The sequence below is a fragment of the Lynx rufus genome, unplaced genomic scaffold (assembly GCF_022079265.1).
Source record: "Lynx rufus isolate CCGP_SWC_20201006 ecotype Redwood Valley unplaced genomic scaffold, mLynRuf1.p SCAF_4, whole genome shotgun sequence".
NCBI lineage: Eukaryota > Metazoa > Chordata > Mammalia > Carnivora > Felidae > Lynx > Lynx rufus.
The window spans coordinates 18,884,629-20,029,728 of NW_025814856.1; the positions used below are offsets into that span (position 1 = coordinate 18,884,629).

The 1,145,100-nt window shown below is 42.4% G+C and overlaps 16 protein-coding genes and 5 pseudogenes across 31 annotated transcripts; 11 read left to right on the forward strand and 10 right to left on the reverse strand.

The window, feature by feature from the left end:
- Nucleotides 1–49,210: 49,210 nt before the first annotated feature.
- On the reverse strand, nucleotides 49,211–56,407 carry CUNH3orf18 (chromosome unknown C3orf18 homolog). The gene is made up of 5 exons (XM_047097406.1): nucleotides 54,956–56,407; nucleotides 54,211–54,600; nucleotides 51,526–51,551; nucleotides 50,851–50,998; nucleotides 49,211–49,614 (listed from the first exon to the last, which is right to left on the reverse strand). Exons 2-5 carry the CDS (start codon nucleotides 54,442–54,444, stop codon nucleotides 49,534–49,536), a joined length of 489 nt encoding a protein of 162 aa, XP_046953362.1. The 5' UTR covers nucleotides 54,445–54,600; nucleotides 54,956–56,407; the 3' UTR covers nucleotides 49,211–49,533.
- A 1,508-nt stretch (nucleotides 56,408–57,915) lies between these two features.
- On the forward strand, nucleotides 57,916–67,867 carry HEMK1 (HemK methyltransferase family member 1). 5 transcript variants are annotated; one of them, XM_047096789.1, is made up of 11 exons: nucleotides 57,916–57,975; nucleotides 58,997–59,376; nucleotides 59,675–59,766; nucleotides 60,080–60,173; nucleotides 64,196–64,330; nucleotides 64,660–64,724; nucleotides 64,993–65,042; nucleotides 65,969–66,077; nucleotides 66,923–67,018; nucleotides 67,170–67,283; nucleotides 67,447–67,867. In XM_047096789.1, the coding sequence occupies exons 2-11, from the start codon at nucleotides 59,149–59,151 to the stop codon at nucleotides 67,505–67,507; spliced, it is 1,044 nt and encodes a 347-aa protein (XP_046952745.1). In that variant the 5' UTR covers nucleotides 57,916–57,975; nucleotides 58,997–59,148; the 3' UTR covers nucleotides 67,508–67,867. The 5 variants fall into 5 exon arrangements, with proteins under 5 accessions (XP_046952745.1, XP_046952748.1, XP_046952746.1 ...); XM_047096792.1 differs by lacking the exons at nucleotides 67,170–67,283; nucleotides 67,447–67,867 and adding an exon at nucleotides 66,412–66,505 and having other exon boundaries at nucleotides 65,969–66,084; nucleotides 66,923–67,028; XM_047096793.1 differs by lacking the exon at nucleotides 57,916–57,975 and having other exon boundaries at nucleotides 59,246–59,338; nucleotides 60,042–60,173.
- Nucleotides 67,868–90,707: 22,840 nt separating this feature from the next.
- Nucleotides 90,708–96,175, reverse strand: CISH (cytokine inducible SH2 containing protein). Its single transcript, XM_047094972.1, has 3 exons — nucleotides 95,863–96,175; nucleotides 92,565–92,785; nucleotides 90,708–92,324 (listed from the first exon to the last, which is right to left on the reverse strand). Exons 1-3 carry the CDS (start codon nucleotides 95,880–95,882, stop codon nucleotides 91,792–91,794), a joined length of 774 nt encoding a protein of 257 aa, XP_046950928.1. The 5' UTR covers nucleotides 95,883–96,175; the 3' UTR covers nucleotides 90,708–91,791.
- A 3,414-nt stretch (nucleotides 96,176–99,589) lies between these two features.
- On the forward strand, nucleotides 99,590–128,526 carry MAPKAPK3 (MAPK activated protein kinase 3). 4 transcript variants are annotated; one of them, XM_047094969.1, is made up of 11 exons: nucleotides 99,590–100,095; nucleotides 100,739–101,015; nucleotides 120,009–120,148; nucleotides 121,316–121,380; nucleotides 121,850–121,929; nucleotides 123,718–123,841; nucleotides 124,946–125,090; nucleotides 125,437–125,561; nucleotides 125,987–126,072; nucleotides 126,345–126,425; nucleotides 127,114–128,526. In XM_047094969.1, exons 2-11 carry the CDS (start codon nucleotides 100,791–100,793, stop codon nucleotides 127,264–127,266), a joined length of 1,224 nt encoding a protein of 407 aa, XP_046950925.1. In that variant the 5' UTR covers nucleotides 99,590–100,095; nucleotides 100,739–100,790; the 3' UTR covers nucleotides 127,267–128,526. The 4 variants fall into 4 exon arrangements, with proteins under 4 accessions (XP_046950925.1, XP_046950924.1, XP_046950927.1 ...); XM_047094968.1 differs by lacking the exon at nucleotides 99,590–100,095 and adding an exon at nucleotides 100,341–100,467; XM_047094971.1 differs by lacking the exon at nucleotides 99,590–100,095 and adding an exon at nucleotides 100,343–100,467 and having other exon boundaries at nucleotides 125,015–125,090.
- On the reverse strand, nucleotides 104,981–113,249 carry LOC124524987 (ubiquitin-conjugating enzyme E2 L3-like; annotated as a pseudogene).
- Nucleotides 128,527–198,884: 70,358 nt separating the features above from the next.
- On the reverse strand, nucleotides 198,885–201,294 carry LOC124523325 (eukaryotic initiation factor 4A-I-like; annotated as a pseudogene).
- A 3,986-nt stretch (nucleotides 201,295–205,280) lies between these two features.
- On the forward strand, nucleotides 205,281–745,204 carry DOCK3 (dedicator of cytokinesis 3). The gene is made up of 55 exons (XM_047095185.1): nucleotides 205,281–205,398; nucleotides 241,412–241,495; nucleotides 286,679–286,719; nucleotides 327,280–327,335; nucleotides 358,071–358,167; nucleotides 513,507–513,655; nucleotides 529,335–529,419; nucleotides 547,301–547,342; nucleotides 547,984–548,138; nucleotides 607,455–607,536; nucleotides 612,487–612,547; nucleotides 613,834–613,981; nucleotides 628,983–629,071; nucleotides 634,673–634,798; nucleotides 645,832–645,849; nucleotides 652,506–652,630; nucleotides 654,143–654,305; nucleotides 654,843–654,949; nucleotides 655,515–655,686; nucleotides 656,059–656,156; nucleotides 658,917–659,000; nucleotides 660,080–660,180; nucleotides 662,987–663,068; nucleotides 667,244–667,414; nucleotides 671,047–671,239; nucleotides 674,334–674,461; nucleotides 677,092–677,238; nucleotides 679,168–679,266; nucleotides 689,653–689,747; nucleotides 691,444–691,519; nucleotides 692,040–692,140; nucleotides 692,404–692,462; nucleotides 694,910–695,058; nucleotides 705,188–705,273; nucleotides 707,871–707,897; nucleotides 708,035–708,130; nucleotides 712,497–712,557; nucleotides 713,064–713,157; nucleotides 715,452–715,600; nucleotides 721,291–721,377; nucleotides 722,758–722,862; nucleotides 726,972–727,113; nucleotides 728,148–728,314; nucleotides 728,458–728,544; nucleotides 729,023–729,202; nucleotides 729,837–729,920; nucleotides 730,043–730,159; nucleotides 732,088–732,209; nucleotides 733,482–733,620; nucleotides 734,143–734,290; nucleotides 738,068–738,186; nucleotides 739,318–739,405; nucleotides 743,185–743,307; nucleotides 743,835–743,917; nucleotides 744,695–745,204. Exons 1-55 carry the CDS (start codon nucleotides 205,281–205,283, stop codon nucleotides 745,202–745,204), a joined length of 6,315 nt encoding a protein of 2,104 aa, XP_046951141.1.
- On the forward strand, nucleotides 592,485–593,376 carry LOC124524991 (60S ribosomal protein L39-like). Its single transcript, XM_047097441.1, has 2 exons — nucleotides 592,485–592,625; nucleotides 593,215–593,376. The coding sequence occupies exons 1-2, from the start codon at nucleotides 592,485–592,487 to the stop codon at nucleotides 593,374–593,376; spliced, it is 303 nt and encodes a 100-aa protein (XP_046953397.1).
- Nucleotides 745,205–748,855: 3,651 nt separating the features above from the next.
- Nucleotides 748,856–752,582, forward strand: MANF (mesencephalic astrocyte derived neurotrophic factor). The gene is made up of 4 exons (XM_047097656.1): nucleotides 748,856–748,961; nucleotides 749,704–749,831; nucleotides 750,820–750,961; nucleotides 752,149–752,582. Exons 1-4 carry the CDS (start codon nucleotides 748,877–748,879, stop codon nucleotides 752,331–752,333), a joined length of 540 nt encoding a protein of 179 aa, XP_046953612.1. The 5' UTR covers nucleotides 748,856–748,876; the 3' UTR covers nucleotides 752,334–752,582.
- A 2,269-nt stretch (nucleotides 752,583–754,851) lies between these two features.
- Nucleotides 754,852–757,919, forward strand: RBM15B (RNA binding motif protein 15B). Its single transcript, XM_047097655.1, has one exon. It carries the CDS (start codon nucleotides 754,906–754,908, stop codon nucleotides 757,597–757,599), a length of 2,694 nt encoding a protein of 897 aa, XP_046953611.1. The 5' UTR covers nucleotides 754,852–754,905; the 3' UTR covers nucleotides 757,600–757,919.
- Nucleotides 757,920–761,414: 3,495 nt separating this feature from the next.
- On the reverse strand, nucleotides 761,415–844,748 carry DCAF1 (DDB1 and CUL4 associated factor 1). 6 transcript variants are annotated; one of them, XM_047097653.1, is made up of 25 exons: nucleotides 844,570–844,748; nucleotides 834,063–834,180; nucleotides 829,103–829,179; nucleotides 826,907–826,980; nucleotides 824,384–824,497; nucleotides 813,714–813,851; nucleotides 811,330–811,842; nucleotides 810,912–811,013; nucleotides 806,207–806,365; nucleotides 804,307–804,486; nucleotides 803,277–803,486; nucleotides 802,452–802,621; nucleotides 797,767–797,891; nucleotides 795,355–796,618; nucleotides 794,529–794,727; nucleotides 793,269–793,351; nucleotides 792,610–792,694; nucleotides 789,391–789,624; nucleotides 788,240–788,333; nucleotides 787,620–787,724; nucleotides 787,338–787,411; nucleotides 786,710–786,811; nucleotides 772,503–772,508; nucleotides 766,645–766,897; nucleotides 761,415–762,387 (listed from the first exon to the last, which is right to left on the reverse strand). In XM_047097653.1, the coding sequence occupies exons 2-25, from the start codon at nucleotides 834,170–834,172 to the stop codon at nucleotides 762,329–762,331; spliced, it is 4,530 nt and encodes a 1,509-aa protein (XP_046953609.1). In that variant the 5' UTR covers nucleotides 834,173–834,180; nucleotides 844,570–844,748; the 3' UTR covers nucleotides 761,415–762,328. The 6 variants fall into 6 exon arrangements, 3 of the variants coding, with proteins under 3 accessions (XP_046953609.1, XP_046953607.1, XP_046953610.1); XM_047097651.1 differs by having other exon boundaries at nucleotides 772,503–772,511; XR_006965390.1 differs by lacking the exon at nucleotides 761,415–762,387 and adding an exon at nucleotides 767,163–767,803 and having other exon boundaries at nucleotides 766,805–766,897.
- A 28,468-nt stretch (nucleotides 844,749–873,216) lies between these two features.
- On the forward strand, nucleotides 873,217–984,562 carry RAD54L2 (RAD54 like 2). 2 transcript variants are annotated; one of them, XM_047096191.1, is made up of 23 exons: nucleotides 873,217–873,404; nucleotides 875,666–875,810; nucleotides 921,458–921,650; nucleotides 956,544–956,745; nucleotides 957,737–957,876; nucleotides 958,656–958,772; nucleotides 959,094–959,320; nucleotides 961,576–961,758; nucleotides 961,884–962,017; nucleotides 963,225–963,421; nucleotides 964,788–965,130; nucleotides 965,817–965,994; nucleotides 967,243–967,494; nucleotides 967,722–967,840; nucleotides 969,242–969,360; nucleotides 972,231–972,330; nucleotides 973,082–973,287; nucleotides 973,693–973,865; nucleotides 974,606–974,802; nucleotides 977,831–978,030; nucleotides 979,106–979,195; nucleotides 981,406–981,498; nucleotides 983,389–984,562. In XM_047096191.1, the coding sequence occupies exons 3-23, from the start codon at nucleotides 921,512–921,514 to the stop codon at nucleotides 984,381–984,383; spliced, it is 4,404 nt and encodes a 1,467-aa protein (XP_046952147.1). In that variant the 5' UTR covers nucleotides 873,217–873,404; nucleotides 875,666–875,810; nucleotides 921,458–921,511; the 3' UTR covers nucleotides 984,384–984,562. The 2 variants fall into 2 exon arrangements, with proteins under 2 accessions (XP_046952147.1, XP_046952148.1); XM_047096192.1 differs by lacking the exon at nucleotides 875,666–875,810.
- LOC124524126 (ATP synthase subunit g, mitochondrial-like) lies at nucleotides 943,711–944,022 on the reverse strand (annotated as a pseudogene).
- LOC124524127 (SNRPN upstream reading frame protein-like) lies at nucleotides 950,409–950,618 on the reverse strand (annotated as a pseudogene).
- Nucleotides 960,480–960,839, reverse strand: LOC124524992 (NHP2-like protein 1; annotated as a pseudogene).
- Nucleotides 984,563–991,845: 7,283 nt separating the features above from the next.
- TEX264 (testis expressed 264, ER-phagy receptor) lies at nucleotides 991,846–1,022,740 on the forward strand. Of its 3 annotated transcripts, none has more exons than XM_047095965.1 (6): nucleotides 991,846–992,638; nucleotides 992,760–992,835; nucleotides 995,345–995,637; nucleotides 1,005,173–1,005,394; nucleotides 1,018,544–1,018,712; nucleotides 1,022,146–1,022,740. In XM_047095965.1, the coding sequence occupies exons 3-6, from the start codon at nucleotides 995,380–995,382 to the stop codon at nucleotides 1,022,436–1,022,438; spliced, it is 942 nt and encodes a 313-aa protein (XP_046951921.1). In that variant the 5' UTR covers nucleotides 991,846–992,638; nucleotides 992,760–992,835; nucleotides 995,345–995,379; the 3' UTR covers nucleotides 1,022,439–1,022,740. The 3 variants fall into 3 exon arrangements, with proteins under 3 accessions (XP_046951921.1, XP_046951922.1, XP_046951923.1); XM_047095966.1 differs by having other exon boundaries at nucleotides 991,846–992,618; XM_047095967.1 differs by lacking the exon at nucleotides 995,345–995,637 and having other exon boundaries at nucleotides 991,848–992,625.
- A 2,849-nt stretch (nucleotides 1,022,741–1,025,589) lies between these two features.
- Nucleotides 1,025,590–1,036,636, forward strand: GRM2 (glutamate metabotropic receptor 2). Its single transcript, XM_047097302.1, has 5 exons — nucleotides 1,025,590–1,027,909; nucleotides 1,030,375–1,031,212; nucleotides 1,032,714–1,033,789; nucleotides 1,035,672–1,035,852; nucleotides 1,036,082–1,036,636. Exons 1-5 carry the CDS (start codon nucleotides 1,027,460–1,027,462, stop codon nucleotides 1,036,153–1,036,155), a joined length of 2,619 nt encoding a protein of 872 aa, XP_046953258.1. The 5' UTR covers nucleotides 1,025,590–1,027,459; the 3' UTR covers nucleotides 1,036,156–1,036,636.
- Nucleotides 1,036,637–1,064,617: 27,981 nt separating this feature from the next.
- IQCF6 (IQ motif containing F6) lies at nucleotides 1,064,618–1,065,211 on the reverse strand. Its single transcript, XM_047095183.1, has 2 exons — nucleotides 1,065,197–1,065,211; nucleotides 1,064,618–1,064,986 (listed from the first exon to the last, which is right to left on the reverse strand). The coding sequence occupies exons 1-2, from the start codon at nucleotides 1,065,209–1,065,211 to the stop codon at nucleotides 1,064,618–1,064,620; spliced, it is 384 nt and encodes a 127-aa protein (XP_046951139.1).
- A 39,703-nt stretch (nucleotides 1,065,212–1,104,914) lies between these two features.
- IQCF3 (IQ motif containing F3) lies at nucleotides 1,104,915–1,106,523 on the forward strand. The gene is made up of 3 exons (XM_047094708.1): nucleotides 1,104,915–1,104,932; nucleotides 1,105,335–1,105,379; nucleotides 1,106,128–1,106,523. Exons 1-3 carry the CDS (start codon nucleotides 1,104,915–1,104,917, stop codon nucleotides 1,106,521–1,106,523), a joined length of 459 nt encoding a protein of 152 aa, XP_046950664.1.
- A 13,302-nt stretch (nucleotides 1,106,524–1,119,825) lies between these two features.
- IQCF2 (IQ motif containing F2) lies at nucleotides 1,119,826–1,121,247 on the forward strand. Its single transcript, XM_047094912.1, has 3 exons — nucleotides 1,119,826–1,119,843; nucleotides 1,120,020–1,120,103; nucleotides 1,120,864–1,121,247. Exons 1-3 carry the CDS (start codon nucleotides 1,119,826–1,119,828, stop codon nucleotides 1,121,245–1,121,247), a joined length of 486 nt encoding a protein of 161 aa, XP_046950868.1.
- Nucleotides 1,121,248–1,133,372: 12,125 nt separating this feature from the next.
- IQCF5 (IQ motif containing F5) lies at nucleotides 1,133,373–1,136,402 on the reverse strand. Its single transcript, XM_047094698.1, has 2 exons — nucleotides 1,136,393–1,136,402; nucleotides 1,133,373–1,133,812 (listed from the first exon to the last, which is right to left on the reverse strand). Exons 1-2 carry the CDS (start codon nucleotides 1,136,400–1,136,402, stop codon nucleotides 1,133,373–1,133,375), a joined length of 450 nt encoding a protein of 149 aa, XP_046950654.1.
- Nucleotides 1,136,403–1,145,100: the final 8,698 nt, after the last annotated feature.

Below are 1,145,100 nucleotides of genomic sequence, written 5' to 3' on the forward strand. Positions count from 1 at the left end.
AATTGAGGCTGCTGGCGCAGAGGGAAAGGCGGGAGATTTTGGTTGACAGGCCGTTAAAGGAAGACAAATAAGGAGGGGAGGTAATTAAGAGTACACGGGTAGTAAGAGTTTACACATTCCAACTTCTGAGGCTCACAACATCCTCGGTCTCCTGGCGGCTGGCTCCAGCCTCAGGTTAAAATCATGGGAGGAAAAATCAAGCCTTCCCAGGAATAGGGGGGCTTCCATGGCAGGCACATTGGTATGTTTGGCAGTAAAGGTGTGGGGCTACCCACCTGGCCAGAGGTGCCTGTATTGAAAGACATAGGGTGGCAGGGGCACCTGCCTGTAGCCTGTAGAGAGGGGCCAGCCATGGCAAGGGACCTGGCAGGTGCCAGTTCTGCATGTGGGCTGAGGGGAGGTCACCTCAGCAGACCAGAAGAAACTGAGAGGTCTTTATGGAAACTCTCCTATGTGCCAAGCAAGTCTAGGCTTGTTTATGCCACATAAGGTAGGAGGAAGCCCATCAGGAATGTCTGTCCAGGACACCTGGGGCAGTAAGATCCTCACTCCAGCATGCTCACCTCCAGCCTCCGTCTCATCACCCTTTTTCACTCCATTAGCCAATGGGCTAGACGACTCTCTGTTTTCTTTCCTCCTATGGTTCCTTCTACTAGGAACACATTCCCTCATCCCTACCCCTTGAACCCAGGATATTTATGGGCCCATAAATGCCATTTATGCTAGGAAGCTCTCCTGGGCCCCACCTCAACTAGACAGTCCTCCCCATTCCAGTCCCCAGGGCTCTCCTATCACCACTTCCCAATACACACACACACACACACACACACACACACAGCCCTCAGCCTCCACCTTGGATTCAGGAAAATACTTGCATCCCAGACTCTTGTCACACTGGAACCTGAGTCTCCCTTGTCCCTGTCACTTCCTCCACACTTCCAGGGACCCACACAGAGCCTGGCCATTGGGAGAACACAAGCATTGTTGACATAAGGACCTCTGGGTGGCATGTCCAGGAGCATGAGGTAGAGCGGTCTAGTCTGGGCATGAGAAGTGAAAGCTTTGGCATCAGATATCACAGGTGATATAGGTAAGTCACTTTGCCTCTTCTGTTTCTTTGTCCATATAATGGGAGACATGATACCCACCTGGCAGGAGCAGTCTGAAGACCCAAAGTATGTAGCACCCCGATGGCAGGACTTGGTACTCAGCAAAGGCCTAATGAAGGGAAAACACAAAGAGACTCAGGCATTCCCAGGAAGAACAGGTCCTCCTTGCTGGCAGGCAGGGAAGATTTCCTAAAAAAGGAGGAGGGATTCCAGCTTGGCCTCTCAAGATGAGCAAGAATGGATTGGGCATATTAGAGAGGGAAGGAAGGGAGACTTCCCAGAGCTGAGCATGACCTGAACCAGGACCCACCCTTCTGAGCCCCATTGACCCAGCTCTTCCTCTGCTTGTCCTGGCAAGTGGCCTTCTATAACAGGAGGCTGCCCCACCTCATTTAGCCCCCTCTGATGTGCCTATTCTTTGCCCCCTTTAGGCTGGAGTCAAAGTTCCCTAAGGGCCCCCAGCCAGGACACCCTCCATGTATGGGCTGACTGCCAGTGCTCACACCTGCCAGTGGCTACTTTGGCTCACTCACTAGCTCCTTGGGGACATCTAGGGATGTGATGGTCCCACACGTGCCTCTCCCTGAACATGGTGCAGATGCAGCATGGCCTCCAGATGCAATCAGGCAAGGATCCCATTTCTAAAGGCATTAAGAATCCTTCAAGGATCCTCTGCACAGTTATGACCCTCAGTCTGCTTAGTGCCATTTATTGTAATAAATGGAAGGGGCTGGGGTTAAATCCATTCAGGCAGAGTAAGCTATCACTTCCTGCACATCAAAGTCAGGGCCAAGTCCTAGGTTACAGGCTATTGGAGCCTGTAGGACCCCCTTGTTAGACAGAAGGGGAAACAGAGACCCAGAGTTGGGAGGAGATTTGCCAGAGGCCAGTCAATGATCAGTGTAGATCAGGCATGGAGCTTCAAGTCTGGAGACCTAGGTTGTCATCCCATATTTGTCTCCCCAAGACCAAGAGTGACGCTAGTCACCTGGGCCTTGGTGTCCCCATCATGGCCTCTGGTATCAAGAACCCAGCACAGTTCTCCTGGGGAACCCAGGCCTCCTGGTACTGCAGTGGAAAGACCTCCATCATCACGAGGGACACTGAACTCAGATTATTTGACTGAAAGAGGACACTAGTTAATTGGATAGGTTCTGGCAGGTGTAGAGGCTTGATCCTTGGCCCATGGGAACTCCCCACTTAGTGGGGAAATATGACACAGGAAAAACACAAAGAATACCTCAAACCATGAATTATGTCCTGTGGGTGAAACAGAGCATGCGGTCACTCAGCAATGTAAGGCTTGGGTAGTCAGGGAAGGCTTGCTGGAGGAAGGGGTCGTGAAACTGGCACAGAAGAACTGGGAGGGTTGGATGGATGAGTAGCTGGAGGTGGAGGGAAGAGTGTCCCTGGCAGAGCATCTGAGCAAAGGGCTGAGGCAGGATGGAGCCAGACTTTTACATGTTGCCATGAGGAGACTATCTGCCCAAGCTCCAGCTTCTTTCTCCCTGGCCCTCTTCACCAGGGGGAGGTGGGACCACAGCCCCAGAGGGAGCTCCTGGCAGAGGCAGTGAGGCGGATGGCAGGATGGCACGCCCTCACAGGCGGCGTGGAACAAGCCTCGGCTCAGAGGTGACGATGAGCCAGGATGTCAGAACAGCCTGTTCGCCACTGCACTGAGATTCCAGCAGCCAAGGTGGCCTCATCCTTAGAGAACATCTTTGGTTGTGTGAGTACAGGGAAGCAGTGTCACCTTCACTGCCCAACTCCCCTTACAAAGCTCGAGTCCTCCCCACTTAGGCAGGATGGTGATGGACATGACTGCCCAGCCAGAGGGCCTGCTACCACCGGGAGTCCCTGTCTTGGTGGTTCCCATTCCCACCAGCAGCTGTTCTGGGCAGTCTGCAGTTTTCCTCAGAGAGATCTGGTCCAACCTGCTCCTTTTACAGATGAGGAAGTTGAGTCCCAGGAAGGGGCAGGACTTGTCTTAGGGTTGTGGTGGGCAAAGAGACTCGGGCTGCAGGCTAAGGCCTAGGTTCTGTCCTCCGTGCCCCTCCCAGGCCCTGGGGCCTTCTCAGAACCCCTCTTGGGAGGACCCTGACCTGAACATCTGCCCCGGGGGAGTGGAAGGCCCCTGGCACCGCCCCTGTGCCCCACATGCAGTGGTGTGTGTGGCACGTAGGCCCAGATACTGGGTTCGCCCCCTGGCCCTGGGGCCTTCATCCCATGGTGGCAAGAGAAAACGAGGACAAATAAAAGAGAGAAATTCTCTCCTCGGAAGAGCGTTAGGTGTCTGAATGGCTTCCAAATAAATAAAAATCTCCTCAGAGCCCCTGGCCAGCACTGACAGTGGCTCTAACTCTCCACGAGACATGTTTTTCTGCCTCCAGGTGGAAGTGAAGAGTGTCAGCGGTGGGCTAAGTCAGGCTCTGACGGAGGCTGCCTTCCATCACCGCCTAACGCCCCATCAGCAGAATGGCCACGGCAAATTGCCTCCTCTGATAGCCGCCCCTCCAGGCCCTCGGAGAGTGGAGACAAGTGGGTGCTGGCCTCCCCCACCAAGACTGGGAAAGAGAAACAACCTGTCTCTAACTTGCTCATTTGCAAATGAGGGAACTGAGGCACAAAGGGCTTTGGCAACTTGATGAATGAAACCAGCAGGCCAGGGATGTGTCTCCTGAACGAGTTAGCTCTGCTCAATGTGAGCACAGTGGGAAGCCCGTTTCCTAACTGGGGTCTCTCTGAGGGCAGGTCCACGCCTCATGCCACCCACCTTCCCCTTCCCAACAGCAGAAGGCACTTGAATGAGGGCAATAAGTACTGATGGTACATGAAGTGGCAGGAGAGATCAAGGCTAGACCCCAGGAAGTAACTCTTGGAGCAATGGGCTATGGAAACTCCCCGAGGAAAGTCCTTTTGCTTCTTCTGCTAAAAGCATCCCTTGGCTTTTGCCCTTCAACCTTTTAGTGGATTAGCTTCTGCTAGGTGGTTGACAGGAGGGCAGGACACAGCTCCACCATCACTTAATTTAACTGATGGCTGCTGTTCCTGCAAGGGGCACTTAGCACTTCATTTGTTGAGCCTGGAAGATGGATGAGGCTAGGTTTACTGAAAGAGGTTGACGCTGTGGGAGGTGGCAACATGGCCCGTAGGAGCAGTGTGTTGTGAGAGGCTGGAAGGCCCCAGAGAGGCTGCCTTGTCCAATTTCATGAGGCCCCTGCTTTCCGGAGCTGGTGCTGGCACTCAGGACCCTCCCCGTGAGTTCCTTGGACACCAGGCAGGGGGGAGAAGGGAGGCTTTCTGCCAAGAACTAGTCCAGCTTTTCCATTAGCACTGGGTATGGATCTCTCCACTCTCAGAAGCACGGTGCCATCTGCAGCCCTCGCCGTTCTCTCTGGGCTAGATCCTTCAGGACAACTGCCTGTTCCAGGGTCTGAGGTGAGGTGGAGCAGAGAGCAGAGAGTAGGAAGGCATGGACTTCTCTCCCTCGCAGATGGGAACAGCCTGGGGACATAGATCGCAGAGGAGCCATTCTCAGCCTGGATCTGGAATTAGCCTCAAGCATAAGTCAGGTGCACTTAGGATTCAGTAACTACCTAGGCCCTTGGAGGAGGGTATTTTCCAACCCAGTCCCCTATGAAATCTTCAGTGGCACTGACCCCAGGGGGAATGGGTGAGCCATTAGGATCTTCTGAGGAATGTTGTGTGGACTGGAGGCTACTCTGCTGTCTAGGGGGTGCAGTGGAAGCTGGTGGCACTGAAGACAGATGGGCCCAGGCTGGGAAGGCAGCAGGGCCAGAAGCTCCAGCTTCTCAGGCCACACAAAGGGGCAAACAGGCAGGGGTGTCCCTCTCCCTAGACTGGATAGAAACACTCTCCTCTCTTTCCTCTGCATGTAGTACTGGGTTAGGCAAATGAAGGGGGCACCTGGTCTTGATGGAAGGCACAGCTCGTGCCATGTGGCAGGAAAACAGGGGCAGGGATGGGAGTTGACTGGACAGGCAGGGCAGAGGCTGCCTTGGGATCATTGTACCCCAGGTAGACTAGCTGAGGGAGGGGCATCACAGTCCAGAAGGTGTGGGGTGGGGAAGGGGAGGTTGTCCAGGGCACAAGTGCCACAGCTGTACATGGCTTGCAAGGATTCTGGATCCCTTCCCAGCTGGGCCCGGGGTCTAGGCAGGTAGGAAACAACCTGGCTGTTCTGGAGATGACTGAGCCCCAGAATCTATTTCAAAGGATAGTAGGACCTCTGTGGACCCTTTACTCTATTTCATAAATGGGCGAATCAAATCTCAGAGATGCCATGGACTGGGACCAAAGTCACCTACTGAACAATGGCACCTCTGAGATCAGAACCCAGCCCTCTGGGTCCTTATTTGGGGCCATCCATGGTACTCTCTTGTGGTCAGAGCTGGCCCATGTTCCCATTTTGGGTGTCTGTTTTCCACTTGCTGATTAGGGTGCCAGACATCAGAGCAAGACAGGTGCCAGGGCAAATGCAGACAAGCAGGGGGTTCCTCAGTGGTCTAGAGACAGATCCTGGAGGTCTGGGAACCCCCAAGGCAGAGCGGAGCCCTGTCTCTGCAGAATAAGGACATCAGAGATCTTCGCTGGACTCCAGGCAGGCAGGAGGGGATGCTTAGGAAGCTGCACCCAGGTAGGCCAGCGAGAGTCGGTGGGAGGGCAAGGAGGCTTCTGTCTGTTTGTATCCCCCCAGCTGGAAGGACTCTTGCCTGCTCCCCACCCCCATACCTACCGCCACGGCCTCTCCGAGCCCAGTCTGGCAGCTCCAGAGCACCGTCTTGCTGAGGTCTTAATTTCTAAATGAGCGAGGAGGAGTTTTGGAGAGGCAGAGGCGGATGGAGAGACATGCTGAGAGAGACAGAGAGACCTCGGGGAGGATCAGGATGTGGACTCAGCATTTTGCAACAAGCCACTCAGGTCTTGCCTGAAGAGCTAAGCCAGCTGCCTTCGGGTGGCTGGGAGCAGGCCATGGACAGGAAAGACTGAAGATGAGTCAGGCATGGGGCAGGAGTGGGGGAGGGTGCTCAAACCTCGGGGTAGTAGGTATGCTGGGCATGCTTGGGCCCCTTAAAGGGAAGGGAATTATCAAGTGTTGACGAATGACTAAATACCTATATAATAATACATCACCTCCATTGTGCTGGGGTCTGGAGTCAGGCTTGCCATGTGACTCCTGCCAGTAATTTGGGAGTGAGGTGGACCCTGACTTCAGAACCCCATATAACCTCCTCCCAGGTTCCTGTGTTGTTCTCTACCAGCTACATGTCTCTGATTGGACTGAGGGCTCCCCATAGGCTCCAGCCGCTCAGTGCCCCCCCACCCCCATACTCACACTGCAGCAATTCTGCTGGACACTCCCGGGCAGGTGTTGCCCATTCAGGCTGGTCTCAGAACACTGGCCTAGCTGTTCTTTTTTTTTTTAATTTTTTTTCAACGTTTATTTATTTTTGGGACAGAGAGAGACAGAGCATGAACGGGGGAGGGGCAGAGAGAGAGGGAGACACAGAATCGGAAACAGGCTCCAGGCTCTGAGCCATCAGCCCAGAGCCTGACGCGGGGCTCGAACTCACGGACCGCGAGATCGTGACCTGAGGCTGAAGTCGGACGCTTAACCGACTGCGCCACCCAGGCGTCCCTGGCCTAGCTGTTCTTATAGAAAACTGGGCAAGTCTGGAATCTCCTCACCCCAGGCTCTGCTGACCCCCTCGCCCTCCAGACCTGCTCTTGGCAGAGCCTGGGGAACGTACTTGGACCTCACTAAGACTTGCTGCATCTTCCTGGTAAAGAGGCACTGAGGGAACTCAACCTACAACTGCAGTACACCTACTCCCAAATTTCCCTGGGGACTGAGAACCTTATGCTCCCCGTACAGAGGAAAAGGGCTTGCCCTGGATCACTCTGGCTTTCCTGTGATTTCTAAGGGAGAATTCTTGACATTTCCACTTGAAAGTGAATGAGGACCATAACCCCCATGATCATTCTCCTCCCTTTCTGTCCCTCCTTCCCCACTACATACCAGACTAGAAGGATGCCTCATTCCTGTAATAACTTTCCAAGTTGATAGCATTAGCCCCACTGAGTGGAGGAGGAAACTGAGGCTCCAGTGGTTCGGAGTGAGTTGTTCGATCTGGTCCGGAAATGGTAGAGATGGGATTGACTCCCAATCCAGTTCATCCTGGGTTGAGTCATGAGGAGTTCATTGTGATCTTTAAAAAAAAATTTTTTTTAATAAGATCTTATCTCAATATGCAAAGCTATGCACATGGAATGCAAATTAGCACTTCCTGTCCACTCCCAGGGTGGCAGTGTAGCCGTCAGGTTTGACCAACGTCTACCAGGCCTCCTCTCACTTGCTTGGGCTGAACTTCTCTGTTTGCCCCATCCAAGTCACCTCCAGGCAGGGCTTTTCAGGAAGCAGTTGGGGATCTGTTCCCACAAGGCCAGTGAGCAGACCTTGGATTCCATTGGTGAGGCTAGTGCCTCTGCCCCACCTCCTCCCCTTACCATCCATGGAGCCCCTGGCCCAGTGGAATTGAATACCTGAACTTTGGGATGTGTGAAGACAGTGACTGCTTTCTGGTGGGGAATATGGGAAGGCTTTCTGGAAATAGAGGAGAGGGCATTCCAGGTGAAGGGAACATTGGAGAACTAGTAAAAGGTGTAAAGGTAGAATCTGCTCCAGGGAAAGCCAGTGAAGCGTTTAAGGTCTGCTCTGTTTCGAGAAGTGAGCTCTCCATGATGAAAGAGCCCATTGCGCTGGAGCAGGCAAGCCAGGAGGCCAGGAGGCGGGTGGCAGAGCTGGATATCAGCTGTGGCTGCAAATCATAGGAGAAATGTCCCATGAGCACAGGGTGGAAAGGACAATCATCCCCCTGCTTAGCCTGATTCATGGCTGGGGAGGCAGCAGACATTCACTGGGCCCAGGTGACCTTGAGCTCATTACCTAATGTCACCGTGCCTCAGTCTCCTTGAAGGTAAAATGGGTTTAATAAACCCCCTCATCTTCATCTTAGAGCTGCTGGGAAGCGCTTGGGGGCTTGATCCATTGCTGAATCATAAGCATGCATGGAAGGGATGTACCCGGGGTGCCCTCCAGGCCCAGCACACCCTGAGACTGCTCCAGACAGCTTGAAACTGAGGCACAAGCCAGGGGCAGGACTGGGAGCACATTTCAGAGTGATGGGTCAGTGAGGTTGAGGCAACATGCAGAGACTTTTCCTGCAGCCACTGAGGTACACAGGGAGAGTAGAATGGCCTGTAGAGAAATGTGATAAATAGGAACAGAAGATGGGTGGCCCAGGTCAGCCTGGAAGCTTGCTTTTGTTAGAGACGGCCAGGGAAGGATCCCAGGGAATAAACAGATTTGTCCATTAAATGGGTCAGATGGGGGCAGCTGTTAAGCAGGATGGGGTCTGGAAATCTTGTCAACCTCTCCCAGGACACTGGATTTACAACTGTCTTTTTAAGAAAAACGGAATTCATTTTAAACTAAATTTGATGCAGATCCCCCATATGACAGATTAAAGTGGGGCTGCTTGGGGCGCCTGGGTGGCTCAGTCGGTTAAGCGTCCGACTTCAGCTCAGGTCACGATCTCGCGGTCCGTGAGTTCGAGTCCTGCGTCGGGCTCTGGGCTGATGGCTCACAGCCTGGAGCCTGCTTCCCATTCTGTGTCTCCCTCTCTCTCTGTCCCTCCCCCATTCATATTCTGTCTCTCTCTGTCTCAAAAATAAATAAACGTTAAAAAAAATTTTTTTTAAAGTGGGGCTGCTCTGATGAAGGATGGCAGAGGGGAGGGGGGTTCCAGAGGCTTTCAGAACAGAGTTGGGGGTACACCCCACACCAAAGGTGGGCACAAGGAGGGATGGGTGCTGGACAGAGGCCTTGGCTCCAAATAGGTCTGGACTTGTTTCAACCCTCCTTGGATGACCTTGGGAAAAGACTTTTACAGCCATGGGCCTCATGTTCCCATCTGCAGAATGGGTACCTTCTTAGTACCTTTGTCCTCAGTTGCTAGAATAGAGGCAGAGACTCCCGCCTCCCCCACCCCCCCATCACGGAGAGGGGTTATTTACTCATCTTCCTGAAGCACTGAGGTCTTGGGGAACTCATCTGCCTCCTGGCTCAGCTAATTGGAATTGCTTCCCCCCTCTCCCCTACCTCTCAGTAAATTATGTGAATTCCCCCAGTCAGAGGCCTGGGTGATGGACAGCCCTGTCACAGCAGCCTAAGTGTTTAGAGAGCAATTGTTCTGGGGAAGGCTGCCATTCCTCAAGCCTGTGCTGTGCAAGCCTCTGCGGGGAGAGCCAGCCTGGCCCTGCCCAGGCCCCAGCCCCTGCTCCACCCCTGCCCAGCCACCGGAGCCTGCTCCGCCTAGCCCACCAAGCACGGGCTTCCGGTACGTTATCCTTGTCATAACAATCAGAACAGCCGAGAGGTATTGCTCTTAAACCCTCAACACACATTTTTATAACCTTTCTGTTTAATAAGAAAGAGACAGCTCCAATTAGCTGGGAATATTCTGCAGAAATGGGATTATTTTAAAAGCTCCAGCAATATTATAAAATAGCTTCAGTAAGTGAACAGCTGTTGCTGGGCCCCGCCCGCCATGCACAATGCTCTTCCCACACCCTCTCACGGCGGGGCCGGGGTGGGGGGGCTCTCTCCCCTCTCCAGGCAGCCCAGAGTCCCCAAGAACTCTACTCTGGTTGACAGTCAGGGACCCCTCTACCCCTTACACCCAGCAGCAGGGTGTAAACTGTGGGGTGTGGGGCATGACGCCCCCTTGTCCTGGGCTGGGGGAGAGGGGTAGTTTGGACCTCCCCCGTGAGGTGGACCATGGCCTTTTAAGAGTCCTGCCTTCTCAAGGAAAGCCTACATAGGCACACCAACATCATCTCTAAAGGCCTCCAGCCCACCCTATTGCCCTGTGACCTGGACATATCCTCCACTATGAAAGGACTCTTATCCTGTCACAGGCCTCCCTGGCCTTTCTATCTATCCAATCAAGGGTGCAGAGCAGGGTTACCCAGGAACTTCGTTATGGTTACTGTGCATGTTCTGAGTCCACTCGGCCTACACCTGTCCCAGAGCCTGGTGAGCATTTTACCTCAGCCCCCCCACCTCCTCTTTCTTGGGGCCAATGGCCAACCCCTCTTTGGAGCCTCCTCTATTCCCACCCAGAGGCCCCTGCATTCCTTCTGTCCAGAAGCAATCTTCTCCATGTCGCGCCCACCACAGTTAGCAGCTTTATTGCAACTGTATCCAAAGTCAAGGTCCTGGGGGCCCTGTCCTTTCTCCCTCTTCCCATACCTGCAGGTAAAGCTCTGCAGAAGGGTTCTCAGCTCCCACCTCCCAAAACTCGGGCTGTATTTCATCTATAGCCCCTCCATTGGCAGCCAGCTTCACCTGGGCCACTTTGGGCAGTAGTCCCATGCCTCCTCCCTGGAGCCAGCTCAGCCTCTGTGAGGAGAAGCTGGGGGTCAGGGACTTTGGGAAGGTTGTAGGTCCTGTTTGGCATGCTTGGCAGAGGGGCAGAGAGATCTACCTTCCCATTCCCTCTGTCCACTTGCCCCTCAGCCCGCAGTGCTGACACCCTATAGTGCTGGGTTCCCCCAAGACTCAGGCTGAACAGCAGACAATATTTGAACATGCTTCAGGGAAGGATAGACTTGGAATGGGCCACAGAGTCTGGTTGTATGGTTGGATAACTGAGTCCAACTGAGAGGAAGCTCCAAGGCTATATTTCTAAGACAGGATGGGAGGCAGGACCCAGGCTGTCTGTGCCAGTTCTGGCATTTAACCTTTGTGGGTGCGAGCACAGTTGGTGGGATTTGAACTCTCAGCCCTGGTGTGGTGGGATACAATGAGTTCTGCCTCAGTTGCTCAGGTGACCCAATGTAACTCCCTCCCCTCTCTGAGTCAGGAGCCCTCTGAGGGCGGGACTCCTGGGGCTGAGGTGGGTGATGAGACACTGGGGCGAGCTTCCAGGGAGGGTGGCCTTCTGTGGGTACTCTGGCAGAGCCAGGGCAAGGGCTGGGCCACAGGCGGCTCTGAGGAATCAGGTCCCCTCCAGGCCTGGCCAGAGAGTGTGGGACCTCAAGGTCCCCCTCAAGGCTACTGGGTAGAGCAGCTCCATGGCCAAGGGACTACCCAAACAATGGACCCCTCCCAGCACCGTGGCTTTGGCCTCACCGGGTGCAAGTCTCAGGGACACTGCCTGGGGAATGGGAACAATTTCAGGGCATCCTTGGGAGGAGACCGCAGCCCAGGAACTGCAGCACGATGCAAATGCACCATGTGCTAAATGGGGAAAAATGAATTTTACACCCAGACAAAGTGACTTTTATCATGTTAACGACCATGGTTTGCTCATCATGTCTGCCGCAGTGAAATGGGGCCTGTGGATGTTTTTCTTTTAGTTCTGCTTTTAAATGGAGGCATTTTCCCCCCTCGTAGCAGACAAGCCAAGCCCCTTAGATTGGGATGACAGAAATGCCGATTCAGCAAAAACAAAATGGAGGAATTTTTTTTTAATCTTCATCTGTGCCTTCCAGCAAAAATAAGCTCAGAATGAGGAGCTGGGGTGGGTGTGAGGAGCCCTGACCTGGAGACAGGAATATAGCTCTGGCCCAGCTCACCCCCTAAGTTCCCTGTGTGACCTACCTCACCCATTCCTGACCTCAGTTTGCCCACTGGTACCAAGAAAGAGGTGGGCTGGAGCCGAGGCGCTTACAGCCAGAGAGCTACTCTCCCCTGGCCCTCGACCAGGGAACCAAGTCAAATCCATCACGCTGGGTGTGTCTGGGTCCAGAACCGCCTATTCCATTAGACCGACTCCCAGAGGGCAGGCCAGGGTGGAGTTATCACTGAGTCAGTGGTGCCTCCAGTGGCCAATACAAGGCTCTGCATGGAAGGGACACATGTTTGCTGCCAGAGCCAAGGCTACTTCCCTGACATCTGCAATAAGTGTCCAAGAGAAGACTCCCTTTAACCAAGTCCCCGAGAGTCCCTCCCAGCTGTGTACCCCGCGCATTTCATTGACACATGGCAACTCCATATTGTGCTCATCAAGAGTCAGGAAAACACCATCTGATGCTTTGTACAGCTGCCCAGCCCAGCACCCAGCTCCCCAGGAGGAGCCTCTGCTGTGCCCAGTGGGGAAGTGCTCAGCTAAGGCAAATGAAGAGGTCTTTGGGGCTGGCATATCTGGGAAACCTCTGCCCTGACACCATGCAGTACTGCTCTGGAAGGCTGTGTCCAGGTCAGGCAGGCAGGGCACTTGATGAGCAGAGATCAGCAGACAATTAGCCAGCCCCAGAGGAGGTAATTAATCAATGTCCGAAGCCTTCCGTCTGGGTCTGCTGTGATCTCTGCCAAGCCGGTGCCCTGGTGGAAGTCAGGGCCTAGGCTAGGGTGACAGGGCTGGACTCCGTTGCTGTCAGCACCCCCATTGCCAGCACAAACACCATCACCAACACTGCCTCCAGCAGCTCAGTGTTGCTCTCACCCTCATGATAGAATCAACAGCCAGCCAGGGACTTGCTGTTCCCATCCCCATCCATACTCACCAGTGCTTATGCCTCTGGACTCAAGATGCTTTCACACTGCCCCTTCATTTACTTCTCACCAGTCCCAAAAGATACACAGGTGGCTCGCTAGTGGGGAGACTGAGGCATAGAGAAGTGAAGGGCCAGGGTGTGAACCTGGCCTCCTGGCATACAGCCTACCATCACTGCCATCCCTCCCCTCCCCTCTCCCAGTTCCACCTGCTCTCAGAGCACATCCCTTCTTCCCATACTAGTCAGGATAGTCTCAGTTAGGCTACAGTAACAACTCTAAAATCTTAGTGGCTTCAAATAATCAATGTTTCTTTCTTTGTGCGGCTATGTGTCCTTCACAGGTAACCAAGGCTCTGCCCTATGTCATCCTCACACTGAGACCAGGCTGACCAAACAGCCAAAGTCTGGAAGAGGGGAACAGGGCCCTGAAAGGTCTCACACCAGCAATTAACTGCTCTGGCCTGGAAGTGTGGCCTCTGTTCATCATCACTTATTAGCCAGAACCAGACACGCAGCCCCACTTGACCACCAGGGGGCAGGGAGGGGCAACTCTACCTTTAGCCTGGAAGCAGGGAAAACTTGAATTTGCCAACTGCCAACAGTGGCTATGTGATTCCCCCTTCCTTTTCTCCCTCTCTTCACCTCCCAGACCCGTGCGCCCAAATTCTCCAGCTGCTGGCCCAGCAGGACTTCGAGGGTTGAGATGCAGTTTCCTCAGTTCCTCTGGGATCACACATTGGGCTTCCTGTTTCAGGAAAAGAAGCCCCCCCCTAGGGGATGAGGCTGGGTGAGCCAAGAGGTCCTGGGAACCTGTCCTGTCTTGGTGGAGGCTTGTGGAAAGGTGGGGAGGGTCTGTGCTGGGCTTCCGGCCGTGACTGGCCATTGGTGTGGTGACGGTTGGGATGCAAGAGGCTGAGGCAGAGATCAGCCAATAGAAGTCTCTTGGGGATTCTGAAAGGTAGAGGATGGGCCAGATATGGGTGGGATTCTCCGTATAGAGGCCACGACAGAGGAGAATGATGAATGAGGTGGCAGAGAGGTGTCCAGCAGTTCTGGGTGACCAGCCAGCTGGCTAGTTTTGGGCTGTGAGTCTCATGGTCTATGCAGGCATTTATAAGGCACCATCTGGGGCATCCCAGTTATACACACTGCTCCTCCAAACCTCTAACCTCAGCCACTTGCAAACTGTTAACCTTGGACAAGTCAGTTAATCTTGCTGCACCTGAGTTTCCACTCATGGAGAAAGGAGGTGTTTCTGCCTGTCTCCTCGCACAGGGAAAGGCTGGTCATAGGATCTGTCTGTCCCTCCTGGCCTCCCAAGGGGCCAGGCCGCAGGAGAAAATCTGAGATTAAAGATTGGAGGGGAAAGGGGCTGCTTGGGGGCTCTGGGTACTGGCTCTGAAATTCTGGGATTCAGCCCCAGGGCCCCACATTCCCAATTTAGTGTTCATTTTGCTCCACCACCACGGACCAGGGTCCGAGGTGAGTGATGAGGTGGCAGGATGGGGAAAGTCTGCATCCAGGTGAGGCCATATCTGGTTCTCCTGGTGCTAGGGTGCCTGTGCCAGGGCAAATGTGGCTCTTCCCACATCATCCATCGCTGGGCCACAGAAGGCTGGTTATGATCAATAAAACAAACAATTATCCTGTCATTACTGATTGTGAGCCTGGGGCAGAAGCAGCAGCTGAGGGGGGAGCACTTGGGGTGTGGGGGAGCTCCTGATGAGGACAGCCCACACCTGGGGTGTTGGCCAAGGTTGGGGGCTGCCGCGGATGAGAATAGTGGAGACTGCCAGGCAAGGCTGCCCAGGAATAGGGGGCAGGGCCCAACAAAGCAGGAAAGACTAAGCTTTGTCTGAAGGAGGTGGGAGGCAGGCCAGTCCCCACCCAGCTGGGGGAGGAGGCAGCTCTGAATGGGCTGGCTGGCCCCACCCTCTTACCCACTCCCCTCCTGCTGGTGTCTCTCCCCTCATCAGCAGCCTAAGCTTGGGGAAGGGGATACATCAGGGAAGGTAGTAATTATGAGCAATCCCAGCCACAAATTAATCCCATCCTCTGCCTGCCTATCCCACCTCCCACATCTTGGGATCCCCAAACACTCAGACAAAATAATCTTGTCACCGCTGCCCCTGAGGGCATGTCATCTTGGTTTCCCAGGCAGGGGAGTCTCTAAGGTAGTGGGTACAGGTCTGGCTGTGGGGAGGTGGGTGGGGGTAGGGAGCAACTGCCACTCTGGAACCTGGGTCCCAGTTCTGGAGAGTGAGAGCTGCTCAGCTCCTGGCCTGGAAACGGAGGACCTGCTCTCCGAGCCCCTTGGAGGGTGGGACCAGCCCAAGGCCTGCTGAGTCAGCCAGGGCTGCAGAGCCACAGCCACCACAACCCCTCAGTTCTGTTCCCTGTCCTATTCCAGCCCCACGGAGGGGAAATCTCTCTCTATCAGAGGGAAGGGACGAAAGGAGAAGTGATTTATTATTCTATTCCATTATGCCTGTTTCCAGAGAAACTAATTATGGTGCATTGTTGTATTAGATACTTTCAGAAAGATTACATTTTCTTACTTTGGCCGATAAAAAAATTAAATCCATCAGTTTTCCTAAACACATTACAGTAAAGACAGACTTGCTCCTTGTAATTATTAATCAGTCGGATTTGAGGATGCAAAGCGTTTGACTTAAGCTCAATACAGTCACGAACAATGTCCCAGGATCGCATTTGGTATTGAAACAATTTTTCAATTTATTAAAAAGTCATTAAGGCAGTTGAGGTGGGAGGTGCAGGGAGCTGGGCTAAGCCGCTGAGTCAGGGTTGTGGATCTGGCAGTGACAGTAGGCAAGGGGACCTCTGCAAGCAGGAGGAGACCCCAGGTCTGTCTCACTCTTAAGTCCAACTGTATCCAAGGGGCCTGTTCAAGGTGAAACGAGACCTTAAAAGTCAGTTCTTGCCCCCTCCCCAGCAATCCCACCCTATGCCTATCCAGCTGTCCAGAGTCTGCCCCATCCAGACTGAGCTCCATAGGACAGAGCAGTGGGAGTGAAAGGTCCCTCAGGGGACAATTTGACATACTGAGCCTGAGCCCACTTTGCAGTGGTCCTGCACAAACAGCTGAGAGTCCACCTGACTCCCCCACCTCTGGCAGGGAGACCAGCCCCTCCTCCCAGCTCAGGCTCTCAGAGCCCCCAGCTGAGGACATGTGGCTCTTTGGAAGGACACCTGGTGTGGCCGGGTGCCTTGTTCCAGTCACTGGCCCTGCTCACTCAATCATTTAATTACTCCTCTGACACTTCCTACTCCCACGAGGGATTTGCAGGGGTTTAAGAGGCTGGCAAGCTACAAGCCCAGCTTAGCCTGTGTCCTGGCTGGGATGGGAGCTGAGGGGCCTCAGTAGGACCTACGATCAAGTCACGGCTCAGCCACTTGCAAACTGTTAACCTTGGACAAGTCAGTTAATCTTGCTGCACCTGAGTTTCCACTCATGGAGAAAGGTGGTGTTTCTGCCTGTCTCCTCGCACAGGGAAAGGCTGGTCATAGGATCTGTCTGTCCCTCCTGGCCTAGAATTCTGCCATGTCACCACTCTGCCCCTCTGCCATCAAGGCAAAGTCCTGGCTACTCCCTCAGGGGCCACTTTACCTATGTTGTTCCCTCTGACTAGAATCCCTGCCCTCTCCCATGGGTCTTCCTTCTAGAGGAATTCCACCCACTCTTCTTTCAAGCCTCTGCTTTAAAGATATTCTCTAAATCTGAACGGGACCTTTAGATGTTCCCATGGCCTCTGGGCTGCTCCCTTTTATCGCATGGTGCTGACCAGAGTCTTTTCTGCCCCCATTAAGCATGGACCCCCAAAGAGTCAAATCCTGTTCCTGACCTCCACCAGCAAAGACCTTATGCCCTTCCTCCACCTGAGACTGACCCTAATCTGGCCTGAGACCTTGCTGGACTGAGCTGGCTATTCTTTCTGGGGCTGTATTGGGAGGGTCTAGGATCCCAGAGCCAGAGGATCAGACAGTGCTCGGCCCTCATATGCTCTCTTGATCCAGTGCTGAGAGACCCTATGCAGTAGCAAGACCTTTCAGCCCTACCCCACCCCAGTGCTCTACTCTGGATGTGTTGCCAGGGAAGGAAGACACAACCCCACTCGCAGGATGCCCCATACCCACCAAGAAACCCAGGATGAGGCAGGGGCTGGGACCAGAACTTACACTGCCACCGACTTCTGGGTTACCTTGATTAGTTCCGTCTCTATGTGCCTCAGTTTCCCCCCACCATGTTAGCTGAACAGGAATGGAACTGGGAATTAAATATCTGAATGGAGGGAAGACTCCAGGATAGCAAGGACCTGGGAGCAAGGACTGGGGGTTGAGCATTTGCATAATTGGGGGTGACCGGTGGGATTGAGGCTGGACCTGAGGCACAGGGCTGGATTCCAGGCTTGCCTGGCTCCCTACTGTCAGAGCTCACAAGGCCACAGAGAAGGATCTCTGGTGCCGGGCACCCTGCCCCCCTCCCTACACCTCTCACCTGCGGGCAGGTGGAATTGAGCGTGTTCCAGACACTCCATTTCCTGGGAATTTATGGAGGATTTTATCTTCCCTCTTTGATCACCGGTGAGGGGAAGGAGAGGGCACGTTTGGCTCCCTCCTCTCCAGAGGGGCAAGGAACAGTAGCCTGGCCACCCTCAAGCTTGGAAAATACTGTCTGAATCCCACCTCAGCAACCCCCCTTCCACCTATGGGGCCTTGTCAGGGCCCGGCGAGTATGGGGAGGGGATGGCAGCCATTTAAGCTGTCACTAGCTCCATCAGAGGATTTAAATCACTGACACAGAGTAACAGCGCTGTAGATTACAGCACGTGAGCCACGCGGGCACAGCATGGCAGAGGCAGAGGAGGGGTGAGAGGGGAGTAAGGAGGTATAGGCCAAGAGAGGCATAGCTCTGGCACTTCAGTGGTGGTGAGGGGGCTCTCTGCAGCTGAGGCTGCCTGCCCTTCCACTCAAACTAGCCCCCCACAGAAGCCTCCACACCTCTGGGCTGCTCCTGGGCCCCTCCCCAGGTGGAAGATCCATTCTTTGTTCCCTCCAGATAATGGCTGAGACCATGGCTCATGTCTCTCCCAGATTCTCCATGGACCTTGCATCCACAGCCATGGGCACCTCTGTGAGTGGGTGAGGACAGGAGGGGGGCTGGGGGCACCTGGCAGGGAGCCTGTCTGCTCCTGCTCACAGGCGCCCAGCCATTGTCTCTGATTGCATGGTATTAGCCGTAAATTACAGCCTTTGGGAGGCCGCATGTAAAAATAAAATAAAATAAGTGTCAAAAGACAGAGAAAATATTGATTCTTCAGGGAGAAGAAAAGATGGCTTGGTTAAATTAAAACTTTGAGAGGAAAGCGAGTGTGGGAAGATGGTCCCCAGGACTGGAGAGCAGCCTGGGGCATGGTGGAGGTAGCCAGGCAGACCATGATTCAGTTGGTCAACAAACACACTGGTCCTGAAATCCTGGCCTGTTCAGGCCAATGTGGAGGAGACACAGGAAGGATGTGACACCACTCACTGAGGAGACAACAGACCCATGAGACTCACCAGGAGGGACCCCAGACAGGGACTCACAGGCTGCAGTTTGGCTCTGGCTGGGGCCTGGGTGGGTTGTGGGAGCTCTCCATGGTGCTGATGGCCATATGCTAGGTGAGAGGACTCCCTGATCCTGCCCTCCCAGCCCAGGGAGAATTCCACACTCACCCCTTCTCTGCCTGAGTCTGGGACCTGGAGGGGGGCCCACATTAGAGCCCAGTTTTCCCGCCCATCTATTTCCCGCTCCACAAACACTCATCTTCTTGTCCCTCTTCCTTTCCTCTCCCACTGAGAAAGATGGGGAGATTTCCCAAGACTGACCCAATGGGGGCAGAAACAATGGAAAGACATTCTGGAGGACTGACAATGGCCCTCACTGCTTGGGACAGATGGACCATATCCACAATGATGTTTCCATACAGGTGGCATTTCCCATTGGGGTCTGATATAGATACCAGAACTACAGCATCTTGAGGCCAAGGTCAGGTATTCAGCATCCTTGCATTCCTCGGCCTGTGGGGTTGGGCTGAGGCAGAGAGGATGCTCAGAGCATGGAGAATGTCAGGCCCAAAGAGACAGACAGGAGCCCTTAGAAGTGTTGACTGACAAGGGCTGAAGTGATAGAAAGTGTCCCTCACTGCCTGCAGGTCGCCTAGAGCTCTACCGGGCCCCTTTGAAGGGACCAGGAGAATTCTGAGGCTGCAGCTATTTTTCTAGAGGCTCCTGGGCTTCAGATTGGGGGACTCATTTATTTCTTCAATAAGCAAAATGCATTAAAAGGACACTCCACTCCCAGCAATAGCCTCTGGGTCCTTCACTCACTCCCCATAGCCATGGGCGGAGGGAAGCTCTAAGTTAGCCCTGCCAGGCTCCCTTTCCTGTAATGAAGGAGGTCACAGCAGGGACATCTGTAAGGTGCTTGCCATGAAGGAACAATGATCTGAGCACAGCAAGGGCTGTGTAGCTGTCTCTTGCCAGAGATGGGGAAGGAATTCTTGGGCGTGAGACACCTTGTCACCAGGGGCACCTGCCTGAACCTCTCCCCTTTCCTTCACCTACAGGCTCTGGCCCCACTCACCTAGCTGTTCCCACTTTTCAAGCTTACTGCCCTCAAAGTGTGGCAGGAAGGGGCACTGGAACAGGTCGGCTGAATAGGTCCTGGCATGGCCTGCAGTGTAGTGCCTGCCCTTATCAGCAAGTGGGTCCTTGCTTGGGAACACCCTCTCTGATGAAGGTGCCCACATGATGCCAGGCATCTGGATGAAAGATGCCTGCCTTCCTGAAGTGGGGAGGTGGGTGGGGCCAGAGCCAGAGCAACCTCTGGTGCCAGGAACCTCTACTCACCTTCCTGCTCAGTAGCCCTGAGGCTGGTCATGTTTAATTCTCCACTGGCACTCAAGGCCAAAGTCTGGCCCTGGCTTCCTCTTGCCACTTGGGCTCCCTGACCCTGCAGCCCATGCACAGCTGCCCCGGATGCCCACATGGATGACAACTGCAGGACTCAGGAAGTACCTGGGGTGGGTGACTCTCTGAGGACCCTACAGGGATCTGACCTAAAAGCCCTCTCCTCAGTACCTAAATCTCCTTGACACATCCAGCCACCTCTGGTGTCTTTGAACCTATCCTCCCCTCCCCATAGTTTGGCCCCCAGGGTAGCCTTTCCCCTCATCCCTCCTTCCTCAGCTTCCCTCACTCCAGTGCCTCTTTGAGTCCCCTCCTGTTTACCTCCTCCCCACTCTGAACCCCTCCCCTGCCCAGCCTAGGGGCCATGCTGGCTGATTTCACCTTGAAGCTCCCTTATCACAGTCTCCATCTCCTGCTCAGCCTTAGCTAGAGCAAAATTGTTTTCTTTGTGCTTGCCCTCAGCAGTGGGGCCAGAGTGAGTGTGGGGGTGGGATTGGGCTATGGTGGGCGGAAATTCAAGTCCTAATATCCAAGGGTCTCCTCTGCCCCCTCTTCCGGCACGTGATCCTGTCCCTATTCCCCAACCCCTGGGCCAAGCACAGGCGTGGCTCACCCTAATTTGCTGTTCATGCCCACACTCACTCCTTTCATCCTGGGCTGAGCTGACTTAGCAGACACTTGGATTGCCCTCTTCCCTGTGTGAACATGCTTCCCCCACCCCATGGGTTAGGATGCACACAAGCACATGCTCACATTTCTTTGGACTCCCATTTTGCACTTGTGCTCCCCCTAGGCATGCACATATTCCCCCCGCCCAAACATGTACCCACGTGTGTGCATACGCCTAATAGAGACACCTCCAGATCAGAGCCCAGAGAAGCCCAAGAAAGTTCCATTTTCTTGACCCAGTCAAGACACCCTATTGTACAAATGGGAACGCAGAGGCCCACAAGGGTGAAATGGAAGCGGGCATCCTGGGTGGGAGGTAGGGCTGCAAAGTCCCAAGGAGAGGTTAGGGTTAGGAGCCCACCTGGTTTCCCTACTGCCTTCAAGACAGGCCTCTCTGCTGGGCTATTCACCTGGGCACATTCTCTCTCCAGCCTTTATTCCTCCCCAGAGCAATCAAGATCGCAGTGCTCTGCCCTAGGGTGTTTCAGTCCCCCATGTCCCTCCACCCCTACCATCCACCCTTTCCTCTCTATCCCTTCCTTTCTATCCCTCGCCACCTCCCCATCAGGAAAATCATCTCAGACCCAGCCATGGTCTGGAGTCCCAGCTCCAGGATCCTGCTATGTGACCTCAGGCAGGTCATCTCACCTCTCTGAGTTTCCATTTCTTCACAAATGGGGATGATAACAGAGCTGACCTCACAACCTCACAAGATCTTATGAAGCTGAAAGACTTACCTGGAAAGGACTTAGAACAGGGAACAGGTATATTACATTATACCAGCATAATAGTAACAGCAATGGTAATAATAAAGCTGCTGCCCTTCCTGCATCCCCATCCCTGGCCCCACCCTTAAGGATAATTTCTGTATCAAACGTCTTGCAAGAGTTGCCTGCACCCCAGCCACTACTTCTTCTCTACGCACATACTCCTACACGTGTGTGTCCACCCATGGGGGTGCGCCCCCCCAAATTCACATTCATATCTAGTACTCTCACATGCTCACACACACACACAAATGGTAAACAGAATATAATTCATTTGTAAAGGAGACTTCAGTCGTGCCATCCATCTTAAGCTAAAATCCAATATTTCCCGGCGCAGCCCGCCGGGTCTTGATGAATGGAGAGGACAAAGGCCCCGACCCACACTCCCTGCTCTCTGGCACATCTAAACGCCAGCCACGAGGGGCCAAGTGGGGCTGGAGGGGCAGTGCAGCAGTCCAGCCATCCTGAAAGGGGTCTTCTAACAGTCTAGCAGCCCAGGTAAGGCCAGAGCAGGAACTCCTCTGCATCTGTCTCCCATCTGTAGCCTCCCAGAGGTTCAGGTGGTTCCTCTCTGATGCTGTATTTTTTCTGGGCCTTTTGGGCCTGTGCATCCTGACTAGGGGATGGGCTGAGCCTCTCCAACTGCCTAGATGCCAGTCCCCACTCAATTCCATTTCTCTGTCCCCAGCCTCTTCACTCTCTCAGCTACCCCTTCTTCTTCTTCTTTTTTTTAAAATGTTTATTTATTTTTGAGAGAGAGAGAAGAGACAGAGTGCAAGTAGGAGAGGGGCAGAGAGAGAGGGAGACACAGAACCTGAAGTAGGCTCCAGGCCCTGAGCTGTCAGCACAGGGCCCGATGTGGGGCTCGAACCCATGGACCGTGAGATCATGACCTGAGCCGAAGTCAGATGCTTAACCAACTGAGCCACCCAGGTGCCCCTCTCAGCTACCCCTTCTGAAACAAGTTCCCCTGTCCCTGCCTGCACTCCACTCCCTTAGAGCCCGAGGCCACTTCTCGAGTACCCCTGGCCTCTGCTAAGATGTTCCACACCCTAGATCACCATTCCTTCCCTTCTTAACCTGAGGAGCTCCTCTGCACCATTCAAGGCCCAGTTCAAATGCCCTTCTCCCAGGAAGCCAGCCCTGACCCTCCTGGAAACAAACGAGTCCCAGTCAGTCAAGGTGACTACGGCCATGCGGCTGGACACGGTGAGGGAGGACAGAGCATCTGTCTGGGGCCCCACCACGTAGGCCCCTGCAGGCCAAGGAGGGGGCTAAGATGCAACCCAGGCAATGGGGATCCATGCAAGGGATTAAGGGGAAACAGCGTGGCCAACTGAAGCTCCTGGGTGTGGTCCTTTCCTGACGGTAAGCCTGGCTGAGGAGCCCCAGCGCGGGCTGTTGGCTGTCGGAGTGCTCGGCTCCCGGTTAGCGCTGGCGCCAGAGCTCTCTAAGTGCACATTCCTCCGCTTGGGGAGTTTGATGGCCCGCGGGGCTTCCTCCGCAATGGCCTGTGCTGTTTACGAACCCCTCTCTGGCTTGGAAATAGACTGTCTTTCCTGAACGATTTTCTCTTTTCCCATTTACTAAACATTGATTTCCCCCCTCCTGCGCCTCTAATAGAGCAGAAACCAATACGTCTTTGTTTGCTTTTCTCGCGCGTTTGGGACTCGGGCGGCGGCGGGGGGCGCTGCGGAGGCGGCGGGGCCAGGCGGCGGCTGCGCGCATGTGCATCGGTTCAGGTGGCAGTGCCCTCCGCTGAGCCACTCGAGCCCCGGCCGGGCTGCCCAGGCCCACATCTGGGACACCAGTACGGTGCCGGCACACCCAGTACTCTGGGCTGCCGCGGGGAGTGGTGGCAATGGTACCGGGAAGACAACCTTTTCTTAATCGTTTCCTAACTTTCCTACAGGCAATTTTATTAGCAGTGCCTCACCTCCAGATCCTTCTTTGAAGTCAAGGTACTTCTGGATGAGGGGTCCATTTAGTGCCTGGGCTGCATTCAGTAGTGGCCAAGTGAGGCTGGGGCATTCTTTTCTTCTTGCATTCAGTCACCAGACATGTCAGAACACTTGCTGTGAGCCAGGTCTGTTGCTGGCTTGGCATGGAGGAGGATGAGGCCCCTGCTCTAGGGGCTCTAACTACGGGTCCCACACTGCTTTCTCCTCAGGAGGCACTGGAGTAGAGAGAATTCCTAGACTGAGGCAGCTCTGGCAGGGGAGCGAGGAGCATCAGATTCCTAGGGGTAGGCCCTGGGCAGGCCACTGCTCCCTCTAAGCATCAGATTGTGTATCTGAAAACCCGGACTATAATAGTTCCCTGAACAGAGTGGCTTCAGGAATGAAGTGTTGCCCAGCATTGTGCCTGGCATGGTGTAGCTGCTCAAGAAAAGTTCCTTTCCATCCTGGCCCTGCCGTCCCCCTCAGCCCACTGAAGAAGCAAACAAACCAGGGCAGGGAGGAAGGATAACTGAGCATGAGAAGACCTCAGCCACCTGTGGCCATGGTGTTCCCCAGACCAGCCAGCTGTGCAAGCCTTCCCCTTGCAGAGTGGGGATTCAGCTCCCTGGTTGTCAGGAGGAGCTTGGCAGATGGAGTCACTGCTAGACCAGGATTCACATGTGACTTTGGCAAGTGTTTTCCCTCTCTGGACTCTGGTGTCGCTATCTGGAACATGAGTCTGGTGCTCAGGTGGGCTAGAACTGCTGACCGAGGCTGGTGCTGCCCATCCTGACCCTCAGGAGCACCCAGGCTTACCAGCACCCACTAACCCACCCCAAGAATAGCTGCCACAGCTCTGGGTCCAAATTTTACTTTGCTGTTATTCGCGGTGGGAGCTTAGGCATATCCCTTCTGTCTTTGTGCCGGCTGATGGCCCCTAGTTCATAGAGTTGTGCTGGGGATCAAATGTCATGAGAGTGTCCAGCTCCTGAAATGCAGTAAAGACTCCATTTGTGGAGAGGGTAGAGGGGCTCAGAGAAAAGAATGGTGGGCCTGGGTGAGATGCCCCAAAGTAGAAGTTAAAACAGGGCTCCTGGCCTCTCTGCCAACAAGTTATGTGGTTACATGTCCATCCAGAACCCCTAGGAGCTTCCCAAGAGCTCTGTGAGGGACCTTTTAGAAACTGTGGTTTGTTCCCATTTTACAGATGAAAACAACGGGAACTCAGAGAAGGGAAGGATCTTGCTGAAGTCACACAGCAAGAGAAAGGCAGACCCAGAAGAGGGCCCAGACCTACTGACTCTAGGTTGGGGTAGTCTGTAGTCATTGGATGTGTCAAGAGAAGAGAGGGCACATCTGGCAGGGATACCTGCTGGGAGCAAAGATCTAGAGGCAAGAATATGTATGATGCAGTCTGGAGGAAAGGAAGGTCAAGGTCAATTTTTAAACTTCCCAGGAATTTGGCTCTGGCTTGTTTGTGACTAAGTGAAATGTAGGAGGATACTTCATGGAGTTGTGCCTCATGGAGACAAAAACCAGAAGTCTCGGTGGGCAAATACCAAGGGAACAAGGCTAGGGCAGATGCAAAGAGGAGTTTGGGGAGACTGAAGGGCAAAAAATCAGACAGGGATACAGGCAGAGAGATGGAGAGATAGAGGGATGCACAGATAGATGGGTTAACAATGGATAGATGGATAGACAAATGGACAGACCAATGAACAGAATCACTGAGAGCACTGAGCGGGATCCAGCAGAGCCAAGAGGAAGAAGGGTATCCCCATATCCCAGGCAAGAGTACCTGTGTGAGCAAAAGCTCCGATGTGAGGCTGAGAATGACCTCAGGGCTTTGGGCAGTTGGGAAGGAGGCTGGTATCCATTACAGTAAACCTCAGAGGCCGAGGGCTATGAGGAAAGCAGGACTGGGGTGGCAAGTGGTTGGGAGGTGGGAGAGGAGGTAGTTATGTCCCCCTCCAGACTCCTGCCAACCCCAGAAAAGCCCACAACAGGACAAAGGTGATTCTAGGGTGGGTTGGGTCATTCACATCCTCTAAGGATCACTGTACCCGTAAGCCCGTACAGTTGGTGCCCAATGTCTATTTGGAGAAAGGACTCAGATGGAGATGACTTCACTGCACCAGGAGCCAGGTGTGAGGCTGACCTCCAGAGTAAGGCTGTGACCACCCAGGGCCAGCTAGGGCAGGTGGTGGGCAAGCGACAGACACCCTGAGGGAGCCAGCTGCAGCCACAGCACAGGGAGCCTCAGTAGGGGCCTGGACCAATTAGGAAGGAAGGGGAGGCAGCAATAATTAAAAATTAAAAGCCAACAAGACAGCAGTTTAAAAATGGAAGGAGTGAGTAAAACAATTAGCAGAGATGAGGCAACAGGGCAGGCATGATACAAATGGAGCTGATCACAAAGCACTAATGACATCGGGAAACCTAATTTTTACGGTGTCAGGACTGCGTGATGAAGCACTGGGCCTGCTCCCCTGAACCAGTCCCATGCTGTCTGAGGTCAGTGGCACTTGGTCTCCCTCCGCACACCGCAGAGGGGCCTGAACACGAGGCCTGGGGGCAAAGGGCACCTGCTGGTGGGGAAACTTGGAGGCGGAGAGGCCTAGGGACAGTGCTGGGGGGTGGGGGGGGGTGGAGGAGGACAGGACCCTAAGTCTGGGAAACCAAGGCACGAGTCGAGGGGGCCAGATATCACCCCCTCAGTGTCGACGCTGACAAGGCAGCGGTGGTGAAGTCACAGTCCTCCCCAGCACGCACCCCGTTGCCGCGGAGACCAGGGGACCCTCCCGCCAGAGGGAGGCTGAGTCAGTTTGAGTAATGGCGGAGAACGCCGCCGCTGATGGGGAAAAATACATCTTCATAACAGGGTGAACCTTTTGGAAAATGGAATAAGTAAAATAATTGAGAGAAAGAAAATTGAGTTTTTATTGCTTTTTAAGTGTTTAAGTGGAGGTTTCATTTAGGGAAATTATCGTTGCTTTTATTTTTAGCCACCCGGTAGGGTAGGGCGGGGCCTGGGAGAGCTTTGATTCGGGGCGGGGCTCTCCTGCCCCTCCTCCGAGGAGCCCCAGGGGCAGCCCATCCATCTCCCCAAGATAGGAAGGCGTCCAGGGCTCCTTCTGGATCGTGCCTTGCCTCATGGGGTGTCTTGGGTCCTGCATCAGGCTGGTTGTTTCACCACCTCTCTTGTCCTTCTCCTGTGTTGGAACGCCCCCCCTGTTCTGTCACAGCTCTTGCCCACACAGTCTGGGATGAGCTGGAGGCCTCCGCCAGGGCTCCTCTTTAGGCTGAGTCTCTGGATGCCCCGCTTTTAATTTCCTGGCTCCTCCTGACTGGTCCTGTGTCTTCTGTCCCCTGCTCTTGTTGAGGGACTCATCTGCTCCATCCCTGATGGAGTGGGGCGGGGGGAGGGATTCCTCAGTCTTTGGACCTGATGCCCAGAAAGTGCTTGTTGAGCCTCTCTGATGCCCTCTGCCAAGCCTGGGTGTCTACAGCCGCATCCACCATTCTTATCCCCATTCACTCCCCCGTCCCACTTCTGGCTGGAACACTTCCACCTCCTGGAAATGGTTCAGTCCAAGGCCACCAAAGACCCCACCAGGTAGATCACACACAGTGGACGAGGTGGCCTGCCTCTCCAGACCCCAGTGCCCTCCTCTGCCCCATGTCTGGCTGTTACTTGGGGTTCCATCTTAGGCCTACTCCAGTACTCCCTTTTCTGTCTCTGGGATTGGTATCTCCGAGGCTCCAGTCTTCCTAGGATCTTCCAGATTCTCTCCTGAGCCTCACATGGAAAGCTTTGCTGGCTAGTCTTCCTCACTCTTCACTGGACCCACCAACCCTTCTTGTGCAGTTCAACCCCTGATCGATTTATTCCACAGACCCCCTCAGCTCTCACCAACATGGCAGTTCCAGCAACTCCTTGGTGTCCTGCCTCCACTCTTGGGCTCCCTGCCCTGACAGCTTTTTTCAATTCTTCAATAGTGTCAAGCTTTTTTCAACCCCTTTGGGGCCTTTGCTCATGTTATTCTATTTGCTGAGAAACTCCCCCCTTCTTCACTTAGCCTTGCCCAGGCATAGGGGGTACTTTCATCCTTCACGTCGTGAATTGGGAGGCAGAAACCATGATTCATGTTATTGCAGTAACAAAATGGAATTTACTGGCACAAGTAACTGAAAAGTCCAGATCTATGAGCTTCAGGCATAGCTGGATACAGGTGCTCAAACATTATTACCAGAACACAGCCTCTCTATCTTATACTTCTCTGAGTGTGAACTCCATGCTTCTCCAAGACCTTCCATGTCCTTCCCCCTCAGAATACCTCATTCCTGTACCCCCGGCAGAAGCCTCAGCATCGAATTGGTCACATGCCCATCCCAGAAAGTCATTATGGTCCTGAAGCTGGAGGAAGCTGATTGGCCAGGCTTGCACCAAGTCAGGGAGATAGGGGGAGGACATGTGCTTGTCTCCAACCCATAGAGAGAGAATGATGGAGTCATGGATTCCCCAGGGACAACTGGGAGTGAGCACGGGAGCAGGCCCGGCCACTGCTGAGCCTTCATGCTGCTTTAAGCATCCCTTTCCTTGATTCATTCCTGGGGCGGGGTGGGTGGTGGGTGGGGGTGATTCTTTTCTTGTCTGGTCCCCTCTAGGCTGTGCCCCAGAGGCAGGGACCAGGCTGTCTTGTTCACCACAGGATCCCCAGTGCCAATGAGTTAAGGGGAGCCCCCTCGTGTTACAGATGGGGAAACTGAGACAGGGTCTTGGCTAAGATCACACATCTATGTTCATGCTAAGGTGCCCTATGTTCTGCTCGTCATGACATCTCCATTACTCTCCCACCAGCCCCTCCCCACCCTCTTCCCTGTGCTCCCACAGCCATCTCCCCCCTCCCAAATCACCCCCATTCCCACACATGCCTCCATCCGTCTGCCTGTCTGCTCATCTCTCCTACACTCCTCCCATGGTATCCACACTCTGATCTCTACTTCCTCAGTCCCAAAGCTGCCATATGCAGCTCCAAGGCCTTGGTGGCCCCCCACTGATTCTGACATGCACACAACAGCCCCTCACCAGCATGTGGCTTGTTGGCTTGTTAGCAACTGCTTTCCACACCACACACCTGCCTCCCCTCCTGCCCCTTAGCTACACTGTCTCAGTCCCTTCGGACATGTCTTCTTCCAGCTGTCCCTGGATCATGCCTGTCCCAGGGCTCTGTCCCCACTGATGGTCTCATACCTTCTCTCCAAGTCCATCCTTGCTTGTGGCCTCATTCTCATCCTTGGGCCATAGTATGCATGTTGTTCTCCTGGATCCTTTTTTTTTTTTATTTTTTTAATGTTTATTTATTTTTGAGAGAAAGAGAAACAGAGTGCGAGCAAGGGAGGGTCAGAGAGAGAGGGAGACACAGAATCTGAAGCAGGCTTCAGGCTCCGAGTTGTCAGTGCAGAGCCTGATGTGGGGCTCGAACCCACAAACCGTGAGATCGTGACCTGAGCTGAAGTCAGATGCTTAACTGACTGAGCCTCCCAGGTGCCTCTGTTCTCCTGGATCCTGACCTCTGACTCGAGTCACCTTATGAGACACCTCCCACACCGCACTTAGGATCTATTCCCAGACATGCTGCTCCCACCCACAACCAATCCATCCCTCCTCCCAGCCCTGCACGCCCTATAGAGCACAGGTTACAACACTCTGGTTTGGACAATCCAAACTCCAGATGGGCCTTCCCATCCCACCTCTGCTCAAAACCATCCCTGACTCCCTATTGTCCTCAGGATCAGCCTAAGCTCCTCCCTCCCACACCTACCACACTGACTGCTCCAACCCACGCCCATGTCCTGACCTGGCTGCTGGTCTCCACAGATAGACAAAGTGCCATCTCTGGAGGGTGTTTTCATTGGCTTTCTTCCCATGCCCCTGCTGTCCCCAATGCCTAAGTGCCTTCCCTGTCTTCTCCCTACACCTATTCCTTTCCTTGGTTAACTGCTCCTATTCTTCCACCTTAGATCAGAGATAACCCACTCTAGGGAGACTTCTGTGCCCTCCATCCTGAGCCAGACTCTTGTCCCTGTCTTCTCCCCTGCTGTAGGATGTTTACCCATGTGTGCACTGATTCCTCTCGGTGTCTGCCTGTGTCAAACCCTGAGCCTGGTGCACATTACTGAATGAATGAATGAATGAATGAATGACTTTCCAGTGCTAGGGACTTTCACACATTGGACCGGTTCTTCCCATGTAGGATGTAGGTCCGTCAAAAAGGCCTCCCAGGGCATGTTTGGCAGAGTCCAAGACCAGCATTGCCAATTGAACAGGTCCTAAAGCATCCTGAAATGTGGGTAATATGTCTGTATTATCACCACTGGCCCCTGCCCCACCAGGAGAGGACCCTTGGGAAGCTGAGAGGGCACAAGCTCATCCTCTGCCCACCTTGGGTCTCCTTTACATCCTTCTTATTCTCTCTGCCACCACTGAGTCCCGTCCTGGTCCCTTTGGTCAGTGACCTTGGTCATAGTTCCTTTCCCTTCCCCTTGCCTTCTGCTTTCCTCCCTGGGGTGTGTTCAGGAGCTGTCTCTGGCAGCCTCCCGCCTCACCCCCACACACACCTTGCCCTGCCAGCTCCCATCCGCTCCTTGTGCAGCCTCTCTCTGCTGAAGCCCTGCCCTCCCTCAGCTGAGTGCAGCTGCTTTCCTGTACGAAGTTAAGTTGAACTGATCTGCTGTTTAATTGCCTGATGTGTTCGTTGTCCATGTGGTCCATTGGCAGAGGTGGCTGAAGTGGTGGGCAGGCAGAGAGCTGGGATGTCTCAATGCCTAAGTGGGCACCTGCCTGCCCACCTGGGAGCATAGCAGTGCAGATGTGCTTCCCAGAGAGGCCAGGGCAGCAGGAGAGGACTGCATACACCCACCCACACATGCATTCACCAACACACAACACACACACACACACACACACACACACACTGGCAGACTCTACTTCTAGCTGCAGCCAACAGCTGTTATCACTGTCTCTCCTGGGCCTGGCATTCAAGGCCTCCATGATCAAGCTGTAATAGACCACGCCAGCCACACCTCCTCAAGGTATTCCTGGACACACTGGGGGCTGACCAGAGGAGGAGGCATTCTATCTTTGTCCATCAGTCTCTCAGTGTGTCTGTGGAGGCGTCAGTCACTCTGGGACTCCCCTCTACAGGCACTTCTCTCTGAGCCTGCCAGGGTGGGCAGGGGTAGGCCAGGCCTCCCACTCACATGCCATCTGCCTTCCTCTCTCAAATCTGCACTGGGAAGCTCCTGAATTCTGCCCAGCCCTGAGTTGACCCCAGGCACTAGGAAAGGAGGAGGGGTGGCAAGGAAGATACCTCCTGGAGGAGGCAGAAGTCAGAGGATGAGCCTTCACTGAGCACCTACCGTGTGAGGAGCTTTTCACACCACTGTAGTTGTTGGGTTTGGTTCGTATCACAATCCTGGCCTTCCTGTCCCCTGCCTGCACACCCTCCATGTCCCCCTCCCCTTCCAACAAGCAATGAGCTCCTCAGGGAGTGCCCTTCCCAAGTCACACCCCCCTGCTTGACCCTCTCCAGCATTCCTTGGTTATTTTTGCAAGGCCAAGGATAAATCCCAGTTGCATCTCCTCTCTGGGCCAACCAGGAACCCCGGGGTGGGCTTGATTGCCCCTTCTGCTCACTGCTAACCTAGGTCCATCTTGCCACATTCCACCATGATACTCTCCTCCTTGCCTCCTCACAATGTCCATGTGCCAGGCAACCCCTGAGGTCCTCACCGGCCCTGTGGCAGAGGTGTGCCTCTTGATCCCATTGTATAGGTGGGGAAAGTGAGACATTGAGAGTTTAAGAGACTTGCTGGGGAGCTCACGGTAGAAAGTGGCAGAGGCAGGAAAGGAACTGACCCTGGGTCATCATTGGGCTAGCTGATACGCAACTCCTTTGCACACCTTCCAGACAGATGGGAAGCCTGAAGCCCTGAGGCCAAGAAAGAAAGGTGCATGGTGGTCCCATGCACTGCAGCATGCTGATATTCAATGCATGGTATTCTTTCCAGAGGACAAAGTTTCCTCCTGAGGATTTCCTGCAGATTGGATTCCAGATTACAGAGAGCATATCTAGGCTGCTTGGGGATGGGATGCAAACCGTCCCAGGCCACAGCTCACATTTGCATCCGATGCCCATTACTAGACCCTCTTATCTCTACAGCCCCAGGGGCCTCTCTTTGTAGGGTGCCATTAGCTGTTCCTCCCCTTTGAAGGGAAGTGGTCAAAGGGGTCTTTGTCCAGCACCAGCCCTGGAAGGCTGACCTTGGATGAGTGAGTACAGTGACCACTGTCAGTAGCCCCCTTCAACTCCTTTCTCTCCCCGAGCGAGAGGGCATGTGTGGGGGGAGGGAGCAGAGGAGGAGGAGGGGAAGTGGTGGAGGAAGAGAAGAGGGAGAAGGGAGGGGAGAAAGGGAGAAGGGTGGGGAGACTGACTATGAGGGAGGGGGAGGGGAAAGGGAGGGAGGGAGGAGGAAGGTGAAGGGAGGAGAGGAAGAGGGAGGAGAGGAGAGGAAAAAGAAGGGGAGGGGAGGGGAGGAGGAAGCACAACCTGACCTGCAGTGAGGCTGGAGGGAGGGGAAGGCTGGCCGCAGGGGAGGCAGCGGTGGCTGCAGGAGACAGATAAGGTTGGGGAGAAAGACGTGGCTGATGGGAGCGGAGGGATTAGGGGCTCCAAGGGCCAGTCCTGGGCCTGTGAGTGGAAACTCAGGAAGAAGGCAGGCTGCCCTATCAGAAGGGATGAAAGAGAAGAGAGATCCCACTCCGGGGGACCCCTGTGCCCTTGGGGAGCAATGAGAAAAGCCCTGCCCCCATTCATCTCTGCTGCCTAGTGAGCTGTCCAAGCAGGCTCGGGCCTCTGGACCTGTGCCTGGTCAGAGGGACAGGGCAGTGTGGAAGACACCCTGAGCTCAGGGCCCTCCCCTGTAGGGGAGGAAAACTTCCTCCTCTTCCCGTCTGGGTTTTTTGGCTAGCCTAATAATTAAATTGACATAAGACAGATTAACAGGAGAAAAATATTTAATTTCATATGTACAGAAGCTCAAAAAATCTGAGACTCAAATAAGTGACCAGCTTTTATACCTTTTGGACAAAAGTGGCAGCTTTTATACCTTTTGGACAAAGAAATTATAAATTTGTGAAGAACTGACAAGGCAAAGTTTGGGGCAGGGGTAGTAAACAGGTGAGGTTCTCGGCCTTGAATTCCCATCTCTGGCGATAAGGGTGTCTCTCCACCTCCTGGTATAGGAAGGCTACTTTTCACCTGGGAGATGTATTTCCTGTTTTCAGGGGGACACAGAAGGGCCAAAGTGTCCTTCCTGCACCAGCTGCTTCTTAAGTAACTTTAATTCCCAAAAATCAGTATGCCAAAATGGCATGTTTTGGGGTGGCTTGCCCTGAGCCCTATCACCTCCAATCAAAGGAGATAACTCATGGCTATGGCAGTCCACCACATGCCAACCTGGCATGCTCACACCCTGGCAGGCATGTATGCCAGCCATGGAGGCAACAGGGACTGTCCCTGCCCTGGCGGAGATTGGCTACCCTTCACACATGTGTTCTATGCAGCTGTGTTCTTACTGAGGGCCACGCACAGTCTCTTGGATTCCCATACTCTCCTTGGTGCCTGTGGCCTCTCACCTGGGGCAGGGGGAGACATGCTCATGCCAATTGGGCTGGGCCCCAGTACCAGGTGGGGTAAGGGCCCTGCATAGCATGCTGTCATTCTCAGGGCTAGATTCTGAGGACATTCCTCTTCACCTCCTGAAACAGGATAAGGCAGGCTCCTTGGGGAGGCCTATGGGCCCCCTGGGCTCCAAGCTGGAGGAGCCCAGGCCTGAGGCTTCCTGAGTTTGCACTGATCATAAGGCTGAGCCTGGGAACTAAGTCTTTCCTGGCCAGAGGAACACGGCTCAGTGTGGGTGAGGGTGGGACCCCCACCTTGCTAACTGTGCTGTGCCCAGTACCCAACACATGTGGGCATGTTGTGGGCACTCATAGATGTCTGGAGCAGATGAATCTTGAGCTCTTAGAAGCTGAGTTTCCCAGGGGCTTGGTGGGAGGGGGTCACTTCTCCAGTCCCCTGCAGAACTGTGCAGGGACCTACCTGTGGTAGCTTCCTCCCTGGGGGAGTCCAGCTGATGAGACTGGGAGTTAGGGAAGGGCTACCCAGTATCAGCCCCATGGAATAGAGATAGGACCTGTTGGCCAAGAGCCTGGATGCTGGGAGCAGCTGATGGAGATAAATGTTCCCTATCTGGGTGGGGGTCAGGGCTGGCTAAGGTGGCCTTGGGCCTGATGGATGAGTCAGGGGTGGGCCAGGAAGTCGGGGAGGCCTCCTGCAGGGGATCTGTCCATGTAGCAGGGACCCAGCTGCCTGCAGCCTGCCCAGGCCACCTCCATGGGAGGGCTAAGAGTCTGGGGGAGGGGAGAGGCTTGCCCTACCCTGTCACGGGTGTGGATGCTGAGGCCCTGCTGGGCCCACAACTGCCCAGTGGGCCAAACTTCTGTCCAGGCAGGAAATGGTGGGTTTTCCTGGGTATATTTGTCAAGTAGACCAAGACTGTCCTCACAAAGACCTCAGTGTGAGGGCTGAGCTGCTGGAGGGCCTAGTCCCAGGCCTTATTTGTTTGTTTGTTCATTCATCTATTCATTTATTCCCACGTCTGCCCCTGGTGTCCTTTCCTGCCTGCTATAAACCCTTCTCCACCCAGTGAGGCCAGGCCCTTCCCACTCTGGCCTCTCCTTGCCCGTGCCACTCTCCTTCTGCCTCACTGGCTTCTTGGCTGTTTCTCTAAGAAACCTCTAGACCTTTGCTTTTGCTGCTGTTGTTTGTTCCCATCTGGAACCCTCTTACCCCTGATGCACGCATGGCTAACAACTCTTGACATTCGGGTGTCAGCCCGGTGCTTCAGGAGCTCCCCCTCCCTGAGTGCCCATCTGAAGCTCCCCCTCCACTTTTTATTTCCACACAGTCTTGTTTTGTCTCCTTCAGAGCCTAAAAATACCTTGTTTATTGGTTCTTTGTTTATCATCTGTCTTTCCCAGGCGTTGGGGAGCCCAAAGGAGCCATCACCTCACCAAAACCTTCCTAGGTTTCAGCTGCTTTCCCTAGTGGTCCACGAGTGCCCAGGACCCCGGGGAGGGGGGAGGACACACTCAGGTTGGAGTAAGATAGGCCTTGTTCATGGACCAGTAAAAAAAGGGTAGTTGCCAGGGCAATTGGCTGCCCATCTCTGAGGGTCTCACATAAAGGCTTAAGGCTTTGATCCAGCCTGTCAGAGGGGGCTCAAATGGTCATGACTCCAGGGACCCTACACACCTAGAAAGCAGGTTCCCCAAGCCCTGCTGTGGTTAAGCCCTATGGCTGGGGTGCAGAAAGGGTGCATGCCGAGATTGCCACCAAGTCTGGGCACCTCCTTATCCAGTATGATAGAGATAAACGAGAAGCATCTGGAGCTGGAGTGGATGACAAGGAGGCTGATGCAGTCTGAGTGATGCAGGGCTTGGGGAGGGGAACAAGACATTGGGAGGTGAGATGCTGGAAGAATCCAGGACACCATCCCTCCATGGCGAAGAAGAGAAATGTGCTGGGGAGTGGGGTGGAGGCAGTGGCTCCTGGGCCCAATTCAACCTCAACCCATGGATGGACAGTGCCAGAGTCTTTAATGCCATCCTGGTGCTGAGTTCTGGATGGGGAACCAAGTAGAGGGCAATGGGACCTTGCACAACAGTCCTGGCTCCTCTCCCCATCTACCCCCACCCTCTTCCTTCTTCCTCTACCTTCCCAGGGTCCTCAGTCTTCAGGAAGGGTCCTCTCTGGTTACCGGCTGGGAATCAGTGGGCATGGTCAGGGCTGTGGGTGTCTCAGGTAGCCAAGCTCCTAAGACCCACCCCAGGAACCCCCAGTCTCTGTTCTTCCCACCCAGCTACTATCCCAGCAGCCCCTACAAGTGCAGAGAGGAGTCAAGGCCAAATTTCCCTCATTCCTCTGAGATGGAAAGAGGTCCTGTACCTTGGAGGAACTATGGCCCCATCTTGCCTCAGCTTTGGAGGTCCAGGGCCACCAGATAACCTCAGGGTCCCTTTGGAGGTCAAGTTTACAGCTCCAAAGAGAAAGGACAGAACAAGGCACACTGTGGCTTCCACTGCTGCCACCTGGTGGCTGACAGAGGCAAAACACCTGCTATTCCAGTTTCCAGAAGCAGGTGGAGGGAAGACACTCCTCAGGGTTGGGGGCAGAGGCACAAGGGGGTAGGATATGCACTCCTCTCACCTCCACTAGTATTCTGGCCTGGAACCCAGGCCTTCACTTGCCTTGGCTCAGAGCAACCCCAGGTACCATCAGACATGTACCACTAGAACTTTCCAGAATGCCTTCAAAGCAGATCTGTCTTCAGAGATGACCCATCTGGCCTCTACTGTATTAAGGGAGGATTGGGGGCTAGAATGATATCCAAGATCATAGCTAATGGGTCTTGGTGGCAGAGAAGAGGGGGAGGAATAGGAGCCTAGAGGGAGGAGGGAGAAGGGGGAGCAGAGAGGTGGGTGGGTGTAGCCCAGCCAATCCCTGCTCTTCCTTGCCTTACTCTTCATTGAAGCTGGTTCTCTCTTTGCAGGACCTGAGTTAGGTGAGTCCCATGAAGTTCTCCTCAGCACTCTGAAGCTTCTCACGTGTGTTGTGATAGTCCCCCTCCCTGCTCCAGAATTGGGGAGGCTTGCTCAGGACCGTTAGGCCTTGGCCAACTGGCCCCTCAAAGTGTCCTCAGGAAGGAACAGATTTCCCTTCCCACTATCCCTTAATTCCCTGCCACTCTGCCTGTATCAAGGTTATGTCAAGGTCACAAAATTGACTGAAGGAATTATGGTGTGGTAGGCAAAATTAAAACTGGGTACCAGGAATGACTGTTTCTGGAGTCGAAGCAAAAATCAAATGCAGCACCTAATGTGGGCTTCCCTCTCCTTTTTCTTAACCTCCAAGGGACATATCCCACCTTGCCACCCTATCCTAACAGGGTTGGTCTCCTGACATTGTTTGTCCCTGTCCACTCACCAGGCCACAGGACATGCTATTTCCCCAGTGGCACATTTCCCAAGTCTCAATAACTCATTGAGAATAACCTCCAGGAAAAGATGATGCTGAAATGACTAGATGATAATATGAGGTGAAAATTAACTTGGATCCCTACCTCACACCTTAAAACAAACACCAATTTTAGTTGGATCAAAGCTAGAGGGACCAAAGAATGAAGAACACATTTCCAGGGAAACACAAGGGGTTTTTGTATAGTTTTAATCTCATATGGCCTTTTCTAACTATAACAACAACAACAACACAAAACGAAAACAAGAAAAGCCACAAGAGAAAAAAAAACAGACACATTTGACTGCATATAAAGCAAACATTTCCATGTGAAAAAAATAAGGTTTAAATATAAACAACAAATTGAGGAAAAGAGTCACAAACTTTGATACTCTATGAAGGGCTCCTACATTCTAGAGGGAAAAGACCAGCAATCCCACTGAAAAATGGGCAAAAGAGATGAACACACAGTTCACACAAAAGGGAATCCAGAAGACTCAACCACAGAAACCACGCTCAACCTTATTCCTCTGAGAGAAATGCAAATTCAATAGGCAAACTTGTGAAAGGTCAATGCACATTTCTCAGAGAGCAAGGGAGTAGCAGAAACTTGTAGCTGCTTAGTAGAGTGGAAATTGTATAACCTCCATGAGAGCAACTTGGCAATGTCTATCAAAAATTATGGGGTGCCTGGGTGGCGCAGTCGGTTGGGCGTCCGACTTCAGCCAGGTCACGATCTCGCGGTCCGTGAGTTCGAGCCCCGCGTCAGGCTCTGGGCTGATGGCTCGGAGCCTGGAGCCTGCTTCAGATTCTGTGTCTCCCTCTCTCTCTGCCTCTCCCCTGTTCATGCTCTGTCTCTCTCTGTCCCAAAAATAAATAAATGTTGAAAAAAAAAATTTTAAAAATTAAAATGCACAGATCCTTGGGCGCTTGTGTGGCTCAGTTAGTTAAGCATCCAACTTCGGCTCAGGTCATGATCTGACGGTTTGTGAGTTTGAGACCCGAGTTGGGCTCTGCCCCTGCCCTTCCCTTTTTCTCTCTCAAAAATAAATAAACATTTTTTTTTAAATGCACAGATTCTTTGATCTAGCACTGCTCACTTCTGGGAATTTATCCTATAGATACATTCACACGCATGTGAAATTATACCCCAGGACATTCACTGCGTGATTCTAAGAGTAATCGGTTGGAAACAGCCCACTCCGAAGAGGAGCCTGGCTGAGTGAATATGGAATAGCCTCCATATTCACTATGTACAGACTATGCAGCTATTAGAACAGAGGAGGGCGGGGCAGTGCCACATGTAGGGGTGTAAGAATGAGGTGTAGTATATGTTCAGGATGTTAACCTCGTGTTTTTTAAAAGAAGGGTAAGTGCTCTGGAACACTGTGGTACCCTCCAGATCTCTCAGCCCCTATCTTCCCTGCTCTGTCCAGCAAAGTTGAGTTGTATAGGGGGCATCTCCCTGGCTCTGCCCACTGGTGTTGGTTATGACCACGGGGATCCCACCAGAAATTTAGCAGGTGAGAGGAGGAGGCCATGTTTATTCCCTTGGTCCCTCCAAGTCCATCCTCCTTTTGGTTTTTCTAAACAGATATCTGGTCACATCCCTCCCTGTTCACACTCTGTGGCTCCCCATTTCTCTCTGGATAGAAGCCAATCCATCCCCACCTCTGACCATGGGGCCCCACCATGGCTTTTGAGGGTCTGCTCCTGCCAGCTTCCTGGCTGCCTGTTCTCTGTGTCTCCAAATCTCTCCTAGACTCCTGGCCTCTTCCTGCTACCTGCAACACTCCTCTTACCTGAGGGGACAGCCTCAAAGGAACTCCTTGTCCTCTCCTGGCTGCTGGGCTCCTGCCCTCACAGTGTCAGCCCCTATTGTAGTGCCTGCTGCTGGGCTGGGCTCTGCTAGGAGGCTGAAAGCAGGGGCGCTCTTCCCTGAGCCCCACCAGTGCTCCTGGAATGCAGAGTCTAGCCAAATGAACAGAGGTTCCGCGAGGCTCTTGGCCTCTGAATCCCTTCTGAGTCTGAGTTCTGCTGCAGGGCCCAGCTCTATTCCTTCCAGACTTTGGAGAGAAGGTGCCCTGCTTGGATCACCTATGGGAGACTGGACCAAAAGAGGCAACTGGACCAAAAGACTGGACCCAGGAGACTGGAGACCAAGACTCAGGCAAGAACCCTGGTAGAACAGGCTGCCTGTCAAGACGGGGTAGGAAAGGGGCTGTGTGCAGCCAGAAGCTATGTTTTTAAAAATAACTTTGCTGTCAGCAGCGGTGAAACAATGTAATAAATATGAGAAATAAATCTCGTTAACATGTAATGAGCTGCCTTATTAATGTGTTAAACTTGTAAGAAATGCTTAAGTGTTTAATTGGCACCTAATGAGGGTGCCAATTAGGAATCATTATACATTTCTTTAAAAAATCGTAATTGGCAGGGGGCCATTTCAATCAATGCCACAGGGCTGGTTTCATAGGGACCCCGTCCTGGTGGTGCATCTGGTAGTTCTACCTGCAGGGCCACGCATCTGGTGGCTAGCCCCACTGGAGCCCACAGCAAGGTCAAGGCCATCGGGGTTGGACCTGTCCTAAACCCCACCAAGCATCAAGACTCAGTTTCTTCCCAACCACCAAATCCTGCTACTGATTAAAGCCCACCTGAACTGGTGCCTTTGTCAGGAGGCCACCTTGTTCCTTCAGCCAGATGGGGGTAGGGGGAGATTTGGTCTGCTTGGAGGCTTCGAGAGGCTGGGAGCTCAGTGAGGATTAGGAGCGTGGCTATCCACCAGTGCCCAGCTCACAGAACCTCTGTGTCCCTTAATCAGCTCCCCCAGGAGCCCACAAGAGGAGGCTGAGAGAAGGCTGAGCTGGGGGAGGAGCTGCCACTGGGGTAGGGACCTCCCTGTGGCTGGAGACAGGCTGAGAAGCAGTGCTAAAGAGCATCCTAGGGCACCCTAAGGGCCTCCGAGGGGCAGAATCTGGGTCTCTCTTTCTCTCTCCCTCTCTCAGCTAAATATCATCTTGGTTACCTTTACAAGTAGCCCCTGTGTGTCTGGCAATGGCCAGGGAAGGGCAGGCAATGGACTCAGAGTGGATTCCATCCCTCCTGCCTTCAGGGATCAGCCCCCCTTCCCAGGAAAGTAAAGCCAAGCAGATCTATATTCCAGGCCAGGCCAGTGGAAGAGAAGCATCTTGAGCAGCCAGAGCATGATTAATTACCAAATTAATTACCAAATTAATCACTTGGGTAATTGCCAGAGAGCTGGGAGGAGGGCAGGGAGGGAGGTTGCTGCCCACCAGGGGCAAGGTCCAGCCAGGGGCAGGGTGGGTCGTGACCCTAGCCCACGCTTGGGGCTGGAGGGTTGAGGGCTGGCTGCAGGGGAGGCAGCAGGTTGAAGGCCTTGGGGGCCAGACTAGAGGGCTCCAGAGTTCAGTGAAAGCCTTGCTGGCCTGTGAGTGGAGGATGGAGGGGACATGGGGCAGTGTGGCAAGTAGGCATGGCTGGGAGCCTGGTTAAGGTGACAGGGAGGCTCAGGAAAGATGACCGGGTGGCCTGTGTGAGCATACTGTAAGACTTGGGCAGAGGTACTTGGTCTTCTGAGCTGGACAGAGAACATGGTGGGCAAGGGGCCAGCCCCTCCCCTGCAGCCTGTGGACCCCCAGGCCTCCTGGGCTCTGAGCCCCTCTGTGGCTCTTGTATTAGGAGTGACCAGGGAGTGGCAAAGCAGCCTCTGCCATCCTCTGGTTTTCAGGAACTGTCAGGAACCAGAGGGACCCCATCTGTCCCAGTGGAAAAATACTCAAGGTGGCCACTTAGAACCAGGCAGAGGGCTCTCTGGCCCCAGAGCTCAGGTTCCACCTTATCCTTCTTGCTTGCCGTACCTGCTACCACTTGTCCCACCCAGGCCAGATCCTAGAGGCTGAACTGTGTTCCTAGGAGCCCCCGAGTCAGGTCAAGTTTGGAGGAGGAAACTTCCCCATACTCCTGTCCCCATTTACCAGTGGGGGACCTGGTGGGGCCATTTGTACTGCAGGCAGAGGCAATGTTAGGACTTGAGCTGCTAACAGGGGGTTGGAGGGCAAGACCTTACTTAGAAGGTGTGGCCTGGGCCAGGTGGACCTGCAGCCCCCGTGGACCCCAGGGCTGCCGGAGGGCTGGGCCTATAGGTGACTCCTTCCACTCCTGCGAAGGCCCTATACTCCTTTGGGCCACCCCTTAGATCTTTAGTGTGTTATTTATTTACTTGGTGTGTACCATGTGTCAGGCACTGTTTGAGGCCCTCTACAAATATGAACTCTTAATTGTATCAAGTAGGGAGGACCTGTCCCAGTTTACAGGTGAAGAAATTGAGGCAAGAGGTACAGAGGCTTGTCTGGGGTTGCATAGTGGTTAAGCTGGGATTCAGACCAGCTGTTCATGCAGCAAGGGGCATACAGGTGAGTCCAGTTGTCCCAGGGTCCCTGGGCGGGGGTCTCTGGGACCCCTGTCCGAGATGTCTCTGGGACCCCTGTCCCATCGGGACCCCTGTCCCTGATGCCCATGGTGGAAGGTAGAGCCAACTTACCAGGAGTCATACCTCCTCCTGACAGCTGGAAGAGGGTTCCAGGCCAGTTGTACCACCACTTCCTCCTCGGAGTCAGTCTGCCTGCTGCACTTGACCACCAGTAATCACATTGCAGGAGCTGCGTGTTTCCTGCTATCTGCCTTGTTGGAGATGATATATGGGGAGGAGATGGGCAGCACCCGCCCTCCCCAGCCACACAGCTTGGCTGCTGCAGGCAGCGAACGCTCCATCTCATGTGTTCACTCATGGGGATACCGGGGCTAAAAGGAGGGGGCATCTCAGTGATATACCCAGGAACCAGCCTCAGCCCAGGACCAGAATGGGGCCTGCCATGAGGGATGCAGGAGTGAACCTGATCCATTCAGAGGCTGGCCACAGAACTGGGTTCAAACCCTGTGTGATCTAAGATAAGTCACACAATCTTACTGAAACTCGGGTGCAGGTGGGATAGCTGATTAATTTCAGAAGAGTTCAGTGTGGGGGGCGGGGGAAGGCTTCATGGTTGGGAGAGGGGAGAGACATTTATTGCATTTCTGTGTGATGCCTGTGTGGGCACTGCAAGGATTTGAGGTAAAGATGGGACAGGCATTTACAGTGGAGGTCAGGATAGACACAGGTGGCAGTGAGAAAGTTCCAGGAAGGAGTGATCTGCTGATTTGTGAGCTTGGGCCATGACCACCAAAGGGCATGTCCCCCAGCTTCACCCCTGCCCAACCTCCAGCCAGCTGAACCTTCCAGCTGGCCAGCCCTGTCAGGGGCAGGAGAAGGCTGGCTGTCTCTCCTCCCTATGGAAGACCCCTGGTGAAGGTGAGGGGGGCCCAGGCCCTCTGCCACCCTCAGTGCTTGGCACAATCCCCTGCTGGCCCCAAATATCCACAGGGTTGCTGCTGAAAGGTGAGACACTTTGGGGTTCAGTTTTTATCCCCTGCTGTCAAGGCTAATTAGATCCTGGGGTGGGGCCCGCTTAGACCCCCTAGGCCCAAGATGGGTGGGGTTTCTAGGGCCTGTGCTCTGGGAAGAGCCATCTTTCATAGTAGAAGTACAAATAACTACATACATTTATTGAAGACTCTCCATGTGCTTTTTATACATTAACTCATTTAATTTCCGTGATGCAAGACCCATTTATCGATCCTCTATTTAGTAAATAGCCCTGAGTACCTAGTATGCACAGGGCTCCGTTCTGGTGGCTCAGGCCACAGCCAAGAACAGTTGCCCTGACCCAGCTCCAGTCCAGACTTGCTCCTGGTGGGGACGAAGCGAACAGCTTCATTGCACCAGCCATCCAAGAGTCCTGAGAGACGCCCCAAGGCTAAATTTCACCCGGAGTCCCGCCCTTGCCCCCATCCCTCAGCCGGCCTCCACCTGCCTCCCCCGCCACCCTGCCCCACCAACCAACCCCCTAATCTGGGCGTGCACCGCCACCTGGTGGTCACATTGGGAAAGGGCTTAGAACTGAGTGCTCTTGTCTCCAGGAGGGAAACCGTGCTGGCTCCACCCACTCAAGCCCGGGAAGGTCAGCACTTGGGCCTCCTGGGGGCCTCTGGGGGTAGCGGAGGAGATGGGTGTGGTCTGTCTAGGGGAGCCTTGCAGCAGCACCACTCTCCTGACGATTCTTGCAGAGAAGCCTCTGATGCATCCCTTCTCCTACCTGCACCAGTGTAGAAGACAAGGGGTTACTTTGTAGAGAGGCAGTGTGGTCATGTCATGTAGGGCTGGTCTGGCACAATGTAGGCCTTCCACGTGTGCGGGGTTGCCAGGTGAGATCCCCATCCCCAGTGCCCTGGCTGTGAGAAATCCCATCATTCCTTATACCTTGCTCAGCCTGAAACATCTCCCACCACCTTGTGTCCAAACTCTGTGCAAGGTCCAACACAGTGAAAGCCTTGCCTTGCCCCCAGCCAGAAGTGATTGACCTCTTTCGAATTCTCCTGTCACCTGACCTGCATCTTTGTCACTTCCTGGGGAGGGGCATGTTGTTGCTGTCAGTATCACTGTTCTGGCTTGCACACCAGGTGGGACTCTCCCACAGCCAGCCCCTTCTGGATGCCCCCTCAGCTCTGGAATCCAGCAGAGGGCCTGGTGTGGGAGCTGGGACCGTTTGAAGGGAACGAGTGAGGGGCAAGAGGAGGGGGCAGCTCTGTCTTCAGAAAACATTCTTCCTTCTTTGGGAGTGTTGGGTGTGAGCTCTGGGGTTTGCCCTCTGGGGTCAGATCCAGGCCCTGCCTCATGCTGAGCAACCCTACTGTTCTGTGTCTCAGTTTCCCCATCTGTAATATGAACGCACACTTTGGGGCTGCTGGGGCATTATATGGGTTCTGATTCTGCCTGCAAGTGTCCCAGGAGGTTCCCCCACACAGATTCTGGGTCTGACCCACCTGCAGGGACTCACAGCAGAAGCCCTACCCTCCTCCTTCGCCCCAGACTTCATCTTATTGAGTGTCACCTTACTGACCCGTTATTGAGCTCCTGCTAAGTCCCTTAAGTCTGTCATAATCTGGTGTTCTCAGCCTTCTGCCAGTGAAGAGCATCTCCACGAGCTCCAGCCAGGGCAGGGGCCCTCCCTCTCACTGCATGGACTCCTGGGTCCTCCAACCTGCTGGCATGGGAGTGGGGGTGAGATGGGGGGTTAGTGTCTGCCTGCTGGGCGCTGACCAAGAGGGACCTCAGCAGCAGGGCCAGGACTAGGACGAGGCACATGAGGCACCCAGGGCACAAATTTAAGGAGGCACTCATGCTCAGGTTGGTGCATGTGCCATCTGAGTGAGTGGTTCCTTACGTTTGGAACCCTAGGCCCCTATTCACTTCACCCTAGTCTTGGCATCGCCAGATGAACCCTTGACGTGGGGCTTGCAGCGTGAGGGCTGCTCTCCACACCAAATGAGGGAGAGGCTGAGTGCAGGGAGGGATTCAAGGATGGGGCCTGAGGAGAACTGGCAGTGCGGGGTGGGGGTGGGGGTGCAGGGTGCGGGGAGCTCCAGACAAGTGACATGGCTGAGGCTGGGGGCAGGAAGGCCCCTTGCAGTGCCTGCAGCTACCAGCAGGTAGCAGCACAGGCTGGCATTGGAGTCTGAGAGGCAGCTTGGGAACCCAAGTAGGCAGTGCCTTCTGGTGCCCTCTCAGGCCCCATTACTGTTTCTAGGGTTTGTCTGAGACTCCTTTCTGGAACGGTGTAGAAGAAAAGCCAAGTGCCTGGCTCTGAGCCTGATGACCTCAGTCTCTGGGTGCTGATGTCTTCCCCTGTAAGATGAATGACGGTAGGCCCTCATAATGGACACTGGGAATAAAGCGAGATTGTGTAGGATGTGCTAATCAAGGGTAATTGTTACCAGGACCAGATTCTGGCCATTGTTCAGCCATGCATACCTTTGAGCTGAATGGCACTCCTGCTGGCAGTGGGGAAGGCTGACCTAACCCTCCTCCCTCCGTGAGTGATCCACTAGGTCTGGCACATGGCATGAGCTCAATAAATCATGCATCATTATGATTTATTATTGCTATTATTATTATTGGCATTGTTATTACCCTGAAGTCTTTTATCTCTTGTCATACCCCAGGAAGTAGAGCTGACTGCCCCTCCTAACCCAGGCCTCCAGGCCTCCAGACCTCCAAAGGAAGTGTACTAAGAGCTGGGCGAATGGGAATGGCCAGGGTGAACACCTTTCTCTCCTGTTCAACCAATGGGTAGAGGACAGGGGGCCCACCAGCCCCAATGGCTGGTACATCTGCCATTTTCCCCTCCCTACATTCTCCCAGGCCAGACCGCAGGTTGCAGCCGGGTATAGGAGAAGCTGAGGGGACTGGCTGGATCTCAGCCAGAAGACCCTGGGAAGCCCCAGCAAGTGGACACTTTCATCCAGGAAGCTGACATCCAGGAAGGCAGGAGCTGGACAAGTGTGAGACTGGGAGACTGGGCACTTCTTGACAGTCACCTGTGGGGCTGGGCAGCCCCAGGTAGGAGAGCTGGCACCTAGTGACAATGTTTCAGAACAGAGGGCTAGCAGACAAGGCATGGATCCTCCCATGCAATACCACACATATACTCCTGGATGATATGGGGCTAGGATCCAGGCTGCCATGAAGCCTCAGAAGTGACCTAGTCCTAGCCCTCACCTATGAAAGCTGGGCTGAACCTGTGGCCCTTTCTCCTGAGCTACCTATGTGTAAGAGGTCTGGAGACCAGATCTGCCAGGCTAAAGAGACCAGGAAGGTGGGGGCTTAGAGCATTTTGGGCCATCCTGGTGGGTGCAGGCAGATTTGTGCCCTGAGAGACTCCATGCAAAGGCCTGCCTGGGCCACATGGGTTGTGGGCCCTGGGCCCAGGCTGTACCAAGTTCGAATCTAGGCTCTGATGTGCCCACTGGCTGTACACAGGGCCCTGGGATGCTTGCCTCTGACTGCTCAGTTGCAAGGTCCTCACATATGAAATGGGAGTGAGAAAACCCTCCTTCTCCAGCCATTTGTGGGCATCAGACATGATGGATGTTGTTCCCCAGTGAGAGATACTCTGGTCCTCCCCGCCCTGCCCAGACCTCCAGCCCACACAGGAATTCATAGTCCATCCAGGCACCCAGAGAGTTACCTTTCAAGCTGAGCTGTGAGAAAGAAAGGGACCCTCCAAAGCTGAGGGGAAATCCTGCTCAGGGTGGCAGGGAGGTCTCTGACCCAGATTGCGTACCTCCAGCCAGAGGCTGGGAAAAGGAACCCCCTCCCCAGACAGGTCTCAGCCCCACCTAGCCCTCTGCTCCCCACACAAATGCCCTCCTGGGCTGAGCCTCTAGACCCAGGGTTTCCTCTGTGGTGGAGGAGACCATCCCTATTTTTTGTTCCTCCCCAGCCCCCTATGCCTGCTGACTTTCCTCTAGGTCCCACAGGTGTGTGGAGGTGGTCTCCCCCTGGGGAGAACAGACACCTACCCTGATCTTCTACTTGCAGAATCCAAGAGGCCAGAGTGATGAGTGGGGGTGAGCACCACTGCCAAGGGGCTCTGAGGTAGGGGTGAGAGAGGGCAGACCCAGGCGCAGATGGGACAGCATCCCAGCCTCACCCCTCTCCACTGTACCTGAAGTTCTCCACACTCTCCTCTTCCTCCCCCGCCTCCTCCTCCTCTCCCTGTACTTTCTGCTTACACAGTTCTTGTTCATTTCTCAGCTTCACTGGCCTTTCAAAAGAGGCCTCTGTACAACCATAGATACCTCTGCCTGCAGTTCCCCTTGTCCTGAGCCCACAGAGGCCAGGCTGGATGGGGTGCCAGACCAGCGGCTCCTGGGGTTCCCTCGGATACCCTCAGCCAAGATGCTCCACACTGAGGACCGCTGAGGGGTGCAGTTGGACAGGATAGGGTGGGTTATCTGCCCTCAGCCTCTGAATGCCCCCCCAGGCACACCTGGCCCTAATCCCTGCGTTCTTTTGCATATAGATGTAGATATAAAGATATACAGACATAGTGTATGTATGTATACACATCATACACACACACAGTCATCCTTTTTTCCTATTTGACACCTGCTTCCTCCCATCTCAAATGGAGGTGCAGACACCAACCAATGGAGCTGGTTCACTGACAGGATCACAGTGCTGGGCTCGGTAATGTTTCTGGAAGGAATCCATAACAAGGTTAAACTGCTACTGGTTTCTGAGCTCACCTCCACAAGAACGACCTTTACATTCTGAAGGTGTCCCTGATGTCTGCCTGCAGCCAGGCAGTGGGGTTACTGTATACACTTTGGCTGGAAGTTGACACTTCACTTCACTAAACAAGGTGGCTTCCTCTGAAGGTGCCCATCTACGTCCATGCTGATAGCACCCACTGCAAACTGCTGCAGCTTTTACCCTGAAGCCCTGGTTGCTATTCATTTATAGAGGATTCGCTTAGCGATGTATGTGTGTGTGTGGCAGGGGCATTTCACAAGGGCTTCCTTTAACAGACAAGTTCAGGAGCGATAGGTCAGGCAGGTGACTTTCTCACCCCATTGGCCTCCTTCTCTGGTGAAGAGAGTTCTGGTCAGCCCGCCAGGCCCATGGTCACAAGGACACATCAACTGAATCCTTCCACCATGATATTTATTGATCCCATGCTCTGTGGAAGACCTAGGAATGTGCAGGGAGTTTGGGTCTCCTCCAGGATTGGGAGAGAGAGCTAGCAAATAGAAGGTGGGTAGGAGGGATCTGCAAAGGGATAGGGATGAGGCAGTGGCCCTGTCACTCACAAAAAGTTGTACTGTCCACCTACCTGGGCCCACCCTTTGGAAAGGGCATGGAGCAGGCAGCAGGAGAGAATGGTGACAGGGTCCTCCTGAAGCCTCCATCCTGGCCCTAGTCCCTAGGTGCTAGCCTTACTCCATAGGCCTCATTCTTTTAGGGTCCCTTAGACACTGAGTCTTCTGTAGCTCCCACATTTTTGGATTGAGGGGTTATCCAGCAGGATGGGGGGCACACAGCCCATCCATCCCTCTCCTCTCACCCCATGACCCTTAAGAATCCTTCTGCTAGTCTGTGAGACCAGGGTCATCACTGACAGGCCCATCTGTGTGACCCCAATGAGGGTGGCCTATGGAATGCTTGGGGCATCACCTTTACCCAGGGCCCTGGCCTGCAATCCCGGCTCCCAGCCTAGCCCTCCGCCATGGAATTGCTGCTCACCCTGTCCTTGTTTCCTATGCTGGCCTGAAGGCTCAGGTCTTTAGGGGAGGATCTGGATATCACTTAGAGTCCTGGTTTGTGGGATTTTCAATGCTAAAATTGGGCAGTCCTGAGAAAACCAGGAGAGTTGGTCACCCTGGTGTCATTCTCCCCAAACCCTTCTGAACCCTGTAGGTGGTTTCCACACAGATGACCTCAAGGCTTCCCAACTCTACCCACTCCCTGCACCCTGTGATCTGGGAAAGACCACATTATTGTGTTCCCTTTTGTGTTTCAGACCCAGTTCCTATGGATCCTGAGGCACCACACCTCCCCCTAGTCCTTGGGGCTCAAGCCCCCTCCTTCCTCAGGTCCCACAAGGTCCTGTCCACTTTGCCTCTCCACCCAAGGGGATGGTAGGCATTGTGACTCCATCCCACAGTTGAGACACGAGGCCCCACAGCAGCCTGAACTCAGGGCCAGAGGCATTTCATCAGATAGTTCAAGGAAAACCAATGGAGCTGCCAGCTCATAGCTGGGCTCCAAGTGACTATGCCAGGCCCCCACACAGCCCTTCACCCATCCTGTCCCTCCTGGTGTTTCACACCCCAAGTGTCACAGACTCACACTCTTTTTGTGTAAACATCTTAATTACATCTTTAATGCTCTCACATGGAGATGCTGTGAGTTAAATTACAGCGTCTGTGCATCCTAAATTACCCACAGCCCTCCAGTTGGTTCAAGTGCTAATGTATTTATAGCATTAGAGGAGGGAATACATCCCAAATCTTCCCTACACGGGCCTCCTTGGCCCTCACATCCTGACACATGGTATTTGCCCAACAGAAGGTCTGTGCTGCTGCCCCCGCATCTCCTCCAGAAAGCGGAGGACAGCAATGGTGGCGCGGCTGGGCATGGGGGCATGCTTCTGTGCATGCTCACGTGCGCATGCATGCTCAGAGTAGAAAATTGCTCAGCTCCTGGGGTCTGGCTTAGCCCCATGCCTTGCTCACATGCCCCAGACTGGTAGAATTCCTGAGGGATGTGGGGTGGGTAGACAACGGGTGGGTGGGCTATGCTATCAAATGCTATCAAATAGGTGTTTCCCATGGGGCTACCCCCACCCCGTTTCAGGCAGTCAGAAGTCCCCAGATAGCCCATAGCCTGTGATCACTGCCCTCAGACCAGTAGCCTCTCCCACAACCCTAGATCCCCAATATACACCAGGACAGGGAACCATTTTCAGAAGCAGGTTACCTGGCTTGTAGAGTCCAGTGAAGAGATGAGATGGGCAGCAGGACCTTCACCTTGGCTTTCCTTTCCCTTCAGTCCCGAACACTGAAGGCAGAGAAGGTGGCCTATCCTGGTGCTCTCACACACATCAAGGGGTGGGGTGGACTTGGAGGGTGGGGCCCATGCAGAAGGTCTTCATCCTACCCTGTGCTGGGATACGCACATCCTACCCTGCACATGGGCACATTCACGCACATGTCTGAGGCCTTTCAGCAGGTCCAGGCACTGTGTCCCTCTACACCCGTTCCCCTACTTCCTTTGCTCTTTCCCAGCCAACAGCTGGCTGCCAGGGAGGGTGGCTGGGAGGCCTCATGGACCCTCCAAAATACAGATGGGCCTTGGGTAGGAGCAGCCCTCTTCCTGGCATCCTTGCCCACTTGGCAGTTCTTGCTTCATCCCTGGGCTTCTCCTGGGGCGACCCGGTTGGTTGCCTCTCCGCACTGTAGAGGAGGCTCCAGATTCTGAAGACAGGTCTCTCCCTGACAAAGGGGAAACCCTCCCTACTCCTCTCTCCTTTCCCCTCCCATCCCATGTCTCCCCCCCCCCCCCCCCATTTCCTCCACATTAGAGGAGCAGACCATGATGTAAGGAGTCTGGGGAGGACACAAGGAAGCTAGCATAGCTCTCAACCTTCCTGACATGAGGGATGCCCTCCATGCCAGGGCCCTCAGATCAGGGGACATCAGTAGCCAGATGTCCAGCCTGCCTGGCCAGGGCCTCTCTTAGAGCCTGGAGAGTCAGCAGGTGGGTCCTGGGAATAGCTGGGCCTTGGCAGGGCAGGTCCTGAGAGTAGGTCTTAACAATCACGGAGTGGGCAGCTCAATGGGCACTGTGGCAGGTGTCTTCATCAGAAGTCCAGGCCTGTCCCCGGGGCACTCATGCATGGATGGCATTGGCTACGTCGGTGAACACCAGCCGGCTGGGCCTCTGCAGTGGGCCCTGAGAGGGGAGAGTGGTCTGCAGAGAGACAGGGGCATCAGGGACCTTGACCAAGGCCATTCACCTCCACCCTTGCTTCCGGGTTTGTCTGTTTTCACTTGGCACCAGCTACGCCTTCCATTTGGAATGCTCTCCTTGCAAGTTCACCCTGGATATACCAACCGGCTCAGATGACCCCCCCCCCCCCACCAGTTTGCTAGCATGCACTTGCCCTGTGGGCCTAGAGGCTGGATTAATTATGCATGCACCACTTTCTCCCAGCAGAAGGGGGCCCACCTCTGTATCCTCTAGCTCTAGCACAGGGGCTGGACCAGAGGAGGCAGGGAGGCACACAGGAAAAAACTGTCAAATTGTCAGTAGTCCCATGGGCTGGGTGGACCAAGGTTCTCAGCCTGATTTCCCAAATATCCCAAGTGGGGAATGTGTCCTGATCAGTTGCCACAGAACTGGTGGCAAAATCAGGAGGTCTCTGGACTTCCAGTCTGGACTCTTCCTGAATCCAGTCTCCTAATTCTGCCCTGGCAGGGCCAGCGCCTCCCCCCCCAAGCAACCTGTGGGGCCAAGGCAAGGAGAAATGCAAAGGGGTTTCATGGGTCAGGGAGAGACCAGGCCTCCTCATGTTGCTCTGGCCCTTGGGAATTTTAGGGACTGGTGGCAAATGGCCATGCAGCCCAGTGGCTCTGACAGGGTGACCACACAGGTACCTAACCCTTTGGATGTAGGAGGCGAATTTGGCTGGGGTCTCCACACACCCAGTGTTTGTCAGTTGCTAGGAACCCCCTAGTGTAGTCAGAGGTGCCTCTGTTCCAGAATCTGACCCCAATCATGATGTGCTCAGGACCAGGGCCCTCAGGGGGCAGAGGCACCAGCCTCCCAGTTCCAACAATCTCTCCCATCAGTCCTCTCCTGCTTTCCTAACCAAGGCGTGGGGGCACAAAGGTCAAGAATTAGGACTTTCATTTGCAGACAAGAAAGCAGAGGCTCAGAGAGGCCAAGGGGCTGCCAAGATCACTACGTTAGCAGGGGTAGAGCTGGGCTGGATTCCAGGGCTGCCCTGGCCTCATGCAGTCAGTTTATAGGTGGCCACAGGGAAACTCTACCTGTTTCTAAACAAACCTGACAAAACCCATATACCCACTTGACTGTATGGCAGGTGCTGGAAAGCTGCATGAGAAAGGAGGGAGGGGTGGGGGCAGAGGACTCATGAGCAGCCTGCAGCCTGCAGCCTGGGTGGGGAGCCTGGTTAGTGCCCACCTTGCCCTGCATGGCCTGCATAGAGGCAGCAGCCTGCATGGAGGCAGCGTCCCGCCCGTGCTCCAGCAGCTCCTGCTCCAGTTCATCTTGTTCTTCCGTAGGGTCGAAGTTGTACATGGGCATGAGCTGGTGGCGGAGCTTCTCCAGCCTGGGGGTGGGGGGAGGCTGCTGGGGGCATGGCAGGTCCTTGCCCTCCCTCCAGCCTTCTGGGCCCTGCCTGATGCCCAGCTGAGCCATAGCACACAGCTATGCTTAGGGGGCCTGAGGTTTCCTCTGGGATTAAATGAAAGCTATTTTTGTACCTGCAGTACCACCTCCACCCCTCTGTTAGTTACCCACTCCTGGGACCAGATGGGGCCACGGCCCATGGAGGCATCATCTGTGGGGTCCATGGGGACTGCGTAGGCCAGGGCCTTGTGTGATCCACAGCCTCTGCGGGCCAGGCAGGGTAGGGGAGTCAGTGACCTGGAGCTCAGGGTATTGGGGCAAGGGTGGCTCAGCACTCCTGGAGGGAAAGTATTCATCCCCAGCCATGAGTGGGCAGAAGAGGACCTGACTCCCTGACCAGGGAGAGGGGCCCCAATGTTGGAGGGACTCTTTTCCCACCCATGTCTCCTAGAGTCCAGCCCAACACTGCCAACAGGCTGGAGTTTTGGGTGGCAACTGGGGAGTTACCTCTTCTTCTTCCTGATGTATAAAACCTGCAAGAGAAGGAGCAGTGTCAAATGGCTGGGAATGAAGTCCCTGACTAGTCAGCAGTCCCTTGGGACAGGGGACATCCTGAGGCTGATGATGGGGAGAAGTGTGGGTCCCCATGTCCTCAGGGGATTCCCTCCCAGGGACACACATATCCTGCATTTGTGCCTCCTTTTGACATTTATCAGCTGCTGACAGTGCCTGGGCTTGGAGGTGGGGAGCAGGCCAGTGCTTGAGGAGCCCAGCCTGGGAAGACCACGCAGTCAGGCCTGGCCTGCAGACAGGAGGACCCTATCTCTGCCAATATAGACTGTGGTTTCAGCGGCTCAGCACCTGCCTCAGACTCCTCAGGGCTGAGGGGGGAGGGAAGATTTCAGCACACCCTCTCCTCTCAACTCTCCCCAGGGAGTACATGGCTTCCCCAGAGCCATGGATGGGCAAAAAGAACAGGGGGCCAAACTCTGCAGGGCTGTGGCTCTAGGCAAGGCTCTGGGCTGGGCTTCTGAGGTTTCCATGGGAGGCTGATGGGCTTCAGTGGACGGGGCCTGGGGAGGAGAGCGTGAGCCCCTGAATAGCAGCCCAGACTGAACACCGGAGCTCAGATGCTGGAGGAACGTAGAAAGGCCTTGGGTCCTAATCCCCATGGTACAGACTGGAAGATAAAGGCCTAGGCAGCTTGAGGAAACGTGCAAGACCTAAGAGCTCCAGGTGGGAGCAGAACATCCTGATACAAAGCACTGAGAAGGGAAGAAGGGCTGGCCACCAGGGCAGGGACTCCAGGGACCTCTGCCACGACCTGGCTGTTCCCTAAACTGGTGGTTTCTGGCTGCCAGGAGAATGACCACTTCTGCCTGGGGAAAAGCCATGTCCCTAGAGTCTGTCCTCTGTGGCTCTCATATCCTTTGTGCCTCATTCACAGCTTGAATCTGGTTTGGTTTCCAGCCTGGCCCAGAGTTCCTCTTGCTGCTTGTTTCCTCGGAAACCCCAAAGGCCTGAAAAGAAACTGACTTGCCCCTTGCTTTCCATCCCCTCCAGGGGTCACACATGGATGATACCCTTGCTGTCCTGTGGAAAGGATGCTGGGGGAGCTCCAGGTCTCAGACCCAGCCCCCTATCTGCCCTGAACCAGCAGCTTCAGCCCAAGCACCTGGACTCCCTCTACTCCCTCTACTCTGGCCCTTCTCCAAACCCTCCTTACTGCCCTGTGGTCCTGTCCTACAGATGGGTCTTCACGAGAGTCCAAAACCTTTAACAAATCTCCATGCCATGGTCCTGCTCTTCCCTCTGCGCCAACTACTGACACCACCCTCCCACATACCTTCCTTCCAAATCTTCCCACCCCTCACCATCCAGCTGCAGTGCTGCCTTCTCCAGGAAGCCCTCCCATACCACTCCATCTGTGTGAGGCACACAACCTGGCACTGATTTGCCTCTCCTCATACCCAACATGGCCCTGCTGGGGGCTGGCATGAGAGGAGAGGAAGCAGCATTCAGGGAGCATCTCTGAACCTGTTCCCTAGTGCCCAAGAGCTATTTTCTGCCCTCCATTGCCTTTGTCCCACAATCTTCCTACCTCTCTGGTTTGGGCAAGAAGTTCCTCTATCCTGGCCCTCTGAACGTTCCTCCAGAATGAAACGTAAGGGAGTGCTCCCAAATTCCTGGGACAAAATCTTTTGCCTAGAGTCACAAGGGCAGATTCCAGACCCCACATTTTCCCTGAGGTAAGATTGTTTCAGTTTACTTAACTGCCACATTGGTGCCATGGGGAAACATTGGCGCTCTGCCTTGCTCCTGCCCAGGGAGCCCACTCACTCTGTGTGTTGCATCCTGGCCCTGCTTGCTGGCCAGGAGTTGTTCCCTGGCAGTGATCCGGAGCCTACAGGGCCCATATGGCAACCTTGGTTTAACAGTAGCTCCAGCCAGGTCATGGATGGACCATCCACAGCCTTATTTGCCAGAGCAACCTGGTCCTGAGCCTAAGGCTAGCCATCAGAGCCTGCAAGGGGCAGTGGCCAGGATGCCACCATTGTCAGCCCACCCAGGGGACCACAGGTGCACCCCAACTCAGTCCCTCTAGGCTGCCCTTGGCATCCTTGGTTTATCTGTCTCCTATTTCCCCAAAGAAACACAGGGCAGGACCTTGTCTCCCTAGTCCCTGGGGACCTGAAGGCTTGGTCCAGGGCAGATGCCCAGTAAATAACTGCCAAGTGAATGAACATTGCCAGCAGGCTGCCATGCCCAGAGCATCCCACCCCTACTCTGCAGCCCAGGTTCTATTCCCATCGCCTTCTGGCCTCTACTCCTATGGCACCCCTCCCCACACTTGCCTCACTGTCCTGCTTGCTGCTCACTGAAACCCCTGCCTGCCTCCCAACTTTTGCCCATCAGGACCCTCCACCTGGAACAACCCCCTCTCCAACTCCTACATGGCCCCCATGGCCCAGCTCAAGACACCATGTATCCTGAGAACCTTCTCTGGTTCTTCCAGTTGGAGGCAGCCTCTCTGGTCTCTGGGTCCCTAGTGGAAAAATACCTGGAGAAGGGGAAGATCGTGCTATCATTAACAGACAATTATCTTCTGATTAGAGTCTCTAAAATCTAAACACTGACCACCCTCCTCCAACTGACGGCCATCTGGGTCAGCCCCAGCCTGCCAGCTCTTACCATGGCCACAGCCAGGCCAATCACTGTGATGATCCCAAAGGACAGAAGCATTGTGCCCACACCAGCTGTGCCACCAGCCACATCAGGGATTCTGGTGTCATTAAAGCTGGCAGCTTCTGTGCTGAGGGTAGTGGTCTCAGAAGCTGGCCCATCTGTGGCAGGCTCCAGGTCAGGCTCAGAGGTGGGTGGGCGGCTGCTGAACCAGCCCCTGGCAGATGGGATCCTGGAGTTCATGCTGATGCTGAGAGGGCCCTGGCTGAGAGACTGCCTGTGGTCAGCCAACCTGCCAACTTGATTCTGACATCAGTAGTGTTCCAGACTGTGGCCCCCCCACTATACTTGCAGGTTGCCACCTCCTTGGATAAAGGGAGCTCCCTGGCTCCTTGGGTGCTGGAAAAGAAAGAATAAAAAACCATGAGGCTTAGAACAGGACTCAGTGGTAACATCAAGTACCCCTAAGTTCTGAAGGCACCGGGGAAATAAAAGTTTGAGGGCAAAGGCAAGTTCAAGGGACATCAGGACATGTGCTTTACTTATGTACAGTTCCCATGTGGATTTAGGAAGGTGAAAATGAAGCCCTTCCCCTTCTCTGAGGGTATGATAACCACAGTGATCGTACTTGGAAGATGTGAAAGGTGGCGGGGAGGTTTGAAAGAAAAAGTCTCTCCCCTGTGTAATAGCCACCTTCCCACCCCTACTCCCTGCATTTCCCATCTCCTCACTCCCTGCCCCCCATATCCCTCACCTCCTGCTTGCAGAAAAAAATACTGCAGCTTTTTCCTTTCCTGGAGGGAAACACTTGCCCAAGAGTCAGATGACCTTAGGCATGTCACTCCACTTCTGTGTCTCAGTTCTCCTGAGTCTGAGATAAAACAAAAACAAAAACAAAAACAAAAACAAAAACAAAAACAAAAACAAAAACAAAACCCCACCTCCCTCACAGGTTCGTTAAAATGGCAGAATGAACTGGTCCCTTGAAAAGACTTAGCTCAGCGCAACCCTTGCCCACAGTAAGCACCCAATGCATAGACCTTCCCCACTGGGCAGCCCACTTGGGAAAGAAGCCCCTGGACCCAGCCAATTTTGTGATCCAGGCTGTGTTTGCAGTGGGGCAGGGCAGGTGTGGAGAGCCCAGAAGGCAGGAAGGGGAGAGAGGCTAAGGTCAGGTCCTCTGGCACGACTTCTCTGCAGGCTCTTAGGGTCACAGGACCTCCATAGGGGAGCTAGGGGCTGCCGGAGACAAGGAAAAACCAGGTGAGCAGGGAGTGTGTCTTCATATGCAGGGATGGAGCACCCACCCTGAGATGATTCTTCTCCCCCCCCTCCTCCCTTGGGAGGAGAGGGTGGGAGATGTGGCAAGAGGGTGTGGCTTAGGTCTTCCCAGGCCAGAGGGCGCAGGGTAAGGCAAGGTGGGAAGGGGGCCCATTCAAGCTGCCTAAGGGCAGGTCTAGGGAGAAGGGGGAGATACACAGCTCATGGCTGCACACATACCTCCCTGTCCTAGCTCATGGGTGTACGTGGGGTGCCTCCCTGTGCAGGTGCATGGGTGTGTGTGTGAGGAGTGTACACACTAATGATGGCTCCTTAGGAAGGGGTAAGGTTGGCAGAGGGATATGAGGGCTCATCCCTCTCTGCCCTCTCCCTCCAGCTAGGCTGAACGCGTCAGCAGCCCCAGGTTCTTCCTTGGCTCTGCCTCTGACCCCAGACATGACCTTGGGCCAGACCCTTAACTCTTGCTCTGGGCTCTCTTTATTCCTCGATCCAAAGCAGAGAAAAGGCCCTGCCCATCACTGTCTGGGACTGCCTGAGGGTCCAAAGGGCAAGAGAATGAAACGGGTGAAATGGGTTGGCACCGCGACCTCCGAGAACCCGCATACCGTTCTCTACCAGGTTCTTCAGTCCTCCCTGCTCCAATCCCCATCCCCGCTCTGCGACTCTGTGATTTCTCCATTCTTGCACAGAAGCTGCGACCTCAGCACTTACTTAATCCTCTCTGGGACGCCGAGCTCAGCCGGAGAGGCTAGGGGTGATGGCGATCGGCAGGAGGCCAGGGCCGGGGACTGCGGGTCCGACCCCAGGTCCGCCCTCCCAGTGCGCTCCGAGCCGGGGCGGGGCCAGCTACAGCGCACCGCCGGCAGCCGTGAGTGCCGGCTCAGTCGGCTTGGGCCGGGACAAGCGGGGCCTGGACCCACCGCGGGGGTGGGGCCGAGGCGAGTAGCCCCAAGGGTCCCCCATGCTCCAGTGCCTCGCCTCTCTGCCCGCTCCGCGCTCTTGGCTCCCGATTGGCTGTTAGGCCCAGAGCCTGCCCGGCACTGGCCCGATTGCCTGTCGCTCTGATCTGGCTCCGCCCCCAGCAGGAGCCGGACACTGGGTGTCGGTTCTTGCAGATCACCCCTCGCTCCCCGTGGCCTTTGCTGAAGTAGGGTCGAGGACCTTGGATGGCTAAGCCCTTCTTGCACTAGAACTCGGGCGGAGCTCTACCTCCGCCGAGATAGACGCGTGCGCCCGAAACGCAGGCGGACGCTGAAGGCTCGGGGAGAGCACTGGACTGGGAGTCCTTGGACCTCCATTGAACTCTGGCTCGCCCCTCTATGGCTTTGTGACCTAGAGCAAGATGCTTCCCCTCCCTGGGGCTCGCTTCCTGCTCAGATGGGCTCTACTGAGAGGCCTCGTGGGTAAACGCCCACCCCAGGCTAGAAATGGGGTAGCTTAGTTCAGAGAAGTTGGGAGCAGGATCGTATTATTATTATTGGATTGGTATTATTATTGGGCAGCCTGACACAATCCTACATATATTCCTCACAATAGCCTCCATCCACAGCGCGATCATCTCAGGGGAGGGACCCTCGGATACCTTCTAATCTTCGGATTTTCAAGGGAGTTTACGAGGATTAAGGGTCTGGGATCGAGCCCAGGAAACTGCATGTTTAATAGTAGTTAACAGTGATCTAGTTAACAATAGATCCTGGTGGTAGGAGGGTGTCAGCAGATCACACTGGTGTGGGACAGGTCACACTTTTGTGGGACACTGCCGTGAGTTTTATAGAAGGAGCAACTGAGGCCCAGAGTGAGCTGGCAACAGCCAGAGTTCGAACCCAGGTCTCCAGCATCCAAACCCTAAAACCTGGGAGCAAGAGGGTCAAAAGCGGCCCTGGGGTCTAGTGACCCCTGGCCCCCAGCGCAGCTCGGACCACTCTCGGCCAGGTCTTGAACACTGGGTCCCGCCCTCAGATTGCTACCGTCCCCACCACTGGAATCCATCCAAGTGCTGCTAGGCCTGTGCAGAGGCTACGCTAGACCATGCCCCTGGACATCGCACTCCAATTCTCAAACCCTGGGCTGGCTGCTGACAGCCCCGTTGGGGCTGACCACGCACCACCGCGGCTGGGTACCCAAACGCCAGCTCGTAGTAGTCCCCGCGGGCTGGGGCCATGTCCCCTCCGTGACCTTCAGGAAGAATGGGGAGACCTGGTTCCTAGGACGCAACCTCCCACACATCCACGCACCCTGGCGCGGGTGGACTACCGGCGCACCCCGCGTGGCTTTCACAGCCTCCTCAACAGCCCGCAGCGCCTTCCCGGGTGGAACCCAGTAGCACTAGGAACTCTGGAGCTGAGCAACTGGGTCCGCCCGAGTCCTTTCTCAGAAGCACCGACACCGGAAGCAAGGCGTCCGAGGGTGCTCACGTCGGGTCTTGCATATCCGGGGGCCATGCCCCGGCAGTTTCTGCATCCGGGCGGGCGGGCGCGGTAATTCTTCAGGCCGGTACGTGCTAGAAATGGGAACCGGGACGGGTGCCCCTGGACTGCAGCACTCTCGAGACCCCCACTCCGCGTTATATAGATGAGGAAACAGGCTTGGGGAGAGGCGACCTTGCCTGGGTCATTAACGATGCTTTGCAGAGCTGAGAGGGAAGCTGCGTCCCGGACTTCAGGCCTTGGCTCCTCCTGGGGCAACGCTCAGGTGGACAGAGCTGCTCTGGAGACCGGAGGACGTGGGTTTGTGTCCTGCCTGGGACAGTGCTAGCGAGGTGATCTTAGGCAAGTCGCTTTCCCTCCCAGCTGGTCTCTGAAGGTGTGACACTTAGCAGGTGCTCAGTATGCTAGTTTGGACCTTAGTCCGTGCGATGGGAAAGGGGACCACTAATTTTAAATCTTCTGTTAAATCTTGTTTGTGATAACTTAAGTATAAAGTTAACAAATAATCGTCAATTTCTTTTTGGCTGGGGATTTATGCTGATGTTTAGGATTATGGGTTAAACGGGGCAGGGGGAGAATTTTAGCATACAAATCAGTCCATGCAAAATGTCAAAAGCAAAGCAAAGCTCCCAAGCAAAGGCAATCTCCTCTCTTCTTGCAATATTAGTTAAGAGCATGTAACATTGAGTCCCTCCCGTGTGTTGAGCTGACTCTCAGGCCCTTGACATTCATTGTCTGCTGCACTGCTCATGTGGAGTTGATGCTATTCTCCCCATTTTATGGAGGACACTGGAACTCAGAAATAATGACTTTCCCAAGTCGCACACACTAGATGATACAGATCTGTTCAGCCCTCAAGCCTGAGCCCCGACCCATCACCAGGGACTGAGCTCTGGGTTCAGCCCACTTCAGCTAAAAACATGATGAAAACATAATTGGCCAAGACAAGAAGAATCAAATAAGTGGGTGAGGTCTAAAATGGAGTTAAGGAGGTAGGAGAGCAAGAGCATGCCCTCTCTCAGGCAGCAGGTCAGGGAAGAGTGGGTCACACAAGACTCAGCTGCTCTCCTGGTTCTTCTCTCTTCCAGGTTGGCAGTCACATTTGGATCAGAGCCACCTTGAGGAGCCAGAGCCTGTGACCGTCTCTACCTGGTTGGAGCCAGTGACCCATCTTCAGCAGCTGACATCACTTGGAAGACTTAGGGACCTGGGAGCACTCAGGAAAGCCTTTCCCTGAGACATGGAGCTTGGGGACCGAATGCTCCGGGCCCTCCTGTCTGGCCTGGGAAGGAAGGGAGGCACCAGGGGCTGGGCCTTCAGCTCATGGCAACCCTATCTGCCCCTGGCTGGGTTGTTGAGTGCCACAGAGGTGGTGAGCCACTGGACTGCAGTCTTTGAGAAGAGGGGCATCCCTGAGGCCCAGGCATCCAGTGAGTACATCGTGGCTCATGTCCTTGGAGCCAAAACAGTTAAGTGCAGTGTTGTTAAGAGGGCAGAATATGGGGGAGGGAGAACCTTAGGGAAGAACATCCAGGCTTTTCTGCCCCACTGAGAATGCTAAGCTAAGAGTGATGGGGTTTTTCTGAAGGCGTGTCTTAGATGGATACTTATTCATTCACCCAGCTAACGTTTACAGTGTGTGCCAGGCAGTAGGGATCCAGGGATGACCAAGGTGGTCAGTGTTGGGCCCACAAGCATTGTCCACCTAAACCTGGGTCAGGCCCTTGGATCAGGGGAGGCAGCCACTCACATTCTCTGTGGGGCAGTTTCAGAGCCTGAGACCAGTACTTCGGACCCAGCCCCTGAGTCCTTGGCAGCTACAGCATGTGCAGAAGCTGAGTAGCTGCCGATTGCAAAGGTGAGCATCCATGGGCCAGACCTGAGGGGCTCTGTGTGGGGAACAGATGTCTGATTTCCTCCAGCCCAACTAGTTCGTGGTCAGGGAGGAGGAAAGTATCCAAGGACTAGGAAGGTGTTGGTCTGAGGGGTTGATGAGAGGGGAATCAGGCAAGTAGAAAGGGAGAAGGGAGGGAGGGAAGGCCTTGGCTCAGAGTCCTGGGGCAAGGAGGACGACCCTGACGCTTTTGGTATCCCACAAGTTCTCTCAAATCAGTCATGGTCCTATTGGTCCAGGCTCTAGCACTGATGTCACCCAGCTGCCTCCTCTGTAGGATGCCTGTGCAGTACATCCTTGGGGAGTGGGACTTTCAAGGGCTCAGTCTGAAGATGGCCCCCCCAGTGTTCATCCCTCGCCCGGAAACTGAGGTAGGTGTGGCACCAGGACAGGGCAGGATGGGGATGAGGGTGGGGTTTAGGGTACCTGTCTTGCTCCAGATTTCCTCCAGGGGGCGCTGGGACCCTGTAATTATTGTCCTCAGAGGCCTTGCTTTTCCATACTGGTGTCTCCTGGAAGGCTTGGTAGGTGGGGCCAAGAGTGTAGAGGTCTCCTTCTGGCCTCCTTGAGTGTCCTCACATCCCAGACCAATGTCCTAGCTCCCAGACATGGCCTATCCAATCCATGGGGGGAAAGTGCCTTCCTCCTATCTCAGGAGGCATGGGTGGAGTGGATAGGGCTCCAGCTGGACACCTGGAGGCCTGGTACAGCTATGTGACCTCAGGAAAGTCATTGACCCCTCTGGGCCCACATGATAAAAGGGTTGGGCCAGGGAATCTGTGACTTGGTGGTTCTCTTAGATCCACTGTCTGGTCAGGTAATTACCCGTGTCCCTCAAATTACTAGGACTAGGGATTGGGTGGCCCTAGATACTGTCTGTTGGTAAGGCACCCTTATTGTGGGAGAGATGCTTTCTGTAGCCCTTCTTGGGCTTCCCCTTGACCTTATAGGGAGCCAGAGAGAACAGAGCAGGTGGATGGGGCTGTGTGGGGCTGATGGGCAAGCTAGAGGGCACCAGGCTCTGAGAAGGAGTGTTTCTCAAAAGGTACCCAGGCATACAAACATTCCTAGGAAAGATCATACCTCATTCACCTGCCCAGACAGGTACCCAGAGTCCCACCTCATTTTCCTAGACTCTCTCCCCTGGCCAAGAAACCTTCTGACCCCATTCACTTCCACATCATGTGGTTCAGAGGCCAGGTCCTCACTTTACAGCCCAGTACTGGGAGGGACAGTAGGGAATCTGAGAACTACCTAAAGTCACAGGGCTGCCAGTGGAAGGAGCGTGGGGGCAGCACTCGGACTTTCTGACTCTGGGTCAGGGCCCCACATCTCCCATAGGGCTGTCCCATCTGGAATTGGATGAGCTGGGATGGAATGCGGAGATCCAGAGCAGGAAGTGGTGGTCTGCCACCTGTACGTTCTTGGGAGGCTACCCTGTGTCTTTCCCAAGCATGTGACCTCTGGCTGGGAGCTCACTTACTGTCTCCTGAGGCTGCCAAGGGTCAGGACATGGGAGGGAAGCTACCATGATGACCTTTCAGTCCCCTCAGAGCTGATCTGACACCAGCCATGTGCTCCAGGGTTCTGAATGTGGAATGTGGACTCTGGCTCACATGGGGGCCCCCCATTCCTGTGTGGGTCTGGGCCAGAGAGCAGCTCTGTTGCAAGGAGCAGGGGGAGGGGAGAATGGAGGGGGAGGCTGTGGTTGGGAGGTCAGGTCCTCACCTCACTGTGCAGACATTTCTGAGAACTTGCCAGGTTTGCCCCAATGTGAAGCCACATTGGGGGTGCTTTACCAAGAACTTGAGAGGACGTGGCCTGTGGCAGGGAGTAGGGAGAGTGGGTGCAGGGAACAGTTCATGGTGCCTGTGATCTTTCTATCCACTGGAGGACAGTTTCTGATGATGGGGGCAGAAGTCAGAAATGTGAAGCTGTAGGTGGCATGTGGCTCAATGAGTTGGGCTTTCCCTGTGGGTGGGAAGGTGGCTCAGTCCCCAGGCTGGCGGTGTGTACAGTGGGAAACCCAAGGCTGAGAGTGTGAGCCATTCATATCCAATTGGGCAAGATGAGGCTCTGCGGGGTATGGGAGGCTCAGTGCCTTATCTGTGATTAGCTTGAAAGAGGCAGTGCCACCTTCATGGGGCTGCTGTCTCAGAGCATCCGAATGGAGGGTACTCACAGCAGTCAGGTCCTGCTGAGGCCTTGGGCTGACTTCTTGACGGAAGCTGTCTGTTCCCCACATTCCCTTCTATCCCCACCCCATCATGTTTTTGGATTCTTCCCTTACTCACCTAGAAGAGGTGCCCTGAGTCTGAGGCCAGCTCAGCTTTCAGCCTCCTCTAAAGAGCCACCAATTTCAGGCTGATGGAGGCTGGAGGCTCTTCACTTGGTGAGGAGGAAAGTTTGTGGACTTCTTGCAGGTGGTCTCTACCCCTATAATTGTCCCATAGCCAAGTTGATCCTCAAGTGGTCTGGAGTGTAATAGAGGGTCCAGGGGACACTCAGCTTCATGCGCTCCCTGAGATGGCCGTTCATATATGTTGTATGTCTCTCTGAGGTCAGGGGTGTCTCTGTGAGGTGGCTGGCCAGTGTGGCTGTCCAAGGGGTCATTCTCCAACCAGGGTAGGTCTGTCTGTGGCCAGGAAACCAAGAGAAGTTCACACCCCTGACAAGCCTCAGCTGTCCTACCAGATGCTCAGTATGTGGCCTCAGTGCTGAGCCCGCAATCTCCCACCACAGCTCTAGACTTCTCGCGCTATGGTAGTCCCAGTGCTATGGGCCCAGGTTGCTGCAAGCACCCCTGCAATCTCCAGTAGTGCCTGGTACAGGACTAGTGGGAGCAAGTGAGGGAAACAGGAAGGGTTGAACCCATAGGCCAAGTCCTACCTGCCTTGAACTTGCTACCCTGGGCACAGGTGAGCTTTGCTCCTGGGATTGGGGGGCCTGGAAGGATAAAATGCCTTTTGGGACTCAGGACTGAGGAGCTTATATGGCAAATGGGTCTGAGTGATCTGGAGCTGTTGAGCTTGACTGTTGATATTGGGAGTTTGGGAGGACCTAGGGGAGTCTGAGACTTAGAGGGTAGCTTCCCACGACCACTGAGAGCTTGCCCAGCCCTTGGAAAGTGGCCAGGAGGCCCCTCTGAGGGTCAGGCTTTGCCTGTGGGACACACTGTGATGGGTTAGATTCCTGGTCTTCCCATCATGGAGCCTTCAGTCTGGTGGGAAAGGCAAACTGCATCCTGGACTTTAGACTCATGGTGAGGAGCCATGGTAGAGAGAGCCTGGTGGGGCGGTGGGGGTGAGGAAGCCTTTCTGGAGAGGTGGACCTGTTTATAGATGAAGGGAGCACCCACTTGCAGACCCCTTTGCCCATTCCTGAGCCAGCCCTGCCTAGGATTCCAGGAGTCCCAAGTAGAGAAATTCTCCTAAGGGTTGTCTTTGAGAAGGAAGCACACTGCCCTTTCCCAGTTCCATGCCTGGCTGCTTGGGCCCTCACTCCACTGCTCATTAGAAACAGTTGGCTACTGGGCAGCAGCAGCCCTCCACTCTCACCTCCACCCTGTATTGGTTTCCATGCACAGTCCCTGCAGGTAGCAGATGGGTGGACAAGACTTGAAAGCCTGTTGTTTCCAAAGTGATAGTGTCTATAAGTGTCCCCAGGCCCCCAAGGCAGGTGCAATCAGGCACCTCCCACCACACTATGCCCACTTATTCCCATGCCTTGTGTATGCATGCCACAGCCCTCTTCGGATATGGGGCTTAGGTGGGACTGTGTTCTCCCTACTATGCCCCACCTCCATGGAGGCAATTCCCTGTCCCTCCCTGGGGGCCTTCTAAGTTCAGCTCTATGAAGAAGCTGGGGCCACTCTGGCCCCTGATAATTGGCCATCATGAGCTGTGAACCAGGCTCCAGGAGGGGCCTTGACCCCTGGGCCTTAGCTTCCTCATGGACCATTTGTGAGGATCCAACAGATTAATGGAGGGAAAGTTCTGGAATCAGGGCCAGTCAAAGAGGAAGTGGTCGAGGAACATCAGGCATGGTTCTAGCATTGCCATGTGCACAAAACAGAGGCTGTCTATAAAAGGCCTAGCTAAGGTTTATTGAACTTTTACCATGTACCAGGAATGGGACTCATGTCTCACGAATGTGTTTCTGTTTAATGTCCCCAGCATCCTGATGAGGTGGGTTATCATCCACTCAGTTTCACAGGTGGGGAATCTGAGGCCTAGAGAGGCAGAGTGACCTGCCCATGGCCTGACATAAAGTTCAGTCTAGCTTTAGACACCCCCCTACATTGACCCCTCTAACCATGCTTGGGCCTCTGTGCCAGTACCCCCTGGAGGGCCGGGTTGTCACTAACTCTGATCCAGACCCCTTTGCCTCACAGGAGCTGGTTGAATGGGTGCTGAAAGAAGTGACCCAGAGTTCCTGTCCAATGGGAGCCCAAGGTGGCCCCCTCATCCTGGAAGTGGGCTGCGGATCGGGAGCCATCTCCCTCAGCCTGCTGAGTCAGCTTCCCCAGGTGAGCCCCCTCTGCGTCCCTGTGCCCCACCCTGAGTAGACTGGGATTACCACTCACTGTCCCACAGATCCTTTCCCCACCCATTTCTGCTAGAAGCACTTGAGAGGAGGTGGCCAGATATGGGAAGACAGGGCTGCCCTCAGCCTATCATGGTCATAGCCTCTAACTCTTTTCCCCTTTTTTCTGGCCAGACCCTGGCTACAGAGAGGGGAATGGCTGTTGGGTATTTCCCTCCTCTCTAGTAGGGGTTGGAGGAGAGCTCTGGTCCCCAGCCCTGGCCTCTCCAGGCACCCTGCCCACTACATACCCATCATTTATTCTTGGGGCAGAGTCGAGTCATTGCTGTGGATAAAGGAGAAGCTGCCATCTGCCTGACCCAGGAGAATGCTCAGAGGTAGGCGGGCTGGGGAGACAGAAGGTCAGGGTTGGGGAAGTCTGACTTTGGGACCTGGTCTCAGTCCCTATTCAGGTATTAAACTCACTGATGTCTGTTTTCTACTCCTAAGAAAGGGGAGGTCGGGTTGCCTGGCATGGGTCCCACAGGGTTATGAAGGACAGTGGGCACCAGATAACTGCCAGTCCAAGAAGAGTTTATTCTCATAGTCCTGGTAGCCAAAAGCAGGAGCCTCCCCTGTGCTCACCCTCACTTCCCATCTCTTCAGGCTTCGGTTGCTGGACAGAATTCAGATCGTTCCCCTGGATGTGACTTTAGGTATCTTCCCTACCCATCTTCCTTGGGGTGGGGATCCTCAGCACAGGTGCTGACTGGTGGAGAGATGGATGGAGGGCTTCCCCAACACACACACACACACACACACACACACACACACACACACACACACACACAGTATCGTAGACCAATCCTGCAAGTCCCTGCTGCCTCCTGGGCTGATTTGACCCATGCAGGGACCAGCCACAGGGTCTTTGTTATTTTCTGAACCCCTGTAACTAGTGAGATTAACTAGGGCTTGCTTGCTTGTTGTCAAGAGATGAGCAGAAGCTCAGGAGAAAAGCTTTAGGACCAGAATACTTTAATACTTTAGTGCCTACCCATGCTGCTCCTGCCTGGCCCAGGCACAGCACAGCTCAGCCACACCTTTGCAGAGTGTTCTTGGGTTCTGGCTGCAGTTCTGGCTTCATTACATATCCACAAGATCTTTGAGCCTCATATGCACCCTCCATAGAGTGTGATACACCTGGTGTGGCACCTGGCACCTGGATGGAATGGACAAGCAGAATTGCCAGGAATTGACTGACTAAAGCCAGGCATGCCCTCCACACACCGAGTCCATGTGCTGGCTATGGGGCAGCATATGGCAGGGCCAGTAGGGTTACAGAGAACAGAGGCTCTTGCATTGACCAAGCAGTCAGAGAGGTCTTCCTAAAGGTGGCACTTGAGCTGAGATTTGAGAGGAGGGAGAGAGGGCAAGGATATTCCATGTGAAAAGTTGCCATCTCAGAGTATACATGCTCCTGGCCAGGCTGCTGGCCGGGGACCCTGGGCACTAATTTGCAGGTCTGGGTTATCATATCCAGAGATAGGCCCATGGTGTGGCTTGGGGAGGGAGACTACCCAAGGGACATGGTGGCAGGTAGAGCTGCCACCTAGTCTCTGCTGTGTGTTCCCTTTGACCATAGAGGGGAGCTGGTCACACCTCCTGCCCTGGGGCCCCATGGACCTGGTCGTCAGCAACCCTCCCTACATCTTCCACCAAGACATGGAGCAGCTGGCCCCTGAGATCCGCAGGTACAGGGTATGATAGGAGGGAGCCAGGCCTGAGAAGGCCTTGGGGGATGTGTCTGCCCTGGGGGAACTACACCATTGGGAGGGCCAGGGAGGGAGAGGGGACTGAAAGGGACAGTGATGTTGAAAGAGAGGTTCACTTAGGAGCCCACAGACCTACTCGGTTCAGCTTCTGCCTTCCCACTTAAGACCACTGAACTTCTCTGAGCCTCATTTCCTGCCTTTGAAAGGGGAGTGATAGACCTTTGCAGGGCCATGAGGAGGACTTAGCAATGAATAACATTAGACATGGTATAGAATACATAGAAGGTGCTCAAATGGGTACATCATTTTACAGAAGAATGAGGCCCGGAGAGGGAAGATGCCTGGTCCAAGGTCATGTAGGGGCTTAGCAAGAAGGCTGGGACTAAGACTCTGCTCCAGGCTTTGCTGTGAGTCATCCTGTTCTCAAACAAGGGCTGAGAACTAGGGGTAGCCCAGGATCCCTTGGACGAGGCAGCAGTAATGTGGGTCAAGGTGCTGGCTCCCCCTTTCCAGGCTCTCAGGAATGGTCTAGCCAGTTCCAAGCTCCCCCCCCCCGCCCGCCCCGCTCCAGACTAAGCATAGGAACAGCCTTGCCTTGCTATCAGTCAGTGGGATTCGCTAAGCACTCCCAGCACTGCCTGGTGGGCTGCTGCCTATAGGAGGTAGGGGCATCAGAGCTGCTGTTTGGGGTCTCCTTCCTCTGTGTCCTCAGATTTTCCTCTCAGCCCAGAGTGTAAGTTCCATGGGGCCCCTTTGTGGAGGGCCCTGCTCAGTTTAAGATACCCCCTGTCCCAGACTCTCACCTTCCACTGTTTTCCCTTCAGCTATGAAGACCCAGTAGCCCTGGATGGTGGGGAGGAGGGCATGGACATCATTACCCGCATCTTGGCCCTGGCACCTTGGCTTCTGAAGGACTCTGGGTATGGATAAGGCAGGTCTCCTGTATCTGTCCCAGTGTGTACTAGGCCTGCCCTGACAGTCATTCTGCCCCCACGCCTCCCGGTCCAGGTAACCCAGAAGTGCAGGTCCTAGTTCTGCCTGGTTGAGCTGACCCATTTCTCCTCCATGTAGGAGCATCTTCTTAGAAGTGGACCCAAGACATCCAGAGCTTGTTGGCAGCTGGCTTCAGAGCCGGCCTGACCTGTCCCTTGATCTCGTGGCTGTGCGCAAGGATTTCTGTGGGAGGTGAGCTCTACCTACCCCACCCCTACCTCCATAGTCATAGCCACATTTGTTCTTCCACTCAGGCCATCCACAGCTCTGGCTGTGGGGAGAATGTGCTGTTCCCACACTCTGCTCATCCCCTGGGATTCAGGCAATGATTGGCCTCTTGTCCCTGTCTCCTTAGGCCCAGGTTCCTGCATATCCGGAGGTCTGGGCCACAGTGTGGCTGCCTTATAGAAGCCTGACCAGGGCCCCAGCCTACCAGAGTGCCTGGCTGATCCTTCTTCCTGGAATGCTACTTAGAGGGAGGTGATGGCACTTTCTAGAACCCAGATGCTTATGACATTTCCCATGGCTCTGTGATTCCCCAAGCTCCACATTTCTGGGAGACTTGGGGATAGAAGCAAGGGTGGGGATGTCCTTCTTGGGGTGGCAAAGAACAAGGACATCCATAGTTTGGCTCAGAGCTGAGCAGACCTAGGTTCCCATTCTGGCTTCCCATCACATCAGTGTGGCCAAGGGTAGGTTGCTCAGTGTCTCTGTGAGTGGAATTGCCTTGGGGATGTTGGGAGATATGGCCAATAAAGTGTCGAGAGACCAACAAATAGTCGTCTAATGTTTTGTTACTGTGATTTGTGGGTCCCCTGCCCCCTTGTCCCCAGGCAGTGCTGGGAGTAAGAGCTTCCTCCTGCTCCAGCAGGACTAGCCATCAGTCTCCCATCTGGTGGGAGTGTGAGAGTGCAGTGTGGAGAAAGGCACATGGGTGCTCCTTTTGGCCTTGGATGCCAGGGCCTTGGGACTGATCAACTCACTCCTAGGGTTCGACCTAGCCCTCAACTGCCCTAGGTACACTCCCACACACCCTGACTGGGTCTAGGCTCTGAGCACAGGAGTGTCATCTGAATTTCAACTCAGAGCTGACTGCCTGCTTTCTGGAGGGGATTGGGCGGAGGGTCTTTGGTGCACAGTTCTGGGGTCACCTATCCTCATTTATTTCACTAAAGGCTTGAGCCAGTAAGGAGTAAGCAGCGTTTACGTTTACTTTTTATTCTCATAGCTTTTGGCTAAAACATTCCTTCCAAGTTGACCTTGCAGTTTCAGGTAACCCATCTGTCCCTGGTTGGAGCTGGGGAGAGTGAGAAACCCAGACAGCGCAGGTAGCTGGTTGTGACCTCCACCCAAGCTCTGGTCTGTGCAGACTTGTGGCCACCAGGAGGCCCGAAAGCCCAGCCCTTCTGTCCACAGCGACAGGAAACCTCCCAGTTGGCAGGTGCTGGTGTGAATCTGCATCAGAGTGGGTCCTGAGGAACATGCCAGACCAGACTGGCTCATCCCACTGGCACTTTCAAGGGCCTGACCTGGTGGTACGGTGGCCAGAGGCAGTATGGTCTGGTGGTCAGTATCCTCTGCTAAAGCTAGGATGCTGGGCTCCAGGGCTGTGTCTTGCACTGGGACCTCGGGCAGCTCCTTTCCCTGCAAGAAGCTGGCTCTTCTGGCTCCAAGGCCAGTGTAAGGTGGCAGCCTCATTTTAGCCTCAGTCAGCCAGGTGGGGTGTGAGCTGGCATCTGAATCCTCACTCCTCCAGCAGGGACTCCCCAAGAGAAGATGTGGCCTGCCTGACATCCCATGGTGGGAAGTAGCCAAGTGGAGATGGGAAGTTAGGTCCCTGCCTTTGGGGAGTCTGTATTGCTGGGCTCATACCTGGCTTGAGTGACCCACTCCTTCCCCTACTGTGCTGAGGGTCACATCTGCCTTAGCAGGGGCCACACTGCAGCTCCTAAGGCTCCTGTGTCCTGCTCCTTGCCCAGTGCCAGCCACATGGACTCCAAGCTCCTCCTGACTTCGTTTGAGGAGGATCAGGGACTCCCCATCATGGCTGCCTAGAAGGAACCTGGGAGGGTGCTGTAGGGCACAGCCAGAGAGAGGTTCCTGGCTTTCTGAGCCCCCTTGTGCTCTCCAACCTCTGCCCACATAGGTCCTTACCAGTATCGCCCATCTCTTTTGCCTGTGCCCTTCAGCTCCTGCTGTCTTCAGCAGCATCTCAAGGCAACCTGCCCCATTGTTCCACAGCCTGGGCCACACCTCAGCCAGTACTGGCTTCCCTGATGGTTTCACTCTCCTGGCCTTGGACCTATCACCGAGGAAAGGTCTTGGCAAGCATGTGGATATGTCACCCCAAGAGACCATAATGATGGGAATTACAGTGTTGGGGCAGCTGGGGTCACAGAAGCAGGAGCAACCTTTGGAGACAACCTTCCTAGAAAACCATGAGGCTTGACTCCTCTGATAAAGAGATGCAGGCCAAGTGGACTGGCGGGCCGGGCCTCAAGCCTGCAGCTAGAGGGGTGGCCAGAGGCCCCTGTGGGGACCACATACAGCACTGGCTTGATTGGGCCTTGGACATTGAGCTCTGATGTTGAAGCCACACCACCCTGAGTTCAGATCTTGGCATCTGCCCCTCACCAGGATGTGACCTTGGCCAGATGACTTCACCTCCCTCAGCCTTGGCTTTCATACCTGATAAATGGGACCCTGTGCTTTATCTCATAGGATGGTTCTGAGGAGTCCGCGGGATGCACCTTTGACGGGGCATTGTGTTTTCACCACTTGCTCCAGAGAGCAGACATGTGGGGAGACACAGGGAGGGCCTGTACCCTTATGCGTCTGTCTGGTGCTTGACACCAAAACAAAGCAGGCAGAGAAATGGCAGTTTGGAAAGGAGGGAAGGCAGGGATTTCACTCTTGGGCTCTTGACGTCTACCTGCTCTCTGGAGATGGAGCCCCCAAGAGGCTGGTAGTCTGGCCGCCTAGATTTCCCTCAGCACCTTCTCTCTGCACTAGGACTTGAATGGCCTGAGGTCCAGGCCACAACATTCAGTGGCTCTGCCCAGGAAAGCCAGGCTCACCTGCCCTATCTCCTCCCTCCTTCCTGGGGCCAAAGCAGGAGATGAGTACCCCCCACCCCCGCCCCAGCATGTGTTATGGAGCTGATGGTAGAGTCCAGGCTCTTCAGACCCCTGAGATCTTGAGGGATGTGCCTACTGCCCTTCCAGCCTCCTTCAGCCAACCCTAAGCATGGGCAGGGGGTGTAGGAGTCCTTGACTGATGTACTCAGAAAGCAATTCCATCCTGTTTGCTGACAGTTGAGGAAACAGGCTTTGTCTCACAGTTGGGTGCTTGTCCTAACTGCCCTTAGGTTTCTCCATGGGGGCCCATCTAGCTGCCCTATTGAAATGTACCCCTAAACTCGTAAAGCCTTTTCTTTTTAATTTTTAAAGTTTTTTAAATGTTTATTTAAAATTTTTTTTCTTAATGTTTATTTATTTTTGAGAGACAGAGAGAGACAGAATGATCAGGGAGGGGCAGAGGGAGAGGGAGACACAGAATCCGAAGCAGGCTTCAGGCTCTGAGCTGTCAGCACAGCTGTCATGACAGCCCCCTGACATGGGGCTCAAACCCATGAACTGTGAGATCATGACCTGAGCCAAAGTTGGATGCTTAACTGATTGAACCACCCAGGTGTCCCAATGTTTATTTTTGAGAGAGAGAGAGAGAGAGAGAGTGCGAGCACAAGTGGGGGAGGGGCAGAGAGAGAGGGAGACAGAATCTGAAGCAGGCTCCAGGATCTGAGCTGTCAGCACAGAGCCCAACACGGGGCTTGAACTCACAGACTGTGAGATCATGACCTGAGTTGAAGTCAGACGCTTAACTGACTGAGACACCCAGGTACCTCGCCCCTAAACCCTTTTCTGCCACCACCCTGTACCTGGACCCTGGGCCATTGACTGCTGCCAATCCCTGCACTAAACCCTTGGCTGTCTCCTCATGACTTAAGTATGGTCACTGTGTCCTGCAGAGTCCAGGTCTGAAGAGGTGGGAGGGGGGTGGTGATGGCTGTGGGAAAGGCCCTGTGTGGACCCCTTTCAAAGCCCCATCAGTGCTCTGAGTAAGCTTCCATCAGAACAAAGTGTTCCACTGCTGACAGGCTTTGAGAGCTGCTTTAACCTTTTCGGGCCAGCATGTCCTTCCCTGTCCACCTTCGGATTCTTTTGTCCACCGCCCTGGACTGCAGCTTCCTCAAAGGACTCTCTATTCCCTAAACATACCTCCTTCCCTTTGCCCAGGCAGTGTCTCCCATCAGGAATGCCTTGCCCACCACTGCCATCCAAATGATCCCTCCCCTCCCTTCAAGCTCCAACATAGATGCTGCCTCCTCCAGAACACCCGCCCTGATCCCTCTGTCCTCCCTCCCTCCTACATACCATGCTCCTAGCCCAAACTTCTGCCAGCACTGATGACATTCTGCCCCATGCATTTGGAAACCTTCCTGTCTCCCTCATCTCTCTAGGGCCCCATGTGGGTCTGGCATACCCTAAGGTCAGTAATGTCCACTCATAAACCAACAATGTGTGTATTTTCTAGAATGGAGCTGGAACTTCCTGTGTGGCTCTTGTCTGATCTGACAGCAGCTTTTGCATATTCTGGTCAATAGGGAGAGAAGAAGCTATGAGGGCCCAGCCTCCCACCCAAACTAGGCAGCTGTCCGAGTTAAGCCATGGCTACTAATGGGCTCAAGTGCACCTGATCTGTGCACAGCGGCTGCGCCAGGAGTACAGGCTGTTCTTGGCGGCAACGGGGGCAGGTGCCAGGTTTCCTGGAGCTCTGGGCCCTGGCCAGCCCCCACCCAGAGTCTTGGCCAGAACAGCGGCCTGATCCCCTGTCAGGACTCCTCAGTCCTGGACGAGGCTTCTGGATGGGGCTTGGGATTGGCAAAGCAACCCTACCCCTCCTGTGGCAGACAGAAAAATGGCCCCTAAGATGTCTGTGTCCTAATCCCCCAAATCTGTGAATGTGTTACCTCACAAGGCAAAAGGAACTGCAGGTGTGATTAAGTTAAGGATCTTGAAATGGAAGGATTATCCTGGATTATTCAGATGAGTTCAGTATAATCAACAAGGGTCCTTATAAGATGGGGGTGGGGAAGGAGATTCGAGGGAAGCAGAGGTCACAGGGAGGCAGTGTGCTGGAGAAAAGGGCCATGAGCCAAGGAATGCAGACAGTCTCTAGACACTGGCAAGGGCGAGGAAATAGATTCTCCCCTAGAGCCTCAAGAAAGAATAGAATCCTGCCAGCGCCTTGATTTTCGCCTGGTGAAACTAATTTTGGACTTCTGACCTCCGGAGCTATAAAATGATAAATTTGTGTGGTTTTAAGCCACCAGATTTATAGTAATATGTTACAGCAGCAGTAGGAAACTAGTACAGATTTTGCTACTTGAAGTGTTGCTGTCACAAATACCTAAAAATGGAAGTGGCTTTGGAAATGGGCAGGAGCTGGAGGAAATTTGAGGTGCATGATAGATTGCCTTGAATACCTCTGCTCTGAGAAGGGGGGTGGCTGAGGTGGGGATGGGGAACACCCCTCCATCTGGAGACCTGAGCTGCCCAGGCTCCCTATCCACAGGTCTAATGTGGTAGAGAAGACTGGAAGACTGCTCGGGGTGGGCCCTGGAGAGGCTGGCCTGGCACCGGGGGCAGCTATGGAATAGGACTGCGATCAGGGGAAAGGAGGCAAGGCTGGCTTCCATGGCCCATCTCTGTGGCATGGGGGCCACCCAGGCCTTCAGAGAGGATGTCAGGGACTGGATCCAGCACCTCTTGAGTATATGAAGATCAGCAGGGGCCCTGCACTCTGGGTTGCTAGTACCACATCTGTGAAATGGGCACAAGAGTGCCTGACTTCAAGCTGATGGATCTGAACCCTCTGTGTGAGTTGTGAAGGGTTTGTCTCCTTCCAGTCATCAGCCAGTGCCCAGCTCCTGCTTCGGGTCTGGACTGGGCTTTGTGGCTCAGATAAAATTGAGTCATTCCTGGGATTCTCGGCCTGTGATAACCAAACCTGAAATGGCCAGCTAGAGTCCTTGATCCTGTCCCTGTTCAGGCTGGCCAAGTCCTGCGGCTCTTGAAGCCATGGTCCCATCTGAGGAGCCACAAGGAGAGCTACTGGGAGTCCAGGCATGGGCTGATGTGCCTCATGGCAGGTCTGGGAATCTGGATTCTCCTAATATGCTTTCGATGAAGCCAAGAGGGCCTGATCATATTGGGAGGGGTGGATTTTTAGCAAGACTAACGTCTACTCCTTGATCTCCCTCTTTCCAAACAGTTCCAAGGAAGGGGCTTACTAGGGGTCACATAGCACTTACCTCCTGACTTGTTGTGCAGTGCTCTCCACCTCCATTGCTGCCAAGGGCCTGTGGTCATTTACTTGGATGGTGTGGCTCTTTCATATGGCTCTTCAGGTAGCTCCTAAACAGAACTGACTTCAACCATTGCTGAGGGGTTGGGTGGAGGAGATGTCCGGGACAATGGGACCCATGACTCTGACTAGAGCCTGGGGCCACCCTAAATTGGAGAGTGGGATGTTAAGGATAGTCAGCTCGAGAGTGTGGGATGCCATCAGACATGCCAGAAGCAGTGTTGGACAATGGACAAGGGCGTCAGGAGATCCAGATGCGACCAGTGACGGCATAGGTCAGAGACAGCCCTTGAGGTAAAATTGGGAAGACCACCCTCCCAGGCCCAGTAACCAGGCATCTCCACATGCCAGGTGCCAGGTGCTGCACATGCTGGCATAAATCCTGTCTGCACATCAGGAATGGCTTTCTTGGCCACTAGACAGGTGAAGAGACTAAGACTTAAGTTGCCCAACATCACACAACCCCATGCTGGGGTTTGAACCAGTCCTCTGATGTCCCAGCTAGTGGGCGGGGACTTTGAGCAGGCCCCCTCTGGAGGCTGACTGCATCCCAGGGCCTCAGTTCCCGGAGAGGCTCAGATGCCTGGGGGTGGGGGGAGCGGCAGGGCTGACCTGAGTTTCCAAAGGGGAAAGTGGCAAGTCAAACAGAAGCACCAGACGTGGAGCAAGCTTCCTTCCTTCCCAGGTGCCCAGCTTTCACACTCCGCAGCAGAGGAACCAGATGCAGAGCCCCTGCATGCGGGGGAGGGGAGGGCAGTGAGAGTGGCTGCTACCAAAAGGAGACTGATGTCCCCTGGACGTGGGGTGGGACTGATAGACATCAGACTCTGCTTCTCAGCTGACAAGTGGGTGGGAAGGTGAGTCCTACCTCAGCATAAGGGGTATGAAGCCTGCCTGGTGGCGGAGGCGTTTTAGGTCCCCAGGCCCAGGAGATCCTGGGAGGAGGCGCTGGGTGGATGTGCCTAAAGCCCTCCTTGAAGCATTCCACAGCTCAAGAACTAACTACAGCTCCCTCTCTCTGCCTGCACAGAAGTGCGCCATCTCTTCCTCACTCTGCCCAGCCCTTTAGAGCCGTGGAGTTTGTTCTTTCAAAGCAAGCTTCAGGTGCAACTCCACCATGTAGTTTTACAAAGATAAAAGCAGTACCTTAAACATGAATGTATTTTTAAAGTTCAAATTCTCAACATTTTCTCAGCGTTAAGTCCATCAGGAGGACAGCAGTGAACACACGTTTGAACTGGGGGTTGGGATAGGAGTTGCAGTCTCAGGTCAGCTTTGGTGTCTAGCTTCTTTCAGGGTTTGATTTCAGTGGCACAGGACCAAGTGACCCCTGACTCCCACAAAGAGGTGGTTACAAGTGGTGGCAGTGTTTCTGAAGGCCACCTTGCAGTCTCTTTCATTCACAGGGACAGCAAGAGAAGCTTTATTTCAAGCTCAGCACAAACCCGGTTCTCTGGACACAAGGGGAGGAATCTAATGTGTCATAATTTGATGGTGTGCCCATTTGAGTCTGTGCGTGGTTTTTAAAATTGGGCTCCTTACGATAGCTAAAAATATGAAAAGAACAGAGAGGGAAAGCGAGAGGAAGGAAAGGAAAGGAGGAAGGGAAGAGAAGGGAATGAGGAAAGAGAAGGGAAGGGGGAGGAAACTCATGTGTGGCTCCTTTGGGTTCTTGGTGTCGGCAGCCTCTGCCTCTGCCTCTCCTGGGAAGCCCACCCTGGGCTGCTTTACCCCCACAACCTGGAGATTCCCAGTGCCTCCTTTCATTTAGTGTCTGTCTCAGCAGGTGAATCTGGGCCACATGCTCCTGAAAAGTCTCAGGAGTCCACAATCCCCTCTCGGCTCCAATGTGGACAGATTCAATCCCTGATTCTGGGGTATGGAAGAAGGCACCAAGCAGGAAACAGGGACTAGGGGCTTCCCCCCAGGGTGTATGGTTGTGCCTGCACGGGTGGGAGGACTGGGGAACCCAGTGCCCCTGAAAGCCTGGGGTTTCTGTAGTTCTGGGTACCTTCATTTCTGAGAATTTGCTTTGGAAAGAGAGAAATGAGAAGCAAAACCCTAGGGCCCAGCACCACCCCCCCCCCCCCCCCCCGCCTTCCTGCCTTCCTTCCGCTGAGTCACAGCCAAGAGCTCAGCACCTCAGCCTCCTCTTGGGGCCACTTGGGTGGGGTGGAATTCAGGGTCATGTGAGGATGCAGCATCTGGGACAAGTCTTCTTTTCCTGCCAACATCCTCTGTGAAGTTACTGAGGGCTGAGGCTACTTCCCAAGCTTGGGGAAGGGGTGGCTGAGGTCCTTATCTGTCCTGTCTCTCCTCCCATTGTCAGGCCCATTGTTCACCCACAAGCACTGAGCACCAGCTGTAAATCAAGCCAGCGTTGGGGTGGTTCAGGCAGGAGGTCCTGTCACTGAGGAACTTGTGGACTTGGACAGGAACTTCTCCTGACAGACCCCCAGTGAGTGGCTGTGTCCTTAGGTTTGCTCTAGTCAGCAATGGGGAGCCACAGGAGGCCCTAGGCTCTGGGGAAACCAGGCCACATCACACACGCACCTGTTAGAGACTTGCACACCCCTACACAGGTGCCCCTGTATACAGGCATGTGCACAGGTGTGGGACTTAAGCACTTGGGTCCATGTCCATGATCACAGGTGTCTGTGCAGGGCTCCCATGGTTGGAGGAGCTCTATGCTTCGGGAGCCAGGTCAGGACTTTGTGTGTGTTAGGGGGGTATCACCCCATCTGAGGCCCAACCACTGTCTCTGAGTCATGGGAGCCCATAGGAACTTGAGTACTATGCTCCCATTTCATGGGGAAAAAAGCTGAAGTCTGGAGAGGCCCCCCATCTCAGCCAGGCTCACACAGCAAGTTAGGGGAGATCTGAGAGGGGAGTGAGCCTGACCTGGGTGCCTTGCCCACATTCCTGACCTCTTTGACCTGGCATTTGGGGCTTGACACCCCCCTGATGACCACACTGCGTTAAACTCTGCGAGATAAGATTGGTGATTCTCCCAGCAAACTCACCTGAGGACCTACCACAGGGTCTTCCCAAGCTTTATGGACCATTCCCAGGGATTTCCCACATGCCACGTCTTCGGTTGGGCCATCCTAGATGCTTGGAATGCTGTCTCTTGCTCTCACTCTCAATCTTCCTCTCTCTCTCCCTATTAATCAAATGAAATCCAGCTTCCATATTCGACTTAAATGCTTACTCCATCTTTTCTGACCCCATGGAACTTTTCCTGTCTCTGGCCTCCTCTGAGCATCTCTTCCCCTTCCACCCACTGCTCACCCACCTACTAAACATAAAATTGATCTTTAGAGGCCAAGGCTGGCAGTGGAGGGTCCTTGAGTTAGAGATGGTGGGAGCCACATCCAGGCCAGCTCAGCCTTTCAGACTTTGTCAGTCACTGGGGTGGGCCTGGAGCTAAGACAGGAGACAGCACTACCGGCTGCCACCACCTGCCCCCAGTCCTGCCCCTTCTCTGAAGCGGCAGCAAAGTCCTGCTGTGTCCTCTGAGGGCGGAGGAGACTGCAGCTGACAGAGAAGGCCTGTAGCACTGCGCTCGAGGCAAGATTGGCCCCTCAGAGTTTGTCATTCCGGATTGTGTTTATTCCTCCACACCCCTGAGCACCCCTCAACTATGTGCCAGGTCTGTGCCTGTGTTTGGCAGGTGAAGGGTGAGGGCTGGACAAAGTGTAGAGAACCCTCAGGTTTGTTGGGTGCTGCTGTTTCATAAAATGGCCCCAGACTGAGTTCTCCGCTCCTTCACAGAGCTCTTCCCTTCCACCTGGTCTCGGAAAGGGGGCTTGGGGGCTGCCTTTGCCCCACGAGGCTCTAAGCCCCATCGCTACATGGCCATGCCCTCACCCCTAACAACTAAGAACTCTGTCCAGGGCTTTAGCTTCTGGCTTTGCTGTGTCTCAGGGAATGGACACAACTGACCTGCCCTCTGGAATGGCCAGCTTGTGTCCAGCCTCTAGTGCAGAGGGCCCAGCTTGGGGAAGGCCATCGGGATTTCACCTGTGCCCCTGGCTCAGGGCCCTGGAGAAAGTTTGGTGGCTTATGGGGGGCGGGGTAGGAGGGGAAAGCTCACAGCTGAGGGGAAGGTGGTTTTCAGTTGCTCATGCCTCATTTCCTCCCCTGGCTATCCCAGACCCATGCCCCTAATGAAAAGTCAGCTTTGCTGCTTATCTACTATACAGCTATACGGTGTTTGTTGTTGTTTATTATACAGGGAGATAGCCTAACTGGTTCTTGCTGGTGTACTGGAAAGCTGTTAATGTATGTGGTTTATCCTATAACTGGCCACTTCTTGGTTTCTCTTAGATCTGTTGGTCGTTGCTTCCCTTGGATTTTCTGTGCCGATATTTTACCACTGAAAATAATGATAAATTTGTTTTTTTCCTTTCTAATATTTATAGCTCTTATTTTTTTTCCTTGTCTCAGCTTGGCTAAGACCTTCAATATAATATTGAAAAATGGTGATGGCTAGAGTACTTGTATCGTGTTTCCCACACATGGAGTGATACCTCTGGTGCCTCCCTACCAAGTGCACTTGCTTTGATTTTGGGTAGACAGCCTTTCTCTAGTTAAGGATGGCTCAGTCTCATCCTGGCTGACTCTGTTTTGTTCATTTATTTTAGAAGCTTATTTATTTGCATTATTCATGTAATAAACCTTCAGTGAGTGTTTGTTGATTGTCAGGCCTACCCTTGGTACCAGAGTATGAAGGAAAAATGGACAAAGATGCTGCCCATAAGGAGTTCATGGCCTAATGGAGGATAGAGGGACGTAAACAGGCCTTTATCCTTGGACCACATGGCATGCACTTGATGGCGGTCTGCTCAGCACTGTGCAGGGCACTGGGGATGGGCAATATTCGGATAAGACCCTGCTCACACAGAACCCCTGGTGGGGTCACATCCTCTCCCACTGAAGTTCCCACATGGCAGTTGCAATGCTCAGCCTAAGGCTTTCTCTGATGCACAGGCCAGCTTGGTAAGTGCCTGAAAGGTCATCCCCCGGAGCAGCCCTAAACCAGTGAAGGTAGGAGTTGGTGGATATGCATCCCAACTCTCCCACTCCTTGGGTGGAACAACCATGAGGTGTGTTCTATTTCATCTCTCAGCTGAGGACTGAGCTTCGGTTGCCTGCAGAGGGAAACTGCTCATTAACACACCTGCCTAAGTTTCCTTTCTTTCCCTGTCTCGCTTCCCCTCTCCTCTATGTCAGAAACTGGGAAGGCTCTGTGATTTTGCCCCACTTGCAAGCTAACAAGTTAGCCCCTTATATTCCCAAGGATGCTGGCAGAAGGCACAAGACTCATGGTTCAGAAATAAAGATCAGTTTGTTACAGTAACAGTGGTAGACCCAGGATCAGCATTTTCTTGCACCACTCCCGTGAAGCTCAGTTTCCACAGGATGACCCAGTAAGTACCAGATGGTGCCTGCACATGCAGTGGTTTGCATTACAGGAGAGGAACCCTGGGGTCAGGGGGCCCAGATCTTTTATAATAGGCTGCAAGCAAACCTACCAACGTTGCCTCAGAGGGAGATACTATCTTTGTTATACTGGACAATAAACAAATCCTCCTTTTTCCCCTAGAGGGAGATACTGTCTCTGTCTTCTAAGGCTGTTTGGTATAATAATCACCCTTGAAAGGATTGCTTGGAACAAGGGAGTCATTGAGCCTATGGGCAAGTATACAGAAATATACTTTCAGAGGACCATGGAGAATTGTCTCCCAACACCCTACTGGTGATTCTTGGCATCAGCTCCCAAATAAGCTGTTTGTATTTGGATCCTTGTCTTAGGGCCTATTTCTAGGGGAAGCGCCCCCCACCCCCACCCCCTGTGCCTGAGACAGGGAGGTGACATTAAATGGGCATTAATGGATTTCTGACGTGACTCTCCTTGCCCCAGACTAACCTGTCCTGAAAATGATGCAGGGGAGCACATGAAAGAAGAAGAAGTTTCCTCACCCAGAATCGATATCGTTGTAACCCCTAGGGAGATGCTCTAAAGGGCTTATAGGGTTTTCTCTTTCATGTTTAAATATTTAACATTTATGATGGTTGGCTGCCTGTGTGAGGGAGACGTTGGACTTCCTTTTTTTCCCCCAAAGCTTTCCAATACCATCTATTGGAAGTTGTGCCTGATCTGTAACCACTCTCCTGTCATCTGCCTGGGGCCTGCTATTTAGAACATATCACAAAAACAAAAACAATCAATTCACAATAAATGGATTAAAAAACACGTGGGCATCACCATCACTGGGGATTTGACACTCAGTGCTGCCATAGTGTGAGACAAACCCAAACACCCACTCATGCCCCAGGGAAATTCAGGGAGGTTGGGACCCTGCCTCAGAGTTCACAGAGGATTTGAATGTGAATTGGGAAGGTTTATCTCTATAGAAATATAGAAATATTTAACAGTGAATAAAAGTTTTAAAAAGTTAAAGTTTTAGTTTCAAATCTTTTTTTATTTAAATGTTGACATCAGTTCGTTATAACTTATAATGTATATTTTGCCTTTTCATTTTTCTAATTTTGATTATTTTTAAAATAGCTTTTTGGAACATATTTTAAATAATTTTCAACTTTTTAATATATTTAGTTTAATTTATATTTTTGTGCTCTTTGAATATATCACTTTAGTCTTTTAAATCATTACTGCCAAGAGGATAGAAATTATATGAAAAATCTTGATTATAATAACATAACCAATAGTTTTAATGGAATAAAACAAGAACAGTGAATGTTACACAGTAAATATATAATACTCTGTGAATTAGGCGTGTCTTTATTTATTTCGTCTAACACCACTGAACACCTGGACGTGAGCGATAATCGTGAAACTCAATCATCTTTGATATCTGACTTTCTGATATTTAAAAAAAATTTTTTATAATGTTTATTTTTGAGAAAGAGAGAGATAGAGTGTGAGTGGGGGAGGGGCAGAGAGAGAGGGAGACACAAAGTCTGAAGCAGTCTCCAGGCTCTGAGCTGTCAGCACAGAGCTCAATGCAGTGCTCAAACTCATGAACCGTGAGATTATGTGACCTGAGCTGAAGTCGGACGCTCAACCAACTGAGCCACCCAGGTGCCTCTGACTTTCTGATATTTTTATGTGACTTCCAGACATAGAAAAACTACAGGTTTTCAGATTTTGTATTGTTACGAAAGTTTCTTTGTTGAGTAGGAGAATAGAACACATTTTATTAGCAGTTTATAGCTTGATTTAGGATTTTTAAGTATTTAGATTCTGTAACATGGGCTTCCATTTGTCCTTTTGCCTAGAGCACTGCAAGCATCAGGGCCTGTGCTCCAGTGGGAAAAGCAAATGTGTCCCTCTTGCTGCAACAAGGGCCAGAGAAAGAGCACTGCTGGGGCTCATGTCTACATGGGCTCATGTTACGGGGAAGCGGAGGGGTGGGGTGGGATTAGGGAGGAAAAACCCCAAAGAGAAAGAAAGCTACACATATACTCCTTGCCACGATAAAGGTAAGTGATAACATCGTCTCTGTTTTACAGACGATGGCTCACAGACGATTTGTGACTAGCTCAAGTCACGCAGGTGGCCTGGCTCTGAAACCATCTGCAGCAGGGCTCCAGTATCCCCTGAAAACCCAGTAGATGACACCGGCAGCTCTTCTCATTCCGGTTGAGTGGGCTCCGGGTCCAGTTCTCCCATGGTGGGTTCTTTCCAGCCAGCTTGACCTGGGTGCAGGTGCCCAGGCCTCTAGGTGGTGGAGAACTCAGCCTCCCCACCCACTGCCAGCTGCCTCAAGTAGCCTCTGAGAACCGGCACTTCTGAGAACCGGCACTCCCAAGCACAGGCACAGTGATGAACCGTGTCCCTAGGCTGCCCCACCATCCTCCTACAGGGGTCAAAGGACCTCTCTCATAGGCCTGCCTCACGGCTCCATCAGGGCACTGAACCTCAGCCCTTCTCAATCTCAGGACTGGCCCTGCAGGATGGGTTGGGGGCCCCATTCTCTGGGATGTGTTAGGGTTGGGTGGTAGCAGGCTTGGGGCTGTGCTCAGTGAGAGGCAAAGAGTGACCTGAGGGCATGAGGGGAGAGGCAAATCTCTGCCCACACTGCTATCCAGGCTTGGTTAGGGAGGGTTCTCCGTTTTTCTGAAGGCAAACATGCCCTGAGTGGTTAGAAGGCTGACCCAAGGCCACCTAGCCAGAGAGGGAGGTCCTTACTTGCCCTCTGTGCCCATCCTGACCTGCCCTCCAGCTCCCTCAGCCAAACTTCCAGGCTCCTGCTCTGATGATGCTGACCCCGCGACCCTGTAATGGGAACACTGAGCTACACCCTCGCAGTGTAGCTGGACGCTAACCCTGTCCCAGACCCAGGTCATAGCCCCCACAGCCTTCCTGGGGGCCCTGTAGCATCTCCCCCCCCCCCATTATCCAGGCAGGGAAGCTGAAACTCCAACTGGCCAGATGTGTGCTTCAGGCTGCACAGCTGGGCATTGGGCTGGGACTACTCTACATGGCCTGACTCTGAAGCCGGGGCCTGTACCCCAACCGTGGGACAAGGATCTGAGGGAAAGGCCATGTAGGAAAAGACTGGCCTATAGGAGTGATAGGAGATCTGGCCAGAAGCTGTCTGTCCATCAGGAAGGGGGACTCTCTGAGTCAGGCCTGGCATTGCTGACCCCACCTTGCTCTCCCTCCTAATCTCCTGAGCCCTTCACACCCTGGCTGCTCAGTGGTCTGGGCAATATACTCGTGCCCAATAACCCACCTTCACCTGTGTGCCCACACCTGCACAATGCCCCCCACTTCCCTACTGTTTCTGGTTGTCCACTCTGTGCCTATTCCTGGGCTAGATGTTGAGTACTGCAGAGGCCGTGCCAGACTTGGGCATCTCCTGAGGCCCAGCAGACTTAGTGCTGAAATGGGGGGAGTCCCAGGAGACCCCTGCAGTCAGGTAGGGCTTCCTGGAGGCAAGGACCAGAGCTGAGGCCTCAGCACCCTCTCCCCCTCACCGAGGTCACTGCCTGCCCTCTGAGCCTCTCTCCCTGGAGTGGCCAGCAGGTTCCAGGAAGCGTCCCCTCACCCTGCAGTGCTGATTCCAAGAACTGCAGCTCCTGGCAGCACTAGCTCAGGATCCTTTCCTAGAACACAGGCCTCACCCCGCCCGGCTGCTGGAGTCTCATTGGGCAGCTGGTGGAGATAATGGAGGAGGGGGTGCCCTGGGAGGAGCCTCTGTAGGAACCAGACACTGGGAGGGGGGCCCAGACTGTCAGCCCAGAGGGGGCCAGGAGGTCAATGAGTGTGAAGACGCTCTGACTCTCCCCTGCTTTCATTTGTTGGCTGTGGGGAGCGGGCTGGGGGGGGGGGCGAGCCCAGTGAATTCAGCTCAGAGCCTCCCTGCACACACAGGAGCCTTGCTCCTTGGATCCAGAAATTCTGCTGGCTGCTGCAACTTCACCCTCCATATCTGATTTTCTGCCACCAGCTTGGCATTCTAGGGTTCCATTCCATGAGCGAATGGCACAGGCCTTACTCTGGCCCCATAGCAGGCCTTCATCAGATAACCTCCAGAGGGACAGGCCAGGGGACAGAAGCATCAGGTTCTAAGCAAAGAGTGAGGGATGGGACAGTCTTAGGGCCCTTGGAAGGACATGACATCTATATTATTAATCCTGTTATAATTTCACCTAGCGTGGTTAGGACAGAGGAAGTCACCCCACCCCATACCCCGGCAAATCAGGTCAGGTAGGTGGGGATCTGGGGTGACAGCCCCGGATTCATGGACAAGGACAGGGCCCAACTTCCCTCAAGGTCACTGGGCCTCTCCTCTGGGGCGAGTCCTCCACCCCCACCACCTCTGAGCTGGCAGCAGGCCTGCCTGCCCGCCTGGGACCTGCCAGATCACGTTGAGCAACCAGTTCCTGAGAAGCGTTGAAGGCTGTTTGGTTTAAAATTAACTCCCCCGCTCCTCCCTCCCCTGCCTGTGGGCCTCCTCTGAGTTCTTGGAAGAGGCGCTCTGCTCTTTCTTCCTGGGAAGAGGCCTCCAGCCGCAGCTATGCTGCGATTCTAGTGAAAACACCTCACTCAGGGTGGGGGTGGGGGAGTGCCCACACCACGCCTTCTCTGCACTCTGAAAGACCCAGGGATCCTCCTGGAGTCTAGCATGCCCCAGTTTGCCCACTGAGACCCAGAGGAGAAAGGGGGTGATTGTCAAGGTGCTGATAGGGTGCTACTGCCCCCAGAGCCCACAGCCCCCAATCAGGGACACGGTGCGCTGGCTCTCAGCAAAGAGGTAAAGGGCTATAGAGACACAGTCTGGGCACCTCTGGGGTAAGGAGATCACACACGCTGGCAGTGAACTCAGGACTTTTGCTTCTTTGAGACGTATATGGATCAGAGAGATAAAGCAACCTGCACAGGGCCACCCAGCTTTACTGGCCAGGCTGACAACACTGACCAGGCAATGGCAATAATGCCTAGGGGCAGGCCCCACATGCACCTACATTGGGGTTAGAGTGCTCTCTGAGAGGAGACCGTTGTCTCTCACCCACACTCCTCTAACTGCTCTGGGAACCCATTTTCTTCCCTATAGGCCTTCATCTTCCAGTGTTTCCTTGAGCTCCATGTCTCTGGCGCTTTGGAAAAAAGGTTTTCTGAGAACCTGCTCTTCTAACAGCACCTCCTGCCATGGCCATCTACCCAAAAGAGCTGAGGAAAATAAAGGAATGTTGGCCAAGTGGAAAGGTCAACACACGCGCACGTGCACGCACACGCACACACACACACACACACACACTCATAATGATGTTGCTCAGAAGTGGGACTGGTGGGGGTAGGGAGCAGTGAAGTACTCTTTGGAAAGAGGCTGAAGGCCTAGAGGCACTTTCGAGAACAAAGCTTTGGCCCAACCCAGACTACAAGTAAAATTTTCACCTCTGATGGAGGAAGACCCCAGCTCTGGTGACATGAAAAGCCCTATCTGACTCATCTGATGTTGGATGAAGGGAGAATCCTTGGAACAGGGCTCCGCCTGGGGAGCATTTGCTGGGCATCATTCCCCTTCCAGCAATACCATCCCAGTGTGGGTCTTGCTAGTGGGGACTATACGTGGAACTATCCTAGCAGACTGCCTGGAGGAGTCATGGCAGTCCTGAGTTCCCTCAGGCCTCAGAGACCACTTCTAGTGCTCTGGGCCCTGCCTGCTTCAGCCAGGCCAGGGTCATGGAAGAAACTATCTTTCCATTAAGCATAAAGCTTTGGCCACACCAAAAAGGCTCCTCCTGCTCAAGGCCTGCCTCATCTCACGTTCATAGGTGAGCATCATCCCACTTACTCCTTGTTACCCCAAAGTCAGATCCAGTCACTCTCCAACCCCCTGGGGCATGGGCACTACCAGTATTTCTATTAGAGGGAGAAACTGAGGTTCTTAGAAGTTAAACTACTTGCCTGGAGTCCCAGAGTGATTTTGGAACTGAGATTTGAACCCTGCCTATCTATTGTTTTCAATTTGGCTGGTTTGCCATTTCAAAGATATCCCTAGGGGACTTTCATGGGAAGTATGGTGTGTGTGTGTGTGTGTGTGCGTGTGAGATATTTCATAAGAAGACAAAGAATGGCTGTTTTGAATCTATTATTGAAAGTGTTTTCTCCTCTCCAGGCTGGAGACAGTTGGGAAAACTCAGGCTCCAGGGAGATTCCCCAGGATGCAGTAGGTATCTAAAGTAGACAGGAATAAATGCTGGGGAATTTAGGGAAGGCTTCTCAGAAAAGGGGCATTTGAGTTGGGCTTTGAAGGGTGAGTAAGAGTTTGCCCTGGACATTCCCATATGAATGATACAGTGTGATGGGCTATTAAGAGGGAAGAGAATGGGGGCGCCTGGGTGGCGCAGTCGGTTAAGCGTCCGACTTCAGCTCAGGTCACGATCTCGCGGTCCGGGAGTTCGAGCCCCGCATCAGGCTCTGGGCTGATGGCTCAGAGCCTGGAGCCTGTTTCCGATTCTGTGTCTCCCTCTCTCTCTGCCCCTCCCCTGTTCATGCTTTGTCTCTCTCTGTCCCCCCCAAAAAAAAACGTTGAAAAAAAAAAAGAAAAAAAAAAGAGGGAAGAGAATGGAATGGATTGCCAGTTTTGGAAGCCATATCCTGGAACCTGGGGTAAGGCACAGGCAAGATATGGTGGGGGAGGGGGAGCCTGTGAATATCACTAAGTGGGGAAGGCAGGCCAAGGTCCGGTTTGTGAGCACCTCACTCAAGATGGTGGTAGGGCTGAGGAGGCCATCAGGATGGTCCAGCTGGGTGAGTGAATGAGGCTATATCTGGGCAAAGCAGCCATGGGGAGCAGCAGGAGGGCAGCTTGAGAGGGACAAGGGGCAAGATGGATGGACATGGGGATGTGAATGTGGGGGTTGTCTCCAAGATGGGGGGACAGTGAAGGTGTGTCTAGGGGCTAGTGAAGAGTCCAGGTCTGGACATGGGGAGTCTGAAAGGCCATGAACCCAGCTTTTTGAGTTGCCAGCTAGCAGGCAGCTGACTCCAGTTCAAGAGTTCTAGGGGGAGAGGGACAAGCCCTGGCCTGGGACTCAAAGTCCTGGGCTCTAACCCCATATGTCCACTTCCTCTCTTGGTGACTATGGACAAGCTACTTTGCCTCTCTAGGTTTCAGGCTTGCATCTTTGAAATGGGGTAGACCCAGAGGCACCTGCCCCACTCACCTCCATCACCTGTAGCTCACCTATGAGGTCACAGACCACTGAGGGCTGGGAGAGGAACAGGCCTGAGGGAGACCACCCCCTAGGTGTGGGGCAAGGGTGGCAGATGGCCTAATCTTTATTGTCACTGCGAGAGAAGTTGCTAGAAGGTTGGGCTGGCTTCGCCTCCCTCCTAGCCTTTGTAGAGACCAGGCCAAAGGGTCTGTTCACTAGGACCAGAACCCAAGGTCATTGGCAAATGATACATGAGAGTGGAGGGCTGGGCTTGGAGGACAGAGCTGACGGGGAGAGGGGCCACTTACAGCTCCAGGTGGTTCCAGCCCAGCTCCCCTGCAGCCCAGATGGGGACCTCAGCAGACATCAACACCTGCCCAGACCACCTCTCAAAAAAGATGAAAACAATGGACAGAAACAGTTACAATGACAGCTGAAGCAGGTGCCAGATTGAACCCTATCACACTCTCCTCAGCATTGCCTCATTAATCCTCCTGGGCTCCTCATGTCCCCTCTGAGGGAAGTGCTGTCACTCTCCTCACTTCACAGCCAGGAACCCTCTCAGGTTCTGTGAGGTTGAGGGAAATTCCCGAGAACCAAGTGGACAGCACAATCCAGACTGGAGGGGAGTTTGGGGTAAAACCAGGGTGTAGGGGTTGTGTTAGCCAGGATTAAACCTCCAGGGGTCTCTTCTTCTTGGGTCTCAGATGTGGGAGGCTCAGCCTGCCACCCAACGGTGACCATTGCAATGATCCCTCGGGCAGCTGGTTGCATGGCCTAAGCTGGGGAGGAAGGCCTACACCGTGTAGTCGGGGTGGTGAGAACTCACCATGAGAGGTTGTAGAGTTTCTGGCAAAGCTTGAGCCTGCTTTATATTAAAACTGGTCTAACAGGTTGGTATGAGGGGACTGCCCAGGCCTGCACAGGCTTTACTTATCCTGGAGTAAGAGAGCCTCGGCGGGGTCCCCAGAATCCTCTCCTGCTTTCTTGGTCGGGACTTCTTTCAAGCACCTGTCCCCCACTTGACCGTGGGCAGCTCTGCAGGGTGGGAGAGAGCAAGCAGCCCCTCTGAGATAGCAAGCAGCCCGGTCCAGCCCTCAGCCCTATTCAGACTGGCATTCAGCTTTGGCCCAGCGAGATTTGCTCAGTTGCAGATTAAAAGCTGAGCCCAGGTACAGGGGCACTGATGACCCAGGTGGTGTTAGGATACTTGGTGATCATGAGAGAAACATCCCAGCAAGACCTCACTGACAAGAGGAACCTGGCTGACCTAGTGGCAACTCTGTTCCAAAGTCATTCCAGAAGGCTGAGTCTAGCAAGGGGCACCATACAGAATCATCCTCCAAACCCACCTCCTCATGACCTGGTGGAATCCTCTGGGGGTGCAGCCTCCACCCCCTGCCTCTGATACCTCCTTCAGAAAGTGTTCCTGACCCCTTACTTCCTTTCTGTGTACCCTCAGCACCCTGCAGTTGCCAAGGCTTTAGTATGTCAGCCCCTGGTGGCAGAGCAGAACAGAGGTCATTCCAACAAGCTCTCAAATAAAGGTTTGAACCCTGGCTCTGCCCCTCACAAACTGTGCGACCCTGAGAAAAAACACCACCTCTTTCTGAGCCTTACTTCTTCTGCTGTAAATGGGGACAACCTCTGCCGGTATTCAAGGCTGCAGCACGAAGTCCTGGGGCACAAACTCCACCCAGGATCCCCAGGCTGCAGTCCTCGCCTCCTGCTCCCCACCATAACCACCCCTGCCATAGCCTGTACCTCTCAGCCTCCTTTCCAGCTTCCTGTCCCCAGGCCCTGTTGGAGGCCATCCCCCACCCAGCTGACAGGTTCGCCCCTGAGAAATGAACATTAGATAATAGCATTTCCCTGTTAAACTCTGAGGAGGCCCTCCACCACAGTAGAATAAAATTCATGTGCCCCCTCTGCTCTCTCCACCCTTCCTCTGTCTCCTCAGCCCTCCTAGACAGCCATTCTGGACTTCTTTCTCCTGATCATACCAAGTTTGTTGTTGCCTCAGGGCCTTGGGATTGGCGGTTTCTTCTCCCTGGATGTCTTTTTCCTATGTTGTCTGCATAGCCAGCTGCTGCTCTTTGCTCGGGTGTCCCAGCTCAGTGGCCCCAGAGCTTTCCCTGACCCTCTCATCTGCAGCAGTGTCCCCACACCCAAAAGCCACTCTCTGCCCTGTCCCTGCTTTGCTTTCTTTACACTCTTAAAACTTGTCCTGAGTATCTATTTGCTCATTTGTTTATTGTTTCCTGCTCACCAGCCCAGGAGTCCCATGAGGAGGGGGACTGTGTTCCTCCTGTGTCCCCAAGGCCCAGATGGAGTCTGGCCCAGCTGGTGCCTGAGGAGCATGTGTGCTAGTAAAGGACTTAACCAATGGGGGTTACCATCAGTTATTGTTTGTATATTGTGCAGGGTCCTCCACACCCAACCAGATGGCTCCTCTATTTCTCCCTGGCCAGTGCTGTCAGGGCTCCCATTACTAGCCCGGAACCACCCGGCAGTGAATGTACTGACCAGAGGGTTTTCAGTATCTGTTAGGCTGGGTCTCTGACTTGGGTTTGGGCCTGATGACCTGCCCTCTACTGTCCCTGTTCTGGGCAGGCACCACTCACTCCCCTGACAGGGAGACAAGAAAAGATTGAAGCAGAAAAATATCAGGTGTTGGAAGTATCTGGCAGCCCCAGGCAAGGTGACAAGTATCTCAGTCCCAGGCAAGAGCTGGACCCTGGCTTGGGCTGAGGCAAAGGTGAGGGGGACAGGACCCTGTTGATCAGACCAATGTCTGGTCCAGAGACCTTAGCAGGCAAGGACATAGGGGGATAAAACCAGCATCTAAGATCAACTTGCCTGCAAGCTGCCAACCCCAGATGCCTGTCCTTGCCATCTCACATAGCAGCGTGGGGACAGACAGGCAGGCGGGACCCCTCAAGGTAAGCTCTGCTCTGTACTTTACTTCCTCAGCCACTGCCTTGCCCACTCTGGGCCTCAGTTTCCTCATCTGTGGAGTATGGGTCATATTCAGGCCCACTCCCATGGTTGTGGTGAGCACTACAGGAGGTGCAAAGCCCTTGTCCATTGCCAGCACCTGGCAGGCACCCTGAGACACCTCCCCCTCCGAAGAGTTTGTGGGTTTCCTCTTGCTACGGCAGTTTTCTGTCCAGGCCATGGCACCAAGTGGGGAACACCCTGCCTTCAGCCCCTCTGTGTCTACTACTCACCCATTGGGTGACTCAGATTTGTAGGTGGAGCAGACAGCGGGGTCACCTCAGGCACTTTGGGAGTCACAAAGGGGCTGAGATCCAGGCTGAAGCAATGAGGAACAGCAGACATCCCTGGCAGGTCATGGTGACCTGGAGGAGGTGTGCCGTCGGGCCCTGCAGCCAGCAACAGAGAAGGTGCCAGGCTGGGCACCTGGGCCTGGGCACTAGTCCCAGTAAAGTCAGCCTTCGCTCACCTCTTATTCACTCACATCCAGTATCAGCTCTATTCTTTGCCATAACTATCTGCATGCCCATAACGTTTGGCTTTTTATCCATCCCTTCCTGCCTCCTCCGTGTCATCCACATACCAGTCCTTACACCTTCCTGCTCTCAGTCTTCCAGCATTTGTCTCTTCTAATCATCTAAGTCCCAAGAAAACAGGAAGGTTAGGATTATTTCTAAAATAAGGGTTAGAAGGTTATGAATGAGCTTCAGAGGATCTTTCCTATGAGTTATTCAAGTGAAGGTGCAGAAAATTTCAGGACACAGTGGAATTTACATTACAAAGTCAGACCATCAGATAATGGAGAGTTTTCATTTTAATTGCCCTTCCATCTACTTCTGGTGTGTAGGGCCCTGAAAGGAGAGGGTCCCCCAACCCCAACTGGCCTGTGCCAGAACCTCACCAGGTCCCACCTCAGGCCAGACCCTGCCAGCTTACTGGCCGCCATCCCCAACTCCATTGTTCTGTCCCACTGCACAGCATGACTACTTCCCCAGGCCTCCTTGTGGTTGGTAGGGAATATGAGCTTCCCAGTCATGCCCTGGTGCTTTTGTACTCCCTGTACTTTCTCACTGGAATGACTGGCCCTGACTTCTCTGTTGGCCTCCTCCTCTCAAAAGACACTGCCTCCAGGAGTGGGTGCCCCCACAGCACCCATCCCCCAGCATTCTCTACTTCCAGTCTTTGATATCTCCTGTTTACACGTCTCTCCAGTCTGGTGCTCCTCTGCCACCATCCCCCGCCTTGGCAGTCACCTGGTCAATGACCCTGCAGGCAGTCCAGCTGGCCTTCACCTCCTGCCTCCCATCCTCCAAGGGGAGCAAGAGGTAACGAGAGAGGAAGGCTGCTCCCTGTACCTCCCCGACTCTTCAAAGGGTCCCCTAGCAGGGCCTGCTTAGCCACAGGACACTGGGCCCCAGCTGACCCAGATGTAAAGTGGGGGAAAATAATATCAAAGGGGACAAATTGTGTAAGAACTCAAAAGAGGTCTCACTGAGGTCTCCTTAAATGAAAAGTACAACTTTATTGTCAATACAGAAAAATCAGTGGAAGAAAAAAGACTACCAAACTGGGTTTTGCTTGTTATAATACGTATTTTATAAAGTCTTATCAGATAGGTATTTCTTTCCCTCTCGTGTGCAGGCACCTTCCTGGGCAGGAAGCCGACCCAGCAGAGCTGGAGCAGCAGCTGTGGAGCCAACATGCTGCTTCCTGACACTGCACACATGCTCCCACAGGCTGGTGCCCCACCGAGACCAGCTCTGTGCAGACAGGGCTCTGCCCTGCGAGGGGGTGAGTGGCAGGCTCTGCTGGGCACTGACACTTTGGATTCATTTTCTTGTCTGCTTTCCCACCCTCCCAAAACAGGGCTGGGGGCAGAAGAGGGTGCACACATTCACAGGTGGGTGGGTCAGTGCCAGGATATCCAGAACTGCCTGGGATCCAGCAACATGTCTCAGGATGGGGCTCTCCACCAGGAGGAACCAGAGAAGTTGGGGCAGAGCTGGGGTCTCCAGAGCACTCAGGGCTCAGGGCAGAGAGGTGGGATTGGCTCACCTTGAGACAAACCCAAGGAGAATAAATAAATAAATACTGTATAACTTTGTAGTCCCTCAGCCTGGCCTGTTCCCCCATCAAGGGACTGTCACTGTCAACCTCAGTTCCTCTGGCCGCCATCCTTCCTGAGACAGGCTGGCTAGAAGGAGGGGGCCTGCCCCACCCTGTGGACTGAGACACCAGGGCTGGCAAAGTCTATACAGTTCAAGAGCCCACAATAGGCAAATGGGGGCCTGGGCCTCACCCACAAGGTGAGACAAGGTCCCGCCTGTCTCCCTCTCTTCTGACACATGGCTCACCACAACGGAGCCACATGGGAGCTGGGGGTGTTGACCTTCAAGTTGTGTGACACTTTTCTCTACCCCTCACCCCCAGCCTTGCTCCTGCTGACTCTTCCTGGTCCAGCTGTCAGGTGCTTGCAGTCACTAGGATAACTGGAGGAGGGACGATGGGAGCCCAAGTCCAGCTGGGGCCCATGTCCCTTCCAGGGTATGTCTGGGTGAGGCTAGGCGGATGCTCAGGTGGGTCAGAGCTGGAAGGGGTACTGTCGGAGGTAGTCAGCCATGCGCCGGGGCAGTGGCAGGCAGTCTACATCAGCCACCAGACGGTTGATGACAAGGCGGCACAGGTGCTGCAGGCTGCGGGCACTGCTTCTGCGCACAAAGGGCTGCACCAGTTTTAGGTGCACGGCGGTGACTGCAGGGGCAGGTAGTGCTGGGTCACCAGGTGCATCTTCCTTAGGGGTAGGCAGGGCTGGGGTGGGTGCAGGTTCAGGGCTGTCACTTCGGGTGTCAGCAGTACAGGAGGCCACATAGTGCTGCACGAGGCTGACCACGTCTGGGAAGGCCAGGATGCGTGGCCTGGACAGGCAGTTGGAGTCCAGGCGGAAGCTGGAGTCAGCGTACTCAATGCGTACGTTGGTGGGGCCTCGAGTGGTTTTGACAGACAGAGTGAATAGATAGCTGGGGTGGGTGCTGTCACGTACCAGGAACGTGCCCTCTGGCATCTTCTGCAGGTGTTGTCGGGCCTCGCTGGCCGTAATGGAACCCCAATACCAGCCTAGGCAAGTGGAGACGGGGCCAAGAGACTAGTCACAGTGGAATTTAGTTGGGGGCACCAACACAGGGCAGAGCAGGACTCTGCCTCCCCCTTTACACTTCCATGGGGAGGACTGTACACCCCCCCCCCATCAGACTCTCCTGGGCAGGGCCATGTCTCTCAAACCAGACTCAACAGACAGAGCTAAGCTTTCCCCATTGGACTTCCCAGGACAAGGCCTGCTTCCCTCCTCAAACTCACCAGATTCCCGAAGGTAAGAGAAAGTCTTGGCTATGCATAGCAGATCCTCCTCAGGGTCCAGCACCTTGGGTTCACTCTCTGGCTGGGCTGGGGTCTCCTCTGCCACCTCCTCCAGGAAGGACCCGGCAGGCAAAGGCTGCATAGCTGGTTCGGGCAGCTCCAGGGACTGGGTCCACAGGGGCCGCTGCCCGATCTGCTCCACAGCCAGCAAAGAACAGGGTCTAGAAGGGGGTGGATGGGCAGTGAGTGGAGGCCCTATGCCCTCCTGTTACCAGAGACCCTCTATACCCCAGACCGGCTATATGACTTCTGGCCAGTCCATCTCACTATGAGCCTCAGTTTCCCCTTTGCCCACTCATGGGCTCAATGAGATCAGTACCCCGCCTCCCAGCTGTCATCACAAAAGGCTCCTTGATAGCTTCCCCTACATGTTGATTCTCTTTTGAAAGAGACTTCTCCACCCTCCTGCATTTATTGAACATTAATTAGTCTATTTTGCACCAGCTGACAACACAGATCATGCCCTATAAGATTTCTAGCTCACAATGGACAACTGATGTCCCTGACAATGGTAGGATCCAGTGCAAAGAAGCCTCACATGGGTGCCCTGTTGGTTGCGGTGGGCTGATTAGATTAAATGGCGCTGGTTCTGCTTGAGCCATGGCCTGGGCCTTCATGGGGTGCTCCAGAGAGGTCCCAAAATTATGATAGGATGCCTAAGGTCATATGCTACCTCCCCACGGATAGGAGTATCTGTAGGAGGGACCGCGGTCCACACTGGCCAGGGCTTAGAGGCTGGAACAATCTCCCTAAACAGGTCAGACTCCCATCCTGTTTTCTTCTCCTCCCAGCTGAGGGTCTGGGGTGGACAGTGGCTTTAAAGGCACTGGCAAATCCCACTTCCCATAAACAGGACCTCCCACCAAAGAACAGGGTACTCATTCTACATTCCAGATCCCACCCTGGCAAGCCAGTCCTACGAGGCTCTATGACCTTATGTAAACCTTGCTGTTCACTAGGACTGTTCAGCTTCTCTACCCCCTCATAAGGGATGCTACCAGCCCAGATCCTGAGGGGGTTGGCAACACCATCTTGTCAGGTGACTAGAGTTGGGTTGCTGAGCCAGCCCCAATCTGAGCAGTAGCTTTTCTCTAGGGGAAGGCCACCCAGCATGGTGATCCTGGGACTTCCAGGGAGTGAGGGACAAGGATTGGCTCCCAGGAAGAGACTGCTGATCCTTCCTCACTCCTCAGAAAATACATCCTCAGGCCTCAGTTCTGGGTCTGGTCCCCTACTGGGCCGCAGGACACCAAGATAATAAAACCATGTGCCTTGCCTTCAAGGAGAACTTATAACCCAAAGTCACAAACACAAAGGGTATCATGGGGGAGTCAAGGTCTGCCTGTTCCTGAGCTGAGTCTGCCAGGCCAAAGGAAGGAGTAGGGGGAAGGCACTCCAGGCAGAGATGAGAGCATGGGTAAACTGTGCCAGAGATTGCTTATGAGGCAGGATGAGGTAGGCAGAAGCCTTGGCAGGACGCAGGCAGGGGAGCCAGATCTGACAGTGTAGGTTATAGGTGAGCATTAGAAGATGTTAACAAATTGGGAGAAGAGGCCACAAGACCCTGGCACACCACAGTTTGTTTAATACTTTTCCATACCCACTCTCGGTGTACTGTGGGAGCTCTGGAATCCTAGTGGGGGAGCCACGTTCAAAGGAACTAGCTGGTGGCCTGCCTGCTGGGACCCAAAGCTCAGCTCAGGCTAGCCAGTCAGGCCAGAGCGCCTGGGGGTGGCCATGTCCAGACAGCTTAGCAGGGCACTTGTGGGCATGGGCACCTCCAGGGTCAACAAGGTATCTGGGTGTGTAAGGAGCTGTATTGGTCCCCACAGTTCCTGGTGAGTGACTGTGTATCTTAGGAGGGGTGTGTCCACAGCTGTCGTCATGGCGGGGGCGATGGCTTGTGTGTTCCAGGTGTGGGTGGCCTGTACCTGTGTGTGCCTGTTGTGGAACCCAGCCTGTGCGTCCCGCCTGGGGATGCATGCCAGTGGGGCAAACTCAACCCTGAGGGTGGACCCCCTCAAGCAAAGCTGGGAGCCCAAACCTATATTTGGGAATCTCTGCCCCCTACCTTGGGAGGGCACCAGCTGGTTTGTGGCTGTGTGTGTGGAGGTCTTAAAAATCTTGCTCCCTGACACCCAACACTGGTCCTGAGGTTCCAAGGGACTTTTAGCTGGAACAAAGTAAAAAGAGAATGTGGGACTTCAGAACTGGGGGGATCTGGAGGACAGGGTGTGGGGGTGTTCAGGAGTCCCAAAATTCAGAGGAGGGGTATGCTGGAGACGGCCAGGGAGAAGTATAGTAGTATAGTTTTCCTGGCACCTCTGGGTTTCCTCCCTGGAAGCAGATCTGCTCAGAGCAAGGGGCACTTCAGCCTTGCCCCACCTTCCAACCTTCTTCACTTGGTACTATGCCAGTTTTGATAACAACAGCCACTGGGCCACCCAGCTCTTCCTGGGTGTGGAGTGCTCACTCATATCTTCTTTCTCACTCCCTGGAGCTTTCTGAGCTCCTGTCAGATCAGTCTGGAGAGTATCAGACCCATTGTTGAAGGGGATGTTGAGGTGGAAGGAATGCTGAGGAAGAATGCTCAGTTGAGGCCAGGACTCTGTCTTACCAGCCTCCACACCATCCTAGTCTTTGAGGAAAGTTGGAGAAGGGAGGCAGGAGTCAAGTCCTCACTGGGATCCCAGGCTGGACTGAGGAGGGGCAAGGCAATTGTGGGGGTGCCACGGGCAAAATTCAGGCTCTTCCAAGACCTGCTGCTTAGCCAACCTGGGGGGAGGCGAGGATCTCAGATTGGCTTCCCAAGAAAAGCCTAATTGCTAGCCCATGGCAGAACAGTGAAATCGGAGAGGGGCAGGGGCTAACCTAAGGTCAGCAGTAGGCCCTGCGGCCTGCAGGCTAGGGTAGAGCGCTCTGGGCCCAGAAGGGGGTCTGGGCAGGTGAGCCACGTCTTGGAGGATGAACTCCGCTGGCGTTCAGCTGCTCCAGCCAGAACCCAGGCTTAGGCTACCCGGTGCTCCTCCCGTCGCCAGCCGACCCCCAGTTTCACTACCCACAGTGCGAATAGGGTGGTGACGGTGTTGTCACCATTCCCTGTTGTCACCCTGAGGTCCTTCCGCACTCGGTCATTTCCGACCCGTCAAGCGCTCTCAATAGCCGGCAGCTAGCACGAGGCGGTACTCTCCCGAACGCCAGGAACCGTCGCCCGGCTGGGACGGCGAGCCGCGCTTACCCCTGAACGCAGAGGACCATGTCCCGGCAGCGGCAGCGGCAGCTCCGGAGCTGAGGCTCAGCCGGACGGTGGCGGCTGGAGGGAGCCCGTGGGCGCAGGTCTCGCTCGTAAGGCAGGCTCCCAGGGCGCACCGGCGACGGGATGGGAATGAGAGGCCAAGGCGCAGGCTGGCCGGGAGGGCGCTGGGGGCGGGCCGGGAGGGTGGGGCGGGGCGAGCCGCCTAATCTTTTGTCCTCTGTGTCCCAGCCCTTCCCGGAAGCGACGTCTTCCTAGAACCGCCGGCAGTGCTGCCGGGCCGGGGAGGGGCGCTGGCGGGGGCGCCGGCTCCTAGAGTAGGCTCAGGGCCGCTAAAGGAAACACCTTTGACAGATTTCCAAGAACTTTCCAGGAAAATGGGGCGGGGCCCCACGCGCCGACCAATCGCAGCTCGGGGGGGGCGGGCCAATTGCAGTTTTGAGATGCGAGGCAGACAAACTAGCCGGGTTGAGCGTGACCTAGGGACCACCAGGGAAAAACCGGGTTGAAGAAGGCCAGGGCGGGGCAGGGGTTCTCCGGGACAGGGGTTCTCCCCACCCGAGCGCAGACTTCTTTCGGGCATTCCGCTTCACTGGGGACAGGCCCCTGTATCTCTCTGTAGAACTGGTGGCAGCACGAGGCAGGGTCTTGGGTCTGTTCTCCCAGCTAGCGGCTCCCTCAAGGCGGTCTGTCTGGTGTCAAGCGCCCCCTGTGGGCCGCACTTGGATCTCCGGACTCTGTGTGCGGTGGTGGGGAAACTGGTGGCATGGGGTGGGGTTTGGAGAAGGACATGAGAGGAGGGGAGGGGTACAGAGGGGGGCCTCAGATCCGAGCAGGTCCGCGGGGGTCAAGGATCCATCACAGCCAAAAGGATCCAGGCGAGAATGTTTTCTCTGAAAGACGGGGGAGAAGGCACATCCCAATCTTGGGATGGGGGCAAGTGTGGAGACTTCATTACTCACTTGATGGCTTGGGCACTGGGAGACCACAGCATGGGGCACCTATGTAGGGTGCAGTCTCTTCAGTAGAAACTGTCTACCGCTCCATTATTATGAAGACAAAGGGGCTTCAAGCTGCCAAGCAACAACTAGGATTTGAACCTGGGTACCTGAGTCTCTATGGGGTCAAATCCCAAGTTCTCTACCTCAAGACTCTGTCTTTCCTCTAACTGTGAGTATTTTACAGAACACTTAGTATGTGCCAGGTGCTCTCAGCGATTTCCAGCCTCATTTCATTGTCTAACCATTATATATTGTGTCCTCTTTACAGGTGAGGAGATTGATGCACAGAGAAGTTAAAATGCACCCTAGATCTTACAGCTGACAAGTGGTTAGTTGGGGCTTGTAGCCCAGTTCCCCCCAGTGCCCCATCGTCTCTAAGTGCCTTGACCTAACAACTCCTGGGCATCCTTTAAGATCCAGCTTTAAGGTCCTCAGTGAAGCTTCCTGCCTCCAGGCCAGTCCATGTCAGAGTACCCCAATGGTGTCCCCTTGAAAGCTCCCTTACAGATGTCAGTGATTATGCAGTTCTGTATGTTAAATTAGAGGGCCCCAAGGGTTTTGCCCTCCAGCCACCTTTCGTGAATTTGACAGTTATGCACCTGTGTGCACAGTATGTGGCCTGCCCCTGTTTTGCCCCAGGTGTTGTGGGTCCCCTTGGCCAACTCTTTATCACCTTTCCTGCTGTCTGCTCCCTACACACTTTTGCTCTAACTGCTAGGCCCACATCGCCACCCAGTGGCGAGTCCTCTCATGGTTTCACTCAACAAATTTCCATATTCCAGGATAACCCCTCCTCCCACTCCAGGGATTGGCCTTGTCACAGGATCTCCTTGCTTCTTCCTACCCAAAACAGTCACAAGATGGGTCAGTCACAATAATACCAGCAGTGCCTTCCTCAAAGTCTGGCTTATGTGGTCTCTCTACTCTCATCATTTGCAGCCTCTCCTCCCCCTGAAGGACAGTTCACATGTGTATGTGTGTAGGGGATATATTTAGCCCTCTCCCCCTCTCCCCACACTCACTGGACCTCTTTGCCACTGTAAGCTATTCCAAAGGCCTCAGCCCTAGACTTCTTGGACATACAGCTATCATGGAGGACTGTGTGGCAAAGCCTGCCACCATGAACCCACCCCTGCCCAGCCATCCCAAATGCTGAATTCTCCCATCAGTGTGCAGGTGGTTGCTGGAAAATGAGCAGCTAAGGGAAACCACACCTTCTGACTCTTCTTGGATTAAATGAGCAGTTGCAAAACATTTGTCTATGATGTACGTACATGGGAAATGTGTGTGCTTTTGTAAGCACTGGCATTGGTTATGGAGACTGCAAGAGGACAGGCATCACCAGTGCTTACTTTTTACATTTCCCTATGGTTTGAATTTATTATAACAACCAAGTTTTACTTATGCAATTAAATTTTAATTAAAAAGAGATAAGTTAAAAAATACAATTATAAAATGTTTAGAATAATTGTAATCTAATTCCATTTTTAGAAAATAAGATATCTCAGCAACTACAGCATACACTGAGATAACTTTGGCTGGGACAAGGAGCCACCCTCAGCTGCCCAGCACTCTGCTTTTGAGTGGGACCCTGCTTGTCCAGAATGAGATCTTGCTCAGCTTTGGGCTCACCTGGCCCAAACCAATCACCTCCAGAGGGATGATCCTTCTCCAGTCTCCAAGCTGCAGAAGTTTCCAGATCACAGGGCTTCCTCCAAGGCTCTGAGATCTTGGATCAGATTCTTAAGTGGGACTCAGGGAGAGAGATTCTGGGTCCAGCTAGGCATAAATGTGTGTATGTGTGTGGTGTGCATGTGCATGCCCATGTGTCTGTACACATGTGTACATATTTGTGCATTTGTGTGCATACTTGAACATATGTGAGAGCATATTTGTACATGTGGATGTAGGAATGGGGCAGGGAGGCACAGGGGAGGAGAGCATCATTTGAGGGTAGGAGCTGGGCCCTGGAGTTGTTCTTCAGGGGTTGGGATGGAGACTCTGCCATGACAGCTACTGATCTTAGGCAGGTTGCTTGATCTCTAGGGCTTGTCTGTCTTGTAGGCTGTGTGGGATGTGTTTAGCCCTGCCTACTCTGGTTCCAGTGAGGTCATGGAGTGCCCAGGTAGAACACCCACACAGTGTCTAGTCCAAAAGAAGGGTTCAGTACGGTCAGTTGAGGTCATCATCAGGGCCTCTGCTTCACTGAACTCTGCTAGCTTGAAGAGTGTTTCAAGGAGACAGGGCAGAGCCCTGGGCACTTTCCTCCAGCACAGCAGGTTCCAGCTCTCCAGGAACTGCTCTGAAGAGCCTTGGACCTACAGGACCCCAGGAATCCACGTGCACCTACGTGCGTATTTGTGCTGGGGCATGCATGGGAGGTGGGTGAGAGCGCTAGTCCGGCCCAATCCCAAAGTCAGAAGGACTCAGAGACACCTACGGGTGGGACCTAGGCTGTGCCTGCAGTTATGCCAGCGGCCTGTAGATGGCAGCAGAGGCCCGCGCAGAGATCATGACCCAAGTCTCCCTTTCCCAGTACCAAGTGAACCACCTTGTTCCAGTCCCTCAGTCTGAGGGTTGGGGAGTGAGAGGGGTGTGCTGGTGTAGTGCAGATTTGTCCCAGGAGAGAACAACACCCACTGCGACTCTAGACAAGTTGTTTCCTCTCAGGGGTCCTCAGTTTCCTCATCTGTGAAATGAGGTGTTTAACAGCCTGTGATGGGAAAACTATCAAAATACCTAAGGTATAAAATGGGCTCAGAATAGAGACCTAAATGGGGAAGGGAGCACCACATAGCCAAAGAGTATCTGGGGTGGGAGGAGGCGATTTGTAAACACGATACCAAAAGCTCAAACCAGAAGGTGAAAAGTTGATGGATCTGACAAATGGGAATTTAGGATATCTGGTCTAAGGACGCTTCATCCCAAAGGGGGGGAAAAAAAAGCCACGGATATGAGCAGGAGATGCACAGAAGGCGAGAGACACCCAGAGCCCGCAGGGATGGGAAAAACGCGAATCACAACGAAATGCCATTTCACGTGGCTCCATGGCAAAAATTAAGACTTTAGGTACGCTGGCGGTGGGCCACCACTAAGGAAGTCGCAAGCCTTACAAGCCTTGCTAGAGGGCCGTCTGGCAGCGTGCAGAGAAAACGCCCGACTCAAGTGGCTTCCTGTGGCTCCAAGAGAAACTGCGCTTTCACTTCGTAGGTCGCTGGTAAGCTCCGGGGCTCTCACTGCCCTCGCGGTCCCGGGGCCCGGGAGCCTGGGAGGTTTCCGCTCTCCTTCGGGAAGCCACGCCCCCTATTTCCGTCGGGGCTCCGGGGCGGGGCCCGCCGGAGGCTCCCTCCACGCCCGGTCCTGCCAGGGCCCGCCTGGCCCTTTAAGGCTGACCAAGCCCGGCCTCAAGTCGGGGACGCGCGGGGCGGGAGGGGGGGGGGCGTGGAGGAAAGGAGGGGGGCGGTCACGTGGGCCGCCGGCGGCGCGACTCGGCTCTAGGCGCTCGCGGCCGCTGGCTCCCGGGACCGCGGTCCCTGCCCCTCGCCGGCGCCGCAGCCAGGTACTCTGCTGTCAGATACGCCCTTGCCAGGTACGCCCTCATAGGGCCCCCTCCACCTCCCTCTCCCAGAACCTCACGGTCACTTGGCGCCCGACCCTTTACCCTCTAGACAGGTGTCAGGCCGGACTCCCTAGTGCTTGGTTGTGCGACCACCCCTCCTGCCTCGCCTCTGTACTCTCCCGCAGTTCGTCCCGAACTCCCGGCCCCGTCCACGACCCGCAGCTCAGACAGGCTCTAGGGCTCCAATACTGGGGTGTATTGGAGGAGTCTGAGAGGAACTCATTCTTCCCTTCTCCCTCAGGTGGTCCTGGACGCGCCAGGCTGGGGTCGCCTCTGAGCGCCCCGCGGGGGCCATGGATGACGAGACAGCAGAGGAGCAGGGGGGCCCCGCGCCACCGCAGGGTGCACCCTGCGGACCCGGCTCAACTGGCGCTCCTGCCCTCGGGGGGCGGAGGGAGCCCAAGAAGTACGCAGTGACCGATGACTACCAGTTGTCCAAGCAGGTGCTGGGCCTGGGTGTGAACGGCAAGGTGCTGGAGTGCTTCCACAGGCGTTCTGGGCAGAAGTGTGCCCTGAAGGTCAGTGACCCCTCCTGGGTGACTCGGAGGGCCCAACAGCAGAGGCTTGTGGGTGCACATATGCCCAGGACCCCTGCTAAGCTTCTTATGATCAGTATCTCCTTTCATCTTTACACTACCTTGTAAGGTCAGGCTCCTGGTCCTCCTTGCTTTACAGGTGGGGAAGTCGAGGCTCAGCTTAGCTAAACTCAGGATGTCCCTGAGAGCAAGGGGTGGAGTCAGTGTGAGTAGAGTCTGCTCTACCCGGAAGCTGGGAAGGAGCGGTTCCTGACTCTGGGGTTATGGCTGGCTGGGCTTCTGTGTTCCGGCAGGGAGTGGGGGTGGGGGGTGGGGGCTTACTCAGCTTGGTTGTTCCTTCCATGAGAAACTCTTCTTCTCTTTCTCCTCCCCCCACCCTTCCTACTCCCCTCTCCTCTTCTTCTTTTTCATGAGAAGCTCTTCTGACTGGAATGAATCTGAGTTTCCTTCTGCCTGAGGCTGAGTCCCCACCAAGGTTTGGGGTGGGGCTGCTTTCTCCTATGGCCCCTGCCTGCCTGGGCTGGAGGGGTGGGAAACTCCCAGGGCTGGCTGGTGGGTAAGGATGGTGCCCATCACGTCTGTGAGCAGGAAGCTGCTGATGGGCTCCAGCTGAGTCACCGGCCCCATGTTGAAAGGGGCAGGCCCTGCTTCAAGCCTGACCCACCCTGGTTCCTGGGCAGAGGGTGGGCCAGCCATCTATTCATGTCACACCACAGCCTCCCCTGGAGGCCTGGCTAAGAACTCACTGATACAGATGGAATCCAGGGAGTTCTGGAGGTGGTTGATCTAGTCACATAGTTCTGGCTTAAGTCACTTAGTTCTTGGCCCAGGACCCTGCCTCATACCCAGAATGCCTTGAATCTGTCATCACTGGGAAGTTCACTCCATTGTGGTTTGTGCCACCTGGATGGGTAGATCATGGCAAGGAGAGCAGCTTTGGAGGTTAGAATACAGCAAAGGATCTTCTCATTTTACAGACATTGCAATTATGAGCTTGAGTGCAGGGTTCTGCAGACGTGGCTCTAATCTCTGGCCTGCATTTGCCAGCTCTGTGACCTTGGACTAGGTCCTGGACTCTGGAAACCAGGTTTCTGCCTCTGTTCAGGGGGAAAGATAAGGGGTTTATGTGAGCTTGGAATGTGATGGTGCCTGTAGAGTAATTGGTACTGGGTCTGGTGCAGGCCTGGAGAGGCTATGGGACTTATTTAGGGTACAGTGTCTGCAAGTAACTGAGCAGGGACCTGGGCCCAGCTCCTTGTGTCTTTCTTAGGGGCACTGGGGCTGATAGGATGGGTCTGGAGGTGGCTGGTCTGGGCTGGCAAGGCTGAGTCTCAGGCACAGCTTCTTCACCTACTAACCCAGTAGTGAAGTGGGGTTTGGGGTCCTCCTCTGAGTCCTTCGAGGGGGAAGTGGCTGTTCTCAGTGGGGAGTTTCCACCTCTTCCCTCAGCACCATCATAGCTCTCTCACCTCTTATGAGGTCAGGGGCAGTTTGGGTAGGCAAGGGGCCAAATGAGGCCAGAGAACCTCTTCTTAATACCAAGCCTTTGGCCCTGTGTGCCAAGGCTGAGTTCTGACCAGCCCCTATGGTGTTCCAGATGCTGTGAGCGAGGCAGGGATAGAGGGGGAGGCCAGAGATTGTGGGCCCAGGCAGCACCGCTTTAAGCAGAGCTGGGTCTAGGCCCTTCCCCATAGATGCTGTGTTTGACAAATGACTTATGGGGGAACTTCTGACTACAACAGTTTCCAAAGCACTTCCTCTTGAATCTAGGGCTTCAATGCTTTCTCTGTTCTGGACTGCGAACTAGGACAGGCCTAGAATAAATTCTCCTGCTGTACCCCTTTAGGCTTTATGGGTGAATATGGCTAGGGCTACTGCCTTGGAACCTTCAGGACCTGGCCCTAAGTTGGCCCTCAAGGGGTACATGGATTAGATGTGGGCCCCACTCCAACACTTTCCTTTTCTTGCCCCCAGCCCCCTTCCAGTGACCAAGTCTGGAAGTTTCTACCATCTGGCAGGTCTTTACCATCTTCCAAGATGGCACTAGTACAACCTCTGGCACATCGTACATGTACTGTGAGTGGTGGCTCTAACTTTGAGGAAGAGGGTGGCATTTTTCTGCTTAGCCTCTACCCCCTGCCATCTCTGCCCTTCTTGGTGGTCCAGGCCAAGTGCCCTGGCCTCTCTCCATGCCTGTCCTCTTGGCCTTGTTGTCCAAGATGGCAGATAGTGCTTACCCTGAAGCCTGGAATGTAGCAGGCCCTCATCAAACAGGAAGAGTTGTGGTCAATGTCCTGTAGCCGTTGCTATTCTCTGGGGGCCCTGGAGGAGCAGGCTCCTCCCCGGGGAGCTGGGCCTCTTCCCCTTTCCCTCAGCTCCTGACACTGCTGTGGTTTATCTTGGCTTCACTCACACTCAGCTATTCTCTCTTGAGGCCAGTTTCTGCTGCTGGCAGGTCCTTCCACTCTTCAGTCCCCCCTAAGCACTTGCTGCAGTCCTGTTGGCAGGACCTAGAGGACTGCCCGCCAAGCATGGGGGGCAGGGGACTGCCTCCTACTGACCTCCTGCCTATGCCTCCTTCTAGGCCTACCTAATGAAACAGTATGCCTCAGTTTCACTCCTAACTGGGCACAGCCTTGTATATCTGTCCCCCATTAGTCACCCCACCACATTTGAGACACAACCCCTCAATACTCATCGCATGTGTGAAAATTGTGACCTGGAGTCTGTGGTCAGAAATCATGTAGCTTGATTAAGATTATAGCAGAGGCCAGAATCTCTTCCCCTCCTGATTTCCTGCCCAGCCCACTTGTGGTCCTCTGCCTCAGGGCAGGCAGAAGTAGCCATGGCACTTAGATAAATAAAAACCTAAAAAGCTTTGAGAAGACAGAGGGGTTCTGCATGCGGAAGAAGTGGATTCTTCTTTCCTACCACTGCTCTCTGGGCTCTGGGGCTAGGGGCCCTCCTCTCTGACCACTGAGTATGTTGGAGGCCCCAGGGCTCCCAGTGCCCTCCTCTTCCCTTCTTCTTCAAATAGAATGGAGTGGTGGGGTGCTGGGTCCCCATGCTGGGGAGTTCCCCACATTGTTCCATGGGTGGGGCTGGCCTGTTGAAGCTGGTGCTGTGGAGCTGGATTTGAGGCTGGGTGGGGCCACCAGGCAGGCCGGTACTTTCTCATTTGGCAGCAGCCACCCCCTCACCTACCAACTCCAGACCGGTCAGATCAGCCTTGGCGGGGCCATTTGTTACCGAGTCAACAAGTCAGGAAGCGTGTGGAGGGGCCGGCAGTCCTGTGCAAAGGAGTCCCCAGTAGGGCTTTCACTGTGCCGAACCACCTCCCCCACCCCCACCCCAGGCCGTCCCTCTCCTGGAAGGAAAGAATTTGAGGAGCTCATGTGCTACCATGCTGGTAGAAAGTTCTGAACTGCCAGAGGTGGGCAATTTGCTGTTTAAACAAAGATTCTAGGAAAGGCATCAAACCCTAAAACCTGCAAATAGTGGAGTTTTTGGCAGAGATTGTTTGAATTGCTTCATACCTGCTCATGCATTTGCAAGCTGTGCTCAAAGCCTAAACTACTGCTGGGACTGCCAGGGTCTTCCCACCCTATCCAGGAGCTGACACAGTCTTCAGGCCTTGGTGCTGCAGATTCTAATATTCTCAAAAATGGCCAACAGTTTCCCAGACTGTTCTGATGGGTCCTATCCCCAATGCATGAGATGTGTTATGTTACCTAATTCTTGTCATTCCCATTTTATGGACAAAATTGTTGCTATTCAACAAGGCGAATGACTTGCCCAAGATGCACAGCTGACGAGTGGCAGGACTGTGACGTGAGCCCAGGCAGTTTGATGCCAGAGTCTTAGCATTTAAGTCACCCTGTGCCTCATGCTAGTTTATGGGGACAGGGGATGGTTTCTAAGACTTGGCCCCTGGAAGGGTGCTGTCATCATCTTCTGTGGTTCCACTGGGAGCCCTGATAGCCCCAGCTGGGCCCCAAGTGATGCTGCTGGTATTTGTCTCTATCTGCCCAGCTCTCCTCACTGTGTAAGACTGTCTGCTTGTGAGCAGACAAGTAGTCCTGCAGGCCAGCACACAAGGGCCATGACGGCTGTGGGACTGCCTCAGAAAGGTTGTGTGGTTTGTCTCAAGCCTTTTGAGTCTCAGACAAGCCCAGCCCAGCAGAGTCCAGGCTGCCACAGGCAGGAAGTCGGGTTGGTGAGTGGGCGAGAGGAAACTGTGTCAGGGCTGGGCCAGCCAGGGTAGACTTCCTGGAAGAGACCGCCAGCTTTAATCCAGGCCTCTGATCTGAGAAGGATGTGGATGACAGAGGAGGGCACGGGGTGTGTGTGACAGCATGCTGGTTTGGACAGCTCAACACCTACCAGCTCAACACACTACTCACAGTCGTGTGTCCTGGCAGGACGTGGCTGATCTCAGCAGGGCAGGTGTCCAGACCCCAATAAACCCTGGGGAGCCATAGAGGGACTGAGGGCTCTGTGGAAGAAGGGCCTTGAGAAAGGGCAGCCACTTTCCCTCTCCATTTGCCCACAACTCAGATTCATACCTCACCCCTAGGGGCCTCTGTCTATCTTTGGTATCCTTCCTCACAAAGTGGGCAAAAATCCTCCCTCCTTCCCCCAGAGCTTTCTTTCGAACATCATCAGAACCATTGTAGAGCACTGTTGCTCAGGGTGCTCGAGGAGCTTCTGGGTCACCTGGGCTGTCATTCAGTTCAGGCTGTGTGGGAAGCGCCCGGTGTCTGTAACGACAGAGGTCTGTCATGTCTCTGCTGAGGTTTGTACTTGGGGAAGTGAGTTCCCTGCATGGATCCCTCATCTTTCTCTCCAAGGGCCTCCTTGGGATATCATCATGGGATACCCCTGTGAGTGGGCAGCAGGTGGAGCATCTGGCTTTGCAGTCCCCCCACCTCCTTTGGTTCCAGCCTCGTGACTGGCTGCCATGTATGTGTCCAAAGGTGATGGTCACCAGGCAAGAGCTGAAGACTGCAGTCAGCCGTAGGTGTGGTAAGAGTGTGCACCAAGCCCTCCTGCATGGGTGGGTCTCCTGCTCTTAGGACAATAAGAACATGGCTTTCACTGGCTCCCGTGATTCTCTAGGAGAATTTTGGTTCTGCTGGCCTGCTCCTGTCTGTTCAAGATCTTATGTGTTCCCACATGAGAGGCTGCCTGGGGTTGAGAGAGAGCAAGGCTCTGGGCTTGAAATCCTTCCTGCCACCTTCTCCCTGAGTGACCCTGGACAAAAAGGCACTTTTGGAATCTTTTGCAAAATCATCATCTCTGTGGTGTACTTGAACCCTGGGTTTGAACATGTGGCCGGAAGGAAGATTCAGTCTTGGTGGCTGTACCTATCCCTGTGTTCCTGCTATGATACAGCACAGGCCAGTAGACACTCTTAGAGGGCAGAGCTCTCATTTGGGGCTGCTTGAGTGCATTTTTTGGTGGCGTGTTATCAGTCTTTATGAGGACTCCCTTGGGCTCATCTTGCACCTGGGGAAGCCAGCCCTTTGTGGGGTGAGAAAGAATAGTGTGAAAGGAACTTTGTATCCTGGACTCCCCCACCCCCTACCCTCCCACCCTTTTGGAATTAAGTGGATTAGGCCCTGTGTGATTGTGAATAAAGTCCTGCTGCTGGGAACCATGGGGGTTTTGCTTAGAGCAGGAGTATGAGAGGAGGCTGCTGCTTGGGGGAATAAGGAGCCTCAGGAGGCCTTTTTAGCACTGGACAGGCCAGAGATGCTGAGAATATTGATTTTGGTTTTTTTTTGTGTGTTTGGTATTAGGGTTGCCTTTTTTTTTTTAAGGCTAGGGCTTTGTCCTTGCTGCTTTCTCTTTATGGCACTTTCTGTTCTGTCTCGTCCATTTCTTCTTTCCCCTCTCTGTTTCTCCTGCTGTCACTTAGTCCTTCCCCTCTCTCACCTTGCCACTTTCTGTCTGAGGAGTTTCAGGCTTAGCTGGGCCTCTTCTCTGCAGCCCGCAGGCTGAGGGCAGGCATAGGACAGATGGGGCTGGCCAGGTGCTGGGAATTCATCCTAGTCACTCTGAAAGTCTCCCTCCAACAGGGTAGGGTAGGTGTAGGGCAGGAAAGAGGAGCATCTGGCTGTGCCCATGCCACTCACAATGTCCCCTCCTGCTGCTGGCCTTGACCAGTTGCTGGTGGCCTTGGCAGCCAGAGCAGTGGAGTCAGGAACATTTGGGCCAAGCTTGTAACCCGAGGTGTCTTCTGTGGAGTGTGAGAAGTTAGTTTCAACTGTGGCCTCCACCTTTGGGTCTTCTTTTATGGCTCAGTGGTTTGAGACTTTTGCTCAGGACAACAGTGTGAGACCAGGAGCACTGTGACTCCCAAAGATTCTCTGGCTGAGACTGAGGAGAGGAGCTGGGGTCTGAGCCAGGGCCTCAGAGCCAGTGGGAGGAACTTGTGGAGAGTCTGGGAGGGCTTGAATGTTAGATGCAACCTACCTCTACTCTAGAAGCCAATACTGTCTATGGGCTGCCCCATACTAGCTGGGATGAGCACCCCAGAACATCTGACTCTCTAGCCTGCACCCTGAACCTGACCCCCTCACCTCACTGACCCTCAGAGGCTATTTTCAGGGGTGTAATGGTCCAGGGCCTGGAGCTGCCACACTCATCACCCCATTCCTAAGGGTTCAGCCTCCAACAAGGGGCTCACAACTTGTTCTGTAGGTGTTCCCCCAACATAAAGTTTAATCCCCCTTCTCAGGCTGTGACAGAGGGACTGGCAAGTACTCTCCATGCTCTCTGGCAGGCAATGGCACACAGAGTAGGAGTTGGGGGTGGGGGATGGGATAAGAGCACCCACTTATCCCTTGAGTGCTTCCTACACACTAACCACAAACAGAAGAATCTAAGAATGGGTTGTATCACTCCAGTGTCATGGATGCAGAGACCGAGACTCAGAAAGGCAAAGTAACTCACTCAGAGTCACAGAGCAGGGGCATGCCCTGGCTGGGCTGGAACCCTGGCCTGTGGGCAGCCAACTTGTGGCTCGCAGCTATCCCTGGGGATCAGGAGCCAGACCTCTCTCCTAGGTCACAGTCTACCCATCTATAAGATGAGGAGCTGGCTGCTCTGCTTGACAAGGTCCCCCGCTTCTAGCAGTGAAGACTTTTTTGGTGGGCAGTGATCGTGGGCAGTGCTGGGGAAGCAGACAGGCAGGTAGTGGCACAAGTAGACAGGCAGCGTGGAGACTGGCTAGAGGGGGCCCCAAGGTGCCACTCCTGAGCTAGCTAGTAAATGTGCCAGGGGAACAGTCAGCTGTGTGACAGGGACAGGAGCTCTGGGGTTATGACTCAGCTTTGAAGAACTTTTTCCACTGTACTCCATTGCCCAGTTCAAGCCTTTAGTCAGGCTGAGCCTGTACCAGGGTGCATCTTTACCCTAGGGAGGCCTGAGAGAATGGGGATGAGTCACTGTTTGCCCATTCCTATGACAGGAGTGTCCCTCAGTGCTGCCAGGTTACTACCCTGGTCTCTCAGAGGACTTCCCCTTCCTCATGGCTATGGCTCCATGGCATTGTCAGAGACCAGGAAAATTTCCCAGAAGCTGGCTGGGTGTGGGAACCCTCAGAGCCCTCTAGCTGAACAGGAGCAGAAGAGAGAGGGGCTGGCGCGGGGGGGGGGGGGGGTGGTGGTGGTGCTGGGGGGCACCAATGGAGATTGGAAGCCACTTGCCCCTGCCTCTCCTGGGAGAAGACTGAGTAAGGTAATGGATGCCTGTGCTCACCCGAGCCTGTGTGGGGAGCTGCAGGGACATGGATGAAGCCAAGTGAATTGAGAGCGATGCCAGCAGATACAGTGTTGGCTGTTGGCTTCAGGAAGAGCAGGTCTGGGGGATGGAGTTAGAAGTTTCCCTAGGGTCTTTGCACTGTGCCTCTTGGAGTAGTCCAATATGTCCCCCCTCCTGTCTCCCACACACATTTATTCCTTTGTTATCTTTGTGACATCTCCAGGGGGACAGAATCTCAGGGGTTCTGAATCTCCTATCTCTAGGGCTGGCCAGGGGCATGGCCTGCTGGGTGCCCTGGTCATATCCTCACTTGCCTTGGTCACCTTTTGCTTAGGGAAGGTGGCCACTGCCCTCTGTAGCCCCAGCAGCTATGTAGGCATCACTGTGGCATAATGTGGGACACACACTGGCTGAGGTGGGAGTCTTCATGAGGAGGGACCATTGAAGGAACATTGCTTCTGAGGTTAGAATAAAACATTTGTATTTGCTGAAATCTTCCAGTCTTAGGGTGAAAATGTCTCATTTTTACACTGTCATAGGAGAAATAGAACCAGGGTAATGTTTCACTAATTATGTAGCTGATTTTGACAGAAAAATGCTTTTTTCCTCTAAGAAGTTAAAGGAGGATAATAGAACCTGTACCCTCTGAGTATGTACTCAGGGACCTCACAAGGCACCTCAGCTCCTCCCCCCAAACCCCCCACTGTCAGAAGGCTGTGGGGAGAATGCTGGGATCTGATACCTGCCTGGGGCAGAGGGAGTTCTTGTCCTGCCACTTCATGTGTAATCTTTGAGCGGGGTGTGTTTGTGTGAAGGTTGTAGCTCTCTCTGGGCCCCTATTTCCACCTGTGAAGTAGATGTTGGTAGTTCCAGACCAGCCTGTCCTCCTGTCCCCATTGCCATGTGTGAGGAGCCTGCACACCACAGATGGGGAACTGGGGCTCAGAGAAATTAAGGAATAAGCCCCAAGGTCACTGCACATTTTGCAGAAGGGGACTTTGCTCAAAAGGATGTATGGAGGACTTGAGGGTATAAAGGTGGCTTCCACTTGAGGGAGTGAAGATATGCCTCTCCTCTAGTCTGCCAAGCTGAGAGCTGGGTGAGTTCCCTGGCTTGGGTCCCCAGCTCTCCACCTTGCTTCCCCACCTGACCCCAGGGTCTCTCCCCTGAGATTAGCCTTCTCATCCTCTCACCACCAGGAACGGTCTTTCCCCTCCTCACTGAGCTTTTCACAGCAAAACAGAATCCATAGACTCTTGATTTTTCATTAATTTTTGCAAAGCCAGGTCTAATCCTGCCCCTCTCAGGATTTGAGACCATTTTCTGTGACCTGCTGGATTCCAGAGGCTGGGATCCCTCTGGGTGCCAGAGGCTGCATCTGGATTTCCCCAAGTTTTGAAGAACAGGGACATGAAGAGTGTGGGGCCACCTGAGGGCAGACCCAGGGGAATCCTGAAGCCAAGCAAACCTTGAAGCCCATATCCACTCAGTATGCACTTGGTACTGTGCTAATCTAAGCCCTCTGTGTATTCTCATTCCATCTTCATGGCCATCTGGGAACTTGCATACTGTCTCTGTTCCCATTTTCCAGATTGGACCAGTGAGGTTCAGAGAGGTTGAATGGTCTGCCCAAAGCTTATAGGCAAGTGGAGGATGGAAGCGACCTCTGCTTCTGGCATCCGGGTCTGTCTGACCTGGAGTCCCGTGCCCATAGCTAGTCTTTCATACTACATGGCTCCCAGCCTAGGGTACTGGGATCTCTGGGCTTGCCCAGCCCACACTTATGTTCCTGCTGTCTCTGTCCCTCCCTGCCATGGAGCCCAGCTCAGCTCTCTCTTTCTGGAAGCATTCTTCCCCTCTCCTACCCATCTCCACCTCTCCCCAGACCTGGCACTTCTGCCTTTGTTTCCAAGTTGTCTGTAGCTGGTGGGAAACAGATAAACTGAGGCCATCAAAATTTAGCAAATTGAAGGAGTCTTGCGTTCCTGACTCGACAATTTCCAAATGTGTGTCGGATCTCCTGTCTGCAGAGGTTCCTGGGAAGACAGCCAGCTTGGAGCCTCAGCCACCCTCTCCCATCCTAGGGAGATGGTCAGGGAAGCTCCCAGCTTATCAGCTGTCCTACCCTCGTCCCCGCACTTCACTCCCTGTGATCAGGTGCTCTGGCCTTGGCCTAGAAGGGGGTTATTTGGAGGCTCCCCTTATTCCTAGGCTCCCTTGGCTAGGCTTCCCCACCTTGCCTGCTCTGCCAGGTTCTGGATCTAGAAAGAAAAGAAACAGGAGAGAAGGAGCCAGGACTAGTTCCCTAGGGCTTATATCCTCACCAAGTACCCTAATTTGCAATAACTCATCAATAAAACCCAAAATCCTTGAGGACAGACTGCCTGTGGATGCATTCCCAGCCCTATCTCTGGGCCTAGCCCTCAGGCAGGGCCAGTAAATATTTGCAGAAGTAGGGAAGGGATTTGTAAAATGGGCAGGCCTCCCTGAGCATGAGGGTTGAATCTTGGTTCCCAAAAGACTCCTGGATGCCAGAGGTGGCTTACATATGTAAGCCATGAGACCCCGAGAAGCCCCAAAACCTCCCTGAGCCTGAGTCTCCTCGGCCACTGAGTACCCTCGGCCAGGGTATGGGGCCAAACCCCACATATGAAAGGAGCAAAACAGCTATCTGCGTGGTCCCCACTGCCTAGATACCAACAGGCAGGTTCAAGTCCTGACTGTCACTGCCCAGCTGTGTGACTTTGGGCAAGTCACCTAACCTCTCAGAATCACCGTTTCCCCACAGTTAAAAGGATGAAACTGGTTCTTCTCATGATATGGTGAGCACTGAATGAGGTGATGTCTTGATGTCTATGACCAAATGCTGTGGCCAACACACCGCTGGCCGAGCACCAGGGAGACAGTTGTCATGAAGGGGTTGCTAAAACTGATCTGACTCTATCAGTCCCCGAGCATCCAGCTGGGGCCTGGGCATTTGGGGTCTGTGGTGTCATGCAAGCTGACCTCCCTGGAACTTAGCCTCTGAGGAGGAGAGGTAAATGGACAGGGCAAGTGGAGGACAAGATATGGTCAGAACTTAATGAAGCGAGGTCTGATCTGGCATGAAGCCAACTAATGCATAGCTGCAGAATTGGTTCCATTAGTTCCTTTAATGAGCTACAAAAGCTGGGGAAATGAGTGTGTGAGAGAATAATGGCACACGTCTGATGCTCTAATTTGAAGCTGTGGCTAAAAAGTTAGATTTGACACTGCCGGCACCTCTCCAAACAGCACTAGTGTCCTTGGATGGGGATGGGAGTGGGGGAGTGGAGGCAGTGAGTGAGGGGAAGAGGGGCATGGCTCTGGCTTTATAAGAAGATACTGAGGCCTTAAGAAGGAAATTCCTGCTTCTGAATCCTGAACTTGAGGTCAATCCATCCCATCCCATCTCTGAGGCTATGGCTACCATTCTGAGTGGACAGAGCAGCTTGCAAGGGTCAGGGGCTAGCAGGGGTGGCCCTCATTGGTGTTAGCAGCACAAGGCAGGGGTGGTCTCAACAGCTGGCTATAAAATGAATCTTGCCATTCCAGTGGCATGTGTTTCTCATAAAATTAGAGATCTGTCACCTTGGGAAAAAAATAATACCAAATAATCAGACTGGGAGCCAGAAGGGATCTTAGATATGGCTGAGTTGAACATTCTTGTCAAAGAGGGAATGTGGTAAGTTCAAAGTGTGTGTGTGTGTGTGTGTGTGTGTGTGTGTGTGTGTGTGTATTTATTTATTTATTTATTTATTTATGAACAGCTTAAATTTTTAGTCCTTTCTTTACAGGTTACCTAGACCACTTTTGATTAAGAAAACTGTAGAAAGTTAGTAAGTGCCACAAGCAAATGCCAGGCGGTGGCACGTGTCAATTTTCCACAGAGTCCTGCTTTGCGGGGTGTCTGAATGTGCTGCTCGGGGTCTCCACTCACATTCGCTGGAGTCAGTTGCAGCAGAGTTAAGTCCACAGGTCGCTTCTCCCCATATTTATTTGTAAACTCTTCAGTGTTCTTACAGAATTTTTTACGGTCCTTAGAGTATTCTTCAGCTAGATCAGCCCGAAGTGGTACATGGGCTGGGGGTCGTTCACCAGTGCTCTGAGGGACTGGATTGCTTGGTCGGTTTTGGTTGCTGGCTTCCAGTTTTCAGCACTAATTACCGGCAGACAGACCTGCCCCTTTTCATTGATGTTTGGGTGATAGATCTTTGTTTTAAATATGATCTTTGGTGGTTTGAATGGGTACTCTGCTGGAAAGTTTATTTCGATTCTGAAGACCCCCTTATCATATGGAGGGTTGTCAGGAACAATAAGCCCTTGCCAAGTCAATAAATTAGCTTCATCAACCTGGATGTTCCAGAAGCTTTTCATTCCACATTTGCGGATTTCTTCAAGCTCCTTCATCAGCCTCCTGCCGGCCGCCATCTTGGATCTGGTGCTGCTTCAAAGTGCTTTTTCTTATCCATAGCCTCTCTCTGTAGAGAATAGAGGTTTCCCCACAGTGAACAAAATGTGATTTTAAAACCTGTATTTTCCTATAACATTCTGTCCAATTCTGCGGCCCGAGTGTTGGGTGTTGAACATGATGTAATCAATAGCCCAGAAATGCAGCTCTTCAGCATTCTGGTCTGCCCTTGCCTGAGGCTGGGACTAGACCCCCAAGTGGGAGAAGATGTGATAGGGGTTAGGGACATACCAGTCCTTCTACCTCTCTCTTTTCCATACTCTGGCACAGAACAAAGCTGAGATTCCCCAGAAAATAAAGGGTCTGGTGATGTTATCTCAGCCTCCTGGTGGATGTGCCAGGCTACAATGCCAAGTGCTGGCCTTAGTCTTTAGGAGGGAGTTTATTATCAGATAGTTTCATGCGAATCTTTCTGTATCTTGGAAAATTATTGTCAAAGGCGTTTTCAGAATGTCACACTTTCCCCTCATGTAAGGTCTGATGCAGAATCCCTTTAAGAATTTGGTCTTGGAGGGGTGCCTGGGTGACTCAGTTGGTTATGCATCTGACTTTGGCTCAGGTCATGATCTCACTATTTGTGAGTTCAAGCCCCACATTGGGCTCTGTGCTGACAGCTCAGAGCCTGGAGCTTGCTTTGGATTCTGTGTCTCCCTCTCTCTCTGCCCCTCCACCGCTCTTGCTCTGTCTCTGTCTCTCTCAAAAAAATAAACATTGAAAAAATAAAAAAGAAAAATCTTAAAAAAGAAAAAGAATTTCGTCTTGAAAAAAGTTCAAGGAATGTCTGTGCTTCTCTTCATGGGGTGATAAAAGCAGCAGAACCTATCTGGTTTTCTTCTTTGCCAAAACTCCCATCAGAATTAAATTGTATTTTCAGTTGTAGTTATGAGTTAGTTACATAGGTGTCTGGTATATTTAATTTTTCTCTTCATTCTAAAGAGAATCTGATGTTTTTTGTTTTATTTGTCATGCTTTAGGATTATAAAATGCCTGAAATCATGTTGTCAAATGAATAGAGGAGTGGAAATAATAGACTTCTAGTGGCTCACTGGACAGTGAGAACAACTGGATACCTGGCTTCCAGGAGATTCCCTTTGCTGTAAGAATGATGTCTCTCAAGCCGTGGGTTGTCAAGAACTCCAGAGTTAATATTTCTTAATTTGTTAGTGCCTCACTGATGGGAGAGATTGCAAGCCAGCTCTCTTTCCCCGGAAGGAGTGGGTGTTCCCCTAGAGGCCACACAGCAGCTTGGCCCAGGCTGCAGGTTAACTGGCTGGGAGCGTGGGGGGTGGGGTGGGGTGGGGGAGGCTGCCTGTCCAGGCTGGTGGCCTTGGGACTTCCTGTGTGTGAGACAGATGGAGATAGTGTGAACACTTTTACCTGAGAAGAGCCCAGCCCTGGGGTTAGCTGGATGTGGACACTAGATATGTGGGTGAGCATATGGGCCTGGGTGGATGGCCTTTCTGGGGCTGGGAGGTGGCGGTAGTAGGGTGTTGGGGCTTGTCCCAAAACTGCGTCTTCACAGAGCCACTGCAGACATCCCAGCTCTGTTTGATGCCCTAGGAAAGCAGACAGAGTGCTTTTACAGCTCTGGGCAACGTGAGGTGATGCAGAAGATGGGGCCTCAGTGAGAGAGGAGGTCTGAGCAGAGGGGTCTGGGCTTGGTCACCTGCTTGGGCAAGGCTGTCACAGGTTGAGTTGTGGTAGCAAGACCTCCAGTCTTTCTTGGGCACCTCTCTGTGTCCAGTACTCTGGTAGGCACTTCAGAGAGATAGAAAATGTTGGATGAATAGATGGACAGATGGGTGGTTCCCATCTCTGGGGGTTCAGAGTCACTATTGCAGGGAATGGAGACACATGCATACCCACAGCTCCTCACTTGCACACTTCCCCCACCCCCCATGCTCCCTATACCCATACACCCTCAGGGACACACCCCTATACATGCATGTACCCATGTTCCCGTGCACATCCTTACACACACCCCTGCTCTCGCACACACCTATGCACACGTTTATTTCAGAACAAGTTTCCCGAGTCTTGTAAGCAGTAGTTTTGGCCAGTGCCTCTTCAACTTGGTGTCACCCCCTCCTCCCATTTCCCCTAGGGGAGGGGTTGTCTGGACACTCTCTCAAAAGTCCCTTCTCCTCCTTGTTCAGCCTTGCCACACTCCAGCTTGGTGGCCCCAGGGCAGTGACTTCATCTTCCTGAACCTCTCTTTCCTCAGTCTATAAATTGGGGTTGCTGGTCCCGCCCTGCTTGCCTCATAGGGCGGCACCAGCATTCCCATGAGATAAGGGGAAAGAGAGCGTTTTGTCAACTACAAATTGTTTTCCAAACAGTCAAATGTTGCTATTGCTTTCCCAGCTCCTGAACTCAGGACCTCCTCCATCTACACGTGAAGCCTGTCCTTGGGTGGGATGGAACACAGCAGGGAGGGAGAGAGGGAGCCTGGCCAGTCCCAAGGCTCCCATTCCATCTGGTGCCGCTGGAGGGGCATGGGCCCTGCTGCCTCAACCTTTGTCAGGGTCTACTGTCTGCTGGGGTTGGCAGGGATCTTGGCCATTTGACTGTAGGGTCTGGGGACAATTTGGCAATGGAGAGTGAGGGAGAAGGGAGAGGTGGAAACTGCTTCATCAAAGCCTGAGTCTAGAGTGGTGTCATTTGTTCGAGGATATGTCATCTCAGATTTGATGCTCATCTACCTGTGGTGGGGGCCCTCACCTCAAGTACAGACAGGAGCCCACCCTTAGGAGAAAGCCAGGGTTCTGTCTCACAGGTATGTGGGTGCCTGCTGGGGATAGCTGGAGCTGCCCAGGAACCATCACTGACACTTAGTTTTGGTGGACCCCTGGGGGGTCCAGGGGACATGGGATGGGAGTGAGGCAAGGGTGGGGGATCTGATGAGGTGACTACCCCCTTCTTTTCTTCCTGGCTGTGACTAGGGACCAGGTGGCCCCCATGAGGTTCAGGTATTTGGATAGGTGTCCGTGGAGACTCAGGGGCCGCTCCATGAAGGCAGTGATGTGGGAGTGGGGCTATGGTAGTTACTTTGCAAGGAGCTTCTGACCTTTGCACCTCTGAACCCCTGAGAGATTCCCTTCTCCCAATCTAGCCCAAACCCCATAGTTTCTCTCTGTGAGAAACTGAGGCCCAGAGACGCAAAGGAACCACCCAAGGTCACACTGAGAGTAAGAGTAGAACCTGAGCCTCCTGTATCTTACCCCTGTGCTCATTTCTATGCCTGGGAAAAAGGGGCTCTTGCTTGGAGACATCTTTTATGAAGGATTGTATGGACTCATGTACCTGCATGACTGAAGCCAGTTTATAGCAATAGCCTGTGGGCTGGAGCAGTCAGGATGGGCTCCTTGGAAGAGGTGGTAAAATCTGGTTCACCATTTGTTGAGCTTTCCTGGGTCCTCCTCAATTTAATCTTATTCTGTCCTCATGGTGAGTTGTGAGGGTTTCATCCTCTTATCTCCACTTTCTAGGTTTACTTGTTCAATAAATATACAAGTATTATCTGAGCCAGTACTCTGTGCCAGGCCCAGAAACTGGGACCCACAGGTGACTAGGCAGATTGGCCATGCTCTTGTGGGCCCACAGTCTCATGAGGGAGGCAGCATGGTGCCAGCCTGGCTGGGGAATCAGCCGTGTGGCCTGGGACCAGTTACTTTCCCTCTCTGTGCCTCCATTTCTCAGCTAAAGAATGGTGATAACAAAACCCCTTGCTCCTAACATTTATAAAGTGCTCAGAACAGAGCCAGGCACATTGAAAGTGCAATATCTATATGTGTGTTTGTTTAAAGAGTTATCAAAGGAACAAGCTAATTGTAGGTTGTGAGCCAGTGCTGCACAGGAGGGAGGTAAAAAGGGTGATGACGTGGGAGCTTGCTGGGGAGCTGGAAGTGTTTCTATCTTGATGGGGGTGTGGGTCACGGGGGTGTGCAGCTGTCAAAACTCATTGAGCTGGGCTCTTGAGACCTGTGCAATTTACTGTATGTGAAGTATACCTTAATGAGCAAAACACATGTATAAAAAAAGAAAAAGGGTGAAGGGAGAATGAGGAACTCTTGAGGTCCTCTTTAGTCGGGGTGGTCAGGGAGGGCTTCTGAGAAGAGGTGACATTGGGGGGACTCCTGGAAGAGGAGAAGGCTCTGGCTATGGAGAAGAAAGATGAGGAAACTGAGGCTCTAAGAGGTTTGGGGCCACACTCAAAGCCAACCCAAGGGATTAAGAGTGACAGCCCAGGAGATTTCTTGATAGCTGGGCCTGGGTGGGACCAGGTCCACGGCTCTGGCCCCTGTGATCTCCCCTGCAGAGAAGTCAGTGGAGGCATTTATTGTGTCTTCTGGGGGCAGCCTTATCTCCACCCCTGTGCCTGTTCTCAGGGCCTTGGCACTCAGAAAAGGACTATTTTAATCCGTGTGGGAAATGGGTTCCTAAATATGGACTGAGTAGGGTGGGAGCCATTCAGAGGCTCCAACTCAGGGCAGCTCCACCTGCTCCTCCACCTCAGCAAAGCACAGGGTACAGTCTTAGGCCATGAGGCCCTCTGGCCCTCCTTGGCCATCCACTCCCTTCCCCCCACTCTCTCCCACACCTCCCTTCTAGCACTGTGCCCACCCGCCCGTCTTTTGTTTGTTCAGGAGCTCAGTGTTTTCTGTTGGCCCCAGCCAGGGACCTGCAGCTGGACCTGCCCTGCCTCTTCTCTAAAACTGCTTTCAGCCTGATTGGAGGTACAGAGGCAAAAACCACAGGGGGAGGTGCTGGGAGGTTTTTGCAGACAAGGAGACATCTGAGCTGAGCCCAGAAGTTTCCTCAAAAAGAGGGAGTTGGCCCAATGGGGAAGGAGAGGGGCAATGGTGCGTGTGGCATAGGCATAGAGTAAGGCTGTTTGGGCCTGGTAAGTACATTATTCTGACCAGAACAGGAAGGGTTAGGAGCCAAAGGTAGCAGGCAATGAGAGGAAGGCAAGCCCTGAATGGCAGGGGAGGTGGTGGCTATTATTTGGAGCCATGGGGGAGGGGATTTAAGGGGTTGGGGCAAGGATAGGTAGGGCCGAGGACCTCACTAGGAGTGTTCCAGCTGTGCGCTTGGGATTTTATGAGAGAAGAGAGAGGACTCTGGTGTAGGAGTGAGATGCTAGTAGCAGGGCAGAGTGAAGAGGGGGTCCTGGAGCCAGTCTGAAGACCCCTCCAGGACACAATCAAGTCAGACCAGACTGGGCAAGAGATAGCAAGGGGCAGGGAGAAGTGTAAGGAGGCCACACAGAAAAGAGGTGTAGAGGGAACAGAGCAGGGACGGAGGATGGTACATCCTGGGTCCTGTGGCTAAAACTGGGGTACCCCTGGCTACAGCCACCTCAGGTAGTGTGGTGAGTGGGAGTGACTGAGCCCCTGCCTCCAGCACTGCAAGCAAGAGTCTGGTACTCAGGAGCTGTGTGGGCAGAGAACTGAGGGATGTTCTGGGAGGCAAAGGCAGCGTGAGCAAAGGACCCATGGTTTCCAGGCTGGGAGTCTGCCTACAGCAGCCTCCATGCACACCCCCACCCTGGACTGGTTAATGGAGCAAGGACCCCAAAACTGGTGGAGGGGCTTGCCCAGCTCCCCGCACCCCCAGGCTAGGTCGTGGTTAGCTGCTGCAGAAATGGGGGAACAGCTATGGGGCAGCAGGCATGAGAGCCTACTGCCTTCCTCTGTGCTCCTGTCTACCTTAGCCTAGAGAGCTTGGTCCCAGAGCTGTTCTTCACAGTGCCCTGCAGAGGGGAAGGCAAGGCCAGGGATGGTACAGGGTCCTGCAGGTACTGAGCAAGATGAAACTGCTCTGAGCTGTAGGCTTGAATTCTGACCCTGGTCCTCAACCCTGATCAACTAGGAAACAAATGGGGCTGGGTCTCAGGTGAGCAGCCCTGTGGGGAGATGGTTTGTCCCTGTTCTCCACATTCTGGACCACCTCACCCCGCATGCTGACTTCTCCTCCTCCCCTATACCTCCTCTGAGCAGGACCACTCCGGGGGGCCTTGCTCATTTCCAGCAACTGGCATTATGGTTGGCAGCCATAGCCTAGGGCTGAGTTAACCTGAATGAGGATCCTGATGCCCGCCCACCCGCCACCTGCCCTGCTGTGATGCATCCTATAGGGATGACTCTGTTATTACTCCATTTTACTGAGTTGTGGGCTTTGACTTGGAGCTGTGAATGTTTGCCTGAGGTCACACTGAGTCACTGGGAGAATTCAGCCCCAAACTCAGGCCTCACCTGACCAGGATGTTACCTCCCTCAACTAGGGTGCCCCCTGCCCCCAGACACTACCTATGGGTCTACAACTCTTGTGCCATAACATTGCAAAAGTGCAGCTCGAGGGATATGTGGCCCCTGACCTGGGGTCTCATACCTGATGTGTGATTTGCTTACAAAGCCCACTCAACTCCCACTTCCCTGGCTGCCCTGGAGAAGGCATGCAGGGCTTCTCTAGCCTCTGAGTCTTTCTAAGCTGTCAGCTACCCCCAGGGCCTTCCTGTTGCCATTGGACCACAAATCAGAGAAACCTAGATTCAAATCCTCATTCTTCCCTTTATAAGGTGGGTGACTTTGGGCAGGTCACAGGCCTCTCTGAGCTTATGTATTCTTGTCTGTAAAGTGAGGGCAGTGGCACTATCTGGGTGGCTGCTGGAGAAGTGGGCTGTGAGCCTGACACTTTCTGTGCCTACCTGCCCTCAGCTCCTGTATGACAGCCCCAAGGCCCGGCAGGAGGTGGACCACCACTGGCAGGCCTCAGGAGGCCCCCACATCGTGCGCATCCTGGACGTGTATGAGAACATGCATCACAGCAAGCGCTGTCTCCTCATCGTCATGGAATGGTATGCTGGCCTCATTGGTACTCCTGTGGCCCCCAGGCTCCCACCATTCTTCTAGGGGCCCTCTCTGCTCTTCAGATAGCAGCTATGGGAGGCACTCCAGCCCTTGAGGAGTAATGGAGGGGCAGCTTCAGGCATTGCCCATAGAGCTGTGCAGCTGCCCACAAGGATGGGAAGGGAACCATGGGGGCTCCAATTTGGCTTCCCTGAGTGTGATTTCACTTTGGGAAGAGGGGCTGGAAGAGTTGTCAGAGAAAGCCGCCAAGTCCTGATTGTGGGTCAGGGGAGATTTGTGGGGGAAGCAGGACACACACAGTCACCTCCTCGGTTTGTACTCCTGTGGTCCCTCCAGATACTGGGAGCCAGTGGCCTCTTCTACCTTGGGCTTCTCCCAATAGCACTGTGGCTCAACCCTAGCCTTCCTTAGACCCTGGGCCTCGTGTCTACACCTGAAGCTCCTCCCCACCTACCTTTAAGTCCTCCCTCATCCTATAGGTTAACAGCTCTTGAGTCAGATTTGGGGTTCAGATCCTGGCTCTACTACCCACTGGCTGTGTGATTTTAGATAGCCCTTAACCTCTCTGAATTTTTGTAACTGCCGTGTAAAATGTGGAGGAAGATCTAAATGTAGTATTCACCCTGTACCTGACTCCATTCTAAATGCTCCATGTGTATTGCTTATTCAATCTGTGCAACTCTGTGACACTGGTGCTATAAATCCCATTTTACAAAAGAGGAAGCTGAGGCACAGAGAGGTAAAGGGACCAGCCCTGGGTCACATAGCAGTGCACGTGAAGGGTTTGCCCAGGGTACAACACCCTGTAGGTGTTCAGAAAGCTGTTGTCATGATGATGACAATTGACATCTCCTCCCTTATATGAAGAAGCTGAGGCTTGGATGGAGGGTTGGGCTGCCCAAGCCTCAACCAGATGGGGGCAGTGATCCTGGTGAGGATCCCTGGGGAGCCCACCCTATTTCTAAGAGTCCAGTTAAACCCACCCAAGCTGATGGCCCACTACGCACCAAGTTCTTCAAGGCACGAGGAGGCTGATGCTGACTGTTTCCAGGGGCAGAGCGGCAGGGCCTGAGGTCTGGGCCTGTGATTCAGAGCAGGGGCAGGCTGACACTTGATTAGCCCGCTCCCTGCTTACAGTCACTTTTTTCTTCTAGCATGGAAGGTGGTGAGCTATTCAGCCGGATTCAGGAGCGTGGTGACCAGGCTTTCACTGAGAGAGGTATGTGCATGCAGCTGGACCAGAGGGGGTGTTCCAACTGAGATGAGTCACAAAAAGTTGCTGTGTGATGCTGGGCAAGGCCCTGCTCCTCTCTGTGCCTCAGTCTATGCAGCTGAATAAGAGATGGTGGGATAGAGTGTTCATCCTCCCAAGGAGTTCCATGAATTCAAAATACCTTGTCAGAGATGGACTCTTCATGGCTTTGGGATGGAGGCCTCAAAGCCTCTTGGTGCCAATGAGCATCTCAGCTGGGAAGAGGTAGCCCAGGCCTGAGGAAGGAGGTAGAGGGGGACTGTGCTTTCTACCCCCAGAGGAAATTAGGATGAATGGGGGTGAGGGTATAGGATGGGTGTCCTGGGTGGCAGGACTGCTATCACCATCTTGTGCTATTCCAGGGAGGTGATAGGGTGGGGGCCCCAGGCTGCTCGACTTTTGACTGGCATCACTGCCCCCTCCTCTATGTCTGCAGAAGCTGCAGGAATCATGCGGGATATTGGCACTGCCATCCAGTTCCTGCACAGCCGGAACATCGCCCACCGAGACGTCAAGGTGAGGCTCTAGGACCCAGGTTGGGGGACCAGAGAAGGGAGTACACAACCCTCAATGGCTCCCAGTACCCACTAGATGGAGGCGAGTTTCCTTGATCAGCATTCAAAGCCTCTGCCCCCTGGCCCAGACTGCTCTTCTCAGCCACTTCTCCCATGGTTTCAGCATATTCCTTCTGCTCTAGCCAGATGGGTCTCCTTGTTTCTTTTAAACACTGTGTAATCCCAGTAGGCTTAAGCATAAATGAGTGCTTGCCTCAAGCCAGTAGACACTGACAAGCATCTTGTTTAATTCTCATATAACCCTGTGAGATAGGAGCCATTACCCATTTTACAGATGAGGAAGACAGGTCTCAGAGAGAGATTGTACCTTGCCTAAGCCTGCACAGATGCCACACTGGGATTCATTCATTCTTTCTTTCAGCAAGGACTTTTATGAACATGCAATGTACCAGGTCTCAGACAGGGACTGCCTGACACTGTTGTGGCTTCTGTGAAGTAACAGCCATAGTTTTGGTAGATTAGGCCCTCTAACGCCAGCATTTTAAGGGAAAGAAGCCATTTGCTGGGAGGCAAGGAGGAACCAGTTGAAGTAGTCCCAGCTCCTGGGTCTGTTTGCCCTTTCAGTGGATGGGATTCAGACACTTTCTAGAGGTTCAGCTCTCCAAATGTCCTATCTAGGGAGGACTGGGTCCTATAGGTCATCAGGATTGGATGCATAAAATGCAAACCGCATGAGGCAGTCCCACACACATATGTATACACGTGCCAGCCACCATCAGAGCAGAATCTGTGAGTCCTGAGCCCTCTACCCCAGGCTTAGAGCATCACCCTGAGGCTTACTTCCTCCTGAGACTGGGCAGAGAGGAGTGGAGGGCCCAGCTACAACATCAGGCTCCTCCTCTGGCTGAGTACTGCCAGTCCATTTATCTTTTGATTCTGGATACACATGGAGCCAGGAAAGACTCACCTTCTGAACCCTTGCTTTATTTTGGCCCTGGCTTCCTTTTTTTCCCAAGGAGAGAAAAACCTTCTTTAGAGGTGACTCCCTTGAATAAACTAAACATGCTTTCCTGCTTTCATCCCAATCCAAGATCAGATCATCTCAAATAGAACTGGAGAAAAAGCTTTCACTGGCTCCAAACTGGAACTCCATCCAATACCGTGTCCTTTTACCCCAGCTCTGCTTGAGGGTCTCTCCTTTCCTCCAGAGCCCTAGGTCCTACCTATTCATTAAAAACCAGCTTCAGGACTGCCTCCTCCATGCAGACCTCCCCGCTTCTCTTTTCCTCAGGCTCTCTGTGCTTTTCAACCAGGAAGAACAGCCTCTGTGCAGCTCCTGGGGCCTAAGTGGTGGGGGCTTTCTTCCTGAGCAACCTCGGGCAGGGCTGCCCTGCTCACTTGTTCCAGGTTGGGCACAGGACACGGGCTTGGCAACATGACAGCCTACCTTGCCCTAGAACCTTCATTTTGGTATTTCATGGCAGCATTACCAACACAGGCTTCAAAGTTCCTGCCCCTGGGCTCTGTGTGGCACTTGGCTTTTCACAGCTTTGGCTGAACACCTGCCTCTGTTTCCCTTCTGTGAAAGGAGGCGTTACCTCCCAGCCACCTTGGTCTTCTCCATATTTGGCCCACATTGTTGGTAACCAGGGCCCCGGTCTTTTTAGTGAGATGGAGCTGGTTCCTCCTGAATGGATTGGGGTGAAGGAAGTCTGCCTGAAGATCATTTTGGGACTCTGCCCCTGCTTGGTGCCTAACTCCAGACCAATGTTTTATCTTCCTGGCCCAGCCTGAAAACCTGCTGTACACGTCCAAGGAGAAAGATGCAGTACTCAAGCTCACTGACTTTGGCTTTGCCAAGGAGACCACCCAAAATGCCCTGCAGACACCCTGCTACACTCCCTATTATGTGGGTGAGTCCTTGGGATATGGTTTGTATGTCCCTACTCCCACTGGACCCTGCTGTGGTGTGGGGCAGTCTATGGGTTGCAGAAGCCAAAGGGTTAAAGCCCAGTAAGGAGGGAGGAAAGGATTCTATGGAGGCGGTGACGTGGGGGGCCGGAGGCTGCAAAAATATTCTCCCAAACTTCAGCTTCTGCTTTTGAAAATAGATCCAGGAAAATTCTGGCTGTGGCCTGTGAGCTGAATGACATCACAGCAGCTCTAAATATATACGTGATAAAAGGCTGCCATCAGCTCGGGACGGAGCCCAACCGAGGTTGTTTTTCTCCAGTTTTTATCTTCCTGGGATTCATATTCACAAAGTAGGCAGTCCTCCCCTATTACATTAGAAGGATACAGGGCACCAGCCACTTGTCTTGAGGGAGAGGGTCCCTTAGACGAGGGCATGGACGGGATTTGGGGGTGTCACATACTCATGCTTCCAGAGAAGCTCCCTGCTCCCTTGTGAGTGGGAAGCCCAGATCTGGAAAGTGTCCCTACTGTGAGAGAGGGGTGATGACTCTATTTACAGAGGGCTCTTTTCTCTCAGGGAGGCCTTCCAAGAGAGCTGCTGAAGGGGTGGGGAACCCTTGAGACAGCTGAAACGGTATCCTGTTTACCAGGATGTGTTTTGCAGTATTTTGGCTTGGAAATCTTCTGGCCTGCCCATCATTGCACAGGTGGGAAGAACAAGGCCCCATGGGATGGTAGCCAAGCTGAAAGTGGAAACCAGAGCCCTACCCTTGGCCCCTCCTTGCCCGTGATCTAGGCTGTACATTTAGGGAGACAAGGGACACAGAGCAGCTGGTGGCCTGAGGCCCTTCACCTGTGGCTGGACTCCACCAAATCCCAGACTGACCTTCTCTCCCTCTCCTCCCTCACCAAGGCTGATATTGGCCCGAAGAAGCTAGGAAGCTATCATTCTTTACAGCCCAGCCTAAAAGCGGGTTTATTTTTTCTGGGAGCCGTTTTTCCTCCCCCAACTTCACACACATGCTGCCTTCCCAGAAGGTGCCAGACACCAGTCTGCTCTGCCCCACCCCCCAGCCCAGGCACCTGCTCCCCACCTTTCTCAGGCTCCAGGCTCCTATCTGGTCTCCAAGACCTTTGGGCTAAGAGCCCTCCTGTGCCCTCTGCCCTGCTAGCTCCTGAAGTCTTGGGTCCAGAGAAGTATGACAAGTCGTGTGACATGTGGTCCCTGGGCGTCATCATGTACATCCTGTGAGTACCACCACCTTCACCCCTATACTACCTCCTCATATCCTCAGAACCACTTCTGCTCTGCCCCCCTCAAACCTTTGGTGAACCTTGAGTGGGTCATTCTTCATGCAGGCTGCCCTTCCCTTTTGGTCAGGGGACACCCCTCCTTCAGGCTGCCTGAAGGTCTCTCCTTGCCAAGGGCAGATGGCATTCCTAGCATGACCCCAGAGTCCAGAGGGCTGGTATTCTTGCCAAGGTGGCTGCCATAGTGGCTGCCTGTCTTCCCAGTCAGGGATTTGGGGAGGGGAATGGGTCCGCCCTGGTGCTGCCCTCACACCTGTGCTGAATGACCTCCACTCTCCTGCAGCCTGTGTGGCTTCCCGCCCTTCTACTCCAACACGGGTCAGGCCATCTCCCCAGGGATGAAGAGGAGAATCCGCCTGGGCCAGTATGGCTTCCCCAATCCTGAGTGGTCGGAGGTTTCTGAGGATGGTGAGCTTGCTCCACTGGACCCCATCAGCCTTCATTCTGGGAGATACCACTTTGGTGTCAAAGCAACCTACGTTCAGATCTTGTGTGTGTGACATCCCATATCCCACATCCCAGCTGTGTGGCCCTAGGAAGGTTACCCAAACTTTCTGAACCTCAGTTTCTATATCTACCAAATGGGCTCAAAACTCACCTCCTCAAAATTTCCTCTAACTCCTGTCCCTTATTAATATTTTCCCTTTGAGGACCCTGTATCCATTCTCTATGGCTACTTAATGAGCTCTTCCCAACACTTAGTAGCTTAAAACAAGAAACAGTTATTAGCTCACTGTTTCTATGGGTTAGGAATCTGGGGACACATGTAGAGCGGGGTGGGGGACTGACTCTGAGGGACTCTGTAACTTCCCCACTCCCCATTCTTCCTCTAGCCAAGCAGCTGATCCGCCTCCTGCTGAAGACAGACCCCACAGAGAGGCTGACCATCACACAGTTCATGAACCATCCCTGGATCAATGTGAGTGCCTCTGTGCCCTGTGGTGGGCAGAGTGGCAAGCTGGAGTGGGGCCGTAGGAGGAGGGTGATGTCTCTGGAGGTCCTGGGGCAGGCCACAGATGTGTGACAGGACCCCACCAACAGCCTGACTTTGCCACTGCTTCAGTCAGGCTCCTTTGCCTCCCTGAGCCTTGGATGTCCCATCTAAGACAGGAAGAAAGGGGGTGGGGTGGGGAGCCATTGCTGTCCCAGGTGCCTGCAGGTTCTAATCCATGGGCTTGGGGCTCCTTCCAGCAATCGATGGTGGTGCCACAGACCCCACTCCACACGGCCCGAGTGCTTCAGGAGGATAGAGACCACTGGGATGAGGTCAAGGTAGGTGGATGCTGCCTCAGTCTCCTTACAGCTTCCTGGGGTTTGGAAAAAGGGACTCCAGGGTGGTGGCTACCAAGATCCTGCGTCATCAGCCACTCCCCCATGCCTAGACACAGGACACCTGACTGCACTGGTGTCCAACTGTGGCACTCAGAGCACTGGGCTGTGTTATTGCATTCAGGATGGTGCTCCTGGCTCACAGGGACTTTGGGCCAGGGGCTTAGTGAAGGGGCTTTGGCCATAACCCCCCTACAGTTTCTATTTTGGAGAGTGGTCAGCCTGGTTTTAGACTTAGCGGAAGCCAGGTTTGAGCACATGGGACAGCAGCTCAGAGCCCCAGGATACCCTGGACACAATCTCCAAGCTTCATGTCCTGGGTGCCTTTCAAGATGATGTCCCCTGCAGGCCTATGGTTCTTAGCAGGTGACATTGGCCAAGGTCCCTCTCCTACTTACACTAGTGTGGTCCCAGGGAGTCACTATACTTTCTGTGCCTTAGTGGATAAGCTCAGGGTCCACCAGAAAGGACTGTAGTGAGGATTATGTGACACAAGGGGATGGCCCAGTGCTGGGCGCTTGGGCAATAAAGGCTGTCACTGCCCTCACTGACATTAGTAAGGGGCTAGAGGCAGGAGGGTGATGGTTCTTGAGGCCAGTATGTCCTGACCTCCGTGGGTATCTGTCCGCAGGAGGAGATGACCAGTGCCCTGGCAACCATGCGTGTGGACTATGACCAGGTGCAGATCAAGGACCTGAAGACCTCTAACAATCGACTGCTCAACAAGCGGAGAAAGAAGCAGGCAGGCAGCTCCTCAGCCTCACAGGGCTGCAACAACCAGTAGCTCATGGGGCCTTGGATGAGCTGGGCCTCTTGGTGTGGCGTATAGATCCGAGTGTGCTGTGGCCCTGACCCAGAGGGCCTGGGGTCATTATTTGTAACAAAAGGATCATTTTTTGTTGTGTTTTAATTTGTCACTTGGAACATCAGGATGGCAGACCTTGACTCCAAACCTCATTAGACAGGGCCCAGAGCCTGGGAGTTAGGGAGCCACCTGCCTCAGCTGCAGAGACTTTGGCCAGAGTGGCCCCAGTGAGACATAGGTCTGTTCTGCGCTGGGACATGGCCTTAGGCTTCTAGGCTACTGGGGGTTGTGGCAGGCTTCCCTCCTCCCATGGAGATACCCCCTCTGTAGGGTAGGCAGATGGGCCTGGCCTTGGGAAAGGCATCTGGCCATTGGTTGCTATGGTGACCAGGGACCGAGTTGCTGTCTCTGAATGCTGAGTAAGAGAGTAAGGGAGGGAGAAGGGCCAATGGAGGGTCCACCTCTGCCTCCTTGGAGAGGTTTGTCTCCCTCACACTACTTGCCCCTCTCAGGATTCCTCCCTTTGGTCTCCTCGAGGCACCAGGGTCAGTCTGCCTGCCTCGCTGGGGGGTCCAGCCCTATCTTGCTGCAACCCCATCCCACAGGCCCCTTGGAGCTCTCTCTCTGCAGAGTCCCTGGGCCTAGTGATCCTGTTACTACCCTTTACCCAAAGAGTGGCTTCTCATCTCAGGTGAGGGTGGGAGGTATTTTTAACCCTTTTCTACTTTGGAAACTGTCACTGTGACAAAAGCCAGCACAGTTCTCCTGCCCCCACCCGCTTACCGGATCCCAGGCAGGAAAGCTTCTCTCTGTAACAGTTCATCCTCCACCTTGTCCTGGTTGATGGCAGGGACTGTCTCTTGGTGTACTTTTTTGAGGGTGGATGGCTGAGGACAGGACCAAGAGGCTTCGCGTTAATCAGGAGTCTCTTTCTACACTCCAGGTCAGACCTGAGGCAGTAGAGGGCTGCTGAGTGATGTTAGAAGGTCTGGTTCTGGGTCCTGGCTTCAGCCTGAGTGGGACAAGAGAGGACCTTCCTTGCTGGTCCAGGTTTACCCAGGCCCACACTGCCCAGAGTAGCCTCAGGGTTCTCAGTGCCGGATATGGACCTGACAAGTGCCTGATACACATCCTGGTTCCTGACCCCTCTCTCTGGCTGGGAAGCCCTAGACCACATCAGATAGGAAAACACCACTGGGGTTTACATCTAGATATTAATAAACACCATTTTGGCATTTTCTCCTGGTTCCTAGGTTTCTCTGTCTACACGAGTGGACAAAAGTGGCCCAAGGGCAGTTGCTCACACCTACTAGTGACTGCACCCCCTTCAGGCTTGGTAAACATGCCAGGCTGACTCCAGGGCCACTGTGGCCTTGCCAGGCGTGGAAAGGTCAGAGGAGTGGAGGAATGGCAGCTGTCTCATGCCACCAGCTCTGGGGTGCCCAGTGCACTGTGTGTGTGACACCCACCCCCAGGCCCCGCGTGCACCAGCGTCTGCCCACAGTGGCCACCCCCAGCTGCATGCCAGCCTGCTGAAGGGCGGGCAGAGAGCCTGCTGCAGCACTGAGCTATTTTCAGAAGCTGCCAGATTTCATTTGGCAGCGAGAATGTCGGGGAGGGAAGGGGGTGGGACGCTGGAGACTGTCTTTTGACTATTCCGGCAGCAGAGCACCCTCTGCCCTCGGGAGCCCTTGCGGGCAGCCTGGGCGGGGGGGCCCTGACTCTGGCATATTCCCTCAGCTCCTATCTTGAAACCTCCCAGTTTTCCAAGAGCTCATCTGGCACCTGCAGCTCTCCCTCCTCCACCTCCCCTCCCCTCAGGGTATGGAGGAGGGGGGAAGATGGTAGAAGGCAGGGAGAAGCCAGCACTCCTGAGATATAGACTCCTTCCTAGCTTGGCGACCTTGGACAAGTCCCCAAGCTTTCCCGCCTCATTTCCTCAACTGCAGTGAGGAGGTAGTGCCCACTCTGGGGAGTCATCTGGGGGATCCGGGCCGATGCTGTGTGTGAAGTGCTTAGTGAGCTGCCTGGTGCATGGCTAGTGCCCAGCACTCATGTGCTACCCTAGCATACTTAGCCATCAGGAAGGAGAGAAATACTTGAAGTTGCCAGAGGGATAAGGAACCCAGCCCCAAATCTACCTCTGGGACTTCCCGCCCAGAAAATCAGGCTTTTGCTACCCATGGGGTTTCATTTCCAAGAGCCTGCTCTCCAGAGCAGCATCATATGGGCTTTCTGAATCGCAGTTCCAGTCCTGGGCTTCAAGAAGGGTGGCCCACCCTTTTGAAGGGCTCCTGGGCTCCCCAGATGAATTCTGGGGGCCTCACGGAACCTGTGGTTCAGACCAACCCTCCTCGTGTACTCTGCCCAGTGAAATGCCGGCCAGATGCAAAGGCAGATAGTCTTTCTAGTCACAAAGCTTAAGAGCTGCAGACAGACTCCTTTGCTTGGTTGCTGAGTATGCACTGTGCCTGAGCCCCTGTGCTGGGTGCAAGGAAAGCAGCAGTGAAAGCTGCACATAGGGCTCTCAGGAGATTTATACTCATCAGAAAGAAGGATAAGCTATCACACATATGTGCCGAATCACAGGCTCAGTATGATCTGTGAAGAAAGGACGTGGCTTGAGAAGGAGGTGTCATAGGGCCTTTTAAGCCAAAGAGATTAATGCACACCAGTGGCTAAGGAGGGTGCCTGATTAATTTATAGGATTGAAGTCAGAATTGCAGGGACCAGGGTCTTGGGGACAGAGGGACTCTGTGCCCCTCAGTTCTGCTTGTCTGTGCTTCTCCCTGGGTCTGGCCTTGATCTTCTGCCTGCATAGCTTTCTTGGCAGCTAAGACTGTGGTTTTAGCAGTCCCAGAGGGGAGGCATCTGCCAGGTGCCTACACTCCAGACCCAGGGAAGGATTTTTATTGGCCATATGTCACCCATCACTGTTGTGGGGAAGTGGCGGGGGGTGACTAGGCCAGGGGGGTGCAGCAGAGGTAGTTAGCAAAGGAGAGGGTGGAATGATTGTCCATGTCTACTTGGCCACTTTCAAGAGCCCAAGAGAAGCATGGCTCCTTGATCTCTGGTATCAGGTATAGCTCTCACAAGCCAGGGCTAGGAGGCTGGATGCCTGGCTAAGTCACACTCTTTGGGCCTCAGTGTGGCTATCTGTGAAATGGGAGCAAATGTCTAACAATCAGGTAGAATTAGGTGAACTAAAAAGCCAAGTGACCACATGTTCTCATCAGCCTGTTCAGATACAGGCATTTGCTTGGCCTGTGTGGTGGTTTTCCTGGGAGCTTTCAATAAAGAATCCATAGAGGTGTACTCACATGTGCGCATGAATGAATGCATGTGTGTGTGTGTGTGTGTGTGTGTGTGTGAGAGAGAGAGAGAGAGAGAGACAGAGAGAGACAGAGAGAGAGAGAGAGAGACAGAGAGAGAGAGAGGTTGAGAGAGAGAGAGAGAGATTGCTTCCCAGTGATGCTTCCCCTGACCCAGCTGACAGCAGAGTTCTCTGTCTTGCAAACCTGGTGCTGGCTGGCTTCCAGGAGGCTGGTTCATTGCTATTCCACACCAGCCCCTCTCCACCCTCGATTCAGCCCCTCCAGTGCAGCGTCAGAATTGAGCCTCAAATGCAGCCAGCCGCAACCTCTGCAGGGGACTCAGTGCTCCCAGGCCTGCTTGAAACTCTCTCTGGCAGGCATGGGGAGGAAGCATAGGCCCTGGGTAGCTGTCTCCAGACCTGACTGCCTTGGGCTGAGCCTTTGCATCTCTAGTGGGTCCTCACAGCTGCCCTCAAACCCAGCAGGGTAAAATTCTTCCCTTTGTCCCACTGGGCACTCAGCATGTTCACCCCTTGGAATTGAGGCCAGCAGCCAGGGAAGGGTCTGGGAAGTTCACTTCCTTCCCTTCGAGTGGGGTAGGGTGGGGTTGGGTTATTTAGTTTAGAGCCAGGACACCTGAGTTTTGGTTTACATGAGGCCTTGGGCAAGGCTGTTCCACTTTTTGAGGTTCCCCAACCTTATCAGTAAAATGAGACATTGATTAAGTAGGGCCAGATCCTTTCTGTACCCTTGGCACACATGCTGCCACCAGTTGATGGCAGATCACACACTTTGCTGGGTCTCAGTTTTCTTATCTTTTAAATGGGAGTAATCCTCACAAGGGTGGGCAACGTGTGGTGGAAAAGGGGAGAGGGACAGCAAGTCCAAAGGCCTTGGTCACCAATGTTGCCCAAATGTCTGCTAGGTGACATGTCAAGGTGCCAGGATTCTGCCAGTTCTGCCCTTTCTCTGTTTTCCATCACCAGGAGAAAGCAGCTAGAGAGTCAGAAAGTTGGAAACTCAGGGAACCAGTTTGCTGAGGCTCAGAGTAGTTGATCAGGGCAGGTTAATTGGGGTGTGGAGCCACCTGCTGGTCACCTGAGTGAGCATTCAGTAGATGCCTACTGTGTGCCAGAGCCTGAAGGAGCTGTGGTCCTGCCCTGGTGGAGGGGGAGGCTACAACATCACAGTGAACAGCTGCTGTTTATTGAGTGCCTACTGTGTGCCAGGCACACAGTGCTGGGACTTTACATGGACCATCTAAGTCCTCACATTCCCATCTTACAGGTGGAAAAACTGAGCCCCAAGCTCTTAGTCACTGCTCTTCATACTGGAGAAGGTCAGAGGAAGGAATACTACTTTTGGCTGGGGACAAACATGGAAGGATTCCCAGATGTGGTGACATGTGAATTTGGAGAGACAAAGATTTTGGAAAAGGGCATTCCAGCTGGCAGGTAGAGGGGGAGGCAAGGTGAGGCAGGAATGGGATGTGCTTGTGTGAAGGATGGAGAACAAGTAGGTTTAGTGGGTGAGAGGCAACCATGGCAAGGAGATCTTTCATTTTTTTAAACCCCATCTCCTACAGGAAGGCAGAGTGGGGGCCTCAGGGATGAGGCAGTGGGCACCTGGTAGCAGCTTCCCCCTCTTAGCACGCCCAGAGCAATCTCATGTATCCTCCCCTCCCCACATCCGCATGTGCTTCCCCTAGAGATACGCACAGCTTTTGATGCTAGTTTATCAAACAACCTGTCCACCTCCTCTTTCTGCTGTGGCATTTTCAGGTGGCTCCTGTGTTGCTTGTCAGGGGCCAGATCTTTTGACACCTGGTTCTTTGGGTCTTCAGGATGTGGTAGAGGGGTCCTAGGGCCCTCCACCCCTGCTTCCAACAGAGCTGATTTGTGTACTGGAGTTTCTCCTGAGATGTAATTTGAACAAGAGTTTACATGGTTAAAACATTTTTATTGACCACTGAACCAGAGACAAATAAAATGTATCTCAAATCCTGCAGATAGGCATTGCAATCCCATTTTACAGATGGGAAACCAAGGCTCAGAGTGGCTAAGTGGCTTGCCAAAGTCCACGACTGGGCTCTGAAATGGCAAACTATCTTCAAGATGGTCCTTGCTCCACTATCCCTGTCCTCATAGAGGCCAGACTCCATGAGGACAAGCAGGAAGCAGCTGCCTGCACTGTCTGGTGGGCTCCAGCCAAGTGCTAAGGGGGAAGCAGTGGTGACCTGTGATCATGGCTCTTATAGGCAGGCTTACTTTCCTCTTTCTTGTGGGGAGTTCAGAGAAAGTTAGGACAAAGAAGAGGTAATGGGGATGAGGTGGCATTGGGGAGACTTCCTTATCCCAAAAAACCTGCTTCTGCTGCAGGGACAGTGTGGATAAAGCGGATTACACCCCCATCCCCACCCCCAGGCTTCATCTGTGTTCACAGCAAACTGATCAGCCCTCAGACCTGGCCGTGATTCTCTGTGCAGGAACCTGGTGAATCCTTCAGCCACCCCCTGGAGCGGCTCCCCAGTGTCGAGACACTCCCCAGTACACCTTCACTTCCAGCTGATGAGACCTTGGTTCATGGGCCATGTCTCCCAACCTGGGCTGTTGGGGGTACATGGAAGGTCTCAGGGCCTGCCATGGAAAGGCCAAGTGAGTGAGGGGGCTGGGCTTCCCAGCTCTGGGCCTAGCCTTCCAGTCCCATTTTCAGCCCATGTTTTGAGCACCTAGAATGTGCCCGGAATGTCTCATATAAGATCTCCTTTAATTACTGTCTCTCCACTAGCCCTCTTGGGCAGAGGTTATGCTCATCTTGCAGGCAAAGTCACTGAAGTTTGAGGAGTACCAGCTTCCCATATGTGGTATGTGGCAGGGCCAGGTCAGAACCTGGAAGTATGGGGCTCTATAAAAACCTCCCTAAGAGGAAATCTGTCCTTGCCCAAAGAGTCCCAACCCTGGCTGATTCCTTCCCTGACCTGGCCTGGCTGAGGTGTCACAAGTCTGTCCTTTCCTTCTGCTGGTCTTCTGTGCCCCTGGCTGCCAGAGGAAGGGCTCTTGAGGATCACTTCCTATGCCCTCTAACCTCTGAACCTGGGAAGGGAGTGCCGGTCCCCTCTCAGGGTGGCTTAAGGTCAGGGCACTTTCCTGAGGATTAGATGGAAGTTGGGCCAGGTTGTGCAGCCTGGGGTATCCTCCCAGCTCTGCTCTGTGACCTTGGACAACTGTCTTAACTTCCCTGAACCCATGTGGACAAGTGACACTTGTCCCCTAGCCTATGAGACTGTGAAAGGGAAGGCACAGAGCCCTGTAGAGCTCTCAGCATGCTATAGGTCCTGAAAAATGTCACCTCACACAAGAGACTGTGGGGTATGATGGTGTACAGGAAAGTATTGAGTCTCAAGCTAAAAGCCTTTAGAAAGGAGGCTATCTTCCTGGGAAACGCTGCAGTCAGAGCTCCTGTCTGATTGAGCTGCCCACCTATCCTCGGGACATCTTTCTGTCTCTGAACATTCCTGCCAGGCCAGAGCCTAATGGGTTGTGCAGAGGGGCTGGCCAGGGCTGTGGGGGGGAGACACATGAGGTAGAGGAGGCTTTGTGCAATGGCAACCAGGCAGGTCCAGAGAACTCCTTCTCACAGGGTCATTAAGGATTCCTGTGGGGGCACAAGTCTGGTCACCGCACCAGCCAGATGAGGGGATGAGCTAACCCAGAATGCCTAATGTGGGCAAGCCCTCTGGACTATTGGCAGGAGCAAGCTAAGCAGATGGAACTCCTTCTTTAATGACAGAGCTCACAGCCAAAGTGGGGTGACAGGGATAGGGGAGTCAGGGAAGGTCTTTGAGAAGGGCACACTCAGCTAAGGAGGAATACAAGAAGTTGGCTATAAGAAGAGCAGGAGGAGGGGCACCTGGATGACTCGGTTGGTTAAACAACCAACTTTGGCTCAGGTCACAATCTCACAGTTTGTGAGTTCAAGCCCTGTGTTGGGCTCTGTGCTGACAGCTGAGAGCCTGGAGCCTGCTTCAGATTCTGTGTCTCCCTCTCTCTCTGCCCCTCCCCCTCTTGTGCTCTGTCTCTCTCAAAAATAAACAAAAAACAAATTAAAAAAAAAAGAGCAGGAGGAAAGGCATCCCAAAAAAGGGAGACTAGCAAGTGCAAAGGCCCTGGGGCTGAAAAGATCTTCAAGTATCTGAGGAGGAAAAATTAGCATAATGTGCCTGGAGAGTACTATTCTAGGTCAGCCTTCCTTGTACAGAAGTGAGTGTGTGGGCAGCCTTATGGAACACCAGGAAATTGGAATTTTGGAGGTGTCTTTCTCTAGGCTCTGCCAATGACCATCAAGAATAGGATCTGGCTCAGGACAGCTCAGACAGATGTGAATCAGCCCTCACCTTGCCTTTGACTCTACAAATAGAATATGAGCTCCTGAGACAGAGTTAATATCTAATTGTTGGCAATCATTTGGATCCACTAAACTGTGGACATAAAGCTTGCTGGTGTTGTTAACATCAGCAAAGTCAGTGCCCGTGTCTGTTTCTTTAAAGATAAGAAGCAGTAAGACAGCACTTAACTCTGGAGGCAGATTCTGTAGAGATAGGGTGCTGCCCTCTGGGCCCAGGAGAGAGGAGCTCGCTTCCAATCAGTGAGCTCCTGTAACCGGGGTTCACTCTTATTAGAGTTATGTGACTGCTCAGGTGTCAGATCCTGGGGTGAGGGGTTTGCAGAGATTCTCAGCAACAGTTACACACCATAATCTCAACCAGGAGAAGAGAAGGCCCTCCTCTCTCCAGCTCCTGAGTCAATGCAGGCCTCCAGCCTGGGCTGGGAACACTGCCAAGGGATGAGGGGACCCCAAGGTATTCTTCTCAGGACAGGTACCCCATCTCCTATGCCTAACCCTGGAAGATTTTCTTCTTTCTGTGGCTCTTGAAGTCAGGTGGGTTTTCTCAGCTAATTCTGTGGAATAAATCCTGCCCAAATGAAGCAGAGAGGGCTGCCTGGAGGAGGCAAAGATGCAGTGGGTGGGAGGAGGTTTAGGAGAAAGACAGGAGGCCAGGTTCTGTCCTCTGGGAGGAAGGAGGTCAGAGGTCAGCTGACTCATGCAATGCCACACAGAAGGTTAGTAGTGGAGCTGTGGACAAAGGAAGGCTCCCTGGAGATGGCCATAAAGTTGGGGGTGGGGAGGAGGGCATCAGGATGAGGGGGACCTAGAAGAGCTTGTGGGTTTAGGGCTTCTGATGTTTTCTCCTCAGAGTCCTATTACCTGGAGGGCAAGTGGTGCCTCTTGGGGCCCTGTACTTTCTCAGCTCCATGTGTGCCCTCCTGGATCGGCCAAACCTAGCCATCCTCCAAGGATGGGAGTGGATCCAGGAACAGTGAAAGTCCATACGCGTGTCGTTCAGACACAGCATTGGGAGCAGTTCTAGATAGGATCTGAGAAGGTCAGGGCTGGAAAGCGCCTTATTGTATTTCATTCCCATTTTATAAATGAGAAAGTTGAGGCTCATAAGCCAGCCTCTTAACTTAGACTGCCTGCTCCCACATGTGCAGCCTCCCAGTCCTCTGGTTTGCCAGCTTCGCTTCTCTGGCCTCAGAGTTCTCTCTCAGGTCCTCCTGGTGCCCACCTTCCTCTGCAGAGCTGTTTTCTCTTTTCGCTTGCTCTTAAATGGGACCTTGTCAGCAACTTGCCATGACTCTCATTTAGTCTTCATTTCCATAGGCCTTCACGTGAGAGGAGTATCAGTGCTCAGCACTGGGAGCAAGAGGTAAGGGGCTCTGCCGGGGGCATGCAGAGAAGGGCAGGTGTGCAGGAAGGCTGGTCCTAGGCATGCTGGGAGGCAGCGGCCTAAGCCTGGAGGCCTGAAGGGTGGGGCTTCCCTATGCAGGGGGCTTCTTTGAGTCTGAGACCTCCAGCTCCTGGGCTGGCTGCTGATGTCCCTCTCTCTGCCACGCCCAGGACTGGGACTGCCGGAAGGCTGGGCATATAAGGGATTTCCTGGTTGTGCCTTGAGGACAGAGAGGGCTGCAGCTGTGGAAATTTTGGAAGACATGCCTGTTTGATCTGGAGTCCTTGCTCTCCAGCTGAAGGCATGACTGCTCCCTGTAGCCTCCTTCAAGGTGGGAGCTCCAGAGAAGAGAAGCTGCCTCAGCCTGGCTGGCACCTACATTTACTACCAGCTCCTTGAGTGATACCACTACTTAGCTTGGTTTGGGGCTCTTAGCCTCAGCTGGCCATGCCTAGTGCTCTCTCACTGGCCAATGGTTGCCAATGTCAAGGGCCACTATCATTCTCCCTTCTTGGGGTTCTCTCTCCATCTAGACAAGATGTGGGCCACATCCTTGACCTGGATGGAGGTGGGAGAGGGGAAAGCCTCCCCTCCTGCCCTCTTCCCCCAGAGTATCTTCCACAGCCTCCAGTCTTCTCCCCATGGATGTCACAGTGCTTGGTCCAGGACTGCCTATTCCAGGTTCTACAGTAGGCCAGCCCCTGGAAGACTGGTCACTGCTCTTTCCTGGTATAGAGAAGGGGTTTTGGTGTCAGGAAACACCTGCAGCTCTGGGGCTGGCTGCTGCCTGTGATCTTGGACAAAGCTCTTCCCTGATTTGGAATCTTAGTTTCCTTGCCCATAAAGCAGCCACAAGGATGCTCACAGGGTTCTTGAGAGGATTCAATGTGAGAACATAAGAGAAAACACCATAACCAGGGAGTCTGCTGCCCCAAGAGTTGAGATAGTCTAGCTCAACTGGAGGGAGTGGGGGGCTCTGGACTATTTCTAGTGTGGGGAGAGGAGAAGGGTCTGGAGGGAAGGTGGCATCTGCTCTGAGAAGAGGACCTGCTCTGAGGCATCTGCTCTGAGAAGGGAAGTTAGGAATCCAGAGGCTCCCATGCTTTGCCAAGGCCTCTGACACTGAGGGTGGTGTGCCATTTACTCCCAAGGATTTCTAAGAGTCAAAGCTTGGGGCTCAGGGAGCCAGGGGAAAATAGTGTTGGGAGCCAGCCTGAAAGAAGGAGAGAGTAGAGGGAGGGAGCAGGAGATGGATTTCTCTTCTCCAAAGGCTACACATGAAATTAAGTCTTCCCTCAGGCCTTGGGTGTTGCATTCTCCCACCTCCTGCCCACAGGACCAGTTGGCAGGGATGAGAGAGCTTCATACTGGTGAGGGCCAAGGATCACCTCCCAAGCACAAGACAAACCCTGAGGTTACCACCTGGTTCTAGGCCCAAGGAGGGAAAGCATTCATCCCCCTGCTCCAGTCCATTCCCTGGCAGTCTTGGTCCAGCTCCCCAAGCACAGATCCATACCTACTCCTGCTCTCTAAGGCCAGATTTCTGAGCCCAGAAGTTAAGACCTGGCCTTGATCTGATGAATGAAGCAGGTCAAATACATGCTATATGCTCCCAGGCCTGATTTATCTAACCTTTCAGAGCATGTCTGAGATGCAGCTATGGAAACTGCACAAGGAGTAGCACTGGGTCTGTGATGGGCTCCAAGAACAGTCTGTAGGTTTGTCATTTGGCCACTGTTCTGGTCAAGCAAGTAGCTTCCAAAGTGTGTTTCTGCATTATAGTTTATATAAAGTGAAATCTTAAGTGTAAATCTAAGTCTTATTTTATTTTTAAAATATTTATTGAAATATTTATATTTTAATAAAATTTTAAAGACATACACATTTTTTTTCTATTTTTTAAGAGGTTTACTTTTTTATTTTTTATTTTTATTTATTTATTTATTTATTTATTTATTTTTATTTATTTTTTTAATATATCAAATTTATTGACAAATTGGTTTCCATACAACACCCAGTGCTCATCCCAAAAGGTGCCCTCCTCAATACCCATCACCCACCCTCCCCTCCCTCCCACCCCCCCATCAACCCTCAGTTTGTTCTCAGTTTTTAACAGTCTCTTATGCTTTGGCTCTCTCCCACTCTAGAGGTTTACTTTTTTAAATGTTTGTTTATTTTGAGGGGGAGGGGGGCAGGGAGGGGTAGAGACAGAGGAAGAGAGAATCTCCAGCTGGCTCTTTGCTGTTGGCATGGAGCCTGAAGTGGGGCTCGATCTCACCAACTGTGAGATCATGACCTGAGCTGAAATCAAGAGTTGGATGCTTAACCTGATGAGCCACCCACACACCCCCAAGAGGTTTAACTTTTTAAAAATAATTTTTAAACATTTGAATATAGTTTTGTGACGTACAATGTCACATTAGTTTCAGATGTACAACATAGTTATTCAACTTCGGTATACGTTATGCTATGCTCACCACTAGCAGAGTTACACTATGTCACCAGACATGCTAGTATGGTACCATCAACTATATTCTCTGTGATGTGACTTTTATTCTCATGACTTACTCATTCCATAACTGGAAGCCTGTATCTCCCACTCCCCTTCACCCATTTTGCCTGCCCCGTACCCTCTTCCTTCTGGCAACCATCAGTTTGTTTTCTGTATTTGTGGGTCTGAGCCTGCTAACTTAGATTATTTTAAACTAATGCATATACTCATGTAACCAGGGTTCTAGTCAGAATATAGAACATTTCCATCACTTCAGAAAGTGCCTAACAGTCCCCCATCACAGATGCTGACCTGATTTCTATCACCATAGGTAAGTTTTGCCTATTCTAGAAGTTCATTTAAGTGGGATTACACAAGTATGCGAGTATGTAGTTTTTCATGTCTGGCATCTTCTGCTTCTTTTCAAGATTTATCTGTGTTGTTGCATTAGTAGTTCTTTGCTTTTTATTGTTGAGTAATATCCCTTTTATGAATATACCACAATTTGATGGTTATTGGGCTGTTCCAGTTTTTGGTTATTATGAAAAAAAGCTGCTATGAACATTCACATATACATCTTTATATGGACATCTGCTTTCATTTCTTTTGGGTAGATATTTATTTATTTATTTATTTATTTATTTATTTATTTAAATGTTTATTTATTTGTGAGAGAGAGACAGAGAGCGAGCAGGGGAGGGGCAGAGAGAGAGGGAGACACAAAATCTGAAGCAGGCTCCAGGCTCTGAGCTGTCAGCACAGAGTCATACGCGGGGCTCAAACACCGTGAACCGTGAGATTATAACCTGAGTCGAAGTCAGGCACTTAACCAACTGGGCCACTCAGGCACTTCAGTTTTGGGTAAATATTTAGGACTGAAATGGCTAGTAAATAACTAGAAGTGAAATTTCTCGACATATATTAAGTATATATTTAACTTTTTAAGAAATGCCAGATTTCAAAAGTGGTTGTATCCTTTTAAGTTCCCCTGGCAATTTATGAGACTTCTGATGGCTCCACGACCTCATCAACATTTGGTGGTTATCAGTCCTTTTTATTGTAGCTATTCTGATGGATACATAGTATTTCATTGTGGTTTTTCGTTGTTTGCCTTTCTCTAATGATTGATGATGTTTTCATGTGATTATTGGTCAATTGTAAATCTGTTCAAGTAGTTACCCTATTCTCAAACACTGGGTTGTTTGCCTTTTTATTATTGAGTTACAGTAGTTCTTTATATATTCTGGATACACATCCATTGTCATATATAGATGTTGGAAGTGTTTTGGCTTATCTAATCCTGGCTTAGCTACTCATTTTCCTTTTTTAAAAAATGTTTATTTATTTTTGAGGGGGGTGCAGAGAGTGAGGGAGACACAGAATTGGGAGCAGGCTCCAGTCTCTGAGCTGCCAGCACAGAGCCCAACGCAGGGCTCGAACACATGAACCATGAGATCATGAACTGAGCCAAAGTTGGATGCTTAACTGACCGAGCCACCCAGGCACCCCTATCTACTCATTTTTTTAATGGGTGCTTAAAAATTTTTTTAAAAAATATTTATATATTTTTTCAGATATAGAGAGACAGAGTGCGAGAGGGGGAGGAGCAGAGAGAAAGGGAGACACAGAATCCGAAGTAGGCTCCAGACTCTGAGCTGTCAGCACAGAGCCAGATGTGAGGCTCGAACTTGCAGACCATGGGATCATGACCTGAGCTGAAGTTGGTTACTTAACCGACTGAGCCACCCAGGCACCCCAATGGGTGCTTTTGATGAGTGGGAACTTTTAGTTCTTTTGAAGTTCAAGATATCATTTTTTTCTTTTATGATTAGTGCTTTTTATGTCCTCTCTAAGAAATCTTCACTTACTCCAAGGTCATGAACATCCTTTTATGTTTTTCTCCCCCCCTTAATCTGTATAATTTTAGCTTTTACATTTGGGGCCATGATCCACCTGTTATTGATTTTTGAGTGTGGTAGGAGCTTAGAGTTGAGGTTTATATTTTTCTTGAAGAAAAATAAGCATTTCTTTCCCTGTCAAATTGCTATGGCACTCATCAAAAGCCACTTGACTATATATGTGTGGGTGTAGTTCTGGACTCAAATATCTTCTGTCCATCACCTGATTGTCTACATATCTGCCAATACCATATTGTCTTGATTACATTCAATCCATGAACATGGCATATCTTTCTATCTAGGTCTTTTACATTTTTTTTTCTCAGCAATATTTTATAGTCTTGCACATCTTGCATTACATTAACTGCTAGTATTTTCAGTTTTTTGATGTTATTATAAGTAGAATTAAAAAAATTTTTAATTTCCCAATAGTTGGTTACTAGTTTATGAAAACACAATTGATTTTTTATGTATTAATGTTATATTCTGTGGCATTGCTAAATTTACATATTAGCTCTAGTAGGTTTCTACATTTACAATAATGTTATCTGTGAATAAAGACAGCTTTACTTATTCCTTTCCAATCTTTATGCCTTTATATTTCTTGCCTGTACACTGTCTGGGACTTCTAATACAATGTAGAATAGCAGTAGCGAGAACAGAGTAGAGGCTTTGTTTCTCTGGAGGCCATTCTTTTGACTGGAGGAATGACATGCTGTGATTTACACTTAAAAAAAATCCTCTGGCTGCCTGAGAAGAATTGTAGGAGCAAAGTGAAAGCAGGGAGACCAACAAAAGGCTGTAGAATTCTGAGTGAGAAAGGGTGTGGTTTGGTCTGCGATGGGAGATCTGAGATATATTTGGAGTTAGAGTCATTGGACGTGAGACCACTCAATGGATGTGGGGGAAGGAAAGGGGCACCAAGAATGACAGCTAGCATTATTGTGAGCTGTTGGGGTGATGGATCTGCTGCCTCTTGAGAGGAGGAGACATTGGGTGTGCAGCTTTGGCCACTGTCATTTCAAGGTACTATTAAGACATCCAAGGTGTCAGGAGGTCTGCCCAAGTAATGGAGCTAGGGGGCACAGCTTTTGGGAGACATTAGACTTAGATTGGATCCAAAGCCACAAGACCAGACAAGAAAGGGGAGATTGTGGAGGAGGATGAAAGGGAGACAATCTTGGGGCAGAGACCCAGGAAACTTGAAAGAGCTGGGAAAGCAGTAAGGTAGGAGGAAAACCAAGAGTAAGGTTTTTGGAACCTTTTGCTTCTCTTGAAGCAAGTGTTCCAAGAAAGGGATGGTTACTGTGTTGGATGCTCCTAAGCAGGAAAAGTGGGACAAGGACAGAGAGAGAACATCACAGTTTCCACCACGGACATCTTTGGTGGCCTTCACCTGGGCACCTCAGTGGGGTGATACAGCTTGAAGCCCAGCTGGAGAGATGGGGGCTGTAGATAGGGGAAAAGGAGGCAGTGAGTGCAGTGAAGGGGGGTGGCAGCCTTGTCCAAGCAGTCAGTAAGGAGGATTGCAGGGCTCTAGGTGTCTGCTAAGAGACCAAAGCCTCACTGGCCAGGGGGAAAAAGAAAAATCGGCTCTGTGCTCTGGAAGTCAGGGGCCGGGCCAGCCAGTGTAGATGAGTAGACAAGACACCCTGGGGAGGGAAGAGAGGATGAAGCATAGGAATCTATGCTCAGTGCTGTCCCTGGCTCTCTGTCATGAAAGCCCAGCTTCAAGAACTCCTCCATGCTCATCACCAGGAGGGATGAGCTCTAAGGAGGGTGGAAAGTGGACCCTGGGGTGCAGGGCAGCAGTGTGGCCCAGTTCCATGTGCCGCATCTGTGTTTTGTTTTCTGAGAAAGCTGCACTGCTTTGTACAGGTAAGTTTGTCCTGAGAGCAACATATACTCTTTGGGGAATTGCAGAAAAGAGGGAAAGGTTTACTTCTGGATATATTTTACTCTGGTTTGTTTCTACATGCAGTTGTTCTTGCATAATTATAACTATGCTATGAACAGAATTTGGGGCCTGATTATTTTTCACTGAATGTTACGTAATAGATATTCTCCACGTGGATATATGGCTTTCATTGTTGTTAATGGTTGCATAAAACTGCAAGGGGGTAATGCCCCATGTTCAGTAAATTCATGCCCTACTTGTGGTCATTTGGGTTGCTTCCAATATAAAGATAGTATTGCAGTGAATATCTATGTGGATGAAGCTTTTCCTTGATCCATTTTCACAGAATTAATATTTGTGGGTTTGTGATACTCACTTGCCTTATTGGGGGGTCAACTAGAGCCACCCGAGTGAGAAATACTACATGAGGCAGACTGCTCTCACATACCTGACTGCCTGCGCACTGTCATTTAATTTTTTTTCTTGTTATTTGATGGACCAAAGAAGGGGCCTTGTAGCTTCAATCTGTCTTTCTTTGATGGTTAGAGAGGATGCTCATTTTTCCATTTGTTCATTTACTCAATTTCCATTTGTTCTATTTTCCCTCATTGGGAGAGGAGATCCTATCAAAGTGACCTAGTGTGGCTTTCCCAGTGGCTCAACGGGCCCTGCCAGGGCTTTCCTCACCCACTGTAGTGATCTAAGGTCAAAATTTTGTAGACACAAAGTTTTGTGTCTGTCTGTTTAGACTGTCTCCCCCTCACTCACCAGCCAGTTTTTGTGGTCACATTCTTTCTCCTGAAGGCCTCATGAGGCCCTGGCTGCCCAGTTTTCAGTGCCAATTCTCCAGGTTAGACCCACATCCTAATATCAGGGAACCGTGGAATAGTCACTGCAGCCTTTCAGCCTGCCCTGTACTTCCTCCTCTAAGCCATCCTCAACTCTGCCCCCAGCCACTTCCCCTGGATCTGGCAGAGCCTTTGGGCAACATGCCTTGACCGACTGACCAATCTAGTCTCTACTGACTGCTAGGAATTCTCTGTCATCTGCCTCCATCCACCTGCCACCTCTCCCAAGGAAATCTCAGACTCTGGTCACACTGGCTTCGTTGCTGCTTCCCCCACATCTTTACTACTGCTTCTCTCTCTGCCTTAGTTCATAAGATCTCCAGCAAGAGTGCCTCTTTACTCCTGAGCCATGTTCAACTAGATTCATCCTTGAAGACCTTGCCTCCTTAGTCAAGTCTTCCTGGATTTTTCCAGTTTACTTGGTCTCCCTGCCTTTGAACATCTGTAGCACTTGTCATCTACATGGACTCTCTGTAGATTACAATAAGTAGTCCCCTTTTCCCCATCCCACTTCTGAAGGAGTTGAGAAATAAAACCCAGATGGAGGGTAAAGCATCACCTTCTTCATTGATGAAAGCTGGTGGAAGGGGGCAGGAAGCAGCCTACTGTGAGACCAGTTGGACCTGTGAACTGAGCCCAAGATTCAGCCAACCTCCTCCCTCCTCCCATCCCTCTAGCATCACTGCTCTGGCGAGTGAGGCCCAGGGATCACAGCCAGTGGAGACCAGCATCAGGAAAGGAGCATCAGGAACGAGAAATCCACCCCTTTCCCCACAGTCCATACCTCAGGGAGAAGTACTAAATTCTGTCTTGAATTATTATTTAGTCACTTTCTGTGGGTCTGGTTGCTTCTACTCCACTGTGAGCTCCTTAAGGCGAAGTGTGCACAGCTTCTGATCCTCACAGTGCCTTCAAGTGAGTAAAGAGAACTGGCTCTCAGAAAGCCCCTCCTTCTTCATGCACACCCACCCCTGTGAGGTCTGCAGTTCTGTTCTGAGGGCTTCATTTCTCCATTGATGCTAGCGTGAGTAGATGGAAGTCCTATAGGTGTAGGCAGGGATGTAACCACTGCCATTCACTCAGGCTGCCTTTCCTCAGAGCAGGCGTCCATGAGGGTGCAGGGTGTGGGGACACAATTACTCCCGGTGCCCTTGTACTAGGAGTGAGAAGAGAAATAAATAAGCAGTTGGGGTGCTACATACATGCTTTGCTCAACCCACAATTGTGCTAAGAGCCTACTTTGGGCCTTTACCAGACTGATGAATGATTGGATCATCCAAGGCCTAGGGGATTAATTATTTTCGGCTGGGCAGGGGATTCCATGGACAGAGCCAGGTCACAAACTCCACTGCTCTGCTGGCTGCTGCTTTCTAGAGGAATCTGAGCCCTCACACAGTTTGGAGCCCACCTGGTAATGCCTGGATCCCAGAGCTGTGGGTGCACACACATCATTGCACCACGTAGAGTTAGAAAAAGATTTCTCTAAAAATAACCACCGAGGAATATTTAATTTGATAGAAAGACTGTGACTAATGCATGAAACAGAGAGAGTCTGTGTGACAAGACACAGTACAATAATGGGGAAAAATTCATGTTTGACCTTTAAACCAGTGGAAAATGAAATCGATCTAAGCCTTGGCAGCTGAAGACCCTGTGGCTCTAGGGAAACTGGCTATGAGCAGGGTATGGGATGATCATGGAGGAAAAGTGAAGGGAATATGTGGCTTTTAAAGGTGTTGCATCATGGAAATAGATCAGGGAAATCAATACCTTTTGGTGTTAGATAGAGAGAAGGTGGTGCTGAGCTAAGTGCTGGCTGGTGAGAGGCGGACGCGGGAGGCCAGCCCAGCTGGATGGGGGTGACTGAATCACAGGCTGGCTCTAAGGAGAAGCAGATTCCACAAAGGCAAGGAGACCCAGTGTTTCTGGGCAGCAATTGGAGCTGATGGGGCGGGGAGTGAGGTTCCAATGTTGAGCAAACACTTGCCCTGTGCTAGACTCTGTGTTGAGAGCTTCATAGGCATTATCCTCCTAATCATCTTGACACATAAGCTGTTATTATTCCCATTTGACAGAGGAAGAAACTGGGGTCAGAGAGATGAAGCTACTTGCCTGGGATCGCCCAGTTGGGAAATGTCTGGAGCTGGATGTGAACGCAGAGCCTTCAAGTTCTATTTGCTGCTACTAGGTCATTTAAACTTGAAAAAGCCCAAGAATGACAGGTTGGGTTTGGGGCAGGCTGAGTGTGTTGTGGTTTCAGTAGGGCCACATGGTGACGAGTTCTCATGGAAAATTGCCATGGATCCTGGCATGGCAGGTTTCTGGGTTGTGATCATTATCCTTCTCTTTCCATAATTCATGACTGCATTTTATAAACTCTGATCCATCAACCTCATTGCTAACTGGAGAAGAAAATAGTCTCCATTTCTTAGAGTTGCTCTTCCTCAGTGGCAACAGAGAGAGTGCTGGTCCTACAGGTCAGGGTCCTGCATGTTCCAAGTACACATCCAAGGTGTATTCTCTGGAGACAGTTCCTCAAACATTTTTTTTTTTCATCCTCTACTATATACATGTTCCTGGAGGAAGAGATTAGCAATGGTCCCTGATTAGATTTAGGGCCAGTTGTTTCTTGGGATGCTTGGTGATATTCTTTCTCTAAAAAACTTTAGCATGGGCAGGGCTGGGGGTGACGAGCAAGGTGTTGAGATCAAAGTTGAAGAAGGGGGGCAGAGACCCTCCTGGACTTTGGAGGGTTGGCTCTGACAGGAGGCAAGTTGCTTTTCCTCTCTGAGCCTAGAAATGAGGGCTGAAGCTAGGTTTGGTTGTGCCATCGTGAGAATCAAGGAAGGATTGGCTTGACCAGGAGAGAAGAAAGCCCAGCGTGGTCCTGGGTGAAGAGTAGTTCTCCATAGCCTCTGTTGGGTGATCCAAGAATTGGGGAGTGTGCCTTTGAGCCCAGTACTTAAGGGGATGGGTCTTTGCCTTGGTTGTTCTCCCAATAAGACCAGGATCTCCTTGAGGAGCCTGATCTTAGGGCTTGGTCTTACCTTTGTCTCTCATCTCTGCTTCTTATTCAAGGCCTGGTAATTGTTGGTACCCCCAATATCATGGGACCCAGCAAGGCCCCAGAACCTGGCCTGCTTCCCACACCAGCCACATCTCTCCCCATTCTCCTCTTGCTTGCACTTATCACATCCTGGTCCCATTTGCCTTTTCATTCCTCAGATACATCAAGTTCCTTCTTCAGCAGACCTCCCTCCCTAAATGCTGCTCCCTCTGCCTAGAACAATTTCCTTCTTTACTTGGCTGATTTGTCTGCATTGTCAGTTTCCAGTTTAAACACCACTTCCTCCAAGAAGTCTTCCCTGATTTACCAAACTAGGTCAGGCCCCTTGGCAGATGCTCCCTTTGTACACTGTACTCTTCTGTCCTAGTACTTATGTCTCTAATTAGAGATTCACTTGTGTGAATAATTGATTCAATTCTTCTACTCCCCAACAAGATGGCAAACTCTGTAATGGAAAAACTATCAACAACTTCTGTTCTGGACCTGGTCCATAACAGGTATTCAATAAATATTTGGTGAGTGATTAAGATTTTCCACACCTCAAGGTGAAAAGTATAAGGAACTGGTGGGAATGAAGGTTCCCTTTCTAGCTCTGGCCACATAGCAATTCAGAGATAAAGTAGGTGGTGCTACACCAAACAAACAGGCTTTGTTTTGCACTTAACTCAAGTGAATTAGTGAAGACATTGCAATTGGTTGCTTTTTATGTGTAGAGAAATTACCTCTGTCCTGATTTGCAATATCTATGCTATTTTGGGCTGTTTTTCTCTTTTGGGCCTATTTGTATTGGAGCAATAATTTCACCATTTGGCTACGCAGAGGCCCAATTAATATTACAAATATGGTCCCATAAAATTCACTTCTTGACATTAGAACGTTTTGTTGCTAATTACTCTCCAAGGTTTTTAATTTCAATTCCTCCTTGGTGACTGAGTGCAGAAATTCAAGGGCACAGTTATTTCCCCCGAAGGGAAAGGAGAACTAAGTAATGCCAAGTTTCTATCTACTTGCCCTTCCTTCCTGTGGGGTATTTGTTTTTCATGCCTTCTCCTCCCTTTTTCCTGGCCAGAAACAAACAACAAACAAACAAAACCCATTTTGGAACAATGCTATACATTTCTGGGAAAATAAAAACACTCATTTGCTAATGTATTCATTCAAGCAATATTTACTGAGCACCTACTGTGTGTTAAATCCTGTGTGCTAGGCACTAAGAACACCAAAAATAATATAGCATGGCACTGTCTTGGGGTAGCTCAAAGTCTTGAGTGGGCAGGGAGTCCTGAAGAGCCTGTGACATATCTGGGGGTACTTCTCATGGTAGAGCTTGATAGACACAGCCCATCCACGAGCACCACATCAGTCCCAGTGGTTGAAATCAGGGAGGTTTTGGGCATTTTTCATTTGAAAATCTTGGTTAATCACACGGAATCTGCATTTTAATAATATTTTGAATGGGTTGATAAAATAGGAACAGATGGTTAAAGTTTGTCATTTTAGGGAAAATAATGAAATATTGCACTGCTTAATCTGTCTTTTTCACACTCTTCCCTATCTCCTCCCCACCGCGAACATATTCAGATGTAGCAAAATTTAAAGCAAAATACTAATAATATCTTCTTAGTCTCTTAGGTCTCTTTCCTGAAAGGACCCCAACTTTGTCAGCCAGTTCTGTGTTAACCTACTCTGTTAGCCCTTTACTCCAATGTTGCCTCCTGAGAGGAGAGTTCCAAAAAGGTGTTTCTTTGGGGTGTTGCTTTTGGGGATGCTTGTGCATCTCTCTGCCATGAGGAAAACTAGCTTTGTAGATGCTCTATTAACCAGAGTAGACTCACTCCTAGAGGATCCCAGTGGGGCAGAGATGACTTGGGAAACAAATGTTTCTGAGCCTCCTATCCACCTGCCCCTGGGCTGTTTATGTGCATAAGTCCTAGTTGCAAGCACTGCCTGATCAAGAGAAGGCAGAGCTAAGTCTACCATCACCCGTACTTTGCTTAGATTTGCCACCATCATCTGTACTCTGCTTAAATTTGCCTCTATTACCACTGCATTTCTCTGAAAATTTCCCACCATTCTGCTTGGACAGAGTATCTGATGAGATCAACCATGAGAGAAGGAAGCGAATGCTGCTCTTGCACCATGGCCAGAAACTCTTGGGAGACTGAGCATTGTGTACCACTTGCCTACTGCTCACCGACTTCAGCAGCAAGAGCCTCCAGGATGCTCCTGGATAAACATCATCTTTGTGGCCACACATTGTTTTATGAGCTGAGTCATCAGACTGGCTGGCTCCTTAAATACTGGTATCTGATTCTCCAGGCAACAGAAAAAAAAAGGGGAGAAGATGTGAAGTGTAGCTCATTGAGCTTTGTAGAAGAGTGCCAGTCTCGTTGTCCGAAAGTGATGGGGGGATTTATCATTATGATGTTTGCTTATGTTAAAAAATTGATTAACTTAAGTTCTATTTAAGTGAAAAAGATGATGCTGTCTGCATTTCTTGTATGTTATATACAAAATGTTTGGTTATGGGCTATTTTTAATAGCCACCAATCTTGAAGAACTTCCTGTTGAAGACTTGATTCCTTCTTTAGTCAGCAAGTTGCAATTTATCATCTGAGGTAATGAGTTCAATCCAAAAGTAATAGTGACATGTTAAGTCAAACTGTTTGCACACTTGTTTCTTAAATAGCAAACCATGTTTATATTTTACATAGCTACTCAATAAGATGTCTCAATGAATTTTTTAAATTTAATTTAATTTTCTTAAATGTTTATTTATTATTGAGAGACAGAGAGACAGAGCATGAGCATGAGCATGGGAGGGGCAGAGAGAAGGGGAGACACAGAATCTGAAGCAGGCTCTAGGCTCCGAGCTGTCAGCACAGCCTGACACGGGGCTCGAATGCACAAATCGCGAGATCATGACCTAAGCTGAAGTCGGACGCTCAACTGACCATCCAGGCGCCCTGATTTTTTTTTTAAATTTTAGAGATAGCGACAGAGAGAGAGAGCGCAAGGGAGAGGGACAGAGGGAGAGAGAGAGAGAGAGCGCAAGGGAGAGGGACAGAGGGGGAGAGAGAGAGAGAGAGAGAGAGAGAGAGAGAGAGAGAGAGAGAGAATCTTAAGCAGTCTCCATGTTCAGCCTAGAGCCCAACACAGGGCTTGATCCCATGACCCTGGAATCATGACCTAGGCCGAAATTAGGAGTCAGACGCTCAACCAGCTGAGCCACACAGGTGTCCCATCAATGAATTTTTAATTAAAGCCTATATCAAGGAAATGTGCCTATATCAAGGAAATTTACTCTTTTTAACTCAAGTTTCTCAATTGGGAGATTTGTGACTTGCTGAAATAAATTTCTCAGTTTTCTTTTCCAACCTATTGCATTATGATCTCAGATAACATACAGGTAGATCATTCACCCAAGAGTATATGTTGAATTCCTGTTTGATGGTAGGCATTATGATAGTCTCTGTGTGGGGTAAAAATAAACAGAGCAATCTTTGCCACTTAAAAAGGAAACAGATGTTTGTCAATGTGCAAGGCAGACCCATCTGATCTCTTGGAGGAAAGTGGGGTGAGTAGGTGCTACAGGAAAGGCCCTCATGGGAGAGCAAAATCTCCTTTTGCCAAGGGCTGTTGGGAAGTTTAAGGGAAGAACAGCCCTTGGAGGGTGAGGAGGATCCATGAGTTTCAAGAGAGGAGAATACATGGGTTGAGTGCTACTGTATGCAAAGGCCCAGCCAGAGCCAGGGAAGAGTAGCTGCTTGCAGCTAGAGTTGGGACATCCCTGGGGACTTCTGGGAGAGCAGTTTCTGGAGGTGACAGGGTCAGAAACCAGATCATCTGAGAGACAAATGAATTGCATTAAAATAAAGGGATTTGGAGTGGTTGATTATTCTTCACAGTCATCTAGAGGAGGAAGAAAGAAGGAATGGAAGCTGAGGGTACCAACAGGGCAGATGTTGTTGGTACCACAGAAGGAGCCTATGGAACAGAACTGGGTGAAAATGGAGGGCAGAGAGCAACAATGGGGCGGTGAGTTCTGGGGATCCTAAGAAGGAGCAGGCAGTGAAGCTGGGTGGTGGTGAAAACATAAAGAAGTGGATGGAGAGGAGGGGAAGGCAGGGTGCCAAGGGTCCTGATTTTCAGAGGCAAGTCGAAGGTTGGCTCACATGTTGGGAGGGGTGTGTGTATGGGGCGGTGCAGTGAGAGTGGACTGACAGCATGAAGAAGGGCTCAGAACAGATGCTGTGGGTATATGAGAGCAGGTGTATATCTCTGCTGAAGCCTGATTCTCCATGACATGCTCTTTTGCTTCAAGAAAACAATCTAAATTTAGTACAAAGAGCAAGACTGTAGGAGTCTGAGATTTATCAGATGCCCCCTTCTCACCTTGGCCCGTTTTCTTTTCCCTTTACCATTTGGGATTAATGCATTCCCATCCCTGAGCTGAGGTGTGCAGTTGTTGATTGGGAGTGTCTTTGTCTGGGGAAGCTGTCATCTAAGATGAATCCAGACTGGGAACAAGAGAGTAAACTTCGGGAAAACCAGTCATTGGGCTCTGAGACTGTGATCATGTACATCAGCCAATGGAGTGGAACTAGGAGATGAAATAAGAGCTTTAAGTTTGTTCATTCAGAAGGTCTGTATAACTTGGCCCACTTGCTAGATAGCTCCCTTTTTGGGAATGTGGGCTTCATTACATGGTGACATTCCAGGGTGGTCATTGGGCAGGGGTCTTCTGGGAACACTTAGCTACATAAATAAAGATAACTCCTTTATTATGTTCTTGGACTCCCCCAACCCCTCAGTGTATCTAGCTCTTGAGAAACTGAATCATTTACAGAATATTTTCCTAATACAGGCGTGTGCAGCCTTCATTGGTGGAAGGAGTGAGTCTATAGGTCAGGATTTGGGGATCTGTGGCAATAATCCAGGTGAGCTTAGTCAGGCCTGGAATGAGTTATCATAAAGGGCATTATGAAGAAAGAACCAATAAGATCTGTTGATTACCAAGATATTCTTGTGCTAGTCTTGCTTCCTACTCAACAGGTGTGCATCAGGTGTTAGGTAGGTGCTGAGAGTGACCTTAGCCTGGAGCTTGCCTTTTGGGAGCAGTCTTAACGGGAGAAATAAGGCACAAATGCACACAGCTGGAATCCTAGGCAAAAGAAGGGGAGGATCCAGTCTGCTAGCTGCAGGATCTGGGAAGCTTTCCTGGAAGTGATGCACTGATCTGGGCTTGGAAGAGTGTTCAAGGATGTTCAGTCAAGTGAGGAGTGACACCAGGGTTTTGTCTGATGACAGATGCTGGTGACAGAGATGGATAAATATGCTGGGATTAGGGCTGGGACCACAACGTGGTCCAGATGCAGGTTAAAGAAGTCCTGCAGTTGCCAGGATTATCCTGATCTTTGGAGAATGGTTGACCTAGGGTCACAAGGTGATATTTGCAGAAGTAAGAGGGAACAGATTTTGGGCGGGGGGGGGGGGGGAGGAAACAAAGGAGGAAAGTTTTGGGACTGAGCCAAAAGTCCGAATAGCCTATAAGGCAGAGACCTAGGAGGAGCAGAGGCGGTGCCCAGGGCAGGATCCCAGATCCTAACAAGGAAGGGTTTCCTTACTAAGTAGGCTACTCTGATTGTTCACACTCCAAGAATTTACCGCATAGGACAACTCAGCGAAACAAGAACCAAGGAGGCGGTAGGGCTTCGGCCTAGAAGGCATCCCAGAGACGAAGAGCGAGGGGCAACAGTGCCCCACCTTGTTCTCCCGCGGCGACCCCACCTTTCGGGTCCGGCGATACGCAGGGTGGCTCCCAGGACCTTTCCGGGATGGGCAGTGTCCACACTGTGGGCGACACTGGGATGGGTCTGAAAACAGTATCCTTCCCTCCTCCCTTCTCGATCCTCCCTCTCGGACAGAGTCCCGCGGCAGTCTCGCTGTGCCAGGCAGGAAGCACCGGACGCGCAAGACTCTAGCGGCCTAGGGCCTCCCACCTGCCCAGCCCGCCTCTACCATCACTTGCTACCGCCGAGGGCGGGGGTCCACGGAGGAGCTAGGTCTGACCCCCGCGGGGCCGTCCAATCGCCTCTCGCGGATTTCCCTCCGCTGGCGCGCGGCGGCGGCGCGTGAGCTCGCGCGCGGGCTCGGGGGGCGCGAGCCCGGGCAGCGCGAGCCCCCGCGCGCCGGGAGTGGCGCATGCGCGGCCGTCCTGCGAGCCCGCTGAGGCGAGCCGAACCGCGGCGGCGCCGGGAGCAGAACAGCGGAGCTGTGAGGGACCGAGCGGCGGCGCGGGAGCAGCGGCGACGGACAGGTGGAGAGACCTCGCCCGCGCCTCCCGGGACTGCTGGGCCGCTCGCGGGAGCCTCGCGGTTCGGACGTGGCGGCGGCGGCATCCCGGACGGCCTGTGAGGGATGCGCCGCCCACTGCCCCGCGCCGCCTGACCGCCCCCGCTTCGGCTTGCGGTGCGCCACAGCCGGGCCCGCGGCCGTCCCCGCCGCGCTGTCGCCCGGCCGCCGCGCCCGCGGGGCCGCGCCCGGCCCGGCCATGTGGACCCCCACGGAGGAGGAGAAATACGGCGTAGGTAGGTGAGGCTCCGGCCTGGCCACAGCAGGGGTCCCAGGGACGCGCCCTTGCTCTGGGCCCCGTAGCGGCCCCGCCTCGATTCGCGCCCGCGCGCTCCCGCCCCTGCCCGCAGGCTGCGCGGCCTCGGCGCGGGGCGGGCGCGGCGGGGGCGGCGGGGGCGGCGGGGCGTGTGGCGGTGGGGTGGGAGCGGGCCTCCGGGAGTGGGGAGGGCGGCAGGGGGCGCTGGCGGTGCGGCCTCGGCAGGTGCGGCGGGCGGCGGGCACGGTGGGCTGGGCCCCTGTGGCTGCGTGAGGTTTCTGGTGTGGGGGTACAGGGCAGTTTTACCCAAGAAGCCAAATCTTGAGAGTCTTGTTTTCTCCGCACCCAATCTCAGTTTTAGCGAGTTTCCGCACCTGAGTTGCTGAGCCCGATGACTGTTTATTTTTTGGACTGGAACCTTTCAAATGGATAAAAAACGTTGACATCATTTTTCCAGTTCAAAATTTTGTAGACATTTGACTGCAAGTGTTTGGTCTGTTTTAATTTGTTCTGCATTCAGTATTAGAAATAATTACTTTACAGTGGGAAGTGTTTTTGGACATGTCTCAATGTTACGTTTAGTGTGTGTATATAGTACGGTGTCGTTAAAAACAAAAACACCAACAAACCTGTTTTCAGGTGAGACTGTTATTCATCTTAGAATCCTCTTTTTATCTTACAAGTGTTAAACTCCAGAAGCTAAATGATTCTTGTAACATTAAACTTCTTTAAAAAGAATGAATATTTAATAATACAAAGGGTTGAATGTTAGTTTTCCTTTTAATAATGCTAGTGTTTTGTGGCAATAACATGATAGAGCTCAGCCACAATGCATTATTGTAAGTCCTGTGCCATCTTATTGGGTTAAAAACAGATTTAAAAGGTTGAGTGTACAGGTTCCCCTACCTCCCAACTTGTAATGGAAAACTATGTATGGGGAAATCTCTCTAAACATAGATTTTTATTTCTCATGTTTTTTTTCACCTCAGTTCAATCAAGATTTAACTCACAATTCACTACGAAATAACTTAAAAAATTTTTAAGAAATTTATTGTCAAATTGGTTTCCATACAACACCCAGTGCTCATCCCAACAGGTGCCCTCCTCAAATGCCTATCACCCACCCTCCCCTCCCTCCCACCCCCCATCAACTCTCAGTTTATTCTCAGTTTTTAAGAGTCTCTTATGGGAGCGAAATAACTTTTTAAACTGGCAGTAGTAACAAACATTTAGGAATACAATCGGGCAAGTTATGTGAAAATTGAATTTATTGAAATTTAAGGACCTGCAGAGAGATCTTCTATGTTGGTATAAAATCCTGTTTTGAAAGGTAACTTTCTAAAGTTTTTAATTAGCTGTGCTACAATGGCATGATAGTATGCTAGGATGGAAGCGATAAAAGAAGCCCTAGTGCTTGAGTCTCTGTTGAGAAGGAATTGGGAAATGATGCAAAGAGCCGGGATTCGCCTCTGGGGACATTTTACCTTTTCTCTTAGTTCTCTAAATACTATATATATATATTCCATGAAATGAAGAGTTGATGGTTTATCTTCTCCATAACTTGCTTTCAGAACTGCTGAACTAGAATAACAAATAATTGATGTGAAAGTGGCACCTAAGTGATAATTCCTTCTGGGAAAGAATCCTTGAGTAGGAGAGTTAGCAGATTTCTGAGTCCTGGCTTCTCTTTACTGGTGTTGTGGGCAAGTTAACATCATTTTCTTAATGTGTAAATTGGGGATAATATTTACCTACAGGGTTGTGAAAATCAAATGAAAGCATACCAGATGCTTAATAAATGTTAATTTCTTCTTTTCCCTGTAGTACTCAGAGTAATAATAATACCAGGTATTTCCTCTGATGTGTTAGTTCTTAGAAGGACACAGTGCAGGGTAATCAAGATAGGCATATGTGAATCTCCAGGCACTAGGATTTGGTGTGTGATTTAATCAGGAAGATGGAATGAAATTCTTGCATTCTTAGGACTGTGGGGTTAGCTTTAGAAAAATGGTTATTTCCCGTGGAGAGACACAGCATTGGGCACAGGGAAGGACCTAAATGCTTTGTAAATGAGAGATGTTGTTATTCTGAAGATATTAACAGTTGTGATTTAGCGTACTTTAGATGCTTTTCCTGCCAAACAAGGCATCTCTTTTCCTACTTTCTCTCACAGCTTTGTTCTACTGTCCCTTCCTCAGTTATGGTCTGAAAGTTCTTGTAGAAATTGTTCAAAACTCAGGGCACATCTCTTTCCGTAAGCACGTTAGGATACACTCTTAGGCTTTTTATTTAGTAAAATCTGGTTCAGCCTATAAAGTAGCTTAAATGTTATACTTACAATAAGAAAAATAGTCAATCAAAAATAGTGTGTTAGCTGCATTATTTAATTGCTAGTTTGAAAATCTATTATCATTATTCCTAGGAGGTAGTATTTTGAGTTTCAGCTTTGATTTTTATGACCAACTTGGAGCATAGGTTTCTATCTCTGCTTGCTTTGCTAATCCATAATCCTTACAGCAAGGAGGGAAAACTTGTACCTACTCCCTACCAATTTGGAGAAACTGCTTGGATGTTAGTGAGGGGAAAAGTCCCCTGTTGTAGCATTGCAAAGGATTTTTTTTCCATTGCAGCTATTCATCTGTATTTGACATTGGTAAGGTGTTTGAGATTCTGTAGAAACATTTTACTTTAGCTTTTGTTTTTTTTTTTAATACAGGAATTCTATACAGGTTACAACATTTTCAAATTATTTGATTTATTCACCTAGAACTAGGTGATAAATGAGCTTCTATTCATTGTAATATTCTGTGGTTGACTTAAGAGGAAGGGGAGAAAACTGTTCTTTTTTGAGGTTTAGTCTTGGGTCAGTCACTGTGTTGCTAGGGATTCTTACTTAATGTTATACCATATAGAGTCCCAGAGCAGTTCTAATGTTATCTTCATCATACAGATGAAGAAACTGGATCTCAGAGGTGGTTAGTCCTTTTTTGTCCTTCAACAATTGAATATTCTCCTTATTTTTCTTCTTGGCAATGGGCAATATTTTATGATACACTTGGCTTTTTTGCTTTCCTTCTTTAGTATTAAAGGGCTGTTTTTTACTGAACCCGTTAGCCATGTTTTGACTCTTTATGTCTCTTTCCCTCTGAGATTCTGTTTTCCTTTCTGTTGCCATGAATGCTTAGAAAGCCCTGTATCTTTCCATTCTTTATTTTACATTTCTAAGAAGCTTCCTCTTCTAAAATGCATTAGGTGAGAACAATCCACCTATTTTTGTGAAATAGTTGTCTTTTCCCATGTTGATGGCACCCACACTACCCAATATAGAAACCAAAGATCAAGAAAATACTTTTCTCATCCTCTGACAGCAGCAGCAGCAAACACTGATAACAAAACAAGAATGTTTATAATTAACTTCTAAAATAGAATAGTAGCAAAAGTTTGAGTACATATGTACTAGTTTGTCATCTTAGGGCTGGAAGCTTGCCTCAGGTCATTATCTTGTTTATTCTGCTGTCATAAGGTAATTTTTTTTTTTAATAACTCAGGGCATTTGTTGTTTATTTCCTAATCCACACTTAGTAAATAAACCATAACAGTTTTTCCTCATCACCAACCAGAATACCTGATATTTTAGTTTTGTAATGTTATATTTATTTTTATCTTGTATAAAAAGTAATTCATATTTTCTGCCTTATTTTTACCAGATTTCCTTTTGCTTGATTTTTCCCAGATAGAACAAAAAAAAAAAACACTTTTTAAAAAAAGCCCTGGGTCCTTAAAAGAAATTTACCTTGTAAAGATCCTGTGGTGCAGAGGCATGTGAAGGTGGAGAAGGAATAGGTTGATGAAACCAGATTGGAAAGAACCAGTGATCACAAAATTTCAGTAAATCTGTTGGTAAATAGGCTAAAATAGGCTACGGTTCAGTGAAATAGTGCAAAGGCAGTGGGCTTTTTAGTTACTTGTTCCATGAGGGAATCCCAGTGTTTGAAACCTCTGTAAGGGCCCCATACCTCTCAGAGGTAAAGGCATCTACTAGGGATAGAGAATATATCATATACCCAGGACTTTATTTTGTTTTAAAAAATGAGGATGTGCTTGATGTTTTATGATTGGGGTTTAGTGTTTACAGGGAGCTTCCACATTATGATTCTACTTGAGCCTTACACCATAATATGTCCTCTCCTCTCTTTTTGAAACAGGTGGGAAAGAAACTTTAGCTGAGAGGAGTTAGGGACTGATCTAGGGAATTTAAGTCAGTTAGTGCTGAGTTGAGATTTGAATGTAGAACTTTGGGAGTCTAAGCCACAGCTTCTTTTATTACATCATGTTGCTTCTGAAAGGACTTTGTCAGTAGCGTATATCTGTGGCTCAAAAGATAAGGCATTCTTGTGGTGCCTGAGTGGCTCAGTCGGTTAAGTGTGACTTTGGCTCAGGTCATGATCTCACAGTTCGTGGGTTGGAGCCCATGTCGGGCTCTGTGCTCACAGCTCAGAGCCTGGAGCCTGCTTCAGATTCTGTGTCTCCCTCTCTCTGCCCCTCCCCTGCTTGCTCTCTCTCTCTCTCAAAAATAAATAAACATTAAAAAAAAAGACTACATAGTATTTATTGTTCTGCTTCTAATTGTAAAGATTTGCACTGGTAATGAATACACATTTAGGACATGACAAGTCAGAAGGCACGTTTTTAAAGAGCTCTGAAGGATATGTTCGCTTTTTTAAAGACACTGTTAGCTGAGAGGAAAGAAGTTGAGTTTGGCAAATATTTGAGTGCCTTTTCAAACCAAGAGGTCTTTTTTTTTTAATTTTTTAACGTTTATTTATTTTTGAGAGAGAGACAGAGTATGAACGGGGGAGGGTCAGAAAGAGAGGGAGACACAGAATCTGAAACAGGCTCCAGGCTCTGAGCTGTCAGCACAGAGCCCGACGTGGGCCTCGAACTCACAGACCGCGAGATCATGACCTGAGCTGAAGTCGGACACTTAACCGACTGAGCCACGCAGGTGCCCCAAGAGGTCTTTGTTTTGATCTGTAATTCTGTAAAGCAAACAGGAAATAGCCAACAGGAAATTGTCAACATTTTGTTTTAATGTTTATTTTATTTTATTTTAAAAAAAAAAATTTTTTTTTTCAACGTTTATTTATTTTTGGGACAGAGAGAGACAGAGCATGAACAGGGGAGGGGCAGAGAGAGAGGGAGACACAGAATCGGAAACAGGCTCCAGGCTCTGAGCCATCAGCCCAGAGCCCGACGCGGGGCTCGAACTCACGGACCGCGAGATCGTGACCTGGCTGAAGTCGGACGCTTAACCGACTGCGCCACCCAGGCGCCCCTTAATGTTTATTTTTGAGAGAGAGAGAGAGAGAGAGAGCGCGCGCGCGCGCGCGCACACACACACACACACACACACACACGGGGGAGGGGCAGAGAGAGAGGGAGACAGAATCCGAAGCAGGCTCCAGGCTCTGATCTGTCAGCACAGAGCCCGAAGCGGGGCTTGAACCCACAGACTGTGAGATAATGACCTGAGCTGAAGTCACACACTTAACTGACTGAGCCACCCAGGTGCCCCAACATTTAAAAAATACATTTTTTTAAATGCTTTATTTATTTTTGAGAGAGACAGAGTGCAAGCAAGGGAGGGGCAGAGAGAGAGGGAGACACAGAATTGGAAGTAGGCTCCAGGCTCCGAGCTGTCAGCATAGAGCCTGATGTGGGGCTTGAACTCACAGACCATGAGATCATGACATGAGCTGAAGTTGGATGCTTAACCGACTGAGCCACCCAGGTGCCCTACCGCTTAATAGAAAAGTCACTATGCAACAATATTCTGTAGTCTATTCAAATATTACAGTTCATTTTATCATGCAGTGTTAAGGGGCGCCTGTGTGGCTCAGTGGGTTGAGTGTCTGACTTCGGCTCAGGTCATGATCTCGCGGTTGATGAGTTCGAGCCCTGCCTTGGGCTCTGTGCTGACAGCTCAGAGCATGGAGCCTGCTTCGGATTCTGTGTCTCCTCTTTCTCAGCCACTCCCCTGCTCATGCTCTGTCTCTCTCTGTCGCAAAAATAAGTAAACATTAAACAAAAATTATCATGCAGTGTTAAAAGAGAATGTGCTTTAGAAACATTAAACTAAATTGTAAACATGACACCTTTTTCTGTTTAGCAATTTTAGACATATTTGGAAACATAACAGTCTCAAGATAATGGTCATTGAGGTTTGAGGTTGAAAGTACTTTATATATATTCATATCATATTTTTACATTGGTGCTAATTTTAATTTTTAATAGTTTGTATTTTGAATCTTTCTTTTGAAATCTGTGTCTTTATTCTTGATGATAAAAATGATCTGAAATTATTCCCAGTGTGTAAGCATTATTGGATATACTATATTAGGGTTTTAATTCTAACATTATGCTTTTACTCTAATGAACAAACCTGTTTATGATTTTGCTCTCGACTCTTGCATAACCCCTTTTGACACATTTTGTATGGAAAAGCAAGATTTTTTTTTCACATAAAGCCTCAAGGAACTTAAAAAAGTCTTCAAAAATACATTGCCATATTATTTTAGCTGTGGTCCAGGTACTTGCAGTTGATTTGCTATATCACACAGTAGGATACTCTAGTAGAAATAATTACTATGTTGGGAAATGTCATTCAGAAGCTTCCTGTTTTCCTACTTTTCTGCAGTGGAATAAAATCGCAGCCTCCTGCTTCCATCTGTTTCTCCTTCTCTCTTTGAAACTCATTCATGAGCTCTTACTCACTGGTGAGTGAGAACCAAAACTGATGGAAGAATTAGTGTATGATGAATGCAGAACTTTGTATTATAGACTTAGTAACATACCTCAGATAGATGTGCATTTGGCCTTTATTCAGATTCATCTAGTGAAAAGCTCTAACCACTTTTTGGGACAGCCCTATTTTATTGTTTAGAGAGCTGTAATTCGAACATTCTTCCTTACTGAATAGACTCCCTATAATTTCTTAGAAGTCTGTGTTCTGTGCCTATATTTAAATAATTTGCATCATAGCCCTTCAGTAGTTTATAACATTTTAGAATTGTAAGGCATTTTAGAGATACATGGGTTTCAGGTTCTAGAACTAAGTAAGTCTAGTTGGAATAGCTGACATTCATTAAGTGATTAAGTGTTTACCACATGCCTAGCACTTTCATGTTATGGCTCAAATTTGCTTTTCAGCCTCATCTGCTGACCTACTGGTACTTTATAATTTAGTGGAACTGAACTTTCACCAAGTTTTTCAATCTCGACTTAATTATACTAGTGCTGTCATGTGCCAGGACTATTTGTCACCCATTAAGTACTTGTTATTTACTGCATCATGTCTCATTCATATTATTCCTTTTATGTGGGGTCTTTTACCTCCTCCATCTCTCAGAGTTTTTCCTGCCTAGCTAGGCTCCTTTCATATATTGTTATCTTTGTAAATCTTTTTAGACCCTTGACCCTCTCTTTCTCCAATTAGATAGATTTTGTTCTTTTAAGTTCATAAAACTTTGTACCTTATAGTGGTATATTTATTTTGTCCTCTTCCACTAGACTAATGTGTTTCCAATTTTTTACTATGCCCTACAATAAGAAGTACATTTAAAGTTGCTATCTCTGGGGTGCCTGGGTGGCTGTAGGTTCGGCTAAGTATCAGACTTCAGTTCAGGTAATGATCTCGCTGCTCGTGGGTTTGAGCCCCACATCAGGCTCTGTGCTGACAGCTTTGAGTCTGGAGCCTGCTTTGGATTCTGTCTCCCTCTCTGTCCCCACACTTATGCTCTGTTTCTCTCTCAAAAATAAATAAACATTAAAAACAAAATTGCTGTCTCTTGTGTGTGTATCTACACATACATAGACTTGTATACATATATATGAAAAAGTTAAAAGTTTTATGATATAGTACTGTGTACTTTGTACAGTGTACTCAAATATTTTCTGTTAAGTGAGAAGTATTGGTGGCAGCTCACTCAATGGATCTTGTGACCCATAGTTAAAAAAAAAACCACTGCTTTAGGCTATAAACTCTTAAAAGTAGGGATTGTGCCAAATTTATCTTTGTATTCTTGGCAGATATAACTCAGTGCCAGGCATGTAGAAGGTTTTAAAGCTTGATTTTTGGACTTTTGAGCTACCATCTCACACTAATTACTCATACTGAAGTTACAGCAGTTAAACCCTAGATTTTATTTTACATGAACTCAAGTCAAGTCTCTTCCATCCTGAACTTGTACAATTGATAATAAATATAAATGTAAAATTATTAATTTTATTTAAAAAAGATTTTATATTTATTTCCATTACATTTCATCAAAGGGGAGCATATTTGATTTGCCCCTATTGGTCCTAAGTTGGTAGGGGGCTAAACGTATTTGGCTCAGCAGTACAGCCTGTCAGGTCTTTTTGAAGCTTGAATTTTCAATGTCACATATTTTTTTTTTGAACCTTTATCTACCCAATTGACAAATTTGTTTTCTTTTTCCAAGTGGTTGGTAAAAGGGTTGAACAGAATCAGAAAAAAATGTTATCTAGTGGGAAATGTCTAGTTTATAGACAAATATATTTTGCTATTTTGAACACAAATAATCTGAATGACTTATTGACATTTTATGAAATTGCCAGCTGTGCCACTTTTGTGAACCTATTCGTGTTTGGGATTAGGGTGGGCTCATAGCCAGATTGTGGTCCATAACCAAGGGGGAAAGATGTTGCTAAAGAGGTCTGTGTGGCCTTGTATTTAAGTGTGGAGAACAAAGAAATTATAGCACTAGGAAGATGTGAAGTCCATTTTCATCTTCTGTATGAAATTTCATGTACATTTCATGTACAGGAGGAAGGGTGGCCCCAAACTTTTCTTGAGTTTTGTTTTTGACATTCTCTTCACATTCCCTATACTCTAGATATGCTGGACAACTCATCCTTTTTCCAGACAGGTTTATAGCGGTCCTACCTTTGTCACTTTGCTTAGATTCTTATACTATGACAGGAACGCAATGATTATCTTTCTCTGCCTGGGAAATGCCAACTTAAAAAGCTCAAATGTCATCCCTTTGATGCCTTCCCAGCTCTGCTGGATATAAATAAGCACTGTTGCTTGCTCCTACAGCAGTTGGTACCAACCTTTGGTATGGAACTTATCCCTTTAGATGCTTAATTACATCTCTTTGCCTTGGGGAATTAAGCTTCTCTAGGACAAGGAACTTTATCTTCATGTTTGTAACCCCAGGACCTAGCAAATAGTGAGTGATCAATAAATGCTTAATTAGGATTCCAATCTAGTGAAGAATTTTATTTTGCTTTGTTAATCCTTATAGTATTTTATTTTTTCCCAGTAAAAACTTTTAGTTTTATTAAATAATAGTTAAGAAAATATATGCCAAATGGAGCTATGTTTTAAGTAGTGCTATGTTTTAAGTCAAATGCTATGAATCATTACCTTTCACTGATCAAGTGACCTTCAGGGTGTTTTACCTCTACAGAAGCCTTCTCCTTAGTTCTATAACAGTATGTCCAAGATTGTTTATATAAAACTAAACCTTAATGAAAAATAATTTCTTTCCTCTCTTAATATTCTTTTTTTAAAAATAATTTGCATCCAAATTAGCGTATAGTGCAACAATGATTTCAGGATTAGATTCCTTAGTGCCCCTTACCTATTTAGCCCATCCCCCTTCCCACAATCCCTCCAGTAACCCTCAGTTTGTTCTCCATATTTATGAGTCTCTTATGTTTTGTCCCCCTCCCTGTTTTTATATTATTTTTGTTTCCCTTTCCTTATGTTCATCTGTTTTGTCTCTTAAAGACCTCACATGAGTGAAATCATATGATATTTGTCTTTCTCTGACTAATTTCACTTAGCATAATACCTTCCAATTCCATCCACATAGTTGCAAATGGCAAGATTTCATTCTTTTTGATTGCCGAGTAATACTCCATTGTGTGTGTGTGTGTGTGTGTGTGTGTGTGTGTGTGTGTGTATACCATATCTTTATCCATTCATCCATCGATGGACATTTGGGCTCTTTCCATACTTTGGCTGTTGTTGATACTGCTGCTATAAACATGGGGGTGCATGTGTCCCTTCGAAACAGCACACCTGTATCCCTTGGATAAACACCTGGTAGTGCAATTGCTGGGTCTTAGGGTAGTTATATTTTTAGTTTTTTGAGGAACCTCCATACTGTTTTCCAGAGTGTCTGCACCAGCTTGCATTCCCAATCCTGATAGTATTTATTTTTATTTTTTTATTTTTATTTTTTTATTTTTTTTTCAATATATGAAATTTATTGTCAAATTGGTTTCCATACAACACCCAGTGCTCATCCCAAAAGGTGCCCTCCTCAATACCCATCACCCACCCTCCCCTCCCTCCCACCTCTCATCAACCCTCAGTTTGTTCTCAGTTTTTAAGAGTCTCTTATGCTTTGGCTCTCTCTCCCACTCTAACCTCTTTTTTTCTTTTTTTTTTTTTCCTTCCCCTCCCCCATAGGTTTCTGTTAAGTTTCTCAGGATCCACATAAGAGTGAAAACATATGGTATCTGTCTTTCTCTGTATGGCTTATTTCACTTAGCATTACACTCTCCAGTTCCATCCACGTTGCTACAAAGGGCCATATTTCATTCTTTCTCATTGCCACGTAGCACTCCATTGTGTATATAAACCACAATTTCTTTATCCATTCATTAGTTGATGGACATTTAGGCTCTTTCCATAATTTGGCTATTGTTGAGAGTGCTGCTATAAACATTGGGGTACAAGTGCCCCTATACATCCTGATAGTATTTTAAAAGTCAAGCTATAAATCTGATAATATTTAGTTGTTAGAATTTTGTGCCATCATGAATACACTTTTTTCCCCTCTTAGCCTTTCTATTTCATGAGCGTGTTAAGAAGGTTTACTGCTGAGTTCAAATGACTGACTTTGGGTGGCAGCCTTAGAATTCCAGTATGAATCCATTTCACCTAGAATTTCACAGTTATCACAACAATGATTCAGAAGTCTTGTAGCAGGTAATTGGGTGTAGTTTGAAATTACCCCAACAATTCTTCTTTCATTTGACATCTTTGGGGAAGCTGTGTTTTGGATGAGTGACTTTTCCAGAGAACTCAAGGTTAAACCTTTAAAAGCACCAAGAAAAGATTTTGTCTTTTTTTTGTTGTTGTTGTTGTTGGAATTTTTTCTGAAATGTAATGTATTCTTCCCTGTATTGTGAATTCAGTATGTGGAATACATTTAAGCTTTCTCTTTTTCTGTGTAATAATTTTCCTTTTGAGTACATTATATATGTATGTTCATTAGAGAAATGTCAGTATATATAGAAAAATACACACAAAAAGAAAATAAGGATGATATCTTACTTTTGGTACCCACACATAACCCCTCTCAACATATTAGTGTATCTTCCTAGTCTTTTTCTATAAACACATTTAAGTAGACATTTTTAAATAAATTTAAGGCCATACTGTATATATTGTCCTATAATCTTTTGTTTTAAATCTATTATACTGTGAATCTTTTCTTATGTCTGGCATGTTCATTGTTTTAATGACTGCTGTTCCATAATATGGATATACTATAATTTACCTAGCCTCCTACTTCTAAACAGTTGGTTGCTTGAAACTAACTATTGCCAGGACAGTGAGGGTTCTTATTTCTCTGTACCCTTGTCAGCTTAGGACATTATTTCCTCCACAGATTTGCATTTTTCAAAAATTAAAAATTGATACATGCTTGAAAGGAATAGATCTTTAAGCATTGCAAAAATAAAGTGTTCCCTATTGCCAGTTCAACTTCTTGGGCATCAGTTATTTAACTGAACTTTCTGAATATTTGATATTATTAATAGAAACAAATGATTATGATGCTAATACAGTGATACTTGTTTACTTCCTCACTGAAATCCCTAATTCCACTTAGTGATTCTCTTGTTTGCTCCTTTTCTCATCTGATTGTGATGCTCTTAGGGAATTTGGGGTGATATGTGGGACTCTGACTCACTATCAATGACTTGAAATATGTATTTAATTTTTTTTGTATCTCTGTACATTCCTTTTCTTGGTAGATACTTTGAGTATTATCCTTTTCTTTCTCTTACTGGTTAGCCATTCATTGTTGTTCTGTTTCTGTCCCCAGCTATACACTTGCAAGCTAGAACTGAATTGAACTTGTTCAAGGGAAATTGGGTGATCAACTGTGTGAAGAACTAAAGTGGCTTCTCTCTTTTTTGGAGTGAGATTCAGTGCCTTTATGATAGATTCAGTCCTGCTGAAAGAACTTTCTGACTCATGGTCAAGGTGGGGCTCTATAGGAAGGCTCATCTTTGGAACAGAGGCAATGCTGTGAGAGTGATAGAACCTGATGCATATTTGGTCTGTGCAGAGGGCACTTTCCCTGTGAATGGGTGTTATAGACATGACATGACCTGGTAGTGCTGCAACCATTTTGTTGTCATGAGGAGAGCCAGGAAGGAGGGGTTTTGTTTTACTTTTAGGTCTGGGAAAGGGATTAAAAAGCATTATGGTTTGAGGGAAGGAACCTTTGGAAAATAAAATCTTTTGATACATTTAAACATTGAAATATAAAACAATTTTTTAATGTTTATTTTTATTATTTTTTAATATGAAATTTATTGTCAAATTGGTTTCCATACAACACCCAGTGCTCATCCCAACAGGTGCCCTCCTCAGTGCCCATCACCCATCCCCCCTCCCTCCCACCCCCCATCAACCCTCAGTTTATTCTCAGTTTTTAAGAGTCTCTTATGGTTTATTTATTTTTGAGAGAGAGAGAAAGACAGCATGAGCAGGGGAGGGCAGAGAGGGAGGAAGACAAAGAATCCAGAACAGGCTCCAGGCTCTGAGCTGTTTGCACAGAGCCTGATGTGGGGCTCTGTACCATGAGATCATGACCTGAGTCGAAGTTGGATGCTCAACGGACTGAGCCACCCAGGTGCATATTGAACATATTGAAATATTTAAGCTCTAATGAGACAGTGGTATATGACTATAAGTAATGATACTGTGTTTGTCCCACAGAGCACTCATTGTTTTTATTGATTTGCTTTCTCAGATGCTGTAGCAGGTTTCTGTGTTAGTAATGATCTATTTTAATTGGTCAATTCTTTACCTCAATATTTAAAAATTATTTTTATTATGGTAAAATACATTTTACTCATTTTAAGTGTACAATTCAGTGTCATTAAATACATATAAGTTTTGTATAATCATCACTATTCTTTATTTCCAGAACTTTTTGATCATCTCAAACAGAAAGTCTATACCTCTCCCTACGTCTCTTGGAACGCTTTATTTTACTTTGTGTCTCCATGAATTGGACTATTCCAGAAACTTCATATAAATAGAATCATACAGTATTTGTCCTTTTGTTCCTGGCTTATGTTACTTATAGCATAAGGTTTTCAAGGTTCATTTGTGTTGTAGCATATTTCAGAATTTCATTTCTTTTTATGACTGAATAATATTCCATTTTATGTGTATATATGACTTTTTTTATCCATTCATCTGTTGATGTACAATCGTGTTGTTTCCATCTTTTGGCTCTTGTGAATAAAGCTGCTGTATGAACATTGGTGTGTAAGAACACTTAGTGTGCAGGAAGAGTCCTTTTCTTTTTTTTAAGGTTTGTTTTTGATAGCGAGAGAGAGAGTGCACACATGCATGTACACAAGTTGGGGAGGGGCAGGGAGAGAGGGAGGGAGACAAAGGATCTGAAGCAGGCTCTGCGCTGACAGCAGAGAGCTAGATGTGGGACTCAAACTCATGAACTGCTAGATCGTGACCTGAGCTGAAGTTGGATGCTTAACCCAGGTGCCCCTTGAATCCTTATTTTCAATTCCCTTGGGTATGTACCTAAGCTTGGAATTGCTGGATCAAATAGTAATTCCATGTTTAACTTTTTGAGAAATTGCCCAACTGTTTTCCACACCAGCTGTGCCATTTTACATTACTAGCAGCAGTGTGTGAGGGTTCCACATCTCTACCAACATTTCTTTTTTTAAAAAAATTTATTTATTTAAATTCAAGTCTGTTAGCCTTCAGTGTAGTCTTGGTTTCAGGAGTAGAACCCAGTGATTCATCACTTACATATAATACCCAGTGCTCATCTCAACAAGTGTCTTCCCTAATGTCCATCACCCACCTAGCCCATCCCCTCATCCAGCTCCCCTCCAGCAACCCTCAGTTTGTTCTCTGTGGTTAAGAGTCTCTTATGGTTTGCTTCCCTCTCTCTTTTTTTTTTTATCTTATTTTTCCTTCCCTTCCCCTATGTTCATCTGTTCTCTTTCTTAAATTCCACATATGAGTGAAATTATATGATATTTGTCTTTCTCTGACTTATTTTGCTTAGCATACTACACTCTGGTTCCATCAACATTGTTTCAAATGGCAGGGTTTCATTCTTTTTGATTGCTGAATAGTATCCCATTGTATATATATACCACGTCTTCCTTTTTTTAAAATTTTATTTTTTATTAAAAAATTTTAAAAATTTTTATTTATTTTTGAGAGAGAGACAGAATGCGAGTAGGTTAGGGGCAGAGAGAGAGGGAGACACAGAATCTGAAGCAGGCTCCAGGCTCTGAGCTGTCAGCACAGAGCCCGATTCGGGGCTCAAACCCACGAACCGTGAGATCATGACCTGAGCTGAAGTCAGGCGCTCAACCCACTGAGCCACCCAGGCGCCTCTATTTTTAAAAATTTACATCCAAATTAGTTAGCATATAATGCAACAATGATTTCAGGAGTAGATTCCTTAGTGCCCCTCACCCATTTAGCCCATCCCCCTTCCACAACCCCTCCAGCAACCCTCAGTTTGTTCTCCATATTTATGAGTCTCTTCTGTTTTGTCCTCCTCCCTATTTTTATATTATTTTTGTTTCCCTTTCCTTATGTTCATCTGTTTTGTCTCTTAAAGTTCTCATATGAGTGAAATCATGATTTTTGTCTTTCTCTAATTTCACTTAGCATAATACCCTCCAGTTCCATCGATGTAGTTGCAAATGGCAAGATTTCATTCTTTTTGATTGCCGAGTAATACTCCATTGTGTGTGTGTGTGTGTGTGTGTGTGTGTGTGTGTGTGTGTGTATGTATATATATATCTATATATTTTCTTTATCCATTCATCCATCAATGGACATTTGGGCTCTTTCCATACTTTGGCTATTGTTGATAGTGCTGCTATAAACATGGGGGTGCGTGTGTCCCTTCGAAACAGCACACCTGTCTCCTGTAGCACCTCTTCTGTATCCATTCATCAGTCAATGGACATCTGAACTCTTTCCATAATTTGGCTATTGTTGATAGTGCTGCTGTAAACATTGGGGTGCCTGTGTCCCTTCGAGTCAGCATTTTTGTATACTTTAAATAAATCTATTTTTTATTTTTTGAGGAACCTCCATACTGTTTTCTAGAGCAGCTACACCAGTTTGCATTCCCACCAACAGTGCAAAAGTGTTCCTTTTTCTCTGCATCCTTGCCAATATCTGTTGTTTCCTGAGTTGTTAATTTTAGCCATTCTGACAGGTGTGAGGTGGTATCTCATTGTGGTTTTGATGTGTATTTCCCTGATGATGAGTGATATTGAGAATCTTTTAATGTGTCTGTTAGCCATCTGGATGTCTTCTTTGGAAAAGTATTCATGTCTTCTACCATTTCTTGACTGCATTCTTTGTTTTCTTGGTGTTGAGTTTGATAATTTCTTTATAGATTTTGGATACTAACCCATTATCTGATATCTAATTTGTAAATATCTTCTCCCATTCTGTAGGCTGCCTTTCAGTTTTGTGGATTGTTCCTTTGCTGTGCAGAAGTTTTATCTTGATGAGGTCCCAGTAGTTCATTTTTGCTTTTATTTCCCTTGCCTCCAGAGACACGTCTAGTAAGAAGTTGCTGTGGCCAAGGTCAAAGAGGTTGTTGCCTGTTTTCTCCTCTAGGATTTTGATGGTGTCCTGTCTCACATTTAGGTCTTTCATCCATTTTGAGTTTATTTTTGTGAATGGTGTAAGAAAGTGGTCCAGTTTCATTCTTCTGGATGTTGCTGTCCAGTTTTCCCAGCATCATTTGCTGAAAAGACTGTCTTTTTTTCCATTGGATACTCTTTTTCTGCTTTGTAGAAGATTAGTTGGCCATACAGTTGTGGGTCCATTTCTAGGTTCTCTATTCTGTTCTGTTGACCTGTGTGTCTGTTTTTGTGCCAGTACTATACTGTCTTGATGATTACAGCTTTGTAATACAGCTTGAAGTCCAGAGTTGTGATGCCTCTAGCTTTGCTTTTCTTTTTCAGCATTATGTTGGCTTTTTGGGGTCTTTTCTGGTTCCTACAAATTTTAGGATTGTTTGTTCTAGCTCTGTGAAGAATGCTGGTGTTATTTTGATAGGGATTGCATTGAATTCATAGATTACTTTGGGTGGTATAGATATTTTAACAGTATTCTTCCAATCCATGAGCATGGAATGTTTTTCCATTTCTTTGTGTCTTCTTCAATTTCTTTTTTAAGCTTTCTGTAGTTTTCAGCATGCAGATCTTTAACCTCTTTTCACCAACATTTCTTACTTTTTTCATTTTTTGATAATAGCCATCTTAATGACTATGAAGTGGTATCTCATTGTGGTTTTGATTTGCATTTCCCTAATGATTAGTGATGTCGAGCATCTTTTCATGTGCTTATTGGCCATCTGTAGATGTTCTTTGGAGAAATATTCCATTGTATATATATGTCACATTTTGCTTATTCATTCTTTGTGTTTGGACATTTGGGTTGTTCATACCTTTTGGCTATTGCAAATAATGCTGTGGTGAACATTTGGCATATGAGTATCTGACTCCCTATTTCCAAATCTTTAGGGTATATACCTAGAAGTAGAATTCTTTATCATATGGTAATTCTGCGTTTAGTTTTTTGAGGAACCACTATACTGTTTTTCATAGCGCCTGCGCTATTTTACATTCCCACCATCCATGTTACATTCCCACCATCCATGTGCAAGGATTCCCAGTTTCTCTACGCCCTTTGCCGGTACATGTTACTTTCTGTTCTTAAAAAACATGTTTTTATTACAGCTATCCAGATGGCTGTGGAATGGGATCTCATTGTGGTTTTGATTTGCATTTCCCTAATAATAATGATGTTGAACTTCTTTTTATGTGATTATTGGCCATTTATAGGTTTTCTTTGGAGAAATGTCTATTCAAGTACCTAGCCCATTTTTTTTCTTTTCCAAATTTTTATTTAAATACAGCTAGGTAACATACAATGTAGTATTAGTTTCAGGTGTAGAATTTAGTAACTTATCACTTACATACAACACCCAGCGCTCATCACAAGTGCTCTCCTTAATGCCCATCATCTATTTAACCTATCCCTCCTCTTCCCACCTCTCCTCCAGTAACCCTCAGTTTGTTCTGTATAGTTAAGAGTTCTGTTTCCTGGTTTGCCTCTCTTTTTTTCCCTCTATGTTCATGTGTTTTGTTTCTTAAATTCCACATATGAGTGAAATTGTGGTATTTCTCTGACTTAATTTGCTTAGCATAGTACTCTATAGCTCCATCCATGTCATTGCAATGACAAATTTCATTCTTTTTTTTATTTCTTTGCCTGTTTTTAAATAGATCTTTTGTTGTTGTTGTGCTTCTTTTTATATTCTGGGTATTAACCCTTTATCAGATACGTGGTTTGCAAATTTTTTTCTGATTTCATGGTTTGCCTTTTCACTCTTTTATACTGTCCTTTGATAGTATAAGTCCTTTGATACACATAAGTTTTTGTTTCTGTTTTTAAAAAATTTTTTTTAATGTTTATTTATTTTTGACAGAGAGAGAGAGACAGAGCATGAGCGGGGGGAGGGGCAGAGAAAGAGGGAGACATAGCATCTGAAGTAGGCTCCAGGCTCCGAGCTGTCAGCACAGAGCCCGACGACGTGGGGCTCGAACTCACAGACTGTGAGATCATGACTTGAGCTGAAGTCGGATGCCCAATGAACTGAGCCACCCAGGTGCCCCGATACAACATAAGCTTTTAATTTTGACAAAGTCTAATTTATCTGTTTTCTTTTGCTGCCTGTATTTTTGGTGTCATAGCCAAAAAAAAAAAAAAAAAAAAATCATGACCAAATTCATCATGAAGCTTTTCTTTTGAGAGTTTTATAGTTTTAGCATTTACATGTAGATCTTTGATCCATTTTGAGTTAATTTTTGTATATGGTGTAATGTAGGGTTCCAGCTTCATATTTTGGCATGTGGATATCCAGTATCCCAGCACCACTCTTCACTTGTTGAAGAGTCCTTCCCCATTGAATGGACTTTTAGCATCTTTGCTTGAAAATCACTTGACTATATATGTGAATCTCTACTTCTTTTTTTAAAAAAATTTTTTTCTACATTTATTCATTTTTGAGAGACAGAGACAGACAGAGCACAAGTGGGGGAGGGGTAGAGAGAGAGGGAGACACAGAATCTGAAGCAGGCTCCAGGCTCTGAGCTGTCAGCACAGAGCCTGACGGAGGGCTCAACTCACAGACTGTGAGATCATGACCCGAGCTGAAGTGGGACGCCCAACCGGACTGAGCCACCCAGGCCCCCATGTGAGTGTTTACTTCTGAGCTCTGTTCAAGTATTTATCTGTCTTTATGCCAGTACCACATTGTTTGGATTACTGTAGTTGTGCAGTAGGTTTTGAAATCGGGAATTGAGTTCTCCAACTTTGTTTTTTCTCAAGATTGTTTTGGTTATTTGGGGTCCCTCAAGATTCTGTGTGAACTTTAGGATGAAATTTTCTGTTTTTGCAGAAAATGTCATTGGAATTTTGATGGAGATTGCACTGAATCTGTAGATTGCTTTGAGTAGTGTCATCTTAACAATATTCTTCCAATTAATGACCATAGATGTCTTCACATTTATTTTGGTTGTTTTTGTTTTCATATTGTTCATTGTTAGTACATGGAAATACAACTGATTTTTGCATGTCAGTTTTTTTTTTTTTAATTTTTTTTTCAACGTTTATTTATTTTTGGGACAGAGAGAGACAGAGCATCAACAGGGGAGGGGCAGAGAGAGAGGGAGACACAGAATCGGAAACAGGCTCCAGGCTCTGAGCCATCAGCCCAGAGCCTGACGCGGGGCTCGAACTCACAGACCGCGAGATCGTGACCTGGCTGAAGTCAGACGCTTAACCGACTGCGCCACCCAGGCGCCCCTGCATGTCAGTTTTATATCCTGCAATTTCTGATGAACTTCTGAGTTTATCTATTAAGTCTGATTTTTTTGGGGAGGGGTATAGATTCTATAAGGTTTTCTATGTATAAGACCGTATCATCTGCAAAGAGAGATAATTTTAGTTTTTCTTTTCTAATTTGGATGCCTTTTGTTTCTTTTTCTTGCCTAATTGTTGTTGTTGGGACTTCTAGCATTATGTGGAATAAGTGAAAGCAGGTATCTTTGTCTTGTTCCTGATCTTAGGGGCAAGAAAAGCTTTCAGTATTCATCTTTGAGTATGATGCTAGTTGTGGATTTTTCTTATTGGTTGTTTTTTCTTTAGCTTTATATTAATTTTCCATTTCACTTAGTCCAAACTATTACTTGTTAGTGGCCTTGCTTTGCATGTTTGTATCTATAAAAGTATGTATCATATGAATCTGGGCATTTAATCTCTTCCTTCTTCTCAGAATTCATGTTTCATTTTGCTGGTAGTTCTGTGTCCTTCCTCAGTCCCGATTCATTCTTTTCTTACCATATTAGTTAATATTTAAGGTGAATATACTAAGAACATTTATATAATTTTAAAGAATAATTTATTTTTTAAATTTTTATTTTTTAAAGAATAATTTAAATCTACACAAGTTAACATGTGGTTATTGTTGGAAAACTAGATGGTAGAGATGAATAAAACACAGTTTATTTGGCCCTAATCTTACTACTCAGAGATATTTATATTATGGTTCCCCCTAGATTCCTCTAATCAAATGAAAATGATTTGGAAGTTGAATTTGAAGATAAGCTATTTAAATCTTCTTGAGTCAGCACATAAGAGTGGTTCTCACATGTACTTTCACTTAGGGATATTCTAGCTAATTCTTCACTCCATAGAGACTGTGTAGTTTAAATCCCAGTGTTGAGAGAAAGGAACTCATGCAATTGTAATGGTTGGAGATTGGTGGAAGCATTTTAAACAGATTTAATATGAAGATATAAGTGGATAGAAATTGTTGAAGAATAATTCATCCCCAAAAATGTAGAATTTGAAATGATTTTAGTTATGATTTGGGGGTGGAAGATAAAGATGGTACTGAGATTAACATGATACAAAGATTGGCAAGATAGTATCAGCTTTAGTTGTTATATTGAGCCTTTGGTATTAAGAGGGAAAGTTTCTTGGCAAGAGTAGAAGAGGAAGAAGTTTTTTTTTTTGAGGTAATTAAAAACATAGGTAGTAACATGAAATTAAAAGTATAAGTCTAACTGGCAAGTCAAGATACCTCATTGAGTTTTTTTTTTAATTGATTCAGTATACATTTGTAGAAGATTTGGTACCTAGGCTCTGTGGAACAATGAAGGAAGAAGGCACAGGTCTATCTAAAAACCTTTAATCTGGAGGATTGTGAAAATTAGATTTGGGAAGTTATATTTTATGAAGGTAATAGTTGAAACAATGCCAGTAGACAGGAGTTTTTAGCTAAGAATTATATATTCATGTGGGTCTGGAAGAGACCACAATGATGTAGCTCAGTCTTTATGTTTTTCTGATGGAATCAGCAAGGTCAGAGATGTATAGTGACTTGCTCGTGGTCACCCACTTTGGCTGGCTATTTAGGTCTTGAATTCAGATCCTGATTACCTTTACAGGGTTTTTCTCCTGTATCACTCAATCTTGGGAAAAACAAAAAAAACCCACATGAGAAGATAGGAATCAGCCTAGAAATATTTATCAGATGCCTGCAATGTGGCATCAAACATTCCTGCTCTTGAGGAATTTATTCAAAGGATTCTTTTAATTATAATAGAAGTCCATCTCAAATTGAAGCAGAAGGGAGAATGTATTGGTTTATGGAACCAAAAAAGACATGAATGAATCTGGCCTCAGGATAGACTGGGATCAGGGCCTCAAGACATCAGAACCTCTCTGTCTCCCTCTTATATTTAGTATATGTCTATGTGTTAGATTCTTTTTTTGAGGTTATTAACTTTAAATTTACTCCTTTAATTATTGGGAAACATAGCTCCTGGAATCTCTGGGGTTACATCTTTACAGTGCATCATGGAATAGGAAGAGAGTTATTTCCTGTTGGAAAGACTTCAGGGAATGAATGTTATGGCCCAGTCTACTTCACATGCCAACCTTTGGTTGAAGGGAGTCTGACTGACAGTCCCAGTGAATGACACAGAGTGGGAAAACTTTTGTAAAGGGTGAGGATTAGGAATGCTGGGCACACAGAACAGGAAGAAGACTACCGGACACACATACACATCATGCACACACAAAACCATAGTAAATGTCAAATGTAGAAGTAGAATGTGCCACAGGAGTTCAGAGTCTGGGGACACCAGGAAATATTCCCAAGGGTGAAATAACTGAGTCTTGATGAGTGAATAGGATTTTTGTGAGCGAAGAGGAAGCATGAAGGGAGATTCAGCCAGTAGGAAACAGTGAGATATGACCTAGAGACTTGTGCAGGGTGTTTTTGGAGAACTATGAATAGATCCAACTCCTGTGACATTGGAGAAGATTGGGAAGATGCGTTTGGTTGATAGTGTGAAGGGCCTTGAATGCCAAGTTAAGGAGTTTGACCCTTATTCTGTGGCAGTAGGGAGCCATTGAAACATTTTGATCAAGGGAAAAGATATTTTGGGAAGGTAATCGGAGGAGCAGAAGAGTGATTTTAGATCAGAAAAACTAGATAAAGGAATAATGGAATTTATTTCCAGAGGAACTAAGCAATACTGTTCCTAACATAGAAAACCTATAATAATTGTGAACAATTCACTTAACTACTTCCTGTTTGCCTCATCAGTAAAATAAATATATCCATCTTTCCTTACTTGAGATCAGAGTTTATATATAATTTTAGTAAGAAAATATTGTGTGGTAGTAGGCATTATTGCTTTCTAAATGACTTTATTAACTTTGATACGTATGAGAGAGTGTTCTTCTCTATGGTATTTGGAGATTGTAAGTTGGAAATGATTATTTGTTGAGGAAATGACAGTTATGTTTTATTAGTTCATAAAGTAAATGGAGGGGCGCCTGGGTGGCGCAGTCGGTTAAGCGTCCGACTTCAGCCAGGTCACGATCTCGCGGTCCGTGAGTTCGAGCCCCGCGTCGGGCTCTGGGCTGATGGCTCAGAGCCTGGAGCCTGTTTCCGATTCTGTGTCTGCCTCTCTCTCTGCCCCTCCCCTGTTCATGCTCTGTCTCTCTCTGTCCCAAAAATAAATAAACGTTGAAAAAAAAAATTAAAAAAAAAAAAAAGTAAATGGAATTAATACCTTGGGCCTGATTTTCTTTTAGAATATTTCAATTAGTTAAATGACAGAAACAAGTTCTGAAATTAAACTTTAGTGTGATGTGTTAATATTCTTTTTTTCATTTTAGTCTTAAATTTTTTTATTACTAAGAATTCTCAAAACTGCCTTTGTAACTGGGATTTTTGACACCTGTACCCTTTAAAACAGTACTAGAACTGCTGTGTACACTGTTTGTGCTCTGGGGGTCTCGAATTCTTGGAGACAATGCTCTTTCAACTCTTCTGTCTGCATCTCTCCCTAGTAATTCATGGTCTCTGTGGCCAGGATGGGAGACAGACCCACTTGCTGTCCTTTTTTGTCTATCCTCCATGCCTCTACCCTTAGCTTCCCCCTTTCCCACTCTGAAGGCGTTTCTTTGAAATCTTTGTACTTCTCCTGACTCACCAGGCGTTACATGCTCACCTTCCCACCTCATAATTGAAACTCATTTGGGACTCTGAATAGCTAGTTTATCTCTTACATTAAGGCATTTTCACCCCCTTTAAAATTTCTCTTTGCCCAAAGTGTGTTTGAAAAACATTTTAAAAAGGTAGCCTCTAACTTAAAGTGCTTTCTCTAGAAATGGAAAAAGATTATCCAGTATCTCTAATTTATAAGCAGCTGGTTTTTAAAGTTGAGGCTCAGAATTTTGTTCTGAGGACTAGTGTTTGTATTAAAAGGTTTAGCAATGATTTTTTTTTTAAATTTCACATAGAGGAAAGTAAGATTTACTATTCTATGATATTTTTGTATTACTAGAATTATACTGAAAAGAGTACAACTTTAGAGACACTACGGAATGCTTATGTAGGTTCAGTATGCTTATACGTGGCATAAGCAAATACAGTGTACTTAATTCAGAAGAATCCTTATGGATTTAAAAAAGTTATGGAAGTAATGCTTGTGAGAGCCTCCTTTTAACTCATACCCCTACACCTTCCTCCCAGATATATCCCTGTTTCCCCCCTCAGGTAACTGCTGTTGGTGTTTCAGACTCTTTCTATGTGTAGATAAAAATGTACAGATGTACATATTTTTTCACAGTAAGCACTGGAATAATAATTTTAAACACATAGCATTTACTTTGTACTAGGCACTATTAAGTACTTTACATTTATTAACTCTTTTTTTTTTAATTTTTTTTTAACGTTTATTTACTTTTGAGACAGAGAGAGACAGAGCATGAACGGGGGGAGGGTCAGAGAGAGGGAGACACAGAATCTGAAGCAGCCTCCAGGCTCTGTGCCGTCAGTACAGAGCCCAACGCGGGGCTTGAACTCACGGACCGTGAGATCATGACCTGAGCCGAAGTCGGCCGCCCAACCGACTGAGCCACCCAGGTGCCCCTATTAACTCTTTTTTTTATGTTTATTTATTTTTGAGACAAGAGAGAGAGCATGAACAGGGGAGGGTCAGAGAGAGGGAGACACAGAATCTGAAGCAGTCTCCAGGCTCCGAGCTGTTGGCACAGAGCCTGACGCGGGGCTCGAACTCACAGACTGGGAAATCATGACCTGAGCCGAAGTCGGGTGCTTAACCGACTGAGCTACCCAGGTGCCCCAACATTTATTAACTCTTTAAATCCTCACTGTAATTCCATGAAGTATACATTATTATTAGCCCTGTTTTTAAAGATGAGGAAACGGAGACACGGGAAGGCTAAGCACCTTGCTCAAGGTTATACAACTGGTAAGTGGTAGAGCTAAGATTCGAACCCAGGCATTCTGGTTTTGGAGTCTGCTTCTTCAGCCACTAGCTTTAGTAGGAAGATGCCTATGTCTCTGTGGCCACTAAGTCAGAACAAACCTACTTTTGTCCCAGATCATTGACTTAAGGAAACAAATCTTGGTTTTGCTTTTAAAACCTTTGAGGTAAAAGTTTATTATGTATCATTCGTGTTTTATAGCTGTCATCTTTCCTCTATTCTCATGGTGCTTTTTTGAGGGGGAAAAGGGGTAAATGTCAGATTCCATTTTGAGAATCTGTTTAATGTTACGGACCATTTCTCTTCAGGAACATCCACATATGCAAATATAAAAGTTTACGAGACATATCAGAGTATTTATGGACTTTAAGCTCATCTTTGGGCTAAGCTGAAGAACCTCTACTTTAAACATTTCAATTTGTCTTTTCTCTCCATTGTATATACATTGTTTTTAGCCTGCTCTTTATGTTACTAATTTACTTCTTTATAGGGTTGTTTCTACTTCTTTTTGTTTCTTTCTACTTACTATTTTGCTATTTTTCTTCTTATTTTAGTATCATTATGTACTCATGGATTTTTATTTATTCCATATGATATAATTAGTAGTTTTGACTGTAATTCTCAAATTGTTTTAATGATTTTTTTAATGTTTATTTTAAAAAAAAATTTTTTTTCAACGTTTATTTATTTTTGGGACAGAGAGAGACAGAGCATGAACGGGGGAGGGGCAGAGAGAGAGGGAGACACAGAATCGGAAACAGGCTCCAGGCTCTGAGCCATCAGCCCAGAGCCCGACGCGGGGCTCGAACTCCCGGACCGCGAGATCGTGACCTGGCTGAAGTCGGACGCTTAACCGACTGCGCCACCCAGGCGCCCCTATGTTTGTTTATTTTTGAGAGAGTGCAAGTGGGGAAGGGGGAGAGAAGGGGGATAGAGGATCCAAAAGCAGGCTTAGCCCTGATAGCAGTGAGCCCAGTGTGGGGAGTTGAACTCACAAACTGCGAGATCATGGCCTGAGCCGAAGTTGGGCACTCAACTGACTGAACCACCCAGGTGCCCCAAATTGTTCTAATGCTTTTATTTTATTTTTTTAATTTTATTTTTATTTTTTCTTATTTATTTATTTATAATATGAAATTTATTGTCAAATTGGTTTCCATACAACACCCAGTGCTCATCCCAACAGGTGCCCTCCTCAGTACTCCTCACCCACCCTCCCCTCCCTCCCACCCCCATCAACCCTCAGTTTGTTCTCAGTTTTTAAGAGTCTCTTATGTTTTGGCTCCCTCCCTCTCTAACCTTTTTTTTTTTTTTTTCCCTCCTTCCCCTCTCCCATGGTCTTCAGTTAAGTTTCTCAGGATCCACATGAGTGAAAACATATGGTATCTGTCTTTCTCTGTATGACTTATTTCACTTAGCATAACAATCTCCAGTTCCATCCACATTGCTACAAAAGGCCATATTTCATTCTTTCTCATTGCCAAGTAGTATTCCATTGTATATATAAACCACAACTTCTTTATAGAAATGGATTATTTTATTATTTTTTTTTTTATGTTTTTTTCAACGTTTATTTATTTTTGGGACAGAGAGAGACAGAGCATGAATGGGGGAGGGGCAGAGAGAGAGGGAGACACAGAATCGGAAACAGGCACCAGGCTCTGAGCCATCAGCCCAGAGCCTGATGTGGGGCTCGAACTCACGCACCACAAGATCGTGACCTGGCTGAAGTCGGACGCTTAACCGACTGCGCCACCCAGGCGCCCCAAGAAATGGATTATTTTAAAAAACAATCTGTGACTCTATAACTTTTGGTAGGACTTTATCTGCCTCTAGAAGTGTGTGTATCTGAGGTTGAGGATTTTGAGGTGAAGAGTTAAGATTTATGATTTACTTTTGTATTCTTTGGGAAACTTCTGAAATTTTAGAGAATAAATGCGTTGTTTTAGTGAAATTAAATTATAATATGGGTAATGGAAATAAGAAATGAGTTATAGAGCTTATTTTGCGTTTCTACAGAAATTCACTTTCAGTTCATGAAAAACTTGTTGAGGGGCACCTGGGTGATTCATTTGGTTGGGTGTCCAACTTTGGCCCAGGTCATGATCTTGTGGTTCGTGAATTTAAGCCCCATACCGAGCTCGCTGCTGCCAGCCCAGAGCTCGCTTCAGACCCTCTGTTCCCCTCTCTCTGCCCCTCCCCTGCCTGCTGCACTCTCTCAAAAATAAATAAAACATTTAACAAAATAAAAAAAAAACTTGTTGAGAACTTATTTTGTGTTAGGATGAGCTCCTCTTCTTCAAGAATTCATGGTCACATTTAGCATGTTAAGTACAGTAATTCTGGTATGTCTTATATATTGTGGGTGATACAAGGAAAGTGTTACTATCTTTACTCTTATAAATAATATTCTTTTAATTTTTTAATTATTTTTTTACTTTTAGAGAAAGAAAGTGTGCATGAATGTGAGGGCAGAGGGGCAGAGGAAGAGGAGAGAGAGAATCTTAAGCAGGCTTCATGCCCAGGACAGGGCCCAATATTGGCCATGATCTCATGACTCTGAGATCATGACCTGAGCCGAAATCAAGAGTTGGACATTTAGGGGCGCCTGGGTGGCGCAGTCGGTTAAGCATCCGACTTGAGCCAGGTCACGATCTCGTGGTCCGGGAGTTCGAGCTCCGCGTCAGGCTCTGGGCTGATGGCTCAGAGCCTGGAGCCTGTTTCCGATTCTGTGTCTCCCTCTCTCTCTGCCCCTCCCCCGTTCATGCTCTGTCTCTCTCTGTCCCAAAAATAAATAAACGTTGAAAAAAAAATTAAAAAAAAAAAAGAGTTGGACATTTAACTGACTGAGCCATCCAGGCACCCTGATAAATAATATTCTTTATTTCAGTATGTATTTTGAGCTCCAGATGCAGAAATTCCAGTATTTATTAGGTATCTACATTTGGGTATCTCACCAGCACATCAGCTACTTGTCTAGATGACTTATCATCCTCCACAGTCTCTTTCAGCCTGTTCTTGTTTTAGTACTTTTTTGCCTCAATAAATGATACCAGTCATATGAAGCTAGAATTTTGCCAGTCCATATTCAGTTAGTCACCAAGTATTAAGGATTCTAAACATCTCTGGGGGTAAGGGTAGCAGGCCACCATTATCTCTTTTTGGATTGCTGGATCAGTGTTTTTATTGGCCTACCTGCATTCAATCTTGGTATTCTTCTCTACTCCCTTCTCTACACTGTAGCTGCCTGAGTGATTTCACTAAAAACAAATCAGATCTTTTACTCATTTGCTTAAACCCTTTTTATTGCTTCTCTTAGAGTAACATCCGGATTACTCAAAATGATTTAACAGCCCCTTGGACTTTTGGCTCCTGCTTACCTCTCTAGCTTCATTCTTTGTCACCAAGTCATTAATCTGCTATATCGAACTTTTAAGTTGCTTAAAATGTTGCGTGTTCTTTCTAGACTCTGGATCTTGGAGATTTGACCCTGGTTTATTTCTCTTAACTAGATAACTGCAAGTCTCACTCTCTCCAACTGTATTCAACCAATCTAACATTTGTTAGTTCTTAAGAAAGTTATGCTTTCTCCTGCTTCTTTGCTCTTTGTGCATGCTGTTCTAACACATTTTTTTTCCACCCATTTTTGTCTTATATTCATCCTTCAGTTTTCAGCTTGTTTCCTCAAGGAGGCCTTCCTTGTCCCTAGACCAGGTTCAGTTCCTCTGCTCAATGCACACATTGTACTTTTTATGTACTTTAACATAGCTCTCAACACATTGTATAGGGATTGCTTGTTTTTTCTTCTCCACTAAAGTGTGAGCTCTGAAAGGGTGGCAGTGAGGTATTTATTTTTTTACTACTGTATCCTCTGCACCTGGCATCTTGCCAGACATATGGAAAATGCTCAGTGTATGTATTGAATGTTGACCAGTGAGTGACATAATTAACTTTGCTTGGGTAGGTTAGGGAATATTTCAAAGAGAAGGAAATGCATGGGTTGAGGCTGAAAAATGAATAGAACTTTTCAGGAGGTTGGAGAGAGAGTGATGAGAGAAAGGGCATTTTGGAGAACATCATTTACAAAGGAGTAAAGGTATAAAAAAGCATGAAGCATAAGGGAACTGATTGCTCATAGTTCCAACCAGGTCAGGTACAAATTTGAGGAATTGTTGAAAGATGAAGAGATCAAGTCATAGAAGGCCTGATACGCCATATTCATCTGTTGGTATTGGGAACCATTCATGTTAAGGAGGGAATTTTATCATCTGCTAAACTCTTACTGTGTCATGGGATTTTTCTTAAAATATATTATCTCATTTAATGCTTACAACAATCTTCTTTCTGACAACTGAATTTCATCTGGGCTGACTGAAGGCTGCTATCTTATATATCCTGATATATTTGGTGTTTATAATTATATCCTAAGCAGAATCATATTCTTGGAAGTCAGGTTTTATGTATTATGCTTCTCTGTATCCCACAGAAAATTTAGGTCAGTGTTGTTATAGTTTTATCTCTTCCTCCAGTTTTGGTATAGTCTTGTCAGTGCTTCTTTTAAAATGCCTCTCAGTTGAGCACAGCATACCAGATGTAATGTGATCATTTATTTTACAGTAAACTAGAGCTTTTATTGTCTGTGTTCTGTGCCCTGAGCTCTTTGTTGAGGAAATTGACAACGACATTGACATTTTTTCTGGAGTAGCCATTTTGTATTGTTTGTTTGTGTTAGGTCACCAAATCTAACCAAGCTTTTCACATGAAGTACTTTTTTTTTTTTTTTTTTTTTTAACGTAAGCTCTATATCCAACATGGCGCTTGAATTCCAGACCCCGAGATCAAGAGTTTCATGCTGTATCGACTGAGCCAGCCAGGCATCCTGAAGTACTTTTAAGAACTTTTGTATTTGTTTAAGTGATGTTTTGGAGCATAAATTAGGGATTTCCATCTTTCTTCCTTTTAGGGATTTCCATCTTTATTCCTATTAAACTTCATTCTGTTGGTTTTAGCCTTGAATTCTGACTTATTTATCTATTTGGATATCTATCTATCCATCCGTCTATATCTACATACACACATGTTTATGTATTTATTTTGAGAGAGAGAGAGAGAAAGAGCAAGAGCAAGCAAGCATGCTCATGTCCACTAGCAGCGGGAGGGGCAGAGAGAGAGGGAAGAGAGAATCCCAAGCAGTCTCTGCCCTGTCAGCACAGAGCTGGATGTGGGGCTCGAACCCATGAACTGTGAGATCATGACCTGAGCCAAAATCAAGAGTCAGATGCTTAACCCACTGAGCCACCCAGGTACCCTGAGAGCCTCCTTTCTTTTTTCTCTTTTCTTTTTTCTTTTTTCTTTTCTTTTCTTTTCTTTTCTTTTCTTTTCTTTTCTTTTCTTTTCTTCTTTCTTTCTTTCTTTCTTTCTTTCTTTTCTTTCTTTCTCTTTTAACTTTTAATGTTTAAGAAAAAATTTTTTAATGTTTATTTTTGAGAGAGAGCGCGCGAGCACGTGTGCACGCACACATGAGTGGGGGAGGGGCAGAGAGGGAGGGAGACCCAGAATTTGAAGCAGGCTCCAGGCTCTAAGCTGTCAGCATAGAGCCCCACGTGGGGCCCGAACTCACGGACTGTGAGATCATGACCTGAGCCAAAGTCGGATGCTCAACCGACTGAGCCACCCAGGCGCCCCTAATGTTTATTTTTGAGAGAGAGAGAGAGAGAGAGAGAGAGAGAGCGAGAGCGCGCACAGGTGAAGGGCAGAGAGAAAGAGGGAGACACATCTGAAGCAGGCTTCAGGCTCTAAGCTGTCAGCAGCACAGAGCCTGACACAGGGCTCGAACCCATGAACCATGAGTTCATGACCTGAGCCAAAGTCAGACGTTTAACCAACCAAGCCACCCAGGTGTCCCTCTTTTTTTTTTTTTTTTTTAACGTATGGCATCTTTTTCTTTCTTTCTTTCTTTTTTTAAGTTTATTTTTGAGAGAGAGAGAGTGCATGAATGTGCAAGTTGGAGAGGGGTAGAGAGAGAGGGAGAGAGAGAGGATCCCAAGCAGGTTCTGCACTATCTATGCAGAGCCTGATGTGGGGCTCAAACTCACGAAGTGTGAGATCATGACCTGAACAGAAATCAAGAGTCAACTGAGCTACTAGGGTGCCCCAAAAGCTTTTGTATTTTTAAAATGTGCAGGGTATTCTAGTTTATGGATATGCCATAATCCATTAATCAGTCCTTTATTAACGGATATTTGAACTCTTTACATTTTTCACTAATCTGTGTTATAGGGATTGACCTTGAATGTACTTGTCAACCTTCATTTACACTTGTGCAAGTGTATCTGTAGGATAAGACCATAAATGTTAGAGATGTTAAGTCTGTGGGTAAATGCATTTGCCCTTCAGTGGTGGTTAACATTTTTTTCTATATAGATCTTGCATTATTTTCTAAGTTTTCTAAGTTTGTTCCTATTTATCCTTTTGTTTGCTGTTGTAAATGAGATCTTTTCTATTGTATTTCTATTGATTGTATATGTTTATTTATATTTGTGTATATATACACATGGACACAATTTTAGTCATATTTTCATTTTGTTTTTTCAGTTTATTTTGTTGGTTTTCTGAGTATGTAAAATCACTTACAGAATAGATTTTCTTGTTTTCCCACACCAAATTTTATTTTATTTTTTATTTATTTTTTTAAATTTGGGAGAGAGAGAGGGAGGGAGGGAGGGAGGGAGGGAGGAAGGAAGGAACAGAGAGAGAGGGAGAGAAAGAATCCCAAGCAGGCTCCACGCTTTTCACGCAGAGTGCAACGTATTTTATCCATATTTCTGCTTTATTAAATTTATTTAATGTTTATTGTCAGTTCTTTTTGTGAAGTTTTCTCAGAATTTCATCCTCTGATACTTTCCTCAGCAAAGAATCATGGACAAGAATTTTTGGTTGTTTAGAACACATTTGTAACTTTTATACTTTAACTTTGTACTTTAAGGACACCTTGGTGGCATAGAACATACTTTGCCTACACTTTATTTCCTTTAGTTTCTCTTTCTTTCTTTCTTTCTTTCTCTCTCTCTCTCTCTCTCTCTCTGTCTTGTTTTCTTTCTCTCTCTTTCTTTCTTTCTTTCTTTCTTTCTTTCTTTCTTTCTTTCTTTCTTTCTTTTTTCTGTGTAGTGGTGATTTTATTGGTATAGAATACATTTCCAAGGATGGAATGTCAGGTTCAAAGACTCTATGTATTTTTAATTTAATAGATGTTGTTACATGACTCTTCAAAAAGGCCATAACAATTTACATTTCTAGCACAATGTATAGAAGTGCTCATTTCTTGCATCCCAGCCAGCAATAAATATTATCTGTCCTTTGAATTTTTTTTCTTGTTTGAAAACTGGGAAGTGATTTCTCACTGCTATTTCAATTTGCATTTTCCTAATTAATTTGCATTTGGATTTGATCTTGTTTTTGTTGGATACTTGCATTTGTATTCTATGTGCGTGCATGTATTGATGCTTTTTCTCCCCCTTTTTCTTTTGGGTCTTTTGTTCCACTCTTGCCAATATTTAAGAGCTCTAGATACATTAGAATATTATTTCTTTGTCTTTCATTAGCCTTACAATTGTTTTTTAAACTGTCATTTCTCTATTAACTTTGTTTATGCCATTTGTTACAGCTATTCATATATAGTCAATACGATTTCTCACTGTCTCCAGAATATATGTGTAACCGCCTAAATTTATTTTTTCCCACAGTTTTATTATTTATTTATTTTTAAATTTACATCCAAGTTAGCATATAGTGCAACAATGATTTCAGGAGTAGATTCCTTAATTCCCCTTACCCAGTTAGCCCATCTCCCTTCCCACAACCCCTCCAGTAACCCTCTGTTTGTTCTCCGTATTTAAAAGTCTCTTAGGTTTTGTCCCCCTCCCTGTTTTTATATTATTTTTGCTTGCCTTCCCTTATGTTCATCTGTTTTGTATCTTCAAGTCCTCATATGAGTGAAGTCATATGATATTTGTCTTTCTCTGACTGACTAATTTCGCTTAGCATAATAGCCTCTAGTTCCATCCATGTAGGTGCAAATGGCAAGATTTCATTCTTTTTGATTGCCGAGTAGTACTTTGGCTATTGTTGATAGTGCTGCTATAAACTTTGGGGTGCATGTGCCCCTTCAAAACAGATAAATACCTAGTAGTGCAATTGCTGGGTTGTAGGGTAGTTCTATTTTTAATATTTTGGGGAACCTCCATACTGTATTCCAGAGTGGCTGCACCAGTTTGCATTCCCACCAGCATTGCCAAAGAGATCCTCTTTCTCCACATCCTTGCCAACATCTATTGTTGCCTGAGTTGTTAATGTTAGCCATTCTGACAGGTGTGAGGTGGTATCTTATTGTTTTTTTTTTTTAATATGAAGTTTATTGTCAAATTGGTTTCTATACAACACCCAGTGCTCATCCCAACAGGTGCCCTCCTCAGTACCCATCCCCCACCCCCCCATCCTCCCACCCCCCATCAACCTTCAGATTGTTCTCAGTTTTTTAAGAGTCTCTTATGGTTTGGCTCCCTCTCTCTCTAACTTTTTTTTTCCTTCCCCTCCCCCATGGTCTTCTGTTAAGTTTCTCAGGATCCACATAAGATGTTTATAGCAGCACTTTGAACAATAGCCAAATTGTGGAAAGAGCCTAAATGTCCATCAACTGATGAATGGATAAAGAAATTGTGGCTTATATACACAATGGAATACTGTGTGGCAATGAGAAAGAATGAAATCTGGCTATTTGTAGCAATGTGGATGGAACTGGAGAGTGTTATGCTAAGTGAAATAAGTCATACAGAGAAAGACAGATACCATATGTTTTCATTGTGGTTTTGATTTGTATTTCCCTGATGGTGAGTGATGTTGAGCATTTTTTCATGTGTTGGTTGGCCATCTGGATGTTTTCTTTGGAGAAATGTCTATTCATGTCTTCTGCCGGTTTCTTCACTGGATTTTTTGTTTTTTGGGTGTGGAGTTTGGTGAGTTCTTTATAGATTTTGGATACTAGCCCTTTGTCCGATATGTCATTTGCAAATATCTTTTCCCATTCCGTCAGTTGCCTTTTCATTTTGTTGTTTCCTTTGAAGTGCAGCAGCTTTTTATCTTGATGAGGTCCCAATAGTTCATTTTTGCTTTTAATTCCCTTGCCTTTGGAGATGTGTCAAATAAGAAATTGCTGTGGCTGAGGTCAGAGGTTTTTTCTTGCTTTCTCCTCTAGTGTTTTGATGGTTTCCTGTCTCACAGTCAGGTTCTTTATCCATTTTGAGTTTATTTTTGTGAATGGTGTAAGAAAGTGGTCTAGTTTCATTCTTCTGAATGTTGTTTTCCAGTTCTCCCAGCATCATTTGTTAAAGAGACTGTTTTTTTCTTTTTAAAGTTTTTGAAGTCCAGTAAAATTTCTAAGCTACATCTTACTCTGAGCATTCTGTAGTACTTTTTCTTGGCACAAAGTGTGTGTTTCAATATTTATCTTAAAAATCTTTATTGGGGCACCTGGGTGGCTCAGTCGGTTAAGCATCTGACTCTTGATTTTGGCTCAGGTCATGATCTCACAGTTCGTGCGTTCTAGCCCCACTGTCTGTGCTGACAGTGCAGAGCCTGCTTGAGATTCTCTCCCTCTTTCCCTCTCTGCCCCTCCTCTGCTCTCTCTCTCCAATCAATCTTTTTCACACCCCCCCCACAGGAAAACTTTCCCAAATTATATCTTTATAATTATATTCCTAAATTACATCTTTCTTTGTTTTGTGTTTGTTTAGTTATTTCAGTTAGGCATATATTGGATTCCTTTTGCTGTTTCTCTCGCTGTACTTTTCCCTTTAATTCTATTTCAAATTTGTGGGTTGATGTTTTTAATCAGTTTTAGAAAGATGTCAAGCGTTACCTTTTGAATATTACTATTTTTCCCTCTCTTTTAGTGGATACTAGTTGTCAGTTTCTTAGGCCTTTTGAATAAGTTCCACATGTCTATTACATACTTCTTGTTTCTTCCCCATTCTTTTCCTCTCTGTTTCAGTTTAGGTATTTTCTATTGATCTCTCTTCAGTTTAATTCTGTGTTCTGGTGTGTTCAGTCTTTTTTTTTTTTTTAAGGTTTAATTTTATTTTTGAGAGAGAGAGAAAGAGCGAGCGTGAGCAAGCTAGCTGGGGAGGGGCAGAGAGAGAGGGAGACACAGAATCTGAATCAGGCTCCAGGCTCTGAGCTGTCAGCACAGAGCCCAATGTGGGGCTTGAACTCACAAACCATGAGACCATGACCTCAGCCGAAGTCCGATGCTTAAGCGACTGAGCCACCCGGGCACCCCCTGTGTTCAATCTTCTTATAAACTCCTGTTGAGTGCTTTATTTCAGTTATAGAATTTTTCATTGTTAGAAATCATATTTGATTAGTTTTTATAGATTCTAGTCCTCGTTGAATATCTGAAACATTATTTATTTTATATATTTTTTCTGAATTTTCTTTTTATTTATTTAAAATATTTTTAATGTTTATTTTTGATAGACACAGAGCACGAATGGGGGAGGGGCAGAGAGGGGGAGACACAGAATCATAAGCAGGCTCTAGGCTCTGAGCTGTCAGGCCATGAGATCATGGCCTGAGCCGAAGTCAGTCGCTTAACCGACTGAGCCACCCAGGCACCCCTGAATTTTCTTTAAAAAAAAAAAGTTTATTTTTGAGAAAGTGCGAGAATGCACAAGCAGGAGAGGGGCAGTGAAAGAGGGGGACAGAAGATCTGAAGCGAGTTCTGTGCTGACAGCAGAGAGCCTGATGGCGCTTGAACTCACGAACCATGAGATCGTGACCTGAGCCAAAGTCAGATACTTACCCCACTGAGCCACCCAGGGGCCCCTCTTAATTTTCTTTAACCTACTAATCATAGTTTTTAAAAAAATCCTATTTGGTTAGTACAATATTTGGATCATCTGTGAATCTTCTATTATCTAGTTTTTCCTCTTGATTATTGGTTATATTTTTTGTCCCACTGCATGTCTAGTAAGTTTTTATTGTATAATGGACATTGCATATAAAAGAATAGTACAGACTCCAGATACAGTCTTCTACTGTAGAGTGTTTCTGTCAGTCCAGTCAGGGATTTCAGTAGTTAGATCTGTGTTGCGGTTTTAGTAAGAGTTGGGTCTAGCTCCCCCTTATGGTAAAATCTTCCTGAGCTTTTTTATTTGAGAGACTGGTAGATCATGGTCTTTGTGAGTCCTGAAATGCTGTAGAAGTTTAATTTATGTCATTGAGAGGTTTTGTCTTAGCACACCACTAAATTTGGCAAATTCCTTTGGGTAAGACTGGTTTTCTATTTGAAGCCTGTCCTTTACTTTGGCAAGTGTTTATTTCTAAAACACTGTGAAACTTCAGGAAATTTCATTCTCCCATAGAGACATTTCAGCACTTCTTTGTAATTCTCTATATATCTCCAGAATTTAGCAGATCCTGTGGGGTCATGTGTTTGAGCCCTGTCAAATTTCCAATTTATTACACCAGTCCCTTGTAACTACTAAATGCTTTGCTGGTTTCTTTTTGTTTTGTTTCAATAGCAACTCTTTGTCTGGAACAAACCCAAACTTCAACCTATGTACATAATTGGCACATGCTCTGAAGGAAGAAAAACAGCTGGCATTTGTCATCTTACCTTGGACTGTTTCTCTCTTCTTTGGAATTTTAGGTCATCTGGTGTTTGTTGTTTCCACAGTTTTCTAATGCCTTTGGAAATATGATATTTGTGATTTATTTAGCTTTTTCTAATTGTTATCATGGGAATGTTAGCCTGCTGTTACTACACATTAACTGTATTGCAATTTACATTTTGTGTTCACTTTTCTAATTTCTATCCTCTACCTTTTACTATGCATTCTGTAATTCTGTGGTGTTTATTTTTTCTTGTGCCTCTTTTAATTTTGTCTTCATTTCTGTTACTTTTTTTTCTTTTCTCTTTTCTTGAGCTGTGTAAATTTTTGTCTCATTTTTTTCTGTTGTCCTAACATCTCTTTCTTGAGTTCTTGTACTTATGCTTTGTGGTCCTTTTTCATAGAGGCTTTATTATGTTTTTTAATGGTGAAATGCTTGATCACAACTTTTATCTTCTCCAGTGTAAAATGATGGATATTCCTTGTCTGTTGGTAAATTTTGCTGCTCTTGTCTACTATTTTTCATTTCGTATTTTAATGGCAATGCTATTCTGGTTGTTTTTTAAACACACCTTTATTGAGGTATAATTCACACACAATAAATTGTATATATTTAGAGTGTGCCGTGTGATACATTTTGATATATGTATGTATAATATTTAACTGTAAATATATGTGTATTATGTTTCTAATTATAATATATATTTATAATTATGTTTCTAATTATGATATTATATTTATAATTATAAACTCATCACCACAGTCATGCTAATGAACATATCAGTTACTCTCAAAAGTTTCCTAGTTCCTTTTGTAATCCCTCTCTCTTGTCTTTCTCTCACCCATTCTTAGGCAACCCTGCTCTACTCTGTGTCATTATAGATTAATTTGCATTTCTAGAATTGTATATAAATGGAATCAAAAGCATGCATTTAACTTTTGGTATGACTTTTTTTGGTAAGTTTATTTATTTATTTTGAGAGAGAGAGAGAGAGAGTTTGCAGGAGGGAGAGAGAGAGAGGGAGAGAATCCCAAGCACCCTCTTCACTGTCAGCATAGAGCCTGATCAATGGCTTGAACTCATGAAATGGGAGATCATGACGTGAGCCAAAATCAAGAGCCATACACGTAACTGACTGAGCCACCCAGGTGCCTTGGTCTGACTTTTTTTAATCAGAATAATTATTTTGGGATTCATTCATGTTGCATATCTCAATAGTTTTTTTCCTTTTTATAACTGAGTAGTACTGTTAAACATTAAATTACAGAGAGACACAAATATTTTCTAAGACCAAATAGACTCATAACTGGCTGCTTTTATCCCAGGGGAATGGTGGGAGGAGGTGAGAAACTGTCACATATAGGATAGAAGTCAACTGAACTTTCAGAGAACTTTTGATGATTGATCAGAATCTTGAAGACCTCCAGTCACAGAGCAAGTTTGCACTCACCTGCTAGTCATTTTCCACTGTGTCTTCACTTAGTTTGGGGTGGGAGTGTGCCAGAGGCTGAGAAAAGGGCAGGGGGACTGTGAGGAAACCCCCAAGATTCATGGAGTCTTTACCAAGTGAATGGAAGTGATGTGCCAGTGGTTGGGAATAGGGCATGAAAGGTGAGAGAGATCTCCCTGAGATAAATGAGCACTTCATCGGGAGCATAGCAGCAGCTGCTGAAAACTGGGAGAAGGCAGGTGGGTACAAAGTGATTTCCCAAGATATAAAAACCAAGGTGCCTAAGAGGCTGGTAGCTTGGCTGTAAATCAGAGAGAGAGAAGCTGAATGAGATCGAGATCTTCTGTGGCATATGAAGCAGAGACATTTCTTGTGGTTCAGCTGGGCTGGAAAGTCATAGACCTTAAAAATCTTGCTGGTGCTCAAATCTCTAATCTTGCTGAAGAAAAAGTTATGATTCTCTATCCAAACATTTGTGAAACAGTGGTGAGCTAAATTAAAATAGTTGAAATAAATCAAAGGTGAAATAAAGCCAGACCCAGCCTAAGTACCCAGATTGACTCAGTCTTCTAGCCTAGTGGCTCCTATTATTGTCGGCATACAATAGAAAATTGTGAGACATGCAATGAAAGAAGATAAAAATGACTCATAATCAAAAGACAAAATAGTCAATAGAAGCAGCCTCATAGATGACCTAGATGTTGGCATTAACAGAGAGGGACTTTAAAGTAACTGTGATAAGTATGCTTTTCATACGTGTATGAAGAGGTGAAGAATTTCAGCAGGGAAATGGAAACTGTAAAAGAATGAGCCACATAGGAATTTTAGAACCAAAAAGTTCAGGATCAGAAATGAAGAATTCATTTGATGGGCTTAGCTGCAGGACAGGACATAGCAGTAGAAAGAATAAGGCAACTGATGGTGCCTTAGAAGTTATCCATGCTAAACTAAAGAAAAAGATGGATGATGATAAAACTGAACAAGTTTTGAGATCTGTAGGATACAATCAAATTAACATATGGGTGCTTGGAATCCCAAAAGGAGACTAGACAGAAAATGGAATAAAAAATAATTGAGAAAATAATGGCTGAGAATTTTCTAGTATTAATGAAAGATACCAGTGCACAGATCCAAAAAGTTCACAGAAACCCAAATAAGATTACCTAGGTAAATTCCATTCAAAGAAAATCTTAGAGATAAAAGGCACCTTAGTGGAGGAGAAACAACAGGAATAAGTAATAATGTCTCAGAGTTTATAGCATGTGTAGAGGCAAAATATGACAATAGGAACACAAATGATAGGAAAATAGAGATACTGAAGTCAGTTCTTACATTGTTTCTGAGGTATTACAATATTACTTAGGGAAAGACTATAGTAAATTAAGGATGCATATCGTAGTCTCTAAAGTACTAAAAATACCAAATAGTGTACCTAAAAAGCCAGTAGAAGAAACAAGTGAAATTGTAAAATATGTTCAATTAACCAGAAACAAGGGACATGAAGTTACCAGTAATAACAGAGTAGGGAGGTTTAAAGATTCACCCGTCTACTGAAGCAACAATTAAGCTGGTAAAAACTGTTATTATGAACTTTTTTTGAGCTCTGGAATCTAACAAAAACTATAAAACCAGGTGAATGCTTAATGAAGAAAGAGGCTTATAAATTTTGGTAAAAGGGTATTGTGGTCCTTTTACTTACCCACCTGCTATCCCCTACATTGCCCAGCTGGTAACAGCTGTGGGAGCAACAGCCCATGTACCTGGTATGGGTTTCTAGTGCCAGAGTGGGGCTATATGGATTTTATTCTGAAAGAATTGGGGTTGTGTACTTTGACCTGTCTAGTAGTGCCATGAGTGATTAGCTCAAGGTCTTACATTTGTTTTGACCCCTTCAGAACTCTCTCAGGCTGGAGTAGCCTTCTTGGACAATGTTCATTTAAATCACTTAAAGGCGTATGGTACCTGCAGCCACCTGTGGCAAAGGACAACAGATGGGACAAGCAGCAGAGACATTGAAAAGCCTAGGAAGGGATAGGGGGTGAAGGAAATAACATGGGGAAGTAATAGGCTTTACACAGTGTTTGCCAGGGAATCAAAAGTCTATGTGTATGCCAAGGGCTAGCCACATGCTCAGAAAGACCTGAACTTGCACTTCTGGCTTATTTTTAGGCTCTCTGTATGCAGAAATGAAGGTTAGGGCAGAATTGTAAATGGCCTGGCTAAGCATTGAAGGAGTGCCCTAATTCAGGCCAGTCTGCATAGACCAGGAGAGTACTTTTCCTCACCTCCTCATTTTGGCTCCAGGTCTTTAAGAAAATCTCTGTCAGATCTCAGGCTGAGCACTAAGCCAGTGAACAGAGACTTCAGTGGTCACATACCACAAAAAATACACTTTTACAAAGCTAGTTTAGGAAAATCACTAAACAAACAATTATAACCCACAGCAAGCAGAAACAACAAACTCTGGGGAGTGAGAAGAATCAAAATTGTCAGTTACTACATTATAATGTAGTGTCTAGTTTCCAAGAAAAAAAGATTATGAGACATGCAAAGAAACAAAATCTGTAGCCCATTTATAGAAAAAAAGAAATGAACAGAAACTGTGCCTGAGGATGCCTGGACACTGAACTTACTACACACGACTTTTTATCAGCTGCCTTAAATATACTCACAGAGCTAAAGGAAATCATGGGCATAGAACTAAGAAGTCCAGGAGAATGATTACCCACAAAAAACGAAGAACAGAGGAACAAAGAACAAATGGGACCAAAAAAGCCAAGATTATAGACTTAAACCATATAAATAATTATGTTAATTTTTAAATAGACTAAATTATCCATTTAAGAGACCAACATTATCAGACTGGATAAAAAAAGCAGTACATAACAATACACTGTTAACAGGAAATATACTTTAAAGATGAAGATATAGATAATAACTAAAATAGGTTAGAAAAAGATGCTGTACAAACATGCATAAGAAAGCTGGTTTTGCTGTATTACTATGAGACAGAGTAGACTTCAGGGAATACTACCAGAGACCAAGAACAGTTAATAATGATAAAAGTTTCAATTCACTGAAGATTTAAAAATCTTAAATGTGTATATACTAATAGAGGTTTAGCACACGTGAAACAACAGTTGACAGAACTAAAGGGAGAAATAGATGTATCTATAATAATTGGAGATTTATCTTTTAGTAAGTGATAGATGAAGCAGACAAAATGTCAGATTTTTGAAGATTTAAACTACACTACCAACCAAAACTTGACACAATTGAAATTTTAGATGACTATACCCAACAGAGGATACAGTTTTTTTTTTAATGAAGGTATTTATTTATTTATTTATTTATTTATTAAGTAAATAAACAGGACACAATTTTTTTAAAATGAAGGTATTTATTTTGTTTTGAAGTTTATTTACTTCATTTTATTTTTTAAATATAATTTATTGTCAAGTTAGCTAACATACAGTGTATACAGTGTGCTCTTGGCTTCGGGAGTAGATTCCCATGATTCGTTACTTACATACAGCACCCAGTGCTCATCCCAACAAGTGCCCTCTTTAAATTGCATATGTTATCACCAAGATAGACCATATGCTAACCCAAAAAACGTATCTTAAAAAAATTTCTTCTTTATTTTAGAAAGCGAGTGTGAACAGGGGATAGGGAGAGAGTGAATCTTAAGCAGGCTGCACGCTGAGTGTGGATCCCAGTGCGAGGCTTGAACCCATGACCCTGGGACCATGATCTGAGCTGAAATCAAGATCAGTTGCTCAACTGACTGAGCCACCCAGGTGCCACCAAAAAACATATCTTAATAAATTTTCGAGGATTGAAATAATAGAGTGTGTTCTCCAACTAGAATAAAATTAACTTAGAGATCAATGATAAGATAATCAGGAAACCCTCACATATTTGGAAATATTTCTAAATAACTCATCAGTCAATTATAAAAAAAAAACCACAAAGGAAATTAGAAAATGTTTTGAATTGAATAATGAAAACATACTATCAAAATTTGTGGATGCAATAAATATTGCAATGCTAGAGGAAATTTTATAGTTTAATTTTTTTATTTACTGAAAAAAATTTTTAAAGAGCTTTTTACTTTGGAGTGATTTTGGGTTTACAGAGAAGTTGCAGAGGTGGTGCAGAGGGATCCTGTACCCCTCATGCAGTTTCTCCTGATGCCAGCCTCTAAGGTTTCCATGTTGCTTTTGTCCAAACCATGGAAACAGTATTGGTCCATTGACTGATGGAAGGCTCTTTCCCCTGGGCATTACTCTCAGGCCTATTCTACCCAGGCCGCACCTCACACATAGCAATTCTGAGCCTGCTCTAGGCTGTGAGAGTGTCTCTGTGAGACTCATTCAGGGTCTATCTGACATAAGGTGAGGTTCTGGACTTTCAGGGGGAATTGCGCAGGGGTGACTGCTCTTCTTGTCACATCATAGCGGGGAAGTTTTATTTATTTTTTATTTTTTATTTTTTTTAATATGAAATTTATTGTCAAATTGGTTTCCATACAACACCCAGTGCTCATCCCAACAGGTGCCCTCTTCAGTGTCCATCATCCACTTTCATAGTGGGGAAGTTTTAAATGCTTATATTGGAAAGAAAGAAAGATTTTTTTTCTTTACAAGTTTTTATTTAAATTCTAATTAGGTAAAATTCAGTGTAGTATTAGTTTTAGGTGTCGAATTCAGTGATTCATCACCTACATACAGCACCCAGTGCTCATCACAACAAGTGCCCTCCTTAATAGCCATCACCTATTTAACACATTCCCACTCCCCTCCCATCTAGCAAGTATCAGTTCTCTATAGTTAAAAGTCTGTGGGTGCCTGGGTGGCTCAGTTGGTTAAGTGTCTGACTCTTGATTTTGGCTTGGGGAATGATCTCATGATTCATGGGATTGAGCCCCATGTCGGGCTCTACACTGACAGGGAGGAGCCTGCTTGGGATTCTCTCTCTCTCCTCCTCTCTCTGCCCCTCCCCTGCTCATGTTCACTTCCTCTCTCTCTCTCTCTCTCTCTCTCTCTCAAATAAATAAACTTAAAATAGTCTGTGTCTTGATTTGCCTCTTCTCCCCACCATGTTCATTTGTTTTGTTTCTTAAATTCCACATGAGTAAAATCATATGGTAATTGTCTTTCTGTGACTTATTTCACTTAGCATAATACTCTCTAGCTCCATCCACATTGTTGCAAATGGCAATATTTAATTTTTTTAAGTTTATTTATTTATTTTGAGAGAGAGAGGGTGTGTGAATTTTGCAAGTGGGGAGTGGCAGAAGGTGAGGGAGAGAGAGAATCTCAAGCAGGCTCTGCATTGTCAGCATGGAACCTGATGGGCTCAAATCCATGAACTGCAAGCTCATGACCTGAGCTGAAATCAAGAGTTGGATGCTTAACTGACCGAGCCACCCAAGCACCCCAAGATTTAATTCTTTTTTATGGCTGAGTAATATTCCATTGTATAGATATACCACATTTTCTTTATTCATTTATCAGTCGATGGAGATTTAGGCACTTTCCATAATTTGGATGTTGCTGCTGTAAACATTGGAGTGCACGTATCCCTTTGAATGAGTATTTTTGTATCCTTTGGGTAAATAGTAGTGTAATTGCTGGATCGTAGGATAGTTCTATTTTTAACTTTTTGAGGACCCTCCATACTGTTTTCCAGAGTGGTTGGAAGGCAAGAAAGATTTAAAGTGAATAATCCAAGGTACCTACTGGAGAAAATAGAAAAACAATAGCAAATTAAAATAGAATGAAATAAAAAAATCAGAGCAGAAATCAATTAAGTAGAAAATGGATGGAGACTAGAGAAAACTAGTAAAACTAAAAGTGATTTTTTAAAAGGATTAATAAAAATGATAAGTTCTTTAGTAAGACTAAATTAAATAAAACATTCATAATGAGAGAACATTAGAGAATATTATGAATCATTTTATTTAAATTCCTTGAGAGGCACATTTGAACAAAATTGACACAGGAAGAAATAGAGTGATACTAAATTAAATAAATTCAGTTTCTAATAAAATAATTTTACCACAAAGAAGACTCAAGTCCCAAATGGTTTCATGTGTGAATTCTGTGAAACATGCTTTTCAAAAGCAAAAGAGGGTGAAACATTTCCTAACTCATTATGAAGCCAGTGTAACTTTTATCTAAAACCCTAATAAGATTAAAAGAAAATTATAGACCAATATCCTTTATGATTATAGATGTAAAAACTTTTGATATAAGCAAATAATTTATATAGATTTATACAATGTATATATTTTATATAATGCTGGATTTACCAATCTAATAAAAGGCACATATGAAGAACCCACATCTAACATTATGCTTAATAATGAAACATAGAATGTTTCCCTTCAAACTTCAGGAACAAAATAAGAACATCTGCCTTATAAGTTTTATTTTTTTATTTCTTTAATGTTTATTTTTGAGAGAGAGAGACAGAGGTGAGTAGGGGAGGAGCAGAGCAAGAGGGAGACACAGAATCCAAAGCAGGGTCCAGGCTCCGAGCTGTGAGCACAGAGCCCAATGTGGGGTGCGAACCCACGAACTGTGAGATCGTGACCTGAGCCAAGTTGGATGCTCAACCAACTGAGCCACCCAGGCGCCCCTGTAAGTTTTATTTGACATTGCTTTGGGAGCTTTGTTCCATAATCAAGAAAAAAAGTACAAGCATACCTTGGAGATACTGCCGGTTTGGTTTCCAGACCACTGCAATAAACTGAATATCACAATAAAGTGAGTCAAATGAATTTTTTGGTTTCCTAGTGCATATAAAAGTTATGTTTACACTATAGTCTATTAAGTGTGTAGTAAAATTATGTGTATTAAACAGTGGACATCCCTTAAGTCAGAGAAAGACAAATACTGTATGATTTTACTTGTATGTGGAATTTAAGAAACAAATGAGCAAAGGAAAAAAAGAAAGTGAGAGGCAAAGCAAGAAACAGATTCTTAACTAGAGAGGACAAACTACCAGAGGGGAGGTAGTTGGGGGGATGGGTTAAATAGGTGATGGGGATTATGGAGTGCACTTGTTGTGATGACCACTGGGTGTCATATGGAGGTATTGAACCACTATATTGTACACCTGAAACTACTATTGCACTATATGTTAACTGGAATTGTAATAAAAACTTAAAAAAAATAAAAAGCATTTAGAGTCTCCCTCCAAAAATTAAAAGATACTGTATTGCTAAAAAAATGCTAACTATCATCTGAGCTTTCAGCAAATTATATTATTTTTGCTGGTGGAGGGTCTTGATGTTGACAGCTGCTGACTGATTAGAGTGGTGGCTGCTGAAGGTTGAGTGTCTGTGGCAATTTCTTTAAATAAGATAACAGTGAAGTTTGCTGCATTGACTCTTCTTTTTACGAATGATTTTTCTCTGTAGTATGGGATGCTGTTTGATAGCATTTTACCCACAGTAGAACTTCTTCCAGAATTGTAGTCAGTGTCTTAAATCCTGCTGCTGCTTTATCAATGAAGTTGATGTAATATTCTAAATTACTTTGTTGTCATTTCACCAGTCTTCACAGCATTGTCACTAGGAGAGGATTCCATCTCAAGAAACTAGTTTGTTAATCCATAAGAAGCAATTCCAATGTTAAAGTTTTATCATGAGGGGTGCCTAGGTGGCTCAGTCGGTTGAGTATCAGACTTTGGCTCAGGTCATGATTTCATGGTTCGTGGGTTCGAGCCCTGCTTTGGGCTCTGTGCTGACAGCTCGGAGCCTAAAACCTGCTTTGGATTTTGTGTCTCCCTCTCGCTCTCTGCCCCTCCCCCACTCATGCTCTGTCTCTGTCTCAAAAATAAATAAACGTTAAAAAAAAGTTTTATCATGAAATTGCAGCAATTCGATCACAGGTTCAGACTCTACTACTAATTTTGGCTCTCTTGCTATTTCCATCACATCTGTGGTTACTTTCTTCACAGAAGTCTTGAATCCTTCAAGGTCATCAATGATGGTTAGAATCAGCTGCTTTCAAACTCCTGTTCATATGGATATTTTGACCTCTTCCTGTGAATCACGAAAGTTCTTAATGACATCTAGAATTATGAATTCTTACCAGAAGGTTTTCAATTTACTTTGTCCAGATAAGGAACCACTATCTGTGGAAGCTGTAACCTTACAAAATTCTTTTTTTTTTTTTTGCCTCAAAAAGTGACGTTTATTCAAAGAAAAAAAGAAAAAAATGACAAGATGTCCATCCCTTGGTTCTCTTCCCTCCCCTCTCCTGCTCCTCTTTAGCCCCCCATGGACTGAACCCTCAGTAGGGCTAGGTAGCAGGACAGTTCCTTAGATGAGTTCAGGAACATTGAGGGGCATCTCCTCAATGGAGGTGTTATGGAGGGTTTCCCTATATTGAAGAATCCTCTTGTCTTTTTCTGTCACTATGTCAATAGCCACACCATTATGGCCAAATTGTCCACCAGGACTGATTCTGTCAATATAATTTTCCCTGTTGGTGGGAAGGTCATACTTGATGACTAAAGAAACCTGTGGCACATCAATGCCTCTGGCCAGCAGATCAGTAGTAATCAGTACTCTGCTAGAGCCAGAGTGAACTCCTTCATGATAACATCTCATTTAACATCTCATTCCATATCTCTGTGCATAGCAGACATGGTGGGGTCTTTGGTGTACATCTTTTCAGTGAGTCAATAAACCTTTCTTAGGGTGTTGATGAGTATGACTGCCTGCATGATGGTCAGGGTTTCATACAAGTCACACTATGTGTCCAGCTTCCACTCCTCTCCTTCCACATTGAAATAGAACCAGTGGATACCCTTCAGGGTCAACTCCTCCTTTTTGAACAGAATCTGAATGGGGTCCCTCATGAACTTCTTGGTCACCTCAAGCATGTTGGAAGGCATTGTAGCTGACAGCAATACCACCAGGGTGTTGCTGTTGAGCTTTTGGAATATGTCATAGATCTGGTCCTTGAATCCGCGGCTTAACATTTCATCAGCTGGATGGAACTAGAGGGTATTATACTAAGTGAAATTAGTCAAAGACAAATACCACATGACTTCACTCATATGAGGACTTAGACACCGAACAGATAAACATAAGGGAAGAGAAGCAAAAATAATATAAAAACAGGGAGGGGGACAAGACATAAGAGACTCTTGAATATGGAGAACAAACAGAGGGTTACTAGAGGAGTTGTGGGAGGGGGGATGGGCTAAATGGGTAAGGGGTATTAAGGAATCTACTCCTGAAATCATTGTTGCACTATATGCTAACTAACTTGGATGTAAATTAAAAAAATAAAAGAAAAAAAACATTTCGTCAACTTGTCCAGTACAAACTATTTGATGTATTTGGGAGACAGGTGTTTCTGGTTAAGCATATCAAACACATGTCCTGGGGTACCCATGATGTTATGGGGATCTTCCATCTGCAGCTTCTGCACTTCAGAATGTACATTGGTCCCCCCAATGCAGGCATGGCAGGGGGCACCCATGTAATATCCTAATACCATGACTACCTTCTGTATCTGCTGAGCTAACTCTCTAGTGGGTGCCAGGACCGAAGCCTGTGTAGTCTTTAGATTCAATTCCATCTTGTTGCAGAATCAATGTGGCAAAAGTGGCTGTTTCCTAGTCCCAGATTGGGCTTGAGCAATCATATCATAACCCTGATACAAGGAAGAATGCCTTGTTGCTGGATGGCAGAAGGCTTCTCAAAAACATAGGCATAGATGCCACAGAGAAGGGACTCACAGAGGTTCATGTCATTACAGCTCTCAACTTATTTCAGTTACTCTTGATGATACCTTCAGGTGCTACCCATCAGGCCATTGTCTCTGGATCAGGAATCCTGACCTCAGAGACATGATCCTTAGAAACTAGACAAAATATATTTCTTAAATAAAAATACTGACAGTTGAAATTATTCCATGAGCCATGGGATAAAATGGATGGTTAGCAGGCAGGAAAACAATATTAATCTTGCAGGATATCTCCATCAGAGGTTTTGGGTGATCAGCTGCATTGTCAATGAGAATAATATTTTGAAAGGAGAATCTTTTTCCTGAGTGGTAGGTATTAACAGTGGCCTTCAAATATTAGTAAACCATGTTGTAAACAGATGTGCTGTCTTTTAGGCTTTACAATTCCACTTACAGAGCACAGGAAGAGTAGATTTAGCATAATTCTTTTTTTTTTTTTTTTTTTTTTTAAATTTTTTTTTTCAACATTTATTTATTTTTGGGACAGAGAGAGACAGAGCATGAATGGGGGAGGGGCAGAGAGAGAGGGAGACACAGAATCGGAAACAGGCTCCAGGCTCTGAGCCATCAGCCCAGAGCCCGACGCGGGGCTCGAACTCCCGGACCGCGAGATCGTGACCTGGCTGAAGTCGGACGCTTAACCGACTGCGCCACCCAGGCGCCCCGAGATTTAGCATAATTCTTAAGGGCCCTAGAATTTTCAGAATGGTAAGTGAGCATTGGCTTTCATCTTAAAGTCATCAGCTGCATTAGCCCCTAACAGGAGAGTAGCCTATCCTTTGAAACTTTTAAGCCAGGCATTGACTTCTCTCTAGCTTTCTAATGAAAGTCCTAGATAGCATCTTCTTCCAATATAAGGCTGTTTTGTCTACATAGAAAATCTGTTGTTTAGTGTAGCCACCTTCATTAATTATCTTAGCTAGATCTTCTGGATAACTTGCTGCAGCTTTATGTCAGTACTTGCTGCTTCATCTTGTACTTTTATATTAGGGAGATGGATGTCTTCTTTCCTTAAACCTCATAAACCAATGTCTGCTAGCTTCAAACTTTTCTTCTGCAGTGCCCTCATCCCTCCCAGTCCTTTGTAGAAGTGGATTAATTTGGGGGCTTAAAGGAATGTTGTGGCTGGTTTGATCTTTTATCCAGCATATGTCATCCATATCAGCAGTAAGACTGTTTTGCTTTCTTATAATTTGTGGGTTCATCAATTTCCTTCCAAAACATTTCCTTTGCATTCACAACTTGGCTAAGTGTTTGGTGCCAGAGGCCTAGCTTTTGGCCTATTGGCTTTCGACATGCCTTCTTCACTAAGCTTAATTATTTCTAGCTTTTGATTTAAAGTGAGAGACTTGACTTTTCCTTTCAGTTGAATACTTAGAGGCCATTGTAGGGCTATTAATTGGCCTAATTTCAATATTTTCGTGTTTTGGAATAGGGAGGTCTGAGGAGAGGGAGAGAGACAGGGGAATGGCTGGTTGGTAGAACAGTCAGAACACACACAATATTTACTGGAGGAGTTAAGATGGCAGAGGATAGGGAGACCCTGAGCTTGCCTTGTCCCTTGAACACAACTAGATAAATGTCAAATTACTTTTTTTAATGTTTATTTATTTTTGAGAGAGAGAGAGAGAGAGAGAGAGAGAGAGTGTGTGTGAGTGGGAGAGGGGCAGAGAGAGAGAGGGAGACACAGAATCTGAAACAGGCTCCAGGCTCTGAGCTGTCAGCACAGAGCCTGACACGGGACTTGAACCCATGAACTGTGAGATCATGACCTGAGCTGAAGTCAGATGCTTAACTGACAGAGCCACCCAGGTGCCCCAATATCAAATTATTCTGAACACCCAAGAAATCGATCTGAGGACTGAGAGAACAAAACTGCACATCTGTAAGTAGGAAAACAACCCCCTCTTGGAGGTAGGAGCTTTGGAGAGTTGATTTGGTGGGCACTGTGGAGGGGAGGGAGCCCTGATCACGGGAAGAGGAGTGAGTGAGTGAGAGACGAAGAATGAAAACAGAGTGACATCATGTGCAGGGGATTTCACAAGAAAACTCTTCCCCCAAACCATTGACTGGGAAAAGAAGAGGAGCTAAGCACTATAAGCTTTTATAAGTGGCAGAGCACAAAGTGTGAAGTTGGAGGTCTGTGCCATTGCCATGGTCTCTCCTGGCAGACTTGGTGGTGCTCCAGTGGAGAAGGAGGGCAGAAACCCAGGAGTAAGTAGCATGGTCTGAGGATCCCCTGGGTTGCATGGGGAGAAACAGTTCCCCTTCTTGGTGTAGATTTGGGAGAGGTGGCATGGCTTCTCTGCGTACAAAAGACCCTGCAGATGCCATTGAGCTGCCCCATTCACCAGCAAAGAAACAGGGCCTCCCGCTGAGGGCCTTGGTGCTGGCTTTCTGCTGCACTTTACTATAAACTCTAAGCTGCTATGCACTTGCGTGATCATTTTCTGGGACAAACCAGCAATCGGCTACAATGCAACAAGACTCTCCCTTAGAAGATCAGCGCAAGTCTGTGTCATAGGGTCTCTGAAATTTGGAGTTTTGAAACCCAGCTACACCTGAGCTAAAACATGGGATGCTGTGCCACCTGGCAGACAGACGACTTGGACACACACCGGGTGAAGGCAGGGATCTGACAGAAGCTGGGGACACAGGAGGGTTGATTGTTTTGCTCTTCTGTGAGGGCTTCTTGCGTAGTGGCAGGCGGGAGCTCCTGTCTTAAGATGAGAGAGCGGGGAAACTCCCGTTTTCTCTCCCATTCATGAGCCCTGACCCATGTCAGTGAGTAAAACAGTGCCAGCAAGTAGAGGCTGGAGCCACTTACATCAAGCCCCGCCCCCCTGCATCCTGCAGGTGCATCTCCACTAGGACAAGACCTTCTGAGAATCAGTGCAGCAGGCCCCATTCCCAGAAGACCAGCACAAACCCCTGGCTTGTGCCAAGTCTACTGATCATTGAGTGCTGCAAAGGTTTGGCTGTAGCGGAAACAGGATCTAGTGTCCCTTGGGTTTTTTTTTTTTTTTAATGTTTATTCTTAAGAGAGACAGAGCATGAGTGGGGGAGGGTCAGAGAGAGACAAACACACACACAGAATCTGAAGCAGGATCTAGGCTCCAAGCTGTCAGCACAGAGCCCCACGGGGGCTTGAACTCACGGACTGCAAGATCATGACCTGAGCTGAAGTCAGACGCTCAACCAGCTGAGCCACCCAGGCGCTCCTGGGTTTTTTTCTTTTTAATGGGATACAGGAAAAGCATTTTTTTATTTTTAATGTATTTATTATTATTTTATTTATTTGATCTAGCTTCTTTTCATAAGCAGACTCAAATACACCTAGGATCTAATTTTGCTTTTAACAAGCAGACCAAAACACACAAAAGAACTAGCTTCCCTTTTAATTTCATTTGTTTGGTAGTTTTTGGTTCTCTTCTTAATATAGCCATTACTCTCAGGAGCAGGAATAAAACAGGCTTTACTAACAAAAAAACAGTGACCTTGATAATTTGACAAGATGGAGGAATTCACCTCAAAAGAAGGAATGGGAAGAAGTAACGGCTAGGGATTTAGTCAATGCAGAGGTAAGTAAGATGCTTGAATTAGAATTTAAAACAGTTAAAAGGATACTAAGTGGACTTGAGGAAAGCATAGAAGACACTAGAGAATCCCTTACTGCAGAGATAAAAGAAATAAAAACTGGTCAGGCTGAAATTAAAAATGCTATAACCAAAATGCAAACTAGAATGGATGCCATGACAATGAGGATGAATGAAGCAGAGAATGAGTCAGTGATATAGAAGATAGAATTATAGAAAATAATGAAGCTGAAAAGAAGAGGGAAGCAAAGGTATTGGGTCATGAATGTAGACTTAGGGAACTCAGTGACTCCTTAAAGTGTAGTAACATTCATATCATAGGAGTCCCAGAAGATGAAGAGACAGAAAAAGGGACAGAAGGTTTATTTGAGCAAATTATAGCTGAAAACTTCCCCAGTCTGGGAAAGGACACAGATATCAAATTCCAAGAAGCACAGAGAACTCCCATTAAATATAATAAAAGCCAGCCATTACCAAGACATATCATAGTCAAATTCACAAAATACATAGACAAGGAAGGAATTCTGAAAGTAGCAAGGGAAAGGAAAGCCCTTCACCTGTAAGGGAAAACAGATAAGGTTCTCAGTATATCTGTTCCAGAAATTTGGCAGGCCAGAAGGGAGTGGCAGGATATATTCAACATGCTGAATGGGAAACATATGTATCCAAGACTACTTTATCTAGCAAGACTGTCATTCAGAATAGAAGGAGAGATAAAGAGTTTACCAGACAAACAAAAACTAAAAGAGTTCATCATGACCACTAAACCAGCATTGTAAGAAATATATATATATTAAAATTTTTTTTAATGTTTATTTATTCTTGACAGAGAGGCAGAGCATAGGTGGGGGAGGGGCAGAGAGAGAGCGAGACACAGAATCCAAAGCAGGCTCCAGGCTCTGAGCTGTCAGCACAGAGCCTGATGCAGGGCTTGAACTCACAGACTGCAAGATCATGACCTGAGCCAAAGTCGGATGCTCAAGTGACTGAGCCACCGAGGCGCCCCAGAAATATATATATATATTTTAAATGTTCATTTATTTCCTTTGAGAGAGGGGCAGGGCAGAGAGAGAGGGGGTGACAGAGAATCCCAAGCAGCCTCTGTGCTGCCAGAACAGAGCCTGATGGGCCCAAACCCCCAAACTGTGAGATCATGACCTGAGCTGAAACCAAAAGTTGGACACTTAACTGACTGAGCCACCCAGATACCCCTATTAAAGGGACTCTTTGGGGGGGGGGGAAGGCCAAAAGCAACAAAGACTAAAAAGGAACAGGACATCACCAGAAATACCAACTTTACAGGTAATACAATGGCACTAAATTCATATCTGTGAATAATTACTCTGAATGTATATGGACTAAATGGCTCCAATCAAAAGACGTAAGATCTCAGAGTGGATGAAAGACAAAAACCACAAGGTACATGTATATGCTGCCTACAAGAGACTAATTTTGGATCTAAGTCACCTGCAGATTGAAAGTGAGAGGGTGGGTGGGGCGCCTGCTCAGTCGGTTGAGTGTCCGATTTTGGCTCAGGTCATGATCTCACAGTTTGTGGGTTCAAGCCCCACAACGGGCTCTGTGCTGATAGCTCAGAGCCTGGAGCCTGCTTCGGATTCTGTCTCTCCTTCTCTGTCTGCCCCTACCCCACTTGTGCTTTATCTCACTCTCAAAAAAAATGTAATAAAAAAAATAAAAAAAATTAAAAAAAAAGTAAGGTGATGGAGAACCATCTATCATGCTAATGGACATCAGAAGAAAGTCGGAGTAGCCATACTTAGACAAACTAGATTTTAAACCTAAGGTTGTAACAAGAGATTAAGAGGGCATTGTATCATAATTAAGGAGTTTTTCTATCAAGAAGATCTAACAGTTGTAAATATATGCCCCCCAACCTGAAGAAGCCAGATATATAAATCAGTTAATCACAAATGTAAAGAAACTCATTGATAATAATACCATAATAGTAGGGGACTTTAACACCCCACTTAGAGCAATGGACAGATCATCTATCTAAGCAGAAAATCAACAAGAAAACAATGGCTTTGAATGACACACTGGACTGAATGAACTTAACAGATATATTCAGAACATTTCATCCTAAAGCAGCCAAATACACATTCTTTTCGAGTGTACACAGAACATTCTCTAGAATATATCATATACTGGGTCACAGATCAGCCCTCAACAGGAACAAAAAGATGGAGATTATACCATGTATGTTTTCAGACCATGACGGTATAAAACTTGAAGTCAACCACAAGAAAAAATTTGGAAAGACCACAAATAACATGGAGGTTAAAGAACATCCTACTAAAGAATGAATGAGTTAACAAGGAAATTAAAGAAAATATAAAAAGTACATGGAAGCAAATGAAAATGAAAACATGGCAGTCCGAAACCTTTGGGATGCAGCAAAGGCAGTCCTAAGAGGGAAGTATATTGCAATACAGGCCTACCTCAAGAAGCAATAAAAGTCTCAAATACATAAAATAACCTTATACCTAAAGGAGCTAGAAAAGGAATGGTGGCGAATAAGGCCTTAAGCCAGCAGAGGAAGGGAAATAATAAAGATTAGAGCAGAAATAATGTAGAAACAAAAAAATCAGTAGAACAGATAAATGAAACTAAGAGCTGGTTCTTCAAAAGAATTAATACAATTGATAAACCCCTAGCTGGACTTATCAAAAAGAGAAAGGACCCAAATAAGTAAAATTATGAATGAAAGAGGAGAGATCACAACCAGCACCACAGAAATACAAACAGTTATAAGAGAATATTATGAAAGATTATATGTGAACAAACTGGCTGATCTGGAAGAAGTGGACAAATTCCTAGAAATCTACAAACTAAGAAAACTGAAACAGGAAGAAATAGAATATTTGAGCAGACCCATAATTAGCAAAGAAATTGAATCAGTAATCAAAAATCTCTTGACAGGGGCACCTGGGTGTCTGATTCAGCTAAGTATCTGCTTCTTGACTTCAGCTCTGGTCAAGATCTCAGGGTTCGGTTCGTAAGATCAAGCCCTGCATTGAGTTCCATGTTGACAGCACAGAGCCTGCTTCAGATTCCCTCTCTCCCTCTCTGTCTCTGACCCTCCCCCTGCTCGCTCTCTCCATCTCCCTCTTAAATAAATAAACATTAAAAAAAAAAATCTAAGAAACAAATGTCAAGGGCCAGATCGCTTCCCAGGGGAATTCTACCCGACATTTAAATAAGAGTTAATACCTATTCTTCTCAAATTGTCCTAAAAAATAGAAATGGAAGGAAAACTTCCAAACTCATTCTACAAGGTCATCATTACCTTGGTTCCAAAACCAGACATACCTCACTAAAAAGGAGAATTACAGGCCAGTATGCCTGATGAACATGGATGTAAAAATTCTCAACAAGATACCAGCAAATTGAATCCAACAGTACATTGGAAGAGTTATTCACCACGATCAAGTAGGATTTATTCCTAGGCTGCAGGGGTGGTTCATTATCTGCGTATCTATCAATGTGATATACACATTAATAAAAGAAAGGATAACCATATGATTTTGTCATTAGATGCAGAAAAGACATTTGACAAAACATATCATCTATTCTTGCTAAAAACCTCACATACCTCAACATCATGAAGGCCATATATGAAAAACCCACAGCTAATACCATCCTCAATGGGGAAAAACTGAGAGCTTTTCCTCTGCAGTTAGGAACAAGACCTGGATGTCCACTCTTACCATTACTATTTAACATAGTACTAGAAGTCTTAGCCTCAGCAATCAGACAACAAAAAGAAATAAAATGCATCCAAATAAGCAAAGAAGACAAACTTTCACTATTTGCAGATGACATGTATGTAGAAAACCTGAAAGACACTACCAAAAATTGCTAGAATAGGTGAATTCAGCAAAGTCACAGAATATAAAGTCAATGTACAGAAATCGATTGCATTCCTATACACCAATAATGAAGCAGCAGAAAAAAGAATCAAGGAATTGGTCCCATTGCAATCGTACCAAAAACAATTAGATACCTAGGAATAAACCTAACCAAAGAGGTAAAAGGCCTGTATTCTGAAAACTATGGAACACTTATGAAAGAAATTGAAGAGGGCACAAAGAAATGCATTCCATGCTTATAGATTGGAAGAACAAACATTGTTAAAATGTCTTTCTACCCAAAACAATCTACACATTTAATGCAACCCCCATCAACATACCAACAGCATATTTCACAGAGCAAGAACAATCTAAAATGTGTATTAAACCACAAAAGACCCTGAATAGCCAAAGCAATCCTGAAAAAGAAAAACAAAACTGGAGGCATCATGATTCCAGATTTCAAGCTATACTTTATAGCTGTAATCATCAAGACAGTATGGTACTGGCACCAGAACAGACACATAGGATTAATGGAACAGAATAGAATACCCAGAAATGGACCCACAACCATATGGTCAACTAATCTTTGACAAAGCAGGAAAGAATATCCAATGGAAAAAAGACAGACTTTTCAACAAATGGTGCTGGGAACATTGGACAGCGACATGGCAGAAGAATGAAACTGGACCATTTTCTTACAGCATACACAAAAATAAATTCAAAATGGATGAAAGACTTAAAGGTGAGACAGGAAGCCATCAAAATCCTAGAGGAGAACAGAGTCAGCAACCTCTTTGACCTGGCTGGAGCAACTTCTTACTAGACACATTGCCAGAGGCAAGGGAAACAAAAGCAAATGTGAACTTAACGTGGGACTTAATCAGGAAAAAATTTTGGGGTGCCTGGGTGGCTCAGTTAGTTGAGCCTCTGACTTCAGTTCAGGTCATGATATCACAGTTTGTGAGTTGAAGCCCTTCATCAGGCTCACTGCTGTCAGCACAAAGCCCACTTCAGATCCTCTGCTCCCCCCCGCCCCCGTCCCTCCTCCACTTGTGCTTTCTCAAAAATAAATAAAAAAAGATAAAAAGCTTCTGCTCAGTGAAAGAAACAATCAGCAAAACTAAAGGGCAGCCTAGAGAATGGGAGAAGATATTTGCAAATGATATATCTGATAAAGGATTAGTATCCAAAATTCATAAAGAACTTACTAAACTCAACACCTAAAAAACAAATAGTTCTGTTAAGAAATGGGCAGAAGGCATGAATAGACACTTTTCCAAAGAAGACATCCAAATGGCTAACAGACACATGAAAAGATGGTCAACATCACTCATCATTAGGGAAATACAAATGCAAACCTTGATGAGATACCACCTCACACCTGTCAAAATGGCTAAAATGACCAACACAAGAAACAACAGGTGTTGGTGAGGATGTGTAGAAAAGAGGAACACTCTTGCATTGTTGGTGGGAATGTAACCTGGTACAGCCACTCTGGAGAACAGTATGGAGCTTCCTCAGAAAGTTAAAAATAGGACTGTCCTATGCCCTAGCAATTGCATTACTAGGTATTTACCCAAAGGGTTAAAAAATACAGATTCATAGGGGTACATGGACCGTAATGTTTATAGGAGCATTATCAACAAAAGCCAAACTGTGGAAAGAGCCCAAGTGTCTATTGACTGATGAATGGACGAAGATGTGGTGTATCAATACAATGGAATATTACTCAGCCATCAGAAAGAATGAAATCTTTTCCATGTCACCATTTGTGACAACATGGATGCAGCTGGAGTGTATTATGCTAATCAAAATAAGTCAGAGAAAGACAAATACCGTATGATTTCAGTCATATGTGGAATTTAAGAAACAAAACAAATGAACACATTGGAGGGGGCAAAAAGAGAGAGGGAGCACACTATAAGAGACTCTTTAACAATAGAGAGCAAACTAAGGGTTGATGGTGGGAGATGGGTGTGAGGTAGGCTAGATGGGTGATGGGTATTAAGGAGCACTTGTTATGATACTCACTGGGTGTTGTATGTAAGTAATGAATCTCTGAATTCTCCTCCTGAAACTCATATTTCACTGTATGTTAACTAAGTAGAACTTAAATAAAAATTTTAAAAAAAGAATACGTACATTTATTCATGAAGTTTACCTGTCTTATATGGTCATGGTTCATTGCACCCAATATAGTTACAATAGTAATATTAAAGATCACTGGCCACAGATCAACATAACATAAAATAATGATGAAAAAGTTTAAAATATTGCAAGAATTACCAAGATGTGACAAAGAGACATGAACTGAGCTAATACTGTTGGCAAAATGACAGTAATAGACTTGCTCAAGGCAGGGTTGTAACAGACCTTCAGTTTGTAAAAAATGCAAAATCTGTGACGCACAATAAAGCAAAAGTGCAATAAAATGAGGTATGCCTGTAGCAAACTTGAATATTGGAATTAAAGAAAGAAAACCCTTAAACTTGTAGCTGACCATGATTATGTACACTGTAAAGAATCTAAAAGAAATTACTGGAATTAATTATGTAGTTGGCAAGGTCTCAGAACAAAGCCAATGTATGTAAAATCAGTTGCTTATTTTTGTTTTTCTAATGAGCAGTTTGTGCAATGAAAGAACATGCTTTACAATAACATCAGAAACATTGAATACCTAGGGATAAATACAACAAAATTTGTAGGATATGTAGGAGCTCTAATTTGAAAATAACAAAACATTGTTGAGAAATTAAAGATCTAGATAAGTTGAGAGATAACATGTTCATTGGTTGGAGGACTTATTATTATTATCCCAGTCAATATGCTACCAGACTTTATTCTGCAGAATTTGAGAAGCTAAAATTTATATAGCCACAACAGTTTTTAAAAAGAGTAGTGTTGGAGAGTGTATGCAGTCTGATTTCCGTACTTCTTTTGAAGGTACAGTAAGCAAGGTAGTATGGTTATTGGTGCAAAGATAGACATTTAGATTAGTGGAACAGAACAGAGTCCATATATACATAACTGACTTATGTACATATTGATTTATTTATGTGTTACATGGACTCATGGATGTGGGGATTTTTGACAAAGAGACTGTAATTGAGTGAATAATGAATGAACAATCTTTTAATCAAATGGTGCTAGAAGACCTTGATACTCATACGTAAAAATGAATCTTGACCTCCGCTCCACACCATATACAAAAACTAATTTGGAATGGTTCATAGACTGAAAAATCCTCTTTTTTTGCATTTATGAATCTATTTTAGAAGTCTTTTCTTTTGATATAAAGCATGTAGTTGGGTCTTGCTATGTGTGTCAAACTGAAAATGTCTTTTAATGGATGAATAAAGCCCATTGACATTTATAAATATGACTTAATTTTTGTGTTGACCCTGCCACATTTTAAAAAATAATTGATATATGAATTATACTTGTTATATTTTTTATAGTGTGATGTTCTCTACATCTTTCTGTGCCTTTGTTTTAATCTTTTAGGTATTTATTTTTTTTTTTTTTTTTTTTTTTTTTTTTTTTTTTTTTTTAAATTTTTTTTTTTCAACGTTTATTTATTTTTGAGACAGAGAGAGACAAAGCATGAACGGGGGAGGGGCAGAGAGAGAGGGAGACACAGAATCGGAAACAGGCTCCAGGCTCTGAGCCATCAGCCCAGAGCCCGACGCGGGGCTCGAACTCACGGACCGCGAGATCGTGACCTGGCTGAAGTCGGACGCTTAACCGACTGCGCCACCCAGGCGCCCCAAATCTTTTAGGTATTTAGCAACACTTCTGTTTTTATCCAAGTAATACTTTTTTTCAAATGCCCTTAATGTCCTGTTTTAGGTTTTTTTTTTTTGTTTTTTTTTTTTTTTTTTTTTTTTTACTATTTTTACTGTTTAGTTTGCCATTTTCCTGTGTTATCCTTTGACTCTTACCTTTATACAATAAACAGTAAGCTAATTTCACTTTTCTTCTTCCTTCTCTTCCTTCCTTTAATATTTAGTTGCATTATTTGTATGTTGTCGAAACATACAAAATTTATATATTATTTTAATCCTCACTTCTGCCTCTTTTATTAGATCTATAATTAAATATATCAAATCCACAGTAATTTCCCTTGTAGTTCTTTCTCCAGTCATCTCTTGTTTGGATAAGTCTCATTCTTTAGTAGTTTGTTCAAGAAAGGGAAATGGGTGTAGAATTTCTGGATTATTTAATGCCCAACACCCAAAAAAATGTCTTGAAGGACAGCTTGGTTTGATAGACAATTCTTTTTAAAAAAAATTGTTTTTAAACATTTATTTATTATTGAGAAACAGAGACAGAGTATGAGCATGGGAGAGGTAGAGAGATGGGGAGACACAGAATATGAAGCAGGCTCCAGGCTCCAAGCTGTCAGCACAGAGCTAGACACAGGGCTCGAACTCACAAACTGCGAGATCATGACCTGAGCCGAAGTTGGACGCTTAACCGACTGAGCCACCCAGGCACCCCAGTTTGATAGGCAATTCTTGATTCATACATGCCTTCCTATGGTTTCTTGAAAATGCTGCTTTATTGTTACCTTGTTTTTGAGATTTCTGATGTCAGTGTAGTTTTCTTATTTTCCTGATTTTTTTTTTGATGCCTTCAGGGATTTTTTTTCTTTAAAGTCTATTACCTTTTCTAGGGCATGTCTCAAAGTTTTTCATTATGGGTCAATTTCCCAAGTGCCTGATGGATGATTTCAATATGTAGGTTCAGGTTTTCTTTTGTTTTAAGAAACCTTTTTCAAATTACAGTTTTAATTATTAGGCACATTCCAGTGTTTCGCTTTTAGCTTTTAGGAATTCCATTTAAACTTTAAGTTTAAAATATTCACTTGTCTTCCATTTCAACTACTTTCACTTTCACTTATTTATCTCATTCATATTCTCATTTCCTTTATTTTTCTTCAATACACAGTATGAAGTTTTCATTCAAATCTGATCTTCATTTCTGATATGATTTTGACTTTTTCTTCTATTTTCACTGGATTTTTTTTTGAATCAACTTGTTTCTTTCCTTATTGTTTTCTGGCCCATTTTTAAAGAACGTTTTGTTTTATTTATTTCTGACAGAGAGATGGGGGGAGCAGAGAGAGGGAGAGAGGATCCCAAGCAGGCTCTGCTGTCAGAGTGAAGCCTGATGTGGGGCTCAAACTCACAAACCATGAGATCATGACCTGAGCTGAAACCAAGAGTTGGATGCTTAACTGACTGAGCCACCCAGGCACCTCCATTTCTGGTCTATTTTTGTTTTTATTTTTCAAACTTATAATTCAAGGTTTTTTTTTAATCCTCATATACTTAGATGCTACAAGTGTGTAGTTGTGAGTCACAGTTTTCTTCTGCTCCATAGTTAATTTTTTGGCGGGTTGTTGAGGGGGGAACTTAGGACTTTTATTAGTTGAAGTGTTTTCAGCTTTGCTTTTCTTTTTCCTCATAGTAATTTCATATAGATGAAGAATGTTTCTTCATCATTTCATGAGCACAGCTGGTTTTTGGCATGGTTTATAAGATTCCTGGTTCAGAAGTGATGTTTTCTGTTGTAGCAAAGTATAATCTCTTTACTGGTTCTCTTTTGAATGAGTGTTGGTGGTGAAGGTTATATGTCTTTTGACTTTTCTTTCTTTGTTTTTTTTTTTTTTAATTTCTTTTTTCAGGATCCTAAATTTCCCTCTTTTTTGTCCCTTCATTTTACCATTTAAGAAGATTGCCTTTCCCGGCACCTGGGTGGCTTAGTTAGGCGTCTGACTTTTGCTCAAGTCATGATCTTACGGGTTTCTGGGTTCGAGGGCTCTGAGCTGTCTGCTCAGAGCCTTGAACCTGCTTTGGATTCTGTGTCTCCTTCTCTCTCTGCTCCTCCTCTGCTTGTGCTCTGTCTCTCAAAAATAAATAAGATATTAAAAAAAAAAGATTGCCTCTCCATTATCCCCTGAATAAATCCCTTCCTAAGACAGTATTTTTAGTTCCATAGCCACTTTTAAGCACTTTCTCTAAGTTTACACTGATCTTCTAGAGTTCTTTTTTCAGTAGTTTTCCCCTTGGAATGGATTTTCTCTTTTTGGGGCTGATTTTTGTTCAATCTTATTTCATCCATTTTCCTCTCTTTTTTTCATTGTGGTACACCCCAACCACCCATTTGATCTCTACAAAGGGTTGGAGTGACAATTCTGAAAACATTTCTGCTGGAAATTGGTATTTATTCTACTTATAGGTAATTTGAAGTTTTTAGTGTTTTGTATCTTTTAGTTGTGTTGACAATGTGGAATTTTTGTGATTTTACTTCTTTTCCTTTGTGGTCTGTAGAGTTTGGGAGGATTTGTTGTGATTTGGATTTATGTAACTGCCATTACCCCAGTAGTGAAAGATGGAAGCTAATGACAGTCTTGAAGGTTTTATAAATCTCAAAATCGTGTAAGCAGCAGTAATTATTATGTAGCTGCTAGTGTTATGTAGCAAATTTTTAATAATTATAAAAGCATCCAGGTTGCAGTGGTATTCAGTTGGTTATCCTTCTGCATTGTTTTCATTTGAAGACTTACTGCCCTGACCACATGCTGTTCATTTCACAGTATGCCTTATAACTCTCCTTTGTAATGGGATCCTATTCTTGTCTTTCCCAAATGATATCATAAAGTATTTTCAAATCATGTATCTAATAAGAGGGTAATATCTAAAATATGTAGAGCACTCATACAGGTCAATAAAAAAATATGATTTAAAAATGGGCAGAGGAACTGAATGGACATTTTCCAAAGATGATCTACAAATGACCAAGAGGTACATGAAAAGATACTCAAAATCACTAATTATCAGAGAAATGAAAATCAGAACTACAGTGAAATATCACCTCACATCTGTTAGAATGGTCATCCTCAGGGGCCCTTGGCTGGTACAGTCAGTAGAGCATGTGACTCTTGATCTTGTGGTTGTGAGTTCAGGCCCCATGTTGGGTAGAGATTACTTAAAAATAAAATCCTTAAAAAATAATAAAATCTTGGGGCACCTGGGTGGCGCAGTCAGTTAAGCATCCGACTTCAGCCAGGTCACGATCTCGTGGTCCATGAGTTCGAGCCCCGCGTCGGGCTCTGGGCTGATGGCTCAGAGCCTGGAGCCTGTTTCCGATTCTGTGTCTCCCTCTCTCTCTGCCCCTCCCCCGTTCATGCTCTGTCTCTCTCTGTCCCAAAAATAAATAAACGTTGAAAAAAAAAATTAAAAACAAAAAAATAATAAAATCTTAAACAGAAGGAATGGTTATCACCAAAAAGGCAAGAGATGTGTTGATGAGGATGTGGGGAAAAGGGAACTCTGGTGCACTGTTAGTGGGAGTGTAAATTGGTGCATTTACTATGGATAATAGTATGGAGGTTCTTCCAAAAATTGAAAATAGAACTACCATATGATCCAGCAATTCCACTTATAGGTATATACATAAAGGAAATGAAATTACTATCAGGAAGAGATAACTTCATCTTCAAGTTCATTACAGCATTATTTACAATAGCCAAGAAATGGCTACATCCTAAGGGTCCATTGACAAATGAATGGATAAAAAAAAGTGGTGTACCTTGGAATGTTATTCAGCCATAAAAAAGAAGGAAATCTTGCCATTTGTAACACAGGTGGACCTTGAGAGCATTATGCTAAGTGAAATAAATCAGGCAGATAAAGAAAAATACTTTATGGGGCGCCTGGGTGGCGCAGTCGGTTAAGCGTCCGACTTCAGCCAGGTCACGATCTCGCGGTCCGTGAGTTCGAGCCCCGCGTCGGGCTCTGGGCTGATGGCTCAGAGCCTGGAGCCTGTTTCCAATTCTGTGTCTCCCTCTCTCTCTGCCCCTCCCCCGTTCATGCTCTGTCTCTCTCTGTCCCAAAAATAAATAAACGTTGAAAAAAAAAAAAAAAAAAAAAGAAAAATACTTTATGATATCTAAAACCTCAAATTCGTAGGAATAGAACACATTGGAGGTTGCTAGAGACGGGATGGAGAATGGGGAAAATGGGTGAAGATGGTCAAAAGGTACAAACTTCTTTTTATACGAAAAATAAGTTCTGGGGATGTAATGGACCATATGGTGACTATAGTTAACAATACTGTGTTTTACATTCGAAAGTTGCTAAGAGTAAGTCTTAAAAGTTCTCACCATGAGAAAAAAAACATTGTAACTGTGTGAGGTGATGAATATTAATTGAACTTATTGTGGTAATCATTTTGAAATATATATTAAATCATTAAGTTGTACACCTTAAATTAGTACAGTTATAGTTGTATCAGTAAAACTAGAAAAAAGAGATTAGAAAAGCTAAAATGCAGTTCTGTGAAATATTGACATAAGCAAGGCAGAAAAGGAGAAACAGAAGAACAAAAACCAGGGGCAGTAAATAGAAAAATAACTAAATAACAATCACAAACCCAGTTGTATAAAATAATCATGTTAAATGTGAGTGCACTAAATATTCCAGTTAAAAGGAGGGCTTAATTAAAAAAAAAACAAGACCCAACTATATATATGAAACTACCTATAAATGAAATTCATTTTATTTATTTATTTATTTATTTATTTATTTATAAATATATTTATTTATTTTGAGAGAGAGAGTGTACACACATGAGGGAGGGGCAGAGAGAAAAGGAGAAAGAGAATCTCAAGCAGATTCCACACTGTCAGCACAGAGCCCAACATGGGGCTTAATCTCATGAATTGTGAGATTGTGACCTGATCCAAAATCAAGAGTGGGATGCTTACTGACTGAACCACCCAGGCACTCCAAAACTCACTTTAAGTATAAATATATAAGTGGTCTGAAAGCAAATGAATGGCAAAAGATACATCATGGTAGCAGGAGGTATAAGGAGATGGAGTGGGTATATTAATACCATAGAAATGAAGTAAGGTTAACAGAAATAATGAGGAACATTTCATAATAATTAAGAGTCAATCCATCAGTTTCTCCTTTCAGTTACAGTTGACATAAAACTAAAAATCAGTAAATCAGTAAAAGCAAAGATCTGAACATTACCAACTTACCTTGACATTGATATATATAGGATACTACGCTCAACAACACAAATGCAGATTCAAATGCACAGATTCAAATTATGTTTACTAGGATATATCCTATTTTGGGTTTTAAAACAATATGTAATAAATTCAGAAAGATTGAAATCACAGAGTATGTTCTCTGAAAACAGAATTAAGTTAGACATCAGTAACAGCTGTGAAAATCTCAAAAATTTGGAAATTAAAACATTTCTCAATAATACTGTGATCCAGGATGAAATCATGGGGTGCCTGGGTTGCTTAGTTGGCTAAAGGTCTGACTCTTGATTTTGGCTTAGGTCATGATATCACAGTTTGTGGGATTGAGCCCCTCACTGGCAGCACGGAGCCTGCTTGGGATTCTCTCTCTGCCCGTTCCCGCACTCCCCTCCCTCCCCCCCCCCCACCGTCAGACTGTCTCTCTCTCTTTCTCAAAAATAAATAAACATTAAAAAAGGATGAAATCCCAAGTGAAATATGGGAATATTTGGAACTGAATAATGATTAATACAACATATCAAAATTTGTGGGTTGCAGCCAAAGCCATACTTAGTGGGTAACATGTAGCTTTAAATGCTTATATCAGCAAACGAGAGATCTAAAATCAATGATGTACAAAATAAAAATCAGTGATCTGAGTTCCCACCTTAGGTAATTAGAAAAAGGAAAAGCATATTAAGTCCAATTTAAGTAAAAGTAAAGAAGGATAGCATAAGTCAGTAAAATGAAAATAGAAAAACAATACAAGAAATCAATGGAAATGAAAGCTTGTATATTGAAAAGAGAAAGTCACTAAGCTTACAGACTGATAGAAAAAAGAGTGGAGACACCAATTACCAATATGAAGAAGAAAAGAGTGTACCACTACAGATCCTACAGATATTAAAAGGATAATAAGGGAATATTATACATTTTATGCTTATGAATTTTGCACCTACGGTGAAGTGGAAGATTCTTTGAAATATACAAATAACAAAAGTTATTCAAAGAGTAATAGGAAACTATAATAGCCATATATCCACTAAAGAAATAGAATTTGTAATTAAAAACTGTTCCACAAAAAAACTCCAGGCCCAGATGGCTTTAATGACAAATTATATAAAACATTTTAGGTAGAAATGATACCAATCCTAAACAAATTGTTTCAGAAAAGAGAGGAGAGAACAGTTCCCAATTTATTATTGGAACTGATATTAACTAATACCAAAATCAGACAAACATATTACAAGACAACTACAGACCAAAATTCATCATAAACGTTGGCACACAAATCTTTTTTAAAAATATTTATTTATTTACATCCAAGTTAATTAGCATGTAGTGCAACAATGATTTCAGGAGTAGATTCCAGTGATTCATCCCCTATGTATAACAGCCAGTGCTCATCCCAACAAGTGTCTTCCTTAATGTCCCTTAACCCATTTAGCCCATCTCTCCTCCCACGGGATATCCCCTCCAGGGACCCTCTGTTTGTTCTCCTTATTTAAGAGTCTCTTATGTTTTGTCTCCCTGTTTTTATGGCACAAAAATCTTTAATACAGTTTTAGTAAATTAAGTACAAAGGTATATAAAAATGATAATACATCATGAACAATTAGGGTTTATCAAGAGAATGTGAAGGTTGGTTTAATATTAGAAAATCATTCAGTTTAATTTGCTGTCTTAATAGGATAAATAAGAAAAATCATATAATTTTCATAAATGCAAAAAAGTATTTGACAAAATTAAACATTCATGACAAGAACTCTCAGTAAACTGAGAATAAAAATGGCTTTGCAGCTTCATTAAGGGGCATTTACAAAAATTCTATAGCTAACGTAACTCTGTTGTGACTAGTTCAGTGCTTTTCACTAAGATCATGATCTGTAAAAGTCTAAAGCTGACGTCATAAATAATGATGAAACCATACATTTTTTTCCTCTTAAGATTAGAAACAAGGCAAGGCTGTCCATTCTCGCTTTTTCTATTCAGTATTGTATGGTGGTACTAGTTATTGCAATACAACAGTAAAACACACACATACACACACACATTGTAAATATTGGAAAGGAAAAGCTAAAACTCTTTTACTTTTTACTTTTTATTATTTTTTAAAAGTATTTATTTTGGGGCGCCTGGGTGGCGCAGTCGGTTAAGCGTCCGACTTCAGCCAGGTCACGATCTCGCGGTCCGGGAGTTCGAGCCCCGCGTCAGGCTCTGGGCTGATGGCTCAGAGCCTGGAGCCTGTTTCCGATTCTGTGTCTCCCTCTCTCTCTGCCCCTCCCCCGTTCATGCTCTGTCTCTCTCTGTCTTAAAAATAAATAAACGTTGGAAAAAAAAAATTAAAAATAAAAAAAAAAAGTATTTATTTTGAGAGAGAGAGAGAGAGACCTGCGAGTGTGAGCTGGGGGAGGGGCAGAGAGAGAGGAGAGAGAATCCCATGCAGGCTCTGTGCTGTGAGTGTGGGAGCCTGATGTGTGGCTTGATCTCACAAACCCTGAAATCATGACCTGAGCTGAAATCAAGAGTTGGACACTGAACCAACTGAGCCACCCAAGCACTCTTAAAACTCTTTTATTTATTTTTTATTTTTATGTTTCTAAAATTCTTTTAAATGCACACATGATTGTGTATGTAGAATTCCCTAAGGAATCTAGGGAAAAAAGCTGTTAGAACTAATAATTGAATTTAGTAAGGTCACAGGCTGTAAAGTCAGTATACAAAGTATACTCAGTTTGTATAGCCAATAATATTTTTATGTTAGTGGGCAATTATAAATGGAATTATAAAACAACTTCTTTTGCTAAAGAGACTGTCTTTTTTCCATTGGATACTTTTTCCTGCTTTGTCAGACATTAGTTGGCCATACATTTGTGGGTCCAATTTTGGGTTCTCTGTTCTATTCCATTGGTCTGTCTGTTTTTGTGCCAATACCATACTGTCTTGACATACTGGAGAAAGGGCTAGTATACAAAATCTATAAAGAACTCACCAAACTCCACACCTGAAAAACAAATAATCCAGTGAAGAAATGGGCAGAAGACATGAATAGACACTTTTCCAAAGAAGGCATCCAGATGGCCAACAGACACATGAAATGAGGCTCAATGTCACTCATATCAGGGAAATACAAATCAAAGCCACAGAGAGATACCACCTTACACCGGTCAGAGTGGCTAAAGTGAACAAACAGATCAGGAAACTATAGATACTGAAGAGGATGTGGAGAAATGGGAACCTTCTTGCACTGCTGGTGGGAATGCAAACTGGTGCAGCTGCTCTGGAAAACAGTGTGGAGGTTCCTCAAAAAATTAAAAATAGAACTACCCCATGACCCAGCAATAGCACTGCTAGGAATTTACCCAAGGGATACAGGAGTGCTGATGCATAGGGGCACTTGGACCCCAATGTTTATAGCAGCACTTTCAACAATAGCCAAATTATGGAAAGAGCCTAAATGTCCATCAACTGACGAATGGAAAAGAAGATATGGTTTATATGTACAATGGAATACTACTTGGCAATGAGAAAGAATGATATCCTGCCATTTGCAGCAACGTGGATGGAACTGGAAGGTATTATGCTTAGTGAAATAAGTCATACAGAGAAAGACAGATACCATATGTTTTCACTCACATGTGAATCTTGAGAAACGTAACACAAGACTGTGGGGGAGGGGAAGGGGAAAAAAAGTTACAGAGAGGGAGGGAGGCAAACCATAAGAGACTCTTAAGGACTAAGAACAAACAGGGTGGATGAGGAGTGGGGGAGGGGAAAGTGGGTGATGGGCAGGAAGGAGGGCACCTGTTGGGATGAGCACTGGGTGTTGTATGGAAACCAATTTGACAATAAATTATATTTTAAAAAAACACTTCTTTTATGATAGCATTAAAAAATACTTAGGAAAAACAGAGTGCCTGGGTGGCTCAGTCAGTTAAGCATCCGACTTTGGCTCAGGTCATGATCTCATAGCTCATGAGTGCAAACCCCGTGTCATCACCCCTGTGATGATGGCTCGGAGCCTGGAGCCTGCTTCAGATTCTGTGTCTCCCTCTCTCTCTCTTCCCCTCCCCCACTCACACTCTGTCTCCCCCTCTCTCTCTCAAAAATGAGTAAACATTAAAAAAAATAAAAAAAATACTTAGGAACAAAATAGGGAATGATTTGCAAGACCTGCAAACTGAAAACTGCAAAATATTGCAAAGTGATATTAAAGGAAACTTTAATATATGCAGAGACAAATTATGTTTATTGGAAGTTTCAGTGTTGTTAAGATGGCAGTTCTTTTCAGACTGACGTATAGATTCATTACAAAGTCAAAGCTTAGGAGATTTTTTCTTGAATAAGTTGAGAAGCCGATTTTAAAATTTATATGGAAAGACACCATACAATAGTAAAAACAATCTTGAAAAGGAAGAATAATACTATACGATACACAATATCTGATTTTTTTCCTTTTTCTTTTTTTCTTTCTTTTTTTTAAAGTAGTCTCCACGCTGACCGTGGAGTCTATCACGGGCTCAAACTTACAACCCTCAGATCAAGACCCAAGCTGAAATTGAGTTGTACACTCAACCAACTGAACCAACCAGGTGCCCCTTACAATACCTGATTTTAAGACTGGGTGATGGGCATTGAGGAGGGCACTTGTTGGGAGGAGCACTGGGTGTTGTATGTAAGTGATGAATCATGGGAAGCTACCCCCAAAACCAAGAGCACACTGTATACACTGTGTTAGCTAACTTGACAATAAGTTATATATTTATATACTTACTTACATCAAGCTACTGTAATTAAGACAATGTGGTATTGTAGAACTATTGACATAGAGATCAATGAAATTAGATAGAATCCAGAAGTAGACCCATACTTATATGTTCAATTGATTTTGACAAATGAGCTAAGTCAGTTCAGTGGGGGAATGGATAGTCTTTTCAAGAAAGGGTATAGGAACAGTCGGATTTCTGTATGAAAAGTAACCTCAACCTTTTTCTTAAGGCAAAATTAACTTGAGATGTGTCACAAACTTAAGAGTCAAAACTATTAAATTTCTAGAGGAAAATGAAGAAGAATATCTTTGTGACTTTACGTTAGAGATTTCCTAAATAGGACACAAAGGGCATAGAGTATGAAAGGAAAAATTTTGATGACTTGCACTGAATCAAAATTAAAAATTTTGCTTTGCAAAGGACACAGTGAAGAAAGCAAAAAGGCATCCGCAGTCCTGGAGAAATTATTTGCAGAACATTTGTATGGCAGATGATTTGTAATCTCAAAACCCAGTAATAACAAAAGAATGGGCAAAAGGTTTGAACAGTCTTTACAAAAGAAAACAAAACCAATGGTCAATGAACTGAGCCATTGGTTCAGATGTGTCCACATCTGCATCACCCAGTGGTCATTTTGGCATTGGGTGAATAGACAAAGTGTGGTGTGTCTATAGAATAAAGTACTACTTAACAATTAAAAGGAATGAACTGTTGATACATGCAACAATTTGAGTGAGTTTCAGGGGGGTTAATGCTGAATGAAATAAGTCCATCAAAATGGTTACATAGTGTATGACTGTATTTTTATGGCATTCTCCAAAAGACAAAACTATAATGGATAGAAGACAGATCAGCAGTTGCCCTGAGTAGAGATGAGGGAAGGTGTGACTTGAAAGAGATAGTATAAGGGAGTTTCTTATGGTTTGTGGTTATAGTAGCACAAATCTATGGATGTGCTGATTCCTAGAACTATATACCAAAAGAAAAAGTTTCACCTTATAATTTTAAAAATAAAAAGTTAAGTCTAAGATTCATCAGTATTTTGTGTAGCTCTAGTATATTGTACTTCATTAATCCATTCTTCTGTCAGTTCATATTTTTTTCCCTTCTCTTTTGTTATTAGGGGCAGTGCTGCTATGAACCTTCTTGTGTTGCCTCCTGGCATACATGTATTTTTTTTTAGGGTATATGATTAGGAAAGGAATTGCTGAATTGTGGCATATGCAAGTTCCAATCTGAGAAGATAATGCCAAATTGTTTTCCAAAGTGCTCTCAGTTTACATTTTTTTCCTACAGCCTATAAACTTTTTGCATGTCTGAGAATATCTTCGTTTTTAAAAAATTTTTTTCTTAAAAACTGAGAATAAACTGAGGGTTGATGGGGAAATGGGAAGGAGGGGAGGGTAGGTGATGGGCATTGAGGAGGGCACCTGTTGGGAGGAGCACTGGGTGTTGTATGGAAACCAATTTGACAATAAATTTCATATTAAAATTTTTTTAAAAAATATTTATTTATATTTCAGAAAAGAGAGAGAGAGAGAGGGGCAGTACGCAAGTGGGGGAGGGGCAGAGAGAGACAGACAGAACTGGAAGCAGGCTCCAGGTTCCGAACTGTCAGTACAGAGCCTGACGCGGGGCTCGAACCCGTAAGCCATGAAATTATGACCTGAGCCAAAGTCAGACACTCAACCACATGGGCCTCCCAGGTGCCCCTAAAGATGTCTTCATTTTATCCTAACTCTTATCAATAGTGTAGATATAGAATGCTAAGTTAGAAATTATTTTCCTTCACCATATTTAAGGCAGTGTCTATTGTTTTCTGGCTTGCAGTGTTAGAAGTCTGTGACTCCTGATCTTTTAGGTACAATCTGTTTTTCCTATTTGGAAGCTTATTAATAGAATCATAATTCTCCCAGAATTCTGGGATTTCACAATACGTTCACAAATTTCACAGTTATGTTCTTTGGGTTGGGTTTATTTTTGTCCAATATGTTGGGTCCTTGGGGCCCCTTTTTATTAACTCTAAATAGATAGCATGATGCATGAAATAAGTCAGAGAAAGGTAAATACCAGATGATTTCTTCACTCATGTGGAATTTAAGAAACAAAACAGATGAACAAAGGGGAATGGGTGGAAAAAAAGAGGGAGGCAAACCACAAGAGACTCCTAACTGTAGAGAACAAAATGAAGGTTGCTTGAGGGAGGTGGGCCAGGGATGGGCTAAATGAGTGATGGGGATTAAGGAGGTCATTTGTGATGAGAACACTGGGTGTTATACATAAGTGATAAATCACTAAATTCTGCTCCTGAAACCAATATTGCAATATATGTTAACTAGAATTTAAATACAAATTTGAAACATAAATGGATAGCATGAGAATGCCTGAAGGGTAAAAAATGTTGGATACTAGAATTTGGAGAGCACGGTGTTAGAAAGGGGCTGGAGTTTTTTCTGTGTATGTTCACATAATCCTATTTTTTGCACTCATTGCTACTCCTAAGATGTGCCTGGTGTCACCCAATCTAGAATAAAAATGCATTTACTTTTCTGGAGAATAAACTTCCAGCCATTTTCCTGAGTGGAGGAAAGGGGATACACTGAGATAATGGATTGGAGGAGGTAAATCTAATGTTCTAAATGCTGCCTAGAAATTTTATATCAGTCTTTTCTTATTTTAGCATCTCCCTTGAACTCCTTCCTCCCTACCTCCTTCCCGCCACTTCCAGAGTTACCCGTTACTGCCAGTTCTTGAGCTTGTTAAGAATTTTGAGGTGTAAATTGGGTTGGTTCTTTTTACTATTGGTACGGGTTTGGTTTTCTCAGACTGGTCCATCTGTTTTTCAGCTCTTAAAATTACTTAAGTTTTGTTTCCTTTCCCATTTCTTCATCGTATGGGTTACAGGATTAAAAATAAATTTTTTTCTTAACTGTGGTTTTAGTTAGATTTTAGGAGGGAGTGAAATTAGATGTATTTGGCTAGCTTCCTTTACACTTTAAATTTAAAAATTTTATGGTTTCAGTATTTGGTGGAGCAGGGAAAATGATGATTTTTAAACTTTTACATCCTAACACACCTGGTAAATCATCAAGAAATTACTTCTCATGTATTAGGATACTTGGAGTATAGGGTCTGAAGAAGTTTTTCCTACAAAGAACCAGAAGTTCTGTTTTCTTGAATGCTTGACCCAGGAACTTAAGATTGAGTGCTGTATGCTTGCAAGGTTTTTAGAAATCTGTGGCTGTTTTTCCATGGATGTCAGTAAACTTAGGTGCATGTTCCTCAAAGAGTGGCCACAGCTTTCATCAATTCTCAGGCAAGTTTCATCAATTCTCAGGCAAGTTAGGTTTTAAAGTGAAGTGATATACGGGTTTTATCCTATTTTCTATCCTAGGTAAAGATTGGATCCACCCTTTGAATCCCAGCATTTTGTCAGTGTTGGCCTTTTATTCAGGCAGTTATAACGAGGGACTGTTTCCAAATCACAATAGAAAATTTTAAGGTGTTTTTTCTGCCTTGAATAAAATATCACTTTCTTTTTATTACCTGTTTTCAGTTTATCTGCTGTGTCTAATGAGCTGGTTTGTATTTTCTAGGTTTATGATTTTGCATCAGTAGTCTTAAAACGTTGATATTTCAGGTCTCAGTGTATGGTTGCTAGTAGGATTTTTTTAAATCAGTTTTTGAAAATCATTTTTTTGTATTTCTAGGCAGAAACAATTCTCTATAATTATGCTACTGCATAATGACAATTTTCCAGCTAAATAAACAGCATGTTGAGATTGTGTGCTATGGTTATTGTACTAACTTTTGGAGTCATGTTCTTCCACTTGAGTTTTTTAGAGTTTTATTTAGATTTAGGTGTACTTTAAAATATCTCTAGTCCAGTACTTTTCATCTCTTGTAGTTTTTTGTATTATCTTGCTGTCTTGTTTTCTCATTGACCTATAGTGGGGAATGGTTTAATTGTCCTTCAGGCAGGACAGGTATACACCAGTGTATTGCACTAAATTATGTTTTTGTTAGGTGAAGTCAGTCTACCTATGTGTCTTTCCCTTCTTAATTGTTTTTATTTTATTTTTAGACTAGCTGTCATTTTGTGACTATATATTTTGCATTGTCCTGCAGTATCTTCCTTCAAACATTTCTACTTAAAAAAAATTGAACTACCCATTCTTTAGCACTTCATTTTATTTTTCACTTTAGCATGCACTTGACCATCTGACATACCATATATTTTTGATTTTTTTTACAACCTGTTTATTTCCAGAATGTTTAAGCTTCACAGGCACAAGGGTTTTTGTATCTTTTGTTGACTGCTGTGTCTCCAGAGCCTAGAATAGTGCCTGACATATGATAAATACTTGTTGAATGGATTTCTACCCATTCATATGATTCTCTTTTTCAAAAGAAGTATAAAGAGAAAGGTTTTGATTAGGACACAGTCCTAGATTTGAATCCTAATTTGACTTCTTACTAGTTTTGTGACCCTGTTCACTAATTGAACAATTTGTTACCTTTTTCCTTCTCTATGAGACTTGGCAACTAAATTTGGATTTAAAGTGAGCCATCCCAGTTCACCTTGACTGCTTTAAAAAAAAACATTACCGAATTATAATTGAGATACAATAAGCTGCACCTACGTAAAGTGTCCAATTTGGGGGACACCTGGATGGCTCAGTAGGTTGTGTCTGACTTCAGCTCAAGTCATGATCTAATGGTTCATGAGTTTGAGCCCTGCGTTGGGCTCTGTGCTGACAGCTCAGAGCCTGGAGCCTGCTTTAGATTCTGTGTCTCCCTCCTTTCTCTTTGCCCCTCCCCTGCTCACGCCTGGAGCCTACTTTGGATTCTGTATTTCTTTCTCTCTCTGCCCTCCCCCACTGTACTCTGTTCCTGTCTCTTTCTCTCAAAAAGAAATAAACATTAAAAAAGTAAACTGTACAATTTGGTAAATTTTGACATATGTATTCACCCTTGAATCCATCACTATAATCACTCCCAAAAGTTTCTTTAATCCCTCCCTTTTATCCTTTATCCTTTCTTTCCCTTCTTGTCCCTTTCCTTATCTTCAGACAACTACTGATCTGCTTTTTGTCACTGTACATTAGTTTGCATTTTCTAAAATTTTATATAAATTAGTCATACTGCATGTACTCTTCTTTTGCCTGCTTGTTTTCATTTAGCCTAATTATTTTGAGATTTATCTATGCTTTGTTTATCTATTGCATGTATCAATAGTTCATTCCTTGCTGAATAGTATTCTATTGTATAGACATGCCACAGTTGTTTATTCATTCATTTGTTGATGGGTATGTGGGTTGATTCCATTTTTTTGCTAATTACACATAAAGCTTCAATGAGCACCCATGTATATAGGTCTTGGAATGGTTGTCTTTTTCCTTTCCTCTTGGGGAAATAAATACCTGGGAGAGGAATGGCTGGATTATGTGGTATGTGGTTTAACTTCTTTTAGAAACTGCCACACTTTTTCCCAAAATGATAGTGCTGTTTTATAATCCCAGTATATGAGAATTCCAATTTTTTCACATCCTTGCCAACATTTGGTATGGTCAGTCTTTTTAATTAAAGCTAACTATCTGTAGGTATGTAACAATATCTCATTGTGGCTTTAAGTTTGCATTTACCTAGTGACTAATGATGTTGAGCATCCTTTTATGTGCCATCTGTTTACTTTCTTTGGAGTGAATGTACAAATCTTTTTGCCCGTCTAAAAATTAGGCTTTTTTCATATCGTTGGGCTTTTTTAGTTCTCGTTGTTTTTGAAATTTTGGAATCATTTATTTAAGTCATGCTTTCCATGATCTTAAAATTTCATGCCCCATATCTCAGTTTTTCTTTTTATCATAATAGCTTTTAAAAATTGTGATCAATTGGGGCGCCTGGGTGGCGCAGTCGGTTAAGCGTCCGACTTCAGCCAGGTCACGATCTCGCGGTCCGGGAGTTCGAGCCCCGCGTCAGGCTCTGGGCTGATGGCTCAGAGCCTGGAGCCTGTTTCCGATTCTGTGTCTCCCTCTCTCTCTGCCCCTCCCCCGTTCATGCTCTGTCTCTCTCTGTCCCAAAAATAAATAAACGTTGAAAAAAAAATTGTGATCAACTATACATAACATAAAATTTACCATTTTAACCATTTTTGAGTACATTCACAATGTTGTGTAACCATTACCATTATCTATTTCCAGAACTTTTCATTATCCCAACAAAAAACTCTAAACTTAGGCCTCCTGGGTGTCTCAGTTGGTTAAGCATTCAACTCTTGTGCTCAACTGAGGTCTGGATCTCAGGGTGATGAATTCAAGCCCTGCATTGGGCTTCATGAACGTGTGAGCCTACTTAAACAAACAAACAAAGAAATCACACACAAAAAAAACCTCTTCTAAACTCGCTAAACAGTAACTCCTCATTCTGTCCTCCCCCTGGTCTAGATATTTTACATAACTGAAATCATGTAACCCTTGTCCTTTGTGTTTGGCTTATATCACTTAGTATAATGTTTTCAAGGCTCATCCACTTGTATCATGTATTAGAACTCAATTACTTTTTATTGTTGACAGTATTTTTTTTTTTTTTTGGCTGACAGTATTTCTGTGTGTGTGTGTGTGTGTGTGTGTGTGTGTGTGATGTCTGTGTGACATTTATTTACTAATTTGTTGAAGGACACTTAGATTGTTTCCATTTTTTGGCTATTGTGATTAATGCTGCTGTGAAAATTGATGCATATGACTGAGTCCCTGTTTTTAGTTCTTTTTGGTATACACGTAGGAGTGGAATTCTTGGATCATATGGTAGTTCTATGTTTAACTTTTTGAGGAACCACCAAACTGTTTTTCATAGCACCTGCACCATTTTACATTTTCACCAGCAATGTACAAGGGTTCCAATTTCTCCACATCCTTGCCAACACTTACTATTTTCTGTTTTTAAAGAGAAAACAGTAGCCATCCTAGTGGGTGTAAAGTAGGTTTCATTTGCATTTTTCTAATGACTGGTGAAATTGGACACCTTTTCATGTGCTTATTACAGCTGTTTGTGAAATGTCTATTAAATCCTTTGCCTGTTTTTGAGTTGGATATATTTTTTATTTCTGTTAAGTTGTAGGACTTTTTATAGATTCTGTACATTAAAGACATGGTTGTCTTTACATGGTTAGAGATATTTTCTACCATTCTGTGGACTGTCTTTTCACTCTGTTAATAGTGTACCTTGATGGACAAAAGCTTTTAATTTTGATGAAGTCCAATTTATTTTCTTTTGTTGTGCTTTTGGTGTCCTATCTGAGAAACCATTGTCAAATCTAATGTCATGAATTTGCCCATTTTCTTCTGTGAATTTGATAGCTTTAGCTCTTATATTTCGGTCTTTGATCCATTTTGAGTTAATTTTTGTATGTGTTTAAGGTTAAGATCCAACTTCATTTTTTTGCATGTGGATATTCAGTTTTCCCGGCACCCATTTCCCAAAGTCTTTTTTCCCCCATTTGATGGTCTTGGCACTCTTGTTAAAATCTGTTGACTATATGTGTCAGGATTCATTTCTGGCTTTTAATTATATTCCAGTGAATCTATGTGGCTGTCTTTATGCCAGTACCATATTGGCTTTTTTCTTTTTTTTTTTTTTTAATGTTTTCTTATTTTTAAGAAATCTCTACACCCAACGTGGGGCTTGCACTCACCACCCCGAGATTAAGAGTCATATGCTCTTCTGACTGAGCCAGCCAGGTACCTCCCATATTGTTTTGATCAGTGTAGTAATAAGTTTTGAAACTAGAATGTGTGAGTCATACAACTTTGTTCTTTTTTTTTGTTTTTTATTAGAGAGAATTCACGTGAGCAGGGAAGGGGGCAGAGAGAGAAAGAATCCTAAGCAGACTCAGTGCTCAGCATGGATCCCAATGAGGGACTTCATACCATGATCCTGGGATCACAACCTGAACCGAAATCAAGAGTCGGAACTCAACCAACTGAGCCACCCAGGCGCCCCAAACTTTGTTCTTTTTTTTTTTTTTAATTTTTTAATGTTTATCTTTGAGAGAGAGACAGAGTGTGAGCAGGGGAGGGGCAGAGAGAGACGGAGACACAGAATTCTAAGGAAGCTCCAGGTTCTGAGCTGTCAGCACACAGCCTGATGTGGGGCTCGAACTCACACATCATGAGATCATGACCTGAGCCAAAGTTGGAACGCCCACCCTGTTGCTTCACTCAGGCACCCCACTTTGTTCTTTTTTAAGATTATTTTGGCTACGTGGAGTCTCTTGAGATTCCCTATGAATTTTAGGGTGGGTTTTTCTATTTCTGCAAAAAATACTCTTGGGATTTTGATAGGAATTGCATTGGATCTGTAGATAGCTTTGGGTGGTATTGTCATCTTAACAGTATTAATTCTGTCAATCATGAACATGGGATATGTTTCCACTTATGTAGATTTTCAATTTCTTTCAGCATTGCTTTGTAGTTTTCACCATACAAGTCCCATGCGTCTTTGGTTAAATTTATTTCTAAGTGTTTTATTCTTTTTTGATGCTATTGTAAATGGAATTGGGTTACAACCAAGGAAAGTATCTGCACTGGTACATCAGGGATATATCCAAAATGTGTAACACTGAATTTTTGGTGGACAGGACTCACACTGCCTGCTCTGGCACCAGGCAGTTACTCCAGGAAAACCGGTTGCTATTCCCATTGCTGGACAGGGGCTGACGAATGGGTTGGGATAGCTGATTTGCATATATTGTTCTGCCCAGGATCAGCAACATCTCCCTTCATCCCTTCGTAGTGAGCACTCCTCTATAAGTGTCCAGTTAGGTTCCAGCATTCCAAGATAGTTGATTCTTGTCATTTTTTCCAGTTCACAGGTTCTTTCAGTGGAGGGACCAACTTGTAGAGCTCTCACTCTGCTGTTGTGTGTGACATCACACTTATTTTTGGATTTTAAGAGTTTTTAAAAATGTATTTAGGACACAAGTCCTTTATCAGATATATGATTTGTAAAGGTTTTCTTCTAGTCTGAGTCTTGTCTTTTCATTCTCTGAACAGTGTCTTTCAAGGAGCAAAAGTTTTAAATTTTGGTGATATGCAGTTTATCAATTTGTCCTTTTATGGATTATGCTTGTCAAAGAAATGTTTGCCTAGCCTGAGGTCACAATGATTTTCTCTGACATTGTCTTCTGGAAGTTTTATAGTTTTAGGTTTATATTTGGGTCTATTATCCATTTCATCCATTTCAAGTTGTTGTTGTTGTTTTTTTTAATACAGTACAAGGTATGGACGTAAGCTCTTTTTTTTTTTTTTTTTTTGTATAGATATCCAGTTGTTCTGGCACCATTTGTTGAATAGGCTATCCTTTTGACACTGCAGTTTCTTTGTGTCTTTTAAAAAAATTAGCTGTCTGTATATGTGTGGGTTTATTTCTGGAATCTTTATTTTGTTCCACTGATCTGTTAGTCTGTCTTTACATTAATACCATGATGTTTTGATTATTGTAGCTTTATAATAATTATTGAAATCAGGTAGTCTTATTTTTTGAGAGACAGTGCACATGCACATGTCCATGCATGAGCAGGGGAAGGGCCGAGAGAGAGGTAGAGGGAGAATCCCAAGCAGGCTCCATGTTGCTTTCAGCACAGAGCCCACCCTGGGGCTTGATCTCATGAACCACGAGACCATGACCTGAGCCAGCATCAAGAGTCAGATGCTTAACCGATGGAGTCACTCAGGTGCTGATGAAATCAGGTGGTCTTAATATTCTGTTTTCTTTTTTAAAGTGTTTTGGCTGTTCTGTCTTTCATTTCTATATAATTTAAAAAATCAGTTTGTCAGTTTCTACAGAAAACTGGGATTTTGATTGAGATTGCACTGAATCTGTAGATCAACTTGGAGAATATTGCCATTTTAACTGTATGAAGTCTTTCAACTAATAAACAGGGCATATCTATCCATTTATTTGGGTCTTCTATAATTTGTCTCAGGAATATTTTTCTGTGTGCAGATTTTTTCCACTTATTTTTGTCCTATTTACACCTATGTATTGCATATTTTGATGTTATTTTAAATGATAATATTTTTCAAAATCTCCTTTTCTGTTTTCTGCTATGATACAGAAATGTGATTGATTTTTGTGTAGTGATCTTGTAATAAATAAGTGTACTAAACTCACTTGCTAGTTCTAGTTACTTATTTGGTAGATTCCATTTGATTTTCTGTCATCTGGATAGTAGATAATAGATAATCCTGTCATCTGCAAATAGAGTTTTACTTCTTCTATTCCAATTTTGATGATGCTTTTTATTTCTTTTTCTTTCCTGACTGTGCTGGGTAGGATCTTCAATACAATCTTAAAGGTGGTGAGAGTGGGCATATTTTTTTTTTTCTGATCTTAGAGAGAAAGGATTCAGTCTTATAAAGTTGACTTCTGAAAATTAAACTAGTGAGCTCTGAAAATTAAACTAGTGGATGTCAGTAACCACTGTGGGGGAAAACCAGGAGGTTATGTAGGTTGCCAAAGAGTGTGAAATGTTCTCTGTAGAGAGCAAAGACTGCAGTGTGGTCATAACTGGGGAAGGAATGAATAAAGGGCATGAGAGTGGAAAAGAGAGTTCCAGAGAGCCAGATGTTGGTAGTATTTGTGTGCTCTTCAGAGAAGAGAGACATGAGGTTTTTTTGTTTTGTTTTGTTTTGTTTTTTTAACAAAGTACAGTTTCTGGAGGATAGTGCTTTACGGTGGGATAAGGTTGGTACTTTTAGGCTTTGTATGACTTGTATGAAATACCTCCTTTAAACTCTTCACCCCCTTTTACAATGGTTTTTTGCTTACCAAACTGCCTTCTAATACACTTGTGTATTCTCCTACCAGTAGTATTGCCTTGAAAAAGGCACATCAGTGTCTTGGATGATGGGAAAGAAAGTTCTACATTAAAAAGTTAATTATTTAGTAGATTAATTATTTGGGGGATTAATTATGAGGTGACTACTGTGAGTCAGATGAACTCTCTTGGAATGCCTTCTCATTTGTTGTAAGAAGTAATGCTGTCTTTTAGTTCTCTTAGAAGACTGTCATTTTGATTCCTCTTGCTGATAACTAACTTCCCTCTCCTCTTCCTCCCTCCTTTCCCCTCCGCTTCCTCCCCTCCCTTCCCCTCCCTTCCCCTCCCCTCCCCTTCCTTCTTAAGATTAAATGTGTTAATATGTGTGATATGCCTAGGAAAGTTCTGGAAATGGGAGTAGGCCTTAATCAGTTAGTCTATTTCTGTCAACATTCATCTCCTTCCTATAGCCTTTATAGGTATAGCTTTAAATAGCCTTCCTTTACTCCAAATATTTAATTAACATCTTATTCTGTTTCCACAGACTAGCACAATTTAACATTTAATGTTTGCATAGCTGTAGATGATATTCTTTTTGTCACTTATGTTGGAAGTACATTTCTAGTATGGTATGGCACAAGGGAGTGGGAATAGGGAAGGAAAGATTATATTTAGGGCAAAGGGAAGTTGAAAGGAAAGTAAAAGCTATGGTTTTCTTCTCTACCTGGCCTTTTAAATAGTTTCAGACAGTTTTCTTATTAGTACCTGTGTTTATCTGGTTTAAAGGCCTAGTGGCTTATTAAGGATAGATATTTTCATGAATCAATTTACAGTCAGTATCTCTTTCCAAACTTATTTTTATACCTATTTTTCTCAGTCCTGTCAGTGGACATCATGTTTGACTACCTCTATGGATTAAGCATGGCTCATAGAAAAATTCCATTGTAGGTGCTCCTTATCACTCAGTAACTATTCTAAAAAGGAAGGAAGGGAAGTATCTCTAGAAGCAAATTACAGTTACATTGTTATATTTACTTTCTAGTGAGACATTAAATAAAAACTTGGGCCCTTTCTGTAAATTTAATCATTACAGATGCACTGAGGTGGCATTTAACTGATATATATATATATATATATATATATATATATATATACATATTTTTTTTTTTTAGAAACTAGCTCCATAGTTAATACTCTTCTTTCCATCTCTGTTTTCAATTTGTTATACACACTAGATTTTTTCCAGTGTCCTACTAGCCCTTAAGGAATATATAGTATACTTTTTATTTTGTATTGCAATGTTTCACTTGCTTTGCATGAGGTAGTGCTAAAGTAATGGCTAATTACCAGTTGTGAAAGAGGTGTGGGTTACTTTGGCATTATTCATGGCCAATTTTTGTGTGCCTTAAGTCAGATTTTCTTTGCTATCCATGTTCTCCCAGGGTGTGCTGCTCCCTCAATCTAGCTCAAGGAACGCAAATTAACTTCATTATGGGCTCAAACAAAACTTAGTTAAGAGGACAAATCTGTTCGAAGAAAGCATATATTACCAAGCCAAACAAATTATTTTTGTTTGAAGCACATATTTTTCTTTTTATTTTCATTGGTATGGATAATACAGAAATGACTATTGTTGGGATTGTTTCTCATTTAATCTAATAATTATCCTGGTGTTAACAAATAACAATGCAATAATGCTTCAAATGCAAACTATTTTGTAGTTTTTTGACCTAGAAATAAGAAAAATAATCATAAAATATGTAAGAGACTGAAAATATTTTTGTGGGTTTCTTAAGCAGTTCTAAGGTGATAATGTGGTACACAGTCTGTATTAAAACTATTAAAAATTTTTTTAAATGTTTATTTATTTTTGAGTCAGACATTTAACCAAATGAGCCACCCGAGTACCCCTTAAATGGTCTCTTAACATTAATGTTCCCTATGATTAGAATCAGTCGCAAATCTTCATCTGTCAATGCTGATCTGTAATGAGATTTTATGTTTTTCATCTTTAAAAAAAATTTATTTTGAGAGAGAGAGCATGAGTGGGGATGGGCAGAGAAGAGAGAGAGAGAGAATCTCAAGGGGCTCGATGCTGTCAGCACAGATCCCAAAGCAGGGCTTGAACTCACAGTGAGATCATGACCTGAGTTGAAATCGAGTGTTGGATGTTTAACAACTGAGACACCCAGACGCCCCTCTGTTTTTCATCTTTATAAATACTTTTTAAGACAGATAGATATTACTAAATACTGATGTCAGTCTGTAGGCACATATTTAATTTGAGAATATTCATTATTTGGAAGGCATTTATGGAATTTATTAGCATCTTCTCTTGTTATTTGCCTTTTAGCCTGTCATTACATTTGAGATTAAAGTATTTCCAACCGATGGTTAGGTGGAAGTTCCTCAGTTGCACCGTTATATGGGTTTTGAAATACGAAAATTTCCTTTGCAGTTGCATTGAAGTTTAAAAAAAAAACTGCAGGAACTGTATTTTGAGCACAAAAATGTGTACGATCCAAGTTTGGGTTAGAATGGAGATACTGTTTCTTTTTTTTAACTTTTGAAAGTATGAGGAGTTTATAAAGCAGCTTAACATTAGTTGTGATTCACATTGGCATCAAAATATCTCTAATATAGTTATGTTTCACAAATAAGTGTGATTTTAATTGGATTCACTAATAAACATTATCAAGACTGGAAGCAAAAATTAATTTCCAAAGCCATTTATTATTTGATAATAGTGGATGAAGGAAGTTCTCATTCAGAAAAATTGCAGTCACAGCTTGAAATACAATAAAACTGCAATAAAACTTGACCACTACTAAGCCATCTTGCTGCTGGATACTTTAGCAAGTCAGTATACTTCCCTTATGTTTCTTATAAAAATTCACAGAGGTGAAGATGATCAAGTCCATGTGAGCAAATGAAGTTCATTGTTGGCTAATGGCAGACTAACACATGAGAGTCATATAATTTCTGTAGAGTACTTGCTGATGATCATACAATGAATAACCACAGGTTTTAAACATCTTACATTTTTATAAGCTTTGGAAATTGGTCTAATTAAGTTATTTTCAGCTCATGTATATATTTACTACCATTAATTATAGCACATCTTAGTAGCTTCCACTTCAGATGGTACCGAGTTAATGTCTCAACTTGTTCAGTCACTTCAGACTTGGAATTGACTTCTTGAATATAACCGAGCAGTATCAGTAATATATGTTGACTTATTAAGAGTCAAGGAAAGCCACTTGCATTTCTTTGCCTTTAAAAATTTTTTTTTTCAACGTTTATTTATTTTTTGGGACAGAGAGAGACAGAGCATGAACGGGGGAGGGGCAGAGAGAGAGGGAGACACAGAATCGGAAACAGGCTCCAGGCTCTGAGCCATCAGCCCAGAGCCCGACGCGGGGCTCGAACTCACGGACCGCGAGATCGTGACCTGGCTGAAGTCGGACGCTTAACCGACTGCGCCACCCAGGCGCCCCTTCTTTGCCTTTTAAAAAAGTTTATCATTCGGTGGTTTTAATGTATTTAAAAAGTTGTGTAATCATCATCACTATCTAATTCCAGAAAATTTTCATCTCCATAAAGAATCCCTGTATCCAATGACAGTCACTCCACATTCCTCTCTCCCCTCCAAGGATATAGAATTTACTAATCTCTCTGTATCCATGGATATGCCTATTCTGGACATTTCATATGAATGGAATCCTACAATATGTAGCCTTTTGTGTCTGGCTTCTTTAATTTAGCGTAAGTTTTCAAAGCTCATCATGGTAGTAGTATGTATCAGTACTTCATTCTTTTTTATGGATGATACTATTCCATTGAATGGATATACTGCATTTTGTTTATACCTTTATCCATTTGATGGATATATGGATTGTTTCTACTTTTTGACTATTACAATTGTGTTATGAACCTTTGTGTATAACTTTTTGTGTGAGCATATGTTTTCAAGTTTTCTTGGGGTGTATACGTAGGAGTGGAAATTCTGGATCATATGATAATTACACGTTTAACTTTTTGAGGAAGTGCCAAACTGTTTTCTACAGCAGCTGCACCATTTTATATTCCTACCAGCAATACATCCCTACATTTTTTAAATGTTTATTTGAGAGAGAGAGGGAGAGAGAAAGAAGGGAAGAGAAGAGAGAGAGGAGGAGGGGCCGAGAGAGAAGGAGACCCAGAATCTGAAGCACAGAGCTGTCAGCACAGAGCCTGATGTGGGGCTTGAACTCATGAATGTAGAGATCATGACTTGAACTGAAGTCAGACACTTAACTGACTGAGTCACCCAGGATCCCCAGCATCCCTATATTTTTATTGTCAAACTTTTTTTTTTAATTTGCTTTTTAAAAATTTTTTTATTTTTTTTAATTTATATCAAAGTTAGTTAGCATGTAGTGCAACAGTGATTTCAGGAATAGATTCTTTAATGCCCATTACCCATTTAGCTCATCCCCCTCTCCCACATCCCCACCAACAACTCTCTGTTCTCCATATTTAAGAGTCTCTTAAGGACTGAGAACAAACCAAGGGTAGATGGGGGGTGGGGGAGAGGGGAAAGTGGGTGATGGGCAGGGAGGAGGGCATTTGTTGGTATGAGCACTGGGTGTTGTATGGAAACCAATTTGACAATAAGTTATATTAAAAAAAAAAGAGTCTCTTATGTTTTTGTCCCCCTCCCTATTTTTATATTATTTTTGCTTCCCTTCCTTTATGTTCATCTGTTTTGTGTCTTAAAGTCCTCATATGAGTGAAGTCATATGATATTTGTCTTTCTCTGACTTATTTCGCTTAGCATAATACCCTCTAGTTCCATCCATGTAGCTGCAAATGGCAGGATTTCATCCTTTTTGATTGCTGAGTAATACTCCATTGTGTGTGTGTGTGTGTGTGTGTGTGTGTGTGTGTGTATACATATACATATACACATACATATACATATACACACACACCCACACACACACACACACCCACACCCCGTATCTTCTTTACCCGTTTACCTATCCATGGGTATTTGGGCTCTTTCCATACTTTGGCTATTGTTGATAGTGCTGCTGTAAACATTGGGGTGCATATGCCCCTTCGAAACAGCATACCCATATCCCTTGGATAAATACCTAGTAGTGTAATTGCTGGGTCGTAGGGTAGTTCTATTTTTAATTTTTTGAGGAACCTCCATACTGTTTTCCAGAGTGGCTGCACCAGTTTGCATTCACACCAGCAGTGCCAAAGAGATCCTCTTTCTCCACATCCACACCAACACCTGTTGTTGCCTAAGTTGTTAATGTTAACGATTCTGACAGGTGTGAGGTGGTATCTCATTGCGGTTTTGATGATGAGTGATGTTGAGCATTTTTTCATGTGTCGGTTGGCCATCTGGAGGTCTTCTTTGGAGAAGTGTCTATTTATGTCTTTTGCCCATTTCTTCACTGGATTATTTTTTTTTTTTTGGGGGTGTTGAGTCTGATGAGTTCTTTATAGATTTTGGATACTAACCCTTTATCTGATATGTCGTTTGCAAATATCTTCTCCCATTCCGTTGGTTGCCTTTTAGTTTTGCTGATTGTTTCCTTCACTGTGTAGAAGCTTTTTATTTTGATGAGATCCCAAAAGTTCATTTTTGCTTTTGTTTCCCTTGCCTCCGGAGATGTGTTGAGTAAGAAGTTGCTGTGGCCAAGCTCAAAGAGGTTTTTGCCTGCTTTCTCCTCAGGGATTTTGATGGTTTCCTGTCTTACATTTAGGTTTTTCATCCATTTTGAGCTTATTTTTGTGTATGATGTAAGAAAGTGGTCCAGGTTCATTTTTCTGCATGTCGCTGTCCAGTTTTCTCAGCACCACTTCCTGAAGAGACTGTCTTTATTCCATTGGATATTTTTTCCTGCTTTGTCAAGGATTAGTTGGCCATACATTTGTGGGTCCATTTCTGTTTTTTTTCTATTCCGTTGATATGAGTGTCTGTTTCTTTGCTAGTACCATACTGTCTTGATGATTACAGCTTTGTAATACAGCTTGAAGTCTGGGATTGTGATGCCTCCAGCTTCGGTTTTCATTTTCAAGATTGGTTATTCAGGATATTTTCTGGTTCCATACAAATTTTAGGATTGTTTGTTCTAGCTCTGTGAAAGAATGCTGGTGTTATTTTGATAGGGATTGCTTTGAGTATATGTAGATTGCTTTGGGTAGTAGCGACATTTTAACAATGTTTGTTCTTCTAATCCATGAGCATGGAATACTTTTCCATTTGCTTTGTGTCTTCTTCAGTTTCTTTCATAAGCTTTTTATAGTTTTCAGTGTATATTTTATCTATTCTTATCTTGATGAATAGTTGGGTTGTTTCCAGTTCTGGGCTATTGTGAATAAAGTTGCTGTGAACATTCTTGTGGAAGTTATTTGTTTTGAGTCACTTTGGTGAGGGGTTTATCAATTTTTCTGCATCTTTTTTTTTTTTTTACTGAAGTATAGTTGATGCACAGTGTTACATTAATTTTAGGTGAACAACATAGTGATTCAACAACTCTATAGGTTATGCTATGCTCATCACAAGTATAGTTACCATCTGTCACCATATAACATTATTATAGTAGCATTGATTAATATTCCCTATACTGTACCTTTCATCCCTGTGACGTTCATTCCATAAGTGAAACCTGTACCTTCCACTCTCCACCCATTTGCCCATTTCTTCAAATGCTGCCCCTCTGGCAACTACCAGTTAGTTCTGTGTAATAATGGGTCTTTTTCTGTGTTTTTTTTTGGTCTGTTTTGTTTTTAGATTCCACACATAAGTGAAATAATATGGTATTTTTCTTTTTCCTTCTAACTTACCTCACTTAGCATAATACCCTCTAGGTCCATCCATATTGCTGTGAATGGCAAGGTTTCTTTCTTTTTTATGAGCAATATTTCATTGTGTATATACACATATATATGTATACCACATCTTCTTTATTCATCTACTTACAGACACTTAGGTTGCTTCCATATCTTGGCTATTGTAAATAATGCTACAGTAAACATAGGGCTGCTTATATCTTTTTGAATTAGTGTTCTCATTTTCTTTGGGTAAATACCTAGTAGTGGAATTACCAGGTCATATGGCATTTCTGTTTTTAATTTTTTGAGGAGCCTCCATACTGTTTTCTGCAGTGTGGGTACCAATTTACATTCCCATGATGAGTGTTCCCTTTTCTCCACATTCTCACCAACACTTACTACTTTTTGTCTTTTTGATACTAGCGATTCAAAGAACTTACTTTATTTTTATTTTTTGTGAGCAAAATGTAGCTCTTTTTTGTTTCAGGAGTAGAATTTAATGATTCATCACTTACATATAATACCCAGTGTTCACCATAACAAGTGCCCTCCTTAATAGCCATCACCCATTTAGCCCATCTCCCTCTGTCAACCCTTAGTTTTCTATCATGAAGAGTCTTTTGTAGTTTCATTCCCTCCCTCTCTTTTTTCCTCCTTCCCATATGTTCATCGGTTTTGTTTCCTAAATTCCCACATATGATTGAAATCGTATGGTTTTTTTTTCTCTGACTTGTTTCGCTAGACATAATACACTTTAGCTCCATCCACATCATTGCAAATGGCAAGATTTCATTCTTTTTGATGGCTGAGTAATATTTCCCACATCTTCTGTATCCATGTCGTTGCAAATAGCAAGATTTCATTTTTTTATGGTTGAGTAATATTCCTGTTTGTGTGTGTGTGTGTGTGTGTGTGTGTGTGTATTCTTCTTTATTCATCTGTGGATGGACAGTTGGGTTGCTTCCATATCTTGGCTGTTGTAAATTATGATGCAATAAATATGGGATTCTGATTGGTATGACATATTTTCTCTGTTGTACATTTGCTTTTTATTTCATTAATTTCTGTTTATATTTTTATTATGAGTACTTTGTTTCTCAAAGTATATTCATATTTATTTGGTGATTCTGTTTTTCTCAATGTTTATTTTTGAGAGAGAGAGACAGAGCGCAAGTGGGGAAGGGGTAGAGAGAGAGGGAGACACAGAATCCGAAGCAGGCTTCAGGCTCTGGACTGTCAGCACAGAGCAGGGCTTGAACTCATGAACTGTGAGATCATGACTTGAGCCAAAGTCAGATACTTAACTGACTGAGCCACCCAGGTGTCCCTATTTAGTTATTCTTTGTAAAACTATCTGTTTTGGGGTGTCTGGGTGACTCAGTTAAGCATCTGACTCTTGATTTCATTCAGCTCAGGTTATGACCTCACAGTTGTGGTATCGAACCCTGTGTTGTGGTCGTGGGATCCACACCCAGTGTGGAGCCTGCCTGAGATTCTCTCTCTCCCTCTCCTCCTACTCCTCCCCTGTGCATACATGTGCTCTCTCTTTCTCAAAAAAAAAAAGCCTGTTATATTAGATCAGAAGCCTCCAGTGTTTATTTCTTCTTAAGTAATTGAAGTATATTTGCCCCAGAAGGACAGGTGAACGTAAGTCATGCTGATGGAGAGAGACACTCTGATTACAGAAGCATTTTCACACACATGCACATACCACTGAGGAACAGTAATTTTGCCAAAATATATTTCGGTATTCTGAGCTACTTAATATTACTGCTCAAAATACAGATTAAGTTGAAAGGGGCTTAGAAATTTGAAAGATGAATTAGCAAAGAAGGGAGAGTATATATTTAAGAAAAGTTAGGGCTTAATTTCAGTGACATTGACCTTGTCCCAGTATTTAAAAATGCTAACAGATGGGGTACCTGGGTGACTCAGACTTTAGCTCAGGTCATGATCTTGCAGTTCGTGAGTTTGAGCCCCACATCGAACCCCATATTGGGCTCTCTGCTGTCAGTGTGGAGCCTGCTTCAGATCTTTTGTCTCCCTCTCTCTGCCCCTCCCCTGCTCACGTGCATTCTCTCTGGTTCTCTCAAAAATAAATAAACATTAAAAAATCTTTAAAATGCTAATTGATGTGTTTCCCTTTGTTTTTCTAGTGATATGCAGCTTTCGAGGATCTGTCCCTCAAGGGTTGGTCTTAGAAATAGGAGAAACGGTCCAGATTTTTGAAAAATGTGAAGGTAAGTATGGATGTATACAGCACACAAATAGTGATGCTTTTGGGTAGCATTATATATATTTATTTTGTGGTAATAGATTATCAGCAATTGTTTTGAAACGATAAGCAACCACATTATGGTACATTGGGTAGCATTATATATATTTATTTTGTGGTAATAGATTATCAGCAATTGTTTTGAAACCATAACCAACCACATTATGGTACATTGTTATAAAATCCTTCCTGATCTATTTTTATCATAAAGGTATGAGCTATTTTGGCTCTAATAGCAACAATTAAATAACTAATTGTTAGCTCTCAGAATGTAATTTTTACATACTATGTCAAATGATTAATTTTGATTTTACAATCAAATAGATAATTTTCTACCCATGCTTAGCTGCATTTGAATAGAATTGAATTGTAATTAGTTCATCTGTGTGTTTCTGTTTGATTGGCTGGACATGGTGATCAGTTATAATTAAAACAAGGCAGTAAATATGTGCTCAAATGAAGTTTGGCTTGACTATTAGCCTCTTCTGTGACATATGTGAGTATTTCTGCTGTAACATTTATGTATTATTGAACATGTGATATTTTTCAAAATCATGTACTCAGGAGTACTCCTGTGTCCCTTGGGTAAATTCCTAGCAGTGCTATCGCTGGGTCATAGATAGGGTAGGTCTATTTTTAATTTTTTGAGGAACCTCCACGCTGTTTTCCAGAGTGGTTGCACCAGTTTGCATTCCCACCAACAGTGCAAGAGGGTTCCCGTTTCTCCACATCCTCTCCAGCATCTATAGTCTCCTGATTTGTTCATTTTGGCCATTTTGACTGGCGTGAGGTGATATCTGAGTGTGGTTTTGATTTGTATTTCCCTGATGAGGAGTGACGTTGAGCATCTTTTCATGTGCCTGTTGGCCATCCGGATGTCTTCTTTAGAGAAGTGTCTATTCATGTTTTCTGCCCATTTCTTCACTGGGTTGTTTTTCGGGTGTGGAGTTTGGTGAGCTCTTTATAGATTTTGTATACTAGCCCTTTGTCCAATATGTCATTTGCAAATATCTTTTCCCATTCCGTTGGTTGCCTTTTAGTTTTGTTGGTTGTTTCCTTTGCTGTGCAGAAGCTTTTTATCTTCATAAGGTCCCAGTAGTTCATTTTTGCTTTTAATTCCCTTGCCTTTGAAGCTGATTCTAACATTTATATGAAAATGCAGAAGGTTACAAATAGCTAAGATAATCATGAAGAAGGCAATAAACTGGAAATTTTATACTACTGGATATCAAGTTTTATTATAAATGAAGACATTGTGGTTTTGGGGTAAAGACAGAATAATGAAACAGAATAGGGAGTCCAGAGACAGACTATCATGTATATTGTCCAGTGATATATGAAAAAGGTGATAATTGCAGTGCATTGGGGGAAATGATGTCCTTTACTAGAGGTGATACTGGGCCACCTGGAATAAAAAAATGATAGCCTATTCAATAAATGGTATCGTGTCAGTATTGAAAGCAATGAATCTTGATCTCTACCTCATACCATTTGCCTTATATACAATTCCAGATGGAAGGTAGACCTAAATATGAAATGTAAAACCATGATGTACCTTGAAGAAAGTAGAGGCAAATATTCTTCTTGGCCTTTGGGTAGACAGACAATGATTTTTGATAAGGATCCAAAAACACTAAGCATAAAGAAAAGATTGGTAAGTTGTACTTTATTCAAATGAAGATCTGTTGTTCAGAAGACATCATTAAGGAGAGAAAAAAGGCAGGTTAGAGAGTGAGAGAGATGTTTGACAAGACTTGTATTTGAGTATATAAGGAACTACTACAAATCAAAATTAAGACATTCCAATAGAAAAATGAGCAGAAGGCTTGACTAGGCTTGGCTCTTCACAAAACAGATACTCCAGAGGCTCATAAACATATGGAAAGGTGTTTAATTTCAGTCAGCAGGTAAATACAAATTAAAACCACAGTGAGATACAACAGTACAGCCACTGGAATGACTAAAATCCAAAACACTGGCAATACCAAGTGCTGGTAAGGATATAAAACAACTGTTAACTTTTATACACTGCTGGTGGGAGAGGAAAAGGGATAACCAGTTTGGAAAAGTATTTGGCACTATTTACTAAAGTTGAATCAACGCATACTGATGATGTAGCAAATCTCTTTGTAGGTATATATCCAAGAGCCAAATACATGTATAAGATGTTAGTAATTGCTTTATTCATAATTGCTGCAAAGTAGGAAAAAACCACATGTTCATCAACAGTAGAATGAGTAAATAAATTGTGGTATATTGCTTCCAATGAATGTGATACGGAATGGAAAATGATATATTGTTACTACATACAACAATACGGATGAATATCACAGATACAATCTTGACAGAAGTCAGATGTAAAAGTTTATGTTATGGTTCTGTGCTCATAAAGTACAGAACCAGGTAAAACCAATAGCTGGTGATATTTGTCAGAATAGTGGTTAGAAAACCATCCTATCTCGCTTCTTTTTCTGAGAGTATATCTATGATATTGTTGTGTGTGGTAACAATCCATTTTCCTTTCTGTATCACATTCAACTTAAGGGTGTGTGTATGTGTCAAATGACTGGAAGAGACAGGAGTGACATTTGGGATGCTGATAACATTTTACTTATCTGAGTGGTGGACATACAGTTGTATATTCTTTGAAAGTTTACTTAGTTGTAGACTAATGATTTGTACACTTATGAATGTTACATATCAATAAAAAATTTACTTTAAAAAATAAAAGGACTTGGAAAAAATTTTTATAAAAGTTAAAAAATGTAACAACATGGAGGCATCTAAAAAAATGTGCTGAACAGGGGCGCCTGGGTGGCGCAGTCGGTTAAGCGTCCGACTTCAGCCAGGTCACGATCTCGCGCTCCGTGAGTTCGAGCCCCGCGTCAGGCTCTGGGCTGATGGCTCGGAGCCTGGAGCCTGTTTCCGATTCTGTGTCTCCCTCTCTCTCTGCCCCTCCCCCGTTCATGCTCTGTCTCTCTCTGTCCCAAAAATAAATAAAAACGTTGAAAAAAAATTAAAAAAAAAATGTGCTGAACAAAAGACCCAGATGTGAAAGTTCACATTCTATATGATTCCACTTATATGAACCTCAAGAACAAGGAACACTACAAATCTGTGGTGATAGAAGACAGAATAGTGATTTCCTGGGAGAGTATTGACTGGAAAGAGGCATGAAGGAACTTTCAGGGTGATTGAAAATTTCTCTCTTGATGAAATATGGGTAACATGGCTGTTACATTTGCCAAAGCTTATAGAATGGTACATTCACAATGTGCATTTCACTGTGTGTAAATTATGCATCAATGAAATGGATTTTTGCTAAAAAAGGACAAAAGTCAAATTACAGACTGGAAAAACTTTTTTGGTGATATAACTGACAAAGATAAATAGAATATGAAAGAACTCATAAACCAGTGAAAACAAATAACAGATGAATAGAAAAATGGAGAAAAATATGACCAGGGATTTCACAGCAGTCTTGTCAGCAGTCAAGGAATAGCAAGTTACAATCAGGATGATGAACAATTCCATACTCATTAGAAGATTAAAATGTCTCACATATTGAGTTGTTGGCACAGTTGTTTCAGTGGGCATGCTTATACACTGGGGATATCTTGTGATGGTATATGTGCATATCCTGTGATTTTGCAGTTTAACTTCTAAGTTTATACCTCAAAGAAGTGTTTTTAAGGTAGCCTAATAAAATCATAAGTGGGTTACAAATTCTATTTAGTGCTCACTATCAGCATTAATAAAAAATAGATTAAAGTGTCAAGAGTATATTGCTGTATCAGTTATGATCCAATTACAGTAATAATTTGAATAGGGAATATTTAATATAAATGTTAACTAGTAAAAAGTGGCTACCTATTTACTGAAAGGGGTAAAAAACATTCAAAGGGATATAGAAATAACAAATGCAGAAGTCAGCAACTACCTCAGCAACTGAGGTAGAGCCAGTAAGCAAGGAACTAAGAATTTAAAAGAATATTCCCTTGCCTCAAGGCAAAGATTCAGATCCTTTTGGAAAGGTCATGGCTGTCATAGGAACAAGTAGCCTGTCAATGGGGAAGAAACTTTCCAGAGGGCATGGATTGGAACTCATCTATAGGAATAATCTGCTGGGTAGCAGAAAAACTTACGGAATGACATGAGTGAGCCAGAGCTGTCCATAGGTGTAGCTCCTCAGACTTGCCAGAGCCTAAGAGCCATAGCTTGTCTGTGGAGGTGACTGAGGTAAGCACCACTGGGCCTCCAACATGCCAGTCACCTGGCTAGGCTGCTTACAATAAAACAACAGTGCACCAGAACCAAGAAAGGAAGCTCTCCTTTCTGCTCTGGCCTTGCATTGTCCCATTAGTACCCTCTATTGACAAAGCCTAATGCTGGACGTTTTGACAAAGAAGAAATGGTGATATGTCTATATTAGTCTGGGTTTTCCAGAGAAACAGAACCAGTAGGAGATATGTGTGTATTATATTATACACACATATATATGTGTGTGTATATATATATGTGTGTGTGTATATATATGTATACATATACACATATATATACATATACACGTATACACACACACACATATATACATATACACATATACATATACACATATACATACATATACACATACACATATATACATATACCCATATACATATATACATATATATGTATATATATTACAAGGAATTGGTTTGCATGGTAATGGAGGCTAACAAGTCTCAGCATCTTCAATTGGCAAGCTAGAGAACCAAGAGAACCAATGTTCTAGTCACAGTCAGAAGGCCTGAGAACCAGGAGAACTGATGGTGTTAAGTTCCAGTCTGATTCCAAGCCTGAATGCAGAAGACCAGAGTCCTAGCTTGAAAACAGGCAGAGAAAGTGAAATCTCTCTTACTCCATCTATTTTTTTGTATTCAGGCCTTCAGTAAATTGGATGAGGCCCGCCCACATTGGGGAAGACAATATGCTTTACTCAGTTTGCTAATAAAAAATGTCACAGTATGATCCAGAAATGCTCTCACAGACACACCCAGAATAATATTTAACCAACTATCTGGGCACTCGGGTGGCCCAGATAGTTGATACATAGGATTAAACATCATAGGGTTCACTTCCAGGATTAAAAAGCAGGTTAGAGAAAGGTAGATTTGATGCAGGGGTAGTCAGTTGGTATCTGGCTCAATTGCATGTAACATCATTAAATTTTTTTTCCTTGAGATTTGCTTCAATTTTATGTGTATGGGATTGTGATATAAAATATATTTCTAAATCTGGGCCATGGTAAAAAATATTTGAATGTATTGATCTGGAGAAATTTCTTTTTTTTTTTTTTTAAATTTTTTTTTCAACGTTTATTTATTTTTGGGACAGAGAGAGACAGAGCATGAATGGGGGAGGGGCAGAGACAGAGGGAGACACAGAATCAGAAACAGGCTCCAGGCTCTGAGCCATCAGCCCAGAGCCTGACGCGGGGCTCAAACTCACGGACCGCGAGATCGTGACCTGGCTGAAGTCGGACGCTTAACCGACTGCGCCACCCAGGCGCCCCTGGAGAAATTTCTATATATGTACACATAAAGACACCTACAGCATTGTGTGTAGTAGTAAAAAATTGATAACATCCTAAATGTCTACCAACAAGAGAAGGTTAGAGAAATAAATTATGGGATGTAACATACATCATGGTGATTATAGTTAATAATACTGTATTATATACTTGAAAGTTGCTAAGAGTAGATCTCAAATGTCACCATAAAAAAGAAATGGTAATTATGTGACTTGATGGAAGTGTCAGCTTGCTTTTATGGTTGTAATAATTTTGCAGTGTGTAAGTGTATCAAATCAACATGTTGTATACCCTAAATTTACACAATGTTGTATGTCAATTATAGCTCAATAAAGCTGGAAAAATTTTTAAAATAAAAGCAATAAAATAAATTAATAAAACAACATGAAAAATAACACACTTATATTTCTTTTTCTTATTTTTTTCTATTTTATTCTTATGTATTCACTCTGTAGTGGAACATAAGACTTTAGTTCAGTTATTCTTTCCTATCCCAAAGATATATAAACATGCTTCTTACATTCTTCCAATATACTTATCATCCTTGTTAAATTAGTATTTTTTATTACTGTAATTAATTCATGGCTGATCTATATAGCATATTGTCATTATATCTTGTATTACCGTTTTGTTCATCTAGAATTAATATTTGACATATATATTTAAAAATATATATTTATATACTTTATATATACATGTATCACCTTTGCTTTACCCATTCATCTACTGATGGACACTTACATTGTTTCTGTGTTTTGACTCTTGTGAATAATGCTGCAGTGAACCTGGAATACAGGTATCTAGTTTTAAGTTTTTCAGTAACTTCCATACTGTTTTCCTTAGTGGCTGTACCAATTTACATTCCCATCAACAGTGTACCAGGGTTCCTTTTTCTCTACACCCTTGTGAGCATTTGTTATCTCTTGTCTTTTTGATGGTACCCATCCTAACAGGTGTGAGGTGATATCTCTTTGTGGTTTTGATTTGGAATTTTGATTTAGAAATTGTTTTGTGACAGCAGTCAGGGGACCTCAGACTATTACTTGATTTTGGTTGGTTAGATAATGTTATTTTCCCTGTCATAAATAATGTCAGAATCTAATTGTTGAAAGAGCCAATTCAGGTGGGTACTCTGTCTTCATCACATCCCCTCTAAGCAAGAATTACATTTAAATTCACTTGCTGGGCTCATGCTTGTAAATGAAAGTATGTAAAAAAAAAATCTCTGGTTTCATTATTGAGACAGTGTTTGTTGCTTATAACATATGCTTTATGCTTGAAGATGCATGCCAATTATCCAGATTGTGTTTGTTTCCTGATTTGTTGTCTGTATAGCTCTCTGAAGACATCTTATTCATGCCCTGTTTTATTATCTAGATTCATGATCCATAGCCTGATTTGACTTTGAGTCTCCTGCTGTAGATTTCTCACTCAGTTCCAGTTTCCACTTTACCTTGAACATTTCTATCCCCTTCCTCATTATCTTAGTCTGATTTGCCTTAGGTGCCTATTCCTGTGCTGTCCTTAGCCCTAAAATTGATGCTTTCTTTTCTTTTCCCTTTTTAAAAAAGTTTATTTATTTATTTTGAGAGAGAAAAAGAGAGTGTAATTGGGGGAGGGTAGAGAGAGAAGGAGACAGAGAATCCCAAGCAGGCTCTGCATTGTCAGTGCAGAGTGCAATATGGGGCTAGAACTACTGAACCAAAACAAACTGTGACCTGAGTTGAAATCAAGAGTTGGTTAAGTTTATTCGTAGGGATTTTATGGTTCTTGGTATAGTTGTGAATGGGATAAGTTTCTTTATTTCTCTTTCTGTTGCTTCATTATTAGTGTATAAAAATGCAACCGATTTCTGTACATTAATTTTGTACCCTGCAACCTTGGTGAATTCACGTATCAGTTCTAGCAGACTTTTGGTGGAATATGTCAGGTTTTCCATGTAAAGTATCATGTTGTCTGTGAAAAGTAAAAGTTTGACTTCATCTTTGACAGTTTTGATGCCTTTTATTATATTTTGTTGTCTGATTGCTGATGCTAGGACTTACAATACTATGTTAAATAACAGTGGTGAGAGTGGACATCCTTGTCGTGTTCCTGATCTCAAGGGGGAAAGCTGTCAGTTATTCCCCATTGAGGATATTAGCTGTGGGCCTTTCATAAATGGCCTCTATGATGTTTAAGTATGTTCCTTCTATCCTGACTTTCTTGAGGGTTTTCATCAAGACAGGATGCTGTATTTTGTCAAATGCTTTCTCTGCATGTATTGACAGGACCATATGGTTCTTATCTTTTATTTAAAAGATCTGTATGCTGAAAACTGTAGAAAGCTTATGAAGGAAATTGAAGAAGATACAAAGAAATGGAAAAACATTCCATGCTCATGGATTGGAAGAATAAATATTGTTAAAATGTCAATACTACCCAAAGCAATTTATGCACTCAATGTAATACCAAGCAAAATTGCACCAGCATTCTTCTCAAAGCTAGACCAAACAATCCTAAAATTCGTATGGAACCACAAAAGACCCCGAATAGCCAAACTAATATTGAAGAAGAAAACCAAAATGGGAGTGATCACAATTCCATACTTTAGCCTCTACTGCAAAGCTGTAATCATCAAGACAGTATGGTATGGGCACTAAAACAGACACATAGACCAATCGAATAGAGTAGAGACCCCAGAATTGGACCCACAAATGTATGGCCAACTAAACTTTGACAAAACAGGAAAGAGTATCCAGTGGAAAAAATACAGTCTCTTTTTTTTTCATTTATTATTTATTATTTATTTATTTTTAATATGAAATTTATTGTCCAGTTGGTTTCCATACAACACCCAGTCCTCATCCCAAAAGGTGCCCTCCTCAATACCCATCACCCACCCTCCTCTCCCTCCCACCCCCCATCAACCCTCAGTTCTCAGTTTTAAAGGGTCTCTTATGCTTTGGCTCTCTCCCTCTCTAACCTCTTTTTTTTTTTTCCTTCCCCTCCCCTATGGTCTTCTGTTAAGTTTCTCAGGATCCACATAAGGGTGAAAACATATGGTATCTGAAAAGACAGTCTCTTTAACAAATGGTGCTGGGAGAGCTGGACAGCAACATGCAGAAGAATGAAACTAGATCACTTTCTTACACCATACACAAAAATAAACTCAAAATAGATGAAGGACCTGAATGTGAGACAGGAAACCATCAAAACCCTAGAGGAGAAAGCAGGAAAAAACCTCTTTGACTTCAGTGCAGCAATTTCTTACTCAACACATCTCCAAAGGGAAGGGAATTAAAAGCAAAAATGAACTATTGGGACCTCATGAAGATAAAACGCTTCTGCACTGCAAAGGAAACAATCAACAAAACGGAAAGGCAACTGATGGAATGGGAAAAGATATTTGCAAATGACATACCGAACAAAGGGCTAGTATCTAAAATCTATAAAGAACTCACCAAACTCCACACCCGAAAAACAAATAATCCAGTGAAGAAATGGGCAGAAGACATGAATAGACACTTTCCAGAGAAGACATCCAGATGGCCAACAGGCACATGAAAAGATGCTTAACATCACTCATTATCAGGGAAGTACAAATCAAAACTACAATGAGATATCACCTCACACTGGTCAGAGTGGCTAAAATGAACAAATCATGAAACTATAAATGCTGGCGAGGATGTGGAGAAATGGGAACCTTCTTACACTGTTGGTGGGAATGCAAATTGATGCAGCCTCTCTGGAAAACAGTGTAGAGGTTCCTCAAAAAATTAAAAATAGAACTACCCCATGACCCAGCAATAGCACTGCTAGGAATTTATCCAAAAGATACAGGAGTGCTGATGTGCCCCAATGTTTATAGCAGCACTTTCAACAATAGCCAAATTATGGAAAGAGCCTAAATGTCCATCAACTGATGAATGGGTAAAGAAGATGTGGTTTATACATATAATGGAATACTACTTGTCAATGAGAAAGAATGAAATCCTGCCATTTGCAGCAACATGGATGGAACTGGAGGGTATTATGCTAAGTGAAATAAGTCAGGCAGAGAATGGCAGATACCATATGTTTTCATTTATATGTGGATCTTGAGAAACTTAACAGAAGACCGTGGCTGAGGGGAAGGGGAAAAAAAAAGTTACAGAGAGGGAGGGAGGCAAACCATAAGAGACTCTTAAGGACTGAGAATAAACTGAGTGTTGATGGGGGTAGGGGAGAGGGAAAGTGGGTGATGAGCAGGAAGGAGGGCACCTGTTGGGATGAGCACTGGGTGTTGTATGGAAACCAATTTGACAATAAATTATATTAAAAAAAAGAGAGTTGGACACTTAAGTGAGCCACCAGGTGCCTCGATGCAGGCTTTTCTGTAAGAACATTTCCACTCTCAAGCTGAAGAGTGTAAATCTGATATTTCTTGAATTATATTATAGGTATAATATAGGTATATATTATGTTATATTACATTATATTAATTCATATGTATATAATTATATATTATAAGTATATAATATATAGGTATAATACACTGTATTATATATTTGAAAGTTGATATACTTACATACTGAAAAATTATAACAACCATAACAGCAAGCTGACACTTCCATCAAGTCACATAATTATAATTTCTTTTTTACAGTGGCATTTGAGATATACTCTTGGCAACTTTTAAGTTATATATAATATAATATAGGTATGTAATATATAGATATAATATATATATAACCTAGCTTCAGCAATCAGACAATAGAAAGAAATAAAAGTCATCCAAATCAGCAAGAAGGAAGTCAGACTTTGACTCTTCTCAGATGACATACTTTATATGGAAAACCCAAAAGATTCCACCAAAAAACTGCTAGAACTGATCCATGAATTCATCAAAATTGCAGGATATAAAATCAGTGCATAGAAATCGGTTGCATTTCTATACACCATTAATGAAACAACAGAAAGAGAAATCAAGGAATCGATCCCATTTACAGTTGCACCAAAAACCATAAAATACCTAGGAATAAACCTAACGAAAGAGGTGAAAAATCTGTACAGTGAAAACCATAGAAAGCTTATAAAAGAAATTGAAGAAGACACATAAAAGTGGAAAAATCTTCCATGCTCATGGATTGGAAGAACAAACACTGTTAAAATGTCAATATTACCCAAAGCAATCTACATATTCAATGCAATCTCTATCAAAATAATACCAGCATTTTTCACAGAGCTAGAACAAACAATCCTAAAATTTGTATGGAACCAGAAAAGACCCCGAATAGCCAAAGCAATCTTGAAAAAGAAAACTGAATGGCACAAAAACAGGCACTCAGATCAATGGAACAGAATAGAAAGCCCAGAAATGGGCCCACAAACATACGGCCAACTACTCTTTGACAAAGCAGGAAAAAATATCCAATGGAATAAAGACAGTCTCTTCAGGAAGTGGTGCTGAGACAACTGGACAGTGACATGCAGAAAAATGAATTTGGACCACTTACTTATATCATACACAAAAATGAGCTTAAAATGGATGAAAAATCTAAATGTAAGATAGGAAGCCATCAAAATCCTTGAGGAGAAAGCAGGCAAAAACCTCTTTGAGCTTGACCGCAGCAACTTCTTACTCAACACATCTCCGGAGGCAAGGGAAACAAAAGCAAAAATAAACTTTTGGGATCTCATCAAAATAAAAAGCTTCTACACAGTGAAGGAAACAATCAGCAAAACTAAAAGGCAACCAACAGAATGGGAGAAGATATTTGCAAACGACATATCAGATAAAGGGTTAGTATCCAAAATCTATAAAGAACTCATCAGACTCAACACCCCCAAAAAAAAAATCCAGTGAAGAAATGGGCAAAAGACATAAATAGACACTTCTCCAAAGAAGACCTCCAGATGGCCAACCGACACATGAAAAAATGCTCAACATCACTCATCATCAAAACCGCAATGAGATATCACCTCACACCTGTCAGAATCGTTAACATTAACAACTTAGGCAACAACAGGTGTTGGTGTGGATGTGGAGAAAGAGGATCTCTTTGGCACTGCTGGTGTGAATGCAAACTGGTGCAGCCACTCTGGAAAACAGTATGGAGGTTCCTCAAAAAATTAAAAATAGAACTACCCTACGACCCAGCAATTACACTACTAGGTATTTATCCAAGGGATATGGGTATGCTGTTTCGAAGGGGCATATGCACCCCGATGTTTATAGCAGCACTATCAACAATAGCCAAAGTATGGAAAGAGCCCAAATGTCCATCAATGGATGAATGGATAAAGAAGATGTGGTGTATATATACAATGGAATATTACTCGGCAATCAAAAAGAATGAAATCTTGCCATTTGTAGCTTAATGGATGGAACTAGCGGGTATTATGCTAACTGAAATTAGAGAAAGACAAATATCATATGACTTCACTCCTATGAGGACTTTAAGATACAAAACAGAACGTAAGAGAAGGGAAGCAAAAATAATATAAAAACAGGGAGGGGGACAAAACATAGGAGACTCTTAACTACAGAGAACAGAGGGTTACTGGAGAGGTTGTGGGAGGGGAGATGGGCTAAATGGGTAAGGGGCACTAAGGAATCTACTCCTGAAATCATTATTGCACTATATGATAACTAACTTGAATGTAAAAAAAAAATAATAAAAAAATATGTGCATTTCCAAAAAGAAAGTCTTGTGGGTGAGAGACTTATACAAAGAAAGCGACAATCATTCAGGGCTTATCAAAAAGAGTTTATGATGAGCAAATGTTTGGGAAATCATAGTAAAACAACATCTTAGTGTGTATCTTCCTGTAAGTGAAGGTGCTTTAAATTAAGTGTTATTAAATAATGTGTATATATAAGAAATGATAGTGAATATTGATGATTAACACATTAAAATTAGAATGACTATTAAGAGTTTATTTCTGAATTTTATCATTTGTTTAATTTGAAATAGCATTATAAAAAGGACTGCAAGAAAAAATATTCAACAAGATTTAAATAACTACTTTTTAAAAAAATTTTTTTTAACGTTTATTTATTTTTGAGACAGAGAGAGACAGAGCATGAATGGGGGAGGGTCAGAGAGAGAGGGAGACACAGAATCCGAAACAGGCTCCAGGCTCCGAGTGGTCAGCACAGAGCCCGATGCGGGGCTCGAACTCACAGACCGCGAGATCATGACCTGAGCTGAAGTCGGCCGCTTAACCGACTGAGCCACCCTGGTGCCCCATTAAATAACTACTTTTAGTAACTATTTGAGATCATTGATTTTTATGGAACACAGAAAACAGTTTGTAAGATAGGAAAGAGAAAAATGTCATCCAAAATTTTGAAACTAAAAGTGTACAAAAGAAAAAAAGTATAAGTCCTCAGTCTACGAAAACAAGAACTACAAACAAATCTTGATCTCTTCATACTGGGTTTGTTTTTCATAGTGAAATGTGTACATCAGTCCTGAAACTATTTTGGGTGTGTGTCATCTGATTGAATAACTGAGAAGGGAGCTGCAGACAAGGGAGATCATTGTGGGCTTAGAACCAAATCGGAGGTATCAGTATAAACTCATCATTTCTAATATAAATATAGTAGTTTGTCTCCAAATCTGGCTATCAACTTCTTCTCTCCCTGTACATGCACACCAATCTGCCTAAGAGAGGTGGTATCATTGTCTCCACCTGTTTGAATCCGAACTTGTCTGTGTCTACTTTTACCAGTAGAATATTCAGGAAAGGACATTGGGCAACTTTGAGACTTGCCTGCAAGAGCAAAGGCAGTTTTGCTTCCCCCTCATACTTGTGGGATACCTCCTCTCAGAATCTACCCATCATGCAGTGTAAGCCTAACCTACATGGAGAAGACACCTGGAAGTGCTCCAGTTGAAAGTCTTGGCTGAGCTTTCAACTGATGGCCAGCAGCAACTGCCAAGTCTTGGATGTCAATTCCAATCAAACCTCTAGACAACTCCAGCCCTGGCCACCATTTAACTACAACTGCTTAAAAGCCCCAGGTGAGAACTGCCTCGCTGAGCCCGGTCATAAGTGCGAGAGACGTTAATAAGCTGTTGTTTCAAGTCATTATGGCTTGGGGTGCTTTTTTATGCAGCAACAGACAGCCAAAAACTACTGAAAGACCTTGAGGGGGAAAAAAAACCACTCCCGAAGCAATGATCTTAATGCCCAGATCAGAGTTCAAATTTTTCTAAATATCATTCCTCATTAAGAGGAACCAATTTTTTGTTTGCTTTAGAAATGGATGATTCTGGGGGCACCTGGATGGCTCAGTCCATTAGGTGTCTGATTCTTAATCTTGGCTCAGGTCACAATCTCATGGTTCATGAGACTGAGCCCTGAGTTGAACTCTGCACTGACAGCACAGAGCCTGCTTGGGATTCTCTCTCTTCCCCTCTCTCTGCCCCTCTTCTGCTTGTGTTCACAGGCTCTCTGTCTCCCTCTCTCTCTAAAATAAAAAAAATAAAACATTAAAAAAAACCCCACAAAAACTGAAGCTGGAGGCATCACAGTCCCGGACTTTAAGATGTATTACAAAGTTGTAATCATCAAGACAGTATGGTACTGGCACAAAACAGACACTCAGGTCAATGGAACAGAATAGAGAACCCAGAAATGGACCCACAAACGTATGGCCAGCTAATCTTTGAAAAAGCAGAAAGAATACCAGTGGAAAAAAAAGACAAAGTATGGTGTTGGGAAAACTGGACAGTGACATGCAGAAGAATGAACGTGGCCCACTTTCTTACACCATACACAAAAATACTCTCAAAATGGATGAAAGATTAAACATAAGACAGGAAGCCATCAAAATCCTCGAGGAGAAGCAGGCAAAACCTCTTTGACCTTGGCTGCAGCAACTTCTTACTCAACAGGTGTCCGGAGGCAAGGGAAAGAGAAGCCAAAATGAACTGCTGGCACCTCATCAAGATAAAAACCTTCTGCATGGTGAAGGAAACAATCAACAAAAGTAAAAGGCAACTGATGGAATGGGAGAAGATATTTGCAAATGACATACCAGATAAAGGGTTAGTATCCTAAATCTATAAAGAACTTATCAAACTCAACACCCAAGAAACAAATAATACAGTGAAGAAATGGGCAGAAGACATGGATAGACACTTTTCCAAAGAAGACATCCAGATGACTAACAAACACATGAAAAGATGCTCAACGTTACTCATCATCAGGGAAATACAAGTGAAAACCATAATGAGATAGTACTTCACACCTATCAGAATGGCTAAAATGAGCATATCAGGAGACTATAGATGTTGGCAAGGGTGTGGAGAAATGGGAACCCTTTTGCACTGCTGGTGGGAATGCAAACTGGTGTGGCTACTCTGGAGAACAGTATGGAAGTTCCTCAAAAAATAAAAAGCAGAACTACCCTATGACCTGCAGCTGTACTGCTAGGGTATTTATCCAAAGGATACAAAAATGCTGATTTGAAGGGGCACATGCACCCCAATGTTTATAGCAGCACTATCAACAATAGCCAAATTATGGAAAGAGCCCAATGTCTACAGACTTTGAATGGATAAAGAAGATGTGGTGTGCACACAATGGAATACTACTTGGCATTCAAAAAGAATAAAATCTTGCCATTTGCAACACTATAGGTAGAACTGGAATGTATTATGCTAAGTGAAATAAATGAGTCAGACAAAGACAAATGCATGATTTCACTCATATGTGGAATTTGAGAAACACAACAGATGAACATAGGGGAAGGGAAGGAAAAATAAGATAAAAACAGAGAGGGAGGCAAACCATAAGAGACTTTTTTTTTTTTAATTTTTTTTCAACGTTTATTTATTTTTGGGACAGAGAGAGACAGAGCATGAACGGGGGAGGGGCAGAGAGAGAGGGAGACACAGAATCTGAAACAGGCTCCAGGCTCCGAGCCATCAGCCCAGAGCCTGACGCGGGGCTCGAACTCACGGACCGTGAGATCGTGACCTGGCTGAAGTCGGACGCTTAACCAACTGCGCCACCCAGGCGCCCCGAGACTTTTAACTACAAAGAATAAACTGAGGGTTGTTGGAGGGGAGGCAGGTGGGGGGATGGGCTAAATGGATAATGGGTACTAAGGAGGGCACTTGTTGGGTGAGCATGGGGTGTTAATTGTAAGTGGTGAATCACTAAATTCTACTCCTGAAACCATTATTATACTATATGTTAACTAACGTGGTTTTAAGTAAAACTTAAAAAAAAATATATTTAATAACAAGTTTCTCTTTTAAAGTAGTGTGAAGAATACAAACTAGTTGAAAAATTAGTTTAAAAAATAATATTTTATTCTAAGGGATCTAAGTAATATAAAAACTTATTATGTTAGTTTTTCTGTGATTAGGATAAATCCAAATATATATATATATATATTAAAAATTTTTTTTATATCTTTAGTTTTTAGAGAGAGAGAGCATGAGCTGGGGAGGGGCAGAGAGAGAGATGGAGACATAATCTGAAGCAAGCTCTAGGCTCTGAGCTGACAGCACAGAGCCCAACATGGGGCTCGAACTCACGAACAGTGAGATCATGACCTGAGCCAAAGTTAGAGGCTTAACTGACTGAGCCACCCAGGTGCCCCAGAATGAATCTAAATGTTGCCATAATTATTTTGTTTACAGAGGGAGGAAAGTAATTCAGTTCTCAAGTTGCTCAAGGTGAATCTCTCAGTGAGTCAGCAAGGTCAGCCAGGTGAAGTCATCTAGAAATCTCCTGATATCTTTTCTAATTTTTGATTTATGTATATTCCAACCAATAAGACTATTTTGTGCCAGTTTTCAATTTGTTTAAATTTGGTTTCCCTTTTCTTATCTTGTCTCTCTATAATATTCAGACTAAGAATCAATATCCGTATCAGTGCACTAGTTTTAACTTTCTGATACAGCTGTAGAAAGAAGATATTTCATTATAGCTTATATTGTTGAAAAGTTATATAATACCTTCCAAGGTTGGGTACCTGCCTTATTAGTGTACTTAGTGTACTACTGTACTTTGTTGGATAAACATTCCTGCCAATTTTTAGTGGCATTTTATTTATTTTATTTTTTATTTTTTAAAAAAATGTTAATGCTTATTTTTGACACACACACACACACACACACACACACACACACACACACACACACACACAGAATCGCAAGCACACTCCAAGCTCTGAGCTGTCAGCACAGAGCCCATCGTGGGGCTTGAACTCGTGGACTGAGAAATCATGACCTGAGTTGAAGTCGGACACTTAACCGACTGACCCAACCAGATGCCTGTTTAATGGCATTTTAAAAACTTCAATTTTAATGAGATTTTATGGATAGGAAAAATGTACATCTTTCTGATAAGAAAAATTCCCTTTTAATGATAATGATTTTATTTCTGTTCACTTTAGGAAATGATTTATGAGTGAAAATTGTTACAGATATTCAAATCAGATGACTTAGTGTACGTTAAGATAGTTCTGAACACTTAACCATGTTTTAAATGCCTTTGGCAGATTTTTCATTATGTTTGCAACTTAAGTTAATGTTTAAAATTGATAAGAAGGGAGCCTGGGTGACTCAGTCAGTTGAGTGTTCGACTTCAGCTCAGGTCTTGATCTCATGGTTTGTGAGTTCAAGCCCCACATCAGGCTCTCTGCTGTCAGCACGGAGCCTGCTTTGAATCCTCTGTCCCCTTCACTCTCTGCCCCTCCCCTGTTCATGGGCGCGCTCTCTCAAAAATAAATAAACCTTAAAAAAATAAAAGTAAGAGTTTCATAATAATCATTTGCTCTCTACCTACCATATTTTGGCAATAGGTAGATATTATACATTCATTTTTTTTCAGTTAATGCTCAAAATGACCTTTGAAACATTACTACTTCCATGTTTAGATGATGAAACTTAAGCTTAAGGAGAAGGGAACATAGGTGGTACGTGGCAGACAAGAGGATTCTGCTTGTCTGCTCTGAGTAAGCTATTTGGAATTCATTGAGACTCTAGTTTGGAAAAACTATTTCTTGAGATCCGTTTAAAATTTTTTTATTGTTGTATTTCTTTTTGAGAGAGAGAGAGAGAGCGCATGTGAGCATGAGCGGGGGAAGGGCAGAGAAAGACAGGGACAGAGGATCTGAAGCGGGCTCTGTGCTGACAGCAACACGCCTGTTGTGGTGCTCAAACTCAGGAGCTGTGAGAACATGACCTGAGCTGAAGTTAGATGCTCAACTGACTGAGTCACCCAGGTGCCCCTTGAGGTCCATTTCTAAAGTCTATTGGGTTTTGTGGAGCTTGGTGTTTCTCCAAATAGGTTACTTAAAAAGTGAACAAATGAACACTTAACAGATGTATTTATGAGATTTTCTATTTTTGGACATTTGAGCAATAGGGTTTTAAATTAATGGTTTTCTGGTCACCAGGAAGGTTTTCATTCATGGAGTGTTTTATGAGAGTTTGTTAAGTTAGTAATATACTTTGGACTATAGAAAGAAGACTCAAAGTTTGAAGTTTAAAGTCTTTAAAGATTTTTTTTTGAATGTCTAGTTTTGAGAGAGAGAGAGAGAGAGAGAGAGAGAGAAAGACAGAGTGCAAGCAGGGGAGGGGCAGAGAGAGAGGGAGACACAGAACATGAAGCAGATTCCAGACTCTGAGCTGTCAGCACAGAGCCCGATGTGGGGCTCAAACTCATGACCATGAGATCATGACCTGAGCCAAAGTTGGATGTTTAACTGACTGAGCCACCCAGGTGCCCTGAAGTTTAAATAGATATGTGCTTGTCTCCCTTGGATCTATGGTGGGCAGAGGAGGATTGTAAATTTTTTTGTAATTTTATGTATATACTTGAAATCAAATTTGTCAGAGGTTCAGAGTGATGCTGATAATCTAAGTCTCATGCGATCTTTGACAAGTGAATGGCCCAGGCATTTCAAACTTTAGTTTCTCTTCTCTTTGTATTCTCATTTCCTACATATTCACTGCTCTTTCCTAGTGTGCCTTCATCGGGATACACCATTGATTTTGTGGAGAGGATACATGAAACAGATCTTGGGAGATCAGAGTTCTGTTTCTAGTTCTGTTGTGGATGATTTATGACAGCATGACCTTGTGGTGCCTCAGGTTCCCCTCTATAAGATATGCAAGATAGCTATTTTTTTAATGGAAATTTTAGCTACATAGGTGAAGTTTGAGCTTTTGGAGGAAAATTACAGTTTATTTTAAGAAATTGCTCACAATTTTTTCTATCACAGTTTGGGTGCTACTACTAGGACTGAAAAAGATTATGCATCTTTGCATCAGATCTTTATTCTTTTTTGTGTCAGGTCTTTATTCTTTTTAATTGTATTTTTATTACTAAATATGACCATAAATTTACAAACACTTTAGTAACAATTTATTATGGCATATATATCTGGATGAATCTTAGAGAAGGCACGTTGGTAGATTATATAAGGATTCTAGTAGTATTGAGCTTTTTTCAAAAAATATTTGGAATGCCCCTCAAAGTAACCTTACAAACTCTAAAATGTTGAAAATTTGCTACTGTGTTGAAAATAATGGAACTTTTAAGTTACAATGGAGTATTGAATATTTGTACTTGATTTTGCTTCTTTCTGAAACACTATAGAATGCAAGTATAGGGATTTAAAAAATGCAATACACCCACTAGGACAAGCAAAGTTGGCAAGGCATTGGAAGAGTGGAAAACATGACTTAACACACCCAAGATAGCTGAACCCCAAGCATGTAGTAGGAATAGCTGGGAACCAACCTTATTTACACTGCAGATCCTTAAAAGGCATAGGAATTATAGCATCAGGTACTTTTAGAAATGAGGATGAAATCATACAGGTCTTCTCCCTTATTTCATCTCCTTTGGTGGCAGCTCTCCCTCATACTGATAAAAGTTTTGAGGTTTTTTTTTTTTTGATAGAGGATAGAGCATCTGTGGATTGGGAGACTTCCTGCACAGTTCCAAAGGAAATAGGCTTTGTATTTAAAATGGGATTAAGTGACAGCATTCATACTGAGTATTGAATATAGAAACTTCTAGCCTTCATCTCCCACTTGGCTCTCAAAATCCAAGAGATACTAGAGCTGGAGACTCAGCAAACCACATTTCTTCTCTGCCAGCTGAATCTTTATTAGGTTCTGCCAATAAGAAGGCACTGTAGGGAGACTACTAGGCTGGAGGATGAAGGGCTTGGTTCTTCCTGTTTTTATTTTATCCCTGTAGCAAACTGCTCTGCAGGCAGTTGGTCCCTATAGTATTCTCTATGGTAAGCAGTGGTCTTGGTTCTGATGAGTGGCCTCCAGCAGTTCTCACTGTAGCAGTTTCTGCAGTAGTCTACCATTTCATTAGAGATCAGTATCTTAGCTTTTTGGGACCCCTTCTGTAAGTTACTAAGCTTTTTTTCTTGTTTACTTTTAACTTAGCCTTAAAGGTGGCAATATCTTTTCATAGTTGCTGCCTTGGTTATATCTTAGAGTTCATTTTTACATTTTAGTCATTCACTGTCTTTTACCTATTTAATGATTTAAATTTTTTTTAATGTTTGTTTATGTTTTGAGAGAGAGAGAGAGAGAGTGAGTAGGGGAGGAGCAGAAAGAGAGGGAGACACAGAATTGGAAGCAGGCTCCAAGCTCTGAGCTGTCAGCACAGAGCCTGATGTGGGGCTTGAACCCACGGACCTCAAGATCATGACCTGAGCCAAAGTCGGACACTTAACTGACTGAGCCATCCAGTGCCCCAATGATTTTTTTAAATATTAAATTTTCCTGTTTGAAAGATTGGTTTTTGTGTTCTGACTAGACCCCAGTTGATACCCTGATGTCAGGGTTTTCACAACAAATGGTAGTCCCATCTCCATATAGTGAATCATAAGGTCAGCAAGATTCACCCATGCATTTAGAGTTTCCAGTTAGCTTTTTATTTCCTTTCTTTTGAATATGAACAGGCAATTAATGCTACAAGATATTTGAGGATGCCTCTAATATGAAAGATGGCTCCCTTCCTGTCCCCCCCCCCAAAAAAAAAGAAAAAAGAAAAAGAAACTCATGGGAAAGAGTCTACATAGGGTGAAGAAAACTTAAAAAAAAACCACATATAAAACTTCCGAATAATGTCTTCAGAGATAAAGGAAGATATTGCATCCATGAAACTAGAATAGTATACTATTAAAAAGGCAAATTAGACAACAGCAAAGAGCTCTTGGAAATTAAAAACATAACAAGAATGGAAAACCTCAGTAGAAGGATTTGAAGATAAAGTTGAGGAAATTCCCCAGAAAGTAGAGCAAAAATACAAGTCATAGAAGGTTAGAAAAGATAAGACAATTCAAGGTCAGCTTCAAGAGGTACATCATTTGTGGAGATTCAGTAACTTAGAGGAAAGAAACTGAAAGATAGAAATAAGCTATGAAATAATTCAGGAAAAATTTCCAGAATGTAAGGACATGGGTTTCCATACTAAAAGGATGCAGCAAGTACCTAACACAAATGAATGAAAATAGACCCATATCATTGTGAAATTTTAGAATATTGGGACTAAGAAGATTCAGCCAGCATTCAAAGATAGAAATGTATGTACCATACAAAAGATTGGACTTTAACTATGGAAGACAGTGGAGTGGTGTCTTCAAAACATTGACGGAAAATGATTTATAACCAAGAATTTTATAACCCGACCAAACTATGAATTGAATATGAGAATTTTACTAAATATATTTTCCGACATGTGAAGTTTCAGTTGTCCTCCCATATAACTTTACTCAAGAAGCTATGAAGGGATGTGTTTCTGTAGAACAAAGCAATAAGTTAAAGAATAGAAAGATGTGGGATTCAAGAATCAGGAGAACCCAGCACAGGAGAGAATCTTGAACACCAGTGCTCATCATAACAAGTGCCCTCCTTAATAACCATCACCCATCCAGCCCATCCCCTACTCACCTCCCTTTGTCAACCCTCAGTTTGTTCTCTGTTGTTAAGAGTCTATTGTAGTTTGTTTCCCTCTCTTCTCTTCCCCCCATCCCATATGTTCATCTGTTTTGTTTCTTAAATTCCACATGAGTGAAATCATGTGGTGTTTGTCTTTCTCTGATTGACTTATTCCACTTAGCATAATACTCTCTGACTCCATCCACATCATTGCACATGACAAAATTTCATTCATTTTGATGGCTGACTAATACTCCATTGTAGAGATTTATCACATACATCTTCTTTATCCATTCATCAGTCAATGGACATTTGGACTCTTTCCATAGTTTGGCTATTGTTGATAATGCTGCCAAAAACATCAGGGTGCATGGACTCCTTTGAGTCTATATTTTTGTATCCTTTGGATAAATATCTAATACTGCAATTGCTGGATCATAGGGTAGTTCTGTTTCCTTCCTTCCTTCCTTCCTTCCTTCCTTCCTTCCTTCCTTCCTTCCTTCCATACTTATTTATTTTTGAGAGAGAGGGAGAGTGTGAGTGGGGGAGGGGCAGAGAGAGAGGGAGACAGAGGATCCAAAGAGGGCTCTGTGCTGAAAGCAGAGAGGCTGATGTGGGGCTTGAACTCCCAAACTCTGAGAACGTGATCTGAGCTGAAGTTGGACACTTAACTGACTGAGCCACCCAGGTGCCCTTATATATTAAATCTGAAGACAGAATGACCAGTTGAGCTTGCCCTAGAATTTTATGTGTACTTGACTTATATAGACAAATTCCTACTCTGCTCCATACTCTGCTGCCTGTATAGCTGAGAATATTCATTCTGCCACTGTAACTCTGTGGATAGAGGGCAAGGAATAGTCTGAAGAGTTTTTGTGAAGAAAAGGGACATCTAGAGGGGAAATAGATGGGTAGAAGGGCGGCAACTTTTGGAGATGTGGCAGTGAAGAGCTGTCTAGTAGTGCAGAAGCTTTAGAATTAGCTCTGTTGTAACTTGGAGTTTTTCTCTGCAAAAATGTAATTTGAAGTCCATAGTATCCTCCGACACTTAGTAATGCTGAAGGCATAAATTTTATGTGGCTTTATTAGCCGTTTTTTTTTTTAATTTTTTTTCAACGTTTTTTAATTTATTTTTGGGACAGAGAGAGACAGAGCATGAGCGGGGGAGGGGCAGAGAGAGAGGGAGACACAGAATCGGTAACAGGCTCCAGGCTCCGAGCCATCAGCCCAGAGCCTGACGCGGGGCTCGAACTCACGGACCGCGAGATCGTGACCTGGCTGAAGTCAGACGCTTAACCGACTGCGCCACCCAGGCGCCCCTAGCCGTTTTTTTTTTAATATGTCTTTTTGGAGGTCGTGTGGAGAGATTTGATGCCTGCTGTTATTCTGGTGCCAAGTAGGAATCACCTATTCCTTTAACTTTTATGTGGGTTTTTTGTTTGTTTGTTTGTTTGTTTGTTTGTTTTTTTTGAGAGAGAGGGTACCAGTGAGTGAGGGGCAGAGAGAGAATCCCAGCAGGGACGCGGGGGGGGGGGCGGAGAGAGAGAAATAGCATATAATAGGGCTTTATTTTTATTTATTCTGACAATCTGGATTATTTAGTCTATATGCAGGTGATTTAATTATTTTTTTAATTAGGTTTAAGGCTGTCACCTTGGTCTTTGTGCCTTATTTTATTACTTGATTTATCATTTTTTGCATGCCTTAAATTAACTTAGCATTTTTATTGTTCTATTATTTTTCTCTATTAACTTGTTGGTTTTGAAATATTTTATTTGTAGGTGGTTATCCTAGAGTTTAAAACATGCATTATTGATTTATTAGAGTTTTTACTACTTTTTTTATATTTAACACATGAACTTCGCAGTGATTTCATTGCATTTACCGTCTCTTCCCTTTTGTTACCACTGTTGTCATATATGTTGCTTCTATCCATATTCATTTGTTTGTTCACATTTTTAGCCTTTCGAGTGCTTTTCCTTTCTCATTTTTCATGGTTCTACCTAGGATCATTTTCTTTTTACCACAAGTACTCCTTTTAGTAGTATTTCTTTTAGTTCAGGTTTGCTGCACATTCATTCAGCTTCAGTTTATGTGAATCTGTTTTTAATTTGTCGTCATTTTTGAAAGATGTTTCCCCTGGGTATAGAATTCAAGGTTCATGAAGATGTTCTTATAACATTTTAAAGATTTTACTATCGATTTTCAATTTCCATAGTTTCTGTTGAAAAGTTACTGTGTGTGTTTTATTGTTCCCTTAAAGGTAATGTGGTTCTTATCAGCTCTTTAGCTTCCTGGCTGCTGTTTTCTGCTGGGCTTCTTGGAGCCTTTCCCTGCATCCCAGTTAAGGAATTGGGCAATCCCAAGAGTGGAAATTTTATTGGTAGCTCTCAATGTTAACCTTTTCCTCTTTATATCAGTGGAACGGTCATTTTTGCTGGCATGCTTTTATGGAAAAAGTCAGGTGAATGAAGATCTCACTTTAATGTTCTCTTTTCTAAAGGATTATAGTACCTCAAGTCTTATCTGTGATAGTTGCTATCATGCTTTTCACAGTTGTTTCATGTATTCATTCAGGCTTATATTTGTCCAATATAAATGGTTTGTCAGGGCTAAAACCAAAAGTTTGTAAATGTATTTTATATATTTTTGAATTCTACAAGAGTTTTAAAAACATCTTAATCAATGGCAGTATTATTGAAATTTATGGCTCTCCAGAGTGACTAATAAAGGGAAGAAAAACTCATTTGAAAGTAAAGGATGTCAGTTTTTTTAAAAAAAGTTTATCTATTTCGAGAGAGAGAGACTGAGAGGGAGAGAGAGAAGCCCAAGCAAGCTCTGCCCTGTCAGTGCAGAGCCTGATGTGGGGCTCGAACTCAAGAACCATGAGATCATGACGTGAACTGAGACAGAGTCAGACGCTTAACCAACCGAGCCACCCAGGTGCACCAAAAGATCTTAGTTTTATTTTTATTTATTTACTTATTTTTTTCAGTATAGAATTTTTTTTCAATATATGAAGTTTATTGTCAAATTGGTTTCCATACTACACCCAGTGCTCATCCCAAAAGGTGCCCTCCTCAATACCCATCACCCACCCCCCCCCTCCCTCCCACCCCCCCATCAACCCCCAGTTTGTTTTCAGTTTTTAACAGTCTCTTATGCTTTGGCTGTCTTCCACTCTAACCTCTTTTTTTTTTTCCTTCCCCTCCCCCATGGGCTTCTGTTAAGTGTCTCAGGATCCACATAAGAGTGAAACCATATGGTATCTGTCTTTCTCTGTATGGCTTATTTCACTTAGCATAACACTCTCCAGTTCCATCCACGTTGCTACAAAGGGCCATCTTTCATTCTTTCTCATTGCCACGTAGTACTCCATTGTGTATATAAACCACAATTTCTTTATCCATTCATCAGTTGATGGACATTTAGGCTCTTTCCATAATTTGGCTATTGTTGAGAGTGCTGCTATAAACATTGGGGTACAAGTGCCCCTATGCATCAGTACTCCTGTATCCCTTGGGTAAATTCCTAGCAGTGCTATTGCTGGGTCATAGGGTAGGTCTATTTTTAATTTTGTGAGGAACCTCCACACTGTTTTCCAGAGTGGCTGCACCAATTTGCATTCTCACCAACAGTGCAAGAGGGTTTCCATTTCTCCACATCCTCTCCAGCATCTATAGTCTCCTGATTTGTTCATTTTGGCCACTCTGACTGGTGTGAGGTGATATCTGAGTGTGGTTTTGATTTGTATTTCCCTGATGAGGAGCGACGTTGAGCAAAAAGATCTTAGTTTTAAATGTGCCACTGATTTGTCACCCATTGTTATCTTTTATACTTAGTGCTGATAAATGAAGATTTAAAATAGCATGAAGTTAGTGCAGATAAGTACACTAGATCATTTGTTGACAGTTTTCAGTGAAAATAATGGAAAGATAATTTTTTTTCAATGTTTATTTATTTTTGGGACAGAGAGAGAGACAGAGCATGAATGGGGGAGGGGCAGAGAGAGAGGGAGACACAGAATTGGAAACGGGCTCCAGGCTCTGAGCCATCAGCCCAGAGCCCGACGCGGGGCTCGAACTCATGGACCGCGAGATCGTGACCTGGCTGAAGTCGGACGCTCAACCGACTGCGCCACCCAGGCGCCCTGAAAAATAATTTTTTATTATGAATATAATTTATTGTCAAGTTGGCTTACATACAACACTCTGCTTATCCCAATAAGTGCCCTCCTCAATGCCCATCACCCATTTTCCCTCTCCCCCACCCCCTTGTCCACCCTCAGTTTGTTCTCTGTATTTAATAGTCTCTTGTGATTTGCCTCCCTCCTTCTCTGTTTGTGTCTCTTTTTTCCCCCTTCCCTTCCCCCATGGTCTTCTGTTAAGTTTCTCAAGATCCACATATGAGTGAAAACATAAGATATCTGTCCTTCTCTGACTGACTTATTTCACTTAGCATAATACCCTCCAGTTCCATCCATGTTGCTGCAAATGGCATGACTTCATTCTTTCTCATTGCCAAGTAGTATTCCATTGTATATGTAAACCACATCTTCCTTATTCATTCGTCAGTTGATGGACTTTTAGGCTTTTTCCATAATTTGGCTATTGTTGAAACAACTGCTGTAAACATTGGGGTACATGTGCCCCTATTCATCAGCACTCCTGTATCCTTTGGGTAAATTCCTAGTAGTGCTATTGCTGGGTCATGGGGTAGTTCTATTTTTAATTTTTTGAGGAACCTCCACACTGTTTTCCAGAGTGGCTGCAGCAGTTTGCATTCCCACCAGCAGTGCCAAAGATATCCTCTTTCTCACGTCCTTGCCAGCATTTGTAGTTTCCTGATTTGCTCATTTTAGCCACTCTGGCCAGTGTGAGGTGGTATCATAGTGTAGCTTTGATTTGTATTTTCCTGATGATGAGTAACATTGAGCATCTTCTCATGTGTCTGTTGGCCATCTGGATATCTTCTTTGGAAAAGCATCTGTTCATGTCTTCTGCCCATTTCTTTACTGGATTATTTGTTTTTTGGGTGTTGACTTTGGTAAGTTCTTTATAGACTTTGGATACTGGCCCTTTATCCAATATGTCATTTGCAAATATCTTTTCCCATTCTGTTGGTTACCTTTTAGTTTTGTTGATTGTTTCCCTTGCAGTGCAGAAGCTTTTTATCTTGATGAGGTCCCAGTAGTTCAATTTTGCTTTTAATTCCCTTGCCTTTGGAGATGTGTTGAATAAGAAATTGTTGTGGCTGAGGTCAAAGAAGTTTTTGCCTACTTTCTCCTCTAGGATTTTGATGGTTTCCTGTCTCACATTTGTGTCTGGAAAGATTATTTTGAATGTAGACCTTTTGAATAAATTTCCACATTTTGAGGTTGAATTCTCTGTATAAATTTATGCAAGTGGTTGGCACTTTGTTTCTTGCCTGTTAGTTATATAATTGGAAAAAGGATACAGAATTGTGTGAGCTATGCATATTTTTTTTGATGTACCAAAGGAAAAAAATCAGTACTTTTAGATAATTATAGATTTTGGTTTTGGTCCTTGATTTTATAGTTGGTCATTTAAATGATTTCTAAAGTAGATCTACATGGAAGTCTGCCTTTCATAATGAACCATGACTTTTTATTAAACTATTTTTAATCATGACATGGAGTAGAAGAGAAGTTTTGGCTTGTCTCTACTTCTGTGCCACTACTATCCCAGGATGGCGGGTGGGGATAAATAAATTTCCATTTATTTCCTTTTGTCGATGAAGACTATGTTACACCTTTGAAATAAAAAAGTTTGAAACTTCTTGTTGAAGGGTACTTTTTGCTGAACTGCATTTGGTGCTTTTGATCTGACTTGATTGTTTTGTACCCAGAATCTTTGTAAAGAACTGCTGTTTGTTGACCATCACATGGCCTGATCTATACAGAGGCTTCATTCTTTTGGGTTAACACTGTTGACACTGTTCTGCAGCCTCTCTGTCAGTAGCCATTGTAGTGGTACTGTTGGCTCTTTTTGATAGTATAACATCACTTACATTGGGTGACTGGGAAGGACAGTTCACAACCTAAATAATAATGCATATTTAACAAGGCAGTAAAGTCAACAGTGTTTGAGATTATAAATGTGAAAACACCTAGCACAGAGCATAGCATAGGGACAGGTGACCACTATATTTTTTTTTAAAGGGAAAGTTTTCCCTGTCATTTTATTTATTTATTTATCTAAAAAGTAAACTCTACCCCCAACGAGGGGCTTGAACTCACAACCCTGAGATCAAGAGTTGGAAAAAATATATATATAAAAGGGAATGAAAAAAAAAAAAGTTGGATGCTCTAAGGACTGAGCCAACCTGTGCTCTGACTACTACTTTTTGTCTATATGTTTAAGTAATTGTAGCTTTCAGATGAATATATAGAGATATATATTTATATATCTATAAAATAAATAATATATATGTTAAATAAATAAATATATATATATATTCACACACAAGACTCAGAATATTTTTCTTTTTTAAAAATGTTTATTTCTGAGAGAGAGAGAGCACGTGAGCACATGTGCAGGGAGGAGCAGAGAGAGGGGGAGACAGAGAATCCCAAGCAGGCTCTGTGCTGTCAGCACAGAGCCCAATGCAGGGATTGAACTCATGAACCATGCGATCATGACCTGAGCTGAAATCAAGAGTTGGACACTTAACCAACTGAGCCATGCAGGCACCCCCAGGATATTTTTCTAAATAGACTTTTCTATTAATTAATTGGTATTTCCCTTTTTACTTATTGCTTTTCTAACCTGATGGGATTAAATTTTTAAAAAGTTTCTTTTAAAAAAATCAGAGTTTAAGTGACTTTTTTTTTTTTAATATACACAGAGGGTGTTTAACATGACTAATCATGGAAGATGTAATCCAAAGTTGACAAATGTTAATTTTTGCACTTATCTCATTTCCTTTTTTTTTAATGTTTATTTTTGAGAGAAGAGAAGAGAAGAGAAGAGAGAGAGAGAGAGGGCTCGAACGCACAAACCACGAGACCTGAGCCGAAGTTGGACGCTTAACTGACTGAGCCACCTAGGCACCCTTCTCATTTCCTTTTTTTTTTTTTAATGTTTATTTATTTCTGAGACAGAGACAGAGCATGAGTGGGGTAGGGGCAGAGAGAGAGGGAGACACAGAATCAGAAGCAGGCTCCAGGCTCTGAGCTGTCAGCACAGAGCTCGATGCGGGGCTCGAACTCACAAACTGTGAGATCATGACCTGAGCTGAAGTCGGTTGCTCAACTGACTGAGCTACCCAGGCACCCCTCTCGTTTCCTTTTTTAAAAATTATTTAAATTTCTTTATTTAAATTAAAGTTAGTTAACATACAGTATAGTATTGGTTTCAGGAGTAGAACCCGTCACTTAAACACCCAGTGCTCATTCCAACCAGTGTCCCCCCTTAATGCCCATCACCCATTTAGCCCTTCCCTCCATCTACCTCCCCTCCAACAACCCTCAGTTTCTCTTCTGTATTTAAGAGTTTTTATGGTTTGCCTCCCTCTCTGTTTTTATCTTATTTTTCCTTCCCTTCCCTTATGTTTATCTGTTGTGTTTCTTAAATTCCACATACGAGTGAAATAACATGATATTTGTTTTAACTCACTTATTTCTCTTAGCATAATACACTGTAGTTCTATCCGTGTTGTTGCAAATGGCAAGATTTCATTTTTTGATTGCTGAGTAGTATTCCATTATATATATATATACCACATCTTCTTTATCCACTCATCAGTCAATGGACATCTGGGCTCTTTTTATAATTTGGCTATTGTTGATAGTGCTGCTACAAACAACAGGGTGCATATGCATTTTTTGTAACCTTTGGATAAATATTTAGTAGTGCAATTGATGGATGTTAGGTTAGTTCTATTTTTAATTTTTTTGAGGAGCCTCCATACTGTTCTCCATAGTGGCTATACCAGTTAGCATTCCCACCAACAGTGCAAAAGGGTTCCCCTTTCTCTACATCCTCACCTACCTATATCTGTTGTTTCCTGAATTGTTAATTTTAGCCATTCTGACACACCTGTCTCATTTCATTCACATAGTAAGTACTTAGCACTTATTGGCAATAAGGACTCATACACAGTACTGTGCTTCTCCCCTACTTCTGTGACAATTATCTAGTATTCTCAGTTTCTTCTCTTTGTACAGTAATTACCTTTAAACAGTATAATGCTTTCCTGAGTTCTGTTGTTTTTGAATGTATAGTGAATCCTTAGCTGTCTTTCTAAAATTTATAATTTGCTTCTTGCTCTTCAGTCTAATGTGGTTATATTTTAAAAAAATCTATTTTCTATATTTTTTTCATCTCCTTTGTGGACCAATTGCTTAAGTAGACTACACTTTGAATACCTTTTAAATTCTAAAATCCCTAGTGATTTCAGTATGAAATAGGATGTAGCACTACATTTCTGCTAGAAATTTAGTTTCATTTGTTACCTTAATTTTTAATCACATTTTACAAAATGATATTGACATGACATTGGTATCATGGTATGGTATTTTTAATGTAAAAGTTTAGTTATACATTACTAAATTTTCTTTTTTTTTTTTTAATTTTTTTTCAATGTTTTTATTTATTTTTGGGACAGACAGAGACAGAGCATGAACGGGGGAGGGGCAGAGAGAGAGGGAGACACAGAATCTGAAACAGGCTCCAGGCTCCGAGCCATCAGCCCAGAGCCTGACACGGGGCTCGAACTCACGGACCGTGAGATCGTGACCTGGCTGAAGTCGGACGCTTAACCGACTGCGCCACCCAGGCGCTCCGAAATTTTCTAATTTCACTAGTATATAATTTTATAATTTATTTTACATGATTTTCCATTTTTAGTAAATATAGTCAGTGATGTTTAAGTTGATGAAATGCATATATGTCACTTTTTCAGTGATCTATACTAGGATTATGATATCTGGGTGAAAGAAGTTTACAGGTTGGGACTGTTTCTATATCAAATGAGGCCAAGTTTGGAGGAATGTGAACTCCATAAGCAAATAATTTTTTTAGATATTTGTGCCACAGTGTCACTACAAGCTTTCATCAGGTTACTAAAATCAAATCTGATTTTTCAGTGTCCACTTAATATCCTAGAGTCTTTCGTTTTAGTGTTATTTTTCCACTTTACTTTTCTATTGTTTGTCATTTTCCATCTTGTGGACCTTTATAAGTAAGTTTTTTTAAAATATGAGATTATGATTTGCATTGATTTTTTTTTAAGTGGGATTATAGCCTGCATTTTATTTTGTTTACTTGTTGTCAGTTCTTTTCCTGTCTCTTTCCAGCAGAGAACTTTTCTCAGTAGTGACTCTTATTTCTTGTGTTGATGAGGTTGATATAAAGACTTTTTAAAATATAATTTATTGTCAGATTGGCTTATATACAACACCCAGTGCTCATCCCAACAAGTGCCCTGCCTCACCCCCTTGTCCACCCTCAGTTTGTTCTCTGTATTAAGAGTCTCTTGTGATTTATCTCTCTCCCTCTCTGTTTGTAACTATTTTTTCCCCTTCCCTTCCCCCATGGTCTTCTGTTAAGTTTCTCAAGATCCACATATGAGTGAAAGCATATGATATCTGTCTTTCTCTGACTGACTTATTTCACTTAACATAATACCCTCCAGTTCCATCCATGTTGCTGCAAATGGCATGATTTCATTCTTTCTCATTGCCAAGTAGTATTTCATTGAATATATAAACCACATCTTCTTTATCCATTCATCAATTGATGGACATTTAGGCTCTTTCCATAATTTGGCTATTGTGATATAAAGACTTTTTGTAAATCTAGCTTAAGGAAACCTAGTTTGGCTTTTCATGGAAAACTACACATACACCTAGTAATAAATTATATATGAAAACTATATAATAAACTCTATAGACAAAGAAAATAAGCCTTTTCTCTTAGGCCAGTCTATGTTTTAGGATATTAAATCAAAAGAGACGTTTTGGTTTATTTTAGCTCTCATATTCCTAAAGTACTATCTTCATCTGGTGGATTTTGGTAGAAGTCTTAGTTTAAGTCACAAACAGGATGGCCATTAGATGGAAAGCTCTAGATAGTACTGTGTATGAATGTGAATTATGAGTGAAAGTTGAAACAGAGTTACAAGCATGAGAGACTCACTGGTGGCTTTTTAAAAAAAAGTTTATTTGGGGGGAGGGGCAAAGAGAGACAGGGGGAGACAGAGAATCCTAGGCAGACTCCACACTGGCAGTGCAGAGCCCGATGCAGGGCTCAAACTAATGAACCCTGAGATCAGGACCTGAGCCGAAGTTGGATGCTTAACCAACTGAGCCACAAACGCGCCCCTCACTGGTGGCTTTTTAATAATAAATAAATTGTGATTAAAGTCATATTTGTTAGGCAAATAGTTTAGATTCTATCAGTGATCACTAATTATGGACAGATTATATGGTAAAAAAAATTCTTATTTTGCTGGAAGAGTTACTCACTTTCCATGGGTTTGGAGGCTCTTTATACTCATTTACTCTGATTTTGTGTCCAGTGATTGTACTTTCTGTTGCAAGTAGTAAATCTTCTCTGTAAGAGTGTATCAACATTTTGTTGGTAAGAAGGGAAGATACAGATGTTAGCTTGTGCGCTAATTTGACCTTTGTTAATTGGGTAAGACTATTTTTTCTTTTAATTTACATCCCAACTTTTCCAAAAATGACTTACGAGAGCTGTTTAGGAGTTCGTATTTTTGGTCCCCTAATGTTTCTTAGAATGAGTAGCATTAAGAAACTTCAGGCTGCAGTTATTTTACTTCATAAGCCTAGTCTCCCCCATAAAGTCTCCACTTGATAGTACTTAGCAAACAGAGTTTTTTAGTGTATGTAATTTCTCTGTCACACCCTGCCCCCACCCCACAACTGAATTACTACAGTGTGTCAGACATTGTGCAAGGCACTTTACATGTATCAGTGCTAATTTTATCAACAAACTTGCCAGGTAGGTATTATCACCCCTTATATTACAGACTCACTCTTTCTTGTATTTCCCAAATATTTGAGTACCTAATGGAGGTGAAGCACACTTCTATCTCTTGGAGCTCAGCTGTAAAAGAATGAAATGAAGTCCCTGTTCTCATTGAGAAGAATAAAGAAGGATAAAATAGGAAGAAGGAAATAGACTATGTGCATTGGGGTGGGGTGGGAGGCTTCTGCTATGTATTTATATGGGATAATCATAGAAGGTCTTTCTGAGAAGATAACATTTGGACAGAGAATATGTGGAAGTGAGGAAGCAATCCTATGGTTTTCTGAGAGAAGAGCAGTCTAGGCATACATGCAAAAAGTATAAAGGACTGAAGTGTGAGAGCTTGCTTAGTGAGTTGAAGGAATTGCAGGGAGACTGGTGTGACTGTAGTAGAGAGGTTGGTTGGGAAGGAGCAGAGAGAGTGGTGGGAAATGAGGCCAGCAGAGGCTGTAGTAAGGACTTTGGATTTTACTTTGAGATGGGATGACATTAGACAGTTTGACAGAGGAATAACATGCTCAAAGAGTTATACTTTACTTTTGGGATTTAAAGACAGTACTCAAACTTTTCCTAGTAGTTCTTGCATTGTAAAGTTTCATCACCAGACATTTGGGTAAAGTGAAGAATTCTGTGTTTCTCGCAATAGTCCTGTGAATAACATGTCCCTACCTTAGAAATTAGAGAGTTGCAACCAGTTACTGAGGAAAGGAAGATCTGGGGTTTCTGAAGGCAATACTTGTTTAGCATTTCTTTAAATTCAATCATGATATTATGACTTAAGTCAAAGACATACATGATAATTGATTCTCTGAAAGCAGCAGTCTTTGTAGTAAATTGTAATATTGAATGTTGTAATAATGCCTTCCTTTCTTCATTCAATATTCCATAAAAATTTAAACCTGAAAGTGTTAGAGTATAAAAATATGTCTGAATCTTAAGTTCCTAATAGTGATCAAGCCATCAGACATTGACTTAAGATGGGAAAGACTCTGATATACTCTTCACTTAAATGCATATGATGACAGTGAGATTGATGAGGACTCAGGCAATATGACCAAGGGGGTTTTACTTTGTGTCTCAGCATTGTGAAATCTTGGTAGTCAAAGATAAATGAGGAAAACGAAAGGAAGGATTATAGCTAGATTGTCCAGGGTTCTTGTAGTAGAAAAACAGACATTTAAAATATGCTTTATTCTGTTAGCTAATTAAAAACATCTCTTTCCTGTTGATTCTTAATGGTTTTAGAAATATTTGAGTTGTTTTCTTTTTGATTCTTTATGAGAAGTTATGAACTTTTTTGTTCTATATGTAAAAGACAAAACGATTGAGTTCTCTTTCTTCTCTCTTTTCTTTCTTCTTATGCTTTCTTCACTCTCTTCAGTTCTAAATCTTGTATAGAATGGGCACATTTACCAAAATTTGTAGCAGTGTTTTGGTTTTAAGAAAAGGTGGTGCCTGAAATTCATTGAGCACGGTTCTCATGACCCTCACAATGGTAGCATCCCATGGAGGTGATAATGTATTTTTGAAGTTGCTTAGTATTCAGCAAAACTGGTCTAAATCTTCCTCTCTTCTTTCCTCCCCACCTCCCAATGAGAAGCAAGAGTTTGTATTGCAGTATAATATATATATTTAATTAATAAGGAAACCGCTTTTGATAAGCAATATTTTGAGGATTTACTGGATGAGAAATCATTGACCTTTGTAAACATGTTACCTGATCAAGTGTTTACTTGAAGTCTTGAGGTGGTGCTTTATCCTAATAATTCTCTCATTGTCATTTTATAAAAACCTTAAAAAAAGTGACATATAGTCATGTGCACCAAAACATCTGTGTAATTATATTGAAGCATTTGGATTCTGTAACTCCTTAATAGTTTTTCTTTGAGTAGTACAAGGGAGATGTTAACATGAATGGCATTGCAGTCAGATAAAAAATGACCTGTCATAAGATTTAACAAGGTAGCCTCAAGAATTTGTGAAATATGAGAAAGTATGGAAGGATGACCAGTACTTTGATACTGTGTGTAATATATTAAAGGCAACAGAGCATTCCTGTAAAAGTCTCCTAGTGCATATGTATAGAAAATTCTCTAAGGATATAATTCTCAACCTTTTCAGGCCTAGTACTAGCCTGCCTTTTTATCCCTTTATAATAGGTTTATTGAGATAGAATTCACATACCATAAAATTCACCCTTTAAAAATGTACAGTTCACAGGGCACCTGGTGGCTTAGTTGGTTGAGCATCTGACTGTGGATTTTGGCTCAGGCCATGAGCCAGGGTTGTGGGATTGAGCCCTGAGTTGGGCTCCATGCTGGGCATGGAGCCTGCTTAAGATTCATTCTCTCTCTCTCTCTCTCTCTCTCTCTCTCTCTCTCTCTCTCTCTCTCCCCCCCCTCTCTCCCCCCCCTCTCCCCTTCCAGCTCTCTCCCCCACTTGTGATCTCTTTGCGTCTAAAATAAAATTTAAAAAAATGTACAGTTCACTGTTTTCATGGTACAGAATTGTGCAGCTATCACCACTGACTAATTTTAGAATAGTTTTATCACTCGAGAAAGAAACCCCATTTCCATTAGCAGATACTCCCCCACCCCTTGGCAACCACTAATCTGCTTTGTGGATTAGCCTATTCTGGACATTACATATAAATGTAATTATTCAATTTGTGTGTTCATGGTTCATCTGTGTTGAAGCATGTATCAGAACTTGATTGCTTTTTTTTTTTTTTCAACGTTTATTTATTTTGGGGACAGAGAGAGACAGAGCATGAATGGGGGAGGGGCAGAGAGAGAGGGAGACACAGAATCGGTAACAGGCTCCAGGCTCTGAGCCATCAGCCCAGAGCCTGACGCGGGGCTCGAACTCACGGACCGCGAGATCGTGACCTGGCTGAAGTCGGACGCTTAACCGACTGCGCCACCCAGGCGCCTCCAGAACTTGATTGCTTTTTATGGTTAAGTAGTAATGCGTTGTATGCGTATGCCATATTTTATTTATCCATTCATCAGTTGACAGACATTTGGGTTATTTTTACCTTTTGGCTGTTATGAATACTGCTGCTGTGAACACTTGTGTGCAGATAGTTGAATACCCATTTAAAATTTATTTGAGTATATACTTAAGAGTGGAATTGTCAGATCATATGGTAGTTCTGTCTTAAATATTGTGAGGAACTAACAAACTGTTTTATTTCTTTCTTTATTATTTTTTAACCAATAATAATATTCCTATTTATTAATCTACCAAAGGAATTGCTACATTGTATGGTAGTTCTTATTTTGATTTTTTAAATATGAAATTTATTGTCACATTGGTTTCCATACAACACCCAGTGCTTATCCCCAAACTGTTTTCTTTAAAAAACTTTTTTTTTTTAACATTTATTTTTAAGAGACAGCATGAGCAGGGGAGGGGCAGAGAGAGAAAGAGACACAGAATCTGAAGCAGGCTCCAGGCTCTGAGCTGTCAGCACAGAACCCAACATGGGGCTTGAACCCATGAACTATGAGATCATGACCTGAGCTAAAGTCAGACACTTAACTGACTGAGCCACCCGATGCCCCTGGCAAACTGTTTTCTAAAGTATCTGCACCATTTTACAACCTATCAGTAATGTTTGAATGTTCCAATATCTCCATATCTTTGTCAATACTTGTTATTGTCTGTATTTGTTATTGTAGCCAGTTTATTGGGAGAGAAATGGTATCTATGGTTTTGATTTGTATTTCTTTAATAACTAATGATGTTGAACTTCTTTTGATTTTTTTATTAGTCATTTATGTGTCTTCTTTGGAGAAATGTTTATTTAAATCCTTTTGCCTGTTGAAAAAAATGATTTATCTTTTCATTTTTAAAAAAAGTGTTTATCTTGAGAGAGAGAGAAATAGAGAGTGAGCAGAGGAGGGGCAGAGAGAGAGAGAGGGAGAGAGAATCCAAAGGAGCCTCCAGGTGACAGTGTAGAGCCTGATGTGGGATCCGAATTCATGAACTGTGAGATCATGGCCTAAGCCGAAATCAAGAGTCGGACACTTAACCAACTGAGTCATGCAGACGCCCCTATCTTTTTATTTAGTTGCAAGAGTTCTTTGTATATTCTGGATACTGGTCTTTTATTAGGTATATGATATACAAATATTTTTGCCCATTCTGTGGATTGTATTTTTTTGATGTCCTTTGGGGAATAAAACTTTTAATTTTGATGTAGCTGAATTCATTTATTTTTTTTTTCTGTTGCTTGTGCATGAAACCAGTGTTTAACACAAGGTCATGAAGATTTTCATCTGTATTTTCTTCTAAGAATCTTTGAATTTGGAAAGCATAAATATTTTTAATGTCTTCTCTGGCAACTCAGACCCCCCTTGCCAATTTCTAGAAATTTCTCTAAAATGCAGTAATATCCCCATTTCAGTGGTAGTGTTTAAGGGATAATATACAGAAGTAGAATATCAGTGTCATACAGTATGCATATAACAAATACTGCATTGTTTTTGAAAGCGAGGACCATTTATTATCACCCTCGCTAGCAGGATCGATTTCTCTACATGCTCTTGCCAATATCTGCTTTTGTTAGATTTAAAATAAAGAGTTAACCAATGTGGTAGATGTGAAATGTTATCCTGGTGTGTGTGAGTGTGTGTGTGTATGTATGTATATATATTTATTTTAGTCAGGTTATTGTGGTATAACTTATGTGCAACAAATGTCACCCTTTTGGAGTACTTGTCTATGAATTTTGATAAATGTATAACCCTATAACCATCACCACAGTTAAGATACAGAATATTTTTGTCACCCGCATATGTAATATCAGGCTCCCTGTAGGCAACCTCCCTTCCAATGCCCTTCCCCCCAGCCCTGGCAGCCCTGATGTATTTTCTGGTCCTCTAGTTTTGTGTTTTCTAGAATGTTATATAACTGGAATCATATATTACATAGCCTGTTGTGCCTGGCTTTTTTTTTTCACTTAGCATAATGCATTCAAAATTCATTCATGTTGATCTGTGGCTTGCTTTTTCTGAGTAGTATTTCATTGTATAGATTCAAGCCACATTTTATTTATCCACATAGCAGTTGATAGATATTTTAATTGCTTTATTTTTGAAGATTATGAATAAGGTTGTTTTAAACATTGTATATAGATTTTAGTATGGACTTTTTCTTTTCATATTGGTGGGATTGGTGGGTCATATAGTAAGTGCATTAAAAATACTTTATTTTTTAGTGTAGTTTTAGGCTACCAACAAAACTGAGAAGAAAGTACTGAGAATTCCCATATACCCTCTGCTCTTACACACGCACAGCCTCTCACACTATCAGCATCCACACCAGAGTGGTGTACATTTGTTACAGTCAGTGAGCCTGCATCAACACATCATTATTACCCCAAATACATAGTTTACATCAGGGTTCACTCTTAGTGTTCATTCTGTTGGTTTGGATAAATGTATAAAATGACATGTACCCACCCTTATAGTATCACACAGAATAGTTTCACTGGCCTAAAAATTCTCTCCACCTATTTATCTATCCTTCCCTCCAACCCTTGGCAACCACTGATCTTTTTACTGTCTCTCCATGGTTTTGCTTTTTACAGGATGTCATGTAGTTGGACTCATATAGTATGCGAATTTTTCAGATTTCCTTTTCTCATTTAGTAGTATGCATTTAAAGTTCTTCCATTTCTTTTTGTGGTTTGATAGCACATTTCTTTTTATTGCTGAATAATATACCAGTGTCTGGATGTACCACAGTTTATTTATCCATTCATCTACTGAATGATAACTTGGTTGCTTCCACATTTTGGCAATTATGAATAAAGCTGCTATAAACATTTGGTGCAGGGTTTTTTTTGTGGACATAAATGTTCAACTCATTTGAGTAAATACCTTGGAGTCAGACTGATGAATCATATGGTAAGAGTGTATTTAGTTTTGTTAAGAAACTGCCACACTGCCTTACAAAATGGCTTTACCATTTTGGATTCCTACCGGCAATGAATGAGAGTTCCTATTGCTCCACATCCTTATCAGCATGTGGTGGTGTCAGTGTTTTGGATTTTGGCCATTAATAATATGTATGTGTAGTGGTATCTCATTTTAATTTATAATTCTCAAATCACATATAATGTTGAACATCTTTTCATATGCTTTTTTGATATCTGTAGATCTTCTTTGGTGACGTGTCCAGGTCTTTTGAACATTTTTTTTTAATATGAAATTTTTTGGCAAATTGGTTTCCATACAATACCCAGTGCTCAAACCAACAGGTGCCCTCCTCAGTGCCCATCACCCACTTTCCCCTCCCTCCCACCCCCTATCAACCCTCAGTTTATTCTCAGTTTTTAAGAGTCTCTTATGGTTTGGCTCCTTCCCTCTCTGTAACTTTCTTTCCCTCTCCCCTCCCCCCTGGTCTTCTGTTAAGTTTCTCAGGATCCATGTAAGAGTGAAAACATATGGTATCTGTCTTTTTTCTGTATGACTTATTTCACTTAGCATAACACTCTCCAGTTCCATCCACGTTGCTACAGAAGGCCATATTTCATTCTTTCTCATTGCCACATAGTACTCCATTGTATATATAAACCATAGCTTCTTTATCCATTCATCAGTTGATGGGCATTTAGGCTCTTTCCATAATTTGGCTGTTGTTGAAAGTGCTACTATAAACATTGGGGTACAAGTGCCCCTATGCATCAGTACTCCTGTATCCCTTGGGTAAATTCCTAGCAGTGCTATTGCTGGGCCATAGGGTAGGTCTATTTTTAATTTTTTGAGGAACCTCCATGCTGTTTTCCAGAGCAGCTGCACCAGTTTGCATTCCCACCAGCAGTGCAAGAGGGTTCCTGTTTCTCCACATCCTTGCCAGCATCTATAGTCTCCTGATTTGCTCATTTTAGCCACTCTGACTGGCGTGAAGTGATATCTGGGTGTGGTTTTGATTTGTATTTCCCTGATGAGGAGTGATGCTGAGCATCTTTTCATATGCCTGTTGGCCATCTGGATGTCTTCTTTGGAAAAATGTCTATTCATGTCTTCTGCCCATTTATTCACTGGATTATTTGTTTTTTGGGTGTGGAGTTTGGTGAGTTCTTTATAGATTTTGGATACTAGCCCTTTGTCTGATATGTCATTTGCAAATATCTTTTCCCATTCCATTGGTTGCCTTTTAGTTTCATTGATTGTTTCCTTTGCAGTGCAGAAGCTTTTTATCTTGATGAGGTCCCAGTAGTTCATTTTTGCTTTTAATTCCCTTGCCTTTGGAGATGTGTCAAATAAGAAATTGCTGTGGCTGAGGTCAGAGGGGTTTTTTTCCTGCTTTCCCCTCTAGGGTTTTGATGGTTTCCTGTCTCACACTCAGGTCCTTCATCCATTTTGAGTTTGTGTAAGAAAGTGGTCTAATTTCATTCTTCTGCATGTTGCTGTCCAGTTCTCCCTGCACCATCTTTTGAACATTTAAAAACAAATTATTTATTAATTTTGAGAGAGAGAGAGAGAGAGAGAGAGAGAGAGAGAGAGAGAGAGAGAGAATATGAATCCCAAGCAGGCTCCACACTGTCAGCACAGAGCCTGATGTGGGACTCTATCTCACAAACCATGAGATCATGACCTAAGCCAAAATCAAGAGCCAGAGGCTTAACTGACTGAGCTACCCAGGCACTTCTGCCCATTTTGTAATTGAGGGTTTTTTGTTAAGTTTTAAGAATTTTTTGAATATTTTAGTAACAGATTTATATCTGATATGTCTTTTATAAATATTTTCTCCTGGCCTGTGGCTTGTCTTCAAATTCCCTTGAGAGTGTTTTTTATAGAGCAGTAGTTTCATTTTAATGAAGTCTAGCTTGATTCTTTCTTTCATGGATCATGCATTGGGTGTAGAATCCAAAAGGTCATTGGCATACACAGGTAATTTAGATTTTCTCTTATGTTATCCAGAAAACTCTAGAGTTTTTAAATTTTATTTTGAGAGAGAGAGAGAGGGAGCACGCGTGAGAATCTCAAGCAGGCTCCACATTCAGCACAGAGCCTGACATGGGACTCCATTCCACAACCATGAGATCATGACCTGAGCCAAAATCAAGAGTTGGACACTCAAATACTGAGCCCCCTAGGGTGCCCCTCTGGAGTTTTAAGGATTGTATTTTACATTTAGATCTTTGATCTGTTTTGATTTAATTTTTGTGAAGGGTGTAAGGTCTGTGTCTAAATTTTTTTTTTTTATGATGATGTCCAGTTGTCCCAGCACTCTTTGTTGAAAAGGCTACCTTTTCTCCATTGTATCACCTTTGTTCCTTTGTCAAAGATCAGTTGATTATATTTATGTGGGTGTACTTTTGTGCTCTCTGTTCTGTTGATCTGTTTGTTCTTTCTCTAATACTGAACTGTCTTGATTACTGTAGCTTTATAATAGTTTTGAAGTCAGGTAGTGTCAGCTTCCATCTTTTTAACTCTCCTTACGTTAGATTATGTTACATGTTACCTATTCCAGGTCTGTTACCTTTTCATATAAACTTTGGAATCAGTTTGTCAATATCCAAAAACAATTTGCTGAGATGTTTACTGGCAGTAGGTTGTCTTATCATGCACAGAAGTTTTAAGTTTTGATGTAGTCCGGTTTATCTATTTTTACTTTGTTGCCTGTGCTTTTGGTGTAATATCCAAGAAATAATTTTCAAGTTTATATCATGAAGATTTTAACTGTTTTTTAAGAGTCTTTTTAACTCTTAGAAGAGCAAAAGCTTAAAACTTTTGTGAGGATTACATTATTAATTCTTTTATAGAGTATGCTTAAGAAATCTTTGTCTAACCCAAGGTCACAAAAATGTTGTCCTGTTGTACCAGTTTTACACTTTTACATCTAACTATATGATACATTTTGAGGTAATTTTGTTTATAGTACAAGGTATGGGTAGCAGATTTTTTTTGTTTTATTGTTTTTTTTTCCTTTGGTATACTTATGTCCAATTATTTCACCACCATTTGTTTAAAAAAACTTATTTTGGGGCGCCTGGGTGGCGCAGTCGGTTAAGCGTCCGACTTCAGCCAGGTCACGATCTCGCGGTCCGTGAGTTTGAGCCCCGCGTCGGGCTCTGGGCTGACGGCTCAGAGCCTGGAGCCTGTTTCCGATTCTGTGTCTCCCTCTCTCTCTGCCCCTCCCCCGTTCATGCTCTGTCTCTCTCTGTCCCAAAAAAATAAATAAACGTTGAAAAAAAAAACAACTTATTTCTCCATTGAAGTACTTTTGCACCTTTGTTGGAAATCAATTGTTCATTTATGTGTGCATTTATTTCTGGGTTTTCCAGTGTATTTCATTGATCTGTGTATCTATTCTTTAGCCAGTACCATACTATATTTATTAAGGTAGGTTTATCTTAAGTCTTGAAATTAGGCAGCATGAGTCATTCACATTTTTTATACCTTTTCAAAATTATTTTGGCTATGCTAGTGGTCAGTTTCCTAAATTTTAGAAGTAATAGCTATAAAAATTTTTGCTAGGATTTTGATTGGCATTGCATTGAATCTACAGACCAATTTAGGGTTAATTGGCACCTTAACAAAACTGAGTTTTACAATTCATAAACATGGTAAACCTCTTAATGTATTTTGGTCTTCTTGATTTCCCGTTTTGGTCCTTTTCAGGGCTGTTAGTTTTCTGATTTCCATCACTAATGTGGGGTTTTGGTTTTCTTTTTTTTTTTTTTCAGTATATGAAATTTGTCAAATTGGTTTCCATACAACACCCAGTGCTCATCCCAAAAGGTGCCCTCCTCAATACCCATCACCCACCCTCCCCAACTCCCACCCCCCATCAACCCTCAGTAGGGGTTTTGGTTTTCAAGCCTAACACAAGGCTGCAGGGAGGATATGGGATAGGGGAATTTTAAAAAGTCTTTGTTCTTACCAAGATTCAAGTTTCTTGAATAAATACTGTTTGGATTATTTCAAGTAAACTGTTAGATATGTGAATTCAACAAAGTCACAGGATATAAAATCAATGTACAGAAATCAGTTGCAATTCTATACACTAATAATGAAGCAGCAGAAAGAGAAATCAAGGAATTGATCACATTTACATTTGCACTAAAAACTGTAAGATACCTAGGAATAAACCTAACCAAAGAGGTAAAAGATCTGTATGCTGAAAACTATTGAAAGCCTATTGGGGCGCCTGGGTGGCGCAGTCGGTTAAGCGTCCGACTTCAGCCAGGTCACGATCTCGCGCTCCGTGAGTTCGAGCCCCGCGTCAGGCTCTGGGCTGATGGCTCGGAGCCTGGAGCCTGTTTCCGATTCTGTGTCTCCCTCTCTCTCTGCCCCTCCCCCGTTCATGCTCTGTCTCTCTCTGTCCCAAAAATAAATAAACGTTGGAAAAAAAAAAAAAAGAAAGCCTATGAAAGAAATTGAAGATGACACAAAGAAATGGAATAACATTCCATGCTCATGGTTTGGAAGAACAAATATTTTTAAAATGTCTGTACTATCCAAAGCAATCTATACATTTAATGCAGTCCCTATCCAGGATAACACCAGCATTCTTCATAGAGCTAGAACAAACAGTCCTAAAGTTTGTATGGAACCAGAAAAGACCCTGGATAGCCAATGTAACGTTGAAAAAGAAAACCAAAGCTGGAGGTATCACAATTCTGGACTTTAAACTGTATTTCAAAGCTGTAGTCATCAAGACAGTATGGTATTGGTACAAACACATACATATAAATCAATGGAATAGAATAGAGAACCCAGAAATGGACATACAAACGAATGGCCAACTAATCTTTGACAAAGCAGGGAAGAGTATCCAATGGTGGGGGATGAAGACAGTCTCTTCAGCAAATGGTGTTGGAAAAACTGGAATGTGACATGCAGAAGAATGAAACTGGACCCCTTTCTTACACCATACACAAAAATAAATTCAAAATGGATGAAAGACCTAAATGTGAGATGGGAAACCATCAAAATCCTAGAGGAGAAAACAGGCAGCAACCTCTTTGACCTCAGCTGCAGCAACTTCTTACTAGATATTTCTCCAGCGGCAAGGGAAATAAAAGCAAAAATGAACTATTGGGACCTCATCAATGTAAACCTTCTGAACAGCGAAGGTAACAGTCAACAAAACTAAATGTTTACTTCCAGAGTTCTATACAATTCGAATTAGAAAGTTTTTGCCAGGATTCTAACTGCTTTTATTGAGGAGAGGCTTTTTGGAGATCCTTACTCTGCCATTCTTGCTGATACCATTCTCTGTTCTGTTTCTTAAGATATTATAACAAGTATTAATAAAGATATTGAAACTCTCAAGGTATAAATTGAGTTTCCCAAATTTATTATCTCAGCTGTTGAACTAAACATAAACAAGGATATTTCTTCTTTTATTGTTTGTTAAGATTTCAGGAAAGTTGATTACTTTCCTCATAGCTTTGTTGTGAGATTTAAAGGTTAATACATGGAACAATCTCTCAATTACAGTACATGGAATTAAGAACAATAAACTCTCAATTATTATTAGCTATTATCAATAATTTCCTTTCCTTCATTTTCCTCCTTTAGATACCACTCATTGGAGATTCCCCCCCCACCTTTTTTTTGATGCAAAGCTGAGTTTTACTATTGCTTTTCAAGTCATTTGTTTTATACAGTACAAGAGAAAATTCATCACTTCTTGTCCAGTTCAAAAGGGCAATGGCATTGGTATATACAAGAAGAAAAGACTTGAACATTTTCTGCAATGATAGCTCAAAGCCTATGGAGAAATCATTCTCAAAAAGTTTTATTTGTATGTGAGATTTATCAATATGCTTAGTTCTCTAAAAAAAAGTTTTCATAAGTGCTTTTGATGTCTTTCAATTGTTATTTTTAAAGGACATACAATTATATGATCTGCTTTTTCCTCTGTCCCTGTATAATCATTCAGTTTCCATTTACTAGAAAATATTTTATAAGAGTACAATATTTGGGATAGCAAAGAGGAAAGGACGTTGATTTTTTGAGATTATAGATATCAAATATTGTTATTCTGAAGGCAAAGATAACTAATAAATATAAGTAGGAAATGAATATATATTACTAAAAAGAGACTGTTTATTAGGATCTAAATTGAAAGGATATTTCCCCAAGGAAATCAAAGAAACTCTATGCAGGCTTAGAAGCAAAAATCTTCAGAAAACATCTGCTTTTAAATAATGGAGATTTTCCTTTTTAAACCCAAGAAGAAAAACTATAACACAACTCTAAAATAATAGATTAGAATTGAGAAAATTTGGTAATATTTCCTTTCTCTGAAAATTGTTTTTATTGTGTAATGGAAACTTTCATTATTATTGCTGTGTATGAATGCTGAGAGGGAATAAATGAAGCACAGACGTCAACATCAGCATCTAGAAAACCAAGAAATGTTCATAGAGTTAAAGTACAGGTCCTTTGAGGTATTTTAAAATTTTTTGTGTTTTATTCAGTTGAAAGTTTTGCCTTTTGAAGAAAATTGGAAATGTGTTTATTGTAAGACTTTTCCTTTCAGAGTAAACTACTCCTAATAAATCCACCATACTTGTACCTATCTTGGCAAGTTTTGCATTAATTTTTTCCCTAAAAATTCTCATACGGTGTGTCTTATAGGAAATGACAACAATATGATGTTAATTTCCTTTGTATGCTTTGTTTTAGGTTGGTACAGAGGAGTTTCAACAAAGAAGCCAAATGTAAAGGTATGATAAGTTCATTGTTACTTTTTCTAATATAGGAACCTAACTAGTATGTTTGTTGGGTATAAAAACAATTCTTACCTGCGCATCTTTTCATCTTTTACAGTAGGCGCACTCATCCTTTCCTTTACAGAACTATATCAGATGCTGCTGTGTGTCAGCAGTATTAAAATGTTTCTCTTTCTTTTTTAATGTTTATTTATTTATTTATGAGAGAGTGAGAGAGCGCACATGCAAGCTGGGGAGGGACGGAGAGAGGGAGACAGAGAATCCCAAGCAGGCTCTGCACTATCAGCACAGAGCCTGATGTGGGGCTCGAACCCACAAACCATGAGATCATGACCTGAGCTGAAATCGAGAGTCATATGTTTAACCGACTGAGCCACTCAGGTGCCTTAAAATGTTTTATTTTTTTTTAAAGGACAGAAAATGCATGTATGATCATAGCTGCAAAGTTTATTTTGAAAAAGCCCATTAGGACACTTAATATTTTTTTCCTTCAAAAAGTAGAGACTTTTTGTAGAGATTTGACAAAAAGTAAAGACTTATTCATAGTCCTAGTCCTGTGGATCCATGGGATTATTTAGAGAAGTTTATTTCTAAAATACAAAATAGAAAAAACTTTCAAATAATGTTCAATTAGATGTCTTTGTTGATGATGATATTCTTGTTAAAATATAAATTTAAACAAGACTTTTTATGAATAGATTTTATGTATTCTGTTTCCAGTTAATTTAATCAAACAAAATATATTTTAATTGGCAGTTATAATACATTTAAGAACATTGTTCTTTAGGAATGTATTTGCAAAAACTGCTTTCTCCTCACTCTTTCATATCATGAATATTAGAAGCTTTTATATATTTCTGTAGCTTAATGTTTAACGTATTTTGCTATTTTCTTGTACAGATAAATAATCAAAATGATCATATACTGTTTTTATTAAGAAAGAAAATTGTTCAGAGTTCTAATCAGCAATTTTTCTAGTACGATCATTCATTTTATTAGTTTTTATTAGTTTTTAATGATTATAAGAAGACAGTATCTTCAAATTTTAATTCCTTGCAGCCAGGGCATCTTACCCTTGGCACTGTTCACATTTTGGGCCAGATAATTCTGCATTGTGGGGGGCGGTCTTGTGCATTATAATATACTTGGAAGCATATATGACTCCTACTCAATAAATGTCAGTAACATTTCCCCCCTTGAAGTTGTGGCAGTGAAAAATGTAGACATTGCCAAAATCCCTTCTCTACCACTACTCATCAGTAATGCTTTTGTGAAAATAATTTCTGTATTTTATGTATTTGTCTTGATTTAAAATTACCAAAAATTTAGAATTTGAATAGATGAGAAATCTCATAAATTATTGGAAAGTTGTAATTTGTGATATTACATACTTTTTATTTATTATAGGTAATATTTGTGACCTTGGGCACCCTATCACCTTGTTTCCAATACTAGTGTTTGAGGATCATTGTGGAGATGATAGTCATTCAAATTATAGTATGTTTGTAATTAAAACAACAATTGATGAACAGTGTATGGCTTTGAAACCTTGTTGAGTGAGACATGAACTATGACACCCTTAAAATATTATCTACTACTGTATAACAAAGTGTATCAAAATTTAGTGGATTAATTTAATCACCATTTTATCTCTCATTATTTTGTACCTTGACTGGGGCCACCTGGACACTTAGTTATATGGCTATAATCATCTGGAGGATCAGCTGGCTGTGGTGTCCAAGAGGGTCTAGTCACATGTCTGGCATCCTGACAAGGATGGCTGGAAGGCTCTCCTCAGCCAGATCACTGATACAGCTAGACTTTCCATATAGTCTCAAGGCTTCTCCATATGACTTGTCTAGCAGATAATCAGAATTCTGTTTTAGAGTTAAGGAAAGGTGCTCAGAATCTCATACCTATTTTCTAAATTTCCTGCAACAAAGGTGTTTAGAGACTGTAGGAGAGACTACCTTGTGATTAATCTTAGGAATGATTTCATAAGCCAATCAAAATGAAGAAACCAAATTAAACTAATCTTAAGCATTAGAGCTCATTTTTGTCTCATCAGACTCTCTTATTGTCTTTACTTTTGACTAATGACTTCTGAAATTGTGTATTTTGGTAATACCAACTTCATTCTAGCGTCTTAGATTATTGTAGCATTTATTAATAAAATAACTGTATGCCTTTGAATAGCGTGTGTTTGTATTCTTAAACTTTAAAAATTTAACAACTGGAGATAAAGATAGAGATAACCATTTCATGTGGCAATGATATTTTGTGGAACCATGGTGAAAATTCTTTATTATTTGTAAAATATAATCATTTAATGATTCTACACACTTTAAAGTGATAAAAATGCATTTCTATATATCTTTTATATATAATTCTGTTTAATTGTATATATAATTTTATTTTATATTAATTATATATGTAATTAATATAATCACAATAAGTAAAAATTTCAGTAGGTTTCTTATAGCTGTTCGTGTTTAAAGACAATTAAAAGGTGACTTATTAGTATGTCTTGAGTTGTGTTTGACTTATAATAAAACTCATAATAGCCTGAATAAAATAATATCTGAACTAGATAGCAAATAGAGCATTCAGAAGTATTAACAAGTGGTAAAACATTTCTTTCTATAAAACAGTTTATAAAACTCTCAAAGCTTAATTGTTTTGTTCTTCACGAATACTTTGTAGTAAAATACTACATTCTTAAAGAAAAACTGGGATGAGGAGCACCTGTGTGGCTCAGTGAATTAGGCGTCTGACTCTTGATTTCAGCCAGGTCATGATCTCATGGTTCATGAGATCGAGCCCTGTGTCGGACACTGTGCTGACAGCGCAGAGCCTCCTTGGGATTCTCTCTTTCTTTCTCTCTCTGCCCCTCTCCTGCTTGTGCATGCTTGCATGTTGTGCGCGCGTACACTCTCTCTCAAAAATAAATAAACATTAAAAAAAGGAAAATAAAAACTGGGATGATTATAAAATATGCTTTAAGTTACATATTTTTGTGACTATATATTGAAGTTTTACATTTTAAGAGGATACTATGTAGGAAAAATAAACTACTAAATTTTATGCCCAGTGATCTTAAGAATGATAGGTTTTTGTCTTTTGCATTTTTTGAAGGCTTTATTTTTGCATCATACATTCCAGGGTAAAACTTATTTAGGCTTTATAATTTTAGAAATCAAAAGTTTTTGAGACATAATATCTTTTGGTGAAATGTCATGTTACATAATTGTTAGGCTTGCCAAAATATTAGCTTTCTTAAGAGCATACATAAAGTATTAAAAAATAAGAGAGTTAGATAAAATTAAGAAAAGGACAACAGATATTTGATAATTTTGTGTTTTTAAATAAAATATATGCTCATGAGGAAAAGAATGAAATTCTAGAAAGTTTATATTTCCCATTTTGTAATTAGGTTTTATGTAATAACTGTCAACTAGATACCTAGAATTCTGCCAGATAGCTACAAGGCCTTATAGAATGTTTTACATCATAAAAGCAGAGGTATAGAGGCATGAAATTGCAAGGCATGTTCAAGGAATGTTAGATACTCCAAACTGGCAAGGGCATAGTACAGAAAAATGATGGATGCCAAAGTAGGAAAGGTAGGTTGGATCTATATTTGAAGACTCTTATATGCCAGAGAATATAAGGAATGCTAAAGAATTTGGATTTTGTCTCTCTGGCAACAGGGAATCTGCCATTTAACAGAGGAGTGTATCTACCATTGCCACACAGCATAATTATAAAATGGAGTTTATTGGAGAAACAGTAAGCACCTGTTAAAGATACATATTGAAGTATTTATGCATGAATTCTAAAATTCTCTCTAATGTACTGCATTAGGTAAAAATGTGTATGTGGGGATTAATGAATCAAGATTGACAAAATATTGGTACTTATCAAAGCTGAGTGATGTGTTCATGGAGGTTCATTATGTTATTCTGTCTAATTTTGTGTGTATTTGAAATAGGGATAACATTATTACTTCAAAGAATTGTTATGAGGAATCAGTGAACTTATATGAAGCTCATAACAAAGTGCTTATTAGCACATGATAACAGCGCAATAAATGTTTGCTTCTGTTGCTATAACAACTACTGCTATGGTAGTATAGGGCTGCAAGTGAGACTTGAGATCACCTTAGAGGACAAAAAAGAGGAACTAGCACAAAGAGACTGAGAAATGGAGGTTATAATTGGCTAAGGAGAAGGAAGTGTGTTTTTTGTTTTTTAGAACATGGTGATTAATGATTTCAAGTACTGTGGAGTAGTGTAGTAGAATGTACTGAGTAGGGGGTATTGTGTTTTACAATTAGAAGGCCATTGGTGATTTTTAAGAGACTCCCTTTATGTGGATCCTGAGAAACTTAACAGAAGACCATGGGGGAGGGGAAGGGAAAAAAAAAAGAGGTTAGAGAGGGAGGGGGCCAAAACATAAGAGACTCTTAAAAACTGAGAACAAACTGAGGGTTGATGGGGTGTGGGAGATGGGTATTGAGGAGGGCACCTGTTGGGATGAGCACTGGGTGTTGTATGGAAACCAATTTGACAATAAATTTCATATTAAAAATAAAAAGAGAATCCCATTTAATAGGATTGATAGTAGCAGAGAGCCAGAGTCTAGTGAGTAGGTAACGGGTGAAAGGAAGGAAGTAGATGTAGATTCTAGGGAGTATAAGGTTGTTGGTTTGGGGAGTAGAGAAGTCTGATGAACATTTTGCATTTGATTTATGTAAAATTCTGGAAAATGCTGATAATTTATAATGCCTTAAACCAGTTTAGTGGCTGCCTACTAATAATGTTGAAAAGAGGAATGGATTACAGAAAAGATAAGAGAAGACTTTTGGGGATGATGCAAATTTCTTTATTTTAATTGTGTATGGTTTCACTGTATATGTACTATATGCCCAAAGCATCAAATTCCACACATGTGTGCAGTTTATGGTATATCAGCAGTGTGTCATATATCAGCTATACCTCAATAAAGTTGTTTAAAAAAACCATTAAATGGTTTTTTACATCAGACCCTGAAGATGTGATTTCACATTCACTCTGAGAATTATCATTTCAGTTTCTCAATTTACTTCTACCTGTGGTGGTTAATTTTGAATCAGACTTGGTCAAATATGAAGTAATCCTGAGAACTTACCTGATGTTATTTTTAAATGAAGGGAAACTATGGTTGTCATCAGTAAGAGTTCTAACTGAAAATCTTTTTAAAATGACTTTTATCGTCGTTACTCAGCTTTGGAATTTTGTGTTTGTGATCTGGAATTTAGCTAACAGCCACATGTTAAGTATACTCCATCAATGGGCCTTAATTATTAGTGTGTTTGTATTGTTGTAGGTGGGGAGAAAGTGGTAGAAGTTGAAAAGAATGAAGGCTAGGTGGTATTTTGTGCAAGGCTTACTTGTGTTTGGAAGTCCTCAAGACCACCCTTAAGTTTGAAGATTTGCTATGAAGACACACCGGATTCATTATATAGTTGCTCTCAAAAGCTATGAATTACTTTTTGTATTCTATGAGGAATCTGCAAAGGGAAAAAGATGAATGCAGTAAAGTCTGGAGAAATCAGCTACAGGGTTCCAAGAGTCCTTTTCCAGTGGAGTCACACAGGACAAACCTAATTCCCCCAACAACACTGTAACAACACATGTGAAATGCTGCCAACCAGAGAAGCTTGTTTGAGACCTGGTGCCCAGAGTTTTTATTGTCACTGGTGATATAGGCACCTTCTACTTAGTACATAACAAAATTCCGCACTCCCAGAAGGAAAGCACGTATTTAACATAAACCATATTGTTTGTGCCAAATAGTTTAGGCACAGTGAGCAATTCTTACCAGTTAATGGTGAGAACTCTCCACAAATTTAAGTTTAAATATGAGAGTTTCAGTTGGTCCATGTTTCAGCAACAGTTTTCATTTTTAGTCTTTTAAATTTTAGCCATTCTAATGAATGGGCCAGCAGTATCTTGTTCTGATTTTAATTTTTATTTATCTGATGACTCAAGAGGTTAAAAACTTTTTCAAATGTTTATTGACCTGTTGCCTCATTTTTCTGTGTAGTATCTGTTTATGTCTTTCACTTACATTTTACTGGGTCTTTTTTTTTTTTTTATAGAGTTATGTGAATTCTTTATTCTGAATACAAGTCCTTGTAAATATTTCTTCTAGTTTGTGGCTTGCCTTTTTCTTTTTTTTTAAAGTTTATTTATTTTGAGAGAGAGAGAGAAAGCGAGCACGCAGGGGTGGGGTAGAGAGAGAGAGAGAAAGAAAGCTGGAACTCTGGAACCATGAGATCATGACCTGAGCTGAAATACTTAACTGTCTGAGCCACCCAGGTGCACCTGGCCTTTTTATTTTCTTACTGTTGTGTTCTGAAGAGTAGATTTTAATTTTGAGGAAGCTAATTTGTCATTTAAGTTTATTTTTGTTTTGGTAGAGCTAATGTTCTGTCTTTAGTATCTTTGTCTAATTCATTTTCTGTCAGTTAGGTTAGTTGTATTTTGTAGGAAATTTGTCAAAAATACTTTTGATTTTTTTGTTATAGTTATTCAAGCTATTTATTATTTTTTAATGTCTGTAAGATATTCAGTGGTAATCCCTCCTTCATTCCAGATTTTAGAAATTTGTGCCCTCTCTTTTTCTTGATCAAATCTACATAGATTTTTGTTGTTTTGTTGATCTTTTGAAAAAAATTAACAACTTTTTTGGTTGATTATTTCAAAGATCTCTGCTTTCTATTATCCTAGTCATTTTATTTACTTTCGGATTATTCACTTTTATTTTTAAAAGGTGTTTTTGGAAATGCCTGGGTGGCTCAGTTGGTTGAGCATGCAACTTCAACTCAGGTCATGATCTTAGGGTTCATTAGTTTGAGCCCTGTGTTGGGCTCTGTGCTGACAGCTCAGAGCCTGGAGCCTGCTTCAGATTCTGTGTCTCCCTCTCTTTCTGCCCCTCTTCTGCTCACACACACACACACACACACACACACACACACACACACACTGTCTCTCTCTCTCTCTCAAAAATAAATAAAAATAAAAACATTAAAAAAATAAAAGAATGAAATTTTGCCCTTTGCAATGATGTGGATAGAGCAATTATGCTAAGCAAAAATAAGTCAGAGAAAGACAAATACCATATGATTTCACTCACATGTGGAATTTAAGAAACAAAACAGATGGACACAGATGGGGAAAAACAGTAAGAGAGGCAAACCAGAAAACAGACTCAACTGTAGAGAACAAACTGAAGGTTGCTGGAGGGGAGGGGGGCAGGGGGATTGGTTAAATAGGTGATGGGTATTAAGGAGGGCACTTGTGATGAGTACTGGGTGTTGTATGTAAGTGATGAATCACTAAATTCTACATCTGAAACTTATATTACACTGTATGTTAGCTAACTGGAATTTAAATTGAAAAAAAATTTTTAAATGTTTTATTTATTTTTGAGAGTGAGAGTGCAAGCAGGGAGGGACAGAAAGACAGGGGAGCAGAAGATCAGAAGTGGGCTCTGCGCTGACAACAGCAACCCAATGTGGGGCTCGAACTCACAAACTGTGAGATCGTGACCTGAGCCTACATCAGATGTTCAACCAATTGAGCCACTCAGGCACCCCAGTTAACTGGAATTTAAATAAAAACTTACACTGTTTTATATTATCTCACAGTTTTTTTGTTTTTGTTTTTTTTTACTGCTGTTTAATTTTTTAGGCTTTCCCTCAACTATGTTCCTTTATTTGCGTGGTTTTAATACTAGGTCTTCAAGTGTGCTGCTCTTTCTTCCACAGTATTTAATCTTCCATTAAATACCTTGAATGAAGTTTTCACTTAGATGTGTTTTTCAGCTCTGTTATTTCCATTTTGTTCCATTTTGTATATTTATTCCGCTTTCATTATGTTCATGGTTTCTTTTAAATTCTTGAGGAAACTTTAATAGTTATTTTTAACTTCTTTTCTGCTAGTTACCATTGTATATCATTTTTGGTCTATTTTTATTGATTACTTTTTCTTCTGATTATGGTTTATATTTTCTCATACCTAGTAATTTTTTGTGTTTTCTTTTCCAGAATTTTGAAGTTGTGTTGTTGAATTTATTGATCTGAATTTTGTCATCTTCTTTTAAAGAAAGTTTAATTCTTTTCTTTTTTTAAGTAGGCTCCACGTCCAGTGTGGGGCTTGAACTCATGGACCCTGAGACCAAGAATTGCATGTTCTACCAACTGAACCAGCTAGGCACCCCAGAAGTTTAATTCATTTTTGCAGGCAATTAATTCACTTGTAATTCAGCTTGATCCTTAAGGTTTGTTGCAGTATGTCTACAGTAGCCTTTACTCTAGGATTGTTTGACCTTGCTCTTTACATGCAGTCTTACTGGGTCTTTATTGCAAGACCATGTGTTCACGGAGTTCTTTCATTCTGGTGGGTTAGCATTTAAATGTGTACCAATCTTATGTTTTTTCCAGGAATTGTTTAGTTTACAGATGTCCATTAATTGCTCTTTTCCTGGACTTGTATAGTCTCACTCTGTACGATTGCAGCTTAGTTTTCAGGCAAAGACTCAAGGAAATCTCTATGGGGAATCCTGTAATTCTTAGTCTTCATGATTCCCTTCTGTTCTGTCACACAGAATCCATCTCTTCCACTCTTCTTTACTGATGTGTACAGTGTTTACTAATGTTTATAAATGTTTACAGTGCTTTGCTCTGTGCTGTCCTGTTTTGATCTATAAAGGCCTCTAGACAAAAAGTGTTAGAAAATTGTATGACTCACTTCCTTTGTTTCCCTTCTCCTAGTGATCACACATTACTGTGCTACTGGTTGTCTAGTTTCTGAAAACAGTTGTTTCACATATTTGGTTCAGTTTTCTAGTTGTTTTTAACAGAAGACAGGTCCTGGTTTTCTTTGTTATACGTTATATTTTTGAGATAATTAAGGATTCATATGCAGTTATAATAAATATAAAGAGATCCAAGTCTTCCATTGATAACATCTTATAAAACTGTAGTACAATATAAAAACCAGGACAGTGACATTAATATAATCAAGAGGCAAAACATTTCCATCACCACAAGGATCTCTCATTTTGCCTTTTTGTAGCAATACCCACCTCCCCTCCACGTCTACTGCCGTGTGTTTTCTGGCAACCAGTAATCTGTTTTCTTTTTTTTAGAATTTCATCATTTAAAAATGTATGTAAGTGGAGCCATACAGTATGGCAACATTTTGGAAATGGGAATTTTCACTCAGCATAACTGTCTGGAAATTTGTCCATATTGTTGCATGTATCATTCCTTGGGGCATCTGGGTGGCTCTGTCAGTTTAGCATCTGAATTTGGCTCAGGTCATGATCTCATGGTTTGTGAGTTCAAGCCCTGCATTGAGCTCTGTACTGACAGTGTGGAGCCTGCCTGGTATTATCTCTCTTGCTCGCTCTCTCTGTCCCCCTCCTTGTGCGCACTCTCTCTCTCTCTCTCTCAAAATTAACAAATACACTTAAAAAATAGTGCATTCCTTTTTATTTTTGAGTTATATGTTATGGCATGGATATACCATTTGTTTAACCATTCATATTTTGAAGGTTATCCAAGTGTCCAGTTTTTTGCTATTAAAAGAGAACTGTTATAAACATTTATGTACAGGTTTTGTGCTTTCATGAATAAAAGTTTATATTTCCCTGGAGTAAATGCCCAGGCATGCACTTGTTGGTTTATAGGGTAGTTGCTGATGTAGTTTTTAAAGAAACGGTCAAACCAATTTCTAGAGAGGTGGTACCATTATATATTTCCACCTGCAGTGTAGGAGAGATCTAGTTTCTTGGCATTCTTACCAACATTTGATTTTGTCACTGTTTTCTATTTAGTCATTCTGATAGGTGTAGTAGTATCTCATTGTAATTTTAATTTGTATTTCCGTAATGGTTACTGATGTTGAACACATGTTTATTTGCCATCTGTATATGATCTTCACACCTTTTACCCATTTTCTAATTGGACTTTCTGTTTTTAACTATTATGTTTTGGAGTTCTCTATATATTTTAGATACTAGTTTTATATCAGATGTGTGGTTTGAAAATTTTTCTCTCCATCTGTATGCTCTTGAACAGAGTCTTTCACAGAGGAAGTTTTAAATTTTGGTGGAGTGTGACTTGAGAGTGTTTCCTCTCATGGATTGTGCATTTGGTGTAAAATCTAAGAGTTCTTTGCCTTCCCTTAGATTTCCTGTGTAGAAGATTTTCTCTTGTGTTTTTTCTTTTTTTTTTTTTTTTTTTTTAAATTTTTTTTTTTCAACGTTTATTTATTTTTGGGACAGAGAGAGACAGAGCATGAACGGGCGAGGGGCAGAGAGAGAGGGAGACACAGAATCGGAAACAGGCTCCAGGCTCTGAGCCATCAGCCCAGAGCCTGACGCGGGGCTCGAACTCACGGACCGCGAGATCGTGACCTGGCTGAAGTCGGACGCTTAACCGACTGCGCCACCCAGGCGCCCCCTCTTGTGTTTTTTCTAAAAGTTACATAGTTTTATCTTTTAAGTCTTTGATCTATTTGAAGTTAATTTTTAGAGCAGGTTTGATGGTGAGGTTGACTTATTCCATCTATACCTGATTTGTTGACACTATCAGGGATATTGTTTTGTGTATGCATGTCCGGTTGCTCCAGCTTCATTTGTTGAAAAGGTTATTTTTCCCCTATTAAATTGCTGTTGTAAAAACAGCAACAGTATATTTGTGTGGGTCTGTTTCTGGTTTCTCCGTTCTATTCCATTGATCTATTTGCCTGTCTCTCTGCCAGTACTGCAAGTCTTGATTTTTGTAGCTGTCTTGAAATCTGATAGACTGATTTTATTCTCACACTTTATTCTGTTTAAAAATTCTTTTATGTATTCTAGTTTATTTTTCATATAAACTTTAGAAGAATCTTGAGAATATGTAAAAAATCTTGCTAGGATTTTTTAGGGATCATATTAAACATGTGTACTGGTTTGGGGAGAAATGATAGGTTGAGTCTTCAAGTCCATGCACATAGTCTATCTCTTTGGTTATTCAGCGTTTTTGACATTTTCATATACAAGTTATGTATCTGTTTTGTTAGATTACACCTGAGTATATCCTATTTTTGAGTGATTATAAATGGTATTGTATTTTAATTTTTTTTTTAATTTTTTTTTTCAACGTTTATTTATTTTTGGGACAGAGAGAGACAGAGCATGAATGGGGGAGGGGCAGAGAGAGAGGGAGACACAGAATCGGAAACAGGCTCCAGGCTCTGAGCCATCAGCCCAGAGCCTGACGTGGGGCTCGAACTCACGGACCGCGAGATCGTGACCTGGCTGAAGTCGGACGCTTAACCGACTGCGCCACCCAGGCGCCCTATAAATGGTATTGTATTTTAAATTTCAGTGTGCTCAGGTTCATTGCTAGTATCTAGAAATACAATTGATTTGTGTATGTTTATTTGTGTCCTGTAACCTTTGTTTAACTCTCTTATCAGTTATAGGACTTTTTTTTTTTTAACTTCTTGGGATTTTCTACATAGATAATCATGTCATTTGCAAGCAGAGTCATTTTTATCTCTTCATTTCTGAACTGTATGCCTTTTATTTCCTTTTTAAAATTAGTGCTTTATTGGGGCACCTGGATGGCTCAGTCGGTTAAGCATCCGACTTCGGCTCAGGTCATGATCTCATGGTTTGTGAGTTTGAGCCCCAGGTCAGTCTCTGTGCTGACAGCTCAGAGCCTGGAGCCTGCTTTGGATTCTGTGTCTCCCTCTCTTTGCCCCTCCCCTCCTTGTGCTCTGTCTCTCTGTCTCTCAAAAATAAATAAATATTTAAAAAAATTTAAAATTAGTGCCTTATTTCACTGGCTAGAATTTCCAACACTATGGTGAATATGAATGGTGCCCTTGATCTTAGGGGGAAAATATTCATTCTTTCACCATTAAGTATAATGCTTCTTTGTAAGTGCTTTTCATCAAATTAGGAAGTTCTCCTCTATTCCTAGTATTAATTTTACTTAATATTATTTCAGCTTTATTGAGATATAATTGATAAAGTTGTATATGTCTAATGTGTACAAGATGATGACTTGATATATGTATACTTTGTGAAATGATTTACACAGTTAATTGATTAACACATCTGTCACTTCACATGATAACTTTTTTTTTTGCTGGTAGAAATGCATAAGATCTATTCTTATAGCAGATTTCTAGTACACGACCCACTTTTATTAGTCATAGTCAATATGTAATACATTAGATCCTCAGAGCTTTTCGTCAGCTTATATAAATTTATTATTCAGCTTATAGCAGAAAGGTTGTACTCTTTGACCAGCATGTTCACAATTTCCCCACTTCCTAGCCCCCGGTAGCAACCATTCTACTCTCTGTATGATTCAATATTTACTTATTTATTTATAAAACATACACTATTTGTCTTTCTATGTCTGGCTATTTTCATTTAGCATAATGTTGCAAATGGCAGAATTTCCTTCTTTCCTTTGGCTGAATAATATTCCATTGTGTGTATGTGTGTGTGTATCCCATCATCTATCTGCTTATCCACTGGTAGACACTTAGGTTGTTTCCATATCTCGGCTATTGTGAATAATGCTATAAGGAATATGGGAGTGCAGCTGTCTCTTTGAGACATGATTTATAGTTAAGATTATATCTTGCAGATACATAGCCAGAGGTGGAATTCCTTGATCATATGTTGGTTCTCTTTTTAATTTTTTGAGGAACCTAAATAGTGTTTTACATAATGGCCAGAGCGTTTACATACCACCAACAGTGTATGGGATTTCCTTTTTCCACACTCTCACTGAGACTTGTTATCTTTTTTTTTTTTTTTTTTTTTGATAATAGCCATTCTAACACATGTGAGGTGATATCTCATTTTGGTTTTGGTTTGTATTTCCTTGCTGATTAGTGATGTTGAACACTTTTTCTTATACCTTTTGGCTGTTTGTATGTCTTTGGACATACAATGAAATGTGTATTCAATTCCTTTGTCCATTTTTAAGTCAGTCAGATTATTTGTATTCTGCTTCTGAGTTGTAGGAGTTATAGGAGTTATCAGATTTATGGTTTGCAGATATTTTTGTTTCAGTATGTTTGTTGCCTTTTCATTTTGTTGAGTTTTCCTTTATTGTGCAGAGGCTTTTTGTTTTGATGTAATCCTAATTGTCTGTTTTAGGCTTTTTGTTGCTTGTGCTTTTGGTGTCATATTCAAAAAAGTCATTGTGAAGACCAATGTCAGGGAGCATTTTCCTTGACTTTTCTTCTAGGATTTTTATGGTTTTGGGTCTTATATTTAAATCTTTAATCTGTTCTCAGTTGATTTTTGAGTATGATGTGTAAGGGTGTATTTTTATTCTTTGCATGTTTGTATCCAGTTTTCCTATACAATTAATTGAAGGGAACTATCATTTCCTCATTGTGTATGCTCAGCACCTTAGTCATAAATTAATTGGTTGTATATGTATGGATTTATTTTTGAGCTCTCTATTCTGTTCCTTAGATTTATGTGTCTGTTTTTATGCTAGTGCCTTACTCTTTTGATTACTATAGCTTTTTAATATAGTTTGAAGTCAGGAAGTGTGATGCCTCCAGCTTTGCTCTTCTTGCTCAGGATTGCTTTAGCTCATTGGGGTCTACTGTGGTTCCAGATTAGTTTTAGTATGGTTTCTTCTGTTTTTGTGAAAAGTGCCATGGGAATTTTGGAAGAAATTGCATTGAATCTGTAGATGGTTTTGTGTAGTATGGCCATTTTAACAGTAGTAATTCTTCTAATCCATGAACATGGGATATTTTTTAATTTTTTGTGTCTTCTTCATTTTCTTTCATCTATGTCTTAACAGTTTTCAGTGTACAGATCTTTCACCTGCTTGGTTATATTTAACCCTAAATATTGTATTCTTTTCGATGCTATCGTAAGAGGATTTTATTAATTTTTCTGTCTGATAGCTCATTTTAGTTTAAGAAATGCAGCTTATTTTTTGTATATTAATTTTTTATCTTGAAACTTTAACAGCTTTATCAGTTCTGAAAGTTTTTTGGTGGAGGCTTTATGGTTTTCTATATGTAAGATCATGTCATAGGCAAAACAGAGACAATTTTAACTTCTTCCTTTCCAAATGGTTGTCTTCATTTATTCTCTTGCCTAGTTGCTCTGGCTAGGACTTCTGTGTTGAACAGAAGTGGTGAAAGTAGGCATCCTTGCCTTCTAACTGGTTGTAGAGGTAAAGCTTTCATCAAATATGTTTTCTGTGAGCTTGTCATATGTGGCCTTTATTATGGCAAAGTGTATTCTATCTATACCTCTCCATCTATACCTGAGAGTTTTTATCATAATAGGCTATTGAATTTTGTCAAATGCTTTTTCTGCATTTATTGAGATCATATTTTTATCCCTCATTCTGTTAATGTATGTATCACTTACTGATTTTCATATGTTGAACTATCCTTGCATTTGATGGATAAGTCCCACTTAATAACAGTATATGATTCTTTTAATGCGCTATTTTAAAATAAAATTTTAATGTCTATTTATTTTTGAGACAGAGACAGTGCACGTAGGGCAGGGGCAGAGAGGGGGAGAGAGGATCCAAAGCAGGCTCTGAGCTGACAGCTGCGAGCCCAGTGTGGGGCTTGAACCTATGAACTGCAAGATCATGACTTGAGCCAAAGTTGGATGCTCAACTGACTGAGCCACCCAGGTGCCCCTTTAATGTGCTGTTGAATTTGGCTTGCTAGTATTTTGTTGAGAATATTTTTGTATCTGCATTCATCAGGATATTGGCCTTTAATTTTCTTGTTTTGTTAAGTCAGCATTACCTTGATACATGACAAAGATGTCTGGCTTTGGTATCAACATAATGCAGACTTTGTAAAATGAGCTTTGAGGTGTTACTTCCTCTTCGGTTTTTTTGGAAGACCCTGAGAAAGATTTGTATTGATTTTTCTTTAAATCTTTGGTAGAATTCATCAGTTAAACCATCTGTTACTGGAGTTGTCTTTGTTCAGAGGTTTGAAACATCTGATTTAATCTTCTTAGTCATAATTGGTTTGTTCAGATTTTCTTTTTTTTAATGTTTATTTTATTTTTGAGAGAGAAAGAGAGCATGAGCAGAGGAGGGGCAGAGAGAGGGACACAGAGGATCTGAAGCAGGCTCTGCTCTTACAGCAGAGAGCCTGATCTGGTGCTTGAACTCACAGACCATGAGATCATGACCTGAGCCGAAATCAAGAGTTGGACACTTAACCAACTGAGCCACCCAGGTGCCCCTGTTCAGATTTTCTATTTATGATTCAGTCTTGTCAGGGTATATGTTTCTAGCAATCTGTCCATTTCTTTTAGGTTAACCAATTTGTTGGTGTATAATAGTTCATAGTAATCTCTTATAATCCTTGTATTTTTATGGTATCAGTTGTAGTGTCTCCTCTTTCATTTAAAAAAAAAACTATTTTTTTCCAGCGTGGCTGCACCAGTTTGCATTCCCACCAACAGTGCAAGAAGGTTCCCATTTCTCCACATCCTCTCCAGCATCTATAGTCTCCTGATTTGTTCATTTTAGCTACTCTGACTGGCATGAGGTGGTATCTCACTGTGGTTTTGATTTGTATTTCCCTGATGAGGAGTGATGTTGAGCATCTTTTCATATGCCTGTTGGCCATCTGGATGTCTTCTTTAGAGAAGTGTCTATTCATGTTTTTTGCCCATTTCTTCACTGGATTATTTGTTTTTCGGGTGTGGGGTTTGGTAAGTTCTTTATAGATGTTGGATACTAGCCCTTTGTCTGATATGTCATTTGCAAATATAACATTGTGGAGGTTCCTCAAAAATTAAAAATAGATCTACCCTATGACCCAGAAATAGCACTGCTAGGAATTTACCCAAGGGATACAGGAGTGCTGATGCATAGGGGCACTTGGACCCCAATGTTTATAGCAGCACTTTCAACAATAGCCAAATTATGGAAAGAGCCTAAATGTCCATCAACTGATGAATGGATAAAGAAATTGTGGTTTATATACACAATGGAATACTACTTGGCAATGAGAAAGAATGAAACATGGCCTTTTGTAGCAACGTGGATGGAACTGGAGAGTGTTATGCTAAGTGAAAGACAGAGAAAGACAGATACCATATCTTTTCACTCTTATGTGGATCCTGAGAAACTTAACAGAAGACCATGGGGCAGGGGAAGGAAAAAAAAGGTTAGAGAGGGTGGGAGCCAAACCATAAGAGACTCTTAAAAACTGAGAATAAACTGAGGGTTGATGGGGGGTGGGAGGGAGACGAGGGTGGGTGATGGGCATTGAGGAGAGCACCTGTTGGGATGAGCATTGGGTGTTGTATGGAAACCAATTTGGCAATAAATTTCATATTAAAAAAATAAAAAATAAAAAAAACAAAAAATAAAATAAAAACTATTTAACTTCAAGTTAGGTAATACACAGTGTTGTATTGGTTTCAGGAGTAGAACCCACTGACTCATCACTTACGTATAACACCCAGTGCTCATCCCAACAAGTGCCCTCCTTAATGCCTATCACCCATTTAACCCAAGCCCCCTGCCCACCTCCCTTCTAGTAACCCTCAGTTTGTTGTGTATGTTTAGGAGTCTCTTATGGTTTGCCTCCCTCTCTGTTTTTATCTTATTTTTCTTTCCCTTCTCCCATGTTCATCTGTTTTGTTTCTTATACTCCACACATGAAGTGAAATTAATATTATGTTTGTCTTTCTCTGACTTATTTCGCTTAGCATAATACGCTCTAGTTCCATCCATGTTGTCGCAAATGGCAAGATTTCATTCTTTTTGATTGCCAAGTAGTATTCCATTGTGTATATATATATTGTGTATGTATATACATACACATACATACATATTGTGTATATATATACATATATATATATATATATATATATATATATGCCACATACATACCATATCTTCTTAATCCATTCATCAGTCAGTGGACATTTGGGCTCTTTTTATAACTTGGCTATTGTTGATAGTGCTGCTGTTAACATTGGGAGGCATGTTCCCTTTTAAAATTTTTTTTTTTTTTTTTTTCAACGTTTATTTATTTTTGGGACAGAGAGAGACAGAGCATGAACAGGGGAGGGGCAGAGAGAGAGGGAGACACAGAATCGGAAGCAGGCTCCAGGCTCTGAGCCATCAGCCCAGAGCCCGACGCGGGGCTCGAACTCACGGACCGCGAGATCGTGACCTGGCTGAAGTCGGACGCTTAACCGACTGCGCCACCCAGGCGCCCCGGCATGTTCCCTTTTAAATCAGCATTTTTTTTTTTTTTTTTTTTTTTTTTTTTTTTTTTTTTTTTTTTTTTAGTGGTACAGATGTCTTTTTTTTTTTTTTTTTTTTTTTTTTATGAAGTTTATTGACAAATTGGTTTCCATACAACACCCAGTGCTCATCCCAAAAGGTGCCCTCCTCAATACCCATCACCCACCCGCCCCTCCCTCCCACCCCCCATCAACCCTCAGTTTGTTCTCAGTTTTTAACAGTCTCTTATGCTTTGGCTCTCTCCCACTCTAACGTCTTTTTTTTTTTTCTCCCTTCCCCTCCCCCATGGGTTCCTGTTGAGTTTCTCAGGATCCACATAAGAGTGAAACCATATGGTATCTGTCTTTCTCTGTATGGCTTATTTCACTTAGCATCACACTCTCCAGTTCCATCCACGTTGCTACAAAAGGCCATATTTCATTTTTTCTCATTGCCACGTAGTATTCCATTGTGTATATAAACCACAATTTCTTTATCCATTCATCAGTTGATGGACATTTAGGCTCTTTCCATAATTTGGCTATTGTTGAGAGTGCTGCTATGAACATTGGGGTACAAGTGCCCCTATGCATCAGTACTCCTGTATCCCTTGGGTAGATTCCTAGCAGTGCTATTGCTGGGTCATAGGGTAGGTCTATTTTTAATTTTCTGAGGAACCTCCACACTGTTTTCCAGAGCGGCTGCACCAATTTGCATTCCCACCAACAGTGCAAGAGGGTTCCCGTTTCTCCACATCCTCTCCAGCATCTATAGTCTCCTGATTTGTTCATTTTGGCCACTCTGACTGGCGTGAGGTGATACCTGAGTGTGGTTTTGATTTGTATTTCCCTGATAAGGAGCGACGCTGAACATCTTTTCATGTGCCTGTTGGCCATCTGGATGTCTTCTTTAGAGAAGTGTCTATTCATGTTTTCTGCCCATTTCTTCACTGGGTTATTTGTTTTTCGGGTGTGGAGTTTGGTGAGCTCTTTATAGATTTTAGATACTAGCCCTTTGTCCGATATGTCATTTGCAAATATCTTTTCCCATTCCGTTGGTTGTCTTTTAGTTTTGTTGGTTGTTTCCTTTGCTGTGCAGAAGCTTTTTATCTTCATAAGGTCCCAGTAATTCACTTTCGCTTTTAATTCCCTTGCCTTTGGGGATGTGTCGAGTAAGAGATTGCTACGGCTGAGGTCAGAGAGGTCTTTTCCTGCTTTCTCCTCTAAGGTTCTGATGGTTTCCTGTCTCACATTTAGGTCCTTTATCCATTTTGAGTTTATTTTTGTAAATGGTGTGAGAAAGTGGTCTAGTTTCAACCTTCTGCATGTTGCTGTCCAGTTCTCCCAGCACCATTTGTTAAAGAGGCTGTCTTTTTTCCATTGGATGTTCTTTCCTGCTTTGTCAAAGATGAGTTGGCCATATGTTTGTGGGTCTAGTTCTGGGGTTTCTATTCTATTCCATTGGTCTGTGTGTCTGTTTTTGTGCCATAAATCAGCATTTTTGTATCCTTTGGGTAAATACCTAGTAGTGCAATTGCTGGGTTGTAGGATAGCTCTATTTTTTTATTTTTTGAGGAACTTCCATACTGTATTCCAAAGTGGCATCCTTGCCACTTTGGAAATATCTGTTGTTTCCTGAGTTGTTAATTTTAGCTATTCTGATAGATGTGAGGTGGTATCTCATTGTGGTTTTGATTTGTATTTCCCTGATGATGAGTGATACTGAGCATCTTTTCATGTGTCTGTTAGCCAACTGGATGTCTTCTTTGGAAAAGTGTCTATTCATGTCTTCTGCCCATTTCTTCACTGGATTATTTGTTCATTCTCTTTCATTTTTGATTTTATATATTTGATTCTTTCTCTTATTTTCTATGTTAGTCTGGCTAAAGGTTTTTCAATTTTTTTTTATCTTTTCAAACAACTAGATCTTAATTTCATTGATGTTTACTAGGCTCTATTTTATTAATTTCGTCTCTAATCATTATATAAACTTCCTTTTCCTAATTTTAGGCTTACTTCATTATTTTTAAAAAATATTTATTTATGTTGAGAGAGAGAGAGTGCACATTCATGTGCAAGCTGAGAGAGAGGCAGGGAGAGAGGGAGAGAAGAATCTCAAGCAGGCTCCATGCTGTCAGCTCAGAGCCCGGGCAGGGCTAGATCTCATTAACCATGAGATCATGACCTGAGCCAAAATCAAGAGTTGGATACTTAATGACCCAGTCACCCAGGTGCCCCCTAAGTCATTATTTTTATAGTTCCTTGAGGTATAAAGTTAGGTTGCTCTTTGAGTATTGTTTCCTTATTTTAGGCATTTATCACTATAAACCTTCATCTTAGAGCTGCTTTTTCTGTATCCTGTAAGTTTTGGTATGTTGTGTTTCCATTTCTATTTGTTTCAGTTATTTTTTGACTTCTCTTTTGATTTCTTCTTTGGCCAATTTGCTGTTCAGGAGTGTGTTGTTTAATTTCCACATATTTGTGAATTCTTGTTATCAATTTCTAGTTTCATACCATTGTGGTTAGAAAAGATAATTGGTATGCTTTTAGTCTTCTTGAGTTGAAGACTTCTTTTTAAAAAAAATTTTTTTTTAACATTTATTTATTCTTAGAGACAGAGTGCAGGCAGGGGAGGGGCAGAGAGAGGGGGAGACACAGAATCTGAAGCAGGTTCCAGGCTCTGAGTTGTCAGAACAGAGCCTGACATGGGGCCTGAGCCCACGAACTGTGAGATCATGGCCTGAGCTGAAGTCGGACGCTTAACCAACTGAGCCATCCAGGCACCCTGAGTTAAAGACTTATTTTGTGGCCTAGCATGTTCTCTACCCTGAGACTAGTCTGTGTGTGTTTGAGAAGAGTGTGTATTATGCTGCTGTTAAATTGAATATTCTTTATATGTCTGTTAGGTCCATTTGTTTAAAGTGTAATTTAAGTCTAATAATTTCTTACTAATACTCTGGATCTAACCTTTGTTGAAAGAGGGTATTGATATTCCTTACTTTTTTTGGTAATGTTGTCTGCTCTCCCTTCAGATCTGTTAGTATTTAATATATTTAGGTGTTCTGTTTTTTTGGGGTATATACGTATTTGCAATTGTTTTATCAGGATGAATTAACCCCTTTGTCATTATATAATCAACTTCTTTGACTCTTGTTTGTGACTTGAAATCTAATTTGTCTGACATAAGTATAGCTAACTCTGCTTTCTTTTGGTTTACATCTGCATAGACTATATTTTTTTTAATTTCTTTTGAGCCTTTGTTTATCCTTAAAGGTAAAGTGAGTTTCTTATAGGCAGCATGTGATTGGGTTATATTTTTAGTCCATTCAGCAACTATATTGCCTTTTAATTGGAGAACTTAACCTATTTAAATTTAATTATTAGTAGGTTAAGGACTTAATAATGTTATCTTGTTAATTGTTTTCTGGCTCTTTTAGTTCACTTGTCTTTCCTTTTTCTCTTCATTTGCGAATTGGTGATTTTTCATCATGGTATGGTTTGATTACCTTTTCTTTACCTTTAAAAAAATTTTTTTTTAAGTTTATTTATTTTTGAGACAGAGAGAGACAGAGCATGAACAGGGGAGGGTCAGAGAGAGAGGGAGACACAGAATCGGAAGCAGGCTCCAGGCTCTGAGCCATCAGCCCAGAGCCCGACGCGGGGCTCGAATTCATGGACCGCGAGATCGTGACCTGAGCTGAAGTCGGACGCTTAACCGACTGAGCCACCCAGGCGCCCCTACCTTTTGAATATCTGTTGTAGGGTTTTTTTCAGCAGTTTCTTTTATTTTATTTAATTTTTAATTTTTTAAATTTTTTTAACGTTTATTTATTTTTGAGACAGAGAGACAGAGCATGCATGGGGGAGGGGCAGAGAGAGAGGGAAACACAGAATCGGAAGCAGGCTCCAGGCTCTGAGCCATCAGTCCATAGCCCGACTCGGGGCTCGAACTCATGGACCGTGAGATCGTGACCTGAGTCAAAGTCGGACGCTTAACCGACTGAGCCACCCAGGCGCCCCAGTTTCTTTTATTTTTTAAAAACAAAACAATTTCCAATTGTTCATGGCTAGTATATAGAAATACAGTTTATTTTAGCATATGGACCTTATATCTTGCAACCTTGCTAAACACATTTAGTTCTATTATTTAGGGGGCAAGAAGATTCTGTTGGGTTTTTCCCACAGATATTATGTCATTAGGACTAATGAAAATTTTACTTCTTCCTTTCCAATCTGGATGCCTTTAATTACTTTTCTTACCTTTTTGTACTAGCTAGAATGTTGTAGGTTTTTCTTTGTGGTTGCAATGAGGCTTATATGAAACACCTTTTAACAGTCTGTTTTATGCTGATAATATTTTGGACTTCAATCTTATATACAAATTGTACCCTTTTACTCCTACCCACATTTTATATTTTTCATGTTGCAGTTTACATTTTCATATATTATGTATTCTTTAACAAATTACTGTAGCTGTAGTTATTTTTAATACTTTTGTTTTTTACTCCGTACTAGAGTTAATTGATTAATATGCCACTATATAACAGTTCTAGAGAATTCTGAATTTATAAACTTACCTTTACCAGTGTGTTTTATATTTTTATATGTTTTATATTACTGATTTGTTAGTGTCCTTTCATTTTTGCATGAAGAGCTTCTTTCAGCATTTCTTATAAGGCAGATTTAGTTGTGATGAACCCTCTCAGTTTTTGTTTGCCTTGGGAAATCTTTCTCTGTCCTTTATTTTTGAAGGACATCTTTGCCAGGTAAAGTATTCTTAGCTGGCAATTTTTTTCTTTCAGTACTTTGAATGTATCATCCTACTCTCTTCTGGCCTGCAAGGTTTCTGCTGAATTCTGCTGATAGCCTTATGGGGGTTACCTTGTAAGTTACAAACTTTTTTTTCTCTTGTTGCTTTTGAAATTCTTTTTGTCTTTGATTTTAGTCAGTTTTATTACAATGTGTCTTTGAATTGATCTTTTTGGGTTGGATATTTTTAGGAGACTTAGCTTCATGAACTTGGATATTCAGATCTTTCCCCAGATTTGGGGACTTCTCAGCCATTATTTCTTTGAATCAGATTTCTGTTCCTTTTTTCTCCTTTCTCCTTCTGGAACTGCAGTAATGCATGGATTGTTTCCCTTGATGGCATCCCATAATTCACATAGACTTTCTTTACTCTTTCTCATTCTTTTTTCTTTGTTCTCTTCTGGCTAGATAATTTCAGACTTCCTATCTTTAATCTCGCTGATTCTTTCTTCTGCTGATGTAGTCTGCTTTTGGCACTTTCTTTTACATTTTTCATTTAATTTATTGTAATCTTCTGCTCCAAAATTGTTTTCTTTTTATGATTTCTGTGTATCTGTTGAACTTCTCATTTTGTTTGTGTATTGTTTTCCTTATTTTGTTTAATGGTCTTTCTGAAGTGTTTTCTTGTAAGTCCCTGAGCTTTTTATTTTATTTTATTTAAAAAAATTTTTTTAAACATTTATTTAATTTTGAGAGACAGAGAGAGGCAGAATATGAGCAGGGGAGGGGCAGAGAGAGAGGGAGACACAGAATTGGAAGCAGGCTGCAGGCTCTGAGCTGTCAGCACAGAGCCTGACGTGAGGCCCGAACTCACAAATCGTGAGATCATGACCTGAGCTGAAGTCGGACGCTCAACCGACTGAGCCACCCAGGCGCCCCAGTCCCTGAGCTTTTTAAAAACAACTACTTTGAATTATTTGTTGGGCAAATTGCATATCTGCTTCTTTGGGCTTGGTTACTGGAAAAAAATGTGTTCTTTTGGTGTATCATGGTTCTTTTATTTTTCATGTTCCTTGAAGTCTTGCATTTCTTTTTTTGCGTTTGAAGAAGCAGTCACTTCCTCCATTTTTACTCACTGTCTTTGGTAGAGAAATACCTTTTGTCATCCTGGATGGGTATTCTGAAGCTATCTTAGACCTTTCTTTTGAAGGTACCTGCTCCACACTGCATACTCCTTTTTGGAATGGATTTCTCAAGATTGTGTGCATTCTCTCAATCCTGTAAAATCAGGCCAGTTGCTAACAGTCTCTTGTTTGCTTTACCTAAAGTGGTGCTGAATGTTCAAGTTTCTGTGCTTTTTTCAAGTCCTAAGGAGTTGGGTGACTTTCTGCATGTGTTCAGAAACCATCTACAAAGGGTTACATTTGTTGTTGCCCTTGGTGGTACACACAAGGAGCTGGCCATGGAGTTGGGGAGTTGGGAGGTGCACAGCATGTTGAAGGTGCCATTGCACCAGTTGGGAAGGTTTACAGGTGAGGTGTCCCCATTGGCTCATGGATAGACTTCCTGATGGAGCCTGTAAAGTGATTAGTAGGATCCTTTTATGTCTTTTGGGAGCCCTGACTGCTCTCCTAGCCCCTTCTTGCCCTACAGTTGTGTAGTACACCTCAGTATTCTGGATAGGGTGAGAAAGAAATGAGCCTCTTCAGCAGCATCCCACAAAGTTGAGGAAGCCAGGTGCTCACTCAGATGCTCTCATATTCCCCCATGGGAGAAATCACAGATCTAGAAGTTCTATCTTGGCAGTGATCTGGGCTGCCTCGTGAGGGATAATGCAGGTAAAGTGAAATTGTTCTTCTTACCCTCTTCAGTGCATCTAGTCTCAGATTTGCTTTTTTTTCTCCAACAGTGTGCTGGAACTTCTGAACTTCCACAAGGTCGTTCTTGTCTGTGGTTGATTATTAAAAGTAGTTTATTGGTGGGAAAATGATAGAGAACTCCTTCACCATTTTGCTTATGGTACTTCTCTGATGTTTTTTGCTTTTTTCCTGAGAGTTTTCTTTTTGTCATGAATTGGTGTTGAAGTTTGTCATATGCTTTTTATGCATTAATATTATTATGTGGTTTTTTTCATTAGATTTAATTTGGTAGATTACATTGATTGGTTTTTGAATATTGAAAATAACTTGCATCTCTAAAATAAACCTCATGCATAACTCTTCTTATATATTGGATGTTCTATTTGATAACATTTTAAGAATTTTTATATCTATATTCATGAGGGATATGAGGCTATAGTTTTTTTTTTAATTTTTTTTCAACGTTTATTTATTTTTGGGACAGAGAGAGACAGAGCATGAATGGGGGAGGGGCAGAGAGAGAGGGAGACACAGAATCGGAAACAGGCTCCAGGCTCTGAGCCATCAGCCCAGAGCCCGACGCGGGGCTCGAACTCACGGACCGCGAGATCGTGACCTGGCTGAAGTCGGACGCTTAACCGACTGCGCCACCCAGGCGCCCCAAGGCTATAGTTTTCTTATACTATCTTTGATTTTGGTATCAGAGTAATACTGGTTTCATAAAATGAATTGCAAAATGTTTTTATTTTTCTCTTTTGTGATTGTGTAGTAGTGTTCACTCTTCAATCATTTAATAGAATGAAGCAGTGAAGCCATCTAGGTCTGAAGATCTTTTTCTTAGGAGTTTTAAAATATGAATTCAGTTTCCTTAATAGTTATAGGTCTAGTCAAGCTAGTCAAATTATGTTAACCCTTGAATAACATGGATTTGAACTGCCTGGGTCCACTTCTATGTGAATTTTTGATAAATACAATACAGTACTGTAAATTTGTTTCCTCTTCCTTCTGATTTCCTTAATAATATTCTTCTCTAGCTTACTTTATTGTAAGAATACACTCTATAATATAACATACAATATATGTGTTAATTGACTGTTCATATTGTCAGTAATGCTTCTGGTCAACAGTAGGCTAATAATAGTTAAATTTTTGAGAGGTCATCGTTATATATCGGGTTTTGACTGTGTGGGGGATTGGTGCCCCAGCCCTGTGTTATTCAATGACTAACTGTGTGTGTGTGTATATATATATATATATATATATATATATATATATATATATATTTTTTTTTTTTTTATATTGATTGAGTTATGGTAGTTTGCATTTTAAAAGGAATTGATCCATTTCATGTATGTCATCTTATTTATGTATGTAGAGTTTTTGAAGTATTCCTCTATTATCCTTTTAATGTATGTGTAATATCCCATTTCATTCCTGATATTGATAACTTGTGTCTTATATGTTTTTTTCTTTGTTAGTCTTGGTAGAAATTAGTTATGGGGCGCCTGGGTGGCTCAGTTGGTTAAGCATCCAACTTCAGCTCGGGTCATGATCTCACAGTTTGTGGGTTCGAGCCAGCTGTTCTGACAGCTCAGAGCCTGGAGCTTGCTTCGGATTCTGTGTCTGCCTCTCTCTGTCCCTCCCCTTCTCGCACTCTGTCTTTCTCTCAAAAATAAATGCTAAAAAATAAAAAAAATAAATTAGTCCTGTTGATCTTTCCAAAGACCAGCTTTATATCTCCTCGATTTTTCTATTGTTTTTCTGTTTAAATTTTGTTGATTTTTGCTCTCTTGTTCTTTTTGCTCACTTTCGTTTTATTTTGCTCTTTTCCTTCTAATTTCTTTTTTTTCATTTTTATTTATTTTAGGGAGAGAGTGTGAATGGGGGAGAGGGCCAGAAAAAGAGAGAGAGAATCCTAGGCAGGCTCAGTGCTCAGTATGGAGCCCAAAGTGGGGCTTGATCCCACAATTCTGAGATCATGACCTGAGCCAATCAGGAGTAGGATGCTCAATCTCCTGAGCCACTGAGGTACCTGTCCTTCTAATTTCTTGAGGAGAGAGCTTAGATTATTGATTTGCAATTTTCCTTTTTATTTTAATTTTTGAAAAAATTTTTAAAAATTCTATTTACTTATTTTTTTTAAGTAGGCTCTGTGGTTAACATGGGGCTTGAACTCAAGCCTGAGATCAAGGGTCTCATGCTCTACTGACTGAGCTGGCCAGGCACCCCATGCATTTTCCTTTTTTTTTTTTTTTAATGTTTATTTTGCACAAGAGAGGAAGTGTATGCATGCATGTATGGGGGTGGGACAGAGAAAGAGGGGGAGAGAGAATCTGACAGCACAGAGCCCAAAGTGGGGCTCAATCCCACGAACGAGCTGAAATCAAGAGTTGGATGTTTAAATGACTGAGCCACCCAGGAGCCTCTCCTTTTTTAAAAAAAATTTAATGTTTTATTTAGTTTTGAGAGAGACAGAGAGACAAAATATGAGTGGGAGAGGGGCAGAGAGAGAGGAGACACAGAATCCGCAGCTCATGACACAGAATTGAAAGTCATGAACCACGAGATCATGACCTGAGCCAATATATACATTTGTATTTCTCTAACTTATTTCACTTAGCATAATTCACTCTAGCTCCATCCATGCCATTGCAAATGGAAATATTTCAGTTTTTTATGACTAATACTCTATTATACACACACACACACACACACACACACACATACACACACACACACACACAAGCACACACACACATACCACAGCTTTATTCATTCATCAGTTGATAGACTTTTGGGCTCTTTACATAATTTGGCTATTTTTGGTAATGTTGCTGTCAACACTGGGGTGCACGTGACACTTTGAATCAGTAGTTTTGTATCTTTTGGGTAAATCCCTAGTAGTGCAATTGCTGGGTCATAGAGTAGTTCTATTTTTAACTTTTGGAGGAAGCTCCATACTGTTTTCCAGAGTGGCAGCACCAGTTTGCATTCCCACCAACAGTGTAAGAGGGTTCACCTTTCTCCACATCCTCACTGATATTTGTTGTTTCCTGAGTTGTTAATTTTAGTCATTCTGACTCCTGTGGAATTTAATAAACAGATGAACATGGGGAAGGGGAAAAAAAAAAAGAGAGGGAGGCAAACCATGAGAGACTCTTAACTATAGAGACCAAACTGAGGGTTGTTGGAGGGGAGGTGGGCAAGGAATGGGCTAAATGGGTGATGGGTTTTAAGGAGGACACTTATGATGAGCCTGAAGTTTCTCCTGAAACCAATATTACATTACATGTTAACTAATTACAATGTAAATAAAAAGTTGAAACAAACAACAAAATAATAATATATGCATTTAATGCCAATAAATTTCCTTTCAGCATTTCTCTACCTGTGTCCCAAAAGTTTGATATATTATATTGTCATTTTAATTCAGTTCAGTGTAATTTTTATTTGCTCTGAAAAGTTCTCTTTGATGTGTATGGACTATTTAAATGTTTATTTATTTTGAGAGAGAGAGAAAGGGGTAGAGAGAGAGAATCCCAAGCCACTCTGCACTCTCAGCACAGAGCACAACTCAGGGCTTTCTCTCATGAACTGTGAGATCATTACCAGAGCCAGAATCAAGAATCAGATGCTCAATGAACTGAGCCACCCACGTGCCCCTGATGCATGGATTATTTAGAAAAATTTTTTTTATATCTAAGCATTTGAAGATTTTTCTGTTATCCTTCTGTTATTTATTTCCAGTTTGATTTTATTGTGGTTGAAGGAAACATTCTGTGTATGATTTTGATTGTTTTAAATTTGTGACATTTGTGTTTTTGCCCATGATATATCTTGGTTATGAGTCATATGTGCACTTGAAAAGAATGTGTATCTGCTTTTGTTGAGTGGATTATTCTGTGAATGCCACTAGATCCTATTGGTCAGTGGTAGTGTTGAGTTCTTTATCATTGCTCTTTTTCTGTTTAGTTCTGTAGGTCTCTGACTATAATTGTAGAGTTGTCTATTTTTATTTATGTCAGTTTTGCTTCACACATTGTGTAGCTCTGTTATTTAGTGCATATACATTTATGATTGCTGTGTTTTCTTGGTAATTGACTTTGTATCATTATATAATGTTCCATTTTTTGTGTCAGAAGAAAAAAATTATTCTGGCATCTACTTTAATATTAATTATTGCTTTTTTCATTAACTTTTGCATGTTTTTTCATGCTTATATTTCTAATTTGCCTAGGATGTTGTATTTATAGTTACATTTGTAGTTAGTTTTTTGTAAACAACATATTATTAGGTCATGTTTTATAATTTCTCTGGCTGTGTGTCTTTTAACTAATTTATTGAGATTATCTACATTTAATGTCATTATTGATTTGTTATTAAGTCTTCCATTTTATTTTTTGATTTAAAAAAATTTTTTAAAAATATTTATGTATTTTTGAGAGAGAGGCAGAATGTGAGGAGGGGAGGGCAGAGAGAGAGAAGGAGACACAGAACTCAAAGCAGGCTCCAGGCTCTGTGCTGACAGCACAGAGCCTAACACGGGGCTCAAACTCACGAACTGTGAGATCATAACCTGAGCTGAAGTTGGACACTTAACTAACTGAGCCATCCAAGGGCCCCTTTATTTTTTTTATTTCTATTATTCTTTTCTCTGCTTTCTTTTTCCTCCTCCTCGTGGGTTACTTGAACATTAAGATTTTTAAAAATGTTTTTATTTATTTTTGAGAGAGACAGAGAGTGGGGGGTGGGGAGGACAGAGAGAGAGAGGGAGACAGAGAATCTGAAGCAGCTTCAGGCTCTGAGCTGTCTGAACAAAGCCTGATGCAGATTGAACCCATGAACCATGAGATCATGACCTGAGCCGAAGCCAAATGATTAACCGACTGAGCCACCCTGGCACCCCAGAGCATTTTTTGAGAATTCCATTTTAATGTATTTGTAGTGTTTTTGAGTATATGTCTTTGTAGATCTTTTTAGTGGTTATTCCTAGGTATTATATTGTAAATGAGGAACTCATTACAGTGTATTGGAATTGCCATTTTTCTGGTTGTGTGAATTGTAGAAAACTTGTCTCTCTTTATATTTGTTTACTTTTCTCTTTACAAGTGTGTCAAATATTTTTTCTCATACATGAACCACAACAGATACTGTTATAATTTTTAATTTTTCAAACCATCATACATAATCTTAAAAATTCAAGAGGATGAAAGTCAATCATATTTCCACACGTTTTTGCTTACCTTCTTTTTTCTTTCTCCCTGATGTTTCAAGATTATTTTGTTTTACCATTTTTCTTATGTTTAGATAATTTTCTCTTCTTTTAGGATAGATCTGCTGGTAACAAATTCTTTTAGTTTTCTTTCATCTGAAAATCTCCTGACTTCTCTTTCATTCCCAAAGAATATTTCCAGGGGGTATAGGATTCTAAGTTAACAGTTATTTTTTTTTTAATTTATAACATTTATTTATTATTGAGAGACAGAGACAGAGCATGAACATGGGAGGGGCAGAGAGAGGAGGAGACACACAATCCGAAGCAGGCTCCAGGCTCTGAGCTGTTAGCGCAGAGCCTGACTCAGGACTCGAACTCCCAAACCGCTAGATCATGACCTGACCTGAAGTTGGACACCCAACCGACTGAGCCACCCAGCCACCCCAATAGTTATTTTCTTTCAGCAGTGAGAACTTTTTGCCACTTCCTTTTGTTCCTTATGTTTTATTAATAAAAATTTAAAAATATTTCTGATTATAAAATTTAAAATTTTACAGTTATATTATAAAATTTAAAAAATAGTGGTAAGATTCACATAAGACAGTATCTTCCGTGTTGACATTTAGTACATTCCTAGTGTTTTACAACCATTACCACTATCTAATTCCAAAATCTTCTTGTCACCCCAAATATGAACCCTTATACCAATTCCCCTTTCCCCCCAGCCCTTGACAACTACTGTCTTTGTGGGTTTGCCTATTCTGGATACTTTCGTGGCCTTTTGTGCCTGACTTCTGTTACTCAGTATGATGTTTTCAAGATTATTTATTGATGTGACATATATTTGTACTTAATTGCTTTTATGTCCGAATAACATTCCATTTTATGACTATACCACAGTATGTTTGTCTGCTTATCAGTTGATGGAGATTTGAATTGTTTCCATGTTTGGCTACTGTGAGTAGTGATGCTCATCCTCTCTCGTTCTGGTGAAAAATTCACTGTCATTTGAATTTTTTTTCCACTTGAGGTTAGGTATTGTTTCTCTCTTGCTACTTTTTTTTCTTTTCTCTTCTCTTCTCTTCTCTTCTCTTCTCTTCTCTTCTCTTCTCTTCTTTTCTTTTCTTTTCTTTTCTTTCTTTTCCCTATAGTATTCAGAAATGTAACTATGTTGTGTCTTGGTATGTGTTTCTTTTGGTTTATTCTGTTTGGGGTTTGGTCAGCTTCTTCAATATGGAGGTTTTGTCTTTTGCTAAATTTGGGAAGTTTTCTGTCATTTTTAAAAATTTTAAGTTTTATTAGACTTTATTTTTTAGAACAGTTTTAGGTTTACAGAAAAATTGTACAGAAAGTACATGGAGCCCTCCTTCCTCTTTCAGCTTCTCCTCTTATTCACATTCTGCATTAGTGTGGTATATTTATTACATTTAATGAACCAGTATTTATACACTCCTAATATTATTTATAGTTTACATCAAGGTTCACTCTTTGTGTTTTATGGTTTTGACAAATGCATAATGTCATGTATCTATCATTACAGTCTCATAAGAATAGTTTCATTGCCCTAAAAATACCTTATCCTTATCCTCCAGGACTTTTGGCAACCACTGATCTTTTTACTGCCTCTGTAATTTGCCTGTTAAAGAATGTTACTTAGGATCATATAGACTGTAGACTTTTCAGATTGACTTCTTTCGCTGTGCAACATGCAGTTAAGATTCCTCCATGTCTTCTGGTGGCTTGATAGGTCATTTATTTATTTTTGATTTTTTTAAAGGTGTTATTTTTTTTAAGTGGTCTCCACACCCACATGGAGCTTGAACCCACAGCCCTGAGATAAGAGTTACACACTTCACTGACTGAGCCAGCCAGGCACCCCAGTAGCTCATTTCTTTGTATTGCTGAATAATATTTTATTGTCTGGATAGAGTATAGGTTGTTTCTTCATTCACCTATTGAAGGATATCTTGATTGCTTCCAAGTTTGGGCATTTACAAATTAAGCAGCTATAAACATTTGTGTACAGATTTTTGTGTGGACATAAGTTTTCAATTCACTGGGTAATTACCAATGCATGCAGTTGTTAGATTGTATGGTAAGAGTATATTAATTTTATAAGAAACTTCCAGACTGTCTTCCAACGTGGCTGTACCATTTTGCATTCTCACCAGCAATGGGTGAGAGTTCTTATTGCTTCATATTGTCACTAGGATTTGTTCTGTTCGTGTACATTCTAAGTCTTGCCTTTTTTCTTTCTTCTCTCCTCCTAGGACCTGATAATAAGAATGTTAGATTCTGTTTTGTTTTTGCCATAGTCATACAGGTCCCTGAGTCTCTTTTTCTTTTTTGTTTTTTTTTAAGTCTGTTTTCTCTTTATTGTTTAGTCTCCCAACACTTCTAAAATAAAAAGTTGCAGGGTTTTCCACACCAACAACCAATTCTACAGATGTCTGGATACCCGCTGGGTGTCCAAAATTCAGTCCATTTCTGGCACTAACTCTGGGTCAGATCCCACATGTTAAGTGCTCAGTCCCACAAGACCATCTTCACTTCAGATGCCAATCTCAAGTCCTGGACTTCTATACTTCTGATCAACTAGTATAAATTGAGGGTTCCTATGATCCCCTTCTCATGTTTGATTATTTGCTAGAACAGCTCACAGAACTCAGGAAGACAACTTAATTACTATTATCAGTTTATTATAAAGGATCCAACTTAGGAACAGGCAAATAGAAAAGATGCTTACGGCAAGGTATGTAGACTGGGACATGGAGCTTCTATGTCCTTCTTGACATAGTAACTTGATGTGTTCATTAGCCTGGAAGCTTTCCAAACCCTATTGTTTGTTTTTATCAGAATTCCATTATGAAGGCATGATGTATGACATCACTGGCCCTTGGTGATTAACTCAGTCTCCAGCTCCTCTTCCCTCCCTGTGGGTTGGAGAGTGGAGCTGAAAGTACCGACCCTCTAATTGCATGATTCCTCTGGCATCTCCCATTCTGAAGCTATCTGGGGGCCCACCAAGGGTCACCTCATTAGTATAATCCCCAGTAGGGTTGAAAGGGACTCATCATGAATAACAAAAGATGCTTCTATCCTTCAAAGAGTTTTAGAAACTTTTGTGTTAGGGACTGGAGATGAAGAAATATATATTTCTTATTACATCATAATATCACATTCCAAGTGTTATTTCAAATTTTTCTGACTATGGCTCACTGCTTCTTTCCCATGCCTCCTCCATTCTACTGTTTAGACCATTCAACATTTTTGTTTCTTTGTTGAAATGTTTTTGTTTCTTTGCTGAGACTCTTTAGTTTTTTTCTTCCCATTGGTTTCATGCATATTTGTAATTGCTCACTGAAATATTTTTATGATGGCTCCTTTAAAATATTTTCAGATAATTCTAATATCTTTGTTTTCTTTGTGTTGGTATGTATTGCTTTTTTTTTCCCATTCAATTTCAGATCTTCCTGGTTCTTGGTATGGACCTGGAACTTTGGACATTATGTTATGAGATATTGCTTCTTATTTAAGCCTTTTGTTTTATTTGGCTTTTCTTGACAATGCTGCTGTAGGAGAAGGAGAGGGTTTGCCTCATTATTGCTAAGTGGGGGCTGAGGGCCATGTTACCCACTCAGCCTCCATTGACACTGAAGGGTGCACACTCCTGTTATTGTTGATTAGGTGTAGGATTTGTACCTTCCTAGTAGTCTTCCACTGATTATTTAGTGGCTGGAAAGCATTGCCTTCTGTTCCCCATGTGGTCTCTGATGACACCAGGAGGAGGGTGGTAGTCTTGTTACTGCTTAGCAGTGGTGAAAGCTCCTACTCTGTCTTAGGCCTCTTTGGACACCACAGTGGAATGATGGAGGAGTCTCATTAATGCTGATTAGGGGCAGAAGTTCAGGTGGGCTCCACTGCCACTTGGGTAGAAAGTCTTGACTCCTAACTTGGCCTTCTCAGACACTATTCCATTGCAAGGTCCAGGTGTGTTACTATAGCCCAATAAAGGTAGAAGTCCATTCTTTCCAGTTGACCTTCCTTGTTTGGGTGGGAGTTGGGCCACAGCTTTTTTGGGGGAGAGGGTTGATGTTTGGAAGCAATGTAGTAGTTATTATTGAAAAGTTTTCTTTGTTGACATGCTGACTCTTTCCTGGTTCTTTTTTTTTATTTTTAAAAAAATTTTTTTTTTCAACGTTTTTTATTTATTTTTGGGACAGAGAGAGACAGAGCATGAACGGGGGAGGGGCAGAGAGAGAGGGAGACACAGAATCGGAAACAGGCTCCAGGCTCCGAGCGATCAGCCCAGAGCCTGACGCGGGGCTCGAACTCACGGACCGTGAGATCGTGACCTGGCTGAAGTCAGACGCTTAACCGACTGCGCCACCCAGGCGCCCCTCTTTCCTGGTTCTTAAGGCTAGAGAGAACATTCTTTTTTTTTGTCTGTGCCTATTGGTGTTTCTAGGTTTCTAGCTTTATCAGATTCAAATAGCAGATGTATAAGGTAAAAGAAAATCTAGGGAATTCACCACTGTATTCTTTCTTGCATCCCAAGGTCCCTAGTTGGTCCACCTTTCCCCTCTACTTTTCAGACTCTTCTTGTTTTCACAAGATGTATTTATGTCTAGAGTTTTTAATATATGATATATATCATATGCTTTGTATATGTTATACATGTTATATGTGTGAAATATCTATATATTTACATATATATTACATATATGTCTCTGTTATATTTATAATGCCCGGAGTTTTTCATTGTACTTAGGAGGAATGGTGAAAACTATGTCTTATTCATCTTCCTGGAAGCACATGCTAATCCTGTATCTTTTTAACTTTTTATTATTCTTCCTTTATAGATAATGGGCTGTCATCATTTAGTTTTGGTTACATGCAGTTATGTGTTTTATCCGTTTTAAGTCCATATTTTCCTGTATTAGGATTTCCTGTTGGTACAGGTTATCTTTTATTATGGGCTGAAATATAAAATGCATTACTGGTAGACTTGATGTCAGCATCATGGTGCTATAAGATGTCCCTAGTTTTTGTCCTCACCCTCAACAACAAATATTCTGTACACAGGGGACCCAGAGAAGTCTCACCCAACTGTGCATTGAGTAATATACAGACCTCAGTCAGCTGTGTACCGTGAGGTGACTGTGTTGTCATCTGGGAGCTTCTGAAGGCCCTTGGGTTCTTCAGACCCTTGGTTACCCTTGGGTAACCGTTGGATGAGGAAACATTTGTTGATGTATAGGTTTCTATAGGTGAAGACCCAGCACTCTTTTGGAGCAGAAAATAAGAGTTTGACATTGGAGTGGGTAATAGGAATAATTTCACTTTACCTGCGTCAACTTTACCAAAAGGTAGCAATAGATAAAGACCAAAGGAGATCTTTTTAGACCCGTGATTTCTCCCTGAGGTCAAGAGAGAGCATGAAAGTAAGCATCCAACTTTTCCAGCTTTGTAGATGCTGCCAGAGAGGCTCATTTCTGTCTTGCCATATTCAGAGTCCTAAATTGGGAGTTCCATGATTGAGAGGTGGAAAGAGTTTGGGAAAGTGGCACATAGAATTTTTGGGTGGCATTAAATAGACGCAGAGCCTGCTGTGCAGCAGACTCTATCAAGAAGCCCACCCATTAACTGCTGGGAAAGCCCCCCACTCCGGATTCCCCCATAGGCCCATAGACATCCTCAGTGCTTTGTGTGCCTCACCTACACACACACCCCCCCACACTGTAGCTGGCTTACTGTGCATACTCTTTAAGGTGGTGGCAAGAGCCAGCTTTGGAACACTGCTCATGAGTATATACAGAAAGCACACAGAATCTGTAGTCCAGAGACCACAAACTTGAGCTTTAGTGCCACTCTTGGGAAAACATGAGAGAGGCTGTCAGCACTCAACCTGGTGCATTATAGGATCAATAAAGGCATACGTGCTGAAGAATTCTGCCACAAAAGTGAGCAAGAAGCTTGGAGCAGGTTCGTGGAAGGTCTGAGAATTTTGCAGAGTCTCTAGGAGGGACATTGGAAGGTATTTCTACCCTGATGGGAATTAGTAAAAACTGGAGGGGGTGACTGCTACTTCAAATGTGAACACCATAACACAGAACTCCCAAGAAACATGAAAAACCAAGGAAATAAACACCACGAAAGGATCATAAAAAATTTTCCAGTAACTGAATCCAAAGACATGGAGATGTACAATTTTTCTGATAAAGAATTCAAAGAGCTGTATTAAGGAAATTTGATGAGTTAAAGAAAACCCAGAGAGACAGTTCATTGAAATCAGGAAAATAATACACTAACAAAATGAAAAATTTATCAAAGAATTAGAAATAATGAAAAAGAACCAAACAGAAATTCTGGGGTTGAAGTATTCAATGAATGAAATGGTAAAAAAAAATGCAGTAGAGCACATCAACAGCAGGCTTGATGAAGCAGAAGAAAAAAATAAGTGAAATTAAAGATAGGAACTTTAAAATTATCCAGTCAGAGGAGAACTGACTAGAAAAGAAGAAAAAAAAATGAGGAAGAGTGAAGAAAGCCTTTATGATCATTGGCAGCTATCAGTAGGACCAATTTGTGAATCATTAAAGTTCTAAAAGAAGAAGAAGAAGAGGGCAGAAAGCATATTAATGGCTGATAACTTCCCAAATCTAGGGAGAAATTTGGACATCCAAGTTCATGAAGTTAATAGGCCACCAGATAAACTGAACGTGAAGAAATCCCTTCTAAGAGACATTATAATAAAACTGTCAAAGTTACAGACAAGGAGAGATCTTAAAAGCAGCAAGAAAAACAAAATTTGTAACTTACAAAGTACTCCCACCCCTGATTAGGCTGTCAGTGGATTTCTCAGCAGAAATATTACAGGCCAGAAGAGAGAGAGATAATTATTCCAAGTGGTGAAAGAAAAAAGAACCACACCAACCAAGAATACTTTACCTAGCAGAGCTGTCCTTCAGAAATTAAGGAGAGATATAAACTTCCCAGCTAAACAAAAGCTGAGGGAATTTATCATCACTAGACCTGCCTTACAAGCAATGCTGAAAGGAGTTCTTCAAGCTGAAATGAAAGGACCCTAATTAGTAACATGAAAAAATGAAAATATAAAACTCTGGTAAAGGTAAGTATATACTCAAATTCAAAATACTCTAATACTATAATATGGTGATATATTAGCTCTAGTGTTAAAAGAGGAGAGTGTTTAAAAAACTATAGCTATAATAATTCAAAGTATAGGTAAATTGTGACATCGAAAACAGTAAGAGCAGGGGAGAGTAAAAGACTAGAGTTTTTGTATATGATCAAAATTAAGTTGTTACTGGCTTAAAATAGACTGTTACAAGTTGTGTTACATAAATACTATGATAACCACAAAGCAAAAACCTATAGTAGAATCACAGAAGATACAGGGAATCAAAGCATACCACCATGGAAAATCATCAGTTCATAAAGGAAGGCAGCCAAGAGATGGAAAAAGGAACAAGGCAGCTATAGAACAACTGGAAACAACAAGATGGTAATTCTTTACCTATCAATAATTACTCTAAATGTAAATGAATTGAATTCCCTAATCAACAGGCCTAAAGTAGCTAGAATGATTAAAAGACAAGGCCCCATTAATTACATACCACCTTTAAGAGACTTACTTCACCTTTAGGGACATACATAAGTTGAAAGTAAAGGGATAGGAAATGATATTTTGTGCAAGTGGAAACCAGAAGAGAGCATAGGTAGTTATATTTACTCCAGGTAAAATAGACTTTAAGATAAAAATTGTTGACTAGAGACCAAGAAGGTCATTGTATAATGATAAAGGAATCAGCTCATCAGGAAGATATAGCAATCATATCTATAGGTGCATCAAAAACTAATATATTAGTATGTAATAAATATATTAAACAGATACAGATTTGAAGGGAAAATTAGATGATAATACAATAGTAAAAGGACACTTCATTACTTCCGTTTCAGCAATAGATTATTCAGACAAAATCAACAAGGAAACACTTGACTTGAACTGAACTTTAGACCAAATGTATCTCACAGACATAGATACAACACTTCATTCACCAGCATCAGGATATACATTCTTCTCAACTGAAGATGGAACATTCTTCAGAATAGATCATATGATAGGCCACATAACAAGACTTAGCAAATTTAAGAAGATTGAAATTATACTATGTATCTTTTCAGACCACAATGGTATAAAAGTAGAAATCAATAATGGGAAGAAAACTGGAAAATTCACAAGTATGTGCAAATTAAACAACACAGTTCTGAACAAGCAGTGGGTCAGAAAATCAAAAAGGAAATTAAAAAATATCTTGATATAAATGAAAATGGAAACAGCATACCAAAGCCTATGGGTTGCTCCAGTGTTAAGAGACAATTTTATAATAATCAATGCCTTACAATAAGAAAAAAGAAAATGTCAAATAACCCAACTTTACACCTCAGTGAACTAGAAAAAGAACCAACTATGCTCAAATTCAGCAGATGGAAAGAAATAAAGATCAGAGTGGGAAAAGTGAAATAGAGACCAGAAAACTATAAAAGGATTAACAGGGGTGCCTGGGTGGCTCAGTTGGTTGGGCGTCTCACTTTGGCTCAGGTCATGATCTCGCGGTCTGTGAGTTCGAGCCCCACATCAGGCTCTGGGCTGATGGCTCAGAGCCTGGAGCCTGCTTCGGATTCTGTGTCTCCCTCTCTCTCTGCCACTCCCCTGCTCACACTCTGTCTCTCTCTCTGTCAAAAATAAATAAATACTAAAAAAAAAAAGGATTAACAAAACTGAGAGCTGTCTTTTTTTTTTTTTAAAGATAAAAATTGACAAATGCTTAGATTAAAGGAAAAAAAAGGAAAGACTCAAAATGAGACATAAAATAGGAAGCATTAAAAATGATACCACAGAAGGGTGGCTTAGTTGGTTAAACATCCGACTCTTGAATTTTGGTTCAGGTCATGATTGCATGGTCCTGAGATAGAGACCCACGTGGGGCTCTGCACTGGGTGTGGAGCCTGCCTAACATTTTCTCTTGGGGTGCCTGGGTGGCTTAGTTGGTTGAGTGTCTGACTTCGGCTCAGGTCATGATCTTGCAGTTCGTGGTTTGAGCTTCGATTCAGGCTTTGTACTGACAGCTCCAAGCCTGGAGCCTGCTTTGGATTCTGTGTCTCCCTCTCTCTCAGCCCCTCCCCTGCTCACACTCCCACCTCTTTCTCTCTCTGTCTCAAAAATAAAACATTAAAAAAAAATTCTCTCTCCCTTGGGCACTTGGGTGGCTCAGTCATTTGAGCCACTTCGGCTCAGGTCATGATCTTGCGGGTTCATTAGTTCGAGTCCTGCATTAGGCTTGCTGCTGTTGGCCTGTCAGCGCAGAACCTGCTTTAGATCCTCCCTCTGCCCCTCCCCCGCTTGTGCGCTCCCCCAAATAAATAAATATTTTAAAAACCTTAAAGATTCTCCCCTTCTACCCCTCTGCCCTCCCTTGCTTGCCCTCTCTCTCTCTCACCAAAAAAAAAAAAAAAAAAAAGGTACTACAGAAATACAAGGGATTATAAGAGAATGCCATGAACAATTATTTGCCAGCGAATTGGATAATATAGAGGAAATGGATGAATTCCTAGAAACATGTAACCTACTAAGGATAAATCAGGAAAAAATAAAAAAAATATATTAATGATCCAGTAATGAGTAAGGAGATTGCATCAGCAATCAGATTCTTCCAACAAAGAAAGTTCAGGACCTGATGACTTTACTGGTGAATTCTACCAAACTTTAAAAAATTAATACCAATTCTTCTCTAACTCTTGCAGAAAATTGAAGAGGAGGAAACACTTCCAGGCTCAGTTCATGAGGCCAGTAATACCCTGATACCCAAGCCAGATAAGAATGCTAAATGAAAAAGAAAACCAAAGACAGTATCCCTGATGAATACAGATGCAAAAATTCTCAAAAAACTTTAACAATCCAAACTTAATAGTACATTTAAAGGCTTTTATGCCATGATAAAATGGGATTTATCCAAGGAATGAAAGGATGGTTCAACATTACCAAACTAATTAATATGATACACCTCATTGATAGAATGAAAGATAAAAATCATGTAATCATTTCAGTAGGTGCAGAAAAACCATTTTGACAAAATACAAAATCCTTTCATGAATAGAATTCTCAGAAAAGTGGGTTTAGAAGGAACATATCTCAACATAAAAAAGGCCATCATATGACAAACCCACAGCTGATGTCATACTCAATGGTAAACGGGTTTGAAATGAAAGTTTTTCCTCTAAGATGAGAAACAAGACAAGAATCCTCATTTTCACCACTCCTGTCCAACATAGTACTGGAAGTCCTAGCCAGAGCAGTCAGGTGAGAAAAGGAAACAGAAGGCATCTAAATCAGAAAGGAAGAAGTAAAATTGTATTTGTTTGCAGATGATTTGATTATATGTAGAAAATCCTAAAGACTCCACCAAAAACCTGCTGAAACTAATCAGCAAATTCAGTAAAATTGCAGGATATAAAATTAACACACAGAATTTAGTTGTGTTTCTTACTCTCTAACAATGAAATATTTGAAAAAGAAATACAGACAACAGTGCTATTCAAAATAGGATTGAAAACAAGCAGATGGTTAGGAATAAATTTAACCAAGGAGGTGAAATATCTGTATACTGAAAACTATAAAATGAATTACTGTAGTCTAGTTGCTGATGGACTTGTGTGGTATAGATTTATTTTTGGTAGTGATGTGGGCCAAAGAGTATACATAAAAGAATTGAGACCATTTGTGTTGTATTTGAAGGGTTTCATACATCAGGGAAAAATAACGAAACACTGATTGCAAAACTTCATTTTTTTTTAAAACAATACATCTTTTTGTACCTTAGGAATTGAAATCAAATTATGGCAAATATCAAAATGGAAACTATTTAGAAAGAGTAAAAAGAGAAATATTTATGGAAACTTCCAAATTGGTTCATTCTGGTGAATATAAATGTTTGTCAGAGTCCGAGAATTGTTTCTCTAGCTCAGAGCTGGGTAATGTATAAGTTGTTGGTTAGGGGATAGTTTTGTAGATACATGCCAAGCTTTGTATATAAGTCTATATCCTGAGAGTGATTAGGTGGAATATTTCCAATCTGTAACTTAAAATAATCTTTTTGGTTGTTGCTTAAGATCACAGTTTTCACCTGAAGATAGACTCTGAGTGCAAATGACAATGAAATTCCTATCTAATGTGTATAGTTTGTGCAATTTTGCATTGTTAATATGCAAAGTGGTTGCTACATTAAGAGTTCTACTGTATTGTTGATTTCCATGCTGAAATCTGGCTGCTATTTTAGTATATATGTGATGTTAATCAGAAATTGCTTTTTCTAATGGGAAATCTTTTCTCTTTTACAGGGTATCTTTCCTGTAAATTATATTCACTTGAAAAAGGCAATTGTCAGTAATAGGGGGTGAGTAGTTGGCCTTACTAAATTTATTCATAATTTTTATAGATTGTGGATGAAGGCTTTTTTTCATTTTGGTTTGTAGTATAAAATATGCTATTAACATGTTTTCCTGCCAAAAATAAGTTTGCTTTATCATATATAATATAATATATAATTCTGAGAATATAACTATTTCTTAAAATACTGACAACTTTAATATCTTTTCTTCTGTACCTGAAAGGTAACCTGGGTTGTGAATTTTCTAAAAACATAATGCATGCAGTATGTTTTTAATAATTTATTTATTACTTTGAGAATAGGTTCTGATAGGATAACAAGTACAATCTCTGAATAGAAGAGAGCAAGATGTAAATACATCAGTGTTAACATTTGTTGTTTTTGCACATTCACATTGTGAGTGACTTTTAGAAATTCTTTACTGTCATGCTCTAATTTTAAAAGTAATAAATATGTGTTATTATAAAATTGTGATTTTATTTTCCAGAATTTATCATTTTAAAATATAAAATTTAAGGTACTATATAAGTGTGATAGCTTTTGGTACTAGAAATAATGTTTTTGAACAGAGGTTGAGTAAGCATCAGAGTTTAGTTAGGGCTTAATCAGGAAACAAGAACTTATGAGTTGCTTTACAAGGTAGAATTTTTTTTTTTTTTTTAATTTTTTTTTCAACGTTTATTTATTTTTGGGACAGAGAGAGACAGAGCATGAACGGGGGAGGGGCAGAGAGAGAGGGAGACACAGAATCGGAAACAGGCTCCAGGCTCCGAGCCATCAGCCCAGAGCCTGACACGGGGCTCGAACTCACGGACCGTGAGATCGTGACCTGGCTGAAGTCGGATGCTTAACTGACTGTGCCACCCAGGCGCCCCTACAAGGTAGAATTTAATATGGGTTATTGTTTACATACGTGTTTGAAAATGAAAAAAAAGAGGAAATACTGATGTAACCAAAAATAATAACTACAGAAAGAAGTCTATACTCTGTAGGCTGGGGATACAAAAGATAATGGGCTGGGGATACTAGAACTCAGGATCTGGGAAGATGGGTCTTGAGATACCGGAGCTCAAACATCTGAGGAGTAAGAACATCACATGGCTGTTGCTGGTATATATGAAGAAGGGCAGTGAGGCTGTTTCTGGGAATGCCAATAACAACTGGAGGCTGGGACCTATTTTCTCTGGTTAGGAACTGTGTATAGGAACAGCAAGAAACACTTCTTATCTCCTTTCCCCAGTATCTTTCAGGTGCCCCCAGTAGACAGAGGAGCTTGTGAGGCAAAGTTGGCAAATCCCAGCCTCAGAGTCAGTGCCTAGAAGGGTGGATTTAGAGATGAGAGGTATTATTAGGTGACTGGTATGCATTCTAAGATAAAATTTGTTATTGAGGAATAGTAAGCCTGTAAGAAGATTCTGATATGAATGCACGATCAGCATACCTTTTTTTTATTCTCCTTCTTCTTTTATAAAATATCAAAGACAAACGGATATAGAGAAAGGAAACTTGAAAATCCTCTTTTAGTGAACGTTTGCAACAAATAGTCTATCTCAAATTTATAGGAAAGGATTGCCAAAATCATCAAGACTGTATAGAAGTTGTGTGGAAAAAGGAAGAGAGAGTGTCTAGACCTGGACCAGGAAGGCATATATTTCTGGAAGTACTAATAATGTGAATAATAATTTCTGAATGTGAATAGCTCACCTCAAAATGCAAAATATAATGCAAAAATACAAAATTCAAAAATAATGCCCCTGATTTGTAACACTTAGTTCAGTAATAAGACTGATAAGAGCTGAAATTGACAGAAACTGCATGGAAGTGAGATGAGACAAGGAGATAGAATGTTTAGGGATCTAGAAATAGAGTACCTCAGAAAATGCTAGCAAAATAATACACTTCCTGATTGATAACCAGGGACTCATCTTAAATCCAAGAGCAGTGTTCCCTGTTTATAATAGTTGTAAAGGAAATTAACGACCACTTTGTTAGCAGAAAAATCTCTACCTCGATTCAGTTTGTTTCTGGAAGGCAAAGGAGATATGGCTTAAATAATTATACAGAGCAGCCATATTTGTTTTTCTTTTTTTTTAATGTGTAAGAGAATTGGTTTGATTTCTTTTTTTAAATTTTTTTATTATGAAATTTATTGTCAGATTGGTTTGCATACAACACCCAGTGCTCATCCCAACAGGTGCCCTCAATACCCATCACCCACCCACCCCTTCCTCCCACCCCCCATAAACCCTCAGTTTGTTCTCAGTTTTTAGGAGTCAGAGCAGCCATATTTGTTGGAAGCACACTTTCTCTAAGGAAGCAGAGAAATCGTTTTTTTGATGTAAATTTTAGAAAGCTATGTAGAATCAATTCAGTAGGCAAACCTCCCACAGTTTGGTGGTCCTAAATAATATTTCTGAAATCTGAAGAAAGTATTAAAAAATTGTCTTTAGGTGCTGAAATGCAATCAATGTAGGGAGGATCTTTTTTCCCCCAAGTTTTTATTTAAATTCCACTTAGTTAACATATAGTGTAATATTAGTTGCAGGTGTAGAATGTAGTGATTCATCACAAGTGCCCTCCTTAATCCCCGTCACCTATTTGACCCCTCCCCGCATCCACCTCCCCTCAGGTAACCATCAGTTAATTCTCTATAGTTAAGTGTCTGTTTCTTGGTCTCTCTCTTTCTGTCGGTCTCTCTCTTTCTCTCTTTAAAATTTTGGAGGATCTTGGGGAATTTTGATCCTTGAAGGAAGGGATTCATACAGGAAGAGTTCATGTTTATTTTGGCTTTTTTTCCACAGAGAATTTTTCAGTTTGCTGTCAACTGGTGGAGCAGATTCCAAACAGAAAGTGGTAGTCTTTCAGGGATGAGGAAACAGGCTGGAGTTTGGAACTCTCAGGGAGATTGGAAAGTAAGAGGTTAAAACCTGGAGAGAAGAGAACCTCAGAGAATTAGGGTCTTAATCTGTTTGCAAATTCCCCCTAAGTAATTGAGTTAGTTCTAGCTTCTTTTGAGCTATGTAAGAGTTGAGGAATCTTAGAGAGTACAGCTAGCAAACTGAATAGACTTCACCAGCCACTTAATATTGGTGAAAAAAATATTAGAGTTCAAGGACTGGCAAGTTATAGGGGCCTTGGGAAAGTATTTTGGACTTTTTGTTGAGATTGCTAAAGGTTGTAAATATATGCCCTTGGATAAAGGACCAAACTAAAGATATATAGGGCAAAAGTGAGATAGTCTAGCCATAACAAAGCGTAAACATCTGAAAACAAGGGATGTTAGAAGAATACTGTCATTCAGAAATAGCCAGTATAATATGTTAATGTGATTTCCCATTTTTTTAATACATGGTATTTTTACTCTGTTCCCTGTTATGAGTTAATTCTCCTTTATCATTTTTTCTCCCCCACTCTTATAAATATTACATTGATGATATATCTCTTTTTGGTATCCTTTTTCTTCCTTAATTTCTATGGCTATTCTTGTTCCATTCTTCCTCTTGGGCCTCCCTTCATCATTCTTCTCTGACTCCTATTCCAAGCCCTTAATCCATGAGCTTTATCTCTACTCTAATCCTTTATGTGCAAAATGTGCCTTTTTTGTTCAGGTAGAGTAAGGTAGACAGTTTCACTACAGTGTGTGAAGGTGACGTCAGTAAAAGGAGATGAGTCCAGAGTGGCAGCAAAGGAATAAATATTGTAGGGCCTTGTAGGCTATGTCAGGGGTGTTATCTTTTATTGAATGATCCTGGAAGTCACTAAAAACTTTCAGAAAGAGAAGGGACATGTTTTTAATTTTAAAAGTGTTATTCTGGGCTGCTTTGTTGAAACTAGAACTATAGTGGGGAAAGGTAGAAGCAAGGAGACTTGGTAGAATACTATAGAGGTCCATGGAAGACAGAATGATAGCTTGGATTCACATGTTCCCTGGTGTGACGAGAAGTGGTAAGGTGCCGTATATTTTGAAGTTAGAGCTGACAGTATTTGTTGAGCATGTAGAGTAGACAAAAAAGGAATTGAAGATGACTTCAGGGTTTTTTGTCTTAATAACTCTGGAGATGTGGTTGCCATTCACAGAAATGTGGAAGCTTGGGAAGGGATATATTTTGGGGAGGAAATCAAAGGATTCAATTTTGGACATGTTAAGTTTAAAATGACTCTTAGACTCAAGTGGAGATATTAGGTAAGCAGTTGACTATGAATGTGGAGTTCTGAGGAGTTTGGCGCTTCAAACATAGATTTGGAAGTCATCAGCATTCAAATGGTATTTAAAACTACGGGGCTGGATGAAAACAGTAAAGGAATTTCTATAGATGGAGAAGTGAGGCGAAGACAGAATACTGGGGAACTGTAATGTTTAAAGATAAAGTGAAGAAGAGAATCAGAAGAATCTAAAAAGTTGTGGCCAGTGAGGTACGTAGAGAAATGAAACAGTAGTGTCTTGGAGACCAAGCAAAGAAAGTATTTAGAGGATGGACTAATCAAATATGTCTGGTGTTGTTGTGTAAGATTGAAGATCTAGTTAGGAGCGGTTGGGGTAGACTAGTAAGAATGAAAACCCAATAAGAAGAAATTTTAGAGAGAATGAAAGAAGAGGAAGTAGAATACAGGAAAGACTCACGGGCCAAAGACTTAAGACTCTTATAACCATAACTGAAGGGCAGATGGCAACATAATTTGGTTTTGGGATAAATTCTTCTATGTAATCCTTTTTTAAAAATCATCAGACTCTTCTTACCTAATTTTTTATTTTGAAAAATTTCAAATCTATACACAGATTACAAGAATAATATAAATAACACCTATATCCTTTCCCCTGAATTTAGTAGTTACGAGCATTTTGCCATATTAAGCTCATGTTCTCTCCCCAGCCTTGGCTTTTAACATGAGAGTAAGTTTTAGACATTCTAATACTTTACTGTTAAATATTTGAGTATGTGTCTTCTAAGAAAAAGGATGATCATGATCACAATATAATTATTACACTCAAGAAATTTACCATTGATACTAGTACTATAATATATCTAGTTCATATTCAAATATCCCTAATTTTCCCAAGAATGTCCTTTTTATAGCTGTTTTTGTTTGATTGCTTTTTTTGGTGGGGGTATGGTCTAGGAGTCAAAAAATTAAGTATTTTCAGGCTTTCAGTTATGAGGTGAATAAGTCATGGGGGGAAAAGGTACAGCATAAAGAATATAGTCAATGCTTTTGTAATAGTGTTGTTTGGTGACAGATGATAGCTACACTTGTGGTGAGCATAGTGTAATACATAGAGAAATTGAATCACTGTGTAGTTCACCTGAAACTAATGTAACATTCTGTGTCAACTATACTGAAATGAAAAAAAATTTAAATCTTCATAATCGGTGTATAGAAATGAGACAGATTTCTGTATATTCATTTTGTATACTAAGATTTTACTGAATTTGTGTATCAGTTCCAGCAGTTTTTTGGTGGTGTCTTTTGAGTTTTCTATATAGAGTATCATGTCATCTACACATAGTGAAAGTTTGACTTCTTTGCCAATTTGGATGCCTATTATTTCTTTTTGTTGTCTGATTGCTGAGGCTAGGACTTCCAGTATTGTGTTAAATAACAGTGGTGAGAATGGACATCCCTGTCTTGTTCCTGACCCTAGAGGAAAAGCTTTCAGTTTTTCCCCGTTGAAGATGATATTAGCTGTGGGTTTTTCATATATGGACTTTATTATGTTGAGGTATGTTCCCGCTAAACCTACTTTGTTGAGGGTCTTTATCATGAATGGATGTTGTACTTTGTCAAGTGCTTTTTCTGCATCTTGAGAGGATCATATGGTTCTTACCTGTTTTATTTCATGTTATGTTATGTTATGTTATGTTATGTTATGTTATGTTATGTTATGTTATGTTATGTTATGTTAGAGAACATTAGCAGGGGAGAGGGACAGAGGGAGAGAGAAAGAGGGAGGGAGAGATGGAGGGAGGGAGGGAGATAGAGATGGAGACAATCTTCAGACTCCATGCGCAGTGTATCATGCTCAATTTGTATCAAGCTGCTTGATTTGCGAATATTGAACCACCCTGGCAAACCAGGAGTAAATCCCACTTGATCATGGTGAATGGTTCTTTTAATGTACTGTTGGATTCAGTTTGCTAATATTTTGTTGCAAAAAGTCTCTTTTTCAGTGTTGTCTTTATCTGGTTTGGAATTGGTAATGCTGGCCTCATGGAATGAGTTTGGAAGTTTTCCTTCCATTTGTATTTTTTGGAACAGTTTGAGAGGAATAGGTATTAACTCGTCTTTAAATGTTTGGTAGAATCCCTCTGTGAAGTCATCTGGCCCTGGACTTTTGTTTGTTTGGAGATGTTTGATTACTGATTCAGTTTTTTTTTCTAGATATCAATCTGTTCAAGTTTTCTGTTTCTTCTTGTTTCAGTTTTGGTAGTTTATATGTTTCTAGGATTTTATATCCATTTCTTCCAGATTTTCTGGTTTGTTGACATACAATTTTTCATAATATTCTCATAATTGTTTGTATTTATCTGGTGTTGGTTGTGATTTCTCCTCTCTCACACGTGATTTATTTATTTGGGTCCATTCTGTTTTTGATAAGTGTATTCTTTTTTCCTTTTATGATGTTTACATAAAATCTCTGGGTCAAAGAGCACCATAGAAATGCCCAGGTCAGTTGTTTTGCAAAATGTCCCTCAGTTTGTATTTGCCTAAATGTTTTTTCCTAAGTGGGTGATGGGCATTGAGGAGTGCACGTGTTGGGATGAGCACTGGTTGTTGTATGGAAACCAATTTGACAATAAATTTCATATTAAATAAATGAATAAACAAACAAATAAATAAATGTTTTTTTTCCTGGTTAGACTCAGCTTAAGCATTTTAGATTGCAATACTACATAGGTGGTGTTGTGGATTAAAACGATCATATTTCTCCTGCAGGTCCTCCCAGCGCATGATATGATTAGCAAGACCAGGGCTTGGGGCTCTACCTTAGTAAATAGTAGCCGAGAACAAAGGCCTCAATCAGTGAACATGCATTGTGTTTCTATCATGTGCCTTATTCATTGTATCCTGCCATACCTGTGGAAAAGATGACCCTGTACTCTCAATGCTTCTTAGGATATATCATCTGCTTCTTGGAAAACTTGTACCATTTGTGCTGAAGTGCTTTTGTTTTTGTTTTTTATTTGGTTGACAGGGAATGAAATTACTTGAATAGGCTATGGAAATTTTCTTGTGGGGACTTTTAAAATTTACATAGTTTTCAGTTAGCTTTTAAAGTTTTTCTTCACATCTGGCTTTTCTCATTCTTAAAATGATCCACCAGTTTTTGTAAAGTTTCACTGAAAAAAATATACATTTGTATATTTGAAGATAGTAAATTTGTAGTAAATTTGAAGATTTTAGGGCTGATAAGAAAAAAGATATGGCTACAAGATGGAAGGAACATACTATGAGCTTTATTTAGGCAGAACTTTGACAGGTTGTAAAGGTAAGTCCCTAACAGCTGGAGACCTCCCGGCAGCGCAGGGCCATACCTATAACAGGAAGAGGGCACAGGAACCCCTGGGAGAGAAGGGACTTATGTATCTAGATTATGTTACTTAGCTGCATGATGGGAAATCTCTGGGTCAAAGAGCACCATAGAATAGCAGCAGCTTATGATCTTTTATAGTCCAGCGTGGGTCTAAACTGTGAATAGCAGTTAGTGAGTGCAGCTTTATTAATGTAAAATGACAGGCTCTAAATGGCTAAAAATATGCTTATTTGGGTTATATTAGAAGCAGTTGGATGTAAAATTTTGGCACTGGTGGGCTGTGAGCTAATGGTGCTCTCTTGCTGTGAAGAAGTAAATAATACAGGGCCCAGTATACAAGAGACACTTTGGCACATTTATATAACATCATTACATTATGAAACACAAATATTTTTTATTTTAAATTGTGGGAAGTTAGTGGCATGATTTAAATTAGGAATAGCCAACTTCCGTAGTTTTAGGAGTTGTCAGTTTTACTGATTACTAACCAAACTTTAGTTTACTTGAAAAATAGTTTACTTGAAAAGAAGCTTATAAATTTGACCCTAGATTCCTAAATTTATTTTAGGAGGGAGGCACAAGGTATTACAGGTAGGCCAATGACATACTCCTCTTATGTTCTGCTTAAGGAATTATTCATGTTCATATTATTTTTTGGATTTACCTCTTTACTCTGGTTTAATGAGTGTGGTTTCAAAGTGGGTTGAGTGTGTGTGGGAGATTGCATATAGGAAAATACATGTGTGCTGTAAGGAACACATGAGAACAGCATCAATTTAAGTAGTAATGTATAACATTTCTTTTCTCTGGAACTTTTATTTTTGTTTGTATATTTACTGAAATAACTTCTGTCTTCATTAGAGATGAAAATCAGAACTGATTTTTACAGAAATTCCTTTTTGCAGTATTTTTTCTAAATGTTCCATTTTCCCTCTTTACTAGATAATTTTCATCAGCTTACAACTTCTTGAACTCATTACTTTGTTTTCTCAGAGCAAAATTTCTCGAGAGTTGGTTATGCAACAGTGCTTATTGAATATGAATAAGTAGTCTTTTGGAATATTATGTTCATTTTTACTTCTTTATATTTTTGATTTTTAAAAACATATAATTCTGTAACAAAACTTATTTATACTACTAGAGAAAATAGGCAAAGCCTAGTAACTTGCTGGTGGGAAAACTGCAACTTGTATGTGAATGTTTCCTAAATACTTAAGGTAGAGAGAAATGTATGTGTATACACACACTCTAAGGCTGTATTAAATTCTGAGTTGAAATTCATATTCTCTTTGCTCAGAATAAGATAATTAAGTCCCTATTTAAGTATTTGTTTTGTTAGTAACATTTTACCTTAAAAATATTCAGGAGTATGTAAGTTAGTTTAATGTTTGAGACGTGCTTCAGTTTGAACAGATGATTTTTCACCATTTAAGAAAGAATGTGGTTGGGGCGCCTGGGTGGCTCAGTTGGTTAAGCGGCCGACTTTGGCTCAGGTCATGATTTCGCGGTCCATGAGTTCGAGCCCCGCGTCGGGCTCTGTGCTGACAGCTCAGAGCCTGGAGCCTGTTTCGGATTCTGTGTCTCCCTCTCTCTGACCCTCCCCTGTTCATGCTCTGTCTCTCTCTGTCTCAAAAATAAATAAACGTTAAGAGAAAGAAAGAAAGAAAGAAAGAAAGAAAGAAAGAAAGAAAGAAAGAAAGAAAGAAAGAAAGAGGTTGAACAAGAGAGTATTATTCTAAGCGAAATTAGTCAGTCTGAGGAAGACAAATATCATATGACTTCACTCATATGAGGACTTTAAGAGACAAAACATGAACATAAGAGAAGGAAAGCAAAAATAATTTAAAAACAGGAAGGAGGACAAAACCTAACAGATTGTTAAATATGGAGAACAAACAGAGGGTTACTGGAGGGGTTGTGGGAGGGGGATGGGCTAAATGGGTAAGAGGCATTAAGGAATCTAGTCCTGAAATCGTTGTACTATGTGATAACCAACTTGAATGTAAATTAAAAAAATAAACTAAAAAAAAAAAAAAAAGAAAGAATGTAGTTGATAAGAGTCACACATTCACCATGACTAAGCCATGCCAGTGCATTGGATATAATGTGTTTTGGTTTCTGCAAAGCATATGACAGTCTCATTTAACATCCCTATGGATATATAGGCAAGATGCTAACAAAGTTAATTTATAGATGGTTGGACATCTGTCAAAGAATGTTTATCACTTCTTTCTTTGTGCCAGTGTTCTATTGTACTTAGATTATTCCAACCTGTGTGTCTTCATCTTTAGCTCAGTGCCTGACATGTAGCAGACACTTAGTAAACATGATGGGTAAATGAGTAAGTTAGAGACTTTAACAATTTGATAACTAATATAGTAGTTTTCTGATGGCAAGGCATAGGACATAATTCTTATCCATAGCCATACTTAATAAAAAAGACTAGATAACCTCGAAATACAAATAAAAACAATTTTCCTTACGTTATTGGAAGGATCTAAGGTAGCTCACAGAAGGAAAGGAAAAGCTAGTGTCCCAGTTTTCAGAAAGGAGAGAACCTAGAATGGTTCGCTAAATCTGGATGTAGAACTTACTTAATGGACAGTCTCTTCCGGGTGCCACTCTTGCAGTTTTATACTGTTTTCCATCCATCTGTTACTCTTTTTGAGACTCACATTAACAAGAGAGTGGCACTTATACACTAATAATGAAGCAGTAGAAAGACAAAGAAACTGATCCCATTCACAATGGCACCAAGAAGCATAAAATACCTAGGAATAAATCTAACCAAAGATGTAAAAGATCTATATGATGAAAACTATGGAAAGCTTAAAAGGAATTTGGAGAAGATATAAAGAAATGGAAAAACATTCCGTGCTCATGGGTTGGAAGAATAAATATTGTCAAAATGTCATTACTACCCAAAGCTATCTACACACAATGAAATCCCAATCAAAATTGCACCAGCATTCTTCTTGAAGCTAGAACAAGCAATTCTAAAATTCATATGGAAACACAAAAGGCCCCAAATAGCCAAAGTAATTTTGAAGAAGAAGACCAAAGCAGGAGGCATCACAATCCCAGACTTTAGCCTCTACTACAAAGTTGTAATCCTCAAGACAGCATTGTATTCACAATGTGTTTTATTGGCACAAAAACAGACACATAGACCAATGGAATAGAATAGAAACCCCAGAACTAGACCCACAAAAGTATGGCCAACTAATCTTTGACAAAACAAGAAAGAATATCCAATGGAAAAAAGACAGTCTCTTTAACAAATGGTGCTGGGAGAACTGGACAGCAACATGCAGAAGGTTGAAACTAGACCACTTTCTTACACCATTCACAAAAATAAACTCAAAATGGATAAAGGACCTGAATGTGAGGCAGGAAACCATCAAAACCCTAGAGGAGAAAACAGGAAAAGACCTCTCTGACCTCAGCTGCAGCAATTTCTTACTTGACACATCCCCAAAGGCAAGGGAATTAAAAGCAAAAATGAACTATTGGGACCTCATGAAGATAAAAAGCTTCTGCACAGCAAAGGAAACAATCAACAAAACTAAAAGGCAACCAACGGAACGGGAAAAGATATTTGTAAATGACATATCGGACAAAGGACTGGTATCCAAAATCCATAAAGAGCTCACCAAACTCCACACCCGAAAAACAAATAACCCAGTGAAGAAATGGGCAGAAAACATGAATAGACACTTCTCTAAAGAAGACATCCGGATGGCCAACAGGCACATGAAAAGATGCTCAACGTCGCTCCTCATCAGGGAAATACAAATCAAAACCACACTCAGATATCCCCTCACGCCAGTCAGAGTGGCCAAGATGAACAAATCAGGAGACTACAGATACTGGAGAGGATGTGGAGAAACGGGAACCCTCTTGCACTGTTGGTGGGAATGCAAACTGGTGCAGCCACTCTGGAAAACAGTGTGGAGGTTCCTCAAAAAATTAAAAATAGACCTACCCTATGACCCAGCAATAGCACTGCTAGGAACTTACCCAAGGGACACAGGAGTACTGATGCATAGGGGCACTTGTACCCCAATGTTTATAGCAGCATTCTCAACAATAGCCAAATTATGGAAAGAGCCTAAATGTCCATCAACTGATGAATGGATAAAGAAATTGTGGTTTATATACACAATGGAGTACTACGTGGCAATGAGAAAGAATGAAATATGGCCCTTTGTAGCAACGTGGATGGCACTGGAGAGTGTGATGCTAAGTAAAATAAGCCATACAGAGAAAGACAGATACCATATGTTTTCACTCTTATGTGGATCCTGAGAAACTTAACAGGAACCCATGGGGGAGGGGAAGGAAAAAAAAGAGGTTAGAGTGGGAGAGATCCAAAGCATAAGAGACTCTTAAAAACTGAGAACAAACTGAGGGCTGATGGGGGGGTGGGAGGGAGGGGAGAGTAGGTGATGGGTATTGAAGAGGGCATCTTTTGGGATGAGCACTGGGTGTTGAGTGGAAATGAATTTGACAATAAATTTCGTATATTTAAAAAAAACCAAGAGAGTGGCAGAATAGAAGAGGTTGGGTTGTGTGCATCCAATAGATTTAATAGATTAGATATAATATATGGAAAAAAGCATTTGATTAAATCAGTATTCATTTAACTACATGTTTTTAGGACAGTAGGAAAAGGCCTCTGGAAATAACATTGAAATTTTATTTATTTATTTATTTATTTAAAAAAAAATTTTTTTTCAACATTTATTTTATTTTTGGGACAGAGAGAGACAGAGCATGAACGGGGGAGGGGCAGAGAGAGAGGGAGACACAGAATCGGAAACAGGCTCCAGGCTCTGAGCCATCAGCCCAGAGCCCGACGCGGGGCTCGAACTCACGGACCGCGAGATCGTGACCTGGCTGAAGTCGGACGCTTAACCGACTGCGCCACCCAGGCGCCCCTGAAATTTTATTTTGTTATTAAAAAAATTTTAAATATGAAATTTATTGTCACATTGGTTTCCGTACAACACCCAGTGCTCATCCCAACAGGTGCCCTCCTCAATGCCCATCACCCACTTTCCCCTCCCTCCCACCCAACATTGAAGTTTTAGAGACAACATTAAGGATGTATCACCAATTCTACTCTAAAACTGCTGTATCTTAGTATACACTCTCCATAGTCTTAATATTTTTAGTACACTATTTCATTTTATTTTCCTATATTATGTTTAGCATCTTGCTTGTCTGTATACATATGAGATTTGTCTGTGATTTTCTTTTCTTGAAATATCCTTGACTACTTTTGGTGTATAGAGTAGTTTATAGAATGAATCTGGTAACCTTCACACTAGTTCTAGACTTTGAAAAAGTTAATGTAGAGAGTAATCTTTATTTTTTATTTTTTGTCAATATATGAAGTTTATTGTCAAATTGGTTTCCATACAACACCCAGTGCTCATCCCAAAAGGTGCCCTCCTCAATACCCATCACCTACTCTCCCCTCCCTCCCACCCCCCATCAACCCTCAGTTTGTTCTCAGTTTTTAAGAGTCTCTTATGCTTTGGATCTCTCCCACTCTAACCTCTTTTTTTTTCCCCTCCCCCATGGGTTTCTGTTAAGTTTCTCAGGATCCACATAAGAGTGAAACCATAAGGTATCTGTCTTTCTCTGTATGGCTTATTTTACTTAGCATCACACTCTCCAGTGCCATCCACGTTGCTACAAAGGGCCATATTTCATTCTTTCTCATTGCCACGTAGTACTCCATTGTGTATATAAACCACAATTTCTTTATCCATTCATCAGTTGATGGACATTTAGGCTCTTTCCATAATTTGGCTATTGTTGAGAATGCTGCTATAAACATTGGGGTACAAGTGCCCCTATGCATCAGTACTCCTGTGTCCCTTGGGTAAGTTCCTAGCAGTGCTATTGCTGGGTCATAGGGTAGGTCTATTTTTAATTTTTTGAGGAACCTCCACACTGTTTTCCAGAGTGGCTGCACCAGTTTGCATTCCCACCAACAGTGCAAGAGGGTTCCCGTTTCTCCACATCCTCTCCAGTATCTGTAGTCTCCTGATTTGTTCATCTTGGCCACTCTGACTGGCGTGAGGGGATATCTGAGTGTGGTTTTGATTTGTATTTCCCTGATGAGGAGCGACGTTGAGCATCTTTTCATGTGCCTGTTGGCCATCCGGATGTCTTCTTTAGAGAAGTGTCTATTCATGTTTTCTGCCCATTTCTTCACTGGGTTATTTGTTTTTCGGGTGTGGAGTTTGGTGAGCTCTTTATAGATTTTGGATACTAGCCCTTTGTCCGATATGTCATTTGCAAATATCTTTTCCCATTCCGTTGGTTGCCTTTTAGAGAGTAATCTTTAAAGATTTGATAAAACTTTATTGTAAAAATGTCTGGACTTGGAGAATAGTAAGCAAGACAAAGCAACAGGAGTTTTCTACCATCATCTCCTCACAGAACCAACTATGAATGAGATTACCTTTGTGGAATCTGGATGTAGGACTTAAATAATGGACATCATGTTCAAGATGCCATTCTTAAAGTTTTACACTGTTTTCCATTCCTGCATTGCTGGGATTCCACTTAAGAAATGTTAGCACACTATTGAAGCCAGAAATCTGAGAATAGATGCATTGAAGAGAGTAGTAAGAACAGTTTCACTTTACCTATGTCATCCCTCCCCAAAGGTGTTACAGCTCAATGACAAGAGAGATTCACTTGGTCTGAACTTTTTCCACTGGGGGAAAGTGAGAGCATAGTGAGTGAGTACTTGGCTTTCCAGCCATGTAGGATGCTGCCCCAGAGGCCCCCCTTTTTTCTCACCATACTGAAGTAATCTGCACAGCAAAGTGGTTGAGAGAGGCTGGGGGCAGGTAAGAGATATGGGGACTTACAGCAACCAGGGCTGAGAAATCATCAAAGGGTCACAGATCTGACTGACTAACCACTTTGCAGACTCCCACCAAGAAGCCTGCCCCTGAGCTAGTGGAAACATCTTCCTACAGATTCCTCCAACTGGTCCATGGACCCCTCAAATGTTCTTGATGCCTTACCCACTCTTCCTGTCACTGTATCACCTGTGCCCATGGATAGTGTGTTTGCAAGCCTTTGCATATGGCTCACAATTCTGCAGAAATACAGATAATCTTTGTAGGATCAGGAGAAGACAGACAACTTGAGCATTTCAGGGTTTTGCCCAGGGATCACCTGGCCTGGCTTTGTGAGATCAAGAGAAGGCATCTTTAGGAATTCTCACTAAATCAGGAGTAAGAGATGTGGAGCAGGAGCATACATAGAAAAGGTCTGAGGAACTTCATAATTTATTCTTGCACTGACTAGTAAAGGCATTTGTCTCCTGAAGTCCTTCAGCAAAGACTAGAGAAGATAAGTTCTTTGAATAAAAGACAGAAATGCAAAACTTCAAGGAATAAGAAAAATTAAGGAAATATGACGCCACTAAAGAAGCACATTAGTTTTCAATTTACTATACTGAAAGAAATGGAGATCTATAAATTGCTTGAAAGGTAATTTAACATAATTATTTTCTTTTTTTTCCTTAAAAGAAAAAGAAAAAAAAGAACATAATTATGTTAAAGGAAGCTCAGCAGCTACTAGAGAGCATAGATGGATAATGAAATTAGGAAAAGAACATATGAACAAAAAAGGAAGTTCTACAAAGAGATAGAACTGAAAAAATAAAAGAACCAAATTCTGGAGCTGAAGAATACAGTAAACAAAATGAAAACTGTAATTGATAGTGTCAATAACAGACTTGGTCAAACAGAAGACAAAATCTGTGTACCCAACAATAAGTCACTTGAAAATATCCAGCCAGAAGAGAAAAAAAAAAAAAAGAAAAAGAAGGAATGAAAAGGAATGAACACAGTCTACAGGATTTATGGAATCATCCTCTTGAACTAGTAAATGCCTTGTGGTAGTCCCAGAAGGAGAGGAGAGAGAGTTAGGGTAGAAAACTAATTTAGAGTAATGGCTAAAAACTTCCCAAACCTGGGGAGAGATATGGACATCCAGGTCCATGAAGCTCAAAGCTCTCTAAACAGTTCAGCCTAAAGAAGACTTCTTCAAGACATGTTATATCAAACTGTTAAAAGTTAAAAACAAAGAGAAAAATTTGAAAGTAGCAACATAAAGAGAGTAGTTGCATAGAAGGGAAACTCCATAAAGCTATCAGCAGTTTCACAGCAGAAGCCTAACAAGCCAGGAGTAAATGAGATGATGTATTTATAGTTCTGAAAGAAAAAAAACCCTGCCAACCAAGAATACTTTATCTGGTGAAGTTATCTTTCATATATGAAGGAGAAATAAAGACTTTCCCAGAAAGATAAAAGCTGAGGGAGTTAATCTCCACTAGATACATTTTATAAGCAATGCTGCAGGGTGTTTTTGAAGCTGAAAAGGGTATTAGTTAACATGAAAACATGAAGGTGTAAAACACATTGGTAAAGGTAAGTATATAGTCAAGTTTAGAATATTTTAATACTGTAATGGTGTGTAAACTACCTTCAACTCTAGTATAAAGGTGAAAAGACAAAGTATTACAAATAACGATAGCCAAAACACCAACATTATTTTTCATAGAACTAGAACAAATAATACGGAAATTTTTATGGAACCCTGAATAGGCCAAAGCAGTCTTAAGAAAGAAGAACAAAGCTGAAGGTATCATAATTCCAGACTTCAAGATATATACTACAAAGCTGTAGAAATCAAAGCAATATGGTACCAGCACAAAAGTAGATACAAATGATCAATGGAACAGAAGAGTCCAGAAATAAACTTACGCTTATATTGTCAGTTAATCTGTGCCAAAGAGGCAAGAATACACAATGGGGGAAAAGACAATCTCTTCAATAAGTGATGCTGGGAAAACTGGACAGCTACATGCAGACGAATGAAACTAGACCACTTTGTTACCCCATATACAAAAATAAAATAAAAATGGATTGAAGACCTAAATATGAGACCTGAAACCATGAAACTCCTAGAAGAGAACACAGGCAGTAATTTCTCTGACATCAGCTGTAGCAACATTTTTCTAGCTATATCTCCTAAGGCGAAGGAAAGAAAAGCAAACATAAATTATTGGGACTACATCAATATAAAAAGATTTTGCACAGCAAAGGAAACCATCAACAAAAACAAAAAGGCAACCTACTGAATGGGAGAAGATATTTGCAAATTATATATCTAATAAGGGGTTATTATTCAAAATGTATAAAGAATTGATACAACTCAACACCAGAAAACTAAACAATCTCATTAAAAATTGGCAGAAGAAGATTAATTGACCATATAGTTTGAGTTTTCTATTCTGTTCTATTGATCTGTGTGTCTGTTTTTGTGCTAATAGCAAAGTATTTTGATCACTACAGCTTTGTAATATAACTGGAAGTCTGGAATTGTGCTGCCTCTAGCTTTGCTTTGCTTTGCTTTTTAAAAGTTGCTTTGGCTATTCAGGGTCTTTTGTGGTTCCATACAAATTTTATAATTGTTCTGGCTCTGTGAAAAATGCTGTTGGTATTTTGATATGGATTACATTAGAAGTGTAGATAGCTTTGGGCAGTGTAGACATTTTAACAATATTTGTTCTTTCAGTCCATGAGCATGGAGTGTCTTTCCATTTCTTTGTGCCCTCTTCAGTTTCTTTCAATAATGTTTTATAGTTTTCAGAGTACAGGCATTTCACCTCTTTGGTTAGGTTTATTCCTAGATATCTTATGGTTTTTGGTGCAATTGTAAATGGGATCAATTCCTTAATTTCTCTTTCTGCTGTTTCATTATTTGTGTATAGAAATGCAATAAATTTCTGTACGTTGATTTTGTATCCTACAACTTTACTGAACTTGTGTATCAGTTCTAGCAGTGTTTCGGTAGAATCTTTCAGGTTTTCTATATATAGTATGATGTCATCTGCAAATAGTGAAAATTTTACTTCTTCCTTATTGATTTCATTCCCATTATTTCTTTTGGTTGTTTGCTGTGGCTATGGCTTGTTAGTACTATGTTGAATAAAAGTGGTGAGAGTGGACATCTTTGTCTCTTATTCCTGACCTTAGGAGAAAAGCTTTCCATTTTTCCCTGTTGGGGATGATGTTAGCTGTGGTTTTTCATATAAGGCTTTTATTATGTTGAGGTATGTTCCCTCTAAATCTGCTTTGTTGAGGGTTTTTATCATGAATGGATGTTGTTCTTTCTTAAATGCTTTTCTGCATCTGTTGAAAGGATCATACAGTTTTTATCCTTTTCTTCGGATATTTTAAAACCTTGGCTACAATTTATGATTATATCCCTCCTTTTACACTATTATTGTTTTGGTCTTTTTTAAAAATTTATTTTCACATGATTAGACCTTTCTTAAGTGTGTTTTGATTTAGCAAAGAATTTACATCGCCAGTCCTCCCTATTAGCTCTCATTGTTTTCTATTTCATGAATATGTTTTAAATTTTTATAAGTAATATTTTCTAATTTCTAATTTTTTGGACTTCTGGTTTTTATAAAACTTAAACAGGGGCACCTCTGTGGCTCAGTTGGCTGTGTCCAACTTTGGATCAGGTTGTGATCTCACAGTTCATGAGTTCGAGGCCTACGTTCAGCTCTGTGGTTACAGCTTGGAGCCTGGAGCCTGTATTGAATTGTGTGTCTCCCTTTCTCTCTGCCCCTTCCCTGCTCACGTTCTGTCTCTCTCTCTCTCTCTCAAAAATAAATAAACATTTAAAAAAGTAAATATAAAAAAATTATACAATTTTTAAAACTTTGTCAGTCTGGACACTCTGTGAATTATATTCAGTCTTTTCTAATTCTAGAATTGAAGAGTATGGAATTCCCTCTTTGTAATACTTTAGCTATATTATACAAGGTATTATAGTTAGTATGTGTTTCCAAATTGATAATCTCTAGAATATTCTCCTTTAGCTTCATAAAGTTTATATTTTGCTCTTCTGTAATTTGTGGACTGTAGTATAAGTAAAATCTCATCACCACACCCTTTAAAAATGGTGAGAAAGGAACAAGGAAGATAAGAATGAAGTAAAATTTATAAATATATATGATAGAGCAAGGAACAATACATAGTGGATGATATAGACATGTTTCTCTACCTAGTTGCAGGTATTAATTTTCATTAACGAACTCCTTTTTTTACTACCCATTTTATGATGTTTTTTCTTTAGCACCTCAGCTATGGTATTTGAGCCTTTGGTGATTCAGTATGATAAGGGATGATATAGTTTTTTCGTTAACATTTACCACAGAGTATGACAATAGTAGGATGTTCCTTGTGGATCCCTTTGGTTCCATCTGTGTGTTTCCCCACTTCTGTTATATAGCAGTAAACCTGTTTCTTCTTGAGGACTGGCAAAAATTAAACACAACAGCCAATACCAAAACCACCTCTTTTTTCCCACTTGTGTGCCCAGTGGCAGGAAGAATTTAAAACTGAAACAGCCTCATGGTAATCTCACATTCAGTGTAATTGAATCATGTTCTCATCTGGTATATTCATATTTCACTTGGATTCTATATCAGTGGAGTAAAAAATCCTCAAGAGATTGGAACCTAAAATTTTACAAGTGAGTCATTATGTTTGAGAGTGAGAAGTGTCCCTTCCATTACTACTTCTTTCTTGACCCATGTTCTGTCTTTGGGAAAAACATAGCTATATTGGTTCCTGGTTCAGAGCATTTATCACATCATGTGGATAGTGCCCAAGTCTTTAAAAAGATAGCATGATGAATTATTTTAGAGTCCTCTCTGTTGTTCTGTACAGTCCAGTGTTCTGGGTGATGAAGTAATTAGTAATGCCAGTTAATCCTGTGGGCACCAGTCTATTATTTTACTTCTTTTGGTTTCAAGTGAGGTCCTTGCACATATTTCAGTTTTACCCACATTAACATGATGGCAAATAAAATATTGAGTAGTCTACTGAAGGTCATGTTTCCAGAGATAAAGGAGGCAGAGGAAGTAAGTCCAAATCCCATCCCTTTTATGGTGAATGGAGTCCAGTGTAGTACACTTGCCAAATTGTGTTGGCTAATCCACTTGGAGGATGATACTATATCAGAGTCTCAGCATTACCCACTGCTACTAGCCAGTTCTCATTCAACACTTGTACCAGATCAGCCTTGATGAGGGAAAGTCCATGGAGTTAAGCTTATTAATAGCTGTAATGCCTTTTACCACATTCATTGTGGGATATCTGGGGAAGGAAACAGACTGAATTAATGGGACACTTGGAGGAGTGTTGGAAAATTGGCTTCCTTTGCAAGATAACTCTTTAAGTCTTAAGGAAGTCTTTAAGGAAGGCAAGGACACCCTCATGAGTAGAGAAGGAGGGCCTTTTTCTACTGCAAAGGGAAGTATATTAAGGGTGGAACTTGGGCTCTTTTAAGTGTCCCATGTCATACTTTTATTTCTACCATGCTTTCTAATCAGTAGCCTGCCTTTTATCTTCGTATTTATGGGAAGACATAAATTCAACTGACCTTGTAATTCAGCAAACATCAGGATCAAAACTAGAGTTTGGTTTTTGGTTTTGAGCCCTGAAAGTGAAAGAGAAGATTAATCTAAGTGAACTCTTACGCAGAACATCAATAAAGTGAGCATTCAGCTTTTTGTAGCCCTGGTTTTCTGACCACAGATGATCCTTCCAATTAGATATTACAGAGTATATTAAATTGTCTCATCTATCCATTCTACATTTGCTAGATTTATTTAACTCTTAGTTTATTTAAAAACATTTTTAATAATTTTATTCAACTATTTTTATTTTTTATATTTTAGTTAATATAGAGTGCAGTATTGGTTTCAGAAGTAGAATTCAGTGATTTCTGAATACAACACCCAGTGAGCATACAACACCCAGTGCTCATTACAACAAGTGCCTTAATACCCATCACCCATTTAGCCCATCTCCCATCCACCTCCCTCCGTCAGCCCTCAGTTTGTTCTCTGTTGTTAAGAGTCTCTTGTGGTTTGTTTCCCTTTCTTCTCCCTACCCCTTCCCATGTTCATCTGTTTTGTTTCTCAACATACCACATATGAGTGAAATCATACGATATTTGTCTTTCTCTGACTTATTTTGCTTAGTCTAATAATTCTAGCTCCATCCATATTGTTGCAAATGGCAGGCTTTCATTTTTTTGATGGATGAGTAGTATTCCATAACACACACACACACACACCCACACACCCACACACCCACACACCCACACACACACCACATCTTCTTTATCCATTCATCAGTTGATGGACATTTGCACTCTCTTCATTGTTTGACTATTGTTAGTACTGCTATAAACATTGGGGTGCACATATCCCTTAGAATCTGTATTCTTTTTTTTTTTTTAAAGATTTTTAATGTTTATTTTTGAGAGACAGAGAGCGATCAGGGGAGAGGCAGAGAGAGAGACACACACAGACTCTGAAGCAGGCTCCAGGCTTTGAGCTTGTCAGCACAGAGCCTGACATGGGGCTCATGAATCATGACCTCATGAATCATGAGATCATGACCTGAGCCGAAGTTGGATGCTTAACTAACTGAGCCACTCAGGCACCCCGTCAAATCTGTATTCTTTTACCATTTGGGTAAATTCCTAATAGTGCAATTGCTGGATTATAGAGAGTTCTATTTTTAGTTTTTTGAGGAACCTCCATACTGTTTCCAGAGTGGCTGTACCAGTTTGCATTCCTACCAACAGTGCAAGAGAGTTTCCCTTTCGCCACATCCTTGCCAACACCTGTCTCCTGTGTTGTTAATTTTAGCCATTCTGACAGGTGTGAGGTGGTATCTCATTGTGGTTTTGATTTGTATTTCCCTGATGATGAGTGATGTTGATCATCTTTTTATGTGCCTGTTAGGCATCTTGATGTCTTCTTTGGAAAAATGTCTATTCATGTCTTCTGCCCATTTCTTAATGGGATTGTTTGTTTTCTGGGTGTTGAGCTTCGTAAATTCTTTATAGATTTTGGGTAGAGTTAAAGGGAGAATCAGTAGGTCAGCAGTACCAAGAAAGTTTCTTCCTTTTGATTATGTAGTCCAAATTACCCTTTTATACTTGTCTTTTTTTTTTCTTTGACCTCATTGTTGGTCTATTTTTTTTAAATTTTTTTTAACGTTTATTTATTTTTGAGACAGAGAGAGACAGAGCATGAACGGGGGAGGGGCAGAGAGAGAGGGAGACACAGAATCGGAAGCAGGCTCCAGGCTCTGAGCCATCAGCCCAGAGCCCGACGCAAGGCTCGAACTCACGGACCGCGAGATCGTGACCTGAGCTGAAGTCGGACGCTTAACCGACTGAGCCACCCAGGTGCCCCTCATTGTTGGTCTATTTAACAAACTGCTTTCTTGTTTTTTTTTTTTTTAAGTTTTAATTATTTATTTATTTATAGAGGGCACAGTGAGTGAGGGGCAGAGAGAGAGAGAGAGAGAGAGAGAAGAGAGAGAGAAGAGAGAGAGGGAATCCCAGGAGGGGCAGAGAGAGAGAGAGAGAAGTGAGGCTTACCTGAATTGGGCTCATGTTTACCTGAAATGGGACTCAAGCTCACCCGATGTGGAGATCGAGCTCATCTGATGTGGGTCTTGAATTCATGAACCATGAGATCATGACCTGTGCAGAAGTCAGATGCTTAACAACTGAGCCACCCAGGCACCCTTAACAAACTGTTTTGAAAGTCAACCTCAGACTTACTGTGCTTGTAGCTGTATGGATTTCTATTGCATGTGTTCTAGGAACCTTGGCGTTACCATCACCACAGCTGATTGGGGATTTGGGGGCTTGAAATCAATAGATGAGAGAGGGAATAGGAAGGGAATCAATAATGGTGCGCATGTAAGAAATACTGGAAGAATTATTGACAGCTGCCAAAGAACAATAATTTGAGCATCTCAAGGGCTCTGGGGTAGACTTCTGCATTGTGCAGTATTAGACAACTTAGAGAAGAACACGCTTATGTCCTAACTTATCACAGCATGACATGAAATCAAAAGTATAGACTTTCTCTGATTATGCTTTCTTGCTCATCTTACTTCATTGCCTTCTAACTGCTCTCCCCCCTTTTATCCATGCTCTCCTACAGTTTATTCTCAACATAGCTGCCAGAGTTATGTGAAAAAAATCATTTTATACTTGTGTTTAAAATCTTCCAATGGCAGGGTGCCTGAGTGGCTCATGAACATCCAACTCTTGATTTCAGCTCAGGTCATGATCTCATGGTTCATGGGATCAAGACCCGTGTCAGGCTTCGCGCTGACAGCATGTGGCTTGCTTGGGATTCTTTCTCCTTCTCTCTGTGCCCTCCCCACTTCCCACCCCCCACTGCTTGTTCACCCCTGCTCACTCACTCGCTCTCTCTCTCTCAAAATAAACTTAAAAAGAAATAAAATCTTCCAATGACTTTTATTTCATTCAGAGTAAAAACCAAGTTCTTATAAAGGCTTACAAAGTTATATGACCTGGCTTTGCTCCTTCTACTCTCCCTATTTCTGAGTCTACTTCAGGTACAGTGACTTCCTTGCTTTTATTCGAACATATCAGGGATGCTCCTGCCTTAAGGTTTTTGTTCATGCTGTTTCCTATGCTTGGAGTACTGTCCCTGGCTAAAACTCTGTTACTTCATTCAGGCCTTTTCTCAAATCTCAGTGAGACACATCCTGACTACCATATTTAATTCTGCCTCCTCATTCCCCTCACCAACTTAAAACTGAATGCTCCCACAGGACTGCTGCCTCTTTAAACTGTCACTGGGGGTGCCTGGGTGGCTCAGTTGGTTGAGCGTCCAACTTTGGCTCAGGTCATGATCTCACAGTTCATGGGTTTGAGCCCCACATCAGGCTGTGTGCTGACCTCTTGCTCAGAGCCTGGATCCTGCTTCAGATTCTGTGTCTCCTCCTCTCTCTGCCCCTCCCCTGCTCACGCTTTGTCTCACTCTGTTTCTCAAAAATAAATAAATGTAAACTGACTGTTGCTGCCACCAAATTGATTTCTTTCTACTCTCTTCTTCTTTGGGTAATTGGTTTTCCTTTCTAAGTCTGTGGTAGGTTGAGCTCAGGTTATGAGCCTGTACTATAATAATAGAAAGGCTGAGAAATCAAGTGTCTATTATCTTCTGGTTGTATAGTGGAAGGCAACTCTGTCTCTACATTTGGGGTTTAATCACAGTTTTTCTGCAACACTGCCGTTCTTTTCTGCTGGGAATCCTGTTATGAGTAGGTTGGAATTCTTTCACTTATCTCTCATGTCTCTTGAGTACTCGTTCATACTTTGGGTTACTTTTTTGCTTTGACCTACATTCTAGAGTGATTTCTTCACTACTCCCTTGCTACTAATTTTCTTTTGAATTCTGTCCAGCATGTATCCTTTCTGTTGAGATTTTTCCCCCCTACTGCTAATGTTTTTTGACATTTAAAAAATTGTGATAAAATATTCATAACATACAATTTAGCATTTTAACTAGTGTTAAGAGTGCAATCCAGTGGCATTAAGCATATTCACAATGTTGTGCAACCTTCTTGAGTATTCAACTCTAGAATTTTTCATCATCCCAAACAGAGACTCTATATTTCTTAAACAGGTAACTCCCATTCCCACTTCCTCCAGCCCCTGGAAACCTCTCTTCTTTCTATCTCTATGAATTCTCCTATTCTAGGTTCCTCATATAAATGGAATCACACAATATTTGTCCTTTTGTGCCTGGCTTATTTTACTTAGCATAGTGTTTTTGAAGCTCATGCATGTTATAGCATGTATCAAAATTTCATTTATTTTAAATGTTGAATAATATTCCCTTATATATATATGTATTGCATTTTATTATTCTATTCAACCATCAGTGGACATTTTCTTCATATACTTTTCATTTGTAAAATTCCTAGTTGGTTCTTTTGCACATTCATTAGCTCTTGTTTTATTTGTTTTTGCTTGTGTTGCTTCTTTTTCTTTTCTAAATGGAAGTTAACTAATTTCTCTAAACATTATAAAAATTTTTTTTTATTATTACATTTATTTATTTTTGAGAGAGTGAGACAGAGTGCAGGTGGGAATGGGCAGAGAGAGAAGGAGACACAGAATCCAAAGCAGGCTCCAGGCTCTGAGCTGCCATCACAGAACCTGACACAGGGCTCGAGCCCACGAACCATGAGATCATGACTTGAGCCGAAGTCAGACACTCAGCCGACTGAGTCACCCAGGCATCCCTCTCTAAACATTATAAACATATAAAAATGTTTATCAGACTTTTATAAAAATCTGAGGAGATTTTTAATATTATTTTTAAACCTTGACCATTATATTTTTCATGTTTTAGAATTTTGGTTTTTAGAAGTGAGAGATTTTGTTTTTCCCCTCCTTCTCTCCCTCTGAGCACATCTGTATAGTGCTTATGCAGTTACCTCTGCTTGCTCCCAAGGCCCAATGTAGACCCAAGTTCTACAGTAACATTTTAAATCTCTTTCCCCATGGTTATATTTGGGCTATGGCAGATCATGACCCTAGGCTGAGGGGAGGAGGGAACTGCTTTAGGCCTAATCTATTTAGTTCTAGAACCTTTAAAAGCCATAGTTCCAAGTGAGGTTCAGTAGCAGTTTTTTCTGCTTGGCCTATGCAATAGTATGTTTGTAATAATACTCTATCTGAATTTTAGGAATTTTTAGGATATTGATTTTGTGTTTATAATCTAAGAAAAATGAATCTGTTTTAGTTTAAAAGGCGAAAGATTTATACGATTTGAAGAGAAACCAGAGTATGAATCTGTTTTAGTTTAAACTTGATTAGTATAAATTGAAGTGAGTCCAAAGCCTTAGAAATTTCAAATAGGAATGTAAATTTCCCATAGATATCCCTGGTTAAAATCGCTGAGGATGTAATATATGAAACTTTCCATTTTATTCCATACATTATTTCTGCATTAATCTTATTAAAACACAACACTCTTTTTTTTTAATTTTTTAATGTTTATTTATTTTTGACACAGAGAGAGACAGAGCATGAGCAGGGGAGGGGCAGAGAGAGAGGGAGACACAGAATCCGAAGCAGGCTCCAGGCTCTGAGCTGTCAGCACAGAGCCTGATTCAGGGCTCGAACTTACAGAGTGACAGATCATGATCTGAGCCGAAGTTAGACGCTCAACCAACTGAGCCACCCAGGCACCCCAAACACTCTTTTTAAAACATTTTTTAATTTAAATTCTAGTTAATTAGCATACAGTGCAATATTGGTTTCAGGAGTAGAATTCAGTGATTCATCAATTACATATAACACCCAGTGCTCATCATAACAAGTATCCTCCTTAATACCTATCACCCATTTAGCCCATCCCCCACCTCCCTCCCTCTATCAACCCTCAGTTGGTTGTCTATCTTTAAGAGTCTCTCATGGTTTATTTCCCTCCCCCTTTTTTAGAAAATATATTTTTTAGTTTTTAGAGAGAGAGTGCAAGTGGGGGAGGAGGGGAGAGAGAGAGAGAGAGAAGAGAGGAGAGAGAGAATCTCAAGCAGGTTCCATGCTCCTTGTGGAGCTCTACATGGGGCTCGAGCCCACACCCTGGGATCATGGCCTGAGATGAAATCAAGAGTCAGATGCTCTGGATAAAGGGCTAGTATAAAATCTATAAAGAACTCACCAAACTCCACACCCGAAAAACAAATAATCCAGTGAAGAAATGCGCAGAAGACATGAATAGACACTTTTCCAAAGACATTCAGATGTCCAACAGACACATGAAAAGATGCTCAATGTCACTCCTCATCAGGGAAATACAAATCAAAACCCACTGAGATACCACTTCATGCCGGTTAGAGTTGCTAAAATGAACAAATCCGGAGACTATAGATGCTGGCGAGGATGTGGAGAAACGGGACCCCTCTTGCACTGCTGGTGGGAATGAAAATTGGTGCAGCCACTCTGGAAAACAGTGTGGAGGTTCCTCAAAAAATTAAAAATAGATCTACTCTATGACCCAGCAATAGCGCTGCTAGGAATTTACCCAAGGGATACAGGAGTGCTGATGCATAGGGGCACTTGGACCCGATGTTTATAGCAGCACTTTCAACAATAGCCAAATTATGGAAAGAGCCTAAATGTCCATCAACTGACGAATGGATAAAGAAGATGTGGTTTATATATACAATGGAATACTACTTGGCATGAGAAAGAATGAAATCCTTCCATTTGCAGCAACGTGGATGGAACTGGAGGGTATTATGCTAAGTGAAATAAGTCATACAGAGAAAGACAGATACCATGTTTTCACTCTTATGTGGATCCAGAGAAACTTAACAGAAGACCATGGGGGAGGGGAAGGGGAAAAAAAGTTACAGAGAGGGAAGGAGGCAAACCATAAGAGACTCTTAAGGATTGAGAACAAACTGAGGTTGATGGGGGTAGGGAAGAGGGGAAAGTGTGTGATGGGCAGGAAGGAGGGCACTTATTGGGATGAGCACTGGGTATTGTATGGAAACCAATTTGACAACAAATTATATTTAGAAAAAAAAGAAAACAAAAAAATAATAAAATACTTGCCAAAAAAAAAAAAGTCAGATGCTCAACCAACTGACCCACCCAGGCGCCTCTGTTTCCCTCTCTCTTTTAAAACACAACACTCTTATAACATCTCCTGTGTCTCTTTCCATAGGGCCAGGTTTAAATCTCTTAGCCTTGCCCTGATAATACCTTCTGTCTTTTCAGTTACCTGTGTGTCCCCAGCATGAATCCTCTTTAATATGTTTTGCTCATTGTTTTCTCTGTACCTTTTTTATAGCTTATTACAGCCTACAGGGTCCTCTCTCTACCTCCTTGCTTTTCAAACCTAACCTTCCTTTGGGAACCTCACTTCCTTCATGAAGCTTTATCGTCAGTTTACAGTGAACATTTTCCTTCAGAACTGCACAAAAACTTATAGTTGATGTCACATAGCATCTATTTGTGCTTTATATTTAAATTTTGTTATTAAGATTGTGATCTCCCTGATTGTTTCTATAAATCTCCTGATTATCTCTGTAGCACTCTTAAAAACATAGAATATAAAAATAATTTCAGAAATTAATGTTTATATGCAGTTATCCAGTAATTTGAAGAAATAAAGGATGTCTTCTCCTTGAATTCAGTTTTTTGTAGTAAGTCATTAAGACTTCTTTTTCAGATCTGTCATTTGTCACTGGCTTACTCTCCTTTATCTGAGAAGTTCAGTATGACTTATTTTTAAGAGTTAAACTAAATTAAACCATTTATTTAAACTGTTGTAGCAGTACCTGAAATAATTGGTAAAGTTGAGTCTTGGAGTCACTGCCTTGGATGCTAGTGACACAAGGAAAAAAAATATATCCCATTTTACTCTTAAGCCTTGATGAAAGTTTTTATCTATCTATCTATCTATCTATCTATCTATCCATCTAAATTCTAGTTAGTTAACATACTGTTTAGTATTGGTTTCAGGAGTAGAACCCAGTGATTCATCAGTTAACCTAGAACACCCAGTGCTCATCCCAACAAGTGCCCTTCTTAATGCTCTTTATCCATTTAGCCCATCCCCAACCCATGCCCCCTCTAGCAACCCTCCAGTTTGCTTTCTGTATTTAAGAGTCTGTATGGTTTGCCTCTCTCTCTGTTTTTATCTTATTTTTCCTTCCCTTCCCCTATGTTCTTTTGTTTCTTAAATTCCATATATGAGTGAAATCATATGATATTTGTCTTTGTCTGACTTACTTCACTTAGCATAGCACACTCTAGTTCCATCTATGTTGTTGCAAATGGCAAGATTTCATTCTTTTTGATTGCCGAGTAGTATTCTATTGTACATATATACCACATCTTCTTTATCTATTCATCAGTCGACATTTGGCTTCTTTCCATCATTTGGCTATTGTTGATAGTACTGCTATAAACATTGGGGTGCATGGGCCCCTTTGAATTAGCATTTTCATATCATCTGGATAAATACCTGGTAGTGCAATTGCTGGATCATAGGGTAGCTTTATTTTTAATTTTTTTGTTTGTTTGTTTTGAGAGAGAGTGAGCAAGCGCCTGTGTGTGCACATGCACACTGGAGAGCGGGGGAGGGGCAGAGAGAGAGAGAATCAGAGGATCCAAAGTGGACTCAGTGCCAACAGCAGAGAGCCTGATGTGGGGCTTGAGCTCACAAACCATGAGATCATGACCTAGCCGATGTCGGACACTTAACTGACTGAGCCACCCAGGTGTCCCACTATTTTTAATTTTTTGAGGAACCTCCGTACTGTTTTCCAGAGTGGCTGCACCAGTTTGCAACCCCACCAATACTGCAAAAGTGTTCCCCTTTCTCCGCTTCCTTGCCAACATCTGTTGTTTCCTGAGTTGTTAATTTTTGGAAGTTTTTATTTTAATCAGCTTATAAATTTGATCAATGTGGATAGTTCTCTGGCATCATTCCAAGAAGATTCTTTTTATCTGTTGGACTGAAGCACACAAAATACAACAATAAAGCCATAAAACACCATCAAGTAACATATATTCATTGATACTCAATGTACTGAGTCATCTTTGAACACAGTGGTTTGTCACCTATCATACTGTATAAAGACATAATACATAATGATAATAGTTTGTATAATATTTTGCTATTTCCAGGTGGTTGAATATAGTTAATAAATCAGAATTATAGATTCTAATCACCTCAGCATATCAGTATATAACATTTTTATACCAGAAAATATTTCATTATCCCTCACAATTGGCATAGACATTATAAAAATATTACCAAGTTATGCCCCTACTTTGAACAACCTTTCAGTAACTTTTCAGTCGTTTTACTTGAGTTAAGATCTGGAACATTTAGTATCATTTGAAAAGGCCCTGTCAGAGCTGGCTTCAGCATTACTGGCTTTTTTAAAGTTCTTGTTTATGTGAAATTCTTTCTAATTTTGGTGGCTTCTTGTATACTGTTTCCTTTGCAAGTGACACCATACCTGGTTTTCTCCCTCTCCACACACTTTTCCTGTCATGACCTTTTTGCATCTTTTGGGCCATTCTACTTCTTCAGAGAAGATTTCACTGATCCTTTCTTTTTAAATCATGTCTCCCAGCTAAAATCTCTCATTGTACACTTTAATTTCCTTCTTAGATTCATCACTGTTCATTTATGTATGTTGTGATTATTTGTCTGTTAATTGCCTATCCAGAACAAGAGCTCTCTGAAGATAGGAACCCTGTCCACTTTTGTTCACTGATAAATCCTTGGTAGTTAGCACAGGGAATGGCACCACAGTCGATGCTGCTTATGAGGTAGGCTGAGGGAAACCCAGTACCTTTCTGACCCTTACCAGGATCAGAATTCCTCTACCAGACCCAGAATTCCTCTACTGACACAGTTTTCTAAGAAAATAGAAAACCAGTATAATGAAGGGTTTATAAAATGTTTTAGAAATCAGTGCGTGGGTCCCCTTCCCCTCATTTCCATCAAATCTTTGCATTACTGTTAAGTGTTAAAGGGCACAAATAACTTAAAAAATTAATTTAATCAAGACTTGGGCAGTATATGGTCTTTCCTTAAAGAAAAAGGCTTAAAAACGGTCTTTAAAAAAATTCTGTTTTAGGGGCTCCTGAGTGGTTCAGTTGGTTAAGTGTCTGACTTTGGCTCAGGTCATGATCTCATGGTTCATGGGTTCCAGCCCTGCTTTGGGCTCTGTGCTGACAGCTCGGAGCCTGGAGTCATCTTTGGATTCTGTCTCCCTCTGTCTCTGCCCCTCCCTCCTCGCCCTATGTCTCTCTGAAAAATAAACTTTAAAAAATTATTTTAAAAATCTTTTATTTTGTATTTATTTTTTTCTTTTTTGTGTATTTTTATTGAAATTCTAGTTAACATATAGTATAATACTAGCTTCAGGTGTACAGTATAGTGGCTCAACACTTCAGTACAACACCCTGTACTCATCACAAGTGCCCTCTTTATTTCTTTTTTCTTAAAAAGTCTGTTTTAAAGGCAGTATTTCTAAAAGTAAAATTGAGGACTTATATAGCAAAACCCAGGTATTTTTACATTAATTCAGTCCATTTACATTGTTGCATCATATTACTGCGAAAGAGTCTTTAATCAGTTGGATGTACCTCTCCTTTATATTTGCATGAATTTAAAATTTGAATTACACACATTAAAAATGTCAATAGATAGCATTCTGGTATTTTATCAAAGATAATGTGGCTGTTTGTTGTGTGTCTGGTTGTAGGCAGTATGAAACTGTGGTTCCACTTGAAGATTCTATTGTGACTGAGGTTACAGCAACTCTACAAGAATGGGCCAGTCTGTGGAAACAACTCTATGTGGTAAGTAGTTGATAACTAGCTTACTAGATCATTAAAATTCCATTATACCAAGTGAAAAAATTTATCTTACCTATGCCAATTACAAATTTTTAGATTTCTGAATATTTGCAGCTTTTCAATGTATGTTCCTAATATTAACTGAGACATAGTACACTGAATGTTGTTCAATCTGAGGAGAATACATTATTTGTATGCCTGCAGTCCCTCCACCCTATCCCAGTCAATGGAATTTAAGTTCCTTAACACCAGGGATTTTAACTGTCTTACTCACTGCTGTAGCTCCAGAAGCTTTCATAAAATAGGTATTTACTGAATGAATGAACAAACTTAAGAGTTGCATTGTGAGCCTAATGGTGGGTAAAGGCCAAGAAGTTGTATCCACAGTTTCTTATAGCTAGTAAGCTGATAGGATATGTCATATATGACATGCTTTGCTAAGCCCATAATTAATAGAAAGATTAGTAAAAACCCAGCCCATATCCTCTGGAAACAGGAGAGTGATAGGACACACAAAATCAGGGCTAAACATGAGTGACAAGGTTTGGGTTCGAACAAGATGGAATAAACACATTCTGTATATTCTTCTTAGTAATTACAACAAAAATCCTGGACAAAACCCATAAATCACCTGCCAGAAAACTCTGAAAGTAAAGGAAGAGAAGGTGGAGTGATTAGGGACCTTTGGACTCAAGGATTGAGTGAGTTCCCTGATTGTTGTTTTTTCTTGCCTCCCATATACTTTGGCCTGGGCTCTAGAGAAGCCCACAACCTGGATATACTGTTGGGTGCACACAAAAAGCATCAAAGAAAGCCTTTTTTTTTTTAAGCCAAAGGATGGCACAGCAAGACAGAAACCTTTTAATCTATCCTTTCTGTTCTCCAGACAAACATTGCAATAAAAGCTGCACCCTCATACCCACCGAAATAGGCATTGCAATAGTGGAACTACTCCATCTCATACACACACTCTTACCCCCATGTGCAGTAACACATGTCTCTCTCCAGTGGAGCCTTAGGTCAAACACTGACTTCTACCCCTCCCCACTATAGTAATCAGGCAGTGCCTCTCTTCATTGGAGTCTGTGGGAAGATTCTGACTTTCACTTCACCACCACTTGCAAGGTGGCACTTTTCTACAGCAGAGCCTGTGGGTGGGACTCTGGATTTCACAACTACCCAGTGTTAACATAGTGATGCCCTTATTTTACAGAGTTCTGTGGGCAAAACTATGACTTCCTTCTATGCTCTAAAGTAAGGAAGCAGCCTCCATCCACAGAGGAGCCTGTGGTTGGAGCTCTTGATTTCCATTTCCCTTATAAGAATAAGTGGGTCCCTTCCCAGCTGAGCCTATAGGCAAAACTGACTTTAACCTCCCCATTACGAGATAGTGCTCCGCTCTAGTACACCATGTGAACAGTCCTCTATTTTTCATCCTTGTCCTGCTGAAATGAGGCAGTGCTTCTCCCCACCCAAATCCATGCAGAGTGTAAGTGAAGTAGAGTTCTGCTATCTAGGTAACACACAAATGGGGAAAACCAGAAGAGCACTGGAAAGGCTTCATATACGAAATTGATATATGAATCACAGACCACAAAAGTGAGCCTAGAATTGCATTCTGAATCTAAGCAGATTGACCACCTACTAAAATAGAAGTTTTAAATAGGAATCTGAATGTCATAGTACAATACTTAAAATGTCCAGTATACAGACTAAATTTATTTGTCATGTAAAATATCAGGAAAACTTTAAGAAGAAAAGATAATCAACAGATGCCAACTTTGAAATTACAAAGACATTGGAATCATCAACAGGGGTTTTAAAACTGCTTTTGTAAAATTGCTCCAGCAAGCAATTAGAGACACTCTTGTTTTTTTTTTTTAATTTGCATCCTTATTTACTTACATTATTTTATTTATTATATAATTTATTGTCAATTTAGCTAACATACAGTGTATACAATGTGCTCATGGCTTTGGGAGTAGATTCCCATGATTCACCATTTACATACAACATCCAGTGCTCATCCCAGCAAGTGCCCTCCTCAATGCCCATCATCTGTTTTACCTGCCTCCCCACCCCCTTCCACCCTCAGTTTGTTCTCTGTATTTAAAAGTCTGGGTGGCCCAGTTGGTTAAGCGTCTGACTTCGGCTCAGGTCATGATCTTGTGGTACATGAATTTGAGCCCCATTCGGGCTCTGTGCTGACAGCTCAGAGCCTGGAGCCTGCTTCAGATTCTGTGTCTCTCTCTCTTTCTGCCCCTCCCCTGCTCATGCTTTGTTTCTCTCCCTCTCTCATAAGTAAAAACATACACAAAATTTTAAAAAATAAAAATAAAGGTCTCTTATAGTTTGCCTCCCTCTCTGTTTGTAACTTTTTTTTTCTTTCCCTTCCCCCATGGTCTTCTATTAAATTTCTCAAATTCCACATATGAGTGAAAACATGATATCTTTCTCTGACTGACTTATTTCACTTAGCATAATACCCTCCAGTTCTGTCCACGTTGTTGCAAATGGCAAGATTTCATTATTTTTCATTGCCGAGTAGTATTCCATTTTGTGTGTGTGTGTGTGTGTGTGTGTGTGTGTGTGTGTGTGTGCGTGTATACACATATACTGTATACACTATATATATATATATATATATATGCACACATATGTATATGCACACACAGTATATATAGACACACTATATATATACACACACTATGTACACACTATACACACACACACACACACACACACACTTTTTTTTTTTTTACACCACTTCTTCTTTATCCATTCATCATTTTTTTTTTTATTTTTTTAAAAAAAATTTTTTTTCAACGCTTTTTATTTATTTTTGGGACAGAGAGAGACAGAGCATGAACGGGGGAGGGGCAGAGAGAGAGGGAGACACAGAATCGGAAACAGGTTCCAGGCTCCGAGCCATCAGCCCAGAGCCTGACGCGGGGCTCAAACTCACGGACCGCGAGATCGTGACCTGGCTGAAGTCGGACGCTTAACCGACTGCGCCACCCAGGCGCCCCTATCCATTCATCATTTGATGGGCAGTGGGCATTTGGGCTCTTTCCATAATTTGGCTATTGTTGATAATGCTGCTATTAACATTAGGGTACATGTACCCCTATGAATCATCACTCCTGTATCCTTTGGATAAATTCCTAATAGTGCTATTGCTGGGTCATAGGGTAATTGTATTTTTAATTTTTTTGAGGAACCTCCACACTGTTTTCCAGAGTTGCTGCACCAGTTTGCATTCCCACCAGCAGTGCAAAAGGGTTCCCCTTTTTCCACACCCTCACCAACACCTGTTATTTCCTGAGTTGCTAATTTTAGCCACTCTGACTGGTGTGAGGTGGTATCTCAATGTAGTTTTGATTTGTATTTCCCTGATGATGAGCGATGTTGAGCATCTTTTCATGTGTCTGTTAGCCATTGGGATGAAGAGACACTCTTGAAACAAATGAAAACACTCTTGAAACTGCAGCAAGGAAATAGAAAACTTAAAGAATCAAATGAAAATTTTAGAACTGAAAAATAGACTAACAAAAATTTAAAAATTACTAGATAAACTCAATAGCAGAATGGAAAGAACAGAGGAAGGAATTAGTGAGCTTAATGATGGATCAAAAGAAATTATCCAGTCTGAATAATGGAGAGAAACTAAATGGAAAAGTAAACTTAGCTTCAGAGACCTGTGGGACAATAACAAAAGATATAACATTTAAGTCATCAGAGGACTAGACAGAAAGGACAGAATGTTAGACAGAAAGGACAGAATGTGGAGTTAAAAAAAAATTGAAGAAATAATGGCTTAAGTCTTCCCAAATTTGGCAAAAGATGTAAGCCAAGAAGCCGAGTAAACTCTAAACAGGATAAACCTAAAGAAATCCATGCACAATCACATTGTAGTTAAATTTCTGAAAATTAAGGCAAAAGAAGAAAATCTTTGTATATATGTATATATATTTAAAAAAATTTATGTATTTTAAAATTCCAATATAATTACTATACAGTGTTAGATTAGTTTCAGGTGTGCAATTTTGTGATTCAACAATTCTGTACATTATTCAGTACTCATCATGATAAGTGTACTCTTAATCCCTCCCCTTCACCTATTTGACCCATCCCCCCACCCGCCAAAGAAAAAGTTTTAAAAGGGAAACAACACATTACCATTAGGGAAATGACAATTTGAATGACAGCAAATTTGTCATCTGAAACTATGGAAGACACAAGGGAGTGGCCCAACATTTTTCAAGTACTGAAAGAAAAAAACCCTGATGTTACCCCAGATTTGTGTATCCAGGAAAAATATATTTCGGGAATAAAGGAGAAATAAACACATTTTTAGATGAAGGAACCCTAAGAAAATTTGTTGCCGTTGGATTGGTTCTAAAATAGTAGCTATAATGGATGTTTATCAGATACAAAGTAAGAGATAATGTAAGGACACTTGGAATATAGGAATGAAGAAATCAATAGAAGGGGTAAATTCTGTTAGGTTTTTAAAGTAGTCTTTGAGGAGACAAAGCAGAAATTATAACACTGATATGGATTTCAGTGTATGTAGAGGTTTATATTTAAGGAAGTTGTATCTAAAATGGTGAGGGAAAGGGACATAAACTGTGGTATCTGCATTCTATTTCAAGTAGTAAGATGTTGATACTAATAGATTATAATACATTATGCATATATGTTATAATCTCTAGAGCAATCATTAAAACTGTTACACAAAGCAATATAATAAAAATGCTATCAATAAACCAAAATGGAATACTAAAATGCTCAAATAACCTATACGAAATTAAGAAAGGGAAAACAGAGGAAGGTGAAACAGAGGGAACAAAAAAATAAATACTAAAATGGTGGATTTAAATCCTAATATATGAATAATAAAAAGATGAAAATTGGCAGAGTTGATAAAAAAGACTTAACTGTGTGCTGTAAGAAACTCCATATATAATGACATAGGAGGTGAAAAGTTAGAAAAATACATACCATTCAAACAATAAAAAAAAGCTTGAATGGCTACAGTAAAAAATATTATTATATTAATTATGAATTATTTCTTCCTTAAATATAAATAAAAATAAAAATAAAATGAATTATATTACTATTAATTAAAGTTGATATCAGAATAAAGAAAAGGGATATCACAGAGTGGTAACAAGATCAGTTTACCAAGAAGATGTAACAATCTTAAATATGCATGCACCAAAAAACAGCTGCAAAGTAAATGAAATAAAACCTGAAAGGACTGAATAGAGAAAATGGAGAAATCATTTATTATATTTGGAGATTTATGACCCTTTCCCCTAGTAATCGATATAACCACTTGACAAAAGTCCCCAAGGATAGTGAAGAACTGAACAATGCCATCAACCATTGGGATCTAATTGAAAGTTTTAGACTGTTCCATCCTATAAAATTGGAATACAGATTGTTTTCAAGCACATGTGGAACATTCACCAAGATTGACAATATCTTGGGTCATAGAACAACTCAACAAATGTTCAGTAATTCATGTCATACAAAGGATAATCTGACATTAATGGAAACAAAATAGAAATCAGGACCAGACAACAGGAAAATATTGAAGCACTTAGAAATTAACACACTGTTAAATAATCCATGGATCAAAGAGGAAGTCTCAAGAAATAAAAAATGTGTTTAAATGAATATAAATGAAAATATGTATTATCTGGAAAACAGTGTGGAGGTTCCTCAAAAAATTAAAAATAGAACTACCCTATGACCCAGCAATAGCACTAATAGGAGTTTACCCAAGAGATACAGGAGTGCTGATGCATAGGGTCACGTTACCCCAGTGTTTATAGCAGCGCTTTCAACAATAGCCAAATAATGGAAAGAGCCTAAATGTCCACCAACTGATGGATGGATAAAGAAGATGTGGTTTATATATATAATGGAATACTACTTGGCAATGAGAAAGAATGAACTCCTACCATTTGCAGCAACGTGGATGGAACTGGAAGGTATTATGCTGAGTGAAATAAGTCAGTCAGAGAAGGACAGATACCATATGTTTTCACTCATATGTGGATCTTGAGAAGCTTAACAGAAGACCATGGGGGAAGGTAAGGGGAAAAAAATAGATACAAACAGAGAGGGAGGGAGGCGAACCACAAGAGAGTCTTAAATACAGAGAACAAACTGAGGGTGGATGAGGGGTGGGGGAGAGGGAAAATGGGTGATGGGCATTGAGGAGGGCACTTGGGATGAGCACTAGGTATTGTATGTAAACCAATTTGACAATAAATTATATTCATAAAAAAATATAATGTATTAAAATGTGTGGAATGCAGTTGAAGCAGTGCTGAGAGGGACATTTATAGCATTAAGTGCATATAATTAAAAAAAAACATGGTATCAAATCAATAACTACTTCAAGAATCTAATAAAAGAAGATAAACCCAAGCAAGCAGAATGAAAGAAAAAATAAAGAGCAGGGATTAATGAAATTAAAAATAGAAAAACAAGAGAAAAATCAGTCAAACCAAAAGCCAGTTTTTAAAATATCAATAAAATTAATAGACATCTACCAAGACTTACAAAGAAAACAACTGAAATAATAATTACCAATACATTTGGACTAAAGAAAGAGATATCACTGTAGATTCCACAGACATTAAATTGACAATAAGAAAATGTTATAAACAACTTCATAACATGTAAGTGAGAATCTAGATGAATCAAACAAATCCTTGAAAATCACAAGTTGCCAAAATTCACCCAAGGTAAAATAGGTAATCTGATTATGCTACAGGTATTAAAGTAATTGAATTTATGAAAATCCTTCCCAAAAAGAAATGTCTAGGCACAGATAGTTCCACTGGTGAATTCTACCAACAGTCTAAAGAAGAAAAGACAGCAAAATGATTCAGAAAAAGCATTTGAGGAAATCCAACACTCTTATGATAAAAATGCTCAGCAAACTTTGAATAAAGGGAACTTTTTCACCCTGAGAAAGGGCATTCATAAAAACCTACAGCGAATATCATACTTAATTGTGAAAGTCTGCTTTTGGGAACAAGGTGAGGAAGTCTGCTTTTAACAGTTTTATTCCACATAGTACTAGAAGACTAGAAGACTAGAAGACTTAACCAGTGCAGTAAGGCAAGAACATCCTATTCAAAGCCCAGATCTACCCCCACTACCACCCAAATACAAGATATGCTAAGAAACTGAAGCATGTTTGGTTAGCATTAGATCAGTTTAATAAAGTATGTGCAACACTTGTCTACTAAAAACTATATAAAACATTACTGAAAGAAATTAAAGAAGACCTAAATAAATGGAGCAAGAAGTCATGCTTGCGGGGTGGAAAACTAAATTTTGTTAAGATATCCATTAATTTCAAAATGAATTTTCGCATCAACACAGTAGCAAACAAAATTTCAGTGCGCACTTTTGGATAGAAATTGATTACATTGATTCTGCAATATATACTAAGTTGGAGTATGTGATTTTTTTGTGTGTATGTGATTTCAAGACTTACTATGAAGTATAGTAATCAAGACAAAAGGTATTGACAAAAGGATAGGCATATACATCGGTGGAATAGATAGAGATAATAATTGACCACACAAATATGGTCAATTAATTTTTTTCATTTATATATTTTAAATAAAGATTGTATATAATTTAAGGTGTACAACATGATGATTCAATATATATGTAATTGGTGAAATGAGTGCTAGAGGAACCTAATAAGCATGTCACCTTTTCCTCACACAGTTACCATTCCTTGTGTGTGATGAGTGCCCTTGAAATGTACTCTCTTAGCGTATTTTTAGTAATCAATGCAGTATTGTAGAGTATAGCCCTCATGCCTGTATGTTAGGTCTGTGGCTTTTTCATCCTCTGTAATTGGAACTTTGTACTCTTTGACCAACATCTCTGTTCTCTGCTTCTGTAATTTATACTTTTTTAGATCCTGTATATGTTATTAAAAAAATATGTGTGTGTGTGTGTGTGTGTGTGTGTGTGTGTGTGTGTGTATTACATACATAATATGTATGTAGTCCTAAATGGTATACATTTGTTTCGGTGTTTATATGGTTAGAATTACTCTGTACATATTTTTCTACAACTTCCTTTTATCCCTCAGTAGTATGTTCTCACATTTATTCATGTTGTATTAGTAGTTGTTCATTTCATGGTTATATAGTATTCCATGTGATTATGCCCTATTTATCCATTCCACTCTTGGTTGACATTAAGGTTAATTCCATTTTTTTTTTTTTTTGCCCATGTTCAAGAGTGAGACTGGTCTGTAATTTTCCTTTCTCCAGTGTCCTTGGTCTGGTTTAGGTATCAAGGTTATACTAACCTCATAAAATGAATTGGAGAGTTTTCTCTTTTTTTATTTTCCTAAAAAAGCTTATATAAGATTGTGATTACCTGTTCCTTTATTTTTTTTTTAATGTTTATTTTTGAGAGAGAGTGAGCACAAGTGGGGGAGGGGCAGAGAAAGAGGGAGACACAGAAACTGAAGTAGCCTCCAGGCTCTGAGCTGTCAGCACAGAGCCCAACATGGGTCTCACACTCACGGGCTGTGAGAACATGACCTGGGCCTAAGTTGGACGCTCAACCGACTAAGCCACCCAGGAGCCCCTGTGATTACCTGTTCCTTGAATAGCTGATAGAACTAACCTTTAAACTAGGATAGTATTTTCTTCATTAAATGATACTTTAAATTACTGATTCCATTTCTCTAATGCTTTTGGAATCATTCATGATTTGTTTGTTTTTTTAAGAGAGAGAGGGGATGGGGAAGGGCAGAGGCATAAAAAGAATCCCAAGCAGGCTCTATGCCCAGAGCAGAACCCTATATGGGGCTTAATCTCACAACCCTGAGATCATGACCTTAGCAGAAACCAGAAGTCGGATGCTTAACTGACTGAACTACCCAGGTGCCCCCATTCAGGATTTTTCTTGTCAATTTTGAGAATTTCTTTGTTTTAGGAATTTTTCTATTTCATGTTTTTAATGGTAAAGACATAAATTGCCTTCTGCAATAGTTAATTCCTGTTTTCACTCTTAATATTCTTCATTTGTGCCACCTTATTCATCTCACTTTGACTTGCCAGAGATTTGTCTATTTTAGTAACCTTTTCAGGTAATACTTTTGGCTTTGCTAACCGTAAGTTATGGTCTCATTTTCTATTTATTTAATTTGTGTTCTTGTTTTTATTTCCTTCTACATTTTTTGTGGGTTTACCCAGTTTTTCTTTTTCCAACTTATATATAGTTGGAAACCTAGCTTATATGTTTTTTTATTTTTATTTTTTTTTATTTTAGAAAGAGAGAAAGCACGAGCGGGGGAGAGGGACAGAGGAAGAGAGAGAATCTTAAGCTGGCTCCACGCTTGGCAAAACCTGACATAGGGCTCAGTCTCATGACTATGAGATCATGACCTGAGCTGAACCCAGGGGTCAGATGCTTAACCAACTGAGCCACCCAGGTGCCCCAGCTCATTTGTTTTTAATTCTTTCTTTAGGTATGTCTAGTGTGCTATGTAACGAGCCATGAGTTCATTGATTACATTTGTTCTAGAAACTCTTTGGTTATTTTTTTTAGTATTTATTTTAATTCCAGTTAGCATACAGTGTTATATTAGTTTCAGGTGAATTACTGTAATATAGTAATTCAACATGTCTATAAATCACCCTGTGCTCATCATGACAAGTGCACTCCTTAATCCCTGTCATCTGTCCCACCCATCCCCGTGACTGCCTCCCCTCTGGTAACCATCAGTTAGTTCTCTATAATTAAGAGTCTGATGGCTAAAATCAGCAACACAGGAACAACAGGTGTTGGTGATGATGTGGTGAAAACGGAATACTTGTGCACTGTTGGTGAGAATGCAAACTGGTGTAGCCACTCTGGAAAGCAGTATGGACATTCCTCAAAAAGTTAAAAATAGAGGAGTTTCCGGAAGATGGTGGCGTAGGAGGACGCTGGGCTCACCGCGCGTCCTGCTGATCACTTAGATTCCACCCACACCTGCCTAAATAACCCAGAAAACCGCCAGAGGATTAGCAGAACGGAGTCGCCGGAGCCAAGCTCAGACGAGAGGCCCACGGAAGAGGGTAGGAAGGGCGGCGAGGCGGTGCGCGCTCCACGGACTGGCGGGAGGGAGTCGGGGCGGAGGGGCGGCTCGCCGGCCAAGCAGAGTCCCTGAGTCTGGCTTGCAAAAGCGGAGGGGCCTGACGGACTGTGTTCCGACAGCAAGCGCGACTTAGCGTCTGGGAAGTCATAAGTTAACAGCTCTGCTCGGAAGCGGGAAGGCTGGAGGACAAAGGGAGGGAGAGCTGCTGAGCCCCCGGACCACAGAGCTCAGTTTGGTGGGGAACAAAGGCGCTCGCCAGCGCCATCTTCCCCGCCCATCCCCAGCCAAAATCCCAAAGAGAACCAGTTCCTGCCTGGGAACTTGCTCGCTCAGCGCAAACACCCATCTCTGTGCTTCTGCGGAGCCAAACCTCCGGCAGCGGATCTGACTCCCTCCTGCTGCCACAGGGCCCCTCCTGAAGTGGATCACCTAAGGAGAAGCGAGCTAAGCCTGCCCCTCCTGCCCCTGTGCACCTTGCCGACCCACCCCAGCTAATACGCCAGATCCCCAGCATCACAAGCCTGGCAGTGTGCAAGTAGCCCAGACAGGCCACGCCACCCCACAGTGAATCCCGCCCCTAGGAGAGGGGAAGAGAAGGCACACACCAGTCTGACTGTGGCCCCAGCGGTAGGCTGGGAGCAGACATCAGGTCTGACTGCCGCTCCACCCACCAACTCCAGTTGTACACCACAGCACAGGGGAAGTGCCCTGCAGGTCCTCACCACGCCAGGGACTATCCAAAATGACCAAGCGGAAGAATTCCCCTCAGAAGAATCTCCAGGAAATAACAACAGCTAATGAGCTGATCAAAAAGGATTTAAATAATATAACAGAAAGTGAATTTAGAATAATAGTCATAAAATTAATCGCTGGGCTTGAAAACAGTATACAGGACAGCAGAGAATCTCTTGCTACAGAGATCAAGGGACTAAGGAACAGTCACGAGGAGCTGAAAAGCGCTTTAAACGAAATGCATAACAAAATGGAAACCACCACAGCTCGGATTGAAGAGGAGAGGAGAGAATAGGTGAACTAGAAGATAAAGTTATGGAAAAAGAGGAAGCTGAGAGAAAGAGAGATTAAAAAATCCAGGAGTATGAGGGGAAAATTAGAGAACTAAGTGATACACTAAAAAGAAATAATATACGCATAATTGGTATCCCAGAGGAGGAAGAGAGAGGGAAAGGTGCTGAAGGGGTACTTGAAGAAATTATAGCTGAGAACTTCCCTGAACTGGGGAAGGAAAAAGGCACTGAAATCCAAGAGGCACAGAGAACTCCCTTCAGACGTAACTTGAATCGATCTTCTGCACGACATATCAGTGTGAAACTGGCAAAATACAAGGATAAAGAGAAAATTCTGAAAGCAGCAAGGGGTAAACGTGCCCTCACATATAAAGGGAGACCTATAAGACACGTGACTGATCTCTCTTTTGAAACTTGGCAGGCCAGAAAGAATTGGCACGAGATCTTCAGGGTGCTAGACAGCAAAAATATGCAGCCGAGATCCTTTATCCAGCAAGTCTGTCATTTAGAATAGAAGGAGAGATAAAGGTCTTCCCAAACAAACAAAAACTGAAGGAATTTGTCACCACTAAACCAGCCCTACAAGAGATCCTAAGGGGGACCCTGTGAGACAAAGTACCAGAGACATCACTACAAGCATAAAACATACAGACATCACAATGACTCTAAACCCGTATCTTTCTATAATAACACTGAATGTAAATGGATTAAATGCGCCAACCAAAAGACATAGGGTATCAGAATGGATAAAAAAACAAGACCCATCTATTTGCTGTCTACAAGAGACTCATTTTAGACCTGAGGACACCTTTAGATTGAGAGTGAGGGGTTGGAGAACTATTTATCATGCTACTGGAAGCCAAAAGAAAGCTGGAGTAGCCATACTTATATCAGACAAACTAGACTTTAAATTAAAGACGGTAACAAGAGATGAAGAAGGACATTATATAATAGTTAAAGGGTCTATCCATCAGGAAGAGCTAAGAATTATAAATGTCTATGCGCCGAATACCGGAGCCCCCAAATATATAAAACAATTACTCACAAACATAAGCAACCTTATTGATAAGAATGTGGTAATTGCAGGGGACTTTAACACCCCACTTACAGAAATGGATAGATCATCTAGACACACGGTCAATAAAGAAACAAGGGCCCTGAATGAGACATTGGATCAGATGGACTTGACAGATATATTTAGAACTCTGCATCCCAAAGCAACAGAATATACTTACTTCTCGAGTGCACATGGAACATTCTCCAAGATAGATCATATACTGGGTCACAAAACAGCCCTTCATAAGTTTACAAGAATTGAAATTACACCATGCATACTTTCAGACCACAATGCTATGAAGCTTGAAATCAACCACAAGAAAAAGTCTGGAAAACCTCCAAAAGCATGGAGGTTAAAGAACACCCTACTAACGAATGAGTGGGTCAACCAGGCAATTAGAGAAGAAATTAAAAAAATATGGAAACAAACGAAAATGAAAATACAACAATCCAAACGCTTTGGGACGCAGCGAAGGCAGTCCTGAGAGGAAAATACATTGCAATCCAGGCCTGTCTCAAGAAACAAGAAAAATCCCAAATACAAAATCTAACAGCACACCTAAAGGAAATAGAAGCAGAACAGCAAAGGCAGCCTAAACCCAGCAGAAGAAGAGAAATAATAAAGATCAGAGCAGAAATAAACAATATAGAATCTAAAAAAACTGTAGAGCAGATCAACGAAACCAAGAGTTGGTTTTTTGAAAAAATAAACAAAATTGACAAACCGCTAGCCAGGCTTCTCAAAAAGAAAAGGGAGATGACCCAAATAGATAAAATCATGAATGAAAATGGAATGATTACAACCAATCCCTCAGAGATACAAACAATTATCAGGGAATACTATGAAAAATTATATGCCAACAAATTGGACAACCTGGAAGAAATGGACAAATTCCTAAACACCCACACTCTTCCAAAACTCAATCAGGAGGAATAGAAAGCTTGAACAGACCCATAACCAGCGAAGAAATTGAATCGGTTATCAAAAATCTCCCAACAAATAAGAGTCCAGGACCAGATGGCTTCCCAGGGGAGTTCTACCAGACGTGTAAAGGAGAGATAATACCTATCCTTCTCAAGCTATTCCAAGAAATAGAAAGGGAAGGAAAACTTCCAGACTCATTCTATGAAGCCAGTATTACTTTGATTCCTAAACCAGACAGAGACCCAGTAAAAAAAGAGAACTACAGGCCAATATCCCTGATGAATATGGATGCAAAAATTCTCAATAAGATACTAGCAAATCGAATTCAATGGCATATAAAAAGAATTATTCACCATGATCAAGTGGGATTCATTCCTGGGATGCAGGGCTGGTTCAACATTCGCAAATCAATCAACGTGATACATCACATTAACAAAAAAAAAGAGAAGAACCATATGATCCTGTCAATCGATGCAGAAAAGGCCTCTGACAAAATCCAGCACCCTTTCTTAATAAAAACCCTTGAGAAAGTCGGGATAGAAGGAACATACTTAAAGATCATAAAAGCCATTTATGAAAAGCCCACAGCTAATATCATCCTCAACGGGGAAAAACTGAGAGCTTTCTCCCTGAGATCAGGAACACAACAGGGATGCCCACTCTCACCGCTGTGTTTAACATAGTGCTGGAAGTTCTAGCATCAGCAATCAGACAACAAAAGGAAATCAAAGGCATCAAAATTGGCAAAGATGAAGTCAAGCTTTCGCTTTTTGCAGATGACATGATATTATACATGGAAAATCTGATAGACTCCACCAAAAGTCTGCTAGAACTGATACATGAATTCAGCAAAGTTGCAGGATACAAAATCAATGTACAGAAATCAGTTGCATTCCTATACACTAACAATGAAGCAACAGAAAGACAAATAAAGAAACTGATCCCATTCACAATTGCACCAAGAAGCATAAAATACCTAGGAATAAATCTAACCAAAGATGTAAAGGATCTGTATGCTGAAAACTATAGAAAGCTTATGAAGGTAATTGAAGAAGATTTAAAGAAATGGAAAGACATTCCCTGCTCATGGATTGGAAGAATAAATATTGTCAAAATGTCAATACTACCCAAAGCTATCTACACAGTCAATGCAATCCCAATAAAAATTGCACCAGCATTCTTCTTGAAACTAGAACAAGCATCCTAAAATTCATCTGGAACCACAAAAGGCCCCGAATAGCCCAAGTAATTTTGAAGAAGAAGACCAAGGCAGGAGGCATCACAATCCCAGACTTTAGCCTCTACTACAAAGCTGTCATCATCAAGACAGCATGGTATTGGCACAAAAACAGACACATAGACCAATGGAATAGAATAGAAACCCCAGAACTAGACCCACAAACGTATGGCCAACTCATCTTTGACAAAGCAGGAAAGAACATCCAATGGAAAAAAGACAGTCTCTTTAACAAATGGTGCTGGGAGAACTGGACAGCAACATGCAGAAGGTTGAAACTAGACCACTTTCTCACACCATTCACAAAAATAAACTCAAAATGGATAAAGGACCTGAATGTGAGACAGGAAACCATCAAAACCTTAGAGGAGAAAGCAGGAAAAGACCTCTCTGACCTCAGCCGTAGCAATCTCTTACTCGACACATCCCCAAAGGCAAGGGAATTAAAAGCAAAAGTGAACTACTGGGACCTTATGAAGATAAAAAGCTTCTGCACAGCAAAGGAAACAACCAACAAAACTAAAAGGCAACCAACGGAATGGGAAAAGATATTTGCAAATGACATATCGGACAAAGGGCTAGTATCCAAAATCTATAAAGAGCTCACCAAACTCCACACCCAAAAAACAAATAACCCAGTGAAGAAATGGGCAGAAGACATGAATAGACACTTCTCTAAAGAAGACATCCGGATGGCCAACAGGCACATGAAAAGATGTTCAACGTCGCTCCTTATCAGGGAAATACAAATCAAAACCACACTCAGGTATAACCTCACTCCAGTCAGAGTGGCCAAAATGAACACATCAGGAGACTATAGATGCTGGAGAGGATGTGGAAAAACGGGAACCCTCTTGCACTGTTGGTGGGAATGCAAATTGGTGCAGCCACTCTGGAAAGCAGTGTGGAGGTTCCTCAGAAAATTAAAAATAGACCTACCCTATGACCCAGCAATAGCACTGCTAGGTATTTATCCAAGGGATACAGGAGTACTGATGCATAGGGGCACTTGTACCCCAATGTTCATAGCAGCACTCTCAACAATAGCCAAATTATGGAAAGAGCCTAAATGTCCATCAACTGATGAATGGATAAAGAAATTGTGGTTTATATACACAATGGAATACTACGTGGCAATGAGGAAAAATGAAATATAGCCTTTTGTAGCAACATGGATGGAACTGGAGAGTGTTATGCTAAGTGAAATAAGCCATACAGAGAAAGACAGATACCATATGGTTTCACTCTTATGTGGATCCTGAGAAACTTAACAGGAACCCATGGGGGAGGGGAAGGAACAAAAAAAAAGAGGTTAGAGTGGGAGAGAGCCAAAGCATAAGAGACTGTTAAAAACTGAGAACAAACTGAGGGTTGATGGGGGGTGGGAGGGAGGGGAGGGTGGGTGATGGGTATTGAAGAGGGCACCTTTTGGGATGAGCACTGGGTGTTGTATGGAAACCAGTTTGACAATAAATTTCATATATTAAAAAAAAAAGTTAAAAATAGAATTACATATGATCCAGCAATTGCAATACTGGGTATTTACCCAAAGAATACAAAAACACTAATCAAAAGGGATACATGGCACCCCGATGTTTATAGCAACATTATTTACAGTAGCCAAGATACGGAATCAGCCCAAATGTCTACTGATTGAATGTATAAAGAATGTGGTTAGATATACAACAGAATTACTCAGCCATAAAAATAATGAAATCTTGCTGTTTGCAATGACATGGATGGAGCTAAAGAGAATAGTGCTAAGCAGAATAAATCAGAGAAAGACAAATACAATATGATTTTCCTCACGTGGAATTTAAGAAACAAAAACAAACAAGCAAAGGAAAAAAATAAGAGACAAATAATTCTTTAGTTATTTTTTTTAAGTCTGCCTGGTTAGTTTTTACAGCCTTTTCTTCCTGTTATGTACTGTACTCATTTATTTCTTTAAACATAGATATCCATAATATTTTGTATACGATCATTTCAGTGTTCAATTTTTGTACTGATTCAGTTGTCTTTTTTTTTTTAATTTTTTTTCAACGTTTTTATTTATTTTTGGGACAGAGAGAGACAGAGCATGAACGGGGGAGGGGCAGAGAGAGAGGGAGACACAGAATCGGAAACAGGTTCCAGGCTCTGAGCCATCAGCCCAGAGCCTGATGCGGGGCTCAAACTCACGGAGCGCGAGATCGTGACCTGGCTGAAGTCGGACGCTTAACCGACTGCGCCACCCAGGCGCCCCATCAGTTGTCTTTTTTAAGTTACATTTATTTTATTTCATTTTTAAATGTTTATTTTTGAGAGAGAGAACGAACTAATGGGACAGGAGCAGAGAACGAGAGGGAGACAGAGGATCTGAGGTGGGCTCTGCATTGACAGCAGAGAGTCTGATGTGGGGCTGGAACTCAGGAACACTGAGACCATGACTTGAGCCAAAGTTGGTCACTTACCTGACTGAGCCACCCAGGCCCCCCTGATTCAGTTGTCTTTTTCTTTGCTGACTCTTGTGTATATTTCCTTGTTTTAATCCTGTTTTTGGTGGTTTTTTGTTTTGCAGCTGATGTTCTTTGGAACTATAACTCTAGGAATTCTTTAAAACTAGGGTAAAAGCATTTCTCAGAGAAAATTTACATTTGTTTTTGCCAGGTTCTTGGGGTATTACCTGTCTTAGAAACATGTTAAAGTTTATATTGAGGTATTTGATAGGAATTACATTAAATGTGTAGTTTGCTTTGGGTAATATAGACATTTTAACAATATTTCTTCTTCCAATACATGAGCATGGAATGCTTTCCATTTTTTGTTGTCATTTTCAGTTTCTTTCATTAGTGTTTTATAGTTTTCAGTGTTCAGATCTTTTACCTCTTTGGTTAGGTTTATTCCTAGGTATTTATGGTTTTTGGTTTGCTGTAGTGATCGAGATAGTATGACACTGGAACAAAAACAGACACATAGATCAGTGGAACAGAATAGAAAACCTAGAAGGAACCCACAGCTATACAGTCAGTTAATCTTTGACAAAGCAGAAAAAAATATACAGTAAAATAAAGTCTCTTCAACAAATGGTGTTGGGAGAACTGGACAGCAACATGCAAAAGAGTTAATCTGGACCACTTCCTTACACCATACACAAAAATAAATTCAAAATGGATGAAAGACCTAAATGTGAGACAGGAAACTATCAAAATCCTAGAGGAGAACACAGGCAGTAACCTCTTTGACATTGACCATAACAACTTCTTTCTAGATATGTTTCCTGAGGCAATGGGAACAAAAGCAAAAATAAACTTGGGACTTTATCAAATTAAAAAGCTTCTGCATAGCAAGGGAAATATGCAACAAAACTAAAAGGCAACCTACAGAATGGGAGAAGATACTTGCAAATGACATATCTGATGAAGGGTTAGTATCCAAAATGCATAACAAATTTATAAAAGTGAAGACCCAGAAAACAAATAATCCAGTTAAAAAATGGACAGCAGACATGAGTAGACATTTTTCCATTGAAGACACACAGATGGTCAACAGACACATGAAAAGATGCTCAGTACCACTGGTCATCAGGGAAATACAAATCAAAACTACAGTGAGATATCACCTCACACCAGTCAGAATGGCTAATATTAAGAACATAAGAGACAACAGGTGTTGGTGAGGATGCACAGAAAGGGGAACCCTCATGCACTGCTGGTGGGAATGCACACTGGTATAGTCAATCTGGAAAAAAGTATAGAGGTTTCTCAGAAAGTTAAAAATAGAACTACCCTATGATCCACCAATAGCACTACAAAGTATTTACCAAAGGAATACAAAAATACAGTTTCAGAGGGGTGCATGCCTCCTGATGTTTGTAGCATCTTTATCAACAATAGCCAAGATATGGAAGCAGCCCAAGTATCCATTAATTGATGAATGGATGAAGAAGATATATATATATATATATATATATATATGTATATATATACATACATACACATACGTATGTGTATGTATATATATATATACATACATATGTGTAAAAACTTACATATGTGTATGTATATATATACATACATATGTGTAAACTTACATATGTGTATGTATATATATATATACATACATATGTGTAAACTTAAATTTAGATTGAGGTTTCTTAGGCTGCAACAGTAGAGTGAATTCTCTCCTCAGACACATGGGAGTGCTCATTTGCAGTTATTGTTCCTTTTTTGTGACTCATTCCATCCACAGTCAAGGCTGAGATGGATATGTAGTCCTGTTTCTCTCTGTGATAGGTGGGATTTATTCCCTCCGAGTTCATCTCACTGAGGGCATCTGCTTTCTCGAATCCTAGCCTTCTGAGATTTGATTCCACCTCCTACCTAGCTCTGGCCTAAGATATTTGGCTAAAACCCATGGATTAGTGGGTATCCCCAGGGTAAGTGCAGGTGTGATGACAAATTCTCCTTATTTTGATGTAATAGTAGTTTCTGGCTTTACTTTCTTATGCACCCAGCCATATATTATATATTTTGCTTTCATTTTGCTGTTATCTATTATTTACAGATTTTATGTTATATGAAGGGGTTATCTCTATCTGATTGGTGATAGTTCTACATTTTAAAGTAAGTGTTCTATGCTCCTGAAACCTTCTGTTTCTTTTTTAAAACAGCTTTCTCTAAGAGTCCCTTTCTCTTAAAAACTGACCATTATTTATTGATGGTCTGTATGGACTCAACACTGTTTATACATTTATAACCATTTTCTACTCATAGCAGCATTGTGAGATAGCATTAACATTCTCACTTTTTACTCTGGTAAGTCGCACAGATAGGAAGTTACTTAAGGTGACTTGGTAACACGCTACCTCCCTCTTTCTTCCCCTCTCAGGTTTTATTGGACAGGAGTTGATGGGTAAACAAATTTGAGTTATCCTTTTTGCCTCAACCTTGTCTCTAGCCAAGTCCCAGAAAGATTCACCAAATGTTTACATTGTAAAAGTAATCCTCATTACTTCTCCATATTTGACTTCATGCGAGTTCACAAATAAAAAACCAGTATCTTCTTCCAATATGGATTCTTTATGGACTGCATAATGGCTTTTTATTTAAACTAATTTCCGGCCAGTATTCAGAGTAAAAGTAATACTGAAATATTGATCCACTGGTGAGCATTTGGTCCTGATCTATGTAGGTAGAACAATGGATGTAAAAAAAGCTTATTTTAAAAAAATGTATATTTATTTATTTTGAGAGAGAGAGTGCACATAAACAAGGGAGGGGCAGAGAGAGAGGGAGAGAGAGAATCTGAGCGCTGTCAGCTCAGACCCCAACTTGGGGCACGAATTCACCAACTGTGAGATCATGACCTGGGCCGAGATCAAGAGTTGGACCCTTAATTGACTGAGTCACTTAGGTGTCCCCCCCCCGCCACGTTTTTTAAAAGTTTATTTATTTATTTTGAGAGAGAGAGAGAGAGCAAGTGGGGTAGGGACAGAGAGAGAGAGAGAGAGAGAGAGAGAGAGAGAGAGAGAGAGAGAGAGAGAGAATCCTGAGCAGGCTCTTTGCTGCCAGCGCAGAGCCTGACCCTGGGCTTAATCTCACAAACCGTGAGATCATGACCCCAGCTAAAATCAAGAGTTGGATGCTTAACCAACAGAGCCACCCAAGCAGCCCCTAAAAGATTATTTAAAGATGTACTGTTTTGTTTAATCTGCCGTGAGAGTTTTCCTTCATTCATATTAGTATCACTAAGGCTGTTTTGGATTGTCAGGTAATTCTCTAATAGTAGTAAGCCATAATTTTAATAAGAATGTTTTAAGCTGTTGTCATGTGTAAAACAAGCTTGAGAAAGAACACTGTTTATGAAAACTATGAAGAGATACAGTTCTAACGTAAGACTGAAAACTGAAACCTAGGATCTCACTACTGCTCTAATGCTGTAACACTTGATTTCATCATGCTTACCCTTGGATACCATTATGAACTGTGGCAGTTATATTACAGCGTTCATTTCTAACATTCTGTAAAAATGAAGTTTCTGTGAGAAGGGACATCCTCCTGTTTAAATGTAGTTTGGGCTGAGTTATGAGGCTTCTTTAAAGCACACTTTCAATAGAAATGCACTTAATGTTTCAGGCAAACGATGACAGATTGGCTGGGAAGCTTGAGTTCTCTCAGAGGCAACCCAGAGGGGTTGCATGTCCTCTTCTGTGCAGAGCAATTGGGTGGGCAAATTATACCCAAGGACATACATTCAATGAGATATAACCATCTCTGAGGCTTACTTTGTAAATTTGAGTTATGACAGCAGCATATTTAAAGAGCTTAAAATATTATAACACTTTCCTAATTCCTGGGAGCTCCTGTTTTTATCTAACAGGAGCTGAAAGTGATTATTTCAGGTATGAGATGTTCTAAAGCTGTGGATCAAAAACATGCAGGAACACAGCATTTTTAGAGCTGGCTCAAAGAGTATAAATCTTTGTTTCTTCCCCAAAAGACTAAATTGGGGGCTAAGAAAGTCTGTTATTATTGTTCATAGAAAAGAGTATTTCCAAGAAAGCAGATGTCTGCCTTTCTCAAAATTCTCTCCTAGAGAAGGACCCATTTTTTTTTTTTTTAGAAACCTGCTTTAGAAGCTGCATATATTTTCATGCTGTTATCCTTACTACCAGCTCTAAACGATGAGTCTGATGTATGTGTGCTATTAGCTTCTCTGTGCCCTCTGAGGATGATGACACTTGTGCTGCAAATTATCATTTCAAATCAGTATTTACTCATTCCTGGGACTTCACCCACAGCTGAGCCTGCCTTGACTGTGATTCTGAGTTTTTAGTGAGGACAGCTGCTTATTTCCTATGCACTACTTTTTTTTAAGCTCATCAGTTCATCAGCCACTGTTGTATTTTGTTCAGAACTTTTTATTTTTTTTAAGCAGAACATGATCATATTTCAATACACAACTTCTGTACAACCAAAAAGTAAGACATCACAGTAAAATGTTGGTAAGAAAATAGGGTATTTCATTTGCAGTACATGGCAAATGATTAACATCCTTAGACATAAATCTCCTAGAAACCAGTTACAAAGACACTAATATTTAAAAACAACAACAAGTTGCCTTTTATGGAAGATGTTTTAGGTAAATATATGAGAATAGGAAAAAATCCGTGATTGGAGAGCAACTCCAATTTAAAAAATAAGAAATTTTAGTACCTGCACACTAGCTTTTTGAAGATTGTATTGGTGTGTACAGATATTTTAAGAATCACACATTGTCAAAGGAAGATTCCCTGATTCTTCAGTATAACCTCTTGTATAATTAGATTCTTTATCTTTACCTTGTGAGTCACAGACTTAGGCTTAATTCATTTTGGCTATATTTATGATATGAAATTGAATAAAAACAAGTAGCCTAGTATTAATTTTGTGAAATACAGGTTGAATTTTGTTATGAGTTATACTGGCATATATTTGGTTGGTATGTTGCAGCTTCAGTGCTTGGCATCCGTTTTTCCAGTTTATCTTTACTACATTCAAGAAGTTAGGCTGGGAAGATTGCTTTTGTTTTATAGATAAGGCAACTGAGAATTAGAGAATTAAGAGCATCACAACCAAGCTGAAGGAGATAGATTTTGTCTAGATGAGTAGGCAAAATGGAACTAGAATCTAGGTCTCCTTGACTTCAAGTTTTCCATGGTAAGAGATTTAGACTCAGTTAAACTTAATAAATTCACAGTACTTGTTAACCATGAATTGTAAAGATTTTAAAATGAATAAGTTGGTATTTTATATTAATCAAATTTTTATTGTAATATCTGAGTAATGCTAATAAGTGGACAAATTATAATGTACCTTTTCCTTAATATTTTCTTAATATTTCCTTAATATTTTCCTTAATATTGCCTTTTTCTTAATATTTGTATATTTGTTTCAAATGTTTAAAATTTTAGGAAAATTTTGATCCATAATACTGCAAATAAATAGCTATTGTTTAAATATGGAAAGAGAACCTTTCTGCCAACAGAAAAGAAAGTATTTGGGGCGCCTGGGTGGCGCAGTCGGTTAAGCGTCCGACTTCAGCCAGGTCACGATCTCGCGGTCCGGGAGTTCGAGCCCCGCGTCAGGCTCTGGGCTGATGGCTCAGAGCCTGGAGCCTGTTTCCGATTCTGTGTCTCCCTCTCTCTGCCCCTCCCCCGTTCATGCTCTGTCTCTCTCTGTCCCAAAAATAAATAAACGTTGAAAAAAAAAAAAAAAAAGAAAAGAAAGTATTTGTAGCTAGGTATTGACACTGAAATTAAATTGGCTTCAAATTTAAACTTAATATAAAATAACTTTCTTTTAAAAACTGACATTTAATGAGCATTAGGTTTCATTTCTTATTACTCCTTTAGCCTTTGTAATCTAAATTACCTAGATGGCATTTCAAATCTTGGATGGTTTTAGGACTGCCTTTCTCTGAAAATAACACTGTTAATCTGTCAGAACCAAATGCTGGAATACTTTTCCATTGGGTGTTACTAAAAATAGAGCACCAGTTTTTTTCTGGTTTTTGTTTTTGTTTTGGTTTTGGTTTTGGTTTTGGTCTCCTCATTCTGAGAACTTCCATAGCAACACATTGTTAAAGTAGAACAGTGTATTTCAGGGAGGAATTTTTTTTTTTAAAGACAAATAGCATTTCTGTTTACTAAATCTGTGGTACTCAGGTAAATATTTTAAGGAATGCTTACATTATTGAACACATGACAGAGTTTCAGAATACACCAGATGGATACTTTCAAGTTTTCATCCAGAAACCTTCTGATACATGACAGATTGTTTGTATTATTCCCTAAGTATCTTTATTAAATTTTAAATATTTGTATTAAAACATGCAACTGAGCAATATGTGAGAATAATTCTGGTTCTCTTCATTTGTTTTTTGACTTCACTAGGTAAATTTAGAAGAAAGGATTTCTAAATGACTTATTACCTAAAGCCAAAATTTTCACTCCATAATTTCCTCACTTTATTCTCCTTTTATCTCTTTGAAAGCTTATTTGCAACTTAATTTTTCTTTTTTTTTTGTTTTTGTTTTTATTTTATGGCCTCTCAGTTGTGGTTGGTTTTTTTTTTGTTTGTTTTGTTTTGTTTTTGTTTGTTTGTTTTTCCTGGAGATTTCTTTTCTGCTTCTCCTACCTTGCAGGCATCACATATTTTCTCACCTGTAGCAATTCTTCCTTTGATACAACTTTCAGCTTCTCCTCTTTCTGTCTAGTCCCACTGCTGTCATTTGAAAACTCATCCTCTCTGGTAAGATTTAGTTTGTTTCCTCCTCTAAACTATTCATATCACTTTTATGTTATTCCTCTGCTTATAAGCTCTCGACTTAGGTTGTCTTCTGTGGGCAGAATAGCAACACATTCATTCTCCTATATACACTGCCTCTGCTCACTCAGGCTTGTGGTTTCACAAGAATGATGATTCTCAAGGTGTGATGAGCCAGATCTCGCCACTAAACAGCGTCTCTTTATTTCCAACTGCCTATTGGCTTATTAGTCATATCTACTCAGATGTGTACTACACGTGGCTCAAGCCCAGCATGTCCATTCTAGGCTCTTTGCTCTCTCATCTTTTTTGTGTCCTCAGGCTCTTGTGAGGATCAGCTATGATAATACTTATGTAAATGTAAATTTTGGATAATCATTGTTCAGGATACACTTGTGGAAGTGTATGTGATTAATGGTGGGCAGTGCTGAGCATCACACAAATTTTACATATTCTTAATCAGAGGAAAACAATAATGCATTTATTCAGTTTTCCATTCAACAAATATTGAATATTCAGTAGTTTTCAATGTATTGTTCAATGTTCAATACATTACAGTGTGCCCCACCTTGCTGCTGGGATTTAGCAGTTAATAGAAAAGATAATGTCCCTGCCCTTTCAGAACTCGCTTTCTAGAGCGGGAAACAGATAATGAACAAACAAGAAATGTATTTAATATATTCTGAGATACAGGGTGTTTTATATTTTTGATTTATATCAGAAATTTGGAAGCATCTTTTAAAATACATTTCTGTAATTTACATATTTTAAAGGTCATCCATTTTATGTATATATATAGTTAGGTGATTTTTAGTAAATTTACAGAGTAGTGCAAACATCACCACATCCATCTTTAAAATATTTCCATTACTCCAAAACGGTCCCTCATGTTCATTTGCAATCAATTCACACTCCCACAAAGGCCCAAGTGACCATTTATCTGCCTTCATTCTCTGTAGATTTGCCTTTTCTGGGCATTTCATTTAAATGGAATCACATGATATGTGGTCTTTTTATATCTGGCTTCTTTTACTTAGTGTAATGTTTTTGAGATTTATCCATGTTGTAGCATGCATCAGTAGTCCATTCCTTTTTATCCTGAATAGTATCCCATTCTATGCATATGCATTTTGTTTATTCATAGTTGGTGAACATTTGGATTATTTGTATTTTTTGGTTACTATGAATGATCCTGCTATGAACATTTGTGTACAAATCTTTGTGTGGATGTGGACTTGTTTTCATTTGGGGTGGGGGTAGATACAGAAGAGTAGAATTTCTGGGTCACAGGGTAAATTCATGTTTAACTTTTTAAGAAACTGCCAACTTTCCCACAGTATCTGTACCATTTTCCATTATTACCAGCAGTCTGTGATGGTTTCATTTTCTCTATATTTCTAGCAACACTTGTTATCATCTGCCTTTTTTATCATAGCTATTCTGGTGGGTGAGAAATGGTATCTTACTTTAGGAATTTTTTACTGTTTTAAAAATTTGAATATAGTTGACACATAATATTACATTAGTTTCAGGTGTACAACATAGTGATTCTGCTTCTCAATATATTATGCTATGCTCACCACAAGTGTAGCTACCATCTGTTAACATACAATGCTATTACACTACCATTGACTATATTCCCTATGCTGTACCTTTTATTTCTGTGAGTTATTTATTTTATAAGTGGAAATCTATAGCTCCTACTCCCCCTACCCCATTTTGCCCATCCTCTCACTGCCCCTCCCCTCTAACAACCATCAGTTTGTTCTCTATATTTATAGATTGGTTCTGCTCTTTATTATTTTGGTTTTTTAGATTCTACATATAAGTGGAATTATTTTATATTTGTATTTCTCTGACTAATTTCACATAATACCCTCTAGATCCATCTGGGTTTTTGCAAGTGGCATATCTTACAGTTTTGATTTATATTTCGTTAGTGGCTGATGCTGTTTGACATCTTTCAAATGCTTATCCATTCATGTATCTTCTTTGGTAGAATGGTCATTCACATCTTTAGCTTAGTTTTTTTTAATGTTTATTTATTATTTTTTTAAATATAATTTACTGTCAAATTGGCTAACATACAGTGTGTAAAGTGTACTCTTGGCTTTTGGGGTAGATTCCTGTGGTTCATTGCTTACATACAACACCCAGTATTCATCCCAATAAGTGCCCTCCTCAATGCCCATCACCCATTTTTCCCTCCCCCCACCCCCATCCTCCCTCAGTTTTTATTGAGTTGCTTGCCATCTTATTGATTTGAAAAAGTTCTTTGTAAGGCATTCAGATTGGTAAGGAAGAAGTAAAACTGTCACCATTTGTAGGTAGCCTGATACTAACCATAGAAGTTATTATTAGAAGTAATACTATTATTAGAAGTAATACTATTAACTATTATTAGACGTAATACACGAATTCAGAAAAGTTGCAGGATGCAAGATTAACATACAGAAATCTGTTGCAGTTCTATATACAAATAACAAAGTAGCAGAAAGAAAAATTAAGAAAACAATTTCATTTACAATTGCACTAAAAAGAGTAAAATACCTAGATATTAACTTAAGGAAATGAAAGACTGGTACTCTAAAAACTATAAAACACCGATGAAAAGAATTGAAAACAACACAAACAAATGGAAAGATATTCCATGCTCATGGATTGGGATATTTAATATTGTTCAAATGTCTATGCCACCCAAAACCATCTACAGATTTTCTTTCTTTCTTTCTCTCTTTCTCTCTTTCTTTCTCTCTTTCTCTCTTTCTTTCTTTCTTTCTTTCTTTCTTTCTTTCTCTCTTTCTTTCTTTCTTTCTTATTATTTTTTAATATATAATTTATTGTCAAATTGGTATCCATACAACACCCAGTGCTCATCCCAACAGGTGCCCTCCTCTTCAGTGCCCATCACCCACTTTCTCCTCCCCCACCCCCCCATCAACCCTGTTTGTTCTCAGTATTTAAGAGTCTCTTATGGTTTGCCTCCTTCCCTCTCTGTAACTTTTTTCCCCCTTCCCCTCCCCCATGGTCTTCTGTTAAGTTTCTCTGGATCCACATAAGAGTGAAAACATATGGTATCTGTCTTTCTCTGTATGACTTATTTCACTTAGCATAACACTCTCCAGTTCTATCCATATTGCTACAAAAGGCCATATTTCATTCTTTCTCATTGCCAAGTAGTATTCCATTGTATATATAAACCACATCTTTATCCATGCGTCAGTTGATGGACATTTAGGCTCTTTACATAATTTGGCTAAACAATCTACAGATTCAGTGCAATTCCTATCAAAATACCAATAGCATTTTTCACAGAACTAGAACAAATAATTGTGAAATTTGTATGGAACCACAAAAGACCCCAGAATAGCAAAAGCAATCTTTAGAAAGAGGAACAAAGTTGGACATAGGAAAATTTCAGATTTTAAGATGTACTACAAAGCTATAGTAATCAGAACAGTATCATACTGGCACAAAAATAGATCAATGGAACAGAATAGAGAGTCCAGAAATAAACTTATGCTTATATGGACAATTACTCTATGACAAAGGAAGTAAGAATATACAATGGAGGGGCACCTGGGTGGCTCAGTCAGTTAAGCACCTGACTCTTGGTTTCGGCTCAGGTCATGATCTCATGGTTCGTGAGTTCAAGCCCCACATCGGGCTCCGCTCTGACAGCATGGAGCCTGCCTGGGATTCTCTCTCTCTCCCTCTCTCTCTCCGCCCCTCCTCTGCTTTCTCTGTCTCTCAAAATAAATAAACTTTAAAAAAAATTCAAAAAAAAAAAGAATATACAATGGAGAAGACAGCCCTTCAATTAATGATGCTGGGAAAACTAGGCAGCTACATGCAAAAAAATGAAACTGGACTACTTTTTTTACACCATACACAAAAAATAAAATAAGAATGGATCAGCTCTCTCCCCGGTATCTCACCGCTGCATCAGTGCAGTTAGGCATCAGCAAATCAATGAGAGGAGAGAGGAGGCCCCTGCTCTTGGGCACCCGCAGGAACTTACTCCAGCTCCAGACACACCATAAACACTTTCATCTAATGGAAGATAAGCTGTGAAATCGGATTTCTGAACCACAAGACAAGAAATCACAGAATTTTCCGGCTGAAAGGGAATAACACACTTCTTAATTGAAGAGTGGTCAGGAAAAAAAGCACATGGAGAGCAGTGCCCTGTGGCAGCTTGTGTAAAAACTGCATTCCATGCCAGGCCTGAAATGTTCCAAAGCTCAGTTCGCTATCAGCATCCCAGGTGGTGCAATTAATAAAGAGCTAGCGTGGGGCCACTGGCACAAACAAGGCAGCTCCTTAGAACCTGAACTTCCTATTTGTTCCATTCCTTGGGTAGATAACGCCTGTTAATTACTCTGGAGTATTTTCTTTTAGAAATTATTTTGGCGAGGAGAGAGGGAAGATGGCAGCGTAGGAGGACGCTGGGCTCACCGCGCGTCCTGCTGATCACTTAGATTCCACCTACACCTGCCTAAATAACCCAGAAAACCGCCAGAGGATTAGCAGAACGGAGTCTCCAGAGCCAAGCGCAGACGACAGGCCCACGGAAGAGGGGCCCCTCCTGAAGTGGATCACCTAAGGAGAAGCAAGCTAAGCCTGCCCCTCCTGCCCCCGTGCACCTTGCCTACCCACCCCAGCTAATACGCCAGATCCCCAGCATCACAAGCCTGTCAGTGTGCAAGTAGCCCAGACGGGCCACGCCACCCCACAGTGAATCCCGCCCCTAGGAGAGGGGAAGAGAAGGCACACACCAGTCTGACTGTGGCCCCAGCGGTGGGCTGGGGCAGACATCAGGTCGGACTGCGGCTCCGCCCACCAACTCCAGTTATACACCACAGCACAGGGGAAGTGCCCTGCAGGTCCCCACCACTCCAGGGACTATCCAAAATGACCAAACGGAAGAATTCCCCTCAGAAGAATCTCCAGGAAATAACAACAGCCAATGAACTGATCAAAAAGGATTTAAATAATATAACAGAAAGTGAATTTAGAATAATAGTCATAAAATTAATCGCTGGGCTTGAACACAGTATAGAGGACAGCAGAGAATCTCTTGCTACAGAGATCAGGGGACTAAGGAACAGTCACGAGGAGCTGAAAAGCGCTTTAAACGAAATGCAAAACAAAATGGAAACGACGACGGCTTGGATTGAAGAGGCAGAGGAGAGAATAGGTGAACTAGAAGATAAAGTTATGGAAAAAGAGGAAGCTGAGAGAAAGAGAGATTAAAAAATCCAGGAGTATGAGGGGAAAATTAGAGAACTAAGTGATACACTAAAAAGAAATAATATACGCATAATTGGTATCCCAGAGGAGGAAGAGAGAGGGAAAGGTGCTGAAGGGGTACTTGAAGAAATTATAGCTGAGAACTTCCCTGAACTGGGGAAGGAAAAAGGCACTGAAATCCAAGAGGCACAGAGAACTCCCTTCAGACGTAACTTGAATCGATCTTCTGCACGACATATCAGTGTGAAACTGGCAAGATACAAGGATAAAGAGAAAATTCTGAAAGCAGCAAGGGGTAAACGTGCCCTCACATATAAAGGGAGACCTATAAGACTCGTGACTGATCTCTCTTTTGAAACTTGGCAGGCCAGAAAGAATTGGCACGAGATCTTCAGTGTGCTAAACAGAAAAAACATGCAGCCGAGAACCCTTTATCCAGCAAGTCTGTCATTTAGAATAGAAGGAGAGATAAAGGTCTTCCCAAACAAACAAAAACTGAAGGAATTTGTCACCACTAAACCAGCCCTACAAGAGATCCTAAGGGGGACCCTGTGAGACAAAGTACCAGAGACATCACTACAAGCATAAAACATACAGACATCACAATGACTCTAAACCCGTATCTTTCTATAATAACACTGAATGTAAATGGATTAAATGCGCCAACCAAAAGACATAGGGTATCAGAATGGATAAAAAAACAAGACCCATCTATTTGCTGTCTACAAGAGACTCATTTTAGACCTGAGGACACCTTTAGATTGAGAGAGAGGGGATGGAGAACTATTTATCACGCTACTGGAAGCCAAAAGAAAGCTGAAGCGGCCATATTTATATCAGACAAACTAGACTTTAAATTAAAGGCTGTAACGAGATGAAGAAGGGCATTATATAATAATTACAGGGTCTATCCATCAGGAAGAGCTAACAATTATAAATGTCTATGCGCCGAATACTGGAGCCCCCAAATATATAAAACAATTACTCATAAACATAAGCAACTTTATTGATAAGAATGTGGTAATTGCAGGGGACTTTAACACCCCACTTACAGAAATGGATAGATCATCTAGACACACGGTCAATAAAGAAACAAGGGCCCTGAATGAGACACTGGATCAGATGGACTTGACAGATATATTTAGAACTCTGCATCCCAAAGCAACAGAATATACTTTCTTCTCGAGTGCACATGGAACATTCTCCAAGATAGATCATATACTGGGTCACAAAACAGCCCTTCATAAGTTTACAAGAATTGAAATTACACCATGCATACTTTCAGACCACAATGCTATGAAGCTTGAAATCAACCACAGGAAAAAGTGTGGAAAACCTCCAAAAGCATGGAGGTTAAAGAACACCCTACTAATGAATGAGTGGGTCAACCAGGCAATTAGAGAAGAAATTAAAAAAATATGGAAACAAACGAAAATGAAAATACAACAATCCAAACGCTTTGGGACGCAGCGAAGGCAGTCCTGAGAGGAAAATACATTGCAATCCAGGCCTGTCTCAAGAAACAAGAAAAATCCCAAATACAAAATCTAACAGCACACCTAAAGGAAATAGAAGCAGAACAGCAAAGGCAGCCTAAACCCAGAAGAAGAAGAGAAATAATAAAGATCAGAGCAGAAATAAACAATATAGAATCTAAAAAACTGTAGAGCAGATCAACGAAACCAAGAGTTGGTTTTTTGAAAAAATAAACAAAATTGACAAACCGCTAGCCAGGCTTCTCAAAAAGAAAAGGGAGATGACCCAAATAGATAAAATCATGAATGAAAATGGAATGATTACAACCAATCCCTCAGAGATACAAGCAGTTATCAGGGAATACTATGAAAAATTATATGCCAACAAATTGGACAACCTGGAAGAAATGGACAAATTCCTAAACACCCACACTCTTCCAAAACTCAATCAGGAGGAAATAGAAAGCTTGAACAGACCCATAACCAGCGAAGAAATTGAATCGGTTATCAAAAATCTCCCAACAAATAAGAGTCCAGGACCAGATGGCTTCCCAGGGGAGTTCTACCAGACGTGTAAAGGAGAGATAATACCTATCCTTCTCAAGCTATTCCAAGAAATAGAAGGGGAAGGAAAACTTCCAGACTCATTCTATGAAGCCAGTATTACTTTGATTCCTAAACCAGACAGAGACCCAGTAAAAAAAGAGAACTACAGGCCAATATCCCTGATGAATATGGATGCAAAAAGTCTCAATAAGATACTAGCAAATCGAATTCAACGGCATATAAAAAGAATTATTCACCATGACCAAGTGGGATCCATTCCTGGGATGCAGGGCTGGTTCAACATTCGCAAATCAATCAACGTGATACATCACATTAACAAAAAAAAAAGAGAAGAACCATATGATCCTGTCAATCGATGCAGAAAAGGCCTCTGACAAAATCCAGCACCCTTTCTTAATAAAAACCCTTGAGAAAGTCGGGATAGAAGGAACATACTTAAAGATCATAAAAGCCATTTATGAAAAGCCCACAGCTAACATCATCCTCAACGGGGAAAAACTGAGAGCTTTTTCCCTGAGATCAGGAACACAACAGGGATGCCCACTCTCACCGCTGTTGTTTAACATAGTGCTGGAAGTTCTAGCATCAGCAATCAGACAACAAAAGGAAATCAAAGGCATCAAAATTGGCAAAGATGAAGTCAAGCTTTCACTTTTTGCAGATGACATGATATTATACATGGAAAACCCAACAGACTCCACCAAAAGTCTGCTAGAACTGATACATGAATTCAGCAAAGTTGCAGGATACAAAATCAATGTACAGAAATCAGTTGCATTCCTATACACTAACAGTGAAGCAACAGAAAGACAAATAAAGAAACTGATCCCATTCACAATTGCACCAAGAAGCATAAAATACCTAGGAATAAATCTAACCAAAGATGTAAAAGATCTGTATGCTGAAAACTATAGAAAACTTGTGAAGGTAATTGAAGAAGATTTAAAGAAATGGAAAGACATTCCCTGCTCATGGGCTGGAAGAATAAATATTGTCAAAATGTCAATACTACCCAAAGCTATCTACACAGTCAATGCAATCCCAATCAAAATTGCACCAGCATTCTTCTTGAAACTAGAACAAGCAATCCTAAAATTCATATGGAACCACCAAAGGCCCCGAATGGCCAAAGTAATTTTGAAGAAGAAGACCAAAGCAGGAGGCATCACAATCCCAGACTTTAGCCTCTACTACAAAGCTGTAATCCTCAAGACAGCATGGTATTGGGACAAAAACAGACACATAGACCAATGGAATAGAGTAGAAACCCCAGAACTAGACCCACAAACGTATGGCCAACTCATCTTTGACAAAGCAGGAAAGAACATCCAATGGAAAAAAGACAGTCTCTTTAACAAATGGTGCTGGGAGAACTGGACAGCAACATGCAGAAGGTTGAAACTAGACCACTTTCTCACACCATTCACAAAAATAAACTCAAAATGGATAAAGGACCTGAATGTGAGACAGGAAACCATCAAAACCTTAGAGGAGAAAGCAGGAAAAGACCTCTCTGACCTCAGCCGTAGCAATCTCTTACTCGACACATCCCCAAAGGCAAGGGAATTAAAAGCAAAAGTGAATTACTGGGACCTTATGAAGATAAAAAGCTTCTGCACAGCAAAGGAAACAACCAACAAAACTAAAAGGCAACCAACGGAATGGGAAAAGATATTTGCAAACGACATACCGGACAAAGGGCTAGTATCCAGAATCTATAAAGAGCTCACCAAACTCCACACCCGAAAAACAAATAACCCAGTGAAGAAATGGGCAGAAAACATGAATAGACACTTCTCTAAAGAAGACATCCGGATGGCCAACAGGCACATGAAAAGATGTTCAACGTCGCTCCTTATCAGGGAAATACAAATCAAACCACACTCAGATATCCCCTCACACCAGTCAGAGTGACCAAAATGAACAAATCAGGAGACTATAGATGCTGGAGAGGATGTGGAGAAACGGGAACCCTCTTGCACTGCTGGTGGGAATGCAAACTGGTGCAGCTGCTCTGGAAAGCAGTGTGGAGGTTCCTCAGAAAATTAAAAATAGACCTACCTTATGACCCAGCAATAGCACTGCTAGGAATTTACCCAAGGGATACAGGAGTACTGATGCATAGGGGCACTTGTACCCCAATGTTTATAGCAGCACTCTCAACAATAGCCAAATTATGGAAAGAGCCTAAATGTCCATCAACTGATGAATGGATAAAGAAATTGTGGTTTATATACACAATGGAATACTACGTGGCAATGAGAAAAAATGAAATATGGCCTTTTGTAGCAACGTGGGTGGAACTGGAGAGTGTGATGCTAAGTGAAATAAGCCATACAGAGAAAGACAGATACCATATGGTTTCACTCTTATGTGGATCCTGAGAAACTTAACAGAAACCCATGGGGGAGGGGAAGGAAAATAAAAAAAAAGAGGTTAGAGTGGGAGAGAGCCAAAGCATAAGAGACTGTTAAAAACTGAGAACAAACTGAGGGTTGACGGGGGGTGGGAGGGAGAGGAGGGTGGGTGATGGGTATTGAGGAGGGCACCTTTTGGGATGAGCACTGGGTGTTGTATGGAAACCAATTTGACAATAAATTTCATATATTAAAAAAAAAAAGAATGGATCAAAGACCTAATGTGAAACCTGAAGCCATAAAGCTTGTAGAATAAAAACATAGACAGTAATCTCTTTGGCATTGGCCTTAGCAACATTTTTCTAGATGTCTCATGAGGCAAGGGAAACAAAAGCAAAAGTAAACTGTCAGGATTATATCAAAATAAAAAGCATATGCACAGCAAAGGAAACAATCAGCAAAATAAAAAGGCAACCTTCTGAATAAGAGAAGATATCTGCAAATGTTATATTCAATAAGGGGTTAATATCCAAAATATATAGAGAACGTAAACAACTCAATATCAAAAAAAAATCTAATCAAGGCGAACAAAGGACTTGAATAGACATTTTTCCAAAGAATGCATACAGATGGCCAACAGACACATGAAGAGATGCTCAACATCACCAGTTGTCAGGGAAATATAAATCAAAACCACAATGAGATATCACCTCAGTCCTGTCAGAGTGGCTAGTGTCAAATAGGTAAGAAAGAACAAATGTTAGTGGGAATGTAGAGAAGAAGGAACCCTTTGTGCACTGTTGATGAGAATGTAAATTGGTGCAGCCACTGTGGAATATAGATAACATGGAGGGTCCTCAAAAAATTAAAAGTAGAAATACCATATGATTATAATAGTTTATTTTTTTAATGTTTATTTATTTATTTTTTTTAAATTTTTTTTTCAACGTTTTTATTTATTTTTGGGACAGAGAGAGACAGAGCATGAACGGGGGAGGGGCAGAGAGAGAGGGAGACACAGAATCGGAAACAGGCTCCAGGCTCTGAGCCATCAGCCCAGAGCCCGACGCGGGGCTCGAACTCACGGACCGCGAGATCGTGACTTGGCTGAAGTCGGACACTTAACCGACTGCGCCACCCAGGTGCCCCAATGTTTATTTATTTTTGAGACAGAGCGTGGACGGGGGAGGGTCATAGAGAGAGGGAGACACAGAAACAGAAGCAGGCTCCAGGCTTTGAGCTGTCGTCACAGAGCCCGACACGGGGCTCAAACCCATGGACCGTGAGATCATGACCTGAGCTGAAGTCAGACACTTAATTGACCAAGCCACCCAGGCACCCCTGATTATAATAGTTTAATAGTAAATTTTACATCTTGGAAGTGTGCATCCTTTACCTGTGTTCTTTTTCAAAATTGTTTTGGGTATTCTGGGCACTTTGCATTTCCATATAAATTTTCAGATTAGCTTATCAAAGAAATTAGGAAATATCTTAAAATTAATGACTTACACTTGGCAATTTGTTTCTTTCACAGTGATGTTGCTTACACTGAATGATATCTTAAATTTGGGGAAATATGGTAAAATATCAAATGATGTTACATGCAAAGGAGAGAAATAATGCATTGAGAAGAATAGGAAGTTTTGGGGGTAATGTTGCATTGTTGTTGTGTAAACAGTGGTGAAACAAGGCCTTCTGGATAAGGTGACTTTTGAACAGAAACTTGAAGGTGAGGAAATGAACCATGGTGAGATCTGGAAAGTGGTCCTATCAGAGAAAGAACAAGTTTAAAAACTCTGAGTTTCCTAAGTCAGGAAAACACTGGTTTTCTTCCAATGACCAAAGATGAAATCATAGTATTATGGCTTTAATTAGACTTTTATCTTATTTATTTGAAGGTTAAGTTGAAAGTCAATTAACCTTTATTTTAGAGAGAATATGATTCTTCCAAAGACAGTACAACATTACATGATATAATTTATCCTTTTACCATCTTGGTTCATTCCTTGGACTTCTTACACCTCTGATCCATTCAGTATAAGGTGTATGAAATGGCCTCAGAATTTTAATAGAAAGGTACTAGGATCTTCTAAATGTTTCCCCATCTTCATTTCTTGTGGGAAGAAATCTCAAGCATAATTTTGCTCAGTCCATAATATATAACTACTAGAAATCATTGAAATCATCCATCTAATAAGAACCCATGTCAACAAAAGACTTCAAGATATATTTTATGAAAGTTATGATAGCTTATGATATGTGCTTGAGTGAAGATTCCTCTGCAGATATCTAAAGGCTGTTATATAGTTCCCTGATCTTGGTATTAAAGTGACTCACTCCACTTTTCACACCAGTGTGGATCTTGCGGTCTGTGGAATTCTTTTGTGTGAGATTTTCCCACCTCCTAGTTTCCATTGGGGCTTAGAATAATATTTGCCATGAGAAACAGCTATATTTCTCAATAGATAGATGTAGAGAATATCCAGTTTGGTCTAAGAGCAAGAATGGGTGACACTACTCTTCTTCCCCAGAGCTCAAATAAATCCATGTATGATACCAATATTTAAACCAGATTTTTATTAAAACTCAATAGGCTTGTAGCAAAATAGTATTATTATGCAAGGAGACTGTTAAATCCAGTGAGATCTGTAGCTCAGAGAATATTGCTAATGGCCAGGCTCTGTGTGTGTATGTGTATCATACATGTGATATATGTGAGATATGTATATTCTGTATATATCTAAAATTCTGTTCTTCCTTGTATGTACTTTGATACTTTCAAGGTTCTACCTGATTCTTTTCATTTATGAGTCTTTTCAGTCATATAAAGACTGTATAAATATCCCTACTTTTATGTAGTAGCTTTGTAAATTAATCTCAGTTTTAAATGCATCAAACTAGCTTTTTAAATATACTGTTTGTTAAACCCTCTTGTAAAATATGTTGTGGTATGTACCCGTAATATATTACATGCAAGTCTTGAGTTTCTTTTATCAGCACCTCTAAAGTATTACATAAGCTTTGTACTTTTGTGATTGTCTTTAGGCTTTTCTCATTCTACTTACTAATAGTAAATGTGACAGGGTGGCAGTGTTCTTCATCCCTCCCCTTGTGGCATTCATTGTATCTATTTTATTTAGTTCGTGAGTGTAGGCATGAAACAAAATATTAACAAGTTGAATCCAACTATATAAAAAGGATGACATTATGACCAAGAGTTTATCTCAGAAATACAAACTTGGTTTCACATTTAAAAATCAATGTAGACTTCTGCTCTTGCCCAGGATGGAGTAAGTGAAATTATTCATATTCTTTCACTTGAACAGCAACAACATGGACAATATAAAGAAACTGGGTGTGAAGCAACAATGGATAGTGATTTTTGAGAGATAGGGTATAAGGTGAGCCCTAAGACTGTCTCAGCTTACTACTTTGAGACAGTTTCTACTTTGCATCATAGGGAGATGAAATTCAAGTGGAGCCCAGGAGACTCTAGAAACTTAAAAGGCAGAACTAGATTCTGGTGAGAACAAAGCAGCCAAAGTTGGCAGGACACAGTACTGAGGAGAGAGCTGGAGAGAGGAGAGGAGGGAAGGGGAAGGGAGAGGAGAAATCCTAGAGATCTGCAGAGGGTCTCTTCAGAGCATTCAGTAGGGTGATGATCAGTTCATGCATGTGAGGAAAGTACTCAAGGCTTGAGAAACAAATTGTTAGAATGATTATAGTTCAGTACCTGATATTTACACTGTGCTGGTAATAGTGCCTATGCCTACTAGTCACACTGAAAAAAACTTTTAATTTTCATGGAGCATTAGGTAGACTATTCAGAAAAGTCTTACCTCAAATGTGGGAAATTACTGTCTGTGGATTGAGCATGGCAAATCGTAAAATATTATAAAAGCAAGACATGAAAGAATCAAACTGTTTCTAAATGGCTTAACTGTATCCCAGAGTAAAACTCAAAGATATTTATCGAAATGTTGAAATTCCCAGCACCCAAATATAATCTATAAGGAGGAGAATAATTAATCATTTGAAATCAACCCTGAACTGATATAGATGTTAGGATTAGAAGACAAGGACATTAAAATGGTTGTTATATTTAGTATGTTCAAAAACTTCATTGGTATACGGGAGATATAAAAAACCTTAAGTTGAATTTCTAGAGATGAAAACTTTAATGTTTGGGTTGAAAATGACACTAGATGAGATTAACAGCAGATTGAAGATGGAAAAATTTAGTGAACTTGAAACAGCAATTTAATTACTTAAATGCCTTTAAGTGGTAACTAATAGTTTGAACAAAAATATTAACAGCATTTTGTGGGGTTTATAAGCTATGTGTAAGTAAATGAATAGCAATAGTATTATAAAGGCTGGGAGGGGAGAAATTGAGGTGTACTATTATACTTTTGTAAGGTTTTATACTTTCATGAAGTGGTATAATACCACTTGAAGGTGGATGGTGATAAGTTAAAGAGTGTGCTACAAAGCCTAAAGCAACCACTAAAATAACAATGTGAAGAGTTATGACTAATAAGCCAATAAAGAAGATAAAATGAAATCATAAATATTTCCCAATTAATCCAGAAATAGGTGGAAGAAGAAAAAAGGAGAATCATAGAATAGATGGGAAAAATATAAAACAAATAGCAAGATGGTAGATTTATACCACAATGATGTTAATAATCATACTAAATGTAAATGGTCTAAACACTTGATTTAAATGGGAGAGGTTAGATTTATACCACAACTATATTAATAATAATACTAAACGTATATGGTCTAAACACTCAATTTAAATGGGAGAGGTTAAATGGCCTAAGCACGCCAGTGAAAAGATGGAGATTGTAAAATTGGATTAAAAAAAGAAAGCCCAGGGGCACTTAGGTGTCTCAGTCAGTTATGCGTTCAACTTTTGATTTTGACTCATGTCTTGATCTCACAGTTTGTGAGTTCTGGCCTCCCCTTAGGCTCTGTGCTGACTCACAGAGCCTGCTTGTGATTCTCTCTCTCTCCCTCTCTCTCTCTGCCCTTCCCCCACTCACTCTCTATCTCAAAATAAATAAACTTTAAAAAAGAATATGCAGTCAACAAAATCTGGATCGTGGGAAACTGTAAATAAGATGAATAAGGTCCTTAAGTAGATAGATTTTAAGGAAATGAAGGGACTGTGATAGAGTAAGAATCTATAGGTTAGGAGAGACTTAAAAGACATCAAAGTTTTTTAGATGGGCAAGATTAAACTATAATGTGTATGAATGTACACATGGGTGTTAAAACTAGAAAAACATAAAGGAACTGATTACTATAAATGTTAGAATAATGAATAGTTTTGGTGGGAGAGATAAGGGCTGTGGTTGGGTGAATGGGGTGGTAGCATAGTTCTGCTTCTTGACCTGGGAGGTGTTCACCTTTAATAATTCATTAAGTCGTACATTTGATTTGTGTGGTTTTCTGTATTTGTGTTTTAGTTTAGAATAAAAATGTTTTTTAAAAACTTATAAGAACAGCTGAAAACAGAGTGGATATAGCCAAAGAATAAATTAGAAATCTGCAACTTAATGTCAAGGAAAATCACTTGCAACACCCAACAAAAATACATATAAAAATTGTGAGAGAATTATTTGAAAATACAGAGGACATTCAGGGGATCCAATATCTGCTTAGTATGAAATAAAATTGAAAATAGCTAGAAATAATAGAAAAGCTAATTCCTGTGCTGTATACTATAGACTGAAAGGCCCCCCCTGAATGTCAAAGTAACTATATCTGTCCATCCATTCATCCATCCACATCCATCTGTAAACATAAATGTAGACACACATATCTACATATACATATAAGTGTACAGGTCTTAAATATACATATAGATAATATCACATTGTGTGTGTGTATATATACATATATGTATATATACGTGTATATACATATATACACGTGTATATGCATATATACGTGTATATATATGTGTATGTATATATATATACGTGTATATATGCATATATACGTATAGTTTTGTTTTGTTTTTAAGTTTATTTCTAAATGTTTATTTTAGGAGAGAGAGTGTGCACGTGTGTGGGGGAGGGGCAGAGAGAGGGAGAGAGAGAATCTCAAGCAGGCTCTATGCTGTCAGCGCAGCATAGAGCCTGTTGTGGAGCTCAATCTCATGAACTGTGAGATCATAACCTGAGTTGAAATCAAGAGTCAGACACTTAACCAACTGAACCAGCCAGGTGCCACAGTTTATTTATTTATTATGAGGGAGGGAGGGAGGGAGGGAGGGAGAGAGAGAGAGAGAGAGAGAGAGAGAAAGAAAGAAAGAATATCACAAGCAAGTTCTGCCCTGTCAGTGCAGAGCCTGACACTGGGCTTGATCCTATGAACTACAAGATCATGACCTCAGGTGAATTGATAGTTGGACACTTAACTGAGCCATCAGGTACCCACATTATATATATTTTTATGACACTTTTTTTCACTTTTGTACTCCTAAATTGTCAGAATATTTACTTACCTGGTTATTTTAAAAATCTTAAATATAAACTTGTGTTTTCTCAATCACTAAAATTTCAAACTGAATGTATAGTTCTGTGTCATCATATGGAACATGTTAATATATTGGACATATGCTCTTAACTTTTAATTACTATTAATAGCCCTTAGTGAACATTTTGTATACTAATTTAAAAAAAAAATTTGATGTTTATTTTTGAGAGAGAGACAGAGTACAAGCAGGGGAAGGGCAGAGAGAACAGGAGACACAGAATCTGAAGCAGGCTCCAGGCTCTGAGCTGTCAGCACAGAGCCTGATGAGGGGGTCAAACCCACAGACCGCAAGATCATGACCTGAGCCAAAGTTGGACGCTCAACTGCTGAGCCATTCAGGTGCCCCTTGTATACTAATTTTTAGCTATATCTTCAGTTGTCCTTTTAAGTAGATTTGTTGAAGAGTAATTTTTGCTTTTCAACAAAAATTTTTTCATTTATACTCTTACCAATATATTAGATGATCTGGTTTTCCTCCCACATCCTCACTGATATTAAATATTAATATTTTTTGTTTTCCATTTAATAGATGAAAAGGTCTCTGATGATTTTAACAGGGGCATCATTGAAATACTTTTACTTGGTTCTGATTGTATAGCTTATCACATTCATAGACTTTTGAGAGGATGTATTTATTTGTTGCATACATTGTATTTATTACCCATTTAAAATGACAACTCTGCTTATAGTCAGTTTAACAAATATATATTAAATACCTACTGTGATTTGCCAGGCATTGTACTTGGAACCAGAACATATAAAAATGATTAAGACAGGTTACTGAACCCAGAAACCTCTATAATACTTAAGGTAAGCATTTTCCCACTATGAATGTATTTTCAGAGGCTTTGAAAAACAGAATATTTTAAATTTATTTAGTAAACCAGGAATGTATTGTTTCCATAACATACCCATCTGTTCCTCTTCTAATGTTTTTTGTTAATCTTTTTTTAATAACATTTTTTATACTATGCCAGTGTGGCATGTTTTTATCCTCTTTGCAGTCTATCTTATGCTTACCTTTACTAAGTATCTACGTATATTTGTTTTTACTCCTCACTTTCCAAATATTTGGACTCTGAACCTTGAGCATACTTACTTGAATAGCATTAGTCTGAATCATTCTGTCATATTCAACCAATATTCACTGAGACCCTACCATATGTGCAGACCTTCCCTATATTAGGACCTGGGAATAAAAAGGTAAATGGCCTATGATCTTTACCCTAAAGAGTGGTGAAAGAAATAGATGAATAAATTGATTTAAAAAAACTATGCAAGTTGAAAACTATGTCCACACAGAAACCTGTACATGGGTGTTTATAGAAACTTGGAAGCAACGAATGTGTCCTTCAATAGCTGAATGGGTTAATGGACTGTGGTACAGCTTGTGGTAAGCATAACATAACGTATGGACTTGTCAAATCACTTTATTGTACACCTGAAATTAACATTGTATTGTCAACTATACTCAAAAAAATTTTAATGAAAATAATATGTATTAATACTGAAAAATCTTAAGTAGGTCAAAATAAAAATGTAGAATCCTAAACAAACAAACTGTGGTACAGACAATGGAATATTATTCAGCACTAATAAGAAATCGACTATCAAGCCATGAAAAGACCGGGAAGAGCTGTAAGTGCATATTACTAAAGTAGTGAGAAAAGCTGATATGAAAACACTATATACTGAGTGATTCCAACTATATGACATTATACAAAAGGGCAATGTATGGAGACAGTAAAAAGATCAACAGTTGTTAGTGGTTTGGGGAGAGGGAGAGATAAATAGGCAGAGCACAGAGGATTTTAGGACAGTGAAACTATGATACTATAATGATGGATACATGTCGCTATACATTTATCCAAATCCGTAAAACATACAAAACCAAGAGTGAACCCTTATTTAAACTATGGCTTTGAATGATAATGATGTGTAAATGTAGGACCATCAGTTGTAATAAATGTATCACTCTGGTGGGGGCTTTGATAATGGTGGAGGCTATGCATGTGTGGAGGAAGGAAATACATGGGAAATCTCAGCACTTTCTTCTTAATTTTGCTGTGAAGCTAAAACTGTTATTAAAAAGTCTTTGTTTAAAAAACTATGTAAGTACAGACTTAACAATCTAGTGTAAAACCCAAATATTATGTCCATTAATTCCTTCTTATCATAAACCCCTTTAATCCTCATGTTTGATTTAGTCTGTGATATGTATCTCAAGAATGATTACGTATTCAACTGTGAAGATGAGTGTGGCTACTGTAGATGCCACGTTCAGTATGCAAATGTGGGGTGCCTGGGTAGCTAGCTCAGTCAGTTAAGCGTCTGACTTTGGCTCAAGTCATGATCTCACAGTTCATTAGTTTGAGCCCTTCATCCAGCTCTCTGTTGTCAGCACAAAGCTTGTTTCAGATCCTCTGTCTCCCTCTCTCTCTTTCCCTTCTCCTCCTGTGTGTGTGCTCTTTCACAAAAATAAATAAACATTAAAAAATATATATGCAAATATGACTAATTCACACACACACACACACACACACACACACACACACACACACCCTACTCTGTCCTCACCCAGTTGCACAATGACATGATCTTAGTACAGTCTTTCTTAGGCTGGTTCTCATTGTTACTAGAAAATCTTTTGGGATTTCAAAATGAACCTATTAACAGTTTGCATTGCTTTCCCAAATGTTTTGAATATCATATTCTTTTGGGTTTTCTCTCTTGAGATTATGCTAGATCTGTTCTTTCTGCCTTACATCTGGCATGTTTTATATTTTAAAAGACTAGCATTAAAAATATTTATGAGAAGCATATTAAATTACATAGCATAAAAACAGTATACATTTACGTTGAACTCTGTATGTCATCAATCTAAGCTCAGGCTTATATCTTTACAAGAAAGGGTCTGATGGAAGGATCCTAAAGTTGTTCAAGCATGGTTCTTTGCTTTGTGGGAAAAAGTATCATTTATAGGAATAACACACTGTGGGATCCTAAAGTGCTGGAGCCTGGAAACTCATTGCTTAGCAACCACATACTAACTCTGTCTATTCTTCAGGCAACATTCTCTAATTTTCAATCTATTCTTTTTCTTTTATTTTCTTTTTTGAGTATAGTTGACACACAATGTTATATTAGTTTAAGGTGTACAACATAGTGATTGAACAACTCTACCTATACCTTATGCTGTGCTCACCCCAAGTGTAGCTACCATCTGTCACCATATAAGGCTATTACAGTACCATATATTCCCTATGCAGTGCCATTTATTTCCATGACTTATTCATTCTATAACTGGAGGCATGTTGTATCTCCCATTCCCCATCACCTATTTTGCCTCTCCCCCTAGCCTCCTTCCCTCTGGCAACCATCAGTTTGTTTTCTGTATTTATAGGTCTGATTCTGCTTTTTGTTTATTCTCCAGTCCACTTCGAATGGTGTTTGGTGTTTCATCTTTTTCAGCTATAGACATTTTAATGTTTTAGCAAAGACTGCTTCTTTTCTTTGTGATTACTTCCCATAAGGGCCATATGTCAGGGATGTATGCATTCTTAATTGCTTTTGTTTCCTTATAGTCTCTTTATCACAATGCTGAATTTCTGCTATTGAACACACATTGGTGGGATTGATATATTCATAAGAAGTGTTTTCTTTTTACATTGATTAATATTCAGAAATTATATTTATAAAAACATATAAATTTATTATCTTGATCTTTTAAAATTTAGTTTAATGTATTAATACAGGTAAATAGTAGTTATCTTTTTAAATTACCATGTATTGATTATTTGCCTAATCTAATTTAATCATTACAACCATTGGTGAGGAGATACAATTATTATTCCATTTTATATAGGAGGTTACTGAGGCATAAATGTTAGATAACCTGTTAAAGGTCACCTTTGATCACTAACACTTTAGTGGCTTATTACAGGTACTTAAAATTTTTTTTTGTTACTGAAATGTGGTTGACGTACAATGTTACATTAGTTTCAGGTCTACCACATGGTGACTTGATAGTTCTATACATTACATAGTGCTCACCACAGTAAGTGTAGTTACCATCTGTCACCATGCAACATTTTTACAACATTATTAATTATTTTCCCTCTGCTGTACTTTTCATCCCTTATTTATTTTATAACTGGAAGTTTGTACGTCTTGATCCTCTTCACCTTTTTTACTCATCCCCTCTCCCACCTCTTCCCTTCTGGCAACTACTAGTTTGTTCTCTGTATGACTTTGTTTCTGTTTTTTGTTTGATTGTTTTGTTTTTCAGATTTCATATATAAGTGAAATCAGATGGTATTTTTCTTTTACTCACTTCACTTAGTGTAATATACTCTAGTTGTATCTGTGTTGTCACACATGGCAAGATCTCATTGTTTCTTATGGCTAAGTAATAATACACTTCGTGTATGTGTGTATTTGTGTATGTATGTATGCATGTGTGTATATATACACATATGTATATATACACCACATATTCTTTATCTATTGATGGACACTAGCATTCATTCCATAACTTGGCTATTCGTGAACAATGCTGCAATAAATGTAGGAGTGTGTATATCTTTTAGATGAAGTATTTACATTTCCTTTGGGTAAATATCTCGTAGTGGAATTATTAGGTCATGTGGTATTTCTACTTTTAATTTTTTGAGGAACCTCCATACTATTTTCCATAATGACTATACCAGTTTACATTTCCACCATTATTACATGAGGGTTCCCTTTTCTCCACATCCTTGCCAATGCTTATTATTCCTTTTGTCTTTCTGATACTAGCCATTCTGACAGGTATGAGGTGATATCTCATTGTATCTTATTGTAGTTTCAAGTTTTTATTTAAATTCTAGTTAGTTAACATACATTGTTATATTAGTTTCAGGTTTACAATTCAGTGATTCATCACCTATATACAATATCCAGTGCTCATCACAGCATGTGTCCTCCTTAACATTCATCACCCATTTATCCCATTACCCTGCCCACCTCCCCTCCAGCAATCCTCAGTTTTTTTCTCTATAGTTCAGAGTCTGTTTTATGGTTTGCCTCTCTCTTTTCTTCCCCCTGTGTTCATCTGTTTTGTTTCTTAAATTTCACCTGTGTGAAGTCATATGGTATTTGTGTTGCTCTGACTTATTTTACTTAGTGTAATACTCTCTAGCTCCATCTACATCATTGCAAATGGCAAGGTTTCATTCTTTTTGATGGCTGAGTAATATTCCATTGTATCTATCTATCTATCTATAGTTATATATATATATATATATATATATATATATATATATACACACATACACACACTGTATCTTTGTCAGTTCATCAATACGTGAACATTTGGGTTCTTTGCATAATTTGGATATTGTTGATAATGGTTCTATAAACATCAAGGTGCATGTGCCCCTTCAAATCCATATTTTTGTATCCTCTGGGTAAACGCCTAATAGTGCAATTGCTGGATCATAGAGTAGTTATATATATATAAATATAACTTTTAACTTTTTGAAGAATTTCTATACTGTTTTCCAGAGTGGCCGCTCCAGTTTGTATTCCCACCAGCAGTGTAAGAGCATTCCCCTTCTCCACATCCTCACTAACATCTGTTGTTTCTTGTGTTGTTAATTTTGGCTGTTAACCAGTCATTCTGACAGGTGTGAGGTGGTATTTCATTGTGGTTTTGATTTGTATTTCCCTGATGATGAGTGATGCTGAGCATCTTTTCATGTGTCTGTTAACCATCTGGATGTCTTTAGAAAAATGTTCATTTCTTCTGCCCATTTTTAAACTGGATTATTTGGTTTTTTTGGGTGTTGGGTTTGCTAAGTTTTTTTTTATAGATTTTGAATACTAACCTTTTATCACATATGTCATTTGCAAACATCTCCTCCCATTCTGTAGGTTGCCTTTTAGTTTTGTTGATTGTTTCCTTTGCTGTGCAGAAGCTTTTTATTTTGATGAGGTCCTAATAGTTCATTTTTGCTTTTGTTTCCTTTGCCTCAGGAGATGTATCTAGAAAGAAGTTGCTACAGCCAATGTCAAATAGGTTACTGCCTGTGTTCTCCTGTAGGATTTGGATGGTTTCCTGTCTCACATTTAGGCTTTTCATTAATTTTTAATTTTTTTATGTGTGTATGGTGTGAGAAAGTGGTCCAGTTTCATTGTGGTTTTGATTGGCATTTCCCTGATGTTTAGTGATGTTGAACAGCTCTTCATGTGTTCTTTGGCTATCTGTATGTCCATTTAGGTCCTCTGCCCATTTTAATCAGATTATTTGTTTTTATGGTGTTGAGTGAGTTTGAAATTTTTGCATACAACCCACAGTTAGAAATACATTTTATATTGCAACCCAATACACACATATAAATAAATGTATGTGTGTGTCTACCAAAATGTATGCAGACACAGCCAAAGATACACTGAAACAAGTATAAAGTAATAAATCAAATATAAAGTAATGAAACAACACTTATTCTATAGAGTGTACTCTATTATGTCCTTATTTCTGGTTTAATTAATTTTTATTATTTATTTATTTACTTATTTATTTATTTATTTATTTATTTTTCTGTTTTATTCTAAAGCAGTTCCTGATCCCAACCCTCTAGATTTTTATGACTTATTAATAGGATGCAATCCACAGTGTAAAGAGTACTGGTTTAGAAAGTACTATTAATTATATTATTTAATTTCAGTAAAAACCTTTGACAGGTAAAAAGAAACATGGCTTTGGAGGAAAAATATTTCCTTAAGGCCACATAGCAAATACATTATGAATCCAACATTTATAACTTTGCCTAAGTCCCACCCATGTTCTTATTTTTCTTCCTTTCTACCCACTATCTCCAGCTGAAGGAGAAATCATTTTAAGGGAAAATAACAAGCTATTGTATTGTGGCTTATTTGTGCAAGAATACACCAGGAAAATACTTAGAGTCTTACATTTAAAATTAATTTTCATGGGGAGCTTGGGTGGCTCAGTCAGTTGAGCATCTGACTCTTGATTTTGGCTCAGGTCATGGCCTCACAGTCATGGGATTGAGCCCCATGTTGGGCTCCATACTGAGAGTGGAGCCTGCTTGGGATTCTCTCTCTCCCTCTCTCTCAAAATAAATAAACGTTACAAAAATTAATTTTCATGATGTTTAAGGTTAAATAGAAGAAATACATTAATTTAAAGCTTGCCGTCCAATTTGCTTTTCTAAGTAAGTGAACTGAAGTCTTAATGTTTCAAAAGTGAGTTTTACAAAGTGATTTTTATTATCTTGCTGCTATAGGAGTAACCTCGTTCATTTAATAGACTTAACTCTCATAGTTAGAAACTAAAAAAGAATAATTAATTTGTATAGGCTTATTATGTTAACTAGAATTTTGTGTTTAGGTGAGATATACTATTGTTATTCATACTCATGACCCTCAAAGTAATGACATTTATTGACAGTTTACCCATAGATTCTTTTTCATGGACATTTTATAAATTGAAGTTTTCATTGTGTCTCTGTGTAACCATCAAATACTGGAATCTGATATTTAGATTCTAAACAATAAAATCATACACATCACTGATAGGAATATATAATTTACTCTGGATGTTCATGTGACCATATTTTATTCAATGACAAAGAAAAATGACAATTTAAAGAAAAGTGGGAATGAAGAAGATTAAAAACAACTTTTATAAATAGGATTAATTTTAGTGTCATCTGAAAGTTTTCTGTTGTATTCCTATTTGTAACTAATAAGCACACTATAAGTCTTATCCAATACCTGAGCACCTACTCTGCAGATAATTTACATTCAGTTCCTGCCTTCAGGAAGCCCACATTCTTACTAGAGAGATCAGTACACAGATAATAGTGTTGTGTGATAAAAGCTGTGAAAGAGGTCTGAGGTAAGGACTCTGGGAAATACAGGTGGGGGGAATTTTATTGTGTCTGGAGGTGATAAAAAAGATACCAAAAGAAGTTTTCTAGATAGTTTTATCTATGAACTATCTCATAGATAATTAGAATTCTGACTAGTAGAGAAAACAGGAATTTTCCAAGCAGAAGGAACATGAGGATGTGAAAGTACATGGATATTCAGAAGATTATAGATGGTTTTATGTAGCATAATTTTTGATATATGAAAGGAAAACAAAGTTTATCATACTATTTAGGTTTTCTATTTGTCTGGAATAGACTTTTTCAGTTACTATTGTAAGTAGTGTTCGTTTATTTTTTTTCTTTTTAAATGTGTATTTAAATTTTAGTTAACGTACAGTGCAGTATTGGTTTCAGGAATAGAATTCAGTGATTAATCATTTACAACACCCTGTGCTCATCATAGCTAGTGCCCTCCTTAATACCCATCGCCCATCTATCCCGTCCCCTACCTCCCTCCCTCCCTCCATCAACCCTCAGTTCTCTATCATTAAGAGTCTCTAACGGTTTGTTTCCCTCTCTTTTTTCCCCCTCCCATATGTTCATGTTTTGTTTCTTAAACTCCATATATGAGTGAAATCATACAGTATTTGTCTTTCTCTGACTGACTTATTTCACTTAGCATTATACTCTCTAGCTCCATCCACATTGTTGCAAATGACAAGATTTCATTCTTTTTGATGGCTGAGTAATATTCCATTGCACAAGAACCCAGGAAAATCTAAAGTGGTCAGGCTGCAAAAAGATTGGGCCTTTGGTTTTGGTTTGGACCTAAAATGGTTCTGGGAAGTCCATTGGCTTAAAATTTTTTTTAATGCTTTTTTTTTTTTTTTTGAGACAGAGAAACAGAGCATGAGCAGGGGAGGGGCAGAGAGAGGGAGACACAGAATCCAAAGCAGGCTCCAGGCTCTGAGCTGTCAGCACAATTTCTGACATGGGGCTCGAACTCACGGATTGCAAGATCATGACCTGAGCTGAAGTCGGACGCTTAACCGACTGAGCCACCCAGGCGCCCCTGGGAACTCTATTGGCTTTGAATGTTGGAGTTCCTCCAGACTCAGTCCTATGCCCCCTTTTCTTCTCCTCACTACTTTCTTCCTAGGTCATACCCACAGCTTCAGTATCTATCTACCAGTGTCTACCAGAAATTTATCTCTGGCCTTGACTTCTCTTCTGACATTTAGACCCATATATCCAACTGCCTTCTTGCCACCACTAAATTTAATAACCATGGCTGTTTTACAGCCTGTCTGATAATTCTAGTAACTCAAGTCTGTTTCTGATGTTTGGTGTTCTATTACTGATTTTACCCTGGTACCCTATGTTTGGATATCTGGCTATGTTGCTCATTTTTTTTGAAATTGAATTTGTAGAGGTACTTTGAAGGGTAAGGTAGAAGAGCCTTCCTCTGCAGAGAATTTGCGTTTACTTCTGCTAGATCTAGGAATACTAGTCTGGAACCACTTTTAACAGAAATAAAATTGAGATGTTTTTGGACTACACCAGGATACACATTGAATATAAAATTCACAGAAAGGCACTGCAGTAATGATTATAATCTTTAGGGAAAGGTTCCCTACTCCATCTTCTTTAGCAGTAGACCATCTCCTTAGTCCTGTGGAATGATATGGCTTCTTCTAATTTCTTTATATCCAGAGTGTAGCCTTTTTGAGGTTTTAGTTTAATGTGGGAGTACCTCCCATTGGGTTCTTCACTTGGGTGAGTTCTCAACATGTGTCTTCCTAGCCTGAATAGACTGTCAAAGCTGTGGTTTTGCCTAGATTAACAATTGTCCTTCAGGGAGACGTAGTTTTGGTTTCTTAGCTTCTTTCTTTGAGTTTTTACTTTCTTTCAAAATTAGGCTTAATAATTCTTTATCATAATATTGGCTCTTTGATGCTTTTAAGAAACGGGATTTCTGAAATATTTTATGTAGTAATTTTAGATATTTTTAGAAAGAAGATTTAAATAACCCAGCCTAGAATAACTGGAATTGGAAACCTTCCTACTTATCATCTCTCTGAGATTGTCTCAAGGCACCTCAAACCTGGCACTTCCAAAAGAACACTCCCAGCCTCCTCTGTTCCTCTACCTTGGTCTTTCTCCATTGTTTATCAGCCTATCTGTGCATATGAAAAATCCATATGAACTCATCATCTAGTTTTCCATTTTCTTGCTACTAAATATCTTTTTAATCTTTCCACCTCCATCGCTTCCATTCTGATCCATCATTTCTCACCAGTTAAACTGTAGTAGAATGTACACCTCCGTTTTTAGGGTCTTGTATTTTGGTTTTCATAGTATAGCCAAAATTACCCTTTAAAAATTGATGTAAATAAAACAAAACAAAACATCTAATACATGAAAAAGATTGGTAGTTAACTAGAGGGGGGAGGGACATTGGGAAAGGGTGAAATGGGTGAAGGCGGTCCAGAGCTACAAACTTCCAGTTATAAAATAAGTAAACTATGGGGATGTACAGCATGGTGACTATAGTCAATAATACTGTATTGCATACTTGAAAGTTGCTAACACAATTTCTTTATCCATTCATCAGTTGATGGACATTTAGGCTCTTTCCATAATTTGGCTATTGTTGACAGTGCTGCTATGAACACTGGGGTACAAGTGCCCCTATGCATCAGTACTCCTGTATCCCTTGGGTAAATTCCTAGCAGTGGAATACTACGTGGCAATGAGAAAAAATGAAATATGGCCTTTTGTAGCAACGTGGATGGAACTGGAGAGTGTGATGCTAAGTGAAATAAGCCATACAGAGAAAGACAGATACCATATGGTTTCACTCTTATGTGGATCCTGAGAAACTTAACAGGAACCCATGGGGGAGGGGAAGGAAAAAAAAAAAAAAAAAAGGACGTTAGAGTGGGAGAGAGCCAAAGCATAAGAGACTGTTAAAAACTGAGAACAAACTGAGGGTTGATGGGGGGTGGGAGGGAGGGGAGGGTGGGTGATGGGTATTGAGGAGGGCACCTTTTGGGATGAGCACTGGGTGTTGTATGGAAACCAATTTGTCAATAAATTTCATATATATTAAAAAAAATAAAATAAAATAAAAAAAAAAAGAAAGTTGCTAACAGGGTAAATCTTAAAAGTTCTCATCACAAGAAAAAAATTTTTGTAACTTTGTGTGATGACAGATGGTAACTAGACTTACTGTGGTGATCATTTTACAATGTATACAAATACTGAATCATTGTGTTGTATACCTGAAACTAACATAATGTTATATATCAGTTATTCTTCAGTTAAAAAATTGATTTGATCATGAAATTGCCCTGCTTAAAATCCTTTATTAGCTTACCATAATTTTCAGAACAGACACCCAAATCTTTATTGTTGTTGATCAGGCCTTATAGGGTCTGATCTGTGCTGCCCCTAGCCACAAGGTCTTGATGGAAGGTCTGTGTAATATATGACTAGAAGAAGCTATCGGTCCCAGGTTATGAAATTGCTTTTTATTTTTTAAGGCTGTGGGAAGCCACCAAAGTTTTTTTAAGCAATGGAAGGGTATAATAATATCTGCTTTTACAGCACTGATGATGGAGTGGAGTGGCAAGGCTGAGGAATCTGTGAAGGTGAGAAATACTATAAGCCTGGGCCAGAAGAATGGCAGAGGTTGCATACAAGAAAAACTTTAAAGTGGAATTAGTGAGATCCAGCAACTTGCTGTATGTGGTTGATAAGTCAAAGAAAATTATAGGAAGATATTTCACATGTAAATTTATCAAACAGTCACTATATATTGGACACTGTTATAAACACTTTAGTATATTCTCTTTTATTCCTCACAGTCACCCTGTGACATAGGTATTATTGATATCTTCAGCTTTTCAGTAAATTCTGACATGGAGAGATTAACTACTTTTCCCATTTGGCACAGCTGTTGAGCAATTGAGATGTTTCAAACCAGGCAGTGTGATTTCAAACCTGTGCTATTTCTCACCTGAGAAATCCAGTGGACTGTAGTTGTGTTAGCTAAAACACAAAACATAAGAAGGGGAGCAGACTTTGAGGAAGTGGTGTATATATGTCTGAAAATGAGGAAGAAAGGGAAAATAGGTTAGTTTGTTTCTGGGCATTGAGGAGAAGATCTCTGTAAACATTTGAAAATGTGGGAGTGGATTTTCAGAGGGAGAGTGGAATTGGAGAATGAGGTTGTACAGTCATTAGTGATGTTTAGAGCCACAGAAGGTCCCAAAATTATCTGAGGAAGAAGTGTGATCTCATAGAGATACTGTAGCTTTTAATACCTTCTTCACTTCACATACTCATATAACACCTTTGAAGAGCACTTAGCACAGTACTTGAAGCATTCTGAGAGATTAATAAATGTTACCTGTTATTATTGTGTAGCATATAAAAGTATGGGAAGCAACAAAAACTTTGACATTTGTGTAATTTACTTAAATTGATTTATGATGGTATCTTAGGCATGTTGTGAAAGATCAGGCTTTCCATAGAATATAAATGCCTCTGTATTCCTGAAACAGCAAAAAGGGTTTGGACTGTTATCTTTAGGATTATTTTTTTATATAGCATTCTGTATTGATGTACACAACTGTTACTGTCACTTGTTAACATTCTCAGTAGAACGACTATGCTCCTTCAGGGATTAAATTAGTCAGTTGATTTAAATGGCCTCTGACATCTGTGATAAAGAACCTGAGTTATAACTTTTTGACAGGGGAATGACTGATGTTATTTTTTGTTTTAAACAGATTCAGGTATGGAATTTTTTTTTGGCTGTTTAATGAGCTCCACCTATAAAGTTTATTTAATATTTAATGAAGAGGCACAGTTCTTAGCATTTATGCTCTGAAATGTTACTTGTGTTCTGAATTCCTGCTCATCGTTCACATGGCTTTGTTCAGTTTAACATGTGCTGAAAAGGTGGAGATCAGGTTACTTAAGAAACTACCAAAGAACCTAAAGTATGGAGTCTGTGATTAGGGGATGTGGAAGGCGTATTTTTAAGGACTTGGTGAAGCAAATAGGATTGCTGAACCATCTATGACTGAAGCAACATCAGGAAACTATTAGGTCTACAGCAAAAAATAATTTGTGATCGACCATTATTTCTTGAGCTCCTCCTCTTCTGTGGTCTGTATTTTGCAGTTGGTGAAAAGGGACAGGGTAGAGTATAGAGAATGCACTTAAGTATAAAATATGGCCCTAGACTTCCAGATACTTACAGGCCTTGGGGGAAGTAAAGGTTCACACAGGAGAGGTGATAAAGGGCAATTAAAAAAAATTCTACCTACTCCCTAATGCAGTGAATACTAGGTCTTGAAAGTTGGAGGTAAATGAGGACAGTTCAGGAAGGATGGTCAAGAAAAGAAAGTAAATTTAAAAGATAGGATCACTGCAGGGTAGGAACATAATAGGGAGGAAGTGTTCCAACCTAGATAAATTGGGCAGAGTCTCAGAATGTCAGGCATTGGTCTTAGGAATAAGACCAATATGGTGCATCAATTTATTTAGTCATTGTTCTCTTACTAATTCTCTCATTGTTCTCTCCTGTTTGCATGAATATACGCAGGATGTTGAGACCACACCTAATATCCATGAACAACAATAGTTAGTTTTAGGTATCACTGCCAGTGTAGGTATCTTTGTAAGGAATTTATTTTAATAACATTGCTAAAGTTACCAGAAATGTATTAAGAAACCAAAATTTCTTATAACTCAATGAAGGCAGTTTTGTAGAAGTCAGGTTTGAGAAGTGGGCATATAAAAATATCAGCCTGAAACTTAGTTTAAACATTGTTGACTACACATATATGTAGCCATCCTGATTCTAAACAGTTAAAAAGTGGGGGAGATATTATAGCTTTTAATACCACCTTCACTTGGAGGTACAATTTCTTCTTTACATTCTCAAGAGAGCTCTGTGTTTTCTGGCCTTTGACAATTGTATCATTATGCCTTTTCTTCTTTGAGAACAAGTAGGCTCTAATAGACACAAGGCTGATTATCTAGTTGACCAGGAGTTGCACCTAAGACTTTCAGACAACTAACAGGCAAACATATCCTGAAGGAGGTGGACTCTGGCTGGCATCTGTGTAACCCCCAGGGACCTTCAGCTGATTTTTGTCACGCTCATATTTGTATACACAGACTCACAAACAAACATTAATGCCCACAAATGTTAGTTTGCTTCACTTTTCCACTTTTTGCCATTGTCTTAGTCTATAAATGAAAGAGTTATTTGCCTATTTTTTCTGCATCACAGTGGTTACCTTTTCTGAAACAAACACAGCTCCATGTCTTAAGTATTGTATAGCAGAATGATTTTAAAGTTCCTGGACGAATTTTGGCCAGAACAAAAAGCAGTACTAAATAACAGCTATTTATGGTATTTTTCTAAATGCCAGTAGCAAGATTTTTATATGGGCATTTCATTAAAAAAACAAGTACAACTACCAGTAAATATATGAAAACATGCCCAAACATACATACAAGTAAATACAAACTAAGAAGAGATACAAACTTTCACTTATCAGATTGACAAAACTAAAAAGATTGACAATACCCAGTGTTTGATATTGATGTAGATATAGCCATTTTGGAGTAAAATTTGACAATATCTTTCAATCTGTTAAATGTTAAATGTGCACACCATTCTACAAAGCAGGTCCACTTCTAAGATTATGGCACAGATATGCCTTCCCTGGATCACTAAGACACAAGAATGTCCGTGCTACCATCATTGCTAATTGTAGAAGATAGGAGCAACCAAAAGTCTTCAGCATGGACTAATTAAAAGAATTGTGTTGTATTCATTCATTTGATAAAGTTAAAAAAAATAATCTCATATGCCCTCTCAGGAAGTTTTCCTCCTAGTCTTTTTTTTTAAATCTGTAATTCCTTTTTCCTCCTCATTCTCTAAGGCATAGATAATTTTTCAGTAAGCCCCATTATTTCTATCTTTATATCTTGAGTCTTTCAGTTTCTCTCCATCTCTACTTTTTTTCTCACTGATTTGATTCTTTGTTTTTAATGTTTCAAGTTTTTACTTAAATTCTAGTTAACATATAGTGTAATATTAGTTTCAAGAGTAGAATTTAGTGATTCATCACTAACATACAGCACTCAGTTTCATCACAATAAGTGCCGTCTTTTTTAAATTAATTAACTTAAATTCAAGGTAGTTATAGTATTGTATAGAATTGGTTTCCAGAGTAGAACTCAGTTGATTCATTGCTTAAGTAAAACACCCAAGCTCTCATCCCAACAAGTGCCCTCCTTAATGCCCATCACCCATTTAGCTCAGCCCCCCTACCCAACCTCCTTTCCAGTAACCCTCAGTTTGTTCTCTGTATTTGAGAGTCTCTTATGGTTTGCCTCCCTCATGTTTTTATCTTATTTTTCCTTCCCTTCTCCTATGTTCTTCTGTTGTGTTTCTTAAAATCAACATGAGTGAAATCATATGATATTTGTCTCTGACTGACTTATCTCGCTTAGCATAACACACTCTAGTTGCATCCATGTTGTAGCAAATTTTTGATAGCCAAGTGGCATTCCATTTGTATATATATACCACATATTTATCCATTCATCAGTTGATGGACATTTGGGCTTTTTCCATAATTTGGCTATTGTTGGTAGTACTATGAATGTTGGGGTGTTATGTGCCCTCTTTAAATCAGCATTTTTGTATCCTTTGGATAAATACCTAGTAGTGCAATGGCTATATCATAGGGTAGTTCTATTTTTAATTTTTTAAGGAACCTCCATACTGTTTTCCACAGTGGCTGCACCAGTTTGCATTCCCACAAACAGCGCAAAAGGGTTCTCTTTCCACATCCTTGCCAACACCTGTTGTTCCTGAGTTGTTTATTTTAGCCATTCTGACAGTGTGAAGTGGTATCTCATTGTGGTTTTGATTTATATTTCCCTGATAACGAGTGATGTTGAGCATCATTTCATACGTCTGTTTGCTATCTGGGTGTCTTCTTTGGAAAAGTGTCTGTTCATGTCTTCTGCCCATATCTTCACTGGATTATTTGTTTTTTGGGTATTGACTTTGCTAAGTTCTTTATAGATTTTGGATACTAACCCTTTATCCAATATGTCATTTGCAAACATCTTCTCGCATTCTGTAGGCTGTCTTTTAGTTTTGTTGATTGTTTCCTTTGCTGTGCACAAGCTTTTTATCTTGATGAGGTCCCAATAGTTCATTTTTGCTTCTCTTTCCCTTGTCTCCAGAGACATGTTTAGTAAGAAGTTGCTGTGGCTGAGGTCAAAGAGGTTGTTGCATATTTTATCCTCTAGGATTCAGATGGTTTTCTCTCTCACATTTAGGTCTTTAATCCATTTTGGATTTATTTTTGTGTATGGTGTAAGAAAGGGGGCTTATATCATTCTGTATGTTTCTGTCCAGTTTTCCCAACACGATTTGCTGAAGAGACTGTCTTTTCCCCATTCAATACTCTTTCCTGCTTTGTCAAAGGTTGGTTGGCCATTCATTTGTGGGTTCTCTATTCTATTTCATTGATTTATGTGTCTGTGTTTGTGTCAGTACCATACTATGTTGATGATTATAGCTTTGTTAATATAGCTTGAAGTCCAGAATTGTGATGCCTCCAGCTTGGGTTTTCTTGTTCAACATTACTTTGGCTATTCAGGATTTTCTCTGGTTCCATACAAATTTTACAATTGTTTGTTCTAGCTCTGTGAAGAGTGCTGGTGTTTTTTAAAATTTTATTTATTTATTTTAACAGAGAGAGAGAGAGAGAGAGAGAGAGGAGGAGGGGCAGAGAGAGGGTAGAGAGAGAATCCCAAGCAGGCTCTTTACTGCCAGTGAACTCACAAACTGTGAGATCATGTCCTGAACTGAGATCAAGAGTTGGACACTTAAGCAACCAACTGAGCCACCCAGGTGCCTCAGATGCTGCGTTATTTTTTTATTTTTATTTTTATTTATTTTTTATTTATTTATTTATTTTTTTTATATATGAAATTTATTGACAAATTGGTTTCCATACAACACCCAGTGCTCATCCCAAAAGGTGCCCTCCTCAATACCCATCACCCACCCGCCCCTCCCTCCCACCCCCCATCAACCCTCAGTTTGTTCTCAGTTTTTAACAGTCTCTTATGCTTTGGCTCTCTCCCACTCTAACGTCCTTTTTTTTTTTTTTTCCTTCCCCTCCCCCATGGGTTCCTGTTAAGTTTCTCAGGATCCACATAAGAGTGAAACCATATGGTATCTGTCTTTCTCTGTATGGCTTATTTCACTTAGCATCACACTCTCCAGTTCCATCCACGTTGCTACAAAAGGCCATATTTCATTTTTTCTCATTGCCACGTAGTATTCCATTGTGTATATAAACCACAATTTCTTTATCCATTCATCAGTTGATGGACATTTAGGCTCTTTCCATAATTTGGCTATTGTTGAGAGTGCTGCTATGAACATTGGGGTACAAGTGCCCCTATGCATCAGAACTCCTGTATCCCTTGGGTAAATTCCTAGCAGTGCTATTGCTGGGTCATAGGGTAGGTCTATTTTTAATTTTCTGAGGAACCTCCACACTGCTTTCCAGAGCGGCTGCACCAATTTGCATTCCCACCAACAGTGCAAGAGTGTTCCCGTTTCTCCACATCCTCTCCAGAGATGCTGCGTTATTTTGATAGAGATTGCATTGAATGTGTAAATTGCTTTGGGTGGTAAAGACATTTTAGCAATATGTGTTCTTCTAATCCATGGTCATAGAATGTTTTTTTATTTCTTTATGTCCTCTTCAATTTCTTTCATAAGTTTTCTAGCTTTCAGTGTATAGATCTTTTACTTCTTTGGTTAGGTTTATTCCTAAGTATATTATGGTTTTTGGTGCAATTGTAAATGGGTATTGATTCCTTGATTTCTCTTTCTGCTGCTTCCCTTTTGGTATATAGAAATGCAACCAATTTCTGTATATTGACTTTATATCCTGCACCTTTGCTGAATTCACCTATCAGTTCTAGAAATTTTGTTGGTTTTGTTTTGTTTTTTAAACTCAGGGAGCTAATCATCATGCTTTACTTAGATCTTGAGGCCCCTGGTCTACCTTTAAAATTTTTTTTAATTTAATTTTGATTTTTTTTAATGTTAGTTTATTTTTGAGAGAGAGTGCATGAGCAGAGGAGGGGCAGAGAGAGAGGGGACAGAGGATCTGAAGTGGGCTCTGTACTGACAGCAATGAGCCGAATGCGGGCTTGAACTCACAAACCATGAGATCATGACCTGAGCCAAAGTTGGGTGCTCAACAGACTGAGCCACCCAGGTGCCCCAGTTCTAGCAGTTTTTGGTGGAATCTTTCAGCTTTTCTATGTAGAGTATCATGTCATCTGCAAAGAGGGAAAGTTTCACTTCTTTGCCAGTTTGAATGCCTTTTCTTTCTTTTTGTTGTCTGATTGCTGAGGCTAGGACTTCAAGTACTATGTTGAACAGCAGTGGTGAGAGTGGACATCCCTATCATGTTCCTGTCTGAGGGAGAAAGCTTTTAGTTTTTCCCCACTGAGGATGATATTAGCTGTGGGTCTTTCATAATGGCCTTTTTGATGTTGAGATATGTTCATTCTATTCCTACTTTCTTGAGGGTTTTTATCAAGAAAGGATGCTGTATTTTTTCCACGCTTTTTTTGTATCTATTGAGGATCATACAGTTCTTATCTTTTCCTTTATTAATGTGATGTATCATGTTGATTGATTGCAAATATTGAACCAGCCCTGCATCCCAGGAATAAATCCCACCTGATCATGGTGAATAATTTTTTTAAAATATTTTTTAAATGTTTATTTATTTTTGAGAGACAGAACGTGAGTGGGGGAGGAGCAGAGAGAGAGGGAGACACAGAATCCAAAGCAGGCTCCATCCAGGCTCTGAGCTGTCAGCATAGAGCCCGATGTGGAGCCCGAACTCATGAACCGTGAGATCATGACCTGAGCCAGGTCAGATGCTTAACCAACTGAGGCACCCAGGCATCCCAATAATTCTTTTAATATACTGTTGGATTTGATTTGCTAGGATCTTGTTGAGAATTTTTGCATCCAGGTTCATCAGGGATATTGGCATGTAATTCTCCTTTTTAGGGGGATCTTTGTCTGGTTTTGGAATCAAGGTAATGCTGGCTTCATAGGATGAGTTTGGAAGCTTTAATTCCATTTCTATTTTTTGGAAAAGTTTGAGATGAATGGTTATTAATTCTTTAAATGTCTGATAGAATTACCCAAGGAAGTCATTGGCCCAACACTCTTGATTATTGGGAGATTTTGATAAATGATTCAATTTCTTTGCTAGTTATTGGCCTGTCCAAATTTTCTATTTCTTCCTGTTTCAGTTTTGGTAGTGTGTGAGTTTCTAGGTATTTGTCCATGTCTTCCATATTGCCCAGTTCGTTGGCATATAATTTTCATAGTATTCTCCTATAATTGTTTGTATTTTTGTAGTGTTGGTTGTGATCTCTCCCATTTGTGATTTTATCTATTTTGGTCCTCTCTCTTCTTTTTGATGAGTGTGGCTAGGGGGCTATCAATTTTGTTTATTCTTTCAAAAAAAACAGCACTTAGTTTCATTGATCTGTTCTACTGGTTTTTTGTTTGTTTGTTTCTGTATCATTTATTTCTGCTCTAATCTTTATTATTTTCCTTATTCTGCTGGCTTTAGGCTTTATTTGTGGCTCCTTTTCTAGCTCCTTGAGGTGTAAGGTTTAGTTGTGTACTTGGGACCCTTCTTACTTTTTGAGGTAAGGACTTTTTGAGCTTAGGACTAACTTTGCTGCATCCCAAAGGGTTTGTACTGTCATCTTTTCATTTTCATTTGCTTCCATGTATTTTTTTTTTATTGTTTTCCTAATTTCCTAGTTAACCCATTCATTCTTCACGAGGATGGTCTTTAACCTCCATATATTTGAGGGCTTTCCAAATTTTTTTCTTGGGGTTTATTTCAAGTTTCATAGCATTGTGATCTGAAAATATGCCTGGTATGATCTTGTTTTTTTTTCCACCTTTAGGATTGGCCGATTTGAGATCCAGTGTGTGATCTATTCTAGAGAATGTTCCATGTGATGTGCACTCGAGAAGAATGTGTATTCTGCTACTTCAGAATGAAATGTTCTGAATATATCTGTTAAGTCCATCTGGTCCAGTGTGTCATTTAAAGCTATTGTTTCCATGTTGATTTTCTGCTTAGATGATCTGCTCATTGCAGTCAGTTGGGTATTAAAGTCTCCTATTATTATGGTACTATTATCAATGTGTTTCTTTATATTTGTGATTGATTTGTATATCTGACTTCTTTCAAGTTGGGGGCATAAATGCTTACAGTTGTTAGATCTTATTGGTGGATAGATCCCTTAATTATGATAGGATGCTCTTCATCATCTCTTGTTACAGGTTTTGTTTTATTTTTTTATTTTTTTCTTTAAATTTAATTTAACTTTTTTAATTTACATCCAAATTAGTTAGCATATATGATTTCATAGTGCATCAATGATTTCAGGAGTAGATTCCTTAGTGCCCCTTACCCATTTAGCCCATCCCTCCTCCCACAACCCCTCCAGTAACCCTGTTTGTTCTCCATATTTAAGAGTCTCTTAGGTTTTGTCCCCCTCCATCTTTTTATATTATTTTTATTTCCCTTCCTTTATGTTCATCTGTTTTGTCTCTTAAAGTCCTCATATGAGTGAAGTCATATGATACGTGTCTTTCTCTGACTGATTTCGCTTACTGTAATACCCTCTAGTTCCATCCACATAGTTGCAAATGGCAAGATTTCTTTCTTTTTGATTGCCGAGTAATACTCCATTGTATATATATACCACATCTTTTTTTAGCTTAAAATTGACATATGATTTTATTTTATTTTTTTTTCTTTTAACGTTTAATAATTTTTTTCAATATATGAAATTTATTGTCAAATTGGTTTCCATACAACACCCAGTGCTCATCCCAAAAGGTGCCCTCCTCAATACCCATCACCCACCCTCCCCTCCCTCCCACCCCCCATCAACCCTCAGTTTGTTCTCAGTTTTTAACAGTCTCTTATGCTTTGGTTCTCTCCCACTCTAACCTCTTTTTTTTTTATTTTCCTTCCCCTCCCCCATGGGTTTCTGTTAAGTTTCTCAGGATCCACATAAGAGTGAAACCATAAGGTATCTGTCTTTCTCTGTATGGCTTATTTCACTTAGCATCACACTCTCCAGTTCCATCCACGTTGCTACAAAAGGCCATATTTCATTTTTTCTCATTGCCACGTAGTATTCCATTGTGTATATAAACCACAATTTCTTTATCCATTCATCAGTTGATGGACATTTAGGCTCTTTCCATAATTGGCTATTGTTGAGAGTGCTGCTATAAACATTGGGGTACAAGTGCCCCTATGCATCAGAACTCCTGTATCCCTTGGGTAAATTCCTAGCAGTGCTATTGCTGGGTCATAGGGTAGGTCTGTTTTTAATTTTCTGAGGAACCTCCACACTGCTTTCCAGAGCGGCTGCACCAGTTTGCATTCCCACCAGCAGTGCAAGAGGGTTCCCGTTTCTCCACATCCTCTCCAGCATCTATAGTCTCCTGATTTGTTCATTTTGGCCACTCTGACTGGCGTGAGGGGATATCTGAGTGTGGTTTGATTTGTATTTCCCTGAGGAGGAGTGACGTTGAGCATCTTTTCATGTGCCTGTTGGCCATCCGGATGTCTTCTTTAGAGAAGTGTCTATTCATGTTTTCTGCCCATTTCTTCACTGGGTTATTTGTTTTTCGGGTGTGGAGTTTGGTGAGCTCTTTATAGATTCTGGATACTAGCCCTTTGTCCGGTATGTCGTTTGCAAATATCTTTTCCCATTCCGTTGGTTGCCTTTTAGTTTTGTTGGTTGTTTCCTTTGCTGTGCAGAAGCTTTTTATCTTCATAAGGTCCCAGTAATTCACTTTTGCTTTTAATTCCCTTGCCTTTGGGGATGTGTCGAGTAAGAGATTGCTACGGCTGAGGTCAGAGAGGTCTTTTCCTGCTTTCTCCTCTAAGGTTTTGATGGTTTCCTGTCTCACATTCAGGTCCTTTATCCATTTTGAGTTTATTTTTGTGAATGGTGTGAGAAAGTGGTCTAGTTTCAACCTTCTGCATGTTGCTGTCCAGTTCTCCCAGCACCATTTGTTAAAGAGACTGTCTTTTTTCCATTGGATGTTCTTTCCTGCTTTGTCAAAGATGAGTTGGCCATACGTTTGTGGGTCTAGTTCTGGGGTTTCTACTCTATTCCATTGGTCTATGTGTCTGTTTTTGTCCCAATACCATGCTGTCTTGAGGATTACAGCTTTGTAGTAGAGGCTAAAGTCTGGGATTGTGATGCCTCCTGCTTTGGTCTTCTTCTTCAAAATTACTTTGGCCATTCGGGGCCTTTGGTGGTTCCATATGAATTTTAGGATTGCTTGTTCTAGTTTCAAGAAGAATGCTGGTGCAATTTTGATTGGGATTGCATTGACTGTGTAGATAGCTTTGGGTAGTATTGACATTTTGACAATATTTATTCTTCCAGCCCATGAGCAGGGAATGTCTTTCCATTTCTTTAAATCTTCTTCAATTACCTTCACAAGTTTTCTATAGTTTTCAGCATACAGATCTTTTACATCTTTGGTTAGATTTATTCCTAGGTATTTTATGCTTCTTGGTGCAATTGTGAATGGGATCAGTTTCTTTATTTGTCTTTCTGTTGCTTCATTGTTAGTGTATAGGAATGCAACTGATTTCTGTACATTGATTTTGTATCCTGCAACTTTGCTGAATTCATGTATCAGTTCTAGCAGACTTTTGGTGGAGTCTGTTGGGTTTTCCATGTATAATATCATGTCATCTGCAGAAAGTGAAAGCTTGACTTCATCTTTGCCAATTTTGATGCCTTTGATTTCCTTTTGTTGTCTGATTGCTGATGCTAGAACTTCCAGCACTATGTTAAACAACAGCGGTGAGAGTGGGCATCCCTGTCGTGTTCCTGATCTCAGGGAAAAAGCTCTCAGTTTTTCCCCGTTGAGGATGATGTTAGCTGTGGGCTTTTCATAAATGGCTTTTATGATCTTTAAGTATGTTCCTTCTATCCCGACTTTCTCAAGGGTTTTTATTAAGAAAGGGTGCTGGATTTTGTCAGAGGCCTTTTCTGCATCGATTGACAGGATCATATGGTTCTTCTCTTTTTTTTTTGTTAATGTGATGTATCACGTTGATTGATTTGCGAATGTTGAACCAGCTCTGCATCCCAGGAATGGATCCCACTTGGTCATGGTGAATAATTCTTTTTATATGCCGTTGAATTCGATTTGCTAGTATCTTATTGAGACTTTTTGCATCCATATTCATCAGGGATATTGGCCTGTAGTTCTCTTTTTTTACTGGGTCTCTGTCTGGTTTAGGAATCAAAGTAATACTGGCTTCATAGAATGAGTCTGGAAGTTTTCCTTCCCCTTCTATTTCTTGGAATAGCTTGAGAAGGATAGGTATTATCTCTCCTTTACACGTCTGGTAGAACTCCCCTGGGAAGCCATCTGGTCCTGGACTCTTATTTGTTGGGAGATTTTTGATAACCGATTCAATTTCTTCGCTGGTTATGGGTCTGTTCAAGCTTTCTATTTCCTCCTGATTGAGTTTTGGAAGAGTGTGGGTGTTTAGGAATTTGTCCATTTCTTCCAGGTTGTCCAATTTGTTGGCATATAATTTTTCATAGTATTCCCTGATAATTGTTTGTATCTCTGAGGGATTGGTTGTAATCATTCCATTTTCATTCATGATTTTATCTATTTGGGTCATCTCCCTTTTCTTTTTGAGAAGCCTGGCTAGAGGTTTGTCAATTTTGTTTATTTTTTCAAAAAACCAACTCTTGGTTTCGTTGATCTGCTCTACAGTTTTTTAGATTCTATATTGTTTATTTCTGCTCTGATCTTTATTATTTCTCTTCTTCTTCTGGGTTTAGGCTGCCTTTGCTGTTCTGCTTCTATTTCCTTTAGGTGTGCTGTTAGATTTTGTATTTGGGATTTTTCTTGTTTCTTGAGACAGGCCTGGATTGCAATGTATTTTCCTCTCAGGACTGCCTTCGCTGCGTCCCAAAGCGTTTGGATTGTTGTATTTTCATTTTCGTTTGTTTCCATATTTTTTTAATTTCTTCTCTAATTGCCTGGTTGACCCACTCATTCATTAGTAGGGTGTTCTTTAACCTCCATGCTTTTGGAGGTTTTCCACACTTTTTCCTGTGGTTGATTTCAAGCTTCATAGCATTGTGGTCTGAAAGTATGCATGGTGTAATTTCAATTCTTGTAAACTTATGAAGGGCTGTTTTGTGACCCAGTATATGATCTATCTTGGAGAATGTTCCATGTGCACTCGAGAAGAAAGTATATTCTGTTGCTTTGGGATGCAGAGTTCTAAATATATCTGTCAAGTCCATCTGATCCAATGTCTCATTCAGGGCCCTTGTTTCTTTATTGACCGTGTGTCTAGATGATCTATCCATTTCTGTAAGTGGGGTGTTAAAGTCCCCTGCAATTACCACATTCTTATCAATAAGGTTGCTTATGTTTATGAGTAATTGTTTTATATATTTGGGGGCTCCGGTATTCGGCGCATAGACATTTATAATTGTTAGCTCTTCCTGATGGATAGACCCTGTAATTATTATATAATGCCCTTCTTCATCTCTTGTTACAGCCTTTAATTTAAAGTCTAGTTTGTCTGATATAAGTATGGCCGCTCCAGCTTTCTTTTGGCTTCCAGTAGCGTGATAAATAGTTCTCCATCCCCTCACTCTCAATCTAAAGGTGTCCTCAGGTCTAAAATGAGTCTCTTGTAGACAGCAAATAGATGGGTCTTGTTTTTTTATCCATTCTGATACCCTATGTCTTTTGGTTGGCGCATTTAATCCATTTACATTCAGTGTTATTATAGAAAGATACGGGTTTAGAGTCATTGTGATGTCTGTATGTTTTATGCTTGTAGTGATGTCTCTGGTACTTTGTCTCACAGGGTCCCCCTTAGGATCTCTTGTAGGGCTGGTTTAGTGGTGACAAATTCCTTCAGTTTTTGTTTGTTTGGGAAGACCTTTATCTCTCCTTCTATTCTAAATGACAGACTTGCTGGATAAAGGGTTCTCGGCTGCATGTTTTTTCTGTTTAGCACACTGAAGATCTCGTGCCAATTCTTTCTGGCCTGCCAAGTTTCAAAAGAGAGATCAGTCACGAGTCTTATAGGTCTCCCTTTATATGTGAGGGCACGTTTACCCCTTGCTGCTTTCAGAATTTTCTCTTTATCCTTGTATCTTGCCAGTTTCACACTGATATGTCGTGCAGAAGATCGATTCAAGTTACGTCTGAAGGGAGTTCTCTGTGCCTCTTGGATTTCAGTGCCTTTTTCCTTCCCCAGTTCAGGGAAGTTCTCAGCTATAATTTCTTCAAGTACCCCTTCAGCACCTTTCCCTCTCTCTTCCTCCTCTGGGATACCAATTATGCGTATATTATTTCTTTTTAGTGTATCACTTAGTTCTCTAATTTTCCCCTCATACTCCTGGATTTTTTAATCTCTCTTTCTCTCAGCTTCCTCTTTTTCCATAACTTTATCTTCTAGTTCACCTATTCTCTCCTCTGCCTCTTCAATCCAAGCCGTCGTCGTTTCCATTTTGTTTTGCATTTCGTTTAAAGCGCTTTTCAGCTCCTCGTGACTGTTCCTTAGTCCCCTGATCTCTGTAGCAAGAGATTCTCTGCTGTCCTCTATACTGTGTTCAAGCCCAGCGATTAATTTTATGACTATTATTCTAAATTCACTTTCTGTTATATTATTTAAATCCTTTTTGATCAGTTCATTGGCTGTTGTTATTTCCTGGAGATTCTTCTGAGGGGAATTCTTCCGTTTGGTCATTTTGGATAGTCCCTGGAGTGGTGGGGACCTGCAGGGCACTTCCCCTGTGCTGTGGTGTATAACTGGAGTTGGTGGGCGGAGCTGCAGTCCGACCTGATGTCTGCCCCAGCCCACCGCTGGGGCCACAGTCAGACTGGTGTGTGCCTTCTCTTCCCCTCTCCTAGGGGCGGGATTCACTGTGGGGTGGCGTGGCCCGTCTGGGCTACTTGCACACTGACAGGCTTGTGGTGCTGCGGATCTGGCGTATTAGCTGGGGTGGGTAGGCAAGGTGCACGGAGGCAGGAGGGGCAGGCTTAGCTCGCTTCTCCTTAGGTGATCCACTTCAGGAGGGGCCCTGTGGCAGCGGGAGGGAGTCAGACCCACTGCCGGAGGGGTGGCTCCACAGAAGCACAGTGTTGGGTGTTTTTGCGGAGCAAGCAAGTTCCCTGGCAGGAACCGGTTCCCTTTGGGATTTTGGCTGGGGGGTGGGCGAGGGAGATGGTGCTGGCGAGTGCCTTTGTTCCCCAACAAACTGAGCTCTGTCGTCTGGGGGCTCAGCAACTCTCCCTCCCTTTGTCCTCCAGTCTTCCCGCTTTCTAAGCAGAGCTGTTAACTTATGACCTCCCAGATGCTAAGTCCTGCTTGCTGTCGGAACACACTCCCTCCGGCCCCTCCGCTTTTGCAAGCCAAACTGGGGGGCTCTGCTTAGCCGGCAGGCTGCCCCTCCACCCCGGCTCCCTCCTGCCAGTCCGTGCAGTGCGCACCGCCTCGCCGCGCATCCTGCCCTCTTCCGTGGGCCTCTCGTCTGCACTTGGCTCCGGAGACTCCGTTCTGCTAGTCTTCCGGTGGTTTTCTGGGTTAGTTAGGCAGGTGTAGGTGGAATCTAAATGATCAGCAGGATGCACGGTGAGCCCAGTGTCCTCCTAAGCCGCCATCTTCCCTCCCTCTGACCTATACCACATCTTCTTTATCCATTCATCCACCAATGGATATTTTGGCTCTTTTCATACTTTGGCAATTGTTGACAGTGCTGCTATATACATTGGGGTGCCTATGTCCCTTCGAAACAGCACACTTGTATCCCTTGAATAAATGCCTGGTAGTGCAATTGCGGGGTCGTAGGGCAGTTCTATTTTTAATTTTTTGAGGAACCTCTATACTGTTTTCCAGAGTGGCTGCACCAGTTTGCATTCCCACAAGTAGTGCCAAAGAGATGCTCTTTCTCCATATCCACACCAACGTCTGTTGTTGTCTGAGTTGTTAATGTTAGCCATTCTGAGAGGTGTGAAGTGGTATCTCATTGCGTTTTTGATTTGTATTTCCCTGATGATGAGGGATGTTGAGCATTTTTTCATGTGTCAGTTGGCCATCTAGATGTCTTCTTTGGAGAAGTGTCTATTCATGTCTTTTGCACATTTCTTCACTGGATTATTTGTTTTGGGGTGTTGAGTTTAATAAGTTGTTTATAGATTTTGGATACTAACCCTTTATCTGATATGTCATCTGCAAATATCTTCTCACATTCTGTTGGTTGCCTTTTAGTTTTGCTGATGGTTTCCTTTGCTGTGCAGAAGCTTTTTCTTTTGGTGAGGTCCCAATAGTTCATTTTTGCTTTTGTTTCCCTTGCCTCCGGAGACGTGTTGAGTAAGAAGTTGCTGTGGCCAAGATCAAAGAGGTTTTTGCCTGCTTTCTCCTTGAGGATTTTGGTGGCTTCCTGTCTTACATTGAGGTCTTTCATCCATTTTGAGTTTATTTTTGTGTATGGTGTATGAAAGTGGTCCAGTTCATTCTTCTTCATGTCACTGTCCAGTTTTCCCAGCACCACTTGCTGAAGAGACTGTCTTTATTCCATTGGATATTCTTTCCTTCTTTGTCAGAGATGAGTTGGCCATATGTTTGTGCGTCCATTTCTGGGTTCTCTATTCTGTTCCATTGATCTGAGTGTCTGTTCTTGTACCAGTACCATATTGTCTTGATGATTAGAGCTTTTTAGTATAGCTTGAAGTCCAGGATTGTGATGCCTCCTGCTTTGGTTTTCTTTTTCAAGATTGCTTTGGCTATTTGGGGTCTTTTCTGGTTCCATACAAATTTTAGGATTGTTTGTTCTAGCTCTGTGAAGAATGCTAGTGTTATTTTGATAGGAATTGCATTGAATATGTAGATTGCTTTGGGTAGTATCGACATTTTAACAATATTTGTTCTTCCTATCCAGGAGCATGGAATCTTTTTCCATTTTTTTATGTCGTCTTCAATTTCTTTCATAAGCTTTCTATAGTTTTCAGTGTATAGACTTTTCTCCTCTTTGGTTAGATTTATTCATGGGTATTTTATGGTTTTTTGTGCAACTATAAATGGGATCGATTCCTTGATTTCTCTTTACGTTGCCTCATTGTTGGTGTATAGGAATGCAACCGATTTCTGTGCATTGATTTTATATCCTGAAACTTTGCTGAATTCATGAATCAGTTCTAGCAGTTTTTTGGTGGAATCATTTGGGTTTCCTATATAGAGTGTCATGTCATCTGTGAAGAGTGAAAGTTTGACCTTCTCCTGGCTGATTTGGATGCCTTTATTTCTTTTTGTTGTCTGATTACAGAGGCTAAGACTTTCAATACCATGTTGAATAACAGTGGTCAGAGTGGACATCTCTGTCTCGTTCCTGACCTTAGGGGGAAAGCTCTCAGTTTTTCCCCGTTGAGGATGATATTAGCATTGGGTCGTTCATATATGGCTTTTATGATCTTGAGGTATGATCCTTCTAGCCCTACTTTCTTGAGGGTTTTTTGTCAAGAAAGGATGCTGTATTTTGTCAAATTCTTTCTCTGCATCTATTGAGAGGATCTTATGGTTCTTGTCCTTTCTTTTATTGATGTGATGAATCACGTTAATTGTTTTGCAGATATGGATCTGCATCCCAGGTATGAATCCCACTTGGTTGTGGTGAATAACTTTTTTAATGTATTGTTGGATCCAGTTGGCTCATACTTTGTTGAGGATTTTTGCATCCATGTTCATCAGGGAAATTGGTCTATAGTTCTCCTTTTTAGTGGGGTCTCTGTTTTGGAACCAAGGTAATGGTGGCCTCATAGAAAGAGTTTGGAAGTTTTCCTTCCATTTCTATGTTTTGGAACAGCTTCAAGAGAATAGGTGTTAACTCTTCCTTAAATGTTTGGTACAATTACCCTGGGAAGCCATCTGGCCCTGGTTTCTTGTTTCTTGGGAGATTTTTGATTACTAACTTGATTTTTTTACTGGCTATGGGTCTTTTCAAATTTTCTATTTCTTCCTGTTTCAGTTTTGGTAGTGCATATGTTTCTAGGAATTTGTCCATTTCTTCTATATTGCCCATTTTATTGGCGTATAATTTCTCATAATATTCTATTACTGTTTTTATTTCTGCTGTGTTGGTTGTGTTCTCTCCTCTTTCATTCTTGGTTTTATTTATTTGGGTCCTTTTTCTTTTTTATCAAGCTGGCTAGTGGTTTATCAATTTTGTTAATTCTTTCAAAGAACCAGCTTCTGGTTTCATTGATCTGTTCTACTGTTTTTTTTTTTTTTTGGTTTTGATAGCATTAATTTCTGTCTAATCTTTATTATTTCCTGTCTTCCACTGGTTTGTGGTTATATTTTGTTCTTTTTCCAGCTCTTTAAGGTATAAGGTTATGTTGTATATCTGAGATCTTTCTTCCTTCTTTAGGAAGGCCTGGATTGCTATATACTTCGGTTTTATGACCACCTTTGCTGCATCCCAGAGGTTTTGGGTTGTGGAGTTTTCATTTTCATTGGCTTCTATACACTTTTTAATTTCCTCTTTAACTTCTTGGTTGACCTATTCATTCTTTAGTAGGATGTACTTTAGTCTCCAAGTATTTGTTACCTTTCCAAATTTTTTCTTGTGGTTGATTTCGAGTTTCATAGTGTTGCGATCTGAAAATACGTGTGGTATGATCTTGATCTTTTTGTACTTACTGAGGGCTGATTTGTGCCCAAGTATGTGGTCTGTTCTGGAGAACGTTCCATGTGCACTGGAGAAGAATGTATATTCCGCTGCTTTAGGTTGAAATATTCTGAATATATCTGTTAAGTCCATCTGGTCCAATGTGTCATTCAAAGCCATTGTTTCCGTGTTGATTTTTGATTAGGTGATCTGTCCATTGCTGTGAGTGGGGTGTTGAAGTCTCCTACTATTATGGTATTACTATCAATGAGTTTCTTTATGTTTGTGATTAATTGATTTATATATTTGGGTTTTCACACATTTGGTGCATAAATATTTACAGATTTTAGGTCTTCTTGGTGGATAGTCCCCTTAATTATGATATAATGCCCTTCTTCATCTCTTGACACAGTGTTTATATTAAAGTCTAGATTGTCTGATACAAGTATGGCTACTCCGGCTTTCTTTTGTTGACCATTAGTATGATGGTTCTCCATCCCCTTACTTTAATCTGAAGGTGTCTTTAGGTCTAAAGTGGGTCTCTTGTAAACAGCATATAGATGGATCTGTTTTTCTTATCCATTCTGTTACCCTATGTATGTCTTTTGATTGGAGTATTTAATCTATTGACATTTAGAGTGAGTACTGAAAGATACAAATTTATTGCCATTATATTGCTTGTAGAGTTGGAGTTGCTGGTGGTGTTCTCTGGTCCTTTCTAATCTTTGTTGCTTTTGGTATGTATGTATGTATGTATGTATGTATGTATGTATGTATGTATCTATTTATGTATTTATATTTTCAACTTTTCTCCCCTCAGAGAGCGCCCCTCAAAATTTCTTGCAGGGCTGGTTTAATGGTCACAAACTCCTTTAATTTTTGTTTGTCTGGGAAACTTTTAATCTCTTCTTCTATTTTGAATGACAGCCTTGCTGGATAAAGAATTCTTAGCTGCATATTTTTCTGATTCAGCACATTGAATATATCCTGCCACTCCTTTCTGGCCTGCCAAGTTTCTGTGGATAGGTCTGCTGCAAACCTGATCTGTCTTCCCTTGTAGGTTAAGGACTTTTTTTTTTTTTTCACTTGCTGCTTTAATGATTCTTTCCTTGCCCTGAGTATTTTGTGAATTTGACTGTGATATGCCTTGTTGATGGTCGGTGTTTGTTGAATCTAATGGGAGTCCTCTGTGCTTCCTGGATTTTGATGTCTGTGTCTTTCCCCAGGTCAGGAAAGTTTCCTGCTATGATTTGCTCACATAACCCTTCCAACCCTTTTTCTCTCTCTTCCTCTTCTGGGACCCCTATGATTCTGATGTTGTTCCTTTTTAATGAGTCACTGATTTTTTCTAATTCTTAAATCGTGCTCTTTTGCCTTAGTCTCCCTCTTTTTTTTCTGCTTCATTATTCTCCATAAGTTTGTCCTCTATATCACTGATTCTCTGCTGTGCCTCATCCATCCTTGCCACCATGGCATCCATTAGAGATTGCAGCTCGGTTATAGCATTTTTTACTTCATCCTGACTAGCTTTTACTTCTTTTATCTCTGCAGAAAGGGATTCTAATCTATTTTCGACCCTAGCTAGTATTCTTATTATTGTGATCCTGAATCCTGGTTCAGACATCTTGCTTGTATCTGTGTTGGTTAAGTCCCTGGCTGTTATTTCTTCCTGCTCTTTCTTTTGGGGTAAATTCCTTCATTTCATCATTTTGAAGGAAGAAAAGGAATTAACGAGGTAGAAAAAAAGATTAAAAAAACTAAAATTAAAAAATATTAAAATTAAAAAATTAAAAACAAACACACACACACACACACACACACACACAAAATTGAATAAATGATGCTAGATCCTAGGTATGTTTTGGTCTGGGTGTTGAAAGTGTCTTGATAGATTAGAGGAAAAGGGGGGGGAAAAAGAAAATTGTTTGAAAATTTGAAAAAATGAATACACTGAAGTAGACTAAAATGAAATGATGGAAGTAAAATAGAATTTGAAAAAAAATTACAGAAAAGTAAAAAATATATATAAAAATTAAAGAAAAATATTTTTAATAAAAATTGAAAATAAAAATGAATTTTTTCTTTCTTTATTCAAGAAAAAGAAAAATGAAAAAGAAAGAAAATTGAATAGTTGGACTGGCTAACAGACTGACATACAACTGAAATTACTTCATTTTCCCCTAGAAGTCAAACTATGAAGCACTCTATAGTCCATAAATTAAGTAGACAGTGAGACTTGTGTTTTTGAAGAGCGATGTTGGCCCAGTTGGGCGGGGCTTAGTGTAATGGCTCCATTCTCCACTAGATGGCGCTGCTAGCCTACTGGGGTGGAGTGTTGTGGCACTTGTAGGTGCATATGCGTGGGCGCAGTGAAAATGGCATCATCCACTTACCCAGTCTCTAGGATCGGAACTCTGTTCTCCCTGATCAGCAGTTGGTTCACCCGTCCTTTGTCTTTGACTTCTGTCCACTCCCCGCTTCCACACTGTCTGTAACCAAGCCCCAGGCAGCACCTCCCTCCCAAGTTTTGTCTCAGATGCGGCTTCCTTACCCAGCCCCCTACTTCTGAGGGACTGTGGCTTTGACTCCCTCCGCCCCTCTGCGGAGGGTCTCACTGAGCAATGACTGGGTGCGGGCCACACTCAGGAACGCTTGTGGGACCATGCTGCTTCTGCTGCCTAGAGACTGTGGCCAGGTGTCAGCCCTGCCCCAGAAAAAGTTCACGAAACAGGGTAGCAGCAGCACCTCAGGGATTATGGAAAATCACAGCACACATCTGGTACCAGGCTTCACCCCCAATGACCTTGGTCCAACACCAGCTAATGTGGCTGTTCTCTGGGGTCTGCTGGACCCAGGTGGCCTCACAGCTTCTACCAAATGTCCTTCCTGAAGTGGAACCACTTCTCCCCATGTGGCCTGAGAACCTACTGGACCCCACTCTGCTCCTGGGAATTCACCCTTCCCACCAGAGCACCAGCAGGTATTGAGCTGTTGATTTTCAGACTGTGCTCCCCACTGTTTACAGTCTTAATGGAATTTAAATGCTCTCCTTTCTCCTTTCTCCCTTTTTCGTTCAGTCCCTGTGGGCTGTTTCCAATTTTCCACTTTCTCTCCAGCTGCTTTTGGGGAGGGGTGCTTTTCCCATATTCTCCCCTCCCCCTGACTCCGTCCTCTCTCTGCATACAAAAGCTGCTCCCTGCCATCCACAGCTTCTCTCTCCCCAAGTTCACCTCTCCACACTGCGTGCCTGCTGAATTCTGTGGTTCAGGTTGTGCAGATTGTTGTATTAATCTTCAGATCAGTTTTCTAGGTGTGCAGGATGGTTTAGTGTTGGTCTGGCTACATTTCATGGACGCGAGACACACAAAAAACTTCCATGCTGTTCCGCCATCTTGGCTTCTCCCAGTCTTTGTTTTAAAATGTAGTTTGTCTGGTCCAACTTTCTTTTGATATCCATTAGCATGATAGATGGTTCTCCATCCCCTCACTTTCTTTTTTTTTTAATGTTTTTATTTATTTTTGAGAGACAGAGCATGAGCTGTTGAGGGGCAGAAAGAGAGGAAGACACAGAATTCGAAGCAGGCTCCAGGCCAAGAGCTGTCTGCACAGAGCCCGACAGGGGGCTCAAACTCATGAGCTACAAGATCATGACCTGGGCTGAGGTTGGACGCTCAACTGACTAAGCCCCATCCATCTCCTCACTTTCAATCTGCAGGTATCCTTGGGTCTAAAATGAGTCTCTTATAGGCAGCATATAGATGGATCTTGTTTTTTTTTAATCCATTCTGACACCGTGTCTTTTGATTGGGACATTTAGTCCATTTACATTCAGAGTGATTATTGAAAGATATGGATTTAATGCCATTGTGTTATCTATACGTTTCTTGTTTGTGGTGATGTTTTGGTCCTTTGTAGTCTTTTCTGCCTTTCATTCACAGAGTCCCCCTTAGGATCTCATGCAGGGCTGGTTTACTGGTCTTGGCCCTGTAAATAAGCAGTTGCTAGGCACAGAGGGGCAGGGTTTGGTGTAAGTGGGTCCTGCCTCTACTGGGGCTGCTGTGTTGCTCTCTGAAGTTCCACTGTGTTGGTATTTGGTGGGGGGAATGGCACCACCCCAATCTCTCATCCCTAGAATGAGGATCTCAACCCCTCAATCCCTTTGTTGAGGCAGCCCTCACAGAACAGCGAGGGCAGTCAGCTTGCCTGCCTGTACCACAACTCTCCTGTGTTTTTTCTTTGGCATGCAGCTGAGATTCAAAACCCAAAGTCTTAAAGGACCTGGTACCACATGGATCTGCTTTTCTTCTCTGGAGTAGAGCCTCTCCACCCTGCTGATAGAAGGCCTTTGGCTGGCACCTGCAGGATCTTTTGTTCTTGGGGAGGCAATAAACCATCTTCCAAAAGTAGCCCAGGAAGGTGACTGTTTTCTCCCAGTGCCTCCTGGAGATCTCTTTACCACTCTATGCATTCCAAGGCCAGCTCCCTCCTCCCCCAGGAGCACACACCACACCTCCACTCCAGAGGAAGTTGGGCACTTCCAAAACCTCAAGATTTTGAGCTCCAAAACCTGTTTGCAAAAAAGAACTGGGACATTCAATACTTCTTTTTCCCCAGTCCATGGTCCAGAGAGGTTTTCCTCTTGTGCTAACTCGATGCCACTCTTTCTCAACCCCTCTTTTTTTCCTCTCCATTTTGTCTCTCCTTGGAAAGGGTTCCCCCTCTGTGGCACCATCAGTTTTCTCTTTTTCAGTTCACTTTCACACACATCACACCTGCCAAGCAGCCTCCCTCCAACTGTGGAGATCCTTCTGCCACTTTGCAGATTGATTTTCTGGTTATTCCAAGTAACCTGACCTCAATACAGCTGTGTTTGAGGGGCAAAGAAAGCCTAGGATCCCCTACTTCTCCACCATCTTAAATCTTCCCTCAACCAAGTGCCCTCCTTAATCCCATCAACCATTTAACCCATGCCCCTGCTCACCTTCCCTCCAGCAACCCTCAGTTTGTTTTCTATAGTTAAGAGTCTCTCTTATGGTTTACTTCTCTCTTTCTCTTTTTTTCCCTATATTCATATGTTTTGTTTATTAAATTCTACATATGAGTGAAATCATACAGTATCTGTCTTTCTGTGATATGGGTGGAGCTGGAATGTATTATGCTTGCTGATTTGATTTGGGGGGGGGGGAACTGTGTAACACTGGCCTAAATTTTAAAAGAGGAGAAAGGAGGAAGTGGGATGCATGTGGCATTTTATTTTATTTTCCTTTTGTTCATCCCTCCATACAACAAGAACCATAATCTGTTTAAAATGCATGTGGAATCATTGTGTCTCTTCACTGATCAGCTTTTCAGTGCTTCCCATTTCATTTAGGATAAATATCAACCCCTGGCCATGATCCCTGCCTGTAATCTCTATTTCCCTGTCCCATTTGCCAAAGCACCAAACTGTTTCCCACCTGGGATCTTTGTTCTTGCTTGTTCTTCTGCTTGCAGTGTTCATCCCCTGACTCTTCACTTTCTGATTCTTCCTTATTCTTTGGTTTCTGCTTAAATGGTGCTTCCTCTGAGAGGCTTTCCCTAGTGGTTTGAAGAACTATTTGTTATTTGTTATCATTCTACTATGTGGATTACTTTCAATGACATTTTCTGTTTATAATTAAGCTTTCATTGTTTCCTCCCCTAATCTGTAAATTTTTTGAAGATGAGCACTTCTTTTATCTTTGTATATTACCTGACAGTGCACCTATATATACACGTTTGTTCAGTTTCCTAATAAAGAATCATTAGGCCTAACCTAAAAATATAGAGTATCTATTAAATAAATGAAAGAATGTGTATCTGTTGAAGTTAAAATCAGCATATGCTAAATAAAAATAAACAAGTTGTAGGGCAGTGTATATAAGGAAATATGTTAGTTCTATTTTAGTATAACGTTAGGAAAAAAGATACTCATATGGTGATGTACATATATAGACAAAAGTCTGAATATATATTTTTATACACACACACACACACACACACACACACACACACACACACATTGAACCATTAGCGTGGTTACTGTGGAAGTAGGACAGGGAGTGGGGTTGGGAGAGGTGCACACAGAAAGTAGAGAACTTTGAATTTAATTTTACATTATTTGTGTTTTAATAAGAACGTATTGTTTCTATAACTAAAAAAGGTAGTAAATAGGAGTGCATGGATGGCTCAGTCAGTCAAGTGTCCAACTCTTCATTTTGGCACATGGATTGTGAGTTCGTGCCCCACATTGTGCTCAGTGCTGACAGTGTGGAGCCTGCTTGGGATTCCCTCTCCCTCTCTCTCTCCCCTTGCTCCACTTGTTCTTGCTCTCTCAAAATAAATACACTTTTAAAAAGTAGTAAACAAATGAGAGACTAGAAAGAAACAAACTAAAATGGTAACAGTGAACTCCCTCATCTTAGAAATGGGGCCCAAGAAGGACCAAATTCCTCCTGATTTCCCAGCCCTTGCGTTGGTAGATGCTTTGGTGCTACACTGGTTGCATTGAATGCACTGCCCCAACTCACTCCTTTTGAAGATTGAAAAGTAACTAGCTGAGTTAGAGTTGTTTTGTAGTTATTTACTGAATAAGAATTCCTGTTGGTGGCCAATGCCAAGAGGAAAAAATCATTTGATAAAAACAATTTGCTCAAAGTAAAACAAACTGGAGGTACATTTTTTTATTTTTCTATTGAAGATATTGTTGCTTTCTTCAGCAATTGGAGGGATCTAATTTTATGAAGTTGAGATCCTATGTTAAAAACTTTTTGAAATGAATGATAATGTTAACACTTTTTGAATGCTTGCTGTATTAAAGACATTGTTACCAAGTTTTCATAGCCGCATTGAAGAAAATGGTATTATCTACATTTTATAGATGAGGAAACTGAGATTTAAGGAGGGAACAAAAATTGTCCCATATCACAAAGCTAATAAGTGGAAGAGATAGGTTTAACTGTGGTTTTTTTTTTTAGTCCTCATCCCTCGGGCATATATCTGACGTACCACAGACGTTTCGCTCCTAATTATAGTTCTCTTAAAATCATTGGAGAGCTTTAAAAAAGACTTACACCCAGGCTCCACACCAAGCATTTGAATCAAAATCTCTGGAGATGGCATCCAGAAATTTTTAAAGAAAAAAACAATAACAAACCCTGAGGTGATTTTGATGCAGTGAGGGCTATCCCAGATTATTGGAGCTGACGTTGGTAGTTTGCATGTGAGAGGGCACCATTCATTTAGCTTGAGGTGGGGAGACAACAAAGGGAAAATAAATCTCTCATACCTAAGCATAGGCACCTGATATTCCAAAGGCCATGCTCTAAATACTTTTTTCCTGGAATCTTCTTACATATAGTGGTTAAAATATACAGTATCATTAGCATATCAATGTCTTTTAACTTCTCCAAGATCTGAAAGTTTAGTTCCTCTAGGTCTAATTATTTCTGTGGGAAAATGTCCAGAGTCTAATAAACAGTGTAAAGATTAACAAACATTATGACTTCTTATTTATTCATTCATTCATTCATTCATTCATTCATTCCCTCCAGGTTTTTATTTAAATTCCATCTAGTTAATGTATGGAGTAATATTAGTTTCATATCAGATTTAGTGATTCATCACTTACAAACAGAATAGAAAACCTAGAAATGAACCCACAATTATATGGACAATTCATTTATGACAAAGCAGGAAAGAACATCCAGTGGAAAAGACAGTCTTTTCAACAAATGGTGTTGGGAAAACTGGACCACTTTCTTGTACCATACACAAAAATAAACCCTAAGTGGATGAAAGACCTAAATGGGAGATAGGAGACCTTTAAAATCCTGGAGAGGAGCACAGGCAGAAACCTCTTCAACATGGTCCATAGCAAATTTTTATTAGATCTGTCTCCTGAAGCAAGGGAAACAAAAACAAACTATTGGGAGTTCATCAAAATTAAAAGCTTCTGCACAGCGAAGGAAACAAAACTAAAAGGCATCCTATGGAATGGGAGAAGATATTTGCAAATGACATATCTGACAAATGGTAATATCCAAAGTATATAAAGAATTTATAAAACTAAACATCACGACTTTTTTGGTAAGGGATTACTAAAATTTAATACACAAAACAATAAATTAGAAGTTAGTTTAAAAATATTTATTTTAGGGACACCTGGGTGGCTTAGTCAGTTAAGTGTCTTAAGTCTTGATTTCAGCTCACATATGATCTCATGGTTCCTGGGATTGAGCCCCACGTCAGGCTCTGTGCTGACAGTGTGGAGTCTGTTTAGGATTGTCTCTCTTACTCTGTTTCTCTCTGGCCCTACCCCCACTCACACTGTCTTTCTCATTTTCTGAAAATAAACGTTTAAAAAATATTTATTTTATAAACAAAAAAACTATCATTCAGATACAAAATAGATTTAAATGCTACTCCTGGAGTTTGATTAAATAGACTATAGAATTTTTTTTCTTTTTGAACATTCTTTTGGTTAATTTCAGACCTTACAACAGTCATCCCCAAATATTGGCTTGAAATGTTATCATTAATCTGTACTTTAAATAGTGTTCATCTAATTTTTATTGAATTTTAAGTTCATACAACCAACACTAAGGTCTCTTTAAGAATTAAAAAATACAAGTTAAAATTGCAGCTTATTGTGGTATAGCATTTATTGCTACCAATTAATCAAAATTACTAAAGAATGTTTATGTTGGAAACACCACAGAACAATATTCCCTAACTCATGTTTAGCAGAAAATGACAACTTACATTGAAAATCTGTGTTTAATTTCAGTTAAATGTAAGTATAGGTAACAGTTGTTGGTTAACTTGTCATTTTTTCAATTCAGTATGAAATTTCAAGAGAGTTGTCAAAGGCCTGTATTATTTTTAAAAATTATTTTGTAAATTGGGATAGAATTCATATATTACCAAGTCACCCTTTCATTTATTGTATTTATTTTATTTTTTAATTTTTAAGTTCTTATTATTTTTTTAAATTGTTCTATTAGTTTCAGGTGTACAGTATAGTGATTCAGCTACACATTACTCAGTGCTCATCACAATAGGTGTACTCTTAATCCCTTTTCCCTATTTCACTTATTCCCCTTCCCTATCTCTCCTCTGATAACCATCAATCAGTCTGTTCTCTATATTTGAATCTGTATTTTGGTTTCTCTCTCTTTTTTTTTGTTGTTTATTTGTTTTGCTTATTAAATTCCATATATGTGTGAAATCATATGGTATTTGTCTTTCTCTGATTGGCTTATTTCACTTAGTATTATACCCTCTAGATCCATCCATGTCATTGCAAATGGCAAGATCTCATTGTTTTTTATGGATAAGTAATATTCCATTGTGTGTGTGTGTGTGTGTGTGTGTGTGTGTGTGTGTGTATCCCATATCTCCATTATCCAATTATCTGTCATTGGACATGGGTTGCTTCCATAATTTGGCTTTAATTTTAAATAATGCTGCAATAAACATAGAGATGCATGTGTCTTTTTGTGTTTTTTTTCTTTACAATTACTTTTTTTTTTGAGAGAGAGAGAGAGAGAGAGAGAGCAAGCAGGGGAAGGGCAGAGGGAGAAGGAGAGAGAGAACCTTAAGAAGGTTCCATGCCCAGCATAGAGCCCACCGCAGGGTTCAATCTCACGACTGTGAGATCATGACCTTAGTTGAAATCAAGAGTCGGATGCTTAACTGACTAAGCCACTCAGGCACCCCATCATATGTCTTTTTAAATTAGTGTTTTCATATTTGGGGGGTAAATACCCAGTAGTGTAATTACTGGATCGTGTGGTAATTCTATTTTTAGCTTTTTGAGGAACCTCCATACTGTTGTCCACAATGGCTGCACCACTTTGCATTCCTATCCCTAGTGCACTAGGGTTCATTTTTCTCCACATCCTCAAAAATACTTGTTGTTATAGTAGTTTCAGGTGTACAGTATAGTAATTCAGCAGTTCCATTACATCAGTCTCCCTGTGCCCATTATGACAAGTGCACTCCTTAATCTCCATTACTTATTTTATCCATCTCCCACTGGTAACCATCCACTTCCCTCCCCTCTGGTAACCATCAGTATGTTCTCTATAATTAAGAGTCTTTTTAAACATTTTTTTTAATGTTTATTTATTTTTGAGAGAGGGAGAGAGAGAGAGAGAGAGGCAGAGAGAGAGGGAGACACAGAATCAGAAGCAGACTCCAGGCTCTGAGCTGTCAGCACGGAGCCCGACGTGTGGCTCGAACTCACGGACTGTGAGATCATGACCTGAGCTGAAGTCAGGCGCTCAGCTGACTGAGCCACCCAGGCTCCCCTAAGAGTCTTTTTTTTTTTTTTTAAGGAGAGATAGAGAGTGCAGGAGGGGCAGAGAGAGAGAGGGAGAGAGAGAGAATTCCAAGCAGATTCCACATTGTCAGTGCAGAGCCCAGTGTGGGGCTTGAACTAATGAACTGTGAGATCATGACCTGAGCTGAAACCAAGAGTGGACACTTAACTGACTGAACCACCGAGGTGCCCCAAGAGTCTGTTTCTCGATTTGTGTGTCTCTTAGTTTTTCCCTTTCCTTGTTTGTTTTGTTTCTTAAATTCTGCGTAAGTGAAATAATAATGGTATTTGTCTTTCTCTGACTTATTTCACTTAGCAGTATACTCTCTAGCTCCATCCATATCATTGCAAATAGCAAGATTTCATTCTTTTTTATGGATGAATAATATTCCATTGTATATCTATGCCACATATTCTTTATCCATTCATCAATCAGTGGATACTTGGGCTACTTCCAAATCTTGGCTATTGTAAATAATGCTGTTATAAACACTAGGGTGCATGTATCCCTTTGAATTAGTGTTTTTGTATTCTTTGGTTAAGTACCCAGTAGTGCAATTGCTGGATCATAAGGTAATTCTATTTTTAACTTTTTGAGGATCCTCTATACTGTTTTCCACAGTGACCGCACCAATTTGCATTCAGTGCAAGAGGGTTCCCCTTTCTTCACATCCTCACCAACATGTTATTGTGTTGTTGATTTTAGCCATTCTGACAGGTGTGAGGTGATTGTCATTTTGATTTGCATTTTCCTGATGGTAAGTGATGTTGAGCATCTTTTCATGCGTCTGTTAGCCATCTGTATGTATTTTTGGAGAAATGTTTGTTTATGTCTTCTGCCCATTTTTAATTGGGTTATTTGAGGGCTTTTTTGGTATTGAGTTGTGTAAGTTATTTATGTATTTTGATCACTAACCTTTTATTGAAGTTGTCATTTGCAAATATCTTCTCCCATTCAGTAGGTTGTATTTTAGTTTTGTTGATTGTTTCATTTGCTATGCAGAAGCTTTTTATTTTGATATAGTCCCACTGATTTATTTTTGCTTATCTCCCTTGCCTCAGGAGACATCTTAAAAAATGTCGTTATGGCTGAGGTCATAGAAATTACTTCTTGTGTTCTCTTCTCAGATTTTATGGGTCTCACATTTAGGATTTTAAATTTATTTCGAGTTTATTTTTGTGTATGGTGTGAGAAAGTGGTCCAGTTTCATTCTTTGGCATGTTGACCAGTTTTCCCAACACCATTTGTTGAAGAGACTTTTTCCCATGGCGTATTCTTGCCTCCTTTGTGATATTGACCATATAAGCATAAATTTGTTTCTGGCCTGTGTGTTCTGTTCCATTGATCCATCCATGTGTCTGTTTTTATATGAGTACCATACTGTTTTGATTACTACAGCTTTGTCGTATATCTTGAAATCTGGGATTGTGATACGTCCAGTTTGTTCTTCGTTTTCAAGATTGCTTTGGATATTCAAGGTCTTTTGGACCTACATACATTTTAGGATTATTTATTCTAGTTCTGTGAAAAATGCTGTTGGAATTTTGATAGGGATTGCATTAAATCTGTAGATTGCTTTGGGATTGCTTATGGACATTCCAACAATATTTACTCTTCTAATCCATGAACACGGAATATCTTTCCTTTTTTGTGTGTCATCTTCAATTTCTTTCATCAGTGTTTTATAGTTTTCATAGTACAGGTTTTCACCTCCTTGGTTAAGTTTATTATTAGGTATTTTATTATTTTTGGTGCAATTATAAATGGAATTGTTTTCTTAATTTCTGTTTCTGCTACCTCATTATTAGTGTATAAAAATGCAATGGATTTCTATACGTTGATTTTGTGTTCTGTGACCTTACTGAATTCATTTATCAATTTTAGGTTTTTTTGGTGGAATCTTTAGAGGTTTCCATTTATAGTATCGTGTTATCTGTAAATAGTGAAGGTTTTACTTCTTCCTTACCAACTTGGATGCCTTTTATTTCTTTTTTTTATTTCTTGATTGCTGTGGCTAGGATTTCCAGTACAATGTTGAATAAAAGTAGTGAGAGTGGACATTTTCATTTTGTGCCTGATCTTAGGGGAAAAGCTCTCAGTTTTTCCCCATTGAATGTGAGGTTAACTGTGGGTTTTTCATATAAGGTCTCAATTATGTTGAGGTATGTTCTCTCTAAACCTACTTTGTTGAGGCTTTAATAACGAATTGTTGCACTTTGTCAAATGCTTTTTTGCATCTGTTGAAATGATCATATGGTTTTTATCCTTACACTTTGGTGTCTGACATTGATTGAGTTGTGAATATTGAACCACCCTTGCATCCTGGGAATAAATCCCATTTGATCACGGTGAATGATTTCTTTTAAGTTCATTTATTTCTTTAACTAAACTCTACACCCAACATGGGGCTTGAGCTCATGACCCTGAGATCAAGAGTTGCATGTTCCTTTGACTGAACTAGCCAGGCACCCCGGTATATGATTTTTTTAATGTATTGTTGGATTCAGTTTGGTAAATCTTTATGAAAGATTTTTCCATCTGTGTTCATCAGAGATATCGTCCTGTACTTTTTTTTTTTTTTTTTTTTTGTAGCGTCTTTATCTGGTTGTGGTGTCAGGCTAATGCTGGCCTCATAGAATGAATCTGGAAGCTTGCCTACCTCTTTTTTTGGCGGGGGGGGGGATAGTTTAAGAGTAAGCATTAACTCTTCTTTAAATGTTTGGCACAATTCACCTATGAAGCTATGTGGTCCTGGACTTTTGTTTGTTGGACATGTTTTGATTACTGATTCAATTTCATTGCTGGTAAGTGGTCTTTTCAAATTTTCTATTTCTTCTTGATTCAGTTTGGGAGGTTATATGTTTGTAGGAATTTATCCCTTTCTTCTAGATTGTTCAATTTGTTTACATGTAGTTTTTTGTAATATTCTCTTATAATCCTTTGTATTTCTCAGGTGTTGATTCTTATTTCTCCTCTTTTATTTCTGATTTTGAGTTTCTCTCTCTCTCTCTCTTTGATGAGTCTAGCTAAAGGTTTATAAATTTTGTTGATCTTTTAAAAGAACCAGCTCCTGAGTTCATTGATCTATTCTTTTTTTTTTAAGTTTATTTCATTTATTTCTGTTCTCATCTTTAGTATTTCCTTCCTTCTACTGGTTTTGGGTTTTGTTTGTTTTTCTTTTTCTAGCTCCTTTAGGTATAAGATTAGATTGTTTACTGGAGATTTTTCTGTTTGAGGTAAGCCTGTATTGCTATAAATTTCCCTATTAGAACAGATTTTGCTGCATCCTAAAGATTTTGAACTGTAGTGTTTTCATTTTCATTTGTCATCTTGTATTTTTTATTTCCTATTTTATTTCTTGATTAACCTATTGTTTAGTAGCATGTTATTTAACCTCCATGTATTTGTAGTTTTTCCAGATTTTTTCTTGTGGTTGATTTCTAGTTTTATAGCATTGGAAAGAATGCATGGTATGATGTCAGTCTTTTTGAATTTGTTTAGACTTATTTTGTGGCCCAATATGTGATCTTTACTGGAGAATACGCCATGTGTACTTGAAAGACTGTGTATTCCACTGTTTTAGGATGGAATGTTTTGAATGTATCTGCTGGTCCAACGTGCCATTCAAACTAACTGTTCCTTGTTGATTTCTGTTTCAGTAATCCATTCGTATAAGTGGGGTGCTAAAGTCCCCTTCTGTTATTGTATTAGTATCAATTATTTCCTTTATGTTTGTTATTAGCTGTTTTATTACTTGAGGGCTCCCATGCTGTTTGCATAAATATCTACAATTGTTGTATCTTCTTGTTGGATTATTCCCTGTGTGATTATTTAGTGTCCTTCTTTGTTTCTTGTTACAATATTTGCTTTAAAGTCTGTTTTGTCTGATATGAGTATTGCTACCTTAGCTTTCTTTTTACTTCATTTGCTTGATAAATGTTTTTCCATCCTTTCATTTTCAGTCTGCATGTGTCTTTAGGTTTAAAATGAATCTCTTGTAGACAGCATATAGATAGGTCTTTCTTTTTTATCCATTCCATCACACTATATCTTTTTGAGTGTTTAGATCATTTACATTCAAAGTAATTATTATAGGTATATATTTATTACCATTTTGTTACTTATTTTATGGTTGTTTTTGTAATTTTTCTCTGTTCCTTTCTTCTCTTGCTTTCTTCTCATGTTTTGTTGGCTTTCTTTAGTGATATACTTGGATTCCTTTTTCTTATATCTATTACCAGTTTTTGATTTGTGGTTACCATTAGGCTTATATATGACATCTTATGCATATAGTAGTCTATATTATGTTGATAATTGCTTAAATTTGAACCCATTCTAAAAGCACTAAAATTTTACTCCTCTCCCTCCCATGTTTTAGGTGGTTTAGTATGGTGGCATACTTCACATCCTGGTATTTTGTGAATCCCTTGACTGATTTTTATAGGTACACTTAATTTTATTGGTTTTAAAGTCACTCTTTTGATGTATACAATACAGTGGCTTTTAGTGTATTCACAAAGTTACACAGCTATCATCACTAATACCAGACTATTTCATTACCCCCAAAAGAAATCTATGGAACTGTATAATATTTGACTTTTTGTGTCTGACTTCTTCTGCTTTGCATATTTTTTTTTCAATGTTTATTTATTTTTGGGACAGAGAGAGACAGAGCATGAACGGGCGAGGGGCAGAGAGAGAGGGAGACACAGAATCGGAAACAGGCTCCAGGCTCTGAGCCATCAGCCCAGAGCCCGATGCGGGGCTCGAACTCACGGACCGCAAGATCGTGACCTGGCTGAAGTCGGACGCTTAACCGACTGCGCCACCCAGGCGCCCCCTGCTTTGCATATTTTTAAAGTTCATTCATACTGTGGCATGTATCAGTATTTAATTCCTTTTTATGGCCAAATAATATTCCATTGTTTGGATATACCACATTTGGTTTATCTATTTAACTGCTGATATTCTTTGGATTATTTCCACTTTTTGACTAATATGAATAATGCTATCAACTTTCATGTACAAGATTTTTCATGGACATATATATTCCTTTCTTTTGGTTATATACCTAGGAATGGAACTTCTGGGTCATATGGCAACTCTGTGTTCAACATTTTGAGGAATTACAAAACTGTTTTCCAAAGTAGCTACACCATTTTACATTCCCACCAGCAGAATATGAGATTCTGATTTCTCCACATATTCTTTTCAGTTTGTGGCATAGCCTTTGCAGTAGAACTCTGCCTTGCAGAGTTCCCCCTTTAGGGTGAGGCACTGGGCTGGCTCTATATGGTGGAGACTCATATGGTAGACTCTCAAGGGCTGGAGGTAGTATGTAGCCCTTGCTTTTACTCATGTATTTATATTTATATCAAGGATTTCTCCAAATAGAAACCCATTTAAGTACTGTGCAGTAGACACCCTCTGACCTCTAAACTTGAAGCACCACAGGGTCATTCCTCCAGCTTCTCCTTATACTCTAGGTTATATGCAGCTTTGTGGCTTTAAAGACTGACAAGGCACCTGGGTGGCTTAGTTGGTTAGGCGTCAGCTCAGGTCATGATCTCACGGTTTGTGAGTTTGAGCCCCATGTCAGGCTCTGTGCTGACAGCTCAGAGCCTGGAGCCTCCTTCAGAATCTGTGTCTCCCTCTCTCTGCCCCTCCCCTGCTCATGCTCTCTCTCTTTTTCTCTCTCAAAGAATAAATAAACACTAAAAAAAATTTTTTTAAGACTGATCTTCATACTGATGACTTACAAATTTGTATCTCTAGCCAGACATTTTCCCAGTACTCCAGATCCAGATATCCACTGTCTTTCTTTCTTTTTTTTTAAATATAATTTATTGTCGAATTGGTTTCCATACAACACCCAGTGCTCATCCCAACAAGTGCCCTCCTCCCTGTCCATCACCCACTTTTCCCTCTCCCTCACCCCCCATTTACCCTTAGTTTGTTCTCAGTCCTTAAGAGTCTCTTATGGTTTGCCTCCCTCTCTCTCCCTTTCCTCCCCCCTTTCCCTCCCCCATGGTCTTCTGTTAAGTTTCTCAAGATCCACAGGAGTGAAAACAAGTGGTATGTGTCTTTCTCTGCCTTTCTAACATCTTTACTTGGATATCTAATAAAAATCTCAAACTCAACATGTTCAAAACAAACTCTTTACACCCTGTCCCCCCACCTTGATCTTCCTCATCTTATTAAATGGCAGTTTTGTTCTGCTAGTAGCTCAGGTCAAAGCATTAAAGTCCCTTGATTTTTCCAAACTTAAAAAAAATGTATTCTTTGTCATGTGTATGCACTGAAGTTGCTGTTCCTTTAATATGGTTCAACTACAATTTTCAGAGAGATTTCTTTGAATGCTAGTTGCTGAAAAGACCATAAAATAACATGCAAGAAAACCAAAAACCTCTCCTTGTCTTTGCATTTTGGCTCTGTGCTGGGTATTTCTTCAAAATAGTAGCTAGGTTTGCACTGAGCCTAGGAATCAGCCCAAGGTGAAAGGTGAGTCTTCTTTGGTCTTGTCTTAGCATGAGTACTTTTGAATGTCATAATTTCAAAAATAATCCTCTGCCAGATTTTTTTTCCAGACCTTAAGTTGTCTATTATATGTCTTGAACCATAATCTTTGGTTCCAGGTGTCTGTAGTGTGTTAGTTCACCTTATACCATTTTCTGATAAAGCCTGGATTTTCAATCTGTATCCATACTAGGCTAAAGAGAGATAAGTGCCTTCCACCAGTCCTTCAAGTATCCCTCAGACAAGTTAGAACAGACACACACAATTATTTCTGAGTAAAGTCTGCTCTGCTCCCTTTAGAACCATGGACCAGCATCTCTTACTTGGTACACAGCCTGATGCTACTTTGACTGCCACCGCTTTAGAATTGTGCCATAGTAGAGTCTTGGGCAAGGACAAATAAAAATACTACAAAACTTTCCTGCCATTTTTTAAGTTGTGTTTTTCTTGGTTCAACGTTCACTTAGTTTCTGTAATCCTTTGACCATTTTCCAGAGTTCTAACAGTATTGGTTCTGACAGGCTTTGCTTGTTTTTCAGTATTTCTATGAGGAAACAAGTGCTTGGAGCTCCCTACTGTGCCATTTTCTAGTGTCACATAGTTCATTTCTTTTTATCCTGAGCAGTATTCCACTGGATGGATATACCACAAGTTTTCTTCCTATTTGTAAATATTTGGGTTGTTCCCAGCTTTGGTCTCTTCTGAATAAAGCAGTTGTAATGGTTAATTTTATGTGTCAACTTGATTGGGCCATAGGATGCCCAGATATTTGGTCAAACATTCTGTGTGTGTCTGTGAGGATGTTTTGAATGAGGTTAACACTTGATTTTGTAGACTGTGTAAAGCAGATTGCTTTCCCTAATGGGGTTGGCCCTCATCTAATCAGTTGAAGGCTTGAGTAGAACAAAAGGCTGATCCTTCCATGAGTAAGGGGGAACTCCTCCCACCTGACTGGGACCTTGGTCTTGTCCTGCCTTTCCTGTACCATCAACTCTCCTAAATCCCAGCTTGCTGACTGTAGATCTTGAGACTTCTTAGACTCCATAATTGTGTGAGCCAATTCTTTATAATAAGTCTCTCTGCATATGTATACACATCCTGTTAGTTCTGTTTCTCTGGAGAACCCTTACTAGTATAGTCATGAACATCATGTACACATATATATGTCTTTTTATTTCTCGGGTATATATCTAGGAATAGAATAGAGCATATAGCATAGGGTCTAGAAACATAAAGAGTCAAACTTGTGAATGTTTGTTTCCAATATAAAATAATGTTTCAGACATCCAAATTTTCTCCATAGCTGTCCTCAGTGTTTTGAATTTTTCTGTTAACTCGTTTTAAAAAATAGTAACAAAAGAGAAAATGAGAAGAAAATTTCAAATAGATCTTAGTGGCTTTTTACATTGCTTAAAGAGTCACTTACCTGTTTTAGCAGAAAATGATGTATTCAACCTGAGTAATATATTATTATACTTTGTAGTCTGTAGGTTAGTTGGGAATGGGAGCAGGGGCCATGCAGTAAAACATAGAAGACAGGGTATATTTACAAGTGAAAGTCTAGAATCACTATTTTCCACATTTCCATATATACTTTTTATTGGTAAAATCTTAAAACATGGAGAGACAAATTTACAAATACAGTTTAATAGAATTATTCACATTTAATAGTTTAATTGAATTAAACACATATTTAATAGAATTAGACATATTAATAGTTTAATAGAATGATTCACAAGGCTGCAAATGAAAGGCATACATTCACTCTAAGGATTTATGTGTAGTAGGTCTTAATGAACTTTTAAAGTCTTGACTCTACTAGCTGCTAGGGTATTACTAAAAATTAACATGTTTCATGTAAAATTAGGTAATTTACCTAATTAGGTAAAATTAGGTAAAATTACCTTCTAAAAGATCAAGAACATTTAAATATGTAAATACCTGGTAAAGGTGATTGTGGTAGGTAGCCTCTAAAATGTACTCCCATGATCCTTGCCCTGTCTTTCAGGATTTCTATACTTTGAAATCTCCACTTGAGTTTGGGCTGGACTTAAATGACTTGCTTCCAATGAATTGAATACAAACAGAAATGATATAAGATATCACTTCTGAGATTAAATTTTAAAAAGACTAAAATGTATATCTTGACTTCTCTCTGTCTCTTTTCCTATCTATCTATCTATCTGTGTCTCTTTAATCATTTGGGGGATAGCCAGCTGCCATATTTCTTTCTTTCTTTCCTTTTTCTTTAAGTTTTTATTTTAATTCCAGTTAGTTAACTGGAATTAACTGTAGTTAACATACAGTGTTGTATTAGTTTCAGGTATACAATATAGTAATTCAGCACTTCCATAAATCACCCTGTACTCATCACAAGTGTACTCCTTAATCCCTATAACCTATTGAATCCATCCTCTAATTCCCCCTCACCTCTGGTAACCATCAGATTGTTCTCTATAATTAAGAGTCTGTTTCTTGCTTTTGTATTTGGCTCTCTCATTTTTTCCCCTTTCCTTGTTTGTTTTGCTTTATTTCAAGGCAGACTATGGAGAGGCCCAAGTTAGTAAGTTTGGAAGCAGATTTTACTTCAGCCAGGTCTTGAGATGAGTGAAGCCCAGGTCAATATATTGCTTGTTAACCGTCATGAGAGATGCTGAGCCTGAATCACTCAACTAATCCATTCCCAGATTCCTATTCCATAAAAAGTGAGGTCATGTTTTAAATTTGCAACCAGATTGTATGGTATTTTGTTAATGCAGCAATAGATACGTAACTAAAACATCTAACAGATAAAAAACACTTAAGCCTTCTCTTGCAATGAGTATACTAGAAATTGTGGTTACACTCATGCTTAGTAAAGCAGAATTTTGGACCCAGTAAGAGCCTGAGACATGATTAATCATCTCCAAGATACTGTATATTCTTCTTAGTTTATTTTCTTTCTCCTTTCTACAATAATGTAAGCTTCTGGAGAGAGGAGAGTTTTAAAAGTTGTTTTGTGCATTGCTATAACCCCAGTCTGTAAAATAGGTTAAGTATATGCTTCCCTACCATCCTTCATTAGATAGTCAGAATTTCCATATTCTATGGAAATGTAGAATAGTGATGATCACAGTGACTTGCTTTAAAGATATAGCCTACCTTACGATATCAACAGAGGAAGATGGCGGCGTAGGAGGACGCTGGGCTCACCCCGTCCTGCGGATCACTTAGATTCCACCCACACCTACCTAAATAACCCAGAAAACCACCAGAAGACTAGCAGAATGGAATCTCTGGAGCCAAGTGTAGACAAGAGACCCACGGAAGAGGGTAGGAAGGGAGGAGAGGCGATGCGCACTACACGGACTGGCGGGAGGGAGGCAGGGCGGAGGGGCAGCCGGCCAGCAAAGCAGAGCCCCCGAGTCTGGCTTGCAAAAGCGGAGGGGCCGGATGGAGTGTTTTCCGACAGCAAGCGGGATGTAACATCTGGAAGGTTATAAGTTAACAGCTCTGCTTGGAGAGTAGGAGGGCTGGAGGAGAACGGGAGGGAGAGTTGTTGAGCCCCGGACAACGGAGCTCAGCCTGGCGGGGAACAAAGGCGCTCGCCAGCACCATCTCCCTCGCCCAGCCCCCAGCCAAAATCCCAAAGGGAACCAGTTCCCATCACAGAACTTGCTTGCACCCCGCAAACACCCAACGCTGTGCTTCTGCGGATCCATCCCTCCGGCGGGTCTGACTCAATCCCGGTGCCGCAGGGCCCCTCCTGAAGCGGATCTCCGAAGGAAAAGCGAGCTGAGCCTGGCCCTCCTGACCCTGTGCACCTTGCCGATCCACCCCAGCTAATACGCCAGATCCCCAGCACCACAAGCCTGGCAGTGTGCAAGTAGCCCAGACGGGCCACGCCACCCCACAGTGAATCCCGCCCCTAGGAGAGGGGAAGAGAAGGTGCACACCAGTCTGACTGTAGACCCAGGGTGGGCTGGAGGCAGACATCAGGTCTGACTGCGGCCCCGCCCACCAATGCAAGTTATTCAAGACAGCACAGGGGAAGTGCCCTGCAGTTCCGCACCACTCCAGGGACTATCCAAAATGACAAAGCAGAAGAATTCCCCTCAAAAAAACCTCCAGGAAATAATGACAGCTAACGAACTGATCAAAAACGATTTAAACAATATAACAGAAAGTGAATTTAGAATAATAGTCATAAAATTAATCGCTGGGCTTGAAAACAGTATAAAGGACAGCAGAGAATTTATTGCTACAGAGATCAAGGGATTAAGGAACAGCCAGGAGGAGCTAAAAAATGCTGTTAATGAGCTGCAAAATAAAATGGGAGACGACCACAGCTCGGATTGAAGAGGCAGAGGAGAGGATAGGTGAACTAGCAGATAAAATTATGGAACAGAAGATGCTGAGAAGAAAAACAGAGATAAAAAAATCCAGGAGTATGAGGGGAAAATTAGAGAACTAAGTGATGCACTAAAAAGAAATAATCTACGCATAATTGGTATTCCAGAGGAGGAAGAGAGAGGGAAAGGTGCTGAAGGTGTACTTGAAGAAATAATAGCTGAGAACCTCCCTGATCTGGGGAAGGAAAAAGGCACTGAAATTCAAGAGGCACAGAGAACTCACTTCAGACGTAACTTGAATCGATCTTCTGCATGACACATCATAGTCAAACTGGCAAAATACGAGGATAAAGAGAAAATTCTGAAAGCAGCTGGGGATAAACGTGCTCTAACATATAAAGGGAGACTGATAAGACTCGTGACGGATCTCTCTACTGAAACTTGGCGGGCCAGAAAGGAATGGCAGGAAAACTTCAATGTGATGAACAGAAAAAATACGCAGCCGAGAATCCTTTATCCAGCAAGTCTGTCATTTAGAATAGAAGGAGAGATAAAGGTCTTCCAAAACAAACAAAAACTGAAGAAATTCATCACCACTAACCAAGCCCTACAAGAAATCCTAAGGGGGATCCTGTGAGACAAAGTACCAGAGACATCGCTACAAGCATGAAACCTACAGGCATCACAATGACTCTAAACCCATATTTTTCTGTAATAACACTGAATGTAAATGGACTAAATGCGCCAACCAAAAGACATAGGGTATCAGAATGGATAAAAAACAAGACCCATCTAATGTTGTCTACAAGAGACTCATTTCAGACCTGAAGACACTTTCAGATTGAAAGTGAGGGGATGGAGAACTATTTATCATGCTACTGGAAGTCAAAAGAAAGCTGGAGTAGCCATACTTATATCAGACAAACTAGACTTTAAATTAAAGGTTGTAACAAGAGATGAAGAAGGGCATTATATAATAATTACAGGGTCTATCCATCAAGAAGAACTAACAATTATAAATGTCTATGTGCCAAATACGGGAGCCCCCAAATATATAAAACAATTACTCATAAACATAAGCAACCTTATTGATAAGAATGTGGTAATTGCAGGGGACTTTAATACCCTACTTACAACAATGGATAGATCATCTAGACACATGGTCAATAAAGAAACAAATAAGGAAACAATGACACATTGGATCAGATGGACTTGACAGATATATTTAGAACTCTCCATCCCAAAGCAACAGAATATACTTTCTTCTCCAGTGCACATGCAACATTCTCCAAGATAGATCACATACTGGGTCACAAAACAGCCCTTCATAAGTATACAAGAATTGAGATCATACCATGCATACTTTCGGACCACAATGTGATGAAGCTTGAAATCAACCACAGGAAAAAGTCTGGAAAACCTCCAAAAGCATGGAGGTTAAAGAACACCCTACTAAAGAATGAATGGGTCAACCAGGCAATTAGAGAAGAAATTTAAAAATATATGGAAACAAACGAAAATGAAAATACAACAATCCAAATGCTTTGGGATGCAGCGAAGGCAGTCCTGAGAGGAAAATACATTGCAATCCAGGCCTATCTCAAGAAACAAGAAAAATCCCAAATACAAAATCTAACAGCACACCTAAAGGAAATAGAAGCAAAAAAGCAAAGACACCCCAAACCCAGCAGAAGAAGAGAAATAATAAAGGTCAGAGCAGAAATAAACAATATAGAATCTAAAAAACTGTAGAGCAGATCAATGAAACCAAGAGTTGGTTTTTTGAAAAAAAAAAAAAACAAAAAACCTGATAAACCTCTAGCCAGGCTTCTCAAAGAGAAAAGGGAGACGAACCAAATAGATAAAATCATGAATGAAAAAGGAATTATTACAAACAATCCCTCAGAAATACAAGCAATTATCAGGGAACACTATGAAAAATTATATGCCCACAACTGGACAATCTGGAAGAAATGGACAAATTCCTAAACACCCACACACTTCCAAAACTCAAACAGGAGGAAATAGAAAGCTTGAACAGAACCATAACCAGCGAAGAAATTGAAACCGTTGTCAAAAATCTCCCCAAAAGTAAGAGTCCAGGACCAGATGGCTTCCCTGGGGAATTCTACCAGACATTTAAAGCAGAGGTAATACCTATCCTTCTCAAGCTATTCCAAAAAACATAAACGGAAGGAAAACTTCCAGACTCATTCTATGAAGCCAGTATTACTTTGATTCCTAAACCAGACAGAGACCCAGTAAAAAAAGAGAACTGCAGGCCAATATCTCTGATGAATATGGATGCAAAAACTCTCAATAAGATACTAGCAAATCGATTTCAGCAGCTTATAAAAAGAATTATTCACCATGATCAAGTGGGATTCATTCCTGGGATGCAGGGCTGGTTCAACATTCGCAAATTAATCAACGTGATACATCACATTAATAAAAGATAAGAACCGTATGATCCTGGCAATCGATGCAGAAACAGCATTTGACAAAATTCAGCATCCTTTCTTAATAAAAACCCTCGAGAAAGTCGGGATAGAAGGAACATACTTAAACATCATAAAAGCCATTTATGAAAAACCCACAGCTAATATCATCCTCAATGGGGAAAAACTGAGAGCTTTCCTGAGATCAGGAACATGGCAGGGATGTCCACTGTCACCGCTATTGTTTAACATAGTGTTGGAAGTGCTAGCATCAGCAATCAGACAACAAAAGGAAATCAAAGGCATCAAAATTGGCAAAGATGAAGTCAAGCTTTCACTTTTTGCAGATGACATGATAATATCCCGATAGACTCCACCAAAAGTCTGCTAGAACTGATACATGAATTCAGCAAAGTTGCAGGATACAAAATCAGTGTACAGAAATCAGTTGCATTCTTATACACTAATAATGAAGCAACAGAAAGACAAAGAAACTGATCCCATTCACAATTGCACCAAGAAGCATAAAATACCCAGGAATAAATCTAACCAAAGATGTAAAAGATCTGTCTACTGGAAACTATAGAAAGCTTATGAAGGAAGTGGAAGAAGATATAAAGAAATGGAAAAACATTCCGTGCTCATGGGTTGGAAGAATCAATATTGTTAAAATGTCAATACTACCCAAAGCTATCTACACAGTCAATGCAATCCCAATCAAAATTGCACCAGCATTCTTCTCGAAGCTAGAACAAGCAATCCTAAAATTCATATGGAACCACCAAAGGCCCCGAATAGCCCAAGTAATTTTGAAGAAGAAGACCAAGGCAGGAGGCATCACAATCCCAGACTTTAGCCTCTACTACAAAGCTGTAATCCTCAAGACAGCATGGTATTGGCACAAAAACAGAAACATAGACCAATGGAATAGAATAGAAACCCCAGAACTAGACCCAGAAAAGTATGGCCAACTCATCTTTGACAAAGCAGGAAAGAATATCCAATGGAAAAAGGACAGTCTCTTTAACAAATGGTGCTGGGAGAACTGGACAGCAACATGCAGAAGAATGAAACTAGACCACTTTCTCACACCATTCACAAAAATAAACTCAAAATGGATGAAGGACCTGAATGTGAGACAGGAAACCATCAAAACCCTAGAGGAGAAAACAGGAAAAGACCTCTCTGACCTCAAAGGTAAGGGAATTAAAAGTAAAAATGAACTATTGGGACCTTATGAAGATAAAAAGCTTCTGCACAGCAAAGGAAACAATCAACAAAACTAAAAGGCAACCAACGGAATGGGAAAAGATATCTGCAAGTGACATATCGGACAAAGGGCTAGTATCCAAAATCTATAAAGAGCTCACCAAACTCCACACCCAAAAAACAAATAACCCAGTGAAGAAATGGGCAGAAAACATGAATAGACACTTCTCTAAAGAAGACATCCAGATGGCCAACAGGCACATGAATATGCTCAACATCGCTCCTCATCAGGGAAATACAAGTCAAAACCACACTCAGATATCCCCTCACGCCAGTCAGAGTGGCCAAAATGAACAAATCAGGAGACTATAGATGCTGGAGAGGATGTGGAGAAACAGGAACCCTCTTGCACTGTTGGTGAGAATGCAAACTGGTGCAGCCGCTCTGGAAAACAGTGTGGAGGTTCCTCAAAAATTAAAAATAACCTACCCTATGACCCAGCAGTAGCACTGCTAGGAATTTACCCAAGGGATACAGGAGTACTGATGCATAGGGGCACTTGTACCCCAATGTTTATAGAAACACTCTCAACAATAGCCAAATTATGGAAAGAGCCTAAATGTCCATCAACTGATGAATGGATAAAGAAATTGTGGTTTATATACACAATGGAGTACTACGTGGCAATGAGAAAGAATGAAATATGGCCCTTTGTAGCAACGTGGATGGAACTGGAAAGTGTGATGCTAAGTGAAATAAGCCATACAGAGAAAGACAGATACCATATGTTTTCACTCTTATGTAGATCCTGAGAAACTTAACAGAAACCCATGGGGGAAGGGAAGGAAAAAAAAAGAGGTTAGAGTGGGAGAGATCCAAAGCACAAGAGACTCTTAAAAACTGAGAACAAACTGAGGGTTGATGGGGGGTGGGAGGGAGGGGAGGGTGGGTGATGGGTATTGAGGAGGGCACCTTTTGGGATGAGCACTGGGTGTTGTATGGAAACCAATTTGACAATAAATTTCATATATTGACAAATATATATATAATTTATTGTCAAATTGGCTTCCATACAACACCCAGTGTTCATCCCACAGGTGCCCTCCTCAATACCCATCATCCACTTTACCCTCCCTCCCACCCCCCATCAACCCTCAGTTTGTCTTGTTATTTAAGAGTCTCTTAATGGTTTGCCTCCTTCCCTCTCTGTAACTTTTTTTTTCCCCCTTGCTCTCCCCCCTGGTCTTCTGTCAAGTTTCTCAGGATCCACATATGAGTGAAAACATATGGTATCTGTCTGATTCTCTGCCTGACTTATTTCACTTAGCATAACACTCCTCAGTTCCATCCATGTTGCTATAAATGGTCAGATTTCATTCTTTCTCATTGCCAAGTAGTATTCCATGTGTATATAAACCACATCTTCTTTATCCATTCGTTAGTTGATGGACATTTTGGCTGTTGCCATAACTTGGTTATTGCTGATAGTACTGCCATAAACATTGGGGTGCATTTGCCCTTCAGATCAACATTTTTTTCTATCCTTTGGATGAATACCTAGTAGTGCCATTGCTGGATTGTAGGGTCGTTCTATTTTTAATTTTTTGAGGAACCTCCATACTGTTTTCCAGAGTGGCTGTACCAATTTGCATTCCCACCAACAATGCAAAAGAGTTCCTTTTTCTCCACATCCTTGACAATATCTGTTTTTTCCCGAGTTGTTAATTTTAGCCATTCTGACAGGTGTGAGGTATCTCATTGTGGTTTTGATTTGTATTTCCCTGATTATGAGTGATGTTGAGCATCTTTTCATGTGTCTTTTAGCATCTGGATGTCTTCTTTGGAAAAGTGTCTATTCATGTCTTCTGCCCATTTCTTCACTGGATTATTTGTTTTTTGGGTGTTGAGTTTGCTAAGTTCTTCATAGATTTTGGACACTAACCCTTATCTGATATAGGTCTTTTACAAATACCTTCTCCCATTCCATCGGTTGCCTTTTATTTTGTTGATTGTTTCTTTGCTGTGCAGAAGCTTTTTATCTTGATGAGGTCCCAGTATTTGCTTCTCTTTCCCTTGCCTCTGGAAACATGTTAAGTAAGAAGTTGCTGCGGCCTAGGTCAAAGAAGTTGCTGCTTGTATTCTTCAGTAGGATTTGGATGGTTCCTATCTCACATTAGGTCTTCCATCCATTTTGAATTCATTTTTGTGTATGGTATAAGAAAGTGGCCCAGTTTCATTCTTCTTCTTCATGTCACTGTCCAGTTCTCCCAGCACCATTTGCTAAAGAGACTGTCTTTTTCCCATTGGATGTTCTTTCCTGCTTTGTCAAAGATTAGCTGGCCATACATTTGTGGGTCCACTTCTGGGTTATCTATTCTAGTACATTGATCTATGTGTCTGTGTTTATGCCACTACCATACTGTCTTGATGACTACAGTTTTGTAATATAGCTTAAAGTCCAGAATTATGATGCCTCCAGCTTTCCTTTTCTTTTTCAACATTCTTTTGGCTATTTGGGGTCTTTTGTGGTTCCATACAAATTTTAGGATTGTTTGTTCTAGCTCTGTGAAGAATTCTGGTGTTATTTTGATTGGGATTGCATTGAATGTTTAGATTGCTTTGGGTATTATAGACATTTTAACAATATTTGTTCTTTCCTCCATGAGCAGAGAAGCTTTTCCATTTCTTTGAGTCTTCTTCTGTTTCTTTCATAAGCTTTCTAAAGTTTTCAGCATATAGATCTTTTACCTCTTTGGTTAGGTTTATTCCTGGGTATCTTATGGTTTTTGTTGCAATTGCAAAACCATAAGAGAGCCTTAAATACAGAGAATAAACTGAGGGTTTCTGGGGGGTGGCATGGAGGGATAGGTTAAATGGGTGGTGGGCATTAAGGAGGGAATTTTTGGGGGAAGAACACTGTGTTTCATGTCATATGTAAGAGATGAATCACTGGGTTCTACTCCTGAAGCCTAGACTACACTGTATGTTAACTAACTTGAATTTAAATAAGAAAATAAAAATAAAGATACTGCTTACTTAAGTGGAATATATTTTCTACAGTCTTTCTGTTTTGAAGCTATATATATTATTCATACACGCACACATTACACTTACAAATGTTTTATTTATTTATTTATTTATTTATTTATTTATCTCAATTTAGATAACATACAGTGTGGTCTTGGCTTCAGGAGTAGAATCTAGTGATTCATCACTTAAATATAACACCCAGTGTTCATCCCAACAAGTGCCCTCCTTAATGCCCATCACCCATTTTCCCTACTCCCAATAACCCTCAGTTTGTTCTCTGTATTTCAGAATCCATTATGTATTTTTAACATTCCATATTTTTTTTTTTTAATGGACCAGATTTTTTTTCTAATTCATAAGGGCTTTCATGTTAATTTTTATTTTATTTTTTATTATTTTTTAACGTTTATTTATTTTTGAGACAGAGAGAGACAGAGCATGAACGGGGGAGGGTCAGAGAGAGAGGGAGACACAGAATCTGAAACAGGCTCCAGGCTCTGAGCAGTCAGCACAGAGCCCGATGCGGGGCTCGAACTCACATACCGTGAGATCGTGACCTGAGCCGAAGTCGGACGCTTAACTGACTGAGCCACCCAGGTGCCCCTAACATTCCATATTTTATTTGATAATAGTACCTTACTGAGATGGACTTAATGTTATTTTAAAAGTCCTTTGTTACTTCATTTAAAAGTCCTTCATTATTTCATTTAAGAGTGATGACCTTCTTTATAGGTCACTGTGTTTCATCTTTCATGTTTCTGCTGAGGTTACAGACTCAGCCACAGTGTCCTGGTCACCATATTTAAAATTGTAAATGTTTATCTCACACTCCTTCTTTCTTTCTTTTTTTTTAATACAAAATTTATTGTCAAATTGGTTTCCATACAACACCCAGTGCTCATCCCAACAGGTGCCCTCCTCAGTACCCCTCACCCACCCTCCCCTTCCTCCCATCCCCCATCAACCCTCAGTTTGTTCTCAGTTTTTAAGAGTCTCTTATGTTTTGGCTCCCTCCCTCTCTAACCTTTTTTTTTCCTTCTCCTCCCCCATGGTCTTCAGTTAAGTTTCTCAGGATCCACATAAGAGTGAAAACATACGGTGTCTGTCTTTCTCTGTATGGCTTATATCCCTCAGCATAACACTCTCCAGTTCTATCCACGTTGCTACAAAAGGCCATATTTCATTCTTTCTCACTGCCATGTAGTATTCCATTGTATATATAAACCACAATTTCTTTATCCATTCATCAGTTGATGGACATTTAGGCTCTTTGCATAATTTGGCTATTGTTCAAAGTGCTGCTATAAACATTGGGGTCCAAGTGCCCCAATGCGTCAGCACTCCTGTATCCCTTGGGTAAATTCCTAGCAGTGCTATTGCTGGGTCATAGGGTAGATGTATTTTTAATTTTTTGAGAAACCTCCACACTGTTTTCCAGAGCAACTGCACCAGTTTGCATTCCCACCAACAGTGCAAGAGGGTTTCCATTTCTCCACATCCTCTCCAGCATCTATAGTCTCCTGATTTGTTCATTTTGGCCACTCTGACTGGTGTGAGGTGGTATCTGTCACGCTCTTTATTTCTTAATCATTCTTTTTCTCTGTAGCATTTATCACCTCTAAGATAATATATATTCTACTTATGTAATATTTTTTCTTCTCTTTCTACTCTAATGGAAGCTTCGTGAGAGGAATTTTTTTAAAGAATTATGTTTTGTGCATTGCTATAACCCCAGTATCTAAAACATGGCACATTGTGAGTCCTTAGTAAATATTTTATGAGTTAATGAATGCCTTCGTTGTCAGAATTTCTTTTTTTATATATAACTTTTTAAATGTTTATTATTTTTAAGAGAGAGAGAGAGAGAGAGAGCGAGCATGAGTGGAGGAGAGGCAGAGAAAGAGGGAGACATAGAATCTGATGCAGGCTCCAGGCTCTGAGCTGTCAACACAGAGCCTGATGTGAGGCTCAAACCCACAGATCTGGAGATCATGACCTGAGCTGAAGTCAGATCCTTAACCAACTGAGCCACCCAGGTGTCTCTATTGTCAGAATTTCTGAGAGAAGCATCTATTTTGAATATGTTAAGTAAATCATATAAAATTGCTGGTATTTGATCAATTTGGATATAATAAAATGGCACTTTCATATTCAGCCCAATAAAATAGCTGGTATTTTTGGCTATCCACTTGAAATATCACTAAGAATTTTTTGTAAGGTATTTATGTAGTTTATTTATTGTCAATAACAGAATTACATGATGATACTATGTAGAGGCACTCTTGATATGAATATGATTTTGAGATTTTAAGATCTCTATTAATAGAATTCTTCATTATTTATGCCTTTTTTTGTTACTTAAATTTTTTTTCTCATCTCTTCCACCAGTAACATAAGGAATATATTGAAATTGTATTAGTTGCATTCTATCTTTTCAACTGCCATTGCTTAGAGACACTGTTGCTAACTGAATCTCAGAGGTATTTCTGACTGATAAATAGTAGACTGGGTCATAATTGCCTTGTCAATACTTGCTGAAGAATGGACATCCAGGAAGTACACTTGACCCTTGAGCAATGTAGGGGCTGGGGGTGTTGACCCCTTGCACAGCGGAAAATCCGTGTATATGAACTTTTGACTCTCTAAAAACTTTACTATTAATAAAGTAGTATTCCTTTATTATTGTTGTTGACTGGAAGCCTTACCAGTAACATAAACAGTTGATTAACACATATTTTGTATGTTATATGTATTATGTACTGTTTTCTAACAATAAAGTAAACCAGAGAAAAAAATATTACTAAGAAAATCATAAGAGAAAATACATTTACTGTACTGTATTTATTGGGGGAAAAATCTGTGTATAAATGGACCCATGCAGTTCAAGTCCATGTTGTTGTCCAAGGGTCAGCTACAGTTGTAGAGTACACTGAGTCTAACAGAAGGCAAAGCTGTCCTCTCCGGTCAGTATTGAGGAAGGGGGCCTGCAGGGTGCTCTTTTTGAGAGGCTTCTGTGATGACAGGCCCAGAGCACTCAAAAAGATGGCTCCTTGCACTTCCGCTGCCATCATCAAAAAGACAAACCAGCTGTCTCTGTGGAACCCAGTCCAGGACCTGCAGTCTTGCTCTACATTTCAGTTTCTTACTTTCAGTATTTTCAAAAGGAAAAAAAGGAAGCCCATGTTCTGACGGGATTTTTACACTGTCTTTAGAGGACAATCTAGGAGAAGAAATATTGGAATTGTAAGAGCATTTTGTTGCAAAAATAGTTCTGATTGGGGATCCTGCAGAAAGTGTAGCTGATTTGATAGCCTTATCTATGTCTCACATTCTTCAGTATGTCATCTACTCATTGTATATGCATTTTGCTGACTGAAGTGTAAAAATATGAAGAATTAAGAGTACTGAATATTCTGTATCTGGATATGTAAAACATAATCATGTGAAAGTCTTACTTCATGGATTAACTCTTTTTCTGCCTTCCTCCCTTAAATGTCTTTAGCCATGTTTTCTTGTCCATCTGTATAATCCCTTTGGGTGTTCTCATACATACCCATTGCATCCACAAACTGTAAATCTCTTTAGCTCCATCGTAGACTTCTGCCATGAATTTGACTCCTATAGCCAACTATTCACTGAACTTCTCTACTAAATCCCATAGATATTTCAACTCAACATATTTAAAAATGCTTCTCCAGTACTTCCCAGTACAGTCCCCTTAAACAACTCATGAAGAAACCTGGGAGTCATCATAGGCTCCTCCTTTTTCTTCACCCCTTTGAATGATCCAAGTTTTATCAATTCTGTTTCCTAAATACTTCCTAAATCTATCAACTCACCAGCTATACCTCCACAGACCTTCATCACTTCTTACCTGGACTTCCTACCTGGTTTTACTGTTCAGACTCATTCTCTCTTGCATTCTGCACCTTCATCAGCAGTGTATCCAATATTATTCACACTACTTCCAGAATCACTTCTTAAATTGTAAGTTGACCATATTCTCCCTCCCTTTCTCCCTTCCTCCCTTTCTTCCCTTCTTTCTTTCCTTCCATCCATCCATCCATCCATCATATTATTTCTGATTAAATGCCTCCATTGACTTACTGTCATGTACAGTAATACATGATACAGAATGCAACCAGAATACAACCCAGGCTCTTTAACACGGTATACAAAGCTTTTTGTGATTTAGCTCTACTTCCCTCTCTAGCTTAATCTCTTCCTATTTTCCCTGCTAATGTTACTAGAAGGTTCTAGTTCTTCCACACCTCTAGTATCTTCTTCATTCAGTTAATCCCTGCTCCAGCATACCCACTTTTGAGAAGCTTTCCCAGGGTTCAGTGCCCAGCTCCTAAGGCTGCCTCTCTGTAGTATCAGTTAATTTGAGTATATCCTAACTTCTTGTTCATTTGTCTGACCTTTTCACCAACCCTTCTGGACTTTGAGCTTCTTAAAGTCAAGGACTGTTTTGTTTTGTTTTGTTTTTCATCTCTATCTACAGTGTTTACCATGGGGTTTGGCACATTGTAGGGGCTTGGTAAATGTTTGACTTAATGGATGGGCATAATGATATCATGAAAGAGTAATTGATAAAGTCACATGAGCTATCTGCTGAACAGTTTCCTTACCACTACTTGAAGATGATAGTATTGCCTCACAGTGCTGCTGTAATAATTCTGTGCACTAGGGAACTCACTTGAGCTCTGGGTCTTCCCCCTGCTGCATCTAAGCAGTGACCTTGGGTGAGTCATTTAACCTTTCCAGACTTTGAATTCTTCATCTGTCAAGTGGAGGAGAGTACAATATCTGCTTTCCAGGTTTGTGGTGAAGATTACAAGAGATGTGTTTTGCAAGAACTTAGCAATGTCTGAAATGTAATAGGAATATATATGTTTTCCTTTTTTCCTTACTTCATGTTCCCTATTATTTAATTGCTAATTTCTTTCTGTATTTCAGCATTTGTTCTTGGGAATGCCAAAATCTTTGTGTCATTTTCAGTCCATGCAAGTACTTAAACTATAGATTCTTTTTAGGAAAGGCATCTCTCCTTTATCTCCAGCTTTTATAGTCCCTCTTGAAATCTTTTTTTCTGCAAGGAAATATTTTACTTTCTCCCCATAAAGCTCATGATTCTTATATACCACTTTGTACCATAGTTATTTCTCTGGACTTACAGTGTTTGTGTGCTTTTAAAGGCTGGGCCCATTTCCAGACTTACATTCTCCAAATTTAAAAATTTGCATTTACTCTTTTCAGTCATACATTACTTTCATCTAAGCCGTATATGGATAAATTCTAGGATTAGACACACGGTAGAGAGAATTGTTAGTTTTTTTAAAAATATTATTTATTTAAATTCATCTTAGTTAACATACACTCTAGGATTGGTTTCAGGAGTAGAACCCAGTGATTCATCACTTACATATAACACCCAGTGCTCTTCCCAACAAGTGCCCTCCTTAGTGCCCATTACCCATTTAGCCAATCCCCCTACTTACCTCCCCTCCAGCAACCCTCAGTTTGTTTTCTGTCTTTAAGAGTCTCTTATGGTTTGCCTTCTTCTCTGTTTTTATATTATTTTTCCTTCTTTTTACCTGTGTTCACCTGTTGTGTTTCCTAAATTCCACATATGAGCGGAATCGTATGATATTTATCTTTCTGTGCCTTATTTTGCTTAGCATAATATACTCTAGTTACATTCACATTGTTGCAGGACTTCATTCTTCCTGATTGCCAAGTAGTATTCCGTTGTATATATATACCACATCGTCTTTATCCATTCATCAGTTGATGGACATTTGGGCTTTTTCCATAATTTGGCTATTGTTGATAGCACTGCTATAAACATTGGGATGCATATGCCCCTTCAAATCATCATTTTTGTATCCTTTGGACAAATACCTAGTAGTGCAATTGTTGGATTGTAGGGTAGTTCTATTTTTAATTTTTTGAGGAACCTCCATATTGTTTTCCAGAGTGGCTGTACCAATTTGCATTCCCACCAACAATGCAAAAGGGTTCTCCTCTTTCCACATCCTCACCAACACCTGTTGTTTCCTGAATTGTTATTTGTAGCCATTCTGACAGGTGTGAGGTGGGATCTCATTGTGGTTTTGACTTGTATTTCCCTGTTGATGAGTGATGTTGAGCATCTTTTCATGTGTCTGTTAGCCATCTGGATGTCTTCTTTGGAAAAGTGTCTATTCGTGTCTTCTGCCCATTTCTTCACTGGATTATTTGGTTTTGGGTATTGAGTTTGCTAAGTTCTTTATAGATTTTGGATACTAACCCTTTATCCTATATGTCATTTGCAAATACCTTCTCCCATTCTATCAGTTGCCTTTTAGTTTTGTTGATTGTTTCCTTTGCTGTGCAGAACCTCTTTATTTTGATGAGGTCCCAGTAATTCATTTTTGCTTCTTTTTCCCTTGTCTCTGAAAACATGTTAAGTAAGAAGTTGCTGTGGCCAAGGTTAAAGAGGTTGCTACCTATGTTATCTTGTAGGATTCACATGGTTTCCTGTCTCATGTTTAGGTTTTCCATCCATTTTGAATTTACTTTGTGTATGGTGTAAGACAGTGGTCCAGTTTCATTCTTCTGCATGTCAATGTCCAGTTTTCCCAACACCACTTGCTGAAGAGACTTTCTTACATTGGATGTTCATTCCTGCTTTGTCAAAGATTAGTTGGCCATATATTTGTTCATCCATTTCTGGGTTCTCTGTCCTGTTCATTTTCTGTGTGTCTCTTTTTGTGTCAGTACCATACTGTCTTGATGATTACAGGCCAATATCCCTGATGAACGTGGATGCAAAAATTCTCAACAAGATCCTAGCAAATCAAATCCAACAGTACATTAAAAGAACTATTCACCATGATCAGGTGGGATTTATTCCTGGGTACAGGGCTGATTCAATATTCACAAATCAATTAATGTGATATATCACATTAAAAGGAAAGGAAAAGAGGGGCACGTGGGTGGCTCAGTCAGTTAAGTGTCTGATTTTGGCTCAAGTCATGATCTCATGGTTTGTGAGTTTAAGCCCCGCATCGGGCTCTGTGCTGACAGCTCAGAACCTGGAGCCTGCTTCAGATTCTGTGTCTCCCTCTCTCTCTTCTCTGCCCCTACCTTACTTGCTCTCTCTCTCTCTCTCTCTCTCTCTCTCTCAAAAATGAATAAACATTAAAAAGAAATTTTAAAGGGGGTGCCTCGGTGGCTCAGTCGGTTGGGCGTCCTACTTCATCTCAGGTCATGATCTCACAGTTTGTGGGTTCAAGCCCTGTGTCAGGCTCTGTGCTGACAGCTCAGAGCTTGGAGCCTGTTTCGGATTCTGTGTCTCCCTGTCTCTCTGCCCCTCCCCTGCTTACACTCTGTCTCTGTCTCAAAAATAAATAAACATCAAAAAAATTAAAGAAAAGAAATTTTAAAGGCAAGTATAAGAACCACATGATCCTCTCAATTGATGTAGAAAAAGCATTTGACAAAATACAGCATCCTTTCTTGATAAAAACTCTAAGAAAACAGGGATAGAAGGAACATATCTCAACATCATAAAGGCCATATATGAAAGACCCACAGCTAATATCATCCTCAGTAGGGAAAAACTGAGAGCTTTCCCTCTAAGGTCGGAAACACGACAGGGATGTCCATTGTCACCACTGTTGTTCAACATAGTACTAGAAGTCCTCGCCTCAGCAATCAGACGACAAAAAGAAAGAAAAGACATGCAAATTGGCAAAGAAGAAGTCAAACTTTCACTCTTTCCCGATGACATGATACTCTACCTGGAAAGTTTGAAGGACTCCACCAGAAAAAACTGCTGGAACTGATACGTGAATTCAGCAAAGTTGCAGGGTATAAAATCAACATACAAAAATCGGTTGCATTTCTGTATACAAATAATGAAGCAGCAGAAAGTGAAGTCAAGGAATGGATCCCATTTACAATGGCACCAAAGCCCATAAGATATCTAGGAATAAACTAACCAAAGAGATCAAAGATCTGTATGCTGAAAACTATTGAAAAGCTTATGAAAGAAATTGAAGAAGACTCAAAGAAATGGGAAAAATTCCATGCTCATGGATTGGAAGAATAAATATTGTTAAAATATTGATACTACCCAAAACAATCTACACATTCAATGCAATCCCTACGAAAATAACACCAGCATTCTTCACAGAGCTAGAACAAACAATTTTAAAATTTGTTTGAAACCACAAACGACCCCGAATAGCCAAAGGAATGTTGAAAAAGAAAACCAAAGCTGGAAGCATCAAAATTCCAGACTTTAAGCTGTGTTACAAAGGAAATTGTTAGTTTTTTCAACCTGGTCTTCTGCACTGTGTTCTCTGTCACCTGACACTGTCCTCTTACTGAGCAGAGGACATGCGACATACGTAATTCAGCAATCGATTGACTCTTTTAGGGCATTTGTTTCCTTAACAGTCACACCAACCACTTTCTGACTTTTCCACCAAACTGCTGCTGCTCAGAAGTGAACTTCAAGTTGTCTCCTTGGGAAGAGTGATAAGAGACTCTAACCTGCATCATGTATTTATCAGTCGTGTCATCTAAAAAGAAATTATTTTGTAACTTTATTCCTTTGAGAGATTTGATGATCTATGAATTCAGAAAAATTTTGAAGATGGAGGTATAAATAAGAGAGACAGTAGTCCCTTCTCATGAATATCTTAAATATCCCAAGAAATGACAGTACTTTAATCTCCCAGTTACCTCTGTTATCCAAGAGTGTGAAAGAAATATAAATAGAATAGAGCCTATAAGAAAGCCTGGATAATGATGATTTGGAATTAAGTTGGGTGGACTGTGAGTTCATAGGTCAATTAACACCTGTTTTTCAGGATTATATAGTACATTTCCATGAAAGTATTAAAGGCTTTTGCAAAATATACATACATTGCAATGTAATTATTGCTAGATGGAATGGAATTGCTGGCTTATTACCTATTACCTAATTAGACAAATGTCCAACTTTAATAGATACTTCCAAACAGCTTTCTAAATAATTATAGCAATTTACTTTCCTAGCAACAATTTATAACCATTCTGTATCCTTTTTTTTCCATCAGAATTCTTAGCTTTGTCAGTCTCTTTAATTTTAGCAATTCTGTTGAGCATGTATCGGTATTTCATTTGATTTTAATTTGTTTTTTTCCTACTGAAGCTCAACATCTCTTCATAAGATAACTAACTTGACCATTTGGGTATCAGCTTTGTAAAGTTACTGGTTTGGTTTTTTTTGTTTGTTTGTTTTTTTGTTTTTTTTTTTTTTTCCCCCTGGGACCTGGATGGCTCAGCCTATTAAGCATCCAACTCTTTTTTTTTTTTTAATTTTTTTTTCAACGTTTATTTATTTTTGGGACAGAGAGAGACAGAGCATGAACGGGGGAGGGGCAGAGAGAGAGGGAGACACAGAATCAGAAACAGGCTCCAGGCTCTGAGCCATCAGCCCAGAGCCCGACGCGGGGCTCAAACTCACGGACCGCGAGATCGTGACCTGGCTGAAGTCGGACGCTTAACCGACTGCGCCACCCAGGCGCCCCAAGCATCCAACTCTTAATCTCAGCTCAGGTCTTTTAAAATTATTATTGTTTGAGAGAGAGCGAGTGCAAGAGTGCGGTGAGAGGGTCAGGGGGGTGGAGAGAGAGAGAGGGAGAGGGAAAGTGAGTGAGTCTTAAGCAGGCTCCACACACAATGCGGAACTTGACGTGGGACTCACGACCTGAGCCAAAATCAAGAGTCAGATGCTCAACTGACTGAGCCACCCAGGCTTCCCTCAGCTTAGTCTTGATATCAGAGTCATGAGTTCAAGTCCCCTGTTTCCATGCTAGACATGAAGCCTACTTAAAAAAATTTCAGCTAAATTAAAAATGTTTTTATTGGTTTGTAGACATTTTTATTTATCCTGCATAGGAATCCTTTGTCATACACATTGTTAGAAATATTTTACCCTACTACACTGCCACCTGTATGTTTAATCTCTCAGTGGTATCTTTTAGTGAGCTGAAATTCTTCACTTCAGCATAGTCTTATTTATCAGTTTTTTCCTTTATACTTAGCACTTTTTGTGTCCTGTTTAAGAAATTGTTGTCTAACAGAAATTTATGTCTATGTTATAATCTAGAAGCTTTATTGGTTAGTTCTCACATTTAAATGTAAGATACATCTCCAATTGAATTTTGGTCACGGACATATGGGGTCAGTTGGCCAGTTAACCTAGCACTGCATATCAAAAAGAAAATATTTTTTTTCTCACTATACTGCAGTGTTACCTTTGTCCCAAGTCTAATGAGCATATATGTTTGAGTCTGTTTACAGATTCTATTTTATCCTGTTGGTTTATTTTTTTATTCTTGTGCCAGTACAACATGTCATAATTAATGTGGACTTACAAGTCTCAATATCTGCTAGTATAAATTCTCCAGAGTCTTTAAGATATAAGGAAAATTTGAAAGATTTTCTTGGCTGTTGGTGGCCCTTGATATTTGTACCTAAGTTTTAAAACGTGCATTTCTTGGGGCACCTGGGTGGCTCAGTCAGTTGAGTGTCCAGCCCTTGATTTCAGCTCAGGTCATGATCTCACAGTTCATGGGATTGAGCCCTGTGTCAGGGTCTGTGCTGACAACATTGAGCCTGCTTGAGGTTTTCTCTCTCTCCCTCTTGCTGCCCTCCCCCCGCCTCAAAATAAATAAACATTTTAAAAAATAATAAAATGAACATTTCTTAAATTAAAAAAATTGAAATTTACTCTTTTCCCCCTCATTAAATCCCTTCTGGAATTTTGATTGGGATTGTATTTGAACCTATAGATCATTTCTGGAAGAATTGACATTTTAACAATATTAGGTTTTCCAATCCATGAACATGGTCTGTACCTCCTTCATTTATATAAATCTTTAATTTTTCTCAGCAGTGTTTTGTACTTTTCACTTTAGTGGTCTTGATTGTATTTCATTAGCTTTATTCTTAGAAATATGTGTTTATTGTTGCTATTATAAGTTGAAAAAATTTAGCTATTTATTTTCCAGTTGTTTGTTAAACTCCCTGTGTTTATGGTAGATTCACTTTGTATTTAGTGACCTCATTCAAGTTATTACTTGTAATGGTTTACTTATAGATTCTTCTGGAAGTTCTGTGCATATATAATAAATCATGTTATTCATGGAAGATAACAATACAAAACATTTTCTCTTCATGTTAATTTTAGTAATGTACTTAAGTAATGTATTCATACAGATTGGAGTTCTTAGCACCTAGTTGAATCTATGGCTTGATGGTTTTCACTGGCTTTGAAAAATTCTAAGTTCAAATATTGCCTCTGTTCCATACTTGTTCTTGCCCTCTTGGACCCCAGTAACATGTGCTCTAGATATATGCACCATCTAGTTATGTGTGTGCTACTAACATACATGGTAGCAATATGTATTTTATGTGTATGAAAGACACACTGCATCTGTATTGTGTCTCTTACGTTTATTTTTCATTCTCTCCATGCTAAGCTCAGATATTTTCTACTGATACATCTTCTAAACTAACTAATGATTTCTTTTGCTTTACTTTTTGAGTTCTTAAGAACTTCACCTATTACAGTTTTCAGTTTTAGAATTTTCTGCTTGATTTTTATGGATTCCAGTTGTGTGGTGAAATTCTGTATCTTCTCACCTGTTTTATTGAATATATCAATTATAGTTAGCATAAGGCTATGTCTCAATTCCAATATCAGGCATGGATCTCTTTCTTTTGATTGTTTTTCCTTTGGTCATGTTTCTTAGTAAGTCTGATAACTTTTTATTGAATGCTAGATACTGTATATAAAAAAATATAGAGGCTTTCTCCTCTTCTCCAAGAGAAGATTTATCTTATCCCTACCAGGAAGTTCCAGTAGGGTCAGATTATCTGATGAGGCTGTATTATATATAGTCTTGGTAAGGTGTGGTCTACCTCTGATTCACATGCATTTTTTAGGATATTTCCTCTAGTGGTTCCAGTTGAGAGACTAGATTGCTTGGTGTGTTCTCTCCTTCTTGTCAAGTCCTCAATCCAGTTTTTGTCTATAAAACTCTGCTAAACTTGTACTTTTAGCTTGCTTTCTGTTAGTCTTTTTTTTTTTAAGTTTATTTATTTATTTTGAACTCAGGAATCACAAGATCATGACCCAAGCTGAAATCAAGAGCTAGATGCTTAACTGACTGAGCCACCCAGGTGCCCTGTTAGTTTTTTTAACACTGAGGAATAAGCATTTTAAGAATAAGCAAATTGGCTCAGTTGGTCACGTATCTGATTTCAGCTCAAGTCATGATCTTGTGGTTTATGAGTATAGGCCCCGTATCAGGCTCACTGCTATCAGCACAGAGTCTGCTTCAGATCCTCTGTCTCCCTCTCTCTGCCCCTACCCTGCTAGTGCTCTCTCAAAAAAAATTTTTAAACGAAATAAATAAAAATACATTTAAAAGACCAAACCAGAGGTATCATGCTTTTAGACTTAAAACTACACTACAAAGCCATAGTAACAAAAATAGTATGATACTGGAACAAAAATAGTTAATGGAACAGAATAGAGAGCCCAGAATTAAGTCTTGGCATATACAGTTAATAATACTTAACAACAGAGCCAAGAACACTCAATGGGGAAGGATATTCTTTTCAACAAATGGTACTGAAAACTAGAAACAAACGTAAAAAAATAATGAAATTGGACCCCTGTATTGCACTACTTACAAAAATTAACTTGAAATGGATCAAATATTTAACCATAAAACCTGACACCATTAAACTTCTGGAAGAAATTTTAAGGATGAAGTTCATTGATTTTGGTCTTGGCAGTAATTTTTTGGGCATGACCCGAAAAGCACAAACAATAAATCAACAAATCGGACTACATCAAACTCAAAAGCTTCTTTGCAGTGGAAGAAACAATTGATAAAAGGAAAAGACAACCAACAGAATGGGAGAAAATATTTACAAACCATGTATCAGTTAAGGGGTTACTATCCAATATATATAAAGAACTCAATGAACTCAATAACAGTAAAACAAACAATCTATTTTAAAAATGGGCAGAAGAACTAAATAGACATTTCTCCAAAGAGGATATCAAAATGACCAATGGATACATGAAAAGATGCTCAACATCACTAATCATCAGGGAAATGCAAATCAAAACCACAAAGAGCTATTACCTTATAACTGTTAAAATGTTATCAAGAAGACAAAAGACAACAGGTGCTAGTGAAGATGTGGTGAAAAGGGAACTCTTACTCCTTGTTGGTGGGAATATAAATTGGTCCAACCACTATGAAAAACAGTATGAAGCTTTTTCAAAAAATTAAACATAGATCTGTCATACTGCCCAGCAGTTGCACTTCTAGGGTATATACCCAAAGAAAATAAAAACAGGATTTCAGTGACATGTGTGAACTCCCATGTTTATTGCAGCATTATTCACAAGTAGCCAAGATACAGCCCCAAAGTCCAACAACAGATAGATAGTTAAAAAATAATTTGGGGCATACACACAATGGAATATTATTCAGTCACGAGAAAGGAAGATTTCTTTTTATTTGTGACATCATGGATGCACTTTGAGCACAATATGCTAAGCAGGGTAAGTCAGACAGAAATATAAATACCATACTATATCATTTATATGTGGAATATAAGAGTTAAACCTATATAAAAAAAAAAGTAAAATGGTGGTTACCAGGGGATGAAGGGCAGGGGTCAGATGAGATCTTGCCATTTGCAATAATATGAATAGACCTAGAGAGTATTATGCTACGTGAAAGAAGTCAAACTGAAAAAGACAAATACCACATGATTTAACTCTTATGTGGAATCTAGAAAGCAAAACAAGTGAATCAACAAACAAAAAGCTGAATCAGACCTGTTAATACAGAGAACAAACTGATGGCTACCAGAAGAAAGAGGGTTAGGGGGATGGGCAAAACGAGTAAAGAGAGTGGGAGATAGAGGCTTCCAGTCATAGAATGATTAAGTCACAGGAATAACAGACACAGCATAAGAAATACAGGCAGTGATATTGCAATAGCATTGTATGGTGACAGATGGTAGCTACACTTATGGTGAGCCTAACATAACATATAGAGAAGTTGAACCACTATGTTGTACGCCTGAAACTAGTGTAACGTTGTGTGTCAACTATACTCAAATAAAAAATTTTTTCAAGTAAAAAATTTTAAATATATTAGGCAGCCTGTGTATTAGTCTTTTCATGGAATAAATGATGTATGAGAAAATTTAAAAACATCCCTAGAATGCTAGCTTGTAAAAGATTTACAGAGTAGCATCATACATATAGACCATTAATAAAGTTTTGTTTTCTCTTTTTGTTTCATTCCCTTAATCATTTACCAAAAGAACTGTTTTATACCTTACAAAGTAGTGGTAAGCAAAAAGTGACAAAAGTCCCAGCTCTTAGAAACATGTTGGTAAAGAAATCTGGTTTTCTTTCTCGAAGACAACTTACAGAAAAGGAATGATTCCCCAAGTTGTTGCAACTTATTTTAGCAGCGTCAGATGAATCTGTCATACAGGGGTTAAGTTAAATCATTGTCTGCTATGGTCTGAATGTTTATATCCTCCCCAAATTCTTATGTTGAAAACCTAGTGCTTGATGTGATGGTATTAGAAAGTGGGGCCTGTGGGGGATACTTAGGTAATGAGAGTGGAGCCCTATGAATGGAATTAGTGCTTCTGTAAAAGAGACCCCAGTGAGCTCTCTAGACCCTTCTACCATGTGAAGACACAGTGAGAAGTCCACAGTCAGCAATTCGGAAGAGGGCCTTCACCAGAACCTAACCAAGCTGGCACCCTGACCTTGAATTTCTAGCAGTAAGCAATAGATTTCTATTGTATATAAGCCAGCCAGTCTATCATGTTTTCTTATAGCAGCCCAAAAGGACTAAGGCATTATCTCATCATATGAAAGAACACTGCGTTTTTATTAGTCTTCCTTCTCTTTAACCATTGACGATCTTGTTAAAAGCAATAGTTTGTACCAACTATATTAAGTCAGTCATTTCTAAGACTGAATATACAGAAAGGGAATTGGTCTAGGTAAGTGAGAAGTTAACCGTAAGAATGGTAAAAAGAAGTGGGTGTTCTTTTTAACATGGGAAAGAAGAGTAGCTTAGCATAGATCTCTTGAACTTTCATTTCTCTTAACAAATATCGGAGGGGAGCTAAGAAGAGCGTATGTTGATTCATTGTTAATTATAGAGTATGGTGATAACACGTTTGCGTATTAGTCATGTTCTCCTAGTGTTTGACAATAGCTCTTAATGCAGGAAGAAAAGGACTTTTAAAGAGAATTAAGAGCATTTCCAGTACTGTTTCTTTGCATATGCCATTTCCTTGGATTTGAGCCTTGAAATAGCTTTACCCGGGTGTAATTCCAAAATAGGCTTTTGTTTATTCTCCTTTGAATTTGAATGTGATACTGCTGATGAATTAAACTTACTTTTTATAGATGATAATAATAATAATATGACATGATTTCTTTTTTCTAAGATGCAAATAGATTGGTTCTGTCCTTAAAACAAGGATCAATACTGACAATAATTAAAAGCTTATTATTATCTTATATTGTTTTTACCTACTAGCATTGTTGTTTAGATGACAACTTCATGACACTTAATATCATTTCATCTTGCTGAATTCTTGGTCCCAAGGTATTTTAAACTTTCAGCTAAAGGGGAACTCTAAATTTTTACTCATGATCCTTGAACTATGACATAAATCTTCCATAAACTTAATAAATGCTGATCAGAGTCAAAGGTCCCATAAAAAATGTCCCGTAAGGATTAAGAGAAAAGGCTTGAACTGGGGAGGAATTCATTGCATCACGCAAGTTGGTGACTCTAGGGAATGTCAGTAAAAGGCAATTTAGAGGCTTCAATGCTGAATCTGTCCTGAAAGGCAGTAAAAGAAGGTAAAAATGAGGTTATCATTTCAAAGAACCTTTGAAGTAAGAAAACAAGTTTTCCCTCTGAGAGTTAATGACAAAAGCAGTATGTAATTGTTCATAGCGTAGTTGCAGTTACCTTACAAAGAGAATACAACCTGCTACACTTTTTAGGAACTAATACTAATTTTATCTAAAGAAAAATTGTCAGCCAGAAGAGTGATTTTTAAATGATAGAAACACAGGGGAAAAAGAAGTATCATAGAGTCAAATGTTAGTACTACCCATCCAGATACTTTTTAGGGAAAAGGAAGTTCTGTTAGGCTGGCCCTACCTCTTCCATTCTGGGGGCATATTTTGTCTGGTAAGCTAGGGTGTATATGCAGTGGGTTGGCAAGGTTCTAGGATCCAGGCAGGAGAAAACTGATTTTTTCAGAAGTCAGCTATAAAATGAAGAGGAATTCAAGATTTGAGCCAGAGAAAGGTAAAAGCCAGGCACTGCAGTAGAACTTAACTGTTCAGAATAATCAGAACCACTGGAAATTTCATGAGGCTCAGTCTACAGAAGCACAGAGGCATTTATACAGCAGAGAAAGATCTGGTTTCATTACATTGTAGAGATGCATGCATTAGACCATGAGACTATCCTTTGAATATCCAAATAACACACTCATTTCCAATTGTTAGAGTCATTTCAGGTATGCAATCATCTGATGTTTTGACTGTTTATGTATGTGTTACTAAGGCCAGTGCCAACATCAGTCTCTCTTACTGTTCCTCATTGTAGAGCAATAACTTAACATATCGTTTTATTATATTTTCTTTTGAACCTCAAGTGAGGGTTGAGATATTCACACTTGCTGGTTTATGGCACACTACTGTCATTAGTCCACTTAGAGCTTTCCCTTGTTTATTTATTTTTGTTTTTCCATTATTCTCTATCTCTACTCCTATTCTCCCACCACCACTACTGTGGGTAATTATCCTAATATATTTAACATTTGTTCTTAAATATGTTATTATTCTCCAAAGAGTTTTTATATGTGTGTTTTTAATTTTGCATAAGTTATTGAAATTTGTATTTCCCCAAATAATACAATGTTGCTATGTGTACATCTAAGTTATTATTTCTTGCTGTTGCTCCTAGTTTGCCTCCCAACTTACGATGCTACAGATAGTTCTGTGATAAACATCCCATAAAAGTTTCCTCAAGAACCTGTTTGAGACTTTCTCTGGGATGTCACTGGGAGTAAGATTGCTGCATTATAAAATATATGCCTATTTTTCCAAATTTATTGAGGTATAATTGGCAAATAAAATTATGTATATTTCAAGCGTATAACACTATGGTTTGATATAGGTATACGTTGGGAAATATTTTACCACAATCAAGTTAATTAACACATCCTTTCCATCACATAGTTACTTTTTTTCCAGTGTGTGTGATGAGAAGGCTTAATATCTACTCTCAGCAAATTTCAAGTATATAATACACAGTACTACCAGCTATAGTCATCATGCTGTACATTAGATCACTATGTATTCATCTTAGTCATCTTATAAGTGAAAGTTTGGACCCTTTGGCCAACATCTCCCAATATCTCCCACCCATCTCACCCCCAGCCACTAGCAACAATTATTCTACATTTTGTTCCTGAGATTGACTTTCTACAATATAATATAGGGGTGCCTGGGTGGCTCAATCAGTTAAGCATCTGACTTCCACTCAGGTCATGATCTCACAGCTCAAGTGCTCTGTGCTGACAGCTTGAGCTGGGAACCTGCTTCAGATTCTGTTTTCCTCTCTTTCTGCCCCTCCCCTGCTCACACTCTGTCTCTCTCTTTAAAAAATAAACATTAAAAACTTAAAAAATAAAATATAAATAATATAAATAAAATATACTAAGAATTTTATATAAGAACCTTACACTAGAATGTACTACATACAATGATATACAAATTAATGCACACTATGTAAGAACCCTAGATAAGACCCTTACACCAGAATACATTTAGTTTTCCCCTTCTAATTTTTCTATTATCATTGTACATTTTACTTCTACATATGTTTTTGTTCTGTTTTGTTTTACAGCTTTATTGAGGTATCATTGACAAAATCATAAGATTTTCAAAGTGTACAAAGTGATCATTGATAATTTTTTAAAAATAAGTATAATTGATAACACAGTGTTACATTAGTTTCAGGTGTAGTTTCATAGTGATTCAACTTCTCTATACATTATGCTGTGCTCACCACAGGTGTAGCTACCATCTGTCACCATACATGCTATTACAATATCATTGACTTTATGCCTTATGCTCTGCTTTTTATTCCCATGACTTATTTATTCCATAACTAAAAGCCTGTATCTGTCACTCCTTTCACCCATTTTCCACATACCTCCAGCAGCCATTAGTTATCTGTATTTTCAGGTCTGAGTCTGCTTTTTGTTTGATTGTTTATTCATTTGTTTTGCTTTTTAGATTCTACATAGAGTGAAATCATATGGTATTTGTCTTTTTCAGGTTGACTTATTTCACTTAGCATAATATTTTCTGGGTCTGTTCATGTTATTGCAAATGGCAAGATCTCATCTTTTTTATGGCTGCATAATATTCCAGCATGTCTATATGTGTGTGTGTGTATGTATGTATGTATGTATGTGTACACACTACATGTATCTTCTTTATCCATTCATCAGTCAGTGAGCATTGGGGTTGCTTCTATAATTTGGCTATTGTAAATAATGCTACAATAAACACAGGCATGCCTATATCTCTTTGAATTAGTGCTTTCATATTCAACAATCAACAGAACAAAAAGACAAACAACTGAGCTAAAGAAGATATTTGCAAATTATATCTCTGTGATAAGGGGTTAGTATGCAAAATATATAAAGAACTTATACAACTCAACACCCCAAAACCAAATAATCCAGTTTAAAAATGGACAGCAGACATGAACAGACATTTTTCCAAAGAAGACATACACAGATGGCCAATAGACACATGAAAAGATGATCAATATCACTAATCAGGGAATTGCAAATCAAAATCACAATGATGTATCCCTCACATCTGTCACAGTGGCTAAAATGAAATAGGCAAGAAACAACAAATGTTGGCAAGGATATAGAGAAAGAGGAAACCTCCTGCATTGTTGGTGAGAATGTAAATTGGTGCAGCCACTGTGGAAAACAGTATGGAGGTTCCTCAAAAAAACTAAAAATAGAAATGCCATATGATCCAATAATTTCCTAGTGGGTATTTACTCAAAGAATATGAAAACACTATTTCAAAAAGATATATAGACCCCTATGTTTATTGCAGCATTATTTACAATAGCCAAATTATAGAAGCAACCCAAGTACTCATTGACTGATGAATGGATAAAGAAGGTACAATGGAATATTACTCAGCCATCAAATGAAATCTTGCCATTTGCGACAGCATGGATAAATCTAGAGAGTAGTATTGTAAGTGAAATAACTAATAACTCAGAAAAAGACAAATACCATATGATTTCACTTATATGTGGAATTTAAGAAACAAACAAATGAACAAAGAAAAAAAGAGACAAAGAAACAGACTCTTAAATATAGAGAACAAACTGGTGGTTACCAGATAGGAGGTAGGTGGGGAGATGGCTGAAATACATGAAGGGAATTAAAGGTACACTTATCATGATGAACACTGAGTAATATAGAGAATCATTGAATCACCATATTGTACACCTGAAACTAATATAATACTTAACTTTAATTATACTAGAAATTAAAAATAAAAAATAAAAGATTTATCAGCAAAGTTTTTTTTTTTAATATATGAAGTTTATTGACAAATTGGTTTCCATACAACACCCAGTGCTCATCCCAAAAGGTGCCCTCCTCAATACCCATCACCCACCCGCCCCTCCCTCCCACCCCCCATCAACCCTCAGTTTGTTCTCAGTTTTTAACAGTCTCTTATGCTTTGGCTCTCTCCCACTCTAACGTCCTTTTTTTTTTTTTATTTTCCTTCCCCTCCCCCATGGGTTCCTGTTAAGTTTCTCAGGATCCACATAAGAGTGAAACCATATGGTATCTGTCTTTCTCTGTATGGCTTATTTCACTTAGCATCACACTCTCCAGTTCCATCCACGTTGCTACAAAAGGCCATATTTCATTTTTTCTCATTGCCACGTAGTATTCCATTGTGTATATAAACCACAATTTCTTTATCCATTCATCAGTTGATGGACATTTAGGCTCTTTCCATAATTTGGCTATTGTTGAGAGTGCTGCTATGAACTTTGGGGTACAAGTGCCCCTATGCATCAGTACTCCTGTATCTCTTGGGTAAATTCCTAGCAGTGCTATTGCTGGGTCATAGGGTAGGTCTATTTTTAATTTTCTGAGGAACCTCCACGTATATTGGTTTTAGTAGTTTACTTTGAGTTCCACGTTTATAAGTAAATGCCTAAAGAAATTTTATTAGGTTTGGTCATTATTCTGAAGTCCATTCAACTCTGGGACATGGTCAAAATCATATTAGTGCTAAGAGCCAGACCATGGATAGTTGTAAGTTTACCACATAATTATCCTCTTGCAGGGATCTTTCTAGTGAACTGGATAACCTTGCCCAAGTAGCACATCTTTGCATTACTATATGTGAGTCTTAGTCTGTTGATCCTCATTAAAGAGATGGAGCTGTGCTGATGAAAGGAAATGGAGTTACCTCTTCTGTTCTCTCTACCAGTCTGGAAATTACAAAAAATTGGGAGGCGTTCAGGGTGGCTACATTGAACAGTATATGGGGCTAGATATACCTCTTTGTGTTATCTAGAGTAGTGGTTTTCAAACATTTTTATTGTGTATCATAACCATTAAAAGTTTTTCTTTCAACATGCATGTGTGCACACACCCACATATACACTTACCTATAAATCGTATACATGTACATGTATATTTACGTTATTTAAAACATACTGTAAAATATATACAACTAAATTTTAAACATCAGAAAGATTAATAATATTAATTTTATGTATTTTAAAACCAATATTCTGTTCAGTAAAATATCCTCAATAGTATCATCATTGATATATGAGAATTAGGGAATTATGGTATTAGAAGGTTGTATATAACCATATACATTAAAAAAAAATTTTTTTTTGAGAGACAGAGACAGAGCATAAGTGGGGGAGGGGCAGAGAGAGAGACACACACAGAATCTGCAGCAGGCTCTACGCTCTGAGCTGTCAACACAGAGCCCCATGCAGGGCTCAAACTCACAAACCATGAGATCATGACCTGAGCTAGAGTCAGACGTTTAACCGACTGAGCCACCCAGGTGCCCCTAACCACATACATTTTTAATGAGAATAACTTGATTGGAAATGTTTTACTTTTTTAATTAAATTTTTGGTTTTATACTTTGTGAGGCAGCAGTCTGATGGTGGTCCAATGGAGTCAAACCTAGTAGGACTTCATATTAGTAATGTTTAATTGTTTCTCATATTTTTCAAGAAAAAATTATGAATCGCTTCTGTCTACTTTATTCAGTGTAGCACATTCTTCAAAAGTAAAGGTTTATGTCATCAAAGATATAAAACGTCTTCATATAAAAAATTGTAAGGCAAGCAAAACTAAACAGTACTTTTTGAAGGACACGTACATAGGTAACTAAAATATGAAGGAACAAAAGGATACAAAAAAGACTGTGATTACCTGTAGGAGGTTGAAAAAGATTATTATTAGGGATATGCACATGGTAAGATTCCAGGGCAAAGGCCAGATGTAGTGTGCCCCCAGCAGGGGAGCCATGGTCATAGTTTGGAAGCACATCTATAAGCCTTGTTGATGTTTGGAAGCCAAGACCAGAGCAGAGTGTCTGTTAGAGGGAGGGCACAGTTAACACCTGTAATAACCCCAGAGAGATGTTCTCTTTTTGTTGTTTTTGTTAAAAGGATGAAGCAATCAAAGTCACAGAGCTTAGTAAATTTGCCTAAGGCACCACAGATGGCAAGGTTGAAATAGAAGACCATGTATTCTTAATCCAGAGCTAGTACTCTTACCCGCTATGGTATATTGTCTGACTATATATTTTTTTAATGTTTATTTGTTCTTGAGAGAGAGGGAAACAGAGCATGAGCAGGGGAGGGTCAGAGATAGGGAACCACAGAATCCGAAGCAGGCTCCAGGCTCTGAGCTGTCAGCACAGAGCCGGACATGGAGCTTGAACTCACAAACTGTGAGATCATGACCTGAGCTGAAGTGGTACGCTTAACCAACTGAACCACCCAGGCTCCCCATATGTCTCTATATTACAGAATCATGAAACTCAAGAGCCAGGGGTCAGTAGTAGGAAGACAGGAGATTGGATAAATTTCACAGATTGTTTTTAATGGTGATAAACTTGAGAGGTAAAAGGTAAAAGGTGGGATGGGGGGGGGTTGAAGTAAGTTTGTGTTTTTGTTTAAGGTTTCCAGCTGGTTTGTTTGTTTGTTTGTTTCAGTAGGTAAGACAAAGTCATTTAAAAGGACTAGAGCAGACAGGGGTCGGATTTAACACAACACAGTCCCTTTATGCCCTTGGGATTATGGCCTGGTGTGAAAATACTGTTCGAGATGCATCTCTAGATAACTTGAATGCAAATGTGCACTTTCTGCTTTTTCCCTTTCTTTGCTGCAGCAGGGTGACTCCTATCCTGAAGGGGCTTGGATGGCAGGGTAGCTGCTATCATTCTTGCACTGTATATACATACTGTCACTGGAGCGTGAAAGCTGTGAATGAACAGATACAATTCTCTACAGCATTCTTCTGCTATGGAATGTGTTTCCTTTCTCATCCACTCTGGGAATGAGATATATATTTTTTTCAATATATGAAATTTATTGTCAAATTGGTTTCCATACAACACCCAGTGCTCATCCCAAAAGGTGCCCTCCTCAATACCCATCACCCACCCTCCCCTCCCTCCCACCCCCCATCAACCCTCAGTTTGTTCTCAGTTTTTAACAGTCTCTTATGCTTTGGCTCTCTCCCACTCTAACCTCTTTTTTTTTTCCTCTTCCTCCCCCATGGTCTTCTGTTAAGTTTCTCAGGATCCACATAAGAGTGAAAACATATGGTATCTGTCTTTCTCTGTATGGCTTATTTCACTTAGCATCACACTCTCCAGTTCCATCCACGTTGCTACAAAGGTCCGTATTTCGTTCTTTCTCATTGCCATGTAGTACTCCATTGTGCATATAAACCACAATTTCTTTATCCATTCATCAGTTGATGGACATTTAGGCTCTTTCCATAATTTGGCTATTGTTGAGAATGCTGCTATAAACATTGGGGTACAAGTGCCCCTATGCATCAGTACTCCTGTATCCCTTGGGTAAATTCCTAGCAGTGCTATCGCTGGGTCATAGGGTAGGTCTATTTTTAATTTTCTGAGGAACCTCCACACTGTTTTCCAGAGTGGCTGCACCAATTTGCATTCCCACCAACAGTGCAAGAGGGTTCCCATTTCTCCACATCCTCTCTAGCATCTATACTCTCCTGATTTGTTCATTTTGGCCACTCTGACTGGCGTGAGGTGATATCTGAGTGTGGTTTTGATTTGTATTTCCCTGATATGGGAATGAGATATATAAAAGGTCTAGCTTTTCTGTTGATTCTGACGGGATCATTGTAGGTTTGACTGGTTTCATTTGTTAATATTTAAAGTAATAAACATCAGTGAAGGCTGGATTGAGACTCAGTTTAACTTTGTGACCCATAGAAATCTGCTTGAGGTAGAGGATGGAGGAGGGCCTTTTATGGTAGGGGTTATTTAATTTCATCTTTAAAAAAATCAGATATATGTATATATGGGTTTTTAAATCATATATTAAAGGCAACTAGGCCTTAAATGAAAAACAATAGTTTTAGGTCCTGTTTCTCCTCATTCTTGAATCCCACTATACACACATTTTACTCAGCACTTTTAGTTATTTCTTCTGATATTTCATATATCTAAAGAATATTCTTTTAATGTATATCTTGATTTTTTTCTATTTTAGGTATAATTTCATGATCTTCTGGTATAGAAAATGAGAATTAAGCTCTGAATGTTCTTCTACATACATATATACTCTTCCCTCTTCCAGTACTTCCATAATAGTTACATCACCATTTTGTTGTTGTTGAATCAATATGCAGTTGTTATTATGCCCATATAACTGTTTTCACATCTATTTTCACACTATTTCACATCTTTTTTTAAAAAATTTTTTTTTTCCAACGTTTATTTATTTTTAAGACAGAGAGAGACAGAGCATGAACGGGGGAGGGGCAGAGAGAGAGGGAGACACAGAATCGGAAACAGGCTCCAGGCTCCGAGCCATCAGCCCAGAGCCTGACGCGGGGCTCGAACTCCCGGACCGCGAGATCGTGACCTGGCTGAAGTCGGACGCTTAACCGACTGCGCCACCCAGGCGCCCCTATTTCACATCTTTATAGTGAATTAAGTTTACATTTCCTTTCTTGTGTAACTTTGTTTTTTTGTGGTTAATAATTGTTTCTCTTTTCATTTGTCTTGTTTCCTCTGTTTTCTAAGTCTTAACCTTCTAGCAGAATTGAAAGTCTCCTTTGAATATGCTTAAACAATTTAGATATTTTACCAGTTTTTTTTTTCTCAGTGATATTTTGTATGGAACCCTCCAACCTCCTATGTTAATCTGCCCTTAGAATTTTCTTTGCCCCTCTCCTAGGTCCCTCTGTCTTCTAGATTAAATCAGTGTCACCTTAATTATTGGTTTACTTTCTAATTTGATGAATCACTGTCTCCATAGCTTCCTGAGAAAAGTGTGTGGGAGAATTTTTTTTTTTTTGAGATTTTACATATTTTAAGTGCCTTTACCTTAGCTTAATTCATAGTTTGGCTTGGAATAAAATTCTTGGTTACAAATAAACTACAGAAGTTTTAAAGCATTCCTTCATTATTTTCTAGTTTCCAGTGTTGTTGACAAATCTAGTGTCATTCTATTTCCTGACTCTGGTTGACAAGTTTTCTTTCTTTCTTTCTTTCTTTTTTCCTTTGACAAGTTGTTTTCCATGAAAGATTTTAGGATCATCTCTTTGTTCCCAGTGCTTTGCAATTTTACAATAGTATGTCTTAACTGGATCTTTTTTCCTTGATTATGATCACTATTCCTGAGTTCTATCATCACAGAAACTCATTTCCTTCAGTCCTGGGGCATTTATTGTATTAGTTTCTTGTTTTAGTTTCTTCCTGTCTGTTTCCATATTTCTCTTTTCCTATAATTCTTTTATTGGAATTGGACATCCCAAAATTATTTGTTAATTTTCTTATGTTTTCCCCCCATTTATTCATTGTATTACTTTTTTTGTTCTGTTTTACAACAGAATTCTTCAACTTTCTATTCTATCACTTTTACTGAATTTTGCCTTAAATTACATTGATCTTATTTTTAACTTCCAAAGTTATTTTGGGCTCTGGATCTTTTTCTCCTTTTCGGTTTTATCCTCTTCTTATTTCATGGATGTACTATAATCTCTGTGTTCTCTGAAAATACTGATGATTAGTTTTTTGAAATTTTCTCTTACTCCTGGCATTGTTTCCGTTTCCTCTAGTTTCCATTTTTCTGATTGTTTGGTCTCTTTCCTTCATGTTGGGAGCTTTCTTCATTATATGGTGTTCTTTCCTATTGATATTTAAGAATGAGGCATTAAAAGGGTGCCTGGGTGGCTCAGTTAGTTAAGTATATGACTTTGGCTCAGGTCATGATCTCACGGTTCGTGGGTTCAAGCCCCACGTTGGGGTCTGTGCTGACAGCTCGGAGCCTGGAGCCTGCTTTGGATTCTGTGTCTCCCTCTTTCTCTGCCCCTCCCCTACTCATGCTCTGTCTCTCTTTCTCTCTCTCAAAAATCAATAAACATTAAAAAAAAAAAGGATGAGGCATTAAAATGTTGCCAGAACACTCTGTGAATGGAACTAGTATTTACTAACCAATGGACGTTCTGTAGAGTGATCAGAGAAGGGATGGATTTTCATGGGAGAAGGGGAGCAACTGTCAGTATTTCTGGGTCTTTTCCCCTGGGCCTAATTTTCCCAGTGAGGAACCTTGCATTCTCTTTCCTAGGATGATGTAGTAAACCTGGCTGTCAGCATTTTGGGAGCTCAGTGTAGGAAGGGCACCAGGGATCCCATCATTTACTACCTAATCTTTGACTTAATTTCCCAGTTTTTAATATCATTTGCTCTTTTTGGTGTCTCCATGGTATAGACCCTGTTTTAACCTCTGCAGAGAGTAAACTATCACATGGAAAAAGGTATCCAGGGGGGAAAGCCTGGATAATGATCTGAAGGTCTTACAGACTTTTTTTTTTAGTAGAAAAAAGATAGACTTTGTTTTTTTACTTTGGAAAACTTTTGTTTGTTTTTTAAGTTTTTATTGAAATTCTAGTTAGTTAACATACAGTGTAATATTAGTTTCAAGTGTACAATTTAGTGATTTGACACTTTTTTTTTTAACGTTTATTTATTTTTGAGACAGAGAGAGACAGAGCATGAAGGGGGGAGGGGCAGAGAGAGAAGGAGACACAGAATCGGAAGCAGGCTCCAGGCTCTGAGCCATCAGCCCAGAGCCCGACACGGGGCTTGAACCCACAGACCACAAGATCGTGACCTGAGCTGAAGTCGGACGCTTAACCGACTGCGCCACCCAGGCGCCCCTGATTTGACACTTCTAAACAACACTCAGTGCTCAACACACAGCCAATTGCGTACCTTAATCCCCATCACCTATTTCACCCATCCCCCCTTTCTCCTCCCCTCTCATAACCATCAGTTTGTTCTCTATAGTTAAGAGTCTTATAGACATTTTTTAATGTTTATTTATTTTTGAGAGAGAGACACACACACACACAGAGTGTGAGTCAGGGAGGGGCAGAGAGAGGGAGACAGAATCTGAAGCAGACTCCAGGCTCTGAGCTGTCATCACAGAGCCCAGCACAGGGCTGGAACTCACAAACCACAAGATCATGACCTGAGCGAAGTCGGATGCATAACTGACTGAGCCACCCAGGCGCCCCAACTCTTAACAGACTTTTAAAAGACTTTTAACCAATCCTGTTTCCATTCCCCAGGCATGCACTTCAGATCCACCACACACATACGCTTTCAGGGGTTCCTGGTATCTCCGATCCCTGAGTCTTTCTTCATAGACAATAGGTTTGATTCTTACTGATTGATTTCCTTCCAACCCTCCCATCCTCCCCACGTGTATTCCCCTCCTTGTCCCCAGGGCTCAGTTTTCAGTCTTTTATTTTCTGCAAGTTAACCTACTTTCCACCTTTTATCTGTAGAATTTGGAGAAAGGGGGAATTGTGCATTGGGAGGATTGGGACTGGTTTCCTATTCATTTCCATATCTGAGAAGAGGTACCTCCACGAAAGGATTAAATGTTGTCTTTAAGTAGAGGCTTGTTCTATCTTGTGTAGAAGGGCTACCTGTGAGCCTGAGAATGCTTTAGCTGTCCACAGCTCCCTGTCAGGTAAGTTCACTCTGTTCAGAGTTGTGAATGGGTGCCCTTGATATCAGCAACTGCAGCCTCCATTTTTTTGTATCACTAACATTTTCCTTATCTTTCAGTTGACTTTGCTCCCTTCTTATCAAGATTCTTACCTGCTCTAGTGAAAGAATATGATCAGCTTATTTAAACTAAAATAGAAAGAATTTTTAAAGTCTTAGCTCTCCTGGAAATACTTGTGTTATAAAATAAGATTGACACTATGAAGGTCTTATTTTGGTTATTATTAAGTCTGTTTGGGTTGGGAGTGGAATGAAGAAGATATCATGGCCCTTCAGAAATGGAGGAATAAATATGTATGCCAGGCAAATAGATTGTATCAGGCACACCCCCATATTCGTGAACAGTTTAAAAAGAATTTTCGCATTGCTGCTTTGCATTTTTATTTCTTGCAAACATGTGCTTGAAAATCACTGTGAAATAGCTTGGATTTAGGTACTGTTTTGTTTCACAGAAATTTCTCTTTTGACCTCAGTTTTGAGCCTTGGCCAACTGTGTCATGGAACAACCTTAAAACGACAGTCTAAATTCCTGGGTTTAATGATATTTTTGGCAGAAAAGTCATTAGAATGACAAGTACTGCAGTTTAGATATTTTTATATTATACTGGGATTAGTTGGGGTGCCAGGGTGGCTCAGTCAGTTAAGCATCCAACTTTGAATCAGGTCATGATCTTGCAGTCCATGAGTTCGAGCCCTATGTCAGGCTCTGTGCTGACAGTTCAGAGCCTGGAGCCTGCTTTGGAATCTGTGTCTCCCTCCCTCTGACTCTCCCCTGCTCATGCTTGCTCTCTCTCTCTCTCTCTCTCTCAAAAATGAATAAATATTGAAAAAAAAGAAAGAAAGTGAAAGAATAAGACACCTACCTATATATAAATAAAAGCATGTTCAAAAAGTAAGAAGTAATGGGACGCCTGGGTGGCTCAGTTGGTGAAGCGTCTGACTCTTGATTTCGCCTTGGGTTATGATCTCATGGTTTGTGAGATAGAGCCCTGCATCCGGCTCCATTCTGACAGCTTGGAGTTGGCTTGGGATACTCTCTATCCATCTTTCTCTGCTCCTCCCCTGCTCATTCACCATTCACTCTCTGTCTGTCTGTCTCTCTCTCAAAAAATAAAAATAAAAAAAAGTAACAAGTCATAGGATAGTTCTGTTTTTTTATTTTATTTTTTATTTTTTATAATTTACATCCAGATTAATTAGCATATAGTGAAACAATGATTTCAGGAGTAGATTCCTTAATAATATAAAAACAGGGAGGGGGACAAAACAGAAGAGTCTCATAAATATGGAGAACAAACTGATGGTAGCTGGAGGGGTTTTGGGAGGGGGATGGGCTACATGGGTAAGGGGCATTAAGGATAGTTCTATTTTTAATTTTTTGAGGAACCTCCATACTGTTTTCCAGAGTGGCTGTACCAGTTTGCATTCCCACCAGCAGTGCAAGAGGGTTCCCCTCTCTCCACATCCTTTCCAACATCTGTGGTTTCCTGACTTGTTAATTTTAGCCACTCTGATAGGTGTGAGGTGGTACCTCATTGTGGTTGTGATTTGTATTTCCCTGATGATGAGTGATGTTGAACATCATTTCATGTGTCTGTCAGCCATCTGGATGTCTTCTTTGGAAAAGTGTCTATTCATGTTTTCTGCCCATTTCTTCACTGGATCGTTTGGTTTTTGGGTGTTGAGTTTGCTAAGTTCTTCATAGATTTTGGATTCTAACCCTTTATCTGGTATGTCATTTGCAAATGTCTTCTCCCATTCTGTAGACTTTTAGTTTTGTGGATTGTTTCCTTTGCTGTGCAGAAGCTTTTTATCTTCATGAGGTCCCAATAGTTCATTTTTGCTTTTATTTCCCTTGATTCTGGAGACATGTGTATTAGGAAGTTGCTGCAGCCAAGGTCAAAGAGGTTGTTTGTTGCCTATTTTCTCCTCTAGGATTTTGACGGTTTCCTGTCTTACATTTACGTCTTTCATCTATTTTGAATTTATTTTTGTGTAAGGTGTAAGAAAGTGGTCCAGTTTCATTCTTCATGTCACTGTGCGGTTTTCCCAACACCATTTGCTGAAGAGACTTTTTTTTTTTTTCCATTTGATGTTCATTCCTGCTTTGTCGGAGATTAGTTGACCATACATTTGTGGGTACATTTCTGGGTTCTCTGTTTTGTTCCATTGATTTATGTGTTTATGTTTTTGTTCCATTGATTTATGAATTTATGTTTCTGTGCCAGTATCATACTGTCTTGATGATTACAGCTTTGTAATACAGCTTGAAGTCGGGAATTGTGATGCCTCCAGCTTTCCTTTTCTTTTTCAACATTCCTTTGGCTATTCAGGGTCTTTTGTGGCTCCAAACAAATTTTAGGATTGTTTTTTCTAGCTCTGTGAAGAATGCTGATGTTATTTTGATGGAGATTACATTGAATGTGTACATTGCTTTGGGTAGTATCAACATTTTAACAATATTTATTCTTCCAATCCATGAGCACAGAATTTTTTCCATTTCTTTGAGTCTTCTTCAGTTTCTTTCATAAGCTTTCTGTAGTTTTCAGTATAGATCTTTTACCTCTTTGGTTAGGTTTATTCCTAGGTATCTTATGGTTTTTGGTGCAATTGCAAATGGGATCGATTCCTTGATTTCTCTTTCTGCTACATCATTATTGGTGTATAGAAGTGCAACCAGTTTCCGTACATTGATTTTATATGCTGTGACTTTGCTGAATTCATACATGAGTTCTAGCAGTTTTTTGGTGGTTTCTTTCAGATTTTCCATGTAGAGCATCATGTCATCTGCAAAGAGTGAAAGTTTGACTTCTTCATTGCCAATTGCATGCGTTTTCTTTCTTTTTGTTGTCTGATTGCTGAGGCTATGACTTCCAGTACTATGTTGAAGAATAGTGTTGAGAGTGGACATCCATGTTATGTTCCTGACCTTAGGAGGAAAGCTCTGTTTTTCCCCATTGAGGATGATATTAGTTGTAGGCTTTTTATATATGGCCTTTATAAAGTTGAGAAATATTCCTTCTATCCCTATTTTCTTGAGGGTTTTTAATCAAGAAACGATGCTGTATATTGTCACATGCTTTTTCTGCATCTATTGAGAAGACCATGCAGTTATTAAACCTTTCTTTTGTTAATGTGATGTATCATGTTGATTGATTTGCAGATACTGAGCCAGCTCTGCAGCCCAGGAGGAAATCGACTTGAATGTGGTGAATGATTCTTTTATAGTATTGTTGGATTTGATATGGCAGTATCTTGTTGGGAATTCTGGCATCCATGTTCGTCAGGGAAATTGATCTGTAATTCTCCTTTTTAGTGGGGTCTTTGTCTGATTTTGGAATTAAGGTAATAGTGGCCCCATAGAATGAGTTTGTAAGTTTTCCTTCCATTTCTATTCTTTGGAATAGCTTCAAAAGAATAGGTATTAACTCCCCTTTAAGTGTTTAGTAGAATTCCCCTGGAAAGGCATCCAGCTCTGGACTCTTGTTTCTTTGGGAGATTTTTGACTACTGATTCATTATCTTTACTGGTTGACCCATAACCAGTAAGTAAATTGAATTAGTAATCAAAAATCTGCTAAAAAACAAAAGTCCAGGGCCAGGTGGCTTTCCAGGTGAATTGTACCAAACATTTAAGGAAGAGTTAACACCTATTCTCTTCAAGATGTTCCAAAACATCTTGTTTGTTCTATGTTCTATGTTCCATAGAAATGGAAGGAAAACTTCCAAACTCATTCTATGAAGCCAGCATTACCTTGATTCAAAAACCAGACAGAGACCCCACTAAAAAGAACTGTAGACCAATTTCCCTGATGAACATGGATGCAAAAATCCTCAACAAGATATTAGCCAACCAGATCCAACAATACATTAAAAAAATTATTCACCATGACCAGGTGGGATTTATACCTGGGATGCAGGGCTGGTTCAATATCCACAAAACAATCAATGTGATTCATCACATCAATAAAAGAAAGGACAAGAACCACATGATCCTTTCAGTAGATGCAGAGAAAGCATTTGACAAAACACATTATCCTATCTTGATAAAAACCCTCAAGAAAGTAGGGACAGAAGGAGCATACCTCAAAATCATAGAAGCCATATATGAAAGACCAACGCTAATATCATCCTCAATGGGGAAAAACTGAGAGCTTTCCCCCTAAGGTCAGAACTGAGACAGGGATGTCCACTCTCATCACTGTTATTCAACTAAGTATTGGAAGTCTTAGCCTCTGTAATAAGACAACACAAAGAAATAAAAGGCATCCAGATTGGCCAGGAGCAGGTCAAACTTTTGCTCTTCGCAGATGACATGATATTCTATATGGAAAACCCAAAAGATTCCACCAAAAACTGCTAGAATTGATTCATGAATTCAGCAAAGTTGCAGGATATAAAATCAATGCACAGAAATCAGTTGCATTCCTATTCACCAACAATGAAGGGACAGAAAGAGAAATCAAGGAATCGATCCCATTTACAGTTGTACAAAAAAAACCCAGAAAATACCCATGATTAAATCTAACCAAAGAGGAGAAAAATCTATACACTGAAAACTATAGAAAGCTTTTGAAGGAAATTGAAGATGACACAAAGAAATGGAAAAAGATTCCATGCTCCTGGATAGGAAGAACAAATATTGTTAAAATGTTCATACTACCCAAAGCAATCTACATGTTCAATGCAATACCTATCAAAATAACACCAGCATTCTTCACAGAGCTAGAACAACCCTACTTTGTATGTAACGAGAAAAGACCCCAAATAGTGAAGGCAATCTCGAAAAAGAAAACCAAAACCATCACAACCCTGGACTTCAAGATGTATCACAAAGCTGTATCATCAAGACAGTATGGTACTGGCACAAAAACAGACATTCAGATCAATGGAACAGAATAGAGAACCCAGAAATGGACCCACACACATATGGCCAACTCATCTTTCACAATGCAGGAAAGAATATCCAGTGGAATAAAGACAGTCTCTTCAGCAAGTGGTGCTGGGAAAACTGGACAGCGACATGCAGAAGAATGAACCTGGCCCACTTTCTTACACCATACACAAAAATAAACTCAAAATGGATGAAAGAACTCAATGTAAGACAGAAAGCCGTCAAAATCCTCGAGGAGAAAGCAGGCAAAAACCTCTTTGACCTTGGCCACAGCAACTTCTTACTCAACATGTCTCTGGAGGCAAGGGAAACAAAAGCAAAAGAGAACTACTGGGACCTCATCAAAATAAAAAGCTTTTGCACAGTGAAGGAAACAATCAGCAAAACTAAAAGGCAACTGACAGAATGGGAGAAGATATTTGCAGATGACATTTCAGATAAAGGGTCAGTATCCAAAATCTACAAAGAACTTATCAAACTCAACACCCAAAAACAAATAATCCAGTGAAGAAATGGACACAAGACATGAATAGACCCTTCTTCAGAGAAGACATCCAGATGGCCAACCGACACATGAAAAAAATGCTCAACATCCCTCATCATCAGGGAAATACAAATGAAAACCACAATGAGATACCACCTTACACCTGTCAGAATGGCTAACATTAACAACTCAGGCAACAATAGATGTTGGCAAGGATGCGGAGAGAGAGGTCCCTTTTGCACTGCTGGTGGGAATGCAAGCTGGTGCAGCCACTCTGGAAAACAGTATGGAGGTTCCTCAAAAAATTAAAAATAGAACTACCCTATGACCCAGCAATTGCACTACTAGGCATTTATCCAAGGGATACAGGTGTGCTGTTTCAAAGGGACACATGCACCCCCATGTTTATAGCAGCATTATCAACAATAGCCAAAGTATGGAAAGAGCCTAAATGTCCATCAATGGATGAATGGATAAAGAAGATGTGGTATGTATATACAATGGGGTATTACTCGCCAATCAAAAAGAATGAAATCTTAACCATTTGCAACTACGTGGATGGAACTAGAGGGTAGTATGCTAAATGAAATTAGAGAAAGACAAAAACCATATGACTTCACTCATATGAGGACTTTAAGAGACAAAACAGATGAACATAAGGGAAGGGAAACAAAAATAATATAAAAACAGGGAAGGGGACAAAACAGAAGAGACTCATAAATACGGAGAACAAACTGAGGGTTACTGGAGGGGTTGTGCTTGGGTGGGCTAAATGGGTAAGGGGCACTAAGGAATCTACTCCTGAAATCATTGTTGCACTATATGCTAACTAATTTGCATGTAAATTTTAAAAAATAAAAAATAAAATAAAATAAATATATCTTTACTGGTTATGGGTCTGTTCAAATTTTCTATTCCTGTTTCAATTTGGTAGTTTATATGTTTCTAGGAATTTATTAATTTCTTCCAGATTGCCCTATTTGTTGGCATATAATTGCTCATAATATTCTCTTATTGTTTGTATTTCTGTGTTGTTGATTGTGATCTCTCCTCTTTCATTCGTAATTTTATTTCAATCATTTCCCTTTTCTTTTTGGTAAATCTGGCTGGGTTCATTAATTTTGTTAATTATTTCAAAGAACCAGCTCCTAGTTTTATTGATCTGTTCTACTCATTTTTTTTTATATCATTGACTTCTGTTTTAATCTTTATTATTTCTCTTCTTCTGCTGTTTTGGGACTTTATTTACTGTTCTCTTTTTCAGCTCCTATCGAGGCAAGGTGAAGTTGTGTATTTGAGACCTTTATTCTTTCTCTAGGAAAGCCTGGATTGCTATATACTTTGCTCTTATGGCCACCTTTGCTGCATCCCAAAGATTTTGGGCCATCATTTTTTCATTAATCATTGGCTTCCATGTACTTTTATTTCCTCTATAACATCTTGGTTAACTCATACATTCTTTAGTAGGATGTTTTTTAATCTCTAAGTATTTATGGTCTTTCCAAATTTTTTCTTGTGGTTGATTTCGAGTTTTATAGCATTGTGGTCTGAAAATATGCATGGTATGATATCAATCTTTTTGTACTTGTTGAGGACTGATATGTGACCCAGTGGGTGATCTATTCTGGAGACTGTTCCATGTTCACTCAAGAAGAATGTGTATTCCACTGTTTAGGATGAAATGTTCTGAATATATCTGTTAAGTTCATCTGGTCCAGTGTGACATTCAAAGCAATTGTTTCCTTGTGGATTTTCTACTTAGATGATCTGTCCATTGCTGTAGGTGAGGTATTAAAGTCCCCTACTATTACTATGATATTATTATCATGAATTTATGTTTATGATTAATTGATTTATATATCTGGCCTCTTCCAAGTTGGGAGCATAAATATTTACAATTGTTAGATCTTCTTGATGAATAGACCCCTTAATTATGATATAATGTGTTTCTTCATCTCTTGTACAGTCTTTATTTTAAAATCTAGTTTGTCTGATATAAGTATGGCAACTCAGGCTTTCTTTTGATGCCCATTAGCATGATAGATTGTTCTCCATTCCCTTACTTTCAATCTGCAGGTGTGTTAGGTCTAAAATGAGTCTTTGTAGGCAACATAGAGATCTTGTTTTTTATTCATTCTGATAAACTGTGTCTTTTGATTGGAGAATTTAGTCCATTTACATTTAGAGTGATTATTGAAAGATATGAACTGAGTGCCATTGTGTTGCCTGTAGAGTTGATGTTTCTGGTGATGTTCTTTTTATTTTTATTTTACTTTTATTGAATATTCTTTTTTTTTTAATTTACATCCAAGTTAGTTAGCATATAGTGCAACAATGATTTCAGGAGTAGATTCCTTAATGCCCCTTACCCATTTAGCCCATTCCCCCCCCCCACAACCCATACAGTAACCCTGTTTGTTCTCCATATTTATTTAAATTTTTTTTTTTTACGTTTATTTATTTTTGAGACAGAGAGAGACAGAGCATGAGCGGGGGAGGGGCAGAGAGAGAGGGAGACACAGAATCGGAAGCAGGCTCCAGGCTCTGAGCCATCGGCCCAGAGTCTGACGCGGGGCTCGAACTCACAGACCGCGAGATCGTGACCTGGCTGAAGTCGGACGCTTAACCGACTGCGCCACCCAGGCGCCCCTGTTCTCCATATTTAAGAGTCTCTTAGGTTTTGTCCCCCTCCCTGTTTTTATATGATTTTTGCTTCCCTTTCCTTGTGTTCATCTTTTCTGTGTCTTAGCACTCATGAGTGAAGTCATATATTTGTCTTTCTCTGACTGACTAATTTCACTTAGGGTAATACCCTCTAGTTCCATCCACATAGTTGCAAATGGCAAAATTTCTTTCTTTTTGATTACCGAGTAATACTCCATTGTATATATTACCATATCTTCTTTATCCATTCATCCATCGATGGACATTTGGGCTCTTTCCATACTTTGGCTATTGTTGATAGTGCTGCTATAAACATGGTGGTGCATGTGTCCCTTCAAAACAGTACACCTGAGCCTAAATGTCCATCAACTGATGAATGGGCAAAGAAATTGTGGTTTATATACACAATGGAATACTACGTGGCAGTGAGAAAGAATGAAATACAGCCTTTTGTAGCAACGTGGATGGAACTGGAGAGTGTGATGCTAAGTGAAATAAGTCATACAGAGAAAGACAGATACCATATGTTTTCACTCTTATGTGGATCCTGAGAAACTTAACAGAAGACCATGGGGGAGGGGAAGGAAAATAAAAAAAGGTTAGAGAGGGAGGGAGCCAAAACATAAGAGACTCTTAAAAACTGAGAACAAACTGAGGGTTGATGGGGGGTGGGAGGGAGAGGAGGTTGGGTGATGGGTATTGAGGAGGGCACCTATTGGGGATGAGCACTGGGTATTGTATGGAAACCAATTTGACAGTAAATTTCATATTAAAAATAATAAAAATAAATATAAAATTTTTTTTTCTTAAAAAAAAAACAGTACACCTGTATCCCTTCGATAAATGCCTAGTAGTGCAATTGCTGGTTCATAGGGTAGGTCTATTTTTAATTTTTTGAGGAACCTCCATACTGTTTTCCAGAGTGGCTGCACCAGCTTGCATTCCCACCAGCAGTGCAAAAGGGACCTCTCTCTCCGCATCCTTGCCAACATCTATTGTTGCCTGAGTTGTTAATGTTAGCCATTCTGACAGGTGTAAGGTGGTATCTCATTGTGGTTTTCATTTGTATTTCCCTGATGATGAGGGATGTTGAGCATTTTTTTCATGTGTCGGTTGGCCATCTGGATGTCTTCTCTGAAGAAGGGTCTATTCATGTCTTGTGTCCATTTCTTCACTGGATTATTTGTTTTTGGGTGTTGAGTTTGATAAGTTCTTTGTAGATTTTGGATACTGACCCTTTATCTGAAATGTCATCTGCAAATATCTTCTCCCATTCTGTCAGTTGCCTTTTAGTTTTGCTGATTGTTTCCTTCACTGTGCAAAAGCTTTTTATTTTGATGAGGTCCCAGTAGTTCTCTTTTGCTTTTGTTTCCCTTGCCTCCAGAGACATGTTGAGTAAGAAGTTGCTGTGGCCAAGGTCAAAGAGGTTTTTGCCTGCTTTCTCCTCGAGGATTTTGACGGCTTTCTGTCTTACATTGAGTTCTTTCATCCATTTTGAGTTTATTTTTGTGTATGGTGTAAGAAAGTGGGCCAGGTTCATTCTTCTGCATGTCGCTGTCCAGTTTTCCCAGCACCACTTGCTGAAGAGACTGTCTTTATTCCACTGGATATTCTTTCCTGCATTGTGAAAGATGAGTTGGCCATATGTGTGTGGGTCCATTTCTGGGTTCTCTATTCTGTTCCATTGATCTGAATGTCTGTTTTTGTGCCAGTACCATACTGTCTTGATGATACAGCTTTGTGATACATCTTGAAGTCCAGGGTTGTGATGGTTTTGGTTTTCTTTTTCGAGATTGCCTTCACTATTTGGGGTCTTTTCTCGTTACATACAAAGTAGGGTTGTTCTAGCTCTGTGAAGAATGCTGGTGTTATTTTGATAGGTATTGCATTAAATATGTAGATTGCTTTGGGTACTATTGGCATTTTAACAATATTTGTTCTTCCTATCCAGAAACATGGAATCTTTTTCCATTTCTTTGTGTCATCTTCAATTTCCTTCATAAGCTTTCTATCATTTTCAATGTATAGATTTTTCACCTCTTTAGTTAGATTTATTCCTAGGTATTTTATGGTTTTTTGTGCAACTGTACATGGGATCAATTCCTTGATTTCTCTTTCTGTCCCTTCATTGTTGGTGTGTAGGAATGCAACTGATTTCTGTGCATTGATTTTATATCCTGTGACTTTGCTGAATTCATGGATCAGGTCTAGCAGTTTATTGTGGATTTTTTTGGGTTTTTCCTATAGCATATCATGTCAACTGCGAAGAGGGGAGTTTGACCTCCTCCTGGAAGATTTGAATGTCTTTTGTTTCTTTGTGTTGTCTGGTTGTTGAGGCTAAGTCTTCCAATACTATGTTGAATAGCAGTGGTGATAGTGGACATCCCTGTCTTGTTCCTGACCTTAGGGGAATGCTCTCAGTTTTCCCCATTGAGTATATTAGCACTAGGTCTTTCATATATGACTTTTATGATCTTGAGGTATGCTCCTTCTGTCCCTACTTTCTTGAGGGTTTTTATCAAGAAAGGATACTGTGTTTTGTCAAATGATTTCTCTGCATCTATTGAGAGGATCCTGTGGTTCTTGTCCTTTCTTTTATTAATGTGATGAGTTACATTGATTGTTTTGTGGATATTGAACCAGCCCTACATCCCACGTATAAATCCCACTTGGTCGTGGTGAATAATTTTTTTAATGTATTGTTGGATCCTGTTGGCTAATATCTTGTGAGGATTTTTGCATCCATGTTCATCAGGGAAATTGGTCTATATTTCTCCTTTTTAGTGGGGTCTCTGTATGGTTTTGGAATCAAGGTAATGGTGGCTTCATAGAAAGAGTTTGGAAGTTTTCCTTCCATTTCTATGTTTTGGAACAGCCTCAGGAGAATAGGTGTCAACTCTTCCTTAAATGTTTGGTACAATTACCCTGGGAAGCCATCTGGCCCTGGACTCTTGTTTTTAGGGAGAGTTTTGATTACTAATTCAATTTCTTTACTGGTTATGGATCTGTTCAAATTTTCTGTTTCTTCCTGTTTCAGGTTTGGTAGTGCATATGTTTCTAGGCATTTGTTCATTTCTTCCAGATTTCCCATTTTATTGACATATAATTGGTTATAACATTCTCTTATTATTGTTTTTATTTCTGCTGTATTGGTTGTGATCTCTCCTCTTTCATTCTTGATTTTATTTATTTGGGTCCTTTTCTCTTACTTTTTGATCAACCTGGATAGTGGTTTATCAATTTTGTTAATTCTTTCAAAGAACCAGCTTCTGGTTTCATTGATCTGTTCTATGTTCTAGTGTTTTTTTTTATTTTGTTTTGTTTTTTGTTTGGTTTGGTTTGGTTTGGTGTGGTTTCAGTAACACTGATTTCTGCTCTAATCTTTATTATTTCCTGTCTTCTGCTGGTTTGGGGTTTTATTTTGTTCTTTTGCCAGCTCTTTAAGGTGTAAGGTTAGGTTGTGTATCTGAGACCTTTCCTCCTTCTTTAGGAAGGCCTGGATTGTTATATACTTTCGTTTTATGACTGCCTTTGCTGTGTCCCAGAGGTTTTGGGCTGTGGTGTTATCCTTTTCGTAGGCTTCCATGTACTTTTTAACTTCCTCTTTAACTTCTTGGTTGGCCTGTTCATTCTTTAGTAGGATGTTCTTTAGTCTCCCAAGTATTTGTTACCTTTCCAAATTTTTTCTTGTGGTTGATTTCGAGTTTCATAGCGTGATCTGAAAATATGCATGGTATGATCTCGATCTTTTTGTACTTGCTGAGGGCTGATTTGTGTCCAGGTATGTGGTCTATTCTGGAGAAAGTTCCATGTGCACTGAGGAAGAATGTGTATTTCGCTACTTTAGGTTGAAATGTTCTGAGTATATCTGTTAAGTCCATCTGGTCCAATGTGTCATTCAAAGCCATTGTTTCCTTGTTGATTTTCTGGTTAGATGATCTGTCCATTGTTGTAGGTGGGGTGTTGAAGTCCCCTACTATTATGGTATTATTATCAATGAGTTTCATTATATTTGTGATTAATTTATATATTTGGGTTTTCACACATTTGGAGCATAAATGTTTAAAATTTTTAGGTCTTCTTGGTGGATAGACCCCTTAATTATGATATAATGCCCTTCTTCATCTCTTGACACAGTCTTTATTTTAAACTCTAGACTGTCTGATAGAAGTATGGCTACTCCGGCTTTCTTTTGTTGACCATTAGCATGATAGATGGTTCTCTATCCCCTTATTTTTATTATGAAGTATTGATTTGATTTGGAGCATTTAGTCCGTTGTAGTTGATTGGAACATTTAGTCCATTGACGTTTAGAATGAGTATTGAAAGATAGGAATTTATTGTCATTGTGTTTCTTGTAGAGTTGGAGTTTCTGGTAGTGTTCTCTTGGTGTTTCTAGTGTTTATTGCTTTTTGTTTGTATGTATGTATTATTATTATTATTATTATTTATTTATTTAATTTTTAAAATCTTTTCTCACTGAGAGAGTCCCCTTTAAAGTTTCTTGCAAGGCTGGTTTAGTGGTCACAAACTCCTTTAATTTTTGTTTGGGAAACTTTTAATCTCTTCTTCTATTTTGAAGAGAGCCTTGCTGGATAAAGAATTCTTGGCTGCAAATTTTTCTAATTCAGCATATTGAATATATCCTGCCACTCCTTTCTGGCCTGCCAAGTTTCTGTTGATAGGTCTGCTGCAAACCTCATCTGTCTTCCCTTGTAAGTTAAGGAATTCTTTTTCACTTGCTGCTTTAATGATTCTTTCCTTGCCTGAGTATTTTGTGAATTTGACTATGATATACCTTGTTGATGGTCAGCTTTTGTTGAATCTAAAGGGAGTCCTCTTTGCTTCCTGGATTTTGATGTCTGTGTCTTTCCCCCGGTCAGGAAAGTTTCCTGCTATGATTTGCTCACATAACCCCGCTACCCCTTTTTCTCTCTCTTCCTCTTCTGGGACCCCTATGATTCTGATGTTCCTTTTTAATGAGTCACTGATTTCTCTAATTCTTAAATCGTGCTCTTTTGCCTTAGTCTCCCTCTTTTTTTTCTACTTCATTATTCTCCATAAGTTTGTCCTCTACATCGCTGATTCTCTGCTGTGCCTCATCCATCCTTGCCACCACGGCATCCATTAGAGATTGCAGCTCAGTTATAGCATTTTTTACTTCATCCTGACTAGCTTTTACTTCTTTTATCTCTGCAGAAAGGAATTCTAATCTATTTTCGACCCCAGCTAGTATTCTTATTATCGTGATTCTAAATTCTGGTTCAGACATCTTGCTTGTATCTGTGTTGGTTAAGTCCCTGACTGTTGTTTCTTCCTGCTCTTTCTTTTGGGGTGAATTCCTTTGTTTCATCATTTTGAAGAAGAAAAAGAATGAGGTTAAAAATAATTAAAATTAAAAAATTAAAATTAAACAATTAAAAACAACACACACACACACACACACACAAAGTCAAATAAAGGAAGCTAGATCCTAGGTGTGTTTTGGTCTGGGTGTTGAAAGGGGCTTGATAGATTAGAGAAGAAAGGGGGGGGAAGGAAAACGTTTGAAAAGTTGAAGAAATGAATACAGTGAAATAAACTGAAATGGTTGAAGTAAAACAGAATTTGAAAATTTTTCAATAAAGCAAAAAATATAGTAGGAAAAATTTAAGAAAATTATTTTTATTGTTTTTTATTGTTCCCTTCATTTTTATTTCTCTCACATAAAAGGACAGTTTTTTCAATATGAAATTTATTGTCAGATTGGTTTCCATACAACACCCAGTGCTCATCCCAACAGGTGCCATCCTCAATGCCCATCACCCACTTTCCCCTCCCTCCCACCCCCCATCAACCCTCAGTTTGTTCTCAGTTTTTAAGAGTGTCTTATGGTTTGTTTCATTCCCTCTGTGTAACTTTTTATTTACCCGTTCCCCTTCCCTCTGGTCTTCTGTTAAGTTTCTCAGGACCTACATAAGAGTGAAAAAATAAGGTATCTGTCTTTCTCTGCATCACTTATTTCACTTAGCATAACACTCTCCAGTTCCATCCACGTTGCAACAAAAGGCCATATTTCATTCTTTCTCACTGCCGCATAGTATTCCATTGTGTACATAAACTACAATTTCTTCACCCATTCATCAGTTGATGGACATTTAGGCTCTTTCTGTAATTTGGCTGTTGTTGAAACTACTGCTATAAACATTGGGGTACAAGTGCCCCTATGCATCAGCACTCCTGTATCTCTTGGGTAAATTCCTAGCAGTGCTATTTCTGGGTCATGGGGTAGGTCTATTTTTAATTTTGTGAGGAAACTCCACACTGTTTTCCAGAGTGGCTGCACCAATTTGCATTCTCACCAACAGTGCAAGAGGGTTCCCATTTCTCCACATCCTCTCCAGCATCTATAGTCTCCTGATTTGTTCATTTTAGCCACTCTGACTGGTGTGAGGTGATATCTCAGTGTAGTTTTGATCTGTATTGCCCTGATGAGGAGCGATGTTGAGCATCTTTTCATGTGCCTGTTGGCCATCTGGATGTCTTCTTTAGAGAAGTGTCTATTCATGTTTTCTGCCCATTTCTTCACTGGATTATTTGCTTTCCGGGTGTGGAGTTTGGTGAGTTCTTTACAGATTTTGGATACTAGCCCTTTGTCCGATATGTCATTTGCAAATACCTTTTCCCATTGTGTTGGTTACCTTTTAGTTATGTTGATTGTTTCCTTTGCTGTGCAGAAGCTTTTTGTCTTCATGAGGTCCCAATAGTTCATTTTTGCTTTTAATTCCCTTGCCTTTGTGGATGTGACAAGTAAGAAATTGGTGTGGCTGAGGTCAGAGTGGTCTTTTCCTGTTTTCTCCTCTAGGGTTTTGATGGTTTCCTGTCTCACATTCAGGTCCTTCATCCATTTTGAGTTTATTTTTGTGAATGGTGTGAGAAAGTGGTCTAGTTTCAACCTTCTGCATGTTGCTGTCCAGTTCTCCCAGCACCATTTGTTAAAGAGACTGTCCTTTTTCCACTGGATATTCTTTCCTGTTTTGTCAAAGATTAGTTGGCCATACTTTTGTGAGTCCAATTCTGGAGTCTCTATTCTATTCCATTGGTCTATGTGTCTGTTTTTGTGCCAATACTATGATGTCTTGAAGATTACAGCTTTGTAGTAGAGGCCAAAGTCTGGGATTCTTATGCCTCCTATTTTGGTTTTCTTCTTCAATATTACTTTGGCTGTTCGGGATCTTTTGTGGTTCCATACAGATTTTAGGATTGCTTGTTCTAGCTTCAAGAAGAATGCTGGTGCAATTTTGATTGGGATTGAAATTGAAAATAAAAATAATTTTTTTCTCTTTCTGTATTCAATAAAAAGAAAAGAAATGAAAAAGGAAAAAAGAAAAGAAAACTGAATAGATGGACCAGCAAACAGAATGAAATACGATTGAAATTACATTGTTTTCCCCTAGAAGTCAAAGTACGGGTGCTCCTGAAGAGCAAGGTTGGCCCAGTTGGGCAGGGCTTAGTGTAATGGCTTTGTTCTCCACTAGATTGCACTGCGTAGCTTACTGGGGTGGATTGTTGTGGGGTTTGTAGGTGTGTATGCGCATGTGCAGGAGTGGTGAAAATGGCATCACCCAGCTACCCCAGTCTCTCGTAATGGAACTCTGTTCTCCCTGATCAGCAATCATGCAACCGTCCTTTGCCTCCAAATTCAGTCAGCTTCCCGCTTTTACACTGTCTGTGACCAGACTGTAAGGTTGCCAGTGAGCACCTCCCTCCTGAGTTTTATCTCAGATACAGCTGTTTTTCCTGACCCCTTACTGGTGAGGGACTGTGACTTTGACCTGTTTTGCTCCTCTGCAGGAGGGTCTCACTGAGCAATGACTGGGTGCCTGCTGCACCCAGGAACGTTCACGGGACCATGCTGCTGCCAATGCCTAGAGACTGAAGCTGAGTGCCAGCCTGCCCCAGAAAAAGTTCACGCGATTGTGTAGCAGAAGGATTTCAGGGATTATGGAGAATCACAACACACATCTGGCACCAGGCTTCATCCTTAACAACCTTGTTCCAGCACCAGCAAATGTGGTTGTTCTCTGGGGTCTACTGGGGCCTTTGCCTGTGGGGGTACCACCACAGCCTCTACCAAATGTCCTCCCAGTAGGGGAACTGCCTCTCCCTTTGTGGCCCAAGGATCCTCGGACTTCACTCTGCTCCTGGGGATTAGCCCTTCTTACCAGAGCACTGCCAGGCATTGAGCTGCAGAGTTTCAGACTCTGATCTTCCCCTGTTTACAGGGTCTTAATGAAATCTAAACCCTCTCTTTTTTCTTTTCTCCCTTTTTAGTTCAGTCTCTGTGGCTGTTTCCACTTTTCCACTTTCTCTCCAGCTGCTTTTGGGGGGTTCTTTTCCCATACTCTCCCCGATCTCCATCCTCTCTCCACAAGCAAAAACAGCCCCCTGCCCTCTGCAGCTTCTCTCTCCCCCATTCACCTTTCTGCACTGCATACCTTCTGAGTTCTGTGGTTCAGATTGTGCATATTGTTGTGTTATTCCTCAAATCAGTTTTCTAGGTGTGCAGGATGGTTTAGTGTTGATCTAACTGTATTTCATGGACGTGAGACACAAAAAAAACCTTCCATGCTGTTCTGCCATCTTGGCTCCTCCTCTGGTGATGTTCTTGCGGCCTTTCTAGTCTCTCTTGCTTTTGGTCTGTTTTGTTTGTTTATTCTCAACTCAAAGAGTACCCCTTAATACTTCTTGTAGGAATTGTTTAGTGGTAATGAACTCCTTTAGTTTTTGTTTGTCAGGGAAACTGTTTATCTCTCCTTCCATTCTGAATGGACAGCCTTGCTGGTTAAAGAATTCTTGGCTAGATATTTTTCCATTCAGCACATTGAATATATCCTGCCACTCCTTTCTGGCCTGCCAAATTTCTGAGGACAGATTTGCTACAAATCTTATGTCTTTCCTTGTAGGTTAAGTACTTTTTTCCCCTTCTTGCTTTCATGATTCTTTGTCTGTGTATTTTGTGAATTTGACTATGATATGCCTTGGTGATGGTTGGTTTTTGTTGAATCTAATGGGAGTTCTCTGTGTTTCTTCGATTTTGATGTCTGTGTCCTTCCCCAGATTAAGAAAGTTTTCAGCTATAATTTGCTCACATAAACCTTCTTCCCCTTTTACTCTCTCTCTTCATATTCTGGGACTCCTTTGAAATGACTGTTACTGTCATGGATTTCTCTAAGTCTTGTTTATGTCATGATTTTTTGCCTTTGCTTCCCTCTTCTTTCTGCTTCATTATTTTCCATAATTTTATCTTCTGTATCACTGTTTCACTGCTATGCTTCACCCATGCTTGCCATCATGAATCCATTCCAGATTGTGTCTCCATTATAGCATTTTTAATTTTGGCCTGACTGGATTTTAGTTCTTTAGCTTTGCATAAAGGGATCCTCTGGTGTCTTCTATGCTTTTTTCAACCCTAGCTGTCTAGTTCACACATCTTACTTATACCTATGTTGATTAAATCAGGGCCATCATTTCTTCCTGTTCTTTTTTTGAGGGTGAATCCCTACTCTTGTCATTTTGGAGGAAAAAAAGAAATTAATAAAACTAAAAATTAAAATTAAAAACTAAAAAAACACAAAACAATCAAATAAAGGAAGCTAGATTGTATATGTATTTCTGTCAGCTTTTTGAGAGAAGCTTGATAGGAAAGAGAGAAAAGAGAAAGGAAAAAGTTAAAAATATTTTTAAATTAAAAAGATTTTAAATAATAAAATAGAATTTAGAAATAACAAATTCTCGGGGCGCCTGGGTGGCTTAGTCGGTTGAGCATGCGACTATGGCTCAGGTCATGATCTCATAGCTTGTGATTTCGAGCCCCACATCGGACTCTGTCTCACAGCTCAGAGCCTGGAACCTGCTTTGGATTCTGTGTCTCCCTCTCTCTCTGCCCCTAACCCACTCGCATTCTGTCTTTATCTCTCAAAAATAAATAAACATTAAAAAATTTTTTTAATAAAATTAACAAAAAATTTATTTTATTTATTTTATTTTTTTTAATTTTTTTTTAGTATATGAAATTTATTGTCAAATTGGTTTCCATACAATACCCAGTGCTCATCTCAAAAGATGCCCTCTTCAATGCCCATCACCTACCATTCCCTCCCTCCAACCCCCCCATCAACCCTCAGTTTGTTCTCAGTATTTAAGAGTCTCTTATGCTTTGGCTCTCGCTCCCACTCTAACCTCTTTTTTCTTTTGTTTTTCCTTCCCCTCCCCCATGGTCTTCTGTTAAGTTTCTCAGGATCCACAAAAGAGTGAAAACATATGGTATCTGTCTTTCTCTGTATGGCTTATTTCACTTAGCATCACACTTTCCAGTTCCATCCACATTGGTACAAAGGGCCATATTTCATTCTTTCTCATTGCCATGTAGTACTCCATTGTGTATATAAACCACAATTTCTTTATCCATTCATCATTTGGTGGACATTTAGGCTGTTTCCATAATTTGGCTAAAGTTGAGAGTGCTGCTATAAACATTGGGGTACAAGTGCCCCTATGCATCAGTACTCCTGTATCCCTTGGGTAAATTCCTAGCAGTGCTATTGCTGGGTCATAGGGTAGGTCTATTTTTAATTTTGTGAGGAACCTCCACACTGTTTTCCAGAGCGGCTGCACCAGTTTGCATTCTCACCAACAGTGCAAGAGGGTTCCCGTTTCTCCACATCCTCTCCAGCATCTATAGTCTCCTGATATGTTCATTTTGGCCACTCTGACTGGCGTGAGGGGATATCTGAGTGTGGTTTTGATTTGTATTTCCCTGATGAGGAGCGACGTTGAGCATCTTTTCATGTGCCTGTTGGCCATCCGGATGTCTTCTTTAGAGAAGTGTCTATTCATGTTTTCTGCCCATTTCTTCACTGGGTTATTTGTTTTTTGGGTGTGGAGTTTGGTGAGCTCTTTATACATTTTGGATACTAGCCCTTTGTCCGATATGTCATTTGCAAATACCTTTTCCCATTCCGTTGGTTGCCTTTTAGTTTTGTTGATTGTTTCCTTTGCTGTGCAGAAGCTTTTTATCTTCATGAGGTCCCAATAGTTCATTTTTGCTTTTAATTCCCTTGCCTTTGTGGATGTGACAAGTAAGAAATTGGTGTGGCTGAGGTCAGAGTGGTCTTTTCCTGTTTTCTCCTCTAGGGTTTTGATGGTTTCCTGTCTCACATTCAGGTCCTTCATCCATTTTGAGTTTATTTTTGTGAATGGTGTGAGAAAGTGGTCTAGTTTCAACCTTCTGCATGTTGCTGTCCAGTTCTCCCAGCACCATTTGTTAAAGAGACTGTCCTTTTTCCACTGGATATTCTTTCCTGCTTTGTCAAATATTAGTTGGCCATACGTTTATGGTTCTAGTTCTGGGGTTTCTATTCTATTCCATTGGTCTATGTGTCTGTTTTTGTGCCAATACCATGCTGTCTTGAGGATTACAGCTTTGTAGTAGAGGCTAAAGTCTGGGATTGTGATGCCTCCTGCCTTGGTCTTCTTCTTCAAAATTACTTTGGCTATTCGGGGCCTTTGGTGGTTCCATACAAATTTTAGGATTGCTTGTTCTAGCTTTGAGAAGAATGCTGGTGCAATTTTGATTGGGATTGCATTGAATGTGTAGATAGCTTTGGTAGTATTGACATTTTAACAATATTTATTCTTCCAACCCATGAGCATGGAATGTTTTTCCATTTCTTTATATCTTTTTCCATTTCCTTCATAAGCTTTCTATAGTTTCCAGTAGACAGATCTTTTACATCTTTAGTTAGATTTATTCCTGGGTATTTTATGCTTCTTGGTGCAATTGTGAATGGGATCAGTTTCTTTATTTGTCTTTCTGTTGCTTCATTATTAGTGTATAAGAATGCAACTGATTTCTGTACACTGATTTTGTATCCTGCGACTTTGCTGAACTCATGTATCAGTTCTAGCAGACTTTTGATGGAGTCTATCGGGATATTATCATGTCATCTGCAAAAAGTGAAAGAAAGATTGACTTCATCTTGCCAATTTTGATGCCTTTGATTTCCTTTTGTTGTCTGATTGCTGATGCTAGCACTTCCAACACTATGTTAAACAACAGCGGTGAGAGTGGACATCCCTGCCATGTTCCTGATCTCAGGGGGAAAGCTCCCAGTTTTTCCCCATTGAGGATGATATTAGCTGTGGGCTTTTCATAAATGGCTTTTATGATGTTTAAGTATGTTCCTTCTATCCCGACTTTCTCGAGGGTTTTTATTAAGAAAGGATGCTGAATTTTGTCAAATGCTTTTTCTGCATTGATTGCCAGGATCATACGGTTCTTATCTTTTATTAATGTGATGTATCACGTTGATTGATTTGTGAATGTTGAACCAGCCCTGCATCCCAGGAATGAATCCCACTTGATCATGGTGAATAATTCTTTTTATAAGCTGTTGAATTCGATTTGCTAGTATCTTATTGAGAGTTTTTGCACCCATATTCATCAGAGATATTGCCTGCAGTTCTCTTTTTTTACTGGGTCTCTGTCTGGTTTAGGAATCAAAGTAATACTGGCTTCATAGAATGAGTCTGGAAGTTTTCCTTCCGTTTATGTTTTTTGGAATAGCTTGAGAAGGATAGGTATTATCTCTGCTTTAAATGTCTGGTAGAATTCCCCAGGGAAGCCATCTGGTCCTGGACTCTTACTTTTGGGGAGATTTTTTTTTAATATATGAAATTTATTGTCAAATTGGTTTCCATACAACACCCAGTGCTCATCCCAAAAGGTGCCCTCCTCAATACCCATCACCCACCCTCCCCTCCCTCCCACCTTGGGGAGATTTTGATAACTGATTCAATTTCTTCGCTGGTTATGGTTCTGTTCAAGCTTTCTATTTCCTCCTGTTTGAGTTTTGGAAGTGTGTGGGTTTTTAGGAATTTGTCCATTTCTTCCAGGTTGTCCAGTTGTGGGCATATAATTTTTCATAGTGTTCCCTGATAATTGCTTGTATTTCTGAGGGATTGTATGTAATAATTCCTTTTTCATTCATGATTTTATCTATTTGGTTCGTCTCCCTTTTCTCTTTGAGAAACCTGGCTAGAGGTTTATCAGGTTTTTTTTTTATTTTTCAAAAAACCAACTCTTGATTTCATTGATCTGCTCTACAGTTTTTTTAGATTCTATATTGTTTATTTCTGCTCTGACCTTTATTATTTCTCTTCTTCTGCTGGGTTTGGGGTGTCTTTGCTTTTCTGCTTCTATTTCCTTTAGGTGTGCTGTTAGATTTTGTATTTGGGATTTTTCTTGTTTCTTGAGATAGGCCTGGATTGCAATGTATTTTCCTCTCAGGACTGCCTTCACTGCATCCCAAAGCATTTGGATTGTTGTATTTTCATTTTCGTTTGTTTCCATATATTTTTAAATTTCTTCTCTAATTGCCCGGTTGACCCATTCATTCTTTAGTAGGGTGTTCTTTAACCTCCATGCTTTTGGAGGTTTTCCAGACTTTTTCCTGTGGCTGATTTCAAGTTTCATAGCATTGTGGTCTGAAAGTATGCATGGTATGATCTCAATTCTTGTATACTTATGAAGGGCTGTTTTGTGACCCAGTAGTGATCTATCTTGGAGAATGTTCCATGTGCACTGGAGAAGAAAGTATATTCTGTTGCTTTGGGATGCAGAGTTCTAAATATATCTGTCAAGTCCATCTGATCCAATGTGTCATTGTTTCCTTATTTGTTTCTTTATTGACCATGTGTCTAGATGATCTATCCATTGTTGTAAGTAGGGTATTAAAGTCCCCTGCAATTACCACATTCTTATCAATAAGGTTGCTTATGTTTGTAATTGTTTTATATATTTGGGGGCTCCCGTATTTGGCGCATAGACATTTATAATTGTTAGTTCTTCTTGATGGATAGACCCTGTAATTATTATATAATGCCCTTCTTCATCTCTTGTTACAACCTTTAATTTAAAGTCTAGTTTGCCTGATATAAGTATGGCTACTCCAGCTTTCTTTTGACTTCCAGTAGCATGGTAAATAGTTCTCCATCCCCTCACTTTCAATCTGAAAGTGTCTTCAGGTCTAAAATGAGTCTCTTGTAGACAACATTAGATGGGTCTTGTTTTTTTAATCATTCTGATACCCTATGTCCTTTGGTTGGCGCATTTAATCCATTTACACTCAGTGTTATTATAGAAAAATATGGGTTTAGAGTCACTGTGATGTCTGTAGGTTTCATGCCTGTAGCGATGTCTCTGGTACTTTCTCACAGGATCCCCCTTAGGATTTCTTGTAGGGCTGGTTTAGTGGTGATGAATTCCTTCAGTTTTTGTTTGTTTGGAAGACCTTTGTCTCTCCTTCTATTCTAAATGACAGATTTGCTGGATAGAGGATTCTCAGCTGCATATTTTTTCTGTTCATCACATTGAAGTTTTCCTGCCATTCCTTTCTGGCCTGCCAAGTTTCAGTAGAGAGATCCGTCACGAGTCTTATCAGTCTCCCTTTATATGTTAGAGCACGTTTATCCCTGGCTGCTTTGAGAATTTTCTCTTTATCCTCTTATTTTGCCAGTTTGACTATGATATGTCATGCAGAAGATCAATTCAAGTTATGTCTGAAGGGAGTTCTCTGTGCCTCTTGGATTTCAGTGCCTTTTTCCTTCCCCAGATCAGGGAGGTTCTCAGCTATTATTTCTTCAAGTACACCTTCAGCACCTTTCCCTCTCTCTTCCTCCTCTGGAATACCAATTATGCGTAGATTATTTCTCTTTAGTGCATCACTTAGTTCTCTAATTTTCCCCTCATACTCCTGGATTTTTTTTAATCTCTCTTTTTCTCAGCTTCTTCTTTTTCCATAATTTTATCTTCTAGTTCACCTATCCTCTCCTCTGCCTCTTCAATCCGAGCTGTGGTCGTCTCCCATTTTATTTTGCAGCTCATTAATAGCATTTTTTAGCTCCTCCTGGCTGTTCCTTAGTCCCTTGATCTCTGTAGCAATAAATTCTCTGCTGTCCTTTATATTGTTTTCAAGCCCAGCGATTAATTTTATGACTATTATTCTAAATTCACTTTCTGTTATATTGTTTTGATCAGTTCGTTAGCTGTCATTATTTCCTGGAGGTTTTTTTGAGGGGAATTCTTCTGCTTTGTCATTTTGGATAGTCCCTGGAGTGGTGCGGAACTGCAGGGCACTTCCCCTGTGCTGTCTTGAATAACTTGCATTGGTGGGCGGGGCCGCAGTCAGACCTGATGTCTGCCTCCAGCCCACCCTGGGTCCACAGTCAGACTGGTGTGCACCTTCTCTTCCCCTCTCCTAGGGGCGGGATTCACTGTGGGGTGGCGTGGCCCGTCTGGGCTACTTGCACACTGCCAGGCTTGTGGTGCTGGGGATCTGGCGTATTAGCTGGGGTGGATCGGCAAGGTGCACAGGGTCAGGAGGGCCAGGCTCAGCTCGCTTTTCCTTCGGAGATCCGCTTCAGGAGGGGCCCTGTGGCACCGGGATTGAGTCAGACCCGCCGGAGGGATGGATCCGCAGAAGCACAGCGTTGGGTGTTTGCGGGGTGCAAGCAAGTTCTGTGATGGGAACTGGTTCCCTTTGGGATTTTGGCTGGGGGCTGGGCGAGGGAGATGGTGCTGGCGAGCGCCTTTGTTCCCCGCCAGGCTGAGCTCCGTTGTCCGGGGCTCAACAACTCTCCCTCCCGTTGTCCTCCAGCCCTCCTACTCTCCAAGCAGAGCTGTTAACTTATAACCTTCCAGATGTTACATCCCGCTTGCTGTCGGAAAACACTCCATCCGGCCCCTCCGCTTTTGCAAGCCAGACTCGGGGGCTCTGCTTTGCTGGCCAGCTGCCCCTCCGCCCTGGCTCCCTCCCGCCAGTCCGTGTAGTGCGCATCGCCTCTCCGCCCTTCCTACCCTCTTCCGTGGGCCTTCCGTCTATGCTTGGCTCCAGAAAATCCATTGTGCTAGTCTTCTGGTGGTTTTCTGGGTTATTTAGGCAGGTGTGGGTGGTATCTAAGTGATCCACAGGATGCGGTGAGCCCAGCGTCCTCCTATGCCGCTGTCTTGCCAACAGAAATTTTAAGAAATTAAAAAAAAATTTTTGTTGTTTCTGTGTCCAAGAAAGAAGAAAGAAAAAACAATGTAAGTAAAAACAGAAGCAAAGAAAATGAACAAGCAAACAGAATGAAATCCAAATGAAGCTGCATCCTGTTCCCTTAGAACTTATACTTTGGAGCACACTTTAGTCCGTAGACTAAGCAGGTGGAAGGGATTTGTGCTGATCTTCTGGGGGATGTGTCTGGAGGGCACAGGAGCATGGAGCTTGGTGTAGTGGCTCTCTTCGCCACTTGGTGGTGCTTCTTAGCTCACTGTGGTCTATCCATGAGGTAAAAGTGGCTTCACCCAGCTCTCTAGTCTCTGGCTTGGAAATTTTGTGCCCTCACAGACACACTATCAAGCACCCCTCCTTTATCTCAGGATTCCGTCATGTCCCCACCTTTACCCTGTCTGTGTCCAAGCTGTCTGGCTGCCAGGTGTTACTTCACTCTAGATTTTTATCTCAGATGGGGCTGTGTTTCAAAACCCAACACTTCAGAGAGCCCTGCGGCTTTGGACCCGTGCTGATTCTCTGGAGGAGGGTTTTGCCCAGCAATGGCAAGTCCTGGCTTGTCCCTGAAAATGTTGTGCAGCAACAGAGGCTCAGAGTTTATGGTAAATCAGAACACACAACTGGCACCAAGTTTTGCTGTATTCTGGTGTCTTTGTTCCAATATCGGTAAATGTGGCAGCTCTCCATGGTCTGCCAGGACTTTTGCCTGTGGAGAAACCACATGGCCTCTACCAAATGCACTCCAAGCTGGGGAACTGCTTCTCCCTGTGTGGTACACAGACCCCTCAGACCACACTGCCTAATCATGGGAGTTTGCTCTACTTCTTCACCAGAGTACCACCAGGCACTGAACTCTGGACCTTTAGATTCTTTGCTCCACTGTTTATAGAATCTTGGTGATGTTAAAACCCTCTCCTTTCTCTTTGTCAATGGTTTTGGGGAACAGATTTCTTGTCTAGTCCCCTGTGTTTTCACTCTTTCTCTCCAGCTTCTTTTGGGGGTAGTGCTTTTCTTGTGTGATCCAACGTGCTGCACTCCCTCCCTTTCTCTTTCTCTGTCCTCTCCACAAAAAAGGTTCCTTACCCTCCATGGCTCCGTGGCTTTTCTCTCCTTCAGTTTACCTCTCTGCACTATGTATCTGCCAAGTTCTCTGGCTCAAATTATGCAGATTGTTACATTAATCCTCAGATCGATTTCCTAGGTGTTCAAAATGGTTTTATGCTAATATAGCTGCATTTCAGGGGCAAGACAAGCTCAGGGTCTCCATACTACTCTGCCATCTTAACTCTCCCCGCCCTTTAAAAAAATTCTCCTGCATTTATTTTAGCCTTGACAGGAACTAGGGATGATTATGCAGGAAAGCTAAAACTTACCACCAACCTAATTGTACTGTTATTTTAATCTACTGAGGAGCAGGAGAGTCTCAGTAGAAAAGCATCGTTCAGCCAAAGTGAGACATTCAACTGTCCTGTGGTGTCAAGTGATCCTAGGTAAATTTTGTACTCTGTGGCCAGTCACTCAAGATTACTCACCTTGAATGGTGTATGTTTTCTGCCAGCAAACCCAAATTCAAGATTACTCACCTTGAATGGTGTATGTTTTCTGCACCCAAGAGTGCAGTGTGGTGTCAGAGCAGTGCTAGTGGAGCAGCTTCTAGTGCTAGGAGCTCTGGTCACAGAGCTCGTTGGGTTGGCCTGGAGAAAGAAATTAGCATCACATTGATTGTAATAATAGTTCTGCTTTCTGATGATGTGACCCGTTTCATTCTTAGTGCAGAGTTAGCATTCCTGACTTCATATAATTAGAAACAACTGATTTTGTAGTTGGAGAAAATACTGTACAGTTTTTCCAATTATCTGCATAACAAACTACTCCAAGTCTTAGTGGCTTAAAGCAACTGTTTATTATATTTCATTCTTCTCTGGATAGAGTGAGTTCAGTTGGGTGGTTTTCACAGAGGGTTTCTCATGTTGCAGTCAGATTTTGGTAGGGGCTGTAATCTCCTGAAAGTTCTCCTGGGCTAGGGATAGCAACTAAGTTGGCTCACTCACACAGTGGGACTGCTTAATGGAGTGTCTCCTTATGGCCTTTCCATGCAGCTTGGGCTTTTAACAGCATGACAGCTGGATTCTAAGAGGGAACCTTCCAGAAGGAGCATATATTCCAAGAGACAGGAAGCTGAAGCTGCTGGACAAGTTAAGGGCAGCTTCTAGAACTAGCTTTAGCTTCCTGCTGTTGTGTTCAGTTGATCAGAGCAGTCTCAGGGCCTTCCTAGATTCAAAGGTGTGAAGAAACAGACTCTATCTCATACTGGACGCATGTGAAGGTCACATTTTTGCAGAATAGTACTTGGGATGGGAGTATTGTAGTCATCTTTGGACAGTATGGTCTGTTAGAAACTCTTAATAAATGACTGTTTAATGCCTTAAAAGAGTATATTAGTATATTTTTGCATTGATATTGTATGTATATGTGTGCATGTATGTGTTGCATAAACACTGTGTGTATGTGTGTATATGTGTGTGCGTAAATATACATGCATACACATACATATATGTGATACATACATACTTACATACATGATATTTCAGCATCAATATACATTATTACCCTTGGCTTAAAAAACACACACAACCACACTTTTAATTAGTGTTCACAAAACTCAAAATCATCTGACAGTCGAACTCTCTACCTCTTGTCGAGGTTGTGTTACCACTCTCTGTGGAACTTTTACAACTTCTTCCCTATTCTGAAATCTCTAACACTCCCTCCCACCCTAGTCACTCTCGGCTGATGACCTTGCTTCTTTTTTTCCTTGAGAATAAAGCACCTGGAGGAAAAATTTAGTTTTCCTGTCACCAAATCTCCCAAATGCCTTTGTCATTATCCGTATTCTGTGCTTTTCCTCTGTGACAATATATGGAATATCTAGCCTAAGCAGAGCTTCCCTTCTTGGGGACCCATCTCTTCTTGGATACTCAAAGACTTAATATCTGCATCATCAAATTTTTTTCTTTTTACTGTATCGTTCCCTTCAGCATACGAGTATCCTGAAATTTTGTTTCATTGAAAAAAACCCCTCCCCTGATTGCACAGCATTATTCTACTATCTTATTTCTCTGCTTCCAATTACTGAAAATTCCACAAGAGTTGTCTGTGTTCTGTTCCCATTTTTCTTCTCTCCCATTACTCTTGAATTCACTCCAACAATTTCATCAAAACTGCCCTTATAGGAATCAGTGATGGCCACCACAAACCCAAATGCAGTGGCTAACTCTCAGTCTGTATTTTATTTAACCTCTCAGTCAGTGCATTTGACAAAGTCCTCATTAAAACCCTGTATTCAGTACACTCCTGCTTTTCCTCTCATTTCACTCCTTCCTCCTCCTTTGTTTCCTGTGCTAGATACTCCTCTAGATGACCTCTAAATACTAGAATTCAATGTCAAACCTAGCATGTTAAAATTGAACATTGTTTCCCTCCTCCAGTCATGCTTCCCAGGCCAAGAAAAAGAGAAATCCTTGACTCCACTCATATCCCACATCTGATATATCCACAGATCCTGACAGCTTTAACCTACAAAACATGTCAAAACCCCAAGCCCTAAAAGTTTTACATTATGCTTCTTACCTTTGTCTAGTCAACTGTAATCCTGTGGATTGTTGTAATAAATAGCCTGCTGACTGGAACCCCTGCCTTCCTTTTTGGCTTTTCGTGGTTTATTCTCAGCAGCACTCAGAGTGATGCTTTCAAGCCTTAACCCTATCACATCATTCTTCTCCCTATATTCAGTGGCATTCCATCTTGCTTGGAATAAAAGCCAAACCCTTTAACATGGCTTACCAAAGCCCTGCCTGATCTGGTCTCTGGTACTTCTCTGACTGCATCATCACCACTCTCCCCCCTTGTTCACTTTGCTGAAGGTACACTGACCTCTCTTTTCTCTCTGAACATGCCAAGTCCACTTCCACATCAAGGCATTTGTTCTTGCTGCTTTTTATGCCTCTAAAACTTCCCCAGTTTTGTTTTCAATTTGTTTTAAATTTGAACTTCCTCAGTTTTCCCAAATGCTGTCACCTTGTTTCATTCAGGTTTCTAGTTAAAGTTTAGCTCCCAAAGAAGCCCACCCTACCTGAAGTATTACCTTCCCCCCCTTCCCCAGCCAACCCACCCTTTGCCACCCACTATTTCTACTCTGCTATAATTTTATTTTTAGAACTTATCACTACCATTATTTATTTGTCTGCAGTCTGTCTCTGCTCTCTAGAATGAAGCCACGAGAGTAAGGACTTTTTTTTTTAATATGAAATTTATTGTCAAATTGGTTACCATACAACACCCATTGCTCATCACAACAGGTGCCCTCCTCAATGCCCATCACCCACTTTCCCCTCCCTCCCACTCCCCATCAACCCTCAGTTTATTCTCAGTTTTTAAGAGTAGGGTGGGGACTTTTGATCACAACATAGTGATAGCATTCATCAGGTGCTTCATAAGCGTTTGTAATCAAGTGATTGAATAAATGCTTGTGTGTATGTATGCAGTGGATTATTGGGTATGGTTTGATGGGAAAATAATCTAATTTTCTATTTTAAACTTTGGTGGCCCTATTTTATCAAAAATAAATAAATATGCTGGAAGGAGACACCACATTGCCTTTTTTGCTTACCTTAAGATCTCAATATTCTAAATGATATAATATTCTTGGGCCTTTTTATATGAACTGACAAGGATTTTTAAGTTCATTCTGCCAGCATTGTGTACCATCAAGGTACTTAACTTTTCTTTGTATAAACATTGAGTGAAAAAGGATCTCATGCTATTAGCAATGATGTAGTTAGAGTGCATGATTCCTAAGGTCTTCTATTTAAAAATACTTTGCCTGTGAGGGGCGCCTGAGTGGCTCAGTCCGTTAAGCGTCTGACTTCAGCTCAGGTCATGATCTCGTGGTTCATGAGTTCAACCCCCACATTGAGCTCTGTGCTGACAGCTCAGAGCCTGGAGCCTGCTTCAGATTCTGTGTCTCCCTCTCTCACTGCCCCTCCCTTGCTTGCACTCAGTCCCTCTCTCAAAAATAAATAAACATTAAAAAAAATAGTTTCTCTGTGAGATGGATTTTAAAAGTCTAATGCTCCATTAGATGAATTCTAAGTAGCATGAGGTCTTGAACATTTTAATCATAAGATCATTGCCATGAATATTAGCTGATTCTGCTGGTTTGTCATTTACTTTATTATTAATTTTATTTATAGTTAACTTTAATCAAGCTTATTTTGGCAAGTGTCTTTTTAGAGGAAATTCTAGATAGAGGCTTTCCTAACCCTATGGTACAGGTTGATCTGACTTTAAAAAGCATTCTTTATAGAAAAGTTACATTCCAAGAGTTTTAATTATCATATAGAATCATGCTTCTCTGTAACCGAAAGAGAAACCTAAAAATTTCCAAACCAGGATTGCACTTGTGAGCAAATAAGACTTTAGTTTTTAAATCTGTATTCTTAAGTAAATCTTTTTTCATCAAGTATCTACTGTCATGGCATTTACACTTTTTATCTGTTAAAAGCCCTATCATGTCCATAATTAAATTCATTAAGATGTTTCCATTTAACTCTTAAAAAGGTGACATTTTTTATTAAACTGAAAAGAGTTCATATCTTTGACACTAGGGATGCATATTGTTTACAAAAGCTAATTAAAACTAGATGAGGCCTGGAAACCTGGAGTGAATATTGCTCCAGAGATTGTGGCTTTTTATTGGAACCTTAGTTCCTTCAAAGTAGGGCAAGTGATTCTCTCTTCCCTTCCCCAACTTGAGTATCCCTTGTAGAGAAACCAGAGATGTTACATACATAGTAATTTCTGACAGGGAAATCAGCTGTAGACTCCTATGAGTCTAACTTTGTGTTCTGATTAAGTTTAGTAACTCTGATTTACTGGAAAATGAATTGTCCAGAATGGAGTAGAGATAAATGGTATTTTGCATGATCCAGATGAATTGTATTACTTGTTAGATGTTATCTATATAGAGATATTTAGACAGTAGGAACTAAGTACTTTGTTTTAAGATTCTTAAATATGCTCCTCTTTACATTGCCTTTTTTAGAGATTCAGAGAAATGAACACTTCTTAGTTTAACTATTTCTCTTTCTTTTTTCATTCTTTTTCCCTATCCCTTTTTCATGTCACCCAAAACCAAAAATGCCCTTTCAGAAACACAAAGTAGATCTTTTCTACAAGCTACGCCATGTGATGAACGAACTTATTGACCTTCGAAGGCAGCTACTGTCTGGTCACCTCACTCAGGATCAGGTGCGGGAGGTTAAGCGGCATATCACCGTGCGCCTGGACTGGGGTAATGAGTAAGTATGAATATCATTTGGGCATTTCAGTTACTTTATGTTAGCTCAGTTCTTACAGAGTTTGAACCTGATCAAAACTCTCTTTAGTGATGAAAAGACATTATTATATTCCACACTAAGCTTTGATCATTTTTAAGATGAGTAGTTGTTTCTTTTGGTTTAGCAAAGGGCACTTACTGGCTCTACACACTGAAACTCACACAGTTTTTTTTTTATTTTATTTTTTATTTTTTTAAATTTACATCCAAATTAGTTAGCATATAGTGCAACAATTATTTCAAGAGTAGATTCCTTAGTGCCCCTTACCCATTTAGCCCATCCCCCCTCCCACAACCCCTTCAGTAACCCTCAGTTTGTTCTCCATATATCTCAATTTTTATTTTCACTTCTGGAATATTAAATAATTGGACTGCATTATCCTGTGAGGTCTCTTCCAGCTCAAATTCCTTGATTCTAGATCTCAGTAATCAGAGTACACTTTTGTTTCATCTTTTAGTATCTTTATTTTTTCAGGTGATTTCTGTGTCTTTTACATTTTATAGCCATGCAATTTATCTGAGTATGCATATACTCCAAATGGGAACTGTCTACATCTCTACTTCAAAATATTCTTAACTAATTTGTCATTCAAAAATAGTCCTGCATTTATGCAGGAGGTATGGTTATTTGTCATATATAGCATTCTAAGACTTTGGCATGGGAAGCTAGAGTAGATAGTATTCAAATTTTATTTCTTCCTAGATATAATAATTGATACAATTCTCAAGTGATTTTGTCTCATTATCTTAAAATCAAGTCCTAGGGGCGCCTGGGTGGCGCAGTCGGTTAAGCGTCCGACTTCAGCCAGGTCACGATCTCGTGGTCCGTGAGTTCGAGCCCCGCGTCAGGCTCTGGGCTGATGGCTCAGAGCCTGGAGCCTGTTTCCGATTCTGTGTCTCCCTCTCTCTCTGCCCCTCCCCCGTTCGTGCTCTGTCTCTCTGTGTCCCAAAAATAAATAAAAGTTGGAAAAAAATTTAAAAAAAAAAGAAAAAGAAAAACTTAAACTTTAAAAAAACAAAAATCAAGTCCATTGAACTTTAAAGTGTCCAGGTTGTTTCCTGGTCATACATATACTTTATGTATGTTTTAGTACAAGTCTTTAGCTCCTCACCCTCTCAAGATGTCATTGAAATGAAAAATAAAAAGAATGGGAGGGGGCCTAGCAATAAATGGAATATATGAACTCATTTCTAGAAGCTGGAATGTAGATAGAGTATTAATGATGAAGGAAGCCCAGTATACGTGGAAGAAACTTTAGCTAATGAAAGAGATGTTCTGTCCAGCAGTTTGCAGAATCATGGAGGAGCATACCTTGGTGCTTAAAAAGGCAGGGGGATTGCTTAAAAGTATATAAAAGGAATAACCCACTGCCATGAGTAGAAAGACTGGCAGCCAGTCATTTCAGATAAACAAATACAAAGACAGACTGCCTGGGGGGAACTGGGCAACAAGAGTGTACTCTGGGACCTTTATTACAAAGCCCTCCATATTGTGTTATGTAAGGGTTTCAAATTGTAATGACCAGATCCCTTCCACTTACCAGAAAGAAACTTTGCTAGTCACCCACCATGTGCAAAAACTCCCCACACTTCTAGTGCTTTTTAAATTGGGATGGACAGGGGCACCTTGAGGTGGCTTGGTCAGTTAAGCATCCGACTTCGGCTCAGGTCATAATCTCATAGTCCGTGGGTTCGGGCCCCATGTCAGGCTGTGCTGACAGCTTGGAGCCTGGAGCCTGCTTCAGATTCTGTGTCTCTTTCTCTCTCTGCCCCTCCCCCACTCATGCTCTGTCTCTCTCAAAAAAATGAATAAAGGTTAAAAAATTTTTTTTAATTAAAAAAATAAATAAATTGGGATAGACAGTTGAGTATCACCAGGTATTAAAAAAAAAGTTAGGGAGGGAGCCAAACCATAAGAGACTCTTAAAAACTGAGAATAAACTGAGGGTTGATGGGGGTGGGAGGGAGGGGAAAGTGCATGATGGGCATTGAGGAGGGCACCTGTTGGGATGAGCACTGGGTGTTGTATGGAAACCAATTTGACAATAAATTTCATATTAAAAAAAGAAAGAAAAGATTAGATTGATAGTGATATGGTTAAAATAAAAAATAAAGGAAACCAAAAAAAAAATCCTTCCATAGAAAAGAGAGAAAGACCAGGATAAACAAAATACTTTGCACCATTGGAAGGAAATAACCCGGCCCTCAAGACAGCCAGAGATTAGTAAAGAACTTAAAAAAAAAAATCTCTCAGCACCCTCAGAGAGAGTCAAGATCCATTATGTAAAATAAAGTACTCTGAAAAAGAAATAGAGAATGTGATTTCCCAAATAAAACATTCAAAAAGAGAACAGTAAGATAATTTTATGTTATTTCTGGGAAAATAAAACAAAAAGATAGGAAATGTTTGAAAAAAGAAGAGCAATACAAAGGTTCAGTCCAGGGGGCCTAATATCAGATACTATAATTTCCAGAAAAAGAACACAGGCAATAAAGAGGAGATCCTAAAGAAATGATAGAAGAGAATTTCCCAGAGCCAAAGAGCCAGGAGTCTTGGATTGGAAGATCCCACCAAATACCTAATATAATGAATGGGGGAAAAGCCTAAAATCCACAGCAAGGCATTGTAAGATATTTCAGTATTCCAGGGATGAAGAGAAGATCCTAAAAGGTTTTCAGGCAGGAAAACAAGTCTTCTTACAAAATAATAAGAATCACACCAACCTCAAAAGTTTTATCAGTAATACCAGATTCTAGGATATAATGAAGTAGTATCTTCACAATTCTGTAGGAAATGGTTTGCCAGCCAGAATTGTATTAACAGCAAAACTATCTAATTAAGTGTAAGGGCCAGCTAAAGCCATTTTAAAGTATTCATGGAAGTGGAAGTTACCTTTCATGGCTCCTTTCTTAAGAAGGGACTTGACAAGTGAATGTGTTCTTACAAAAGTGGAACAGCACATTAGGAAGGAGGAAACACAAAATCTAATAAAGTCGATCCAACCCAGAGTGGTGCTGTTCTTCCTTAGAAAAGAAAAAAAAAAGTAAAACCCTAAATTGGCTATTTGTGAACTTTTGAAGTGACAGAGTTATGTCCTTGTTTGTTTCATTAAATTTCACCCTCTCTTGACTGTCAGTAGGGTTACCTGGCACACACCACAGACTCCTTGTATGATATAATATGGATTCAGGTGTACCATAGATCAGACAGTATTCTCTAAATCTAACTTCAGCAATAAAAATCTTAGCAAAATACTGTATGTTACATATGGCATAGCTACTGATCCTACTTCCTCAGCCACAAACAGTACTGTTATAAAATGGTATTATATTTATTTAATAAATCAAAGGCAGTAATAATTTCAAAAATAATATTACTATGTGCCAAGCAAATTGTAAACTTGAACCAATGACACCAAGTTGTATATAAATCATTATGTTGCAGTTTAGCTGTAATTATACATACCAGTAAATAAGGAAGAGAAATATTCAAGAAGTATCAATATCTCTTTATAATAAAACATGGAGAACAGACCAATCAGATTTGGCAATCAAATCTGAAAACTTAAAGATACATGATAGCTTGGAAATGAGTTTATATCATATTTGAAAAAGGCAAAGACCATTAAGAATACCTGTCAGTAAATTGCAGAGCTGTTACACCTTCATTAATAACTTTTACTCAGCAAAGTGTGTATGTGTATTGGGGGGTGTATTTATATGTCCATTTTAATAAACATACAAATCAGGAACATAGTTCTATCCTCCTCCCTACTTCTTTCCTTACACCCTCCCTCCTCCCCTATTCCTCCTCTCCCAGCTTGTCTCTATCCTCTTCCGTCTTTTCTCTATCCCACTGCACTTCTTTCTTTTCCTTCTTCCTCTTCTTTCCATTTATCCCTTTACTCCCAGTAGAAAATGTAAAACCTTGAGTGAGACCTTTTACATATATCATTACTAAAGGAAAAAGACATATTGCCCCCAAATCAATAGGACTGTTTTCTCTGGTTCTCACTTGAACTAACCCTTTAAATTTTTTTCCTTCTTACTTTGAAAAAAGTAATATAAGTAAATATTAATCATATGTAATTTTAAACTTTTATGCCTTTTCCATAAGTCTTTACAGAGACATCATAGCTCTGCCTTTTCAAAATCTATTTCAGAAGCTATTAAGAACAGCTAATGGGATGCCTGGGTGGATCAGCTGATTAGGCATCTAACTCTTACTCTCAGCCCAGGTCATGATCTCACGTATTGTGAGTTCAAGCCCTGTGTTGGGCTCTTCTCTGACAGAGCGAAGCCTGCTTGAGATTCTCTGTCTCCCTCTCTCTGTCCCTCTCCCACACATGCTTTCTCTCTCTCTTTCTCAAAAATAAATAAATAAACATTAAAAAAACAGCTATTAATTATGGAGTACATCTGCTTATATAAGGTGGCAGGTACATGGTCTAACTTATGCATTTTTTTTTTAATTTTTTTTTTCAACGTTTATTTATTTTTGGGACAGAGAGAGACAGAGCATGAACGGGGGAGGGGCAGAGAGAGAAGGAAACACAGAATCGGAAACAGGCTCCAGGCTCCGAGCCATCAGCCCAGAGCCTGACGCGGGGCTCGAACTCACGGACCGCGAGATCGTGACCTGGCTGAAGTCGGACGCTTAACCAACTGCGCCACCCAGGCGCCCCATAACTTATGCATTTTTAACTTTATTTATATTTTGAGAGAGACACAGGGTGTGAGGAGGGGAGAGGCAGAGAGAGAGGGAGAAGGAGAATCCCAAGCAGGCTCCGTGCTGTCAGCGCACAGCCCAATGCAGGGCTCAATCTCACGAACCATGAGATCATGACCTGAGCTGATATCAAGAGTTGGATGCTTAACCACCTGAGCTACCCAGGTGCCCCTTACATATGTATTGTTACAATGAAGTGCTATTATGCATTTCCAAGACAAGAGCTCTGTTTTGCCTGATGAGGGAACTGAGGCTCCAAAGTACTTTTTCCAGTGTTGCATAGTGAGTGGTAGAGCCGGGTTATGTACCCAGAACTGATCCCAAAGCTCATATACTTTAGGCAGGACCTTCCATCTCTCCAGTTTTTCTAAGATATTATTTTATTTTATTTTAGATGTTTATATTTGTTTTTGAGAGAGAGAGAGCACACACACATGAGTACAAGTGGGGGAGGGGCAGAGGAAGAGGGGGGACAGAAGATCCAGAGCAGGCTCCGTGCTGACAGCAGAGAGCCTCATGTGGGGCTCAACCCCATAAACTGTGAGACCATGACCTGAGCCGAAGTTGGACACTCAACTGACTGAGCCACCCAGGCGCCCCCACCATCTCTCTGATTTTTAAGTGTGAGTCTTAAAACCAAGCAAATTATTGCCAGTATTTCTAGTTTGTGGGTTATTTGATCTTTGTCTTATTCTCCTAGTGTGAATACTGTATGTCCCATAATATATATCTGATTTAACACTGAATTAGAACTTCCAAGGATAGAAACAAAACTGGTAATATACTTTTTTAAAGAGTTTAAATTAAATACAGAGCTCTCCACATCTACATAACCAATTTTTATTTTGTTTCCTGAGATTAAGAATATATTAATAAGAATATATTATTTATTTATTATTAATTTCTAAAAATTATTATATTAAAATTCAGCATCCTTTATTGATAAAACCCCCCAAGAAAGCAGGGATAGAAGGAACATACCTCAACATCATAAAGGCCATGTATGAAAGGCCCACAGCTAATATCATCCTCACTGGGGAAAAACTAAAGTCTTTCTCCCTAAGGTCAGGAACATGACAGGGATCTCCACTCTCACGACTATTGTTCAACATATACTGGAAGTCCTAGCGTCAACAGTCAGACAACAAAAATAAAGAAAAAGAGTATAAATTTACAAAGAAGTCAAACTTTCACCCTTTGCAGATGACATAATACTCTACATGGAAAACCCAAAAGATTCCACTGAAAAAGTGCTAGAACTGTTGCATTAAGTCAGCATAGTCACAGCATATAAAATCAACAATCAAATTGGTTGCATTTCTATATACCAATAATGAAGCAGCAGAGAGAGAAATCAAGGAATAGTTCCCATTTACAATTGCATCAAAAACCATAAGATACCTAGGAATAAACCTAACCAAAGAGGTAAAAGATCTGTACACTGAAAACTATAGAAAGTTTATGAAAGAAATTAAAGATGACACAAAGAAATAGAAAAACATTCCACGCTCATGGATTGGAAGAACACATATTGTTAAAATGTTGATACTACCCAAAGCAATCTACACAGTCAGTGCAATCCCTATCAAAATAACACCAGCATTCTTCATAGAGCTAGAACAATCCTAAAATTTGTTTGGAAGCACAAAAGACCCCAAATAGCCAAAATAATGTTGAAAAAGAAAAGGAAAGCTGGAGGCATTGAAACTCTGAACTTTAAGCTATATTACAAAGCTGTAGTCAAGGCAGTATGATAGTGGCATAAACACAGACACATAGGTCAATGTACTAGAATAGAGAACCCAGAAATGGAGCCACAAATATATGGCCAACTAATCTTCGACAAAGCAAGAAAGAACATCCAATGGGAAAAAGACAGTCTCTTTAGCAAATGGTACTGGGAGAACTGGACAGCAACAAGAAGAAGAATGAAACTGGGCCACTTTCTTATGCTGTACACAAAAATAAATTCAGAATGGATTAAAGACCATAATGGATTAATGTGAGATAGGAGCCATCCAAATCCTACAGGAGAACACAGGCAGCAACTTCTTTGACCTAGGCCACAGCAACTTCTTACTTAACATGTCTCCAGAGGCAACAGAAAGAGAAGCAAGAATGAATTATTGGGACCTCACCAAGATAAGAAGCTTCTGCACAGAAAGGAAACAATCAACAAAACTAAAAGGCAACCGATGGAATGGGAGAAGGTTTGCAAATGACATGTCGGATAAGGGTTAGTATCCAAAATCTATAAAGAACTTAGCAAACTCAACACCCAAAACCAAATAATCCAGTGAAGAAATGGGCAGAAGACACGAATAGACACTTTTCCAAAGAAGACATCCCGATGGCTAACAGACACATGAAAAGATGTTTCAACATCACTCATCTCAGGGAAATTCTAATGAAGACCACAGTGAGATACCATGTCACACCTGTCAGAATGGCTACAATTAACAACTTAGGAAACACCAGGTGTTGGCGAGGATGTGGAGAAAGGGCAACCCTTTTGCACTGTTGGTGGGTATGCAAATTTTTGTGGTCACTCTGGGAAACAGTATGGAGGTTCCTCAAAAAATTAAAAGTAGAACCACCCTACGATCCAGCTATACCCTACTAGGTATTTATCCAAAGGATAGAAAAATGCTGATTCAATGGGGTTCATGAACCCCAATGTTATAGCAGCGCTATCAACAATAGCCAAATTATGGAAAGAGCCCAAATGTCCATCAGCTGATAAATGGATAAGGAAGGTGTGGTGTGGTGTGTGCATGCAAGCATGAGTGATATGGAATATTACATGGCAATCAAGAAGAATGAAATCTTGCCATTTGTAACAACATGGATGGAACTAGAGTGTCTTATTCCAAGTGAAATAAGTCAGAGAAAGACAAATACCATATAATTTCACTTATATGTGGAATTTAAGAAACACAGCACATGGACTTAAGGGAAGTGAAGGAAAAACAAGATAACTAGAGGGAGACAAACCATAAGGGACTGTTAAAGACAGAGCGAATTGAGGGTTGCTGGAGGGGAGGTGAATGAGGGGATGGACTAAATGGGTGATAGGCATTAAGGATGGCATTTGTTGGGATGAGCACTGGGTGTTATATATATAAGTGATGAATCACTGGGTTCCACCTCTGAAACCAATACTACACTGTATGGTAACTAACTTCAATTTAAATAAATAAATTTTTAAAAAGAATTATTTATTTGGCAAAAAAAATTGGAACAATATAACTTATATTTATTGGCCTATTTACATATGGGTACACTCATTCCATAAGTAAAAATTGGTATCATGTAACAATCAGCACTTATAATGTTATGTTCTTCTGGACCACTTTCTTACTCCATACACAAAAATAAACTCAAAATGGATGAAAGACCTAAATATAAGACAGGAAGCCATCAAACTCCCCGAGGAGAAAGCAGGCAAAAACCTCTTTGATCTTGGCCGCAGCACCTTCTTACTCAATGTGTCTCTGGAGGCAAGGGAAACAAAAGCAAAAATGAAGTACTGGGACCTCATCAAAATAAAAAACTTCTGCACAGTGAAGGAAACAATCAGCAAAACTAAAAGGCAACTGACAGAATGGGGGAAGATATTTATAAATGGCATATCAGATAAAGGGTTAGTATCTAAAATCTATAAAGAACTTATCAAACTCAACACCCAAAAAACAAATAATCCATTGAAGAAATGGGCAAAAGACACGAACTGACACTTCTCCAAAGAACACATCCAGATGGCCAACCGACACATGAAAAAATGCTCAATATCACTCATCATCAGGGAAATACAAATTAAAACCACAATGAGATACCACATTACACCTGTCAGAAAAGCGAACATTAACAACTCAGGCAACAACAGATGTTGGCGAGGATGTGGAGAAAGAGGATCTCTTTTCTGTTGTTGGTGGTGCAGCCACTCTGGAAAGCAGCTACTCTGGAAAACACTCAAAAAACTAAAAATAGAACCACCCTATGACCCAGCAATTGCACTATTAGGCATTTATCCATGGGATACAGGTGTGCTGTTTCGAAGGGACACATGCACCCCCATGTTTATAGCAGTACTATCAACAATAGCCAAAGTATGGAAAGAGCCTAAATGCCCATCAATGGATGAATGGATAAAGATGTGGTATATATATATACAATGAAGTATTACTCGGCAATCAAAAAGAGTGAAATCTTGCTGTTTGCAACTACGTGGATGGAACTGGAGGGTATTATGCTAAGTGAAATTAGTCAGAGAAAGACAAAAATCATGACTTCACTCATACGAGGACTTTAAGAGACAAAACAAATGAACATAAGGGAAGGGAAACAAAAATAAAATAAAAACAGGGAGGGGGACAAAACAGAAGAGATTCATAAATATGGAGAACAAACTGAGGGTTGCTGGAGGCGGTGTGGGAGGGGGGATTGGCTAAATAGGTAAGGGGCACTAAGGAATCTACTCCTGAAATCATTGTTGCACTATATGCTAACTAATTTAGATGTAAATTTTAAAAAATAAAAAATTAAATTAAAAAAAAGTTATGTTCCTATATTTTTAGAAACTGAAATATAGGAAGGGCATAAAACAAAGTTGTGCTCAAATGAGCTGGCCATTATCTCTGCATAAGTCTGTTCAAAGAGTAAGTCAGTTAATTATATCCTCTCCAAAGGAATTTTAAAATTATTTCTAGTAATGTAATTATAATGTGTTAATATTTTCAGCACCTTCCATAAAGATGTTACTAGAAGTTTCTTCTCTTTAATCTCACATTATATAGCATAGCTAAATTAAATTTGTGTTAATCCAGGATTGACACATTTTAACTGATCTTTACCTTAGAAAAACACCTAAGGAATGCTTTATTCATAGAATAATTTATGAGATTTTTGTATTTCTTCTTCAGGTAGAAAGTACAGATTTGAATATAGTCTAAACACTTTATAAGCTGTTGAATTAGGATAATGTTTCTATTGATCATAAATATCAAATGAAACAATCGGTATCTTTTTATTCCAAAGTCTCAACATTAAGACAAATCACCAATAAATACATAATTTCCAGTTCTTCTCTTGTCTTTATCTTCTTCTGTCATATTCTCTCTACCCCCCCCTTTTGTACCTTCTCTCTCAGATTTTTCATATATCTTAACCCACCCATATCCCGTTCTTCCCGCTTAGTTCTTCCCTCACCAAGAAATTCCTTTTAGAGGAAGCAGCACAAGCAGAAGCTTGGGTTGTAGTATGCAGAAAATCCTGCCACCCCATCCCCCACCCCAACAAGTTTCCTCTGAGTAGATTTTAGCTAGGACTCGGAAGGTCTTATGACTCAGTACTTTTCCTTTAAGGACATGGTGATATTGTCCAGCTTTAGGACATCTGAAATTAGCAGAAGTTTCCAGTGACTTCTTAGAGTTACTCTGATACAGGGTGTTGTGCCTGTCAATTAGTAACTTGCCATATCCAAGAAATCTGAGATAACAATGTTTAAAGTATGCATGTGTCAAAATCCTTTGGTGAAGTTATGTTCAAATGGCTAAATTTCTCTCTCCCTCCCTCTCTCACTCTCCCTCTCTCTCCCTCTCTCCCTCCCTCTCTCCCCTCAGTCCTCTCTGTGTCTGTCTCTCTGCATCTGTTTTGCTCATCATCATCCCCTGAACTTAGCACAATACCTGCCCTTGGCAGGCACCATGTGAATGTATCTAATACAACAGGTTTGTTTTTATGCCTGGTGACCACTCATTCACCAATCTGTATTTGTTTCCTCTGGATTGATACACTGACACAAAAATCATCCCTCAAACTATTGTGACTAAATTGATTACAGTCACTTATTAGTACTTAACCGTCATGGTTATTAGTAGAAAGATAGCAGGTAGAAGTGGGAATACCATAGGCTCAGAGTAAGACAGACATAGTTTGAGACAAGCCCAACTCTGCTGCCTTAATAGTCCACCTAGTTAACCTCTCTGTACTTTAGTTTTCTCAATTTTAAAATGGATCTAATACTGTCTACTTCCCATAGTGCTTAAAGATGATATATATAAAATGCCTATCCCGGGGCGCCTGGGTGGCGCAGTCGGTTAAGCGTCCGACTTCAGCCAGGTCACGATCTCACGGTCCGTGAGTTCGAGCCCCGCATCAGGCTCTGGGCTGATGGCTCAGAGCCTGGAGCCTGTTTCCGATTCTGTGTCTCCCTCTCTCTCTGCCCCTCCCCCGTTCATGCTCTGTCTCTCTCTGTCCCAAAAATAAATAAACGTTGAAAAAAAAAATTAAAAAAAAAAAATAAAATGCCTATCCCAAGTAAATGTTCAGTAAAGGGTAGCTATTATTAGTTATGTCATATTATATTATTGTATAAATATAAATATACTAGGCTTTCATTAGTGTAGTTATTAGCCATATGCTGTCTTTACAATAAGCGTTAGAAAAAGCCAGTACATACAGGAAATCCTAGTATTGCTAGTCTTTCTCAACCAATTTTGGGAGAGAACTAAGTTCTGGCGCCTTAACACATCCATTGTATATGATTAATTAACTTCAAATTATTTTCTATGTTCTGTGGTTTAGATGAGGAACCCCAGAAGAAAAAGATACAATAGAAAATAGAATATAAAACATTCTTACATATATATATATATACATATATATATATATATATGATTCAAATAATTTGATACAGAGTTTCAGGGCCTTTAAAGAGCTGCACCTGAAAGAATGTAGGACTAGGAATATCTCTTATTCACTGCTGTGTCCATAAGTTCAGCATGAGCCTAGCACAGAGTAGGTGGTAATAAAGTATTGAACTATTGGAATGAATGAGTGATCAGTGCCAGGTGGCAAGACAAGACTAAATGTTTTTGTGAAGAATGTGCACCTATAGGATTAGACTATTTGTGAAAACTCAGCTCTATACTACATCTGTATACAGATATACATAGATGTATTAATTCTCCTGCTTGTGTCCCTCTGTTCAAGAGTCTCTTTTTCAGATATTGTATCTCTTTGATCACCATCCTTGTAATTTAAGCCATATTTTTGTTAATGATGCCACACGTAATTATGATAATTATAACAGCAGTAATAGTTTGCAGTGCCAGACAGTGTGCTAAATGCTTCCATGGATTGATCTTTACAACAGCCTGTGATAGTAGATAAGATAGTGTGGCCTGGTAGAAGAGCCAAAATGCAAACCAGGCAATCTGACACCAGAGCCCATGCCCCTCAGTACTCTGTTGCACTGCCTCCCCACGCTGCAAAGACAGGGAAGAGACTAAATTGACCACTCCCTGCACTTACTGTTCACTATTCTTAGAGTAAACCACTGAGAGAAATAGAAATAGTCAGAAACCTCTTTTCCAGAATAAAATTTGTAGTGAACGAGTGTGGCTTCTCACCATGCAGCATCTCTGCCTTTTTTTCAGTGAGGCCAGTCCTCCAATTTAGCTTTGGAAAACTACTCTTCCTCCTTTGAAGACTATCTCAGTAGAAGGAACTTAGTCTTTGGTTTTTATAAGATCACCCATTAATAATTTTTCTATTGCCTATGATAATGAAATCAAGAAACTAAAAGGCACTGTGCTCTAGTGAGAGGGGAGAATCAGTGTGATGAATATGAACATTTGCTTGACTCACAACTGCTGTATTCTCCATACCCAGCACCATTGGTGGGAAATGATAGGTCCTCAGAGAGTACCTATGGGGTGAGTGGATGGGTGTCTGCACGGATAGTTGAATGGACAAGCAAGCTAAGTGTATCAGAGTGCTAAGACAGAGTGTACATAAATGCCAGTCTCCAGACATGCCCATTGCTCTGTGTGGTACACAACCACAGAGCATATACACTCAATCCTAGTCCTATTGACTTAGGTCCATTGGAATTTTTTTCTTATGCTGTTGTTTTGAAAACATCTGTTTTGAATGGAATCGGTACACAGTCTTTTTGTTATTTAATTGTAATATTTAGACTATCATATATTTTGTGAGCACTAATGGTTAAAGAATATGTATGGAATTTTGATTCATTTTTGTATTTAAAATGTTTCAAAAGAAGGACTACAGAAATTTGGAAAATGTTTTTAATGATGAGTTGGATGATTCCACTTCCCTAATGCAAATACTAATGCCATTTAAAAATCTTTCCTCTGTTTTTCTAAATGTATATAAAAGTATTTTAAATACTTTGAGATCATATCTGCAAAATTATCTTTATGGTGTAAATTGCTTTTTATGATAAGAAAGGTAGAAAGGATGTGCTTCAGCTTTCTCTTGCTTTCCATGACACTGCTGCTTTTACATCCCTTAAGTGTTAGAAGCCAGAGACCTGAAATATCAGAGAAATTAAGCAAGTTAATATGAGGTGACTGGATGGAATATTTCCTTGATGTAAGAACTCAGGATCCCAGTGGTGAAAAAATTAAATCTCTTATCAACTTAAGTATATTCTATAATCAGATTCAATGGCATGGCTTTACCATTAAACTGTAAGCTATCATAGTTAAAGCCAACAGTGTATTACTACTGATCTCAACATGCAAAAGTGAGGATTTTGTTTTTTGCACTTAGTACCAAAAATTATTTCTTCTTTAAAAATTCATGTTTTTCTATTAAGGATAATGTAAGTTATAATATATATATAATAGAAAAACTTGAGTTTTTATCTTTTAGTAGAAAAATAGATTTCTTCTTTATTCTTGCCTGCTGAGAAGTACCAATCTAAATTTTGATTCTTAATCATGGTAATCGCTTTAGCCTATACAATTAGTATATTTGCTCCCACCTTTTTCATATAGGTTCTTATTTTTATTTTAGCAATCTTACTGCAACTTCTTTAACCTCTTCATATCTTTTCCTATGAATAGGTTATAAATTATAAAGAAAACAAATCTGCATTTTGGATGTACACATAGTTTTATCTTAGATGAGTGGTGCTTTTATGCACAGAAAGAGTCTACGGAATTAGTTTTTCTAGCATCTTCCTTTAAAAAAATTTTTTTAATGTTTATTTATTTTTGATGACAGAGCATGAGCAGGAGAGGGGCAGAAAGAGAAGGAGACACAGAATCCAAAGCAGGCTCCAGGCTCTGAGCTGTCAGCACAGAGCCCAATGCAGGGTTTGAACACAGGAACCGTGAGACCATGACCTGAGCCACAGTTGGTTGCTTAACCGACTGAGTCACCTAAGTGCCCCTATTTTGCTAGCATTTTCTAAAAGCAGTTCATCATCTAGTTGAAGAGAAAAAAAATATGCTCCTTTCATTGTCTATAGAATACTTTTGCGAGATGCAGTGATTCATAACCCTTGTGCTGTAGTATAGGGTGGTCACAGAGCAGCTCTGACACCCTGATAAGAGTTATTGACTATCTCCTCAGAAAAAAATTCATACATGAATACACACATACTGTTGTAAGCAGTTTTGGGGGCCACAATTCCCTAACTCCATTTGACTCCAGGTTTAGAAGGTAAGAAAGGAGCTAACATTTACTGAATATAAATTATGTTTCACATTTGAACCCAAGATTTCTGGTTCTCTGGAGTTATTTTCACTGTTTCATACTAACTGCCAATCAATTGCCAATCACTATCTTTTATTCTTTCCTCCCCAAGTTATACCAGATCTTCTGAATATGGGGGTATTTTTAGGAGTAATACTCCTTGGTTAAACTTTCATCTAAAGTTTCTTAAGATATTGACTAATGTGTGGTAAAGTCTTTACTATAATTGGAAATGAGATAAAAACTCAACTAGGGGCTCCCAGGTGGCTCAGTCAAAGTGTCGACTTCAGCTCAGGTCATGATCTCATGGTTCATGGGTTCAAGCCCCACATCAGGCTCTGTGCTGACAGCCTATTTCGGATTCTGTGTCTCCCTCTCTCTCTGCCCCTCCCTGCTCATGCTCTATCCCTGTCTGTCTCTCAAAAATGAATAAACATAAAAAAAATTTTTTTTAACTCTTATTCATTTTTGAGAGACAGAGACAGCTTGTGAGCGGATGAGGGGCAGAGAGAGAAGGAAACACAAAATCTGAGGCAGGCTCCAGGCTCCAAGCTGTCAGCACAGAGCCCGACATGGGGCTCAAACTCACAAACTGTGAGATCATGACCTGAGCAAAGTCGGACGCTTAACCAACTGAGCCACCAAGGCGACCCCCCAAAATTTTTTTAACGCAACTAAAACATACATTCTTTGAGTTTGATATCTTTCAGAGGTGATTTTTATGTGTTTGAATTACAAATCTACTTAGATCCTGAATGATTTTTTCATGCTAATGAAAGTAATGCATGACTAAGCCTTGAGCATACTTGTAGGATTGGTAGGATGAGAAAAATGAACATGACTTATCAATGATCTATAGAAAATACATTCTTAATTCAAAGAATCTGTTAGAGACATGATATTGAATAAATTTATTTTTCCATCAGAAGGGGGAACTACTTGGGGATTAAAACTATCACAGTCTTAAAATCCCCAGCCTCATTTATTTACCTACTGGTGAGCACAATTAGCTGTTACTGTATAAAGGCATGTCCCTGCTGGGGTAATGTCTCAACCTCTGTACACAAGGTTATGGCAAATAAGAACTTCTGGGCACAGGGGCACCTGGGTGGCGCAGTCGGTTGGGCGTCCGACTTCAGCCAGGTCACGATCTCGCGGTCCGTGAGTTCGAGCCCCGCGTCAGGCTCTGGGCTGATGGCTCAGAGCCTGGAGCCTGTTTCCGATTCTGTGTCTCCCTCTCTCTCTGCCCCTCCCCCGTTCATGCTCTGTCTCTCTCTGTCCCAAGAATAAATAAACGTTGAAAAAAAAAATTAAAAAAAAAAAAAAAGAACTTCTGGGCACATAAAAGGAGATGAGTAATTGAAGGACATGGCATGCTGAGTGTGTTCTTTCTCTTTACTAGGCATTTGGGCCTGGACTTGGTGCCTCGAAAGGACTTTGAAGTAGTGGATTCAGACCAGATTAGTGTCTCAGATCTCTATAAAATGGTAAGAAATCTAACACAGGGTAAGCTTGTTCCTACACACTTCATTATTTCTTCTTTGTTTGTTATTCCTAATTACACTATGAAACAGTATTGCTAAAATTGTTCCTTTGTCTTTGTCCCAGTGTATGTAAGGGATCTGCCTTATTCTGACACTACATATCACCATTGCTTTCTAAATGGAAATACTGTGCAAGGCTGTATTGTAATATCCAGGGATCATTTATCTGTTGGTTTTGCTAGTGAATGGAGTTCCTTCAGCCTGCATCCAAAATTCTGTCTCTCACCACCTCTTAAGAAGGGAAGGTAGCTGAAGCTGTAAAGATCCAGTTTATTGGTTAATGTAGTGATTGAACCTGGAAATAATTTAAAATATAGTAAGAGATAGTAAGATATATTTTACTATATTACAGACGTAATAGTAAGTAACAGCTGTCTATTGGCTGTTACTAAAATGTATTAAGTTAATTGATGATGAAGATTACATTTTACAGCCTTAATGAGAAGTAACTAAAGGTAAAAAATTTTAAGGTAAAACAAATAAAGATCAGAAGCCTCAGGTGACTATTAAGCTTAAACTAAGGGACTGGGTAAAATATTGCTTTGTGGACTTATGTATTTGAGTGTTTATTGAAAGAATTACAAGTTTCTATTTAAGGAAAATGTAATTTTTTAGGTAACTTTGAGGATACAAAGTATGTTGCCTGGTCAAGGACCTTTGGAAATTTGCCTAAGTAACACACAAGTAACATATCAATTGCTAATGTATATTTGCTAGTGTAGGAAAGCATTTGTGTATAGTTGCCCTAACTATGCTCTGTTCAGTATGATGCTGTAAAGCATGAGATTTAGAGATTAAAGATGAACAAGACTTATCCCATCCCTCGAGAATATCCCCATCTGGAGTATCGATGTTCTTTACCCTTTCTGGGTCATGGAGATCAGAGAGAATTTCTTCCCAGGACAATGCAAGTATGGTTTTGCATACAAAGTTTTACCCTCAATTTTAAGTAATTGACAGTTACTTCTGATGTTTTCCCATGAAGTCCATACATGGCCCCCAGGTTGAGAAACTAGTCTAGTGGGATCAAATAGACCACAAACAAACAATTGCCGTATATGTGCTGTATGCCATAAATGTATTAAGATGTTGTTAGAGGGAGTGACTGATTATCTGGGGCTGGGAAAAAATCAGTGAAAACTTCCAGAAACAGTAATACTTACTGTAAACCTTGAGGGGTAGACAGGGGATCACCCAGAAGACAAACAAGAAGGAGAGACATTCCAAAATGGAATAGAGAAGCGGTAGTTCCAGGAAACTATCAGATATTTGGTAAGTTTGGCACGTAAGTATGTGTTAATAATTGGGAGGTAAGTCACAGAAGGAGGCAAGGGTCAGATCATGAAGAGTTTTATAAGCCCCATGTTACACTTTGTCCAGTAGTCTGGTATAGCTATGGGAGTAACATGATCAGATATGGGTTTCAAATGCTGACTCTGTCTATAGAGAATGTAAAATGCAGAAGACTGGAATCAGGAAGGAAAGAGACCACAGAAGTGATTCAGGCAATAAATAATGACTAGACAGCAATAAGAATGAAGAAGAAATGCAGTAGAGAATGTAGATGTTAGTAAATAAAAATGATGAATTTTGATCAATTAGATGTGGAAAGTGAAGGGTGATTGAGAGTTTGAGGCTAAGACCTCCCCTCAGAATGGTGGCTTAGAGGATGCTATTTTTGATGAGGATTTTGCATTTTATTCTAAGTGTGACAGAAAGCCTATGAAGGTATTTGAGCAGAGGAATCACATAATCTGGCTTACATTTTAAAAGGATCCCTCCAGCTGATGTGTGCAGAAGGACCAGAGTGGGGGCAAGAATGGAATTAGGGAGCAGTCATTCAAGCAAAATATTTTAATTTTTGGTATTTGGGCCAGAGTTGGAACAATGAAAGTAGTAAGAAATTGTTGGATTCTGAATGTGTGTTGGAGACAAATCCATTCAGAGTTGGTGATAGATTGATTTGGTATATGTGTGTACAAAAAAGAGGAAGGTCAGAGAAGAATGACTCCTATGTTTTGATCTTCCCAACTTTGACCTTGTAAAAGTGGAATAGGAAATACTGTGGGAGAGGCAGGTTTCGGAGTATAGCAGTGGGAATCAATACATTGGTCTGGTTTTTCTTTTCAAGTTTGAGATGACTTTTAGACTGTCAAACTGAGATGTTGAAAGTCTGGTGTTCAGAAGTGAAGCTCAGATATAACAACTTCAGAGTCATCAGAATATTATGTGGTATTACCATTTAAAGATGTTGGATGAGATTACCATTACCTTCCATAAACCTTCATACAGTGAAACCCAGTATTCAGCAGATCCTACACAGCACTTCTGGACAGCCAGACATCAATAAACATTGAAGGAAACCTCCCACATAAAAGTCAGAGACAGAACAAATACATGTGAAAGGAAATTGGAAGAAACAGACAAGTCAATAGAAGAAAATGGTGGTTACTGTCTGCAAAGAGAAATCCAGAAACAGCCAAGAAACAGAGTGGAACAATCTAAGAAGCAATTGAAGGAGTTCTAGAAAATTACAAATGAGTTAACTGGAATAAACTTGATAAAAATATTAGAAAACAGGATGACACCAATAAAAAATTAGCAATAGGAGAGAAATGTTAGGAAAGTTAGAGGTTTGATCCAAGAGGTCCAATATCCAGATAATGGAGTTAAAGAAGAAAGAACAGAGATAAAGAAATAAAATTACTGAAGAAATCATATTAAAAATTTTTCCAGGGTAGTGATATCACCAAGATGGTGGAGTAGAAGATTCCATCCCCTGTCCTACCATGAAGATCAACATTTAGACAGGCACAAATGAAAGATAGCTCTGGGAGAGCTTAGAAGAAAACCATCACTTAAGAAGCTTCAGCAACACAGTGGAGCAAAAAAACCTCAGAATAACCAGACAAAAAGCATAGGAAGAACACTTTCGTTTTGCTACATCATTCCATGCCCCAGGCTGGCACTACTCAGCACCAAGAAGGAACTCCCTAGCCTTAAAGGATTCCCCTCTCCAGGAAAAGGAGAAGAGGATAGGCGACCAGCCTTCCCAGCCCTTCAGGCACTGTATAAAGGATCCTCTTCAATTTTACCCCATCAAGAGACTGGCAAAGCTGAGACATCTAGAGATAGGTAGGAACAAGGAAAAGGACAGGGGCTACCCATATCTGCCATGCGGCGAGAGTGACCATGGTTCCCACTGGCCTGCTGGGTATAGGATCCCAGCAGCCTTCACTTCTGAGGACTTGAACAACCCTTATAGATGCTGTAAACCCCCTCAGCTTTCATCACTGAGGTCCTCGTCATGGGCCCTAGGAGACTGCTGCACCTCAGCATCTTTCACCTTTGAAGAAACCAGTGGCCAGCAAAGCTGCCACAGAACCCCTGCAAATTTTCTCACCCAAGTTTTTCACCCTGCAGGTATTTGCATTCACAGATGCCAGCCCCCTAAGCACCTCCTGCTCCCTCCCCACCCCTCTCTGGGGCATTAAATATGCAGCAGCTAGCCTAGACCCTGTGGCTGTGCACATGTAACATGCAAGCCTAGATTCCCATGGCTGACCTCTGTGGTTGTGCATATGTTCATATGTAGCCCCTGCTGCTGCGTACCTGCTGGCCTGACTTCTGTGATTGACCTTCATTGCCGTGCATGCTCCCATGGTGAACTCCTGTATACACAGGAGTGTATGCCAATAACCAAGGCCCCCACAGCTGCTTATGGGCCCAGATCTGCCCTTGACAGTTGTCCGTGGCCTTCATTGCTGGGCACACCTAAAGCTAACCCCTGAAGCTATGCACCTGCATACTGCCAGGCCAGTCTCTGTCCCAGTCTCCACTGCCTCCTACAGCTATGCGAATGCATGCCAGTAACCAGAGCCCCTGCAGTTGCTAGTGCATGTGCAGTTGGCATCTGCCTCTTGTGCTGGTCCCATTAACTGTGTGTCTTGCAGCTTTCCCCTGATACTTTGCAGGTACCTTGAAGCTGAAGGTATACCTACTACTAGCTCTGACCCCCACTGCTGCCTGCCCAGGTTCCTAGACACTGGACTTGGAAGAACCACTGAGGACCCCACCAACCATTGCAGACACTGTAGACCCTCTGCACCTCTCTACGAAATCCCATGGTTGTCGCTATTGTTGACCCATGTGGCCTAAGCCAGTGAGACACACACTCCTGGCCCCAGAATTGCCATATGCCCTACACTTGGCATCCTGCACCACTAGACCCAGAGTCATAGCATTCTCTAGCATCCCCCTACCTATCAGTGAAGATCTTTCCTCACTGAACTCATTCAGTATAGTCTTGAAATGGTGACTGCTCTTCACATACACAGATAACTATTCAAGAGTACAGGAATCACAAAGAATCAGGGAAATGTGACATGAGCAAAGGAACACAGTAAACTTTCAGTGACCCCAAAGAAATGGAGATATACAAATTGCTGACAGATAATTCAAAATAATTGTTCTAAGATACTCAGAGGGCTTGTAGCTCTCACAAAAAAAAAAAAATTCAACAAAACTGGGTAAATAATACAAGAACAAAATGAAAAGTTCAACAAAAAGAAAATATAAAAAACAATGAAATAAATTTTGGAGCTGAAGGATACAAAGACTGAAGAATCAATAGAAAGCTTCAATATCAGAATGGACTCCTACAACTATATGGTCAATGAATCTTCAACAAAGCAGGAAAGACTATTCAATGGAAAAAAACAAGATAGTCTTTTCAACAAATAGTGTTGGGAAAACTGGACAGAAACATGCAGAAGAATGAAACTGGAACACTTTCTTACAACAGACACAAAAATAAATTCAAAATGAAGGACCTAAACAGGAGACAGGAAACCATCAAAATGCTAGATAACACAGGCAACAACCTCTTCAACCTTGGCCGGAGTAACTTCTCACTAAGAGTAACATCTCACGAAAGGCCAGGGAAACAAAAGCAAACATGACCTATTGGGTCTTTTCTTAAAATGTATTACTTTAAATTTTTTTTATATAATTTTATTTTTTAAAATTTACATCCAAATTAGTTAGCACATAGTGCAACAATGATTTCAGGAGTAGATTCCTTAGTGCCCCTTACCCATTTAGCCCATCCCCCCTCCCACACCCCCTCCAGTAACCCTCAGTTTATTCTCCATATTCATGAGTCTCTTCTGTTTTGTCCCCCTCCTTGTTTTTATATTATTTTTGTTTCCCTTCCCTTACGTTAATCTGTTTTGTCTCTTAAAGTCCTCATATAAGTGAAGTCATATATTTGTCTTTCTCTGACTAATTTCATTATTTTTTAATTTTTTTAACGTTTATTAATTTTTGAGAGAGAGAGCATGAGCAGGGAAGGGGCAGAGAGAGGGAGACATAGAATCCGAAGCAGGCTCCGGGCTCTGAGCTGTCAGTATAGAGCCTGACAGAGCTCTAACTCATGAACTGTGATATCATTACCTGAGCTGAAGTTGGATGCTTAATCGACTGAGCCACCCAGGCACCCCGAACTATTAATCAAGATAAAAAGCTTCTGCACAGTGAAGGAGATGATCAACAAAACTAAAAGGCAGCCTGCAGAATGGGAGAAGATATTGGGATATTAGTATCCAAAGTCTGTAAAGAACTTATCCAACTCAACATCCAAAAAAAAAAATAATAATAATAATAATCCAGTGAAGAAACGGCAGAAGACATGCATAGATACTTTCCAAAGAAGACATCAGATGGCTAACAGACACATGAAAAGATACTTAACATCACATCATCAGGGAAATACAAATCAAAAGCATGATGAGATACCAGCTCACACCTGTCAAAATGGCTAAAATTAACAACACAAGAAACAAAAGGTGTTGGTGAGGATGCAGAGAAAGGGGAACCCTCTTGCACTTGTGGTGGGTTGCAAACTTGTGCAGGCACTCTGGAAAACAATATGGAAGTTCCTCAAGAAACTAAAAATAGAACTACCCTATAATCCAGCAATTACACTATTAGGAATTTACCCAAAGAATACAAAAATACAGATTCAAAGGGGGTACATGCACTCCAGTGTTTATAGCAGCTCTGTCAACAATAGCCAAATTATGGAAAGAGCTCAAATATCCATCGACTGATGAATGGATAAAAAGATGTGGTACATATATACAAGGGAATACTGCTTGGTGATGAAGAAGAATGAAACCTCTCCATTTGCAACAACATGGATGGAACTAGAATGTATTATGCTAAGCAAAACAAGCCAGTCAGAGAAAGATACCGTGACTTCACTCGTGGTATTTAAGAAACAAAATAGATGAACATAGGAGAAAGGAAAGAAAAATGAGATAAAAACAGAGAGGGAGGCAAACCATAAAAGACTCTTAACTACAGAGAACAAACTGAGGGTTACTGGAGGGGAAGTGGGTAGGGGATGGGCTAAATGGGCGTTAAGGGCACTTGTTGGGAAGAGCAGCGGGTGTTCTATGTAAGTGATGAATCACTGGGTTCTACTCCTGAAACCAGTACTACACTGTATAGTAACTAACTTGAATTTAAATAAATAAATGTAAATATTTTTTAAATGCCAATGGGATTTTTTAGAAATGAAATTCTAAATTTCATATGGAACCACAATAGACCCTGGAGGCATCACACTTCCTGATTTTTTTTTTAAATTTTTTAATGTTTATTCATTTTGAAAGAGAGACAGAGCACAAGCAAGGGTGGGGCAGAGAGAGAGGGGGGCACAGAATCTGAAGCAGGCTCCAGGCTCTGAGCTGTCAGCAGAGCCCAACGCAGGGCTCAAACTCACGAACCGCGAGATCATGACCTGAGCCAAAGTTGGTTGCTCAACCAACTGAGCCACCCAGGCTCTCCTCTGATTTCAGACTACATTATAAATTTATAGTAATCAAAACAATATGGTACTGGCTTGATGAACAGACCAATGGAGCAGAATTGAGACCCCAGAAATAAACCCACACGTATATGGTCAACTAATGTTTGCAAGGGAGCCAATAATATTCAATGAGGGAAGGATAGTCTCTTCAGTAAATGTTGGGAAAACTGGATATTCAAATGCAGAAGAATGAAAATTGTACTTCTATCTTACACTGCTCACAAAAATTAAGGACTTAAATGTTAGACCTGAAACTGTAATCTCCTAGAAGAAAACATAAAGCAAAGCTGCTTGACATTGCTGTTGCCAGTGGTTTTTGAATATGACACCAAAAGCACAATAGCAAAAGCAAAAATTAACAAGTGGGACATTAAAATAAAACAGTTTCTGTGCAGCAAAAGAAACAATTAACAAAATGAAAAGTCAGCCTACAGAAGAGGAGAAAATATTCACAAACCATAAAGGGTTAATATCCAAACTATGTAAGGAACTCCTAAAGCTCAAGAGAAAAAAACAGTCTGATTTTTTAAATGGGCAGAGGATGTGACTTTTTTCCAAAGAAGACACAAAAATACATGAAAAGGTGTTCAGTATCATTAACCGTTAGGGAAGCACAAATCAAAACCACAATGAAGTATTACCTCACATCTGTTAGAATGCCTGTCATCAAAAAGACAGGAGGTACTAACTTCCAGTTATAAAATAAATAATTCACCGAGTTGAAAGTAAAGCCTAGGGAATATAGTCAGTAATAACATAATGACAATGAATGGTGACAGATGGTGATTACACTTAACTGTAGTGAGCATTGAGTAATGTATCGTATTGTTGAATCAGTGTTGTACACCTGAAACTAATATAACACTGTATGTTGATTATATTTTAATAATAAAAAATAAAAGAGAAAAAGAATTTTTTAAAAGATGAGATAAATAGTGGCAAGGATATGTAGCAAAGAGAACTCTCGTGCACCATTGTTGGAAATATAAATTTGTACAGTCACTGTGAAAAGCAGAATGGAGATTCCTCAAAAAATAGAAAATAGAACTGTATGATCCAGCAATTCCACTTTTGGGTATATATCCAAAGAAATTGGAATTCAGATCTCAGAGGATAGCTGTACTTCCTTGTTCATTGAAGCACTATTCACAGTAGCCAAGACATAGAAACACTTAAGTGTCTATTGATGGATGAATGGAGAAATAAAATACAGTATATATGCAATAAAATATTAATCACCCATAATAAAGAAGGAAATCCTACCATTTATAGCAAAATTGATGAACCCTGAGAGCATTATACTAAGTGAAATAAATCAGAGAATGACAAATAATACTTTATGATCTCATTTATATGTGGAATTTTAAAAAGCTGAAATAATAGAAACAAAGAGTAGATTGTTGGTTGCCAGGGGTGGGGAGTAGGGGAAATGAGATATTAGTCAAAGGGTACAAACTTTCAGTTATAAGAGGATTAAATTCAGGGTATCTAATGTAACACATGGTGACAGTCGTTCACTATAGTGTATTGTGTACTTGAAGGTTGTTAAAAGAGTAGATCTTAAATGTTCTCACCATACCAACAACAACAAAAAAAGGTAATTATGTTAGGTGAAAGACGTGTTAACTAACCTTATTTTGGTACTTATTTTGCAATATTATATGTGTATCAAATCATCATGTTGTGCACCTTAGACTTATATAATATGTTAATCATATCTCAGTAAAGCTGGCAAAAAAAAAAAAAAAAACCTTTTCCAGAGCGTAGATATGAGTCTCCAGATTGAAAAGTCCTAATAAGTATTTAGTACTTAATTGTGAAATTTTAGCTCACTAAAGTTGAAACCTTCCAGTGAGAAAAATAGGTCACCTACTAAGGATTTGTCCTAAGAATAGCATTTGTCTTCCTAATAGCAATGCTGAAAACTAGAAAATAACGAAACACTGCCTTTAAAATTCTGAGGGAAAATAAAATTTGTCTTAGAATTCTGCATTTACTCTGCTATATTACCAATCAAATGGGAAAGTTGCCTGAAGAAAATTTTGGTCACTCAAAGTATAAAAACAAATGAATAAAAAGTCTCTAACTCTTTTTTAGGAAACTACGAAACAATAAATTATTTGTTTAAAATAAGGGAGTAAACGAAAAGATGCTATTAGCATCTTTTGCTATACAGCATCCTGTGCCATACAGGAAAGGGAATGAAAGGAGAAGTGCAGAGAATTCTCAGGTTACCATCAGAGGAACATTCCAGGATGACAGTTGTGCAATAGGCCTAGACAGTAACTGGTCTAGATGAAAGCAGAGGGGCAGTCAGGAGGAAATGTCTCCAGGAGAAAAATGACTTCATAGAGTATTTGGTAGTTTTATCCATGGCAGTCTACATATTTAATGCAATCCCTATCAAAATACCATCAACATTTTTCAGAGAGCTAGAGAAAACAATCCTAAGATCTGTATGGAACCACAAAAGACCCCGAATAGTCAAAGCAATCCTGAAAAAGAAAAACAAAGCTGGAGATACCATGATTCTGGATTTGAAACTATATTATAAAGCTGTAGTCATCAAGATAGTATGGGACTGGCACAAACACAATCAATGGAACAGAATAAAATACCCAGAAATGGACCCACAACTATATAGTCAACTAATCTTCAACAAAACACGAAAGAATATCCAATGGAAGAAAGACAGTCTCTTCAACAGTTGGGAAAACTGGACAGCAACATTCAGAAGAATGATGCTAGACCACTAGCTTAGACCATACACAAAAATAAGTTCAAAATAGATGAAAGACCTAAATGTGAGATAGGAAACCATCAAAATCCTAGAGGAGAAAAAAGGCAGCAACCTGTTTGACCTCAGCCAGAGCAGCTTCTTTCTAGACACTTCGCCAAAGGCCAGGGAAACAAAAGCAAACATAAACAATTGAGACTTATGATAAAAAGCTTCTGCCAGTAAAGGAAACAATAAACAAAACTAAAAGGCAGCCTACATAATGGTGGAAGGTATTTGCAAATGACATATCTGATAGAGGGTTAGAATCCAAAATCTATAAAGAACTTAGCAAACTCAACTCCCAAAATACAAATAATCCAGTGAAGAAATGGACAGAAGACATGAATAGACACTTTTCCAAAGAAGACATCCATATGGCTAACAGACACATGAAAAGATGCTCAACATCACTCATCAACAGGGAAATACAAGTCAAAACCACAATGAAATACCACCTCACACCTGTAAAAACAGCTAAAATGAGCAGCACAGGAAACAACAGGTGTTGGTGATGTTGTGGAGAGAGGGGAACCCTTTTGCACTGTTGGTGGGAATGCAAACTGGTGCGGCCACTCTGGAAAACAGTATGGAGGTCTCAAAAAATTAAAAATAGAACTATCCTGTGATCCAACATTTGCAGTACTGGGTATTTATCCAAAGGATATAGGTGTACTGTTTTGAAGGGGCACATGTACTCCAATCTTTATAGCAGTGCTATCAACAATAGCCAAGTTATGGAAAGAGCCCACATGGAGTGTCCATTGACTGATGAATGGATGAAAAGATGTGGCATATATTGAATACTACTTGTGATGAAAAATAATGAAATCTTGTCATTTGCCACAACTAGAGGGTATTAGGTTAAGCGAAATAAGTCAGAGAAAGCTATTAAATGGCTTCATTCATATGTGGAATTTGAGAAACACAACAGAACACAGGGGAAGGGAAGGAAAAATAAGATAAAAACAGAAGGAGGTAAGCTATAAGAGACTGTTAAAGACAGAGAACAAACTGAAGGTTGCTAGAGGGGAGGTGGGTGGGAGATGTGTTAAATGGGTGATGGGCCTTAAGGAGGGCATTTTTGGGGACAAACGTTGGGTGTCATATATAAGAGATGAATCACTGGGTTCTACTCTTGAAGCTGAGACTATACTGTATATTAACTAACTTGAATTTAAATTTAAAAAAGCACACAATGAGATACCACCAAACTCTCTCACTTTGGAGAGAACCCAAATATCCATCAACTGATGAATGATAAAGAAGATGTGGTATAATAATGAAGAAACAGGAAGAGAAATAAAGAAACTGAGCCCATTCACAATTGTACCAAGAAGCATAAAATACCTAGGAATAAACCTAACCAAAGATGTAAAAGATCTGTATGCTGAAAACTATAGAAAGCTCATGAAGGAATGGAAGAAGATACAAAGAAATGAAAAAAACATTCCATGCTTATGGATTGAAAGAATAAATATTGTTAAAATATCAATACTTCCCAAAGCTATCTACACATTCAATGCAATCCCAATCAAAATTGCACCAGCATTCTTCTCAAAGCTAGAACAAGCAATCCTAAAATTTGTATGGAACCACAAAAGACCCCTAATAGCCAAAGTAATATTGAAGAAGAAAACCAAAGCGGAAGGCATCAAAATCCCAGACTTTAGCCTCAACTACAAAGCTGTAATCATCAGGACAGTATGATATTGGCACAAAAACAGACACGTAGACCAATGGAATAGAATAGAGACCCCAGAATTAAACCCACAAATGTATGGCCAACTAATCTTTGACAAAGCAGGAAAGAACATCCAATGGAAAAAAGACAGTCTCTTTAACAAATGGTGCTGGGAGATCTGGACAGCAACACGCAGAAGAATGAAACTAGACCACTTTCTTACACCATACACAAAAATAAACTCAAAATGGATGAAGGACCTGGATGTGAGACAGGAAACCATCAAAACCCTAGAGGAGAAAGCAGGAAAAAACTTCTCTGACCTCAGCCGCAGCAATTTCTTACTCAGCACATCTCCAAAGGCAAGGGAATTAAGAGCAAAAATGAACTATTGGGACCTCATGAAAATAAACAGCTTCTGCACTGCAAAGGAAACAATCAACAAAACTAAAAGGCAACCGACAGAATGGGAAAAGATATTTGCAAATGACATATCAGACAAAGGGCTGTATCCAAAATCTATAAAGAACTCACCAAACTCCACACCCGAAAAGCAAATAATCCAGTGAAGAAATGGGCAGAAGACATGAATAGACATTTTTCCAAAGAAAACATACAGATGGCCAACAGTCACATGAAAAGATGCTCAACGTCGCTCCTCCTCAGGGAAATACAAATCAAAACCACATTCAGATACCACCTCATGCCGGTCAGAGTAGCTAAAATGAACAAATCAGCAAACTATAAATGCTGGCGAGGATGTGGAGAAACAGGAACCCGCTTGCACTGTTGGTGAGAATGCAAACTGGTACAGTTGCTCTGGAAAACAGTGTGGAGGTTCCTCAAAAAATTAAAAATAGAACTACCCTATGACCCAGCAATAGCACTGCTAGGAATTTACCCAAGGGATACAGGAGTGCTAATGTATAGGGGCACATCTACCCCCATGTTTATAGCAGCACTTTCAACAATAGCCAAATTATGGAAAGAGCCTAAATGTCCATCAACTGATGAATGGATAAATATGTGGTTTATATATACAATGGAATACTGCTTGACAATGAGAAAGAATGAAATCTGGCCATTTGCAGCAATGTGGATAGAACTGGAGGGTATTATGCTAAGTGAAATAAGTCAGGCAGAGAAAGACAGATACCATATGTTTTCACTCGTATGTGGATCCTGAGAAACTTAACAGAAGACCATGGGGGAGGGGAAGGGGAAAATAAAAAGTTACAGAGAAGAGGGAGACAAACCATAAGAGACTCTTAAAAACTGAGAACAAACTGAGGGTTGATGGGAGGTAGGGGAGAAGGGAAAGTGGGTGATGGGCATTGAGGATGGTACCTGTTGAGATGAGCGCTGGGTGTTGTATGGAAACCAATTTGACAATAAATTATATTTAGTTTTAAAATAATAAAAAGGAAGATGTGTGTATATATATATACACACACATGCATTCACACACATATGCATACAATGGAATATTACTCAACTTCAAAAAATGAAATTTTGCCATTTGCAGTGACGTGGATGGAGCTAGAATGTATTATGCTCTAACACAGTAAGTCAGAGAAAAACAAATACCATATGATTTCATGCATGTGGAGTTTAAGAAACAAAACAGATGAACATGGGAAATTGGGGGAGGGAAGAGAGGGAAACAAACTACAAGAGACTCTTAACAATAGAGAACAAACTATGGGTTGATGGAGGGAGGTGGATGGGAGATGCGCTAGATGAGTGATGGGTATTAAGGAGGACACTTGTGATGATCACTCAGTGTTGTATGTAAGTGACAAGTCACTGAATTCTGCTCCTGAAACCAATACTGTACTGTATTTTAACTAACTAGAATTTAAATATAAACTTGAAAGAAAAAGAATATTGTACCATATGGAGGATGTTTTTGAAAGGTATTTTATAAAGCTGTAAAAGAACATAGGAAAGGGCCCTGTAACTTAAATAAAACTAAGATTGCCTTTTTAAGAATTTTTTATTATTTTCAATGTTTATTTATTTTTGAGAGAGAGACAGAGCATGAGCAGGGGAGGGGCAGAGAGCGAGGGAAACACAGAATCTGAAGCAGGCTCCAGGCTCTAAGCTGTCAGCACAAAGCCCGACGTGGGGTTCAAACCCACAGACCATGAGATCATAACCTGAGCTTAAGTCAGATGCTCACTGACTGAGCCACCCAGGCGCCCCAAAAACTAAGACTTCTAAAACAAAAGCAAAATGTAGAAGAAAGGAAATGTAATTGAAATACACTGTTTGGCTCACCAGTGAACAATATTTAAGTTACAGTCACTAACAAGTTTTAACCAAAAATTGGGAGATATTAGGAAGATAGATGAAGGGAAGTGAATATAAACAAATGTGAAAATCCTCACTACCATTATAAGAAGCTAATAAATAAAACTTCACAAAAAGAGAGCTTTATAAATGTGACATTTAGAAATACTTGATAAATTTTAGAAAAAAAACATAATAAAGAGTTAAAAGTACTTATCTTAGGAAATAGTACAGGATGAACAGAGGACTGATAATTTTATTGCAAGACTTTTTTTTATGTTTGCCAACTTAATAGGCATGATTGTTTCTTATTGTTTTAATTTTCATTTGATTACTAGGGAGGTTGAACATAGTGTTATAAGTCTACTGATTGAATTGCATTTTTTTTTCTGAATTATCATTGTGTCTCTGGCCCATCCCCCCCCCCAACTGGTAGTCTTTCAGCAGTTTATTTTTTTAATATGAAATTTATTGTCAAATTGGTTTCCATACAGCACCCAGTGCTCATCCCAACAGGTGCCCTCCTCAATAACCGTCACCCACCCTCCCCTCCCTCCCACCCCCCATCAACCCTCAGTTTACTCTATTGCAAGACTTTTAAGGCTATTTAACTTTTAAACCTATGTGCTTATATTACTTTTAATACATTTAAATGTTAATTTTAAAATGTTGACTTCTCAAAAAGACCAAAGAAAGATTCAAGTCTCTTTTTTTCATTTTATGCTGTCTTTTATCCCATGTATTTGCCTTTAGATAAAAGAACTAGATATTCAGAAGAAAAAAATGATTTTGAAAGTCCATAAATTTATTGAAAACAACTTATTTTTATGTTAAATTGCATATAGTAAATGCACAGCAAGTGTTTTGATTAAATGTTAAATTTACCAAGAAGTTTCAAAGGAATAACCTTTTAAAACCTTTTTGTATTAACATTTAAATCTATTACTGGAAATTACAAAGGCTCCATGTGAAACTTTCTGAATATAATATTCCTTGTCACTCATTTTGCAAGGAAACCTTTATGAATAGGATTATACCTTAAGTTTACATTTAGAAATTTTGTTTTTCATTAAAAAGATCAATCCCCTGTGCAAGTGTTTAGTGGTAATAATTGGTAAAAATCTCTTTATATGCACAGATTTTCTATTCTATATGACAAGAACCAGAAGGATCCCCTAATTCTCCTCAGTTCTTGCTTCTGCATAATAACAAGTCCAAATGCACTTTCAACGACAGAGAACTGGTGCCGCCCAAACTAAAAAGCATTTCAAAGGGCAACAACAAAGTATTTGTGTTAATTTTAATAAGCTATGCCTCTTTGGGGAATGTGGACACTTGAAGATTATATAAGAGCTTCTAAATTGTGGGGAGATCTAACAGAATACTTACATTATAACCTCCTGTTATGTTGTTATCTTTCCGCATTAGCATGTGTTGGGAACTGTATTAGTCTGTTATCTTCTAGTGCTAATTAATGTTTTTATTAGATCAATGTTTGCACTTTCATTTCTGGACTTAAATCAATTGATTAAATTTGCTAGCAATGAAGCATCGTTTTATTAGTGATCTGACTAAATAGATCTTGTATTTCCTTGTAAGACCCACAATACTTAACACAGTTCTAAATATATATAGCAGGCAATTAATTGTGTTATTCAATTGAACAGAATGTCTGAAGTTGCAGGGTTTTTTCCCACATTGGTAGACTTTTGTAGACTAAATGAACCAAAGACTTCAAAGGGCTGAAAACGCCTTCTGTATGGGGGAAATTTGGCAGAATAGTAATGTAGTGCACACATTTTTTTAATGAGAAAGGAAAATTTATTCCAAACACAAAGGACACAAAAGCAATTGTAAGAGAATATTTTCTTGAATTATCTGGTAATAAATGAGAAAACTTGGATGAAATAAAAAAGTTTTCCTAGGAAAAGGTAGATTACCAGTATTAACAGAAATACAGATTTAAAAGAAAGAAGTATTAGTATTTGGCTCACCAGAAAGACATCTGGCCAGCCAAATATTTTTATATATACTCAACAGAGGTCTTTGAATATTTTATGTTATTAATTATAAAATATGATGGTAACATTAACAGCAAGCAATTCTATGGGGTTTATAACCAGGAGACAAATTGCTGAATGGTTAGGTAATAACATTTTCAGCGCTAATACATTAGGCCATATTTTTTTCCAAAATGACTATATATACCCCCACTAGCAATGTCCATGCAATTCTTATTAATTTATATTTTTGATGTACATTGCCCTATGTACTTCAAATATAAAATGATTAAGATAGGGGTTTTTTTTGCTCTCTGGGAGGGCAAAGTCTAGAGTTAGGTAGCAAACACACAGAAATAATACATTATGGCCCTAATACAGGTGGTGATGGTTCTGAAGAGGGATATTATCAGCTGGCCAGCTGAATGCAACCTAAAGGGGAAGTGGTTTTTCCCTACGGTGCCATGAAAGAGGTTCCAGAATGTCAGTTTTGATGCTTTACCCACACAACATTTGTTAGACTGGTTTGAAAATTCTCCTCAAATTTGGTCTTCTAAAATCTAGAATGACATTTGTTATTGTCAAAAGGGAGTTCACCGAAATTAGCTATAAACTCCTGTATGTAGTTATAATTGAATATTTGTGTTGAGGATTGGTAGTCATTTTTAGGAGTTAATCAGTAACTCCACTTGAGAAGAATCACTTAGTGTAGTCCCTGAATGTAAAATAGAACAATGGAAAGCATTTTAGGCCAATAACCTTCCCAGTGGGATATGGGTCAGTAAACCATAGAAAACTTTTTTTTGAAAGCCTGAGTTTTAAAAATGTTTCATTTATTTTGGGAGAGAGAGAACACAAAATGTGTGCACATGTGAGTCAGGGGAAGGGCAGAGAGAGGAAGAGAGAGAATCCCAAGCAGGCTCAGCACTATAAGTGCAGAGCCCAATGCGGGGCTCAGTCTCACTAAGCATGAGATCATGACCTGAGCTGAAATCAAGAGTTGGTTGCTTAATGGACTGAGCCACTCAGGCATCCGGAAAGCCTAATTTTTTAGAAACCTTTTTGTATACATTTTCTTTTATACATACACATTCTATGTGATGATTTCCCCAGCTGTTGGAGGCCTATTTTATTATATTTAATATGCATCATGGGAACATATAGTCCCATCAATGAACATTAATAATCAATAATAAATTACTAATATAGCTAATAATACACATGAATATTTAATAATTAGCAAATATGGCTAGTAAGATACATTTAAATTAACATCTAATTGTATTCAGTTTTCCAAATGGACACATTTAACCCTAAATTAAAAAAATGAAATCGGTCTACTCAGCAACCATCCTTCCTACCCACGTGGTGTAGAATAGTTCACCAAATGAGTGTTGTCTCCCACTTCTAGGTTCCAAAGAGAGCAAATAGAAACTCTCATTGTTGCATTTAACAAGACCAGGGACTGAACATACCAGGTTACCATACCAGGTTAATCTGCACAAAACTCTGTGAGGTTGAGTTCAGCACAAAATGTTATCCTCACTTTTATATGAGCAAAGACAAATGTGAGTCAAGATTTAAAACCAGGTGGTCTCACTTCTGCACTTAGGTCCCTAACTACTGTTCCATGCAGCTTCCTGTTAGGTAATTTGAGCCTCACAGTAACTGAGAGAAAGACAATAAAAGCTTTTATCTCAGTTCTACAGGTGAGGAAAATGTCTCTTGGAGAGAGTAAGCAATTTATCTGATTTCACAACCCTTTTACATTTAGCTGGGATTGGAATCTGCTTCTAACATCAGCCAGCAGCAAAGGAACAGCATGTTGGGGGTGAGGGGTGCTTCAGGTTAAAGACTACACATCCTCCAGAGTAGAAAGCCTGAATAAGCTGGATCTTGCAGCTCAGGAGGTGGTAGAGGGTGTGGAGCAAACAGCACCAAAGCAAAAATCTACTAGCAAGAGCCCATCACTTGGGTGGTTGGTACTCTGAGCTGGAGAGTCTTGGGTTTGAATCCAGACTTTGCCACCTTCTTGCTGTATGATCTTCAGCACGTCACTTTCTTACACCAAGATTTTTATCAGAATTAAATGAGAACATATAAGTAAAAGACTACAGAATGCCTAACATACAGAGGCTGCTGAATAACAGTTACTTTCTTTCCCAGTTGAGTGAATTTTTCTTTTTTTCTTTCCATAGCACTTATCTAGCCGGCAGAGCGTACAGCAAAGCACATCCCAGGTAAGCAGTCTAACTAGGCCTCCCAGTATTTCCCTCAGCTCTTTCTTTTAAGAGATCACAGCATGGGGATGCACCAGCCAATGATAGCCACTCCTGATGTCTTGATTGTGTGCTGCCTTTAATCTAAATGGCCCTGGTCTCTAAGCAGATTTGCCTGGTCTCCACTCACTGCTCTGTGCAAATTTACTTAAGCACAATTAAAATAAAGTAGATGGGAGACTAAAATGAATCCATCTGGGAGAAAACAGAAGTGTCATTTAGTATGGTAGCTATTACCATCTAACAATGTAAATCAAGTGCATCAGGGTGACAGTGTCTCCAAAAAATAACTTTGAATTTAGAAGTTTGTGGAGAATTTATAAATTTGTGATCTTGTGGAGACTTTAAGTTCACTCATAAGTTGGAATTACTGTTCCTATATCTCCTCCACTCAGTTTACTTCTCCCAGCTGCATATTTGCCCACTTCAAACCAAGTATATTGACACAGTACTCCCTTACTAGCAGAGAAAACACCTTTTCTCTCTCTTAAATTATCCCCTTTGGTAGTATGAGGAAAGCCAGTCATTTAGTTTTCATTTTATTTATGACCAATGCATGAATAACTAAAATTGGAATCACTGTTTTTTGCCTTCCTCATTAGGTAGATACGATGCGCCCACGTCATGGAGAAACCTGTCGGATGCCAGTGCCACATCACTTCTTCCTCAGTCTGAAGAGTTTCACCTACAATACCATTGGAGAAGATACAGATGTCTTCTTTTCCTTATATGATATGAGAGAAGGCAAGCAGATCAGGTAAAAGTTACTAGAGGTTGTGGTGAGGTTGAGATTGTATAAGGATGGTATTGGTTGGGTCATAAGCATCTCTGGCCTTCAGAGAAGATAGATGACAGAGAAAGAAAAACAAGATTAGGTGACCTCTTCTTACTTAGCAGAGAGTTTTGCCTCAAATCCCAGTTTACCTTGAAGTCACGTGTGGCCTCTTTTTTATCCTGTGCCTATTTCCACATGGAAGTTCAACCCCAGTCTTGGCTGTTACCACCTCAGAGAGAGAAGACGATGCAACTCTTCAGTGCCAGAGAAAACGCATAAGAGAAACATAGAACAAAGCAAGTTCAGCAGAGAGGTCCAGCTCCAGAATACAGTACCCTGGGCCCTGCCTTGCTGCACGTGGGAGAGAGGGTTCACAGTGTAGTAGGCTAATGGTGTCCTGTCTAAGAGCAGCCAAGCCCTCAATGCCATTCCAGCCCTGCAAAGGGGAGAGAGCATCTTCCAGACTGAAGGGAAGGTTGGTCTGATTCCATTGTTCCTCTTTTCCTTGGATTGGAAGAGAGGCCACAGAACGGGTCTGATATGCAGCAGACCATGTATTTGGGCAGAACAGTGAAGCCTTTAAGCATGAGCAAGTGCAGCAGTGCTTTCATCGTGAAAGGTGGGAGGAGTCAAGGAGACATTCCAGGCTTCTGTTTCTCTACAGGCCAGCACGGCTGTGATGGGTGAGATGATCTTTATAGCCAACTTAGACTTTTAGGGCATCCAGACATTTCTCTGTGGTCATCTTCTAGGTGGGGTGGGGAGAAAGTAAATTTGGGGATGCTTTTATATTGCTTGGAAACTTCCTGTATTCAAAGTGCTTTATGGGTTTTTTATTTTTTTTATTTTTTACTTAAAAACTGAAATCATGGTTTCATTTTTCCAATTGCATGTTATATACAAGAAAATTAAAAATGGAAGTTATAACAGTACAAAAGGAAAGCAGTTAGTTTGCATGCTTCCCAGTACCTCTGTTCTTGACAGACCTTGCCCCGCAAATTAAAACACCTTGCTTCACTTTGGCATAGGGATAAAATGATACATTTACTGTTGGGGGCATGTGGAATTTCCTTGTCACCAGTAGCTCCCAGCATGTGTGTCTAGGAAAGCTGTGGCTAAAGGTAGTTGTGGCAGGGATGACAGCTACAGCTGCTGTGCACAGGTAAGACTGTAGGTCAGGGCTATGGAGATGCAGATTCTGGCTGCTCCTGTTTTCCTCCTAGGTCAGAGATTTGTAAACTTATTACTTATTTTGGTATATGGAAGAATCCTTTCTTTCTTTTTTTTTTAACGTTTTATTTATTTTTGAGACAGAGAGAGACAGAGCATGAACAGGGGAGGGTCAGAGAGAGGGAGACACAGAATCTGAAACAGGCTCCAGGCTCTGAGCTGTCAGCACAGAGCCCAACCCGGGGCTCAAACTCACGGACCGCCAGATCATGACCTGAGCCGAAGTCGGCCACTCAACCGACTGAGCCACCCAGGCGCCCCAAGAATCCTTTCTTTAAGCTAAATTTTATGAGAAAGTTCAATAAATAAAACAGGCAAAATAGAACTACTTCTATTTTGAAGGGAAAAGGGAAATAATAGGAATCTCACTGTGCTCCTTAACCCCACCCAGTATTCTGTGTGACCACTGAAAGTCCATGGGCTGCAGTTTAAAAACCAGAGCACCCTGCTTAATCATCCTTGAGTGCCAGGGATTGTGTCTTCTCTTTCCATGATCACAGCACCACACACAGTGTCTGTGCTCATTACATGCTTTCTCGGGCTTACTGCACAGAGAAGATCTAAGCCCAGCAGAGACACCCCAGCTCTGGTCCACGTGAGGTTATTAATGCATCAGTTGTTTTTTCTTTGGGCTTATTATTTGTAATTGAGCCTCAAGAAACAATAAAATATTTCAAAAGAAGAAAAGTGAAAAAAATGTTCTTTATTGTAGAGCTGCTGGAAATGTTTTGATCTTTTAAAAACCCCTAGACTAAATTAGAGAACTATACCACCTTCCCATTCACATAATAAAACTGTAAGGTCCTTAGTTGAAAACACTACTTCCTTTCTTTAGTTTTAAGAGTAAACTAGTAAGCAGAATTTAAATCTAGATTTAATTGTTAAACATTCTTTCTTCTTTCCGTTAGGATCTGTGTAGTTGTATAAGCCTTCAAAAATTTTAGTTCAGTCCCAACACAGTGTGGAAGTTCCTCAAAAAATTAAAAATAGAACTACCCTATGACCCAGCAATAGCACTGCTAGGAATTTACCCAAAGGATACAGGAGTGCTGATGCATAGGGGCACTTGGACCCCAATGTTTATAGCAGCACTCTCAACAATAGCCAAATTATGGAAAGAGCCTAAATGTCCATCAAATGATGAATGGATAAAAAATAAATGATGAATGGATAAAGAAATTGTGGTTTATATATACAATGGAATACTACTTGGCAATGAGAAAGAATGAAATCTGGCCTTTTGTCACAACATGGATGGCACTGGAGAGTGTTATGCTAAGTGAAATAAGTCTTACAGAGAAAGACAGATACCATATGTTTTCCCTCTTATGTGGATCCTGAGAAACTTAACAGAAGACCATGGGGGAGGGGAAGGGAAAAAAAAAAGTTAGGGAGGGAGCCAAACCATAAAAGACTCTTAGAAACTGAGAATAAACTGAGGGTTAATGGGGGATGGGAGGGAAGGGGAAAGTGGGTGATGGGCATTGAGGAGGGCACCTGTTGGGATGAGCACTGTGTGTTGTATGGAAATGTATGGAAACCAATTTGACAATAAATTTCATATTAAAAAAAATTTTTAGTTCACTGAGCTGATGATGCCAGCTATGTATACTTTCATAATAATTAGGTATTAAACTGGTCATATATTACTTCCTTGAATTAGTTATCAGAGATCATGAAAAGTTAGGAATGTGTTAGATCAGGTGCACAGAGTGTTGATACAAAGCAGTCAATCTGATCAATCAAACAGTGCTAGTCTAGTGTTCAGTATCGCCAGGACACTCTCACCTCTGTGCTGAGGACAGGTTTGAGCTGGGGGAACAGGCTCCAGAGAGGACCAGCTGTTCTTGCACTGTAAGTCTCATTGCTGATCTGACAGACATATCTCGGGAGGCTCCAGTGCATGGCTGACTGCAAACCCACATAGCATATCCTGATAGATGTTGGTTGATGAGTGTTAAACAGTCTGCAGGAGGGAAGAAGCAGCAGCTGGTAGGACATTAGTAGCTCTGACTGTTTTTGTGACATTTTATCATTCTGAATAAAATTGTAAATATTTAGCCTTGAAATCTAAATCTCTGATTAAGATCTCTCCCCTGAGCTTCAGAGCCTCATTTCCTTTTTCCTACCAGACATCTGCCCTTATATGTTCCTCAGACATTTCTACCTCAGCATATCTAAACTGAATTCATTTTCTTTCCTCACACATACACTTCTTCCTGTGTTCCTTAAATCAAGTGAAAGGCATTATCATTTGCTCAGAGATCCATGTCAAAACTTTGGGATCCTTTTAGGCTCCTCTCTCTATATCTGCTTCCTTTCTCATTTAACCACTATATTTTATCAACTTCTGTCTCCCAAATATCAGCGAAATCACTCCCCCTGCTCCATCCCCCCTGTCACCCCAGATCCTTCACATTTCTCCCCAAATACAGATTCCCTGAATCTACTACCTTCCTACCCTGAGTTACTGTCCACAGCACCAGCATACTTATCTTTTAATATATATATATTTTTTTCAATGTATGAAATTTATTGTCAAATTGGTTTCCATACAACACCCAGTGCTCATCCCAAAAGGTGCCCTCCTCAATACCCATCACCCACCCTCCCCTCCCTCCCACCCCCCATCAACCCTCAGTTTGTTCTCAGTTTTTAAGAGTCTCTTATGCTTTGGCTCTCTCCCACTCTAACCTCTTTTTTTTTTCCTTCCCCTCCCCCATGGGTTTCTGTTAAGTTTCTCAGGATCCACATAAGAGTGAAAACATATGGTATCTGTCTTCTCTGTATGGCTTATTTCACTTAGCATCACACTCTCCAGTTCCATCCACGTTGCTACAAATGGCGATATTTCGTTCTTTCTCATTGGCATGTAGTACTCCATTGTGTATATAAACCACAATTTCTTTATCCATTCATCATTTGGTGGACATTTAGGCTCTTCCCATAATTTGGCTATTGTTGAGAGTGCTGCTATAAACATTGGGGTCCAAGTGCCCCTATGCATCAGTACTCCTGTATCCCTTGAGTAAATTCCTAGCAGTGCTATCTCTGGGTCATAGGGTAGGTCTATTTTTAATTTTCTGAGAAACCTCCACACTGTTTTCCAGAGTGGCTGCACCAATTTGCATTCCCACCAACAGTGCAAGAGGGTTCCCATTTCTCCACATCCTCTCCAGCATCTATAGTCTCCTGATTTGTTCATTTTGGCCACTCTGACTGGCGTGAGGGGATATCTGAGTGTGGTTTTGATTTGTATTTCCCTGATGAGGAGCGACGTTGAGCATCTTTTCATGTGCCTGTTGGCCATCCGGATGTCTTCTTTAGAGAAGTGTCTATTCATGTTTTCTGCCCATTTCTTCACTGGGTTATTTGTTTTTTGGGTGTGGAGTTTGGTGAGCTCTTTATAGATTTTGGATACTAGCCCTTTGTCCGGTATGTCGTTTGCAAATATCTTTTCCCATTCCGTTGGTTGCCTTTTAGTTTTGTTGATTGTTTCCTTTGCTGTGAAGAAGTTTTTTATCTTCATAAGGTCCCGGTATTTCATTTTGCTTTTAATCCCCTTGCCTTTGGGGATGTGTCGAGTAAGAGATTGCTACGGCTGAGGTCAGAGAGGTCTTTTCCTGCTTTCTCCTCTAGGGTTTTGATGGTTTCCTGTCTCACATTCAGGTCCTTCATCCATTTTGAGTTTATTTTTGTGAATGGTGTGAGAAAGTGGTCTAGTTTCAATCTTCTGCATGTTGCTGTCCAGTTCTCCCAGCACCATTTGTTAAAGAGACTGATTTTTTCCATTGGATGTTCTTTCCTGCTTTGTCAAAGATTAGTTGGCCATACGTTTGTGGTTCTAGTTCTGGGGTTTCTATTCTATTCCATTGGTCTATGTGTCTGTTTTTGTCCCAATACCATGCTGTCTTGAGGATTACAGCTTTGTAGTAGAGGCTAAAGTCTGGGATTGTGATGCCTACTGCTTTGGTCTTCTTCTTCAAAATTACTTTGGCTATTCAGGGCCTTTGGTGGTTCCATGTGAATTTTAGGATTGCTTGTTCTAGCTTCGAGAAGAATGCTGGTGCAATTTTGATTGGGATTGCATTGAATGTGTAGATAGCTTTGGGTAGTATTGACATTTTAACAATATTTATTCTTCCAATCCATGAGCATGGAATGTTTTTCCATTTCTTTATATCTTCTTCAGTTTCCTTCATAAGCTTTCTATAGTTTTCAGCATACAGATCTTTCACATCTTTGGTTAGGTTTATTCCTAGGTATTTTATGCTTCTTGGTGCAATTGTGAATGGGATTAGTTTCTTTATTTGTCTTTCTGTTGCTTCATTACTAGTGTATAAGAATGCAACTGATTCTGTGCATTGATTTTATATCCTGAGACTTTGCTGAATTCATGTATCAGTTCTAGCAGACTTGGTGGAGTCTGTTGGGTTTTCCATGTATAATATCATGTCATCTGCAAAAAGTGAAAGCTTGACTTCATCTTTGCCAATTTTGATGCCTTTGATTTTCTTTTGTTGTCTGATTGCTGATGCTAGAACTTCCAACACTATGTTAAACAACAATGGTGAGAGTGGGCATCCCTGTCGTGTTCCTGATCTCAGGGAAAAAGCTCTCAGTTTTTCCCCATTGAGGATGATGTTAGCTGTGGGCTTTTCATAAATGGCTTTTATGATCTTTAAGTATGTTCCTTCTATCCCGACTTTCTCAAGGGTTTTTATTAAGAAAGGGTGCTGGATTTTGTCAGAGGCCTTTTCTGCATCGATTGACAGGATCATATGGTTCTTATCTTTTCTTTTATTAATGTGATGTATCACGTTGATTGATTTGCAAATGTTGAACCAGCCCTGCATCCCAGGAATGAATCCCACTTGATCATGGTGAATAATTCTTTTTATATGCTGTTGAATTCAATTTGCTAGTATCTTATTGAGACTTTTTGCATCCATATTCATCAGGGATATTGGCCTGTAGTTCTCTTTTTTTACTGGGTCTCTGGTTTAGGAATCAAAGTAATACTGGCTTCATAGAATGAGTCTGGAAGTTTTCCTTCCCCTTCTATTTCTTGGAATAGCTTGAGAAGGATAGGTATTATCTCTGCTTTAAATGTCTGGTAGAACTCCCCTGGGAAGCCATCTGGTCCTGGACTCTTATTTGTTGGGAGATTTTTGATAACCAATTCAATTTCTTCGCTGGTTATGGGTCTGTTCAAGCTTTCTATTTATTCCTGTTTGAGTTTTGGAAGAGTGTGGGTGTTTCGGAATTTGTCCATTTCTTCCAGGTTGTCCAATTTGTTGGCATATAATTTTTCATAGTATTCCCTGATAATTGTATCTCTGAGGGATTGGTTGTAATAATTCCATTTCATTCATGATTTTATCTATTTGGGTCATCTCCCTTTTCTTTTTGAGAAGCCTGGCTAGAGGTTTGTCAATTTTGTTTATTTTTCTCAAAAACCAACTCTTGGTTTCGTTGATCTGCTCTACAGTTTTTTTAGATTCTATATTGTTTATTTCTGCTCTGATCTTTATTATTTCTCTTCTTCTGCTGGGTGTAGGCTGCCATTGCTGTTCTGCTTCTATTTCCTTTAGGTGTGCTGTTAGATTTTGTATTTGGGATTTTTCTTGTTTCTTGAGATAGGCCTGGATTGCAATGTATTTTCCTCTCAGGACTGCCTTCGCTGCATCCCAAAGCATTTGGATTGTTGTATTTTCATTTTCGTTTGTTTCCATATATTTTTTAATTTCTTCTCTAATTGCCTGGTTGACTCATTCATTCTTTAGTAGGGTGTTCTTTAACCTCCATGCTTTTGGAGGTTTTCCAGACTTTTCCCTGTGGTTGATATCAAACTTCATAGCATTGTGGTCTGAAAGTATGCATGGTATAATTTCAATTCTTGTATACTTATGAAGGGCTGTTTTGTGGCCCAGTATATGATCTATCTTGGAGAATGTTGCGTGTGCACTCGAGAAGAAAGTATATTCTGTTGCTTTGGGATGCAGAGTTCTAAATATATCTGTCAAGTCCATCTGATCCAATGTATCATTCAGGGCCCTTGTTTCTTTATTGACTGTGTGTCTAGATGATCTATCCATTTTTGTAAGTGGGGTGTTAAGGTCCCCTGCAATTACCCCATTCTTATCAATAAGGTTGCTTATGTTTATGAGTAATTGTTTTATATATTTGGGGGCTCCGGTATTCAGTGCATAGACATTTATAATTTTTAGCTCTTCCTGATGGATAGACCCTGTAATTATTATATAATGCCCTTCTTCATCTCTTGTTACAGCCTTTAATTTAAAGTCTAGTTTGTCTGATATAAGTATGGCCGCTCCAGCGTTCTTTTGGCTTCCAGTAGCATGATAAATAGTTCTCCATCCCCTCACTCTCAATCTAAAGGTGTTCTCAGGTCTAAAATGAGTCTCTTATAGACAGCAAATAGATGGGTCTTGTTTTTTTATCCATTCTGATACCCTATGTCTTTTGGTTGGCACATTTAATCCATTTACATTCAGTGTTATTATAGAAAGATACAGGTTTAGAGTCATTGTGATGTCTGTATGTTTTATGCTTGTAGTGATGTCTCTGGTACTTTGTCTCACAGGGTCCCCCTTAGGATCTCTTGTAGGGCTGGTTTAGTGGTGACAAATTCCTTCAGTGTTTGTTTGTTTGGGAAGACCTTTATCTCTCCTTCTATTCTAAATGACAGACTTGCTGGATAAAGGATTCTCGGCTGCATATTTTTTCTTTCAACACATTGTAGATCTCCTGCCAATCCTTTCTGGCCTGCCAAGTTTCAAAAGAGAGATCAGTCACAAGTCTTATAGGTCTCCCTTTATATGTGAGGGCACGTTTATCCCTTGCTGCTTTCAGAATTTTCTCTTTATCCTTGTATTTTGCCAATTTCACACTGATATGTCGTGCAGAAGATTGATTCAAGTTATGTCTGAAGGGAGTTCTCTGTGCCTCTTGGATTTCAGTGCCTTTTTCCTTCCCCAGTTCAGGGAAGTTCTCAGCTATTATTTCTTCAAGTACCCCTTCAGCACCTTTCCCTCTCTCTTCCTCCTCTGGGATACCAATTATGCGTATATTATTTCTTTTTAGTGTATCACTTAGTTCTCTAATTTTCCCCTCATACTCCTGGATTTTTTAATCTCTCTTTCTCTCAGCTTCCTCTTTTTCCATAATTTTATCTTCTAGTTCACCTATTCTCTCCTCTGCCTCTTCAGTCCGAGCCGTGGTCATTTCCATTTTATTTTGCATCTCGTTTAAAGCATTTTTCAGCTCCTCCTGACTGTTCCTTAGTCCCTTGATCTCTGCAGCAAGAGATTCTCTGCTGTCCTCTATACTGTTTTCAAGCCCAGTGATTAATTTTATGACTATTATTCTAAATTCACTTTCTGTTATATTATTTAAATCCTTTTTGATCAGTTCATTGGCTGTTGTTATTTCCTGGAGATTCTTCTGAGGGGAATTCTTCCGTTTGGTCATTTTGGATAGTCCCTGGAGTGGTGCGGACCTGCAGGGCACTTCCTCTGTGCTGTAGTGTATAACAGGAGTTGGTGGGCGGGGCCGCGGTCAGACCTGATGTCTGCCCCCAGCCCACCGCTGGGGCCACAGTCAGACTGGTGTGTGCCTTCTCTTCCCCTCTCCTAGGGGCGGGATTCACTGTGGGGTGGCGTGGCCCGTCTGGGCTACTTGCACACTGCCAGGCTTGTGGTGCTGGGGATCTGGCATATTATCTGGGGTGGGTAGGCATGGTGCACGGAGGCAGGAGGGGTAGGCTTAGCTCGCTTCTCCTTAGGTGATCCACTTCAGGAGGGGCCCTGTGGCAGCGGGAGGGAGTCAGACCCGCTGCCGGAGGGGTGGCTCCACAGAAGCACAGCGTTGGGTGTTTGTGCGGAGCAAGCAAGTTCCCTGGCAGGAACTGGTTCTCTTTGGGATTTTGGCTGCGGGATGGGCGAGGGAGATGGCGCTGGCTAGCACCTTTGTTCCCCACCAAATTGAGTTCTGTCGTTCCGGGGCTCAGCAACTCTTCCTTCCTTTGTCCTCCAGTCTTCCCGCTTTCCAAGCAGAGCTGTTAACTTTATGACCTCCCAGATGCTAAGTCCCGCTTCTGTGGGAACACACTCCGTCCGGCCCCTCCGCTTTTGCCAGCCAGACTCAGGGGCTCTGCTTGGCCGGCAGGCTGCCCCTCCACCCCTGCTCCCTCCCGCCAGTCCGTGCAGCGCCCACCACCTCTCTGTCCTTCCTACCCTCTTCCGTGGGCCTTTCATCTGCGCTTGGCTCCGGAGACTCCGTTCTGCTAGTCTTATGGTGGTTTTCTGGGTTATTTAGGCAGGTGTAGGTGGAATCTAAGTGATCAGCAGGACGTGCGGTGAGCCCAGCGTCCTCCTATGCCGCCATCTTCTCCATAAGGTTAATATATATTTTGAATGTTTATTTTTTGAGGGAGAGAGACAGAGCATGAGCATGAGCAGCGGAAGGGCAGAGAGAGAGGGAAACACAGAATCAGAAGCAGGCTCCAGGCTCTGAGCTGTCAGCACAAAGCCCGACGTGGGGCTCAAACTCACAGACCATGAGACCATGACCTGAGCCAAAGTCCGACGCTTATCCAACTGAGCCACCCAGGCATCCCCATATTTATCTTTTAAAAAATGCAAACTGTTCACCTCAGCTCCCACTTAACCTAAAGCTCTTGTTATTTAGTGTGGCATAAAAGGCCCAGCATGATATAATTCTATTTCTTTAGTTTTATTTCCCACATCCTGATGACTTCAGTATCTTTCCCTAAACATGCCTTGCTCTTTCATGCCTCCCTACCCTTGTTGGCTTGTTAAACTCCTATCTTTTAAAACTCAACTATGTGAAACTCTCCTCAGTATTTATGGATAGAATAAGGCCCTGGGACTTCATTGTGCCCATGATGACACCCTGTACCTAGCTTTATCCCATTACTAGATATTACATTGTAATGTACACATGCATGTAGATTTTCCCCATTGGAATGGGAGCTTTCTTATGTGTCTTTGTACCATTTCTCCCCAGTGAGTGCTAAGCACAGAATTTTGGATATTGGATCATTAGATAACTATTTATTGAGTGAATGAATGGATAAGTGCATCTGTCAAATAAGTACCAATCAATCTGCTGTGAATCAAGAAATTTTTATTTAATTGAACAGTTTATCAAGCTTTTACTAAGAATTTCTTTTAAGGGGCCTCTGTAATGACTTCTTGTGATTTATGGGTTAAAAAGGAATGTCATTGACCCTGAAGAGGTCTGTACAGGACATTATAGGATTTCTAAAAGGTGGGAAACATGTTTTCCTGATTTCAAGTCCCAAAGCTGAGTGGTAAAGTAGGATTAAAGCATATGTCTACATGCAGCAAGACTTTTAAGCACACTAAGCAGTCAGGAAAAAACAAACAAAAAATAACCTTTCAGATAGAAGCTTTTACAGAGTCTTTTAAGTTAAAAAAATGGAAGTCCTAAATCATTGGTTGTTTTATATATTTTTCTAATCAGTCACATTTCAGACCTTGCTTTGTATTTAGGATTAAACTGTATAGTTTGGGAAAGAAATACAATCAGCTTTACAGTGTAATACACTGAGAGAAATGGCTTTTCCTGTCATGGTGACCACATCAGCCGTCACCAAGGTTTTGAACTATATTCAAAGAACTATTTTTAAAGAGATAAAAGAGGGGGTGCCTGGGTGACTCAGTCAGCTAAGTATCCTAGCTCTTGATTTCAGCTCAGGTCATGATCTCACAGTTTGTGGGATCGAGCCCCACATCAGAGGCCACACTGACAGCATGGAGCCTGCTTAGGATTCTCTCTCTCCTTCTCTCTCTCTGCCCCTCCCCCGACCCGCACGCATGCGCATGCACGCTCTCTCTCTCTCTTTCTCTCTCTCTCTCTCTCAAAATAAATAAATTAACATAAAATAAAACAAAGGGATGCCTGGGTGGCTCAGTCCGTTGAGCATCAGACTTTGGCTCAGGTCATGATGTCACCATGCATGAGTTTGGGCTTCCTGTGGGGCTTGCTCCTGTCAGTGCAGAGCCTGCTTTGGATCCTCTGTCCACCTCTCTTGGTCCCTTCCCTGCTTGTGCTCTCCCTCTCTCTGAAAAATATATTGACATTTAAAATAAGAAGAAGAAAAAGGAAAAAGAAGTCAGAGAAGAGGAGGATCATTAAAAGACTGAGAAGCCAGAAAGGGCTCTTGGAGAAAATGAAAGTTGTTGAATTAAAGAATAGCCAGGATCTGGATAGGGTACTAATTCATTGTTCAACAGGTATTTATTTAACATCTATTATCCTTTGGGATAGATGAGCAAGAGATAAGCAAGAGAAATATCTGCTTGTCTTTCTGGAGCTTATGCTGTAGTAGAGAGACTAGCTGTCTCTACTCGAGAGATCACCAAACACATGATTAAATGAATAAGTATGTAGTTTGAAAAGTGTGATAGGTGCTATGAAGGAAAGTCATGCAGAATGCTCCGAAACCTCATGTAGACTGGAGTGAGGGGAGGCTCTTATGGCATCCATGCTGAGACTTAAAGTGATGTAAGTCATGTAAATCCTTATGTTTACTCATGTAAACATAAAGAGTGGGTAATGTGATCTAGGCAGAAGAAGGCATAGATGCAAGAAAAAAACTTGGTATATACAGAGAATTGAATGGTGGTTGGTATCCCTGGAATGTTTCGAGTAAGAGAAGGACAGGATATCACAAGAGGGTATTGAAGAGATAGTGAGGTACCAGATTATGCAGGGCCTTATAGCCACAAAAGAATTTTGAATTTTATTGTAAGTTTAGTAGAGAAGATATTCAAGCACAGAAAGTACCAAAGGCAAAAGCATGAGTCAGACACAGTAAAGATATCAATGTATGTATGTAGGAAATTAGAAGAGGTTATTAGAGCTAGGAAAAGGTTTGTATTGACAGTAAACTCCAGGTCTTGAACCTGTTTCTTACCCATCTTTGCTCATAGCCCCTTTAACAATGAAAGAATTCAGTAAATGTCCAATCAAAAGATGTGTTAGAGACAAGATTAAATATATCTAGGACAGCCCTGAAAACCCAACACACTAATTTAGATTTGATGGATTAGATAACCCGTAAGAATCCTTGAACAGGGGAATAACATGAATGACATGTTGAAGGTGGGGATTTGAGATTATCACAGTGGTAATATATAGGTTAAACTAGAAAAACAGATAAGTTAGAAGCTGTTGCATACATGAAACGGTAAAGCCCCAGAATAAGGAGACTAGTAGTAAGATTAAAGAAGATACAGCATCATGCCCTGTAAGGTGTGGACCCAGCTGATCACCTCTATACCCTGATTTCCCATCATTCCCCACTTGATCACTCTACAATGGCCTCCTGAAAATAAAACACATTTCTACTTTAGGCACTTTCTTTACATCTGTTTCCTGGATGTCTTCATGGTGCTTGCATCCTCCCCTTCTTCAGGTTTTGTTTTTTGGGTTTGTTTTTGTTTTTTTGCAGTCACAAAAATTTTTTTCATTTTATTTTAATATACTTTATTGTCAAATTGGCTTCCATACAACGAATGATACCTTCTTCAGGTTTTTACTCAAGTGTCACCCTTTCAGGCTTTTCCTGGCCACACAATCGAATTGAAACCATCATTGCCACCATCTCCCACATATGCATGCACATTCTCAGTGTCTCTTCCTTCTTTTGTATTTTTCCCTAGCACTTAACACCATCTAGCATACTAAATAGTTTATATATTTACCTTTTTATTGTCTGTGTTCCATCACTGGACTGTAAGCACTATGAGAACAGAGATTTTTTTTAATTCTCTGAACGTATCTGAGAGAGTTTTGGCACATGGTAGGTAGTCAGTAATTACTTATTGAATGGATGAGTAGTCTACTAATTATAACAATAAACTTAGTTACTCCTTTTATCTCTTTTTCTCTCTATTTATAAAACCTATAACTCAATGATGTGGGTTTTTTTTTTTACCTTGGAGACAAGAAGAGTGATGCTATAATTACTGAAGCCAGCTGAGTGAAAGAAGTGATGAGTTCAATTTGGGCTATGTTGAGTTTGAAGTGATAGCTAAACAACCCAGGCCATGTGGTGAGGGCATCTGGGATGCAGGTGAGATGTCACAGATGAAGATGAGAATTTTCATGGGAATAGTTTCTGCATGCAGAAACAAGGCTATCTGAAAAAGTAAGAACATATGTAAAGAGCAAAGGACAAAACACAGGGAATATTTCAGTCATTAAGAAAACATTTTATATATACCTAACACGTACAATGTACTACTGTCAAGTAATTTAGGAATTCATTTAAGATTGGGGAATAAGTGCCAATAAAAGAGAAGAAACAATTGAACATAGCTGGAAGCATTATACTACTTGATTTCAAAATATATTACAAAGCTACAGTAATCAAGACAGTATGATCCTGGCATAAAAACAGACATAATGACCAATGGAATAGCCAGAAATAAACTTACACATATATTATCAACTGATCTTTGTAAGGGTACCAAGAATACACAATGGTTAAAAGGATAGTCTCTTCAATAAATGGTGTTAAGAAAAATGTATATTCACATGTGAAAGAATGAAATTTTTCATACCATTCATAAAAATTAACTCAAAATGGATTAAAGACTTAATACATAAGACATTAAATCTTAAAACTTATATAAGAAGAAGTTCTATAAGACAACAGAGAAACAGCTTATTGACATTAGCTATGGCAATGATATTTTGGATATGGCACCAAAAACATAAGCTTTGTTGCAAAAATAGACAAGTGGGATTTTATCAGACTAAAAAATTTCATTCTGCACAGCAGAGGAAACAGACAACAAAATGGAAAAGCAACCTATGATATTGGAGAAAATATTTGCAAACCATATATATGATAAAGTGTTAATAATCAAAATATATAAGGAATTCCTACCACTCAGTAGTGAAAAAAACCCAGGTAACCCATTTAAAAAATAGGCAAAGGAACTGAATAGACATTTCTCCAAAGGAGACAAATACATAGATAACAGATGTATGAAAAGATGTTCAACATGACTAATCATCAGGGAAATGTGAATCAAAATCACAATGAAATATCACCTCACACCTATTAGAATACCTGTCATCTGGGGCGCCTGGGTGGCGCAGTCGGTTAAGCGTCCGACTTCAGCCAGGTCACGATCTCGCGGTCCGTGAGTTCGAGCCCCGCGTCGGGCTCTGGGCTGATGGCTCAGAGCCTGGAGCCTGTTTCCGATTCTGTGTCTCCCTCTCTCTCTGCCCCTCCCCCGTTCATGCTCTGTCTCTCTCTGTCCCAAAAATAAATAAAAACGTTGAAGAAAAAAAAAAATTTTTTTTTAGAATACCTGTCATCAAAAAACAAAAGACAAAAGTGTTGGGAAGGATGTGGAGAAAAGAGAACCCTTGTACACACGTTAGTGACATAAATTGGTACAGCCAGTATGGAAAACAGTATGGAGGTTCCTCAAAAAATAGAAATTAGAGAAAGATAAGTATATGATTTCACTCATATGTGGAATTTAAGAAACACAACAGATGAACATAGGGGAAGGGAAGGAAAAATAAGACAAAAACAGAGAGGGAGGCCAACCATAAGAGACTCTTAATTACAGAGAACAGAGGGGAGCTGGGTGGGGGGATGGGCTAAATGGGTGATGGGTACTAAGGAGGGCAGTTGTTGGGATGAGCACTGGGTGTTCTATGTAAGTGATAAATCACTGGGTTCTACTCCTGAAACTAATACTACATTGTATGTTAACTAACTTGAATTTAAATAAATAAATTTAAAATAAAAATAAATAAAAATTTAAAAATAGAAAATAGAACTACTCTATGATCCATCAATCCCACCTTTAGGTGTACATCCAAAGGAATTTAAATTAGGATCTCAAAGAGATAGCTACACTCCCATGTTCATTGCAACATTATTTACTCTAGCAAAGACATTGAAATAACCTAAATGCTCATCAGTGGATGAATGGGTAAAGAAAATGTGGCATATACATGCAGTGAAATATTGTTCAACCTTAACAAAAGAGAGACACCCCCCCTTTTGCAACAACATAGATAAACTTGGAAGACATTATATTTTGAAATAAGCCAGACATAGAAGGACAAATATTACATGATACCACTTATATGAGGAATCTAAAATAGTCAAACTCATAGGATCAGGGAGTAAAATGGTGGTTGTCAGAGCCTGGGGGGGAGAGGAAAATGGGGAGGTGTTAGAGACAAAGTTCCAGTTACACAAGATAAGTAAGTCCTAGAGCTCTACTGCACAGCATAGTACTTATGGTTAACAATACTGTGTTGTATACTTTAAAAATTTGCTCAAAGGGCAGAATGTTATATTCTTATCTCACACTATAAATAAATATTAATGATTAATAGAGTGGGAACTTCTGGAGGTGTTGGATATGTTTATAGCACAGATTGTGGTGATAGTTTCACAGGTATATACTTAACTACAAACTCATTCAGTTGTATACATTAAACATACACAGATGTTCATATGCCAATCATACCTCAATAAAGTGATTAAAGAAAAAAGAAATGTGGGGAGATGTGAATTTTCCTAGCAAGTATTGCACCTAATAAGAATTTAAGACTTCCTGAAGTGTATATATAACACATAACTGGCATGACAGACATTATGCAGCTTTGTTTCACTTATGCTGTGAAACAGAAGTTTCTGACATAACCAATGATCTCATTACAGGAAAATAAAATTTTCTTCTGAAGGAAAAAAAACAGAGAAGGAATTACCTTACTCCCTTCTTTTTAAGATGGCATTTTCACTTCCTACATTCTGCATAGTTTAGCCATTTGTTATGTTCATCACTCACTGTCTGTTTCCTTATTTTGTCTTTTTAAATAAAAGCTCCTTCTGGGCAGGGATGTATTTATTTTGTTTACTGAGTTACCCAAGTGCCTGAAACGGTGCTTGCCACCTAATAAGTGTTCGGTAAATATTTGTGAATAAATGATTGTAACTATCCAGAATGTAGCAAAGAGATATAAGGTGATGAAAAATATGAAAGAAGTATGGGACATGGAGAACAGAATGAGAAAGAATAATAAACACCTAACTAGAATCACAGGAAAACAGAAAAGAGCAAAAGTTTTCATCATTGATGAAAACACAAAAGATTGCTTATTTGCTTTGCTCTCACAAGATTCTTCCTTGGGAGCAGGATGCTCTGACAGTTGTCAGAGGGTGGAGAATCCAAGATTGTTAAAAAGAATTTGTCCTCTTCTACACCACCTCACTCTATAGTAAATGGTGAATAATAGAACATCCAAGTTGGTGAACAGATGAACATAAGGGAAGAGAAACAAAAATAATATAAAAACAGGGAGGGAGACAAAACATAAGAGACTCATAAATGTGGAGAACAAACAGAGTGTTACTGTAGGGGGTGTGGGAGGGGGGATGGTCTAAACGGGTAAGGGGCACTAGGGAATCTACTCCTGAAATCATTGTTGCACTATATGCTAATTTGGTTGTAAATTAAAAAAATAATAAAATTAAATTAAAAAAAATAAAAGAACATCCAAGTTGGGCCAAAGTGGTTTGCTCTTAACAGATAAGTATAAATGGGGAAAAGACATGAAGCTCAGTGATGATTTATAGTGTCTTGATTGAAGGTTTCACCACCAAAGACTTTGGACTATTTGACTTTTAAAGCACTGTTGCAGGACACCTGGGTGGCTCAGTCAATTAAGTGTCCGACTCCTGATCTGGGCTCAGGTCATGATCTCACAGTTTGTGGGATCGAGACTCCCTCCATCGGGCTCTGTGCTGACACCACTGAGCCTGCTTGGGATTCTCTCTCTCTCTGTCCCTCCCACCCCTTCTCAAAACAAATAACAAAAAAAAAAAAAAAACACTGTTGCACAGATAACAATTAAAATTAAAATTTAAGAAAGTTGTTCACAAAGAAACCCTTAGATTCCCTAATCCAATATAGATTCAGATGTGACTTTGTTTTGGAATATAGTTTATTGTCAAGTTAGCTAACATACAGTATATACGGTATGCTCTTGGCTTCTGGAATAGATTCCCATGATTCACTTACATACAATACCCAGTGGTCATCCCAACAAGTGGCCTCCTCAATGCCCATCACCCATTTTCTCCTCCCTCTCCAACCCCCATCAGCCCTCAGTTTGTTCTCTGTATTTAAGAGTCTCTTATGGATTGCCTCCCTCTGTTTATAACTGTTTTTCCCCTTCCCTTCCCCCATGGTCTTCTGTTAAGTTTCTCAAATATCACATATGAGTAGAAACATATTATATCTGTCTTTCTCTGACTGACTTATTTCACTTAGCATAATACCTCTAGTTCTATCCACATTGTTGCAAATGGCAAGATTTCATTTTTTTCATTGGCAAGTAGTATTCCATTGTATATATAAACCACATCTTCATTATCCATTCATCAGTTGATGGACAGTTGGGCTCTTTCCATAATTTGGCTATTGTTGATAGCACTGCTATAAACATTGGGGTACATGGCCCCTATGAATCAGCACTCCTGTATCCTTTGGATAAATTTCTAGTAGTGCTATTGCTGGGTCATAGGGTAATTCTATTTTTAATTTTTTGAGGAACCTCCACACTTTTTTCCAGAGTGGCTGGACCAGTTTGCACTCCTACCAACAGTGCGAGAGGGTTCCCCTTTCTCCACATTCTCACCAACATCTGTTGTTTCCTGAGTTGTTAACTGCTTTAAATGAGGTCAAAGACTGCCATTTACAGAGCACGTCAAATTACTCTTATGGAAGAGCCATGGTACAGCTGTTCCTTTGTCTGCTTCCACATACTGGACTTTGTGAATAGCTGCCCACAGACTGTAAGAGTGTTTGTCAGCAGGTGGATGCTTTCCTGTGCCCCTCAATTTTGCTGAGTACCTCCTCTGTGTTTACACACCAACTATTAACAAACCAAGTCATTGGAAAGTCCCCCTCACCCCCAAAAAAGAAAAATAAATGAATTACATTTTAAGTTTAGGATGCTAGAAAAAGATAAAGTAAACAAAGCAGAGGAAGAAAATAAATGAATTACATTTTAAGTTTAGGATGCTAGAATAAGAAAAACAAAGTAAACTTAAAACATACAGAAGAAAATAACAGAACCTAAAGAAAGGGTCAATAAAATAAAAACTGATTATCTGAAAAAAGAAACTTAAAAAATAGACATACCTGCTTTGGAAAAATGCCTGTTCAGGTCCTCTGCCCATTTTTAGATTGGATTACATTTTCTGGTGTTTATTTCTATTCTTTATATATTTTGGATACCAACCCCTTATCAGATATATAATTTGCAAATATCTTCTCCCATTCTGTAGGTTATCTTTTTGTTTTGTTGATGGTTTCCTTTGCTGTTCAAGAGCTTTTTATTTTGGTGTAGCCCCAGTAGTTTAGTTTGGTTTGGTTTCTCTTGCCTGAGGGGACGGATCTAGAGAAAAATGTTTCTGTGGCTGATGTGAAAGAAAGTAATGCCTATGTTTTCTTCTAAGAATTTTATGGTTTGTTGATATGGAACTCTTGGTGAAAATGCAAATTGATGCAGCCACTGTGGAAAACAGTATGGAAGTTCCTCAAAAAATTAAAAATACAATTATCAGGTAATTCTACTCCTGGATATTTACCCAAAGTAAATGAAAACACTAATTTGAAAAGATATATGCATCCCTATGTTTATTGTAGCATTTGCAATAGCCAAGATAGGGAAATAGCCCAAGTGTTCATCAGTAGATGAATGGATAAAGAAGATGTGCTATCAATGGAATATTACTCAGACATTAAAAAGAATTAAATCTTGCCATTTGCAATGACATGGGTGGACCTAGACGGTATAATGCTAATTGAAAAAAGTCAAACAGAGAAAGACAAATATCACATAATTTCACTCATATGTGGAATTTAAGAAATAAAACAAAGAAAAAAAGATAAAAAAAACAGACTCTTTTTTTCCTTTCTCTTTATTTTTTTTTAATTTACATCCAAGTTAGTATATAGTGCAACAATGATTTCAGGAGTAGATTCCTTAATTCCCTTTACCCATTTAGCCCACCGCCTCTCCCACACACACCCCAGTAACCCTCTGTTCTCCATATTTATGAGTCTCTTAGGTTTTGTCCCCCTCCCTGTTTTTATATTATTTTTGCTTCCCTTCCCTTATGTTCATCTGTTTTGTATCTTAAGGTCCTCATCTGAGTGAAGTCATATGATATTTGTCTTTCTCTGACTAATTTCGCTTGGCATAATACCCTCTAGTTCCATCCACAGAGTTGCAAATGGCAAGATTTCATTCTTTTTGACTGCCGAGTAATACTCCATTGTATATACATAGCACATCTTCTTTATCCATTCATCCATCGATGGACATTTGGGCTCTTTCCATACTTTGGCTATTGTTGATAGTGCTGCTGTAAACATGGGGGTGCATGTGCCCCTTGAAACAGCATACCTGTATCCCTTGGGTAAATGCCTAGTAGTGCAATTGCTGGGTCGTAAGGTAGTTCTATTTTTAATTGTTTGAGGAACCTCCATACTCTTTTCCAGAGTGGCTGCACCAGTTTGCATTCCCACCAGCAGTGCCAAAGAGATCCTCTTTCTTCACATCCTCACCAACATCTGTTGTTGCCTGAGTTGTTAATGTTAGCCATTCTGACAGGTGTGAGGTTGTATCTCATTGTGGTTTTCATTTGTATTTCCCTGATGATGAGGGATGTTGAGCATTTTTTCATGTGTCAGTTGGCCATCTGGATGTCTTCTTTGGAGAAGTGTCTATTCATGTCTTTTGCCCATTTTTTCACTGGATTATTTGTTTTTTAGGTGTTGACTTTGATAAGTTCTGTATAGATTTTGGATCCTAACCTTTTATATGATATTTTATTTGCAAATATCTTCTCCCATTCTGTCAGTTGCCTTTTAGTTTTGTTGATTGTTTCTTTTGCTGTGCAGAAGCTTTTTCTTTTGTTAAGGTCCCAGTAGTTCATTTTTGCCTTTGTTTCCCTTGCCTCCGGAGACGTGTTGAGTAAGAAATTGCTGCAGGCAAGATCAAAGAGGTTTTTGCCTGCTTTCTCCTCGAGGATTTTGATGGCTTCCTGTCTTACATTGAGGTCTTTCATCCATTTTGAGTTTATTTTTGTGTATGGTGTAAGAAAGTGGGCCAGGTTCATTTTTCTGCATGTCACTGTCCAGTTCTCCCAGCACTGCTTACTGAAGAGTCTGTCTTTATTCCATTGGATATTCTTTCCTGCTTTGTCTAAGATTAGTTGGCCATACGTTTGTGGGTCCATTTCTGGGTTCTCTGTTCTGTTCCATTAATCAGTGTCTGTTCTTGTGCCAATACCATACTGTCTTGATGATTACAGCTTTATAATACAGTTTGAAGTCTGGGATTGTGATGCCTCCAGCTTTGGAAAAAAAACAGACTCTTAAATACAGAACAGACTGGTAGTTGCCAGAATGGAGGTGGGTGGAGGGATGGATGAAAGAGATAAAGGGTATGAAGAGTACCATTATCTTAATGAGTACTGAGAAATGTATAGAATTGTTGAATCATCATATTATATACCTGAAACTAGTATAACACTGTATATTAATTATCTTCAAGTAAAAAAATTTAAATAGATGCAAAAGGTCAGTAGCAAGAATAATCAAGGAAAAAGACACAGATAAACCACACATATTAAAAAATTATATAGAACATATTTTTAAATTAATAACATAAAATTAACTTAAAAACATTTTTTAATGTTTATTTATTTTTGAGAGAGAGAATACAAGCAGGGGAAGGGCAAAGAGAGAGGAAGACACAGATTCCGAAGCAGGCTCCAGGCTCTGAGCTGTCAGCACAGAGCCCCAACACGTGGCTCAAACCCACGAACCATGAGATCATGACCTGAGCTGAAGTCAGATGCTTAACTAACTGAGCCCAAGCACCCCAAAATTAACTGTTTTAAAGTGAACAGTTGAGTGGCATTTACTGCATTTGCAGTGTTGTGCAAACCATCACTTCTGTCTAGTTCCAAAACAGTTTCATACCTCAAAAGGAAGCCCTGAATCTAATAAACAGTTGTTCTTTATTTCCCTCCTCAGCCCACTCCTGCTTACAGCCTCTAGTCTGCATTCCATCTTTGTAGATTTATGTATTCTAAATATTTCACGTAAATGGAATTGTATGTGACCTTTTGCATCTGATTTATTTTAGTTATAATGTATTTAAGATTCATTCATGTTGTAGCACACATCAGTACTTCATTTCTTTATATGTCTCATTAATATTCCATTGTATGGACTATGCCACAAATTGTTTATGTGTTCATTTGTTGTTGGATAGTTGCAGTGTCTCTACCTTTTGGCTGTAGTGAATAGTACTGCTGAGAACACATATGCATATGTATTTGTTTGATTGCCTGCCTTCTATTCTTTTAGGTATTTATCTAGAAATGGAACTGCTGGGTCTTCTGGGTCATATAGTAATTTTGTGTTTTACATTTGAAGAACTGCCAAATTGTTTTTCACAGAAACCTAACCATTTTACATTCCCACCAGCAATGTGTGAGGGTTCCAATTTCAGCACATCCATGTCAACACTTGTAATTTTCTTTTTTTCTTCTAGCTATCCTACAGGGTGTGAATGTGAATTAACACCTCATTTTGGTTTGATTTGCATTTTAGTGGTGACTAATGATGTGAGCATTTTTCATGTGTTTGTTCACCATTTGTATATCTTCTTGGAGAAATATGTATTCAAGTCCTTTGCCTATTTTTAATTGGATTATGTGTTCTTTTTTGGAAATTTAAAAAAATATATATTTTAACTGAATATTTTGTTTTGTTCCAGATTTTCATTTAAATTCCATTTAGTGGGGTACCTGGGTGGTTCAGTCAGTTAAGTGTCCAACTCTTGATTTTGGCTCAGGTCATCATCTCACGGTTGTGAGATCAAGCCCATGTCAGGCTCCATGCCGAGTGTGGGGCCTGCTTGGGATTCCCTCTCTCCCTCTCTCTCTCTCTCTGTCCCTCCCCTACTCATGCTCTTGCTCTCTCTAAAAATAAATATTTAAAAAATAAATAAATTCAAGTTAGTTAACATATAGTATAATATTAGTTTCAGGAGTGAGTAGAATTTCATGATTCATCACTTACATATAACACCCATTGCTCATCCCAACAAGTGCCCTCCTTAATGCCCATCACCCATTTAGCTCATTCCCTACCTACTTCCCCTTCAGCAACCCTCAGTTTGTTCTCTTTGGTTAAGAGTCTGTTTTATGGTTTGCTTCTCTCTTTTTCCCCCTTATGTTCATCTGTTTTGTTTCTTAAATTCCACATGTGAATGAAATCATATAGTATTTATCTTTCTCTGACTGACTTATTTTACTTAGCATAATACACTCTGGCTCCATCCATATTGTTGCAAATGGCAATATTTCATTCTTTATTATGGCTAATATTCCACTGTGTGTGTGTATACACATACACACACACACACACACACACACACACACACACCACATCTTCTTTACCCACTCATCAGCCAGTGGACATTTGGGCTCTTCCCATAATTTGGGTATTGTTAATACTGCTATAAACAATGGAATATTTAAAAAAATTTTTTCATTCCAGTGTCGTTAATATACAGTGTTATATTAGTTTCATGTGTACAATATAGTGATTCAACAATTCCATGTATCACCTGGTGCTCATTATGACAAGTATATTCCTTAATCTCCATCACCTGTTTCACCCATACCCCCACCCACCTCCCCTCTGGTAACCATCAGTTTGTTCTCTATAGTTAAGAGTCTGCCTCTTGGTTTGTCTGTCTGTCTGTCTGTCTCTCTCTCTCCCTTTGCTCATTGGTTTTGTTTCTTAAATATGAGTGAAATCATATGGTATTTGTCTTTCCTTGACCGACTTACTTCACTTAGCATTATACTGTCTAGTTCCATCCATATTATTGCAGATGGCAAGATTTCATTCTTTTTTATGACTAAATAATATTCGTGTGTGTGTGTGTGTGTGTGTGTGTGTGTGTGTGTGTGTTATAGATATCTCACATCTTCTTTATTCATTCGTCCATTGATGGACACTTGGGCTGCTTCCATAAATTACTATTATAAATAATGCTGCAATAAGCATAGGGGTGCATGTATCTCTTCAAATTATTGGTTTCTTATTCTCAGGGTAAATACTCAGCAATGCAATTACTGGATTATGGAGTAGTTCTATTTTTAATTTTTTTAGGAACCTCCATACTGTCTTCCACAGTGGCTATACCAGTTTGCATTCCCACCAACAGTGCATGAGGGTTCCTTTTTTTCCACATCCTTACCAACACTTGTCATTTCTTGAGTTTTTATTTTGGCCATTCTGACAGGTTTGAGGTGATATCTCATTGTATGTTTGATTTGCATTTCCTTGATGATAAGTGATGTTGAGCATCTTTTCATGTGTCTGTTAGTCAGCTCTGTGTCTTCTTCAGAGAGGTGTCTGTTCATGTTTTCTGCCCATTTTTTAATTGGATTCTTTGTTCTTTGGGTGTTGGACTGTATAAGTTCTTTATATATTTTGAATACTAACCCTTTGTCAGATATGTAATTTGCAAATATCTTCTCCCATTTAATACATTGCCTTTTAGTTTTGTTGGTCATTTCCTTTGCTTTGTAGAAGCTTTTTATTTTGATGAAGTCCCAATAGTTTATTTTTGCTTTTGTTTTCCTTGACTTAAGAGACATATCTAGAAAGATGTTGTTATGGCTAATGTCAGAGAAATCACTGGCTGGGCTCTTTTGTAGGATTTTTATGGTTTCAGGTATCACATTTAGGCCCTTAATCAATTTAGGGTTTATTTTTGTGTATGGTGTAAGAAAGTGCTCCAATTTCATTCTTTTGCATGTGTCCAGCTTTCCTAACACCTTTTGTTGAAGAAACTGTCTTTTTCCCATTGCACATTCTTGCCTTCTTTGTCATAGATTAATTGACCATATAAGTGTAAATTTATTTCTGGTCTCTGTATTCTAGTCCATTGATCCATGTGTCTGTTTATGTACCAATACCATACTGTTGTGGTTACTACAGCTTTGTAATATAACTTGAAGTCTAGAATTGTGATACCTCCAATCCTGTTTTTCTTTTTCAAGATTGCTGTTTGTCTTTTTGTTAAGTTATGAGTTCTTTATAAATTTCCTGGAGGGGCGCCTGGGTGGCGCAGTCGGTTAAGCGTCCGACTTCAGCCAGGTCACGATCTCGCGGTCCGTGAGTTCGAGCCCCGCGTCGGGCTCTGGGCTGATGGCTCAGAGCCTGGAGCCTGTTTCCGATTCTGTGTCTCCCTCTCTCTCTGCCCCTCCCCCGTTCATGCTCTGTCTCTCTCTGTCCCAAAAATAAATAAATGTTGAAAAAAAAATTAAAAAAAAATAAAAAAATAAAAAATAAATTTCCTGGATATTAGACCTTCATCAGATATATGATTTGCAAATTTTTTCTCCCATTCTGTAGGTTGTCTTTTCACTTCCTTGATAATGTCCTTTGATGCACAGCAGCTTTTGGTTTGATGAGGTCCACTTCATCAATTTTTTTCTTTTGTTGCTTGTGCTTTTGGAGTCATAGGACACATTTTTAAAATTACATAGATATACTGTGAACAACTTGATACCAATAAACTTGTGTTCATATGTGTAAGAATGTTATCTTTATAGTAGCAAATATCTTAAAGCAGTCTAAATGTCCATAAGTCAAAAGATAACTAAGTATATAATAGTATAACCTTTGAAAAGACAGAAGTGAAAAGAAGTGAGAGGGAAACTGAATTAGGTTTCAATTGTTGCATAACAAATTTCAACAAATTATAAATTCAAAAAGACCCATTTTTTAGTTCACAATGATGTAGGTTAGAAATCTGCCATAACATGGCTGGGTTCTCTGCTTAGGGTATCACAAAGCTGAAGTCAAAGTGTCAACTGGGCTATGATCTAGTCTGAAATCTCTAGGGGAAATATGCTTCCAAGGTCATTGGTTGTTGGCGAGATTCACTTCCTTAAAGTTGTAGGATTGAGGTTCCCATTTCCTTGCTGGCTTTCATCTGGGAGCTGCTCTTAGCAGCAAAAGATCACCTGCTTTCCTTGCTATGTAGCCTCCTTCATCTTTAGGTTAGCAACAGTGCAGTGAATCCTTCCCATGCTTTGAACCTCCGACTTCCTTTTCTGCAACTATTTGGAGACTTCTGTACTTTTAAAAGATTCATGGTCAGAGAAATGGGAACCCTCTTGCACTGTTGGCGAGAATGCAAACTGGTGCAGCCACTCTGGAAAACAGTGTGGAGGTTCCTCAAAAAATTAAAAATAGAACTACCCTATAACCCAGCAATAGCACTGCTAGGAATTTACCCAAAGGATACAGGAGTGCTGATGCATAGGGGCACTTGGACCCCAATGTTTATAGCAGCACTTTCAACAATAGCCAAATTATGGAAAGAGCCTAAATGTCCATCAACTGACGAATGGATAAAGAAGATGTGGTTTATATATACAATGGATACTATTTGGCAATGAGAAAGAATGAAATCTGGCCATTTTTAGCAATGTGGATGGAACTGGAGAGTATTATGCTAAGTGAAATAAGTCAGGCAGAGAAAGACAGGTACCATATGTTTTCACTCATATGTGGATCCCGAGAAACTTAACAGAAGACCAGGGGGGAGGGGAAGAGGGGAAAAGAAAGTTACAGAGAGGGAAGGAGGCAAACCATAAGAGACTCTTAAATACTGAGAACAAACTGAGGGTTGATGGGGGATGGGAGGGAGGGGAAAAGTGGGTGATGGGCACTAAGGAGGGCACCTGTTGGGATGAGCACTGGGTGTTGTATGGAAACCAATTTGACAATAAATTTTGTATATATGTAAGTATGTATATATATATGTATATATGCGTGTGTACATATATATACATGTGTGTATACATACGCATACATATATGTATATATATATACATATATATACAAAACAATTATTTTTATAGAAGACACACACAAAAAAAATAAATAAACAAAAGATTCATGGTACTGGGTCATACCCAGATAATCTCCCTATCTTACGTTCAGTTGTATCATATAATATAACCTAATCATGGGAGTAAAAGCCACTATATTTACAGTCACAGGGATTTGCAACCCCAGGATTGAGGGAGAAATTTGGAAGACCATCTTAGAATCAATCTACCTACAGCAGGGATTGCTTCTACATAAACGCATTCTATATATTAAAAAAACACACACACAAATATTGTCCAGTGAAAACAGCAAGTTTACAATTGTAGGTATAGTATGACCTGATTTGTGGGGAAAAACTATATATGCTATATGCATATAATGCATATTACAATCTTCAGTAATTTTTTAAAAGACTAAAATTTCTAAGAATTCTTGAACTGACTGATATTTAAAGTTTTGGTAGTGATACTTTCTTAAAGTAGCTGGCAATAGTCTTGTAGCAAACTATAACAAATATTGGCTTTTCTGGATGAGTAGATAAATAGACCAGAATGTTTCATTTATACTTCTCCCCTTCAAGTAGCCAGCTTCTGATGTCAGTGTGGAACAAACATCTACTTTGCTTTGGAATGATAATGAGGTAATAGAAGAACAAAGCCTATAAACAGCCAGAATTTAAAGTGTCCTTTGTATTTTTTCCTTAATATCATAGATTCCCCTTGTATAACGAATGCATTACCTTTGTTAAAAAATTATTTTTTCTGTATACACATCTACTAAGATTGTTAACCATTGGGGTGCCTAGGTGGCTCAGTCAGTTAAACATCTGACTCTTGATTTTGGCTCAGGTCATGATCTTAAGGTTTGTGAGATTGAGCCCTGCATCAGACTCTGAGATAGTGAGGAGTCTGCTTGGGATTCTCACTCTCTCCCTCTGCCCCCTCCCTGCGCATGCATGCTTTCTCTCTCTCTCTCTTAAAATAAGTAAATAAACTTAAAGAAGATTGTTAACCATTATATTAATCTATTTAATAATTACCACATAATTATTTCCTCAAAATAGTACAAATAATTTTCTTTTAGAATAGAATTTGTGTTATAATTTGTATTTGTTCTGTGTGGATTCACTTGTTCTTTCTATTATGTGAATTTTCATATTCATACAAAAAGTATTATTGTGTAACCAACTTATTTTCTGTGTACCTCTGGTGTGTCTGTTAATATGCCTAGTTCTCTTGCTGACTCTTTACCAATTTAGCAAAGTGCTCTAAAGTATCAGGGTACAAATGATTGATTTCATCACTCAACTGGCTTTCTCTGAGGAGCCTTCTCTTTGCCAGTTTTTCTGCGAGGCCTTGAGAACACAAAGTTGCCCTCAAAAACTTAATCTTTCTTGATTATCACATGAAAACACTTATGTTAGCTATCTTTTCATGGCTGCTGTGCAGAGTAAGCTAAAATACTTCATTTCTTATTCTTCTGGAGTTTATTGAACATTCAAAATACCCTTGCGTAGAATTAACTTCTTCTTGAAAATCAGCTGTTTCTGTAGTTGAAGTACAGAACTCTCCTTGAGAGTCCAGCATTCTACCCAAATGAGATAATTTGCCTCTGTGAAAATCTCAGGTGTCCTTGAAAGGAATTTTCCTTTAAAATGATATGTGAGAATTTTGTTTATTAAATCAAACAGTTTTGCTTCCCCCTGCAAAAAAGTTCATGTCTTACAATGCAACTGGAGCGTATTGGCGGGAGCTTAGGCAGCCGATGAGGGGCCTGCAGTTCAGTCTTGATCCTTCCACTCAGGGCCCCATGGTATGGTCTAGCCTGCCTTAACTTGCTCTGGAATATAGCCTCCAGCTCACTACCCAACACTGCCCCCAAGGATTTCCTGTGAGTCCCCATAGGAATAAAAGGAACTACCACCCTGGCTCAAGTGACTGTCAGCATCACCTTCCTTTTCTACTCTCCTCTCTAGTCTGTCATTGTCAATATGCATATCTTCCTTGGAAATTACAGAGGTCTAGAGAAATTAAAAATTAGCTCAGTCTCTGTCTGTGATCATCCAGGGATCTATGATCTATGGATGGAGAAACCAACACACAGATACTTAAGTGAAACTTCTTATAATCCTATTGTCTTATAAGCTTTTTCATTAATATATTCTTATATAATGCAAAACTGAAAATATAGAATGAATGCAAATATAGTTTAAACCTAAATATATTTCATTCCAGTGGCCAAGCCAATCCAACATACTTTCATATAATGCTTTTCATATATATGCCCAAGGCACAGGTCTTGTTCACAAACATTAGAGTAAAAATCTGCTAAGAGGTAGTCAAAGTGAAACTTTCACTTTAGGTATATACCATTATCTATGATTTAACCTGTGTCTCTTTTCATCTGAGAATAAGATCAGAAGTTGGTCTCTTGTGTATGCCACTGATTATTATGCTCTGACTCTTGATGTCAGACTAGAGAAAACTTTCTTTTAATTTTTTTAAAGTTTATTTATTTTTGAGAGAGAGAGCGAGCACACATGCACGCACAAGCTGGGGAGGGGCAGAGAGAGAGAGGGTGACACAAAATCCAAAGCAGGCTCCAGGCTCTGAGCTGTCAGCACAGAGCCCAATATGGGACTCGAACACACAAACTGTGAGATCATGACCTGAACCGAAGTTGGATGCTTAACTGACTGAGCCACCCAGGCGCCCCTTGAGAAAACTTTTTAAATGTTTATTTATTTTTGAGAGAGAGAAAGTAGAGAGGGGAGGGATAAAGAGAGTGGGAGAGAGAGAGAATCCCAAGTAGGTTCCATGCTCTCGGCACAGAACCTGATGTGGGGTTCAGATCCCACAAACCATGAAATCATAACCTGAGCTGAAATCAAGAGCCAGATGCTCACCTGACTGATACAGTGTCCTATAGAGTTTAGATTAAAACATTAAAAGAAATGGTCAGGTTCCTTAAGAAGATTTTTGTTTACAAGGAATTTGCCTTTTGTCTAGACCATAATGCACAGTACATAGTAGAATAGAATGACTAATGCTTCTGACATAAGTTCAAAAGAAACTTTGGCTGGAGGGGCATGTGGAGAATTAAGGGGTGTAAAAATAGAAATTATAGTAGATTGGTATAGTAATTATTTATGAATTGGGTGTTTATGTTACACTTAACTATGTGCCTCCACTGTTACAGGCTCTAGAGATGGCTGTAAATAAAACACACAAAAATTGCTGCTCTCATGAAGCTCACATTCTGGTAGTGAGAATCAGTCCATAAATACAACAAATAAGTAAAGTGTATAGTATATTTGGAGAGAGAAGTCTTATTGAATAGAAAAAGTAAACTATAAGGGGGATTTGAATAAAGTCAGGATAAGCCATTCCAGAGAAGGTGAATATACCATGGGGCCATCTTCCAGAGAAAAGATCTCTTGTCTACCGTCCTCTCATTATTGGATCTCAAAATGACTCCAAACTAATAAGGTGGAGCCAAGGGATGGAACTATAATCAGCCTTCTCACCCTTGGCCATTTAAGGATAAGTAAACTAGATGGGAGGCCTTTGCCATAATCCAGATGAGAAACAAGGGTGGCTTGGATTTGGGCTGTCTTTTAAAGGTACAGATGTGCTGGTTTCATTTCTGGCATGGTAGAGTGTGCCCCTATCAGGCTAGCTCCTATCAGGCTAACCCCTGTTAACACTGGCTAAAAAACAAAAAACAATCACCTTAAGGTTCTGTGAAATGAACAGAAGCAGGCAGATACTGGAGGGGAGTAAAAACTTGAAGGAAGGGACCAACACAGGGTGAATTTCCTTTTTTGTGGTCTGGTCTGAGTTGTAGTCTCAGAACATTGTAGGGTAGCTAAAACTCCAGTAGAAAGCCTCCACATTTTTAGCCTGAGGAACTAACACATGGAGCCTGGGGCAAGCATGACCAGTGCAGGGAGTCTTGGGGAAGAGAGGGGAGGAGATGGAGAATCCCAAATTCTATATATAGACACTGCCCGTGTCAGCAGGTGATCCTGAAACACAAACAGGCAAGGCAAACTCAAAGAAGCTAGCAACTAAGGCTAAAAGAAAATTGAGATTTGACCTGCCATCAATCACAGGAGAAACATTAAAGATTAAGCCTAAACAAGTTAATTCCTATTAAAACAAAATTACTAACTAAACTTCTTAAGAAGACTATAAAAGAATCCAGTGTCACAGCATAACAATTATAATGTCCAAGATACAGCCCAAAATTATGGAATATCCAAAGAACCACAAAAATGTAACCTATTCTCAGACAAAAAGGCAACCAACAGAAGCCAATTGTGAGAGAACTAAGGTGTTGGAATTGTCAGACAAGGCTTTTAAAGCAGCTCTTATAACATGTTCAATGAGTGAATAAATAGTAAAAACTCTCAACAGAAAAATACAAAATACTTCTTTAAATAACCAAATGGAAACGGACCCACAAATGTATGGCCAACTAATCTTCGACAAAGCAGGAAAGAACAGCCAATGGAAAAAATCTCTTCAACAAATCGTGCTGGGAAAACTGGACAGTGACATGCAGAAGAATGAAACTGGATCACTTTGCTACACCATGCACAAAAAAAAAAAAAATTCAAAATGGATGAAAGACTTAAATGTACGACAGGAAACCATCAAAATCCTAGAGGAGAAAATAAGCAGCAACCTCTTTGACCTCAGCCAGAACAACTTCTTACTAGACATATCTCCAGAGGCAAGGGAAACAAAGACAAAATGAACTATTGGGACCTCATCAAGATAAAAAAGCTTCTGCACAGTGAAGCAAGCAATCAACAAAACTAAAAGGCAACCTACAGAATGGTAGAAGATATTTGCAAATGACAACCTACAGAATGGTAGAAGATATTTGCAAATGACATATTGGATAAAGGGTTAGTATCCAAAATCTATAAAGAAGCAAATTCAACACCCAGAAACCAAATAATCCAGTGAAGAAAAGGACAGAAGACATGAGTAGACACTTTTCTAAAGAAGACATCCAGATGGCTAACATACACATGAAAAGTTCCTTGACATCACTCATCATCAGAGAAATACAAATCAAAATCACACTGAGATACCACCTTACACCTGTCAAAATGGCTAAAATAAGCAACTCAGGAAACAACAGATGCTGGCGAGGATGCAGAGAAAGGGGAACCCTTTTGCACTGTTGGTGGGAATGCAAACAGGTGCAGCCACTCTGGAAAACAGTATAGAGGCGCCTCAAAAAATTAAAAATAGAACTATCCTATGGCCCAGAAATTGCACAACTAGAGACTTATCCAAAGGATACAATACTGAGTCGAAGGGACACGTGCACCCCAATGTTTATAGCAGCACTATCAATAATAGCCAAATTGTGGAAAGAACCCAAATGTCTATCAACTGATGAATGGATAAAGAAGATGTGGGGTGTGTGTGTGTGTGTGTGTGTGTGTGTGTGTGTGTGTGTGTGTGTAAACACACATACGTGCATATATACATACGTAATGGAATATTACTCCACAATCAAGAAGAATGAAATCTTGCCATTTGCGACAACGTGGATGGGATGGAACTAGAGTGTACTGTGCTAAGCGAAACAAGTCAGAGAAAGATAAATACCCTAAGATTTCACTCATATGTGGAATTTAAGAAACACAACAGATGAACATAGCAGAAGGGAAGGAAAAACAAGATAAAAACAGAGAGGGAGGCAAACCATAAGACTCTTAGAGAACAAACTGAGGGTTTCTGGAGGGAGTTGCATGGGGGAGAGGGCTAAATGGTTGATGTGCATTTAGGAGGGCACTTGTCGGGATGAGCACTGGGTGTTACATGTAAGTAAATTCTCGTGAAACCAATACTACACTGTATGTTAACTAACTTGAATTCAAATTAAAAAAAATAACCAAATGGAGATTTTAGAACTGAAAAATATATCTATATTAAGAATATCTGATAAAAAATACATCTGGATGAGGTTAATTGAACCATGAGATGACATGAAAATATCTCTGGATGAGGTTAATTGAACCATGAGATGCGAATCAGTGAATATAAAGACCAATATGAATTATCCAGTCTAAAGAGAAAAAAATATTGAAACAAAGCAAAATAAACAACAAAACCTTATGGTGACAATTCCAAAAAAGACTCATACTGGAATTTCATAAGGAAACAGGAAGAAGAATGGGTCCGAAAAAACATTTGAAGAAATAACGGCAAATAACTTCAAAAATTTTGCGAAAGACATAAATTTACAGATTCAAGAAACCCATCAAACACAAAACAGGATAAATATGACACATCATTGTCTAACTACTTAAAACCAATACAAAGGAAAATCTTAAAAGCAGCTAGTAAAAATGACACATTGCATACAGGGTAACAACAATTCAAGTGATCATGGGCTTTTTATCAGAAACTATAGCGACCAGAAGACAGTAGAAAACATCTTTACAGTGTTGAAGGAAAGAACTTAGAAGTGATGAGAGAAGATGGCAGCATAGGAGGACACTGGGCTTACCGCATCCTACTGATCACTTAGATTCCACCCACATTTGCCTAAATAACCCAGAAAACCACCAGAAGACTAGCAAAACGGACTCTCCCGAGCCAAGCATAGACAAGAGGCCCATGGAAGAGGGTAGGAAGGGTGGAGAGGTGGTGCATGCTACAGGGACTGGCAGGAGGGAGCTGGGGCAGTGGAGGGGCAGCCCGCCCGGCAAGGCAGAGCCCCCGAGTCTGGTTTGCAAAAGCGGAGGGGCCGGACTGCGTGAGTTCTGACAGCCAGCAGGACTTAACATCTGGAATGTTATAAGACAACAGCTCTGCTCAGAGAGCGGGAGGGCGAGAGGACACCGGGAGGGAGAGTTGTTGAGCCCCAGAAGACAGAGCTCAGCTCAGCAGGGAACAAAGGCACTGGCCAGCGTCATCTCCCTCACCCATCCCCAAGCCAAAATCCCAAAGGGAACCAGTTTCTGTCACCAAACTTGCTTGCACTGCGAAAACACCCAACACTGTGCTTCTGTGGATCCGTCCCTCCAACAGGTCTGCCTGCCTCCCTCCCAGTGCTGCAGGGCCCCTCCTGCAGGGGACCACTGACAACAAAGCGAGCTAAACCTGCCCCTCCTGCCCCTGTGGACCTTGCAGATCCACCCCGGCTAATACACCAGATCCCATAGAAGCACTACCACAAGCCTGGAAGTCTGCAAGTAGCCCAGATGGGCCACACCGCTCCACAGTAAGTCCTGCCCCTGGGAGAGGGGAAAATAAGGTACACACCAGTCTGACTGTGGTCCCAGTGGTGGGCTGGGGGCAGACCTCCGGTTTGACTGCAGCCCCCCCCCCCCATCAACACAAGTTACTCCAGACAGCACAAAGGAAGTGCCCTGCAGTTGCACACCGCTCCAGGGACTATCCAAAATGATGAAACGGAAGAATTCTCCTCCAAAGAAACTCTAGGAAGTAGCGACAGCTAACAAATTGATCAAAAACGATTTAAGCAATATAACAGAACATGAATTTAAAATAATAGTCATAAAATTCATCGCTGGGCTTGAAAAAGGTATAGAGGACAGCAGAGAATCTATTGCTACAGAGATCAAGGGACTAAGAAATGGTCATGAGGAGCTTCAAAATGCTATAAATGAGTTGCAAAATAAAATGGAGGTGACCACAGCTCGGATTGAAGAGGCAGAGGAGAGAATAGGTGAATTGGAAGATAAAATTATGGAAAAAGAGGAAGCTGAGAAAAAGAGAGATAAAAAAAATCCAGGAGTATGTGGGGGAGAATTATAGAACTAAGTGATGCAATGAAACACAACAATATCCGTATAATAGGGATTCCAGAGGAGGAAGAGAGAGAGCAAGGTGCTGAAGGTGTACTTGAACAAATCATACCTGAGAACTTCCCTGATCTGGGGAAGGAAAAAGGCATTGAAATGCAAGAGGCACAGAGAACTCCCTTCAGACATAACTCGGTATGATCTTCTGCCCAACATATCAGTGTGAAACTGGCAAAATACAAGGATAAAGAGAAAATTCTGAAAGCAGCTAGGGATAAACACACTCTGACATATAAAGGGAGGCCAATAAGACTAGTGACAGATATATCTACTGAAACCTGGCAGGCCAGAAAGGAATGGCAGGAAATCTTCAATGTGATGAACAGAAAAAATATGCAGCTGAGAATCCTTTATCCAGCAAGTCTGTCATTTAGAATAGAAGGAGAGATAAAGGTCTTCCCAAACAAACAAACACTGAAGGATTTCATCACCACTAAACCAGCCCTATGAGAGATCCTAAGGGGGATTCTGTGAGTGAAATGTTGCAAGGACCACAAAGTACCAGAGACATCACTACAAGCATGAAACCTATAGACATCACAATGACTCTAAACCCAATCTTTCTATAATAACACTGAATGTAAATGGATTAAATGCACCAACCAAAAGACATAGAGTATCAGAATGGATAGAAAAACAAGACCCATCTATTTGCTGTCTACAAGAGACTCATTTTAGACCTGAGGACACCTTCAGATTGAAAGTGAGGAGATGGAGAACTATCTATCATGCTACTGGAAGTCAAAAGAAAGCTGAAGTAGCCATACTTATATCAGACAAACTAGACTTTAAATTAAAGGCTGTAACAAGAGATGAAGAAGGGCATTATATAATAATTACAGGGTCTATCCATCACGAAGAGTTAACAATTATAAATGTCTATGTGCCAAATATGGGAGCCCCCGAATATATAAAACAATCCAAATATAACCAATATTATTGATAAGAATGTGGTAATTGCAAGGGACTTTAATACTCCACTTACAACAATGGACAGATCATCTAGACACAGGATCAATAAAGAAACAATGATACATTGAATCAGATGGACTTGACAGATATATCTAGAACGCTGCATCCCAAAGCAACAGAATATACTTTCTTCTCGAGGGCACATGCAACATTCTCCAAGATAGATCAGACACTGGGTCACAAATCAGCCCTTCATAAGTATACAAGAATTGAGATCATACCATGCATACTTTCAGACCACAATGCTATGAAACTTGAAATCAGCCACAGGAAAAAGTCTGGAAAACCTCCAAAAGCATGGAGGTTAAAGAACACCCTACTAAAGAATGAATAGGTCAACCGGGCAATTAGAGAAGAAATTTAAAAATATATGGAAACAAATGTAAATGAAAATACAACAATCCAAATGCTTTGGGATGTAGCGAAGGCAGTCCTGAGAGGAAAATACATTGCAATCCAGGCCTATCTCAAGAAACAAGAAAAATCCCAAATACAAAATCTAACAGCACACCTAAAGGAAATAGAAGCAGAACAGCAAAGACACCCCAAACCCAGCAGAAGAAGAGAAATAATAAAGGTCAGAGCAGAAATAAACAATATAGAATCTAAAAAAACTGTAGAGCAGATCAATGAAACCGAGAGTTGGTTTTTTTGAAAAAATAAACAAAATTGATAAACCTCTAGCCAAGCTTCTCAAAAAGAAGAGGGAGAGGACCCAAAAGGATAAAATCATGAATGAAATGGAATTATTACAACCAATCCCTCAGAGATACAAGCAGTTATCAGGGAATACTATGAAAAATTATAAGCCAACAAACTGGAAAACCTGGAAGAAACGGACAAATTCCTAAGCACCCACACACTTCCAAAACTCAAACAGGAATAAATAGAAAACTTGAACAGACCCATAACCAGTGAAGAAATGGAATCAGTTATCAAAAATCTCCCAACAAATAAGAGTCCAGGACCAGATGGCTTCCCTGGGGAATTCTACCAGACATTTAAAGCAGAGATAATACCTATCCTTTTCAAGCTATTCCAAAAAATAGAAAGGGAAGGAAAACTTCCAGACTCATTCTAAGAAGCCAGCATTACTTTGATTCCTAAACCAGAGATAGAGCAAAAAAAGAGAACTGCAGGCCAATATCCCTGATGAATATGGATGCAAAAACTCTCAATAAGATACTAGCAAGTCGAATTCAACAGCATATAAAAAGAATTATACACCATTATCAAGTGGGATTCATTCCTGGGCTGCAGGGCTGGTTCAACATTCACAAATCAATCAGTGTGATACATCACATTAATAAAACAAAAGATAAGAACCGTATGATCCTGGCAATCGATGCAGAAAAAGCATTTGACAAAATTCAGCATCTTTCTTAATAAAAACCCTCAAGAAAGTCGGGATAGAAGGAATATACTCAAACATCACAAAAGCCATTTATGAAAAGCCCACAGCTACTATCATCTTCAATGGGAAAAAACTGAGAGCTTTCTCCCTGAGATCAGGAACACGACAGAGATGTCCACTCTCACTGCTGTTGTTTAACATAGTGTTGGAAGTGCTAGCATCAGCAATCAGACAACAAAAGGAAATCAAAGGCATCAAAATTGGCAAAGATGAAGTCAAGCTTTCACTTTCTGCAGATGACATGATATTATACATGGAAAACCCAACAGACTCCACCAAAAGTCTACTAGAACTGATACATGAATTCAGCAAAGTCGCAGGATACAAAATCAATGTACAGAAATCAGTTACATTCTTATACACTAACAATGAAGCAACAGAAAGACAAATAAAGAAACTGATCCCATTCACAGTTGCACCAAGAAGCATAAAATACCTAGGAATAAACCTAACCAAAGATGTAAAAGATCTGTCTGCTGGAAACTATAGAAAGCTTATGAAGGAAATGGAAGAAGATATAAAGAAATGGAAAACATTCCGTGCTCATGGATTGGAAGAATCAATATTGTTAAAATGTCAATAGTACCCAAAGCTATCTATACATTCAATGCAATCCCAATCAAAATTGCACCAGCATTCTTCTCGAAGCTAGAACAAGCAATCCTAAAATTTGTTTGGAACCACAAAAGACCCTGAATAGCCAAAGTAATTTTGAAGAAGACCAAAGCAGTAGGCATCAAAATCCCAGACTTCAACCTCTACTACAAAGCTGTAATCATCAAGACAGCATGGTATTGACACAAAAACAGACACGTAGACCAATGGAATAGAATAGAAACCCCAGTATTAGACCCACAAAAGTATGGCCAACTAATCTTTGACAAAGCAGGAAAGAACATCCAGTGGAAAAAAGACAGTCTCTTTAACAAATGGTGCTGGGAGAGCTGGACAGCAACATGCAGAAGAATGAAACTAGACCACTTTCTTACACCATTCACAAAAATAAACCCAAAATGGATGAAGGACCTGAATGTGAGACAGGAAACCATCAAAACCCTAGAGGAAGAAGCAGGAAAAAACTTCTCTGACCTCAGCAGCAGCAATTTCTTGCTCGACACATCTCGAAAGGCAAGGGAATTAAGAGCAAAAATGAACTATTGGGACCTCATGAAGATAAAAAGCTTCTGCACTGCAAAGGAAACAGTCAACAAAACTAAAAGGCAACCGACGAAATGGGAAAAGATATTTGCAAATGACATATCAGACAAAGGGCTAGTATCCAAAATCTATAAAGAGCTCACCAAACTCCACACCTGAAAAGCAAATAATCCAATGAATAATTGGGCAGAAAACATGAATAGACACTTCTCTAAAGAAGACATCCGGATGGCCAACAGGCACATGAAAAGATGCTCAACGTCACTCCTCCTCAGGGAAATACAAATCAAAACCATACTCAGATATCACCTCACGCCAGTCAGAGTGGCTAAAATGAACAAATCAGGAGACTATAGATGCTGGTAAGGACGTGGAGAAACGGGAACCCTCTTGCACTATTGGTGGGAATGCAAACTGGTGCAGCCGCTCTGGAAAACAGCATGGAGGTTCCTCAAAAAATTAAAAATAGACCTACCCTATGACTCAGCAATAGCACTGCTAGGAATTTACCCAAGGGATACAGGAGTGCTGATGCATAGGGGCACTTGGACCCCAATGTTTATAGCAGCACTTTCAACAATAGCCAAATTATGGAAAGAGTCTAAATGTCCATCAAATGATGAATGGATAAAGAAATTGTGATTTATATATACAATGGAATACTACTTGGCGATGAGAAAGAATGAAATCTGGCCTTTTGTCACAACATGGATGGAACTGGAGAGTGTTACGCTAAGTGAAATAAGTCATACAGAGAAAGATACCATATGTTTTCACTCTTATGTGGATCCTGAGAAACTTAACAGAAGACCATGGGGGAAGGGAAGAAAAAAAAAGAGATTAGAGAGGGAGGGAGGCAAAACATAAGAGACTCTTAAAAACTGAGAACAAACTGAGGGTTGATGGGGGGTGGAGGGAGGGGAGGGTGGGTGATGGGTATTGACGAGGGCACCTGCTGGGACGAACACTGGGTGTTGTATGGAAACCAATTTGACAATTAATTTTATTAAACAATAAAATAAAAATAAATTAAAAAAGAAAAAAGTGTTGAAAGCCAAACACAGAATTATATATCTGGTGAAAAAAATTTCAAGAATAAAGATGAAATGAAGATATTTTCAAATAAAAGAAAAGTAAGAGAATCTGTCACCAGTAGAATTGTATTTCAAAATATGCTAACGGCAGCTAACTGGTTCTCCAGGCTAAAAGAAAGAATTAGAGGGAAACCCAGATTTTCAGGAATGATTGAAGAGCACTGGAAATGGTAAATATATGGGTAAATATAAAAGTCGATATACACATGCTAATTCCTCCCTCACTTCTTTTTTAGAGGATTATATGTGCAAACAAAAATGTTACAGAGCCTGCAGTGAACTGGTAACAGTTATTAAATGAACTAATGACTTGTTTTAAACTCTGAAGATGGACTTCCAGCATCAAGTCTACAGTTGCAAAAATGACTTTGTGTAGAATCTAGATTAATTCAAATAAAGGCATTCTCTCCTTTGCCCCATTTCTACTCCTGCCTCAAGGCCAAAGCCACAGGTAGAGTGATTCAGGCAGGTTAGCCACTCCCACTCCTATCCCAGCATGTACTTGGCTGCACACCTTGGACTGCTCATTCCCACCAGTTGCTAGTCAATGGAAGACAGTTCTCAAAGGATCCACTGTTCCATCCTGGTCCAACAGATCATTTAAATAGCTGCTGTAGTCTTCTTAAATACAGCTACTGCAGATCACAATCTTTAGAGCCAGTAGAAAGCCAGTAGAAAGTGCCAGAGATTTCAGGGCCCAGGTTGGGATATCCATTGATCACCACTAAGGTCTTTGTTGAAGGGAAAAAAAAAATGAGACATTTGTTAAAGACAGTAAGGCAGACTTTCTTCAGGATATTGTGATGGGTTTAAGGACCACCGCAATAGGATTTTGTTGTAGAGGAGAAGGTTGGGCTCAACTACAATTACATCAAGGAAAAGTGGGAATTTATGACCAAAGAGCAGGGTTGGGAGTCAGTGGATAGAAAAATCACATTGAGACACAATGACAACCACTGAATTTGAAGATCATCTAGGGAGGTTTTAAATGATGTGGTTTATTTTTTTTTATTTAACTTTATTTTTTATTTTTTAAAATTTACATCCAAATTAGTTAGTATATAGTGAAGCAATGATTTCAGTAGATTCCTTAATGCCTGCCCCTTACCCATTTAGCCCATCTGCCCTCCCATAATCCCTCCAGCAACCCTCAGTTTGTTCTCCATATTTATGAGTCTCTTTTGTTTTGTCCCCCTCCTTGTTTTCATATTATTTTTGTTTCCCTTCCCTTATGTTCATCTGTTTTGTCTCTTAAAGTCCTCATATGAGTGAAGTCATATGGTTTTTGTCTCTCTCTGACTAATTTCACTTAGCATAATACCCTCCAGTTCCATCCACGTAGTTGCAAATGGCAAGATTTCATTCTTTTTGATTGCTGAGTAATACCCCGTTGTATATATATACCACATCTTCTTTATCCATGCATCCATTGATGGACATTTGGGCTCTTTCCATACTTTGGCTATTGTTGATAGTGCTGCTATAAACATGGGGGTGCATGTGTCCCTTCGAAACAGCACTCATGTATCCCGTGGATAAATGCCTAGTAGTGCAATTGCTGGGTCGTCGGGTAGTTCTATTTTTAGTTTTTTGAGGAACCTCCATACTGTTTTCCAGAGTGGCTGCACCAGCTTGCATTCCCACCAACATTGCAAAAGAGATCCTCTTTCTCCACATCCTCGCCAACATCTGTTGTTGCCTGAGTTGTTAATGTTAGCCATTCTGACAGGTGTCAGGTAGTATCTCATTGTGGTTTTGATTTTTATTTCCCTGATGATGAGTGATGTTGAACATTTTTTCATGTGTTGGTTAGCCATCTGGATGTCTTCTCTGAAGAAGTGTTTATTCACGTCTTGTGCACATTTCTTCACTGGATTATTTGTTTTTGGGTGTTGAGTTTGATAAGTTCTTTGTAGATTTTGGATACTGACCCTTTATCTGATATGTCCTTTGCAAATGTCTTTTCCCATTCTGTGGGTTGCCTTTTAGTTTTGCTGATTGTTTCCTTCGCTGTGCAGAAGCTTTTTATTTTGATGAGGTCCCAGTAGTTCGTTTTTGCTTGTTTCCCTTGCCTCTGGAGACGTGTTGAGTAAGAAATTGCTGCAGGCAAGATCAAAGAGGTTTTTGCCTGCTTTCTCCTCGAGGATTTTGATGGCTTCTCGTCTTACATTGAGGTCTTTCATCCATTTTGAGTTTATTTTTGTGTATGGTGTAAGAAAGTGGGCCAGGTTCATTCTTCTGCATGTCGCTGACCAGTGTTCCCAGCACCACTTGCTGAAGAGACTGTCTTTATTCCATTGGATAGTCTTTCCTGCTTTGTCAAAGATGAGTTGGCCATACGTTTGTGGGTCCATTTCTGGGTTCTCCATTCTGTTCCATTGATCTGAGTGTCTGTTCTTGTGCCAACACCATACTGCCTTGATGCTTACAGCTTTGTAGTATAGCTTGAAGTCTGGGATTGTGATGCCTCCTGCTTTGGTTTTCTTTTTCGAGATTGCTTTGGCTATTTGGGGTCTTTTCTGGTTCCATACAAATTTTAGGATTGTTTGTTCTAGCTCTGTGAAGAATGCTGGTGTTATTTTGTTAGGGATCGTGTTGAATATGTAGATTGCTTTGGGTAGTATCGACATTTTAACAATATTTGTTCTTCCTATCCAGGAACATGGAATCTTTTTCCATTTCTTTGTGTCTTCTTCAATTTCTTTCATCAGCTTTCTATAGTTTTCAGTGTATAGATTTTTCACCTCTTTGGTTAGATTTATTCCTAGGTATTTTATGTTTTTTTGTGCAACTGTAAATGGGATCGATTCCTTGATTTCTCTTTCTGTCGCTTCATTGTTGGTGTATAGGAATGCAACCGATTTCTGTGCATTGATTTTATATCCTGCAACTTTGCTGAATTCATGAATCAGTTCTAGCAGTTTTTTGGTGGAATCTTTTGGGTTTTCCATATAGAGTATCATGTCATCTGAGAAGAGTGAAAGTTTAACCTGCTCCTGGCCGATTTGGATGCCTTTTATTTCTTTGTGTTGTCTGAATGCAGAGGCTAAGGCTTCCAATACTTAGTTGAATAACAGTGGTGAGAGTGGACATCCCTGTCTCAGTCCTGACCTTAGGGGGAAAGCTCTCAGTTTTTCCCCATTGAGGATGATATTAGAGTTGGGTCGTTCATATATGGCTTTTATGATCTCGAGGTATGATCCTTCTATCCCTACTTTCTTGAGGGTTTTTATCAAGAAAGGATGCTGTATTTTGTCAAATGCTTTCTCTGCATTTATTGAGATCATATGGTTCTTGTCCTTTCTTTTATTGATGTGATGAATCACGTTAATTGTTTTGCGGATATTGAACCAGCCCTGAATCCCAGGTATAAATCCCACTTGGTCATGGTGAATAATTTTTTTTAATGTATTGTTGGATCCAGTTGGCTAATATCTTATTGAGGATTTTTGCATCCATGTTCATCAGGGAAATTGGTCTATAGGTCTCTTTTTAAGTGGGGTCTGTGTCTGGTTTTGGAATCAGGGTAATGCTGGCTTCATGGAAAGAGTTTGGAAGTTTTCCTTCCATTTCTATTTTTTGGAACAGCTTCAAGAGAATAGGTGTTAACTCTTCCTTAAATGTTTGGTAGAATTCCCCTGGACACCCATCTCGCCCTGGACTCTTGTTTTTTGGCAGATTTTTTATTACTAATTCGATTTCCTTACTGGTTATGGATCTGTTCAAATTTTCTATTTCTTCCTGTTTCAGTTTTGGTAGTGTATATGTTTCTACGAATTTGTCCATTTCTTCCAGATTGCCCATTTTGTTGGCATATAATTGCTCATAATATTCTCTTATTATTGTTTTTATTTCTGTTGTGTTGGTTGTGATTTCTCCTCTTCAATTCTTGATTTTACTTATTTGGGACCTTTCCTTTTTCTTCTTGATCAGACTGGCTAGTGGTTTATCAGTTTTTGTTAATTCTTTCAAAGAACCATCTTCTGGCTTCATTGATCTGTTTTACTGTTTTTTTTTTTTTTTTGGTTTCAATAGCATTAATTTCTGCTCTAATCTTTATTATTTCCTGTCTTCTGCTGGTTTTGGGTTTTATTTGCTGTTCTTTTTCTAGCTCCTTAAGGTGTAAGGTTAGCTTGTGTATCTGAGATCTTTCTTCCTTCTTTAGGAAGGCCTGGATTGCCAAATACTTTCCTCTTATGACCGCCTTTGCTGCATCCCAGAGGTTTTGGGTTGTGGTGCTATCATTAAATGATGTGTTTTAACCATTGGATAAGAAGAAACTAACTCACAGTTGAGGAGTGAATGGTCAGTGCAGAAACGTAGAGGCAGGAATGAGGATACTCTTTGAAGAAGTTTGGTAGAAAAGAGTAGCAGAGCTGAGGGGACTTTTAGAAGGGAACATGAAGATAGAAGAGATAGTGTGATGAGGCATGGTCCTACAGGGACTGGGGAGAAGGGATGGAAATGCCTGGAATCACAAATAAGTTGGATTAGGCTCTGATAAATTTTGAAGACAACCATATCCAGTGATTTTTATTTTCTAATGAGGCTTAGGGAGAAATATTAATGTTTGGATCAGTCTCTGTGGGAAAGGAGGGATAGAAAGGGACAGGAGTGAACACTCCTTGAGTGCATGTGATGTGTCAAGCCCTATGCCAGGAGCTTTATAGTGTCACCTAATTCAGTCCCTACATCCACTCTAAATGTGAACACTTTGCTAGTATCCAGTCCAGGATTCGAGTCCTGGTCTGCCCCCTACTTTATTTCCATTACACCATACTGCCACAGGCATTCATAAGAGAATAGCCAAGCAGATTGCAGGATAACCATAAGATAGAAATAAGAAACTTTTTTTTTTTTATAAATTTTTTTTTCAACGTTTATTTATTTTTGCGACAGAGAGAGACAGAGCATGAACGGGGGAGGGGCAGAGAGAGAGGGAGACACAGAATCGGAAACAGGCTCCAGGCTCTGAGCCATCAGCCCAGAGCCCGACGCGGGGCTCGAACTCACGGACTGCGAGATCGTGACCTGGCTGAAGTCGGACACTTAACCGACTGCGCCACCCAGGCGCCCCAGAAATAAGAAACTTTTAAGGAGACCTAATGGTCATCGTCATGGATTCCAGCAGCCAAGGGGTCTGTACTTGGTGACTACTCACTGTACCTTCTAAAAACAATAGGCAGATTTCTCTATCAGCAATCCCCTGAGGTACAGATTCTTGATGCCAGAATGTCATATCACCGGAAGTGCATCAGGAGCCTAGGTTTAAGAGAAAAGCTGAGGAAAAAAAACTTACTGAGATCAAAATAAAACATTTATCTGCTTCAGAAACCCTGAAATGTAAGTTGTTTTACTTCTTGGTTTGCCTTGAATTTTTGCACTGAAACATCTTTTTACTTCCATTAAGAAATTTGTGGGTTATATATTTAGGCTTAAACTGATAAGGCTGAGTACCCTATGGATAGCTTCAGAATAACAGTTAGCTTAGTTTATCCTAATTAGTTAAAGGCATTTGTGTAGGCTAAAAGCAAAAGAAGTGTGGCTATGGAGGAAATGGAGGAATCATCTTGCAGGCAGCGTCCCACTGCCCAGAAGAGCATCCTGGCATCTAACCTGGGCTTACAAGATGTATGGATGAATGAAGACGCAGAAGTAAGCCAGGGAGAAGGAGTACAGAACCCTTTGGTACTCTGTTCTCAGAAGATCGCATGTGCACACAGACAATATGCATATCCCCTTTACATTCTGCTTCTGAAGGTACACGGAGCTTCTGAAAGCTGTCTGATCCCAAGTTCTGAAGACTCCCCTTTAAGGCCTAAAGAGCCCACTCTGGGAATGGTCCCTGTGCTATCTTAGTACCTATGCTTTGGCATCCACCTCATTCCACCTGTCTGCTCTGGCTGCACACTCTATTTCTGACCAGGGTGTGGTCAGCCATGACCAGTCTGTGGCTTTATCCTGCTTCCCCTGAGGATAATTCAACCTACCCATGGTTCATTCCCAATCCCAGTTCTGCCTGAGATGCTCCAGCCTCATACCTATAAGTCAGGACTCATCAGGATTCCTGAGCTTAACCTCTAAGGTTTGTCCTTGCCCTTGTCTTAAACTCTCTGAACTCACACTCCTGACAGAGCAGACCCTACCTACTTTATCATGGTTATTGCTGCCAGATAAGCTAAGATTACTTAACTCCTCTGTGCTTTCATTTCCTCAACTATAAAATAGTAGTGTCTTGCCTTTTCTGCACCATCATAGTATGTGTGGTTGACTGTTCCTTGCTGTATCTTCTCACAAGAATTTCAGGATCAAGAGATTCCTGGCCAAGAAACCAAAGCAGAATCATCACATTCCCCAGTGGATATGGATGAAAACTGGTAATAAAATCAGGTACAACTCCAAGAGGAGACATTGCGTAACCACCAAGCTGGGTCTATAAGGAATCACATATGAGGTGGCACACATATTTATGCTGCATGAAGTCCACTTGCTCATATCATATACTATGTAAACATCACCACTACTTGAACAATGGACATGTTTTATTAGAAGATGATTTTTCTCTGTCACTATGCTTTTGCACCAGTAGTTTGGTTCAGTAATAAATATGGGAGACCTTTTGTTTGAAAAAAAAATAGTAGTGTCTCCCTAATTACAGTGCCTAGAACAAGGCCCTGGGAGATAGTAAATCTCAGTAAATATTCACAATTACCATCTTTATTGTACGTGTTTAAGTTTTGCTCTTGAGTCCAAACATCTGTGTTCTTTATATGCTTTAGTTGGGCTTGTGAAAGATGGGAAGGGCAAATAAAGGTCAGTTCCCCTACAAAGATTCTTCCCACTACAGAGGCTCTGCTTTTGCTAGGCTGCCAGGCAGCCTTCCCTGGGACCTCAAGTAGCAGGATTCTCTATCAGCTTTGCCTGGGTGACAGGACAGCAGAGAGATTCCATGAAGCTAAGATGTCATCAGAGCCCTGTGGTGCCAGCAGCACATTTATAATATTCATTTATTGCTATGAAGCTCTTGAGAGCCTTTAAAGCAGGAAAAAGCTGTGTATGTACAGATTGGAGCCTTCTGGGGGGGAACTACCCCTTTATTTCCCATTTTTCTCACAGCTACCTTGGTATTTTAAATTTTTTTTTTCAACGTTTATTTATTTTTGGGACAGAGAGAGACAGAGCATGAACGGGGGAGGGGCAGAGAGAGAGGGAGACACAGAATCGGAAACAGGCTCCGGGCTCTGAGCCATCAGCCCAGAGCCCGACGCGGGGCTCGAACTCACGGACCGCGAGATCGTGACCTGGCTGAAGTCGGACGCTTAACCGACTGCGCCACCCAGGCGCCCCATACCTTGGTATTTTAATTGTGCTGTCCTTATAAGCACAAAGACACTAGAATTCAAGAAGATTTTAAGTGGTAAAGTTTATTTTTATTTAGTAAGTCTCTATAAACTGTAAGCCTCTATGCTTGATTCTTTGAGGGGTGCAGAGATGTAGGCAATTACTGTCCCTGCTACTTTATAGACCAGAACACTGGACTTAAAAGATGTGTTAGAGATCCCTAGGATAATCCCTAGTGGTCACTCATTAGGAGGACTTTTGGGATTCAGCATACAGCTGTATTCATAGCTGAGATTTATTACAGTGACATACTAAGGATACACTGCTGGATCATAAGGGAGAAGGACACAGGCAGAGCCTGGAGGAATCCATGTGCAGGCCTGTTTATGCTTTCTCCCTCACATGGAGTGATCACACAGAGCACACTCTTCCAGCAGTGAAGATGTAGTAATATCTGAGTTGGCCCCAGGAAGCCCATTAGAGACCCAGCACCCAATGTTTATAGGTAGCTGTCATATAGGCACCCTCTCCTTACCATGTATAAAATTCCCAGAAGGGAAGCAGAAGTTCAGCATAAACTGTATTGCTCACAAAAACAGTCTAGGCCAGTGAGCCACCCTTAACTGTTAGGAACTCTTCAAGAACCAAAGGCCAGCCTTGCAAGCATACCTTTCTAATAGCAGTTTCAGCCTTGCTATGTTAACTCTTCTGCATTGAGAAGGTGTCACATATGTACACACCAGATCTAATGCTAGCCTGTCAGAATTGCTGCCCTAAATAGGGGAGAAACAGGTCCCTTCTGACTAATAGGGCCATAGAAGGCTTCATGCCACTGCATGTTTGAGCTGGGCCTCAAAAGATAGGTAGGAATTGAGCAGCAGAGAGAAATGGTAAGATAGGTTGCAGTGAGCAAAGAATACTTTTAGGGAAAGGCAAGCAGGCCCATCTGACATGAGTCAAGGTATGTTGAGACTTAGAGACATAGCTATTTTCAAATTGGTTTATTTCTTTTTCTTTTTTTTCAAATTTATTATTTTGAGAGGAAGAGAGAACACACAGGTGTGCACAGGGAAGGGACAGAAAGAGAGGGAGAGAGAAGAGAATACCAAGCAGGCTCCACACTATCAGTGCAGAGCTGGATGTGGGGCTCGATCTCACAAACCTTGAGATCATGACCTGGGCCAAGATCAAGAGTCAGACACTTGGGGCGCCTAGGTGGCTCAGTTGGTTAAGCGTCCAACTTCAGCTCAGGTCATGGTCTAACAGTTCGTGGGTTCAAGACCCGTGTCAGGCTGTGTGCTGACAGCTCAGATCCTGCAGCCTACTTCAGATTCTGTGTCTCCCTCTCTCTCTGCCTTTCACCCACTCACACTCTGTCTCTCTCTCGTTCAAAAATAAGTAAACATTAAAAAAAAAAAAGAGTCGGACACTTAACCAGCTAAGCCACCTGGGCACCCTGGTTTGTTTATTTTTGCTCAATATTACATATCAAGAAAGACAATCGGAATGAGTACAGGCTTTGGAGAATCCAGACTTAAGTTGAAATTTTGTCTCTATACCTTGTTAGCAATGTTACTATAATGTTGTTTTTAAAATAATATCACTAATTTTCCCACATTAAGGGAGAATAAAAAAAGAATTTGACATAGTTACAGTGAAAATTGTTCCTATATTTTAAACTTCTTTTTGAGGAACCTCCATACTGTTTTCCAGAGCGGCTGCACCAGTTTGCATTCCCACCAGTAGTGCAAGAGGGTTCCTGTTTCTCCACATCCTTGCCAGCATCTATAGTCTCCTGATTTGTTCATTTTAGCCACTCTGACTGGCGTGAAGTGATATCTGAGTGTGGTTTTGATTTGTATTTCCCTGAGGAGTGACGTTGAGCATCTTTTCATGTGCCTGTTGGCCATCCGGATGTCTTCTTTAGAGAAGTGTCTATTCATGTTTTCTGCCCATTTCTTCACTGGATTATTTGCTTTTCAGGTGTGGAGTTTGGTGAGTTCTTTATAGATTTTGGATACTAGCCCTTTGTCTGATATGTCATTTGCAAATATCTTTTCCCATTTCGTCGGTTGCCTTTTAGTTTTGTTGACTGTTTCCTTTGCAGTGCAGAAGCTTTTTATCCTCATGAGGTCCCAATAGTTCATTTTTGCTTTTAATTCCCTTGCCTTTCGAGATGTGTCAAGTAAGAAATTGCTGTGGTTGAGGTCAGAGAAGTTTTTTTCCTGCTTCTTCCTCTAGGGTTTTGATGGTTTCCTGTCTCACATTCAGGTCCTTTATCCATTTTGAGTTTATTTTTGTGAATGGTGTGAGAAAGTGGTCTAGTTTCAACCTTCTGCATGTTGCTGTCCAGTTCTCCCAGCACCATTTGTTAAAGAGATTGTCTTTTTTCCATTGGATATTCTTTCCTGCTTTGTCAAAGATTAGTTGTGGCCATACTTTTGTGGGTCCAATTCTGGAGTCTCTATTCTATTCCATTGGTCTACGTGTCTGTTTTTGTGTCAATACCATGCTGTCTTGATTACAGCTTTGTAGTAGAGGTTAAAGTCTGGGATTGTGATGTCTTCTGCTTTAGTCTTCTTCAATATTACTTTGGCTATTCGGGGTCTTTTGTGGTTCCATATGAATTTTAGGATTGCTTATTCTAGCTTCGAGAAGAATGCTGGTGCAATGGTGATTGGGATTGCATTGAATGTGTAGATAGCTTTGGGTAGTATTGACATTTTAACAATATTTATTCTTCCAATCCATGAGCATGGAATGTTTTTCCATTTCTTTATATCTTCTTCAATTTCCTTCATAAGCTTTCTGTAGTCCTATGACCCAGGAATAGCACTGCTAGGAATTTACCCAAGGGATACAGGAGTGCTGATGCATAGGGGCACTTGGACCCCAATGTTTATAGCAGTACTTTCAACAGTAGCCAAATTATGGAAGGAGCCTAAATGTCCATCAACTGATGAATGGATAAAGAAATTGTGGTTTATATACACAATGGAATACTACTTGGCAAGGAGAAAGAATGAAATCTGGCCTTTTGTCGCAGCGTGGATGGAATTGGAGAGTGTTATCGTAAGTGAAATAAGTCATACAGAGAAAGACAGACACCATATGTTTTCACTCTTATGTGGATCCTGAGAAACTTAACAGAAGACCATGGGGGAGGGGAAGGGGAAAAAAAAGTTAGAGAGGGAGGGAGCCAAATCATAAGAGAGTCTTAAAAACTGAGAATAAACTGAGGGTTGATGGGGGTTGGGAGGGAGGGGAAAGTGGATGATGGGCATTGAGGAGGGCACCTGTTGGGATGAGTACTGTGTGTTGTATGGAAACCAATTTGACAATAAATTTCATTTAAAAAAAGAAAAAAACTTCTTGAAAAAAATTTAGAATTTTTAAATACTTTAAAATTTTTAGTACTTAGGAAATCTTTATTGGCTCTTGTTTCTTGAGATTATTCCTGGGCTTTCTCAGTCTTATTCTTTAAAAGCTTAGGGAGGGGAGGGTGGGTGATGGGTATTGAGGAGGGCACCTTTTGGGATGAGCACTGGGTGTTGTATGGAAACCAATTTGTCAATAAATTTCATATATATATATAAAAAAATAATAAAAAAAATAAAATAAAATATAAAAAATAAAAATAAAAAAATAAAAGCTTAGAAAATGTCGAGTAAAATATCTGACAGATTTAAGTATTCATTTGACTTTCAAGTTGACTCAGTCTTCTAGCTTCCACTCAAAAAACAATCAGGATTCTCCTGTGTGTATTTATTTTGGTTCCTATAAGCTCTGCTCTTCCCATCAGGATTCCCTCTTGACATATAATGTGTTAAACAGAAAAACTTTACCTCATTGAAACACAGAAATAGCAGCAGAAATAGTGACACAAACAAGTTAATAAGTATAAATAATGTATATTCTGGTATCCATAGAGGACTCATGTCGTTACAATACTCATGCCAGATCTGTAGGAGTGTGTGTGTGTGTGTGTGTGTGTGTGTGTGTGTGTGTGTGTGTGTGTTGTATAGCAGACCATGAAAAAACATGGGCAAATGGTATTTTTCTTACATCTCTGAATATATATTCTTCCTACTCTATATCATGCCAAACAGAGAAAAACATGTGCAGTGAGTAAAGGAATGAAACTTAAAAGGACATAAATGTTCACATTCTGAACAAAGAACTGGAAAGCACAGAACAAAAGATTATCAATGTAAATGAGGGTAACGAGGGAGGAGGGGAACAAGATCAGAAAGATAACTCTTTCCAATGAAAATTTGGAGTACTCCTGCCAGGTTCCCGCTCATCGCATGAAGCAATGTATGAGAAGATGCTGATTAACTCTAAAGTGTAGTAACATGTTGATAATTGCTCTCATCCTGTTCAAAACCTTGGTGTGTGTTTGTTTCATTTCCATTTTGCTGTGTAGAAATTCCAAAACGTAACTGTGAAGACTGGAAAGCCTTAAGCACTGAATTCCTGGAGACAGGGATGTTTGTTCAAAGTTTGTTTTGCTTGCCATCAGATCCTACTAGTGAGAGTGAATTTTTGAGGCTATCCTTTTCTAGTTAGTAGAATATGCATTAAGAAATCATGATTAGATTATGTTGAGTATGATCTTTCATAAAAGACAGTCATTTTTCTATATTCCTGCCAAGACAGTGTTTTTACATGAAGCCTTAGAGAGCAAGCACATCTGAGCATTTAAGTCTTTCCCATTTGCATAGTAAATAAATTGGAAAACATTGTAATAAATAAATAAGAAAACATTAGGTCATGTTATCAGTGATTTGCTCTTAAATGCTTTATTTTTCTATGGTAATGCTTGACCACATATTTAAGTACAGTAAGATAAATTACAAGGTAGCATTTTTTCTATATACTTGAGGAAAGAGTTCTTAGCCAAACTGTTTTTTTTTTTTTTTTCAGCTCTCACTCATTTACTAGTTTCTTTCAGAACTACTAGGTCTGGGTTACTCTTGGGAAGTTACAAAGGACCTATCTATGAAGGGTGCATTTGTCTATACCAGACAAAAGAACTGTTCCTGAACTCAGAGAAGCAGCCACTGCTCTAACATTGCTTATTTGGCATCAAGGGCTAGCATGATTACTTTCCTCTGACACTCCAGACTGCTTGACCTTCAGCTGAGAAATATAAAAGTGTGGCACTTCTTTAGGCCCCATAGATTAGCAAAACACGTAAGAGTCAGAGTCGCTCTTCCTGCCTCTCAACTTCCCCACACGCATGTACACCTTTCTTAGAAGTATTATGACTTGAATGTTGGAGACGGCAAAGATGAACTGATTTAGCATTGTGCTGTCCTGTCAGCGGGGCCTCACCCTCACTGCACCCCCATTTATTCATCTACATGCTTTTTATTGTTAGCATTGAGAGCCCAATCCTGGCATGCGAGCATAAATCATTAGAGAAAACAACTGTAGCTTCCCACATAACTGATCCTTAAGTTACCATTTAGTTCCAATTTCACGAGAAGTATGTTATTTCTAAAGACCCTTTAGGGGCTGCACAATTAGAAAAATGCTATTATAAATGTTCAAGAATATGGGATAACACATTTACTCCTGTGTCTCTTTTGCTTTTCGAGAAAATGAAAAGAATCTGTTTCCTGGGATTGTTTGTCATTTGAGTCTCTGCTTGTTCCAAATCAGGCAAACCATGGTTCCCATCACCTCTCAGTCTCTTGGATGTGAATGCCATAAACTTCAAATAGACTAGGTGTCACCAGCAGAGCTGGAATGAGAGTTTGGCATAAATTTTCTAATCAAAAGGGTCAGGTGCCCCATGTGGGTAATAGGGATTATGGGGCTAGCGGGATTTTCTTCATGTAGCACCTCTGGGAGCCTAATCAAACAGATTCAGATTAGAATTGCAACTTGACCATTCTCTCTCTACTTTCTGATCTCAAGCTAGGAATTTTACCCCTCTGACTCTGTTTCTTCAGAGATGAAATACCAATTATGAGGATTAAACACAAGAAAAAAGGCAAGAAAAGAAACACTTTAAACAATGTCTGGTATATAAAAGATGCTCATTAAGTAGCTGCCGTTGCTGCTGCGACAGCAAGTGATAAGGACCTGGGGCTGCATCTTCCACCCATCTCTTTTCCCTGAGCTTTAGACTTGGGCTTTTTATCAGCCTGTTTTTGGTTCACCTACATATCCCACAGAGACTTCAAATTCAGCGTACACATCTGAACTTTATATCTTCCCTGGTTGACACCAGATGCAATCAACTGCTACATGTGGTCAGCTTATATCTCACATCCATTCTCTGTCTTCTGTTCCTAAAAAGCATCATAGCTTGATGGGGCTGCTCCAATTATCCTGCGAGTATTTTCTATATTACCAACTTGCCTTCAACACTGTGGCCCTAGTGATCATTCTAAAGATTTAAGAGATCAACATTGTTTCTCATAGTTGAACTTTCCTGGCCTCTATAAGGCCCATAATGAGGTTTTCCAAACTTGGTAATCCTAACAACTGAGACTTTAAAAAAAATACAAATTCTTGGATTCTCTCCAGAAGTCCTCTTTGAGTCCTTTCCTCTGGAGATTCTGATCCAGAAGACCTGGGATGGAGTCCAGGAATCTTCATTTTAATAAACTGCCAGTTATTCCTGATGATAGCCAAGTTTGGAGAACCCCCACATGTAAGTCCACACTGTGGATTTGTCCACTGTGTTACATAGCACTTTGATCACTCCCCACCTTTCCAGTGCCCTCCTAATTCATGCTTGGAGCCTTCCCACCATCAAGTTGCCTCAGACCTCTGAGAGTGTGCATTTGAAGCACTCTCCTGAAATCTCCTTCTCTTCATCTCTAACTACCCCTTACCAAAGCTGAAAGCCTGGCAATATTGCAAGAATCCTTTACGGTATCTCCTTTGGGCAGCCTACCCTAGTCCCAGTAGAACTTGTCAGCAGTCCCTTTCTATGTAACTATAGCATTTTCACATTGTGTTGTAATTTTTGCTTTATGTGGGTCTCTGAGTAGACTCAAAGCCTTGAGGATAGGGAGGGACCATTTCATTTCTCTATTCCCAGTATCCAACTCAGTTTCTGAAATATCCTAGAGGTTTATGAATGCTGGTTGAAAGAATGAAAAGGAGAGAAGAAGGCTGGAAAGAATCCTTTGAGTTGTACTAGTAGTTATAAAATATTCTTTGGAGCCCTGAAGTATCTCAGGGACAGGTAGTGATTGGTTAGCAAAGAGGCCTAAGTAGGGAGGACTCCTCCCTCTGTTCCGCTTCCCCCCACCTCTGATTCAACCAAAGTAGTTCTCTTTATAAATCTTTCATATATTGAACAGTGTAAGGTTTAATTGAAAAGAGAAAAGCTGATGCTAAAAAATTTGAAAACCACAGTAGTGATTTGCCTCTATGAAACCACTTTATATGCATTTCTGTTGTTGTGCTTCAGAATGCAGTGGGGAAACTTGAAGAACTTGAGAAATGAGCCAAGTGACCTAAATTGGAAAATGAATCTATGAGGAAATACTAGAGGTTTTTTAATCTGTTGGAATGTACTGTGTAGTACCACCTTGGGGCTACTTGTCCATTTTTAAGCACCTGGGAGGTTATCATGAGAAAGATGCTAAATATTTGCCATCCATCTCCACAGAGGACCAAATGGGAAACATGAAGATTAGTTGAAAGAGTTGAGAGAATTCCTTTGAATTTATTTGAGGAGCATGCTTATATTTCCAAAACAGAGTCTTCAGGAAACACTCTCCCTAAATATCAGAGACCGTTTCTGCTTCAGCATAGACTGGAACATCATTGGCAGTCACCGAACATTTGCTTTGAGGGATGCATAAATTACCACCCATAGAGATGTGTATGAATGTGTGAATTAGAATTTTCATAAAATCAAGTGATATTAAAATTAAGACACTAGTAGACTTGTCACAGATTCAAATTATGGAATTCATTTGTAGCAACTTGCTCAATAATGTGAAGTTATGAAATTAATGTAGCTTCATATACTATTCATGCATAGCTTATCATAAAGACAACTAAATGCAGAGAAGCTCTCTTATAATGTTGCTTATTAAACAGTAAGAATTTAACACCATCTCTTTTTTTCTTTTGAAAGAATTGGAGTTTTCTCACCCATATTTAAGGGAAAAACTGATATTTTGCTCTCTTATAGAAGATGTTTGTAAAACCTCAAGAATAAATTTTACTCTTTTGGCCACAGTTCCTTTCATACCTTTGGGAAATCTGTAGCTCCGGTTGGCAAATAGATTTGATCAGCATTTATCAAACTTTGTACAGATTCCCTTGCCTTACACAAAAGCAGCTTGTGGGGTCACATGTCACCTGTCCCACTTGGTATTTAAAACATATAACATTTTAAGCCTCTGTGAAGTCCTAGAGGATAGACACCTGTTTAACTGTATTTAATTCAGAATTTCCCGCTTTTTTGACCACTTCAGGAAACATTGGATAGATATTTGCCTTCAGATACTTTGAATGTTAATAGAAAGCATCATTTGGAAATCTTGCCATTCACAACTATGTGGATGGAACTAGAGGGTATTAGGCTAAGTGAAATTAGTCAGAGAAAGACAAATATCATATGACTTCACTCATTTGAGGACTTAAAGATACAAAGCAGATGAACATAAGGGAAGAGAAGCAAAAATATAAAAACAGGGAGGGGACAAAGACATAAGAGACTCTTAAATATGGAGAACAAACAGAGGGTTACTGGAGGGGTTGTGGGGGGTGGGGTTTGGGGGGCTAAATGGGTAAGGGGCATTAAGGAATCTACTCCTGAAATCATTGTTGCACTGTATGCTAACTAACTTTGATGTAAATTTAAAAAGTAAATTAAATAAAAAAATTTTTTTTAATTTTTTTTTCAACGTTTATTTATTTTTGGGACAGAGAGAGACAGAGCATGAACGGGGGAGGGGCACAGAGAGAGGGAGACACAGAATCGGAAACAGGCTCCAGGCTCTGAGCCATCAGCCCAGAGCCCGACGCGGGGCTCGAACTCACGGACCGCGAGATCGTGACCTGGCTGAAGTCGGACGCTTAACCGACTGCGCCACCCAGGCGCCCCAAATAAAAAATTTTTAAAAAAGAAAGCATCATTTGTTTATCATACCCAAGAAGCTAGCAAAACAGGAAACAATTAGATGTATTCCCAAAGCTCCATGAAATGAAAAAACAGTTCTTTTTTTCACAAATTGTGAAGAAGGCTAGGTGAAACCAGAAGCATGAAAGGCTCTAGGAAATTTGAAGGTCATGTGGGCACTATAAGAACTCGGGCCTCCTCTCACTGTTGAGGAGAAAGATAAGTTCTTGGATTCTGATAGGACCAGCAACCTGCCACTCAGGAATTTGTTTTATATACCCTTTTATCTTTGGACCAGAGCTTGATGTAGCCTCTCCAAACGACACACCTCTCTGTGGGTATCTAGCAGCTCCAAACAGCAACCTCCCTGATAGACGTCTGCCCTTGAGAGATTCACAGAGATTGGTAGTGTGAGAGTATAGCCGTTGCAGGTGTTCCTTCAAAGATGCAGAAGTAATGATACGTTCTCTTGAAAAGACATAAACTTCCTAAAAATACATTTATACTCCTGTATCAAGTTAAGAGCTAACTGGGTGGTTGTTAAATGCATTATACACATGTTGGGATAGATCAACTACAATAACAGAAAAATGTTACTTTGATGTGCTTGTTTCCTGTTTCTCTGATAAGCTTCAACTTTCCGTTACTAAAACTACAAACTTATTTGTATCTACACCTATTGTTTCCTCCTGTGTTCTTTCCTTGATTCTCTCAGTTCTTCTAGGACGTGGGAACCTTTTTTTCCTTTGCCGATTATTTTCTGTCTTTCCTCTGTCTTCAGTATCTCATCTTCTTCTAACATTGTCCTAATATAAGTCACCTTGGGTGCCTGGGTGGCTCAGTCGGTTAAGCATCTGACTTTAGCTCAGGTCATGATCTCACAGCTCATGAGTTTGAGCCCTGTGTCGGGCTCTGTGCTAACAGCTCAGTACCTGGAGCCTGCTTCGGATTCTGTGTCTCCCTCTCTCTCTCTACCCCACCCCTGCTTGTGCTCTGACTCCCTCTCCTTCAAAATAAATAAACATTAAAAAACAATTTTAAAAAAAAGAAGTAAGTGTCCTTTGGTGCATCCCATCTTTTTTTGAAGTCAGGTTGTTGAACTGCAATTTGCATGTAGTAAAATTCACTCTTTTTAATACATCCTTTGATGAGTTTTGACAAATTTATAGTTGTGAAACCACCACCATATTCAAGAAGTAGAACCTTTCATCACCCCAGAAATTTCCCTCATGCACCTTTGCAGTCAATCCCTGCCCTCCTTCCTCAACCCTGGCAACTCCTGATCTGGTTTCCATCCTTACAGTTTTGCCTATTCTAGATTATAAGTGAAGATATACAGTATATGGTCTTTTGTGATTGATTGGCTTCTTTCACTTAGCATACATTTTTGAGATTCATCCATATTATTATATATCTCAGTAGTTCTTATTGTGAAGTAATATATATTTTTATTAACATAAAATTATATATTTTATTAATAAATAAAAATATTTATGTATTTTATATAATATATATATAATCCACCATTGTGTGGATATTCCATTATGTGGATTGTCCAATCATTTCCTTTTGGACATTTGTGTTCTTTACAGTTTCTATTAGGAATAAAGCTGCTACAGATATTCACTTTTGGTCTTTGTGTGGACATAAGTTTTCATTTCTGCTGAGTAAATACCTAAAAGTAGAATTGTTGGGTCATGTAATATGTTTAACTTTATAAGAAACTCTCAGACTATTTTCTAAAGTGGCTGTACCATTTTGTATTTCCCTCAACAGTTTATGAGAGGTCTAGTTGCTCTACATTCTCACCAGTCCTTGGTATATCTAATCTTTAGTTTTAGCCATTCTAATAGGTGTATAGTGGTACCTCACTGTGCTTTTAATGTTCGTTTCTCTAATGATTAATGTTTTCTTAAGCTTATTTGCTATCCCTGTATGTTCTTTGGTGAAGATCTGTTTAAATATTTTGTTCATTTTTAAATTGAGTTATTACTTATAAAGAACTCGCAGAACTCAATAGTGTGTTCTCCATACAGTCCTTTCTTAGATGAGTGTTTGTAAATATTTTCTCTCAGTCTATAGCTTGTCTTTTCACTTTCTTAAGAGTATCTTTCTAAGAGAAGATGGTTTTAATTTTGATAAGTACAGTTTATCATTTTGTTGTGATTCATGATATTTTCTTAATAATCTGAGATCACAAATATTTTTCTTTAATGCTAAATATAGAAATAATAAATGTGAGTAAAATATAAAAATGTACTTGTCTTCATTTTTTTCCTGTGTTTTCTTCTTACAGTTTTATAGTTTTAGCTCCTATATTTAGGTCTATGATCCATTCAAGTTAATTGCCTTGTAGGCAAGGATCACGGTTTAGTTTTTTTCATATAGATTGTTAAGCATGATTTGTTGAAATTACTATGCTCCTTTGATGAATTTTGGTGCCTTTATTGATAATTGTTTGTGTGTGTGTGTGTGTGTGTGAGTGTGTGTACACATGTTAATAAAGACCTCCCTCAACCCAACATGCCCATTCAGCTATAAATTCATCACTTCCACCTTTTCATAGTTTTTCACTGAAGAGTAGTCTAGACTCACTGTTTCTGCCTTCTCACTTCTTACTTGTCACACTGGGTTCTTTCTCTACCATTCCACTAAAACAGTTATTGCAAGAATCACACTAGTCTCTTTTCTGAACTGTCAGGGACACTCTTGTGCTTCTCTCATTTGATTCTCAATGGCCTTTGACCTCAATGATCCCTCCCTCCTCTTTTGGACATTTTCTTCCCTTGACTGACATAACATCCCACCATCCTCCTTATTTTTGTTGGTTTTCTGTTTGTCCCCATTGTCTACTTTGCTAGCTGTATTTCTCTTGCCTACTTCCTAAATATCAATGTCCCTCAGGATTCCAACCAAAGCCGTTTTTTTTCTTCTCCTTCTGTGTACATCTTCTCCTTATTCCCATCCAATCCCCTGGCTGAAAAAAATCTCAAGTTTACATCTGGCCCAAATAATTTCTCAGCTTCATTTATGCATATTTAATTGTCTACCAGGACCACAAGCTCTATGAAAAAAAGTACCTTGTATGTATCTTGTTCCCATTTGTATTCCCATGTTTAGCACACAGAATTTAACAACTATTTGTTGACTAAATGAACAGATGAATACATGAACAAAGTAAGCAACCTATGAAGTTGATATTAATTCTAGTACAATATTTTAATATTTACCTTTTTACTGATACCACGTGTATGTAGTGAGTACATGACTGTGGGCACAGGAGAAATAAATTACTTTTAGAATCACATACTTAGTCTTTGCCATGGCTCAGTTTTCCTGTTGCAGTTGGTGGGGAGCCTTGGGATGAAGAGGTGGGAAACTGAGCCTGGGCAGGAGCAGGCTACAGTGAGAGAGTGAAGAGACACCTCTCCAGATGTCACAAACACTCTGTCTCAGGTTTTTTAATCCAGTAATTTCCTTCAGGAATTAAGGAATAACTGTGTTGTTTGGGGAATAAAATATTTTAATGACCCCATTAAATGCTGATGGTAACTTTAGTTATAATACATTATTTCTCTTTGACTTTTTGCCCAAATTTTTGTAAGTCCCTATAACATTTTTTAGTACTAAAATTATTCTTAAGAGTTTTATAGGAAGACGTAAACTGGGTAATGTAGGTTCTTTTGGCTCTAGTATGATGAACATTTTTATGATCCATGGTTCAATCAGAGAATGTGTATGTTTGTTATGGGCTTAGCGTTATGACTGGAGCTTTGGGTGTATTTGGAAAAAAATACTAGATACTATCTTCATTTTGCCCCTCAGGGAGCACACACCTTTAGGGAGAGAAGAGCCACAACCAGCAAATAAACAACAGCTGTTAGGTAGTTTATAGTGTCCAGTGCATGCTGCTTGGCAAGAAGAATAGTGTCCTGCCATTAGACATGTACTTTTGGCCTTGCCTGTCACTATGAGCTGTTCTGAAAGTGTTTAGGGTTTCTCTATAAATGCCCTTTTTATTTGTTTTGGAGCATGTGGTCCCTTACATTTCTCTGTCTCTCTCTCCTACATTTCAGTGAGCGGTTTCTGGTGAGACTGAACAAGAATGGTGGGCCAAGGAACCCAGAGAAGATAGAACGAATGTGTGCCCTTTTTACAGTATGTGCAAATTCTCTTTCCCTTCACTGCTGTTGACTCTAGCCAGGGGCCTCCTGTGTGGATATTGTCACCCTGGAAACAAGCATTTATTCTTCTCCACACACTGGGGAGAATAGGACTTGATTTATGTTTCTATCAGGTTTTAATGAAATATTTAAAGAAAACTGAAATCAGCCACAATTTTTAATTGAACTTTTTGTTAAAGAAATATAATCAAATACATTTTACTAGTGTAGATTTTATAAGCTATTTAATAGAATAGACAAAACCTGAGAGAAGTCTTTCTTACTTTTCTTATTTAAGGCCACTGGGAATTTCTCTGATGTAGAAGTATAGTTTCTCTAAAGGCATCCACCAGATTTATAGCTTTGCAGTTTTTTAGTGAGTGCAGAGTGCATAGAAAGAGAGACAAACTAAGTAGTTCATCTCTCTCACATACCAAATGGAGGGTCTTTTCCTGCTATTATCTATACTTTCATTTTTTCCAAATAACCATGCTGTCATTGATGGTCTCTAAGACCATAGGCATCAGCTCAGAGAAGTCTTATTAATCTGCTTATGGAAAGTGCTCAGTCTCACAATACCACGTTGCCTTATGAATTCTTCAGGTTGATTCTGATTTACTAAATGTTTTTTATTTAGTTAAAAAACTAAGTGTTCAGCTTTGTTTATTTCAGTTAATTTATTTGCTAAAGGAAAAAACAAGACTATGTTACAATTTTAAACCAGTTTTGACTCTCACGGATTCTTTAATCTGCTTCAGTGATACTGAGATACATTAAGACCCATTAATGAAAGGAGGTGTGATAGTCTCACAGTGCCATTGCCCTTATGTGTGGTGCATGGTTGATAGGTGACAGTCAGGTAGCTCAGAGCTTACATTGTGCCTCTTAGACACAAGTGGGACTTATCTAAGGATCCGATATGTGACTTTCTCTGAAAGATAAAATTGGATTTGTTTACCTGACTTTTTTGTTCATTTACCACAACTTTATCTTTCAAAATCTCAATGTTACTGCAGAATCAGAAGCCACTTTCACGGGGATAGCTTCTAGTGAAAATGCTCCAGATATACAGAAAGATTTATAAGACTAGTAAAGATAAAGTGATTTTTTTAATCCATCTTTGAATCTCCTAAACCTTAGGAGATAATACGGGAAGAAAGCAGGTAAAGCAGACCTATGAAGGCAGTTAAGGGAGGTGCAGTGGTTTAGTCTGGGAAAATCCACACTGTTTCTTCAGTAGGAAAGAACAAGGGAAAAAGTACAAGTTGCAGTTCCTTGGATTTAGGTTAGAATATTGGGGGAGAGCTTCTGAAGTGAGAGTGTCTAAACACTGAGATAATCCTCTGGGGCCATTTTTCTGAAACAATTAGTAAGAAATGAGACACGCATCTGTCTACAATGCCTCCGTGACTATAGGAGGTCTTTCTGGATCCTGGCTCTCTGATATTATTTGGTTAAAGCAGCAAAAGAAATCATTGATTCCTTGTTCTTTGGCATCAGAGCTTTGTGCATGTGCTATCCTTGAATATCATGAGTGCAGTCCTTGTCTCTTGAAAAATGAACTTAATTATGATGATGTTTCAATGTAATTACAGTAAATCAAAAATTTCATTTCGCAGCATTTTAATTATCTATATTGGCCCAGAGGCCTAAGCTGTACTCTGACTTTATAAATCAAAGATGCACATAACATTCATGATGTGCTCTTATTCTGCCACAATGGGAAGACACAAGGCTGCTAAAAATACCACTTCTATACTTCCCTTTGCACTATAGCCCTGGATTTTTTTAAGATCCCAAGAAGTGATTTGAGAAATTTTTACAAAGCACATGAAATTTTTGAACAAGATCGTCTTAGCCAGAATTTTCATGTTTAACTTTAAGTTATATGAAGTAATAATTTTGGTGGAACCTATTTTCTCACTTAAGACTTGAGTTCCTCCAGTGAGCTAAAGGAGTTTTAAAGATTGGCATATGTGCTACAAAGTTTGAGAGTAAATGCACAAAAATGCAGCCAAAGCTGTGGTCGATGCCAGGCTGTTAGCTTACCTCAACATCAAGAAGAGAGAACCATACAAACTGCAGTTTTGCAGGATTACATAAGCAGACTTCAGAGCCACATTACAGACCAGCACATTACTCATGGTTCAACCCTGTTCTCTGTAAAACCTGTGTTTTTTTTTCTGACCTTGTTAGATTTCAGAGCTTCCTGTCCGGGAAGAATTTTATCCAGAAGGAGGTGTTTCATATTTATGTGAATGTCTAATACTGTGAGGATTTTGCTAACTTTCATGATAAACAGTGGCTATGAGTGTATGAGTGTGTGAGAACATGTCTGTGAATTTACTCATTATTCAATACCCAGTGATTCACACAAAGTGCCTGGCAAATACTAGGGCCTCCATAATGATTTGTTACATAAGTAAATGAATATGTTCATTTTTTATTATATTTGAGTGACCAAGTCAGAAAATGAACTTGTGCTGTTTTCCCTGCTTTCATTGGCATTAGATTTTCTACATTTATTTATACTCTTCTGCTTCTTCTGTAGCATAAGTATGAATAAATTGGCTTTGTTTTATATTTGTAAATCCCATTATCTCTACAGAAAAAGGGCAGTTCAGGCACAGGAAAGTGAGTTGACTTTTCCATGTTTCAAATGGAACATCATTAACTGAGTCTAAGATGCTGAACCCCGAGTAGGATTGGAGTGTATATGCTCCAATGAGTAAATCTAAATTCTTATTCTGCTCACCAGATGAATGGTGGGAATCTCTCCTCCCATCTTGGTTTTACAGGACTTGTAAGTATTTTAACCTGGATAGTCATACTTGGTACTTAGTCTTAACGACTGTATGTTTACTAACTCTGTGTTAACTGTGTTTAACCATACACTTATGTTTAATGTGATAGCTTTCACATTGAAATTTGACATTGAAATTATGTGGGACTGACAATACTTTTACTTAAAATGGTTTTTTTTGTACTGAATATTACCATTACGTATTTATTCACTTCAAATAAATACCACACAGAGTTCTGGGTACCATGTACAACATGGTCAGAAAGGGCCCCTACTTGGAACTACTTGGACAATACCATAAACTGTATTTAAGTTTTCTTTCTTCCACATACTAAGAGCCAAGAGAGAGGCCCTGTGCTCATGTGTACAGCTGATCTGATTATTGTTTGATCATCTTTGGTAACTGGCTTGAATTCTGAGATGTAAGGATTAGTAATTAAACTGGTTATTTGATAGTTTGGATTAACACAGTCCAAGCTATGTAGAAGGAACCATTTCATTTTGAAATGTGTCAAACATTTCTATATCTTTCAGTAAATAGATATATTTCAGTCCCCTCAAAAAAACACATATAAGTGGTAATCTGTTTTTTAATTTTTATTTGTTATTTAGTAGCCATTTTTAATGTGTCAAAATACAGTGATATTTTGAGGATGTCGTTTTAAATTACATTTCTAAATTAAAGAAATTGGTGAAATGGAACCTGAACCATACTTTTTCAATATCAAAAGACATCTTTCATGTAAAAATATTTCTTAGTGTTTCCAGAGATACCAACTCATGTTAAATTATTTTGTAATCTATTTCATTACAAGCACGTTTCATTATTCCGTCAAGAATTTGGTGAAACATCATAACCATCTAGAATCTAAAAGTTTCAATTTCACCCTTGCACATTACTTTTTAATGTCTCCTTTCCTTTGGTATGTTTTGGCCCACTCCATAGGGTAGAGCTGGGACTGCGGGGAGGCAAGCAAAGCCCAGGACCCTGAGAGTGAGACCTCCTTATTAAACTTTGCACCTTAGGTGCCTTGCTTGCCTCACCCTGGTCCTAACCCTGCAACAAGGTATAAAAATAAAGCAAACATGGAGACTCTGGATCTCAAAGCTCATTCGAAATTATAACTGTCACTTGATTGTCCCTTTCCTGGATTTACTAAAAAGAAAAAAGCAAAGGGGACCAATCAGAAGATGAAAGATAGGAAGAAAAGGAAACGAAGGGACCTTTTCTTTAGAAGCAAAAGGGAAATCTTGGAAACCTGTCCCATTAAGGACAGAGGTTATTCCATCAATCATTATGAATTCACAACAGTATCTCAGAGTGAGCAGTGGTTGTTGACCTGGTTAAAAGTCTGAAACAGAGTATATATTAAAGAGTGTGTTATTACTTTAAGTACAATTGAAGTATAAATACATAATCATGATTTTTATAATGATAATTTTTATTTCAAAATGTGTTCTTAGCATAAATAATATATAAAATCATTTTCATAACTCTAATTTTATAAGTTCCTGACTGGATCAGATTTGTTTACTTATAGGAAGCCCTTAGAATTTTCCAGATAAGATTATTTTCAGCGTTATACTTTAGTATGGATGATGCATATCTCAAGTTAGAAATGGACATCCAATTATTGAGGTTTCATTAAGGCTAAATTAGTCTCTTCACAAGGGAACATATCTACTATATAATAATCATTGTGGACAACAGAACAAACATAAAATTAGTAAAGAATAAGCTTAGAATTTTAGTCATTAATAAACTGATTGGTGTTTTCCCATTTTTTTCCTGCATTGAACGCTCCTTTTGTTATATTTTCATGTGATATTAGAATAAACGTGGATAAGGCAATGTCAAGATGATTTGTAATGTGAAAACTCTTGTAGATATTTGTTGGGTGTTCTCAATAAAAGCTGGAAAAATATTATCAATAAGATAAACTCCCAGAGGCATATAAGATATTCAAACTTTCACTGCAGGAATCTTATAAACACTAAACCTCTATGTGCTTTAGTCCCCCTCCCCATCTATAACATCTGCTAAAAGCAACAAAGGCAAATGATTATGAGGTTCAAAATGAATTTTTATTATTTTCTGTGTATTTATTACCTTAATTTACTTGCTTTCTTTTCTTTCTTTAGGATCTGAGCAGCAAAGATATGAAGAGAGATTTATATATAGTTGCACATGTGATACGAATAGGTACTGTCGACCTTATCCGTTCACATGACTAAGACCAGTCCACCTTGGGATAAGTATCTACTATGTTTGAGCTCTATCATCTCCCTAGCTCTTACCTACAATGTCAGGTCTCAGGATGAGCATCTAGCTTGTATTGGAACTCTACCTTAGGCTCAGCTGCTCTGGTAGCTATGAATTTGACATAAATGAAAGTATTTTTTTCACTTAAAATCTTCTGCTCCCTACTTGGTTTTGGACCCAAGCTCTTTATTTCAAGGGGTCTGATTTTTCATATTCTTTCTATCACAATGCCCTGCCTTTGTACCAGCTTTCCATTTCAGAGATCTTACAGCGGGTTACAGGCTTGCCAACTTAACTGGTGGTGAATGGCCTTTGTTGGATTTTGTATCCAAAAGTATGTATCTGTGCTATTTTCCAGTAAATTACTGTCCTTGCTGCAGTAGATGTATAGTATATCACTTTTACCACACCCAAGATGAAAACAGTGATTTTTGCTACTGTTCCGTGGTTGATTTGCTCAGCTTTATTTCAGGCGTATGACATAATTTGGAGGGTATGACTAACCAAGTCTTCCTTGATAGGTTTGGATTCTGGCATATCTTGTACATTTTTGTCAAAGAATATTTTTTAATCCTTTGCCAACAAAACACCTATTTTGCTATACTTTTGGGTTCTGTTTTGCTGTACTTCATAAGCATTTGCTGAGGTTCCAGTTTGGTTTTTGCAAGTCCTCTTGCCACTATAGGCACAGCCTTGGTAGGCAGGAGAGGCAAGCTCCCATTCACTTTCTGAGACTACTTTGGCTCCAGCAGTGGTTCAGGAGCAGCTGGAAGAATAACATATGGTTGTTTGGTTGGAAGAATAACATGTTGTTACTATCTTTGCATACATAGTTTTTACCTGGCAGCTAAAACATTAAACTTTGTATCCTTAATATGCCTAAGAAGTTTAAGTCTGTTAACACACTGGTTTTTCTAAGAAATTTGTAAAACCACTGTTTCATTCTAATATTATTAATAAATGGACTGTTGGTATTAAGGTAGATAATAAGTATGATCGATTGAATGTGGTGCAAGGGAAGAGCCCTGGCCAAAGGCTTGTTTGGCATTCCTCCACATACAGATTCTGCATCCTCGGATGGCTCCCTTCAATCCTAAATTAGTCTTCCGATTTAGTGTATCTCTAAGCTAGCACCTATATTTCTGGCATCCTTGGATGACAATCAGGCGATACTGGAAAGGAGCATGGAGTTCTCAGTGTGACTGGTGTTTCCTGCTGTGCTCCAGGCCGGATGCTCCTGAATGACTCAAAGAAAGGCCCTGCTCACCTGCACTACCGGCGACCATATGGCTGTGCAGTCCTAAGCATCCTGGATGTTCTACAGTCGCTCACAGAATTAAAGGAAGAAAAGGACTTTGTTCTTAAGGTTTACACGTAAGTAATAAACATCAAAAATATTAATAATTTGCAACATAAGGCATTCCAGCACTACCCTTGAGAGCAGCAGCGTTCAAGCTTTGTGGGACACAAAACCACCAGAGTATGTAGGATAGGGAGTTTTTTGAAAATGCAGAGATTTTGATCTAAGGTTTGGGGTGGGGCTCAGGAAGCTATATTCTTAGAAAGTTTCCCACGTGATCCTAAAGCAGCTAAATTTGGAAAATTCTATCCTAAGCTAGAAGTCTGGCAGTATAATCTTCTAAACTGCCTCTTCTATTTAGGATTAACCAACATTATTACATATTTATAGAAAAGCTAATAATGCAATTTCTTATGTGTTTTGGATGTAAGAGTCATCTTTGTCTAATACTTGCCCCCTAGCTATTGTAACTGAGGTAGGTACCAATGCAGATTGCTTCAAAGAATGATCACGAGTCAAATTGCCTGTCTTTAAAGAAAAACAAGTTTTTCTGAGGAGCTGTGGCTTCACTCTTCACATCTGGGACCACAGATCCATAAGTCACACCCAGTTAGCCCTGGCATTATTTTTAGTGTTCAACAGCCAATGAATCTGCCTTATAGAAGCAGTGCATCCTCCTCCTGATTCTTGTTAAGCAATAGAAAAAAACAAATGAAGAAAAGAAACATGGAATTGAGGCATATCATCAGTCTTTTCAGGTAGAGACTTAGGAATGAATAGTAGTGCTGAAAACATGATCAGCGGAGAGTTTAGTGAGTTTTCAAAGCAAGTGTATTTCTAACTATGAGAATTAAAAAAAAAAAAAAAAACAATTATCTGTCCTCTATGGTTTTAACCCAATACTGTTTTCCCAAATAAAATCTAATACTGTCAATCACCATGTTAATATATCTTCACCATAATATTGTATGGATATTTTTCTGTATTATCTGTTATGATTCAGGCATAAAATGAACTTACTTCACAATTACACTTAATTTGGGCCTTTATAAAATCAACCACACTTTTATTGATTTCAAAATAAAAGTGCAGACCCCCTTATTACATATTTTGCCATAAGTACTATTCTGTTCAGAGTTCTGTACTTTATGGGATGAGGATCTTTCTTTGGAATAGTAACCTAAAAAGGAAATTTTGGTGGGTTTTCTCTTCCTTTCATGCATCAGTCACAGACTTGCTCCATATACCAAGTCTCTTCATCGATAGCTGGTGGGAACTGCTTCTTGAAACACCTTCCTCCCTTTGAAAAGGACTAAACAGGAATCCAAAATCATCATCATTATCTTTTACTCCACTCTATCCTCCCCAAGGGCAAGGAGTTTATAGATAGCACTCCTGAACTGCATCTCTTTGCATGTATCAGCTGTTCCTTGCTTCAGTGCGAATTCTCATTGTGGAGAGGGACTTGCACAGCATCTCTCTTGAAATCATGCTGTCAGGCTTAATTGGCCTAATTGCTTCTAAAACAACAGAAGATGGTTACCAAAAAAGTTTTTTGAAGGATAATAGAGTCAAAATGTAGGATAATTTTTCCATTTGAAAATATTAAGACTGTCAGACAGACTTCCCAAATGCATGTTTGTGAAATTGATTTTGTGCACAGTATGGAATTCCTCTAGGATTAGTGCTTTAAATCCACATCAACACAGTGAATCCAGCTCTCAGAAGAAGCAATGTTTTCCAATGAGTTTCATGAGACAGCTCTGTTAGATTAAATTGGAAACTTTAAGGGCTTACTAATTGCTATTGATAGTGTTTTAGCCTTTGTTAGGAAAGGATTTTGCAAGGATTAAAAAAAACCTTGCATAATTTCAATCAATGAATTGGCAAAGTATCTCATTAGTTGTTGACATTCTCATCATTTCTTTCATTATTCAGAGTCAGCCTCAACCAGCGAAGATTGAAGCTCCCATATGTTTCTTGGTATAACCATTGTTCTGGCTTTATAGATGTTGTTTAATGTCATGTGTGTGTGGTAAAGGCCTCACATCCTTTTAAGAAAATCTCAACAAGAAGACAAGACATGAAAACTAGGTTGCTTCCTAGTGTGCCAGAAGCCTTAAAAGTCACAAATGAATAACAACTATATGCAGTTCAGTCCGATATAGATGTCATATGTTTCCTCTTGGCCAGAGGGACTGGGGTCACAGGCAGGCACAGGGCATGTTGCACCTGGAGCCTAGGACACAAAAGGAGAAGAGTGCTAATAAGAAGCTAAAGCCAACACTGGGGTGAAGTCAGGGTGCCGTAAATGATGCATGTGACCAAATACATGATGCTTCTGAATGTGCAGTGACCAATTCAAATTCACAATGAGACAGTTCAAATAAACATTTTTAGGTCAACCTTAATGAAATAAAAAAAACAACTAGAATATTAAATCTATTATGTTATATTTTAAATCATATTTTATATTAAATGTGTAGTACCTATTACATACTCAATCACATGTTATATAAAATTGAGAAGTATTGCTTTTTCCCCACTCTCACGTGATATAAGAAAATTTTATTCAAATTCTTCATATGCAACCATGCCATCAGGTTTTTATCAACATTAGAGCCACTTTCTATGTTATCTGACATGGTTTTCCAAGGCACATTCTTTCACTTCAATCAGGTTGGTTTTGATTTATCACTCTTTGAATCCTTGATGATGCTTTCACCGAAAGTTCATCTTGAGACTCAATTACATTTTTGCTGAACATTTGGACACTTTATGTTTCTGTGTCTTCATTTGTCCTGTAAGCCCTTGTATGTGACCTTAATGATACTGCTATTTACTATGCTGCTTTTAAGGTGAGTTTTACAATAACGTCCAGGTCTTCAATTTGGAAGTCATACCCAAGAATTATTACTAAATCTGTGTAGTTTTGCTATTTAAAAAAAAAATGTTTTAACCGATTGTGTCAGATAAGCTTTATGAGCATCTAAAACTTGCATTGATTGAGATAATTTCAAGCTAATGTCACTTACCCTAAACAGTGCTCTGACATTCAAAATAAAGGGATTCAGAGAATGCCCCATAACATGAAAGGATTTGTGAGGATGGAAATGTAAGGTGGCAACCTCTTCTCTTTTGTGATGACTGGAAGGGACCCTCATATTTGAGATAGACACAGACATTTCCTCTGAACACTGCCTTTGGTGTCTTTGTTTCATAGCCACTTTATCCACAAAACTGCAACAAGTTAAGAGTACTTGTTTAGGAGCCAATCTTAAATAGACACCCATTCGTAGATGGGTAAAGGGCCATTGGGCCATCCTTATTTTGGTACAGACCAAAAAAAAAAAAAAGCTCAAGTCTTTATGTATAACAACATTAAATTAAAATAGTGCTTCTCACTTGCAAGTCACTTAAGGCAGTAGCTCATATTTCTCCCTCTCCTAACTCAGTTCTTCCCAATTTTCTGTGAATCATCTCCTTCCCAATTTTCCACAGATCATCATCTACCCAGGACTGTTACCTGCTGTGTCTGTTGTCAGTTTATGAGCATCTATACCAAATGTCTGCTCAGGCCATACAAAGAAGACCTAAATCCAGAAGGTCTGTGCCCATGGAACTGCTCTGTTTTGACTTGCAGTGCCTACTATCTCTAGCCTCAGAGTCCAGTGGATTTGTTTGTGTGTTAGTGCTGCTGCAAAACAGAACTCATTAAATATAAGTGAGAGTAAAGAAAGTCAGCTCAGGATTACTCACTCCTGTTCATGTAGAGGTGAGAAAGCTCATGACTCTAACATATACCTAAGTGTTGGCGCATTGAGGTCTCAAGTATTTTCTGCCACAGGCTTGAAAAACACACATGCATTCTCCCTTCCTTTTCTGTTCTCCAGCGAGCGTGACTTTGAAAGAATGATGGCTTTAAGAGTAGATCAACAGAGAACTTCCTTCATGTAACAACTTTGGTAGCTGATTTAAAAGTAGCCAGATGGGGGTACATAGGTGATTCAGTCAGCTGAGCATCCAACTTCAGCTCAGGTCATGATCTCACGGGTTCATGAGTTTGAGCCCCAAATTGGGCTCTGTGCTGACAGCTCAAAGCCTGGAGCCTGCTTCAGATTCTGTGTCTCCCTCTGCCTCTGCCCCTTCCCTGCTCATGCTCTGTCTCTCTGTCTCTCATAAATAAATAAATATTAAAAAAATAAAATAAAATAATAAAAGTAGCTAGTGGTATGTATGATCCCATCTTGATTTTTTTTTTAAGATAATACTTTCATCTATTAGAAGGTTGGATAGATGAGGGGATTGGTAGATAGAAGCTGTTAGATTTACAGAAATCATCCTAATTCCCTGAACTTCAGTTTCCTCATCTACAAAATTGAAAAAAAAAAAAGAATAAGGTAATATAAGAGACAAAAAAATCCATATGAACTAGTGAATCAAACAGGAAAAACTAGTATATAGATGAGAGGAAATAAGGTATAACCAAGAAATGGGCATGCAGCCTGTCCTCTAAAAAGGAGTTTCCTTTATTATTTTTGCTAATGACTCTTGGTTATTGGCAAGTTCCACTTTTACATCTAAACTATAAATCCTATATAATTCCACGCATGATATCTTCATTACTCTATGGAGTCACATAAAATTCAACCTATTTTCAGTAGAAATGCCAGCATACATTTGCTTCATGCTCTGTACTCTTTCAGAGCCCTTCTAGATAATATAATCACACTGAAACTTCATACCAACCCTGTGCACTGAGTGGGGCTTCACTATCTTACAGAGGAAGAGATGGTCAACACCACAGTTGAGTAACTGACTCAGTGAATTAATGGCATTTCTTCAAAGAACAAGAAATGGTACTATTCATATTTTTTAAATAATGTTTTTAATGTTTATTTATTTATGAGACAGAACATGAGCAGGGGAGCGACAGAGAGAGGGAGACACAGAATCCGAAGCAGGCTCCAGGCTGTGAGCTGTCAGCACAGAGCCTGATGTGGGACTTGAACTCATGAACCGTGAGATCATGACCTGAGCCAAAGTTGGATACTTAATCAACTGAGCCACCCAGGCACCCCTGAAGTGATCATATTTTGATTTAAAAATTAATCTTTCATTTAACATATAATAATTCAAAAAAAGCAACAATAACAAAAAATTCTAGGCATAGAAAGCATATCATAAGCTTTACTTGACATGTTATTTTTTAAAATTTACATCCAAATTAGTTAGCATATAGTGAAACAATGATTTCAGGAGTAGATTCCTTAATACCCCTTACCCATTTAGCCCATCCCCCCTGCCAAAACCCCTCCAGTAACCCTGAGTTTGTTCTCCATATTTATGAGTCTCTTTTGTTTTGTCCCCCTCCCTGTTTTTGTATTATTTTTGTTTCCCTTCTCTTATGTTCATCTGTTTTGTCTCTTAAAGTCCTCATATGAGTGAAGTCATATGATTTTTGTCTCTCTCTGACTAATTTCACTTAGCATAATACCCTCCAGTTCCATCCACGTAGTTGCAAATGGCAAGATTTCATTCTTTTTGATTGCTGAGTAATACCCCGTTGTATATATATACCACATCTTCTTTATCCATTCATCCATTGATGGACATTTGGGCTCTTTCCATACTTTGGCTATTGTTGATAGTGCTGCTATAAACATGGGGGTGCATGTGTCCCTTCGAAACAGCACTCATGTATCCCGTGGATAAATGCCTAGTAGTGCAATTGCTGGGTCGTCGGGTAGTTCTATTTTTAGTTTTTTGAGGAACCTCCATACTGTTTTCCAGAGTGGCTGCACCAGCTTGCATTCCCACCAACATTGCAAAAGAGATCCTCTTTCTCCACATCCTCGCCAACATCTGTTGTTGCCTGAGTTGTTAATGTTAGCCATTCTGACAGGTGTCAGGTAGTATCTCATTGTGGTTTTGATTTTTATTTCCCTGATGATGAGTGATGTTGAACATTTTTTCATGTGTTGGTTAGCCATCTGGATGTCTTCTCTGAAGAAGTGTTTATTCACGTCTTGTGCACATTTCTTCACTGGATTATTTGTTTTTGGGTGTTGAGTTTGATAAGTTCTTTGTAGATTTTGGATACTGACCCTTTATCTGATATGTCCTTTGCAAATGTCTTTTCCCATTCTGTGGGTCGCTTTTTAGTTTTGCTGATTGTTTCCTTCGCTGTGCAGAAGCTTTTTATTTTGATGAGGTCCCAGTAGTTCGTTTTTGCTTGTTTCCCTTGCCTCTGGAGACGTGTTGAGTAAGAAATTGCTGCAGGCAAGATCAAAGAGGTTTTTGCCTGCTTTCTCCTCGAGGATTTTGATGGCTTCTCGTCTTACATTGAGGTCTTTCATCCATTTTGAGTTTATTTTTGTGTATGGTGTAAGAAAGTGGGCCAGGTTCATTCTTCTGCATGTCGCTGACCAGTGTTCCCAGCACCACTTGCTGAAGAGACTGTCTTTATTCCATTGGATAGTCTTTCCTGCTTTGTCAAAGATGAGTTGGCCACACGTTTGTGGATCCATTTCTGGGTTCTCTATTCTGTTCCATTGATCTGAGTGTCTGTTCTTGTGCCAGTTCCATACTGTCTTAATGATTAGGGCTTTGTAGTATAGCTTGAAGTCCGGGATTGCGATGCCTCCTGCTTTGGTTTTCTTTTTCAAGATTGCTTTGGCTATTTGGGGTCTTTTCTGGTTCCATACAAATTTTAGGATTGTTTGTTCTAGCTCTGTGAAGAATGCTGGTGTTATTTTGTTAGGGATCATGTTGAATATGTGGATTGCTTTGGGTAGTATGGACATTTTAACAATATTTGTTCTTCCTATCCAGGAACATGGAATCTTTTTCCATTTCTTTGTGTCTTCTTCAATTTCTTTCATCAGCTTTCTATAGTTTTCAGTGTATAGATTTTTCACCTCTTTGGTTAGATTTATTCCTAGGTATTTTATGTTTTTTTGTGCAACTGTAAATGGGATCGATTCCTTGATTTCTCTTTCTGTCGCTTCATTGTTGGTGTATAGGAATGCAACCGATTTCTGTGCATTGATTTTATATCCTGCAACTTTGCTGAATTCATGAATCAGTTCTAGCAGTTTTTTGGTGGAATCTTTTGGGTTTTCCATATAGAGTATCATGTCAACTGCGAAGAGTGAAAGTTTAACCTGCTCCTGGCCAATTTGGATGCCTTTTATTTCTTTGTGATGTCTTATTGTAGAGGCTAAGGCTTCCAATACTTAGTTGAATAACAGTGGTGAGAGTGGACATCTCTGTCTTGTTCCTGACCTTAGGGGGAAAGCTCTCAGTTTTTCCCCATTGAGGATGATATTAGAGTTGGGTCGTTCATATATGGCTTTTATGATCTCGAGGTATGATCCTTCTATCCCTACTTTCTTTAGGGTTTTTATCAAGAAAGGATCCTGTATTTTACTTGACATGTTATTTTTAAGTGTCAATTCTTTATGGCCAATATGTAGTTTTTATTGCTGTGGCTTGGGTTATCATATTTCTTATTAACTACTAATAATAAAGGCACAAATTAGGTTAAAAACTGCATTAATATTTGTGTGAAAATTTGAACATGTCTAACCAGAAGTAAACCCTAATAGAAATAAATGCAAGATATATCATCCATCACAAAGATACATGTAAAAACATAGATCATACAGTACAAAAACTGCTATAAAAGAGCATTTAAAAAATCAGAAAGCCTAGAGGAAAGGACAAAAGAAGCCCCATTCGTATCAATTATAATAATAAAAATAATTGAGCTGAAAGAAAATCCTATTAGGTAAAAATTTCCAAAGTAAAGTAAAAACACAGAATCTATATATATGATATTCATGAGATTCACAAAAAAGAGACACAAGAAGTGTAAAAATAAAGCAGCTAAGTATAAGAAATACAAACAAATGTCACAATATTGATGATAAATTGTAAGGTGAAAGGTATGAAATGGGTGTGCTATATCAGGAGTGTCAGGATTGGTAGAAAAAGAACATACACACACACTATAAAAGTAAATTCAGTTTCATATTTCATCCTCCAAGAATACATGATCTCACTGGAAACAAAGTGGCCTCTCAGGGCAGTCACAGACACAGCACGTGACAGCACCACTTACTCTCTCAGCCCCAGAATCCTCAGCAGAACCAGCCCCAGATTACATGGTCTCTGCAAAGTAGAAGGTTACTACTCTGCTAGTCATTAGATTCAGGGTTCATAGTCCCATTCTGGAGAAATTTGCCCAACAGTCTATGTATCTCAGTTTAAAGGAAGTTGACCAAATTCGGCCTTCTTTTTTTTTTTTTTTAATTTTTTTTTTCAACGTTTTTATTTATTTTTGGGACAGAGAGAGACAGAGCATGAACGGGGGAGGGGCAGAGAGAGAGGGAGACACAGAATCGGAAACAGGCTCCAGGCTCTGAGCCATCAGCCCAGAGCCTGATGCGGGGCTCGAACTCACGGACCGCGAGATCGTGACCTGGCTGAAGTCGGACGCTTAACCGACTGCGCCACCCAGGCGCCCCTAAATTCGGCCTTCTTAACTGGTGAAGAAAGGAGAGCCAGCACCCACGTGTCCTTACCAACATCTCCACCCCCAGTTTGCCAGAATTCCAGAAAGCCCTTTTCTCCCTCCACAGGAATAGAGATTTACTTATACTGATATGTGGTGGAATTTATAGTGAAGATCTAATTGTTTTGACCTTAATGCATATAATAAATATTGACTCAAAATTATTATAGTCAGTTTATTACAAATACAAAGAGAAGATAAAAGTACAATAAAAGCAAGAGAATTTAATATGCATCTTGACATACAGGAAGACAAAAATAAATAAGGATGGAAATAAATATTTAAATCAGGTAAATAAATCTGACTTAGAGAATCTGAATAAGGTTGATGTGACAGAAAATAATAGTCAGCGTCTTTGAACACTCATCATGGGCCATTGTTACTCCTCTTTTATAGATAAGAAAACAGGGCATAGAGCCATGAGGCATGTGCTTGAGCAGCCTGGTAAGTGACCATGCTCTTAACCTCTTACTCTCCTACTTCCAGATAAGGTGAGCATAATTTGTCATCTAAATCAGGACATTCTGATAATCAAAAGGAGTGCTGTTGATGCCAGTACAGCAGGTGTAAATGGAGTATCCCAGCTCATCAAGCCATATGGTCCTCCCAGCTCTAAACAAATCTTTTATCCAATGAACAGAATACATCTTTTCCAGTGCATGTGGAACATTTACAAAAATTATTCATAGAAAAAATTTCCATAAATTCAATAAGGCACAAGCCACACTCTCTGTTCACAGTGCAATTAGCATATAATGCATCATATTAGTTATCCAAAAGGGAAAAGCCATATAATCACCCTGATATCAAAAAAGATACTTGACGAAGGTCAATCTTCATTCCCAATTATTTAATAATTTCAGCTTATTAAAGTCAGAATAAAATGCTGTTTGTTGCAGTTTGAGGAAGTTAATGGATATCAGTAATTTGGTTCTGAGAGCAAAATGTTAAGCAGCTGTAAATAGAAATGGATATATGATGTAGAGTAGAATCAAAATTTATAGTGTGTATATGTACATCTCTATATGTGTGTATGTAAATAGTATAAATAAACATGTCACTTTTATTAGCAAGAAAACTTAAATTTGAGATCATAGTTTATTTAGATCTATGAGCCACACGGACTTTTATATTTGTTTCCCATGGCTACTATAACAGATTACCGCAAGTGTGTTGATTTATAACATAGAAATTTATTCTCACAATCTGGAGGCCACAAATCTGAAATCAAGATGCCAGCAGGACCACACTCCTTCTGGAGGCTCTAGGGGAAAATCTGTTCTTTGCATCTTCTGGGGGCTGTCAGCCTGCCTTGTCTTAGGGCTTCATCACTCTAATTCTGCTTCTGTGGTCACATTGCCTCCTCCTCTTCTGTCTGTAACTTCTTCTCATCTCTTAAATCTTCCCTTGCCTTTCTCTAAGGACATTTGTCATTGAGGTTGGACTCACCCAGATCATCCAGGATTATCTACTGATCTCAAGAACCTTAATTTAATTACATCTGCAAAGACCCTTTTTCCAAATAAGGTAACATTCACAGGTCCCAGGGATTAGGATATGGATATACTTTTTAGGTGCCACCATTCAACCCACTACAACTTGTGATTAATGTGAACCCTGAATTAGAAAGACTATTAGAGTCATCATCAATGTGGAGCCTCTGTGGTGGCACAGAGGGATTGTGTGTTTTCTGCAAACAAGTTGGTCCCAAAAGAGGGGAGAGGCAGAACTGAGATGTTCATGCCCAGGTCCTTCTCCTAAAAGCACTGGCCAAAGAAGTCACTCCTTCTCCCAGGAAAGTGACTACAAGGGGCCAAAAAATGTTACTCTTGGAAGAAGCCCTTCTATCACCTGGAAAGAGAAGTTAAATTAAATATTCCTATTAAAGACAGAGAGAGAGAGCGCATGCTATTTGTCTTTTTTTTAAGTCTGTGCTAAAATAAACATATATAAGTTGTAAAATAAGAAATGGTTTAAATTTCTCATAAATAAAAATGTAATTTCTCATGGTCTATGAGTGCACATCCAGAATATATCAAATTGGTTTATTTGTATCAGCTTGGTCTTGGAGATTCTGTTCAATTGGGCCATTTTTATAGAAATATGTGCTGTTTTTCTTCGTTCTTCTGGATACTTCTCTCTTTTTTTGCACTATAAGTAAGGACTACATAAAACAGTGGTCAGCATCAGTAGTGTTCTTAAATCTGTAGGCTGTTGCCTCTTTTCCAGCTTTTTAGGATTTTCAACCAAATAAAGGCCAAAATAAAGGAGGTTGCACCCAATGGGAGAGAATTTTAATATGGAGTATTTGCACTAAATTAAGTTTTAAACCATAGGCAAGACTAAATAGTTGTAGTAGAGACAAAATGGGAATGCTGACTGACATCAGGGACACAAGTACCCTGAAGCCTGGTGTAGGAGTAAGGCTTTCAGGGTTACAGTACTCTGTAGCCTCTTTTTCTCTACACCAGCTTTGGGGACCAGGCAGACCTATGTTTAGACTCCAGCTCATTTCACTCTTCTCAGTAAAATGAACATGGTAATACCAATCTTACAGGATTATGAGAATTAAGTGAAATAAAATATGGGAATATACTCTAACCACTACTTCCCTCTAGTAGGCCCCCTTCTAAAAATGCAAACTTAAAGGTCTTACAAATAGCCCTCTAAAATTTCTTAAACATTTTTTTGTGTTGCTCCCCTTGGGGAAAGATGAGAAGAAAGTTGGGTGAATAGCCATCATAAACACGGAAATTTAGAAGTTAAAGAGGTGGTGGGAATGCAAGCTGGTGTAGACACTCTGGGAAATGGTATGGAGGTTCCTCAAAAAACTAAAAATAGAACTACCCGACGACCCAGCAATTGCACTACTAGGCATTTATCCACGGGATACAGGTGTGCTGTTTTGAAGGGATACATGCACCCCCATGTTTATAGCAGCACTATCAACAATAGCCAAAGTATGGAAAGAGCCCAAATGTCCATCAATGGATGAATGGATAAAGAAGATGTGGTATATACATACAATGGAGTATTACTCGCCAATCAAAAAGAATGAAATCTTGCCATTTGCAACTACATGGATGGAACTGGAGGGTATTATGCTAATTGAAATTAGAGAAAGACAAAAATCATATGACTTCACTCATGAGAACTTTAAGAGACAAAACAGATGAACATAAGGGAAGGGAAACAAAAATAATATAAAAACAGGGAGGGGGACAAAACAGAAGAGACTCTCAAATATGGAGAACAAACTGAGGGTTACTGAAGGAGTTGTGGGAAGGCTACAATGGGCTCCCCATTGTAGAGGAATGGGCTAAATGGGTAAGGGGCACTAAGGAATCTACTCCTGAAATCACTGTTGCACTATATGCTAACTAATTTGGATGTTAACTTTAAAAAAAAAAAAGTTAAGGAGGTGGTGAGGAAGAGGCAAATGCTACTGTGTGCTCTGGTGCATGAATGAATGAGAAGAGTATTCTGAACTCTGTTGAACAGAGCCTGCACACCTGCTCCGGTGCTTCTGGTGCTCTGGATACTTGGGAATCGCATGTAGAAAACCAAAAACCTCTCGCCTCTCTGTCCTATCCCTTGAGTAAAATCCCTGGACATGTAGTAGTTGAAGTACTATGCTGGTTATCTCCTCTGTGAGGAGAGCAGACTGCTACAGAGGCATTACAGACCTCTTTTCAATCATAATCCCTCATGTGTCTCATAATTGAGGACAAACTACCAACATCAATAATCATGCTCTAAATATTAATTTGATTGGGTATAACATGATGCTTCTATAATCACAACTCATTTGATTGCTTAATAAATGTTTATATTTATAATTTTTCCTTACAAAATACCCTAGTGATTGGTTAAAATATGCTGATGACACCACATCCACTTAGTTTTAGATGATTTAAGTAACCCCTTGGCATTTAGGAAAGGGAGACATTTGAAAGATCAGTTAGGAAGTGATTACACTGGTCCAGAAGAGAGATGATAATGGTTAAACCAAGACCATGAAGAGGAGAGATCAATGAAGTAATACACATTGTCAATGTGAAAGTGGTTGACAAAGCAGTATCTCCACTGTACTGCCAAAAACCATTAATATTTTATTGGAGAAATGTTGAAGTTACACCATCTATCAGAGGGAGGGAGTTAATTTTCAAGACTCTTCTTTTGCAGTGAGAGGGGGAGTATGTTATTTATGACAAACTGTAGTCAGATTTCTGTTAAAGAAAGTAACTACTGATCTTGTAAACCTAGAAAGTGACAAAAAAAAAAGCTGACAGCAAGACAAGTCTTTGAATCCTCACCAGCTGGGCACTCTGATGTACTGACTGGTTGGAAGAGATGAGACAGTGAGCATGTCAGACAGGAAGGGCTGGATGTACTGCTGCCAGCACCTCTCACTTTTGATTTCCAACTGAGTTGCTAAATCACAAGTGCTCATCTTAAAGAACAGTCTCCCTCTTCCTTTGTTTGGAAGGAATTCTATAAGTAGAAAATTATCCTCACAGCTCTGGACTATGAGAACCTCATCTTTGATAATTCTTTGCAACATCTCTGAGTAACTGAGGCTTATTTATACTGACTCAGGAGTCCAAAGAGTAATAAAATTAAACTAATGACTAATTTCCTTTATCTCTGAATGACTTCTATACAAACCCTTTTACTTAGTTGTGTTTCACATTGCGTGTACTTCACGCTCCTGGACGACTTTTTCTGTTGTTAAGTCTTTACACTATTTTTTTGGTTCCTTACTCTTTGATATCTTTTTTATTATTTGAGTGTAGCTGACACACAACATTACATTAATTTCAGGTATACAGCGTAATTATTCATTTTCTCTATACATTATGCTATGCTCACCACAAAAAAAAAAAAACAAAACAAAAACAGAAATACCATACCAAATCCAACAATTACACTACTGTTTACCCAAAGAAAACAAAAGCACTAATTCAAAAAGATATACGCACCCCTGTGTTTATTGCAGTATCACTTACAATAGCCAAAATGTGGAAGCAACCCAGGTGTGTCCATCAATAGATGAATAAATAAGATATGGTACACACACACACACACACACACACACACAAATGGAATATTGTGCAGCTTAAAAAAAAAAAAAAGATCTTGCCATTTGTGACAACATGGATGGACCTAGAGGGCATTGTGTTAGGTAAAATAAGTCAAACTGAAAGTCAAATACCATATGATTTCACATGCTAAAACTCTCACTGGGGTTTCCTATTTAAGTGGGCATGCTGGACTGCACACTTCTGAGTAAGCATGGAAAAATCCTGTAAGTTTTCCTTTGTGCATGGGTCTTACATTTTGGAAGGTCATACCTTCCTATGCAATAGGGAAAGGGGGTGCCAAGGCTATAGAGACTCCTGTTGTCACGTGAAATTTTCAAGAGATGACCATAATCTCATTTCAGTTGTTTCATTGAGGTGTCTGCATTAGGATGAGGAATCCCTGGTGTCTGTCTGTAAACTACACCAAGTACTTGTGTGGTTGTAGCTGTCTTGGAATTGCCCTTTAGAGAAATTAACAGAGGTGCAGTGTTGTTCCTCTATTCTCTCTTTTGTCCCAATCTTGAAACCCCTAGGAAAGGACTTTATATGTTTAGACATTTCAACCTTTTCTGCTAAGCCTTCCTTCCTCTTGATTATAGAGGATTTCACAGTGGACCAAACTCACTATTCTCCTAAACTTTTCTTCCTCTCTTGGCCTGGCTGAAACAGCAACAAGCAAATATCCATACTGCTCTGAGCTTAATAGGATTTTCCTCTGGAGCCAGTATAAAGACTATTGAATGATGATACAAAGTCAGTGCAAGGCATGGCAGTGGTAATTGTCTAGAGGAACTATTATTTCCCCTCTCAGGAACTTGCCTCTGGAACCTACTGTGTGTGTGTGTGTGTGTGTGTGTGTGTGTGTGTGTGTGTGTGTGTGTGGTGTAAGAGACTAGAAGAGAAAACTTAGGGGCACCTGGGTTGCACAGTCAGTTAAGCGTCCGACTTCAGCTCAGGTCGTGATCTCACGGTTCGGGCATTCAAGCCCTGCATCAGGCTCTGTGCTAGCAGCTCAGAGCCTGGAGCCTGCTTCAGATCCTCTGTATCCTTCTCTCTCTTCCATCTCCCACTCATTCATATTCATCCTCTCTCTCTCTCTCTCTCTCTCTCTCTCTCTCAAAAAAAAAAAAAAAGAAGAAGAAGAGAAAAGCTTGTGATGTAGGAGATTGCTACTTTAGAGAATAGGATATTTATTTTGCCAATTAAAAATATTTGTTGACATTCATTTTAGAGTTTCCACCCTATACCCAAGTGTGAATCTTCCATGAGCCTTAACAGAAAACATGCCTTGTCTAATTTAGTAAAACAGGAAAGTGAGTTTGAAGTTTGCCTTCAAAGTTGGTGTTTCAGTTGGAACATCAGACCAGATGTTTAAAAGCCTTGAGAGCCATAACACCTGTCCTTCTGTTGCAGGTGCAACAACGAGAGTGAGTGGTCCCAGATCCACGAGAATATCATCCGCAAGTCCAGCGCCAAGTATTCCGCTCCCAGCGCCAGCCATGGTAACATAGTTCTCTGGCTAGAAAACTTTGTGTTGCATTTACTGTTCCTGATCATACAGACCTATAGATCATACATTGAATTTGTGTGGATCAGCCGCCATATGTAAAGTTCAATTCCCCACAGACATTTATTCTCCTGCCCAGTCATTTTCTACTATTTCTTTTTGTGATAATTTGAGACCTTCCCTAATTACCTTCAACCAAAATACATTTTCTGTTCTTTCTATAATGGATTCCATGTGCTTTGATAGGTAACTTAAGTTCTAATTTAAATCAAAAGCAAACAAAAAGGTTTCAGAGTTTGTGACATTGTGAAGTCTGTGTTTTCCTGAATAAAGAATACACACCCCAGCCAAAAATAAAAGACAAATATTAATAATCACTTTTTCTATTCCTGTTCAGTGTTAACATCACAAAGAAAGCCTGACACTAATGAGAATCAGTGTTTGGTCTGCCAATATCATTCAGGAACTGAAATAGACAATCTTTATTTCACAGCAGCTTTTATCTTCATTCAATTTCTTTTCCTTTCCCCTCCTTTTCTTTTAAAACTGTTTAATTTCTATCTAAATCTTGGTGCAATTCCACACATTAGAAAGATTGTGCTTTCTAAATTGAACATTAATTGCTTGATTAAATTAGAAGCACTATTTAAAAGTCTCTGAGCTTTTATATACCCTTGAAGATAGCTATCAAGTTTACATAGAACCATGCTTATTCCGACAGTTTTACCTATCATTTATTTAATAATATCTTTTACACAACCTTATTTGTTTTTTAACTTTCATAGCCTCATTATAAATACAAGTGGGCCTTACATGACATTCTAAAGCCACTGCGAGGCATGGAAGTTTCCAAAGTTTTTAAGAAGTACTTAATTTTTTTCTTTATCAGGATCAGCACATATTCAACTAGGATGGCCCTCCGAGCAACTCCACACCAGAGGCTGCAAAGTTTGAGACCCTCAGATGGGAGTATTTGATTTCTCTAAAACTCTGTAGCACAGGGAGCCTCAGGGTCTCTCTCACAATTTTTAAGTGACTGGTTTTTTTCTATGTATGTGCCTGGATGCCAGGGAACTCCATGCAGTGCTTGAAAGGGAAGGGAGTCCATATTTCTCACCTAAAACTAGGCTAAAGCAGGAGGCAAATAAAATCTTGTTTTTAAAATATAAAAAAGTTACTGGTGCAGTGGCTGGGTGGCTCAGTAGGTTGAATGTCCTACTCTTGATTTCAGCTCAGGTCATGATCCCAGGGTCATGGGATCGTGCCCCACATCAGGCTCTGCTTAGCATGGAGCCAGCTTAAGATTCTCTCCCCCTCTGCCCCTCTTCCCTGCTCACAGTTTTTAATTATAAAAGAAAAAAAAAGTTACTGGTAATTTGGAAAACTCCCATTCATATCCATGTTTGTGGTGTTCTTTGCTTTATTTACTGTACTTGATTTGTAAAGAGTTACCTTTGGATACAAGTTCTTGGGACATGATATGATTAAAACATGAGAACATTTTGGGGAACCTGGGTGGCTCAGTCAGTTAAGTGTCTGACTTAGGCTCAGGTCATGATCCCCCAGTTCATGGGTTCAAGCCCTGCATTGGGTTCTCTGCTGACAGCTCAGAGCCTGGAGCCTACTTCAGATCTGTGTGCCTCTCTCTCTGCCCCTCCCCACTTCTCTCTCTCTCTCTCTCTATCAAATAAACATTAAAAACTTTTTTTAAAAAAACATGGAGAACATTTTAGAAGAAAGATGGTAGTAATAATACACTTTTTAAAACAGCTGAAAGAGGGGCACCTGGGTGGCTCAGTCGGTTAAGCGGCCGACTTCGGCTCAGGTCATGATCTCGCAGTCCGTGAGTTTGAGCCCTGCGTCGGGCTCTGTGCTGACAGCTCAGAGCCTGGAGCCTGTTTCAGATTCTGTGTCTCCCTCTCTCTGACCCTCCCCCGTTCATGCTCTGTCTCTCTCTGTCTCAACAATAAATTAACGTTAAAAAAAATTTAAAAAAAATAAATAAAAATTTTTAAAAAACAGCTGAAAGAATAGTTTCCCCCATTACCTCACCAGATTAAGATGCTGAATTGTGTCTCATTCCCTAGAGTGAGCAGGGATGGTGCCATCTTCAGTGTCTGTGGTTTTTGTCTGGAACTCACAAACACTGGCCATTCAAACAGTGTTAGAAAGGCACCCCAGACTTCATATAGCCTTAGTTAGGGTGTCCCAGTTAGAGGTCTCCATGTACTTGTGGAAAATCCAGGAGGAGAAATAGGCTGCTTCTCTTTGAAGTGTGTGTCTGATGGCTTCTAGGTAAGGCTTGACTTGGAAGCTGTTGAGATCTTGGAAATTACCTGTTTCAACTCCTTCATTAAATAAGTGAGGAAACTGAAGCTCAATGAAGTGACTTCATGGCTCAAGCAGGGAGCCCTGGTTTCCATACTCCAGGCCACTGGCTTTCCACTCTGTTGCCAAGCTTCTCAGCATGGGTTTTCTACTACAGGATTTTAGGGTCTTCATGTCAAAAAATTTCATAGATTACTCAAGGAATAGTTCAGGTCTTTATTAGCCTCCTTAATTAAAGACACGTCATTATAAAAAATTAACTTTGCTATAAACTGTCACCCATCTTTGTTAAACATTGTGGACAATTAATTGCCTTGGCAGTTCTGTTTCAGAACTCAGTAGTGCTCTCCCTTCGAGTTAAATCATACAAAATTCAGAAGGAATTACTACATTAGTTTTAGGTGCTGAGACTAAAACTATCATTCATCACTAACTCCCTTAGATTGGCCTCTTAGATATGTAGCCACAGAAGTAACTTTTAGTAATTCCAGTAGCATGAAGATCATTAAAAACAAGTGAAAACAAAACAGTTGAGAAATTAATTTTCTATGTATTTTTTAATGACTTATACAGCTTTCTTTATGTTTCTTGGGCTGGGATTAATTTACATTATTAATCTTCACTCATCTCTTCACAGAGATGGGGGTTGAGAGGGACAAGGGCCAGGTTGCTGACCTTCCAGTATTCCACACAAATGTGTGGGATATTTTTATGGGACAGTCTTAATCTGAGATGAAATTTAGTAAGAAAACAGTTTTCTTGTGTCAGAGATCATTTTAACAGAGAAATTGTAATAGAATTAGTTACTTTCAAGTTCTTTGGCTTGAGAGCCAGGTGATTGGTAGGTAGATGAGCAAGTGTTGCTAAAGGACTGGTTGCATATTGGGTAGGCGAGTGGGTCACTTTTCTGAGTTATTTACAGAGGCTTTTTTGTCCTGAGGACCATGCTTAGCATTATTTGGCATGCGCCTCAATCACTCAGGGCTTCAGAACCAGGAAGAGGACTCACATATTCCAGGATTCCAATTTCTACAAAAGCAGATGAAGTTTTATAGCCTCCATTGGTGACTTCTTTCATCCTTCATGTGCCTTTTCATGTGTTCTCTTGCATAAACTGAAGCCCTTTTCCTCTTGCTTGTCACACTTCAGAGCAGCTATTCAGAATTCCTTTTGGATAGCTCAAAAGCTAGATGCACCTCTCCCAGTGTCTTCAGTCTGCATCCTCACAAGTTGCACTTTGCATCTCCAGGCCAATTTCATTGCTCAGAAAATGAGATAAAAGGTAGGAAAGGTAGTCAGTGGGCACTTGAATGAATAATCCTTGCCAGTGCCAAGTGAGAAGGATGAACCCATTGATTTTCTTTTCCTTTGCCCTCTATCATCTCAGATTCTGGGAATTGTCTGATCCTTAGCTATCTGCTCCAGTTTAGGCTGTCTCCTAGGATGGTGGACCCCTGTTTGCCCAGAGGATAATATCTGATAGCCATGTAAAGATACCACAGATAAATGTGCTGGGGCTGTGGGGGAGGGGTTGTGAGTACCTCACAAGCTGCTCTCTTCTGAAGAGTTTATTGTGATCTGGATTCTGACCTCCAGCCTTTCAGGCTCATAAGTTATTTGTAGTTGAGCCCACCAAGTAATTAGGCTATAAAAAAAAATAGGGTGTTCAAAACCTAAACATTAACCAGACTAACAACTGGAATACCATATATCTGCTTTCCAGAGCACTGTGATCTCATTGTTAATGATACCTGGGACATCATATGTGCAATCTCAGGGTTCTTGGGGTACATGAATTTGGCCAAAGCAATAAGATCATCTTGAGGTTCTTTCTGAGTTGCAGTGGAACCCTGATGACCCCCCAGCCCAGCTATGAGAGTACATGTTCCTTGTTACTAGGATACTTTGATCTGACAGATAGAGTGCCTGTGACTGTTCTGTGTGACATCTCTCTTTCTCCACTTCTCCATTCCCTCTCTCCTCTCCATTTCCAAACCATTCTTATCCTACAACTCTTGTCACTGTCTCCATTCTAGCCACTACTTTTCTGGTAATCCTAACTATCATAATTCCCAGGTTTTTAGATTGATGAGTTTGCTTCCTGCTGACACATAGATCAGCATCTTCATCATCCTATTAGCAGCTAATCTCATTCACAGAGTCTCAGAATCACTTCCTAACTCTATCTGGGCTTGACCTCCCAGCCTTCTAGCCAGTGGCTACAGTAGTAACCCTCGGGGGCAGGGGAGAGGATGGTTTCCAGGAGATTCTTACTTTGTGCAAAACTCCTAGGGTACATACAAGTAATGAAGTGGAAGCCAGCTCACCTGGGGACACATTACAGGTTCTCCCATGTTCTGAACAAAGCTTTTGGGATCATCTGGAAGATCTGAAGCTTATAGTCTGAAGCAAAGCTCAGTTAGCCCCACAAAACATCCCTTTTCCTTGAAGTGCAGTGGTTCCCTGAAGGGAACATGATGTCTGTTCTGCTGCTGTCTTTACAAGCCGTTGCAAGGTTGAACCAGCAAGTTGCTTCCCACATTTTAGCATACTCCTAGCATAAAACAGCACCTCTTAGCTCATTTGTTTTCAGCTGGGGGGACATCCTGGCACAGGGTCTTCTTTGTTTCTAGTCTGCCATTGTTTCTGTAGATTTCTCTGGGTTCCTAAATGTATGGTTTATGTAGTTCAACCCTCCCACTCAGTGAGTGTTTGCTAGGGTCCAGCCAGGCCCTGGGCTAGATGCTGAGGAACAGAGAAAAAGGCAACTCAGTCTCCCAGACCTCGGTCTGTATGTAATAAACTAGTTCTCTGGGTTGTTGAGGTTATCTTTTCTTAAATAGCTTTCTAGAATGTTTCTTCAGAATAGTATATACTTTCTACATCAAAATTTTTCTCAAGAAAAATGCTAAACTTTGTATATTTTCCTCCTGAAAAAAAATGTGACTCTTTTTTTTTTTTTTTTAATTTTTTTTTTTAACGTTTATTTATTTTTGAGACAGAGAGAGACAGAGCATGAACGGGGGAGGGTCAGAGAGAGAGGGAGACACAGAATCTGAAACAGGCTCCAGGTTCTGAGCGGTCAGCACAGAGCCTGACGCGGGGCTCGAACTCACGGACCGCAAGATCATGACCTGAGCTGAAGTCGGACGCTCAACCGACTGAGCCATCCAGGCGCCCCTAAAATGTGACTCTTTATGTCATTTCTAGTACTACAAAACAGGGTGGAAATGTGGTTCTGAGTAAGAAAATGCTTATGTTTTTGCAGGTCTTATCATCTCTCTGCAGCTTCTCCGTGGAGATATGGAACAGATTAGGAGGGAAAACCCCATGATATTTAATAGGGGATTGGCAATTACAAGAAAATTGGGATTTCCTGATGTCATCATGCCAGGTAGGCTGCACTTCTTGGGACTGGGTTGGGAGAAGGGTTAGAAGGATGGAGTCCAGTGCTTCTCTCATGAGCAGATGGTAAACTGTGCTATGGAGGAGCCATGCAGCCATTAAAAGCCTCTGTATCCCAAGCCAGGTTGCTGACTACAATCTGGAGTCAGTGGCTCCTTGTTGGCATTTTTTCAAGAAGCCTCCACATCATATTCACCAACGTGACATCTGCAACATGACAACCCAGAAGATGGGCTTTGTTGTCTCCTGTAGAGACTGGGTGGTAGGAACTGACATGGAACTCTTCTTAGGGGGATGCCTTTTACTTTTTTCTCTTCCATTACATTTCCTAGAAAATTGGCTCACAAGAACTTCCTCTTTAAGGGGAAAAATATACCAAAATATGTGCCTGTAGTATTGATGAATCCAATTCATGTAGGAAAACCAGATGTATTTTAATGTATCAGAAAACAAATGGGGCAAATGGTATAAGTTAGGCACTAGGAATAGTACTACCTAGACAGTTTCTCAGGAATTGGCTCACTGTTCCCATCTAATGCCCAATGGAGAGCTAGTGCAGAAGGTGGAAATGCATCAACCCTCACGTGTGGTTCTAGCAGTTCAATCCCAGGTTCACATTTCCTAGTCAGGCAGATACAGTTAAAGCATCCAAAGTGGATCAAAACAGGCCATCAGAGCCACGAGGGCCTTAGGGTGTGAGGGAAGGACGGGAGTGACTCATACAGAGGGCAGGTGGTCTGATAAGCAGAGAAGATGTGAACAAAGACAAGGGAATCTGAACAGGCAAATAGCTGGTTTTCTGAATGGATTACAGGAGTAATGGACCTACCCTTTCCATTGAGTTTTAATGATCTGGTAAAAGCTTATTTGCTTCTGTTTGAAAGATCCAGGGCAGGCCAGACTGAACTGATTGTCACCACTCTAAATATCACCTATTTGGGCTTCTTCATGGTGTTCTAAATCCGCTTGTTGGAAATATTTGTCAACACAAACCCAAAGCAGAGTATGGTCTGAGCACAGAGAAGGCCCATGTGATAGATTCCAGCTGCCTTACAACTTCCCACACTATGCCTGGACTTGTTTTCTGTTATCTGCTTCCCCCACTCGTAGACACTGTGAATGCAGAACAAGCTGCTGTGAACAGCCCTCATCTCCTGCTCTGCACACAGAAGGATCTGTGTGGGATCCTAGGCCACTCGATCAATTCCATGTTTATCTTTAAATGCTTGGGAGACTTCATGCTTATGAAGGGCCCACATCTGACTGTTGGAGAACGATGTCCTTCACAGTGTCCTGACACCATTCCACAGCCCCGGTTATCAGGACAAGAAGAGCCCAGGCATAGTCCTGGGTTCTTGACAAAATGTCATAGAAGAAGGAATAGATGGTTACCAAAATTGATCTGGTGATTTTTTTTAAGTTAGATATCCAGGCTCATGAAGTGGAGTCATATATTCTGAGAGAGATATTTAAAGTCCTTCCTTTCTTTTAAGAACTTAAGATTTGTACATTTGGACATTTCCTTCCTCTTAGCCTTCACAGTCAGAAAATTAAAACCAAGTGAAGTGAACAGAGACTAAAAAAGAAACAAAATTTAGTGAAAAAATTCTTAAGCAAAGTTTGATTTTAAGAATTATGTTGTCCAACCCTCATCTATGGAAAGAAATCTTTTTGTAGAGCACCCTGCATCTCTTTGCATCATCAACACACAGGTTTGTAAAGGACCTGGGTATGCTAGACATGTCTTGGGAAATCAGCTGCATCAGGCATTGGTGAAGGAAGCTGAGGTTAAGGGAGTTTTCCCTCCCCTAGGCAGCTAAGGGACCATCATAGGATTTGTCTCCACAGGGCTCTACAGGGCTGAGCCCGACAGGGCTCAGACACTGGGCCATCCTGGGAGGTCCAGGCCAGGCCTGTGAGTATGCTGCTTCCTGGGTTGTCTGCCTTTGAGCACTAAGTGCCAAAACTGAAAGTAAGGATTGGTTCACAGGCAGGAAGCAGTCCTTTGTGCATAATCTGGCTCCCTCTCTACCCTTCTTCCCCCTGAGGAAAGATTTTTTTTGCAGATGGGCACTCCCAGGGTTGCGAGCTAACAACTGACTGACAGACCTCTTAATGCACTCCACGATCTCATCAGAGTGGATTTGCCATTCTCAGGCCTGGTGACAGCGCTGGCCTGCAGGTTCTGCTGGAGCAACAGTAAAAGTGGTACAGGAATGTTTTACATGCAGTTGCCCTATCTTGGGAAACCATGTAGCCAGAACTCCCTTGGCTTCCTGGCCACCCGTCCACCTGCGGCTGATCCATCTGTCACCTGTAGGAGTGTTGTACCTGGGCTGCAGCAGTCCCTCCATCCTTACAGTGCTGGTGTGACCAAGTTACAAGAAGTTGCAACTTCTTGGCACATGGACATATATATGAGAAATGAACAAGGCAATGAATTATGTCAGTAACTGTGAGCATTCTAACACTTAAGTCTGAGAGATTGGAGTAAATGGAAAAATTATAATTACTCATAAACTATGATTCTTATTTTAAAACAGCATTTGATAGAAATTGTCAGGCACTCATTTGGAGAGGTCTTGTTTGTCAGGATGACCCAGATAGGGCTCAAAGCATATTGACAGAGCTTAGAGCTCTGAGTTACAGAGTTCAACCAGGCTCTAGCCACACCAGTATCCAACATACCATTTTGAAAAAGGTCCCTCTGATGATCTCCCATTGCTTTCCAAGGGTGTGTACATACACATCACGTGACTACTGTGAACAGGAGATGTGCTACTCTGTACCACAGCTGAAATCCTGACTATACAGCTATCCAGCTCTGCTCATGACCCGTGGTAGTGAGCTAGAGGCAAGAGTGCTATTGCTGGTGGTCCCAGAAAAGACACACTCCAACCGAGGAGATGACATTCTAGACTATAGAAGAACAAATAGATATGGGAATTTAAGCCTAATTTTGAAACTAAGCATTCACAGCCTTTATTGGTTGGTCACCATATTCCTGAGGGCATGTCCTCCTTCTGTCCAAACTCACTTTAGTTCAGTTCAAAAGCTAATAACTTCTTTCTTAGGTTTTTTTTTTTTTTTCAAGAAGATGAGCAGGAAAGACCAGAGTAGGACAGGTGTTCCAGGTGAACAAGTTAGAGTTAACATTGTTCCCAGTGAAGTAACCAAAATAAAACTTTAAAGAGAACTGCTGGCCAAAAGACTATAAACTGAAAGGAGTGATTTAAAATTTTTTGCTCAAGAAGAGGCTGTGCCCTCCTGCAGACCATCCCCAAGCTAGAAGAGCTGGGCCACCACCTCCTAAATCCCTCTGGAGTGCTTAGCTTTCCTGGAAAGCCTATTCCCTGGAGTCAGTAGTACAGAGTTCTGTCACATGGCTCTGTGGGAATTACATTTTAACTTGTTTTCGAAGTCTTGAATTTTTTTTAATTTTATTTTTTATTTTTTAAAATTTACATCCAAATTAGCATATAGTGCAACAATGATTTCAGGAGTAGATTCCTTAGTGCCCCTTACCCATTTAGCCCACCCCACCTCCCACAACCCCTCCAGTAACCCTCAGTTTGTTCTCCATATTTATGAGTCTCTTCTGTTTTGTCCCCCTCCCTGTTTGTATATTTGTTTCCCTTCCCTTATGTTCATCTGTTTTGTCGCTTAAAGTCCTCATATGAGTGAAGTCATATGATTTTTGTCTTTCTCTGACTAATTTCACTTAGCATAATACCCTCCAGTTCCATCCACATAGTTGCAAATGGCAAGATTTCATTCTTTTTGATTGCCGAGTAATACTCCATTGTATACATATACCACTAGCCAGTTTGATCAAAAAGAAAAAGGACCCAAATAAATAAGAATGAAAGAAGAGAGATCACAACCAACACAGAAATAAAAACAATAATAAGAGAATATTATCAGCAATTATATGCCAATAAAATGGGCAATAGGGAAGAAATGGACAAATTCCTAGAAACAAATACACTACCAAAACTGAAACAGGAAGAAATAGAAAATTTGAACAGACCCATAACTAGTAAGGAAATAGAATTAATAATCAAAAATCTCCCAAAAAAAACAAGAGTCCAGGGCCAGATGGCTTTCCAGGGGAATTCTACCAAACATTTAAGGAGGAGTTAACACCTATTCTCTTGAAGCTGTTCCAAAAAATAGAAATGGAAGGAAAACTTCCAAACTCTTTCTATGAAGCCAGCATTACCCAGATTCCAAAACCAGACAGAGACCCCACTAAAAAGGAGAACTATAGGGAATTCTGGGAAGATGGCAGCGTAGGAGGACGCTGGGCTCACCGCGCGTCCTGCTGATCACTTAGATTCCACCTACACCTGCCTAAATAACCCAGAAAACCGCCAGAGGATTAGCAGAACAGAGTCACCGGACCCAAGTGCAGACGAGAGGCCCACGGAAGAGGGTAGGAAGGGCGGCGAGGCGGTGCGCGCTCCACGGACTGGCGGGAGGGAGCCGGGGCGGAGGGGCGGCTCGCCGGCCAAGCAGAGCCCCCGAGTCCGGCTTGCAAAAGCGGAGGGGCCTGACGGACTGTGTTCCGACAGCAAGCGCGACTTAGCGTCTGGGAGGTCATAAGTTAACAGCTCTGCTCGGAAAGCGGGAAGGCTGGAGGACAAAGGGAGGGTGAGCTGCAGAGCCCCCGGACGACAGAGCTCAGTTTGGCGGGGAACAAAGGCGCTAGCCAGCGCCATCTCCCCCGCCCATCCCCCAGCCAAAATCCCAAAGGGAACCGGCTCCGGCCAGGGAAATTGCTCGCTCCGCGCGAACACCCAACTCTGTGCTTCTGCGGAGCCAAACCTCCGGCAGCGATCTGACTCCCTCCCGCTGCCACAGGGCCCCTCCTGAAGTGGATCACCTAAGGAGAAGCGAGCTAAGCCTGCCCCCCCTGCCGCCGTGCACCTTGCCTTCCCACCCCAGCTAATACGCCAGATCCCCAGCATCACAAGCCTGGCAGTGTGCAAGTAGCCCAGACGGGCCACGCCACCCCACAGTGAATCCCGCCCCTAGGAGAGGGGAAGAGAAGGCACACACCAGTCTGACTGTGGCCCCAGCGGTGGGCTGGGGGCAGACATCAGGTCGGACTGCGGCCCCGCCCACCAACTCCAGTTATACACCACAGCACAGGGGAAGTGCCCTGCAGGCCCTCACCACACCAGGGACTATCCAAAATGACCAAGCGGAAGAATTCCCCTCAGAAGAATCTCCAGGAAATAACAACAGCTAATGAGCTGATCAAAAAGGATTTAAATAATATAACAGAAAGTGAATTTAGAATAATAGTCATAAAATTAATCGCTGGGCTAGAAAACAGCATACAGGACAGCAGAGAATCTCTTGCTACAGACATCAGGGGACTAAGGAACAGTCACGAGGAGCTGAAAAACGCTTTAAAGGAAATGGAAAACAAAATGCAAACCACCACGGCTCGGATGGAAGAGGCAGAGGAGAGAATAGGTGAACTAGAAGATAAAGTTATGGAAAAAGAGGAAGCTGAGAAAAAGAGAGATAAAATCCAGGAGTATGAGGGGAAAATTAGAGAACTAAGTGATACACTAAAAAGAAATAATATACGCATAATTGGTATCCCAGAGGAGGAAGAGAGAGGGAAAGGTGCTGAAGGGGTACTTGAAGAAATAATAGCTGAGAACTTCCCTGAACTGGGGAAGGAAAAAGGCATTGAAATCCAAGAGGCACAGAGAACTCCCTTCAGACGTAACTTGAATCGATCTTCTGCACGACATATCATAGTGAAACTGGCAAAATACAAGGATAAAGAGAAAATTCTGAAAGCAGCAAGGGGTAAACGTGCCCTCACATATAAAGGGAGACCTATAAGACTCGTGACTGATCTCTCTTTTGAAACTTGGCAGGCCAGAAAGAATTGGCACGAGATTTTCAGGGTGCTAGACAGCAAAAATATGCAGCCGAGAATCCTTTATCCAGCAAGTCTGTCATTTAGAATAGAAGGAGAGATAAAGGTCTTCCCAAACAAACAAAAACTGAAGGAATTTGTCACCACTAAACCAGCCCTACAAGAGATCCTAAGGGGGACCCTGTGAGACAAAGTACCAGAGATATCACTACAAGCCTAAAACATACAGACATCACAATGACTCTAAACCCGTATCTTTCTATAATAACACTGAATGTAAATGGATTAAATGCGCCAACCAAAAGACATAGGGTATCAGAATGGATAAAAAAACAAGACCCATCTATTTGCTGTCTACAAGAGACTCATTTTAGACCTGAGGACACCTTTAGATTCAGAGTGAGGGGATGGAGAACTATTTATCATGCTACTGGAAGCCAGAAGAAAGCTGGAGTAGCCATACTTATATCAGACAAACTAGACTTTAAATTAAAGGCTGTAACAAGAGATGAAGAAGGACATTATATAATAGTTACAGGGTCTATCCATCAGGAAGAGCTAAGAATTATAAATGTCTATGCGCCGAATACCGGAGCCCCCAAATATATAAAACAATTACTCATAAACAGAAGCAACCTTATTGATAAGAATGTGGTAATTGCTGGGGACTTTAACACCCCACTTACAGAAATGGATAGATCATCTAGACACACGGTCAATAAAGAAACAAGGGCCCTGAATGAGACACTGGATCAGATGGACTTGACAGATATATTTAGAACTCTGCATCCCAAAGCAACAGAATATACTTTCTTCTCGAGCGCGCATGGAACATTCTCCAAGATAGATCATATACTGGGTCACAAAACAGCCCTTCATAAGTTTACAAGAATTGAAATTATACCATGCATACTTTCAGACCACAATGCTATGAAGCTTGAAATCAACCACAGGAAAAAGTCTGGAAAACCTCCAAAAGCATGGAGGTTAAAGAACACCCTACTAACGAATGAGTGGGTCAACCAGGCAATTAGAGAAGAAATCAAAAAATATATGGAAACAAATGAAAATGAAAATACAACAATCCAAACGCTTTGGGACGCAGCGAAGGCAGTCCTGAGAGGAAAATACATTGCAATCCAGGCCTGTCTCAAGAAACAAGAAAAATCCCAAATACAAAATCTAACAGCACACCTAAAGGAAATAGAAGCAGAACAGCAAAGGCAGCCTAAACCCAGCAGAAGAAGAGAAATAATAAAGATCAGAGCAGAAATAAACAATATAGAATCTAAAAAAACTGTAGAGCAGATCAACGAAACCAAGAGTTGGTTTTTTGAAAAAATAAACAAAATTGACAAACCTCTAGCCAGGCTTCTCAAAAAGAAAAGGGAGATGACCCAAATAGATAAAATCATGAATGAAAATGGAATGATTACAACCAATCCCTCAGAGATACAAACAATTATCAGGGAATACTATGAAAAATTATATGCCAACAAATTGGACAACCTGGAAGAAATGGACAAATTCCTGAACACCCACACTCTTCCAAAACTCAATCAGGAGGAAATAGAAAGCTTGAACAGACCCATAACCAGCGAAGAAATTGAATCGGTTATCAAAAATCTCCCAACAAATAAGAGTCCAGGACCAGATGGCTTCCCAGGGGAGTTCTACCAGACGTTTAAAGCAGAGATAATACCTATCCTTCTCAAGCTATTCCAAGAAATAGAAAGGGAAGGAAAACTTCCAGACTCATTCTATGAAGCCAGTATTACTTTGATTCCTAAACCAGACAGAGACCCAGTAAAAAAAGAGAACTACAGGCCAATATCCCTGATGAATATGGATGCAAAAATTCTCAATAAGATACTAGCAAATCGAATTCAACAGCATATAAAAAGAATTATTCACCATGATCAAGTGGGATTCATTCCTGGGATGCAGGGCTGGTTCAACATTCGCAAATCAATCAACGTGATACATCACATTAACAAAAAAAAAGAGAAGAACCATATGATCCTGTCAATCGATGCAGAAAAGGCCTTTGACAAAATCCAGCACCCTTTCTTAATAAAAACCCTTGAGAAAGTCGGGATAGAAGGAACATACTTAAAGATCATAAAAGCCATTTATGAAAAGCCCACAGCGAACATCATCCTCAACGGGGAAAAACTGAGAGCTTTTTCCCTGAGATCAGGAACACGACAGGGATGCCCACTCTCACCATTGTTGTTTAACATAGTGCTGGAAGTTCTAGCATCAGCAATCAGACAACAAAAGGAAATCAAAGGCATCAAAATTGGCAAAGATGAAGTCAAGCTTTCGCTTTTTGCAGATGACATGATATTATACATGGAAAATCCGATAGACTCCACCAAAAGTCTGCTAGAACTGATACATGAATTAAGCAAAGTTGCAGGATACAAAATCAATGTACAGAAATCAGTTGCATTCTTATACACTAACAATGAAGCAACAGAAAGACAATTAAAGAAACTGATCCCATTCACAATTGCACCAAGAAGCATAAAATACCTAGGAATAAATCTAACCAAAGATGTAAAGGATCTGTATGCTGAAAACTATAGAAAGCTTATGAAGGTAATTGAAGAAGATTTAAAGAAATGGAAAGACATTCCCTGCTCATGGATTGGAAAAATAAATATTGTCAAAATGTCAATACTACCCAAAGCTATCTACACATTCAATGCAATCCCAATCAAAATTGCACCAGCATTCTTCTCGAAACTAGAACAAGCAATCCTAAAATTCATATGGAACCACAAAAGGCCCCGAATAGCCAAAGGAATTTTGAAGAAGAAGACCAAAGCAGGAGGCATCACAATCCCAGACTTCAGCCTCTACTACAAAGCTGTCATCATCAAGACAGCATGGTATTGGCACAAAAACAGACACACAGACCAATGGAATAGAATAGAAACCCCAGAACTAGACCCACAAACATATGGCCAACTCATCTTTGACAAAGCAGGAAAGAACATCCAATGGAAAAAAGACAGCCTCTTTAACAAATGGTGCTGGGAGAACTGGACAGCAACATGCAGAAGGTTGAAACTAGACCACTTTCTCACACCATTTACAAAAATAAACTCAAAATGGATAAAGGACCTAAATGTGAGACAGGAAACCATCAGAACCTTAGAGGAGAAAGCAGGAAAAGACCTCTCTGACCTCAGCCGTAGCAATCTCTTACTCGACACATCCCCAAAGGCAAGGGAATTAAAAGCAAAAGTGAATTACTGGGACCTTATGAAGATAAAAAGCTTCTGCACAGCAAAGGAAACAACCAACAAAACTAAAAGGCAACCAACGGAATGGGAAAAGATATTTGCAAATGACATATCGGACAAAGGGCTAGTATCTAAAATCTATAAAGAGCTCACCAAACTCCACACCCGAAAAACAAATAACCCAGTGAAGAAATGGGCAGAAAACATGACTAGACACTTCTCTAAAGAAGACATCCAGATGGCCAACAGGCACATGAAAAGATGTTCAGCGTCGCTCCTTATCAGGGAAATACAAATCAAAACCACACTCAGGTATCACCTCACGCCAGTCAGAGTGGCCAAAATGAACAAATCAGGAGACTATAGATGCTGGAGAGGATGTGGAGAAACGGGAACCCTCTTGCACTGTTGGTGGGAATGCAAATTGGTGCAGCCGCTCTGGAAAGCAGTGTGGAGGTTCCTCAGAAAATTAAAAATAGACCTACCCTATGACCCAGCAATAGCACTGCTAGGAATCTACCCAAGGGATACAGGAGTACTGATGCATAGGGGCACTTGTACCCCAATGTTCATAGCAGCACTCTCAACAATAGCCAAATTATGGAAAGAGCCTAAATGTCCATCAACTGATGAATGGATAAAGAAATTGTGGTTTATATACACAATGGAATACTACGTGGCAATGAGAAAAAATGAAATATGGCCTTTTGTAGCAACGTGGATGGAACTGGAGAGTGTGATGCTAAGTGAAATAAGCCATACAGAGAAAGACAGATACCATATGGTTTCACTCTTATGTGGATCCTGAGAAACTTAACAGGAACCCATGGGGGAGGGGAAGGAAAAAAAAAAAAAAAAAAAGGACGTTAGAGTGGGAGAGAGCCAAAGCATAAGAGACTGTTAAAAACTGAGAACAAACTGAGGGTTGATGGGGGGTGGGAGGGAGGGGCGGGTGGGTGATGGGTATTGAGGAGGGCACCTTTTGGGATGAGCACTGTGTGTTGTATGGAAACCAATTTGTCAATAAACTTCATATAAAAAAAAAAAAAAGGAGAACTATAGACCAATTTCCCTGATGAACATGGATGCAAAAATCCTCAACAAGATATTAGCCAACCAGATACAACAATACACTAAAAAAATTATTCACCATGACCAAGTGGGATTTATACCTGGGATGCAGGGCTGTTTCAATATCCACAAAACAATTAACGTGATTCATCACATCAGTAAAAGAAAGGACAAGAACCATATGATCCTCTCAATAGATGCAGAGTTTTTTAAATGGTCTTCTTTCTTGGTAGAAGAAACCTGCTTTTGAGTTAGTGTGCTCTGGCTCAGGGCCAGGTTTTTCCCAAATCAGTGGTTCTCCAGTGTTAGTATGTATCCGAGTCACCTGCAGGGCTTGCAGACACAGAATGCTGGGCCCACCCCCCATGAGTTTCTAATGCAATAGGATTGGCGTGGGACCCAACAATTTACATTCCTTATAAGCTCTGAGACGATGGTAATATTGCGTGGTTGGGACCCCTTTTGAGAACCATGTCCTAGAGAGGACTCTGCCTTAGGGAGGCTTTGTCCCTCCCTAAGTCAGACCTGGCACAAGTACTGCTCTCTGGGTTTGCTCTGAACTTGCCCATTAGAAAGCAACTCTGCAGGCATGGCATCCTTCTAGGGGACCCTCTGATTCTTGCCCTTGTGCTCAGAAATACACTCTGTCCTTTGCTTTGACTCTTGATAAAAAGTGCATGCTTCATCACCGACCTGCAAGTGATGTTTTTTTTTTTCTCTTTTCCTGTTTGTCTTAATTGTTCTTGTCTCTCTCTGTGCTGTCCCCTCATTGTCGCCCCTTTCTTTCTGGTGCAGAGATGAAGATAGTTGGGTGTAAGTTCCTGCTTTTGTGTGTCCTGTCTGCTTTTGCCTGCTTTGTTTCCATCTTCATTTGTTTCATGGAATGTTGGAATACTGGGGTGGGGTATCATGTACATTATTAATCCTTCATCAGCCTCACCCTTTGGGGTAACTGACATAAAAAAAGAAGATACTAGCCCAATCTAGGAGACTGTGTATTACTTTAGGTGTTCATTAAGATCTTGAAGTAACTAAGAACATAGTGGAATGTTTAGAAAACGTTAACAAGCCCTAGGTGTATAGCTACGGGGAAAGTTTGTATGAGACACATCAGCTACTTCCATTGAAAGGAAAATGAATAGTGCTTATCCCAGGCTATACGGAATCAGAAAAGTAGAAAGCTTCTCTTTTCAGCTCTGTTGGACACATCTCACACAAAAGACAAAGGCATGACTTTTGAAAGAAAGCTCTCCTCAGGAAGAGTGATGAAAGTATTTGCCACAAGTAGTAGTGGTCAGTCTGACTGTCAAATGAGGCTTTGGCAATATCTAAGGGATGATTTAGGAATGATCACATCTGGTCTGACAACAGGTTGGAATAACCCAAGAAAGGAATAACCCTTGACCCAAGAAAGGAATAACCATATATAAATGATGTCAGACCATGCCCATTCTTGTCTTCCTGTTAGAGCAGGGAACATCACTGATCTTGTAACAGTTGAAACCAGTAGAAGTGTGACACTGAAGACGTGGTTTGAAAGTAAAATACTCATGGGTATATTTCTCTTACCCCAGTTCCTTTCCCCAGCAGCAGCTGTTGTTAACCATTTTCTGCTTAATTTTTTTTTTAACATTTATTTATTTTTGAGACAGAGAGAGACAGAGCATGAACGGGGGAGGGTCAGAGAGAGGGAGACACAGAATTTGAAACAGGCTCCAGGCTCTGAGCTGTCAGCACAGAGCCCGACGCGGGGCTTGAACTCACGGACCGCGAGATCATGACCTGAGCTGAAGTTGGCCGCTTAACCGACTGAGCCACCCAGGCGCCCCAACCATTTTCTTCTGTAAACATCCAGAGATAGGCTATGCACAAACCATATTTCATTTTTGTTTTTTTTCTTTTTGTGCAAATGGTAGAACACTATGCCCATTGTCCTGAGCTAAGAATTCTTGGAATTTATTCCGTGTGAAGCATGTGGGACCACCTCTATTTTCTCATTGTTTTTAATGGATGCATATGGTTCTACTTTCTGGGTGAATCACAATTTGTATAGCCCTTTATTGTGTGTATTTAGATTATTTCCAGTCTTGTGTTACTACAGTGATTCAAAATAAATATCCTTGTATTTAAAAAAAGAAAGAAGGTAAAGAACCTGTCTTTTCTAGATACCCTGAGAATTCCCGTAAGAGTCTTTTTTGGCAGGGGGAGAGGTCTCTTCTTTAAAATAATGGGTACCTGGGTGGCTCAGTCGGTTGGGCGACAGACTTCCGCTCAGGTCATGATCTCCCAGTTCATGAGTCGAGCCCCACATTGGGCTCTGTGCTGACAGCTCAGAGCCTGGAGCCTGCTTCGGATTCTGTATCTTCCTCTCTCTCTGCCCCTCCCTGACTCATGCGCTCTCTCTCTCTCTCTCTCTCTGTCTCTCAGAAATAAATATTAAAAAAAAAATAAGGGGCACCTGGGTGGCTCGGTTGGGCATCCGACTTCGGCTCGGGTCGTGATCTCACAGTTTGTGGGTTTGAGCCCCACATCAGGCCCTGTGCTGACAGCTTGGAGCCTGGAGCCTGCTTTGGATTCTGTGTCTCCCTCTCCCTGTGCCCCTCCCCCACTCATGCTCTGTCTCTGTCTCTCTCAAAATCATCATAAACAAACATTTAAAAAATAAAATAAGAACTACAACACATTACAAGATTGGTCATATGCCTGAAATTGTCTAAGTTGAATGGTTGTTAATGTCTCCATATCCCCATGATGCTGTTGGAGGACTTCACTCCTATTCTGCCAAAAGATAAAATTGGTGCCATCCTGAGCAGGCTGCTATGTCTGCTGAGAGAGAGAAGGTTAGTTCTAGTTTCACATGATCTTAAGGGAAAGAAAGCACTCTCCCTCCTAATCCTATCTAGAAGTAGACAAGGTATAAGTAAATAATAGTGTTAAATACTAGTATCCTTGAACCCAAATCTTCCTAATATGTGGTATAACTAATTTATACAGAAGGAACATGAATGTAATAAAGAGTCTAAACAAGACTGAGTGCCCAAATCTGTATTGGCTGTCCTGGATTATTTCTCCTGGGATGGAATTCTACATAGGCTAGAGCCATGTGGACCCAAAATTCCTGGTAAGGCTGGAGTATCTGGCAGGAGATTCTCCTGTAACAGATGCTCTGGTGCCCAAGCCAGACCTCAGAGGTTCTGAAACCTCTCCAGAGACTGCTGTCAGAAGAGATGTGCAAACACATTGTGAGCTCTGTTTCTCCAGTGTCATACCAGGGTGCAGGTCTTCAGAGGATCACACCTGGCCACTGAGGTGTGCAATTCTCTGTGACTGCTGGATGCAGCTCTGTCACAGTGTTCTTGGCCCCCTAAGATTTCTGGTAGCTGAAGAACACTGTTTCCTTCTAGGACCTCCCACTCCATAAAGACCCCAGAATGTTTCAGGCCAATCCCTGACATAAGAAGGTGGCTTCAGGTTCATTACTCTGCTCCTTCCCAGCAGCTGCTTATTTATACTTACAAGAATCTGGATTTTTGATGTGTATTTGCAGTGTAGTAAAGCTGTTCTTGACACATAAACACCCAAGCCAGGTATCAGGAAACTATAGTCCCTGGGCCAAATCCAGCCAGAGGCCTATTTTTGTACCACCTGCCAGCTGAGAATGTTTTTTCACATTTTAAAAGGGTTGTGAAAGCAAAGAACATGTAACAGAGACCTATGTGACCCAAAAAGCTTAAAATATTTACTATCTGGCTTCTTACAGAAAAAGTTGGCCAACCTCTACCTACTCTTAAGTCCCTAGTTCTCTGGCAAGCAGCTATACCAACAGCTGGCTACTCTCTGAGACTGTGAAAAGAACAAAGTTTATTCTGAGGCCCTCCTATAAGAACAACCTCATTCATTCATCTTTCCGTTCAAGAAACTCTGTTGCATGTCAGCTGAGCACTAAACAGAGATAAAAAGGCATTGCTGATGCTTTTAGATGCTCTGCCAACCTTAGGAAGCAGAGCACACCTAACAAAGGGAGGCAGAGTTGCCCTCAATAATACCTACTCCCACATCCCGCAGAAAAACCTCCCACTTCCATACCCCTCTCAGCATTCCTCTGTTCTGCTTAAGGGCTGCCTAGTCCCTAACACCCAGAAAAATTTCAGCAGCAGCTTCCCAGCAAACCCCCATGGTCTGGTTCCCTGGCATTAAACCCTGGAGAACATCAGAATTGCCTTGTGATTTTTGGTTTTGTTTAAAGTATGTACACAAGCCTCACCCAATACCAACTGGAATCTCAAGAGGTAGACGCTAGAAATCTAGTTTTAATAAGTTTCCTAGGTTATTAGAATACAGCCACCCACCCAGTGTTCTGTAAACTAACCTCACAAACTACTGCTCAGTCCTTCTCTTTCCCATCTCATTGTAATGTGCCTGTCCTCATCCCTCTCCTGGTAATATTTCCTTGCAATTGGCGCTAAAGTTTATAGGAGCCTCCTGGAGACAGTGCCTTGACCCAAACACATGATTCCACTGTAGGCTTTGTGAACATGTAACATGTAATAAGGACAGCTGAAGAGCAGGGAATCTCGGGAGCTATCTGTCAGGCAGGCCTGGGTCATTAGATCCCAGGAGGCTTTCACATTGGCTGCTTCTTAGGTTTTCTCCTAGTTCCAGGAGAATTAGTGGAGAGCTCTATTTAAATGATCCCCAGAGAGCTTTTGACAAGAAGGCCCCAGCAACATTAACTATCACAGTTCTCGAAATTGAGGCCATAATTTGCAAAACTGCAACCCATAAAGAGGCCTAATACCTATTCTGCTGAGAATAGTCCTGGTGTAGGCAAGTCTGTTCTCCAAATAAAGAGCAGCAAAAGATCTGATGAAATCAAGCTGCTTCAGTCTGTAACTCAGAGGGTATGTTTACTTGTATTGATAAATTGTCTCAGCAAGATATCACTGAAGGTATTCTATTTAAATAGGAAGTTTTAAAAGAATGAAAGCTGTAGGAATATCTAGCCCAGCCCTTCCATTTTAAATTAGCATGTTGATTTAAAATGCTCCAGAGGAACTGCCCCAGAAACCATGGACTCACTCTATATAATCAACACAGACCAAATTCTGTCATTATCAATCTCCAAGGTAATGCCCACTTTTGTATGAGTATTCTGTATCATATATTGATAGGAAAAGCTCACATGTTTCATTTGAAGGACACGTTTATTTATGGTTAACTGTTGTGGAGAGCCACAGAAATTTAAAATGTTTGTACAAGCTAGAATATTATTGCTGGTAGCCGGTATCTGCTTTTACAAGTCATGTGGATTACCTTGAGAATAACTTCTAGAGAGTGCTGGTTTAAACCAGAGTAATAGTTAAACAAAGTACCTATTCTGTAGATTAGACATTAAAATTCTCTAGACTATTCACTTTCTGCCAAATCAGTGTAGAAATTTAATAATTACTTAAATTCCATAGAAGAGCTAATGTGTAAGTAAAAGACTTTTATCAAAAGAAGGCTCTAAGATGTCTGTTTCAATTGTTAAAAATTCAAGGTGTAACCAACTGTGATTTGTCCCATTATAATACCAATTACCTATAGTAAAGGTCCCATTTAATTTTGAATTTTACTTTTAGGAATGATTTTATTCAGCTTCTGCCCTTACAATAGCAAAATGATGGATTTGACTTTCCCTTCCGCTTTCCTTTCCTACCTTACCTGCACACCTGAGTGCTATTTTAATGATATGCTTGAAGGGCCCAAGCAGAGATGTCCAAAGGAGGCAGATTAAAGTCCAGACTCCTGAGAATTCGAAGTAGAGGCTTTTCTCAGCCAGGAGGGAAGTCCATGTGAACTGCAAGAATAGACATCCTCTAGGCTGTCCTACCTATCCAGCAGCTAGTTGCATTTGTATGTGATTTTCAGAACATAATTTCCTTTCCCTTCATGGTAGCCCCAGGGCTGTTGGGGAACAAGATGTTTTTCACACATTAGAGAAAGTTCCCTGGGCTGTCAGAGAATAATTAATTGCTTCTCGTTGGCTGTTCTTCCTCACTTAGCTGAAGTATTTTGAGAACTTCATTATGCAACTAAATAACCATGGCTGCACTTCTGGTATAGTAAGACCACCTGAATAATAGGTCTGGTCATGAAGACCTCCACAGCTCAAGATATATGCCAGTTCTAGTCTATCATGTTTCATGCATAGGAGATACTAAGACACTTGCATAATCAGAAAGGTAGTCTGTGCAGAAAATGAGCCATCATCATGTATCTGACCAAACCAGAAAGCTTACTTGCTAACCAAAAACAATATCTGTTTATTTCATTGTGATTCCAAGTAATGAACATTTTCAGATTTTTCAGTTTTGCTAAGAACTGAGGTAGAAAGAATGTTTTGAATTGGCTTACTTTGCAAGTTAATCTTTCCATCACCTCTCAGTTGAGTTCTTCAGGCTGTTAGCACATCTTCACTTTGACCTTACATGTTTTCCTATACCATTTTTTTCCCTTTGAAGATTTTTTTCCCCAGGACTTTACATTGTTGTTGTTGTGGTTGTCATCGTGGTTGTTGTTTTGAAAGTCAAAATACCTTCTTTAGAATGTATGAATAAAATTGGTCATGTTACAAACTTAGAAGCTTAGAGCAGCCCAAATGAGCTCTTCTTATACATGAATAGACAATCCCCTTACCCTAAAAAAAAGGCAGATGTGGTCATTTCTTAGGTCATTTCGGCTTGCAGTTTGGGCTTCACCTGCCCAAGTCTCGAGCAGCAGATATTGGCAAAGTGGGCAGAAGTCAGAGAGAAGCAAAGAGCATAACAGATTGTTACCCCAGTGCTTTAGCACCTGTGCTTCTGGAAAGTCATCTGCTCCCAGAGCACTTACAACACAAAGAAGAAAAAAAAATGACAGTCCAGTGACCTGGGTCTGGCATTCCAGAAAGGGATGGGATTTGGAGCTAAGCCTCCAGAAGGAAAAAGTAGTGTATCCTCTAGTCAGACTCAGAAGGGTTGCAAGTTGAAAAAGAAAACCCGTAAAGGAAAAAGGAAACCACTTTTTTTTTTTTGGAGGGAAAGGAGGAGTGATTAGAGTTAAATAGTAGACATAATACAATAAACGTTATTCCTGTTGATTCTAAAAATCTTCCCCCTTTGGAAGGTTTAGATTTCAGCTATTCTCCTGGAAGATAGAGAGACTGAGTAGTCACCTGTAATACAAGAGAAGATTCTCTGCCTCAGCTTTTCCCACCCTGGACAAACTGTGGTGAACACCTTTAGAAATTAGACTTAGAGAGCACCTGACTAACCAACAGAGTGCTGCCGCACTGATATCAGTAGAATGTCCACCGTTATTAACCAAGCTTGCAATGCTCTGAGCACCCACCTCAACACTGGAGGATCCAAATGCTAGCCTGGTCCTCCGTACAAACGGGGCAGTGTGGCTCCTATGGTCTTGAAGACATGACATTTCTCTCCCCATAGGTGATATCCGCAATGACCTGTACCTAACCTTGGAGAAGGGGGATTTCGAGAGAGGGGGAAAGAGTGTACAAAAGAATATTGAAGTGACCATGTATGTGCTTTACGCAGATGGAGAAATACTGAAGGTAAGACTTGCCAGTCAGTTGGGAAAGGAGGCTAATCCTGTAATAATTTTAATGAGTCTATGGACTTTATTCAGAGACCCATTCATCAAGCAGACTGCACTCACATCACCACATATGCATTCTTCTCTGCCTTTTCTTCAAGGAAACCCTGCAGTATGCTTTGATAATGACTTCCAGTGTCACAGCCTTTTTAGAAATTCTTCCCAGTCTGACCTTAATCCTTCCTGCTCCAATTTAGACCTATTCCCTCTAGTTGTGTCCTACATGTTACTTTTTCTGCCATTCTGTCTAGCATCAAGCTACCTACTTTTGGCAACTGTTATTAGGTCCCACTCTTTTTGTTCCTTAAGCTAATGAAAGCTAAAAAAAAAGTTTCTCTTTGGTCAGGAGTAGGACTTAGGCACTCACTGGCTGGTACCAAGTTATGTGACAAGGAACAGCAGACTCAGGCTGTAAAAGATTATTTCCAGCCAATGCCAGTACAAGGATGCAAGTGTATCTTCTGTCACTCTTCATTCAAAGTGAAGACCTGGAGTGCTGTTTTTCCATTGTCAGTATGTCAGATTTCCCTCAGTCATGTCATGGTGAAGTCCCTGGCAAATAACAAGGCATCATTTGCACAGCACTTGACAGAAGGCAAATCACTCTTTTATAGACCTCCTCCTATATGTTGACAATAGCCTTGTGAGGTAGGCAGAGCAGGAGTGGTCATCCACATTTTACAGAAGTAAATAGGTAAAATTAGTCAAAATCATCCCCCAAAGCTAGAAATAAATGGAGGATATTGTTTAATTGGTGGTAGAAGCACTGATTTTTGTTTCATTTTTAAAAGCCCATCTCGAAGACTAAGGCGTGTCCATTGTTGGCATGGATAATGCCAAGGTCAGCAGAGCTGTCAGCTGCTCAGACCACCCTTGTGCAGATAGGGAGCTGCTCCTGATTGTATTGCCTGCAACTTCCTGTCTTCCAGGAAGATGGGACTACATCTTCATGGCAATATCTGAAAACAGGAGGTCAAATTAAATCTGGTCTGCCTTGTCTATATCCAAAGACAGTCAGCCAAGGGCAACCTAAAATGCCAGTGCAACATTGGGGTAAGGAAGATTAGAAAACAGGCTCTCTCCACTTTATAAATTAATTCATTTTCTGATCAGGTAAAGTGCCATATACAGTTGACTTCTGTGGAGTTCATTGTTTCCTTTCTTAATGAGGATGAAGAACCTATCTTCGTGGTTCACTTACACTTTTCAGCTGCCCTCCAGTTTATTGAGCAGCGTGTGTGGTTACTTTTGCCCCACGGAAAAGAAGGAGCTTTGTTGACTGCTGATTCCTTATGCCATCTACACAGTTGTTTCCAAAAGTATTGAGTTTAAGTCAAATGAATTTTCTCATCTTGTAGATTTGGCCTGGTGGGAAAATAAGACTTGCACAAAGGAGAAAGTGTCCTAGTGACAGAGAAATCCAGGGGCTTCCTCCAGCAAGATCACACTTTATTTTGCTTCTCTCTTCCAGGATTGTATAAGCTTGGGTTCAGGAGAGCCAAACAGGAGTTCCTACCACTCCTTTGTCCTCTACCACAGTAATAGTCCTCGCTGGGGAGAAATTATCAAATTGCCCATCCCCATTGACCGGTTCCGGGGCTCCCACCTGCGCTTCGAGTTCAGACATTGTTCCAGTGAGTGAGACTTCTCTCCACATTCCTTGGAAGATATGAATGTTCTATTGTCTCAGAGTTCTTTCCTCATAAAGAGAATTAAGAGGGTTCTTATTGTTGGGGCAATAAAATGAGTTCTGAATAAATGGGTACTCAGAGATGGGGTGTCAACAGAGGCTGTTCTGTGTACAGTGACTCAAAACCAGAAAAGGTCTGGTACTCGTCCTTCTTTGTGTCTGGTCCAGACACTGTATAATTACCAGTATTATCCTCCTTTGGATGTCTCCTGTGTAGATATTAAACTGTTCCTTAAAGAGCCTCTGATTTATCAAGACTAGCAATCTAGTTTCTATTTGGGTCTAGATAGCCTGTGTACCTTGGGATATAAGTGGAAATTCAGTATAGTACATTTATCATCATTCCTGCAGTCAGGTATGTACCTAATTAATGAAAGCAAGGGACAAAGAAGTAAAAAATGTAGGTGATAAGCACAAGGGGAATTTCTGTTAAAACGCAAAGTGAAGGGCAAAAACAACTAACACTTAGCTCTGGTTGCAGCAAAGGACAAAGGGGAAAAGAAACTCTTTGGCTTTGCATTCTCACCCCTGATGCGGGATGATGGCACCACTCTCTCAGATGACATCCATGAGCTCTATGTGTACAAGGTATGGAGCCTGGCTGTCTCTCATCTCAACTTTCACACTCCTGAAGCCACTCTCACATATGGTTCTGAGTTAGGTGGCTTTCAGTGGGCAGGCCAAAGGATCCAGGGTAGTGCGCTGGTAGATGACAGCAGGACAGCTGTGGGCAGGCTTTTGTCATGTAACTACAGTGACCTTCCTCCCACAAGTAATGCCAGCAGGCCCTTTGTCCCTCACCTCCCACTCCACAAGTAATGGAAGTCTATTACCAACTCCTCTGTGCCATTAGCTAGTACATTCAGAGACCTGCCATTTGAGATCATGGTTTTGTCAGCTATCACAGCATGGCTGCCACCCAAAGTTGCCTGCACAGCAGATGGAGGCCACCTGCCCCACCATGTTCTCTCTAAAAGGCATGTGAGCCATATGGGGAGTTTCTGAACAGAAAGCACTCTTCTAAGAGGACCTGAGGCCCAAGATCTAGCCTCAGGAAGATGAGAGCAAATATCAACATTGAAAAATCTGTGACCTGAGTTTTCCACATGTCATGGTTCAGGAAACATTCTGTGTTCTCTACTTTTGCCTGCAGTGTGATGAGAATAGCACGTTTAACAACCATGCTCTGTACCTGGGCTTGCCCTGCTGCAAAGAGGACTACAATGGCTGCCCTAACATCCCCTCCAGCCTCATCTTCCAGCGCAGCACCAAAGAGTCTTTCTTCATTTCCACACAGCTCTCCTCCACCAAACTCACCCAGAATGGTAGGTGGTGGTACCTACAGGGTGCTGCGCTCCCTGTCCTCAGTGACTGGTTCCATGTTGCTGATACATGCTAAGGGAAACAGAAGTCAATTGCTTTTTCATGCCACAATGAGGGCATTCTTTTCATCTGAAGTTGAAGGAACCACTTGGTAATAGCAACCTGTAAGATTTCCCATGGTTTTATTAGCTCCAGAATGCACCTCCAGATTTCACAGATGTGTCTTTGGCCTTGATATCAGCACTAAAGAGTCTGTTGTAATGTTAACAGCTATTTCTCTTCCCCCAGATTCCACCTGTCCTTGTCAGGGAAAGTCTGGGTTTTGCTTGTCCTTGGCATAGCCAGTGTTCACTACTTTTGGGCTTGCTTTGTAGTGGACCTCCTTGCTCTGCTGAAATGGAAGGCTTTTCCAGACCGGATCATGGACATACTAGGGCGGCTGCGGCATGTCAGTGGAGAAGAAATTGTTAAGGTATGCCTTCCTATAATTCATAGATGCTACCTAAGTAAGAATCTGGGCAGAAGGTCTTACTTCACCTTGATTTCTACCAGTATACCTCTAAGACCATTTCTCAAAATATAATTAGTGAGTAGGACTAGAGTTATTTTTCTTTTTATTTTTTTTTCAGTTAGCTTCTTTTTTAAAAGTAAGTATGACATCAGGTTTATTACCTTTTAGAAACTAAGTTATAAACCCTATTTTCTGACTTTTTTTTCTTCCTAGAAAGTAAAATGATAATTAGAAACATACCCAGTGCTTTGTGCTGCCTCCTCTTCCTTCCTTAGGTCTCTTTCTCATTTTCCTTATCTGTAACCCTTTTACCACAAACCTGGCCTGAAGTCTTTCTGGCCGTACTCACTTGATTATCTAGAAGAACTCTAAATACTCTCCATTAACTTGTAGCTGCTGCTTTTGCCCAGTCTCTCACTTACAGTCCATACCAGAGACCTTTCCCTACTCCCTGCCTCAACTGCTTTCTCTAGATACCTTTGTGACATTTCCCATCTGTGGCCCCGTCAGACTGACAGCAACACTACAAGTCCCCTGTTGTCTTCTGTAAGGCTTCTCTGCATTGCACAGAGTGTTTGCCCACCTGGCACCTCCTGATGGTGAAAGTGCTGCAGGTGGATTCTGCACAATGGACTGAAGTCTGCTGAGGAAAGTGGAGGTGCTTTTGATGATGAGCAAGAGCAGTGGAATGTAGAATGGACACTAAGTGTCAAGAAGACAACTTGTCATCAGTGAGCATTGCTCTGTCATTATAATTATCAAATCAATTAGCACAGATACCCTATCTGTACTTTCATTTTATAGCTCCATTGACTCAGTAACACACAACATGCTGTCTCCAAATAAGAAACAATTTTAAAGTCTGTACAAGAGAAGTTTTGTCTGAATTTTGTTTAAATCAATTAGAGTATCATAAATTTTAAAAGGAACTCTTAACCAAGCTAATACTAGTTTTTGAAACTTAAGATCAGTTTATTCTCAGGGCATATTTTTCTTCTAAACATATCCAATATTGCACTGTATATTAACTAACATATAAAAATAAACATATTTAAAATATCAATTAGCAGACAAGGTATTAAGAGAAGTGTATAATTTTTTTTTTGAGAGAGTAAGTGAGCATGAGTGGGACTGGGGGTAGGGGCAGGGGAAGAGAGAGAATCTTAAGCAGGCTCCACGCCCAGCATGGAGCCCAACACAGGGCTCAATCTCATGACCCTGAGATCAGGACTTAAGTAGATATCAAGAGTCAGACACTTAACCTAGTGAGCCACCCAGGCACCCCAAAGTCTGATCTTTTTGAGGCTGAGTAGTGTTGTATTTCCAGTAAGAGACTATCTTATCAGCATATCTGCTTTTAGCATCAATAATTGATCTCAAACCACCAGAAGAGAGTGTGAAAAGAATGTGCCAGCATTTTTAAATATTATTTTTTACTTTTTATTAGACTATTTCAAATATACACAAAAGTAAAATGGTATAAAGAACCCTACATGTATCTATCACCTAGCACCAGCAGTCATCACCCTATGGCCAATCCTGCCCATCAACGCTGCCATCCAAACCTTCCACCTTAGACTTGTTTTAAAGTAAGTTGTAACTTGGCAGTGAGAAAGAATGAAATCATGCCATTTGCAGCAATATGTGAATAAAACTGGAAGGTATTACGCTGAATGAAATAAGTCAGTCAGAAAAAGACAGATATCATATGTTTTCACTCATATGTGGATCTTGAGAAACTTAACAGAAGACCGTGGGGGAAGGGAAGGAGAGAAAAATAGTTACAAACAGAGAGGGAGGGAGGCAAGCCACAAGAGACTCTTAAATACAGAGAACAAACTGAGGGTGGATGGGGGGTGGGGAGAGAGAAATATGGGTGATGGGCATTGAGGAGGGCACCTGTTGGGATGAGCACTGGGTATTGTACGTAAGTGATGAACCATGGGAATCTACCCCAAAAACCAAGAGCACACTTTACACACTGTATGTTAGCCAATTTGACAATAAATTGTATTAAATTTAATAATAAAAAATAAACAAATAAAATAAACATTGTATCATTCAATTGCCTTTTGACCACAGAATGTTAGACTTTATTTTGGAAGAAGACTGTCAGTATCCTTGAGTATTATTCTCTCCCTTGGATTTTGTATCTTAGAAAGAAAAAGGCACATGTTAAAAAACAAAAACAAAATGGTACTTCTTTTACCCTCATTGACAGACTTCAGCAACAGCTTTCTCCCTTCTCCCAGAATACTGATTTCTAGACCAAAACATGGTTTCTATAGTTAAGACCTAGCCTGCCACACCCTCATTCAAATGTCCTCTAAAGAGTTAGGCCACAATAAAGAGTGAGGGGCTCCTAAACTCTTTGGGGTCCCAGGAGAGTGAACTCTTTTTCTCAAAATGAATTTGGCATCAGAATCACTTAGATTGACTTTATTTCAAAATTACAATTCTACATGGATGTTCTGTTTTTTTAAGTGACCGTTCTTTCCATAGAAATTTTGCACTTACCCAAGAGAAAGAGCCTCTCCAAATATCTCTCAGGGCCCTTAGCTAGGTGGAGGTGGGATCCTAGATTAGTTTAGTTTAAGTGGTGATTTGAGATCTTAAGAGATCTTTGAGTTTGTTTATTGGGAGATGAGTTCATTGGTGTATGGAAGTTTGACCATGTGTTCAAGGTCCTAAGATCTGAGCCCTCTGGTTTTTATGTTGCAGTTTCTGCAGGACATCTTAGATACACTCTTTGTGATTTTGGATGATAATACAGAGAAATATGGCCTGTTGGTGTTTCAGTCTTTGGTAAGTCTCACCCCTCCCGACTTTTCATTTTTATTTATTATTTCTGTCATATGTTTTTAAAAATCCAAGGGAAGCAGTTTATTAGAGTGAGTCAGTATAACATCTATGCAGATTTTCCAATAGAAAAGTGGCTGAGGAGTGTCACCCAAGGAAGACCAACCAACCTACCAACCGGGCAGATCCCTACAGCATCAAATTTGAAGAATTCAGCATGGCCAGGTCCGGGCCTCAGTAGTTTTGATACCTCAGTCTCATCACTGTTGCAGAGTTGCCTAGCCCCTGAAATAGAGACCTACACCAATAAAAGGCTTGGAGACTGATATAGGAAACCAGATGACCTGTTTTTTTCACCTACAAAAATAGGGTATAATGGCCAGGAAGAGCAGAGTCTCATCTGTGATGGTCACACTCTCTCCCTTTGGGCAGTTGTTTGGGAACCCAAATCTCTGTAGGTTGCTTAGTGAGAATGGACAGTGATTTGAATGTTCAGTGCATTTTGCTTAATATATCCTGTCCTATAGGAGTGCTGTATATTCAAGAACCATATACTGTAAGTCTACCTGATAGATGAGGAGCAGAAGCAAGAGTTAAAATGGCACTTGCGTAGATTGCCCCTCTGGCTTTTCTTCCTTGCTTTCCTGGCCAGCCAGCCCCATTTCGGAAGGGCACAGCCTTTCATACGTTGATCTGTCTCAGAGGACAATCTTTTTTTTTTTTTTTTGTCTCTTTTCCAAATTTTTTGAGACACCTTAGAATTTATGCCACCTTACACAGGTATCTCTTTGCCTTTTCCTAGTCTGTATTGTGTCATCCAGCATTATTATGAAGAGAGAGGCTCAGAGTAACACTAGCACAAACAGATGAGTCCCAAGTCCAGACTGGGTGGCCGAGGGCTGTGGGAATAGAGCAGACAAGACAGAAATACAGGTACAGAATAGAAACCTTACGTTCTCTGCCCATGGAAAACACTAGAGAAAATACTGACGGTTTGTCATTTCTTGAAGAAGCAAGAGTTCTGTTTCCTGCTGGGGATAAGTCCAGGGTCTCCAGTGAACTGTAGTACCCTACATCTCCTTCAGGTATTCATCATCAACTTGCTCAGAGACATCAAGTATTTCCACTTCCGGCCTGTAATGGACACATACATCCAGAAGCACTTTGCTGGAGCCCTGGCGTACAAGTAAGTTCCATTTAGCATCATCATTAGGATTTGTGTTTGAATAGAAGGACAGGCTTAAAAAAGGTTCCATGACAACCACCATTCATTCAGCTGACATTTTTTTTTAATTTTTTTTTTTTTAACATTTATTTATTTTTGGGACAGAGAGAGACAGAGCATGAACGGGGGAGGGGCAGAGAGAGAGGGAGACACAGAATCGGAAGCAGGCTCCAAGCTCCGAGCCATCAGCCCAGAGCCCGACGCGGGGCTCGAACTCACGAACCGCGAGATTGTGACCTGAGCTGAAGTCGGACACTTAACCGACTGAGACACCCAGGCGCCCCCAGCTGACATTTTTTTAACTTCATTTTTTTCTAATTCTGATAAAATACACATAATATAAAATAATACCATTTAACTAAAAAAAAAATTAATGCTTATTTATTTTTGAGAGACATAGAGAGACAGATTGGGAGTGAAGGAGGGGCAGAGAGAAAGAAGGAGACACAGAATCAGAAGCAGGCTCCAGGCTTTGAGCTGTCAACACATCCTGATGCAGGGCTCAAACCCACGGACCCCGCACAAGATCATCACCTAAGCCGAAGTCAGACGATTAACCAAATGAGCCACCCAGGCGCCCCCCCCCCATTTTAACTATTTTTAAGTGTACAGCTCAGTGGCATTAAGTATGTCCACATTGTTGTACAACCATCACCACCATCTATCTCAAGAACTATTTTCATCTTGCAAAACTGAAATTCTGTACCCCTTAAATAGTAACTCCCCATCACCTCCACCGTCCCTTAGCAACCTCCATTGTTATACTTTCTCTTTTAATTTGCTTATTCTAGGAACTTCATGTAAATTGAGTCATACAATATTTATCTTTTTGTGTCTGGTTTATTTCACTTACCATGTCTTCAAGTTCCATCTGTGTTGTAGCATATGTCAGAATTGCCTTCCTTTTAAAGGCTGAGTAATGTTACGTTGTATGTATGTACCACATTCTGTTTATCCACTCATCCATCAATGAATACTTGGGTTGCTCTCACCTTTTAGTTATTGTGAATAATGCTGCTATGAACATGGGTATACAAATATCTCTTAAAGACTGATTTCATTTCTCTTGGGTATATACCCAGAGGTGGGATTGACCACTATACTGTTTTCCACAGCAGTGGCTGCAGCATTTTACATTCCTGCCAGCAGTGTTCAAGAGTTCCAGTTTCTCCACATCCTCAAGCAAAGACTTTTTATTTTTTGTTGTGTTTGGAGAAGGATTTTTTTTTTTTTAGAGTCATCATGCTAACTGGTGTGAAGTGGTATCTCATTGTGGTTTTGATTTGCATTTTCCTAATGATTAATGATGCAGAGCATCTCTTCATGTATTTATTGACCATTTGCATATCTTCGTTGGAGAAAATTTATTCAAGTCCTTTGCCCATTTTTAAAAAATGTTTGTTTGTTTATTTATTTATTTACTAATTTATTTATTTTGAGGGGGATGCACAGAGAGGGAGGGAAAGAGAGAGAATCCAAGCAGGCTCCACACCCAGGGCAGAGCCCAGTGCAGGGCTCAATCTCATGACTGCAAGATCATGACCTAAACCAATTTGAAGTGTCAGAAACTCAACCAACTGAGCCACCAGGCACCCCTCCTTTGCCCATTTTTTAATCAGGTTGTTTGGTTTTTTAAGTGCTGTTTTTCCAGTTCTATGTTGAGTGGAAGTAGAAAAAGAAGGCATCCTTATTCCTGATCTTAGAGGAACAATTTTCTTTCACTGTTGAGTAGGATATTGGTTGTGGTCTTTCAGCTGACATTTTAAACCATAGTTTACTACACAATTGTCATTTTTTTCCTTCCAAGAACTGGCAGCAAAGCTACTAAAAGTAAGTCTTGCTTTTTCATTGAGAAGCATGAATAGCTAAAAATGGCACCAACATGGGGCGCCTGGGTGGCTTGGTTGGTTAATCATCCGACTTCGGCTCAGGTCATGATCTCACGGTCCCTGAGTTTGAGCCCTGCGTCTGGCTCTGTGCTGACAGCTCGGAGCCTGGAGCCTGTTTCGGATTCTGTGTCTCCCTCTCTCTCTGCTCCTCCCCTGTTCATGCTCTGTCTCTCTCTGTCTCAAAAATAAATAAACGTTAAAAAAATTTTTTTTTAATTAAAAAAAATAAAAATGGCACCAACAATAAATGTCAAAGAAATAAAAAACTATTGATAAAAGATATAATATAAATGGTTAACATGGAAAACAGAAGTTATCTAAAACCATTAAGGCAATTTAAAATTGCCTCATTTTCTTCTATAGAATTAGCACAGTTTTTGAAAATATATATAAAACCAACAGGTGACGAGGCTGTAGAGTCACTGGAACTCTGACACTTTGATATCACTCTGTAGAGTGGGCACTTGCTGTAGAGCGAGCAAGGAGAGGCACATAGGACCGTATACCTTTATCCAGAATCTGCTACTTACTAGTTATTGTTGTATGTTCTGGAGACATAGAAATTTTAGACAAAACAAAATTACAGGTGAAGTCTAGGACTTTAGGAAAACTTTCTTATCAAAGAAAAAATGTGTGTCAGGGAAAGAGAGAAAGAATGATTATAATTGCTAATTAAAATGTGGCAACTCTACAGACGAGGCATGTTGTATGGTCTCAGATGATCTGAAGATTTCACATTTGTAACAGATCCATCACTCCATTCTGCCTCATAAGCAGTATATTTATTTTTCCTGTGTGGCAAATTCAGGGCTGCAAAAATTTCAAACTGCATTGCTTTTGAGTTAAAGTGGGGTTTCTGGAACTGTTCTCTTTCCCAGGGAGCTCATTCGCTGTTTGAAGTGGTACATGGACTGCTCAGCAGAACTGATTCGACAGGACCACATTCAGGAAGCCATGAGGGTAATGTACTGAGCTCACTGTACATAAAGGGCCCACCCCTGCTGTTGTTTGTCAGTAATTTCAATGGTTTAGTGTGCAGAACAAGTGTCGACATCCCAGTACACTGGCCTGCTTTCAGGAATGCCTTGGACCACATAATTCCCCATTGTCCATCTTAATTTTGCCCCAGACCTTTATTCCTAACAGTGTTACCTTAAAGCAGAAAGGAGGGATGATGTACATGCAACTCCTGGCCATCCTTCCTGACTGGTTTTGCCAGCAGCATCCATCTCTGCTTCCACTGGCCAAAGCATCATATCTCCTTCTAAACCAGTGTTGGTGGCAACATTGATTAGACTTAAGATCTTCCAACTTTTCCTGTCTTCAGTGGTTACTAAACATTGTTTTTTAGAACTGTTTTAAGTAAAAAGAGCTGATTGGATGCACTGTATATACATTAAGAAGATAATCTTAAAACCTTGACCTTTGGAAGAAACCGGAGTCCCCCATGGCAGCACTCCTGCATGGACAGGTTCCGAGATAAGGCAGCCTTTTGCATTTCTGGGCAGCTCCAGTTTTCAGGGGACCATCGTCATTGTGAGTTAACTTCACTTTCTGGTAACTTCTTTTCATGGTACTTCTGTGGAGACCCACTGAGAGAATGTTGATTTCTCTTTTGCTCAACAGTTCTCAATATAGTTTTTTAAAGAAAGTTGCCATATCCCTTGGGAACTCACACCAAGTTCATGCTTTCTCCCTTTCCGCCCCTACATTTTCTTGTTCTTGGGTTATTTTTTTTTAGTTGCTTTTTAACCATGTCTTTCCCACCCTTTCCAGTTAGTAATAAAAGAAGAGTGGCAACAAAGTAGTTCTGCTTTTTCTCTGTCCTCTTTTAATTTCACATCATTTGCTCTGAGTACCATTGGGCCTGTGATTTTGTTGTTCTTGTCCACATGCTAACAGGTGAGACAGGTGCTTCCTTAAACATTACCAGACTGAAGAAGCAAAATAAAATCATAGGTCTGTGTTTCCCCTGCCTCTTCTCCGTATGTTCTGTAAAAATGTAAGGCCATAAGTATTATTTCTGTCCTTCTTCATATAATACCTGTCTACAAAGCAGTCAGCATCTGTTGTGGATGCCAAGATGCAAAGAAGAATAAGACAGACCTCTTGCCTTGAGGAACACATCCCCACTGAAGCATGCTCAAACACAGGTGTAGAGCAGAGTTCTGAGTGTGATGTGGGGACAGAGCCTGTATTCTGTTCTTCTTTAAACCCAGTACCTGGCAGCTGCCTCAGACAATATTTGAGGGGATAAAAGTTGAGTTAAATGCAAAAGATTCTATGTGAGTCCCTAAATTAATTGCTCAGGATACTGGAGAAAGCATCACAGAAGTTGTTTTCTCCTAACAATCAGTCATTCAGTCATTCCGTCAAGTCAGTGTTACTTGATACCTGCCATGTGTCAGACACCGTAGTAGACACTGGAGATTCAGCAGGGGCCCAAGCAGAAAAGGCTGTGCTTTCATAGCACTTCCATCCAAGTGGAGGAAAGACAGACAATAAATACCCAAATTAAGTGGGGAAAAAAACTTGATAAGTAAGAACTATGAAGGAAATTTACTTCAGATCAAAATTTTAGGGAAAGTTTGTCTGAGGAGGTGACCTCTGGGCTGAAATCGATGTGAAGAGCTGGGGGATGAGCATTCCAGACAGGAAACAGCATGTTTAAAAGCCTGGGTGGGAAACAACATGAGTTTTCAAGCAACCAAAAAATAGCTGATGTGACCAAAGCAGGGAATCAATTTCAAACATTAAATTGGATGTGTGAAGTGATAGAAAGGAAGAAGTGCTGGTTCCAAAGAATCTGGCTAGATCAGCTGAGTTGATATCAGGGTTACTTAGGAAGATGCAGAATTCTGGGAGAAGATCAGGTTTGGGTGGAAAGAAAGAAGATATCCATTTGGGGGAGCATTTTTCTGAGGTACTTTCATACTTATTCTTACCGCTGCAAACCTGTTTGAATGGCCTCTCATACTAATGCATCCAGTACTAAGGTTTTATCAGGTCATTTCCCCTTCTCCTTCAAGTTTTAGTTGACAAGTCCTCTTGACCAAACCAGTAAATCTCTAATCAGTCCTGTTTTCATCCTTCACAGGATGCGTATGGTCCTGGCCTAGCACCTCTCAGTCTGGTATGATAAAATGTGGACCAGGAAACCTCTTCTTACTCTTGATTCAATACATGCTGCCACTCATTCGCATCTCTTCCTTTCACTTTCAAAGTCGTGGCCTTTCTAAGAAAGTTTGACCACTAAGGAATATGAAAATAAAGAGTCTTTCATTTTCTTACTTGGTTATTTTGTTTGTCCCTTGTGAATGACCTGTAGGAGGTATCTTTGACAGGTTTGAGTTTGGTATTTGGCAAGATATTCTAAAAAGACAGCACACTTTTCACTCGTGAGCTATCTCAGGTCCCCCAGGGAACCATGGAGAGAAAAGAGCAGGCACAATGGATCTTCTTGGTGCTTGAAAGGTTGTAATAACTTTTAGGATCTCTTTTTCTTTCAGGCTTATTAACTTAAGTAGAAATGCACAGAGTGGCTGCTTCACCCACCATTAAGTGTTTCATTGTCTCCATGAAGTGTTGGGAGCACCCTTGAACTTTGAACAAACTCCATAGGCTCCACCACTCACCTCCTTCCTCACTGGCCCACCCTCTTCTCTTTCCCCGGTTGCATTAGTCAGAGGCAACCGGCCATCACCTGGTCCTTCCCACGCTGGTACTCACCATAAAAATCAAGAGGAGTGGGCAAGGGAAGTCAGGGGGTGATGGATGACTGGAAGTGGACTTATTTTTTATCCCTCATGCAGGTTTTCGCAGGGCCATCTTGGACGTTGTTTTATATTTTAAAATTTAATGAAGATACTAAGCTCTCAGGCCCAGGAAATGCAAGCAATTTTTCTGTCTGGTTCTGCCCTTCACTGTGAAACTAGTGGATGTTTCAAGCCATTCAATACACTCTTGTGTTAGCTGTTTCAAACTGGAAAAAGAAAACAGGTCATGAGGTACACATTTTCCCTTTTAAAATTAGAGTATGTAGCACACATCTCCCTGGTTCTTTTCAGACCAGGCATTAAAAGTCTGGAATGGAGTCTGTAGCATTTATGCTGCTGAGGCCACACACTTTAATTTTTTCTAATGCAATCTTCTGGTGCAAGGCTTGGAAGACATATTTTTCTAACCTAGCCATTCTACAATGCCTACTGAATTCTATATGGGCTGCAAAACAAAACAAAATGAGGTTTTGTTTTACCAAACCTTTTGATAGATACATAGGTCATGAAAGGTAGCTTGAGAATTGTTTTCTATTTTATATTTCAAGTAACTGAGCTCCATTTGTTTCATCCTTGGATAAGTTTCTCTCCCAATGTCTCTGCCTTCCCAGTGTCTGGGAAATCTGTGGCATTTCTTTGATTAGAAAGCATAGTCTTAGATCTTCAATCTGTTCTCTTAAAAGATAATTACTGTGCTCATAAGCATGGGCCAAGCTGTAAGGACTCCTCAGAATTAGATACTGCTCCCAAAATAAGTTATGGGAGCTTCATCTTCTGCATTGTTCAAAAATTGTCTGTGGGAAGGTGTCCGGGTTTGGAAGAGGATAGAGAGTGGGTGTGTCAGGTCCACCTGGGGCTGTGCAACCTGGGGCAAGTTTTCTCCAGAGTTAATGTCCAGTGAGAAGCCTGGCACCATGTCAGACCCCAGCTATATCTCAAAGGTGCAGAAGGCTCCTTAAGGACTTTTCCTTCTTGGAATAAATTTAAGAGAGGTTACATCATTGCTTTTGAAGCCTCTTATTTCCAGACCTGAAAAAAATACAAAGAAACTTCATTGTCTTTGGATCCTATATGGTCTTGAATTCAGCTGTTGTGGTTCCTCAGTCTGTGGTTCCTCAATTCCAGAACCACAGAAACAGTTGTAAATTAATTTGATGATTCCTCAGTAAGAAGACAGCTGCTGCTCAGTGACCAGTTGGACTTTGGAGATAAAATTAAAAAAAAAAAAAAGTGCTTGTCTCCACAGTTGAAATTGTTCATCATCTGATTTGGGTATAGAATTTGCTGTTACTTTACCCTTTATTCCCTGCTGTGTTAGCTCTTGGCCATCTTTAACACCTCTCCATCCCTTTTACTTAGGCCTTGGAGTACCTTTTCAAGTTCATCGTGCAGTCCAGGATCCTGTACTCCCGAGCCACCTGTGGGATGGAAGAGGAGCAATTCCGGTCCAGCATCCAAGAACTTTTCCAGTCCATCCGGTTTGTGCTCAGTCTGGACAGCAGAAACTCAGAAACACTCCTTTTCACTCAGGTCTGTAAGCTGCAGGGAAATTTTGCTGCTGGATCCTTGTCTGTCTTAATGGCTGGTTTCTTTGTCCTCTGGCTTCTAGAGTTGAAGAAGCCCTGCCAGGCTCCTATGTGTTGGGTAAAGGGTGACTTGCAAGGAAATACCTAATAGAACAAAATGCTATTTTTACTTCAAAGTCAGCTATGCCCCAGCTACCAAATATAAGATAGCCCTGTGGCTTTAGGGTGGGGAAGAAGCACAACTTTATTCTCAGAAGGCTCTTTAATTTTTTTTTTAATTTTTTTAACTTTGAGAGAGAGCAAGCACAACCAGGGGAGGAGCATGGAGGAGAGACAGAATCCCAAACAGGCTCCATGCTACCAGCACACAGCCTGATGTGGGCCTGCAGCTCAGAACATTGAGATCATGCCCTGAGCCGAGATCAAGAGTCAGACGCTCAACCAGCTGAGCTACCCAGGCACCCCTCAGAAGCCCTCTTTAAACCAAATTTATTTAGTTACATACTTTTTGTCATTTATGAACATCTTATTTAAAGGGGATATTTAGAACATAATGGAGAATTTTATTTCCTAGTCACTGTTAATTTTTTTTAAAACTTTTTAAATAAACTTTAGTACTTGTCCATTCCAGAAGTTGAGTAAAATAGGCAGAAATAACTAGAAAACTTTGCTTAAGAATTAAGATTAGGGGCACTTGGGTGGCTCAGTCAGTGAAGCGTCCGACTTCGGCTCAGGTCATGATCTCACAGACTGTGGGTTGGAGCCCCACATCGGGCTCTGTGCTGACAGCTCAGAGCCTGGAGCCTGTTTTGGATTCTGTGTCTCCCTCTCTCTCTCTGCCCCTCCCCTGCTCACACTCTGTCTTTCTCTCTCTCTCAAAAATAAACTTTAAAATTTTTTTTAAAGAATTAAGATAAAATTCTATTATAAATATCAGTGTGGGAAGGAAATTTGCTTCCTTATATTAGAAATGCCCATTTAGCTAATCTGTTACCTTTTCCAAGTAGCTTCATCCTAGAAAGGATCCAAGATCGTGTTTATTACCCCAGTCACAAGGGGGTTATTTTCTTATACAAATAAATTCAGAATTTTATCTAATAGATTCCATTTCTTTGATTTTTTTGAAGCCAATTATTATTCAAAACCTATCAGCAAAGATCAGACAGCCTCTCTCACGTCCATTCATTCAGTTGCTGCCAGGACTGTCATGAGTGCAAATATATGTTTAAATATCTCCTTTAAGATTAGAGTAGTCTGGGGGGCGCCTGGGTGGCTCAGTTGGTTAAGCATCCAACTCTTGATTTTGGCTCAGGTCATGATCCTACAGTTCATGAGATCGAGTCCTGAGTTGGGCTCTGTGCTGACAGTGCAGAGCCTGCTTGGGATTCTCTTTCTCCCTCTCTCGACCTCTCCCCTGCTCTCACTCACATTCTTTCTCTCTGGTTCATTCTCTCTCTCTCTCTCTCTCTCTCTCTCTCAAAATAAATGAATATTAAAAAAAAAAGATTAGAATAGTCTGCTTTTTTGTTTTCCACTTGACCCTATGTTGCCCCCATGCCAATTGCCTTTAAGCCCCTTGGACCAGAGAACAGGTGAACAACTGTGAATGAAACTCTTTAAGTGAGGATTCTTCAAGGTCTCCAGGTGCCTTTGTAAGAAAGGCTCATTTGATGGTCTCTCCTCCAGAGTACTCCAAGCAACTCCTCTTCCTCCTTGTGTCTCTCCTCTAGCTCATTGGTTCCTGCCAACAAGGGCCCAGGACACCTACTCTTCCTTTCAGCATACAGAGATATGGGGAGCTCAGAGGTAGCTAGCAGAGCAGGGCAGATATGCTTTCTGAGAACTTGGCAATGCTTTGTACTGCATGGCATACTCCTATCTCATCAGGATAGTTCAGATTTAGTCTCAGCTTAGACCCATGTCAAGATCAGACCTGCTTCTTTGGTTCCAGGCTCATGTTTCATAAGTTTCAGAATTCTCAGCAAGTCTATGGTTCAGTCAGATTATGTCTTTGCTTCTGACCACTAGGAGATGTTAGGGTGCAAGGATCCTTCTGTTCTGGTGCATAAGTATGGGAAAGCTCACCATTTAAGAGAGCATTTACTATTTGCTTTTGATTATAAAGGACCTGCTTTTCCCCCTTTGTCTTTTGTATCTAACTGCTTATGACAGCATGTTTTTGTGCTTGTTCTAATCATTGCAAAAAAATCTCTGATATTCCAGGGAGTTATAAATCTATAGATAGAATTCATGTAAGTTCTATTCTTGGGCCTAGCCTGAGCAGAATTCATGTAAGTTCTATTCTTGGGCCTGGCCTTAGCATAGACTGTAGAATGACAGACATGTTTCCCCATGGCATACATTTTTACTCACTCTAGGCCTGCTTGATAAAGCAGTCAAGGAAAACAGCCTCCCATTCACTACCTGCCACGCAGGAAAAGTACACTCTCATCTTCTCATCTCAAAGTGACATTTCATTACCCTTTGTGAATTCTAGGTTAATAATGTAAGAGTATTGAGAAGTGGAAAAGCTTTCTTCATGTTGCTTCCATGTAGACAAGAGAGAATGAGGACCAGCATTTATTGAAAGCCAATGATGTGCCAAGCACTCTAACTGGAAACTAACTTCATGCATCTAATTTTTTTCATGCCAATACCAGGAGATAAGTGATATCATCATCTTTATTTTATAGATAAGAAAACTGATATTAGGCAAATAACTCACCTAAGGTGATGTGACAGATAAGTAGTAAAGTTGAGATTTGAACTCATGTCTAATTCCAAAAGCCATTCTCTTTCACCTATACTACTCTGCCTGTAAAAGGCTCTTGAACTATTATCAGGTTATCATAAAGAGTCTACCTCATGGGTCTACCAGAGCCAAGATCCATGAAGAGAAGTCTCCAAACACACAGACTCCTGCCCATGCCCAAGGCCATCTAGGTTGCTGAACTCTATGCCAACATAATCATCAGTCGTCAAGAATTCATAGCTGACTAAATCCATACAGTCTCCATCCTTTTGGATTTACACTTGAGACTGCCAAGCATCACAGATGAAGGGCATCATTTATAAAGTCTTCAGATTTCATGGTTTCAGATAAATGTGTCCATCCTGGGGGAAATGGTCCAGCTCACAGAGCTGGATTGCTGGCTACAGGGCTGTGAATGGAGTTCAGCTCATGCTGCTTGGTGGTGCCCAGCTCTCTCTGCTATAGTTTCTTTGAGAGGTTCCTGGCTTGAATTTGAGACCAAAATTAGAAAGTCAAGTGTTTGATCATAGAGACAGACAAAAAATTTAAATCCATTTTGTAAACAAAATAGCTATGGCTGTTAAACCATATTGAGCTGATTTCTTTTTATATTCCCTTCTCTTGCCAGCAAATATGCTGGCAAGTTATGAAAGCTTCAAGTGGCCTGGGCCCCAGCAAATTTTGTTTTGGTTTCCTTTGTACTCCTCCCTGTTCTATGCCCCAAGGGTGCTGTAGGGATGTGTGGAGTCAAAGGCCAGGGAGGAGCTCATGTGAGACAGGGGTGCTACAATGCCTTTTCAGCCTCTTGTATTATTATTGTCTGAGCATGTGAGAAAGACAGACAACAAACTCTGTGCTAACTGCAGCTTCACTTGCTTCTGCAGGCTGCACTCCTCAATTCTTTCCCAACCATCTTTGATGAGCTGCTGCAAATGTTCACCGTGCAGGAGGTGGCAGAGTTTGTAAGAGGGACTCTGGGGAGCATGCCCAGCACTGTGCACATTGGGCAGTCAATGGATGTGGTGAAGCTGCAGTCCATCGCCAGGACCGTGGATAGCCGCCTGTTTTCTTTCTCAGGTAAATCAAGTTGGGATGAGAATCAGACTCACCTTTCCTCCTTTCCAGGGTGTTGTCAAGTGGTAATCAAAGGATCAGTTTTATCAACCATCATGCAAGAAGCCTGTGGCCCTAAAAATTCAGAGTTTTGGGTAAACTCCATTAGATACTACAGCCAAGATCTAGGCCTACTGCCTCACTCATGATTTATCCCTAGGGACCCACACCCTGGGGCATGCCCATGAGGTGGCCTGTGGAGCAACTTCTAGGCCTACAAGCCTAGCCAGCTTACCCCACACCCAGCAAGATGGAAAGGAGGGGGAACAAGAGAGAAGAGGATCCCAATGGGGATAAGGATAAGTCAAGGAAATAAGAGAGATCTTGAAAGGGGGCCCTGAGGACCAACTGTGTTTTCTTTTTTCCTTATCTCACCAGTCACATAGATTCCCTTCCTGTCTTTGAAAGACAGAGATGGACAGTGAGCCTTCCATACTCCCTAAGAGGTCAAGACAGACTAACAAATGATCAAGATCCCAGATTGCCTTTCAGAAAGAACCTGCAGATTCACACCTGAAACCACATTCAAGAGATCATCCTGGCAGTGGTACCAAATATTCAGTGGCCAAATGTTACGATCAATATGAAACTGATCCTTTAAATGGAATGTTACAATCAGAATAAATTTCTAGGGCACAGGAATAAATCTGAAATTCGAGAAAAACAATTATTATTAGAATTTTTATAACTATAATTTTTGGTAATAAAAATTTTTTAATTGGACTTTTAAAGTATATGAACAGTAATTTCTCAACCAAGTGCTACACATAATTGCAATACTAAATAAATGTTTCCTTTAACTTAACTCTGCCAATGTAAGGTATTATTCATGGCAAAGCTGCAACCAGGAGAGTCATCTTTTCTCTACCAGTAGCTATTTATGGTAAACACTTCTCTCTTCCTCAGTTCCTAGATTAAAGATTTTATCACTAGTTTGGACACATTAGCACTGAGGCCACTGCACACATTCAAGCTTTGTGCACTGTTTAAAGATGCTTTCTGAATATATGGGAAGGGGGACATCAGACTGCCCTCACTGACATCCTTTATTTCTAATATTATTGCATGCACTTGCTGCTTCCCATAATCACTTAAGAAAAATTGTTCTTTGGGCAGCCTTGGTGGCTCCGTCGGCTGAGTGTCCAACTTCGGTTCAGGTCATGATCTCACATAGCTCATGAGTTCGAGCCCCATGTCAGGCTCTGTGCTGACAGCTCAGAGTCTGGAGCCTGCTTCAGATTCTGTGTCTCCCTCTCTCTCTCTGCCCCTCGCCCACTCGTGCCATGTCACTGTCTCTCAAAAACAAATAAACATTAAAAAAAATTTTTTTAAAGAAAGAAAAATTGTTCTTAAACTTTATGTGGCAGTGACACGATGTAGTTGGATTTTGAGATGACAAGCCACCCCCAGATTCTCATTTGCATCTCAATTTCACTGAATTCTTGAGTTGCAGCATGTTCCTTGAAGCAGCACCTTAAGGTGGTGTCTCTTAAGCAACATTTATATTCTCAGAGCACATCAGTTTGGTCTTTTCAGCTGGTTCCAGTAATAAACTGCTATTTTCTCAGCAGATAGTTATTGGTTGATATAAATCCTGCTATGTTGGTATAATTTTGGTCTGCAAAATGTATTATGAACTTCTCTTTTGTCTGCACATCCTTTTAAACATAGAATAGCTATCATTCCATTTTATATTCTAAGTATTTGACCAGACAACCCCCAAATCTCTTGTATGTCATGTAGTTTATCTTTGGCTGAAAAAAAGATTTTCTTTCTGAATTTTATCTGAAACATGTAACTGTGGTCAAATGTGAACAATAAATCCAAAATGCCCTGGTGTGTTTGTATTACTGACAATCTGACTAAATCCTGCTGGCCAGGTATGAAGGTACCTGTAGAATCACACAGTCACTGACCACATAGGAGTGCAGAGCATCACAAACATGTTCACACTTGTATTTCACTTTGTCTTCTCACCACACCTGTGAAGTAAATCCAATTAGCACCTCATTGTACAGATAGGAAAAATCAAGCCCATTGGAGGAATCAACCTGCCTAAGGTCTTAGGATAAATTAATAAAAGATCTTGAACTAGGATTCAGCCTTCCTGACAGGGTTCTCTTTTTTTTACGTTTATTTATTTATTTTGAGAGAGAAAGACAATGTGTGAGTGTGTGTGTGTGTGTGCGCGTGCACATGCACACACTAGTTGGGGTGGGGCAGAGAGAGAGGGAGAGAGAGAATCCCAAGCGGGCTCCTGGCTGTCAGCGTAGAGCCTGATATTGGGCTTGATCTCTTGAACTGTGAGATCATGACCTGAGCCAAAACCAAGGGCCAGACACTTAACCAACTGAGCCACCCAGATGCCCCTGTCAGGGTCCTAAATATAGTTGTCTCCTGATAGTGTTGTTCAGTTAACAGGGAGGAGAAAACTTAGGATTGGCAGTAAGGGTTAGCTAATTATCAAAGGCTTATGAGAAGACAAAATCCTGCTGCTATTCCATTCATTGCTGTGGGCATGCCAAGCTTGTCCTCTAAGCCTAAGGGGAAAAGGAGGTAGGCCTAATGGCTGCCACAAAGTAAATGCTCATGGTCGGAAGGGGGGAGTGCCAGGCCAACTAGTCAGAGCATCATAAAGAGTGACCATTTATAATGCATAGCAGGTCTGCAGGTTCAATCAGTGTAGTTCATAGAACTAGGTCGGTCAATTGAATGGAATTTTCAGTGTAAGCTATGCTTTTAATTTGGGATCTAGTCATTAAAGAGATTTCATTTGGGAGCGATTTCCTAACATTCATCCTGCACAAAATACCATAGATACTGAGGCTTAAAATGAGAAAGAAGGAAAGAGAAATGGAAGGATAATGCTGTGGGATGTCTTATAATGTCCAGGAAGTGGGCTTTTTGGCCCTCATAAGGGAAGGGAGTGGCCTCCATCTTCACACCGGTTTCAACCCCATTTGCTTTGAGACCAGTTAAGTCTCTCAGTGTCACTGGCTCCCAGAAGTAGCTAGTTCTTCTCTAAAGGGCTTCTTCACCTTTGTGTTTTCTCTCTCAGAATCCCGCCGCATCCTGCTTCCTGTGGTTCTCCATCACATTCACCTTCACCTGAGGCAGCAGAAGGAGCTGCTGATCTGCTCAGGGATTCTTGGCAGCATCTTCTCCATCGTCAAGACCAGCTCTCTGGTAGTGGCCCCATGCCCACTCCATCTCCCCTCAGCTCTGCCCCAGTCTTGTATTACTTTAACCAGAGGCAGACCAACAAAGATCACTTTGTACACTTCTCAGTCAGAGAAGCTTTCATCAGTGGCAGGAAGGTGCTCAAGTGAGCAGAGGCCTGTGTATGCTGAGCAGGCTTCTCAACACAACACAGTTTTGCTATTTGAAAAAGTTGCATTTCTGAAATGTAGTTCTCTTTAATACCAGAAAGCCGAATCCTGTGCCATATTCTGTTATTATCAAAAGGTATTAATCCTATGTTCCTGAGAGTGTTCTGAGGATACTAAGGCACAAGCACAGGGAGGCAAGCCCAGGCTGAGAGGCAGCTTGCTCATTCAGACTTTTCTGTCAGCTTCCTGGCAGCTTGATTCCACCCATATGACATTCCATACCATGCCAGATGAGGTCAGGACATAGGAGAGATAATTGTTGCCCACAAGAGTTCTGAGCCTCATGGGATGATAGAGTTGGACTTTAAAGATGAGGTTTCAACTGGTACTGCTTTTGCCTATTTTCTTTCCTCTTTACTTTTTCTTTTAAAAAGAGATATATGGTGGGAGGGGAAGGAAGGAAGGAAAGACATGTATCAGGCATGAATAAAGGTAGGAATTTATTTTAATGATATTTATTTTATATATTTATGGTAATATGAAAAATGGTTATTTCTTAGAGAAAATTTGTAAACTATAGGAAAGTATAAAGAAAGAAATTAAGAACAAGAATGAGTTTTTTATTACAACATCTTAAGAGGAGATGAGGTTTCTGGAGAATAAAATTACAACCGTATTTAAAATGAAGGCCAGTATTCTAGATGAGTCTTTTTTTTTTTTTTGTCAGTTATATCCATATCCAAAATCTTGTCCCATTTTGTGGCTGTCTTTTCATTTTTGCTGCTATTTCTCTTGATAAACAGAATAATTAATTCTAATGCAACAGAATATATGTCCTTTCATTTATGGTTACTGTTTTCTGTGTATTTTCCTAGAATAAAGTTACATAGATACTCTTCTATACAAAATAAATAAAATAAAATGAAGGCCAGTAGACAGGTGATAAGAGTGCAAGGTTAGGCTATCCATGTGGAACAGGAGAGGTCCTGAAAAAAAAAAGAGTGTGGTTGGTTTGAGTGAGATACAGGGCCTCAATAGGGTGCTTTGGTGTCCAGACTTAAAGTACCATCTGGTGACAGGGCCCTGCTTGGCAGAGTGCCTATGGTGCTTGTAGTGGCCCTATTGTTTGCTCTTGGCTCCAGGCAAGGTTTGGCAGCTCTCCTTCCCACCAGGCCTCAGAGAGGCAACACCAAGCACATAAGGTCTATTAGCAGCCCAAGGCCAGACTTGAGGAAGTGGGAGACTTATTGCTAAATAAAGGAGAGAAATTGAAGGGAAAATAAAGGGAAGGAAAGGAATGGAGGAGGAATGGAAACAGGTTAAAACCTGAAAGAGATGGTCTGGTTGTAGCTGTGGTACTAGAGTCAGGTGCAATTAGTTGCTTACAACTAGTCAGAGAGACATCACAGGTGAGAGTGTTAGCGATCAGTATAGCAGATGATAAAGATGACTTTAGCACCAAGAGTTGCTCCAATTCTTCATGTGGAATGGGTCACAGTATAATTACATTGAATGAATGGATTGGGGTGGAATTTAAGCACCATGAGCATAAAGATACTATCTTCCTTGTTCACCTTTGTATACTCAGATTCACAAAAAGTGAGTGGCACATGGTAACTGCTTAATGAATAATGGGTTGGTGGATGGATGGACAGATAGACATTTGTACCAGTAATAATAAAAAGAGGCTGGAGAAGGGACAGTGGGAATCTCTGTGAGATAAAATTAGGCTACAAGATTTGAGATTCAACATGAGAGGTCTATAGAAGGACAGCACAGACACTTCCTAAATTCAGAGTGTGGTGGCTGAGAAGCAGCCCTTAGTGGGGGCCTGCCATTGTTTTTGTGAGGCTGCCTGAGAAAGACACACTGAGACCAGAGTCCTTCAGGTGGACCAGGAAACATGAGCAAGAATGCTGAGAAGCTCAAAAGAGAGATGTAGACATATCTGAGCAACAGTGGGGCCAGCAAAGCTTGAGATCACCTAAGGAGAAAGCCCTGAGAAGAAAACATTCCTTTTAAAGACTGAAATACTTCTATGTGCATTCAGATGTGTGTTAGCAGTCCTGAAGGTGCCACCACCACACCTTGTGGCATGAATACCATTTTCTCAAAGTGTTAGCAGTGTTGTGCTTTCTCCAGACTCTTCTAGGGAAATCAAGGTAAACAGGTACTTCAGGACCTTTGCTTCTGCCTTGTATACTGAAATTAAGGTATCTACCTAAGGTTCAGAACTGTGGGTGTCAAGTGGTGCTGGGTTAGGCGAAGACCCGGCTACCATACCAGGGCAACAGAGACAGGTTTGCCTCACCTTTTCTCAGAGCTGTTGTCCCAGGTTCCTTGACATCTCATGCTAGTGAGGCCAAGAGCTCAGTGTTGAGAGTCCAATCAGAAGACCACTCCTGATGCCACACACTTTGTAAGTGCTGCCAGCTGCACGTCAGCCAGGTTGGTGCTAACGGTGTGCTCTCTCACTGCTCGCTCCAGGAGGCAGATGTCATGGAGGAGGTAGAAATGATGGTGGAGAGCCTCCTGGACGTGCTCTTGCAGACTCTGCTCACCATCATGAGCAAATCGCACGCTCAGGAGGCGGTAAGAGGGCAGCGGTGCCCGCAGTGCACAGCCGAGATCACTGTTAGTAACTAACATTCAGGTTTTCTTGCCTTCTTTTCTAACCTGGGGCTCCTCCACACCAACCCCACCTCCTCATAGCACCACCTTCATCTCCACCTCCCTGCATGGTTGTCAGCATGCTGCCTTCTTCCTTTCTCGCATCTGGCTCCTGTCTCCACTCTGAAGGCTCTATGTTTGTAGTCCCAGAAGTCTACTCTAGGGCAGATGTGGGGAATGCTCCCTGTCTCGCTTTCCTGCACACTGTCTCTGTTGGCCTTTGACTTTGTGCCAACTCATTTCCTGTTCTGTAGAGTGGAGCAGAGATGCAGTAAGAGATTGAAGGGGGAAAATGGAGTATTCCTTCTAGTAGCAGGCTCTCCTAAATGATGTGCACAACAGAATAATTTTCTTAGAATTTGGTTGTATCTACAAACTAGTTATTTTTGTCCACAACATTTGTATCTAAATGTCTAGCATCAGGAAAAAATGTGATGAGTTAGAATTGCACTGGCATTACTGGACAATTAGAAGAGAAACAGCCTGGGGAAACGTCTCGGGAGGGACAGAGAGACAGTTCCCACTCCTCCACCCAGAGTGGACTTCTTACCCCTGATGGCAGAACACAATAAACAGGTTGCACGGACTCTTCCATTTGGCAGGTGAGAGACTGCAGTGGTTTCCTTGAAGCAAATTCTCTGTGGGAGCTAGCCAAACGCTAGGGAGGGAAAGGGGAACAGAGAGCAGGCATGTGTTCTGAAGCACTGGGCTTAGAAAGAATGTTCCCTTTGGATCTCCTGTTGAGAGCACTCTCACTATAGGTAAAAACATGTACCCTGGTATGTCCTGGTAACCCATCCTTCTGACCAACAACTACACAATGCTTGCTATAGGCCTACCCCTGCTTTATGCACTTTACAAATATTAACTCAGTTAGCAACACTAAATTACATAGTTTTAATGAAGATAATAATAACTGCATAATTTACTGAGCACTTCCTTTACATACTGGACTTTTTCACTGAAAAGTTTTATGTGCATTCATTCCTCCAATCCTCCTACTAAATCTAGGAATTATAGCTTATTATGCCCGTTATTATGCCCATGCTCAGATAAAACTGAGGTTCATATACATGTATATGTTCTACACATATACATTTGTAGAATAATTTCATGTGTCTAGAAATGATTTGAGAGCCAAAAATATTGTTGTCAAATTTCCATGAGTTTAAAAATATTTGGTCAGCTTCCCTATGCCAAAAATTGCCATAAGATGGTAAAATTCTTGGAGTCCTTAAAACAAGGTCTTCTTCCATGTTATCCCAGTTGGAACTTGAAGGAATCTTAAAGGCTCATTTTTGTATCCATAAATTTTTACTTATCTTAAAGCCCATAATTCACCTTCTCATAAAGGTCAGTTTTGACTCTACTTTCCAGAAAGTTATGTCGAACTACTTTGTTCCATCTTCCTGTTCCAGTAACCACATGTAAGCTCTACGAGGTCCCCAGAAGAATTTTGAAGAAGGGCCATCCCATCTTGGAGCAATATGGGAAGAGCCCACATTCTGCCCAGAGAAGGCCAAGCACCCTGTTCTGAGTAATCCCTTTCAACTTCAGTACAATGGCCTGGCAATATATAGTGACAAAGGATTGTGTAGCCAAAAATTTCCTAGGGAAAAAACCGAGACTTTCTGTCTCACTTTGCAATATTTCTTTGTTATAGGTTAAGGTTTTACCATTAGTCCCATGCTACAGAAGTCTTATTAAAACTCCCAAGCCCTTCAGAAAACTTAGCAGAAAGGAAAACGCATTTTCAGGGCCAGAGTTCTCACCTTCCCTTTCATGATCATTGGGGCCATCTCAGACCCTTCCTTCTGTCCTTGCCCTCTGTGGATTGGGGAAACACAGCTCTTGTGATTAGTTGCACCAAGTATTTTCTCCGTTGGTCCCCAGGGTGAGTATGTGTCCTGCCTTCTCTCGCTGCTCCGCCAGATGTGTGACACCCATTACCAGCACCTCCTGGACAACTTCCAGAGCAAAGATGAACTCAAGGTAGGCAGCAAACCTACCTCAGAACTGACTTTTCACCCAGGAAAGGAAACATGCAGCTAAGACTGACCAGGGGCTTTCTCCTGCCAGGGGAGCAAGTACAAGTGACCAGCTCTGCCTAGGGTGAAGTGTTCACCAGCCCCACTTTACAGTTGTCAGTGTATGGCTTCCCAAAGCTGAAAGCCAGCAGTGTTCTTACACACCCAGACCTCAGTAACACTGGCAAGTTTTCACTAATAGCAGCCCTGTGACCATGTCCCTATATGAGAGACTGCTCTAGGCCATAGTAGCTGTCAGCAAACCAGAATTCTTCCCTTTCTTATGAACTCAACACTCATCTTATATTTTGCCCCACATATAATAACTATATGATAATTAATAATAATAATAATAATAATAATGGCAACTTTTCATTAAAATGTATTTCTGGAAGTGACCTGTAGAGAGCAAAAGTGAGCACTACCCATTGGCTACAGACTCCAGATCCAGAGCACCAGGGCAGATAGGGCAGAGAAATGGGCCATGATCCAGACAAGGGAGCATTCCCAAGCTTCCAGTGGTATCACTGCTGACAAACTACTGGGGCTATGTCTTTGCCTTAGAATGTGCTACTAAGTTCATCCCTTGACAAGCAAACTATTGCAAATTTTAGTTGTATGCTCTGCCTCCATTCAGAACCACAGCATTTGCATTTCATAATAATGCATTATATTGTTTTTCATTTGCATGACCTTTATTAATCATATTGTATCAGTTAATAAGTATTAGGCGTCACTTGCTAGTATTTGATCTTGCCTGCCTTTCCACAGACATGGATCTCTGCAGATTGTTATCATTAACTCATTGCCATAAGGTCAGCCTATCTTCTTGGAGGGATGAACTTTGATAGCCCTTGAAGTGAGCCAAAAGTTAGCCAGAGCCCAAAGCTCACATCCAAGTCAAGCAGTGCTTGAGCTGGGGTGTGGAGCCTGAAAATCCAGTGTTGGCTGTTCTAGAGCATTTTCATCACATGTGTTATACTAACTGATTTGCATCCAAAAGCTCAGGCTAGCATCATTCTCTTACTTTTTAATTAAATGTTTTATTTTTATAACAACAATATATATACATAAATTTTTTATTTTTAAATTTGTCATTCATTTATTGAAAGCCTGCTGTGTGCAAGCACTATACCCAGAACTTTGTGGGTTTTTAAATTTTTAATTATACAGGGTCTTAAAAGTCAAAACATATTACAAAGCTTATAACATAAAATGGTCGTTCCCTGCCTCAACCTGACCCATGTCCAATTGCTACTCCCCAAAAGCAGCCACTTTGAACTCTTTTGCTGTTCTTCAAGTTTCTACTGCCATTTAAAATTTTAACTGTCAAAAAAAATGATAAATAAAATTTTAACTGTCAGTTATTATCTATTTTCTTCTTCCCATGAAAGATGAGGGTGATTCTTCTGTATCATTCCTCCTCCCCCCCCACACACACACATACACATCTTTCCTCTCTTTCTTCCAATATAGGTGGTTACTTTATTCCAATATAGTTTGCATACACTCTTGTTTAAATTGGTAATCAACTCTTCTTTATTACAGCTAGGTAAATACTGTGGTGACCCAACTACTGTGCTACTACACTTCCTTTCTTGTAGAACTTTGTTTTTTCCTGGAATTAATTGCTCCTTTTGTTATTTGCATGTTTCTTATTTCCTTTTGGTTTTTAAATCTGGCTAGGCTTTCCTACTACCTCTCTGTAATAAATCTCTCCTTCCAGCATTCCTCAAGGTCAAATCTGTTGGGTACTGTCAAGTCACTTTTTTTTTTCCTGGAAACTTGCCCTGTTTTTATTTGTTTCAGGAAACAAAGTTAGAGACAAAAGTTAGAGACTTTCCTCCTATATGTACAGACTTTTGGATGTCAGTCCTGGGTCTGAAAGTGAAGTGCTCTGGTGCTACTTAGAAGCTTTATATGTGTGCAAGGCTTGTCTCCAGCAGGCTTCCCTGTAGCTGACTAAAGAGGGTCTGGTCATTGGGTCAGAGCATCCTCTAATTCCTATAGCTACTGGTGTGTTCTCTTGGGCTTGTCTATTTCCTGAGAGAGGAATCATTTACCCTTCCTAGGGATGGAGTAGCCTGCCAATATTTTGGGAACCAAATAACACAAAGGGTCTGGGGACCTTCCAGTTTAGCAGGTAAACTTTGTATCGGTGCCTATTTTCATTTTGGCATGTCCACCCTCATATGTTGCTGTATCCTTGAGAACAGATCTCAGTAATCAGCTACTCCAGAGAGCAGCCCTCAGTCTTCTGACAGGATGGGGAAAGACTGGTCACCCAGGGACATGAGATGGCAGAAGGGATCTTAGGGAGACTGTCAATCAATCTTCCTGGTTTTAGCCCTCATATCCCAGTCCCACAGAGGTACCTGGTGATGCCTACAGTTTCTGAAATCCTTGCTTCCTGTTGCTATCACTTCCAAAGGCTCTTGGCTGTCATCTTTCTCAAGTATATTAAGTCAGTCACCATGAAAGCTTTCAAAATTTGTTCACCTCTTCTGATTACTGTGTTCTTATTTCCTGTTTCCTTTGTCTCTGTGGACATATGTATTTCTTAACTATCATTTTAGAGGATTTGAGCTGAAACAGAGATGAGGGAACATATGCAGTCCACCACACCAAATATAGAGTTCTGTACATATGTTCTTTTTTTCATGACAGCATTATTGAGATATAATTTGCATACCATAAAATTTACACTTTTAAACTATACAGTTCAGTGTCCCTGATTATATCCCTCTTAAAAGACATCACAAATTAACAAGATCAAGCTAATAATTTATAACTTTGCACAAAGAAAAGCCCAAGACCAGATGGCTTAATTGGTACATTCTACCAAATTTTTAAGGAAGAATTAATACCAATCCTTCACAAGCTCTTACAAGAAATAGAAGAGGAGGGAACCCAACTCATTCTATGAGGTCAGTATTACCCTGACATGGAAACCAAAAACAGACATCACAAGAAAAGAAAACTATAGACCAATATCCCTTATAAATACAAATGCAAAACCTTTAGCAGCATACTAGCAAACAGAATCCAGGAACATATTAAAAGAGGCATACACCATGATCAAGTGGGATTGAACACAGAAATGCAAGGTTGGCTTAATATATGCTAATCAATCAATGTAATACACCATTAAATAGAATAAAGGACCAAAAGAGGATCATCATAATGGATGTTAAAAAAAACACATTTTTTAAAAAAATCCACCAGCCTTTCATGATATAATCATTCAACAAACTAGAAATAGAAGGGAATTTCTTCAGACTGATGAAGGGCATCTATGACAAATCCACAGCTAACATCAGACTTAATAAGAAAAGATTGAATGCTTTCCTCTTAAGGTCAGGAACAAGAGAAAGACATCTGCTCTAACCACTTATATTCATTATATTGGAGGATCTAGCTGGAGCATTTAGGCACAAAAAAGAAATAAAAGTCACCCAGGTGGGAAAGGAAGAAGTAAAACTATGTCTTCAAATGACATGATTTTGTTTACAGAAAATCCTAAGACATCCAAAAAATACTATCAGAAGTAATAAGTTCAGCAAAGTTGCAGGATACACAATTAATATACAAAAATCGTATTTCTTAGCACTAGCAATGAACAATTCAAAAATAAAATTAAGAGACCAGTTCCATTTATAATAGTATAAAAACAAATAAAATAATTAGGAAAATTAATTTTAAAAGACATAAATAAATGAAAAGACACCCCATGTACATAGATTGGAACACTTAATATTGTTAAGACAGTACTTCACAAAGTGATATACAGGTTTCAATATAAGACCTCTCCAAGTTTGAGCTGCCATTTTGCAGATGTTGACAGTCTGATCTATAATTCATAGTGGAATGAAAGGGACTCAGAATAGCCAAATGGTCTTGAAAAAGAAAACAAAATTGAAGGATTCATACTTCCCAGTTTCAAAACTTACAAAAAAATAACAGTAATCAGAATTGGTACTAGCATAAAGATAGACATAAAGATCAATGGAATTGGATTGAGAGTCTAGAACTAAACCTTTATATTTAGTCATTTGATTTTCAATAATATTGCCAAGATAATTCAAAGAGTAAAGCAGTCATTTCAGCAAATGGTGCTGGGACAATTTGATATCTCTGTGCCAAAAAAAAAAAAAAAAAAGAAAAAACAGTTGTACCTCTACCTCATATCATATTTTAAAAATCAACAGGAAAGGGATCATAGACCTAAATGTAAGAGCTAAACTATAAACCTCTTAGAAGGAAACATAGGAGTGTATCTTTGTGTCCTTCAGTTTAGCAGTGATTTCTTAGTTATGACACCAAAAGCAAGCAACAAAAGAAAAAACAGATGTAGACTTCATCAAAATTAAAAACTTATGTATTTCAAAGTATGCCAACAAGAAAGTGAAACAACCCACAGAATGGAAGAAAATATTGACAAATCATATCTACTAAAGGACTTGCATGTAAAATATATAGAGAACTCTTACAACTCAAGAATAAAAAGGCAACTTGATTTCAAAATGAGCAAAGTATTTGAATAGACATTTCCTCAAAGAAGATACAGATGGCCAACAGGCATATGAAAAGATGCTCAGCGTCACTCCTCATCAGGGAAATACAAATCAAAACCACACTCAGATACCACCTCACGCCAGGCAGAGTGGCCAAAATGAACAAATCAGGAGACTATAGATGCTGGCAAGGATGTGGAGAAACGGGAACCCTCTTGCACTGTTAGTGGGAATGCAAACTGATGCAGCCACTCTGGAAAACAGTGTGGAGGTTTCTCAAAAAATTAAAAATAGATCTACCCTATGAGCCATCAATAGCACAACTAGGAATTTACCCAAGGGATACAGGAGTGCTGATGCATAGGGGCACTTGGACCCCAATGTTTATAGCAGCACTTTCAACAATAGCCAAATTATGGAAAGAGCCTAAATGTCCATCAACTGATGAATGGATAAAGAAATTGTGGTTTATATACACAATGGAATACTACGTGGCAATGAGAAAGAATGAAATATGGCCTTCTGTAGCAACGTGGATGGAACTGGAGAGTGTTATGCTAAGTGAAATAAGTCATACAGAGGAAGACAGATACCATATGTTTTCACTCTTATGTGGATCCTGAGACTTAACAGAAGACCATGGGGGAGAGGAAGGGGGAAAAAAGGTTAGAGAGGGAGGGAGCCAAACCATAAGAGACTCTTAAAAACTGGGAATAAACTGAGGGTTGATGGGGGGTGGGAGGGAGAGGACAGTGGGTGATGGGCATTGAGGAGGGCACCTGTTGGGATGAGCCCTGGATGTTGTATGGAAACCAATTTGACAATAAATTTCATATTAAAAAAAAAGAAGATACATAAATTGCCAATACACCCATGAAAAGATGTTTAACATCATTAGTCATTAGGGAAATGCGAGTCAAAACCACAATAAGACACCACTTCACATTGAGAGTGGATCTAATCAAAAAGACAAATATTAATTCTAGTTTAAATATTTGGTGAAATTCACCAGTGAAGCCATCTGGTCATGCACTTTTCTTAGTGTGAATCTTTTAAATTATTAATTTCATCTCTTCATTTATGATAGGTCTATTCAGATTTTGTTTCATTTTAAATGAATTCTGGTTTTTTGTATCTTTCTAAGAATTTTTCCATTTCATTGAGGTTATATAATTTGTTGGTGTACATTTATTTATGGTAGTACCTTATAATCCTTTTTAGTTCTGTGTCATTGGTAATGGTGTCCCTTCTTTCATGCCTAATTTTAGTAATAGTGTCTTCTTTCTCTCTTTTTTTTCCCTCTTTTTTCTTGGGTTTGTCAATTTTGTTGATCTTTTCAAAGAATCAACTTTCGGTTTCATTTTTTGCTCTGTTCTGTTCTCTCTGTTTCACTTATTATTCCCTTCTACTTGCTTTATGTTTAGTTTGCTCTTCTTTCTCTAGTTTCTTAAGGTGTAAGGTGGGTTTTGATTTGAGATCTTAACTCTTTTTATTTTATTTTATTATTTATTTTTGAGAGGGAAAGAGAGGGAGAGAATGAGCATGAGTGGGGGAGGGGCAGAGAGAGAGGGGGACAGAGGATCTGAAGCAGGCTCTGTGCGGACAGCAGCCAGCCATTGTGGGGCTCAGACTCACAAACTGTGAGATCATGACCTGAGCCAAAGTCAGCTACTCAACCAACTAAGCCACCCAGGCACTCCAAGACCTTATCTCTTTTTAGTGTAGGCACTATAGCTATAAGTCATAGCTTCATCCCATAAATTTTGATTTGATGTTTTCATTTTTATTCATCTCAAAGTATTCCTAGTTTCACTTGTGCTTTCTTGTTTAACCCATTGGGTATTTGGGAGTTTATTGTTTAATTCACATATATTTTTTAATTTATTTATTTTGAGAGAGAGAGAGAGAGAGAGCAAACACTGAAGCAGGGTGAGGGGCAGAGAGAGAACCCCAAGTAGAGAGAAAGAGAGAGAGCAAGCAAACACCGAAGCAGGGTGAGGGGCAGAGAGAGAACCCCAAGTAGACTCCACAGTCAGCTCAGAGCCCAGTGTGGGGTTTGAACTCACCAACCCATGAGATCATGACCTGAGTGGAAATCAAGAGATGGATGCTTAACCAACTGAGCCACCCATGCACCCCCTAATACACATGTGTTTTACTTTCCCAAATTTCCTTCTACTATAGATTTCTAACTCCCTTCCATAGTGGTTGAAGAACATGCTTTATATGATTTCATTTCTCTTAAATATATTGAGGCTTTTTTTATGGACTGACATACATTCTGTCCTAGAGAAGAGAATGCATATATTCTTCTATGTGTATCCTGCTATTGTGGGATGGAGTGTCTTATATGTCTATTAGGTCTAATTAGTCTATAGTATTGTTCAGGATTTCTTTTTCCTTGCTGATCTTCTATTTAGTTGTGCTATACATTATTGAAAGTGGTATATTGAAGCCTCCAACTACCATTGTTGAATTGTCTATTTTTCCTTTTAATTCTGTCAGATTTTGCTTCATGTGTTCTGGGGTTCTTTTTTAAATGCATATGTTAATAATTAAGTCTTTGAAACATATTGGCTCTTTAGTTATTATAAAATGGTTTTTTTTTGGTCTCTAATGACAGTTTTTGTTAAAGTCTATATTGTTTAATATCAATATAGCCATACCAGCTCTCTTGGGTACCATTTTCATTGAGTATATTTCCTATCCTTTTACTGTCAATATATTTATGTCTTTGAATCTAAAGTATGTATCTTGTAGACCACATATAATTGGATAATGTTTATTTGTTATCCATCTTTCCATCTCTGCCTTTTGATTAGAATGTTTCATTCATTTACATTTACTGTAATTACCAATAAGTTAGGATGTACATCTGCCATTTTGCTGTTTGTTTCATATCTGTCTTATATCTTCTTTGTCCCTCTTTTCCTCCATTTATCCCTTGTTTTATGTTAAATAAATATTTTTAGTGTGCCATTTTAATTCTTCATTGTTTCTTTTAGTATATTTTTAAAGTTATTTTCTTAGTGATTGCCCTGGGAATTACAATTAACATCTTAAAACTATCTACCAATTTCATTTTATAGTATACAAAACCTTGCTCCAATAAAACTCCAGTTCTTTCCCCTTTTTGTGCTGTTACTGTCATATAAATTACATATTTATATATTATAATCTCATCAACATAGTTTTATAAATATTGCTTTATGCAGTTGCCTTGTAAATCAAAAAGGAAAAGAGTAAATGAATTTACATATATACTATCTTCTATATTTACCTATATAGTCGCCTTTCCTAGTGCTTTATATTTCTTTATATCAATTAAGTTACTTTTATTTAAGTCTGAGAGACTCCCATTAGTATTTCTTATAGGGCAGGTCTACTAATAAATTCTCACAGTTTTGGGGGTTTTTTTTTACTCTTAAGAATTTTTTTTACATTAAATTTTTCTTTACATTAAGAATGTCTTAATTTTGTCTTCATTTTTGAATGATAGTCTCGCTATCATTAGCGAGATATTCATGTTCATGTTATTTCAGTACTTTGAATATGTCATTCTAATACCTTCTGGCCTCCATCATATCTGCTGGTAAGTTACCTATTATTGAAAATCATTTGCACATGATAAATTATTTTTCTCTTGTTGCTTTCAAGATTCTCTCTTTGTTTTTGGCATTTGGCAGTTTCACTATGATATGTCTGTATGTAGATTTCTTTGGTCTTATCCTATCTGGAGTTCATTGAGCTGTTTGGATGTGTAATTGGAGTTTTTTCATCAAATTTGGGTTAACCAATATTCCTTCAAAAAGTTCTTCAACATCTCCTCTTTTTCTCTCCTCTTTTTCTGATTCTCCTATTATTTGTATGTTTTTACAATTGGTGGTGTCCCACAGGTCTCATGCTTTGTTTGTTTTTCTCCATTTTTTTCTTTCTGTTCCTCTGAACAATCTCAGTTGACCTATCTTTTAAATTTCCTGATTCTTTCTTCTGTCAGTTCAAATCTGCTGTTGAACTTCTCTAGCAAAATTTACATTTTAGGTATGGTACTATTAAACTCTAAAATTTCTGTTTAATGCTTTTTAAATAATTTATATCTATTTTATTGATATTCTCTATTTGGTGAGATATTGTCCTTGTACTTTCCTTTAATTCTTTGGCATGGTTTCCTTTAGTTCTTTGAGGGTATTTATAACAGCTGATTTAAAGTCTTTTCCTAGTAAGTCCAGTATTTGAGCTACCTCAGGTAAAGTTTCTCTTGACTTCTTTTTCCTGTGTATGGGTCATACTTTCATGTTTAATTTCACATCTTATAATTTTTTTGTTGAAAACTGGAAAATGTAAATAACGTGGCAACTCTGGAAATCAGATCTCACCCCACCCCACATCCCAGGATTTGTTGTTGTTGCTTTTTTTTGTTTTGTTGTTGTTATTGATATTTGTTTACTTGCTTGTTTAGTGACTTTCCTGGACTAATTCTTTAATGTCTGTATTCTTTGTTGTGTGAAGCCACTGAGGTCTTCATTCAGTTAGCTTAGTGGTCAGCTAACACCTGGACAGAGATTTCCTTAAATGCCTTAAGCCAATAAGTCTTTGATACTTTGCTAAGTGTCTGTATGCATGTATTGGGTCTCACCTTCAGTGCTCCAGCAGTTTACATTATTGCCTTAGCCTTCACTTCCTACTTCTCATAGAGCCACAAAGTCAGCCAGGGTGAGAGATTAGGTTTCTTCGGTCTTTCCTTGGAATATGTACAGCCCTAACATGTGTGTGGACTTTCAGATTCCCACGTATATGTCAGAGATTTTCAAAGTCCCTATATATATATATATATATATACATATATATATATATATATACATATATATATATATATATATATATATATATATATATATCATTCCCCAGATTTTCTTTTAACTCTTCTGGCAATTTTCTTACGTGTTCTGATATGGCCTCTTCATGCAGCTAGGATGTTAAATCCTTATGGCTGATTTTTTTCCCCAATAAATGCCCCCAAGTAAAAGGCTCTTCTCATTGAGTAAGCTCTGAACCAGATCGAATAAGCTCTCTGAATGGGAATTTCCTAGGTTGCTGCCAGACAGATAGAAAAGTTAATAATTTTCTGAGGACGGCACTTTTGAGGGAGCTCCAAAACCATTTTGTCCCTTCTAGTGAATGCTAAGCTGCTGGTTTTCACTACTACTGTAGTTCTGCAGTTGCTTGTTTTCAAGGATACCGTGGAGGTAGGAAGAAGAAGGGGATAGGAATAGGGCAAATTAAAATGCAATGAAGTCCACTGTTCCTACTAAGATTCAACCCATTTTTCTTGAATAGCACTGCTTGGATTGTTGTAACTCCTTGCTTAACCTGTCTTTGTCCGTATTCTCATTGCTTTCATATAGGAGCACATTTTTGGAGGTCTTCATTCTGCCATTCCTAAAGTGCTTCTCCTGTCAATGTGTTCTTAACATCCACGAAAGCAGATTGTTAGCATCAAGTGCCCAAGGGCCAGGACTCAAAGAATGAGACCCACAGACCCAATTGGATACCGGTTCTGATGGGCTGTAACTTTCCCTATGCTTTGGGATTTAGGTACTAGGCTCAGTGGGTACAGAGCTGCATCTGCTCTACCCAGTTTGGGTCTTCTCCCATCTAGCCTACATCTGACTCTCATGCAGTCCTCTAAAAGAGAAGTAACTCACAAAGGGTATCGGAATCTGACCCACTGATTCCACCCATTCTTATGGTCTAGAGGTCAGGAAAGCCCTGTTGAGGAAATGCATGCTGTAGTAGTAGTGGTGGTATCTCACAATCAGATTTTCCTCCTGGATCAGGAATTCCTGCTGAAGATTTTCTGTGTGTTCCGGAACCTGATGAAGATGAGTGTCTTCCCTCGGGACTGGATGGTGATGAGACTTCTCACAAGCAAGTGAGTGTAGAAGCACCAGCATCAACAGAGCTATTCTCAGACTAAGGAGAGAGAGTGTGTGTGAGAGGCAGAGAGAAAGCAAGACAGAGATGATTGCCAAGGCCTTGGGGACAGAGAGAATAGGGTAAATGTGGAAAATGTTTGGAGGCACAATCAGCAGGACTTGACTGTTTACCATAAATTCAAGAAGAAAGCATTGAAGATAGTTCAAAATTGAGTCTTAAGTGCCTGGCAGATGATCCCATGGTTCATATAGAAAAGGAATACAAAGGATGTGAAATAATAATACCCAGAGAAGGTTCCTCCTTGAGAAAGACCTGTTTCATGGACCACTGGCCTTTGTTGCTCTCTAGTTGCAAGCAGTATCCCAAGCCCTCCTCTTCATTTGATTTGTGTTGTCTGCCAGATATTGCTTGCCTCCCACAGCTAATGCTCATTATGCACCCGAGACCTGGCTGTAAGGCTTTGACCACTTCTGAGTCCAGCCACAGAATTCACCCTTAGACTGCTCCCAGATCGCCTGTTCCATTCATATTTCTAGCCTGTACTTCTAATTGGCAAACCAGGAGAGTGATGCAGGTGGTAAGGTGCTAACTCATCTGGTTTCCCTCCACTCAGGAGAAGGCCACTTGGTTTCCACTTTCTAGCCCTCGGCCTTCTCCCGCTGATTCGCTTTTTATGTTGGCAATACATGTAACATAGTGCACTTTTTTTCTTTTTTCAAAATTGCAAACATTTTATAGAGAACAGAAGAATGGTTATAAACAAAGTTGCACATGTATTTCCTTAAATCATGGATTTTCCATTTGACTCTCTTTTGTTTCTTTCTCTTAGCTCTACTCAGAGCACATCATGGTCCTCCTCAGCCCATCCTACAGGAACAGCCTCTTCTTTTAATGCTTTTACCTTTCAAATTTGTTACTTCCTGTGCTGGTGGATTGGTCTCTCTAATGCACTTTTTTTTGCCTTGCCTCTCTTCTGCACCAAAGCCAGGGTAGTCAGTGTTAGACATACGTTCTTTTGCCTGGCACCTAAGGCCCTCTGTAATCAAACCCTTACCTGCCTGTCCCACTTCATTTCCTCTCTGCTTTAACCTGTGCCCTTGACTCTGGCAAGCCAGGCTCCCATTGCTCCTTGTATTTGCCCAGGCTAAAATTGAGAGTGATATTCTAGACCAAAGGCTGAAAACAAATGACTTATAGATAAAAATAATAGTATATGATAAGAGTTTATGATAAAAGGGATTTAATCATTATAAACCCTTATTATCAAGTAAAATAATAAAATTATTCTCTAAGTTCTCTGGTAGTCATTATATACATTCATTACCCAAAAGTCCTCAAAATACTAGAATCACTCTTTGAACTAGAAGAAATCTTAAAGAACCAACTAACTTCCCCCACCCCCTGTTATAGGGAGGGACCCTTGGGCTCAGGCAGAAGTTGTACCAAGGTCAGGTAATGGCAGAGCCAGGCCTAGAACCCACTGATATTCTATGCTGTCCTGCCAACTATGGAGCATTTCTCCAAGACCAGTTTTCTGTGAGGTTTCTGCCATCTATCCATTTCCCTCATAGTTACATCTTATATGAGAGCAAGTTGTACTCAAGATGTTTACTCATAGGTCATAGATGCTAAGTTGACAGATGCCATTGTTAGTCTTTTAACTCTGCCAATGCCTTGTTCCCTTACTACAGTATTATAGTCACTACTGTCCAGTACCTGTCTTCTGCACTGCACAAGAATTTTACAGAGACAGACTTCGACTTTAAGGTAGGAGCTCCTGAGATCCATTGCTATATTTGTAATAACAGTAGAAAGCCAAAAAACAAGCTCACTGTTTTTGTTCCTGTTTTTGTTTTACTTAAAATTAGCAACCATTTTATTTTACTCACAATTTTTCAGGTCAGGAATTTGAGATGGACTTAGCTAGGTGTCAGATGTGTGGCTGGGAGCTAGGGCAGGCTCACTGGGCTTTTGCTTTATTAATATGCTCATAGTATTGAACCACTTCCAAGTTTGATAATGACTAGGATATGACCCAAGAGTCTCCCTTTTGGAGGTACTAGGAACCAGACATCCAGGAGTAGGCTTTCTAGGCCAGAAACAACACTATTGGTTTTAAGAGGAGTCAAGAAAAAAAAAGTTGTTTGCAAAGACATTTATAAAGGAAAAAACCCAAAATCTTAAAATTGTAAAATGAATTCTGTGCTACATCCATATATTTAGAATCTCTCCTTGCAAGGTTAAGGACTTGGGCTGTCACAAGTTTTCTCTTTCTCTGTCTCTCTAGGTGTGGAATTCTTATTTTAGCCTGGCAGTTCTGTTCATAAATCAGCCAAGCCTTCAGCTAGAAATCATCACTTCAGCCAAGAGGAAGAAGATTATAGATAAGTAAGACATATGTTTCTTATTCACCTCCCTACCACACATCCAGATAGGGTTATGTTTCCATGAGTGGTTCCTCAGAAGTCCACAAGGTTCTCACTGGGTAGCTTTCCAAAGAGCCAAATGTGAGAGTTCAGTTGACAGCCAAATGACGTAGTACTGGGGGAAGCATTAGAGACAGTGCTGAAGTGCTAGCCTTATTGGGTTTATAGCCCCACCTTCCTGAACTTTCTCCCACTGAAAGCTGGATCCTGTGTTATTATTTCCAGGTATGGGGACATGCGTGTGATGATGGCTTATGAACTGTTCAGCATGTGGCAGAATTTGGGTAGGTCTTTTCTCCCTATTTTTCTATTCCACATATTGCATAGCCAAATAAAAAGTGATAAGACTAGTAACTTCCCCCAGGTTTTATGGATGTTAATTCAGACCAAAGTGACCTTTACATATCTTTAACGTAACACCTCAGGTGGAAGTTGCCACACATGTACACGGAGCCTTTTAGAGGGAGAGTTAGGCTGAAAAGCAAGACCCCAGTAACACACATGCACGTTCCCTTTTTTGAGAACTAAAGTCCAAAGGAGAAGAGTATGAAGGCTCTAGGAGTTTTTTCCAGCTTAAGAACTGATGCCAGTAAGATCTTCTGTACTCTTCATGTCCCAGTCCAAAAGTGGCAGACTCAGAAACATAGATCTTTTTTTTAATTAAGTTTTTAATTTTAATCCCAATATAGTTAACATACAGTGTTATATTAGTTACAGGTGTACAATATACTGATTCAGCATTTCTGTACATTACTCAGTGTTCATCATGGTAAGTGCACAGAAGTATAGATCTTGGAAATACTCAGCACATGAGCAAGGGCAGCTATTCATTTCCATAAATATTGAAACATCTTTTGGGTCTCTGGTATTCAGGCCGTGCAGATCAGGTTTCTGCCACCAGTTGCACGAAGATTGCATGCAAGAAGGGAATTGCAGCCCCTAGGTGAGATTGATTTTAGCTCCCTTTCCTTCAGCAGCTTCTCTAATACCCAGTGCTTTGGATCTGAAATTGTCAGATTGTTTGGTGGAATCCTTGTATTGCCCTGGTGACTAGGAGAGCCATCTTTTGGTATTATAGGCTTCTGAGTGGCCTCTCAGGATACTAGAGAAGCTGTTACCCTGAAAAGCCATTACCCTTCCTAGCTCTTACTGTTTTCAACTGAGTTCATGCCTCTGAAGCCTTAGGAATGGTGGTCATAAAATCTTCCAGTCCTCCATTAACCATCTCAGTCACTAACCCTGAAGCAGCAAACAAGGTGGGAGGCATTCCTGCCAGTGAAGATTAGGGCTTCCTTCTGTGAGTGGGGATACATTTCACCAAGCAGGCTTTCCAGTTCAGTACTCTTACACCCTGCATCCAGCATAGTCTGGATATAGGTCTTAACCCTGAAGTTGACTCTGAAATTCCCAGGAACACAAGGTACTAATAAACTGTACCAAATACCAAGATTGGGATATGTAGAATCAGCCTCAGGGCTAATATTGGCCCCTTAGATAGGCTTTCACAATAGAAGAAACCAAAAAAGATGCCAAATTTGCCTGATAAAGCTATTCTTGCCTGTATCTTGTGTGTGTGTGTGCGTGTGTGTGTGTGTGTGTGTGTGTGTGTGTGCTTGCGTGTAAATGGCATTTTCTGGTCCTCAAGAATGGGTTTTACTTGGCTATAGCAATCATTACACTGGTCCACAGTTTGTCTCCTTTATAGACTCTGAAGGACTGAAAGTAAAGCTCTGGAAAATGGTTCACTCTGTTCCACCACTGCAAGAAAGAGAAAAGTTCTGTCCCACAGTCCTCAGGACTGGCCCTGGCTTCTGCGAACATGCCCCAGATTGCAGGCCAGTCAAGGAAGTCTGCATCACCCACTTCCCATGGAAAGAATGTTGGGGGATGAGCTGGTCTAGTCTGTGTAGATGCAGTGCTACCATCAGAGTGCAATGTGAAGACAAGGGACAGACATGGGGAGGAGCACAGACAGAGTCCCTGAGCCATTCTGTCCAAGTAAGGCTGTGCAGGAGGCTCCTGCTAACTCAGGAGGAAGCCTTTTGGGCAGACATGAGCACAGACTTTGAAGAGGCCCATGAACTTCAGGCCTCTGGTGGCTGGACCAGGGACTATGAAAATCTCATCACTTATTTATTTTTATTTTTTATATTAAATGTAATTTATTGTAAAGTTGGTTTCCATGCAACACTCAGTGCTCATCCCAACAGGTGCCCTCCTCAATGCCTATCACCCACTTTCCCCTCTCACCCACCCCCCATCAACCCTCAGTTTGTTCTCAGTATTTAAGAATCTCTTAAATGCCTTTGGGCTAGAGGTAGAGACCCCAGGGATAGTGCATTGTGTTTAAGCAGAAATGGATAAATGTTCCTTGCTAAATAAATGCTGAACAATATGAAACTGTCATAGGTTACTCAGAAATCCTGTTCTGTCTAAAGTAGTGAACTCTGTTCCTTGACCTCGGAATGATTTTTGGGTAGTTTCCCCATAAATTCTTTGGAAAGGCAATTTATGCCTGTTGAACATTTGTTTTAGCTGGGATGGGCCAGTTTTATCTATGAATTCTAAAAAGCCAAGGAAAAGAGTATCTCAGAGAGCCATAGGGGAGAGCTTGCTTTCCTCTCAATGTTTCCAGGGCAGATGAAAGTATCTGCTATGGCCACACTTGGGAAGCTTCTATAGAAGGAGCAAAGAAAGCATAAACTAATATGTATTGGGTTTTGTTGTTCAGGTGAACATAAGATCCACTTTATTCCGGGAATGATTGGTCCTTTTCTGGGTGTGACACTGGTCCCACAGCCAGAAGTACGGAACATCATGATTCCCATCTTTCATGACATGATGGACTGGGAGCAGAGGAAAAATGGCAACTTTAAACAGGTAAGATGACACCTTCTCTCCTCTGGATGGACCCCTTCTGCCCAGGCAGGTGATCCAGATGGCCAGACTATGGTTCTAGTGGGAATGGCTACAGCCCATCTTGGCTTGCCCATCTTGAATCCTGTTCAAGGGTTTTCCCTTAATTGCTGACTAGAATTGATTTGTGGATTTTCTTCATGAAGCTAGAGGTCAGAAAAGAATAATAGGAAAGGAATGAACATGATATAAAGAAATTTTCTGTTCAAGGAGAGAGTGACTGAGACTATGATCAAGTTTCATTCAGGAGAGGCCCTGGGAGCATAGTACCCTTCCTCTCTGGTGCATGGTCCAAGCATTTCTAGGGCTAGAGCCAAGATCAGATGACGTCTCATGGCTCATAGCCCAGAATTTCATAGACTCCTGCACAGAGGGGTGGGTCCAGAAGGTATAAGCCCTTAGCTTCTGACTAAGTCACTTCAGACTGTTCCTCTGTGCATACCTTCTGCCACCTCTAAGGCAGAGGAGATGGCCCCTGCCTTTTTATGTGTAGCTCCAAGGAATAGGACTAGGACCAATAGTGGTCAGTGAAGCTGATTTTAGCTAATAAAAGAAGTAACTTGCTAGCAACAGGAACTGTCCAGTGTAAGCTAGCCTGCTTTGGGAGATGGGGAGTTCTTTGCTGGTGATTCTCAAGCAGAAGCTCCCAGGAGACCTCTAGAAGAAATTTATGTATTGGATTGGAGACTGTACCAGTTTCCCAGTAAGCTCCCTCCTAACCCTGTGACTCTGAGATAACCAGTGGTCTTGTAGTGAGTAGTTGTAACAGTGAGGAACAGACCAGACAGACAATAATTTTTAAATTCTTATTTGTTTATTTGTTTGTTTTTAAGTTTACAAAGAGCAAAATTCATTCTTTGTGATTTAAAGTTCTGTAAATTTTGATAAACACATAGTCATGTAACCACCACCACAATCAAGATTTTTGAAATTCCTAAGAATTCCATTATGCTACCATTTTGTAGTCAAACCTTCCCCCTACCTTTAACCTATGACAGTCTGTTCTCCATCACTGTAGGTGTGCCTTTTCCAGAATGTCATTTGAATGAAATAATGTAGAATGTAGCCTTTTGAGTCTGACTTCTTTCACTCAGCATAATGCCATCCAGAGGTTCATCCATGTTGTTGCACTTACCGATTTTTCTGTTGCTGAGTGGTATTCCATTGCAGTTATTCACTATTTGAAAGACATTTGCACTATTTCCACTTTTTGTTGGTTATGAATAAAGCTATTAAAAATATTTCTTTACAGGTTTTTGTATGAATATAAACTTTCATTTTTCTTAGGTAAATTTCTAGGAGTAGGATTGTTGGCTATTGTAAATGTATGTTTAACTTTATAAGATGCTATCAAATTTTATTCCCAAATGGCTATGCCATTTTTTCTCTTTTTTAATATAATTTATTGTCAAATTGGCTTACATACAACACCCAGTGCTCATCCCAACAGGTGCCCTCCTTCCTGCCCATCACCCACTTTCCCCTCCTCCACTGCCCATCTACCCTCAGTTTGTTCTCAGTCCTTAAGAGTCTCTTATGGTTTGCCTCCCTCCCTCTCTGTAACTTTTTTTTCCCCTTCCCTTCGCCCATGGTCTTCTGTTAAGTTTCTCAAGATCCACATATGAGTGAATACATATATCTGTCTTTCTCTGATGGACTTATTTCACTTAGCATAATACCTTCCAGTTCCATCCACATTGCTGCAAATTTGAAATTCCAGCAGCATTGTATGAGAGTTTTAGTTGATCCATATGCTCATCAGAATTTGATATCATCTCTTTGTGTGTGTTTTTTAGCATTCTAATAGATACATAGTTGTATATCTTGGTGGTTTTAATTTCCATTTCTTTAATGATTAATGATGTTGAGCATCTTTTAATGTGTTTCTGTCTTTATATCTTCTTTGGTGAAATGGTTATTCAAAACTTGTATTCATTTTAATTGGGTTATTTGTTTTCCTATTGTTGAGTTTGAGGGTTCTTTATGTATTCTAGATGTAAGTCTTTTGTTGAATATATGATTTACAAATATTTCCTCCCAGTCTTTAGCTTGGCTTCCCACTTAACAATAGTGTCTTTCACAGAATGAAAATTTTTAATTCTTATGCAATCCATTTTATCAATGGTTTTCTTCTATAGATCATGCTTTTGAGATCATATCTGAGAAATCTTTGCCCAGGACCATGAAATTTTTTCTCCTGTGTTTCTTCTAGAGGTTTTATAATTTTATATTTAGATCTATTACCTATTTTGAGGTAGCCTTTGTGTAAGATGTGAAGTATGGGTCAAGACTTTTTTTTCCTTTTCACACATGGAGGTCCAACACCTTTGTTAAGAGAAAAACTATTCTTTGTCAAAAATCAGTTCACTGTATGTGTACAGTTCTCTCCACATGTACATAGTATACAGCTCTCCAGTCTTTCCATTGATCTATGTCTTACCTTTCACCATTCCCACACAGTCTTGATTATGGTAGCTTCATAGTTAGTCTTAAAATCAAGCGGTGTGAATCCTCCAAATTTTTTTTTCAGTATTGTCTTAGCTATTCCAGTTCCTTTTCTTGTAAGTCTCAGAATTAGCATGTCAATATCTGCAGAAATTACTGCTGAGATTTTGGTTGAGATTGCATTATAATCTGTAGATCAAATTGGAAAGAATTGATATCTTAGTAATACTTAATCATACTTCTAGTCCATTAAGGCAATATATCTCTCCAATTTTTAAGTATTCTTTTATTTTTTCATTAATGTTTTATAGTTTCAGCACACAGATTTGTACATGTTGTTAGATTTATATGTTAAGTATTTCCTGGTTTTTGGTGCTATTATAAATTATTCTGATTTTTAAATTTTACTTTTGTTGCTAGTACATAGAAATACAGTTGTTTTGTATATTAATATTATATCCTGCACCCTTGCTAAACTTACTTATTAGCTGTAGAAGGTTTTGGAGATTCCTTGGGATTTTCTATTTAGTTAATCCTATCACTTTCATTTTTTTATGAAATTTATTGTCAAATTGGCTTCCATACAATACCCAGTGCTCTAATCCTATCACTTTCAAACAGAGACAGTTTTATTTCTTCCTTTCTAATCTGTATGCCCCCCCCTTTTTTTTTTCTTATACCTCATTGCACTGGCTAGGACCTCTGGTCTGGTGTTAAATAAGAGTGATGAGAGTGGACATCCTTGCTTTGCTCTTAATCTTCAGGGAAAGTATTTGGTGTTTCACAATTAAGTATGATGCTAGCTAGTTGTAGGTTTTTTATAAATGTTCTTTATCATGGGTAAATAGTATTTAACATAAGAATCCATTTTTGGAGTGTGCAACTCTAATGCCTTCATTTCTTCAGAAAATAATAACTTCAAACAGAAAAGAACTTAATTTTCTTTTTTTTTCACAACCTTCTAAATTATGCAAAATCCACAACTGCCTGATGAGAGAACCTAGTTATGGAGAAGCAGATGACATTGCAGAACTGCACCATGGGTCACTGAGTTTGTTAAAAGAAGGTCTAGGCTGTATTCCACCATTACGACTAGTGAATAAAGAAAGATAACCTTGTGGAAGACTAAGTTGGAACTCATTTCTCACACTTTAAGACTCAGCTGTTAAGCTGTGTTCTTTCCCTCATTAAGGCTATCGTGGGGTTCCTGGACAGCTCAGTCAGTTAAGTATCTGACTCTTGATTTCAGCTCAGATGATGATCTCACAGTTTGTGGAATTGAACCCCGTGTTGGGCTTCACGCTGGCAGCATGGAACCTGGAATTCTCTCTCACCCTCTCTCTGCCCCTCCCCCGCTTGCACACGTGCTCTCTCTCTCTCTCTCTCAAAATAAATAAATAAACTTAAAAAAAAGACTATCATGAAAAATTGATATCAAGCAAGCCATGTAAACTTTGTTGACTCTGGTAAGCAAAATCTTGCTGCTGCTTCCGTTTGCCACCAAATATTTTTAAAAAGTGGTCTACTTGTGGCTTTCCAGTTTTCCAAGCACCATTTGTTAAAGAGACTGTCTTTTTTCCATTGGATATGCATGGGGCATTTGTACCCCAATGTTCATAGCAGCACTCTCAACAATAGCCAAATTATGGAAAGAGCCTAAATGTCCATCAACTGATGAATGGATAAAGAAATTGTAGTTCATATACACAATGGAATACTACGTGGCAATGAGAAAGAATGAAATATGGCCTTTTGTAGCAATGTGGATGGAACTGGGGAGTGTTATGCTAAGTGAAATAAGTCATACAGAGAATGACAGACACCATATGTTTTCACTCCTATGTGGATCCTGAGAAACTTAACAGAAGACCATGAGGGAGGGGAAGGAAAAAGAAAAAAAAAAGGTTAGAGAGGGAGGGAGCCAAAACATAAGAGACTGTTAAAAACAAGAAACTGAGGGTTGATGGGGGGTGGGAGGGAGGAGAAGGTGGGTGAGGGGTGCTGAGGAGGGCACCTTTTGGGATGAGCACTGGGTGTTGTATGGAAACCAATTTGACAATAAATTTCATATATTGAAAAAAAAATTAAAAATAAATAAATGTCTGGTAGAATTCCCCAGGGACGCCATCTGGTCCTGGACTCTTATTTGTTGGGAGATTTTTGATAACTTATTCCATTTCTTCACTGGTTAAGGGGTGTTCAAGTTTTCTATTTCTTCCTGTTTGAGTTTTGGAAGGGTGTGGGTGCTTAGGAATTTGTCCATTTCTTCTAGGTTGTCCAGTTTGTTGGCATGTAATTTTTCTTAGTATTCCCTGATAATTGCTTGTATCTCTGAGGGATTGGTTGTAATAATTCCATTTTCATTCATGATTTTATCCTTTTGGGTCCTCTCCCTTTTTTTTTTGAGAAGCCTGCCTAGAGGTTTATCAATTTTGTTTATTTTTTCAAAAAAACCAACTCTTGGTTTCGTTGATCTGCTCTACAGTTTTTTTAGATTCTATATTATTTCTGCTCTGACCTTTATTATTTCTCTTCTTCTGCTGGGTTTGGGGTGTCTTCTTCTGCTGGGTTTGTGCTGTTCTGCTTCTATTTCCTTTAGGTGTGCTGTTAGATTTTGTATTTGGGATTTTTCTTGTTTCTTGAGATAGGCCTGGGTTACAATGTATTTTCCTCTCAGGACTGCCTTTGCTGCATCCCAAAGCATTTGGATTGTTGTATTTTCATTTTCATTTGTTTCCATATATTTTTAAATTTCTTCTCTAATTGCCTGGTTGACCCATTCATTCTTTAGTAGGGTGTTCTTTAACCTCTATGCTTTTGGAGGTTTTCCAGACTTTTTTCTGTGGTTGATTTCAAGCTTCATAGCATTGTGGTCTGAAAGTATGCATGGTATGATCTCAATTCTTGTATACTTATGAAGGGCTGATTTGTGACCCAGTATGTGATCTATCTTGGAGAATGTTGCATGTGCACTGGAGAAGAAAGTATATTCTGTTGCTTTGGGATGCAGAGTTCTAAATATATCTGTCAAGTCCATCTGATCCAGTGTATCATTGTTTCTTTATTTGTTTCTTTATTGATCCTGTGTCTAGATGATCTATCCATTGTTGTAGGTGGAGTATTAAAGTCCCCTGCAGTTACCAGATTCTTATCAATAAGGTTGCTTACGTTTGGGATTGTTTTATATATTTGGGGGCTCCCATATTCGGCACATAGACATTTATAATTGTTAGCTCTTCCTGATGGATAGACTCTGTAATTATTATATAATGCCCTTCTTCATCTCTTGTTACAGCCTTTAATTTAAAGTCTAGTTTGTCTGATATAAGTATGGCTACTTCAGCTTTCCTTTGACTTCCAGTAGCATGATAGATAGTTCTCCATCCCCTCACTTTTAATCTTAAGGTGTCCTCAGGTCTAAAATGAGTCTCTTGTAGACAGCAAATAGATGGGTCTTCTTTTTCTATCCATTCTGATACCCTATGTCTTTTGGTTGGAGCATTTAGTCCATTTACATTCAGTGTTATTATAGAAAGATTGGGTTTAGAGTCATTGTGATGTCTGTAGGTTTCATGCTTGTGGTGATGTCTCTGGTATTTTGTGGTCCTTGGAACATTTCATTCACAGAATCCCCCTTAGGATCTCTCATAGGGCTGGTTTAGTGGTGATGAAATCCTTCAGTGTTTGTTTGGGAAGACCTTTATTTCTCCTTCTATTCTAAATGACAGACTTGCTGGACAAAGGATTCTCAGCCACATATTTTTTCTATTTATCACATTGAAGATTTCCTGCCATTCCTTTCTGGCCTGCCAAGTTTCAGTAGATAGGTCTGTGACTAGTCTTATAGGTCTCCCTTTATAAGTTAGAGCTTAATCACGTTCTTACAACCCCACTTCTCACAACTCTGCTGTCCTTTGACGTCTCAGACTGTAGGCTACCCTTTCTGTGTGCCCCACACCAAGCACTGACCATGCTGGCCTGTGTTATCTGTTGTTCTTGCCTCCTCTACCAGATGATGAGTTAGGTATTGGGCACCAGGGCTGTTTCTTGTGCATTTTTCCTTAGAACCCAACATAGTCCCTGAGACATGTTAGATTCATGGAGATGAAAATCGAAGTTAACATTTATTGAGCACTTCTAAGAGCTAGAGCACACGGACACCAAAGAAGACTGTTAACCACCATTACTGCTTCACAAACAAGGAAATGTAGGCTTAGAGAAGTAAATATCTTGCCCTGAAGTAGGCAGCTGGTTGTCACAGGACAAATATTTGTTGAATGTATAATAAGATGTCACTTGTCACTTCAGGAATATTGATTCCATAGAATAAAAGTAATTCTGAAAACACAAAATTGTCAATATTACCAACTATGACATGATATATATATATATATTTTTTTTTTTAATGTTTATTTTTGAGAGAGAGAGAAACAGTGTGAGTGGGGAAGGGGCAGAGAGAGAGAGACACAGAATCCAAAGCAGGCTCCAGGCTCTGAGCTGTCAGCTCAGAGCCCGACATAGGGCTCAAACCTATGAACCTTGAGATCATGACCTGAGCCAAAGTCGGACACTTAACTTCCTGAGCCACCCAGGTACCCCATGACACGATATATTTGAAGAACTTAGCATTTTATTTGACTTAAAGACATTGGTTTTGCATACATTGATCTACAGCATTACCTGTTTTGGATTTCTCAGTTTCTCCTAATAACTTCTCCCTTTATCAGCACTATAGAGGGTGATGAAGTAATATCCCCATATCTTCCCATCACCAACTCCTCTGCCTAATACAGAAGTTCTAACACTTGAATAGGCATCACAACTGGGAGGGCTTATTGAAACAGATTGCTTCTCCTTTTCCCAAGTTTCTGATCCACTGGGAGCCTGAGAATCTTCATTTCTAATGATATCTAATGACTGATACTGCTAGCCCAGGGGCCCATTTTGAGAATTCAAGGGAACTACTGCACCCATGTTTACACAGTCATACCCCCTGCTGCTCCAGGTCCCTTTCCCCTATTTGCCATGTCCTGGAAAACACAATCTATCTATACCTGCATGTGTGAAGAGAGATCCCTTATTATAAACAGACCCTTCATCCCCTGGGAGGCTTGTGGGCCACTGATTGACCCAGTAAGAAGAGACAAGATTTGAACTGAGAATAAGATCCCTTGGCCTCTGGTCCTGGCTCTATCTGACTTTACATGACCCAGGCAAGTCCCTGCTGAAGTCTCTTCTCCACACAGAGAAAGACATGGCATCAATCCCTAAGGACCCCTGGTCTCATATTTTCTTTCTCTGAAATGCATATTCAAGCAGCTGACTCATCAGGCCATACGTGAATGTGTGACAGTCTCTGCAAAGCAGACCACTATAAACAGAGCCACATTTATTCATCCATTCTCATTTCCTGCTGAAGGGGTTCAGAAACCATAATTGCCTTCAATGAATTTTCTAATTCAATTATTTTTTTATAACTTCATTGCTTTAGGACTCTTTGGCCCTATGTGAAGTGAGAAAATGCTTCTGTTATAGCTCATTATTAAAAGTAGCCATGCCTTGGGGCGCCTGGGTGGCGCAGTCGGTTAAGCGTCCGACATCAGCCAGGTCACGATCTCGCGGTCCGGGAGTTCGAGCCCCGCGTCGGGCTCTGGGCTGATGGCTCAGAGCCTGGAGCCTGTTTCCGATTCTCTGTCTCCCTCTCTCTCTGCCCCTCCCCCGTTCATGCTCTGTCTCTCTCTGTCCCAAAAATAAATAAACGTTGAAAAAAAAAAATTAAAAAAAAAAAAGCAGCCATGCCTCTTTGTTTGTATGAAGTATTTATATAAATAATACCAAAATACCACATTTATTTTTTTAATATGATTTATTGTCAAACTAGCTAACATACAGTGTATACAGTGTTCTCTTGGATTCGGGAGTAGATTTCCATGATTCATCACTTACATACAACACCCAGTGCTCATCCCAAGTGCCCTCCTCAATGCCCATCACTCATTTCCCCTACCCCCATCAACCCCTCAGTTTGTTCTCTGTATTTAAGAGTCTCTTATGGTTTGCCTCCCTCCCTCTCTGTTTGTAACTATTTTTTTTTCCTTCCCCTCCTCCATGGTCTTCAGTTAAGTTTCTCAAATTCCACATATGAGTGAAAACATATATCTGTCTTTCTCTGACTGAGTTTCTCTTATTTCACTTAGCATAATACCCTCCAGTTCCATCCTCGTTGTTGCAAATGGCAAGATTTCATTCTTTTTCATCACTTAGTAGTATTCCATTGTATATATAAACCACATTTTCTTTATCCATTCATCAGTTGATGGACATTTGGACTCTTTCCATAATTTGGCTATTGTTGATAGCACTGCTATGAATATTAAGGTGCATGTACCCCTATGAATCAGCACGCTGTTTCCTTTGAATAAATTCCCAGTAGTGTTCTTGCTGGGTCATAGTGTAATTCTGTTTTCAACTTTTTGAGGAACCTCCACACTGTTTTCCAGAGTGGCTGCACCAGTTTGCATTCCCACCAACAGTGCAAGAGGGTTCCCCTTTTTCCACATCCTCATCAACATCTGTTGTTTCCTGAGTTGTTAATTTTAGCCACTCTTGAGTGGTGTGAGGTGCCACAATACTACATTAAAAATGTTTAATTTTTTTTATTTTTAATGTTTATTAATTTTGAGAAAGACAGAGAGACAGTGGGAGCAGAGTAGGGACAGAGAGAAGGAGACACAGAATCCAAAGCAGGCTCCAGGCTCTGAGCTATCAGCAGAGCCTGATGCAGGGCTCAAACTCACGAGCAGTGGGATCATGACCCGAGCCGACGTCAGACACTCAACCAACTGAGCCACCCAGGCGCTCCCAGTACCACATTTTAAAGGCTAATGAGGGGTTTAAAAGACTTTTATCTCACATCACTTATGACTAATTTCTCACCTCAGAGTAAATCCAGTGAGGCTTATTGGAAGTGGCTGAGCACTGCTGAACACCTTGCAGATCAGTTGAGTAGGAAAAAGTACAGTATTGCTCCTCACGGTTTAAGAATTCAGTAACAAATGCAGGTGCCCCAGTGATGAGGCAGTGGCGAGGCAGCAGCCCCAAGGGCTCTAGGTCCTATGGGGACAAACAGTGGAGCTTTTTGTCCTGAAGTAGAATCTCTGAAGGAAACACTCATACCTTGCTCAACTCAGAATCATGTCAGCCATTCGAGCAAGGGGTAGCCCTGCTGCAAGCTTCCTTTGTGACTGGCTGACTAGAGGGTAAAGTTCTAACCAAATGTATTTTACTCACACAAATTCTTTTGAGTGTACATTTTTTTAAGAAAGAGAAACACTTGACAAAGACCTCTTTTGTATCCAAAATACTTTTCTTTACATGGAATCCTTGCCTTTTGACCCTAGACTGGGAAAAGAGTATCTGAGATGTGTAAGTTCCAACTTTAAACCACTGGAGTGGGGAGCCTTCCTAATCAAGGGGATAGAGTGGTTTCTTGGTGCTGTAGATGAGGTCCTGCCTTCCCTCGGATTTATTTGGTACAAGGACAAAATCAGGAAGCAGTTCCCAGCCATTCTCACCTGTGGTAGGAGCTAGATTTCCCAATCTTCCTCTGAGGTCAGCTTGGGTTCATGAAGTCTCTGCTTCCCTCTAGGTGGAGGCTGAGCTGATTGACAAGCTGGACAGCATGGTGTCAGAAGGGAAAGGCGACGAGAGTTACAGAGAGCTCTTCGGCCTGCTGTAAGCTGCTTTAGCCCCAAGCACCCCACACTGGGGGAGGGGGTGAAATGGGCTGATGAGGGGTAGGGGTGCAACCCACGCTGGCTGGGCTTCAGAGGGTGAGTATCAGGAGTGACCTAGATTGTTCCTAGTCAATAGGACGGTGGCATTATGGCAGCAAGCTCTCAGGGATTACCATAGTTGACTAAAGAGGTAGAGACAGGCGGTAACTCTGAGCTCTTAGATTTGCTGATAGGAAAAGGGTCTTTATATGTCTTCATAGCATGCACTGTATCCAGTTGGGCACACAGCCCATGGGGACTCTCTGAGGGCTCAGTGCTGGCATTTCTGAGAGGTAAACAGTTAAATCCTTGCTTCATAAGATGGTACAATCAACTTTGAAAAAACACTACCATGGATCTTGTGACTTTAACAAATTGTGCCCACTCTCCAGGACAGTTTCCCTGTTTGTGAAACAGGGTGTTTGTACTGAGTGATGTCAGGGATTTTCCCAGGTCCACATTCATAGCTCCTGTCTTTTTTTTTAAAACATTTATTTATTTTTGAGACACAGAGAGACAGAGCATGAACAGGGGAGGGTCAGAGAGAGGGAGACACAGAATCTGAAACAGGCTCCAGGCTCTGAGCTGTCAGCACAGAGCCCGATGCGGGGCTCAAACTCACAGACCACGAGATCAACCTGAGCCAAAGTCGGACGCTTAACCGACTGAGCCACCCAGGCTCCCCTCATAGCTCCTGTCTTGAAATGTTGGAGGCCAAGAGTCTTTGCCACAGGGCTAAGTCCAAAGGAGGGACTCGGGAGAGCCATGATTCTCCCAGATAGATAGTGATGCTGGACATTTTATCTTCCAAAAAAACAAAATCTTTAGACTTTTATAGCTCTAGAGTCCCCTCCCATCTCACTCATTATTTCCAGCTTTAATATTTTCTTTGTTTTCATGCCATTTTGAAGACAAGCCTATGACATATTTTTCCAATAATAATACTGTACATTTGCTTAGAACTTTGCAGTGTACAAATGTGTTGACGTTTCTTACTTAATCCTCACAACACACCTGTGAAGTGAGCAGGGCAGAAATTATCTTCATGAATAAAGGTGGTGAAACTGAGATGAGGAAAGTGTTAGCATGCCCTCAGTTGAATGACCTGTGAAAAGCCACTCTGGGGGGAGGACTCAGATCTCCCAATTTCAAGAAGGGGGAATCTTTCTGCTATATCCTACCCACTTTGTTCCTTAATGAGTCACACAAAATGTGAATTTATTTGAAATTTAAATAATTATAATTTGTGTAAATGAATCTTTACCTTAGTATTTTTCTTTTAGCTAAAGATGTTTCTAATTGTGGAAATAATGCAGAGAAATCTCTTCCTAAGTCACTAACAGATGATTTTACTACAAAGGAAAAAGCACACAAATAACTTGCACTTACTAATTACCTGACCAAATAGTGTTTCATAAACTCTTCTAAATCATGTTTGAGGACTGAAAACTTCCGAGAACCATAAAGCAGCATTTCCCAATTTGTGTTTTGGGGAAGTTGCTGGGGGAAAAAAGTAAGTGATCAGTTCAGAAAAGATTCAATTAAACAAAATTGAGCAGACCTCTATTACAGGACTTAGCAAAGCCTTTAATAGGCAGAAAGATGTGAAATATCTCTGACAGGAGTGTGTAGTGACCAGCATTTCCCAGGCTTGTTTGCTCGCAGAACACCTTTCTTGGTCCTCCAGGACAGCAGAGCTCTGGAGAATAGTTTGGGAAATACTGACACAGTGGCTTCATCCACACAGCTCAGAGACCAGAGCAATGGTGTGCCTTCTCTCTCTAGTGATATAAGTCACATGGGAAACCCTCACTTTCCCAGAAGCCTCAGCTCAGGCCATATACTCTGTGTGGGGAAGACTGTCGCCGTCATGGCAGCATTAACAGCAGCCAGGTTGTGAGTGGGAGTGCCCAGTGCTGGGCTTTTAGCTGGGCCTGCCACTCCAGGTGACTTTCATGACTTTTAGGGAGTGAGGGACAGTGTAGAAAGGAATCAGGAATGAGACCTGGACCTGGGCTCATCACTAGAGCAAGCAGAGAGTCTAGGTCATCATCCCCTAGGAGAGATCTGTGGGAAGGCAGAGAAGCCAGAGGCTACCCTGAGGTGCCAGGAGCATGGGCTGGCAAATGAGAAAAGGACCTGGGCATTTAGCTCTTGGCTCTGGCAATTTTCACTTGGAAACATCCCGACAGTAGAGATGACCAGGTATAACTCCTAGTTTCACTCACTGCCCTTCATACTGGGCCCTCAAGACTAGTCGGAACCTTTTCCTTGGTTTACATGAAAAGTTGAGTTTGTATGTTTGCTGAGGATGCCTCTGAGTGGTGATGGAGGTAGTTGGCCAACTGCAAAGCCAGATCCATCCTCAGTGGGCTCTTATTCAGCTGCTGTTTTAGAACAAACCTCACAGCATACACCTAAAGGGCTGGGGCTTTAAAACCCCTTCCTCAGTTCATTGGCATCCTTAGGAACTTATACAGGAAAATGGAAAATATGCTCATCTGTTCCTGCCAGTTCAGTAATCACCTTGTCTTTGCTTTCTGCTGCATGGAGTAGAACCCAGCTGTTTGGGCCCTACCCCAGGTAAGACTGTAGTGTGGTAAGTCTTCTGTCTCCAGATCCATCACAGGCTCCATGGGCTCTGGGACCTCACTTTTGTGCCCAAAGAAGGCTCATAAATTGTATACTGTGTTTGTTTCCCCCCACCCTCCAACTAATAGCCTACTGGAGAAGGTTGAACAGGAAACATGGCGTGAAACCGGCATTTCCTTTGTGACCTCAGTCACCCGCCTCATGGAACGCCTTCTTGACTACAGGTATCTTCTCAGGCACCTACCTATCTGACCTCTTGTCTGATCAGGATACTTGCCTCAGCAAGGACATCCTCTGACCTTAAAATTGAAACCATGTGGCCTTCAGGGGGAGGACTCTTCTGGTTTGGATGCCATCATCAGTCATTGGGAATCTACTGATGGCCAAAGAGAGGGAAAGAGTCCTCTCCCAGGGGTAGGCCAGGGCTTCCTAGGATCCCCCCTGATATGTGAGCACATATATCCAGGAGGCATCCCAGGGACATGCAGGTTTCCATCCAGAAAGGTCACAGCTCAGAGCAATGCAGCGAACAACTGTAGGTCCTTTGTGCTGTGTTCCTGAGAGCCATATGACAGATGGGCGGGGAAATATCACCCGGTACAGAAGTGTGACACAGCAGGACTTCCAGTTGGTTTTTCCAGGCACTGGGGATCCTACTTTTCCATGCCTCCATTCTTTGCCTAAAGTGTTTTTTTCTGTCCCTTGGTCCTGACCATGAACAGATTAGAGGAAGCAGCCTGTGAGCTCAGAGATCTTTATGCTATGTTCAGTTTGAGAGTTCATGTAAAATTAGTTTTTTCATGAAATCTTGCTTTCTGTCATATCACGGCTTTTGAATTACTCCAGATGGGGCAATGAAGCCACCATTGCAGGCTTCATTATTCTCTTAGCAGAGTTCATGTGGTGGCTAAGGGTACCTTTTAGGAGCCTAGAGGGAGGTGATAGGGAATGAGGAAGAATGACGGAGGAAATCCATCCCCAAGCAATAGTTGTCTCCTCTGTGCTACAAGACATGTAAACGCCAAGGGAGAGCACTTCCAACCCATGCATCAGGAAATGAGGGGGTTTAGGCCACCTCCAGTTGCTGCTGAATAGAAGGTACTCCTATGGCAAGACTTCTGCTTTGCAGAAGACTCAGGTGTCCAGTGTACTATCTGGACATGGAAATGGAATTCCTGAGAAATGGGTTCCCATCTTAGGCATCCCCTCTTCCTGTAGCACAATTGTGCTTGTGCAAGTTTCAGCCCATTTTTCCTGGACCTTAAAAGTTGACAAGTGGCCTTTTGGGGATGCCTTTTAGAACAGTGGACTCCTTTGTTCATGCCACATCCCCAGCCTTTTCTGTACCTGCTATCAGACAGGGAAGAGGGATGCACAAAACTCTATACCTCCCCCTCCCTAAAACATTTACTAAAGGTTAAGCTCTATTCACTATGGCCTACCAGAAAGAGCCTAAATTAATTTCTTAGCTTAGTTCTAGCTTCCTGTTTGATTTTTGTATCTACCTTGTACAAACAACTCAAACTCATGGCCAAACCCAATTTCATTCTCTTCCATTTCTTGTCTCAATAATGGGTTCATTAAAAAACAAAATTCATGCTCTTTCACATGGCAGCAAAGCCGCTTCATAAACTGGCCTTTGCCTACTCCTCCAGCCCTGTTCCTTGACAGTCCCAGCACCCATGTGCACATACTAACCTCCTAGTGTTGCTCCCTGTTAACACAAAAGGAAACACCACAATGTTTATCATGGCTCTTATCTGTTAAAAATACACTATGTGCTTTGTGCTTGACAAGCATTATCTCTAATCCCATAAGGAGCTGTGAAGGGTTATCCCTGTTTTTATCAGTGAAGAAACACCAGTGATAGGAAATGCCATTGCTGGGATTTGAACCCACATCTGACTCAAGAGCCATGCCCTATTCTTTCATCCATGTTGTCACCACTCACATCCCTTCTCTTCAGGCTTCTCTACATGCAATGTCCTCCCAAGAGTGGCCTTCCTACCAAGCCCCATCAAGGAAGTTTTACCAGATAAAAGCTTACCTGGATCTGTATACACTTCTTTCAAAGCATCAGTCACCTTGCATGATGATCATTTGTCACCTTTCTGACTCATTCAATTGAAGAGAGAAACCTCTTGAGGACAGGGACCTTGTCCTTATCTCCCTGGTCCCCTGCATGGAGCCTTGATGGTCCTCTTACAAGTGTACAGTATATATTGACCAATTGGAAGACCGTGCAGGAACCAAAGTAGTCTCTTTTACCCCAGTGCAGTTTAGTGCAATAAGAACCTACTAAGAAAATAGTTGACAGATACATATACATTGATTAGGCAAATAATTAATAGGTTATACTCCAGAATGATCTGAACCTAGAGTGTGAGACTCTGTTTTAGACTAGCATGAACCTTAAGTACTCAGAGGAGTACCTCTTCAACTTTTGTGTGAATGATACTCTGTGTCAGATATAAAGATGCTCACTGGTGGCAACTGTATTTCTCAGGTTAGGAAGCAGAGCCCCGTGGGGTAGGGGGAGTGGTTCTTAGTGCCCTGGAACATACAGGGACAGGGCTAGGGTTGCCAAGCCCTTGGGACTTTAAGTGGAACCTCCACCTGGAAGAGGAACTGGAGGTTATGGAGCCTTCCTTTCTCAGGCCTCTCCAGTTGCACTAAGGGCTGCCTGGGCCCTGGTCTAGGTCACCACAAGCCCAGTGCTCACAACCGGTTGCTTCAGAAGTCTCTTTAGGAGGGTCTTCCCTGTTCGTCCTCCAGAGAAAGAACAGGGGAGAGCAATGGCTGCACCCAAGTCAGAGGCTCTAAAAGGTGTCCTCTATGTTGAGTAGCCACACAGAAGTGATGCACAGCCACACAGAAGAGAAGAGGCAGCTGTTAGCAGTGCATGGGAGAGGTGGTCATAGAGCACAAAGGTGTAGGGAATGCCCCTGACATCACAGGGTTGAGGACAATACTTTCCTGTTTAATTGACTTGGCAATGAAGTTCTAGTTATAGCCAAAAAGAAGGTGATGCCTGGGAAGTGTTTCAGATGCTTTCTAGAAAAAACAAAACAAACAAAAAAAAACAAACAAACAAAAAAAAACACTAAATGCCAAAGTAGCTAGTTGAGACCTCACTACTCTCTATCAGCCAACTTATTGGAGAGACAGATGCTTCCTGCCACTTTCTATGTTGCTTGTAACTAACTAGTTGGCCATTTGGTCCACCTCTTAAAAAGTCACAGCACTTTCCTGTCCCTACTAGCACTAAAAGGTTCTGCAGTAGCCTGTTAAGGACCCCCATGTCTGACTACAGAGGAACCAAATGCCATATGGCAGTTAGGGAACCAAAAAAGGAGGACGACCTTGGTTTCAAATCCCACAGAGCTGCCACGTCTGATAGTAGCCCTCCATAGAAGGGAGGACACTTGGCTTTGCAGAATATCATGAGAGTTGTGTGGATTTTTCAGTATTCCTTTCTTTCAAAGAAGTTATCCCTTTGTGAGCTGGATTGCAGCTGGGAAGGCGGGGATAACTAACTTTGTCACATTATCACCCAGAGGTTCAGTGACTTGGACTAAGGCTCCTGACTCCCAACTGTGATGTTTCTCACTGGGCCCCATGCCTGTTAGTAGAGCAAAGTCAAGATACTCTCTCCACCTGATCTTAGTGGTCCATAAACCCACTTATGCTGCCTTTCCCTAACACACAGCTACACAAGGAACTATATCTATATGCCAGAGCACTGTAGAGTGCCATAGAAGGAGACACAGCAAACAGATGGAACTCTGGCTGGCTGTGTGTAGAGGAGGCTTCTGGCGAGATTCACCATTCTGGTTCTCCTTCTCCTTTGTCTCCTTGTGCCAAGACTCTGCTACTTCCAGAGGAGCTTGGTTTTGACCAGTCCTCCTCTCTCCCTAGGGAAGGATCCATTCTCAGTGTTCCTGTTGTTCTGTGTCTCACAGACCAGCCTTGACCCCTCTTACACCCAACCCTGCTCTGATCAGCATGAATGTAACTCAGCCCTGGGTGAAGCTACCCCTAAATCAGAAAGAAACTTTAAACCTGCTGCTTCTACTTAGTACACAGGAAGGAAACCATAGGGAGAAAAGCCAGTAAGATGGTTAACATGGTGGCCATGCCACGGTTGCTATAACCACAGGGTCTTGAAGCTAGGTCTCTGGAGTGGAGCATATTGGCTTCTGTTGAATGCTGTCCTACAAAATGAAACTTTCCCTGTAAGAAAAGCTCTGTGCCTCTCCTTCTGGGGACTTGAGGATTTGACATTTATATTTACTGATACATTCTTCTGTGCTGAGGATATTGGTACTACCCTAATGTACCATCTGGGCTCTACACTCTGCCACCAGAATGAGAGGTTCAGTTGAACAGAGATCTCTGAACCCTAGGAGTGGGTCCAAACCTCAGAGGGAGCTCACTGTATAGCCCCCACCTGTGGAAGCATTTTCTGTTGGAGAGCATCTTAATTTAGGGTTTAGTTATACTAATGCCTCTGTGACACTGCAGTTCTATGCATTGTTCCAGAGCCACCACTTCATGCCATGGGACATTCATCTGTGCTCTCCTTTCCAGGGACTGCATGAAAGGAGAGGAAACAGAGAATAAGAAGATTGGCTGCACTGTTAACCTGATGGTGAGAAGACATGGGCCCCTCCTCCTATCTGCCCAGCGGAATAGCTTCTGGCCTGCACTGTGACAGGCTTGGCCCTTCTACTGTGGCTGCAAGCCTAAGGACTTGAGTCAGGATATCAGCTCTGTCCCTAATATCTCAGAGACCTGCACCTCATCAGTCACATTTTCACTTGAGAAAAGAATGTTCTCCTTGGACAGAACTCTATCCTTGGCCTCTTAACAAGGTCCAGTCAACCATGAAATACCCTAATTCCCAGTCTGCCTTGGCACTCCTCCTCTTTCTCAATATTTGGATTCCCGCAGATCTGCCATTCGTTCCACCATACCTGGGGAGCAGTTGTGCCTTCTGGCTGATCCTTTCTCTTGCTGGTGCTGTCTGTGTCCATGGCCTGCCCTCCTCCTGTCCAGTACACCCAGGGCTTTGGCCAGCTGCCTGGAGCTCAGGTATGGCCTCCACAGGTGGAAACCTCTCTCATCTTTATGCGTATTTCCTTTTCTCTCTCACAGAACTTTTACAAATCTGAGATTAACAAAGAAGAGATGTATATCCGCTATATCCATAAGCTTTGTGACATGCATTTGCAGGCTGAAAACTACACAGGTGAGTAGAAGGGGGACCCAACCATGTCTCCCTGTGAGGAAAGACTGGACAGGTGTGCACAGCTAGCAGAGAAAGGCTCTGAACTGGTGCCTGCCAGATCTTAGCGGAGTGTTGGGGCCTATGTTGCCCCCTCACTTCATTCTTTCCTTCAAATCCTTTGTCACATATGGCAGAAAGAAAGCAGGCATAAATTCCACTTGTGCCTTCATGCCATGTCCTCTGCTGTCTGAGGCTGTTCTGCTCTCTCCTTGCCTCCTGTCCATCCCCTCTGAGGCCTCAAGGGTAACCTCCAAATTCTCATGCACTAGGTTCAGAGCATCCTGAGCTCACCGTCCCTCTCTAAGAGCAGAGCCTTCTTGACCTTGAAAACCTTCACAGCCAGAGCTACATGAGGCCATAACACTGAAATATCTGCCTAACTTCTGAACTTGCTAGCAGAACTGCTTTGCAGTCTAGGCTCTTCCCTGCAAAATGCACAGCAGCCCCACTTTGATTTTCCAATAGAAAGTGTTGAGAGTGTTCATCTGGCTTTCTGATGGACCATATAGGTCCCCTTTCTACAATTTATTACTAAGGCCCTTTCTAATAGAACAAATTTAAAAGCATTTCAGCCTGCCTGTCACACTGTTTACTGAGTACCACTCAGTCAAGAGGGTATGTGCATGCATGTGTCTCCTGCCTGATCACCTGGTGCCATAGCTTCCCCAAAATAGCCACCTTCTTCACTGTGGTGACTAGCCACTACATCCTAGCTCTTGAGCCATAGGACTTGAATTTGTGTGACAAACCATGAAATTCAAGCTATTCTTATCCACAAACATTACTAGAACTAGATGGGTTTGTAGAAACACAGAACCCTCCTTCCTTATTTCTAGATGTAAGGGATTGTTTGGCATAGATGCCACCTTTTCTGACCACATAAGTTAACAAGAATTAAATCTGAAATGACTGGACTGAATCTGCCGTTCTCTCTGTCTACTTCCACCCATGACTGCAGCAAGCCTCTGAGAAGACAATAGACTTTGATAAATTCCATATAATATAGAGGCATTTACTAAATTCCTAGAGGTCTGGGCCATGACTGAGAGGTGGGGTCATGGATTTGGACAGAGAGAGAGGGTGCTAAGCCTTGTCTCTGGCGGCCTCAGGAATAACATCTGAAAAGGATATGATCAGAAAAGAAAAAAATTTCACCTGGTTTCCTAAATTCCAAAGGGAGCCCTTGAGTGCCTCAGGAGCTTGTTCCCCAGAAATAAAAGACTTCCCATCTGGATCCAGTAAGGAGGCATGTGCATCCCTGGGCAGGAAGGTCCAGTGACCAGAGCACAGGCAGAGAGGCAAGGATGAGGAAGAGCCTGGGGAGTGGCTGCAGGCAGGTGTGTTGGGCTAAAACTGGAAGTGGGTCATGGAATAGTTAGAAATGAGATTCTTCACAGTTATTGGTAGCGGACTTGAGTAGGGCCTTGAAGGCCAGACAGAAGCTAGAGCTAATTACCTTGCCACTAGGAGATGCCCACCAAAAATGACCAAATAGAACAGGAAAGAGCAGACTGTATAATGAGGACCCTGATCAGTGGCTGTAATTAAGTGTGACTCATGCCTTAGAATTTAGGGCCACAATATTTAGTTGTTCTTGTTTTATATAACTTTCTTGAACAGTTCCACATGTAGGGTAAAGTGTCACTGGGCCTCTGCCCTGAGTTCAGCATCAACTTTGAGCTCCTCCAGGAATGGAGCTTCTGGCTACAGGCCCATCACACACTTACCACCATTTACACGTCTCTCTGGTCCTTGTAGAAACAGTAGAGATGAAGGCCATGCTGAGGTCAGAAAATGTTGCTGTAGGCACTGGGGCTGGCTTAGGGAGGGCTGAGAGAAGACTTGATCAGTGCCCTCCTGCAAGAGCCAGTTCTGAGAAGGTTGGAAAGGAAGCTGTAATACATTGACTAAAAAGGAACCCAAGAATTGACTCTGACATGTCTGTGTCTCCCAAAGCAAGGTAACTTGTGCACAAATTCTCAGGTAGCTGGGTCATATTTCATCTGGAGCCCAGTATCGATAATTAGGCTATGAGAGGAAGTTGTCTACCAGGATCTTTGACTCCTTAATGCTATGGGCAAAGGTTATTGGCTGGCTGGGCAGCCCCTCTATGTAACCTTTGGTATCCAGTTTCCCTGACCTGGGCTGCACATGCCCTATCCTAGCAGAGTGCTTGGGCTAGTCCCCTGGCACCAGACTCCCCCTGGACCCCTGAGGAGAAGTCCCTGGATCTCCATATTGCCTGTTCCCCACAGAGGCCGCATTCACTCTGCTCCTCTACTGTGAGCTGCTGCAGTGGGAAGAACGGCCACTTCGGGAATTCCTCCACTACCCATCCCAGACAGAGTGGCAGCGGAAAGAGGGACTGTGCCGCAAGATCATCCACTACTTCAACAAAGGCAAGGTAGGTGTCATTAGGCAAGCTGTTCAGCTCTTTGGGTTCTACAATAATGCATGCCATCTAGGCACGCTGCAGAGGGTGGTGTGGGGGCGATAAGTGGGTGGATATCCATGTATGTGCATCAGCTTTGGAGGCAGCATGATTTTCTCTGGGGAAAAAAATATATAACAGTTTAATTCTGTGGCTTGGAAACCAATTCCAGATTGAGGGTATGAGACAGCCCCACAGAGCACCCTTGCACATCTATAAATGCCGATGCTCCTATAGCGGGGGCTTCTGCCCCTCCCCTTACATTTATTAGATTACATAGAGAATTAATGTTGATTTTCTAATCTGCCATAGAACATATGAGCTATAAAAACAAACGGATTTTAACCTTAGTCAAAGGAGGCCTGTCCTGCCTCTTACTGGTACATGTACTTATCTTGGATTTCCCTTCATCACAGCACAGACTAGACTTCTCTCATTGGGATTCTTCCCCATCAGGCTTCAATCTGTAGGATTGGCAGGCAGTGTCAGCATTGGTTTAGGCCTCCTTGGTGCTTCCCAGCCATCCTGCTCCTATCTCTCAGCGGGCTCCTTATGGGGCTCTCTGACCACCTACAGTTGGTTGTGGCCCATACACTGAAAAGGCTGGGGTTGTGTGACTTGTTGATGCTGTTTGCTCATTATTCAGCTTTGATCATTGCTTTAAAAACCTGAATTTGGGGTGCCTGGGTGGCTCAGTTGGTTAAGCATCTGACTTCGGTTCAGGTCATGATCTCACAGTTCATGGGTTCATGTCCCACATCAGGCTCTGTACTGACAGCTAGGAGCCTGGTTTAGATTCTGTGTCTCCCTCTCTCTCTGCCCCTCCCCTGCTCGCATTCTGTCTCTCTCTGTCTCTCAAAAATGAATAAGCATTAAATAATTTTTTTAAAGGCTGAATTTAAGGGGCGCCTTGGTGGTTCAGTTGGTTAAGCGTCCAACTTCAGTTTAGGTCATGATCTCACAGTTCGTGAGTTCAAGCCCCACATTGGCCTCTGTGCTAACAGCTCAGAGCCTGGAGCTTGCTTCGGATTCTGTGTCTCCCTCTCTCTCTGCCCCTTCCCCTGTCATGCTCTGTGTCTCTCTCTCCTTCTCATAAATAAACATTTAAAAAATTATTTTATTTTATTTTATTTTATTTTATTTTACTTTTTAATTTTATTTTTTATTTTTTAAAATTTACATCCAAATTAGTTATCATATAGCGAAACAATGATTTCAGGAGTAGATTCCTTAATGCCCCTTACCCATTTAGGAAATTGGGTTTTTTTAATGTATTTATTCATCATAAAAAAGAAAGATTTAAACATTAATGGCTTTTGCCCATAAATCAGAAAACATTCATTAGTTTCATATAACATAGGGAACATCTTTGTCAAAACCATTCACCCATGCAGGAACCTTTCCAGAATCTCAGGAGCTCTTGTATAACCTAGCCTGGAAAAGGGGCCCATGCTCAGCATTCGGGCAGCCACGTGTGACTGATCCATAGTGCTAGCCCAAAGCCTCCTCTTGTTGCTGGTCCAGGGCTGGACTTAAAGCCCCACACCACTATACTTTCAAGCCTGCCTTTCTGGCACCCAGCCCACCTGGAACTGTCATCTACCCACATCCCCAGCAAGCCCTGCCAGCTCAGGAGTGGCATGATCATGGTGTGAGTGTGCATAAGTGCTTTTAGTGTATTAGTTCTCTTTTCTTTCCGTGGGCACAGAGTACACAGTGGAGAGTTGTCTTGTTCTGACAGAGCCTACCAGTGGGACATGGGAACATTAATCGTTCCCCTCTTCACTAAACACTACAGTAGTGTTTAGAAAAGCAGGTTTAAAGCTTAGTATGGATGAAAGAATGAAATGCAAAACCTGCTTGAGTATCATAGATGAACAGATTTGGGGGAAGGACTGGAAGGCTCCGTAGGCCACCTTCTTGAGGATTTCGCACTCATTCTAGTAACCCTGTTTTTTCTGTGAATTTCTGGAGTAGCAAGTTCTGTGCTGAGTGCAGAGCCCTTTCATAAGCTCATCCTCAAAGAGATATTTATCACAGTCATTCTCTTGAGTTAATATAGAAGGTCCAACTTCTGTGTTTCTGTGCCTCAGTACCCCCGTAGAACCAGTGGATAGGGCTAACCAGCTGTTTAATTGAAGTTAATTATTATTAACTTCAAGTTAACCAGCTCTTAATTGAAGTTGTTATTATTATTATTATTGTTATTATTATTATTATTACTATTGGCTCCAGAAAAGCAAAACCAGGCTGCTGCAGAAAAGTGTTCCTGTAGGGTTCTTGGTGTCCAGAGAAAAGCTGCCTTGACAGCAGGAGGAGGGCAAAAAAGAAGACTCTAGGGATGGGCAGGTAAAGGGGTTATAGCCCTCAGCATTCCCAGCACACCCTGCCTCACATGCCAGGCCCTCTACTTTTCTTCCACACTCTCCCAGCCTCTCTGTTATATGCTTTATACAGATAACCTGACTTCCTTTGGTCCTGTGTTTATTTCCTGAGCACCCAGAAGGATTGAGTCAGAAGTTCAACTCATGGTCATACTCTAACCCTGGGCCATTCTCTTCAGTGATGAGAGCCTGGAGCCTGCTCCAAGCTGGACTGAGTTCCAGTCCACAGAGGGTCAGCACTCCCAGGCCAGACAAGGAGAAAGGAAAGAAGTAAAGTTGAAAAGAAGGAAGGAGAGGCTCAAAAATGAGAGTTGGTCCTCCATCGCAGGGCAGAGGGAGCAGACAGGAAGGAAAGCTAGCAGAGGGCTCTGACACCTGCTTATCTGGCATACAGACCATTAAGACTAGAGCAGCCTTCTCTGTGGGGCTGGGCTTGGGCTCTCCTGACTGAGAGTTGCTATTGCCCACACTCCTCTGAAGAATTGATGAATCTGTTGCTTCTAATATGTTGTGTGTAAACAGAAGTACAAAGACCACCAGTCTGAGTCCTGGGCCTTTGCCTTCCTTTTCACTTTGATTAGAATGAGCCCTAAGTGAGTGTAACTTTTGGATCATCCCTGTCAAAGGGGCCACAAGGATGTGTAAAAGCACCCATCTTGCCAGAGCTGGTAGAAATAATTGGATTTCAGACATTGATAAGAAGTTTTGGAGTTGGATTTGCCTCCTGCCAGAAGGCAGGAAACCAAGAGAAAAAATTTAACCAGGGATGCACTGTACCAGCAACACATTCCTCACCTGTGATCAGAGGCAGCTCTCAAAGCCCCCAGACCCACCAGAGTTCCAGCACAATCCCTTAAGGCTGACAGAATGTCTTAAAAATCTTGGTCCTGGCTCACTCTAAAGATAATTGAGGGTGGGTGGGAGGAGGGCTTGGAGCAGGAGAGCAAATTACACAAATCAGGCAGAGATGCCAGCAAGGCAGATGAACATTAATCCCAGTAGGGAAGAAGACCTGCTTTACTGGGAGCTACAGGCTGCTAACTGGCTGAGTGCCATTAGCCCTACGTGGGGCCCTTATCACCTAAATGAGCAGTTCCCCATGGGGCACTCTTGGCAAGCTGGCCACAGGTCTGTGCACAGCTCAGCTGCTTAGCCGGCCCCCATGGAGCTGCCTACCAGGCAGACCCTATTGAGGATCCTTGGCTAAAACCTGCCCAAGTAGCACTTGAAGCCGGAAGGGGGGCTGACATGTGCCCCTCAAAAGTGGTATAATATGGGAGTATAAAAGGTTTCCTAGCTCACTGGGGCAGAGGCATTGTATTGGCTCAGGGAGCCAGGGTCTATTTAAAAATTCCCTTTGGTTTGTTTCAATATTTTTAATTGGCCCTGTGGTTTCAATCCATATGACATTAATTCTTTCAAAGGATAGAAATAATCTGCTCTTTTTGAGAAACACAGTCCCAGATGACATAGCGTTGTCCTTCTCCTTGATGCTATTTCAAATGGTATTTTTTAAAAATATAGTTCTTACTATTAAAGCATTCATGTTGGAATATGACTAGGTGAAATTATATGATGTCTGAGATTTGCTTCAAAAACTCTGGGGGGCAGTAAGTGGTTGGGGTATGAATGATACAAGACTGGCAATGAGTTGCCAATGACAACGAGTCATTGTTGAGGCTGGGTGATGAGTACCTAGGGGTTCATTCTTCTCTTTTTCTATATGCTTAAAATGTCCTATAATAAAAATTTTTTAATTAGCATTTAGAAGTTGGCAAGAAGAGCCTGGCTGAAATATCAAGTAAACCAGTGATTCCCAGTCTAACAAAAGAAAGCACTATATTAAAAAGCAGGGGAAATGGGCAGTACTGGCCCTTAGTGAAGGCCTCTTAAGCCCTCCACAGGCACCTGTTATATGGGCCTATAACTGTAACAGGGGCCACACCACAGAGACAGCCTGGGACCTCACTAGGCAAGGATCATCTGAAACCTTCTTTGATATTTGAATATTTCTATAAAGGAAGTTGTCAGGCCTACTACTAAGTCCTTGGGTAGCCACTTTCTGCTTGGTTTTTTTAACTGCTTCTGAGCTTCAGTGATCTTAATTCAAAACTCATTGTTTCTGGAGTTCCTGGGTGGCACAGTCGGTTAAGCATCTGACTTTGGCTCGGGTCATGATTTCATGGTTTGTGGGTTCGGGCCCCACATCGGGCTCTGTGCAGACAGCTCAGAGCCTAGAGCCTGCTTCAGATTCTGTGTCTCCCTCTCTGTCCCTCCCTCACTCACACTCTGTCTCTCTCTTTCCCTATAATAAATAAACATTTAAGAAAAAATTTAAGTCATTGTTTCTGCCCAGGTGTCCATTGACAGATGAATGGATAAAGAAGAAGTGGTGTGTATACACACACACACACACACACACACACACACACACAATGGAATATTAGCCATAAAAAAAGTGAAATCTTGCCATTTGCAACAACACGGACATAGTTAGAGAGTATTATGCTAAGCAAAATAAGTCAGAGAAAGACAAATATCATATGATCTCACTCATATGTGGAATTTAGAAAACAAAACAAACAGGCAAAGGGAAAAAGAGAGACAAACCAAGAAACAAACTCTTAACTATAGAGAACAAACGGATGGTACCAGAGGGGAGGTGGGTGGGGAGATGGGTGAAATAGGTGATGGGGATTAAGGAGTGTACTTGCTGTGATGAGCACTGGGTGTTATATGGAAGCATGGAATCACTATATTGTACACCAGAATCTAATATTACATTGTATGTTAACTAACTGGAATTTAAATAAAAGCAAAAGTCATTGCTTCCTTCATTAACTTACTAAATAAATCTTTATTATCTGCTCATGCCTGGCACTGGTCTAGGCTCTGAGGATAAAGTAAATAAACAGGGTCCCTGCCCTCATGTAGTTTATCATCTATTGAGATTAATACAACAAAAAAGTAAATACCTTTAAAGATAACTTGGGAGTACTGAAACAGACAATGGCTGGGGAAGTTCCTGTCCTTGATGAGGTGGTCAGGAAATGGCCTTTTGGAGATAGAGACATTTGAGGAGAAACCTCAAAGCGACAACCTTGAGCTAGAAAGCCAGAGCACTGTGTGTTGTGCTCCACAGACTCATCTTGAGCAGATGTTCTTTGTGACAGATGAGTTGCAGGGGGCCTTTGGTTGTGCCCTCTAATGTATTTGATGAGTCTGGGCCATTCTGAGGATGTCTGAGGTGCTGAAGCCTTGTTCCTATTTCCAACACAGAGCTGGGAGTTTGGAATCCCACTGTGCAGGGAGCTGGCATGTCAATACGAGAGCCTCTACGATTATCAGAGCCTCAGCTGGATTCGGGTGAGCTTTGTCTCTTCCCCCAACCCAACCCTGACTGGAGGTACTAGCATTGTCTTGGCATCCGTTTCTGAGTGAGCATTCACTGCAGGTCTAGCCCTTGCTTTAGTGCTGTGGATGTACAGGAGAAGCAGAGGCCAAGGTTCCTACCCTTGAGATATTTGCAGTCTGACTGGGGAACTAAAACACACACCTGACAAATGATTATATGATCCAGACCCCAAGGGCCACTGGTGCTAGGGGAAGGGAGAAGCAGCATATGCAGGATAAGAAGGGGGAGTTCACGGAGGAGATGGCAGCTCACCTTCACAAAGAAGCTTCACCTAAAATGATTTTGCTCAGGGATGCTTCATATGAAAACTTTATAAGATCTTTCCCTGCTTTGGCTTGTGGTCACTTTCAAGCACCTTGTTCTTATTCCCTTCTTTGATGCAAAATATTCAAAAATTAAGTGAAATGTCCCATGGACTTTGAAGGTCTCCACCAGATTTTCCTGGCTGCTGGTGCTGGATTCTGAGCCATAACAGCTACAAACTTCAATAGCAAAGAGAAACCAGCAGTGTCAACTTACCCTCCTCCTGCACCCTCTGCAGCATGGCCAGCTGTGCCACGTTCCCTGATCCAGATGGATATTTGGATCTTTATAATAGATGTAGTTCTCTAGAAGTAGCTTCTTGACTGGTCTTTGGAGGCCACTGCTCCTCAGCAAGCTGGCTTGATTTAGTGTGTTACAACTATCTTCCCAGTCAAAATTCAGTGAGTTTTTCTGAATGTGAAGCCAGGTCAGCCAATACTAAGAAACTTACTGATGTTGGTAAAAATCATAGATATTGGTTCAACTTTCAAAGTTTAAAATCTCCTAAATTGGAACCAGTACCAGTGATGCTGGCAACTGAGACTTTCTCACTGTGATTATTAGCATCTTTAATCCGATGATAGATGAGCAAGAGCAATGCAGTTAGACTGATGGAAAATGGTGCTGAGAATAGCTGTTAGCCACCAATTAACTAACATGAGCTAGAAGTCATTTGGTGTAATGAGTATCAGTCAAAAACAGAAATCCCTGGGCAAAAAAAATTTCATGTTAAACCTGTGCCCCCTGAAAGTTCAGGAAGCCTGGATCTGTATCAGGTTGGGCCCACCCACTGGGTAGGACATTATGAGCACTGGGCTGCTGTCCCCACCCTACCATCAGAGGATGATGGAAGAGGAGGGTTTCCTCTTCCATTATGAGGCAACCTGGGGAGATGCTGACCATGGCTAGGGGCTCACTTCTCACACAGTCTTTCCAAAAGACAGTGTCTACTTGGACCTGAGAGAACTTGCTTTGCACACCAGTAGCAGTCAGGCCAACCTAAAGGCAGCTGCCTTTCTTGTTCACAGAAAATGGAGGCCAGCTACTATGACAACATCATGGAGCAGCAACGCCTGGAGCCTGAGTTCTTTCGAGTCGGCTTCTATGGCAGGAAGTTTCCTTTCTTCCTTCGGGTGAGTTCATTCAGGTAGTCACAAGAACTTATATTTTACACAGTAATTCATTTATAACCTGTTTTTTATCTTTTCCCCTGTTCTACTGAATACTACTTTTTGAAGGACTAACTAGTCAACAAAAAGCTTTTGGCTTTACTTGATTGGACTGGCTCCCAACTTTAGATTTTGTTTTACTCTGCTGTACTATTTTGTAGCTACCTGGAATATACAAGGGTGACTTTCTTACCAAATCAACCAAATTCCTGCAGGAAATGACCAGGGTCTGAGAATGACCCATAGGTATGTCTAGAAGCCTTCCAATTTATAGTTCCAATGCCTGTAATCCTCCATTGTGACTATTTTTAGCCAAATAGGACACCAGTACAACCCTGACCTAAACAGGATGCTGGCCTGTTGGGCTTTGTCATTTAAGATGATGGCTCTACACCAGGCTGCACTGTATGCTCTGTAGCCAGGATTGAGAACCTGTTGATTTCAGAGAAGCTTGTGAGCTGTCAGATGGGATCTGGCTATGGAAAGCCTTTTATTGGCAGCCAGTTCTCTATCCCCGGATGGTGAAAGCCATTTCTCCCACCTGGAAGGCTGAGGTGGGATACCAACAGAGAAGGAATGACTGACTATAGACATACTGACACCAGCTGAACAGTTGTGATTCTCTTCTTTATTCCACATAAGCCAGAGGCTCCAGGAAAAGTCAGTCTGGGCTTGTAGGCTGCAGCCCATAGGGATTCATCATTCTCAGGGGACCTAAAAGAAGCTGCGCTGATGAAGGGGCCTTGGGCTGCAGTTGGGACCTAACACTAGCTCTGACTGTCCCCAGTCCCAATATCTTACTAATGTTCCATGTTTACAAGTCTCAACCAGCAGCTGGGAAAGTTCATAGAGTCCCTTTGATATGTTTGGGATCCTGTCTTGTTGGAAAAATTCCTTTCGTCAGTGAGCAATGATGAGCTTGGTATCACATCACAGGTCAGTTGGGCTTAGTGGCTTCTTTAAAAAAAAAAAAGCCAGGGGCGCCTGGGTGGCTTGGTCGGTTAAGTGTCCGACTTCGGCTCAGGTCATGATCTCACCGTCCGTGAGTTCGAGCCCCGTGTTGGGCTCTGTTCTGACCGCTCAGAGCCTGCAGCCTGTTTCAGATTCTGTGTTTCCCTCTCTCTCTGCCCCTCCCCTGTTCATGCTCTGTCTCTCTCTGTCTCAAAAATAAATAAACGTTAAAAAAAAATTTTTTTAATAAAAAATAAAAAAATTTTAAAAAAAGCCAGTCTGCTAGCAAGAGTCCAGGCTAACCACATTTTAGGTGGTAAGGCAGATCAACTTTCACATTTCCTAGGCAGTAATCATTCTAGGTGAAAAAGAAAATTGTCTTCTGCAGGAACTAGTAACACTGACAGGGCTAGCAAGTACACTGCACCTAATTGTGACCTGCAGGAAGGCTCCAATTCCAGTCCACAGGAATGTTTCTAGCAGCAGAATGTGAATGAGGAGAGGGTCTCCTCAGGAGGACCAGACTTGACTTGTTCACTCTCTAGGGACCTTCCACTTCAGGCATCTCAGAAGTGGCATATTTGCTGCCCCCGCCAGCAGAGATTATACAAAAGCAATGGAAGTAGAGGTCAGCAGAAGAGAAAGAAGGAATTACACAAGAATAAGAAACCAAAAGCATCTCTATAAAGTCCTTAGACAAACTAATGATTCTGGCCTTGTAACTTCTTTCTCATTTTGTCTTTGCAAAGTACGCTTTATTACTATTTTATTCTCCTTGTTTAGTCCCACAATTTGTATATCATAAACCAGATTGCACTCTAAAACATCATTATTTTGGATACTACAAAATCAGGCCCTTGGTATCCTCATTTCTTTCCCCTTCAAACAGGAGTTCTCCATCGTGGTTTGCCCTGGCTTCCACCACTCATGCTTATGTCACAGGGTATATCAGTGTCTCAGGGTACTCAGAGCTTTCTAACAAGTAAGACCTGGCATAGAACCTGCATCTGAGCCATCCAAATAATGCTTGCAGGCGACAGTCTGAATGTTCAAATGTGGTTTCAGCAGTGCCAGTAAGGGAGGAAGAATAACAATCGGTGTTAGGAAATGTCACCCATCAGTCCATCTCTGTCTCCACACAAGGGGCATTCCCTAGGAGCTGTGTTTCCTGCATGCAGATCCGCCTGGCCTAGCCACATGCTGCCTTCCCTTCCCTCCACTGCTCAGTTCATCTCTGGCAAATGTAGTAAGTCCCAGTAGAGGTAGCTGTTTGCCTGGTAAATGGCAAGGACAAAGTACAAAGCAGCAGCAGCCGGATCTGTCTCATGTGAGGATGCTGGGCATCCTCAACTTGAAACTGACAACCAGCATCAAGGTCAACGCTATGTGCCTTCCTCCTGCTGGGCCTTCCCCAGAAGGCTAGGCTACTCCCTCACCTTCCTTGAACACATAGGCCATCTATTACTTTAGCTCTGTCAGCTTGGTTTCCCTGGACCATCTGCCTCTCTTGCTTTGCAAATGTGATTATCTACTAATCTGCACGGGGACAGGAAAACATCCAGCCTTCCCTTCTTGGGGGAATTTCTGTTTCTTTTTATTTGACCCAGGAACAGATACTGGTGAGGGTTGTACATTTCTGAGTTGATATGAAAAGACCAATTCTTTTAATTTTTTTTTTCAACGTTTATTTATTTTTGGGACAGAGAGAGACAGAGCATGAACGGGGGAGGGGCAGAGAGAGAGAGGGAGACACAGAATCGGAAACAGGCTCCAGGCTCTGAGCCATCAGCCCAGAGCCTGACGCGGGGCTGGAACTCACGGACCGTGAGATCGTGACCTGGCTGAAGTCGGACGCTTAACCGACTGCGCCACCCAGGCGCCCCTGAAAAGACCAATTCTTTACAATTATCTTCTTTGTCAATTCTGCTTATCAAGCAAGGGACTTAGAAATGTCTCTTGTCCTTTAACTATTGGTCTGTTCACTGGAGAGGCCAGCCTGCTCCTCCTGACCGTGACTTCCCTTCTGGTATTGTTTTTCCATTCTGATTCATCCAGACATGTGGCCCAGCCTTAGCTGAGTTCTCCCATAGTAAGAGGAGAGGTGAAAAGGGGGCAGAAATTCTGTTCCAAAAGGTGTGAAGTCCTCCAGGACCTGGCCTATAATCATCCCTGTACCAGTAACCATATGGCTGGCCCTGTGGAACTTCTCTCTCTTCCTCTGAAGACATGCCAGGAGGGGCTGCCAGTGCCTGATGCAACTTTGTCAAAGTGGATCTAGTGAGGTAGTTGGGCAGGCAGACATATATCACCAGAGGGCTGGAGAAGTGTTCCATTCACTCGTGACCAGCTGTGAGGTAAGCATAGCAGGGTTGAGGGGGCCCTGTTATTACTGCAGCCCACTAGAAGAAAAACTGAGACCTAACCCAAACCAAATATGGTATTAACAGGGTTTTAAGAAATGTGTAGTTAGGATGATGTCTATTTGTTCTGCTGACATAATTGCAAAGGAATTTACTGCCCATGTAGTAAATAATTACTGAATACCTACTAGACACTGAATAATGTTTGGACTGTTTGTTCCCACTAACCAAAGTGGCCCTTCAAAAGCATGCACTTGGTCACCCCCCTGTTAAGATTTATGTGGTGGCACCCCTGGAAATCATTCCTTGCAGGCATCTTCCTCACCCTCCCACCTCTCCACACACAACCTTTTCCTGTACAGGCTGTTGCTGCCCTGGTTGTCACTGTGCCCACATAGAGTACCCTTCCCCGCTCCTCCCTCAGAGCTGCCCAGGTGGGCCTTTCAGGACTCTTCTCAGGCATGGCCTTTTCTAAAATCCCACCCTTCACCTCTCACCCCTTCCTGGGTAAGGCGCCCTCCCTCCTTTGCTTCCTGCAACTTGTGCCCTGCCTCCCGGCTGCCACATCACAGTGCAAGTCTCCCTTTTTCTGTCCCTCTCCCTTCTGGATCATCATTTCCCTTTGGGCAGAGTCTGAGTGCTATGCCCCATGCCTGTCACAGGGGCTCCTAGGACATGCTTGTGACACAAGTAGCTATTGACACCCATGTGGAGGTGGGGGCTGTGGGCAAGGCATAGAGCATGCTCTCTTGTTTGTGGCAGAACAAAGAATACGTGTGCCGGGGCCATGACTACGAGAGGCTGGAGGCCTTCCAGCAGAGGATGCTCAGCGAGTTCCCACAGGCGGTCGCCATGCAGCACCCCAACCACCCTGACGATGCCATCCTGCAGTGTGATGCCCAGTGTATCTTTCTATGCTTGGCGAGGGAAGGCGGGCTGGGGTCCTGGGAGGTGAGGCCCACCCAGTCAGCTGCCCCTATGCTATGTTGTTGGTCTTACAGGCTAAGTTACCCATAAGTCCTGAACAGAATATGTCCTCATCACTGAACCCACACTTAGCAGGACCCTCATGCAGCCTCGTACAGAAGAAGCATGGCATGCCCTTAGCTGTGGGTGCCTGAAGCAGGGCTTCTGCGGGACCTTCATCCCTCAGGCTGGGCTGCTACCATCACCTAAGTCCCTACCTGGCCCTGTGAAGGACCTGCCTAGGCATCCAGAAGCAGGCACTGTACAGGGTAATTGGGGATCCCACCAGAACTCTTGCCACAGGGATAACTACCATTTCTATCCCCTGCTCCACTCCTGTGTGCATCTGTTATTATCCCTAGTCTTTGTCAGGAGGACTGAGGTACAGCCCTGGGAGTGGGTATGGAGGGTATGGGGAAGGAGATGGAGAGTGCCTGTGTTTTTAGTGGTACTTGGAAGTGTGGATACAAATACTGGCCTCCCCCTCATCCCCCTCACACAGCTTCCTTGGAGACCTCATGACAGTCACCATGACTGTAAGCTTGTTCCAGGGAGGGAGAACAGGTGGACTCCCATGTTATCTCTCTACAAAGACCCCAAATAGTATTCTTATTAAAAGATTGTTCTGCAGTAAATACAGTTTACCTACATTGGGCAGGCTTAGGCCTTTGCAACTTTCTTGCTCCTGCAGTGTGGCCACCTGCGTTCTTCTGACCCCTTTCCCTTCTTTCTTGGCTGTTGACATCTCACCTTGGCTGAGTGCTCAGAAGGCTCAATGCTAGAGCGGGAAGAGGGTGCAGATAGGGAAATCTGGTCTAACTGTGCCTGAGTCTGCGCAAGGGTCCTGCTCCTTGCTGCTGCCAGGAGGGAACAGGGGCTATGGGGCTCTTTTCTCCTTTGGGTGATGACAGGGGTCAGTATTCAGATCCATCCCTTGGGCAAGTCTGGGTTTCCCCTTCACTTCCTGCCCAGACTTGCAGATCTATGCGGTGACGCCCATTCCAGATTATGTGGATGTCCTTCAAATGGATAGGGTCCCAGATCGCGTCAAGAGCTTCTACCGTGTCAACAATGTGAGGAAGTTCCGGTATGACAGGCCTTTTCACAAAGGCCCCAAGGACAAGGAGAATGAATTCAAGGTGAACACCAGTGGGAAAGTAGGGGCAGTGGGGCCAGGGGCAAGCCCCACTTTCTCAGAATCTTGTCCCTGTCTCATCCCTCAAGCAGGCAGGTATGGAAGAAATTGCTTAATGGCCTGTCCCTGTCTGTGCCATCCTTACAGAGCCTGTGGATCGAGCGTACCACACTGACCCTCACCCACAGCTTGCCTGGCATCTCTCGGTGGTTCGAAGTGGAGAGGAGGGAACTGGTGAGACACGTTTTGGATGGAGCTGATCTTCACAGCTGCTCCCTCAGCCCTGGCTCTAGGGACCTTTCTCTAAGGACCAAAGACAGAAAGAGAGCTTCGGCCACCTGCCTGGCCTAGACTGCCACAGGCCAATCCTGTGTCAGAAGCTTTGTACATCTTCTCCCTTTTAATCCTGACAACACCAGGGGAGCAGATATTTTTAATCTCCCAATTTACAAATGTGGAAACTATTCTCTGAGGTTCAGGAAGTCAGAGCTCTCTGACTTCAAAACTGATGTTCTTCACTCTTTACTATACTTCTAAGTGCCTAAAAATCAGAAGAGAACATTTGAAAGGGGTCAGGGAGTCTTAAGTCCACAGGAACAAGGGTGAGAATCAGCATCACTGGCCTTAGATCCCTGTTCTCAGGATCATTATGAAGAAGGGGTTGTTATCATGCCTGGGACAACATTGTGTGCCCTGTGCCCTGTGCCCTCAGGTGGAGGTGAGCCCTCTGGAGAATGCCATCCAAGTGGTTGAGAACAAGAACCAGGAACTACGGGCCCTGATTAGCCAGTATCAACACAGACAGGCACATGGCAACATCAATCTGCTCAGCATGTGCCTGAATGGCGTCATCGATGCCGCTGTCAATGGAGGTGTCGCAAGATACCAAGAGGTGAGCTGGGCCCTGGACCAAACCCACAACAGGCAGCCTTGCTGAGAAGGTGGTTCTCAGGCTCCTCTCCTTGAGACCCCATCCTTCTAGGGCAGCCTTCCCAGCTAGCCCTCCCTTAGCTGTGCCTCAGCCGACTGGAGGATGGTCCCGGGCATGAGGCTCACTACCACTCCTCGTTTCTGTGGCATGGCTCTCCTATGGGACAATCTCTTCTTTTTTATTCTCTGAACTCTGACAGATGAGTAATCCATCTGATTAGGGAAGGATATTAAATGGCCTCCAAGAGGAGCCCTGGAGCCCAGCCCTTCACAAGAAGCAAGTTGTGGGTTTCTAAGAGACTGAGCCCTACACCCTGGCCACCAGCCCTACCTGCCCTACCCAGACCATCAAAGCTCTGTGAGGGACTGGGACCAGTACCCAGGCTTAGATTATTTGACCACCTTCAGTCCTTCTTAGATGCAAAAAAACATACCTCTGATTGCAGGAGGTCCAAGCAGGCCAGGCTGGAGATGGTGTGTATACCTGTGAGGAGTCAGGACCTTCCTTTCAAATGGTACCTTAGACTTACACTTCCTGGGTCCCCTCTAAGGGGTAGTCCTGGGAAGTCTTCCTGATTGAGCCTTTCCTTTCTCAGGCCTTCTTTGACAAAGATTATATTGCCAAGCACCCAGGAGATGCAGAGAAGATCACCCAGCTCAAGGAGCTCATGCAGGAGCAGGTATGTCTTACAGGGCTTAGAGGCCAGTGGCCACGAGGGAAAAGGTATGCACCACAGGATGGCTGCAGTTGTCAAGGTCCACTCCCTGACTTGCAGAGTGGCCTTATCTGTCACCCTAATAGGTCCATGTCCTTGGAGTTGGGCTCGCAGTTCATGAGAAGTTTGTGCACCCAGAGATGCGCCCTCTGCATAAGAAGCTAATTGATCAGTTCCAGATGATGCGGGCCAGCCTCTACCATGTAAGCTGATCCCTGTCATGCCCCTGCTGCCGTAGAACCAGATGCCATTCCCTGCAGACTGTGCAACAAGCCAAAGGAAAGGGTGGGGGGAATGTGAAGGAAAAGCTGTCCCCACCACAGAGGGGCAAGAGGCAGAGGTGAGTGTTCTATCCAGGGGAAGGATGCCCAGGATCCCCTCACGCACTCCCCTCCCTGAGGAGGAGTCAGATTCAAGGGCAAAGAATGTTTTTCAAGGTACTGTGCTGGTGAAGAGAGGTGAAGAGCTAAATTATGTGATCCACATGTAGATATCTCTTTGGAGATATTTTTCATCCCAAGAACCTACAGAGGTAAGACATAGCTTGAGCCAGCCCTCTCTCCCCATCTCCCTCTTTTCCCTCTTTCCCTTGCCATCTTCATGCCCTCTTGCTCCAGAAGTTCTCCCGACTCTGACCTGGCTCTTGGGCTTCAACAGCAGGGTTGGCCCAAAGACGGATTCACACAAGCAAAAGCAGAGCCTGTATTCCAGGACTAGTTTCCCCTCAGCAGTCTCGCAGGGAATGCTGGCTGGCAGAGAACAGGGCCCAGGTGGTCTTGAAACCCCTGTTTATGTGCCCTCACCCCATTTTCAACAATAAAGCTGACTCCAGGTGTTTCGAGAGAAACCTATCTGCTAAATAGTCTGGGTGCCAGATCTCAAGAGGTGTGAACCTTATTATCTGCGACAAGGAAAATAGAGCTGTTTGGTGTTAGGCAAGGCCATCTCGGACAAGAGGCTCCTCTTCAGGGATAATCACTGGCCCTAGAGAGGCTGGACCACTCAGACTCAGTGGCCTAACCAGTTGGGGTTGACTTGCCTTGTTCTTGATGCTGGTGGCCCCCAGTGCATGTCTCAACCATTCCTGCCCAGTTGTAGATAGCATGGACTCCAAAAAGAGAAAAAGAAGCTTGTCTGTAGTTTGAGAAGTGGGCACATTTTTCAGAGGAAAGCCTATAGGGCCTGAAATTTCTCCTTTCTGTAATGATCTTCCCATGGTATTTCAGAGTGAAACATGCAGAGAAAGTGAAAGTCTTTTGTGTTTCTACCTTAAAATTAAAATATCCATTTAGTGAAGAACTTGGGTAGTGTCACTAAATCTAATGGGTATTCTATTACCTCTCATTCTTGGTTAGTCTCTGCTATGTGCGAACTTTCTCATCACCACAAGTGACCCAAGCAGGCTAGAGCCTGACCACTAGAACAGGAGATGTTCTCTGCCATGCAAAGCTGTTGGGTCACTTTAGCAAAGATCACAAAATACCCGCATACATCAAGGTCTCCAGGACACACATGGAGGTGTCCTCTCCAGTTTACCCTTCTTTTTCATTTCAGCGTGTTTTGGGAGAAGGGCATGGAAAACCTGCTGCTTCTTTAGGCCAAGCTCAGAAATATCCCCTGTAGGACTTAGGGCCCACATCAGGATTCTACATCGTTTGTCCCCATAAACTGTGTCACAGGCAACTTAACCCAGGACACTGAGAGTTGGGCCATTTAGCAGTCCAGTAAACCCAACCCCAGTCCTTATGTAAACTGACTGGCAGCTGTTAATCAACTCCTCTTCTCCTGCTTCTCAGCTCTTAGTCCACTTATTCTATACCAAGAATGCCTCTTAACACACTCCTGTGAACTCAGAGCAACTTCAGCCTTTTCCAGATGTGTTCTCTTAGTAGGGTCAACCCAAGGCCTCTCAGCCTCTGGTCTAGACTCCAGTGCAGTCAGGAGAGTGTTTTAGTCATGAAGGGGCCATTGCCCAAAAGAAGTCAGCAATTCAGGTTCTGCCAAAAGTATCTGATTCTTTTTCTTTTTACATTCTTCTTTTACATTTTTACCACTAGCCAGCCCTTCCCTCTCACCCCTTAATTACTTATTCATTGTTTACTCTGATGAAGGGACATTCATTTCTCAACAGGAGTTTCCGGGTTTGGACAAGCTAAGTCCTGCATGTTCAGGCACCAGCACCCCACGGGGAAATGTCCTAGCATCCCATAGTCCCATGAGCCCTGAGAGCATCAAGATGACCCACCGGCACAGGTACGGCCTTAGAGCTGGGGAGGGTCCCCTCCATGGAGGTAAGTCTGGATGTCAAAGGTCAGAGCAAGAAAGCCTGAAATAGTAGGTGTGTGTATTCACTCACATACCCTCTGACCCATGCATACATCAAACACACAGCTCTTGCCATAAGACCCATGGTCACATCCAGTCATCCTGGGAGAGAGAGAAGTGTACATGGTACTGTGAGAACATAGAGGAGGGGGCATTTGGGGTAGGTCTTGAAGGATAAGTAGAAGTTTGTGAGGCAGAAATGGGATGGGGTTAGGAGGGTGATAGAACAAGATCCAGGCAAAGAGACTAACGTATGCAGGCATCTCAAGATGTGAACAAGCCAGCCTGGTCAGCCCTACCAGCAGAGTCTTGTGGCTGGAGTGCAGAATTCCAGGGCATGGAAGAGGGCCAGTTCCAGCTCTAAATGGGCCATGTTCATTCAGGCCTTTGGACTTGATCCCAAGGGGAATGAGGATCACCAGTCAGTTTAAGGGAGAGAATGACATGGTGATGTGGAAAAACATCAAGGTGTCCCTACTCTGAACTCAGGAGTCCTGGTCTGTCTGGGCTCAACTGAAGATACTCCAAGCCTCCAGGGCAGGAAGGCCAGATCAGAGGAGGAGCCAGGGAGAGGAGCCCCTTACTTGGGTTTGTTTTCCAATGTAAGTAGTAAGTTAGCACAGAGTGGGCCTCTATAAATAAGAAGGAATGAATGAAAAGGACTGCCTACTATTGATAGAGGAGGGTATTGATGAGCCTGTGACCACAGATGTGGGAGGAAGTCAACAGATGGTTCCTAGCCAGCTATTTTGACAGCTTCCTCATACCAGGAAGATACCCCTGGCCTAGGAGCCTAGGAGCAAATCCCAGCAGGGGGTGGCTACTGGCTCAGAGTAACATCGCATAGGAAGGGGACCTGGAATCTTTGACCTGATTGAGCATATCACTTTCATCCCTCCTAACTGAAAAACTATTTATATAATCAGATGGAGTGGCCATAAACCATTTAACTCCAAATAGAGACTTTGCCAGCCTACCATTGGCCCTGCCAGAACAGGGGCCCCTGAGCAGCAGGCAGGGATTCAGGACTGCCCCAGGCCTCAAATGGGTATAAGCATTAACTCTGAAACCCTCTAAACTACTGTCATCTGAGGCTAGGGGTGACTGTTTCACACACACCCTTACACTGTCCCCCTACCACCTAGCAAGGTTTCTCAGCTCCCCGCCTGACTCCTCCCTATCTCCCACTCTTGTTCGCAGCCCCATGAACTTGATGGGCACAGGTCGCCATTCGTCATCCTCTCTCTCCTCACATGCATCTAGCGAAGCAGGAAACGTGGTGGTTCTGGGTGACAGCTCCATGGGCGAGGCTCCTGAGGATCTATACCACCATATGCAGGTACCAGAGCTGTCCAAGGAGTGTGGGCGAGAGCACCGTACCTGGAGGACTCGCCTCTCTGCTGGCTGATTTGGTCTGAGGGCTCATACCCCTGCCTAGTTCTCTAGTTTCTGAAATCAGAATACCCAGAGCCAGTAAAACTGCCTTCCCTCCACTCCATCCCATGTCAATAAAGTTCCCAGGCATTACTTTCCAAGAAGGAAATCTAGCTTCAGTCATGATTGCTCTTAGAGATCCCATGGGAAAGATCCTCTGCCAAATTGCCTTCCTTCCTGGCATTTCTGATGGCTAAGTCCTGCATCCTATATGGGCACCACCATTAGAATCGACCCAACAGCTCTGCTCCATGGGTGGTGAGGGTGACCTGTGGTGCCAGCCACCATCCTGGCCCCCATCAGGACCCAGGGTACCTCATCAGACACTGGGTCTGGGCACCTCATGGCATGAAGAAGCCAACTCTGGGCCAGTCCTACAATCCTGGCCATTCAGACCTCTATCCTGCTGATTTTTCTCCCTTTGCAGCTCGCGTATCCCAACCCCAGGTACCAGGGCTCAATCACCAACGTCTCTGTTCTGTCCTCGTCCCAGGCAAGCCCTTCTTCCTCCAGCCTGAGTTCCACTCACTCAGCACCATCCCAGATGATTACCTCTGCCCCTTCCAGTGCCCGAGGTAAGGAGGGCAGGGCGCTGCTTGCAGAAGGGAGGAGAGGGCCTCATGAGCCCCACTTGTCCTCCTCTCATCTGTGGCTCTGTCTTTGAAAGCGGCCCTGTGACTTAGAGAATGTTCCCCTTTTAGCACTAAGGACTCAAGGGTTCGCAGCTCAGCAGTCTCTCTGTCTGGCTTCAGACCCTGCCCTGAGTAGCAGTTATAGCTACCCTACCACAGAGGTGGCTGGCTGTCGCATCTCCACCTCAGTAAGAGGACATGTGGCCCAGGAGAAAGCTCAGTTCTTTTCCATTGAAACATTTGCAAGAATAAAAATCAAAGTTAAGGCAACAATGAGTCTTATCTTGAGGAACTGAGGATGAATGCACAGTATGAAAATTAAATTTGAAGGCTAAACTTAACCCTGGAAAATATTATTCTAAAAAAGAACAGCAACCAAAAAGACCTTGTCAGCTAAGAAAGGCGTAATCAGGAGAGATGGCTCTGTGAAAAGCTATTTACTTTGCCAGTTATTGCCTGATTTCTTATTCATTGGCTCAATATTGTTTTCTGAGCCAGCATCTTTTTCACAATCTGATGCTAGTTCTCAGTGAAATTTGATTCTCCACCCTTTTAGACAGAAGCATTTGCAGTGGGATGGCAATCAGCTATAGTGACTAGGATCTAGTGCTTCTCAGGGTGGCTGTGCAGGATGGCAACAGAAAGGAGTGGTCTGAGCTCACCAGGCGGTCACTGGCTATTGCTTCCAGGCTTGCAGTCTCTCATGAGCTTGCAGTCAGATGTCACCTGAGGCTGGAATCATCTAAAGGTTCAGCTAGGCTGCATATCCAAGATGGCAGCTGGCAGCTCAGCTGGGACTGTCCACCAGAGTCGCTTTGGAGGGTCTTTACTTGTACCTCGGGCTTCTCACAGCATGCAGCTGACTTTTCTCAGAACAGGCATTCTAAGGTACCCAGGCAGAAGTTGCAAGGCTTCTTATTACCCAGCCTTGGAAACCCATAATGGTCCTTTTGCCACATTCTGTCAACTAGTCAAGTCACTAAGGCCAACCTAGAGACCAAGGTGGGGAATGAGACTGCACCTCATGATGTGAAGAGTGGCATGTGTGTTTTTGAAGGGAAGGCATTGGTGGTTGCCATCTCTGGAGACAAGCTATCACAGGGGCCAAACTCCAGGATAGCATATAGAGAAAGGCTGACAGAAGCCCCTTCCCTTTCTGGAGTAGACATTAAGTACAAAAGTAAACATTCCCAACGCTGGGAATGGTGATGAGTGCAGAGGCAGCTAAGAAGGAGCAGGAATTCACTTCTAGGCTACACCATCCATGCAATCCATGTGCAAGCCTATCTGGAGAAAACCATAGGCCAGTATGTAGCATACCAGCAGTAGGCCCTGTGAGAGAAGATGGAGAGAGATCTGGAATCGCAGAGGAAGACTGCTTTTTCAGATAGATGTGGTAGATGCAGTAGGAGATGCACTGGGGGCATGGAGGGAAGGGAGAAGTCTGCTCTTTTTTCTGGTTGTTACGGGTAAAGGGAAGGCTTTTATGGAGAAGGTGTTCTGGAGAGTCCTTTGCATTGGAGTCCCCTCCCCCACACCCAAGAGTAGTCATGACACCAGTGGCCTTCCTCACCAAGCCCATTGACACTCTCTGCTGTGGTCCCTGTTGAAATCTTCCAGAAGGCCTGCAAGGCACAGTCTATACTCCTGTAAGTAGGCAACTCCCCCTAATGGTCAAAAGACTGAGTGGAGCTAGGAAACCTGGAGATTCTGATTGATCCTCCTTGAATACCTCAGTCATGCTGGGACATAGCCTCCCTTGGGTTTACCGGACTACAACTCAAGCAGTTCAAAAGTCCTGTGACACCAAAGCCCTTGTGGTATTTAAATGTTTTAATGAAAAGTAACTGTCATTCTCTGCTACCATGGGATTGGCTGCCCAGGGCTGAGGGCAGTGAGAGAAAAGTGAAGTGGCAGAATTGGAAAACTTGGCAGTAGCACAAAGCACCTCTCTGTTATAGCACAAGAGGGGCCTCCATCACATGGATTCAAATCCTCAGCACAGCATCTGGGGCCTTCAGGCTACTGTCCCTCCATCCTAGCACCCCTGACATGTATCAGCACATGGAGTATGCAGATGTGGGGTTGGCCTGGTGAGCCAGGCTGTGAGTTCTGTGAGGTCAGGGACCATGGCCAGCCTGAGTTAGGCAGTGTGCCATGTTCCAACCACGTGCCTGGTGTGGAATGGGTGTTAGGTTGGAGTTTGATGTAACTGGATTTGTGTAAAGGTGCATGTCTCTTTCTGTGCACACTAAGTAAAAGGGTCCTGTCCAGAGCTGTGGCTGGCAGGGCTCAGGGAGCATTCAGTGTCTTGCTGGGAAGGCACTATAGAAATCATTGCAATTAAGAACTCTTTTCCATTTTTCTCTAAACAGCCATTACTGATTTTTATTATACTGACTTCTTCAAGATATTTAAGGCTCATCTTCTTGGTCTAAAATGAGTGCAAGAGGAATGTCGCAGCTTCCTGGGGAAGCTGACTGCAGAGACCTATTTTAGTTGTGCTCTGACAGTGCCTTCATGGCATAGTCAAAGGAAGGCCCCAGGGACCCTGGGTTTCAAGGACACAGAGCCTCCAGAGCTGCAGGTTCACTTCTCAGATGGAGCCCTTGGACTCTCTAGCTTCACTAACAGCACGCCACAGAGGGGTTTCAACCACTTGAGCCAGCCAGAGGCTGCCCATGGGCTAGTTTCTCATGGACATGCTGGTGTCTGGAACGAATGGTGCACATCTGGAGGGCCTTCCAAATGATCCATTCCCAAAGAAAGTCAGAAAGCTGTTCTATTACTGTGGAAGGTGTACCCTCAAGAACCATAGGCTGACAGGTTCCTGAAGACCTATAGCTATGGCCTGCATTGATGGGGACTGGACCACCACATCTGCTGAGGTCTGGCCTCTGTAACAGCCCCTCAGGCCAGAGGATATCACCACAGAAGCCTCACAAAAGAAAAGCAGGAACCAAGTCAACTCAAGAGCCTGGCTTAAAGCCCCACAACTCCCAGACTAGCTCCCATATGACCCCCAAGTTCACTGAAGGGCAAGTCTCAGAGAGAGAAACTCTGGAGAGCCACCTGTGTGTAGGGCCCTGGGCCCCCAGCCAGCCTGGCTCTGGAGCTATGGTAGGACAGCAAGGAAAGCAGAGGCCAGGCTCTGGAGGCCTTGAATATGGGAAGGAGAAGCCTTTGGGCAAAGGTGATAGGGGGTCAGCTGAGAACAGAGCCAGTTGATATCTGGAAACGGTAAGTGTGGGGAGACATAATGCGTCAAGTAAGAACCATGCCACTATGTTATCTCAGTGTCTCTGTCTCTGTGTGATGGCTCCATTGCAAGCTGGCCTGTGCCCATGCCTGGGCCCCCTGAAAGAGCCCAGCATCCAGGTCACCCCATATCCCAAGAGCGCTGGGTGCAGGGGGCCCTTTGGGGCCCAGCTCCTGTCCTCGGTTCTCATGATCTGCCTCTAAGCATCGTGAGGGGGCTCTATCAGTGGGCCTGCATTGCCCCAGTCTGCAGTATGCCCACCTCAGCTGGGATGTCAGGTGCGGCCCCACCACCATCTCACCAGCGGGCTCTGCTTCATTCCTCCTGTGCTTGCTGAGCTCATCCTCACCCCAGCTGCAAGGGGACACCTACCCTGGTTCCCTGGCCCCAAGGATGCTTGCCCGCTGGGCCTTCCATCTGTGGCTTGTCATCTGTGCGTGATTGTTCTCACTTGGTTACAGGCTCTCCCTCTCTGCCAGATAAGTACCGCCACGCCCGGGAAATGATGTTGCTGCTGCCCACACACCGGGACCGCCCAAGCAGTGCCATGTATCCAGCAGCCATCCTGGAGAACGGACAGGTAGTGGACCCAGACTGCCCTCTGCTGCAAGTATGGCGGCCTGGGCTGCCCTCATTGCATCTGCTAGGCTTTCTATATTGCCCTGTGTGCCTCCTTCATTCTGCCATAAGACCCTCAGAAGGCTGCTGGGTGCCCACTCTGGACAGGACTGCAGTGGCTCTGAGGATCAGCAGTCCAGATGGAGTGGACCTGTAGGAAGAATGCTGGCGGGTTAAAGCCACAGTTGCTTGTGTGGCTGTCCTTCTTGCCAACCCATTGCTTGTACAGCTTCCTGGACTCCTTATCCATAAACAGTCTAGCAGAGGAACCTCATTCTTTCTTATCCTGAGAAGGCAGTGGTGGACATGGGTCTGGAGGATGGTCTTCCTCCCTGTGTGTGTGAAGGGCATCCTCACTGAGACAGACTCTGCCTCTTTCATCCATCCATCTATCTGAAGCCCCTCATTGCCTCTTGAGGCTACTCTCTCCACCATTTGCACAGCTCTCTGGATGTCCTACCTGGGGGCCTTGAACAAAGAGATGTGGGGATTAACTCCTTCCTGTGCCCAATCTGCCTGCCCTTCTATCAGAGTCCATGAAAATCACCTCCAAGCAACTGTTACCTCAGCTGTACTTCCTTGTGCCTGATCAGCCCTGCCAGGTAGAGGGAGCAGGCCTGCTTGGCAGCTGCCCATCAGAACAGTGAGTCCTGTCCGTGACTTTCTAGGCTTGAGTGCTGCCCTTTGCCTTATCCACATTGCTAACTTGGGCTTGTGCAAGGATCTCCAGGAGGCCAAGCCTGCCAGTGCTGAGGGGTAGAGGGGTGCCTCAGTCCTTTCTGCCAATGGGTCTCCCTGTCAGGACAGAGGGATACAGTTAGATACCCTCAGGTGCCTATGTCCTTTTTCTTGGCCATGTACAAGACAGCTTGGAGCCCAGCCAGGCATTGTAGGGAGGTGCCTCCAATGTTGACATGGCAGCACTCAGAGCCAGATAGCGAGGGACAGTCTTCCTATGGCTGAGCATGATCGGTACCACTGCTTTGATTTCCCTGTCTTCTCTTAATATGATCTGGCTCCTGGGCCCATAGCTCTGCCTCCTGAGGTGTACCTGGTTGTTTTCACCATCTTTGATATTTTTCTCCCCCCTCAGCTGCCAAATTTCCAGCGGGCCCTGTTCCAGCAAGTGGTCGGATCCTGCAAACCCTGCAGTGATCCCAATCTGTCTGTGGCTGAAAAAGGTATTGTTCCCCTTTCCAGGTGGCCTTCCCCCATGTCTGTCCCCATCCTGAGTGTCTGACTCTTGTCCCTGAGCACCAACTGGCCAAGGCTGTGCCACACTCCAACACCCAGGCCTGTTTGTGTGTCCAGAGTCCTGACCAACTCCTGTGCTCATTGTTTAACCCATGTCCGGTTTGATGCTAAGTTTGGATCCTGTTAGTTTATGTATCTCTCTCCCAAGGGCCCACCTTCAGAGAGGCCCCAGTTCCTACCTGCCCTGAGCCCACCTTTATGGAAACTCAGGCTGCTGTGTTCAGACTGTTGGGCTTCTCCCAACCAGCTCCAGGATTTGGCAAGCCTGATGGCCCCTTTGGTCACTCTCAACTTGGGCCCTCAGGGACCTCTCCTTATTGCTCAGAATAGGCCTGTGGCTGAGCAAGCTCCTAGAAGAATGGGAAGGACAGACCATGGCAAAGTGAATTTCCCAGAGACAGTCCTCTCCAAGGAAGCCCTAGGTACTCTGAGTTGAGTCCTCCTGCAGCCACTCTGGCCAGCAAGTGGCCAGCTGCTATGAGTCTATCTTATTAGCAGGGATTGCAAGCCCATCAACTTGGGCATGAACCCGGGCAGTCCTTAGAACAGGGGATGTTTGGATAGTGGAGTTTTACCCTGTGTCCCGCTGCAACAAGCTAATGGAAGAACCAGACTTGGACCCTACATGACCCTGGCCCAAAGCCTCACACATGGAGATCTGACTTAATTTTAACACAAAGCAATACCTATATGAGGATTATGCTAGACCACCTGCCACCCAGAACCTGGCCCCATATCAGCCCCTCTCCCTGTAGTTTCCCCTCCCTCTCCTTCATCTGGTGGAGCTTAGGGCAAATTCAGTCCCCAGGAATACAAGTTGCTGTCCCATCAGAACCTGTACCTCCAAAGCTGTCATCATGTTGTCATTGCACCTCCTCACCAAGTGCTGTCTACTGTCCCCACTGTCATTGTTCCTCCCTTGCTTACCACAGAGGACATGCCTCTGTGTCTTCTTTAAGGAGACCAGACACTGGGTCCACAACCTCAGTGGCTGGTAGGCATAGGTACCAGGTGCTCAACCACAAAGGATATGGAGATTCCCGCCGAAGATGACTTCCTAGCCTCAAGCCTGCACATCCCAAAAACATGCGGCTTACCTGGACCTTGCACCTATTCCCACAAAATAGAGTGCCATTTTGGCCTCAGGGGCCAAAATCCACAGTATCTTTTCTTCACCTGAGATGTGGGGCCATCTGAAAACTAGCCAAGAGCACAGAAGAGCTCAGAGCTCAAGTGGGTGCTGGTGGCCAGACCAGGACCCTATGCCAACCGGACAAAGAAGAACACCAGGCCTCAGACCAGGCTGCAGCAAGAAGCTGGACATGCCCATCCCCACGTGTGGGAAGGAAAGAGGCTGAGGCCACAGCAAGCATGTCCATGCCACAGTGCCAGTGTTTTGTGGGCAGCAAATAAGACATTTGCCTAGTGGGAACACACAGGCCAGAGTAGTGGCTCCCTAAGTCTCTTCCTGGATCCTCCAGGGCAGAAGCTATACATACTTATCACCATTCTCTTGTCATCAGGATCCTGAGTCCCATAAGGACTCTGCTTCTCACTTGTCATCTCTCTTTGCCAGGCAGTGACTCTCAGGCCAGTGCTGGACCTCCGTTCACAGAGACAGAGCAAGAAATGGCCAGGTCACAGTAGGGATTGCCCCCTTCTCCCAGGATAAGTCACTCCATCTTAGACTTTCCACTAGCCCCAGTGCATTTGTATCACATGGCAGAGGTCCATGGGCCTCATTGCTCACCAACATCAGTCTATAGGGTGAACTAGATGGTTCTGGATCACTGGAGTGGCTCAGGCAGGCACCCTTTGAAAAGCCCTGCAGCCTGCGAGCTTTTTTGCCCCATAACCTCACTGCCCGCAAGTTCCTGTGGGTTCTTGTGGGTGAGTATCTGTGGCCCTGCAGTGAGAGCTTGGGCTGTCAGGACCCCTTTGGGGAAGCTGCCCAGACCCACCTCCAAGCTTCTTAATTCCTGAAATTCAGGGGCTTTTTTTTTTTTTTTTAGAACTTTTCTCTTTGGAGAGAGCAAGTTTCAGTGATGAGGACCCAGAAGCTCATGCCCCATCTTGAGGAGAGTCTGTGTGAGAATGGGCCTATCTTGTTCTTCAGTTGCCTCAGGCTCTCCAAGGAGGCCGTCTGGTGGAATCCACCTGGTGCTCATCAGATTCAGAATTCTTTCCTCCCTTTAGGCAACAGCTGAGTGCCTGCCCACCCAATCACTGCCACGCCCTCCCACCAGCCACCTGCCATCAGCCATCCCATGAGACTGAGCAGTCCTTAGAACTGAGGCTGTTCAGGTAGTAGAGTTCTACCTTGTGTTCTACTGCAAGCCCTTGAGTTCCTCACTAATGGGAAGGAAGGAGAAGGGCATAACTATCTTATCCCTGGACCACATGGGCCCAGCCCCTCCTGGCCACATCCTCCTTGAAGGCTAGACCCCAGCTCCTTCCTTTCCAGAACCTCTCTATTCCTTTAGGTGCTAGCATTTCCCGCTCAGTACCTGGCGCTGGAAGAGCACAAACCCCAGCCTCTTCGGGCACACTTGAGTTATAACTGCCTCAGAACAAAGCTAGGGGCTAGGTCTCTGAATTATGAGCTGCTTCCCTGCTGCTGATAGCCCAAAAGGGAGATTGTGTTTGCCTAGCTCCATTAGAGAAAAGACACATTTCTTGTCAGTGGTATTTGGTCTCCAGGAGGAGTTGGCCAACAGTATTTATATGTCCCCTGCTGTTTCTGCAGAGTGGCACCTTCTAGCCCAAGATCCAGCCATTCTTCCTTTCCTCTCCTCTCCTGCAAAGTTGCTCACCTCAGCTGTGGCTGGGGGAGAGGTGTGAACAGACCAGTATTCTGGCGCTGGCCTCCTTCCTTGGCATAGATGGACACTCTGTTTCCCTTTGTCCAAGGCCCGCTCTACCCTGCATCCATAGCATGTGGATGCCAGGAACTGCGCCTCTCTGCAAGCCTAAAAGCACCCTCATTCCCACAGCCCTCCCTTTTCTTGGGAAGCCACGGGTGGAACCAGACCTGAGCCACAACTCTTGGGCTGTATACTCTTCCCTCCAGCAGGCACACCAGTCCTTGCCTGAAAACCCTTTGTGCATCCCAAATCCAGTCAGTAGGCAGAGAAGCAGTAGGGTGGGAACAGCTTGTATGTTACCAGAGGCCTTTTGGGGGGCAACTCCTGCCCACACCCTGGCTGTGCACTAGCTCTAGGATGGGGCAGTCTGTGCCTCCCGCCCCCTGTGCTCCCTGCTTTTCCTGTTAGGCCAGGGCAGTTGGAGAGCCCTGACCTGGCTCTGGTGAGGAGCTCTGTGGCCTGCATTCTGTCTGCATTCTGTCCCATCAGCCCGTTCCACTCTGCTCTGCTCACTTCTGTTCTCTGTCCTCTTCTGACAAATCCCGGAGGCTGCAGATGTTCACTCCTTGCTGCACTGTCTCTCAGCTTGCCTCACCCTGAGTACTCTTCAGACGTCAGTCCACTCTGCTGCTATCCTCTTAAGCAGCTTCTGTCCCTGGTCACTCTCCCCCATGGGCCACAGTGTCTCACGTGGCCAGTGTTTTTGGGGGGCTGACATGCCACTCACACATGTGCTGGCTACACAGTGCACACCTGGAGAAGCCATAGGCTGTAAGATGGGCTTCTCCCTGAGGATGGCTCAGAAGTAACCTCCCTTCATGCCATCTGTTTCCACCCTTCAGCAGTGCCAGCAGCCCCCAGCAGCTGGAGCCTGGATAGCGGAGCCCGAGAGGCCCAGCCCTTCCTGTCTGCCCACATGGGGCGCATCCTGGCCCCCCCAGTGCCTCCCCGAAGCCTGCTGCATGGTAAGAAGACCTCCAGCGGGTCCCCCAGATAGCCCCTGGTTTCAGACTCGACTCAGAGGCGAGGGTAGCAGCCCTCGAGACTAAGAAGATGGGCCGTTCTCTGGGCTGACTCAGCCAAGGAAGAAATATCCCCACCACAGGAAGAAGCCTGCTGGGCTTTGGGGTCGTGAGGTTTCCAAGTACAGCAGGTGAGCTCAGGAAGGCCTTCCCAACCAGGGGGGCTGAAGACAATGGAACAGACTGTGCTGGCCGGCTCCTCACCAGCCTGTCGGAGAGCTACAACTGCCTGTGGCCCACCGTTCCATGGGCTCAGCTGTACTTGACCTTCTTGACCTTCTGTGTGGCACAGGTGCCTTTTACTCCAGCAGCCTGTTTTGGAGAACTTCAGTGAAAAAAGAGGTTTTTCTGTGACCTTCAATGCTGAGGGGTGCCCAGGAGACTCTTCCCACAGCCGTGCAGTTGGAAGATGTGCCAGCACACAGCCCAAGAAAGCCCCAGCTAAGGCTCTTGTTCTATTCCCTTTGCAGGTCATTACTCCCTACACTTTGACGCCTTCCACCACCCCCTGGGTGACACCCCCCCGGCCCTGCCTGCCCGGACTCTGCGCAAGGTAATGTACTGAAGCAACAACCCCACAAGAGTGTGAAAGGAATCTTCTTGTCTGCTCTGGAATCTCCTGGGTCTACAAAAAGAACCACAGCCCTTCCGTGCTCCTCTGTCCCAGAGCAACCAGCCTGGCAGAAGCTGGGGGTGGCCAGAGCCACACTTGTGATGCAGATGACCCATGTGTCCTGCAATCAATGCGATGGGGACAGGGAGGTCAGAGGGTCCTGGGGACAGCAACACACGAGTACCCTGAATGCGTCAGCAAGGGGCAGTGAGGGGCTTGGGGGCTCCCTGCTGACACCACTAGGTATCGATGCACTATAGTTCAAGAAGTGAAAAAACATTTCCATAGTAGATCAGAGAGCATTTTACACTAGAGGCCAGTCAAAAGCAAGAAACAGGAGGCAGCAAAGCCTTATGAAAACTCCTTTTCTGCATGTTGGAAAAGACAGACTCTGTCACAGATTTTAGCAACAGAATGCATTCATCTGGCCCATGTCCCCTGGGGTTCTTCCTGCTCTCTGCACTGGCCTGCCCACCCAGCCCTTCTGTCAGCACCCCAGAGCCACATGGGATATAAATGCCTAGCAGCCAGGCCAGGGCCAGTTTTGTCCACAGAAATGTAGCTGATTCTGGGGTTCCACTGGCTTGCTGGGAGGCAGCTGCTGAAGAAACAAATGTGTAGCCAATATGTGCGGGTACTTGGTCCTCTCTTCACCTAGTGGGCCAGCCCACCTGTCTGGAGAAAGGGATTCTAATATGCCCACCCTTTCCTTTGCAGTCTCCTCTCCACCCTATCCCAGCCTCCCCCACAAGCCCCCAGTCAGGTCTGGACGGCAGCAACTCTACACTGTCTGGCAGTGCCAGCAGCGGCGTGTCCTCCCTGAGCGAGAGTAACTTTGGGCACTCCTCAGAGGTCCCACCTCGAACTGACACCATGGACTCCATGCCGAGCCAGGCCTGGAATGCAGATGAAGATCTTGAGCCACCCTACCTCCCTGTCCACTACAGCCTCTCTGAGTCCGCCGTTCTGGACTCCATCAAGGCCCAGCCATGCCGAAGCCACTCAGCACCGGGGTGTGTCATCCCTCAGGACCCCATGGACCCACCTGCGCTGCCACCCAAGCCCTACCACACCCGCCTGCCAGCCCTGGAGCACGATGAAGGCGTGCTGCTACGTGAAGATGCTGACAGGCCTCGGGGCCTGCACCGCAAGGCCTCGCTGCCCCCAGGGAGCGCCAAGGAAGAGCAGGCCCGCATGGCCTGGGAACACGGCCGAGGGGAACAGTGAGGGGCAAGGAGGCGGCTGGGACGCCGCCCTCTGTGAGCAGCTTGCCCATCCACTCCAGGTCTGAAAAGCAAGTCCCCTCGCCAGGGAGCCAGAGAGGCCTGGCACTCAGGAGAGAACCACCCCGAGTCTACGTTCTACTGCCGTGAACTTGTGTGTTGCCATGTACAGAGGCCGCAGCAGCATGAAGGGTTGTGGCTTCTCTTTTTATTTCATTTTCTACGTTTCCATTCTATGGGTTTTCCTTTCTTTCCTTTGTGCAGTAGATGCTTTCTTCCTCCTGCAGTTCCAGACCACGTGGAGCTATATGGAGATATTGCACAGAGAGAATTGCTTTGCAGCTTTGCAGGGCCCAGGGGTAGGAGCTCCAGGCCCTCCCTCCAGGGCAGAGATGCACAGAAGAATGGAAATTGCACTAGGGACTTCTTCTGTTGCTGTGTGGACAGAAGAACTCATGGTTGTATTCAGGGATCGCAAGGACCACGTGGACTACATGTCACAGGTGGACAAGGGAGCTACAAGCCGTTTTGCACAAATGCCTACCCACCTGCCCACTCTTCCATCCAGGAGTGCGAGACTGAGGGGCTGCTTGAGCCAACCTGCCAGCTCAGGCATGTGACCTGGCCTAACTGCATGCCCAGGGCACACTGCCAAGCTTCCATGGGCCAGCCCTGTCTCTCACTCTACCTTGGATTTTTCCATCGCTTTTATTTGACCATTTGCTCCCTTACATTCTCCATACACCTCATGCCCTGCAGGAGCCCCCTTGATGAATGGATCTGCAAAGGTTATCTCCCACCCTCTGCCCCCTGGCGCTTGTGTGGGGGTGTGGAGCCAGAGGCCCTAGCAACCTTCTTCCCCATGGCCCAGGAGGCCAAGTGTTGAGAGACAAGCTGGTATAGAGCGAGGCTGGGGTGTGGCAGGGGCCAGAAATCCTCTTTCAAAAGTGGCCAGAATGCCTGTCATCCAGTTCCTGAATCAGGGATTTTCAGCACTACCTCTGAGCAGTGGGGCTGGCTGCCCAGCCAGGCTTCCAGCCCTGAGGACTCGTGGTAAGGTTCAGCAAGCTTCTAGGTAAAGAGGGTGGGAGGAAGCCCCTCCTTTGGAAGCAGAGAGCCACACAGGTTGAATTATCCTCTCTCAAGTGGCCAACTGTAGCTCACCGCCCCCCCCCTCCAAGCCCACGGGGACCACCACTCAGGGTTCAGGGTGGGCAGGAGGGCAGTTTCTCCAGCCTTCCCAGTCTTTTGGGCAGAGCGCAATGGTATCTTTATAGGAAACTTTTTCAGGTCAGGGCACGGATTTTTCTCTTGGTTTATTATTTGGGGGGGGGGGGATAAGGTGGGGTGGTAATAGTATTTTACCAGGGTGCTTCTAAGTTACTTAAAAAAAAAAGTCTACAAAATTTTTTTTTCATTTGCATAAGTTCACAACTTTGATGGTCACAAGGCTGCCTTCTCCTTATTGAGCAGATGTGTTCTCCCCTAGTTCCTCTTCTGGCCAGGCCCTGGGCCCTAGACGTCCATCCTTTCCCCCACAGCCCACCTTCCCAAACAGATAAAGCCAGCCAAGGTGTTCTTTTCTTGTAAACAAATGCCAGCTTATTGAACAGGAAATGCCAGCAAGTAACCAATTGGGTAGATGGAGGGCCACATTACCTTCAGGGCATCTGGGGGTGTCTCCCACCAGTGTGGGTCATTTCTGATAATTATAAGGATAGCTCTAGGTAGAGTGGGTGAGTCATGGCAACCCTGACCTCAGAGGGCAGGCGTAGAGTATGTGGTGTTCACAAGTGTTAGAGAGTTGGGGGCTAGCTCTGGATTTGAATTTTAGGTAGAAGGGCATCTTTAGATTTTAGGGCACTTCTGAACCTCAATCCCTGGACAAGGCAGTCATCACATAAGAACATCGACCTTCTCCACCTTGTAGCACAGGAGGGTAGGGAGGGCAGTGTGGGTTGTGGGTTCGTTTGGCCTTGCTTTTTTATGTAAGGTAAGCTAGGTTTGTCTTCCCTTTCCATTTTCCCTAACTGGATGAAAGGACATAATCCAAATCCCTTTTGTTGGAGAACGGCCAGTCTGAGGGGAAGTGGGAGGCCAGAAATGAGAATCCTCTGAAAAGATTGTGAAATACTGATTTTCATTCTTTCAAGCTTATTTGTAAATACCTATTTGAATGCTGTGTATTTGTACAGGAATTTGAGCAAAAAATGTATAGAGTGTGATGTCCAATTGGTATTCAGCCCTATAAATGTGTTTTTAACCTCTGGCATTCTGTGCTTATTTAAAATAAGAAAACTTCTAACCATTTTTTTTTTGTGTATTTATGTTTAAAAAAGTGGTTTAAAAATTATCCTATACCTGTACCAGAAAGCAAAGTTAAGAGGAAAAACAATTTGTACTAGTGTCCCAAAAGGTATTTTACTGTATATATTGTGGTAGCATGTTCTAAATCCAACAAGTAATGTGAATTTTAGATGTAAATATCTGCCACTTGATTCTCCCCCTTTCCCCACTCCTTTGACTGCTGTGATGTGAATTAAAGATGAATACCTGATACTGACCCACTGAATTCACTGAATGGGAGCAGCCCAAGTGCCCCTCTCCATCCCTTGTCGCTGGGCTCCAAGCCCTTTAACCCCATAGAAACCTCTCTGCACGGAGCACGGAGCCAGCCTTTTCCACGCCCTGCCTTCAGACAGCCAGCCAAGCCCTGCACTTGGAAGGGAGGGCAGCCAAAGAGGAAACCCCCTCAAGTGCTCGTCGGCTGACTCGCGGGCCCCCACCCAGGAGGCGCCCCCGGCAGCCAGGGATCCTGAGGCTCGGTGGGAAAGCCGGAGGCGGCGGGCCAGTCCTTTAGCTCCACGCTGAGGCGGGCCGGCTCGGATCGTACAGCCACAGCACCTAAGGAGGCCAGGCGCTCCCCGAGGCCTAGGACGGCCGCTCGGAGAGGGCCCTTCCAATGAGAAATCCTCCAGCCCAGCTTCTGTCCACCCCGGCCGGCGTCCAGTTAGCTCCTACAGGACGGGTTCCGGCCTGATGCGGACATTCAGACCCGGTCGGCAAGCCTCGCGGGCGCAAGAGCTTCCGCAGACGTTCCCGAAGCCTGGATCCTCCGCCCACGGTATCGTTTGAAAAAAAGAAAAGAACCTCCCCGAAACCTGGCCTGCAGCGGTCTGCTCTCCCTGCCTGCCCTTGGGGCCCCGGGGCGGGGAGGGGTTTTTCGGGCAGACGTGGGTCCCAGAGCAGGAACTACTCGGGACAAGTCTGGCGCAAAGCTGAAGCCGAACCCCACACCAGTCCTCTGCGCCAGTCCGCGGCGCCCCGCCTCTGTCACAGCTGCTGCCCCTACTCAAGATGGCGGCCCGGACCCCTTCCGCCGCCTTCGCGGCCGCTTCCTGCCGGCCCCCCTGGTTCAATCAGCGGCCGACAACTGTCTAGGGCCAAGGGCGGGCGAAGCTACCAGCCAATAAGAAAGGGCAGCGTGGAGCGGCCCGTCTGGGCTCCCGGGCGCGTGGACCAATGAGAGCGCGGCGTGTGGGAGGGCGCGGGGTCCGCCCGCCAATGGGGAACTACGGCGCGCGGCCGGGACCCGGAGGCAGCTCCTCACGGCGGGCGCGGTTCAGTCCGGCAGCGGCGGCGGCGGCGGCGGCGGCGGCGGCGGAGGAGGAGGAGGATGTGGGCCACGCAGGGGCTGGCGGTGGCGCTGGCTCTGAGCGTGTTGCCGGGCGGCCGGGCTCTGCGGCCAGGCGACTGCGAAGGTGCGGCGGGGCCGGGGTCCGCGCACCGAGGCCGGCCTGGCGGCGGCTCTGAACCCACCCAGACCACCGAACGGCCGAGAGGCCGGGGCTGGAACGGGCGGGGGCGGCGGCCGTCCCAGCGGGGTCCGCCCGAAGAGGGGCGGACGCCGGCCTAGAAAACAGTTCCTGGGCCTAGGAAACTGGTCCAACAAGAAAAAGTTGGGACTAGATCGTGCAGAAAACTTGGCTTGAAATTGAGATAACGCCGGAGTTTCTTTCCTTTCCCATCACGGGGCAGAGGCTCTCCCTGGCCCAGGTCGGGAATCCCCAGGGCCGGCCATGGGCACCATTCTGGGGCCGGTGGGCCTGCGAAGCCGCACCTCGGGTTCGATGTTGTATTTGGAAATGAGAAGCATTTGGATTGTTTTTGTCTTCGCCCTCCGGTTTGGCCTCTTCTGAGGTCACAGTGAGTCCATCCCAAGGACACGTGTTCAATCTCGGCTTAAACTTTATGGAAGGAGCAGGGAGGAGCCATGTGTGGGTCACTGGGTGATGCTCGTTCCCCATGTGCCCTAGGTGTACCAAGGGACCCCAGCAACCCGGAGGTGGGTTCTGCCCACCCGTGGGCACCTGAGAAAACCCGGTGATGGAAAAACTCATCTCTCACCTTGTCTGCTATTTAAATTGATGACGGAGTTCCCTCCTGGTGGATTGGGGTGCACCTTGGTGATTGCTGAGCATCTCCCTTCCCTCTCTTTTCCAGTCTGTATCTCTTATCTGGGAAGATTTTATCAGGACCTCAAAGATCGAGATGTCACATTCTCACCATCCTCTGTTGAAAAAGAGCTTATAAAATTCTGCCGGGAAGCAAGAGGCAAAGAGAATCGGTTGGTGAGTAGCTGGTTACCCTCCCTGGCTGGCCCTGCCCACTTGCCTGTTCAGGAGGTTAACTGTTCTGTTAGTATGCTAGTGTGGGACTCCAGTCTCCATTGTTTTCATGAATTCTGCAGTTGTGAGGTTTTGTTACCCTGTTAGTATTGAATGAGCACGTACTGGGTGCTGGGCACTGGGAGTATCAGTGGGGAGAAATGACAGGCAAACAAATGACAGCAGTGGGATGAGTGTCCAGCAGAAAATAGACCACGGTGCTCTGGCAGAGAGGGGAGATGCTGATTTAGGCAAAATAGTCAAGAATCTCTCTGAGGAAGAGTTGTCATTGCAAGGCAGGAGGGAAGAGCATCCCAGGAAGAGGGAACAACCATGTGAGTGTTCAGAGGCCACGTGCAAGGACACAAGATAACAAAGTGGGCACAGGGTACGCCAGAGCTGAATTGGGACAAGAGCCCTAATGAAATGATGATTTTTGTAGCTTTAATTTCCCTGGCAATCGCTGGTTTGTCTTTTTTTATTTTTATTTATTTTTTAATTTTTTAAATGTTTTTATTTATTTTTGAAGGAGAGAGAGAGCATGAACGGGGGAGGAGCAGAGAGAGAGGGAGACACAGAATTGGAAGCAGGCCCCAGGCTCTAAGCTGTCAGCACAGAGCCAGATGCGCGGCTCGAACTCACGAACTGTGAGACCTTGACCTGAGCCAAAGTCAGACGCTTAACCGACTGAGCCACCCAGGCGCCCCTGTGTGTCTTTTTTTTTAAAGGTCTGAATCCTGGCGACTCTTAAACTTATTTGGAGGTTGTCAGCTCTGGGACTGAGCATGTATTAAGAGCCCAGGGTTTACGCTGACTGAATCTGACCGCTGGTACAGAGAGGGCGTGGGGAAAGGGGGTCCTGGCAAAGAGATGTTTTGAGATATCAGTGTGTTGTGGAGGAGAAGGCTTTCAAGGGAAACCTCCTGAAGGTCATTGTCCTTTCTTGCTGCAGTGCTACTACATTGGGGCCACAGATGACGCTGCCACTAAGATCATCAATGAGGTGTCAAAGCCCCTGGCCCACCACATCCCTGTGGAGAAGGTCTGTGAGAAGCTCAAAAAGAAGGACAGCCAGATCTGTGAGCTAAAGTATGGTGAGTGTGGCTAAACCTTATTTAACAAACACGGACCCTCTGAGCTCAGGCATTAGGAGTCAACTTTGTAGCTGGGAGAGGCAGGTGAGAAACGAGAGCCTCGTGAGTTTTATAGCCGGGTAGACTGTGCTAAGTGAGGGGCAGGGTGGATCTGGCCTCATGGGTGGAGGTCTGAATAGGGCTCACTGAGGAGGTGACATTCAACATACTTTGGAGGCAGGCGGTGGATTAGCCAAGGGGAACAGCTAAGGGAAGAACATTCCAGGCTGAGCAAACAGGCAGTGCAGAGGCAGCCAGAGGCATGGCGGGTAGACAGGGCACAGAGGGCCTTGCAGATTGGTGAAGATTTGGCTTCAGATCTTTAATCTGAGTCAAGTTGGGAACATGGGATTTTGAGCAGAGAAGGAATGTGGCCTGACCTTTCCTGGCCATAAGCTCTGAAGGCCCAGCAATCTTCCTCATTTTGAAGAGAAATGCTGTGTGCAGACAGGCAGGCCAGGAGTTCCAGCTGCTGCAGCATCTCTCTTGCCGACATTACTGGTGGGGAAAAGCAGGCCTCAGAAACAGGACCAGGAATAGTTGTCCTCATCTGTAAAGTTTAAGCAGCACCAGCATATTTTACTGTGACTTGAGTGTCCAAGGGCCTGTGTTTGTCCACTTGTGTCAAGGATGCCCAGTCTCCTGACCGTGACCTGACAGGCTGTTGGCTCAAGGTCTCTCTGTGGTCACAAGTGGTTGTGGGGAGAGTAAGCTCTTGACCAGGGCCTGTGTTGGGAAATTGGAGCTAGGGGGTCTCCCTGCTCTGTCACCGTGGAGCTGTCATTCTACAATGACTTGACCTCTACTGTGACTATTTTTCAAGGCACTTGGAGTGGGAACCACATTTCTCCTGTAAGGTTCCTCCTGTAAGAACCATGTAGCCCCCATCCCTGTCCTTGGCAATACTGCATGTCTGGGTGGATGCTGCCAGCGTGAGACCAGCCTTCTGGTGAAAGGGCCCAGGCCAGTTCCCCCAGTTCAGGGCAGTGGGCACAGACACACACCTGCAGGTGTCTGGAAACGTCTGTCCCTCTCAGACCAGTAGGACTGCTTGTTTTAACGGATGGGAGGCTGTGCTGGGGTGACCCATCCCAGGACTATGAGGGTCCGTGGCCACTCCCACAAGCTCTCCCTACTCTCTCCTCCAGACAAGCAGATTGACCTGAGCACAGTGGACCTGAAGAAGCTCCGGGTTAAAGAACTCAAGAAGATCCTGGACGACTGGGGGGAGACGTGCAAAGGCTGTGCGGAGAAGTCTGACTACATCCGGAAGATTAATGAACTGATGCCTAAATATGCCCCCAAGGCAGCCGGTTCACGGACTGATTTGTAGTCTGCCCGCCCCCCGCTGCACCTGTGGGGAAAGCATTCCACTTGCGTCTTCCCTGCAGCCTTTTTGTAATTTATTTTTTAGGCAGGCTCCTGACAATGTCAGGTGTGAAGCCTGGAGCTCTCCTGCCGATGCTGGCTCTACAGCGCCCCCTGGGGGGTTCACTTTGTTCTGTTGCTGGTTTACTCTAGGACTTCAAAGTGTGTTTGGGAATTTTTTATTAAAGGAAGAACATTTCTAGCTGTCCCTGGAGAATTAAAGTGAATCTGAAATGGGATTTCAGCCCTAACGAAGATCCCAGCAGTTTATGCTTTCCAGTTCACAAGAGTTGTCTGCTATCTTCACATCTGCCCCTTGGCCGCCAGTGCCGGAGGTGCCAGGCAGGACACGGGCTGAGGCATGGGGGCTCGTGCAGGACTGGAGGCAAGCCCGGGAGAAGACTGGGTCCCATGCCTCACCCCGAGGTGACTTGGAGTGGAAGTCCCACCTGGGGAGCTGGAGGCCGAACAGCCTCTTGGCAGAGCACAGGGGGTTGAATCTGGTGTGCAAGGGAGGGGCTTATATCAGGGCTGGGTCCGAGCAGGACTGAGGGTATGTTTAGTATGGTTTTCTGGAACGATGACTTCAGTAGCTGCCTGTGTTCAGTACCATCACATTTCTAAAGATGCTCTTGGGCTGGCTTCCTCCACCAAGCACCATCCAGATCTGGCCATCTACTTGGTCATCTGAGTTTGTGGTGTGGGGTCAGTCCCAAGCCTCTGATGCCTAACTGGGGTTTTGTGAGATATGCAGGGGTCGGTTTATACAAAGTCAGTGAGAGCTTGCCTTTTGCCTTTGTTTACCCAAGATAAGTCTAAAATAGTTGAGGTCTTGTCCCCAGTGTCTCCAGAGTCTGGTTTTTTTAGTTACTTCTGGGGTTGGCTCTTGGGGAACCCAGTTGTCAGTGTAAGCTGTGGCTTGGTGGACACCCCTGTGCTTCTCGGACCTGCAGAGACCACCTGAAGGGAAAGACCGGTAGTGCTTTTCCAAGAAAGACTTCAGTCTTCCTTTTTTGCAGTTTATTTATACAGTTGCTAAATTCAGTTTGCCTACACAGGCCTTGTCACAGCCTGCAGTGGCATCCACTAGTGCAGTGGCCCCGCATCTTGCACATCTGCAACACAACGTCTAAGAGGAAAGCAAAGCTGAGCCACTTCTCAGGCCAAGACTTCCTTGTTTTGGAGAATGAGCTGTTAGGATCTGACAAGCGCAGTGTCTTGAGCCCCTTACAGGCACTGGGAAAATCCACAGCTAAAGGCAGAAGCCTTAGGAGATGGATGGCCATGGCCTATAGGCCACACTGAACACAAGAACAGGGAAAACAGCAACCGCTCCCACTGTAGGGCTGACCCCCGAGGTTATCTATGAAAGGGTTAACTCGTCCCTTCTGGAAGTGTAGGTCAGTTCTGGCAATGTTACAGGTGTTTTCGTGTAAGCTTTCCCCCTTGCACCTGCCTCAGCTGTTCCAGGAGTGGTTTATTTATGGTTGTGGGAGGAGGAGGAGCTGGTAGGCTTTAACCCACCCCACAGTTGCCTTGCTGAAGTTGGGTCAGGTTCTGCAATGCTTCCAGCAGCTCTCGGGGGAATGAAGCCATCCTGAGGGGGCTTGGGCGCCTGGGCAGAATTCATTCCACCCACCCCACTGGCCCCACATCTCGCCTGGAGGTGAACAGAAGGGCACTGGTCAGCCAGAGGTAAGCGTGGCAAGCTGTGGTAACTACTGGATTTGGCTTTGTCTTCACCCATGGCTCCGTGGCCCTGTCCTTACAGCCCACTGTCTGCTCAGGTGGCTGCAGCAGAGGGTGGGCCCAGTGGCGCCAAGGAGCCTATTCCCACTTGGTAAACGGCAGGTTTGCTGGCTCGCCTGCCAGGTCTGGCCTTGTGCATTCAGAGCCCATGGCCTCGCGGCCTTTACGACGATCACTGCATAGGATACCAGAACGCTGAGGATGCCTGTTCTCTGGGCGGTGGGTCCTGGACGGGGCCTACGGAGGTTCTCGCGCCTGTCCATTCCGGACCCTAGTCGGGAGACGGCCGTGGTGGGGATTTGGGGGAGGCCACGTAAAGAGCCACTGGGTTAAGACCCGGGAGCCCGGCGCCCACAGACGCTGCCACTCCTACTCCACGCGTCGTGGGACACCCAGGGCCCGCAGCCCACGGGGCTCAGAGTCAGTGCAAGCCAGCCTGGCTCTCAGGAGGGCCATGAATTTCCGCGTAGCCCAGAGCCTTGGCCGCGGGGTGGCGTCAGAGCTCACTTTCAAGACCACCCGGGGTCACGTGGCACGGAGAGGCGCCGTCCGATGACGTATGCCGGCGCAGCTCTCGCCCCGCCCGCCGCCGGGTCACGTGACAGTCCGGCGCAGCCTGATAACGCGACGCCCGGCCCCTGGGCGCTGCTCCCGCCCCGCCCCGCTGCCACCGCCGCGCCGAGTCCTTTTGTCCAAGATGGCGGCGCCGGGGGCGCTGCCTCCTCGGCCGCCGCCGCCGCCGCTGTGAGGGGCCTGCGGGCCGCCCGCCCGCCCGCTGCGCCGGCGCCATGAAGAGGCAGAGCGAGCGAGACTCGAGCCCAAGCGGGCGCGGCTCGTCATCGTCGGCCAAGCGGCCGCGGGAGCGCGAACGGGAGGCGGAGGCGGGCGGGCGGCGGGCAGCGCACAAGGCCTCGGGCGGCGCCAAGCATCCCGTTCCAACGCGGGCCCGCGACAAACCCCGCGGTAGCGGGGGCGGCGGGGGTGGGCATCGCGACGGCCGCGGCGCCGGGGACGCGAATCACCGTGCGAGCAGCGGCCGCTCCTCGGGCTCGGGCGCCGGCGGCGGGGGACGGGGCGGCAAGGCCTCCGGGGACCCAGGCGCTTCAGGTGCTTCGCCCCGCGCGTCTCCGCTGCCGCCACCTCCGCCGCCGCCCGGGACCGAGCCCGCGGGTCCCGGCTCGTCGGCGGCCGCACCTGAGTACAAGACGCTGCTCATCAGCAGCCTGAGCCCTGCACTGCCCGCCGAGCACCTCGAGGACCGGCTCTTCCATCAGTTCAAGCGCTTCGGTGAGATCAGCCTGCGCCTGTCGCACACGCCAGAGCTGGGCCGCGTGGCCTACGTGAACTTCCGGCATCCGCAGGACGCACGCGAGGCCCGCCAGCACGCCCTGGCCCGCCAGCTGCTGCTCTACGACCGGCCGCTCAAGGTGGAGCCCGTGTACCTGCGCGGCGGCGGCGGCGGCGGCAGTGGTGGCGGCGGTGGGAGCAGCCGGCGAAGCAGCAGCAGCAGCGCTGCCGCCTCCACGCCGCCCCCAGGTCCCCCCGCCCCCGCGGACCCGCTAGGCTACCTGCCACTGCACAGTGGCTACCAATATAAGCAGCGCTCGCTGTCCCCCGTAGCCGCCCCGCCGCTGCGGGAGCCCCGTGCTCGCCACGCCGCCGCAGCCTTTGCCCTGGATGCTGCCGCCGCTGCCGCAGTGGGACTATCCCGGGAGCGGGCCCTGGACTACTACGGGCTTTACGACGATCGCGGGCGTCCCTACGGCTACCCGGCCGTGTGCGAGGAGGACCTGATGCCTGAGGACGACCAGCGCGCCACGCGCAACCTCTTCATCGGGAACCTGGACCACAGCGTGTCTGAGGTGGAGTTGCGGCGGGCCTTCGAGAAGTACGGCATCATCGAGGAGGTGGTCATCAAGAGACCTGCCCGTGGCCAGGGCGGTGCGTATGCCTTCCTCAAGTTCCAGAACTTAGACATGGCCCACAGGGCTAAGGTGGCCATGTCAGGCCGGGTGATTGGCCGCAACCCCATTAAGATAGGCTATGGCAAGGCCAACCCCACCACTCGCCTCTGGGTGGGTGGCCTGGGACCTAACACCTCACTGGCCGCTCTGGCCCGGGAGTTTGATCGCTTTGGGAGCATTCGAACCATTGATCACGTCAAGGGAGATAGCTTTGCTTACATCCAGTATGAGAGCTTGGATGCAGCCCAGGCTGCTTGTGCAAAAATGAGGGGCTTTCCCTTGGGTGGTCCAGACCGAAGGCTGCGCGTGGATTTTGCCAAAGCAGAGGAGACTCGATATCCCCAGCAGTACCAGCCCTCACCCCTCCCCGTGCATTATGAGCTGCTGCCGGATGGATATACCCGGCACCGAAACCTGGATGCTGACCTGCGGGTGCGGGATAGGACCCCCCCACACCTCCTTTACTCAGACCGAGACCGGACCTTTTTGGAAGGGGACTGGACCAGCCCTAGTAAAAGCTCTGACCGGCGAAACAGCTTGGAGGGCTACAGCCGCTCGGTGCGCAGCCGGAGTGGGGAACGCTGGGGAGATGGGGACCGGGGCCTGCCCAAGCCCTGGGAGGAGAGGCGGAAGCGGAGGAGCCTTTCCAGTGACCGCGGGAGGACAACCCACTCCCCTTACGAGGAACGGAGCAGGACCAAGGGTGGTGGGCAGCAGGTGGACCGGGGCTCTGATCGCACTCCTGAGCGCAGCCGTAAGGAGAACCACGCCAGTGACGGGACCAAGGAGTCAAGCAGCAATTCTCTCAGCAACAGCAGACATGGGGCTGAGGAGCGGAGTCACCACCACCACCATGAGGCTCCAGACTCTTCCCACGGGAAGAAAACACGAGAGAGCGAGCGCAATCATCGGACCTCTGAGGCTGAGCCCAAGCCTCTGGAAGAGCCAAAACACGAGACCAAAAAGCTCAAGAATCTTTCTGAGTATGCCCAGACACTGCAGCTGGGTTGGAATGGGCTCCTAGTGTTGAAAAACAGTTGCTTCCCGACATCTATGCACATCCTAGAGGGGGACCAAGGGGTTATCACCGGCCTCCTCAAAGATCACACTTCTGGGAGCAAGCTGACCCAGTTGAAGATCGCCCAGCGCCTGCGACTGGACCAGCCCAAGCTCGATGAGGTCACACGGCGCATCAAGCAGGGGAGCCCCAATGGCTATGCAGTGCTTCTAGCCACCCAGGCAACCCCCAGCGGGCCTGGCACTGAGGGGATGCCCACGGTGGAGCCAGGCCTACAGAGGCGGCTTCTCAGGAACCTGGTCTCCTACTTGAAACAGAAGCAGGCCGCGGGGGTGATCAGCCTGCCGGTGGGTGGTTCCAAGGGCAGAGACAGCACGGGCATGCTCTATGCCTTCCCGCCCTGTGACTTTTCACAGCAGTACCTCCAGTCAGCACTGAGGACATTGGGCAAGCTAGAAGAAGAACACATGGTGATAGTTATAGTAAGAGACACTGCCTAGCCCAGACCTGTTTCCAGCTCCGCATTTGTGTCACAAAAGCAGTCATTTTAAAATCTGATTCCCCACCTCCTACTCCCTTGGTTTGAATTCTCTGCTGGGTTATTTTGGTTCATTTGGTGGGGGACCAGAGTCCTGACCCCTACCAACACTAAGTTCTTAGATTTTTGAGGGTTTTTTTTTACAGCGATGAGCAAAGGGACTCCTGTCACATTGATTTCTAGTGTACAAGATACTGTCTGCTGTGTTCTGTATTTTTTTATTTTTTGACTAACTGTATGGAAAGTTGTCAGTAAAGCCTTTGTCAGAGGATGGATTTTTAATCCTGTTCAGAGTCTTGGTTTAATCAAGTTTTTCCCCACTGCACACAAATGCGCCATCTTTGCGGCACTGGTGTAGCTCAGAGTTCTGATGGATTGTCCACTCTCAGTCCCTCAGCTCTTTGGGCTGAGTCAGGACTGTGTTCACATTTTTAACCTTGGCTGAGAGCAGGTGGGCTTCAATTTGCCTCTGGACCCTACCTTGCCTGGCTGAGCAAAGCCCATGCAAAGGAAAGAGGTGAGCCTAAGGTCTATAACCAGCAGCTGTGGTAGTTTTGGAGTTTTTGTTCTCTTGCCCTAAACGTGCGTGTTCATCCACTTGAGGTGTAGCTGCTGGACAAGGTGCCCGATCTTGAGGTCTTTTTGCGAGCCGGTAGTCTAGCAGTTGTGTGGTCTTGTAGTCATGGGGAAGAACAGTGTAATATTGGTGCCAAGGGGCCTCGTTCTCACATATCCACGCAGGCTCCCCCTCTTGTTCAGCCTCGCAGCCTTAATGTGGCAGCCCAGGAATGCTCAGTTGGAGACCGAGCTGCCTCAAACTCCCAGGGACACTAGAGGCCAGATGTCAGAATGGAGGGTGACAGGAAGCTTCTCTGGGCTAATTCTTGAACTTGACCCAATGTTTGTGAATTCTGGTTCTTCCTTTGGTTATTCGTGGCTGATTGTCAAAGGAACAGGCCTCTGCCCAGTAACTAGAGCTTTTGTGAGGGACATTGAATCCCCAGACGGAAGAATTTTTGCAATGCTGCAAGGGAACATGATGGGTTAGGAGGATGCTCTTAACTGGCTTACCTGTTTCTCAGGTGCAAGGTAAGAGAGAGTGCCTCAGCCTCTTGCCCTGCTGCTGAGGTGGAACCACTGGAAGAAAGGTGCTTCTGTGGGGAATGCGGTCACAGGTACCAAGCTTTTTGCTTGTTGGCTTGAATGGCTTTGACTAGCACTGCCCAAGCTAGGGGGCAATGTGGAGGCATCCTTGAGCTGGGAGGTACTCTTTAAAGAATTACTAATGCTGTCATCACTGGTCTCTAGTGAGGTCATAGGGCAAATGAAGCCAGCACCATTGGAGACCAGGGAGGGAAACCAGTCATACAGCAGTTGTCACCATGTCCCAAAAGGCTCATTGTCAGAGCTGAGGGACAGCAGAAGCCCCAGTAAGAGAAATGAACCCCCAAAAGGCCAGGAACTCTAGGTTCTGTGGGCCATGCCACTCTCCTGGCCTGACCCATTACCCCAGCTGGGGCAAGGCAACACAGGTGACAGCCAGATGTTTTGAGACAGTTGTGAAGTGGAGGCTGAGGCTCAGTGTATCCTGCATGGAGAATACATGCTTGTCCACAAGGACAATGAAGGAGGTGGCTTTTAGGGACCTTGGAGATTTAAAATGAACAGGGTAAGGTGCCTGGGCAAGTACTGCTCACTGGGCTAAAGCTGGTACTCATGAGAGAACAAGCATGTTCACAACAGAAAACCTTAACAAAGGAGGTGTTAAATGTGTTTATTTGTCTGTTTGTACTTGAGCTGTGGCAACACCTGCAGGGTATCTAAGCAAGTCGATGGGGGGGGGGCAGCTGACCACAGCTCCACCATCCTGGGGTAGCTCATAATGCCAGGAGTGGCCCTTATCTTGTTCAGAGCAAGCGAGGTAGGGGTGACCTGAAGGCACATCACAGGGCTTCCTGCAGATCTTCAAGAAATGCCTGGGTCACACACAGGCCAGAGGTGCCTTGCCCCTTAAGTCCCAAACTTCTTTGGGCTGATCCTTTACAGAGTGGGTGCTCAGAACCCAGAATACTACACCTCCTAGCATTCCCAGATGGAAACCTGGAGAAGACACTTCAACTCTTGACTTGTCCGCTCTTCAGGGATAGGTGTTCTCTGTTCCCAAAAGGAAATACAGAGTTTTAGTAAAGAGCCACGCCTACTGTGTGACCTTCCTCCTCCTCTTCCTTGGACCCTCTTCTCAACCACTTCCTTCCTTTGGCTCTTAAGACACAGCAGGTTCTGTGAACTTCTCTCAGGCCTTGGCCAGCACTAGTAAGGGTAAGTCAGGTGGTCAAGGCACTGGTTGATTTCAGACTGCCCCAGAGAGAACAATTTAACTGCAGGCATCAAGCACCTCCACCTGGGGGTTCGGGTCCTCTCTGAGGGGTTGCTTTAAAAAAAAAAAATCAACCTGAGGCAAAAAAAAAAAAAAAAAAAAAGTGAAGAAAAGTTTGCCTCCTCATTGGTTTCCTAGTATTGTACAGATTTCTTCCTAAGTGACTCCAATCTTAAGCCCTGGTATAGTAAGAAATAGGGCTGATGTCTCAAGCCTCTCAGGGCGCTTCCCTAAAGGCACGTTGTCAAGTCAACCAGAACTTTGCTTTCCTGCTGGAGGGCCTCATCTCCACCCCAGAGACCCGTAGGCACTCCCAAGAGCTGCCGGCAGAGTTTAGGGACACAGCCAGTGGCTCAGCTGAGTTCCTGTCTAGAATATAGCGCTTTTACTTTTGGCCTTTTAACCTGCTTGCTTCTGCATCCAGCACCAGCAATCAAGGCTACACCACGGGTCAGGTGTTAGCAACCCACTAAAGCTGAGGCATGAAGCTGAGACCTCTGCTAAAGTACCAAGAGCTAGCTACCTGTCTGACACAGGCCCGCGTTTGTGTGTGTGACAAATTGTATGGTATTCCAAAGCCCGACAGGGCTCTGCCAGCCCCTGGTGAGTTTTAGCCATGTTGTCTTGCTTGTTTACTTCACAACCAAATTTGTCCCCTCTTGGCAAAGGGAGAAAAAAGTCTCTAGCCATGTGATACCTACATAATAGAAACCAAGAAGCTATTACTTGAGCGAACTCAAAGGAAGAGACAGGTCTGTTTACTGGGAAGGAAAGCAGGGTGAGGTGGGGTCAGTGAAAAGGTCAGAGCATGTGGCACTTCCCTGGCAGTAGCGCAGTTTTAACCAACCGCAGGCTGATTTTGGAGGCCCGAGACTGCATCTGCAAACCCAGGCTGCCCAAGCGCCCGCTGCCCCCAAACCGCCAAAAGTGAACAACTCCGGTCCGCTATCACTGTCCCTTGAGGAAACTGGTGACAGTCACCCACCCGACTATAGAGATGGCCAAAACGTTTTCACTCCTTAGCTTTGCCAGCATGTTTCTCCAAAACTCCCCAGGACCCCTAACTTGCCAGTTCCACCAAACACGTACGGCAGAGCTGCCTTCTTGAGTCAAGTCTGGGACAGAGAGATGTGCCCACAGTGGACAATGCCCAAGCCTCTCCTCCACCCCACGTGGTTGGTTCTCGGGCACAGACCGTTACTCCCTCTGGAGCACGGCTGCAGACCAGGTTTAGACACTGTGACTAAGCTACTTTTCTCCCCAGAGTGCTTTATTTGGGCAGAATGTGTTCTCACCGCCATCCTGGACTGCCTCTCCCAGAAGGCGTCTTCTCTACTGGCTGGCTAGAGCTGCAGGGAAAGGGACCATCACACTTTGGTAAAGAGAACAGGGAAAGGCCATGAACAAACAAAGACAGACTTGTAGTTTATTTTGTATTTTTTTTAAATAAATACACTTTACATTAAAGAAAAAAGGCCTTTGATTTGTAATTTCCACATTGGGGAGAAAGGGAAGAAAAAAATTTTTGAAAAACAATCACAAAGAAAAATAGAGGGAGTGAACTTATATCCTAAGTTCCCTCAACTCCACAAAACCAATATCCACAACGACCTTGCTGCCCCCAAACCATGAAGGTGGGTGAACCTGGGCATTTACTCAGCAAACAAGCAGTGCCTTCCTCCCCACCTCGGGCACGAAGGAAAGCAAATTAACCTGACAGCATATGAGGCAACAAAACAGGTTAAAAAATCATATATTATATTTATAATAAAATATTCTTAATCCTTATCAATTTAAGAAACCACGATTTTCCTTTTCATTTAAATACGTATGTAAAAATGCCTCTGTATTGTTCTTTAGACATCATTTTCTTCCATAGAAAATGAAGTGCAGGGACAAGAGACCTGGTGGATATAAGTTCATACCCTCAGTTATAAATGCCTGTTTTTTTTTTCTTTTTAAGTTTTATAAAAAACTATTTCTTGTTCTTTAAGTAAAGAACGTTATACAAAGAAAATATATTGTGAAATAACCCCAGAGACATGTTCCCCCCCCCCCCTTGAGGAAAGAGCTGTCCATCCTAGGAGAAGGGGGGAAGCAGAATAGGGCCTAAACCCTGTTGTCTTTTTGTGGTTGTTATTGTTTTAGAAGGACCCTCAGATTCCAGTGAGGCTCTCTAAGCCATATTCCTCTGAATGCAGGGCATGCAGTTCCTTAAAAGACAGCCCTGGGAGATGGGGAAGGGAAGGTGTTCTGAATTCATCTGACTCAGTTTCTCGCCTGTCAAGAATGTCTTCCACATGATGATGGTCCCTCACTCATTCAGAGATAAGATGATGTCATCTTCCAAATCAGAGTTGTCAGAGCTGTCCGCTGAAAGGGAAGAAGACAGAGAGACTAGGTTATGCACTAGGCTTACAGGAAGCTTTTAGGAAGGAAACACCTACATACACACATTTATGCTTGAGCAGAGTTAACTGCCAGTTTCCAGAAAGAAGAAAACACAACAATTAACTACTTGGAGCTGGCTCTGGAGAATTTACTTGTTGGCAACAGTGGGCACCCTGGGGCCTTTTACTGTCGTGCCTTTCAAAGGGCCTGGATGCAATGCTCTCTGCTTTCTAGAGGTGCTTCCTGCTGGGGGCGGGGGGCGGGGGGTGGGGGTTGGCTAAAGGGACAGGGCAAGCCCTGAAGCTTCTGCATAGCTGCAAAGGGGTAGGGCTGAGGGAGTAATGACTGAGCCCTTTGGCCTCGTGTCCTTCAGGGATGGGTGCACAGGCCTGCCCGATCCCCCTAGGACTACTAAAAAGGGAGTCCAAGCCCAAGCAAGAGTGAGATTTCTCTTAAACTCTCAACAACTCTCTTATCAAAGACCTCATAAGGGTAGAGACTGTCAACCTAGGATTCATTCCTCTGTAAGTTCTGAATATAATCAGCAGGGAACAAGCTCCCAGAAAGGTACAGGCCAGCATGCAGCAACACCAGAGGAGGAGTACCTAGAAACTCTAGGTTGGAGACCAGCAGGGAGTAGCTATGACACCGTGGAAGGTGGCACCATGTCTCTGGCACAGGAGGAGCACTCCGCTTGACCATCGGCCTTCTCAGGCAGTGAATAGACCACATTAACACCTCTGGAAGGATCCACTGAGGAATGAAACTAGGCAAAAGAACCTTCAAAATGAGGTAGATACACCATTGTCTGGCTGATCAAGATTGGAGGGAAACATAGTACCTAGGCTCCTAAGGACTCTAGTACTTGCTGAAGGAAGGTGAGGGAAAGGTCTTGGTGCCCCCGTTGATTACAGTTCAGGAAGCCATGAGACCTTTTTAACAAGGTCTCCAAGGAAGTAGACAGATTGTGAGCGGGAGCCTTGCAAATGCCCACAGGCTGTGGAGTTCCCACATAGAGAGGGACACCAATGGTTCCAAAAAATTCCCCATCAGCCTTTCCCAGATACCTGAGAACTCTCAGGAAAGCTGAGGCAAGAACAATGCATGTTCCCAAACCTTCCTTCATTCACTACAATCTCCTTTACAAAGAAAACTGAAGTGGATAAAATGAAACCAGCAAACAGACGGCTGTGATACAAGAAAGCCCTGAATGTAAACAAGAGAGGTAACTGGAAAAGTCAGTGCTTCTGGGCCTACAAGGGCACAAGCACGACCCGACTACTGGTGAGGAGCAGGGATGTCAGGGCAGGAAGATCAGAGAACTAACATCTGAGCTGAACCAAACGGCCTTGTCAGCTTCCCTACTGCAAGAACTCCAGGAGGAAGCGCCAACAGAAAAAGGTAGGGCCTGCTCTCCACAGCCAAGCACAGCACTGTGTCCCAGCTGTGGCAGACCTCCAGGGAGTCCCCTAGTGCTCCTGTGATGTATGATCCAACAATGCCAGACCGCCTGCCTGACACCTGACCGTCAGCTGTGCAGCTGCTAAGAGCTTAACAACTGTGCCTCACATCTAAGGAGTATAAATGCAGCTGCACAAGGACTAAGACACAATCTTTAAGCAAATCAGGCACAGGGTCTGAGAGAAGCTTCAGGGCCTGGGTGCAGACTCCATTCTTGGTGGTCAGGTGAAAGGACATCTTTCTCTAGCTTCCTTAGCCTCTTCTCACCCTCACGTGTTGAAGAGCCCCAACCCCAGACTCTGGTCAGGACCTCTCCTTCTGAAAGACCCTCTGAGGCAAAGGCAGTCTAGATGTAAAAAATCAATCCCTGCAGTGTTTAACCTGCTGCCTCTACAACACACGAGCTTTTGGGGAAAGCAGAACTGACTGCAACACAGAAACACACAAGACTTCAGCGTCAAAGTGTTTTCTCTTCCTAGGGCTGGGGCTCTGCATGTGAAACTGATCATTGGCTCTCTATAGGACCTGGGCCTAGCAAAGTTATGGGGTGGCACAGGGCTGTGGTTTTCAATAGTCTCAGTGACTTTCATCACATCCTAAAAGGGCTACTACATGAGCTCAGAAAGGTTAAGAGCTAATCTGAGTAGCTCCCTCTGCTCTGCTGTAAACTCTGGGGCGGGGCCGGGGGGTGGGGGTTGTTCTCTACAAAACAGACAGCAATGCAGTACATGCTATATCCATGCTGCCTCCATATCACCACCTCTGTTCTGGAGCCCAAGCTGAAATGTCCTCAAGTTGTCGACTATTACAGCATATTCACATCATAAATATTCCCACCAAAATAAAGTAATATTCTCATTGCTAAAAGAATTAAGGTTCTCCAGATTACCTCTTGGGCCTGAAGGAATTTCCTAAAGAGTTAATAAAGGAGGCAGTAATTTTACAGGCCAAAAACAAATTTAGTGGCTTTATATTCAAGAATAAAAAAATGAGTGACCATCTCATGTCAGGAGCACCGCTGCCAGCTGCACTCCTGGCCTTGTTACTTGTAATTGAAGGAAACACAACTTGTACCCCATGTGGCACTATTCACAGATGACAAAAAGTTCACTAAAAATTGTCCTTTTACTCCCATCAATACTGTCATGTGTCCATGACCCTTAGTCCCTCTTACCTGGCTCTCTGACCATGGCTAGGGACAAGGCAAGTCCTCCTCCACTGAATCACCTCAACCTCCAATATAGAAAAATGGAAGCTGGTAAAGAGCAGACGAGCAGATAGAGAAGGCACTCCCTCCCAACCCCCACAGAGCCTCCTCAAAATACAACTTCACCAAGAGGATTTCTGTAACAAAGTCTCCCCTAAGCCAACTGCCTTCCATCTTGAAGGTTAGAAGCACATGTAAGATTTATCCCAAAGAAATTGGATTTGGGTTACTGTGGAATAGAATCTTTTATACGTATGTTTAAATATATACCGCAACCACCCTCTGCTTACACACACACACACACACACACACACACACACACACACACACACGTTCCTCCTACCACCGAACGCCAATGATTATAAAAACCAAGCAACTACTATGAAGACGCTTGGCATAAGTTGGGCCTAGGCCAGCACATAGTATTTCCTGTAAATGAATTTCATGTAAATGTTCTGCATCTGTGCTGTTCGATATGGTAACCACATGTGGCTGCCAAGTACTTCAATTGTGGACATGAATGAGGAAATGAATTTTTAATTTAATTAAAATTTTAATGGCTGCATGTGGTTAGTAGCCACCATATTAGGCATAATACCTGCCATAGTTGTGAAAATGCTGGCCGGGTTAGCTACATGAATATGGCTGGGTATCAGAGAGACTGCTCCCCAGTCAGCCAGGATAGCACAAGGAAGAACCAGGACCACAGCAAGTGCGTCACTGTCAACAGGCAGCCAGATATGTCCTCTTGAAATGGGTAGAGTATAATTGCAGAGCCAGCAAACTCTTAGAACTAACAGCTGGTTTATTTGGAATTCATTAGCATGGTCAGGGGTCAACTTCAGAAACTTGTCCTAAAGAGAAATTAGTAGGAAAATTAGAGGTTGTTCTTGATAACTTTGAGCCGGGGGCAGAGCAGGGGATGAGTGGGCAAAACAGAAGCCAAAGAGAAACATTTGTTGCCTAGCCTCTAAGAAGCCTTAGGCAAAAGCACAGGAAAAGATTCCAACACAAGAGAGCTTTTACTTCTTCGTAACTTTAAAAAGGAGGAGGCACAGCACCCCCACAAGCAGCTGCTGACTCCGGCTCTGCCCCTCAGGAAGAACTACATTCTAAGGCTAATCCTCTAAAGCAGAAATCGACAGACTATGTGGCCCACTGGCCAAACCAAGCCCACCATGCATGTTTGTAAATAAACTTTTACTTCTGAATCAGAGCCACAATCATTAAATTATGTCTTGTGTCTGGCTGCTTTTACACTACAACAGCAGAGCTGAAGAGCTGCAAGAGACACCATATGGCCCACAAAGCATAAAATATTTAACTGTCCAGCCTTTAAGAAAAAGTTTGCCAACCTCTGTTTTACAGATGAGATAATAGCCTTTTAGTTACACAGCCTGGTGAAAGCAGAGGATTGGAGATGCGAAATCGCTTTTCCTCAAGGTGCCAGAGTGGTGAATCTATAGTTAGGGGGCACAGAACCCTGGTGTGGCTTGCTGGCTGGGAGGGTGCAGGGAAGGGACCTCTCCTTGGGTACCAAGATTCAGCTTCAGGGCCAGCCCTACACTTACTGTCCCCCAGGATCAGTTCCACTTCCTCGTCCGCATCAGAGTCCTCGTCCTCCCCATCCTCTCCCTCCTCTAGAAGGTTCGCTAGCTCCTCGTCAGAGGGAGAAAAGTCATTGTCCCCATCCTCCCCTGCGTTCTCGTTGTTGTCATCCTCCTCCAACTCCGCCTCCAGCAACTGGTCAGTGTCAAGCTCATCTAGATCATCAGTGTCGTCATCATCTTCATCATCATCTTCTTCCTCCTGTTCTTCCTCTTCCTGGTAAGAGAGCATGAGGTCCATTAAGAAAACACAGAGGCCTAAGCCCATGTGGGCCACATGGGGAATCTTTCCCTCCTTCTCAAAGGACAGGGGAGGAAACTGTCAGGAGAGACAGTGGTAATCTAGATAATCTAATGAAGACTGAGACGGGCCAGACATGTTCCCCAAGATTCTCAAAGCACCTCTCAGATGAGGATTACTGGTCACTCCACAAAGGCATTACTGGTCACACAGCCCTTACCCAAGAAAACACACAACTCACCTCACAGAGGTCTTTGCCAGCAGCATTCTAGGTTCCTAAATAACTAATAACAAAACCCAGGAGGCGCTTCTCTCTCTCTTGCGTCAACCAAACCAAGTAAAATCAGTTGGGGCACTGGAACAAAAGCTTCTACTAGAATCTAAAAAGCAATGCTTTAACAAGACAGAGAAAGAACACAGCTGCTGAGTCAGCTCCTAAGCCCTTCAAGTTCTTGCCCTTGCTCTTATAACCAAGGATGTGATCATCTAATAGTCCAACAAAACTGACTTTTACAATACAGAACATAACAGATACCCACATTTTCGGTTATAAGCCGCACACAAAAACACACAAAAGTATGTTAGAGAAACCATCCTTCCTTTCACATTCTTAAGAGAGCTTTCCAAGGCAGGAAAACTACCAGAAAACTAACAAAATACTTGGTTCTGGGTACCCTGAGCTTTGTAAAGGATACATTCTGGCATCTGCCAGAGTTCAACTAGAATTCAAATTGTGTCCTCTCCTGCTTGAAAGGAAACCAAGACACCTCTGCTTTGATAAGGATGACAGGTGTTCCAAGTAAATGTAACCAACATTCACTTATCCTTCTGCTCAAACACCAACTGTCAACCTTGCCAGTAGCAAAGCGCTTCTTCTAATTCCTGCAATAAAATATAAAATTCACTTAATAAATTGCCCTAATGAAAGCCAAGAAAGAACAAGCCCAACATGCACAGAAAAAAATATGTAGAACACATTTTTAAAAGTGCTGCTATATGGCAATCACTTAAAAACCAAAAATTCTGTGCTCATTTGGCCACTAGAGTTCATCAACTATAATGTAAATTAGGCTCACTCACATTCAGCAGAGTAGCCTGCTTTACGGACTTTTGATAATTTTGGAACCATCCTTTAGAGACATTTTGACATACTGTTTGACCCAGTGACTTGGACTTTTCAACAATTTCTGGCAGCTATATGGGAAAAACTAATCCCTTTAAATACCCAGTAATCCTAAGGCCTGTACAAACATGTATATGGTCTAGACCAGAGTTTGTATGCGACTGTGTGTGAAAGCACACGACAGCCTGGTAACAGTGTTCCCACAGCCTTGGCCACATATCACCTCCACAAGGATGGCTAAGTAAGCATTCATCCACTGAAAAAGTGCTGAGAGTGCCTGGAGGCAGTAATGACAAACTGGGACACAGACAAGCTCCTTAGCCGCTACAAACACATGAGCTCATACAAATACTGGGAGAAGGCAGAAGGGTCAAAATAATCCAAAGTGCTTACCAAATTACAACTCTTGCCTCTTTTTTCCAGGCATATTTTCATGGCCTTGACCAAAATTAGTTTAATCCATTAATAAAGTACCACAGTTAAAAACAAGTACATTAAAGAAGAGAATATCCGGGGCGCCTGGGTGGCTCAGTTGGTTAAGCGGCCGACTTCGGCTCAGGTCATGATCTCACAGTCCGTGAGTTCAAGCCCCGCGTCGGGCTCTGTGCTGACAGCTCAGAGCCTGGAGCCTGTTTCAGATTCTGTGTCTCCTCTCTCTGACCCTCCCCCGTTCATGCTCTGTCTCTCTCTGTCTCAAAAATAAATAAACGTTAAAAAAAATTTTTTTTAAAAAGAAGAGAATATCCAAAGCCCTGTGTTTCTTAAGCCTCTATGGGACAATATATAAAATTTAAGACGGCATAATTTTTTATTTTTGATTCTAAAATTAATACATAGTTACTGATATGCGTGTTTGGCATTATTTAAAGACTATGGGACAGGCAAAAATGCCCAGGCTTTGGGATCAAACACACCTGGGTTAGAATCCTGACTTTGCCAATTACATGTTATGTAAACCTAGGCAATTTACATAAATTTTCAATGTCCCATAACTTTCAAAGGTCTACTGTTGAGTGGTTATGTAAAAGGTCACACTGTTCAAACAGTTATCTGTTAGCCAGCAAATTTCAGAAGGCCATTCGCTTTCATTTCTAAAGACATCAAAGCCTAGCTGATCCAAGAGAACTGCGAAAAACCTCCTAAATCAAAAGCAATCCTAGAAAATAAGTCACTCAGAGTGGGAGCTCTGAACCACACATAACATTCCAAATTCCTCCAAAAGACTAAAAATCCAACCCTTATTTAATCTTGATGTTGAAGAAATAGTTTATATATATTCACCCCAGAAGGCCATGAGGTCTTATAGGAGGACCATGAAAGGGCAAGGGCAAGGAGTAGGAAGGGGAGCTGTACCTGCATCTCAAGTAAAACCCATCACTTCATCATTTATACTCTATGATTAATGACCAACGCCGGTTTAATATATGTTGTTACACATGGATATAGCCATAAACTCACTTTCTAAATTTTAAATCTGAAACCCGAATCATGAAACAGCAGCTCACAAGATCTGTCCAAAATACTGTAGAATCTAATTCTGTGGCTGAACTCAATAGAAAGTCCAGGAAATAATTTAAGGAGCATTCTCTGCTGGTTTTAAGTACCTGGTTGGTAACATAAGCCCCTCTCCTTCAGTAGAAGGCAGCCTTCCACTCATGTTCCACACAGCGGTCCTCTCTGGATGTTGTTACCACAGTCACTCACTTCCCACCCCACACACCTAAACTTCCCTCACACTTCTCTCACTGGCTTCTCACCTTCTCTGAAGAGGGTAAGCTTGCATAAACCGAACTACTTCTCAATCCACATAGGCTCCACATTACTTCCACCTAAACCCTATTCTAGGTCTCTGGACCCACTGCCACCTGCTCAATCATTCCTTCACTCTGTCCCTCTTCCTCTAACACTGGACAGTATGGCTTCGGCCACTGAACCCAAAGTAGACTGATACAATACCTGACTTTGGGATGATTTACTCTGCTTCACAGAGCTGTTGTTAGGATTTGGGGGGGGGGGGGGGAGGAACATGTCTGCATGTACGCATAATAATCTCTTTGGAAAGTGCCTGGCATATATGAAGTGTTCAACAATAGTTTGTTTTTCCTATTATAAGGACGGAAACCTATTTCCTATTACAAGAAAAAGGAAGGCCTGAATGGTCAATGGTGGGGCTTCTCTATAGTGACTGACACCAATCCTGGCCTCTGCACTGGGTTTATCTGTACCAGGTCTCTTGCAGATTTCCTAGGCACACAGGTTCCTACAACTTTTATTTGTCTTTATATTTCCTAATTCCTAAATCTTGAACTCTCAGACAGCTCTACCCATTCGTACCACAGAAGTTTAAAATCTCTTAATTCTAAAACTGAATTCAAAGCATCTCTAAACCTAGTACCTTTTCCATACTTCTCCCAGTTAGCAGGTGAAAAATCTCATATATCTTTCACTTCTCCCACTCCTATGGCTTCACATCCAGTTGACTATAGTGTTTCCCACAAATCTCAGGTCCCCAGGACTCCCTCCTACCCACTCTCCTTACACTCACCAACCACATTCTCCTTCCTGCTGTCCATCTCTGGTCTCTCCAGCTCTCTATGGTTATCCCATCCCAGATCCAAAACCCCAGGAGCCCCATAAACACGTCCATGTTCCAGAATTACAACAGAAGCACTATTTACTGAACATTTTTCTAATGCCAACTTCTGTGAATCTCAATTTCTTATTAAAGAGGTGATTTAATTTAATTTAGTCAGTGACTCCTATTCAGATAATGATTCTCAGAATCACCTGGGAAAAAGTTTTCCAAAATACATATTCCAGGCTGACAGAACTAACCTTTATGAATGAAGCTCACACAAGTGGATTTTGGAAAGGTTCCCCAGGAATTGTGAAGTGCACCCCCAATGAAGCACTGCACAAGATGTCCTCTGAAACACCTTCTAGTTCTAAAGTTCTACTTTTTTGCAATAATATGCCCTATCCACAGACTCCTAATGACAGAACCAAAAAAGTAATTCCAGGTATTCCATTGACCTCTGCTACATCCAATTGTCTTATACCCTAGGACTTAATGTGATTTTTTAAATTAGTGCAGCATTTGTGTCTAGACCATTCAAAATTCTTCTTGAATACATGTCTCTTTTTCAAGAGAAATAGCTTTTTGCCTGTATTACCATCAAAAATATAACCAACCTCTTAGAAAACCAAACCTCTGGTCATACTTTAAGAATAGTTAATCTTGGGGCACCAGGGTGGGTCAATTGGTTAAGCGTCCAACTTCAGCTCAGGTCATGATCTCATGGTCCGTGAGTTGTAGCCTCGCATCGGGCTCTGTGCTCACAGCTCAGAGCCTGGAGCCTGCTTCGGATTCTGTGTCTCCCACTCTCTCTGCCCCTCCCCCACTCATGCTCTGTCTCTCTCACTTTCAAAAATGAGTAAATGCCGGGGCGCCTGGGTGGCGCAGTCGGTTAAGCGTCCGACTTCAGCCAGGTCACGATCTCACGGTCCATGAGTTCGAGCCCCGCGTCAGGCTCTGGGCGGATGGCTCGGAGCCTTTCCAATTCTGTGTCTCCCTCTCTCTCTGCCCCTCCCCCATTCATGCTCTGTCTCTCTCTGTCCCAAAAATAAATTAAAAAAAAAAAAAACATTGAACAAAAATGAGTAAATGTTAAAAAAAATTTTTTTAATATTAATAATAAGAATAGTTAATCTAGGGGCGCCTCGGCTCAGTCGGTTAAACATCCAACTCTTGGCTTCGGCTCAGGTCATGATCTCAATGGTTCATGAGTTCAAGCCCTACATCGGGCTCTGTGCTAACAGTGTAGAGCCTGTTTGTGATTCTCTCTCATCTCTCTCTCTGCCCCTACCTCACCCACATTCTCTCTCTCGTAAATAAATAAACTGAAAAAAAAAAAATTAATTAATTAATTAAAAAAATTAAAACAGTTCATCTAAAAACTAGGATAGTTTGGGGTACCTGGGTGGCTCAGTTAAAGGTCTGGTTCTTGATTTCAGCTCAGGTCATGATCTCACACTTCGTGAGTTTGAGCCCCATCAGGCTCTTCACTGACAGCGTGGAACCTGCTTGGGATTCTGTTTCCCTCTCTCTCAGTCCCTCCTCTGCTCACTCTCTTAAACATTTAAAAATCAAATACATACATACATAACCAGGATAGCTTTATAAAATGTAATTAAAACCTAAGCCTACTCTGTTGACATTCTAATGTGTCATATTTTTATAAAAGTTAAACTCCTGCTCCTCCTTTGGACACCTGCTCCTAGTGTTAACAATCATTAAAATAAAAGGTTTATTTCAGAGTCATAAACACTTGTGTTTTTCTCTCCTCATGAGCAGAATCTAATTCATGTACATTTTAAAAATTTAGGGGGAAAGAAAAAGGCCTTTCAGGAATCACTGACCAGGCTTATAGCAGGTGTGTAATCAGTAAAGACTCTTACCATCTGCTTCTAGGCAGTGCAGAACACACAGGAAGCACAGCACACAGTGTGTCCCAGATTCCAAAATGGAGTGGAGAAAAGAGAGCATTATTCCTTTTTAATTTAAGGTTAACTATAATTAGTTGAAATGTATTGCCTTTTCAAATTCTAGGAACAATTATCAATTAACTAATCTCTGGTTTTATAAGTATCCTAAAAGCCAACATCGAAGTTGACTGAATTGTTTTTTTTTAAATGACACAGACACCAAAATTCCAATGGATAATATGAGCTTTCACAAATGACTGACTTATTTGTGCTTTCATCAAATGCCTGAAGGCTGGAGGACTAGCAACCTTAGGAACCAAATATTATGGATGTCAAACACATCATATATGTTTTCATTCAACAATATATTGATCCCATTCATCTCTTCTTGTTAATCTCCAAACTTATTTAAACATAAGGGTAAAAGACAACCATTTTTATGGTATGTAAATTATATCTCAATAAAGCTTTTTAAATAAATAGCTATTTAAACAGGTACTTTATGCTGGACCATTTTATCAGGTAGCAGCTGACCATTCATACCGCTGATTTTATTTTGCTAAAATGAAAAGGCAAATTCAAAGATGTCAGTCACAGGTGCCAGCATCCCTGAGCCATATAAGTCAGACCTGGGAAATCTGAGAAGACCTAAGAGCAAATATGTAGACTAGGACAAAACTTTGAATGGCAAATGACTTGTAAGAAAATTAATTCTCTAGTTTTAAAATTAGGTGAAGTGCACAAAGGAAAAATAGTTAAAAATAAAATCAAGCTGGCAGAGGAAAGACAGAAATCTGATGGCTGGTAAATACAGTAAAAACACTACTGCAAGATTCCAGGAGGACATGTGAATCAACAGAATTCAGGTTACAAGGGGAACATGCTTGAACAGATATGGTCTATCCCACTAAAACATCTCTAAATAAAAACCAAAATGCCAATGACTTAAGAATAAAACCAGTTCTCTAATGAGGTCCTTTAAATATGAAATGCACCAGACAATCCTTAAGGACAGTGGTGTCAATATGTAATGAAACAAGCCTTGAAATACAGAAGAAATGCTAACTCACCTACACTGCCTGCACAGACACCTAGTCTCCTCCCAGCTAAAGGCTTTTAGGTTTTTCCACAGACTGGGCCTTAGGGCCACTCGTTAGGACCCTCTGGAGTCTGCCCCTCTCAACCTTGGTTTTCCATGACAAGAAAGCCTCTGTTTGATCCTTCCTGCATTTGAGTATCAGAAGTCCTAACAACTACCCTACCTACCCCTTTTCTAATCCCTTTTTCCCTTAACCTCTCAAAAGGAAAGTTAAATAGAAGCACAGGAAAAAGTCCTTTCTCTTAAGTTGTTCACAGCTAGCCATGAAAAATTCCCCTCTTATCACTTCGTGTCTGCAGAGCAATGAGGCCAACAGAGGGAATAGCAACTCTCCAGACCCAAAGGTGTCTAGGGCAATGCTAGCTTCTCTTTTCTTGACCTTCTCCTTCAAAGATAATGGGTGCCACATGGACTGGACACAGATGACAGTCACCAAGATTATTACTGCCACTCCCTCATAAACTGCAAGGATGTTGGAGGGTAGGAATAATGGTGTTGATAAGTAACTTCAAATAAGCCCAGTTTTTGGTTTAGGTTTACAGGACAACATGTAACATCCGAAAAGCTTGAGACACAACTAATATCTGGTAGTGATAAGATGGTCTGCAGCCACCTTTACCACTGTAATATACTGACAAACAGCTCAAAAACATCATCTTCTTTATCTATTCAAGGATGAAGTACATCTTGTTTCATGACACGTAAGTGGAAAAAGAGTATGATGCATTAAGGGAGTGGGATGTCTAAGGTAACAACAGGCCATGAGAATAAAAGAACAGACTCTATTAAGAAACCAACCTAGGGGCGCCTGGGTGGCGCAGTTGGTTAAGCGTCCGACTTCAGCCAGGTCACGATCTCACGGTCCGTGAGTTCGAGCCCCGCGTCAGGCTCTGGGCTGATGGCTCAGAGCCTGGAGCCTGTTTCCGATTCTGTGTCTCCCTCTCTCTCTGCCCCTCCCCCATTCATGCTCTGTCTCTCTCTGTCCCAAAAATAAAATAAACGTTGGAAAAAAAAAAAAAAAAAAAAAAAAAGAAACCAACCTAAGGCTCACCAACAATGAAGCAACAGAAAGAAATCAAGGAATCGATCCCATTTACAATTGCACCAAAAACCATAAAATACCTAGGAATAAATCTAACCAAAGAGGAGAAAAGTCTATACACTGAAAACTATAGAGAGCTTATGAAAGAAATTGAAGAAGACACAAAAAAATGGAAAAAGATTCCATGCTCCTGGATAGGAAAAACAAGTATTGTTAAAATGTCAATATTACCCAAAGCAATCTACATATTCAATGCAATCCCTATCAAAATAACACCAGCATTCTTCACAGAGCTAGAATAATCCTAAAATTTGTATGGAACCAGAAAAGACCCCAAATAGCCAAAGCAATCTTGAAAAAGAAAACCAAAGCAGGAGGCATCACAATCCCGGACTTCAAGCTATACTAAAAAGCACTAATCATCAAGACAGTATGGTACTGGTACAAGAACAGACACTCAGATCAGTGGAACAGAATAGAGAACCCAGAAATGGACCCACAAACATACAGCCAAATAATCTTTGACAAAGCAGGAAAGAATATCCAGTGGAATAAAGACAGTCTCTTCAGCAAGTGGTGTTGGGAAAACTGGACAGTCACATGCAGAAGAATGAACCTGGACCACTTTCTTACACCATACACAAAAATAAACTCAAAACAGATGAAAGACCTAAGTTTAAGACAGGAAGCCATCAAAATCCTCAAAGAGAAAGCAGGAAAAAAACCTCTTTGATCTTGCCTGCAGCAACTTCTTACTCAACACATCTCCGGAGGCAAGGGAAACAAAAGCATAAATGAACTACTGGGACCTCATCAAAATAAAAAGCTTCTGCACAACGAAGGAAACAATCAGCAAAACTAAAAGGCAACCGACAGAATGGGAGAAGATATTTGCAAAGGACAGATCAGATAAATGGTTAACCAAAATCTATAAAGGACTTATCAAACTCAACACCCAAATAACAAATAATCCAGTGAAGAAATGGGCACAAGACATGAATAGATACTTCTCCAAAGAAGACATCCAGGTGGCCGACTGACACATGAAAAAATGTTCAACATCACTCCTCATCAGGGAAATACAAATCAAAACCACAATGAGATACTACCTGATACCTGTCAGAATGGCTAACATTAGCAACTCAGGCAACACATGTTGGCGAGAATGCAGAGAAAGAGGATCTCTTTTGCATTGTTGGTGGGAATGCAAGCTGGTGCAGCCACTCTGGAAAACAGTATGGAGGTTCCTCAAAAAATTAAAAATAGAACTACCCTATGACCCAGCAATTGCACTACTAGGTATTTATCCAAGGGATACCAGTGTGCTGTTTCGAAGGGACACATACATCCCAATGTTCACAGCAGCACGATCAACAATAGCCAAAGTATGGAAAGAGCCCAAATGTCCATTGATGGATGAATGGATAAAAAAGATGTAGTGTGTGTGTGTGTGTGTGTGTGTGTGTGTGTGTTTACACACACACACACACACACACACACACACACACACACACACACACACAATGGAGTATTACTCGGCAATCAAAAAGAATGAAATCCTGCCATTTGCAACTACGTGGATGGAACTGGAGGGTATTCTGATAAGCAAAATTAGTCAGCAAAAGACAAATATCATATGACTTCACTCATATGAGCACTTTGAGAGACAAAACAGATGAACATAAGGGAAGGGAAACCAAAATAATACAAAAACAGGAAGGGGGACAAAACATAAAAGACTCTTAAATATGGAGAACAAACAGGGGATTACTGGAAGGGTTGTGGGAGGGGGATGGGCTAAATGGGTAAGAGGCATTAAGGAATCTACTCCTGAAATTATTGTTGCACTATATGCTAATTTGGATGTAAATTTAAAAAAATAAAATTTTTAAAAAAGAAAGAAGAAACCAACCTAAAGCAACCATGTGACATTTGGAGGCTCTAACACCACTTACAAGCTCCGCTACCAAGAAATACTACCAACAGGTACAAGTTAAATAGTACAGCACTCAAGAAAACATGAAGACCGTGTCACAAATAAATCAAAGTTCTGAAGTATCCTTCTGAAGACCTCTCCCTTTTACCCACATCTCAGAACTCACGTGAGCTTTAAACACTGCAGGCTCCTCTTACCCATGACCAAGGAAATCACTGAGGACCCTCCAAGCCATGCAGCTGGAAAGCATTAACGGATATCTCCTTCCCCACTAGGGATCCCTAGCTGCATTGGTTGAAGTGGTTTCAACTCCAGAGCCTAACGATCCGTTTTAATAAATATGGCATTCAAAAAACTATGGTACTGCTTCTGGTTTCCAGTGTGGCATATAAGAAGCTTAAAGTCACCAATCCTAACACGTAAAAAGCTCAATAAACTGAAAAATCAACAACTCCTCTTAAATTCGACAGAGGTGGGGTCAGAGAGGCACCACTGTCCCCAGAATTGGAGACACCAACAAGAAAATACAGAGAATAGCAACTTGTCAGAGCATAAACCCAAAAGGATAAACCTTCACAGGAACCAGTGCCAAGGCAGGGAAACCTGAACTGTAACTGACAAATTGCTAGACACAATTCTAAGGATAAATGTGAGAGATAAAAACTCCAGGGGGACGGAGTCATCAGGGCCCCCACACTTTTGTGAGTTTTACCTCCCGGAGGTTGACCAGGTTCTCACGATGAATATCAGAGAAAAATCCCCTTGGGTTGACCAGGTTCTCACGGTGAATATCAGAAAAATCCCCTTGGGCCTCCCACGGGAGGTGGAGGGGGACCATTTTGAAATACATCACAGCATTCTGTTCTTCTTAACAAGACCTCCCCTCAGGAGAAACTATTTAACCAAAGCCTAACCTGCTGGGACATTATCAGAGCCTAACTGACCTGGGGGAAGGGAAATATCCAACTCCAGCCACTCTAGCCCTCTGATCCCTCCCAAAGGGGATAGAAAAGACTGAGAAATGTGTGAAGTTCACAGTACACAAGTATAGATTCACTGAAACACTGAGACCTACTTATAGAACTGTAAAACACTTCAGGGAGCCTGGGTGGCTCAGTCGGTTGAGCATCCGACTTCAGCTCAGGTCATGATCTCACGGCTTGTGGGTTCGAGCCCCACGTCGGGCTCTGTGCTGGCAGCTCAGGGCCTAGAGTCTGCTTCTGATTCTGTGTCTCCCTCTCTCTCTGCCCCTCCCCCACTTATGCTGTGTCTCTGTCTCTCAAAAATAAATAAATGTAAAAAAGAAAAAAGAACTGTAAAACACTTCCCTGGCCCCACACCTTGCTACCACATTACTAAAGACCAATTTACAGCAGTTCTTTTTACCCAGCACATGATATCCAGGTATCAAGAAAAAAATTATAAGACATACTAAAAAGGAAAAAAAAACACAGTTTGAAGAGACAGAACAAGCATCAGAACCAGACTTAGATATGGCAGGGGTTGTAAGAACAAGAATATAAAACAACCATGATTAAGATGCTAAGGGGGCTCTCTAATGGATAAACTGGACAGCATGCAAGAACAGACAGGCAATGGGAGCAGAGCAGGGAAATTTAAAGAAAGAACCAAAAAGAAATGCTATCAATCAGAAACACTGTGGTAGAAATGAAGAATGGCTTTGATGGGCTTTATTAGTAGACTACACAGCTAAGTAAAAAATCTCTGAGCTTGAGGATATCTCAATAAATACCACCAAAACAGAAAAGCAGAGGAACAAAGACTGAAAAACACAGAACAAAATATCCAAGAACTGAGGGATGAGTACAAAAGGAATAACATACACATAATGGGAATTCTAGAAGGAAGAGAAAAAAAGGAACAGAAGAAATATCTGAAGCAATGATGACTGAAAATTTTACCAAAATTAATGTCAGACACCACACCACAGATCCAGGAAGCTCTAAGAAAACTGAGCAAGATAAATGCCCCCAAAAAACTTATACCTAGGCACATCATTTTCAAATTACAGAAAAAGATTTAAAAAAAAAAAAATCCTTAAAGAAGCCCAAGGGGAAAAAACATCTTACCTGTAGAGGAAAACAGATAAAAATTGTATCTCACATCTCCTCAGAAATCATACAAGCAAGGAGAGAGGGAAGTGAAATACTTAAAATGCTGAGAGACAAAAACCACTAACCTAGAATTCCATAGCCCTGTCCTGTGAAAGTATCCTTCAAAAGTGGAGAAATAAAGACTTATTCAGACAAAACAATACAAAACCTGAGGGAATTTGTTGCCAGTAGACCTGTCTAGCAAGAAACGTTAAATTCTTCAGAGAGAAGGATAATCATCAAGGTCAGAAACTCCAATCTATATAAAGGAAGAAAAGCACAGGAGAAGGAACAAATGAAGGTAGAATAAACATTTTATTTTTCTTATTCTTTTTTTTTTTCATGTTTATTTATTTTTGAGAGAGAGACACAGACACAACACAAGCGGGAGAGGGGCAGAGAGCGAGGGAGACACAGAAGACAAAGCAGGCTCCAGGCTCTGAGCTGTCAGCACAGAGCCCAATGCAGGGCTCGAAGCCACGAACAATGAGATCATGACCTGAGCCAAAGTCAGATGCTCAACCGACTGAGCCACCCAGGTGTCCCTTATTTTCTCATTCTTAATTGATCTTTGTTGAAAATAATAGTTTATCCAAACAACACCAATAACTTGTGTGATTATGTATTATTATATATATATGTACATATGCTTATATATAAATGAAGGACAGCAATAAGATATGAGAAATACATGGGAACTAGGATTATTCTACCATAAGGTGCTTGTACTACCTGTAAAGAGATAGAGTGTCATTTGAAAGTGGACTTGGATTACTTGTAAATGTATATATTGCACCCTTTAGGGCAACTACTAAAAAAAGTAAAAATAAATAAATAAATAGAACTAATAGGCTAACAAAGGAGTGGAATCCTAGAAAAATGCTCCATTAAAATCACAAAAAGCAGAAAAAGAGTAGCAGACAGAAACAGGAAGAAAAAACAAGGGCAACACATAGAAATCAGCAAGAAATACAGTAGATACAAAGCCAACTATATCAATAATCACTTAGAGTCTCATTCCAAATGCATCAATTAAAAGACATTATTGATGTGGACCAAGAAACAAAACCCAGCTACATGTTGTCCCCTAGAAACCCACTTTAAATATAAAGACACATATAGATTAAAAATAAATGGCGGGAAAAAGATATACCATGCTAACATGAATTTAAAAAAACTAGGGTAGCTGTATTACTTTTAGACAAAGCACACTTCAGACCAAGGAAAGTTATTAGTGATAAAGAAAGGCATTATGTGATGATAAAGGGGTCAATTCTCCAAGAAAACATAATAATCCTTAATATATATGTGCCTAACAGAACATCAAAATACACGAGGCAAAAACTGACAGAACTGCAAGGAGAAAATAATGAATCTACTTATTGTAATGGAGACTTCAATACCCCTTTATCAGAAATGGAAAAATACATCAGGCAGAAAACCAGTAAGGACACAGTTGAAGTGATCAATACAATCAATAAACTGAGTATAATGGACATCTACAGACTACTTTGTCCAACAACTGAATACACATTCTTCTCAAGCTCACATGAAACATTCACCAAGATAGACGACATTCTGGGCCATAAAGCACACCTTAACAAATTTAAAATAGAAATCATAATAATGTTTGCTCTCAGACCACAATGGCATTAAACTAAAAATCAATAACAGAAATATAGCTAGAAAACCCCAAAATACTTAGAGATTAAATTTTTTTAATGTTTATTTACTTTTGAGACAGAGAGAGAGAGCATGAGCAGGGTAGGGACAGAAAGAGAGGGAGACACAGAATCCAAAGCAGTCTCCAGACTCTGAGCTGTCAGCACAGAGCCTGACGCGGGGCTCAAACCCATGGACCGTGAGATCATGACCTGAGCCAAAGTCCGATGTTTAACTGAGCACCCAGGTGCCCCAAAATATTGGAGATTAAACAACACACTTCTAAATAGCAAGATTCAAAGAAGAAATCTCAGAAAATACTTTGAACTAAATGAAAATGAAAACTCACATAAAATTTTGTGGGGTACAGTGAAAGCAGTGCATAGAGGGAAATTTAGAGCACTGAATGCAAATTATTAGAAAGGCAGACCTAAAATCAATCAGCTAAGTTTCCACCTTAGGGAACTAGAAATAGAAGAGCAAATCAAGGAACTCTTGGGTGGCTCAGTTGGTTGGATGTCTGGTTCTTGACTGCAGCTCAGGTCATGAGGTCATAGTTCATTGAGATCGAGCCCCCATGTAGGGGTCTGCACTGACAGCAGAGCCTGCTTGAGATTCTCTCTCCCCCTCTCTCTGCCTCTCCCCTGCTCACACACTCTCTCTCTCTCAAAATAAATATATAAACTTAAAAAAAAAAAAAAGAGCAAATCAAATCCAAAGTAAGCAGAAGAAAAGTAGGAATAGAAATTAAAGTAGAAATCAATGAAATTGGAAACAGGAAATTAATAGAGAAAATCAATGCAATCAAAATCTTGCTCTTTAAAAAGATATAATAGGGGTGCCTGGGGCCCCTATAATAGGGGTGGCTCAGTTGGTTAAGCATCCAACTCTTTATTTCTGCTCTGGCCATGATCTCATGGTTCATGAGATAGAGCCCCATAACAAGATCCAAGCTGACACCGCGGAGACTGCTTGAGGTTCTCTCTCCCTCTCTCTCTGCCCATCCCCTGCTCATACTCACTTTCTCCCTCAAGAAATAAAATAAAAAGATTGATAATTGATAAGCCTCTAGCAGGCTAAGAAAAAAAGAGGGCACAAATTAATATCAGAAGTGAAAGAGGAGACATCATTACAGATCCCATGGACATTTAAAGGATAAATTCCATGAACAGGGCACCTGGCTGGCTCAGTTGGAGAAGCATGTGACTTCTGATCTCAGGGTCATAAGTTTGAGCCCCACACTAGGTATAAAGATTACTAAAATAAAGAAGTATTTTAAAAATTCTGTGAACAACTCTATGCCCACAAATTTGATAACCTAGATGAAACAGACCAATTCCTTGAAAGACAACACCATTTGCCAAAATGCACACAAGAATGTGACAATCTCAGTAGGGCTTTAGCTATTAAAGAAACTGATTCAGTAATTAATAACTTTCCAAAACAGAAAGCACCAGGCCCAGATGGGTTTGCTGCTGACTTCTACTAAACATAAAAAATTACATCAATTTTTTAATATCTCTTCTAGAAGACAGAAGCAGATAAAATACTTCCTGACTCATTATATGAGGCCAGCATTACACTAACAGCAACACCAAGGACATTGCAGTAGTCCCCCTCTCCTTATCCAACAGGGATGGGTTCTAAGACCACTCCCCCCAACCCACAGTGGATGCCTGAAACTGAGGATAGCACCAAACCCTGTATTTTTTCCTATACATGTACGCCTATGATAAAATTTAATTTATTAGGCACAGTAAGAGATTAACAATAACTTTTATGAATATGGTCTTTCTCTCTCAAAATCTTATTGTACTGTACTCACCCTTCTTGTGGTGATGTGAGATGACAAAAAGCCTACATAATAAGATGAAGTGAGGTGAATGACATAGGCACTATGATGTAGGCTACTACTGACCTTCTGACCATACATCAGAAAGAGGACCATCTGGAGGCACCTGGGTGGCTCAGTAGGTTAAGCGTCCGACTTAGGCTCAGGTCATGATCTCTCGGTTTTGGGTTCTGTGCTAACAGTTCAGAGCCTGGAGCCTGCTTCAGATCCTGCATCTTCCTCTCTCTCTCTGCCCCTCCCCCACTACTCTGTCACTCTCTCTCAAAAATAAACAAACATTAAAAAAAAAATTTTTTTTTTTAATTAAAAAAAATGGGGTGCCTGTGTGGCTCAGTCGGTTGAGCGTACAACTTCGGCTCAGGTCATGATCTCACAGCTTGTGGGTTGGAGCCCCACTGTGCTGACAGCTCAGAGCCTGGAGCCTGCTTCAGATTCTGCATCTCCCTCTCTCTGCCTTTTCCCACTTGTGCTGTCTCTAAAATAAACAAACAAACATTAAAAAAATTTTAAATATGGGGCGCCTGGTGGCTCAGTCAGTTGAGCGTCTGACTTCAGCTCAGGTCATGATCTCACAGCTTGTGAGTTCAAGCCCCGCGTCGGGCTCTGTGCTGACAGCTCTGAGCCTAGAGCCTGCTTTGGAGTCTGTGTCTCCCTCTCTCTCTGCCCCTAACCCACTTGCATTCTGTCTCTGTCTCTCTCAAAAATAAATAAACATTAAAATAAATGTTAATGGGGCGCCTGGGTGGCTCAGTCGGTTAAGCGTCCGACTTTGACTCAGGTCACGATCTCGCGGTCCATGAGTTCGAGCCCCGCGTCGGGCTCTGGGCTGATGGCTGGGAGCCTGGAGCCTGCTTCCAATTCTGTGTCTCCCTCTCTCTCTGCCCCTCCCCCGTTCATGCTCTGTCTCTGTCTCAAAAATAAATAAACGCTAAAAAAATTAAAAATAATAATAATAAATGTTAATATAATAAATAAATAAATAAATAAATAAATAAGGACCATCTGTTTCCAGACTGGAGTTGACTTCAGGTATCTGAAACCATGGAAAGTGAAACCACGGAAAGCAAAAGTACGGGGGGGGGGGGGGGGGGGGAGTGGTACTACTGCACAAGAAATTAAAACTACAATCCAACATGTCTCATGACCACAGACATAAAAATCCTCAACACAATATTAGCAAATCATATCACACACTATATACAAAGAATTATAAAAGCACAACCAAATAGGACGTACTACAGCTATGCAAGGCTGGTTCACATTTTAAAATCTAATTAATGTAATTCACTACTTCAATAGGCTAAAGAAATAAGATTTTATCAACAGATTCAAAAAAAGACTAACAAAACCCAACACCCGTAACTAAAAACTCTTGAGTAAGATGGGAATGGAGAGTAACTTTTTCAACCAGATAAAGAACATCTATGAAAAAAAAACACAGCTTGGGCGCCTGGGTGGCACTGTCAGTTAAGCTTCCAACTCTTGATCTCGGATCAGGTCATGATCTCATAGTTCATGAGTTCGAGCCACACGTCAGCCTCTGTGCTGATGGCACGGAGCCTGCTTGGGGCTCTGTCTCTCCCTCTTTCTCTGCCCCTCCCCGCCTGTGCTTGCTCTCTTTCAAAATAAATAAATAAACTTTAAAAAAATTAAAAAAACACAGCTAACACCATACTTTATAATGAAAAATTCAAAACTTTCCTAAGATCAGGATCAAGATCACTGATTTTCAAAATCATACTAAAAGTCCTACTTATCAGACAACAGGAAATAAAAGGGTACATTTTACAGAAATAAAACTGTCTTTGTTTGCAAATAATGATTGTCTTTGCAGAAAATCCCAAAGAAATGACAATTAAAACTGGATTAAACAATTATAGCAGGGTTGCAGGATACAAGGTTAATTCAGTCTTTCCTATGTAACAGTTTTCCTGTACACCAGCAATGAACAAATGGAAACTAAAATTAAAAACACAATATCACTTATATTAGCCCCACCTCTCAAAATGAAATACTTAGGTAATCCATCAGGTATTAGGTAAACCTAACAAAATATGTACAATATCTGTATGAGGAAAACTATGTAACTCTGACGAAAGAAATCAAAGAATTAAAGAAATGAAGAGAGTCCATGTTCATGGATAGGAAGACTCAATATTGTCAAGATGTCAGATCTTCCTAACCTGATCTATACATATAAACTCAATGCACTCCCTTCAAAATCCCAGCAAGTTATGTTGTAGATACCAACAAATGGATTCAAAAGTTTATATGGAGAAGCAAACAATCCAGAATAGTCAACACCATATTGAAGATGAACAGAGTTGGAGGACTGGCACAACACAACTTCAAAACTTACTATAAAGTAACAGTAATCAAGACAGTATAGTATTGGAGAAAATATACAAATAGATCAGCGGAACACAGTAGAGAGCCCAGAAATAGATCCACATAAAGATAGTCAACTGATCTTGGACAAAGGAGCACAGGCAATACAACGGGTATTTAAACTGGGCGTCTATAAGCAAAAAAATTCATCTAAACACAGGTCTTACACTCTTTACAAAAATTAACTCAAAAAGAATCACAGACCTAAGTGTGAAATGCACAACTACCTATAAAACTCCTAGAAAATAACAGGAGAAAATCTACATGACCTTGAATTTAAAGATAATTTTTTAGATGCAACCTCAAAGTCACAATTCACAAAAGAAATACTTGATAAGATGGACTTTATTAAGACAAAAACTTCTGCTCTGTGACAGTGTCAAGAGAATGAGACAACAAGCTATAAACTAAGAGGAAATATTTGCAAATGACCTATCAGAGAAAGCACTATCAGCCAAAACATTCAAAAAAACTCTTACAACTCAATAAAAACACAAGAAACCCAATTTAAAAATAGGCCAATGACTTTGACACCTCACCAAAGAAAATCTACAAATGGCAAATATGGAAATGATGCTTCACATCATAAGTCATCAGGAAAATGCAAATTAAAATAAGACTGAGAAAGCCTTCCACTTAGAATCTCCCTGAGGTGTGCCTGGGTGGCTCAGTAAGTTAAGCATCCAATTCTTGATTTCCACTCAGGTCATGACCTGCCAGCTCATAGGATTGGATGGAGCCCTGGGTCATCAGGCTCTGTGCTGACAGTGTGGATCCTGCTTGGGATTCTCTCTCTCCCTCTCTCTCTGCCCCACCCCCGTTCATACTTACCCATTCTCAAAATAAGTAAATAAAGATTAAAAAAGGAAAAAGAAGGAACTCCCTAAAGTGGGGAAGGGGCCCAAAACAGACTGTGGAGAAAGTCTCCTTCCTTTTGGTCTGGTACCAGGCATCAGTAAGGGTGTCAGGAGGTTCAGTTAAATAATTTTCAGAAAACATTTGTAGCAGGCTCATAAAACTTCAAGATCTTGATTCTTTTCTACTCAAAAAAAATCAAACCACACATTTTGATTGTGTGGAGAGATTGTTCAACTAAAGGAACATCTACTAATTTTTTAATTAATTAAATAGTGATATATACTACTACATACCTATTAAAATGGCCAAAATCCGAAATACTGACAACACCAAATGCTGGTAAGGATGTGGAACAATAAGAATTCTCATTTGCTGATGATGAAAATGCAAAATGGTATAGCTCCTTTGCTAGAGGGTTTGTCAGTTTCTGATGAAATTAAACATACTCTTCCCATACAATCTACCAACTGAACTCCTTAGTATTTACCCAAATACAAAAGCCTGCACATCAATGTTTATAGGAGCTTTATGAATAGAGAATGTAGTATGAGCCCACTTGACAGGAAAGATCTGCTGAAAGTCAGAAGTTTAAGAAATTCTTCACAACTGATACAGACACACCACATAGGCAAACACCCAGCATAATATGACCGTAACTTAAAATCCCCTATGAAAAAAAGCAAACTAATATTCTGTGAGACATACTACCTACCCACATTTTATAAATGCTTAATTTCCAAAAGCATCAAAATCTTCTCTCTACTTATAAGCTCCAATCCATTACTGTGAAAAAAGACTATGCTATAAAACTGAGAAAATGCAAACCACAACTTTATAAAGCTTAAGCCATTTCTGTGACCCATCTCAGCAGATTGATTTTTCTGTTTTGTATTGACATTGGAAATATGGGGGCTGCTCATCCTAAAGCCACACAAAGCACTAGTCCTGAAAGTGAGTTCAAAGAAATCTCTAAAACAGTATCAGAGATTGCTAACATCCAAATTAATCTATAAACGGAACTCACAGAACTGTCAGGAACTGGGGTTAAAGTTTTATAATAACAAAAATCTACTTTCTTCAAAGTTTTAGTTAGTGATTTTAGTGACAACAAGCCTGCAGAATATGCCAACAGGTAACAAAAGCTGATATTAAAAAAATCCTTACAGCAAAAACCAGAAGACCATAACCTCTATAAAGTACAGCAACAAGAAATCTCAAAGACCACTGACCTGGTCCTCCTCTTCATCCTCATCCTCTGCCAAACGTTGCCTGCCCACTTCATACAGCCTGCATACCGTGTCCATGTTCAGAGCATCCATGCTGCCTTGGTTCTGAAAATAAAACACCCAGTCCACGAAGAGCAGTTAGTTTTCAGAAGGCCCACATCTACATCTCAGTTATAACTCGCACCCATGCACCTTGACCCTGTAACCGTCAAAGTTTCTGATACCCAAAATTCTTGAACTAACTCTGAAAATGTTATACGCAGGCCACAGAAAGGGAAAGAAAACAGGATAAGAAGGCTTTGGCAGGGCAAGCAATATTAAGCAAAAGAGAGCATCCTCAGAATGAACCTGTCTTGCTCTGTCAAGATCCAGACTCCTCTCAGAAAGGGAGCACAGTGACTCCAAGATATTAGAAGATGGGACTGTCCATGTTGTTTTATACTGGAATTTTCTTATTATTTCTCTTACAATGTAGATCTCTCCATCAAGCAAGTAGGTTATCAATAATCTACTTTTGGAAATGCATCAACTTTAGAACACATCTTAGATCAGACAAAATGCCTGTAGTATAACTTGAAAATGATCCTAAAGATCAAAACAAAACAGCAGGGTTTCTGCTAGCTCCCTTTACCTCAATGACAGCAAGATAGCAGTCTTTGGTGTCTGTACACAGGTCAAAGATGTTCCGTTTCACATCAATGGTTGCTGGAAAACAAAATGTGTCAAGACTCAGGATTGGACTACTGCTCTGACCTTAAAACCAGTTTTTCCTCTAAAGGAATTTCAAGGTGATTGCTCCTAAATAGTTCCATAACCTCTTGGCTTTTCAATGAAGAATTACAGAAAAGGATGATCTTAAATATGGAAAACCAAAACATGACAGAACGAACAATGTCTGCCCCTTCAAGCTTACCTATAGGTTTGTAGTCAGTTGCATTAAATGTTCGGAAGGATGATCCAAAAGGGCTTTTCATCCTCTCTTCCATTAAGTCATCCTCATCATCTGCCTGCAACATAGCTAATTGGGAGGAAGGGGGAAAGGGGGCCAAGGAGCAAAATACTTTTAGAAATCAGAAACATCCCCTATTCACAAGTGCAGAAAATATTAATGGACAATCAAGACTTCAGTGAGTTTCTCTGTAGTAAATTCATTCTATCTAATTAGTTCCTTTCAACGTATCCTACTAGCATACCCCCGAACAGTATCCTCAACCTTTCATCTAGCTCCCAACAAGTGTTATAGCTAAAGGCCAGCAACATCATAAAAGCACAAATGCAACAAGTTCGTAAGGATATAGATGGGAAATTAATGCATGAAATGTCTTTCTGTACAAGATGTACTTGTTATCTTCACCCTAAATCAACACTATTTTCATCAATAAACTTTGTCACCATTTGTGCTATCATTTTATCTTTTATGTTACAACCTTCAAATGCTTTCCAATTCATATTTGAGAGATATTTCCAAACCAAAAGGGGAGAGGGGAGAGAAGGGAGAAAAAGAATAATATAGAGAAGTAAAAAGTTTATTACCTCCATACATCACTGTCCCCGTGTGGTTGAACACAACACGACACTGATCCAGAGCAGGAACTGTGTGTAAAAGATGGAAAGTGCGAAGATCCCACTAGGAGGGAAGTGGTCAAGGATAACTATTTTATACAAAATTTCTTATGTAAACTCAGAAGAAATTCCAAAATATCTCTTTTTTCCTCTCCTGTTGAGATATGAATGCTTTAAAGGTAATGCTTTAAAGGTAAAGTAAAGAGGCACCTAGGAGGCTCAGTTGGTTAAGCATCCGACTTCAGCTCAGGTCACGATCTTGCAGTTCATGAGTTCGAGCCCTGCATCAGGTTCTGTGCTGACAACTCAGGGCGTGGAGCCTGTCTCAGATTCTGGGTCTCCCTCTCCTCTGCCCCTCCCCTACTCACGCTCTCTCTCTCTCTCAAAAAAATATATACATGGGGCGCCTGGGTGGCGCAGTCGGTTGGGCGTCCGACTTCAGCCAGGTCACGATCTCGCGGTCCGTGAGTTCGAGCCCCGCGTCAGGCTCTGGGCTGATGGCTCAGAGCCTGGAGCCTGTTTCCGATTCTGTGTCTCCCTCTCTCTCTGCCCCTCCCCCGTTCATGCTCTGTCTCTCTCTGTCCCAAAAATAAATAAAAAACGTTGAAAAAAAAAAATATATATATATATACATAAAAACATGAAAAAATTTAAAAAGTAAATAAATAAATAAAAGTAAAGTAAAAATGCTTTCAAAGTAAACAAAAGCATATAAAATGCTTATTATCAAGTAACATCCTTGAAAATCTCCTATGGTATCCTCATATACATGAAAACTACACGAACTCCCTTCATCTCAACAGCATCAATTCACTTTACACTTGTGATTTCTGCAATGCAAAAGTAAAATCCTTCTGAAGATATAAAAGTCAATTTAATACCTGGAGAAGCAAAAGGTAAGAATCTGGTGGTCACTCTTCTCAATACAAAAAAAAACATGCTAATGAAAGTTCACTGGTAATTACCAACCATTGGAGATTAACTAACACTTCAAATCAAAAGAGAGGCACCAAATTATTACCTGTGTGGATACTTTAACAGGGTGTTGGTAGAAAGATAAATTATTTCTGCATCACAAACTAGATAACAAACGGAAAATAAGACATGGGTGTAAAGGATACAATCTCAGTATTAATGATGACCTCCAGCCCATTTGGATGGAAAACGCCACTGATGTTCATGTTGAACTTGTCAAACTTGTGGATGGCTTGTGCAGAGCGGACATCCCAGAGGACGCCATCATTTAAGACAAGATCATCTGTAGGATTAAAGGTGGCACAGTTCCTCTTGTAGTTGTTGGCAAGATCTGGGTTAAACAGAGTCAACAGCTTGTTGCCAGTCTGAATATCATAAATCTTTAGAGAAGAAGGGGTGGGAAGAGAAAAATCAGACCAATCCATCCACTAACAATTCGAAGAGAAGCTGTGTAAAATATCTCTCCATGCTTTCCAAATCCCAACAAAATCACAAAAGCCCTAATACTGTAGAATACCTGGAAAGTATGAAGAGTACACCCATCCAAGCAATGTTTAAGTGCTTTGGTTCCCATTCAAGGTTTGAAAAGTCTCTTTCCCACAAGAAAATGAAAAGAGAGATGGCAATAAGGATAAGAAAACCCTCTTCTACCCCTCCCCCTTTCAAGAAACAGAAAATGTTTCTATAATAGAAACTGAGAAATTAAATTCATATGGATAGACCAATGATTAACCATAGAATACTATTAAAGAGCCACTTTTTGAAGAAAGGCATCAATGACATACCCCTTTCTCCTTAAAAATCTCCCAATACACATATTTTAGCCCTACAATAGTAAAAGTTCCAAATGTACAATGTGCAACCCATACAGAGACCAGATCTTTCCCATCACCTTACAAACATGCTGTAGTATTTCCAATCTTTAAGAAAAAAAAAAAGAATCCTCCTTTAATATAGGAACAATAAGGAGACACAAGAAAACAATCAAATCAAGATCATGAGACAAGACAACTAGCCTGGTCTCTTCAAAAGTCAATGTCATGAAAACTGGAGAAATGGTTCTTGGCTTTAAAACATTAGTAAGACATAACAACCAATGCAATATGTGAATCTTGGCTGGATCCTGGTTCAAAAAACAAAAAACAAAAAACAAAAAACAAAAAGCATTTGAAACCAAACACATCAGGAACAATAGGGAAAACTGAGTATGGAATGGATATTAGATGATACTTGGGAATTACTATAGATTTTCTTATATTTGATAAGAGTATAATTATGTAGTAAAATATCCTTACTGCTAAAATATGCATGCTGTAAGACTCAGAAATAAAATGTGTTTGCAACTTACTTTCAAATGATTCAGAAATACATACATATTAACACAGGAAGAACATATGGTGCAATATTAAACTGATGAATCCAGGTAATAGGTGTATGTACTATTCTTTCAATTTCTCTACATATTTTAACATTTTCAAATGAAAAGTTTGAGAAACCCTCCCTTCACAACCCCATATCCCCACCATTACCCTCAAGCTATTACACCCCACTTTTCTGTTTAAACACTTCAGAAAACTTGTCTCTACTCAGTGTCTCCACTTTCCTGTTCTCTCATGAGAACAGATTTTCACCCCAGTGCACAGAACTAGCTCCTGACGAGGTTAACAAGAAGATCCATATTGTTAAATCAAAGGTAATTCTCAATTCTCATCTTATGAACTCATTAACAGTTTCTGACCAGTTGATCAATTCTTCCTTCAAAGGATCTTCCCCCTTGCCTTCTGGGGCACATCTTTTTCCTGAGGTCTCCTGCTGCCCATTATTTTTGGTCTCCTTCTCAAGTCCCTCCCTCACATGGCAAATTCGAAATATTGGCATAGGCCAGGACTCTGTCCCCTCAGTTCTCTTCTCTAGCCTCCTTAACGATTTCATCTAGTCTCATGGCTTTATCAACCCGTGAATAACTCCTATATTTATATCCCCTATCCCAGACCTCTCTTCTGAACTCCCGTTTTGTATATTCAACTACCCATTCCCTACCTGAATGTCTAATAACAAACTTCCTGTGTCCAAAAACCCAGAGCCCGGCTGTATCACTTCTCATCACCTGTACCATGCCCTCCTGGGCCCAGCCCCACTACAGTCCTCACATGTGAGCTGGCCCGACACACTCCTAACTGGAAAGCCTGCTCTTGCTTCTCTCACAGAAACCAGACTCACACTTTAGGAACTTTACATCCCATCATGTGTCCTCTGCTCAGCCTCCAGTGCCTGCATCTCACTCAGAGAAGCCAAAGGTCCTAACAACACCCTATATATAAGATGCTACTATGATATGCATCACCCATTCCCCCACAACACTGAGCTGAGCTCTTACCCGTCTTCCCTCTCCCACCTCCAAAGGGCTTTTCCCTCGGTCTTAAAACACTTTTCCCCCCAGATATCTGCATGACACTTCCTTCAAAGGGAAAGGTTCCTGGGGTGCCTGGGTGGCTCAGTCAGTTAAGCATCCAACTTCGGCTCAGGTCATGATCTCACAGTACGTGAGTTTGAGCCCTGCACTGGGCTCTCTGCTGTCAGCACGGAGCCCAGTTCAGATCTTCTGTCCCCTCTCTTTGCCCTCCCCTGCTTGTGCATGTGCACTCTCAAAAATTAAAAAAAAAAAAGGGGGGGGCACCTGGGTGGCTCAGTCGGTTGAGCCTCCAACTTCGGCTCAGGTCATGATCTCACAGTTTGTGAGTTCAAGCCCCGCGTCGGGCTCTGTGCTGAAAGCTCAGAGCCTTGAGCCTGTTTCGGATTCTGTGTCTCCCTCTCTCTGTCCCTTCCCCGCTCATGCTCTGTCTCTGTCTCCCAAAGATGAATAAATGTTAAAAAAAAAAAAAAAAAATTTTTTAATAAAAATAAAAAATTAAAAAAAAAAAAACACTCCTTAAACATCACCCTATCAGTGATACTGACCATCCTAGATAAAAGAGAAGTCCCTCACAGCACCATCAAGCACTTCCTAACTTTTACCCTGCTTTCTTTTCCTTGGCAGCACTTATCACCTGACATACCATATATTTGCTTCTCTATTTGTCTCCCCAGTGAGGCTTCATAAAGGCAGGGACTTATATTTCATCTAAAACTTAGTAAGTATTTGAAAATAACTGCTGTGCTAATCATACCTTTCTTAAGTTGTCGGATTAGTTCACGTTTGGTCCCACATGGCTTATAACTACTTTACTACACTTCTAGATTTTATCTGGAAAGAATATCACTAAGTAATTTCTTGCTGCCCTTAGGACTGCCCTTCAGTCCAGAAGTTTTCATTACAAACAAATGGGCATAATCAGTTTGAAAGCAGTGGATTCTTAAGTACTTACGTGGGCAATGTCTCCTTTTGTACCTATGACTCGATCCTGAGAGTGCTTACTGAACTCAACATAGTGATCTTCTGTGAAGGAATGCCTACAGACAAACAACAAAAGTACTTAAATGATACACCTTCAGGAAACAGTCACTGAGCCGACTGAAAATAAACATGATTCTCAGCCTCCTGCCTGACTATACTCATCTGAGGATTCTCAGCAACCAAAGAGGAAAAACTGTATACTTAAGGTTTAAAAAAAAAAAAAATCCCTCCATCAGTTTAACCAAGCAGATCCAAAAGAATTAATTAGTTAGCAGGAATTACTTTGTTAAAAAAAAAATGGATAACAAGCCACACGTCTTTGAACATACTCCAGCAAAGAGTACAACTACCATATGTGAACATGAGAAATTACACAGATGTGCCATTTTGGATTAGTAAAGGGTCAGCTGTGTGATGGGACTGGTAAGAATACTTGGTAAGAATATCTCAGAATTAAGGATAAAACCTTATTAAACATGAGCGACAGACAAGGAAGAGAGAAGTTAGCAATAACTCACAGCATTCGTCTTTTCCCAAAAGGCTTCAAAGTTGAAGAATCGGATGAAGGGAAATATAAATTAGGTAAATTGTAGAACAGAAAGAGTTGGGTTATAAAAAATACATACATACTTCATATCAAATACTGATTTCATTCCCCAAAGTGCAGACAGAGGCTGGCTCCAAGTAGCAGATGTCAGCAGCAAGGACCCATCCTAAAAGAAGAAGGAGGCCCAAGGTGGGTAGTCACATGCTTATATAAATGCTGTCTGCCTGTAGCATTTTAACATACAAGCTCAAAAATTATTATTGTATTATATAGAAAATAGAAAAACTACGAAGAACCAAGAAGTGTTCGAAACTGCTGGGATTTAAGTATGTGCACATGCAATGTCCTAAAAAAATACCTAAATTTAAGAAAAGACTAACTCCTCCTGAGCTAGTAACAAAAAATACAATAGTTCCAAGGGTAGGGGAAGAAAAAAACTTGGAAAGATGTCAAAGATGGTTCCACCTTTCTTAACATTTGGCCATATATCTCAGTCTCCCTCACCTGAAATATCAGTCAAGTGAAAACATTTCTTAGACTTTCTTAGCTAACAACTCTTAGGATTTTTTCAAAAAGAAAGCCCATTAAGGGGCCCCTGGGTGGCTCAGTCGGTTAAGCTTCCGACTGCGGCTCAGGTCATGACTTCGCAGTTCGTGGGTTCAAGCCCCTGGAGCCTGCTTTGGATTCTGTGTCTCCCTCTCTCTCTCTGCCCCTCCCCGGCTCACACTCTGTGTGTGTGTGTCTCTCTCTCTCAAGATAAATAAACATTAAAAAAAAAATTTTTTTTAAATACTTTAAAAAAAAAGAAAGCCCAATAAAGGCTGAGTCTCCTTTACTCTAGTATCAGGAAAACTATCCTTGTCATCTTAACAGTCCTAACTTTTAGAAATAAAGGTGTCAATTCCATCCACAGAATAATACTAATAAACCATGACCCACTAGAACCATATAATGCTTTTTTCCTAAAAACTCACAGTACTTTGAGATTTATTTCTGACACAAAAAGAAAACTTCTGTGATCATAGTTTCCATCTGAGGCAAATTAAAAAAGAAAGGTTCACACACACATACACATACAACTCTTAAAAGAAGGTTGGCAAGCTTTTTTTTACTTAAAGAGCCGAACAGTAAACACATTAGGCTTTGTAAGTCATATGGTCTGTGTCACAACTACTCAACTCTACCATTGTAGCACAGAAGCAGCCACAGACCACACATAAACAGATAGGCATGGCTATGTTCCAATAAAAGTTTATGTACAAATTAACAGCCAGCCCACAAGCCCATAGTTCCCAAATCATCAAAGAAGAATGAATGAGAACCACCTAGGAAGGGACTCTTACCCTGGAAGGTTCAAGATGTGTGATAGCCGAGTTGTGACAGTTATAGCTGGCCTCCTCTTGTCCACTAAACACATTATAGAGCTTCAACTGCCCAGTGCAGGTGCCAAGCATCAGGAACCGCTCCCGTGCTGAGAATGCACAGCAAGTGAAACCACTCTCATCCTCATTGGCTTCCCTGAACACTGAAATAGGACGGAACCTAAGCAAAAAAAAAAAAAAAAAAGAAAAAGAAAAAAGAAAAATCAGAGACAACGCACAAGGACTCCAAAAAAAGAAAACTTTGCTAAAAGGATGAAAGAAAAATTAAAAAAAAAAAAAAAAAAAAAAAAAAAGAGCATTTATGTTTCAAATGGGTTCTCCCAAAATATCATAGTGACCTTCAGTGCTTCCTTTTCATTTTAAGTGAGAGAAAAGGACCTCCACTTCCAAGTTTTAACAATAACAAAAGTCCTCATATTTAAAACTTGTGATCCCCTCATCTTTATGTGAGATTTGTAAAGAATCAGAACAGGAAACAACTGGACCATCACAAAAACAAGTTTGGGAGTCTAGTTAGGAACAGAATGTTGCATGAGTTCTAGAAAACACACTAGTTGTAACAAGAACACAGAGTATCCTTATCCTAATAATATCCTAACAATAACAATCACATAAGGAACCCCTGGTTGACAAAAGGGGGTACAGTCACATTACTCATGTATTTACACAAAGTGACAATCACTGGTATTTCAGACCAACAAATAGTCCAGCTTTCTGGAATCATCACACTTTGATTTAAATAGAAGAATCATTCCAATTCCCAGGTAGTGAGGTGGCCTCTCCTTACCTGCTAAAGATAAGGTGCCTATCAAAGCATCCGCCATCCACCCCTCCATACTTTGGAAATGATGCCCTGCGGTTTAGCCTTGAGGTAAAGTTTATTGGCGCTTGCCGCCTCTGTTTTGGCTCAGGACACTGATGAGGAGTAAAGAGGGAGAAAGGTGGGCAGGTGGCAACTGGGTTCTTGCAGCGAGCATGCTGCTCTCTAAGATATTCTGTGATGATACTGTCCAGCGTAGGTGGGGAAGGAAGATGTCTGTCCAACTGCTTTTTTATGGCTGGGCTTTGGCTATAGGCGCCATGGTCCGACTTCTGCCGCAACACTCTGATTTTCCTGCCATTGCAGGGTGATGGCCTCTCTCTGATAAAACTGATCCTACCAATCAAGGGGGAATTGCCTGCATAAGATGGGCCAGGCAAGGCTAGTGAACCTTGGGGGGCCCGTGGCTGAGGATGGGCAGTGGGGGCAGGAGGGGCAGTGGCACCCACAGAAGCATGGCTGCCCAGTCGAGTTGCAATGCCATTGGCGATGCGAGGTGTTCGGGGAAGAGAGACAGGAGAAGCAGCAGCAGTGACTGGGGTGAAGGCAGAAGAATGAGAAGCGGCAGTCATGGGCAAGTCAGCCTCTTTCGTCAGCACGGTTGCTGTCTCCCCAAGCCCTTTAGAAATGAGATGGTTACGTATCAACAGAAGCAGCTCTTTCTCAGGGAAGGAAATCCTTGACTGGGCAACAACATCTGCTTTTTGCAGTCGTGCCAGAGACACATCAGTGCCAATGAGAAGAGGCTTTCCTGACACTCGTTCAATGAGCTCAGCAGCATACTTGCAGAACTTGACATGGTCACTGCGCTTGTCCTGCAGCACAGGCTCCTTCATCAACTGCTGGATCTGGCAGCTGCTGAAAAGGGGCAGTTTGCTGATGATCTGCCGGACAGTGCTACTGCGAGAAAGGCCCACTAGGGCCTTGCAGGCCAGAGCCCTTATCTGGTCTGCATCAGTGATGGGCATCTTGATGGATAATAAGGACAGGAGCACCTTGATGCCATTGTTGGACTGAACCACATTCCACATCTTGGCCAGGGTGTGCTCGCTACTTTTCGGAGTCTGAGGCAGCTTTCTCCGAGGAGTTCCAGAGATAAACTTGCCAATACTGGAAATTCGGTTATCCGGGCCACAAACACAATTGATGATAATCTGAAGTGCTGACTTCTGAATTTCAGCATCATGGATAAAGAACTCACCCTCAGCCACTCCCAAAATAATGCTGATACCTATTGGGGAGAAATACAAAACATTTTATATTGTTCTTCAAAAAACTAACAGCCAAATTCAATGATTGTTCCAGAGTCAAAATTTAGACTTCGATTCATTTTGTTCCACCTGAAACTACTGTACCATTTTATTAAAGGACAAGTAACTTTTTGAATAAAATACAATCAGTTCTACTACAATATAGCTTCATGATACAATACTTCATATGCAGTTGTTAAACAGGGGAATGAGGTCAGTATTATGTGGAAGTTACCAGGGTCATGTGCAATTTTTCCTGGGTTAAGGGGAGCAAAAATAGCAGGAATAAATTAAAACCTTTAGCAGAAAGGAGAAAAACCCTCAGCCTGGCTGCCACAATGGCATCAGGAACCCTTTCTGCTATATATGAAGAAAGTTAAAAACAAGTGGCTGCATCTCAGGCTTTCTCCCCAAAGTGGTACACCCCAAGACCCACAGCCAGTCATACCACTTCCCATGCTCACCTTAGCAGGAGCCCTTACCTGACCTGTTCTTAATACGATACATTTTCCTTTTATTATGTATGATAGCTTCTGTCCATTCTGAGCTGCTTGCCAATTACGGAGTTAGGGCTCAGATTACAAAGTTGCTTTAAGTTTTCTACTGTCTGCCCTAACCCATTTTTCCCATAAACTTTATTTTTGGCATAAGACTCTGCAGAGTACAGGTTTTCAAGAATGAACTTGTACCATCATAGCACATGTATCACTTAGAAAACCTGAGTTCACCAACACAACTGATTCCCTTATATAGGGGCAACTGGGTGGTTCAGTCAGTTAAGATTCCGACTCGGCTCAGGTCATGATCTCGCAGTTCATGAATTCGAGCCCCACGTTGGGCTCTGTGCTGACAGCTCAGAGCCTGGAGCCTGCTTCAGATTGTGTGTCTCCTCTCTCTGTCCCACTCCCACTCGTGCAGTGTGCATGTGTCTCTCTCTCAAAAATAAACAAACATTAAAAATAATAATAAAAACAAATAAAAGTGTATAGCACAACTTAGATGGGACAAGGCATTCTCCACTACTACCTTCTGCTCTAATATTGCAAATCAGGTATACAACTACGGCCAGAATTGCAAAAGAAAACAAATCCAGACCAAGCAATCACAAAAACGGAAAGGTACAACCTACCTACAGTGGAGACGGTGGAGCCAGCCTCATCTAGCACATCCACTGATTCTGCCAACTGCAGCTGGATTTTTGGCACAACAGTGAGAATAGCCAGAACATCCAAAGCAAAGCGCACAGTATCATTCCTGGACAGGAAAAACAATTAGTTAAACGGAAACTAGGAGACAATCAAAACAAAAAAGTTAAACTGAGATACAGAATAGATCAGAACTACTACCTATGTGGCTCTGTCCCTAGCCAAGACATGAAGAGAGCATTTGTAAGTCACCATGACATTACTTTCAAAACAGTGGGGATGGAATTTTCCCCACTGCTAAAATTAAAAACAAAGGATAATCCCCAATGCTGGTAAGGATGTATAAGGACAAATGCTCTCAAACTTTTGGTGGGAGTACAAATAGGACCCTCATTTTGAAAAACAATCTAGATGGGGCGCCTGGGTGGCGCAGTCGGTTAAGCGTCCGACTTCAGCCAGGTCACGATCTCGCGGTCCGTGAGTTCGAGCCCCGCGTCGGGCTCTGGGCTGATGGCTCAGAGCCTGGAGCCTGTTTCCGATTCCGTGTCTCCCTCTCTCTCTGCCCCTCCCCCGTTCATGCTCTGTCTCTCTCTGTCCCAAAAATAAATAAAACGTTGAAAAAAAAAAAAAAAAAAGAAAAACAATCTAGAAATAGGAAACAAGATTCTAAAAATGTGCCTAAGCTTTAGCCCAGGAATTTCACCTGGAAGAATTTGTCCTAAGGAAATAATCAGAAATACAAACAAGGGGCGCCTGGGTGGCTCAGTTGGTTGAGCGACCGACTTCGGCTCAGGTCATGATCTCACGGTTCGTGAGTTCAAGCCCCGAGTTGGGCTCTGTGCTGGCAGCTCGGAGCCTGGAGCCTGCTTCAGATTCTGTGTCTTCCTCTCTCTCTGCCCCTCCCCCACTCATGCTCTGTCTCTCTCTGTCTCAGAAATAAATAAACATTAAAAAAAATTAAAAAAAAAAAGAAATACAAACAAGCATTTATGTGTTAAGATGTCCATTATCACATCATTTAAAATAACAAAAGAATTATAAAACCTACACAGATAGTAGGAACACATGTGTGTTAAGTTATAGTACACTCATCTGATGAACTATTCTGCAGCTATGGACAACCCTTCTCAAAGAATTCTAAAGGACAAAGGGAGAGGCTCAAAATACAACATTAATAAAATAGAAAACATAAGATATAAAATTTTAAGTCTGACGGGGCGCCTGGGTGGCGCAGTCGGTTAAGCATCCGACTTCAGCCAGGTCACGATCTCGCGGTCCGTGAGTTGGAGCCCCGCGTCAGGCTCTGGGCTGATGGCTCAGAGCCTGGAGCCTGTTTCCGATTCTGTGTCTCCCTCTCTCTCTGCCCCTCCCCCGTTCATGCTCTGTCTCTCTCTGTCCCAAAAATAAATAAAAACGTTGAAAAAAAAAATTAAAAAAAAAAAAAATTTTAAGTCTGACCATACCAAGTATTGATAAAAAGGCAGAGAAATGAGAATCCCCATATCCTGCTGTTGAGATGAAAATGGTAAAGCAACATCCAATAAAGATGAAATGCAGGCACCCTACAATCCAGCTATATACATCATATCCCCAGAGAGACCCCAAAAGGAGGTATGTGGTATCATTCATTTGATAGCAAAAAAGGAAGTAACAAACACTAAATGTCCATCAATAGGGTAATAAACTAATATAGAAACACGTGAATTCAAATAAATATCAACATATATACATCTCAAAAACACAAGGTTGAAAAAAGCAAGTTGCAAAAGATGCATACAGGATAACATATAATTTAAAAACATACAAAGGAGTATTATATTATTGCTTATACACACACGTGTGTGGTATAAAAGTATGAATGGAGAGATATACTCCAAATTCAGAAGATTGGTCACTATGGAGAGGCAGAAAAAGGAATTGAGAAAGAAGCAAATAATGCCACCACATGCCAACACTGCATATTGGGTTGTTATGTTAGTCTCTGTACATTTTGTATATTGAATTATTTCATAAAAAGATGAATTTGGTTAAATTCTATGATCTCAATTAGGTATATTTACACACATTATGGAAAAAAGACTAGAGAAATTAACAGTAGCTGAAAATCATTTCCTTCTCTAAGGATCTGTATATTCTAAACAGAAACAAGTATTTGATTTTTAGAAACAAACTTTTAAAGGACACATTCCCAATATATTTATATTTTCTTTGTAATCAAATATGAATTTGCCACTCAAAAAATGTATTTATAACATTCCTAGTTATCTTCTGAGCTTTCATCATCTTTTCAACAAAGTTCAAGTGAATATAATAATCTACTTTAATACTCTAAAACAGTGGTTCTCAGGGCACCTGTATGGCTTGGTCAGTTAAGGGTCCGACTCTTGATACTGGCTCAGATCATGATCTCACAGTCATGAGATCAAGCCCCACGTTGGGCTCACAACAGAGTGTGGAGCCTGCTTGGGATTCTCTCTCTCTGCCCCTCCCCACTCACACTCTCTCAAAATAAATACTTAAAACTTAAATAATAAAAGTAAAACACAGTTCTCCAAGTGTGGTTAGGGGAACCCAGTGATCTCTGAGACCCTTTGAGACAGTCCCCTGATATAAAAACTATTTTCAGGGGCGCCTGGGTAGCTCAGTTTGTTAAGCATCCTGGTTTCGGCTCAGGTCATCATCTTGAGGTTCATGGGTTCGAGCCCCATATTGGGCACTACGCTGACCATGTGAAGCCTGGGTGGGATCCTCCCTCCCTCTGCCCTCCCTGGCGCGCGTGCATGCTTTCTTTCTCTCTCTCTCATAAAATAACCTAAAAAAATTTTTTTAATTATTTTCATAATAATACCAGGATGTTAGTTTCCTTTCTCACTTTCATTCTCTCACAAGTGGCTACTAGAGCTTTCTGAGGCTATGTCATGTGTGATGTCACAAAAGAGTGAATGCAGAAGCAAATATGAGATATTAGGCAGACATTTAAAAACCTTGCTGAAATCATCTGGTTTTATTCTGGAAGCTTTTCATAAAAAATGCTAATGTGTAACGGGGTTAAGATTATTTTTAAGTAAATTCGTATTTTTACATTTACTCAGTTTTACTTTCTAATTGTTAAATATCAACAGATTTACCACAAAAACAAAAGCTCTTTGGGGTTCTCAATTTTTAATACAATAAAAGGGTCCTGAGACCAAAAAGTTTTAAAATGGCTGCTCCAAAAGTTATCTCCCTAGATTTACTATCCTGGCGTTTCACAAACAAGCCATATGCACCCTAAATAAGGCAGTCTTGTCTTTATGACAATGAATGGATAGGGAAAGAAGGTAAAGAATCACTCTTCATAAACTTTGTTACTGTCTTCTCTTCAGATTCTATCTTTTCCAAAATATAACTTTCTCTGATATCACACTCAAGTAGAACCCAAACTCCTGATTCTATCAGCTGTCCTTTTCTGAGCCTCATCCTGTTGTGCCCTGACTGCTTTTAACTGAATTGTGAAAATCATAAAAGCACAAAATACAGTTTTCTATGAAACAAGATTATGTGTGGCTGTCAGTCAGGAGAGAGATGTTTAAAGTCTAAGTACCAAAAAAAAAAAAAAAAAAAAAGTACTGAACTGCAGTCTCAAGACAGGACTTCAAACCCACCTCTGCAGCTGTGTAAATTACATAACTTCTATAAGAGCACAGACCTTGATCCCCATCTCTTGTGCAGTATTCATAATCATCAGAACCATATATATAAACAAACATTCTGTAAATTAAAAATATTATCTTCCGGGGGCACCTGGGTGGCTCAGTCGGGTTAAGTGTCCGACTTCGGCTCAGGTCATGATCTCATGGTTCATGGGTTCGAGCCCCTTATCGGGCTCTGTGATGACAGCTCAGAGCCTGAAGCCTGCTTTGGATTCTGTGTCTTCCTCTCTCCCTGCCCCTCCTCTGATCATGCTCTGTCTCTCTCTCTCTCAAAAATAAAGCGGGGCGCCTGGGTGGCGCAGTCGGTTAAGCGTCCGACTTCAGCCAGGTCACGATCTCGCGGTCCGGGAGTTCGAGCCCCGCGTCAGGCTCTGGGCTGATGGCTCAGAGCCTGGAGCCTGTTTCCGATTCTGTGTCTCCCTCTCTCTCTGCTCCTCCCCCGTTCATGCTCTGTCTCTCTCTGTCCCAAAAATAAATAAACGTTGAAAAAAAAATTAAAAAAAAAAAAAAAAAAAGAAAGATTTTTAAAAGTTAAGAAAAAACAGATTATCTTCGTAGGGGCACCTGGATGGCTCAGTCAAGCATCTGACTTCGGCTCAGGTCATGATCTCATGATTCGTGGGTTCGAGCCCCACATCAGGCTCTCTGCTGTCATCGCAGAGCCTGCTTTGGATCCTCTAACTCTCTCTCTCCACCACTCCCCCACTAGCGTATGCACACATGCACACGCACTCTCTCAAAAATAAACATTTAAATCATATATGTATATATATATGTGTGTGTGTATATACATACGTATATATGTATATACGTATGTATATACACATTATCCTCTTTAATCTACTTTCTCAGATTCACACCCAAAATTTCAATTCAGTTCAACAAATGTTTGCTAAGCATACACTATATACAAAACCAATATCACCTTAACCAAAAGGCAGAATCTAACTTCATTTAAAACCTCTCTCTAATCCCACCTTGCATAATAGGTCTTCCAATTGCAGGCAATAGAAATAAGCTGCAACAAGAGTTGAACACAAGAAAGTTTCAGGAAGACTTCAGCTGGTTCCCAATATAGTTGCGCTGGACCATACTCTATCAAAAACTCCATCATTTCCACAATCTGTTCATGAGTATATGAACACGCCTATAGGGAGAGATGCATATTATTAAAGAACTCTATTACCTGCTTGCTACCTTCCTCATCACAGCTCAGTAGTGAACAAGTTTTGATAAACCTAAGTAATAACAGCTTTCAAATTTCACAATTGAGTCAATAGCTCACATGTGAAATAATGAATATGTTTAATCTTTTACTTATAATTAGACTCATAATACATTTTGCCCAAAAAAGGTAACAAAATGTTCACAACTTGTTGGTACATATATTTCACAACTTGAAAAAGAAGTACCACATAAAATAACTGGTTTGTTTTCCATTTGTGATTTTTAAAATACATCTTTATTCCAAAACACATCAAGAAAGTTAAAAAATGATACAGAAGTGGAGTAACAGACGTGCCCTTTCAGAAAAAGAATTCCACACAGAAGGAGGCAGGATATCTAGTACTTTTCATAGAAGAAAGCCCTTTTATACACACTTCAGTTCATCTTTTAGTAGCAACTTACAACTAGGAGCAAAACAAGTCCCTGATACATCCATGTTCAAGTATTCTGCCTCTACACAAGGCAAGTATAATCCAACAATGTACATACTGCATAAACTCCATTGATCTCAATGAGTGTTAGGCCCAACAATGCTGTAAGAGTTAACTTTTCCTTTTATGGCAAGGTCCTCTCACCTTGTATGGGGGTTGAGGATGGACAAGAATGCCACCCTCAGTCCTCTGAAGTGACTGTTTTACTTGTTCCAATTTAATGGCCAGGTGAGCCTCAAAGTACTTGCGCAAGGCCATGCAGGTATGTTTCCCAGTTTGGCGGCTAGCAAATATTTCATCATCACTCAGAAGTGCACCCTGATCTTCCAAATTTAGAATCTCCAAAGTACTGATCTATTAGGAAAGAGACAAAAAGATGGGGAAAAAGGGAAGGAAGGAAAAAACAGAAAGAAAAAAGTAAAAGGAGGAAAAGGATTACAGTAAACTTTTATGCTCAACAAGACTAACAAACATCAAAGCACATTTGTCTATAAAACATGTTAAGAGTTGCCATATATAAGCAAAACATTAAACAGTTACTGAAAAATTGCATAGCTTGTAATCATGTTGAAAGACATTCAGGCACAAAACCACTGCTTTAAGAAAGACCAAGATTGGGGCGCCTGGGTGGCGCAGTCGGTTGGGCATCCGACTTCAGCCAGGTCACGGTCTCGCGGTCCGTGAGTTCGAGCCCCGCGTCGGGCTCTGGGCTGATGGCTCGGAGCCTGGAGCCTGTTTCCGATTCTGTGTCTCCCTCTCTCTCTGCCCCTCCCCGGTTCATGCTCTGTCTCTCTCTGTCCCAAAAATAAATAAAAAACGTTGAAGAAAGATCAAGATTATCAACACAATTCCCCCTATGAGATTACTATATTCAAGGCAAGTCTACAATGGCAGAGTCCTCTAATCGCTTAAGAGAAGTAAAAGACTTCATTCACAAAAAATGATAGCAAAATTCTTCCAGTCAAAAGCTGCTTCTTGGGGAGCCTGGCTGGCTCACTTGGTGGAGCAAGTGATTCTTGATCTCAGGGTTGTCAGTTCGAATCCCACATTAGGTGCTGAGATTACTTAAAAATGAAATCTTAAAAAAAAGGTTCCTCTCTTCAACACTACTGAAAGGCAGCCAAGACAAGATAGACCCCTATTCCTCACAAAAAGAAGCCACTGAGAACCTCACCAAATTCACCAGACGACGAAGACCATCATAGCGGTCAAAGAGCTCCAACACAGCCCGGAAGGAGAAGCAAATTGAGAAAAACATGGTAGCATGGCAGCATCCTGAGGCATGAGAACATTCCATTAACCACAGAGTATAGTTCACCACGTCAGACAGAACATTGTGGGGATGCATACAAACCTGCAAAAAATAAAACAGTTTTTAAAAATTTCAGGCAAAGGAACCTTTAAAAAGGGATGAAAAATTCACCACTGTAGCTAGCTATCTGTGCAGAATACAACGATCATCACTAATGCAGTCATTCGGAGTTTAAAACTTAAGTAAGTTACAAATGAAATTCTGTAACAATCTATTCCAAACTGAACACCCTAAATTTAGATACTTAAATTTGAGCTATTTACTGAATGCCAAATTTTGCAAATATTTACATCCTCTAATGCTCACAGTGCTCAGTTCCATAGGGTATCAGTTCCCACTTAGAAGGTAAGAGGGTGTCTGAATGGTTCAGTTAGTTAAGCATCCAACTCTTTTTTGTTTGTTTTAGAGAGAGAGAGAGAGAGAGAGAGAGCGCAATCGGGGGAGGGACAAAAAGAGAATCCTAAGCAGGCTCTGCACTGCCAGCATGGAGCCCAATGTGGGGCTCAAACCCACGAACGAGGAGATCATGACCTGAGCTGAAATCAAGAGTCAGACACTTAGCCAACTGAGCCACACAAGTGCCCCATAAGCATCCAATTCTTGATTTCAGCTCAGGTCATGATCTCACAGTAGTGAGACTGAGCCCAGAGATGGCTCTGTGCTGGGTGTGGAGCCTGCCTAAGATTTTGTCTCTCTCTGCCCCTCCCCAGCTCACATGTTTTGTCTCACTCTCAAAAAATAAAATAAAATAAAAAAGATGAGAAAGAAGCTCAAAGAGATAAGAGAATATCCATGGGTGATAAAAGTGACTTGAGCCTTCTGATACTAAAGTCTACAAGTTTGTTATCCATCCACTCACTGATTCGTTTCACATACATTTCGATGTCTCCTATGGATCAAAATGTCTCCTACGGATCAATGAATTCTAAAGCATTCCCCAGGTTTACTTTTTTATCTTAGCCATAATTAATTTTGTATACACACCTACAGATTAAGTTACTATTCTCAAAAGAATACATATCTTTGCATAGTATTGATCACAAAAGGGAAAAAATTAAAACTAAAACATTACTTTATTAACAAATATGCAAAGATGAATCAAGACATAGCTCAAGAAGAATTTACCAACTTCACTCTACCAGAAGAGCCAAAACACACAGAACATTAGAAAAAATATTCCAGGCATGGAAATGATAAGAGCTTCCCTAGGTGTGTCTAGGGACCCACTACTTTTCAAATGTAACTCATTCACATTTTTTTTTTTAAATCACTAAATAAACAAGTCTTAACTGGAAAAACAGAAGAACCAGATGGGGAAACTCTGGAGCCCTGAGAACAACGGGAATTATTTTATCTCCACCACACATTATTTGTTAACACATACAAAGCATCATCTGTTTTTATAATAGATTGACTCTAAAACCCAAAATATAACTCCATTAACAACATCTGACAAGAACCCAAGAACTAATACTAATTCAACAGAAATGGCAAAAACTAAATAAAGCCCCTAGACCTCAATCTACCTTGCTTTTTTTTTTTTAATTCAAATAGGAGAAAAAACAATCTTTTGTAAACAATTTTACATTTTTAGAATGCTTTGTGAAAGCCATATATTCATCATGTTCTCTGCTTCTTTCATTAAAATTATTTTCATTAAAATTTCATTAAGAAACTCCCAACTACTCATTTTTTTCTGTGAAGGTGCTAAAAAGTCTCCTCACCCAATCCCATTCCCAAACTCTAAATGGACTGGACTTACTCTTTCCATGGCATCCTGGTTGTAGGACAGGTAATACAAGCACATGGATACACCAGTTGCAGCCATAGAAGGACGAGGAATTTCCAGTAATTTCTGTACTCCACCATGCGCAACAAACTCTGTGGCAAACTTGTTATGGAGCAGGAGAGATGCAAGATGCTAAACAAAGAGGACACATGTTACTGTGGAAGGATCTAGAATAATCACAAAATCTTTTCACAAAACATTAAATCAAGCTGCTAAATAAAAGGAATCCTCTGAAATAGACAACCACTCCCTCACAACAGAAATAAAACCAGTACTGCTTAAAGGGAAATAAAAAAACAGAGAAAACCCTCTATGGTATGTGAATTATATCTCAATAAAGCTGAGGGGGGAAAAAAACCTATGAAGATTTCCTAACATCCCCTTCTAACACCAAAGGTTTTCATAAAGGTGAAAAACAAGAAATGAAAAATACTGCCATAAACAATGACATAGTCCCACAACCATTTTATTATTACATAGCTTCCCTAAAGGATTTTTCTTAACCTTCCCATTTTAATCCTTTTAAATATAATCAGCTCTATGTTCTAGTTTTGGCTCAGTCAGACTTATCATCTAATAAAATACCAAACTTTGTCTTCTTTTTTTTTTTTTTTTTAATTTTATTTTTAATGTTATTATTTTTGAAGGAGAGAGACAGAGCATCAGTAGGGGAGGAACAGAGAGAGAGGGAGACACAGAACTCGAAGCAGGCTCCAGGCTCTAAGCTGTCAGCACAGAGCCCGATGTGGGGCTCGAACTCACGACCGTGAGATCATGACCTGAGCTGAAGTCGGATGCTTAACCAACTGAGCCACCCAGACACCCCAAAATTTTGTATTCTTTTATACTGAACCTCATTATATATAACCCCAAATAACCATCTTCAACAAATTACCAAACTAGCAAATGTTTGGAACTTATCAGAATGCACTTTATTTTTTTTTTAATTTTTTTTTTTCAACGTTTATTTATTTTTGGGACAGAGAGAGACAGAGCATGAACGGGGGAGGGGCAGAGAGAGAGGGAGACACAGAATCGGAAACAGGCTCCAGGCTCTGAGCCATCAGCCCAGAGCCCGATGCGGGGCTCGAACTCACGGACCGCGAGATCGTGACCTGGCTGAAGTCGGACGCTTAACCGACTGCGCCACCCAGGCGCCCCCAGAATGCACTTTAAACAGATCTTTAAAAGCATGTTATCTTTCAAGTTTTGTTAACTTCCTGTTCAGTTCCCACTAGTCTCTCTGGGTAGACCTGGTCTTCTGGGCAATTTTAAAGGCAGGAAGTACAATGCAAGCAGCAGGCTACTTCATGACCTTCAACCCAGGCTAATGTGGACAGGGCCTCGGAAGAACTAGAGCTCCCCCTCGTGTTTCTCGTGCCAAGGTGTCTTCCAGATGGTGAAGCAGGCACAAAGTAGAGACAAAACAGACTGGAAAGTATGTAACTTGATACAAATCTTGCCAGGGTTAATGGCAAAAACAACAGGTATGTACCTTCTTCAGAAGTTCTCTCAACACCCAGATTCAGACTAATCCTCATATATAATTCAAATCTCTTACCTCTTTACTCTTTTTGTCTGTTATCCAGGTCTGTCCTCCAAGTAGCTAAACCACATATGGTTCCCTGACAACCCTTAGAAGGTGGCATGTAGTTTTTCTCACGTCCCTACCATAAAGTGGCAGTTCCACTACCAGGATAGGTAGAAGAGAAAAGAGAGTAATAAGCAGGTTCAACCTTACCAATACAAAGCCTATAACCTAGATCATTTTGCTCATGTAAGCAAAGATTCTACTTTCTCTCCTTATATTGTATCTCCGTATAAGGTCTGGTTCTTCAAATGACTACATTTTAACCCATTTTTATTTTAACTTCAACACCTATCCCCCTCTCCTATACAACTGAACCTTCCTTTTATTTTTTTTTTTAATTTTTATTTTTTTTTTTCAACGTTTATTTATTTTTGGGACAGAGAGAGACAGAGCATGAACGGGGGAGGGGCAGAGAGAGGGAGACACAGAATCGGAAACAGGCTCCAGGCTCCGAGCCATCAGCCCAGAGCCCGACGCGGGGCTCGAACTCACGGACCGCGAGATCGTGACCTGGCTGAAGTCGGACGCTTAACCGACTGCGCCACCCAGGCGCCCCTGAACCTTCCTTTTAAACAAGAGTACACATCTTTCTACATTATTTCCCTGTAAGAAAGATCTCTTGCAACTTTTCCCTGTTCACCCTTATTTCATTTTCTTTAATCCCCTATGACTCTGCATGGAAATAGTTGAATAACAATATCCATTATAATTCCTCATACATAACCTATGGAAATAGCAACTGCCCAAATCCCCTCTTCCACTATATCCTGGTTCAGGACAGGATGCTGCATCTGAAAGCAAGACCTTTGGACTAGAGAGAACTCTGACCTCTAGCTGCATGCCAATGTTCAAAGTATAATGAATTTACACACACACACACACACACACACACACACACACACACGCTACATCCACACACAGGGATATGTTATACAGGGTATGTCTGACCTCCTCCAAGTTTAAAATTTCTGGCATCTGAAAGGCAACTTTCCTCACCTCCATTTCATTTCAATATACTCTGGAACTCTGCTGTCCAATGCAGTAATCATTGGCCACACGAGACTAATTAAGATAAAAAATTCAATGCCTCAGTGACACTAGCTACATTTTAAGTGCTCATACAGCTAGTAGCCACTGTATTGAAAAGCAGAGACAGGGGCGCCTGGGTGGCGCAGTCGGTTAAGCGTCCGACTTCAGCCAGGTCATGATCTCACGGTCCGTGAGTTCGAGCCCCGCGTCGGGCTCTGGGCTGATGGCTCAGAGTCTGGAGCCTGTTTCCGATTCTGTGTCTCCCTCTCTCTCTGCCCCTCCCCCGTTCATGCTCTGTCTCTCTCTGTCCCAAAAATAAATAAACGTGGAAAAAAAAAAAAGTTAAATTCATGACTGCTAACCTCCAATGGGCAACCCTACCACACATGCCTAGCTTAAAAAAAAAAAAAAAAAGAAAAAAAGAAAAGCAGAGACATAGAAAATTTCCACCATTACTAAAAATTTTTTTCATGTTTATTTTTAAGAGAGAGAGAGAGACACACACACACACACACACACACACACACACACACACACACACACACACAGAGTATGAGTGGGGGAGGGGCAAAGAGCAAGGGTGACACAGAATCTGAAGCAGGCTCCTGGCTCTGAGCTGTCAGCACAGAACCTGACATGGGGCTCGAACTCACAAGCTGTGAGATCATGACCTGAGCTGAAGTCGGATGCTTAACCGACTGAGCCTCCCAGGCGCCCCTCCACCATTACTGAAACTTCTATTGGATAGCATAGCTCTAGAATATCAAAAATAAAGTTGTTTCTTTCTTTCTTTTTTTTTTTTTTTTTCCTTAAAGTTGTAACTTTAAAGAGCCAGAAAGAGCATCACTTCTTTTTTCAGAGGTCTTTTCTGGAAACATTTCTCAGGAAGAAGACAATACTCCTTCCTTTGTGCCCCATACTTTTTCCACAACATCTATAATATCTAAAAGAAATCACAGGCTTACATGACTGTCTTAACCAAACTATAAAGATTTGATTTACCTAATAGTGTAAACATCACAGAAAGGTACTCTGTTCATTAGTTACCTATTGAGTAGAATTGTATGATAGCCACAATGTTATTCATTCAATTTATCTCTCTCCATTCAGATTACTTGAATAAGTATGAATTTCATGGGCTAGCTAACCTGCCCTCCCCTATTTAGTGCCTCTGCAACCTAGGAAGTCCACTTACCTCTACGGAATTTAGGTCTGCCTCTACTTCTTTACTCATTTTCCAATTCACATTTTGTTTACTCTAGATAAGCTAACATCATACGCTATGTAAATAATGAAGAATTCAGAAAAAGTAATGTTGCCTGACAGAGAATATTTAAAAAGTAGGATATAGGGGCGCCTGGGTGGCGCAGTCGGTTGAGCGTCCGACTTCAGCCAGGTCACGATCTCGCGGTCCGTGGGTTCGAGCCCCGCGTCGGGCTCTGGGCTGATGGCTCGGAGCCTGGAGCCTGTTTCCGATTCTGTGTCTCCCTCTCTCTCTGCCCCTCCCCCGTTCATGCTCTGTCTCTCTCTGTCCCAAAAATAAATAAAAACGTTGAAAAAAAAATTTTTTTTAAATAAAAAATAAAAAATAAAAAAAAAATAAAAAGTAGGATATAAGGTACTATACACATAGTTTTCCACTCCTATGCAGCAAAAATAACTGAGGCCATCCCCAGATCTAGATCCACTTTCTACTATTCAACCCTGTAGGACAGACTCCTGAATTTCTGTGAAACCACTTAGTAAGTAAGCCTCATCTCTTTTACAGAAATAGGAAATTTTCAATTGTTACTATTTTGACACCTCTGGCAATGAAAATGCCCTGAGCAATAAAACTCAGAGATGCTATACACCAAAACACATGGGTACATCCATGTCAATAAAACACTCAGTACCTAACATTTTCAAGAATTTTACCCCAAGTGGGGCACCTGGCTGACCCAATCAGTGGAGTGCACGACTCTTGACCTCAAGGCTGTGAGTTTGAGCCCCATGTGAGGTGTACAGATTACTTAAAAAAAAAAAAAAAAAAAAAAAATCTTAAAAAAATTTTTTTACCTTGAGTGCCTCAAATGTAAGCAGGACATCATTAGTCTGTTTCAGGTCAATATAGAACATCATTAATTCCCGTGATCCAAGTTGCATGAATATGGGAAGTAACTGAAATGAAAACAAAAATAAATCTTAACACTGGGTTTATTTTCACATATTTCCTGTTCCATTATGAAGACAAAAGATTTTAAAAAAATGAGGTACCCCCCCACTCCCTTATAAACATACAAACCCACTTTTATCAAATAGACCTACATCTGAAGTGACCTAAGACTTTACCAGTGGCATAAGACTTCACCAGTTTGAGGCAAAGACTTTTCTGTATTAGAGTAAAAACACCTCAGAGTATAAAATGCTACCTAAAATATCTCAGAAATAAGCACTAGTCCCAAAGTGTGAACAGCATTCTTCCCAATAAGCTTACCTCCTGATATTCTCCTAGGGGGGTCAAATACTGGAGAATGAGTCGCTGCTCAATAGCAGGAGTCATAGGATAAAGAGTATAATTGGTGCCAATCACCCAAGGGGACATTTCTGACCAGCTGCTATTAGATAGCTCAACAAACATACGATCTGGATCAGATGCTGAGAAACCCAACTTCTGCTTGGCCTTCCTAAAACTCTCTCTGTCACCCTGTTTTGCTGACTTGTTTTTCCTCAATCCTCCCTCGTCAGGTTTGGCTGCTGAGTTCACTCTACTACTAGTCTTGTGGCCTGAATCAAGATGAAAGGAAATCTCCATGTCCCCAGAGGCTTCCTCTTGTTCACCATCCACTACATCTACAGCCATGTCGCCATAGTCCATATCCACAGCTTCTTCATCCAGAGGCAAAAGGGGTTCAGAGGAGAGCTTTCGCGGGCTGGGACGCTTGTTTTCCTGCCGCAAAGCCACTTCCTGAAGTTGTAGCTCCCTCAGTCTTCGAAGTACTATTGCCACCTATCAACAGATATTGGAATAAAAGGCCTTATTTCTTCTGCATCTTAATTTAAATGAGTCTTAATAAATAATTCTTATTTCCATTTAAGGAGAAGTAGATCCTCATGCAGTTATTTCAGTATCTGGAAATGGCAAAGATTTGATAAATATTTTGACCTAATTCCTACAGCTTAATGAAATAAACAGCTAGAACTCTCATTCCTCATAAAATTTCCCAGAGAACCCAAACCACATTTGCACATCAGACATCATTCATAGCTGATCTATCTGGATCAAGCTGGGCTGGACCATCACACCTGAAGAGGCAGACACTAGACATATACATGATTTTAAAAAAATGTCCAGGGGCGCCTGGGTGGCTCAGTCGGTTGAGCGACTGACTTCGGCTCAGGTCATGATCTCACGATTTGTGAGTTCAAGCCCTGCGTCGGGGTCTGTGCTGAGAGCTCAGAGCCTGGAGCCTGCTTCGGATTCTGTGTCTCCCTCTCTCTGTCCCTCCCCCACTCATGCTCTCTCTCTCTTCGTCTCAGAAATAAACATTAAAAAAAAAAAGTCTGAAAACATGAAGGTTTCTCAAACTTATATCTGTTGTAAATTGCATTGTTAGATATTGCCATCTACATAATTATACAATCTATTTTTCAAGTTCACTACTTTTTCATGTTTTAAGTACTTATTTTATTTTTTGTTTTATTTATTTTTGAGAGAGAAAGACAGGGTGCAAGCAGGGGAGGGGCAGACAGAGTGGGAGACACAGAATCTGAAGCAGGCTCCAGGCTCTGAGCTGTTAGCACAGAGCCCGATGTGGGTCTCTAACCCATGGAACATGAGATCAGGACATGAGCCAAAGTCAGACACTCAACCAAAAGCACCCCTTAAGTACTTATTTTTTGAGCCAACACTAAAATATAGCATTATGCTTAGTTTAAAAAAAAAAAAAAAGAAATTATGCCTGCAATTTACTTCGAACTACATAAAAAAAAAGGATGGTGGATGAATAAAAGAAAAGGTGGATGGATGGATGGGTATGCATGGATATAGTAAAATGTTCACAAACAATTTAAGTGGTATGTACACAGCTGTTCTCTGTAAAATTCTATTTTGCTGTATGTTTGAAAATTTTCATAATCCAAATGTTGGGAAAATAAAGAGAATGCTTCTATTCTTTATCCAGTATAAACGATCATGATCCTTGATAAGATGAAAAATGGCTATTTTCAAGTTAAAAAAAGTAAAATCAAAACTATTATGAAAAGTAATTTTGAGGGGTGCCTGGGTGGCTCAGTCAGTTAAGCATCCAACTCTTGATCTTGGCTCAGGTCATGATCTCACAGTCTGTGAGATCAAGCCCCGCATCGGGCTCTGCACAGACAACACAGAGCCCGCACGGGATTCTCTCTCTCCCTCTCTGCCCCTCCCCAGCTCGCTCTTTCTCTCAGAATACACAGACTTAAAAAAAAAAAAAGTTATCTTGAAATGTCAAAATTATAGCTATATTCCAGTACCATATAATGAATAAGATCTACCTTTTCGAGTTCAGGTAGTAAGGAAAGAACTTGTGAATATTCTCCCACCTTATACAAAAAGTAATTCTTTTTTTATTTTTTTTTTTATTTTATTTTTTTTTAATTTTTTCTTTTCAACGTTTATTTATTTTTGCGACAGAGAGAGACAGAGCATGAACGGGGGAGGGTCAGAGAGAGAGGGAGACACAGAATCGGAAACAGGCTCCAGGCTCTGAGCCATCAGCCCAGAGCCCGACGCGGGGCTCGAACTCACGGACCGCGAGATCGCGACCTGGCTGAAGTCGGACGCTTAACCGACTGCGCCACCCAGGCGCCCCCAAAAAGTAATTCTAACATAGTCCTTACCAGCTGTGAATTCTCATCCCTATAGTTGGCAGCAATGTCTTGATTCTCCATAGCACCTCCTAACAGTCCAGTAGAATACGTCCTCAATGGCTGATCAGCCTCTCGGGCCCATTTGAAAAGATTCTCAACAATTCCCTCCTATAGTAAAGGAAATGAAATAGTACAATTCAGCAAAGACCATTTTCATAATTAAAGACATAAGCAAAGATTTTAGTCTTATGAAAGAATCTCTTAATAAGATATTTCAATGCTGCTCATAAATTTAAAAATGCAAGTAAAGTGTCTAAGTGGATTAAAGTATCTGTGCATCTGTGAAATAGATTCCTATCTAGCCACTGAAATTCAAGCTAAAGATCAATAATCACATAACAGTCTTACCTTAGATGTTTGAGACCCAAAATATTCCATGACCAAGTGGGAAGCACTAAAACTTCTATATTCTTTGAAGTTCACAATGCACAATTAACATTACTAATGAGAAGTTATCCATTAAAGTACTTAACACCACATATCCCAAACTCATTTTTCACTAGTTTTTATTATGAAATAGTACACATAAACATGCATACTCCAGGGGCAACTGAGTGGCTCAGTCAGTTAAGCACCTGACTTCAGCTCAGGTCATGATCTCATGGTTTGTGGGTTTGAGCCCCGCATCAGGCTCTGTGCTGATAGCTCAGAGCCTGAAGCCTGCTTTGGATTCTGTGTCTCCCTCTCTCTCTGCTCCTTCTCGACACACGCACTCTCTCTCTCTCAAAAAGAAATAAAACATTAAAAACAATTTTTTAATTAAAAAAACATGTATAGTCCAAAGAAAATGAAAATCACCCATGATCTACTTGATAGAGATCTTCCATGTGTTCCTCCTTATACCACCTGTGTCCTCTCTTCCCAAAAGGTACCCATGTTACTAAATTTTAACTATTTTCTCATTAAACTTGTTAAAGTTATATGCTTTGAACTGTATAAACCACATGATACTGCATTTTTCTGCAAGTTATTCACCATTATGTTCTTTACATTCACCTATATTATTACATGTAATTGTCACAAATAGCATTCAACATAAGACAGACTTTAGACACAATTACTTATTAACTTCTATCAACCTTACGTGATTAGGTAAGTATTTACTGAAAAGGAAACTGAGTCACAATAAGGTGAAGTAACATTAAGTGAAAGCTGGGGTCTGATCCCAGGCAGTTGACCTCCAGATGTTCTTCACCTCCATATTTTGCTGCTATTTTGTTGGCTTAAAAACCACAACTCTGTGAGTCTGAGCCCCACAGGAGGGCTCTGTGCTGACAGCTCAGAGTCTGGAGCCTGCTTCAGATTCTGTGTCTCCCTCTCTCTCTGCCCCTCCCCTACTCGTGCTCTCTCTCACTCTCAAAAATAAACATAAAAAAAATCTTTAAATAAAAAACTAAAAAAAAAAAAAACAGAAAAAAACCAACTATTTTTGTGCAAGCCTATCCATAGCTATCCACAGAGCAGACATCTAGGATCAGAACTACTAAATCAGGGGGCACCTGGGTGGCTGAGTCAGTTAAGCATCTGACTCCAGCTCAGGTCATGATCTCACAGTTCGTGAGTTCGAACACCAAGTGCTAACAGCACAGAACCTGCAGCCTGCTTCAGATTCTATGTCTTCCTCTCTCTCTGCCCCTCCCCTGCTTGCACTGTCTCTCTCTCTCTCTCTCTCTCAAAAGTAAATAAACATTAAAAAAAATAAATAAACTACTAAACAGGGGCGCCTGGGTGGCTCAGTTGGTTAAGTGTCCAACTTCGGCTCAGGTCATGATCTCACGGTCTGTGAGTTCGAGCCCCGCATCAGGCTATCTACTGTCAGCACAGAGGCGGTTTCGAATCCTCTATCCTCCTCTATCTCTGCCCCTCCCTCACATGCGCACACTCTCTCTTTCTCAAAAATAATTAAAAAACAAAAACAAAAAACTACTGCATCATGGATGTAGGATGTGTGCATGCTCAACTTTACCAGAGAATGCCAGGCTATTTTCCAAAGTGACTGCAACAATTCACATTTCCACCAACAGTGAATACTTTTTTTCTACATCTCTGTCAACACTTGACCACAGTCATACTTTTCACCTTCTGTAGTCTGGTGGGTATAAAAACAGCACTGCATATAATTTGAATTCATCATTATTAATGAGGTTCAGCATTTTTTCATTCCTGTTGACCATTTAGGCTTCCATTTCTGTGAAATACACAGCTTTTACAAGTGTTTTATGATAAACACAAGTTCATAATTTTTATGTAATCATACTCAACAGTATTTTCTTTTAAATTTTGTGCACTTTGGGGCACCTGGGTGGCTCAGTCGGTTAAGAGTCCGACTCTTGGTTTCGGCTCAGGTCATGATCTCACAGTGTGTGAGTTCGAGCCCCGCGTCGGGCTCTGTGCTGACAGCAGAGAGCCTGCTTGGGATTCTCTCTCTCTCTCCCTCTCTCTGCCCCTCCCCCACTCACTCTCTCTCTCTCTCAAAAATAAATAAATAAAACTTAAAAAAAAAATTAAAAAAAAATAATAAAAAAAAATAAATTTTGTGCACTTTGTATCTTAAATTCTTCCCTAAGGTCATGGAGTCATTATCCCATATATTTCTAAACATTTTAACCTCTTTTCAAAAAATTAACACTCTGAAAAACACATGCTGAGAAATTTTGTTTTAAAATATTGACATGAGGGCTTCCTGGGTGACTCAGTCAGTTGAGCTTCAACTTTGGCTCAGGTCATGATCCCACAGCTGGTGAGTTCAAGATCCATATCCAGCTCTGTGCTGACAGCTCAGAACCTGGAGACTGCTTCAGATTCTGTGTCTCCCTCTCTCTCTCTCTGCCCCTCCCCTGTTCATTTTCTCTCTCTCTCTCTCTCTCAAAAAAAAAATTAATGAAAACATTAAAAAACTTTTTCAAAAAAAATATACTGACATGAGAAGTGCCTAGGTGGCTCAGTCAGTTAAGTGTCTGACTCTTTGTTTCAGCTCAGATCATGGTATCACGGTTCTATCTTCAGCTGTGTCTAAACTTCACTCTAATTCATCTACTATGTTTTTAAATTCAATAACTGTAAACTTTATACATACTAGCTCTCTGTTTCCTTTCCCAAATGGCCATTTTTCTCCCATGGTCTTGGACTTTTGTTAAGAATTTAGATTCTTTTGGGGCGCCTGGGTGGCGCAGTCGGTTAAGCGTCCGACTTCAGCCAGGTCACGATCTCGCGGTCCGTGAGTTCGAGCCCCGCGTCGGGCTCTGGGCTGATGGCTCGGAGCCTGGAGCCTGTTTCCGATTCTGTGTCTCCCTCTCTCTCTGCCCCTCCCCCGTTCATGCTCTGTCTCTCTCTGTCCCAAAAAAATAAATAAACGTTGAAAAAAAAAAATTTAAAAAAGAATTTAGATTCTTTTTTTTTTTTACATATCCAATAATTTTGAACCTTTTAAACCATTCTTAAGTGTACAATTCAGTGTGATTAAGTACATTTACAATGTTGCATAACCATCACCACTATGTTTTTCCAAAACTTATTATCCCTAACAGAAACTCTGTACCCCCACTTTCAATAATAGATAGAACAACCAAACATAAGATCAGTAAGGAAACATAAGAGTTGAACACTATAAACCAATTACACCTAACAGACACACAGAGAATACTCCACCCAACAAGACCAGAATATACATTCTTCTCAAGTACACATGGATCATTTTCCAGGATAGACCATGTTAGGCAACAACAGGGTTAATAAATTAAGAAGAATAAACTCTTACAAAGAATTTTTTCCAATCACATTGAAATTAAATAAGAAATCAACAACCTAAGGAAAACTGGATAATTCATATGTGGAAATTAATACACTTTTAAATAACCCAGGGGTCAAAGAAGTCACAGGGAAATTAGAAATACCTTGAGATGAATGCATACCAAAATTTGTGGGAGGTGTCACAAGCATTGCTAAGAGGGAAATTCATGGCTGCAAACATACATACAATTAAAAAAAAAATGGATCTCAAATCCCTAATAACCTAACTGTACACTTTAAGGAACTAGAAAAAGAGCAAACAAAACCCAAAGGTAATAGAAGCAGATAATAAAGATTAGAGTGAAGATAAGTAAAACAGCAAATAGAAAAATACAGAAAATGAAACCAAAAGTTGTTTCTTTGAAAAGATCCAACAATATTGACAAATCTTGAACAAGACCCAAAGAAATTTAAAAAATAAAAATAAAAAAGACTCACATTACTCTCAAAACTGAAAGAGAGGAATGCCTGGGTGGCTCAGTCAGTTAGGCATCCAACTCTTAAGTTTCAGCTCAGGTCATGATCTCAAGGTTCAGGAGTTCAAGCCCCACATCAGGCTCTGTGCTGACAGTGTAGAGCCTGCTTAGGATTCTCTCTCTCCCTCTCTCTCTGCTCCTCCCACTCTGTTTCTCTCTCTTCCTCAAAATAAACAAACTTAAAAAACAAATAAAATTTAAAAATACAAACAAAAGTTCGTACCAATCTTACTACCAATCTTGCAGAAATTAAAAAAAACATAAAACACTATAAACAATTATATACCAACAAAATGAATAACTTAGGTAAAATGACAAAATGGACAAATTCCTAGATACACAATCTACCAAAACTGATTCATAAAGAAAAACTGATTAAGACCTAAGTAGTAAGGAGACTGAATCAGTCAACAAAAATCTCCCAAAATAGAAAAACTCAGGACCAGATGAATTCATTGGTGAATTGGACACTAAACATTTAAAGAATACCAATCTTTCTCAAACTCTTCCAAAAAATAAAGGAACACTTCAAACTCATTCCATGAGGCCAGCGTTATCCTGATGCCAAAGACACTATAAGAAAACTATAGAACAATATCCCTTATGAATACTGATACAAAAAAAACTCAATAAAATACCACAGCAGCACACTAAAAGGATTATACACCATGATCAATGAATGGATTTATCCAGGAATGCAAGTATAGTTCAACATACAAAAATCAATCTAGTACACCAAACTACACACAATAAAATGAGTATGAAATTACTGTGAATTAATGGAAAACTATCTGACCATCTCAACTGATACAAAAAGAATCTGCCAAAAATCAACACACTTTCATTAAAATACTTAATAAATTAGGAATAGAAGGAAACCTCCTTAATATCATAAAAGCCAGTTATGAAAAATCCACACACTCAACATTATACTCAACAATCAAAAAGACTAACAGACTTTCTCCCTAACATCAAGAACAAGACAGAGGCGCCTGAGTGGTTCAGCTGATTAAGCATCCGACTTTGGCTGAGGTCCATGGGTGTCCAGCTCTGTGCTGACAGCTCAGAGCCTGGAGCCTGCTTCAGATTCTGTCTCCCTCTCTCTCTGCCCTTCCCCTGCTCATGAGTGCACACATGCTCTCTCTCAAAAATAAGCACTAAAAACAATTTTAGAAAAAAAAGAACAAGACAAAGATGTCTGCTTTCACCACTTCTATTCAACATAGTAAGTTGTAGCCAGAACTGGACAAGAAAAAGAAATTAAAGGCATTTATGTTGGAAAAGAAGAAATAAAATTATCTCTATTCACAGATGACATGATATTTTATGTAGAAAACTTCTAAGATTCCACACACAATGTTAGAATAAATGAATTCAACAAAGTTACAGCATACAAAATCAGTTACATTTCTCTTTTTTTTTAATGTTTATTTTTGAGAGAGCATGAGCAGGGGAGGGGCAGAGAGAGAGGGAGACACAGAATCCAAAGCAGGCTCCAGGCTCTGAGCCGTCAGCACAAAGTCCAACATGGGGCTCGAATCCACAAGCCATGAGATCCCTGAGCCGAAGTCAGACACTCAACCAAATGAGCCACCCAGGTGCCCCATCAGTTGCATTTCTATACACTAGTAATGAAAAATCCAAAAAGAAAACACATCCAGTCATTTAAAAGGGACTTCTTAATATCTTTCAGATATCTGTTCTATTTGATTCTTCTCTTTATTTTTATTGTTAATTCCTAATCCTGAAAAATTATTTCCTGGTGTATTTTGTAATGTTTTTGTGAACTCACTTCACCTGGAAATTGCTGTTCTCTGAAATCCATTATAGCCTGGATTATGAGAGCTTCCCCCAAGAGTAATTTTACATTTGCTTTTGTCAGACACTCAAGGAATATGATTAGTTCAGGACAATTATTTTGTTAATTTCTTGACTTTGGGGTTCCTATTCATGTGGCAGAAATTTCAAACATACACCAAAATAAAGGTTGTGCCCAGGGTGTCTCAGAGATTTATCCACCCCTACCCCACACCCTCAGCCCCTGCCATCAGAGTGGAGTCACAGACTGAGAAACCAGTCATCTTCCATGGCAGTAGGCAGATACTTCTCTTTTGCACTGTTTCACTGAAGGTCCTTTGGGAGTACTGGTTTTACACAGGGGTCGAGGTCCCAGTTCCAACTGTTCAGCCAAGGTTTTATCTCCTGTCCTCAACTCCCACTTTGTTTTTACAGTTACCTCTGGTACCTAGGGATTTCTCTAAGAGTTTATTGCAATTTACCTGGAATCTGTGTGTGCATGCAATAGGAAAGTTTCCAAGTTATCCTGGATAGATCTGGGTCTCCTCCCTTCTTTCTTAAAACCATGTTTTTCCCTCTCAGCTTCTGAAAGGTCATATATTCATGGTTTTCTTCCTACCTCACAGGATGCTGTGACGATTAATACATGATGCAAAACAAATGCTTAGCACAGGGCTAGCACTTAATAAATGGTAGCCATCCACCTATTAAATGATCTCATGGACACTTTTTTCATAAAGCACCTATTAACATTTTAGAGGAATCTTAATGTTCCAGAATATAAAATCTGAGAAACACTCACTTACAGATTATACTTTCTGAGACCTCAGTCTCTCTGATTTTATCCCTCCCACCTCCAATAATTTAAGGACAACCTCAAAGAGAAAAACATCAAAACAATACTTAAAAAATAAGTCCCTAGAGGCACCTGGGTGGCTCAGTCCATTAATCATCCAACTTCAGCTCGGGTCTTGATCTAGTGGTCCATGGGTCCAAGCCCTGCATCAGGCTCTGTGCTAACAGCTCAGAGCCTGAAGCCTGCTTCGGATTCTGTGTCTCCCCTTCTCTCTCTGCCCCTCCCCTGCTTGCGTTGTCTCTCTCTCAAAAATAAACATTAAAAAAAATTTTTTAATAAAAATTTAAAAATTTTTTTTAAAAAGTCCCTAAAAGTCCTGACCTGACTTAACACTGACAAACTTAACCATAGGAAAAACCTAGTACAGGAACACCTTGGTAGCTCAGTGGGTTGAACATTCAACTCTTGATTTTGGCTCAGGTCATGATCCCAGGATCACAGTATCAGGCCCCACATTGGGCTCCACACTGAGCATGGAGCCTGTTTAAGATTCTCTTTCCCTCTCCCTCTGTCTCTCCCCTGCCTGCATGTGTACACGACCTCACATGCGCTCTCTCTTAAAAGAAAAGAAAAAACAGGGCGCCTGGGTGGCTCAGTCAGTTGAGCATCCAACTTCGGCTCAGGTCATGATCTTGCATTTCATGAGTTCGAGCCCCACATCGGGCTCTGTGCTGACAGCTCGAAGCCTGGAGCCTGCTTCGGATTCTGTGTCTCCCCCTCTCTCTGCCCCTACCCTGCTTGTGCTGTCTCTCTGTCTCTCAAAAAAATGAATAAATGTTAAAAAAAAAAAAAAAACCTATTACATAAATAATATTAAAGTGCTCAGTTCTGTAACACGCTTAATATAATGAAGAAAACTACAGTCAAATAATTGTAAATAAAATGTAAAGCTATTTCACTATCTCTGAAAGTACAAATAAGCAACTTTAAAAAAAAATAGTGGCTAAAATAGAATCAATTTAGTGAAATATCAGAATGTATCACACAAAGAGTAAATAATGTTCAAAAAACTTCTTTTTCATATACTTACTGTATGTACTGGGTTGCGATGTAAAAACATGTTACTACAGTTCACAAAGTTTAAGAAATACTGCTGTAAAGCAGAGCCTGAACCAGAGCTTTGTAAAACACCAGTAGCCCATCTTTCCAAAAATAATGATCTCTAACTCATTAATTTACAAGTTATAATTGTATTTTAAAGTAAAATATTGATTCACACCAAAAAATTTGCATAGGATACTTCTGAAGGATAAAGATCATCATGTAATCCAACATTAAGGCCTCACAATCTCAAAGAAGTTTGTAATCTGTGCTCTAGGACACTGGATTCAAAGCTATGTTATTTCCTATCTAACATATGATTTTGCTTTAATAATTCACTTCTCTCACCAGAAATGAGTTATTATGAAACAAATTTTATTACTCAAAAAAATCCCTCAGTGTTTCTGACATCCAAAGGGTATTTACTTCATTCTAAATATACAATGATGCAACTACAAAGAACCAGAGATGACTTTCCTACAATGACAACCAGGACACTTTTACAAAGCACAGTAAAATCATCTATAGTCTTCTACAAATCTTGCATATACAAATACACTGGTATAAATGCTTCATTTGTCATCTTGGTTTTCAAAAGAATACATATTAAGGGGCGGCTGGATGGCTCAGCTGGTTAAGTGCCCAACTCTTGCTTTCAGCTCAGGTCAATCTCATAGTTTGTGGGATCGAGCCCAAGCCCCACCCCCACCCCCACTCAGGCTCTGTGCTTACAGCTCGGAGACTGCTTGGGATTCTCTCTCTCCCTCTTCCTCTCTGCCCCTCCCCTGGTCACACACATGCTCTCTCTCTCAAAATAAATAAACATTTAATAAAAAATGCATATTAAAATATTTCTGACAAGTATATAGATGTTTTTGGTCTCCCACAATCATAACTAATTGGAGATTTTTAAAACTTGTCTGTATACAATGTGCAAATTACAACATTAATTACAATGCTATTCTCTAAGATACCTTACATGATACAATTGCGTAACAATTTCCTTAAAAGTTAAATGATGGGGAACTTGAGTGGCTCAGTCAGTTAAGTGTCCAACTCTTGATCTGGCTCAGGTCATGATCTCACCATTTGTGAATTCAAGCCCCATGTCAGAGTTGTCAGCACAGAGCCTACTTGGGATTCTCTCTCCCTCTCTCTGCCCCTCCCCGCTTGCACACACACTCTCTCGCTCAAAAAAAGAAAAATAAACTTTTAAAAAAGTTAAATGAAAATCTATTTCCAGACCTTTCATTTGGTTTCTACATTTAACTACACTAAGACCTCCAGATTATTTCAGAACATTAAATATTAATATCTTTGAGAAAAAGAAAATTATGTGACATACCCAATTCACACTGCAAATTCTTTTTTTTTTTTTTTTTTTTTCAACGTTTATTTATTTTTGGGACAGAGAGAGACAGAGCATGAACGGGGGAGGGGCAGAGAGAGAGGGAGACACAGAATCGGAAACAGGCTCCAGGCTCTGAGCCATCAGCCCAGAGCCCGACGCGGGGCTCGAACTCACGGACCGCGCGATCGTGACCTGGCTGAAGTCGGACGCTTAACCGACTGCGCCACCCGGGCGCCCCTCACACTGCAAATTCTTAATGCTGAGAACAAAATATCTGTATTACTTCTAAAAATAGAGCAACAAATTTTTGACATTTGAAGTATATACACACACTCACTATCACAGTCACTATCAAATTACCACTTTCTGGTCTTCATAGTACTTATCCTTATTTGAAATTATCAGTTTATTTGTATGTGCCCTCCCAAATACATTATGTGAAATCTTCCATCTTGCTGACAAAAGTATTATCAACACCCACCATAAGACACAGCACAAAACAGATCTTCAAATATTAACGAAATATTAAATACTACCCCCCAAAAATTAAAAAAAATAAATAAATAACACAAGAATAGAATGGGTTTCCTCAAAGTAGAAAAGTCCTTCCTCACTAAGGAAGACAACTCATGAAGAATAAGAGTTTGGATAATATCATAAATCCATTCTAAAAACATACAATCTTAACCAGGGCGCCTGGATGGCTCAGTCAGTTAAGCATCTGGCTTCGGCTCAGGTCATGATGTCACGGTTCATGGGTTCAAGCCCCACGTCAGGCTCTGCTGACAGCTCAGAGTCCGGAGACTGTTACAGATTCTGTGTCTCCCTCTCCCTCTGCCCCTCCCGGACTTGTGTTCTATCTCTCTCAAAATAAACATTAAAAAAAAATTTTTGGGGGCGCCTGGGTGGCTCAGTCGGTTAAGCGTCCGACTTCGGCTCAGGTCATGATCTCACGGTCCATAAGTTCGAGCCCCGCGTCGGGCTCTGTGCTGACAGCTCAGAACCTGGAGCCTGCTTCAGATTCTGTGTCCCCCTCTCTCTCTGACCCTCCCCCATTCATGCTCTGTCTCTCTCTGTCTCAAAAATAAATAAACATAAAAAAAAAATTTTTTTTTAATTTTTTTTAACATACAGTCTTAAGACTTAAGATATACTATAGCACCTAAGCAGTAAGTACTCATGAAAACAATTACTCTTATATTTTTATTGATTTCTTATATTTCTATAACATTATTGTTATAAAAATGTGTAACAATTATCTTAACAAAGACAAATCAAACAGATCAACATTCAATTTAAAAATAAAATGACTTTTCTTTTCAGTAAGTACCTTTTCTTGAAAGACAACAGCAGTTTCTAGCCCTGGCATGATGTCCAATAGAAGTCTGCAAGCTGCAGTGTTCAAAGGGGGCTCTCGGCTTGTCATCACATATGCATTCACCAGCTGTAAAAAAACAGAGGAATACTTTTCATCTGAAATTCAACCCAGGCAAATTAATGAAGTCTAATAAACTCAATACATTCCCATCATTTCCCTAAGAGGTACTTAAGAAGATTATACCTAACAATTACTAATTAAACCCTTAATTATTATAACCCACTGAGCCATGATGGGATCATATATTTCTTCTGCAGCTTTAATGTCAAATCCTCCCAAAAGAACAAATCAGCAACCACAGAAATTAAAGCTCAAAGAATATCAAGAAGGGGGGCCTGGGTGGCTCAGTCAGTCAGTTAAGCATCTGACTCCTGATTTCAAATCAGGTCATGATCTCATGGTCCTGAGATGGAGGCCATGTCAGGCTCCAAGCTGGGTATGGAGCCTGCTTAAGATTCTCTCTCTCTCCCTCACCCTCTGCCACTCCCCCACTTGGGCACATGCATTCTCTCTCAAAAAAGAGTATCCAGAAGAAATCACTCCCTATTCTTTTTTTAACCCCTATTCTTACATACACTTTTTCAGAAGGATAAAGCAGGGCAAGACAACCAACCCCCTCCAGATTCTTGACAATAGTTAATGAAAAACTTGAATTTTGTACTTCTACTATAAATACATTTAATATTATATACAAATTATAAACATATATAAATGCATTAATAAAACTTCCTTCTAGTACTCAAATATTATTGAATCTCTACTACTAAGTGGCACTGTATTCTGTGCTGGGTATACAACAGTGAATAAGATGTAGTGCCACCATCAAAGGGTTCATAATCCAACAGAAGTGACAGTTGGAAAAACAAATATCATGAGTATACGATGCTACAGAAGTCTGTAGGAGGTCACACAACCCCTGCAGAGGAATCAGAGAAAGGCTTAGAGGGGGAAGGATTTCAAGCTAGAACGTAAAGGACAAGTAGGAGTAGCTAAGGAAGAGTGGGGAGGAGAGGCGAGACAAAGGGCAAGAATTTAAAATTAAAAGAACAAAAGCCAGAGAGATTGGGTTTATAAACTGAGGAATTTAAAATTCATCTTGAGGCCAATGGGAAACCACTAATAGATTATAAGTAAGAGGATGCCATGATCACTTTTTGCATTTTAGAAAAATTTCTGGGCTATAAAGTGAAGAATAGGTTGGAAGAGAACAAGACAAGATGAGAAATCAGTTAAGAGGTTATTACAATCACCAAGAGAGAGATGGTAGTGGCTAAACTAAGGTCTGGCAACAAGGACATAAAGAAATGGAGGGATTTATGAAGTTAAATGAAAAGGAATGATAAGACCTGTAAGTTTAACTGAATAAGAGAACTTGGAAAAATAAAGTTGTCTAGCTGGCTAGACAAGGACATCATTACTGAGCTAGAGAACAAGAGAAACAGACTATACAGCACACAATTAGACAGGTGGAATTCAAGGTTCCTGTGGGGAATATCCAAGTGGGGATATCTAGAGGACAGCTCAACATTTCTAGAGAAGCAGAGAAGAGACACTGGTGATCAAGAAATAAATTGGAGTTAATACAATACAGAGAATAATAGTTAATACAGTACAGATAATAATAATAGTACTTACTGAGCCCTCATGTACCAAGTTCTGTGCTAAGCACTTTTTTTTTTTTTTTTTTTTTTAGCATATGTGCTGCCGAAGCGAGCACGGCACTTTTCATGACTCATTTCATTCAAAGGTTACAAAAATATTTTAAAGGGAAGATCATCCCTATTTTATAGATTAGGAAAATAAAGCTTGGAGAAAATGAAGTTTGGAGAGGCTTAAGTTGCCTCAAGATCAAACTGCCAGTGAACAGTGAAGTTCCATTTAAACCCAAAACATGGACCCCAAAGCCCATGCTCTCAAGGATCATGCAATTTGGCCTCCAAAAACAAACCTAACAGCTACAACTTACTGAATAATTACTATCTCAGGCCCTGTGAATGCTATATATATATTCCCCCCACCTCATTTATTTCTCAACGGCCCTGAGTTAGAGAAGGTAGCTTTGTCTCCCTCCACATGCCCAATGCACACACCACAGTGTCAGTGCAGAATCATGCCTCATACATACATCACTCTGAGTTTTCTATTCAGAAATTCAAGAAAACGTCTATATTCCCAAACTCAAAATCATCTTGCCCTAGGATGAGTACAGATGCCTTGGGAGTCCTTGCCATATTCAAACAATGAAAATACACACCAAAGAGAAAACACCTTGGCCACGACAGGACTTTGGTAAGAAAGAAATCCATGACGACTCTTAGCTTGTTGAACCAATACCAAACAAACAAACAAACAAAATCTACCCACACTATTCCCAACTTTGTCAAGACCTCAAGAGAAAACAAACTATTTACAAACAATAAAGGTATAGCATCCACTGATGATAATCTCTGGAGAAAAGTAAAGAAGCAAACCTACTGCATTCATGAAATCATCATTCTTGAAGAGTATTCTCAGCAAGTGGCCCAGCATACACTCTGGATCAGCTCGACCTACCAAAAGAAGAGGGGAGGAACAAACAAAGGAATGAGTAAGTCATCCCAGTCAAGCAACTCAGACCTCTGGAAAGGCACCTGGGTTATTACAAGTACCATTAAAATGCCAGCAAAAATAAACAGAAACAAAGAAAAACTTTTTTGATGAATCAGATTTCATAAGAAACATTCTCTAAAATTAAAAGTGACAATATAAAAACTTGAGACACTGCTCTCTAACTTTCCCATCTCCCAGCACATTGCCTACACAGCCATGCCAAACTAAATAAATGTGCAGTAGACCCAGACCAGCATTACTAAGAGTACACAAGGTCTAAAAAAGAATCATAAAGGAGCCTAAGAGAAAGAAAACCCCTGATTTCCCAGCCAGATTTAGGTAGGAAGCACTTCTTTTGATGGGTGGCCTGGAGGAGATAAGACTCCAAATCTAATCTCTTTTTCAACTATATACCCAAAGTAGCAGAAATGCATCCTCAAACCTGTAATGATATTCCAAGTTGTGGGGGCAGGCACAGAAAGGGAATCCCACTAAGTAATACCAACTCTAAAGATATGATAAGTTTGGCCATCTTAACTTCTCAGCTCCTGGGGAAAGAAAGGCCAGGAACCTAGAATCTACTCAATACAGGTAAAAGAATTAATGATTGGTAGAATTATTGGTTTTTAAAACAGATACCATCTATTTTAATTTTCCTTTAAGATCATTAGAGTGGCAAATTTAGTCAAACTCAAAATACAATTTAGGATAAAGAGAAGATGTGAGCCACTGCTATGAAGTTTCTACCAAGCTATAATCAGTATTCCAAGGTAAACCACAAAAAGAAAAGTTACAGAATGGTATCATAAAAACTAGATGAAGACCTCAGATTACCTTTCTCTCTTAATAAATGACAAAACTGACATCCTCACTTTTATTAATAGAAATTATACCTAATAACATAAGAGGTAGGGAGGAAAAAACTGCCTTTAAAATTTTCTCCTGAAAAGTGTATCAATCATCATTCTGTCTCTCCCTTCTTCATACCATTTCATCCTTTCCAAGGCCTTTCCAAGGTCACTAAGCATGATCATCCCTCTTTTAATTCTTTTCATAACCCCATAAGTTAACTTAGCTTCTTCTCTCACATTCACATTTATACTTATGCTCTGATTGCCTCACTGAAGGTAAGAGTTAAATGGGTGAATAGTCCTCCAAAGTCACAAGTGAGGATGTCTAGGACAAGAGCAACAGGTAACATCACATAAATAACTAGACACTCAATTTGAAATGCCTAGCTTACTTATATTTGAGAACAAAAGTCTAGGAAATAGAAATAAACCCTGTACCATTCAGGTATATATACAATGTTCTTATTTTTATAAGTCCCACTCATTCTCATCTCTCTCCACACATACAGTATCTCTTTTTTCCACAAAGGACTGCTTCTCACTTCACACAGAGAAAGTTTGATTTAAGCTTTCCCACTGGTACTCTTAGAGAAGACATAAAATGGCAAAGTCTCAAGTCTCATATAGTTCTGTATCATACCAAATTCTATGCCAAAGCAGACTGGATTGTCATGGTTCTAATTAGCCCAAAATAAAACCAAATTAACATGAAATGGCATACTTCAGCTGCTGAGATACTAAAGCAGACATCAAGAACTCTATTTATTATTCAAGGTTCCAAGTATCCGTTTCATAACTAAAAGGAAGGCACTTAATGTATTCAACTACATTTCCTCATAGTAAAATGGTAATTATCCCTTTTATTCCTTCAAAGAATCCAAGTTCGTAACTGTTTCAAACTTGTTTGAAAAATTAAAGCACAGAGAATAATCTCTTCTGTGTTAAGAGTCAGAAAGGGAGAACATTTTCCTCTAAGTAATCCTATCAATGGAGTCAATAAGGTACACCTACATAATTTAGCTCCTTAGTTATCCTCTATTTGATATGTAAATATTACAAAAATTTCAGTTTTTCTAGAAACTTATTTTTCCTTACTACCTCACCTTGAGCAATATTTTAACAATTAGATGGTCTTAAAACTTAGCATGAAAGATGCTATTTCAATTTTCCTATTAAGCTATCTTCTTTTGCAAGAAAATTAGAACCAGGCTTAAGAGAACACAGGTCTCACCAGGATGTCGGTCATCAAATGGGTCTGGATCCCCCTTACGATATTCTTCAGTTTCTTTTTCAATCAATTCAGACATCCTAGCACAAAGGGAAGACAGGGTCAACTCTAGACAAGCATACAAAAAAAAAAAAAAAAAAATGTACCACCACCTACTATAGTCAATTCAACAAAGTGTAAAATAAAAGTAAAAAGTGAGAAAAAAGATATTTTCCTAATGAACACAGAGATCTAAATAAAACAATGTCCACTCCCAAATTCATTCTTCTCTCCACTTGCCTGTCTCAAAAAATTGGACTACCATCCCCTCAAGGAGCCAAAAACCTAGGAGTCATCGTTAAAACCTTCCCTTTCTCCTCACTCCCACAACAATTCTTTTTGGCACTACCTACACAGGTATCTCCTGACTTCATTTTTTTTTTTTAAGTTTTGTTTATTTTGAGACAGAAAGAGTGCAAAAAGGGGAGGGGCAGAGAGGATCCCAAGTAAGTTCCACGCTGTCAGCATGGAGCCTGACACAGAGCTCAAACTCAAGAACCATGAGATCATGACCTGAGCCAAAATCAAGAGTCAGGCACTTAACCAACTGAGCCACCCAGCGACCCTCAATCATTTCTTTAAATCTTGACCATTCCTATCCCTGCCCAGAACACCATCATCAAATGCTTGAACCACCTGCAACAGCCTTTTCTCCAAACTTCTTGCTTCAATGTTTGGCAATTCATTCTCCAACTTCCAGCAACTTACCACAATAACCTCAATTAAATCCAAGTATGACCATGGCTTATACTAACACAGCCTCTGTTGGCATCTCTGACTTCTACTCTCCATTCCAGTTTAATAAGCTTCAGTCATATGGTCTTCTCTGCTCTTCAGAGAGTTCACAATTGTTTCAGGGCCCTAAGTGCTTTTACTTCAGCCTGTGACATTTTCCCCCCACCCCCACTCCTAAGCTCCCACCCATATCCCAAGCAATCACTCATCTGCTTTCTATCATCACAGATTAGTTTTGCCTGTACTAGAATTTAATATAAATGGAATTGTTTACACTATTTTTATGACTGGCTTCTTTAGCTCAGCATATTTTGAGTGATCCACGTTATTTGTTACATGTATCAATAGTCTTTTTTTATTCATGCCTTCTTTTTGAAATAAGAAAAATCACATTTTGAATACCCTAAGACTGATATTTTAACCTACTGTAACAACAATCAAATACAAGGTTTTCACACTCTCCAGTATCTGTCATGCTCTGTCCTAACTCAAACTCTCCTATATGCTTTATGTCTACAAAACCATACTTCCTAGTCTTAAAAGTTAAGCAACCTACAAAAACTCTTGCCCTTTCTGGTATATTTTTCCCCAGTAAGTCTCGAAAGTATTTCTACTTTTTCTACCCTTCCCTTTAAACTCTGAGAATTATCTTTGCCACAAAGGGGTGTGACATAAAATGTTTAGAATTACATACCATAAGATCTACTAGTATCTTCAGCTGAAACTAAGCAATACAGCACAGAAATTAAAAACATGGATTCTGGAGCCAGATGGCTAAGGTTCAAATCATACCTCTTCCACTGTGTGTGACTTTGATCAAGTTATTTAACCTTTCTGTGCCTCATCCGTAAGATGAGGGGAATAGTCCCTACCTTAGAGAGTTTCCTTGAGGTTTAAGGTAATATATGTACTCTGCTTTGAACAAACCTTGCATGTGAGAGCTAGTTAAGTGTGGTTACAATGAAAACTGAGAATCGAAAAAAAACAAACAGAAAAACAATTTAAGGTAGATTTGACTGGGATAGGGCAGGAAGGAGTCTTATGGAGGTAGCACTCAAGTTCTTTAATGTGATATAGATGATAGTTTTGCAAGTAAAGAATCCATCAAGCAGAGTACTGTACAGTACATGTCTCAATAGTATGAAAAAACAAACCGTAGAACTTGGGTAACGCTCACATAGCTTGGCCCAATTCCAGTCTCTTTTCACAGAATCAAGTCAAAGATTTGACTACAATAAATAAAAAAACATAAATAGTAAATAGAAAGTCTAAGATAAAAAAACATATTTTTCTTAGGAAAACTGCCAAAAAAGTAGTGAAAGTTGTGGCAAATAAAAGAATAGGCAAGCCTGAAATTCATTTGCTGTTCATGGAATATACCAAAACACCCAAAACATGCAGTCAGTTGAGGTGGGGGTAAAGAAGAGACCACAGACATGTGAAAGAACTTCAGGAAATATCCAGTGAACTACCACACCCACAATTTGGATGACGGGAATTGCCCATTTCAAAAATACTGGACTTTTAACACATCCTACTAGCTCTTAAACCTGTCTAACGTTGAATATCCTTAAAGATCTTGCTCCATGTAACTTTATTTTCCACTCCTACCTTATATTCGCCCTTCACTATGGTAGAGGGCCCTTTCCTCACTGCCACAAAAACATGCCCCACACCTTTTGGGATGAGCACTGGTTGTTGTATGGAAACCAATTTGACAATAAACTTCATATATTGGAAAAATAAATAAATAAATAAAAATTTAAAAAAAAAAATGCCCCAGTTCATTCTCCCCTCGATGCTTTAGTCACATTTTTCACTTTTCCTAGAAAACCTTCTTTCTCTGCTTCTCATCAAGCTATATCCACCATCTTTCAATTCCCTATTCCAAAAAACCTTTACCACAGGAATTAGGAGTTAAAACCCAAAATTCTAAGCTTAGGTCTCCACTGTCTGGCTGTCTTTTGCAAGTAGCTCCAAAGAAGGGTGCCATTTAACAATGCAGCTCTCATTGATACTTTTAGTGACAAATGAGGAAACTGAGGTTCAGGGAAGTATCTGATAGTTGCAACACACAAAAGGTCCTCAAATATTTGCTGAGTGAATAAAAGAAACTGACTCATTAACATTCTTTCCATACTCATAACCATTGCAATATTAAGGAACCATACTGCCCAATTTAACACCTCATTAGATATTAATTTGTACTACTACTCATTGTTTTGTATCTGCTAGTTGCCCCCCAGATGGTGATCTCCTTGAAGACAGAGCCCCTCTAGGCTTTGCACTACTGAATATCACAGCACAGTGACTAAGTGGAGGGTCAAATATGATCATGAATGTGAAATATTCTTCAAAATAAAACATTGAGTATCTTTGGTATATGTACTCAATAAATACTTTTTCCAATTAGGTGAAACTACCACTAACATTGTTATCCCTATTTATGACTCTCTTCATTTAGTTACAGCAATAGTTCATATTTTAACTGCACAATACTTAGACTCTTTAATTCACTGTGGCTGCATTTCAAGTATCTTGTGATCAGTAGTTCTTAATCTCCAATGCCTCTACAAATTAAAATCCACTTTCCACCCGTCAGCAATAATCCTGTTCCTAAAAAAAAAAATAAACTGCACTTTTCACATGTTCCCCATGTATCAACAGCAACAAAGCATTTATCCCTATTTAAACTTTCAAAAGATCATAGTTCTCTTTATTCCTGTAGAATACATCATTGCATAAACAAAAGGCTTTTTTCTCTGCTGTATCAAAGATTAGATGTTAAAGATCCCCATGTTCCAGTGACCTCCTCTTTAGAAAAACCATGGGCATCCCTCTCCAGCCTTTATTTTTCATTCTCCTATTTAATACAATCATTTAGTAAAATTATGTCCCACATAGTTACTATGTACCAGGCATGTACATGTCATTGTCCAAGAAGACACCAATAAAAAAGGTGTAGTACCTGTCTTTAAAAAACTTACAATTTAGTAAAGTGACACATGAAAAAAAAAAAAAAAGAATTATAGTACAATGTGATTAGAGTTAAAATGAGGGGAATTATACCACATTTTATGTATGTGTGTATATGTGCATATACACACATACATATACATATATATGAACGACAGAAGTATTAAAAAAGAAAAAAAGGAGTGCCCAAACTTACCTGGGAATGTCAAAGTCAGAGAAGGTTTTACAGACATGATTCTCAAAACTGATTCTTTGTCAGGCAGACAGACATACCAAAGAAAGGCATTTCAGGCCAAAGGAACACAGACATTAGAAAATACCGTACTATTCCTTACTGAAAGAGACTAATACTATGAGGCAGAAAAGGGAAGCGGGGGCCAAATCATAAATGGCTTCCTAGACTACTCTACAAAGTTTATATTTTATTCTGTAGGAAAAATGGAGTCAGAGAAGAATTACAATCAAAGACATAAAAATCAGATTTGTGTTTAGAAAGAGGACTCTTTCAGCCAATAGAAGGATGTATTGGAGGAGGGTAAACTGGATATGGAGAGAAAATTCACACTGCCTAAGAGGCCAATCAAGACATGATCAGTATCTAATGAATAAAGTGGTAAGGGGGAATAGGGAAGAAGAAAAAGCAGAAATCCTGCTTGGGGGCTAAATTGTACTAGAGAGGAATACACTGGGGAGATGGTTTTCAGGTTTTTAGTTTGAAACTATGTACACCAAGCAGGGAGTACAAAGGGAGTGAAAGAAGGAGGAGGCAGGATGAATATGATAAGCTCTATTGTAGACATGGTATGTTTCAGGTGTCTGCAAATAGCCAGGTAAAGATGGGTATACCAAGCAGCTGAGAAAAGGGTCTGAAATTTTTAAAAAGAAGAGTCTGAAGCAGAAATAGACATTTTAAACTGAACCTAGGAATAATGTTTTAAATCATGGACAGGAACGAAACTAGGTAGAATATTCAGGGTGAAGAGAAAAGAGAACCACTAACAAAACCCTAGGATTGAAACACAGACAAGAGAAGAACCTAAAGAAAGAGATTAAGAACTAACAGCCTCAAAGGAAAAGTAAGAAATGTAAGAGCTTCAAGAAGTAGTGAGATAAAGATGGATTTAGAATTCACATTCAAGATAAAAATGTTCCCCTAGTCTCCAATTTTTCCCTTTTTTTAAATGAATTTTTAAAAATTTATAATTGTTTATACCTGGTAAGGATAGGTACCATGTCCTGCCCACTGCCATGTTCCTTTTCCCACTGCTCCAGCAGGGTAGTGAGCTCAGCTTTGGAGTCCACATGCACCGCTACTGTAGTCATGGCTTGGCCTAAGGAATCAAAAATATAAGTAAATAACACATGAACACAGGCAAATAAACTGGACATACTTCCTACAGTGATAAAGGGGGAGAAAAGGCATGAGCAAGCAACAAAAACTTAACTCTGAGACCCCCCCTCAGATAATTTCATTTGTGGTACAGTGGGAAACCCAGCACTGGGAGCCAGAATACTCTTCAAGTCCTCTCACCCCCTCCCAACTTCGGTTTGCTTAACTGTCAAATGAGACAAACTGGATGAAAACTGTGATTCTTACCTTTCTAGGATCAGGAACCCCTTTTGAGAATCAGACAAAAAGCTGGGATCCCTTTCTCTCCTCAAAAATGCATATGTCTACATACCACACATAGAAAAATCCCTTGACTTAGATCTCTGAGGACCAAAATTCTGAAGCTACATATTTTGAGAGAGAACGAGAGATAGAGCATGTGTGCACAAGCAGGGGAAGATCACACAAACACACACACACACACACACAGAGAGAGAGAGAGAGAGAGAGAGAGAGAGAGAGAGAGAGAGAGAGAATATCCCAAGCAAACTCCATACTATCAGCACAGAGCCCAATGCAGGGCTCAATCTCATGAACCATGAGATCATGACCTGAGCTGAAATCAAGAGTCAGACACTTAACCGACTAAGCCACCCACCCAGGGTCCCTGAAGCTTTTTTTTTTTTTTAATAGAAAATGTAGCAAAAACCACTCCCCAAAATATTTTGCTCTCGTAAATCTTTGGGGGAAAGTTCTATGAAAGATAAACAATATATTCGTGTCAATTCTTAACAAAAGGACAAGAACTAAAGTGGATCATTACCAACATGAAAGTTGAGGAGCATTATAAACCCATTTATCCTTCAGGCTTCCTAACCTCTCTCACAGCTGATTTCCTAGGAAGAGCATGAGAGGATGGAAAGAAGCAGAGAAGTTGCTAGGTTGAGTGGTCAGTCCACGGATACAGAGGGACAGGGAGCTGAGACAAGCTTTGAAGGAGATGCCATGAGACATCCACATGAGGAAGAGAAGTTTATTTATAAGGGGCTCCAAAAGGGATAAATGAGACTCAAAGGTTTAGATGGCTTACAGACCAACTTCTTTGCCAAAGTAGTCTTAAGATCAAAATGTCAGACTTTCCCTGCAAAATTTGTTTTCACAGAAATAGCAACCACTCCATAAAAACACTTTAACACTGGGGTGCCTGGGTGGCTCAGTCGGTTAACGGCCGACTTCGGCTCCGGTCATGATCTCACGGTCAGTGAGTTCAAGCCCCGCGTCGGGCTCTGTGCTGACAGCTCGGAGCCTGGAGCCTGTTTCAGATTCTGTGTCTCCCTCTCTCTGACCCTCCCCTGTTCATGCTCTCTCTGTCTCAAAAATAAATAAACGTTAAAAAAAAAAAAAATTAAAAAAAAAAAAACAACACTTTAACACTAGAAAGGGATTACTATCTGATCTAGAATTATTAACTCTTCTAAAGATATCTACCATAAGACCAAAGGAAATACATGTGAAAAATACCACCAAATGTCTAGAATGTAAATATTTGTGGAGCACCTGGCTTGCTCAGTCAGAGGAGCATGCGCATCTTGATTTCAGGGTCATGAGTTCAAGCCCCACATTGGGTGCAGAGATTACTTAAATAAATTAAAAAAAAAAACTTTAAAAATAAAATGAAATGTAAATATTCGTGTTTTAATAAAGTAGAGGCACTTCTAACAGTACATTGTGATTCATGTCACCAAAGGAGACTATTTCCAAATAAAAATTTTTTAAAGTCTTCTTTTCTGGAGAGAAGAATCACATTTTTATTGTTTTAACTTTTTTATTTTTTCTTGAGAGAGAGCGTGAACAGATGAGGGGCAGAGGAAGGGAGAGAGAGAATCCCAAGCAGGCTCCAGGCTGTGAGCACAGAGCCCAAAACGGGACTTGATCTCACAAACCATGAGATCATGACCTGAGTTCAAGTCAGAAGCTTAACTGCCTGAGCCACCCAGGAAGCCCCAAGAATCCACATTTTTAGCCTCTCTAGCCAGAGTCACAAAAAAGGAAATACTGCAGGTGTGACTAATACAGACCTCTGATTTTAACTTGAGAAAACCCAGGTTGTATTTTTCAGTCACCATGGACTATGCATTTTTTAAAATAACTGTATTTGGAATGATTTTAGATTTATAAAAAAATTGCAAAGGTAGTAGAGAGAATTCAAATATACCCCTCATCCAGTTCAGTTTCCCCTAATGCACCATAATAGTTTATAGCAGCACAATATCAAAATTAAGAAACCCAACATTGAGGGGCATGTGTGTGGTTCAACTGGTTAAGCATCAGGGACTCTCAGTTCTATGCATTGGCATATATATCTTAATGCCAGTAGCACAGTGTTTTAATCACTGTAGCTTTGTAGTAAGTTTTGAAATAAGTGTGAGGGGCACCTGGTGGTTCAGCTGGTTGAGCATCTGACTCTTGATTTCAGCTCAGGTCATGATCCCAGGTTGTGGTATTAAGCCCCACTTTGGGCTCCACACTAAGCATGGCGACTGCTTAAGATTCTCTCTCTTCCTCTCCCTGGTTCGTGCTGGAAGGAAGGAAGGAAGGAAGGAAGGAAGGAAAAGAAAGAAAAGAAAGAGAAAGAAAGAAAGAAAGAAAGAAAGAAAGAAAGAAAGAAAGAAAGACCCAACATTGATACTTTATCATTAAATAAACTCAACTTAATTCAGATTTCACCAGGTTTTCCATCCATGTCCTTTTTCTGTTCCAAGATCTCATCCAGGATACCATGTGGCACTTAGTTGTCGTGTCTCCCTAGTGTACTCTGGTCTACAAGAGTTTTTGAGTTGTTTCTTGTTTTTTCAGGACCTTCACAATCTTGAGGAATACTAGCACTAGGAGTTGGGGGGGGGCACAATAATTTAAGCCAAGTTTTTTAGACAGTAAAATTTTATGATGAAGATCTAGAAACTGGGCAAAGCAGTAACATCAAAATTAATCTCTTAAGACACATCCCAAAAGTGTTAAGAAAAAGATGGCTTTCCTGGTGAACTCTAATAAACATTCAAAGAAAATTAACATCAATCCTCAAATCCTTTCACAACATAGAAGAGAAAGGACACTTGCTAATCTATTCCATGAAGCCAGCATTACCCTTATGCCAAAACCATATGAAGCCATCACAAGAAAACTACAAATATCTTTCATCAATACAGATGCAAAAACCCTCAACAAAATACTAGCAAGCTGAACACAGCAACACGTTAACAGAATTATAGATCACGACCACGTGGGATTTATCCTAGGAATGCAAAAGTGGTTCAACATACAAAAATCAATGTAATATATTAATAGGATGAAGAAAAAGAAAGCATGCTTATCTGATTAACGGAGAAAAAACATCTGATAAAATCCATTACCCTTTTGTGAAAAAAGAAAAAGTAAACAAACTCAAACTGGGAACAGAAAAGAACTTCCTCAACATGGTAAAGGGTATTTAAAAAACCCACAGAAGGGCACCTGGGTGGCTCAGTCAGTTAAGCATTCGACTCTTGATTTCAGCTCAGGTCATGATCTCATGGTTCATGAGTTTGAACTCCATGTCTGGCTCTGCGTGGACAGGGATTCTTGAGATTCTCACGGTCTCTCCCTCTCTTTCTCTGCCCCTCCCCCACTCACACTCTCCCTCAAAATAAATAAACTTAAAAAAAAAAAAACCCACAGGTAACATTACACTCAACAGTGAGAATGAAAGCTTTCTCCCTAAAAATCACAAAAAAAGACAAGGATGCCTGCTTTCACACTTATATTAAACACTGTACTGGAGTTCTAGCCAGAGCAGTTAAACAAGAAAAAGAAAGAAAAAGCATCCAAGTTGGAAAAGAAGTAAAACTATCCTTACTCACAGGTAACATAATCTATATATAGAAAATCCTAGAGAATTCACAAAAAAAAACGCTAATTAACAAATTTTAGGAAAGTTACAGAGTACAAGATCAACACAAAGAATCAGTTGTACTGCTACATCCCAGCAACAAACAATCCAAATATGAAATTTAGAAAATAATTTTGGGGCGCCTAGGTTGACTCAGCTGAGCATCTGACACTTCATTTCAGTCATTTCAGTCAGGTCATGATCCCAGAGTCATGGAATCAAGCCAAATTCCCTCTTGGGGCACCTGGGTGGCTCAGTGAGTTAAGCATCTGATTTCAGCTCAGGTCATGATCTTGTGACTCATGAGTTACAGCCCCACATCGGGCTCTCTGCTGTTAGCATGGAGCCCGCTTTGGGATCCTCTGTCCCACTCTCTCTGCCCTCCCCCACTTGCTTTCTTTCTCTCAAAAATGAATAAACATTTTTTAAGTTTCATTTATAATAGTACCAAAAATAACAAAATATTAAGGAGTAAGTTTAACTCCAAAAAGCACAAGATTTATACACTGAAAACTACAACATATTGCTGGAATAAATTAGAGAAGACTTAAATACATGAAAAGACACCTTATGTTCACGTTATTAGAAGATTTAATACTGTTAAGAAAGCAATACTCTCCGAAATGGTCAATAGTGCAATCCACATCAAAATCTTAATGACATTTTTTTGCAAAAATGGAAACACTGATAACTAAAACTATCTTTAAAAGAACAAAATTGGAGGATTCACGATTCAGATTTCATTTACTTATTGTAATCTGAGAGAGAGAGCGAGAGCGAGAGCGAGAGCGAGAGAATCCTAAGCAGGCTCCATGCTCAGCACAGAGCCCAATGAAGGGCTCGATCCCACAACCCTGGGATCATGACCTGAGCCGAAATCAAGAATCAGATGCTGAACCAACTGAGCCACCCAGACACCCCCCACACTTATTTCAAAACTTACTACAAAGCTACAGTGATCAAAATAGTGTGGTACTGGCATTAAGATAGACATATACACCAATGCAACAGAACCAAGAGTCCAGAAATAAAAATTCACATTTATAATCAACTAATTTTCAACAAGTATGCCAGACCATTCAATAGGGAAAGAATTTATTGAAAGACCAATAGATCATTATTAAAAAGACTAATGGTGCTGAAACAACTGGATATCCACATACAAAAGAATGAGGCTGAGGCCTTGACTCATACCACATACAATAATTAACTCAAAATGGATCAAAGACTTAAATGTGGAAACTTAAACTATAAAACTCTTAGAGGTACACATAAGGGTAAATCTAATTGGCAAAGGATTTTTATTTATGACACCAAAAGCATAAGCAACAAAAGAACACACACATAAACTGGACTTCAATGTTTAAAACTTTTGTGCATCAAGTGACGTTATCAAGAAAAATGAAAACACAATCCATGAAATGGGAGAAAATATTTGCAAATCATATCTGATAAGGATCTAGTATCCAGGATATATAAAAAACAATTCAACAACATCAACAACAAAAACCTGACTTAAAAAAAGGGCAGAGAACCTGAATGGGCACTTCTCCAAAAGATGGTCTATATCATAAGATGATCTATATTCATCAAAGAAATGAATATCAAAACCACAATAAGATACCACTTACATCAACTAAAATGACTAGAATCAAAAAATCAGAACATAATGATCATAAGGGTGCCTGGGTGGTTCAGTAAGATAAGTGTCCAACTCTTGATTTCGACACAGGTCATTATTCTCCCAGTTCATGTGATCGAGCCCCGCATTAGGCTCTGTGCTGTCAGCTTCTTGAGATTCTCTCTCTCTCTACCCCTCCCGCTCACACACAGATGCTCTCTATCAAAATAAACATTAAAAAGAAGAAAATAATGATCATTGGCATGGATGTGGAGAAAATGGAAAGCACACTGTTGGTGGTAACATAAAATGGCATAACAACTATGGAAAAGTTTGGTGCCTCCTCAAAAACTTTTTAAAAAGTTCAACACAGAATTACCATATGACCCAGCAATTCCACACTAAGGTTATATGCACAAAAGAACTGAAAAAGATACTCAAAGAAGTATTTGTACACAAATGTTCAAAGTTAGCATATTCACAACAGCCAAAAGGTGGAAACAATAGCCAAAAGATGTTTATCGAAAAATGAGTGGATAAACACAATGTGGTTACATTTATACAATGCAATATTACTCAGCCACAGAAAGAAATGAAGTACTGATATATGTTAGAGCTGTGAAAGAAAACTGAAAATATTCAGGGCACCTGAGTGGCTCAGTGGGTTAAGCATCCAACTCTTGATTTCAGTTCAGGTTATGATCTCACAGTTCATGTGATCGAGCCCTGCATCAGGCTCCACGCTGATGGTGTGGAGCCTGTTTGGGATTTGGGGATTTCTCGCTCTCTCTCTCCATCCTCCTTCCAAATAAATAAGTAAAACTTTTAAAAAAAAATTGAAAATACACTGAGTGAGAGAAGCCAGACACAAAAGGTTATATATTTTATGATTCTATTTACACAAAACATCCAGAATAGGTAAATTTATCAGAAACTTGCCTACTGGTTGCCAGGGGCTTGGGATTGGGGGAACATATGGAGTACTGTCTAATGGAAATGGGGTGATGAAAACATCTTGAAACTAAAAGACATTGTAATGGTTGCACAACATTGTTAGTCTACTAAATACCACTGAATTGAACGCTATAAAATGGTCAGTGGTCAATTTATGGTATGTGAATTTGACCACATGTTTTTTTAAGTGGGAAAAAAATCAGGAGGAAATGCCTCTTGGATAACTTAAGAGATCAACATAGAACATATAAAGGCAAAGTTTAAGGAAAATATTATGTTTAATAAAGGTTAACTCAAGGGGCACCTGGGTGGCTCAGTCGTTAAGCCTCTGGCTTCGGCTCAGGTCATGATCTTGTGGTTCAAGAGTTCGAGCCCCACATCAGGCTGTCTACTCTCAACACAGAACCCCACTTCAGATCCTCTGTCTCCCTCCCTCTCTGCCCTTCCCTGCCTCACACTCAATCTCCTCTCTTAAAAATAAATAAACATTTAAAAAAAAAATAAAACTAATGGGGGGCCTGGATGGCTCCGTCAGTTGGGGGTCCAACTTCAGCTCAGGTCATGATCTCACAGCTCGCGAGTTGGAGCCCCACATCAGGCACTGTGCTGACAGCTCGGAGCCTGGAGCCTGCTTAGGATTGTGTCTCCCTTTCTACCCCTCCTCCACTCACACTCTGTCGCTTCTTCAAAAATAAATAAACATTTAAAATTTTTTTAAAAAATAAAAAGTTTAAGAAGAAAAAGGTAAAATCAAGGGCACTGAAATACTAAAATTTTAGAGTTCAATTAAGAAACACATACATTCTTTTGGCATCGTTTTCAAAACTTCCATTTAATTATGTTTATGAATAACTGTAATGTGGGGAATAACTTTCACTTGCCCAGGCAAAACTTAAACTTGTAATTGACTAAATTAATATTGGGGTGCCTAGGTGGCTCAGTTGATTGTGTGCCCAACTTTGGCTCAAGCCATGATCTCACAGTTGGGTGAGTTCGAGCCCCACATAGGGCTCTACGCTGACAGCCTGAGATCTACTTTGGATTCTGTGTCTCCCTATCTCTGCCCTTCCCCCACCTCTCAAAAATAAATAAGCATTAAAAATAATTTTTGAAAATATCAATGATAATTTACTTTATTATCAATGAAAGACCATTAACATAAAATGTTAAAGGTGCAGTCATCTTGTTATGCACAGGACAGTGAAGGTACATTACTCAATTCACCACGTTTTAAAGTGAGCTCTTTAAGTGGTACACAGAATTTACGGCCTATCCAATAGTGACACAATAGCTACCAATTACTGAATATTAATATGGGACAGACATTTGGCTAGTTTCTAATGTTATTCTGAATTTTCACAACAACCCTACCCTTTTTTTTTTTTTTTTACAGATAATAAAAGGGGCTCAGAGAAGTCCCAACGACCAATCAATTGGTACTTTGGTAGAAAAGGATTTCAAGCATTCATATGCCAACTCTGCAAATATACCCGTGAGATCTTGGGTCAAGTTATTTAACTTCTCCAAATATCAATGTCCTTATCTGTGAAGTGGAAGTGGTTGTTCTGAAGGCTAAATGGTAATACCGTCCATGCAATGAAATAAAGGCCCACAAAAAATATGCGGAATGTCCTAAACCTAAAGGTTGCCTGCTAAAGTATTTAGAGATGATGTGTCTGCAACTAACTTCCAAATGGTTCCACAAAATAAGAAATATACACCACACCTATAGAGAAAATATAACAAGATATTAACAATCATTGAATTGGAATGGATAAACAATCGTTTAAAATTTTCCATAAAAGTTGAAAAAAAGGGGCGCCTGGGTGGCTCAGACGGTTGAGCGTCCAACTTCGGCTCAGGTCATGATCTTACAGCTCGTGAGTTCGAGCCCCGCATCGGGCTCTGTGCTGACAGCTCAAAGCCTGGAGCCTGCTTCTGCTTCTGTGTCTTCCTCTCTCTCTGCCCCTAACCCACTCGCATTCTGTCTCTGTCTCTCTCAAAAATGAATAAACATTAAAAAAAAATTTTTTTAAGTTGAAAAAAATAAGCATTTCCTTTACTAATTTGAACCAACTCTTAAGTATGTGTCAAATGAGAAAAGCAAAGTGTGTGTGTGTGTACACACTCATGTACACGCACCTTACCCTGGAATAAAAGATCTCTGGAAAAACACACAAGCACCAGATAATATCTACTACTTTTGTGAAGGTAACAAATTTTCTGAGAGATAATGAAAGGAAAAACATTTTTCAGTATAGGTTGTTAACCTAGCTCTACCATTTTTCCACTATTTTGTAACCTTTTGTAATTTTTTAAATCATAAAATCTGTCCTCCCCAAATACACAATACTTAATGGCCTACCTGGCAGAAACTATACCAAAGCCTAAAATAAAGTCCATGTTAAGGACAGATCTTGTAAGGCTAAAATCGTGAAACAAATGTCTCAAAGCATTCTTATTTTTTAAATAAAGTTTGAAGATTCAAGTAAAATTTACCCAATAATAAGAATGACAAGATCACATATAACAATTTTCTATTCGGCATCCATAACAATGACAAAATTAACATAAGGAAATTGATAATAAACCCAACTTCATTCACTCCAAACTATCTTGTGGTTCATTCTACCAGTTTCTTCCTCTACTAAATTTAACTGTACAACAGAACACTGCACTCAGCAACTACTCAAGGGATTTTGAGCATAAAATTACGTCCTTTATATTCCCCAATTTCTGTATTATCTCAACATCCAAAAATGTATCACCACTCAAATAGATAATACTGCTATGTACAAAAATCTTGACAGCATCAAGAAAAAAAATACGAAATCAATTCCTAAAGAGTCTTAATATACAAGCTTTTATAAACCTTAAAGGTAAAGTTCAGTACACCGGAAAAAGAAAATTACAGGACATTGCCAATGAACTCCTCGCTCTGTACATTAACAAAGTGTTTAGAACAGGAAGATGATGCTAATAATTAAACGTGTATACTAATTAAAAGGCTTCGCTGAAAAGACTGAGTAAAGAAAAACTAAGGCCAATGGGACATGGACAAAGACGATTCATTTGGGACTCAAAAAGAACCATTACCCACACTCCAAAATTATTCTTCAAATTCGAAACCCAAGAGCTAGCACTACAGTAAGAGGAAGTGAGACGGAAACCGTCTAGGAAGAGAAGAGTTGAGCAAATGCCTGTCACCCTAGTTGAAAACGACTATAACCCCCGGAAATAGGCTCCCGGGAAGCTAGGCGGGCACTCCGAGGTTTGGTTCCCCGCAGTAGGACCTACACACCTCTCCCTCCATCCCTCCCCTGCACCATAGGGGTGGGAGGAGTGCCCGGAAAGCTCCGCCCCCCTCGCCCGGTCAGAGAGCCGGGCGGGTGCAAAGGGAGGTGGCACGAGGCCGAGGGAGGGGAGAGCCCGCCCAGGTGACTGGAGCTGGAGGCGGAGACACAGCCAGGGAAGGGGGCCGCCGTACGGCAAGGAAGATGGAGCCCCCCAGCCCGTACGGAACGGAAAATGGGAAGACTAAGAAGAAAAAGGTTAACGAGGGGAAGGGGAGGCACCCCTCCTCCAGGCAGGGGCAAGCACACCCCTGCCCCCCACTCCGGGCGGAAGAGTTACTCTCGGGAAGCTTCTTTTGCGGACTGAGAGAAGAACGTGGAGGCCCCGCCCCCGAGCCAAGAATCTGAAGAAGGAAAAGTCCTGTCAGGCCCCAGACCCAGCCTCCCCGGCGGCCCGGCCCGCCCCCTCCTCGCCGGCGGCCCAGGCAGGTGCCGCCCCTCCCCCAGCCCGGCGCCCACTCTCCCTCCCGCCTTGACCACGCGCCCTGTCTCCTCTCGGCCCTCCCAGAGATCCGTCTCCCTCCTTCCCCCACTCACCTTCCCGGGCGGCTCCGCCGCTCCCCCCTGACCCCGCCAGCGGCCACAGTTCACACACACCGCCTCAGGTCCCGCACTCACTCTCCCTCACTCACACACAGCGCGACCACAGCTCCAGAGCGGCCCACATATTATGCGTCACTCGCGCGCTACGTGCCGCGCGCGCGCGCGTTCCGACTTGGCGCGAGGCTCGCTGGAAGGGGGCGGAAGGAAAACGCCAGCGCGAGGCAAGAAAAAAATCGAAGAGCCCGGGGCCGCCTGGGAAATGAAGTTCCTCTTCTAGGGGCGGGGCCCATCAGTCTTGATTGGCGTTTGAGTCCTTCCTCCCGGCGCATTGACTTCTGGGATTTATAGTTTTTCCTCCTGGATGCGAACTGCTGCGTACTCATTGGCTGCTTCGGAAGGCGGAAGCGCATAGTGAGGCACCAAATCCACACTAGCTGGCGTACGCTACGACCGCTTGACACCTTCTCAGTAACCTTATTCTGCCTTGTGTGACTGGAGTGAGCTTCTGTTTTATTCTCTCATTTGCCCTATTATACCTAGAGTATACCATTATCTAGGAAAATATTTCCTACAAGCTTATCAGAAAGCGCAGCATTCATGAAACAGAAGACACTGGTTTTGTCTTCCTTTCTGTTCAAGACTTAACCTGTGGGATCAGTATTTATCCTAGGTGTCATATGAGGCAGAGAAAAGGAAAAAATTAAAAGGCCATATATTAAGGCAGGGTCATCTAATTTAATTCCTTTATTTTGCAGCTGGGAAAAGTAAGGCCCAGAGAGAGTGAAATGACTTACCTAGCATCCCACACCCAATTAGCAATGGAACCAGAACGATTCTTGCCTCTGACTCAGGTATCCCTTTTTAGGGATATGAAAAATATATGTGATTCCACAGCTGAGCAAAATCTCTCCCTGATAAGACCCTACCCAGCTTTTCTCTCTCCAGGAGAACTGAACAAGTTTTTATGCATTTCTATGCAGTCCTCACAGCCAACACTTTCACAGGGGGATCAAGAACCCAGCAAACCTGCCTGCTGCTATACTCAGGTTCCACAACTAGTAAGAAGCTGACCAGAGCCTGGATGCTGGATCTCTTGATTCCATTCCCCTTTTTCCAGAAAAGAGACCTCCCTCCTCATTTAACTATGTAACTTGGAGCAGCTGTTCAGACACAAAATTCTAGACTGTGGGGTGGCAGAACCAGACTTGTCACCTCTCTGCAACCCTTTTACCTGCAATGACGGCACAGCTCACTTCTTTGTGCTTTTGGAACTTTGCCTATGTTAGTAATGGCCACTACCATTTCCTTTGACTTTACAGCAGGCTCAGTTCTGAGCCAAGTGTTTAACCCACACTTTTTCATTTAACCTTCACTACTACCCCACAGGGTAGATACAGTTAGCCACCTATACAGATGAGAAATCTGAGCCCAGAGAAGTGGCCCAAGGAACGGGGATCAGATTTGTGGGTCCAGAGGCTGCACTCACAGCTTTCCTATACCTATCCTCCAGCACTCCTTGAGCTGACTTCCTTACTGTGCCTCCCTGAGCCACAAAACCAAAATGCATGAGTACCCTCCCTCTGTCCATGGTCTAGGTAACACAGCTGTGATTTCGCCACTGGCTGGGAACCTGAAAGAGCCCTTGTGGGAACCCAGGGTCCCACTTACCTGCTCCTGGTGCAGCCTCAGTCTGCCACCAGATGGCACTGCTCCCCTTCAGAAACTCAGAATGGGGCTCAGGGTCAATGATGGGATTGAAGAGCATCACAGAAGGACTTTGGAAAAGCCAGGACCTGGCACAAAAACAGACACATAGACCAATGGAATAGAATAGAGACTCCAGAATTGAACCCACAAAAGTATGGCCAACTAATATTTGACAAAGCAGGAAAAAATATCCAATGGAAAAAAGACAGTCTTTTTAACAAATGGTGCTGGGAGAACTGGGCAGCAACATGCAGAAGAATGAAACTAGACCATTTTCTTATACCATTCACAAAAATAAAACTCAAAATGGATAAAGGACCTAAATGTGAGACAGGAAACCATCAAAACCCTAAAGGAGAAAGCAGGAAAAACCTCTCTGACCTCAGCCACAGCAATTTCTTACTCGACACATCTCCAAAGGCAAGGGAATTAAAAGCAAAAATGAACTACTGGGACCTCATGAAATAAAAAGCTTCTGCAAAGCAAAGGAAACAATCAGCAAAACTAAAAGGCAACCGACAGAATGGGAAAAGATATTTGCAAGTGACATATCGGACAAAGGGCTAGTATCCAAAATCTATAAAGAGCTCACCAAACTCCACACCCGAAAAACAAATAATCCAGTGAAGAAATGGGCAGAGAACATGAATAGACACTTCTCTAAAGAAGACATCCAGATGGCCAACAGGCACATGAGAAGATGCTCAACGTCACTCCTCATCAGGGAAATAAATGCAAGTCAAAACCACACTGAGATACCACCTCACGCCAGTAAGAGTAGCTAAAATGAACAAATCAGGAGACTATAGATGCTGGCGAGGATGTGGAGAAACGGGAACCCTCTTGCACTGCTGGTGGGAATGCAAACTGGTGCAGATGCTCTGGAAAACAGCATGGAGGTTCCTCAAAAAATTAAAAATAGAACTACCCTATGACCCAGCAATAGCACTGCTAGGAATTTACCCAAGGGATACAGGAGTGCTGATGCATAGGGGCACTTGGACCCCAATGTTTATAGCAGCACTTTCAACAATAGCCAAATTACGGAAAGAGCCTAAATGTCCATCAACTGATGAATGGATAAAGAAATTGTGGTTTATATACACAATGGAGTACTACTTGGCAATGAGAAAGAATGAAATATGGCCTTTTGTAGCAATGTGGATGGAACTGGAGAGTGTTATGCTAAGTGAAATAAGTCATACAGAGAAAGACAGATACCGTATGTTTTCACTCTTATGTGGATCCTGAGAAACTTACCAGAAGACCATGGGGGAGGGGGAGGAAAAAAAAGTTAGAGAGGGAGAGAGCCAGACCATAAGAGGCTCTTAAAAACTGAGAATAAACTGAAGGTTGATGGGGGGTGGGAGGGAGGGGGGTAGGTGATGGGCATTGAGGAGGGCACCTGTTGGAATGAGCACTGGGTGTTGTATGAAACCAATTTGACAATAAATTTCATCTTAAAAATTTTTTGTAATTAAAAATAGGAAAAGCCAGGACCCAGGAGGCTGGAGAAGCAGAGCAGGAGCTATGCATGGCCTGTAGAGTGGTCCTCTCTAGAACCTTTGCTCCACAATGCCTGCAGCCTCCCTACCCCTGCCAACACACACACAGCCACACAATTGATGGCACTCCCAGACTGCCACTCTGGGAAGGGGAGGAGACGGCACCCTTGTTTCCAGGCTGCAGATGCATTCCAAGCATATTCACTGATACATCACAGCACAGGAACGTGTGCCAGATACACAAGCATGCACACCTGTGCATTGGCACCAGGCCTCACAGACAACATTTTGACATCTAAGCACATACAAGCATAAATCCACAGATAGTCCAGGCCCACACACCTGGTTTGGTTCGGCACATTGTCCATGAATCACTGGAAAGAGATTCCTTGGCCTCTTTGGAAGAACATCTCTGGACTGTCCTCCCCTGCTGTGCCTGTGCTGAACCCCTCCCTATGGTGTGCCTCAGAAACAGCAGGCACCATCCAAAAGTCATGCTTACAGGGCTGCCTGGTGGCATATAAAGGTCAAGAGCAGCCCATCCCTGGCCCCAACACCAAGGGCTACAGAGTTGGATATGTTCTACCTGCCCTTACCCCTAAGCATGCCCATGTACTGGAGTAGGAAAATCAATAGCACCAAGTCCTCTGGGCCTCAGGATGTTCCACCCCTCTCTGCCACCCCTTCTTTCCAGTCACCTACTTCCAGGCTCACCAGATCCGGGTGTTCTCACCAGCGCATTCCCACACTGGTGCCCACAGTTCCTGGGTCTCCTCCTACAACTCCTTGGGACCAGAAGATCAGGCCAGCTATCCCACATCAACCCCCGCTCCACTGTTGGCTGAACAAGACTGCTTCCGCAAGTGTCCAAGTGCCACAGGAGCCACCATGGAGTAGCTTAGGGCTATGAGGCCCTGAGGGCCCCAGTCTGGACAAAGAGGGAATTCCAGTCATTCATTTGGTGCCCTCCTCCTGCCTGGGAACCTTGGCAGCCCCCTAGGAAAATAGAACACTTACCACCATTGCCCATGAGGTGTGCAAAAAACCACTCCTATATGACAGCATCCACATCCACCACTCTTGTTTTGCAGAGGGAGAAAATGAGACTCCACAGAGTTTGAGCCCCACCTTGTCCAGTGGCCACAGTAGCTGTGGTCTCCAGAAGTCAGTCTGTGCCTCCTATTCCCACAGGTTCAACTTCATAGAGGGGCCTGAGGCTCAAGTAGGAAATGAAGCAGACCATCCCCCCCAACCCTCCCACCCCCCCAGCTCCCACCTACCAGGGTCTCAACAAGACCGAAGAGCCTCCGGAAGAGCCCCATGCAATCTTTAGGACATACTTGTATTTTTTTATATATTTTTCATCTGAAATTAAAAGTGAGCTGGTCATCCTGGGGCACCTGGGTGGCTCAGTAGGTACGGCATCTGACTCTTGATTTTGGCTTATGTCATGATCTCACGGTTCACGGGACTGAGCCCCGTGTCAGGCTCTGCACTTACAGTGTGCAGCCTGCTTGGGATTTTCTCTCTCCCTCTCTCTCTGCCTCTCTCGCAAGCATTATCTTACTCTCTTAGCAAAATAAATAAATAAACATTTTTAAAAAGTGAACTGGTCATCTTATATTTTATCTGGCAACACCACCTCAGAACCACTGCTCAGCCCTGGACCCCAAGGACTCCCTGCATGTGGTCCCCAGAGCCTCTCTTAAATCATCTGCAAAATAGTTAGAAGCAAATAAGAACAGCTGCCTCCCAAAGGGTTTCATTAGACAGGCAAAGCAGTCAAGGCTCCTTTAGCCACAAGCTGATGATGTGAGTGCTATTAGGCTCAAATTCTTCCCATCTACCCTTCTCTCTTTAACCCCATTGGTTGTGGTCAAGAATAAGAAAATAGTTTTTCCTCTTTACTGGGAAGAGTTTGCAGATGGAGATGGGTCAGCAGTGGAGTCCAGCCTGGGAAGAAAATAGACCTGCATCCTAATACTGGTGCTCCCATTTACCAGCTGTGGAACCTTGGCCTAATCACTCCGCCTCCCGAGCTTCAGTTTCTTTTGCTGGAAAGTAGAAATACATCTTCTTTCTAGCATTGAGGATTAAATGTGATAATGCATGTAAAATACTCGGCTTGAGGCCTACCACACAGTAAGTGTTAGAGAAGTGATGACTATTCCTATTTTGATTATTCTTGGTCTAATGCTGTCCCTGTTTAAGTTCTTCAGCTGGTTTCTCTTTGCCCCCAGGACTATCTGCTGGCAGAGCTCAGGTTTTCCTCATTTAAATGAGAAATGAGCTCCTCACCAGAAAAAAATCCTGGGGCATATTTTCAAAAGTGCTGGGAAGTAGCAGAGGAACCACCCTGGGGGGGATCACCTGTCCACCTCTCTGTCCCACCCCAGAACTGAAAATTGCATGGGTCAGAGGGTGGTTTAAGAAGATCTGTTCCTAGGCCTCCAGATGCTTTAAGAGCTTTAAGAGCTACCACTGATCAAAGGTGAAAGTAGTCAAGGCCAAGGAGCCCCTTAGATGTAAAGCCAGACATGTCACCTTCCCAAACCAGCCTATCCACCCTGCCTAGCTGCTGGGATAAAGCCTGTATCTAGAATCCTTGCCCAGAGCACACTTGCTTCTTTCTCTGGATCCTCTGGCAGGATGGTGATGTCACAAAGTAGAGGGCAGAGGGGGTGGCCATAGATATACCCTGGGCTACCCTCACAGTGAACCTGCCCATCACAAACAAGGGCTGCAGCATGAAGAGGGCCAAACTCTGCCTTCCAGGTACCTGCACTACCTATCAGATGACAGCCTGGCTGCCAGTTAGCATCCCTGCTGACCCCTGTGGCCTGCCCTTTCCAGAGACTATGCTCCAGGTAAGAGGGTGAGGAACAGGTGCAAGGAAGGTAAAGAGAAAGCACCCCCAGCCTCTTTTGCCTCACGTTCCTGGAATCATAAGTTCTTCCAGGAGAAACAACAGTGGAGTCAGAATTGGAGAGAAAAGACCTTGGATTTTTGACAATACCTGTTTGTGGCCATGAAACCTTTCTATAGAATTCAGGGATCTCAGTCCTGACCTATTTGAAGGTACTCTGGAGACCACAGGGGCAGACCCTGATGAAGACTCAGGTCACATAAAACATCTATCAGTCTTTTTACTTTGAAAAGCCTAGAGAAGATTAGCTTTGTGTAATGGAAGGAGGCTCATCTGACTTCCCATTCAGAGGCCAGAGACCCACCGTCACCACCACCACTTGAAGTAACCACCACCTCCTGCCCCTCCCTAAACCTTGCTGCAATGGGCCTGGACCTCTGAGACATATTGCCAGGGTAGCCAGGAATATCCAGTTAGGTCTGGGAGTTGAAGTCATTAAGGAAAGGTGTTTCTAAGTGTAGAAGATGTCCTGGGCTCTTACCATGAGGCAGTTCCTCTTCATTCCCTCAGAGGTAGGGGTGTCTCTCCATGAAAAGTCACATGGTGTTTCTGGGGGGAGCCCCTCTGTCTAGCTCCTGCTTCATCTGGTCCAAACTTGTCACAAGATGGCCTTTTGTGAAGTCACAAAGCTGGCTGCCTCCCCACAGGACCAGGGACCAGGACAACCAGGGATTAGTGGGAATTACTTGGGGGTATGGAGGGCTTCAGAAGTGGCCTTTGGACTCTGAAGGAGGTGGGGGGTCTGGAGGGGCTCGGGTTGTAAAGCATGAGGGGGTCAGTCGGAGACCTGGGGATGAGAACAGTTTCTCAGATCTTGGTCATTGCAGGGAGGTAAGAACAGCAGGCGCCTGGGTTTGTGGTCTGTGGTCTTTGGCCATCATCCTGTCCCTTGAGACCCAGAGGAAGAGGGTGAATACAGGGCCCCACCCCAATTGAATATATATAAAAGTTCTGATCACTGATGTTCTGGATGTTCCATGGCAAAGAGAGGTTAAGACCTCTGAACTGGGGATTCAGTCTTCCCCTCAGTGCAATCCATCGATGGTCATTCACTTATGGTTGAATTTTCCACCTGTTTCCTGGACAAGCATATGCTCTCACATTCTTATGCATTGATAAGCAGCCCTGTTGGCCTTGGGATACCCTCACCCGTTGGACTGCTCAGAGGAAGAAAAATGTTGGGAGAATAAATGGGAATACCCAGAGCCCACTCTCTCCAGAGTATAGAAATTTCTACCACCAGAGAAGCCAACCCATGAAAGAAAACAGGAGGGAGAAGGAAGTTTCACTACATATAGTATACAAAGTCAACCACTGCTGTGGAAGGTCACAGTTTGTATGGGGGGGGGGGGATTCAGGAGAGCCACTTGATTGAAGTCTTGTTTAAAAAATTTGTTTTAGGGGCGCCTGGGTGGCGCAGTCGGTTAAGCATCCGACTTCAGCCAGGTCACGATCTCACAGTCCGTGAGTTCGAGCCCCGCATCAGGCTCTGGGCTGATGGCTCAGAGCCTGGAGCCTGTTTCCGATTCTGTGTCTCCCTCTCTCTCTGCCCCTCCCCCGTTCATGCTCTGTCTCTCTCTGTCCCAAAAATAAATAAACGTTGAAAAAAAAATTAAAAAAAAAATAAATAAAAAATTTGTTTTAGTATTTATTTTTAAGAGAGAAAAAGAGACAGAGCACTAGTGGGGGAGAGGCAGAGAGGGAAACACAGACTCTAGGCTCTGAGCTGTTAGCACAGAGCCTGATGCAGAGCTCAAACCCATGAACCTTGAGATCATGACCTGAGTCGAAGTCAGACACTTAACTGACTGAGCCACCCAGGCACCCCTGAAGCCTTGTTTAAAAAAAAAATCAATAGGGGTGCCTGGGTGGCTCAGTCAGTTGAGCCTCCGACTTCGGGTCAGGTCATGATCTCACAGCCTGTGAGTTCAAGTGCCGTGTTGGACTCTGTGCTGACAGCTCAGAGCCTGGAGCCTGCTTCGGATTCTGTGTCTCCCTCTCTCTCTGCCCCTTCCCCACTCACTTTCTGTCTCTCTCTCAAAAAAATTTTTTTTAATCAATAAAAAATATTTTCTGTGAAGTTAAGGATTCCTGAGTTTCAGCTCTATGCCTCACCTTGTGTCCTGTGTCACTTGGGCTGAGGAGGATGCAGCACACGATGGAGATGACATGTCCTGCTCTCGAGGGCCCACAGTCTAGGAGCTGAGTGACTGTGCCCAGCTGCCTTCCTTTTTTTTTTTTAATTTTTTAAAATGTTTTATTTATTTTTGAGAGACAGAGAGAGACAGCATGAGCGGGAGAAGGCAGAGAGAGAGAGGGAGACCCAGAATATGAAGGCTCCAGGCTCTGAGCTGTCAGCACAGAGTCCGACATGGGGCTTGAACTCACAAGGGCCATGAGATCATGACCTGAGCCGAAGTCGGAGGCTCAACCCACTGAGCCACCCAGGTGACTCCCCCTACCCCCCCAGTTGCCTTCCTTAAAGAGAAAGCTATGGCCCAGGAAGTGGTGGGGCAGCCTGGAATCCCTTAGGGCCCTGCCTCCCAGGTCAGGTCCCTACATTTACCTGAAGGTAAGAACAGACTAGAATCATGAGGGCTTTTGACATTAGAGCCAAGGCAGCTTCACACTGCCTCTCGGGGGCTGAAGTTCTGGGTCTTGGGGTCATTCATTCTGTTAAGAGTGGCCCTCCCCCATGTGGCTCCTCTCTTGGCCATTTTTGTTGCAGCATTGAAGCCATACTTCCACAGAGGGTCTTCTACTGTATACTCTATGGAGCCTGCGAGTGTGCTGTGGGGACAGGCCTGGTCTAAGGGGTAAAAGACTAGAGGGCGACCCTGGGCAAGTTTCCCCATCAGAAGTTTACTAGAGCTATGGTTTTTAAATTTTGTTAGTATTATTTTAGTGTAGAATCCTTTTTTTTTTTTCCAGTGAAATCTTGTACATCTGTTCATCAAGTAGAAAAAAGAAGCCATGTTGGGAGTTGGAGGACACCGTGTGGCAGAGTTCCTACCAATTCTGAGGAACTCCTTAGGATTCTAAGGAACTCAGTTTGAAAACCATCTGTCATGTGACTTCCAGACCCATCTTGGCTTGGCCTGCCATAAATCTGTGACTTCAAAGCCCAGGCTTTAAAAAGAAAGAGAGCAGGCTAAGGAATACCACATTTAATGGCCACCTCAGAGTCCTGTCCTGAGTAACTTCCCCCACTATCACTTCCAGTTCCTAGTCCTGGCTCGGCTTAATTACAACCGCCAGTACATGTCCAACCCACCTCTCACCTGGCCCTCTACTCCTAACTTTGATTCTCTTTTATGGGTTCTGAAATCAGCATCCAGGGCTCTGTGGCCCAAAGCCCACATAGGTGTCCTAAGTCAGGAGCACATCAGGCACCTTTCTGTACCTGAGTTCAGTAGGCAGGAGACAGGAGATTCTCATTCTCTGGGTAGCATTCAGATTTGTCTCTCTTCTGAGATTCTTGTAGCCTCCAGAATTGTCCTTGTCCTTTTTTAAAGTTTTTTCGGAGCTTTTTGTGTGGGTTTTTGTTTTTTTAGAGAGAGAGTGCACACGTGCATGTGAGTGGGGGAGAGGCAAAGAGGAAGAGGAGGAAAGAGACACTCAAGCAGGCTCCACACTCAGCACAGAGCCTAAAGAGGGGCTCTATCTCACAACCCTGAGGTCATGAGTTGAGCCAAAATCAAGAGTCAGACACTCAACCGACTGAGCCACCCAGGCGCCCCTCTCCTTGTCCTTTTTTGAATGCAGGACATACTAATTTCATGGGGCTGCAAGCCTTACCTAGGAGCCAGAAAATACTCAGGGCAGCCTGGGTGGAGAGCAAACCCTGCCCTCCCCCATTTCTTTTCCTCAAAGATGCAGAGCAGAGAGTAAGGTGGGCTCCCCACCCCCAAACCTGTTAGGACTGGATTCCAGGGGCTTTAGTTTCAAAGGATCCATAAAAAGCATCATGGCCTTGGCTACTCTGAGGAGGACCAGAAATTCAAGAGGGCAGAGTAATGGTGCTGTGGACCTTGTTACAGAGAAAGGTAGTTACATTGTAGCAGAAAACAAAGGCTACTGCTTTTTCTCTGCCCTGATGGCTAGGGAGGCAGGGCAAAGACAGCAGACATTCCCTAGGGCCAGGCATGGTGAAGCAAAAACAAGGCTCTTCAGTAAGCTGACAGACTAGTACAAGGTTCTCAGCCCTAGCTGCACATTTGAATCACCTGTGGAGTTTTGATGCTCTCCCAGTGCCAGGAGCCTGTTCCAGATCAATTAAATCAGTATCTCTACAGATGGGTCACAGACACTATTGTTTCCCAAAGCTCCACAGGTGATTCATTCACAGCCAAAGCCAAGAACTACTGGTCTGGGGTGAGAAGCTGGCATTAAACAGAATGTGGATGTGATGCTCTTCACCCTGAGGTGGGCCTGGAGACTTGAAATCCGGGGGGCCTAGTGAGCTGGGCCCTGCTGCTACTGGAAGCCATGGGATCCTCTGTTACTCTCCTACCTATATACCCACTCACCTGCCACACACACACACACACACACACACACACACACACACACACCAGAGCACCTATTCCAGTGAAAGCGGGACAGAAGTCTCAGTGATCCAGCCCCGGGGAAGGAGAGCATGTGCCCTGATTTAGAATCCTGACCCTGCTCCTCTTTAGCTATGTGGCCTGACAACCCTTCTGGGTCTCAATTTCTCATCTATGAAATGGGGCAATAGTGCTTACTTTGAAGGTGGTTACAAGGAAGTACCCAGCTCACAGGAAGAGCACTAGAGATTGGGCCGCTAAGCAATAGGAGCCCAGACTCCCTCTGTCAGCTGAGACATGGCCTGGCCGTAGAGATCAGCTGTCCAACTCTCTGGTTTTTCACATGAAGATCTCAAAGTCCAGAGGGGAGAAGTTTTCCCAGGATACACAGCCAGCCAGAACCCAATCTCCCTCTGCCCCAGGAGCTTCACATCATGGCAGCCTTCCTGTGTTGGGCTTTAGTTCTCCTCATCCAGCAAAAGTCCAAAAATGATCTCTAGGGCTTCTAAAGAAGTAAGCAGGGATTTTATAATAACGTTTAGAATGTCTTATTGGAGATGCTTGGCTGACCTTGGGGTAGAGGGTATCCAATCTGGCCATTTGGCCCCAATGGGCTATTTGTCCCCAGTCCCTTCTGATAGTCCTTATCCTAAAAAGAGGGTTCATCACCTCAGTGCTAAGGGTGAACCACCCCCCCACCCCACCGCCGCCGGCCTCCCGAGGCTGAGGACTACAGAACAAGGATCCACTCTGCCCCTGAGGCCTGGGCCTTGGGTTAGAAAGAGTGGGCAGGGCAGATTGCTTTTCCATATAAGCTCTTTTTGTACTTTAGCTTTGAAACCACTGAGCATGTACTGCTTTGGTAAAAATAAATCGTATTGAAAAGTAAAACTATACATGTCACCATACATTTGTCCAAATCCATAGAATATACAAACACCAAGAGTGCTAATAAACTACAGACTCTGGGAGATGATGATGAGTCAGTGTAGGTTCACTGATTGTGACAAATGTACCACTCTGGTGGAGAATGTTGGTAATTGAGGAGGCTGGGGTGAGGGAGGAGGCGGGTGTGGGGGGGAAGTGTGGGGGCTGTGTACTTTCTGCTCAATTTTGTTGTTAATCTAAAACTTCTCTAAAAATGTTAAGTAGAGGGCACCTGGGTGGTTCAGTCGGTTGAGTGTCTGACTTTGGCTCAGGTCATGATCTAGCAGTTCATGGGTTCGAGCCCCACATCGGGCTCTGTGCTGATAGCTCAGAGCCTGGAGCCTGCTTCAGATTCTGTGTCTCCCTCTCTTTCTACCCCTCTCCTGCTTGCATTCTGTCTCTCTCTCAAAAATAAACATTAAAAAATTGTTTTAATAGAAATAAAAATAGTAAGTAGACAGACAGAAGTAAAACTTATATATACAGAGAATAATAGTACCCTTCCCATGGTGTCTGCAAGGATTATATGAGCTAATGGACATTAAGGACTTAGCCTGACCCAGGTAATTGCTCAGTATGAGTTGGCTTTTGTGTTTTATTCTAAAGCCATCTCTGTCCCGTGGTTTCCTCTCAGCTGCCACTCATGAGAGGGAGATGGTGGGAACAGATCTTTCCCACCCTTTATCTCAGGATGCTGAGGCACCAGAGGCTTTGTCACTAGCTCAGTCACATGGTTTAACTGGTGATGCTACAGCCAGGCCTCTGGTGAAAGTTACTGACCTTTGTGCAGCTAGAGTTCTGCACTAAGTCCAGGCAGACACAGAGCATCTCCTTTGAGCAAGGTCCCATGCTCAGACCCTCAAAGTGTTCTTTCAACAGTCCTACAAGGTAGGCATCATTGCTCCATTTTAACAGATGAGTAAGCTGTGGCTCAGAGAAATTAACTGACTTGTCCAAGCCTGCTCGGCTATAAGGACAAAGTCCAGAACTCCTGCTTTCTCCATCAGGAAAGGAGGCACAGGAAGTGAGCATTCGGCCAGTACCCTGGCTTGACCTACGGTACTTATCCCCTCCTCCAGCAGCCTTTCGAAGATGCCACCTTGGAGGACAACATCTTCTTCCCAGAGGGACTTGAGCAGCCCAGTGGCCTCCACCAGGTCTGTTGGGATACCTGCTCTGGGGAAGGATGAGGAAGCATCCCAACCCCTCTCTTTTTGAGTCTGGAGTTGGAGATGCTGGAGTATAGAGGGCCTGATTCCCCATCCTCCCCCTCCCAGCCTACTTAGCTGCCTTTTTAGGCAGCTCATGCTTCCCCGTGTTAACTTTCTTGCCTACTTCCTTCTCCAGGTGAAAGGGAAATGATGAAGATGAGTTATCCTGAAGGCCCCAAACTTCATTGTGGTAGCTGGGCATAATCTGGGAAGGCTTCCTGCAAGTGGTAAGTGTCAGGGGCAGACTGCAAAAAGTGGAAATAAATAGATGGAGAGAACCATGGGAAGAACCGAAACTGTGATTTCCCTCTCCTTCTTAGAACTGTAGGTGCATCACCTCCTGATAGACACTCATTTGCTCATTCTTTCATTCATTGATGGAGCACCATGTGCTGGGTAGGAAACAGGGTTCTACCTCATGTTCACAGGCTCTTCAGGTTGATAGCCACACAAACAGCCATACAATGTGACAGTGGCTGTAATGAACATGTTCTGGGACCCCACAGGCTGCTAAAGCGCATCAGAGCATTGAAGAGAGTTGACATGTAGCTCCTTAAGGACCAGCTCTGTGTTTCCTAAACCCCAGATATACTTACATAGGAAACAAATGGCTTTTATAAAAACAAAAAGTTCACTTTGATCTCACACAATATTGAGTGTTCCCTTGTGTTTATAACCCCACATCCAGCTATGGAAAAGTTTCTCTGGATCCCACTAGTTGTTAACTCTTTTTTTTTTTTTCTGTTTTTTTTCTTTTATTGTGATAAAATACATATACATATAAAAGTTTACCCTTTTAACCTTTTTAAGTGTACAGTTCAGTGGCACTAAATATATTCATAATGTACAACCATGACCACCATCCATCATCTTCATTGTAGCTCTTTTATTTTTTAAAATTGAAACTCTCTACCCATTAATATTAACTCCCCATTCTCTGTTCCCCCCAGTCCCTGGCAACTACCATTCTACTTTCTGTTCTGTGAATTTGACTGCTTTAGATACCTCAGGTAAGTGGAATCTTACAGAGGCGCCTGAGTGGCTCACTCAGTTAAGCTTCCAACTTTGGCTCAGGTCATGGTCTCAGGGTCTGTGAGTTCCAGCCCCGTATTGGACTCTATGCTGACAGCTCAGAGCCTGGAGCCTGCTTCGGATTCTGTGTCTCCCTCTCTCACTGTCTCTCATGCTCTGTCTCTCTCACTCTCAAAAATAAATAAACATTAAAAATTTTTTTTAAAAAGTGGAATCTTACAGTATCTGTCTTTCAAATGACTGACCTCAAGATTCATCCATGTTGTAGCATGCAACAGGATTTCCTTCCTTTTAGAGGCTAAATAATATTCCACGGTATGTATATATCACCTTTTGTTCATGCATTTATGCATCAATGGACACGGGTTCCTTCCACATTTTAGCTATTGTGAATAATGCTGCTATGAAACATGGATGTACAAATATCTCTTTGAGATGCTGTTTTCAGTTCTTCGGGGTACATACTCAGAAGGGAATTGCTATATTATATGGTAAATCTAGTTTTAATTTTTCGTAGAGCCACTGTACTGTTTCCACAGTTGCTGTGTCGTTTTACATTCTCACAAACAATGCAGAAAAGTTCCAATTTCTCCACTTCCTCACCAACACTTGTTCCTTCTGTTTATTATTTTTTTTAAGTTTATTTATTTTTGAGGGGGCCAGGCAGACAGAGAGCATGAGACACAGAATCCGAAGTAGGCTCCAGGCTCTGAGCTGTCAGCACAGAGCTCGATAAGGGGCTCAAACTCATGAACTGTGAGATCATGACCTGAGCCGAAGTTGGACACTTAACCAACTGAGTCACCCAGGCACCGCTATTTCTGTTTATTTCATTGCTAATGTATAGAAATGAAACTTATTTTGTGTGTTGACTTGTTTCCTGCTACTTTGCTGAATTCATTTATTAGTTCTAGCAGCTTTGTTGGTTTGTTTGTTTGTTTGTTTGTTTGTTTGGAATCTTTAGGATTTCCTACATATGAGATCCTATTATCTTCAAACAGGGATTATTTTACTTCTTCCTTTCCAACTTAGATGCCTTTAATTTCTTTTTCTGGACTAATTGCTCTGGTTAAAATTCCAGTACTGTATTGAATAGAAGTGGCAAAAGCAGGCATCCATCGTTACCTTGTTCCTGATGTTGGAGGAAAAGCTTTCAGATTTTCACCATTGTGATTTGGGCTTGTTTTTTGCTGTGGGTTTTTTTATATATGACTTCTATCGTATTGAAGTAGTTTCCTTCTGTTACTCGTTCTTTTAGTGATTTTATCATGAAAAGGTGTTGAATTTTGTCAAATGTTTTTTCTCTATCGATTGAGATTGTGTGCTTCCTCCTTCTTCATTTTGTTAGTATTACTCTGATTGATTTTAGTATGATGAACTATTCTTGCATTCCAGGAATAGATCACAATTGGTTGTGGTGTATATTCCTTTTAGTATGCTGCTGAATTTGGTTTGCTAATATTCTATTAAGTATTTTTTCATCAATGTTCATAAGGTATACTTATATGTAGTTTTCTTGTAGTGTCTTTTGTCCGACTTTGATATTGGCAATGTTGGCCTTGTAGGATAAGTTAGCAAGTGTTCTTTCCTCTTCATTTATTTAGAAGTTTGAGAAGGATTGGTATTAGTTCTTCTTTAAATATTGCATAGAGTGGCACCTGGGTGACTCAGTTGGCTAAAGTGTCTGGCTTCGGACCAGTTCATGATCTCACAGTTTGTGAATTTGAACCCTGCATCAGGCTCTCTGCTGTCAGCACAGAGCCCACTTTGGATCTTCCCTCCCCCTCTCTTTCTGCCCCTCCCCCCACCTCTCAAAGATAAATAAACTTTTTTTTTTTTAATGTTGGGTAGAATTCACCGATGAAGCTATTAGGTTCAGGGTTTTATTTGTTGGGAGACTTTAGATTACTGATTCAATCTCCTTACTAATTGTAGGTATACTCAAAATTTCTATTTCTTCATGATTTAATCTTGGTGGGTTTTGTATTTCAAGAAATTTGTCCACTTCATCCAGCTTACTATGTTCATAATAATCTCTTACAATCTTTTTTATTTCTGTAGGATCATTAGTAATGTTCCCACTCCCATTTTTTTTTATTTTAGCAATTTGAATTAGATTTAGTAATCTCTTTTATTCTTGGTCTAACTAAAGTTTTGTCAACTTTATTGATCTTTTGTTTTTAAGTTTGTTTATTTTTGACAGAGAGAGAGAGAGAGCAAGTGGAGAGGGGCAGAGAGAGAGGGAAAGAGAGACAGTCCCAAGCAGGGTCCACACTGTCAGTGCAGAGCCTGATGCAGGGCTCGAACCCATGAACTGTGAAATCATGACCTGAGCCAAAGTCGGGCACTTAACCAACTGAGCCACCCAGGTGCCCCTATTGATCTTTTCAAAGAACCAACTTCTGGTTTCATGAATTTTCTTTTTTCTCAATTTCATTTATCTTATAGGTCTTTACCTTGCTACAAATCCTCTCCCCAGAAAACTACCCATACATCTCAAAGTCTACATACATATTGACAGGTCTTTACTGATCCTTAAAACCCAGGGATCTCCACTGACAGATTAAACTGGGTAGAGAGCAGGACAAGGAAAAAGGAATGGAGCTGACACTGATGACTCATCAGGTGCTATTTCAATGAGAGCCTCTTAAACTTTATTGTGGTAGTTTGGGTTGGGTCCTTAGCATCTTTCTAACAAGCTCTCAAGTGAGGCCATGGCTATTGGTTCTGGTCCCTGCTTTACACAATGAGGCTCTAAGCAACCCTAACCTCTCTAGCGCTGCTTCTCTGCCTTTCAGGTAAGCTCCCCTCTCCACAAAAGTCATCCCCAGGTAGGCAGGTGTCACACTGACTCCTCCCTTCCCTTATCCCCACTTGTAGTTATGAAGACTAAACCATGACATTTCCTAAACAGCGCTGACCCCATTTGTCCATTTGTGCTCTCCCACACCCTCATTTTAGGCCAGCAACATCTGCTGGGATCATCACAGAGTTCTCACTACCCATGGTATGATCCCCTAACCTTCACTGTTAGTGCATTTTTTTTTAGTTTATTTATTTATTTTGAAAGAGAGAGAGTGTACAAGTGGAGAAGAGGCAGAAAGAGAGAGGGAGAGAGAGAATCCCAAGCATGCTCCACACTGACAGTGCAGAGCCGGATGCAGGGATCAAACTTACAGGCCGTAAGAATATGACTTGAGCTGAAAAGAAGAGTCAGATGCTTAACCAACTGAGACACCCATGTGCCCCATATTTTTTTTCAGTTTATTTATTTATTTTTGAGACAGGTGGAGGGGCACAGAGGGAGGGGGACAGAGGATCGGAAGTGGGCTCTGTGCTGACAGCCCTGATGCAGGGCTCAACCTCACAAACTGCGAAATCATGACCTAATTCGAAGCTTAACCAACTGAGCCACCCAGATGCCCCTCTTAGTGCAATTTAAATTGCAAGTTGTTTTAGACTTCAATGTGCCTTACAAGGGCATGTGTGACCCTAGTCCTGGTCACAACTCTAGTCTTGTTTCTTTCCATCTTACTCGCACAGTTCCTACCTCTTGGCTTTTGCCTATTCTGTTCCCCCCTACTCAGAATCCTCTTCCCTGCCTTTTATCCAACTCTCACTCCTTCTCCTGACCTGGTCTGCCTGTCCCCCACCTCCTTTTAGCTCATCCAGGTTGGGAGCCTACCTGACCACTCCTGCCTCAGTTGGGGCCATTTTGATGATGCCTAAAACCCCTGAAACTCCCTTAAGCGAAACAAGGCACTGAAGAGAAGGGGGCACTTTCTGGACTTCTCCAGCAGGAGCCCTCACCCTTCCTTCCCTCCCTCTTCTGAGACTCCCAGCCCAATGCCCTCTGACTGGTTGTGTCATAGCTCTCTGTACCTTCGAAACTTGAAATTCTTGGGATATAGAATCCAATTGGCCCATCTGTAATTAGGTATTCTCCCTGGGCCAATCAGCTACTGCTGGATAACTGAGACATATAGCATAAACATAGCCTCCAGGCCTCATTCCTGAGTGGGTGGGAAGTTTTGGAAAGGGGAGTGTGAGCTAAGTAGTCTCCAAGATGTCTCCTGCAATTCTTAAGGTATTTAACTTGTGCTTCCGTCTCATAGTGGTATAGCTGCTTGCTCCTGGTCTGCCTTCCCCAGTGGACATAAGCTCTAAGGACAGAGGCCAAGCTGTATAACTATCTTCAGGGCTGAAACAGAATGTGCCCAATAAATATTTGTGGAATGAAATGCCAAGAAAGCCCAGAGAAAGGACTGGCCTTTATGTTCATGGAGACAACCCAGAAGAGATGACATTTGGGCCAGGAATTAAAGGAGAGTGAGTTTATGGGGCACATGTGTGGCATAGTCTGTTCAGCGTCGACTCTTGATGTTGGCTCAGGTCATGATCTCATGGTTCGTGAGTTTGAGCCCTGCATCAAGCTCTGCACTGATGGTGTGGAGACTGCTTGGAATTCTGTCTCTCCTTCTCTCTGCCCCTCCCCTGCTTGTGCTCTCTCTCTCTCTCTCTCTCTCTCTCTCAAAATAAAGAAATAAACTTAAAATTTTTAATTAAAAAAAAAAGCAGAGTGAGTTTACTAACCGGGAGTAGAGGTTTAGGTTTAGCAAGAGGGAATGGTGGCCCTATGGTCTGAGTTGGTCCAACCACACATTACTGAGCACCCAACAATTAACAACACATTGGGTGATTGCTGTGGGGCCAGGGTAAGGCCTGGAAAGGGGTGAGAAGTAACCAAAGGGGAGATTAGATTCCTAGAGTATCTAAACCAAATATTCCCTCCCCTGTACCCCCACTCGTAGTTTGTTCTCACAGGGATTAAGGCTGTAAAATAATTATGTTTGTGTGCCTGTATCCCCCAGGAGTCTCAGGGGCTGTGGTTTTTCACCTTTATATAACAAATCCCCAGGGTTTTTTGATGAACCTGAATCCCCTGATGGCAACATGAGTATTGTGGACACCCCTAATATTCTGTTCAATATTCTGTTCAATACATGTTAATGGAACCCAATTTTGTAGTAGACTTGGGGCTACTGAGATGGACCAACCTGGTCCCATCTGGAGGAGTCAAATATAATTTACAATAAGAATGAAATAGGTGCCCAAGATAATTACAGCAGTACAGCTGAGTCTTGGGAATCCCAGCCAATCTCTTGGAGAGGTGAGTGTGAGCTTGTGATCATCTCTAGAAGATAGTGGGAGTGACTTAACAGTGAAAATGTTAGCCTAATTTTTTCTGAACTAAATAAACGTGCACATACATTTAACACTTCCAAAGAAAGTTTATAGCCATTTTCTCATTTCTTTTTCACCATTGCAAGCATATTATTTGCATTTTACAGATGAAGAACTCATCTCAGGGAGGTTAAGTGATTTGCCCAAGGTCATACAACATGTGGGAGGAGATGGTTCCTCCCCAACCCCCATTCTTGAGGAAGAACCCTTCACTGCTTGGAGGGAGTTATAACTCCTTCCAGATACTCTCAAATTCTCTCCAGACCATGGAGCCTGTAAATGATGACCATTTCAGAAAAAGAGCTATTGAACACCTACTGTGTGGAAAGCATCATTTCTTCTCCCTTATAAATAATAAGCATGCTCTCAGAAAAAAACCAGTATAAGTCATTTACCCTTGAAGTAAATAAATTCTCCCACTTTCCCTAAACATCTTAAAAATATGTATGTATGTATGTATGTATGTATGTATGTATGTATGTATGTATTTAATTTGAATTCTCAGATCTGAGTTCAAATTCTGGTTCCACTAGTTAGTGGCTGTGAGATCTCAAGCAACTCAACCTCTCTAAGCTTGTTTTTTGATTTTTTAAAATTGAGGTAAAATTGGGGCACCTGGGTGGCTCAGTTGGTTGAGCATCCAACTTCACCTCAGTACATAATCTTGCGGTTTATGAGTTCAAGCCCTGCATCTGGCTCTCTGGTGTCAGCATGGAGCCCACTGTGGATCCTCTGTCCCCCTCTCTTTCTACCCCTCCCCTGCTCACACTCTCTGCAAAATAAATAAAATGTTAAAATTGAGGTAAAATTCACATAAGTTAACCACTTTATTTTTTTTTTATTTTTTTTTCCAACGTTTATTTATTTTTGGGACAGAGAGAGACAGAGCATGAACGGGGGAGGGGCACAGAGAGAGGGAGACACAGAATCGGAAACAGGCTCCAGGCTCTGAGCCATCAGCCCAGAGCCCGACGCGGGGCTCGAACTCACGGACCGCGAGATCGTGACCTGGCTGAAGTCGGACGCTTAACCGACTGCGCCACCCAGGCGCCCCTAAGTTAACCACTTTAAATGAACAATTCACAATGTTATACAATCACCACTTCTATCTGCTTTTAAAATATTTTCATCACCTCAAAATAAAACCCCATATCCATTAAGCAATTACTTTCCATTCCATTGCCAGCTCCCCCACCCCCAGCCATGATTTCTGTCTCTATGGATTTACCTATTCTGTATATTTCATATAAATGAAATCATACAACATGTGAGTTCTTGTGTTTAGTTCATTTACTTAGTGTATTTTCAATATGGTACTACATGTCATAGCATGTAGCAGGACGTCTTCATTCCTTTTTGTGGCTAAATTACATTCGATTGTATATATATACTACTTTTGTTTATCCATTCATCTGCTGATAAACACTGGGGCATTTCCACCTTTTGGATACTGTGAATATTGTTGCAATGAACATTGGCATACAAGTATCTGTTTGTGAGTCCCTGTTCTCAATTCTTCGGGGGTACATCCCCAGGGATGAAATTCCTGTGTTACAATAATTCTATGTTTAGCTTTTTGAGGAACTGCCAAACAGTTTTCCACAGTGATTATACATTTTACATTCCTATCATCAAGACCCAAGTATTCTAGTGTCCATATCCTCTCTAACACTTATTATTTTCTGGGGGTTTTTTGTTTTTTTGTTTTTGTTTTTGTTTTGCATTATTTTGTAATAGACATCCTAATGGGTATGAAGTAGTATCTCATTGTAGTTTTTATTTGCATTTCCCTAATAATTAGTGATTTTAAGTATATTTTCACATCCTTACTAGCTATTTGTATATCTTTTGTAGAAAAATGTCTATTCAAGTCATTTGCTCATTTTCAGTCTGGTTACTTGTATTCTGTTGTTGAATTCTAGGAGTTCTTTATATATTCTGGATATCAATCCCTTATCAGATACATGATTTGAAATATTTCTTTCATTCCATGGCTTATCTTTTTCACTCTTTGTTGGTGTACTTTGATGTATACCAGTGTTTCATTTTCATAAAGCTTAATTTATATATTTTTCTTTTTTTTTAATTTTTAAATGTTTTTATTTTGAGAGGGAGAGAGCACCAGTGGAGGAGGGGCAGAGAGAGGGGGGAGACACAGAATCTGAACCAGGCTTCAGGCTCTGAGCTGTCAGCACAGAGCCCGACAGGGTGTGGGGGCAGGGCTCCAACTCACAGACTGTGAGATCATGACCTGAGCCGAAGTTGGATGCTTAACTGACTGAGCCACCCAGGTGCCTCTATATATTTCTTTTGTTGCCTGTGCTTTTGTTGTCTTATCCAAGAAATCATTGCCAAATTCAATGTCATAAAGCTATTGCCCTATGTTTTTTTTTCTTTTAAAAATATTTTTATTTATTTTTGAGAGAAACAGCACTAGAGGGGGCAGAACAGAGAGAGGGGGATAGAGTATTTGAAGTGGACTCTGCGCTGACAGCAGCAAGCTCAATGTGGGGCTCAAACTCATGAACCATGAGATCATGAGCTGAGTGGAAGTTGGATGCTCAATCAACTGAGCTGCCCAGGTGCTCCTGTTTTGTTTTGTTTTGTTTTGTTTTTTGTTTTAAATTGTTATTTATTTTTGAGAGAGAGAGAAAAAAAGCAAGGGAGGGACACAAAGAGAGGGAGACACAGAATCCGGAGCAGGCTCCAAGCTGTCAGCACAGAGCCTGACGCGGGGCTCAAACTCACTAACTGTGAGATCATGACCCCAGCTGAAGCTGGATGCTCAACCAACTGAGCCACCCAGGCACCCCTGTTGTTGTTTTTTTTTTTAAGAGAGAACACAAGTGGAGGAAAGGGAGAGAGAGAGAGAGAGAGAGAGAGAGAGAGAGAGAGATTGAGAGAGTATTAAGCAGCCTCCCTGCTCAGCACTGAGCCTGATGGGGGCTTGATCTCACAGCCCTGGGATTATAACCTGAGCCAATATCAAGAGTTGGGCATTCAACTAACTGAGCCACCCAGGCGGCCTTGCCCTATGTTTTCTTTTAAGAGTTTTATAGCGATAGGTTTTACATTTAGGTATTTGATCCATTTTGAGTTAATTTTTGTATATGGTGTAAGGTAAGGGTCCAATTTCCTTCTTTTGCATGTAGATATCCAGTTTTCCCAGCACCATTTATTGAAAAGACCATCCTTTCTCCCGCTTAATAGTCTTGGCATCCTTATAGAAAATCATGTGACCATATACACAAGGCTTTATTTCTGGGTTCTATGCTATTCCATTTGGTCTGTATGCCTGTCTATGCCAGTACCACATTGTTTTGATTACTGTAGCTTTATAGTAAGTTTTCAAATCAGGATCATTTCCAGCTTTGTTCTTCTTTTTCAAGATTATTTTTGGCCATTTGGAGTCCCTTGCAACTCCATATGATTTAGGATGGATTGTTCCATTTCTGCAAAAGACAGAAACAAAAACACCTTGCAATTTGATGGGGATTGCATCAAATGTGTAGATTGTTTAGGGTAGCATTGAATCCAACAATATTAAGTCTTCCAGTCCATAAAAACAGAATGTCTCTCCATTTCTTTGTATTTAATTTCTTTTACCAATGTTTTATGGTTTTCAGAGTACAAGGCTTTTGTCTCTGGTTAAGTTTACTCCTAAGTATTTTATTCGTTTTGATGCTAATGTAAATAGGATGGTTTTCTTAATTTCCTTTTCAGATTGTTCAGTGTTTATGTATAGAAATGCAACTGATTTTTGTATATTGGTTTTGTGTCCTGTACCTTTGCTGAATGTTTATTAGTCCTTTTTTGTGTGGTGTAGAATGTTTAGAGTTTTCTGCATATAAGAGCATGTCATCTGTGAACAGACAATTTTACTTCCTCTTTTCCAATTTGGATGCCTTTTATTTCCTTTTCTTGCCTAATTGCTCCTGTTAGGACCACCAGTACTATCTTGGATAGAAATGATGAGAGTGGGCATGCTTGTCTTATTCCTGATCTTAGAAGAGAAAGTTTCAGTTTCTCACCATTAACTATGATGTTAGCTATGGGCTTTTCAATAAGACCTTTATTATGTCGAGGTAAGTTTCTCTTCTATTCCTAGTTTGTTGAGGTGGTTTTTTTTTCAATCACAAAAGGGCCAATTTGGATGCTTTTCATTTTTTTCTTGCCTAATTGCTCTGACTAGAACTTCCAGTACAATATTAAATGGCAGTGGTAAAAATAGACATCCTGGTCTTGTTCCTGGTCTGGAGGAGAAAGCTTTCAAAGCTTTCAGTACTTCACCATCGAGTACAATATTAGCTGTGGATTTTTTATAAGTGCCCTTTATCATATTAAGGAAGTTCCCTTCCTTCCTAGTTTTCTGAGTGTTTTTATCATGAAAGCAAGCCCTACCTCTGGGAGCATCCATGTGTAGTAAAGGCAGGTAAATCTTCATGGCTCTGGAGTCCAGGGCCCCTCACATTACCCACCCAACCTTAACAGAGGGTAGGTTAAATAGAACCTCAGCCACTAAATCTAGAATAGAAATCTAGAATCCCAATTCATCAAGCCAAACCCTGAAGTCCAGCTAGGATGACTTCTTTTTTTTTTTTAAGTTTTTTTTAATGTTTATTTATTTATTTTTAAAGAGAAGGGAGCATGACTGGGAGAGGGGCAGTGAGAGAGGAAGCAAGAGAATCCCAAGCAGGCTCTGCACTGCCAGTGCACAACCTAACATGGGGCTCGATCCCATGAAAGAATGCCTAGAAACAACATGAAAACATATGAAAGTATAAAACTCATTGATAAAGTTAAATATACAGTTAAATTCAGGGCACTCTAATATTGTAATGGTGGTGCATAAATCACTTTTTAATTTATTTTTTAAACATACGTCCAAGTTAGGTTTTTTTTTTTTTTTTTTTTTTTTAAGAGGGAGTGCATGAGCAGGAGAGAGAGAACCTTAAGCAAGCTCCACACTCAGCATGGAGCCTGGTGCCGGGCTCAATCTCACAACCCTGGGATCATGACCTGATTGGAAATCAAGAGTGGGATGCTCAACCTCCTGAGCCACACAGGTGCCCTTAAGTTTATTTATTTTATTTATTTAAAAATTTGTTAATATTTATTTATTTTTGAGAGGGACAGAGTGTGAGCTGGGGAGGGGCAGAGAGAGAGGGAGACACAGAATCTGAAGCAGGCTCCAGGCTCTGAGCTATCAGCACAGAGCCTGATGTAGGGCTGGAACCCATGAACCATGAGATCATGACCTGAGCTGAAGTCCAACACTTAACTGACTGAGCCACCCAGGCGCCTTTAAGTTTTTATTTTAATCACCTGGTCCTCATCACAAGTACACTCCTTAATTCACATCACTTATTTCACCCATTCCCCCCATCCTTTGGTACCCATCAGTTTGTTCTCTAGAATTAAGAGGTAGGATGACTTAGTGCACCTGGGTGGCTCATTTAGCTAGGCATCCAACTTCGGCTCAGGTCATGATCTCATGGTTTGTGAGTTTGAGCCCCACATTAGGCTCCACATTGACAGTGCAGAGCCTGTTTGGGAGTCTCTCTCTCTCTCTCTCTCTCTCTCTCTCTCTCTCTCTCTGCCCCCCCCACCCATGCTTTCTCTCGCTCTCAAAATAAATAAGCAAACTTAAAAAAAAAAAGTAGGATAACTTATTTCTTGTCCTCTTAGATCCCTGATTTGCTCCATGCTGTTCTGCTATCCAAAACATTATCCTTAAAGGCCCTTCTTCTTTCAGCTGAAGCTGAAAGCTATTGAGCTTTTCTGTACCTCTTTTAGGGCTTGGGGATCTTGGTAAGATTGACAAGGTTCCTTGTTCCATGGAACTCACAATCTAATTAGGGTAGAGAGATGATAAACCTATGAAGAAAAATGTCAGGTAATATTAAATTTTCTGCAGACAGAGAAAATAGGGTGGTTTAATGGTCACTAGGCAGTTACTTAGATTGAGTAGGTAGTCATGGAGGGCTTCTCTGAGTAAGCTGATGAATTTGATGGAACTGAATGGAATTATTCTCTGTAGGACTTTTTAAAAAGCAACTGTTCCCATGACAACTATCTATGGACTTAACAAATGTGCATGGTCATTTATAAGTATAGTAATGTGTGCTACTTTCCTAGGACAGTTGATCAACAGCATCTTTCACACCATTTCCAGCCAGTGCCAGCCCTAAAAAGTGATCCCTCAACACCACAGAATTTGGGAGCAAGCTACAAGCCACTTCTCTACTCTCTAGGACAGTCATCTGAGGTTCTCACCACACCCCATGCTGCCCCTGAGCTTTGGCCCTTCTGCCTAGAATTCTCCTTTCCTGAGCCTTTATATGCTTCTCTGTAGCATTCTTGGAGTGCTTACCTCATCAGGGTCTTAGTAAATGCCTCCCTGCTCCTGATGGCCTCTCCCATAGTCTCTGTTTTATGTTCTTTTCAGCACTCATTAGAATTTGAAATCATTTTGTACTATTTGTCTCTCCTGTTTAGAAGGTAAGATGCTTCAGGGCAGAGATGTGTTTTCTTTTGCTCAGCACTGTGTTCCCTGGGGGCCTATGTGAGCACCTGAAATACAGTTTGGGGACAATAAATGTTTGCTGAATGAACATCCACATGGAACAGGATTGTATTAGCTAACACTCTACAGATGAGAATCTTCCAAGCTCAACTGTAAGCATAGTTCTTCATTCACTTCAGTGCGTGGTTATGAGAGTGGGCTCTGGATCTAGATGTCCTGTACTCAAACCCCTACCCTCTTCTTACTTGTCAAGTAAGATCCCCAAGCACTTTTTCCAACTTTGAAGGGATGCTAATTGTATATACCTCAATGTCAGTGGAAAGATTAAATGAGTTAATACCTATAAAATGCTTATAGTTATGCTTGGCATGTCTTGTTACTATTCCCTAGTATCCAGTGCAGTGTCTGGTACCCAGCAAGTAATTGCCAAACATAAATGGAATTTTATGGTACAGCAATTATTCCAGGCTTTCATTAGACATTGCGGCGGATTTCTTTAAAAAGCTTCCCAGAGGGGCACCTGGCTGGCTCAGTTGATAGAACATGCGACTCTTGATATCGGGGTCTTGAGTTCACACCCCACATTAGGCGTGGAGCCTACTTTAAAAAAATTGTAAAAAGCCTCCTAGAGATTATAATCTAGTATGAGGGAAGTGGTGTGTAAACAAAAAGTTTAAAAAATATCCCAAGAATAGGATGGCTATCGAAGAGACAAAATTATCTGCCACTTTGGAACCTGGCTCATAGTGATGATGGCATCTAGGATCTTTGGCATCCAGAAGTGGGGATGGGCTCAAGTTTGGCTGATGGAGGAAGCATTGAGCTGGCTTCTATGGAATGAGGAGGTGGTGAAACAGGGTAAAGGTAGAGGGTGTTTTTTCCAGGTGTGAGTTCATAGTGATGGAGAAGGCCTAGTTCTAGTTTCTGATTGACTAGCAAGTTGCTGATGTGTTTTGTCTCAGGAAGATCTCAGATTTTTAAACCTCGTTTGAAGGTAGGGCCATCAATAGGTAGGTATACATGTAACTCACTCTAGAAATTCCCCCCAATAGAACCCATTTTCCTACAGGTGGATTGGGGATAACATGATCTCCAAAGGTAGTTGTGAGAGCATAACATCATCCAAGTAGTCAGGAAAGCTTTGGAAGTCAAGGAAACCATGATGTCACAGAAGGGCAATAGCATCTTGGGAGGAGGGAATGGAAGGGGCTTCTATTACCAGGGGAGCCAGCCCTGGACCTTGTTGCTCCAACCTCAGTGACAAAGGAGGAACGTAAGTGTGGGTATCTTTGATGGTTGTGTATTTAGTCTTTTAGGGGGGAGATAAACAATAAGATTCCTTTTTCAAGCCTCTGCCCAGCCTCACTGGTCTCTTTCTTCTCCCTTTGGTCATCTTTAAGATTCTTGTCTAAACTTGCTTCAGCCCTGGACACCAAATCCGTTTATGTGCCACATACCAAGAGTCCAAGCTAAGAGACCAACTGGGGAAAATGCAAAGCGTGGAGCAGAAAGGCATCAGAATGCTAATCTGACCTCAGGATGCTGAGAGAAGTGAACCAGCTTTTGAGGGATCCTTTGTCCTTTAAGAGCCTAGGATGAATTCCTCTTACTTGAGGGAACTCAGAGCCTTCAAAGGATTTGAGTGTGCTTTCTAACCCAGGAGCCTGATGTTTTCCAAATGGCTATCACAATGCTTTTAGACAGGCAGAGCCCTTTCCTTACTCCCAGGAGATAATCTAGAAGGAAATATATGTGTGTATGTGTGTGACACAGTGACAAAATTTCATTCAGGTACAAGTGACTGATATCAGAGCCCTTTGGAAAGTCTCTTCAGACAAGGGAGAAGGGTATCAGGGTAAACTTTCCTGAGTGTCAGTAGCCACAGGACTGAGAATGGGAAATTTGAGAACGTGTGAAAGCTGTAATACTTTTTGGAGCACCTCTGAAGATATAAATTCCCACCCATAGTTTGGAACACACACTTGTATTTTTATAACCTAATTTGTTCCAAAAATAACTATGTCTGGTATCCAGAAGTGTGAAGGCTCAGAAGAAAAGGGAAGTAGGGAAGAGAAAGGATTTTTTATCCTCTTGATTTTGTGAGGAAAACAAAACAAGTCTTCCAAAAAAAAAAAAAAAGATCTGCTTTTATAATTTTCTCAGCATCTTGCCGGTGTTCACTTACTGGGAGGAGGAGGAGGAGTAGGAGGAGGAGGAGGGGGAGGAGGAGGAGGATAACGACCTGGGGCTGTAGTGGAGAGAGCTGACACAATACACTCTTCTCATTAACTGGCGCCCACAGGGCAGCAATTCCCAATTTAAGGAAGGAGAATCTGCATCCTTACCCTTCCAACCGCTCCATACCCATCCGCCCCCCCCCACTCCCCCGTGTCAGTGATTTAAAAAGCCCTTTCTTGTCCCTGCTGCTCTTTCAGGAAATTCTGAAGATAGCCTCAGACAACAGGAAACGGGACAGGAGGTGGGGGTGGAGGGGGGAAAACCGAGAGTTACATGGCACACATCAATTTCATGGTCCTTGAGGGCTGTGCACAACCTCTGTATGAGACGGTAGTAATAGCAGCGATCATCATTGGCAGCATTGCCAATGACCGTGCCTCAATGTTGAACCCCATATCTCCGTGCCAGCCACTTGCATCATCGCATTCAATCCTCACAGGCCTCCCCCAAGTGAGGAATAAGGAGGAACCGAGGCTCAATTGAAGCACTGGTGGCTGGTGGGGTGCAAACCCATTCTGTCCCACCCACCCCGGAACCGTTCCCAGGTGGATTCAGGCCTGGGATTTTCGTGCCACATTCACTCCTGAAACGGTCATCTGTAGCACAGATGGTTCTATCTAGGGACGAATTACGGTCCACCCGGCACTGGGGAAGAACGGCCTCCGGGCAGCTCTCAGCGGAACTTTCCTGTCGGCGGCGCGTGTTCCCGTCCGGGCGGCCGGGCGCGCGGTCCAGGAGGGGGACACTTTCTGGCGCGGACCGCGAGAGGAGCCTGCGAGCGCCGCCGCCGGAGAAGACCGACTCTCGGCCCGAGCCAGCCCGCGGCGCCCGGGCCTGGCCGGCCGCTTCCCGCTTCAGCCGCCACCTCCGCCCCCGCCGCCGCAGACGCAGCCGAGCAGGAGAAGCGGGAAGCGCAGCCAGTTGGCCCTGCCCGGCCCGGCGCGGCCCGGAGCCGCGGCGCAGGAGGTGAGTGCCGGTGCTGGCCCCCGGCTCCGGGCTTGGGCCGCCGGGACGGCAACAATGGGGGCCGAGTGGGGACGCGGCACGGGCCCGTGGCGCTCAGCGGCCTGGGGCAGCAAGCCCGTCCCAGCGGCCCGGGCCTTGGGGCGCTGGATCCCCACTGGGAAACTCCAGTGGCCGGAGCCTTGGCTGGGGTTTTGGCCTCGACCCGGGGCCTCTGTGGCTTGGTATTTAGTATCTTGGTAGCCAGGAAAGGGAGTCACAGGGGCTCGGAGACTTAACTCCAGTGGTGTGCGCTCTTGACGCTTAATGCGGACACCCTGGAAGCTAACCATAGTGGGGTGGATGTGGGGGGGGGGGCTTGCGTTTGGAATTCTAGGGCCCTCCGTGTGCCTGGTCCCTAAGGCACATCGGGATGTGTCTCCCCCCGCGCCCCCTCCGTCCCACGTCTGTGAACTTGGCCGACTGGGGTCTGGCTGGGGAGTAGAGGCACTGGGAGTTTAGCTTCTCTGGGGTAACCAGTGATTGGTTCCTGGAACGGCTGGAAGCTCAGCTGGGCACAGAGGAGTTGAGCAAAGAGCTGGATTCTCCGGCCCAGACGTATCCTGGCGTTGAGGGGTTCTCAGGCAGGGAACTGAATGTCACCAGAGTGTCACGGTGAGTAGCGTTGCCTCCCTTGGTATTAGGGTGAGCTGGAGTTGTGATTTGGAGAGTGTAGAGAAGTGTTGGTAGGCTGCCGAGTTTGGTAGGTTGCTTTATGTGGGCCACGGTGATGGCAGCCTGAGAGATGAACAGGAGAACTTTGCAGAGTGGGCTTTCTGATAGAGAATGACCTCTTACTGCGGGGGAGTGGGTGACTCAGATCTGTTAGAATTCCCGTGCTTGCTAGTGGATGTGGCTGACTATGTTAGTGACTGGACACCAAGGTGGATGGGGCTGGAAAGGGCTTTTGGGGGCTGAATGAGTTTGTTCCAGAGTAGAAGACTACTGTGGAATCATACCTTTTCACTCCAAGTCAGAATGGTAGCTGTCCTTGACAGTATGTTAAGAGTTTCTTTGTGGTATTTGGATCCAAAGCTTTCTTCTGTACTTTTCTTTTCTTTTTTTTTTTTTTCCTCCTGTTTTTGAATTGTGACTCATACTTTCATTTCAGCACTGTGGCTATTGTTTGTAATGCTAGACAAACTTAGACACCATAACATATGTAAATTCTAGGGGTTTTCAGTCCAGTTCTTAGAAATCTAAATTAATTTCAGAGCCTGTTTTCACTAATTTGTGTGTCATTGTTTAATGTGTGCAACTCTACAGAGGGATGTGAAAACCCTAACAGTTTATGTTGTTAAATGTTCTTTGTATCCCTAATCCATGAAACTTCATTTTCTCCTGCTGCCATGAAGTCATTATGTTGAATCTGTTAAATCTTAGTGACTGCCATTTGAGCTTTTACAGAACATTATCTTCTTCACTAGAAGTGTTCTCCATCTTCAGTGAATTTGGTCTGCACACTGTGTCTCATCTGTATTATTGAAGGCAGTGTGCAAACTCCAGCTCTGAGGCCTGCAGCTGTGCACCAGAGCTCTGTGTGTAGCATTCAGGCAAAGTTGGTGTGTTGTCTGTAGATGAGGTATCAAACTCTGTACAACAAATGGCAGTATCAGACCATTGCACCTTCTGAGTTTATTTAGAGTGTTAAGAGGTACTGCCCAGTTGGAGTCTATAAATTTTCAGTGAAATGTGAGGTAATTCTGACTATCCGTAGGTTGTACTAATAGTTCTGGTTTTCCCCCCTTAATCTTTAAAAAATCCTGTATGTCCCTTGATTTCTGTCTCTTTTAAATTTTTATATTTTAAATAGTTAACTCTTTCATAAACCAGTGTCTGTTGAATTATGACAGGTACTGTGTTGGGCATCTTTACAATGGTGATATTTTTGGCATTTTAATAGTAGTTCTTAGTTCAGAAGTGGCTATAGGTCTGTGAGAGAAGAAGTGGTTCAGGTATATTATGCTTTTAATTGGTAAAGCTGCTGAATGAAGTTTTTTATACAGTATTAATTTTGACTAGTGAAAATTGATTGTCTTAATATATTTTCGTGAAAAAGGTGAGCTATAATGTGTTCACATTAGTATGGGATTGTTTTTGCATTAATTTAAATACACCTGTTAACTTTAAGTATTTCTGTAGACAAACCACAGGTAACATTTTGTTTCTGTGTGTGTTTGTGAATAGTGATTTATAAATACTGTATATGTGCTTGGGTTCCCCAGGAAGCCGTCACACTTTCCTTTCCACTGTGGTTTGGGAGCATGAAGGCGTTGCTTACCCCCTTTGTCTGGTTCACTGTATGTAGGCTGGGAGTGTCTGCTGATCACTTGGAGTGCTGTCCCCTAGAACAGGAGGAATAAGATTGAGGTAAGGCTCAGTCTATTTGAAATTGCTTGCCTCTTGGTTTTCACTGCATACAATATAATGTAAATTATATTTGAAAAAAAAATTTTTGCCTTAATCGTTAATCTCCATTCTGATCTAGTAGAATGAAATTCTGTCCTTTGCTCTCTTCTCTCTCTGTGTTTATATTTTGGCCAAAAATCCAAGGCACTCACATGATAAATTCTTTAAAATATCTTTCATTTTCTGTCTAGAATGTTCACTTGATCAAAGAAAAAAAATGGTTTACATATGTTGTTTTGAAAAAAAATTTTTTATTATTACATTTTATTTATTTTTGATAGAGAGACAGAGCACAAGTGGGGGAGGGGCAGAGAGAGACGGAGACACAGAATCCAAAGCAGGTTCCAGGCTCTGAGCTGTCAGCACAGAGCCTGATGTCGGGCTCGAACTCATGGACCGTGAGATCATGACCTGAGTGGAAGTCAGAAGCTTAACCGACTGAACCACCCAGGTGCCCCAACATATGTTTTTTTTTGTTTTGTTTTGTTTTTAATTTTTAACGTTTATTCAGTTTTGAGAGACAGAGAGAAACAGAGCATGAGCGGGGAAGGGTCAGAGAGAGGGAGACACAGACTCTGAAGGAGGCTCCAGGCTCTGAGCTGCCAGCACAGAGCCCCACGTGGGGCTCGAACTCACGAACTGTGAGATCATGACCTGAGCCGAAGTTGGACGCTCAACCAAATGAGCCACCCCGGCGCCCCAACATATGTTGTTTTAAAAGCAAAGTGATTGCTGAAAGAAGTGTTTTTGAATACCTCTTAGTCAAATGGATTGACTTCAGAAACTCTTGGAAAGAAGCCTTAGAGTTTTTGCTTTTTTTTTTTTAAATTTTTTTAACATTTATTTATTTTTTGAGAGACAGAACTTGAGCAGGGAAGGGGCAGAGAGGGAGAGGGAGTTACAGAATCCAAAGCAGGCTCCAGGCTCTGAGCTGTCAGTACAGAGCCCAATGCGGGGCTTGAACCCACAAACTGTGAGATCATGACCTGAGCCGAAGTCAGACACTTAGCTGACTGAGCCACACAGACGCCCTGTGATTTTGTTTTACATAGGAAAATTCTGAGGTGTCTAGTACAATAGGAAGGGCATGGTCTTTGGAGTCATCCCACCTCTACTTCTTTCTTGCTTTTTGACCTGGGTAAGCTGTTAACCTTTCTGAGCCTTGTTTTATTTATTTATTTTTTTCCTTCTGTAAAATGAGGATAGTATAACCTTCTCTGCAGATTGTATTGGGGACTAAAGATGAAGGCCTAGTACTTTGTAGGTAGTCAGTGCTTGCTGTTAGTAGTAGTGTCTTGCTCTTAGTAGCTGTTAGTGTAGTTAGAAGTAGTAATGGGGGCACTATTTTCAGTAGTATTAGTAGTAGGAGCATAGCCAGGTGCTGTGCATGGATGAGGGGCTCAGTTTCTTTGTCTGGTGAGGAAGGCAGCCTGCTGTCTGCACCTGTTTGTACTCTGGACAGGTGAGAGAATTGCCGAGGTAGTCTTTATCTAGTACTGGTGGGCAGGAGTCCACACTATAAAGTCCAAGGTCATTCCTGGCACTGGTAGGTTTTTTTCCTGGCAGTTTCTATGGAGAAGCCAGGAGGTAACTGTTCGGCATGTCCTTGTTTTGAGAACTGTAAGCATTCCCATTTACACTGCTAGAGTATGACAGGCAGCATCATGTTCTGTGTATCCCATGGTCAGGATGTTTCTCTAGCTTTCGTCTTATCAGAGACCTGGCTTTGGTCTTTTTGCTAGGAAGGCTCCAGATGCTAGAGAGATTTGTCATCTTTCTCTAATTTGGGGTATTTTGATAGAATACAGCACTCTGTTCAGAAAGTTTTTGATGAACAGAAGGTTGACAGCCTTTGTTACAGAATTGTTCAGTTTTATTTTTTCCCTATGGGAGGAAAAAAAGAAGTCAAGAGAAAAGTAAGAATAAGTATAAGCCAGATAGAAGTAATTAGAAATAACCGGCCCTACAACTCTTGCAGTTTTCCTTAGTCAAATCCCTCCTCCATTGTGGCTGGTCTTTAACTTCTGGTAAAAGTAAATAATATTCCTTTAGCCTTAAAATATTGTGAACATCTAGATCCTAGTATGTCTCTATTTCAACATCTCACCTTTAGGCTCAGCCACTCCTGTGTCTTTGTTCTAGTCCCTCTTCTGCCACAATTTCTCTGGCACTTGAAGCTGTAGTTACAGTGAACTCCTTGAACATCCCAGCATGCTGAAGCTATTCCTCTCCTAACTTTCTTTCCCATTCTAGTGATTTTCTGACTCTTAGTCTTGCATTTACCAGGAATTAAGGCACCACCATCTCTTAAAAGATTCTTTGATTCTTTCTGGATTAAGCTGAATGCCTCTCCTTTATCTGGCCATTGCAGTTCTGTCCAAGCTTCTTTCATAATTACTCTGTACACTGTACTCTTAACTTTTGGTATATTTGTGTGTTTTACAGGCTAGGTTGTAATCTGCATGAGAGCAGGACCTTGTCTTATTTATCCTTATATCCTAATACCTAACCATCTCTGGCACTGAGTAGCTACTCAGTAAATCTTTGTGGAATGAACAAATGAATGACCTCTGCATATGAAGTGACAGGAAATCATTCCTTGTGGAGCTGGTGGTGTGATGAGCGTTCTGATTTTAAGGCTGTGTCTGATCCTGGCTGAAACAGTGCTTCTGCCTTTGTACTTACAGGTTGTTAAAAACAATACTTTATTTTGATTGAAAATGTGTTGCTTATTCCGTATGTTCATAGTTTTCAGGCTGGGGGCGCTATTACTTGCTTTCTATGGGTCTGGCAAAAGTTTCATTTGGAAAAAATGGAAGTTTTTCATTGGTATTATCTAGATTTTCCTTTGGCCATTTACTGCTCTGAGCGCTTTGTCCTCATGCACGAAGAAGAGTGACTAGTCAGTTTGGGTCACAAGGTCTCCAGACAGTTAGTGGCCAGCCTGGGAGTGGGTAACGAATTTAACACCAGGATGTTGTGACTTGTACCGGCTGATGGACCTTTTGGAATTGAGCTCAATGTCACCATTTTCAGGATACAAGATTAGTTGCTCAAACTTCATTCAGGAATTTGAACTCAGTGACTATGAAATTATCTGTACTAGTTCTTTGCTTAGCCTAATCCTGTACTAAAACTGGAACTGATGAATTAATTCTTTGTTAGGAGGCTATGTGTTCTGAGTTACTAACCTAGAAATTATGGAATTGTGCCAATTTCATAAGTCACCCTCTTGGTTCTTCTTTGTGGTAAGATAACTTGAGGGTGTACTATCTAAATTGATTTAAATTTTCATGGTTGATTAGATCACATAAGAATCCCACTGAAGGCCAAGTGTGAGGAACCTTATTAAAGCCTATATAATGTAGTCTTCTTTCATGCAGGTGACAAATATAACATATTGCAGAAAAGGAAAGCATGAAAAGTAGTTAAAGGTAAAAATTGATATGAGATAAGGAAAACTGAAACAAAGTATAAGGCACATTAAATGTGGCAAGCAACTGTTGAAGATATTCTGTGAGCAGTGTTGAGATTTTGAGAAGGAAATTGTTGTAATGTAGGTTAGAAGCAATAAAAACAAAAATTTCAGCCAGCATAGGCACATTGGCTTTACTAGCACCCACTTATGGTCTTAAAACATCATCAGTGAAAGTTATACATAGGCAGAAATGAAAATGTTTGCTTTATAAGTATACCTTGTACATGTATGGTATTACAGCTCATAACTTTCATATACATTTCTTTTACTTTACCCTCCCAACAACCCTGTGGAGCAGGTAGCCCCATTTTACAGTTGAGGAAACAAACACAAAAGTGAAGTAGCTTGCTTTCAAGTGCACAAAGCCATTAAGAAGAAAAGCTTCTAGGTTTTCTGATCCTAAGTTTAGGACCCCTTTTATGTCCTTATAGGATATTGTTATGGCTTCAGTTTGGGGGAACAGTTACCCCTTATTCCAGGCTTCTGGCTAGGAAAGGATACCCACAAAGAATGTAGTGCCACGCAGGGAGTAGAGCATCTGCTCTGTTAACAGTTGCCTGGAAACTCTGGAAGAGGCTGAATGGGGGAGGAACCTAGAGGGAGTGGAGCCCCACTGTCCTCACACATCACTTATTGGTCAAGGGAAAAACCCAGAATCAGGTGGAAATGTTTTTTGCAATATTTGACACTAGTAGTGGTCTTCCTCCTAACATAATGATATATAGAAATTGGACCCCAGAAAATGTGGGAAAGAATTCTTTAGGTGTGATTCTGACTTGAGCTCAGGCTCTCTGCCCTCATTGTGCCTTCCAGTTCCACTGTGTTCCCCCACACCGTTTCTCCACCTTTCTCTTCCCCACTGTTTCACCCACCTCAGCTTGGATGCTGGTTTGCCATGGCCCACAGTTTCAGTGCTGCCTTCCCTGGGTCTGATAACCCTTTGCCTGCCTGACTTTGTATGCTGTCTGTTCTGCCAGTTGCCATCCCTAAACTTTCACCTCTGGCTTCTTTTGTTAACCCTAGGTTGCTTAGTGTTTCTAGGGAATCAGGAAAATGGGATGTGTTGACTGACCGCAGTTCCCACTGCTTCAGTTGAGTTGAGCTCTGACCCTCATGGTGCTCCTGTGCTGCCTTTTTAGGGTCCCATTCCCATAGCAACTGCTTGCATGTTTCCCAAAGCTCATTTTTTCTTTTTTTTCTTTTTAAAATTTTTGTTTCTTTTGTTTTTTATTTTTAATATTTATTATTTTTGAGAGAAAGAGAGGGAGCTTGCACATAAGTGGGCGAAGGGCAGAGAGAGAGGGAGACAGAGGATCCGAAGTGGGCTCTGTGCTGACAGCAGAGAGCCTGATATGGGACTTTAACTCATGAACACAGACCATGACCTGAGCTGAAGTCAGAGAGGCTCAACTGACTGAGACACCCAGGTGCCTCTCTCTTTTTTTTTTTTTTTAATTTTTAATTTTTTATATTTTTAAAGTAGTCTTTACCCAGTGTGGGGCTTGAACCCACAACCTGAAGATCAAGAGTTGTAGCTCCACTGACTGAGCCAGCCAGGCACTGCCCCAAGGCTCATTTTTCCCTTAGGCCCTAGACCTGCCCTCCATCTCCCTCATTCATTTTTTTTTTTTTTAAGTTTCTTTATTTATTTTGAGAGAGAGAACGAGAGAGAGAGAACATGGTGGTGGGGACAGAGAGTGAGGGATAGGGAGAATTCCAAACAGGCTCTGGGGAGGGCTCAATCCCAGGCACCGTGAGATCATGAGCTGAGCTGAAACCAAGAGTTGGATGCTTAACCAACTGAGCCCCGGGCTCCCCTCTCCCTCATTCTTGACCATGACCTCACTTTAAGGCTTGTGCTCCCTATTTTTCCCCCTTGTCTTTGTATCATGACACTTTCATTGCTCAGAGTCTCTTGCTTTGGAAAGTCCTTAACTTTTTAACCCCACCCCCACCCCGCTGATTATACCAGTAGTATATGAGCACGGTAAAATTCAGGCATTTTTTAAGTAAGGAAAGGAAACCAGAATCCCATGTCTCAGTGTTAATCACTGTTAAGAATTCAGTCTATATTTATTCACATTTTTTTCTACTATGTATGCTAATGTGAATGTATGTGAAAAGAGAGAGGTAAGTAATTCCTTTTTACAGAAATGGGATCACAATATAGCTACTCTTCTACAAATATTTTTCAATATGTATATAACTAATATATAATATATATTTCCTTACCACCTGTTTTATCTAGGTCTCTTAATGCTTTGTGGTTTGGCTTAATGGTTTTATCTTGAACATTTTCTCCTGTTTAGTACATGTATCTATCATATATTTTAATAGTTATATAGTATTATATTGCATTGTATCAACTTTTCTAGTCCCCTGGTGACAGACATTTGTTTCTGTCTTTGTAGCAACAAGCATCCTTGTGTGTATATATATATATATATATGTGTATGTGTATATATATGTGTATATACCTCTTTGTATACATTGTATACATCTTTATATACATTGTATACTTCCTAGGACAAACTCCTACAAGTAGAATTTCTTTGTCAAAGGATACACATGTTGGGGTGCCTGGGTGGCTGAGTCAGCTAAGCATGGTACTTCAGCTCAGGTCATAATCTCATGGTTTGTGAGTTCGAGCCCCGCATTAGGTGCTGTGCTGATAGCTCAGAGCCTGGAACCTGCTTTAGATTCTGTCTCCCTCTCTGTCTGCCCCTCCCCTGCTTGCACTCTGTCTCTCTCTCTCTCTCAACAATAAACAAACATTAAAAAATTAAAAAACAAACAAGATATGCATGTTTAAAATTTTTCTAGCAATAGGGGCACCTAGGTGGCTCAGTCAGTTAAGCATCTGACTTTGCCTCAGGTCATGATCTTATGGGTTGTGAGTTCGAGCCCCACATCAAACTCTGTGCTGATAGCTGAGAGCCTGGAGCCTGCTTCAGATTCTAGGACTCCCTGTCTGTCGTGTGCACCCCCTCCCCACCCTCTGCCAACTCACACTCTGTTTCTCTCTCTCCCTCTCTCTCAGAAATAAATAAATAAAATTTTTCTAGACGTTACCAAATAACTTTAAAAAGATTGTATTTTTTCTTTTTTAGCACTGAACATTATCAATATATTTAATCTTTGCCAATTTGAAGCCTATGTAACTAATTTGTTTGAAGCCTAGATAACATTTTCTTGTTGAGGAGAATGAGCATCTTTTCATGTATTTATTTCATATATTATTGATCAATTAATTAGTTAGTAATCGGTGTCTCCTTTCTAGCATCTTCCTGTTCTCTCCCCTTTTAGTTTTTACCTTACATGCAAGGTAGAAGCATAATAACTTTACTTAGTTCTGGGCCTCTCATGCTACCCTAGCCTTCTCCTTCCTATCCTTGTTTCTTATCTAAAATGCAGTTTTACTGCCATTTCCGTACCACCTGTTTTATCTATGTGTGTTAATGTTTTGTGTTCTGGCTTCTGGTCTTATGTGTCTCCTGAACACTATTTCTGAGGTGAAATCCATGTTGTTGGGACATTTTTTCTTCTGGATGTTCTCCCTTGTTTTGACCAACTTCTCACTCCCCACCGTCTTTGCAGGGAGGGAAGTCACGCATGAATGAACTTTTTACTATGGAAAATTTCAAACATATACAGTAACAGGGAGTTATAGTGTATTAACCCCATGTACCCATCACCCAGTTTCAACAATTATCAGCATTTCCCCAATTTTTTTTCAATTGTCCTCCTCACTTTTTTGTTGTTGTTGGTATGTTAAATTTTTTTTATGTTTATTCATTTTATTAAAAAAAATTTTTTTTAATGTTTATTTATTTTTGAGACAGAGAGAGACAGAGCATGAACGGGGGAGGGTCAGAGAGAGAGGGAGACACAGAATCTGAAACAGGCTCTAGGCTCTGAGCCATCAGCACAGAGCCCGACGCGGGGCTGGAACTCACGGACCGTGAGATCATGACCTGAGCCGAAGTCGGACGCTCAACCGACTGAGCCACCCAGGCGCCCCTCATTTTATTTTTTTAATGTTTATTTTTGAGAGAGAGACACAGAGTGCGAGCAGGGGAGGGGCAGAGAGAGAGGGAAACACAGAATCTGAAGCAGGCTCCAGGCTCTGAGCTGTCAGCACAGAGCCTGATGTGGGGCTCGAACTCATGAACTGCAAGGTCATGACCTGAGCTGAACCGACTTGGCCACCCACGTGCCCCTGTTGTGGGTATGTTTTAAAGCTAAATCTCAGATGTTGTTATTGAGTGTATATGTCTTACTAATAAGAACATTCTGGTTTTTTTTAAACATCATTACCTTGCCATTTTCTACCCTACTAAAAATTAACACTATTTTCCAGATAGTGAGGACTCGATTTTTAATCCTGACTCTGATACCTGCTGTTTAACTTGGGCAATTTATAAGTTTGTTTTCTCCTCTTGAATGGTAGTGAGGATAATCATGATAATTCTGTCTCATCAGATTGTTGTGAGATTATCTCATATACTCCCACATAAAGTGCTTAGTACAGTGCCTTACCTACGTGGGGTGCAAACATATTTTGTCTCACTCTGTCTTTATTCATCCATTCATTCATTCAGCAGATATTTTTTGAACATGTGTGTTTTAGCCGAAGAGGAGACATTGACCTTGGCTTCTAGGATTCTGCATTGTCTTAATTCTCTGCCTTCCTCTCAGATGTGCCTTTGTAAAAGTCCTTCCTTTTGTCCCCCTGGATATGGATGTAACCCAGGTTTGTTGTTTTCCTTCTATTCCCTCTGTATCCTGGCCCTCAGAGACCTAGCTCTTCCACTCCCACCACCTCAGGCTCTCTAAGTGACTCAATTCTATAACCCTTGTTTCTTTATCAAGCAGTAAACCCACATTTCTTCCTGGCTTTTGGACATTTTTGTCTGACCAGGGGAATTACTGTAAAGTGCACTGAATTGAGTCTGCAGACCAGGACTGCAGCTACATCTTGGCCACTAACTTCATGGCTTGGGCAATTCAGTCACCTCTCTTGGTCTTGGTGTCCTCGGTCAGAAGGACAGAAGGGCTGAGTTAGAGTCTGAAGTCCTATCCAGCTTTAAAAGCCTATCAGCTGTGAGGAGGTGGTTTTAGAAGTGTCCTACTCAACATATATGGAACCATAGCCACCATTCTGCTCCCCAGACAAGTTTCTGGCTTCCCCACCTGGCCCGTCCCAGGAAATCCAGGCTTTACCCTGTGGCTCTTCCCTCTCATTTGTCCTCAGCATAAGACTGGTTACCTCATGGCTAGATCTTCAGTTAGTCTTGATTCCTGGCTCTTCCTGGAACATACCTTTGCATCTATATTCACATTGTTTCCTTTGGTTATGTTCATGTTGTTTCCCCTGAGTTCTGGCCATTGAAATTATGACCATCTTGGTAGGCTTAGTTCAGGTGACAGTTTTATCCATATTGGAAGTGAGTCTTCCCTCCTCTGACTCTCATGACTAGCAGTATATCAGTGACATTTCACAATATGCCTGGTACTTCAGATATTTGCATAAGTTTTTTCTTTTTTCTTTTTTTTACCTTCTGGTTTGTAATCCCTTTCAGTACAGTTACCACATTTACGTTGTGTATTATTTTTCATCATACAGTATTTAGCATAATTCATTGTGCTAATAGTTTTGCAATAAATGCTTGTTGAATAAGTGACTGAACTAAAGTGGACTTTGCTTCAAGGTAAGAACATTTATAGAATTTTTTAAAATTTTTAATGTTTATTAATTTTTTGAGAAAGAGAGAGAGAGTGAGTAGGAGAGGGGCAGAGAGAGAGAGAGAGAGAGAGAGAGAGAGAGAGAGAATGAATCTAAAACAGGCTCCTGGCTCTGAGCTGTTAGCATAGAGCCTGATGTGGAGCTTGAACTCACGAACTGTGAGATCATTATTGAGCCAAAGTCAGATGCTTAACTGGCTGAGCCACCCAGGCGCCCCTACAGAAATGTTTTTAAACCCCAGAGTTCAAAGGATGTGATAATTAAATAGTCAAGAATGAAGAAGGCCTAGCTTGTGAAATGGTACTAATGGTACTAATTTAGACACTAATGCCTTGATTTCAAAATTCAAAGAATCCTTTCCTTTCCTGTCCTGTCTCAGAGTTGGGAAAATTTTTGACTTTTGGATAATATGACTTAGTTTCTCCAAAGCATTGCTGTTAACACTGTTGTCATCATGGAGTAGCTAAAGATAATCAACATTTATTGAAAGCTAACTTACCATATGCTAGGCAATGTGCTATTTTTTCACTTAATTTAAAAAATAATCTTATATGAGATATGCACTATTACTATTCTCATTTTATAAATGAAGAAACCTATGTTTAGAGAAATTAGGTAACTTCTTATTTATTTATTATTTTTAAATGTTTATTTTTTTTTTTTTGAGAGAGAGAGTTTGTGTGTGAAAGTGCTTGCAGGGGAGGAGCAGAGAGAGAGGGAGAGAGAATCCCAAGTAGGCTCCATGCTCTCAGCACAAAGCCTGAGGTGGGGCTCGATCCCAGGAACTGTGAGATCATGACCTGAGCCTAAATCAAGAGTCAGAAGCTCAACCCACAGAGCCATCCAGGTTCCCCTTTTAATGTCCTTTAGATAGAAAATGGCAATGCTGGGACTCTGACTCAGGCCATATCATCTTAGAGACCATATTCTTTTTTTTTTTTTTTAAGCTTATTTATTTTTGAGACAGAGAGTGTGTGCACACGCATGTGGGAGAGGCAGAGAAAGAGGGGAGAGAGAGAACCCTAAGTAGGCTTTGCACTGTCAGCAAGGAGCCCGATATGAGGCTTGAACTCACGAACTGTGAGATCATGACCTGAACTGAAACAAAGAGTCATTAATTTTTTTTAAATTTTTTCTTGAATGTTTATTTATATTTTAGAGAGAGAGAGACAGAGAGTGTGTGTGAGTGGCAGAGTGGCGGAGAGAGAGGGAGACACAGAATCTGAAACAGGCTCAGCCGAGCTGTCAGCACAGAGCCCGATGCAGGGCTGGAACCCACAAACTGAGATCATGACCTGAGCCGTAGTTGGACACTTAACCGACTGAGCCACCCAGGCACCCCTGCCCATATTCTTTTTTATTTTTTATTTGTGTTTTTTTTTTTTTCAGAGCCCGTATTCTCCTCCTCCTCCTCCTTTTTTTTTTTTTTTTTAAAGTAGGCTGCACACCCAGCATGGAACCCATTGTGAGGCTTGAACTCAACGACCCTGAGATCAATACCTGAGCTGAGATCAATCAAGAGTTGGACCCTTAACTGAGCCAACCATGCCCCCTAGAGACCATATTCTTTTAAAAAAATTTTTTTTTCAACGTTTATTTATTTTTGGGACAGAGAGAGACAGAGCATGAACGGGGGAGGGGCAGAGAGAGAGGGAGACACAGAATCGGAAACAGGCTCCAGGCTCTGAGCCATCAGCCCAGAGCCCGACGCGGGGCTCGAACTCACGGACCGCGAGATCATGACCTGGCTGAAGTCGGACGCTTAACCGACTGTGCCACCCAGGCGCCCCCCATATTCTTCATTGGTTTACTGCTTTCCTGTCCGAAACACATTTACTGCCAGTTGGCTCTTTTGGCATTTATTTTCACTCATCTCTTATCCAATAACTTGCATGAATTTCTTCATTTTTCCCTTCCCAATACCAGCTATCCTTCTGTTGTTCTTCCTGATTTGGGTGAAGGTATGCCTTTGTTCTTTGGAGTCATCCAGACTTCAAGCCTCAGAGTCCTATTTAATTCCTCCCTTTCCTTCCTGTGCAGCAATTGTTTGAGTTTTTCTTGGTAGTGCCTTACCCTTGCTCCATTCTTTCTGGTTTCTTTGCCTTCCTCTTAACCTAAGCCCTCCAGGTCTAGTCCTGGATTGTGACAGCTGATTTTTTTCCCTCCATTCTTTCACCTTTGCAGTTCTGAAAGGATTGCCTTTCACCCTTCTCTCTCCAGTTAAACATCCTTGTGTGGTTCCTGTATCTGAGGTTTCTAAAAGCCAGTTTTCAAATAGGGTCGTAATCATGTGTAGGACTTCTTTAAAGCATGTTAAGTCTTCAGAATAAAACTATGAGGCTGATGCTATTATTTGCAGTTTAGAGATGGGAAAATGGAGGCTTAATGAGACTGAGTCACTTACACAAGATCACTATTGGTGGGAACTGGCTAACTATGCATTTTTAATAAGCTCTTCAGATTCTGATGCCCTGAAAACACCAGGTTTAGGAAACACCAGGCAGCCTTTAACTCCTTTTAGAATCCCTTCCCTAAATATCTTTGTGGTTCCAGTGACCCCACCATATCTGAAATTTTTGTAGCATTTGACTCTTGATTGTGCCCATCTTGCTGATGTATTTCCTGATAGTGTACTTCCCTGGCTGGTTCTTTCTCTGCCTCTCTGACTTTCTGTGCAGGCTGCTATTCTCTACTCCCTCACAGTTTGGCCCATGCTTGGCTACCCTTTCCCTTCTACACATACTCCCTGAGTCTCTTCCATATTGGTGCTTCAGCTACCTGAATATGGTAGGAACACCCAAATCTGTTTTTCTGACCCCAGTTCATTTTCCAGCTATTTCTGGGATTTTACCATTAACAACACTTTATATAGAGAGAGTAGGGAAGGGGCAGAGAGAGAGAGAGAGAGAGAGAGAGAGAAAATCCCAAGCTGTCAGCGTGGAGCCTGACGTGGGGCTCGATCCTAGGAACTGTGAGATCATGACCTGAGCCAAAGAAATCAAGAGTCAGATCCTTAACCGACTGGGCCACCCAGGTGTCCCTATTAACAACACTATTATCTGCACCATCGTTTGAGCTGGAAACCTGGGCCATGGATAAAAGCTTGGAGTCTGGAGTTAGAAGTCTGAGTTGAAATTGAATTCTACTACTCTCTAGCTGGGTGAAATTGGGACAGGCCACTTAACCTCTCTAAACCTTAGATTTCTTCTTTGTGGAATGGGGATAACCTTACTTTCCTCATGGTATTGTAGTGAAGATACAATGAGAGAATGTTGATGAAACGTTTAACGATTTGGTTGATATTTATGGTGCCCTTCCTGTGTACCAAGGACTGTGTTGGGTGCTGGGGAGATAGTGGTGAGTAAGGCTGCCCTCATGGGGCTCCAGTTGACTACTGAACCCTTACTGGTTTTTTCTTCTTAGTCTCTAATATTTCCTCTTTTCTCCTTTCTCATTGCCACTACTGTGGTTCAGGGCGTCCCCACCTTTTGCCAAGTGTTATAGCAGCTTCCTGCCTAATTTCCTTGCCTTCACACAGCCACCAGTGTTCCTTTTAAATTGGGAATTCAGATGATGCCACTTATCTTTTTTTTTAAAAAAAATTTTTTTTTCAACGTTTATTTATTTTTGGGACAGAGAGAGACAGAGCATGAACGGGGGAGGGGCAGAGAGAGAGGGAGACACAGAATCGGAAACAGGCTCCAGGCTCTGAGCCCTCAGCACAGAGCCCGACGCGGGGCTCGAACTCACGGACCGCGAGATCGTGACCTGGCTGAAGTCGGACGCTTAACCGACTGCGCCACCCAGGCGCCCCAGATGCCACTTATCTTTCAGTGGCTCTCATTAGGGGCATATAGACTATGGGGAGCATTGCATAGAGATTGATATCAAGTCCATTTCTGAGCACAGCAGAGAAGGACTCATGGTATACTAGTTATATCTGCCGGAGACAGAGAAAGGAAAGTGTTACCAAGTGCCACATGTTTGCCAATCCTTGTATAGGACAAAGTTCAGGCTTCTTAGTAAGGTCTTCACGATACTGCTAGATCAGGATCTGGCCTGTCTGCTTCTCATCTCTTACAATTTCCCTATTTATTCCCCCAACCTATATTCCCATGGAACTGGACTTCAGCATATGTCATTCTCTGAATGACTTCATCCTTCTCTTCTTAAAGCTCTAATATTCAGATCCATTGCCTGCTCTGGAAAGCCTTCACCAGCTTTTCAAGGCAAAATTATCTCCTCCATCCTGTAGAACCTTATTTGCTCCTTCCTTCCCATCCTTCCTTCCTTCTTCTGAAATATAATTCACATATCATAAATTTCACCATTTTTAAGTGTTCAGTTGAGTGGCTTTTAGTACATTCACAAGGTTATACAACCATTACCACTGCCTAATTCCAGAGCATCTCATTACTACAAAAAGAAAACCACGTTTATTAAGCCATCACTCCCTATTCTCCCTTTCCCCCCATCGCGTGGTAACCACCACTAATCCACTTTCTGTTTCTATGGGTTTGCCTATTCTGGGCATTTCAGGTGAATGGAATCAAACAGTATGTGGCCTTCTGTGACTGGCTTGTCTCACTTAGCATGATGTTTTCAAGGTTCATCCATGTTGTAGCATGTGTCAGTACTTCATTCCCTTTTTAGTTTATTTTGAGAGAGTGAGCTGGGGAGGGGCAGAGAGAAAGGGAGAGAGAGAATTCCAAGGAGGCTCCGTGCTATCACTGTGGAGCCCAATATGGGGCTCGAACCCATGAACCATGAGATCATGACCTGAGCCAAAATCAAGAGTTGGATGCTTAACCAACTGAGCCAGCCAGGTGGCCCTGGATGTACTACATTTTGTTAATCCATTTATCAGTTGAACCTTAGTCACGTGTTGTATTTGCCAGATTGCTCACAGTGTGTGCTTACATATCTGTGTCAGTTGATGGGATGATCCCTGAAGGGTTCTAGTCATCACTCTATGTCCAGGATTCTCTCTGTGTATCTTCAGTGTCTACGAGTGCTGGTCAAAGGAGATGTTTAATAAGTATGTAGTGATGAATCATTTTATCTCCCTTTCCAGAAAACCTGATACTTTCTGCCTTTTCAGTACTCCTCAGATCCAAGCCATCATTCCTATGTGGAATGTCCTCTCCTTCCCTCTTCACTTGTCCAGTTCTGTTGCTTTTTTTTTTTAAGATTTTATTTTTAAGTAATCTCTATACCCAACATGGGGCTCGAACCTGTGACCCCAAGATCAAGAGTTGGCACGCTCCACTGACTGAGCCAGCTAGTTAAGACAAACTTAACCCCCTTGTTTGTCTAATTCTGCTTTGCTTCAGGGTTGTTTCAAGATCTGCCTCCTCCAGAACCCCTTCCAGCAGCATTTAAACCTCAGATGCTATTGCTTTCTTCTCTGAACTCTGGTGCATTTGGGGTCTCTATCATTCATTAGACACTTAATAAATATAATCTTAGCTCAGTCCTTAACTAGATTTACAGTAGGCCCACCAACACTGATTCCTTTTTTGCATTCCCAATAAAAAGGTATCGTAATTATGTAATGGAATTACATCTAACATTTTACCTTACTCAAATTGAACTATTGTTTGCAAAAGGAGAAAAAAGAGAAAGAAATAATGACTTAAATAGTAAGGTAATTTCTACTCAGTGAGTGAGTACCCACAGGCAGTGTATGCAGGCAATGTTGTTGACAAAATAATGACAAAATAATGACAAAATAATATGGTTGACAAAAATCTATAAATTTAAAGAATTCTTGATCATTTGCAGAAGAGAAGTTGTTAAAGTGGTATGGTGATGAGTTGGTAAGTATTGTACCAAAAAAAAAAAAAAAAAAAAAGAATTGGGGGCCTTAGAGAATTGTTGACTTAAAAAGATTTGGAAATGATGAGGAGGACGAATAAGGAAAGCTTGCTAGCTGGAATCTTCATACAATTGCTTGACTGGCCCAAGCAGCAAAACACATGAGGGTTTAACTTCTGAACATTGTAACCCTTTGGAATTATTTTCAGTGTATATATCTACATGAGTACATACATGAAACTATTTGTACTGTATTTATATGGGCACTTGAATAGGTTTTTCAAGGGTGACTATTGATGGTCTTTTTTCAGATGCTGTTTAGGCCTTCATGTGAGCCCTAGCTAAGATGGGGCCCCTGTAGTAGGTACCCGGTTAATTATTGTTGGCAGTTTGAGCACATGGTTCCTGGATGTGGATATGAATAGGGGCATTCACAGCCTGGAAAATATGATGCTACTAAGGATGGGGATAAGGCCAAGGAGGATTTGTTCGCTGACAGTTTGACTTTAATGAAAATACATGTATAAAGGCAAAATGCTGATTTTACAATTATAAAGTAAAACAAAAGAAATAAAGAAAAATAACATTTTTTAAAAGTTTATTTCTTCATTTTGAGAGAGTGCACACGAACATGTGCACACATGAGCAGGGGAGGGGCAGAGAACGAGAGAGAGCAGAGCCCCACTCTGAGCTTGATCCCATGAACCTCAAGATCACCACTGGAGCCGAAATTAAGAGTCAGCCGCTTAACCAACTGAGCCACCCAAGTGCCCCTAACTTTTTGGTAAAACTACCACCCAGAGATAAAAACAGTTAACCTTTTGGTGCATTTCCTTTTTTTTTTTAATGGTTATTTTTGAGAGAGAGAGAGAGTGCATGCGAGCAAGGGAGGAGCAGAGAGGGGGTACAGAGATTCTGAAGTGGGCTCTGTGCTGAGGGCAGAGAGACCAATGCAGGGCTCGAATTCATGAACCACGAGATCATGACCTGAGCTGAAGTCAGATGCTTAACCAACTGAGCCACCCAGTTGTCCCAGTGCATTTCCTTTATTTCCTTCTTGTCTTTTTTTTTTTCCCTGTGCATATATAAATACTTGGATGAATGTTATTTTATTTTGTAAAGTGGGATTTAAATATTAATAAGCTTTTTGTGTGCTTTTTATTATAACATTATATTGTAAAAATTGTCTTGAAACTCTTCCCCTGAAATTTGCTCTACTGTGTATGTTCTCAGAGAGACCCTTCCTCAAACAGGTTAGAAGTCTTTTTGGCAGAGCCATCTGTTTCATATATTCATAGATTTATTTGTTCAGAACCTCACCAGGCCTGTTTTGCAAGCTCTGGTTAGGGCAAATTGGAATTCACCAATGCTCACTGAACCAGTGCTCTCAGCCCAAATTCTCCATCAGAGAGGCCTGTGGCACGGTCACATCTGTCAGATGGCCCCTGCTAGACTTGCTTTTCATCTATTGACTCTATAGTGGATATTTCAGGTTAAGTGTTTTTATTTTTTTTTTTTAATTTAATTTTTTTTTTCAACGTTTATTTATTTTTGGGACAGAGAGAGACAGAGCATGAACGGGGGAGGGGCAGAGAGAGGGAGACACAGAATCGGAAACAGGCTCCAGGCCCCGAGCCATCAGCCCAGAGCCCGACGCGGGGCTCGAACTCACGGACCGTGAGATCGTGACCTGGCTGAAGTCGGACGCTTAACCGACTGCGCCACCCAGGCGCTCCCTTTTTTTTTTTTTTTTAATTTTTTTTTAGGTTAAGTGTTTTTAAAAACATTTTAGATGGTTAGAGGAAGGCTTGATTTTTTTCCTTTGTTGTTGTTGGTTTTTTTTTTTAATTAAAATTAAAACCATGTGCTATGGCAGCATCTTAAAGAACAATTCCATGTCAAGGGCATTCTGGCCAGTTTTTCTCTCTTAAAGATTCACTTCTCATACTATTATTCCATGAGCAAAAGTAGCAAAGAATGATGTGTTGTGGAGTATAAAATCTGTGTATTATGAGAAATCAAATCTATGAAGTAGTAACAGCATCAATAAAATAGCCTATTGAAGTAGAAACTGTTAGTCTTTCATATTTAGTGTGTTTAAGTTTTGTTTCCTCCGATATTCTTCCTTCCTCGGGTTATGTCTCTCAATCTATCTAGCCTGCCATAGGAGTCTTGAATCTGTTTTTAAAAATTTTTTATGTTTACTTATTTTGAGAGCAAGACAGACAGAATGTGAGCAGGGGAGGGGCAGAGAGGAGACACAGAATCTGAAGCAGGCTCCAGGCTTTGAGCTGTCAGCACAGAGCCCAACATGGGGCTTGAACCCATGAACTGTGAGATCATGACCTGAGCCAAAGTTGGATGTTTAACCAACTGAGCCACCCAGGCATCCCAGGAGTCTTGAATCTTAACGTGGGTAGAACATTTGGTTCTTACTGCTTATATAAATTTCATTTCTGGCTTAAAGGGAGACTATCTGTGTCCTGGATATTTTTCTTTTAGTAACTGTGGTGTCTTATGCTTGGTAACTTTTTGCCCCACCTGTCTGCTGGAGATCTGAACTGATATATTCCAGAGCCCTATTTGTTTCTTCTGGGAGTGGGCCTTTTGGTGTGTGTTATTCTCACTGTCTGTGTGTTCTCTCTCCTACTGTTTTATTCACTCATTGTTTGTAGATTTGGTTTATCCAGTTTTGTCTGGTTGGAATGCCTATGTTCTGGGCTTGGGGCCAATTTTTTACTTAACTTTTGGGTAAAACTGTACAGTATCCTAGCTGCTGTCTGCAGAGATGAGCTCTCCAAAAGCAGTTTTATTTGTTTAGAAACCAGATAGCACATATTATGGTGGAAGATGTTATACACATGCTGGAAAGAAAAACAGGCTCTCCCTAAGTGGAACATTGATTGTCTATATGAGAACCAGCATACTGCTGTGTACTGGGATGTCTCACATACTAGTGTTTTCAAATGGGCTTGAGCTGCAATAAGACTGTAGTGTTTTCATGAGAAACGTTGTAAAATAAGTTACACATCTGTGTAGGATTTGTGTTGTGCTAGGTTGTTAAGGGTTCATTGTGTTGCTGGGTCATATGCTTTGTGAACCCTTACTGCACCTGAAGTGTAGGTGTCATTACCCAGATGGGGAGAAGGTAAGTAATTTGTCCCAGTTAAGTAACGCCATTAACCTGGGTCTCTCTGACATCAAAGAGCTTCCACTCTGTGATATACCTACTGTCTCTTCAGCATTGCTGATAGTAAAAGCTGGGATATGCATGACATCTGGTCTCCAGCCTGGGCTGATGTCTGAGGAAGAGGTGACAGTGCCACCCTAGCCACTGGTTAGGGAAACCTGGAAGAGAAGCCTCTTGTGTCTTTTACTCTTGTTGAGGTTTGAAGAACAGCACTCCTTTAGCTCTTTATTTTACCTCCTAAATAGTTCTCAAGTCTCGCCTTTCCTCTGGCTTTTTAACTGGCTCTATTTCCTGTCTTTTATTCCATCTTCACATTTCTTCCAGCAAATTTTTCTCCCAGACCATGCTTTGAACTTACCACATGCTAAATACTGAGCTGTGTTATCTTCATAATACAGTTTACACTTATATTAATTCCCCACTTGAGCCTCTTAATAATCCTTGAAGGTAGGGGGTACCTCCATTTTCCAGGTGAAGAAACCATGGCCCAGAGAGGTTAAGTGACTTGCCCAAGGTCACAGTAAAAAATGAGTTGGGATTTGTTTTTGGTTTGAAACTGCATATACCTGTTCTTTTATCCAACATTCTGTGGTGCAGAGTGATCTTTAAATTTTTTTTTTCTTTTCAACGTTTTTTATTTATTTTTGGGACGGAGAGAGACAGAGCATGAACGGGGGAGGGGCAGAGAGAGACGGAGACACAGAATCGGAAACAGGCTCCAGGCTCTGAGCCATCAGCTCAGAGCCCGACGCGGGGCTCGAACTCACGGACCGCGAGATCGTGACCTGGCTGAAGTCGGACGCTTAACCGACTGCGCCACCCAGGCGCCCCCAGAGTGATCTTTATAAAAGACAGATCTGATCATGTCATTCTGACCTTCTTGTAGGCTAAGATCCAATCTCCTTAGCATGTATTCAGGGTGCTCCATGACCTTTGCTCTCTTACTTCTCCAGCCTCATTTTCTACTCTTTCCTCATACTTCCCACTTTATGCTCCAGTAGTACAAATGTCTTGGATTCCCTTTAGCATATTCTGCTCTTCCTTGTCTTTGAATTATTGCTTGTAGAGTTTCCTGTCTTTGAACTCTTCCCTCCTCTTCCCTGGTCATCTCCGATCCCCATCTCTAGTCTTCCCCACCCCACCCCCATACCTAACTCTGCCCAACTTTTCCTTCAAAACTCACTTTGGGCCTCACTAACACTTGATCTGACCTGTGTTTGTGCTTTACCTTTGTGTCCCCACTAGATAGTAGTTGTTAATAAGTTTTTGTTGAGCTGAACAGAATTTTTAGACATGTGACTATCTAAAAAGACATTCCAGAGACCATCAAGCTTCCACAATGATGAGTTGTTTTGTCAGTTTTAATAACTGGGAGTAGCTAAAGGTCAATTTTGGACAGGAGGGATGTAACGTGTTACTAAAAACAGAGCTTGGGGTTTTTCTGATTTTGGCACTTGGATGTGTTAGAACTGTTTTTTGTAAAATCATCTTTTTCTTCCTTTTAAAAATTGGACCTCTACTGCTACACAGGATTCTTTTCACTAGTACCCTTGGAGGTTGTAATCCTTAAGTTATAGCTTTGGTTTCATGTGGTGATTGAGCTTTCCAAGTACTGGTTCTCAGTCATCACTTCTTTCTCTGAAGCTTCACAGAACAGCCCGATCCAAGATCTCAGAGCCTCTTTATGTCAGTGTACAGAGAATGTGTGTTTTAGTAAAAGAACCTCTTGGTTTGTAAAGTCATGGGCTCTACGCCTTCCTCTCCCCACCCAGCCCCAGTGTGTTTATCACAAATCACAAGGGTCAGCAGTTAGAATGTAGTAATACCATAGCATTTGCATTATCATTTTGTTGGGAGGGTTTTTCTTTTTAACTGTTTTCTGTGTGTAAGCATTTGGTAGTACATTTAGTGAATTTTAACTGATTGTTAAGTCTGCAGATAATGAAAGTATTGACTTTCCCTGATACTGGAAAAGGCCCAGGTGTGGGAGGATTAGTTACTAGGTGGTAGAGTATCAGCTTGTCCTCCACAGATCATAATCCCTTTCCTTTCACTAATGTTCCTCAATTCCCTAAATAATCTGTGGCTATTTTCAAATCTTCCTTAAAAATCGATTACAGTAGTCCCCCTTTACCAGTGGGGGATATGTTCCAAGGGCCCCAGTGGATGACTGAAGCCACAGATAGTACCAAACTCTATATATGCTTTGTTTTTTTCTTATACATACATACATACATACCTATGATAAAGTTTAATTTTATAAATTAGGCACAGTAAGAGGTTAGCAGTAAAAAATGATAAAATAGAACAATTATAATAATATACTACAATAAAATTATGTGAATGTGGTCTTTTTCTCTCAAAATATCTTACTGTATTGCACTCACCCTTCTTGTGATGATGAGAGATGATAAAATGTCTATTTGATGAGATGAGGTGAGGTGAATGCTGTAGGCATTGTAACATAGTATTAGGCTACTACTGACCAGAAGGAAGACCTTCTGATAAGTAGATTACTGTACTTCCTGTCAAGTTTGGAGGCAGCCTAGATGGAGACACCTTTTGGAAAACAAAATTAAATAATTGAGCTGGTGATGTGTTTTTCAGGATTTTGAGTCAGCTGGCTATAGCATCTTTCTCCTGGTGTTAATGTGTTGTGTAGATAAGCCTTCCGAAGTGTTTGAAGCTGCTGCCAGGTCCCAGTAAGGACTCAGGAAATCTCTAGGCCAGGAATATCTTTTCCAGAGCAATGAAGGAATTTGTCTGTGCCTTACACAGGAAATCAAATGCCTACCGTGGGCCACAATTAGAATACAGTAGACTTGGCGTCCCCCATTACGTGTAACTGAAGATGTGAGATTTGTCATCCAGGATGCCTAACCAAATGTAAACAGAGCAAGAAATTAAAAAATGGACTAGGTAAGAAGTATAAGAGGTGCTCTTGGAGTCTTCCTTCCCTTTAACCCTCTAAAGAAGAGGCTAATTAATATTCTTGGGGTTCAGTAAGCATGGATATTGGATTCTTATCTAAACCAGAGATAGGCTATTGAAGAAACTAGCCCAGATGTGATATTATAATAGGGGGAAAAGAGTTAGAGGCAGTTAGAGCTGTGCGGGAGCATGGAGTGCATGTTATGTATATGTTTATAATAGGATGCTGTTAAGAAACCACTTTTCATTTGAGGATCATGTTTGATTCCTTTCTACAAATCCAAATGGGAGAAACTTTATTTCTTCTCATTTTGTTGATGACAGTGGAGGGTATGAGACTCCTGAAGGCAGTGTCTAGAGGTGAGGACAGAGAGGCCTTTTCACTCCTGTACACTACTGAGTTTAATTGCCAGTCTCAGGTGCTCTGGGAAGCCAACATAAATTGCATGGATTGAGCTTCAACAACATGTATAAATATTAAACCATCTTAGTCTTTCAGATTCTTTTCTATATTTTATTTTTTAAAATTTATATCCAAGGGGCGCCTGGGTGGCGCAGTCGGTTAAGCGTCCGACTTCAGCCAGGTCACGATCTCGCGGTCCGGGAGTTCGAGCCCCGCATCAGGCTCTGGGCTGATGGCTCAGAGCCTGGAGCCTGTTTCCGATTCTGTGTCTCCCTCTCTCTCTGCCCCTCCCCCGTTCATGCTCTGTCTCTCTCTGTCCCAAAAATAAATAAACGTTGAAAAAAAAAATTAAAAAAAAAAAAAAGAAGATGGGATCACGTAACTTTTAAAAAAAAAAATAAAAAAAAAATAAATAAATAAAATTTATATCCAAGTTAGCATATAGTGCAACAATGATTTCAGGAGTAGATTCCTTAATGCCCCTTACCCATTTAGCCCATCCCCCCTCCCACAACCCCTCCAGTAACCCTCTGTTTGTTCTCCTTATTTAAGAGTCTCTTACGTTTTGTCCCCCTCCCTGTTTTATATTATTTTTACTTCCCTTCCCTTGTGTTCATCTGTTCTGTGTCTTAAAGACCTCATATGAGTGAAGTCATATGATATTTGTCTTCCTCTGACTAATTTTGCTTAGCATAATACCCTCTGGTTCCATCCACATTGTTGCAAATGGCAAGATTTCATTATTTTTGATTGCCGAGTAATACTCCATTGTGTATATATACCACGTCTTCTTTATCCATTCATCCATCAATGGACATTTGGGCTCTTTCCATACTTCGGCTGTTGTTGATAGTGCTGCTGTAAACATTAGGGTGCATGTGTCCCTTTGAAACAGCATACTTGTATCCCTTGGATAAATGCCTAGTAGTACAATTGCTGGGTCGTAGGGTAGTTCTGTTTTTAATTTTTTGAGGAATCTCCATACGTTTTCCAGAGTGGCTGCACCAGTTTGCATTCCCACCAGCAGTGCAAAAGAGATCGATCCTCTTTCTCCACATCCTCGCCAACATCTGTTGTTGCCCGAGTTGTTAATGTTAGCCATTCTGACAGGTGTGAGGTGGTATCTCATTGTGGCTTTGATTTGTATTTTCCTGAAGATGAGTGATGTTGAGCATTTTTCATGTGTCAGTCGGCCATCTGGATGTCTTCTTTGGAGAAGTGTCTATTCATGTCTTTTGCCCATTTCTTCACTGGATTATTTGTTATTTGGGTGTTGAGTTGGATAAGTTCTTTATAGATTTTGGATACTGACCCTTTATCTGATATGTCCTTTGCAAATATCTTTTCCCATTCCGTCGGGTGCCTTTTAGTTTTGCTGATTGTTTCCTTCACTGTGCAGAAGCTTTTTCTTTTGATGAGGTCCCAGTAGTTCATTTTTGCTTTTGTTTCCCTTGCCTCCGGAGACGTGTTGAGTAAGAAGTTGCTGCAGCCGAGATAAAAGAGGTTTTTTCCTGCTTTCTCCTCGAGGATTTTGATGGCTTCCTGTCTTTTACGTCTTTCATCCATTTTGAGTTTATTTTTGTGTACGGTGTAAGAAAGTGGTCGAGGTTCATTCTTCTGCATGTCGCTGTCCAGTTTTCCCAGCACTGCTTGCTGAAGAGACTGTCTTTATTCCACTGGATGTTCTTCCCTGCTTTGTCAAAGATTAGTTGGCTATACGTTTGTGGGTCCATTTCTGGGTTCTCTATTCTGTCCATTGATCTGAGTGTCTGTTTTTGTGCCAGTACATACTGTCTTGATGATTAGGGCTTTGTAGTATAGCTTGAAGTCCGGGATTGCAATGCCTCCTGCTTTGGTTTTCTTTTTCAAGATTGCTTTGGCTATTTGGGGTCTTTTCTGGTTCCATACAAATTTTAGGATTGTTTGTTCTAGCTCTGTGAAGAATGCTGGTGTTATTTTGATAGGAATTGTATTGAATATGTAGATTACTTTGGATAGTGTCGACATTTTAACAATATTTGTTTTTCCTATCCAGGAGCATGGAATCTTTTTCCATTTTTTTATGTCGTCTTCAATTTCTTTCATAAGCTTTCTATAGTTTTCAGTGTATAGACTTTTCTCCTCTTTGGTTAGATTTATTCCTAGGTATTTTATGGTTTTTGGTGCAATTGTAAATGGGGTTGATTCCTTGATTTCTCTTTCTGTTGCTTCAGTGTTGGTGTATAGGAATGCAACTGATTTCTGTGCATTGATTTTATATCCTGTGACTTTGCTGAATTCATGGATCAGTTCTAGCAGTTTTTTGGTGGAATCTTTTAGGTTTTCCACATAGAATATCATATCATCTGCAAAGTGTGAAAGTTTGACCTCCTCCTGGCTGATTTGGATGCCTTTTATTTCGTTGTGTTGTCTGATTGCAGAGGCTAAGACTTGAAATACTATGTTGAATAACAGTGGTGAGTGGACATCCCTGTCTTGTCCCTGACCTTAGGGGGGAAGCTGTCAGTTTTTCTCCATTGAGGATGATATTAGCATTGGGTCTTTCATATATGGCTTTTATGATCTCGAGGTATGATCCTTCTATCCCTACTTTCTTGAGGGTTTTTATCAAGAAAGGATACTGTGTTTTGTCAAATGCTTTCTCTGCATCTATTGAGAGGATCACATGGTTCTTGTGCTTTCTTGTATTGATGTGATGAATCACATTGATTGTTTTGTGGATATTGAACCAGCCCTGCATCCCAGGTATGAATCCCACTTGGTCATGGTGAACATATTTTTTAATGTATTATTGGATCTGGTTGGCCAATATCTTGTTGAGGATTTTTTTCATCCATGTTCATCAGGGAAATTGGTCTGTAGTTCTCCTTTTTAGTGGGGCCTTTGGTCTGGTTTTGGAATCAAGGCAATGCTGGCTTCATAGAAAGAGTTTGGAAGTTTTCCTTCCACTTCTATTTTTTGGAACAGCTTCAAGAGAATAGGTGTTAACTCTTCCTTAAATGTTTGGTAGAATTCCCCTGAAATGCCATCTGGCCCTGGACTCTTGTTTTTTGGGAGAGTTTTGATTACTAATTTGATTTCTTTACTGGCTATGGGTCTGTTCAAATTTTCTTTTTTTTATTTTTTTTTTAACATTTATTTATTTTTGAGAGACAGAGAGCGACAGAGCATGAGCAGGGGAGGGGCAAAGAGAGAGGGAGACACAGAATCCAAAGCAGGCTCCAGGCTCCAAGCTATCAGCACAGAGCCTGATGCGGGGCTCGAACTCACAAACCACAAGGTCATGACCTGAGCCAAAGTTGGATGCTTAACCGGCTGAGCCACCCAGGTGCCCCTGTTCAAATTTTCTGTTTCTTCCTGTTTCAGTTTTGGTAGTTTATGTTTCTAGGAATTTATCCATTTCTTCCAGATTGTTCATTTTATTGGTGTATAATTGCTCATAATATTCTCTTACTATTGTTTTTATTTCTGCTGTGTTGGTTGTTGATCTCTTCATTCTTGGTTTTATTTATTTGGGTCCTTTCCTTTTTCTTTTTGATCCAACTGGCTAGTGGTTTATCAATTTTATTAATTTTTTCAAAGAACCAGCTTCTGGTTTCATTTTCAAAATCTTTTCTAATTGAAATTAGGACCTTTTGTCTGCAGAGTTGCTTAACACTGGTGTTACTGGACCCCACTTGTCTTGTTTTTAAGGAAAGGAGGCTTTGGGGAGTAGGAGTGTAGTTTCCTTGGGAAGTGACTGTCTTTCCCCAAGAGTAGCGCCCCCCCCCCCCCCCCCCCCCCGCAACCTTACGCTGTCTAGCATAGGCAGAACAGAGCGTGCTGTCCTGGTGTATCAGCAAGTATGTTCTTCCTTCACAGTGTGTTTATCTCTGCCAAATGTTGATTCTTATTACTTTATTTTTATTGTATTTTAAAAGTTTATGTAAGTAATCTCTACACCCAACGTGGGGCTTGAACTCACAACCCCCAGATCAAGGGTGGCACACTCTTCTGACTGAGCCAGCCAGGCACCACGAATCTTATTACTTAAAAAAAAAAAATCCTTGTATGTTAATCCAGTTAGAACTAACGTGAGAATTTTAAGCGATACAATTTGAAACATAGCTCAGTAGCTGTGGAAGATCAGATCAGAATGCCACAAGCGTTGTGTCCTGAGTCCTTGACAGAGGTGACTTAGGGTTGGGTCACCAGCTGGGATGATGTGATGAACCTCCACTTATCCCAGTTTCCATCATAAGAGCTGGAACTGATTTTTTTAACTATTTTTTTTTTAAATGTTTATTTATTTTTGAGAGAGAGAGTCAGCACAAGCAGGGCAGGGGCAGAGAGAGAGGGAGACACAGAATCTGAAGCAGGCTTCAGGCCCTGAGCTGTCAGCACAGAGTCCAACACGGGGCTTGAACCCATGAACCATGAGATCATGACCTGAGCCTAAGTTGGACGCTTAACCTACTGAACCACCCAGATGCCCCTTAAACTAATTAAAAAAAATTTTTTTTTAACGTTTATTTATTTTTGAGACTGAGAGAGACAGAGCATGAATGGGGGAGGGTCAGAGAGAGAGGGAGACACAGAATCTGAAACAGGCTCCAGGCCCTGAGCTGTCAGCACAGAGCCCGACGTGGGGCTTGAACTCATGGGCCGCGAGATCATGACCTGAGCCGAAGTTGGACGCTTAACCGACTGAGCCACCCAGGTGCCCCTCCCTTGAACTAATTTTTAATGCCAAAAAATGACTTTTAGGGGTGGCTACCTGTCAGAGCTTTTATTTACTATTTTGGGTGGTGGTTGGTTATTGTTTATTTTGTTTATCTCAAACATAGAAGAATATTCAAGAATAATGTAACAAAAAAATGTTCGTGGCCCTCCAGCTTTGTCATATCTCAATATTATACCATAATCCTGCTTCAGATATTCGTACTTAAAAAAACAAATCAGAGTGAAGATATTTCACTTCTCAGTGCTGTTTACTTCCTTACCCCAGCGGTAACACTATTCTGAATTATATATTCTCATGCATGTTTTCCTTTTTTTATTGCATGTGTGTTTCTTTACAACATTGAGTGTTGTTTTGTATATTTTAAATGCTTTTTTTTAATGTTTATTTATATTTGAGAGAGAGATACAGAGCGCGAGTGGGGAAGGGGCAGAGAGAGAGGGAGACAATAGAACTGGAAGCAGGCTCCAGGCTCTGAGCTGTCATTACAGAGCCTGACGTGGGGCTTGAACTCATGGACTGTGAGATCATGACCTGAGCCAAAGTTGGACGCTCAACCAACTTGAGCCACCCAGGTGCCCCAGTTGTTTTGTTTATTTTTTAAACTTTATATAAATGGTTATTATCTTGTATTTATTTTTCTGCAGCTTTCTTTTTCACTTAATGTCATTGAAGTTTATCCATATTGATTTATGTTATATTCTAGTTCATTTATTTCAAGTTGTATAATATTCCATTGGATGAGAGGGCTATAATATGTTTATGCATGTTCCTATTAATGGATGTTTAGATTGCTTTTTATTTTTCACTGATCCTAACTGTGTTACAATGAAGATTCAAAATTTCCTTGTATACCTGTTCTAGAATTTCTCTAGGAGCAAAATTTATAATTCATAGGGCTGAGCATCTTTAACCCTGGTAGATATTTCCAATTATTCAAAGTGTCAGTTTGCACTCCCACCAGTTGTGTGTAAGAATCCTTGCTTAGCAGCCTCCCCAGCATTTTGTACTGTCAGACTGTGGCAAAAACTTTATCGAATGTGTATAAAATGTTTCTTGGTCGTTTGAGTTTTCTCTTCTAAGAGTTACCCAGTCATATCCTTTATCTTCTTACTGTTTTTTTTTAATTTAATTTATTTTTTAATTTACATCCAAATTAGTATATAGTGCAACAATGATTTCAGGAGTAGATTCCTTAATGCCCCTTACCCATTTAGCCCATCCCCCCTCCCACAACCCCTCCAGTAACCCTCTGTTTGTTCTCCGTATTTAAGTCTCTTATGTTTTGCCCCCTCCCTGTTTTTATATTATTTTTGTTTCCTTTCCCTTACGTTCATCTGTTTTATCTCTTAAAGTGCTCATATGAGTGAAGTTATATGGTATTTGTCTTTCTCTGACTAATTTTGCTTATCATAATATCCTCCAGTTCCATCCACGTAGTTGCAAATGGCAAGATTTCTTTCTTTTTGGTTGCCGAGTAATACTCCATTGTATATATATACCACATCTTCTTTATCCATTCATCCATCGATGGACATTTGGGCTCTTTCCATACTTTGGCTATTGTTGATAGTGCTACTATAAATGTTGAGGTGCGTGTGTCCCTTCGAAACAGCACACCTGTATCCCTTGGATAAATACCTAGTAGTGCAATTGCTGGGTCGTAGGGTAGTTCTATTTTTAACTTTTTGAGGAATCTCCATACGTTTTCCAGAGTGGCTGCACCAGTTTGCATTCCCACCAGCAGTGCAAAAGAGATCCTCTTTCTCCATATCCTCGCCAATACCTGTTGTTGCCTGAGTTGTTAATGTTAGTCATTCTAACAAGTGTAAGGTGGTATCTCATTGTGACTTCTTACTGGTTTTTAAAGAGTTACTCATATATTGTGGATACTAATCCTTTTACTGGCTCTATATCCACAGGTATCTCCCAGACTGGCTTATCTTTGCTTTGTTTGTATTTTCTTTTTTTTTTTTTTTCAACGTTTATTTATTTTTGGGACAGAGAGAGACAGAGCATGAATGGGGGAGGGGCAGAGAGAGAGGGAGACAGAATCGGAAACAGGCTCCAGGCTCTGAGCCGTCAGCCCAGAGCCCGACGCGGGGCTCGAACTCCCGGACCGCGAGATCGTGACCTGGCTGAAGTCGGACGCTTAACCGACTGTGCCACCCAGGCGCCCCTGTTTGTATTTTCTTGTGAATTTTCATTTTTGATGTAGTGAATTTATTGATCTTTTCCTTTTCAGTTTACACATTTTGTGCCTGGGAATTTTGATTAGAAGTGCATTTGATTAGATGTTCATTTGATTAGAAATTTATAGGGAGGGGTACCTGGGTAGCTCAGTTGGTTAAGCCTCCAACTTGACCTCAGGTCATGATCTCACGGTTTGTGGGCTCAAGCCCCTCGTTTGGTTCTGTGCTGACAGCTCAGAGCCTGGAGCCTGCTTTGGATTCTGCCTCCTTCTCTCTCTGTCCCTCCCCTACTTGCACTCTCTTTCAAAAACAAAATATTAAAAAAAAATTAAAAAGAAAAAAGCTTATAGGGAGAATTGACATTTTGTGATAGTCTCCATCTTGGAACATGTCAATCTTTCTGATTATTTAGGTCTTTTTTAATGTGTTTATTTCTTTTTAGTTTTTATTTTTTAAAGTTTATTTATTTTGAGAGAGAGAGAGAATGGGAAGGGCAGGGAGAGGGAGAGAGAGAGAGAGAGAGAGAGACTCCCAAGCAGGCTCTGCACTGTCAGCGCAGAGCCCCATGTGGGGCTCAAACTCATGAACCATGAGCTCATGACCTGAGTGGAAACCAAGAGCTGGACGCTTAACCAACTCAGCCACCCAGGCGCCCCTCTTTTAATGTCTTTAAATGAAGTGTTATACTTTTTGTCACAAAAATCCTAATATATCTTTCCCTAGATTTATTGTCAGGTAACATATGGTTATTGTTGCTATTGTAAATAATATTTTTAAAATTATACTTTCTAAATGGGTGTTAACTGCATATAGAAATAATAAAATAGGTTTTTCTATATTAATCTTTCACATAACTACCTTACTATGCTCTCCTGTATTTTTTTTTTAGCTCCTGTATTTCTAATAGTAGTTTACCTGTACATTTTCTATGTTGAAATAATAGGATCCTCAATCGTTGACAGTTTTCTTTCTTTGTTCCAATTTTTATGGTTTCTATGTGTGTCTTATTTATTGGTTAGAATCTCTAACAACTTGATGTTGATAGAAATTTTGATAGCATGCAACCACGTCTTGTTCCTGAATTTACAGTGTATGTTCCCATATGTTCTCATACTAAATGTGGTGTGGTGACTTTTGGTGGACTCCTTTTATCCAGTGAAAGAAGTTTTCACCTAGTTTGCTAAGAGTTTGTTTGCTTTTGTAATCATAAATTAGTTCTAAATTTTATGAAAGTTTTTTCTGCATCTTTTGAGATAGCATGTAGCTTATTATCTCCTTCAATCTGGTAGTTGTATTATCAGAAATTTTTGGGAAACTAGGGGCGCCTGAGTGGCTCAGTTGGTTGAACGTCCAACTTTAGCTTAGGTCATGATCTCACGGTTTGTGAGTTCAAGCCCCGTGTCGGGCTCTGTGCTGACAGCTCGAAGCCTGGAGCCTGCTTCGGATTCTGTCTCCTTCTCTCTCTGCCTCTCCCCACTTGTGCTCTGTCTCTCTGTCTCTCAAAATAAATAAATGTAAACAAAAATTTTTTTTTAAAGAAATTTTTAGGAAACTAGTTTTAGTCTGCCCTGTTGGCTCTTGCTTTTGTTTGATTAGTTGTTCATGTGTTTGTACTTTTGGATTGTGAGTGCATCTTCAATAAGGCTTTGTCTATGGGACTCTTATGTGGCCCAGATTGGGGTGTGTCCCAGAGATGTTTTGCATTTACTTCTAGCTGACTAGTGTGTATCACTTGCCTGGGACCACTTTAGTTTTGATTAATTTCTTGGACTATGTAGATTAGATACTTTTTTCCCCTCCTCCAAACTAGGTTGACACAGCTTTTATGTTGTCTTCTATGTTGCTGGTTATTTTCTGTATCATTCTTTCCTGGGAGTATAGCTCTTCATGTTCTGTCTTTATGTAGAGGTTGCAGTCTTTCCTTTTTAGCTTCTTTGAACCCCAAGGCATTGTTTCTTATCTTACTTCCACCCATCCCCAAGACTGGCACCCTCCTCTTCTCTTTGGACTGCCATTGTGTTAGCTCTCAAGTGTATTTGTGTTTTCAGTTTGCTTTTCATTCTTGGTCCTTGGTCCATTCTGTTACTTTTTTTGGTGAAAACTGTTATGCATTTAAAATGGATGCATATTGGGGTGCCTGGGTGGCTCAGTTGGTTTAGCATCCGACTTCAGCTCAGGTCATGATCTTGCAGTCTGTGGATTTGAGCCCTGTGTCAGGCTCTGTGCTGGCAGCCCAGAGCCTGGACCCTGCTTCGGATTCTATGTCTCTCTCTCTCTCTCTCTCTCTCTCTCTCTCTCTCTCTCTGCCTGTCCCTTGCTCGTGTGTGCTTATTCTCTCTCTCTCTCAAAAATAAACATTAAAAAAATTAAAAATTAAAATGGATACATTTACATAGAATTTTACCCATATGTTTAGATGTTTTGCATTGGGAAAATTTGCAAGATCTCCTGTCTGCCAAGGTGCCAAGCAGGAAGCTCTTGTCCAAATTATTAGATGGACCTTGTTACTGTGGTGCTATCTTGTTGGTTTCTACTAGATAGCTTCTAGAGCTGTTAACCTGGCATCTTCTGGTGCTGTCCTACCTTCATGACTCTTGTATACCCAGTATTCAAGTACTCACTATCAGTAATTTCTTTGACGGATAGTAATTTTAGAGACTTTGGGGAGCAAAAGTATAATCCATAGAGAAGCTATAAAATAGCACACTTAATCTTGGGTTTTACTAATTCTGAAATTTGAAATGGAATGTATTTCATAGTTCTTGATCAAGGTAACAGCAACACTAAAGCAGCATTTGTAAAATGGCACAAGTTCTTTCCATACTTTTATGTTAGTGGCATTTTTTAGAAGCCTGTCCAAGCTCAAAATATGTAATTATTCTTATAATTTCAATATTTTATTTATTATAGAGAGTTTATTTATTTTTTTTTTTAAACATTTTTTTTTTCAACGTTTTATTTATTTTTGGGACAGAGAGAGACAGAGCATGAACGGGGGAGGGGCAGAGAGAGAGGGAGACACAGAATCGGAAACAGGCTCCAGGCTCTGAGCCATCAGCCCAGAGCCCGACGCGGGGCTCGAACTCACGGACCGCGAGATCGTGACCTGGCTGAAGTCGGACGCCCAACCGACTGCGCCACCCAGGCGCCCCGAGAGTTTATAAATAACTACAGTTTGTATAGTACTAATATCAAGTCAAAAATATACATAGAAGCCTGCCTCGTATGTCATATCCAAACTAGTGTAAAAAATAATGTTATGAACTTCATTAAGAGCAGGCACATTTGGAATGTGAAGAGGCTCACTTGTCAGAATTGTTTGTTGTGGAAGCTATTGTTTTTTGTTTGTTTTTTGTTTTTATCTTTAGTTAACGGGAGAGATGATTAGGAGATTCCGGAACTCCTTGTGATGTGGAGGGTTCAGTAGTTTCTTGATTAGCTTGGCTGAGTGGCAGCTCTAGCCCTGCATTTGTAACTAGGCCAGTGCCACCATTGACTTAGCTGGGCCTTTCATTCAGCTCCCTGTGATGTGACAGTGAGTTGCACTCCTTCTTGTATGCTGTGGTGAGCAGGAGGGAAGCTTAGCTCCTCATCCTGTCCTTTTTCTATCACTTACTACCTTTCTGTTTTTCATGCATTTGTATTTTGCCCATGGTGCTGGGGCAATGTCCACTTGAGAACAAGCCACAAGAATGAGTAATAACTACTTGTTAAGTAAAAGACCAGAAGATTGGAACTTCCTTAACTTTGCCCAAACCCAGCCCTGGAGTGTGTCCTTGAGATTTGGCAGTTGTCTCTAGGTGTTCCACTTTTATTCTTCACTCTCAATCAACTAGATTATTCTTGGATGGTGGATGCCAACTTTTGTAGGTTGGCATAGTGAGTGCTGATGCGACAGAGGCTTGGTTTAATTCCAGGGCAGCCTCGCCCTGGTTAGAGAGCAACTGTGCAGGCCTAGACTGTACCCTTAACTGCACTAGGGTACATGAGTATCTTGGGCACCAGGGATCAAGTATGTTTAGTGTGATTAGGGAAGAAAATACATTGTAAATTTCCTAGTGGGACAGAAACATTTTTTTTTTTTTGTATTAAGGGTATCATTTTAAATTATGATTAGATTTGATTTGGTATTTTTATTTACTCACATGCTACAGACTTCTTTGGTGTCCCCAAATGACACTGTTATTGATTCTTTCTGTTTTGGAGTCAGATAGTCTTATGGCTTCTTGCTCTGCATCATTCTTTGAGGCATGTATATTGTATCATTTCCACAATGCCTGGCAGAATGTCTTTATTATGTCATACATAGGCTTTGGACCGAATTAATTGCTAGCCTTTCTGCCTTTTCTTTTGACCATTATTTCTACAAAATAACTATCAGCTACTTTTTTCTTTGAAGTATTTCCTCAAGCTTTTTGTTCATCTCAGTCCGTGACCTTTATCCCCTCTATCATTATAGTATCTCATGGCCATAAGATTACTATGTGGATTATTTTGATCTATTGTACCTCCAATATGGTGTAATGAAGTTGTGGCCTTGCCTCCATGGAATAAGCATCTTTTTCTGAAGAGTGATGAGTACATGGTTTGGTGTATGTACCCACACAAGCCATGTTGCAGTCTTTGAGAGATGGCCTTTCTTCCCAAGGGTTAATGTCCATTTTTACATCATTTCTGTTTACAGAGATGAGGTTTCCCTGCAGGTCCCCTTCTTACTTGCAAAATCTGTAGCCTGAGTTTTGTCCAGATTCCATATGCTTTTCCTCAAAGAATTATAGGAGTATTAGTTTGAAAGAAGAAGCTTTTTTTCTACTTCACTATATTGGCTTTAGGTCAAGTACACACTCTTTTTCCTCCACCTGTTTTTGCTAATGTTCAGATGTCACTGTTTTTGTCAATATTCATGTCCAGTGTTAGACCAGAGAGAGACTTATAGGGCACGTTTACTTAAGTAACTGGTTCAGTGGTATGAATCTTAAGCTACTTATTTCTTTAATGCTGAAGTGTGTGAAGTGTGTGTGTGTGTAAGAGCCTAAGAAACTGGGCACAGGTTGAATAACCTTGGCCATAAAGTAACAGTGAAATATGTAATCTAGATAGATTACATAAGTCTCCTTAGAAGATTGTTCAAAATTGGGCCACATCTACACAAAGAAGGAGGACAAGCTGGTGAGTCCATTTTCTACCTGCTGGTGGGGTGCTGTTTGTTTATGACATTGACCAGACCTAGAGCCTTCCAGAGGGAACCCAGGTGAGACTTGCCTCAGAGATGATTCCAGTTCCTGCTGGGCTCCCGAGGAAGAGGGAGAGAGGCCTACCCCCTACCAAGAGGACATCCTGTCTGTGCATGAGGATGCTGGGAGGCTTAATTTAATTAGCCTTTTTAACCCTATGTTTTTTGTGTCTTAACGGAAAGGAAGTTTCATACTAATTTGTTACTAATTAACTATAGAGAATAGTCAGCTAGGTAATCCTTCAAATCTATACTTTGAAAGAAGGTATTTTTGTACTTGGTAAGTGTTTAAATCTTTGGAAAACTAGGAATAGATAATTTTATTCTCTTTTTCACTGTCTTTTAGAAGGTTGTTTATTTATTTTTGCCACTAAAGACTTCATTGGTGTATTTCCTAAAGACATTTTCTTATATAATCACAAAATAATTCTCAAGATCAGGAAATATAATATTGATATAATACTATTGTCTAAACCATAGTCCATATTCCATTGCTTCAACTATTCTCAGTTCTGGCTTTTGTAGCTCTTTTCTTCCCCAGATCCAGGATCTCATCCAGGATCCCATGTTGCATTTAGTCTCCTCTAATCTGAAATTATTCTTCAAGAATTATTTTATGTATATGGTGGGGTATACACGGTTAGCCCCTGGATTCTTGTCTTCTAGTTCATATTCTGATCCTTACTTCCTCATGGCATTCTGGAGAAAGGTGCTGCCACCTTGAGAAAAAAGGGATTGTATTTGAATGGAACTCATTTTGATTCTTCTACATTTTGGTAGCTACTAATAGATTTGGCAGTCTAAGAGGGTGTGTTGGCCAAGGGAGGTATCTAATAACAGGTGATGGTTAGACTCTATATGTAATTTGAACTGCTTGCATTACTAATGATCCTCATTGGTTCTGCTAGTTTTTCTTTACTCTCATAATCAGTTTTTATTATCCGTTGGAAATATAGAAAATAATGCATATTTGATCGGTGGTTCTTTTCCTTTTTTGTGATTTGAGAGGTAAATGCAGTATGGATTCCCATTTACAAATCCCTGTGCCATTTAATAATTTAAGTCCACTGGAACTGTGACGTTTAGTAGTTTAAAAGTGCAGGCTACCTCTTGCATTGAAGTAAATACCACAGTTTATTTTTGCACATGTGAAGTCAAGAAATAATAGATCTTCAGACTTTTTGTTGCACTTTTTACTATGGTTTGTCACTTAAATCTTTATGGCACCGGGATATTTCCCAGTACCAAAACCAATTCTCTGATTCTCCAGATACCAAATGGGTGTCCAACAATTCATTTCTGACACTATTCCAAGTTAGCAGAGACCTAAGGCTAAGGACTCAGTCCCATAAGACTTTCCCCTACTTCAGATGCCAGTTGTAAGTCCTTGGCTATCCATAATTCTGACTGACCATAAATTAGGGCTCCCATGACCCCCTTCCTTAGGCTCAATAATTTGCAAGAATGACTCACAGAACTCAGGAATATACTTATGTTTACTGGTTTATTTGAAAGGACACAGCTCAGAACAGCTAAGCGGAAGAGATGCATAGGGCAAAATATGGGGGAGGAGTGGCATGGAGTTCAATGCCTTTTCCAGTTGTGCCATTCTCCCAGCGTCTCAGTGTATTCACTGACTCAGAAGCTCTCTGAATCTCAGTGTTCAAGAGTTTTTATAGAACTTACTCTCCAGCTCCCCATCTCCCATCTTGGGAGGTTGGTGGGCAGGGCTGAAAGTGCCAGTCTTTTAGTCACTTGGTCTTTTTGGTGACCAGTGCCATCATGAGGCTGTCTAGGGGCTCTACCCTAAGTTACTTTGTTGGCACGGATTCAGCTGTTATCACAAGAGGGCTCAGGGTAAACAGCAGAAGACACTCCTGTCACTCAGAAAATTCTAAGGGTTTGGGAGCTCTGCCAGGAACCAGGGAAAAGGACCAAGTATATTTTTGTTTTGTACCAAAGGCACCATAGGAGTATGCACCTGACTAGTCTTACCATTCACTTTAGAACTGTGAAGAGTGGAGCCAGATGAGTTTACTTACATTGGTGTGCCTGGCTGGCTGGCTGGCTCAGCTGGTAGAGCATGTGACTCTATTTTTTTTTTTTAATGTTTATTCATTTTTGAGAGATGGAGAGAGACAGAGTGTGAGTAGGGGAGGGGCAGAGAGAGAGGGAGACAAAGAATCTGAAGCACACTCCAAGCTCTTAGCTGTCAGCACAGAGCCTGATGCGGGGCTCGAACCCATGGACTGTGAGATCATGACCTGAGATGAAGTCGGATGTTTAACTGACTGAGCCACCCAGGCGCCTGGAGTATGTGACTCTTGATCTCAGGATCGTGAGTTCAAGCCCCACGGGGGGTGGGGAGCCTACTCAAAAAAAAAAAAGCATAGAAACGTTTATGTCTTTAAGGAGCTTAGCTTAGCACACAGAGTGCCCAAGTTACTGGCAAAGCTAAATCAAAAACTTGAGTAAGCATGTAAATACAGTGATATTAGTATATCATATTTTTCCTATAGAATATTTTGAAAATATGCATGTGTATCACAAAATAGTAGTTATCCATTAAAATTTTAGTTAATTGGTAGTAGATACCAATTTAGGAAAAACATAGTATGCAACCTGTATACCATGTAGTTATAACTATTTAAAAATGAATGACAACTGAAAATCTAAAGCAATCAACATCAACTCAGCAAATTAGTGGCTATTTGCATTATAGAAGGATTCATGTAGAGTTCCTGCTATAGTTTTATTTTTAAAAGTTTTGATTTATTGAAATGCTACTAGCACAGAGCTTTTCAGGACTGTATCTGGTACATAAGTTGACTAGATATGGAGAGATCTTCCCCAAAGTTGGTGCTGAATGTTTGCAGGACTATGAAGGGCAAACCATCCCCTCTGTGCTCAGCTTGTGTTTGTCTGAGTTTGAAGACAACCAGGCTTGAGCTCCATGGCTCTGTAATAGTTAGAAACTCCTAAGAGAAAGGAAGAGCCTCAGAGGGCTGGGGCTTTGGGAACAGACTGGTCAGGGACAGTGGAGGTGGTTGTAGATAGAGGGAGTTGGAGAGATGAGACACTGGCCATGATTTGGCTTCTCTCCAAGCCACTTCAGTCTTACCGTCTAGTAGATAAACCCGACCTGCTTTTAGGCTGATCTGCACTCAGGGCTGGTTTGGGCCTCAGCAAGCCTAGGGAAAGTAGGCCAAACATGCCCCCACCATGTAGATCCTTATCTCTGTCATCCTCACTTTAAGAATTGAGAGCTGTGTGGAAAGAGATACAGGGGTCACAAGTTGAATGGTAACATATTTAGCCAGAATTGCTTTTACTCTGTATTCAGAGATCCAGGGACCTTACTTTTATTTTTAATTTTAATTTTAATTTTAATTTTCATTTTCATTTTCATTTTTACTATTTTTATTTTTATTTTTTTACTGCCCTTAGATTATACTGATGGTTTAAAATGTACATGTGGCGTGTGTGTGTGTGTGTGTGTGTGTGTGTGTGTGTGTGTGTGAGAGAGAGAGAGAGAAGAGAAGAGAGAGAGAGAAGAGAGGGAGAGAATTTTTCAGAGCCCAGATTCCTCTGGGGAACATTGGCTATGTCACATAGCCTTCTCACAGCCAAAGCTGTCACTGCTGCTTTAGTTCATATCTTACCAACTCAATTGTTTGCTGCCCTCCCTCCCCCCTTTTTTTCCATCTGACTGCATGGAGAATTAAATGAGCCTTTAATTTGCTCCTCTCAGCAGTGGCCTTCTAGAGTTTTACTCCTACTTATTCAAAATACCTGGGACTGACCCTGCAGGGATGCGCTGCTCAGTGACCTCTTGGATGAAGAACCTAAGTCAGGGAGCAAACACAAGAAACCTCAGCCCTTGGCCATTTTAAAGAGGTTGGGGATTATAGTAAAAGTAAAAATTTGACTTTTCAAATGTAGTATTAACTTTAGTCACTGAGAAAGTTTGCCCTTGATGCTGAATTACATCTATAAAATAACCTGTATACCATTAATATATCAGATTAATCTTGTACTTTTTTATCTGAATACAGTATGGAACTGTCCAGATATTTTTTGTTGTTCATGTAATGTGATTGTTTGTTACATTTTTTTAAGTGCTAATTTTTCTTTATGATACCTGAAAATATGGACTCTAAGACTATAGATTTCAAACTATTTGGTCTCAGGATCCTTTTATACTCTTAAAAATTATTGAAGATCCCAAAAAGCTTTTGTTTATATGGGTTATAATGGTTAATCTTCACTGTATTAGAAATTAAAACAAATTAAAAATATCAATTTCTTTAAAAAGTAATAAACTTGGAGCACTTGGGTAGCTCACTCAGTTAAATGTCCAGCTCTTTTTAAATTTTTAAATTTATTTTATTTTATCTATTTTTTATTTTTTAAAATTTACATCCAAGTTAGTTAGCATATAGTGCAACAATGATTTCAGGAGTAGATTCCTTAATGCCCCTTACCCATTTAGCCCATCCCGCCTCCTACAACCCCTCCAGTAACCCTCTGTTTGTTCTCCTTATTTAAGAGTCTCTTAGTTTTGTCCCCCTCCCTGTTTTATATTATTTTTACTTCCCTTCCCTTGTGTTCATCTGTTCTGTGTCTTTTTTTTTTTTTTTTTTTTAATTTTTTTTTTCAACGTTTATTTATTTTTGGGACAGAGAGAGACAGAGCATGAACGGGGGAGGGGCAGAGAGAGAGGGAGACACAGAATCGGAAACAGGCTCCAGGCTCTGAGCCATCAGCCCAGAGCCCGACGCGGGGCTCGAACTCCCGGACCGCGAGATCGTGACCTGGCTGAAGTCGGACGCCCAACCGACTGCGCCACCCAGGCGCCCCTGTTCTGTGTCTTAAAGACCTCATATGAGTGAAGTCATATGATATTTGTCTTCCTCTGACTAATTTTGCTTAGCATAATACCCTCTGGTTCCATCCACATTGTTGCAAATGGCAAGATTTCATTATTTTTGATTGCCGAGTAATACTCCATTGTGTATATATACCACGTCTTCTTTATCCATTCATCCATCAATGGACATTTGGGCTCTTTCCATACTTCGGCTGTTGTTGATAGTGCTGCTGTAAACATTAGGGTGCATGTGTCCCTTTGAAACAGCATACTTGTATCCCTTGGATAAATGCCTAGTAGTACAATTGCTGGGTCGTAGGGTAGTTCTGTTTTTAATTTTTTGAGGAATCTCCATACGTTTTCCAGAGTGGCTGCACCAGTTTGCATTCCCACCAGCAGTGCAAAAGAGATCGATCCTCTTTCTCCACATCCTCGCCAACATCTGTTGTTGCCCGAGTTGTTAATGTTAGCCATTCTGACAGGTGTGAGGTGGTATCTCATTGTGGCTTTGATTTGTATTTTCCTGAAGATGAGTGATGTTGAGCATTTTTCATGTGTCAGTCGGCCATCTGGATGTCTTCTTTGGAGAAGTGTCTATTCATGTCTTTTGCCCATTTCTTCACTGGATTATTTGTTATTTGGGTGTTGAGTTGGATAAGTTCTTTATAGATTTTGGATACTGACCCTTTATCTGATATGTCCTTTGCAAATATCTTTTCCCATTCCGTCGGGTGCCTTTTAGTTTTGCTGATTGTTTCCTTCACTGTGCAGAAGCTTTTTCTTTTGATGAGGTCCCAGTAGTTCATTTTTGCTTTTGTTTCCCTTGCCTCCGGAGACGTGTTGAGTAAGAAGTTGCTGCAGCCGAGATAAAAGAGGTTTTTTCCTGCTTTCTCCTCGAGGATTTTGATGGCTTCCTGTCTTTTACGTCTTTCATCCATTTTGAGTTTATTTTTGTGTACGGTGTAAGAAAGTGGTCGAGGTTCATTCTTCTGCATGTCGCTGTCCAGTTTTCCCAGCACTGCTTGCTGAAGAGACTGTCTTTATTCCACTGAATATTCTTCCCTGCTTTGTCAAAGATTAGTTGGCTATACGTTTGTGGGTCCATTTCTGGGTTCTCTGTTCTGTTCCATTGATCTGAGTGTCTGTTTTTGTGCCAGTACATACTGTCTTGATGATAACAGCTTTGTAGTACAGCTTGAAGTCCACCAACTCTTGATTTTAGCTCAGGTCATGATCTCATGGTTCGTGAGACTGAGCTCTGTGCTGACAGAAGCATTCTTGGGATTCTCTCTCCCTCCCTCTCTGCCCCTTCCTCTCACTCTCTCTCAAAATAAATAAATAAACATTAAAAACAATTAAAATAATAAATTCAATATGTATTAAATAATTTTTAATGAAAAATAATTGTTTTCCAAAAGAAAAAAATTAGAAGAGTTGAATTGTTTGACACATTTGAAAATTTGAAAATGTCTGATTGAATAGAGATAGCTAGATCCTCAGATCTGCTTCTACATATAATTTGTTGTCACTTATTGTTTTGTTAATTTACTGTATTGTAGAAGTAGATGAAGAAGGCAGGTGGAAAATGGATGAGTGTTTTAATAGCCTTTTCAGGTAATTGTGGGTATTCTTTAATACTGTATCTAAACTCTGACAAGTGGTAGTTTCTTCAAGGTAATTGTAATATGGAATTCGAAACCACATCCAGGAACTTCTTGTATTCTATTACATTAAAATCCATTGGTCTGTCTTGCACTTCGGATGGTTCTTTAACCCATGTATGATTTTGACTTTGTGGCTCCCTTGAAAGTGTCTTCAGGACCCCAGGGGTCCCTGGACCATCCTTTGAGAACTGCTGTCATATAATCTGGAAGGGATCTTGAAGATGAACTAGAGTCCATCTCTCTCCTGGCTAGAATAAGAGGGGTAATGGAAGCTGAGGGAGAACTGATTTGACCAAGGTCATGCAGCTAGTTTCCCATAGAGCTATGGCTAGAATTTAGGGTTTTGTTTTGTTTTGTTTTGTTTTCTCTTTTAAGAGAGACAGAGACAGCTTGAGGGGGGAGGGGCAGAGAGAGAGGGAGGGAGAGAATCCCAAGCAGGCTTTGCACTGTCAGCACAGAACCTGATATGGGGCTCAAACCCACACACCATGAGATCATGACCTGAGCCGAAACCCAAGAATCAGACGCTTAACCACTGAGCCACCTAGGCATCCCTGGAATTAAGATTTCTTGACTGATTCTGTAAACATGGCTCCAGTGCCTCTGTTGTGCTTTGTGCTGAGTCCCTGGGCCTGGCCCCACTGCATTGCCTTTTGGGGAGAGTTGTCTCCTGTGGCTTTCCTCCTTAGAGCCCTGAATGTTTTGTTCACCTTCTTTTCCTTATTTTGTCTTAATTAAGCTCCACATTGCCAAAAGTCTCATTAATAAAATATTTCAAGCTGTGTCACTTTCTAGCTCTGTACCTGCTTTGTGTGTATTAAATGTGTTCTTAAGTGACTGAAAGGTTATTAAAAGGCATTTGGACTACATGTATGCATTGGGCTTTTGTCTTGCCCAGGAAATAATTTCAGAGATCCACAGTTGATCTCTCAGCAGACTGGAAGAATCTTGTTGATACCCCGTGAGTACTGGAAATGGACTGAACTCTTTTTTTAAAAAGTCTTTGAATTATATAAATTGCTTGACTAATGTGTTTCTTTGAAGTGTTGCCTAAAGTTTTAGACTGAATATTTTCATGCTTTTAAGACTTCATACCCCTTGCAAATTAGCATAAATGCATGGTTTTGTTTATACTCCTAATGGAAAAAGAAGTGTACATGGCACTCACTGTGGAATTGCTTTGAGATAATTTGAGGAAATGTAATACAACTCAAGGTTACCAAAATTAATGAGGACATGGCAGTTTGGAATGGTTTCTTTTATATCAAACATAGCATCAGGATGCTGCCAAGGACCTCTGAAATTGCATGGGCTGCCCCACAGTGGTGAGGCAGTATGTGCCCACAGTTCTATGATTTTAGTGTGCACTCTCCAAGCATGGTCTGCTTTGTGAACAAAGGCTTTGCTAGTATGTGTGTGTGTCTTTGTGTTTTTCTCTCCTGTGTATTCTCCTCCCCAGGGGTGTGTCTTAGGGCTCTGCCCGCATGATTAATTTCACTGATTCTTAGCCAGGCACCACTCTATAGACAGGTGACATTGTTTTTGAACTTAGCAGGGCAGAGGAACCAAATTTTCCTTTACTCTCAAGGCTGTAAGGGGCTGGCCTGGGATTGGCTGTGGGTTTCTTCATAACTATATATAGTCTCTTTTAGCAAACACAATATATTAAACTGTAGACCTTAACATATTACTTAGGGATTGGATATTTACTTTTCAGAGTGATTCTTTTTAGAGTTTCTTTAAATAGCTAGTTCTCTAGTTTCATTAAGATAGAATTTGATTCCCAGAATTTGCTTTGTAGGAATACAGGTCCTCATTAAGGTGTAGCACACCCATAATCACTCTCCTAGCGCTCCTCTTCCCTGGAGGTTGAGGCAGTGTTTCACATGGGCTGAGGAGCAAATGAGGGAGATACATTTTTTCCTTATCACCTTTTTCCTCACCTCTTACAGTTCTACTGAGAGCTGATTTCTTGAATCAGGCTGTCTGTGTTTGAAAGGCTGTGCCCACATGGAAGTGTTTGTATGTGTGGATACCCTTATAGACAGAATGTAATTGACTGTGCTGCTGCCCCCCAAGGTTAACTATTCCTCTGACATTTTCCCTTTGTTGCTTTTTTTTGTTTTTGTTTTTTGATGTTTATTTATTTTGAGAGAGCGCGCATGCATGTGCATAAGCAGGGGAGGGCCAGAGAGAAAGGGAGAGAGTCCTAAGCAGGCTCCATGCTGTAAGCCCAGAGGCTGAACCGTGAGATCATGACCTGAGCTGAGATCAAGGGTCAGACACTTAACCAACTGAGCCACCTGGGCATCCCTGTTGCTTTTTTGAAGGAGATCAGTAACAGCAAAACCTGCCCTTTGAGTCGTTGGTATGATTTTGAAGAGTGGAGAAAATTCATTTGTGTCATCTCTGTAAAGAAATTTTAGTGGCTCTTGCAAGGTAGGGAAAGAGAATAAACAAATTTGGTGGGATTTAAGAAATCTATCACTCTCCACTTTATTCTGTTATGGGCATCTGATGGCCTGGGTACTATTTTATTTTTAAATAATTTTATTTTTTTATTTTAACATTTATTTATTTTTGAGAGACAGAGACAGAGCGCGAGCAGGGGAGGGGCAGAGAGAGAGAGGGAGACACAGAATCTGAAGTAGGCTCCATGCTCTGAGCTATCAGCACAGAGCCTAATGTGGGGCTTGAACCCACAAACCGCAAGATCATGACCTGAGCTGAGGTCAGACACTTAACTGACTGAGCCACCCAGGTACCCCTGGCCTGGGTACTATTTTAAAATGTCCTGTACTTGAAATGTTTTGAGTAGGGGCCTGGACCAATGTCTCAAATTCTAGTAGTATGTGTGGTTGTTGATTTTTTTTTTTTTAAGTCTTTTTTTATTTTTAAGAGAGAGAGAGAGACAGAGCTTGAGTGGGGTAGGGACAGAGAGAGAGGGAGGGAGATACAGAATCCGAAGGCTTTGAGGTGTCAGCACAGAGCCCGATGCAGGGCTCAAACTCACAAACTGTGAGATCATGACCTGAGCTGAAGTCGTATGCTTGACTGACTGAGCCATCCAGGCGCCCCTGGTTGTTGATGTTTAATTGATATTTGCTTCTATCTATTAGGAGCTTGGGACTGAGGTTATTTTGAAGATGTTTGTTAACTAGGTTTACAGGAGGCTTCTCATTATTATTGTTTACCTCTAAGTGATTGTCATTCTTCCACAACTACACAATTTCTTCTCTGAAATGACAGACATTCAGATTACATTAAGGTGCTTGCTAATTAAAAATTGTCTTCTAAAAGCCACTCCATAATCAACCAAACACACTGTAAGCAAAACACTTATCTCAAGCAGTCTAGGATGAACCAGAGGGGTTATGCTGATTATAAACATTGACTTCCACATACAGAGTAGCTGCTGTTGAGTTATCATCATTACTCATCTTCAGAATAATTTTCATTTCCAAAGCTGCTGACATCTAATTGATTTACTACTTCCTTTCAAAACCTAATGAACTTAAAGATATAGGATAGTTATTCCCTGAGAAATTTGGAATTTGTCACTCAGTGAATGGTGGCTCAGCATTAGTTATATTAATCTGTATTTGTGGAACACCTTTTTTCCCTTGCCTTAATACACTTTGTGCGTGTTTTGGAAGTGCGTTATTAATGCAAAAATTTTAATTTTATTACTAAATCATTTCATAGATTTTTTTTTTTTTTGGTTTCATTGTCTTGAGAGGCTAAGTGCATGACCCACCAGGACACATACACACTCATAATTCCTGTGGCTTTTAACTGAACAGTCTTGAACTTAAATTCTAGCTTTCTAGAACTCTAAAGGATCCAGTTTACTTCATTTTGTTTCAGGAGGACATAAAAATTCTGTTTCAAATTGTGTCTGGACCTTAATAAGAGATTTCAGTTCTGCAATAGTTTTTGTGTTGAATAATTAGAGACTTGTATTTTAGTTTTTATTTTGGAGATGGGAGGAATTTTAGGATAACCTGATTGTGGATGTGGTTGTCTGTAGCAGTTTGTCGTATAAAAGATTATTTATTTTGTGTTCTTCCTCCACATTTTATTATGAAAAATTTGAAATATACAGAAAAATGGAAAGAATTGGTCAGTGAATCTTTATGTTAACATTTTGCTATATTTGCTTTATCTCAGAGCAGTCTTTACCTTGTTTTTGTCCCCCTCAAGAAGAAATGACTTTTATAGCTGATAGTAAAGTAGACCAAGTGAGAGCAAAAGAGTGAGACAGACAGACATGCACAGTGCCTGGCACATAGAAGAGTTAATAGAGCAAGTTGGCAAATGAGGGAGCGAACGTGAATGAATGAATTGATCTAAATAGGACGTGCTTCCAGCTCCAGGCCACAAAAAAACAGTTCTCAGCTAAATACCTGCCCTTAGGGATTTACTGTTTGGTCTGAAGGTGAGAAACCGCAGAAGGCAAACCACTTTGCCAGGTGACCCATGTGAAGGCTTCAGTGAAGGTCAGCATAGTCAAGCATGGCTATTGGAGTTCAGAAGCAGGAATATGATCCCAGAAGACTGGGGCAGTTGACCAAGACTTCTTGGAAGAAATGGAGCTGGAATTGGGCTAAGAGGTAGGACAGAACCTGAGAGCAGAGATGGGCGCAGGGGCATTCTGGCCCATGGGGAGCCTGAGGTTCCCCACATACTTGGGAGGAGTGGGAGTGTGCTAAACCGCCAGCTGCCTGCTGGAAGCCTTCTATTCAGGTGGTTAGAGAGTGGACTGCCTTCTGGGTAGTGCTCCAAGGCAGGACCTGGCCCTGCTCTAGGCAGTACCCACTCACTCCCTGTTCCTTGAGTACTCCCAGTTACTCTCACTCCTGGGCTCTGCCCTTGCTGCTCACTCTCCATAGAACACACTCTCCCCAGATGTCTGTGTGTCTCCCTCTTCTTCTGGCCTCTGTTCAATGAGAACCTCTCCCTGATCTCTTTCTGGCATGCACCAGCTTCTTAGCACTGCCCAACATGCTTCCTACTGTGTCCCCAAAGCCTAGTATAGTGCCTGTGATTATATATCTATAATGTGTATTTGTATATGTATGGATAAATAGAAATATAGAGAGTTGATGCTCAGGAAGTTGAAGGAATGAACAAATGGTAATTCTGAGGCATAGAGTGTGTTTGGTCACTTTAAGATATTTTCATGTCCAAGCAGCTAAGAGAAACTTGAGCTTCTCAGGGTTAGTGCACTTGTGAGGAAGGTGGAGATTCGGGTATGGTTAGCTTGCCCTTCCAGGGCATTCATCCTTGGCATTTTCTCTTTGAAAGAATCCTGTTCCTAAGTGAAGCCCTTGGTGATTCTGATGCCTCTTTTCTTTCTTTCAGGACCCCTGCAGTGTACCATGAGTCGGTAATGCCCACTGAGGACCTCTGGGAGCCATGTCAGACGAATCCGCCTCAGGGAGCGATCCAGACCTGGACCCGGACGTGGAGCTGGAGGATGCGGAAGAGGAGGAGGAGGAGGAGGAAGTGGCAGTGGAGGAGCACGGCAGGGATGACGCGGAAGACCTACTGGATGGTGAGTGGCTCTACTGAGTGACATGGGTTGTCTTTTCTTTTCTTTTCTTCTAGTGGATTTTTTGCTGGAAGAGCATGGTATTTCCAGTTGGATTTCTTAGGTCATCTATTGTGAGAAGGCAGACACTGGTTGCATAGCAACAATTAACTCATATGCTCTTTCTCAGGAAGTGAATTGTTGTTCCTCTATCTAGGCCTCACGTTAGTGCTGGAAGAACCTTTAGTATTTAACTCATCTTTGACAGACATGTGGATTCAGATTCAAAGATTTGAGAGTAGAGCATACTTGCCCGAGTCATGGAGAAATCAGTAGCAGAGTCCTTGTGGCAAGACTTTGTGGTCTGAGGGTCATGGATTCATCAGATGGCTACAGGAAGGTGTGGGGGTAACCGTGAGTTTCCTGAAATTATATGTTCTATATATTATAATTAAATTAAATTAAATTATATAGTAGAACTAGGAAAATGTGCTACTATTCTTCTCCAGATTCTAGGAGAATGAACATCAATTTTGTTTCTTTGCTGCTGGTACTGTCTTCAGTTCTCATTCATCCTGACAGTTGTCACGTGGTTCAGGGATCAGTTTTTCCTCATTTATACTGTTTAGGTAGTCTCTGCCCTATTTCCACTTCACCTCTGGCAGGGAAATTACCATTTTATTTATTTATTTTTCCTGATATCATTTGCTGTCCACTGTAATTCAGTTGGAGTCTCCCAAGATGGTACTGTAGTTCCTTTCTATATAAAGTAGAATAAGTAGAAATAATGGAAGATAGTGTGTGCTGGCACGGTATACCATCATACTGTCTTGCTTTGGTCTCATGGCTCTTAAGATGGCATTAGAGTACCCCTGGTATCTGCATCACTTTTTGCTTTTTATCATTTGGGTTCTCAGAATTATATTTCAGCTACCCCCTAGATTCATGTCAGGTTTAGATTGGATTTTAGATGTTGCTGGTGGGTATAATGGATATATACACACAGTTTTCCCTCTTGGCTTCTTGGAATTCTGGTTTCCTTGTTTGGTTCTTAATTATTAAGACAAAACAAAACATATTCTTCTGTGCACTTTATTATTTATTTAGAAGCGGCAAGATTTTTTAAAATTATTTTTTAATGTTTATTAAAAAAATTGTTTTTAATGTTTATTTTTGAGAGAGAGAGAGAGAGAGAGAGAGACAGACAGACAGACAGAGACAGTGGGAGCAAAGTAGGGGCAGAGAGAGGGAGACACAGAATCCAAAGCACGCTCCAGGCTCTGAGCTGACAGTACAGAGCCTGACGCAGGGCTCAAACTCAGAAACCGCAAGATCATGACCCGAGCTGAAGTCGGGTGCTTAACCAACTGAACCACCCAGGTGCCCCTAGAAGTGGTGAGAATTTAATTGTGATTTGTCACAGCTGTGTAACTGGAGGGTTTTTTTTTGTTTGTTTGTTTGTTTTTACTATTTATACAACTCTCAGATGAAACAATTTTTTAAAAATTTGAAATGACTTATTTTTATTGCCTTTAAAGTTCCGAGTGTTAAAGTATTTGGTGAGTACTTTTTCTCTTGCCTTGCCAGGGTTATCTAACTTCTTGGAATTTGATTAAGTATCCTTTTGATGTTTCACTGTAGTGTTAGAGCTGTGCTCACCCAAGCACTCCCAAATGGAAGTGATACTTGTGTTACTTGTGGAAATTCTGCCCCTGTTTTAGAGCTCACAGTTTTCCTGGTTCTCTCATTTTGAACACTATGAAATTTTGTTGAAACATCTGAGACATGCCTGTCTGTTCAGTCTTGCCTTTCCTGCCTTGGCTTGCTGGTCATCTCACAACCTTAATGGGTAGAGCGGCCCGCTATTCTAAAATTAGGAATAGCTATGAATAGTCTTAGCTGGTATAGTGTGATGTGGCCTTTTGTTGTCTTGGAGCAGTCTTTCTCAACCTGGGATGATTTTACCTCCCAGGGGACAATTTACAACGTCTGAAAACAGTTTTGATTGTCACGACTTCTGGGAGGTGGGGGAGGAATGCTACTGGCATCTTGTGGGCAGACCAGGGATGCTGCTAAACATCCTACATTGCACAGGACAGCTCCGTCCTACACACAGTTATTGTGGCCAAATATCAATAGTGCTGAGATTGAGAAACACTTTCAAAAAAGAAATTATTACTTCAGCTTTTTTTATTTGAAGTTTCATCTCTATTGGATAACAATAACTCACTTTTATAGTGCTTCTTCATCGTTTACACAAACATCTGAACAATCGTACTAACCTTTTCAAAGAACTGTCTTTTGGCTTTGTTGATTCTCTTGATTTGTGTATGTTTTCTTTGTAATTTCTACCTATAATAATCTTCCTTCTACTTCTGGCAGTACTTTCAAACTTCTTAAGAATGTGCTTACCTTTTTTTCCTAATAAAAACAATCAAAATTATAAATTTCCCTCTAAGTACTGCTTTAGTCCATCCCCTCACAAACATTTTGACATACTTTATCCTACTTTATCTTGATAATCCTATCTGTTAGGCAGAGCAGATACATTTTAGGGATGAGGAAACTGAGGCTTAGAAAGGCAAATGGCTTACTCAGTATAACTTTACAAGAAAGTGGCGGAGCTGGGCCTTTGGTTTCCGAAGTGGTACTCCTTTTTCAAATCCATGTTGCTTCTGAGACTATAGATTCATATCATTCCCTACCTGTAATGGGTTGCTTTCTCTCTTAGTTTGTACTTTAAGGAAAGAAGTTGATTGGTAATACTGTTGACTAGAGATGAGAGAACAATTAGAATAGCATGAATAATGGCAAAGTAGAAGGGCAAGTATGGCATATGCTAGAGAATGGTGAGCTATCTTGTTTGATGTAGAATTGGACACATTAGGGGGATGACCAGAGTGAGACTGGAGTGGTGGCCTGGAATCAGGTTAGGAAGGAGTTTAGAATTTGTTTTATAGGCAGCATGGAATTGACGGAAGTTTTTACTGGGGAGCATTCATTAAACCTTTGATTTTTAGGAATGTTGTTTTAGCAGCATGAAGAAGAGATGGCCTATTAGATGGTGAAGACCAACTAGGTCTGTGTTAGAACTTTACAGAAAGGATTAATGAGGATTTGAACTGTTTGGATCAGTTGACCTACACAGGAGTATTAAATGGTCAGATTTGTAACAGTGGAATTTATAGGACTTGGTGACTTACTTGATGTGTGAGGCAGGTTGAAGATGGAATAGGTAAAGCCTGGGAAGATAATGAAATCTTTACAAAGGTGGGAAGAATGGTATAGGGAGTGGGGGAATTAGAGATGTAGCTTTGCTACATTAAATTGGGGCATTATCTCCTCCTTGATACTGACCTTTGAACGTTGACTTGTGGGGTAGTAGTCTGAGAATAAGGAGACTTTGGCTCTTGGGGAGTAGCACCATGATTTTGTCTTTAAAAAGGTAGAGAGAAAACAGTGCTTTCCATTTCTAACACATTAGGGGCTCATGGCATGTTGTGAAACATTTTTGATTGGTTTTTGTTTCCCCTGTTTGTTTTTTCTTTTTCTTTTAGAGAGAAAGAGCAAGAGAGCGAGAGAGCATGTGCATGAATGGGGGAGAAGGGCAGAGAGAGGGAGAATCTCAAGCAGGCTCCATGCTCAGCATGGAACCTGACATGGGGCTCAATTCCCTGACCCTGGGATCATGACCTGAACTGAAATCAAGAGCATACCCTCAACTGACTGAGCCAACCCACGCGTCCCTCATTCCCCTGTTTTCCTTTTCTCCAGATGTCTGTGTTGAGTTTTCTCTATTCTCTTGGAACGGTGGGAGAAGTTGGATGTCAGCACCTTACGGGGTCTCTGATTATCAAAGGTAGAGGTTCAAAACCTGGTGTCTCTGGGAATTGGCTTTCCTCATGCAAAATGTTTTTCTGGTTCAGTATTTTCTTCTAGCTCAGCTTCAGGTCCAATGTCTTGCCCCAGATAAAGTACTTAGAAATATTTAGATGAAGGGAACTCCTAGAATAATCTAGTCTTTACAAAAAAAGTTCATTTTCAGTTGCTGCTTAATGTGTATTCCAGTGGATGTATAAGTGTCGCACAGCTGGTATCTGTCACAGAGTCCTATGTTTACATGGCTTTGTAAAAAGATCTTTCTTTGCCTTGGTGGTTCATTAGCACATTTGTTTTCCTCAGCATCACTCCACTATAAGCCTTCAGTGCAACTGTAAGTGATGGAGTTTAGACCAAGAGATATTTTCAAGGGTTTTCCTGTCTATACAAATGGCAAAGATCTTAACATCTGTTTCCCCAAGGTAGCTTCTTGTCCTCTTGCAGCAGGGAGACAGGGAGAAAAATAGCAAGAAACCTGGTCCTGAATATGCACTAGTGGTTGGGTGGGTGGAGGGGATGCTTAAAATTTAAACTATTAATTAACAAGGACTTCATGTGTTTCTTATTAACATTCATCTGGATTAATGGATCCAATTCCTGATTTCACTTGTTCTCCAAGTGAATAATGAATCTTAGTTTAAAAAAAAATTTTTTTTTAAGTTTATTTATTTTGAGAGAGACGGAGACAGCATGAGTGGTGGAAGGGCACCTAGAAAGGGAGAGAGAGAATCCCAAGTGGGCTCCACGCTGCCAGTACAGAGCCCAATGTGGGGCTTGAACCCACAAAGCAGTGAGGTCATGACCTGGGCCAAAACCAAGAGTCAGACGCTTAACCAACTGAGTCACCCAGGCACCCCTGAATCTTAGTTAATAATATGATTCCCCTTTCCATTACCACTTGCACTTCTTTTAGGCTACCTTTATTCTTGTGAAATATTTGCAAGGAAAAGCCAGATGTCCCATTTCTTTCCTACAGTATTTTTACTTTATTACCTGTGCCAGTTTCTCTGGTCTTTGCTTGGTTCTCCAGGAGGATTCTGGGGCCACCACCACTCTTTTCTTCTGAGAGCATTCTACTCATCCAAGCTGTTTGTCCCATGTTGTGAACAGCCTCATTAACCTAACACAAGAGTAGGGTTTTTCTAATGGAATATTACTAGAAAACAAACCAAAGCCCCAGCCAGAAACTGCAGACTTAAAGAACTTATTTGTTACTCTAAGAATGATTGCTTGCCAAAGGGTTTCATTTCCAAACTCATTTCCTTAGGCCGTGGTAGGCATACTGGGAGTTTATGAAGCTTCAGGATGAACATGACAAACCTTGTTGGAGTGCCAGTTTTATCAGGAGATAGGTGGAGTGGTGTTGGGGGTTGGGGGTTAGTACTTTGGTAAGGAATTTTTAAAAATTGTAATAAAAATTAGGCATAGAAAATCATTCATATGCATTTTTAAGGTAAAATAAGATTTTTTTTTTTTCAAATAAATTTCAGAGTTTAGAATTTTGGATCGTGCCATGAGAGTCCCCAAGGGATAAGAACGTTTTCTGCAGACATTCAGGACTCGTCAGTGGAAAAGTTTGAGAGGCCCTGGCTTAAGTTAATCAAGATCTGGACACAGACTGCCTTGATGGGCACATCTTTTTAGAACATGAAGGCCTTCTTTTTTTGTTGTTTTATTCTTGTCTGTTTTACATGGCATATCAGGATACTGAGATCCTGGAACTGGAGCTAGATATGTTCCTTCTGGAACCTGCTTCATAGCCATCTTATTGACAGAAAGCTAACCTCCTGAATATCAACTTTGGCCTCAGGCTGACCTCCTTCACCTTAGACCACTGAGTAGGGAAAGCTGATCTTCTCAACCTCTGGATCTCTGCCTTTCCTGCAGAGAGTTTGCTTTGTGCTTTTTCACTGACTCCTTTCTATTTGTCCTCTTTGCTTACAATGTAAAGAATTAGGGGTAAAGTGTTCTAGGCAGAGGGCCAGAGCAAAGGCCCTGGTGTGGGAACGAATTTGCTGTTTAAGAATCAGGAACATAGAGGCCATGGTGGCTGGAGCGTAGAGAATAGAGGCCAGAGTGGTCTGGGATGAGATAGGGAGGGCCTGAGCATGTAGGGCCAGCGGTAGCAGTTTGAGATATACCCAAACCTTGGTTTTATTCGTTTGGGTTCCAACATGCTTTTTCAGATTCTCACCGCGAGTTCTGGACATATCATTAAACAGTAGCAGTCTGCAGGAAAAGTCATGCTCTCTGAGCAGCTGGAAGTGGAAGAGGTGTAGGGGAGCTTCCAGAAATTTGAACTAAGATCAGAGTGGGTGGGGTGATTTCAGCAATCTAATGGGAACTCTAACCAATGTTTTCTCCCTCCAATGGAAGCCCCCAGGGCCCTTCAGAAGGCAGCATAGTCTATGGAGTTGTAGTTTTCACCATTTTTTATGACCTTTCTGTTACATTAGACATTCTTAGTTTAAGCCTAGATTTCTTCCTTTTCTAAGAATAGTTTTTAAAGGAAATATTTATTTATTTTGAGAGACGGAGCGGGCACATGTGCACTCCCGTGTGAACCAGGGAGGGGCAGAGACAGAGGGAGAGAGAGAATCCTAAGAAGGCTTGGCGCTCTTGGTGCAGAGCCCAACACAGGGCTCAATCGGATGAACCGTGAGACCATGACCTGAGCCGAAATCAAGAGACGATGCTTAACTGACTGAGCCACCAAGGCATTCCTAGATCCATTTTTAAAAATTTAGTGTGATAGAATCCATTCCTGTTGTTCATTTTAATACTCAAATTGTCCTGGGTTTGGCTAGTGGGAGCCCATTTCAGCTGACTTCAGTATTCCTTTGACATGTTCCCTACAATTTGTGAGCACTTCCTTTTCTTTCTGGTACGATGGTGTTCCAAGCCTAGCTTGTATCTTCTCTGTTCTGACCTGGGAATTGGCCTTTTCTCCAAACTCCTGGTTTCTTTTAGAGGGAAATGGTATTTAGAAACCAAGATCTGCGCTATACATATGCTCATTACTACTAGGATATCATTGATTGTTGGCTCTTTTGGTCTCTAGAGCTAGGAAATACATTTATTTAAAAAATTATGTTCAGGGACATCTGGGTGGCAATTAAGCGTCTGACTTCAGCTCAGGTCATAATCTCGTGGCTCGTGGGTTTGAGCCCTGCATTGGGCTCTGTGCTGACACAGTGAAGCCTGCTTCAGATCCTCTGTCTCCCTCTCTCTCTGCCCCTCCTCATTCATTCTCTTATTCTTTCTCTCTCTCTCTCTCTCTCAAAAATAAAAAAATAAAAAAACTTAAAAAAATAAATTAAAAATTGTGTTCATAACAGTGCTCTTAATTTTACTCCTTCTCCCATTCCTTATCTGTATCTCCCTTTTCACCCGGTGAGAACCTGGTTCCCAGTAGCATCACGGTATTTATTCATTTGTTCAATTGTACAGTGCACTCAAAATAGTTTCAGATATCCACTACAAACAATAAGTCTAAAGTTCAAGATTATTTTTGCAATTTTTTTTCCTTTTAATATATCTCACTTAAGCTGCATAGACAGAGTACTATATTGTCAAAAAGTTTACTTGGATTTTTGTTTGTTTTTCCAGCTTATCAAGGTTTAATTGTATACTGTGTATATACCCTTAAAACTATCATCAAGTTAGTGAGCATATTTGTCACCCCTGAAAGTTTTCTTATCCCCTTTTGAAGTCCTTCCCTCCCCTCCCTGCCTTCCAACCCTGTCTCTAGTGAACCATTGATCTGCTTTCTGCCCTTACTGATTAGTTTATATTTTATAGAATTTTGGTATAAATGAAACCACATAGTGGTTTTGTTAACGAAGTGGATATGGATTGTGTGAAAGAAAGAAGGTAAGGATCAATCCCAAAGTTTTTGGATTGAACAGCTTGAAGATGCCATTTTCTGAGCTTGGAAAGATTGGGGGAGAGGCACAGAATGGGGATAGACAGAAGTGTAGTTTTAGAGACATGTTAAGTTTGACATGTCTTATGGCTCCAAGCTAAGATGTTGAGAAGGCAGTTAGTTAGATTACTGAGTTGAAGTTCAGAAGAGAAGTCTACATTGAAGATAAAAACATGGGCTATATCTGTATGTAAATGGTACTTATGACATGGGACAGGATGAGATCATCCCAGGAATAAGAGAACTAATCTGAGTGACTAAGCACTGGACACTCAGCAGTGGGGAGGGTGATAAAGAGGGTCTAGGAAAGAAGACTGAGAAGAAATGGCCACTGACGTAGTAGGAGACCCAAGAGAAAAGTGCTATGGTGGCTTAAAAAAAAAAACAGTTTCAAGGAGGAAGTGATCAACTTCGTTAGTTAAAGGCTAGCAATAACCAGGGTAGTATGAGGAGTAAGAATTGACTGCTGGATATTTGTAGTATTTGCAAATCAATCAACATGATACATCACATTAATAAGAGAAAGGATAAAAACCTTATCATCATTTCAATAGATGCAGAAAACGCATTTGACAAAGTAGAATATTCATTCATGATAGAAACCCTCAAGGAAGTAAGTTTAGAGGGAGCATACCTCAACATAATAAAGGCCTTGTATGTAAAACTCACAGTTAACATCATCAGTGGGGAAAAACTGAGAGCTTTTTCCCTAAGGTCAGGAACAAGACAAAGATGTCTACTCTCACCACTTTTGTTCAACATAGTACCGGAAGTCCTAGCCATAGCAGTCAGACAACAAAAAGAAATAAAAGGAATCTACATCAGTAAGGAAGAAGTAAAACTTACATTATTTGCAGATGACATAATACTATATATAGAAAACCCTAAATACTCCACCAAAAAACTACTAGAACTGATAAATGAATTCAGTAAGGTCACAGGATACAAAATCAATATACAGAAATCTGTTGCATTTCTATACACTAATAATGAAGCAGCAGAAAGAGGAATTAAGAAAACAATCCCATTTACAATTGTACAGAAAAAAGAAAAAAGTAGCCTAGGAATAAACTTAACCAAAGAGGTGAAAGACCTGTACTCTGAAAACTATAAAATATTGATGAAAGAAATTTAAGACGACAAAAAGAAATGGAAAGGCATTCTGTGCTCATGGATCAGAAGAACAAATATTGTTAAAATGTCTATACTACCCCAAACAATCCACAGATTTTATGCAATCCCTCTGAAAACACCAACAGCATTTTTCACAGGACTAGAACAAATAATCCTAAAATTTGTATGGAACAAGAAAGACCTCAAACAACCAAAGCAGGCTTGAAAAAGAAAATAATTTGAGTATCACAATTTCAGACCTCGTTATATTACAAAGCTATAGTAATCAAAACAGTATGGTAATGGAACAAAAAATAGACACACATATCAATGGAAAGAATAGAAAGCCCAGAAATAAATGCACAATTGTATGGTCAATTAATCTTTGACAAAGGAGGAAAGAATATACAATGGGAAAAGACAGTCTTTTCAACAAATGGTGTTAGGAAAATTGGACAGCTACATGCAAAAGAATGAAACTGGACCACTTTCTTATACCATACACAAAAACAAATTTTAAATGGATTAAAGACCTAAATGTGAAACCTGAAACCATAAAAAATCCCAGAAGAGAACACAGGCAGTAATTTCTCTGACATTGGTTGTAGCAACATCTTTCCAGATGTGTCTACTGAGGCAAGGGAAACAAAAGCTAAAATAAATTATTGGGACTACATCAAAATAAAAATCGTCTGCACAACAGGGGTGCCTGGGTGGCTCAGTCAGTTAAGTGTCTGATTCGATTTTGGCTCAGGTCATGATCTCTCATGAGTTCAAGCCCTGCATCAGGCTCTGTGCTGATGGCATGGAGCCTGCTTGGTATTCTTTCTCCCTCTCTCTCTGCCCCTCCCCTTCTCTCTCTCTCTCTCTCTCTCTCTCTCTCAAAATAGATAAATAAACTTACAAAAAAATTATTTTAAAAAAGATCTTTTGTACAACAAAGGAACCAACCAACAAAACTGAAAGACAATCTACTGACTGGAAGAAGAAATTTGTAAATGATATATCTGATAAAGTGTTAGTACCCAAAGTATATAAAGAACTTATACAACTCAACACAATAATAATAATAATAATAATAATAATAATAGTAATAAAAAAATGGGTAGAAGAAATGAATAGACATTTCTTCAAAGAAGACATCCAGATGGCCAAGATGCTTAACATCACTCATCATCGGGGAAATGCAAATTAAAACCACAATGAGATATCACCTCACACCTGTCATAATGGCTAAAATGAAAAACACAAGAAACAAGTGTCAACAAGGATGTGTAGAAAAAGGAACCCTCGTGCACTGTTGCTGGAAATGCAAACAGGTACAGTCACTGTGGAAGACAGTATGGCGGTTCCTCAAAAAATTAGAGAACTACCCTATGATCCAAGAATTGAACTACTGGGTATTTACCCAAAAAATAGAAAAGCACTGGCTCAAAAAGATACATGGATCCTTTGTTTATTGCAGCATCACTTACAATGGCAGCAGCCCAAGTGTTCATCAGTAGATGAATGAATAAAGAGGATGTAATGCGTATACACACACATACATACAATGGAATATTATTCAGCCACAAAAAGAACAAAATCTTGCCATTTGTAATAACATGGATGGATCTAGAAATATAATGCTAAGCAAAATAAGCCAGTCAGAGAAAGACAAATATTATATTATTTCATTCATGTGGAATTTAAGAAACAAGACAAAAGTAAAAAAAAGACACAAACAAAAAAACAGACTCTTAACTATAGAGAACAAACTGATGGTTGCCAGAGGGGATGTGGTTGGGGGCATGGGTGAAATAGGTGAAGGGGACTAATAATACACTTATCTTGATGAGCACTGAATAATATATGGAATTGTTGAATCACTGTAATGTACACCTAAAACTGATATAACACTGTTAATTACACTGGAATTAAAATTAAAAGAGAATTGGCTGTCAGATTTAGCAGTGTGGGCGTCCTTGGTGACCTTGATGAGCATTTCAGTGCCATGATAGGGGCTAAAATAAGAACAGGTGGAGAGGAATTGGAGACCCTAAGAATAGACAAGTTTTTTGAGGGGTTTTGCTATACAAGGAAACAAAAAGAAGAAGCAATAAATGAGGGGGTATTTGAGGTCAAGGAAAGGCTTTTTTAGGGGTGCCTGAGTGGTTCAGTTGGTTGAGCATCTGACTCCTGATTTTGGCTCAGGTCATGATCTCGCGGTTCATGGGATCCAGCCCCATGTTAGGCTCTGTGCTGACAATGTGGAGCCTGCTTGGGATTCTCTATCTCTCCCTCCCTCTCTCTCAAATAAATCTAAAAAACATTAAAAATAAAAAGAAAGGCTTTTTTAAAAGTTAAAAAGTTTTATCCTAACTTTTTGCCAGTGGGGCTTATCAGGTAGGGAGGGAGAAATGGATGACACAGTATAGTTGGGGGCAGTCCATACTGGCTCAAGCCAAGACCTGGCAAAAATCCTTTACCTCAGCATGTTAGTGTGTAATAGAAAGGAACACCCCTCAGAGCAAGGTAATCATCTTCCTCTAAATTTTTGTATCTTGGGCAAGACCTTGCTGAGCCTTCAGGTTCACTTCTGCAAGATGAAATTCTGCAACCTGAACTCTAGATCTGTTGTTTTCTCATTCTGGATGAAGACATGGAAGTATGGGCATGTTTTTAGGAACAAAGAGGAATCACCAAAGTGGAGAAAAGGGCTGTGAATCTGCATGGAAGGCCAGTTTAGCCATGTGACTTGAATGCAAGACAGACAGTATAAATAGCTCTCTATTGCATTTTAGCATTTTTTTCTCAGCTCAGATGACCAGCACCAGTCCTTAAATTACAGATTCACGACAGATCTTTTTATTCTGTATTTATTTTATCCTCTTCCCTTCCCCAGAAAGTTGTATCACCTCTTCCTGAGACAAGTTGGATATCTGTTGTTGGACTGATTTTTTAGAGTAGCCTAAATCAAGAATTTAGGGTGACTTCTTACTAGAAATGAAGTAGTGCCAATTTTGCAACCATTTCCTGTCCTTTTCTGTGTGCCAGGCTTAAAGACACAAAGGTGCAGAGTTCAGGTGTGCTGGGGGCAGAAGATTGTTTGTAAATCTGCGGCAGGAAAGCGTGTCAGATGTTGACCCAGTTGTTCAGAGTGACTTTGTAGGACCTTCAACCCTCTTTCCCAATAATCCAGGGGGTGGGAACTTCTGACTGTGAGTTTAATTTGCATTTCCCTGATTATTTAAGATGTTAGGCTTTTTCTATATGCTTATGACCATTTTCAGTCTTGTAAAGTGTCTGAACACATTTTTTGGAACATTTTTCTTTCCTTTCATCTATTTCTTATTGATTGGAATTCTTCATATCTGGTTATGAGTCTTATTGGGTACACACACACACACACATCTTTTCCTTCTATATTGCTTGGTTTTTCACTTTTAATTGTGTTTTGTGGGGCTTATTTTGCAGTTTTATGCTCCTTTTTATATTGTATTTTTGATGAATAGATGTTTTAATTATAATGAAATCAAATTTATTTTTACCCTTTATGTTTAGTGCTTTAGTGCTTCCCCAAGGTCATGAAGATATTGTTATTTTTTAGAAGCTTTAAATGTTTTACCTTCACATTTAGGTCAGTGATCCATCGTGAATTGATTTTTGTATGGTGTGAGGTAGGGGTCAAGGTTCATCCTTCTCATTTCCAAATATGATTATCTAATTGATTCAGCATTCTGCATTGCATTTTCCTGTACCTTTTGTTATAAACTGAGGCACAGTACATACATAGCTGTCTCTGAACTCTATTTTTTTTCCACATAACTTTCAGGGAAATGGGAATAGAGGGGAAATTATGCAGTGTGGTGGCTAAGAGCATGAACTCTGGAGACAGATCAGTCACCTGGGTTTAGATCCTATCTTTACTACTTAATGGCTTTTTGAGCAAATTTCCTTATCTGTAAAATGGGAATAATGGTAGCACTATCTACTTAATAGGGCTGTTTTGAGGACTGAATGAGTTAATGTTTATAGTATTTGTAATGGCCTTGGACATGACTGGGGATGCAGTGCATGGGATCCAAATCTAGTAGGGCTCACTGCAGACCTGGTGCTGGGCCTGTAGCTATTCACCAGCTACTTTGTCTGCCCTGACTTCACAGTTCCCAGCAATCCTCCTGAAGGAGTGTCTTTAAGTGTTTTGTAAATTGTATTCTGAAATCTTATAGTAGTCTTTGGTCCAATTTAGAGTACAGAAGCAGGATGTGCCAGATTTGAATAAAATTCCCCAAACAGCGTACCAAGAGAGAAAGCATCAGTTACTAACCTTGTCTCCCCAGATATATTGACAGGCACTGCAGCCTAACAATGTTGAGCACATGCTGAAATAAAAATAAAAAGGAAGAAACCTAGAGATGGTCTTCTATAGGCTTTTAGGCAGAGACCTGAAAGAGAATATGGGTTACAATTAAATTAGAATCTAACACATCCCTGTTAGATAAGGAAATGAGAAAAGAGGGACACAGCATCTGCAAAGGCCCAGAGCCTCTGAGAGCACCATGCTTTTGAGGCTAGAGAACATGGAACTGAGAGTGGGTGGGTGGAGGGAGGTTTTTGGTAGTCAGGTAGTGAGCTAGCAATCAGGAAAGGCATGAAGGATTTCAGATTTTATCCTAAGAGCAGAAGGGATAGTTTTAAAGTGTTTTAAAAGATCCTGGGTGGGTGGAGACTGTGACTAGAGCGGATTCACAAAGCTCACTCTTTCTGCAGTGTGGATTGCAGGGAGGCAGGGAGACTCTGGAGGCCAGAGCAAGAATCCAGACCAGGTAGTACAGTGGTGTGGAGAGAAGAAGAGAGGGATATTTAGGTAACTTCTTAGGGCACAGAATTCATGACTGAATATGAGGAGATGAGAGAAAGCAAGAATGAATGAGGCTTTTTTCCCTTGATGGTCACTGAGTGTGGTGGAGGTCTAAAGAGTTGCTACTCTGTGGGGTGTGGGATGCTGGGAGAGCTACTACGGAATGCTCTTCCACTATAGAGACTTTGTGCTTATGTTCTTAGCCACTCTTCTTTTAATTGTCCCCTTCACCCATTAGGAAGCAAGGCTGTTGTGTAATGTGCTCCTGGATAAGTACAAATTTTCTTTGCATTTTCTACAGCCCCAAGGAAAAGGTTTGTTGTTTTATTTTTATTTCTTAAATTAAATTTAATTAATTAATTAATTTTTAAGTAATCCCTGCACCCAACATGGGGCTCAGACTCATGATCCCAAGATCAACAGTCTCATGCTCTACTGACTGAACCAGCCAGGCATCCTTGTTGTTTTATTTTTAATATGATCAGCCAGAAAGGGCCTTACCAGTCTTTCTTTGATCAGAGCAACTATCTAACCTTTTGCATTCATGGAGTTAACATTTAAGGTTCCAGCCAATGAGACTATTCCGAGAGTCTGTAATCTGCACTAGTTTATTATTTTGCCAAGGCATGACTTTTAATGATGCTCTCTTCAGGTTGGGGTGTGGAGAGTGAGTCCTGTCCTGTCCTGTCCTGTCCTCCAGAGCATCTGCTCCTCAACCTACCCTGTTCTCTGCTCTCAGATCAGAAATTCTGACGGGATTGTTTAAATGTTTCAGTTGTACATGAATGCATTTTGTGGAAGAAATTATGTGCTGTAGCAGTATTCTCTAATTTGGGCATTTTGCAAAGGTATCTTCTCTCTTGCCTCCTATGCTTTCCCTTCATGATGTCTGTTGTGAAGTCTGATTTGATGCTTTGCTTGTGAAACCCTACTCTTTGTTCACAGCCTTTTCTCACCTAATGAATCCTTCTGGGAATTTGAGGTTTTATTTTTTGTGGTTGGTAGCCTCAATACATCAAAATGTTCATGAGTAGAATGAAAAAGTAAAAGTTCTGTTGATTGACCTTCCCCCACCTCCTCCCTGCAATACAGATCCCTAGCACGCTTTTGTTTGTCCATTGGACCAGCTTTACTGTCTTTTAGGTTAACAGACACAAGTAACACATTTTGAAGGATTATCACCTTAGTGTGTGTACACAAGTCCTCTCTCAAAAGACACAGAATGAGCTTTTGCTATTTCTCTTTGCTCATTCCCTCTTAAAAGAGGCAGCACTTAATGCCATCCTAGTTTCTTCTTGCTTGTTGTGGACACCCTTACATGGGAGTCCTAGTGGAGTTTGCATGTTATGGAAAGATTTGTATGTTATTCTGTGCTTCTGCCACCATTTAAAGTGGGTTTGGGGGCGCCTGGGTGGCTCAGTCGGTTAAGCGGCCGACTTCGGCTCAGGTCATGATCTTGCGGTCCGTGAGTTCGAGCCCCGCGTCGGGCTCTGGGCTGATGGCTCAGAGCCTGGAGCCTGCTTCCGATTCTGTGTCTCCCTCTCTCTGACCCTCCCCCGTTCATGCTCTGTCTCTCTCTGTCTCAAAAATAAATAAACGTTAAAAAAAAATTAAAAAAAAAAATAAAGTGGGTTTGCAGGCAGGAGAATGGGTGTGGGGTTTTGCCAGCCTGAGATCCAGAGGGAGGGGCAACAGTTCCCCAAGGCCATAAACAGGCTTATTCTCTTCATTCTTCTTTTAAAACCCCCACTTTGATGATGCTGAGATCCTGTTTTCCCCTCTTACACTCAGCTGTCAGGCTCAGTGGGGATGCCTGGAGATTGCTTTCTAGCCTCCTTGAGAGAGGCTGCCAATTGGAGTCACAGAAGAGCAGGAAGCCCAGCATGGACTGACATGTCCCTTGAACCAGCTCCAGTCTTGACACTTCTCTCTGGTTATATAACATCAAGCAGCTGCAGCTTCCAGAACCACTTTATTCCTTATAGTGCTGAATGGCAGGTGGAGGAAGCACTGACCCTTTAGTGATCCTGAAGTTTCCAGGAATAATTTGCTTGAGTATTTAATTCTATTTTTATTTCTCCCATGTTTGCATCACTCATACTTTGGGAAATAAGCAAAGCAATAGTCCATTGCTTCAGTCTTCCCACTAAGGTCCTTAGCCTAGTCCCTATTTATTGATTGATTGATTTATTTAGGGTGATGTTTTTTAAATTTTTTATTATTTTTAAAAGTATTTATTTAATTTTTTATTTTAACGTTTATTTATTTATTTTGGGAGAGAGAGAGCACAAGCGGGGAAGGGACAGAGAGAAGGAGAAAGAGAATCCCAAGCAGGCTCCGTGCTGTCAGTGCAGAGACCCATGCGGAGCTGGTTCTCACAAACCGTGAGATCATGACCTGAGCCAAAATTAAGATTTGATCGCTCAACCAACTAGGCCACTCAGGCACCCCGAAGTTTTTTTTTTTTAATGTTTCATTTGTTTTTGAGAGAGATAGTGCAAGCTGGGAAGGGGCAGAGAAGCAGGGACAGAGGATCTGAAGCTCAACTGACTGAGCCACCCAGGCACCCCTCACATAATCTTTTTTAAAAATCTTTATTAGACAGTTAAGAGACCTTTGGAAGTAAAATTACAAGGGAAAATTTTGAGGAAAGAGTGGCCAGTCTATTATCACTCGAGACCTTTAGCAGATCTGGAAGGAAGAGCTCTCCCCACCCCAGGCAGCTGACTGAAGATCGCTAGGTGCCATGGTCACCAGGTGCCTTGGGTCATATGTTGCTCTTGGATGGGCTGCAGCTGTTTCCAGATAGGATTCAGCTCTTCAACTTTGCATGCTGGGTAGTGGGGTTTCCCTCCCTTAATGTGTTACAATGGCTAGGTGTCGTGTTGCTTCTGGAATTTTGGGGGATGGAAGGATGGGGTAAATCAGGCTGAGTATATATGATCAGCATTAGTGTTTAGCATGGAGACTTCAGTTAAGGAGGGGAAAAAATTAGTGTGAGTTTTCTCGTGGCTGATGGAATAATAAAGTTGAGTGATTGGAGTAAGTATGGGAATACTTCAAGAACCAGCCTACATTTCTGAAGTAATGATTTCGGTTTTGACTACTGTAGGCGATGAAGTTTTTCAGATTTGTAAGTATTCTTTATTACACTTACAACTCCTTTGCTATTTATTTTATAAGTAGCATCTAGTCTGTGGCTTATCTCTTAACATTGTTGATAGTGTTCTTTGTTGTAAAAAAAAATCTGTAATTTTATTGTAGTCACTTTAAATAAGCTTTTCCATTGTTCAGTGGTCATTTATTTCATGGGTGGAAAAGAGGCATATTTTAAAGATTGGAATGTGGTTTTCATCAACATCTTTGTTCTTAAGTGTTTATTTTGAGAGGGGGGTGTGGAGAAAGCGTGAGCAGGGGAGGGGCAGAAAGAGAGGGAGAGAGAAAAATCCCAACCAGGCTCCTTGCCATCAGCACAGAGCCCAATGCGCGGCTCAAACCCACAAACTGTGAAATCATGACCTAAGCGGAAATCAAGAGTCAGACGCCCAACCGAGCCACCCAGGCACCCCTCATTTTTTTTTTTTTTAAGGATGCCTTGTGAAGAGCAGAAGTTTTTAATTTTGATGAAGCACTTTTATCATTTTTTTCGCTTGTGGTTCAAGCTTTTTGTATCCTGCTTAACAAATCTTTACTTACCCTAGGGGTGCCTGGGTGGCTCAGTTGGTCGAGTGTCTGACTTCACCTCAGGTCATGATCTCACAGTTCATGGTTTCGAGCCCTGCATGAAGCTCTGTGCTGACAGCTTGGAGCCTGGAGCCTGCTTGGGATTCTGTGTCTCCCTCTCTCTCTGTCCCTCCCCTACTCTCACTCTTTCTTTCTTTCAAAAATAAACATTAAAAAAAAAAAAAAAGAAAAGAAATCTTTACTAACCCTAAAGTTGTGAATATTTTCTACTACATTTTCTGCTAGAAGTTTTATAGTTTAAGCTTTTATATTTAGGCCTTGATCCATTTTGAATTATTGTTTATGTATAATATGTAATGAGGTGAGAATTGTATCTGTTGCAAATGGTGTGTTGGAAAGATTATCTTTCTCCATTGAATTACTTTTAATTACCTTTACAAAGAATCAATTGACTATAAATGTGTGGTCTAATTCTGGACTGTATTATATTAATTACTATGTTTATCCCTAGGCAAAATCATAATTACTGTAGTTTCAATCAGATAGTACAAGAATTCCAACTTCATTATTGTCTTAAAAAATTATTTTGATTACTGTAGGACTTTTGCATTTTCATAAGAATTTTAGACTTCTGTCAATTTCAGTTGCAGATAGTGGCCACAGTTAAAATAGCAAAGTGGAAGTTACATTGCCTTTGATGCTAGCCTTGGAAGTTATAGTGTCAACTTCTGTCTTATTCTTTTGGTTATAAGCAAGTCATAAGCCCACCCAGATTCAAGAGAAAAAGATTAGAATTTATTTCTCAATAGGAGGATCAGGGTCAAACTGAGGGAAAGCATTGGGATGAAAGATATTGTTACATTCATCTTTGGAAAAAAGACTGCCACATTCCAGCCTCTGGCCACAGTAATTCACATCATCCCACATGCAAAATACACTGCCCCCTTTCCTCAAGACCCTCAAAGTTTCATTCCATTTCAGCATCAGTTTATAGTCCAAGATCTTGTCATCTAACTCAGATCCATGTGTGAATGTGGCTTTTAGTTGTAGTTTCTTGAATTCACTCCCTAAGTACAGTTTCTCTTATCTGAAGACTTTTTTCTAAGTCTTTTGTTTAACAGAGATCTTCTAGGCATGCCTGCAAAATCTTTAGGAGGATTTTAGTCTGTTTGAAAAGGTCTATGAGGCACTACTTTAAATATTTCTGAAATCATAACAAAGGATCTTACAGGTCTACCCTGGATTTGATATCAATTTTCCATGTTACTACTGGTGATAGAGTTGCTAAACTGTCTGAAACAGTGTTTCTTTTCCTTTAGCTTTCTGTAACATTTTCCTTTAAGCCTTCATCAATAATCTCCTTGAGACCCTTTGGGCTTTTATGACCAGTTTCCTTATGACCCTTCCAGCTTCTTCTCACCACTTAACACCAAACGCAAAACCATACTCTAATTTTTTATTGATTTGTTTATTCTTATTTACCCCAAGTACCAAGTTTCTGTTTCAGTTACTAATACTGTGTCATAAATTTCCCCAAAACTTAAATGATTTAAAACAATAACATTTATTATTTCTTTTGGTTGCTGCTTGGCTGACAGTCTAACATCTAGGCCATCTAGATTTCCCTCCTTCCCTCCCTTCCTGTCTGCCTTCCTTCCTTTCTTTTTCAATTTTTTAAAGTAAACTCTACCCCCAGTGTGGGGCTGAAACTCACCACTCCAAGATCAAGAGTTGCAAGCTCTACTGACTGAGCCAGACAGGTGCCCCTAGATTGCTCCTGATTGAATTTTTCTTGACTATGGATACTTTCCTGTTTCTTTGCATATCTGGTGATTTTTGAGTAAATAAAATGGTCTTTGTGCGTAATATATTGTAGAGGCTCTTCATTCTTGTTCATTCTAATTTTCACAGGCAGCTCAGTTACTGATTGATCCATCACCTTGAACTTATGAAGCCTTGGTTTTATGCCATTTTGGTACCAATCTGTGAAAAGCCCAAGATGTTTTCCAATCTAATTTGGTAGGACTCAATCTCTAAATTCTCTCTTCTTGCAGACCTTGTCAGGGCTTGGTTTTAGGCTTTGTTAGGGAGGATCCAGTATATAGGTCTTACTGTAGAATGTGGTTCATACTCTTAGGGACAGCCTTTCTTTTGTCTCAGCAGGATGGCAGGGGTGTTATATAAAATGTTAATGACATCTTTAAACTCTGGCAAGTCTACAACTCCCCAATTCCCCTGGCATTGCTCTTCCCCTAGCACTGCTAGGCTTCTAGTAACTGCTGCTCTCACTGTGGTCAGATACATACTCTGAATGATTTCACTTGTTTGAAATTTGTTGAGGTTTGCTTTATGGTGCAGTATATGGACAATTTTGATAAATGATGCATGAGCTGTTGAAAACAATGTGTGTTTTGTCATTGTTGAGTGAAGTGTTCTAAATATGTTTGTTAATTCAGGTTTGTTGTTTCATTCAGTTCTTGTATAGCCTTACTGGTGTTTTTGTCTGTTGGCTCATATTCTTGAAAGAGACTTGTTAGTCTCTCATTATGATTGTAGATTTCTGTATTTCTTCTTTCAGTTTTGTCAGTTTTAATGTATTTTGACACTAAGGTGTTGTGTGTATACAGAATTGATATTGTTATATTTTCTTTGTACAATGACCTTTTGTCATTATGAAACATCCCTTTTTATTTCTAGTAATGCTTCTTACCCTAATGTCTCTTTCACCTGATTTAGTATAGATAGATATGTCAGCTTTGATTAGTGTTTATTAGTGTTTATTCTTTTACTTTTTTTTTTTTTTTTGGTTTATTCTTTTACTTTCAACTTTTTCTCTGTTATTTGTTTTTCATGCTTGCACCAGTTAGTTGGGTTTTGTTTTTTTGATTCAGTCTGACAGTTTTAGTCTTTTAATTGAAATATTTAGTCAATTTATAGTTTATGTAATTATTGATAGAGTTGTGTTAAAATTTATCATCTTGCTGTTTATTTTCTATATCATCTTCTATTTTGTTCTTCTTCCTTTGGATTAATCAAGTTGTTGGCATTTTTTTGTTTTTGTTTTTGTTTTTGTTTTTGTATGATTCAGTTTTCTCCCTATTGGCTTGTTAGTTATATAATCTTTTACCATGCTTTTAGTGGTTATTTAGGTTATGGTATGCATCCTTGTCTAATATAAATCATTGCTTTTATTACTTCCCCAACTGTATTAGAACCTGAGAACATTTTATTTTATTTTATTTTATTTTATTTTATTTTATTTTATCTTATCTTATCTTATCTTATCTTATCTTATCTTATCTTATCTTATTATTTATTTTTAACCTTACAGCATTTTAAATCTGTTTACTTCTTTCCTGCCTTTTAGGTTATATATCCTTATTTTAACTCTACACATTTTACTTAAAAAATTTTTTTAATGTTTACTTTTGAGAGAGAGAGAGAGAAAGAGTGAGTGAGTGAGCATGAGTGGGGAAGGGGCAGAGAGAGGGGGGGACACAGAATCTGAAACAGGCTTCAGGCTCTGAGCTGTCAGTGCAGAGCCTGACATGGGGCTTGAACCTGTGAACTGGGAGATCATGACCTGAGCTGAAGTCAGATGTTTAACTGACTGAGTCACCCGGGCACCCCTTAATTCTACACATTTTAAATGCTATAAAATGTTATTGTTTTTCTATAGTCAGTATTCATTATATTTGCCTCATCTATACCCTTTTTGTTCCTTTATTTATTTATTTATTTATTTATTTATTTATTTTTAGGAGTTTATTTGAGCAAACATCAAATAGGGTGGTACCAACTAGAAGAGGTTAGGAGCCTTTCCTTTTATGGTGTTTTTCATTCCTTCATTTCTTTCCTTCTTTCTTTCTTTCTTTCTTTCTTTCTTTCTTTCTTTTTTGTCTGAGATCATTTTTTTTCTGGCTCAAGGACTCCCTTTGGTATTTAGGTTTGAAAATGTTTTTTGGCAACAAATTTAATGTGTGTTTCTGTTTGTCTGAAAATTGCTTTATTTTGCCCTCATTTTTGAATGATGTATTAGCTGGTACAAAATTCTAGGTTGCCAGTTATTTTCTTTCAACACTTAGAAGATTTTCCACTGTCTTCTAGCATCTTTCATGTCTGAAAAATACATTGCCATTCCTATTGTTGCTCCTTTGAAGGTAATGTGTTCTCCCCCACTTACGACTACTTGTACAGCTTTTTATTTGGTATTAGTTTTCAAAAGTTTTGCTATAAGCTCCCTAGGAATGGTTTTTTGTTGTGTTTTGTTTTTTTCTATTTATCCTACCTGTCATCCATAGAGCTTCTTGATTCCAGTTATTATATATGTTATTTCTAGAATTTCCCTTTGATTGTCTTTTTTTATTGAGTCTGATTATATGGTGACATTATCCCTGTTTTCATTTTCTCCATTTCTTTGTTTTCTTGCACATTTTATCAGTTATTTATTATTATTATTTTTTAAGTGTCTAGACCACCAGTGATTCTGGTTCTGTTGTCTGTTTATCACCTCTTAGTTTTTGTTTTGTTTTGTTTTTTTGATACATTATCTTATTTTATTCAAATACCAGTCTGATCACACATGGTCCAAAAACACTCAAATAACAAACCAAGTATAGACAGATGTTAAAGATTGGTCTTCAAACATTATAGCCAATGATACCACGCTTTCCTATGATCTCGCTGACATAAAATCACATCCACACCTCAGTAGCCACCAAACCATTCAGCAGAGCTTCCTTAACTGTGAGCTGTTTGAAGCTACCAGTTTGAGCACTCTTGACTATTTTTTTCAAGCTCTGAATAGCTGTAGGGATCTCAGCAGGGGTTGGAGGAACCAACTCAACCTTGGCATAGTGTCAAAATGTGGCCAATTGAGTCTTTGAGCAAGTCACAGCAGCCTTCACCAGCTCTGGGGCCTTCTCCGTGAGGTTACGGACAAACTGGGCCATGATTCCAGGATTTTCCCTCTTAGTTTTTGATCATTTGGTCTTGTCTCCTGGCATAGCTGGTAATTTTTCATTGAATGCTGGGCAGTGTACATAAAAAGTTATAGAGACTATGGATAATATCTTTAGAGAAGTTTTCCTTTTCTTCTTCTAGGCACATACAGTGGGGCTGATCACCTTAATCCAGCAGGACAAAGCTGAATAAATGTCAGATCATAGTTTATAAGCCTTTGTTTACTCCTGGCACACCCCTGTTTCTAGAGTAAGGCCATCCCATAGGTTCCACTTGAGAACGAAGGTGTTCCCTGGAACCATCTGCTCTGGTGGTTCCTAAATTTCTAATCCTTCTCTGCACCTTGAGATTGCAGAAACATATTCTCTGCTTTTCAGTGGCCTTTAGCTTAGCTTTTTAGTCTCCCATCTCACCTTTAGAGCAAAGCAAATGACCTGATGAAAATGAACTGAGTTTTTGGCTCAGTTTTGCTTTTCCCATTTCATTAGGATCATGGTCCCTCATGTCTTCAATTTTTGTCTTTTTAGCCTCATGAAATTGTCAAAAGTTCTGGTTTCTTTGCTTTTTATTAACATCCCTCAGTTTGGATGACTCTCAGTTTGCCCCAACACTCAGACTTGGCAAAAGAGGGGAATAAATGGCAGGAGAATGCTAGCTCACCTCTTCTTAATTTCCCTTTCTCTGTAATCTTGTCCCTTCTACTTCTGGTTCTCTCAGCATCTCTTCAATGCCTTCAAAAAGGTTTTGTTGTTTTTAAATTCAATAACATGTTTCTAGCTATTCTTAGTGCAAGCAGTGGTTTGCCTCAAGCTATTCCATCTTAGCTGGAAGCAGAAGCACCAAGCCAACATTTAAAAATATGTATATATTCTTATTGAGGTACATTTTAAAGTTATAATTCAATGATTTTTAGTATATTCACAAGGCTTTTAACTATCACTACTGTCTAATTTCAGAACATTTTCATTACTCCAAGAAACAACCCTGTTATCCATAGGCAGGCACTCCCATTACCCTCTATCTCAGCCCCTTGCAACCACTATCCTGCTTGCTATCTATATAGATTTACTTGTTCTGGGCATTTCTATAAGTGGAATTGTACAATATGAGGCCTTTTGTGTCAGACTTCTTTAACTTAGTGCAATGACTAAGCCAACTGTGTGTATGTGTGTGTTAAAATATATGTAACATGAAATTTACCATTTTGGCCATTTTAAAGTGTAGAATTCTGTGGCATTAAGTACATTTACACTGTTTTGTAACCTTCACCACTATCCATTACCAGAACTTTTTAATCATCCCATATTGAAACTCTGTACCCTTTAAATCATCACTCTCCATCACTTTCTGTCTTTATTTTAACTATGCTAAATACTTCATATAAATAGAATCATGCAGTATTTGTCCTTTTGTGACTGAATTATTTAATTTAACATAATGTCCTCAAGAATCACGTTGTAGGGGCGCCTGGGTGGCACAGTCGGTTGAGCGTCCGACTTCGGCCAGGTCACGATCTCGCGGTCCAGGAGTTCGAGCCCCGCGTCAGGCTCTGGGCTGATGGCTCAGAGCCTGGAGCCTGTTTCCGATTCTGTGTCTCCCTCTCTCTCTGCCCCTCTCCCGTTCATGCTCTGTCTCTCTCTGTCCCAAAAATAAATAAACGTTGAAAAAAAAATTAAAAAAAAAAAAAAAAAAAGAATCACGTTGTAACCCAGCAATTGCACTACTAGGTATTTATCCACGGGATACAGGTGTGCTGTTTCAAAGGGGCACATGCACCCCAATGTTTATAGCAGTACTATCGGCATTAGCCAAAATATGGAAACAGCCCAATTGTCCATCGATGGGTAAATGGATAAAGAAGATGTGGTGTGTATATATATATATATATATATATATATATATATATATATACACACACAATGCAGTATTACTTGACAATCAAAAAAAAAAATGAGATCTTGCCATTTGCAACTATGTGGATGGAACTGGAGGGTATTATGCCAAGCAAAATAAGTCAGAGAAAGACAAATATATGACTTCACTCATATGTGGAATTTAAGATACAAAAAAGATGAACATAAGGGAAGGGAAGCAAAAATAATATAAAAACAGGGAAGGGGACAAAACATAAGAGACTCTTAAATACAGAGAACGAACAGCGTTGCTGGAGGGGTTGTGGGTGGGGGGATGGGCTAAATGAGTAAGGGGCATTAAGAAAGACACTTGTTTTTCTTAATGAAGCACTGGGTGTTATACATAGGGGATGAATCACTAGAATCTACTTCTGAAATCATTGCACTAGATGCTAACTAACTTGGATGTAAATTTAAAAATAAATAATAAAAGAAACAAAAAGAATCACGTTGTGGCATGTGTCAGAATTTCTTTCTAAGGCTGAATAATATTCTATTGTATGTATATATCACATTTTACTTACCCTTTTATCCATCAGTGGATACCTAGGTTGTTTCCTTGTTTTAGCTATTATGAATAATGATCCTGTGAGCAAGACTGTATGTCAAGACTCTGCTTTCAGTTCTTTTGAGCATATGTCCAGAAGTGGAATGGCTGGATCACATGGCACTCCAGTGTTCTAACTTATTGAGGGATTGCCCTACTGTTTTCCATAGCAGCTGTGTCATTGTGCATTCTTTTTTTTTGGGGGGGGGGAGAATAATGAATTCAATTTGATTTATTCTTTTTTTAATTTTATTTTTTAAATTTACATCCAAATTAGCATATAGTGCAACAATAATTTCAGGAGTAGATTCCCTAATGCCCCCTACCCATTTAGCCCATCCCCCCTCCCACAACCCCTCCAGTAACCCTCTGTTAGTTCTCCATGTTTAAGAGTCTCTTATGTTTTGTCCCCCTCCCTGTTTTATATTATTTTTGTTTCCCTTCCCTTATGTTCATCTGTTCTGTGTCTTAAAGTCCTCATATGAGTGAAGTCATATGATACTTGACTTTCTCTGACTAATTTCACTTAGCATAATACCCTCCAGTTCCATCCACATTGTTGCAAATGGCAAGATTTCATTCTTTTTAATTGCCGAGTAATACTCCATTTGTGTGTGTGTGTGTGTGTGTGTGTGTGTGTGTGTGTGTGTGTGTATATATATATATATATATATACACCATATCTTCTTTATCCATTCATCCATCAATGGACATTTGGGCTCTTTCCATACTTTGGCTATTGTTGATAATGCTGCTGTAAACATTGAGGAGCATGTGCCCCTTTGAAACAGCATACTTGTATCCCTTGGATAAATACCTAGTAGTGCAATTGCTGGGTCGTAAGGTAGTTCTATTTTTAATTTTTTGAGGAATCTCCATACTGTTTTCCAGAGTGGCTGCACCAACTTGCATTCCTACCAGCAATGCAAAAGAGATCCTCTTTCTCCACATCCTCACCAACAGCTGTCATTGCCTGAGTTGTTAATGTTAGCCATTCTGACAGGGGTAAGGTGGTATCTCATTGTGGTTTTGAGTTGTATTTTCCTGAAGATGAGTGATGTTGAGCATTTTTTCATGTGTCAGTCGGCCATCTGGATGTCTTCTTTGAGAAGTGTCTATTCATGTCTTTTGCCCATTTCTTCACTGGATTATTTGTTATTTGGGTGTTGAGTTGGATAAGTTCTTTATAGATTTTGGATACTAGCCCTTTGTCCGATATGTCACTTGCAAATATCTTTTCCCATTCTGTCGGTTGCCTTTTAGTTTTGCTGATTGTTTCCTTCACTGTGCAGAAGCTTTTTCTTTTGATGAGGTCCCAATAGTTCATTTTTGCTTTTGTTTCCCTTGCCTCCAGAGATGTGTTGAGTAAGAAGTTGCTGCGGCCAAGATCAAAGAGGTTTTTGCCTGCTTTTTCCTGGATCATCATGGATTTTCATGGCTTCCTGTCTTACTTTTAGGTCTTTCATCCATTTTGAGTTTATTTTTGTGTATGGTGTAAGAAAGTTGTCCAGGTTCATTTTTCTGCATGTCACTGTCCAGTTTTCCCAGCAGCACTTGCTGAAGAGACTGTCTTTATTCCACTGGATATTCTTTCCTGCTTTGTCGAAGATTAGTTGACCATACATTTGTGGGTCCATTTCTGGGTTCTCTATTCTGTTCCGTTGATCTGAGTGTCTTTTTTTGTGCCATCATTGTGCATTCTTGCCAATAGTGCACAAGGTTCTCCACATCCTTGCTAATACTTTTATTTATTTTGTTTTGACAGTAGCCACCCTAAATGGGTGTACAGTGATAAGTTATGGTAGTGTCGATTTACATTTCCCTAATGATTAGTGATTTTAAGCATCTTTTATTAATTGGCCATTTGTGTGTCTTTGGAGAAATATCTATCTTTTGCCATTTTTGTATCAGTTTTTTGTTACATTTTAGGAGTTCTCTATATATTCTGGATATTAATCCCAGATCAGATACATGGTTTGCAAATATTTACTCTCATTCCATGGGTTGTCTTTTCATTCTGTTGATAGTGTCTTTTCATGCACAAAAATTTTTAAGTTTTCATGAAGTCCTGTTTGTATTTTTTTTTCTTTTATTGCCTGTGCTTTTGGTTTCATATCCAAGAAATCATTGCCAAACCCAGTGTCATGAAGTTTTTTCCCTATGTTTCCTTCTAAGTTTTATAGTTTAAGGTTTTACATTTAGGTCTTTGATCTATTTTGAGTTAATTTTTGTATATGGTATAAGTTAAGGATCTAGTTTCATTCTTCAGCATGTGGATATTTGGTTTTCCCCACACCACTCGCTGAAGACTGTCCTTTTCCTATGAATGGTATTGGCACTCTTGTTGTAAATGCTTTGATCATGTACGTGAGGGCTTATTTCTGTGCTGTTCATCTTATTTCATTGGTTTCTATATCTGTCTTTATGCCAGTTCCACACTGTTTTGATTACTGTAGCTTTATATTAAGTTTTGAAATCAGGAAGTGTGTATTCTCCTTTGTTCTTTTTCAAAATTGTTTTTGCCTATTTTTGTAAGCAAAATTTTACTGGAACATAGCTACACTTGTTCACTTCTATGTTTATGTATGGCTGCTTTTGAGCTACTCTGGTAATGCTGGCTCATTACAACAGAGACTGTATGACCCACACAACCTAAAGTATATACTATCAAGACTTTTTATAGGCAATGTTTGCCAATATCTAAATATTTAAAGTCTTTGCCACTACAAATACAAATAAAAACTAAGAAACAGCCTGAATGAAAAACCTTCTGTGATATACTGATAGCCTGCCATTAAAATGACAAGCATGTGGAGTGTGTCAAAGAAATATTTATATGTATGTAACAAGTGACCGAAGGAGAACATAAAATGATGTGTATTCATTGGTTATCAGTATGGAATATGCAAATGTATATTAACAAACATGGAAAAATTGAGATCTAAATAGTTTAGAGATTAGTGCTTGTTACATTTTATCTTCCATTAAGACTTCTAAAACAGTTGTGAAGTTTTTATTTTGGAAAATCTCAAACGAAATAAAAAAAGAGAGACAATAGTAAAATGAACCCTGTATTCCCAGTATTCTCTGCCATAGTTGTGAATACAAGGTTAGTGTTGTTTCATCTGTTCCCCCCAACCTTGGATTACTTCCAAGTAGATCTTTTTTTTTTTTTAAGACCTTACCAGCAACTTTTTTTTTAAATGTTTTTATTTTATTATTTTTGAGAGGGAGAGAGACAGAGAGTGGGTGAGGGACAGAGAGAGAGGGAGACACAGAATCTGAAGCAGGCTCCAAGCTCTGAGCTGTCAGCACAGAGCCTGACGCAGGGCTCAAACCCATGAACTGTGACCTGAGCTGAAGTTGGAAGCTTAACTGACTGAGCCTCCCAGCTGCCCCTGGAAGTAGATCCTTAATGTTGTGACATTTTATCTGTAAACTTCAAAGTATATTTACTTTGTCTTCTAACATATAAAGTCCTAGAAACAGAAACACAATACCATTATCAAACCTAAATATTTTAAATAAACAATTCCTTGTATCATAAAATATCCAGATAATCTCTGATTATCTTTTAAAAATTATTTTTACTGTTAATTCCACATTTCTACATTTAGTTCATTTGTCTTTTAAATTTCTTTAATCTGAGCTTTCCCTACTTCTTTTTCATTTTCTTTTTTTCCTTGCATCTTATTTTCAGAAGAAAAGGATTCACTTGTCACTGTAGTTTTATGCATTTCTAGATTTTGCTGATTGCATCCTTGTGGTCTTGCTTAACAAATTTAACATAGTTCTTTTGTTTTCTAAAAATCGTGGATGTTATCCTTATTACATTGTCAGCTGATTCAAATACATCAATACATTGTCAGCTGGTTTTTTGCTTGGAAATCAGCTACCTGGATGTTGTAATACTGCTTTAACCACCTCTTGGTGTCTCATCTAAGAATGCCTCAGTTCACCTGGAAATCCACCACAGGTACTGGCTGCTGCTGAAATCACTTCGGGTACAGATGACAATCTTGGTTGCTCAGTGAGGCTGTCCTTCTGCATTTGACTTGGACTTCTACTCTGGTACGTGCTGTCCTGTAATCTTTCTCAGGTGTTAGCGGTCCCTGGCCCGCTCCATCACACCGCTGGTTCTCCTCAGGACAGTGTCAGGCCTCTCCAGTGGCCACTCCACTCTGCCAACATAGTTCTTTTTCCCTGTGGTTTTGCAAACTGGGAGTGAGATCTCAAGGTGTGTTGAGATTCAAGTAATGTTTTGACACATATATGTAACAGTTGCAGTGTATACATCCTATCACATTACATCAAGAGGAATATGGTAAGGCTTAGAATTCACTGATCTTTGTTTATACAGATGGGATTGAGAAGAAGAGATGGAACATCTGGAGAAAGGGCCCTGGAAGTGTTTGTACCTTATACCCCCAATGAGTGAAAAAGAGATTTTTCTTTCAAAGCTCCTCATTTGCCTAGTCATATTTGTCATGGTGGTGTTCATAACTCATTCCTGAGAAGCTTATGTAACTGTTCATTGGTGTTTATATAACTCTGGTGATTGCTGCTCACAGCTGGCTCACGTGAAGGAGAAAGTTCAGGGGTATTTGTGACCAGACCTGATTCTGTGATTCTGAATTTGGGTCGTAATAGTCAATGACTTTTAAACCACATGTCTCTTTACCTCCTTGTTTAACCATTTCTCTTTTTCCTCAATGACTTTTGGTGGAGTATATCCCAGAATTTTAGGGAGGGCTATTTTTTGAAAGTTAATTATTTTGATTAGGTTGTAAATTTACAAGGTCCAATATTCAGAAGATACAAAAGAGCATGCAGTGAAAAGTTACATTCTAACTTAGAGGAAAATTAATTATAGAAATTTTGAAATAATAGTTTATTATTAAGAACAGTTTAAGATGTGGTATATATTGTGATACTACATAAAAACCAGAAACTTCATAATGAGCATCATGAAGCAGCAGTGAAGCACTTATAAAACATTGACTTACATGACAGCAGACTTTTTAAGTATTAATACATCTGTAAATTAAAGCTCTTTAACAAACAAACAGTAGTTGTTGAACCCAGAAGCTGAAGATTACTGATAAGGAGCTGGTTTAGACCTGTATCCTCTAAGAATACAGTGGAAACCTGTGTCTGAATTAAGTGTGCATGAGAATTGTATATACTATAATCATTTTATTTTTATATTTTTTAAATGCTTATTTATTTTGAGAAAGAGAGAGAGTGTGAGCAGGGGAGGGGCTGAGAGAGGGAGAGACTGAATCCCAAGCAGACTGCGCGCGCTGTCAGTGCACAGCCCGATGCAGGACTTGATCTCATGAACTGTGAGATTATGACCCGAGCCGAAATCAAGAGTCGAATGCTCAACTGACTGAGCCACCCAGGAACACCTACTGTGATCATTTTAAAATTGCTGCTGTACTTAGCCACGTTCGATCCTGGGTCAGATAGGAATTCATAGCTAGGCCTCACAAGTTGGAATGTTTGATTGTGAATTTGTCTGTGATACTGAAAGGTTATCAGATTCTGTTCCTCCTTCCAGAAACAGCCCATTCTGCAAGGCAGAAACCAGAAGAAAGAAATATAACAGTTGGCAACAAATTCCCACTCCTGGATAGATCAAGTTCAGACCCTTTGGCTTGACATTCAAGGCCTGCCCTGTATACTTTGACTCTGTCCTGTCTGCCTACTCTCTAACCTTGCTTCAAATGTTCCTCCAAGTGGTTACTCAATAAATTTGCTTGTGAAATAGAAACTAAAGGGCTTAAAGCCAGGAGAACATCAAATTTCATTATCAGAACCAGGTCAGAGAACCAAAGCACTAAGTTGAAGTGTACCAACCCAGCCTCAAGTGTAACTATGTAGGGCAAGCTGTAGTGTTGGTGGAAGTAGCTATTTAGCAATAGTTATCCCCTCTTAGGGACTCTGCTGTCCAGCCATCTGTTCCTTTGGGAGGAGGAATATTATGGCTTCCCTTTTAGTAGGGAAGAATTCAGGGCTGTGAGTTAGGAAGAAGGTGACAGTAATATTATGTGACAATGCCAAGAGAGTATTAGCTCTTTGGCGGCGGGGGGGGGGGGGGGCTGAAGGAATGATAGTTCTTAAAGAAAACAGAATTGCTGAGCTTTCCTCTTGTAGTGCTTCAGGTGGAAATAGGAGAGGACTATTTGAGGGGAGGGTAGTGGATTTGGGAGGGCAGCCAGTCGGACTTGCATCTCCTTCAGAGCTTCTCTTTTAGTTCTCATGTCTGGGTGGAGACAAAGCAGTAGCACCTTACTTTCTCAGTAGGTGGAAGATGTCCATAAGCCAGGGCTCATGTTGCATTCCCAATGCTTCTTGCCACCCTGGACTCTGTCTTTGGGAGACCTTTTGTAAAAGGCCTGCTGTGGATCCTGTGGTAACAGAGAACTGTGATGTTTTAACCTCTTGCTCATGTTAATAGTATTGCAGTGCCCCATCATGAACATTCCTTGTCTGGTGCCTCCCTTGGCCATTTCTCCTTTGTCTTCAAAAAGCAAAGGTTATCTGCTTTAAACCCTCATGGTCTCTCAGTGTGAGGGCCAAAGAAGATGCTTCCACTGCTGCTGCAGGGGAGTGAATCACTCTGGGTATTCACATGGGACTGTGTGTGCATGTGTGCACACATGTCCACATCCACTACCCATTTCTATCCCCAACTTTTACAGTGGCCACATCAACTTCCCCTCCTCAGCCAAACAACTGGCGGGAGAATGTAGACAAGGCCTTGGAGGTAGTCCTCCCTGGGACAGGGACTGACTTCTGTGCCAGCATCCAGGAAGGATCTGGGTCTACATCTTAGTCTGCCTTGGGCAAAGAGCTCCTGGGGAGAGACAGGGAAATGGTTATTGGGTTGGAAGGCCCCTCCTGCTGTTGTTTTGCTTAATTCATTTTAGCCAGTATTGAACTACATGTATTTTTCCAACTATTCCACCTTATTTTAAGTCTCTATTCCTGGGGCTCCTGGGTGGTTCAGTCAGTTGAGTATACGTTCAGGTCATGATCTCACAGTATGTGAGTTTGAGCCCCACATTGGTTCTGCACTGACAGTGTGGAGCCTGCTTGGGATTCTCTCTCTCCTACTCTATGCCCCTTCCCCACTTGTTCTCTCTCTCTCTGAAAATAAAAATAAATAAAAAAGGATAATTGTAAAGTCTCTTCCTTTTGCTTATGCTCCTATATCTGCCTAGAATGTTCTTTCTTTTCTTTTACTGTCCGTTACCTACTTATTGTATTAGGTTAAACCCAGGTTTCACCTTTCCTAAGGAAGTACTCCACCCTCCATGACTGGATTGGGTGTCTTTTCCCAAAGTGTTGTTGCTATTAGGCACTCACCACATATGTTTCCCCATGTGGACCATTCTATTGTGCCTTGGCACAGGGCCTGGTACTCAAATGTTCATATGTGTGTTAGGCTAAACTAAAAGACAGAGGGGGCAGGAGAAGCAGCAGTGCCTAGTTTGTGGCAGTCTCATGTGGAGAGATTTGGAATGAAGATGTGTACAGTCTCATGTGGCAGGTGTGTGTGTGTGCATGTGTATTTGTAAGAAACACTCATTTTGTGAGAAAAAAATGCAGTTTGTATCATTTCTGCTTCTCCTTTTGCTTTCTTATTTTTGATTTTTGATTAGGATATATAAAGTTTCAGTTTTCCAAACAAATAAACACTGCTACCCAGAATGGCTGAATAAGCCCCATAGCTTTGCTGCTAGACTGTTCAATGTGATTGGGAGTATGGAGTTCCATGGAATTTGGCAGACCTGGGTTTAAAGAAGAGTATTTTCCCTGAGAGAGCTGGTGGCATCCCCATTTTATAAATGTGGGAACCATGGCTCAGAGAAGTTGAACCCATGAACATAGAACTACCAAGTGGCAGAGCCCAGATTCAACTAGTACCACCTAGGGAGTAGCCCAGAGAGAAAGAGAAAACCACCATTAGAACATCATAATAATAATTACTCCAGGTAAGATCCACTGATGAATGTTAAAATTAGTGGGTAAATTTTAAGAAACAGAATATTTGCATCCTCAAGGCCTCAGAGTCCCCTACCACTCTAAATATTTATTTGCATATAGTTTTAACATATGTCCAGAAATTCTTTGATGCCCCTCTTTCCAGGAAATTGAGCTTAATTCATTTCCCATTGAATGTGAGCTGGGCTTAGTGATTTGCTTCTTTTATTATTTTTCTTTTTTTTCATGTTTATTTTTGAGAGAGAAAAGGTGCAAGTAGGGGGAGGGACAGAGAGAGAGGGAGACACAGAATTCAAAGCAGGCTCCAGGCTCTGAGCTGTTAACACAGAGCCCAACACAGGGCTCGAACTCACAAACCATGAGATCATGACCTAAGCCAAAATCGGATGCTTAACCAACTGAGCCACCCAGGCGCCCTGTGATTTGCTTCTAATGAATAAAATATGGAAAGGTAAAAATAGTAATTTTACAGTGGAGAAATCTGGCAGATACCACTTTAAACAAGTGATCAAGGCTAATGTCACCAGTAATAAGTCATGTTGATATCATGTACCCTGATAAGATGTGATGAGAAGGGCACTTTATCTCTATGGTATTCTCCACTCCCCCCACCCCAACCATAACTTCAGTCTAATCATGAAAATACATCAGATGCTCAGATTAGGGGACAGTCCACAAAACACCTGGCCAGTACTTTTTAAAAAATTGTTGAGGTCATGAAAGACAAGAATACACTGAGAAACTGCCACAGTTGAGAGAGACTGAGACATGACAGGTAATGCAATATGATATTCTGGATGGGATCCTATAATAGAAAAAGGACATTAGTGAACAACTGGTGAAATCCAAATAAAATTTAAAGTTCAGTTAAAAGCAAACAAAAATCATCCCACCAAACCCCCAAACTTCCTGAGTCCTTCCTGCCTGAAAGCCAAGTGGCATTGACTAGTGCACCTCAGTTACAGCATTTATGTTCTAGTTTTAAATTCCTCTTACCTTTGGGAAAGACCTTTTGGTTGTGTAGTGCTTGTATCTGGGAGACTCTGGTGGATTTGGGGACAGGCTTATGGTCTGTATGACTGTCAAAGCCTGCCCATCCAGTAATCAGAATGCTGCTCAGCAGATTGAGGAAGAGGGGTGTGCATACGGACCCTCCTACCCCACCCCAGTCCTTGCGGGTGTTTGATGCCACAAATGACATTCCCTCTGCCAGGAATTTCATCCCCTTTCCGCCTCCTCAGGGCAATACCTTTAGATATTCTGCTCACCTTTCAAGGCTTCACTCACATTTTACCTTCCATATTTCTTGTGCGATAATACCACAAAGTAGTGTCTTTCATATTCCTGTGACCCTAAGGCAATTATTCTTGGTTTAGCTAATTACCTCTGGTTAGAAAAATGATGTCTTAAAATTTTAAGTTCTCTAGGTCAGTTAGCCTGTCCTTCCTGTGGTATTTAGCATACCTTGCCTTATTATGTCTAGAAAACAAACTCCTTGAAAGGAAGGAGTCTTATAAATATCCCTTGAAGCATCTTGGACAGTGTTTTCCATGTTGTAGGTCCTCATTGAATGGTCAATGAATTAAATGAGTGAACACTTTAAGACAGTGAAAGGAGGAATATTCCTCTTGTTGGCAGATGAGACTTGCTTAGTGTCACACAGGTGAGTGTGAGCTGTTTTCGGAACCTACTGTCACTTTCAGAGCATTCTGTGGCCATGAAACTTTCTTACTCTGATCATAGTGGTAAATTATAGCAAGTGTGAGGGCTATCATTTGTTGTGAGCCTACTCTAGAGCAGGCTTGGTTCTAGACACACACACTATTTAGTCCTCACAACAGCTCTGAAATGTAGGCATCACTATTCCCATTTTATAGATAAATCCATTGAGATTCAGAGAGATGTAAGTCACTTGCCTTAGATCACCAACTAATAAGATGCTGAGTTGAGGTTTGAACCTAGGTGTGCCTGGCATCAAAACCTGTTTTTCTCCCAGTAAATGTCAGTCCCTGGCACCTCTCTCCCTTTGTCTTTTCAGACCCATCCCTGGAAGACATGTGTGGCACTGAGTGTGCCCAACTGGAGGAAGATGGGCAGCGGCCACCGCGGTGCACTTCAACTACCTCATCTCAGTCTGAGCCTTCAGAGCAGCTTAGGCGCCACCAAGGCAAGAGCCTCACCTCCGAGGACCCCAAAAAGAAGAGAGCTCAGAAGCCCTCCCACATGAGGAGAAATATACGGTGAGCTGTGCTGAGGGTAAGAGGAGGAGGGAAGGAATAGAGAGAGATATTACCTTCATTTGAAGGCTGTCAGTAGCAGGACTGGTTTGAGCAGGAGGGTCCCCTTTCCAAAAAAGAAAAGTATAAGCTGTGTGCCCCAATTAATAGTGGAGATGCAGCTTAGGACCACCCCCAGGCTGTCTGAGGTTGTGGGGCAGACACGGATGGTGCTCAAGCTGTACTGGGGAGTATTCCACTCTCTGGAGGTCCTGGGAGACAGCCCAGGGATGATAGGGTGCTCTGGTTGGACTGTTTTTTTCCTTTATTTTTCCCTTACGTTTCAAAACAGGGGAAGATAAAGGAAAAGAAGTTGGGTTCTCATTTTCTTGGCGCTCAACTTCAATTGACAAGGGCCTGTCTGGACCAAAGAAGGCTTCTTCCTTGAGCTAAGAGAATGGCAGATGTGAACTTCCTTCACTGTCTAAGTCCCCTACAGTCCTTCCATCACATAACCATTTTGCTATCGAAAGGAGATAAATGATATCCTATTCTCCTACTCTCATTTTTTTTAACATAATGATAGCTTGAAAGTATTATTCAAAGTTTACGAAATGAGGATGTGGGATAAATAAGGATCTATAATTCTACCCTCCTATATAACAACTCTATATTTTAATACTGCTTTTCAACTTCATGAATCATGTATTACTCTTTTACTTTTGATCTGTTATGTGCAAAGATGAGTTTTCAGGAGCATCTCTCAGGAAGTTAAATAATATGGAAAAATGTTAGCCCACAATCACCTGAACCTTGAAGTTCACCCCCCGCCCCACTCCATTGTTTTTTTTTTTTTTTTTTGCCTCTCCTGTTGCATGGGTGTGTGGGACTGACATGGCTTCTCCTCCTCTTGCCTCAGCTCTCTGAGCTCAGCAATGAGCTCTTTAGCTTGTCATTACATTGTCCAAATTTCCAGTGAACCAACCCAAGTGCTCACTCTTATTGTAATGTTTAGAAAGCTGCTCCGGGAGGATCAGTTGGAGCCCGTTACCAAAGCAGCACAACAGGAAGAGTTGGAAAGAAGGAAACGCCTGGAGCAGCAGAGGAAGGATTACGCAGCCCCCATTCCTACTGTTCCCCTGGAGTTCCTTCCTGGTAAGCAGCAGAGTTGGTGGGAAAGACCCTGCCTGAAGTATAAGGAGAAGAGGCCTTTGGCACACACAATGGTTAAGGGCAGATCTGAAATAAGATCGTGGCCTCTCAGGAATCATTTTGAGTCATTCGGTTTCTTAGGAGCAGATGATCAGAAATATCTTACTGAAAAAGTTAAGATGGGGAGACCTGGGTGGCTCAGTCAGTTAAGTGTCTGACTCTCGATTTAGCTCAGGTCATGATATCATAGTTTGTTGGTTCAAGCCCCACCGTCTCCCACTCTCTCTGCCCCTCCCCTGCTCACGATCTCTCTCTCTCTCTCTCTCTCTCTCTGAAAAATAAACATTAAAAAATTTTTTTAAATAAGATGAAAAGTTAAGATGGTTAAACGTGTACCCCTCATGGGGACTCGGCTAGCTCAGTGGGTAGAGCATGCGACTCTTGGTAGCAGGGTCATGAGTTCGAGCCCCACATTGGACCTCGTTAAAAAATAATTATTATTATATTTTTATTTATATATATTACATATCTTATGTATTATATTTATATTTTATACATAATTTATATATTTTAGTAATATATACTTAATAACCAGGAGATAAGAACCAGTAAAGACAAGGGAAGTTAGAAAGGGAACTGAGGTGTTTGAGATACCCTCAACTTCTCTCCTCAGGGGATTGTCCCCTTGAGAGTGACAAAGGTAAAGGGCTGATGAATCATTTGGGGAAATAAGTTTACACTAAAGGTGGTTTTGGCATTCCCTTCCATCTTTTTTTCCCTAGAGGAAATTGTCTTAAGAGCAAGCGATGGTCCCCAACTGCCTCCTCGGGTCCTGTCCCAGGAAGTCATTTGTTTGGACAGCAGCAGTGGCAGTGAGGATGAAAAAAGCAGTCGAGATGGTAAGGTCGAGCCAGAGGTGTCTCTGCTTCCTTCTGACTCAGTGTTCACCCTGATTGATTGGCTGTACATCTGAATAGAAATCAGTCCTTCCCCATTTATTTTGGGGTCTGACTGTGACAAATATCCCTGAGTCTCCTTGTAAATGTAAGGTTTTCCCTTGTCTTAACTTGAAGCCATAAGAGAGAAATAGTAAAACTCAAAATTTTATAAGTGATGACAAGTTCTAACTTTGTTCCCATGCTGTAAGCTTTGATAATGGGCAGTAAATTATCTCTGCTCCCTGGGTTTTGGTTTTTGTTTTGTTTTGTTGGCTATCTCAGAAGTGATTGAACTGAGCTCTGGAGAGGAAGATACCCTGCATATTGTGGACAGCAGCGAATCTGTCAGTGAGGAAGATGAGGAAGAGGAGAAGGGTGGTACCCACGTGAATGATGTCTTAAACCAGCGTGATGCTCTGGGGCGGGTCCTTGTCAATCTGAACCACCCTCCGGAGGAGGAGAATGTCTTCCTGGCCCCACAGTTGGCACGGGCAGTGAAACCTCATCAGGTACAGCAAATCTTGATTCTTTTCTTTGTTTCCTTTCAGCTTCTTTGCTGAGGACATTACCTGCTGGTGGTTGTCAGCATCAGAGCCTGTGAAGTACTTGTTTGGTACCACGAGCAGTTATTAGAAAGCCCTGATCCTTCCTCCTGGCACTTGATGCTTCAGGATTTTTTTTTTAATTGGAATATGAATGTATTTTTTTATTAGGATGCTCACAAGAATGGCACACTAGTACTGTCTTTCTGATGTGATGAAGAATACATACATCTGACCCACACTGTGGCAGGGGTAAGGGCTCTCAGAGCTGGTACCAAGTATCCACTGAAGACATCTCCATTCACCAGAGAGGATGTTTCTTTGACTCCAACATCTTTACTGTAGCTTCTAGTCAGGTCTCCATGCCTTGGGCCCAGACTTCTTCATTCCAGCACAAGTTGACCCTCTTTTTTCTTGCCACTGTGAACTCCTTCAAGACCTAGGTCAACTGCCCCATGTCTAACTTGCCCAGACAGGCTCCGGAATTCTGCAACACATCTTTGGTATGCTGCTGCCCTGCCACCCTCAGGGGCATGGTTAGGAGTTGGGGAGAGGGGGAATAGCATTACATTACCAAAGCAAACGGCAGGGGTATATTAGCACATGACACTTGGACATACACCTAACAACCTCATAGGATACATGCTTTTTCCCAAGTGCTACATAATCCCCATAGAGAGCAAACACTTATGGAATGATTTTTTATACCAGGCACAAGGGACACAAAGTGAATGGTGTTTACATACATCTTGTCCTACACACAATGGGAAATTAGCACCTGAAAGCTAGAACCAGATCTCTATCCTGGCTCTTCCCTGCCTTTGAATGGTGTCACTGCTCTGTTTCTGCCTGTTCTCAGCATTTAGTTCATTTTTCAAAAGGGAGGATAAGATGGCAGAGAGAGTAAAATGGGAGATTGGACTGGGGTGGGTGATTAATATATGGGTAACAACCTGTAAAACAAAATAATACAAAAAATGCAAAATCCAGATTTAGTAGTATAATATAGGAAGAGAAGGTAGCTGGAAGTACTACATGCTAACCCAGACAATATGATACGCAACCCCGCAGGGGGACGACTCAGTGAGGAGTGGGGCAGAGGCTGCCTCTTTAGACTAAGAGCCTTTCAGTTGGACTGCTGAATGGACTAGATATGCTGCTTCATCTGTAAGCTTTCTTTGATGATGATAAAACAGGTGAAGACAAGCCTGGACACCCCACCCCATGGCCTGCTTGGAGCCCACAAATACATAAGGCACATTCTTATCCTCACATAGCAGCAGAATGTGCAGGATGATCTCCAGGGCCTCAGCATCTGCAGCCATCATGATGAACTGAGAGATGGCTCTGTTGAGGATTTTGGTGGCTTCATTAGCTCCTGAAGCTGCTTGTAGTTACATGGATGCTGAACAAGGTCCAGTAGTTTCTTGGTGAGGTGGGTGTCTGCAAGGTGATAGGCCTTTGGATTTACATCAGCCCCAGTCATTTCTGTGATTCCATGGTCTTGCCACCCCTCTGGGAGTGCAGCCAATGTCAGAGCAGGAGCACACACTTCAGCCAGAAAGGAGGAGTAGATGCTTCAGGATTTCTGATGAATGGGAAGGGCAAGTCTCAGGTTTGCCATATCATGTAGAGGTATCAGATCTCTTGGCTTAATACTCTTGAGCTTTCTTCTGTGAGATCTGCAAGACTGATTGAGATGCTGTCTGCAGGACAGTGCCTTGGTTAGGAAATTGATTTGACTCTGGAAGTGGTTCCAGAAGAGATGTAAGAGTCAGAAGTCTGAGGAACTTTCTGATAGGAGGGAGCAGAGTAGATTTTGTTGACCCAGAGCTGTGAACCAAAACCAGTGAGTGGAGATTCCATGAAGGCAGAGGTTGACTCAATGTAAGAACTCTTCACAATAAGAACTCCTTATGGAATGGGCTATCTTGAGGTGAGCGGCTAAGGGCTGAGTGAGAGACCCTGTCAAGAATTTGGTACTGCAGATTTTTGCCTCAGATAGGCCATTGTACCAGGTGAATGATTTTCTGTGTTTTCTCTAAGAAGACTGTCATCAGCCAATAGACCATTCAGGGTACAGGGAGACTTCTGTAGCCATCCACACCAACTGTCTGGTATAGTGTCTGCTCCTTTACTTAATTCTAATTCCAAGGTGAATAAAACCGAATCTTGGTCTTTGCCAGCTCCTTTAACTATTGCCTCTGTTTGCCCTTTATCAGATTGGTGGGATCCGGTTCCTGTATGATAATCTGGTTGAATCCCTGGAGAGGTTTAAGACCAGTAGTGGCTTTGGCTGTATCCTGGCCCATAGCATGGGTCTGGGGAAAACTTTGCAAGTGATCTCCTTCATCGATGTCCTCTTCCGCCACACGCCAGCCAAAACTGTCCTTGCCATTGTGCCGGTAAGAGTTCAGTCACCCCTCTGAAGAGCTCTGGGTTAATGCCTTTCTGGGTACTAAACAGCTTGATGAGCTCATCTATGAGCTTGTTTCTTAAAATCCTTTTTCTGGACTTGGCTTTCTGACAGGTTAATACTCTTCAGAATTGGTTGGCAGAGTTCAACATGTGGCTTCCAGCACCTGAAGCCCTTCCAGCTGACAACAAGCCTGAAGAAGTCCAGCCTCGGTTCTTTAAAGTTCACATCTTGAATGATGAGCACAAGTAAGTGGCCTACTCTCTCCTCTTCTCCCTTTCCTTTTAGACTTCTTTCCAGGATCTGGATATCAGGGCACTAACCCAGATTCCTTTTGGTTTCTTGATGTGGTAATCCCCCCTGCCCCCCACTGCCCATTCCTTGATACTCATTTTTTCTCTACCTAGCTTTTCAATAAAGTCAGAGTTAGGTAGCTTGGGAAATGTCTTATGTTCTGCTTGAAGGTGCTTTTATATCCTGAAAAATACGCATACATCATCCTATTTGCCCATGTGAATGGTAATAAAATTCAACATGGTGAAATGAAACTATCCATCTTCTAACTTTTCACCTTTTACATTTCTCTTTCTTAGGAGCCTAATCAGCAGTCTCTTTTAAGCCCCTGTTTACAGTTGACCTTTACTGGTACAACTTCCAAGTTTTGAAAAGGGTAAACTTTTGTTTTAGATTTGAATAAAATTATATTTCCATTATATACATTCAATTTGATTTCCAAAATTCTAAAGCTATTTCTTGGTCCAAGCCAGCCATCCATGCTACCCTTTCCCCTTGTTGGCATGGATAATTGAGAAGATAGACTTTCTCTTCTTCAGAGGCTGCCTTTTGTGATGTTTGGTCACATACATCAAAATGAGGAGACTGTGGGCGGCCCTCTAGGTGGTTGATCACCTGCTCTTCTTTCTTGGGTTTCAGGACTGTTAGTCCACATGCAGTTAATGAATTAGAATCAGGACTCAGTTGTTTAGGAGTGGAGAGACTGTGCTCTTAGTGTCATCTGGGCTCTGCTGCCCTTTCTGCTTTACTGCTTGTCCTTAGCTCTTTGCTCATCGGGGCCTGGGAAGGTAAAATGCAGAATATTGCCCTTGCTTTTACTATCTTGTGTTTATTATGGGAATAATTTGAAATTCTCCCTCAAATGTAGAATTGTAGTCATGCATGTACATCCAAGGGAGTCATTACTTTTGCTTGCCTTGTGCCATTGCATTTCCATTTTTCTGATGTTTAACTGTCATTGGTGACCTCCCCGTCCATCCTCAGTGCGGTTAGCATCTTTGGGATACTGGGAAGGGGGGCAGCCAGCAAGCCCTATGGTGCTGCCACTGAAGTCCTTGGCAATAAGGACTTCTGAATGTACATCAACGCAGCTCTAATTGTGAGCAATTCTTTCTGGGGAGCAGTGGAAGCAATAATTTTTTTCTCTGTTCACTCTTGCAGGACAATGGCAGCTCGTGCTAAAGTGATGGCTGATTGGGTATCAGAGGGTGGGGTACTACTGATGGGGTACGAAATGTACAGACTCCTCACCCTGAAGAAATCCTTTGCCACAGGTAGATCGAAGAAAACCAAGAAACGCTCTCACCCGGTCATCATTGATCTGGATGAGGAAGATCGACAGCAGGAGTTTCGGAGAGGTGGGTAGCCTATCCTGGGGATACTCTTAGGGGTAGTGTTTCAGGAAGAAATAGTGTCTGTGGTAGCACCAAGTCAGATGTGAAGATTATTGATGTGAGTTGTATTGTCATGAACCAGAAATCCAGGTCCCTAAGATAGGTGGGATGACCTCCACTGGCTCTCAGAAGATCAAATTCTGGGTGGGCCACTCATAGACTGGCTTAGGGAGACTCCCCTGCCCATCTGACCCTGTTTCTCTCACAGAGCAGTTAGGAAAGTGACTTTTCCTCTCATCACATCCTAGAGGTGTTCTGGGGTAGCATTAAGAAAATATTTACGAAGTATTTAAATCACTGATATGCAGAGTAATAATGGTATTGTGACTTTATAAAAGGAGAATTTATCCCAGGTTTGTGTTTTGTTTTGTTTTGTTTTGTTTTGTTTTGTTTTGTTTTAGTGAAAATCACTCCTCTCGTAGTGATAGTTCTGCTCCATCTTCTAAGGGCTTTGCCTGTTTGGGGAAGAAAGTTTTTTTTAGGTTCAGAGCCTGTTTCATTTTATAGGTCTCTCCATCTATAGATTATGTTTGTGCTAGGTTTGCTTCTGTGGTAGAGCTGGGATGAACTTGCCATTTAGCAATGACTGGCAGGTAACTCCAGAAAGATTTTGTCCTTTAGCTAGCTCCCCACCAGCCAGCCTGCAGATGGCGCAGAGACACTGGCAATGGTGAAAGTTGACTGAAGTATCTGGATGATTTCCATCAGTCTCACTTAGACCCATTAAAAAAAAAAAAAAAAAAAAAGGTTTTTTTTTTAATAAAAATGTTTATTTTTGAGAGAGACAGAAGGCGAGCAGGGGAGGGGCAGAGAGAGAAGGGGAGACACAGAATCTGAAGCAAGCTCCGGACTCTGAGCTGTCAGCACAGAGCCTGATGGAGGGCTCAAACTCACAAACGGTGAGATCATGACCTGAGCCAGAGTTGGATGCTTAACCGACTGAGCCATCTGAGTGCCTCTCACCCAGACCCATTTTTAATCCTAGGCTGGTAGTCTGTAAAGTCACACTCTCTGCCACCCAGTTGATATAAGCCCTAGGTAGGAATGCGAGGTATTTTACTTTGAGTGTAAAGGAGAAAAAGAAAAAAGATAAGGAAAGGAAAGAGGGAAAAGAGATATTTACTGCAAGAGTCAATAGTCCAGGTTAACGTGTCACACCAAATGCGCAGGAGCCTGGATGGCTGGCTCCCTTTCACTAATGGGGGCTGACTCTTGCTTTCCTGCTTCCTTCATTTCTTCTGTCTCCTCCAGGGTGCACCCCTACTTCTCATATTGTTGACTAAGAGCAGGCCCTCTCACCCTCTGACTCCGGATCCTCTTCCCTCCCTAGAGTTTGAGAAGGCCTTATGCCGCCCTGGCCCTGATGTGGTGATTTGTGACGAGGGACACCGCATCAAAAACTGCCAGGCCAGCACCTCACAGGCCCTGAAGAACATTCGCTCTCGCCGCCGAGTGGTGCTGACCGGGTACCCCCTGCAGAACAACCTCATTGAGTACTGGTGCATGGTGGACTTTGTGCGCCCAGACTTCCTCGGCACCCGGCAGGAGTTCAGCAACATGTTTGAACGCCCCATCCTGAATGGGCAGTGTATTGACAGCACGCCTCAGGATGTCCGCCTCATGCGGTACCGGAGCCACGTCTTGCACAGCCTCCTGGAAGGCTTTGTGCAGAGGTGAGCCATCCTCAGGGCCCTGTGTTTTGAACCATCAGAGACCCATTGGTGTAACAGGCATGCAAAGCTGTCCCAAAGGGGGACTGTTACAGCAGGAGGGTCCCTCCCTAGTGGGTGATAGTAAAACTTTCCTTTTACTGAGTAGCTTTTCCTGAATAGCACACAAATGATGGATAGCCACTGTTTCAGTCCTCTGAAAGTTTGGCCTAGAAGTACTTCTCTCAGAAGTTAATCTTTGAAGTTTCTAGGGATACCTACCTTACTTGCTGAGAAGCAAAAGAGAGCTAGCCTTCTGCTGACTCTGAAAGCATAGAAATGCTGGTTCCCGGGGGCATGGCCTCACCAGTGTCAGCATCTCGGTAGATGTAGTTAAGCCGGTCTAAAACAATTTCCTTGTTTTTCCTTGTTAAGATGGAGTATGTGCAGAAAGCTTAGAGAAACAGCCCTAGATCTGGGTATGAACCTGGAGCTCCCGGTCTCTGCCACCCAATCCTCTTTGCTTTAGTTCTTATCCTTAAAATGAGTTTCTTCTGATGGTCGCTAAACCAATCCTTATTGTTCTAAGTCTGTTGTGAATGTTGAGATCCTCAAAAGGAGGTGTGGCAGAAATGCAGGATTCTTTTGTTATCCTGCACTGACCCCTCCTGGCCACACTGGCTTGATGATTCTGATCTCTGCCTTCGTAGGAGAGGCCACACTGTGCTGAAGATTCATCTACCTGCCAAGGAAGAAAATGTGATCCTGGTGCGGCTCTCAAAGATCCAGCGAGATTTGTACACACAGTTCATGGACCGTTTCCGAGACTGTGGTAGCAGTGGCTGGCTGGGGCTGAACCCCCTCAAGGCTTTCTGTGTGTGCTGCAAGGTGTGTTGAGGCCTCAGGGAATACTGAGATATGAATGAAGGTTGCACATGGTCCCAAGGAAGTTATTCCTGCTAGGAGTCCTTGATAAGGGAAGAATAAAGTGACAGGGGTCCCCCTCGGTTTGCTGCATTGAAGAACTGGGGGCCCCAAGGAGAAATATGCTGGTTGTGTGCTGCACAGTTCCTGGGGGTGCCACTCAGCCTGTGATATAAATGGTGCTCCTTGCAGTTGTGCAGTTCATCTGGTCAACTTGTGGTACCAAACTTGAGAAATCACTTCCTTTCTCACTGATTTTTTTTCACTTGGGAGAAAGGGGTAGTGGAAAAACATTGTGGGGCAGTTTTTGTCTGTTAGCATAATCAAGATTCAAGAAATATATAGCTTAGACAAGTTATTGGGGTACCTTGTGTTTGATTCTGCGTTTAATCAGATTGAGACCTCTTTCATCCTGATAATGTTTGAGATAGTTTGGGGATAGCAAGGCCCAGGTATCTAGCACTAAGCTTCATGAATAGGTTGATGAACCCTGACTTATCTTTAGTATGTGCTTCTTGTTGACTAATGAAGGATCTGCTTCTTTGACAGCTGTCAGCCAACCTGTTGGGTATTATTCCCAACTGACCACTGCTTTAATGAGTCAACTGAAGGAGTATGTCAGGGGCAGATGGGATTTCAAAATGTTTCTTTTGTAACCACAGTGCTAGACCAGGGCCAGGAAGCTACAGCAGATATGGTCTGTGAGGATGCTACAGTGCCAACACACCCTTCCTATCCCCCCACCTCTGCCCCCACCCCAGGAATTCTCAACTCCTGCTGGGAACAGTCCCTGAAATGACTTCTGGTTGGTCATCTGTAAGTTAGATACATTTGTCCATAGGAAGAGATTGGTCTTGTTTTGTAGTTTCAGACAGTAGTTGGCTGTAGCCACACAGTGAAACAGGGACATTCTTACCCTTATTTAAATAAGAATGCAAGGCTTGTGACACAGCCTTTTTGATTATGCCTATGGGCATATGGGCATGCCTGCTGGTATGAACTCTTCCCCTTGTGTTATGGTGATCACAGTTAGTTAAAATGAATGCGTAGGCTCTTTGGCTATGAGGGAGTTGGAGATACTTTAATTTTTAGCGTGACAGTGTATGCTGTAGGACCAGTGTGTGTTTCAGCAAGTACATGTTTCTTGACTCTCTGGGACACCCTTAGCTTGTTCTCTGCCCTGTGTCATTTCCCCTTTAACTTGAACTCCAGATCTGGAATCACCCGGATGTGCTGTATGAAGCCCTTCAGAAGGAGAGTCTGGCCAATGAGCAGGACCTAGATGTGGAGGAACTTGGCTCAGCTGGGACTAGTGCTCGCTGCCCATCACAGGGAACAAAAGGCAAGGGGGAGGACAGCACCTTGGCTTCCTCAATGGGAGAAGCAACCAATAGCAAATTCCTACAAGGGGTTGGCTTCAACCCTTTCCAGGAGCGAGGCAACAACATTGTCACATATGAATGGGTGAGTCAAGCAGAAACTTCTATGCCCATAAACCACTGCTGAGAAGGGATGGTACAAAGCAAAGCCTATGTGGGAAGAGGGTGGGGGTTGTACAATGCATTGTGCTGCCAAGTCTCTGCAGGGAACTATAAAGGTTGCCCATGAGCTTCTGCCTTGGAAGGAGTGAATTTTATTTCTAGTGATCTGGCCACGGACCTTCTCTAAGCTGCCTCATTTCTCTATTGCAGGCCAAGGACCTTTTGACTAATTACCAGACTGGGGTCTTAGAGAACTCTCCCAAAATGGTATTGCTTTTCCACCTGATTGAGGAAAGTGTGAAGCTTGGGGACAAGATTCTCGTGTTCAGGTAGGAAGAGAAATTCCCCAGTATTACTGTGTATCTATAGTAGAGTGACATAGCCCCTACAGAGTAAGACTGTCTGGGGTAACCCCAGCTCCTTTTTTTGTTTTGTTTTGTTTTGTTTTGTTTTGTTTTGTTTTGTTTTCATGCCTCTGCAAACCAGTGCTTCTTGTGAGGACCTTCTTGCATTTCATCTCATTCTTGGAGTTTCTTATTTTGCCCAATGTGATTTCTCTGCAGAGAACTGTTTAAAACCCTAGGCTGACATTGGAGTCATAGTCTAACCCTTCATATTGTGGCCCACATCAGATCTGGCCTGTGGCTTGCCTGAAAGCTAGTTTTTACATTTTTAAATGTTTTAAAAGAAGAAGAAGAAGAAGAAGAAGAAGAAGAAGAAGAAGAAGAAGAAGAAGAAGAAGAAGAAGAGGAGGAAGGGTATTCAACAGACTGAATGTGGTCTGCAAAGCCTAAAAATATTTAGTATCTGGCCTTTTCCAGAAAACATTTGCTGACCTCTGATCTAATCTGCTTCGGTCCCTCCCCAGCCTTTTTTTTTTTTTTTTTTTTTAATTAAAAACAATTAAGGAGGAGGGCACCTGGCTGGCTCAGTCAGTAGAGCATGGTGACACTTGCTCTCAGGGTTGTGAGTTCAAACCCCACGCTGGGTGTGGAGTCTACTTAAAAAAAAAAAAAAAATTTTTTTTTTTTTTTTTTTTTTGTTGCTTTGTATGTAAGGTCAAATAAGTAATATGATTTGTTCCAGAGTTACATTCTGTGGCCAGAGTTTTGAGTTCCATCAAGGCTTGACTCTTCAGGGAAACAGACATATTTTCTTTCAAACAGACATGCTTTCTTTTTGCTCTGGCTAGATTATGCCCCCATGAGAGCTAAGGGGTATCTTGGGAGCCTCAGAGTAAAGGTTTCCATGTGTGGCACACGTTGAGAGGAGAGCGGTAATTCTAACTGGGGGAGAGTTTAGTGTTCCGCTGGTTTTATATATCACTTCTGAGGAGACTGCTTCTCTTTATAACTTGAAAGCCCTAGTAAGACCCATAATTTTGATTGTGGCCTGTAGTTCTAACGTATGTAACGTTGGTTTTTAATGCTGATGCTATTTGTTACTATGTACTGAGCTAAACCCCAGAATTTAGGGGAAGTAATTGAGGAAGAATTGAGGAAGTAATAGGGTAGCAAATTTAGTGGGGGTGGTGGTAAGTGTATGGACGACTCTGCTCCCATTATGAACTAGGGAGAATACCCCTAGTGGTTCTTTGTGGGGTTACCTCTTATGGGGAGCAGGTTCTGGGAGCTCCCACTGTCAGAAGGCTATATATGATTGTGAGTCCACTGGGGAACAAGATTCCCTTGGGTCTGGGAGCCTTCTGAACCAAATGTTGTCCCTTCCAGCCAGAGCCTTTCCACTTTGGCTCTCATCGAGGAATTCCTAGGGAAACGAGAAGTGCCCTGTCTACCTGGTGCTGATGGGCAAGGAGTACAGAAGTGGGTTCGAAACGTCAGCTACTTCCGTGAGTTCACTGCTGCTTTGTTTCTGGAGCCTTGGCAGGGTCTGCTTAAGGCTTTCCTTTCCTTCTCTGCATTTTTGTCTTCTACTCCGTTCTCCACCAAATGTGTAGGAGTATCCGGAGTAACCAAAAGCAGGGAGGTATTGAGAGCAAGCTGCTATGTGTGAGGCACTGTACTAGGGGCTGGGGAGCTTGGGCAAGATACGGGGAGAGCAGAGAAGTAGAAGACATAAACCTTGTCTTCATCTGAGATACAGCAACTCCAAGACAAATACAAAGCAGCACTGATCGAGTGCCCTTATAGGTTCTAAGGAGAATAGAATCGTTGTGGGAAGGATGATTGGAGAAGGATTCCTGGAGGAGGCAGAACTTGCAGTAGACTGGTAAAGATGGGGAGAATTTGAATATACAGAGTTAGTGTGGCCCAAAGATCATTCTAGGAAGAAGCAACAGAGTGAATATAGGCCATGATCGTGCATTCTGTACAGGGGAGATAGTATCCCTAAGAGGGTGAAAATTGGTTCTTGAGGGGACAAAAAAAAAAAAACTTAACTTTTCACAAATATAAAGCTCAAATAGGCATCCAGTAAATAAACATATACAGTATATCTGTGGCATTTAAATTTTCATGAGGGACGTGTCAATTGGGGAAAAAAATGTATAAAAAGGCTTCTTAAAGGGGGTGGTCATGAAAAACAAAAGTTAAGAAATATTAACCTCATGTACTTACTGTCCAGATATTGACATTTGGGCCAGATAATTCCTTTTGTAGGTTGGGCGGGGGGGGGGGGGGGATGCAGCAAGGGGGTGCTGTCCTGTGCATTGTAGGACTTTTAGTAGCGTCCCTGGTCGCTATTCATTAGATGACAGTAGCATCCACCCAGTTATAACATCCAAAAATGTCTCCAGACGCTGCCAACTGTCCCCTGTAGGGTGGGAGGGCTAGGAAATAACCCTTGTTGAGAAACACTGGCCTAAAGGAAGTATTTAGAGAATAGAGGTTCATGGGTGGTAGGAAGACCCAATGCCGAGCTGTGCTTGGGAACTGTGGGAACTCAGGTTGGAAAGGTAGGTTGGGGTGCCAGTTGAAAGAGCCTCTAATACCAATTAAACTGATACTTCCTATAACAGTGATCATCCAGTCCTGCATGTGGTATTTCATCTCCTTAGCTTTGTCCTTTTCTCTCTTTTCCCTAGGGTGACAAATGTAGCCCCTCCTCTCTTATTCATGCTGCTGCCGCCTTTTTTTTTTTTTTTTCCTTCCAAGATTTTATATAAATTCAAGTTAGTTAAGGGTAGTATTAGTTTCAGGAGTGACTTAGTGATTCATCACTTATATACAACACCCAGTGCTCATCACAAGTGCCCTCCTTAATACTCATCATGCATTTAGCCCATCCCCCACCCACCTCCCTGCCAGCAACCCTCAGTTTGTTCTCTATAGTTAAGAGTTTCTTAGGTTTGCCTCCTTCTCTGTTTTTAATTTATTTTATTTTTCCTTCCCTATGTTCATCTGTTTTATTTCTTAAATTACACATATAAATGAAATCATAGGGTGTTTGTCTTTCTCTGACTTATTTCACTTAGCATAATATCATCCAGCTCCATCCATGTTGCAGATGGCAAGATTTCATTCTTTTTCATTGCTGAGTAGTATTCCATTGTATGTTACATACATACAAACCACATCTTCTTTATCCATTCATCAGTCAGTGGACATTTGGGCTTTTTCCATAATTTGGCTGTTGTTGATAATGCTGCTATAAACATTGGGGTGCATGTCCCCCCCCCCTTTTTTTTTGCTTGTGCCCCTTTGAATCAATATTTTTGTATCCTTTGGACACATACCGAGTAGTGCAGTTGCTAGGTTGTAGGGTAGTTCTATCTTTAACTTTCTGAGGAACCTCCACACTCTTTTCCAGAGTGGCTGCTCGAATTTGCATTATCACCAACAGTGTAAGAGTGTTCCCCTTTCTCTGCATCCATGCCAACATCTGTTGTTTCCTGAGTTATTAATTTTAGCCATTCTGACAGGTATGAGGTGGTATCTCATTGTGGTTTTAATCATCCCTGATGATGAGTGATGTTGAGCATTTTTTCATGTGTCTTAAGCATTTGTATGTCTGCTTTCGAGAAATGTCTGTTCATGTCTTCTGCCCATTTCTTAACTGAATTTTTTTGGTGTTTTTGGGTATTGAATTTGATAAGTTCTTTATAGATTTTGGATACTAGCCCTTTCTCCGATATGTCATTTGCAAGTATCTTCTCCTATTCTGTAGATTGCCTTTTAGTTTTGTTGATTGTTTTCTTTGCTGTTATTCATGCTTCTTCTTAATTGAAGGTTACTTTTTCCCCTTCCTTTGAACTTCCTTCTTTTCATCCATATGCCCCATCCCACTGCCCCAGATCTATTCTTTTTAATGTCTCCTTATAGTAAGCTCTTAATCATAGGAGTTTGTTAACAATGCAAATTCCTGGTGGAGGGACAACATCCATATCACAACACAGAACTCTTAGTCCTTCTGCACTCACCAGGATTTACAGGACTGAGGTAGAGAGGTCACCCTGAGCCAGCTTTTACCAAGCTTCCGTATTTAGAGTGGTTCTTATGCAATCTAAAGTCTAGGAACCTTGACCTTAGAATTAGTTTGTCTATTAAAGGGAGAAACATAGTTTGTAATCCTTGTTGCACGTGGCGATATTTGAAAATTATAGGTGCCTGGGACTCACTGTAGACCCATGGAATGTCCATGGGGGTGGAATCAGAATACTGTAGTGTATTTGTTTCGTTTTAAAAACACATTTGCCCAGTGATTTTGCTGTGTACCCGTGCCCTTATATGTCCATTTCTTGTGGTTTTCCTTCTGTCCTAGGGCTAGATGGTAGCACCCCTGCCTTTGAGAGGGAGCGGCTCATTAATCAGTTCAATGATCCCAGCAACCTCACCACCTGGCTATTCCTTCTGTCCACAAGGTGAGTGGATCCTGAGAGCAGAGGTCAGAGGGCTGTATTCAGGGCAGCTAGCCACGTGGGCAGGTACCCAAAGGCTCATCCAAGTTTCATCAGAAGAGATCTGCTCGGGTTTGTGACTTGTTTTTGAAGTCAGAGAGGGGACCCCAAAAGGAAGTTGTGTTAGAAGGGTAGTCATCATAATAGTGTCACGAAGTTCTTTGAGCCCTTCATTAATAATAGTCATACTTAGCTTTTCTCTCAGGAGTACTCTGAGTCTTAGATGATGGGATTAATGTGAAAGTGCTTTAAAAAGCAGAAAGTGTAATGTAACTGTAAAAGGCGATGGCATTATTTGTCTTATGCCAAGCAGCTTGAAGGCTGTGCTGTGTTCTGCCATCAGAATGCCCTTGATGGGTGTGAACTAGTCATTTTCCTAAGCTGTTAGACTAAACACACCAGAAACATCTGTATGCAGAGGTTTCCCTTCACCAAGTGACATCACTCTGGGGCCAGGATGCAGGGGCCTTACTAATTACAGAGGAGAAAGAGTGGGTTTTCTTTCAAAACTGGTCAACACTTCTGTTTTGGATTTTCAGGGCATACTTTTCAGTGCTTGAGCAATGTACTGTTCATCAGCAGGAGAGTACAATCCTCCAGTATGTCATGCTTAGAACAAAGGAGGTGATATGGGGCTATCAGTCACAGTCAAATTTCAGTTTGAAAACGGTCTTTAAAACGAAAGGTTCTGTGACTGTTGGCTTGTGTTTTACAGGGCTGGATGCTTGGGTGTGAATCTGATCGGTGCCAACCGAGTGGTGGTGTTTGATGCTTCTTGGAACCCTTGCCATGATGCCCAGGCAGTGTGTCGGGTATACCGTTATGGCCAGAAAAAGCCCTGTCACATCTATCGCCTTGTGGCTGATTTCACCCTTGAAAAGAAGATCTATGACCGACAAATTTCCAAGCAGGGCATGTCAGGTAGGGCATCTTCCAGGCACAATATTATCCTTATTATATCAGTGGTGGGAGGGGAGGGCCAGGTTGTAGGAACACACGTAAGCTTTGAATCACAGAAGGTCAGCAGTTCCTCCCATCTCATTCTGATTCAAATAATTGCTTAAGAGGTGATTGACCTCAACTTGTCCTGGGCAGGTTTAATGATAAGAACTGAGTGTAGGTATACAGGTTTCTCTTATGATATTTCCATTTCACCAGGGCCTCAGACCTGGTCTTTGACTTTCAAATATGGGATGGACTGAGGTAGTTTAGATATTAATGACAGTTATACCAACCACAACCTCTCTTGTCTGCCAACCTTTGTAGCTGTGCTTTTGCAGTCTTCTCTGTCACATACTGACTTTCTCCATGTCTTCTCGCTTCTAGATCGGGTGGTGGATGATCTCAATCCAATGCTGAACTTTACCCGGAAGGAGGTGGAGAACCTACTGCACTTTGTTGAGAAGGAGCCAGCTCCCCAAGCATCCTTGAACATAAAGGGGATCAAGGAGCCAGTACTCCAACTTGCCTGTCTGAAGTACCCTCACCTCATCACCAAGGTGAGAGCCTGGGATGCATGCAGTTCCCAGTACAGCAGTGTCCACTCAGGGAAGCTTGTCTGGCAAACTACTTTCCTTCATCTGAAGCTTTGTTTCATACAGAAGACTTGAACTCATCTGGTTCTCTCCTTACCCTGTGAAGTTTCCCACCCCAGTCTTATTCTAGCAGTGCTCAGCTCAGCCATGTGGAATAATTTGTCCAGTGTGAGTTTTTCCTAGCAGAAAGAAGGGGTAAAGTTCTAGAAATGTAGTCTAGTAATTCTCTGAACTCTACCATCCTTTTATTTTTTAAGTGTTTATTTATTTTGGAAGAGAGAGAGAGTGAGCATACGTGCTGTACCCGTGTGAGCCAAGGAGAGAGAGGGAGATAGAGAAAATCCCAAGCAGGCTCCACACAGTCAGTGTGGAGCCCAACGCGGGGCTCCATCTCACAAACCATGAGATCATGACTTGAGCCGAGATTAAGAGTTGGATGCTTAATGGACTGAGCTACCCAGGCGCCCCTCTCCCATCCTTTTGATATAGAAGGCAGATTTGGGCTGTCTAAAGGTGGGGCTGGGTTAAAGTTGTGAGTTATACTCTTGACAAAAAGACAGTAAACCTGCTTATGTGTCTGTAAGCAGGCTCTTTGCGAGTGCTGGAGATAGCCACCCCTTTCTCAGTTTCAGAGTAAGCCTCATTGTATATCAGTTGTGTTGGCACAGACTGATAATTAAATCAATGTCCTCCTGTGTCCCCAGGAGCCTTTTGAGCATGAGTCACTGCTCCTTAACCGAAAGGATCACAAGCTGACCAAGGCTGAGAAAAAAGCAGCAAAGAAAAGCTATGAGGAAGACAAGCGCACATCCGTCCCCTATACCCGCCCGTCGTATGCGCAGTATTACCCTGCAAGCGACCAGAACCTGACCAGCATCCCTGCTTTCAGTCAGAGAAACTGGTGAGTCACTGAAAGGGGAGGAAGGCCTGCTGCTGGGCCAGGCCCAAACCTTTTGACTGGTTCTGTTTTTAAAAAATTTAAAAAAAAATTTTTTTTTATGTTTATTTATTTCTGAGACAGAGAGAGACAGAGCATGAGTGGGGGAGGGGCAGAGAGAGAGGGAGACACAGAATCAGAAGCAGGCTCCAGGATCTGAGCTGTCAGAACAGAGCCCGACACGGGGCTCGAACTCACAAACCATGAGATCATGACCTGAACTGAAGTTGGTCGCTCAACCAATTGAGCCACCCAGGTTGAGCCCTGACTGGTTCTGTTTTAAACAAAGGGAGAGCCTATAACTTGCTTGCTGGTTGTTGTGAACCGACAGGTTCTGCTCTTGGATGAGGTTCCAAAGCAGTTCAGCAGCCCTGGTGTTTTAAGTGGCTCTGGCTGAAAGAGTGACCTACTGGCTTTGTGACTCAGAAGAGTCCTTCTAGACTCCTGGAGAGGTGCAGCTTCCCAAGACACAGAGGCCCATCCCTCCCACACAGCTGCCTTCATATCTGTAGCGCCTTGGTCCTAGATCTTGCTTAAGCAGTGAAGTTCAAGGGTGAAGGCCAGGTCTTTTGCGGGTCTTGGATTGCAGTCAAGGAATTCTGCTGCTCTTAATGGGATTTTCATTGTGTGGCTGTGCCACAATTCTGAGAAAAAAATCTTTTTCTTGAGAACAGCTTCCAAAGTATGAACATGATAGAAGCTAGTTGCTAAGCAAAGAGCTTCTTTCTAAGAAATTACAAAACATTATCTATGCTTAATTTTTTTCATTTTAAGGCAAAGTACTTCATAGGCCTTACCAGATTGACTGCCTGATTGAGTGGTTTGCATTAAAAAAATTTTTTGTTTTATTATCCTTTTTTAAAAAGTTTTTTTACCTTTATTTATTTTTGAGAGACAGAGCACAAGTGGGGAAGGGCAGAGAGAGAGAGAGGGAGACACAGAATAAGAAGCAGGCTCCAGGCTCTGAGCTGTCAGCACAGAGCCCAACGCGGGGCTTGAACTCACGAACCTTGAGATTATGACCTGAGGTGAAGTCAGACGCTTAACGGACTGAGCCACCCAGGTGCCCCTAAAACTTTTTTCCTATGAAGATTACGTGTTAAAAAAAAACTTGACAAATGAGGTTCTAAGGGAAATGAAACCATGTAAATTTTACTTAAGACTAATTTTTGGTGAGTAAATTTGCTACTCTTTTTTTTTTTTAATGTTTATTTTTGAGAGAGAGACAGAGCATGAGCAGGGGAGGGGCAGGGAGAGGAAGACACAGAATCCAAAGCAGCTCTAGGTTCTGAGCTGTCAGCACAGAGCCTGAGGCGGGGCTTGAACTCATGAACCGTGAGATCGTTACCTGAGCCAAAGTCAGAAGGCTAACTGAGTGAGCCACCCAGGTGCTCCAAATTTGCTACTTTTTATGTACAAGATGCTTTCAAGAAAAATGTTATTCTCTTTCAAAGCCTTCAGACTTTATTTCTGTGTCATTTTCCAAGATACTATTGTCTGGGAATGTTCTCCTTTCTTGTCCTCCACCTGTTTTTTTCTCTTTTCTGGGCTTCCCCATGAAGCAACAGGAATGGAGTAAGCCTGAACCCAGTGAGAAAAAAGCCATGTTGGGGGAAGATGTGACAAATGGGCTGGGCTGTGGGCTTTTGTGGCCCATCTCTGGTTCTTTGGGAGGCACTAGCCTCTCACAGCACTTGATGAGCCATACCATGATCCTGTTGATTCTTCCTCCTGTCTGGGTATATGTGAGGAGGGCTTTCTGCCCAATTTCCTTGCTTCAACCCCTGCAGAGTAGGGAGCTTAGGCTAGATTCCTGTTACCCTGACTTTTACCCTGATCAGACTTTGAATTCTAGGAAGACTCCCACTGGCATCTGACCAGGGCTGCTAGCCCTGCTAGCTCCTGCAAAGCTACCCTGGGCAGACTGAGGAAATGAGACTCAGACATAGAGCATAGGAAATGAGACATAGAGCTTATTGTGCTCTATGGCCTATCTAGGAATACAGGAGTCCACAGGGCCCAGAGGGCTACCCAAAATTGCCTGTAGCAACCTCAGAGCAATGTTCTTCGGTCAGGTAAGAAAGAATATACCAGTCCAAGGAGGTCTTCCCCCCAAGACTGAAGACCAAAGGCACAAATTTCAGAAAGCTTAGAGACAGGGTCTTAATTTCAAAAATCTTAAATCAGGAGTAGTTTTCTCAAGGTACCAACATTCATTTGAAAGGAAAGTGAAGAATGAGGAGTGCATCATTGACCATCGGGTAACATTTGGCATGCTGGCATAAGATGCACAGCGGTGCTCAGGCTGGCCATGGCTGTGTGCCATTCAGAGACCCGGGTTCTGTGAACAGCGTTTTGGCTGCCGCTGCTTTTGTAGTGGTCATGACTAGAGGAGTACTTTGGACATTGGCCCCAGGAGGAGCCCAATGAAGTGTAATGTGGAGGAGAGAGGTGTCTGCATTACTTATTGAAACTAGAGGTTCCAGAGAATAAATATGGTTGATGTTGAACATGTGCTCTCTCAAGATCACCTGAACATGTGGCATTACATGGCCTTTTCCTGGGTGAGTGGGGAAAATTACACCCCTTTGCCTTCAACTTGGCATGCACTGTGTTCTGAAGAATTTCTTCTCCCTTATTGCATCTTTACCTTTTCCTAACTTCCCTCCAAGGACTAATCCCTAATGTATATAGACAGTCCAAATTCTAGAGGAGCAAATGTCACCTCAGATCTCCAAAAAGATATTATTCTGCTGACATCTGATTCTTCTTTGACTCTGAGAGGCTGTATGTCTCATTGCCACTCTGTCTCAGTCCTGCTTCTAGTCTCCTTTTGAATTGGCCATACTCTGCAGGTTTTTCTGGTTCTTCTCAGTAGCAGCTGAGAATGGGGGTACTGTAGAATGGGGGAATCTGGAGAAACTCTGCAGCCTTCAGAAAGGTAAGGGCTGTTCTGCTAAAGTCTCTTAGTGTGTTTGTCTTTCTCTCACAGGCAGCCAACACTGAAGAGTGATGAGAAGCCTGTGGCCAGTGTTCGTCCTGTGCAGTCCACCCCCATCCCCATGATGCCCCGGCATGTCCCACTGGGAGGCAGTGTAAGCTCTGCCTCCAGCACAAATCCAGCCATGAACTTCCCGATCAACTACCTACAGCGCGCGGGGGTCCTTGTGCAGAAGGTGGTCACCACAACAGGTTGGGAACTCCTAGGTCCTCTTCCAGGGCTGCCTATCCCTTTTAAACTTACTTTGTTCATTCAGGAGGTATTTATTAAACACCTTTTATATTCTAGGCCTTACTACACTGGCACTGTGGGTAAAAATAGAGAAGATAGTCCCTGATCTTGAGGAATTTGCATTCTAATGGAATATCTTAAGAATTCTAACATGGAACTGGGTTTTCTTAAATGTGATATGTAGGATAGACACTGTAGAGATTGTGGAAATTTCACGGGAACACAGAGTTGGTCTGAGAGGTGTGAATGTGTTGAGTCCTGCCTGACTGTAGGGTCAGCTGGGTATAAACTGTCAACTTCCCTAATTAATTAGAATACCTGAATGTCACTTGCTTCTTTCTTTGTGAGTTTGATGTGAATTGAACATGGTGGGCCAGTGGTAGGAGGCTGGCAGCCCGTCTCTCTCTGCAGTTGGTTCTTTGGGAAGGACAGCATTTCATGGAGCTGTTTTTCATCTTATTACCTAGAAATATTCATGGTACATAAATTTGAGTAAAAATACCTTAGATTTTTGAGTATGAAAATAATATGTGTCCATTATAAAAAATTGTGAAATGACTAAAGACAAAAAGCGAGCCCCTTATAATCCTACTTCTGCTGATTCTCAAACATACGTTTTATTCTTTAGTTAGGTGTGGAGTAATGCCAGCAAGGAAGAGGACGAGGCCACTTTTGGAGCCTAAAGTGATGTGGAGCAGATGGATTCAGATGGCTTAGAGAGGAGGACAACAAACAAATATAGAAATAATCATTTGAACTAGGACTTTTTCCAAACTAAAACTATGAATTTTTAATTAAATCAAGGGAAATTGATCAGAAAGATGATCAGATTTTTTAAAAGGTTCTCATTCTCACAGTATTCTTTGCTAGGCAACTGTGAGAGGAGGCCCTGCTTGCTTCTCCTCCCTTGGTTCAGACCTCTGCTCCACTGAGAGGCTTTAGGGAAGCCATTGAGGAACAGGGGTAGACACGGACTTTGCATCTTCTTCCCTTCTCAGTCAGGTAATCTAAATCTGAGGTCTGTATCTTCACTAGATATTGTTATTCCTGGACTCAACAGCTCCACAGATGTACAGGCGAGAATTAATGCTGGTGAGAGCATTCACATCATCCGTGGGACGAAAGGTAAGAGCCCGACCACAGGGCCCATCCTCTACTTTTGGTTCAGAGTGTGGGACTGGGAAGCAGAATAAATATATATGGCCTGAGCTAGAGGGAGGATAGGAATCGTCCTATGTAAGAATGTCACATGTGGAGGAAGCATGAGAAGAAGCATTTCTAGGAGCTTAGCAGAGTTGGGGTGGGCCCAAAAGAGATCTGTCAGTGGCTTAAAAGAAGAGAGTTAGGGTCTCTCCATTCCTGTATTTTTGTCCTTGTTTTTATGGAGAATCTTGAGTTGAGTTTGAATAGACACCATGTTTTGTATCAATCACAGTGTGTTGATAGTGATGCTATCAGCTAGAAGTGCCTGGGTACGACCTGGTGGTGTACTAATCATGGCAAGCCCCCACAGACATTTCCCAGAGGCAGTGTGGTGACTGGACTGGCCCTGTGGTTCTTACTGTGATTGCATGATGCACCTCAGCAGCAACCATCAGTGGACTTTGAAAAAACAAAGCTTATGACTCACAGGTCCTGGTAGGTGCACAGCACCCCAGGGCTACACAATGAGTTTATGGGTAGAGAAACAGGGAGAGACGGCCTGGGTTTCTATTAGGATCCAGGAGTTGGGGTGGTTAGAGTTTTGTGGGTTACTCTTTATTGGTAAATTTAAAACGTAAGAGCAGGAATTAGGGAATGGGAAAGGAAAAGCAGGGTCACTCAGGGTTCAATTTTCTGGGTTACTCTGGGCTTTCTAAAAGGGGAACTTCATGGGTAGGCACAGTCTGGTTCCTTATCTACTTGTTTAGTTAGTAGCTGTCATACAGGTGCAATTGGCTTATTTGAGATAGATGTGTTTGAAGTGGATGCCTTGTTAAACAACAGCTTAATGCCTGGCACTTACACTGCACACAGGGAGACCAAAAGTGGAGGGAAAGAGCTGTGGAATGGGTTATTAGCTAACATGTATGTTGCTATGTTGTCTTACCCACTTGCTCAGAGTGGGGTGGAGGTCTGAATTAGGAAATGTATTGGGTAGATAAATTAGTATCTGTGGGTTGCATGACAGACATTTTGAGTGTGGTAATTTAAAAAGTCCACTGCCTCTGTCCTGCTTATAGACTGTAGACGGAGATGAGATTACTGGAAAGAGAAGTCTGGACTGGACATTGTCAGAATGCATTCTGAACCTATCATTCATATCAACCTTTACTACGAGGCTCCCTGAGGCTATTTAGCAAGGAGATTTTGCCCTAGCTTCTGTTGGGTCAAAGTACCTTTTAGGCTCAGGGAAAAGATGCCATGAAGTACATGACCCACAGAGAAGATTATACCCAGCCTCCTTACCAGACTCTTCTTAGCCTAAAGCATGGGTCAGCAAACTATGGCCCATGGGCCAAATCCAACCTGCTTGGATTCTGTAACTGTGAACTAAGCATGGGTTTTACATTTTTAATTGGCTAAAAAAAAAAATCAAAAGAATACTGTTTTGTGACACCTAAAAATTATATGAAATTCACATTTCAGTGTCCCTAAATAAAGATGTTTGGAGCACAGCCATGCCCAGCTGTTTTCAATCTATAGTAGGAGAGTTGAGTGGTTGTAACAGAGACCTTTTGGCCCACAAAGGCAAAAATATTTACCAGCTGGCCCTTTAAGAAAAAGTTTGCTGATCTCTAGCCCATAGGCAGCCCTGACCTTCCAGGAGATTGATATCAAAAAACAGAGAAGGTAGGGTTGTGCCCTATGGGAACAGAATGCTGGTCTTAAATTATTCCTATCAAGGTAGAAGAAGGTGTTGAGGCAACGAGGCTCCTTCTTCCCAGATTAAGAGGACTCCTGCCAGAGTACTTCATCCAGAACCAAGGCAGCCAACTTACTCTCTTTCACAGCATCCTGTTTATTTTCTCCATTGCATTTCATCTTTCCTGATATTTTCTGGTATCATTGTCTCTTTCTCTAGAGGTTGAGCCCTGTGAGACAGGTCCCTTTTCTGTCTTAACGTTCTTCAGTGTCTACCACAATGCCTCATAGTCACACAGTCTTATGGAGTAAATGAGTAATACTGGGTCCACAGTTCAATCGGTCCACTTGTCATTTCAGGGGATCTCAAGAAAGGGCATAAGACCTAATTTTATAGCTGGTTTCCCAGCCCACGATGCCTAGGCCTGGGGTTCCCAGGGTTGGCTGATTGTGTATCTGCTTCTAGCAGCCTTCCTCCTGTTTTTTGTTAGGGACATACATTCGCACCAGTGATGGGCGGATCTTTGCTGTCCGAGCAACTGGCAAACCGAAGGTCCCAGAAGATGGTCGGATGGCTGCCTCAGGTATAAGGCTTCTACTTTCTATTGACCTGCATGGCATTTGTTTGTTTGTTTTGGTTTGTAATTAATTAATTTTTTGAATAATGTGTATATAGTTCACAATTCAAAAGGTTTAAGAGGGGTAAAGTGAAAAGTAAGTTTTGCTCCCCCCACACTCCCAGCCATCTATTGCTCCTTTCTGAAGGTGTTACTCTCATTTGCTTTCTTCAGAGATATATTATACATATACTTGGTACAGGAATGTGTGTGTGTGTGTGTGTGTGTGTGTGTGTGTGTGTGTGTTAAGTATACATATGTAACTTTTCTCTGTATTTAAAAAAAATTTTTTTTTTATATTTATTTTTGAGAGAGAGAGAGAGAGACAGAGCGTGAGTGGGAGAGGAGCAGAGATAGAGAGAGGGAGACACAGAATCCAAAGCAGGCTCCAGGCTCTGAGTTGTCAGCACAGAGCCCAACGCAGGGCTCGAACCCACAAACCATGAGATCATGACCTAAGCCGAAGTTGGACACTTAACCAACTGAGCCACCCAGGCATCCCATCTCTGTATTTTTATTTTTTATTTGTTATTTTAAACTTTATTTATTTATTTGGAGAGAGAGGGAGAGCTCGAGCTCAAGCAGGGGAGGAGCAGAGAGAGAAATCCCAAGCAGGCTCCACACTGTCAGCGCAGAGTCTGACAAACCCACAAACTGTGAGATCATGACCTAAGCTGACATCAAGAGTCAGACGCCCAACTGGCTGAGCCACCCAGGCTCCCCCTCTATATTTTTAAAACAGATGCTAACTTACTATACTATACTGTTTATTTTTTCACTCACTAGTGTATCTCAGTACTTGTTCCTTACCATTTCTTTAGATGTGCCTTATTGAAGGTGTACACAGGATGCTGTTAGATGGGTATAACACAGCGCATTACCGAGTTCCCTGTCCTTGGACATTTACATTGTTTCACTCCCCTCTTACAGTACTGGTTCATAGTCATGTGGGTATGTCTATAGGATGAATTCCTAGAAGTGTGATTGCCAAGTCAAAGAGTGTGTATGTGGCACATTAACAGTGTTAGGAACTCTGTCCAAGTTCCCCTCTACAGGAGTGCCTCTCATCTATCCTTCCTCTGTGGAGTATGAGCACTAGACTGCTCTTGCTTCCAGCTTTTATTATGGAAATTTCCATACCTCCAGACAAGTTGAAAGAACAGCACGGTGAGCACCCATGTACCCTGCATCTAGGTCCAATGACTGTTACTGTTCTCATAAACTTTCTTCTGTCTCTCTCTCCCTTCCTATTATTGGAACTATTTGCAAATAGTGCTGAAGATGTCGTGTCATTTTACCTTTAAGTACTTCAGCACACATCTCTTAAGAGTAAGGACATTCTCCTCCTAGCCACAACACCATTATCACACTAAAAAGCTTAAAACTCCATAATAGTACCTGCTATCTAGACTATATCCCCAATTGTCCCAGTTGTCTTTCATGGCCATGGATTGGGTTTTGTTTTTAAACCAGGATGGACCTTTTTTTTAAACTTCATTTTCCTTTTCCCTCCCATCTTGGTCACTGGCTGTCTCTGCCCCCTGGAAGAGTCCAACTTGTTGCAGAAATGATCTCTTAGCTTTTCATATTCATTATCTCCTAGAATTCACTTTGGTCGAGTTTCACAGATTGGGGACCTGGGGTGTAGAGAAGTTATATGTCTTATCATTGACTTGTTTCCTAGATCAAGAGATTTCTTTCTTTGTGACTGGGAAAAGTTGACTGGGTGATGTTTGGATATCAAACTCTTTGAATTTGGGGGACCACAGGACAAGGGTTTTTTTAATGGAATTTTTCCTATACTCTCCTTCTCTCCCTGGCCATTCTGGTTCTCACTTACCTACATTTTATCCCCAGGTTCCCAGGGGCCTTCTCTCGAATCCACAAGCAACGGCAGACACAGTGCCTCATCACCCAAAGCCCCCGACCCCGAGGGGCTGGCCAGGCCCGTCTCTCCAGACAGCCCGGAGATCATCAGTGAGCTCCAGCAGTATGCAGATGTGGCTGCCGCCAGGGAATCCCAACAGAGCTCCCCAAACTCCAATGCCGCCCTGCCTGGCCCCCCGGCTCAACTCGTGGACAGCAGTGCTGTTCCTGGGACAGCTCTCGGGACTGAGCCTCGACATGGGGGTCATTGCCTCAATAGTTCCCTCTTGGTGACCGGCCAGCCCTGTGGTGACAGGAACCCAGTGTTGGACTTACGGGGCCATAAGCGAAAGATGGCCACGCCACCTGCTGCCCAAGAGTCAGCCCGCCGGCGGTCCAGGAAAGGCCACCTGCCAGCCCCCGTGCAGCCGTACGAACACGGGTATCCAGTTTCTGGCGGGTTTGCCATGCCACCTGTCTCCTTAAACCATAACCTCACCGCTCCCTTCACCTCCCAGGCTGGGGAGAACTCCTTGTTTATGGGCAGTACCCCCTCCTACTACCAGCTGTCCAATTTGCTGGCAGATGCCCGCCTGGTGTTTCCAGTGACTACTGACCCTCTGGTGCCAGCAGGCCCCGTCAGTTCCTCCTCCACGGCTACCTCAGTCACTGCCAGCAACCCCACCTTCATGCTCAACCCGTCTGTTCCAGGGATACTACCCAGCTATTCACTCCCATTCTCACAGCCACTCCTGTCCGAGCCGAGGATGTTTGCGCCTTTTCCTTCCCCTGTCTTACCCAGCAACCTTTCACGGGGCATGTCTGTCTACCCAGGCTACATGTCCCCACATGCAGGCTACCCTGCTGGCGGCCTCCTCCGGTCCCAGGTGCCTCCATTTGACTCTCATGAGGTTGCTGAGGTGGGCTTCAGCTCCAATGATGATGAGGATAAGGACGATGATGTGATAGAGGTCACTGGGAAATAGCTGGGGAGCCCCTCTCCACCTCACTCGGGGCCCCCCAGCAGGTTGCCCACCAAGCTGAAAGGCAGCAATCTGGGCTTTCTGAGAATAGGGCACTTGGCAGGAGGGGAAAGGAAGAGGGCAAAGAAAGGTGGTTGACTGTAGTGGCAGGGCTCTGTTGCTGTGTAACAAAAGAGGCAAAATAATCCAACAGGGCAGCAATAGCGGGAAATCAGGGACCCAAAACAGGAATGAAGGGGCAGGGCAGCCTGCCTCTCTTCCTGCCTGCCTTGCTTATGCTGTGTGCTTGCTTGCTTGCCATCTGAGCGTAGAAGCTCACATCCCATTTCTGTCTTTGGGAACATTCTCTCCCAAGAGAGCTGCCTTACTGGGTGACTTAGCTTGGCCTGGAGAGGGGAGGGGAGGGAAGGAGGGTAAGTGAAGGAGGGTGGGCAGGGAGAACAGAATGAGATTTCATATGAAGTGGAGTCTTTCTGGGGGTGGGGGGGAAGAAGCAGACCAGGTGTGTGTGTGTGTGTGTGTGTGTGTGTGTGTGTGTGTGTGTGTGTGTGTGTACGTACTTGTACTTGTATGTAACAGAGCAGGGGTGGAGGTGGGAGGGGAGGGTGGGAGGCACTAAGCGGGAAACTAAAAAATGAATTTATCTTTTTTAAAATGGAAATCAGAGTGTGTTGGTTCATGGCAACTATTAGTATCAGTATCGGGATGAGCCCAGGAAAAGAGCCATGGAACCCACAAGTTTCCTTCTGGTTGGGTGAAGAGAAGGCCCAGCTAATCCAAGTCCCTGGTTTTCAGAGCCACATTTATTTTAGAATTTGGGGGAAATTATGAGAGAAAATGGGCATTACCAATCTCTGTCTCTTTCCCCAGTGGCTGTCTCTGAGCAGATTTCCCTTCACAGGGTGTGAGATTGTATGCAGAGGCTGGGAGCGGGGGGGAACACTGTGTTGTGTGAGCAAGAGGTCATGCAGTTGTGGCCAGAAAAGACCTTCTTCACAAGGATGGACCTGAGCCCCCAACCTGCCTATCCTTGTGGCCTTTCCTTTCCTTCCCCGCTAGAAAGCTCCATGTTAATTTATTTCTTATGGGCAATTATTTATTATTTGGACTTTCCATGTGTCTTGTTTTTCTTGGGGGGGGGGGTAGTTAGATTTTAGGAGGGTAGGAGATAGGAAGGGAAATGTTAATATCTCCCAGATCCCATAGCTGCTGGTAAACAAGTCCCAGGTAGATGGTGAATTGACCAAGGAAAGAGAGTTGGGCTTGACCGAGGTTTACACTAAACAGCTATGTTTTCGGGAAATGGCCTCTCAGGAAGACCAGTGAATCTTGTGACTGGATAGTTAGTGCAGGTGAGACTCATTCCACAGAGATTGAAACTTGGGATCATGGAGTTTGCCATTGGGAAGTCGGTGACCCCAAATTTGGAGCTGTGTCCTCCTGGGATGACTTTAAGGTAGGCTCTCTATGCTGAATAGTGAAGCTCTGCATAGGTGACTGCTGGGTTGAGAGAATAGACTGCTGATTTCCTATTAGGAAATGTCTTGGCCTCCCCAGCCTGACAGATGATCATTGTGGCCTGGTGTCTGTTATCTCCATCCTCTTTGAAGGAACACAGAGCAGCCCTTCCTCTGTAGGAGCCTTAAGTCTGGCTTTTGTCTTAAAAGAATACATCAGTCATTCTGGGTCTCCTCTTTCTTGTTGCCAGTGGTAGAGGAGGGGGTATCTAGTCTTTAAGCATAAACACTGGCTGTCTTCCTATTGGCTCTTTTCCCCCTGCTACTGAGACTTTGCTAGGCAGTTCTTTATGAAGAACAAACCTGTCTGGCTTTAGAGTTTTGCCACCTATTCATGGGTCCCCACTGGGCAGCTGCTGCACCTGCCTCTTTCCAGCCTTGGAGGAAGGCTAAGCTTAGCCAAGTCTCCCCTAGTAGTAGTTGCTTCTGCAACTCTTCTGACAAGTTTGTTTCCATTGTTAGAAGGCTTTAGCACATTCTGGGGTATTGTCCCCAGAGAAGAGACAAGGAGATGGCTAATGGGGGTGCATGCATGCATGTGTGTGTGTTTGTGTGCTGTCCAGTTGCACCAAAAGTGGAACTTAAAGAGCTTTCTCTCTCTGTTTTCATAGGTACCCTGTCAGACACTTAGCTCTCCTACTCATAGAAGCCTTAGATCTACAATTTAGCTATGCAAATTATTTTAATAATTTTAAAATAGCAGTTCCAACCAGTGCTTTCTCTTTCAGAGGTATCCCAAGAATGATGGTGAAGGGACTCAGTTGGAGTGGGCTCTCAGATTTGAGGCTGGTGCAGTAGGAGCGAGCTAGCCTGGATCTCTGATTTGCAGAGCACACTCACAATCTGGGCTACAACTGATGCCTCTAAGGCCCCCAGAGCACTGGGATCCCAGAGGGTTGTGTGTGTGTGTGTGTGTGTGTGTGTGTGTGGTGTTAGGGAAGGAGGAATATGTCTGTGTTTACCTCTAGGAAATCACAGCAGCAGGCTCTGAGAATCTGGAAATTATCAGCAAAGAATTGAAACCAGTCACTGGAAGGATGGGCCTTTGAAGGTACCAGGAAGTGAATGGGTATTCTGAGAGGCAATACATACCTGCTCTCTACCCACTGGTTCCAGGGGCTGGGTCTTACTTCAGGTCAGAAGAGGCAATAGTTTGGGGAAGCTGACCTGGCTAGAGAAGCCTTTTTTTGATATGTGCAGCTTATATTGTATAAAGGCTATGGGGTGGGATCATGGGAAATTAGAATGCTACCAGTTTCATGTTTGGGGTTTTTTTGTTTTTTAATCTGAAAAAACACTTTTCTGCTATCTCTTTATGTGTGCTGGTAGGCAAGTGTGCATGCACATCAAATATGAGCATGTGTGTGAGGGAAGCAGGAAATGTCTCAGAGCCTAAGAACCATGTTTTACAGCCTCTTTGATCAGAAACACTTGGTGGTGGCTTTCAACCACCATCTAGGCCTGAGTGACGGAAGGATGGTGATAATGGGTGGTGGGGGGGTGGGGGGTGGGGAGGGATGTGCAGTGGATCAGGCCTCTCAGCATTTTCCCCTCACCATTGTCTTCCAAAGGATGTTTTCAAGGACCTCTCAAGCTTGATCCATCTGGCTTAGTCTGAATCCTCAGCCTAGGGAATATAGTACTACTTAATGATTCAGGATTACCATTTGTAATGATGTTCAATTTTCTTTTCTTAATATCTTTGTGGATGAAAATGGAACCAGAGACAAAGTAGCCATTTCAGTAAGAAAGTAAATGAACCATGTTGGATCAGATCATTGGATATCTGCCAAGTTCACACCCCTCGAGTTGTGCTTTTTGAGCATCTATCTCTTCACCTCCTGACTTAAGGAGAACTCTTTCTGGTCCTTGGAACTCTCTTCTCTAGGAATTAGTATGTGGTATCTCTGTATATACTTGTGATTCACAACTAAATATGAAATTGCCCTCTCTAGGGCGTGAAGCAGTTAACTGGGGTAAAGTTTTGCTGATAGGTTGAAACAACCAAATTTTAGTGGTCTGGGTGGGATGGTCACTCCCAAAGCTGTCAGCAGAGCAAGGCTGTCTGTCTCAGTCCGTTTGAGGCTGGCATTGCTGTGGCATTGCTCTGGAACCGAGTCCTCATCCCATGGGGAAGGTCTGGGGGTTATACATTCCTTATTCCTAGTGTTCTTGGCTATGACCCCCTTCCTCCTGCTTCCCAGTTCCCTGTGAGTCCTCAGAAGACCAGTCTCCCTTCTGAGTCATGGCCTCCTGTGCACCCAGATCAATCATTCTTTCCCCAGCAAAACTCTGAGATAAGAGCTCTTTCCCCCAACAGACCCCCAGGAGACTTTCTGGCCCTCCTCTGACTTGTTCCCAGGAGATCTGCACCTCAAGGCCTGAGAATGCTGTGCTTTCCATCAGCCACCGTCAGACTCTGTCCCCTCCTACTGACTCTTCTGCCCTATGTGTTCTGATGTGACCCCTTCATGTCTCTTCTGTGCCACTAGCTTGGCCCTAGGCCTTTTATGAATACCAAGTCTTAACGATGAACTTCCCGAGCAGGCAGTGGCCAACTTACTTCTTCATTCTTCAGGGACCTGAGTCTGCCCCTTTCCTCTCTCACAGGTTGGTTGGATATAGTAATCCAGTGCATTGGGAAGAGGTAGCCAGGCAGGCTGTGGAGTCTGTAGTGCAGAGGGCTTGGGGAGATTTGGGTACTCTGTTACCACTACTGGGATGATATTCAGAAGAGGGGACCTCATACTGTGACCTGACCCAGGACCCTTCTTTGAAAGAGAGCTCAGCCCAGGGGTGTGTGTGTGTGTGTGTGTGTGTGTGTGTGTGTGTGTGTGAGAGAGAGAGAGAGAGAGAGAGAGAGAAAGAGTGTGCATGCATGTGCGCACGAGAGAGTGTGCATTCGTGCATATGGGTGTAAACTGTTATCTGGTTGTGTTACTCAGGGTGGGCTGGGGACTCACAGGAAAAATCCCCCTCAGCCTGCCCAAGACTGGTTTTATCCTGTACCCTCTCCAGAAGGGTCAGGGGAAGGGGGTCCAGGTGGGTTGAGGGGGTCGCAGTGGATAACCACTAAGGCCACACTGCTGCCGGGAGGAGTTGGGGGGGGGGATATGAAGTGGCCCCAGGGACCTGGCACCTGGCTTTGGTTTTCCGTCTTCTTTCCTCAGGACGCCCCCTGAGGCCTGGGACCTGCTGCGCCTGGCTTTGAGGAGCATCTGTGTCTGGGTGCTCCAGCTGCTGGTGTGATCATGGGCTTCCCTCCTCTCTCAGCAGGGCAGGTGCTCCTGCCCCAGAGACTGGGCAACTGGCTGTTTCTATGACGTATTTATTTTTACTTGTGTTTCATGTCACTTTTTTAAAAAAGCAAACAGAACAATTGTAAGTCAGTATAACTGCCTATCAGTTTTCTTTATTTCTCTTTTTGTAAAATAAAATTTAAACTCCAGAAGGCAGTGTTGTTTGATCAAGGAATTGTCTGAACAGCTGGCTGGCTGACTGGGTGGTGAAAGGGATATAAACTTAGACTATAGTGGGCACTGGGATGGTACTTGATGTGAGTGGGGTGGGGGAGAGAGGTGGGAATAGAGGGCAGACTGCTGGTAGGCTCTTTGTTGCAATGGGGTTCACTAGGCTTTTTCTGCCTTTGCTCACCTGAAGAGGACCGCATTTCCAGGCTCTAGATGAAACATCGAAACTGACTCAGAGTGGCTTAAAGCTAGATGATCCTCAATCATGGCAAGTCCTGCTGGGGCAGCCCTAACTAGACTGTGGGGGATTGGGGATTGGGTGCAGCATCAGTGCCTTCAGAGGATGGGAGATGACTGGTGGCAGGGTATGCAGACTGTCTTACACTGCATATGCCTTCTCCATTTGTCATCTGGGTTAGTGGATCTAACCATTGCCTCACAGAGAACTGTCCAGGGCTTTGGAATATGAGACGTAAGGGAAGGTGAGGGCAGTCCACTCTTTGTCTCCAAGTTTGGTCCCTGTAAGGGGAGAAGCCCTATGGAAAGAGTCTCTGGAAGTTTGCAGAGGGAGAATTAAAGTGGCTCTGTGGGGGTTTCTTGGACAGAGAAAGGCAGGAGGAGACAAAGGCCAAGTCTGGGTTCATGAGAGGATTCGTACTATAAGGTGGAACAGGTCTGCTTACACTTATTTCTAGAGCGAAGAGGACTGCGTCTTAGCTGCCTTAGCTGGTGGCCAGCAGAGGTCTTGCAGAGATCCCTACCAAAGGTTGGGCTTACTCTGTTGGGAGCAGCCTGAGATGAAAGGGAGGAGTGGGGACTTGTGGCCAGCAGCTTCTATCACAGGTAGACTCTCCATTGACAACAGAGGTGGTGAAGCTCCTAAGGCACACCCTGAACTCTGACGTGGGCATCTGGAATTCCCCAGCCAGCCTGAAGGAAGTGAGCAGAGAGGACAAGATGAGGAAAGAGCAGCTCCAGACAACGGTTTCTTGGGACAATCTCATCAGATTCTGAGAAACAGGAAAAATGACCAGGTGAACATTGTGTTCAGAAGCTGTCTTGTCTCTGAACCATGAATTGGCCCTTATCTCACAGGAAATGCTTCCAAGTGTATAGCCCACTTGCCTGGAGCACCTAAAGGTTTTGATCATGTGTTTGATGTTCATAAGCAAAATCAAACTGCCATGACTCTGCCAGCCCAGCCCTGAGTGCCTGTGAGGGGCCACCTGCTCTTCCTACCAGTGTTTGCCCAGAGGGCTGGGGATAGGCTTGGCCCTGTGGATGAGGGTCATTCTTTCCTGCCTGGGATTGGAACAGTGTGAAGTAGTGGGAAAGGAAGCCAGGATTATGAGTGCCTCCGTGTGTTCAGTCTGCCCTTTGCTAGTGCAGTAGTGGAATCCAGAATAAGATGATTCCCCTCCCAAATATCAATCCTCTGTGTCAGAGGCACCAAGGTAGCTCTTGGGCCAGCTCGTCATGTAGCCAAGCTTAGGAGCATAGTTGTTCCCTCTCCTACCCCTTCCATTGCAAGACTGGGCCTCTCAGGAGGGCAAAGTTTTATCTTTAGGGCTCTAGACGAGTGCTTTGTATAGTTTGTAGGTCCTCAGAAATATGAGCTGAGGATTCAGCCTATGTTCAAGGAGTTTACACTAGAATACCTTAAGCTAGAAGGTCAGCCCAACCTCCCCCAGGCACTTCCAGGGCTCTGGGGAGGAGACTGCAAGGGGGCGGTTCCTGCTTAGCTCCAAGAGGGTAGGGCCTTAGTTCCGTTTCTTCAGTATCCCCAGCCCCTTGAACTGTCCTGGCAAGGAGTGTTACTCAATAAATGTTGGGTGGATGAATGACCACTCCTGTGGTTGGGGGTGGGGTGGGGTGGAGTGTTGGGAGGCATGACTGATATTTGCGCTATTCCAGAGGTTGGATCCACTAGCTTCTTCCCTGAGTCCAAGCTGGGCGTCAGTTTCCTCAGTTGTAAAACGGGGGCAGGTAGCCTTGACTTGCTGGGTTCCCAGGTCCATCGGGAAGCTACAATGAGAGGAAGTGGCAGGACGAAGGGTACTACAAATAAATGCCATAGGCTGATACTGCTGTGCTGAACTTCCCAAGCCTCTTCAAACGCTTCACTCTGGTGCGGGCTTCCTTGGACCCAGTCTGGCTCTCTACTGTGGGCCACCAGGCTGATTTACCCCAACACCTGGGCCGGGTAAGTTTGTGGGAGGCAGGAAAGTGCTCAGTGGGCTCCGCCCCTGACAGCTCCGGGGGCTGGGCGCCGCTCGATGCTAAGACCGGGCGGGGCAGGCCTCCGCCCTCCGGTACCGCGCGCACGCGCCCACGGCCACGGCCACGTCCCGCCGCGAGAGGGGGCGGAGCGAGCGTGCGCGGCGGGCGCGCGCAGGCTCCGCGACCTAGCCTGGAGCCGCCTGCGCGGATCGGCGTCCGCGGCGGGCGGCCGCTGAGGTGAGGGCTGGGCCGGAGGAGAGGCGTCCCCGCCTGGGCGGCCTCACGCGCGCTGAGGGCCTGGAGCCTCCGTCTGTCCGGGCGCGACCTCAAGGGTTCCCGCGTCCCCTTCGTGACCCCCGCAACCCAGGGCGCTCTTTGCATCTCGTCTCGCCCACAGCTGGGTCCAAGGGCCCGGCTAGGTCCAAGGGCCCGAACGCGACCTTGGACCAGCCTACCACCCCGCGTTGCCCCGGCTTCGGCCACGGGGCACGCCCCGAGCCAGAGGAGCTGGAGCCGGGGGTGGAGGGTGGGGGTTGGGGAACTGAGGCAAAAACCGCACTTTAGCTCCGCCCCTATCCCTGGAGGCCGCGCCTCAGCCGTGGCTGCAAACTTTAGATTCTCTTAAGTTACGGAGGTGTGTGAGACCCCGTGAGGTCTTGGCTGAAAAGAAAGGAGCTGGGTAAATAAGCGAGGCGCGAGTGAGCAGGGCTGGAAGCGCAGAGTGGGAGTCGGCGCACCTCAGTCCCGCGCAGGCCTGGGTCTTTCCGCCGCTCACTGGCACCGAAGTTTAAGGGCCCGGCCCACTGCCGCGGCGCAAGTGAGCAGCCTCAGGAAGCCTCGCCGGCTCGGGTCAGAGACGACCACCCCTGGTCTCTGACCCGAGGAGAAACCGATGTCAGCGACAGGGGCTGTTTCAAAGCCAGTTACAGAGACTGGAACCCTCCAGGAAGAGGACTCTCCAAGAACAGGGGCATAAGCACAGCCCCAGTGAAGAGTTGACATTATGAGGCCGAGTTTGGCTTCTGATTTCCGTAAGCGGTAGGAGGACGAGGTAGAGGTGCAGCCTTGTGGTGAGGAGGGAGTTCCTGTAGAGGCCCTAGTGGGCTTTCCCCGAAAAGGGAACAGTCAGGGCACGGTGCCCAGCTCAGTGGTGATTTTCTCTCTGCCCCCAGCACTGGAGTACTTGGAGCATTTGGTCCCTGCGGCGCTGGATGCCATGAGTTGCTAAAAGTGAGCCTGGCTTTTCAGGTGAGCTTACTCGGCCCTTCTCCTGCCCTTTCTCTTGAGTATGGGGAAATACACTTTACCCTGCCTCCCTCCTGTGCTGACCTAAGCTCTGGGGTGCATTTTCCCTCTCTTCTGAGTACTTTAGGAGGTGAGAGGAAGAGGGAGGTGGGAACTAAGTTCCTTTGAGGTAGACGGGGAATGTGCAGCTGAGAGGGTAGGTCAAAGTGAAGGATGGTCACTCTCAAGGCAACTGAGACCTAGCTGCTGAGTGAGAGCTTCCAGCTGAGAGCCTTGGGTTCAGAGATGTCCCAACATGGATTAAATGCTTGAGCCTTTCTGGAAATCCTGTCACTTGGGAGGAGAAAGTGAAAATGGCAGCCTGGAGTCAGACTGCCTGAGTTCCTAGTGCCTGCATTTTGGTCCAAGTCGTTCTATTTAGTACCTGTGTGATCTTGGGGGAAGTCTCTTAACTTCCTGATCCTTACCTACCTTGTTTTGAGGATTAATAAAGTAGCTGTGTTTCAACATTTGGATAGTGCCTGGCATATAGTAAGTACCGTAGATTAGTACTACACTATAGTAAGTGAAAGATTTATCGTCATCATCATCATCACCAAGGAAAATAGGAATGAAACTAACTGGAGGCAAGATGAGTAGGATGGCCAATGCATCCAAAAAAAGCACAACTGTGGCGCAGGAACAGGGATGGCTAATACCAGTGTGATGCACCTCCATGCTATGACATCAAAGGTTTAGGAGTTTAGTTTGCCTCTTTGTTAAGGCAAACACTATGTGTATGTTGACTCCAAAGACCGTTTTTCAGCAAAAAATTTTGACACCCAGAACCCACAGGGAACAAATTATTCCATAGAGCTAAATTTCCCATAGGGCTGAAGCATTGATTTCCACCTCCCAAATCTTTTAATTTTTTGTTTATTTATATTTTAGAGCGAGAGTGCACGAATGGGGCAGAGGGACAGAGGGAGTGAGAGAGAAAGAGAATCTCAAGCAGCCTCTACACTCAGTGGAGCCTGATGTGGGGTTCGATCCCAAGACCCCGGGATCATGACTCAAGCCAAAATCAATAGTTAGACACTCAACCTACTTAGCCATCCTGGTGCCCCAAATCTTTAAAATTTTAAATACTTGGAGTGAGAATATTCCTCCAGTGGGTCACATGTTTCCCTTCCTTTTTAAACTGCTGTGATTTTCCACCCCCCTGGGGGACTCAAATCAAGCCCTTTGTATAAGAGGGTTGGGCTTCTGGCCCCCAGCTTCGTAGAGGGCTGGACATAGAGGGCTGGACAGTCTGCCTTAAATGGCTCACACACCAACCTCTATGTTGTGTTCCTGGCCCTGCTTTTGGATAGCTTCTCTGTTTCTTTGTTGTTGTTGTTGTTGTTTTCCTTGAAATGAGTGTCTTTATTACTTGTAGCATACAAAAAGGAGGAATGAGGAGAGGCCAATGGGGAGGAGGGACAATTGTCAGATAAACGACATAAACACAAAAAGGAAAAAAAGACACCCTCACCTCACCCCAGGATGCCTTTCCACGAACTACCTAGTAGAGAAGGTGGGGTGGCAAGATCAAAACTACAAAAACTAATTCTAAACACCTGGAGATGCTGATGGGGAGAGGGACAGGGCAGCAAGTGGACCCAGCTGTGGCTCCCTCTAGGTTGGCACCCCTTCCCCATGGGATGAACTGCTTGGGCCAGGGATAAGTAATTGTTCTCCCTTGTGTGTTTCCATTTCTAACAAACTTGTCTTCCTCCTCTTTGTTTCTAATCTGTGGGCTGGAAAAGTGGGATGAATCTTATTAGTACCATTGGCTCAAGTCTGGGAAGCACAGTGCTGGACTTTGTTCTGGCTGCTTTGGCTGATTTGATCCGATCTTTCCTTGGTTTTGGATGGGTGAGCTTGCTGGATAGCAAGATTCTGAGGGCCCGATGTGCTTCACAAAGGAGAGTTTCCTATGAAAGTCTCTTCCTGTGGTACATTTTCCCCATGGGGTTTTGTTCCTTATGGTTTCCCTATTTGTTAATAAATGATTGGACCCTGGCGCTTGCCCATCCTCCCTCTGATAGTGGTCCATGAGGCTTGGGGAAGCTGGGCAGGCAGTGTGGCTCTGCTGTGGGAAGGAAGAAGTAATGTAGGGAAAAGGCAAGCTGGCTTTCTTGCCCATCTTGAGGGAGGCTGGTCAGGGCTGGGAGTATGTCCATAGCTGACTCACTCCTGTTCACCTCTATGACTCAGTTTCCCCAGGTGTGACCAAGGCTGCCAGCTGACAGGCAGAGCTGTTCTGAGAGCCTCAACAATTGTGATTAAGAAATAAAGAGGCTTGCGGCTTCAGTCATCCTTTGTAGCTCTCTTCTAGGTCACTTCTGCGTGTAAACACCCTGGTCCCTCCTCCTCCTGGGTCAGAGCACCCAAGGCAGGGCTGAGGTTGGGCCATAAGTGGCTGGCGGGCAGGTGGGCACATTGGTCAGAGCAGGCTACCAGCCTCCTCTCCCTCCTGTCTCTTTTGCAGCTGTCTTGGGGGCACAGTGTCGGGGGCACAGAGCCATGTCTGACCTGCTTCTCCTAGGCCTGATTGTGGGCCTGACTCTGCTGCTGCTGCTGACACTGCTGGCCTTTGCTGGGTACTCAGGGCTGCTGTCTGGGGTGGTGGTGAGTGCCGGCTCACCCCCCATCCGCAATGTCACTGTGGCCTACAAGTTCCACGTGGGGCCCTACAGCGAGACTGGGAGGCTTTTCACCGAGAGCTGCAGTGTCTCCCCCAAGCTCCGCTCCATCGCCGTCTACTACGACAACCCCCACATGGTAAGGAGCCTCCTGTTCCCTGGCTGCGGTTCTGCCCCATGGATGGACATGGGGCCGGGGGGTTGTAGTTTCTGAGGAAGGGGTGGGGAAATCTGTGATCTGGTCCTGCAGACAACCTCTTCTCTGAGTTTGAAGCTCCTTCCAGATTTAGCTTGGACTCCTGTGCCAGGCATCCATATGCTCCTTTCTGTTTGCCCAGGTCTGGTTCTTGGCTCATAGCTACCCATAGCTACCCATGGACTTCTGACTGCAGGGGGCCACAGCATTGTGTGTCTCTAGTTTCTGCCAAGGCTTTCGTCCCCTGCCTCCTCTTGCTGTCCCTCCCTCTTCCATCCCCATTTGAGGCCAGTACTCTAAGGCCAGGCTGTTCAGATTCTGCCTCTCTTTGGGGTCATACCTTGTTGTTTCTGTGCCTTCCCTCTTTTAGCTTTCCTGCTGTGGCTGCAGCTCCTGTGGGCTTGAGAGGGCAGGCCCTGGGCATGGGGCTTAGAATCCTACCTCTTCAGCCATTTTGGTGACTCCTGCCTCAGTCATATGGCATCTCTTTGGATGTCAAGCTGCCTGGTTGCAGGAGGGCCTGGTGGAGAGGAGGGGGCAAGTGGAACCAGGTGAGCTCCCCAGAATGTCTAGGATGCTGGGCTCACAGACGAGCCCAGTATCACTGGCACCCTGTGGGCGTCTGGCTGTACTTACAGCCTGTGGTGAGTCAGGGCTCACCAATGTGGCCTCCTGCCATGCCATGGGGTGGTACTGCCCACAGCTGCATGGGCTGGCAGCTCTGCCAAGAGTTCTTCAGACTTCAGCTTGGAGCCTTGGCAAACAGGCCATTGGGAATCCCCAGCTCTGGTTTCCTTGTCTGAAGAGCTCAAGTAGGCAAGGCCTACAGCCTACCCACTGTCTGCTGACCAAGCCTCACTGGAGTACTTAGTCGAAACAAGGGTGTACTGACTGTCTGTGCCAGGTTCTGCATGACGTCTGCACTCCGGAGATGAACAGACCTGGCCCTTGCCTCAAAAACTTTCATGTGTTTGGCAAGTCAGCCCCATGCAAATGAATTTCTAATAGCCACTATACTCGATGCCCACAGAGCTTTGAGCTGTGCATTTGGGGAGGGTACTCAAGTCTGCCCAAGAGGCTTGGAGAGGAGGTCGACTTTAGCTGGGACATCTCCCGTGAGTAGAACTTTGCTCTGCCACGAAGGGCCTCCTGATTGAGGGAAGTACAGCAGTAAAGGCTTACAGACATGGGATGACAGGGGAAGTGTGGCCAGTGGACATGTGTGGGTGAAGAAAGTGGTAGAAAGGTTCACTGGGCCAGGCAGTGGGAAGAAGAGCAGGTTGGGAGGCAAGGCACAGCACAGTTTGCCCCCTGTGACTTAGGAAGCTAACTGGATGGCAGGTGGAGGAGAGGAGGAGAGGAGACAGGGAAGCCATTGAGGAGATTGGGCTGGGCCCAGGTGAGAGGTGACATGGCCTGGTTGAGGGATGAATAGATGATGAGGATTTGAGGTCACATGGTTGGGAGATGGCACTAAGTGGGAGTCTAGAGCACTGGAACCTTAAGTGGCATGGGGCAGGTGCTAGGCTTCAGGAAGCTCCTGGACCAGATGCCCGACCCCCACCCTTGCAGGGCTCCGTTATGTAGGTCCCTGCCCCTCTTATATGCCCTCCCCTGGTCTCTGCCCCTCTTTCCTCACCTGATCCAGTTAGAGATTCTGCAGGCCTCAGTGGTGGGAAGGAGGAGAGTCCTTGCAGTTGCCTCTTTCCTCATCAGCATGTCCTGTTCCTAAAGCAGCATGTTGCCACTTGGGTTGGAAATGCTAATTCCAGGATGGGAAAGAGCCAAAGCAGGAGTATACCTTGAGGCCAGTGCTGGAGGCTGGTCCAGGGAAGAGTGAGGTAGAAAAACCCTGGCATGGAGTGCTCTTCCCATGGCCTCCTAGCCCAGTCCTCCATACAATTGTCCTTGAGGTCGGGTGGCCTTGGGTGTCCAGGGTTGGCTGGGTGCAGCCTGACTTGGGTGCCAGTCTTGGGGGACCACAGCCTGAGAGTATAGCCTCAAGACTGGCAGCCCTGGGTTCTGATTCTGTCTCATCACTGTCATGCTTTGGATCTTGATCGTGTCACATAATCTCTCTGGGCCTCTGTTTCTTCATCTATAGAACTGTGTTAAGATATCTGCTTCATAGGTTGTCTGGCAAGAATCAAATGAAGTGACACAGGTGAGGCATTCATCCTACAACCTGGCCCTCAGTAGCTGTTTAACAACAACAAAAAGGGTGGACAAAATATTCATATTAATTAGGTACACTGAGACATTAGGCTGAGCTCTCATGACCTAGGCCTAGACCTTGGCCTGGCTATGGACATCTGGCTGGCTCAGAGGACAAACATATAGGTCAAAGTGGCCCCTCTGATCCTGTTCCTCTCAGTCCTGGGTCACTCTAGAAGATACTGTGTCCACATTCAGAGCTAGGTTATACTCTGACACCTGGGATGGCTCAGGGATGCTTAGTCTCCACCTACTCTTAGAGTTGGGCAGTATATTTCTGCCTAGAAGAGATTCTCACAAAAGCTTCAGGGAACCATGGACCCTCAGACTTCAAGTACTCATGACTATCACAGACTATCTGGTCTCTAAGGACCTAAGGCCACAGGTTCCACAGTGCTTATGTTATAGAGGAAGAGACTGAGGATCATATAGCAAGAGTTGTATTGATCTCACACAGTTCACACATGCTTTTTTTTTTAAGCGGTATTTGAACACTTGATCTATGCCATGCTGCTGGGCACTGGGGCACCTCGGGGACCAAAGGGCCTAGCCCTCAGGACCTCTCAGTGTGGGTATATCAGGGGAGCCTGGGGGAGAAACCCCATCCAGTCTTGGGGAAGACTAAGAACCCAAGCCTTCTCCCTCGGCTGCCTCCCTAAGCAGTGTCCAGCATGGGGCCCTGTGTATTTGTGGTTCACAGAAGGAAGGGACAGGATCTAGGTTGCACTGTTGTGTGGCCCATCCCCACACCCTCTCCCTCTCCTGGCTGAGCACAATGGGGGCCATAACGTGCTTCTGTGTGAATGTAGGGAGGAATGAGGCTATTTCAGGCTCTGTGAGTGGGACAGGGAGTGACCAGGTGAGAGGTGGCCACCTGCTGTCATTGCTGCCCTCCCCCATAATGTGTGGACTGACAGCTCTCTAGCCACTCCCCTTCTAGGCCTCAGCTCCTGGCCTCAGCTGGGCAGGGGGACGCTGGTTTCTGAGAAAGGCCTGGTGGGGCCTCACTTGGCTGTGGGCCCAGGAGTGACACCAGAAAGGGCACCACTGAGGCGGGGTCATGGCAATTGCTGTGGACTTTTTTGTGTCAAATGCTGTTTGAGCATATATATCTCATCAGCTTTGTGTCCTGGATTTGTCAGCATATATATGTCAGTCAACTCCAGATCCTGGAGTTCTGTATGGGAGGAAGTTGCAGGGTCTGGGGAAGTGTTGGGCAAGATAAAGGATTCCATTCTCTATCCCTGAGGGCCTTTGGAGAGGTAGGACAAGGAATGAGGGAGCATGTGACAGGAAGTGGACAGACCCTGGCAGTGACTCATAAGTGTTCCTTCCCTCTCCAGGGCCCAACATTCTTGGAGTGCAGCCATTTCTTCTTCTAAGGACCAAGGGAGGGGGTGCGTTCCAGAGTCAGTCACCGATCTGTGCCTGCTCCCTTCCCTCAGTGCACAAGCATGTGAACACACACGTACACACACACACAGATCCAATTCTGCCCTTGTAAAGCTGGAGAAGGGTCAGAACTGCTCTGCTCTCAGCCCTGCTTCTGAGGTGCAGTGTGGGGGTCTGGACAATGACTTTAGCCTCCCCTCCTTGGCCTGGTCCCTCTGGGAGCCTTGGGTGTTGGTGGGAGGGAAGGAGCTGGGAAGAAGACCCCTGGTGGCTCACTTGATCCTGGCCAGCTCTGGCCTGTGGATAGGCTGTACTGGCTCAGCTGCTCTCACCATGCCCATGGATCTGTCCTGTGTGCCAGCCTGGCCCTCCACCTGTTGCCCCACCCTCTGCTGCTACCGCCTCCACTGCTGTTTGGGCCTTAAGCAACCTGTCTGCCTGCCCTTGTGGGGAGCCTGACTGAGGCAAATGGGGCGTGGTAGCCAGTTCAGTTTACCTGGCTGAGGCCTAGGAGAGGGTGCTTGCCCTAGGCATGGGGCAGATATGGGAACTGGTGGTGCTTGGGTTCTGCCTTTAGTAAACTAGACTGTATTGAAGCTCCTTTTTTCTCTTGAGTCCACTGAAAGCCAGCTTGGGACCACCACGTCTGCAGGGGCTAAGGCTGGTAAGAGTATGGATTTAGGCCTGTGCTGCACTTCCCCTTCCCCTTTAGTGTGTTTGGGGATGGGGCGTCCTGCACTCCCAGGAGACATTGAGACCACATGGACCCTGGGAAGGAATGAGGGAGTGGGATTTCCCAGGGTTGACCCTTGACAAAGGGCAGTGGGAATGTGGGCTAGCTGGTGTTTCCCAAAGCCCAGACCATTCCCTACCTCAGTTACCTGCGATGATTTTCTGCTAGATGGAGTCCAGGCTTTTGCTCTGTAAGCAGTTTAACTGTGTGGGGCAGCCCTGGAAAGGCACACCCCCTCTTCTCAGCAGAGCTGTCTTTGGTAGGGAGGAGGACTGAGGTGTGGGAAGAGAGGGCTTTGGACTCTTTCTGAGTTTGAATCAAGGCCCCACTGCTTCCTGGAGTGTGATTCTGAGTGAGTCACTTGGCCTTTCCAAGAATCTCTACCTCAGGGGTTTTATTTCTCTAGGAACTAAGTAATAAGTGTAAGGCCCAATACCTGGTCCCCAGTAGATGCTTAGCACTCTTGCCTACCCCCACCCCCATGCCTCATGCCACTAGGACTTTGTACTTTTGGGAACCCTGCTTGCCTGCCTCTGGCCTAGCCTCCTGCAGGTCGCCTAGGCCATGTGACGAGGTACAGCATAGAGAGAGTCCATTGTGCAGGCCATTCCTAGCCAGGGCCTATATCTTGGGCTTCCAGGTGCTGTGGGTTGTGTGGCACAGCTCTGGGGCCAGTCTGCCTGGGTTCAAATCTGGACTCCACAACACTACCTTGTTGTGTGGCCCTTGCTAAATAGCTTTGCTGTCTGGGTCTTAGAAACAGAATTGATAAAAGTACCTATTGTACAATGCTGTTTGGATTGAATGAGCTGATGTACAGAAGGCAGCAACCGGGGCAGACGGAAAGCACCTTGTCAGGTACCAGCTGTTGTTACGATATGCTTGGGACTGAAAGTAGGAAGGCCCTGAAAGACTTCTAGGTGAGAGTTCCCATAAAGCCCCTGGACCCCCCCTTTGGAGGTTGGCATCCTGCTGACTCCCCTCCCCTCCATCCTGAAATATGGGTCCTACCCTCTGACCCTGATGTCTGTGTCACTCCCTTCATGACTAGTCCTAGCCCAGCTTTTGCCTTTGGGTGCCACCTGCTTGGGGAAGTTGGTATGTTGACCTGCAGCACCTCGGAGGTTAAATGAATCCACTGTTCACCCTCCAGCAATGAACAGCTGTGGCTGCTGTGTTCCCCTGGGGGGAGGGGGGGGTACCAGTGCAAGTGAAGGGCATTGTTGCTGTTTCTCCCCTTACTATGGGCAGCTCTGGGCTGGATATGCTGACCAGGGAGGAGTCAAGGCAGCCCTCCAGGCCTGAGATTGGCAAGCATTGCATCTCTCCTTGTCAGATGTTGCAGGTTATGGACCTAGGGCTGGCCATTTCTACTGACCAGCCATTGACCCCAAAATGGGCCAGCTGACACCATTTTCCTTTCCTGGATCCTGGAAGATAATCAGTCTTGTCCTGTTTCCAGTGAAGTCTTGGCCAGACAGGAACCTTCTTTTCTTCTTCTTTTTTTAAATGTTTATTTATTTGTTTTGAGAGAGAGTGGTCATGTGTGTGGGAGGGAGGGGCAGAAAGAGAGAGAGAGAGAGAGAGAGAGAGAGAGAGAGAGGGAGAGAGAGAATCCCAAGCAGGCTGTGTACTATCAGTGCAGAGCCCAACATGGGTCTCAGTCTCACAAACTTTGCGATCATGACCTGAGCCTAAATCAAGAGTCAGATGCTTAACTGACTGAGCCATCCAGGCACCCTGGGACCCTCTTTTCACTATAGCTTCACCAATAGGGTCAACCTGTTACTGCAAGACCTCTCTGGAAAGGGTAGTGGGGCCAATTTGTGTCCAGAAGCTTTAGATTCCAAGCAGACCACCCTCTTCTCCCATGCCAGGACTCAAGAGGCCTCATAGCTCTTGTTCTAGGCATAAGTACCCTGAGAAATGACTGCTACAGGGAGGAAAGGGAGCAAGCAGATGGAACTAAGAGGCCCAGGCTGACCTCCTAGGGCCGGGCCCAAATAGAGACATTGTATTGAACCAAGGTGGGTGGAGTTTCTAGCTATCAGGACATTCCTTTATCTTCTAGGCTCCTGACAACCTCAGTGGGCCATTCTCTTGGAGGTGGGCATTGGCTTTCCAGGGAGCCCAGGGAAGCCTTCCCCTGCTCCTAAGCCAGCTTTGCCATTCCCCAACTAGTCTTAGGGCCTGTTCCCTCTTCTTGCTGGTGCCTGGTTCAGCTGCCTCCCGGCTCCAGCTTGGTACAGAGCTGCTTAGTAGTTGGTGGACTTGTTGAGTAACCACTTAGTTTGTCCCTTAGCCACTGGCCAGGGTAGAACAGGGTAGAGGTGGTGGGTGGGGGAACAGGAAATGTCCTCACTTGTGGAAATGAGGGGTTGCTCAGACAGAAAGGAAGAACCTGTGGCTAACACACCTTCAAGATCTCAGAAGTCCTGCCTCCTTATTAGCTGCTTCCCTTTCCTTTGATGAGCATTCCTCTTTTCAAGTTGGAGGAAGAAAAGTTTTGCTCATGTGCAGGGCCCCTGTGTGTACATGTGTGTGCATGCGTGTGCTGTTGCTGAGCACAGCCCAAGAACTTAATGTGTGGACAGGATCCTGGGCCATTTTGTCTAGAAGCCTAGAGTGGTGGGGAGAGATGGAGAGGCTGTCAGTTACCATGCAGCACAAGGTCTGCTCCTTTGGGTGAACGTTTGGGATCATAGAGGAAGAGCTGCTCGGCAGAGAGCATCAGAAGGCTTTGAGTAGGAGGGTTGAGCTGAGTCTTGAAGAATGGGCAGGAGTTGCCCAGGCAGAAGGAACTCTGGAGTAGGGTGAAGAAGGACACTCTAGGCAGAGGAAGTAGCTTATGCAAAGGCAGGAAGCATGGGAGGACGTGGCATGTCTGGGAAGCTGCAAATAGTTCTGTGTGGGCGTGTGCGGGGTTGTGGTGGGAGAGGAGGTTGGCAAGGTGGGCTGGGCCAGAACCTAGATTTGTCCCTCCCTCTGCCACTCAGATGCTCATGGGCACCTGCCCACCTGGGTTCTGGCCCCTGCTGGGGCCTTGGGGATGCAAAAAAGGAGTGTTAGGTGAGTGTGTGGACAAATCTAGGCAGTATTGTGTGGACGACGTAAGGCAATGTCTCATGCTGGGCTCAGGAATTTCATCCTAGAGCTGAATTGGGAGCCATTGAAAAGTTCTAAGCAGGGTGGTCATGGGTGTTGTGGTGCTTTTTGGGGATTGAGGAGGATGTTGAACTGGGAGCTCCATGAGGGCTGCTGAAGTGATCCCAGAAAAGATCCTGGGACCCAGTCCCAGGTGGGCCAGAGGTGATCAGGTGACCTTCCATCCATTTCTCCATCTAACCTATATTGAATATTTCTTTTGTGTATCCTAAGTTGCTGGGGTCTGGATCATGGTGATTGGTATTACAGCAGGCACTGTCCCTTGGTCTGTCAGCAGGAGGCCTTGCTGGTATGTCCAGTCTCAAGCCTTTGGTGTGAATGGAGCAGTTGCACCATCTGTAGACAAAAGGTGGTACTGCACTTGCCTGGGTTGGGTGGGAGGAGTGGCCAGCTGGCTAAGTGACGGCTTCCAGGTAGAGTTGATGGAGGCAAGAGTTTACAGCAAAATGTTGGGGGGGGGGGTGTGCCACAGAGCTACCCTGAAAGACTCCCCAGGAGGGTGCTTGAACCTGAAAATGGGCAAGGAGGAGCTACATGTTAAGAAGTTTGGTGAATGGGCATTCTCCAGGCCAAGGGTCACTTGTTTTTCCTGTGTCATAGCTATTAATATAACCAACAACATTTACAGAGCACTTGTTAAGTTCTGTACCAGGATGAGCCCTCATATATAAAGCATCTCATTTAATATGTCAATTCTGAAAGGAACTGGCACTCAAGAAACCAAGGGACTTATCCAGAGTCACACAAGTCAAGATTCACACCCAGTCCTGCCTCCCTCTAGAAGTCGTGGTCCTGACCGCTGGACCATATTGCCTGCCAGTAAAGCCCTGAGCTAGGCTTGATGACATAGCATTCAAGGGTGCAGCATGGGTGCCCTAGCTGCAGAGAGCTGTGAGACTGCATAGAAGTGAGAGCCTGGAGTTGGTGCATGAGTCCCAGGCAAAGTGAGACTAGAAGGACAGAGCTAGGTTGATCAAAGAGAGGCAGAGCAGGGCTGAGAAAACCCTAGGACATTGTTGACAGGGCTTGGAAAGGGAGGGCAGAGGCAAGAACAGGTCAAAATGACTTCATGGTGCTGGGAAGGTAGGCTGGGAAGAGGAGCACCTGAGGTAGAGGGAGTTTGAATTTATGGGTCATTCACTGGGCCCCAGGTAGTGGGAGAAAGGGACCCTCGGGTCAAGGGAAATCTAGGATTGACAGTACAAGGTCTGTAATGAGTGTCTTAGATTCCAGACCAGATACCCCTGGGGGCATCAGGGTCTGGTATAGACTCGGGTGGCAGGAAATGAGACAAATTGGGACCCCTTGACGCCAGAAGGAAAGGTGAGTGCTGGGCCTTACAGGCCTGGGATCAGGCCTAGGAAGTGTGTAGACTCACATGGAGCCCCACCTGCCTTGGGTTTATGTGAGCCAGGAGAGGGAGGGCAGCTAGGGAGGGGAGCAGAGTACAGCGATGTGCAGGTACTGGGGGCCCAGGGAGATTTGGAGGGGAAGGAGCATTCTCCAGCTGAGCCAGGAAAGGACTTGACAAGTGTGGTCTGGGATGGGGGCATGGGTTGGAAAGGAGGTCCGGAGGCTCTGGTGATGGTGGCTGGCCCTGCCTGAGGAACCTGGGAAGAGGATCTCACAGTTCCATCAGCAACCCAGAGTCCAGTGTGGTTCCACTTCCTGATCAGTGCTTCCTGCAGCCTCTCCACAGCCAGCACAGGGTCTGGCATGCTTGTTGGAAGCATAAATGAAGGGATGGATGAGTCCTGCAGCAAGATGCTATAGGCTGGGGCCATGGATAGGTTCTAGCAGAAAAATACTTCTCTCCGTCCTGGTATCTGGGGCTGTGGCCTGTTGGAACTGGTGGTTCTGCCAGGCCTGAGCTGTCACAGAACCCAAGTGGCAAGAGTTCCAAGAGCCTCCTTCCTTCGCCCAACACTAACACCCCTGCTCCCAACACTAACACTTCCTGCTCTTCCTCCCCAGGTACCCCCTGAGAAGTGCCGCTGTGCAGTGGGCAGCATTCTGAGTGAAGGTGAGGAGTCACCCTCCTCTGAGCTCATCCAGCTCTACCAGAAATTTGGCTTCAAGGTGTTCTCCTTCCCGGCACCCAGCCATGTGGTGACGGCCACCTTCCCCTATACCTCCACCCTGTCCATCTGGCTGGCTACCCGCCGTGTCCATCCTGCCCTGGATGCCTACATCAAGGTGAGAGACAGGCCTGGGGTATGCGTGTGCTGGGGGACAGCCAGTCCTTTGGGTGAAAGCCAGGGAGGACTGCCCAGGCTGGGAGGAAAAGCTGGTTTGGGGAGGGCAGCACCATGGGACCCCCATGGAGCAGGTGCCTGTGGAGCTAGGAATTTGGACAGAGGCTACTGGCATCTGTCCCAAATGCCCAAGACCTTGTGGGTGCCAGAGCATCTACTGGGAGCACAGGGAGCTTGTTCAGAAACTTAGCCTGATCAGTTTGGCTTTGGCTTGGACCAGAGACATTTTTAGTTCTCAGGCCCCACTCCAGGCTCAGATGGATGGCCAGGTCTACCCTGACCCTTTCCTGATGGAGGCCCACAGAACAAGAGCCCTGAGGCTTCGGTGGCTGGCAGGCCCCAGGTGTTACTGTGTTGCCCCTGGCCCAGCCCACGCATGGGCTTATGCACCTGCTGCCTGAGTGCAGAGCTGGGGCAGTGGTGAACCCTGTCTCCTTCAGTTCCTGACCTAGTCTTTAGCAACGCTGGCAGGCTGGCCTACCTGAAGGAAGGAAGAGAGCCAGATACTAGGAGAATCTGATGAGGGGTCTCTGTGTCCACAGAGATTTTTTGAAACTTTCACTGTTGCACATCCCTCCTCCTCTGAAACATTTTGTAAACTTGGGTATTAGGGAAATGGCCCAGTTGGGCTTGAAAGCAATTGCTTATTCATCCATTCAGCTTGAATTTACTGAATGTCTATGTGCCACGTACTGTGCTGGACACAATGTGAGATGCTGGACACAGTGGTAGATAGGTATTGACAGCAAGTGGTAGAGACAGGTAATAAATATCAGACAAGGGGTGTCCAGCTGGCTCAGTTGGTGGAACATGCGACTCTTGATCTCAGTTTGAGATGTCAGTTTGAGCCCCACGATGGGTGTAGAGATTACGTAAAAATAAAATATTTTTTAAAAAGATAAATGTCAAACAAAAATGGGATATGTGCTAGAAAAGAATGGTGAGAAAAAGCAGGGGTCCAGCTTGGATAAAGTGGTTAGGGACAGCCTCTTGGAGGAGGTTACCTCCCGGGTAGAATCTTGAAAGAGCGCTTGGAGAAGGGGTGAAGAAGATTCCAGGCAGAGCAGAGTGGGAGCATGGGTTTGATCTAAAGGTGGTGGGAAATCACTGCAGTGTTGCATCCAGGAAAATAATACATCATCTCTAACCACGTGTATACAGAATAAGCTCTCTCATCCTGGGCAGTGGGTACTGGGTCCCAGATCATATTGGCCAGTGGAGGTACTTAAGAAGCTGTCAGGATTTCTAGTGTGAATGGTGGTGGCTTGGACTTGGGCAGTGGCTGTAGAGATACAGAAAAGGTGGAGATTTACAGTCTATTTTGGAGGTAGAACTGATGGACTTGTGCATGGATTGGATGTGGAGAGGCTGGGGAAGGAGGAGTCACAGCAGGCTCCAGTCCCCTTCAGCCTGGGCAGGTGGACAGGTGTGTAGTGGTGCTTTTAACTGAGATGTGGAGAGCTGAGGGAGGACCTGGTTTGGGGGGTGGGGGGTGCAACCAGTTCTGTGGGCTGTATAGTGGGGGAGCTGCCTGGGAGACATCTTGATAGAGGCGTGGAATCCCCCGTGCCATGTGCAGTTTGGACTTCAGAGAGGATTGGGGTGGTAGATATGTTTAGGGACCTGAGCCAGTGGATAGTATACACCCTGGGGACAGTTCCTGGCAGGAAGGGCTGTGCACGGAGCGCAGCCAATGTGGCTAGGGTCAAGGAACAGGAGAAGAAAGTCAGCAGGAATTTGAATTTGGTGGATTTGAAGGAATTCGATGGCTTTGTTCTCTAGAGCAGCCTGGAGGAAGGGACAAAGCCTTGGTGATGGGTAATGGGAGCTCAGACAGTCTTGGTTAGGGAGGTGTAGAGTCTGGTGTCAGGGCTGGGGAATGAATGAATGAATGGGTCACCAGCTGTGGCCTTGGTGGTCAGGACAGGAAGAGAAGAAACAGGAGGGCTGTTGCTGTGGCAGGGCAGGAGCGTGAGGAGGACAGAGGTGGATTTCCTTTGTGAGCTGGCAGTGGCAGCTAGTAGGGTGCTGGAGGGGTTGTGCTTGCCTGGTGGTAAGTTGGACTAGAGGCTGAGGGGCAAGGGGAGGCAAGAGGTGGGGTCGCTGGCTGGTGGTAAGGGCAGGAGGGCAGACATTGGTCCACTCAGCATGCTTCCTGAAGAAAGGCTGCTGTGTGGTGTCTCCAGCCCTATCAGTGCCATCCTCAACCTCAGGATTGGCAGAGCACCCCCGGGAAGAGACTTTGTGGGTTCCAGACCTCAGAACAGGACGTGTGGCATGTGGTGTGGTGGCGAGCAGCTCAGCCACCAAAGCCTTTTCCTGGCTTCAGGGGTTTATTTTTAGACACCTTTGTCCAAATTTCCCGGCCCCTGACAGCTTCACAAGTTGCCTGGTTTTGACGTCACCTCTTTGATGAAAGCCCTTCCTCCTTCCTCCTCCCGTGGGAGCCTGTTAGCTGTGCTCTGGGCTTCATTCTCCTGGGGTGGGGGCTGGAGCAGGGGGCTACCATTCTCTTTCTTGCCTTGGATGAAGAAGCCAGGGGTATAGGAGAGAGCAAGGGGCTTCTCCAGGGATGTCTGTGAGGCACAGTGCTATGGGAGAAGAGAGATGCCAGGCTGCCCCCAGTAGAGGCATGGCCCAAGGTGCTCTGATGGTTTCTGGAGGCAGGGGTCACCTCTGCCCCTGTGTTTAGCCTGATCTTGTGTCTCAGGGAGCACATCACATGAAATGAGGAAGGGGCTCAGCCTGTAGTGGACAGGGGGGGTGGCCCTGTGCCTCTCAGCCTAGGAAACAGAAGATAATTATAAAGCTCCCTCCCACACCTGCCCTCTTCCCCCACTGCCCTGGGACCAGAGAAAGAAGGCTGCTAATGAGACTATGGGCTCTTCTGACTGTCCCAGCTCTGACAGATAGCTGCCTTTGTATGTATGTGTGTGTACGTGTATGTGTGCCCTTCTTTTTCTCCGCCTCTCTGGCTTTCAAGATCTGAGGCTGGGTTTGCTGTGAAGGTGTTTCAAATGGAATGACAGCAGCTATCGGCTTTCTGTTTCAGGAGAGGTGAGGGAGGCCAGTAGTTGTGCTGCCAGAAGGATGGAAGGAAGGGCTTGGCAGGCTGGAGCAGGGGGCAGGTTGAATGGTCTCAGGGTTTTGGGTGAGGGAGGTGGAGAGCAGGTGCTGTCCTGGCAGTTGCAGATGTGCCTGAGGCTGGGGCAGGATTGACCTCATGGGACAGAACGGCCCTAGGGGTCACTGTAAGGACCCAAAGATGAAGCATTTGTCAGGTTTCTGTGAGGATTCTGGGAGGATGGATAGATCCCCAGCTTTGTGGTCTGTGTAGCAGCCCCTGGCTCTCCGGCCAGCCCTCCCCACCTTGGCAGCCTGGCAAGCTGAGCTGTAAGGGCTAGAACTCTGCCTTTTTTTCACATAAACCACCGGGGGGCCCTAGGCAGAGCAATCTGGGACAGCATTTGTGCGAGGGATGCCTGGGTACCATGTGACTATTATTTATGTGGAAGATGCCCCAGCTTTGTCAGGCTGCTCCACCAGAGTCCAAGGAGGTGGCCTCAGGACAGGAGGAGACCTGTCCCAGGAAGTGGGGTCTTTTGGCAGCTGCAGGAGGAAACTGAACTTCCCTGAAATTTCAGGGCCACCGAAGAGTTGGGGCCCAAGTGTCAGCCCAGAGCAATAGGCAAAGGCTCCCAGATTCACCACAGGGTAGAACCAGTCTTAATGAGTGTTCAGGGAACGCTTGGGGCACATGGAGCAGACCAGGACCGAGTGAGAGGCCTGGGGATCCCATGTGTGAGACTGTGTGTGAGATGCCCCTGAGCTCAGTACATGGCTCACAGCTATCTGAAGCAGTTGTTGGGGAGGTCACTGAGAGTGTGAGACTGCCCAGCCCAGTCCCCCTGTGCCTGACTACCTCTCAACAGCATCCCTGATCTTCATAATCCCCCTTCCCCAAGGTTTCTGCTTTCTAGGAGTTTTCAGGGGAGGGTCCTTGTGATGTTTGGACATCTCCTGAGTTTAGGGAGACAAAGGGCATTGTCCATGTGGGAGCTGGTTGGCTGGGTAATACAGGTAGGCCTTGGAGGTCAGGTATTGGCTCTTTCTCCATAGAATTGTGGGGAAGCTAGGGCAGATGGGGGCAGGGTGGATATAGTGAGCTGGTTGTTTGGGGGAGTCTTGGTGGTAAAGTTTTGGGACAGCTGGGCTGATGGGATTGTCTTACTAGGGGTTTAAAGTAGCAGGAACCCCAGACCATAGCTCTCAGACCTCTTTGGGACAGGAGTCTAGGGCTATGCTTAGGTGCCCCTGTGTCTTGGCCAGGGGTAGGGGACTACACTTGGTCCCTTACTTGCTTCAACTGGAGTAGCTCTTCCTCTGGGTTTTAATGAACCAGATGATCTTGTGAGCTTTTGTTTGGAGGAGGACACCTAAGGCTTAAGTGGTTTGAAAACCTCTGTCCTTAGAGAGGGGCATAGCTGGGCAGATGCCCCCTCTACCCCTGGCCAACTGCATGTCTGTTGCAGATCCCGAGGACGCTGTGGCAGCTGCAGTGTGAGTGGAGCTGGGAGGCGCCTGGGCTCATCCCAAGTGCAAGCCAAGGGCAGCGCCCCCAGAAGAAGCAGTTGTTTCTGGGGAGCATGACTGACTGGGAGTTGGAGCTGAGGGGAGTCCTGCAGTTCTCCCTGGGGTGGTGGTGACTGAACTCTTGAGTGGTAGATGATCAGATGGTGTCACAGAGCAGCCAGCTGGGGACTAAGGAACAGGGGCCTCAGCAAGGTGCCTGCAAGAGTGAGTTGGTCTGTTGAGCTGTGGGAGTCTGTTGCTTCTTCCTAGTAGCATGGTCAGCCTGGGGTCCTCTCCAGTGGCTCAGAATCTTCTGTATGTGTTTCCACTTATCCTACCTGGGTAACCTTGAGGGAGTCAGTGCTGGGGGCGGGCAGGATTTGAGTCTGCTCTGGGGCTAGAACACTAGTGTGGAGTAACATGGCCCAGGCATTGGGAATCTAGGTGAGGACACCCCAGTGGGATGTGAAATTTAGGGTAATCGCTCTCTGTGCCCATCACCTTTGCTGAGCAAATGTGGGAGGGTTCCTAGCTTTATGGTTTTTTTCAGAATTTATTTACTTTGAAAGAGAGAGAGCTGGGGAGGGGCAGAGAGAGGGAGAGAGAGAGAGAGAGAGAGAGAAAATCCCAAGCAGGCTCCACACTGCCAGTGTGGAGCCCGATATGGGGCTCAAACCCACAAACTGTGAGATCACGACCTGAGCCAAAATTGAGAGTCAGACACTTAACCAACTGAGCCACCCAGGTGGCCCTGAACTTTATTTTTAATAAGGGAGGCTCTCTTGGCACCTCAGCTCAGTTGCTTACCTCAGCAGTTATTTACTGAGCCCTCTTTTATGCTGCATTGTTCAGGGGATGGGGGAACCAGCTAGGAGGCAATCGTAGGGTCACAATCAAAGCCGACATTCCCTGGAAAAGGGAGGTTACCCAAGGTCAGTGGCTGAGTCCAGACTGGATGCCCTGGGCCGAGTATCATTCTGATGGTTTTGTGCCTTTTGCCACTTAGCCTCATCCATGAATGGGGCTGGGCCCAAGAGGTTCAGGACTTGTCATGAACTTGGGATACACTTGGGATGGTCCCCAGAGTGAGCATGGGTTGGCAGCAGTGTGAGCCAACATCTAATTGACCCTCTTTCTGTAGTAGGTGGGCAGTCAGAGCTGAAGCTACTGGTCTGGAAGTCAGCTTGGGGAGCCAGAAGCAAAGGCAGGAAGAGCCTGGCTGCCCATTTGCCCAGCAGGTTCCCATTAAGGAAGACCTTCGCAGTTGCTCTGGGCACAGGAAGCAGCTGCTGCAGGTCCCTTATTGGGCCTCATATCCTCACCCCCAGTGAGGTGGAGACAGCTCCATTCCCAGGCTTCCCTTACTGAGGCTCACTTGCCGGTGCTGCCACCTGCACTCTTAGCAGTGCCAGGACCTGGGGCTGAGTGACAGGCCCCAAGAATTCTTTCCTTGCCCATTTCCCCCAGTCACAGGGATTAGGCATGCCCAGGGAGAGTGGGGTGGGAAGGGGAGGGATGGATTCACCAGGAAAGGCAAAGCAACCTTTGGAAGGTGGTGGCATTTAGGCTTAGCTTTGAAAGAAAGGTAGCATTTCCCGAGGTGAAAAAGGAGGTCAGGCAGAGTCACTGATTTGGGCATGGCTTATGTACATTGTGGCTAGAGTGCAGGGGAGGAGCAAAAGTTCGGGCCCAAGAGATGAAGCTGGGTCCTAAATGCTCCAGGCAGCCACTGATAGTGTCTGAGCAGATGAGTGACAGCATCCAAGCTGGGCTTTGTAACAGGACTTCAGCACAGAGATGGGGAGGGAGAGCTGGAGGCCACATAGCTGAGCTCTGAATGACACTCTACTCCCAGATGCCTTCAAACCAAGAGAAGCCCCCTACCTTATCAGGGCATGGCTTCCCTGACTCCTCTTAGTGAACTCCCCCTGGAGGCTGGTACCCACAGGAGGCCAGGTCTCTCCCCTCTGCTGGCCTAGGCCCTAGAACCTGCTCCTCAGTCTCTCTGGCTTCACCTCTTTCCCCTCCCCTACCCCAGGGCTGAAAGCACAAAGCCAGCCTTTGCTGGGGCGGGCGTGGGAGCCACTACTCTCGAAATACCAGCTCAGATGTGGTAGCTTGGCAGTCCTCAGGACCCTGGGGGCTGAGGCTTGTCTGGATGGTGCTGTGGGGTTGGGCTGTCACCAATCCAGAGGGAGTCTTCTTCCCTAGGCAGATGGGATTTACCAAGGAAGAATTCTGTTGTTCCTCTCCACAAAGCTTGGGATTCCAGGAATGAGGGAAAGGGGAGAGATTTTGAGGAGGGGGCTTGTCATCCAGAGCAGAAAAACTCTGCCCTTTAGCAGAGCCCTCAGATAAGGAAGTTTAGCTGTCTGATTATACAGATAGGAAAACCTAAGTCTCCAGAGAAAGGGCTTTCCTAGGGGGTGGGTGGAGGGCAGAAGTCAGAGGTACCAGTTAGAGATGAGAAATTCAGGACCGCCTCCTCACCTACCTCCTTCCCCCTCTCCTCTTCATCCTTACTTGCCCACTTGTCCTTCCCCTCTGGCACTTCCTGATGTCTCTGGCTCCCAGGTGGTTGGCTTCATGGTTCCATCTGCACCGAGCAGCCTTCCTGCTGCTGGATAATCAATCAGTAACATATTTGTCAGCTTGTGAACCTTACAGGGCTCAAGGTCCTTGACTGCACAGATGCTTCAGAGAATGGCTGGGTCTTGGAGAGGGGTGGGATGTGGAGCCTGCCATGGTAACAGCAGCGTCTGGGAGGCCGTGGCTCCCCTCCCATATTTGGAAGGGAGAGTGGGGGGGATCCCAGGGCTGAGCTTCCAAGTCTCCCATAAGGTCCTCACCCTCGGGCTCCCTGCCCCCTGGTCCTACTCCACAAGGACCTAAGAAGGCCAGATTGGGACTGAGCTGGGGTTGGAAATTGGCCTTCTGGGCCCTGGGAAAGGGAAAGGCTGGGCTTGGCTGCAGGGTCAGAGGCTTCCTGGTTCAGATGGGAACTAGGATGCTTAAGGGCCTGGGTCTCCTGTGCCTACTTAGAGGGAATCATCCTCCCCTGCTCCTTAGTGCCCCAGTCTGCCCTGGTCTGATGGCTGCCGAGGCCCCCTCTTGAGCTGCCCAGGAAGCCTGGGTATGCAGGAATATGAGCAGAGGTGTAAATTGCATGGCAAGCTGTTGGCTCTGAGGTGAAAATGAAAAGTCTTGAGGCAGTGGCGCCAGCAGGCACAGCAGGCTGGGGTGCCAGGCACAGCGCCCTCCTTCCCCACCCTACTCTCCCTCACACCATCCCCTTTTTGCAGTCTTTCCCAGCTTCCTGCCCAAGCCTGGCTCCTCTGCCAGCCCCTCCCTTGCCATCTGGGGGGCTTTCAGGTAGACATGACCCCACAAAGCCTTCATCTGTTGCTTCCATTATGTTTTCTAAGTAGCTGACTGGTGCACAGAAAACTGGGCTTGGCTGTTTTGTTAATTTTGTGATCTTAACATTTGTGGTGGTTTCTCCAATTGACTCCTTTTGAGTTTTTCAAGTATATAATTGTCCTATCTTTCAGTGATGGTGTTTTTATTCACCTTTTCCAGTTTCTCACTTCTTTTAGGATCATCTGTTCCAGTCTCTTTATTTTACAGTTGGGAATATTGAGACCCATAGAGAAGCCATCTATTCATCAATAGCTAGGCTCTGGGTTCTTGCCTGGAGCTCTCTCTGCCACTTCTGCCCCTTCGCTCCCCTCCCTGGCAGCTCCATCTCACTCTTTGTCTCCTTTGCCCATCATTTTCATAGCTTCGAGCCCTCCTGCTACAAGTGGCGGGGGGAGGGTTCTCACCCACCCTTCTGCAGGCTCTCCCTGGTGGCACTGCAGGGACCCCAGAGCTATCTCGTGCTATCCCCTCCCACTCCACAGACAGGTTTAGGTTCTGGGCCAGAGGCTGTTGGGAGGCCCGGTGGGGATGAGAGACAGCCAGGGAGAGGGAAGTTGATGGAAGTTCCTGGGCAGAATAATAACAATGTGCCACATTCTAGCTGTAGCAGCGCCTGCTGTGCCTCCCCCATCACTTTGCACGTGTGATGCAGACCAGTTGCCTAAGGGGCCTCCAGGGTCTGAGCCCCCATTTGTAGGGAGTGCTGTGTGCAGGCGGGTACACATTGGTGCCTGTGTAATTAAAAATGAGCATGCCTCACTTCACCCAGTGAGGAGATGCCACCACCTCGGGTGGGATGCAACAGCTGTTTGCTGGCATTGTAGCTGCCCAGCTGTCCAGCCTGGAATGGAGGGATGGGTAGGACTGGGCAGCTCAGGGTGAACAGGGAGGCTCAGAGCCCCTCACCCCAGTGAGGCAAAGGGCTGTGATTGGGTAGAGACAACAGAGCAGAACTCATCTTTTTCTGGGGCTCAAATGCAGGTGGGAGATGTGTGAACCAATCCTTGACCTGTACCCTTTGCCTCATCCTTTTGGGGATTTGAGTCCACCTAGCTCTGAGCAGACCCAGCATCCAGGCAGGTTGGGAGTGTGATCCAACCTCAGTCTCCACCTGGACCTGACCTTTTCTGCCCCACATCCCCTTCCCACATCTAGCCAAAGCCAAGGGCATGGGTTGGTTGGTGCTCAAATGAGAATAGTTCAGGTCTTCTCTCTTACTCTCATCCTCCCCTCTCCTGATGCAGTATGAACTACCAGGGGAAGCACTGCGGGTGGCATGGGGAAACCTTGGCCCACCATGACCATCTAAGCCTCTGTAGGAGCCCTAAGCTGCATGGGCCAAAATCCTTGCCTTCCACCCACCCAGTAATGAGCTCAGCCTGAGGTGAGAAGGGAATATATGGTGTGTTACCAAGGTAGCTGAGGCAGTGGCACCCTGGCAGCCTGTGTACACCGTTTCTTCCCTTGTCTATCAGCACCCCTAGGGGGATGAGCCCATGTCAGTGCAGCAGTGGTATTGGAGGAAGTGCCGTTGACAGGTCTCCTGGAAATCCCTGCATTATGGGTGGTGTTCCAAGTCCCCCTCTTGTTTCTTCTATGAAAAGCCCAGGTGGGAGGTAAGCCTTGGAGATGTGTCTGAGGAACTAGAACTCCTGAATCCAGTTTCTAGCAGTTCCTGGTGGCCCCTTGGCATAGTGACTTTTTTCCTATTAGGTAGGAAGGATTGTGGATGACTGCATCTCTCCCTCCAAGGAGAGAGACCTTGTGGTCTCCTTGATTCTGTGTGGGAGTGAGTTGCTTTGGGTTGTGGCTTCATCAAATAGCCGGTGGCTTCAGTGGCCAGAGTAGATTCCCCTGTCCTGTTGATGCTTCCTGGAGCCTCTGGCTATCTGGGCTGTGGGAGGGGGTGTGCCCAGGGCTGGAAGGACACCAGGCCCATCCAGTCCCCTTTGCCCAGCAGTACCAGTCAGTGTGGCATTGACTTGGTGTCCTTGTCCCTTGACAGTCTGTTCTCCAAGGGCTCCCTGGGGCTAGCTGAGGGAGAGGCAGCTGGTCTTGCCTTTCTCCAATGATTTTCCAATATTTATCAGCTCATTGACATGCATCCCAGGTCACAGCTCCTTCTGTGTAGCAAGGACCTGAGAGCTGGCCCATGGTTTACCCTCTCTTCCCTCAGAGGCTCTACCTGGCTGCAGGGGGCGGGGGGGCAGGGCAAGGCTTGTCCTCTGCCTAATCCGTTAGGGACAGGGCTTATGGCTAGTCCTGTCCCTCATCCCCCAGCCCCAGTTGGGCTCATTATTGCTCTGGGGGCAGAACATGGAGGGGGGCTTGAGGAGAGGCTACAGGGACAACTATAAACCCCTCCCTTGCCTATGGGCCTGAGTAGGAAGTTTGCACCTTTGCTTTCCTCCTGCTTCTCTCCTTTGCCCCGAGTCTGAATTTTGACAGGACCTGGCATGTGTTAAAATGATTTGAGGCTGAGCCGTCAGTGAGATTTTTAATTAGCTCCCTGTCTCCTTCCACCAAGGAGGGCCCAGGGGCCCCCAGGTGGTGGGGGGAGGACCAGGCTGGGTTTGGGTGGGAGGCTGCCCCTCCAGGGGCCTGGGGGCAGGCATGGGCAGCTGGCACTCCTTGTGTGGGATGCTATAAGGAGGGAGAGCTGGACAGGGAAGGAAGGGCTGTGTAGCAGGCCAGTTCTCTCTCTCTCTCCTCTGTCTCCCCTGTTCCTCTGTTCTCCCCGATGGCTTTGAGATGAAGGCGACGGCAAGGATGGAGGCTGCAGTTTCCATGGCAACGAGGCTGTCCACAGCCAGGCAACTTCAGAGCCGGGCTCTCCGGAGGAGGCAGATGCGCAGAGCAGCCACAGAGCTGCCTCTCGCCTGCCAATGAGGGGGCTGGCAAAGCAGGTGGTAAGGGTGGCTGCCTGGTACTGCCCACCCTGATGCCCAGCCTAGAGGGGAGACTGAAAAAAGGACTACTCTCTCTTATCATCCCTGTTACTTCTAGAAGGGAAGCCAGGCAGGTGGTTTGAGTGTTGACAAGAGTTGGCGTAGGGTTCCATTGTCCCTGGAATTTCTCGGTGGGCACAGACTCTTGTTCCTGGGAGCATCTCCCAAAGCTAAAGTTGTACATCCCTTGAGATATGGACTACCACGTGGCTGATGACCACTCAGCAGATTTCCTCTGCACCTTTTGAATACCCAGAGCATGGGCATGTTGGTGAAGGCTATGCCCTGATTGGTTTCGGGGACCTTTTTCTTCCCTCTAGCTACCAAGGAAGGACTTGGACTTTCTTCAGGGAGACCCCCCCGACCCTGGGCTTGTGACATGGCATAGTTCACTGAGGGGGGCTCAGGTTTGGCAGATGCTCCCAGTGCTGGCATTAGAGTAACCCCCAGAGCCTGGTAGCTCCTACTTCCTGATGTCGTGTTTTTGTTCATCCTCCTGAGGACCAGGGCTGAGTGAGTGTGTGGGTAGCTGGAAAAGCAGAGGCAGCCATCAGTGTATGTGGAGATGGGAGGAGCTGGGCATGTGGACTCATGAGGTAGCATGAAGAGCACCCAAATTGGCAAAAAATACTGGACTCAAACTATTGAAAATAATGACTTTCCTTCACCGACCCTGCAGTGTTTGAGCACATGGAGACTTAGGGTGCAGGGCCTTGCCCGCATTACCCATGGAGTCAGGTGAGGTGAGCTGCAGGTGGACCTTGGCCAGGCCATCTACTTACCCTGCGGGGTCCTAGACATACCCTGTCCCTTCTGGCTGCTGGACTCCCTGGCTGATAAACCTTCCAGGCTCACTTTTCCTCTTCTCTTTCCCTGGGGGGTTCATTTTTACCCTTCTTCACTGCTTTAATTGGAAGGGGTTCCTCAACCCTAATGTTGGCCAGGGAGGTGGACAAGTGGAGTCCTAGAGTGGCTTCTCCCTACCAGGCAATAAGTCTTTCATTACTGCTAAGTGGAAGGCTCATTTCAGAGCTCATGATGAGAGCCGGGCATGTGCTATAAATAGTCGTGTTGTGAAGGCTGGCGGGTGAGCAGTGATAGGGCAGGGGCCTCACAGTCATCTTAGTGGGTAATTGCACTCCATGGCAGGAAAGGGGGGCAGGCTGGGGAGCAAAATGGGCTTGACCCCTGTTGTGAGTGTTTCTGAATGCCTCAGTGCAGCTCTGGCATGTGTCTTTGCCCCCTTCCACACACCCTGGGGGTGGGGAGATCTTTGGGTTTTGTGTCCAGGCAGAGGGGAGTAGAGTGCCTGTCTCAGAACTTGGGGCCCTATAAACTGGTACTTCGGCTCCCTGGGGAATTGGGGTGATGTTCGGTGCTAGTTCTACTTGTCCTGCCTGCCCCTCCAGCCTAGGGTCTGCCTCTTTCCCCTTGGCTGAAACTCTGGGAAGGTGCTAGAAGGGGTGGGAACCAACCATATCTGGTAACCTTGAAGGTTGGCATAGACCTGACCTGGTAGGGGAATGGGAGTGCAAGAGGGGTTTAGTTGGCCGGGAGCCCCTGTCCAGGGTTTGTCAGTAACATGTCTGCAAGGGCAGGAGCTGGAAGCCTAAGGGTCAGGGGCAGTGACCTTTCCTTTCTGATATCTCTGGGTCAATCAATATTGTCCAGGGTGGAGGGGACGTCAGGGCCTGAGGATCCTGGGATGGGAAACCTAGCAGGTCACAACTTGGCTTGGCTTGGGTGGCTGGGGCCACAGTTCATGGTGTCCCTGTCCCTGGGGTAGTCTGGGGCGCTAAGCTTCATGGCTCCTTGAGACCATTGCTTTCTGGAACAGTCTTTTGGTTGCAGGCATACAGATAGGACCAGTGGTTCCAGGCCCCTGGATTCTTTTAGCACCTGCCCCGGGGTGTTGTCCAAAGGACTCCTGTTCGTTAGACCACTGCCTCCTGGAGTATGGGGCCCTGCTCTTAGGGTGCTCTGTGTGTGCCTCCCTCAGCAGAGGTTTGGCACTTGGGGGAGATTGAGTTAGGAGACAGAGCCAGCCCCCTGGGAGGGAGTGCACAATCGACAGTTCCTAGGGCCTCTCAGGGACAAGTGGGTCAGAAGCCCCATAGATCTCATTCCACCTTTTGCCACTTTCCAACAAGGGGCGGAAGCTGTGTGCCCACCCTCGGCTAGAGATCTACCAGCAAGACCATATCTATTTCATGTGCCCGCTGGCACGGCAGGGAGACTTCTACGTGCCTGAGGTGAAGGAGACAGAGCGGAAAAGCCGAGGGCCCGCAGAGGCCACTGACGCCCAGATGGATGGCACAGGTAAGGATGGTGGGGCCCTCTGTGGAGCCTCTCCCTGGACATGTGGGGCATGGTTTAGGAGACTCCTCCATGGCTGGGTTGGCACTGTGGGTGTCCAGGCTAAGCTTGACAGAGGTGGAGGAAGGAGACGTGCCTACCCCGGACCCACATGCAGAATTGCCTGTTTCCAGATACATGGATCCATGTAGATGTGGATTCACACATGTTACCCCTGGCAACACAGATACAAAGACCCTGCCTGGATTCCCTTCAGATGCAACAGGGAGTACCCTTGGAAACTGAGCTCACAGACAGCTGGATGCTCATGGGAGGTAGATGCAGCTGTTTGGGAAAAGCATCACTTGGGTGGGGCTCATCAGGGAGTAAGCCTGGCACTGGATCTGGAAGGTACAGAAGGGAACAGGTTGTTCTCCTGTCCCCCGGTATGGAACCCAGCCAGAAGAAGGATGCTTTCTCCCTTCTGAAGAGCAGCCAGAGAGCATGCAGAGGGCAGCCAGAAGATCAGTGCCTGCCCCTTCCACCAGAGCCAGCCTTCATATCCCAGGTCCAGGCCAGCTGGTGGTTTGCCTGCTCTCAGCCCCCCTCCCTTCCATCACCTCTGTGACCCTGGGCTGTTCCCAGGAGCAAGGGGGCCTGCTGGTAATATCCTAAGGAATCCAGCCCTTGTCCATGCTCGTGGAGCCTTGTGTAATCGATTCTGGAGGCCCAAGACCTGTGGGAGTGGTACAGGGCTGGAGGAGAGCAGCTGTCCCTCTCTCTTTAGATTTCGTCTGCCCAGCCAGTCTTCCATAGCCAAGGTCACCCTAGAGTGGTGTACGTTGTAGCAGGGGGTTGGGGTACTGAGAGTCAGTCTCCACTCCCTAGAGGCCGTGTCCAACACAGTTAACTTCATCTGCCACTTAATTATCTCCATGGGGCACTGCTCCACCCGCCTGGTGGAGCCCAGCAGACATTCTTCAGTGCCCCTACTGTGGGCACAAGACATGGCACAAGGTCAGCAGGCCCAGGCAGTCCCCAGGGAAGGAAGGGGGAGTGCCTTGACCTTCCTTCAACCTCCCTGTGCTGCTTACACCCCACCCCCACCCCGTCCTTGGCCCACCCACCCAGCTTCTCTCCCAAACACTGCCTGCCAGGGGTGTTGAAGGACTGCTTGGCACCTGCTGCAGCTGGCTGCAGCCGTGGCTCCCACACCCCCAGAGCCTTGGCCTGTCCTCCCCACTAGCCTGCCCGCCCACTCCCTGGTGGGGGCACCAAGGGGTCTGCCCACCTCTGACAGGGTCTGCCCTGACACCCAGGGCAGACTCTGAGCATGTGTCTGCCAGGTGCATGTCATTTGCATGGCAGTGTGTGCTGGGTACTTGGCTGCCCAGGGCTTGGCCTGCCCCTGCCTGCCTCCCCACTGGGGCCTCCACTTGGGCTACGAGGTGAAAGGGGATGATTAGCTGCCTTATGCCTGTTATTACATTGATGTATTATTTAGCTCCAGAGAAGCAATGAATATTTGATCTCCCTGCACTGGCTGTGGGCATTGGAGGAAGGAGGGACTGGGGTGAAGGTGGTAGCTTCATTCCCTGCCCCAGCAGCCCTAGAGACTTAGGTGCTATTCTTCCTTGCCAGGCCTCCTGTGCCCTGGGACACAGGCCCAAGATCTGGAACTTCCTCTGGTGCAGACCTTGGTAGGCCTAGAGGGATGCCACTTCCCTGCCTTGGACTCATTTGCCAGAAATGTCCCCAGGGGCTGTCCTTATCCCAGCATACTGGGCCCCAGCCTGAAGGGGCCTCCCTGGGCTCCTTCCTCTGATCACCCCTAGCCTAGGAGCTGGGAGAGGGAGGAGGAGGCAGCTGGCAGCTAAGCAGGCAGGTTCCCATATCCAGATCCCAAGAGAGCCATTGGGTAAGTGGGCTGGTGGAACATGACAGTTTAATGGGGCCTGGGGGCCCCATTTCATTTGCTCTTTTCAGGCCTACAGCCCCTGGTGCACTGATTATCATTTAAGGAGTGACTAAGAGGCTGGAGTCCTGCCCCAGAGTCAGAAGGAACCACCCATAACTCAGGATGTAACCCAAGGTCACTCATGGATGCCTCTATTCTGGGCGTCATGATTGGGGCCCAGCCAGAAGAGGGCCCTGGACCAGAAGCCTGGCACTTCCAGGGTCCCCTTCACCTCTGCCAGTTGGCCCAAAGGACATCTTCTCAGGGCCAAGGGGACTGGAGAGCGGACTCCAAGTCTCCCCATCCTTACGCTAGTCCCCATCTGAGGCACAGTGTAAGTTCGAGGCCAAGTCCAAATGCCAAGCATTCCCCAGCTGCTCCTGGCTCGGGGCTCCATCACCATGGAGACAGGATCTGGGGAAGTTGGCCCACCCTTCACCTCTGTGATGTTTGACAGCTGCCCCTCTCCCTCTCACATAGGAAGGGAGACATATCAGCCTTCTCTCAATCTGGATTCTTACACAGCAGGTCTGAGCTCTTTGTCCCTCCTTGCCCCCTGCCAACTGTTGTCAGTTTCTCTGATCTGGGGAGATGAATTGAAGGGTTGCTCCTGAAGAGGGCAGATGAAGTGTCTGCTTGCCTGGAGGATGTTAGGGGTGGGAGGAACAGGCTGGGAGGGACCTGAACCATCACCCCTGTCTCAGGGCTCTCCAGCTGCCCTCAGAGTGCTCTTCTGGTCCCCTTCTGCTGCCTTGTGGCTCAGGAACCACCAGTCATTGGAGATATTTAAGGGCTCCTCTGGGATGACCCATGCATATGGGAAGAAAGCCTTTAAAATGCTTTATCCCAGTACCCTCCTTCCTTGCAGCTGGTTTCCTAGGACTTCTCCATCCCACTCCTGCCCTAGCTGCCTCCTCAAATCAGGGCTCTGTGGGCCAGAGGCTGAGGCCAGCTGCCTTCCTGGATATGGCTGCTCCTTGGGGAGCCCTGCATGGGGGAGGGGACAAGAGAGTAGGCCTCCTGGTCCATTCTCCTGTCCTCATGCCTTGTAGGCACTGTCTGTAGCTGGCCTTGAACAAACCTTTCTCTAAGCCTGAAATGGGGGTGGAGGAGGGGACAGTACTTGAGTCTTTTTGTTCTACCCTTAGCTCCTCACCTCAGGGCTGAGTGGTCCTTAATGGACTGTTGGGGGGTGGGGGTGGGGCAGCAGGCTTTGTGGGCGTGCAGGGAGCTGTGAGGCTATTTCAGGGGAGGGAGAGGAGTGCACAGCTGACTGCCCTCCCCCGCCCTCTCTTCCTTTGCCCTGTCAGTGCAGCCCTGCTCAGGGCAGAGGCCAGAGGCCAGCTGCAACGAGTCTCCTGAGCCAGGGCCCGCTTTATTATTCATGAGCACACTATGTATGCTGGATTGCTGAACAAGTGATAAGGCCTCTGTCCTCTCCCTGGAGGAGGGGAGGGCATGGGGGTCCTAGCTAATGTGTACTCCCTCTTCCTGGTCCAGGAGCTGATACGATGAGTGACACGAGTTCTGTAAGCCTGGAGGTTGGTCCTGGCAGCCGGGAGACTTCAGCTGCCACACTGTCCCCTGGGGTGAGCAGCCGTGGCTGGGACGATGGTGACACCCGCAGTGAGCACAGCTATAGCGAGTCGGGCGCCAGTGGCTCATCCTTTGAGGAGCTGGACCTGGAAGGCGAGGGACCCCTGGGAGAGCCAAGGCTGAGCCCTGAGGCTGAACCCCTAGGGGCTGCCAAGTGGCCCCGGGAACCTAGTACCCCCGAGAAGGGTGAGGAGTAACCCTAGGCTCATACCCTCCTGGGGTGCAATCGCTAAGGAACTGAGCAGACTCTCCAGCCCTCTTCCTCCTTCACCTCTCAGGCCCAGGCTGGGGCCTGGGGCCTCAGGGGGACCTGATTTCCACTGCCCTGGGCTCTAGCTAAGCCTTCTTACCACACTTTTGGCTCCCAGGGCCAAAGGAGCCAGGGACTGTAATCTGCACCCAGACCCCGGGGCTACTGCCCCTCTGACATCTTTTTTCAGATTCACATTGGAGCTTCCAGAACCAGAATAAAGCATACAATTTTCTTGTTTCACCTGGATTTGGGCTGTGCATTTGTGTGTTTGTTTCACCCTGAGGAGCCCTGTGCAGATAGGTTGGGGGTGGGCAGAAGTACCCCTAGCCTGGGGAGAGGAGGGAATATGTCAAGGTACCCTGGGGTGAGAGGAGGAAGCGGGGTATTGAAGGCCCTCCACTCCCTGCTCTGTGGCTCCAGTTGACAGCTGCTTCTCTGTTGCAGCAGCCCCAAAGGCTCCCCAGGCTGCTGGGAAACAGGCAGAACAGGTCAAGGGGAGTAAGGGCCAAGCATGGGGTGCCCTTCGGGGCCCAGGAGTGGGGAGCTCACAGCCTGCCTTTGCTTCCGAGGGATGCCTTTGTATCTGTAGCTCAAGTGTGCCCATGCTCATGCTGGTATCTAGTTAGCAGGTGAAGACATCCCTGCTGTGCCTGCCAGTGTCTGTGTACCTTTGTGTGTAACTGCACACATGCACACATGCCTTTGGCTCTGTGTGTGTAACTAAGGTGGGTCTGTTCATGATGGTCTCAGGTGAAGCTGTGCCCAAGTAGGCATTAGGATGTGATTGTGGCTGAGTGTGGCTGTATTTGTGTGGATGGCTATGTGGTTATATGCACGTGGTACTGTGCTTTATGTGTCTTAACTATATGTGATGGTACTGACAGAGGTGTGAGACTGGCTGGCTAGGAGCATCACTGTGGGGGCTTTGTCCATATACATCTATCTGTGTGTAGCTGTGTGTCTGTGTACAGCTGTATTGTGTGTTCACATGTAAAGCTATGTGCTTTTCTGTGTGTCACATGTAAAGCTATAGGTCAGTGCATCTGTGTCTGTGAGTTTATATATGTGTAGATATGTCCATGTGTATGGTTATATGTATATGATGGGGTGTCTATATATACAGCTGCTTGTCTGCATGTAAAGTTATGTATTATGGCTGTGTGTAGATCTGTGTGTATAGTTGCATATACTTCTCTGTGTGTGGCCATGTCCATATATACAAGTCTGTAAGGCTGGGTGTCTTTGTGTGCACGGCTGGGAGTGGTGGCTGCAGAGCTGGGTACATACATGTGGACATACATGCATGTCCATGTGCTGCAGTGGGACTGTGTAGGCCACTTCTGTGGGCCGCATAATGGGCCTCTGGGACTGGTGCTGTGTTTAAAGCCCTGTGTCTTTTGTGAGGCTGTCTTAGTGAGGGGGGCAGGGATTGCTGTGTGGTCCTCTTACCTCAGCACCCTGCTGCTATCAACCCCTCTGCTCCAAGGGCCCAGCTCATCACTCACTTACCCCAGGCAGCAGTTGCTCTGAACCAGCCAGAGAGGATGAGAGCAGCCAGGGCTGGAAGACAACATATCTGTCTCCCCAGCCTTGTCTGACAGCTCTGAACCCTCATTCTGCTGTCACCTCACCTACCTCCCATTAGCAATGGAGTTTGTGTTTGTGTTTGATGTGTGTGTTTCACAGCCGTGCTCTTTCCAACCCAGTGGGGGTACTGGGTTTCTGCATCCTGGGATAAAGTCTATCCTTTCTTGGTGACACCCCTCCCCCCTAACTGCCAAACACACATGTAGGTGCATGTGCCAGAGGGACCTGGGCTTGGCATGTGCTCATTAGCATGTGTCTGAGCTAGCTTTGCCTCTGCTGACACCTGTGGAAGAAAGGGCAGTGCCAGGGGAGCAGATACAGGGATGCTGTGTGCCTTAGCACCTAGTGTGTGCATGCTTCATGCAGGCTCCAGGGCTAAACCTGGGTGTGGGCCCCCTCCCCCGAACCCTTCAGCACAATCAGGGGCTGCAGTTTATCCACCACCTTCTACCCATGGGGGCGTCCTTCTCCATTCTGCTGCAGGAGAGAAGAAGAGTCAAGAGCATCTTCTCAGAGCTGTCCTCCCTCTGCTCGGGCTCCAGCTCCTGTTCCCTCCTACGCAGCAGCCAGTTTCAGGAGCATCCTCCCCACCCCTCCTCCCCTCCCAGATCCCCTGCCAGCCCCAGCATGTCCCTTAGGGTTGACCCTAGTCACTGGCTCTGTAGCACCCCCCACACACCCCAGGTTGATATATCTTTGCCATAAATATTTGTATATGAGGGTGGGGATTAGTGGAGGTTGGTGGGGGAGGAGGTCAGGGCGGGGTGTGTGTAGGGGGTGGATAGCAGCTTTAAAGGTCATCTGCAGGAAGAGGAGGCCCCATTCTCCTCTGACCGCCCCCCCCATCTCTTCCTCTAGTGACTCAGGCCCCAGCTCTCACGTAGGGCCAAAGACATATGCCCCTACCCCAGGCCTGGCATGTGGACTGAGCTGCAGTCTGTGGATGGAGAGAATGGATGTGAGGACAGGGAAAGACTCGTCGCAGCAGGCTAAGCTCTCTACCTATCTCCCACATGCCCCCTTACCTATCTCCCAATGGCACCTTTGGACCCTACGGCTAGCCCCTCCGCTCTCAAAGATGGAACGCCATAACATTGTGCGCACCTCCTGGGGCTCAGTGACCTTACCAGCCCCGTGTCCCTTGTCCCGTGCCCGCTGCTCTGTGGGATGCAGTCTGACCGCGGGGTAGAGGGGGCAGATAGGCACCTGCTCCTGCGCATAGCAGGAGCGCCCGAGGATTCAGCACCACGCGGTGGACAGCTCCGGGACGAAAGCCCCGCGAAGAACACAAGCCAGAGGCGCAGGGCACGGAGCGGTGCAGGAGTCTGGAGGGAGGCGGAGGCCGGGTTGGGAGCGGGAGATCCGGAGTGGGGAGGAACGGAGGAGGGGCTGGGGGCGGGCCGGGGCCAGGGGCGGGGCGGGCCGCGATTGAAAGCGGCCGGGCGAGCGGGCGGACGGAGAGCGCAGAGCTACCGAGAGAGCGAGCTAGTGAGCGAGAGCTGGAACCCTGCGCCCCCGGCTCCTCTCCGTTTCTCTCCGCGCCGGAGTCGGGCGCGCCAGGTAGGGTAAGCCCGTGGTGCCGCGGCCGCCGCCGACCTTATAGATCCTGACCCCATGTCCCAGCGTCCCGCGGGCCCTCGAGTTCTGGGGCGCTCGGGCCGGGGCGTCCAGCCAGAGCTCGCCAGGAGCTCTGGGAAGCGGGAAGACAACCCCAGGCGTCCCGCCTTTCTTCCCCAGAGAACGCACGCCCTGCATCACGCTCCTTCGTTCCTCCTCTCCTTACATCCTTTGGTCTGTCTTTCTGTCTGTGCCTCTATCTTTGTGTCAGCCTACCGGTCTCAATCACTCCTTGCCCAGGCCCCCTGGCTGCCCGCCTCTGGGATTCTATCTCCCTTCAGGGTATTGTCCCTGTCTGAATTTGGGTCCTGGCCGCCCCTGTGGGAGGCTTGTGGTTTTGACCCGTTTGGACCTCAGCCCCCATCTGGGTCCCTTCCTCATCTGTGTTGGTCTTCATGCTTGCCTCTCTCTCCTGGTTGCCTGGTTGAACTGTTGCTTTCTCGGTACCCACAGGATCCCAGTCTCCTTGCCCTGGCACCAGTGGGAGATTAACCCTGGGGAGCTGAGGGGCAAAGTGAAGAACCCCAGTCTCTGTGCCAGGACATGGGGTCCTTGAACTAGTGGCTAACCTTATTCAGCCTCAGTTTCCTTCTCCTAGCCTTCCCAAGCCTGCGTGATTGTGAGAGCCTGTGTGGGGTGGGCATCTGGGAGGGTAGCTGGGGCACAAATGAAGTGCAGAGTGGAAGAGGGAAGGAGGGGTCCCTGAGGGCCAGGGCCAGGGCCAGGGTGGACAGGATAGGGAAAGGATGAGGATAAGGAGATTAGAGATGGTTCTGATGCTTGGTTCTGAGCTGAAGAAAACACAGGAGCATAAAGTCTCAAACGGCATTCTATGCAGAGCTGAGGTGCCCAAAAGTCTCACCTTGAGCAATTTTGAGATTTTGACTAGATGAACTGACCCTGTCCCTGGACACACACATATGCTCACATTGACTTTTCCTGTTGACTTAAGACCTGTGGCCACTTCAGTTTCCCTCCCTGGGGCCAACCTCTCCACCTTGCTGTCAAACTCCCAGGGTCTAGAGTCTCTATTACATCCTCAGTCAGGGGCTCTGGGGATGGCTTTTTAAGAACTAGAGGCTAGGACCCTTGGGTGCTCACCCTGGGTTCCAGGCTCTCTAGGAGTTGGAGACTACCCTTCGGAGATTTTTCCTTCCCTCTTCTGTGGTGGTTTCTCAGGCACAATGGCTCATTTCTGGGAATGCAAGATTCAAGATAGAGATTGGACCCCTAAGTTTATACTCTAACCTGGCTCCTGCTGCAAAGGTGTTGATTTTGGGGTCCTGGGAGATTTGTGCAAGGTCTTGGACACTCTTTGATTCACAGCAGGATTGGTGTTAGCTGAGTTCTCCTAACGTATGTCTGGGCCTCTACTGTCTGCCTCCCTCCCTCTCTGCTGAGTATGGAATGGGCACAGAGGCCATCTAAAGACCCAGATGAGGGCAAGGCTGAGAAACAGGTCAATGGGTGTCTCAGGAGCTTCTCAGCTTAGTCAGTGATACCACCTCTCCCTGGCTCCCTAGGAAAGTCCCTAGGTGAGGGAATTGGGGACGGCAGAGTCAGAAGGGGTAGCCACTCTCGGGTTCCACCTCTCCCTGTTTGTCTGTCTGTCTCTTTCTCTGCAGGAGCTGGGCCCCTTCTTATCTCTCTTCCTGCCTGTCCTTTCCTGGTCCCTGTTTTCTCCTTTCTTTGCCTTTGCTGCTTCTACCCTCATCCCCTGGAGGCCCAGGTCTGCTGGACCCATCCATCCCCTTTGGGACAATGGGATCACTGCTTGGGCTCCTGGCACTGCTTCTGCTATGGGGCACTGTGGCTGAGGGCCCCGCCAAGAAGGTGCTGACCCTGGAGGGGGACCTGGTCCTGGGTGGGCTGTTCCCGGTACATCAGAAGGGCGGCCCGGCAGAGGAGTGTGGGCCTGTCAATGAGCATCGTGGCATCCAGCGCCTGGAGGCCATGCTTTTTGCACTGGACCGCATCAACCGTGACCCACGCCTGCTGCCGGGTGTGCGCCTGGGCGCGCACATACTCGACAGCTGCTCCAAGGACACACATGCCCTGGAGCAGGCACTCGACTTCGTGCGTGCCTCACTTAGCCGTGGTGCCGATGGCTCACGCCACATCTGCCCCGACGGCTCTTATGCCACCCACGGTGATGCTCCCACTGCCATCACTGGTGTCATTGGCGGCTCCTACAGCGACGTCTCCATTCAGGTATGTGGGGCTGCCCAAATGGGGACTGGGGAGGGAGGCCAGAGGCAGGGGCCCAGAATTCCCTTTGAGCAGGGGCTCTAGGCTGCCATGTATTAGAAGGGGGGCGAGGAGCTTCCTTTAAGTAGCTTTTTACAGAATACCAAGAAAGTGCCCCTGTCACATGATGCAGGCTGACTTTTAGAAATTGTATAAGGAAAACATCCCACTTGCTACTAAATCCCACAATTGTGCTAAATCCCATCCCATTGTGCTAAATCCCACAATTTAGAAATTGTATAAGGAAAACATCCCACATCACATACACACACACAGCTGATGTTAAAGAGTCCTAAGAAGCTTAATAGCCAGGCCTCTTGGATCAGAACCCCAGGTGTGAATCCTGGCTCCCAGACATACTATGTGACACTGGATGCTATTTCTCTCTTCTGTGCCTCAGTTTCCTCCTTACAGAACAGGACTCATAACACTTGCCACTCTTAAGGTTGCGGTGGAAATTTAATGAGGTAATACATGCAAAGCTTGTGTCAGAGGCATAATCAATATTAACTGCTATTGTTATTAACCCATTTTATAGATGAGGAAACTGAGGCTTGAAGAGTGGCAGGCACTGGCAAAGTGGAGACATTCACCTAGAGCTCACAGCCAAGGGCCTCCAGCTCTGTCAGATCACCTCTCCATGGACTAGAAAGGGGTGAAAGGTAGAAGCCAGGAGCATCCCAGAGAAGAGAAACAGGGATGGGGACCCCGGAGGAAAAGAAGCAGAATGGGTGAAGTGGGGGGAGGGTCCCTTAGGGTCTTTGGGGGGACAGGATTTGCAGGGGTGGGAAGGTAAGGGAATGAGACCCTCCCTCCTGCTTTCTCACAGACTGGCCCAGCTGATATCCCTGGGCATGCGTGGCTGCTTTAGCCCATGTGGGACCCTCCCCCTCCCTGACTGGGTCCCACCTCTTGCCTGGACACTTACCTGCCTGGTGCCCAGAATAGGTTGCCAGAAGATGAGGCCAGAACTGGGATCAGGATTAGGATTTGCACAGAGGGCCTTGGCTGGGGCTTCAGCTTCCTTTACGAGGCCAGCTAAGGGCACTGCAGTCAGAGGCAGGGCCAGGACCCCTGACCTGGCACACTTAGTCAGGAGAAATGAAGCAGGAGTCTGAACTGTGGAGGCAGCTTCTGACCTGGGATGGGGGAGGCCTCCTCATCCTCTTACTGCAGGAAGTGAGTTACCTGTTCTGCTAGTCCCAGCTGCTGGAGGTGGCCAGTAGCAACTTGGACAGGTATGGCTGTGCCGGCACCCACATCTGCCACATCCCACCTGCTGATGCTTTCAGGGGCCTCCAGGGTGCTTTCCCAGCATCCACCCTCTCCACAGTTCTTAGGGCTCCATGCATTCATCTCCAGGAGTCCAGTTACTTTCCTCCCACCCCAAGTTGCCTGCCTCCTGTACCAGGGCCCACACTTCAAAATTGGTCTGCTTTTTCCTTGTCTGAGTCAAAACAAGGCCCAGCCCTTCATCTTAGGCTGAACCTGCCTGTTAATAATTCCTCCTCATTTCAACCCCATCTCTCCTGCCCAAACCCCTATCGTCTTCCTTTTGCCCGGCACTGTGACCTCACATGCATTTTCATTTTTCCCTACTCAGCAGCCTCATCAGGCAGGAATGAGAAACTGAGGCTCAGGGAGGTTTGCTAACTTGCCCAGGGACACAGAGGCAGAAAGTACGAGAGGAGAAGGCATTGAGACTGTCAGAGTAAGAGCCTGTGTCCCAGGTGCAAAGGCAGGACCTAGCTCCCACGTGTGGAACCTGGGCCTTGTCCTGCTCTCACCTACCCATCCCATCATGTCCTTGTCTGTCTCCCACTCTAGCGGGCAGGTCCTAGGGACCCAAGGGTAGGAGATGGCCTGCCAGGTGGTCAGTGGTAAGCAGGAAGCCTTGTTTATTTCAAGTTCAACCATCCGATGGCAGCCAAGATCTGGGTCTCCTTTCCTGAGGAAGCCTTTTCCTTCTTTCTCCATCATTCCATCAGGATGGACTCTGGGGAAAGGTTACCTGGCCCAAATAGGTAGAGAGCCCAAGAGCCCTGAGCATCCCAGCTAGTGCCCTGCCCCCTGCCCTGTGCAGCCAAGTACCAACCTCTCCCCAGCCCAAGCTTTGGGCCTTCCCTTGCTTCCCTACTTTTGCTACTGCTCTGCATCTGAAGGGGGACAGTAGAGGGGTCCTGGTGTGGCTCTGGAGCCAGGTGCCTCAGCCCTAGGTCTTCTCTCTCCCAGCCCTTGGGAAGGAGTGGAACACTCCCTACCCCCAGAGGGAAGACACATCAAGACAGGGTATGGGTCTTTGGGGAGAAGCAGACCTCAGGGCTGACTACACAGACACTTGATCCCAAGGTCGAGTAGCTGTGAGGAACACATCTGTCTTTCGAGTTTGACCTGATCTCTGATCTTGGCCCTCTCTACTGGTCCCCCAGGTGGCCAACCTCCTGCGGCTATTTCAGATTCCACAGATCAGCTATGCCTCCACCAGTGCCAAGCTGAGCGACAAGTCCCGCTATGACTACTTTGCCCGCACTGTGCCCCCCGACTTCTTCCAAGCCAAGGCCATGGCCGAGATTCTCCGCTTCTTCAACTGGACATATGTGTCCACGGTGGCGTCCGAGGGTGACTATGGTGAGACAGGCATCGAAGCCTTTGAGCTGGAGGCCCGTGCCCGCAACATCTGCGTGGCCACCTCGGAGAAGGTGGGCCGTGCCATGAGCCGTGCAGCTTTCGAAGGCGTGGTGCGAGCCCTACTGCAGAAGCCCAGTGCCCGTGTGGCTGTCCTGTTCACCCGCTCCGAGGACGCACGCGAGCTCCTCGCAGCCACCCGGCGTCTCAACGCCAGCTTCACCTGGGTGGCCAGTGATGGCTGGGGCGCCCTGGAGAGCGTGGTGGCCGGCAGCGAGGGGGCCGCTGAGGGCGCCATCACTATCGAGCTGGCCTCCTATCCCATCAGCGACTTTGCCTCCTACTTCCGGAGCCTGGACCCTTGGAACAACAGCCGGAACCCCTGGTTCCGTGAGTTCTGGGAGCAGAGGTTTGGCTGTAGCTTCCGGCGGCGAGATTGTGCAGCCCACTCGCTGCGCTCCGTGCCCTTTGAGCAAGAGTCCAAGATCATGTTTGTGGTCAACGCAGTGTATGCCATGGCCCATGCACTGCACAACATGCACCGAGCCCTCTGCCCCAACACCACACACCTCTGTGATGCAATGCGGCCTGTCAACGGGCGCCGCCTCTACAAGGACTTCGTGCTCAATGTCAAGTTTGATGGTAATGGGGCTGGCTAGTGTCCAGCAGTTTTCTGGCCTTCAGCAGGCAAGAGGGATCGGGTCTTCAGGTTCCATTACCTGACTAAGAAAACGTAGCCTACAGCAAGTGAGGGAGTCACCCGGGGGTGGGGGAGGGCTGGGATGTGATCCAGGACAAGGATGGCTAGACAGAGGGGACTCCAACTGAAGCCAGGGCTGAGGTTTCACTTTCTGGCCTAGTCCTGCACTGAGGGTCTCTAGTTCCTGTTTGAACCTTGCTCTCTCTCTCCCTCCTGCCTCTTTATCATGCGGAGAGTAGGGACTGGGGGCCCTCGAGCCCATTCTCAGGCAGCAAAACATCAGTGGGAGTCAGAATAAGGGTGGGTTGAGAGTGAGCATCAGGTGGCACTCTATTTTCTGGGAAAATTCTATTCCTCGTCTTGATTTTCCATTCAAGGTGGCCACAGTCTCTTCATACCAAAATTTATTTTAATGAACATTCCAGCTTTACGAAAAATGAACGCCTCAGAATCATCACTGTGCTTCAGGAAGTATCACTGTAGGAGCAGTGGGAGGGTGCCAGGGCTCCCAAAGCCTACTGGCCCAGGGTTAAGAAGAAGAATAATTCCAATGAGATTTATATTCAGAGTTGTGGGAGAATCAGGGGAGGGGTTAGGATTGGACTCGGGTGCATGAGGTTGCCATCAGAGCAAGGCTCAATTCAGCCCACTGAGCTAGGTAGGATTTATTGGAGGGCTCAAGTTGGATTCTGAGGACTTTGAGGCTGGCTTGAAGGAGCAGGGGTTACATGGAACCTGCAAGGGACTCCAGGCTGCATCATTCACCATATGGAGCCTTATGCACATCATCTGCTAGTATGAACCCCAACTTCTCACTGGGACCTGGGATGACAGGGGTCCTGCTTCCTCTTGAGCCCGGCTGGGAGATGTGAGGTTCCCGGGTGAGGGGAGATGGGGAAGAGAAGTGCCTTGTGAGCTGCGTGATGAGCACATCTAAAGTTGGGGTTTGGCTAGCACTGATGTGAGTATTAGGACTAGAGGGGAGAGAGTTGACTTGTCATCAAGAGAATTAAGTGGGACCAGGACTGGACCTGAGGCTGAATTTAGGTGTGAGGGTGTCCGTGTTAAGTCTGGGGGGAGGGCTGCAGTGTGTGTTGTGATAAGGTTGGGGTCTAGGGTCTGGGGTCTGGGTTGGAAGTTACTGGAGACTAGGCATAAAGCTAGGTTTTGGGGAGTCATGGTTGGGTGTTGGTGTGGACATTAGGTTTGTGGAGATGCCTGGGCTTTGAGGTTGGGGTTTTATTTGGAGTTTAGAGTTGAGATTTGTTGTAGCCTCTCATTTAGAACAATGGCTGGGGTTAAGTCCAGCTTTAGTGTTGGGATGGGGCTCAAAAGGACAAGGAGTGGCCTCAGGTCGGGGTCTGGGTTCCATGTTAGGGTGAGGGTGGAGGTCACATCAAGACTACCCACCAATCCAACCTTCTCTTCCCTCCCCAATTCCAGCCCCCTTCCGCCCAGCTGACACACACAATGAAGTCCGCTTCGACCGCTTTGGTGATGGTATCGGTCGCTACAACATCTTCACCTACCTGCGGGCAGGCAGTGGGCGCTATCGCTACCAGAAGGTGGGCTACTGGGCAGAAGGCCTGACCCTGGACACCAGCCTCATCCCATGGGCCTCGCCCTTGGCTGGCCCCCTGCCCACGTCTCGCTGCAGTGAGCCCTGTCTCCAGAATGAGGTGAAGAGTGTGCAGCCAGGGGAAGTCTGCTGCTGGCTCTGCATCCCCTGCCAGCCTTACGAGTACCGGCTGGACGAGTTCACTTGTGCTGACTGTGGCCTGGGCTACTGGCCCAACGCCAGCCTGACTGGCTGCTTTGAGCTGCCCCAGGAGTACATCCGCTGGGGCGATGCTTGGGCCGTGGGACCAGTCACCATTGCCTGCCTAGGCGCCCTGGCCACCCTCTTCGTGCTGGGTGTCTTTGTGCGGCACAATGCCACCCCAGTGGTTAAGGCCTCAGGCCGAGAGCTCTGCTACATCCTGCTGGGCGGTGTCTTCCTCTGCTACTGCATGACCTTCATCTTCATTGCCAAGCCATCCACGGTGGTGTGCACCCTACGGCGCCTTGGTTTGGGCACCGCCTTCTCTGTCTGCTACTCAGCTCTGCTCACCAAGACCAACCGCATCGCGCGCATTTTCGGTGGGGCCCGGGAGGGAGCCCAGCGGCCACGCTTCATCAGTCCTGCCTCACAGGTGGCCATCTGCCTGGCGCTTATCTCGGGCCAGCTGCTCATTGTGGCTGCCTGGCTGGTGGTGGAGGCACCGGGCACCGGCAAGGAGACAGCCCCGGAGCGGCGGGAGGTAGTGACATTGCGCTGCAACCATCGAGATGCAAGCATGCTGGGCTCACTGGCCTACAACGTGCTCCTCATCGCGCTCTGCACGCTCTATGCCTTCAAGACCCGCAAGTGCCCCGAGAACTTCAATGAGGCCAAATTCATAGGCTTTACCATGTACACCACCTGCATCATCTGGCTGGCCTTCCTGCCCATCTTCTATGTCACCTCCAGTGACTACCGGGTGAGCCACCTGCCACAGAGTGGCAGCGGGGTTGGGGGTGGGTCCTGGACCTCTTGTTTCCTGGTGTCTCATTTACTCTTCTGATAACTCTGAGGCTCCGATAGGCTGAAAGCTCACCCAGCTTGCAGTGGCCCAGTTGGGACTAGATCCCAGGGGAAGGTGGGAAGGTTGAGTGGGGACTAAGACAATGGACAAGGAGGTGGAGGAGTTAGAGCTGAGATTTCAGGACTCAGATGTCACCCCCTAAGCTCGAGGAGAGGCATGGACTGAAATATGTCCAGATGGGCCGATGCTCTGCCCTGCTCCATGGAGGGGTTGGCTGCAGAAGGGGACACTTGGTTTCTGCTCTTGGGTAGCTCCTGGGCTAGTGGGTGGGTGACCAGGGGATCAACTAAAGAACTAAGTCAGGAAATGTTGTTGACTTGTTTAGGTCCTAGTGAGAGCACAGAAGAGGGAGGTGTGTGTGTGGTGTGTATGTGGTGTGTGTGTGTGTGTGTGTGTGTGTGTGTGTGTGTGTGTGTGAGAGAGAGAGAGAGAGAGAGAGAAAGAGAGAGAGAGAATCATGGAGGGCTTCTTGGAAGAGGAGTCCTTGAACTGGGCTCTGCAAGACAGGCAGGTTTCAATAGGTTGGATGGAGAAGGTAGGGAAGGGCAGTCAATACAGAGGCCAATTGGAGCAGAGGGCGTGCATTGACCTCCCTTGTTGAGGAGGGGAGGCACAAATGGTGCAAGATAGGCAGAGGTGAGGGTGGAAAATGGGAATGGGAATGGTGGGCTATCAGGCCACATGGTCTCAGAGGGTACCATGCTCTGATGCCTCTTGGAGCCTTGCAGTGTAGCACAGTGCCCCTGGAGTTGTGCAGCTCTGGGGTTGAGAGATGAAAGCAGGAAAGGCAGAGAAGCTAAAGCACAGAGCAGTAGGAGATCTAGGGGATAGGGTTGAGGGAGTTTTAAGCAGGTGGAAACTGTACCCCAGTTGGTGGCTTCCAAGCAAAGTTCCAACTGGCACTGAGTGTCTCATAGGTCTCCTCACCTTCTAGGGGGCCATGGCTGCTTTAAATGGGGGTGGTCAGGGAATGCCTCTCTGCAGAGGTGACAGATGAGCTGTCCTCTAGACAGTAAGAGGATCATCTTGGTGAATCCTCACAACTCTGGAGTAAACTCCGTGGCTCTCCCCATTTTACAGACGAAGAAACGGAGACTCAGGGAGGTTCAATCCCTTGCCTAAGGTCACTCAGCTTGGGAGTGTAGAGCAGGGTCTGAACTGACAATCTTAACAATTAAAGGAGCAGGAAAATCGAGACAAGAGCCCCTGCAAAGGCCCTTTCCCCCAGGACAGAGGTATGGTGGGCAGTGCTGGGGGTCAGGGCGGCTGGGTTTGGCTGTTGTTGCACCTGCTGGGCCACCTGCCTGGTTGGTGGAGGCCAGGGCTGGGGAGGGAATCTGCTCTGACTCAGCCTGCATTTGCATATGATTTGCATTTGCATGCCAATCATAGTTGGCTAAGGACTAACCTGGACACACACACACACGCAGTATCCACACATGCACACATGCACACACACACACTCATGCACACACACATACCTGCACGCATATGCATGCAGATACACACTTATACACACACTGGCAGACACACTCCGATGCACACATACATTCCTGCAACCCTGCATGTTCACCCCCCTCAGCTGGAACTTTGATCTCCCTGGGAAGGTGGTTCACGGGCTGACGCTGGGACTGTGCCCACCTTCCTAGAAATCCTTTGGGGCTTGGCAAGTGGACCAAGACCCAGTGTTGGATGCTTACCATCTCCCCTACTCCCTAACCCTGCAGCCTGACAGGGGTCATGGGGCTAGACTCATCCTTGACTTCACCCATCCCAGGTGCAGACCACCACCATGTGCGTGTCGGTCAGCCTCAGCGGCTCTGTGGTGCTCGGCTGTCTCTTTGCGCCCAAGCTGCACATCATCCTTTTCCAGCCACAGAAGAACGTGGTTAGCCATCGTGCACCCACCAGCCGCTTCAGCAGCGCCGCCACCAGGGCCAGCTCCAGCCTCGGCCAAGGTCAGCATTCACCCTAAGCAGCCTGCTCTCTGCCTCAGCTCCTCAACATGGGGACCACTCCTTGGGTTGCTGGGATTCCTTGGCTGGAGGTGGAGAGCTCCTTAGATGAGGCTGGATAGGAGAGGGAGGGGTGAAGGCGGGAAACTTCCCTCCACACTCCTGCTTGCCCTGCTGCCTGCCTCTGTAAAGGACCTCAGGGTTGGCCCCAATCTCTGACTTCCTTTCCTAGGGTCTGGCTCCCAGTTTGTCCCCACCGTTTGCAACGGCCGTGAGGTGGTAGATTCAACAACATCGTCGCTTTGAAGACCCCACATTCCTGCCCCCACACAGCTGCTCCCTGGAATCCGGTGCACCCCCACATCCAGGGCCAGGAGGAAGTCAGCTGGAGCATTGCAATAACCCCAACTCCATGCCCGCCCCCGCAGCCACTTACCTACCTACTTATTCCAACCCTTCAGAGTCAGAAGTCAGGGTCCTTGGCCCGGGAGCCTCTGCAGCAGCCACCAACTGTCCTCGCAGCGTGTCCCCTCCTTGCTAGGCCCAGGCAGGACTCAGAAGGGAGCAAGCCAGGGTCTACTCTGCCCTGGAACAGGATGGCCGAGGACCACCGGCCCCAATCCCCAATCAGCAAAGGTGCTTCCAGCCCCACCCTTCCCTCCTTCTAGGGCCTTTTTAATTTTTTACATAAGTTATTCTGGGATGGGGAGGGGGGTTATTGTGGGGGCCATCCCTCCCCGTGCATAGTAGTTTGTCCTGTGGTTTATTTTGTATTACCTGTAAATAAAGTGTCTTTATTTAAAAAAAAATCACTCGTTGCCTTTGACCCAGGGAGACCCCTCATGCCCTCCACGGCCGCCCAACCTTCCTTTCCATAGTATTTGTTGACTCTGATCTGTGCCTGCTCTGTGCCGGATGCTAGGATCTGGCAGCCAGCAAGACAGACCCAGTCTTGCTTGGTTGGGGAGACAGAAGATGAGAAAGCCATCCTCTCTGAAAAGGATCCCCCGCAGAGCAGCCAAGAAACTACTGGGATGAGAGCAGGGGTCTTCAAGGGACTCAGGCTCCTCTGACAGCACACGGGAGGACCCGGATGGAGTGGGCGGTAGGGCAGGAGGGGCGGCCGACCGTGACCCGTAACTGTGGGCTTTTCCACAGCTGGCCTGCCTGGCACTCGGAAGAGCAACTGGTTAGCACAAAGCCAGGCTGAGCCTTGGTATGGAGGGAACCAAGAGGAGACACAGCTGAACATTGCCTGTTCGGGTACCGTGTACAGAGCCAGAAAGAGCTGGTGTGGAGGGAGGAGATGAAGCAGGAAGGACAGAGCCTGGGCAGTTAGAGAGGTCATCTGCTGTCAGACTGTGAGAGGTGGAAGAAGGGGCCTCCTCCAGTCTCGGAGGAGCTCTCCCCCAACTGCCTGGGTCGTGGGGCCCGGGGGGGGGGGGGGGGGGCCCGGGGCCCTAGAGCATCCTCCCACCCCCGCACTTGCCATCTGGGGCTCACCAGCAGAGGGCGCAGAGGCAGGGTTTCAGGCACAGCGCTCAGCCAGGCAACCGCTGCCCTCCTGTGGCGTAGGGGGGCAGTGGGCACAGAACTCAAACAGGAGCAGAACCTGGCACCTTCTGGGGTGCCCCGGCACTGCGGAGTCTCAGAGGGACAAGGTCTTGTGTTGGGAGATGGGCAGGCCAGGGACATTGGTTGTTTTTAAGTTAATTCATTTGCAGTTACAGGCTAGCAAGGCTGTGGAAATTTGGGTTAACAATTTTAAAAATATAAACAGAAAACAAAACAAAACAACAATTGCAGGAGTGGCTCTTCCTCTCCAGCCAATATCTGAAGTGTAGGAGTGCCACATAACATACAAATGCCTAGTTACATTTGAACGGCATATAAACAATGAATAAATTTTTAGTATAAGTATGTCCCATGCTATATTTGAGACATAATTATACTAAACATTTTGTTGTTTATCTGACATTCAAATTTAACTGGGCCTCCTGTATCTTCATTTGCTAATTTTGGCAAGACTACTGGGGTGTCTCTTTTCAGGATCCCTGGTCTTGAATGACCCAGGCCTGGGTGCAGCCCCCAGTGGCTGAGCACCGGGGCACTGTATCCCATGGGACCTGTGGTGCTGATCTGTGCTTCCAGTGTGGCCTTTTCTGGATCTTCCTGCAAAACTGGACCCAGGAAGCATTTGCCCACCTTCCCAGCTTCTGGACAGGCCAAGATGTGCTCTGATGTTTTGCACCGGGGGGAGCAACCCTCCTTTCCATGGCTTCAGCTATTTACTTTAAAATGTAATATAGGGGTGCCTGGGTGGCTCAGTCGGTTAAGCGTCCGACTTCGGCTCAGGTCATGATCTTGCGGTTCGTGAGTTCGAGCCCCGCGTCGGGCTCTGTGCTGACAGCTCAGAACCTGGAGCCTGCTTCAGATTCTGTGTCTCCCTCTCTCTCTCTGACCCTCCCCCGTTCATGCCCTGTCTCTCTCTGTCTCAAAAATAAACGTAAAAAAATTTGTTTTAATATAATAATAATAATAGTTTGTTAAAAGTAGTTATTAAAATGGCTCATAACTAAGGAGGTACAAGGAATATTCAGTGAAGAATCACCTTCTGTCCCTGTCACCCATCACCTGGGGGCAGAAGGTGGATGAAGAGTTCCTGAGGGCCAGTCCTCACATCTGCCCACCACACCCCTTTCCTTCCACCACCACCTCTGCCTTGCCTTCTCCACGCCCACACTGTTGTGGGCAGAGAATCTGCTGGATTTCACTCCTCAACTCTCACATGTTGCTCGGACCAGGCCCTTCCAGCTGCCCCTGCCCCCGTCCTCCCCCGATCCTGACCGTCCTAGGCTTATGTCTCTGCTGTCCTGCTCACATGACCACATCCATGTCCCACAAAGCCCTGGTGCCAGAACCAGGTGGGGGCCCAGGGGTCCCTGATGGGCTGGCCCTGCTTATGTGAGACTTGGAGTCCTCCAAGGAGAGCCCTGCCCTTTCTGGGGCCTGACAGCTGAGATGCCAAACATTTGGGGTTCTCTCCAGCCATAGGGAATTGACTGTCCTTCAGTGTAACCAGCAGTCTGCTTTGCTTGGGCAGCTGTCCTGTGGCTTTGCCCACAGCTCCACCCTGCCCTTCTGCCACCCTTTCACCTGTCCCTTGCACTGGTCCTGGGCAAGCTACAGCAGCCTGTCTGGGTGGGCCTGACTCTCTCTCTCTCTCTCTCAACCAGGAGTCCCTGTGGCATGGTCAAGGCCACTCTTTTCACAGCTCCCCCAGTCCTGTCATAGGATCAGGGAGAGTGGGCCCTTTCCAGAGGAGGCCCTTGAGATAGAAAGAATATTGAAATCCAAGAAGTTGGTGATGTATTGAGCAAAGGTGTTGGGGACAAAAAAAAAAAAAAAATAGAGCTGAGGGGATGACACAGAGCTGGGGAAATGATTCAAGCTGTTCCACATCCCCTGGGTCCTGTGGGGAGATTTGCCCCATGGCTACATTCATACAGAGTTCTTTCTCCATTATCCCCACCCCACCCTGGCTGCTCTTGCCTCCTCCCTTGGGTTCCGGGGTCAGGAGAGGTAGAGGGGAAAGGAGGGGTCACTGAGGATCTCAAAACCCTCTGAAAATGTCCCCACCCCAACTTTCCTGCAGGAAAGGAAAGGAGACTGGCCTCCCCACCATGGGCCAACAGGCCATTGAGCACTAAAGATGGGGTGTCCTCAGCCGGGGGGGAGGGGCTAGATCTGGGAAAAACAGGGGAAGGAGGTGGGGGGCTAAAGGGAGGTGAAAAGCTGGAGGGTGCAAAGGGAGGGAGGAGAGAAATGGAGGAAACTGGGAGGAAGACAGTGGTGGGGGGAAGGAGGGTGGCGGGCAGCCAGAGGAGGGAGAAAGTAAAACATGGAAGCTTTAAACCCCAAGGGCTCTCATCAAGAAGGCAGGTTTGTTTATTTGTTTGTTTGTTTGTTTTTTAAAGAAAAATCACTTTATTCTTTCTGTGGAAACAATATACGCTCCCTATAAACAGTTTAAGCATTGTGGAAAAGTTAAAAAAAAAAAAAAGTATTAGTTCCAGTTGCATGATTCAAATATAACCATCATTAACATTTCTGGTGCAGCATCCTAGACATATTTCCATGCATTTTTTACAGATAGAAGGAGGGATAGAAATACTTTCATAAAAATGGGATCATGCCATATGTCTATTTTCTTAGTGAAGATTTAATTTTACTTGATTCTAATTGAAGAAAATGAATCTGAAAGTAAAACTGAAGAAATTCTTGAACTTCACAGACATTTCTTCACCACACAAGATATGTTCCCCCTGAAAAATCACAGTAGGTTGAAGAAAAGAGAGAGTGACCTTTAGAGGTATACATTTGGCTAGTCTCAGGGAATCTGAGGTGAGTCTGACCTGTGGCCAACCTCACCCCATGAAGGAAAGGACAGTGGGCCCTCCACCACGTACACTGCACCTGTCCCAGGAATTGTTGTCTAAGTTGTCACTGTGCACTGTGGCACTGAGGCAGACGCCCACAGGTTCCAGGTGGCTCACGTGGTGTTTGTATTTCAGCCATGCCACACCTGGCCCTCCCATCTCTGCATTCACGTTGGTTCTCATCCCTCAGGTATGGCGGCATGGAAGCCCTGGGATGCTGAGCTCCCTGTAATGAGTCCTTTCTCTGGGCAAAATAAACTGGGTGCTGGGACAGCCTCTTGGTCACAACATCTGAAACTCACTCTGGCGGTCTTTCAGCATCATTATGTTTTTATTAACCACATTTTCCTTATAGGCCATATTGACTGATCCCTTGTTGAGAAATTGAGAACATTAGCATTAGCTAGTAGTTTTACTGTCCAGTTTTATCTCGTCTAAATTGTTTGGTAACAGTAATTTACTTAGTTATTTCATATTCATTGTTTATCCAAGGCATCCACAGGTTGCTGCCTTCCTCTTCCGCTTCCTCATTCCTGAGTTCAAACTTTTTTTTTTTAAGTTTATTTATTTTGAGAGAGAGAGAGAGAGAGCACAAGCAGGGGAGGGACAGAGAAAGAGAGGGTGAGAGGGAGAGAGAGAGGATCCCAAGTGGGCTCTGAGCTGCCGTTAAGGAGCCCCACACAGGGCTCTGTCTCACAACTGTGAGACCATGACCTGAGCAGAAATCAAGAGTCAGATGCTTAACCAACTGGGCCACCCAGGTGCCCCCTTGAGTTCCAACTTTTGATGTCACTTTTTTTTTTTAATTTTTTTAAAATGTTTATTTTTGAGAAAGAGACAGAGTACAAGAGGGGGAGGGGCAGAGAGAGAGGGAGACACAGAATCTGAAGGAGGCCCCAGGCTCAGCACGGAGCCTGACTGGGGCTCGAACCCACCCACCACAAGATCAGGCCCTGAGCCAAAGTCGGACACCCAACCGACTGAGCCACCCAGGTGCCCCTTGATGTCACTTTTAATTGTTGTAATTTTATTAAGTAGTTTTTCTTTTTCATGGAAGCCTTGTGGTCCCCATATTCTGACTTCTTTTATATTTGACAATGTCCTTTCCCCCCATTTTCCATGAATGTTATTACGAAGATTTTGTCTTATTAGCTTATTTTACCAAATTTTAATGTAACTCACATATATTTTTTTAATGTTTTATTTATTTTTTTTTTTTAATTTTTTTTTTTTTCAACGTTTATTTTATTTGTGGGACAGAGAGAGACAGAGCATGAACGGGGGAGGGGCAGAGAGAGAGGGAGACACAGAATCGGAAACAGGCTCCAGGCTCTGAGCCATCAGCCCAGAGCCTGACGCGGGGCTCGAACTCACGGACCGCGAGATCGTGACCTGGCTGAAGTCGGACGCTTAACCGACTGCGCCACCCAGGCGCCCCTGTTTTATTTATTTTTGAGAGAGGGAGAGAGCACGAGCAGAGGAGGGACAGAGAGAGAGGGGGAAGGACAGAGGATCCAAAGCAGGCTCTGTGCTGACAGCAGAGAGCCTGACTTGGGGCTCAAACCCACAAACTGTGAGATCATGACCTGAGCCGAAGTCAGACACTTAACCAACTGAGCTATCCAGGCGCCCCTTTAATGTAACTCATCTTAATTAAAACATCTCTTTGTCTCTAATGATTACTTCCCCTTTTTGCTATGACAATTTTATTTACATATAAAAAAGTAGACTGCCTCCACTAAGCGTTAGCTATATCAATCTCTGACCCATATTTTTTCAAATATATGCCTATTTTTTTCCTTTCACCCCCTTCAGAATTTTTAAATGTAAATCCAGGGGAACTTTTATCCTTTTAATTAAAATAATATACAACATTTATTGAGCATTTACTGTGCTCTGGACTGTGTGTGTATATAAGTGTATAAGAGTTCATATTGTACTTAGCTTGTTTCATTTAATCCAGTAGTCATGTTAGGTGCATTTTATTTATATACCCATTATACAGACATGAAATAAAAGTTTTATTGAAAAATGTATACAATTCATAGAGGTAGATCTCAATGCATTTTTTTCACAAAGTGAACACACCTTTAAACTATCACCCTCCTGCTTCCGATTCTGTGTCTCCCTCTCTCTCTGCCCCTCCCCCGTTCATGCTCTGTATCTCTCTGTCCCAAAAATAAATAAACGTTGAAAAAAAAAAAAATTAAAAAAAAAAAAAAAGGGGCGCCTGGGTGGCGCAGTCGGTTAAGCGTCCGACTTCAGCCAGGTCACGATCTCGCGGTCCGTGAGTTCGAGCCCCGCATCGGGCTCTGGGCTGATGGCTCAGAGCCTGGAGCCTGCTTCCGATTCTGTGTCTCCCTCTCTCTCTGCCCCTCCCCCGTTCATGCTCTGTCTCTCTCTGTCCCAAAAATAAATAAACGTTGAAAAAAAAATTTTTTTTTTTTTAAAATAAACTATCACCCAGATTAGTGATGGAGATATTTTCCTCTTGACTTTGTACTTGAATAAAAATGAACTGGTTTTAGTATTTGGGGGTCCGTGCTCTTTTTTTAAAAAGTTACAACTTCATATTATTTCATTTTTATATAGTTTAAATTTTAAAAGTGTTTGCTTTATAAAAAAAATTGTGAGAGACGATACAGAGAGTTCCCACAGGCCCCACACCCAGATTCCTCTATTATTAGTTTACATGAGTAAATTAGTAACAAATAGTACATTTGTTACAATTAATGGGGAAACAGTGGTACCTTCTTATTAACTAAAAATTCATAGTTGATTCAGATTTCCTAGTTTCCCCCTAATACCCTTTTTCTGTTCCAGGATCCCACCCAGGATACCGCTTACGCGCTGTGGGAGGAAGCGGCCTGGGGCACGTGGCCGCTGGCTGCTGAGCCACAAGCTGGATCCAGGCCTTAGGGGCTCCTCGCCCCTCCCCTGTCCCTGGAATGCGCGCAGCCGCCATCCGACTGCGGGAGCCATTTTCAAGCAGGAGGCCTGGAGAGAGCAATGTGGCGCTGAGAACTTCTGAACGGGGCTAAGGCCTCAGATCCGGCAGGGTCAAAGACAAGCCTGGACCAGCCTGTAAGTCGGCTTGCTTCTTAAACCCGCCACCTACCAGTCTGGAGCGCCCTGGCCCTTCCTTCCGTCTGTCCTTGCCCTCCGTGTCCTCGGCCACCAGTTTTCCACCCAATTTAATTAAAACACACACACACACACACACACCCCAAACTTTTTAGGGGCGTCTGGGTGGCTCAGTCGGTTGAGTGTCCGACTTCGGCTCAGGTCATGATCCCGCGATTGGTGAGTTTGAGCCCGTGTAGGGCTCTGTACTGACAGGTGGGAGACTGGAGCCTTCTTGGATTCGGTGTCTCCCCCTCTCTCTGCCCCTCCCCGCTCATACTCTGTCTCTCTCTCAAAAAATAAAAGTAAACATTAAAAAAAAAAAACCCTTAAAAAATATCTCTTTTTTCCCCGGTTTTATTGATACAGTCGACCCATATCGCTGTGTATCTCAGGTGTACAGCAGAGTGGGCTGACTTACACATATTGTGCAATGATCACCACAAAAAATTTAGTTAGCATCTGTTATCTCTTGGAGATAAAATGAAAAGAGAAAGCAAAACAAGGAAAAAACCTTTTTTCCTTGTGACAAGAACTCTTGGGATCCACTCTGTTGACTTCCCTGTATAAGCTTGTAGCAGCATAGCTTCAGTCACTACACGGTAGGGAACATCCCTAGCACTCACTTGTTTTGTCACTGGAGGCCTGTACCTTCGACCACCTTCCTCACGGTCCAGACTCTTCCCCTCAAAACTTGGTGGGCATTTTTCTGTTGTCTTCTAGCCTTGAGTGGTTGCTGTAGGGAGATTTGAGGCTTGTCTGATTTTAAAACAAATATTGAGCAGTATTCTGCATACTATAAGATACACAGATTTTAGGGGTACAATTCTGTGAATTTTGACAAACGTGTACCCTGATGTAAACATCACCCAAATCTAGATATATAACTTTCTCTTTCCTCCTCAAAGATCCCCCCTGCCCCTTTTCCAGTAACTACCACGTCCTCCCAGAGATGACCACTGTTTGATTCTGATCACCATTAATTAGCTTTGCCTAGAACTTTATTATATAGAGTCATACCGTATGTACCCTTTTGTGTCTGACTTTTTTCTCTAAATCTGTTTATGTGATTCATCCATGTTGCTGTGAGAATCGAATCTTTGTTTCTTTTTTATTGCCGAGTAATATTCCATTGTACAAATACACTGGAATTCCGCTCTCCATTCTCCTGTAGATGTATATTGGACTGTTTCCAATTTTTAAAGCTATCATAGATACATCTACTATGAACACTTTTGAGCAAGCCTTTTTGTAGACATAGGTTTTCAACTTTCTCTAGTAAATGCCTAAGAGTAGAATGGCTGAGTCATAGAGTCAGGGATTTTTAATCTTTATCAGAAATTTCCAAATGGTTTTCTCAAGTGATTATGCCATTAAAAACTGTTTTTTCAACATGTATTCATTTTTGAGAGACAGAGAGAGACAGAGTGTGAGTGGGGTCGGGTCAGAGAGAGAGGGAGACACAGAATCTGAAGTAGGCTCCAGGCTCTGAGCTGTCAGCACAGAGCCTGACGCGGATCTCAAACTCATGGACCACGAGATCATGACCTGAGCTGAGGTCAGACACTTAACCGAATGAGCCACCCAGGCACCCCTTGATTGTGCCATTTTACACCAATATATCCCAGATACTCTTTGCCACTTGCCAGTCCTTTTAACTGTAGTGCGTGTCTAGTGGGATCTTACTGTGTGTGTGTGTGTGTGTGTGTGTGTGTGTGTGTGTGTGTTTAATGTTCATTTTTAAGAGAGAGCGCGCATGTGCGTGTGCCTGTGAGCTGGAGAAGGGCAGAGAGGGGAACGGAGGATCGGAAGCGGGCTCGGGGATGACAGCAGCAAACCCAATATGGGGCTGGAACTCACCAACCACGAGATCATGACCTTAGCGGAAGTCAGATACTCAACTGAGCCACCCAGACGCCCCCTTATTATGGTTTTAATTTGTATTTCTCTGGTGGTAAATTATACTGAGCAGTTTCTCACCTTCTTTTAGGCTATTCTGTATCTTCTTTTTTGAAGTACTTCAAATCTTTTGCTCATTTTTATTGGGCTATTTATTTTTTTAATACTTTTTTGTAGGAATTCTTTATATGTGCAGAATGAGTTTATTGGATAAATGTATTGTGAACCTTTTCCCTATTCTGTAGTTTTGCTTTTACTTATCTTACTCAGTTAATGAGCAAAGACTTTAATTTTGTTTTTTTAAGGTTAGTGCCTTACATTTTTTTTTAGTATAGTTGACACACAATGTGACATTAATTTCAGGTGTACAGCATAGTGACTCAACTTCTCTATATGTTCTGCTGTGCTCACCACAGGTGTAGCTGCCATCTGTCACCAGACATGCTGTCACAGTACCATTGCCTGTACTCCCTATGCTGTGCCTTTTATCCTCGTGACTTATTCATTCCATGACTGGAAGCCTGTATCCTGCACTCTTCTTCACCCATTTTGCCCATTCCCCTGCCCCCCTTCCCTCTGGCATATGGTTAGTACCTTTATGATCTGTCCAAGAAATCTTTGCCTGCCCCAAGTTTGTGAACATATTCTCCTGTTTTTTTTTGGTCTATACTTTTTTTTAAGAGACAAAACTAATATAACATAAAACTAACCATTTTAAAATTGGCAATTCAGTGGCATTTAATAAATTCACACTGTTATACAATCAACACCTCTCTATAGTTCTGAAACATTTTCATCATCTCAAATAAAACCCTGGACCCATTAAGCAGTTACTCCCCATTCTTCCTTCCTTCAGCCTGTGGCAAATCACCAGTCAATCTACTTTCTATCTCTATTGATTTTCCTATTCTGGATATTGGTATAAATGGAATCATGCAGTATGTGATCCTGTGTGTCTGGCTTCTTTCACTTAGCTGATGGTTGGATACCAGACCGTTATCAGATGTATGATTTGTAAATATTCTCTCCTATTCTGTAGGTTGTCTTTTTGCTTTCTTGATAATGTCCTTTGATGCACTCACGTTTTTTATTTCGGTGAAATAATTTATCTATATTCCCTTTTGTTGCTTATGCTTTTGGTGTAACCTAAAAATTCATTGCCAAATCCAAGGTCATGAAGATTTTTACCCCTTGCCTTCTTCTAAGAGTTTTATGGTATTAGCTCTTATATTTAGGTCCTTGATCCATTGTGAGTTAACTTTTATGTACAGTGGGAGGAGTCCAACTTCATTTTTTGCATATGGATAGTCGTCTCAGCACTACATCTATCTGTATGCCTGTACCACACTGATTTGATTACTGTAATTTCATAGTAAGTTTTGAAATTGTGAAATGTGAGTACTCTAATTTTGTCCTTTTTTTTTTCAAAATTGTTTTGACTATTCAATTCCATATGAATTTGAAGATTTGCTTTTTTATTTCTTTAGATAAGACCATTGGGGTTTTGATAGGAATTGTACTGGATTTGTAGCCCACTTTGGGGATTATTGCCATCTTAAAATTATTAAGTCTTCCAACCCATGAACACAGGATGTTTTTCTATTTACTTAGATCTTCTATAATTTCTTTCAGCAATGTTTTATAGTTTCGATATGTGAGTCTTTCACTTCCCTGAGTAGATTTATTCCTAGATACACTATTCTTTGTGATACTATTGTAAATTATGGAATTGTTTTCTTAATTTCATTTTCAGATTGTTTATTACTGGTGTATAGTAACACAACTGATTTTTGTGTGTTGGTATTGTATCTGCCACTTTGCTGAATTCATTTCTTACTTCTAGTAGTTTTAAAAAAAAATTCTTTGGGATGTATTATTTGTGCAATTATGTCACCTGTGAACAGAGATAGCTTTATTCTTTATTTTCCAGTTTGGATGCTTTATTTCCCTTGCCTAATTTCTCTGGTTAGAACTTCCAGTACAGTGTTGAAGAACATTGGTGAAAGTGGGCATCCTTGTCTTATTTCTAATCTTAGGGAGAAAGCTGTGTCTTTTTACCATTGAGTATGATGTTAGCAGGGGCGTTTTCCTAATTGCCCTTTATCATGTTCAGGATCTTCCATTCCTTGTTCTCTGAATGTTTTCATCATGAAAGGATGTTGGATTTTGCCAAAAGCTTTCACTGCATCAATGGAGATGTTCGTAGGATTTTTTCCCCTTTGTTCTATTACATTGAATGGCTTTTGTATGTTGAACCGCCTTAAATCCCAGGGATAAATCTCACTTGGTCATTGTGTACAGTCTTTTTAATATGCTTTTGGATCTGCTTTAGTCGTATATTGTTGAGGATTTTCGCATCTATATTCATAAGGGATATCGATCTGCAGTTTTCTTTCCTTGTGGCATCCTTGCCTGGTTTTAGCATGAGGGTAATATTGGCCTCATAGAATGAGTTAGGAAGTATTCTCCCCTCTTCTGTGTTCTGGAAGAGTTTGGAAAAGATTGGTGTTAATTTTTTAAATGTCTAGTATAATTCACCAGTAAAGCCACCTGATCTTGAACTTTTCATATTGGGAGGTTTTTGATTAGTGATTCAATCTCTGATAGGTCTATTTCAGATTTTTTTGGGGGCAGTTTTGATAATTTGTGTGTTTCTATGAATGGGTCCAATTCATGTATATTATCTGATTTGTTGGAGTATAATTGTTCATAGTATACTTACAATTCTTTTTATTAAAAACAATTTTTTAAGTTTACTTATTTATTTTGAGAGAGAGAAGGAGAGAGAATGAGTGAGTATGAGTGGGAGAAGGGCAGAGAGAGAGAGGGAGAGAGAGAATCCCAAACAGGCTCTGTGCTGACAGCGGGGCTCGAACTCCCAAACAGAGAGATCATGACCTGAACCAAAACCAAGAGTCTGACGTTTAACTAACTGAGCCACCCAGGAGCCCCTCTTATAATTCTTTTTAAAGCCACTCTTTCAAGGCATGATTGACATACAGAAAGCTGTACATATTTAATGTATACAATACCATTAGTTTGGAGATAAGTCTACACCCATGAGACCATCACTGAAATCAAAGCCATCCAAAAGATTCCTTCCTTTCTCTTTATTTACTAAATTAAAATTTTTTTCTTTTTTGCTAAGAGCCCTTGGGAAAAAAAAATCTACCTTCTTAGCTAATTTTTAAGTATACAATACAGTATTGTTCATTATGGGCTCTATGTTGTATGGCAGATCTCCAGAATTTACTCATCTTACATAACTGAAACTTTGTACGCTTTGGCCGCCACCTCTCCCAAGCATTATGGTAATGATTATTCTCCTTTGAATTTGACTATTTTAGATTTCTCATAAAAGTGGGATCATGCAGTATTTGTCCTTCTGTATCTGGCTTATTTCACTTAGCATAATGTCCTCCAGGTTTATTCGTGTTGCAAATGACAGCATTTCCTTCCTTTTTATGGCCACTAATATTCCACTGTGAGTGTGTGATAGGATATATGTCACGTTTTCTTTCTTTTTTTTTTTAACTGAAGTATAATTAGCATACAGTGTTATATTACTTTGCACAACATAATGATTCAACAATTCTGTTTTTTCTCACCCCCCACGATGATTCAGCAACTGTATACATTACTCAGTGCTCATCATGATAAGTGTACTCTTAATCCTCTTTATCTATTTCACCCATCACCACCACCACCCCCCATTTCCCCTCAGGCAACCATCAGTTTGTTCTCTGTATTTAAAAGTCTGGTTTTGGGGGAGCACCTGGGTGGCTCAGTCAGTTAAGCGTCCAACACTTGATTTCAGCTCAGGCCATGATCTCACGGTTTGTGGGATCAAGTCCTATGATAGACTTTGCACTGATGGCGTGGAGTGTGCTTGGGATTCTCCCTCTCCTCTCTCTTCCCTTCCCCTGCTCACTCTCTCTCTCTCTCTCAAAATAAATAAATAAACATTAAAAAGAGTCTGGTTTTTTGTTTGTCTCTTTTCTCTGTTTTTTATTTATTCTGTTTATTAAATTCCACATGTGGGTAAAATCATATGGTATTTGTCTTTCTCTTTTTTACTTATTTCACTTAGCATTATGCACTCTAAGTCCAATCATGTTGTTGCAAATGACAAGATCTCATTCTTTTTTATGGCTGAGTAATATTCTATTGTGTATATAGACCACATCTTCTTTGTCCATTCATCTATTGATAGGCAACTTGGTTGCTTCCATATCTTTGCTATTGTAAATAATGCTGCAATAAACATACAAGTGCATATATCTTTTAGAATTAGTGTTTTCATATTCTTTGGATAAATATCTAGTAGTGGAATTACTCAATCATATCGTAATTCTATTTTAAATTTTTTTAAGGAAACTCTATATTGTTTTCCACAGTGGCTGCACCAATTTACATTCCCATCACAAGTGTATGGGACTTCCTTTTTCTCCACATCCTCACCAACACTTGTTTCTTGTCTTTTTTTTTTTTTTTTTTTGAGAGATAAAGAGAGAGAGAGATGGACAGAGAGGGAGAGAGAGAATCCTAGGCAGGCTCCACACTGTCAGCTCAGAGCCCTACAGGGTCCAGTCCAACGAACCATGGGATCATGACCTGAGCCAAAACTGAGAGATGCTTAACTGACTGAGCCACCAGGTGCTCCTTGTTTCTTGTCTTTTTGATTCTAGCCATTCTAACAGGTGTAAGGAGATATCTTATTACAGTTTTGATTTGCATTTCCCTGATGATGAGTGATGTTGAGCACATTTTCATTTACCTATTGGCCATTTGTATGTCTTCTTTGGTGAAATGTGTATTCAAGTCCTTTACCTATTTGGTTTTTTTGTTTGTTTGTTTGTTGTTACTGAGTTGTAGGAGTTCCTTATATTTTTTGGATATTGACCCCTTACCAGATAGATGGTTTGCAAATATTTTCTCCTGTTCCGTAAGTTGCTTTTTCATTTTGTTGATTGTTTCCTTTGTTGTGAAGAAGCTTTTTAATTTTGTGGAATCCCACTTATGTATTTTTTTAAATGCCTGTGCTTTTGTTGTCATATCCAAGAAATCATACCAAGTCCAATGTCTAGAAGCTTTTCCCTATGTTTTCTTCTAAACGTTTTATTGTTTTAGCTTTTATATTTGAGTCTTTAATCCATTTTGAGTTGACTTTTATATGTGGTGTGAAATAAAGGTACAATATCTTTCTTTTGCATGTGGAAGTCTAATTTTCCCATTACCGCCTATTGAAGAGATTGTTTTTTTCCCTGTTGTGCATTCTTGGCACCCTTGTCAAAGACCAATTGATCATATATGCATGGGTTTATTTCTGGGCTCCCTATTCAGTTCCACTGACCTATATGTCTGTTATTATGTCAATACCATACTGTTTGATTACTGGAGCTTTATAATATAGTCTGTAATCAAGGAATAGGACACCTCCAGCATTATCCTTCTTGCTCAAAATTGCTTTGGTTATTTGGGGTCTTCTTTGATTCCAAATGAATTTTGCTATTTCTGTAAAAAAAAATGCCATTGGAATTTTGATAGAGATTAAATTGAATCTGTAGATTATTTTGGATCATATGGACATTTTGATGGCATTAATTTTTCTAATCCATAAACATGGGGTATTCTTCCATTAATTTATGTCTCTAATTTCTCTCATCAGTGTTTTATAGTTTAAAGTGTACAAGTCTTTCACCTCCTTGGTTAAGTTTATTCCCAGGTATTTTATTCTTTTTGATGTTATTGTAAATGCTACTGTCTTCCTAATTTCCTTTTCAGATAGGTCATTGTTAGTGTATAGAAATGCAACTGATTGGGGCGTCTGGGTGGCTCAGTTGGTTAAGTGTCCGACTTCGGCTCAGGTCATGGTCTCACAGTTCATGAGTTCCAGCTCCGTGTCAGGCTTTATGACAGCTCAGACACTGGCGCCTGCTCTTGATTCGGTGTCTCCCTCTCTTCCCCCTCACTCCACCCCCCCCCTTACACTCTGTCTCTCTCTCAAAAGTAAACATTAAAAAAATTTAAAAAAACAAAGAAATACACCTGAGTTTTGTTTGTTTGTTGATTTTGCATCCTGAAACTTTACTGAAAGTGTTTAAGTCTAACAGGTTTTGTGTGTGTGTGTGTGTGTGTGTGTGTGTGTGTGTGTGTGTGTAATTTTAGGGTTTTTAACATATGAGATCATGACATCTGCAAACAGATCATTTTACTTTTTTCTTTTGGATTTAGAGTTTTTAAAATTTTTCTTGCTTAATTGCTCTGAGTAAGACTTCTGGTACTATGTTGAATAGAAGAGATAAGAGTGGACACCCATTCCCTGCTCCAAATCTTAGAGGAAAAACTTTCGCCTTTTCACCACTGAGTATGATTTCACCACTGAGTATGCTATTAACTTTGGGCTTTCCGTAAATGCCCTTTATTATGTTCCTTCTAAATAAGTGTCTTTTTTTTTTAATGTTTATTTATGTTTGAGAAAGAATGGGGGAGGGACAGAGAGAGATGGAGATAGAGAAGCCCATGCAGGGCTTGAACTCATGAACCTGAGCATAGGTTGCTTAACTGACTGAGCCGTCTGCGTACCCCTGACGTAAGTTCCTTTGATACCTAATTTGTTGAGAGTTGTGGTTTTGTTTTAATCACAAAAGGGTGTTGAATTTTGTCAAATGTTCTTCTGCATCTTGAGATGATCATGTGATTTTTATCCTTCGTTCTGTTAATGTGGTATCTCACACTGATTCATTTGCGTTTGTTGGGATCTTTTTGTTTGTTTTGTTTTTTTATTTGAGAGAGAGAGAGAATGGGAGTGGAGGAGAGGGGCAGCAGAAAGAGAGAGTGTATCTTAAATAGGCTTCACAGTGGGGGGCCTGACATGGGGCTCGATCCCATGACCCTGGGATCATGACTTGAGCCAAAATCAAGAGTCACATGCTTAACCGATTGAGCCCCCAGATCCCTGGGATCTTTGTATTCTAGGGATAAATCCTACTTGGTCACTTTGTATGATCCTTTTAATGAGCTAATAAATTTGGTTTGCTAGTATTTTCTTGAGGGATTTTGCATCTATATTCATCAAGAATATTGGCCTGAAGATTTCTTTTCTTGTGGTGTTTTTGACTTTTGTATCAGGGTAGTGTTGGCCTCATAAAATGAATTTGAAGTGTTCTCTCTTCTTCTAATTTGTAAGAGTTTGGGGACTGTTTTTAATTTTTCTTTAAATGTTTGGTAGAATTCACCCATGAAGCTATCTGGTCCTAGACTTTTATTTGTTGAGAGTGGGTTTTTTTTTTTCAAAATTTTATTTAAATTCTAGTTAGTTAACATACAGTGCAGTATTGGTTTTAAGAGTAGAATTCAGTGGTTCATCACTTACATACAACACCCGGTGCTCATCAGAACAGGTGCCCTCCTTAATACCCATCACCCATGTATCCCATCCCCCACCCATCTCTCTCCATCAGCCCTTAGTTTGTTCTCCATCCATAAGAGTCTCTTACAGTTTGTTTCCCTCTTTTTTGTCCCCCATTCTGTATGTTCATCTGTTTTGTTTCTTAAATTGCACATATGAGTGAAATCATATGGTATTGTTTTTCTCTGACTTATTTCACTTAGCATGATACATTCTAGCTCCACCCACATCATCGCAAATGGCAAGATTTCATTCATTTTGACGGCTGAGTAATATTCGATTGCATATATGCCACTTATTCTTTATCCATTTATTAGTCAGTGGACATTTGGGTTCTTTCCCTAGATTAGCTATTTTTGATAATGCTGCTACAAACATCAGGATCCATGTACACCTTTGAATCTATATTTTTGTGTCCTTTGAGTAAATACCTAGTAGTGTAATTGCTAGATCTAAGATAGTTACATTTTTAACTTTTTGAGGAACCTCCATATTGTTTTCCAGAGTGGCTGCACCAGTTTGCATTCCTACCAACAGTGCAAGAGGGTTTCCCTTTCTCCACATCCTTGCCAACACTTGTTTCCTGTGTTAATTTTAGCCATTCTGACAGGTGTGAGGTGGTCTCTCATTGTGATTTTGATTTGTATTTCCCTGATGATGAGTGATGTTGAGCATCTTTTCATGTGTCTGTTAGCCATCTGGATGTCTTCTTTGGAAAAATGTGTATTCATGTCTTCTGTTGTTGGGAGTGTTTTGATTGCTGCTCTAGCCTTCCTTTTTGTTATTGGTCTGTCCAGGCTTTCTGTTTCTTGATTCAGTCTTGATAGATGATGTGTTTCTAGGAATTTTTTGACTTCTGCTGCATTGCCCAGTTTGTTGGCATATAGTTTTTCATAATAGTCCCTTATGATTCTTTTTATTTCTGTAGCATCGATTGTAAAGTTTCCTCTTTTACTCACAATTTTATTTATTTGAATCTTCTCTCTTTTTCTTAGTCCATCAACCCTTAATTTCATCAATGTTTAAATTGTTTTTGTATTCTCTGTTTCATTTATTTCTGCTTTATTTTTTTCTTTCCACCGATTTGGGGTTTAGTTTGTTCTTTTTCTAGTTCTTTGCGGTATAAAGTTAGGTTGTTTGAAATCTTCTATTTTTATTTACTTATTTATTTTTATTTTTTAAGTAGGCTTTGTGCCCAGTGTGGGGCTTGAACTCACAACTGTGAGATCAAAAGTCAGATACTGTACCCACTGAGCCAGGCAGGCGCCCCTGAAATCTTCTATTTTAGATAGACATTTGTTGCTATGAATTTCCTTTGTATAACTGCTTTTGCTACATCTTACAAGTTTTGGTATAAGATATTTTCACTTTTGTTTGTTTATGAATATATTTTCTAATTTCCTTTTCTATTTCTTCTTTGGCTCAACGGCTAAGAGTTTTTGTTTAATTTCTATGTATTCGTGAATTTCCCCCTTTTCTTTCTGTTATTGATTTCTATTTTCATTGCATTGTGATTAGAAAAGATACTTGGAATGACTTCACTCTTCTTAAGTTTATTAAGATTTGTTTTGTGACCTAGCATATGATCTATCCTGGAGAAAAAAATGTGCCCTTGAGAAAAATGAATATGCTGCTGCTGTTGGGGGGAATGTTTTACATAGGCCTGTTAGAGCCATTTGGTCTATAGTGTTGTTCAGTTCTGTTTCCTTATTGATTTTCTGTCTGGATGATTTATCCATTACTGAGAGTGGGGTATTAAAGTCTCCTACTATTTTATTGTATTGGTGTGTATTTCTCCATTTATATCTGCCAGCATTGGCTCTGTATACTTAGGTGCTTTGATGTTGAGTGTACGCATATTTCAAGCTGTTATATATTCTTGTTGCATTGACCCTTTAATCATTATACAATAACCTTCTTTGCTGCTCTCTTGGTTCTCATTTGCATGTAATATCTTCCTCTATCCCTTCACGTGTAGCCTATATGTGTCCTTAAATCTAAGGTGACTTGTAGACAGCATGTTGTTTGGTTTTGTTTTTATTTCTTATCTTATTTTTTTAAAGGATTTCCTTTTTTTTTTTTAATTAATTTGTTTATTTTGAGGGGGTTAGGGGCAGAGAGAGAGGGAGAGAGAGAATCCCAAGCAGGCTCTGCTCTGTCAGTGTGGAACCTGACACAAGGCTCAAACTTACTAACTGAACCTTAAGATAATGACCTGAGCCAAAATCAAGAGTTGGATTCTCAGCATTGACCCACCCAGGTGCCCCAACTTTGTTTTTAAATCCATTCATCCATGCTTGACCTTTTGGCTAAGATCAAGTGTAAATCCATTCATCCACAATATGTCTTTTGATTGGATTGTTTAGTCTATTTACATTTGAAGTAATTATTGATAGGTAAGGACTTACTCTTGCCATTTTGTTAATTGTTTTATGTCTTTTTTGTAGCTCTCTTATTCCTATCTTACTCTCTTATTGTCTTTATTGTGATTTGAAGGGATTTTTTTGTGGTGATATGCTTTGATTCTTTTCTCTTTATCTTTTGTGTACCTACTTTGGGTTATTTCCTTTGTGCTTACTGTGAGGTTTACATCAAACAATTTATAGGTATGTTAGTCTATTTTAAGCTGTAACAACTTAACTTTAATCATATATAAAAACTCTACATGTTATCCCCCCCCCACATGTTTTGTTATTGATGTCAGATTTTACCTTTAAAAAAAATTTTTTTTAATGTTTATTTTTGAGAGAGAGAGAGCGCGCGTGCACATGTGAGTAGGGAAGGGGCAGAGGGAGAGGGAGACACAGAATCTGAAGCAGGTTCCAGGCTCTGAGCTGTCAGCACAGAGCCCAACGTGGGGCTCAAACCCACAAACTGTGAGATCATGACCTGAGCCCAAGTCTGCCGCTTAACCGACTGAGCCACCCAGGTGCCCCAGATTTTACTTTTCTAAAACTTTGTGCTTTCATTAACAACTTTGTTTATAGTTATTCTTTTAAAAAATTTTTTTAAAAAATTTATCCTTGAGAGAGAGACAGAGTGTGAGTGGGAGAGGGGCAGAGAGAGAGGGAGACACAGAATCTGAAGTAGGCTCCAGGCTCTGAGCTGCCAGCACAGAGCCTGATGCAGGGCTCGAACCCACAGACTGAGATCATGCCTGGAGCTAAAGTCAGACACCTAACTGACTGAGTCACCCAGGCACCCGTTTATAGTTATTCTTAATACTTCTGTACTTTAATTTTTACACCAGTGTTAAAAGTGATTTACATTACCATTACATTACCATTACAGTATGACAGTATTCTGTATTTGTCTTTATACTTACCTTTACTAGTAAGATTTATACTTTCATATGCTTTCATGTTCCTGTTTAATGTCTTTTCATTTCAATTTAAAGAACTCTTGTTGGTACTTCTCATAAGGCATGTCTAATGGTGAAAAACTCCCTCAGGTTTTGTTGGTCTGGGGCAGTCTTTATTTTTACCTCATTCTTGAAGGACAGTTTTGCTGAATATAGTATTGCTGGTTGACATTTTTGTCCCCTTTCTGTTTGAGATCTTTCTCTTTTTTTTCATTTTTTAAATTGTTTTTATTTATTTTTGAGAGTGAGAGAGAGAGAGAGAGAGCACAAGTGGGGAAGGGGCATAGAGAAAAAGAGACACAGAATTTGAAGCAGGCTCCAGGCTCTGAGCTGTTAGCACAGAGTCCAATGCAAGGCTTGAACCCACGAACCATGAGATCACAGCCTGAGCCGAAGTCGGAAGCTTAACTGACTGAGTTACCCAGGCACCCCGAGATCTCTCTTTTTAATATAGACATTTTAAAATAGTAATAGTACAGCCATTACAGCTCTTTTGTTTACTGTTTGCATGGAATCTGTCTTTCCATCCTTTTACTTTCTTTTTTTTTTTAATGCTTATTTATTTTTGAGAGAGACAGAGACAGAGTGTGAGCGGGGGAGGGGCAGAGAGAAAGGGAGACAGAATCCAGAGCAGCCTTCAGGCTCTGAGTAAGCTGTCAGCACAGAGTCTGACGTAGGGCTTGAACTCACAAACTGTGAGATCATGACTTGAGCCGAAGTCAGACGCTTAACCAACTGAGCCACCCAAGCACCCCTCATCCTTTTACTTTCAACCTTTCTGTGTCTTTGAATCTAAAGTCTCTTAGGGGCTCTTTAAAAATATCCCACTCCCTTCTCATCTCCCTGATTTCTAATGAGAAATCCATTAATTTTACTAAGTCTCTTATGCATGATGAATTTTTCTTTGGCTAATGTCAAGATTCTCTTTTTGTCATTGGCCTTAGACAATTTAATTATAAAGTGCCTCAGTGTGGGTTTCTTTATGTTTATCCTTCTTGGAGTTCATTGAACTTTTAGGATATTTAGATTATTGTATTTTATTAAATGTGAGACGTTTTCAGGCACTGTGTCTTCACATATTCTGTCTGTCCCTTACTCTCTGTCCTCTTAATCTGGGATTCCCATTATGCATATTTTAGTACTTTTGATGGTGTCTCGCTCTCCTAAGCTCTGTTCCCCTTTCTTCATTCTTCTTTTATTTATTCTCCTCAGACTGGATTGTCCTATCTTCAAGTTCACTGATTCTTTCTTCTGCCTGCTGAAATCTGCTGAAAACTACCTTTTAGTAGTTTTCATTTTGGTTACTGTACATTTCAACTCTAGATTTTCTATTTGGTTCCTTTTTATAATTTATTTTTCTTTATCAATATTCTCTATTTGTTCATACATTGTTGTCCCAGTTTCCTTTAACTCTTTGTCTCTGATATCCTGTAGCTTTTTGAGAATATGTAGGACCATTGATTTAGATTCTTTTTCTGGTAGACTCAATGTCTGTGCTTCCTCAGGGACAATTTCTGGTCATTTCTCCTGTGAATGTGTCATACTTTCCTGTTTCTTCACATGTTTTGTAACTTTTTGTTGAAAACTGGACATTTTGATTATAATGTGGCAACTCTGGAAGTCAGAATCTTCTCTCTTCCCAAGTTGTGTTTTTGTGGCTTGTTGTGGGCTATGGTTGTTTGGTCAGTGAGTTTTCTAAATTATTATTTTAAGTGTGTGTTCTTTTTTAAATGTTTATGTATTTTTGGGAGAAAGAGAGTGTGTGTGTGTGCATGCATGTGTATGGAGTAGGGGCAAAGAGAGAAGAGGACAGAGGATCCAAAGTGGGCTCCATGCTGACAGCAGTGAACCCAACATGGGGCTTGAACCCATGAACCATATGATCATGACCTGAGCCAGAGTCGGATGCTCAACCGACTTAGCCACCCAAGCTCCCCAAGTCTATGTTCTTTGTAATGTGTGGTCTCTGAAGTCTGTCTTCCTTTACCTGTGTTCAGCTAGTGATTTATTGGAAAATTTCTTGAATTCCAAGAGAGAGAAGAAAAAAGAACTCTTCTACTTTTTGCAAGTTGATTCTGCACTGGGACACTCCCTCAACACTTAGCCAGGCCATTTAGCCTGGCCATCTGCCTTAGTCTTTGCTTCCAAACAGCTTAGGGATGAGACAGGGATGAAAGATTTAGGTCTTTGCAGGTGTCTTCTGAGCATAAGTCTTGCCCTGGTCATGAACATGGCTTTTTTAATTTCCCAGTACACACGGGCACTTTGAATGCCTTAATTTCTGAAGGAAACTACACCCAGATTTTCCCATGAGGCTTTTAGCACTCTGTTGTGTGCCTAATATATAATCTTTTCCCCCAAACAGCTGAGGTTGTTCATTTGCCTTACATTGTTCCAGGAACGCTTACTGCTTTTCCACCCCAAATGAGCTCTGAGATTGGCAAACCGAAGGCAGGTGCCTTGCATTAGTCCTTCAGGTAACACCCAGACAGATTAGACCAGCAAACATGATTCTGTGGTCTGCTCTGCTCTGGAATCAGTAACCAGGTCCCACACTGGGCTGCCATCTGCAAGACAGCCCTCATTCTGAAGAGGAGGGATGGGACAATGGCAAGTAAAAATTCCACAAAGTCTTCCTACTGTTTTTAAATTGCCTTTTTCTTTAATCAGCATTCATTTGGTTGCTGTAAACTTTTGACTGTTTTGTAGAGTTCTGACAAAGTTGGTTTTGATAGTTTTTGTTTGACTTTTTGATGTTTCTATGGAGGAATGGGCCTAGGAGCCATCCACTGTGTCATTTTCATGGATATCACTACATTCCTTTTTTTTTTTCCTAGAAACTTTATTTTTAGCTTTTACATTTAGGACTTAGATCATACTAGTTGACCACAAATGGGTGAGACTGTTTCCAGATTCTATTTTGTTTCATTGATCTATTTATCTTAATAAACACCACACTGTCTTAATTACTGTAGCTTTCTAGTAAGGCTTGAGGTCAGGTGAGGTAAGCTCTTCAATTTTATTTGATTTTTTTCAAGACTGTCTTGGCTGTTCTAGGTCCTTTGCTTTTCAACATAGGTTTTAGAATCAGCCTTTTAAGTTGCACAAAAACAATCTTCTGGAATTTTGTTTGGGATTGTATTGAATATATAGATCAATTTGTGGGAAACTGTAATCTTAGCAATATTGTCACTCAATTCATGAATATGGCATATTTTTTCATTTATTTCAGTCTTCTTTAATTTCTCTCAGCAATGTTGTGTAGTTTTCAGCATGGAAATCTTCTATTTCTGTTTCTTAGGCATTTGATTTTTTTTTTTTGATGCTATTGGAAATGCTTATTTAAGTTTAATTTCATTTTCCAGTTTTTTGTTAGTTATAATTTACTTTTTTACTGTGGTAAAATATACATGACATAAAATTTGCCCTTTTAACTATTTTTAAGAGAATGTTTCTATGGGATTAAATATATTCATGCTGTTATGTAACCATCACCACCATCCATCTTTTTCATCTTCTCCACGTGACTCTGTATCCATTAAACACTAATTTCCCATTCCCTCCTCCCCCTCCCCCTGGCAAACACCATTCTACTTTCTGTCTCTATGAATTTGGCTACTCTTGAAGTTTCATATAAGAGGAATCATAATAGTATTTGTTCTTTTGTGACTGGCTTATTTCATTTAGCATTATGTCCTCAGGATTCATTCATATTATAAAATATGTTGATGTTTTCTTATTTTTGAGGGCAGAATAACATTCCATATGTGCTAATTTTGTTTATGCATTCATCTATCAATGGACACTTGGGTTGCTTCCACCTTTTGGTTATTGTGAATATGTTGCTATAACCATGGGTCATACTATCTGTTGAATTTCTCCTTTCACTTCTTTTGGGTGTATACCCAGAACTGGACTTGCTGGGTCACATGGTAATTCCATTTTTAATATTTTGAGAATTGCCATACAAGTTTCTACAATAGCTGTACCATTTTGCATTCCTACCAGCAATGCACAAACTTGTCAATTTCTCCACATCCTTGCCAACACTTGCTATTTTGGGTTTTTTTGTTTGTTGGTTTTTTTCAGAAAAGTCTTCATATCCTAATGGATACAAAGTGATATCTTATCATGGTTTTGATTTGCATTTCCCTAATGATTAGTGATGCTGCACATCTTTTCATGTGCTTGTTGGCCATTTATATACCTTCTTTGGACAATTGATTTTTGTATATTGACATTATATCCCATGACTGTACTAAACTCACATATTCAAGTAGGTGTTCAAGTAGATACTTCATGACTTTCTATGTACACAATCAAGCTGTTTACAAATGCAGACAGCTTTAGTACTTTTGTTCTAGTCATTATGCCTTTTATTTTTTATATTAACAGCCTTTCATTTTAAAGCAGTTTTAGGTTTATGGAAAAATTGAGCAGAAAATAGAGGTCCCCTGGGCTCCCTGCTCCTCATCCTGCTGCACACAGTTTAGCTTATTATTAACATCTTGCATTAGCGTGGTACATTTATTACAATTGACAAACCAGTATTGCTGCATTATTATTAACTAAAGCCCATGGTTTACATCAGAGCTCACTTTGTGTTTTGTAGTTCTCTGGTTTTTGACAAATACATAATTTCATGTATCTGGATTTATAGTATCATACAGAATAAAATGCTCCTATGGTTTCACCTGTTCATCCCTCATTCCCTCCACCAGACACCTGCCAACCATTTATTGTCTCCATAGTTTGCCTTTTCCAGAATGTCATATAGTTGGAATCATGCAATATGTTACCTTTTCAGATTTAAGTTCAAAATTCCTCCATGTCTTTCTGTGGCTTGACAGCTTGTTTCTTCACTAAATATTCCATTGTGGTATGGATGTACCGCAGTAAGTTTATCAGTTACCCATTGGAAAGTCTTCTTGGTTGCCTTCAACTTTTGACAATTGTGAATACAACTGCTATAAACATTCATATGCAGATTTTTGTGTAGACATAAGTGTTCAACTCACTTGAGTGAATACAAAGAAGCTGAATTGCTGGATCATATAGGGAGCCTATGTTTGGTTCTGTATTAAACCACCAAACTGTCCTCCAGAGTGGGTGTGCCATTTAGCATTCCCACCAGCATTGAATAAGCATTCCTGTTGCTCCACATCTTAGCCAGCATTTGGTGTTGTCAGTGTTTTGGATTTTTGACTTCCTAATAGATGTGTAGGGTTATTTCATTATTGTTTTAATTTTCAATTCTTTAATAATGTATTATGTTGAATATATTTTCATATGCTAGTTTACCATCCATACCTCTTTTCTGGTGAAGTGTCTGCTTGGTCTTTTCTTCATTTTTAATGAGTTGTTCATTTTCTTATTATTAAGTTTTCAGGGTTATTTGTACATTTTAGATAACAAATCTTTATCAACTGTCTTTTGCAAACATTTTCTTCCAGTTTGTGGTTTCTTTTCTTATGTCTCATAACCACTGTCTTTTGCAGAACAGAAGCTTTTATTTTAATGAGGTCCAGCTTATCAATTCTTTCACGGCTCTCGGAGTATTATACTTCTGTGATCCATTTTGAGTTAATTTTGTAAAAAGTGTAAGGTCTGTGTCTAGCTTCACCTTTTTTGCATGTGGATGTTGTTTTTTAACATCATTCATTGAAAAAAAACCTTTCCATTGGATTGCCTTTGCTCCATTTTCAAAGTTCAGTTGACTATATTTGTGTGAGTCTATTTCTGGGCTCTCTCTTCTGTTCCATTGATCTATTCTTTCAACAATACTGCACTATCTTAATTACTGTATCTGTACTGCAAATCTTGTAATTGCACAGCACCATCTCGTTTTGGGTTTGCCATGTGGGACAGAGAGAAGCAGAAGACAAGGCAGGATGGAGGCCCTGAATGGTGGAATCAGAACTGAGATTGGAGATGTATCAGGTGAGGGGCTTGAGAGCATGGGGTGAGCATCCTGGGAGCAAGAATGAAATGCCATCTGGGAATCCTTTCTCAGAGCTGCAAGGGACCAGTAGGAGATGGGCCCTTACTTGCTGAACTATCTTCTTAGGGGCCTAGTATGCTGGGCCAGTCTGAAGGTCAGTATATTTCTTTGTTGATCAGGCCTAGGGCAATATCTCTTGGGGACACAATGTCACTTGGGGAAAGAGCAAGAATGGGGATACAAAGTCCCTCAGAGTGTGCTCAGGACCACTCCTGCCCCAAGGCTACAAGTGTCTCCCCCTCCCCCCCATCCCTGATTCTAGTGTTTCAGTGTATTCTCAGGGAGAGTTCCTTCTCCAGCTCAATTCTCAATGATGATGGGGAAGAGAAGGGAAGTTCTGTGATGTTCTGTGAGGGTTTGAGAGGTCTGACTCTGAAAGCCCCACCTACAGCCTCACCTCTGCTGAGGAGCTCTGGGTGTCTCCACCAATCCAGGCCGACTCTAGCCACAGACCTGGCTGCTAAAGGAGATCCTCTCTGTGGATTCCCATCCTATGTCTCATTGATTTCTTCTGCCTCAGGCTGTCTGTTGCCCAACACCCACAGGTCCAGACACCTCCGGTTCTCAAGACCCCTGGCCATTAGAGGGACACCCAAGGTGGTAGTTTAGACCTTGGATGAAGCTTGGCCTTCTTGGGCTGGTCCCTGAGTCTCCACTGCTCACACAGGAATGGTGCCGTATTCCTGGGGTCCTGTCTCTGGGGATAAGAGGCCCCACGTATTTTCCCCCCAACAGCCTCTCCCCATCCCAGCCCCAGCTACCTGTGTTTTCTTGCTTCCAAGAATTTTCCACCAAAGGAGCTCTCCCTCTGAATCCCTGTTTTACTTTGCATTCTTAGCTCATCGCAGAGTGGAAAGCCTTAATTACCTTGAGCCTGGCGAGCAGTTTGGAATTCTGTATCACCATCCCCAGGTAGGACCACATGGGCCTAGTGGGCTATATTACCTGAGCTGGGAAGGGCTTAACTCAACGGTTTTCAAATCATGGTTGCACATTGAATTCCAATGTCCAGGCCTCTCCACGGACCAGTAAAAGTAGGATCTCTGGATGTGTCCAGGCATTGGTATGTTTTGTGTCCTAGGGGATTCCAATGAAACATAGGTTGAGAATCAGAGACGTAAAGCCTTGCCAGCCTGGGTTTTAACCATCTCTCGCTGCAGGGGTGGTGCCTACAGGGAAAGTCATGCAGAATTCTGCCATATTCAGCATGCAGACCTAGCGAGTCTCCTACCTCTCACGCCAGCGAGGCGGGCAGATGAGAGCTGTGTCCAGAGCTCCTGGAGGGGTTCCTCTGGAAGAGCAAGCTATGGCTGCATCACTGCCACCTGCAGCTACTGGAGGCAATGGGTGTCAGACTGATCCCTGAATCCCCGTCTCTGCCATAGCTGTTCTGGAAACACCCTCCCCTGAGCCCCACACGCACGCACGCACACCCCTGAGGAGAAGGGAAGCCTTACCCAGATGCAAGGCCCCTGAGGGCCTCTGATTTCTGTACACTTCCTCCCACCCCTCAGGCAAGGCCACCCATTGCAGACACCTGGGGAGGGTCATGAGCCTCAGGCTTCTGGGAGGCAGGTTCAGAGACAAATATCTGAGGGACCTGGAGCATCCAAGCAGAGGCTGTGAGAGACAGAGACAGAGGGCTGAGCCTGGGTGCTGAGAGTTAGCAAGAAATTCAGCCAGCACAGGCCATCAGCTCCTGAGACAGGCCCTGCAGGGGGCGTGGCCATCTGTGGGAGGGTTGGGGCAAATACAGTAGATCTTGGGGGGAGGCCAGAAGAGCTGCTTCTGAAGATGTGGTAACATTTAGAGGTCATATCCCTAAACCAATGACTTCCAGTGGCATAGGGACAGTCCTTGCCTACCCTTGGACTCCCTCTGCTTGTTTCCTCAGCCCTACCTCCCTGGACTCTCTCTCCCCTCCCCCACAGTGCCTGGTTTTCCCAGGAAGTGGCCAGCAGAGGGGAGGGAAACCTTGTCTCTCAACCCCTGGTGGTGGAAGCGGCAGGCACAGCTGCTCCTCCTGGGCTCCTGTCCTGGTCTTCCCCAGAGGCTAGCTCTGGCTGACTATCCCCCAGTGAGGCACAGCTCCTGTCCTGCTGTTGCTCAGCTGGGTGCCCTGTCTTCCTGGCTCCCTGTCAAACACTGCACTGGCCCTGAGGACCCTGCCTAGCATAGGCCTGTGGAATCCTGGTCTTCCCATCTGGCTCTGGCTGCAGCCTGACTCTCTGGTGTCCTATCTTGAATGGAGATGCCTGGGGAGGGGCTGCAGAAAAATAAAGCCCAATGCCTAACCCTGCTTGTGGAGAGAGCTGGAGTCAGGCTGGCTGAAGTGTCAGAGCCTGTCCTGGGTCCGGGGGTCTCTTCTGGGTACAGGATGGGTCAGATTTGCATTAAGAGTAAGGGCCTAGAGTGGGGTACCCTGGGATGGGCTGATCCCTCTTTTATGGCTCTAATTTCCAAAGAGCAAGAGTATGCTCAGTTAAGTGTCTTTATTGGAAGAGAGATCCAGTCTCCTTGGCTCTACTAGTGCCCTAGGTCAAGAGAATTTCGATGTCAAGTTCCAGCCGGCTGGCTTTGACCTCATAGCGGCCCCGGATCAGACCCCGGGTTTGACTGGTGTGCCAGCGCCAGTGAGACTGGATGATGCAGGCCGCTTGGCGTGCCTGAAGAAATCGTCTGCGAGCCTGCCACATCCGAACCTGTGCCTGCACTTTCACCACTGCCCACTCCTGGCAGGTGTAGAGTCTTAGTGCCAGGCGCCGTCTCTGCTCCAGCATCTTGGCCTGCATCGACCTCCACCAGCACTGGATGACCCAGGCCCTGAGTGCTGTGTGCAGTAACGTCCGGCGCACCATGTTGCCACGCCACCATGACTGAATCTTTACAGCTGCGTTCTCTAACTGATAGGGGAGGGAAGAACACGGAGATGCTCATTGGGGTACCCTCCCATTTCTGTCCCCATCTGTGGTGCTGGGTAGAAAGGGGGCCTGGCACAGGTGGCCCTGCCCTCCCATTTCCAGGCCCATTCATCTTATTTTCAGTCCCCCACTCATCAGTAGTCACTGCTTATTATCTGTCAGGCAGACCCTTTCCGTGTAGGTGTTACTCACATTTTGTGTGTCCATGGCCCTGGTCTTCAGAGTCCACTCATTTATCAGGCCACCCTAGTCTTTAGCCCCGCCCTCAACTGTTAGTCACCCCCCCCCCGTTAGACTCCGCCCACCTGCACACAGGTCTCCTCCCTCATCAGGTCCTGTCCATCCACATTTTTGCCACATCTCTCTCCTCTCTCCTCTTGTTCGTGCCTCCTTCAGGATTGACCAGTCCCCTCATTTGTTAATTCCCATCATTTTGGAGGTCGGCCGTTATCTCTTGCTTGCAGTATATTTCGCAGACCCAACTAGCCTCTTAAGTCTTGCTCTTTCTACACTTTCCAGTCACTTGTTTCTGTTCCTGTTGGCGGCAGCAATAAGAGACTCATGCAGCTTTCCTTCAAGTAAGGGGTTTTACTTAGGAATACTCCTAGCCAGTTTGGATTTCCAGAAGCTTAAGTGTCAGAGCCCGTGGGAGGGCCTCCAAACAGTGCATTCACAGGCTAGTATGCTTTCATGTAAAATTTGTGAAAGCAAGACAGTTGAAGAGGGCCTCTGTCTCCCCCTGTCTGACCACCTCTGTCACTCTTCTACTGGGTGGTGTTGGAGTGGCTGCAGCCCTTTTTGGGACATGACTAAGGAGAAACAGAGCTGGGATATGCGTACTTAGTATGGGTTAAATGAGACAGATTTATGTCGTTCACAGTCACCGTGGGGAATAGATACATCCTTGCCAACCATTCCACTAGAAATGGCTTCCAGGAAGGCTCTCACCAGTTACTGTGTCATGGTAAGAAGATGCAGCGACACATGCTGCTACGGTGATATGAACATGCCCTACAGCGCCAGGCACCAGAAGTAGGTGGGCGGGGGAGGAAAACGGAGGCTTGAAAAGTATGGAGATAAAAGCTGCTCTGTAGAAAGTTCTTCCTCTTGTTAGACATGTAAAACCGTAACTGGAAGATTCTGTTCTCACTGATGCCCGCTTAAAACTGAGGTTCTGTCTTGTCGGGAATATACCTGCTAATGCAGTGAGACCATTATAAACATGCCATACTTTTCTCTTATTTTGGTGTGAATTTTGTGAAAGGGAATTGATCAGAATTCCTGTGATTTCAGTGCAGCAACTAGCGGAGCTACTCAGAACAAACAGTGTGTAAGTCAGCATGAGAAATCATACTTTACTTCATGGCATCCTGAGTATCTATAATAAATAAGTTTCTATCAAAAATGATATTACAAAATCATCATATTCAGAAGTAATCAAAGGTTATGCTGCAAAAAGATGTAGGAAAAGCATGATAGAGGTGGGAAGGTGAGCTAATATATACATGATGCTATGCTTTGCTATTTGCCTACTTTTGAGAATTTACAATTTGTTGTAATTTCTTTATTTGTCCTTCATTATTCACTTGCCAATTTCAAGCCTGTAATTTTGTATTCTTTTTCTTAAAGTAGGCCTTCCAAATTATATAAGCCTCGGGCCCCACAAAACCTGGATCTGCCCTGCCGTGTGTAAGAATGCAATTGTGCAGCCAGGTCTCCTGGGAGCTCACAGAAAGCTGCGATTCCAGGATTCAGGGTTGGGACTGGAAGTGCGGACGCAGGTGATGCAGAGATGCCGGGCGTCCTTTGGGATCTGGAAGGCCATTGTGGCTCTGGCTTTAGCATGCGTGTTAGCATTCATTTTTCTGCATGAGGGTTTGCTAGGCGTCCACTGCTTGTTGGGCTATGCACTGTCTGTGGCTCCTGTTTATGTGTATTTGAGACCTTGTGTGAACGCTCATTCTCATGGCCATGGCATTGGCCATTGGGGTGTCTCAGAGGTTCTGTCCCTCTTGTCAGCCACACAAGCTCTTTGCATCATGTGAAAAGTCCTCTGGAGCAGACTCTGTTGCTTCCTTTAATGACTGTCAGTCTGGGTGAGCAGAGAGCTGATATCAGTGTGTTAAAGGCCTCCATCGCTGCACTCAGCTGTTGGTCCTGGCATCAGGCATCTATCCACTCCCAGTCCAGTCCGCCAGATTTTGCAGAAGGGATCCACAGGCTGTGGGCATGGCCAGTGTTCGGAGGCTCAGTCCATCTGGGCCAGGTTGCCATGATCAGGGTGTCAGATCCCACTATTCCTTGTGAGTCTCTCCCCTACCCCACTCTGGCCTAGGTGTGTTGTTGCCAGAATACCTTGGCTTTGTCTCCTTCTTAGAAGTCTCTGGGAGAACCTGCTGGCCCCTTTTATGTTCATGCTTTTATAGGTATTCACAAACTGGCAGCAGATGGGTCCGAGAGCTAAGATTACAGACTACGAGCCTTGGTCTCTATTTCATCAGTCCCCTCCGCTCCCCAGCTTCCGGCTCTCTTCTCTTCCTTGCTTGATTTCTTGATCTGATTATAAAATGGTACATATGTTGCTAACATTTCAAATAATGCAGAAACATGTAAGGTGGAAAGTGGATTTCCCATGAAATTTGCCTCCAAAGCTCTTCCTCCAGAATTTATACCATGCACAGACTAATTTACATGTTCTATTAAAAATAATTTCTTTTTAATTCATATATTTCAGGCTAAAATATCCCTTAGCAATCCTTCTTGGCATTAGTACTAATTCCAGCTTGGAGAGTATCCTGGACAATTAGTTATGCCTTTATAGACACAGTACATCCATGTACCTAAGGAAATATAAAACTGTTTTGTGTGTTTTATGTATTTTTTAAGTTAATTGAAGTAAAAATTACATAACATAAAATTGACCATTTTAACCATTTTATTATTTTGTTTATTTAGAGAGACAGCACAAGCGTTAGAGGGAGAGAAAGAATCTTAAGCAGGCTCCACACCCAACACGGAGCCCAACACGGGGCTTGATCTCAAATCCTGAGATCATGACTTGAGCCAAAACGAAGAGTTGGTTGCTGGGGGCACCGGGGTGGCTCAGTTGGTTGAGTGTCTGACTTCAGCTCGAGTCATGATCTCATGGTTCGTGAGTTTGAGCCCCGCATTGGGCTCTGTGCTAACAGCTCAGAGCCTGGAGCCTGCTTTGGATTCTGTGTCTCTCTCTTTCTCTGCCCTTCCCCTGCTCTCTCTCTCTCTCTCTCTCTCTCTCTCTCTCTCTCTGGCTCTCTCTCTCTCAAATAAATTAAAAAAACATTTAAAAAATTAAAAAAAAAAAGAGTTTGTTGCTTAACTGACTGAGCCACCCAGGCACCCCTTAACCATTTTAAAGTGTATATTGAGTGGCTTTTAGTACATGTGCCATGTTATACAACCATCACTGCTATCACTGCTATCTACTTAACCAACTGAGCCACCCAGGCGCCCCTCGGCTTGTTTTAATTCTAATTTTGCCCCCTCCCCCCCAATAAACCATGTATCCATTACACAGTCATTTCCCCCTACCCTTCTGTCACCCCAGACCCTGGCAGCTACTAATCTGCTTTTAGTCTGTATGGAGTTGCCTATTCCAGATGTTTCTTATAAATGGAATGAGAGAATAAATGGCCTTTTATGACTGGCTTCTTTTACTTTGCATGTTTTCAAGGTTCATCCGTGTTCTCATATGTATCAGTACTTCATTCCTTTCTATGGCTAACTACTATTTTCTTGCATGGATATACCACATTTTGTGTATCCACTCATAAATTGGCAGATATGTTAGTGTTTTTCGCTCTTTGGTGATTGTCAATAGTACTGCTCTGAGCATTTGTGTACAAGTATTGGTTTGAACACCTGTTTTTAGTTCTTTTAACTATATACCTAGGAGTGGAATTGCTGGGTCGTGTGGGAATTCTGTGTTTAACTTTCTGAGGAACTGCCAATCTGTTTTCCACAGCATCCAGGCCATTTTACATTCCCACTAGTCTCCATATCCTTGCCAACACTTGTTATTTCCCACTTTAAAAAATTACAGCATTTCATTGGGGTTATGATTTGCATTTGCCAGATGATGTTGAACATGTGCTTTGGGGGCATTTGCGTATTTTTCTTTGGAGAAATGTCTATTCATGTCCACTGACCACTTTTTAATTGGCTTCTTTGTCTTTTCATTGTTGAGTTGTAAGACGTCTTTATATATTCTGGACTCTAGGTCCTTATCAGATACTTGATTTGAAAATATTTTCTTGGGGCACCTGGGTGGCTCAGTTGGTTGAGCGTCTGATTTCGGCTCAGGTCATGATCTCACAGCTTGTGAGTTCGAGCCCCGCGTTGGGCTCTGTGTGACAGCTCAGAGCCTGGAGCCTGCTTCTGCTTCTGTGTCTCTCTCTCTTTCTGCCCCTAACCCACTCGCATTCTGTCTCTGTTTCTCTCAAAAATAAATAAACATTAAAAAAATAAAAAAAATATTTTCTTCCATTTTGTAAGTTGTTTTTTCCTTTTTTATATAATGACGTTTGGTGCACAAAAGTTCTTAATTCTGTTGACATCCAATTTATCTATTTTTCTTCCATTGCTTATACTTCGGTGCTAGAGCTAAGAATCCATCCACTGCCAAATCCAAACTCATAAAGTGTTACTCCTATGTTTTCTTCTCAGAGTTTTATAGTTTTATCTCTTACCTTTGGGACTTCAATCGATTATGAGTTAATATTTGTGTATGCTGTGAGACAAGAGTGCAACTCCATGCTTTTGCAGAGGGTTACCCAGTTGTCCAGGCAGTGTTTGCTGAAGAGAATATCCTTTCCCCTGAGTCTTGGTGTCCTTGTTGAAAAATCAGTTGAACACAGGGGCTCTTGGGTGGCTCAGTTGGTTAAGCCTCTGACTTTGGCTCAGGTCATGATCTCGTGGTTCTTGAGTTCAAGCCCCACACTGGGCTTTCTGCTGAGCCTGCTTCAGATCCTCTGTCCCCTTCTCTCTCTGCCCTTCCCCTGCTCTTGCTCTCTCTTTCTCAAAAAATAAATAAACTTAGAAAATTAAAAAAATAAAAGAAAAATCAATTGAACATAAATCTATAGGTTTATTTCTGGTCTTTCAATTCTAATCCATTGATCTACATATCTAGATAGTACCATACTATCTTGATCACTGTAGCTTTGTAGTAAGCTTTGAAATTGAGAAGTTTGAGTACTCCAACTTTATCTTTTTCAAGATCATTTTGGCTATTCTGACACCTTGGCAATTCCATCTGAGCTTTCCGTTTCTGTAAAAAAAAAGGGCAGTGAGAATGAAAGGTATTGCATTGAATCTGTAAATCAATTTGGAGAATATTAAGTCTTCTGACCCATGAACACAGAATATCTTTCCATATACTTAGGTCTCCTTTAATTTCTTTCAGTGTTTTATAGTTTTAAGTCTACAAGTCCTACACCTGCTTGGTTAAATTTATTCCTAAGTATTTTTATTCTTTTTAAACAATTGCTTAGGTTTATTTACTTTGAGAGAGAGAGAGTGTGTGAATGGGGCAGGTGCAGAGAGAAAGGGGGGGGGACAGGATTTGAAGCAGGCTCTGTGCTGACAGCGGAGAGCCCGAGGCAGGGCCCAAACCCATGGTTCATCTAACTTGGATGCATTTTAGTTCTCTTTCTTGTTTAATTGCCTTGGTTAAAGCTTCCAGTATGATGTTGAATAACAGTGATGAAAGCAGATTATCTTGGTCTTATTCCTCATCTTAGAGAAAAAACTTTCAGTCTTTCACCATTGAGAACAATGTCAGTTGTGGGTTTTCCATAGCTGCCCTTTATCAAGTTGAGAAATTTCCTTCTACTCCTAGGTTATTGAATGCTTTTATCATGAAAAGATACTAGATTTTGTCAATTCTTTTTCTGTATCAATTGAGATGATCATGTGATTTTCCCTTTATTAACATTGATTTTCATATGTTGCACTTGCCTTCCCCCCATTCCTGGGATAAATCCCTTTAGGTCCCATTGTATAATGCTTTTAATATGTTTTTGGATTTGATTTCCTGATTTTTTTTGAGGTTTTTGCATCTGTACTCATAATTGGTATTGGTCTTTAGAGTTTTTTTCTTATGGTATCTTTGTCAGGAGTTGGCATCATGGAAGTGCTGCCCTCAAGGAATGAGTTAGGAAGATTCTCTTCTCTTCTGTTTTTGGGAAGAATGTTAGAAGGAATGGTATCAGTTCTTTAATGTTTTATAAAATTCACCAATAAAGTCGGCTGGCCCTGGGCTTTTCTTTATTAGAAGTTTTTAAACTGTTGATTCAATCTTTTTCCTTGTTACAGGCCCATTCAGATTTTCTATTTCTTCTTCAGTCAGTTTTGGTTGTTTGTGTGTGGCTAGGAATTTGCCCATTTCCCCTTGGTTATCTAATTTGCTGGTATAGCAAATTGTTTGTAAGATTCTCATGATCTTTTTATTCTATAAGGTCCCCACTTTCATTCCTGATTTTACTAATTTGAGTTTTCAGTCTAGCTAAAGGCTTATCAATTCTGTTAGTCTTTTTAGAGAATCAACTTGGTTTTATTGATCTGTTGTTTATCTTATTTTCTATTCTGTTCATCTTAGCTCTAATCTTTATTATTTCTGCCCTATTTGCATTTAGTTTGCTCTTCTTTTTCTAGTTTTTTGAGGTGGAAGGTTATTAATTTGAGATATTCTTTTTTTTTAAGTTTATTTATTTAATTAAAGTATGCCCAATGTGGGGCTCAAACTTATGACCCTGAGATCAAGAGTGACTCTCTTGACTATTCTGAGAGCCACTGAGTCACTGAGTGACTCTCAGTGACTATTCTGACTGAGCCAGCCAGGTGCCCTGAGATATTTCTTCTTTTTTTAATGGAGGCATTCACAGCTATACATTTCCTTCTGAGCACTGCTTTTGCTATATCCCATCCATTTTGGGATGTTGTGTTTTTGTTTTTAATCATATAAAAGTATTTTCTAATTTTCCTTGGGATTTCTTTTTGACCCACTAGTTATTTAAAAGTATGTTTTTTGGGGCATGCACCTGTGTGGCTCGGTCCGTTAAGCATCCAACTTCAGCTTAGATCATGATCTCCTGGTTTGTGAGTTTGAGCCCTGCGTCGCGCTCTGTGCTGGCAACTCAGAGCCCGGATCCTGCTTCGGATTCTGTGTCTCCGTCTCTCTCTGCCCCTCACTCACTCATGCTCTGTCTTTCTCTCTCAAAAATAAATAAACATTAAAAAAAAAATTTTTTTAAGTGTGTTTTTAGTAGGGGTTGTCTGGGTGGCTCAGTCATTTGAATGTCTGACTCTTGATTTCGGCTCAGGTCATGATCTCATGGTTTGTAAGATCGAGCTCCACATCGGCCTCAGGCTTCAGGCTCTGGACTAACAACGGTGGAGCCTGCCTGGGATTCTCCTTCTCTCCCTCTCTCTCTCCCCCTCCTCCACTCTTGAACGTGCATACACACTCTCTCTCAAAATAAATAAATATTCTTTTTTTAAAGTGTGTTTTTTGGAGCCCCTGGGTGGCTCAGTAGGTTAAGTGTCCAACTTCGGCCCAGGTCATGATCTCACAGTTCATGGATTCGAGCCCCGCGTGAGGCTCTTTTGCTGACAGCTTAGAGCCTGGAGCCTTTTTCAGATTCTGTGTCTCCCTCTCTCTCTGCACCTGCCCAGCTCATGCTTGCAGTCTCTCTCTGTCAAAAATAAATAAACTTAAAAAAAATTTTTTTTAAATAAAGTGTGGTTTTGATTTTCACAGAGTGGTGAATTTTCCAGATTTCCTTCTATTATTTTTATTAACATTCTAATATATATATATATATTTCTATTTTCATTCCATGTGGTCAGAGAAGATACTCTGTATGATTTCAACCTTTTTAAATTCATTGAGATTTGTTTTGTGGCCTAATATATGTTCTGTCCTGAAGAATGTTTTACATGCCTTCGAGGAGAATGGTGTTCTGCTGTTGTTGGGAGGGGTGTTCTCTAGATGTCTGTCAGGTCTGGTTGCTATATAGTGATGTCTAAATCTTCTCTTTCCCTAGTATCTTTTGTCTAATTGATCAAATGATTAGTCTCCAACTATTATTGTTGAACTTTCTATTTCTCCACTGATTTCTGTCAGGTTTTGCTTCCTATATTTTGAGACTTTTGTTACTTTCATATATGTTTATAATTATTACTTTTTTTTTTTTGAGAGAGAGAGAGAGAGCTTGTGCAAGTGGGGGAGAGGAGCAGAGGGAGGGAGAGAGAATCTTAAGGAGGCTTCACACCCAGCGCAGGGCCCAATGCGGGACTTGAACTCACTGGCCCGAGATTAAGACCTGAGCTGAAATCAAGAGTCAGATGCCTAACCGACTGAGCCACCCAGGCGCCCCTATAATTATAACATATTCTTGATAGATTGACTCTCTTATTACTAGATAACGTCTTTGTTTTTTATACGATTTTTGTCTTAAACTCTAATGTATCTGATATTAGTATATCTACCCAGCTCTCTTTTGGTACGGTTTTCCTGGAGTATCTTTTTCCATCCTTCCTCTTTCAACCTGTTTGTGTTCTTGGATACAAAGAGAGTGTTTTGTAGACAATATAGTTGGACCATGTTTCTTTGTTATAATCTATTCTGTCATTCTCTGCTTTTGATTGGAGAGTTTAAGCTGTTTAATGTAATCATGGATAAGAAAGAACTGACATTTTGCTGTTTTCTATATGTGATATCCTTGTTGTTTTCTTTCTTTTATTTAAAAAAAATTTTTTTAATGTTTATTTTTGAGAGAGAGAGAGACAGAGTACAAGCAGGGGAGGGACAGAGAGAGAGGGAGACACAGAATCCGAAACAGGCTCCAGGCTCTGAGCTGTCAGCAAAGAGCCTGATGCAGGGCTCAAACTCATGAACAATGAGATCATGACCTGAGCCAAAGTCGGACGCTTAACCGACTGAACCACCCAGGCACCCCTCTTGTGGTTTTTCAGTTCCTCCTTTACTGCCTTCTTTTGTGTTAGGTTTTCTAGTTTACCATTTTGATTCCTTTTTTGTTTCCTTTACTATATATTTTTAAATTTTTTGTTAGTGTCACTCCAAAGATCACAATTAGCACCTTAAATTACGACAGCCCACTCAAATTAATACAATTTAGTTTCAACTGTATATAAAAACTTTGACCCTGTATTGCTCCCCCTCTCTTATGCTGTTATTGTCCTTACAGATTAATTTATTATTAAGTATTTAATAGTTTGTTGTTGTTGTGGACGGAATGTTTTATCCAACTGAATTTCCATTTGGTTACTATTAATACAGAGAAACACCGCTGATTTTTATATATTTATTTTATGAGGCCACATGCCAAATTTTCTACTATTTCTCATAGACTGTTTTTTCTCATTAGATTCTCTTAGAGTTTCAAAGTATACGATCACATCAGCAACAGAAGGAAATAGTTTTTATTTCCTTTTCAAAACTTATACTAATTTTCCCATCCTGTTGCGTTTGCGGGACCCAAAGCACTGTACATAATAGGAATGATAGAAGGCATCCCTGTCAGGTTCCTGATTTTATTGGAAATTGTTTTCTTTCCCCTTACCATTTAGAATGCTGTTTGCCTGAAACAAAATAAGTCTTCATCAATTTTAAGTAGTTTCTTCCTATTGCAGAGTGTTCCTAAGATCTGCTGAACTTTATAAGCATCCTTTTAGGCATATATTGACTTGGCCAAGTGGCTGTTCATTTTTACTTTGAATTGTTCACTAAGGACATATGCTAATTCTTCCTGATATTGAGCCATTCCTGGAATAAACTTGATTTAATTCCACTGTACGATTCTTTTGACATTGCTGGATTCTATTTGGTAATGTTTATTTCACATTTTTACATTTATATGGATTAGTGAAATTGAGCTATTACCTTGGTCAGCAAACCACTGTACCTGCCCAAGCAAATCTGGCCAATTTTGGTACAATCCATGACCTAAGAATGGTTTTTACATGTTTAAATGGTTGGGAAAAAATCAAAATAATAATATTTTGCAACACTTGAAATTATGTCAGAGTCAAATTTCAGTGTCCATAATAAAGATTTATTGGAACACTACCACACTCATCTATTTACATAATGTCTCTGGCTCCCTTTGTGTTCCAACACAGAGTTAAGTACTTGCAACAGACACCGTATGGCCTGCAAACCTTAAATATAGACTCTTTGGCTCTTTACAGGAAAAGTTTGCCAACCCCTGGTCTGTCTAGCTTTCTTTTTGGCGCCTATCTTTATCAGGTTTGGTGTGAATGTTAAGTTGGCTTCCTGAAAGGAATTGGAGAGTTTTCCCTCTTTTTTCCTATTATGTGGAATCATTTAAATAGATTTGGAATTATCTCCTCTGTAAATGTTAAATTAAACTCAGCCATAAAACCATCTGGTTCCCAGGCAATATTTAATACATAATAAATATAATCTTCTGTGGTAATTGATCTATTCAAGCTTTCAACTTTTCTTGGGTTGATTTTAATAATTTATATTTTGCTAGGAAATCATCCATTTCCTCAATATTTTCAAATTTGGTTAGCCATAAAACTGAACAGAATACTCTCTCCAAATAATTATAAATTTACTGTAGTCCTCAGCTCTCATTTCCTATTTTGTATATTTTTACCCCCTCTCTTTTTTTTAAATCTGGTTCATAGAAGTTTATATATTTTATTAGTCTTTTTCAAATAACCAGTCTTTTTTTTTTTAATTTTTTTTTTCAACGTTTATTTTATTTTTGGGACAGAGAGAGACAGAGTATGAACGGGGGAGGGGCAGAGAGAGAGGGAGACACAGAATCGGAAACAGGCTCCAGGCTCTGAGCCATCAGCCCAGAGCCTGACGCGGGGCTCGAACTCACGGACCGCGAGATCGTGACCTGGCTGAAGTCAGACGCTTAACCGACTGCGCCACCCAGGCGCCCCATTCTTTTTTTTTTTTTTAATGTTTATTTACTTTCGAGAGAGAGAGAGAGAGAGAGAGAGAGAGAGAGAGAGAGTACAAGCTGGGGAGGGGCAGAGAGAGAGGGAGATACAGAATCTGAAGCAGGCTCCAGAGTCTGAGCTGTCAGCACAGAGCCTGACGCGAGGCTTAAAATCACAAACTGCGACATCATGACGTGAGCTGCAATCGGACGCTTAACGGACTGAGCCACCCAGGCACCCCTCAAATAAGGGGGTCTTAAGCTTATTTATCTTTCCTGTAATTTTTTTTGGGGGGGCAAGGGGGGGAGTGTCTGTTTCAGTAATTTGAAATTTTATTTGTTTGTATTATCTCCCTGTCCTCATTTGTTTTGGATTCTTCTATCATTTTTGTTCTTGTTTTTATCTTCATTCAAAGGATGAGTACTGGGTTTCCACATTTTTGGTCTTTCTTCCTTAATGACGAAGGCTTTGTGGCTGTGAGAGTCTGTCCATGTCCAGGCTTCATTAGGAAATAGTCTCTTTTCAGAAAAAAATAACAAGTAGTCTTCTTTTTCTTTTTGCTGTTTCTGTAGTTTGTGGTTTTATTTTGGTTTCGCCTTCCATCAAAGGTTTTCCTTAATTTCCAATGAGGTAACACTTTAAACATGTCTAACGTATTTGTTTCTGATATAATTAGACATACTGATTATAATTGTAAATTGAGGGGTGCCTGGGTGGCTCAGTTGGTTAAGTGTCCAACTTCAGCTCAGGTCATGATCTCGCGATTCGTGAGTTCGAGCCCCACATTGGGCTCTGCACTGACAGCTCAGAGCCTGGAGCCTGCTTTGGTTTCTGTCTCCCTCTCTCTCTGCCCCTCCCCTGCTCACGCTCTGTCTCTCTCTGTCTCAAAAATAAATTAACATTAAAAAAAAGTTTTTTAATTGTAAATTAAGCTCTTTTTGCCGGCCAAGTGCATGCCAGCCCTTTGTAAATATTCTTGGATGTATGAAATAAATGATTGCTCTCCGTTTTGAAAGATGTCAAGTTCTGCATGTGTCTGATGAATTTTGTTTGTTATCATTTCTTAGTTCCCCTGTGCCCTTAGTTTTGGCTACGGATGTTGAAATCTCTTATAATAACGATCACATTCTCCCTGCATTTTATACTTCTGGCAGTTTGTTAGTTAATTCTTTTGTCCAGAACACTGACAACTAATAAAATTTAAGGGGGGGTGAAGGTGGGAGATAAGTGATAAGTATATAAGGAAATTATATTTTCAAAACTTTAAGTGTTTAGCTATAAGAATTTTTATAAGTGAACTTTTTGGCAACAAAGTCACGTAGGGAGGGAAATGTTTCAAAACATTTGTTTTTCTAAAAGCATTTTCCATGGCATCTTATTTTGGCTGATTAGGAGCTCCCTCTAGAGGCTAGAAAAATTGCAGCACCAGGGTTTCTTTCTGTGACTTGTGAGTTCAGTAAGTAACATTTCTGTTTAGGGTTTTTTGCAGGAATCTTTCTAACACACTAGTCATTGTTGGTGAGGGTTAGCATTGTCAAAACTAGACAGTGGGATCCATAAACCCCTTCGTCAGTGCACAGCAATCACAAATGACCATCTGTCCCAGTTCATGGAAAGCTCATTTATTTGTTGGTTTGTTTTCCTCACTGGAATGTGACCTCCATGCAGGTATGGACTTTCCCTGTCTCACTCTTTGCTTTAAAGAATGCCTGTAATAGTACCTGGCACATAGTAGGGGTTCAGTAATTGTTGAATGGATGATTGAATTTTTGAGCAGAAATTCTTTGCTTAGTGTTGCTTGGAATCCATGACTAGGCCTGGGGCCAAGGGAAGGCACTTGTCCATGAACTAGGGCTGAGTGGCCTGTGCTCAGTGGGATTTATTTCACTGGATTAGACCAAATTAATTTACTCAACACTTATTTATTGAGCATCCACTCTGCCACAAAGTGTTGTAGAGGCTGGGGATCCAACAGTGAAAAAAAGCAGGCAAGATTCCTGTATTTATGGAACAGTTATATAGAGAATGTTTGGATAGTAATGTTTGTTATAGAGAAAAGTTGGATGGGGGGGCAGAGCATGCTGGATGGAAAGGAGGTACCACTTTTATAGGGGTGGTCAGATTGTGGGTCACTTCATGATGAAGGAGGCAGGGAGGAAGCTATACAGGTATCTGGGGGATGGGAGGTGTCAAGGAGCTGAAGCAAGAATGTCCCTGTCATGTTCGAGTGACACTAGGGAGGCTAGTATGGCAGAAGCAGAGTAAGAGAGGAGGAAAGGAAGGAAGATGAAGTCAGAAAGATAAATTTAGGAGATACACCGCAGAGATGTGAAATACTAGAGAGGATGTTTGGGATCTTTCCAGCAAGGGGAAGAACCTTGTAAGTCAAGGGAAAAAGTGAGGCTGGGCTTTCCCACAGACGTCTGTACTTCCAAAAGTGGCTTCCAGGCTGCCTAATCAGAGATCATTTGCTTGCAAAGAGTCTGATCATGACCATGGTTGACAGATCCTAAGGTGGTGATGATGTGGCCGACACGTCAGGAGATGGGAGGTGTGCTAGGATGGCACAGGGTATATAAGGAAGACCACGGAACCAGATTCTTGCTGAACTAAGCTAAATTAAGAAGAGAATGCCCTTAGACCCCAAGGGTGAGAGGTGCAGGGACCATTACTCTCTCTCAGCTGTTGTCCTCAGGGCATCTGGTCAGTGTTACCCAAACTGCCGCCACCACCCTCCACTGACCAATGAAAACCTTGAAAATGAAAATTCTTGGGGTGCCTGGGTGGCTCAGTCAGTTAAGCACCTGACTTCAGCTCAGGTCATGATCTCACAGTTTGTGAGTTCAAGCCCCATGTCAGGCTCTTTGCTGACAGCTCGGAGCCTAGAGCCTGCTTCAGATTCTGTGTCTGCCTCTCCTCTCTGCCCCTCCCCCACTTGCACTCTCTCTCTCTCTCTCTCTCTCTCTCTCAAAAATAAATAAACATTAAAAATAAAAGAAAATGAAAACTCTTGAAACCTGCCAACATCTGCTGATTCCAGAAAGGAGCAGTCTCCATTTGAGATAACAGAACAAGAGTGACTTTCTGGACACTGAAAAGATTCTCTGCAGCTTCATCCTGTTTTTTTGGCCTCTTTAATACCGTTTCACAGACTGCTAATCATGCTGAGCTTTCTAGTGTGAGTGGGGGTGACAAGGGCACCGCCCCAGACTCTACTGCCTGGGCGGGGTGGAGCATGCCCTGTTGCCAGCACTTCTGCTGCATCTGGATGAATGTCGTACTCTGCAGGCTCGGCTCCAGATGCAGAGCCCGGCTGCAGTCAGTACTGTCAGTGGGCCTGATCACCTGACTGGGAGTTGTCACGTTATGGTCACTCATCCAATGCTGCCTTAAGATGAGGCTCAGGCCCCATATGCACAACTAATGATGGTATCTGATGGAGTGGCCTGAGCCCCTGAGAAATCTTAGTGGATACATGAAAGGGGATGGAGCTGTAGAAGAATGACCTTGTCGTGGCAGACTTGCACATATGCACATAGGTTACAAAAGGCAAAAGCTTGAACCACAGTGAATCCAAGTCTTTGACCGGACACCTTGGGATCCTCCTGGAACGGAGGAAGATGAAGGAGCAGAGGGCATGTCAGGAGCTGCTGTCTTCCTGGGGAGGCTGTTATGAGACCGTTGCCATCTCCCCCTGGGTTCTGAAGAAGAGCAGGGCTCTTTGCCCTGCCCCCCCCCCATAGAACTGCAGAATATAAAGCCACCCAGCAGTAGCTTGGATTGGGCCCCTCAGCAATGACTTGAACTGCAGTCATCTGGCCCTTTTATTTCATATCTTTCCTGTTGTTGCATGGGGACAAGAACCACAGGGACATGGCGCTTTGAATAATCTTGCTTTCACTGTCTACCAGAGTGATAAACTGTCTGAATCAAAAGTGGCCCACTGCATCCTTACCAGCAAGCCCAGTCAGGCGTTGGCCTTGGTTTTCCCTTGTCATGTGTCTTGAGGGTGTTTGATAGAAAGCCATGCACCAGGTGCAGTTTATCTGTCTTGGTTACTATGAAGCGTCTGGGCTGGGAGAGCTGCAAGTTAAAATGCTCACCTTGTGCCTGAGTAACTGGAACGATAGAAAAGACCAGTAGGAAACGAAGACACCGGTTCTCCGTGCCAGGGTGCTCCCTGTGGGTGGAAGGTGGGGAGGAATGCATGCATGGGTAGCTGTTGGGCTCCTGAGGAGACCGACATTGCCACGCATGTGGATTTCCTGACCTGCGCTTTCTACAGAGCTAAGGAAACCTAGTGCTAGATGAAAGTCCACCGTGTCTTGAGTTTGATGGCTAACCTACCCTGCTGGTGGTGCAACAGATCTGAACTTCGAGACGTAGAACAGAAAGAAATCCAAATATGTCAGCAGTCACCATAAGTGTAATGCATTAACTCGGCAACTAAAAAACAGGTTCATAGATGGAATTAAATACATTAAATGCATCTACCAAATGTTTATAATAGGGACAGCTAAAGCAAAGTAACACAAATTCGAAAACAAAAAGGTGAAGATATATCAGGCAAACTCTCAACAAAAGAAAGCTATTGCAACATAGAATAGAATAAATAGGACATAAAATGGAATTTAAACACTGGAAGGACTAAAAGTGTTTTATACTAGGGGTCAGCAAACTGTGGCCCACTGGCCAATCCAACCAACTGCCTGTTTTTATAAAAAATGTTTTTTTAGGACACAGCCACTCTTGTCTGTTTACATATTGTGTATGGCTGCTGTGGAGCTACAATGGCAGGGTTGAGCAGTTGCTACAGAGACTAGATGGCTGGCAGAGCCCAAAATATTTACTATCTGGCTCTTGGCAGTTCCTGTTTTTGTTTTTGTTAAGTTTATTTATTTTGAGAGAGAAAGTGCACGCATGTAGTGGGGTGGGGGGAGAGAGAGGGAGAGACAATCCCAAGCAGGCCCCATTGCTCAGCACAGAGCTGGAAGGGGCTCAATCTCATGAACTGTGAGATCACGACCTGAGCCAAAAACCAAGAGTTAGTCATTTAACCATTTGAACCACCCAGGCGCTCCGCAGGTCCTTTTTTAAACCAATGAAAGGAACATTATTCCAAGAAGCCATAATAACTGGGAATGTGTATGTATTCAACAACATAACTTCAAAACGTGTAAATAGGAGCACCTGGGTGGCTTAGTCAGTTAAGCATCCAGCTTCGGCTCGGGTCATGATCTCGAAGTTCATGGGTTGGAGCCCTGCATCAGGCTCTGTGCTGACAGCTTGGAGCCTGGAGCCTGCTTCGGATTCTGTGTCTCCTTCTCTCTCTGCCCGTCCCCCACTTGCACTCTGTCTCTCTCTCTCAAAAATAAACAAACATTTAACTTGTAGAAAAAAAACAAAAAGCTGATAGAGTTACAGAGACAAGTAGAAAATTCTACACGTATACTTATCCTGGACATTCACAGGATAAAGTGGACCAAAAAAAGATAATATTTGAAATAGCTATTGGATATATGTGGAACCTTGTTTTTAAGCACACAACACTATCAGCAAACATTCTTGGGGCACCTGGCTGGCTCAGTCAGTGGAGTATATGACCCTTGATCTTGGGGTTGTAAGTTTGAGCCCCACATTGGGTGTAGAGATTGAAATTTTTTTAATCTTAAAAAAGAAAAAAATTCTCGTGCCCTGAAGTTCGAATTGCAAAAAGTAGAGACAGTTGAAAAGGGAGTAGCAGAGCTGAGGCTCATGCCTAGACATGTGAGGGTTATGAGCGGTGGTGGCCAAACCCCAGTTCCTCAGTAATCAATGTTACAAGGCAGGGAAAAGAAAAAGAATAAAGATCATAAAGAAATGGTGGTAGCAAGAAAAGTTAGGACATAAAAATTAACCGAACTGGAGAAAGTGGCCCAGAGTGAGTTCTGCAAAAGCCCTGCAGAGCCCAAAGCTGCCTTGAATTCCATCCACATCTTCAAGATGCTCCATTTTATGACCATTTCTTTACATGCATCTCCAGAACATCCTCTTCCTTATATTTGCTTCCATCACATGAGCTAGCCCAAGGGAATCCATGAAGGGAAACAAAGTAAAATCTCCTCCTGACCATGTCACCACAGCCATGACCCAGTGCCATGGCAGACATATACATAGATGGTTGGGGAAAAGCCCAGGAAGGAAGTCCTGGTGGACCTTGTCCTTCCAGTTGGCATTGGCTGCCATAGAAAATCTTGAGGTGGCTGGCTTGCTATGGAAGAAAATTAAGGCACCAGCCCTGAGGTAGTAAACCTTTGGATACCTGGGTTTCCTGTACCATCTCATGTAGTAAGGAGCAAGAAATTTATATACTGGGCTGCAGTGCTCAAATTTTGTTCCTCACGTACAATATCTAAAAAATAAAAAGGACCAACAGTGTGTCTGTGAAGCACGGAGGAGAGCTGGAGAGATACGTGCTGAGTGGCATCTAGATTTAGCTGGGAAGGACATCTTCAAGTACCCACAGAAGAAAAGGAAAGAAAGCTGACCCGAAGACAAGGGATCAGGCCATCAAAAACATGTGCAGGGCTGGCTAGAAAGAAAAGAAAACTTTGGACGAGTATTCCTTATGAACTCTGATGCAAAAATCCTAAAAAAATACTAGCAAACTGAATTCAGCAGCATATTAAAAGCTTTATACACATGACCAAATGGGATTCATTCCTGAAATGCAAGAATGGTTCAACATACAGAACCCATCAATGCAGTACACCACATTAACAGAATGAAGGGGAAAAAACCACACGATCATTTCAATTAATGCAGAAAAAGCATTTGACAAAATTCAGTACCTTTTCATGATAAAAACACTGGGCAAACTAGGAATAGAATGAAACTAAGTCAACATAATAAAAGCTATATATGAACATCACAGTGAACATGGTACTCAATGGTGAAAGACTAAAAGCTTCTCTAAGGTCAGGAACAAGATAAAGATGTCTGTTTTCACCACTTCTGTTCAACATAGTGTTAGCCAGAGCAATTAGGCAAGAAATTTAAATAAAAGGCATCCAAATGGTAAAGGAAAACATAAAATTATCTCTGTTCACAGATGATAAGATATTATATGTAGAAAACATTAAAGATTCTACTAACTGTGATAACTAATAAATTAATTAAGCAAAGTAGCAAGATGCCAAGTCAATGATAGAAAGCAGTTGTTCCCGGTAAACTAACAATGAGCAGTCTGAAAAGGAAATTACAAAATTCACTTGAAATAGCATAAAAAAGAATAAAACAGGAACAAACATAACCAAGAAAATGAAAGACAAGTGTTCAATGAAAACTACAAAACATTGCTGAAAATAATTAAAGAAGACAAAAATAGATGGAAACACACCCCACATGCATGGATTGGAAGACTTAAGGTAATCTATAGATTCAACACCATCTCTATCAAAGTTCAAAAGACATTTTTTGGCAGAAATAGAAAAAGTCCATTCTAAATTCATATAGACTCTCAAAGAACTCTGAATAGCCAAAACAGGGGCGCCTGGGTGGCTCAGTCGGTTAAGCGTACGACTTCGGCTCAGGTCATGATCTCGTGGTCCGTGAGTTCAAGCCCCGCGTCAGGCTCTGTGCTGACTGCTCAGAGCCTGGAGCCTGTTTCAGATTCTGTGTCTCCCTCTCTCTCTGACCCTCCCCCGTTCATGCTCTGTCTCTCTCTGTCTCAAAAATAAATAAACGTTAAAAAAAAATTAAAAAAAAAATGAATAGCCAAAACAGCCTTGAAAAGGAAGAACAAAACTGAAGGACTCACACATTCTTGATTCCTGATTTCAAAAGTTACTACCAAAAAAACAAACAAACAAACAAAAATTAAAAAAAGTTACTACAGTGTTACAGTAATCAAAGCACTGTGGTACCAACATAAAGACAGACCAATGGAATAGAACAGAGAGCCCAGAAATAAACCCTCACTTATGTAGTCAAGTAATTTTTGACAAGGATGCCAAGACCACTCAAAAGAGAAAGGAAACTTTTTAAAAAATGGTGCTGGGAAAACTGTATCTTCACATGCAAAAGAAGGAAATTGAGGGGTGCCTGGGTGGCGCAGTCGGTTAAGCGTCTGACTTCAGCCAGGTCACGATCTCGCGGTCAGTGAGTTCGAGCCCCGCATCAGGCTCTGGGCTGATGGCTCAGAGCCTGGAGCCTGTTTCCGATTCTGTGTCTCCCTCTCTCTCTGCCCCTCCCCCGTTCATGCTCTGTCTCTTTCTGTCCCAAAAAATAAATAAACGTTGAAAAAAAAAATTAAAAAAAAAAAAGAAGGAAATTGGACCCTTATCTAACACCTATATTAAAAAATTAATTCAGGGGCGCCTGGGTGGCGCAGTCGGTTAAGCGTCCGACTTCAGCCAGGTCACGATCTCGCGGTCCGTGAGTTCGAGCCCCGCGTCGGGCTCTCGGCTGATGGCTCAGAGCCTGGAGCCTGTTTCTGATTCTGTGTCTCCCTCTCTCTCTGCCCCTCGCCCGTTCATGCTCTGTCTCTCTCTGTCCCAAAAATAAATAAACGTTGAAAAAAAAAATTTTTTTTTAAATAAAAAAAAAAAATTAATTCAAAGTGGATCAAACACCTGAATGTAAGACCTAAAACTCTCAGAAGAAAGCACAGGGCAAAAGCTGCACAACATTCGACTTGGCAGTGATTTCTTGGATGTGGCACCAAAGATACAGGAAACCAAAAAATAGACAAATTGAGCTATAATTTTGTGTATCAAAAGACACTATTGTCAGAGTAAAATGGCAGCCCACAGAATGGGGAAAAATACTTGAAATCATATATTTGATTAGGAGGTTAATATCTAGAGTATATAGAGAACTAAAATTCCGTAAGAAACAGCCCAATTTGAATAAGGACTTGAATAAGTGTTTCTCCAAAGAAGACATACAAATGGTCAATAAATACACGTAAAAATGCTCAACATCACTGATCATTAGGGAAATGCAAATCAAAACCACAGTGAGACACACCTTACATTCATAAGGATGGATACTATTAAAAAAAAACAAACCAGCAGAGGCACCTGGGTGGCTCACTCGGTTGAGCATCCGACTTGGGCTCACGTCATGATCTTGCAGTTAGTGAGTTGGAGCCCCACCTCAGGCTCGCTGCTGTCAGCCAGTCAGCACAGAGCCTGCTTCAGATCCTCTGTCCCCCTCTTTCTGCCCCTCCCTCACTTGCACTCTCTCTCAAAAAAAAACACAAAAAACCCCACAAATAACAACTGTTGGGGAGGATGTAGAGAAATTGGAACCCTCGTGCACTGTTGGTGGGGATGTAAAATGGTGCAGCCACCATAGAAACAGCTCAGTGAACGCTCAAAAAATTAAAAATAGAATTTACCATGTGATCTAGCAATCCCACTTTTGGGTATGCCCAAAAGAATTGAAAATGAGTCTCAAAAAGATATTTGTCACCCATGTTTATGTCAGCAATTTTCACAACAGTTAAAATGTGAAAGCCACCCAAGTGGCCATTGGCAGATGTATGAATAAACAGAATGTGGTATATACACGCAAAGGAACATTATTCAGCCTTTAATGGGAAAGAAATTCTGACACATTCTACAGCATGGATGAGCCTTAAGAACATTATGTTAAGTGAAGTAAGTCATTCACAGAAAGAAATGATTCCATGTATATGAGGCACCTCAAGCAGTCAAATTCATAGGACAGAAATTTTAACTTGAAAATGAGTAAACTGCTGATAACCACAACATAGGTGAATCTCAAAAATGTTATGCTAGGGGTGCCTGGGTGGCTCAGTCGGTTAAGCGTCTGACTTTGGCTCAGGTCATGATCTTGCAGTTCATGAGTTCGAGCCATGTATGGGGCTCTGTGCTGACAGCTCAGAGCCTGGAGCCTGCTTTGTATTCTATGTCTCCCTCTCTCTCTGCTCTTCCCCTGCTCACACTCTGTCTCTCTCTCTCTCACAAAAATAAATATTTTAAAAATGTTATGCTAAGTGAAAGAAGCCAGACGTTAAAGAGGACTTACAGGATGATCCCATTTATATAAAGTTAGAAAACCGGCAAAAGGAAAATACAGGTAAAATAATTCAGAATAGAATTTACATCTAGGTATAAAAGGTCTTGCCTGCAAACAGCACAAAGAGACAGAGAAATTTGCTATATCTTGTTTTGGAACGGTGGTTACCTGGAAATACAGAATTGTGAAAACTCATCAAACACCATTAAGAAGCACTTAATAAAACCACAAAGAATAAGGTTGTTCTCTATGGACTGACATGGAAGGTGTAAGTAAAACAAATTGAATTGCACATTATGGACCCTGTCTAGATACATATTCTATGTATGTGTTATAAAGGCGTTATTTTTTCTTAATTTTTTTCATTAAAATTTTTTTTTAATGTTTATTTTTGAGAGAGAGAGCGAGCATGTGTGAGGTGGGGGAGGGTCACAGAGAAAGGGAGATGGAGGATCCGAAGCAGGCTCTGCGCTGACAGCTTGAACTCACAAACCCAAGAGTCATGACCTGAGCTGCAGTCAGACACTTAACTGACTGAGCCACCAAGGTGCCCCTATTTTATTTTATTTTATTTTTAATTTTTTTTCATCTTTATTTATTTTTGAGAGAGACAGAGCATGAGCGGGGAAGGAACAGAGAGAGAGGGAGACAGAATCTGAAGCAGGCTCCAGGCTTCCAGCTGTCAGCACAGAGCCCGACACAGGGCTTGAACCCACGAACTGTGACATCATAACCTGAGGCGAAGTCGGATGCTTAACCGACCAGGCCACCCAAGTGCTTCAAGGTGCCCTTATTTAAAAGAAAAAATGTTTATTTATTTATTTTTGAGAGACACAGAGAGGGAACAGGGAAGGAACAGAGAAAGAGAGAGGAGAGAGAGAATCCCAAGCAGGCTCCACACTGTGTAGACCCCAACATGGGACTCAAACCCATGAACCATGAGATCATGACCTGAGCTGAAATCAAGAATCGACGCTCAACCAACTGTGCCACCCAGGTGCCCCTAAAGACCTTATTTTTAAAGGGGGGAGGATTAGGGAAATAAACACTATAAAAATTTAACAATCATCTTTGATGAGGATAGTGGTGGCTGGGCATCCCCCATGGCTGGGTCTGCCCTTGTATGTACCAATAAAGGGTGTCTACACATTTGGCAGTTTCGTGGATTTGAGAAGGGACCACTTCCTTTCCTTTTTTCTTCTCCTTCCTCAGGCAAGTTCTGCTTTTTCTAGCCCCTGACCCTAACTTTGTATTACCTTGACTCCTTTTAGTATGGGGCCAGGTTTTTTATGTCTTTGCATACAACAAACAGGTCCCAGTTTTGTTCTGTTAGGTACTGGAATTTGGCTTATCACTATTTGACTTCTTTTCTCTCACAAAGCTGGTGCTCCATCATTTGGGCTTTCAGACAGACTTAGGTTGGCAGTTCTTGGGTTGTGTCTCAGATCAGCTTCATCCCTCTGATCACTGTCTCTCTCTCTGAATGTCTTTGTCTCTCTGTCTCTGCCTCTCTCACACACACGCATGCGCACACAGTTGTAGATATGGCATGGATGTTCCTATGTCATAATGGATAATCATAATGGTCCTGTTGGTTCCCATTGCTGCGCTGACTCCGCCTGTTTTTTCCTCCCCACAACAGTGTCCACATCGCCACATTAGCAGGGCTCATCATCCCCTTTTCTCTACCCTTCCCCTTCCCCTCTTCTCTCCTCCATTATGCTCAGATAACATTCCCCATGCTTTTTGCCTCTCTGTTCTCTCAAACTCCTGTCTGAATTAGGACTCCTTCAGTTGCAAATGACAGAAAACTGACTTGGCTTAAGCAAAAGAGACTTTACCGCTTCACTTAAAACTTACGGGGTGTATTAGTTTATGTGGCTGCTGCAACGAATTACCACAAACATGGGAGCTTAAAACAACAGAAATTTGTTCTCTCTCAGTTCTGTAGGCTGGAGTCTGAAATCAAGGTAATCAGGAGAGCCATACTCCCCCAACAAGCTCTAGAGAATTCCTTCCTTGCCTCTTCCAGCTTCTGCTGTGACCTCTGCCGTGACCTCTGCCTGCATCCTGACATCGCCTTCCCTTTTGTGTCTCTCTCAAAACTCCCTCGGCACCTCTCTGATGAAGCGTGCGTGTGATCGAATTATCCCATATAATCCAGGATAAGCCCCTCCTCACTAGACCCTTCACTTAATCCCATCTTTTACAGTAGGAGGTCACTTTCCCAAGTTCCAGAGATTTGATGTGGTTATCTTTTGGAGGCCCATTTTTCAAAGGGCAGATGTGGCTCAAGCTGCAGCTAGATTCAGGACCCCAGACAGTATTACCGGGTCCCTCCTTGATTCCTGTTTTATCTGTCTGGTCTGCAAAGCTAGGTGGAGCTTAAAATAGAGAATGCCATGACATAGGAAACCCTAGCCTACCTCATGCTCAGTCAACCTGATGGCCACTTATGGAAATCTATCACATAGAAGACGGCCTGGGTCGAGGCCACCCTAAGCCTCTGCTCCTGATGACAGATCTGGCAAATCTCCTCTCTGAAATAGACCCTAGGGTTCAGGCTCACTGGGATGGGAATAGAGACAGGGAACATGTTCTAACACGTGTCCCCAGGGAGTATAGAAATTGGGCTTTATTTTTCTGCATCCCTTGCCCAGGCATCTCCACTCAGGGTAGGACAACAGCGTCTGGCTGTAGCCAGAGCCAGCAGGGAAGGTCAGAGCAAGAGCTGAGAAGCAGCATCTGTGCATGCAGCCTCCCTCCCCAGGGGCTGAGTGACAAAGCATTCCTCCCTTCTGCTGGCCACTTCCTGGGAAAACCAGGCATGGAAGCCATAAAACAGTATCGCGATAAGTCCAGGCATATTAGAAATTATGATAGGGGCGCCTGGGTGGCGCAGTCGGTTAAGCGTCCGACTTCAGCCAGGTCACGATCTCGCGGTCCGTGAGTTCGAGCCCCGCGTCGGGCTCTGGGCTGACGGCTCAGAGCCTGGAGCCTGTTTCCGTTTCTGTGTCTCCCTCTCTCTCTGCCCCTCCCCCGTTCATGCTCTGTCTCTCTCTGTCCCAAAAATAAATAAGCTTTGAAAAAAAAAAATTTAGAAATTATGATAAATGTAATCTGCAGTATTCATCTATTAAAAATACAGAGTTTCTTGCTGGATCAAAAGACACCTGTATTTTGTTGCCCACTCTGCGCCTGACCTGTTGCTAGCCGCGCGCACTCCCCACTGCTCTCCCATGGGCCAGCAGGCGGTGGGGGGTAAGGTGAGCCCACCGCTCACCTTACATGGGCAGGTGCTGCAGAGGGAGGGCCAGGTCCGGGCTGAGCGAGGCCTTGCACTTGACAGGTGAGCTCCGAGGTTGAGAAAATGGATTCCAGTGAACCGGAGACCCGGACAATGGAAACGAAGGGAGACCAAAGGAGTGTTTGAAAATCTCCTTCCAGACAAGCTTGTGTTGCTTCTGGAGTATCCCTTGGAGCAGAAGACTTCTGAACCCTGAACTCTGCAAAGCCTGGAGAAGACATACCACCTCCCCCAGCAGGACACAGAGGTTCACCAGGGGTGGTGTGAACTCATTGTTAGGCACAAATACACAAAAGCTTATCAAGATGTGGAGAGATTCTTCCTTGAGGTTCAGGCCATGGGCATATACATGTACCGGGGAGCTGATGGTGAGTGAGGATGCCAGGATGCCAGGTCGCCCGCAGGTGCTTTGAGCTGAGCAAGGAGCAGGTGGACAGATCCTCAGCTGAGGTGGTGGCTGAGATGTTGTTCTGAAGAGGAAAGATCACAGTTCATGCATCTACTCCTAGGTCTGGTGGGAGCAGGATGGCAATGACCCTGGACATCAAAGAAAGGGTCATGGGGCTGCTATAGCCAGCAACTAGTAGAAGCATCCAGGTCTTGGTGCTTCTCCTTCCAGAGGCTTCTCTCCCTAGAGCTCAGCTACTGCGTGGTGCCTTTGCCCCCTGCCCCGAACTTGCCACCTCAAGATACTGAATCTGAACTGGATCTCTTCTGTTAAGGCAGTTCTTTCACACAGATGATGAAAGCTGTCAGAGATACATCAGAAAACCTGCTGAACATTTTGCATGGATCCCCTCAGCATATGGCTGCACTAGATATTTCTAGAATTCCAGGAAGTCACAGAGATTCTGCATACTGGGACTAGTGAACACCATTTGATATTCTTCTCTGGGTCATTTCAGAAAGATTCTGCAGAATTATTTTGATTGATAGGTCTGTTGTTTAGATTTTTCCAAAACTTTTAAACCCTTGCTAAAAGGGCAGGGTAAGAATCCAAGATGTATTGATAATGAAACATAGTGGATTACTATTTTTATATTCCTGTGTGCTTCTGAATTTAATACTGTTTTAAAAAAGAGAAGAATGGTGTTACCCAAGAGGTATCCTCTGCAAGCTGGTTCTGTCCCTCTCCCACCCACCAGTCTCCTTGTCACTTTCCTGGATGGTTCCAGGAGCATGAAGGGTGTGCTCCTGCCCTGATGAGGCACAGCGGGAGCCTGTGGGGCTGTCACCCCTTCCCCGAGCACACATACAAGGAAACGAAGCTTCCCAGCATGTCCGGAAGGAGGACGGTGTGAAACCATGAGAGAGAGGCCGTAGTGGTCTGTGCAGTCCTGAGATTGTGCCATGGGCTGCAATGAATGAGAGTGGTTTGGAGCCTGGTTCCAGGCTGTGTTCACCTGACTCTGCATCTGGCCTGTGGGGGTAAGTGTGGCTTTAACATATTCCATCATTAGAAGCTCTTGGTCAGAATTCTCTACTGGTGACTGTTATTCTAGAAGGTTTACTGGGGGGGAGGGGGGGAGGTGCTGCTCTTCACTGTTACATGTGCTCTACGTATGACTGTATGTGCTTTGTTTACAAATCCTTTGGTACAAGAATCAAATTTTGATTTTTGAATTTTAATAAATGCAAGAATGCTGAAAAAAGACACCTGTATTTTGTTAACAAAACATGATGGAAGTTGAAAATAAGGCAGTGGATAAAAATATAGCAGGGGTTCAACTTGTTAAAATCACTGTGTTGTACACCTGAAACTAATTTAACCTTGTGTATCAATGTACTTCGATTTAAAAACACACAAATGATCCAGGAGAGACTTCCACTTCTGATAATGCTGTGATAAGTAATTAGGATTAATCCATTCCCTGAGAATAACTGGAAGAACTGATCAAAATATATTTTTTTTAAATTTCTGCTTGAATGGATTGAAAAGTAACAATATAGGAGCTCCTGGATGGCTCTGTCCATTAAGCATTGACTTCGGCTCAGGTCATGATCTCATGGTTCATGGGTTTGAGTCCCATGTCAGGTTCTGCGCTGACAGCTCAGAGCCTGGAGTGTGCTTTGGATTCTGTGTCTGCCTCTCTCTCTCTGCCCCTCCCTCGCTTATGCTCTCTCTCAAAAATAAATAGACTTTTAAAAAAAGGAAAAAAATTAACAATATAGTAAAAAATTTCTGGGCCGTGATCTAAACTAAGAAAGAAATTAAAAGATGCAAGCCTGGCATTTGGGGGTTGTCCAACACCTATATCTCCAAGCAGATGCTTCCCATGCCTTCCGTGTATCCCTCCCACCTCTGCCTGCATCTTCCAGCCTACACCTGTCTTCCCCAACCCCCTCACCCTGTTAACTTCACACTAACACCTTCCAACCTTAGATGGCCTCCTCTCTACATACCCCCTTTTTGTGGCTTTATTAAGTGCTTCTTAATAGAGTTTGATGAGTTTTCATAATTCTGTATTCCCTGATAACCACCATCCAAAATAAGATAAACAAATTTCTCTTTCTTTGTGCTGTTTGCAGGCAACACTTCTTACATTTTACCCCCAGATGTCAACTCCATTCTGAATTATCTTACCTATGGTTTAGTTTTGCCTGTTTTCTAACTTTATATAAATGGAATCATCATGTGAATGCTCTTTGATGTCTTTCATTTAGCATAATGTTTTTTGAGATTCGTCTGTTATCGTGTGTATCAGTAGTTTGTTCACTTTTATTACCATCTGTTATTTCATTAAATGAATATACCACAATTTCTTTGTCTAGTCACCTGTTGGTAAACACTAGGGTTGTTTCCAACGTTGACCTCTTTGAATAAAGTTGCTATGAACATGCACGCACAGCTCTTTTGCAGACATGTGTTTTCATTTCTCTTGTATAAATACCTATGAGTAGAACTGCAGAGTTATAGGGTGGATATATGGTTAACTTCATTAGAAACTGCCAAACCCCTTTCCAAAGTGCTATTTCTTACCTTCCCACCGGCAGTGTTATTAGAGATTCAACTGCTGTGTGTCTTTGCCATTGGGTATCTTTTCGTGTGCTTCCCAGCCATTCATAAACCTTTTGTGAAGCATTTAAGATTTTGCTCCAAACTCCTTGTTTCTAATGCTTATTTGGTTCCATTATTTGTTTGAACTGAAATGCGTATAATTGAATTCTCTATTAATAAATGTTTAAATTGTCTCAACTTTATGTTTTTACCAACTAGCCAGAAATTACTGTCTCTATATACAATTTGGTGCCAGTGGGCCAGTATTTTCAGTGTGCTGCCTTTTTAGCCGAATTTTGGGCATTTGACGTAGGAAAGAGTGGGAGGATTTCCACATTTTCACCAAAACAAACTCTACGTCTGGAACCATCCTGGTGCCTGAGTCATAGGTACACTTATGACATCATAACCCTGTCTCCTTCTTCCCTCTTCCTGCCGGGCTGTGGCTGGGAGAGCACAGACCTGGGGGCAGTGAAAACATTGAGCTCCTAATCATGGGGAATTTAGGGGATTGCAGACCGGAGGGGATTTGAACCATTTATGTCCCAAGTCATGGGCATTTGGTTTTGTGTAAGAGAGAGCCACCCAAAGTTACAGTCAGGGGAAGGTGGATTTGCACAGTTAACTCAGGGTGCCAGTCCTACATTTAGGGTCTCTGGACAAGGCAGGAGGTTGAGTGTTTGGTGGATTTGGCACAAAGTTGTACAAAGAGCACCTACCGATACCTTTCCCCTCTAAACTCTGATTACAGAAGGATGGCCAGTTTTGTGAAATCACAATAGAAGAAGACATTGATGAAACCAGATCAATGAAGAAAAAAGAGAAAAAGAAAAAAATACAGCCTTCACCCACACCGCCACCCCCTCCACCAAAGGTGAGTGAGAGGTCCTCAAAGTTGAAGGTTAACTCCTAGTTGCAGCATCTCTGACCTGAGTCACTCAACAGTCATGGGTTGTCCTCTCTGTGCCCCATAGCATGGCATGATCCCGGAATTTGTCATCTGAACCAGGATCCACAGGTGAAAGATAGTGGTATCAATTATTCCTCAGGAACAATAAGCATAACCCCAGAACGTCCCTGGGCAACCAGGATGAATGGTTGGCCTATCCCAAGCTGGAGTGAGTAGGGATGGACTCATCCTTGATTATCTTCCCCTCTTAGTTCCTTCTCGGTCAGAGAAATGTGGGTGACTGAGGCACGGAGAGTTGGTTGTAGGGAGGGGAACAAGTGGGGATCAGACCATGTCAAGCTGGGGAGTGGAATGGTGAGCCAGTGTAGGGAAGGCATTGCCACGAACAGGGAGAGCTGAGTGTAGAACTGTGTGGGAGCACATGTGTGTGTGTATGTGCACACATGTGTGCATGTATGCATGCTAACTAAAGTCAAGGGTGTGAGAACCAAGAAGAGTGAAAGTGAGAAATGAGTAAGACTCATTCTCACTCAGTAAGGACTCCAGACCATGTGGAGCAGGGAAACTTCTATACTGTGACTTCCCGGAGGGACACAGCAGGTTGTGGGTTGAGCTGGAGTCAGGCATGAAAGGTGAGCAAAGGATGCCACTTCTCCAGCCTCCAAGTGGGATGTAAGGGAAGGGATATTGCACCCCAGGTAGGTGGCCAGGCCCATGTGCAACACGATACATGATGTACTGGTTCCAGGCTGGCCAACGAGGTCCATGTCACCACGTGGTAGCTAGGACGTATAAGGACCCTGAGATGCAGGGGACAGACAGTGTGACATGTCCAGGTCCATTAATCAGAGAGGGGCAGAGACAGGACACCTATCTGGTCTACTGGCTCCCTGCCTAGTCTTCCTGAAATCCTGAGGAAGGGGACGTTGTTGACAAAGGATCAGGAGCCATTCCTGGCACAGCCTGGAGCTGAGTTGGGTGGGGAATGTCCCCTGAGAGTCCCTTCTTTGTCTTTGCAACCTCTTCCCCCAAAGAAAAAGAAGCTCCCTGACCAAGAACAGAAAGCCATAAAGATCCAGGCCTGGTGGCGGGGCACCCTGGTGCGCAGGACATTGCTGCATGCGACACTCAGAGCATGGATCATTCAGCAGTGGTGGAAGATGACACTGGCAAAGCTGCTGGAAAAGAGGAAACGAGCAGCCCTAGAGTCCTACGCTCAGCAAGAACGGGCAGTGGTCAAGCTACAGTCCTTGGTTCGCATGTGGCACATACGCCAGCGATACTGCCGTTTGCTCCATGCTGCCCGCATTATTCAGCTGTATTGGCGCTGGCATAATTGCCATAGCAGTGGCTTTTTCCAGGGCAGCTATGACCTCACAGCATCCCATCTGGGACTAGAACTCGAGATTTTTCTGGGGTCACAGATTTGTCGGATTACAGACTGCATCCCCTTCCCAATAAAGAGCTAATCAGGTCTGCTCCAACTCTGTGTCACCAGATCTCTGTCACAAGCTCCAGGAGGTCCTGTGTCAGCAAAGGGTCAGGGAAAATGATGGCAGATACTGGGCATGTCATGGTCAGCTCTGAGGAAGTGGCAGAGGTCATCTGGGGTCCCTTGTGGAAAAGGATTCTAACTACCAGGTTCTGGGTGAGGGGGATCTGTAATTGATTAGCAATGTCTGCCATGGGTAGGAGAGTTGGGGATGCAGGGCCACCAACTCCACCAACTCCAGGGAGACTCCTTCACACTGTGGTCCATATAAATGGCACCTCCTATAGTTATGCCACATGGAAGTTGTGTCCCCTGATGCCCTTAATTCTTCCATGTCTTCCCATTAAATGTAGAACAATTCAAAAAGCCCTCCCATGGTCTAGATAATCCTGCAGGGTCTGGCCCTGACCACGTCGCCCTCTCCATGTCCTCCTTGGCCCACCCTGCTATTCAGACCTTCCCCGCACATTCCCATCTCAGCAGTTTGCACCTGCAGCCTCCTCTCCTTGGATGCTCTTACCAGGTGGAGATCCCCCTCCGTTCAGGTGTGTCTCCGTTCAGGTGCTCCACTCTCTCTCCTCAAGGAGACCTTCTTTGACCACCTTATTGAAATGCCTTCCCCACCTTACTGTACGCTCTAGCTCCTGACTCTGCTTTCCTCTTTTCAAAGTTCCCATCACTACCCAAGGTTATCTTGCCTCATTTTCTATTTTCTGTTGCCCCCACTAGAGGATGAGCTTCAGGAGAATAAGGACTCTGGGTTCAAATCTGTGTTCCCAGAACCTAGGTCAGTAGGTTCTGTTTCTTCATCTCTCTCCCTTTCTAATATGTTATTGTATGTATATTTTAGGTTTTGTATATCATGTCATTTTGTCATCTTAAAAAAAAAAAAAAAAAGTCCCTTTCTGGGTTGGGAGACACTGCCCCGCCCAGGTCTAGCCAGTTAGTTCTTAGAGATAGCTAAGGACTCATCCCAGAGCACGTCTTTCATCTGCAAGCTAACCTATTCAGGGAGGTACCTCCTTTCTCTCTGTCCTCTACACCCCAGAGGGCTGTATTTCTCTGCCTTAATTATCCCAAGCCAGGTACTAGGCACCTGCCCACCCCCAACAGCTTAGGGGCCACAGAAAACAAACCAGTCCATTCTAAACTGTTACCCTTCCCTGCCTTGCCTTTCCCACTCCGACATAGGCCATGGGAAAAGTTTTTCCCTCATCCTTGTCTTCTGCCACCTGACAAAAACCTGATGACCCTGTGTGACATGCGATGACCTCTTCTTTGAGACACTGAAGTATAATAAACTTTAGTTTGTGCTTCTATTTTCTTGCAGCTGCACCTGACTGATCATCACATGAAAGAACACAAAACATGAATATAATTTAAGTAAAATTCACATAACCATTTTTAGATTAGCCATATAATATTAACGATTAATATAAGACTAAAAATTCAGTGGCCTTTAGTACCTTCGCCATGTTAAGCAACCACTGTCTTCTGTATCAAGTTCTAAAACATTTTCATGGTCCTAAAAGAAAATCCTGTACCCATTAAGGGGCACCTGGGTGGCTCAGTCAGCTAAGCATCTGACTCTTTATTTTGACTCAGGTCACGATCTCATGGTTGTGAAATCGAGCCCCATGTCGGGCTCCGTGCCTAGCATGAAGACTGCTTGGGATTCTCTCTCCCTCTCCCTGCCTCTCTGCCCCCTCCCACTCACACACACTCTCTCTCTCTCAAAATAAATACATAAACATTTAAAAAAAAAAGAAAGAAAACCAAAGAAAGGGTTCCTGGGTGGCTCAGTCCATTAAACGTCCGGCTGCTCAGTCATGATCTTGCAGTTCATGGATTTGAGTCCTGCTTCGGGCTCTGTGCTGACAGCTCAGAACCTGGAGCCTGCCCCTCCCATGCTCATGCTCTGTCTCTCCTTCTCTCTCAAAAATAAATAAACATTAAAATTTTTTTAAATAAATAAATAAACATTGAAAATAATTTTTAAAAAAGAAAAGAAAACCTTATACTCATTAAGCGTTAATTCCCTGGTAGCCCGTCCTCCTGCCAGTGGCAACTGCCAATCTGCATTCTGTCTCCATAAGTTTACCTACTCTGGACTTTTCATATAAATGGAATAATAAAATATTTTGTCTGGTTTCATACACTTCCTATGGTTTTGAGGCTCATCCACACCATAGTATGCATCAGTACTTCATGACTTTTTATAGCTGATTAACATTGTGTGTCTATACCAGCTTTTGTTTATCCACTCATTTTTTTTAACTTTTTAAAAAAATCTATTTATTTTGAGGCAGAGGGCAGGAAGGGGCAGAGAGACAGGAAGAGAGAGAATTCCAAGCAAGCTCCACACTGTCAGCACTGAGCCCCGTGTGGGGCTCGAACTCATGAACCTCAAGACCATGACCTAAGCCGAAACCAAGAGCTGGACGCCCAACTGATGGAGCCACCCAGGAACCCCATTCCACTCATCTTTTGATAGATACTTGGATTGTGTGCACCTTTTGGCTACGTGAATAATGTCACTACAAATATTTAGCCACTACACGACATTACATTCCCACCAATGGGGTACAGGGTTCTAATTTTTCTACATCTTTTCTGACACTTTTTTTTTCATTTTTGCAAATTCTAGCCAACCCAGTGAGTGGGAAGTGGTATCTCATTGCAGTCTGATTTACATTTCCCTCATGATGAATGATGTTGGGCATCTTCTTGTGCCTTTTGGTCATTTGTCCACCTCTGGAGAAAAGTCTGTTCAAACTTTGAGAAACTTTTCATTAGGTTGTGGCTGTCTTTTTGCAGTTTCAATAAACATTTATGTAATGAATGAATACACAATCCTACCAGGACTTGAATTTGTGGCTTCACCATGGTTCACAGCCTATTTTCTGGAAACAGCTGCCCCACCATCCCTGAATGAATCTCTCAGACAACCATCCTAGGTCCTTCATACCCAGTTGACATGTTATTCTAGGATTTTTGGAATTATTATGTCTCTCTGGCAATGCTTCCATGTGTGTATGTGTGTGTGTGTATATGGGCAATGGAAGGAGGATCTATTGGTCTCGCCACTTCATCTACAGATACTGCTCTCTCTGTTGGTTTTCATCTCTCTATGTGTCTCGGTCTATCCCTCATAATTCTGTCTCTCATTATATCTATAATCTGTTCCTCAGTATCTTTCTCCCCCAGTCTGGGCCTCCCTCTGTCCTACACATTTCATGATGTCTCTGTTTTTCAATTCACTGGATTTTCTGGATCTGTACCTTTCTGGTAGAGATCATTAATAGCTAACCTGCCTTATATGTATTTCTTCTCTTCTAGGTCTTGCTTGCCCCTTATCCCTAAGAGCCCCTCAAAGATGAGATGGAGAAGTCTCATGGAGGGTACCGATATGGTTGCTCCTGGATGATGGAGGCATGCACCTAACCTAAACTCAGCCTAGGACGTGCAAGTACTTAGAAATGTCAGAATATTTTATGCATGTGGCCACAACGATTGGTTCAGGAATGAGTGCATGACATAAGTCAGGCCATTGAGTCTCTGTTGTGGTGCTGTATTGAAACTCCTAGGATTACCAACTATAAGGATTATGAAACCAGAGCTGCTAGGGGCACCACATGGAAATAGCTGAGAATGGAACTGACACAGAGTAAAGTGGATCCATCAGTTGCCAAGAGAAAGACTAAGCCGTGAGGATTCCTTTGGGCCTCTGGAGCCAGCCATGCCTGAAGCTACAACTACCTATACTATGGGAATTCATTTTGTGAGCCCATAAACCTTCATTTTCACTTATGTCAGTTTGTTAAAACAGCAAAAAAAAAAAAAATCTCACTAGATTGATAAACATTTAAATATTACTCAGGGATCAAAAAGAATGAAATCTTGCCATTTGCAACAATGTGGATAGAGCTAGAGTGTAGTATGCTAAGCGAAATAAGTCAGAGAAAGACAAATATCATATGATTTCACTCATATGTGGAACTTAGGAAACAAAAGGAAGTGCCTGGGTGGCTCAGTTGGTTAAGTGTCCAACTTCGGCTCAGGTTATGATCTCATGGCTGGTGGGTTTGAACCCCACGTTGGGCTCTGTGCTGACAGCTCGGAGGTTGGAGCCTGCTTCAGATTCTGTGTCTCCCTCTCTCTTTGCCTCTCCTCTGCTCGTGCTCTGTCTCTCTCTCTCAAAAATAAACATTAAAAAATTTTTAAATAAAAAAAAGAAAACAGGTGAATATAGGGGAAGAGAAGGAAAAATAAAATAAGATAAAAACAGAGAAGGAGGCAGACCATAAGAGACTCTTAAATACAGAGAACAAACTGAGGGCAGCTGGAGGGGAGGTGCCTGGGGAGATAGGCTAAATGGGTGATGGGCATTAAGGAAGATATTTGTTGGGATGAACACTGGGTGTTACATGTAAGTGATGAATCACTAAATTCTCCTCCTGAAACCACTGCTACACTATATATTAACTAACTTGAATTTAAATTTTTTTTTATATGAAGTTTATTGACAAATTGGTTTCCATACAACACCCAGTGCTCATCCCAAAAGGTGCCCTCCTCAATACCCATCACCCACCCGCCCCTCCCTCCCACCCCCCATCAACCCTCAGTTTGTTCTCAGTTGAATTTAAATTTTTAAAAAAGACTTAAATAAAATGTAAGGACAAAAAAAATTAAAAGAGATTGAATTTGATGTGAACTGCTTCTCAGAAAGTGGTTTTCAAAAATTAGTTTTTGAGTTAGAAACCTGACAGAAGGTGTGCCTAGGGAATTCTCAAGTAAGTGTGGGGTTATCTCTCATTTAATGAACCCAGTTCTTCTAATGCTGTGTAGTGTGGTGAAAAGGGAAAGTGCTATAGATTGATGGGTAAATCAGCTAATTATCTAGAATCAGAATGAATGAATGTGAATCTAATCATGGATTGGTCACCTATGAGCCAAATGTGGAGTCTTTAGCCTAGTTCAACAAGTCGGCAGGCAGGAGTCATGGGCAACCATCAGCCGTTCATGAAACAACTGTGTTAGGAATGAATAGAATTGTCAGGTCCTTCTCTTGCCTCACTCGACTTACACAAAGCACATGTGTGCAGTCTTCACTTCTAGGATAACCTCTGAGCTGTGTCTCTTAAAGAAAGTGGACATCCTATTATATGTGTTGGATCGAAATAGAGCAATGCTTTTCAAACTGTAGCATACATCACAATCACGTGAGGGGGCTCATCAAAGCAGATTGCTGGCCCCACCCAACATATCTGATTTAGTTTACAGGGTCCCAAGAATGAGTATTTCTAGTATGTTTTCTAGGTAATGCTGTGGCTACTGTTCTAGGGAACCCCACTTTGAGAACCACTGGGGTAGATCTTAACTATGTGGTCACTGTGAAGGACAGCATGAACAAAATAGCAGAGCCGCACATAAATTGGAGGTTTATTTCTCCTTTCCAAAGAAGTTGAGAAATAGGTGTCCAAACCCCGGGATGGCACTTCACAGGGTGAAGAATCCTAGCCCCTTCTACCTTGTTACTCTGCTTTATACGGTCTGTGAGCCCAAGATCACCTCATGATCCCAAATGGCTGTTTCAACTTCATCAATCCCCTCCACAATCTAGCCAGCGAGGAGGAAGGAGAAGGAGAAAGGCATATTCCTTCTCTTTTAGGGCATATCCTTGAAGTTACATATGCCACTCTTGTCCATAGCTCAAAGGAGGTAACAGAAGACCAAATAAAAGGGGAGATATACCATATAGTTATTGATAGAATGACTCAACATTGTAAAATTGCAAATTATCTCCAAGTTGATCTCCAGGTGGAACTCAATTCCTATAAGAATCTGATCAGGAGTTTTTGGGAACTTGACAAGCTGATAAAAAATCATATTAAGTAAATGTCCACAATCAGTTAAGACGGTTTTGACAAAAAGACTAGAGCTAGGAGTATGGTAAAGCACATGAAAATACATCAAAAGACTGTAATAATAACAGTGTGTAGTTGAGACACTAAGAATCTAAGGTGAGGAGTAAACATTTAAATACGGATTTGTTGGATTTCCCTCATCCCATTCTCTTCCTTCATGTGTACAGCTGGCAATAGCCCCTCCTCCACCCTGGCTGAAGAGAGTTTTCTGCCTAAGTTGAACCAGAGAGGATCTAGACTCCAATATTTCAGTCATGGCGGAAGGCAGAGGTGAAGGCAGAGGTGGCGGAAGGCATACTAAAATGGAGCAATTAACTGAAAGTGTGTAGGCTAGACAGTGAGGCCTCCAACCCTTGGTGCCAGCTCAGCTCCCTGAAGGCTTGCAGTCAGTCAGATTTCATTCCACTCTCTGACTTGAGGTTCTGGGATTCCTTTCTGGGACATCAGTCAATTATTGCTACGCAAATGCTGCATGGCAGACTGCCACAAGCCTCAGTGGCAGGCAGCAGTAAGCATGCTGACCTAGGCTGTGTTTAACTGGGGTAGCTTGTCTAGAGAAACTCTGCCCCACGTTTCTCATCCTCTTCCTCATACCCCGGGCACTTCCTTGTTGGCAATGGCAGAAGTCCAAGAGGGTAAACATAAATTGGCAAAGACTTTCAAAGCCAAGGCCAAACTTGCATGTCATCATTCCACCTTATTCTGTTGGCCAAAGCACATCACATTGCCAATCTAAGGCACAGGAAGATAGATTCTGTCCCCTTACGGGAAGAAACTACAAAGTCCCATAGGAAAAAGTATGAATGTAAGACCACTAAAGCAATCTACCACAAGCTCCAAAGAATAAAACAAATGAATGCTAATTTGGGGGGTCCCCCACTGAAACAAAACCCAACTCTGCCTTATTAACCTACTCTGAGTGGTACCAGTTAAGAAACCGCACCCATGCACCCTGAGCTTCCCTTTGGCATTTTAGTGCCACGCTCACACACATGAATAAACAACCAAGGATCATTAACATGAGAGACTGAAATAAAAAGAAAAAAGGGGACTTAAAAGAAAAGAGATCGTACTGGGAACAGAAGAAAAAGGTTTAAAAAAACCAAACTTAACAATTACAACTACTATTCTCTTTTTTTTTTAATGTTTATTTATTTTTGAGAGAGAGAGACAGAGCACGAGCCGGGGAGGGGCAGAGAAAGAGGGAGACACAGAATCCGAAGCAGGCTCCAGGCTCTGAGCTGTTGGCACAGAGCTGGTGGGGCTGGAACCCATGAACCATGAGATCATGACCTGAGCCAAAGTAAGATGCTTAACTGACTGAGCCACTCAGGTGCCCCTATTACTACTATTCCTAATAAAAGATAACAAATCAATGAAATAAGAATACTGTGCTATAAAAGAATAATCCAAGGACAAGAAAGAGCTCTTGAAAGTTAAGACTTTTAAAAATGGAGAATACCTTCTAAAAAAGTAGAATAAAAAGACAAAGAAAATAGTGTAGAACATATTGGAAAATTAGAGGATCAATCTATGATCTAATAGGTTTTCTCTAAGTATTAAAATGGAGAAAATTAAAAGGTAGAAATGATTTTTAAAAAACTAATACAATAAAGTTTCCAATAGTTGAATAATACAAATTTTATAAACTAATGTGCCCCATACAGTGAGTGAGGCAGGGAGTGGGGGAACATCTCAGAGAGGCTGAGAACAACATGTCTAGTGGGTGTGAGGGATCTGGGATGGTTGGCTCAGAAATGTTGGGACAGTTGTTTCTAAGGAGTAGGGTTTGAACCCTGATGAAGACGTAAATCTAAGACCTAGATGGAATCATGTATTCCTTCACTATGCAATCACTTATTGAAACAACAGTAATTTCAGAACATCCTAAAAACTAAAGATAAGGGATAAGGAGAAAATCCTAAAAGCTTCCAGAGAGGAAAAAATAAGTCACATCATATGGAGAAAGGAATCAGAGTAACATTAGACCTCTAGGAAAACAGTTAAAGCAATTCCTCAAAATTCTGAGGGAAAACTATTTTCAGTCTAGAATTCCATACTCAGCAACACTATCAATCAGATTTGAAAGTGTAAAAAAAAAGTCATTTTCAGACATGCAAATCTCTACATATTGATATCCATATACTTTTCCTTAGGAAACTATCATAACATGTGCTCTATCCAAAATAGGGACTAAATCCAAGAAAGAGGGAGACCCAATGTGCAGGATCATGTTCTGTCACTTGGTGAAGACCTCAGTGTAAGATGTAAACCAGAATTTAACAGGAAAATATGTGACCCTAGATGAGAAAGCACCAATTTAAAAAATTTCAAAAGCACAATTACAAAGGGAGAAATGGATGGAATGATATCTGTGCAATGAATAACACCATGAAGAAAGTCAGCTGGCCGATGATTGTTGGGGAGAGAATATTTGTAACATATCTATCCACAAAAGGTTGTCCAAGGAAGTCATCCAAGAGGATGATGGGAATCCAACAGAAAAAAATAGGCCAAGGACTCTGTCAGGCAATTACACAGAGATGCTAGAAGGTCAAGATGAAATAATTGTAAGAGCTGAAAGACACAGAGCAGTACTAAGACCGGGTGCCATTCCAAGGACTTCACCTTCATGAATCTCCACAAGAGCTCCTTGGAGGAGGAACCATGTTTCTATCTTCACTTTGCCCAGGAGGAAACAGACACCACTGGAAGACTTGCTCAAGTGCACACAGCTAGAAAGGGTCTGTGTCAAGGTTGGATCCCTGTTATTCACCCTGAAGAATCCTGCTCTGCTCAAGTCCCTAGTGAGAAAAATGGAAATTAAAAGAGCAAGGTGACACCACTTCACGTCTTTCAGTTCGGCGAAAATTAGGAGGTGATTGACAGAGGTTGCACTGGTGGTGCCACTGTGGAAAACAATCTGTCAGCATTTAGTAGCATGGAGGAACCACCTGTCCCATGACACAGCAAGCCACCCCCGTGTGCATTCCCTGGAGAATGCCTCCCATGGAGGCACAGACACATGCGGGAAGATGTTCCTCATGGCACTCTCTGCCATGGCTTAACTCATCCGTGGGGCAGAGAGCAGGGAAACAGGTTATCCTGGGTCATGAGCACATAGGGAGTCCTTATCTGTTGTCAAATTGTGTATATATTTAAACATTTTCATGATAAAAAGCTTTTATGAAGTTGTGCAAGAAAGGATAGGGAACCAGAATGTGCTCCATGGCACAGTGGTCAGTGGCACTCACAGAGTCATGATAATATAAACACTAAATTGCGACTGGGGACCTAAATGGCAGCAAGTGACCTAGTGGGGAAGATGAAGGGAGAAAAAGTGAGGTTTTGGGGATGGGGCAGAAAGCCAAGTCCTCATCTTTTTTGGTGGAGAGTTAAGGTCTTGAAATGAAGAGACCATGTCAGCATGTCACTGAGGTCTGGAGGGGGCTATCCAGAGTCAGTTAAGGGATGAAAGTGAGCGTGCCTGTGAGATGGCAGTGGGGACAGCCAGAGGCAGCTGGTCTTGGAGGCAAGCCTGAATAACTAAGTGACTCTTTCAAATATGACCATTGCTACCACTAGAGGAATCTACACTGGGGAACACTGTCTCTTACATAATGACTCATGTTTGGAAAATTCCTCCAGCCCAGTAAATTTCAGACACTGAGTGGAAGGGCTTATTTTGTTTTAAGGAACATATATTGGCTTGTTAGGCACCAAACAACTGTAGAAATACAGGGGTTCAGCAGCTGGAGGGGAATAGAAATAGGCTGAGGTACCTCCATCCTGACCCTTCCTTAGCCCCTTCTGCTCACCCTCCATACTCACAGTCTCACATACTCACATACTCACTAATTAAAAGAAGGATTTTCCCACATACTGAGGAAGGGCATGGAGGCAAAGAAGGCAAGACACAGGAAGCACCCTGAGCCCAGGAACCTTCCTCTGCACTGTGTAAGCAGCTCTCCTTAGTGATGATGACAGGAAAGTCTTGTGGGTGGGCCAGACTAGAGGTCATCCTTTGGACAGGACAGATTCACGGGGGCTATGGTTTCCCCAAGGACAATCCCTGGTCAATCCCTGGCAGGAGGGAAATGGGTAGATGTTTCCTCTTTACCCAACAAATTTGAGGCAACCTGGTCCCTGGGTCATAGTTGCCCTTGTGACATCATGGCTATCTCCTCCTCTCCCACCCTTCCTGATTCTGCCAGGACCAATGGAGCAGCAACCAGAGGGGGTGTGAACACCTGAACTGCCCCAAACCATGGGCGGTAAATGCTGTGTAAGACAGCCAAACACCCCCTCCCTGGAAGTAGGGAGTTAGCCCATGGCAGAGGGAAGCACCAGATGACTTCAAAAGGACTCAGGAGGGGCACCTGGGTGGCTCAGTCAGTTAAGCGTCCCACCCTTGATTTGGGCTCAGGTCATAATCTCACAGTTGTGAGATTGAGCCCTGTGTTGGGCTCCATGCCATGGAGCCTGCTTGGGATTCTCTCTCTCCCGCTCTCTGCCCCTCCCCCACTCATGCCCCCTCTCTCCCTCTCTCACATTAAATAAATAAACTTTTTTTTAAATCTTAAAAAAAAAAAAAAAAGGACTCAGAAAGAATGGGGAAGTAGACCTGTGAGGACTTTGCACAGAAACTGGTCCTCACTCATGCTTTCTCTCTATATTCTGATTGCAGAAGTCTGGTCCAGATAAGGATGCACTAGAGACTGAGAAGCTGAAGGTAGGTGGAGCCTAGGAGTATGAGAGAACCACAGTTCATTGACCATCTGAGCACAGAGTTCTTGAAAGTGAAGGATCCATCTCTGGTCCCACAGCTGAGAAGTCAGCTCAGTGTTGCTCTCCTGTCCCCATAAATTCCCTCCCTGTTCTGAGTGAGCTATGTTAAGTATGAAGAGACAGCAGAGAGGTGAGGAATCAGGATGCAGACAGGCCACTGGAAGGTGGGGCACAGTAGTGGGAACTGGAAATCCAGAGAAAGTAAAGCCTGGGTTTAGAAGGATATAGCGGTGACTGAAAGGTAGTGGAAATCAAAAGAAGTGAGGTAAAGGAAAGCCCTCAAGGGGCTATGGGTTGGCATGAGGCATCAGGAGGCAGAATCATAGGCTGGAATTTGGGTTGAGATGTAGGCCATAAATGCAGAGGTTCATCCTCAGAGGACCTTTTGGTTCCTCACACTCATGGCAGGTCTTCTAGATCAGAAATTGTTTCCACAGAACCTGTGAAGATCACAGGGCAAGCATATCCCCATTTTGTAGATGAGGACACTATGACTCAGAAGATGACCAATACGTCTATGGCCACAGGTAAGGTAGAAGTAGAGGCAAAACCCCACCCAGGACTCCTGGGTCCTCAGAACCACCAGGGGAAAGGCTAGTTAAGAAAGAAGATCAGAGCTCCTTCGTGGCAGACACCAGACTTGTGGTTGTTCATAACAAATTCATGTGGAGTCCTCTGCTTTGCTTGGTTAGAGGCTTTGTCAAAAACGCCACAGAGCAAGAATCAAGGCAGCTGAGAAGATCCAGGCCTGGTGGCGTGGCACCCTGGTACGTCGCACCCTGCTGGTGGCAGCCCTCAGGGCCTGGATGATTCAGCTCTGGTGGAGAACACTTTTGTGGAGGCGGGTTCTTAAGCAGCGGCGGGACCTGTTGAAGATCTATGTAATCCAGGAGGAGGCGGCAGTCAAGCTCCAGTCCTGGGTTCGCATGTGGCAGTGCCATCGACGTTACTGCCGAATATGCAATGCTGTCTGCATCCTTCAGGCCCCAAAGAGCTGTTTTGCCTTCCAGACCAGTGATATTCTACAGGCACAATATGAAGTCACTCCCAACCAGCCGGAGTTCCATATTGAAATCCTATCAGTCTAAAAGTACCAGAGGGTGGAGAACTACTCCACTGCCCCCCAATAAATGTCTGACCAGGTTTTGTGTGTCTCAGTGACTCCTACACCATGAAGACCCCAAGGCCTCCACCTTCTATGTGGGAAAAGACAGATATCTCTCCCCCCACTCCCACCCTTTAGTGCTGACTGACAGTGGCCATATGCCACTGGCTCTATCCAAATCAGAAACTGCTACCTGAGGCTGTTCTCACACATCAAGAGCCAAGTGTACCATTCCATAGCCCTGGCACCATTATCTCCTGATCTTGCAATTGGGAGCAGTTAGGCTTTATATTCCCAAAGACTCCAGGCACCTCTTCTTATGAGAGTTGCCTTTGAATCCATGCTCTGTTAGCCTGCCATCATGAGCCAGCTGGGGCTTGCACCCATTGGCTGTCTATTTGGCAAGCCCCTAGACAGAAGTCAGACACTTTGCTGGCTCTTGAGAGCAGTACAGCCCATAGAATGCACAGGAGGCTGACCTTAGTGGTGACTAGGCACAAGGTTTTTCAAGTTTTGTGCTAATTTGGATGCTGTTTTCTTTGGGAAATAGCAGGTATCATGATCTTAAGGAACCTCAGCTCTGCTTCCATCCTCAGGACCAGCTTCTCCAGGGTGCTGAAACACAAATAGGGCTCCCACTGATATCACTGCCACCCTATGTGTGACACCATTCTTAGTAACTTCAGTATTAACTTAGATGATGCTCCAAGCCCCTTGCCTCTTACCTCCAGTGATTTTGACTTCCATTTTACCTGAATCACCCACTCCTATAATTGCACCAGAGATTGTTGCTTTTCAAGCTGCCTTTAAGGAATGGCCTTTTTTTTAAAAAAAAAAAAAAGTGTCCAATCCATCATATACTAATTCTTTTGTAAAACAATAAAAATGAATTGTGGGAAAAAACAAGTAGAAAAGTTATACAGAATATAAGGCTTACTTTTGTTAGGCTGGACACACATAAAATTTCTGTTTCAATTTGCTATACAAATTTCTAAGTGCTTAATCTCAATCTTTGTACTTAATCTCAGTGGTAGCAAATGCTCACCATACTTTGGGTGGCATTGTCCTGGTCCTTGTCATAACTGACCACAGCAACACCAATACTGATTTTAATAATCTTGGTCTCTAACTTTTGCTTTCTATGCTTTAGGGCAGAAGTCAGAAAACTATGGCTTGCAGTTGAGTGGTTGTGATTGTGACATCAATCCTAAAATACTATCTGGTCCTTTACAGAAAAAGTTTGTCAACCTCTGTGTTAGAGTCGCTGATTCTTATGCATTGATCCAAATGTTTCTTCAGTCCTAATAAGGACTTCCCAAAGATTGACCTTACCAGTATTGTACTACCCTTTTCCCCAGCTCAGATTCCATTCTCTGTTGAGGATTCTCTTACAATTTTACCACTGTTGGCCCTCTCTCTCCACCTTTGTGTGAACCCAACCCTTCACCTACTTCATCCACAAGAAAAGCTGAATTTCCGTGAAGAAAAACAAATCACCATATTGCGTGGTTTGGGTTTATCTTCAAGACCACAGATGGACACACTTGCTTCTCAAGACACTTCTCTGTAAATTTGTTTTCTGACCTGAATATTTCACATCACTTCCTTTTTCCTCAAATGCGCTATTCTTCCTCTTTTCCTTTTGACCTCAAGTGATGATATCACTACACCCTTAACTGAGAAAATGGCAGCAGACTGGACTTCCATCTCCCTACTGTCTCATCCTCCATCTCAGCTGGCCTTTTTTACCACACTCATTGCCTTCCTTGAGTTGAAGTGAATTATCTTTGCCCCATCCAATGCCACCCCTTCCACTTTGCTCTTCTGGTGCTCTTCTTTTCCTTTTGCCCACTGTTACCTCCTGCCTTTGCAATGATGTTGTTCTGTAATTTCATTTGTTTCTCTGAACTGGTTTCTTCCTTTTCACCAAATCATTTACATCAGCATAAGTATCCTCCACCATTAAAAAGTCCATTCTTGACTACCTCCTATCCAGTTCTTTGCATCTTCTTAGAGCAAAACATGTTGTCACTGTTTCCTCTCTCGCTCTTCCCATTCTCTCATAAATTCACTCCAATTGGTCTTTCCTTCCCCCCAACTCCACGGAAGCTACACTGGTCAAGGGTATTGATTGAGAGAGATTGTTTACAAAAATGACCAAAATTACTGTCCTCCTTGTATCCATGCACCTTTGCAATGTGACTTTGTAGCTCGATCAATAACAGACAGAGGCTACTTAACCTCCTCTCGTATCTAGGCCTCCCTGTGACTTTCTTTGGCCAATAGTATGCAGTAAAAGTGATATTGTGCCGGTTGCAAGCCTAGACTTTAAGAGGTCTTAAACAACCATCTCCCATGCGAACAAGGAGATTACCACTGTTGCATGAGACAACATATGGGACAGAGATGAGCTGTCTCTGATGAGGCCATCTTACATCACCAGCCCCCATCACACCTACCAACGGACCACATATTTTTAGCGAGCCCAGTTGAGAACAGAAAAATCACCCAGATGATCCTAGCTCAAATTGTCACTCCACAGACCTGTGAGTTCTATAAATGGTTATTGTTTTGAGTCTCTATGTTTTGATGGTTGGTTGAACAACAAAAACTAACACCATCTAAAATCACCAACTAACTTGCTTACATGAAAATGGTGAATCCTCTGTTCTCTGCCTTCTCTCTGCATCAGACTACAAGTTGACAACTCTCTCTTACTTGAAACACTCTGTTTGGCTTCAGGAACATCACACTCTCCTGCTTTTTCTTCACTGGCTGCTTTTTCTTAATCTTATCAATGGCTTCTTCATTGATGAGCCTCTAACCTATGAGGGGCTCAATCATAAAAGTTCTTTTAGTCCCTCTTAATGTGTACTCCCAGATAACATCATCGACATGGTCTTAGCTATCTGCTATATTCTGATGCCATTCAAATCTACATCACCATCCCTGATAGCGCCTCTGAATTCCGTACCCAACGTATGACTTCCCACTTAATGTCTTGCTTTGATGTCTAAAAGGTTTTTTCAAACATAATGTGGCAGACAGGACGCCCACACTTCATGATTTTATCCAAAATTGCTTCTCCTTGTGCCTTGACCATTCACCACATTTGTTTGATTCAAATTCTCTTCTGAACCCTCCCTTTTACTTATCTCTATCCATCCCCATTCACATCAGTCCATCAGTAAATGCAGTCAGCTGCAGCTCTGCAATATGGTAATATCTACAATACAGTAGATAGTAGGATTGGAGAAACTGGATCTTATGTAGATTGTTCTTGGGAATGTAAAATGGGGTAGCTGATGTGAAAATAGTTTGATGATCTCTCAAAAGTTAGGTGTAGAGTTACCATAAGACCCAGCAATTCCACTCTTAGGTATATATTCAAGAAAATTGAAAACACAAAAGCTTCCACAAAAATTTCATAGTAGAATAATAGCCAGAAAAGTGGATGCAACCCAAATGACTATTCAAACTGTGGTACATCCATACAATGCACCACTGCTCAGCAGTAAAAAGGAACAAACTATGGATACATGGAACAATTTATATGGGTCTCAAACTAACCAATTCAGGGTAAACCCCCTCTGTCTTTGTCCTCTACATCCAGAAAGCCATAATCCTCTGCCTTAATCATTCGAAGCCAGGTATTAGACATGTATATAGCTTAGAAACCACAGAAATGACTCAAACCAGACAATCTTAACCTGTTTACCCTATCCTTCCTTGCCTTTCCCACTCTGACAGAGGCCATGGGAGAAGCTCTTTTCTTACTCCTGCTTTCTGCCACCTGACTAAAACCTGATGCTTCCCTGTGATCCTGTGTAACATGCAGTAACCTCTGCTTTGGGACCTGTGAGTATAAGTTTGGGGAGCTAATTAGTAACAAAAATACAAAGGAAAGAATAAATCTCACTGGAAGATAAATATATAGTAAAGTTAGTGGATTAATTACTTATAAAGTTTGTATGTCAAAACTACAATTTGAGATCACCTGTCAGAATGGCTAGAATCTAAAAATGAGAAATAACAAGTGTTAGCAAGGATTCAGAGGAAAAGGTTGTGGGAATGTAAATTGGTACAGACATTTTGGGAAAGCAATATGGAGGTTACTCAAAAAACTAAAAATAGGGGGTACCTGGGTGACTCAGTCGGTTAAGCATCCAACTTCAGCTCAGGTCGTGATCTCACAGTTCATGGGTTCAAGCCCTGCGTCGGGCTATGTTCTGACAGCTCAGAGCCTGAAGCCTACTTCAGATTCTGTGACTCCCTCTCTCTCTCTGTGCCCCTCCCCAACTTTCCCTCTGTTTCTCTCTCTCAAAATAAATAAACATTAAAAAAATTAAAAATAGAAATACCATATGATCTAGTAATTCCACTACTGGGCATTTACCCAAAGAAAAGAAAAAACTAATTCAAAAAGACATCTGCACTTATATGTTTATTGTAGCATTATTTACAATAACCAAGATCTGGGGGCACCTGGATGGCTCAGTCAGTTAAGCATCCAACTCTTGATTTAAGCTCAGGTCTTTATCTCATGGTTCATGAGATTGAGCCCTACATCAGGCTCCATTCTGAGAGCACAGAGCCTGCTTGGGATTCTCCTTCTCCCTGCTCATGTTTGTGCATGCTCTCTCAAAATAAATAAACTTAAAAAAAATAACCAAGATCTGGTAACAATTCAAGTGTCTATTGATAGACAAATGGATAAAGAATATGTGACTTTATATGTATATAATGGAATACTACTCAGGCATAAAAATAAATGATATCTTGCCATTTGCAATAACATGGATAAACCTAGAGAGTGTTATACTAAGTTAAATAAGTCAGAGAAAGACAAATTCCATATGGTTTTGTTTATATGTGGAATCTAAGAAACAAAATAAATGAATAAACAAATGAACCAAACAAAAAATCAGGCCTATAAATGTAAAGAGTAAACTGATGTTGCCAGAGGGGAGAGGGTGGAGGATGGGCAAGATCAATGAAGGGGAGTGGGAGATACAGGCTTCCAGTTATAGAATGAATAAGTCATGGGAGTAAAAGGTACAGCATAGGGAATATAGTCAATGGTATTGTGATAGCATTGCATGGTTTTAGATGGTAGCTACACTTGTGGTGAGCATAGCATAATGTATAGAGTTGTTGGATAACTATGTTGTATACCTGGAACTAATGCAACATTGTGTGTCAACTACACTTAAATATAAAATAATAAAATAAAGCTAGTATGAAGGTTAAAAGACAAAAATAATAAAAATAACTATGATTACAATAATTAGGGGATACACAAACAAAAAGATGTAAAATATGAGATAAAAAGGTGTAAAATGTGACATTGAAAACATAAAACATATTGGGAAGAGTAATGTTGAGCTTTAGAATGGGCTCAAACTTAAGTTGTTATCACCTTAAAAATAGATCGTTATAGGTATAAATTGTTATATGTATGCCTCATGGTAACCACAAAGCAAAAAGCTATAGTAAATACCCATAAAATAAAGAGTAATAAGCATACCACTAAAGAAAGTCATCAAACCACCAAGGAAGAGAGCAGGAAAAGAAGAAAAGAACAGAGAGGAACTACAAAAACAACCAAAAAACAACAGAATAGTAATGAGCACATATGTTTCAATAATTACTTTAAATGTGAATGGAATAAATTCTTCAATTAAAGGACATAGAGTGACTGAATGGATTTTTAAAAAGATCCATCTATATGCTGCCTGTAAGAGATACACTTCAGATATAAAGACACACACAGACTGCAAGTGAAGGGATAGAAAAAGATATTCCATGCAAATGGAAACCAAAAGAAAGCTGGAGTAGCAATACTTATATCAGACAAAATAGACTTTAAGATAAACATTGTAGGGGCGCCTGGGTGGCGCAGTCGGTTAAGCGTCCGACTTCAGCCAGGTCACGATCTCGCGGTCCGTGAGTTCGAGCCCCGCGTCAGGCTCTGGGCTGATGGCTCGGAGCCTGGAGCCTGTTTCTGATTCTGTGTCTCCCTCTCTCTCTGCCCCTCCCCCGTTCATGCTGTGTCTCTCTCTGTCCCAAAAATAAATAAACGTTGAAAAAAAAAAAAAAATTTAAAAAAAAAAAAAAAAGATAAACATTGTAGTAAGAAACAAAGAAGGGTGTTACATAATGATAAAAAGTCAATCTAACAAGAGGATATAACATTTGTAAATATTTATGCACCCAACATAAGAGTATCGAAATATATAAAGCAAATATTAACAGACCTAAAGGAAAAATTGACAGTGTTACAATGCTAGTAGGGAACTTTAACACCCTCACATCAATGGATAGATAATTCAGCCAGAAAATCAGTAAGAAAACAATCATCTTAAATGACATGTTAGACCAGATGGAATTAACAAATGCACAGAACATTCCATCCAAAAGAAAAAGAGTACATGTTCGAAATTAGTCAATCAGAGGAAGACAAATATCATATGACTTCACTCATATGAGGACTTTAAGACACAAACAGATGAACACAAGGGAAGGGAAACAAAAATAATATAAAAACAAGGAGGGGGACAAAACATAAGAGACTCTTAAATATGGAGAACAAACAGAGGTTTACTAGAGGAGTTGTGGGAGGGGGGATGGGTTAAATGGGTAAGGGGCATTAAGGAATCTACTCTTGAAATCATTGTTGCACTATATGCTAACTAACTTGTATTTAAAATTAAAAAATTAAATTAAAAAAAAAGAATACATGTTTTCAAGTGCACATGGAACATTTTCCAAGATAGATCATATGTTATGTTACAGAACAGAATGTAAGAGGATTGAAATAATATCAAGCATCTTTTCTGACTACAATAGAAATGTAATTCTTCATTACATGAAGAAAACTGGAAAATTCACAAATATGTGGATATTAAACCACATGCTACTATAAAACCAGTGGGCCAAAAAAGAAATCAAAAGGAGAAATAAATACCTTGAGACAAACAGAAATGGAAATATAACATACCAAAATATATGGGATGCAGCAAAAGTAATTCCAAGAAGGAAGTTCATAGTGATAAATGCCTACCTCAAGAAACAAGAAAAGTATGAAATAAAAAGCCTACACCTCAAGGAAGTAGAAAAAGAAGAGCAAAAGAAGCCCAAAGTTAATAGAAGGAAGGAAATAACAGATCAGAACAGAAATAATGAAATAGAGACTAAAAAGACAATAGAAAGTATCAGTGAAACCAAATGCTGGTTCTTTGAAAAAATAAACAAAATTGATAAGCTTTACCTAGACTCACCAAGGAAAAAAGCAAAGAGTCAAATAAAATCAGGAATGAAAGAGATGTTACAACTGATGCCACAGAAATACAAAGGATCATAAGAAACCACTTTGAACAATTAAACACCAACAAATTGGACTACCTAGAAGAAATGGATAAATTCCTGGAAACATATAACCTACCAAGACTGAACTCTGATGAAATAGAAAATCTGTACAGACTGATTATTAGCAGAGATTTAATTCATAATAAAAAACCTTCCAACAAACAGAAGTTCAGGACCAGACGGTTTCACTGGTGAATTCTACCGAACATTCAAAAAAGGATTAATGTCAATCCTTCTTGGGGCACCTGGGTGGCTCAGTCGGTTAAGTGTCTGACTCTTGGTTTCAGCTCAGGTCATGATCTCATGGTTTATGGATTTGAGCCCTGCATTGGGCTCACTGACAGCACAAAGCCTGTTTGGGATTTCTCTCTCACTCTCTTTCTGCCCCTCCCTGGCTAGCTCTCTCTCTCAAAAAATAAATAAACATTTAAAAACTTTTTTAAAAATACCAATTCTTCTCAAATTATTCCAAAAAACAAAAGAGGAAGGAACTCTTCCAAACTCATTTTACAAAGCCAGGATTACCCTGATACCAAAGCCAGACAAGGATACCAGAAGAAAAGAAAATTACAGGCCAGGATCCCTGATAAACATAAATGCAAAAGTCCTCAACAAAATATTAGCAAACTGAATTCAATAATACATTGAAAGTATCATACACCATGATCAAGTGGTATTTATTCCAGGGATACAAGGATGGCTCAAAATCCACAAATCAGCCAATGTGATACACCACATTAACAAAAGGAAAAGTAAAAATCATATGATCATCTCAGCCGATGTTGAAAAAAATGTGACAAAACTCAACATTCATTTATGTTAAAAACTCTCAACAGAGAAGGGTATAGAGGAAATGTACCTCAACATAATAAAGGCCATATATGCCAAGCACACAGCTAACATCATACTTAATAGTAAAAAGCCAAAAGCTTTTCCTCTAAGATCAGGAACAAGAGAAGGATGACCAATCTTGCCACTTTTATTCTACATAGTATTGGAAGCCCTAGCTAGAGCAATTAGACAAGAAAAAGAAATAAAAGGCATCCAAGTTGGAAATGAAGAAGTAAAACTACCACTATTTGAAGATAGCATGATACCATATTAGAAAACCCTAAAGACTTCATCAAAACACTGTTAGAACTAATAAACAAATATAGTAAAGTTGCAGAATACAAAATCAATACACAAAAAGCTGTCACTTTTATTTACACTTTTAATGAACTGTCAGAGAAATTAAGAAAACAATTCCATTTATAATTGCATCAAAAAGAATAAAATACCTAGGAATACATTTAAACAAGGAGGCGAAAGACCTGTAAATTGAAAGCCACACAACATTAATGGAAGAAACTGAAGAAGACACAAATAAATGGAAATATATTTTATGCTCATGGATTGGAAGAATTAACATTGTTAAAATAGCCATACTACCCAAATCCATATACAAATTTCAATGCAATCCCTATCAAAAGTCCAGTGTTTTTTTTCCCACAGAAATAGAAAACAACTACCATAAAATTTGAGTAGAACCTGTACAAAAGACCCTGACAAGCCAAAGCAGCCATGAGAAAGAAGAACAAAGCTGGAGGCATCACACTCCCTGATTTCAAACTATATTACAAATCCATAGTAATTAAAACAGTATGGTATGGACATTAAAAAAAGACACAAAGGTCAATGTACCATAATAGAGGTCTCAGAAATAAACTCATATACTAATGGTCAATTAATTTACAACAAAGGAGTCAAGCATAAACAATGTGGAAAGGACAGTCTCTTCAATAAATAATGTTGGGAAAATTAGACAACCACATGCAAAAGAATGAAACTGGCCCATTATCTACATATTATGCACAAAAATTAACTCAAAGTGTATTAAAGACTTGAATGTAAAACCTGAAACTATAAAACTCCTAGAAGAAAACATTGGTGGTAATCTCCTTGACATTGGTCTTAGTGATGATTTTTTAAAATCTGACACCAAAAGCAAAAGCAAAATTCAAACAATCCAATTTAAAAATGGGCCAGTCTGGGTGCATGGATGACTCAGTCATTAAGCATCTGACTTTGGCTCAGGTCATGATCTCACGGTTCATGAGTTCGAATCCCACATCAGGTGAGCTTGTGCTCCACTTCAGATGAGCACAAGCCCTGCTTGGGGTGAGCTCAAACCTCAGTAGGTAAACACGAGCCCCACTTCGGGTGAGCCTGCTTCTCTTTCTCTCTCTCTCCCTCTCTCTCTTTGTCCCTTCTGGGATTCTCTCTCTCTCTCTCTCTCTCTCTCTCTCTGCCCCTTGCTCACTTGCGCCCTCTCTCTCTCTCAAAAAAATAATCAATTAATTAATTAATTAATTATAATAAAAACGGGTAGATCTAAGACATTTTTTCAAAGAAAACACACAGTTAGCCAACAGATACGTGAAAATATGTTCAACATCACTAGTCATCAGGGAAATGCAAATCAAAACCACAATGAGATATAACCTCACACCTGTTAGAATGGCTATGATTTTTTATAAAAAGATAAGAAATAACAAGTTGATGACAACACACCTGAGTGACTCAGTCGCTTAAGTGGCCAACTTCTGCTCAGGTCCATGATCTTGCAGTTCGTGGGTTCCAGCCCCACGTTAAGCTCTGTGCTGACAGCTCAAAGCCTGGAGCCTGCTTCAGATTCTGTGTCTTCCTCTCAATCTCTGACCCTCCCTCGCTCATGCTCTGTCTCTCTCTGTCTCTCAAAAAAATGAATAAACATTAAAAAATTAAAAAAAAAACAAGTTGATCAGGATGTGGAGAAAAGGGAACCCTCGTGCACTGTTGTGACAGGTAAATTGGTGCTGAAACTATGGAAAACAGTAAAAATAGAACTACCATACGATCTAGCAATTCCACTTCTGGGTATTTATGTGAACAAAACAAAAAAAAAACTAATTTGAAAAGATAACCTGCACCCCCATGTTCATTGCAGCAATAGTCAAGATATGGAAACAACCTAAGTGTCCATCGATGGATGAATGGATAAAGAAATTGTGGTTTGTACATACACTGGAATGTTACCCATTTTATGGAATACCCATAAAAAATAATGAAATTTTGCTATTTATGATACCATGGATGAAACTCAAGGGCATTTTACTAAGTGAAATAAGCCAGACAAAGACAAATACCATATGATTTCTCTTATATGAAATCTAAAAAAAACCAAAAACTGGAAACAACAAAACAAACTCATAGATACAGAGAACAGATTGGTGGTTGTAAAAGGCAGTTTTGTTTTTGTTTTTTTTAAGTTTCTTTATTTTGAGAGAGAGAATGGGAGAGAGGCAGAGAAAGAGGGAAAGAGAGAATCCCAAGCAGGCTCCACACTGTCAGAGCAGAGCCTGATGTGGGGCTTGATCCCATGAACCAAGAGAACCTGAGCCAAAGTCAAGAGCCTAATGCTCAACTGACTAAGCTACCCAGGTGCATCTATTTTGCTTTCAGGAAAAAAACAAAAAAACAAAAACCTTACCATATGACCTAGCAATTCCACTTCTAGGTATATATCCAAGAGAATTGAAAATGTATGAGCATTGTATATGCTCATACAAAAACTTGCACATCAATACTTATAGGTATATTATTCATAATACTAAAAAAGTAGAAACAACTCAAATGCCAATTAACTGATGAGTGGATTAAAAATGTAGTATATACATGCAATGGAATATTATTTAGCCATAGAAAATAAGGACATACTGACATGCTACAAACATGAGTGGACCCTGAAAACATTGTACTAAGCAAAAGAAGCCAGACACAAAAAGCCATTTATTGTGTGATTCAAACCATATGAAATATCCAGAATAGGCAAATCTATAAAGACATAAAGAAGTTCAGTGGTTATCAGAGGCTGGGGTAGGGAAGAATGGAGATTAACTGCTAATGGGTATGGGGCTTATTTGGGGGCTTATGAAAATGTTCTAGAATCAGATAGTGGTGATAGTTGCACAACTTTGTGAATATGCTTAAAAACTACTGGATTGTACAGTTTTAAATAGTGAGCTTTGTAGAATGTAAATTATATCAAAAGAGAGAGAGAGAGAGAAAGAGAGAGAGAGAGAGAGAGAGAGAGAGACCTTTACAGGAGCTCCTGGCCGGCTCAATTGGTGGAGCATGAGATTCTTGATCTCAGGGTTGTGAGTTCTCAAGTCCCACATTGAGTATAGACATCACTTAAAATCTTAAAAAGACCTTTACAGAAAAATTTTTAAAAACTTTACAGAAATATATAGAAGAATTATTTTTTGAAAGACATAAAAGAATTCTTGTCAAAGGAAGGGATAGTCCATGGTCTTAGAAGGAGTATCAGAAGATAGCTTTTCTTCCCCCTAAAAAAAAAATCCTAGCAGGATTTTTTTAGGGGATTGACACTATGAAATGCTTGATGGAAACTTCTGTCTTCTGTCTTCTGCCTTGAATAGTTTGTCACATTGGAAATATCTGAATTTGTAAGTTTTGTTTAAAGTTTGTGTATGAATCTACCTGGTCTTTTTTTTTTTTTTTCATGTAATAGAACACTAAAAGTTTATTGATACAGTTTTAGATTCCACCCTGCAACTATTGAAGATAGTATATTTATCAAGTTTTTTTTTATATGAAATTTATTGACAAATTGGTTTCCATACAACACCCAGTGCTCATCCCAAAAGATGCCCTCCTCAATACCCATCACCCACCCTCCCCTCCCTCCCACCCCCCATCAACCCTCAGTTTGTTCTCAGTTTTTAACAGTCTCTTATGCTTTGGCTCTCTCCCACTCTAACGTCCTTTTTTTTTTTCCTTCCCCTCCCCCATGGGTTCCTGTTAAGTTTCTCAGGATTCACATAAGAGTGAAACCATATGGTATCTGTCTTTCTCTGTATGGCTTATTTCACTTAGCATCACACTCTCCAGTTCCATCCACGTTGCTACAAAAGGCCATATTTCATTTTTTCTCATTGCCACGTAGTATTCCATTGTGTATATAAACCACAATTTCTTTATCCATTCATTAGTTGATGGACATTTAGGCTCTTTCCATAATTTGGCTATTGTTGAGAGTGCTGCTATGAACTTTGGGGTACAAGTGCCCCTATGCATCAGTACTCCTGCCTTATTTATGGTGGATCTTCAGTAACCTTCTCAATTTATCAAGTTTTACATATTTTCTCCAATTAATTTTCGTAATTTACATTTTGTTAGGAAAGCATTTCTTCTTAGTTTCCAAATTTGTTACGATGACATTCTCTTACATTTATTTAATTCTTTGTGATTATTTTGCCTTTCTCATTCCATTTTTGTTCTCTTTCTCCCTCACTCAGGTTCATGGAGTGTTTATCTTTAATATTGGTCCTTTCAAAAATACCACATTTTCAGTTTACTTTCCACCACCTATTTTTGTTTTCTATTTAATTTAAATTTTTACCCTTATTTTACTGCTTTTTAGATTCATCTGTTCTTTCTCTTTCTGGTTTCCTATGGTGTATTGAGGTACTGAAACCTGAGTCAAGGGGAGACAGGAAATGCTAAGTCTCAGAAGACACTAGAGAGCTCCACAGAGATACACTGCCATGGTCCTTCCTGCTCCCCTGTGTGACTGAAAATGAGGAGGGATGTGGGCGGGCCTCACTGGAGGACCCCAGGTATCAAATGGCCCTCACGCACCCTATCTTTCCACTCTGAGCTCTGGTACATCTCTGACAGGAGGGAAGTAGACAGGTAAGGTAGTACAAGTTCCCATGGAGCTTGTTTCTGAGGAAGACTCAACTCTGTGGCAGATATCTTAATCCTGATGTCATAATGCAGTTGGGAACTCATAACTGTCCCCCTCATTTTATTCATGCCAGACTTTGGGAAGTAGAGAAATCAAGGCTAATGAACCATCTAGAGATAAGCCATGGGGCTCAGATTTTGTGTAAGAGACATGGCCAGATTTACTAGGCAAACTAGGAGTGGGTGGGAATCACCCAGGACTTCACAGGTCTTGGGAAAAGAAGGGATGCTGAAGCAGGGGGTATCTTTGTACAGAGCCATAGAGAGAAACAGCAGTCTTAACTCATCCATTCATTTCCGATTCAATTCTGATGACAGACTCACGGCAATTTAATTGTACTTGTAATTGAAGATGTTGAAGAAAGAACCGAATGGAAGAAGACGGAGAAGCAGAAACTCAAGGTGAGTAAAATTTCCATGTAGTTAAGAGATATCCAGAACATTTATATTTGTGTCATAAGGGTGTGGAATTGTGCTCCTTATGGATCCTGAGTCTAAAATAATCAAGAGTCAGCTCAATATTGGCCCATTTTTCCTCCACTCCCTTCTCAGCATGGGCTCTCTGGGTATCAGTCTGACTGTGACATGAAGAGTGAATGGGGAGAATGAAAGCCACCAAGAAATGAATGGGGCTGGAAGGTGATAATGTGAGGACTCTGAATTAGAGAGTACAATGTTCAAAATATGGGAAGGCTGGAGTAGAAAGTGGGTTGAGGGTGCTGAAAACCAATCACAGTACTGAAATACATTGTGGCAGAGGGAAATCAGCCAATGATGGTTTGGGACTAGAATTAGCAGAGAATACCAGACAAAGGCATTATGAGGCCAAACCTCCAAAACCCAATAAGCATTGAAGATGTGGACCATGACTAACAAAGTCCCTCACATCCCTAATGCACCCTTCTAGCTGCTAATGGTTTTCCCCTTGATCTATACACCTGTGAGATAGTAGGGTGCTGTGACTCTGAGGGCAGAGTGATGTGCCCACAGTGGCAAAGAAGGGCTCACTATCCAGGTCTTCTGGCTCTTAGGCAGTGTCCTGCCAACTCCCCTTAACTCTCCAAAAAATGGTAACTGTTAAGAGAATCCAGGCCCCTTCCAGGAAGATCTTGGAAGTTGATGGCAGGAAGCTCCCTGAGTGGTCTCTCTTATCTCCACTTAGAAAACTTTTAAAAAACAAACAAAAGCAGCTACAGAGATCCAGGCCTGGTGGCGTGGCACCCTGGTACGCCGGACATTGCTGCATGCAGCCCTCAGGGCCTGTATCATTCAGCGCTGGTGGAGGCTGACCTTGGATAGCCTGCTGCAGAAGAAGCGAAGGCAAGCCCTGGTCACCTATGCAAATACAGTGAGGGCCGTGGTCAAGATCCAGTCCTTGGTCCGTATGTGGCGTATCCACTGGCGATACCGTCAGGTGCTCAATGCCATCTATGTCATTCAGTGCCACTGGCAATGCCACAACTGCCATACCTGTGCTCTCCTCCGGGGCCACTGTGTAGTCACAGCCACTCACCTACAGTTCCACATTGAGATCATCAACCCCTAAAGGTTGGCAAGAAGGGGCACTGTGTCTCCTGTCTCCAGTAAAAGTTTAACCTGGTCTGGTATGTCTCATGTTCTCCTCCAGCTAATGGAAATGTTGGGTCTTAGGCCATGCTGCCTCCTTTTCTTCCTGGGAAAGAACTTCAGTAAGGTTTTCCCCTTGTGCCCATGGACCCTATTTTGGACTGACAATGACCATATGCTGTTTACTCAGTTGTTGAAACAGAAACTGAGGTCCTTGTCTATCCTGATATATGACAGAGACAGAAGTCTCAGTTCCCATTCCCAGTACCCTTCCTTTCTTCCCCCCTGGGGATCTGAAAGATAGGTGGGCTGCATCTCACTGAAGACCCTGAGCATCTCTGCACATGAGAAGAGGCTCTGAGACTCTTCTCTGTCAGCCTGGGGTCAGGGGTTAACTGGGGTCTGGGTTACCTCAGACAAGGTATCTTTGACAAGCACCTAGAGAAAATGCCAACATTTGTCTGACTACTAGAAGCAGTGCAGTGCAGCCTCAGGTGAAGACAGGAGGCTGGCCTTAGTGATAGGTGCAGCTAGGCATGTTGATGAGCAGCTGAGGGGGACTAACAGAGAATATGAGTTCATGGTACTCCAACTCTGTCTCCACAGCATCCTTACCCAAACTCCTCTCCTTAAGGGCTGTAGCAAACAGGGCTGTCTCTGATATTATCCCATCCCTACTCTTATCTCCACTCTCGGTGATTTTATCATTAGTCAGATTGTCCTATCAATTTCCTTGCTCTAATAAACCATTTTTGCTCCCCTCCTCAGCCACTCACTCCCATAGTCATACTAAAGCAGTGTGATTCAATGGAACTTTCTGTGATGATAGAAATGAACTGGATCTGTGCTATCCAACGTAGTAGCCACAAGCTACATATGGTTGCGAAGTACTTGAAGTGTGCCTGATGCAGCTAAAGAATTGAATCTTTGATTTTATTTTATTTAAATTAATTTAGGTTTAAATGGGCACATGTGAATAGTGGCTATTCTATTGGACGGTGTGACTGTAGACCTCACCAGTACAAATAATTGTTCTATTACCCAAATGGCTTTTTCTAGTGTTGCATTTTCTGATTACTTTATTCTTTCTTTCCAGTTCATCTTTCAAATACCCCCAATAGACTCTTTCTTCAGATATGATAAAGTCTTCCAATCTATTGACCCTACCTTTTTATTTTTTACAGCCATCACCCCTGACATGTCCTTGCATCTTTCTTTACCCAGTTCAGATTCTGCGGTTATTATTGTAATCTCTGCTCTGCACAACTTGACTTCTCTTAGCCCTCTCTCTGCAAGCATGTGTGGGGTGAACTCAACCATCTACCTGCTCTGTGCCTGCAGAACAGAAGCATGGCTGGAACAAAACAAACAATCTTGAGGCATGATCTATCTCAGTTAATATTCATAACTATAGATGTCTACTGGACAAATTTCCCAAAAAATTTCTCTGCTATGCTTGCATTTCCATGTTCTGAGTTGAAAATCCATATCACCTCCTCTCCAAATGTCCAGTTCTACATCTTCTCCCCTTGAACTGGATGATGGTATATGTTACCACACACTCAACTGAAGAAATGGGAGCAGACTGGACCCCCATCTTCCTACCACCACATTCTCCCTTTTCCTTCCCTCTAAATACAAACTAAATACTGTGAAAATAATTCAGTAGACAATCCTAAAAGGACTCTGAAATGTGGAAAGAAGGTGGATCGGCTAGGAACCTCAAGATTTAAAAATGTACACCATGATGAATTCTCTAGGTTTTCTTTTTATCTATCATATATCTCAGACTGGACACCAGAAATGTCTGCAATCCAGAACCACTAAGGGGTATAGAGGAAATAAAACTAAAACAAGAACAGACTGCTCTCTAAAGCCAAAGGAAGGGTAGCCTCACAGAAACTATGCAGGGAGACCCATACCTAGTGGCAATGACAGGCTAAACTGCCTGCAGTAGTGACACTAGTACCCAGATGGATCAATCCGTCTCATGCTCCAAATCCACTGGTAGCAGCAGGCATGATCTGCCCACAGCAGCAGCAATAATGGAACCCAGGCTTATCTACCCTCTCCGTACCCCACATCAGCCAGCAGCAGTGGCCCAAGCTATCCTCAGAAGCAGTAGCAGCAGAACCCACCACATTTCTTATCTGCTGATGGAAGCAGGCCTGATCTACCTTCCTGATGAAAGAGACTGAAGAAGATACAAATAAATGGAAACATTTTCCATGTTCATGGTTAAGAGGAGTTAATATTGTTAAGATGTCCATACTACCCAAAGTGATCTATGGATTCAGTTCAATCCCTATCATAATTCCTATGGCATTTTTCACAGAAATAGAAAAAAGAACCCAAAAATTTGTATCGAGCCACAAATGATCCTGAATAGTCAATGTAATCTTTAGAAAAAAAAGAACAAAACTGAGAGGCATCACACTTCCTGGTTTCAACTAATGTTAACAAAGCTATAGCAATAAGAACAATATGGTACTGCCATAAAAACAGACACACAGACCAATGAGACAGAATAGAGCACCCAGTAATAAACCCACACGTGTATGTCAATATTTGACAAGGGAGCCAGGAATACACAATGGGTAAAGACTAGTCTCTTCAATAAATGATGGGAAAACTGGATGTCCACATGCAAAAGAATGAAATTGAACCTTTAGTCTTGCGCCATGTACAAAATAAACTGAAAATGAATTAAAGACCTAAACATAGACCTGAAACTGTAAACTTCTAGGAGGAAACATAGGAGAAAAACTGCTTGGCATTTGTCTTGGCAGTGATTGGAAACATTTGAGAAGAATTGGCTTTAAATGGTTGCTAGAATTCACCCATCAAGTATGTGAACTTGACTTTACTGGGAGATTTTTTTTTTTTATTACTGCTTGAATCCACTTGCTATTGATCTGTTCACATTTTGTACTTCATCATGATTCAGTCTTGGTAGGTTGTATATTTCTAGGAACTTATCCATGTCTTCTAGGTTATTCAATTAGTTTGTGTATAGCTGTTCATAATAATATGATCCTCTGTATTTCTGTGGTATCAGGTGTAATATATACTCTTTCAATTATAATTTTATTTATTTGAATCCTCTCTCTTTTTTTTTCTTGGTTAGTCTAGCTAAAGGTGTGTCAAAATTGTTTATCTTTTTAAAAAACAGCCCTTAGGTTAATTGAATTTTTCTATTATACTATTTCTGCTCTAATGTTTATTATTTTTACTCACTTTGGGCTTAGTTTGTTCTTCTTTTTCTAGTTCCTTAAGATATAAAGTTGGGTTGTTTATTTGAAATTTTTTTTTAATGTAGGCATTCTCATTATACACCTCCCTCTTAGAACAGCTTTTGCTGTATCCCATAAATTTTGGTATGTTGTTATTTTCATCTTTATTTGTCTCAAGGTACTTTCACTTCTATTTTTATTTCTTTTTTGACTCATTGATTGTTCAGAAGTGTATTGCTTAATTTCCAATTCCAAATTGTGCATTTTCAATTTCCTCTTATTATTGATTTCTAATTTCATACCATTGTGGTCAGAGGAGATACTTGGTACCATGTCAATCTTCTGAAATTTTCCAAGACTTTTTTTGAGACCCAATATATGATCTCTCCTGAGGAATGTCCCATGTGTGCTTGAGAAGAATGGTATTCTGGTGCCATTGGGTGGAATGCTGTGGATATGTCTGTTTAGTCCATTTAGTCTATAGTGTTATTCAATCCTATTATTTCCTCATTGTTTTTCTGTCTAGATAATCTATCCATTGTTGAAAGTGAGGTTTGAAGTCCACTACTATTATTGTATTGCTGTCTGTTTTTCCCCTCACTTCTGTTAAGATTTGCTCTAGGGGCACCTGGGTAGCTCAGTTGGTTAAGCGTCTGACTTTGGTTCAGGTCATGATCTTGTGGTTGGTGGGTTTGAATCCCTCACTGGGCTCTGTGCTGACAGCTCAGGCTGGAACCTGCTTCAGATTCTGTGTTTCCCTCTCTCTGCTCCTCCCCAACTCACACTCTGCTTTTCTTTCTCAAAAATAAATAAACATTAAAGAATTGTGTAAAAAAATTTTGCTCTAAATATTTAGGTGCTCTGGTACATATCTATTTATAATTGTTATATCCTCTTGATTAATTGACTTCTTTATCACTATATAGTGACTTTTTAATCTTGTGATTGATTTTGAATAAAAGTCTATTTCCTCTGGGGCGCCTGGGTGGTTCAGTCGGTTAAGCGGCTGACTTCGGCTCAGGTCATGATCTCGTGGTCCGTGAGTTCGAGCCCCACGTCGGGCTCTGTGCTGACAGCTCAGAGCCTGGATCCTGTTTTGGATTCTGTGTCTCCCTCTCTCTGACCCTCCCCCATTCATGCTCTGTCTCTCTCTGTCTCAAAAATAAATAAACGTTAAAAAAAATTTTTTTTAAATCTATTTCCTCTGATAAAAGGATAGCCAGCCCTGCTCGCTTTCTTTGGGTTATGATTTGCATGGAATATGTTTTTACATCTCTTCACTTTCAGCCTATGTATGTTCTTAAAACTTAAGTGAGTCTCCTGTAGGCAGCATGTTGTTTATCTTGCTTTTTAAAAATCTTTTCTATGTGCCTTTTGAATGGAGAATTGAATTCATTTATGTATTTTAAATTTTTTAAATGTTTATCTTTGAGAGAGAGACAGAATGTGAGTGGGGGAGGGCAGAGGGAGAGGGAGACACAGAATCCGAAGCAGGCTCCAGGCTCTGAGCTGTCAGCACAGAGCCCAAAGCTGGGCTTGAACCCACGAACCTTGAGATCATGACTTGAGCCGAAATTAAAAGTGGGTGGCTCAGTCGGTTAGCGTCTGAATCTTGATTTCGGCTCAGGTCATGATTTCACAGTTTTGTGAGTTCAAGCCCATGTCAGGCTCTGCACTGACCCTTCAGAGCCTTCTTGGGATTCCCTCTCTCTCTCTCTCTCTCTCTCCCCTTCCCCTGATCCCATTCTGTCTCTCTCAAAATAAATAAACTTTTAAAAAGTAATTTAAAAAAAAGAGTTGGACACTTAACTGACCTGAGCCAAAATGAAGAGTAGAACATTTAACCAACTGAGCCACCCAGATGCCCCTCTACTAGAAGATTTGTGTGTGTGTGTGTGCGGTTACCATGAGGCTTACATAAAACATCTTACAGTTATAGCAATCTATCTTAAGATATTGACAACTTACCTTCAATTGCACACAAAAACTCTATACTTTAACTTTTCTTTCCATGCTTTATATCACACTTTATATCTTTTTATATTGTGCATCTATTAACAAATTATTGTACCTATATTTTTATTACTATTGTCTTTTTTCACAGTTCCTTGTTTTTTTAAAAAAAAATTGAATGTAGTTGACCCACAATGTTACATTATTTTCAGGTGTACAGCATAGTGATTCAACAACACTTACATTATTCTGTTCTCACAACAAATGTAGCTACCATCTGTCACCATTCAACACTATTACAGCACCACTGACTATAGTCCCTGTTTTGTACCTTTTGTTCCCACGATTTAATCATTCCATAACTGGAAGCCCATACCTCCTACTCCCCTCTATCCATTTTGCCCATTCCTCTACCCTCACCCCCTTCTGGCAACCATCTTTTAACTTTTACACTAGACTTAAAAGTGATTTATGCACCAGGGCACTTGGGTGGCTCAGTCAGTTGAGTGTCCAACTCTTGATTTCATCTCAGGTCATGATCCCAAGGTTGTGGGATTGAACTCCATATTAGGCTCCACACTGAGAGTGGAGCTTGCTTAAGGTTCTCTCTCTCTCTCCCCTGCTCACACTCTCTCTCTTAAAAAAAAAAGTTATTTGTGCACCACAATTACAGTATTAGAGTGCTCTGAATTTGACTGTATATTTTAACTTTACCAACAAGTTTTATACTTTCATATGTTTTCATGTTATTTCTTAGCATTCTTTCATTTCAACTTGAAGACTCCCTTTAGCATTTCTTGTAAGGTAGGTCTAGTGATGATGAAGTCCTTCTGCTTTTCTTCGTCTGGTCTTTATCCCTCCTTCAATCTGAAGGAAAACAATGCTGTGTGTAGTATTCTTGGTTGGAAGTTTTTTCTTTCAGCACTACAGCTATATCATCCTACTTCTTCCTGACCTTCAAAGTTTCTGCTGAGATTTCCACTGATAGCCTTTGTGTGTGTGTATGGTTTTTTTGGGGGGGAGGGTTCCTCTTCTATATGACAAGTTGCTTTTATTTTGCTGTTTTTAAATTTTTCTCTTTGTCTTTGACTTTAACAATTTGATTATAATGTATCTCAGAGTAGTCTTCTTTGGGTTGATCTCGCTTGGGGTCCCTTGAGCTTCAGGTGCCTGGATGTCCATATCTCTCCCGAAATATAGGAAGTTTTCAGCTATTATTTCCTTAAATACCTTCCTGCCCTTTCCCCTCTCTTCTTCTTCTGGGACTTCTATAATGTGTATATTTGTTCAGTTAGTGGAATTCCATTATTCATGTAGGCATTCTTCATTCTTTTTCATTCCTTTTTTCTTTTTGTTCCTCTAACTGGCTAACATCAGATGACCTGTATTTGAGTTCCTTGATTCTTTCTTCTGAGTGATCAAGTCTTATTTAAGTTTTCTATAGGTTTTCAGTCTTTCATTGTATTTTATAGCTGTAGAATTTGTTTCTTTTTTATGTTTTCTATTTTTTATATTTCTTATTTTCTTCATTTTTTTCTTCTTTTTGCTTAATTATTTGTGTTCTCTTGCATTTCATTCAGTTTCTTTAAGGTGATTACTTTGAATTGTCAGGCAATTCACAGATCTCCATTTCTTTGGACTCACTTACTGGAACATTATTAGTTTTCCTTTGTTGGTGTCATGTTTGCCTGATTCTTCATGGTCTCTATTACTAGGTATATGGATGAATGTGGCTCCCACCAGGTCCCTAAGCAAGATCCTGCCAGGACACTGGGTAGGCCCTGGGAAGGCATAACTGGGCCCAGATCATGGCTTAGAGGGGCTAGAACTGAGTCCCAAGGCTACTTCAGTGTTCATAGCCAGGACTGAGGTCTGCAGGCCTGGCTCTGGAGGCACAGGTGGATGTGTTTTTCTAGTTGGTCACTAAGTGGGCAGGGCTGCTTATGGATTGTAACTGGGATGGGCTAGAGCCAAGTCACAGAGCTGTTTCATGAATCTGCTGTCATACCAAAGTTGGCTGTCCTGCTTCCAGAGACACTGATGGGCATTTCTCCCAGTGGATCCCCAGGCTTCTGGGACTTTGTGGACTGAAGCTGGGAATAACTGGAGCCAAATTACAGTGCAATTTCAGGATGTCCAGGGGTGCAGAGGAGCATGTTTTCCCCTGGACCCCTGGGCTGTCAGGATTGCTTTAGACTGCAGTTGGGAGGACCTTGAGGTGAGTCACAGGGCCATTTCAGGATCTGCATCAGACCAAGTTTGACAGGCTTGCCTCCAGGGGCTCCCAGGATGAGGTTGAGAGGGGCTAGAACTGGTTTACAAGCCATTTCAGGGTCCACAGCTGGGACCAAGGTCTGTGACAATTGCCTGAGACATAGATACACATGACTCCTCCCAAGTTCCTTGATATATGGTGTTGGTTGTAAGCTCAAGGCCAAACAGGGGACATAGAGGTATTTCCATGTTTGTAGACAAGACCATGGGTAGTGAGTCAGCCACCTGGGCATGAGCCTACATTGTCAAAATGGCCTTCTTAGGTCTTGACTCCACTGGGGTTTCACAATCTCTTACCTGGATCCAAGATCTCTCACAGAGTACTTTTGTCCATGGGTGGCTGCCAAATTATTGCTGCTGAGGGGGAATATGAGCAGGGAGCCTCCTTTTTCATCATCTTGCTGATATTCTCTGCTAAAATATATACCTTTTATATTCCCAAAGAGGGGCACCTGGGTGGTTCAGTCAGTTAAGTGTCAAACTGTTGATCTCAGCTCAGATCTTGATCTCAGGATCATGAGTTCAAGTCCCGCATTGGGCTCCATGTTGGGCTCTGTGCTGGGCATGAAACTTAATTAAAAAACAAAAACAAAAACAAACTCCCAAAACAAAACAGTAAAAAAGAAACAATCCAGATGGAAAATAAGCAAAAGACATTAACAAACATTTCACTGGAGAGTACATAGATGGCAAATAAACACTTGAATGTATTAAGCATTCAACTTAATTAACCATTTGGTAAATGGAAATTAAAGCCACAGTGAAGGGGAGCCTGGCTCAGTCAGTGGAGTGTGCAACTCTTAATCTTGGGGTTATGAGTTCAAGCCCCACTTTGGGTGTAGAGATTACTTAAATAAATAAAACTTAAAAAAAAAACAGTGGAATGTCACTACTTATCTATCAGAATGGCTAAAACAAAAAATACTGACAAAACCAAATGCTGGTGAAAATATGGAGAAGCTGCATCTCTCAAAAATTGTTGGTAGGAATGTTAAATGGCACAGCAACTCTGGAAAACAATTTTGAATTTTCCTAAATAACTAAATATGCAATTCTCATACAATTCTGAAATTGTACTCTTGGGTATTATTCCCGGGGAGTGGGGGGGACAGAAATTTATGTTTACATTAAAGCCTTTATATGAAGTCAAAGCTAGAGAAAACATGGCAGAAAGGATGGACAAAGAATCCATCTCCCTCATCTAGACAACAACTGCACTGGAAGACTCTGTCTGATGTAGCTGTTTTGGAGCTCTGGACTCTATTTGAAGGCTTATAACTTCCAGAAAACTAGATGGTAAACTGTCATTAATTTTGGTCAATTTCAGCCCTTTGTACACTACTGGCTACCCATCCCTGACTCTATCCCTAATCCCCAGCACTGTGGTGGGCAACCATGTATGAGTTCCATAAAAATTTTTATTCTGTTTCCAAAAACCAAGGTGAGTAATAAAGATTCTGTCCTCTAAATATCAAGGATTTGTGCTCTGATTGCTTATTGCTGCTTGTGATCACAGAGGTACAGAGGCAGGCAGCCATTGTTGCAATTCCCAATCCCCACCAATTGTTTCAATACCCTTTTCTTCCAGCTAAAACAATTTCCAGAGGATTTAAAGATATGGAACCTTTTTTTTTAATTTTTACTCTTTACTTTTCTCTTTTTCCCTTATTGAGTACCGGACATTTAAGGACTAGAACACATATACCGGGTAATATAAAAAGTCATTATGTTTGCCCAGGAAAGGTGTGGGCTCAAAATTTAAGAGAAGGTCTTAAATTTACACCTTAGGTTAACTCCAAACACAGAGACACCTTACAACAAACCACCACCAACAACAACAAAACTAGCAAAATGAGGGAAAGTGTGAAAATCTGACCTGTAGAATCACCACATTATAAGATTCAAATTTCCAGTTTTCAACAACAAAAAATTCCAAGGTATACTAAGAAATGAGAAACTATGTCCTATTCAAAGGAAAAACGTTAAATCAACAGAAACTCCCTGAGATAAACAAGATGGCAGACTTACTAGAAATCGACTTTAAAACTGCTGTCTAAAAGGTGCTCAGAGAGCTAAAAGAAGACATGGACAAAGTCAAGATGATGTAAGAACAAAATGGAAATATTAAGAGATAAAAAACATTTTTTAAGTAGGCTCCATGAAGCCCAATGTGGGGCCTGAACTCACGACCCTGAGATCAAGAACTGAGCTGAGATCAAGAGTCAGATGCTTAACCAGCTGAGCCACCCAGGTGCCCCAAGAGATAGAAAATCCTTTTAAAAAGTAATTCTTGGATTGAAAATTACAAGAACTGAAATGAAAATTCATTAGAGGGATTCAAAAGCATATCTGAGCAGTCAAAAGAATCTGCAAACTTGAAGATAGGACAATTGAAATTATTGAGTCTGAGGAACAGAAAGAAAGATTGAATAAAAGCTAATATAGCTTAAAGACCTGTGGAAGACCACCAACCTCTCCAGCATATGCATTGTGGAAGTCCTAGAAGGAAGAGAAAAAAAAGTGCAGAGAGATTATTGAAGAATGGCTTAAAACTTGGCAAATTTGATGAAATACATGAATATAAACACCTTAAAAGCTCAGTGAACTCAAGGCAGGATAAATTCAAAGAGATCTATGCAAAGGAACACTATAATCAAACTTCCAAAAGACAAAGAGAGAATCTTGAAAGCATCAACGGAGAAGCAACCCATTATATATAAGTGATTGCCTATAACGTCATCAGCAGATCTCACTGGAAACGTTGAGGCAGAAGGAAAAAACTGTCAAAAAAGAACCCCTAGTGGGTTCTCAGCCACCTGGATGCCTCAGTCAGTTAAGCCTCTGACTTCAGCTCAAGTCAGGTCATGATCTCTCCGTTCGCGAGTTCGAGCCCCGGTTCAGGCTCTGTGCTGAGCCTGGAGCCTGCTTCAGGTTTTGTGTCTCTCTCCCTCCACCCCTCCTCTGCTTGCTGCTAGCTTTAGCTGCACTGAAAGGGGAGGGGCGGAAAGAAAGGGAGACAGTATCTGAAGCAGGCTCCAGTCTCTGAGCTATCAATACAGCTAGTTTTTTAAAAAATAGGATCAAATCTTTGAAAATTATATATCTGATCAGGTATTAATATCCAGAATATAGAAAGAACACCTACAACTCAACAACAACAAAAAACCTGATTCAAAAATGGACAAAGGATTTAATAAATATTTCTTCAAAGAAGATATACAAATGACTAGTAAGCATATGAAAAGATACTGAACATCACTAATCATTAGGGAAATGAAAATAAAAACTACAATAAGATACCACTTTACCTCCAGAAGATAGCTACTATCAAAAAGAGAGAAAGAAAGAGAGTCAGATTAGCAAGCATTGGCAAGGATGTGGAGAAATTGGAACCCTTGTGCACTGTTGATGGGAATGTAAAATGGTACAGATGCTACTGAAAACAGCACAGCAGTTCCTCAAAATTAAAAATAGAATTACTATTTTTATAATGAATTTTATAATAGAATTACTATTTTATAATGATGCAGCCATCCCACTTTTGAGTATATACACAAAAGAATCAAAAGCAGAATCTCAAAGAGATCTTTGTACACCCATGTTCACAGCAGTATTATTCACAATAATCAAAAGGTGGAAGCAACCAAAGTATCCATTCATGGATGAATAGATAGACAAAATGTGGTGTATACATACAATAAATATTATTCATCCTTAGAAAAGAAGGAAATTCTGACACATGCTACAACATGGATGAACCTTGAAGACATGCTAAATGAAAAAGTCAGTCACTTCTACTACTACTGCTACCACTAATGTCTGATTCCATTCAAATGAGATTTTTACAGTGACCAAATTGATGGAGACAGAATAGAATGGTGGTTGCCTGGGGCTGAGGGCAAGGGAGAATGAAGAATAATTGTTTAATAGTACAGAGTTTTAATTTTGCAAGATGAATAAAGTTCTGGACATGGCTGCTGGTGATAATTGCACAACAATGTGAAATACTTAATGCCACTGAGCTGTTTATTTAAACATTGTTAAAATGGTCAATTCTATGTTATGTATATTTTACCACAGTTTTTTATTTTTTTATTTTTTTATTTTTGAGACAGAGCATGAGCAGGGGAGGGGTAGAGAGAGAGGGAGACACAGAATCTGAGCTAGGCTCCAGGCTCCAAGCTGTCAGCACAGAGCCCGATGCAGGGCCTGAACTCACAGACCGTGAGATCATGACCTGAGCTGAAGTCGGACGCTCAACCGACTGAGCCACCCAGGCGCCCCAACCACAGTTTTTTAAATGGCATTTTTTAAACATTTGGGTGGGGGGAAGCAAAAGATGGCACAGTCCTCCATGTTACACAACTACAGAGGGTGCCACTTACATGAACCACACTGTGACAGAGTCTCTCCTGTGTTGGCCAACTTGGAGGCCCTGAAGCCCCCAAATCTCCTACCCATGGCAGACATTGCTAATCAATCTGTTCATAGGTCCTGTTCATCCAGCATTGGGCTCTCAGAATCTTTCTCCATGCTAGGAGAACTGGCACTTCCTCGGGACTGATTTATGAGATGCTATCATTAACTCAATGACCTCTTTGAAATCTGGCAAAGAGAGCAGAGGACACAGATATAGCAGACCTGATCATTCATTTACTGGAAGGGGTATGCACTGTTGCACTTTACAAGCCTGTAAGCCTAAAGAGATTTCAAGTTGAAGATTTAGTTGGCTTTCTTTGAGGTTGTAACGGCCCTGAATAAAGCCACGTGTTTGACAAATATGCCAGCGCCAATAGATCTGGATGATGCGGACAGCGTGGAGCAAACGGCAGTAACGAAGGCGTAAGCGCCACATGCGGACCCAGGACTGCAGCTTGACCACTGCCCATTCTTGCTGAGCATAGAACTGTAGGGATAATCGCTTCTTCTTCTCCATCAGCTTCACCAGCATCTGCTTCCACCAGCGCTGAATTATCCACGCTCTGAGGGATGCGTGCAACAGTGTCCGGCGTACCAGGGTGCCCCGCCACCAGGCCTGGATGAACATGGCCGCTTCCTGTTTTGTGGTGGTCTTTATTCCAGGGCCTTGCAAAAGAAAATGGGACACTTAGGAAACTCATACATTTCAACTCCCAGGTGTGCCAGGAAGGAGCCCTGGTCCTCTATCAACAATTGCCCCTTTCTCTGACATTCAGCAGAGCTTTTGTGGGCAATGGATGGACTCAGGAGATTAAGCAAGTGTCCTGCCTCTGCCACTCTCTGATTACTGGACATGGACACATCATCTTGCCCTCTGAGTCTCATGGCCTCCTCCTGAACTTGCAGTGTCACCCAGTTTTGCATGGACCTGGTTGGCCAGTTTAAAGCAAGAGCACCATAATCAGAAGTGAAAGAGATGTAAGTTTCACCTGGACCCAACCACCTACGTACAGTTCATGTCTCTTTCCTCAGACCCCTCCCGTTTGCTGGAGAAGTGGCATCTTTGTACCCCCTGCCCTCTCACCTCTGACTTCAGGTTACATCCACAACGTGCTGTCTCCCCTCTGCCTCACCAAAGTATTAAAAGATTCTTCCACCGTCTATACTTGAGCTTAAACATCAGTTAACACATACATTAGTATAAAGATACACGTGCACACACACTTCTAGACCCAATCTCCCTGTACCTCTACGCCAAACACAGTCCCCACCTTGTAGCTCCCAACCATGCATGGTCTAAGTTCATACTCTTTGCCCACCTCCTTGGCACAATCTATACACCTTGGCCAGACCCACATCTCAGCCTAAGGAGAAAATGGGGGAAAAGGATAGCCAAGGAGGAGTCAATCTGTATTCATTCCAGCTCTGTGTATGAGGACCATTCCTCTGTTTGCCTAGCACACCCTGGGTGTATGCCTATTGTCCTGGAGCCACGTTAATAAGTGTCCCTTCACTCACTGAAGCATCTCTCTTTGGATAACGAAGTTCATGGTCACAGACTTTTGGAATACTCCACTGAACCCCAAGGGTCAGAGATGTCACAAGTCAAGACTTTCCCCAACATAGTAAAGCCTATAACCATCTACACATGGAGGAGTGGAGTGGGTAATGGTAGTGATGTGGGTGGGAGTTTGGGGGACAGCCACTTCCTCTTCTCCCCTTTGCTCCTTCAACCTCTGTTCTATCAATATGACTTCATCATCTTTGACTATAACTTGGAAATTTTGCTGTCCTGTAATCAGAGACTACCAAGAAAAACATTGGAGAAAGTAAGGGTGATCTTCCCATCACTAGGTGACAAGTCAACCACACAGATTCCTGGCCTTTCCTGGGACCTCAGACATGGAAGGATTGGGGTTGGGGGGGGTCTCATCCTGAGAACTTTACTGTCCTCCCAGAAAGCTCAGGTGGACCTAACTCTTTCTTACAAAACATTAAATGCCCATGACTTGAGGTGGATGGTCAAATCCCCCTCAGATCTGCACTTTACTAAATTACCCATGGTTAGGGGCAAGGTGGTCCCATCACTCTCAGGTCCATACTCCTCCAGCCACACACTGGCAGGAAAAGTGGAAGAGGGGTGAGAGATATGATGTCATAAAGGCACCTATGACTCAGGCACCAGGATGGCTTCCAGCAATTGAGCCCCTTTCTAAGAAAAACCTAGAAGAACTGTCCTTTCTTTCCTACCAGAGTGGCCAGAGTTCTAGCTACAAAGAAGGACACCCCAAATACTGACCCACTGACACAAAAGTGTATAATGATACTCATTAAAGCCTGGATAGTATTTATTATATGGATTTCAGTTTATCTCAACAACGACACCCCAGATAACAATTAGAATCAGTGTTCTATGTACTGATATAGAACAGTGTTCAAGATTTAGCAAGATTAACAATCATCAAATCAAGATGAACTCAATATAAGTATATATTTATACACATGTTGTCACAAAAGCATTATTTTTAAAGGGGTGGGGATTAAGAAGGTAGATAAAAATTAGCAGTGATCATCTCTGAAGAAGATAGCAGAATTAGTGGAACAGAATAAACTCCCTTGTTGCTAAACCTCCTATGTCTGGCCTAACTGTAGGTCGTCTAGTTATCAGTCCTCTGGGAGAGCATTCATGAAGCCCCCAGGACTAGCCAGGGCCTTCATCTCAGGCTCAAGTGGGCTCAAACACTCTCCTGTCTTCCTTTTCCCCTGAGAGCCTCAAAGTCACAGCCAGAAGATGGGTAAGGGGCAACCACTACACAAGAAGTGCCCCACTTTTGCCTGCTCCTTGCCTCTGAAGACCCACATGGTCATTGTGAAGACCTGGTCCCCTCTCAGGATCACAGCCCCAGGGGTCATTGAGGAGTGCATTTGCAATATGTAGAGTGGGCATGGGGTGGGGGCAGTGTGGGGCTATGCAGGGGGGTGGCATGTAGAGAAGACTCACACTCCTTACCCCCTTCTCCCTTCCCCCTTCCACCCTTTGACTAGCACTTCTGCTGGTCTAGGCAATTTCAGGGGGAGCAGTTATCCAGACCTTTATCCCTGAGTCTAGACCTTCATCCGTGAGGTATCTGATTCTCTAGTTACCATACTTCTCTGGTCATAATTGTATTCATCTACCATTACACTGGGCAGCAAAGCACCAACAGATCTGCCAGTGAATCACCCAAGCAGCATTCATAGTCTTACCTGCCCCCATAGTGTGGCAGCAGCCCCCTCACCTTCTGATGACCAGGGTTAATTATCCCTGCCAGTATGGTGACTCCTTTCAATACCTGCTTGTCTCTTGGCGAAGGAGTCCAAAGTGACCAGGTCCCAGCCATAGCTTTAAGTTTAGTGGGACCCTTATTGTGACCCTTGATGACTACCCTCCTCCCTAGAAACTAGAATCCCCAGTCGTATGGAGCCTGCAGGGACACAAAGCCCAAATTCCCACATGTATAACTGGAAGGGTGCTCATGGATGCACCACCACTGCCACACATTGATTCTGGGACACATACATTCTACCTATTAGGAACCAAGCACCATGTAATGGGCCTTGATTTAGCAACTACAGCACATAGGTTAAATCCACCCCACTGCCTGTTTTTGTACATCCTGCAAAGAATGGTTTTTATATTTTTCAGTGGTTGAAAAAACTAAAACAAAACAAAACAAAACCACAAAAAAACCTCATGACACATGAGAATTGCATGAAATTCAAATTTAAGCATCCATAAATAAAATTGTACTGGAACACAGCCAGGTTTATTTGTTTATAGGCTGTCTATTGCCACATTTGCACCGCAATGACAGATTTGAGTATTTGTGACAGGGACAGTATATGACCCTCCCATCACCTCCCACTGCTGCTCAACACATAACAAATGGCAGTGGTGCAGTTATAACTGAATAGTATTTCGAGTGCCACATATACTGCTTGCTGTGATTTATATTTTATCACCAATACATAATGTATTATGTCAAACAAGAACAGAGGAGAAAAGTAGACTTTAAATGTCACATTATTTGGCAATAGCAAAGCATTGTGTTCATTATGCAACATTATAGCTGTGCTAAAGGGATACAGCATTATATACCTACATTACCAGACTAAGTAGTCCGTATTATTCCTAACTCACAAGAAAGCAAAGATCTTAAAATTTAGCAATTTTATTTTTTTTTTCAACGTTTATTTATTTTTGGGACAGAGAGAGACAGAGCATGAACGGGGGAGGGGCAGAGAGAGAGGGAGACACAGAACCGGAAACAGGCTCCAGGCTCTGAGCCATCAGCCCAGAGCCCGACGCGGGGCTCGAACTCACGGAGCGCGAGATCGTGACCTGGCTGAAGTCGGACGCTTAACCGACTGTGCCACCCAGGCGCCCCAAAATTTAGCAATTTTAAATGGGATATCTCACCACAGCAGAACTTCTTTACAAAGATAAAAAATGAAAATGGGGCACAAAGTAAGTTTTCAGACTGCTCATTTGTTAGCCAAGCAAGAAAACGTGTTTACTACTGGTGAGCTAACTAAATTATATTTAATTGCAGCAGCTGGAAAAAAAAATGTGATGACAGAAAATAAACTTAACACTATTAGCCTTTCATGGGAATAGTTGCTCTGAGAGTTGAAGACACTGGGGACAAAACCAACAGTCAAATTAAAACAAGGAAAATGATTTCAAGTGGTTTTTCCTTAGCTGTTGATGAGTTAGCAGATGTTACCATACAGCTCAGCTGTCGTTCATGGAAGGGGTGAATGCCAACTTTAAGAGGCCTAAAGAATTCAGCTTTATGAATAGTCTGCATGAAAACAACTACAGTTGAGAATACTGGTTGAAGAAGCTGAGAAGAGACAAATTCAATGCCACCTGAAGTGGAATCTGCTAGGATGTGATAAAACTGATACAGTGAAAATACATGTGGAAAAAAGCAGAAAAATTAGGCTTAGTTGGACAAATTTACAAAGTTTATGAAAATGTAAGGTGCTTACAGCCTATGGTAACTCATTATATTATTCATCAATAGGTATTTTGGGGAAAACATTTTAATCTACTGTGTTACTAAAGCAGGAACATCAATGATAAGCTTTCCTGCCATTGTTGACTTAACTATTATTAGTTCTGTGACTTTTTCTCAGAAACAGAAGGTGAATGTTCTGATTTACCAAACATACCACAACTCCATGACTTGAACATAGCAGTAGCAAGAGCTACATAAGCCTTGCTAACTTGGAGCCTATGCTGTTGGGTCCATATATTGCCTCTATCTCTGCCTCCATGACCATCCAGGACCCATTGTTCCAGCAATAGAATGAGTGACAGAAGTTGGCTGACATCAACCAGTCCAGTGTTTTTGTCTACTTCACTGTTTAGTGCCTATTCCGTGGTAGATGTACCCTGGTGGCAGGTGTTAACATACAATACAAAGATTTTTTACTCTGTGTATACTCCCGTATGTCCATCTATCTGCCTCTAGACCAGACTTCCTTGTCCCCATTGTTCAAGCCTTTTTGTTGCCAGGAAACTGACCAATAAGCCATTCACCGCTACTGAAAAGCCCATATATATTCTTTTTTTTTTTCAACGTTTTTATTTATTTTTGGGACAGAGAGAGACAGAGCATGAATGGGGGAGGGGCAGAGAGAGAGGGAGACACAGAATCGGGAACAGGCTCCAGGCTCCGAGCCATCAGCCCAGAGCCTGATGCGGGGCTCGAACTCACGGACCGCGAGATCGTGACCTGGCTGAAGTTGGACGCTTAACCGACTGCGCCACCCAGGCGCCCCAAGCCCATATATATTCTATCTCAGACCACTTCTCTTTCTGCATAAAGTAGGTGTTCAGCCTGAAACTCTGACAACTGAGAGGACTTTCCCCTCACCACTCACTGTCTTTCAAGGCTACCTTTGAATGAGGCTGTGGCTCACCTGCTCTTTGGGGATGGCATACACATACTAAGCTTAACAATCTGCAAGTCAGGCATTTTCCTCTTATGTCAGCTGGACCCAAGGGATTCCCTATAAGCCCACATGAGTATGAGCTAAGAGGGCTGATGGCACAACAGTGGTGGGTACTCAAGAGTCTAAGCTACCTGCTCATGTAGTTTGCATCTTCAGTTTCCCATTGTCTGTCACCATTACTATCAGTGAAGTTAAGGAGGAGTATCACATTTCTTCAGATTCAAAGGGTTCAGGGGAACTTGGGAATTAAAGATTTGGGGGGCCATCAACCCAAATTATCCTATCCCATGTGTCAGAGTTCCATCTTTTTCCTGCCCTGATTTTGGCAGAACATCCTACCTTGATGGAGAATTTAACCTTCTTAGGATGTTGGCCACTTTGATGATTAAGCCCTGGGCCTGGCCCTCAGATTTTTTAAGCCCTACCATTGTAGACAAGAGTTTCTTCATATGCCATCAAGAAGGCACTCTGGCTTTTACACTTACTTTTTAATTACCTGTTACTTGTTCTCAGCCATCTGTTATCTTTTTCTAGAGCTTCATAGAGCCTAAAATAGCCATCCAATTCTTTATACTTAATTCCCCCCTACTTTCCAAATGCTTGCTATGTCACACCAGCTAGTGGATATATATATGATCCCATTCACGCTTGAGAAGGTTACCATTTAAACCACCACCCTGTGTCAGGGGCTATCTGTGCTGCACATACCACTAGTATTTGGGGTCCTCATTGCCAACCAGGCACTGATGAAGTCAGTGATCCCACTTCAAAACCCCATCTTATTATCTTCTTTCTCAGGCAACCTCTGGCATCAACTGTTGTACTTTGGGTTCTCCAGGAAAGGAGATGGAGTTTAGCATTCAGTCTATGTATTAGGGAGTACCCTTGGGATCAACACCTATGGGAAGAAAGGGAAGGAAACAGGATTGGGTAGAGGGAGAAGATGCAGCAATTCAGCTGGCAGCCTTAGCAAGCACCACAGGAAGTTCTGTTGCTGAAATGGCCTAGCAAGATTGACCCACATTAAGTCCAAATGGCCAGGTCTTTACACATTCACTTAGATCAGTCATTGAGGGTGGTATCTGAAGGGCTTGACTTTGGGCAAGGCAGGCTCTTTGCAGCTGAAGCAGTCCCTGAAAGGGCTGACAGCTGCTATCAGCACTCCCAGGAGCCAAGGCAGCAGGTTCTTCCTTGAAGGGGAGTCTGTATAATTCATCTCCATGTCTACCAAAAGCAAGATCTGTTTAACTCAGAAGGAGAATATTTTTTAATAGATGGATATTACTAATTCACATTTATTGATTCCTAATATATATGGACTTACTACCATCTTATTTTGTGCTTTAAATCTATCATTTTTTCTTATGATCTGTTTTTCTTTCCCTGTTTTTTGTCAGATTGAGTTTTCAGTGAGTTTGGAGGTTGGTGAGTTTCTTCCCTTCTACTATTTTAGCAATTGTGACAGAGATTGTGAGTTGCTTACCCATATCCACACCCTTCTTTCTTACCAAAAGAACTGATTTCATTGGAGTTGGCAACATGCTCATTTAAGTAAAATGACGTTTCTCAGGATGTCTTTTGACTGGAATGGCCATGTGATACTCACTGGCCAATGAGATGTTGCTGGGTAAGTCTTTAGGGAAAGCTCCTTAAGAATGCAAATGAATCCTTTTTGTCATTCTGCCTGAACCCTCTTCTTCCCTAAAAAGTAGGCTTGATAGCCAGCACTCTGGTAATCACTTTGAGGACATGAGAGTAAGGCTTACATCTCTAAGATAATGAGGAGGAGCAGATGAGAAACTAGTAGCTTAGTTACATGAACTGCTACACCAGGCTTGGATTGTCCATGCTCAGATTTCTGCAATGTAAAAACAAACCCCTAGTTTGTTTATCTCCTCATATTTTAGATTTGTTTTCTCTGAACATAATTTCAAATTTCTATAAAAGTTATACAATTTATTCCTTTTCTTCTAGTACTTATTTATACTTAGGTTCATTTTAACACTTACACTTTAAATTTTATGTCATGGAAAATTGTGACCCAATCAGTATCTGTCACTTCTACCCCAAATCTGGCAAGGACTTCTGCCCAATTTTCCTTACTTCACTCACTGCCTCCAGCATCCTCTCATGTTAGTATCTTCTGAGATAGTACACATATTTTTAATAGAAAAATCTTTCTTGTAACAACAAATTTTAATGGCATCTGTACTCATTACTGCTTCTTATGTCATTCTCCTGGATTCATTTTCCTTTATTGTGGAATTCATTTCCCAGAAATACTTTGAGAGACTTTCAATGTAAACTTTGAATTAATAAAAATGTCTTTCAATTTTTGCCCTTAGACTTGAATGATGTCGTAGGTGGTATATCATTCAATGCTTACATTTCTTTTCTTTTAGAACATTAAGGGTGTCACTCCACTTAATCTCCTCACACCCAGTGTTGCTGCTGAGAAGGCTGAGGTCAGTCTGAAACTTATTCCTGAGTGGGTAGTTTCTGGATTTTTTCTTCCTCTTCAAATGTTTACGTATATTATCTTCATCAGCTATGAGACTGTGCTGCAACCTGTTTGGAAAACAGATGGATGCCACCTTTTTTAGGGCAATTGAATCTCCTTGATGAGTTCTGAGAAACTCGTTAATGCCTTGAAGGTTCCTGCTCTTCATCTCTGTGCTTCCTTTCTCAAGAACACTAATTCAACCATGAGTAGAACTTCTGGATCGGTGCTCAATTTTTAAATTTGCTTTTCTTCAACCTTTTCATTTCTCTGAATCTTTCCCTTTTCTGCTGTATTTCAAGAGTTCTCTTGTCAAACTTTCTACTCATTAACTTTGGTGATGTGCATTCTGCTATTCATCCCATCTATCAAGTTTGAATTTTAACACTGTTCCTTTCTAAGATCCATAAATAGCTCTTTTAAATAATGGTTTGTTCTTTTATGGCTAAAATGTCTCCTCCCATCCACTGAGAATATTAATTCCACCTCTTTAAGTTGCCTTCTTAGTCTTTCCCTTGGCCATTGTGTTTCTCATTATTGAGTCTAGGGATGCTTTTTTTCTGCGGTTGGTTTCCTCCAAAGCTTGGTGATTCTTGTTTGGGTATTCATCTTTGTCCTGTGATTTCCTCTTTGCCTCTTGATGATTGCTATGTCCATGGGTTGCAAGGGAAGCATGGGGTGGAATCTCATGGTGGGTGGTCTCCTGGGCAGGAGTCTTGCTGTGCAAGGGAGTCACATGGTATCAGGCCCTACCAATCATAGCTCCTCCCTGGAGATAGTCCTTCTCTTGCCAACCACATGGCTCAGCTAGAGCTGGCTGCCCCTTCTATGGTTATATCCCAGCTAGTCCCCACAGTAGCCACCAGCCCCTGCTGCCTCCTGAATCAGCTGCTTCCAAGCTTGGAGGGACTGCATGGCCATTCTCTTCCTTGATAGGAGACCTTTTTTTAGAGCTTTGATATATGTTCTTTTGGTGTTTTCACATCTGCCTTCTGTCCTTTAAGGAGGCCACATAATTTCTGTCCATTTTAGTTCCCTTCCTAAATGTTGAGGTACTATTAGAGATTTTTTATTTTTTTATTTTAATTTTTTAAATGGTTATTTTATTTTTGAAAGAGAGAGAACAAATGGGGGAGAGACAGAGACAGAGAGGGACAGAGGATCTGAAGTGGGCTCTGCGCTGACAGCAGCAAGCCCAATGCAGGGCTTGAACCCACAAACTATGAGATCATGACCCAAGCTGAAGTTGGATGCTCAACCTACTGAGCCACCCAGGCGCCTCTATTAGAGATTTTTAAAATAAATATATTCTTTTTCTGTTATTCCTATGAATTTACACCAAGAGAAGAAGACCTGAACCTGTGTTCAAACATGTTGAGCCATTTTCTCATGGACATTTTTCTGGTTTTCTTTATGGTCATGTTTCGTTGAGGTTTGAGATAAAAATGTTGAAGCAGATTTTAATGACTGGGAATTTTTTTCTGCAGATGGTTTTTCTCTGTTTTTAAATGGAAATTTTAGTTTCCTCTCATCCTTTCCCTCATTTTAGTCCCTTCTCTTCCTGAACAATTTAGTCTGAAAGCCATTAGGCTGGGCAATGCAACATAGGTATACAAGGGCAAGAGAAACTGTGACACAGAACAGGGCATGGATTCCAAGAGGGTGAGGAAGGTGTTGGCATAAGAGAGTTGCCAATTTGGAACCCAGGCAGAGTAAAGGGGGGGGGGGGTCTGGACATGGGAGTTCAAGGCCATGGCAGTAGTAGGTATCATAGCATGGACAAGATGAAGAGGGCATCCTTAATGGTATAGGAAATCAGAACTTGAGTACAGCAAGGAGGGTATCTGTGCAGAGGGCATCCTGAAATTTCATGTCAGCCCCAAGTTAGGTGAGAGGGGCATTCACAGAGGATAGCAACCAATGCGGGAAACTGGAGCCTGAGATACATGAAGAGGGTAATGGCCCAGCAGGGTGTCAGAGCTCAAGCAGGGTGAGGACAATGTCTGCATAGCCAGCAGCAGCCATGGAAGATTAATTACATACAGAGGAGACCAGATAAGAAAATGTATTAAGTATAATTGGGACCAGGTGTCTTAATCTTGGAAACAGGAGGTAGAAATATAGAAAGTAGAAAACTAGAATGAACTCTGATTTTAGATTGTAATTGGAGATATCAGTGTGAACTCATACATTTCAATATAGATAGATGATAGATGATATAGATGATAGATAGATAGATAGATAGGTAGATAATGTGTGCTTGTGTGTATGCACAAACATATATTCCCTATCTCTGTGTACTGAGAGGGCCTGGGACCATTGCACCCCAATGATAATGAGAACACCTTGCTGTGCTCTCTGGGGTACTCTACTGCATCCCCAAATTTGCAGTTTTTCCCTGGCTGCCAGTTTTTAAGGTGGGTGTGACCCCTTTCCATGCTTTGTTGCTGATGCAAAATTTTTATGGCACTTGACCTTTGTGCTGAAAGATGAGAATCAGCTCAGGAAATGAGCTCAGAGAGGTAAAATGTGTCCACAGCCACACAGCAGTGAGTGGTGGAGTAAGGGATCTGACCTAGGGTTTGACTCCAAAATCCTTGCTCTTTACTCTGAGACACTGAACACAAGAGGGAAAGGTAGTCAAGGAAAAAGAAGTCCTTCAGAGTGAGAGACCAGAACCTGTGTGAGACACAGGGGTGGGACACAGAGGCACAGAACTGGACATACAGAGCTCATGCCCCAATGCAATACAGAGAGCTGGAACCTGAGGCCTCAAGGCAGTATCTCAGAACCCTGTGAGCTGAAGGACTAGTTTGTCAGGGCAGAGTAGATGGAGCAGGACCAGATATAGGGCTTTTGAGCTTGCAGTCTTGATGGAGAATAACCCAAGACCCCAGGACCCTGTGTCTATAGGAAACCATGGGATAGCAGTGCCCAGATGGGCAAAGGGACAGCTTAACCTTGACCTCTTAATGGCCCCTTTATCACAACCTAGGCCCCAATCCCACCCCAGCGGGGCAGCTTTTCATAGGAAGTGACTGTCAGAGGCCCCAGCTCCAGCTGGACCAGCCTCTGCTAAGACTGAGCCTGGGGATAGGGTGAGGGAGACATGGCAGATCTTTCTTAACTCTTTATCTGTGAGATGCTATGACCTGACACTCACTAGAGGGTTAGGCTAGCAGTGGAGTGCGTTCTTTCCCATCTCCACTCCGGTGGAACCTCCCACAGGTCTGAAGGGGAATGAATCCTAGCCTCCGTTTGGGACTGGAGGATGAGTTTGAAATAGGAATGAAGACTGGGGCTATGCACTCTTAACAATTTACAGTTTGACTCATTCTGACTTGGAGGCTGGGTATGAGGATACAGCCCCCGGTTGGGCAGGGAGTTTTGAAGAAGGTCATTGAGAGGATATGACTGCACATTGACTTGCAAGCTGGACCCAGGCAACTGA

Bases quoted from the DNA above. Each gene is read 5' to 3' on its own strand.
- DCAF1 (XM_047097651.1), bottom strand. From the start codon at position 834,172: ATGACTACAGTAGCGGTGCATGTGGACTCCAAAGCTGAGCTCACTACC. The intron at 797,892-802,451 runs GTGGGATTAGAG...TTTCCTGTCCAG, and splicing joins TGGAAGACCTATTATGCAAG to GAATGATACTGTGCGCTTTG. The intron at 793,352-794,528 runs GTAAGAGTCCCT...TTCTTCTTTTAG, and splicing joins CACATCTTGAACCTTCCAGG to GATGGGTCCTTGCTGCTGAC.
- RBM15B (XM_047097655.1), top strand. From the start codon at position 754,906: ATGAAGAGGCAGAGCGAGCGAGACTCGAGCCCAAGCGGGCGCGGCTCG.
- IQCF3 (XM_047094708.1), top strand. The intron at 1,105,380-1,106,127 runs GTAGGTGGAGCC...TTGCTTGGTTAG, and splicing joins TAGAGACTGAGAAGCTGAAG to AGGCTTTGTCAAAAACGCCA.
- CUNH3orf18 (XM_047097406.1), bottom strand. From the start codon at position 54,444: ATGAACTCCAGGATCCCATCTGCCAGGGGCTGGTTCAGCAGCCGCCCA. The intron at 51,552-54,210 runs GTAAGAGCTGGC...CTTCTCTTGCAG, and splicing joins TTGGCCTGGCTGTGGCCATG to GTTTTATACATCAGGAAGAA. The intron at 50,999-51,525 runs GTAACTCCCCAG...CCCCACCCCCAG, and splicing joins TACATCAGGAAGAAGAAGAG to GCTGGAGAAGCTCCGCCACC.
- GRM2 (XM_047097302.1), top strand. From the start codon at position 1,027,460: ATGGGATCACTGCTTGGGCTCCTGGCACTGCTTCTGCTATGGGGCACT. The intron at 1,033,790-1,035,671 runs GTGAGCCACCTG...CACCCATCCCAG, and splicing joins TCACCTCCAGTGACTACCGG to GTGCAGACCACCACCATGTG. The intron at 1,035,853-1,036,081 runs GTCAGCATTCAC...TTCCTTTCCTAG, and splicing joins CAGCTCCAGCCTCGGCCAAG to GGTCTGGCTCCCAGTTTGTC.
- IQCF2 (XM_047094912.1), top strand. The intron at 1,120,104-1,120,863 runs GTGAGTAAAATT...ATCTCCACTTAG, and splicing joins CGGAGAAGCAGAAACTCAAG to AAAACTTTTAAAAAACAAAC.
- LOC124524991 (XM_047097441.1), top strand. From the start codon at position 592,485: ATGGAGGAAATGGAGGAATCATCTTGCAGGCAGCGTCCCACTGCCCAG. The intron at 592,626-593,214 runs GTACTCTGTTCT...GGTTGACTGTTC, and splicing joins AAGGAGTACAGAACCCTTTG to CTTGCTGTATCTTCTCACAA.
- CISH (XM_047094972.1), bottom strand. From the start codon at position 95,882: ATGGTCCTCTGCGTTCAGGG. The intron at 92,786-95,862 runs GTAAGCGCGGCT...ACCCCCTTCTAG, and splicing joins ATGGTCCTCTGCGTTCAGGG to ACCCTGTTCTTTGCTGGCTG. The intron at 92,325-92,564 runs GTGAGTTTGAGG...CCACTTGCCTAG, and splicing joins CTCTTACCTTCGGGAATCTG to GCTGGTATTGGGGTTCCATT.
- HEMK1 (XM_047096789.1), top strand. From the start codon at position 59,149: ATGGAGCTTGGGGACCGAATGCTCCGGGCCCTCCTGTCTGGCCTGGGA. The intron at 59,767-60,079 runs GTGAGCATCCAT...CCTCCTCTGTAG, and splicing joins AGTAGCTGCCGATTGCAAAG to GATGCCTGTGCAGTACATCC. The intron at 64,331-64,659 runs GTGAGCCCCCTC...TTCTTGGGGCAG, and splicing joins TGCTGAGTCAGCTTCCCCAG to AGTCGAGTCATTGCTGTGGA.
- RAD54L2 (XM_047096191.1), top strand. From the start codon at position 921,512: ATGTCAGACGAATCCGCCTCAGGGAGCGATCCAGACCTGGACCCGGAC. The intron at 973,866-974,605 runs GTGAGAGCCTGG...CTGTGTCCCCAG, and splicing joins ACCCTCACCTCATCACCAAG to GAGCCTTTTGAGCATGAGTC. The intron at 979,196-981,405 runs GTAAGAGCCCGA...GTTTTTTGTTAG, and splicing joins CATCATCCGTGGGACGAAAG to GGACATACATTCGCACCAGT.
- TEX264 (XM_047095965.1), top strand. From the start codon at position 995,380: ATGTCTGACCTGCTTCTCCTAGGCCTGATTGTGGGCCTGACTCTGCTG. The intron at 1,005,395-1,018,543 runs GTGAGAGACAGG...CTTTCCAACAAG, and splicing joins CCCTGGATGCCTACATCAAG to GGGCGGAAGCTGTGTGCCCA. The intron at 1,018,713-1,022,145 runs GTAAGGATGGTG...TTCCTGGTCCAG, and splicing joins CGCCCAGATGGATGGCACAG to GAGCTGATACGATGAGTGAC.
- MAPKAPK3 (XM_047094969.1), top strand. From the start codon at position 100,791: ATGGATGACGAGACAGCAGAGGAGCAGGGGGGCCCCGCGCCACCGCAG. The intron at 101,016-120,008 runs GTCAGTGACCCC...ACCTGCCCTCAG, and splicing joins GGCAGAAGTGTGCCCTGAAG to CTCCTGTATGACAGCCCCAA. The intron at 121,930-123,717 runs GTGAGGCTCTAG...TTCCTGGCCCAG, and splicing joins TCGCCCACCGAGACGTCAAG to CCTGAAAACCTGCTGTACAC.
- MANF (XM_047097656.1), top strand. From the start codon at position 748,877: ATGTGGGCCACGCAGGGGCTGGCGGTGGCGCTGGCTCTGAGCGTGTTG. The intron at 748,962-749,703 runs GTGCGGCGGGGC...TCTCTTTTCCAG, and splicing joins GCGGCCAGGCGACTGCGAAG to TCTGTATCTCTTATCTGGGA. The intron at 750,962-752,148 runs GTGAGTGTGGCT...TCTCTCCTCCAG, and splicing joins GATCTGTGAGCTAAAGTATG to ACAAGCAGATTGACCTGAGC.
- DOCK3 (XM_047095185.1), top strand. From the start codon at position 205,281: ATGGCTCCAATCAAAAGACGTAAGATCTCAGAGTGGATGAAAGACAAA. The intron at 286,720-327,279 runs GTATGATAAGTT...TCTCTTTTACAG, and splicing joins CAAAGAAGCCAAATGTAAAG to GGTATCTTTCCTGTAAATTA. The intron at 663,069-667,243 runs GTAATGTACTGA...CCTTTTACTTAG, and splicing joins ACATTCAGGAAGCCATGAGG to GCCTTGGAGTACCTTTTCAA.